Genomic DNA, 1,153,433 nt, shown 5'->3' on the forward strand with positions numbered 1-1,153,433 from the left:
GTCTTGTGTTAAAATGGCAAGCAAGGGAAGATCAGGGTCCTGAATGTGCACAGACCGAAGGTGCCCAGCAAAGCGATCACCCAGTCTGCGTTTGGTCTCTCCAATATAGAGGAGACCACATTGGGAGCAACGAATGCAATAGACCAAATTGAAAGAGGTGCAAGTGAAATGCTGCTTGACCTGGAATGAGTATTTTGGGCCTGGGATGTTAAGCATGGAAGAGGTAAAGGGGCAGGTGTTACACCTTCTGCGATTAGATGGGAAGGTGCCATGGGTGATGAGAGAGGTCAGCCTCCTTCAACAGCACCTTCCAAATCTGCGAACTCTGCCACCTGGAAAGGCAAGGGCAACAAATGAATGGGAACACCATCACATGCAAATGTAACACACCATCATGACTTGGAGTTATAGTGCTGTTCCTTCATCATTACTGGATCAAAATCCTGGAACTCCCTTCGCAACAGCACTTGACCGAATGCCGAGGGAAGCGATCCTCACTCAGAGTGATAAAGTCATAGAGGTTTACAGCACAGAAAAGGCCCTTTGACCCATCGCATCTGCAGTGGTCAAAGACAACCGAGTATTAGAATCCCATTTTCCAGTCTGAAATGAAAAGTGAATGAAATGAAAATCGCTTATTGTCACAAGTAAGCTTCAAATGAAGTTACTGTGAAAAGCCCCTAGTTGCCACATTCCAGAGCCTGTTCGGGGAGGCTGTTACGGGAATTGAACCGTGCTGCTGGCCTGCCTTCAAAGCCAGCGATTTAGCCCTGTGCAAAACAGCCCCGTCTTGGCTACTAGCCTTGTATGCCTTGGTACCGCAAGGGCATCGAAATGCTCCTTAAATCTCATGAGGGTCTCCATCCCCGCCACTCATCTCAGCGCCAGAGGGGGCGCCATGGAGCCGGCTGAGAAAGGGGGCGGGGCTCTCGTGGTGGTTCCAGTCACGTGCGGCTCCGCCCTGTATGGGGTGACGTCTCCCCTCTGCGCTTGTGCACGGGCGGAAGGACCCGGCTGTAGCCGAGCCCAGTGCGGGTGGGTGTAGCGGGCGCTCCATGTCGGGAATGATCTATCTCCACAGTAACCATGAGAGCTGCTTGCGGGGCCCCGACACACCGAGAGCGGCCACAGCCTGCTTCCACGGCCGCCCCGAGCCCGCCTTAGGGGACCTCTTCAACGGTTGCTGCTCCATGGGGGAGGCGGCCAAGCGGAGGGAGGCGGCCGCCGCTCCTGCTCTCCAGGCCGTTCCTGTGGCGGCCGCCGTGCGGAGCGGGGAGTCGGCTTCCAGCCCGCTGCCATCGGACAGCGGCGGCTCGGGTTCCGGATCCCCGAGCGAACCGAACACTAGCACTCCGGTCAGCACTACCTCGGCGCCCGAGGAGCGGGAGGGCGCCTCTCCCACTGCCCCTTCACCGGGGCCCCGGGCAAACGAGTCGGCCAGCAGCCCGGAGCCCGAGGCGGCCCATAGCCCCGCTGACACCCAGCTGCTGGAGTTCATGGACGTCAGCCTGAATTCGAGGAACTCCTTCGAAGTGAGCCGGCGGCAGAGCGCACCCGAGCAGCTGGCGGACGGGCTCGACACGCCGGCACCCGAACCGGGCAGCGAGCAGGGGGCCAAGCCCAAGAAACTGGGCATCGCCGACTACATCAGCAGGTAAATCCGCAGCTTCACACACACACACACACACACACACACAGGCGGAATGGGGCTCCTTACCTTACACCCTCCCTTCCTTCATCCCTCCATCACTGTAAACCACTGGGTGAACCTCACCCCTCCACCACCAGCCCTGTCAAAGTTAATAACTTGGAGCTTCAGTTAACAGCCGCACAACCTCGCGTCAGCTCAGCAGCAGTGAGCCATTAAACACCACGACAGATATATTTTACCGAAAACAAGAGACACCTCGATGTTTTGTTCTGGTTGTAATGATGCGCCAGCATTTGTTTTCGTTGTACTCCTGGAAAAGGGCGATCCTTGGACCCGACCTGTGCTTTCCTTCCGGAGGTGCCTGATGTTTGTTTCGGGTTGCTTTAAATGTTCAGTGATTTTTCTTGTCTGTTCCATAAATGAATCATCGGTTGCAGTTTTGTCTGTGGTTAATTGTGACCACGAAGGTCAAGGTGAAGTGCATAGGAATTTCAAACACGGGCGTTGTTTACAAGATTGCCGATTTGGTCTTCTCAAATTACGGAAGAGACACCTTTCAGCACTATTTCAGTCCCATATTTCCATGATGTAGAATTTGCATTTTCGCAATGCTGGGTATTGTCTTTTCTTTCCCGTGCTTTTTGGTTACTTCCCTTCCAAAAGTATGCTAAATACTGACAATAGTGTACATAAAGCATCATCACCCCCCCTTCCATCAGTGCGTTTTATATGCTCTGGCTAAAGAAATACGGTTAATAAATGATCTCCTGTAACAATTTGTTGAAAATATTCTTATATAGAGTAAAGAAAGAGGTAATTTTAGTTTTAAAAATAATTTTTAATGTCTACCATATGGATATTATTGAATCAAACTCCCAGGCATTTTATGAACATGAGAATTTAATGTGATGTAATTTGGAAGAAAAAAGTAGGAAAGACAATGTAAACTAAATAGTACAATTTTAAAGGAGGTGCAGGAACAGACAGTGGGAAGGGTTTTATCTGTGCCTGTGTGGCATCGTGGCCTCTGTGCTATAGGCACAAGTTTCAATTGATCTTGGACCTTTGGTACCAGTCGTGTTACAGCACCCGTTGTATCCCAAAGCTCAAAACTCTACAAACAAGGAGAGCTAATATTTGTACTAAGTGAAATCTACCCAGTTTCAGAACTGGTTAACTCACCATGATCAAGGGAACTCAGAAGTTCAATTAAGTTCAACCCTGTAAGATGCAGGACAGAAAGGTACTGATGTAGCCCTATTCCTTACATGATTTGTGTCCTCAATGAAGTACTTGTATTACTACAGGGCCTGTAATTTAGGGATTGTGTATTGGTTATTAAATGTGACAATTTTACTTTAAGACCTGTTTAATATAAGAACTAGGAGCAGGAGTAGGCCATCTGGCCCCTCGAGCCTGCTCCACCATTCAATGAGATCATGGCTGATCTTTTGTGGACTCAGCTCCACTTTCCGGCCCGAACACCAGAACCCTTAATCCCTTCATTCTTCAAAAAACTATCAATCTTTATCTTTAAAACATTGAATGAAGGAGCCTCTACTGCTTCACTGGGCAAGGAATTCCATAGATTCACAACCCTTTGGGTGAAGAAGTTCCTCCTAAACTCAGTCCTATATCTACTTCCCCTTATTTTGAGGCTATGCCCCCTAGTTCTGCTTTCAACGCCAGTGGAAACAACTTGCCCGCATCTATCCTATCTATTCCCTTCATAATCTTGTATGTTTCTATAAGATCCCCCCTCATCCTTCTAAATTCCAACGAGTACAGTCCCAGTCTACTCAACCTCTCCTCGTAATCCAACCCGTTCAGCTCTGGGATTAACCTAGTGAATCTCCTCTGCACACCCTCCAGTGCCAGTACGTCGTTTCTCAAGTAAGGAGACCAAAACTGAACACACTACTCCAGGTGTGGCCTCACTAACACCTTATACAATTGCAGCAGAACCTCCCTAGTCTTAAACTCCATCCCTCTAGCAATGAAGGACAAAATTCCATTTGCCTTCTTAATCACCTGTTGCACCTGAAAACCAACGTTTTGCGACTCATGCACTAGCACACCCAGGTGTCTCTGCACAGCAGCATGTTTTAATATTTTATCATTTAAATAATCCCTTTTGCTGTTGTTCCTACCAAAATGGATAACCTCACATTTGTCAACATTGTATTCCATCTGCCAGACCCTAGCCCATTCACTTAGCCTATCCAAATCCCTCTGCAGACTTCCAATATCCTCTGCACTTCTTGCTTTACCACTTATCTTAGTGTTGTCTGCAAACTTGGACACATTGCCCTTGGTCCCCAACTCCAAATCATCTATGCTGCTGAATTTTTCTTGCTTCATGGTTGTTACATGTTTGCATGGTTTTAACCTGATTATTGTTCCGTATATGAATTTTCTTAGTGTAAGCTACATTGCAATTTGGGCGTTTTGCTGTGAATATGCTTCTTGAATGAAATACCATAAAACACTATCATGTACACTTAATTATAATGTAAAGACCTGGGAGAAGGTGCAACCAAGACTTACTAAATGGTATCAGAGAACAGGGGTTTTGGTTAGCCGGAGAATTTGCGACTGTTCTGCTTAAAACGGTGAGGTTGAGGGACACAATTTTTTCTTATAAAGTGTTCAGAATGAAGAGGTTTTGATAGAATAAATAGGGTGAAACTGTTTCCACTGGCAGATGGGTTGATGACTCGAGGATGCAGATTTAAAATAATTAGCAAGATTTCCAGGAGAAGATAATAAATATTTTATTCAGTGAGTTGTGATCTGGATTACATTGCCTGAAAGGGTTGGGGGAATGCAGATTCAATAGGAACTTTAAAATGGGAATTTGGATTGTTACTTAAAAAAGATGAGGGGTTGTGGGAAAGATCGGGAGGAGGACTAAGGTGTAGCTCTTTGAGAGCTTGCACAGGCATGATGGACCAAATGACCACTTCCTATACTGTTGGATTTTATAAAAGGTTTTCATGTGTGTTTTAATAAACTGGTTTAAAACTGGCATCCTGATAACTTTGGCAAAGGTTTGAGGTTTTTTTAAATGCCTTTGTACAAAACAGACATTGGTTGTGTAGCTGTCCATAACCCAGCTTGCAATCTTTTATTGGTAGCGTAAGGAACTATTTATTAAGTTTAAGCGTCTTCCAAATGGGCATTTTCTCAATTAGGGTGATAAAAGGTGATGCAGTGCATGAGGACCACACTGTGTATCTTTTGAGTCGCAGGATTTGGGTGAAAAACCACAATTTCTAACACCAGCTGTGCTGTTGGGAAGATGCGAGGCAATTGTCAGATACATCTTTAAAGGAAATAGAGAAAATTGGACCTAGTCACTCAAATCCATACTGGTTTGCCTCTAATACATGGCTTGAAGGACACCAATAGGAGCTGATTCAAGATACATTGCCAACTAATTATCTGGTGACAAAAAACAAAGGGGAAAATGTTTAGTAAATTTCCAAAAGATTAGTGGGCTCATTCTTTGCAAAGAACACTGGTTAAAGGTGTATGCTACGGTGCTTTATGTATTGTGTGCAAGTGGGAAAAGCTACCTATTTTCAGTGGTGAGAAACTTTGAGAAGCACATCTCTTTAAATTAGATATAACTGGTCACTAAGATGACTTGCCATACTTGGTCTCCAAGTAAATTAGTTCTTAGTGATTTTTCTTTCTTTGTTGAAATCTCTGTCAGAGAAGCAGATGTTGGAAAAATGAATTTGTTTGCCAAAGCAAATTCTTATGGCTTTACAATGAGTACAATTCAGCTCTTGCTGCCTATTTTACTTTTATTCTCTTTTTCAATTGAAAACCAATTGAGCTTTTTTTATTGAAGCAATCCTACAGATGATTTTAGCTGCCATGCAGAAATAGTAATCTGTTTTATTTGTTTATAGTTTTATGACTACACATTCCAGTATCCACCCACTCATTAACTACAGTTGTCAAAACACTTCTTTTCCCATACTACAATGAAAAATAAATCTGTTCCATATCATTGCTTTTGTAAAGCAGCTGACTTAAAATTACAGGACATCGCTTTTAATCCACAAAATGTGATAATAGTTGTGCTGTTTCTTCACAAACATCATCTGCTCTCCGAAATAATGGGGAGGAAAAATTGTCTGACGATTAATAGTTTGTTCATCAAAGATACCAGATTCTCATTAGCAAATCGATAACGTATGGAAAAAATGACCAGAAATGAGTTCTTTGCACAGTGCAGTTTCAGTAATTTTGTTCGATCACCTGTTTTCCACTAAATGCTAGAAGACTGGAGCGTGACAGTCATATAATAGTAGAAGCAGAGGATAGAACGATCTATTTAGCCTTGCTGCTCCGTATTTGAACAGAGGCGCAAAGCATGATGTTACGGCTTGCAACCCTATATCGATTATCAAACATTTAGTAGGCTAAAGGTACAGCTCCAAATTATTTATAAATTGGTGTCTGCAAAGCAAAATATTGATCAAAGCTTTGAATTTAAAACACATGTATTCTCTTTGAAAGCAGATTCTATATTCTGGGTTACTTTTTATTTGAATGTTTTATATGACAGTTTTCAAAAGACAAGTTTAATCAATTCCCAACTTCGTAACTACCGATTTCTTAACAGTTTTGGATATCTTTTATTAAGCAAATGTCAATTATCAGTGGTTTCTATTGAATTACTCAATATTTTTGAGTTGTATAATGAGCCAGCTTTTTTTGCTGCATTGTCGACCTCTTTATCAGCTGTGATTTTCACCTGTGAAATATGTATTTCTGTTTTTACTGCTGTCTATCATTGCACTGTGTAAGTGCCTGGATTTGGGCTAAATTGCCCCAATCGTGCTAGCAGCTTAAAGGTAATCTGTTTGAAATCTGTTAATTATATATGGTATACATTTTTTCCTCCCAGTTTTGAATCTACTTTAAAAAAGACTAATTTTTACCCTTTACAGCTACAAAAGTCTTACTTGAATTGGGCCCTCAATCACAATCTAGAGGACATGGTCCACTGAACCAATTGTATCTAAATTAATATTTTTACTCTTGCAGGCGCTAAGATCGCTCATGCATAAAATATGAATTAAATGAAATGAAAATCGCTTATTGTCACAAGTAGGCCTCAAATGAAGTTGCAGTGAAAAGCCCCTAGTCGCCACATTCCGGCGCCTGTTCGGGGAGGCTGGTGCGGGATGTTTGTGCAGTAAATATGCTCAGACTATGTTGTGATACTGCAAGGGCAAAATCAGTAATTATTTTAATGTTATTGCATGGAGCCTAGCCGTGATAATAGGCATTCTATGGAAATGTCACACAATGTGAAATCCTAATATTTAAACTGCGATAAGCTTAAAATGGGCAGTAGCTGTATCCTACTTCTCCATTTTGTGTAAATGCAGGCCATTTTTACTATTTAAAATTATGCTCGCCTTGAGTTTTCTTGCTTTAACAAGTTTTAACTATAAACCTCTCAGTTAAACTGTGGTGGACTTGTGCAATATTTTTTTTATTCCAAGAAATCAGTGTTTTCGTTTTGCATCCATTACTTTTCACTTAAACAATGTAGACTCGATAGTAAGTAAGCAGCGTTATTAAAATTTTAGATGACATGGAACTTTGCAAAGTAGTAGATAGGGGTAAGGGTAGTTAGACTTCAGGATGACACAATGTGGTAACAAATAGTGGTTAACACTGTAGCTTCACAGCACCAGGGTCCCAGGTTCGACTCCCTCTTGAGTCACTGTCTGCAGAGTCAGCATGTTCTCCCCATGTCTGCGTGGGTTTCCGGTTTCCTACCACAAGTCCCAAAAGACGTACTTGTTAGGTGAATTGGACATTCTGAATTCTCCCTCGGTGTACCCGAACAGGCGCCGGAATGTGGCAACTAGGGAATTTTCACAGTAACTTCATTGCAGTGTTAATGTAAGCCTACTTGTGACAATAATAAAGATTATTATTATGTGCTGAACTATGCAGAAGAAGGCAGATTGAATTCAAGGCAGAGAAGTGTGAAGTGATGCACTTCTCTTGGGGTAGCACAAGTGGCTAGCATTGTGGCTTCAAAGTGCCAGGGTCCCAGGTTCGATTCCCCGCTGGATCACTGTCTGTCAGTGCGGAGTCTGCATGTTCTCCCCGTGTCTGCGTGGGTTTCCTCCAGGTGCTCCGGTTTCATCCTACAGCCCAAAGATGCGCAGGTTAGGTGGATTGGCCATGATAAATTGCCCTTCGTGGCCAAAAAGGTTAGGAGGGGTTATTGGGTTACGGGGATAGGGTGGAAGTGAGGGCTTGGGTGGGTCGGTGCAGTTTCGATGGGCCGGGTGACCTCCTTCTACACTGTATGTTCTATGTTCTTCTGTTTGGAACCCACCCCACGAAGTAGGTAAAGATATTCACACCTGGAGATTCTGCTAACAGCATTAAGCTCCTTATAGAACTGGTATTTTGCCTCTGTTGGAGCACTGTATTGGAGCATAGATAATTATGTGGTTAACTGATCCTGGTTTGAGTTGAAATGGGGATGGAGAGATCGCATTCTGAACCATTTGTGAGGGGTCCTGGCTTCGAGAATAGTGAGTTACATACAGCAAAGTCAACATCATTTACTGTTTCCTCTGAACGCCAGATGAACTTGTAATCTTTCTTTGTGATCCGCTCTCAGCAAACCTGCTTTCTTATAGGGAGTCGGTGTCAGCGTTTTGCTTATCAAGTTCCATGTGGATCACAATTGTTTTGCACAAGTTATCAACCGGCTGCAAGTTGTCTATCAGTCCCATGCACATAGTCGTTCCAGCTTGCCATTCAAAGAATTGGCATCTTTTTTCTCTTAGTTTGTTTGCCTGGTGTGATGGATTCTGTTCACTTGCTGAGCAGAGACTCTCGTGTTCCAAGTACCCATTGAAGCGGTTGGGTGGTGGTGGGTCAGCACCTTCCTAGTCGGGGACTGTCCAACGCGACCGTCCCTCCCTGTATCGGAGACAGCCCCATGTAACTTCTCCTTCTGTGAAATTGGGCTCGTCCCTCCCTACGTCGGGAAACAGCCCCTAGTAACTTCTTCTGTGAAATTGGGCTCATCGCTCGTACTGCTGTTTTTGGTATTTTAATGCTTTTCAGCGAAACTGGAAAAGCTTGCTGCAAGTCTGGAAACTATTTAGAGACCTGAGGCTGCTCAAGCATCAGAATCTCCCTGACCGCCCCAGTTGAGTCCAAAGTAATGCACAAAATACTATATTTGCCACCAGCTTGGATGAAGGAGTAGCCAGAAAGATGACATACTTTTAAAAAAAAAAAATTTTAAAAATTTTTATGAAAGGTTTTCATAAAATATCAATAACAAAATGAGAAAGAAAAAAGAACCCATAAAACACAATCTAAAAAAAGCAACCCCCCAAACACCTCCCCCGCTGTACATAAATAATAAATTAACATTAACACCCCGACTTAACACAACAGGTGTATACACCCCCTCAGACCCTCCAGTGTAAATAACATAAACAAAAATAAAGTAAACCCTGCCCCCCCCTCCCTGAGCTGCTGCTGCCATTGACCAATGTTTATCGTTCTGCCAGAAAGTCCAAGAACGGTTGCCAACTCCTAAAGAACCCTTGCACCGACCCTCTCAAGGCGAATTTTACTCTCGACAATTTAATGAACCCTGCCATATCGCTGATCCAGGATTCCACGCTTGGGGGCCTCTTTCGCCTCCTGGCTCCTCTGCCACCCCAAATATTGCGAGCCCCCAGCCCGGTCTGACCCTGGATCCTACCACCCTCGACACTGTCCTCGCTACGCCCTTCCAAAATTCCTCCAGCGCTGGGCATGCCCAGAACATATGGGTGTGATTTGCTGGGCTCCCTGAGCACCTAACACACCTGTCCTCACCCCCAAAGAACCGGCTCATCCTTGTCCCGGTCATGTGTGCCCTGTGCAGCACCTTAAACTGTATGAGGCTGAGCCTCGCGCACAAAGAGGAAGAATTCACCCTCCCTAGGGCATCTGCCCACATCCCCTCTTCGATCTCCTCTCCCAACTCCTCCTCCCACTTACCTTTCAACTCCACCACCGAGGCCTCCTCCTCCTCCTCCTGCATCACCTGGTAAGTTTCCGAGATCTTTCCCACCCACCCCCCGAGAGCACCCTGTCCTGTACTGTGTGTGGCAGTAGCCGCGGGGATTCCACCACCTGCCGTCTGGCAAACGCCCTTACCTGTAAGTACCTGAAGGTGTTCCCGGGGGGAGCCCGTACGTCTCCTCCAGCTCACCCAAGCTCGCGAACCTCCCGTCCACAAACAGGTCCCCCAACTTTCGTATCCCTGCCCTGTGCCACGCCGAAAACCCTCCACCTGTTCTTCCTGGGGTGAACTGGTGGTTCCCCCGTAATGGGGTCCACGCCGAGGCCCCAACTCTCTTTTCCCCCCCCCCCAATGCCGCCTCCACTGCCCCCAAATTCTGAGGGCCGCCGCCACCACCGGGCTCGTGGTATACCTCCTTGGAGGGAGCGGCAGCGGTGCTGTTGCCAGCGCTCCCAGACTCGTACCCACACAGGACGCCGTCTCCAGCCTCTTCCATGCAGCCCCCTCCCCCTCCATCACCCACTTGCGCACCATTGTTGCATTGGCGGCCCAGTAGTACCCACAGAGGTTGGGCAGCGCCAGCCCCCTCCTATCTCTACGCCGCTCCAAGAACACCCTTCTCACTCTCTGAGTCCCTCGCACCCGCACAAACCCCATTATACTCCTGTTATCCCGCCTGAAAAAAGCCTTCGGGATAAACACGGGGAGGCACTGGAACAGGGGCAAAAACCTTGGGAGCACCGTCATTTTGATTGACTGCACCCTACCCGCCAAGGACAGCGGCAATGCGTCCCACCTCTTGAACTCCTCCATTTGCTCTACCAGCCTTGTGAAGTTAAGCCAATGCAGGGCCCCCCAGCTCCTGGCCACCTGGACCCCCAAATATCTGAAGCTCCTCTCCGCCCTTTTTAGTGGGAGCTCGCCAGTCCCCCTCTCCTGGTCCCCTAGCTGAACTACGAACAGCTCGCTCTTCCCCATGTTGAGCTTGGACCCAGAAAAGTCCCCGAATTCCCTAAGGATCCTCATTACCTCAGGCATTCCTCCCACCAGGTCCGCCACATACAGCAGCAGGTCGTCCGCATAAAGCGACACCCTATGCTCCTCCCCACCCCGCACCAACGCCCTCCAATTCCTCAACTCTGTGTCATAGCCAGGGGTTCAATCGCCAGTGCGAAGAGCAGGGGGGACAGAGGACACCCCTGTCTCTTCCCTCGGTGCAACCGAAAGTACTCGGACCTCCTCCTATTTGTGGCCACACTAGCCATCGGGACCTCGTACAACAGCCTAACCCACCTGACAAACCCCTCCCCAAACCCGAACCTCTTCAGTACCTCCACTCTACCCTATCGAAGGCTTTCTCAGCGTCCATCGCCACCACTATCTCCGCCTCCCCCTCCCTCGCCGGCATCATGAACGTTCAAAAGCCTCCGCACATTCGCGTTCAACCGTCTCCCCTTCACAAACCCCGTCTGGTCTTCATGGATGATCTGTGGCACTCAATCCTCGTGGCTAAGACCTTTGCCAGCACCTTGGCATCTACATTTAGCAAGGAAGTCGGTCTGTAAGCTCTACATTGCAGGGGTTCCTTGTCCCGCTTCAGGATCAAGGAGATCAGTGCCCGGGACATCGTCGGGGGTAAAGCCCCCCCCTCCCCCTCTCCCCCTCCCTTGCCTCATTAAAGGTCCTAACTTAACAGCGGGCCCAACAGGTCCATATATGTTTTATAGAACTCGACCGGGAAACCGTCCGGCCCCGGTGCCTTCCCCACCTGCATGCTTCCTATCCCTTTGATCAGCTCCTCCAGCCCATTCGGGGCCCCCAGTCCTGCCAGCAGTCCCTCTTCCACCTTTGGAAACCTCAATTGGTCCAGGAAACGGCCCATCCCTCCCTCCTCCCGTGGGGGCTCGGATCGGTACAATTCCTCGTAGAAGTCCCTGAAGACCCCATTGATGCCAACCCCACTTCGCACCACACTCCCTCCTCTGTTCTTAACTCCCCCGATCTCCCTAGCTGCGTCCGAAGCTGATGCGCCAGCATCCGCGTTTGCCTTTTCCCCATACTCGTAAATCGCCCCCTGGGCCTTCCTCCACTGCACCTCGGCCTTCCTGGTGGACACCAGGTCGAATTCGGCCTGGAGGCTACGCCTTTTCCTCAATAATCCTTCCTCGGGCTCCTCTGCATACCTCCTGTCTACCCTCACCATCACCCCCCCCCCCCCCCCCCCCCCCCCCCAAGCTCCCTCCGCTCCTTGTGGGCCCTAATGGAGATCAGCTCTCCCTTCAGTGCCTCCCATACCATCCTCACTCGGACCTCCCCGTTGTCGTTGGTCTCCAAGTACCTCTCTATACTTCCTCGGACCCGCTCGCTCACCACCTCGTCCGCCAACAGCCCCACCTCCAAGCGCCACAGCGGGCGCTGGTCCCTCTCGTCCCCCATCTCCAAGTCCACCCAATGCGAGGCGTGGTCCGAAATGGCTATTGCCGAATACTCGCTATCCTCTACTCTTGCTATCAGCGCCCTACTCAAAATGAAAAAGTCGATTCGAGAATAAGCCTTATGGACATGTGAGAAGAATGAAAATTCCCTAGCCCCCGGCCTTGCAAATCTCCAAGGGTCCACCCCTCCCATTTGGTCCATAAATCCCCTCAACACTCTAGCCGCCGGCGGCTTCCTACCCGTCCTAGACCTGGAGCAATCCAGTGCCGGATCCAGCACCGTGTTAAAGTCTTCCCCCATTATCAGGCCCCCCACTTCCACGTCTGGGATCTGACCCAACATACGCCGCATAAAACCCGCATCGTCCCAGTTCGGGGCATACACATTGACCAGTGCCACCCTCTCTCCCTACAACTTACCACTTACCATTACGTACCTACCGCCATTATCTGCCACAATGCTCGACGCCTCGAATGACACCTTCTTTCCCACCAAGATCGCCACCCCTCGATTTTTGGCATCTGGCCCCGAATGAAACACCTGACCTACCAACCCTTTCCTCAGTCTTACCTGGTCTGCCACCTTAAGGTGTGTCTCCTGGAGCATAACCACATCCGCCTTGAGCCCCTTCAGGTGCGCGAATACGCGGGCCCGCTTAACCGGCCCATTCAGTCCCCTTACATTCCAGGTTATCAGCTGGACAAGGGGGCTACCCGCCCCCCTCCCCCGCCGACTAGCCATGACTCCTCCTCGGCCAGCCACGCACCCGCACCCCACACCTGGCCCGTTCCCCACCGCGGCATACCCCTGTCTCGACCCCCCCCCCCACTCGCTCCAGCTTCTCCTTGACCTTAGCAGCAGCAACTCTATCCCCCCCCCCCCCACCCCACCTAGGACCCGTCCTAGCTGGTTTACTCCCCCCATTGCACTTCCGCAAGTCAGCTGACCCTGGCCACTCCCGCCTCCCCTTCGACTCCTCCCATTGCGTGGCACACCCTCCTCTCCCCATCCACAGGCTCTCCCCCTCCCACCTCCGTTCTAAGCGCGGGAAACAATCCTCGCTTCCCCGCCCCGCCCCCTCCCTCCCCCCAGTCTTCGGCGTGGGAAAAAAGCCTGTGCTTTCCACCTACCAGGCTCCACCACCAACCAAAACAGTGCCCGAACCAAAAATAGGCATAACATATCCCCAATCGCCCATCCCGACCCTCAGTCTGTGTCCAGCTTCTCGGCCTGAACAAAGGCCCAAGCCTCCTCCGGAGACTCAAAATAATGGTGCACCGGTAACCCACAGTCGCGCTGGCTGCAACATGCTAAACTTCACCCCCTTCCTGTGCATCACTGCCTTTGCTCGATTGTACCCGGCCCTCCTCTTCGCACTCCAGTCCTGGTATATCCGAACCTCCGCGTTCTCCCACCTGCTGCTCCTCTCCTTCTTGGCCCACCTGAGCACACATTCCCGATCGACTAACCGATGGCACCGCACCAGCGCCGCCCGCGGAGGCTCGTTAGCCTTGGACCTCCTCACCAACACTCTATGGGCCCCTTCCAGCTCCAGGGGCCCCTGGAAGGACCCCGCTCCCATCAGCGAGTTCAACATGGTGACCACATAGGCCCCCACGTCCAGCCCCTCCGGGAGGCCCAGAATCCGCAAATTCTTCCGCCTTGACCGATTCTCCATCTCCTCGAACCGCTCCTGCCATTTCTTGTGGTGCGCCTCCACCTTTACCGCAAGGCCTAAGATCTCGTCCTCATTGTCAGAGATCTTTTGTTGAGCCTCTCGGATTGTCACCCCCTGGGCTGTCTGTCTTTTCAGCAGCTTATCAATAGAAGCCTTCATCGGCTCTAGCAGGTCCGTTTTAATCTCTCTGAGGCAGCGCTGGATACCCTCCTGTTGCTCCTCCGCCCACTGCCTCCACGCTGCCTGGTCTCCGCCCGCCGCCATTTTGTCCTTCTTCCCAAAAGTCCGTTTTTGCGGGAGCAGCCGAATGTGCGACTTAGCTCCGCATAGCTCTCCGAAGTCTCGAGAGGGAATCCTTTTGGCAATGTTCGTTTCACCAATCTGCCCCAAAAAGTCTGAAAACTCCTGAAAAAGGTCTTGAGAGTCTGTTCCAGACGGGAGCTGCCGAAAGCGAGTCCTACTCCTCCATGGCTGCCACCGGAAGCCTCGTCCCTGTTTCTTCAGTGGCCTTGGTAGATCTTTTCACAGTTGGCCCCTCTGCTGCTAGAATTCACCTTTAATAAAGGCCCTCAAGTCAGCTTGCAGCTTTAAGCTTGCCCTTCCCCCGCCTGCATGCTGGAAGAGGCTCTGTTTATCCTGCAGTTACAGCCAAATCTTTTACTGTTTCTGCCGGGTCTGGTAACCAAGAGACATACCATTCCTGGGGGACACTGTCGGGGGAATGTTGCAGTCTTCTTCCCACACCAGGAAATGTCAAACAAATGCCGTGGGGGCCCTGTAAAGAGCCCAAAAGTCCGTTCCAAGCGGGAGCTACCGAACATGCGACCTATCTCTGCATAGTTCGAAAGATGACGTACTTAGACATCAGTCTACCTTTGGGCTCCACTCCAGACTTTTTGTTGGGGTTTACTCCCTTGGCGTTCCACTTTCCTGAGGTACCCATAAGACATTGGAGCTATTTGCCCATAGTTTGCAGTTTGACTCGTGAGTGCTAAATATGTCAGTGTGCCTGTAGGCCTGCATGTTTAGGGGCCACAGCACCTCAGTTATTCAATATTAGCCAGGGGCTCCGATGCACCCAATTTCCATGTGTGTACCACAGCATGTGGCGGCACAGCTGATGACTTGCCAATGGCGAGGTTGTGTACTGGCAGAGAGACTGTTGCACTTGTGTCTCGCTTTTACACTGCTGCTAGCCAGTTGGCTGAAAATGAGAAGCAAGCTAGCACACAAGCAGAAAGCATGTCGACTCACTTCACCCACATGCGAGACACATCACATTGACTAACATGCCATAGTGAGAACACCTTCAGTGGCAAATGCATGGGCATTTGTGGCCCAGGATCTTGCCATGCTGCCATCTATTAGTATGTGATGCTGGAGGTTGCTGATAGCTTCACCCAGAAATTTGTCACTTTTAATGCTGAAATTAACACAAATTGCAAAAGCTGCAGCTGTTATGTCCCAGCTGAGTGAGTGAAACAGCAGCCTGACTTAAGAAGACCGAACTGCAAGTCAAGCAAGCCTGTATCCTCCGTGCACTCGTTTGCAATGGTGAGACCTGGACAGCATCTGAGAGGCAGGAGAAAAGACTGAACAGTTTCCACCTTTGCTTTCTTAGACATACCGTTGGCGTGTCTAGGCAGCTCAAGGTCACAAACTCAAAAGTCTTGGAGCATGCTAATTACATTTGTATACATTCATTGCTAAGTCAATGACGACTGCGCTAACTCAGCTATTTTCATCACATGCCATGTACCCAAAGACTGGTGAACTGGCCACTTGGTCATGACTTCCTGGGCACCATACCTCCCTTACAAGGAGACCTGCAGACAAGATATGAAGATAGCAGACATTGACACCGACAGTTGGGAGATGGCCGCTGACGACCATGATCTCTGGTAGCTGACAGTTTGGAAGGGCATTGGAAGAGGTAAGCAGAAGCTAAAAGCTCAGATGGCTGAGTAAAGGAAGCAGAGAAAACAGGCTAGTGAATCATGCACCTTCTTCTCAGCCCATTGTTTTCCTCTATAGCAAATGCGACTGCCATGCCAGAGTGGGCTCCTAGGCTGCACCAAACAATCCTTAATGCAGTTGACCACCATGGTGCAAACCATTTTACAGCAAGACTGCATAAAATAACTAGAGAGATAGAATGTAAAAGTGAAGAGTGCAGGTTAGATCTTTATAAGTCATTGGTTAGGTCTCAGCTGGAATATTGTGGACAATTCTAGTATGACACTTTATCTGAGGTCTTTATATCTTTACAAAGTACCTTGGAGATTTTTGCTCAGGATGAGGGACTGATGAGAAGTTTGAAAAAAAATAGGATTTCCTCGGAACAGAGGTTAAAAGCTGACCTAATAGTGGTTTTCATGATAGATTCTGATAGAAAATACAGTATTTCCTCTGGTAAATGGATTATCATTGCAAAGTTCCTGAGGGAAGATGAGAACGTTTTATCCAGACAGCGAATTCCATTTAGTTTGGAAAGGGAATTGGAGAGGTGGTACTTAAGGATGAGAAGGTTAACAGTTACAGACAAAAAGCGAAGACGCGGGACTAAGTATGACTGCTTTTTCAAAGAACACACAACAGGCTGAATGACTGCCTCCAATGCTCTGTTTGTATAATCCGATGATATAGATTTTGGACCTTTTTGACTTATGTATTGAATTGATTAGCATAGAGAAATAAAAGCAACCGGCCCACCTCATTATACTGTCTTGTTACAGTAAAATGTCACTGCCTATTGTGAGATGCTTTTACAGTCATAAGGTGAAATATTTTCTTGCATTCCAACCAATAACAGTATATCACTTTCATGTGTGGTTATGGTCAGATGGAGTGCAAATGTCACTATCATTTGAGAGCTTGGTGAAAGATCAGAAAGTATTGTGGTGGATGTATAGGAGTTTTTTTTTTCTAACCAGTGAGTTGTTTCTGAATTGATGCCAATTAATGTTCAAATTGAGTGCTTTTCCTGCTGTTGACTAATGTACAATTGGTAACTACAAAAGCGACTGCCCAGAGACACTAAAGTCTCTTGCACGATTGGAAATTTGTCATGAAATCATTTTGTTTTCCTCTGTGTGCTTTGTAAGCTAGCTTCTGTGGAGATTGTAACATTTTGGGCACAGGATATTCCCGTACTTGTTACATTTGTTCCTGCCTCGTAACAAGGGTGGAACCTTTGAAGTGTTTTGATAAGTCAACCAGGTCAGCTCAAAGGTCTGTCAGTTTTAATCAGTAAGAAGTCTTACAACAGGTTAAAGTCCAACAGGTTTGTTTCAAACACTAGCTTTCGGAGCACTGCTCCTTCCTCAGATGAATGAAGAGGTATGTTCCAGAAACATATATAGACAAATTCAAAGATGCATGACAATGCTTAGAATGCGAGCATTTGCAGTTAATTGTTTACATATCCAGAGATAGGGGTAACCCCAGGTTAAAGAGGTGTGAATTGCCTCAGTTTAAATTAGAGTCAGGAGCAGTAGAAGTTCCATGCAACTAATGCTGCTGTTAGCTGAGGAGCTAGGTTGGCAGGATCCAGGTAGTGAGGACTTGGGAGAAGTCCTGGAGAGCTGAAGAGGCGGCGGAGAGTCAGTGACTCTGTGCTGCGAGCCATTGGGGAAAAAGATAACCCATTGGAGCAGAGTCGGTGTTGAAGCGTAGGCTTGGGAGACCAGGTTGAAATCCCTGGGAGATGAGCAATTGTTGAGGCAGCCTGAGGCTGAAGATTTTTGAGGGAATTCTCAGACTTGATCCTCAAGTGAAAAGTTTGGAATCCCTCCTGAGGGAAACCGGTTTAACAAAATTGTATAACTTGCAGTGGATACTGACATCTGGGTAGGTTACTGAGAACTCAGTGGGATCTATCTTGATCGCATTTGTTATTAAATATGTATTGTGCATGTTCACACAGTTCGCCTTGTTAGTTCATACTTCATGTTAATCCTGAATGTTAGTATTAGAGTGTAAGATATTGTTAATTGTTTTACTTTCCTGACTTTGTGTCATAAAGTTTATTTGAAGCTTGTGGCTTTTTAGTAAGTACCTGGGATTTCAAACTTTTTGTCCACTGTAAACAAAAGGTTACTGTTCCAAAACCAGATTGAACCAAAAATTTGGGATAACATGTCCAAAATCTTTCCTTTATCGAGTCCCGATGTTCGATCACAGGATTAGTGCCTTGTCTTATTCCTCTAGTAACATCTTTAATGTGTAAATGCAAATTGCTATCTGATCTCATTTTTTTCTGGACTGCGGTACTATCTTCAGTGGAAAGATTTGTTCCTAAATAAACTTTTCAATGTTCGCAACATGTGCCCTTTAATGTGGCAACATTGCCCAAAGGTAATTATTTAATTGAAAAACAGCCACTAGCAAAAACTGGCAATTTCAGTGAAGCTCTGCTTCATGAGCACTTGGGGCTCAACTCCAAAATCAGCACTTTTATAAATAGTTTCTTGAACCCAAATTGAAAGATTTGTGATTTTTCCATGTAAAATAGGAAGTAGTGCTGTGTTCATGAGTTGTCTGGGGATAACTCGTCAACTGAATTTATGCTCTCCATTGCCAATCCAGTAGACTCCAAACATCTTATCACAGAATCACAATAATACAGCTCAGAAGAGTCCCTTCAGCCCAATCGAGTCTGCACCGACACATGAAAAACATCTGATCTGCCTTACTAATCCCATTTACCAGCATTTTGCCCATAGCCGTGAATGTTATGACATGCCAAGTGCTCATCCAGGTACATTTTAAAGGATGAGGCAACCCGCCTCTACCACCCTCCCAGGCAGTGCATTGCGACCTCTGGGTAAAAAGGTTTTTCCTCAAATTCCCCCTAAATTTCCTGCCCCTGACCTCAAACTTGTGTCCCCTCATAACTGACCCTTCAACTAAGGGGAACAGCTGCTCCCTATCCACCCTCTCCATGCCCCTCATAATCTTGTACACCTTGAACAGGTCACCCCTCAGTCTCCTCTGCTACAGCGAAAACAACCCAAGCCTATCCAACCTCTCTTCATAACGTAAATGTTCCATCCCAGGAAACATCCTGGCGAATCGCCTCTGCATTCCCTCTAGTGCAATCACATCTTTCCTATAATGGGTGACCAGAATTGCACACAGTACTCCAGCAGTGGCCTCACCAAAGTTCAGTGCAGTTCAACATGACCTCCCTGCTTTTGTAATCTGTGGCTTGATTGATAAAGGCAAGTTTCACATGCCTTTTTTTATCACCCATTAATCTGCCCTCTCTCCTTCAAAGATCTCTGGACAAACATGCAAAGGTTCTTTTGTTCCTTGGAAATCCCCAGTGTCATGCCATTCATTGATACTTCTGTGTCACGTTATTCCTTCCAAAGAGAGTCACTTTTCAGGGTTAAATTCCATCAGCCACTTTTCTGTTCATTTGACCAACCCGTCTATATCTTCCTGTAACCCAAGACACCCAACCTCACTGTTAACCAACCGGCCAATCTTTGTGTCATCTGCAAATTTACTGATCCTACCCACCCACATAGTCATATATGTCATTTATATAAATGACAAACAATAGGGGACCCAGCACAGATCCCTGTGGTAACTGGACACTTGCTTCCAGTCACTAAAGAAGCCGTCTGCCATCACCCTCTGTCTCCTGTAGCTAAGCAGATTTTGTATTCTATGTACATCTGCCTTCTCTTTATAAGTGTCCCATATGGGACCTTGTCAACGGCTTTGCTGAAATCCATGTAAACTGCATTAACTACACTACCCTCTTCCACGCACCTGGTCACATGCTCAAAAAATTCAATCAAATTTGTTAGGCGTGATCTCACTCTGACAAAGCCATGCTGACTGTTCATGATCAAACCTTGCCCCTCCAAGTGGAGATAGATTCTCACCGTCAGAACTTTCTCCTATAGTTTCCCTACCACTGATGTGAGACTCATTGGTCGGTAGTTCCCTGGTAAATTACTTTGATACTGATGAAATTATCTGATGAAATGACAACTTTGCACAATATGACATAATTTTAACGCTGTAAGTAGTAGGTAAATCATGCCATTTGTCATAATGTACTTTATAGTTTCAGTCAGAAATTAGATATATTTAATTCTGATTAATGGTGCAGCACGGTAGCATTGTGGATAGCACAATTGCTTCACAGCTCCAGGGTCCCAAGTTCGATTCCGGCTTGGGTCACTGTCTGTGCGGAGTCTGCACATCCTCCCCGTGTGTGCGTGGGTTTCCTCCGGGTGCTCCGGTTTCCTCCCACAGTCCAAAGATGTACAGGTTAGGCAGATTAGCCATGATAAATTGCCCTTAGTGTCCAAAATTGCCCTTCATGTTGGGTGGGGTTACTGGGTTATGGGGATCGGGTGGAGGTGTTGACCTTGGGTAGGGTGCTCTTTCCAAGAGCCGGTGCAGTCTCGATGGGCCGAATGGCCTCCTTCTGCACTGTAAATTCTATGTTAATCTATGTTCTTTTGATTATTGATTCAGTGCATTTTAAGCTCTGTAAATACTTGTCAATTGTATGTGATGGATGTAAAACCTTGGGATATTTTCTTCAGTTATTGCTCGGAGTGACTACATCCTGAAGCATTTATTATTAAGAGGATAAACTACCTCTTCCTCTATCCCCCAAGAGAAGCTGCCTTGAGGCAGAGGCTCAAAGTTAGATCATGCCTCCTGATCTCAAGGTCCACTTAGATTTCTTACCAGCTATCTGCTGCTAAAATCGTTACTTTTTTTTCTCTGTTCTTGCATTGCATGTGAAGAACCCAGAACAAGCTGGATCAATACTAGTCCATGCAAACTCTTTGACGTGTATTTAAATGTTACACTTGGCATCCTAGAGCAAGGATGCTGATCCTGGCTTTGCACAGCAACAGTCATAGTTTGGGGACTTAATTGGATACATTATTTTTAGACTTTTGTTTTGACAGGACAGAGTAAAAGGAAGTGATAATGGGAGCTTGTCAGAAAGATATGGCACTAATCATGGGAATTTTAATCTACATATAGATTAATAAAATAAGATGGGCAAAGATAGTGTAGATAAGGAGTTCATAATGTTTTTGAGATTGTTTCTTTGGTAGCATGTTCTGAAGCCAACCAAAGTAGAGGTAATAAGAGACCTGGTATTGTGCAATGAGATACGATTAATTGATAATTTAATAGTGAAGGCACCCCATGGAGAAGTGATCATTATATGATTGAAATTTACATTCCATTTGAGGGAGAGAAGGATGTGTCCAAGACCAATATTTTAAACTTGAATAAGGCCAGTTATAAGGGCATGTAAACGGAGCCAGCTAAAGTGATATTTCAGAATACACAGACGAGACACTATTATGAGACAGAAAAATTCCTTGAGACGGGCCCATCATTCGTGGTTAACTAAAAAAGTTTAAAAAAACAGTATTAAACTTGATGAGAAAGCATATATTTGCAGAAAGGCGAGTGGCAGGTCAGAAGTTAGAAAGAATATCAAAGAATTACAAAAAGATTGATGAGAGAAAAACTTGTGCAACAGCCAACTGTTTATATAAGGGCTGATGCTAAGGGTTTCTTTAGATATTTAAATAAGAAAAGAGTTAATAAAGTGAGCATTTGTCCTATAGAAAATGCACCTGGGGAATTGATAATGGAAAGTAGGGCTATGGTGGATGAATTAAACGGAAATTTTTTCATCAATTTTCATTATCGAAGACACAAGTAATATCCCAGAAATAGCTGAAAATCAGGAAATGGAAGGGAGTGAGGAACTCGGGAAAATTACAAACACCAGGGAAGGAAGTGGTCCCGTGCAATTTGTTGGGTCTGCAGGCTGACAAATCCCCAGGTCTGGATGGAATTTATCATAGATTATCATAGAATTTACAGTGCAGAAGGAGGCCATTCGGCCCATCGAGTCTGCACCGGCTCTTGGAAAGAGCGCCCTACCCAAGGTCAACACCGCCACCCTATCCCCATAACCCAGTAACCCCACCCAACACTAAGGGCAATTTTGGACACTAAGGGCAATTTATCATGGCCAATCCACCTAACCTGCACATCTTTGGACTGTGGGAGGAAACCGGAGCACCCGGAGGAAACCCACGCACACACGGGGAGGACGTGCAGACTCCGCACAGACAGTGACCCAAGCCGGAATCGAACCCGGGACCCTGGAGCTGTGAAGCAATTGTGCTATCCACAAGGCCACCGTGCTGCCCGTAAGATCCAATTTATTCTTGGATCCAATTTATTCTTGGATCTTGAAAGAAGTGGCTAATAAGATAGTTGATACAGTGGGTTTAATCTTTCGGAATTCCTTAGATTTGGGAAAGGTCTATTAGATTGGAAGACAACAAATGTAACTCTATTTAAAAAGGGAGACCAAAAGCAGGAAACTACAGGCCAATTAGCCTGCCATCTGTCATAGGGAAAATGTTAGAAGCCATTATTAACGGTACTATGGTAGGAATGCTTGGACAAATACAAGGCAATTGAACAGAATCAACATTGTTTTGTGAAAGGGAATCATGTTCATTAATTGGAGCTTTTTGAAGGAGTCACATGTGCTGTGGATAAAGGGCAACCAGTGCATGTACTGTACTTAGATTTCCAAACGGCATTTGATAAAATGGCACATCATAGGTTATTGTGGAAAATAAAAGCTCATGGTGTAGGGGGTGACATTGGCATGGGAAGAAGATTGGCTAGCTAACAGGAAGCAGTTGGTGTAAATGGGACTTTTTCTGGTTGGCAAGATGTGAAGAGTGATGTGCCAAAGGCGTGCTGGGGCCTCAACATTTTACAATTTATATAAATAACTTGCATGAAGGGACCGAAGGTATGGTTACTAAATTTACTGATGATACAAAGATAGGTAGGGAATTCAATTGTGAAGATGATGTAACGAGGCTACAAAGGAACATGGGTTGTGAATGGGCAAAGATCTGGCAAATGGAGTATAAAATATGCAAATGTGAAATTGTCCATTTTAGCAGAAGAATGACAAAGAAACTTATTACCTAAATGGTGAGAGACTGCAGAGGGTTCTGGGTGCCTTAGTGCATGATCACACTAGGACAGTATACAAGTACAGCAAATAATTAGGAAAACAATAGAATGTTATCATTTATTGTGAGTTGATTACAAAGTAGGGAGGTTATGCTTCAATTGTACAGGGCATTGCTGGGACCACATCTGGAGTATTGCGTACAATATTGGTCTCCTTATTTATGGAATGATGCAAGTGCGTGAGGAGCAGTTCACAAGATTTACTAGACCAATACAGGAATGGATGGGATTGTTTTATGAGGAAATGTTGGAAAGGTTAGGTTTGTATCTAGTGTTTAAAGGAGTAAGAAGTGACTTGATAAAAACCTTTAAGATTGAGGGGTATTGATAGGGTGGATGTAGAGAGGATGTTTCCTCTGTTGGAGATTCTAGAACTACGGGTCGCTGTTAAAAATAAGAGGTCGCTAATTTAAGATGGAGATGAGGAGAAATCGTTTCTGAGGGTCTTCCTCAAAAGGCAGTGGAAGCAGAATCTTTGAATATTTTTAAGGCAGAGCTAGATAGATTGTTGATTAACAAGGGGTTGGCAGGTATCGGGGCTAGGCAGGTGTGGGGGTGAGGTTACAATCAATTCAGCTATGATATTGAATGGTGAAGCAGGCTTGAGTGGCTGAGCAGCCTGCTCCTAATTTGTATGTTTGTATGAGTACAGATGCAAAAGATATATTGAATCATTCTTTTATCTTGCGTTTGTTTCTCTTTTCCTTCGCTTAAAAGTATGAAGTGATTGTTTGATAACTTAATCTTTCTATGTCTAACATTTTGATAGCATTCATGTGCAATACTAGTTGTTTGTGCATATTGATTCATATAGCTTTGAATATTAGGACTGAAAGTTCCTTATTTATAGAATGGAGCAGTGTGCATGATTGATTTAACTTTGCTCTCTAATGTATCTTTAATATCAGCTGCTATACTGACTTATTTACTGAACATCCCTATATTTGTACTTCTCAATTCTACTCTGTGCTTCAGCATAAACAATTAATTTTAATTATTTTGCAGAAAATTGCCCTAATTTCAAAAGATCATAGAATTCCTACAGTGCAGAAGGAGGCCATTTGGTCCATCGAGTCTGCCACAACCCTCTGAAAGAGCACCCTACCTAGGCTCACCCCCTCCCCTCTCTATCCCATAATCTAACCTGTACATCCCTGAGACACTAAGGGGCAATTTAGCCTGGCCAACCACATAACCTGGACATCATGTTATGGAAAATATATTGCCCCGCCTCCCTGGATATTAGATTTTACTTGTGTTCCTTTCCAGTGTGTATTTTTGTTTAAAAATAAATATTCGAGCTATATTTGATGTACCAGATTTTGGTTTAGCTTTTGTGCCCTGAAGTCGTGGGTAAACTAATGGACCAACACTAATTAATTGATCATGGAAAGTTACAGCGGTGAATCCAGTCTATCTTTGTAACCTCATGCATAATTGTATAAATAACTTGAATAATGAAACATTCCAATTTGCCTTTTTGGAATAAAATTCTTCTAAGCTTTTTTTTTGTTTTAAATCTATCATAAAATTTTGCATGTATACCAGGATGCATATTTTCTCTTTTATAGCATTGCATTCAATAGTGTTAATTATGATTTATCAAGATTGATTAGTTGGGATAAAAGAAGTGAGCGTGATTTATTTCTAGCTTATACCATTTTGATTTGCAGCACGAAGTACAACAGACGGAGAACAAAAAAGACATTGATTTAGACGTTAACAAAGCATTGCTTTTTAATGGATGGCTAGTTATTTTAATTTGCTATGTATTACAGTAACTTTTTGCTGCGTTCTTAATTTGTTTCCCTCGGACAGTTAATAATGAGGTTTGTCCTCATACTGGATATTAACAGATGGAGATTGATAATGTTATCCTGATCAAGTTATCCTGGGATTTTCATAGATCACTTTCTAGCAAAAGCATGTAAAATTACAGTTTGAATTTATTTTTAAAATTTAAAAAAATAAATTTAGAGCATCCAATTAAGGGGCAATTTAGCGTGTTCAATCCACCTACCTTGTACATCTTTGGGTTGTGGGGGCGAAACCCACGCAAACACGGGGAGAATGTGCAAACTCCACACGGACAGTAACCCAGAGCCGGGATCGAACCTGGGACCTCGGCGTCGTGAGACTGCAGTGCTACCACTGCACCACCATGCTGCCCTACAGTTTGAATTTATTTTAAAAAACAATAAATGTTGGAATTACGCCAGCTTCCATACACTTCTAAAGAGAAAAATTACCTCTGTCGGAATTCCAGCATTTCTTTTCAGTTTCTAGCCTTTTCTCTTTTGTAATTTATAATTGAACAAACTGTGTTTTCCATCTCCATTGATTTTCCTTGTAATATGCTATAACTCTAAATCAGTCCAGGTTTTATTTGAGACATTTCACATGAATTGCCCTATTAATGCAGCTCAAAGTCCAATTTTGGTGCTATTCTCAGCAGAATCAAGTTAGAGAATGTTTCCCGCCTCCCACTGAGATTATTTTTAACAGTGCTGTATACCTACTTCTGTCCTCTGCATCCGCACAGTTGGTCAAAATGCCTGACTAAACACAAATGTACATTATTTTTGCTGAGACAGTGTTCAATATCTTGTCTTCATCAATATGATGAAGTTGATTATTGTTCAAATAAATAAAAGCAAATTACTGCATATGTTGGAATCTGAAACAAACAGAAAATGTTGGACAATCTCAGCATGTCTGACAGCATCTGTGGATAGAGTAGGGGAGTTAACGTTTCGAGTCTGGATGACTTTGTCAAAGCTCATTCGTTATTGTTCAGTCATTTCTTTTCCCTAAAAGGAAGAGTGTAACTAACTGGTGGTGATTGTAATGAAGACTATGTTAATGCCAGTAGTTGAACGTGCATTGGTAGCAGGCAACAAATTTACCAAACATGTCCACTCTGTCATCAGTACTGGGTAGCCGAATGTCAAATTCCGCATTTAATCTCCTGTGTACAAATGACAGGCTTGTGGCTTCTTTAGAAAGTAGATTTATGGGATATAATAGAACTTTTGAAAGGATGCAGAATGTTGATGTGCAGCTGCAGCAGCTTATGTATACTGTACTTTGTATAAATCCGGCAGGCCTGACTTAAATGCTTAAAATTATGATAAATTACTGCTTCAATCAGTTATTATGAGAACTGAAAACATTAGTATTTCCTGGTCTTGTATGCACCAAAAGGCTCCCTAACGAAAAGACATGGGAATTTAATACAGCCATTGTGATTTGCTCTGGCCCAGGTTCTAGCATTGGTCATTTATATTTGAATATGAAGTCCAACAACTTGAGTGTTGGTGATTGAAGGTATTTGGTAACATGGTGAGGAGAAACTGATTTTGCCGGTTTAGCATGTAACTTCTGACAATATTTAGGTTGTTTATGAAAAGCGCTCGGATTTTGATGTTTTGAGAGTCTGGGTGGTTCCAGTCTTAATGCATTTAACATTAGCAGAACCTAACACGATGTGTCAAAACACAACGTTGGGTGAATCAAATTTGCCGTATGGAATGCAAACACAGTACTGCTAGCTAGCCTAGATGATAATTGGCCTATGATGTAAAGTTTTCCCCCACTTACTTTGCTGGCAACACCTGTCAACATAATCTCTTGTTTGCCACCAGCTCCTCGCCACTATGATCAGCTTACCCTATCCTATGTACTGCTCTAGATTGTCTCGGTCTAAAATTTTGCCTGTTGCTACACCCTAACTGAAGGTATTTTTCTGCATGCTGCAACCATTTGCTCCAGTTAAATCCTCTTTTGGGAAATGATGGGCACTTTTGGTCCTTGATTCTTCATGTCAATATTACAGCATGATGAGCAGGATAAAATAAAGCCTCCAGCTTTTCAGACAGTACCATATCATCAATCAAATAATCTCTTTTTATAAATTCGATATCCCACTTATTTCCCTTAATCTCGAGGGTTGGTTACAAGCTTCTGCAATACTTTATATGATTCATTACCCTCTCTTTTATGCTATTCTCAGCCACACTCTCTGATTTGGCCTGAGATTAATGAATTATCAAGCTGTTAATTTAATCAAATGCTGAGTGCCTTTGTCTTATAATTTAATTACACGCATTAACATGTGTCTGAATTCACTCTTATTTTTAACTTAACGCCTGCCGTGCCATATCTAACAACTCTGCTCAATTGGTGTACTGCTTTGATCTTCGCCTGCAATTTCCAATACCGTGATAGTTACTCACTCTGCTCCATTTTCCTCCCATAGTGCATTTTCAACACACCTCTTGACATCTTTCTGTACCTTTTCTGATCCTGGTTGACTTGGTCTGTATTTTCCCTCCCCTTACACTGTGCTCTCCAGAGGTTTTCTCTCTTGCAAGAAAAGGCTTTTATTTGAGGATTGATGTTGATGTGCTCTTCAAAGGTGGAGTTCACTGAAAACTGGTTGAATAGTGCAACTACTTTCCCTTTATTAAGGTTCCTCACCTTGCTTCATCTTCCACCCTATCTCTTATCCATACAGTAAGTGAGATGACAGTGACTGCCCTTGAAAGCATTTGACCGAGTATGGCATCAGGCCCAAGCAATCCCAGAGTCGATGGAAATCAAGGAGGAAATTCTCCGTTGGTTGGAATCATACCTGACGCAAATAAAGATGGTTGTGGTGATTGGAGATGAATCATTTCAGCTTCAGGACATCACTACAGGAGTTCATCAGGGTAGTGTGCTAGGCCCAATCATCTTCAGCTGCTTCATCACTGACCTTCTGCTGTCGTGAGGTGAGAAATTAGCATGTTAACTGGTGACTGTACAATGTTCACCATTTGCGAGTCGTCTGACCCTGAAGCAGTCCATGTCCAAATGCAGTAAGACCTGGAGAATATCCAAGCTTGGGCTGACAAGTGGCAAGTAACATTTGCGCCATACAAGTGCCAGGCAATGACCATCTCCAACAGAGAATCAAACCGTAACCCCATGATATTCGATGGCATTACCATCACTGAATCCTCCATACTCAACATCCTGGGGTTGCGACTGACCAGAAACTGAACTATACGAGCCATATAAATACTGTGGCTACCAGAGCAGATCAGGGATCCTGCAGCAAGTAACTACCACCTGACCCCAGAAAACCTGTGCACTACCTACAAGGGACAAGCCAGCAGTGTAATGGAATACCCTCCACCTGCCTGGATGAGTGCAGCTCCCAACAACACATGAGGCTCGACACCATCCAGGACAATGCAGTTCCCTTGATTGATGCACCTTCCACCAACATTCAATCCTTCCACCACTGACGAATAGTGGCAGTTGTGTGTACCATGTACAAGATGCACTGCAGGAACTCACTAAGGTTCCTTAGGCAGCGCCTTCCAAGCCTATGACCACTACCATCTAGAAAGACAAGAGCAGCAGACACCTGGGAAAATTACCACCTGGAAGTCTCCCGTCTCCCCCCCCCCCCCCCCCAAAAGCCGCTCATCGTCCTGATTTGAAAATTGTTATCATTCCTTCACGGTCATGGAGTCAAAATCCTGGAACTCCCTCCCCAACAGCACTGTGGATGTACCTACACCTCAGGGCTGCAGCGTTTCAAGAAGTCAGCTCACCAGCTTCTGAAGAGCAACTAGGGATGAGCAATAAATGCTGGCCTAACCAACAGCAGCCGTATCTCATAAATTGAAATTTGAAAAAGGTCCTAATAAAGATGTTTTTCAGTGAAACATTGAGATTCCCGGGAACCAATGTTAAAAATGTATAGCTGGGTTCCGTCGGACCTTTCTTATCAGAAAAAAAAATTATTAAAACGTTATACCCTCAAGTTGAATTTTTGTATTGTTAAATTCCGATTTTGATCAATGAAATAGCTTTTAAAATTAAGTTTCAAAATATAAAAGAAAGGGCAGCACGGTGGCACAGTGGTTAGCACTGCTGCCTCACAGCGACAAGGTCCCAAGTTCGATCCCGGCTCTGGTCACTGTCCGTGTGGAGTTTGTGCATTCGCCTTGTGTTCGCGTGGGTTTCGCCCCCACGACCCAAGAGATATGCAAGTAGGTAAATTGGCCAAGCTAAATTGCCCTTTAATTGGAAAAATGAATTGGGTACTCTAAATTTATATTTAAAAAATAAATAAAAGAAAAATGCAACTTTCCACTTCAGTACTGCTGCTTGCCATGGATCCTACTTCCCAAACCTACCACTCACTGATCTTCCTGGTCACTGCAGATGCTCACCAACCCCCCACCACCCACCCGAATCCTCTTGTTGCGTTGTATCCCATCACCTTGACCAACCCTCTCTCCAAAATTCTCACCCTTTAGCCATTTCCCTTTCTGGAACTGCATTTCCTTTGAAGATCCAGATCTGAAGTTGGAACTCTGATGTTGTGGAAATGCAAGTCCCAGAAGTGCAGAGCTGGAGCTGATATAATCCATGTTTCTATCTGAATGCTCTTGCCTCGTTGTCCTTATCCAGGAACCAGCAAAAGGGTGCATCGGAGTGGGTGTTCAAGCGAGCGGGTGGGTTGGGAAGAGGAGAGGTGGTGGCCGCAACTTGGAGGTTTGAAGGGGAGAGGCCATAACCAGAAGTAGGGAAAATTTTGAAACTTGGGAGGTCAGGGAGAAGCTACTCCACAGTAGTACCAGTCAGATCACGTGAGAAACAATGCTAAGGACCTGGGGCATTAGTGGGTTTTTAAAAAAATATATATTTTTTTTCTCCTTTTTCACATTTTCTCCCAAATTTATACCCAACAATAAACAATCTGTAACGAATGGAATGTCAATCCCCATATCAATAACAACAATCCCATCCTCACACCAAACCCTAGACATTGGCCTGCACGTTAACATAAACAAATGACAAAAAGGAATCGGGAATCACCCATAGTCACCATTAACACAAAACAGTCCCCCTCCCCCCAACCCACCCAGCCGCTCCTTCCAGTAATCCTCCAGCTTTGGACAGGACCAAAACATATGAATGTGGTTTGCGGGGGCCACCCCCCGCAACGTTCACACGCATCTTCTACCCCCTCAAAGAGCCGGCTCAGCCTCGCCCTTGAAAAGTACGTTCTATACACCACTTTCAGCTGTATCAGCCCCAACCTCCCACACGAGGTGGAGGTGTTCACCCTCTGGAGCACCTCACACCAGAACCCATCCTCCATACCCTCTCCCAACTCTTCCTCCCACTTCGCCTTGATCCCTTTTAGTGGCGCCTTCTCCTCTTCCAAAATAGCCCCGTAAACCACCGATCCTACCCCCTTCTCCAGTCCCCCTGTCGTCAGCACCTCCTCCAGCAATGTGGAAGCTGGCTCTACTGGGAAGCTCTGTATCTCCTTTTCTGGCAAAGTCTCGAACCTGCATGTATCTAAATATTTCCCCCTGCCCATACTTCGCTCCCAGCTCCTTCAATCCCGCAAAATGACCCCAAGAAATAAATCTTTAGTGTCCTAATTCCTTTCTCCTCCCATCTCCAAAGAGTTCCATCCCACGTCCCTGGCTCAAATCTATGGTTCACCGTATCGGCATTTCCCTTGACCCTGCCCCCAACCCGAAGTGCTTTCGAAACTGCCTCCATATTCTCAACGAAGCTATTTCTACTGGCATTAACACTCTGTTTTGGATTCTAGCTCGACTTACTTGGTTGTTCGTCTAGCATCTTTTCTATATTCAAATTAATTGTCCTTTTGCCCCTCCAATGTGTTTGATGTAAATTTTGGACGTGGAGAGGATGTTTCCACTTGTAGGCAAAACTAGAAGCAGAGCACACAATCTCGGACTGAAGGGACGATCCTTTAAAACGGAGATGAGGAGAGATTTCTTCAGCCAGAGGGTGGTGAATCTATGGAACTCTTTGCCGCAGAAAGCTGTGTAGGCTAAATCCCGGTGTCTTTAAGTCAGAGATAGATAGGTTCTTGATTAATAAGGGGATCCGGGATTATGGGGAGATGGCAGGAGAATGGGGATGAGAAAAATATCAGCCGTGATTGAATGGTGGAGCAGACTCGATGGGCCGAGTGGCCTAATTCTGCTCCTATTCTTAGTCCTTTGCAACCCAATGAAAGGTCACACCTGAAAATTCTAGCTGCTTTAAAAAAAAAAATAATAATAATAATTTTTTTAATTCTTTCATGGGGTGTGAGCATCACTGGCTAGTTCAGCATTTGTTGCTCATCCACAATTGACCTTGAGGAGGTAGTGATAGGACACCTTCCTGAACTGCTGCAGGTACTTCCACAGTGCTGCTGGGAAAGAAATTCCAAGATATTCATCCCAGAGCAACAAAGGGATAGTTCAAGTCTGGATGGGGAAGACATGGATGACAACCCACAGGTGATGGTGATCCAATGCATCTGCTGCCCTTGTCCTTCTTGGCGGTGGAGACTGCAGGTTTGGAAGGTGCTGACTAAGGAGCCTTCATCCTGCCACCCTCCTCAGATTATAAGCCATTCAGCATACCTTGACCGGTTTCTTCATCTGGAACAAGTTTTGCAATTTCATCCTTCCTTCCTTCATCCAAACTCTACAGGCTCCATATCTCGGTGAATTGATTTGCAACTCCATTCACCTCACTTGCAAACACCTCCAATGTTCTCACCCTAACCTATCTTAGTGACCTGGTCCAGCCATACATCTGCATTAATGTACTATTCTACTTGAAATAGTGCCCTCTTGTGGCCATTTATGTCTGTATATAAACCACAACTGGAATAAACCAGTTTCTAGGGTACTAGAACTCCATGTGTATGCAGCAGTGTTTTTGGCCTGCCAAAGTATCCCAGTCTCGCAATGCATATAGGATCATGAACATCTCTAGCCAAAAAATGTGTTGAGATGTTTACAGCAAACCAACAGAGGAGGTTTTTTTTGCCAAGAAATGGGCTGAAAAACCTGCTCGTAAAAAAAAAAAAAGGCTGTTTATGTACTTGGTGGACTGACCTTCGAAGATGGCCAATTCCACAGTTATTTTTGTGTGACTGGGAGAGTATAGGTGCAAGGAAGTGCCTTTCAGTGCTGTGGAGTGGCTAGAGATATTTTGCATGGCTAATAATATACTTGAATATCCTAATAACCAGACTATTAATCAAAATCTGGGTGGGGAGGGGGCGGAAGGAAGGAGGAAGAGGGAAAGGAAGCAGGTGCAGAAGTATATGCAACGCTCTAGTTTGCTCGCCCTGCTAAGTCAAAAGACCCAGCATTGTCAGACATTTTGTGTATGCTTGAGTAGCACTACAATGCTAAGCTATTGGAGATTGCTGAAAGCTACCAGTTGCCCAGTGCGACAGTGAGAACATTGGAGAGTTTATGATGGCCTTGAAAAAGATGTTGATTCATTATAATTTTGGAGACTTTCAAAAAAGAGCATTGCGGGACAGATTTGTATGGTTTTAAAAGTTAATGCATTTGCAGCAGGATACTGACATTGCCAAAGTTAACTTTCGAATAGCTTGCCAAACTTTGCCCATGCACATGGCAGAACATGACTCAGGAGATACCAATCACCAGCTGTCTGTTGAAGTAAATAAGCTGCAACTGAGTAAGCCAAAGGCCCCAACGAAGGCAATTAGTAGTAGCAGTGATCCTACCAATTCCTGTTACTGGTGCTTAGATGAACATTGAGCACAGAATTGTTCATTTCTGAAGGCAGAGTACTACAGCTGAAAGAAGAAAGGTAATTTTGGCAAGACATGTCGGATGAATAAATAGCAAACGCTGGCTGGATGAAACTGCATCAGGATGAAGCAGGTGCATCAGCTAGGGATGATTCCTGAATTGCTGTACCTTGAAAAGTTGAGTAAGAAGTTTTACAACACCAGGTTAAAGTCCAACAGGTTTGTTTCAATGTCACTAGCTTTCGGAGCGCTGCTCCTTCCTCAGGTGAATGAAGAGGTATGTTCCAGAAACATATATATAGACAGATTCAAAGATGCCAGACAATGCTTGGAATACGAGCATTAGCAGGTGATTAAATCTTTACAGATCCAGAGATGGGGTAACCCCAGGTTAAAGAGGTGTGAATTGTGTCAAGCCAGGACAGTTGGTAGGATTTCGCAGGCCACAACGAATGAACGGACATTGTGCGACAATCACCAGGCAGGAATGTTCCCTTCCAGTCGGGGAACACTTAAGCAGTCAGGGGCATTCAGCCTCTGATCTCCGGGTAAGCGTTCTCCAAGGCGGCCTTCAGGACGCGTGACAACGCAGAGTCGCCGAGCAGAAGCTTGTAGCCAAGTTCCGCACACATGAGTGCGGCCTCAACCGGGACCTGGGATTCATGTCGCATTACATTCGTCCCCCACCATCTGGCCTGCAAAATCCTACCAACTGTCCTGGCTTGACACAATTCACACCTCTTAAACCTAGGGTTACCCCATCTCTGGATCTGTAAAGATTTGATCACCTGCTAATGCTCGCATTCCAAGCATTGTCTGGCATCTTTGAATCTGTCTATCTATCTATGTTTCTGGAACATACCTCTTCATTCACCTGAGGAAGGAGCAGCGCTCCGAAAGCTAGTGACATCGAAACAAACCCGTTGGACTTTAACCTGGTGTTGTAAAACTTCTTACTGTGCTTACCCCAGCCCAACGCCGGCATCTCCACATCTTGAAAAGTTGAGTCAACATCAATTGGAAAAATTGTTACGAAGTTTTGAGAAGAAGAAATTCCTGTAATTGGAAGTTTCCGTTTCAGTCACATGAATGTGTAAAATTGCACATCATTATGGCAAAGATTGAAAAACCAGCCTTGTTAGGAAGAAACTAGTTAACAGCACTTAAGGTAAATTGGAGCAAACTTTCTTTCGTTAAAGGAAAATTTGCATTGCTCAGTGATGTGATTGACAAATACACTCCAGTGTTTGGTGAAACCGGCAAATAGATTCAAAAATGGCAGGCTAATATGTGGGTTCACAGGAGCACAAGACCGGTGTTGCCCAGTACCCAATGCTCCTAATGTCCAACGGTTAGGTGGGGTTACTGGAGTGTGACAGGGAAATGGGCCCTTTTGGAATGTCGGTGCAGACTCGATGGATCGAACGGCTGCCTCCTGCCCCGTAGGGATCCTATAATTCTCTGCACTGAACTTCATCTGCCACCTGTCTGCCCATTCCACCAACTTGTCCGTATCCCTTTTGAAGTTGTACACTATTCTCCGCATAGTTCATAATGTTTTAAAGTTTTGTATCGGTCCACAAACTTTGAAATTGTGCGGTCATGAATATATATCAGAAAAAGCAAGGGTCCCAACACTGAACCTCCAGGTGGTAGGGTTCCCAGGTATCTGCTACTCTTATCCTTGTAGATGGTAGTGGTCGTGGATTTGGAAGGTACTGTGATCTTTTGTGTTGGATGATGGTGAGGAGAGATTGAATTCATTTTCCTCACTATTCTTCAGTGCCAGTGAGTGAAAACTTGCTCAGAACTTGAAACATTCTTTGATTTTTGGAGATTGGAGTTCGAAGATTTCATAAACATTTGTATGGTTGTAGTTTCAAGATCAAAACCGGGGCGGCACGTGGTGCAATGGTTAGCACTGGGACTATAGCGCTGAGGACCAGGGTTCAAATCCCGGCTCTGGGCCACTGTCCATGTGGAGTTTGCATATTCTCCCCCTGTCTGCGTGGATAACATGGCTAAGTGTGAAGTTATCCACTTTGGTAGGAAGAACAGAAAGGTAGAGTATTTGTTAAATGCTGATAGATTGAAAATGTTGATGTACAACGGGACCGGGGGTCCTTGTACACTAATCACTGAAAGCAAGCAGCAGGTTTAGCAAGCAGCTAAGAAGGCAAATGGTGTATTGGCCTTCGTGTGGTAGGAAACTGGAGAACCCGGAGGAAACCCATGCAGACACACTGAGAACGTGCAAACTCCACATAATCAACCAAGGTGGGAATATAACCCGGGTGTTATGGGTCAGGGTTTAGAGAATCCCAAAGTATATCATTGAGTTCACCTGACCCACAACTTTTAATAGATTGTGGTATGGGGAGCACACGATTCACTCTATAGGTATGGTACAGCAGAAATGGACCAGTATTGTTTTAAAACAAAACAATGTTTATTCTATGAGCCCAAGATAACCTTTTTAAAACAAACCGTGAATATCTTAGCACCATTAATTCAAATACAGCCCCCAAAGAATACAACACCAAGTAATCTGTATGCTGTCCTTTTAACACCCAGAAGACTTAACAAACCTCTAAACAGAAGCACATCAGGGTTTACATTCAATACTGAAAACATTTATAATTCTGAATTCACCAAATGATTAAGAGTTAGTCCTTCGTGGCAGAGAGCTCAACAATACAGCTGCTTTGGCTGACTTCAGCTGCAACACACACTTCAGCTGCAACACACACCAAAACGAAACCAAAAAGACAGACACACCCAAGCTTTTCTCAAAGTGAAACTAAAAAGCAGAACCAGAGCTCAGCTCCACCAACACTCTGACATCACTGCAGTAACATGAGCAGCCAAACATTTCTTACGGCGACATTCTCATGACACCGGGTCCCTAGCGCTGAGGCAGCAGTGCTAACCACTGTGCCACCGTGCTACCCCAGTAGTATGGGGAGAGTACGGGAATGTGGTGTTGAAATAATGAATCTGCCATAATAATATTGAACTGCAGAGCAGGCTCAAGGGGCCAAACGACTTTCTCCTATTTTCTATGTTTCTACCTCCATCAGGGAAGATGCATTACTCTTCTCAACTGTAGACAAGTTGCTAATCACAGCAGATGACATTGGTAGAACATCTTGTAGGGGCCCTCTATTGCCAAAGGTTTACAACTATATGTCTAACTGGATTTAGAGATCAGGCCATTTTTTTTGTATCCGAATGAGTTGTCAATTGATTGCGTGACATGCCAGAGTCGTAATTCCTGAAAGGTGCATATTGCAGTTGTACCATCTTCATTATCTAAATCTGAGGATGAGCTTGAGAAACAGACTTACAAGAAGTTATTTTTCATGGCCAAGGTTAAATAAGAACAGAAGACATGGTGAAACATACAAATTAGGAGTACAAGTAGTCCATTCAATCCCTTGAGTTTACTCCGCCATTTAATAAGATTATGATTGATCTGTTTTTGAATTCCACTACCCCGATAACCTTTTGATTCTGTTGCCGAACAAGAATCCATCTACTTCCGTCTTAAAAGGTATTCAATGACCCTTCCTCCACTGTTTCTGAGGCAGAGTTCCAAAGTTGCACAACCCTCTTGAGAGAAAGAAATTCTCTTCATCCCTATCCTAAAAGGGTGAATCCTAATTTTAATTTAAAGCCGCCTAGTTTAGGACTCGTACGCTGTTCCCTCTTGTCAAGCTGTAGAAAAGAAGCCACATGCAATCATGGAAATGTACAGTTGGTGTGACAGTGACTGTTCATACATTTTGAAGGGTAACAGCTGTTCCTTAAGGTAGTCAAAGTTTCCGATGAATTGAACAACTAGCAAAACTAGATATTTTGCATAGGCTGTTTGCTGCTTATAGGTTCCCAGGGAAAATTCTGTCGACAAGTTACCTCGGTCTTGTTCAGAACAGTTTATGAAATTCATGGGAATAAATGGGGTAAAACACAAATTCCACCATATCGTCCTGCTTCAAATAGAGCAGCAGAGTGCAAAATTTAAGCTGATAAACGTGCTCTTGCAAACAAATGCTAGATACAAATTGAAAGAAATATCAGTTGTCTAGAATCACATTGATTTTTGAAAAAAAATTAATTTGTTGAAACGCTTCTCACAGCATTACTGTCATAACTCTGGCTGAATTGTTTCTTTAGAATACAATCTAGAATGAGATTTTTCATTGCTGAAGCTACATTTAGCACAGTCAGTAAAAGACACACAAGAAATAGAGCCATGATAGGGGATCGAGTGACAGAAATAAGTCCGAAGTTGAACCACAAGTTGAAGGTGAAAGATCACATGTGGTTGAAGTACCTACCAGGAGGAGTAGTGGCCATCGCACAAATTTGGCCAAAATGTTTGGTAGTGTTGAAGTTGCGTTTGTACATGTAGATAATGTTTTATCATCAAGATGTTCATGAGGAAGGGGAATAATCAAATGGATCCGATGAATGGATAGTTCCAATACTGGCACCAGTAGTCGCTCCAACACAAGTTGCGCCTGAAACTAGTTCAGACCTAAGTCACAGTCAGACAGATAAAGTGAAAAATTCAATTGAAGGTCAAGAGTAAAATGATCTTTGTTTGGGGGTGGGGAGAGGGGGAAGAAATTTCCCCTGGGAATCTGACCAACATTTATCAAGGTTCTTCCCAGGTTTTGAAAGTTTGGATCAAAAGAGGTTTCCTCTTAAAGATAGGAAACCAGTGGCTAAATTGGATTTGTAAATAAATGTTAAACAAGAAATGAATACAAGTTGTATGAAATTTGAACATTTGTGTAACTTGATCATTGAGGGAGGAGTGTAGTTGAACCCACTTGTACCTATTTGTGTTTGTATATAAACCAAAACTGAAATAAACCAGTTCAGTGGGAGGAAGGAGGATACTAGAACACCATGTCTAACCAAGATATCACATTACCTTGACACTTTTTTCTGCTCCTTCAGCGCTAGTTACCACAGTTTCCCTCTGCCCTCTAAAACTCATCCTCTTGATCTTACATCACCAACTTGTTTTGATATAGTTTTATAATGCTTTATTCCCATTTTCAAAAGCCACCTCAGAACTCTTTTTAACAAGCCCTTAGTTCACCCCTTATTTTTCAGCTTCCATTCTCATCAACACCCATCTCCAGTTATTAGCTCTACATTCTTAATGCTTTTTTTCTGTACTTGAGCACTCAAGAAATGTTTCCCATGGCTCCTGAGAATAATGGGGGGGACCAATTATTGACATAGAATTGAATATGCCAAGGGATTCAGTTAATGTGCATTTTCAGTTGCCTGTCCATTTTGGCCTTTTTGGGTGTCTTTAAATTATTAGCCCCTTGCATATTGGAAAGAGCATCTTGAGCTCTAATGAAGCTTTACATTGAAATTTGTTGATGTTTTGGATTTCATCACATTTTACTAATTTGAAACATGAATCATGCTCCTCAAATGTTGCTGAGTTGTGTGACTTTTCTATATTGCATCTGATTTTCAAAATAATGTACTCACACTCAACCTTGTAGCGCATCCTGGGTTCATTTTAATATCATTTCCCATCCACCTTTTGTTTATGAAGTGAACAGGACTGGATTTTACACTTCATTTAGATGCAAAGCCATATTTCCTTCTGCAGTCTATACTAAAATGTTGCAACTGTTTGACAACATTGTACACAGACAGCAGTGTAGTTGTAGCTTGTTCAGTTTTTTAAATAGACCATTTACCTCCATTAACACTGAGCACTGTTCCTCTTTTTGTCCTAATTCGCTCGCTGTCAAACTAAACACAGTATTTATATAGAACTGTGCTTGCTTACATCGCAGGTGGCTATCATTTTACCATTGAGCCCATGCCAACGCTTTGCTCGTGGAGTAGTGCAGAACCACTTCCACTACCCTACTTTTTCCCATTGTCCTGTATTTTCCTCCACTTAAATATTGATCTAATTTTCTCTGGGGCAAAGCATTTCCATCTTCAACAAGCCTCTATTGCCACTTACTCTCCTCCTGCCCATTTTAAATTGATTCAGCTTTGTCACTGACTCCCCAACCAGAGGAAGTAATTCAGCACTTTTCACTATATCAAAACGCTTCATAATCTTTAACAAAAACAGAAGATGCTGGACAATCTCAGCAGGTCTGACAACATCTGTGAAGAGAGAATGGAGCTAACGTTTCGAGTCTGGATGACTGTCAAAGGATGCGATTTATGTTGTGCTTGGTTTGCGGGGGGGGGGGGGGGGGGTCAGCATTTGCTGTTTTTGTTTCAGATTTCCACATTTGCAGTCATTTGCTTTTATCCTGGTGAATATTTATGACTAGTCCATTTTATTTTGGGGTTTACAATTAAAACTTTATTATTGTATTCTGTGCTCTTAATTACAAAACCTCAAATGCCTTAATGGTTTTGTCAACTTGTATTTGAACTTGCAGGGATCCTTATGTGTCTCTGTTCATTGACACCCTTCAGCATCGGTAGCATGGTGGTTAGCACAATTGCTTCACAGCTCCAGGGTCCCAGGTTCGATTCCCGGCTTGGGTCACTGTCTGCGGCGTCTGCACGTTCTCCCCGTGCGTGGGTTTCCTCTGGATGCTCTGGTTTCCTCCCACAGTCCAAAGATGTGCAGGTTAGGTGGATTGGCCATGCTAAATTGCCCTTGCGTTCAAAATTGCCCTTCGTGTTGAGTTGGATGGGGTTACTGGGTTATGGGGATAGGGTGGAGGTGTGGGCTTGGGTAGGGTGCTCTTTCCAAGAGCCAGTGCAGACTCGATGGGCCGAATGGCTTCCTTCTGCACTGTAAATTCTGTGTCAAAAATTCTATGCCATCTTCCCTGCCATTCCTTGTAATACACTTCGGAAGGAAAATCCTCGACTATATCCACACTAAATTACATTTTTCACCTGTTTGTTCATGGCTGCTAACCTGCCTGTCTTCCTGAAATCATTTGCAGCACTTTGCTAAGTGCTAGAGCAATACCACAGAATATTAACTGGTGAAATTATATTGGGGAATATTTTGAAATGCATTGGTTGATCAAGGACAATCAGCATGAATTTTGAGATTGTGCTCCCTATGCCTTAGTTGAAATAAATAAATAAAAATGCAAAAGTGGATCAAGCGCTGAATCGTGGTGTATACCATTTCCATTCTTTTGCCACTCCAGTCAGTGCACATTGGCCAAAACTTCCAGCCATACTGTAACCTTTTCCCTTGTACTATACGCTGCAGTGTTTTGAGCAATCCTCCAATGTATAAAGCACATTCTGAAAAATCCATGCACAGCACAGCTGCATTCACTTTATCTGTCTAATTGGTTGTCTCTCAAACCTTGATTTACCAAACCAGGCTTGCCTTCAGTAGATTTGTGTTGGTTATTCTTGATTAATCTACGCAAGTCTGAATGCTCACTAATTTTATACACCATTTGACCTCCTGTGATGTCGCCTATTTAAGATCCCCAGAACATATTTTGTTCAAATCATTATTTTTCCTTTTGCATTCACCTTTCAAATATAATAGTTTCCAGATTTTTTTTGCATCTTTAAAAAAATTTAAATTCTGCCTCATAGGTTGCAATACCCAGAGTCCGGATTAAAATACTGGACAGGTATTCACCTGGACTTGTGGCTGCAATACTCATGAATTTTTTCATGCTAAATTATGCAGTCTGCTCAATTTAGATTTGATGGCTTAAACATGTTAAATTCTGTAAATTTTCCGTGAGTTTGGCAGTATACACATGATATTCCAGTTTTCAGCCTGTTCCTATGGCATGACAATTCCCCAGATACTTTATTCACAAATGGAGAAAATATCCACAACAGCTGAAAATTGCAGTTCCAAGCCAAGAGTGGAACTTGCACTATAGGTTCCAGATGGAGAGGCAGGCTGATCTGGAGGGAAGATTGGCTATTTATCTCATTAATCTTTGTGGGACTTTTGTATGCAAATTGAGAGTTGCATGACAACACTGACTAGTTGTGAAATGCTTTGGGCGTTCCAAGGATATTAAAGGCATTATAAAAATAAAAGCACTTCCTCCTTTGTCTTTACTGTATGGATAATTTTAGTGGTTTTCATTTTTCCCTGGTCCAATTACACCTGGTCCAAGCTATCTATCAGCATCCAAAAAGTGCCTACAAAAATCTGACGAGATCATTGTGGATGATGCACTCTCCCTGTCCAAACAATAGAAGCAGCAACTCTGGAGATTAAACATTTCCGTGACTGCATTTGATACTTGGTTTGGAGTGAAGGCTAATTAGGATTGTCAGAAATTATCATTCCTTTTGTTCCAGTCATATTATTTCTCTGATGTTTGCTGGAATAAGATATTTTTCATATAATTCTGCCCAAAATAAAGTCATGCAGCATGTAGCAATTTGACAGCAATTTTATTTGTAAAATGTTAGTCATCCAGTTGAAGTACAAGTATGAATAATGTTTCTTGATCAGGAAATGTCTATTTCAGCACCATGCCATATTTGTGGTTTTGAAGTATGTTCATTGGAGTGAATTGGCTCGTATTTCAACTGGAACTGTAGAATGATTGGACTTTTGAAATAAATTGAATTTGTGCATGCAGCTTGAATTTAATTAATTTGTATAATCTCATCTCAATATCCTATGAACAACAGTAATGCATCTCTTTCAGAGAAACTGCGATACAATCTGCAACATACACATTTATTTTTCTCAGCCTGGTTTGCAGCTATTTGTAATTCTTTGATATACTCCAGTCACTTCCTGTGTCTGATATCAAGGCTCACGGAACAGCGGTCCAAATTTCCGATGCCTTTGTTTTAAGGAGCTTTATTACTTTATTTTTTCAGAATAATTTTTTTCACTGTGATGTCCGCTTACTCTGTTGTGCTATGTACCAGTTCTTAATAGACTTTTACAAATATTGTCCTAAACCGGGATATTTGCCTTGTTTGCATGATATCCCACTTCGTTTGTACATTCCTGTGAAATTTGTTTTCAATAATCGAATCCCTACAGTGCAGAAGGGTATTTGGCCCATCTAGTCTGTACTGACCTACTGAAAGAGCACTCTATCTAGGCCCACTCCCCTGCCCCATCCCTGCAACCCCACCTAACTTGCACATCTTTGTGACAATGGGAGGAAAGCAGAGCACCTGGAGGATTCCTGCGCAGACATGGGGGAAAACATGTAAACTCCACACAGTCACCAAGGCCGGAATTGAATCAGGTCCCTGGTGCTGTGAGACCACAGCGCTAGCCACTCGTGTTGTATTAGAGGGAGTGCAATAATATATCATTTGAAATGTGTGCTGTGTTCCATTAGAAGCTTGCGATTTTCTGAGATGCCTGAAGTGGGGCAGCATGGTAGCATTGTGGATAACACAATTGCTTCACAGCTCCAGGGTCCCAGGTTCGATTCCGGCTTGGGTCACTGTCTGTGCAGAGTCTGCACGTTCTCCCCGTGTGTGCGTGGGTTTCCTCCGGGTGCTCCGGTTTCCTCCCACAGTCCAAAAATGTGCAGGTTAGGTGGATTGGCCATGATAAATTGCCCTTAGTGTCCAAAATTGCCCTTCGTTTTGGGTGGGGTTACTGGGTTATGGGGGTCGGGTGGAGGTGTTGCCCTTGGGAAGGGTACTCTTTCCAAGAGCCGGTGCAGTCTCGATGGGCCGAATGGCCTCCTTCTGCACTGTAAATTCTTCTGCACTGTAAATTCTATGTTAACTTCGAGTGCTTGAGGCTTTTCTGAGTTTTCTATTGTTGTCAGTTTTAAAAGATCCCACACGTGTAAATAAAAATCCCAGCAGTTTATTGATTAAAAGAAATGATGATCTTATTGGCTTATAAATTGGTAAATACCTCACTATGGGCAATGCTGTTATGGAGAGTTGAGGTCATTTTGAGTAGAAAAATAGTTTGCACACTAAGGATCACAAGGAGTGTGTTTATTTACTGTTTCAAAGATTTTCCACTCTCCAGTCACACTCCTTATTCTCTTATGAAAACTACACTACTTGCTTTTTATTCCCAATAAATAGTTCAGGTGTTTGGAATCCTTTGGACATCTTTAAAGAATTACACAGCTGCAAGATTTTGAACTTCTCCATGCCACCTGAGGTCCATCTCCCTTTTCTGTTTTTTTTCTTCCTCCTACTCACCTCACCTCAGCCACCCTTTAACAACCCCTTTCTGTCACATAGAGGATAGGTGATACATTTGCTATCTTTTAATATACTTTTATGTTTATTCTTCACAATATACATAAAATCAGAGAACGGTAGTATTTTTGCATTGCTATGGAGGAAGCTATATTGGTGAACAAAAATGAATCCTTTCTCCCTACTGTGCGCAACCTTATTTAATTATTTAATTTGTAACGCTGAAATTAACTTGAATTATTGCCTGAATGAAATGGGGGTGGTAGTGTTTTTCCATTTTGAGACCTAATTCTACTGTTTTGGGCTTGAGACTTGTACTTATTAATGCAGTGCATCTATCTAATGTATGCCAAGATATTACGGCAGAGTGAGATAAACAACATAAGTATTGTGTTGTATAATTTAACTTTTGGCTTCTCAAATAATTCAACATGGATTGATGGATTTGATCTTGCTGGAGGATGGCAAATAATAGAGTTGCTGGAGAATATTACTTTTAAATGGTTGACAAAATTAAATGAAGAGCTAAGGTTCAAGTGAAGACTAAACATATTAAGTAGCTTTGATTGGTGCGGACCGACTAAAGAGTTAAAATTTATAGATTTTCGAAGGAAGAGAGGATTGAGAAGTATTATGGGCCAGGATTTAGAGAACATCAAATTATATCATGGAGTTCACCTGACCCACAACTTTGAATAGATTTTGGTTATGGGGAGCACAAGCCTACTTTACAGATGTGATGCAACGGAGATCAAAAGTATTTTTAAAACAAAACCATGTTTATTCTATAAATCCAGTTAACATTTTATAAATGCACAGTAAACATCTTACCAACTATCAACACTGATAACCCCCCAAAAAGATACAGTATTCTATAGGTAACCCTTAGTAACTTTCCTAACAATATCCATAAGTCGAAAAACCCTTTTTAACAACACAGTGGGTTTGAATTCTCTACAGAAACAGGTATTACTTTAAAATCATCAAGTGATCGGGAGACATTCTTTAGAGAGAGAGCGGCGTACACCTTCTTGTTTGAATGCAGCTCTCCAACTGAAAGCGAAACTAAAACACAGAGCCAAAAAGTGCTTTCAGCTCAAAACGGAAGTAAAAAACAGAATCACATTCCAGCTCCACCCACACAATGATATCACTGCAGCCATTTGATAAAACACACTTTTCTTAAAGGGATATTCACATGACAGAAGTCATAGAATCCCTACAGCCCAGAAAGAGGCCATTCTGCCCATCAAGTTTAAACCGACCCTCTGAAAGAGCACCCTCCCTCAACCCACTCCCCTGCCCTATCCCTGTAACCCCACCTAACCATTGGACACTAAGACAATTTAAAATGGTCAGTCTACCTAATCTGCACAGCTTTGGACTGTGGAAACCGGAGCACCCGGAGGAAACCCATGCAAACACGGGGAGAATGTGCAAGCTCAACAAAAGGTCACCCGAGGCTGGGATTGAACCCGTGTCCCTAGCGCTGTGAGACGGCAGTGCTAATCACCGTGCTGCCCTGAGCTGTGGGGTTGGACAGATTTAAGGCCTCGGGAACAAATAAATGTTCTTGATTTCAAACTGTGTAGGTCAGTATTTTGGGATCTGAAGAGGTACAAGAAAGAAACATTAAGAGGGACAATGAGCAAAAGTTTTAACTAAAGCACATCAACTTGAAAGGTAGTGACTATTGTAAACTTATTTGAACTTGTTCTCCCACAGGAAGCCTTGCAATTCATTGAGGCAATTTGAGCCAAGATCCTAAAAATTGATTTGGCGAATAAGGTACATTTTTGTTCATGCATTTAGGAACTCTGTGGGTATTCTGAAACATTCCTGAAATTTTTCCCAATATTGTGCATACCACAAATCTCTGCTTCGAAATTATGTTGGTCAAATCTAGAATGTCTGCATATTTATAGATAATTTCTGCTTATGTTGACTGGCTTCACCCAGTCCAGCTGAAGTGGATTAATACTTTTCAGAATAGGGGCCAAAGAAATTGCATATAATTGTATATGTATGGTATAATGCATAATTTTTATTAGTGATTGATTTACTAAATTATTTGTATCTGAGACACTAGTAAAATTTATCTTTTGTAAAGTTAACTTGATTTTAAAAAGCTGTCAAAAAACAAATTTGGAACATTCAAGCATCGTTATTGTGTCATTGGAACTTGATTGGTTCTAGAACAATACGGTTTTCCTCTGACTTTATCAGGGGTGCCCTTTATGTGATAACCCCACACTGTTCCTGCCCTATGTAGAAGCCAAGGATCCGTGTCATAGCTAATTCTTTTATAACCCTGGTTTTACAAAATTTCTTTAAACTAGCATTGTTGCTTTTTGACTTCCAGAGTCAGGCCTGCTGTTTCATTAGAAAAGGTAAGTACTGTTTTTAAGCTATTTTAAGCACTTGTTTATTTTACTTTTACAAGTATTGGCTACCTCCTCCTACCTGGTTCTTTGTGTGCACCCATACTTTGTGTGGGTTTGTATATTACTTCCTATTCCTCTTGGTTTTGGTGCCTCTTTAAACTAAATGTGAATTAAGCTGTCTATTGGAGGACTAAATCCACTCTAGCAAGTCATTGTTTGTTCATAGAATATCTACATTGCGGAAGGAGGCTATTTGGCCCATCCAGTCTACACCAACCCTCTGAATACCGACCTTTTGAAAGAGTACCCTACCTAGGCCCAATTCCCCGCCCTATCTGCGTGCAGTTCTGGTTGTCACATTACCAGAAGGCTGTGTGTGGATGCTTTAGAGAGGGTGCAGAGGATGTTCACCAGGATGTTGCCTGGTATGGAGGGTGCGAGCTATGAAGAAAGGTTGCGTAGATTAGGATTGTTTTTGTTAGAAAGACGGAGGTTGAGGAGGGGGACCTGATTGAGGTCTAACAAAATTGAGAGGTATGGACAGGGTGGATAGCAACAAGCTTTTTCCAAGAGTGGGGGTGTCAATTACAAGGGGTCACGATTTCAAGGTGAGAGGGGGAAAGTTTAAGGGAGATGTGTGTGGAAAGTTTTTTACGCAGAGGGTGGTGGGTGCCTGGAACGCTTTGCCAGCGGAGGTGGTAGAGGCGGGCACGATAGTATCATTTAAGATGCACCTAGACAGATATATGAATGGGTGGGGAACAGAGGGAAGTAGATCCTTGGAAAATAGAAGACCGGTTTAGATAAAGGATCTGGATCGGCGCAGGCTGGGAGGGCCGAAGGGCCTGTTCCTGTGCTGTAATTTTCTTTGTTCCTTGTACTATCCCCATAACTGTGCAACCCTATTAACCAACTGTGTTGCAGCTTGACCACTTAAAAGAAGAAAGGGCTGTTTATGCTTTGCTGTGTACCTTCATGAGAAGCCACATACAAGGTTCTGTTACAGTGATATTGCTGCAAACACTATTCCAATTTTATTTCCTCCTCCAATAAAGATGACCTGAGTATATGATAGTTTATGATCAGATGTTGAGTATACAGGTACCTAGTTTATGACCAACATATACTTCACTTTAAATCTAGCTCTTTATTTCCACATATAGTTCGACATATAATATGGCTGATTTAAAATGTAAGAAATTTGATGGCAGTCAGTTTTGAAGCTGTGGTCTTTTGCCAGCTTCCTGGGTTATAATGTTGGAGAGAATTTGGATGTATCGGTTGCGTCTTCATATAATTCCAGCTGTTCCAGTGTGCAGTGCAATTTTCCTTTTTCTTGTAGATTCTATTGTATGTGTGTGTGAGGTGTAGAAACTAAACATTTTCAGCACCATTAGTGATGGAGTGGCATTACGCTGCTAAGAGTTTCTTCAAGTTTTCATTTTGATTGTGATTTATTTACAAGGTGCTACAGAGTGGCAATTCAATATTCCTTTATAGTTTTACCCTTTCGAATTTCATGAATCCAAGTTATAAATTGCCTGGCAAATTTGGATTTTGTGCATGACATTGCAGCTAAAGTGCTCAGAGAGCATATGATTGTTTGTAAATGTAACTTTATGATGGAGTTGTATTTTGTCTTTTTTAAAGTCGTCATATCAAAGTAAATAAAATATAAAACAACTGTTTCTTGCATGAAGTACTTCAAATTATTCCTAATATCCTTACTTCAACTGCTCAGATGCTAAGCTCTGGAATACCCTCCTGCCTTTTCATCTCTCTCCTCCTTTAAGATGCTCCTTAAAATAAAATAAAAATCACTTATTGTCACAAGTAGGCTTCAAATGAAGTTACTGTGAAAAGCCCCTAGTCGCCACATTCCGGTGCCTGTTTGAGGAGGCTGGTACGGGAATTGAACCGTGCTGCTGGCCTGCCTTGGTCTGCTTTAAAAGCCAGCTATTTAGCCCAGTGTGCTAAACCAGCCCACTGGTGTGCTAAATATGTGCCTCTTCAACCAAGCTTTTTGTCACCTTGCCTGATTTGGCTTGGTGTCAAGTTTTGCATGATGCTCCTGTGAAGTGTTAAAGGTACTGTATAAACGCAAGTTATTGAAATTGGGTACTTGATTAAAGCTGTTTTCTTCATTCATGGTGAGGCACCAAAAGAGAGGCATTGAGACATAATAATGAGAGCTGTTCTTTTCAAATATCATCTTGTAGTGTGCTGTTGGTCTCTCCTAGACCTGTGAAAGGTCAGTAAATAAGCTTCGCTCACTTGCCATTATATTGCAGCATTGGCATTTCACTACACCAAATTGGCAGTCACTTTACCAAATAACAGTTTGTTACTTTGCTTAATAGTTCTAAACAGACAATGATTATGGGGGTATGGAAGGTGTAGTTAAAGACACAATAGAATCAGCCATGATCTTGTTGGGCGCAGAGCAGATTTGAAGGGTTGAATAACCTACTATTTCTCATTTTTGTATGCACAAGATTTTTCTTCTAAGATATGGGCTGTAACCTCCAAGCTTCTAGCAGTGTAACTGAGGGGGGTGGTATCCAAATATGCGCTTTCTCCCCTCTCCCGAAGGTACCCAGGTAAGGTTCGCATAGCAATTACACAGAAACTGCAAACTTCTGATGGGCAGTGGGAACCATCCGAAAATGTGAGGTAAATCGATAAACTTCAGATAATTCTGGCTGTCTCACCAATAGTTACCAAGAAAAAGTTAGAATTAAAACCACATCCAGATTCTGGGTAATGATTGTACAAACCCATGTCCCGAACCCCCAAGGACTGACTAGCCCACCATGCCAACTATCCGAGCGCCACGCGCACCCCCACTTCCGCTAGCACGATTGCCTATCGCTCCCTAAATTCTAACCACCTACCTTCTTCCTGGCTAGACCGTTGAATCTAACTGATTTATGGCGCAAGTTAAAGGGACCATGGCTTCCTTGCCTCCGAGTCAGCGTGCTCGAATGAAGCCCTCAGGGCTACGTTGCCCTGCACAGTTTTCACCTGGCCTCAGTCAGAAGGTTGGATGAGACAGGATTGAAACAATCCCAGGGTTATAACAGTAGGAGGAGAGTGGCAGTCTAATTCTGATAACACTGCAAATTTAGATCCTTTGTTCAAACATACCAGTTTTAAAGATGTCTGTATTGATTCTCTGGTATTTCAGTGCCTTGCTGCCAAAAGCCACTTTTATAATGGCAAGACAACATCTGTTGCATGTGTGCCAACTGCATAATTACTAAAAGGGAACAAACTCAACCCCGGCCATACATAGAACATACAGTACAGAAGGAGGCCATTCGGCCCATCGAGTCTGCACCAACCCACTTAAGCCCTCACTTCCACCCTATCCTGGTAACCCAATAACCCCTCCTAACCGTTTTGGTCACTAAGGGCAATTTATCATGGCCAATCCACCTAATTTGCACGTGTTTGGGAGGAAACCGGAGCACCCGGAGGAAACCCACGCAGACACGGGGAGAACCAGCAGACTCCGCACAGACAGTGGCCCAGCGGGGAATCGAACCTGACGCTGTGAAGCCACAGTGCTATCCACTTGTGCTACCGTGTTGCCCATTTTCATTGATCCCAGGATAAGCTGTTAAAAACATGGCAAACTCATTAGGTTTTTGCTGGCCCTTCCATGGATATCATTAAAAAGAGCAGCAATATTTTATGCTCACCTACTGTTGCAAGTTTCCAGCATCTGCAGTACTTTTCTTTCATACTGCAGATCTTTTTAGTTTAATATCTGTTGTCCCAAATAATTGGCTTGGCACAAATAATAGTGGGAGCACTTTCTGGGGACTGTTGACATTTTTATGTGTAGGCAGTGTTGCCCTGTTTATCTGGTTATAAATATGGCGGTCAATATGGTCGCCTTCCTTAATCCTAATTATGTTTACTTTAGAGTCGCCAGGTATCTCTCGATACCATCACAAGGTTCAAACCCGAATACTGATCAAAGAACCAATACACCAGTTAGTTAGTTCAAAGTCAATAGTATTTATTTACACACATAGTAAGATCTACTCATGCACAACAGTACTACAAACTAAACTATCTCTAATGCTAATGCCTATACTTAACTTCGGGTGCCCACTTAGTCAGAGGAACAATGGGCGTTGTTCGGATCTGAGGCTGTTGGATTTGAAGATATACAGGAGAACAGCTAAGGTCGTCCGTCTGGTAGCGAGCATTGACCTTGAACTTACTTGCTTCTGGTGATGCTGGTGGACGGGTCTCTCCGCTTTGAGAGCCAAGTCCAAGAGGGCGAATCTCTCGTGGGTTCCTCTTTATACTTGGAGGGTGCCTCACGGGAGACTGCTGAGTAAAGTAAGGGCCCATGGTATTCGAGGCAAGGTACTAACATGGATTGACGATTGGCTGTCAGGCAGAAGGCAGAGAGTTGGGATAAAAGGCTCTTTTTCGGAATGGCAACCGGTGACGAGTGGTGTCCCGCAGGGTTCAGTGTTGGGGCCACAGCTGTTCGCTTTATATATTAATGATCTAGATAACGGGACTGAGGGCATTCTGGCTAGGTTTGCCGATGATACGAAGATAGGTGGAGGGGCAGGTAGTATGGAGGAGGTGGGGAGGCGTCAGAAAGATTTAGACAGTTTAGGAGCGTGGTCCAAGAAATGGCTGATGAAATTCAATGTGGGCAAGTGCGAGGTCTTGCACTTTGGAAAAAAGAATAGAGGTGTGGACTATTTTCTAAACGGTGACAAAATTCATAATGCTGAAGTGCAAAGGGACTTGGGAGTCCTAGTCCAGGATTCTCTAAAGGTAAACTTGCAGAATGAGTCCGTAATTAAGAAAGCAAGTGCAATGTTGTCATTCATCTCAAGAGGCTTGGAATGTAAAAGCAGGGATGTACTTCTGAAGCTTTATAAAGCATTAGTTAGGCCCCATTTAGAATACTGTGAGCAATTTTGGGCCGCACACCTCAGGAAGGATATACTGGCACTGGAGCGGGTCCAGCGGAGATTCATACGGATGATCCCAGGAATGGTAGGCCTAACATACGATGAACGTCTGAGGATCCTGGGATTATATTCATTGGAGTTTAGGAGGTTGAGGGGAGATGTAATAGAAACTTACAAGATAATGAATGGCTTAGATGGGGTGGATGTAGGGAAGTTGTTTCTATTATCAGGGGAGACTAGGACCCGGGGGCACAGCCTTAGAATAAAAGGGAGTCACTTTAGAACAGAGATGAGGAGAAATTTCTTCAGCCAGAGAGTGGTGGGTCTGTGGAATTCATTGCCACAGAGGGCGGTGGAGGCCGGGACGTTGAGTGTCTTTAAGACAGAAGTTGATAAATTCTTGATTTCTCGAGGAATTAAGGGCTATGGAGAGAGAGCGGGTAAATGGAGTTGAAATCAGCCATGATTGAGTGGTGGAGTGGACTCGATGGGCCGAATGGCCTTACTTCCACTACTATGTCTTATGGTCTTATGGACTTTGCGCGCTTTTAGGCGGGCCTTAAACTTGTCCCAATTCATTGGGCTGCCTCTCGATCACTCTTATCGATCTTGACCAATAAAGGGGCGGGTACCCTGATGGCTGGGCATGTCTTAGGTGGCCATTGGCCTTGCTTTGTTTGTGCTTTTCGGTTGGGGAATTGGCACTAGGATGTCTGCAATAGTATCAGTTACCTGAGTGTCATTCCTTTGTTTCCCGGTGATGGGCCATCAAAATGCTAATCGATCCATAGTTTCAATTGTGTCTGGGAGCTGATTCCCAAATATACTTTCAGGCTCTGTGCCTGCTTGTTTTCCAGCATTGTCCACAATTCCATATTTTCTTTGCGAGCGTCCATTTTGTATTCTGGAAGTGGCCATCCCAGATGGCTACAGCAGTTGGTAATTTTAAAGTGATTAAATGCTGTTGTGTCTTTGCATGGTATTTCTGTATTAATTAGATATTCAGAGAACTTTATAAACTTGGCGATTTGCAATTTTAATTTGCTAATCACATGAACTAAGTTATATATTATATATCCATTATAATGCTTCAGTCAACTTGACAACCAATCAGCACCTTTTTCTCATGCATTATAAATTGTTGTTTCCTTTGAAATTTGGCATTCTTGCATCTGTCCTGAGTGCAAGATGAAGAGCTGTGACAATGTGCGTCTTTTTTCAGCAGCACTCTACTTACTATCTATTCAGCAAATAAGAACATAGCATTAGACCTAGGAGCAGGAGTAGTCAATTGCCCCTTGAGCCTACTCTGCCATTTGAAACGATCATGGCAGATCACATCCCGGCCTCCACTCCTTTCCTACCTGTTCTCTATAACCCTTCAACCCATTACTAATTCAAAATCGGTCTATCTCTTCAAATTTACTCAATGTCCCGCCATCCACCGCACCCCAGGGCAGTGAATGACACAGATTCACAACCTTTTGAGAGAAGTAATTTCTCCGCATCTGTTTTAAATCTGCTACCCCTTATCCTGAAACTATGATCTCTCGTTCTAGATTGGCCCACAAGAGGAAGCATCCTCAATTAGATCTCCTAATTCTTCTAAACCTATAGGCCTAAACTGCTCAATCTCTGATGAGGCAAACCCAAATGCTTGTATCCTTTACAAGCAGAACTAATATTTTATTTATTTTTTATATAGTAGCGATTTGGGTGTTAATGCGGGCGGGGGGTGGGGGGGGGCGGCATGATTTGGAAATTTGCAAACGACACAGAAATTGGTCATGTAGTTGAGCTGTAAGCTCAAACTATATAGGTGGGTTAGTGGAGTGGGCAGGAAAGTGGCAGATGGAGTTCAACTCTGACTTCCCCAAATGCATTACCTCACACTTATCAAACAGTAAAAGGAAATACACAATAAACGGGAATATACTGAGGGATAGATTAAGTGCAAAATCTTGTGTGCAAGTGCACAAGTCCCTAAAGGTAGCTGTACAAGTAGATAAAATTGTAAAGAAGTCATATGCTTACCCTCATTGTTAGAGATATAGAATACGAAAGTAGGGATGTAATGATGGAACTGTATAAGACACTGGTGAAGCCACAACTGGAGTATTGTGTGCAGTTCTGGTCACATAACAGGAAGGATGTAATTGCTCTGAAGAGAATGCAGAGAAGATTTACTGTAATGTTGCCAGAGCTGGAGAATTATAGCTACAAGGAGAGTTTGGGGTCGTTTTCCTTGGAACAGAGAAGGCTGAGGGGTGACATGATTGAGGTGTACAAAATTGTGAGGGGTAAAGATAGAGTAGACAGGAGGAACCGGTTTCCCTTGGCAGAGAGTTCAAAAACCATAGATTCAAGCTAAGTGGCAGAAGGATTAGAAGGGACATGAGGAGAAACTGTTTTATGTCGAGGGTGGTGGGTGTCGAGAATTCGCTACCTAAGTTGGTGATGAAGGCAGAGACCCTAAACACTTATTAAATAGTACCTCAGTCGGCACCCTAAGTGCTGTAAGCTGAGGAGCTATGAACCGTGTGCAGGAAGATGGAATTCGAAAGGGCATCTGGGTGTCTTTGGGCTGGCATAGAACATAGAACATTACAGCGCAGTACAGGCCCTTCGGCCCTCGATGTTGCGCCAACCTGTGAAACCACTCTAAAGCCGATCTACACTATTCCCTTATCGTCCATATGTCTATCCAATGACCATTTGAATGCCCTTAGTGTTGGCGAGTCCACTACTGTTACAGGCGGGGCATTCCACGCCCTTGCTACTCCGAGTAAAGAACCTACATCTGACATCTGTCCTATATCTATCTTCCCTCAATTTAAAGCTATGTCCCCTCGTACGAGACGTCACCATCCGAGGGAAAAGGCTCTCACTGTCCACCCTATCCAATCCTCTGATCATCTTGTATGCCTCAATTAAGTCACCTCTTAACCTTCTCCCTAACAAAAACAACCTCGAATCCCTCAGCCTTTCCTCATAAGATCTTCCCTCCATACCAGACAACATTCTGGTAAATCTCCTCTGTACCCTTTCCAATGCTTCCACATCCTTCCTATAATGCGGCGACCAGAATTGCACGCAATACTCCAAATGCGGCCGCACCAGAGTTTTATACAGCTGCAACATGACCTCATGGCTCCGAAACTCAATCCCTCTACCAATAAAAGCTAACACACCGTACGCCTTCTTAACAACCCTCTCAACCTGGGTGGCAAATTTCAGGGATCTATGTGCATGGAAACCGAGATCTCTCTGCTCATCCACACTGCCAAGAATCTTACCATTAGCCCAGTACTCTGTCTTCCTGTTATTCCTTCCAAAATGAATCGCCTCACACTTTTCTGCATTGAACTCCATTTGCCACCTCTCAGCCCAGCGCTGTAGCTTATCTATGTCTCTGTAACTGGTAACATCCTTCCGCACTGTCTACAACTCCACTGACTTTAGTGTCATCTGCAAATTTAATCAACCGTCCTTCTACGCCCTCCTCCAGGTCATTTATAAAAATGACAAACAGCAGTGGCCCCAAAACAGATCCTTGTGGTACACCACCACTAGTAACTGGACTCCATTCTGGACATTTCCCATCAACCACCACCCTTTGTCTTCTTCCAGCTAGCCAATTTGTGATCAAAACTGCTAAATCACCCTGAATCCCATGCGTCCGTATTTTCTGCAGTAGCTTACCGTGGGGAACCTTATCAAACGCTTTACTGAAATCCATATACACCACATCAACTGCTTTACCCTCATCCACCTGTTTGGTCACCTTCTCAAAGAACTCTAAGGTTTGTGAGGCATGACTTAGCCTTCACAAAACCGTGTTGACTATCTCTAATCAAATTATTCCTTTCCAGATGATTATACACCCGATCTCTTATAAAGCTTTCCAAGACTTTGCCCACAACAGAAGTAAGGCTCACTGGTCTGTAGTTACCGGGGTTGTCTCTACTCCCCTTCTTGAACAAGGGGACAACATTTGCTATCCTCCAGTCTTCTGGCACTATTCCTGTAGACAAAGATGACTTCAAGATCAAAGCCAAAGGCTCAGCAATCTCTTCCCTAGCTTCCCAGAGAATCCTAGGATAAATCCCATCCGGCCTTGGGGCTTATCTATTTTCACACTTTTCAGAATTGCTAACACCACCTCCTTATGAACCTCAAGCCCTTCTAGTCTAGTAGCCTGAGTCTCTGTATTCTCCTCGACAACATTGTCTTTTTCCTGTGTGAATACTGACGAAAAATATTCGTTTGGCACCTCTCCTATCTCCTCGGACTCCACGCACAACTTCCCACTACTGTCCTTGACTGGCCCTACACTTACCTTAGTCATTCTTTTATTCCTGACATATCTATAGAAAGCTTTAGGGTTATCCTTGATCCTATCTGCCAAAGACTTCTCATGTCCCCTCCTGGCTCTTCTTAGCTCTCTCTTTAAGTCCTTCCTAGCTAACTTGTAACTCTCGAGCCCCCTAACTGAACCTTCACGTCTCATCTCGCTCGACTACTTCCTCCCTGCCTGACAGGTACATACTTATCAAGGACACGCAGTAGCTGTTCCTTGAACAAGCTCCACATTTCCACTGTGCCCATCCCCTGCAGTTTTCCTCTCCATCCGATGCATCCTAAGTCTTGCCTCATCGCATCATAATTGCCTTTCCCCAGATAAAACTCTTGCCCTGCGGTATATACCTATCCCTTTCCATCACTAAAGTAAACATAATCGAATTGTGGTCACTATCACCAAAGTACCTCCAAATCTAACACCTGTCCTGGTTCATTACCCAGTACCAAATCCAATATGGCCTCGCCTCTCGTTGGCCTATCTATATACTGTGTCAGGAAACCCTCCTGCACACATTGGACAAAAACGGTCCCATCTAAAGTACTGGAACTATAGCGTTTCCAGTCAATATTTGGAAAGTTAAAGTCCCCCATAACAACTACCATGTTGCTTTCGCTCCTATCCAGAATCATGTTTGCAATCCTTTCCTCTACATCTCTGGAACTTTTCGGAGGCTGATAGAAAACCCCTAACGGGGTGACCTCTCCTTTCCTGTTTCTAACCTCAGCCCATACTACCTCAGTAGACGAGTCCTCATCAAATGTCCTTTCTGCCACCGTAATCCTTGACTAACTGCCACCCCTCCCCCTCTTTTTTTACCACCTTCCCTGAGCTTACTGAAATATCTAAACCCTGGCACCTGCAACAACCATTCCTGTCCCTGCTCTATCCATGTCTCCGAAATGGCCACAACATCGAAGTCCCAGGTACCAACTCATGCCGCAAGTTTGCCCACCTTATTCCGGATGCTCCTGGCATTGAAGAAGACACACTTTAAACCACCTCCCTGCCTGCCGGTACACTCCTGCAACTTTGAAACCTTACTCATGGTCTCACTACTCTCAACCTCCTGTATACTGGAGCTACAATTCAGGTTCCCAATCCCCTGCTGAACTAGTTTAAACCCTCCCGAAGAGCATTAGCAAATCCGCCCCCCCCAGGATATTGGTACCCCTCTGGTCCAGGTGTAGACCATCCCGTTTGTAGAGGTCCCACCGACCCCAGAATGTGTCCCAATTATCCAGAAATCTGAAACCCTCCCTCCTGCACCATCCCTGTAGCCACGTGTTCAACTCCTCTCTCTCCCTATTCCTCATCTCGCTGGCACGGGTAACAACCCAGAGATAATAAGTCTGTTTGTCCTAGATCTAAGTTTCCACCCTAGCTCCGTGAATTCCTGCCTTACATCCCTATCCCTTTTCCTACCTATGTCGTTGGTACCTATGTGGACCACGAAGTCACATGGAACCAGGTAAGGACAGCATATTTCCAGCCCTAAAGGACATGAGTGACCAAGATAGGTTTTTACAACAACCATTAGAACTTGCGTTTAATTCTAGATTTATTAATTGAATTTAAATTCCACCAGCTGTCTTGGTGGGGTTTGAGACCGTGTCCCATTAGCCTGGGCCTCTGGATTACTGGCATTACCACTACACTGCTGTCTCCCCTGGAAGCTGAATTAGCTTTTGAGACTTTGTGGTTTCCTCCCATTTCCATCCCAAAGTACAAAACCATGTTGAAATTGTTGACTAGTCCACCAACAAACTAATACAAGAAGCTGGTTTTGTGACTTGATTTCCCTCATGGCAAGTTCTGAGTCATGGCACTAGCTCTGTGGGTGAGATGGGATGAAAAAACTGCAATTCAAATGTTTTCTTCCTCGTGGATTTTCAAGTAACAGGTGTACCCAAATAGATTATTGGAGATCACAATTGAGTATCGAATGCCAGATATTCTGTCGGTAGATCAGGTTTGTCCAGATTTGTTATCATTACTCACCATTCTGACAACAGACAGCTTTGAATGGTTTATGGTATGGTGTCTGCTTTTAGATCAGCCAATGAAGTTGAAAGCAACCTGCTGTTCACATTAGAATTCTGAAGACCTTCAAATCAATTTGCCTAGGTAGACTTTTAGCTGTAGATGCTGAATTTAAATAAAAATATATGTGCAGTGTTGCCTGTCAAGTGCTAACTAAAGACTATTAGACAAATTGAAACCTGAATGACACATTTGGAAACTGTGCATAGTTTGCTGCATCCGTTGATTCCATTCTGCTGCAAAGCAAGATAATAATCAGTGGCAGAAAAACTATTAGAATATTGGACCTCCTACATTGTGTGTTGATTTTAAAAGATACTAAAATGAGGTAGCTTTTGTTTCTTATTACCTGCTCCATTGTATAACGTTTGCACCTTTATATTTGGTTATGCATGCAAAAAGGCTTTTGCCCTGAGGGGAGCTGCGATTCATTCTATTCACCAAAATAGTAACAATGCTTTTTTTATAAATACTTTATATTTCATGCATATTTTTAATTTTTCCATTCCCATTTTGTAAAATGTGAGTTACGCAGAATTGGATGTTGAAGGTATGCCATTTCCTTTGACATTGTGTTTGCTCCCTTCATATTCTCCCATTAGTTTGTTTGTGAACACACTAACTAGGAGCAGGAGTAGGCCACCCGGCCTTTTGAGCCTTCAATGCCATTCAATAATGGCCAATCGGAGTGTAACCTCACCTCCTCCTGGTAACCTTTCACCCACTTGATTGTCAAGAATCTATCTACCTCTTCCTTGAAAACATTCAAAGACTAATTCCAATGACTTTTGAGGAAGTGATCTTGTACGTTTCAATAAAATCGCCTCTTTCTCTTCTAAACTTCAGCTGGTACAAGTCTAGCCTGACCAGTCTTTCCTCCATAAGGTAACCTGACCATTCCAGTTATTAATTCAGCAACCCCCTCTGAACTGCTAATGCATTTACATCCTTCCTTAAATCTGGAGAGCTTTACTGTACATAGTATTCCAGATGTGATCTCACCAGTTTGCTGTACAACTGAAGCATAACTTCCCTATATTTATCTATAAACTAAAACATTCTATTTGCTTTCCTAATTATTTCCTACCTGCATCCTATTTTTTTGTGATTCATTGCACTAGGACACCCAGGTCACTGAACTTCAGAGCTCTGCAATTTATCATCATTTAGAAGGGTCAAGTGGACTACTACTAGTTTGTATGTTCGTAAACACTGTAATGGGAGAATATGAAGGCGGCAAACGCAATGTCAAAGGAAATGGCATATTTTTCAACATCCAATGGTGTGTAGCCCACGTTTTTACAACAGGGAAATGGAAAAATAAAAAATATGCATGAAATCAAGAGCATTTATGGACATTTTCCACATTTGCCCATATTATGCTTCATTTGGCAGATCGCTGGCCTACTAAACCTGTATGTCCTCCTGTAGCCTCCTAGTGTCCTCTTCACAATTCACGTTTCTAACTATTTTTGTATCATCAGCAAATTTTGCAACCATGCCTTTGATCCCTTCATCCAAGTCATTTATATATTGTAAAAACTTGAGGCCCCAGCACTGATTTCCATAGCACAGCACTAGTTACATCCTGTCAACCAGAAAGAGGCCCATTTATGGTTACCCTCTCTGCTCCTTGTTAAGCTAGCCAATCTTCTACCCATGCCGATATGCTGCCCCCTACACACGTTTTTACTTTCTGCAATAACCTTTGATTTTCTGCAATAACCTCAAATGCCTTCTGGAACTCTAAATGCAGTACATACACTAATTCAGATAAATTACATTTTGATATTTTCCAGTAGCCACCAACAAAAACCCCTAACGCACTTTCTATTTGGAGCACTGCTGCTTGCAATCTGTGGAGAGATTTCTGGGTATTCAAAGTAATTGTACAAGATGGTCCATAATGATGGGCAGCATTGAAGTAGCTAAAACCACTCTGAAATAAAATAATAATAATAGCAGACAATGCTGGAAATACCCGGGCCAGGCAGTGTCTGGAGAACGAAAAACAGTTAACATTTCAGGTTGCTGAACATTTTGTTAAAACTGGAAAAACTTAGATGTAACAGGTTCTAAGCAAATAAAGAGGCAATGAGAGGTTAGGGCTAAAGGGACAGTCTCTGGGAGTAGAATGCAGGCAAAATTAAACATCAAAGGATAATGATACATGGCAAAAGGAGATAGTAATCGAATTAAAGAAACTAGATTGATCTAGGCAAGGTGTAAACGGGAACAACTAAATCATCAACAGTTGTCGTCAAAATAGATATGGATATTAAGGTTATAACCTGAAACTTTTGAAGCCAGAAGGTGATGTTACTTGAGCTTCGTTGGAACAGTGTATTAAGCAGAGGACAGAGGTGGGATTGGGACAGCAAATTAAATTAACAAACCAGAAGCTTGGAGTCATGCTTGCGAACTAAACGGAGGTGCTCTGCAAAATGGTCACCCCCCCAGCTCCTGTACTTGTATGGCAAGGTACAGTGGAACGTAAGGGGGTGTTGGAGATAATTGAGAATTGCCCAGAGAACAATCCCTTGTAATGTTGAAAGGGAAGAAGATGCATTTTGTGGTGGCAAGGCATTGGAGGTGGAGAATGACGGGTTAAATGTGGACGTCAATGGGGCGGAAGGTGAGCACAAGGGAAATCAGATTGTAGTTCTAGACAGTTCTGGGACTTGCACTCCATTTGTAGGTGATGTCATCCAAGGCTGATGGGTCTCTGCAAGCCAACTCGTTGTATAATGGTAATTTATAAGAAATGCATATTGCTCTTTTATAAATTTATGTTTTCAATAGATATCTTCAATAACATCACTCATTCCCATAGGTGATTTCCAAGTCCCCGACTGCCAGAATTGATTAACATGGTTTATTAACTTGTGCAACAATGTAACCTAGCAAGCCCACTTGTTATTTGAACTAGGTAGCTGTGAATTGTATGTCAGGAAACAGGTAGGTTTAAGTGATCTCTATTTGTATTGTTAAATATTAGAAATACAATATATATTTAATTGGGTTTAATTTAGTGCTTTTGTGTAAGAAAGGATACAACTCTAGTTAGAAAGGGTACAACTCTATGATTATGTTAAGTAAAGGTGTTTGCATGGGAGCATTGGTTTTAGTTCAAATTGTTTCTATTGTGTTGAGAGAGTCTACAGCAGGAAAAGTAAACATGAGCTTGGGGGAAGAATGTGATGTTGCTTAGCAATCAGGGGCCACTTTGAGAGAGGACCTTTGAATTTGTGTTTTACTGGATCCAGGCAGTTGGTAGGAAGCTAGAAAGGGATAACTCTCAGCTCTGCTATAAGCAGGAAAGCCATATTATGGAGTAATGATCACAAAAGCAAGTTCCAGAGGAACTAAAGGACAGTTGGTTCTAGAAACTATGGGACAGCACGGTAGCACAGTGGTTAGCACTGTTGCTTCACAGCTCCAGGGTCCCAGGTTTGATTTCTGGCTTGGGTCACTGTTTGTGTGGAGTCTGCACGTTTTCCCCGTGTTTGCGTGGGTTTCCCACGCGGTCTGAGTGGAAAGTATTCAGAAGTATTCCTTTTGTGCTAGTCAATATTTTAGCTTGCCTTTCAGCTCGTACTCTAATCATAGAATCTTACAGTGCAGAAGGAGGCTATTCGGCCCTTCGAGTCTGCACCAGCTCTTGGAAAAAGAACCCTACTTAAGCCCACGCATCCACCCTATCCCAGTAACCCCACCCAACCTCTTTGGACACTAAGGGCAATTTATCATGGCCAATCCACCTACACTGCACATCTTTGGACAGTGGGAGGAAACCAGAGCACCCGGAGGGAACCCACTCAGACACTGTGAGAACGTGCAGATTCCGCACGGACATTGACCCAAACTGGGATTCTGTGACCCTGGAGCTGTGAAGCAACTGTGCTAACCACTGCTACAGTGCTGCCCAATGATTTGGTGCACTCCACAACAACAAATTTTGGTAGGGATCGCAACTGTAAGCTCTTTCCTCTGTTAACTTGTTTAATTGCTTGCTTTCCAAGATGAGCATAAGGTTTTTCTAAAAACAATTAGTGTGAGTGGCTAAAATAGTATCGTTGTAGCCACCCTTGTGACTATTCAACAATGTGTACTCAGATTTCATACATGACTAAAGCTGACTATATTCACGAAGTAATGATCACTTTGTTCATCAACTTAATTAAGCGATATCACAAACGTTTAAAAAATAAATTTCGAGTACCCAATTATTATTATTTTTTTACAATTAAGGGACAGTTTAGTGTGGCCAATCCACCTACCTTGCACATCTTTGGGTTGTGGGGGTGAAACCCACGCAGACACGGAAAATGTGCAAACTTCACAGGGACAGTGACCCAGGGACGAGATTCGAACCTGGGTGTTCAGCGCCATAGTTCCAGTGCTAACCACTGCCACTGAGCTGCCCTGTGATATCACTAACTAACTTGTGTATGATTTCTTGACCAAAAGATGCAATATTGCAAACTCTTTAGACACTTAACAAAGTCTGTGACCTTTTAATGGTTGTGAACACTGGCATTTTCTCTGGTCTTTGGAATACTGGTGATGTACAACCAGCAGTAAGCAATTTTAGAAACTTAACATTTCCCAACAATGAAATGTTAAAAATGCTGTAAATTTGGAATAAGGACCAGAATTGCTGGAGTAGTTGGGGAACCGAGGATTTCAGGGTGAGGACAGTGGGTACTAGTATATTATTGTGGGACAGGAGAGGGACAGGCTTTAAGTGTGTGCTGTTGACTAGAGCATTAATGGGAGATGGTGATTTTGTCCATGGTTGATTAAGTACTGAAACACATATTGTCCATTTACAGTTTAAGTGCTCTCAGCATGGCGACCAAATATATAGCTATTTCGACCTTGTGGCTTTAGCTATTTCAAAAATTGGGAGTACCAAAGTTTTTAGTGCACCAACAGTCGTCTTTTTTTTTTTTTGCTTCCTACTCTTGCCTATCATTACCATACTGCCACCACTGCCCCTCCAACGAACATGGTGTTCAGAATAAAATTAATCTCTCAGGTTGCCATTGTTATTACATAATTGATTACCTTAAGCAAATTAAGCTGAAAATTTGTTTCCTCTTCCATCCCAGCTTATAATAAACTTGTAATAAGCAGCACCATATGGCACTTATGCAATGCCATAATTTCTGTATTGAACTATGTCTGTGGCGGCAACTCTGAAATTCAAGCTAACAATTAGAATGTGAGAATTGGGTCTATCAATTAAGTTATTTCCATTCTTATTTTGTTTGCACTGGTTGCAGTAGCATGTTTTGGTCACTTAAATTTTTTTTTATTATTAAATATTTTATTGAAAATTTTTGGTCAACCAACACAGTACATTGTGCATCCTTTACACAATATTATAACAACACAAATAACAATGACCTATTTTATAAACAAAAAATGAATAAATAATAAATAACAAAAATGAAAACTAGCCCTAATTGGCAACTGCCTTGTCACAAGTAACACTCTCCAAAAATATAATTTAACAGTCCAATATATAATTATCTGTAGCAACGACCTATACATACTATACAGTATATATTAACAACCCTGAGAGTCCTTCTGGTTCCCCCCCCCCCCCCCCCCCGATCCTGGGCTGCTGCTGCTGCCTTCTTTTTCCCATTCCGTCTATCTTCCTGCGAGGTATTCGACGAACGGTTGCCACCGCCTGGTGAACCCTTGAGCCGACCCCCTTAGGACGAACTTAATCCGCTTTAGCTTTATAAACCCCGCCATGTCATTTATCCAGGTCTCCACCCCCGGGGGCTTGGCTTCTTTCCACATTAGCAATATCCTGCGCCGGGCTACTAGGGACGCAAAGGCCAAAACATCGGCCTCTCTCGCCTCCTGCACTCCCGGCTCTTGTGCAACCCCAAATATAGCCAACCCCCAGCTTGGTTCGACCCGGACTCCTACTACTTTTGAAAGCACCTTTGTCACCCCCATCCAAAACCCCTGTAGTGCCGGGCATGACCAAAACATATGGGTATGATTCGCTGGGCTTCTCGAGCACCTCGCACACCTATCCTCCACCCCAAAACATTTACTGAGCCGTGCTCCAGTCATATGTGCCCTGTGTAATACCTTAAACTGAATCAGGCTTAGCCTGGCACACGAGGACGACGAGTTTACCCTGCTTAGGGCATCTGCCCACAGCCCCTCCTCGATCTCCTCCCCCAGCTCTTCTTCCCATTTCCCTTTTAGTTCATCTACCATAGTCTCCCCTTCGTCCCTCATTTCCCTATATATATCTGACACCTTACCATCCCCCACCCATGTCTTTGAGATCACTCTGTCCTGCACCTCTTGTGTCGGGAGCTGCGGGAATTCCCTCACCTGTTGCCTCGCAAAAGCCCTCAGTTGCATATACCTGAATGCATTCCCTTGGGGCAACCCATATTTCTCGGTCAGCGCTCCCAGACTCGCGAACTTCCCATCCACAAACAGATCTTTCAGTTGCGTTATTCCTGCTCTTTGCCACATTCCATATCCCCCATCCATTCCCCCCGGGGCAAACCTATGGTTGTTTCTTATCGGGGACCCCCTCAAGGCTCCAGTCTTTCCCCTATGCCGTCTCCACTGTCCCCAAATCTTCAGTGTAGCCACCACCACCGGGCTTGTGGTGTAGTTCCTCGGTGAGAACGGCAATGGGGCTGTCACCATAGCCTGTAGGCTTGTTGATCTCCAAATTTCTTTCTCTGTCAGTCTGGCCTCAATAAAAGTTGAGACGGATTCGCACGTAAACAGAAGTTATTTATTTAGCTTGCAAGCTTAATCATCTTACAGAAATGTAAGAGACATCCAGCCTCTTTCATTCCAGAAAACGACTGAACTAACAGACAAAGGGATCTCTGCAAAATCAGTTCAAATGGTATCAAGTTTCACATACTCGACGGACATAGGTCAGCCTATGTCCCTCCTGTCCTGTTCGATCTATTCTGATTGGCTCACTTCCAATCCCTTTCTCTGGCCCCTATCAATGAAGCATCACCCTCATAGACACACCTCTTCCTGCTTTTTCCATGCGGTCTCAAATTCCTTTGTCCCTAACTGCAAAAATCAAAGTGGCTTATTTCTACATTACATTAACTAGTAACTCTAAAGTAACTATTTTATATCACATTCGTCATTCCCTCCTTTTATCATTCCATGATAACCAAACTATCCAATCTATAGCTACGGTTCCTCATCTAAAAAGATTCGTCGCTGCATTTCCAATTCCTGTCTTAGCCCCCCTTCATCTGCTTCACCCTCATGGATTTTAACAGTTAAATTTTTTTCTCGGTGATTGGGGCGGTGATCTGATCCAGTGCACCCAGCATTCTACCCATCACACATTTAAGGATGGCCAGGCCCACAAAGATGCAGCCGATAGCTACCACTAGATACATGGCCATATTTATCAACCAGTCCTTCCATCCTCCAAATCCCCAGTTACCCCAAGAGTCAGGATCCTGCATCCCGTCCAAGTGATCCCGTATGCGATCCATAAATTTAGTAATGTTAGCAGTCAAGTCCTGAATCCCCATAATACACTTGCCCTGTACTATGGCGCATACCCCACCCTCACGGGCCAGAAGATAGTCAAGAGCATACCGGTTGCGTAAGGACCTCCCAGTAGCCCAGTTTATCCAATTTTGAAATGCCCATTCGGGCCGCCCAGCAATGCAGAAAGCCCTATTCCCAACAGTGATATGAGAGACATTCGCCCAGCCACAAAGGAGCTGGAGGCCAGCGTTCAATGGAACGCAAGTGGTGCTATAACAAACGCATTGGCCAGACGCCTGGGTGATATGGCACCTCCTGTCCGTACAGGTGGGAAACAGACATGTTATATTTGTGTCCACCTCTACCAGCAAACAGCCATATCCTTCACTGCTGAAGCAATTCTCGTACGACCGGGAATCCCTATTGGGAGTGAAGTGGCTAGGTATGTACGCCCTCCACCGTCGCAGCCTATCGTACTGTGAATGGGAATTATCCCGAGGGAGGGGAAGGCAAATAGCCGGTGGTGCTGAATCCGGATCGTAAGGAAGAGTGACTTGCTCGGGCAATGGCTCGGAACGCTGACAATGAACCACCGTTTGGGGAGTGCCCCAAAGCGGTGAAACAGAAAATAACCTAGACACCGCTGCGGGGTTTGGGTAGCAGACAACCCGTCCCTGGCCATACAGACGGTGGTAAATCTGGTAGAAGAGATTCATACTACCCGGGTTTTCCTCAGTTTGGCCTTTAATTAACTTAAGTGCATCTCCCGGTAACCTACGTTCTAGCTGTACTTCCCTTCTCACACGCCCCGTCCTCTCTCTAGTCCCTTTCTCTTTCTCATGGTCTCTTCCTACACTCTTCTGACAGCCTGATGTTACCTTTATTGTACCACTTTTAACACATCCAAAATCAAATTTACATGTATTCCAAAAACAAGGCAATGTCCATATAATGTTCCCTTCCCATCGCCGGGGCCGGTGCAGCTGCTTCATGACTCCCGCATTCTCCTTAACTTTGATGACCTTCCATGAGTCGATACCATGTCCTCGTATATGGGGGCAGTGAAGAACATCACCTGTGCATAGGTGATGTATCCTTGTAGATTGGTTGGGGCTACACAGATACATAATATTCCCCTTTTCCATGTCCATCGCCAATAACACGCCAAGCGAAGTGAGGCCAAATATCAGACAGACGATGCGTAGCCACTCCATCATGCTCCACACCTGTAAAATAGCACTGGAGAAGGGAGGCAGGTTAGTATCCGACCTTTTACAGTAGTGGAGATGGGCTCAATTTACAGTGATGTAGGTGGACCCAAGCACTTCGCCCCTCCACTTTAACTGCTGTGGGGGTGGTAAGGAGAACTGGGAAGGGCCCGTCCCATCGCGGCTCCGACCCCTTCCTAGTCCAATTTTTGACCATTACATAACTACCGGGCTGGACTGAAAGTGAGCTAGGTACTGGGCAATGGCTCGTGAGCCGCGCGGACTTGGCCATGGAGTTCCTTGAGCACTTGCGTAAGGGCTAGAACATAGGTGGTCATTTCCTCAGTCATCTGATGAAACTGAACCCGTCTGGGAACCTGCAGGCTCCAGGGAGTTCTAAGAGGCCTGCCATAGAGAATCTCGGCGGGAGAGAGCCGGGCCGGTCCCGCAGGTGTAACCCGCAGCTGGAAGAGGGCAACGGGGAGCAACTTAAGCCATGTCAGTCCCGTGTCTGCTCTTAATTTAGCCAATTTAGTTTTGAGGGTCTGATTGTGTCTTTCAACCACCCCGGCTGCCTGTGGTCTGTAAGCACAGTGTAACTGCTGGCGTATGCCCAACTGGGAGCAAAACTCCTTGTTAATTTGTCCAATAAAATGAGGCCCATTATCAGAACTTAACTGAGCTGGTATACCGTACCGGGGAATGATTTCCCTCATCAAGACTTTAACCACAGTAGCAGCTTTACTATAGATAGTCGGATACGCCTCAACCCATCTGCTGAACACATCCACAATGACCAAAACATATTTATAACATTGACACCTTTCCAACTCAATGTAATCCATTTGGAGCGTCTCAAAGGGACCACTGGGCAACGGGGTTTGCCCCTTCCCACAAGGGATACCTTTTCCGGTGTTATATTGCTGACAAATCAAACACCGATTACTGATACTTTGGGCCAACCCCTGCATTTTAGGGTGCCACCAAGTGTCCAGCAACAAATCACTAGTCCCCCGAGCCCCACAATGAGTTGCAAAGTGTACACATTCGATGACCCATAAAGCCAGTACATCAGACATACAAGTCTGATGTGCAGGCGTGGTCCATAAAGAGGAAACAGAATCATATGTACAACCTAACCTTTTCCACATTTGTTTATCACTCTCAGGAGCGTCCTCCTGTAACCTTATGACGTCTTGGATGGTTGGCATTGGCTTGTCAGAAGCAGACACATTCATAGTAGATAGTTTAGTCTGACTTAACATTTTAGGCACCATCACTTGCTGAATTTGTGCGGCTGTGCGCGCTGCACAATCTGCTCGTTCATTACCAACGTCAACTGGGGTTGTACCATTCGTGTGGGCAGCACATTTAATAACGGAAATCTGCGCTGGCAGAAGGAGGGCCTGCAGTAGGTCATTAACTAAACCCCGGTGGGATATTTGACCACACATAATCATGTCAGGTTGTTCTGACGAAATGTCACTCAAATCGCCCCTTATTGTGGTAGTTTCCTGAATCAAGGCTAAACAGTCGTGGCCAGGTGCGTCTTCATGGACAGGGGGACCACTAAGAAAACAGGCTGGATTGATAGTGGTACAGTATTTAAATGTCAGACGTGGATTGTTCAAAAGGTATATCTCATACCTATTCTGACGAGCTGCGGTAAGATGCTGACCATTCGCCCCATATCCCTGGCATGGTACTGGTCATGGACCTGACGTGTAATATGAGGGCTTACCGAAGCTGACTGTGGCCATAAATGTGGTGATATTGTAACAAAATCGGCTGTACCTTCTTTTCCCGTGACTGTGGCTGTAACCTTGACTGGCCATTCGGTCTCAAGTAATGGCCAGTATTTGTCCTCCAACTCCCTGTTTCGTCCAGTTCTGTCATAGGCCAGGGTAACGTGATGCAGTGATAGTGGCTGTTCAATGTCTAACGTCCACCACTGGGGGGTGATAGAAATATAGCACTGTTGTCTCATCCTCCTCTTCGCTGATCCACCCACCCAAAGTCACTATATTGGAGCTCCTGCTGGTAAACTACCATTTCTGCCGCTTGTTGGGATCGCAGATCATCCTTTTTCATTACATACTCAGTCTTAACCTTTGTAACTGAGCCTCCTTCTTGGCCTACACCCTCCTTCCAGTAAAATCTGACTGCCCTTGCCATCTGGGAAGGGTCGTTCTCTGTCCAATTCATGTTATTACATTTCACAGCAGTAACCACAGAAGGTGGTAGGCAATGCATTAACATAGCACAGTATTGAGGGGAATTCTGACCATTTTGATACAGCAAATCGCCTGACTGCCCCCGGTAGATTTCATTAAAACGCCCCAGACATTCCTATGGCTCATCAATCTTCCTAGGTTTTAGGTCTAAGATAACAGAAAGATTTATGGGCCTTTGAAATGTGCTATTCAACGCATTCAAGATCTGTGTCCTTCTTTTCTCTATTTGCTCTCTTTTTTTTTTAAAACTTAAAAATGTTTGAAAATTCAAATTGAATTACTGCAACTTGCAAGCTTAGCTCTGATCTCAACTCAGAACTAAATTTACAATTTGCTTAACACAAACTTGTATAACATTTACAACTTAATTATTTCTTTATCTTAACAATTTTTTCTTTTAACAAGTTTTTTTTTCTGTTACATACACATAAGTATTAGCAAAATCAACTATCATAAGTATTAGCAAAATCAATTATCATCTTCAGATTGACACTTTTTAAAATGGTGTCCATGATCTTCTTTAAGTTTCTATTAATCTCCAGATAAAATGAGATAAACCTTATTTCAAGTAAGTAAAATTTAAGATTCTGGCAATTTCAATCAATTGCTTTCGAAAATAATAACTTTTATCAAAGAGGTGGAGAAACCCACTGGTTTCCTTTAATTAATTCAAAACGTAACTTTGCTGGTGTTCACTGACTCAAAGGAAAGGTATCCGATTACACTGCAGACTGTTATCTCAAGGCCTGAGTGAGAAGCACTGTCTGTTTTCAACTCCGCCTGCTGCTGTTAACCCTTTGAGAGACTTCTGCTTCAACCTCACAATCTCAACTAGACCTCGGAACTTTACAGTCCAAGGAGACAATTTTAGCTTAATCAACTATATATTTAAAACACTCACACATAGAGTTGAACCATCTTCAGATTTAAAAACAGTTATACTGGACTGAACCCCCATCTATTGAAGTCCCATCAGCCCCTGAACCCATATAATAGACTGAACCTTTATTATTTAAAGTCACATCAGCCTCTGAACCCCGATAATAGACTGAACCTTTATTATTTAAAGTCACATCAGCCTCTGAACCCCGATAATAGACTGAACCTTTATTATTTAAAGTCCCATCAGCCCAAAACCCTAACCCAAGCCGAAACAACAATATGAAATCCCATCAATTAAAGTGCTAATCCCCAGACTGACCTGTGATTTCGTCGAGGCGGTCTTTCTGTGCCAACCGCGAGTGACCAGACTAATCAGACGATAAGAAGAGGGGAACAATCAATGCTGGTCGTTTTCCATTTCTACATTGAGGGCCCTTTGTTCCCGTCCTCCTGTTCATAATCAGTCTAATTCTGATTTCGCAGTTGGAACAGGATCGCCCAGAGAAATCCCGGGTTTCGGCACCAAATGTTGATCTCCAAATTTCTTTCTCTGTCAGTCTGGCCTCAATAAAAGTTGAGACGGATTCGCACGTAAACAGAAGTTATTTATTTAGCTTGCAAGCTTAATCATCTTACAGAAATGTAAGAGACATCCAGCCTCTTTCATTCCAGAAAACGACTGAACTAACAGACAAAGGACTTTAAACAGATCTCTGCAAAATCAGTTCAAATGGTATCAAGTTTCACATACTCGACGGACATAGGTCAGCCTATGTCCCTCCTGACCTGTTCGATCTATTCTGATTGGCTCACTTCCAATCCCTTTCTCTGGCCCCTATCAATGAAGCATCACCCTCATAGACACACCTCTTCCTGCTTTTTCCATGCGGTCTCAAATTCCTTTGTCCCTAACTGCAAAAATCAAAGTGGCTTATTTCTACATTACATTAACTAGTAACTCTAAAGTAACTATTTTATATCACATTCGTCAGGCTAGTCCCCCTACAGGACGCCCTCTCTAATCTCTTCCACGCCGCTCCCCCCTCCTCTCCCATCCACTTACTCACCATTGAAATATTAGCGGCCCAATAATACTCACTTAGGCTCGGTAGTGCCAGCCCCCCCCCCCCAATCCCTGCTACACTGTAAGAATCCCTTCCTCACTCTCGGGGTCTTCCCGGCCCCCACAAAACCCATGATGCTCTTTTCAATCCTTTTAAAAAAAGCCTTCGTGATCACCACCGGGAGGCACTGAAACACAAAGAGGAATCTCGGGAGGACCACCATCTTAACCGCCTGCACCCTCCCTGCCATTGACAGGGATACCATATCCCATCTCTTGAAATCGTCCTCCATCTGTTCCACCAACCGCGTTAAATTTAACCTATGCAATGTGCCCCAATTCTTAGCTATCTGGATCCCCAGGTAACGAAAGTCCCTTGTTACCTTCCTCAACGGTAGGTCCTCTATTTCTCTACTTTGCTCCCCTGGATGCACCACAAACAACTCACTTTTCCCCATGTTCAATTTATACCCTGAAAAATCCCCAAACTCCCCAAGTATCCGCATTATTTCTGGCATCCCCCTCCGCCGGGTCCGCCACGTATAGTAGCAAATCGTCCGCATACAAAGATACCCGGTGCTCTTCTCCTCCCCTAAGTACTCCCCTCCACTTCTTGGAACCCCTCAACGCTATCGCCAGGGGCTCAATCGCCAGTGCAAACAATAATGGGGACAGAGGGCATCCCTGCCTTGTCCCTCTATGGAGCCGAACATATGCAGATCCCCGTCCATTCGTGACCATGCTCGCCACTGGGGCCCTATACAACAGCTGCACCCATCTAACATACCCCTCTCCAAAACCAAATCTCCTCAACACCTCCCACAAATAATCCCACTCCACTCTATCAAATGCTTTCTCGGCATCCATCGCCACTACTATCTCCGTTTCTCCCTCTGGTGGGGCCATCATCATTACCCCTAACAACCTCCGTATATTCGTGTTCAGCTGTCTCCCCTTCACAAACCCAGTTTGGTCCTCGTGGACCACCCCCGGGACACATTCCTCTATTCTCATTGCCATTACCTTGGCCAGGACCTTGGCATCTACATTTAGGAGGGAAATAGGTCTATAGGACCCGCATTGTAGCGGGTCCTTTTCCTTCTTTAAGAGAAGCGATATCGTTGCTTCAGACATAGTCGGGGGCAGTTGTCCCCTTTCCTTTGCCTCATTAAAGGTCCTCGTCAGTACCGGGGCGAGCAAGTCCACATATTTTCTATAGAATTCGACTGGGAATCCATCCGGTCCCGGGGCCTTTCCCGCCTGCATGCTCCTAATTCCTTTCACCACTTCTTCTACCTCGATCTATGCTCCCAGTCCCACCCTTTCCTGCTCTTCCACCTTGGGAAATTCCAGCCGATCCAAGAAGCCCATCATTCTCTCCCTCCCATCTGGGGGTTGAGCTTCATATAATTTTTTATAAAATGTCTTGAACACTCCATTCACTCTCTCCGCTCCCCGCTCCATCTCTCCTTCCTCATCCCTCACTCCCCCTATTTCCCTCGCTGCTCCCCTTTTCCTCAATTGGTGTGCCAGCAACCTGCTTGCCTTCTCCCCATATTCATACTGTACACCCTGTGCCTTCCTCCATTGTGCCTCTGCAGTGCCTGTAGTCAGCAAGTCAAATTCTACATGTAGCCTTTGCCTTTCCCTGTACAGTCCCTCCTCCGGTGCTTCCGCATATTGTCTGTCCACCCTCAAAAGCTCTTGCAGCAACCGCTCCCGTTCCTTACTCTCCTGCTTCCCTTTATGTGCCCTTATTGATATCAGCTCCCCTCTAACCACCGCCTTCAACGCCTCCCAGACCACTCCCACCTGGACCTCCCCATTATCATTGAGTTCCAAGTACTTTTCAATGCACCCCCTCACCCTTAGACACGCCCCCTCATCTGCCATTAGTCCCATGTCCATTCTCCAGGGTGGGTGCCCTCCTGTTTCCTCCCCTATCTCCAAGTCCACCCAGTGTGGAGCGTGATCCGAAATGGCTATAGCCGTATACTCCGTTCCCCTCACCTTCGGGATCAATGCCCTACCCAGCACAAAAAAGTCTATTCGCGAGTAGACTTTATGGACATAGGAGAAAAACGAGAACTCCTTACTCCTAGGTCTGCTAAATCTCCACGGGTCTACACCTCCCATCTGCTCCATAAAATCTTTAAGTACCTTGGCTGCTGCCGGCCTCCTTCCAGTCCTGGACTTCGACCTATCCAGCCCTGGTTCCAACACCGTATTAAAATCTCCCCCCATTATCAGCTTTCCCATCTCTAGGTCCGGAATGCGTCCTAGCATCCGCCTCATAAAATTGGCATCATCCCAGTTCAGGGCATATACGTTTACCAAAACCACCGTCTCCCCCTGTAGTTTGCCACTCACCATCACGTATCTGCCCCCGTTATCCGCCACTATAGTCTTTGCCTCGAACATTACCCGCTTCCCCACTAATATAGCCACCCCCCTGTTTTTCGCATCTAGCCCCGAATGGAACACCTGCCCCACCCATCCTTTGCGTAGCCTAACCTGGTCTATCAGTTTCAGGTGCGTTTCCTGTAACATAACCACATCTGCCTTAAGTTTATTAAGGTGTGCGAGTACCCGTGCCCTCTTTATCGGCCCGTTCAGCCCTCTCACGTTCCACGTGATCAGCCGAGTTGGGGGGCTTCCTAACCCCCCCCCCTTGTCGATTAGCCATCACCTTTTTCCAGCTCCTCACCCGGTTCCCACGCAGCTGTATCTCCCCCAGGCGGTGCCCCCCGCCCATCCTCTCCCATACCAGCTCCCCCCTCTCCCCAGCAGCAGCAACCCAGTAATTCCCCCCTCCCACCCCCCCCCCCCGCTAGATCCCCCGCTAGCATAATTACTCCCCCCATGTTGCTCCCAGAAGTCAGCAAACTCTGGCTGACCTCGGCTTCCCCCCCGTGACCTCGGCTCGCACCGTGCGACGCCCCCTCCTTCCTGCTTCTCTATTCCCGCCATGATTATCATAGCGCGGAACCAAGCCCGTGCTTCTCCCTTGGCCCCGCCCCTAATGGCCAACGCCCCATCTCCTCCACCTCCCCTCCTCCCCCCATCACCACCTGTGGGAGAGAGAAAAGTTACCACATCGCAGGATTAGTACATAAAACCCCTCTTTGCCCCCCACATTCGCCCCACCACTTTGTTCAAACGTTCTTTTTAATAACCCGCTCATTCCAGTTTTTCTTCCACAATAAAAGTCCACGCTTCATCCGCCGTCTCAAAGTAGTGGTGCCTCCCTCGATACGTGACCCACAGTCTTGCCGGTTGCAGCATTCCAAATTTTATCTTCTTTTTATGAAGCACCGCCTTGGCCCGATTAAAGCTCGCCCTCCTTCTCGCCACCTCCGCACTCCAGTCTTGATAAACGCGGATCACCGCGTTCTCCCATTTACTGCTCCGAGTTTTCTTCGCCCATCTAAGGACCATTTCTCTATCCTTAAAACGGAGGAATCTCACCACTATGGCTCTGGGAATTTCTCCTGCTCTCGGTCCTCGCGCCATCACTCGGTATGCTCCCTCCACCTCCAACGGACCCGCCAGGGCCTCCGCTCCCATTAACGAGTGCAGCATCGTGCTCACATATGCCCCGACGTCCGCTCCCTCCACACCTTCAGGAAGACCAAGAATCCTCAGGTTGTTCCTCCTTGCATTGTTTTCCAGTGCCTCCAACCTTTCCACACATCGTTTCTGATGTGCCTCCTGCGTCTCCGTCTTCACCACCAGGCCCTGTATATCGTCCTCATTCTCGGCTGCCTTTGCCTTCACGACCCGAAGCTCCCGCTCCTGGGTCTTTTGTTCCTCCTTTAGCCCTTCGATCGCCTGTAGTATCGGGGCCAACAGCTCTTTCTTCATTTCCTTTTTGATCTCTTCCACACAGCATTTCAAGAACTCTTGTTGTTCAGGGCCCCATGTTAAACTGCCACCTTCCGACGCCATCTTGGTTTTTGCTTGCCTTCCTTGCCGCTGTTCTAAAGGATCCACTGCAATCTGGCCACTCTCTCCTCCTTTTTCCATCCGTATCCAGGGGGGATTCCCTTCTGGTTTACCGCACAGTGTTTTTAGCCGCCAAAATTGCCGTTGGGGCTCCTATCAAGAGCCCAAAAGTCCGTTTCACAGGGAGCTGCCGAAACGTGCGACTCAGCTGGTCATCGCCGCACCCGGAAGTCCGGTCACTTAAATTTTATTGGTATTTGCAGATGAATAGTATCATTTATAAAAAAAAAAAAAAGAAATAAAGCCATACAAGCAATTTATATCTCTACTATCAAACTGGTCGAAGTGTCACATTCTAATATTCTGATTGGTTCATTCGGTGAAGCTCAGAGGATAGCTTGATTATGGCTGTATGATTGACAAAGTTCTGGGTCAACAAGGTTCAGATATTCAACATCTCTGATTAGTCTTTTTAGCCAAAGGAAGTGAGCATTGCAAGCTCCCCTCTGTAGTTCCTCCTTTGAGTACCTCTAAGTTGAACCCACTCTGCTCCCCAAGCTACAGCCTTGTACTGCCCACTTGCCTCTGCTTTGTCTTTCTGTTACCTAACCCTATGTTTCTTTGCTTGTTCATGTTCTAACTGGTCCAATGTCCTCACAGCACAGTGGGTGTACTTACAGCACATGGACCACAGCGGCTCAAGAAAGTGGCTCACCATGTCCTTCCTGAGGGCAAGTAGGGAAGGGTAATAAATATTGGCCTTGTCAGTGGCATTCACATTCCATCAATGACTAAAAACAGATCGAGAGACCATGAGACACGTGAAACCAACAGAGTGGAAGATATGGAAAGCTGAAACAAAGGCGGAGAGTGATGCAAAGAATTAGAAGCCGTTACAAAAGGCATCTTTTTCACTATGGGTAGGATGCAACAGTGATTATACTGTCATGCATAGTCATAGCTAAAGCATACATAAGTATATAATGTACAATATATCTACAGGTAGGAAATAGTATACTGTATGTAATTGACACTACTAGCAAGTGAGACACTGGCACTGAATGTGAAACATCAACACTGTTTGTTTCCAAGCAACAATGCAGTAAATCAAATGGGAACAAATGAATATAATAAACATTTCCTTGAGTGAACTCCGTACTATGCGATACAAATTATTTTTGCATTTTTCTTGGTGGAAATATTTCAAAAGAGCCAAAAAAAAAGTATTGTATGTTTATTGCATTTGTTTTCTAAATGGAAATATTAAAAGTGAGGCATATTCTTGACTATCCCCATTACATTTAGAATTGGTATCCAAATGTTATTTTTGGGAGACTTTTCAGTGATGGGGAAGGAAACACGTTTGCATTTCAGCTCCAAGTTTCAGCTTTACTAGCTGGTATATAAAGTTAGAAATCTCCAGTTTAAGATGTAGTTTGACTTGGCTGGAGCAATTCGTTTTTAGAAAACCCATTTGGTATTTTGACTAGTAGGAATTTCCCCTTTTCCAAAGCAATAATCATTATAACATTGAATTCAGATTGGGCAGTTTTTAATGTTGATTTTATTTCGTGTTATGGGCGAGATGTTTTCAGAACCCCAAAATGTATCATGGAGTTCAACCAACCTCTCCCTTTAATGGATTGTTGCTTTTGATGCACGCGGCTTGTTGTCCAGGTGTGATATTACAATTATGGACACGTGGTTATTTAAACACAAAACAATGTTTATTCTATGAACTCAACTTAATCTTTTAAATAAACATTGGATCCCTTAACACCCCTTACTTCAAAGATAACCCTGAAAATATTACAACACTAAATAATCCTTCAGTTATCCCTTTCAACATCCATGAGACTTAACACCTTTTAAACAGAAACACATCAGATTAAAGGCTTTACTATTACGAGTTTAAATCACCCAAATGATCCAGAGATAGTCTTTCATGGCAGAGATCACAGCAGATCCAGCTCACTGCAAAACACAGACACACCCACAAGCTCTTTTTCAAACTGAAACTTCAAAATGGCTGAACTGAGCTCAGCTCCACCCACTCTGACATCACTGTTTTCTTAAAGGTACATTGCTTAAATATCCATTTCTTAAAGGTACTCTCAAATGACACCCCCCCCCCCCCCCCCCCCATCCAAGAAAAAAAATAAACCATCAACCTCATGATGGATTCATTTTTCACTTTTGCACCATCCACTAAGAAATGCACACAGTAAAACTACTTTTACGTTTTACAGGCATAATAATATAGTCCATTTTTCTTTGCTCTTCTTCCTCCAACCGAAATCCTCCTCGCTTGACAGTCTCTTTGAACAAAGTCTCTGCACGATCCATCCATTCCTCTACTCCTCGGCATTTCTCTTTAGAATCAGATACTTTAGTTCAATCTGACCACAGAGCCCCTTGCAATTCCCCAATACAGGAGCATTGGTGATCACAGCTTTCAGGCAGTCAAATGCCTGTTGAAAGTCCGCTGTCCCTTGAAATGTTTGACGTTTCTTTAGCAAGCCCATCAGTGGAGTAATCACTCCACAAAACATTTGCACAAAGGTTCGATCAAATTCATTCATGTTCAGAGATCACATTGTCGCCCTTCGTCTTGAGGGTATCGGAAACTCCTCAAGGAAAGTGATTCGGGCTTCTCCAAATTCACTTTTGGCTAGGTTCATCACCAAACCCGCCTCCTGAAGTCGATCGAAGAACTCCATACGATGTTGTAAATGTTCTTTCCATGTCTGGAAGTTGGAAATAAAAGCAGATTGTCCCACTTCCTCAATGTAATCGTTCAAACGTGGGATAGGTTAAGATACCGTTCTCGTAACTGCATTCACCTTTCGATAGTCCACACACAACCGTTGGGTACCGTCTGGTTTAGGTACCATCACTATGGGTGAGCTCCATTGGCTGCAACCCACTTCAATTATGCCATTCTTCAGCATACTCTCAATCTCTGTTAACCTGTGCCAATTTTAAAGGATTAAGTCTATATGGATGTTGTTTGATAGGAACAGCATTTCCCACATCTACATCATGTATAGCCATTTTAGTACTTCCCAATTTATCTCTACAAACTTGCCCATGTGATATCAATAACTCTTTCAGGTCAGTTTGTTTTTCCTCTGGAAGGTAACTTAACAATTCATCCCAATTTTTAAGAACATCATTTTCCAATTTAATTTGAGGTATGTCAAATTCACAGTCACCTGGATTTGGTTTGTCACTGAGATAGAATCATTAAAACCTCCTTTTTCTCTCCTTCCCTTTCAAAGTACCTTTTAAGCATATTCACATGACACACGGTGAGCTTTCCCTCCATCTGGTGTTTTTACCACATAATTCACCTCACTTAATTTCCTTTCAATCTGATACGGTCCATAAAACCTAGCTTTTAAAGGCTCACCTACCACTGGTAACTACACTAAAACTTTATCCCCACTGGCAAAACTACGAACTTTGGATTTCTTGTCCGCTACCTGTTTCATTACATTTTGTGCAACTTTCAAATGTTGTCTCGCCAATTCACCTGCTCGATTTAATCATTCCCTAAAATTTGACACGTAATGCTATAGTGTAATTCTGATTTCTCACCCACCAATTTTTCCTTAATTAATTTAAGTGATCCTCTTACCTCATGACCAAAAATTAGTTCAAAAGGACTAAATTTGGTCGACTCATTAGGTGCATCCCTCATTGCAAACAATGCGAATGGGATTCCTTTATCCCAATCCTCTGGATAATCTTGACAATACGCCCTCAACATTGTCTTCAATGCCTGATGCCACCTTTAAAACGCTCCCTGCGATTCTGGATGGCACGCAGTTAATTTAAATTGTTTTATTCCTAAGATATCCATAACTTCTTTGAATAACTTTGAAGTAAAATTTGATCCTTGATTCAATTGAATTTCTGTGGGTAGTCCATATCTAGTAAATAATTTCAGTAACTCCTCCACAATCCTTTTAGCTGTAATATTACTACTGGAATGGCCTCTGGAAACCGAGTAGACACATCCATTATAGTCAAAAGATATTGATTCCCACTTTTTGTCTTCGAAAGCGAACCTACACAATCAATTAGGACCCTCGTAAAAGGTTCCTCAAATGCTGGAATGGGTATTAAGGGTGCTGGTTTCCCTATCACTTGACATGTGTGACATGATTAACAAAATTTAACTACATCTTTATGTAGTCCAGGCCAATAAAAATGTTTCTGGATTTTAGCTTGAGTTTTCCTTATTCCCAAATGACCTCCCACTGGTACCTCATGTGCAACTCGCAACACCACCTTTCTATACCCTACCGGCAATACTACTTGAAGAACTTCTGCCCACTTTTCATCCGTCTGCATATGTACAGGTCTCCATTTTCTCATCAAGACATCACTTTTACGGTAATAACACTCTGGTATACTCTCAGATTCCTCTTCCGTATATGCTTTCTGATATATCCGTTTTATTTCTACATCTTTCTGTTGTAACTCCGCCAATTTTCCTGAACTAAAAATATCTGCCTCATCCTCCACCTGTTCTCGTTCTTTTTCAACCATCTGATCAAACATTGTTTCTGATAATTGCACTTCAACTTCATCTTCACTCTTTGATTTCTCCTCTTGTCTTAACCTGTGACTTTCCGACCTTGTTACTACACAATCCATAAAAATCCTAGGATATTTGTCTTTCAACACTTCAGTTGTCTGATTTTCCACTGGCTTATCAACCACAGTAGGCATCGCTCCCACCTGCGATCCAGCTATATCATTACCCAAGATAAACTGTATTCCTGTCCAAGATAGTTTATCTGGATTACTCCTACTACCACTTCACCACTCTTCACTGGACTTTCCAACCTTACCTTGTATAATGGAACACTACTCCTCTCACCCTGAATTCCTCATCTCTTACCATTAAAGATTGATTAGCTCCCGTATCTCTTAAAATTGTGACTTCTTTACCTGCTCCTCCTGATACACATGAATAAACTTTACCTACACAATTAAATTCTTTAAATACATCTGGCACCTTCTTAACAATTACTTCTTGAACCGGCTGTACAATCGTTTGCACCTCCTTCGCTTCCCTTGGGTTTTCCTTTACCACGTTAACAAACCCCACTGTCTTATCCTGTTTTACCACATCAGCCTTCCCAGTGCTTTTCTTCAACCATCAACACTGACTTTACATGGCCTAGTTTATTACAGATGAAAACATTTGAAACTAACTTTTCATCTCTTTCCCACCCTCCTGGATTTCTTTTTTAATCTGAGGTGTACACTCCTTATTATCTCCCATCAGATCACCTTTACCTTTACCATTTGAGTATTTCTCATGTCCCCAGTTTCTATCCGTCACCGGCTGAAACTGATGTCAGAAACCAATCTTTGATTTATGAACTAATTCATAATCATCTGCCATTTCTGCTGCTAATCTCGCAGTTTTAACCCTCTGTTCTTCCACATGCGTTCTCACTACATCAGGAATTGAATTTTTATACTCTTCCAAAAGTATAATTTCTCAGAGCTTCATTCGCTTCGTCTATTTTCAAAGCCCTAATCCACCTATCAAAATTACTCTGTTTGAGCCTTTCAAACTCCATGTATGTTTGACCAAATTCTTTCCTTAAATTTCTAAACCTTTGTCTGTAAGCTTCAGGCACTAGCTCATATGCACTTAAGATGGATTTCTTCACCGCCTCATACGTTCCAGATACCTCCTCCGGTAGTGATGCAAACACTTCACTAGCCCTACCTACCAGCTTTGTTTGAATCAGTAATACCCACATGTCCTGTGGCCATTGCATTTGATTAGCTACCTTCTCAAATGAAATGAAAAGGCTTCTACCTCCTTCTCGTCAAACCTTGGCAATGCTTGGACATATTTAAATAGATCCCCACCACATCTTTGACTATGACGCCCTGTCTCATTATCCTCATCCATCTCCTCCAACTGTACGTGTCCCTTTGCATCTGCCAATTTTAACTGATTTTCATGTTTCAGAGCCATTTTCCAAAGTTCAAACTCTCTTTTTCCCTTTCCTCTCTATCTCTTTCTTTCTTCTCCTTTTCTTTTTCCTCTCTATCTCTATCTCTTTCTTTTTCTATCATTGCATATTCAAGCCGCTTTAATTCTTTTTCATGTTCAAATTGCTTAATCTGCAACTGGAGCTTTGCCATACCTAATGAGTCAGAATGTATCACAGGCAAACGTAAATGCGCAGATACCGCGTTAAGTACCTCATCTTTTTGTGTATTTTGCTAGGCAATGTTAACTGCAATGCTTTTGCCAAACCTAACGGTCTGTTTTTAGTCTCTGTCAGTAAGGTATCACGTGTTAAGGTGTCCACCCCCAAAAACCTCAGCCTCCGAAAGAGCCAACGTTCACAACACACTCCCCACTTAACCTAAAATACCACACCGGAAAAGCAACAATCCTTCACTGTCTTTAAGCTCACAAAAGCCAATCCAATAGATAGACTTTTATCCCCTCGAGCCCCCAATTGTTATGGGCGAGGTGTTTTCAGAACCCCAAAATGTATCATGGAGTTCAACCAACTTCTCCCTTTAATAGATTGTTGCTTTTCCGAGCACACGACCTGTTCTCCAGGTGTGATATTACAATTATGGACACGTGTTTTTTTTTTTAAAACACAAAACAATGTTTATTCTATGAACTCAACTTAACCTTTTAAATAAACATTGGATCCCTTACTTCAAAGATAACCCTGAAAATATTGCAACACTGAATAATCCTTCAGTTATCCCTTTCAACATCCGTGAGACTTAACACCTTTAAACAGAAACACATCAGGTTAAAGGCTTTACTATTATGAGTTTAATAACCCAAATGATCCAGAGATAGTCTTTCACAGCACATCCAGCTCACTGCAAAACACAGACACACACCCAAGCTCTTTTTCAAACTGCAACTTCAAAATGGCTGAACTGAGCTCAGCTCCACCCACTCTGACATCACTGTTTTCTTAAAGGTGCATTGCTTAAACATCCATTTCTTAAAGATACTTTCACATGACTCTCGTGTGACTTTTACAGCAGCCGGGAAAACTGTAAATGTCAGAAACCTAAAATATGAAGACCGAATGTTCGCAGTAAACAGCTGGTTTTATTATCTGAAAAGGGAAAAATTGCTTAAAATTCTGTTATGACCAAGTGTTGCACTAAAACCTTGGTTGATGATGCCTACCGATAGGCCTGTTATGATCATATGTATACGCATGCAAATGTCAGCCTTTGTTTTTCAGGGATTAAGTGTGTTGTGATAATTTATTACTTAATTAAATAATTTAAAGGCACTCACTGGAACCTTTAGATTTTCCTTCCACAAATTCTAGCAACAATCACCCAGCCAATCGACAAGTCTGCGTACTACAGTCTTTCTTAATGCCTTCTAAAACAATAGCAAGTACACAGTTCAACTTAAACAGGAGGAACAAAATTGCAGAATGACTTAACAAGCACCAGCAAAATGGTAATTTGGACCCAAGAGCCATCCGACTCAATGCATCAGAGAAATGAAGAAAGAAAAAACTCAGGTACATTAAAAGTGACTGTTGGTATTCGGTCAGGAAATGAAAATTTCACCACATCTGTCATTTCCACCATTTTGTCATCTGACATTGAGAGCAGAATGCATATTGATTAACCTGTATTGATAATATGAATGAAGCACCGATGAACTTTGACATGCTGGCAAACAAGATCATTACATTACCAAGATTGGTGAAAAGTCTGTCCTTCTAAAGATGACTGGCCACGGGAAGATGCAGTTACAAAGGTTCCAATTATTTGTCATTCATTTGGTGTTCAAAGGTATGGCCAATGACACTAAATTAGAGTAGATGGTGATATTTAAGCACTAAGCTCTCCCAAAAGATACTTTTTTTGAAATTGAGTGCCCAATTCATTTTTCGAATTAAGGGGCAATGTAGCATGGCCAATCCACCTACCCTGCACATCTTTGGGTTGTACGAGTGAAACCCATGCAAACGCGGGGAGAATGTGCAAACGGAAGCCGGGGTCGAACCTGGGACCTCGGCGCATGAGGCAGCAGTGCTATCCACTGCGCCACCGTGCTGCCCCCCCCCCCCCCCCGCCCAAAGAGAAATTTCAGAAAGACGTCTTTCATGAAAAAAGCTGGCTGAAGGTGACTGCAAGAAATGGAATTTGAGGCCAGGATGACTTGTGCCAAGAAAAGGTTTGCTCATTTGGGACTTGTTCAAATCTCACCTTGTTGATGTAGTTTGTGATGTGAGATCAGCCAACACCGGTATGTGGCAATTCCTGGCGATCTCACAAATATTGTTCAACCTTTGCGTATGTATATAAATGAACAGCTCTAGACCGTATCTGAAAGTGGAACAACTGGATGTTGAAGACGAGAAACATTAATGAAGGTGCAAATATGTGAGCAACATTGTTCCAATGGGCCATAGCTGCATGGAATAAATTTGTTTCCAATTTTGTCAAAGAAAAGGGCATTTCTCAAGTGTGGAATATCGAATACACTCATCAGCACTCGGGATGATTTCCTGTGGAATGATTATACCAAAGATGCCAGTGATACCAATGATTAAGATTAGGAAGATCAGTATACTGCTATATAGCCAGCCTACAGGAGCAATTGTTTGGTGATTCATTTGGTGTTCAGAGTGATTTCAAAAGACTTCCAAGTGAATTGTTTGTTATATATTTATATTGTGTTGGATGAAATGTACCACATGTAGTTTTTAATGGTATAAAATAAATAAATGTTAGAGAATGATCTCTAGTGTTGCTGGTATTTACTTTATTCCTTTGGAATAGTTTTTTTTGGGCTCAAGTCAATCTATCAAAAGTATCACCCATGTGAAAGTCAACCCCATGACCTTTGACCTTTAAAAGAAAGTGCCATCAGAAATTTGTCTGATACATGAGTATCTATGTTATTTCAAACAAGAGAACTTGAACCCATTGATCTGAACTGCTCCAAATCAAGATTCCAAAGGTGAAAAGATAATACTGGGCAAATATGCCACACAGACCTTAATACCGCTTATCTTTTTAAATGTCCTACAGAGCAAGTAAGCTGAAATTATATGCCCACCTTTCACTTGCTGACTCCTGAACCTAGTGTGAATGGTCATCTTTATATTGAACAAGTTGTATTTGTATAGCTCCATTAATGTAAGAAAATGTCCCATGGTGGAGCATTACACACAATTTCACACTAAACCAGCAGGAACTATTAGGATAATCAAAAGCTTGGTCAAAGAGTTAGGTTTTAAGAGTATCTTAAAAGAGGACGTGAGGTGGTGAGGTTTAGGGTGGGTATTCTATGGTAACTTCATTGCAGTGTTGATGTAAGCCTACTTGTGATAATAAAGATTATTATATATTATGTAGTGCTTTAGGTCCATGGCAGCCAAAAGCAATGACGTCAATAGTGGGATAATTAAAAACCAAGTTAAACATTGCTGCATTGAAATTTTATTGTATTTACAACTTCAGTTCTGAACAGAAGCCTGCTACCCAACTTGAGTCTCCAACTGTCCAGGCTCTTGGTGATTGTGAGTTTGCTCCCTGTGATATTCTGTAAGCCCCAGCCCCATGGCTGTCAAAAGAAATACAGTTTGCAAAATGGGACTAGTTTCCATCCGCTGAAATTGAATTTTGGCAATTAATAAATGTCTGTCTCTACAGCAGGGGACCAGTGCTGAGTCCTGCAGCCCCCCACTGGAAGCAACCTACCAGTAACAAAAACATCCATCAACAAATTACCCTTTGTTTCCTGCCACTGATCCAGTTTTGTATCTAGCTCGCTACATTCCCCTGGATCCCATGGGCTTTTATTTTTTTAACCAGCCTGCCATGTGGGACGTTGTCAAATGCCTTGTTAAAATTTATGTAGACCACATCAATTGCACTACCCTCATCAATCCTCCTTGTTACTTCCTCAAAATTTTCATTCAAATTAACTCAACATAACTGTTCCATAATAAATCCATGCTGACTGATCTTGATTAATTCGTGCCTTTCTAAGTGACACTTTACCGTGTCCCTTATTTGCCCACTACAGAGGACAGACTGACTGGCCTGTAATTATTTATTCTGCCCCTCACTCCTCCCTTTTTAAATAAAGTTACAATATTAGCAGACCTTCCATCTGCTCTGGCACCCAGTGAGGTTTGAAACATGGTCAGAACCTCCTCGGTTTCCTCCCTGGTTTCTTTTAACAGCCTGGCGCTCATGACTTGTTCACTTTAAAGGTTGCTAATCACCTTTAATAGTTCCAAGTCAGGATGGTGTGTGGGTTGGCTGGGAACCTGAAGGTGGTGGTGTTCCCATGCATCTGTTGCCTTCTAGGTGGTAGAGCTGGGGGTGTTTGGAAGGTGTTGTCGAAGGAAGCTTGGTGTGTTGGTGCCGTGCATCTTATCGGTGATGCGCACTTGCCACTGTGTTGGGGTGGAGGGAGTAATTGTTAAAGGTGGTGGATGAGATGGCAAACCATCAGACTGCTTTGTCCTAAATGACATTGAGCTCCTTGAGTGTGGTCAACTATGTCAAAGACTTCAAACTATTCAAGAAGCATAAGGAGGGCTGCATTACCATTACCACGGTAGCATAGAGCCGTCTTTTGATTTGAGAGGTTTTGGGGCTGGGTCAGGATGGATACCCGATTGAAGGAATTTAAAGAGTTTCAGGAAAGATTTAGGAATTTGGCGAGCAAAGGGAGTAGGAGATTAGTATGTATAGAAATTCCTTTCTGGAAGTGACTTTAAATGTTGGTGAAGTTCTGCAGAGTAATTTGTAGTTTGTCTTTAATGTATGATACAATTAAGGAAGTGAGATATTAAGAGATTTTAATTGATAGAATTGAAGAGTGGACCTGCTATTTGCAAATGGAAACTAATCAAAACTGTCAAACATCGATTCTCTGCAAATGTTATTGTACAATTTAATCGCTAACATATAGGGATCATGTTTCCATTTATTGCTTACAGTAGCAATTGCTATTGATTCAATCATTAATTTCTTCTAAGACCATTGATCGTGGATTCTACTTGTGGGACCTTGAACTCCATTGCATTTCTTGGGGATGAGAGAATAGAAATGACCTACCAGCATGTTACAAATCAAATTTGGCAAGTTGCATTTGTTGTGTCAATATGACCTGAAAAGAAAACCAAAACTTTATTCCTTTTGTTATTTTGGCGCACAGTGGCAAAAGTGTGCACCATATACAAGATGCACTGCAGCAACTCGCCAAGCGTCGTCCTCCTGAACCATATCTTCATTGTTGCTGGGTCAAAATCTTGAAACACTCTTTCTAACCGATCACATGGGCAGCACTGGTGCATCTCCTCGAGGGTAGTAGGGGATGAGCAACAAATGATGAGCACATCCCCAAAATGATTATTGGAAAACAAAACATTGCCTCTTCACAATTTTGAGATCATCATTGTAAAATTGGCACCATATATAAGATGCATTGCAGCAACTCACCAAGCCTCCTCCTCTTGAACCCAGCCAACTGTTGCCACCTAGAAGGACCAGAGCAGCAGACACGAGGGGCAGCACCACCTGTAAGTTTCCTTCCAAGCCACATATACTGACATGGAACCATATTGCTATGCCTTCATTGTTGCTGGGCCAAGATCCCGAAACTTTCTTCCTGACCGATCACATGGGCTTCAACGGTGCACCTTCTCAAGTGTAGTTGGGCATGGGCAACAAATGATGAGCACATCCCCAAAATGACTTTTTTTTAAATTTGACCTGGGGCATTTTGCCTCTTAACAGTTTTGAGATCATCATTGTAAAATTGGTAGAATTAGCAGTCAATTGTGTATATATTTTGGTGTTTAATTACATTGCTCATCTTGTACATATTAGTTTTTATTCTAATTTTCTCCAATATGATTCCATGTATAATGGCACCTTGTTCAAGTGACAGTTTGAAGTCTGGCGAGTGAAATTATTCAGTGAAGATAGAGAAATGCTTGTTGCATGTTGTGTTCAAGCCAAATTCAACTATGGCAAAGTGAACCCTTTCTGTCTCTTATGCAAATCCATCTTATGCTGTGCATTTTCATAATCCATTTGAGCAGTTCCTTTGAATCTTGACATGGACATCAAGTAAATAAAATTTAAAATGACTGGCATGTTCTGCGCTGTAGCAGAATGTTCTATAATGAGATTGTGAGCTATACCTCTTTGAGGTCTGTTGCAGAATGTTTGTATTGTACTGTATAATATTTGTAGGATGTATTGACAACTACTCCGTATGCTTATTTGGTTTTATTTTCATTCCAGTTCTGTAATAATTTGCAAGTACTCAGTTGAAAAGTAACATGTGTTTGAAAGCTATGGTAGATCTGATTGGCAGATTGGTTGCTTGATTGTTATTTATTCAATCAATTGCTGGTGCATGTGCATAAAACAAAACTTACAACTTTTAAGTTATGGACATTACCATTAAAAGTAAAGCATTTAGACTTCACTGTGTAAGCGCGTTTGTGTATCTTTATGGTAAAATGAATGCACAATGTCATTACATTTGGACACGATTACCGCACTATTTATGTTACTGAATCTCGTGATTTTATGCTTTACTACATGTAGTTAACCACATTTTGACTTGTGTATTACTGCAACTATATTGAAAGTATTGCGACTCTTCTCCAACTCTAGGTCTTCACCCTCACAGGGTTTATACTCGGTAATATAACATTGACCCTTTCCTGAAGGATTTCGCCATTGCTTTTGATTATTCATAGTGCTCAGATCCTGATTACAAACAGAATAGCAATCTCTTAAGCTGATGTTCAAATAAATTTGCCTTTGTACTTCGTTGATACTGGCTACCGACAATAACGCAAGATTCAAACGCTGCCCTTTAGAGGAGAACCTTATTTGAACAAAATCAATTCTATATTTGATTTTCGTTTTCGTTGTTATGCAACCTGCAACAGTTATCAAAGATTTTGTGCTATAGGAGTGTTTTGATATGTTTAGATTTTCTTAAAAGTATTGTCAAAGTCATAGTGATATTACATTTCTTTGTATTCATACCAGAGATGTCGACACAATATATATGTCTGTGGTATATCAGTGGTGCGGCTGAAGATACACACTAACATCCATTATTTAAAGAAGTTCTTAAAGGGTACAAAAGGACTGGTTTAGCTCAGTGGGCTAACTGCAGAACAAGGCCAGCAGCGCGGATTCAATTCCCGTACCGGCTGAGAATTCTGAATTATCCTCAGTGTACCCGAACAGGCACCGGAGTGTGGCGACTAGGGGCTTTTCACAGTACCTTCATTGCAGTGTTAATCTAAGCCTACTTGTGACAATAAAACTATTATTATGTGCCACAGCTGTGAAAATTTGATTTTGCCTTCTCTGTTTGTTAATAGAGAACAAATCTGAAATGTTTGCCAATATTTTTCTGAAGCGAGTGAAAGCACTGATCGGTATTTCTTTGCTTTTTGTTTCTTAGAAGTTTTTTTACCAAGAAGACAAAGGAACCCATTCCTTCTGCTTTTAGTGCTCCTGGTTGGAAGTTATTTGGAAAAATCCCACCAAGAGAAAATTCACAGAAGGATTCCAAAACAATACAGCAGGTATACATTTAAAAGAAAATTCAAAGTGTACCAATGTGCCTTGCAGAGTATACCTGTTTAGATCAAAGATGTTCTGTTTGCTACCTGGCCCGTGGTCGGTAGATTTTGGTGATTTAAAGTTAATCTATTGGTTACACTTCCTTTCATTGCAAAATCTGTGATCTTCTATGGCAATGACAAAAGTAAATAAATGATAAATATTTTGTGTGAATAACATCTGTTAATAATATTTTGTATTGATAGAAACATGAAGCATGAAAAGTTTGAAATAGTAGCTTTGATATTTTCTGAAAAACACAATCGCTGGGATAAGGATCAGAGTTATTGATGTAATTGGAGACAAACTGCAGAATGTGACATGTACCTAAAAGACCATTGCCAAGGAAACAATAGAAATTCAATTCCAATGCGCTGTAACACTTTTTCCACAGTAACCTTGCATTGCACTCAAATAGTGGTGTTCTTTCACATGACTGCAAGGGTTGGCTAATCTGAAGTCAGTGGTGCAAGATGGTAGTAGCTGATCTCCTTTCTCCGTAATGATTCATGTGTGGAATGTGTTAATTCCTATGTTCTAGAACGAAAGCTCACAGATGTAAGTTGAAAGGCGGTAGATTTAACACTGAGATACGAAGGAGCTGCATGTAGAGAGTGGTGAATTTGTAGAAGGAGGTGCCACATAGTGCGGTGGAGTTTGCATCATTAAATGGTTTCAAGAAGGAGATGGATATATTTCTGATGGAAAAACTGGTTAAAGGGATATGGGGAGCAGGCAGGGAGGTGGATTTGAGACGAGGAAGAGCTCAGCCATGATCTGATTGAATGGCAGATCAGGCTTGAAGAACTGAATTGTCCACTTCTCCTAGTTCCTATGTTCTGAGTTGGTTCCAGATCACTTATATCCTCACTGTTCACTGGATGGAAGGATTGTTAGTGTTATCTACTTGTTTCTGTTTTATTTGATGATCAATCGCAAAGATCACAGTTGGGCGCAAAGTCCACCCATTTGGAGAAGGCTTTCTTGTTTCTACTCGTACACTTTCCTTATCCACAAATTCAAAATTTACTCTGAATGCATTTTAAAACTTAATTTGAAAAAAGATCCTTCATATTTAATGGCAGTAACTTTGTGGGAGGTGGGAGGATGAGGTGGGTGGCTAGCACATGGACAAAACTCTTAAGCATTCACTAGACATAAGGCACCAAACAAAGGAGACTATTAGTCGTTAGTGATATTTCTAATCATGACTGAGGTTGATGGTAATTATACAACTGAATAAATCATAATCAATTGCTGCAACACAAGACCATGTAGTGCACATAATTTGGTGCAGCCTTTAGGAACCCCAAATCCATTGATTTCACTTGAGGTTGATTACTGATTATACTACTACAATTGTACAAAAGTAATTTATCTATAAATTGTAGCAGAGTTACAAGTACACAGCTTGTCAAAAGCAGCTATTCTAGTGTTTGATGCTCCCAAATCTTGACAGTCAGCAAGAAAGAATGAAAAAAGTGTAGCTACATGTATAATTGGGAAGTGATAGTTTGGCAGAAATTGGAATCAGATGGTAAAGGCCCCTCGGCACCCAGGGAATTATGTCTCCGATAAAGGATGAGTTGGTATATATACAACTTAAATATATGTTGGTAGCTATCTGCATTGTCGAGCTAAGCTTGAATGCAATACTACCTGCCTCTTCTCTGACACTGAATCAAATTGCATATTCCAGACACAATGCTGGGTGGCTAATACCCAATTTCTTTATTTGTTCATGGAATGTAGGCATTGCTGGCATTCAAGCATTTATTGCCCTTAAGGTGGTGATGAGCCATCACTTTGAACAGCTGCAGTTCATGTGATTTAGGTAGTACAGGAGTTTTGAATTTTGACCCAGTGACAATGAAGGAGCAATGAAATATTTCAAAGTCGGGTTGATGTAGATTTTAGAGGAGAACCTGCAGGTGGTGGTGTTCCCATGTGTCTGCTGCTCTTGTTCTTCTAAGTGGTAGAGCTACAATCATTGAATTCAGCTGCTTCGTAATGATCGTTCTTCATCATAAAAGTCAGGAGTGGTAATGTTCGTTAATGACATCAGTGTTCTGTTGCTCAGAAAATGAAACCGTCTATGCACACAAGCAGAAGGACCTGGACATTCAGACTTGGGCAGTTAAGTGTCAAACATTCTTACTATGTAACCACCATCCCTTGACACCCAATAGCATTATTTCTGAATCCCCTTCCAACATCTTTGGGGACAGCATTGACCAAAAACTTAACTGGACTAGCCACATACTGTGGCTACAGGAGCAGGTCAGAGGCTGGGTTGTGATTCAGCTTCCAACACAACCCCAAGAATTTGAAATGCGACCACAACTTTCCAGCCAGTGAGGAGTTTCCCCCCCTTGATTGTCATTGACTTGATTTTTCTAAGGCTTCTTGATATGACACCCGGTCAATTGTTGCCTTGATGTCGAGGGCAATATTTCTCTTTCCCTCCCTCCCACCTGGAACTGAGCTCCTTCGTTAATTTTTTGAACCAATCTCACATTGAATTGTGTAGTCGGCTGTCCTGGCAGAACTCAAACTGAGCATGAGAGCAGGTTATTTGGTAACCAAGTGTCCCTTAATAATGTGTCAACACATCTTTCATCACTTTGAGAGTAGGTTGATGGGGCAGTGGTTGGTTGGATTGGATTTGACCTGTTTTTTCATGGACAGGACATAACTGGGCAATTTTACACATTGCCTGGTAGATAGTGGTGTAACTATTGGAATAGCTTGGTTGAAAGCGGGGTTAGTTCTGGAGCTCAAGATGAGATTTTGCGGTATCCAGTGTGCTTAGCTATTTCTTTATCAGCTGGAGTGAATTGAATTGTCTGAACACTGGCGTCTGTGATGTTGTGGACTTCGGGAGGGGATGGAGATGTGTCATCCAATTGACAGTTCTAGCTGAAGACGGTGTAAATGCTTCAGTCTTTTTCACTCGGGTTGGCTCCACTGGGAGGTTCATGGAACTCTTTCAACTACCATTCACTGCTGGATGTGACAAAACATCAAAGTTTTGACCTGATTGTTGATTGTGGAATCATTTATCATAGAATCATAGAATTTACAGTGCAGAAGGAGGCCGTTCAGCCCATGGGTCTGCACCGGCCCTTCGAAAGAGCAACCTACTTAGGCCTACCCCTCCACCCTATCCCTGTAACCCAGTAACCCCACATAACCTTTTTGGACACTAAGGGGAAATTTAGCATGGCCAATCCACCTGACCTGCACATCTTTGGACTGTGGGAGGAAACCAAAGCACCCGGAGGAAACCCACGTAGGCATGGGTTGAAAGTGCAAACGCCCCACACCACGCAGACAGTTACCCGATGCCAGAATTGAACCCGAGACCCTGGAGCTGTGAGGCAGCAGTGCTAACCACTGAGCTACCGTGTCACCCCATTTGGCTTTGTCTTGTGCATGATGTGTCCGCTGTTAACATGCATGTAGTCCTGCATTGTAGCTCCACCTGGTTAATTATCTCTGGTGCTGCCCCTGCCATGTTCCTCTTCATGAGCAGAGTTGATCCCCTAGATGGCAATGTGAGGGATATACTAGACCATAAGGTTACAGATTCTGGCTGATTACAATACTGTAGATGGCTCTCAATGTCTCAGGTGCCCAGGTTGAGCTATTCAATATGTTCTGAATCTATTCCATTCAGCATGATGATCGTGCCAGTCATGGAGGGCATATTCGGTGTGAAGACAGGACTTTATCTCCACGAGGACTGTAATACAACTGAGTGACTTGCGAGGCTATTTCTGAGGGCAGTAGAGAGTTACCCACATTTCCATGGGTCTCAAATCTCGTATATAAGCCAGACCATCTAAGGTCACCAGACTTTGTTCCCTAAAAGCCATTAGTGAATCAAATAGTTTTTTTTTTAATCTATTCCATTCAGCATGATGATCGTGCCAGTCATGGAGGGCATATTCGGTGTGAAGACAGGACTTTATCTCCACGAGGACTGTAATACAACTGAGTGACTTGCGAGGCTATTTCTGAGGGCAGTAGAGAGTTACCCACATTTCCATGGGTCTCAAATCTCATATATAAGCCAGACCATCTAAGGTCACCAGACTTTGTTCCCTAAAAGCCATTAGTGAATCAAATAGTTTTTTTTTAAATCTATTCCATTCAGCATGATGATCGTGCCAGTCATGGAGGGCATATTCGGTGTGAAGACAGGACTTTATCTCCACGAGGACTGTAATACAACTGAGTGACTTGCGAGGATATTTCTGAGGGCAGTAGAGAGTTACCCACATTTCCATGGGTCTCAAATCTCATATATAAGCCAGACCATCTAAGGTCACCAGACTTTGTTCCCTAAAAGCCATTAGTGAATCAAATAGTTTTTTTTTACACCGATCTTGTAATTTCAAGGTCATTGTGAATGTGGTGGAGACAGATTCATCTATAATTTTCAAAAGAGAATCGGATAATTATCTGAAGGGAAGTTTGCAGGCTACAGTAGAACTCGGGAGAGGAATAGCGGAGTTGTTTTTGTAGAGAGCCAGCTCCGACGCAAAGGGCCGAATGTCTATCTTCTGTGCTGACTGCACCTACATCTCTTGCTTCCTATGTACTCGTACACCTCTGTCTTGTCTGTCTCACTCTTCTATAATAATAATCTATAATAATCTTTATTGTCACAGGTAGGCTTACATTAACACTGCAATGAAGTTACTGTGGTAAAGCCTCTAGTCGGCACATTCTGGCACCTGTTTGGGTACACGGGGGGAATTCAGAATATCCAATTCACCTCTCTTTCGGGACTTGTGGGAGGAAACTGGAGCACCCAGAGGAAACGCACGCAAACGCAGGGAGAACATGCAGACTCCGCACAGACAGTGACCCAAGCCGGGAATCAAACCTGGGACCCTGGAGCTGTGAAGCAACAGTGCTACCAACTGTGTGCCAGTGATGTGTTTCAGACCTGAAATACATTTACGGAAGTAAATTCCCATTGTCTAGCACTGTCTGCTTGGAATAAATTTTCTCCACAGACCAATGAATAAGCATAATTCAAACTTTTGTTGATCTAACTTTTCTGCAATACTCTGAATTATACATTCTTGTTCCTTCCAACTTATTGGACTTCTAGTAGATTGATCACCATTTAATTGAGTGTACAAAACTTTTCAAAAATCCTTTCTCCCTGAAATATCTGACAATTGTTTCAATCCAGAGTCCTCCCCCTATCTCCATGCCTAGTTCCTCCGTACAGTTTTTTCATTGTCTCATCCAGGGGCCAGTGTACCACCTCTAACAGTCTCCATACATGTCCACACAGTGCCCCCCCTGCACAGGAACTCGCCTCCAACCTCACCTACTCCTCGTACCAGTTCTGCTGAGTCCCCTCAATAGCAAAACTGTAGGTTTGGGAAGGCCAGGCCTCCTTTGTAGAAGTTTCTTTTGAATCCTTGGGTTCTTCTCCACCCAGACAAACGCCATGATTGATTTAGGAACTGTGTTGATGTAGATCTGTAGGGATCTGAACAGGAAGAGGAATCTGAGCAGTGGGTTCATTTTGAACATCTGAACTCTCCCTGCCGAGGAGAGTTCAAATGAGCTCCACCACTGCAGATTCTTTTGTGACTTCTTCCACCAGACTTGTCAGGTTCAATTTGTGGATCAGTCCAGTCGTTGGCTATTTAGATCCCCAGTTGGCGGAATTTAGTCTAGGCCCATTTGAATTCCCCAGCTCTATCCCTCCCCCTGCGGGTTCACATGGAAGATCTCGCTCTTGCTCCGGTTAAGCTGCGAAGGCTCTGACCTTTTAGGAGTTTCATTATCCCTTCCGTGCTGGCCCAGGCATTCGAGATATAGTGGAGCAGGTCATCTGCATACAGTGAGACTCTATGCTCTGTCTCCCCTTTGGATACTTACCTCTCCACACCTTTGACACTGAGGGTGATTGCCAGAGGCTCAATTGTGAGGCCAAACAGTAGTGAGGATAAAGCGCATCCCTGCCTTACACCTCTGTGCAGCCGGAAGTATCTTGAGCTGGTGGTGTTTGTCCGTACGCTCGCTATGGGTGCGCTGTACAGTAAATTCACCCAGGTTGTGAACCCTGACCAGAACTCAAACCGTTCTAGTACCTCTAGGAGGTACTTCCATTAGCCTCTGTCAAAGGACGTCCTCAGCTGGAGAGCCAGCAGGCGGGTGGCTTTGTCTTCATGCTCATAAAAGGTCCCCCATGACTGGGGGAGCTGGTGCACCTCTTTCCCAGTGGAGAGCAGGCCAAAGTCCATTTGTAATTTTTTCCTCTCCACCAGTCATTCCACGGTTGAAGCCGTGGGGTACCGCCAATCCACCTCCAGTATGGAGTTGAGCAGCTGTTGTCTATGGCCTGTGATATCTGATCGAAAAGCCTTCTCGGCAAGAAGGACCGTGTCCAGCCTCCATGGGGGAGCGTTGAGCCTGGTCCGTCTCCAACCTCCCATCCATGTAGTGTGGAGTGCGGTCGGAGATTACGATTGTAGACTCTTCTGAAATGAAATGAAAATCGCTTATTGTCACAAGTAGGCTTCAAATGAACTTACTGTGAAAAGCCCCTAGTCGCCACATTCCAGCGCCTGTTCGGGGAGGCTGTTACGGGAATCGAACTGTGCTGCTGGCCTGCCTTGGTCTGCTTTCAAAGCCAGCGATTTAGCCCTGTGCTAAACAGCCCTGCGTGGGGCAGTACGGTAGCCTTGTGGATAGCACAATTGCTTCACGGCTCCAGGGTCCCAGGTTCGATTCCGGCTTGGGTCACTGTCTGTGCGGAGTCTGCACATCCTCCCCGTGTGTGCGTGGGTTTACTCTGGGTGCTCCGGTTTCCTCCCACAGTCCAAAGATGTGCGGGTTAGGTGGATTGGCCATGATAAATTGCCCTTAGTGTCCAAAATTGCCCTTAGTGTTGGGTGGGGTTACTGGGTTATGGGGATAGGGCGGAGGTGTTGACCTTGGGTAGGGTGCTCTTTCCAAGAGCCGGTGCAGACTCGATGGGCCGAATGGCCTCCTTCTGCACTGTAAATTCTATAATTCTATGATCCTCCTACCCTGGAAGCACCAATTTCCCCACTACAAAGAAGTTGTTCCGAGAGTAGACTCTGGACCTGGGAGAAGGAGTCCTCCTTCTTTGGCTGCCCCCCTCTGCTCCATGAAGGCATTCCGCTCTCGCTATGTTTGTTAGTTCCACTGATTTGGGGGTGGATCTGTCCGTCTGTGGGTCCTGTATGCAGTTAAAGTGCCCCCCATGATGAGTTGGTGTGTGTTTTTTGTGCCACTCTTTTTTCATGAATTCAGTGTCATCCCACTTGGGAGCCTACACATTTACAAGGACCACTGGTGCCCCTTCCAGGACACCACTAACTATGACATGCCGCCCCCTTGGGTCTGTAACTGTCTTTGTTGCTGTGACGGCTCCAATGACATCATTTTGCTTTCCTTGTGCAATCTGTTCTGGTAACTTTTAACTTGGGAACCAAGGTGCATGTTGCTGAGCCAAAGCAGATTTGACAAAAGTAAAAGATGACTAGCTAAACCAGGAAGAAAGGTTAGGAAATGGCAAGTCATAGTTTATTAGCCAGAATGCAAGAATAAAGCGCAACTTTAGGCTATAGTTTATTTGTTCATGGGGTGAGTGTATTGCTGGCAAGACCAGCATTTATTGCCTGTCCCCAATGCCCTTGAGAAGATGGTGGTGAGCCGCCTACTTGAACCTTTACAGTCAATGTGGTGCAGGTACATCCACAGTGCCATTAAGAAGGGAATTCCAAGATTTTGACCCAGCAACAGTGAAGGAACGATGGTAAAATTCCAAGTCAGGATGTTATGTCGCTTGGAGAGGAACTTGCACCTTGTCATAGAGTTTTTATAGCATGGAAAGAGGCCCATTGGGTCCGCGCCGGACCTTTAGGCGATGGGGTCACTATCTTAAAAGGTGCTGTTGATTGAGCTGTGGTTGGTTGATGCAATGCATTTGTACATAATATACACTACTGCCACTGTGCATCAGTGATGGAGAGAATTAATGTTGAATGTGATGGTGGATGGGGTGTCAAGTCAAGTAGGGCTGCTTTGTTCTGGATGATGTCAAACTTTGATGTTGTTGGAGCTGCACTCACCCAGGCAAGTGAAGAATACTCCATCACACTAACGTGTGCCTTATAGATAGTGAACAGGCTTTAGCAGGTCAGGAGGCGAATTACTCGCCATAGAATTCTCAGCCTCTGACATGCTCTTGTAGCCACAGTATTTATATGGTTGATCCACTTCGGTTTCTGCTCCAGTGGTAACCCAAGGATGCTGATAGAGAGGGACTCTGTGATGGTAATGTCATTGAATATTATGAGAGAGGGTTAGATTCTCTCTTGTTGCAGATGGCGATTGTCTGGCGCTTGTGTGGCGTGAATGCTACTTTCCTACTCATCAGCCAAAGCCTGAATGTTATCCAGGTCTTGCTGCTTATGGACCTGGGATGCTTCACTATCTGAGGAGTCTAACCGTGCTGAACATTGTGCAATCATCAGTCTCCCACTTCTGATATTTAACTTGAGGTTCACTTCTATTTGTTTCCAATGTAGTACTGAAATAGCAAATTAATCAAAGAAAACTGAACAAAAAGAATTGTATAACAAATTTAGCCAAATCATTTAATCAGTTTACAGCCCAGTATTGATTTGAGCTGCATCTTCATACAGTGAAATACAATGGCCTGGTGTTCATCGATTCAGAGCATTTCACTTTTTTAAAAAAGCAATGATTTACCACCAAATTTATGCTGACAGCAGTGATCGTTTATTAGATTCATTTACTTGATTTAATATCTCTTCAGCCAAAATTCAACATGAATGTGCTGATTAGTACTCTAGGTCAAGACAAATTGTCTCCCAACCACCCAAACAAGGGTGCCATTTGTCCCAACATGCTGAATGGCAGTCTTGCAAATTTTCCCCACAGTTAACATTCTGAGTCATCTTAGTCCAGTTTGAAAATCTGTTCTCGATGAGTTAGTGTTTATATTTTGCTTACGTGCTTTAATGAAAAAGGATTGATTATTACATTTCAAGAATTATAACTTATGCAGAAAGTAGAAATATTTAGTTTGGTGTTGCCATTCTATAATAGAATCGTTGTATGTGTGGTGAAATAAACTAGTCGCTGTAGCTTTTCAAGGACGGCTGCTTGTCTGTGTGCTTCAGAATTGTCATTTTATTTGGGCTGGCTTGGGCACCACTCTGGTGGTTAAAGGTAGAATAAAAACAAAAATGTGAGTAAAACTGTATTCTAATTTACACTTCTGGCTTTTTCAATTATTTTAGGGAAAGTAGGTCATTTTAGATTGATTTCTAATGAATCATCCTGTTGTAAAAAATGCTTTTTAATTTTGCAGGACTTTAAAAACAGTTGCACATTTTTAAAGCTACATTTTTATAAGTTTAATTGACTATTTGTATTTTTGGTGTTGATGACTAAAGTTGGACTCTTTCTTTCATCAGGACAGCTATGGTTGCAGTCTTACGTCAGTGTCTGCACCTAACCTGTTCAGTACAGGGGTATGAAATTACTACATTTCCTTCCAGTCAATTTTCAAACCATGCATGACACTACTGTCTACCTGTGTTTGTCTTTCACCTGTACATCTCTTTATTTGAGCATGCTGTGCACAATTCATATTACTGTACTGACATTAGAACATTAAAACACCCATTTGAATGCAATAAGAGAATGCATTTTAACTCTTCTTTAATCTCTAAAGCCCAGTCATTTAAGCACTTTGCATTTGTAGCAGATTACTACAAAAAATATTCCAATGAGACTATTTTTAAAAAATGTTTGTAATTGACCTCAGTTAGTCAAATGTTGTGAAAGGAGTTCGATTTTTTTGCTGTGATCCGTGACTTGCAAAGCAAATTGAGATAGCCAAAACTCAGTTTCATTCACTGGGCTTATTTGATGCATTTGTATAGGAAATGTTACATTTAAATCTCTGCACTTAGACATTCCAATACTTTTGATTCAGAAACCACTCCAGTTTGGAAGGGTGAACCTATGAAGTAATTGGAGTACTCTAGTTTTGCCCTTCAGTTTAACATGAAAATATCTTCATGTACCATTAGAATTTACTAATATCCTAATGGCAATACAGTGTAGGACCCTCTCTGCCAATAAACCGAGTAAGGAGACTTTCATCCCATGAGTTTGTGCTGAATATGAACTCTGGCTCCAGAAACAAAAACCTACTGTCTAACCTACTGCTCAGTAACCATAAAAGTAATGTCACCATAGTCTCAAATGACCATAGGCTGCTTTCCCCTTTGAGTGGGGAGGGGCAAGGTTGAAGGAATTGAACCCACACTGTTGGCCTCGCTCTGCATCATGAACCAGCTGTCCAGCCTACTGCGCTAAATCGGCCCCAAAAACTGCTGTCAATTGTAGCCCTATTATCCCACTTGCTCCACTTACTACTTCAGCTTGAAATCACATTTAATTTAATTTATCAAAAGCTATTGTATGAGCTTGGATGATACAGCTTGACTACATTATTCCAAAGTAAAATCTATAAGCTTGTGTTTTCTTATTCTGTAAAATTATAATACTCCAAAGTTTAATTTCCAACAGAAACTTAATTCTCAAACAATAATCTCCAAAAGTGCAAATTAATACAAGTTAAATTCCTTACCCCCCGTATCATGTTATGGCAGACCATTCAACAAAGTGGTTAACCGTGCACAATGGTTCAGGGTGAACCATTTTGACATTTTTAAGGCAAGCAGATTTTTTTGTTGAACAGAAATTTGAAATGAGTTCTTGGTGTTTACAACAAATCTTGTTTACTAATTCCAATTATTATGCTAGAGATTAATGACCGTTGGTCTACCAGTCAACCTTTGTTTTGATTCTACGGTGTATTAATACATATACATAGAACAGTACAGCATATAACATATTTTAATTAGAGGTCATCAATGTTATTTTGTTTTGCTTGTTGCAGATTCAGAATGATGAAGAATATTATAAATGTATTATTACGGTATTTTAATTTATAAATCCATACTTAAAATAGAATACACCAGGCACAAAAGGTTCCAGGAACATCAGTGTATCTTTGCTGCCGTGATTATTATATAAACATTATTGTTTGGGCTATATTGCTGGAATTTCTCAGTTAAGGTTTTAGGAAAGCACTAAACTGTGCAACTCTTTTTAACTGAAATTCTGTTGGAACGATTTCTGGCATTGAATTGGTTTAACCATCCATTGCCAGGATCCGCTAGATCAATTCCCCTTCTCATAGAATCTAATGCAGAGGGAGGCTGTTCGGCCCATCGGGTCTGCACCAACCCTTGGAAAGAGCACCCCACTTAAGCTCACTACTCCACCCTATCCCTGTAGCCCCACCTAACTTTTGGACACTAAGGGGCAATTTAGCATGGCCAATCCACCTAACTTGCACATCTTGGACTGTGGGGGGAGAGAAACCAGAGCACCAGGAGGAAACCCAAACAGACACAGGAAGAAAGTGCAAATTCCACACAGACAGCCACCCAAGGCTGGAATTGAACCCGGGACCCTGGAGGTGTGAGGTTGCAGTGTTAACCACTGTGCCACCGTGCTGCCCCAAAATCCTCCCACATGCCATCTCCAGACCCCCCCCCCCCCCCCCCCCCCCCCCCAAACACCCCTCTCATCTGCACCCCTAGCTGCTTCGCCCCACAACCACATTTGTCTTTTAAATCTCTTCTCACTACTTCACCCTCCCTTTGAATACAAGGTGCTCCAGGACTTGCTCCTCACCGATTTAAGTTTCCTCTTTTCCTCTTCCTTGCCCAGTAGACCAGAGCTAAACTAAGATTCCTCTAATCCTAGTCTTGAAATTGCAGGTTGCTCACTTATCTCCCATCTCCGTGCATGCCTGCATCTTGTCCAGGCTCCACGACCATTAATTTTTTGACATTGGACTTTCCATCCTTGCAGATGTTATAAATGCATCCCCCTTTTTGGGTACTGTTACCTTCCCTTTCAAAAATATCATAATCACGTTGTCTTCAAAAACCGTCTATTTCTCGCTCTTTGCAAACCACTGCCACCATCTAAAACCTCCCCTTCCTCCCAAACCTTTAAATGTTTTCTCCCCTCCCATCTTTTGTGCTAATATCATGTTTGAGTATTTTCCATGAGGTCTTCATCTATACCTCCACATTTAAGCAGCCACAAAGGACAGCCTCTGATGTTGACAACGGTATACTACACTTTCTGTAGCCATTGTCATGTTCAGTCACTCTTTCCTCTTGCAACCCCTTTCCTCTGGCCAGCTCTGTGGGACTGCCTTTCCTTGGTTCCAATCTCAACTGTCCAGTTGTAGGCAGATCACCTCCTGCAGTGGCTTTTCTATTCATCCTTGACTGTTTTCTCTGGAACTAACGATCTATCTTTAGTTCTGTCTATTTGACCAAGCTTTTAGTCACCTCTCTGATATTTCTTCCTTTGGCTTGGTTTTGACTGGTTACCCTTCGGTGATGTGCCATGGAGCTTTGCGCTACATAAAGTTTGCAACGAAACAGTGTTGTTGCTTTTGTGTCACCTCCGCAGACTGATTTTAGAATCTTCAACATTTTGTAATGGATTGTTTCTAAACTTAAAGACAACTAAAGTCTAGTCTCAAAAAATTTTCTTAGATGTCAGATTATGCTGTGCTGGATGGTATTACTGATTTCCCTGATGTTCAGGATGATCCTGTTACGAAGTAAATTCCAAAATAGTTGCTCAGCATTGGTCTGAACAATTAAACTTTTAGTTCAGACATGCCATCTCACTGCTGCTGAAATCGTGCCAGTATGTAAAAACATGATCTTACTTTCAGTTATCTGTGCAGTCGTTCCTTGAGAGATTTTTTTGTACCAAGTAAAATGTTTCAAATGGATAATAGACCGCAGATGTTCATTGAAATACTGCAGTACCAGCTGTCCAATTGTCACATTAAATTGTTTCTCTCCCCTGAATGGTCTTTTGACCTATATTTAATAGGCTTCAGATCAGCGAACATTAAAAAGAAGTGTAATTATACAAGTTGTGGTGTTTTGAATAGAAATGAATAATAACCACCAGCTGTTAGATGAACTAACTAGCACTATGCACAGCGATGTGACTTGGTTATTGTGCTTTTGTTTAGAATGCTGTTATTGTGCTTTTGTTTAGAATGCTGTTAAAATGACATCAAAATCATGAGGGTGTTTTTCTGTTTTCGATTAGTTTCTAAATGCATTATTTTTATTATTTATCTACAATAACTAGCTGTTTTGAGGTATGCCTGAATACAGAGACTATGCTACCTCATTTTTCTTTCAGTCAGCTTGACTTTTTGTTTTCTTGAGTTTACATGTTTATAATATTTAACTGATTAATATTAATTAATATTTATAATCTGTGTATGCCTAATTTTTGTATGTCTTGTAAAACAAATGCAAAAGGCATTGCTCCCAGATGCTACATTCGGTGATTCAAGTTGTTAATTTTAAACTTTCCCTGATTAGACTTCTAAGTTATGTAAAATCAAACCAACTGATGCTCGTGAGCCTTTTGTGATTTATTCTAAATTGTTGCATCAGCTGCATTTCTTATTTCAGATTTCCAAGTGGTCAGGAAAACTAGATGCATATAAAGAGCGGCAAGTTCTGGAAAGTGCTTTATTATAATTTGTGTTCAGAGGGGAGGTTCTATTGAAAAATCCTGAATATTTAACCTTTTTAATAACACCAACAATTGTTAAAGTAAGATTTTCTATTTTAATAAAGGTTCTTTATGGACTTTTTTGACCTTCAATATAAAGGTCACAATCTAACCAGGTAAATTATCATAGATTATCATAGAATATGCAGTGCAGAAGGAGGCCATTCGGCCCATCAAGTCTGCACTGGCTCTTGGAAAGAGCACCCTACCCGAGGTCAACACCTCCACCCTATCCCCATAACCCAGTAACCCCACCCAACACTAAGGGCAATTTATCATGGCCAATCCGCCTAACCTGCACATCTTTGAACTGTGGGAGGAAACCGGAGCACCCAGACGGGGAGGATGTGCAGACTCCGCACAGACAGTTACCCAAGCCGGAATCGAACCTGGGACCCTGGAGCTGTGAAGCAATTGTGCTATCCACAATGCTACCGTGCTGCTGGTAGAGTTGAAACCTCAGGTTACTAGTGGTTACAGTCTCAGAATAAGGGGAGGTCTATTTTGTTAGGACTGAGATGAGGAATTTCTTCACTCAAGGGGTTGTGGATTTGTAGAATTTTCTACTCTAGAAGGCTGTGGATGCTCAGGCATTTAATATATTCCTGACCGAGCTTGGATGTTGAGGGATATGGAAAAAGTGCATAAAGGTGGAGTTGAGGTAGATCAGTTATTATTGTACTGAATAGCGAAGCAGGCTCAAGGGTCTTAATGTCCCGTCCCTCCTGTTTCTTATGTAACTTACTACAGTGCAGCATTACTACTACTACTAATAAGAACATAAGAACTAGGAGCAGGAGTAGGCCATCTGGCCCCTTGAGCCTGCTCCACCATTCAATGAGATCATGGCTGATCTTTTGTGGACTCAGCTCCACTTTCCGGCCGAACACCATAACCCTTGATCCTTTTATTCTTCAAAAAACTATCTATCTTTATCTTAAAAACATTTAATGAAGGAGCCTCTACTGCTTCACTGGGCAAGGAATTCCATAGAGTCACAACCCTTTGGGTGAAGAAGTTCCTCCTAAACTCAGTCCTAAATCTACTTCCCCTTATTTTGAGGCTATGCCCCCTAGTTCTGCTTTCACCCGCCAGTGGAAACAACCTGCCCGCATCTATCCTACCTATTCCCTTCATAATTTTATATGTTTCTATAAGATTCCCCCCTCACTCTTCTAAATTCCAACGAGTACAGTCCCAGTCTACTCAACCTCTCCTCGTAATCCAACCCCTTCAGCTCTGGGATTAACCTAGTGAATCTCCTCTGCACACCCTCCAGTGCCAGTACGTCTTTTCTCAAGTAAGGAGACCAAAACTGAACACAATCCTCCAGGTGTGACCTCACTAACACCTTATACAATTGCAGCATAACCTCCCTAGTCTTAAATTCCATCCCTCTAGCAATAAAGGACAAAATTCCATTTGCCGCCTTAATCACCTGTAAACCAACTTTTTGCGACTCGTGCACGAGCACACCCAGGTCTCTCTGCACAGCAGCATGTTTTAATATTTTATCATTTAAATAATACTCCCTTTTGCTGCTGTTCCTACCAAAATGGATAACCTCACATTTGTCAACATTGTATTCCATCTGCCAGACCCTAGCCCACTTAGCCTATCCAAATTCCTCTGCAGACTTCCGGTATCCTCTGCACTTCTTGCTTTACCACTCATCTTAGTGTCGTCTGCAAACTTGGACACATTGCACTTGGTCCCCAACTCCAAATCATCTATGTAAATTGTGAACAATTGTGGGCCCAACACTGATCCCCGAGGGACACCACTAGCTACTGAATGCCAACCAGAGAAACACCCATTAATCCCCACTCTTTGCTTTCTATTAATTAACCAATCCTCTATCCATGCTACTACTTTACCCTTAATGCCATGCATCTTTATCTTATGCAGCAACCTTTTGTGTGGCACCTTGTCAAAAGCTTTCTGGAAATCCAGATATACCACATCCATTGGCTCCCCGTTATCTACCGCACTGGTAATGTCCTCAAAAAATGCCGCTAAATTAATTAAGCACGACCTGTCCTTTATGGACCCATGCTGCGTCTGCCCAATGGGACAATTTGCATCCAGATGCCTCGCTATTTCCTCCTTGATGATAGATTCCAACATCTTCCCTACTACTGAAGTTAAGCTAACTGGCCTATAATTACCCGCTTTCTGCCGACCTCCTTTTTTAAACAGTGGCGTCACGTTTGCTAATTTCTAATCCGCCGGGATCACCCCAGAGTCCAGTGAATTTTGGTAAATTATCACTAGTTCATTTGCAATTTCCCTAGCCATGTCTATTAGCACTCTGGGATGCATTCCATCAGGGCCAGGAGACTTGTCTACCTTTAGCCCCATTAGCTTGCCCATCACTACCTCCTTTGTGATCACTACCTCTCAAGGTCCTCACCTGTCATAGCCTCATTTCCATCAGTCACTGACATGTTATTTGTGTCTTCCACTGTGAAGACCGACCCAAAAAACCTGTTCAGTTCCTCAGCCATTTCCTCATCCCCATTATTAAATCTCCCTTCTCATCCTCTAAAGGACCAATATTAACCTTAGCCACTCGTTTTTGTTTTATATATTTGTAGAAACTTTTACTATCTGTTTATATATTCTGAGCAAGTTTACTCTCATAATCTATCTTACTCTTCTTTATAGCTTTTTTAGTAGCTTTCTGTTGCCCCCTAAAGATTTCCCAGTTCTCTAGTCTCCCACTAATCTTTGCCACTTTGTGTGCTTTTTCCTTCAATTTGTCCCCTCCCTTATTTCCTTCGATATCCACGGTCGATTTTCCCTCCTTTTACCGTCCTTCCTTTTTGTTGGTATAAACCTTTGCTGAGCACAGAAAAATCGCTTGGAAGGTTCTCCATTGTTCCTCAACTGTTTCACCATAAAGTCTTTGCTCCCAGTCTACCTTAGCTAGTTCTTCTCTCATCCCATTGTAATCTCCTTTGTTTAAGCACAAAACACCAGTGTTTGATTTTACCTTCTCACCCTCCATCTGTATTTTAAATTCCACCATATTGTGATCACTCCTTCCGAGAGGATCCCTAACTGAGATCCTGAATCATTCCTGTCTCATTACACAGGACCAGATCTAAGACCGCTTGTTCCCTCGTAGGTTCCATTACATACTATTCTAGGAAACTATCGCGGATACAGTCTATAATCTCCTCCTCAAGGCTGCCTTGACCGACCTGGTTAAACCAATCGACATGTAGATTAAAATCCCCCATGATAACTGCTGTACCATTTCTACATGTATCAGTTATTTCTTTGTTTATTGCCTGCCCCACCATAATGCTACTATTTGGTGGCCTATAGACTACTCCTATCAGTGACTTTTTCGCCTTACTATTCCTGATTTGCACCCAAATGGATTCAACCTTATCCTCCATAGCACCGATGTCATCCCTTACTATTGCCCGGATGTCATCCTTAATTAACAGAGCTACACCACCTCCCTTACTATCCACTCTGTCCTTCCGAATAGTTTGATACCCTCTGATATTTAACTCCCAGTCGTGACCATCCTTTAACCATGTTTCAGTAATGGCCACTAAATCAGTCATTCACGATGATTTGCGCCATCAACTCATTTACCTTATTCCGAATACTACGGGCATTCAGGTGAAGTACACTTATGTTGGTTTTTTTTTTTTTAACCTCTGTTCTGAATCTTAACTCCTCGATCAGTAACCTCTCCTAAATTATATTTCCTCTTAACTTTTCTCCTAATTTTCCTTGTCGTTGAACCCATATCTTCATGTAACAACCTGCCGCGTCGCTTACCATTAATATTTTTACTTCCAGTTTTATTCCTTTTGGTATTCCTGGTCCTATTCACTGAGCTCCTCTCAGTCACTGTACCTTGTACTGTCGCCCTTTTTGATTTTTGACTATGGCTTCTCTGCCTTACACTTTCCCCCTTACTGCCTTTTGTTTCTGTCCCTGTTTTACTACCTTCCAACTTCCTGCATCGGTTCCCATCCCCCTGCCACATTAGCTTAAACTCTCCCCAACAGCTCTAGCAAACACCCCCCCCCCCCCCCCCAGGACATCGGTTTCAGTCCTGCCCAGGTGCAGACCGTCCGGTTTGTACTGGTCCCACCTCCCCAGAACCAGTTCCAATGCCCCAGGAATTTGAATCCCTCCCTCTTGCACCATCACTCGAGCCACGCATTCATCCTATCTATCCTGATGTTCCTACTCTGACTAGCTCGTGGCACTGGTAGCAATCCTGAGATTACTACCTTTGAGGTCCTACTTTTTAGTTTAACTCCTAACTCCCTGAATTCAGCTTGCAGGACCTCGTCCCGTTTTTTTTACCTATATCGTTGGTGCCTATGTGCACCACGACAGCTGGCTGTTCACCCCTCTTCCTCTTTCCCCCCCCCCCCCTCCTCCTCACCTCCCCAGAATGTCCTTCAGCCGCTCCGCGACATCCTTGACTCTTGCACCAGGGAGGCAACATAACATTCTGGAGTCTCGATTGCGTCCGCAGAACCGCCTGTCTATTCCCCTTACGATTGAGACCCCTGTCACTACAGCCCTGCCATTCTTCTTCCTGCCCAGCTGTGCAGCAGAGCTAGCCACGGTGCCATGAACCTGGCTGCTCCTGCTTTCCCCTGGTGAGCCATCTCCCTCAACAGTATCCAATGGGGTATATCTGTTTTGCAGGGAGATGACCGCAGGGGACACCTGCACTGCCTTCCTACTCTTGCTCTGTCTTTTGGTCACCCATTTTCTATCTCCCTCCGTACCTTTTCACCTGCGGTGTGACCAACTCGCTAAACGTGCTATCCACGACGTCCTCAGCATCGCGGACACTCCAAAGTGAGTCCATCCGCAGCTCCAGAGCCGTCAAGCGGTCTAACAGGAGCTGCAACACTTCTTGCATGTGAAGGAGACAGTGGACGTGTCCCTGAGCTCCCACATCGCACACGAGGAGCATGACACGGTTCTGAGATCTCCTTGATTGACTACCGTCAGAACAAATATCTTAAATATTAATCCTTTTTTAGTCATCCACGGCTATTCTTTGTGGTAAGTAGTTCTCTTTTCCCCTTAAGGGTCGAAACTGGTTCTGTATCACCTTAAATTCTTTTTTGAACACCATGCGCCTTTATCTTCTGTCTCAACACATTGAAGTCAGCTTTATCTAAATCTAAAATCTTCATTTTGCATTTCTTCCTTTCAAACAATACATTGAACTTGATCATCTTATGATCACTATTGATAAATTTTCATGTAATGGTAGGTTGTTAAACAAATCTGGTTCGTTATTCGTTGCTAAATTAAATATGGCCTGTCCCTTTGTTCATTCTAGTATGTACTGTTGAAAAAACTAACCGGAATACACAAGAAATTCATAACCTTTCTGACATGTACTAGTCTGTTTTACCCAATCTCTATAGACAGCTAAAATCACCCTTTAAATCCATTATGCCATTTCTCCATGCTTGTTTAATCTCTGTATTTATACAGTCTACCATTTCACTGCAACTATCAGGAGGTCTGAACATAATTCCCACTTAAATGCCTTTCTATTTCTTCAATCTGAGGTTTGCAGCTACTTTCTTCTTTAGGCAAGATGAAAATGACCATCTAAACAGTATAACCAAGCAATGCATCACATCGGCAATAATTAGGAGGAAGCATGCAATAGGATGTCAGTGATATCACAAAACATGACTGGTATAATTAGTGCAAAAGTCACCACCAATTAACATGGTGCAAAGAGATTTCCACAGACTCATTTGATGTAGACGAGTCAACTAATTCTGACAACTCCCAAGTATATTTAAAAGACTCACTGAGCTAGATTCCAACTGTGGAGGCTAGCTCATCCATGTTGTCTAAAAGAAGCACTAACCAAAAAGTAATACATTTAAAAAATGTATTTTTAAGTTGTACTCCAAAGGGAAGAGATAGCCTGAATGCAAGGGAAGAGAGACCCAGCCACAATCAAACAGAACCTCAAAGCATTATATATACAACCTGATCGCAGAAATTTCCGAACTGACTGTCCAGATCTCTATTATAAATGCATAAAAATCCAAAGTTATTTTTCATAGTTCAAAATGTGTCAAAAATCAGGCATTTTTTTGCATTGATTAGCTTTTTCCTGCACTAACTATGAGGAATTGCTGAATACAGAATTGAGTTGTTTCTCCTACTTTAGTAATAAATCTGGCCATGACTTGCACTACCGTCTTCTTGCTGTGAGAGAAGTCTGCTGGCAACCAATAGTCTCCAACTTCTCAGCTGATGGATATGGAATCAAACAATTTTATCCCATTCTTAAAGTTAGAAAGCAAGTACCCAGATGGGACAGAGCTTGCTCCAAAAATCAATCCAAATTGAATCCAATTCATGGTTTCCACAAGAGATACATAAAGGATCCAAGCTGACAACAAAAGACATTGCACCTCATCTTGGGCTTGATCTGATGCTTGATCTTGGCCAAAAGGGCGAGAATAAAGCCCAAAAGTCTGTTAGGGTCATTGGAATGGGGTCATGGTTATAGCTGTTTTGATGTGGCATAGAATTTGATTAATTCAAACAAATGCAGACTTGTAATTTCTACTTTGTTTTAACATCCTTTGTAAGCTTTTCCCTTAGTATTCCTCTCATCAAAAAAAGTGAATCTGCTACGACTCTTTTTAAAAAAAAATAAATAAATAAAAAAAAAATGTCTATCCAATGTAATTTTCTACCAATCTCCAGCATTCTGTTCTCTCTTATCCAGGAAAATACTTGTGCTTTGTCATTAAGTTTGTGATTGCATGTTTTTCCCCATTGAGTCAGCATATGTATGTTTCCACTTTTCCATTTTTCCTATTGATTTATTTTCCTAAAATTTATGTTGTGCAAGCGAATATTCGTAATGAAATAACCTGTTGAAGGAATGCCCCAAAACAAAACAAAGTCCAAGTTATTTCCTACATATTCCGTGTTCTGTGGACAGTTTTCTTATGAGTATAACTTCAAGCTTATGGGTTGAAAAATAAATTGCCAATCTGCAAAAGACTGCCTCATTCTCATGAATATCCAATTATAATCTACTCTGGATTGGAACATTTGTACTTAATTCAAATTATCTAATTTAGCCAACATAATGTAAGTGCTTAAAAAAGCACTTGAATAAGAATTAAGCAACCTTAAATTAACAGGTGTATATTTGCAATATAAAAATTGAGGAAGAGCAAAATATTTTATTAAACTTGTTGAATGGATCATATTATTTTCTGTTTTTGAATTATTGCCTTAAAAGACAAATGGAGTTATTTAGCATCATTAAACCTAGCATGCTCTTGTGACGGTCCAAAACACAATTGTTCTATAATCATGGGAATTGAGCTTGACTTGGGGTTGTGCTGCTGAATAAAGAACTCATATGTGCTACAATTACTGCAGGAAATGTTGAGTTGGGGGTTGTTTCTTGAATTAGATGTTCTGCATTTTCAAATAAATATGCTTTAATGAATGCATCTTGACTATTAATTTGAGGGACCCGTTTTTCTTAAGAAATAGTAACACTATATCCTGTTGTTGAAGGAATGATATCTTGAGACAACACTACAGAAATAATTATATCGTTTGACTGTGAATGTCAGAAATTACTGATTGAACGTTTGGGCCAATTTTCCCAAGCCTGTGGTTGTTTTTGGTTCTTTGGTTTAGAGAGGGCGGCAAATACTTTGAATTGTTAATGGTATGTCTGCAAATTGTTGATTTCTTCTTTCTGCTGAAATAGGAATATGAAGCCCGAACCGGCCGAATGACCAAAACCCCATTCCAGTCTGCACGGCGACGAAATCTTGAATTTGAGCCACTGTCTACCACAGCGTTGATCTTAGAGGATCGACCTGCGTAAGTAAAGATTGTTATGTAATCTACAAAAATGATTGGTACAATTAATTCACTGTTAGGCAAATATTCCTCGAATGTTGCTATGTACTGTGCAAAGGCTATGCATTTTGGTATCTAATTCTGTTTGTATTGCATGTACTTTTACAAGACTATTTTTCTGAGAGGATATCAATTCTTGCAAATCTCAAACTTAACATCACTAAAAATTTGGCTATGTTTTAGCATTTAAGCTATAAATAGAGCAGATTTCATTTACTATTTGATTCATGGAACACACACCATTTTAATATCTATCCGTTTTGTTTCTTTCGGCACAATGTGTTTATCTTGTACAACATTCCTAGCAGCTTTGCTTTAGCTAGGAACCTCATTACAAATCTGCACAATCTTAAAACTTTGAAGACTTTCCATCTTCCTCAGCTCCAGCTACTCAGTGGTAAACCTAACATTTGCTATCTTTTGACTGTGGATCCCTCAGTCCCTTGTTCAGGTTGCTTTTCCAAGCTAGTCTGCTGATTGCTTTCAATGCCACAAGATCCTGTGGGGACCACTGTAGATTTTTCCACTAATCGCAAACTAGACAATCTGCCACCTCCGGTTCTCTTGCAAAATTCAAACAACATTTTGCACAGTGAATTTTAGATTTTTTTGCTCTGCTTTAAGTACAGGTCTGTCCAACTATCATTTACTTTGGTTATCTTCTCTCGGTACACTGTAAAGTCAACACCAATTCCAAGCTGCAACTACTGCTCTGCACTCTTTTATATGGCTTCATCTGTGTCTGCTCAAAATTTAGGTTTCCAAAGCTCAGGTTCAGTTTTTCTTTCCTAAGTAACTGGGATGGTTACTTTCCTTTCTGTTTCACTTTTCTGTTCCCATTTCCATGTGTTTTTTCAGTTAGGTCATGCATTGTTTAAGCTTCTCCTATTTTATAATTCTATCTCTTTTATTCTGACCTTTTTAAGTGTGATAACCTCCCAGCTTGTTTATGTTGCATTGACTCCATTTTCTACTATTTTAAAACTATAAATTATTTTCTCAAACAAAAAGGTGTATTCTAAGACGCATGAACCATAAACTAGATATTTGCAGCAATATAATGTCAAATGGTCTGAATAATTATAACCGATTTGTTCTGTAATTCTACTGTACAAACATGCCTTGGTAATGTCCCAATTAATATGGAACTTTAGTCTTCTGTCTGCATTTATTTTAAAGGACTCCCTCAATGCAAACTACTGGATTTCACAAGTGTAGAATGGAAGCAGTTTGCTTTAATTTCTGTACTTTCTGATCAAATTAATTTAAAATGAGGGCTTTTTATAGCAGCTTGTTCAAAATGCTAGTGTTGCAAAGTCCCATTGGGGCTGGTTTAGCACATTAGGCTAAATAGCTGGCTTGTAAAGCAGAACAAGGCCAACAGCGCGGGTTCAATTCCCGTACCAGCCTCCCCGAACAGGTGCCGGAATGTGGCGACTAGGGGCTTTTCACAGTAACTTCATTTGAAGCCGACTTGTGACAATAAGCGATTTTCATTTCATTTTTTTTCATTTCAATAGCCTACCGGTGACTTTAACTCTATTATAAGTTGAACCCTTAAATTATTCAATTATTGCTAGTGGTCAGCTCCTATAATACTAAATTTCATCTTAGAAATGTGATGAATATGTAACAAGGCAGCTTTGATACTTAAGCTGTTTAAGCAAATTTGATATGTTCAGTGAAATTAGTGTTTTGAGCTCCATGGCCTCATTTTGTCAGTGTTGCTTTTCAAGCCTGAAGGAAGAAGCTGCATTTGAAAAAAAAAAAATAGTCTTGCACTGTTTCCATAGAATGAGACTTGACAAAACTGCAGACATTGAATGAAGTTTAAAACTTGGAGGGGTAAATTATCCTTTATGGTCTGTTTCTATATTGTGCTGTAGAAAACTTCAACAGTTCAACAATTTACAAAAGCAAGGGTATTATAAATTTGATCATTTTACTCCACACAGTGGGTCTAGTCTTCCATATTTAAACTGTTGCAGTTAAATAGGGTTGCTGTTAACCCTGAGTTATGCAACCTAAGGTGCAGACTATTAGACCACAAAGGGTGGGTTGGTTTATTACTATTGAAATTGGAAAACCCCAAACCGTATCATAAAATTTACAGTGCAGAAGGAGGTCATTCGGCCCATCGAGTCTGCACCGGCTCTTGGAAAGAGCATCCTACCCAAGGTCAACACCGCCACCCTATCTCCATGACCCAATAACCCCACCCAACACTACGGGCAATTTTGGACACGAAGGGCAATTTATCATGGCCAATCCACCTAACCTGCGCATCTTTGGACTGTGGGAGGAAACCGGAGCACACTGAGGAAACCCACGCACACACTGGGAGGACGTGCAGACTCCGCACAGACAGCGACCCAAGACGGAATCGAACCTGGGACCCTGGAGCTGTGAAGCAGTTGTGCTATCCACAATGCTACCGTGCTGCGTATAGACTAATTTAACTTGTACATGAAAAAGTGTGTCAATCTGATGTCGAAAATGAAGGGCTAATGTGATTACTGAGTTATACCTATGAAGCAGTTTCACTACATTTTTCCATAACCCTTGGCTTAAACACCTGGCCTATTTCTTTCTCTAGATGGAATAGCTAGCGATGAAGTTACTGTAGCCAATAAGCCCGAACTGTTTTCTACAGTTTGTACTGTCCCACTATCTTGCTTGTCTATGAGAATATATGATTTTATGCTTTTGCTCGGGGCCATGAGCAAACAAAACACACTTGTGCATGTGGCCAGCTGAAGCTCCACTATGTATAAATGTATGTTAATGTAACTGCTCTTTGAGAGGTTCTCCAACTTGAATCTTTCCCCTGCATACTTGTAATAACATTTCTGACTTTAATCATCTCTACACTGAGTGGAATTTGCCCCACACCACAACCTATGCATTCACTTTGTGGAAACAATAATTTGGCATGTTTTACTAATAATTCTGTCTTGAGGGCTTAATGAACAATGCCGTCAACCAGTAAGACTTGGTTTCTTGTGCGTTTTGACTACCATGATTTTTTTGGCCCAAAGAAGAAAATGCCCGTTTGTTGAATTGATCTGGAGATTTTCATCAACATTGGCTAGATAGAGAAAAAGTGTATTGTTGTTTGGCCATGTCGTGGAGCTTTCAAAAATGTAGGAGATGGGGATGATTGTTTTTCTTTTTTTTAATCACTACGTTCGTTTAGCAACCTGAAGTTTGCTGTCATTGTTGAACCAAGGGTGCTCACCACTGATTTTGGGAGCTGTCCACAAAGATTTCTATTGTATAGTTTTCCCCATTCCCAATGCAGTTTTATATTTGACACCAATTCAAGAGGTATCTTGGTGAGCAACAGCAGTGATAATCGCATTTCATATTCTCACAACAAATTACAAAGTTAAAATTTCTCTTATTTTTAATTTATATTTTCAGCTGGTGAATAAATAATTCAGTAAATTAAGACGAATGCTACAATAACATTTTGAAAAATTAAATTTTAATCAAATTTATTTCACCATCTTGGAAAAATTTGGCATTCCACAAAGATAAAATTAGATTTTCAAAATCAATGAGGATGTTTAGCAGTAATTATGAAGTTCGTATGCTATTAAAAATTCAGTGACATCTCATTCCATAAGATGTAACTTTTTCGAGGGCTTTTTATAGTGAGACTAACAGCACAAGAGTGGAAGTTCTTATTAAATCAATTAACTTCCATTGAATATATTTTGGGAATGCCTCAAAGGTGGACCTTCCAAAGAAGTATAGGATCGATGGCTGCAACTCCTGGGTTTCTGCATTCAGCAAAAATGTGGGCAGCAGAAATTGCTGTCAGTTTCAGTGGAAAAATGACGATGCAGACAGTTTCACCGTCATTACCACCATGAAAGGTATCCAGTGATTTTGTTGCTTCAACCGTTGAATTTCATTTTGAAATTTACAAAACCATTACCAAATATATCCTAATTTGGTCGTCTTGTTGTATGCAAACCCTAAACTGGTTGAAAATTAATTCTGACTACACCTGTGCAACAAGGTTTCCCATAGTAAGCCCTGTTGTATGTAATGATAGCCTTATGGCACAGTATTGGAGCCTTAGGTTTTCAACTTATATTGCATTTTGTGCCATAAGTGACAGGGAAATGGCACTGCTTGTTCACCTTTAAGTGCAACCCCTCAGGCTCTCTGGAGACACCTAGTCTTAGGAGAATTAGCATGAAGCTCAGAATGCAGATTTGGCTCTTCAAACTTTCTTAGCTTAGTCATATAAAAGATAATATAAAATTAATTGTTGTGACATTCTATAAGATATTTCTCGAGAGGTTTCCACTTTTGATGAGTCCAAATTTAGTGTCATAAATGTATGATTGTCACCAATAAACCCAATAAGGACTTCAGGGGTAATTGCTTTACTCGAGTGGTAAGAATTTGGAACTTTCATCAAAACTACTAAATGTAGTAGTAGTGCATCATATTGATGTATTCAAGAGGGAAATAAGTACATGTGGGAGAGGGAATTGAAAGTTACGTAGATGAGGTGAGATGAAGTAGGGTCAGAGGAGCTCATGGAGTACCAGGCTCTGGCACAGATTATCTAGGTCAAAAAACCTATCTCCATGTAATGGAAGGAAAATTCACAGAAAATTTGGAATCGATCATCATGGACTTACCCTTGTTACGATCCCCACTGATGCTACTGGACAAGCCTGAATCCAGGATGAAACACTGGCTTGATAGATCTAATTTTTAATTTTTGTTTTGAAGTGTGGAGGGTGGCTACATAGCTGAGTCAAGGAGACTGTTTATGAACTTCAAAAAAAAAATTTATTAAACAAGAAAAGAGAACACTATTGCACCATTCCACCACAATTATATCTTTACCGATATAAATAGATTCATAAGAATAGCACAAGTACAAAACTTATCTGGTATACTCATGTTCACAGTCAGTACATTGTCCATGTAAACTAGTAGGCGATCTGTGGTCAAAACCCCCTACTCACCAAGTGACAGATGCCATCCAAAGCAGGTGCTATGGATCACTCATCAACTCCCCAGGACGCTTGTCACACTGAGCCAAAGGGTCTCATTGGCCTTCATCTTTCACATCAGATTTTTCACTCAAAGAATTCACCGTAGGGTTTTCTCCCAAACTCCACTTTCACTTGGACACGTTCGACAAGGATCCACTTCCATGGTTTCAACCTCCTTCTCATGTTTCTCTCCCTTGGATCACCACATGCATTCAAGCGTTGCCTTCCATGTACTGCATTCAGATACTCAGCTATACTAACAGAACACTAATGCTTCACCAGTCTGTAGTAAGGAGTCACCAACCTTTGGCTGTCTGCTCAGTCCACTTTGTCTTGATTCTGTTCCCCGCAGATTTGTCTTTAATTCTAAGCCTTTTCCTCTTCTTACTTTAACTTCACTGAACAGGATCCTGTTCAGATTCTTGTTCCTTAACTTAACTGTCTTCCTGGGCCTTTTCTTTTGTCCTTCTCCTGGTTTCTGGGAGTTTCTTATGTCCTTTTGGGAAATTTGCTTTCTGTAGTTCTCTCTCCTGTGTCCAGCTTCTCCTGGCACTTAAAGTATTTATATTGTATTGGTAAGCTTTAGAAATGTGGTATAGTATTAAGTGGGTTTAATTTAATGTTTCCATGATTGGAAGGGTAAAACCTATTGTTAGATTAATGCTGGACAAAGGTGTTTGTGTCTGCCTGTCCGTCCGTGGACCCGGGTTCGATCCCACCCCTGGGTCACTGTCTTTGTGAACGTTGCAGATTCTCCCCATGTCCGTGTGGGAGGATAGGTGGACTGGTCATACTAAATTGCCCCTTAATGGAAATTTAATTTTAAAAAACTATATCTTTAGTTCATAAGCCCTTACCCATGATACCCTGGGTCACTGTCTGTGCGGAGTCTGCACGTTCTCCCCGTGTCTGCGTGGGTTTCCTCCGGAGTGCTCTGGTTGCCTCCCACAGTCCAAAGGTGTGCAGGTTAGGTGGATTGGCAATGCTAAATTGCCCTTGGTGTCCAAAAAGGTTTGGAGGTGTTATGGATTACGGGGATAGGGTGGAAGTGAGGGCTTAAGTGGGTCGGTGCAGACTTGATGGGCCAAATGGCCTCTTTCTGCACTATGTTCTATGTAACCTAATCTTCTAATGCCAATCTGATGATCAGAGTTGTTACCCGGGAGAAACATGATTCTAAACACTGCTAGGAAGAATCTGAGCCAAGTAGTTCATAGTCCCCCACGGTTGGTGCCTGATATGGGTATAGTGCTAAATAGAATGATCAGTTGAACAGTTCATGAATTAATTTGAGGTGAGAAGTATCCTTTCCAAACCCTATGACCCCACCACCTAGAGGAACAAAGGCCACATGTATATGGGTCCACCATTACCTCCCAAGTCCCCCTCCAATGCCAGGCACCATCCTGACTTGGGCATACATTGGCATTCCCTCATGGTTGTTGGCTCAAAATCCTGAAACTCCACCTAAGAGCAATGTGGGACCATATAATACTACATAGACTGAGCAGTTGAAGAAGGCCCACCTTTTTGAATGGGCAATAAATGCTGGTCTTATCAGGGGTGCCCAAACCCCAACAATGCATTTTAAAAAAAAAAAACTGCCAGTGGCTGTCTTCATAACCAAGAAGCTAAAAAATATCACTATCCAACCAAACCCAGCCTTGTTATCTAGGTGTTTCCCAACAGTATCTTCTGCAAATGAAATTGAGCTTATCTCAGAGGAGCAGCAAAACCGGTTAAACAGTTACCAAAAAGCTGAAGAAATTTGTGAGAGTGATGGAAATGATACAGTTAAAATATTTAAATCACCAACCAAACATTGATGTGTTTATCTGTAGAGCATGTGCAGCCTAACAGATGAGATATGCAAGGTAGGGAATGAACCTGATAAGTATATGGTACATTTTTAAATGTACCGCATTGAAATGTTGTGGAAATGAGTCCTATTCCAAAAGTGCTTGAGTTTGAGGCAGTAATTTAAAATCCAACTCAATAAATTGCTGTTTATTTTCACCTCTCATGTGATATGCTGTGTGTCATATTGCCAGGGTGGGGAACAATATCCATGTACTTATTTTTAAAATTCATTTACGGGATGTGGGTGTCGCTACTGCCTTACCCGTGGATATCGGTCCAAACTCCATCTGAAGTTTCTGTCGCTCCCTCAACAACCCCGCCTCCAAATACCTCCTATCCACCTGCAGAATCTCATCCACTAACCTCGCCATTTCTGCCTGCTCTGAGCGCCCGTTTTGAAATAAACTCCCCCCTTATCACTGCCTTCAGTGCCTCCCACAGTGTAGCGGCCGAGACCTTACCCGTGTCATTCAACTCCACATATCCCCGAATAGCAGCCCTTAACCGCTCACAAACCTCCTCCTCTGCTAACAGCCCCACATCCAACCTCCATTGCGGACTATCCCAAAATAGTATTCCTGACCATTGTATGTCACCCAGAGGCAGACCGGGTACAGCATCCCGAACTTCACCCCCTTCTTAAAGAGGGCAGCCTTCACTCTGTTAATGCCCGCTCTCCTCTTGATGAGCTCCGCACCCAGCTCCTGGTATACTCTTAAGTTGCTGCCCTCCGACTTCCGGTTGCGGCGTTGCGGAGCTAAGCCGCACGTTTCGGCAGCTCCTGCGACAACGGACTTTCAGGCTCTCTAGAGGAGCCCCAACGGAGCTTTTTTGATTTGATCCCGTGTGGGAAGGTGCAGTAAGGTCCCCCCTTACGGTAAATGGCCGAGATCAGCGGTGGAGCGGCAGGAAAAGAGGCTCTGGAGCAGCGGCAAAAACGAGGGGGAAAAGCAAGATGGCGGAGGGCGGAGATCGAGCAGCATGGGGGCTGGACCAGCAGGAGTTCCTTAAGCGCTGTGTGGAGGAGCTTAAAAAGGAGGTGCTGGCGCCAATGCTGTTGGCGATCGAGGGGCTGAAGGAGACCCAGAGGACCCAGGCGGTGGAGCTTCGTGAGGTGAAAGATAAAATGAATGATAACGAGGACGAGATCCTGGGCCTGGCGGTAAAAATGGAGGCGCACGAGGCGGTGCATAGGAGGTGGGCCGAGAGAATCGAGGTCCTGGAGAACAGGTCGAGGAGGAAGAACCTTGGATTCTGGGTCTTCCCGAAGGAGTGGAGGGAGCTGATGCTGGGGCGTATGTGAGTACGATGCTCCATTCGCTGATGGGAGCGGAGGCCCCTCCGACCCCCCCTGGAGTTGGAGGGGGCTCACCGGGTCCTGGCGAGGAGACCCAAGGCTGATGAGCCGCCAAGGGCGATAGTGGCAAGGTTCCATCGCTTCGCGGATAAAGAAAGCGTGCTGAGATGGGCCAAGAAGGTGCGGAGCAGTAGATGGGAGAATGCGGTGATCCGAATGTACCAGGATTGGAGCACGGAGGTGGCAAGGAGGAGAGCTGGCTTCAACCGGGCCAAGGAGGTGCTGCATTAAAAAAAAAAGAGTCCGGTTCGGCATGCTGCAGCCTGCGCTACTGTGGGTCACTTATCAGGATCGACACCATTATTTTGAAACGCCAGAAGAGGCTTGGACCTTTATTCAGACGGAAAAACTGGACTCGAACTGAGGGGATGTGGTTGTGGGGGGGGAGATGTTGGTTGCATATGGGGGTTGTAAATAGGGGTAAAGAATACTTCATGGTTGGGATGATGGATGGGGATGTGAGTAGAGCTCTGGTTAAAATTCCTTTTTTCTTTTCTGTAGACGAGATTATGATGATGGAGAATGTGGGCGTCGGTACTGGAGGGAGGTGAGACTCTGGGATGAGGGAACTGGGATAATGGCTGCAACAGGAGCTGCGACACGGGGCGGGGCTGGTTCAGGAAAGCGCGGGCTTTTTCCCACGCATAAAAAGGGGGGGGGTGGAGGAAGGTAAGGAGGGGGAGAGACTCCCACATGGGGGAGATCAACGGGAAGGCGGGGGAAGCCGGGGTCAGCAGAAGTCAGCTGACTCACGGAAGCAATACGGGAGGAGCAAAAGAGCTAGATGTGGATCTAGCGTGGGGGGGGGGGGGAAGGAAGGAGAGAGGATATCAGGGTTGCCAAGAACATAGTAGCGGACAAGGATTAGGATCTTGGACCAATTAAGGTTCCCAAGGGTGGAGGAACAGGAGGTGGCTGGTTTGGGGGCACCAATTGGGGTGAAGGAGCTGGTTAAAGGACTGGGGAGCATGCAGGCAGGGAAGGCCCCGGGGCCGGATGGGTTCCCGGTGGAGTTTTATAGGAAGTATGTAGACCTGTTAGCCCCGTTGCTGGTAAGGACCTTCAATGAAGCAAGGGAAGGGGGGACCTTGCCCCCGACAATGTCGGAGGCGACGATATCTTTGATCTTGAAGCGGGATAAGGACCCGGTTGTATCGAGGGACGAGGCAGGGGTGCCCCCTGTCCCCTGCTGTTTGTATTAGCAATTGAACCTTTGGCCATGTCGTTAAGGGAGTCGGGGAAATGGAAGGGGGTGGTTCGAGGGGAAGAGGAACATCGAGTGTCGCTGTACGCAGACGACCTGTTGCTGTACGTGGTGGATCCAGTGGAGGGGATGGTTGAGGTAATGCAGATCCTACGGGAGTTTGGAGACTTTTCGGGCTATAAGCTCAATGTGGGAAAGAACGAGCTTTTTGTGATCCACCCGGGGGAGCAGCGAAGAGGGATAGACGACCTACCGTTGAGGAGGGCGGAAAGGAGCTTTCGATACTTGGGGATTCAGGTAGCTAGGAGCTGGGGGGGCACTGCACAAACTTAATTTGATGCAGCTGGTGGAACAGATGGAGAAGGATTTTAAAAGGTGGGACATGCTGCCACTCGCTGGGGGGTAGGGTACAGTCGGTTAAAATGGTGGTCCTCCCGAGGTTTCTTTTTTTATTCCAATGCCTCCCAATTGTGATTACTAAGGCCTTCTTTAAGGGGGTAAGCAGGAGCATTATGGGATTTGTGTGGGCGAGCAAGACCCCGAGGGTAAGGAGGGGGTTCCTGGAGCATAGCAGAGATAGAGGAGGGTTGGCGTTGCTGAATTTGGGTGGTTACTATTGGGCAGCCAACGTGGCAATGATCCGTAAGTGGGTGATGTAGGGAGAGGGGGCAGCGTGGAAGAGGCTGGAGATGACGCCCTGCAAAGGAACGAGCCTGAGGTGCTGGTGACTGCACCGCTGCAGCTCTCGCCGACAAGGTACACCACAAGCCCGGTGGTGGCGGCAACGCTAAAGATCTGGGGGCAGTGGAGACGGCACAGGAGTGCGACGGGAGCCTCGGTGTGGTCCCCGATTAGAGACAACCATCGGTTTGTCCCAGGAAGGATGGACGGGAGGGTTTCAGAGCTGGCATCGGGCAGGGATTAGAAGAATGGGGGACCTGTTCATTGACGGGACGTTTGCGAGCTTAGGGGCGCTGGAGGAGAAGTTTGGGCTACCCCCGGGAAACGCTTTCAGGTACATGCAAGTGAGGGCGTTTGTGAGGTGGCAGGTGAGGGAATTTCCGCTACTCCCGGCACAGGGGTTCAAGATAGGGTGATTTTGGGCGTATGGGTCGGAGAGGGCAAGGTGTCGGCGATATACCAGGAGATGAAAGAAGAGGGGGGAGGCTTTGGTAGAGGAGCTGAAGGGTAAATGGGAAGAGGAGTTGGGGGAGGAGATTGAGGAGGGGCTATGGGCTGAGGCCCTAAGTAGGGTTAATTCCTCTTCCTCGTGTGCCAGGCTTAGCCTGATACAATTTAAGGTGGTTCATAGAGCGCATATGACGGGGGCGAGGCTGAGCAGGTTCTTTGGGGTGGAGGACAGATGTGGGAGGTGCTCAGGAAGTCCGGCGAACCATGTCCATATGTTTTGGTCATGCCCGGCACTGGAGGGGTTCTGGAGGGGAGTTGCGGGAACAGTATCTAAGGTGGTGAAAGTCCGGGTCAAGCCAAGCTGGGGGCTAGCACTATTTGGAGTAGTGGACGAGCCGGGAGTGCAAGAGGCGAAAGAGGCTGGCATACTGGCCTTTGCGTCCCTAGTAGCCCGGCGAAGGATCTTGCTAATGTGGAAGGAGGCGAAGCCCCCCAGCGTGGAGGCCTGAATAAACGATATGGCAGGGTTTATCAAGTTGGAGAGGATAAAGTTTGCCTTGAGAGGGTCTGTGCAGGGATTCTACAGGCGGTGGCAACCGTTCCTAGACCATCTCGCTGAGCGTTAGATGATGGTCGGACAGCAGCAGCCGCAACCCGGGGGGGTGGGGGGACATCTTTCGTGCGTGGTGGGGGGGGGGGGGGGGTAGAAAGAGGAGGGAGGGGGAAGGGGGGTTTCTCTGGGGGGAGGGGGGGGGCATTTGAGCAAGAAAATACATGAATGATCCGGAAACTGACATGTACGGGAAGAATCCTATGTACAAAGTTCTGTATCTTATTGACTTGCCATGTTCATGTCTTGCCACACAAGCTTTCTTTCTTTTCTTTGTTACGGGGTGGGGGTGGGGGGGGGGGGGGTTGTTTATATGGTGGAAAATATTGTTGAAAAATTCTTAACATTTTTACAAAAGTTGCTGCCCTCCCAGGTACACCGCCTCATCTGCCTTGCCCGCCTGAGGATTCTTTCCTTATCCAGATACCGTTGCAACCGCACACCATCGCCCTCGGCGGGTGGTTGCCCGGTGGCTTCCTCATCAGCGCCCTGTGCGCCCGGTCCACTTCCAGGGGCCGTTCGAAGACCCCCTCTCCCAGCAACCTCTCCAACATCTTGGCCACAAACAAGCCAGTGTCTGCTCCCTCAATGCCCTCTGGCAACACCACAATCGTCAGGTTCTGTCTCGGGGAGCGGTTCTCCAGATCTTCCACCTTCTCCTGAAGCTGCTTCTGCATATCACGCATCACCCCCATCTCGGCCACCAACAAAATAAGCTGCTCCTGATGCTCCTCCACCTTCTGGATCGCCTGGCTTTGAGACTCCAGCCTTAGCTCCACATGGTCGACCCCCGCCTTGAGAAATCCACAGTCTTCGCCAGGTCCTCCAGAGACTCCTTTCTCTGCTGGGTGAACTTCTCCTTCAAGAATCCACCAGCAGCTCCATAGACGACTGAGATGATAGGGCTGATCCCTTACCTCCGCCATCTTCCTCTGTGTCGTAGGCAAAGTTTTTCGCTCTGACGGCTCCTTTCGCCTAAAACCACTTCTGGTCCATGAACCCATCCACCACCGGTGGAACAAATTCTTCCACCACCACTCCTGCACTTTTTCTCATTAAAACATCTGCCCATGAATCGGGGAAAAGCCCCAAATGCACCCCCACAAGTGGGAGCTACCAAATATGCGACCACTCATACCATGGCCGCCACCGGAAGTCTGCACAATACGTCTTTATGAATGTGTGAGACTATTTCATGGAATCTGGTAATTTCATCCACATCCGAAAGACTGAGATATTAAATCTAAATAAATATACTTCCCAATTGTGTGCACAACCTGGCAAAGGAAAGCACCAGCACCTTAATCTGAAGGTTGGAAGTTGGATGCTGATTGGTCTGACAATTAAATTAATTCTTACTTAATCACATCTCATTACACCAGTGTTTAACTTTTTCTGGGTTAATGTTTGGGCAAAAGAAACTATTATTTTCAGAAGTCCGTTTTGGTGAGTGTATGAGCAATACAGATTGTGCTGTTGGAAAATACCAATTTTTGTTTTGAAACTTATTAAGCTAAGTTTTTACCATTTAAATCCTATGTTTTTTTTAATGTTCAGACAAAAACATTTTTCTGCTGCATGTTTTGAGATTCCAGCCTAGATTTTCTAGTTAACGTAATATTTTATTTAATCTTTTATTAATGTCACAAGTAGGCTTACGTCAACATGTAAGCAATGAAGTTACTGTGAAAATCTAGTCGCCACATCCGACGCTTGTTCGGGTACACGGAAAATTTAGAATGTCCAATTCACCTAACAAGCACGTCTTTTGAGACTTTGTGGGAGGAAACCTAAGCACCCAGAGGGGAAACACGCAGACACTGGGAGAATGTGCAGACTTTGCACAGATAGTGACCCAAGCCGGGAATCGAACCCGGGTCCCTGGTGCTGAGAAGCAACAGTGCTAATCACTGTGCTACCGTGCCTGAGTTGGTATTGATTAATGTTGATCCCAACCAAAATCTAGAAATAATTTTAGGGAGATAATCTTGTTTCTTCACTGATTAGTGATAAAAGCAGCAAACATATTATTTAGCCAATTCAAGCATGTATTTCCAAGTACAAATTTATTCTACCAGAATTACTAATATTCCATCTTAGAAATAAAATTCAAGGGAATGTACTCGTGTCTCAAGTCCATAAACGGCTCCATGTCCCAGGTGAGAAAATATGGTGTTTGAATACAACACATTGTGGCAGCATTTAACTGACTATCTGGAATACAGTTCGCACCCCTTTCCCAGCTGCCATACATAATGGTAACAAAAGCATGCTTGTAGCAAAGTGCAAACATTATCTTAACTATTTTGCCTCCCGTAAAAAGTTCCATGGATTTGGGGAAAGCACTGTCCCAGTAAATGCTTGTATAGCTTATACAGCACATAGAGGAGCAAAGTTTGGATACTTGAGGCCAGCTGTTTAAGTCATGGGTAGGTTTTGAATACCAGAGAATTAAAACTCTGAATGTATGTAGGTGATATTGAAGGAGTCCCTGTTCTGTATGTAAATGGAGGAAATTAATGTGTTTACATGTGGAGAGCTTTTCATCCAAGCTTTTCACATTAAGATCTTCAGTGGTGTTGATCAGAAACTCTCTTTTTGCAGCCACCTACCTGCAAAGTCTGCGGAGGAGGCTCAACGGCACCGACAAGAATATGATGAGATGGTGGCAGAAGCAAAGAAACGAGGTGCTCCAGTTAATTACATGATTACTTTACAGAGCAATGAGATTTGTGAAATAACCTGAGTTTCATTACCTATGACTAAACGCAAAATACCATGTGAGAGTATTGTTATAATTGTCATTTTGGGAAGTTGGTTAGCTCAGTTGGTTGGCTGGTTTGTGATGGAGTGATGCCTACAGCACGTGTTCAATTCCTGTACTGGCTGAGGTTACCATGAAGGGCCCTGCCTTCTCAACCTTGTTCCTCACCTGAGGTGTGGTGACCATCAGTCAGCTCTCGCTCTCTCTCTCTCTCTCTCTCTCTCTCTCTCTCGCTCTCTCTCTCCCCAAGTATGGAGCAGCATATGGTCCTCTGAGGCTATGGCTACTTTCAATTGTCATTTACAAAATTAGCCTATTTGCACTATTATTTTGTCACCGTAGAATTCTAATCAGCAAATATTTGCATCCAATAAAAATGATGGACCTTGTTAATTTTGTCCTTGAGCTGAGTGACTGAATGCATCGAATTATCACAAAATTATATCAATGGATAATTCGCAGGGTGATATCCTGAAGCTTAGCCACAAGCTCAAGTCCCAGATCTGATCCTTGGCCTGTGAAATTAGCTCATTGTTTCTCATTCAGAGCACCAGGGACGCTATTCTACCCCCTCCCCACCCCAACGTCGGGTGGGAGAATCGCCGGGGCGCCGCGCGAATCGTGCCACGCCGCCCCGACCCCCGCACGCGCTTTTCCCATTCCCCAGAAACCAGCGGCGCGCGATTCGCACCGGGCCGCTCGGAGAACCGGCGAGCGGCGATTCTCCAGCCGGATGGGCTGAGCGGCCGCCACGACAAGGTTTCCGCCGCTGCCGGCGTGAACTCTGCGGGAACGCTGGGGGAGGGGGGGGGGGGTGGTCCGATGGGGTCTGGCCCGCGATCGGGGCCCACCAATCGGCGGGCCGGCCTCTTTTCCATGTTGGTGAGGGCCGGCGTGCGTAAGACGTTCTCCACGCATGCGCAGGATTGGGCTGTCCCAACTGCGCATGCGCAGCGCCCATTTGGCGCCGCGTAAGGACGCTGGAGCGGCGTGAAACGCTCCAGCGCCGTGCTGGCCCCCTATGGGGGCCAGAATAGGTCGTGTCCGGGCCCTGTTTGCGCCGTCATGAAACGCGACGATGGCGCGAACACTTGGCCTCAATATCGGAGAATCGCCCCCCATGTTTCCGTTTTCCTGGGTTTGGACATGAAAACTGAGTGGAGCTTTCCTCTTTTTGGGGGTAACTGACTAATTAACCGGGTTGATACGGAACGTGATCAAAATAAATTGTGTAAGAACCAACCAAAAAGTGCAATAATCTTGTGACTTTAAATAAATAACTGTGGAACACCAATAGACCGTAACTTGGAAGGGTAAAATGCAAGCTCAGTTCTTGATCTAAGTCACATTATGCCTCATGGAGACAACTGTCTCCCCATGGTTAGGAGAATGAAATCGGAGGAGGTGGTGTCTTTCCAGGGAGCAGCCTCATGTCTCCTCTTGGATGGTCAAAGATGGAATTGTCAAAGCTCTGAAAACAAATTGTTTGATCGCTCAAGGTTTTGAATCTATCTAAATTTGTGCTTTAATAAATTTCACTTGTGAACAGTAATTGGGAGGTGTTGGGAATTTTGATTTCATTCAGAAATAAAAGAAGCACAGCGAAGGAAAAGAATTATGAAGGAACGATTCAGACAGGAAGAAAGTATCTCTCATGCTATGATAATTTGGAACACGGATATTCTTCCTAACTGGGAGACCATGTAAGTAGGTCACTGTTGAAAACCAACTGCCGTTTGATAGTGATAATTATGCATGTCTATAATACCATTTTTGTTTCTTGTACTTAGTCGAAATACACGGAAGGTGCGCGAATTGTGGTGGCAAGGTATTCCGCCTAGTGTTCGAGGAAAAGTATGGAGCTTGGCTGTTGGTAATGAACTGAATATTACTCATGGTATGTGCATTGCCTGAATCTTTACATGAATTATTTTGTTTGGGGAAAAAAAGGACAATGTTCTGCTTGAAAAACATTATGGCAAATGCACTGTTCTAACAGCCCTTCAGTACCACGTTATGCTTATGTGAGCTTATCCAAGTCACTGCAATGATTATTTGGGTGGTACAGTGGTTAGCACTGCTGCCTCACCGCGCCAGGGACCCAGGTTCAATTCCGACCATGGGTGACTGGAGTTTGCACGTTCTCCCCATGTGGGTTTCCTCCAGGTGCTCCGGTTTCGTCTCATGGTTCAAAGGTGTGCAGGCTACATTGGATTGACTATGTTAAATTGCCCCTTAGTGTCCAAAGGTTAGGTGGGGTTATGGGGCTAGGAGGATAGGGAGGGGTTGTGGTCCTAGATAGGGTGATCTTTCTGAGGGTTGGTGCAGACTCGATGGGCCGAATGGCCTCCTTCTGCACTATAGTAATTCTATGAGCGTAGTTTGTGAGTTTGGCAGGCCAATGGACTGATAGCAACAACAATAGTCTAACTGACTCTGACCTTGCTTTATTCCAGCAGGGCTCTCTGAAGTTAGACCAGGAAAAGGAATTGTCTGATTGTCTTCCCCAATGATTTCCGGGATCTGGAATAGATTGTAATGTTCCTGCCACCACCCCAATCGAGATCCTCTATGATGGCACAGATAAGATTAAATCTGCAACCTGCTATTTGGCTCGGTCCCAGGGGAGAAGTTATTTAATAATTGAGCTTGTTATAGTTAGTGATTATTGAATGAAGTGTCAGTGTTTTGTAAATTATTGTGTGCCAATGTTGGGTATTTTACTGTGTCCGCAGATAACTATGTGCAAGATTTATTAAGATGGGAGTAAATGTAGTTTAAATCATGTCATGGTGTTTACAGGATATAGTCCACAAATCTTTGCAACATACTAAATCTAATTTTAGCTTGTTTATAAATAGCACTGGGTGGTGTTTAGGAAATGTAGCTCCTTTAAACCGAAGTGGATTTAGAAGTGATCTAATATTTCCTTCACAATATTCAGACCTTTTAACTGAAAAGGCAAGCAGAAAAAGCAAAAAATTGATGTTTTGTACCCTCATTTCTTCAAGTGACTAATTCCTAATTTCAACGCTACTACTGGGGAGATAGTTAATGGAGAGCCATGGTTTCCCGAAGGAAATTCTTCTGGGCCGGAGTCAGACACGCCCAATAGTGGTGTTTTTAGAATCGTTTTGTCAGTTGTCCAGGATCAGGTTAACTAGTCGGAAGGAGATAAATTAATTAATTTTTTTTAAATACCGTAATTGTTTATAGTGTCTTTCCATTTCATAGAGCTTTATGAAATCTTCCTGTCTAGAGCTAAGGAGCGATGGAAAAACTTCAGTGAGGTTGGATCAGAGAATGAAACTGAAGGTAAGTAGACTTTTGATGCAGCTCTTGTGAAGCAAATCATTAAACTACCAAAGCAGAAAAGCAAAACAGTCCTCGTTGCCTCCTTGCATCATTACAGATCTGTCATTCTGACTTTATTCCTCCATCGAGAAAGTGATGCTGCTACTTTATCACTCCCAGTTTGCTCTTTGAGTGCACATCATTTTATTTTCCTGCTTTGCTAAGCCTTTGAAATCTGGAGCTGCCATTGCCTTATTTGAGCTTCAGTGACCAAGCCAACCTAGTCGACTTGTTATATATTTTAAATGGTTGCATACAGATGTTGGAACTTACCACAGCTAGCCATTCGCTTTCACCATGCAATTCTTCAATACAGAATAAGTATGAGCTTTCCACATGGTTAAAATTGTGTGTAAAGTGTAGTTTGGTTTTTAATTAACATTTCATTCGTGTTCCATATTTTATTTTTCTAAATATTCAGTGAAAAAAAAATGAAGGCTTAAGGTGAAAATCTTGCACAATTTGGAAAGTGAACGAACTGTGAGCACTTATGATAACTGCAATTTATAGAGCAACACAGTGGCTAGCACTGCTGCCTCATGGCGCTGAGGACCCGGGTTTGATCCCAGCCCAGGGTCACTGCTCATATGGAGTTTGCATTCTCCCAATGTCTGCGTCGGTCTCACCCGCACAACCTAAAGAGATGTGCAGGGTAGGTGAATTGGCCAATTGGAAAAAGAATTGAGTATTGTAAATTTATTTTTTAAAAACTGAAATTCACGCACTTTTTCTTCAAGTGGTCTGTCATTAGGAAGTATGGACCCGGATGTTTCCGTGCAGCATGGGCAGGAGTGCATATATAAATATTTCTGACGTGCAACTGAACACATGGGGAATCCTCACCAAGTGTGCTGAAGCCAACAATGACTGCCCTGTCCTTGCATATATCTTGCCATAGCCTATCAGAAGAGAAGCTGTGTTAGAACATAACCATGCCCGGCAACTCTGATCTGATTATTAATGATGCTGCTCAATTGCCCCCTGAAGTTTAAGAACTTCAGATTAGCAGCGTAGGCATTCAAAGCTTCAACTCACAGCTAAAGTCATGTGGCGGAGAATATGGGAAACAAGTGGAATGAAGAATCTGATCATGTAGCCCACAGATTAACTACTTGGCTTCACCATGCATCATAAAATAGGGGTCACTGAACCAGATCAAAATTTTATATGGCTGGTGCAGTCAAGTGCTGTATAAAAGGAAGATGAAGTGACATGCAACTGGAAAAGTTATCCAAAACATGGAGCATATTTGGCACCATTGTTTGCTAAGATACCTGTAAGAATAGTTTCGACTCGCTCCTTGGCGCTCGAGGCCATAGAGTGGATAACCAACTTGGATGTCAACGTTTAATCTTGCCTTTCAGTCTGCAATACCAAGTCAACTACAGCATTGGGCCTTTATATTTAAAAATTAAATAGATTGAAGTGCATTGTAAGTACTAAATTAAATCAGATAAAACCAAAAGATCGATCATCACATCAAGCATTGTAGTCCAAGCTGTTCAAACTGTTGGTACTGCCCCTTTCCCTTTTTATAATTAAGTAGTGATCAAGAATGATATGTAACATCCATAAAGGTAAAGTTATTGGTGCTTCCTCATTAAACAGCTTGTTTTTATGTACCATTATGTAACACTGTGTTCTTACTATTTCTTGATGTTTTAACCTATTAAATGTAATCGTAGATCATTAAAGGATTTATTGGGTTTTGAAAGCAAAGGATACTTTTGTAAAAGCAAAATACTGCAGATGCTGGAAATTTAAAATAAAACAGAAAATTCTGGATAAGCCGACCAGATCTGGCAGCATCTGTGGAGAGAAACCGAGTTCTTGTTTCGGATTCAAATGACTCCTCTACAGACACTTTTGTATGATTTGGAATTATGGGTGGTGAACCATTATTGCCCTGTCCTTGATTGTGCACAATATCATGTTGGCTTATCTGGTTGTACTAATTTTAAATGTGAGCATTTTCTCTGCAGTATCATGATCTTGCATCTTCCTCTGGTGCCTGGCAGTAAATGATCACTGTCATCTGTATTTCTGTTTGCACTGTTGGGTAAATGTAGGCTAATTTTGGAAAATGAAAGTTCTAGTGACTATTACTAGTAATATTTCATGTGCGGGTGCCAGGTTTCCATGTGGCAAATGCTGGAACTATGACAAAGCAAATAAATCCCTCCAAGTCAAATATAAAGCTGTTACTTAAGTAAATATTTCCTTGCAGCATTATTGTCATAAAGAGTACGAAAAAATAATTTTCTGTAGGCCTGGAAAATTGTGCACATTTAGTATTTGATTATGTAATTAAGATAGGCAGTCAACACATTTTTGACCAACTTCATAATATTGTCAGTTAAAACAAACTGCAATGTCAGCTTGTCAGTAATGATTTGTTACTGCTGATTTCTAGAATCTGGAGCATCGCAGGCTGATCGAGAGGCCAGTCTTGAACTGATAAAGCTGGACATCTCCCGTACATTCCCTTCTCTCTTCATTTTTCAAAAGGTTTGCAATTTTGCTGAGTGTATTAATGACGGAATGACTCTTAAGCCAGAATAATTACAAGCCAGTTTGAAATAAAGCCATTTACTGGAAATAGTTTTCTCACTTACCAAAGCAGAATGTTCCAGATGTGCGCGGATTTGTCAAGCAGTGGAAAAGCATATAAAGCTTTGTAACTTACATTGTATGTTCTTAATAGTTTATGGTTAGGGATTTGCAATGAAAATCAACTTACTTTGACATTAATTTTGAAGAAAACTTAATGTTTTATTGAAATTCATGTTGAGTAAATTGATTGAACAAAATATATGGAAATTAAACTGATTCATAAAGAATGCATTTGAAGAGAACTAAGCACATCCGTTTAATATTGAACTCAATTTGTTGGACTTTATTTTAAAAATATCTATTTAAAAAAAATTAAATCAGGGAAGGACTTGCACTACAAAACCCTATCTTTGTAATTTTCTGGAATATAATATGTAAAGTGAATGAAATACGGAGAAATGATTTATGAATAGAATGAAGAAATTAAATTTCCAGATAATTCTGGCATAGCGATGGTTTGCTTAAATGGGTACTGTTTCATGTGAATGTTTTTGTAAAACCTCTTCATGGTGGAAGAGCTAAAATACTTTAGTCACAAAATGAAGAAAGAAAGACTTGTATTTCTGTAGCGCATGTTGTAATCTCGGGGCGTCTCAAAGTGATTTACAATCATGAACTACTTTTGAAATGTACTCACTGTTGTAATGTGGAATGTACAGCAACCAGTTTGCGCATAGCAATCTCCTGCAAAGAACAATGTGAGAATGCCTGAATAATCTGATTTTGTGATATTGATTGAGGGATAAATATTGGCCAGACCAAATACATCTGATCTTTATAAAGTAGTGCCATGGGAACTTTTACTTCCGTCTTTGCAAGCTGATTGGGTCTCAGTTTGTTTGTCTAGTCTGAAAGATTGTACCACTTGTGCGCACCGCTCCCTCAGTACTGCACTGGAATGTCGGCCTAGATTTTTGTACACCGAGATTCGAGTGCCACGGCTGAGATACAATTAATTTGGTTTACATTATATATTTTGGTTGAATGGTTAAAGTAGCTCAAAGATAATTCCTCTTTAAAACAAGTTTAATCATTGATATCCCCCTTTATAAAACCATCAAAATGTCATTATGATGCTGTAAATTGGCTAGCAGCTTTTTTTCCTGTTAAGGTGTGAATAATAATCCTGTGAAAAAAGACTTTTAATCCCGAGAGAAATGAAAGAGAGGAATACATCCCGTATTGCCAAAATGAGTCCAGGTTATTTCAATCCAACGTTAATGATAATACTTTTGTGTGATTTTGTTTTCTGAATTTGGATCATGAGCTTCCAGTATCAACATAAAATGGCAAATGCCAATGTAGCAGTTAAACCACGTTCAAAAGGAGAATTCATGATGGCGAATTAGCACCGGAGGAATGCCCACTTATGAAATCAAAAGAGCAATCACAGTATCAATTGTGGATATTGTGACATAGAAACAGACCATTTGGCCCTTCAAGACATTGGCAGCATTTTTCTCAACCGCTGATCCAAACCTACTTTCCTACTCACTTCCCAAGTATAGGATCATAGGAACAGAAGGCCTTTCAGTCCCTCAAACCCGTCCCACAATTCAATGAGATCATGACTGATCTGTGACCTAACTCCATATACCTGCCTCCATTTACCAAGCAATTTAGTAATTATATTCAGTTGACCGTTGATAAAGTTAAGCTTTACAAACATTTAGCTTTCCTGAATCTAGCAGATTGGCTGAATTTTTCAACGTTTATAGCATATTACTGGTCAAATTCCTGCAGCTTCAGATGTACATAGTTGAGATTAATTTGAATTATTTTCAGGTCAAGCAGAGGGATGGGGGAAAGGAGGATGGGGCATGGTTGATATAGTCCCAAGTTAGGATGGCGTGCAGCTTCTCCTCGGTGGTAGAGATCGCAGGTTTTGAAGATGCTTTTGAAGGAGGTTTGGTGAGTTGGTGAAATGCATCTTGAAGATGGCACATGCTGTTACCACTGTATACTTAACTGGTGGTGGAGGAAATGAATGTATACTGATGGTGAGTGGAGTGCTGATCATGTGGGCTGCTTTATGCTGAATAGTGTTGAGGAGGAGGAATGGAAGAGAAATGTACAGGAGGGTATGCAGTTCAATATACTGACTCTGACTGAAATGCTTGCAATTCATTTGGACATCAATGACTACCATCAAGTGAGGGGTGAGAAATTAAAATCAGTAATCATAGTTTGCTTCAGGCTTCAGCCAGCCATTGCAGAGGGCAGCGTCAGCCAGATTCAGGGAGGGTGGATGGGAAACTGTTAGTGAAAAAGGAATTGTGTTCAGTGTATTTTTCTGCAATTAATATTAATAAGATCTGAAAGTTTTGTATTATATTTGAAGGGTGGACCATATCACGATCTCTTGCATAGTGTCCTTGGGGCATATACCTGCTACAGGCCTGATGTGGGATATGTAAGTATTTGTGCTTTTGCAAAAATCTTACTTTAAAATTTAGTTTACAAGTCAATCTTTGATTTACATAACCATTCAGAGAAGGAGTAGGCAAATGAGCCCCTTGTGCCCACTCTGCCATTCAATACAATCGTGGCTGATGGCACCTCCATCTTCCTACCCGCCCGCTCTCATAACCCTTCATCCTGCTACTAATTAAAAACCCACCTATCCTCAAATTTGTTATAGTGTTCTGGTGTCCACTGCACTCTGGAGTAGAGACTTCCACAAATTCACGACCCTTTGAGTGAAGTACTTCCTCCTCATTTCAGTTTTAAATCTGCCACCCCTTAGCCTCAAACTATGGCCTCTTGGTCTAGAAGGTCACAGGAAAACATCTGCCCTGCCAATCCCTTTTGCATCTTGTACACTTCAATTAAGTTTACAGCATGGAAACAGGCCCTTTGGTCCAACTTATCCATGCCGCCCACCTTTTAACCACTAAGCTAGTCCCAATTACCCACATTTGGCCCATATCCCTCTATACCCAGCCTTCCCAGACAACTGTCTAAATGCTTTTTAAAAGACAAAATTGTACCCGCCTCTACTACTGTGTTATGGCAGCTCGTTCCAGACACTCACCATCCTCTCGTGGAATAAATTTACCCCTCGGGACAATTTGTATCTCTCCCCTCTCTCCTTAAACCTATGCCCTCTATTTTTAGACTCCCCTACCTTTGGGAAAAGATGTTGACTATCTACCTTATCTATGCCTCTCATTTTTTATAGGGACTGTTTTAGCAAATGGGCTAAAAAGCTGGCTTGCAATACAGAACAATGCCAGCAGCGCGGGTCCAATTCCCGTACCGGCCTCCCCGAACAGGCGCCGGAATGTGACGATTAGGGGCTTTTCACAGTAACTTCATTGAAGCCTACTTGTGACAATAAGTGATTATTTTATTATTATTATAGACCTCGATAAGATCACCCCTAAGTCTCCAACGCTCCAGGGAAAAAAGTCCCAGTCTATCCAGCCTATCCTTATAACTCAAACCATCAAGTCTCGATAGCATCCTAGTAAATTGTTTCTGCACTCTTTCTAGTTTAATATTCTTTTCTATAATAGGGTGACCAGAACTGTACACAGTATTCCAAGTGTGGCCTTACTAATGTCTTGTACAACTTCAAGACTTCCCAACTCCTGTATTCAATGTTCTGACCAATGAAACCAAGCTTGCCGAATGCCTTCTTCACCACCCTGTCCACCTGTGACTCCACTTTCAAGGCGCTATGAACCTGTATCCCTAGATCTCTTTGATCTATAACTCTTCCTAACTCCCTACCATTAACTGAGTAGATCCTGCCCCGAGTCGATCTACCAAAATGCATCACCTCGCATTTATCTAAATTAAACTCCATCTGCCATTCACCGGCCCACTGGCCCAATTGATTAAGATCCCGTTGCAATCACTGTCCACTATGCCACCAATCTTGGTGTCATCTGCAAACTTGCTAACCATGTCTCCTAAATTCTCATCCAAATCATTAATATAAATAACAAATAACAGTGGACCCAGCACTGATCCCTGAGGCACACCACACTATACAGTTGCAACAGCATTTCCCTACTCTATTCCATTAGCAATGAATGCAAAGTTCCATTTGTCTTAGTACCTGCTGCATTTGCATAAATTGTGTTTCATGTACGAGAACACCCAGATCCCTCTGCACCAAAGCATTTTGAAGTTTCTCTCCAATTAGATAGATTGTCTTTTTATTCCTCCAACCAGAATGGATAACCTCTCGCATAGCCACAAATTCCATCTGCCAAATTTTGGCCCACTTGCCTAACATATCGATATCCATCTGTAAATTTATTATTTCCTTTCAACTTGCAGGTCGGCACGGTCGTACCGTGGTTAGAATGTTGTTTCACAGCTCCAGGGTCCCAGGTTCAATTCCTGGCTTGGGTCACTGCATGTGTGGAGTCTCCACGTTCTCCCTGTGTCTGTGTGGGTTTCCTCTGGGTGCTCCGGTATCCCCCCACAGGTCCCGAAAGACTTGCTGTTAGGTGAATTGGACATTCTGAATTCTCACTCAGTGTATCAGAACAGGTGCCAAAATTTGCTGACTAGGTGCTTTTCACAGTAACTTTAACACAGCAGTGTTAATGTAAGCCTACTTGTGACAAGATTATTAATTATTATTATTACTTGTTTTAGTATCATCAGCATAGAACATTACAGCGCAGTACAGGCCCTTCGGCCCTCGATGTTGCGCCGACCTGTGAAACCACTCTAAAGCCCATTTACACTATTCCCTTATCGTCCCTATGTCTATCCAATGACCATTTGAATTTGGCAAATTCTATCCCTACTTGTCTGTGCCAGGCTCGCTCTCCTACTTGTCTGTGCCAGGCTCGCTCTCCTACTTGTCTGTGCCAGGCTCGCTCTCCTACTTGTCTGTGTCAGGCTCGCTCTCCTACTTGTCTGTGTCAGGCTCGCTCTCCTACTTGTCTGTGTCAGGCTCTCTCGCCTACTTGTCTGTGTCAGGCTCTCTCGCCTACTTGTCTGTGGCAGGCTCTCTCGCCTACCTGTCTGTGACAGGCTCTCTTGCCTACCTGTCTGTGTCAGGGTCTCGCAGTTTAGTGAACCAGTTATATTGCTATATATATATGTTTTATATTTTGAGGATATAAGCACAATGATAATACTTATAAAACAGCTTTTGCACTATCTAAATACCAACTAATAAAATGCAAATGTTTTGATATTTTCGGTCTGTTCTGAAGCTCCATGACTTTTAAAAATCATTTGTCGTATTATAGTGGTTCCCATTCTCTTCCTGCCCCTAATGGTATACTATGGCAAACTTTTGTCCATTTCCATAGCTAGTAATTCCCAGAACAGGTCACTCTGTCACTTTGGGCTTCTAGCTTGAGGGACCCACTATATATGAAGCATAGCTGCCCAGGAGAGTCTCTCACTCCACAAGCCATTGCTGTGTTTGGGAGGATTTGATGATTGACGCTCTTGATCTGTTTGACCGTGTCGTGAACGCACTGTACTTGGCCATCACGTCCTGGGGATAGTCCTCGAATTACGTAGCATCTGGCTCCGAGGTAGGGACACTACCCACTGCACCACAAGACCATGGTTTTCATAGAATCATAGAATTTACAGTGCCGAAAGAGGCCATTTGGCCCATTGAGTCTGCACCAGCTCTTGGAAAGAGCACCCTAACCAAGCCCACCCCCCCCCCCCCCCCCCTATCCCTATAACACAGTAACCCCACCCAACACTGAGGGCAATTTTGGACACTAAGGGCAATTTAGCATGGCCAATCCACCTAACCTGCACATCTTTGGACTGTGGGAGGAAACCAGAGCACCCGGAGGAAACCCACACACACACTGGGAGAACGTGCAGACTCCGCATAGACAGTGACTCAAGCTGGGAATCGAACCTGGGATCCTGGAGCTGTGAAGCAATTGTGCTAACCACTATGCTACCGTGCTGCCCTAAAGGTTTTATAAAGGTTCCTTAATATATTTATCAAGGTTAGAATTTTGCGAGTAGACCAGTGAGGCTGCTTGTTATAAGTTTATTATTTACTCGTCCTTCTGTTCAGAAGCTCCTTTAAGTAACCTTGGTCAACTTCTTTATAAAACAACTATTTTATGAATGTTGCGTTCTGGAGTTAACTCGCGTCTCCCCATACAGTAGCATGCTTAGGGAATCTTAACAAACTTCTCCCTCGACAAATAAACTTGTCAAGTGTTCCTTTAAGCTTGTTTTTGAAATTTAGCTGACCCGGTTTTTAGCTTTTTTATTTGCCCTGAGAGCATTGAGGCACAATGTGGGACTGGAATCACATGTAGACCAGACCAGATGAGGAGTGCAGGTTCTGTTCCCTGAAGGATATACAACCTGGCATTTTTCATGGTCATTTTTCTGTTGTGCATCCACAAATTGTCATATTTATTAATTGAATCTGCTAATTTACTGTTGTGGGGATTTAAATTCTCCACCCCTGGGTTGCTAGTCCAGTACCACAACCATTGGACTGCCATACCTTGAAGATCATTATTGCAAAATTAAGCTAATGATAAAAATAAACTGATTAATTTTGCTGAATGGATGAAAAGGAGAACTTTTCCAAGTAATAACTCTTGCAACAAAACAGCAACAAACATGCTACGATATCCTGAGGAGCAGGTGCAATAGTAAGGTCATAATTTTACTACTTTTCAGGCTAGCAGTAGATTAATTCTCAAATAGAACAAGATCTGTAATTTTTCAGCATTTGTTAGACCCGACTCTTGGACAGGCACATGGACAGCAGTTATTTGAAGGGGTGGGTGTAGGTTAGGATAAATGGCCGGCACAACATCGTGGGCCGAAGGGCCTGTACTGTGCTGTACTGTTTCTATGTTCTATGTACTAACTGACCCTAACCATAACTCTGCAATGGCCATTGCTGTTGCTAGATATTTCTCAAAAGGCGTGGAGATATTCTTTGTGACTATGAATGGTGATTCATTCCTTCTTGTCTGTGGTTTCAACCGTGTTCCCCAAGGTAGGAGAAAGCAGACCCGTGAATCCCTGTTGGTGGAACAGATTTTTAAGATCATTTGTAGCAGAAACATAAAGGGAAATGTAGGTGGTAAAATCTCCATCGAAGAACAAAAAGTGATTGCACGGTATTCTGCACATTACCCACAATGTGGAAGCCAGATGCTATCTTGTCACAATCTGGCAGTAGAACATACAGTGCAGAAGGAGGCCATTCGGCCCATCGAGTCTGCATCGACCCACTTAAGCCCTCACTTCCACCCTATCCCTGTAACCCAATAACCCCATCTAACCTTTTTGGTCACTAAGGGCAATTTATCATGGCCAATCCACCTAACCTGCACGTCTTTGGACTGTGGGAGGAAACCGGAACACCCGGAGGAAACCCACGCAGACACGGGGAGAACGTGCAGACTCCGCACAAACAGTGACCCAGCAGGGAATCGAACCTGGGACCCTGGTGCTGTGAAGCCACAGTACTATCTACTTGTGCTACCGTGCTGTCCATATCATAAGATCATAAGTTAATTAATTTTAATATGGCAATTAATCATAAGCATGCTATTTTATGCAGGTCCAAGGAATGTCTTTTGTTGCTGCAGTGCTCATCCTTAATTTGGAAGAAGCAGATGCTTTCATAGCTTTTGCAAACCTATTGAACAAACCCTGTCAACTGGCATTTTTCCGTGTGGACCATAGCATGGTAAGGATACTGCAGTGCACATGCTTGAAACCGGTGACAAGATTACATGCTATTTGTACTGCATGTGGAAGGACTGATGCAACCTCAGATCAACTGTGGAGTTACTGGCAACTGGTCTATGGCACCAGAATTTAGTTTTGTTTCCAAGGTTTTGCAGGAAAGAAACGTTGGCTTAAGCTGTAGAATCTTCATAGTTGCAACATGCAAATTGGATCAGTTTAAAATGGCATTTTAAGATCAATGTATATCCCATTTCTTAAAGCTACACCATTCCTTACCTATTTCCATATTTAAGAATTTCTTAAAATAATTAAGTGCGCAAGACCAGCAGACGAATCAATTGATAATTCAGAAGAATTTGTTACTTATGTTATTTGTGACACAATTATCTGTTAGGAAAACCTGCTCTGCTGCGGAACGACAAGATGGTGTGTGCATTTATTGTCATTTTTCTGCTTTCTGTTCCACCCCTGTGGGAGGAACGATGCCAATCTCTGACTTATAACTCGTCCTGATGTGATTGGGGATGCACAGCATGAGAAAACCCATCTACAAGAACACATGGAAAAGCATGCATTGGACATGTCGCCCAAATATTAATGTATTCATCATTTAAAAACATATTGCATGTTTTCTATGATGTGGAGGAAAGGTAAATTGAATTGCAACAGGACATGGTAATGAAAAATTACATGAGGAAAAATCATTGTAAATTGAAGGAATTTGGGTTTCCTAAAACTCTTAACTATACAATATATTGTAGTATTGTTTTTTTTTAAAGCCCCACTTTATTCTTTGTTTACCCTTAAGTTTGCTGTTCTCCCATCGCAAAAATGGGTGTGCTGTAATGACCTATGCACCCCTGTGCTAGAGGGAATCAAAATCGGGTTTTCTTCCTCTTTCATGATCTCTCCTGGGAAGTATGAGAGAACTTCAGGTGAGATCATATTGGATTTGGCTGTAATCCCTCACAGAAACCAAATAGTGTGACACTGCACTCATTGTTTGGGTTCCAAAGAAAATTGACCAAGGCACCTGTGAAAGAATACTTCAAAGGTGAACGCCTTCGTGGGATAGGAAGAGAAAACAAATCAAAGGGACACTGCAACAAACATTTGTAACTGAATCACATGAAAATGCATACTTTCCCAATGTGAACTCTATTCATTTAATAAATGAATGTGCCACTGGGAGTACAATATGTCATTATTGTGACTGCTCAGGTCAATTCAGTTTTACAATGAAACTGGAATCCAGCATTCTTGTGTCATTGTATGTTTTTGCATGCTGTATTCTGGCTATAATCACCCCAATCTTAATTTAATTGGAACCAAAAGCCAATACGATAATGGTTCAAAGCTTGATTGATGTGAACTAATGTTGAGTCAAATCATTAACAAAACCTTTTTAATCATAAAAATTAGAACATTTGGTGTCAGATTTTTGAAAAAAATTGTTTGCTTCAGCTCAAATCCTAAAACAAATATTTTTCTCCTCAGATGCTGAAATATTTTGCATCATTTGAAGTGTTTTTTGAAGAAAATCTTCCAAAACTCTTTGCACATTTTACGAATAATAGTTTGACTCCAGATATTTACCTTATAGACTGGTAAGTGCACTAATCATTTCTTTGTATTTTGAATTTCCGGTAATAATTTTGCAGTTAGGGTGCATGTGTAGTATTTTTGTTGACATTGATATCCAGAGTAAGGGTTTAACCTTTTGAAATAGTTCAGTGAAACTAATTGCCAAATTCAATTATATTTCTTGCTTGTGCATATATACAATTTATAATGCATAAAACAGACTTCTTCATACTGTACTTGTTAGAATTGTGAATATAGCAACCATTGTATTCACTTTGATTGTACTCTTTTAAATTGTAGGATATTTACACTCTATAGTAAGTCACTGCCTCTGGACCTAGCTTGTCGAGTGTGGGATGTCTTTTGCCGGGATGGAGAAGAGTTCCTTTTTCGGACAGCATTGGGCATCCTCAAGTTGTACGAGGACATTTTAGTGCAAATGGACTTTATTCATATAGCTCAATTCCTTACCAAACTGCCTGAAGACATCACATCAGAAAAACTTTTTGCTTGCATCACTACTGTTCAGATGCACAGTAGTAACAAAAAATGGATACAGGTGAGGAAACTAATAGATAAGTTCAACACTACCACTTATGCAGAATACATAACGTGGAAAATATTTGACATCTGAAGGCCTTTGTTTAGCAGCAATATAGTCTTTGATATGTATCAACAGTCACTTACAACATTAACTGTAAGAGCAAAGCTCTTGAATAATTAATTTACATACACTCAAGCATAAAACATGTTACTAGTTTGAAATATAAACCAGTGTGTTGTCTAAATTGTGGATCAAACTCTGAAGTTTTGATGCTGTAGTGAGATCTACATAATGTGTTGCTTCACTTCTTATGAACATTAATGAGAAAGGCAGTCTCTTGTGCTATAATTTTCATGATCCCTCTTAAGGGGCGTAATTCTCCACTCCCACGCCGGTTGGGAGAATTGCCTGGGCCGCCGAAATTTCCGGGGACGCCGGTCCGACGCCCTCCCGCGATTCTCCCAAGCGGCGGGAACGACCCGGTCGAGTTTTGCAGGCTGGAGAATCACCGGAAATGCTGATTCTCCGGCACCCCCGCTATTCTGAGGCCCGGATGGCCCGAGCGGCCAGGCCAAAACGGCGGGTTCCCCCCGGCGCCGTCCACACCTGGTCGCTGCAGTCGTGGGGGGGGCGGCCTGTGGGGGAGCGAGGGGGGATCCGGCACCGGGCTTCACCTGGAATGTGGGGTGGTCCGCGATCGGTGCCCACCGATTGTCGGGCCGTCCTCTCTGAAGGAGGACCTTCCTTCCGCGGCCCCACCAGATCCGTCCCCCATCTTCTTGCGGGGCGGACTTAGAGAGGATGGCAACCATGCATGCGCGGATGACGTCCGTTATGCGGCGCCGTTTTTACACGGGCGACAAGGCCTGGCACGGGTAGATGACGCGCCCCCGATACTGGCCCATTGTCAGGGCCTGAATCGGTCGGGACCGGGGCCGTTCTGCGCCGTCGTGAACCTCGACGGCGTTCACGACGGTGCGGCCACTTCGGCGTGGGAGTGGAGAATCCCGCCCAAGGTTTTTGTATCTATGTTCTTCAGTTTAACCTATGATATTTTGTAATTCTTTGATAAACTCTGCAATCACTTCTATTAATTGGAGAGGGTGAAATGTAATTCATAACGAGATAAATGAATTGATAATGCAAATAGAAATAAATGGGTATATGATATATCCATTACAGACATGTGGTTGCAAGCTGACCAAGGCTGCAAATTGAATATTCAAGGGTATTTGACATTTTGAAAGAGTAGGAAGAAAGTAAAAGAGGTGGATTAGCTCTGTTTATAAAAAAAAAAGGATGAGATCAATACAGTAGTGGAAATTGACCTTGGCTCGGAAGATCCAAGATGTGGAATCAGTTTGGGTGAAGATAAGAAACAGCAAGGGAAAGAAGTCACTGGTGTGTGTAGTTTCTAGGCCCCCTAACCGTGGTTTCACTACAGGAGAGATTATAAATTAAAAAATAATTGGGGCTTGTAAGCAAGATATTGTAATAATTGGGGGTGATTTTAAACTTCATATAAATAGAGCAACTCAAGTTGGAAAAGACAGCTTTGAGGATGAATTCATAGAATTCATGACAGTTTCTTGGAACAATATGTTGTGGAACCAACCTGGGAATGGGCAACGATATTGCGCATGGCAGATTCTAGCAAGGGATAGACATTTTTCATTAGGTTCACTATATTGTTTCTGGGTCCGCTAAGTTCAGGATTGGTGAAAGGTTTTATCTTCTGTCATGATATCCACATCAGCATATCATTGTGCAATCACAGACACACTAATGGACAGGTAGTTGGACCAACCAACACACACATCGCAGCCAATCACCAGTGACAGCACACGCACTATAAAACAGGGAACACCACAGTTCCCGCTCATTCTACCAGGAGATAACTCCGAGCACAGAGCTCACAGCGTGCCACTCAGACATAGACCATGTGCTGAGTGCCTCATCAAGATAGTGATAGGGCTGGGTCCACAGGTTAGCTGGTGAAGCACAAACCTCAGCCAGCAGTTAGTAGTTGTCATTGTTTAAGACAATAAAACAGAGTTGTACCATCTGCAGCCATGTTGGATCATTTGTGCATCGGAACACCCAACACGACATCTTCCATTTTGAGTTCTTAGGTACATAATTACAGAAATGTTAATGCTGCACTGCAGCTTCATTCTCCATTTTATTTGAAAGTCAGACTCCATTTTGGATCATTTGTAAATGAAACCTCATTCTTTCCTTTTATAATCTGCAGGTGTTTGCTTCACTGATGAAGGAAAACAAGGAAGCTGAGAAAAATCACTGTCCTGCCCTGAAAAGTTAATATTTTTTGAGGACATTTGATCTTTGTGTGACAGTCAGTGAGCAAGAGTTTGTTAGAATTAATGGTGTAGCAATACTTTATGGAAACTTTTTCAGTGCATCTCCTTAAGGTTGATGGCTGTTGGAGTAAAAGGATTGTGAATATTGTTGGACTGCGAATGACCCAAAGATCTGTGTATGTTATCCCCATTGTTGGGAAGAGTGTTACGGTGCGGTTGATCCTTCGTGGCTTACGTCCAACAAAATGAAGAAATGTTTACACTAGTGTCAGTATTAATGGAAAAATCGAGTCCTGTGCAAAGTAGTTCATTTATTAGTGGATTGAACACTTGATGTGTAAAATTTCCAAGCACTTACAGACCAACCACCTTGTTTCTGGTGCACAAAGTATCCCTGAAGCCAGCTGATTCCCAGAAACTACCTAATGTGGACCAAATGGATTTTGGATTATTTTCCTCCATTATGTGTAGCGTTTTAGTTTTAGTCCTGTTTGGGAAATAGCTGGTTTTTACTTTTTAACGTGGTCATTTTGCTTTCTAAGATTCTGAAGTAAAAGGACAAAGCTGAGAGAGTATCAGAATCAGTGTTGTTCTACTTTACGCAACCACCAGTTCTGTTAGCAACCTGGAGGTGTTTGGTTTTGAAATATTCCACAGCATCGTCTTTAGTATTTCCAGGCATTCCTATTTCTTGCATACCTGAGAAGGATCTTTTATATTCAATTACTGAACTGTGGCATTTTTTATTCAACTACTGAACTGTACTACAAGTATTTTTATTGACCTTCATTTCAGTAATTTGCTGCTTTTCTGGTGCTTTCAAAAATGGAAATAGGGGTGTTGTATCATTTCCAGGCCTCCAGGGGGAGCTGCCAAACAGAATGGTAGAATGTCAAAGTTAAACTTCCAAATATTGTTAAACAGTTAAGTCAATGTCTCTCAGCTAATGAAGCCTTTGTGATTGTCCTCAGACAGGTGCTGTGGGTTTGACTTCCGTAATTGTGTATGTTTTTATGATGTGCAATACAGAAAACTCCAAAATAGCATAGTGCTTTGCACAAGTCTTGGAATGTAACCATGGTAACATTCAATAACTTTTATTTTAAATCAGGTGATGAAAACTGATGACAGCTACAAACTAGCAATGTGTACTAATTACATTGCTCAGAACTGCTGTCTGCTCACAATGGAAAGATAAAGTGAGATTGTTTGTCAGTAATCACAAAAGGGCAGAGGGCTAAATTATCAGGCTTTTTTCGAACCTGACTTGTAATTTCTGCAGTGAATTTGGTGAAACGTTTGTGTAAATTTGAGATTTGTCTTGTGTGCAAATTACAAAGTATACTTTCATACACTTTTGTTTCTTTTTTATTTGAAAGGATTTGTACTTTATTTTCTTGTATTCTTAGCTAACCAGTTCCTGTATTCCCTGTATTGAAATTATCTTATTGGAATATAAAAATGAATTGTGTAGGAATTTTTACCTTCTAGTTTGTTTTGAAGTCTCTATTAAAGGAATTGGCATGTTACATAGTGTACTACAAATTGAGTGCGAAATACTTTGAATTATAAGATTTTTTTATTTATATATCCTTTCATTAAGTTGAATGAAATACTTTACCTTGCTTTCTATTGTACAGATTTCATACTGACTACAGATGTAATGTATATGAAAATTAATTGTAAATAGAAGGGAAACAGTCCACAGCTAATACCACTAGATACCAGTTTCACATGTAAATAAAGTATGAAGTCAAGTGCCTTCAATTGTGTGCTTTTTCAGTTTTACAATACTTTCAATCGGGTTATCTTATTTGACCTCCAAAATAGGCATTTTGCATCATGTAGTAAGTGTGCAATTGCACGACAATATTATAGGGACCCCAGTGCAACAAACGGATCATGCAAAACCATGAAATTAAAGGGAACATTCATTGTCATTTCCTCTTGGAGATATTGCACTGGCATTTCTTCTTGCCTAAGTCCTTCTCCCTTAACTTCTGTTTTGTGTGGGGCTGGTCTATGTTTTCCGCAAAATTCGGTTAATGCTATTAAACATCAGTAAGAGTAAGGAAAATTATATTTCTTTAGTGTATTCTTCCACCTTTGCAGAGTTTCAAGTGTACTCAATGTCTTATTAAAAACCTGTGGCATTGCACATTTCTTTCATAGGTTTGAGCAAACTGTATTGAACAAATTGTTTTGAATTAGGTATTGAATTTAGTTAACTTTTTGGAAACCTACTATTTGGATTTCTCTGGGCATATCCGAGGAGGTTGGCCTGGTAGCAGAACCATCCAGCTGTTCAGCAAGCCACTACCAATTCCTCTTGATCCAGGGAAGCCCTAAACAAAAAAATGTAAACGCTAATAACTCAGCAGAATTCAGGAGCACGTAGATATGGTTCTGCATCCTGCCACTCTGGCAAGCCTGCAGGGATGGGGCATCAATTTGCTCCCACAAAACTAATCTAACAGCCCATAAGGCCTAAAAACAGCATGCTTGTTTAGCAAACATGACTGCTCCAGTGCCCTTCCTCGCATACTAGTCATTGCTCCAGGGGTACCTTCAAGTCATGTAAATAACCTTAGTCAGGAAATTCAGGTCCACCTGAATAGCTGGACTGCAGGAAAATCTTAACCTTTAATAGAGATGAGTATAGCATATATGCAGTACTGGAGACAGCACCCTTCAAACTGTTATACTTTGCTGTAGATGTAAAATATCTTTAAACAGCATTTTATGCTGGGGCTTTGACCCCAATTCTCACATTTGCAGGCAGTGATTCCAATTATCATCTTCTGGTGCCTGACATTACACACTATCACCAGAGGTGTATATTTCCTCTGGAGGAAGGTAATCTAGGGGTTAATATGCCCAGGGTAACCAATGAATCCCTTATGCCACTGATATATTCTTAAGGTTTTCCTGCAGTCCACCTGTTCAGGAGGACCTGAATTTCCTGACTTAGGTTATTTACATGACTTGAAGGTAAGGTACCCCTGGAGCAAGGACTAGTATGCGAGGAAGGGCACTGGAGAGGTCATGTTTGCTAAACAAACATGCTGTTTTAGGCCTTATGGGCTGTTAGAGCTAGGGTCAAATTATTTGAGTATATATATCCCTGGGTGCCACATTCACTGCTGCACTGCAATCATCTGCTGAGTGACAATGAGTCAGAACTTCTGAGGAGTGACATACACATTCAGGTTGTCAATCCACTCCTCCCTTGACTAGAATGCAGCTGCACCTTTCTTACTCTACCTTCTGGCTCAGACTGGGTGAGAAATGTGCAGTTCAGCGGGTTCCCAAGGTCTTCAGTGAAGTGCAGCTGGGTCGGGGAAAAGAAAGCCATGCCCCTTTTTTATGGCACTAGCTGCTGTAAAGCAGATAACTTCTTAAAGGCTCCAGCTACTTTGAGAACCAGGTAAGTATATAAGGTAAGTGGGTAGGTTTGGTGGGGGATGTCAAATGGTCAGCGTGGCGGTGGGGGAGGGGGGGGGGGGGGAGTGTTGGATGATCAGTGGGGGGCAATTTGGGGTGAGTAATGTAGTTACCCAGGAGTTCTAGCTTTTCCGAAGTAACTATTCTAGTAAGACAGTTGGAACCACACAAAGTATCCAATCTGGGTGCAGAGTAATTGCCCATCAGAAGTTTGAACTTCCTAGGCAGCCCTTGTATAGGACTTGGGGTGGCCTCCCCCGCCCCCTCCACCGACAGTGAACCTCCTGGGGCACCTAGGTACGGCCCCTGAAGTTCAGCAGTCGTGGCCCAATGTATTAGTTTAGCAGTCTACCAGCCACATGGAAAGAAATACACTGATTATTTTAAATTTATAGGAACCAAATGTCATCTCTTCATCTGATGGACAAGTAACACCAACATCATGTATTTCAGGCCATAAACTACAAATCAGATTATTGCAAATTAAAGCGAAACAGCTAGTGCAAACACATTATAATAATTATCTCCATTTCAGAACCACTTAACATCTCGACTACTAATTTCATAACTTGGAACCTTGGAATGTGCATCTATGATGATAAATCTTCTACTGGATGTCAATTCAGATACTCTCCTATTAACCTTATGAAGTGATCATTCTTTCATTGATCTGAAGTTCAAACTGGCACAATATAGGGAATAGTTCAGGATAGTTAGATATCAATCAAAATAGGGTTGAATGATACAATCTGCTTGACAGGTGTTCCTGATGGGTTTGCACATGTGGAACAAAGTTACTCTGTGCTAAACAGCAATCCTGAGCAGTTCTTGGCAGCTTGACCACTACAATCGTTGCTGCACACAGCCCCTGGCACCCGCCCCGCCGTTCCTGTCGTAACCTTGTGACAGCACACTTTTGGTGTCTTGTGTTTGTGCGTGCGCACGCGTGGTTGTTTCCGAGGCTCTAGTTTACTTATCCCAGTTAGTAATCAATATTATTTGTTTGAAACCCTGACTCTTAACACTCGTGGAGTCCACCTCAATCAGGGGTGTCAGATGTCCGGCATGTAGAATCTCATTTGCGCTGTGTTTAGGATTGCAGCATTTCCTGAAATGGAATATGAAATCTGAGTACTGCCTTTAAATTTTGCTTAACAGCAGCACCTTTGCCTTCCTGAGGCTTGGCTGGGTGACCTGTACGACTTCCTGCGCTTAGAGAAGATAATGTATGTGTTAAGGGGCTCTTCAGGGGGGTTTGAGGAAAGGTGGGGGATGTTTGTGACCGTGTTTGAGGGGCTGTTTGTCGCGGGTGAGGGGGGGGGTGAAAAAGAGGAAAATCTGTACAGACTGTATAGTTGATTGTAGGGAAGCATGTTTCCCAGGGTGTTTGTTCGCTGTAACCTGTTTTGATACATGTTTGTAATAAAATACATTTTTGAAAAAACTAACTGGACTCTTTGTTGAAGTAACCGGGTTGATGAGGGTAATGTTGATGTGGTGAACATGGACTTCCGAAAGATGTTTGCTAAAATGTCACATAACAGACTTGTGAGCAAGGTTAGAGCTGGATAAAAGGAACAAGACCAATATGGATACAAAATTGGCTGAGTGACCAGAAACAAAGCAGATGTTTTACAGACTGGAGGTAGGTTTATAGTGGAGTTCTCCAAGGGTCAGTTAGGATCCCTGCAATTCCCGATGTATGCTAATAACCTAGACCTTGATATAAAGGTTACCATTTCAAAATGTGCAGACGATACAAAACTCAGAAATATTGCGAGCTGTGAGGAGTGTTGAATTTCAGAAGGACGTAGGCTCGTGGAATGGGCAGAAGAACAGAGAAGACTGAAGTGATTCATTTTGCTAGGAAGAACATGGAGAGGGAATATAAAATAAAACATAGTTCTAAAGTAGGTGCAGGGGAAAAACTTGGATCCCTCTGTGCATAGGTCAAAGGTGGCAGGACTGGTTGAAAGATTGGTTAATCCTGCCGCATCCTGGGCTTTACTAAAGGCATGGAGTACAAAAGCAAGGAAGTTGTTGAGAACACTGGTTCAGTCTCAACTGCTGTGTCCAGTTGTGGATGCCGCACTTTCGGAAGGAAGTGAAGGCATTAGAGAGCAGAAAAGATTCACTAAAATGGTTCCCCAGGCTTGAACTTCAGTTACGTGGAGAAAGTGGGACTGTTCTTCATGAAAAGAAGGTTGAGATTTTATAGAGACATTTAAATTGAGGGATCCCATTGGGGAAGGATTGAGAACAAGAAGGCACAGTTTGAAGGTAATTGACAAAAGAAGCAATGGGAAGACGCAGCGAGTGGTTCGAATCTGCCTGTGCGTGGGGTAGTGATAGATTCAATTGAGGCATTCGAGAGAATTAAATTATTTGAAAAAAAGCTACAGGGAGTGGCACGAGGTAAATAACTCTTTTTGGAGAGCTGGCACAGACACTGGACTAAATGGTACCCTCCTGACCTCAGAGGTTGGCCCGCCAGGGGCTTGGGAAGGAGATTAGAGAAGGGGTGGTGGGGAAGATGGGATAGAGGGAATGGGCTAATGGTAGATAGTGTTTCCTGCAGAGCCAGGAACTGCAGCTTGCAAAATTCTGTAGATTCTGGAATAATTTTGGCAGATTGGGAAGTGCAAATGTAACCCTGCTATTTTTAAAAAAAGGAGGGAGAAAACGGAATTACAGATTGGTTACCCTACCTCGAGTAGATAAAATGCTAGAGTACATGACAGATGCAGCATAATATGGATAAATGTGAAATTATCCACCTTGGAAGGAGAAACAATGTCAGAATATTATTTGAATGGTGGTAGATTAGGAAATGTTGACTTAAAGTACCTGGGTGTACTAGTGCACCACTGAAAACCAACATGGAAGCAGTCAGGGAGGCAAATTATATGTTGGCCTTCATTGCAAGATAACTTCAGTACAGGAACAAGGGTGTCTTATTGCAGCTGTAAATGACCTTGGTGAGGCCACAGCTGGAGTATTGTGTGCAGTTTTGGTTACTTGCCGGGGGAGTGCAGCAAAGGTGCACTGGACTGATTCCTGGGTTTGAACGATTGTTCTATGAGGAGAGATTGGGTGGGCTAGGCCTGTATTCACTGAAATTTAGAAGAATGAGAGGGGATCTAATTGAAACATAAAATTCTGCCTGGACTGGACAGACTAGATGCAAGAATGTTGTTTCCTCTGGCTGGAGGCCTAGAACCAGGGGTTGCAGTCTCAGGAGAAAGGATGTAGGCCATTCAGGACAGATGAGGAGAAACTTATTCACTCTACCACAGAAGGCAGGGGAGGCCAAGTCACTGAATATATTTTAAAATGAAAATGAAAATCGCTTATTGTCACAAGTAGGCTTCAAATTAAGTTACTGTGAAAAGCCCCTAGTCGTCACATTCCGGCGCCTGTTCGGGAGGCTGGTACGGGAATTGAACCGTGCTGCTGGCCTGCCTTAGGTATGCTTTAAAAGCCAGCGATTTAGCCCTGTGAAAGGATATTGTTTTCTAGACTAAAGCGTCAATGGGTATGGGGAGAGAAAGGTAGTATGGTATTGAGATAGAGAATCAGCCATGACATTGAATGGCAGAGGCTCGAAGTGCCTCATGGCCTCCTATTTTTCTATGTTTCTTTAAACTCCATCCCTTTCCCTCACAGCTGTTTAAGGCTGAACCAGGCTTGTTTGCACTCTTGGTATCATGTATAATCCTGAGATGAGATCCAACTACATATCCAAACCATCACTAAAACCACCTGTAACCACCTCTGACATTGCCTGACTCCGCTCCTGCCTCAGCTCATTTAACACTGATGCGCTCATCCATGCCTTTGTCACCTCTACATATGACTACTCCAATGAAATCCTGGTCAGCCACCCAAATTCTACCCTCCATTAGCAATCATCTAAAACTCTGCCCGAATCTTATCTCGCATCAAGTCCTGAACATCCATCTGGGCTCTCTGACCTACATTGGCTCTCTGTTAAGCAACCCCTTGATTTTGAACCCCTTGTTTTCCAACCCCACCATGGCCTCACCCCTCCGTATCTCTTTCAGCCCAATAACCATAGTGTGCTCCTCCAATTTCAGCCTGTTAATCAGGTTTTAATTTAAAAATACAGTAGCTATTTTTCTTCAGCCGAACTCGTCCCACTAATTCACTTGACAAACAATTACTGTTAGCTTCAGGACTTTGATCATAAACTCTAGCTTTAATCAGAAACTAAATTGTTTTTTGTACTTTCCCTTTTAATCTACCCAAGTTACACTCTGTGCTTGGGTAAATTACTAGAGCATTTACATGAATTATTAAATTACTTTCCTATTTTGTGGACGTGAATTCAAGGCTCGATTTATAAGCAACTAATATATTGAAAGAACACAGCATTCAAGGACACGAAGCAAACCATGGTAAGTGATGATTTGTACATTGGAAAATTACATGAAGATAATATTTCTGAGTTAGCGCCATTGTTTAAAAAGCACCAATATTTATGCTTGCCATATATGTGATGCTGCTATTAAGAAATGCTATGTAATTGTCCATACAATGACCATGATGTGGCAAGAATGGAGACCTAGCTCAAAGAGTGGGCAGTAAAAAAGAAAAGTGGATACAAGGTGTTCAGAAAAGATGGAAGAAAGAAAAAAAGGTGGTGCGGAAGTACTGATTAAGGAGGCAGTTACAGTGCTGGAGACAGTGCCTCGAGGAGTCCAGGACAGAATGTATTTAGTTAGAGCTAAGAAACCATAAAGAAACATTACAATACTGAGTGTATTCTATAGATCACCAAGTAGTGGAAAAGATAGAGGAACAAATTTGAAAGGAAAATTCAGAGGGGTGAAAATGGAGGACTTTTATCCAAATGTGGATTGGGAAAGTAATAAGAGTGTAGGGCAGGACAAGATCATGAAGTTGGTTGAGGAGAATTTTCCAAATCAGTACATTTCAGGGCCAACCCAGGAGGCATTGCTGATTCTGGTTCTGGGGAATGAGGTGGGTGAAGATTTTTAAAAATTCATTCATGGCATGTAGGTGTCGCTGGCTAGGCCAGTATGTATTGCGCATCCCGAATTTCCTTGGATCAAGTGTAAGTAAGGGAAAGTGATCATAATATCATCCATCAGGTTTAGGTTAGCTATGGAAAAGGTCAAAGAGTGAACCAGAGTAAAAATATTTGTGATGAACGGTTACTGCCTTATCATCGTGTAAGGTGATGTCCCCTTTAAGACCAGGCTTGGAACCCTGGGGACTCCGCCTCTGGCTCCGCCCATCTGGGAGCCATACATAAAGGCCTGCCTCATGGTCTGTATAGCAGTCAGCTCTCGTCCAAATCTGTAGCATAGTTATTAGCCTAATAAAGCCTTCTTTACAGTTTAATCTCTAAGCATCATTATTGAGGGTACCTCAATTTATTAGGCTAAACTAGATTCCGGATGGACGCAGGCCTAAAACCAGAGAAGCTCAATCTGGAAGCATGAATGCCGGAGGCAAAGGAAATTTTTAAATACTGGCTGCGGTGCTTCGAGGCCTACCTGGACTCCGCAGAGACTCCCATCCTGGGGCCACGCAAGCTGCGTCTACTCCACGCCCGGGTGAGTCACAGAATCTCCGCCACGCTCGAAAAGGCGACGACTTATGAGGAAGCGATTGAGTTGCTCTGCAAGCGGTTTGTCAAACCCGTCAATGAGGTGCACGCCCGGCATCTGCTCTCTACCTGCCGGCAGCGCTCGGGGGAATCGCTCGACGAGTTTGTTGAGAAACTCACCGCGCTGGCCAGGGACTGTGACCATCAGGATGTGACAGGGGAAGTCCATATGAACCTGCACATCAGAGATTCTTTCGTGTCCGGCATCCGCTCGACCTACATCCGGCAGCGACTGCTCGAAAATGGGGCAAAAGACCTCCAGGAGACGCTAACGCTCGCCTCCTCGCTGGAGGTGGCCCGACATAACTTGGGTACGTACCCCGCGGACTCTGCCAGCCCCCCCGGACTTCCTCAGACTCGCCCGTAGTACAGGCCTGCGCCACGCGGTGGCCCGCTCACCATGGGGGCACACCTTGCTACTTCTGTGGGCAGGGCCAGAACCCACACCCACGCTGCCCAGCCCGCTCAGCGATCTGCAGCGACTGCGGGAAGAAAGGGCACTTTGCGAGGGTCTGCCTGGCCAGACCCAGGGGCCAGAAAAACAAAGAACAGCCGGCCCGGAAATCAGGCCCGCAGGCCTCGCAATGCTGCTGCGCACCGACCCGACACGTCCTCTTCTGACGCGTCATCAGCCTCGTGCGAATCATGGGAGCGGCCATCTGGTCGGCGACCATCTTCTCGACCCGACACGTGCGACCAACGGCAGCGGCCATTTTACGACTCCGACTACCTGTGACTGGGTGCGATCACCCTCGATCAAACTCGGCCAAAACACCTGCAGGACTCCATGATGCAGGTCCAGGTCAACGGGCACGACACTGCATGCCTCTTCGACTTCGGGAGCACGGAGAGCTTTATCCACCCTGAAACGGTAAGGCGCTGCTCCCTACGCACCCATCCCACATCCCAAACCATAGCCCTCGCATATGGGTCCCACTCGGTACAACTCACTGGGTACTGTATTGCGGATCTCTCGATCCAGGGTGCCAAATACACCCGTTTCAAATTTTATATCCTCCCTCACCTCTGTGCCCCCCTGCTGCTCGGACTGGATTTCCAGTGCAGCCACCGAAGCCTGACACTGAAGTTCGGCGGACCCTTGCCCCCCCTCACGGTGTGCTGCCTTGCGACACTGAAAGTCGCACCCCCCTCGCTATTCCCTATCTCACTCACGACTGTAAGCCCGTCGCCACCAGGAGCCGGTGCTACAGTGCCCAAGATATGGCTTTTATCAAGTCAGAGGTCCAGCGTTTACTGGGAGAGGGGGTCATCGAGGCTAGCAACAGCCCTTGGAGAGCGCAAGTGGTGGTAGTCCGGTCCGGGGAGAAGAAACGGATGGTCGTGGATTATAGCCAGACCATAAACCGATTCACGCAACTTGATGCGTACCCCCTTCCTCGCATCGCGGAAATGGTAAATCGGATCGCCCAATACCGAGTCTTTTCCACGGTCGACCTCAAATCTGCCTACCACCAGCTCCCCATCCGACCAAAAGACCGCCTCTATACTGCCTTCGAAGCAGCTGGCCGGCTCTTCCACTTCCTCAGGGTCCCCTTTGGTGTCACAAATGGGGTCTCCATCTTTCAAAGGGCGATGGACCAAATGGTGGACCAGTACGGTTTGCGGGCTACATACCCGTACTTGGACAATGTCACCATCTGCGGCCATGATCAGCAGGACCATGACGCTAACCTCAAAAAGTTCCTCCAGACCGCCCGAGCCCTTAACCTGACCTATAACGAGGGCAAATGCGTTTTCCACACCACCCGGCTGGCCATCCTCGGCTATGTCGTGGAAGACGGGGTCCTAGGTCCCGACCCCGACCGCATGCGCCCCCTTAAGGAACTCCCTCTCCCCCGCAGCCTCATGGCCCTCAAACGGTGCTTGGGGCTTTTCTCCTATTACGCCCAGTGGGTCCCCAAGTATGCGGACAAAGCCCGCCCACTCCTAAAGACCACCACTTTTCCCCTCTCGGCTGAGGCTCAATCGGCCTTCAGCCGCATCAAGGCCGACATCATCAAGGCTGCCATGCACGCGGTGGACGAAACTATCCCTTTCCAGGTAGAGAGCGATGCATCAGACATCGCCCTGGCTGCTACCCTCAATCAAGGAGGCAGACCAGTAGCGTTCTTCTCCCGAACCCTCACCGCCTCCGAGATTCGACACTCTGCAGTCGAAAAGGAGGCACAAGCCATTGTGGAGGCTGTGCGGTGCTGGAGACACTACCTCGCCGGTAGGAGGTTTACCCTCGGCACCGACCAACGGTCGGTCGCCTATATGTTCGATAGCACGCAACGGGGCAAAATAAAAAACGATAAAATTTTGAGGTGGAGGATCGAACTCTCCACCTACTCGTACGATATCAAGTATCGTCCAGGGGAGCTCAACGAGCCCCCAGATGCCCTGTCCCGCGGCACATGCGCCAACGCGCAGGAGGACCGCCTGCAAGCCATCCACAATGACCTCTGCCACCCGGGGGTTACCCGGCTCGTCCATTTCATCAAGTCCCGCAACCTACCTTACTCAACCAAGGAGGTCAAGGCCATGGTCAGGGCCTGCTAGGTCTGTGCGGAGTGCAAACCACACTTCTATCGGCCAGACAAGGTTCGGCTTGTGAAGGCCTCTGGCCCCTTTGAGCGACTGAGCGTGGACTTCAAGGGGCCCCTCCCGTCCACCAACCGTTATGCCTATTTTCCTCACCGTGATCGATGAGTTCTCCCGTTTCCCATTCGCCATTCCCTGCACCGACATGACCTCAGCCACGGTGATTAAGGCACTGCACAGCATCTTCACCCTGTTCGGTTTCCCTGCTTATATCCACAGCGACCGGGGTACATCGTTCGTGAGCGATGAACTGTATCAGTATCTGCTCAGCAAAGGCATCGCCTCGAGCAGAACGACCAGCTATAACCCACGGGGAAACGGGCAGGTGGAGAGGGAGAACGCGACCGTGTGGAAGGCTGTCCTTCTGGCCCTGCGGTCGAGAAATCTCCCAACCACCCGCCGGCAGGAGGTCCTACCCGATGCCCTACACTCCATTAGGTCACTCCTCTGCACGGCCACAAATGAGACCCCTCATGAGCGATTGTTTCTCTTCCCCAGGAAGTCTACCTCCGGGGTCTCGCTTCCACCTTGGCTGACGGCTTCGGGACCTGTTCTTCTCCGGAGGCACGCGAGGAGCCATAAAACGGACCCCCTAGTTGAAAAGGTCCGACTGCTCCACGCCAACCCCAGTTACGCCTACGTGGAGTACTCCGACGGCAGGCAAGATACGTTTTCCCTCCGGGATCTGGCGCCCGCTGGATCCTCCACCACAGACGCCCCTTCCCGCGCCGCTACCCTGCAGGACCCGTCGCCCCCTACAACACCCTCTTCCGGCCCTACCACCCGTTGGTGAGCTCCTACCGTGCACCCCCCCCCCCTTGCGCCCCCCCCCCCTTTACACACCCCGCCGGCACCGGCTCCGCTACCCCCGGCCCTGCCTAGTTCCTCTGCCCCGACCCGGGCCGAAGCTCCGACCGCTATGCTCCCGGATGTGCCCTCAACCGGGACGTCCGTGCCCGCCGCACCACCGCCCGAACTGAGGAGGACGATCCGGCCGCCGAGACGGATGGACCTATGATGGCACTTCACCCCCGCCGGACTCCTTTTTAAACAGGGGGTGAATGTGATGAACAGTTACTGCCTTATCATCATGTAAGGTGATGTCCCCTTTAAGACCAGGCTTGGAACCCTGGGGACTCCGCCTCTGGCTCCGCCCATCTGGGAGCCATACATAAAGGCCTGCCTCATGGTCTGTATAGCAGTCAGCTCTCGTCCAAATCTGTAGCATAGTTATTAGCCTAATAAAACCTTCTTTACAGTTTAATCTCTAAGCATCATTTTTGAGGGTACCTCAATATTTAATAGGAAAAACAGATGGAGCGTATTTCTTAAATAGTGACAGATTGAGAAGTGTTAATGTCATGAGGGACCTAGGTATCCTTGTTCAAAAGTCACAAAGTAAACTGCATGTACAACAAGCAACTGACTTTTATTGCAAGAGGATTTGAGTTCAGGAATAAAGAGATTTTGCTGTAGGTATATAGAGCCTTGGTGAGACCGCACCTGGAGTATTGTGTACAGTTTTGGTCTCTTTACCTAAGGAAGAATATACTTGCCGTAGAACAGGAATTCCCCAACTGGGGTCCGCGAAGGGTCATCAGGGGGTCTGCGGAACTGGCGGCTGCCACGTGACTGGCACATGCCAGTTGGAAAAGAGCAACCAACCAATTTCAAAATTAAATACAGCAGTCAAATAAGCCAATCAGAGCAAGGCCTCTTGGAGCATAGATCCAGTGCTTCAAGAGGCTTTGCTCTGATTGGCCCATTTGATTTATTCCATCTCGCTGTTGCTGGGCAGAAATGCCTGCAGCCAACAGCAAAAATTCATTCTGGGAAGGATGCTGGCAGCAAAAAGGAATGGCCAGAAGTGGGGAGAGGCTGTGGAGAAGTGCATTTGAGAGAACAGGGGCCAGGTTTGGGCCTTGGAGGCGCACTTGTAATATAACAGGGAGAGGGTTCAGGCCTTGGAGAGGTACTTGTAAGAGAAATGAGGGGGGGGGAGGGGGAGAGGGGGGGGGGGGGGTCAAGTCTCGGAGAAACACTTGAGTGAGAAAGGGTGTGTGTGTGTGTGTGAGAGAGAGAGAGGGAGGGGAGGGGTTGAGAGGTGGATCCATAATTTCTCCCATTGAAATGACAAATGGTAAGACTTTTTAAAATCCGATAACTTGTTATATTATTACCAGATTACGCACTCCTCAAGTGGGTACTACTTCCAGGAATTAATGTTAAGAGGCCACAGGAGGATAGCATAGCCAGGTGTTAATAGGAGGGGACCGTGTAACTGGCGAACGCATTTGTGACTGCCTCTTCCTAATATATGGATAGATCATAGCTGGAAAAGACTAGTTTACATTTGATTTCTGTGTTCGCACTTATTGTGTGACAAAATGGGACATCGACCTTATGGGGTTGCCCATTGCATTTGGATTCTGCATCTCAGAAATCCTTCCGTAGAGGGAGTGCAATGAATGATGTTGCCAGACTCATTTCTGGGATCGTGGGGTTGTGCTATAAGGAGAGCTTGAGGAGATTCTCTTGTATTTAGATGAATGAAATGTGATCTCATTTAAGCTTACAAAATTCTTAAAGGACTTGCCAGGACAGATGTTTCTCCTGGCTAGGATTGAGATGAGGTTGTTCACTCAGGGTGGTCATTCTTTTGAATTTTCTCCCCCAGTGGCTTTCGAGGCTCAAGAGTATATTCAGTCATTGAGTATTTTGATAGATTTCTGGATATTAAAGACATCAAGGGATAAGGGGCTAGTGCCATTTTCCTGCACTGAGGTAGGAGAATAGCCATAATCTGGTTGAATGGTGGGGCAAGTTTGAGGAGCTAAATCATAGAATTTACAGTGCAGAAGGAGGCCATTCGGCACATTGAGTCTGCATTAGCCCTTGGAAAGAGAACCCCGCCTAAGCCTCTGCCCGATCACAGTAACCCCACCTAACCTTTTGGACACTAAGGTGCAATTTAGCATGGCCAGTCCACCTAACCTGCACATCTTGGGACTGTGGGCGGAAACCAGAGCACCCGGAGGAAACCCACGCAGACGTGGGGAGAAAGTGCAAACTCCACACGGTCACCCGAGGCTAGAATTGAACCCAGGTTCCTGGAGCTGTGAGGCAGCAGTGCTAACTACTGTGCTGCCCTCTAGCCTACTCCTCCTATATCCCTAATTCTGGTACCACACTTTTGGAAGGATGTGATGGCATTAAGAGAGTGTGCAGAAAAGATTCATGAGAATGTTTCCAGGAATGAGAAACTTCAGCTGAATAGATTGGAGAAGGTGGGACTGTTCTACTTGAGGTAGAGAAGATTTTTTTTTAAAATAATTTTTCCAATTAAGGGGCAATTTAGCATGGCCAATCCACCTATCCTGCGCATGTTTGGGTTGTGGGGACGGAACCCACGCAGACACTAGAGAATGTGCAAACTCCACACGGACAGTGACCTGGGGCTGGATCAAACCCAGGTCCTCCACATGACTGCACCACCATGGTGCCCCTTGGAGATGAGAAGATTAAGAGGAGATTCAATAGAGATATTCAAAATTGAGCAGTCAGGTCAGAGTAGATAGGGAGGAACTGTGCCCACTGATGCGAAGACCAAGAACCAGAGGGCACCAATTCAAGCTAAAAGGCAAAAGAAGCAACGGTGACATGAGGACCATCATATTTTCCATTGTGCTCAATTATTTTCTATAATGCTCTGGCAGAGAAGGTGGTGGGGCAGTTTCAATTCTGGCCTTCAAAAGAGAATTGGATAATTAAGGCAAAAAAATGTGTAGGCCTATGGGGAAAAGGCATTAGGTTGCTTTTGCAGAGAGTTGGCACAGACATACCAAGCTGAATGGTTACAGCACAGAAGGAGGCCATTCTTTGACCTTCTGAGGAAGAATCTTTGAACTGCATGCTAAACTAAAGAAATTCAAATGTACACCAAACTCTGGGCCCAAGTGTCTTGCAAAATTGGATCTTGAGCCTCATTTCAACAAAGCTGAGCATCCAGCATGTCAAACCTCCAGCCGTAGCTCGACTGACATTCAGAATCAAATTTGTGTCAGCTGCCTTGCTGATACTGAAATCCTGAAAGGCGACGGTTGAGAAGAATGCAAGGGAGCCCAGAGGCAGTGCCTCCGAGTAGTGCTGTGAAATATGAGAAGCACTTATACTCCTGGCTCCATGTAAGCAGAACTTTTGGACCAAAAACCTTCCCCCACTAATCTACAGTAGAACTAAGGAAAAAGTTGGCTTTCATGAAGGTCATTCACCGTTTTTCTCTCATTTCTCAGGATTTTGATGCAGGACTTTGCCTGTTTAAATTAATCCAACTCTGACTTGCTACCAGTTTTAGGTAGAAATAGTAAGAATCAATATGGCCCTCACACCTGCACTTCTGCAGATTGCATGAACCACCTCAAATATTAGCATGGTTTGCCAGTTTCATGTCCAAAATATACAGTGACTTGTACCTTTGTCCAAATGATATGTTTATTTGTCTGCAGAAGGATCTGTGAGCAGGACAAGAAATAGATTGGCTCTTCAATCAGTGGTGCATTCTCACAAGTTCACAAAGAATAAGAAGAATACTCACTTGTCACAAGTAGGCTTCAATGAAGTTACTGTGAAAAGCCCCTAGTCACATTCCAGCGCCTGTTCAGGGAGGACGGTATGGGAATTGAACCCTTGCTGCTGGCCTTGTTCTGCATTACAAGCCAGTGATTTAGCCCACTGTGCTAAACCAGCACGTTTTTCAAGAAAAACGTATAACTTCTTAAGGAATAAGAGATTGGAGAGTTTGGGGTTGTTTTCCTTGGAACAGAGAAGGCTGAGGGGTGACATGATTGAGGTGTACAAAATTGTGAGGGGTAAAGATTAGAATAGACAGGGGGAACCGTTTCCCTTGGCAGAGTGTTCAAAAAAACATAGCTGCAAGCTAAGTGGCAGAAGCATTAGAGGGGACAGGAGGAGAAACTTTTTAACGCAGAGGGGGGGGGGGGGGGGTGTCTGGAATTTAGACATAGACATACAGTGCAGAAGGAGGCCATTCGGCCCATCGAGTCTGCACCGACCCACTTAAGCCCTCACTTCCACCCTATCCCCCTATCCCAATAACCCCTCCTAACCACTAAGGGCAATTTATCACGGCCAATCCACCTAACCGGCACGTCTTTGGACTGTGGGAGGAAACCGGAGCGCCCGGAGGAAACCCACGCACACACGGGGAGAACGTGCAGACTCCGCACAGACAGTGACCCAGCGGGGAATCGAACCTGGGACCCTGGCGCTGTGAAGCCACAGTGCTATCCACTTGTGCTACCGTGCTGCCCATTTGGTACCTGATGTGCTGTAAACTGCAGGGCTATGGCCTGTGTGCAGGAAGATGGGATTAGAAAGGGCACCTGGGTGGTTTTGGGTTGGTATGGACAAGATCGGCATAATGCCCACCTTCTGTGCGGTATTGTTTCTCGGGTAAGGGTCCACTTTTGTAAAATTAAATTCACCGAGCCAGAGAAGTTCACACCATTGCACTCTTTTCAGTCTTATCAGAGGGGACTGCAGCAGCACCCTGTGAGGAAGCAGGATATTTAACAGCAATTTAGTCCACGCTTAAATGCAAACGTTTGGACGCTTGACATTTGTTGTTAGCCTCATCTTCTTGCTCCGTGCAAAAATCCCTTCGAGTAGACGCGATTGTCAGCTCCGAACTGCAAAATGCAAGAACCCCTTGTTCTGAAATATCACATCGCCAAAGGGTAAATTCTGCTGTGTGATTCCCACCGCAGAGATCCGATCCTGAGGGGAGGAGAAAGATGCGATACTAAAGAAGAAAACATTTTTAAAAAAATTGTTTTGCTCTTATTCTAAATATTGTAGCTTCACCTAACATGAGCTCTGGTTCTGCTAAATTACCCTGGCAGCAGGAGCTAGTTTCACTCAACACCTTTTGAGGCAGTTTTAAAGCTCGGGGTTAGTTGGCCGGTTGTTTCTTGGCGGCTCGAGCCTGTTTTGTCTCCGCCTGCTGGCAGCTCCTTCTTGCGGTCGCTTTGAAGCCGTTCAGACAGGGCCGCGGCGAGTGCCCCACCTACGGGCGAGCGCTGGCGCCGGTCCTCCAACCTTAGATTCTGGTCCTCCCGGGGCGGCGGCTGACCGCCGGTCCTCCAACCAGAGACTCTGGTCCTCCCAGCGCGTTCGGCTGACGTTCGGCCGAGCGCCGCTCTTGGGAAGCGCTTGTGATTGTTGGCGTCTCCGTGGAGCTGGCGGCACGTGTGACGGCGATTCCCAACCGGTTTGGGTGAAAGAATCTTCCGGAAGCCGAGAGGCCCGGGTCGCCGCTGGGTGAAAAGTTCGGCCGTCCGTGCGTCGCCGAGCGAGGAGAGTCAGTGGATCATGGGGCCGGTAAGAGAGCGGCGACTGCTCTTTGACAGCCGGGCCCGGGAAGCGGCAACTTGTCCTAGCAGGTTAAATAAAGTCTTCCGGCTGAAAGGCGCGCTGTCCCAGCCAACAATGCTGAGGGCTCACTGCATTTTGGGAGGACTAACAAGGGGGAAGTACTGAGGGTCAGAGGGACATTGAGGTGCAGCAGGACAGGTAGATAAAGTGGTTAAAAAGGCATATGGATGATACATGCCTTTATTGGCCGAGGTATAGAGTATAAAAGCAAGGAGGTTATGTTGGAGCTGTATAAAGCTCTTAAACCAAAGAGAAAATGCGGGGAAATCTCCGCAGGTGTGGCAGCATCTGTAGGAAGAGAAAAGAGCTAATGTTTCGAGTCCACATGACCCTTTGTCATAACCATAGGAACGATGCGATTGCACCAGAGAGGGTGCAGAGGAGGTTCACCAGGGTGGGAGCGCTTTTGCTATGAAGAAAGGCTGATTAGGCCACTTAAAGCAAAGAAGGCTGAGAGGGACCTGGTTGCGGTGTATTAAGAGGGACATGGATAGGGCAGAGAGGAAGCGACTTTTCCCTTTAGTGGAGGGGTCAATAACCAGAGGGCATGAATTTAAGCTAATAGGAGGTTTACATAGAACATACAGCGCAGAAGGAGGCCATTCGGTCCATCGAGTCTGCACCGACCCATTTAAGCCCTCACTGCCACCCTGTCCCCGTATCCCAATTGCCCCCCCCCCCTAACCTTTTTGGTCACTAAGGGCAATTTATCAAGGCCAATCCAGCTAACCTGCATGTCTTTGGACTGTGGGAGAAAACCGGATCACCCGGAGGAAACCCACGCAGGCACGTGGGGAGAACGTGCGGACTCCGCACAGACAGTGACCCAGTGTGGAATCGAACCTGGGACCCTGGCGCTGTGAAGCCACAGTGCTGCCGTGCTGCCTAGAGGGGATGTGAGGAAAATCTTTTTCACCCAGAGGATGGTTGGAAGCTGGAACTCACTGCCTGAAAGGTTGGTGGAGACGGGAACCTTCACAACATTTAGAAATGTTAAGCTGAATGACGCCGAGGACCCGGGTTCGAACCCAGCCCCGGGTCACTGTCCGTGTGGAGTTTGCACATTCTCCCCTCGTCATGCGTGGGTCTCACTCCCACAACACAAAAAGATATGCAGGGTAGGTGGATTGACCATGCTAAAATGCCCCTTAATTGGAAAAAAAGAATTGGGGACTCTGAATTTTTAAAAAAATAAATATTTAAATCAGCACTTGAAATGCCATAGCATACAAGATTATGGTCCAAGTGCTGGAAAATGGAATTCGTGTATATTGGTGCTTAATGGCTGGCGTGGACACAATGGACCGAAGGGCTGCTTTCCATACTGTAAAAACATTTTTTATAACTATATTTCCAGAGAAGAGGAGCCTCTTAATTGGCAGATATCTAATGAGGATGCTTGCACCAGGAAGGTTAAAATTGATTTAAGATGACGCCTTTTAAAAGTTTAAAATATTTTTGTTAAGCTAACCACCTTTTAGTAGGTGTTATCAAACTTTAAATATCAGTTAAAATGATTTATGTGATCGTAATTTCAATGTTCAAATTTTTAGTGTTGTAAAATTAATCATGGCTACTAAATTTGGTTTTCCAATGCCTTTCTTTCTGCAGCAGTCACTTTAAGCAATTTTTGGGGTGTAGTGATGGTGAGCCATGGTCACAGCTGGGTGCTGACATCTGCACTGCACAGTGTTGCTGGGTCTCACCAGCTGAATCTGGGAGGGAATTCTACTTTCAGTGCAACCAAATTTCTCTCAGTGGGGATCTCAGTGGATTCGTAGACTCATATTGAATGGTTACAGTATAGAAGGAGGCTAATGTGGCCCATCATGTCTGTGCTGACTATTTGTTTTTTAAAATATTTTTATATAGGCATTTATATATACATGAAGCACAACCACCCAAGAGTAAGAACAAACAGAAGACCTCATAGCAAATAAATAACTACCCAAACACCCCAACCTCCCTGCCCTTCTCGCTCACCCACATCCCCGGTTTTGGTGGCTCCGAATCCCTCCACTCCAACAAAATCTGTCTCCGGGCTATCAGAGAGGCCTCTCTCGCCCCTGGACTCCTGGGCTTCCGACACACGAAATATCGCCATTTCTGGACTCGGGGCCACCTTCACCTTCAGCATCTTGGACATTGTGTCTGCGAACCCCAGCCAGAACCCCTTTCAGCTTCGGATATGCCCAAAACATGTGAACATGGTTTGCGGGCTTCTCCGCGCCCCACCCAGACCTATTCTCTACCCTCACAAAGAACCTGCTCATTGTTGCCACCATCATATGCACTACCTTAAACTGAATAAGGCTAAGCCTAAAACACGACAAAGATGCATTCATCCTCCTCAGAGCCTCCTCCCACAACCCAGCCTCCATTCCCCCACAACCCCAGCTCCTCCCACTTCCTTTTGACTCCTTTCGGGGATCCCTCCCAGTCCATTAGCTCCTTGTAAATGTCGTACACCTTATCCTCACCCACTCCTGCATTTGATACACCGTATCCTGTAGCCCCAGGGGCGGCAAATCGGGAAAGGACGGCACTTGCTTCCTCAAATAATCCTGCACTTGTGAATATTGAAACCCATTCCCGCTGGGCAGCTCATATTCGTCCTCCAATTCCTCTAAACTCGAAAAGCTGCCCCCCCACAAACAGGTCTCCAAACCGCCCGACCCTGCCTGCTACCACCCCCGAAACCCCGTGTCCAACCCCCACCCCTCCGGTGAAAATCTACGATTCCCGCAAATCGGTGCCGACACTGAGGCACCTTCCAACCTGAAATGCTGCCACACTGCCCCCACACCCTCAGGGCCTCCACCACCATGGCTTGTGGAGTACTTGGCCTGCGAGAAGGGCAGAGGCGCCATCAACAGTGCCCCTAAACTCGTGCCTCTGCAAGAGGCCGCCTCCATCCACTCCCACGCCGACTGCTCCCTCACCACCCACTTCCTAACCATGGCTATATTATAATTCATCATATTTGGCATGGCCAGACCCGTCCCCGTTCCGACAGCACGTTCTTTACCTGCGGGGACTTCCCTGCCCACACAAACCCCAAGATCAAAGCATTGACTTTCCTGAAAAAAGATTTTGGATGAAGATCGGGAGTGGGCGGCACGTGGTTAGCACGGTTGCTTCACAGCTCCAGGGTCCCCGGTTTGATTCCCGGTTTGTGTCACTGTGCGGAGTCTGCACGTTCTCCCCGTGTCTGCGTAGGTTTCCGCCGGGTGCTCCGGTTTCCTCCCACAATCCAAAAATGTGTAGGTTAGATGGATTGGCCATGCTAAATTGCCCTTTGTTATGGGCCAGGGTTTGGAGAACCCCAAAGTGTATCATGGAGTTCACCTGACCCACAACTTTTAAAAGATTGTGTATGGGGAGCATACGGCCCACTCTTCAGGTGTTGTACAGCAGAAATGGAAAAGTATTTTTTTAAAACAAAACAATGTTTATTCTATGAACTCAAGTTAACCTTTTTAAAACATACAGCGAACGTCTTAGCAACCATCAATTCAAATACAACCCCCAAAGACAACAACACTAAGTAATCCTTTAAGCTTTCCTTTTAACACCCATAAGACTTAAAAACACCTTTGTACAGAAAGACATCAGGCTTACATTCACTACTGAGAACATTTATAATTCTGAATTCACCAAATGATCAAGAGATAGTCTTTTCATGGCAGAGAGATCAACAGTACACCTGCTCTGTCTGACTTCAGCTCCAACACTGAAAACGAAACTAAAGCACACCCTGCAGCAAACAGCCGAAAACAAAAGTAAAAAGCTGACGGACAGCCCAGCTCCACCCACTCTCTGACATCACTGCAGTAGTAAACACCCTTTTCTTAAATGTACTCTCACTACAGATACTTATATACACACCCATTTATAAACACCCATTTCTTAAAGGTACTCTCACATGACTCCTTAATGTCCAAAAGGGTTAGGCTGGGTTACGGGGACATGGTGAAGATGTGGGCTTCAGTGGGATGATCTTTCCGAGGGCCGGTGCAGACTCGATGGTCCGATTGGCCTCCTTCTGCACTGTAAATTCTATGATTCTGAAAACAATTAAGAGCCTCGGGAGTACTGGCATTTTCACTGTCTGCACCTGCCCGGCGAGTGAAAGCGGGAGCCCAATCCACCTCTTCAAATTCCCCCTCGTCTGTTCCACCAACCGTGCCAGATTCAATTTATGAAGTCGTTCCCATCCCCGTGCCACCTGGATGCCCAGATATCTAAAGTTCACCCTCACTATCTTAAACGGCAGCTCGCTCAACTTCCTGTCCTGCCCCCTGGCCTCGATCGGGAAGACATCACTTATCCCCATGTTTAACTTACATCTGGAGAACTGGCCAAACTCCTCTATGATATTCATAATTCCTCCAATGTCTCCCAGTGGGTCAGAAATATAAGGCAATGGATTGTCTGCGTGTAGCAAGACTCTGTGCTCCACCATCCCCTGCACTAACCCTCTCCAACTCCTTGACGCTCTAAGAGCCATAGCCAGTGGCTCTATTGCCAAGGCAAAAAGCAATGGCGAGAGTAAGCACCCCTGCCTTGTCTCAGAGTGTAACGCGAAGTACCTGAATCTCACCCGATTTATCCGTACACCTGCTACCGGCGCCCTTTACAACAAACTGACCCAGTCCACAAACCCCTGCCTGTACCCAAACTGTCCCACCACAAATACTCCAAGTCCATGCAATCGAACGCCTTTGCCGCTTCCATAGCCCCTGCCACCTCTACATCTTGTCCCATCCGGGGGCATCATTATCACATTTAATAATCGCCTAACATTCGCCGACAGATCCCTCCCCTTTACAAACCCTGTTTGGTCTATCGCCCCCTACACACAGTTCACGAGGCCAAGATCTTTGCCAATAATTTGGCGTCCACATTTAGCAACGTATCGGGCAATAGGCTCCGGGTCCTTATCCTTCATCAATATTAAGGATATGGAAGTCTGCTGTAATGTAGGGACAAGTTCCCCGTTATCCCTTGCCTCCTTATATGCCCTTGCGAGCAGGGGCCCCAGGTCCCTGGAAAACTTCTTATAAAATTCTACAGGGAACCCTGGGGCCTTCCCTGCCTGCATCGCCCCCATACCCTCCATCACCACCACCAGTCCAGTGGGGGCCCCAGCCCCTCCACCAGGTGGTCCTCCACCTTGGAGAACTCCAGCTCATGCAGGTATCCCCCCACGCCCATCAAGGTCGGGGGCTCCGATTCGCAGAGCCTCTTATAAAAATCAAAAACCCCATTCACCCCCACCCTTCCCCATCTCTCCTTCACCCTTCCGATCTCCCTCGCTGCCTCCTGCTTCCTAAGCTGATGAGCCGGCATCCTACTTGCCTTCCCCCCCCCATACTCTTTTTGTTTTTTTAATTTAGAGTACCCAATTCATTTTTTCCAATTAAGGGGCAATTTAGCGTGGCCAATCCACCTAGCTTGCACATTTTTGGGTTGTGGGGGCGAAACCCACGCAAACACGGGGTGAATGTGCAAACTCCACACGGACAGTGACCCAGAGCCGGCATCGACCCTGGACCTCGGCGCCGTGAGGCCGCAGTGCTAACCCACTGAGCCACCGTGCTGCCCTCTTTCCCCCCCCCCCCCCCCCCAAGTCGTTCACTGCCTCCCCTCCCCTCCCCGTAGGCAACAACCCAAACTTCATCTGGAGTTTCTGCCGCTCCTTCAACAACCCTACCTCCAGGGCCTCCGAGTACCTCCTATCCACCCGCAGAATCCCGTCCACCAGTCTAGCCATCTCTGCCCGTTCCGCCTTGTCCCTATGTGCCCAAATCGATATACGCTATCCCCTGATCACTGCCTTAAGCGCCTCCCACTATCCCCTGATCACTGCCTTAAGCGCCTCCCATAGCGTGGTGGCTGAGACCTCACCCCTGACGTTCAGTTCCACATGCCCCCGGATGGCGGCCCTCACCCGCTCACACACCACCTCATCCGCTAGCAAACCCACGTCCAGCCTCCACTACGGAGGCCAGTCCACTTGCAAGTCCACCCAGTGTGGCGCGTGGTCAGAGGCCACAATCGCTGAATATCCCGAGTGAGCCACTCCCGCCAGCAGCGTCTTGTCCACCACAAAATAATCGATCCGCAAGTACACCCTGTGCACGTGGGAGAAGTACGAGAATTCCTTCACGGCCCCCCCCCCCCAGACTGATAATTCCCACACCCACCCTCGCTCACACACCTCCATAGTGCAAACAACAAAGAAATTAGAAATAGGTGCACTCACCCTCAACATTCCCCAAACATCCCGCCACAGAGCCCCACAAAAATATCTCAGAGAGAGGTTCTCCCTTAACCCACAACCCAAAAGCGAAAAAGCAGAGAGAACCAACATCTTCTCACACTTCCTGCAGAGTTCACTGTTCTCCCCCTTCTGCCAGTTCATTGTCTCTTACAAACTCCATTGCCTCCTCTGGTGTCCCAAAATAATGCTCTCGGGCATTGTAAGTCACCTAGAGGTGTGCCAGGCAAAGCATCCCAAAGTTGAACCCGGCTCTCTTCGCCTTCCGCTCCCTGGTCCTGGTACACCCGGAGCTCATTACCTTCTCAGGTACATCTCCTCGTCTGCCTGGTCCACCGCAAAATCTTCTCCATGTCGAGGAATCGGTGGAACCGCATCACCATCGCCCTTGACAGCTCGTTCGCCTGCGCTTTCCTCGTCAGCGCCCTGTGCACCTGGTCGATTTCCAGGGGCTGGTTGAAGGCACCCTCCCCCATTAGCTGATCCAGCATCTTGGCTACATATGATCCAGCAATCTGCTCCCTCGATGCCGTCTGGCATCCCAACAATTCTCACGTTTTGTCTCCGGGGGCGGTTCGCCAGATCCTCCACTTTCTCCTTTAGCCACTTCTGGGTCTCCCGCATCACCCTGATCTCAGCCGCCAATGAGGTAAGCTGCTCCTCGTGCTTCCCCAACGCCTCCTCCACTAACTGGATCGCCCAGCCCGGGGTCTTCAGCCTCTGCCCCACCCGATCGATCCCTGCTTTTAGCGGCTCTACCACCTTAGCCAGGCCCTGTTGGATTTCCCTCCTCTGCTGGCTGAACTTATCATTTAAGAAGTCCACCGGCTGCTCCGCAGACCATTGGACTGGTAGGGCCGACCCTTTACCCTCGCCATCTTCACCTGTGGCGCACAACAAATTTCTTGCTCCAACAGCTCCTTCTCGACCCACTTCTGGTCCATGGGTCCATCCACCAACACCACCAGTAGAGCTTAACTTTCCTTCACCACCTCTGCACCTTTTTCCACTAAAACATCCGCCCGGCAAACAGGGAAAGGACCAAAACAAATGCCTCGAACGGGAGCTGCCAAGTGTGCAACCACTCACTTCATGGCTGCCACCGGAATTCTTGTGCTGATTATTTGAAAGAGCATTGTTTTTCTCGGAGGATTGTAACTTCAACCCCACACTCCGGCCTACCCCTTATAATCTTCCACCTCCTTGTTGATCAAGAGTCTTTCTAGTTCTGTCTTTAAAATATTCAAAAACTCTGCGTTCACTGCCTTTTGAGGAAGAAAGTTGCAGAGACTCAATCCTCAGAGAAAAAAATTCTCCTTATCTCTTGTTTGTGAATGTGCAACCTCGTATTTTTAAACCGTGACTTCTGGTTCTAGATTCTCCAACAGGAGGAAACATCCTCTCCACATCCATCCTGTCAATATCTCTCGATGTTAAAGTTTTGACCAAGATTTGTCCGTAACAAATCATGCTAGCTTTCTTTAAAGCTTTATTATTTCTAGAAGATTCCACCACCAAAGTTAAACTTGCTAGCGTGCTCGACTCATTTTTTACATCTTTTTAAACACATGGGTATAACATTTGAAATTATCCAAATCCTCTGGCAGCACCCCTGAGCCGAAGGAACATTGGAAAATAATGGCCAGTGCTTCCACACCTTCCACTCTCTCATCTCTAGATATTGTTAGATCTATCTCATCCACTCGTGCGTTATCAAGTTTGGGCCGTAGCCTACGAGCTCCAGGGCATTGTATCTTGTAGGTACCCCAAAGAGGTGCGGGGAAGCCCCCCAGAAGTTCCCAGGTAAGGATTGCACGGCAATTTCCCGGGAAATTAAAACTTCCTTGGGTTAATTGCTCTGCTCTGGGAACCACATGATAATGTGATTTTAGTTGCAAACTTTGGATGGTTCAACTGTAATCCAGAAAAAAACAGGTCTCCACTATTGTCGCAATGTAATTTTTCCAAGTGACTATCTGCACCTGCAACTCACCAATCTTACTTATCGCACTCTGCTCATTCACATATATGCAAAATACCCCAAATTCAGACTATTACTTTCCCCCTTATGCTGAACCTGCCTAATACCTTGATTGTTTTCTATCTACTACTACCTGTCTCTCACAGTATTCTGTGCATCTTGGTATGCCTCTCGAGCAATATTACATTTCTAATATATATATTGATCAAATATTTCAACATATGGTAGAAAGGGTGATTAAAGCTGTATTAGTGCTAATGTATAGCTTGCATTTATTTATAGTGGCCATTATTTTTATTTTATTTTATTTTTTTAGAAATTTAGAGCACCCAATTCATTTTTTCCAATAAAGGGGCAATTTTGCATGGCCAATCCACCTACCCTGACCATCTTTGGGTTGTGGGGGCGAAACCCACACACACACTGGGAGAATGTGCAAACTCCACACGGACAGTGACCCAGAGCCGGGATCGAACCTGGGACCTTGACGCCGTGAGAGAGCAGGGCTAACCCACTGCGCCACCATGGTGCCCTCATAGTGGCCATTGTAACCTGTCAATATTTTGCAAGTGTTTTCCACCCCTTCCTTGACTGAAGTTTTTGAATCTTTGCTTAGCAGAGTTCCAAGTTGCTGTTCTACCACGTTCCAAGTAAGATTACTCGCATGATTCACATGTGGACCATTGGTAATGTTGGCAACTATGACCTCAGCAAGCACCACAACTAAACTTAATCTGATTCTCACACAACACCCTATAGGATTCACTGAATAGTGATTAGATACATGAAATTTGTTCCCTTTTCCCTCTGTACATCAGGCACTTGAGAGAAGTTGTAATATCCCTATTATATCAGTTGTGATAAAGTAATTGCAAAATAATAACCTTCCTGTTCTCTAAGATTGAGTGAAGAAACTTGCTGAAACATCCGTCTGTATGTCTCATTTTTAATCTTGAAAGTTAACATCTGTCTTCTGTTGCAGAGGAAAAACACAAAGCGAGTTCCCAATTTTCGTAAGCTGCTGAAAACTAGCAGTGTAAAGCTTGCAAATAAATTGAAGAATAAGCAATATAAGCAGCAAAGTGTGGCAAAGAAATACAAGAAAGAACAGAAACAGATTCGACAAGCTGCTCGAGATGTTTCAGCCAAAACGGGAACACCATTAGATCAAGTGAAAAGGAAAAGACGAGGCAAGTTCCATTGTCCCATGTTGACTTATGATCTCAATGTAGCACAATGTATAGGCAGGACCATGGATTATAGTGGCTGAATAAGTCACATTTCAATGTTATTAATGGTATAACAGGATTTTACTGCAGACCTGGAGATTATATTCCATAATTCCATTCATGTAAAAAAAGCATGTATGGAATGACCCTTATCTTTGATCATGTCAATCAAATAGGTATGTTTGTTTAAATTTGTTAATTTCACTCACTTGCGGCTTCAGTTCAAATTAATCCATGCTTTAGTTATTTGGTTAGTAGTCACAACAATATTGTACTTTGGTGTAATGACAGTCCTGTTCTCATTTTTTCTTTATCACAAAGTAAAAGTGCAGAACACCTATTTAGTATAAATTGAATTATGCAAATTCATTTGTATGAGAAGGAGTCAATGGATGTTTTTTTTTTTTAAATACTGCAATTTGGCATTGTTTCTAGTTTTCTAGGTTTCATAGGTTTCTAGTTCTACGAAAGTTTAAAATAATTTAACAATGAGTTTGGTGAAGAGACTTTAAATTATAATTTTGCATCCTAAGACATAACAGAATATAATGTTAGCGTTTTTTATTGGCCTTTTTTAGTGGCAGCTTATTATCATTGGGCATCTGATCCAGCATGTGCCCACTATATGGGATCTGTGGCATGTAGGATCAGAGTAAGCAACCGCATGACTCTTCAGTAGGATTGAAGAATCCTCACTGAGACAGAATCTAAATCCGGAAGTAAAAATTTAAATATTTAATTTCTTGTAAATAACGTCCTGAAGGCAAATGGAGGGAGGGAAAATGCAATTAAGAGAGAGACAAAGAAATAAAAAGAAATTATCTAATTTTTTAGAATATCCAAAGGTAATTAAATTCTGAAGGAACATGACTACAGATGTTAAAAATCATAAATTTTCATTGCAGAGAGGTGGTCTGGCAGTTATCAAGACCAACCATGCTTTAAAAAATTGTTTAATATTTGAATTACGAGCCCTAACCTTTTTTTTAAGAATGCTTAGTGGGTAGTTGAAATCTAAGCGATCAGCAAGGTGAAACAAAGTTTGTGTAAGAGCAAGATAAATTGGACAGCAACATCTGGATTTCTGAATTTAACTGCATATGTGCAGACTTTGGAACTTGCTGTGTGATTTAACCCATAATGGCGAGTGCTGTTAACCTCACTATTATTTCTACAGAATGCATGGCATTGTCTTGTATGCATAGTTTCTGCAAAAACTATCTTGTATCACTGCAAATTATGAACCTGTGTTGTCCACTTACATAAATAGATGAAGAAGAGGACGAAATGGAAGAGGATGTTCTTCCTTTGGATATGCTTGAGGATGATGACTTAGAGTATATGCAAAGCATGGGTCAGAGGGCATTGTTTCTCAGCAGGAATCTTCATTCAAGGTAAGATTTTACAGTTTAATTTTTCACCATTTATTGTACTGATTCACTATATTTCAGAGGCAATTGTATGAGCTACTATTGTATCATGAAATGGTCATTAAAGTAAACTGAACATATACACCAGAAGGTTTTTGAGTGCTAATAAGCTGCTAGTCCTGCTTGAAATGGAGAAGCACTGTTGTATTTTTACTCTATTTTTCAAGTCTTTATCAGGAAATTGGAATATTTTATGCATTCCATAAATTGTTCTTTTTATATATCTGACATTGTGTACTTGAGCAACACTGGAAAGTATCATGTGCTCAGTTGACTTTCCTCTTTTCCTCACATAGCCTAGGAAGCACTTTCAAAATTTCTATACCTTTGCAAACAGAATTAGCCCAACATCAGTAGTAGGAAAATGCTAGAATCTATAATAAATAATGGTCTGATTGGGTAAAGTTAACATGGATTTATAAAAGAGAAAGTATGTTTAACAAACCTGTTTTTGAGGATGGAACGAGCAGAATCGATAAGGGGGAACAGGTGGATGTGTTTTATTTAGAGTTTCAAGTTTGCAGATAAAACAACTAGGTGGAAGTTGTGAGGAGCATGCAAAAAAGATGCTTCAAGGGATTTTGGAGAGGCTAGACAAGCGGCTAAAATTTGACAGATGGAAAATGTGGAGAAATGTGAGGTTATCTACTTTGGTAGGAAAAAACAAAGTATTTCTTAGATGGTAAGAGGCTGGGAAGTGTTTGAAATTTAAAGGGACTTGAGTCACTGAAAGCTAACATGTAGGTATAGTAAGCAATTCAGAAGGCAAATGACCTTTATTGCAAAGGGCTTTGAATGTATGAATAAATATGCCTTACTGCAATTATATAGAGCTTAGGTGAGACTGCACCAGTATTGTGTGCAGTTTTGGTCTCCTTACCTAAGGAAATCGATCATTAAGGAGGTTAGAAAACTCAAGGTATTCGGGAAGAGTCAACATAGTTTTGTGAAAGAGAAAACACGTTGAACCAATTTATTGGGAGTTTTTTGGTGGAGTAACGTACTGTAAATAAAGGGGGGCCTGTAGACATAATCTACTTGGATTTCCAGAAGGCATTTGATAAGGTGCCACATAAAAGATAATTGCAGAAAATAAAAGTTCATGATGTCAGATAGAAGATTGGCTGGCTGGCAGAAAGCAGAGAATGTGCATAAATAGGTATTTTTCTGATTGGCAGGATGTGACCAGTGGAGTCATGCAGCAGTCTGTGCTGAAGCCTTAGACTTTTACAATTTATATCAATGATGTTGATGAGGGGGAGTGATGGCATGGTAGCTAAATTTGTAGATGACACCAATGTAAGTTGGAAAGTATGTTATGCAAATGACTAGGTGTTTGCAGATGCATATAGATGGGTTAAATGAGTGGGCAACAACCTGGCAGATGGAGTATAATGTGTAAAAATATGAAGTTGTTCACTTTAGTAGGAAGAATAAAATAGAGTATTTCCTAAACGGAGAACAGCTGCAGAATTCCAAGGGACAGAGGAATCTAGGTGTTCCAGTGCATGAGTCACAAAAAGTTAGTATGCAGGTACAGCATGTAGTTAAGAAGGCTAATGAAATTCTATCTTTTATGAGAGGAATTAAACATAAAAGTATGATATGCTTCAGTTATACAGGGTGTTGGGGAGACCACACCTTGAATATTGTGCGTAGTTTTGGCCTCCTTTTAAAGAGGATGTAAATACATTGGAAGCATTTAAGAGGAAATTTACTAGATTGATTCTTGGAATGAGCGGGTTGTTGTAGGAGAAAAGGTTGGATTGACTGGGCTTGTTTCCACTGTAGATTAGAAGATTGCGGGTGTAACTTTATTGAAGTATATAAGATCCTCAAAGGTGTTGTAAGAACTCTTACACCAGGTTGGTCCAACAGGTTTGTTTTAAATCACTAGCTTTCGGAGTGTAACTCCTTCCTCATACCTCCTTCCTCGGGGGCTGGTTTACCACAGGGCTAAATAGCTGGCTTTTAAAGCAGACCCAGGCAGGCCAGCACCGCGGGTTCAATTCCCGTACCAGCCTCCCCGAACAGGCGCCTGAATGTGGCGACTAGGGGCTTTTCACAGTAACTTCATTTGAAGCTTATTTGTGACAATAAGCGATTTTCATTTCATTTTTTCATTTCATACCTTTTTGAACCTCATTGACCTTTGGTTTGGGCAGAGACATTTTCTCAGGTACCTGCCTATTATTCATTGATGCATCTTACTTTTCTAGCCATTTTATTCACTTTAGACAATAGCTAGCCTCGGCTTGGGCTATTGAAATGTAAATTTGTATGTGATATCCAAAAACAAAATTATTTGCCCCGAGTGCTTTTGTGTTTTCTCCACAAAATGCTGACCTCTCTACGCTAAATATTGGGCCTCAGTTAATAATAGCTTATTGTCACAAGTAGGCTTCAATGAAGTTACTGTGAAAAGCCTGATTGATGTAATTATTTGTGATATTGCAGTGAACCTATCCATGCCAAAAAACAGAAAAATGAAACGGAAGGATAAAGGATGCTCAAACAGTACTATATGCCTTTATTATTCCTTAGTTCCGACCAAATATATCTTGCCTTTGGCTACATCTTTCTTGTGTTCTAATAGTTTCTTTGATCAGTATTGCCTTGACCCCTCCATTATTTTCCTTCCCTATCTTGTAGCCAGGAATATTAAGTTCTAAATCCTCCCCTTCTTTGAGCCTGGTCTCTTATTGGCACTATGTCATGGTCCTGTGGACCAATGTTTGTCTGCAGCTCACTAATCTAATTCACCACACTACATGTATTCACGTACCTGCACTGCAAACCCATCTTGGATTGCTTCACATTTGCCCTTTTCTGAACCCTCCTATTTCTGAATAATTCTTTAGTGCTTTCTGTCCCCCCCAGTCCTCTACACTTTGTTTCTCTTCGCTGATGCTTCATCCAGTTGCCCATCTCCCAACCAAATTAGTTTCAACCTTCCCCCACAGTAGTAGTTAATGAGGTTAATTTTACATTGGATAATTTAATAAGTTTAGTTTTTCTAAATATAAAGCACTGTGAAATTAATCTTGAGCACTGTCTGCGGAATTACTTTAACTTGACATATTTAGAATATTTAACTTTTTATTGCAAGCTCAGATATTTTGTGTTTTCTCCACAAAATGCTGATCTCTCTACGCTAGATATTGGGCCTCAGTTAACCTGATTGATGTAACCTGATTATTTGTGATATTGCAGTGAACCAATCCATGCCAAAAAACGGAAGAATGAAAATGTGGTGGAACAGTATGAGAAGGTGCCAAGGTATTTACAGACTGAACCTGAAAAGGAGCTTATCCACCTATTGCCTATCAAAGACAAACGGGGTATAATTCCTCAATCGATAGAGAGGCCAAGTAAGAAAATGCTGTTTTTATTAGTACTTCTTCAATGCAAACTTGGTAGTGTTACATTTTGTTTTTAATAAATGCACAGGTTAAATGTAATGATCACTGGTGACTATAACTCACGTCTAACTGTTGATCCCCAATACCCAAATGATAAATAATACTTCACAAAGGAATTAAGATTGATATTGTATGATGCAGTTTAGTTGATACATAATGTTCTTCAAATTAATGGAGAAAAGTCCATTAGTTGTGATGATATTGTAAGGGAGTATCTCGTAAAACCTACTTTAGCTTAGGACTACCAGCTGGATTAACAATGGAAAAAAATGCTTTCTTAGTGATTCGTGTTTTGATTATAAATTGAATTTATGTTGGTAATGTAAAAAATACTAAGTTTGAAATAACATTTATATAGATTGTAGCATCATCAATGCTTTAAAAAGGCCCAGTGCACTTAAATTGGACATGAACCAAGGAGCAGAAATTAAGAAGGGTGGCTAAAAGCTTGCTCATAAATGGAAAATTAAGGCTGCTCTTAAGGGGGTAAGAGAAGGGACAGACAAAAGGATTTTGCGAGGAAATTTCAGAGCATCAAGCCTGGGGGAAGTAAGTGGTGGGATGCAGTTGAGATCACAGCAACGGGAACTGAAAGATTGTGGTGAGGTGGTTGTAGCACTGGAGGAGGTTGCAAAAAATGGGGAGAGGTGTGCCATGGTGGGATTTAAATATGAGGATAGCATTTTGAGGTATTGGGGAACAGGAGCAATTGTAGGGCCGGGAGCATTAGGACAATAGGTGAGCAAGGCTTAGTATGGATTGTGATATGGGTAGCAGAGAACGAGATGACGTTCAAGAAGTATAGAAGATGGGAGGCAAACTTGTAATCAAGTCTAGTCGAGCAGTATCAAAATTGTTTAAATATTTCAGCAGCATACAGGCTACAATAGTTAAAGTAAGCCTTTTGATGGAAAGGATACAAGATCAGATGCAAGGCATGGTTGCTATAATTTGTTTCAGTTTGACTGGTTGAGGGGGGAGAAGGATGGAGTTTGTAGTCCGGACTTAAAATATTCATTTTCACATTGTTTTACTAAAGGAAGCTACAGATCATGCAAGACTGAATTTCAGATGAGCATAGAGTGCAGTGGAGGGGGCATTACAGGTGTCAGCCGCATCCGTATGGTAACCTACTTTGTAGTTGATATCACCCAAGGACACTGTGTGGAAATTGGGGCCAATACTGGATTTTGGGGGGCTGCAGGGGTGGGATGAGCTGCAATTGGTGAACACCATCTAATTGCAAATTAATAAGCAACAGCGAGACAAACAATGCTGGCTGATGACCTGGTCAAGTGGGGAGGCATTGGAGGAAGATGTTACATTCAATCTGTTGAAGGCTGCTCAAACGTTCAAAGAGGGATATTACACTATGGCCACAGTCATGGAGAATTCATGACTTTGGTTAGAGCAATTTTAGTGCTGCGGGACCGGCAGAAACCTGATTGGAGAGATTAAAGCATGTAGTTGAGAGATGGGAGATGACAAAACTTTTAAGGCTCTTAAAAAAGGAGGTTCACATTTGAGCAACAGTCAATAAGACTGAGGACTTGAGAATGTGAGCATTTTAGGAGGGGATAATAGTTTTTGAAATGCCTGACTAGTATGAGAGAAATCAGGTTGTCAGGCGATTTGTGAGAATGGAGTCAAAACGTAACATTTTATGCAACACTCACTATTTTGGTAATCATGTTTTGTTGGGTCAACAAATATTTGTCCTGTAGTCAAAAAGTGTTGATTTTCCCAAGAATTTGTACCGCCTGATCATACTACTTGCATTGCAATCATGTCAATATGTAACTTTCTTTTATTATACTCCACTTTACCACTGGGTATTGTAGCACTAGTGGTATTGTCGCTGGACTAGTAATTCTGGGACCCAGGATAATGATCTGGGGACCCAGGTTCGAATCCACCACGGCAAGTGGTGGAATTTAACCTAATAAAATATCTGGAATTAAAAGTTTAATGATGACCATGGAACCATTGCCGATTGTTGTAAAAACCCATCTGGTTCACCAATAACCTTTAGGGAAGGAAATTTGGCATACATTGACTCCAGACCCACAGCAATGTGGTCGACTCTTAACTGCCCTCTGAAATAACCCAGCAAGCCAATCAGTTGTATTCAACTGCTACAAAAACACAAAAAAAGGAATGAAACCTGACGGACCACCTGACAGCGACCCAGGCACCGGCAACGGCAAACCTAGCCCTGTCAACCCTGCAAAGTCCTCATAACTAACATCTGGGGACTTGTGCCAAAGTTGGGAGAGCTATCTCACATAGTCATACTCACAGAATCAGTCGTACTAACAGAATCATGCCTTACAGACAATGTCCCAGACGACACTAACACCATTCCTGGGTGTGTTCCGTCTCACGGCAGGACAGACCCAGCAGAAGTGGCGGCACAGTGGTATACAGTCAGAAGGCAGTTGCCCTGGGAGTCCTCAACATCGACTCTGGACCCCATGAAGTCTCATGGCTTCAGGTTAAACATGGGCAAGGAAACCCCCTGCTGATTTCCACATACAGGCCACCATCAGGTGATGAATCAGTACTCCCTCCGTGTTGAACACCACTTGGACGAAGCACTGAGGGTGGCAAAGGTGAAGAATATGCTCTGGTAGGACACTTCAGTGTCAATCACCAAGAGCAGCTCGGTAGTACCACCACAGACCGAGCTGGCCGGGTCCCAAAGGGCATAGCTGCTAGGCTGGGACTGCAGCAGGTGGTGAGGGAACCAACAAGAGGGAAAATCATACTTGACCTCTTCCTCACTAACATGCCTGCTGCAGCTGCATCAGTCCATGACAGTATCAGTAGAAGTGACCACTGCACAGTCTTTGCGGAGACAAAGCCCTGTCTTCTCATTGAGGATACCTTCCCTCGTGTTGTGTGGCGCTACCACTGTGCTAAATGATAGACTTCGAACAGATCTAGCAACTCAAGACTCTGTACCCATGAGGCACTGTGGGCCATCAGCAGCAGCAGAATTGTATTCATCCACAATCTGCAACCCCATGGTCTGGCGTATCTCCTGCTTTGCCATTACCACCAAGCCAGGGGACCAATCCCGGTTCAATTAAAATGAAGGAGAGCATGCCAGGAGCAACATCAGACATACCGAAAAATGAGGTATCAACCTGGTGAAGCTACAGCATCGGACTACTTGTCTGCCAAATAGCATAGGCAGCAAGTAATAGACAGAGCTATGAGATTCCACAATAAATGCATCAGATCTAAGCTCTGCAATCCTGCCACATCCGTCCATGAATGGTGGTGGACAATTAAACAACTCATTGAAGGAGGGGACTCCACAAATATCTCCATCCTTAATGATGGAGGAGCCTACCACATATATGCAAAAGAGAAGGCTGAGGGATTTGCAACAATCTTCAGCCAGACGTGCCGCGTGGGTGATCCAGCTCGGTCCCCTCAGAGGTCCCCAGCATCTCCAGATGTCAGTCTTCAGCCAATACGATTCACTCCGCATGATATCAAGAAATGGCTGAAGGCACTGGATACTGCAAATGCTATGGGCCTGACAATATCCCAGCAATAGTACTGGGCTGACAAGTGGCAAGTTACATTCGCGCCACACAAATGTCAGGCAATGACCATCACCTGCAAGCGAGGATCAAATAAGGCCTTGTGACGTTCAATGGCATTACCATGGCTGAATTCCCCACAATCAACATCCTGGGGGTTACCATTGATCAGAAACTGAATTAGACTAACTATATTAATATTTTGGCGCTCAGGGCAGGTTAAAGGCTTAGAATCCTATGGCAAGTAATTCCCCTGAACCCCCAAAGCCTGTCTACCATCCACAAGGCACTAGTGCAGCTACAACAGCACTCTAGAAGCTCAACACCATTCAGATTCAGGACAAAGTAGCCTGCTTGATTGCTCCCCCTGCCTCAAACATGCAAACCTGCCACCACGAAGAACAGTGGCAGCTATGTGTACCATCTACAAGATACACTGCAGTAACTCACCATGGTTCCTTAGACAGCACCTTCCAATCCCACGACCACTACCATCTGGAAGGACAAGAGCAGCAGATACTTGGGGACCCCACCACCTGGAGGTTTCCCTCCAAGTCACTCGCCACCCTGACTTGGAAATATATCGCCGTTCCTGCACTTCCTGGAACTCCCTCCCTATTAGCATGGTGGGTGTACCTACACCAGGGACTGCAGGAGTTCAAGAAGGCAACTCCATCACCTGAAGGGCAACTAGGGATGGGCAATAAATGCTGGCCTAACCAGCGACGCGCACATCCTATAAATGAATAAACATAAACCTGTACCTGCATTGTACTGTTGAAAATACTCTTAACATATTTTCTCTAGTTTTAGTGAAAGAAGGAGAAGATGAAGAAATGACTGAAGAAAATCAGCAGCATGAGGAAGGTAAAATGATTTTACAAATCTCTTGTGTATGGAAAAGAAGTCCCATGTCGCATTTGAACTGCGCAAATGCAAAGTGTACATAACACTGACAATTAATTAGCTTGTATCATATGCCTAAAACAGCAACATATCACCAGAAAAGCTTGCCAAGACATAAGCAGCGATTCATTTTTATATTGCATGGATTGGCCGAGAGTTTCCGCTTTGGGAGCAGCACCAAAAAATGCTTAATTTTAAGAACCCTTTCATAGGCCTGCAAACTGGTGCAATTCGTGGAAACTCACAATGTTATTAATTCAGTCCAGGGAGATGACCATATTTTTGGGCAAGGCCGGTTGCCAGCACAATGTCTTTTAAACCTGGTGTTGTAAGACGTCTTGCTGTGCTCACCCCAGTCCAATGCTGGCATATGGAATCTTTGACATTCAACTGAACCAGGATCTTATATGAAGAATGTTTTTAAATACTATATCCGCCTTACCATTATGACTGTACAAGAGAACTGTTGGCATTAGCACAAGAAATATAGCTATCGCGCTTAATTTCACCAATTGTTGTACCAGCTGCTTTGAAATTGTAATTTGTAGGTCCATCAAGTTTCAAACACCATTGTAATTAAAGTTCTAAAATGCTCTTCTTGCATCCTCCCGACTTCAATTGTTCTGACAGTCAGTTGTCAGCTTAGGTAGGGAAGACAAATTTTATTCAATTGGGATTCGGTAACATTTTTAAAAAATGGTAATTTGTGCTGAGCTTCAGGAAGTAAGCAGCGCATAAACTTCTTTGTGACATTCCAGTCGTGTCCTGATTCAGTCTTGTTCATAAAGCTCTATCCGAATCTGCTGTTCCAGGAATGATCCATTTCTGACTTGTCCGAATGCTTTTGTCAACCTTTCATAAATTAAAATGTGTGTGTATATTTAGTTGAAAATTATTTAAAACAAATTTATCTATTATGGATATCTGATTGTGTTTTTGTTTGGTGATTTTTTTTCCTTTTTGATAAAACATAGTCCTAATTGATTTTTGCTTGCCAATAACATACAGAGATTGAAACTGGTTTTCTTTCAACTCCAGAATATGGGTGTGAATCCTGCTCAAACTTAACTGTTGAAAAATAATTTCTTGCTGCAAATATTAAGCAATTTAGAAGGGAGTGGCAACAAAAATTCTGGATTAAACTTAAATTCATTTATCCTAATCAATTTCATGACACGACAAAAGATTGCTGATTACCAGCTGGGAGAAAAAATTACAATAGAATTTTTACAATGTTTAGGGAAGGAAACAGTTGCTCGAAAGGCGCCTCTTCAAATTCTGACCACTGAGGAGCTGCTACTGCTGAGAAGAAAGACATTACAAGAGAAAAAGATCCGCATAGCCACTTTGGCATCGTCCATCTTGACTGAACCAGACAACAATGTAAGAACCTCTGTTTTATGGAGAATAATCTCAATTGTAAGCAGATAAATCAAGTGAGAACTGCTTTTGAAGGTCTGACTGCTATCTCAGGAATGTGGGAGTGTTTTGGACAGAGAGCATAACTAGAAGCCTATGAATATAAATATTTGTTAAGTTTTCTTTAGACATGGTGCTTTTGAAGGCTTTGTAAATTAGATTGAGCTGCTGTGTAATTGTCCTCTGCAAAAAGCTGCTATAATCTGGTATTGCCCTTGGGATATTCACAATGTTGAATAGTCTTTGAATGATATCCATGGAGAATACTTAGTGACAAATCTCTGAATGCAAAATTAGTCTTGTGCACAGGAGAACTGACTTGCTTAGGTAATGAGTTAAATTTCATAATGTTCCTTTTCATGTGACATCTAGCATGAAAATATATAATTATTTGAAATCTAATTCGAAATTCAATAAACTGGGTATACTCTAAGTATCAAATGTACATTAATACACTTCAAGTCTTGGCCTCCCATAGCGTTTGTTCTGTCATTTTGAAGATCTTATAAGTAGGGGCTAAAATTAGGCATAAAGAACAAGTACAGCCTCAAAAAAATAATGGCATCGGTTTCATATTTAACTTGTATAGAACCTTTTATTTATCGCCGCTCTTTCAGTTCTCACCTGCAAATGGAAACATCGGGTAGTATTTAATGCCCTCAGCCGTGGCAAGATTGATGGCTGGGGAAGCGGGACTTGATCCTGAGTGGAGGCCTACTGCTCTCTGGTTAAGATCATAGAATTTACAGTGCAGAAGGAGGCCATTCGGCCCATCGAGTCTGCACCGGCTCTTGGAAAGAGCACTCTACCCAAGGTCAACACCTCCACCCTATCCCCATAACCCAGTAACCCCACCCAACACTAAGGGCAATTTTGGACACTGAGGGCAATTTATCATGGCCAATCCACCTAACCTGCACATCTTTGGACTGTGGGAGGAAACCGGAGCACCCGGAGGAAACCCACGCACACACTGGGAGGATGTGCAGACTCCACACAGACAGTGACCCAAGCCGGAATCGAACCTGGGACCCTGGAGCTGTGAAGCGATTGTGCTATCCACAATGCTACCGTGCTGTCCCTAAAGTGCCTACATGGCACATGATGTGGCAAGCCTTCCCTAAAAGTAGCAAGGCGGGGCTCTTGCTGGCTTTCTGAACAGCGGATGAGACCTCCTTTGCCTCTATTAAATACCACCCATCTCTCCTATCTGCTCCTATCAAATCTTTCCATAATCTTTTCATTGCTGTTATTCCAGAGGAACATGTAGGCCAGACCAGGTAAGGGTTACAGATTTTCATCTCTAAGGGGCATTAGTGAACCAGATTGGTTTTTATGACAATCGACAATGGTCATCATTAGACTTTTAATTTCAGATTTTTACTTAGTGCACATTTCACCATCTCATGATAAGATTTGAACCTGGTTTCCCCAGAGGATTACCCTGGGTCTCTGGATTAATAATTCAGTGACAATGCCACTATGCTACAGCCTCCCCAAACTTGTATTGCTCATTACATATGCAATCTTCAAGTATATGAATGTCTTTCTGTATTTTGGTGCAGTCCTCTTCAATGAAATACCCCCCCCCCCTTCCATTTGATGTCTTTCACAAATTTTGAAATTGTGCGACTATTTCCAAAGTTCCAAGTGGCTTACGTAAATATTGTTCAGCAGTGGTCCGAACACTGATTCTTGTGGAGCACCACTTATCACTATGCCAGTTTGAGTATTTACCTTTTAACCCCTAATCTCTATATTCTGTTTTGTAGCCAGCTTGTCATTCTGCTGTTTGCCTCCTAAATCCACATGTTCCGACCTTAGTCGTGTGTCTGTAATGTGCAACTGTGGTACTTTATCAAAAGATTTTGGGATACAAGTTGAACATCCCTTTTCCGAAATACCAACAACTGTAAAATTCCAAAATCCTCACTTTTTTTTTTCAAGCACCAAGAATGGGAAATCCCACAAAGCTCTGGGAAGGTTCCCAGACGATGCGCATGTCCCAACACTTCGCACATGCGCAATGTCACATATTCCGAAATCATAAAATTCCAAAATCCAATACACACTCGGCCCCAAACATTTTGGATAAGAGATGCTCAATCTGTATTGCCTTTAACAACCCTTTTTGTTGCTTGTTCAAATAGTTCAATAATATTGGTTAAACAAGGCCTTCCTTTTTAGAATCCGGTTGACTGTGCTTTATTGTAGTCTGTGTTTCTAGATATTTTTCCATTAGTGCCATGAGTAAGGATTCCATTATCTTTCTAAGCTAATTATAGTTCTCCTGACTTGTTTTTTCTCTCTTCCTATAAGAATCACATTAGCTAACCACTTCAAGATATTAACAGGGAAAGACAGGGTAGATAAAGATAAACTATTTCCACTAGTTGCCAATTCTAAAACTATGGGGCATAGTCTAAAAATTAGGGCTGTACCATTCAGGAGAGATGTTAGAAAGAACTTCTTCATTCAAAGGGGGTAGAGGTTTGGAACGCTCTCCCACAAACAGCAGTTGAAGCTAGATCAGTTGTTAATTTTAAATCTGAGGTAGATAGATTTTTGTTCAGCAAAGATATTAAGGGATATGGGCCAATGGCAGATTTATGGAGTTAAGTCATAGATCAGCCCTGATCTCATTGAATGGCGGGGCAGGCCCGAGGGGCTGAATGGCCTACTCCTGTTCCTAAGTTTTCCTACTATCTTTTCTCATTATTTTCTTGTATATTTGTAAAAGTGCCTCTGCTGTTTCTCCCCTAACTTTAATACGTGCTCATCATCTATAAGTTTGATTAGTCTATCAATTAGCACTCCACATTTTCTATATTAAATATCTTTATCGTTTTTATTCTCATAATGTAATCTTTACCCTGTTGGTCTCAATGTAAATACTGAGGTAAAGTAACATTTAATAATTATACTATTTTGTTTTCATTATTTGAGGTTATTGTGTGTATCTTTTAATGGTCCTCACCCTATCCTAATTTTTCTTTTGTTTATTTAAATGATAATTTACCTTAAAACACTGTTTAATTTGGGGGACAAGACACTTGGAAAATTGATTTAAAGCGGTTACTCTCATCACAGATTAAAAAGCTGAAGGAGCTGCGTTCAATGCTAATGGAAAGGGATCCAAATGTTGCAGTAACAGTGAGAAAGCTAGTGATGGCATCTTTGTTGGAGGTCTTCAAAGACATCACACCATGCTACAGGATACGGCCTCTAACTGAAGCTGAGAAAACTGCAAAGGTACTGAATAAATTTGGAGTAAAAGTTCAGATCAGTGCAACGGAAAATGCTTGATGTTTTTGTAACAGCTGTGCTGTTAAATCACTATATACTAGTAATTAATGAACTGGTATATAATTAGAATTCTCACATTTAATTTCAGTCAGTTGTGTGTGAAAATGTATGTTGCACGTAAATCTTGCATGCTAAAGCGTGTGTTTTATTTGAACCCCATTGGTACAAAAATCATGTTTGTAACAAAAAAAAGGAACTAATCAATGTTAACTAAACAAAGCCAGGACCCATAATATATCTTAAACTGGTAGGAAATCTACCAGTGGGCAAGCAGGTAGAAAAGCTTCCAATGAAGAATTAATAATCATTCATCCATATAGAACTAGAACGTGGGAGAGCAAACCAGTAAATTATTGGAGATTATTTTGGGAATCTTTTCAGCTGCCATTTTGTTCTATTGATCTGAAAATATAATGCTGAAAAATAAGGGTTGTAACAACATGCATAAAAATTTACAAATATTAAAACATACCCTCAGAAAACCTGTTGACGCCTTGTCAAAATCTGTGCCAACACACTTACTGCCATAGAAGCCTTCCATCTTTCATTTGCCAGTGTTTTGGGCGTTTGTCTTGGTCAACAGGAGCATACCCGTTCCAATATTTTTCAAGCATCTGCACAAGTTAAATGTTGCACTCTGAAGTGTTGCCATTGTTTATAAGGTGTGTGCTTATTCTGTTCAACCCTCAAAATTCAGTAAACCACTTTTTCTTATTTTAAATGTAACCCTCACAGTTCCCATTAGCACCGATGTGCATAGATACTTTTTTAAAATTCCAGGGTAATGTACTTTATTCCAAATATTTTTATATAAAGTTATTCCAGTATATAAAGTGGAAAAGTAGCCTCAGGTGGAAAAGCCCTACTCATAATGTCTCTGACAAGCTCTTTAATGATTGTCAATCCAACTATCTATCAACCTATTCTAAAACTTTGCATGTAGTGCACTCTTCCTTTAAATTTTATTTACTCTGTCATGCTTTCTCTGTCACATTTTGGCTTGGAGCAAAAGAGCAAAAGAACAAAAAACACGCAAATCAAAAGTAAGGAAATCAGTTAGAAAACTGCCACTCCAAAACTACAGAATTTCTAAAAAGTCTATCCTGAATAATCAGTCTGAAAAACCTACCAACAAAGGAAAGACAAAATGTTCATATAATATCTTTCACAATCTTGGGGCATCGCAAGATCCTCACCACCAGTGAAGTAATTCTAAAATTTGTCATAATCTAATGATCTTTATTATTGTCACAAGGAGGCTTACATTAACACTGCAATGAAGTTACTGTGAATAGCCCCTAGTCGCCACATACCGGCGCCTGTTCGGGTACACAGAGGGAGAATTCAGAATGTCCAATTCACCTAGCAGGTCTTTCGGGACTTGTGGGAGGAAACCGGAGCACTTGGAGGAAACCCATGCAGACACGGGAGACTCCGCACAGACAGTGACCCAAGCTGGAAATTGAACCTGGGACCCTGCCGCTGTGAAGCAACAGTGCTAACCACTGTGCTACCATGCCGCCCATTCCAACACACACTGGCCAGTCCCCCACATTCTAGCTTTTGTAAATTTGAGGTCATCCGAAACTCTGTGCTAGTGTTTTAACTTGCAGCAAGTCCCACTCTATCACCCCCTTGCTCGCTGACCCACGTATGCTCCCAATCCAGCTATATCTTGACTTTAAAAGTCCTATCCCTCTTTTCCGATCCCCTCCTTGCCCCTATCTCTGTGATCTCCTCCAGCCCCACAATCTTCCAAGATGTTTGTGCAGCTCTAATTCTAGCCTCTTGTGCATTCCCAATTGTAATTGCTCTACCATTGGTTGATGCGCCTTCCTTTGTCCAGGCCACAGCTCTGGTTTTTCCTCCTTGCACCTTTTTGCCCATCTATTTTCCATTTTCTCCTCTAAGCCAGTCCTTCAAATATACCTTTTTGACTAATGTTTTGGACATCTGACCTAATATCTCCTCAGTGTCATATTTTTGTACTCCTGTATAGATCCTTGGGACATTTTATTTGATAAAGGCATTGTATAAATGTAAATATATAACTGCAATGTTGAGGTGGCACAGTGGTTAGCACTGCTACATCACAGCGCCAGGAACCAAGTTCGATTCTGGCCTTGGGTGACTGCGTGTGTGGACTTTGCACATTTTACCCGTGTCTGCGTGGGTTTCTAACGAGTGCTCCGGTTTCCTCCCGCAGTCCAAAGATGTGCAGGTTAGGTGGATTGGCCATACTAAATTATCCCTTAGGGTTATGGGGTAACAGGGATAGGGCAGGGGGAGTGGGTCTAGGCAGGGTGCTCTTTCAGATGGTCGGTGTAGACTCGATGGGCTGAATGGCATCCTTCTGCACTAGGGATTCTGAGATGAGTAAGTTGTTGTTGTGAACTAATTTAAAATGAGGAAGTTTATTGGGGCTTTTTTTTCCCCCAGAAAATGTGGACATTCTTGATAAGATCGGCATTAATTGCCCATTCGTATTTGCTCTTGAACCACTGAGGTCCAGGTGGTGATGGTACTCCCACATTGTTGTAGATTTAGGTTTATTGTCACGTGTACTGAGGTACAGTGAAAAGTATTGTTCTGGGTACAGTCCAGACAGATCGTTCATACATGAAAAACATAAAGCATAACGATAAATACACAATGTAAATACATAAACATAGACATTGGGTGAAGCATACCGAGTGTAGTGCTACACAGTAGAGAAGATGAGTTCAGTCCATAAGAGAGTCATTCAGGAGTCTGGTAACAGTGGAGAAGAATCTGTTAGTGCGTGTTCTCAGACTTTTGTACCTTCTACCTGATGGACGAGGTTGGAAGAGAGAATAACATGGGTAGAAGGGGTCTTTGATTATACTGCCTGCTAGGGGCTGGTTTAGCACAGGGCTAAATAGCTGACTTTTAAAGCAGACCAAGGCAGGTCAGCAGCACGGTTCAATTCCCGTACCAGCCTCCCCGAACAGGCGCGGGAATGTGGCGACATGGGGCTTTTCACAGTAACTTCATTTGAAGCCTACTTGTGACAATAAGCAATTTTCATTTCATTTCATTTCCCAAAGCAACAGGACGCAATTGTATTTCAATGTCAGGATGGCACACGAAAGAAAGAAAGACAGAAAGTGAGGAAGTTGCTGTGATTTCCGAATGAGCAGTAAATGTTGGCCAGGACATTGGAATTGGCTTTCCTGTTCACAATTGTGTAATGGGATCTGTTAGGTCCACCTGATAGGATACATTTCATTCAAAATGGAGCACCTCCAAGTGGAGGCTTGAGTGCAATTGTTGGCGTTCCCTGTGCCCATTGCCCTAGATCTAGGTGAAAGAGATCAATTTTTGGAAAATACTGTCAAAGAATAGTAGATACAGAAAAACTCCATCTGAGTGTAATCTTAAAATTTTGAGTTTGGCCATTTTGGAGTGAAACCAGGAAACCGTGTTTCACACAAACAATAGTAGAAATCTGAAACTCATTTGCCGGCTGTGAATGCTATGTCAGCTGAAAGTTTCAAGACTTCAGATAAATAGATTTGTTTGTTAGATAAGAATAGAAGTATGGATCCATCAGGGTCTAATGGCTGAATTAAATAGGATCAAGAGCTTGAATAGATTATTTTTACTTGCATTCCACGATAGAGAATGAAGATTTTATATATTTTTGTTGGGCTTCATTTTTTTTTTTTTCCCATTGTAGCAGTTAGAAGGCTCATATCATGGTTTCAAACCAGTTGGAGTTGACTCAAAGAAACCTTCAACCGTCATGAACTTCCTGACAGCTTTTTCTATTTAGGAATTCCTCTGACCACCTTATAATGGAATTGACTGTAAACTTGTCATAAAAGCAAAATACTGCGGATGTTGCAAATGTGAAATTAAAAATTGAAAGTGCTGGAAAAACTCAGCAGGTCTTTCCCCTTCCCACAGCACCTTCTCATGCAATTGCAGATGGTGTCTCACCTGCCCCTTTACCTCCTCACTGTCCAAGGCCCCATACACAGCTTTAAGGTGAAGCAGCATTTCACTTGCACCTCCTTTAATTTGGTCTACTGTATTCGTAGCTCCCAATGCCATCTTCTCTACATTGGGGAGACTAAACGCAGACTGGGTGAAAACTTGCAGAACATCATTGCTCAGTCTGCAAGCATGACCCCCAACCATCCTGTCGCTTACCATTTCAACTCATCATCTTGCTCTCATGCCCACATGTTCATCCTTGGCTTGCTGCAATGCTCCAGTGAAGCCCAACAGAAACTGGAGGAACAGCACCTCATCTTGTTAGGTACATTACAGAATTCTGGACTCAGCACTTCATTCAACAACTTTAGATTGTGAACTTTCTCCTCCATCTTGACTTTTTTTTTTAATCCAAAAAGTTTTTGTCTCAAAGCCATCGAACACGGTTCCAATCTAAGGGGACAACATTTAAACGTTCTAAAACTGCTGCCACTTTCATATTTTGGTGTTAGTTGCAGCAAGAGGTGTGGTTGACATGGAACAATGAACTAATATCTGGGCTTCAAGCCCATGGCCCTTTCCTGATGTTATGGTCACCTGCCATAAGAAAACAGAGACATGGGAGAAACAGTAAACCAATATGGACTATTGAGCCTGCTCCAGCATTCAGTGCAATCATGGCTGTTCTTGGGCTTTAGATCCACTTTCTTGTCTGCTCCCCATATCTCTTGATTCCCGAAGAGAACAACTGTCTACCCCAGCGTAAGTATAGTCAGCAAAGGAGCTCCACCACCCTCTGGTAGAGAATTCAAAAGTCATTCAGCTGTTTGAGTGGGTAATGTTCCCTCATCCCCGTCCAAGATTATCAATACCTTATCCTGAGACTATGCCACAGATGCAAAGCTTAGCCCTAATTGGCTCAGAACCACCATTCACCTTCCTAAGCCAAAAGCTTTTTTTTTTGAAAGATACAGCCAATGCGAATTGCTGATACTGATGACACCAGCAACCATTAACACACAGCTTGATATATCTGTGGTCAGATACTAGCTGAACATTCATTGGTAAAGATCTGTTTTGATATATTTCTATAGGAAATCAATGAAGGTGCTTGGAAATATAATGTCTGTCATTTACTTTATACAGGGTTACACTTGTGACTGCCTGATGGGGCATTTTCCTAAAATGACTTGAAAGGATTGGTATCATAATCATTCACTTTTCTACATTCAATGCCATAGGAGGTCTATTATATATGATGTTGGATGTAACACTCCAAAGTGTCAAATTCTAAGGGGGGGGTAAAGTAGTTTCCTGTTTTTTTCTGATTGCTAATCTACACAGCCTCCTCTAATTGGTCCGAGGAGATTCTGTTTGCAGGAGTTCCTTCTACAATGCCAGTACGGATCATCTTACTATTCTCCATTTAGTTGCAACTTTGACCTAATGCAACAGTTGAACTTGAGCCATTCGATTATCACCCACACTGGAGTGGCTGGGAAAAAGATTTGCAAGCTATAAAAGTGTTATGTCTTTTATTTTCAGGTTAGAAAAGAAACCCTACATCTGAGAGAATTTGAAGAAGGATTAGTATGTCAGTACAAGTTTTATCTGGAAAATCTTGAACAGACTGTTAAAGGTACTTAATGCTTACAACACTATGTTGTGTGTCTAAAAAAAAGTGACATTATTATAATTAGGGGAAAAAGAGCCATGTCTTAGTTGATGCACTCTCAGCTCTGAATCACAAGGTTCCTGGTTCAAGGGCTTGAAACAAAAATCAAGGCAACACTCTAGGCCAGTACTGAGGGAGCATTCCACTGTCCAAGGTGCCATCTTTTCGATGAGACTTTTGAAGGAAGGCCCCATCTGCCTGCTTGTTAAAGAAGCCCATGGCACTATTTTGAAGAAGAGGAGGCAAATTAACAAAAAAAAGATCATCAGGTCATGATCACATTGCTGTTTGTGGGAGTTTGCCGAACGCAAACTAGCTGCTTCATTTCCTAAATGACAGCTGTGACTACACTTGAAAAAGTACTTAATTGGCTGTAAAGTGCTTTGAGGTGTCCAGTGGTTGTGAAACACGCATAAATGCACGTCTTCTCTTTCAGAAATAGCTGCCCAGGGAAGATACAAAAATATTGTTGTACTTTTAGACTGAGCAGGCCAGAATCTTGCCACTTGGTACAGAGAGGATTTGTGCATCATGTTAAACAAAGCAGAAGCTGAATGAGTTTGGTTCACCTAGAGTTGGCCTACTTTCGTAATAATTGGACCATATGCTATTTTGCTGTGATGTGATTGGTCCATTACATTAGTGGTTCTCAAGCTTTTTTTGGTTGAAGGACCCCTTTTCGAATAATATTAATCATGGTACACCCAATCAAAACTATACTCAACAGGAATGTGCTACATGTGGGCAGCACGGTGGCGTAGTGGTTAGCACTGGGACTACGGCGCTGAGGCCCCGGGTTCGAATCCCGGCCCTGGGTCACTGTCCGAGTGGAGTTTACACATTCTCCCCGTGTCTGCGTGGATTTCGCCCCCACAACCCAAAGATGTACAGGTTAGGTGGATTGGCCACGCTAAATTGGCCCTTACTTGGAAAAAAAATAATTGGGTACTCTAAATTTATTTTTAAAAAAGGAATGTGCGACATGTAAAGAGTGTTTTACTAATTCTTTTGAGGAAACTGGTGTTTACTTAGAGTGGCAATTTGAGAAAAGTTTCAGTGATGAGACTTACAAAAATTAAGGACAAGTGTGACTCCACTAACGTTCCGGTGCATACCAACTGAATTACTTTACTGTAATTAAATATTTCCTGTTAATGGCATATATACCCAATCAATTCCAAAATCAGATCCAATACAAACAGCTGTTGATCAATCCATATTAATTGTAATCGCACCATATTTGGAATTTTAACAGGTTCAAAACAAGTTGCAATTTTAATTTAAAATCAGTAACCTCCTGTAAGCTGATAACTTTTCTTCCCTCCACTTCTCAATCAATTCAATGCTACAGTCTTAGGAATATTTTACAGATGTGTGAAAACTCAGGCCAGTTTCTCAGTGCTATTTAATAATTCAAGAAATTTGCATTAACGCGACGCGGTGGAAGATATAAGTAAGGTTAACCTATTACAGCAATAGCGGATCTCCCATCTTCCCTCCCCTATCACCAAAATTAAATGCAAAACTCACAACTGAAAACCACAGCAGCCAAGATATCCAATACCATAAATAAGTCAGTTACTCTATACAAAGCCGCCAACATACATTTTTTCCTACCTTCTCCTTTTTCCCTTGTATTTTTTCTCTCTCGCTGTCCAATGGGGGATATTTATTTTATGGACCACCTGGAAAAACATGCTGAGCCTCCAGCAGTTTGTGTATCTCAGTTTGAGAATAATTGCATACCATGATGTGGGGAATTGAACTCTGTAATAAAAGAGCTTAAACTGCATTTCCTAGTCCAGAATTCTGGGCACTGATTTTAAAGCGGTTAGAGGTTGAATGTTTATTGCATAACATATACAGTCAATGAGTGGCTGTAGAAAAGCAGTTCTGAATTCTATATTTTTAGTCTTTATTCCAAAAGAGAGAGGGAAAAGGAACAATAGTGATAACTTGTATTTCTGCCGTCCCTTTCGTAGAAAAATCCTTTGGCTCTTCATATCGGAGAGAAAATAAGCACTGAGCAGCAGTTGGAGTGTTAGGAGAGATGGTCCAAAGTGGTTTAATGAATACTTTTAAGGCTTTTTAGATGAATAAAATATTTCACTTGAATGCCTTTCAAGGCCCAAAGCACTTCACAGCTAATTGGTTACTTTGGAAGTGTAGATATTGTCTTGTAAGCAAACATGGTGGCAAGGTACGCCAAACAGCAAATGGATCAATGCCCAGTGGTTCTGTTTTAAGGGTGTTTAATAATAATAATCTTTATTGTCACAAGTAGGCTTACATTAACACTTTAATGAAGTTACTGTGAAAAGCCCCTAGTCGCCACATTCCGGCGCCTGGTCGCGTACACAGATGGAGAATGCAGAATGTCCAAATTACCTAATAACACGTCTTTCGGGACGAATGGGAGGAAACCGGAGCACCCGGAGGAAACCCACGCAGACACGGGGAGAACATGCAGACCATGCACAGACAGTGACTCAGCCGGGCATCGAACCTGGGACCCTGGTGCTGTGAAGCCATAGTGCTAACCACTATGCTACCTACTTGTTGACTAGGAAGCCCGGACTACACCGCCTCTTCAGATTGTAACCTAGTATCTTTATATCCACCTTAACAATCGAACAGGGTCACAGTTCAATGTCTCATCCAAAAGATAGAAACTTCGATACATGCAATTCTCCCTCAGCACAGCACTGAAGTGGGGAGAGAGTGAATAGAACAAATATTATAGTGAGCGTTCCTAAGAGTAGGGCTTAAGTATTTGCCAATGGAGGGAGTGTTGTGTTCTAGAGTCATTGGATAAGGGATGGGTCATAAGAGCATAAATAGCTTAAGAAATAGGAAGTGGAGTAAGACACATGACTGTTGGATCTTCTACTCCACTTCTCTGTCATATCCATTGATTAGATTAGTGCCCAAACATTTCCTCCATCTTGAATATGAGTTGAGTCTCCACATCCCTCTGAGATAGAGGATTTCAAAGTTTCATACCATCTGAATGAAGGAATCTTAGAATTTACAGTGCAGAAGGTGGCCACTCGGCCCATCGAGTCTGCACCGGCTTTTGGAAAGAGCACCGCTCTTAAACCACACCTCCACCCTATCCCAGTAACCCCATCTAACCTAAGGGCAATTTAGCATAGTGTCATGTGAGAGTGCCTTTAAGAAATGGATGTTTAAGCAATGTACCTTTAAGAAATGCAGTGATGTCAGAGTGTGGGTGGAGCTGGGCTTTAGATCAGCCATTTTGCAGTTTTTTAGTTTCAGTTTGAAAAGAGCTTGGTTGTGTGTCTGTGTTTGCAGTGAGCTGGATCTGCTGTGATCTCTGCCATGAAAGACTATCTCTGGATCATTTGGGTGATTTAAACTCATAATAGTAAAACCTTTAACCTAATGTGTTTCTGTTTAAAGGTGTTAAGTCTCTTGGATGTTGAAAGGAATAACTGAAGGATTATTTAGTGTTGTAATATTTTCAGGGTTATCTTTGAAGTAACGGGTGTTAAGAGATCCAATGTTTATTTAAAAGGGTTAAGTTGAATTCATAGAATAAACATTGTTTTGTGTTTAATGAACCATTTGTCCATAATTGCTGTATCATACCTGGAGAACAAGCCGTGTGCTCGGAAAAGCAACAAATACATTAAAGGGGGAGGTTGGTTGAACTCCATGATACGTTTTGGGGTTCTGAAAACGCCTCGCCCATATCAATAGTCAATCCACCTAATCTGTACATCTTTAGACTGAGAGGAAACCGGAGCACCAGGAGAAAACCCACGCAGACACTGGGAGAACATGCAGACTCCGCACAGTGACCCAATCCGAGAACCGAACCTGGGACCCTGGAGTTGTGAAGCAACACTTCTCAGTCCTAAATGGTTGACTGGTCGTCCAGTGACTATGCCCCCTAGATTTAGATTCTCCAGCCAGAGGCAATATCTTTTGGCACCTACTCTTAATCCCTCTAAGAATTTTAAACTTTCAATGAGATCACCTATTATTCTTCTAAACTCTGGAGAGTGTAAATCCATTTGACTCGGTCTCTCTTTATCGGACAACCCTCTCATTCCAGGAATCAATCTAAAATGAACATTTGTTGGATCCTCCTTAAGATAAGTACATTCTTCCTTGGGTGAGGAGACCAAAACGGTACTCCAAATGTAGCCTCACCAAAGCCCTGTACGATGCTGAAAGACTTACACATATTCCAACTCCTTGCAATAAATATGAACATTCCATTTGCCTTTCTAATTGTTCAACCTATCTGCATGTTAATTTTCGTCTTTCGTGTGCAAAGACACCCAAATAAATCCCCCAGCATGCCAACATGTACTAGCCTCTCATTTAATTTTTAAAAGTTGTATTTTTTATTCTTCCTATTAAAATGAATAATACTCTATTTATCACCTTGTTGCACAGTTAATCTGCAGGCATCACCTTTTGGCTTCTTTGCATCCTTCTGGCGGTTTATTTTCCACTGAGCTTTAAATCATCAGTCATTTGGATACATTATTGGAGCGGCATGGTGGCAGAGTGGTTATCACTGTTGTCACAGCACCAGGGACCCGGGTTCAATTCCAACTTTGGGTCACTGTCTGTGTGAAGTTTGTAAGTTCTCCCTATGTCTACGTGTTTCCTTCGGGTGCACCAGTTTCCAAGATGTGCAGGTTAGGTGGATGGCTAAATCTCCCTTAGTGTCCAAAAGGTTAGGTGGGGTTACTGGGTTATGGGGATAGGGTGGGGCTCTTTCAGAGGGTCGGACTTTAGTTTCTGTCTGTTATTCCCAGTCTAAACTATTTTATTACCACCAATCCCTCAAGCCCTTATCTTTTCTAATATATCCTTATCGATTGTCTTTTGAACATTCAAATATACTACAAATTTGTCAAATGGGATTTATTTTTCATTAAATTGTGTGGACTCTGCCTAATAGGATTATATAAGTGCCCTGTTATCACATTCCTAATAGATTCCAACATTTTCTCTACGACTGATGTCAGGTTGATTGATAATATGGCTCCTGGTAAGTGATTAGAGGAATAGGTTGGGCAGGGCACGATTTGTAGATCACATTTTTAATCTATTGCAAGACGTTGTCATTAATTTTGTGAAATAAGTCTTGCCCTTTCGATGTGCCATGAGTTTGACGATTTCCTAGTGGCTGATAACATTTCCTCCAAAAGTAACACTGAGCAGCCACAAGTAAAGGAAGTTTGTGAAATGGAAAGTTCAAAATGACACTTCTTTGGAGACAAAGAATAGTTAATTGTAGATTCCAATCTATATTTTGATTAGAACCAAATGAACAGGTGTTGATTCAAAGCTTCAGCTGCAGGATCATTTTGTGAATAAGTTCTGCATTACTGTATAATTCAGATCTTTAGCAGTCAGCTCAGTTTAGTAAAGGAAAGGCCTCTCTTTGAGCTGCAAGAGTTGATGAATGAGTTACTGTTCGTAAAAGATGCTGTTTTTAAATTGTATCTGGGAATCTGGACGGTGATATATGGTGATATTGGTTGCTGCTATAGAAATTAGAATAGAGTGAGGACTGGAGAATAGCCAATGTTGTTCCTTTGTTTAATAAGAGTAGCAAGGATAATCCAGGGAACTACAGGCTGGTGAGCCTTACGTCAGTGGTAGGGAAATTACTGGAGAGAATTCTTTGAGACAGGATCTACTCCCATTTGGAAGCAAATGGACGTATTAGTGAGAGGCAGCATGGTTTTGTGAAGGGGAGGTCGTGTCTCACTAACTTTTTTCGAAGAGGTCACAAAGATGTTTGATGCAGGTAGGGCAGTGGATGTTGTCTATATGGACTTCAGTAAGGCCTTTGACAAGGTCCCTCATGGTAGACTAGTACAAAAGGTGAGGTCACACGGGATCAGGGGTGAGCTGGCAAGGTGGATACAGAACTGGCTAGGTCATAGAAGGCAGAGAGTAGCAATGGAAGGACGCTTTTCTAATTGGAGGGCTGTGACTAGTGGTGTTCCGCAGGGATCAGTGCTGGGACCTTGGCTGTTTGTAGTATATATAAATGATTTGGAGGAAAATGTAACTGGTCTGATTAGTAAGTTTGCAGACGACACAAAGTTGGTGGAATTATGGATAGCGATGAGGACTGTCAGAGGATACAGCAGGATTTAGATCATTTGGAGACTTGGGCGGAGAGATGACAGATGGAGTTTAATCCGGACAAATGTGAGGTAATGCATTTTGGAAGGTCTAATGCAGGTAGGGAATATACAGTGAATGGTAGAACCCTCAAGAGTATTGAAAGTCAGAGAGATCTAGGTGTACAGGTCCACAGGTCACTGAAAGGGGCAACACAGGTGGAGAAGGTAGTCAAGAAGGCATACGGCATGCTTGCCTTCATTGGCCGGGGCATTGAGTATAAGAATTGGCAAGTCATGTTGCAGCTGTATAGAACCGTAGTTAAGCCACACTTGGAGTATAGTGTTCAATTCTGGTTGCCACACTACCAGAAGGATGTGGAGGCTTTAGAGAGGGTGCAGAAGAGATTTACCAGAACGTTGCCTGGTATGGAGGGCATTAGCTATGAGGAGCGGTTGAATAAACTTGGTTTGTTCTCACTGGAACGACGGAGGTTGAGGGGCGACCTGATAGGGGTCTACAAAATTATGAGGGGCGTAAACAGAGTGGATAGTCAGAGGCTTTTCCCCAGGCTAGAGGGGTCAATACTAGGGGGCATAGGTTTAAGGTGCGAGGGGCAAGGTTTAGAGTAGATGTACGGAGCAAGTTTTTTTACACAGAGTAGTGGGTGCCTGGAACTCGCTGCCGGAGGAGGTGGTGGAAGCAAGGACAATAGTGACATTTAAGGGGCATCTTGACAAATACATGAATAGGATGGGAATAGAGTGATACGGAGCCAGGAAGTGTAGAAGATTGTAGTTTAGTCGGGCAGCATGGTCGGCACGGGCTTGGAGGGCCGAAGGGCCTGTTCCTGTGCTGTACCTTTCTTTGTTCTTTGTGAGCAGTAGCATTACTAAAGGAAACCAAGGTGCTCCGTCTGCGGGGTTGGGGCTGATACAGCTGAAGGTGGTGTATAGAGCGCACCTTACAAGGGCAAGGATGAGCCGGCTCTATGAGGGGGTAGAAGATGTGTGTGAACGTTGTTGGGGGGGAGGGGGGGGATGGCACCCCGCAAAACACATTCATATATTTTGGTCCTGTCCAAAGCTGGAGGATTACTGGAAGGAGGTGTTTAGGGTAATCGCTAAAGTGGTGCATGTGAAACTGGACCCGGGCCCTCGGGAGGCCATATTCGGGGTTTTGGACCAGCCAGGGTTGGAAATGGGCGCGGAGGCAGATGTAGCCTTCGCCTCGTTGATCGCCCGAAGGTGGATCTTGTTAGGGTGGAGACCAACCTCTCCACCCTGTGTTCTGGCGTGGCGGGGGGACCTGCTGGAATTCTTGATGCTTGAAAAGGTGAAATTTGAACTGAGGGAAAGGATGGAGGGGTTCTACAATTCATGGACGTTATTTATTGTGCACTTTCGAGAATTGGATCACATCGAACATTGGGGGGATGGTGGCTGGGAGGGTTGGGGGGGGGAGGGACTGTATGTGTTAATGGTGACTCTGGGTGATTCCTGATTCCTTTTTGTCATTTGTTTATGTTAACATGCGTGCTAATGTCTGGGGTTTGGTGGGAGGATGGGATCGTTATTATTGATATGGGGATTGACATTACATTCGTTACTGATTATTGTTTATTGTTGGGTGTAAATTTGGGAGAAAAAGGAGGAGAATAAAAAATATTTTTTTTAAAAGGGAAACCAGCTGAATTTAGCCTTTATAACATTTAGCCTTTATTAACATTTAGCCATTTTCAAATTTAAGTGGCCATTTTCCTTTTTCTTCACCCAGATTGGAAGCAGATGAAGAAAAAGAAGAGTGATGTTGTTTCGTTAAAAGCATACAAAGGCCTTGCAGAAGTGGCTGTAAAATGTCTCTGTGAATTGCTAGTGGCCTTGCCACATTTTAACTTTCATAACAACATTGCTGTGATGATTGTGCCACTTATGAATGATGCATCAAGAAAGGTAAAATTTGCTCTGTATGTATATTCATATATTTGGTTAAGTCCAGTGATGCCATCATGTATGATTCATAATGCATGCTGCATAATGATTAAAATAAATTTTAAAAATAGACTATAATATTAAGGAGGTGAATTTCCAGTGTGATTCCTTGCCGATTTGTTGTAACTTCAGAAGAAGTATGGAAAAATTGGAATCCAGTAATTCCAGCTAATCTAAGGGCAATTTAGCGTGGCCAATCCACCTAACCTGCACATCTTTGGATTGTGGGAGGAAACCGGAGCACCTGGAGAAAACCCACGCAGACACATGGAGAACGTGCAGAATCCACACAGTGACCCAAGCCAGGAATCGAACCGGGGCCCCGGGCGCTGTGAAGCAACAGTGCTAACCACTGTGCTGCCGTAATTGATTATGCATGGCACATTGGGTATGATGTTTCCCAGGATCAGGTGGTTTGCCCCATTCATTGTCAATGGCTACAGATGAATAATGACGATTAGAAATACAATTGTTTCTTCTAAGCTAAGGGAATTTAATTTTTTTTAAAAGTCTCTCATTCTAACTAGGATGTCTTAGCTATCCACTTTCTAACCACTGGCTGTCATGTAAATCTACTATCAAATAAGCTCAAGTGATACTGTTGAGCTTCTCTTCAGCTGTAGTTCCAGAGATGGGCTGACGTGAGAAGCAAAACAAAAAATTAAGCAAGGGAATGCAGGAGAAATGAAATAAAGGAAGCAAGACAAAGTTATGCAGGGTCTCATATTAATCTTCATCCTTTTCTTTACTGCTCAACACCTGCTCTCTCTCACCAGCGGTCATTCTTTCAGCTATAACTCCTGCCATTTGGAACACTTCCAAATCCAATTTTCCTGGCTGCTGTGCTGCTCTTCCATCCTTCAAAAACCTCTTCAATACTTTTCTGTCTTTGCCTTTGGTCCACCGCAGCATCCAACTCTTATATATTCTGTTTTCCTGCCCCACTTGCAAAACAGATACTCTGTCGCATAATGAGTGCTACACAAATGTAATGTTGCTGTAAGCAAGACATTGCTTATCAACTGACCCAGTGATTGCATGTGTTTGCCTATAGGATATTAGGTTTTAGAACATAAAAGCAAGGTAGTAACACGCAACCTACACAAATCATTGATTAAATTGCTGTTCGAATGCCGCACCTAGTTTTAGGCACCAATTGGCACCAATAGGGGCTGGTTTAGCACACTGGGCTAAATCGCTGGCTTTTAAAGCAGACCCAGGCAGGCCAGCAGCAGGGTTCAATTCCCGTAGCAGCCTCCCCGAACAGGTGCCGGAATGTGGCGACTAGGGGCTTTTCACAGTAACTTTATTGAAGCCTACTTGTGACAATAAGCGTTTTTCATTTTCATTTTTCAATTGAGAAGATGACAAGGTCGTGGAGGCAATCTTTCTTTTGACAAAGATACTTGGATTGAGAGGCTTTAATTTTGAGTCGAGATATTTCCATTAAGGGGAGATATGGGTATTCAAATTTATTAAACATTTTGAAAGATAAGAAATTACCTTGCATTTATAGAGTGCTTTGCCGTCTCAAATCCTTCATATTTAATCAAATATTTTGAAGTGCAGTCACTTGTTTAAAAAAATATTTTTATTGCGCTGTTTCAAATACTATACATCATAACAATGACCGTCTCCCTAACAAATAATGATGTCCCGCTCTTGAAAGTACAAAATGAACGGCTGCCATCTTTAGTAGAACCCTTCTATTGCGCCCCTCACAGTGTATTTAACTTTCTCGGGACACAAGAATTCCATAAGATCCTCAAGCCATACAGAGGCGCTGGGTGGAGAAGCTGACCTCCCTCCTATTTGATTCTGTGTGAGATGATAGGTACTCTGCAGAGAGCTAAGGACTTTAAGGAGAAAAAAAAGCAATGAAGTACTTGCATTTCTGTAGCGTCTTTCAATATCACCCATCAGCACCCGCCTTCGAGCAATCAGTGAGGTAAAGGCCAGAACATCAGTCCCTGGCCCAGTCTGCAGGTCCAGCAGGCCCAATACCCCAAATACGGGGCATGGCTTCAGTTCAATTTGAAGGATCGGCGAGATGGCGCCAAAGAAGGAGACCCAGAAACCTACGAGCTTAGGACACGACCAGAACATATGTACATGGTTAGCTGGGTTCCTCCCACTCATCCTCCATTCCTGCTCATCCTGGACTTAGTCAAATGACCCCTGTGCACTTGGGGCAGCACGGTAGCACATTGGTTAGCACTTTTGCTTCACAGCTGCAGGAATCGGGTTCGATTGCCGGCTTGGGTCATTAACTGTGCAGACACTGCACATTCTCCCTGTGTCTGCGTATGTTTCCTCCGGGTGCTCCGGTTTCCTCCCACAAGCCCCAAAAGAATTGCTTGTTCGGTGAATTGGACATTCTGAATTCTCCCTCGGTGTACCCGAACAGGTGCGTAGTGTGGCAAGTAGGGGATTTTCACAGTAACTTCATTGCGATGTTAATGTAAGCCTACATGTGACACTAATAAAGATTATCTTCAACTGTATCAGGCCTAACCTCGCACACGATGACGATGCCTTCACCCTATGCAGAATCTCCCCACATCCCCTCCTCCAACTTGGACCTCAACTCCTCCTCCCCCTGGCCTTCACCTGTTCCAAGGATACTGCCTCCTCCGCTATAAGCCTCCCATGAACCCCCAAGATACTCCCATCCTTCATCCCCACAAGTGACGAAACCCTCTCCAACAATGAGGGAAAGGGCACCACTGGGAGCGTCTAAAGATCTTCGTGAAGTTGTGCACCTGTAAATCTCGAAATACATCAGCCTATGACACTCCAAATTTATCAACCAACTCAAAGCTCTCAAATCAGCCCTCCAAAAACAAATCCTTCATCACAGCAACCCCTTTTTGTTTGTTTTGTTTATTGTCACGTGTACCGAGGTACAGTGAAAAGTATTTTTTTGCGAGCAGATCATTAAGTACATGAAAAGAAAAAAAATGCAAAATGGGGCCACACAAAGTACACCATGTAACTACATAACGCCGATATCGGGTGAAGCAAACGGGTGTAGGGTTAATCAGGTCAGTCCATAAGAGGGACGTTTGGGAGTCTGGTAACAGCGGGGAAGAAGCTGTTTTTGAGTCTGTTTTTGCGTGTTCTCAGACTTTTGTATCTCCTGCCAGATGGAAGAAGACTTCTCCTTCCATCCACTAAACCTAGCACCCAGCCTCGCCGGCTTGAACATCTGGTTTGCACAAACCGGCATCGGCTTCGATACCACCCTTAAAGTGCTGCCGAAATTGTCTCCATATCTTGAATGTGAGGCCACCGCCGGATTCCCTGAGTACTTAACCCAGAGAGAATGGTAAAGAAGCAGTGACCAGCACCCTTAACCCTGACACGAGCTCGACTCGAACCACACCCATAAAGCCTCTGGATCAGCATTTGCCACCCAATAATATATTTTGCAACAACAAGCCCACCGACTGCCTTGCTCTCTGCGCACTGTCTTTCTAATCCTAGCTCCTTTCCCCACCCAGAGCAATGTCCAAATCAGTCTCCACACTCGTCAGAAAGGATTTTGGCAAAAAAAAACAACAGACATTGGGGAAAAAACAGAAAACACAGAAGGACATTATTTTCACTGACTAAATTTTGCCCACCAGGGAGGCTGTCCCACCTCTAAATCCGCCTTCACCCTATGCACTAGGCTGATAAAATGTAATTTCGGAGCTTGGCCATATCCTGGGCCACCTGCACTCCTAAATATCTAAAATGGGAACACAAGACGGAACGGCAACACCCTCAAATTTACCCCCACCCTGGCTGGGTTACAGGAAAACACTTCTCCCAATTCAATTTCTATCCTGAAAAAGCCCCAAAATGCTTCAGCAGTGCAATGATATCACCCAATGTGGGGATCAGATCCGTTACATACAAGAGAAGATCATCTGCGTACAAGGACACCCTATGCTCAACAACAACCCCCCGTCATCCCTCTTCACCTATCTGAAGCTGTCAGGGATTTGGCCAACGGCTCTATTGCCAAGCCAAACCAGAGGGGAGGCATAGGGCATTCCTGCCTCATTCCCCTGTGTTACTGGAAATATCTCAAACTCACATTGTTTGTCCGAAAACTAGCTTTCAGCGCCTTGTATAACTGAACCAAGCCACAAACTTAGATCCTGAACCGTTCCAGTACTGAAAACAAATATCCCCATTCGACTCTATCAAAGGCCTTTTCAGCATCCAATGACACAATGACCTGCTTCCTCCCCTCCGTCGGGGACAACACATTCAAAGTCACCTCATATTGGATGACAAGTGGCTCCCCTTCACAAACCCGTCTGGTCTTCCCCAATAACTTGTGGGAGACATCCCTCCAGCCTCAGTGCTAATACCTTAGCCAGAATTTTAGCATTGACATTCAGTAGCTGGAACCTGTCCAGCCTCTGCACTTTACCCATCTGCATTCTCCCAATTGCCGTTCTGACCTCCTCCACCCACAGCGACCCCTCCATCTCATTCCGATCCTCCACTTTGGGACACTCCAAACCTTCCAAAGACCTCAGCATATCTGACTCCTCCTCTGGCGGCTCCGATCTAAACATAACACTGCAAACGCCCCTTTAACTTTATCCGACGCCGACACTAGCCTTCCACCTGAGTCACAAATCCATACGATCTCCCGCAAAGCCACCTGTTGCCTCAGCTGACCAGCCATAAACCTGCTAGCCTTCTCCCCATATTTGTACACTACCCCCCTCGAGCGCTGCAATTGCCGCACCGCCTTCTGTGTACTCACTGTTAATCTAAGGAATGTTTCAGCCAGTTTAGATATCAAGCAACTCAAGCAATCAGATAAATGAACAGATCATCTGCTCTAATGATGTTAGTTTAGGGATACTTACTTTCAGTACACCAGGAAAGCGTTCTGCTCATGTTTTATGCCCACCTAATCGGGCAGGTGAGGCATTTGTTTGACATCTCATGTTAGCCGATATTTTATTGGAGTATCAGCCTGGATTAGATGCTCAAGTGTGTGGCGTGGGATTGAACCCACAACCTCCTAACTCTGAGGCTAGATTGCTACCAATGACCTAAGGCTGCCATCTTGGTAAATGAGGATAAATTATTTCCACTAGTCAATTATTTGGTAACTACAGGCATACTTTTAAGTCCATCAATAAAACAACAAAACAAAAGGCTTGAGGGTTTTACTGCATATTGTTGGAAAAGAATATGCTGTACTACAGATAGTGTTAAAAGAAAAATCTGTTCATTTGCAAAAGGAAAGTGGATAAATATTTGTAAAATAAAATTTTTAAAGGGTATGGTAAAAGACACTGAATTGGACCACTGCGTGGTGGAATGTATATCCTGTTTTGTGTTATAAAATTCCATGGTGGGTTGTTTTCTGTTCCTTTGTTATTTTGTTGTAATGTTTGACAGTGATGTCTCTTCAGATTTCAGAAATGTGTTGTGGAGCTGTGGAAAAACTTTTTAAGCAGGACAAAATCGGTGTGCCCTCACTTGCTATGGTCAAAATAATTTCTGGACTTGTTAAAAGCAGAAACTATGAAGTAAAATCTGAGGTAAGTAAAATTGTATTACAATCGGGCAGAGTCAGCATGATTTTGTGATGGGAAATCATGTTTGATTAATTAGGTATCTGAGCAAATAATAAGCAAGATGGATGAAGGGGAACCTGTAGATTAAATGTGATGTACTTGAATTTCTAGAAGGCATTTGATAAGGTGCACATGAAAGGTTACTTCACAAAATAAGAGTTCACAGTGCAGGGGGTAACATATTTGCATAGATAATGGAATGGTTAGCTATCAGAAAACCGAGTACGGTTAAATGGGTCATTTTTGGATTGGCAAGCCATAAGTAATGGAGTGCACAAGGATCAGTGCTGCGGCCTCAACTATTCGCAATCTGTATCAATTACTTGGATGAAGGGACTGAATGTATGTAGCCATATTTGCTGATGACGCAAAGTAAGTTGCCAGAGAGCATAGAGTCCACAAAGGGATATAGATAGGTTAAGTGAGTGGGCAAACACTTGGATGGAGTATAATTTAGGAACTTGTCCTCTTTGGCAGAAAGGATAGAAAAGTAGCATATTTAAATTGGGAGAGACTGCAAAGCTCTGGTACAGAGGGATACTTGGTCCTGGAACGTGAATCATAAAATATTGATATGCGGGTACAGCAGGTGATTAGGAAGGTAAATAGAATGTTGGCATTTATTACAGGGAGAATCGAATATAAAAATAGAGACGGTGGTGCAGTGGTTAGCATTGCTGCCTCACAGCGCCGAGGGCCCGGTTTTGATTCCGGCCTGTCCCTAATTTTTGTGTTATTTACATTTGAAATATTGTGGTCGAGATTGAAAGGACATCAACAGAAACATAGGGTTGATTTTTTTTGTTGCCTTTAGGATGGGGAGGGGTTTGCAGAATTAGCAGGAAACCACACCGGGATAGCTCAAAATTGAAACTCGGTTAGCAAGTGAGATTGACTCAGGGACATTTGCACCACCTGCATGGTTCTCTTAGACTGCCTGGCAGTTACCCATTCTCTCTCTGACGGAATGCTCTGAGCATGAGTTTGATTACCTCCTTGAACATTCTATCTACATAGTTTTCCACCTTGTGGGTGCACCACAGTATTCTGAAACTGAGAGCTTCATCTTCTGCAGCTGGTGACATTTCCTGCAGATGTGTTTGTCGAGGGCACATGGTGCGTCTGTGACTTTCCACATTCCACTCAGCTGAGCTGTCCTGCTATTCCTTAACTTTTATTCTACATTTAATAGTTTGCACTTCCAGTTACTCACCATTCTTCCCTGTACCAAATACTGGAGGCTGAAAAAGGTGAATCTAGGTGCTGTTGACTCCCTCCTGGTCCTCCTATCAACTGCTCTTCTAGACATTGCTGTCTTCTTCCAGAGATCCTCCTTTCACTGGCATTTCTAGGTGCTGCTGACTGCCTCCAGGTCGCTTTTCACCCAGTCTACCTATATGTAGTTCAGGTCTGAAAATCAGTTTCCTACTTGTTATGTAAAACAAAAATGTTTTGGCTTTTAATGCAAATTTAGAATATTTGCTTCCAGATATAAATTAAACCATTTTAAACCTTCAAGTCGTAATTTAACAATAAAAGCAATCTTTTATTTTGACTTCTGTGCATCAACATTTGGTCCAGAGGAGGTTCACAAGAATGATCCTTGGAATGAAGAGCTTGTATGAGGAACAGTTGAGGATTCTGGGTCTGTACTGGTTGGAGTTTAGAAAGATGAGGGAGGATCTCATTGAAACTTACAGGATACTGCGAGGCCTGGATAGAGTGGACGTGGAGAGGATGTTTCCACTTGTAGGAAAAACTAGAACCAGAGGACACAATCTCAGACTAAAGGAATGATCCTTTAAAACAGAGATGAGGAGGAATTTGTTCAGCCAGAGGGTGGTGAATCTGTGGAACTCTTTGCCGCAGAAGGCTGTGGGGCCAAATCACTGAGTGTCTTTAAGACCGAGATAGATAGGTTCTTGATTAATAAGGGGATCAGGGATTATGGGGAGAAGGCAGGAGAATGGGGATGAGAAAAATATCAGCCATGATTGAATGGCCGAGCAGACTCGATGGGGCAAGTGGTGTAATTCTGCTCCTATGTCTTATGGTTTAGCTAATCTTACAGAATGAGATGTGTATAAAAGGGAAGTGTGTATATACCATTAAGGTGATTAATTCTTACGGTATAAAGATTGTTTACTGCAATCCTAATAATGTCTCTACATCACCACTTGTGCCAGAATTAGATAGCCTGAGGATTTATATTTTATGTAAAATTCTTCCTCACATCATTTCTGTTCTGTTCTAGTAACACATAGTTCATTCCCCACTGTTTAGTTTCCCAAACATAACAAAATTTGTCAATTCAAAATACATTAAGTTATTGCAAGGAATTTATTGGGGGCTTGCGGTGTGAGGAGTGGTGTGCTTATGGATCTGTAGAAGAATGCTCAAATTACTTCTCACTTCTCCATATTTTTCTTCCCTTCCCAAAAAGTTGTGGGGTTCTCAATTTAGGCTAATGGGCACACTGAGCAAAAAGGTTACCTGTGGCAGCGACGTGAGCTTAAGGTTACGCCCTGGGATGGAATAACGGGGACTGCTAATTTCCAGAATGATTCTGTGACTAAAATATTATACATTGTTCCTCGTATCACTTTATGAAAAGCTTGATTTTTATGTTGGGATAATCTGAATACATTATCCAAAAGGTATTCTGGAATTGTAGTAGGGAAATTAAATTTGAAAGAATGAACATAGCATCCAAATTCCAAAGTGTCTTGTTTATCATGATGAGGGATTTATGATTCTATGCATTTTTATTTAGTGCTTGGTTCAAAATATATCTGCATGCCTAAGTGCTTAGTGTAGTTTTGCTGCATCACCTCCGGTCAAAATGAAAATTACTTTGTTACCACGGTTGCTCTCATTCTCACTTTGTGTCCAGGAGCAGGTTGCATGTCAATCTCCTCAGCCTTAATAGCCAAGGGCGGTGTACAAAAACAAGTTTATAGAAATAACGTACTAAAGATGTCTATATATGCATCGTGCAATTCAGTTTATTTGGTGCAGCACAGAATCACACAATTGTTGGAATGAAATTGGTTGATTCGCTGGGGCGTAACAGCATGATTCTAAACTGCAGAAATTTCAAACGGTCTAACAACCTTGTGCTCCTTTACTTTTTATAAACAAACCTACCTATCTGTTTTCTCAGCACGTCCTTCCATCCTTCGTTCTACAGAAATCCTTTTAATTACAAGGTTCACTTTCAGTGGTCTTCCCTGGTAACTTACTCACACCCTGAGATGGAATATATCCACCTGAATTTCCAATCGAGTGCATCCTGCCAAAATGTAATTGTATTTCTCTAACCAGGTGCTGAAGACATTCCTTGCCTTGCGGATTAAGGAAGTGGAAGTAAAAAAAGATTCTGAAGCCATCGCCCCTAAAAAAAGGTTCATGACATGCAAAGAGAAGAGGAAAAATCTTTCCAGAATGCAGCGAAAGGTAATGTTTCCACAATACAATGCTTTGACAGAGAGTAATCCAGACTCAAAACGTGAGCTCCCTTCTCTCCACAGATGCTGTCAGACTTGCTGAGATTGCCCAGAATTTTCCGTGTTTGATCCAATTCTTGTTGCAGCACTAGGCAAATGTGTGGAAGTGTCCATTTATTCATGTTAAAATTATTATTCCTAATGATTTAACAAGTAAATCAATTTGTTTTTAAAATGTTTAATTTTCAGTGGAAAAAAGCAGAAGAGAAACTAGAGCAAGAACTTCTTGAAACAGAAGCTTCAGAAAGTAAAGACAAAAAACTAAAACTGGTAAGTGGTTTCTGTGTTTAAGTACTCATCTATAGCCCTGATGTGCACCTAAAAAGCAACAAGTTAAGTAGATCAAAAAAGTACTGAAATTTTAAAAAGTGGCTGTCACAGCTGGAGTTCTGCAAGCTACTCATCTGTTCAAATTGCTTGTGAATGGAGATAATCAAGTCGATTTTATAAGGTTGTAAAAGAGTGAAATATATGAAAAGTATATGATACCACAGTAAAGTACTGGAGTGTTTCTGGTGAAACAAAATTCCTGAACTGATGCAGACAAAAACTGAGCTGCACGTGGCAGGCACGCAGAAAATATAAATAATCATCAGACATCTCTAGAACTGCGGTTGGGGAAGTTCTGTATATGGTTTGGGGAGTAGGATTGCGGGAAGTCATGTGGGGGACTGGAGGGGGTGGTAATTGGGGGCATGGCAAGAGCCCCGCGGAGGTGGGGGGAGTTCCATGGACGGGGCCAGGATGTTTCAGTGCAATAGATACTCAAACTAGAAATGGTTTTAGTCTGTCAAGCTTTTCCTGGGTAACAATTGCTGTATGACAAATGCTTTATCGGAATAAAGCTTGAGCGTTCTGCATGGGGGAGGGGGCATCTTTGGGGTGCACCTCTAGGTTCACAAGTTCAGAAGTTACGGAATTGTTTATAGTTAGTGATCATGAAATTCTTTTTACAAAGTATGTTGAGCTTCCTTAATGGATTTTAATTTTAATTAGTCCAAAGTAAGATTTTAACAATTTCCTCTCTTACTGACAGCACACTGAAATCCTAAACATTGTGTTTCTGACGTACTTCAGAATCCTAAAGAAAGCACAAAAATCATTACTTCTTCCGGGTGTTCTGGAAGGCCTTGCCAAGTAAGAGAACACATTTATTTTTATATTGCAGGGACACTGTTCAAACTGAGAATTCCAGCATTGGTGTTGAAGTTTGTTATTTTGTCTCTTGCAATTGCCTAACATGCAAAACCACCTCTGATCGGCTGTATTTTCAGTGTTCTTTCCAAATGTGGAAACTAACCATATCAATGTTCCCTCAGATTTGCTCACCTCATTAATGTGGAATTCTTTGATGACCTCCTGGTAGTTCTGTATTCTTTGATTGACTCTGGGGTGAGTGCAAGTTATTCCAATATATGTTAGATTTTATCTTGTATATCAGTGGGTCAGACAGTTTGCTTTTGTATTGATTGCTTCGTGCCTTTAGTCTGAACTTCACTTTCTTGTTACAGACTCTTCATTACAGGGAATGCTTTCATTGTATTCAAGCTGCCTTCCATGTACTTTCTGGTCAAGGTAGGCCCCTTATGAGTAGATTTTGAGCTGTATTAAACTGTAAACTAAATATTTCACAATGGATCTGATCATCATTCCGCTTCTCTTTTTCTTAAACTATTTGGGATGAAACTTATTCACAATTCTGCATCTACAAATTCAATTCTTTCAACTTTTTATTCTGTCCTTCAGGTGATGTGCTGAACATTGATCCAATGAAATTTTACACTCACCTTTATAAGATGTTGTTTGCGCTACATGCTGGTAAGTTAAAGTTTCAGTAATTTAAAAACAATAATAATAATTAACAAAAAGCAAAGATGTGACAGGTGAAGTGCTACATTTGACATCCAACCAGAATTTTGAGTTTCATTCCCCAAGAATGGAATTTGAAGTAAAGTGACTCATACCTCTTGAATTTAACTCATTGCACATCATTGGAAGTAATTTTTCCAAATTCCCATAGATTGTGCCAGAAGCAAATGAAAGGTTTGTACATACATTTTGGAAGCTAATTAATGTACGAAGGCTATTTGGTCTTAATCCTGTTGCCACGTTTATATGGTTTAGCTTTTCAGGGGGAAAATGTCCCAAAATTGAGAATGTATGGAGATGAGAACATCATTGTCAGTGAATATTTGGAAGATAGGAAATAGGACATGGATAACATTTTATTCTCTGATTAGTGGGATAACACAGGTGGTGTTCCACAGGGAATCTGTATTAGGCCCTGAGCTTTTCTCTGTATATATTAATGAATAGGATGAAGAAAAAATATTAATTATGTATCTTAGTTTGCAGGTAGAGCTTAAGTTAGCAGGATTTTGCAAAGGATATGCAAGTAGATGACTAAGTGAGGAAGCAAAACTAAAGCAATAGAGTTCCATGTATAGAGGTGTGAGTTCAGCCACTTTGGATCTAAGAAAGAGAAACTGGATTATTTTCTTAGTGGTCAGGGCCTAGGACCTATGGAGGGACAGAAGCATGTTGATGTCCATATATACAACTCACTAAAAGTATAGTACAAAAAGTAATCAAAAGTACCTCAAGAGGATTAGAATTCAAAAGAAAAGCTCTGGCTGTGACCAGATCCCACCTGGGGGTCAGTTTTGGGCACTAAACCTCAGGCAAGCCACTGTGTTTGGAAAGTATACAGCATAGATTCACCAGAATGGTGCCGGGACCTTATAATAAACTTGGTTTGCATACCATTGGGTTTAGACAGTGGTGGGATGACGATTGAGACTTTTAAATTAATTATTGATCAGCAAGACCATTTAGTGTTGTTGGTGAAAATTCTAATTCGGTCATTTAGCAATGAAATTGGGAATCACTCTTTTACAGAGAGGGTAGAGGTAATCTCCCACAAAAGACTGGATACTGGGTCAAATCAAATTTTGAAAGAGTTTTGTTCAGTAAGGATATCAAAAGATACGTGGCAAAAGTAGGAAAATAGATTGTTGTACAGATCAGTCAACATCTGGTTGAATGGTGAAACAGCCCTTAAGAATTATTATTTCTATGCCATTATGAAGAACGAAAATATCAGTAAATATTTTGTTGGAATCTTCTAGTTCCTCCCATTACAATGGTTTGAAAGATCATTAGTTTGAGTTGGCTCACTTACAAAAAATTTTCTTTGATTCCAGTTTTTATACCAACCTGCTTCATTGTCTTTCTAAATTAAGTTGCCAGTTTGTTAATTTGAGTGATTTGTGCTATGAGTCATGTCTAATATCAACTAGACTGAGAATGCTGATGCTTATTTCTTGGTGGACCCTGCAACAAAATCAAGATCACTTTAATCCAATCTAGCACAAATGAAGAGACAGTTTGGTGATTCCCAGCTTCTCTTCCCTGACTTTTCACTATCATCTTTGGGAACGGTGATTAGTAATTACTAATGCAGTGCGTGCAAAGATCTTGAACAGCAAATTGAATAATGTTGGTCCTCCTGTCCTGTTTGAATATCGCAATCTTAAAGTGGTTCTCAAAAAAAACTGCTTTGAAAGTTGTTTGAACATTATTGATCTGTTTTTCAGGAGATACAAATGAAGATGTTTTGATTATGCTGCAATGTATAGATGTGATGCTGACAAAGCGCCGAAAACAAGTTTCTTTGCAGCGTGCTATTGCTTATGTTAAACGTCTGACTATTCTAGCACTTAATGTTCTACCCAATTCTACTATCGGTATCTTGGCAACAAACAGAGTGTTAATGAATGTAAGTACTTTCTTACTGGGAGAAAATGTGCTATTATAACTGAGCTGAGTTTACGACTTGTGAGCACTTAACATCTCGTCCATACCTTTGCCACACTCGGACGATTCCATTGTTCCTGACTTGCTCCTTATCCTGCACCCTCTGTAAGCTTTGGCTTATCCAAAACTCTTGTTTCACAATATCCTATTGGACATGAAATCTTATTCACCCGCCATGTCTGACTTTACTGACCTCCATTGGCCTCTGGTTCCCCATGGTTATTTTTATTTAAAATGTTCAGCCTTGTGTTGACATCATTTTATGGATTCGATCCTTTCTGTCTCCATAATCTTAGGGGCTGGTTTAGCACAGGGCTCACTGGCTTTGAAAGCAGACCAAGGCAGGCCAGCAGCACGGTTCAATTCCCGTACCTGCCTCCCCGAGCAGGCGCCGGAATGTGGCGACTAGGGGCTTTTCACAGTAATTTCATTTGAAGCCTACTTGTGACAATAAGCGATTTTCATTTTCATTTCTCTTGTTTGCCCTTGAACCACTAAATACTCTCTCCCTCTGACTCTGGTGGTTCATTCATCTCCCCACCCTCCATTCACCCCTACCCCCACGTTTCAGAATTCCTTAGTAAATCCCGTTCGCCTCTCCAAATCCCTTTTTAAAACCTACTACTTCAATTATGGTTTCAATCATCCCTCAGTATTTCCCTCTAACTTGGCATTTATTTTTCCTTTCCCTGCTGTGAAATGCCTTCGGATGAATTTTCTTAGCTTTGAAAGTACTATAAATAAGTGTATATATTGTTATTGCCATTATGATATCGATTCTTGAAAATGCAATTCTCAATTTAACAACATACGTACATTATTTTGAATTTTTTTGATGTCTGGCATTGTTCAGTGAAGGTTTTTGTAGTTCCTCACAAGTTCTAAAATTAGCCACGCTGGTAGGACTATGATGAGTCCTCTTGAAATGTCACCTTTTTCTATGGCAGGATTTGCCTATAAAACTTGCATCTCTATTCTCAAAAAAATGTAATTGCACAAAGTCGGAGTTAGAAGAATCCCATTGTGTGATAGTGAAAACAAGTAATTGTTAATCAGAAACCAAATTACGTACTAGTGGTTACCGTTGATTGAACTTTATATATATATATGCAAGTGTAACTATTTATAACCTGAGAAACTGCTTCCTTACAGGAGGATTGAAATTGAATTGAGCCACATACAACATGCAATTTATTTTTATTCCTTCCAGTCATTTCCTAAAACAGATATTTTGCTCGACAATGAATCCCACGGTAGTGGACTTTATCTCCCAGAGCTTGATGAACCTGAATACTGCAATGCACAGAATACTGTATTGTGGGAGTTACATTACCTCCAGGTAAACTCATTTTGCATCATATCTCTTATCAGATATTTAGCTCTGTTGCTACCACACAGGTAACAGTAAAAATGGAAATATTTTGAAAAATGATGCTGAGTGTAAAGGCAAGTAGAAATCTACGGAAGTCATCTGGGAAAAATCAGATGAAAACTTTTCTTCGATGTAATTTAGCAAAGGAAATTCCATACAGTATTTAATTAACACCCTTAATCGTATGAAATATTTTTTATTATTTGTGTTGTTTAATCTCACTACAGATAGATTTCCTTTATTAAAATTTGTGTGACCATATTTGATGTGTTAATTGATAAAATTGTCGATTTAAACATGCCTGTAAAGTTTTGGGTTAATACTGGAATAAATATACTGTTCCAGGCAAATTATCTATAATCAGTTTCTTAGTCTCAGAATACCATTGCATTCCATGCAACCAGATTCCAGGGTCACCACAAGATTTTAATAGACCTCCACCTTTTTTCCATTGCAGAGACATTTTCATCCTGTAGTACGGAGGTTTGCAGCACATATTAGCGTTGGTGCTCCATCTGAAGGCTCTGGAGCCTTGAGGGCAGAACTAAGCAGAAAGTAAGGGATTTTACATCAACAAAATACATTGGCAATGTTACAAATTCTGGGATGCCCAACGTCCGCTTTGAAAATTGTGGTTTGTAATTAATAGTTAAATTTCTCAAATTAAGTACTTTTCCTAATGATCAAATCCTTGAAGATGATAAGTTGTACATTGATTGCCAGTTTTGCTTATGTAACTACATTTTAAAATGAATCCATTGGCCATAAAGCGCTGTGGGTTACCCTGACGATGTGATAAGTGTTATATAATTTACATGTATATTTGTTCTTTACTCTTGTTATTGGGAATCTTTGTACTGAATTTTTAAGTCTGACTAGAAACTGAATTATTTTATTTGTTTGATCCAGGCATGCTACAGAGCTTTTTGACGAGTTCAGCATGAAAGAGATGACTTTCAATCCTCCAATCACATCTTCTGGATCAAGTAAAAAGGTAGACAAACTATAAATGCGTTTATTCTACTATATTAAGTTTGTAGCTCTACGTTTATATTAGTTGATATATCAATAAATAGTATTTTGGTAGGTTAAGCATATATTAAGTTTATAGGGTTGATCGGTTTTGATTTGCAATAGGGTTAAAGATTGTGCACGCTGCTTCTCCTGCCTGCAGAACTTTTGTCTTTTACTTGTTGCCAAACATTTGTTGTTATCAGTATCTTGATACAATTTCTGCTAAATTTGCCTACGGTTGCAAAAATTGTTAAAATTATTTTCTTGTTGCCACTTTGTAAAGTAAAGTGCTTTTAGAATTGGTGTGGAGTATTTATTAAAGTCTGCTTAATGAGAGTAAGGTCTTATAAGAATTGATTGTCACTCTTAAGCTTAATGCTGTAATTTCAGAAGTCTGCAATGCAGAGTGCATTTCTTGATTCAGATCTACAATGCCAGATAAATCGGCTCCTTGAGACTCCCTCCATCACTGCTGATCTCAAATTTGCTGAAGATTTCAAAGTAGAATCATACACATGATTGAACAGTGGGAGGTTGGTGATTATACAGGATAGTTCTCAAAACAAAAATTCTAAACAGAACAATTGTTAACTGAGTATTGGATCGCCTGTATTAATTCATTACTTTTGTGGTTTATTTTACTCATGGTATCCATGGTGAATGTGTGTATGTATGTAAACACTAGTGGATTACCCATGGCCTTGCTCACAATGATAGGAAGTAGTAAGAATAATGGGTTGGAATATTGTTTTCTAGATGCCGCAGCACAATCCTGTATAAAAAAATATCAGGCTGTTACCAACTAATGTTCTTGGGCAAGCTTAACAACTGTGACAAAACATTGAGTTTTTAAATATAAACAGGTATTTATATAAAACATCAACTGAAAATTTACTATAGGAAGAAAACTTCCAACCTTTTAAACATTGTAATGCTTCAAATTGTTGACTAGTTATTTTTGAATAATAAATATTTGACCAAACCTTTTTTGATTTGTGCTTCTTGGCTTTGATGAGTTTTGACATCCTGAGGATATGTAAGGCAGAATACAAATGCTAGTTTATTCTTTTAAAAGTTACACATAGGAATATTAAATGTTGCTCTTGGGATACAAGTTAGGTAGCTATAACACAGTCCAAATGCAATTGAAAAGTGTACTGATAACAATCATATCACATTCTTTATATATTTATTTTCCATTAATAAGAAACAGTTAGCTGCTGAATATTTTCCTTTGTTTCTAATTATGTAATCAACATTCCAGAATGGAAAAACTTAATTTTATTCTCATTGCCGGTCTGGATTTTTGTGGAGCCAGGTCAACTCCAGAGGCCTATAAAAATGGGGAAGAGGACCCAATTCCAGGATTCCCATCCTATTCCCAGTTCCTAGAGCTGGCAATTTTCACAGGCACGGTATAAGGGTGAGTGTAGCAAGATTGCACTCCCTGCCTAGCCAGTTCCATTGCAGGGGGTAGGCTTCTAATATCTTGCCCACCCAGCACCCAATTTTCATGGAGTTGAGCCAGCTTCTCAAGGACTTTGTGGTTTATAGCCCCTCAGAGCAGCTGTAAACCACAGTTTGAAACCTTCAGAAAGATAGATGAAAAGCTTTTGCCCCTTCATATCATCTATGCCCCTTCCATATGCCTTTCAATACCCCAATATGCCTGGTCCACATGAACTCACGTATAGAATTAATGAGTCATATAATGCCAATGTTAAGTACTGATAGTTAACCAAAAAATATTTGAAAGAGATTGTAAATGGTAGTTTTATCCAGCTGGTGGTGCTGTGCACTATATAGACTGATTTGTGTTTTTACCAGCGACTGTCCAATATGAGAACATTGTATTAACCCTGTCTTTCCATTTAATTTTTACTTTTCCTTCTGTTGTACATCTTAATTGGTAAAGACAATACATACAATGTTGTTTAATACCCAGTAATATTTGGCATCATCTCCCTTTGGCTAGCTATTTATCTGATTCATAAGCAGTGCAAGAGACCTAGCTGACTTCCCCTCTTTTTAGGGGTGCACTCAGCAGAGGAGGTATTGAGATCAAAGTAGTAAGTACAATAAATAGGTGGGTAAGTGTCCCATCGTTCAGGATCCAACATTATTTTGTAGCAGCCCACAGTTTTTCAGGTTTGTAAACAGTCAGAAAACACTGGGCCAGGTCTTCTGAGGAGTGGCTATCGTCAGCTTTTTTTGACACTAAGATGTGGCTCTGCATTTATGAGCTGGACTTCCGAACCTGGTCTCTTCAGAAATATGGAGCGTACCTGTTCTTGGAGTCCTCCATCATAGTGCAGGATTGTCGGGGGAAGCCAAAACACCCCTTTTTACTGTGTTTTTGTAAGTCTTCAGTCACTAATGCACTGAAAAGCTTTGAAACGTTGCGATAGCTTTTCAGTATGTTAGTAAATGTGTGAGGTTAAGTGGATAGGATGCGTGTTATGGCGGGGTGAGGTTGGCTCAAAGGGGGCTGGGCAGGAAGTCAATTGTTTAGTTAGCCAGAAGTTAGACATGGTTACAGAACCTTTCCAGGTAACTGAATCAGAACCTTCCGAAATCCGACTTGTGAAGTGGGAGATATTCCGTACCCGTCAGAAGTTGAAACTTCATGGGCAATTCCCATGGAGTCCTTTCATTGAGAGGGTCCCCAAAGCATCCTCTGGCATACGTCCAGCACAAGCCTGGAAGATCTGAGCCATTGCGGTTTATCTAGAGATTGAAAAGGCTGTATGTAATTTTGAGGAAAGTTAGGTAGAGAAATGTACCAAACTGTTTGTGAAACCATCTTTGATTTTGTGCTGAAGCGTTTCAGTCTGATCTCTACTGATCAAGTAAACTCAGACAACTTGTTCTTAAACATGATCCAATTTGATATTTATTCTGGTGAATTCAACATTAATACACATATTCAAAGTAAGTTTATAGATATAAATACATCCAACATTAATTCACAACACAATTCATATACAATCTGAAAACATGATTTGTATTAAAAAAATGACATTTGGCACAATGTTTCAACTCTTAAAAACAGAATTCTCAGAATACCAACACCTTCAGTAATCATGACATGTTCTTTGCATATCGATAGAACTAAATAAAGTAAAGTTAATAGGTGAATTGTGGATTTCATGGACACAATTGCTGACGATAGTAATTTACTTTAGTATTTACCCAATAGTTCAATCTGATAAATAAAACATTCACTGCAAAGAAAAGGCATTATACAGTTCAACTGTAGTATTTACAAAACTTAAGACCATATACTTACCAGCTTTTTTAAGTAAATGCCCAGTGAATGTACTCTGACATCACCTGGAATGAGCCTGAAATCAATTTGGGGCACAAACATTTGTGCCACATACATGGGCTCTATTACATGTGTATGTTCATAAGTACAAGTGGCTTAAAAGTGTGCCATTTAAACTTGTTTCAACTGGCTTTCACTGACCTTCTGAAAATATACGTTTAAAACAACAGACTTAAGGAAAAAGGTTAATTAATAAACAGCGTAAAAAAACATAGTTAATATGGGGGGAAACTAATCCATGATGTAAGAAGCACAAAGCTTCTATTGAGACCGAGCAGCGATCAGTAAGGAAAACAAAACAAATCCTATAGACAGAGAACATGTGTTGGTCACATGAAACCAAGTAAAATTCCACCGTTCAATACCAGTAAGGAGCATTCATTCAGCAACGCTGTTCATTGAGTTAATCAGGAATCTTATATGATTGTGATAATTGTCACTTGTATCTCAGTGTGATTTTAACAAAAATTCAAAGAGAAATAAATAAATAATTACTGAGATTTGAGGAAATGTAAAATCAAACCAACTGTGAACTAGCTGCAACAAATATTTTTTTTTCAAAAAAATAAATCAACCTCCATGGAACATATAAGAGAGGACGGTAGATGAGCGAGTTATATTGAAAGTACAATGAACTGCATTGAGTGGTGGCTATATGGCATATCTGGCAACTATGCTGATGTGTTGGCAACACCGTTCAACTAAAACTAGGCCATTTTCATCTACACCAGTAATTATTAATTAGACAAGTTCATTTCTAACTGGGTCTTCTAGCAGAGTTTGAGATAATTTAGAGCAGAAATATTAATAATATTCAGCAAAATGGGAATATTAGTTCTTCCCTTAAGCTTTCTTAGGCTTTTAATAATATTTGTCACAAGTAGGCCCACATTAACACTGCAATGAAGTTACTGTGAAAAGTCACCACATGCCGGTGCCTGCTCGGGTACACAGAGGGAGAATTCAGAATGTCCAAATTACCTAACAGCACGTCTTTCGGGACTTGTGGGAGGAAACCCACGCAGACACACGGAGAACGTGCAGACTCCTGGGACCCTGGCGCTGTGAAGCAACAGTGCTAACCACTGTGCTACCGTGTTGTAGTTTATAATGTATGGACGAAAATGCAGAAAAAAAATTAAAACCCTTTAAGAGGCAAGTTCAGACTAAATGTTGAAACAGCTAAAGACTGTTTCTAGATTTTATTCTTAAACATCTCACCAATTTACTTAACGCATTACCAGTTTAATAAGTTACTGTCATATTCTCTTGTTGGAGCTGCAGAGTTGATTTGTTATTGCCCAGTCAGGCACATGAAAAAATAAGCTGCCGGTACTGTAAGAAGAGGAACTTCTTTCTATCAGCATCTGTTGCTATTGGTAGGTTAGGTTAGGTGTTTTTACACCTAACCATAGTGGGTCGTGTGGTCAACTTATTAATATGTCACTGCTGTAGCTCTATTTGAACATAGTCTTCTGTGTTTCAGTCACAACTGATTTAGTGAAGCATTTAGACACCACAGTTGCTTAACCACCCCATTACAAGTAATGTAGGGACACAGAAGTTGCCAAAACATTGCATTTTTTGCACATTGATTTTTTTTTCGTCCTCGGCACATAATGCATTAAAGTACATGGTCAGCAATTAAGGGGAGAAAAACCTTCGGGAAATTCTTTTTCCTGTTTGATTTCATTTTTCACAAGAAAAATTCAAATACACACATATATATATATCTACACACAGTTGTCAGATATGTGTGTGAAAGTAGGCAATTGTAAATAAAAATAATTAAAAGTTGTGTTCTATATAGTATCAAAATAAGCTTACCACTTGGAACTTAAACATGAGAATATATAACTGCGAAGTGTTAAATCTCTGCTTAAATAAATAATTCAATCTAATAATTATTTTAATACAAACATAGCACAGTGTTTTATATACCTAGAAATTTACATGATTTTCTACTGCAGTAAAATTACATCATTAGCTTCTGTACGAACACTGCTTTTCATCAGATATTATGTATGGATCCAGCACATTTTATCATACCTATCTCAAATGTAACTTATCTTGTAAACATCAACAAAAAGAAGTAAGTTTGTGGGACACTTTAGCTTAATGTTACTACCAAAGCTGGCTTCTAGCATGATCCTGGTACCAAAAGCATATAGGTACCTTTAAAACCTTCAAATAAGTAATTAGGAAAGTGCACATGTATTACAACTCACAACTTGACAAGTTCTTAGGGTGTACCTGCATATCTCCATACCTAGTCAAACTGAAGACAACATCCCGCTCATGTCTGAAAGGTCCGACAGTATTGGTGGTTGTTTGCTCACATGCCCTCTCGTTAAAATAAAGTACATCGCAATGAGCCCAGCTTGTCTGGAATGCTGACCCATTTTTCTGTGTGTCACCTGCGTCAGTTGATCTGTTCTGTTCCAACGACTGGATTTTGTTTCTTAGAAAAGTTATTTGTGCAGTTTCCAGTTTTTCAGAAGAGCAGTACACTGGGAGGACTGATGTTACAGTCTTTATGGTTTTCTCCAGCATTGGCTACAAGTTCCTGTGTTTCATTTTGGCACAGTACTACAGAAGAATTATTGAGGTCCATTTTACAACAACCTGTGAGAAAAGGGATATTTTTAAAATTTTAGACCACAAATAAGGTTTAAGAACCATAAAGAATTGTCAATGCAAACTGTCATATGTAAAAAAAAAAAATACAATTAATAACGTACAATGTGGTTTTCATTTTTATCCCAAATTTGTACTTCATGATACATTTGTAGCACACAAGATATTTCAGATCATTTTTTAAAAAATAAGGTCCTAATTTACAATATCTAGTATGGGAGAAATGGTCTGATTACAGATTTGCGGGTCCTGAGGTGGGTATATGGATGCTAACCATCTTCTAAATAGCTGAATAATAAATAGATAAATAACATTTTTAGCTTAGGACTCCAGCAGTACTTTTCTGAGTTGTGGTCCTCAAAAACTATGGTAGGAATCTGTAAGAGGAGATCAAAATGGTGGCCTTGGAAGCAGCAGAGGGATAAATGCTTTTAATTAGAATATGTGCTACAATGTAAAGATTGGAAACATTTTGTTTGGTCTTGCACAGATAGGGAAAAGTATGTTACACTGAAAATATCACTCGTGTAAGCTATAATTTCCATTCGGCAGGAATGTGCAAAAGAATAAATTCAGTGATAGTCAAAAGCTATTATTGGAAATAAGTTGTAAAATAAACTAACATGACCTTGACATAGTTACCCACGCCATCCTCCCCCAATGTCTTTCCCCTGCCATGCAGCTGGATGGCACTGCTCTCACTCCATTCCACACTTCTCTATCTAGTCATAGTCAATTGGAATGGTTTCTTTTCCTGTTCCTGCATTGTTATCTCTGGTGATGCCAAAGGATCGATCTTTAGGCCCTTCCTATTTGTTTCCTATATGCTGCCTGCACATAGATAAGAAATAATCCAAATGCTCAGTGTTTTCACATGTAGTTTTCACGCCTAGTTTCACCTCACCAACACCTGGCTCGATTCTTCTGATGTTTGTCGTGTTATGCTTCTTCGTGTAGCATAAGCTGCTTCCTTGATGTATGCTTTGACAAAGGAAGGTCCAGACTTTGTAATAAGTTCAATATGTTTATTGAACTATTAACACAGTTCTTAAATGAGTTTGACTCTCCTGCTAATCTAACTGTAGTAACTCAGTCTAACTAAATCAGTCTGCTCTAAGCCACGTGCTGGGTGTGATGCTTCTGATCAACCCTGATGTACTCTCTAGATGTCTATCTGTGGAAAGTGCCTCGTGCCTTTTATAGTGAGATACCACCCCTGAGTGTCCTGCCTGCACATTGGTCATGTCCTGTTCTCTGTGTTCATTAGCTGCCTGTCTGTATATCATGACAATGTTGTTAAAGTATCAGACTGCGTATCCAACATCCATTACTGGATGAGACATTTTCTCCCATAAAATACGAAGAGGACTAAAGCCATTGTTTCCGGTCCTGCTCCAAGCTGTGTTCCCTAGCTACCTGACTCCATCCTTTCCCCTGCAAATATTGGAGAATAAACCTGTCTCTTAACCTGGTACAGATCTATGCTAAAAAGCTCAACTTGGAGTTGTATATTACATAGGCTATACAGCACAGAAACAGGCCAATCAATGCATCTAGTCCATGCTGGTCTTTAAGCTTCACACAAGCCTCCTTGCATCTTTTTTTTCTTCTAAATCTACCATTGTAACCCTCTATTTCCTTCTCCCTTATATGCCTGTATAGTTTCCCCTTAAAAGCATCTACACGATTTGCTTCAACCATATTCTCACCACTCTTTGGGTAAAGGCCATTCTACTGAATAAATATAACAATCACTGATATCCCCCATTTCCACATCAATAATATTGCACAGTTTGCGCTGCTGAAACGCTCATTCAACTGGTGGCTAGTCTCCGACATTCTACCCTCTGTGAACTTGACTTAATTCAAAACTTTGTCTCGTTACTTGCAATAAGTCATTCCCCCATCACCCCTGGGTTCGCTGACCTACTCCAATCCCAGTCAAGCAACATTGTGATTTTAAAATTTTTATCCTCGTTTCCAAATACCTCCCATGACCTCACCCCACCCTATCTCAATAACCTCCTCCAGCCTGCACAATCCTCTGAGCTATCTGCGCTTCTTTAATTCTGGCCTCTTGAGCATCGACAGGTTTAAACGCCATTGGTGATCATTGCCTTTGGCTGTCAAAGCTCCATACTCTGTAATTCCCTGTCTGTGCCTCTCTATTGGTGTCATCGAGGCGCGTGCCGCACGCCGTTAGCACGTCATTTTGAGGTTCTCCCCGATGCTCCATCCCCAATGGACTGAGTCCCTGACTGCGGAGGTCGCGTGTGGTCTGAGTTTATCAACCCAGCGTGGCGGTTGTGGACTGTGTCCTGCCCTGCCAGAGTTGGTGGGTGCCGTGCTGCTGGCAGAGGGGGCTGGGGGGACTGGTGGGGGGGTTGTCCGGACACTATTTGGCCGGTACCATGTTGTACGGTGCGACCACTGCAGGTTGTCACCGTGTGCACATGCGACCATGAACCCGGCCATTCAGGTCCAAATGTTTGGAGGGGGCGGAGCATCTGAAAACCGGCACCGACCCCGATTTGGTCGCAAACGGTGGTTCTCTGCCCGATCACCAAATAAGATTTTGGCATTGAACAACGGAGAAACCCGCCCAATAGTTTTCTTCAAGAGCATTTTGAAAAATAGATGCCATGCCACCGAAGGAAAGGTGAGATAACAGAAATCTCAATCAAAGAGGTGGGTTTTTGGAAGGCTCTTAAGTAAGAAGATGGAAGTGGAGAGCTAGAGGGGTGTAGAGAGCAGGATCCAGGTGTGTTGAATACATGGTGCACAGAGGCAGCTTAGGAGTCAAAGAGATAAAATTTACAGTGCAGAAGGAGGCAATTCGGCCCATCGAGTCTGCACCAGCTCTTGGAAAGAGCACCCGAGCCCATGCCTCCACCCTATCCCCGTAACCCAGTAACCCCACCCAACCTTTTTTGGAAACTAAGGGGCAATTTATCATGGCCAATCCACCTAACCTGCACATCTTTGTAATGTGGGAGGAAACTGGAGCGCCTGGAGGAAACCCACGCAGACACAGGGAGAATGTGCAGACTCCGCACAGACAGCGACCCAAGCCGGAATCGAACCTGGGACCCTGGAGCTGTGAAGCAGTTGTGCTAACCACTGTGCTACCGTGCTGCCCCGTGGTGTAGAGGTGAGAGCTGGGTAGCATCAGCGTACAGATGTCAGATATACACCATGTCAGATGGCATTGGCTAGGGTCAGCGAGTAGAGGAGGGAGACTGGATGCATTCGAGCAGCATACCAGAAGTGAAGTACAGGGAGGAAAAGATGGGCGTGATTCTCCACTCTGCCGGCAGAGTGCCGGCGCCAAAGCAGGAGTGTTTCACTCCGCGGTCGCCGCCCGTTCCAGGACCACATTATGCACCGTACAAGGGGGCCAGCAGGGGCGCGGTGAGAAGCGTGGGGGCGTGGCCTCAGAGCAGCGTCGCACACAAGGCGACGCAAGCGCACAGGTTGCCGATGGAGCAACATGGCGACACGCATAGCAGCGCCCCGGTTCACCGACCACGACCTGGAGACGCTCCTGGATGCCCTCGAGGAGAGGAGATGGCATCTGTACCCTGGACCCGGCCAAAGGGTCCCGCCCAACGTGGCCCGGCGTCTGTGGAGGGAGGTGTGCGCAGCCGTCAGTGCCAGCGCATTGACACCCAGGACTGGCGAGCAGTGTCGCAAAAAGCTCAACAACCTACTGAGGGCAGCAAGGGCGAGTACCCAGCAATGTGCCCATGGCACCAACCCCCCTACCCCGCACATGTAACACCCACCTCCTCCCCAGGGGGACAGTACAAACACAGCCGTGACCCGCATGGCTGCAGCCACCCATGCAAGCCGTGTTGGCCATGTGCCCTGTGCACCCATGCCAACATAGATCCAACCGCATGCATCAAACCGCCTAACGCTGTCATTTCCCCCCCCCCCCCCAAACAGAAGAGCGCCCATAACCAGCGCGAGCGTGCCCGAACCGGAGGGGGTGAACCTGACTTGCGGCCCCTCACGAGCAGAGGGCACTGGACATAGCTGGTGCTCCCGAGGACCGGGAGATTGCCCATGACGAGATTGGGGAAGCACCACCAAATGAGAACCGCCCCCTGCCTGGCCCCTTTCCCCTCAGCACACTACCCCCAGCCGTTTCCCCTCAACAATCCCCCCTCACCCCGTACCGCAACCCACACACCCCTCCACCTGCCTAACCATGATGATGTATGATGTGTTGCAGGCCACGCGCAGTCCGACCCGGAGCACCTGGCAGACACCGCCTGCATCCAGCACCTGGACGGCCAGCCGACGCAGATCAACTGGGTGCATCAGGCTTACACCGCCCCCGGCCAGCGCCTGGCGCCGAGCCCACAGGGACTCTGGCAGCGATGGGGAAGGCAGCTCTAACAACAGCCCTCTGGCCCAGTCCAGTGGCGACACGACGACCCAGGACACCAGCACACAGGACAGACAGACACAACACGACGACACAGGCACACGGGGGACAGACAGGCACAACACGACGACACAGGACACTAGCACACAGGGGACAGACAAACATGAAAGAACACAACACGACACCACCACGGAGGTGACGGACATACGGGACATGGCACCCCAGGGTACCCTGACCGCAGGTTCGATGAAGACACCGAGGTTGCATCACAGCTGTTCCCTGCACCCTCCACCACTGCAGATACTGTCACCTCAGTTGGCCATTTATTTTAGTAATGAGGCTTCTGGGACACTAACCGGTGCGCACCACACAGCCGATCTGGTACAGCACGTGGAGGTAGGAGCAGCCGAGTGGCCGGACGGTCGGAGGGCAGTCCAGCCCCGGCAAACACCTGCCGCCCAGACGGGTCCCGGGTACCGGGGTTCCCCCGCCCACCCATAGACCCGATGCAGTCAGGGACCCGGGGCGTGAGAAGGTGACGGCCGGTTTCCAGCACCTGCAGACGCAAGTGCAGGGGTGCATCCGCGTCCAGGAGCAGGAAATGGTGCAGGTCATGAGTGGCACACAGGCCAACACCCCACGGGTGGCGTCCGCGGTGGAGACAATGGTTGCGACGGTGTCGGGCACGAGACTGAGTTTGCAAGGCCTGGGGCTGTCTGTGCACGCGGCCTCCACGGCCCAGGACAGGGCTGCCGTCTGAGAGGTAGCCATGAGCCAGGGCCAGCTGAACATTGCAGAGGCGCACAACAACCTGACCTGGTCTCAGTAGGCCATGGCCCGGTCTCAGTAGGCCATGGCCCAGTCCCAGCAGGCCATCGCTGAGAGCATCAGCACCATTGCCCAGGTGATGGATGGCGTTGTACAGAGCCAGACAGGGACGGCGAACTCCCTGAGCTCCATGGCTGCGAACGTCCAGACCCTGGTCGATACCAGCGCGGGTCTCCAGGACTGGCAGCGCCAGGTGATGGTAGTGCCCCGGGTGCTGGATCCGCTCGCAGCCCCATCCCATGGAGAGCCCCAGGGACCACCGGGCACTCAGAGGGTGGAGGACGTGCTGGGGCCCGTTCCGGCTCCCCCTGCAGGGGGGTTGCCGGAATGGCGCGCCACCTTGGACTCCCCCATTCCCCCCCCCCCCCCCCCTCTCCTACCATCCCTGTTGCATCTAGTGGGCAGCGGGCAGAACAGGGTGGCACCGCGCAATCCCAATTGCCCGAGGTGCAGCCTGGCCCATCCAGGCCGGGCTGCCCCAGGAAACGGCCGCCAAAGTCACTGGGCAGGAATCACAAGAGACCACCTCCAGTTCTGCTGTACCGTCTCGGGGAACACCGAGACTTAGTCATAGGGCCTGTAAGGCCAGAAAGGGGGACACTGATGAGTAAGTTGGCACGGGTGCAGGGCACAGAATAGTTAGATGGGCTAGGGCACATGTACAGGACGTCTGTTATTAAACATTCCACACCTATGTGAGCTGCCTCTGTACTCTGTTCCGATGCGGGCGGGGACTGTGTGCCAGTGCGTGTGAGGGACGCTTACCTCAGTCCATTACGCGATGACCAGCAAATGTATCCCAGCACCATGGAGAAGATTCAGGCTCCTCCCCAGCTCAGGACCTCTGGCAATCTCAGTGCCAACTGGCGGCTATTCAAGCAAAAGTTTCTGCTGTACATCGAAGCCTCAGACCTCGAGGTTGCGTCTGATGCAAGAAAGATTGCGCTTCTCCTCTCAACAGCGGGTGATCAAGCCATCGAACTCTTCAACTCGTTTAACTTCACCGAAGGCCAGGACAAGACAGAGTTTCAGACCATCCTGGACAAGTTCGATAGTCACTATGAAGTGGACATCAATGAAATCTTTGAGCGCTACATATTCAAACAATGTCTTCAAGGTAAAGATAAATCTTTCAGTGCCTTCTTAACTAGCCTCTGCCTGCTAGCGTTGTCCTACAACTTTGGTGATATTGCTGACTCCATGATCAGAGACAAAATCGTGTTTGAAGTTCACTCTGATCCTCTGAGAGAGCAGCTCTTAAAAATCCACGAGGAGACAGCCAAAGACCCCCTCTTGCAGCGTGTTATGCAACACCTCGCCAATGGCTGGCAAAAAGGGCAGTGCCTTAATTTTTCAATGTAAAGGACGACCTGACGGTGGTTGATGGCATCCTGCTCAAACTGGACCGGATTGTAATTCCACACAGTCTCCAGAGCTTGGTGCGCCGTCAAACCCATGTGTGCCACCTGGGTGTGGAAAAGTGCAGGCGCAGAGCCAGGCAGGCTGTCTACTGGCCCGGGATCAGCCAGGACATCGCAAACATGGTCCTTAACTGTGCGACCTGTCAACACTTCCAGCCAGCGCAGAGTAAGGAGACACTTCAGCAGCATGAAATCGAAACCTCTTTGTGGTCCAAGTTTGGCATCGACCTCTTTCATGCAAATTGTCGTGATTACGTGTTGATCATTGATTACTTTTCCAATTACCCTGAAGTCGTGAAGCTCTCAGACCTCACATCTCGGACCGTCATCAAGGCCTCCAAGGAGACGTTCTCCAGGCATGGTATCTGTCATGTGTGACAATGGCCCATGCTTCAGCAACCATGAATGGTCTCTGTTTGCCCAGTCGTATCAGTGAAAACACGTCACTTCCAGCCCACACTATCCACAGTCAAACGGAAAAGTTGAGAAAGGGGTGCACATTGTGAAGCAGCTCATCTGCAAGGCCACGGGTTCTGCGTCTGACATTCACCTTGCGCTGCTTGCGTACAGGGCGACCCCACTGTCCACTGGCATGTCGCCGGCTCAACTCCTGATGAACAGGGACCTGCGAACGATACTTCCAGCCATTCACGTGCCCAACCTGCAGAAGGTGCAGCAACTCTGAGACTGGCAAAAACAGGGCTATGATGCTCATGCCACCGATTTGCCCATGTTATCCACGTCAGACACTGTTCGGGTCAAGATCCCTGATGGAGGCTGGGTCAGCTCCAGCTGTCGTTGTTTGACAGGCTGTCCCCCGCTCGTCTGGCTGATGGTTCTGTTGTGCGGCGAAACAGACGGACACTGCGCAACGTTGCCTGCCCGCAACCACATTCTTCTCCGTTTCCTTCTGTTGTTTTGTCACCTCCTGATACCTCAACTCATGAGGTCACCAGTCAGTCTTCAATCCCGCCCAGACGCAAGCCACAGAGACTGGACTTATGAACATTTGTTCTGTTTGCTATGTTTTGTGTTCTCGCATTAGACGGCTGTTTTCACATGTACATATGTTCACATCCACTGCATGTATATATGTTAATATTGGCCTATTCTTGTAAATACATTCACATATGTCATCCAAACATTTAAAAAAAGGGGAGATGTCATGATATGTAGACACACATAATGATATACAGACAAGCAGCTAATGGACACAGAGAACAGGACATGACCAATAAGCAGGCAGGGGTGGGATCTGACTATAAAAGACAAGAGGCACTCACACTCCGCCTCTTTCCACTGATGAACATCTAGAGAGTCAGTCAAGGGTGTTGTTACAATCTCACACCCCCACCACGTGGCTAAGAGCTAGTCTGGTTCAGTCAAACAGAGTAACCACACTTAAGTTAGCAGAGAGTCGAACTCACAGAGAACTGTGCTAACTGTGCTATTAGTTCAATAAACCTGATTGAACTAACTTCAAGGTCTGGAGTATCTTTTTGATCTATGCTGTATCCAGTTGCAGCCAGTGTTATACCAGTGTACGTACAGAACCCCCCCTCCCCCAACACCCCCGGATGTATGGGCCCCCCCACCCCCGGATGTGTGCGCCCCCTCCCCCAACACCCCCGGATGTGTGCCCCCCCCACCCCCAGCCCCGGATGTGTGCGCCCCCTCCCCCAACACCCCCCCATGTGTAGGCCCACTTCCACCCCTGGATGTGTGCGCCCACCCCCATCCCCGGATGTGTGCCCCCCCACCCCCACAAGTTTGGGCCACCTCCCCACCCCCGGATGTTTGGGCCGCCCCCCCACCCCACCCCACCCCCAGATGTGTGGCCCCCTCCCCCAACACCCCCAGATGTGTGGGCCACCCACCACCCCCGGATGTGTGGGCCACCCCCCACCCCCGGATATGTGGGCCACTCCCCACCCCCGGATGTGTGCCCCCCCCCCGGATGTGTGGGCCCCCGGCCGCCTCCCCCACACATCCCGCAGACACGGCTGTGCCGCTCCACTTCCTGTGCTCCCCCCCCCCCCCCCCCCCCAGGGCTCGCTTCACGTCTTCGTGCTGGCTGACGCTGCTTTATACCCTCTTAGGACGGCACCGGCGTGACATCCGGTCACACCAGCGGGACTTTGGCCCATCCGACCCAGAGAATCTCTGCTCCAGCGGAGAGTCGCCGCTGCGACCGTTTCCACCGATTCTCCGAGTGGCCTAGCGCCATGCGCGGGCGCCCGTTTTGCAAAGCATCGGAGAATGGCGTCCAGGCGCCGCAGCGATTCTCCGACCCGGCGGGAGGTCGGATAATTCCACCCGATGTTCTGGCTCTGATCACGTCATTCTCACCTCAGTAAACATTGAGAAGAGTCATTGGTGAAGGAATGCTGTGATCGACCATGCCAAAGGATGCAGTGAGGCTGAGGAGGAACACTATATTACAGGCACAGAGAGTGGGGAGGGTTTGAGGCCGTATCTGTGCTGTGAGAGAGGTGAAAACCTAATTGACATGATTCAAAAGGGAAATGCAGGAGAGATGGACATACATCTGAGGTAACAGCATTCAAAGACTTGAGAGAAAAGGGAACTATTGCAAATGTAACAGATAAACAATAAACTGAAACTGAATGAATGGAACAATGTCCCGAACTAAATGTTGCATTTAGCAGGAAAGGCGGTGAGTAGCCTGCCTGCTCCACTGACCGGTTTTTCCGCTATATTTTTCGAAACTTGAAAAAAATACAGGAGGCGGGTCCCAAGCCAAACCCCGCCCCATCAGCAACTTCTGCCTTCAAGAGAAATAAAACAAAAAGAACGGGTGCCCCCCCCCCCCCCCCCCCAATGGACCTCCCCTAAGGAACCCACCCCCAGTACTGCCCTCCTAGTGCCATGGGGCAGTGCCCAGACAATGCCCGTGTACTGCCCAGGCATAACCCTCCACCCTAGGGGCTGTACTAATCTCTGCGCCCCCAGCAAGTCGTGTTCACCAGGTTCACATTTAACAAGGCTACAAATCATATTAAAATGTATTTAAATCGGAGTTCCTGTCATCATGGTGGGAACCCTGTTTCGTTATTGGTGGGGACAATCCAGCAAGGAAATCCTGCCGGTGTGAAAACCGTTTCGGGATTCCTGCTGGATTTCCGCCCCCATTCCCATCTCCAAAAATGGGGATGAAAATCCTTGCCCTAGAATCAAATTGAGCCACGAGTTCTTAATGAATACAAATCCACTTTTTCTGTAAGATGGTAACAGTCCCAAATTCTATGCGTACAGGACGGAAAGCTTCAACAGCCTGTGTCTATCTGCAGCAATACTAAATACACTTTGGAGCCCACGCACTGAGTTCTAATTTAGACTTCAGAAATTAATTCAGAATGAGTTCCTGTAAACTCAAACATTGGTCACATAACAAAGTGACAAAGAGGTTAAGTGAGTGGGCAAAACATTTTGCAGATGGGAGTATAATGTGGGAAATGTGAACTTGTCCACTTTGACAGGAAGAGTAGAAAAGCAGCAAATCATCTAAATGGAGAGATTGCATAAGTGTGAGGCACAGAGGGATCTAGCAGCCCTGGTACACCAATCACAAAAGGTTAGTAGGCAAATACAGCAAATAATAGGAAGGCATGTGCAATGTTGCTGTTTATTGCAAGGGGAATGGAATATAAAAGCAGGGATGTTTTGCCACAGCTGTACAGGGAATTGGTGAGATCAGATCGAGAGCACTGTGCACAGTTTTGGTCTCCATATTTAAGATAGGATGTAATTGCATTAGAAGAATTCAGAGAAGGTTCACTGAACTGATTACTGGGGTGAGGGTGCGTTATCTTATGCGAAAAAGATGCACAGGTTGGGCCTGTACCCATTGGAGTTTAGAGAAGGATGAGAGGTGATCCTATTAAAACATAACGGGCACAACTTAACAGATATATTTCGAAATGTAATTGGTGGGGTTTTTCTCAACAGCCGCGTTGGCACAATCACGGCCCGTATTTAAAGCACTTACTGCTGAAAATGAGCCCCCACGAGCTTCTTGCCATTACTGGTTGCCCTGCCGCCTGATTGCCCAGGCCCGCACCTCAGCAACTCACCGTTAACAAAGAGGAGCTAGGGATTTTAAATGCTCCCTCACCACTCACTCCCAGTCAATACCCAAAGCATGGCAGCACACAGCCCTGCTCCTCGCTTTGGGGATGCCAATCTGGACAGGCTACTCGACTGGGGAGATGGTTAATTCCTGGGAGGGAATTCAACTTCAATGTTGCTAATGAGATGGAAATTAATGCAAATTGGGGTCAATGATCCTTAACTCGCCATTGGGAGCGAGCCGGTAAGATGGCAAACTGATTCACACCCTTGATTTTGGCCATTCCCACTATTTAACCAGTGGGCCCGGATTTGCACCGGGTGCAACATGGTGGTTAAATCCTGCCCATCGATCCTGAAGGGGTTTGACAGTGTGAATTCTGAAAAAAATCCTTTCCCCTGTTAGAGACACCAGAACTAGGCCACACAGGCTAAAAATAAGGGGTCTTCCATTTAAGCCCAAGACAAGGAGAATTCTTTTGTCTCAGATGGTCCTGAATGTGTGGACCTCTCTTTCCCAGAGAGCTGTAGAGGCAGGATCATTGAATAGTTTTGAGGCAGAAGTGGATAGATTCTTGACTAACAAGCAATTCAAAGGGTATCTGGGATAGGTAGGGTAGCGGCATTGAGGCCACAATCATAGTAACCATGACCTTATTGAATGGTGGAGCAGGCTCAAGGGTCGAAAGGCCTACTTCTGCTCCTAATTCATGTGTCCATAAACAAGGTAATAACAAGGTTATTATCCATCGAGCTTGAGCTATATTTGACCTTGGACTATGTTGCTGACATTGGGTTAGAAATATGGGTAATTAGCCCATTGCAAGCACCATTATCTTCAAAGATCGATTAGAAGCGCATTAGCTATGAAATGTGCATTCTAAAGAGGGCCTGTTTTCAGCCTAAAGTGTTTGGTAAACTTTGACAGAGGGAGGACCAGAGCCAAAACAGCTGTGTTTTGTTTTATTCATACCACTCTCATGTTAGAGATTTATAAATGGACAAAATAGTGTCAAAACAATTTTTCACACGGATTCTGTAATTTCTTTACATATTTTCTATTACCAGTATACAAGTTCTCCTAATCAACCTGAATTGAGCTTTTTAAAGAAACAAATCAATTGTTACATAAATGCCAAAAAGGACTTCGCTCAGGGAAGCAAGAAAGAATTTTTCATTTAACATCCCACAATAAAGGAAAATTATTTGAAATACACTATCTAAATAAGCTGAACCAAGTAAACAGCTCAAATTTTATTTAGATTAAAAATACTGTTCTATAAGACATAGGAGTGGAAGTAAGGCCATTCGGCCCATCGAGTCCACTCCACCATTCATCATGGCTGATTTCAACTCCATTTACCCGCTCTCTCTCCATAGCCCTTAATTCCTCGAGAAATCAAGAATTTATCAACTTCTGTCTTAAAGACACTCAACGTCCCGGCCTCCACCGCTCTCTGTGGCAATGAATTCCACAGACCCACCACTCTCTGGCTGAAGAAATTTCTCCTCATCTCTGTTCTAAAGTGACTCCCTTTTATTCTAAGGCTGTGCCCCCGGGTCCTAGTCTCCCCTGTTAATGGAAACAACTTCCCTACATCCACCCTATCTAAGCCATTCATTATCTTGTAAGTTTCTATTAGATCTCCCCTCAACCTCCTAAACTCCAATGAATATAATCCCAGGATCCTCAGACGTTCATCGTATGTTAGGCCTACCATTCATGGGATCATCCGTGTGAATCTCCGCTGGACCCGCTCCAGTGCCAGTATGTCCTTCCTGAGGTGTGGGGCCCAAAATTGCTCACAGTATTCTAAATGGGGCCTAACTAATGCTTTATAAAGCTTCAGAAGTACATCCCTGCTTTTATATTCCAAGCCTCTTGAGATGAATGACAACATTGCATTTGCTTTCTTAATTACGGACTCAACCTGCAAGTTTACCTTTAAAGAATCCTGGACTAGGACTCCCAAGTCCCTTTGCACTTCAGCATTATGAATTTTGTCACCGTTTAGAAAATAGTCCACGCCTCTATTCTTTTTTCCAAAGTGCAAGACCTCGCACTTGCCCACGTTGAATTTCATCAGCCATTTCTTGGACCACTCTCCTAAACTATCTAAATCTTTCTGCAGCCTCCCCACCTCCTCCATACTACCTGCCCCTCCACCTATCTTTGTATCATCGGCAAACGTAGCCAGAATGCCCTCAGTCCCGTCATCTAGATCGTTAATATATAAAGAGAACAGCTGTGGCCCCAACACTGAACCCTGCGGGACACCACTCGTCACCGGTTGCCATTCCGAAAAAGAACCTTTTATCCCAACTCTCTGCCTTCTGCCTGACAGCCAGTCATCAATCCATGTTAGTACCTTGCCTCGAATACCATGGGCCCTTATTTTACTCAGCAGTCTCCCGTGAGGCATCTTATCAAAGGCCTTTTGGAAGTCAACATAGATAACATCCATTGGCTCTCCTTGGTCTAACCTATTTGTTATCTCTTCAAAGAAAGTTCTAAAACTAAAGGATACTGAATTAATGTCTAATATGATAGATTAAATTAAAATCGAATGGCATTTAGCATTAGCACGGTTAATAAAAATATGAGTCAAGAACAGATGGAGTAAGGGCGAACAGGAATCACGACAGCCATTCATTGAAAGGAAGATGTCTCCCATTTTTACACAATATGGAAGCCCATATTTGGCTTTTCCTCATCTGATCTCCTTGACCTTGTATGTTAAAAAATGCTAAATGTAAGGCATTAAATTCTTTATTATGTGCAAAAGAGTTTTTCCCTGGAACCATTAATAATAAACATGATGTGGAGATGCCGGCGTTGGACTGGGGTGAGCACAGTAAGAAGTCTTACAACACCAGGTTAAAGTCCAACAGGTTTGTTTCGATGTCACTAGCTTTCGGAGCGCTGCTCCTTCCTCAGGTGAATGAAGAGGTATGTTCCAGAAACACATATATAGACAAATTCAAAGATGCCAAACAATGCTTGGAATGCGACCATTAGCAGGTGATTAAATCTTTACAGATCCAGAGATGGGGTGACCCCAGGTTAAAGAGGTGTGAATTGCATCAAGCCAGGACAGTCGGTAGGATTTCGCAGGCCAGATGGTGGGGGATGAATGTAATACGACATGAATCCCAGGTCCCGGTTGAGGCCGCACTCATGTGTGCGGAACTTGGCTATAAGTTTCTGCTCGGCGATTCTGCGTTGTCGTGCGTCCTGAAGGCCGCCTTGGAGAACGCTTACCCGGAGATCAGAGGCTGAATGCCCTTGACTGCTGAAGTGTTCCCCGACTGGAAGGGAACATTCCTGCCTGGTGATTGTTGCGCGATGTCCGTTCATTCGTTGTCGCAGCGTCTGCATGGTCTCGCCAATGTACCACGCTTCGGGACATCCTTTCCTGCAGCGTATGAGGTAGACAACGTTGGCCGAGTCGCACGAGTATGTACCACGTACCTGGTGGGTGGTGTTCTCACGTGTAATAGTGGTATCCATGTCGATGATCTGGCACGTCTTGCAGAGATTGCCATGGCAGGGCTGTGTGGTGTCGTGGTCACTGTTCTGAAGACTGGGTAGTTTGCTGCAAACAATGGTTCGTTTGAGGTTGCGCGGTTGTTTGAGGACAAGTAGTGGGGGTGTGGGGATGACCTCAATTTGTCTATATATGTGTTTCTGGAACATACCTCTTCATTCACCTGAGGAAGGAGCAGCGCTCCGAAAGCTAGTGACATCGAAACAAACCTGTTGGACTTTAACCTGGTGTTGTAAGACTTCTTACTATTAATAATAAAGAGAGCTTTCTGGATTATGCAGGTTAGTCAAATACAAACAGCAGCAAATTCTACATTTGCTCTGTGCTTCTGACTGATCTGCCATCAACAAGTAACTTCATGTCAAACGTGCTTTGCTGAATGTACACCTCTCTTCCTGTATTGTCCAAACCAGATTTTGTTAAATTGACAGAAATCTTTGGATCCTCGCTGTCTTCAGGGGATGTCCCGGAGGACTGGAGAATAGCCAATGTTGTTCCTCTGTTTAAGAAGGGTGGCAGGGATAATCCCGGGAACTACAGGCCGGTGAGCCTTACTTCAGTGGTAGGGAAATTACTGGAGAGAATTCTTCGAGACAGGATCTACTCCCATTTGGAAGCAAATGGACGTATTAGTGAGAGGCAGCACGGTTTTGTGAAGGGGAGGTTGTGTCTCACTAACTTGATAGAGTTTTTCGAGGAGGTCACTAAGATGATTGATGCAGGTAGGGCAGTAGATGTTGTCTATATGGACTTCAGTAAGGCCTTTGACAAGGTCCCTCATGGTAGACTAGTACAAAAGGTGAAGTCACACGGGATCAGGGGTGAACTGGCAAGGTGGATACAGAACTGGCTAGGCCATAGAATGCAGAGGGTAGCAATGGAGGGATGCTTTTCTAATTGGAGGGCTGTGACCAGTGGTGTTCCACAGGGATCAGTGCTGGGACCTTTGCTCTTTGTAGTATATATAAATGATTTGGAGGAAAATGTAACTGGTCTGATTAGTAAGTTTGCAGACGACACAAAGGTTGGTGGAATTGCGGATAGCGATGAGGACTGTCTGAGGATACAGCAGGATTTAGATTGTCTGGAGACTTGGGCGGAGAGATGGCAGATGGAGTTTAACCTGGACAAATGTGAGGTAATGCATTTTGGAAGGGCTAATGCAGGTAGGGAATATACAGTGAATGGTAGAACCCTCAAGAGTATTGAAAGTCAAAGAGATCTAGGAGTACAGGTCCACAGATCACTGAAAGGGGCCACACAGGTGGAGAAGGTAGTCAAGAAGGCATACGGCATGCTTGCCTTCATTGGCCGGGGCATTGAGTATAAGAATTGGCAAGTCATGTTGCAGCTGTATAGAACCTTAGTTAGGCCACACTTGGAGTATAGTGTTCAATTCTGGTCGCCACACTACCAGAAGGATGTGGAGGCTTTAGAGAGGGTGCAGAAGAGATTTACCAGAATTTTGCCTGGTATGGAGGGCATAAGCTATGAGGAGCGATTGAATAAACTCGGTTTGTTCTCACTGGAACGAAGGAGGTTGAGGGGCGACCTGATAGAGGTATACAAAATTATGAGGGGCATAGACAGAGTGGATAGTCAGAGGCTTTTCCCCAGGGTAGAGGGGTCAATTACTAGGGGGCATAGGTTTAAGGTGAGAGGGGCAAAGTTTAGAGTAGATGTACGAGGCAAGTTTTTTACGCAGAGGGTAGTGGGTGCCTGGAACTCACTACCGGAGGAGGTAGTGGAGGCAGGGACGATAGGGACATTTAAGGGGCATCTTGACAAATATATGAATAGGATGGGAATAGAAGGATACGGACCCAGGAAGTGTAGAAGATTGTAGTTTAGTCGGGCAGTATGGTCGGCACGGGCTTGGAGGGCCGAAGGGCCTGTTCCTGTGCTGTACATTTCTTTGTTCTTTGTTGTTCTTTGATGCATCCAATTTTGGATTTCAAATAAACACAAAATGTCAAAAGTCTGCACAGTATCTTCTCAAAAGAGTGCAGTGGTGTAAAATAAACGACATGATCACAACTCACAAAAGGACTGAATTTCAGAAATTATACAGTGAGTGGGTGGGATCTATTTCAATTTAGTGTTTCAGTTCAAAAGTTTAATTTTCCCCTGCTGTTTTTGATTTATTCTTTAATGCAATCGCATGAAATTCTCCTCATGCTATTTTTTGTTTTGCAGTCTCTTATTTTAAATGTGTGTTACAAGTTGAGTTTACAAGTTTACTTTAGATATTCTATCAGATACAGCATTCTCAGCCATTTATGTTTCGGGTATTTTGCCTAATATCTGACAGTAGACTAATATAAGGGAGGGGTGCAGTAATAATACCTGCTTATGATCTGAACTAATAACTTGAGTCTTCAGAATTAACAAAGGTGAGCCATGAAAAGCATTTGGTGAGTTGAGACCCAATTCAAATTGCTAAGCTCCTTTATTTCATAGAGCATGGAAGTACATGGGATAATTGAATTAATTTAGTAGAGGTTGTATATGTTCAAACAAAATAAACGGCCTAAATTTACCTTACTTAAAATTACTCATAACTATTCACTTAAATGCTAAATCTCTATGCTTGCCAAAGTTTGCCTTTGATAATATCCATTTTAGAAAATGGACTCACAGCATTTGCTGGACTGCCTGTCAGGCTTTGTTTTCAAATCACTCTGCCTGCATGGCCTTAAAGGATTCTAAACTTTCTAATGCAGTGGATTTGAGGTGTTTATTGATTTAAAGACAACTCACCACTTGCAAACTATTAACCATCAATGGGAAGGAACATCAACATTTAGTTCATTAGCATTTTGACCAACTATTTTCTCTGTGCATATTTATGAAAAAAAGACTTTTAAAACCCAATATGTAAAGGTGTTTTTTTTTCATATCCTTTCTGTGGGTGAAATGGTGAAACAAAATCACAAAATGTGACAATCGATTAATTACTGTTAACGTAGAGGACACTCTAAAAGTGTGCTAAACGGTGCAGAGAACGTTTCACTGACCAAATGCCCTGCAAAATGTTGACATATTGAGCGTTAACAGCACTGTATTATGCAATCATCTCTTCAAAATAAGTTTACGTACCTATACATCCCAAGCAACCATACATGGCAACCTAGAAAACTGACAGACTAACAAACAGCTAAAAAGGAATGTTGATATAACTTTCCCCAAAAATGCTGACAGCTCAAAAAAAATCAATTGTGGCGCAGAAAGACTGATTGATAGATTTTTCATAATTAATCTGCAGGTCCTTAATTTCAGTATGGAATCTGCAGTACTGGCAACATTAGGAAACAAGGGAAGATGAAACTGCTGATGATGGGAGATTCATTTCTCTGGGAGAGGGTTGGTCGACAGCATTATGTGTATAAATTTCAGAGTAATTTTTAATTACACCTAAATTCATTATTATTCCAACCACAAACATTTTTATTCCTATTTGGCAATTGTGCAAGTGAAATGACACGAAGGCTCAAATAAAGATGGTTGATGTATGTGGTAGTATGTATTAGGGGTCATGTGGGACTGGAAGCCCTAATGTCACTGGCTGACAGATCCCGGGTCCTGGTTGGCCGTTGACCTCTAGCTCCGCCCTGAAGGCGGAGTATAAGAAGCCGGAGTCCTCCCCCGCAGGCCAGTCTACTATCGAGCTGCGGGGGAACAGACACGCTTAATAAACCCTCATCGACTTCACTATTCGTCTCTCGGAGTCTTTGTGCGCTACAATTTATTAAGCGTGCCTAGAAAGGACTATGGAGCTCAGGATCATCCCGGAATGCCTGAGGATCAGCCCCCACGCAGTGAACGCGGCAGCAGCTTTCAAGCATTGGCAGACTTGTTTCGAGGCCTACCTCAGAACGGCCACCGGCCGGGTCACAGAAGACCAAAAACTACAGGTCCTGCACTCGAGGTTAAGCACGGAGATTTTCTCTTTCATCGAAGACGCAGAGGATTTCCAGACGGCGTTCGCAGCACTGAAAAGTCTCTATGTCCGCCCGGTAAACCAGATCTACGCTCGCTATCAACTCGCAACGAGACGGCAAAGTCCCGGAGAATCGATAGATGAATTCTACGCCGCGCTACTAATTTTGGGACGAGCCTGCAGCTGCCCTTCGGTGAACGCAAATGAACACACGGACATGTTAATGCGCGATGCTTTTGTGGCAGGTATGAACTCCTCCCAAATCCGCCAAAGGCTTCTAGAAAAAGAGTCGCTAGGACTCTCAGAGGCACGGGCCCTAGCAGCCTCCCTAGACGTGGCTGCGCGTAATACCCGCGCCTACGGCCCCGACCGCGCGGCAGCCCATTGGGCTCCGTACGTACCCGTCGCGACAAACCCACCCCCCCCCCCCCCGGACACCCCACAGGCTTGCGCGGTCCAAACGCCAAGTCGCACTGGGGGCGCCCGCTGCTATTTCTGCGGCCAGGCGAAACACCCCCGGCAGCGCTGCCCGGCCCGCGCAGCAATCTGCAAGAGCTGTGGGAAAAAGGGCCATTTCGCGGTTGTGTGCCGGTCCCGCGAGGTCGCCGCTGTCCCGGGAGAACAGGGAGCCCTGCACGCCGCTTACGCTCCCCAACCCCCCCCCCCCAGCGCCCCATGTACGACCCGCAGGCGCAGCCACTTTGGGTCCCGACCACCGCTCTCCCCGGAGAAGAGGGAGTTCTGCGCGGCTCTAACGCCCCCCAACCCCCCCCCCCCCCCCCCCCCGCGCCCCACGTATGACCCGCCGGCGCTACCAATTTGGGTCCCGACCACCGCTGTCCCCAGAGATGAGGGAGCCCCGCGCATTCCTAACGCTCCCCAACCCCCCCAGCGCCCCATGTGCGACCCGCAGACGCCGCCATTTTGGGTCCCTGCCACCACGAGAGGAGGAAGGGCGCCGCCATCTTGGACCACCCCAGACCTGTACGACGCATGGGGGCGGCCATTTTGTCCACCCCCGCCGCCATCTTGTGACCCCCCAGCCATGTGCGATGTATGGGGCAGCCATTTTGTTCATCCCCGATGCCATCTTGGACGGCAACAACGGACCCCAGTGTCGACGGCTCCACGGGGTTCGAGGAAGACGCTCCACTACTACAACCACGTCTCGCTTCAATAACGCTCGACCAAGCTCGGCCCCGGACACTCCAGACGACGACGACAACGGTGCTAATAAACGGGCACGAGACACCATGCCTAGTCGACTCCGGGAGCACGGAGAGCTTTATCCACCCCGACACGGTAAGACGCTGTTCCTTGACCACCTATCCCAGCGCACAAAAGATTTCCCTAGCTGCAGGATCCCACTCCGTACAGATCAAAGGTTTCTGCATAGTTACCCTAACGGTGCAGGGGAGGGAGTTCAAAAACTACAAGCTACACGTCCTTCCCCAACTCTGCGCCCCCACATTACTGGGATTAGATTTCCAGTGCAATCTACAGAGCCTTACCTTAAAATTCGGCGGCCCAATACCCCCACTCACTATCTGCGGCCTCGCAACCCTCAAGGTGCAACCCCCGTCCTTGTTTGCGAACCTCACCCCGGATTGCAAACCCGTCGCCACTAGGAGCAGACGGTACAGCGCCCAGGACCGGACCTTCATTCGGTCCGAAGTCCAGCGGCTACTGAAGGAAGGCATAATCCAGGCCAGCAATAGTCCCTGGAGAGCACAAGTGGTAGTAGTGAAGACAGGGGAGAAACAAAGGATGGTCATAGACTATAGCCAGACCATCAACAGGTACACACAACTAGACGCGTACCCTCTCCCCCGCATATCCGACATGGTCAATCGGATTGCCCAATGTAAAGTCTTCTCCACCGTGGACCTCATGTCCGCCTACCATCAGCTCCCCATCCGCCCAAGTGACCGCAAGTACACAGCCTTCGAGGCAGACGGGCGATTATACCATTTCCTAAGGGTCCCATTTGGCGTCACAAACGGGGTCTCGGTCTTCCAACGGGAGATGGACCGAATGGTTGATCAACACGGGTTGCGGGCCACGTTCCCGTATCCCGACAATGTAACCATCTGCGGCCACGACCAGCAGGACCACGACGCCAACCTCCAAAAATTCCTCCAGACCGCTAAAGACTTGAACCTCACGTACAACGAGGACAAGTGCGTTTTTAGCACCAACCGGCTAGCCATCCTGGGCTACGTTGTGCGCAATGGGATAATAGGCCCCGATCCCGAACGTATGCGCGCCCTCATGGAATTTCCCCTCCCGCACTGCTCAAAAGCCCTGAAACGCTGCCTTGGGTTCTTTTCATACTACGCCCAGTGGGTCCCCCAGTACGCAGACAAGGCCCGCCCTCTAATACAGACCACGACCTTCCCTCTGTCGACAGAGGCTTGCCAGGCCTTCAGCCGCATCAAAGCGGATATCGCAAAGGCCACGATGCGCGCCATCGACGAGTCCCTCCCCTTCCAGGTCGAGAGCGATGCATCCAACGTAGCTCTGACGGCCACCCTTAACCAAGCTGGCAGACCCGTGGCCTTTTTCTCCCGGACCCTCCACGCTTCAGAAATCCGCCACTCCTCAGTGGAAAAGGAAGCCCAAGCCATAGTGGAAGCTGTGCGACATTGGAGGCATTACCTGGCCGGCAGGAGATTCACTCTCCTCACCGACCAATGGTCGGTAGCCTTCATGTTCGATAATGCACTGCGGAGCAAAATCAAAAACGACAAGATCTTAAGGTGGAGGATCGAGCTCTCCACCTTCAACTACGAGATCTTGTATCGTCCCGGAAAGCTGAACGAGCCGTCCGATGCCCTATCCCGCGGCACATGTGCCAACGCACAAATTAACCGCCTCCAAACCCTCCACGAGGACCTCTGCCACCCGGGGGTCACTCGGTTTTTCCACTTTATCAAGTCCCGCAACCTCCCATACTCTTTAGAGGAGGTCCGTACAGTCACAAGGAACTGCCACATCTGCGCAGAATGCAAACCGCATTTTTTCAGGCCGGATGGTGCGCACCTGATTAAGGCTTCCCGCCCCTTTGAACGCCTTAGTCTGGATTTCAAAGGGCCCCTCCCCTCCAGCGACCGCAACACATACTTCCTTAATGTGGTGGACGAGTACTCTCGCTTCCCATTCGCCATCCCCTGCTCTGACATGACCGCGGCCACAGTCATTAAAGCCCTGAACACCATCTTCACACTGTTCGGTTGCCCCGCATACGTCCACAGCGACAGGGGGTCCTCTTTCATGAGTGACGAGCTGCGCCAGTTCCTGCTCAGCAAGGGCATAGCCTCAAGCAGGACGACCAGCTACAACCCCCGGGGGAACGGGCAAGTAGAGAGGGAGAACGGCACGGTCTGGAAGACCGTCCTACTGGCCCTACGGTCCAGGGACCTCCCAGTTTCACGGTGGCAGGAGGTCCTCCCGGACGCTCTCCACTCCATCCGGTCGCTATTGTGTACGAGCACTAATCAAACGCCTCATGAGCGTCTCCTTGTCTTCCCTAGGAAGTCCTCCTCTGGAACGTCGCTGCCGACCTGGCTGGCGGTCCCAGGACCCATCTTGCTCCGAAAGCATGTGCGGGCACACAAGGCGGACCCGTTGGTCGAAAGGGTTCACCTCCTCCACGCGAACCCGCAGTACGCTTACGTGGAGTACCCCGACGGCCGACAAGACACGGTCTCCCTGCGAGATCTGGCACCCGCCGGCAACACACACAGCCCCCCGCCACCATTCACCCAACCCCCCCCCTTCCTGCCACCGCCGCACCCCGCGACCACCCCCTTCCCAGGAGGATCGGTCCCCCTCCCCTCAGGCCCGACCAAGAATAAAGCCCAAGCTAAAACCGTAAGGCTCCCGGAGACAACAACACCGGAACAAACACCACCACCACCGGGGCCGAGGCGATCGACACGGACGACCAGACCGCCCGACCGACTCGTGGCGTCGATCTAAATCAATATATGGACTTTTCACAAGAACATTTTGCTTTTTCTCCCGATACCTTCTGTAAATAGTTGAAACAGGACAAAATTGTACATACTGTATTGCCATATGAATGTTTTCCTCCGAGGACCAGCCCTGTAAACCCTTACCACCATGCGAAGCATCACCCCGCCGGGTTCATTTTTGACAAGGGGTGAATGTGGTAGTATGTATTAGGGGTCATGTGGGACTGGAAGCCCTAATGTCATTGGCTGACAGATCCCGGGTCCTGGTTGGCCGTTGACCTCTAGCTCTGCCCTGAAGGCGGAGTATAAGAAGCCGGAGTCCTCCCCCGCAGGCCAGTCTACTATCGAGCTGCGGGGGAACAGACACGCTTAATAAAGCCTCATCGACTTCACTCTATTCGTCTCTCGGAGTCTTTGTGCGCTACAATGTATTCATACCCAGGATATCATCCTTATCACCGAAACCCACTTGAAGTAAGACTTCGAATAAGGCAATAAAATCTCTGAAAATTGTATTTTTTTTAATTACATTTTAGCAGCTCACGTATTTTACACAAGCTATTTTGAGACAAATGTTAAAGCACAATGCCCATTCTCAGAAACCATTATTTCATTTACAAACATCCGCCTTAACATTAAGTAAAAGCAAAATACTGCAGATACTGGAAATCTGAAATAAAAAATGAAAATGCTGGAAAAACTCAGCAGGTCTGGCAATGCCTGTGGAGAGAGGAACAGTTAACGTTTCATATGGGCTCGGAACATTAACTCTGCTTTCTCTCTCCACAGACGCTGCCAGGCCTGCTACGCTTTTCCAGCATTTTCTGCTTTTGCTGTGATGCGTGGGACCATCACTGAGAGAAACTGAAAGTTCTAAATGACTGATTTAGAATAAAATCTGAAACAATAAACAGGAAATGCTCAAAATATTCAGCATGTCGGGCAACACCTGTAGAGAGAAACAGGCCAGATTTTCAAAGCAAGGTCGAGAGCCCCACATCCAGTCGGAATCTATCTAGCCCCCCGCCCCGAGATGTCCTGCTCTTGCAAATTACCTAATTGGCCGTTGGGGCGGGGGGGGGGGGGGGGGCGGGGGGGGGGAGAGGTGGATGTGGGAGTTTGCTGCCCGTGGACGCACTACCTTACTGGTTAGACCAGTTAGCTCTTTAAAAGACCAGGAGCTGGAAAACACAGGAGAGTGATTATTGAAATGAATTTAAGGTGAAGCTCCACTCCCGGTGCCAGTTGGCCCATCATTCTTCTGTTTTGAGCCAATAAATGTAACATTTCTAATGCCCCTTCAATGAAACCTACAGCTGGGCACTCGCAGACACTGGGCAGACTTTTCAGACTTAAAGATCAAATTGTGTTCACCATCTGCGTGTATTGCCCCATAACAAGCCCCTTAAGGAGCTTAATGGCCGGATGAAGTGAGGGGAGGGTGAAAATGAACAAAAGGGAAAGTCTGCGATAGGGCAGAAGGTAGGAAACATTAAATGACGAAAGAGTTGCTGGCACTGAACCAAAGGAAGTAGCAATGGTACAAGAAAAGAAACAGAGGATGCCCAGGGAAGGTGCAATTGGCAGAATCATCCAAATGCCATTCAAAAGCAATGATGGTCATCTTTGCCGCCATTTTGTTTGCTTAACTTTGCACATCAGGCTTGCTCTTGTTTTTTTCCTGTTTTGCCTTTGGAGTGCAGCAGTTCATTATTCTCCCATTCACCACCTCTGGACCCATCTTTTGCTTCTTCACTTGCCGCTTTACGACTCACTATGGCGCCCTCCCACCACCCCCCAACACTTTTCATATATGTTCTTTTTCCACACTTCCCCCATGTCACCTGCTTAAAACCTGTAACATTTCTAACTCTTCTCAGTTCTGACGAAAGGTTGCCAACCTAAATTGTCAACCCTGTTTTTCTCTCCACAAACGCAGCTTGGCTTGCTGAGTATTTACTGCACTTTCTGAAACTTGGTAACAATTTGATTTAGGTTTACAAATGTAATTAAAATATTCAAAATGTTAATTATGAACCAGTTAACAGGTTAAGTAAACACCACTCTTAGATTGCTTGTGGAGACGATAGCGTAATGGTATTGTCACTGGACTAGTGATCCAGAGAGCCAGGGTAATACCCTAAGGACCCAGGTTCAAATTCCACCATGGCAAGTGGTGGAAAATTAATCCAATAAATATCTGGAATTAAAAGTCTATTGGTGGCCATGAAACCATTCTCGATTGTCGTAAATAAACTAGCTGGTTCACTAATGTCTGTTAGGGAAGGAAATCTGCTATCTAGACAGCAATATGATTGACTCTTAAATGAGCTCTGAAATGGCCCAGCCACATCAGCATTCCTGGGTATGTCCAGACCCAGCAGAGGAGTGGTATACAGTCAGGAGGGAGTTGCCCTGGGAGTCCTCAACATTGGATTCCATGACTTCAGGTCAGACATGGCAAGGAAACCTTCTACTGATTACCAGGTACCATCCACCGTCATCCATGTTGAACACCACTTGGAGGAAGCACGGACGGTGGCAAGGGCACAGAATGTCCCCTGGGTGGGGGACTTCATTGTCCATCACCAAGAGTGGCTTGGCTCGGTCGATTGGTACTTACCACCACAGACCGAGCTGGCTGAGATCTAAAGGTCAAAACTGCTAGACTGGACTGCAACAGGTGGTGGTGAGTGGACCAACAAGGCGGAAAAACATACTTGACCTCATCCTCACCAATCTGCCCGCTGCAGATGTCCATGCCACTATCAGCAGAAGTGACCACCGCCCAGTCCTTGTGGAGACAAAGTCCCATCTTCACATTAAGGAAACCGTCCATTGTGTTACGTGGCACTACCATTGTCCTAAATGGGACAGATTCAGAACAGATCTAGCAACTCAAGACTGGGCATCCATGAGGCACTGTGGGCCATCTACAGCAGCAGCTCAGCCACAATTTGTAACCTCATGACCCAGCTTAACCACCCGGCATTACTATCAAACTGGTTCAATGAAGAGTGCAGGAGGGCATGTCAGGAGAAGCATGGAGCATACCGAAAAACAAGGTGTCAAGTTGGTGAAGCGACAACACAGGACTACTTACATACCAAACAACATAAGCAGCAAGTGATAACCGAGTTAAGTGATCCCATAACCAACAGATCAGATCCAAGCTCTGCAGTCATGAATGGTGGTGGACAATTAAGCACCTCACTGGAGCAGGAGGCTCCACACATATCCTCATCCTCAATGATGGAGGAGCCCAGCACATCTATACAAAAGACGGCTGAAGCATTCGCAATAACTTTCAGCCACAAGTGCCGAGTGGATGTTCCATCTTAGACTCCTCCGGAGGTCCCCAGCATTACAGATTTCAGTCTTCAGCCAAATCAATTCACCCCACGTGATATCAAGAAATGGCTGAAGGCACTGGATACCACAAAGGCTATGGGCCCTGACAATATTCTGGCAATAGTACTGAAGACTTGTCCATTCGAACTAACTGCACCCCTAGTCAAGTTGTCCAGTACAACTACAACATTGGCATCTACCCAGCAATGTGTCCTGTACACAAAAAGCAGGACAAATCCAACCCGGCCAATTACTGCCACATCAGTCTACTCTTAATCATCAGCAAAGTGATGGAAGGAGTCATTAACAGTGCTATCAAGCGGCACTTACTCAGCAATACCTTGCTCACTCACGCTCAGTTTGGGTTCCACCAGGGTCACTCAGCTCATGACCTCATGACAGCCTTAGTTCAAACATGGACAAAAGAGTTGAACTCCAGATGTGAACTGAGAGTGACTGCCCTTGACATCACGGCAGTATTTGATCAGGAATGGCGTCCAGCATAACTGGAATCAATGGGAATCAGAGGAAAACGCTCCGCTGGTTGGAGTCATACCCGGCACAAAGGAAGATGGCTCTGGGTGTTGAAGGTCAGTCATCTCAGTCCCGGTACAACACTGCAGGGTAGTGTCCTAGGCCCAACCATCTTCAGCTGCTTCATCAATAACCTTCCTTCCAACATAAGGTCAGATGTGGGGATGTTCGCTGCTGAATGCACAATGTTCAGCAACTTTTGTGACTCTTCAGACACTGAAACAGTCCACATGAAAATGCAGTAAGACCTGGACAATATCCAGTTTGGGGCTGACAAATGGCAAGTACCATTTGTACCACATAACTGCCAGGCAATGACCATCTCTAATAAAGAGAGAGTCAAGCCATTGCCCCTTGACATTCAATGGCATTACCATGACTGAATCACCATCCTGGGGGTTACCATTGATCAGATGCTGAACTGGACCAGCCATATTAAAAACTGTCGCTATAACAGCAGGTCAGAGGCTAGGAATCCTGTGGTGAGTAACTCACCTCCTGACTCCCCAAAGCCTGTCCATCACCTACAAGGCACAAGTCAGGAATGTCATGTAATACTCTCCATTTACCTGGATGAATGCATCTCCAACAACACTCAAGAAACTCGACACCATCCGGGACAAGGAAGCCCGCTTGATTTGCACCCCTTCCACAAATATTCACCCCTTCCATCACCGACGCACAGTCGCAGCAGTATGTATCATCTACAAGATACACTGCAGGAACTTACCAATACTCCTGAGGCAGCATCTTCTAAACCAATGACCACTACCATCTAGAAGGACAAAGGCAGTAGAAACATGGGAACACCATTACTTGGTGGTTTTCTCCTCAAAGTCACTCACCAGCCTAACTTGGAAATATATTGGCTGTTCCTTCACTGTTGGCTGGGTCAAAATCCTGGAACTCCCTCCGTAATAGCATAGTGGGTGTAATAATCTTTATTATTGTCACATGTAGGCTTACGTTAACACTGCTATGAAGTTACTATGAAAATCCCCGAGTAGCCACACTCCTTAGTCTGTTCCGCTATACTGAGGAAGAATTCAGAATGTCCAATTCACCTAACAAGCTCGTCTTTCGGCACTTCTGGGAGGAAACCGGAGCACCAGGAGGAGACCCACGCAGACACAGGGAGAACGTGCAGACTCCGCACAGACAGTGACACAAGCAGTAATCAAACCTGGGACCCTGGCGCTGTGAAGCAACAATGCCAACCACTGTGCTACATACCGTACTAACTACACCACATGGACTGCAGCGGTTCAAGAAGGCAGCTCACCACTTTCTTCTCAGGGGAAATTAGGGATGGGCAACAAATGCTGGCCTAGTCAGCGAAGCCCACATGCCATAAAAATAACTTAAAAACAAAGTATAAGCTGAGACTGGCATATCCGTTCACACTGAGCTCCTTCAGTGCTCAAAATTTCTTTGGTAGTAAAGACCAAGAATAACTAGGAATCCAAAAAGCTGCATATTATTAGAAACATTTATGTCTTTGTTTTATACAGTGATTCAAAATAACAAGGATTCATGTGGAAGTTGGTTCTTCTCAATAGGTTGCAAAATGGAGGGTGGGAGCAGGTTATCAGTGGGAACCACTCTTTGTTCTCAGTAGAAATTAAATTGCACCTTGTCACTTCATCTGGAATCAGGAAAATGAGGTGAAACAAAAGACATGGGGCACAATTCAATGACCACACTGTGTCGGAAAAGCAGCTCGCAATGTGGTTGATGGGAGACCCTGTTCCTGGGATCTACCAGCTCGTAACACCTCGTGACATCCAACTCGATCTCGCGAAACATTGCGATGTAAACCCCGTCCATTGTGGACGGGATCACTTTTTAGAAAATAAGAACATAATAACTAGGAGCAGGAGTAGGCTATCTGGCCCCTCGAGCCGGATCCGCCATTCAATGAGATCATGGCTGATCTCTTGTGGACTCAGCTCCACTTTCCGGCCCGAACACCATAACCCTTAATCCCTTTATTCTTCAAAAAACTATCTGTCTTTATCTTAAAAACATGTAATGAAGGAGCCTCAACTGCTTCACTGGGCAAGGAATTCCATAGATTCACAACCCTTTGGGTGAAGAAGTTCCTCCTAAGCTCAGTCCTAAATCTACTTCCCCTTATTTTGAGGCTATGCCCCATAGTTCTGCTTTCACCCTCCAGTGGAAAAACCAGCCCACATCTATCCTATCTATTCCCTTCATAATTTTATATGTTTCTATAAGATCCCCCCCGCATCCTTCTAAATTCCAACGAGTACAGTCCCAGTCTACTCAACCTCTCCTCGTAATCCAACCCCCTCAACTCTGGGATTAACCTAGTGAATCTCCTCTGCACACCCTCCAGCGCCAGTATGTCGTTTCTCAGGTAAGGAGATGAAAACTGAACACAATACTCCAGGTGTTGCCTCACTAACACCTTATACAATTACAGCATAACCTCCCTAGTCTTAAACTCCATCCCTCTAGCAATGAAGGACAAAACTCCATTCGCCTTCTTAATCGCCTGTTGCACCTGTAAAACAACTTTTTGCGACTCACGCACTAGCACACCCAGGTCTCTCTGCACAGCAGCATGTTTTAATATTTTATCAATTAAATAATACTCCCTTTTGCTGTTTTCCAACAAAAATGGCTAACCTCACATTTGTCAACATTGAATTCCATCTGCCAGACCCTAGCCCATTCACTTAACCTTTCCAAATCCCTCTGCAGACTTCCGGTATCCTCTGCACCTTTTGCTTTACCACTCATCTTAGTGTCGTCTGCAAACTTGGACACATTGCACTTGGTCCCCAACTCCAAATCATCTATATAAATTGTGAACAATTGTGGGCCCAACACTGATCCCCAAGGGACACCACTAGCTACTGATTGCCAACCAGAGAAACACCCATTAATCCCCACTCTTTGCTTTCTATTAATTAACCAATCCTCTATCCATGCTACTACTTTACCCTTAATGCCATGCATCTTTATCTTATGCAGCAACCTTTTGTGTGGCACCTTGTCAAAAGCTTTCTGGAAATCCAGATATACCACATCCATTGGCTCCCCGTTATCTACCGCACTGTTAATGTCCTCAAAAAATTCCGCTAAATTAATAAAGCACGACCTGCCCTTTATGGACCCATGCTGCGTCTGCCCAATGGGACAATTTGCAACCAGATGCCTCGCTATTTCTTCCTTGATGATAGATTCCAACATCTTCCCTACTACTGAAGTTAAGCTAACTGGCCTATAATTACCCGCTTTCTGCCGACCTCCTTTTTTAAACAGTGGTGTCACGTTTGCTAATTTCCTCTCCACCGGGACCATCCCTGAGTCTCGTGAATTTTGGTAAATTATCACTAGTGCATTTGCAATTTCCCTAGCCATCTCTTTTAGTACTCCGGGATGCATTCCATCAGGGCCAGGAGACTTGTCTATCTTTAGCCCCATTAGCTTGCCCATCACTACCTCCTTAGTAATAACAATCATCGCAAGGCCCACACCTGCCATAGCCTCATTTTCATCAGTCACTGGCATGTTATTTGTGTATTCCACTGTGAAGACCGACCCAAAAAACCTGTTCAGTTCCTCAGCCATTTGCTCATCTCCCATTATTAAATCTCTCTTCTCATCCTCTAATGGACCAATATTTACCTTATCCACTCTTTTTTGTTTTATATATTTGTCGAAACATTTACTATCTATTTTTATATTCTGAGCAAGTTTACTCTCATAATCTATCTTACTCTTCTTTATAGCTTTTTTAGTAGCTTTCTGTTGCCCCCTAAAGATTTCCCAGTCCTCTAGTCTCCCACTAATCTTTGCCACTTTGTATGCTTTTTCCTTCAATTTGATACTCTCCCTTATTTCCTTAGATGTCCACGGTCGATTTTCCCTCTTTCTACCGTCCTTCCTTTTTGTTGGTATAAACCTTTGCTGAGCACTGTGAAAAATCGCTTGGAAGGTTCTCCACTGTTCCTTCACTGTTTCACCATAAAGTCTTTGCTCCCAGTCTACCTTAGCTAGCTCTTCTCTCATCCCATTGTAATCTCCTTTGTTTAAGCACAAAACGCCAGTGTTTGATTTTACCTTCTCACCCTCCATCTGTATTTTAAATTCCACCATATTGTGATCGCTCCTTCCGAGAGGATCCCTAACTATGAGATCATTAATCATTCCGGTCTCATTACACAGGACCAGATCTAGGACCACTTGTTCCCTCGTAGGTTCCATTACATACTGTTCTAGGAAATGATCGCGGATACATTCTACAAACTCCTTCTCAAGGCTGCATTGACCCACCTGGTTAAACCAATTGACATGTAGATTAAAATCCCCCATAACTGCTGTACCATTTCTACATGCATCCGTTATTTCTTTGAATCACAGAACCACTACAGTGCAGAAGGAGACCATTTGGCTCACCGAGTCTGCACCAACTCTCTGAAAGAGCACCCCATCTTGGCCATCCCCCACCCGATCTCCGTAACCCTGTAACCCAACCTAACCTGCACCTCTTAGACACTAACGGGCAATTTAATATGGCCAATCCACCTAACCTGCACATTTTTGGACTATGGGAAGAAACCGGTGCACCCGGAAGAAACCCAGGCAGACACGTGGAGAAAGTGCAAACTCCACACAGTGACCCAAGGTCCCTGGCGCTGTGAGGCAGCAGTCCTAACCACTATGTCACCGTGCCTCAAAGCAAGTCAATGATTCCATGCCAATCATATTCCTCACGGTGGTGCTAAATTATTTTTTTTTACTCCATAGTAGTAATACAACTAAATGGCTTAAAATCCACGAACTGAAAATTACTTATTTCAGGTAAAAAAACAATTGCAAGAACATCTTTCTTCTCAATGAACCTGAGCAAAATAACTGCACTTAATAATGGGGTAAGCCCTTTATTTTATCCAGTCGATAGTGACTATTTTAATTTGCCAATGGCTGTTTAGCACAGGGCTAAATCGGTGGCTTTGAAAGCAGACCAAGGCAGGCCAGCAGCATGGTTCAATTCCCGTATCAGCCTCCCCGAACAGGCGCCGGAATGTGACGACCAGGGGCTTTTCACAGTAACTTCATTTGAAGCCTACTTGTGACAATAAGCAATTTTCATTTCATTTCATTTCAACAAGATAGTAGATTCAATTGTTCATTATTTTTTCACCAGGACACAAGTATGCCGCTGCCTCGGAAAGGCAGCCAGCATAATTAAGGACCCCTCGCACCCCATACATACTCTCTTCCACCTTCTTCCGTCAGGAAAAAGATACAAAAGTTTCCGGTCACGTACCAACCGACTCAAGAACAGCTTCCTGTCATAATATATCATGGTGCAGACACACACTGATGGACACACAGTGGGACCAATCAACATACACAACACCGCAGACAAATCACCAGTGAGAGCACATGCACTATAAAGACAGGGGGCATCAGAGTTCCCGGTCATTCGAGTAGCAGCTAGCTAGGAGGACAGAGCTCACAGCCTGAAACACAGACATTCACCATGTGCTGAGTGCATCAACTGGTTAGGACAAGGCAAAGGTCTACAGTTAAAGTTAGTATCGTATTTACCCACAGTTCAAGCATGTTTAAATATTTAACCTTTTAATAAAATAGTGTTGCACTACTTCAAGTGTTGGTGACCTGTATGTGATCCAGAACATCCAACACATCACTTCCCTGCTGCCATCAGAATTTTGAAATGACCTACCTGGTATTAAGTTAATCTTTTCTCTACACCCTAGCTATGACTATAACATTCTGCAGTCTCTCATTCCTTCCCTATGCGCGGTCTGCGTTGTCTGTATAGCATGCAAGAAACAATACTTTTCACTGTATATTAATACATGTGACAATAAATCAAATCAAATAATTTCCAAGTACTGGTACCATCAGCATATTGTCAAGTGAATAATACTATATCATATTGTGATCGTGCATTTATGTTGCAAAGTAGTTTGCAATACAACTGCAGCTCCTGTTACTGAACAACAGGTTCATTTCTAATGTGCAGCCATTTCTTCAGCTGGCAAATCACATGCAGATAATTTGACCCCAGTATTTTTGATTAAGTGTCTCGATCTTCCCCAATGACTTATAGTCAAAAAGCCAATGGCAGACTGTTGAACGATCAGAGACAGTTCTATCGCCAGATGTCCACACCAAGCTCAGCCTTCCTCCAGGGACACCATTCAATTTGGGAGACGGTTGCTGACTTCAGGGTTACTATCAGTAATGAAACAGCAATGGAGACGGAACAGCACCATATTAACTTTACAGCGTAACACATAGCACAGCAAGGATGGTCAGCCATCAAATACCACTAGTGAAAGTTAGGGATCTTAAGACCATAAGACCATAAGACATAGGAGCGGAAGTAAGGCCATTCGGCCCATCGACTCCACTCCACCATTCAATCATGGCTGATTTCAACTCCATTTACCCGCACTCTCTCCATAGCCCTTAATTCCTCGAGAAATCAAGAATTTATCAACTTCTGTCTTAAAGACACTCAACGTCCCGGCCTCCACCGCCCTCTGTGGCAATGAATTCCACAGACCCACCACTCTCTGGCTGAAGAAATTTCTCCTCATCTCTGTTCTAAAATGACTCCCTTTTATTCTAAGGCTGTGCCCCCGGGTCCTAGTCTCCCCTGCTAATGGAAACAACTTCCCTACATCCACCCTATCTAAGCCATTCATTATCTTGTAAGTTTCTATTAGATATCCCCTCAACCTCCTAACCTCCAATGAATATAATCCCAGGATCCTCAAGCATTCATCGTATGTTAGGCTTACCATTCCTGGGATCATCCGTGTGAATCTCCGCTGGACCCGCTCCAGTGCCAGTATGTCCTTCCTGAGGTGCGGGGCCCAAAATTGCCATTCGGCCCATCGAGTCCACTCCACCATTCAATCATGGCTGATTTCAACTCCCGCTCTCTCTCCATAGCCCTTAATTCCTCGAGAAATCAAGAATTTATCAACTTCTGTCTTAAAGACACTCAACGTCCCGGCCTCCACCGCCCTCTGTGGCAATTAATTCCACAGACCCACCACTCTCTGGCTCAAGAAATTTCTCCTCATCTCTGTTCTAAAATGACTCCCTTTTATTCTAAGGCTGTGCCCCCGGGTCCTAGTCTCCCCTGCTAATGGAAACAACTTCCCTACGTCCACCCTATCTAAGCCATTCATTATCTTGTAAGTTTCTATTAGATCTCCACTCAACCTCCTAAACTCCAATGAATATAATCCCAGGATCCTCAGACGTTCATCGTATGTTAGCCCTACTATTCCTGGGATCATCCGTGTGAATCTCCGCTGGACCCGCTCCAGTGCCAGTATGTCCTTCCTGAGGTGTGGGGCCCAAAATTGCTCACAGTATTCTAAATGGGGCCTAACTAATGCTTCAGAAGTACATCCCTGCTTTTATATTCCAAGCCTCTTGAGATAAATGACAACATTGCATTTGCTTTCTTAATTACGGACTCAACCTGCAAGTTTCCTTTAGAGAATCCTGGACTAGGACTCCCAAGTCCCTTTGCACTTCAGCATTATGAATTTTGTCACCGTTCAGAAAATAATCCATGCCTTGATTCTTTTTTCCAAAGTGCAAGACCTCGCACTTGCCCACGTTGAATATCATCAGCCATTTCTTGGACCATTCTCCTAAACTGTCTAAATCTTTCTGCAGCTTCCCCACCTCCTCCATACTACCTGGCCCTCCACCTATCTTTGTATCATCGGCAAACATAGCCAGAATGCCCCCAGTCCCGTCATCTAGATCGTTAATATATAAAGAGAATAGCTGTGGCCCCAACTCTGAACCCTACGGGACACCACTCGTCACCGGTTGCCATGCCAAAAAAAACCTTTTATCCCAACTCTCTGCCTTCTGCCTGACAGCCAATCGTCAATCCATGTTAGTACCTTGCCTCGAATACCATGGGCCCTTATTTTACTCAGCAGTCTCCCGTGAGGCACCTTATCAAAGGCCTTTTGGAAGTCAAGATAGATAACATCCATTGGCTCTCCTTGGTCTAACCTATTTGTTATCTCTTCAAAGAACTCTAACAGGTTTGTCAGGCACGACCTCCCTTACTAAATCCATGCTGACTTGTCCTAATCCGACCCTGCACTTCCAAGAATTTAGAAATCTCATCCTTAACAATGGATTCTAGAATCTTGCCAACAACCGAGGTTAGGCTAATTGGCCTATAATTTTCCATCTTTTTCCTTGTTCTCTTCTTGAACAGGGGGGTTACAACAGCGATTTTCAAATCCTCTGGGACTTTCCCTGACTCCAGTGACTTTTGAAAGATCATAACTAACGCCTCCACTATTTCTTCAGCTATCTCCTTTAGAACTCTTGGATGTAGCTCATCTGGGCCCGGAGATTTATCAATTTTTAGACCTCTTAGTTTCTCTAGCACTTTCTCCTTTGTGATGGCTACCATATTCAACTCTGCCCCCTGACCCTCCTGAATTGTTGGGATATTACTCATGTCTTCTACTGTGAAGACTGACGCAAAGTACTTATTTAGTTCCTCAGCTATTTCCTCGTCTCCCATCACTAGATTACCAGCGTCATTTTGGAGCGGCCCAATTTCTACTTTTGCCTCCCGTTTGTTTTTAATGTATTTAAAGAAACTTTTACTATCATTCCTAATGTTACTGGCTAGCCTACCTTCATATTTGATCCTCTCTTTCCTTATTTCTCTCTTTGTTATCCTCGGTTTGTGTTTGTAGCCTTCCCAATCTTCTGACTTCCCACTACTCTTTGCCATATTATAAGCTTTCTCTTTTGCTTTGATGCATTCCCTAACTTCCTTTGTCAGCCATGGCTGCCTAATCCCCCCTCTGATAACCTTTCTTTTCTTTGGGATGAACCTCTGCGCTGTGTCCTCAATTACTCCCAGAAACTTCTGCCATTGCTGTTCTACTGTCTTTCCCACTAGGCTCTGCTCCCAGTCCATTTTCGTCAGTCCCTCCCTCATGCCCCTGTAGTTACCTTTATTTAACTGTAACACCTTTACATCTGATTCTACCTTCTTTCTTTCAAATTGGAGATTGAATTCTACCATATTATGATCACTGCCTCCTAAGTGTTCCCTTACTTTAAGATCTTTAATCAAGTCTGGCTCATTACATAACACTAAGTCCAGAATGGCCTGTTCCCTCGTGGGCTCCATCACAAGATGTTCCAAAAAGTCTTCCTGTAAACATTCAATGAATTCCCTTTCCTTGGGTCCACTGGCAGCATTATTTACCCAGTTCACCTGTATATTGAAGTCCCCCATGATCACTGTGACCTTGCCTTTCTGACATGCACTTCTATTTTGTGGTGCATTTTGTGCCCCTGGTCCTGAACACTGTTAGGAGGCCTGTACATAACTCCCATTATGTTTTTTTTGCCTTTGTGGTTCCTCAACTCTACCCACACAGACTCCACATCATCTGACCCTATGTCGTTTAGTGCTATTGATTTAATTTCATTCCTAATTAACAAGGCAACACCGCCCCCTCTGCCCACCTCTGTCTTTTCGATAGGTTGTGAATCCCTGGATGTTTAAATACCAGTCCTGAACCCCCTGCAACCACGTCTCTGTGATGCCTACCACATCATACCTGCCAGTCACAATCTGGGCCACAAGCTCATCTACCTTGTTCCGTACACTGCGCGCATTTAAATATAGCACCTTTAATTCTCTATTGACCGTCCCTTTTTGTTTTCTTAGTGTGGTGGACCTTGGTTTACTGAGCCTTTCCATACACTGTGTCATATTTTGTGGGGTGGGGACTATCGTAACCTCTCCTGAGTTCTGTCTTTTCGTGCTTTTTTGTATTCCTAAGCAGCTACGCTTCCCACTGATTACTTCACCTCTTGGTTCCCTGACTTTCCCTAGCCCTCCCAATCTCTAGTTTAAAGGCCTATTGACCACCCTATTTACTCTTTTCGCTAGAACACTGGTCCAAGCTCGGTTCAGGTAGAGACCATCCCAACGGTATAGGTCCCCCCGTCCCAAAACTGATGCCAGTGTCCCATGAAAAGGAACCCCTCATTCCCACACCACTCTTTCAGCCACATGTTAACTTCCCTTATTCTTGCCTCCCTATGCTAATTTGCACGTGGCTCGGGCAGTAATCCGGAGATTATGACCCTTGAGGACCTGTTTTGTAATTTGAATCCTAGCTTTTTATAATCTCTAAACAGGTCCTCTTTCCTAGACTTGCCTATGTTGTTGGTACCGACATGGACCACAATAACTGGATCCTCCCCCTCTCTCTCCAGTATCCTTTCAAGCCGGTCAGAGATGTCCCGCACCCTAGCACCGGGCAGGCAACATACCATGCGGGACTCTTTATCCTGCTCACAAAGGATACTATCTATCCCCCTGATAATAGAATCCCCAACAACTACAACTTGCCTATTTACTCCCTCCCCTTCAATGGCCTGCTGAACCATGGTGCCTTGGTCAGCTGACTCACCCTTCCTGCAGCCCTGTTCGCCATCCACACAGGGAGCAAGTGCCTCATACCTGCTGGACAGGGTCAAAGGCTGAGGCTCCTGAGTTCCTGACTGCTGGTTCCCTTTACCTGCCTAACTTGCAATCACACCCTGCTGTCCCTGGCCACTGGCAGGATTTAAACTACTTACTCTGACAGGTGTGACTGCCTCCTGAAACACAGTGTCCAGGTAAGTCTCCCCCTCCCGGATGTGCCTCAGTGTTTGAAGCTCAGACTCCAGCTCATCAACTCTGAGCCGGAGCTCTTCGAGCAGCCAACACTTACTGCAGATGTGGTCGCTGCATCTCGCAATGGGATCTGCCAGCTCCCACATCAAGCAGCTCAAGCACATCAACTGACCAGCCATCGCTAATTAATTAATTAGTTTAATTTAAGTTTACAAGTTTAGCTGTGTTTTTTTTTTAAATTCGGGGCAGATTTGCTATCAACCAATCAGATCACAGCTTCCCTCTGACGTCACTTTTGAAAACAAAACAAAACTGGAAAACAGGAAGTTACCGTTAGGTTTTTATACTCAGAGAGACTGCTCCTCCTCCTCCGAACGGCTTCCGAAACTAGGCCCGAAGAAAGAGAGAGAACAAAACAGTAGGGAAAAAGCACCTTCTCCCACTCTGCACCGAATTACCTCACTGCACCAAATTACCAAGTTTCAAATTCTCACTCTGTCTGTGTCTCTTGACCAGCGCAACGCTTACTGAGTGCGCTTTTTGTCTGTCTTTTATACAGACTTTAGGATGACTCACACTAAATGATAAGCACTATGTAACTCGTTTTCTGAACCTAATTAAAGAGCACACACACCTTAACTCCCACAGCCTTTTCTTTAGCAAAACTGCTTGATCCATCTCATTTCAATTACATGTTGGAATCTTTGTTATTTCAGAATTTATTAAACATGATCACTCACAGGAGTCCTGTGAAAATCTGTCGTAAACAACAGCTTAGCAATGCTTTACATTGCAAGTGTTTGGAGGATAATATTACAGGCTTATACTACACTGCAAGGGTTCACTCCCCAAAACAGCCTCACTGAACAGAAGCACGGGTCATAGGATTGGCCTGTAGTGTTCAGACCTGCCCCTGTCTAGTTAGGTTCCACAAAGAGTGATGCACTACAAATTAGTCCTTACAACTGTGGTTTTCCTTTTGGATCAGCAGAGGCGAGAGCTCTTGATCCACAGCAAGAATCGGTCTCATTCAGTTCTGATGATCAGTTGTTAATTTTGGCCAAGTCCTGTGCACTGGCAGGAGTGGGGAATACTTTGTATCCAGCACAAATATGTCTCCTACGGTTGCTCTGTTGGCTGACCATAGAGAAAACATCTCTGACTCACTAATTTGGCAACTAAGTGTGTACGATGAACTGACATGGTCAAAATGAACAAGAAGTGAAGTGCTAAGCCATACCTGGGCAGTCACATACTGCAATCATGTAAAAGGGTTTACTCCGTGATCTCAGCAGTCCATCCAGCCTTTTCATCCTTACTCTGGGTGCTTTCTGGCGGGCTTGCCTGAAGTGGGATGGAAAAGCTCCGACTCTGCTTACTGGATTTTGTGAACCTCTTCAGTTCATTAGCAAATGAAAGGCCTTTCTTCTTCTCCTGCGCAGCCTGCCAACACATTCCGGAATTTATTGATCAAGCCGAGCAATTGGGAACAGCACGGGGAAGAAATTAGTTACATAAACATACACTGTGACATCTGGAGAAGGTCAGCGGTTGTGTTATTTAAATAAAAGTTAAATAGAATTCTTTTCAGCTCTTTTTGGCATGAAAACAAAGAAACAATAGTTATCCAGGCTGCATTTGCAGATGGTACTGTTTCTAAATTATCTTAAAAGTTATAGAATGGGATTTAACATATTGCAGTTTATTGGGAAAATATTACACATAATGCTGAACACATGTAATGTCCTCTCTATTTCTGCGATATACACAGAGCACGTTAATCCTTCTGTATATTCTGAAATAAAATCCTTTATCTAGGCTGTTTTGGTTTTCTTTCCTATGCTTTTGTTCCTTTGCCATTATTAATATGAGCTAAGCTGGCACTTCCTCCCTTGTCCAGAACCTTAATTAAGTGAACGCTGTTATTTAAAAACTCAGCAACAAATCAAACATATTTTCAATTTTGGATTTTCTTAGGATTTGGGTGATGCTGGCAATTATTGCCCATCCCTAGTTGCCTGAGAAGGTATTTATGGGCCTTCTTCTTGAACTTGCTACAGTCTTGCTATTGGTCATGCCCCACACAACAATGTTGTGTTGAGCTTCCAGAATATTCACCCAGCAATGGAGAAGGGACAGCAACATACTGATCAAGCTGAGCAATTTGATAACGATACAGGGAAGAAATTAGCAATTTAAATACAAACTGGAGAAGGTTATGCAAATGTTTGAGATCATGCACCAATAGGTTCAAAAACAGCTTCTTCCCGCTGTTACCAGACTCCTGCATGGCCCTCTTACGGACTGAACTGATCTTTCGATGCATCTTCTCTACAGTTGTAGCTCTATATTCTATATGCATCACCTGATGTCTCTGTTCATGGGCGGAATTCTCCCCCAACGGCGCGATGTCCGCCGACTGGCGCCACAAACGGCACCAATCAGACGGGCATCCAGCCGGCCCAAAGGTGCGGAATGCTCCGCATCTTTGGGTGCCGAGCCCCAACATTGAGGGGCTAGGCCAGCGCCGGAGGGATTTCCGCCCCGCTAGCTGGCGGAAATGGCGTTTGTTGCCCCGCCAGCTGGTGCGGAAATGAGGCGCATGCGCGGGAGCGTCAGCGGCCGCCGACAGTTTCCCGCGCATGCGCAGTGCGGAGAGTCTCTTCTGCCTCCGCCATGGTGGAGACCGTGGCGGAGGCGGAAGGGAAAGAGTGTCCCCACGGCACAGGCCCGCCCGCGGATCGGTGGGCCCCGATCGCGGGCCAGGTCACCATGGGGGCACCCCCCAGGGTCAGATCACCCCGCGCCCCCCCCCTCCCCAGGACCCCGGAGCCCGCCCACGCCGCCTGGTCCCGCCGGTAAATACCAGCTTTGATTTACGCCGGCGGGACAGGCAATTTCTGGGTGGGACTTCGGCCCATCCAGGCCGGAGAATTGAGCGGGGGGTCCCGCCAACCGGCGCGGCCCGATTCCTGCCCCCGCCCAATCTCCGGTACCGGAGACTTCGGCAGGGGCGGGGGCGGGATTCACGGCGGCCAACGGCCATTCTCCGACCCGGCGGGGGGTCGGATAATGACGCCCCTTGTATTTACATTGTGTACTTATCATATGTTCTATGTTTTCATATATGGATCGATCTGCCTGGACTATACGCAGAATATATACCTCGGTACACATGACAATAAATCTAAATCTAAAATCTGAATGTAAACTCGAATGCGTAAACCCCGGCATTGACCGATCGTGAGATTTTCTGGTCCAACTGATGTCTACATGGTTTTGCATGCCCCGCCACCCTCCACTGGGGAATGTGCCATGGGAGGTTTGCCATTTGCGGGACTGGAAAATCCCGCCGGCAGGAATGATGGGAAAAGTTTGGCCAAGGCCTTGGAATACTTTGGAATGCATGTGTGCGTACGTACAAAGTGTCATCTATTGCTGAGTAGTAGCACTCCCCTTTGAGTCAGAAGGCTACAGGTTCAAACCACACTCCAGACACTTGAGCTCACATTCCAGGTCAGCACTTCAATAAAATAGTGAACTGCACTGTTCAATCATCTGCCTTCTGTAAACGATCCGACAGCACTATTCAAAAAAAGAACTGAGGAGTTCTCCTGCCATGCTGGGCAACATTTATCGCTCAACCAACACCGAAATATTTATTTATGTGGGATTGCTGGTTGTTGTGCTTCCCAATTGCAGTAGTGACTACATTTTTATAATATTTTATTGGTTGCAAAGTAATAATTGTTGGCTAATTACCTGCACTTGCTCTTTCAGCTTGAGGATGAATTTCCCTGCGCCTTTCCACCTGCTCTGAGCTACAAACACACTTTCATGCTCAGAAAGGATCCGAAGAGCAGGCTTCGCCATTGAGGATTTCTTGTTCAGTGGCTCTTTGGTGACCTCCTCCACAAGGACATAGTCGCTGGGATTTGGGTTGCTCAGGATGGTGTAGGAATATTTGGCCTTACTTAATGCCTGCAGAGCAATCCAAAGCAAATTATTTGTAATTGTAACGGTGAATAAATATTCCTTGTTGTCGACATGCTGATCCTAAACAGATTCAACCACAGTCTCCAATCCTGACTGTCTCTAGTGTAAGCATAGTATACATCGTCCCTTCGCAAACTCACCCATGCTCAATATTGCTTTATATCTGGCCAGGTAATGCTAACGTCACTTCAAATATTATTTCTAATATTGGATTCTATGGTAAAATCTACCAGTCAAAAATACTTCAAAACAGCTGGGCTAAATTTTAAAATATAAAAATAGGCTACTTTAGTTGGTTGGAGAGGTTACCTCCATGGGGTGGCAATCACAGTCAGATTGCCACTCTGTTCCTTAGTATGGTTGCACAACACTTGCCTGGACTTCCATTCTGGGCCCAGGAAGAAAGGTGCAGCGTTCGGGGTTCCCGAGTCCTGTCCATGCAGGCCATTGATGTTGAGAAAAAGGTGCGATAAACTGGGTAAGTTTAATGGGGTTCAGGGTCAGGCGATCAGGGTTGTCGGGGTGACAGGGGTTGGGGAGATTAGTCAGCATAGTGGGGGGGGGGGCAGTCGGAGGGGCAGTTGGGAGGGTGTGGTAGTCTGTGTAGAGATATTACAGTACCTGATAATGCTGGAACACCATTGGTAGATATTGTATGTTTCCTATTGTTCAAGCTGTATGGTAGCTCCGCCCTGCAAGGCGGGGTATAAGAGCCCGTGCCGCCCCAGCAGCCTTCTTTCTGTACCTGAGCTGCTGGGGAAACATCTAGCTTATTAAAGCCTTCAACTCGCTTTAGTGGTCATTGACTGAGCATCAATTTAATAAGCTAGATTTAAAAGGATGGAGCTCTGAATCAAGCTGGAGTGTCTGCAACTCCGCCCCCACACGGCGAACTCGGCGGCAACATTCAAGCACTGGCTGCCGTGTTTTAAAGGATATCTCGGAACGGCCAAAAACACACCCACGGGAGAACAGAAATTGCAAGTCCTGCACTCGAGGGTGAGCCCGGAAATTTACACCCTCATCGAGGACGCGGGCGACTTTGATGCAGCAATGGAGCTGCTTAAAGGACATTATATTCGCCCGGTAAACCAGGTCTACACCTGACATCTGTTAGCAACGATGCGACAAATCCCTGGGGAATGGCTGGAAGAATTCTACCGTGCGTTCCTGGTGTTGGGGAGAAACTGCAACTGCCCGAAAGTTTCGGCCAGCGACCACACAGAACTCTTGATCCGGGACGCTTTCGTGGCAGGTATGCTGTCCTCCCAAATCCGCCTACGATTGCTGGAAAAAGTCACCCTAGGCCTCAAGGAGGCACGGGCTCCCTGGATGGGGCCTCCAGAAATGCCGCGCTGACGTTCCCGACAGCGCGGCAGCCCCCTGGGCAGCGTGGAACCCCTCCGCAGCCGGCCCAGAGACATCCCCCATCCCCCCACAAGCTTGTGCTGCAAGGCGGCCTGGCAACCCCGGGGGGCCCCGCTGCTACTTTTGCGGGCAGGCCAAGCACCCCCGGCAGCGCTGCCCGGCCCGCGCATCCACCTGCAAGGGATGCGGTAAAAAGGGCCACTTCGTGGTGGTATGCCAGGCCCGTGCGGACCGCCACCACAAACCTCTCCACGGTCCCCGTGTGGCCAGCGGGCGCCACCATCTTCCTCCTCCAGGGCCACGTGCGGCCCCCGGGCGCCGCCATCTTGTCCCACGGACGCCACGTTCGATGGATGGGCGCCGCCATTTTGTGCACCCCCAGCCATGTGCGACCAATGAGAGCCGCCATCTTGGATGGACTCCCAGGACCCCAGCTCAGCTGACCGCACACTGCCCGAAGAAAACACTCAACTGCTGCGATTAGCCTCGGTGAGCCTGGACCAGTCCCGGCCTCGGACATTCTCAACTGCTACAACAACAGTACTAATCAACGGGCATGAGACGACCTGCTTAATCGGAGAGCTTCATACACCCTGACACGGTAAGGTGCTGTTCTCTCCTCGTCCACCCCGTTAACCAAAAAATCTCCCTGGCCTCCGGTACCCACTCAGTAGAGATAAAGGGATTTTGTGTAGCAAACCTCACAGTCCAGGGAAGGGAGTTTAAAAATTACCGGCACTACGTCCTTCCCCACCTCTGCGCGGCCGCACTCCTGGGTTTAGACTTCCAGTGTAATCTCCAAAGTTTCACTTTCAAATTCGGCGGCCCTATACCCCCCCCTCACTGTCTGCGGCCTCGCGACCCTCAAGGTCGATCCGCCTTCCCTGTTTGCGAACCTAACCCCGGATTGCAAACCCGTCGCCACCAGGAGCAGACGGTACAGTGCCCAGGATCGGATCTTTATTATGTCAGTGGTCCAAAGGCTACTGAGGGAAGGACTCATTGAAGCTAGCAACAGTCCCTGGAGAGCTCAAGTAGTGGTGGTAAAGACCGGGGAGAAGCATAGGATGGTCACCGACTACAGTCAGACCATCAACAAGTTTACGCAGCTGGACGCGTACCCTCTCCCCCGCATATCCGACCTGGTAAACAGGATCGCGCATTACAAGGTCTTCTCCACGGTGGATCTTAAGTCTGCCTACCACCAGCTCCCCATCCGTACTAGTGACCGCAAACACACTGCCTTCGAGGCAGATGGGCGGCTCTATCACTTCTTAACGGTTCCCTTCGGTGTCACCAACTTGGTCTTGGTCTTCCAGTGCGAGGTGGACTGAATGGTTGACCGGTACGATTTCCGGGCAACGTTCCCGTATCTCGATAATGTCACCATCTGCAACCATGACCAGCAGGACCACGACACCAACCTCTGAAAATTCCTCCAGACCGCAAAGATCCTTAACCTTACATATAACAAGGATGAATGCCTAGCCATCCTCGACTACATAGTGCGAAATGGAGTTATAGGCCCCCGACCCTTATGGAGTTCCCCTCCCTCACTGCTCCAAGGCCCTGAAGCGCTGCCTAGGGTTTTTCTCTAACTATGCCCAGTGGGTCCCCATCTATGAGGACAAGGCTCGTCCCCTGACCCAATCCACAGTTTTTCCCCTGTCGATAGCGGCCCGCCAGGCCTTCAGCCGCATCGAAGCAGACATTGCAAAGGCCACGATGCATGCCATCGTCGAGTCCCTCCCCTTCCAGGTCGAGAGCGACGCGTCTGACGTAGCTCTGGCGGCCACCCTCAACCAAGCGGGCAGACCCGTGGCCTTCTTTTCACATACCCTCCATGTTTCTGAAATCTGCCACTCCTCAGTCGAAAAGGAGGCCCAGGCAATAGTAGAAGCTGGGCGACATTGGAGGCATTACCTGGCCGGCAGGAGATTCACTCTCCTCACTGACCAACGGTCGGTTGCTTTCATGTTTGATAATGCACAGCAGGGCAAGATTAAAAAACGATAAGATCTTGCGGTGGAGGATCGAGCTCTTTACCTACAACTACGAGATCTTGTATCGTCCTGGGAAGCTAAACGAGCCTCCTGATGCCCTATCCCGCGGCACATGTGCCAACGCACAAGTGGACCGCCTCCGAGCCCTCCTTTTTCCATTTCGTCAAGACCCGCAGCCTGCCCTACTCCATCGAGGAGGTCAGGACAGTCACCAGGGACTGCCAAATCTGCGCGGAGTGCAAACCGCACTTCTACCAGCCAGAGAGAGCGCACCTGATAAAGGTGTCCCGTCCCATTGAACGCCTCAGCAAGGACTTCAAAGGCCCCCTCCCTTCCACCGACCGCAACACGTACTTCCTGAATGTGATTGACGAGTACTCCCGGTTCCCATTCGTCATCCCCTGCCCAGACATGACCACAACCACCGTCATCAAGGCCCTCCATAGCATCTTTACGCTGTTTGGGTTCCCCGCTTACATACATAGTGATAGGGGGTCCTCCTCTATGAGCGGCGAACTGCGTCAATTCCTGCTCAGCAAGGGCATCGCCTCGAGCAGGACGACCAGTTACAACCCCCGGGGTAACGGACAGGTAGAGAGGGAGAACGGAACGGTCTGGAAGACCGTCCTACTGGCCCTATGGTCCAGGAACCTCCCATTCTCCCGCTGGCAGGAAGTCCTCCCGGATGCCCTCCACTCCATCCGGTCACTGCTTTGTACCACGACCAACCAAACACCTCATGAACGTCTCCTTGTCTTCCCCAGGAAATCCTCATCTGGGACCTCGCTCCCAACCTGGCTGGCAGCTCCCGGACCCATCCTGCTCCGAAAACATGTGCAGGCGCACAAGTCGGACCCGTTGGTCGAGAGGGTTCATCTTCTCCACGCTAACCCCCAGTACGCCTCTGTAGCGTACCCCGACGGCCGACAAGATACGGTCTCCCTACGAGACCTGGCGGCCGCCGGATCTCCACGCACACCCTAGCTACCAGTCCCATCCTCCCTCCCACCCCCACCGGTGCACCTTACAGGAGGATCGGTCCTTCCGCCGGCCCCATCTAGGCCCCGCCACCCACCGACGCACCCCGCAGACGCTCCCTTCCCAGGTCAACCGTTTTCCCCACCAGCGCCGTCTAGGGTTGTTGATGCTGCCACAGAGATCGAGGGCACGCTCCCGGAGTCACAGACGCCCGAGCCCTCACCGACGTCACCACCAAAGCTTCGGCGATTACAGGGGACGACCAGGGCCCCCGATCGACTGATTGCTTCATTTTAAAGTGTATATAGTTAATTGTGAATCTGTAAATAGTTACAAAACGCTGTACGGAGGTATTACGGTACCTCCATAACTATAATTTCTACCACGTTACCATGTTGTAATATCAAGCCACCACCCCTGCCGGACTCTTTTTAAACTGGGGGTGAATGTGGTAGTCTGTGTAGAGGTATTACGGTACCTGGTAATGCTGGAACACCATTGGTAGATATTGTATGTTTCCTATTGGTCAAGTGGATGGTAGCTCCGCCCTGCAAGGCGGGGTATAAGAACCCGTGCCGCCCCAGCAGCCTTCTTTCTGTACCTGAGCTGCTGGGGGAAACATCTCGCTTATTAAAACCTTCAGTTGGACTACAACCTCGCTTTAGTGGCCATTGATCGTGCATCAGAGGGGAGTCGGTGGAAGGGGGAGGAAGTTGGGAGGTCAGAAGGGTAGTCAGAGGGTTGAGTGGTTCGTCAGGGGTTGGGGAGGCAGTTGAGGGGTATTAGCAGGGCAGCAGTGCCAGGACTGGGACTACAAGCAGTCCCTAGATTAGAGGTCCCAGAATCCAGGACCAGGTGGTCCTGGGGGTGGGGAGGTGAGGCCCAGAGAGGTGGGGTAAGAGGGGTGGTGAACTTGATGGAGGATCAGATTGAGAGGGAATGTACCTGTGTGAGGCAGACCCTGTGGTATGGGGGTGGGGTGCCCAATGTGGAAAGAAGGACATCGAAGGAGACACACCATACCACGACCCTTCCTGTCCAGCAGGTTGAATTCCTGAACACCACCCTCCTGCCTCAAAATTGAGGCCGAGTGGGAAATGACTCTTAAGTGATTATTAATTGCCCACTTTAAGGCCTCAATTGGCGGCAAGGGTAGGCAGGCCCACCAGAAAATTACAGACAGATTGGGGCAGGTTGTGAGGGAAAGTCATCCAGTGCATTTTATGGGTTACACCCCCAACACCTGGGAGCATAACACTGTGCCCTACATCTAGTCTGGAAAATATTAGCTAACTGAGGGTTAGTCACAAAGATGCATATTTAGATGGCAATAACATAAACAACAGTAACTTATATTTATGTAGCATCTTTGATCTAATAAATGATGCCAAGATGCTTCATAGGAGCATTATATAAAAAAAATAACACTGAGCCACGTAAGGGAATGTTTAGTCATATGACCAAAAGCAAAGAGTTAGGTTTTAAGGATTGCCTTTAGGGCAAAATGGGGGGGGGGGGGGGGGGGGGAGAGATAGAGGGAGAGAATTCCAGAGCTAAGATCGAGTGATGGTCTAGCCATCAATGAGGTCAAAATAGGCTGTCCAATATGATACAAATGTATGGTTGGAAGCTCATCCTGGGGTCAAATATGGCAGCGAGGCTGTGAACAGACCAGCATAGCCAGAGACTGCATGCATATACCTAGAACTCGGCCCATCATTATTCTTTTGTAGAATTTGACCAACCTGCAGTATAATGTCTTGCGCTGTGCTGAACTTTGAAGCCCTGATGACTGTACGCGGCTGTTCTGGGGAAACATCATGCACCTGAACCAAGAAACTATCACCTTCTGTGGGAGTACTGTTGTAACTCAGATCATCATGTTCTTCATTCATGGTATTCCTTTGATTCAACTCCTGCAACAGATGTTCAACATCAGCTGACTCTCTCATACACGTTCTTACTCCACAAAGTCTCGAATTATTCACCGGTCCCCTCTCAGTTTCGAAATGCGAAAGAAGAGATGTCACCAATCCATATTCTCAACCAGTTCCCATAGCAACTCTCACTCAAAATGTTAAGAACTGGTTTTCCTGTATGTCCAAGTTCTAATTTTTTCTTTAAACAGCTTTGGCTTTCAGGCCTAATTCATTCTGAGTTACGTATCTGTGTGCGAGCACATATCTGGGCGCTATTAGGTCGTTGAGTTATTGGCTGGAATTTTCAATCCGGGGTTGGGAACTCGATACCTGGATCATTTCCGGATCCCAAACGTTGTAATGCCCCGAACTTGGCCGAAGGTGAGCTTGGTGCCCAATTAGTGACAGTGGGTGCTGTCCTGAGGCAGGAACTGGCTCTGGCGTGTGATGCTCAAAGGCAGATGGCAGTCATGACTGGGCTTGCGGATTGGAGAGCAGAGGGCCAGCAGCCTCATGGTGCATACAAGTAGCCAAACGGGCACTGACCTGCGCTGCTGAAGCAATACCAGCTTTGTGCCCTGTTCTGAGCATCTCAGTTTTCTTTGACACTTAATCCAGCAGAAATATCAGATTATGGCTCCCCGCAGCGCTCCAGACGGTTCGCTCTTTCCTCTCACCACTTCTGGCTTTCTCAAGGCCATTGACAAGCTCTTCGACGAGATTAACTGGCAGTTAACTGGAGGTTTTTGTCTCCAACCCGCGCCCTTCCTTTAAAAACTGCAGTGTGTGCCAAAGGTGACAGAACACTGGCACATTACCTGAGGGGGTGCTCGCGCTGCCTGGGGTGGGGTTGCTCACGCCACCTGAGGGGGGGTGGGGGGGAGTTCTCATGTTTCCTTGGGTGTGGGGGGGGGGGCTTCACCACACTACCGGGGGGAAGGCGCTATTTTCAATTACGACACTCACTTGGCCTCACTCTGATGATAATTTAAAAATCTGCCCATTGTCTGTTTTGTTGCTTTACTCCTCCCAGACACTAACTACAGCCGAGAGGTCAGTTCCCTGCATGACCTTTGTGAACACCACTCTGAATTAGAGATCCATGAGGCTGGGTCACAATTCAAAAAGTATATTTTATTTTTGTTTTTAAAAAGCTACGTACACGTGATGTTAAGTGTGGGGTTGCAAACTCTTCCGTCCCAATCCTTCCATAAGATCTATGCATTCTGAAATGATAACCCCAATTAAACTCTCCAGATATGACCGTATGTTTGAGGTTCCTTTTCTGGAGATGTAGGGGCTGAAAAGCTATCCCTGTTACTCAGCAGATGGAGCAGAAAAGTGGCTCAGAGTCGGAGTACCAGATTTGGACTTGTCCCCAGTTTCCTGATGAGGCTCCACTGGTGTCACATGTGACTTATGGTCCAATGGCACAGACCCCAAGACAGCATTTCTTGTCTGGGTGGCAAGAATGTCTCTTCATAATGTTGTAAAAATCTGGTTCATAATTTGTAAGCTTTACAACATAGACTTTAATTCCTAAAACTAAAAGTCAAGATAACTGAAAAAGCCTGGTTAATAAACTGAGGAACAACCCTAATGTAAAAGTAAATCAAATAAACCTATGCTTAGGTTTACAAACTGACCTTGTACCTGCACCACATGACATCTCCCACACTCTAGACCCCCCACCCCTCAATTAATCACCTCCTCAGGATATTCCCAATTCCATCCCTAACCCCTTTCATGGATCTCTCCCACCCCCCAAATCCGCACGCCCGACTCTAAGTCGGTGCTTTATTCATGAAGGCCCTCTCTTCTCAACCTTGCCCTTCGTCTGAGGTGTGGTGATCCTCAGGTTAAATCATCAGTCAGCTCGCCCCCTCAAAGGGGGAAGCAGCCTATGGTCTTCTGGGACCAAGACAACTTTAGCCCCTTACACCACATGGCCAGCAGTGGTTCAAGAATTCAGCTCGCCAACACCTTCTCAAGGACAATTAGGGGTGGGTAACAAATGCTGTCCTAGCTATTCCCAAATCCCATGAATGAATTAAAAAAACACAGGTTAGAGATGACAGTGGAAAAAGAACAATTGGTAACCCATTTCTGGACCACTTTTAATAGTTCCTATTGTTATCTCCATATAAGAAGTTAAAAGCAGGGTTGGGAATGGGGTGGATGGAGTTGTCGGGAGTATTGGGAGGTTGGGGGTCAGTCAGCGGGAGGTGGGCATCGGTTCATGAGGGCGGCCGGGTCGATGGGGTAGTTCAAGTCCGTTTGGGTTCAGGCCTTGAGGGGTCAAGTTGGTGTGGTGGATGGGAATGGGACGATCGAGAGGGTGGTGGTCAGGTGGCGAGTGGGGGGGGGGGGGGGGTCAGGTCGGGAGTGGTCGGGTTGGGTCAGGAGTGGTCGGTGGGGTGCATGGTTTGGGTTAGTTCAGGTCGGGGAGGTGGACGTGGTCGGGTTGGGTCAGGTCCAGTTAGGAGGGGTTGGGCCAGGCCATGGGGGAGTTATGTGGGAAAGAGGAGGGTTGGGTTGGGTTGGGTCAGTTTAGGGCAGGTTGGTTGGGGAGATCAGAAGGGTAGGAGTAGGGGGGGTCGGGTTGGGAGCGTGCTGCTTTGCTGGGTTGGGTCAGGTCAGAGGGGTCAAGCAGGGGCCAAGGGTTGGTCTGTGTTGGTTTGGGGGTTGGGTCAGGTCAGAGGATGTGGAGGATTGGGTTGGGGGGGTTCACGTTTGGCAGGTTGGTTGGTCAGGTCAGTGGGGCACTTAGCGTCGGGCCTGCAGGTTTGGTGGGTGGGGGAGTCCCGTGAAGGGGCTTTGGGTGGGATTGGGAATATCCTGGCGAGGTGATTAATTGTGGGACCGGGGGGGGGGGGGGTGCACAGAGTGCGGGGTTAGCCTGTGTGGGGCTTGGTCTGGTTGTTTAGAATAGTTATACTGAAGTTAGAACTGGTTTAATTTCGTCTAACTCTTTCAGAGTAATTTTTAACGGAATATTGACAGAACCACCGTGGTGAGGATGTAAAAATTTGAACTGAGTTCATAGCATAAGTAACTATAATTATAGTGTTAATTTAATAGTGCTTTTTTGTTTAATTCTTCTACAACAACATTTGTTTTTGTTTAAAAATATGATATTTAATGAAGTTCTGTCTGTTGATTGCCAGGTGTTTGGATTTCTCTTTAACTGGTCCTTAACAGTTGTAACAGTTGCTGCAGGAACTCCAACAGGTTACATCCTTGGCACCAGCCTATCATTTTGTGCCTCCAGAAATTGCAGCAACTAGGTGTACAGCTGGGGAAAACATGAACTGAAAAATCATTGTGCGGAGTAAGTGGGCTCACTCAGAAGGACATGTAATGTATTTTGGTTTTCAGAAAAGGCTATTTATAATCTATTCTCCAATTTTTCCAAATGGGAGAAAAGCAATTGGGTGGCACAGTGGTTAGTACTGTTGCTTCACAGCACCAGGGTCCTGGGTTCAATTCCCAGCTTGGGTCGCTATCTATGCGGAGTCTGCACGTTCTCCCTGTATCTGCATGGGTTTCTTCCAGGCGTTCCGGTTTCCTCCTACAAGTCCCGAAAGACGTGCTGTTCGATGAATTGGACATTCTGAATTCTCCCTCTGTGTACCCAAACAGGCGCCAGAATGTGGCGACTAGGGGCATTTCACAGTAACTTCCTCGCAGTGTTAATGTAAGCCTACTTGTGACAATAAAGATAATTATTACTTAATGCATTCACTGATGTCTGATGTTTAACTGATTATGTGAGTGACAGGATATTCGAAATTATCCTCATAGTTGGGACAGAAACTTCGAGTGGATATTTGTGAATTCAAAAAGGGTGGGCGTGTGGGGGAAGTGGTGGTTCCTCCATGGTCTGTTTGAGGTATTACAAAATAGACACACACACAAAAAAAGAAAATCAGGATAATCAATAGCACATTTCATAAAATGATGAATGGGTAAGCAGACTTGACATACCTCCTCTTTGGTTTTGAAGACAATTTTTCCAACAAATCCATCCTCTGGGAACCAACACTGTGGAATTTTCAAGATCTCCTCCTCCGGACTAATGACTCTCTGCAATGGGGGCTTTTTACATTCATTCTTGTCTTTACAATGGGGAGTTTTCTCTTCCAGAAGGAAATAGTCAGCAGTATCTGCCCTTGAGCCACCCAAAATGCCTACAATCTGCAAGGATCAATTAGAGTAATTCAATCTCCAATTTCTTCTTCAGAAGAATGGCTATCACTAACAATATAAGCGACTTTAATCCAGTTTTAATTTTCAAGTGGATACTGCTATAATCTAATGTTCAGTTTAGCTAGTTTCCTGTTTAAATGTTCCTTAGTTTGCAGATCATTCATTATGCTCAAATCTTGTTAAGTTGTCTTTGGTGCTCCAGGTATAATTGTTAAACTGTTCTCAATTGGCTACTGTCCTAGCTTATACAATATACAATAACTTAAGCGAAACAAACATGGCTCAAAGGTTTCCTCCATGTTACTATAACTATTCCATAAGACCGTAAGACATAGGAGCAGAATTAGGCCATTCGGCCCATTGAGTCTTATCCATCATTCAATCATGGTTGATTCAGCCCTTCCTTCTCCCCATCAACCCCTGATTCCCTTATTAATCAAGAATCTATCTATCGCTATCTTAAAGACACTCAGTTCCAGTTTCAAAAAGCATTTGGGAAAGTTGCACTGGCTGTATTCTGTTCAACTAACCATGGGTGACATCTAGCGGCCCTGTTTGCCACGGGCGCAAATACCGTTGTGGCCACTAAATATCTTGCGAGAGGGCCAAAATGGGATTTGCGCTGGCGAGATCTTGGTTTGAGATCTTCCCCATCCCGTCAGTGATGGCCAGCGAGGCATCAATCTGATTTCCATAAATTTGAATAAATTTCAATATAATTAAAGGGCTTGGCGCCGTAACATCTGCCCACAACGTATCCTACCCCCCCCCCCCCCCCCCACCCCGGCAGCATGATGTCATGACAGCGCAAAGAGCTACTGGTTTCCAAATGTTGTGGTGGAAGGGGTGCCTCGATGTGGGTGGAGTCCTGATCCCCATGGGGAGAGCGGGGGCCTTATATGTAATTATGGGGTCGGGACGCCCTTGTGATCTCAGAATCCCGGCTTTGCTGATGTGTTTAGACTCTCCCCACCCCCTTTCCCCCCACCCCCCAAGCTGATTATGTCTTCCTCGCCAGTACTTTGAAATGACACCGAGCGTGTTAAATCAGGTGAGTAAAGGCATCTGTGAAGCCAACGAGTTTCCTGCAGCTTTTCCCACCTGCTCCAGCACTCTGTAGTGATTTTGGGAAAATTCCACCCCATGTTTCTGGTCTGTTAACTTGTTGGATAACTTCCATTGATTTCTTTCCCCATGGGATAATATCTAACACAGATTCACATCTGCCAGTGTTATATAGTTTTAAGAAAAACAACTAAGACAATGTGTTTTCTTAGATACGGTTCTTTGAGATTTGTCCAGTATGCTCCCAGAATGTTCTGGGTCCAGGTAGATGCAATGTTTGTGCATCTTGGGAATTCAACATGAAATCGCGTGTGACTTTATCACTTTTGGCGTTTTTATAAATCAGATCCATGCTGTGAATCTTTTGTTTAAATTGGCATCTGCAAACTCAAGTCAGTTTATCTGAACATCTTTCACGTTTCAAGATGTAACCAAAGTCTGACTGGGATGGAAAGGTACGTTACAACACTGCCCTGCCTCCAGTGTTCGAGCACAGAACAGGCTTTTATGAAACTTGTTCCTCTCTGTCAACTTTAAAGGATCTTTGTAATTGATGGAAAATGCACCCAATATAGCTCAGAGAGGGATGGTTTGAGAAGCACAGCGGAGGCCATTCCCTTGACAGCGGAGCAAAAGCACACCTGGGTGAGAGGAGAGAAATCTTCATTCTACATTTGACCACACTACTGCTGGCTTTTAAAGCAGACCAAGGCAGGCCAGCAGCACGGTTCAATTCCCATACCAGCCTCCCCGAACAGGCGCCGGAATGTGGCGACTAGGGGCTTTTCACAGTAACTTCATTTGAAGCCTACTTGTGACAATAAGCGATTTTCATTTCAGCTTCATTTTCATTTCATTCCTTCTGATTCAGGAATATTTGGTTAATAAATGTACTGGAAAGCCCAGGTTTTTAATCTATGGAAATGATTTCCCACCTTGCTGGGAAACAAAGAGAGAGTATGAAAAGTGACTGGCAGCCAATATAAATGTGAATCGAAATGTCTTCTGTGGGAATACAAATAGTAAAAGCAGGAGTGGGGTATGAAGGATGGGGGAATGGCAGAGGTTCGAAATGAGAAATACATCCATCTGTCTTCACCGAGAAAGAAGATGCTACCAAAGTAATAGTGAAATAGGAAGGAGTTAAGATACTCGATGAGCTAAAAATTGATAAAGAGGAGGTATTAGAAAGGCCTGCTCTATTTGTTGATAAATCACCAGGATTGATGAGTTGCATTCTAGGATACTGAGGTAAGTAAGGGCGAAAATTGCAGAAGCTGATCTTCCAATCCTGCTTAGGTAAGAGCGCCAGAGGACTGGAGAATTGCAAAGAGGTGTTAAAAATCATGAATAGATAGGAAGAAACTGTCCCCATTTTCTAAGAATAAAAAAAAAGCAATGGTGCCTTGTGGAAAAACTATTTTATGCAGCGCGTGTTTACGATCTGGATTGCACTGCCCAAGAGTGTGGTGGAGACAGATTCAATCATAGCTTTCGGAAGAGAATTTGACATTTATCTGAAGAGAACAAAATTGCAGGGCAAGAATGAGGGAGTGGATCTAGATGAACTGCTCTTACAGAGAGCAGCATGGACACAATGGGCCAAATGGCTTCCATGTATGGTGTTAGCCATTCTTTGATAAAATAACACAAGAATATAAGCTTGAGAGGTGACCACTGTATTTTCCTGCAGTAAGAACACAACGCTACAACATCCATGAATTGTTACCTGGTTTGGTCAATTTGAATTATACCCCTTGATAATATTTCAAATTAACGTTTTTATAGAAAAGCACCAAACCTGGATTACTGTTTATTGTTTTAAATTCCTAAATAAATGAACAAGAACACAAATGGCTGCCCAGCAAACTGTCCATGCTGATTTTCTGTTATTAGGCTTAGCTTTCTATTGATCCCCTTAACCTTTTGGATGAGTTGGCGATATAGTGACTCACTTTGTTCACCAACTGACCGGCTGTGGTCTTCTCACTGACGGCAAAAACAGTGAATGGTTCAGGGCCTGGCACTCCATGAATCGTAACTTGGCAACTGACTCCAGGTCTGTGGTCCTCGTTGTTAAACAACTGTTCAGAGTAAAAATATTGTTAGTTCTGCCTGGATGTATTTCATAATTAAATTGTTCAACTGGGTTCCATTAAGGTTCTATCGTTCATGAAGTGATCATTTCTAAGGAATTGGTTCTTTCAAATTACCACTGATGAAGGTATTAGGTTTCCAGAGTCTTTTTCCTCCAGTCTTCGGCTGTAAATGAAGAGGCTGGATATCTCCAGAGATTCATTGTGAGAATTCTTTAGTTGTAGATGCCTGTACCCTGGGAAAAATTAAATAGTGACAAAGTTAATACTTCAGGTATTAGATTTATTCATTAAATTATTTTCATCAGAATCGATGACTGGTCCTTTACGAGATGAAAACAACAGTCAAATAACTTTCTCGTGGAGTCTTTCAATGCTTTGTTGAATCTCTTTAATCTTTGGCCGAAAAGCTGGACACATAACCACAGGCCTTGGTTGAAGCCATACTGAAGCTGACTATTAGAAGAATGGATCTGCATGAGTGTATCCTATCAGTGTATCCCAGTAGCAGCTCTTTAAAGTCTCAATACACTAAATAATGCTAATTATTTTTATTTCACACAGTTCGAGGGGAATTCTGAAGAAATCTAGCCATCAAGGCATCGAGTGACCATTCCTGTCACTGTAATTTGTAGCTCAACAATGGCACATGCACCAATCATAAGGGAGATTAACACACTATTCTATTGCCACTTTGGCCAGTCTGAAACGATCATAGCCTGATTCATATTGTACATCACCTGCTGCCCTCAGAAGTTTCATTCAATCTGGATGAGACACTCAACAAACAAACCACTTTTCCCTAATTCAGCAAGACAAGCTAAGTCAATATTGGGCCCAACTTTAACTGTATTAAATGTTGAATGAGTTTTGTGTGAATTAAAATTGTGCCAAATGTCTCCAAAGAGGAGGGAATTGGAAAAATAAGCAAATAATTAATGACACTTAACTAATCTTTATTACCCTTCCTGCACCCACTCAGGGGAAATAATATCCATCACATGATTAGATGACTTGAACAACACACAGTGCTCCAAATGGGATCTGATTATATGAGGGAAAACGTTTTCACAAAGCAAGTGGTTAAGGTCTGGAATTCACTTCCTGAGAGTGGGCTGGAGGCAGGTTCAACTGAGGCAATCAATAGGGAACTAGACTTTTGTTTGAAAACGAAGAATGTGCAGCATTATGGGGAGAAGGTAGGAGAATGGCTCATTCAGAGAGCTGGTGCAGACAGAATGGGCTGAATGGCTTCCTTCTGTGCAGTTAAAAACTCTGATCAGCGATGATGCATCTTCACATGAATGAAAATCATGGGCAGGAAAGACAAACTGGTCCAAGCAAGCCCGCCCACACATATTCCTTAGGTTTGTAATCTCACCCTTTTTTGAGGTGGCTCAATACACTGTCCAGTTAACTTCCAACAGATTAGTTTATCAATACATGTTTTTATCTTTCATAAATGATTGTCCAATTTCTCCCTGCCAGTGACATTAACAGAAAAGACGTAAGCTCGAGTTAACTGTATATGAACGACTGATCCTACATGAGGCATTACATATATAACTACAGCTGACACTGCCAGCATCTTGCAGTTGTATTTTGATTCACAGACACAGAATGACCACGGTCAATACCACCATTTCAATACAGCAGAACCCAGGATTCTAATTTAAATTTGAAATGTGAAGGCAACTTGAAAATCATAGCCGAGTCTGCCTTTTCTACTTGTTCTGCAACCAAAATATTCCATTTAACCACACCCCTCAGCTGGTGAGCACAGCATGCACTATAACCGGCCACCGTTCCCATGAACATGTCTTGCACTTATTGGTATCAGAATATATTTAAACCCGATTGGTCTGGTCCCGGTTGAATCTGGAGTGGAATGGATAGAGGGCCGTAGTGGTTTTAAGGCCAGGCTTTGAAGACCATGTGGTAGAAGTGAAATATTTTGTCCCATTGAAACCAATTCTACTGTCTGTTTTAAACCATAGCTCTTACATCAATACAGTAACCAGTGGTGTTGCTCTGTGACTTTCTCCATTATACTTCCATCCAATCCAATTACAGACTGTGTCATCTTAATATTCCAGTTAAAGCTGAGGTAGTTTTTGCTAATAATTTCATAGATTTATGCACTAGAACTTCCACATCCCTTTCCATGATCAGCATCTATTTAGCACACAGTAAGAAAAGTTGCCATAGTCCCAGAGGACCATAGGCTGCTTTTCCCTTTGAGGGTGAGAGATGATTGGTGGTGATTTAAACCGAGGGTCAGCACACCTTAGGCGAGGGGCAAGATTGACAAGGCAGGGCCTTCAAGAACAACCTCAGCTGGTACGGGGATTGAAATGAAATGAAATGAAAATCGCTTATTGTCACAAGTAGGCTTCAAATGAAGTTACTGTGAAAAGCCGCTAGTCGCCACATTCCGGCGCCTGTTCGGGGAGGCTGTTACGGGAATTGAACCGTGCTGCTGGCCTGCCTTGGTCTGCTTTAAAAGCCAGCGATTTAGCCCTGTGCTAAACAGCCCCTGCTAACCGACACTGCTGGCTTCACTCTGCATCACGAACCAGCTGTCCAGCCGACTGAGCTAAACCGGCCCCCGTTTAGCATATGTGGGCAGCACGGTAGCACAGTGATTAGCACAGATGCTTCACAGCTCCAGGGTCCTAGGTTCGATTCCCAGCTTGGGGAGTTTGCACTTTCTCCCCGTGTCTGCGTGGGTTTCCTCCGGGTGCTCCGGTTTCCTCCCACAGTTCAAAGATGTGCAGGTTAGGCGGATTGACCATGCTAAATTGCCCTTAGTGTCAAAACATTTAGGTGGGGTTACTGGGTTATGGGGATAGGGTGGAGGTGTGGAGCTTGGGTAGGGTGCTCTCTCCAAGGGCCGGTGCAGACTCGATGTGCCGAATGGCCTCCTTCTGCACTGTAAATTCTATGATTCTACGATTCCCCTTTTATATATCTTAACTTAGTCATATTGGTCTCATTTACATTGAGTAACCTGTCACTAATTGGCTCAATTATGTAAAAACTTAAAATCCTTCTAAATCTGGTTACATTATTTTTCATTATTTGCTCTGACCTTATTTAGGTATCATTTGCAAATGTGGACATTAATCCCTCATCCAAGTCATTATTGCATGTCAATAATAGAAAAGTTCCCAATACTGATCCTTGGAGTGCCCTCATAGACTTAAAATTCTCATTTGTGATTAGCTACTGTTTCCTGGTGCCAAACCAATTTTCTATCCAGCAGCCTCTTGTTATGTAATTCTTTCATTTATCCATTAATTGCTGATACAGAATGTTGCCAACAGCTTTCTGAATATCCAAGTGTGTAATATCAGCTGAGTTCCTCCGTGCAACATGCCAAGAATTTCTTTGAATTTGCAGGTTAATTAATGACATTTCTCTCCTAATACCCACCAACGCTCCTATCACAATTTCTGCTTTTCCAAGGGTCCACTTGCCAAAACTTTCAAGAACATTTCAAAGATTTTTCCTGCAACAAAGGATTGTCTTTTGGCAACAAAAACAATTCAGGTTAAGTTAGTTACTTTCCAATATTCAGTAATTCCTCCTGAATTTTACTGAATTTACCAAAGAGTAATCAATGAGCTTTAATAATTACAGGCACCACATCCTGTATGACTCAACAGTGAAACGTTACCCAGATGAAATATTTTGTCTATATTAAGATAATAAAGTAACATTTTTGTTTTCATACTATCGAGCTCCATTTTTTATTCCTGGAAATGTGTTGTAATGTCCTTCATTTTCCTGGGAAAAGATGTATATGTTGTGGCTAGCTATTAATTGTGCTATTTCTTTGTCTCTAGATCCCAACTTCCCACTTTTAACTGGAAATACATTTTTCACTTTTTGTTTAATTGCGTGTAACTTGAAAAACATTGAAGGAGAAATTGGTCTTGGGCAATAGCACAAAATGGATGAGAACAAGTTGACAGCCCAACCTTCTGCCTATCAAAGTTGTTTGTCCATTTGAAATCACGATGCTTATCGCTAAAAATTACTCTGTACATCTCCACATTGGTCACCACTATTCTTCACACAGCCTGATTTGATTGAAGCTTTGAACGTAACCTCGTTTGCTTCAATAATTCCAACTTTCTACAGTGGATCTCCCAAACACTAGCCAACTTTTAATTTTTGTTTTGCATTCCTTTGAAGTCTACTCTTCTTAACGACTATTTAAATCATTTCAATATTGTTCTTTTATAAAACACAGGGCAGGATTTTCTGTCCCCCCCCCCCCCACAGGTGGTGTGTTGTGCAGAGGTGGACCTGCTATTTGCTGGCAGCGGGATCTTCCGGTCTTGCTGCTGTCAACAAGGTTTCCCGTTGTTCACCCCTTCTGCTGCCAGGGAACCCAGGGTTTTTTTTGGGGGGGGGAGGGGAGGGGGGAGTTTGGCGACAGCAAGAAAACAAGATGGAGTCAAAACTGAGTCAGATTTTTTTGGGGACTCTTTTTCATTTCATAGTGGCATAGGAACAGGGGCTGGTCATTCAACACTTTGACCCTGCTCCACCATTGAATAACGCAATGACTGATTTGAATGTGGTCTCAATTCCACTTTGCCATCTGCATTCTCTCCCCCCCCACACAAATAACCTTCAACTCCCTTGTCTATCAAACATCTGTCCAACCCTGCCTTCACTAAGTTCAATGAACCAGCCTCCACTGCTTTCTGGAGGAGAGAATTATGAGAGAATTGTGAAGTTTTAAAATATCATGATCATAAACATTTATTTTACTCATCATTTAACACTCAACATGCCCTTGGCCCATTCATACATCTCAAAGAAGAGGATGGAGGAACGAGGTGAGTGGCAAGGGCCCTTACCTGCTTTAAGTGCTTTTAATTGGATCACTCTTTGTGCTGTTACAGTGGAGCTGTTATTCTCCACCACCACAAAGCGTAAAAAAACGAGGTCTTCAAAGTAAACGTGGAAGAAGAACTGCTCGTTCCACATCGGGTTCAGGGTGTTGCGATGAATTGGCTTGGTGCGAAAGTGGCAGCTATCCTGTGGTATACCAAGCACGTCAATCTCAATGCATGGACTCCCTGATGTATTGCTGGGACAAACATACTGTCCAGAAATTATCTAGGGGAAAACAAAATAATAAGAGGAAAAGAGCTTGAGCTTCAGAATGGAATAGGAATGAGGTGCTTTCTAATTAACTTCAGATTACTGTTAACACACAAAGGGTTGAAACATGGAACTCAAATTAAGTATCTGTCTAATGTGAGTCCTTTATGGAACACATCCACATATTTTATCATGGATCTATCAAAGTCCCCACATGCTTTCCATGGAACAAATAGTGGATTGGCAAAAGAGTACTAGTACCTTAATAATTAAAATCTATAGAACTTGCAGTTGTTTTGTAAGATTCCCTTAGTTGATAGTAGGTCTAATCTGACACATTAGACGAGACAAATCAGAGCCATTCTTTACAATGCAATGGAAGCGAGTACTTTTGCTGGCCCAAGCACTCAGGAAAGATCTGGCTCAAGGAGACCTGACATTATTTTAATCGGCTTTGTTCCAGCTGCCATGAGCAGTTATGCAGTTCACCACGGGCCACTAATATATCACAGGAAAACTCTGGTCATTTCTACCCAAATATTTTATCTTGTTGTTGCTCACTAACCAACATTACAATCTCCTCAAATAGAAAACGGAAATCAATATTGGGGAGCTAGAGAGCAGCTTGATTCGTTAATTCAAAACATTACACCGACATGTTCAATCGGTTGACTTTGGGAATGAGTTGACCTACATTTGTGCGACTGGGAAGGAAGACCCCAATTTGGGTGGTTATAACCGAAAACATGCATGGCGTGATTCTTAAAATTTAGCCCACATTCTCTCTGCTCACCCATACTTTTCAAAATCATTCCATTCATGTTATTCTGCCTTTTCATAATCGTTCCCCAAAGTGCATCACTTTACACTTCTCTGCACTGAACTTTATCTGCCATTTCACCAGCGGTGGTCTCAGTGGTCGGGATCCCGGCGTGGCGGCTGCGGACTGTGTCCAGCGCCACCACACTCGGCTGAGATCCGTGCCGCTGGCCAGGGCGGGCTTCCGCGAGGGCTGGGGAGACTGGTGGTGGGTGGCCAGGGTGTGGCCAGTGGGGTCGTGGATGGCAGGTCGGGTCACTGCAAGGCCGGCACCATGTTGTACGGCTAGACCACCGCAGGTCACCGCCGTGCGCATGCACGGCCAGGGACCCGGCCATTCTCCGGCTGTTTTCGGTGTGGGAGCCGGGGGTTTCACACAGCACCACTGCTAGCCCCTCACCGGTCCCGGAATCAGTGAGGGTTTTTGCGCCGATTTTGGCATCGTAAAAGGCCCGCAGATTCTCCGTTCAAGTTGGCACTTAGCTGCTGAAACGGAGAATCCAGCCCAATGTCTCCAAAATTCAAAGTTATTCAATACACACTTTAACAGCAAGAGGGAAAGACAGCAAAATGACAGACTGTGTTGTGCTGGTTACACCCCAAACACAGTAAATCAGCTCAACCCCTGCCTCAGCACCTCACCGCGGAGCACATCTCTCTTCACTTACTGTTAGAGAATGTAGGGATGGGCTCATACACTCTATTCGTTCCAGAGGAGAAAACTGATTGTGCATTCGACAGTTTTTATCCCACAAGACTGGTGACTTTAAGACATAGCCACATCCACCATTGGCTTCAAACATGGCTGCGTTCAGATGCATTGGGAGATCTAAGGAGAGGTAAGAGAGCACATTGTAATCTGAATGATTTATTTGTATATTGTGGCTGACCCTGCAGTAGTTCCATCACTTTGAGGCCATCACTTCATTAAAATCTATTCCTTTCATTTCAGTAATTGGTGATTTGCTGTGTAAGATCAGTTTTTATTTAATGTCCAATGATCAAATGAAACCCATCAAGGTAGCACACTGATAATAGGAGGAAATGGGGTCATTCATATTTCCATTACCGTCAATCAGTTAGCAAACTGATTACTGAGAAATTATGAAGAACTCTCAGAAGCTAGTCATAAATTTCAGCCTATGATTATTTAATAATACAGCTCGTGTCATTATAATCAGGCTTTACATTTATTAAACAGTCGATTAATGTAGCCAATTCTTTCACCACTGAGATAGTTATTGTCCTTGAAATTCTCCATTAAAACATTGTCCTTAAAAACATCGTCCTCACCTCGTGTTTCAGTTTCAAATGTTGCCGGTTTGTGGAATGATATATATTTGTTGTAAAGATTAGGGAAAGTGTAGCTTAATGAGCCAGTCAGTCTGATTGTGTCAGCACTTTCACTGCTAATTACTTCAAAGTGGATTGTTCTGTTTATTGCAGAGACAGGTGGAATACCGCGGATCCGGCTACCTGAAAACCAGCCATGTCCATAAACAGGGCACATTTTTCCGGCACTCTGAATGGTTTGCCAAGCCTTGACCCCACCTGACCCAGAGAGAAGAGAGATCATGTTGGGCGCCAAACAGTTTGCAATGCAACCGGTACTCTCTTGTAGACGAAACCAGGATCTTGCCTTAGCGTGCTGGAAAACCAATTATCACCACAGGCCGCATTTCCATACCCAATATCCAATGGCCTCCCCAGCAAGTGGTCACGCTGGCGCCGATTAGTACTCCTTTTGAAAAATGTGAACCTGGCGGAAGGGCTTCTGAGGAGAGCTGAGGAAGTGAGTAGCCATTTTGATCACAGGCAAAGAGACTGGGGTCGCTGGGTTTGCCACCCCAGTGCTTGGCGGGGAATGGGGGACCCTCAGTTGGGGGTGGTGGACCCTCCGCCGGGATGAGTCGCCATGGGGCCGTAAAGGGCTGAGGCGCTGGGGGAGGCAACTGGGGGCAACCGTTTGCGGCACTGCCGTGCCAACCCTGGAGTGTTTACTCAGTGTGTCCCTGCCCGTCTGCCCCACCGACTGCTGAGGCCTCTGGCTGTGTGACTGAAGGCTATTGCTGATAGGGAATTAGCAATCATGGTTGAGTGAGCACTTCACAGATGCCATGTAGCTGGTGCCTGGACACTGTGCTTGAACACTGCTGGTGGCAACCACACGCGCAACATGCAAACACCCAGGGGATGGGACACAGCTCCAGGACGGCCGAAGGATGGGTGAGTGCCATGGAGAGGGGGGGATGCCTGGAGAGATGGGCAAAGGGTCCAGGGGTCAGCCCGCATTGCGGAAGAAAGTATCAGAGGCATCATAAAGGTTGTGCAAAAAGGAGTTTAATGTGCTGTACAGTACCGCAAACCCAGGGGTGCTGCCCCACCCCCACCCCACCATGCCCTCAGTGATCCTCAACGTGCCAGCCCTTCCTAGCCATGTCACTACGTCTAGGTATTTGCCCAGGATTCACATCTGAGGTGGAAGCAGCCAGCTGCTTACCTCGTCCCGTGGCCCTCGGTGCCCCTGGCAGGTGTCCTCTTTGGGCTCTGGCAGAGCCTCGGCCATACCCATCTGCGTGCAGGACGTGTCCCGCAGAACCTCATCAAGGTCAGCCTGATACTGGGCTACATCACCCAGCGAGGCGGTCATTCTGCCGAGGCCCTCAGCCATGGCCATCATCGACTGCGCAACGCTTTGGACACCTTCACTCACGGTGCCGACACTGTGCACCAGGCTTCCCACTGTGGTTGCCACAGCAGATCCAGCGGCTATGGATCTGCTGGAGTGACGCTGACATCTCCCTCTGAACGTCCCGGCTGCTCCCTATCGTCTCCATCAGCCCCGGGTAACCCACTTCCAGAGGCTCAGCATCAGGCTGGGAACCAGCTGGGTCCTGCGATCCAGCAGCCCTCCAACTGCTGTCTTGCCTGGGGTTCCTGCTTCCACCAGGTGTGCATCATCAACGGTGTGGTGCTCACCAGATTGTGCCCCAGACGCCTGACCACTAGTATTTCCCACCGAGGTGTGTGAATCTGCATTGGGAAGGGTGGGTTGACAGCTGTGCTGTAACTATAACAGTTGCGTTCTCTTCGGAGTCAGGAGAGGGGGCCACCTGGGATGGGCCGGCTCTGTTGGCTGGAGGACTTGCGGGAGAATGGACATGTGGTCAGTGGTAGGGATGGGTCAGTCAGTAAGGCAATCACCATTCACGCTTGACAGGTCCCCCGGGTGGAGCCCGGTGGTTCGTCACCTCTGCAGCATCCGCCTGCCTCCGTGTTGGTGACCATCCTATCCTCGGCCACCCCAGTCACCTCCAGGCACGCTCTCGAAGGAGGTGAGGATTCTGATGTCTGGCACCCCATCGCCAGTCTGGGCCCTCTCCCGCCAATTGTCGGAGAGCTTTCCTGAGACGGCATCATTAGCCACATGGGTGGCTCTCTGTAGTGGGAGAGGGGGTGTGAAGGCGGGGTTGGGGTAGGGAGGGAGGGCTGGTGGTCACCTGGTGGCTCACCCTCTGGGACCCTTGGCCTGGGAACAGGACATCCCTTCTGACCTCCACCGCGTCCCAGATCAGCTTCCCCAAAACTTGTGATGGTCTCCGCGGCACCATTGTTGTGAGCTGGCTGGGGTTGGCTGAGCAAGTGCTGCTTAAGTGCTGCTTGAACTTGTTAGTGGGTGGCTGGCGAATCAGTTGGCATTTGCAGCGAGAAGCCCATGAGGCATTGTTACATGGACCAATTAACGTTGAATTGCTTTGCCGGCCTCACTGGGCCGAGCGGCAGGAAGCTGGCGGCAATTCCTGCTCACTACCACATTTAGAAATTTTTCCAGAGAATAACGCCCAATTGTGATCACTGAATTGATGCATTCTGATCTTTTTGTCCCAAAATTGGCAAGTTCCAAAATCCGGCATTGGACTCGGTCCTGAAGTTGCCGGATCTGAGGTATTCTACCTGTATTTCCAGTAATTGCAAACCTGCAACGAACGTTATATAACAATCCTAACTAAGTCTCAAAACAAGGATCTCCGTGACAGTTTTTGGACATTCTGGTGACAATACTGCCTCTTGTTGTTGGCAGGTGTGTTTGTGTTCTACTAATGATTGAAGAGAGGCTTTTTAAGAATGGAATGAACATTCCACAACGTCCGCCAATCAGTTGGTAGCGGGGAGGAACTAGAGAATCGCCAAACACATGACCAAAACTACATTAGACAGAGGTCGGAATTTTTCCAATGACAACCTCTCAGTCGTTGTGAAAATGATGGCAGAGGCTGAAATTCGGATGTTCCCGCCCCTGGAAATTGCACCTAAAGTTTCGCTGGGGAGGGAATGTGCTCAGATCATGATTTACATATGTGCCTTTCACGGAAGCAGCTGAATATATAACCAGCAGCTTTTTTGAGTCATGTCTAATTTTCCTTAGCCAAGAGTAGGAAACACAATGGGCGGGATTCTCCGACCCCCCGCAGGGTCGGAGAATCGCCGGGGGTCAGCGTGGATGCCGCCCCCACTGGCCTCCGAATTCTCCCACCCCCCAAAAACCGGCGTGGCGTGAGTCTCGCCGCCCGCCTCGGAGAATGGCGGGGTCTGGCGCGACTCAATGGGCCCCGGGGCTCCCCGAATTCTCCGGCCCGCGATGGGCCAAAGCCCCGCCCGCCTGTAGCCGGTCCCGCTGGCATAAATTGGAGTTGGTCCCTTACCGGCAGGACCTGGCGGCACAGGCGGCCTCCGGGGTTATTGGGGGGTCGTGGGGGTATCTGGCCCCGGGATGTGTCCCCACGGTGGCCTGGCCCACGGTCGGGGCCCACCGATCCGCGGGCGGGCCTGTGCCGTGGGAGCACTCTATTCTTCGGCACCGGAGGCCGTGGTCGTCCGCCATTCCCGGTGGGGAAGTGACTCCATGTGCACATGCGCAGGGATGACGTCAGCAGTTGCTGATGCTCCCGCGCATGCACGGACCCGGGCCGGCCGGCGGAGTCCCTTCGGCCCCGGCAGGCGTGGCGCCAAAGGCCTTCTACGCCGGCAGGATTCCGCACCATTGGGGCGGCCCGACGCCGGAGTGGTTCCCGCCACTCCACTGTGCCGTTTCTGCCCAATATCTGCAGATTAGTTGGAGCAGGTCTAAACTTTGGAGAGGTGGAGCACTCACTTGAAGAGATAGGGGGCGGAATTCTCCCCCCCCCCCCCCAATGTCCCGCCACACCGTCCCAACGCCCGCACGTGATTCTCCCCCCCCAAACCGGCGCAGCGCGAATCACGGCTGGCAGCTGGGAGAATCGCCGCTTGCCGTTGGTAATGGGCGAGCGGCTATTCTCCAAGCGGCCTGCCCAACAGGACAGGTTACTGCCGGCGCCATCCACACCTGGTCGCTGCCGGCGGGAACAGCGCGGGAACGCTGGGGGGGGGGGCAGCCTGTGGGGGGGCGAGGGGGGTTCCTGCACCGGGGGGGGGGCTCAAAAGGGGTCTGGCCCGCGATCGGTGCCCACCGATCGGCGGGCCCGCCTCTCAGAAGGAGGACCTCCTTTCCGCTGCCCCGCAAGATCGATCCGCCATCTTCTTGCGAGGCGGCCGCGGGGATTTACATGTCGCCGGTCGCGCCATCTATGCGGTGCCGCTTTTACGCGCGCCAAGGCCCGGCGCATGTAAATGACGCGGCGCCGCTCCTAGCCCCCCGGGGGTGGGAGAATAGGGGGCTGGGAACGGCCTCTGACGCCGGGACTTAGCATCGGGACTTAGTCTCCCGGCGGGAGAATTGCGCCCAGGGTATGCCCTTGTATATAACCTTGGGACACCTTTGGGAGATGTAAGTTTCCCTTTGGGAGAAATGAGCTGCCCTTTGGATTTGTTAAAAGTGGACAAGAAAATGTGCATAAAACAATCATAAACATATTGGAACTGTCAAGAGAGTTGTCAAAAGCAACTATCAAGTGGAACTGCCAAAACTGTCAAAAGCATCAAAAGCAACAATCGAGGTATATAAAACACTTGTCCCTTAAATCTTTGAAAAAAACTGTGGAGTGTTAAAATATAATTTCTTGCACTTTCACTCTGTTGACGTAAGCCTGAGCATTATCATGACTGATTTGTACTATATGAATGATTTCACAACATTCTATTATCACAGTGGGTTGCCTTCCATTATCACAGTTTAATTAACAGCTCAAAGTGGTTGTATAATCTTTGAAGTGGATCCATGAATCGCAATGTTTGTTTTTATAAGGGATTGTGTAATTGAGAGAATGTAAATCCAGTGAATGGGATTTCATGAATGAGGCCATTTTTCTTTTAAATAACTATTTTATTTTATTTCATCGTGGTTCCTAAGTGTGTCCATGGTGGATCCTGGGTGAGTTGGCATGGTATGAGCAATGGCAAATGAAGGTGGGTGTGAAATCATAGATTGTAACTAAATTGGCATGGAGGGTATGAGGGGCCATGGGGACTTGGAAGAGGACATGAGGTGGCATGGATCAGGCATGGGGCGTGTATGGGGGTGAGGGCTGGTGGAAGGGAGGCCTTCCACCCAATCCGCCTCTGCACCTGGCAGCCTCCGCACTCATTCCAGGTCCTGGCAGCCTCCACACCTATTCCAGGATGCCCAGTCCAACTCCTAGAGATCCCTGGAACAAAAATCCCAACTTCCGGGAACTTTCTCCTGGGTCGGGTTTGTGGAGTCGTGAAATAATCTGACTCTGCACCCCAAGACGGGAAAACAAAAATTCAGGCCAGGGTTCCACAGTGCAGCAGGATTACTCCCCCCACAAAATGCCGTACATGGGTGCTCATTATATAACATATATTATGTGGGTAAATTAACTCCAGCTTTTGACAACAGCGTGGCCTCCAAGTGTGACTCTCAGGAGAATTGATCAATCATCTCCATTCTGGTCAAGATTTGTGGTGTAACTGTGGTGAATGTATAATTACTGATAATTCATCAGTGCACTGTATTATGTTATGTTATGTTATTAACCCTGTGGGCTCCACCTATGGGCCATTGTGTGGCTTCACCCACAGGGGGATATGTTGGGGCATGTACGGGCTCCGCCCATGGCTCCACCCCTTTAGAGGAAGTATAAGAGCAGCTGACCTGCGGGGCCGCCTTCAGTATCGTACCGGTCACAGGCAGGCACAGTTCTAAGTTGATTAAAACCACGGTTTACTTCTCCCCATGTCTTCGAGTGAATTGATGGTCGCATCAATTTAATCAGCTTAAAATACAACTATGGAATCAGCCCTCAAACCTGATAGACTGGAACTCGATCTACAGGCCACGGAGGCAAAATACATTTTTTAACATTGGCTTCGATGCTTCAAGGCCTATCTCGCCGCATCGTCTACGCCATCCGTCACTGACGAACAGAAGCTGAGCCTCCTCCACGTACGGGTGAACCATCGCATTTCTGTCCAGCTCGACGAAGCCGCTTCCTATACAGAGACCCTCGCACTACTCAAACGCCTCTACGTGCGGCCTGTGAACGAGGTCTACGCGCGACAGGTCTTCACCACTCGCTGCCAGCGCCCCGGGGAGTCACTAGATGATTACCTACGCGACCTCAAAGCTCTCGCGTGCAACTGTAACTACCAGGCCGTTATGGCCACTCAGCACAGGGAGCTCGCTGTCCGAGATGTTTACGTGGCGGGGGTCCGATCGAACTATGTGAGACAACGCCTGCTCAAAAAAGGGGCCCAGGACCTGGACGACACGGTAAAACTGGCTACCTCTCTGGAAGTCGCTTTTCAGAGCCTTACTGCGTTCCCGGCCGACCACTCGACCCCCTCATGGGCCCTCGAACAGAGACTACCCCAGGCCTGTGCCGCACGGCTTCCACAATGGCTTGGGCTTCTTTTTCGACCGAGGATTGTCGAATTTCAGAGGTGGTGAAGGTGCGTGAAAAAAACGCTACCCCTCTGCCGGCTTGGTTGAGGGTGGCGGCGAGAGCGACCTCTGAGGCGTTGCTCTCCAACTGGAAGGGGACGGACCGTCCGCCGCGAGCATCGTGGCTTTGGTTCCAAGCCATCGTGAAAGCTGTGCGGCACTGGAGGCACTACCTCACTGGGAGGAGGTTTACCCTCGTCACCGACCAACGATCGGTTGCCTTCATGTTTGACAATACGCAGCGGGGCAAGATCAAGAATCATAAGATCTTGAGGTGGAGGATCGAACTCTCCACCTATAATTATGATATAGTATATCCTCCTGGGAAGCGCAACGAGCCCCCAGATGCCCTGTCCCGCGGCACATGCGCCAGCGCGCAAGCTGACTGACTATGGGCTATCCACGATGACCTCTGCCACACGGGGGTCACCCGGCCTACCCACTTCATTAAGGCCCGCAATCTGTGTGGATTCACCCACAGGGGGATATGTTGGGGCATGTACGGGCTCTGCCCATGGTTCCACCCCTTTAGAGGAAGTATAAGAGCAGCTGACCTGCGGGGCCGCCTTCAGTATTGTACCGGTCACAGGCAGGCACAGTTCTAAGCTGATTAAAACCACGGTTTACTTCTCCCCGTGTCTTCGAGTGAATTGATGGTCGCATCAGCAACTATACATAGCCTTTTAAGAATCAACACAGACACCTACAACTAAGGGCAGGCATGGGGAAGAATTGGCCTGAGCCCCAGTTGTTAGGGCAGGTAGCAGAGATAGCAGGCAGCCTAGTTAGGGATCCCCTCCTGCTCGGATCCCCTCCTGTGTCCGATGGAGGGACATTATGGTGGCAAGGGCTGCCCCACAGGAAGAGCCCCTCACTACGACACGTTCCCTTCACACCAACTCTGCCTCTACAAGGCCTGCCTTCAACTGATCTCATCCCACGAACTTGTGATCCAGAGCTCCAGTGATGACCTTCCTCTCAGGCCTACTGCATTACTATCAGTGTCTATCGCTCCCAGCGATGCTGCCAGTGCAGGAGAGCTGCTGTCCTTTGATTGACCAGCAGGTCTCAGAGGCGTAAAATCCACCCTGCTGGAGCCATGATCCCCAATGGCAGCCAGCAGGCTTGACTGATTGGGACTGAATCCTGTTGGGGCTTCCGGAAATGGCTGCTGCAGTGGACCCATCTACCGGCAGGAGAGACCATTGAATTCTGCATAGTATGTGTATGGAGATTGTACCAAGTGGCTAGTATCATTCCCGAGTTTTGTATGCTTTCTCTCCTCTGGAAATAAGGATTTTATGAACGAAGCCAAATAAAACCTTGCCAAACAAAACAAAATCTCATCCAATGTTACCTCAGCCAGCTTTGGGAGGATTAAAGGAGTACACTTGCTGAAGACAGATTCAGTTCAAATTACAGAGGAGTTTCATTGTTATACTCCCAGGTTCCACTGCAGTCCTGGCAGATACAAGGCAGTGCACATTGCATTAAAAAAGCAGGCAGCCAAACCACTTAAGAGAGTGAGTGACAGCATTGAAACAAAGCCAGAATTGCGGCAGCCCTGAATTTGTAGAGCACGCAACCAATCTCGCCCTGCCCAATGCTTGTGGCTACTTTCACCAGGAAGTCACATCTATCAGCTCCTGGCTTTCTCGACTGCATTGGTTCTAATGTTGAAACTGAAGCCCAGAAGGAAAAACAGTAAAAGCTGTGAAATAAGAATACTGGTCCAGAGCTGCCAATCAGCTTCCAGTGTTGTATTTGACTTTAACGCTCGCTGATGTACTTGAAGGACCCTCCAGTGAGCACGTCCAAGCAAATTTTGTTTTTGAGCAAGGCTTCGAAAAATCGAGTCACTCACCATCTGTTTGGTAATTGAGAGCTACCAACTGTATCCCGTGGAGCCAGAACATGAGAGGCGATGGGTTGGAGGAGTCGATCCGCGTAGCAGCAGGGTACGTTCGGAGCAGCTGGCACACTGTATGTTGGATCAATTCCTGGGAATAACGCCTGCATAGCCGCTTGGCAGTGTTCTCATTCACTGACGAAATGTGATAACACTTGGGTGTCCTGATGATAGCGCTGAGGGAGGTGGTTGGGTTAAACGGAGGGGAAGATGGTTCTTCACAGCTCTTTCTTATACCTTCAAAAGAGGTTGCTATGTAAAGATAAAATCATTAGGTTACCCACAGGAATCACACTTTTCTAAAAACTGCAAGCAGAAATCCTAAATGTCTAAATCTTAACAGTGGAGATTTAAAAAAACATGCTTTCATCCACAATTCAAGTTGATTTTGAGTCGATAATTGTTACTTTGACTGAACAATGCACTGTTACTTCAATAAACATCATCAAGCTGCCAAGCCTATTGCTGAAGTTCAGCTGTAAAGGTCCACAGCCATCTGGAAATAAATGCAACATCTCCACTATCCAGGACATTTACTGACCATCTGCAAAGTGGCTCTGCAGTTTCGATTTGTTTTAGCCATTTTGGCTCGACTAGATAATTGAGGGAGTGTTCAATTGTTCGGTGTACAATTATGTGTGTCTGTTAGCTTCTCTGTTCTGTGTGCCGCCTGTCAAGCCTGGGTGTGGGTACTGAGAAGGAGAAATTAAATGGAAAACAAGAAGCTGCAAGCATGAGAGAGCAGATGTTTTAAAAATACAACTCCTGTTCAGACGTAGGAACTGATGTGCATATCCCTGCACATCTCGGAGACACAAAACATAATAATGCACCGGACTCCTATTATATCACCTTCCTCTAGAAGCAAAAGGAAAATGTTCAAAGGGTTTAATTTACAGTGAAACAAAATATTTCCCTTTTTATCTCCTCCTTCCAGTTTCAGACTCTGTGCAAAGCCCCTAAATCTGCATTTCTGTTTGTGATAGAGGCCTAACAAAGTAGTACAGAAGACCATAGAAGAAGCATGCCGGCTGCTGAACAGTTTCAATTACTGAAGCTCATAAACTTAGCAATACAAAGGTAGGTTGCTGCTTGTTCAGAATGCTGATGATTATTATGAACGGACATTTTACTGGATTTTTTGCCGATTCGGGGAGACACCAGGAACCCTCAGGAATCGTGGCCAGGATCTGATTCCGGGATTCCCAAACCCATGTCTGAAGTTTACAATTTTCACCAAGGTCTTTTAAATGTCCGGGCTGGTTTGGGATCCTGCCAGCACCCTACATTACCCGGCGTGGCCGGTGCCATTGCGAGGATAGACATATCCTGGTCCTCACAATTAACAGGAAATCGGGCCAGCTATTTCAAGAGTTACAGTCCGTAGTACCTCAGAGATATCATGAACCACTGGCCTGGATCTTTGCCCGTGAGAGTCTGGAGAATACCCAGCCTGTCCAACCTTTCCTTGTAAAAAAAAATCCTCCCATCAGTCGCATTAACCTTCTCTCCACTGCTTCTAATGCATTTATATATTTTCTTAAAGAAGGAGACCAAAACTGTACACACTACATTAGGGGCGAGCGGCGATTCTCCGGCTCGGATGGGCCGAGCGGCCGCTAGGACACGACAGGTTCCTGCCGGGGCCTCCACCCCTGGTCGCTGCCAGCGGGAACTCTGCGGGAACGCTGGGGGGGGTGGCCAGTGGGGGAGGGAGGGGGGCTCCTTCACCGGGGTGGCCTCCGATGGGGTCTGGCCCGCGATCGGGGCGCACCGATCGGCGGGCCTGCTTCTCCCTCCCGGGCCTACCTCCTTCCGCACGCGGCCCCAGTACACCAGCGCCATGTTGGTGAGGGGCCGGCGTGCGTAAGACGTTCCCCGCGCATGCGCAGGATGGCGCGGCCCAACTGCGCATGCGCGGATTGGCACGGCACCCATTTGGCATGCGTAAGGACGCGTGAACAGCTCCAGCACCGTGCTGGCCCCTATGAGGGCCAGAATAGGTCGTGCCCGGGCCCTGTTCGCGCCGTCGTGAAACGTGACGGCGTTCACGACGGCGCGAACACTTGGCCTCCATATCGGAGAATCGCCCCCTAGATGTGGTCTCACCAACACCCTGTACAACATTGCAAAATATCGCTACTTTTATACTCCATTCCCTTTGCAATAAACAACAACATCCCATTTGTCTTCCTAATCATTTGCTGCATACTTACTTTTCCTGATTCATGTATCTGGACACTCAGATCCCTCTGTACCTCAGAGTTTTGCCCATAAACTTAACCTATCTAGGTCCATTTGTCAACCCCCTTATGTCCTCTTCACAACTTACTTTCCTACCTTACTGTTATCAGTAAATTTAGCAACCAGATATTTGGCCCCTCCATCCAAGTCATTGATATAAATTGTAAATAATTGAGGCACCTGTACTGATCTTTGTGGTGCTCCATTCATTACATGTTGCCAACCGAAAAAGAACAATTTATTCGATTTTCTGCTTCCTGTTAGCTAGCCAATCCTCTATTCATGCTAATAGGTTACCCCTACACCATGAACTCTTATTTTGTATAGTAAATTTTGATGTGGCACCTTGTCAAATGCCTTTTGGAAATCTAAGTACAGCACATCCACAGGTTCCCCTTTATCCATATTGTTTCAAAGAACTCCAATAAATCAGTCAAACATGCTTCCCCTTTCACAAAACCATGTTGATTCTGCCTGATTGCATAGAGATTTTCTGAGTGTCTCGCTATAACCTTCTTAATAATAGATTCCCAACAGTTCCCGATGACAGATGTTAAGCCAACTGGCTTTCTGTCCCTTGCTTTCTGTCTCCTTCCTTTCTTGAACAGAGGAGTCATATTCACCATTTTCCAATCCGATGGGAAAACGTGATGCTCTTATGATGTCTACTCCTTACATTTAGGGGTTCACACTCCTGTAATCTTACTTTAGTGGAGGCAGCTGATGATTTCAAAGGCCAGCTGTCTCCATGATCCACATATGCATGAAATGCAAACCACCCCATTCCCACCCCTACGAAAATAGGAAGTGCCGTATTCAGGAGTGAGACTTACGATCTTCATGAACTTCCAAAATGTTGGCCACAACGGAAAATCTCTCTGTCATGGCGGAAATTCAGGCCGTAGTCTGCATGGGTAATGTCTTCAGCATTCAAAAGGTCCTGTGTGTCAAGGAATGCTCCCCACCCATCCCCTTTGGTCCCTCATGCTTCCCATGCCAAGGAATTCTCACACCCCTTAGTCCCCTCATGCCCTCAAGCCAAGGAATGCCAACTCACCCACCCCCTATGGCCCTCATGCCCACATACCAAAGGTTCCCCCACCCATCCCTTATGGCACCTTATGCTGCCCATGCCCAGCTATGGCACTTACATGCCTGTTCACCCACTATACATCGTATAGAGCCAATGAATGCCTTGGTGCCAGTAGATTATGTAAATAAAGCTTTCAATGAATGGTAATTAGTTCCACTTCCTTAAGAAAATTAATTTTACAACAGGACAATAGAAATGTCAATGATCCAGAAACTGCAAACACTTGAAGCCTCTTTTTTTTTGACAATAAACATTGTGCAATTGACAGCATAAATCAGAGAACTGGAGCTGTTAATCAAGCAATGTTTCCCCTCGGGCTTAGGTATTTTAGTACAAGTATGGATGTCTGGCTCTCAGCCAAGTATCGTTCTGTATTTTTGGCTGAGAGCCAGGGAATCCATTAACTTGTTAAATACCTGAGACTCTGGGAAAAAAAAACCTGATGACAGCTCTGGCTCTCGGATCAATGCAGCCAATTGAAACATACTTATTTACACAAGATAGGTTTCAAATGCTTTTGGTTTCTGCTATTGATACTTTAAAGAGTCAGGATAATTGCCAGTAGTAAATATGAGTTTTAAAAAATAAAATGGAAAGTTACTGATGAATGACTATTTTTAAAAAGTTTTTCTTTAACCACATTGTTTTGTCACTTATGGTTCATTGATTCTATACAGTGTATAGTTGTGGAATGGACATGTTAGTGCCATAGCTTGGCATGGGCACGAGGGGGCATGGAGGAAGGCGGGGGCATACTTTGGCTTGGGGAGCATGAAGGCAGTGGATAGAGAGGGGGGCATGTTTGGGCATGGGGAATATGTGGTAGGTTAGGGGGTGTGAGGGTTGAGGGATAGGGGACCTTACTTTTATTCATATAACTGGAGCGTTTGAGAGTCTGTTGGGGATTGGAGGGGTTAGGATGGCACTGGACCCTATGGTGGTGAATTTTGGGGTGTCAGAGGTGCCTGGTGTGCAGGAGAGGAAAGGGATCAATATTGTGGCCTTCGCCTCTCTGATTGCTCAGCGACAGCTTTTGTTAAATTGGAAGTCGGCTACAACACCAGGGGTCGCGGCGTGGTTGGGGGACTTACACGAGTTTCTCAGGTTGGAGAAAATCAAGTTTGCCTTCGGGGGTTTGGAGGAGAGGTTTTGCATATGCTGGGGGTTGTTTCTGTCCATGTTTGAGGATTTGTTTGTCGTGGGGGGGATGGGGGGTTGGGGATAAAAAGGGGGAAACACATTTTTTTTTTTGAATGTGTTTGGTGTTAAACATATTTTAAAAAAATAACTAGAGCAAAGTCCCACAGCACCAAGGCGGACCTTAAAAGGCCTTTAAATACAACCCCGCTTCGGCTGTCTCGAAACACTTTCCCCAGGTCTGCTAGCCTGACTGCAGCCCATTGTTATGGGCCAGGGTTTAGAGAACCCCAAAGTGTACCATGGAGTTCACCTGACCCACAACTTTTAATAGATTGTGGTATGGGGAGCACACGGCCCACTCTACAGGTGTGGTACAGCAGAAATCGAAAAATATTTTTTAAAAGCAAAACAATGTTTATTCTATGAACTCAAGTTCACCTTTTTAAAACATACAGTGAACATCTTAGCAACCATCAATTCAAATACAACCCCCAAGGAATACAACACTAAGTAATCCTTAATAACTTCCCAAACAACATCCAGAAGACAAAAGAAACACCTTTTAACAGAAGCACATTAGGTTTACATTCACTACTGAGAACATTTATAATTCTGAATTCACCAAATGATCAAGAGGTAGTCTTTTCATGGCAGAGAGATCAACAGTACACCTGCTCTGTCTGTCTTCAGCTCCAACACTGAAAACGAAACTAAAACACACCTTGCAGCAAACAGCCTAAAACAAAAGTAAAAAGCTGACAGACAGGCCAGCTCCACCCACACTCTGACATCACTGCAGTAATATGAGCAGCCAAACATTTCTTAAAGCGGCATTCTCATGACACCATCCACTCACCCCCACTGCGGCATTGAAAACCCCATCTCTGCAGGCACCCTCTCCCAAGGCAGGCGGGCCTTGAGAATGCAAATCCATCCCATTATTTACCAGCTACCTGCCCTGCTGTTTCAAAACAAGCTGCTCAACAGCAGCAAGATTTTTAAAGGTTCACCCTGAATTGCTTGCGTGCCTGATCAAAATGTGAGCAATAGATTTAAGAATGTGAATTCACCAATAATGGTTTCTTTTACATATACTTTCAAGCAAATTGGAAGATGCTAAACCAATGTTTTGTGACTAGATCCATGTTTGTTGTGGGAAACAGTGAACTGTGCCGGTTACCTCGTCCAGATGCCTTAATTGATGTCATTGACTCCCCAGGGCTCATTCTGTTCGACTTCCTGTTGGATTTCACTTTGCCTCTGCTTGATCCCGTTGCATTTAAAGTCGAAAGGCCTGTTCCCATTAAAAAGAGGAAAGGGTCAACACTAAAGAGTTCACATTTTTCCAAAAGATAATTTTTTGATTTATATTTTAAGCCCTTGCACCATTGCCCAGCTGCCTATGTGAAAATGTTGCTTTTTGGCAGTGTTTCTTTATGGAATACTGCTGCATCATTGACTGGTACAGGAAAACCACTGCAAGAAACGTTCATTTTCACCATTTCTCCACCGCCAAAACTAAGTGACTTTGCCATAATGGCAAGATTCACATTCTGCACCAGCATTGCATTTGAATGACAAAAACAGTGCAACAAAATCTCCAGTGACATTACAGACAGGGTTAGGACATTAAGGGGCAATTTAGCATGGCTAATCCACCTAACTACACATCTTTGGACTGTGTGAGGAAACCGGAGCACCCGGAGGAAACCCATGCAGACACGGGGAGAATGTGCAAACTCTACCCAAGGTTGGAATTGAACCCAGCTCCCTGGCGCTGTGAGGCAGCATCGCTAACCACTGTGCCACCGTGCCACCCTCTTTAATTGAAAAAAGCTAGTTTCAGTAATGGTGACTGTGAAACTACCATTAGTTGATGTGAAAACCCATCTGGTTCGCTAATTTCCTCTCGGGAAGGAAATTTGCCATCCTTACCTGATCTGGTCCGTGTGTGACTCCAGACCCACACAATGTGGTTGTCTTTTAATTGCCTTCTGACGGCCTGGCAAGTCACTTAGTTCAAGGGCAATTAATTAGGGAGGGGCAACAAATGCTGGCCCTGCCGGCAATGCCTGCATCCCATGGAAAAATAAAGAAAGATTCGACAGCAACCTTGGGGAGAGCGCATGGTCAGTCCCCTACATAGAGCTTGGAAACTATAGTTATCAAACATTTCAGTGTATTTCTTTTAAACTCACAACTTTCTCATGCAGATTATTATGTAAATCCCATCTGATCTTGCAGAAAAAAATCATTAGCAATCATCTTTATATTGGGCCATTTGGGGAATATGCTCAGGACTAATACACCTGCCCAACTTCCCACACATCCCTGCTGTTTCATGTATTGTACAATAGACCTTCCCTTATCGCAATCTAAGTGACTCACAGTTTTATATTTGCCACCTGTTCAGTTCGAGAACTGGTAAGTCCTGATGATACCAGTGAATAAAGCCACCAGCGACGAAGGTTACTGTGTAGACCAAACGTTTAACATGCTGCCTATAAGGAGTCCCGAAGTAAGAGGCACCGAGGTGTACTAACCTGCAAATTTAATAGCCTGGCAATAAATAATGAGATCTGAGAGTTCGGATGCTATCTGTCTGCTCTCCTTTTTGTTTTGAGGCAGGTAGAACTCTTCACCCAGCTCCATGTCGTAAACCTGGGAATAGAGCAAGCAACAAATACGACATGAGACACAGCACACCACTGCGATCCAAGTATGCTAGCATCGCCTCATTTGAATATTTAGGAGGATTCATTCTGGCTGTGTGTCACTGGGAGCAATGGCCACTGGTGGTACTGCAACTGCACCATCGATCATCAATGGAGCCTCAGTAGGGTGGGTTTGCCGAAGTCAGACAGAGGGCTGGATTCTCCGATTTGACGTCTAAGTGCTGACACCAGCGTGGGAACAGTGGTGTTTTACGCCAGAAAAACGGCGTAAAAACTGCACCGATCCTCCGTCTGGTGGGGAGCTAGCAGGCACGCAGCGTAGGTTTTACCTGTGGATATGGCCAGAGAATTGCCGGGTCCATGGCCGCGCATGCGCACGGCAGAGGCTTGCAGCGACCGTGATGCGCAACATGGCTCCGGCCACGCGCGGACCCGACCTGCCACATACTGTCCCCCAGTAACCCCTTCACCACCCCCTGACCACCCCCTACCAGGGGCCCCAGCCCCTGCCAAAGCCCCCCCTGCCCACGGAACGGCTCCCCCCCCCCCCCCCCCGCCCCGACTGCGATGGGGCTGGACTCAGTCCACAGCTGCCACGTCGGGTTCACGGAACAAAATAGCATGAATGACCCACAGCGTTGGGAACTTGGCCAATCGGGGGCGGAGCATCGGGGGAGGGCCTCAGGTGACACCCCCAATTTCAGCACAAACCGAGATTCTCCGACCGCTTGCCAAACGCAATTTCACCGTTGGCGACCAGAGAAACCCGCCCAGAGGCTCTGGCGAACGGTGGGGGTGGGGCGGGGGGGACAGGGGGGGGGAGGAAGACGATTTAAATGCAGGTTATGGTTTTACTACAGATCCCTCTTAAAGGCCTCAATTGGTCTTCAATTGGCTGTCCTCGAGCCTTTCCACCCTGACTTTAATCGGAGGGAGGTAGTGGACTTGAACTTGTCACAGAGGCAAGTGTGCTACCCCATACACAGATGACACTTAATGATCTGTATGATATCCACCTGTCAGCTATTTACCAATTTAAAACAAACGTGTTAATTTGAAAATGGCAGGTAATGCAGAGCCATTAAGCACTTTTTACTATGAGTAATTTCTACCTTTTGTTTCATTTGCTTCAGGCCCCATTAAACCTCACCAGAGCCTAGCAACTCCTGCACAATGTTATTACATTCTTACGTTGTTGGGCAGTTGTTTTCCTCAGCAGGAGAGATAAGTGCATCATTAAATATGGCTTCTAATTATAGAAATATAAATGCGTAATTTCTCACAATAAATCTTTTCTGCTTTGTCTTTTCCTTGCTGTGTAACATTGTGTCAGTCGATATTTTCTTAATTCGCCGAGGAGTTTCTTCTGTGTACTCAAAATGGTATTTATCACTTGATGGCTTGTTTTCAGGCCTGTCATCAAGGATATTGTCTAGAGAGGAAAGAATAGACATGAGTGGGACAATTTTACAACACTTACTAAGCAGCAGTACTCCTCAGCACAAAATATGCAACAATATTTGCAAGCACATGGCAACGGATGTGAAGATACTCTTTGAAAGTTGAGTTTATCTTGGACAGCTGTTCTCAGTCCACCAGTGGACGAGCAAATATATTGACAACAGCTGTGCAATATATATTTTATGGAAGTAAAATAGTTATTTATCATTATTATACTTAACAATATTGTAATGCAACCCGATAGAATATATGAAAACATGTTTTTTGTTCTTTCACTGGGTGGACTTTGCTGGCTAGACCAGCATCTGTTGACCACCCTTAATTGCCCCTGAGGAGGTGGTGGTGGTGAGCTGCCTTCATGAACCGCTGCAGTCCATGTGGTGTAGGTACATTCACAGTGCTGTTAGGGAGGGAGTTCCAGGAGTTTGACCCAGTGACAGCGAAGGAACGACAATATTGTTCCATGTGGTGTGTGGCTTGGAGGGGAAAATCCAGGTTGAGTTGTTCCCATGCATTTGCTGCCCTTGTCCTTCTAGGTGGTAGGGGTCATGGGTTTGGAAGATGTTGTCGAAGGAGTCTTCGTAAGTTCCTGAATCTTGTACAAGGTACACACTGCTGCTACTGTGTGTCAGTGATGGAGGGAGTGCATGTTTAAGGTGGTGGATGGAGTGCCAGTCTAGTGGACTGCTTTGTCCTGGATGGTGATCACAGAATCTTTACAGTGCCATCTAGCTTAGTGAGTCTTCACTGGTTTTCTGAAAGGGCATTCTACCTAGTCCCACTCCCCTGCCTTATCCTATAACCTTGTAGGTTTTCTTCAGTTATCAATCCAATTCCCTTTTGAATATCTCGATCAAACTTATGTCCACCACCCTCTCAGGAAGTTTGTTCCAGACTTCAACCACCCTCTGGGTGAAAACACTTTTCTTCACATCACTTTTACTCCTTTTGTCAATTAATGTCAATCCACGCCTGTCATTCTTGGTGCTCTCGAGTGGGAATAGTTCTCACTATTGCCCCTGCCCATACCCCCAGGATCCTGAATACCCCTATCAATTCTCCTCTCAGTCTTCTTTTCTCCAAGGTAAACAGTCCCAACCTCTCCAATCTATCCTCACATCTACAGTTGTTTATCCCTGGAATCATTCGTTGTGAATCTCCTGTCCTCTCTCCAATGCCTTCACATCCTTCCTCGAATATGGTGTCCAGGACTGGATGCAAGCCTCCAGATGAAGCCTAACTAGTGTTTGTACAAGTTCAACATGACCTCCTTACTTTAGTACTCCATGCACCCCCCCCCCCCCCCCCCCCCCGCCCCCAGGATATTGCTAGTGGGGATTCAGCGACGGATGTATTTAAATTAAAAATAAAGGGATGACAATCTTGCATCTGATGAGTCAGGGTCGTGGTGGGGGTGGCAGTCAGGAGACGCTGCTAAGCAGGCTACTGTTGTACATTCCCACTCCCCTGCAGTTGACCCCATTTCCAGGCATCTCAAGGTCACAGGGTACCTACATATTGTAGCGGTTCAAGAAGGCAGCTCACCACCATCTTCTCTGGGGAAATTGTACAGGGTCAGGAGAGATAAACGCGCTATCACATCGATCGTATTTTGGCAAAGGTACAATTGGCTCAACTCAGCACACAAAATATTCCTTCAAAGCATTGTTTTGTTCAACCCGAGACTTCATTCCCAGACAAAATCCATCATAAGTTTCCTATTTAGATACAGTGTAAAGTAATACATAAGCTGTTAAGAATTGCAGTAAAACTGTTGGGACACAACAGCTGTCTTTATGCTCTGTGTTGGTAATCTCGCAATGTGCTGCATTAAATGTTGAAGTGTTGGACAATGTTAATGTTATTATTCCAATTGTTTATATCATGTCTGCCACATAATGACAATAAAAAGTATTTTCTGTTTCAAAACAAATGATTCCATACCGAGCCGAAAGGATTGCTAATGTTTCACAGTGAGAATTATCATCACCAACTTTGCTCAGGATAGTCATGATATGCAAACATGCAGCTAATGAAAACATAGAATGGGGACTTCCGTTTGCGGCTATGCGGAGCTAAGTCGCACATTCGGCGGCTCCCGCAAAAACTGACTTTTGGGCTCTTTTCAGGGCCCCCAACGGCACTTTTTTGATGTTTCCCGGTGTGGGAAGGAGTTTATAACAACTCCCCATCAGTATATGGCTTTAACTAGGAGCGGGGCGACAAAAAAGGTGGTGGTGGACCCGAAGAAGGTGCGAGGGAAGAACAAAATGGCGGCGGGCGGAGGAGCAGCAGGAGGGTATCCAGCGCTGCTTCAGAGAGATTAAAGCGGACCTGCTAGAGCCGATGAAGGCTTCTATTGATAAGCTGCTGGAGACACAGACGGCTCAGGGGGTGGCGATCCGCGAGGCTCGACAGAAGATCTCTGACAATGAGGACGAGATCTTAGGCTTGGCGGTAAAGGTGGAGGTGCACGAGGCGCTCCACAAGAAATGGCAGGAGCGGTTCGAGGAGATGGAGAATCGGTCGAGGCGGAAGAATCTGCGGATTCTGGGCCTCCCGGGGGGGCTGGAGGGGCCGGACATGGGGGCCTATGTGGTCACCATGTTGAACTCGCTGATGGGAGCGGGGTCCGTCCAGGGGCCCCTGGAGCTGGAAGTGGCCCATAGAGTGCTGGCGAGGAGGCCCAAGGCTAACGAGCCTCCGCGGGTGGTGCTGGTGAGGTTCCATCGGTTCGTCGATCGGGAGTGTGTGCTCAGGTGGGCCAAGAAGGAGAGGAGCAGCAGGTGGGAGAACGCGGAGGTTCGGATATATCAGGACTGGAGTGCGGAGGCGACGAAGAGAAGGGCATGGTACAATCGAGCGAAGGCGGTGCTGCACAGGAAGGGGGTGAAGTTTGGTATGTTGCAGCCGGCGCGACTGGGTTACCTACAAGGACCGGCACCATTATTTTGAGTCTCCGGAGGAGGCGTGGGCCTTTGTTCAGGCCGAGAAGTTGGACACAGATTGAGGGTCGGAATGGGCGATTGGGGACTGCGGTTAATATGTTATGTTTATTCTTTTTTCGAGGGGAGGGGCTTTGTATTGCTCTGGGTTTCTTCTTTTTCTCTGTGTTTTTCTCTTTCGGGTCGGTGAGGGTGGTTGGGGCGGTTGGGCACTTGGAGGGGGGTAGGTAAACGGAACAGGGGTGGTGGACGGCGGGAGATGGGGCCCCGCGGGGGAGGGGGAGGCCTGAGTCGGGGGGAGGGTACCGGGCCTGTAAAAGGAGCTGCGTCAGAGGTGGCGGGGCCTGGTAGGTGGAAAGCGCAGGCTTTTTCCCGCGCTGAAGACTGGAAGGGGCGGGGCTAGGGCGGGGAAGCGAGGGTTGTTTACGGCGCTTAGAATGGAAGGGGGAGGGGGAGAGCCTATGGATGGGGAACAGGAGAGGAGGGTGTGTCACACAATGGGAGGAGTCGAAGGAGAGGCGGGAGTGGCCGGGGTCAGCAGGAGTCAGCTGACTTGCAGAAGTGCAATGGGGGGAGTAAATCAGCTAGGATGGGTCCTAGCCGGTGGTGGGGGGGGGTTTGGGTTGGGTGGGGGGGAATCGAGTTGCTGCCGCTATGGTCAAGGAGGAGCTGGAGCGAGTGGGGAGGTTCGAGACGGGGGTATGCCGCTGTGGGGAGAGGGCCGGGTGTGGGGTTCGGGTGCGTGGCTGGCCGAGGAGGGGGGTCATGGCTAGTCAGCGGGGGAGGGGGGTGGGTAGCCCCCTGATCCAGCTGATAACCTGGAATGTAAGGCGACTGAATGGGCCAGTTAAGCGGGCCCGCGTGTTCGTGCACCTGAAGGGGCTCAAGGCGGATGTGGTTATGCTCCAGGAGACACACCTGAAGGTGGCAGACCAGGTAAGATTGAGGAAAGGGTGGGTAGGTCAGGTGTTTCACTCGGGGCTGGATGCCAAAAATTGAGGGGTGGCGATCTTGGTGGAAAGTAAGTGTCATTCGAGGCGTTGAGCATTATGGCAGATAATGGCGGTAGGTACGTAATGGTAAGTGGTAAGTTGCAGGGAGAGAGGGTGGTACTGGTCAATGTGTATGCTCTGAACTGAGACGATGCGAGTTTTATGCGGCGTATGTTGGGTCGGATCCCAGACTTGGAAGTGGGGGGCCTGATAATGGATGGAGACTTTAACACGGTGCTGGATCAGGCACTGGATCTCTCCAGGTCTAGGACGGGTAGGAAGCCGGCGGCGGCTAGAGTGCTGAGGGGGTTTATGGACCAGATGGGAGAGGTGGACCCTTGGAGATTTGCAAGGCCTGGGGCTAGGGAATTTTCATTCTTCTCACATGTCCGTAAGGCTTATTCCCGAATCGACTTTTTCATTTTGAGTAGGGCGCTGATAGCGAGAGTAGAGGATACCGAGTATTCGGCAATAGCCATTTCGGACCACACCCGGCATTGGGTGGACTTGGAGATGGGGGAGGAGAGGGACCAGCGCCCGCTGTGGCGCTTGGAGGTGGGGCTGTTAGCAGACGAGGAGGTGAGCGAGCGGGTCCGAGGAAGTATAGAGAGGTACTTGAAGACCAACGACAACGGGGAGGTCCGAGTGGGGATGTTATGGGAGGCGCTGAAGGCGGTGGTGAGGGGAGAGCTGATCTCCATTAGGGCCCATAAGGATCGGAGGGAGCAGGGGGAGAGGGAGAGGCTGGTGGGGGGGATGGTGAGGGTAGACAGGACATATGCGGAGTAGCCCGAGGAAGGATTGTTGAGGAAGAGGCACAGCCTCCAGGCCGAATTCGACCTGGTGACCACCAGGAAGGCGGAGGTGCAGTGGAGGAAGGCCCAGGGGGCGATTTACGAGTATGGGGAAAAGGCAAGCCGGATGCTGGCGCATCAGCTTCGGAAGCGGGATGCAGCTAGGGAGATCGGGAGAGTTAAGGACAGGGGAGGGAGTGTGGTGCGGAGTGGGGTTGGCATCAATGGGGTCTTCAGGGACTTTTACAAGGAATTGTACCGATCCGAGCCCCCACGGGAGGAGGGAGGGATGGGCCGCTTCCTGGACCAATTGAGGTTTCCAAAGGTGGAAGAGGGACTGGTGGCGGGACTGGGGGCCCCGATTGGGCTGGAGGAGCTGATCAAAGGGATAGGAAGCATGCAGGCGGGGAAGGCACCGGGGCCGGACGGTTTCCCGGTCGAAGTCTATAAAAAATATATGAACCTGTTGGGCCCGCTGTTAGTTAGGACCTTCAATGAGGCAAGGGAGGGAGGGGCTTTGCCCCCGACGATGTCCTGGGCTCCTTGATCCTGAAGCGGGAAAAGGATCCCCTGCAATATGGGTTTTACAGACCAATTTCCTTGCTAAATGCCAAGGTGCTGGCGAAGGTCTTAGCCACGAGGATTGAGGATTGTGTGCCACAGATCATCCATGAAGACCAGACGGGGTTTGTGAAGGGGAGGCAGTTGAACGCGAATGTGCGGAGGCTTTTGAACATTATCATGATGCCGGCGAGGGAGGTGGAGGTGGTGTCGATGGACGCTGAGAAAGCCTTTGATAGGGTAGAGTGGGGGTACCTGTGGGAGGTGCTGAAGAGGTTCGGGTTTGGGGAGGGATTTGTCAGGTGGGTTAGGTTGTTGTATGAGGTCCCGATGGCGAGTGTGGCCACAAACAGGAGGAGGTCCGAGTACTTTCGGTGGCACCGAGGGACGAGACAGGGGTGTCCCCTGTCCCCCCTGCTCTTCGCACTGGCAATTGAACCGCTGGCTATGGCACTGAGGGAGTCAAGGAACTGGAGTGGGTAGGTGCGGGGTGGGGAGGAGCATAGGGTGTCGCTTTATGCGGACGACCTGCTGTTGTATGTGGCGGACCCTGTGGGGGGAATGCCAGAGGTAATGAGGATTCTTAGGGAATTCGGGGACTTTTCGGGGTACAAGCTCAACATGGGGAAGAGCGAGCTGTTCGTAGTTCATCCAGGGGACCAGGAGAGGGGGATTGGCGAGCTCCCACTAAAAAGGGCGGAGAGGAGGTTCAGGTATTTGGGGGTCCAGGTGGCCAGGAGCTGGGGGGGCCCTGCATAGGCTTAATTTTACAAGGCTGGTGGAGAAAATGGAGGAGGAGTTCAAGAGGTGGGACGCGTTGCCGCTGTCCTTGGCGGGTAGGGTGCAGTCAATCAAAATGACGGTGCTCCCAAGGCTTTTGTTCCTGTTCCAGTGCCTCCCCGTGTTTATCCCGAAGGCTTTTTTTAGGCGGGTTAACAGGAGTATAATGGGATTTGTGTGGGTGCGAGGGACTCCGATGGTGAGAAGGGTGTTCCTGGAGTGGAGTAGAGATAAGGGGGGGACTGTCGCTGCCCAACCTCTGTGGGTACTACTGGGCCGCCAATGCGACAATGGTGCGCAAGTGGGTGATGGAGGGGGAGGGGGCTGCATGGAAGGGGCTGGAGACGGCGTCTTGTGTGGGTACGAGTCTGGTGCCGCTGGCAACGGCGCCGCTGCTGCTCCCTCCAAGGAGGTATACCACGAGCCCGGTGGTGGTGGCGGCGCTCAAAATTTGGGGGCAGCGGAGGTGGCACAGGGGGGAAGTTGGGGCCTCGGCGTGGACCCCAATATGGGGGAACCACCGGTTCGCCCCAGGAAGAACAGGTGGAGGGTTTTCGGGATGGCACAAGGCTGGGATACGAACGTTGGGAGACCTGTTTGTGGACGGGAGGTTCGCGAGCCTGGGTGAGCTGGAGGAGAAGTACGGGCTCCCCCCGGGGAACACCTTCAGGTACTTACAGGTAAGGGCGTTTGCCAGGCGGCAGGTGTTGGAATTCCCACGGCTACTGCCACACACAGTACAGGACAGGGTGCACTCGGGGGGGGGGGGGGTGGGTGGGAGTGGGGAAGATTTTGGAAACTTACCAGGTGATGCAGGAGGAGGAGGAGGCCTCGGTGGAGGAGGTGAAACGTAAGTGGGAGGAGGAGTTGGGAGAGGAGATTGAGGAAGAGACGTGGGCAGCTGCCCGAGGGAGGGTGAACTCTTCCTCATCGTGCGCGTGGCTCAGCCTCATACAGTTTAAGGTGCTGAACAGGGCACACATGACCGGGACAAGGATGAGCCGGTTTTTTGGGGGCGAGGACAGGTGTGTTAGGTGCTCAGGGAGCCCAGCAAACCACACCCATATGTTCTGGGCATGCCCAGCGCTGGAGGAATTTTGGAAGGGCGTAGCGAGGACGGTGTCAAGGGTGGTAGGATCCAGGGTCAAACCGGGCTGGGGGCTTGCAATATTTGGGGTGGTAGAGGAGCCGGGAGTGCAGGAGGCGAAAGAGGCCGGTATTCTGGCCTTTGCGTCCCTGGTAGCCCGGCGAAGGATTCTTCTTCAGTGGAAGGATGAGAGACCCCCAAGCGTGGAATCCTGGATCAGCGATATGGCGGGGGTCATTAAATTGGAGAGGGTGAAATTCGTCTTGAGAGGGTCAGTACAAGGGTTCTTTAGGCGGTGGCAACCGTTCTTGGACTTTCTGGCAGAACGATAGACATTGGTCAATGGCAGCAGCAGCTCGGGGAGGGTGGGGGGGCGGGGGTAACTTTATTATTGTTTTTGTTATTTACACTGAAGGGTCTGAGGGGGTGTATATACCTGTTGTGTTAAGTCGGGGTGTTAATGTTAATTTATTATCTATGTACAGGGGGGGGGGGGTTATGGAGGGTTGCTTTGCTAGATTGTGTTTTGTACTTAACCCTGTTGGGTTCTTTTTTTCTCATTTTGTTATTGATATTTTATGAAAACCTTTAAAAAAAAATATATATTTTTTTAAATGAACACATAGACTAGGACACGACCAATGAGCAGTCAGGACACTCAGGGGTGGTATCTCACTATAAGAGGGATGAGGCACTCACTCCCCACCTCTTTTCACAGACCAACATCTACAGAGTGAGACAGGGTGTACCCTCAGCATCACACCCCAGCACGTGGCTTAGAGCAAGGCTGGTTCAATTAGACTGAGTTACTACATTTAGATTAGCTGAGAGTCGAACACATTGAGAACTGTGCTATAGTTCAATAAAACACATTGAACTCACTTCAAAGTCTGGAGCATCTTTTACTCAAAACTGCATCAAGTGGCAGCTTGTGTTATTCCAAACTACACAACACAACATGGTACCAGGTGTCTGTTCAATCTAGTTCGTTCAACTCAGTAAGATCCGTGACGACCAGCGAATGTATACTGGCACAATGAAAAAGATTCAGGCTCCTCACAAGCTCAGGACCTCCGGCAATCTCAGTGCCAACTGGCGGACATTCAAGCAGAAATTCCAGCTTTATGTCGAAGCATCAGACCTCAATGGTGCGTCTGCTGCACAGAAGATAGCTCTTTTCTTCACCACAGCGAGTGATCACGCCTTGGAAATATTCAACTCCTTTCCCTTCGCCGAAGAACAGGACAAGACAAAGTTTCAGACCATCCTGGACAAGTTTGACAGCCACTGTGAGGTGGACACCAACAAAATCTTTGAGCGCTTCATATTCAAGCAGCGATTGCAAGGTAAAGATGAATCCTTCACCTCCTATTTAACTAACCTTAGACTGCTAGCGCAATCCTGCAACTTCGGTGATATCACTGACTCCATGATCAGAGACCAAATCGTTTTTGGAGTTCACTCTGATCCTCTGAGAGAGCAGTTACTGAAGATCAAGCATATGACCCTGCCAGTCGCGATTGAAACATGCACAGTGTATGAGCACGCTAAAAATCGCTATTCCCAGTACAAAATGGCAGAAAATGATAGACTAGCCTCCCACAAGGCGGAGAGTCTGCAGGCCATCTCCCGGATGCAGCGCCTCAACATTGACGAAAGTGGCCATTTTGCACGCTCTTCCCAGGGCTCGACACATGCGCGATACGAATGGGATAACGAAGCGGCTGAAACCCGCACTGCGCAGGTGCAAACGTCTGAGAACCGCACTGCGCGTGTGCAACGACGCATGGAGCGTCAGGACGCCGACGTCATGACGTGTTCGAACTGTGGCACTGCTCATATAAAGAAACACTGCCCTGCAAGAGGCAGATGCGGTTTAAACTGCGGGAAGCCAGGCCGCTATGCAGCCCTGTGCAAATCTGCACCACCAGTCAGTAGCCAGCACTCCCAATTCCGACGACGGCGCATCCGGAGTGTGCAACAACGCCTACAGTGTGCAACATCTGCTACGACCTGATGCCAAGCCAGTGGTCCACGCACCACGACGAATCCCTGCTCCACTGAGAGAGCGCTTGAAGGCACAGCTCAAGGATCTTCAGCAAAAAGGCATCATATCCAAGGTCACCGAACCGACTGACTGGGTCAGCTCGATGGTGTGCGTAAATAATCCTTCGGGGACTTGCGCATCTGCATTGATCCCAAGGATCTCAATAAGAATATCATGCGGGAACACTACCCCAGCCCTAAGCGGGAGGAACTCATGAATGAGATGGCACACGCACGCTTCTTCACCAAATTGGATGCATCACAGGGATTTTGGCAAATCCAGCTGGAAGAGTCCAGCAGAAGGCTCTGCATCTTCAACACGCCTTTTGGCAAATACTGCTACAATCGCATGCCATTTGGCATCACCTCGGCATCGGAGATATTCCATCGCATCATGGGGCAGATGATGGAAGGCATTGAGGGGGTTCGTGTGTACGTGGACAACATCATCATATGGTCCACGACCCCGGAAGAACATGTGTCCAGTCTCCAGAAGGTATTCCGCCGTGTACATGCCAACGGCCTAAAGTTAAACAGGTCCAAATGTTGCTTTGGCATGTCGACGCTCAAGTTCCTAGGCGACCAGATCTCACAGCATAGTGTGCGCCCGGACACAGACAAGGTCAAGGCCATCGAGGCGATGAAGGTCCCTGAGGACAAAAAGGCAATGCTGTGCTTCTTGACTTTGGTCAATTTTATGGGCAGGTTTATTCCAAACATGGCCACACACACCACGACCCTACGCAACCTGGTGAAAAAGTCAACTGCCTTTGAGTAGAAGGCGGCAAACCAGACAGAGTGGCTGGAGCTGAAAGCCAAGCTCACCACTGCACCAGTCCTGGCATTCTTCGACCCGGAGACAAAGATATCCACAGATGCGAGTCAGGATGGCATTGGTGCGGTGTTGCTTCAACGAGATGACACATCATCCTGGGCACCAGTAGCCTCTGCATCAAGGGCGATGACGCCCACTGGAACCAGATATGCACAGATTGAGAAGGAGTGCTTGTGTCTTCTCACCAGCATCCTCAAATTTCATGATTATGTCTCCGGCCTGCCGCCTTTCACTGTCGAAACGGATCGTAGGCCTCTGGTCCACATCATCCACAAGGACCTGAACGACATGACGCCTCGGTTGCAGAGAATCCTGCTTAAACCTAGGAGGTATGACTTCAACTTGGTGTACACACCTGGCAAGGAGCTCATCATCGCTGATACATTGTCCCGCTCCATCACCTTGCCCAGTGAGCCGCTGGAGATCATCCAGCACATCAAATCACAGGTGCAGCTGCGTGCTAGCACTCTCCCGGTGACAGATGAGAAGGTAGTTCCCATCCGTGATGAGACAGCCAAAGACCGCCTCTTGCAGCGCGTCATCCACAACCTCACCAATGGCTGGCAGAAAGGACAGTGCTCACAATTTTACAATGTGAAGGATGACCTGACGGTGATTGATGGCATCCTCCTCAAGCTGGACAGGATTGTCATTCTGCTCAGTCTCCAGAGCTTGGTGCTGCGCCAGATTCATGAGGGACACCTGGGTGTCGAGAGCCCGGCAAGCTGCCTACTGGCCCGGCATCAGCCAGGACATCATGAACATGGTCCTGAACTGTGCTACCTGTCAGCGTTCCAGCCAGTGCAGAGCAAGGAGACGATCCAACAGCATGACATAGTGACCTCTCCATGGTCCAAGGTTGGTATCGACTTCTTTCATGCAAATGGTCGCGACTACGTATTGATATTGACTATTTCTCGAATTACCCTGAGGTGCTGAAGCTCCCGGACCTCACCTCTCGGACTGTCATCAAAGCCTGTAAGGAGATGTTCTCAAGGCATGGCATCCCAATCACCGCCATGAGCGACAATTGTCCGTGCTTTAGCAGTCGAGAATGGTCCACGTTTGCCAGGTCATACAACTTCCAGCATGTCACCTCCAGTCCGCACTATCCGCAGTCCAGTAGAAAAGTCGAGAAAGGGGTGCACATTGTGAAACAGCTCATCTGCAAGGCCGTGGACTCTGCTTCCGACATACACCTTGCACTGCTCGCGTACAGGGTGGCTCCATTGTCCACTGGCATGTCGCCAGCTCAACTCCTGATGAACAGGGGCCTGCGGACGACGCATCCAGCCATACACCTGCCCAACCTGGATCACCTCCCGGTGCTGCAGAAGATGCAGTAGCTCAGAGACCGATGGGAGCCTGACTAGTGGCCTCGTGGTGCGAGGTATCAGGAGGTGGCAATTCAACATATAGAAATAGAGGAGAAAGTGGTTGCGAGCAGGCAACTTTGTGCAGTGCCCGTTGATTCCTTTGCACGATGGAGCCATCAGCCATACGTACAACATAAGAGCGGGGCGCGGCCTATCAAACAACGACAGCCGGGGCAGACCACCCACCATCTGGTATCTTGATCTTGACAGTGTCTGCTGGGGATAGCACGGCCAGATCGGTGGCATGGGCATCATATCCCTGCTTTTGACGGCCACTAGTCAGGCTTCCATCCTGCCTGTCAAGGCGCCGTCGTCCCCTCCGCCACCTCTCCGGCCTCAGAGACTGGACTTGTGAACGTTTGTTTTGTTTGCTCTGTTCTGTTGTCCTCCGTCAGTCACGTTAGACAGACACATTCACATATGCCAACAAAACATTTAACAAAGGGGAGATGTCATGATATGCAAACATGCAGCTAATGAACACATAGAATAGGACACGACCAATGAGCAGTCAAGACATTCAGGGGTGGTATCTCACTATAAAAGAGATGAGGCACTCACACCCCGCCTCTTTCCACAGACCAACATCTACAGAGAGAGACAGGGTGTATCCTCAGCACGTGGCTTAGAGCAAGGCTGGTTCAGTTTGACTGAGTTACTACATTTAGTTATGGATAAGAACAGGGGGCAATCTAGCATAAAACCAATTAATTGGAAGAGGGCCAATTTCAATGGGATGAGAATCGATATGTCCTAGGTAAATTGGAGGCAAACTATCATAGAACATTGGGCTGCCTTTAGAGAGGATATGGTTTGGGTACAGTTAAGGAACATTCACACAAGGAAACAAGTTAGGTCAAGCAAAGCCAGAGTTTCCTGCGGGATAGAGAGTAAGATGAAACTTAAAAGGGATATGTACGGCGGATATCAAGTTGATAATACAAATGGGAAGTCGGCTGAGTGTAGAAAAAGTAGAGGGAAAGTGAAAAAAGGAAATGCGAGGCAAAAAGGAGTAGAGAAGTAATTGGCAGCTTTTTTCAATAGTAGCACTTCCTTACTGCCCATGTGTAGTTCTCAAAGACCTAAATTCAACAATGATTGCACTGAACTCACAAAGCAGACCAGAGAGGCAAAGAACTATCATCAATTAAGATAGATCCAGTCCAGTGAGATGGGGGTGCCAATTAGCACCCTTCAAATGTTTTTAAATGTATTATTTCATGGGATGTGGACATCGTTGGGCAGGTCAGCATTTATTGCTCATTCCTAATTGCTGATAAGAAGCCTAGTGATGAGCTGCGTTCTTGAACCGCCGGAGTTCATGTGAGCGGGTACATGCACAGTGCACATGAGTCAATACACACACAATGCTGTTGGGAAGGGAGTTCCAGGAATTTGACCCAGTGACAGTTAAGGAACAGCGATATAGTTCCAACTCGGAATGGTGTGAGGCTTGAAGGAGAACTTCGGGGTGGAGGTGTTCCCATGTATCAGCTAGCAATGTCCTTCTAAGTGGCAGATGTCTCATGTTTGTAGGTTTGAAGGAGCCTTGCGCTACATCTCGTAGATGGTGCACACTTTTGCCACTGTGCGTTGGTGGTGGAGGGAGTGATCGTTTAAGGTGGTGTATGGACTGTCAATCAAGCCGGATGATTTGTTCTGGATCATGTTGAACTTCTTGAGTGTTGTTGGAGCCACACTCATTCACGCAAGGGGAGACTATTCCATCACGCTCCTGACTTGTGCCTTGTAGATGGTTGCGAGGCTGTGGGGCGGCAGGAAGTGAGTTACCCACATAGGATTCATAGCTTCTGATCTGCTTTTGTAGCCACAGTATTTATATGGTTACTCCAGTTCAGTTCCTGGCAAATACTAACCCCCAGGATGTTGATAGTGGTGCAATGCCATTGAATGTCATGGGGAGATGGTTAGATTCTCTCTTGTTGGACATGGTCATTGTCTGGCAGTTTTGTGGCGCAAATGCTACTTGCCACTTATCAGTCCAAGCCTCAATGTAGTCCAGTTATTGCTGCGTATGGATTTGGACTAGCATTTGAGGAGTTGCGAATGGTGCTGAACATTGTGGTCATCAGTGAACATCCCGACTTCTGGGCTGGGATTTTCCCCTACCCGGCGGGGGGGGGGGTCCCGGCGGGAGTGAGTGGCGGGAACCACTCCGCCGTCGGGCCGCCCCAAAGGTGCGGATTTCTCAGCGCCTTTAGGGGCCAAGCCCTCACCTTGAGGGGCTAGGCCCGTGTCGGAGTGGTTGGCGCGCCGCCGGCCGACGGGAAAGGCCTTTGGCACCATGCCAGGCGGGGCCGAAGGGACTCCGCCGGCCGGCGGAAGTCCGCGCATGCACGGGAGCATCAGCGGTTGTTGACATCACCCCGCGCATGCGCAGGGGGGGGTCACGCCGCCGCCCCCCCCCCCCGGCGATTCTCCGACCCGGCGGTGAGTCGGAGAATCCCGCCCCTGATCTATGATGGAGGGAAGGCCATTGGTGAAGCAGTTGAAGATGGTTGGGCCTGAGAAACTCACAAAATGATGTCTTGGAATTGAGACGATTGACCTCAAACAAACATGTTCATTTGTGCACGGTGTGACTCCAATCAGTGGAGAGGTTTCTGCTGATTCCCATTGACTCCAGTTTTGCTAGGGTTCCTTGATGTCAAACCCGTTGCCTTGATTTCAAGAGCAATCATCCTCATCTCACGAGTTTGGCTCTTTTGTCCATGCCTGGATCATGGCTGTAATGAGGTCAGGAGATGAATGGCCCAAGTAGAAACCAAACTCAACATTAGTGAGCTGGTTATTGCTGAGTAAGCGCCGCTTGATGACACTCAATAAGGCTGGCTGTGGGGGGAGACAAATGGAGGGGGTGTTGTGTGCAGGCTGGCAGGGTCCAGAGAGAGAGCAGTCCTGTTCCTTCTGGCTCTATATTATGGACCACTGGATACCCCACTTCAGAGCCTGAAAAAATGGTTGGGGGTTTCTGCAGCGTAACTAATATTAATGTGTTTCCTGGAAATGAGTGCAGAACTCTCATATCAATATTGAAAAGAGACTTGCACTAATTTCAGGCAGACGCCACAGCCCCCTGATAAATTTTGCAGTGGCCAAAACACATGGGCACATCTGGCAGAGGACACTATTCTGCCAAATTCAAGACCACTGCACTCTCAGTCCCCCTGTGAAACAGTGATGTTGAATTTTGGCTCCTTCATATTTATTTAATCCCATCATTGCTAGTTTTTATTCCTGCTTGTTGCATGACTGATTCCTAACCGATTAAACATGATCTGTTGCTGTTTTAGCAACATGCAATTTGAGTGCATCAGGCACACAGCTCTGCCACATGCTTTGCAGCTGAAACTTGGCACCTATGATGCGGACAGGATACAATCCCTGAAGGGCAAAACGACAAAGTCAAAACCTTGGCTTCCCCATGTAACTTAAGTGATGCACTGGTTTGCAACGAAGGAAATGACATACCAGCTAATACACAACATGTTACTTTGCCAAGGGGGAGCAGTACTCCTTTTAAGCATTCACAGTCTTAATTGTCGGGAAGTAAATACAGACTGACACGATCATGTTGCTTTGTCAGGACATTTTGCGGATTGGAATGTGCTTGTTCAGTACCCAAAGCAGTTCAGGGGCAGCCAGCAGTCTGCGTCCGTAACAAAGTATGGCATCTGGAACGCAATGTTTGGATGTGCTTAATCTACTGTTTTAACAGGGGTTTTTGCAAATATTGTGGGTAAGAGCAACCTATTCATCGGAGGGAAAAAAACATTTGGAAAACAGTTATAATGGAAAACTTCCTTCGCTGGCATTGCTGGTGACAGAATGATTAACGTTGTGGATGTACTGCCAACAATGTGCAAACTGAAATATTTATGTACAGTGGCTACTTTATTCTGAGTCTGATTCAGTAAAATCCATTTCAGTATCATTTCTGGTCCAAACATATGGTGAGCAAAGAGGAGCTCAACATCTGTCACTGACTTCAGGTGAAAAACAGACAATAGTCAGCTGAACACAAAATAAAGTAAAGAAAGTTAGAACTTATAATGATCAGACAGGTTTTTTTTTTGAAAGCTGAAAACATCAGTAAAGTAATAATGGAAAGGAAGATATTAATAATCTGCTTGCGTGACATTCACACTCACACTGGGCAGATTTGCTATAATTATGCCACTATCATTAACTATTTGGACAGGACATTATGAAATTCTAATCACATAGGTCGATCACTGATGTACCTTCAATCCACAGAGAGGCAGCGAGAGCGAGTGAACATAAAGCTTTATTAGTCATGAACTTGCCTAGCCAGAGTCAGGAGTAGAGATGAATGCCGCCCACAAGAGGCCGGCCTATATATGCCCCGGTGTGGGCGGAGCCAGAGGCAGTGCCATACCGGGGTTACAGTACAGTACCTGGAAGCAGTTCATATCACCACTTCCAGGTCATAGGTCACAGGTTATGGTATCATGCATGCATTATGGTGAATATATTCACCACATTCACCCCCTGTTAAAAAATCAAGTCCGGCGGGGGTGACGTGGGGTCATTACATATTCAGTCTATCTGGAGGCCGGATCGTTCTCTTCGACCTCCTCTGCTCTGGTGGTGCGGCAGGCACGGTTGTCGCAGATGGTGACTCCAGGGGCGTTGTGTCTGGAGCTTGAGCCTCAGTCCGGGGTGACTGAGACGGTTGGGGTGCGGGGGTAGGGTGGGGGGTGATGGGTGGCGGCATGTCGGCACGGGACAATACAGGAGACCCTGGGGGGCGTACGAGGTGCTGTGAGTGGCGGCGGGCAGTGGGGAGGGGGGGTGTAGGCGGGGGGGGGGGGCTCGTTGGTGGGGGAACCAGCTGGCGCCAGGTCCTGTAAGGATACCGTATCTTGCTGTCCGTCCTGGTGCACGATGTAAGCGTACTGGGGGTTAGCGTGGAGCAGCTGGACCCTCTCGACCAGGGGGTCGGGCTTATGGCTCCTCATGTGCCTCTGGAGAAGGACTGGTCCCAGAGTTTTCAGCCAAGATGGAAGCGAGACCCCGGAGATGGACTTCCTGGGGAAGACAAACAAACGATCGTGAGGGGTCTCGTTCGTGGCCGTGCAGAGGAGCAATCTGATGGAGTGGAGGGCGTCAGGGAGGACCTCCTGCCAGCGGGGAATTGGAAGACTTCTACAGCTAAGGGCCAGAAGAATGGCCTTCAATATCGTTGCATTCTCCCTCTCCACCTGCCCGTTTCCCTGCAGGTTATAGCTCGTAGTCCTGCTTGAGGCGATGCCTTTGTTGAGCAGGTACTGACGCAGTTCATGGCTCATGAACGATGTGCCCCGGTCACTGTGGACGTAGGCAGGGAAACCGAACAGTGTGAAGATGCTGTGCAGTGCCTTTATGGCGGTGGCTGAGGTCATGTCGGGGCAGGGGACGGCAAAGGGGAAGCGGGAGTACTCATCGATGATGGTGAGAAAGTATATATTCCGGTTGGCGGAGGGGAGGGGCCCTTTGAAGTCAATTACCAGGTGCTCAAAGGGTCATGAGGCCTTTACCAGGTGGGCCTTGTCTGGTCGGTAGAAGTGCGGTTAGCATTCCGCGCAGACTTGGCAGTCCCTGGTCATGGCCTTGATCTCCTCGGAGGAGAAGGGCAGATTGCGGGCCTTAATGAAGTGGGTAGGCCGGGTGACCCCCGGGTGACAGAGGTCATTGTGGATAGCCCGAAGCCGGTCATCTTGCACGCTGGCGCATGTGCCGCGGGACAGGGCATCTGGGGACTGGTTGAGCTTCCCAGGACGATACTTGATATCGTAGTTGTAGGTGGAGAGTTCGATCCTCCACCTCAAGAATTTATCATTTTTCATTTTGCCCTGTTGTGCGTTGTCAAACATGAAGGCCACCGACCGCAGGTCGGTGACAAGGGTGAACCTCCACTACCTCCTAGGTAGTGCCTCCAGTGCCGCACAGCTTCCACTATGGCTTGTGCTTCCTTCCCGACCGAGGGGTGTCGAATTTCAGAAGCATGGAGGGTCGTAGAGAAAAATGCTACTGGCCTGCCCGCCTGGTGGAGGGTGGCGGCCAGGGCGACATCTGACGCATGGCTCTCTACCTGAAAAGGGATGGACTCATCCACCGCATGCATTGCGGCCTTGGTGATGTCGGCCTTGATGCGGCTGAAGGCTGAGCGGGCGTCATCCGTCAGGGGGAAACTGGTCGTTTGAATCAGTGGGTGGGCCACTGGGCGTAGTATGAGAACAGCCCCAGGCATCGTTTTAGGGCCTGGAGGCTGTGGGGAGGGGGGTGTTCTGTGAGGGGGCACATGCGGTCGGAGTCGGGCCCTAGGACTCCGTTCTCCATGACGTAGCCGAGGATGGCCAGTCGGGTAGTACAGATGACACACTTTTCTTTGTTGTATGTAAGGTTGAGGGATTGGGCGGCTTGGAGGAACCTCTGAAGATTGGCGTCATGGTCCAGCTGGTCATGGCCGCAGATGGTCACGTTGTCCAGGTATGGGTATGTCACCCGTAAACCGTACTGGTCCACCATTCGGTCCATCATTCTCTGAAAGACTGAGACCCCATTACTGACGCCGAAGGGGACTCTGAGGAAGTGGAAGAGTCGGCCGGCTGGTTCAAAGGCAGTGTAGTGGCGCTCTTCCAGGCGGATCGGGAGCTGGTGGTAGGCCGACCTCAGATCGACCGTGGAGAACACACGGTACTGCGCGATCTGGTTGACCATCTCCGCTATGCGGGGGTGGGGATACGCATCCAGTTGCGTGAACCGGTTAATTGTCTGGCTGTAGTCCACAATTATTCAGTTCTTTTCCCCGGTCCGGACGACCACCACTTGCGCTCTCCAGGGGCTGTTACTGGCCTCTATGATCCCCTCACTCAGCAGTCGCTGGACTTCTGACTTGATAAATACCATGTCTAGCGAGCTGGACTGCCTGCTCCTGGTGGCAATGGGCTTACAGTCCGGAGTGAGGTTCGCAAAGAGTGAAGGGGGGGGAGACCTTGAGGGTAGTGAGGCTGCATACTGTGAGGGGGGGGCAAGGGTCCACCGAACTGTAAGGTCAGGCTTTGGTGATTACACTGAAAATCCAATCCGAGCAGTAGGGGGACACAGAGGTGGGGTAGGACGTGGAGCTTGAAAAGGGTATACTCTGCGCCCTGTATCGCGAGGTTGGCGATACAGTACTCCCGGATCTGGACCGAATGAGACCCGGAGGCAAGGGAGATTGTTTGTGAGGCGGGGTAGGTGTGGAGGGAGCAGCGCCTTACCGTGTCGGGGTGGACAAAGCTCTCTGTGCTCCCAGAGTCGAAGAGGCAGGGGGTCTCGTGCCCATTGACCCGGACAACCATCATGGAGTTCCTCAGTGGTTTTGGCTGCAACTGGTCGAGGGTCACCACGCCCAGCTGTGGGTAGCCTGCGTGGTCGGTGGAGTTGCAAGATGGTGGCCCCCATGTGTCGCACGTCTCGGACGGGGTCGAAGATGGCGACCAAGATGGCCGCCCCCATCGGTCGCACGTGTCGGTCGGTGTTGGGGTCAGTGGCCAAGATGGCAGCCCCCACGATTCGCACGATGCCGGTGACGCGTCAGGGGAGGGTGTTCTGGGCAGGCACGGAGCTACATTGCGGGGTCTGTGGGGCTGTGAGTCCATGGGTCGGGCCTGGTGCGCTTTCAATTTCTGGGCCTTGGATCGGCACAGACAGACTCTCGCGTAGTGCCCCTTTTTCCCTTCTTGAGGGTTGCAACCGCTTCCTCATACGTGCTCGCTTTTTCAATCAATACCGAGATTCGATGGCTCACCTGAACGTGGAGGAGTCGCAGTTTGAGGGTCTCCGAGGGAGCCATTGCTGAGGAGTCGATGTAGCCCTCAAAGCATCGAAGCCAATATTCAAATATTTCCTTGGCTTCGGACAGTTCGAACCTGTTTGGCTTTAGAGTGGCTTCCATGGTGCTGTCTCTGACTAATAAATTGATGTACCTTCAATCCACAGAGAGGCAGCGAGAGCGAGTGAACATAAGCTTTATTAGTCATGAACTGGCCTCGCCAGAGTCAGTAGCACAGATGAATACCGCCCACAAGAGGCCGGCCTATATATGCCCCAGTGTGGGCGAAGCCAGAGGCGGAGCCATACAGGGGTTACTGTACAGTACCTGGAAGCAGTTCATATCAACACTTCTAGGTCATAGGTTACAGGTTATGGTATCATGCATGCATTATGGTGAATACATTCACCACAATCACTAAATAAATAAACCAACAACATTTGGCATTACAAAAATATTAGGTGATGCATAATGGTTTCCCAGATTAAATCTCACCTCGCAATGTAGGCGACCTGAGAAGGTAACTGTCTGATAATCACTCTTACACAGTCATTCTTATTTTCTACATCAATGAAATATCAGGCAATCAAAAGCTTCAAGATGATCAGCACTTTTGCAACTCGCCACAATTTAAAGTACGGGTAAAGCCATTCAGACTGCCATTGTTTATATCAGTGTACACACAGCCTCCCTTTACTTTCAAGGTGAGATGCGACGCAGGGATTGTTGTGGGAGGATTTCCCAAATGTCACAAATAAAAACAGAAATTGCTGGAAATACTCAGCCGGTCAGGGAGCATCTGCGGACAGAACAAACATTGTTACCAGGCAGAATTTTCCTGGCCTCTTGTAGGGACCTGCATCAGTCGCCCACGGAATGGAGAGCCAATTACTATGTCTAAGGCCCTGAATTTGAAGTGTTTGGATGGTGAGGAGGAAGGCGGTAAAAGGGCTGGTGTTACTTTTCCTGTGTTTGATTGGGAAGCACACGTGAGAAGGGAAGGGGGCTGGGGTGACTGAGGAGCGGGCCAGGGGGTTGTGGAGGGAGTGATTCCTTCGGATTTCTGAAAGGGGAGAGGGAGCTGTGTTTAGTGGTGGCATCATGCTGGAGGTGGAGGAAGTGGTGGAGAATGATCCCTCCAAGGCCCCAAATGCTTTGTTCAGATGAAAATTTGCACACACTTCTTTCAATTTAGTATGTGGTATTCGCTGCTCACAATGCGGGCCTGCTCTACAATGGGGAGACCAAATGTATTTTGGGTGATGACTTTGCTGAACACTCCATAATTGTGATACTGAGTTCCCGGTGACCTGTCATTTTAATGTTCCACCTTACTCTCACATGCTGATTAATCTGTCCTCGGTGTCCTGCAGTGTTCCAATGAAGTTCAACGCAAATTCAAGAAACAGCACTTCAGCTTTTGATTGGGCACATTACAGCCTTCCAAACTCAACATTCAGTTCAATAATTTCTGACTGTAACCTCTGCCCCCTTTTAGGTTCACTTCAGTCGTTAGGTTTTAGTTTTGCTTTCTTGTTTTTCTCCTAGGTTTCCTGCCACTCGTATTTCGTCTAGATTGCCCGTTTGTGCCCCATTACCATTCCCTTTGGCTTGCACCACCAACACTGTTGTCGATTGATCTCTCCCATCTTCAGCCCTACCACCGACCTTCCTTTTCCTCTTATACCAACTCTTCCCCTCCTCTTTCACCGGCTCAAAACCTGTACCGGTTCTAACTCTTCCCTACTCCCCCAATGTAAGCTCACAGATCTGAAACACCAACCCCATTTCTCGCTCCACAGTTGCAGCCTCTCCTGCTGAGTACTTGCAGCATTTTCTGTTTTTATTTCAGATTGCCAGCGCCTGCAGTACTTTGCTTTTGAATCAGGTCCGGCGAAGCCAAAGAGAGGCTGGACTGGAGGGTCGACTCATCATCGCCTTGAAAATGGTAAAGTAACTCCAAAATGGGAAAGACTGCATTAAATTTGAATTTGATCATAAAGAAATGTTAATGATAATATTGATGACAAATGCACCCCAGCCCTCCCATTCACCCCCCCGAGCAGCACTTGGAATATCTTTGACATTAATTAGTGGCAAAACGGGGGCTTTTACCTTCTTGGTCATTCGCAGCAGGACAGAAGGAAGCAGTAAGGGCATCAGCTACAGAAGAACATAAGACAGAAAGGGAGTAAGAGCAAAGAATAAGAAATTAGTTGGCACAGTGAGTTTAAGAAAGATTAAATATTAGTCAAACTGCAGAAAAATGAGGAACTGCTGAAGAAAAACAACAACATCTTGTATTTATATAGCGCTTTTAACCTGGTCAACAGTCCCAACAACTCGCCACTGGAATGTCAATAATCAAAATTTGACAGCTAGTGAGCACCATATTAGGGCGGATGACCAAAAGTTTTATCAAAAGTTAGGTATTAAGGAACGTCTTAAAAGTTGGAAAAGAGGCAGAGAGGTTTAGGGAAGGAATTTCAGAGCTTAGGGCCTTAGCAGCTCAAAGCAAGTACGCCAAGGGTGGAGCGATTAATATGGCAGATGATCAAGAGGCCACAATTGGGGGAGGGCAGATTTGTCAGAGGGTTTTGGAGCTAGAGGAGATTATGGAAATTGTAGGCGGTGGGCAGGAGGAGGAAATGAAATGAAATGAAAATCGCTTATTGTCACAAGTCGGCTTCAAATGAAATTACTGTGAGGGGGTGGGAGAAGGTTATGGAGGGATTTGAAAACAGGGACGGGATTTTTAAAATTAAGATGCTGCTCCCGTGTGAAGTTTTGCACATTCTCCCCGTGTCTGCGAGGGTCTCACCCCCACAACCCAAAAGATGTGCAGGGTAGGTGGATTAGCCATGCTAAATTGATCCTTAATTGGAAAAAAAATAATTGGATACTCTAAATTTATAAAAAGAAAAAAAAAATCAAATTAAGATGCTGCTTAATTGGGGCCCATTAGAGGTCGTGGGGGAACACAGCTGATGGGCGAATGGGATTCAGTTGAAGTTAGGATAACGACATCAGGAGTTTTGGATGACCTCAGGTTTCAGGAGGGCACCGGAGGGGAGACCAGCCTGGAGTGGAGTAGTAGAACTTAAGAGAGAAAAGAGTTTCAGCAGTAGGCGAACTGAGGCAGCTGCGAAGTCGAAGAGTTTTATGCAGGCGGAAGTAAGTAGTTTTAGTGATAGTGCTTGGATGCTTACCTTGGGGTCAAATATGACACCAAGATTGCAAATACTTTGGTTCAATCTCAGACAGCTGTGAACAAGAGTCAGTGGCTAGGGAATGGAGTTTGTGGGTGACGCAGAATGCTGGCGGAACACTATAATAGTGATAGGATGCTTTGAATGTACAACATAGGCAGCACAGTAGCACGGTGGTTAGCACCAGAGACCCGGGTTCGATTCCCGGCTTGGGTGCGGAATCTGCACGTTCTGCCTGTGTCTGCGTGGGTTTCCTTCGGGTGTTCCTGTTTCCTCCCACCAAGTCCCGAAAAGAGGTGCGTGTTAGGTGAAGTGGACATTTTGAATTCTCCCTCAGTGTACCTGAACAGCTGCCGGAATGTGGCGACTGGGAGCTTTTCACAGTAACTTCACTGCAGTGTTAATGTAAGCCTACTTTTGACACTAATAAAGATGATTATTATTACACAGGCAAAATTTGATTAAATTAAAATATCCGATAACTCCAAAAAAGCTACAGTCCCATAGCTCTGCTTTCTGATAGCTAGTACACTGAGCAGTGGGAAGAAAACACAGAAGTAAAATGTTTTTTAAAAAAGGATGTCAGCAATCCGATATTCTACTTGCAATTTTATCAGAACTGCTCTTTTAATTAGCTGACAACTGCAATCATCAGCAGTGTGATTGGAAGAGCAGAATGTGTAGTGATTACAGTCAAATTCACTGATGGTTTCAGCTTGTAGAGGAGGTGGACTCACTATCTGTATATAAATGGCGGGACTGTCATTGCTGACACTGTGCACTGTGAATAGACTCGCAAAATGCAGGAAAAAGAATTTGGTTAAAATGTTGGCTTGAGGAGTGAGTGGTAATGGCAGCTACTTGCAGCCTTTAAGGGTGTCGGAAGCAGAGATGATCAATGAACTATCATAAACTATCTCAATGGCTTCAAGAGGAAATTTAAAGTGCTGGAGGGAAATGACCTTGCCAGGCTCCAGGACTAGAGTGGGAGAATGGCGCTGATTGGATTGCTCTACAGTGAGCCAGCATGGATTTGATGGGCCAAAAAGCCCCCTACTGTGCCATTATAACTCTAGGGTACTGGCGGCCATGTCTCCAGTTGCCTATGCCCTACACTGTGGAATTCCCTCTCAACGCTCTCTGAGATTCTACCTCGCTCTTCCCTTTCAAAACTATTCAAACTTACTTGTTTCACGAAGCTTTTCCTCACCTCTCCTAATACGACCACTGTGACAATATTTGTCCAATTTCCACCCGTGAAGCATGTACCAATTTCTTAAACCAAAGATGCTATATAAATGCTAGCTTTTGTTGTAGATTAAATTTTACAAAGAGAGTGGAAAAGTAAATAATACTCCCTAGTATGGATACATTCTCATTTCTCTTTTCACTGGATCAAGAATGGGGTAACAGGGGGGTGCGGAAAGTCAATCATTGTTAATCTCCCTCAGAAACCAGAGGATTCGAGATTTTACATACCCTGACTTCATGTGGGGATGATTCATCGATCTATGGTCCTAACTGACAACTAATAGTGCAGTTGAGGTTGGGAAAGAATATGTGGACAACAATAAGCATCCATTTTCTAGCACTACAGGCCATCAGGCAGTGTGCACTGTGACGAAGAATCAAGCTCTACTCACACAGCTCACAGTCACAATCATTCTGCATTGTGAACTTTCTAAAGCACCAATAATTCTCCCACTTTGCTTGATTCTGTTGGTAGTTTTATCATGAACTATCTCAAGCAATGGGAGATTATTATAACATATCAATATAATTCCAAAGAATGTTACTCTGAACAAGTAATAAGCCCTCAGGTATGTGGGGCTCCATCCACCTCCCTCTGCATCCTTGAAGGCAGGATGGGCACAGCCCACCATCTTCCTACCCACCCTCGACCTGTTCCTCATATTCTATGGGGCAGAAGAGGCAGCCCACCTTAGCTTTATTGCCGTCCTTAAGTAGCCAATTAATGACCACTTAAGGACCTCATGCCCCATCTGCCGCAGTAGCACGTGTGGCTGGGAAAGCCAAAAAGCCCTGCAGGTTTAACTGCACGAGCTAAAGGCAGGCAGGAAGGTGTGGGGGTGGTATCTCCTTTGGGGTACCCTGAGCTCATTGATGGTACCTCCTGTCTTTGTCTCCCCCGCGTCCCTAAAACCTGACACCGAACCCCTCTCTCCCCCTCCTCACCGGGGTCACAAAATCATCCTCAACCCGAATGCTCAGATTTACCGGAAGTCCAGTATCCATCTTCAGTTCCTGTAGTCTCAGAATTGGCCACTGCTCTGTTTTGGCGCTGTTAGGACTTCAGAGCTGCCGGCCAATATGATTGGTCAGCAGCTCTCGTGGGCAGGACCTCCTGTCCCTGAGGGGCAGAAGTCCCACTCTTACCTCGTTAAGGATGTCCCTTGTGTATTACAGCTGCTGGGCATCCAAATTTAAAGTTGGCATGTTGCTGACTGATTTTCCAACGGGGGAGTGGGCGGAGGACTATGTCACCCTGCCACCCACCCTCCCCCAGTGTGTAAAATTCACCCATAGTTTAAAATTGTGAATAAAAGGATTCAACACAACATGTTTTGTACCATCAGAGAGAGATTCATAGTCGTAGTCATAGTCATCATCTTCATCATCTTCTTCGTCATTGTTGGAGGTAGTTGAGCCAGTTGTGCCACCATTACTGGCCTGCGCCTGCAGGTTTGCTAGCTGGTGCGCCTGCAGGATATAACACATCTGTCAGCAGAGCAATATCTGCACACCAGCTTTTATAACAAGAAGTCAAGCATAAAATGCCAGGAAGTGGAAACCTAGAACCTTCTCTCCCAAAAGGTTGCGTGAGGCCAGAATCAACAAAAATTTCAAAATTAAGATTGCTAGATTTTTGTTAGGTAAGGTTATTAAGACCCAAAATGGGTAGACTTTAAGATATAGATCAGCCATGACGTAACTGAATAACGCAACAGATTCAGGGACTGATGGGGCTACTTACTATGTTGCAAAAAAAACGTTTCAAATGATGTCTCTTTCAGAATTTTGATGAACTGAGAGAAACACCAGAAATCATGTAAAATCAGCAATCCCACAGTCTCAGTAAGGTAGCCGAGCCCAAAAGGAGATGTGTGTCGGAGATTCATCTACAATATTGAGAATGATTGAACTTGCTTTAGGGTGCTTACTTATTAGTCATTCTGCATTTATTTCAAGTTCGTTGGCAACAAGGGAAAGCAGCACAATATTAAGAATATAAGGATTAGGAGCAGAGCATTGAGCCCCTTCAGCCTGCCTTACCATTCAATACGATCTTATGGCTTACCTTCTGCCTCAGCTCGACTTCCCCACCCGATCCCCCTATCCCCTGATTTCCTCAGACACCAAAAATCTATCCATCTCAGCCTTCAAAATACTCAGTGATGGAACATTCATAACCCTCTGAGGTAGAGAATTCCAAAGACAGACAGCCCTCTGAGTGAAGAAATGTCTCCTTATCTATGTCCTAAATGGTCAGCACGATTACTAAACTGTAACCTGATAGTTCCAGACTTTCCAGCTAGTCAAACCCCGAATGAGAACACCTGTTATGCTTCTATACTCCAGAGAGTAAAGCCCAATTTACTCAGCTTCTCATCAAAGGACAATCCTCTGATCCTAGGGATCAATATAGTGAAGCTTTACTTTATTGCCTCCAATGCAAGTATATCTTTAGGTATAGAGCCAAAGCTGTATGCAGTGTGTGGTCACAATAAAGCCACATACAATTGTAACAAGACTTCCTTCCTTTTGTACTCTGACTTCTTTGCAATAAAAGTCATCATGCCATTTGGCATCCTGTATCTGCATACTCATTTTCTGTGTTTGTTGTATGAGTATATCCAAGTCTCTCAAACTCAACATTTCGAAATTCTACTCTTTTGAAAACATCTCCTGCATCTCTATGCTTACCACAGCATAACCTCACCCTGTCACTCATTACATTCCTTCTGTTACCTTTTTGTCCACTCACTTGACATGCCTATATCCGTTTGTAGCCCCTTTGTGTCCTCCTCACAGCTTACTTTCCCACTGTGGTATTATAGGTATTACGGTACCTGATAGGCTAAAGCGCCATTGGTGGAAACTGTATGCTTTCTATTGGCTAGAGTGTATAATAGCTCCGCCCTGATAGGCGGGGTATAAGAACCCGTGCCGCCCCAGCAGCCCTCATTCTGTACCTGAGCTGCTGGGGGAAACATCTAGCTTATTAAAGCCTTCAGTTGGACTACAACCTCACTTTAGTGGTCATTGATCGTGCATCAATTTAATAAGCTAGAATTTTAAGAAGAAAGGATGGAGCTCCGAATCAAGCTGGAGTGTCTGCAACTTAGCCCCCACGCGGCGAACTCAGCGGCAATCTTTAAGCACTGGCTGGCATGCTTTAAAGGGTATCTCGAGACGGCCGAAAACGCACCCAATGGAGAGCAGAAACTGCACGTCCTGCACTCAAGGGTGAGCCCGGAGGTTTACATCCGCATCGAGGAAGCGGAAAACTTCGATGCAGCAATTGAGCTGCTAAAAGGACACTATATTCGCCTGGTAAACCATGTCTACGCCCGGCACCTGCTTGCAACAAGGCGACAAACCCCTGGGGAACCGCTGGCGGAATTCTACCGCGTACTCCTGGTGCTGGGAAGAAGCTGCGGCTGCCCGCAGATTTCGGTGAGCAAACACAGGGAACTCTTAGTCCGGGACGCTTTCGTGGCAGGTATGCTTTCGTCACAAATCCGCCAGTGCCTGTTAGAGAAGGACACCCTGGGTCTCAGGGAGACACGGGCCCTTGTAGGCTCCCTGGATGTGGCCACCAGGAACGCCCGCGCCTACGTTCCCGACCGCGTGGCAGCCCCCTGGGCAGCCTAGAACCCCGCCGCAGCCGACCCCGAGACTTTCCCTGTTTCCCCACAGGCCTGCGCTGCAAGGCGGCCTGGCAACCCCGAGGGGCCCCGCTGCTACTTTTGTGGGCAGGCCAAGCACCCCCGCTAGCGCTGCCCGGCTCGCGCATCCACCTGCAAGGGATGATGCAAAAAGGGTCATTTCGTGGAGGTATGTCAGGCCTGAGCGGTGGCCGCGGTCTCCAGCGGTGAATGCGGACCGCCACCACAAACTTCTCCACGGGCCCTGTGCGGCCAGCGGTCGCCGCCACCTCCATATCCCAGGGCCACGTGCGGACCCTGGGCGCCGCCATCTTGTTTCGCGGACGCCACGTTGGAGGGATGGGCGCCGCCATTTTGTGCACACCCGGCCATGTGCAACCAATGGGAGACGTCATCTTGGATGAACCCCCAGGACCCCAGCTCGGTCGACCACACGTTGCCCGAACAGAACTCTCAACTACTACGATTGGCCTCGGTGACTCTGGATCAATCTCGGCCTCAAACACTCTCAACCGCTACGACAACTGGCACGAGACGTCCTGCTTAATCGACCCTGGGAGCACGGAGAGCTTCATACACCCCGACACGGTAAGGCGCTGTTCCCTCCTCATCCACCCTCTTAATCAAAAAATCTCACTGGCCTCCGGTTCCTACTCAGTGGAGATAAAGGGGTTTTGTGTAGCAAACCTCACAGTCCAGGGAAGGGAGTTCAAAAATTTCCGTCTCTACGTCCTTCCCCACCTCTGCGCGGCTATACTTCTGGGGTTAGACTTCCAGTGTAACCTTCAAAGTCTGACCTTCCAATTCGGCGGCCCTATACCCCACCTTACTGTCTGAGGCCTTGAGACCCTTAAGGTCGACCCGCCTTCCCTGTTTGCGAACCTCTGCCCGGATTGCAAACCCGTCGCCACCAGGAGCAGACACTACAGTCCCCAGAACCGGATCTTTATTAGGTCAGAGGTCCAAAGGCTACTGAGGGACGGGGTCATTGAAGCCAGTAACAGCCCCTGGAGAGCTCAAGTAGTGGTGGTAAAGACCGGGGAGGAGCATAGGATGGTCATCGTCTACAGTCAGACCATCAACAGGTTTACGCAGCTGGACGCGTACCCTCTCCGCCGTATATCCGACCTGGTAAACAGGATCACGCATTATACAGTCTTCTCCACGGTGGATCTCAAGTCCGCCTACCATCAGCTCCCCATCCACACTAGTGACCGCAAATACACTGCCTTCGAGGCAGATGGGCGGCTCTATCACTTCTTAAGGGTTCCCTTAGGTGTCACCAACGGGGTCTCGGTCTTCCAGCGCGAGATGGACCGAATGGTTGACCGGTACGGTTTACGGGCAACATTCCCGTATCTCAATAATGTCACCATCTGCGGCCACGACCAGCAGGACCACGACACCAACCTCCGAAAATTTCTCCAGACCGCTAAAATCCTTAACCTAACATACAATAAGGATAAATGCGTGTTTAGCACCGACTGTCTAGCCATTCTCGGCTACGTAGTGCGAAATGGAGTTATAGGCCCTGACCCTGAACGCATGTGCCCCCTTATGGAGTTCCCCCTTCCTCACTGCTCCAAGGCCCTGAAACGCCGCCTAGGGTTTTTTAGCTACTACGCCCAGTGGGTCCCCAACTATGCGGACAAGGCCCGTCCCCTGATCCAATCCGCAACTTTTCCCCTGTCGATAGAGGCCCGTCAGGCCTTTTGCCGCATCAAAGCAGACATTTCAAAGGCCACTATGCACGCCATCGACGAGTCCCTCCCCTTCCAGGTCGAGAGCGATGCGTCCGACGTAGCTCTGACGGCCACCCTCAACCAAGCGGGCAGACCCGTGGCCCTCTTTTCCCGTACCCTCCATGCTTCCGAAATCTGCCACTCCTCAGTCGAAACGGAGGCCCAGGCCATAGTAGAAGCTGGGCGGCACTGGAGGCATTACCTGGCCGGCAGGAGATTCACTCTCCTCACTGACCAACGGTTGGTTGCTTTCATGTTCGATAATGCACAGCGGGGCAAGATAAAAAACGACAAGATCTTGCGGTGGAGGATCAAACTCTCCACCTACAACTACGAGATCTTGTATCATCCCGGGAAGCTAAACAAGCCTCCTGACGCCCTGTCCCGCGGCACATGTGCGACCGCACAAGTGGACTGCCTCCGAGCCCTCCACGAGGACCTCTGCCACCCGGGGGTCACTCCTTTTTCCATTTCGACAAGACCCGCAACCTGCCCTACTCCATCGAGGAGGTCAGGACAGCCACTACGGACTGCGAAATCTGCGCGGAGTGCAAACCGCACTTCTACCGGCCAGAGAGAGCGCACCTGATAAAGACGTCCCGTCCCTTTGAAAGCCTCAGCATGGACTTCAAAGGCCCCCTCCCCTCCACCGATCTCAACACGTACTTCCTGAACATGATTGACGAGTACTCCCGGTTCCCATTCGCCATCCCCTGCCCCGACATGACCGTCACCACCGTCATCAAGGCCCTCCATAGCATCTTTGCACTGTTCGGGTTCCCCGCTTACATAGACAGTGATAGGGCGTCCTCCTTTATGAGCGACGAACTGCGTCAATTCCTGCTCAGCAAGGACGACCAGTTACAATCCCCGGGGTAACGGACAGGTAGAGAGGGAGAACGGAACGGTCTGGAAGACTGTCCTACTGGCCCTACTGTCTGGGAACCTCCCAGTCTCCTGCTGGCAAGAAGTCCTCCCGGATGCCCTCCACTCCATCCGGTCACTACTTTGTACGACCACCAATCAGCCACCTCACGAACGTCTCATTGTCTTCCCTAGGAAGTCCTCCTCTGGGACCTCACTCCCGACCTGGCTGGCAGCACCCAGACCCATCCTGCTCCGAAAACACATGCGGGCGCACAAGTCAGACCCGTTGGTCGAGAGGGTCCATCTGATCCATGCTAACCCCCAGTACGCCTACGTGGCGTACCCCGATGGCCGACAAGATACGGTCTCCCTAGGGGACCTGGTGCCCGCCGGAACTCCACGCACATTCCAGCCACCAGACCCCCCCCCAGCCCCCCACCGCAGCACCTTACATGAGGATCGGTCCTTCCGCCGGCCCCGTCTAGGCCCCCCCACCCACCGACGCACCCCGCAGGCGCTCCCTTCCCAGGTCAGCCGTTTTCCCCACCAGCGCCGTCTAGGGGTGTCGAAGCTGCCACAGAGATCGAAGCCACGCTCCCGGAGTCACAGACGCCGGAACCTCCACCAGAGTCACCACCGAGGCTCCCACGATCACAGAGGGCGACCAGGGCCCCCAATAGTGCCAACCTGGCACCCTGGCAGTGTCCATGCCAGCTGGTAATGTCACCTGGACATATTGCCAGTGGCAGACTGGCACCCAGGTGGTGCTGCTATGGTGCCCAGGTGGCATCAGCATGCCAATGTGCCACCCTGCCCAAGGGCACGCAGCTGGGATCCCCTGGGGACCGTTTGTGCGGGCCAGTACTGAACAGCACTCACCCAAGGTCTCCGAGGCAGAGGGGATGAATGCCAAAGCCTCAGGTACCTCGGGAATCTGCACATTGGAGTGAGGCTAGCCACCTTGTTCTAACATGCAGATTTGCCAAAAAGTGATTTCATCCACAGCGGGCGGGATTTACATGCGCAGCGGACGGGATTTGCCAGGTAGATCCCGGGAGCAAGGTAGATCCCAGGAGCAGGGTCTCCTGGTTTTTATTGGCCACTTTGCACCACAGCGAGTTGTTTTTCTGGTGCAGCATGGCCATTAGATCGTGCCCTTTATCAACACTACTCACTACCACCTTCTCAAGGTCAATTAAGGATGGGCAATAAATGCTGGTCTAACTAGCATCCCATGAACAAATAAACTAAAAGAACAGTTTGATCCTCAAAAGGCTCTAATAATTTTGCCAAGCATATCTTTTCATAAAACCATGTTGACTCTGAATGATCATACAGTGATTTTCTAAGTACATTGTAACGACTTCCTTAATAACAGATTTCAGCGTTTTGGAGGATTTTTGGGAAGGTCACTGCACTCACAATCCTGAGGCCCCAGGCTAATGATCTGGGATGTGGGTTCAAATCCTACTACAGCTACAGTTCGCCTACCGCTGCAACAGGTCCACAGCAGACACCATCTCCATGGCCCTGCACTCTACCCTGGGACACCTAGATAACAAAGACACCTATGTCAGACTCCTATTTATCGACTACAGCTCAGCCTTCAACACCGTCGTCCCACGAAACTCATCTCCAAAGAAAGAAAGTCCACCAATGACTCTAATTTCTCAGAAGACTAAGGAAATTTGGCATGACAGCTACGACCCTCACCAACCTCTACAGATGCACCATAGAAAGCATTCTTTCTGGTTGTATCACAGCTTGGTATGGATCCTGCTCTGCCCAAGACCGCAGGAAACTACAAAAGGTCGTGAATGTAGCCCAGAGCATCACGCAAATTCGCCTCCCATCCATTGACTCTATCTATAATTCCTGCTGCCTCAGAAAGGCAGCCAGCATAATTAAGGACCCCAAACACCCCGGACATACTCTCTTCCACCTGCTTCCGTCAGGAAATAGATACCAAAGTTTGAGGTCACGTACCAACCGACTCAAGAACAGCTTCTTCCCTACTGCCATCAGACTTTTGAATGGACCTACCTCGTATTGAGTTGATCTTTTCTCTACACCTTGCTATAACTGTAACATTATATTCTGCAGTCTCTCCTTCCTTCCCTATGTACAGTATGCATTGTTTGTACAGCATGCAAGAAACAATACTTTTCACTGTATACTAATACATGTGACAATAATAAATCAAATCAAATTAAATCAAAAGCTGCCAGTGGAATTTACATTCAACTAATAAATGGAAAAAAACCATTTTAAGAGTGGAAGCTGGTAATGGTGCCTTTAAATTATCATTGATTGTTGTAAAAACTCATCGGGGTCACTTATGTCCTTTTGGGAAGGAAATCTGCCATCCTTACCCGGTCTGGCCTACATAAGGAGTGGGAGCAGGAGTGGGCAATTCAGCCCCTCGAGTCCGCTCCGCAATTCAACACGATCATGGCTGACCTCATCTCGGATTAAATTCTTTTTCCCTGCCCATTCTCCATAATCCTTCAGCCCATTACTAATTAAAAATCTGTCCATCTGCTCCTTAAATTTACTCAATGTCCCAGCATCCACCAAACTCTGGGGTTGTGAATTCTTACATGTGGCCCCAAATCAATGTGGTTGACTCTCAATGGCAATTAGAGATGGGCAAGTGTTGGCCTTACCAGAAATGCCCATATCGCATGAAAGAATATAAAATAAGAGAGGATTAGGCTGTGTGTTTATGCTCAATAAGGTGTGAGCACTGGATTTGGAAACACCTTTTTTATTTTGGTCCTTGAGAAGCTGCATCAAGCAACTTCCAAATCAGAAATAAACTATCTACAGAGTAAATATATCTTTCCTGTGACCCCCTAATAGCCTAAGCACCCCTAAAGGCACCAGTGTGAGATTTTTCATCTCCTTTAAAGGCCTACTGACGGAGCTATCCTGCTCTATTAGGAGATTTGGATTGTGGACCCAAACCCATTAGGTGGTATTGAGTTGCTCAAATGTTCCAACAGCACCACTGACCACCCTGGGAATTTTCTACAATCCCAGCTGCTTGAAATGGAATTTTCAGTCGGGAAACAGTGAGACCGATTTTCCTGTTCCTTTGCCAGACAGCACTGGATTACCTGGACCTGGAGCATGGGTGAAAATCAATGGAGGAAGCTTTGGTTTACTGGTCTTTGGACTATTTCAATGAGTGGGCAGAAAATAATATTGACTAACATACACTGATGTGCACTCTGATTTTCCTCGACGTGTTGTGCCTAAGTAATTCAACACATCCAAGTTCAGAAACAGGAAAATCTGTCCTGTTATCTTCAGACACGCTGAGCCAGGAATTCATCCATAATGGCATTGCACATTAACGTTTAGCGCCAAACCGAATTTCAGCTCCATCAACCTGCGTTGCACTACTGCTCAAGGCAAGTCTCTCCTCCTCCAATTCCTCATCTGATCACCCTGTAGGGCATTTTTTAGCACTTTATGTGGTTTCATCTGGACTTGTGTAATATTATCTGATATCAATAGCTATAAAATACACCGACTGGGCAGCACGGTAGCACAGTGGTTAGCAGTGTCGCTTCACAGCACCTGCGTCCCAGGTTTGATTCCTGGCTTGGGTCACTGTCTGTGCGGAGTCTGCACGTTCTCCCCGTGTCTGCGTGGGTTTCCTCCGGGTGCTCCGGTTTCCTCCCACAGGTCCTGAAAGACGTGCTGTTAAGTGAATTGGACATTCTGAATTCTCCCTCGGTGTACCTGAACAGGTGCCAGAATGTGGCGACTAGGGGCTTTTCACAGTAACTTCACTGCAATGTTAATGTAAGCCTACTTGTGACAATAAAGATTATTAATTGTTAAAAAAAAGACATGATAATATTTCGAGCCTAGCAGGTAATAGAATTTATCATGATGATCCATCTGAAACTTTTACACAAAGCTTACCTTTTGTTTAAGTATATCCACTGGAGTCTGATGGGCCTTCAGTTTCTTGTTCTTCAGGAGGATCTTTCCTTTGAGTTGACATACTGATGGGAGCATTGGGTTATCCGCAAAGTCACTCTCAAACAAAAATTTTGTCACCAGCTTGTCCCCAAATACGTTCTAAAGAAACAGATAGCTCTGTGAATGGAGGTTTAGGCCTGGCCAACAGTCCCTTTACAGGGGGGATTGAGAGATGTATTACTTACTTTAACTATTTCTGCCATCTTCCTCTGCTGCGGCAGTGAGCAGTGATTTTCTATCGATAGAATTACTGGCATCTCAGAGTTTACAAAGGCACTGCGATTGATTGATTCAACAACATCCTGCGAGGGACAATATCAAATTTGACTACCGATAATCATTGATCTATAGTCATTTTTAACAGGCAAGCCAAAAGAAACACAAATCAAACTGCACCTTAAATGGGATCTTTGTGGTGAGAGTGTGCCCATGATATATGATCGGCGCGCCATCATCTCCATCCCAACAGTCTAACTCTACACTCCGACAGCCCTGCAGCAGCACCTGAATATGGGAAATAGATACAAATTTACTGGAGCGGTAATGGAGCTTTCATGAAGCATGTGCAAATTGAGAGAGAAAAAGTGAGCGAGTGAGAGGGGATGAGAGAAATAGAGAAAAAAAAGCAAAGAACATAGAGAGCCAAAGAGCAAAGGGGTAAATTTTATGGGGTTGGGGCATATACTCACAAATGTACTGACTTTAAAAAAGGGCTCACCTACAATGAATGATATGAAGCTACGCGCAGCCTGAACAAGCTCAGCATGGACTTCCACCTCCCGGTGCATAGAAGGCCTACCCTTGAGAATGGTTGGCCAATCAGATTGGCCAGCATCTCCTCCAGTTCCAATAGTGACAGAACTCAGTAGTGGACGCTGCCGGGACTGCAAGCAGTCCCAAAAAGGAAGGCAGCATAGACTCTGGACTCAGGCAAGTCTGGGTATTTTGGGTGGGGAGGGATCGAGCACCTAAGGGGGGGGGGGTGAAAGGTGGGATTTGGGGGGTCAGGATTGGAGGCCAGGCAAGGAATGCGCCATCTTGAGGAGTGTCTCCCTTCCTTTTTTCACCAAAGTTGGTGAAAAAAACAACCTATCCACTCTGATCCACCCTTCCAGCACCAACTGTTTTCTGGTGGTGGAGGTGGGATGAAGCCTTTAATTTCCTCTTAATTGTGCAGTTAAGGGTCTAATAAGCTGAAGGGTGGGCAGGCTAGTGTATGTCTTACCCACCCACTGTATTATGGGGAATGGGTTGGGGCAGGCAGGAAGGTGGTGGGCTAGTGATCCATCTTGCCCCCAGATCAAAAACATGCCCAGCAAGGGGGAATGTAATATTCAACCTAAAAGAGAGACACAGACCGAGGGAGACAGACAGAGGGAGGCAGACAGAGGGAGGCAGACAGAGGGAGGCAGACAGAGGGAGGCAGACAGAGGGAGGCAGACAGAGGGTCACAAGCACAGACACATGCAAAAGGACAAACGCAGAGACAGCCAAAAAAGAGATAAGCAGATGAAAAAAAAATGAAGTGGGAACAGATATTGATACACACGAGGAAGAGGGAGGGGTAGTAAAATCTGATACCTGGCTGTAAAGTTCCACTGAAGATTCTCCTTTAAGCTGATGTCCAGTGAGATAAGTGTTATGGGAGGATTCGATGTAATAATACGAAAGTGGATAGTGTAAATCCTCAATATTGACTTGGGATTCATCATTCTTTGAAGCAACATTCTCCTTGTCCATTAGAAACCTGAATGTAGTATTTTGTAAAATATACATCTGTATATATATATATATATATATTTCTTTTAAAACCCAGTATATAAAAATTACAGAGTTCCTTCAAGAGAAACACAATAAAGTTGTTTTCAGATTTTACTAACGTTAGAAAATGTATGTAAGCATTACCAGTCCCCTGTTTCCCTTTCTACATTACTTTCCACTTAACCCCCTTCTACTTCATGCATCATTCTCTGTTCTGGAGGAAAAATCTATGAACAATGGGAAAATCCTGCACATGAATTATGAATTGGCATTGGCCCATGCCTGCCAGGGTGTGGGGCAGTAGTGACCTCCTCAAATCTGAAAGGGAAGGTATTTGGTGGGGGTGGCTGTGCTAATTTTGGAGTAGTCCTTAACCAGGGATCGATGTTTAATTCATTTGCAGACAGCAAGTGAAAAGACAAGCCTTCAAGATGAAAAAAATGACCAGATTGAAAGCATGATTGGCAATCAATAATAAGATACTGAACAGTGCACATGGCTGGAACCAGCCAAAGGACACAGCCAACTGTGTATGGGTTTGATGGCCTTTTCGCTTACAGCAGTCTAACAAACCATGCATTACCTTGCAAAGCCCTCAAATGACATCAATCCCTGTTGGCGCATGTTGACTGATGGCTCAAATTTCTAGGAGGGAATGAATATATTATTTTTCCAATATGAGCACTGTTTATTTGATCCAAAGAGTTACATCAAGTTACACTGCAGTTTTCTACATAAATCATAAAGTGCATCATTTCATTGAATTGATTGTCATGTCTACTATTACTACTGAGTACTGTAAAAGATTAGTGCTCGCTTTTTGCCTCTGGCTCCACTGATGTGCAATATGGAGCATAACTGATCTTTTACTAATAGTTCTTGGTATTCTGATTTAGGAATCAACAAACTAGTGAATTAAAAAAATGGGTAGAAGAAGATTAAGTTGCCTGGATCTCAAGGGTCTGATTGGCAGGGCTGAAAGGCTTCAGATTGGCTGCAGGTTATTACTTGGATAACCCAAGGTTCACACAACATCCTCTTTCTTGTAGGGTCTGCCTGATAGGGTGAAAGGATCTGTTCTGCCATGAGTCCCACGTGCAATTAGTTGGCAATTTTGAGTCAACTGCCACGTGGCATAGATCTACAGAACAAAGCTGTCTTCAGGTGAAGTACGATTTGTGCCTATCTGCCAATGTCAATGTGATCGGCATAATGACTGATTGAATGGAAAATAGGCAGCATCCATTGGCACAACAGTAGATGCTCCTCTGTAGTCGCCTTGACTACATGGTGAGGGTAATTCTGGAAAATGTTGCATTACCTTTTAAGCATCTTATGCTGCCAATTAATGCAATATGAAAAAGGGGACAGAGTGTCAGGCTCTGACTGAATCCTAGCATGTAGCTCTCCAGCTGCTCAGCAGAGCTTTTAATCCAGATTTGGAGCCTCTCTGGGAGAAAACATCGCTGTGGCGGGGCGGGGCCTGATAATGCGGATGAGGCTCTCCACAGAGATCGGGGCGCCTTTTAGAAATTGCACCTCGATCAGCACAGAATAAAAGCCCCCCCCCCCCCCCCCCCCCCCCCCCGCCCCACCGCTGACACGGGGGATCCACCCCCCCCCCTCTCATAAGCACTGGGGGCTTACGCCACCACCATCAGAACCGGGGACTCTGCCCCGTCCACCACAAGCATCAGCGTCGGGTGCTTCCCAATGGGGCTCCCCAGAGAGTCCGCCCCTGGCTTTGGCCCCTGGTACAAGTTGGCACTGGCAGATTGGCAGGGGGCTACACATATTACCATTGAGCCTCTGGGGGAGCCACTCGACCGATTCATGTTTTTCGGAACCTGTTGTAATCCTCGCCGGGTGAGGTGTGAATATTCAGCGAGGCAGAATCATGTGGTGGTGTGCGCTTGGTAAGTATATTAGAAGTATATTAAAATGAGGTTCCCGTCTTTTCTGGGCATGAATGTCACCGCAGAGGGGCGTGGAAAATCGGAAAACACGATCCCGCTGGTGGGAATCGTATTTTTCCGACTCTCATGGGACTTTCTACCCACATTGCAGTTCTCACTGATGGTTAACGAGGGATGAAAAGTTTCCCCAGGGTTTCTATTTTAACATTCCTGTAAGCATTTGACGACTTAATATGGGGAAAGTACATAAATAGGTAGATATCGTCCATCAGGAGCCAAACACAGAAGATAGGAAGATAACAATAGCCAATGTAGTAATCAGTACATTTTCATTCATTGCATTTTGGAGACACACCTTAAACCTGTGTTACATCAGTGGGCGGCGGCAAAGAGGCACAGTGGTTCACTGCTGCCTCATAGCGCCAGGGACCCAGGTTCAATTCCAGCCTTGGATGATTGTGTGGAGTTTGCACATTCTCCTCGTGTCTGCGTGGGTTTCCTCCGGGTTCTCCAGTTTCCTCCCACAGTCACAAAGATGTGTTGGATGGGTGGACTGACCATGCTAAATTTCCCCACAGTGTCAACAGATGTGTAGGTTAGTTGAGGTTACATGGGGGTAGGGCAGGACAGTGGGCCTAAGTAGGGTGCTTTTACAGTGGATTGGTGCAGACTCGATGGGCTGAATGGCCTCCTTCTGCACTGTTGGGTTCTATGGATATCTCAATTTCACTGTATGGATATCTATGGGGCGAATATCCAGTTTAGATATGCATTCCTGTTTTACACACACTGCTAAGGTATAAATAGGAGCAAGAGTAAGCCATTCAGCCCTAGAACTTGCTCTGCCTTTCAGTAAGGTAATGGCTGATCTTTTACCTCAACTCCACCTTCCCGCACTATCCTCGTAACTCTTAATTTCCATGGCACCCAAAAATCTATCAACCTGTCTTGAATATTCTCAATGACTGAACATCCAGAGCCGGGTATTAATTCCTAAAGTTCACAACCCTTTGCGCAAAGATATTGCTCCTCATTGCAGTCCTAAATGCCCAACACTGTATTATGAGACTGGGATCCTACAGATCCTACAGGGAAAACATCCTTCCAGCAACCTGGCAAGACCCTTCAAAATGTAATACATTTCAGTGTGATCATCTTTCATTCTTCTAAACTCCAGGAAATATAGGCCTATCTCTACTCAAGCTCTCCTCAAAGGATTATCCCGAATCCATCCTTAGAATTAATTATTGCTTTCCCTCTAAGGCAGATATATCCTCCTTTGGTGCGAAGAGCAAAACTGTACACAGTGCTCCAGACACAGATTCAGCAAAAACCACTGGAGTAAGATTGTTTTACTCTTATACAGTACTCCAGTTATACCATTTGATTTCTCAATTGTTTGCTTCAGATCCAATAAATCTCTCAAACCTGGATAACGCTGAGGATTTCGTCATATGTGTGGTTCTCTCCTTGACAGTTCACCAGGAAGTCATTCAGTTGCTGAATTCCCATTCCGCTCTCTCCCAGGGAAGCAATTTCCACTCGATTGGTCACAATGCTAGTAGCAGCAATGTAATCAGAGATCTGTCTCTGATTGTCTGATATTTGCTGTCGACTCTTTATAAACAGACCAAGGTCAGATACATTTCTTGTCAAGAGGTCTAGACAGAAACAATTAAAATTGATTATTCTTTGTTATTAATTATATCTCATTGCTGGCCACCAAAAAAATATGGTTTAAACTGCTTTTTCGATAAGGACCTGAACACTAATTACAATCAATTCTTGTTAAAGTTTTTGCGAATTTTCTTCCTTAAGGTACAACTGAATTTACCATAATAACTTAATTAATATTCTTTTTATAATTACTCTTCCAAGTAACTGAGAAGGATGTAGAGCTCAGTACAAAATGACATGAATTTAAAATTAGAAGTACAAAATAATAATTGGCAGTAATGTCATTACAGGAACTTTTAGTTACTCATACCAATTTGCTCTTTCTATTCTGTTAACAGACGGTTTATCTTTTAAAAATAGACAGATCAAAATCTCTTTTAAACACCAGGGGGACAAACTTGATACCACTGGGATAAGTGTTTGACAATAACTTTACTATTGGCCTGTTTCCACATTAAAATCATCAACATTTTCTCTTCTTCTTTCTCTTCCTGCACCTAGTGGTCACTAAGGCAGATTTCCATCTGCTTACATAGATTAACATAGAATTTACAGTTTTAGAATTAGAATTTTACATAGCTAGCAATTCCCGGAACAGGGTGTTAGTCTGTCGCCAGGGGTTTATAGGTTGAGGGGGGGGATCACTCCACACCAAGCGTGGCCAACCGGGAGTCTCTCCCGCTCTTACTGACAGCTTTTGGTGTGTTTGGAAGGATTTTGCAGTTTGACTGCATGTTTGACCGCGTTATGAACGCACCTTCCTTGGCCATCACGTCCTTGGGTGGGACTGGAACCCGGAGCTTCCGGCTCAGAGGTAGGGACGCTACCCATGGCGCCACAGGAAATCTGTTTTATCACCATTTAATTGTTTCTAATTATTGAGACTTCTGTCCACCTATGCTACCCTCTATGTGTATTTGTCTATAGCTGCTCCTTCTTTCTCTGTATATGTTTCTCTGCTATTGTGTACATGTTAGCCCTGCTCCTCCTTTCTGTGTGTCTGTCCCTCCTGCTCCTCCTCATTCCATGTATGTATCATTGCCGTGAAATAATAGAGGGGTATGCGAGAAGAACACTTTTCTGAAGACAATTGCTAGGATATTAAATATCCCATCACGAACAATGCTAGAAACAGAAAATCCACTACAGCTTTCAACAAGGTTAAATATTTGGAAAAGGAAAGAGCCAAAGAGTGTCATGAAGAAAGGATTGGATATAGCGCTCCCTCTCCTAAATCCAGTGATGCTGACGCCAACTGCTGGCCCCAGCCCCATCGCCACCCCCTCAGGCATACCCAGCCAGCATGTGTAGAATTTTACTGCCTCTCCCGCCAGCGGAATCTTTTGGTCCCGCCAAAGTCAATGGAGAATTGAAAGGCTCACCGCATTTTCCGAGCCCGCCTCCTCCACGACAGGGCTGTAAAATCCCTCCCCAGGGCGCAGATCCTTGCGGATTGCAGCACTGCAGGCTGCATTTAACCACAGTGCCAAGAAGGGAGGTTAACGTATTCACTAGAAAGGAAAATAATAGTCGGGCCATTCTCCCAGAAGCTCGGGTCTGTTGAATAGTGAAACAGGGATTTCTTGAGATTCACAGCCGCAACATTACAGCCGCCTCCTAATGTAATTCCCCTTTAGTAATTAAGCCTCATTTAAGAGTAAGAGCTGGAAGAGTCCCACATCATTTTTGTACATCTGACACAGATGATGCACCAATGTGGAATTTAACTCACCGTTTACTGTCTTACTAAACAAACAAATAATCGGAACACTTCTGCCACAAAAAGCTGTGTCTCTTTAACATTACAAACTCCAATGTAGAGTGTAAATGCACCAAGTAAATGAACAAAGTAACATTGCTGGAGATCACTGACCTAGGTCAGGCTGCAGCCCACTGATCTTGTCATCGATCGTTAGGTTTGTGTACAGTGGGGTGGATTCCGAGCCAGAACGGTTATATGATACAGAGTAAATGTCAAAGAGATCCTTCAAATCCTTTCGACTTCGTACACTAATTCCACAAACAAAAAACAGTGAATGTCCTGTTCTACATGCACACACACACACACGAAGCATGAATTAACAATCCACTCGGATAAGAACATTTTTCAAACAATTGGTTTTTAAGCCCAGTTTCAATATCTGCTTTCCAGGATTAATGACCTTAGTGGAAATATTTTAGTCTTGCAGGGCAATTATATTTACCTGAACGATTTGAAAAGTTCAACAAATTCAATGAAGCTCATGTTGCTATCAGAGACCATGAAGTCTTGGAATCCTTTCAGCCCTCCTTTCACACGTCCATGCCAGCTATTACTCCCTCTCGTGCTGCAAGCGGTCCAAATAAACAGCATTAGATAACAAACATAAAACAACTGGGACAACAGGATGTGGATAGTGATTGTCTCAAGTGTAAAATTCCTAATATCTTGGACTCCAGGCAGCATGTCATCCTCAATGTCCGTTATTAGTGTAAGATATGTCATCAGTTAACTGTTGTAATGTCATTTCGAGTAGGAACTGAAAGAATTCACCACTGCGAGGTCATCTGCAACTGATAACATTTAAATGCTTCAACAAGGTGAATGGAATTAGGTGAAGTTAATCATTGTTAAAACTTTGGAGCCAAATTCGGCAAGGTCATTTGTGAAACCACAAGATTTTAATAACCTGTCTCTCACCCCTGTTTATTATTGTCCTATTATGATACATTTTCCATTGCATATAGTGGAAGGGTTTACACCAATAGGATTTTCTACTGTATGCGATGGTTGGTATAACGGGATGGCATGAAGCCACTTAGGCTGGGATTTTCCAGTCCCACGGCCAATGGAGCCGGAAATTCCGCCTGAAAGTCAATGGGCATTTTTACACCTCCACCGGAAAATGCCAGCCTTAAAATCTATTTCAAGACGGAGCAGCCAGTGAACCCTGTCAACCAGGATCCGGAGGGAGACAGAAAATGGCGTTGCACAGAAAATCCGTAACTGGCATTTAATCATTCCTCAAGATGGCGTTATTGTCTGACATTCCTTTATCGTAGGACGCGGGGCGCATTTTCTGTATGTTTCCTCCGATGCTTTACTGAAAGCTACCTTCTGCACTCTTGAGAGGACCTACAGAGAGAGACAGTAGCCATGGCTTGTGGCTGCCAGTCTTCCATGTGAAAGACACTATGAGGCCTGCTCTTCTTTCAAGACGATGCTGTGTTATGAGTCACGGAACGGAGCAAAAAATAAAAGGAGAAGTCTGAGATAGGAAAGAAACAAAGAGAGACTAAAGAACAGTGATAACTATCATGAGGCCCCCAGGGATTCCCTAAAGAAATCGATCTCCCCTGGGACTCATGGAATAGGAGATTTCCCACTAGTGGGTGGAGGCTTGCCTAGATGGTGCATGTTACCGTGCTATGTGAAAGCCAGCCTAGACAGGGACCGGAATTCTGGTACTCCCAACTGGGACCTGTTGTGTTGTATGCCGCCGTGTTGGCCGTTTCCTCGGCTTAAATAAACTTTTATTTTGTCACCAGTCTCAGGCCTTCTGGATCTTCATAATGACAAAAGAGATGATTTGTACTTTACCAACACCTGTCACACCTTCAATTTTTCCCAATTCTGAAGAAAGATCAAACTGGAACACTGGGGCGATATTGAGCCCACCTTTGCCATTAGCGAAAATGGCAATGTGGCCCAAAATCCCACCAGAGTTGGAAAACAACATTCTTGCCGGCGAGATCTCGTTTCCCAATTTCCCACCCCCCGCCGGCCATGTAACAAGTGGAAACCTCATGTTAATAAATTTTGAACCATTTATATGTTATCAAAGGTCTTTCCAGGCATATGGGGCGGAATTCTACCCCCCCCCCCCGCCGGGTGGGAGAATCACCGGGGCGCGCGCAAGTCCCGCCACGCCGCCCCGGCACCCGCACGCGATTCTCCCCCCCCAACCGGCGCGGCTAGAATCACAGCTGGCCGCTGGGAGAATCACCACTCGCAACGGGTGAGCGGCGATTCTCTGGCCCGGATGGGCCAAGCGGCCTGCCCAACACGATGGGTTCCCGCCGGCGCCGTCCACACCTGGTCGCTGCTGGCGGGAACAGCGCGGGATTGCTGGGGGGGGGGCGGCCTGTATGGGGGGGTTCCTGCACCAGTGGGGGGCCTCAAAAGGGGTCTGGCCCGCGATCGTGCTCACTGATCGGCAGGCCGGCCTCTCTGAAGTAGGACCTCTTTTCCTCCACCGCCCCGCAAGATCCATCTGACATCTTCTTGCGGGGCGGCATCGGGGAGGACGGCAACCGCATATGCACGGATTGGCGCCGGCCAACCCATGCATGCGCGGGTGACGTCATTTATGCGGTGCCGGCCGCGTCATTTACACGGCGCCACTTTAACGCGTGCCAAGGCCCGGCGCGGGTAAATGACGCGACACCGCTCCTAGCCCCCCGGGGATGGGAGAATAGGGGGCTGGGAGCGGGCTCCGACGCTGGAGTGGAACACTCCGGTTTTCACTCCGCCGTCGGGACTTAGTCTCCCGATGGGAGAATTGCGCCCATGATATCCCCTTACTAAATATTCAGCTATATAACGGGAATCAGTCGAGGGGAACCCACTGGGTGAGCCAAGGTATGTATAGCCCCCAATCTACCAACCCTGCACATCTTTGGGTTATGGGGGTGAGACCAACGCAGACACAGGGAGAATGTACAAACTCCACACGGACAGTGACCCAGGGCTGGGATCTAAACCAGGTTATTGGTGCCGTGAGGCAGCAGTGCTAACCACTGCGCCACCATGCCACCCTTCTTAATAGAACTGAACTACACTAGATAAATTCATCACCCTCTTCCTACCTGCCAAGTAGCTGCTATTTCTCAGATATATGAAAGTATTGTGAACTTTACAAAATTAAATACAGATGATTTGGGGTTTTGTTTATGCCTGATGCACAACTTATGGGGTCCTTTATTTGTTGGCAGACACTGTAATCATTTAACTGTATAAATTATAGCACAGAAGGCATCTATTAGCTCATCATATCTTAATAAGGTCCTCCCACTGCAATCCTGCATTATATTTGGCTTCAAACGTTTATCTAGTTTCCCATTAAAAAAAGTTCCATGCCAGTGGACAATTGCCCGTGGTAAAGTAAGCTATTCTTAAATAATTCTCAGCATAAAGCAACTTCTCCCAACTTCATACTGCTCTTTGTAACTTACACCACTGATCCTTCAACACTGACACTCAAAGGAGACATTCCTATTCGCCCTTATAATTTTCAAAATCTCGGTTTAGATCTTCTCTTAGCCTTGGCTGCCCCCATGTACGCACTCTTAATATCTCAAATCTCTCCTCATTATGCTAGCCTCTGAATAGCCAGTGGATAAACATTAGCAAGTAAACAAATGACTTTGCAACACAATTGTTTTAAACTGCTCTGGCTTTCTCCACAGTTTTAAAGTTGCTTCTGCACATGAACCATTTAATCTTATTCAGATATGCGTTGCATTAATAGAAAGATGTGTGAGACTATCTGGGATCATTTATTTTTCTCTTACCTAGGTTTGGTCTTGCTGACAGTTGATAGGATTGGAGAGGAGGCAGGCCTCACTGGAGTTGATGTCGGAGGGCCTAATGTGGTGGGACATGGGGTGGTGAGCGAACGAGCTCTTGTAGGGAGTGCACAGGAGCCAGGAGAACCCATTGTGATGCTCAAGTCTAAAAAAGGCATTGAAGGAACAAACGTGTCAAATAGATTAAATAGGTAACACTTAATCCATCGTTCTATAGCTTGTATTATTTGCTTTCTTCAAATTCCAGTGTTAAACATCACAAAATATAACACATTTTGGGAAATCTGATCGGCTTTGTTCATTTTCTGAAGCTACATGACTTAATGCCAATGTTAAAAATATAAAAGAGAAGAACTTTGGTTTAAGAATATCAATTTAACATTGTAATCAAATATTGCAATTTATCATTGAAATGTAACATTGCATTTCTACACGGAGCCCTCTTACTGTACTCATTGCTGACCAACAACAGCACTGGAATCATTGTCACAGAGTCATAGAGATTTTCCAGCACAGAAAGAGGCTCTTCATGCTATCATATCTGTACTGAATATCAGGCACCTATCGATTCTAATCTCATTGACCAGCACTTCACCTGTAGCCTTGTTTGCTATGATTTCCACAAATTACAGTGAAAATACTTTTCACTGTACCTCGGTACACGTGACAATAAACAAATCCAATCCAATCCAATCCAAATTGTTCACTACTGCCAATCCCATAATCACCAGCTATTTGTCCAATTCCTTTTGAAAGAACTTTATCAGAATAGTTTTAATACCCAGTGATGGAAACTAACCCCACATTCATCTTTCCCTCCACATAATACTATATTCAGGAGGCAAGGTAAAGAGTTGAGCACAATGTGAAGAATTTAAACTATAACGGTGGGAAGTAGGCTAGCAGAGTTGGTACTAGAGCATTTCCCAGGATCTAATGGAAATGGAGATAGAGGAATTCGATCTGTTTGTTGGTAGCAGAATAAAACATGATAAAAATAAGCCCTGAGTAATAGGATGCAGAAAATGGAAGAAAAGATCCATAAAATAAGTATTTGCACTGCGTGGTCATTGATTTCTAATTAGACAGAATGCATGTAAAATGAGTCTATCACTCCAAACTCCCAAACCAGCTTACCTGTTTTGTGGTGATGTATTTCCATTCCGTGGAGAACTTTCATTAGCCCTCCCACTCCAGCCTCCACTCACAGCAAACAGATGACAAATCATTCACCACAGTTCGGCGAGACAGGTTTTTGCCAGGATTTCAGGCAGCTCAATGCAATAAATAGGCAAGTGCATCAAGTAAGACAGTGAAGACTGGACAGCTGTGAGGGTCAGTAGTAGCCACTCCAGCTTTGAATGGTTTACACAATCTCCCCTGTTTGATGTGTTCAAGTGCAATGTTGACCCCTTCTCTTTTTAATGCTTTAACATACAACATTGATTCTTCCCCTGTTTGATATGTTAATACACAATATTAACCTGTGCCTTGTCGAAAAGTGTAAGAGCAGCATTTTTTAAATTTAAAAAAAACAGGTTTAAGAGAACAGTATTTTATCCAGGGACTGTCGGTCGTGGCTCAGTTAAGTTTGGACTCATATTTGCTTCTGAATCACAATGTTTTGGATCAAGTCCTGCATGAGGGCCTGAACACAAAAAAATCAAGGTTGATCCTCCAGTGCAGTAGAGGGAGTGCTTCACTGACAGGGGTGCCATCTTCCAAATGAGTTGTTAAACTGAGGCCCATCTCCCTGCTCGGTGGATGTAAAAGATCCCACTGCTCTTCTGAGGAGAAAAGGAGTTTTCCCCAGTTCTGGCCAATATTGACTCCTCAATCAACAACCTTAAAGCAGATGATCTGGCCATCACTACATTGCAGTTTGTGGAAGTTTGCTGTGTGCAATTTTGGCAGCTGCGTTTCCAACATTACAACAGTGACTACATTTCAAAAAGGTGCTTCATGGGCTGTAAAGTATGTCTGACAGTTGTGAAAATCACTATATAAATGCAAGTCGTCCATATTAGCTTACAGACTCTGAGATGGCAGCTTACACAGAGAGTCGAACTGATGTGCAGAATGCAGGCGCATCAACACCTAGAACAGCTAACCAGAAACATCGCAACGCCTTTGCTGAATTAACTGCTAATATTTACATCTTTCAATCACAGGCACAGCCCTTCTTTTTTTAACAGTTTCTTAAATATTAAGATCAGCTTTCTCCCTGAGTTTCTTCAATTGTGCAAGGCATGAGCTGGTTCATATGCCCCATGGAGTAGTGTATTGCAAGTTCTGAGCATTTTTCTATAGTGTCCTCTATGCTGCCCTCTCTTGTTGGGGAGGTGGGAGTAAGGTTACGTCAATAATGGCTGCCTGCTGTGAATCCACATGGCGAATTTTTATCAGTGTAATGCACAACAGAAAGATGGCAATTAGGATAGGACAGAATTTGATTTTAACATTTCATTTGAGAAATTAAGAACTGAAGAAGATTGGGCGGGATTCTCTCATCCCGCGGCAGAGTGTCCACACCATCGTAAACACCGTCGCGTTTTACGACGGTGTGAACGGGCCACTGCGAGGACTAATTCTGGCCCCTACAGGGGGCCAGCACGGTGCTGGAGCGGTTCGCGCTGCTCCAGCTGCCGATCCCAGCGCGAACTGGGCCCGTGGGATCCGTGCATGCGCAGTGGCGCCGACGGCAACTCGAACATGCGCAGTGCGCCGGCCTCGACGCAACATGGCGCAGGACTACAGGGGCCGGAGAATCGGCGCCATTGGCCCCGGCGTGTTTGGCGAGGCGCCGGTCACAGGCCGCTCTACGCGGCCGGCCGATTCTCGGGCCGGGATGGGCCGAGCGGCCGCCGTGGAAACGCCGAGTCCCGCCAGCGCCTTTCTAACCTGCTCTCAGCCGGCGGGACCTCAGCGTGGAAGGGTTCTGCGTTGAAGGAGGCCACTGTGCATGCGCACGTTGATGCCGGTGCCACTGCGCATGTGCGCATTGACGCCGGTGCCACTGCACATGCGCGGATCTCACGGCGCCGGGATCGGCAGTTGGTGCGGCATGAACCGCTCCAGAGCCGTGTTGGCCCCCTGTAGGGGTCAGAATTAGTCCTGGCAACGGCCCGTTCACGGTATCATAAAACGCGATGGCCTTTATGACAGCGTGGACATGCCGTGGGATGAGAGAATCCCGCCCATTGTGTCACACTTCTGAACACTCCTTTAAAATGTTTTTTTTCCAATTATGGGGCAATGTAGCGTGGCTGATCCACTTACCCTGCGCATTTTTGGGTCGTGCAGGTGAGACCCAGTAGACACGCCGCGAACGTGAAAACTCCACACGGAGAGTGACCCGGGGCCGGGATCGAACCCGGGTCCTTGGCGCCGTGAGGCAGCAATGGTAGTCACTGTGCTATCGTGCTGCCCTACTTCTTAACACTCCTAAAGTTGACTTTGGTAGGTTTGAGTGATTTGAAAGTTTGGTCTGTGCGCACATTGTGTTCAGGCACAGAGTGAGTCAGCACAGTACGTGATTGAACAAATGGCACTGGAGGCATATTTGGGGACAATCAGGAAATTCAACCCTAACTAAGTGGATTGGCCTAATTACTAACAATGGTTACACATTTGGCTGAAAGTGAATAAAATAGGACACAAGAATAAAATAAATGTTTCCTCACCATGAGGAGGGACGGGGGGCAGATGCCTTTAGCTGGTATCTAATCCAATGTTGCCCACAAGACCTCAGCACTATGCACTATTCTGAGATTCTGGACACGTATTATGGTACGACTAAGAATGAGAACATCCTGAGTGTTACCTTCCATGGAAGGAAGCAGTTGACAAGTGAGACTGTTGCAGATTACATTCTTGAATTAAAGAAACTGTCTCGTCACTGTGGTTATGGCACAATCTTAGAATTCAGCCTTGGAGAGTTTGTAGGTGGCCTAAAGAACCATAAAATGCAGGCCAAGCTTTTGAGCAAAGGCAATAAACTCATGCGGAAAGAGGCCTGAAATGAGGTCACAGCCATGGAAATGGCAGAAAGAGATAGTTGCAAGTGAGTTCCTTTCCTGAGCTTGATTTCCATGAGACCCAGGCCACAGCAGCCAAGCTCATCGTCTCCAAGTCAGAATTTTAGATGCTACAGTTGTTGTGTCAGCTAACAACCATTTAAATGCTTCCATTTCTCGTCAATGTGCTATGCCTGTGGGAAAGGAAGTCATATCCAGACCGTGTGCAGAAGTAGAGGAAACTGTAGTATTCAAGATAATGGTAAAGCTTCAAGTCGCAACGATGCACCAGATCAAGGTCATGGGTAGATCTAAAACTATTTCAGGAGTTTGGAAATCCTGAAATGTACATAGGATAGACGAGGAAACAGGGGCGAAATTCTCCGACACCCCGCCGGGTCGGAGAATCGCCGGGGGCTGGCGTGAATCCCGCCCCCGCAGGTTGCCGAAGTCTCCGGCACCAGAGATTCGGCGGGGGCGGGAATCGCGCCGTGCCGGTTGGCGGGCCCCCCCGCTCGATTCTCCGGCTCGGATGGGCCGAAGTCCCACCGCTAATCCCACCGCTAAAATGCCTGTCCCACCGGCGTAAATTAAATCACCTACCTTACCGGTGGGACAAGGCGGCGCGGGCGGGCTCCGGGGTCCTGGGGGGGGCGCGGGGCGATCTAGCCCCGGGGGGTGCCCCCACGGTGGCCTGGCCCGCGATCGGGGCCTACCGATCCGCGGGCGGGCCTGTGCCGTGGGGGCACTCTTTCCCTTCCGCCTCCGCCACGGTCTCCACCATGGCGGATGCGGAAGAGACTCCCTTCACTGCGCATGCGCGGGAATGCTGTCAGCGGCCGCTGACGCTCCCGCGCATGCACCGCCCGGAGATGTCATTTCCGCGCCGGCTGGCAGGGCACCAAAGGCCGTTTCCGCCAGCTGGCGGGGCGGAAATTCGTCCGGCGCCAACCTAGCCCCTCAATGTTGGGGCTCGGCCCCCAAAGATGCGGAGTATTTCGCACCTTTGGGGCAGCGCGATGCCCGTCTGATTTGCGCCGTTTTGGGCGCTAGTCGGCGGACATCACGCCGTCTCCGGAGAATTTCGCCCCAGAAGTTGATGTTATTGAGCAGGAAGATCAAGAGCTATACTCATGTCAGCAGGCAAGAAAAATAGCACATGAAAGGTGAGAGTGAAACGGCTCAAGATATACTCCCAGCACTAACAGTAGAAATTACCTGGAGATACAGCTACAGCCATGTTTGTTATCTCCGGAGAGGATAAGAAGTCCCTAAGTCACATTCCCTTACACAAAACTGATGTGAAACTAACTCGTCATTCCAATAACAGTATTCCAGGAGTAGGTTAAGTTAGTGTTATAGTCGGAAACCATGGTGCATTCTATTACTTGTCATTGGTAGTAGTAGTAGAGAACTAAGTCTCGCTGACGGGAAGGAATCACCTGAAGAAACATAGAAACTAGGAAGAGGAGTAAGCCATTCGACCCCTTGCTCCACCATTCAATATGATCATGGCTGACCTCGATCTCAATGCCATATTCCTGCTTGCTCCCCATATTCCTTGATGCCATTAAAATCTAAAAAAAATCTATCTCTTTTTTGAACACATTCAGTGACTTCAGCAGCGGAGAATTTAAGTGGAGAAAGTTTTTCTCATCTCAGCCCTAAATGATCTACCCCGTATCCTGAGACTGTGCCCCTGGTTCTAGATTTCCCAACCAGGGAAAACACCAATCTAAATCTAGTCTGTCCAGCCCTGAATCAGATCTCCTCTCATCCTTCTAAACTCAAGTGAATACAGGCCCAGTTAAACCAATCTCTCCTCATAGAACAGTCCCACCAACCGCGGGATCAGCCTCTGCTGCACTCCCACTCTGGCAGAGAGACCGAAACTGCACACAATACTCCAGGTGTGGTCTCAGAAGATACAGTTAAACTGGGCTGCGTTATTTACAGTAGCGATCAGTAAGACTATGTCTGACTTTGAGGAAGTACTAAGAGAGCACAAAGTGGTCTTTAAACAAAGAGGGACAAATGATAAAATTAACCATCACAACATTGAAGTCAAGATAAAGCACAATATACAGCCAACATTTTGCAAGGCTTTGTCAGTGCCTTACGCAGTTCGATGCAGTAGTTAAAGAGCTGAATAGATCAGAAGAACAATGGCAGTTAAGAAGGTGAAGAGCAGTGAATGGGCCACACCCACTGTGGTAGTTCAAAAAGCAGAAATGTCCATTCGGATCTGTGAAGATTATAAAAAATGGTAAATAAGATGATTGAGAATGATTCTTACTCACCTCCTACCAGCGAAAATGTGTTTTCTAATTTAGCCACTGGAAAGGTGTTCAGTAATATAAACCTGTCAGATGAATATTTGCAAATAGAACTAACTGACAAGAGCAAGGACCTGTTTATCATTTATAATCATAATGGCTGTACCAATACAAAAGATAATCATTTGGGGTGTCTACTGTTCGTACAGTGTTCCAGACCTTTATGGATCAGATATTGAGTGGGTTCAATAAAGTGTTTATTCCTAGATGATGGTCTAATCGGCAGTAAAATAGAGAAGAAGCACATTGTAATGTTGAACAAAGTCCTAGACTGACTTCAAAAGAATGACATCAAAGCAAAATAACACAAGTTTTGCTTCATGATGTCAAATGTGACCTACTGGGGTCACCAGATAGATTGTGAAGGTATCCACCTAACGCAGCAGAAGATTGAGGGGATTTTGAAAGCAAAGAGACCAGAGAACAAAGACGAACTTAGAACATTCAAGGTTGATAGTTTCGTATTGTTCAAAGTTCATCCCAACTTAGCTAATAAATTTGCTTCACTGCATCAACTGCGTAAAGATGGAATCAATTGAGAGTGGGCTGTAGAGCATCAGAACGCATTTGAAAAAGGGAAGAAAATAGCAGCTAGTGATCCTATTTCGGCCTGCAATGAACTAAAAAAAAATGGTTTTAGTATGCGATGGCTCACCACAGGGAATGGTGTGGTGTTATCTCACACGGTGACACAGTGGTTAGCGCTGCTGTCTCACAGGGACCCAGGTTCAATTCTGACCTCAGGTGACTGTGTGGAGTTTGCACCTTCTCCCTGTGTTTGTGTAGGTTTCCTCTAGCTCCTCCAGTTTCCTCCCACAGTCCAAAGATGTGCAGGTTAGGTGTATTAGCTGTGCTAAATTGCCTCTTAACGCCCAACGGTTAGATGGGGTTATGGGGGTAGGCCTAGATATGTGTGCTCTTTCAATGGGTCGGTACAGACTCCTTCTGTACTGTAGGGATTCTATGATTATGGTCGTAGTGGCGATCATATATGGTGTTACTAATTTCCACAAATACTTGTAAGGTAGGAAATTTACCTTGTTAAGTGACCATCAAGTTATTGTAAAGAGACTAGGTGCATTTACATATCCAGTGAAGATTAGAGACAGATTCCATCAGTGTCATGTAGATCATTTGCTTGAAAGAGGAAATCTGACAAAGGGTGAGCATGAGAAACTTCCTATAGTCCAAATTCCTCCTATAATTCAAAGTGAAAGTCAAAACGAAACTGAAAGTTTACTAGTATCACAGGATCACCAGTAGAGCAAAGTGAGTTAGGGTCTTCAATTAAGACATATCAATCAATGTTACAGGCCCAACCATGAAGTGGAGAGGTAGTCAAAGTTTGACACAGTCAAAGGTGTTCAGGGAACATAGTCAAGTTCATGGAAATGGAAGGAGACACCGAGACAGAAGAGAAAGGTGTCAGATAGGTTAGTTGAAAGCATGTAAAGAGCGGAGAATCGGCGCCGGTGCGGTCGGCGCGGCGATGGTCGGGGGCCGCGCCCCGGCAATTCTCCGCCCGAGATGGGCCGAGTGGCCGCAGAAAAAGCCGAGTCCCGCCGGCGCCGTCCACGTGTGGTCTTACCCGGCGGGACCTCGGCGTGCATCCTTCTGGGGGTAGCCTGGTGGGGGGTCCGGCCCGGGGGGGGGCCTCCGCTGTGGCCAGATCTGTGATCGGGGCCTACCGGTCGGCGGGCGGGGGCCTCCTTTGCTCCGCGCCGGCCCCTGTAACGCTACGCCATGTTGCGTCGGGGCCGGCGCGGAGAAGGAAGCCACTCTGCACATGTGCGCATTGGCGCCGGTCGCAGCGTGCATGCGCAGACCCGCGGCACCCATTTGACGCCGGTATCGGCAGCTGGAGCGGCGTGGGTCATTCCAGTGCCGTGCTGGCCTCCTGTAGGGCTCGGAATTGCTGCTCCTGGGGTCCTGTTGACGCCGTCGTGAAACTCGTGGAACTAGCCTCAGGATCAGAGAATCCCGCCCATTGTTTTGATCATGTGAACTACTCTGGCAGTATCAGTCATGTGTGTTTTGGTTGTGTTTACAGTATCAATAACTATGCAATACAACCTGTTCAATTTCAGATATTGTTGATGTTGGTTTAATCGTGATGCAGTTTGGGAAATTAAGTGTGTCTACAATTTTACATTTTAATGTATAAGTTTTTTTAAGTGGGGAGGGAGTGTAGTATATTGCAAGATATGAATATTTTGTTATACTGTCCTATCTGCTGCCCTCTCTGTTGAGGTGTAAAAAAATGTAGGTTAACACGGGCTGCACGCTGTGAGTTTTCCTCAGTGCAATATGCAACAGATATTAATGGTAGACATTTTTACCTAATTCTTCTTGTTCATCAATGTCTGCGGGATCAGAACCACTTCTGCTTCGAGATTCTTTATAGCTTCTGGCCTTACGTGCGGAGATCTCCTCGTCAGTGATGTCCCCGCTCTCTCCCTGCGTAATGCAAAACGCAAGTTTTACAGTTAGAGTAAATCTGTCCCCCAGCAGAAACACTGACTTTGAGCGCGGCTGCCTCATACCCTGATTAATGATTTCTTTATCTTTTTGGCTGTGCTCATTCCCAGTGTGTTGTTACGCTGTAGGCTGGATTTTTCAATGTTTCTGCTCAGAGTTGCTGTAGTTGTGTTCCTGCTGATCCATCGCCTGCCTCCAAAAAGCTCAATAACCTGAGCCAGTGTTGGTCCTTCAAACTTGCCTTCCTCCTAAATGGAACAAATACGTTGAATTTTACAGCACAGAGAAATAATTTGTTACAAATTTAATTAAATCTGGAATTGAAAGCTACTCAGTAATGGTGACCATGAAACTATCATCAATGACCATAAAAACCCATATGTCCTTTAGGGAAGGAAATCTGCTGCCCTTACCTCGTCTGGCCGACTCCAGACAACAGTACTTTTAACTGCCCTCTGAAATGGCTGAGAAGGGCAATTAAGAATGGGCAATAAATGCTGGCCTCGCTAGTAAAGTCCAAGGGCAACAGTACACATGGACGTGCCTTCCACAAGGCATCCACAACTCCACCTCCATTTTCCACCGATAGCTGGCAAATGGTTTAGCAAAGTTTTCCCGCCCCGATTGTCTGGTCCAGTATGGAGACGACTTGTTACGACAGACAGACACAAAGGGAGAGCACATTTTGCTTCTTGCCGAACTCGTAGCACTCCTAAAAGAAATTGGTTGTAAAGTCAACCCCAAGAAGGCCCAGATTCTGAAAGAAAAAGTGATTTACTTGGGAACAGTGATCACTCATGGTAAACGCGAGATCGAGCACAAGAGAATTGACTCGATCGTCAAATTGCCCCTTCCCCACAATGTCTTACCCTCCGGTCATTTTTAGGACTGGTTGGCTACTGCCAAAACCATATTGACGGTTTCGCCACTAAAGCAGCGCCCCTTTCCGAACTTCTCAAGAAGCAGGCACCTTGGGAATGGCTTCTACAGCGTACAGATGCCGTGGATGCTTTAAAAAGAGCACTCAGCACAGCACTACAGGTCCGAGATCCACATTCCCGTACGCTATTGAGGTAGCAAGCACCGACCGAACCCTTTCGACCGTGCTCCTCCAGGAACGCCACGACCAGTTATGCCCTGTAGCATACGCCTCACGCATGTTAGACCCCGTAGAGCAAGGATTTTCTGCCTGTGAAAGGCACCTGCTCGCAGTTTTTTGGGCGGTACAATACTTCGCCTACATTACAGGACTCAACCCCATCACCATCCTCACAGAACACACACCGACACAGCTATTGTTAGATGGCAGACTTAAAGATGGCACAGTCAGCCAAATTTGCACAGCCCGTTGGACCCTTCTTTTACAGGGACGGGACATCATGGTAAAGAGAACCAAAACCCACACATTCCTTGCCGATAATCTGCATTATGCAGTTACCCCTCATGAATGTGAGATCATCACCACTAAACAGAACACAGGCCCATTTATTCCCAGAACACCCCCCAGGAAAACAGGTAGTAGACCCCAGCCCACAGACACGTGCGCACCTCTGAAGATATATCATAGATCATAGAATTTACAGTACAGAAGGATGCCATTCGGCCCATCGAGTCTGCACCGGCCCTTGGAAAGAGCACCCTACCCAGGTCCACATCTCCACCCTATCCCCATAACCCAGTAACCTCACCCAACACTAAGGGCAATTTTGGACACTAAGGGCAATTTAGCTTGGCCAATCCACCTAACCTGCACATCTTTGGACTGTGGGAGGAAACCGGAGCGCCCAGAGGAAACCCACGCACACACGGGGAGGACGTGCAGACTCCGCACAGACAGTGACCTAAGCCGGGAATCGAACCTGGGACCCTGGAGCTGTGAAGCAATTGTGCTAACCACTATGCTACCGTGCTGCCCCTAGATGTGGATGGCTCATCCACAGTGTTAAATGGAGAGAGAATTACCGGTTGCCGTATGTATGTAGAGGACGCGCAGGGACGCGCCCTAGATGAAATTTCCTTAAAGTTGCCAGGACACTTAGGCTCGCAGGCCGCAGAGCCGGCAGCGATTGCATATATTGTAGACCCCCAGACTCGTTCCCAACCCCAGCAGACATCTATTCAGACAGCTTGTATGTCTGCAATAGTTTGACAGAGTTCCTACCACTCTGGGAAACAGGAGGATTTGTTTCCGTGGACGGTAAACCCCTACCCTCAGCCCCATTACTCCGTCATATCTTAGAGACAGCGAAGGATAGGAAATACAGAATAATTAAGGTTCGCAGTCATCACCGTTCTTCCCCCCCGGTAACGTTAAAGCAGACGCTCTAGCAAAGGCAGGCTCCAGGCATGGTTATTTTTGGAACCCCCCCCCGAAAGCACCCCAGTACACGCAGTTCAGGTCTCACAGACCAACATTCAGGATTTAGCGAAGGCCCAGAAAGAGGACAAGAAACCCAGGGAAGTTTTAAAGGGAACCTTCCCAGCCCCGTACGACAATCACCACACACGACGGTGTGATTTTAAAGGATGGCCTTTATGTAGTTCCCAGCCAGGACAGGAACCAGATCATTTGTCAGTTCCATGACAATCATGGACACCAAGGAATTGAACCCACCCTAGCCCATCTCAGACTGCTTTGCTGGTGGCCTGATTTAAAAATCGATGTCACACACTACGTAGAGAATTGCTTAATCTGTGCCCAGAACAATCCGGACAGATATGCTAAAAAGGCTCAACTTAGCCATACCCATCCCATTAATGGACCCTGGACAAATCTCCAGATAGATTATTTAGGACCCCTACCCCCGTGCAGAAATAGTTACAAGTATGTGTTGGTGGTCATAGACACCTTCACAAAACGGGTGGAAGCATTTCCATCACGAACTAATACGGCCAAGACAACGGCTAAAATATTAACATACCACATCTTTACAAGATCGGGCCTCCCATGCAGTGTAGAGTCCGACCAAGGCTCCCATTTTACCGGACGTGTAATGAAAAACGTCCTCCCGATTTTCGGCATTAGACAAAAGTTCCATATCGCATACCACCCCAAGTCAAGTGGTATTGTAGAACGAATGAATAGGACATTGAAAGCCACCCTCAGGAAAATGGTACAGGAGAATAATAGCACCTGGGATTCAGTACTCCCATTTGCTTTGATGTTTTTAAGAAACACAGTATCTACATCCACAGGTTACACCCCCACACCCTCATGACCGGACGCTCCATGAAAGGCATTGAGTATTTACTAGGACTGGATTTGGCCAGCCCCGCAGTTACAGCCCTCACACATGAAAACGCGGTTACACAACTGATACAGAACATAAAAGCAGCCCAACTCGCTGCAGCAGTGAGACTTGGAACCAGGAAGAAACAGAGCAAGGCCTGTTTTGACAAAACAGTACACGCCACTGAGTTTGCAGTAGGGCAACAAGTTATGCTTTCCCTTTACAACCCCAGTTCATTCCTCGCCCCAAAATTTTCCGGACCGAACTCCATTTCGGACAAAGTCAGCCCCACAGTTTACAAAATAACCTATCCCAATGGTAAGTCTGCGTGGTTTCATATAAACCAGCTCAAGGCTTACGGCTCGCAGAATAACCACACACACCACATCCTGCTCGCAGCAGCAGACGAGCATGCCCCGCCCTCAGATGACGTATTCCTACCCTTCCCCAACCACTCCAACCCGTCCTCAGACATGACTTCAACTCCGCCCCCAGAGGCACAACTCCGCCTCTCCCTTCCCTCAACCAGCAGCGACAGCGACAGTTATAGTGATCACGATGACGACAGCCACAGCACACCACGTTACGGCTACACCCCTGCACAAGGCCCCACTGCCAGCGATTCTGAGCATGATTCTACCGACCCATTTGAGATACCTTATATCAAAGCCCCTGACCCAGACCCACCGCCCAACGATTACGGATTGAAGCATAGTAGCTCCAACCTTGACACACGATTCTGGCACCGAGACAATTCGTTCAGGTTGATCCGGAATGATAAGATGGGCCCCAATTCGCCCCAAGCAGATTTAGCGCGGTTACTACAGACAAGAGTTTGGCAGCCGGGAGAAGATAATGACTTAGAGTCTGACTCGCACTAAACAAATCCCTTTGCGACCCTGTTCGCTATTGAGCAGTGAGGTGTCCAGATGATGGGGAAAAAAAAGGAACCGATGGAGAGATACGGTGTCCTTTCTGATGGAACCTGCACCATGTTTGTTGAATGTTTGTTCGTTAGTGTTATCGTTAAGTGTTGTTCGTAAACTCGAAAGTTTTCACGGCCCCACGTCACCACTCCTTTAATGCCCCCCGGCTGTTAATGGAACAAGTTTGTCCCCAGACAATAGTTCAGATGAACTAGTTTGTACCCAGAACCTTGTTAAAGGTACAAGTTTGTCCCAGACAATAGTTCAGAGGAACTAGTCTGTCAACAAAACCCAACTCACAGTTGCTCTCCTAATTCGAGAGTCAGCCCCCCACGATGACCACATTCTTACCCGTTCTTGCCGGTTGCTCAGGCAGTGGAGAAACGGCATTGGTCTCCGCCCTGCCTGAGGTCCCCCCTCTGGTCAGCTACGCTCGGGTAGAGCACATACGGCATTGATCACCGTCCTACCCGGGGATTCCACCCATTTCTTACCCGCCGTGGCCGATACGCACCCCATTTTGGCTCGTTACGTTCGAAATTCTTTTGTTTGGTTTTGGCAACCCTTAGGTTGCTTCCCTATGCTCTTTACATCCTCAAACACTGGGATGGTAAATCACACAAGCTGTGCGACGGCTCGCAGTACGGCAGTATTTTTCTTAAATGTCTTGCCCAAACATTTGTTTTTTTAAAAAATGAGGGAGTCACAGATGGTGACCAATTATAAAGGGAAATTGGCAGTAAAGGACAGACAGACAGACATACGAGATCTTAAGCAAGATAATAACAGAAATTATGCTTGTGTTCACAGAACTCCAGAAACCTCAGGAACCCCAGAGGAAGACAAAGGAGAAGACCGACAAAGATGAAGACAGCCTTCGTGTTCACATGGATCTTAGCGAGATCCCTTCAGTTGCGCGCGGACGTTACCCCCTGACCCCTACCACACAAACCGTAAATGACTCTCACCCCTGCAATACACGGAGCCCCGAGATAACTAGCCCAGCGACAGCTAGCAGTACCACGACCTGGTGTGATAAGTTTATCACCTGGTACTCACTCTCATATATAGTCGAAGCACTCTTAGTGCTTGCGATACTTTGCAGTGTCGTCGTGCAAACGTTTAGAGTCAGGAAATGGCGAAACAGAGCATATCACTCTCGCACCCCGGTATACAGATTTAGGTCCCCCATTTTCGGATTTCACCAGATCCCCGAACCCATTGGGACGGATTAAAGAGCATCCATTTTGTTTAATGTATTCTATGGAATAAAGAGATGTAAACCTCTGCTTCTGACTGCCAGGCCAGAGAAATTGGTGTGCTGCTATTTTGTACAGTTCAAGATGTACAGATTATTTTTGGATCGTTTGTATTTTTGGATTGTTTGAATGAGGATAGCTCATTGAGAATAGTTAGCGGTTCCAATTTTTTTATTTTTCTGTAATGCATGTATTAATGTCATAGTGCCCCGTAGAGTTTTATGATAATGTATGTATTTAAAATGGTTTAGGTAAAACTGTGTTGCATAGGATAGGACAGTGTAGAGCCTAAGCATGGGTGCCCCGGGGATCAGAGGGTGAAGACGCCATGGTAATGTGATCCTTCACGCTTCGCGTGGAGGATCACAAGGAGGGTGTGTAGCCATCTGGGATGGCCACGTCCCGATTACAAAATGGACACCCGCAAAGAATGCAGGGAAAATTGGACAATGCTAAGAAACAAGCAGGTGCAAGCTCTGTCTGTTGATTAGAACCTTAAACGCTCAGACAGGACAGAAACTACCAAATTATCTACTTACTAATGAGCCATCTCCGGGGACAAAAGGGAAAGATTTAGGTACACAATGTTAGGACAGACTCCCCGGTGCCAAAAGAAGCTAAGACAAAGCAGACTGACAGTCACCAGGACACGCCCAGCGATCAGGGAACAACCCCTCTATTGGAGCAAAATTGATACAACTGATTGAGAAAGACCCAATTAGTTGAGGCCAAGTTCAAGGCCTGCCCAAAAGAGCACAAAGCCCTTTTTAGTAAAAGAGGTATCACCCAAGGGAGAATCTTCCTCCTTTGGCTTTGGCTCTCACCGAAGAGAGAGACCTGCCTAGCAGCTGCATCAGAACAAGTAAGTCCCAAGTCAACGCATGCTACGTGATAGATGCTCCTAGTTGCTACCCTGTAAACAGCTCAACCCAGCAGCCTCAGAACCGAGCAACGGCCATTGTTCCTCTGACTGAGTGGGCGCCCAAAGCTAAGTATAGGCTTTAGTAATAGTGATAGTTTAGTTTGTAGAGTTTATGCATGAGTAGATTTGACTGTGTGTAAATAAATGAGCATTGCTTTTGAACTTACTAACTGGTGTATTGAGTCATTGATCAGTATTCGATTCTGAACCTTGTGGCAGTGTCGAAAGATACCTGGCGACTCTTGAGCAAACGTGAATAAATAGAGCCAAATTAGGAACCAACCAAAGGTTAGCAACATTGTACATTTGATGCTGGAACATCACAATGAGTAAATGTGCATACATACAAACTTACGAGTTAGGAGCAGGAGAAGACCATTCAGCCCCTCGAACCGGTCTAGCCGTTGAATAAGATCATGGCTGAGCTGATTGTAGCCTCAATTCCAGATTCTGCCTACCCGCACTCCCCTCCCCCACAACATAACCTTTGACTCCCTTGTTAGTCAAGAATCTATCTACTTCTGCCTTAAAAATATGCGATGGCCCTGCCTCCACTGCACTCTGGGGAAGAGAGTTCCAAAGTCTCATAACCCTCTGAGGGAAGGAAATTCTTCTCATCTCAGTCTTAAATGGAGACCTCTTATTTTTAAGGTGTGTGCCCCTAGTTCTAGTCCCTCCCACAACAGGAAACATCTTCTCAGCATCTCCCCTGTCAAAGCTGGCTGATAAAGACAGATATTTTGAACTGCTAATGTTAAAGTCCAGAATATTTATGTATAAATGCAAAGTGAGTTTGACAATATTAATGAACAAATGTTTTGTGCATGATATTCCTTTATCCATTATTTAAAGTGAACAGGCTAACACCAGCATCATATGAATATTCCAAGTGTTTTCCCACATTTATCACCAACAGGAATTTCGAAGTCTACTTTATTTGACATTGATATAAAGATGAAACGCACGTGATTGTTGTCCATGTACCTGATATAAGCTGACATACTGTTTCCTCAACCACTGCAGTCTCTGATCAGGAAACTTCCTCATTTTTCTCACAGCCGACATTAACTCCTGTAAGCCATCATGCACCATCTTAGCAGTGTACTTGGGAGCCACAAAGTGCAGCAGTCGATTATCAGTTGTATGGACCCCATACAGCAGCGTCACACAGTTGTCCTCCAAAGTCATTTGGCATAGTTTGTTTTGAATGCATACAGTATTCAGATCAATCCCTGTATGTCCCATATAGACAGCTTTCACTGCAGACATGTCCAGGAAACCTTCCACTAGTCCATTTAGTGCTATGTGCCCATACAGCTGAAATTTGCTGTTACAAACGTCCAAGCTATTACCCAACACCATGCTTTTTACCTTAGCATTGGCTGGGCTGGCTGTAGGTGGTTTTGACCAGGTTAAAGTACAGTTGTCAGGTTGCAGTTTGAGAAAACAGCGTGCTGAAAGGTGAGCCTCCTGGTCATAATGTATGAGAGTGGCCCCTTGCAGGAGAAACTGGTGGATGTCAGCTCTGATGGACAGCACATACCAAGGAATAAGCTCCGTCTCATGACAGAATGCCTTTTGCTGATCCTCCGCCCCGCTCAGATCCCACTCACTGGTCTGCTCTAAGGAATCGCTTTCTGAGTCCGACAGGTCTCCAACAATGAACCTGCACAATTAAGGAGAAGAGAATTGAGAGTTTAATGGCAGTTTCCTTTGCTGGCTTTGATCAAGACTCTCACGGGCTCCTGCGACTGGGAACGGAGCCAGTGAGCTGTGGATTTTCAGTACAAGCACCACTCCATGCCCTGCTTACCGGATCCAAACATACCGTGCTGGAACTTGTTTCATTTACAGTTTTTGGCGGACACAAAGGCCACACAGGGTTATTATTTATTAAACAGCAATTTGAGTTTCATAATTAGTGTATATATGGATGCAATGTAAAAATGCATAGAGAAGTGGTGTTAAGTTGTTATTTGAAACCAGCCTGGCTTACTTCCTTACTCATTGCCTCATAAATACTAGCGATGGCAGGAATTCATATTGATCCTCACATTTCTCTCAAAATAATGAACAGCAACTTACTACCTTCGTGCTGAAAGTCACCTTCAGGGACTGAGCAGAACCAATTGCTTAAAGCTGTTGAATCCACCTGACAAAACACTGAAACTGGAAGCTCTTAATCTAATCAGAATGATGCAAAATAATAGTTAATTCAATTTTGGACCAGGTTGGTCTTTTCTGCTTACTCCTGTCATTTTCTGCATACTCCTGTCATAGGTTTAATAATAATAAGCAGGGGCGGGGTTCTCCGACCCCCCGCTGGGGGGGCTGCCTTATTCTCCGGCGCTGAGGTTTTGGCGGGGGCGGGAATCGCGCCGTGCCGGTCGGCGGCCGCTGGCAGCCCCACCCCCCGGCGATTCTCCGGCACGCGATGGGCCGAGTGGCCGCCCGTTTTCGGCGGGTCCCGCCAGCGTCAATCACAACAGGTCCTTACCGGCGGGACCTGGCTCCACGGGCAGCCTGCAGAGTACTTGGAGGGGCGCAAGAGGATCTGGCCCCGGGGGGGGGGGGTGCCCCCACGGTGGCCTGGCCCGCGATCGGGGCCCACCGATCCACGGGCGGACCTGTTTCCGCACCTTCAGGGGCAGCCCGACGCCGGAGTGGTTCATGCCACTCCTCTGCGCCGAGTGGCCCGCCCCACCGGTTCGCGGAGAATCCTGCCCCAGAATCTTTATTATTGTCACAGGGAGGCTGACATTAACAACAATGAAGTTACTGTGAAAATCCCCTAGTTGCCACAATTCAGAATGTCCAATTCACCTAACAAGAATGTCTTTCGGGGCTTGTGGGAGGAAACCGGAGCGCCCAGAGGAAACCCACGCAGACACGGGGAGAATGTGACGACTCCACACAGACAGTGACCCAAGCCGGGAATCGAACCTGGAACCCTGGCGCTGTGAAGCAACAGTGCTAACCACTGTGCTGCTGTGCTGTCACTTCTGACAGGTTCTGTCAGAAGTGAACCTGTAGGGTCATATATTTTATGAGGGCCTGGATATGCTAGGCCCAAGCCCAACAGTGGAAGCTCCTGCTCAGCCTCCACCCACCTCCAAGCAAGGACAATTGTGCAGGTGAGGTGGGCTGGAGGTGGAGACTTCCAACACCGGGGTTCCTGCATTCCAAGCTTTGGATATGCCAGCAATGGAATCAGAAGGCAAAATGTTCAGCAGAATGAGGCTTAGTACACTCTCGAATAGTGATTGTGGGTCTCCTTTTAGGGCTCCAGGTCTGGTATACTTTTGAACACTACATTTTAGTCAGCAATTGTCCTACTGCACAGCAATTCCCTTTCTAGAATAGAAATTACTGCCACCGCCAGAAATCAAGGCCTTTCCTGGTTCCTTGTCCACCAAGCAAGCTCCAGTCCGTATTCTGCTTGACGGGTCAATCAAAATGTTCTCTGCTGGGGTTCAGCAATTTCCTATTACAGTTCGGCACAACACACATAGATCAACAGTTACAACAAATGTGTCATCCAACATGCTAAAAGGGACAAGTTAAAAGATTATTATGGCCAGTACTTTAGGTAGATTTTTAATCACTTAATTTCGCTAGTTTCAATTAAAAACTGCCATATTTCCAATGTAGAAATTTTGCCTGTCTGTGACATGTACTCTGCAATAATTCTCAATCCAACATAAGATCTTCTAAAACCAAAGTAGATAGAAACAACAATATTGAGTGTCGTTGAAATGTCATTGTGAGTGCGTTCAAGCCTTGGTTTTAACTCGGGGCAATTTGCAACAGGATTCGGATGCAAGCCGAGAGTTCATGTTCTGGTGCTGAAAGATTGAAACTCCTGGGCTTCATTTCAATGTTGTAGGCGAGGCTTCTGCCTGAACCTCATGGTAATGGCTAATTTGGCAGCTGGCGCGAGTAAGATTTCGGGAGGGCGGAGGCTGCCACTGGGGTTTCTGGGAATGGTGGCTCCGCAGGAACCATTCCCACGATGTCTTGGCGACAGCCTCCTGCTGCCTGAAAGTTGGGCATTAAATTGGTGGCGGACAGGAGTGCAACGTGAGTTAAATACTCCACTTCCATTTTAAACTTCCATATACATTGGGTGTTAAAATCAAGGCTTCAGAATGAGTACATCCAGCCCATTGGGTATAGAAACATCACAAATTCAAATGCTATGGCAAGTGGTTAAAAATGTTTGAAAACACAGCTTCACACAAATGTGTTAGTTTGGTTTTTCTGCTTGGGACAATGCAGAAAGGCAACTTACAACACTCGATTTGATTCTGAAGATTTCTTCACTCTTGTTGTTGTGCTTCAGAAATAAAAGTATGGGAGAAGATAAGGTTCAGAAAGAGAAGACCACGAGGATGTTGATGAAAGAGGAGTCAGTTAGTCAGCCAATGAAGGTAAATAGGTGCTGGGTGAAGGGCTGTAATATGCCAAATAGCACTGAATAGACCAAAAACTTTCAGAATTAAAACAAAAACCTCCCAAGCTTTTGGACAAGTATGTTTTACACTGACCTCATTATTGGATGCCTGGATTCAATTTGTGTCCAGCTGCATATGATTCCCAATCATCTGGCCAGAGCTGCGCGCGACATGAAATAATGCTTGTTTAGAATAGTTTAATACTAATAATCTTGTAGTCCAACACCTTCATGTTTCAGAGCTTTCCTTGGTGATCATATTGTTGGACCAAACAGATTTCTGTTTTATTGCGTAAATCCCTAGTGACTGTCTGACATTTTAAAATCTTCTCCTTTCCTTTGTCAAGAAGCATGTACTTGCATTTACGCAGTCCTTTTCATGACCTTGGGACATCCCAAAGTGTTTTACAGCCAATTAAGTAATTTTGAAGTGCAGTTACTGTTACAATGTAGGAAACACAGCAGCCAAACTGCACGCGGCAAGTTCCCAAAAGAGCAGTGAGGTAATGATCAGATCATCTGTTTTTAATGTTGGTTGAGGGATATATGTTGCCCATGCCTCTGAGGTGAATTTGCCTATTCCTCTTCAAGATACTAAGGTAGGCGGGGATTCAGTTTAATGTTTCACGCACAACTGCTGAACTGACTACCAGTCCAGGTTATGCGCTCAAGTCTCAGGTGTGGGATTTGAAACAACTGTCTACCAAGCCACAGTCGGAGCTCTGCATTTACAGGCAGAAGAGAAATGCTGTTATTTCTCACCAGAATCAGAACACAAACAACTCACAGGGGGAACAATATTAGCTTCAGAGTTAAGAGATTAAAAATGTCCCCATTATAAACAAATTTAACACGGCCAATAAGTATGCTGGATACAGCTATCAGAAGGAAAAGCTGTGTCAAATCAGTGGGAGGCATTCCGGGGGCATTCCAAGGAAACATTCTACAAGCAGTGTAGACATGTCCCCACAAAGGAAAAAGGTGGCGCAGCCAAATCTAGGACCCCTGGTTATTCAGAAGCATACAGGCCAAGATGAAGCCAAATAAGAATGTTTATGGCAGTCACAAAAGATTTGATATTGTTGGGGGCCGGGTCAGCTCAGTTGGCTAGACAGCTGGTTCATGATATAGAGCGAGGCCAGGAGCGAGGGTACCGCCTTCTCAACCTTGCCCTTCACCTGAGGTGTGCTGACCCTCAGGTTAAATCACCACCAGTCAGCTCGCCCCCTCAAAGGGGCAGCATATGGTCATCTGGGACTATGGCAACTTTATACTTACAGTACTGTAAAAAGCCTAGGGGCGTATAGAAAGTACAGGGCTGAAGTAAAAGTGGAAATTAGGAAAAGTAATGAAGGATACAAGAAATATTGGCAGGTAAAGTCAAAAAGAACTCTAAGATGTTTTATCAATACATCAAAAGCAAAAGAATAACTAAGGGAAAGGTAGAGTCTATCAGAGATGTACATGGTAACTTGTGGGTTGATTGAGAAGATGTGGGCAAGGTTCTTAATAAGTGCCATGTCTTCACTAAGCAGAGGGAAGATTCAGACATTGTAGTTAAAGAAGGGCAATATGAAATATTAGATAGAATAAGAACAGTGAGAGAGGCAGAACATGAGGGGTGGCATCCTTGAAGTTGGATAAATAGTCAGGGTCAGGTGGGTTGTATCCCAGGATGCTAAAGGAAGCCGGGAAGGAAATAGTAGATGCTCTGAGGATCATTTTGTAATCCTCTCAAAATACAAGTGGGGTCCCAGAAGATTGGAGGTCTGTGAATGTTGTACCATTAATTAAAAAGGGTCTGAGGGATAGGTCTGAAAACTATAGGCCGGTCAGTCTGGCTTTGATGGTGGGAAAACTATTGGAAACAATTCTGAGAGGCAGGATAAACTGTCACTTTAAAGCCACAGATTGGTCAGGGATAGTCAGCATGTTTTGTTAGGGGATGATCGCGTCTTACTAACTTAATAAAGGGACTAATTCAACTGATTGGGAACAAAGTCCCATAGCGAGCGTGTTTAGCCGTGTGCTTTCCGGCGCTTGCAGCGCTGAGAAACACATGGCTGTACAACTTGGGACATATAAGGGGCTTCAGTGGGGAACGCGAGACCGAGGCCACACATAGCCCTGTTTTGTACACTGAGGCGCTCCGCTCGCCGGAACTCCCCAGTGGGTTGCGAGAGATCCAGATGCCATTTTTAAATGGTGTCCCAATCTCCGAGGCCCCTGAACCGACCCTGACCCTCCCCAGCCCGAATGTTCTATGAGAGGGTCCCTGCCAACCCCCACACCACTCCCCAAATCTCTTAACATCCATACAGGACACCCCCAGCCTGATCGCACGTGTGCAAAAATGCCAGCTCAGCGTCTTTGCAGTGCCAACTTGGTAATGGTTGCAGTGCCAGCTGGCTTTGCCACCTGGGCACCTTCACAGTACCAGGCTGTCACTCAGGTTACACTGCCAAGGTGCCAGGATGGCACCTCTAGGGTGCCCAGGTAGCACCAGCAGTGCCAGGGAACGACCCTGCCCAAAGGGCATGCAGCTTGGAGACCTCCAGGAGTGCCGTTTGTTGGAACCAGTGTTGAATGGCGCGAACCGAGGTCTCCAAAGCGAAGTGGTTGAATCCCAAAGCCTCAGGTAATTTGGGAATCTGTGCATTAGAATGAGACTGATCTGTCTCGCTCTAATACGCAGATTTGCCAAATAGTCTTGCGAGATTGCGTTGGCTCTCACGAAGCATTGCGAGCCGGGTAGGTCCTGGGATCTCTCAGCTTTTATTGGCCACGCTGCGCCGTGCCGAGCTGTTTTTCGGCCGCAGTGTGACCATTGGATCGCACCCAAAATTGTTTTGAGGAAGTAACAAGTAGGATTGATGAGGGTCGTGCAATGGATGTGGTCTACATGGATTTCAGTAAGGCACTTGACAAGATGCCACATGGCAGACTGGTCAGAAAAGTGAGATCTCATGGGATACAGCGGAAGGTAGTAGGTTGGATCTAAAATTGGCTCAGTGACAGATAACGAAGTGTAATGGGCGATGGAAATTGTTTCGAATGGAAACCGTTCCCAATGGTGTTCCACAGGTCTCAGTCTTGGGCCCTTGCTGTTTGTTGTATGTATTAATTATTTAGACTTAAATGTTAGAAGCATGACAGGGAAATTTGCAAATGACACAAAAATGGGTCATGTCGTTGATAGTAAAGAGGATAACCGTCGACTCCAGAATTATTTTTTAAAAATAAATTTAGAGTACCCAATTCTTGTTTTCCAATTAAGGGGAAATTTAGCGTGGCCAATCCACCTACCCTGCACATCTTTGGGTTGTGGGGATGAGGCCCACACAAACACGGGGAGAATGTGCAAACTCCACACCGACAGTGACTTCAGAATGATATCAAAGGTTTAGTTGAGTGGGCGGAGAAGTGACAAATGGAATTCAATCCAGAGAAATGTGACGTAATGCATTTGGGGAGGGCAAAAAAAGCAAGCAAGTACTCGATAAACAAGAGCATATTCAGAGGGGTTAAGGAAGTGAGAGACTTCGGAGTGTAGATCCACTGGTCCTTGAAGGTGACAGGTGGACAAGGTGGTCAAAAAAGCATATGGAATGCTTTCCTTTATTGGGCAAGGTATCAAAACAAAAGCAGGATTTAATATGGAACTGTATAAGATGCTAGCTAGGCTACAGCTGCAAATTTGTGTCCAGTTCTGGTCACATTACAGGAAGGACATAATTGCTGGAGAGAGTGCAGAGGAGATTTACAAAAATATTGTCAGGGCTTGAAAATCGCAGCTATGAGGAAAGATTGGATAGACTACGTTTTTTTCCTAAGAACAGAGGAGGCGAAGAGGTGTCCTAATTGAGGTGTGCAAAATTATGAGGGACCTAGATAGGGTGGACAGGAAAGACCTGTTTCCCCCTACCTGAGAGGTTAATTACCAGGGAGGCGCAGATTTAAAGTGAGTGGTAGACGGATTAGAGGGGACAGGAGGAAAAATGTTTTCACTCAGAGGGTTGTGGGTGTTTGGAATTCACTGCCTAAGTTCGTGGTTGAGGCTGAAACACTCAACTCATTTAAAATGTCCGTGGATCTGCATCTAAAGTGCTGGAACCTGCAAGGCTACGGGCCAGGTGCTGGAACGTGGGATCAAAATGAGCGGCTGGTTTCATAGATTAACATAGAATTTACAGTGCAGAAGGTGGCCATTCGGCCCATCGAGACTGCACCAGCTCTTGGAAAGAGCACCCCACCCAAGGTCAACACCTCCACCCGATCCCCATAACCCAGTAACCCCACCCAACACTAAGGGCAATTTTGGACACTATGGGTAATTTAGCATGGCCAATCCACCTAACCTGCACATCTTTGGACTGTGGGAGGAAACTGGAGCACCCGGAGGAAACCCACACAGACACGGGGAGAATGTGCAGACTCCGCACAGACAGTGACCCAAGCTGGAACCGAACCTGGGACCCTGGAGCTGTGAAGCAATTGTGCTAACCACAATGCTACCGTGCTGCTCTTTTTCCCGCCTTTGGCCGGCACAGATACGATAGGTTGAATGGCCTCTTCCTGCACCATAACCTATCTGTGGTTCTATGGATTCTGTTGGAATGTTTGAAAACTTGAACTATTTCAGGTTCATTTATCTAAAAGCTAAATTTTATTCGCCCCTCCCGAAAAATGACACAAATGTCCAAGTTTTAGAAAAAGATGCAGGAACTCCTAAATTTGCTTTGGTTTAATACATGCAATGACCCAGTTATTCTAATGCCAGTGGTAACCCTCTTATTTTAAAACCAGTGGTAACCATGTTATTCTGAACCTTGATAATCCTGTTATTTTAAGCAGGTTTCTGCTGCCTTCATAACAGTAATGGTAATTGTTAAAGTCCAACTGTGTATGAATGCATATTTTAAAAAATGAGTTTTAACATTGATGATTTGGGGCCAGAATATTGTTGGCTCAAACTAGGGTGTTTGCCTATTCCCCACATAGTTCTCCCAGTGCCAGGTTGAAGAACATTTGCTTCTGAAGGTTGTGGGTTCAAGACTTGTGCTCAAAATCTAGGCTAGCAATTCAGTGCAGTGGTGTGAAAGCGCTGAGAGAGGCACCATTCAGTTAGAACAGGTCTCATTCATTTGCCCCGATGAACATAAAGATCCCAAAGAGTGAATGACTTCAGAACCTCTGCAAGTTTATCCCTGAAACAAACTGTGATACAGTGGCCGTAATTGGGATGGGATGCGGCCACAGTAGATCCTGGGAGAGGCCTCTCCTGGGATTCCCGATGATCGTTACGTCTTGCAAGATCTAACGAGATCTCGCGAGACGTCGCAATCGAGATCCCGCCGGACCCGGCCTCTCATAGTTAAAAGCTCACGTAGCTAAGCTGCCGTCAATCGAACGGCTACCCGGCATCTACCGGCCTCGCTGAGGAGACCCCAGCCGAGCACCATTTAGCACTGGTGCCCACAAATGGGGACCGGGCAGAATGCCACTTTTGGGGGGTCTCCAAGGTGATCGGAGGCCCCTGGGCGGTGGCTTATGGCCAGATTGGCACCCTGGCACTGATGGTGCTAGCCGGGCACTTGGGCACTGCCAACCTGGCACCCTTCCACTTGGCACTGTCACCTGGGCACCCTGGCAGGGGGCACTGCCAGAGTGACAGTCAGGGTACAAGGTTGGCAGTGCCATCGTGCCCAGGTGGAATGTGGTGGTGTGTGGGGGGGCTCGAGGACCCAACAACAAATGGGTTGGGACGTTGGTGGGGGGGGGGTCCAGGGGCCGGGGGGGGGGGGGGGGGGGGGGGTTGAGAGATCGGGGCGCCATCAATCTTTTCCTGCATTGGGTACCCCGCTCGTTAGAGCTCCTCAGCTTTGTAAAGGCCACTGAAATGGAATAAGAGCAATGATGACACAAAATTATTTAGGATGGCAGAAAATGAAGGATGTGCACAACTCCTTTGGTGGCAATTTCATTTTCTGGAAGCAGTACAAAGATAGAGAACCCCCTTATCAAAATAAAAATCTCACTTCAATGGAATAAAGCTGCTCCCAGAAATCAATTTGTTGTGACTCTACACTGGATATTAACACTAAAACTAATATGTCCCTACATCCAAATCCAAAGACCAAGTTCCCCAACCCTAACACAGGATGTCTTTTTCCTGGCTGTACAAGATTCCTGCTTCAGTTGTTCCGGCATCCCAGACTAACATCTGTATTCCACCAACATTCGTATGGGTAACACCAGCTAAACCAGGGATGAGCTGTTGGAATGGGAGACGGGATTCTCCTGTACCCGGCGGGGCTGGGGGTCCAGGCGGGACGGAGTGGCGTCAACCACTCCGGCATCGGGCCGCCCCAAAGGTGTGGAATCCTCTGCACCTTCAGGGGCGAGGCCCGCCCCGGAGTGGTTGGCGCCCCACCGGCCAGCGGGATAGGGGCCTTGCACCACGCCAACCGGCGCCGAAGGGCCTCCGCCAGCCGGCGCGAGTCGCCGCATGCGCTGGAGCGCCAGCGTGTGCTGGCATCATCACCGCGTATGCGCACAGGGATTCACTTCCGCATCGGCCATCGAGGAGGACCACAACGGCCGATGCGGAAGGAATAGAGTGCCCCCACGGCACAGGCCCGCCCACGGATCGGTGGGCCCTGACCGCGGGCCAGGCCACCGTGGGGGCACCTCCCGGGGCAAGATCCCCCCGCGATCCCCCAGGAACCCTGGAGCCTGCCCGCGCTGCCAGGTCCCGCCGGTAAGGAACCTACTCTGATTTACACCGGCGGGACCGGCTACAGGCGGGAGAATTTGGGCGCCAGACCCCGCCATTCTCCGAGGCGGGCGGCGTGACTCACGCCACGCTGGTTTTTTTGGGGACGGGAGAATTGGGAGGACAGCGAGGGTGGGATTCACGCCGATCCCCGGCGATTCTCCCACCTGGCGGGGGGGTCAGAGAATCCCGCCCCTGATAATGAAAACTAAAGATGGGCCTTGAAAGTTTCAAGTGATGGAGCTGTGACTATTTCCTTTTTCGGCTTGTTCCATTGTGGGACATTGTGGGGGGAAAAAAGGGTTGATACCCCATCTTGGAAACAAATGATCTTTGTCGTTGGTGTGGATGGCTACCTGGTGCTTTGCCATTACCGAAGGGGACCAGGTACTTGTTCCTGTCAATTTCCACCTCATTTGCTACTGATTCCCATTCAAAATATTTGACCAAGGGTATGGCACTGATGTATTACCACCAGGAGCAATAGGTGGTACAGTGGTTAGCACTGCTGCCTCACAGCACTAGGGACCTGGGGTTGATTCCAGCCTTGGCTGACTGTCTGTGTGGAGTTTGTACTTCTCCCCATGTCTACATGGTTTTCTCCGGGTGCTCCGGCTTCCTCCCACAGTCCAAAGATGTGCTGGTTAGGTGGAGGGGCCATGCTAAAATTGTCCCTTAGTGTTCAAAGGTATGCTGGTCAGGTGTATTGGCCATGCTAGATTGACTCTTAGCATTCAAGGTTACGGGGGGAGATCAGGGGAGTGGACCTGGGTAAGGTTCTCTTACAGAGGGCCGGTGCAGATCTGATGGGCTGAATGGCCTCCTTCTACATGGATTCTATGGAAATCTAAAGGGTGTGGCAATAAAGGTTGCCAGGAATGATGGCAAACTGGAACAGAAAGGCAGAATAGTGAGATGGCTCGGGCTCACAGTCTTTGCAGAACTTTGTGAGTCAATGAAAATCTACTGAGCAAATGAGATACCTGTATTAAACGTAACATGGTGTGCTACGTCAAACCTTTATCTGTTGTTGAGTAAGGAAATTGTTTGTTCGAGTTATTCCGTTGAACTGTCTTCACAGGAGTATTCCATACATTGTAGATGTCATGAGGGAACTGTTTCAATACTTACTGATATTTGCCTCTGTCTTTGAACGAATTCTTCCGTGAAGTGCAACTATCACTGGTACCTTCTTCTCCTTCGTCGCACTCTAGACTTCTGTTACAGCTTCGAATAGTCTGGAAAATGTTGTTTACTGTGGATTCTTTCTCTGTGTTGTTTAGTCCGTCTTTTCCGAGCCTTTGTAAGAAATGATCCTGGCCATTGTAGTCTGCAACAAACTGGGAACATCCTTTAGTGAGTGTCTATTGATGAAAGCCTCGATTTCAAGTCTGGAAGTGACATCTCAGAACGACTGAATACCAGATTAAAAACCAAGTTCAGTTAGCAATCTCCCCATTAGCGCAAGTTAAAGCCTGCGTGTTTAGAGCAGCGAATGCGCTACTGTCTGTAAACAGTTAATCACTTTACATTCCTGTTTGGAAAATTCACGATCTGAGTTCAGTGAAATCCTATTATCTACACATTGCTTAAGAACATCATGGGTTACCATAGAACATTCATAGAACATAGAACATACAGTGCAGAAGGAGGCCATTCGGCCCATCGAGTCTGCATCGACCCACTTAAGCCCTCACTTCCACCCTATCCCCGTAACCCAATAAACCCGCCTAACCTTTTTTGGTCACTAAGGGCAATTAGGTGGCCAATTCACCTAACCTGCACGTCTTTGGACTGTGGGAGGAAACCGGAGCACCCGGAGGAAACCCACGCAGACACGGGGAGAACGTGCAGACTCCGCACAGACACTGATCCAGCGGAGAATCGAACGGGGGACCCTGGTGCTGTGAAGCCACAGTGCTAACCACTTGTGCTACCGAGCTGCCCAAATCTTATACAGAATTAACCGTTCAGCCATACTGTTTATTACTACATGTAAGGAGCAATGGAAAACAAAAATTAAAACTACCATTCCAGTAATATCTTCCTTACCATTCCTCCTGAAACCTTGAGCTGGATTTTAAGAAGGTGGCGGAGAATTAGAGAATGGGCACTCATGCTTAATGTGTCAGTTGCCCAATCCATAGCTGCCTCTGTGCAATCTTTCTGGAGGTGGCTTCTGAGGGAGGAATGGCCCCCCGCCCAATAGCGGTGCACGGGTAATTATACCAGTGAAAGAGGTGTTCGAGAAGTACTTGAATAAAGAATTGTGATTTTACCGGGGGGGGGGGGGGGGGGGGGGGCCTCTGGGACCCACTGCCCCAGGTCTAAGCAGATGAGGCAGCTCCTCAGTGGGAAACCCTCGACTGAAGTGGCAGACATTTCAAAATCTGTCCAATAGGAGGAATCGTTAAGCAGAAGCTCAAGCACACTCAGTAAACTGTCGTTCTTGAAGCAAAGTTGTACGATTGAGATTGGAGAGGGAGAGTGTAATGACTTGCACAGGACTCACCCAGCTGGGAATGATAGTTCCCCGTGTTCATTGAACTGAGTTAATTCTGCATTAGTATAAAAGGCGGGCTGTTGTGGATTAGCCAAATAAGGAGTGAGGACCCCCGTGAAATGTAACTGGGCCCTGTCTGTGTATGTAAGGCTGTTGCTGAAATGAAGGACTTTTAAGAAACTCGTTGCACTCGTTGGACTCCCCTCGCTTTACGACAGAGTCTTAGTGAATGTCTCACAAAGGAGCAGGGGAGGTTTGGCAGCTCAGGTTTTTGTGGCTGTCACTCTCTCTGATAATGGGGGCCATCCACTCAAGAGGTGGGGAGCAGTGCCCCCCCGGCCACAAAGGCAGTCAAATGGAGCCCATGGATTGAGAGATGTTGGTGGAGGGGCAGAAGGGGCAGGTGAAGGTGATACCCATGGAGTTGAGTGTGCTGCCAAAAGACCAGCTTCCTGAGCATGCTGAAACAACAGCAGATGTTGGACGAGTTATACACACTCCTGGAGGCCGACCTAGTGCCCCAAAGCTCAGGGCGGATCCATATGCAAATAGATATCAGGCTGCCAGTGATCTTGAACTTTCTAGCTTCAGGCTCTTTTCAGGGGTCAGCAGCTGACCTCTGTGGATTCTCCCGATCCCACAACTGCAAATTCTAGGTGATGGTGACATTTTTCTTTTTGAGGGTATCTGGCTTTGTTGACTTCCACGTGGATGCGGCCAATCAGGAACCAACGGCCGCGGGCTTTGCTGGAATAGCAGGATTCCTTTAGGCGCAGGCTGTGATCAACTCCACCCATGCTGCCATCAAAGCTCCCATCATCTCAGGCCGCAGAATTCTTCCACCAGGTGGGTTTCCACTCAGTAAAAACTTAGTTCAGGTTTGCAACTGTTAGGACTCATTCATCCTGAGGCAATCACATGTGCCACAGCTGCTCATTCTATTGGTCAGCCTCTCAGATGGCCCCTGGTGGGTAATGGATACCTAGCGAAGTCATGACTGCTGACCCCTATGCGAAACCCCATAACTGAGGCAGCAGGAGCAATATAGCCATCGTAACATCATTTGAGGCCATCAGTGAGCAGATCATTGGGCTTCTGAGGATGCCAGTGCCTTGACCAATCAGGCATGGGGGAGCCCTGCAGTACATCCCTCAAAGGTTGCCTGTATTATTGTGGTGTGCTGCATTCTGCACAACATGGCCATCCAGAGAGGAGTGGAACTGGGGAAGAATGCACTGCTTAGTCAGAGACTGAGAATCTTGAAGAGGATCGACTGGAGGCATGCCAAGGCAACTCTGAGATCAGAATCCTGTGGAGACATATTTACCATGATTGCAGCGAACTCAGGAATACCCTGATCCAGGGACCAGTCGCCTGGGTACGGCAATGGGAAACCCTATATCAGACTGCCAATTTTATGCATAGCAACCCCTTTTTAAATTGAATACAAGGACAGATCCACTCTTCATGGGGTTTAGAAACCATGATGTGGCGAGACATCCAAGGGGGTACATGGCATTCTCAGAGTTCACACATAGACGGGACCTTGTAATGGTATCACTGTCTCCCATAACAAACAACATGACAAATATGAGAGGCCTAGATAAAGTGGACGTGGAGAAGATGTTTCCACTAGTAGGAGAGACTGGCACAGCCTCAGACTGTAGCCACCTAAATTGGCCAACTCCCGATTTAAAATGGTGAACGGCAAAGGCTGATGGGAAAGTCAGCCAACGAGACAGAAACCGGCAGGTGCAGGTTTGCTGTGTATTAAAACTCTGCAAAAGGCTAGACAACATCGATACCAGCAACCATCACCATAACAATGTAGCAGCCATCTGCATACTGATGAGCAATCCCCGGGAACAATAAGTAACATTTGGGACACACAAAGCAAAACCAGACTCCCCGGCGCCAGCAGGAGCCAACACAAAGGAGGTGAACGAGCACCTCAAGACCGCCCATCGATCAGGGAACCGCTCCAGTATTGGAGAAATCGAACCAAGCGATTGGGACAAAATCCAATCACTTGGGACCAGGTACAGGGTCCGCCCCGAAAGGCAGGAAGCCCCTGGGGACTATAAGAGTTAAGCCCCAAGTTCAAATCGCTCTCTTCACCTCTGCGTCCTGCCCGGGTCGCCCAGCAACACAAACCAACATTGACCGTGACCGGTGCAGTGGCCACCGAACAAAGTAAGTCTTAATTCAACGCTCGCTACGAGATAGGCGCTCCGAGCTACCAATCCGTACCAACTTCGAATCCCGCAGGCTCAGAACCCGAACGATAGGCCATTTGTTCCCCTGAACTGGTGGGCCAGTCCGAAGTTAAGTATAGGCCTGTTAGTTGTAGAAGTAGCTTAGACGTAGAATTTGTGCATGAGTAGCGATTACTGTGTATAATAAATGTGCTTTGATTTGAATCTTACTAATCGGTGTATTAGGTTATTGATCATTACTCAGACTTGAACCTCGTGGCGGTATCATAAAGATACCTGGCGACTCGAGAGCAAAGGTAATAAAACAGAGCAATTGAACCAAGGAGAAAGTTAGCAACAAGACTGAACGGATGACCCTTTTTAAAAACTGAGGTGAGGAGGAATTTCTTCAGCCAGAAGTTGTGAATCTGTGGAACTCATTGTCACAGAAGGCTGTGGAGGCCAAGTCACTGAGTGTTTTTAAGACAGAGATAGATGAGGATCTTGATCATGGGGAGAAGGCAGGAGAATGGGGATGAGAAACATATCAGCGGAGCAGCCTCAATGGGCTGAATGGCCTAATTCTGCTCCTATATCTTGTGGTCTTATGACTTTGAACACAGCTATTTTACTCAAGTCAAGGCACTTGCATTTAAAAAAAGCTTCATAATGTGTCCGCACTTGAACCCCTTTGTGGTGTATCTTCCTGCCCTCCTACGAGAGCGCCTACATGGTACCTCCCCTATGGCTGGAGCAGATGTGGAGGCAGATGTGTGAGAGAGTATCCTGGTGGCTGCGATTTCCATGACATCCTTCCTCCGAGTGTGCAGCAGCTGTATTTGTGCCTAGACAGCCTCTGACATAGGGGCATTCGGCTTTTCATGTGTCTGAATAAGAAGAGGGGGAAGGAGGAGGGTGGCTTCAGAGGGAACTCCATTCGGCGGTGGCACTACCAACTCCACCATGCCTCAATCCTCGCATGGTGGTCTGCACGTATGCATTTACTAGGCATGAGAGAACATCTGATTGGACATGCGTGTGCATCCATCACCATCAATGAAACGGAGCTGTCAATGACACAGAATGCATCATACAATCTGCTCATGCCAGTCTGCTCTTCCTGCATCCATTCAATGGACACATCATATGACTCTCCCTGAGGGTGGCCGCTCTTTCAATGGAGGAGCCCGTGCCGTTCTTATTCCTGAGACATTACGGTGCTCACGTCATGAATTTTCAATATTTTCACCATGAGGAACCAGACATCTTCAGGAAACTCTGCTAGACAGAAACCATCTCCCATTGCTGTTCCACTAACAGCCGCTGTGTGCATAGACTCCTCCTCCTTCCATGGGGATCAGAGGTTATGGGGAGGAGGCAGGAAAATGGGGATGAGAAAAATATCAGCCGTGATTGAATGACGGAGCAGACTCAATGGGCCTAGTGGCCTAATTCTGCTCCTATGTCTTATGGTCATTAGCATCCAGATTGTCAGGTTGGTCCTCTACCTCCGAATGACTTTTCTTGCAGGCATTCGGCTACACTGAACCACCCCCCCCCCCCCCCCCCCCCCCCACTTTTCTCATCTTGACCCACTATCAGAAGTGATGCTCCCATCATTCCATTTGTCCAGAGCTGAATGACAATCGTCAAATCAACATGGCTTTGTTCGCTTCCCTCAGATGAGGGTGGTCAATGGACAGTAATCTCGTGCCTTGAAGCTGTCCTGCTCAGCAATGTTCTATCTCTATGAGGCACTCATGGCCGACAGCTTGGCTTTGGTCTATCCTTTGGAAAAGATTATTGAAGCACTTCCCGGACTGCTAGTCGCTGACCTCACTGGTGACCTCCAGCCAAGCCTTCTGTGTTTGACTGGTATACCTCTTTCTGCTGCTGCCTGGAAACAGTATGGTCCCCAAGGCTTGGACCACCTCCATCCTCACCAGCAGGAAGCATGGGACTGTCCTGCCATGATGGATTATGATGTCACTACTCTGATAGGCTGTTCCTTCAGGGCTGATTCTCTCTGGATGATTGAATTCTGAAACCAGATCAAAATCCTTTAAATGCGGCCCACTAATTCTGACTTCTGCCTCCTATCATCCGTCATTGGATGAGTATTAGCGAAGCAAAATTCGGCACGCATTGACCTGAAAGTAGTGCCACCGAGATCGGAAAAATCTAGCCCCTCATCTCTGCTAATACCCAAATGTCCAGGTTAATTAACTTAATTAGGTGGCTGCGCTACCAAAAAGTTCCAAGTATTCAAGGAAGTGGTGATGCACAAATACTCTTCACTCATTAAACAAAGTGAGAAATGCCGATTTTTGTCAATAACATTTTTCAGTCAAAAGTTAAACAACAGAACAAAATCAACGTTCCTTTTCATATTTTATTCATCAATACCTCAGAAATTCTCCATTTCCGATTGGTATTTATCGCCACTGTTGGTTACCTTGGGTTACCTTCCGTTACAAATGGAAATTGTCTTCAGAACCAGTCAGGACAAAGGAAGGAAGCTGATCAGCAGACACCACTTTTGTTTCCGTTATCGATGCACAGAAAGCTTACCTCAATGGTGTCTTCCTGAGAATCACAGTGTGAGTGCAATTTCATTATAGTGGCTGCACCGTCCAGGGCATCACATAACTCCTTCAGGAACACTCCACAGAAGGGGACCACTTTACAGCCAGGGATATTCAGAGCACGGCTGACCACTTTCCGGTATTCAGAAGACGATTCGTGCTGTGCCATAGCATCTTTCAGGCTTCTCATGGTTTCAATGTCAGATTGGTCCATGAATTGCCACATCTTCAGAACCTTCCTAGACCTGAAATAGAAAGACTAACAAATTGTATCAAGTGATACGAAAAAACATTCTATTGATGGAATGCCCCAGAATTCTGGTGAGCACAAAGATCTGCATATTTGCTCCTCTGGGAAGCTATTACCACAGGCATGAATTAATACTGGAAGTAGAAAGTAATAATTCGCAGCATTGTCACAATTATCTCACTTTATCATTCATATGTTTTAGGAGTATAACTTTCAGATTGAGGATTGAAATTTATAAATGTGCCTGGTTTGAGAAGCTGGGAAACAAACCTAAATTAATTAAAAATCAAAGGGTGGCCTACATTTGTTTAGTGGATCACAGAGGGAAGTATTGGAAGCTAAATAACTTCTCTGAGCTTCTTGGTGGAGATGGTATTGTCTACAGATGTCTCACTAAGGGGTTATATTATTCATATGGTTTCCCAGAACAAAGGGGAGGTTTGGGAATTGGAGATATTAGTTTAAATCTCTTTCTGGGTCAGCTTGGAATGCCACATTGTCGTGGGGATAATGTGTAAGGAGGTAATTTTTTTTGGAGATGTGGAACCTTGTGTCTTAATTCTTTCGGTTAATAACCAGAAGTTCAAATTTATTTTTAAAATGTTCTGTCTCTACTGAGATTATAACAGTATGCCTGAGTTCAACTCCATATTCAATAAACAACCTTGTACACAATCAACTTTGGTACAACTTAAGAGAGCTAGAAAACTGTAGAAGTTCTCTGAAAGTTTCAGTGACATTTTCCCCGATGAACAATACAAACAAGAAGGTCACAACATTACATATAAGACTATACTCAATCAGGGGTGGGATGGGTATGAATTGGTCTAGGACAGGGATGAGTCTGTATTTAAACTTTATAGCAGAGATTGGTATTTGTATTAAAAAGTCGTCTTCGTTGCCACTAAAATTATTGTGACATTGCCATCAATATGACTGATCACCTTGTCAGGATGAAATTGGTCTTTAGATGCTGCAAACTGTGCACTACAGCCAATCACCACCCTTCTATCCACCCTGCTAAACATTCTTTGGTCATGATTGGTTTTCACCTGCCTTACTTTATTGCCCAAGGCCAATTTAACTGTCAAAGTGATAACAATTTGTTAGAGCATGTTTTCAGGTCCACTTTTGCAGCTTTGCGACCAATGGACCAATAGGCTCAAGGTTCAAACAAAATTGTACCTCAGGCTTCAGGCCTCAACAACATAGTTAGCCAGCAGGTATTCAGCTCTTCATTTACATATTCAAGGTTTAACCTTTCATACGCTTTAAACAAAAACGGCCACATGCAGAATGGGCACAGCTGGCCATCCAGCTTCTAACTGAAGAACAGATGCTACATCCTGGCCCCATTATCCTTAATCTTCCTCAGTCTTGGTGGTGTCCTACACCATTATGAAGGTTCCTCTAAAGAGAGCTCAACCAAATCAAAGCTGATCAAAAATGATTTCTAAAACAAGGGGAAGTTACTGAACTCAGAAAGTAAGGACTACACAGTGAAAACACAGAGGAAGTTCCTTCCTGCACACTGTGTAATATTTGGGTTGGTGGTAAAATTGTTTGGCTGCCACAGAAAACTGTTCCCTTTAATGCAAAAGTATGGAGCAATCTGTTACTTCTCCTAAATTATTCTTTCAACTCCTGTCAAACAACTGGAGCTGATTTGACCTAACTTATCTAAAGCGATGTTTGAACAAGTGCCAAAGCCGACTCATGATCAAAGTGGCTTGCATATAATATGGAAAAAATGCATCCTGATCTTAACTTTGAACCTAATTCAGCAGAGGAATGAATCAACAATACCTGAGGCCTGCCAGGAATTCCATCACTGCATTGTAATTGCCCATGTTCCAGCAACACTTGGCCACATGAACCAAATAAGAGAATACTTCCCTCTTCTCCTCCATGGAGCCGGCAGTCAGGATCAACCATGTCACCCAGGAGCTCACCTGAAACAATGAGTTTGCTTTTAGTGAGGTGCTAAACACCTAAACTGTTCCTTCCATTATCACATTTACTAATTAGGCCACATATACATATCAACATATATACTTGATCTGTGCATTATTCTGGTGCGGTCACACAATTCAGCCGGCAGTGTCTAACATCCCCGTTATCCAGAAATGGATCCCTTCAGAAAGTTTGTGCTCAACATTGTGAGGAATGGTGGTACTGGGGAATAGAACACTTTGCATTGAGGACACTTATTGTCAACATGTTCATGTGGAGCAACAATAAATCTGACTGCGCTTTGCCCTCAACAAGAACAGCTCTCACTCCACTGATTCCCTTAACAGCCATTTCCAAAATGATGTTTGCAAATTAATGTTGTACCAGCATAGGCTGACTGGAAATCATGTTAATGTCGCGCAGCCTTCTTCACATTGGCCAATTATATGCAGCAAACAGAGACGTTTTCACTCAGCAACTGAGGTCAAATTAAAACTCAAGTCCCACCAATCTAAACCAGTATACAACCCATTATCCTCCTATTTAAATTGTGATTGGGAAATATATTGTGTGAAGAGTAATAGGAACACAGTTAGAATAAAATAACCACATATTTGTGGCAATATTATCTGGTTGTCTGTGGGAGTAATTTCCTTCCTTAAAGAACATTAGTGAATCAGTTGGGTTTTTATGATTGTCCAATGTGATCACACTTACTGATACCAGCTTTTCATTTCCAGATTTTATTTTATTAAACAAAATTCAAATCAAACATGGAAGGTTATGGGTTACTTTCAGATTGGAGGATCATAAAACCAGCAGTCATAATTCAGGACAATATTCTCCCCTCCACCTAGGGGCTGCAATGTGGGGCTGGGGTCCAACTAACTGGAGTTTCTCAGAGGAACCCCCTAGCCAGAATATTGCTGGGAATTCGCAACACGGCAGCACTTTAATGTCTGCAAACAGTGCATACATCCATTCCAAATTTGGTGCCAGTGGGCGTCACACCAATACTCATCCAGGGCATGACTATGCTCACAAAAAGCACACTGCCTGATCATGCTATGGAGCATTATTGTAGATAACCAGCTCTCACCATTTGGGGCACACATATCACCTGCCATGGTTTGCCCATCATATGCCAATTTCTTTGTAATTATAAGACCATAAGACATAGAAGCAGAATCAGGCCACTTGGCCCACCGAGTCTGCTCCGCCATTCAATCATGGCTGATATTTTTCTCATCCCCATTCTCCTGCCTTCTCCCCATAACCATTGATCCCCTTATTAATCATAAACCTATCTATCTCTGTCTTAAAGACACCCAGTGACTTGGCCTCCACAGCCTTCTGCGGCAAGAGTTCCACAGATTCACCACCGTCTGGCTGAAGAAATTCCTCCTCATCTCTGTTTTAAAGGATCGTCCCTTTAGTCTGAGATTGTGTCCTCTGGTTCTAGTTTTTCGTACAAGTGGAAACATCCTCTCCACATCCACTCTATCCAGGCCTCACAGTATCCTGTAAGATTCAATAAGATCTCCCCTCATCTTTCTAAACCCCACCGAGTACAGACCCAGAGTCCTCAATTCCTCATACGACAAGTTCTTCATTCCAGGGCTCATTTTTTTGAACCTCCTCTGGACCCTTTCCAAGGGTGGGATTTCCTGGCTGTTCAAGCCGGTGGGATATTCCGGTCCCACGCCGGCGCACAGGCCTCCCGGCGAAGAGGGGTGCGGTCAACGGGAAATCTTGTTCATAACGGCGAGGCCAGCAAATCCGGCTGACGGACCTCCTGCACCACCGAAAAACATGTTGGTCAGTAAAATCCGCCCAATATGTGATAAAGTTCTGTCCTAAGTTGAATAGGTACACATTATGTTTTCTGAAATGGAATTATTAGATTGCGAGTTTCCTGAGGCGGATATGGCAACATGGTGAGTTTCTAGGTGTGAACAAGTACACAGGGAGTTTCTGGGGGGTGAACAAGTACACAGGAGTTTCGGGGGGAGAACGAGTACACAGGAGTTTCAGAGGAGAACGAGTACACAGTGAGTTTCGGGGGGAGAACGAGTACACAGGAGTTTCGGGGGGAGAACGAGTACACAGTGAGTTTCTGGGGGTGAACGAGTACACAGGAGTTTCGGGGGGAGAACGAGTACACAGGAGTTTCGGGGGGAGAACGAGTACACAGTGAGTTTCTGGGGGTGAATGAGTACACAGGAGTTTCGGGGCGTGAACAGGAGTTTTGGGGCGTGAACGAGTACACAGGGAATTTAAGGGGTGAGCAAGTACATAGTAAGATTCTGGAGGTTAATGAGTTCACAGTGGGTGTCTGGGGGTGAATGGGTACACAGTGGGTTTCTGGGGGTGAATGGGTACACAGTGGGTGTCTGGGGGTGAACGAGTACACAGTGGGTGTCTGGGGGTGAATGGGTACACAGTGAGTTTCTGGGGGTGAATGGGTACACAGTGAGTTTCTGGGGGTGAATGGGTACACAGTGAGTTTCTGGGGGTGAATGGGTACACAGTGAGTTTCTGGGGGTGAATGGGTACACAGTGAGTTTCTGGGGGTGAATGGGTACACAGTGAGTTTCTGGGGGTGAATGGGTACACAGTGAGTTTCTGGGGGTGAATGGGTACACTGAGTTTCTGGGGGTGAATGGGTACACAGTGAGTTTCTGGGGGTGAATGGGTACACAGTGAGTTTCTGGGGGTGAATGGGTACACAGTGAGTTTCTGCGGATGAATGGGTACACAGTGAGTTTCTGGGGGTGAATGGGTACACAGTGAGTTTCTGGGGGTGAATGGGTACACAGTGAGTTTCTGGGGGTGAATGGGTACATAGTAAGTTTCTGGGGGTGAATGGGTACACAGTGAGTTTCTGGGGGTGAATGGGTACACAGTGAGTTTCTGGGGGGGAATGGGTACACAGTGAGTTTCTGGGGATGAATGGGTACACAGTGAGTTTCTGGGGGTGAATGGGTACACAGTGAGTTTCTGGGGGTGAATGGGTACACAGTGAGTTTCTGGGGGTGAATGGGTACACAGGGAGTTTCTGGGGGTGAATGGGTACACAGTGAGATTCTAGGGGTGAATGAGTACACAGTGAGTTTCTGGGGGTGATCGAGTACACAGTGAGTTTCTGGGGGTGAACGTGTACACAGTGAGTTTCTGGGGGTGAATGGGTACACACTGAGTTTCTGGGGGTGAATGGGTACACAGTGAGTTTCTGGGGGTGAATGGGTACACAGTGAGTTTCTGGGGGTGAATGGTTACACAGTGAGTTTCTGGGGGTGAATGGGTACACAGTGAGTTTCTGGGGGTGAATGAATACACAACAGGTTTCTGGGGGTGAATGGGTACACAACAGGTTTCTGGGGGTGAATGGGTACACAGTGAGTTTCTGGGGGTGAATGAATACACAACAGGTTTCTGGGGGTGAATGGGTACACAACAGGTTTCTGGGGGTGAATGAGTACACAGTGAGTTTCTGGGGGTGAATGAATACACAACAGGTTTCTGGGGGTGAATGGGTACACAGTGAGTTTCTGGGGGTGAATGGGTACACAGTGAGTTTCTGGGGTTGAATGGGTACACAGTGAGTTTCTGGGGGTGAATGGGTACACAGTGAGTTTCTGGGGGTGAATGAATACACAACAGGTTTCTGGGGGTGAATGGGTACACAACAGGTTTCTGGGGGTGAATGGGTACACAGTGAGTTTCTGGGGGTGAATGAGTACACAGTGAGTTTCTGGGGGTGAATGGGTACACAGTAAGTTTCGGGGGGTGAATAGGTACAGAGTGAGTTTCTGAGGGTGAATGAGTACACAGTGAGTTTCTGGGGGTGAGTGGGTACACAGTGAGTTTCTGGGGGTGAATGAGTACACAGTGAGTTTCTGGGGGTGAATGGGTACACAGTGAGTTTCTGGGGGTGAATGGGTACACAGTGGGTTTCTGGGGGTGAATGGGTGCATAGTAAATTTCTGGGGGTGAATGGGTACACAGTGAGTTTCTGGGGGTGAATGAATACACAACAGGTTTCTGGGGGTGAATGAGTACACAGTGAGTTTCTGGGGGTGAATGGGTACACAGTGAGTTTCTGGGGGTGAATGGGTACACAGTGAGTTTCTGGGGGTGAATGGGTGCATAGTAAATTTCTGGGGGTGAATGGGTACACAGTGAGTTTCTGGGGGTGAATGGGTACACAGTGGGTTTCTGGGGGTGAATGGGTGCATAGTAAATTTCTGGGGGTGAATGGGTACACAGTGAGTTTCTGGGGGTGAATGAATACACAACAGGTTTCTGGGGGTGAATGGGTACACAGTGAGTTTCTGGGGGTGAATGGGTACACAGTGAGTTTCTGGGGGTGAATGGGTACACAGTGAGTTTCTGGGGGTGAATGGGTACACAGTGAGTTTCTGGGGGTGAATGGGTACACAGTGAGTTTCTGGGGGTGAATGAGTACACAGTGAGTTTCTGGGGGTGAATGGGTACACAGTGGGTTTCTGGGGGTGAATGGGTGCATAGTAAATTTCTGGGGGTGAATGGGTACACAGTGAGTTTCTGGGGGGGAATGAGTACACAGTGAGTTTCTGGGGGGGAATGAGTACACAATGAGTTTCTGGGGGTGAATGGGTACACAGTGAGTTTCTGGGGGGGAATGGGTACACAGTGAGTTTCTGGGGGGGAATGAGTACACAATGAGTTTCTGGGGTTGAATGGGTACACAGGGAGTTTCTGGGGGTGAATGAGTACACAGTGAGTTTCTGAGGGTGATCGAGTACACAGTGAGTTTCTGAGGGTGATCGAGTACACAGGGAGTTTCTGGGGGGGAATGAATACACAACAGGTTTCTGGGGGTGAACGAGTACACAGGGAGTTTCTGGTGGTGAATGGGTACACAGTGAGATTCTAGGGGTGATTGAGTACACAGGGAGTTTCTGGGGGTGATCGAGTACACAGGGAGTTTCTGGGGGTGATCGAGTACACAGGAAGTTTCGGGGGGGTGAATGAGTACACAGTGAGTTTCTGGGGGTGAATGAGTACACAGGGAGTTTCTGGGGGTGAATGGGTACACAGTGAGTTTCTGGGGGTGAATGAGTACACAGGGAGTTTCTGGGGGTGAATGGGTACACAATGAGTTTCTGGGGGTGATCGAGTACACAGGGAGTTTCTGGGGGTGATCGAGTACACAGGAAGTTTCGTGAGGGTGAATGAGTACACAGGGAGTTTCTGGGGGTGATCGAGTACACAGTGAGATTCTAGCGGTGATTGAGTACACAGTGAGTTTCTGGGGGTGATCGAGTACACAGGAAGATTTCATTGCATGTTGAATATTGGGATATTACCAAACAATTAGTAGAAAAGTTATAGATTAGCATTTAGGAGGAGGCATGGAAATGGTGACACAGAAGGAATTAAATGCCTCACAACTCAAAGTTAAAGGAAGATTATCCACATTAGTGTAAACATTATTGAATAGGCTGTGGTGGTAACAACAGGAGAAACATTAGATTTTGAGGCGCTGTTGTGCGTAAATATGGAAATACTAAAGTGTCATACGGACTCGAAACGTTAACTCTGTTTCTCCCTCCACGGATGGTGCCAGACCGGCTGAGGTTTCTCAGTATTTTCTGTTTTTATTTCAGACTTCCAGCATCCGCAGTATTTTATTTTTATCACAACAGGCGGGTATTTAATTGTTACAAATCTTGCAGAGGCTCCATACTCTTGCAGTCCCCAAACACATGGCAGCCCACCACATTCATGCAGCTCCCACACTAATCAGGGACACCACAGGGCTTTGAAAAGGATATGTGACCAGTATACCTTTTCAGGGATAGCTCTACTGTGTGACTTATCACTGTAAGGACTAAAGTGTTGTTTATTTTGCTCTTGTTCCTGGTTCCTCGCAGCTGTTGGATGGTTCCTTTCCCAGTCTGGGTCTTGCTGGCTGCCATCCAGGATAATGTTGTGAATTTGATTCATCAGACAAAGAGCCATTTCTAATCATCACTGCGGGTGACCTTCTGATGACATGTCAATGATGTGACCACTCCATGAGGCCAAAAAGCAAAACTCAGTCCCCATGCAAAGGGGCCTCAAGGCCACTCCCCTTACGACCACTCTACCCTACCTCTGCAGTGCAGCCCATTTTCGGGCGACTGGCCAAACGTTGCAACTTAAATATGGGAAGCACTGTCCTAGAATCAAGGCCACAAGAGAAAAGCAGTTAAGAAGGTCGCAGATGTTCTTTCAAAATCTGACTATATGAGCACAGTCACCGTATTTCATCTTAATTGAATGTAAGAGGCTGGCAGTCACTCAAGTTTTATCAGACAGAACTCACTCCATAGGATCAGATATGCAACTCCACCATTTCGTATCGTCAAAGGATTTATCCACCACTATCAACTTACAGGATTGGGTAACGGAGCAAACTATTCGAGAAACATGCTGGATTAATACATATCAAAAATGCTGAAACTGGTCAGTTTTTAAGAGATCAGCTAATTAATGTTATGAACATTCTTTTATTTATTGATTAGGTTTTGATTTAGGGCAGTTGGAAACTGGGAAGTCAATTGTAGAAGGAATTTAACCACATGTTATCTTCAGAAGGCCTAAAAGTAGTTCACTTGGAGAGAGGAGACTGTTGGTCTCGGCAGCATTTCAAACTGGCTGATTAAAAGTGAAAGGGTACAGACTAAACTCAATGTGTCTCTTTTCACATCAGGAAACTCACCCTGTACATAGAACATACAGTGCAGAAGGAGGCCATTCGGCCCATCGAGTCTGCACCGATCTACTTAAGCCCTCAATTCCACCCTATCCCCGTAACCCAATAACCCCTCCCTATACTTGCTAACCCCCAGGAAACTCACTCTATACTTGTACATCCCCAGAAATTTGCTGTGTACACATTCACCCCAGCAATTCACTGTGTACTCGTTCATGCCAAGAAACGTATGTATACTTGTTCACACCCAGAAATTCACTGTGTACTCAGTCACCTCAGGAAACTCACTGTGTACTCATTCACATCCAGAAAGTCACCGTGTACCCATTCACCTGAGGAAACGCACCGTGTACTGATTCACATCCAGAAACTCACTGTATACACATTCACCTCGTGTTTCTGCGCATGCGCACGAAGGAGTGGGCATGCATGCGCAGTGTACCGTATTTTTGTATATGGTTGCAGCCGCCATTTTGAAGGCCGCTCGCCGCCGGCATTGTTAAAAGCTGGCTGTTGCGTGCAAATTTGCGCAATCGGAGACGCAGCAGATGATTTTTTTAAAAATTGAATAATGTTCCTGCCTGAACGGAGGCAGAGAGCCGCCCTCCCACCACAAAGTCGACGTCACGTGCTTTGGACGCGATTGCGATTCCTCCATTTTGTCAGCAGCAAACAAGGTAAGAGAAAATGTGGGTCGCGAAGGTCGGCCAATGTTGGTCCAAAAGGTCAGCCAGCGGGGGTCGCGAAAGTCGGCCAGCGTGGGTCACGAAGGTCGGCTGGCGTGGGTCGCGAAGGTCGGCAGGCGGGAGTCATGAAAGACGACTGGCATGGGTCCCGAAGGTCGGCCAGTGGGGGTCGCAAAGGTCAGTGGCTGTGGGTCCCGAAGGTCGGCCGGAGGGGGTCCCGAAGGTCGGCTGGTGTGGGTCCCGAAAGTCGGCCGGTGGGAGTCGCAAAAGTCGGCCGGCATAGGTCCCGAAGGTCGGCCGGCAGGGGTCGCGAAGGTCGGCTGGCCTAGGTCCGGAAGGTCGTCCGCCGTGGGTCCCGAAGGTTGGCCGGTTGGTAAAAATAGGGCCCTGAAAAAAACTGCTCTACACCTCCCGCTGACTTGGGAAAGCGGGCAGCATTATCAAAGACCCCTCCCACCCGGCTTACTCACTCTTGCAACATCTTACATCGGGTAGGAGATACTAAAGTCTGAGAACACACATGATCAGATTCAAAAACAGCTTCTTCCCCGCTGTTGTCAGACTCCTAAACGACCCTCTTATGGACAGATCTGATCTCTTCACACATCTTCTCTACCAAGTAGTACTACACTCCTGTATGCTTCACCCGATAGCCTGTGTCTATGTATTTATATTGTTTATTTTATGTTTGCCCTATTATGTATATTCTTTTCATGTACGCAATGATCTGTCTGAGCTGCATGCAGTACATTACTTTTCACTGTACCTCGGTTCACGTGGCAACAAACAATTCCAATCCATTCCCTCGGGAAACTCACCGTGTACTCATTCCCTCGGGAAACGCACCATGTACTCATTCCCCTCGGGAAACGCACCATGTACTCATTCCCCTCGGGAAACTCACCATGTACTCATTCACCTCGGGAAACTCACTGTGTACTCATTCCCTCGGCAAACTCACCATGTACTCATTCCCTCGGGGAACTTACTATGTAATCATTCCCTCGGGAAGCTCACCATGTACTCATTCCCTCGGCAAACTCACCATGTACTCATTCCCCTCGGGAAACGCACCATGTACTCATTCCCCTCGGGAAACTCACCATGTACTCATTCACCTCGGGAAACTCACTGTGTACTCATTCCCTCGGCAAACTCACCATGTACTCATTCCCTCGGGGAACTTACTATGTAATCATTCCCTCGGGAAGCTCACCATGTACTCATTCCCTCGGCAAACTCACCGTGTACTCATTCCCTCGGGGAACTCACCATGTACTCATTCCCTCGGGAAACTCACCATGTACTCATTCAACTCGGGGAACTCACTGTACTCATTCCCTCGGGGAACTCACCATGTACTCATTCCCTCGGGAAACTCACCATGTACTCATTCCCCTAGGGAAACTCACCATGTACTCATTCAACTCGGGGAACTCACTGTACTCATTCCCTCGGGAAACTCACCATGTACTCATTCCTCTAGGGAAACTCACTGTATACTCATTCCCTCGGGAAACTCACCATGTACTCATTCCCCTAGGGAAACTCACTGTGTACTCATTCAACTCAGGGAACTCACTGTACTCATTCCTTCGGGAAACTCACTGTGTACTCATTCAACTCGGGGAACTCACCATGTACTCATTCCCTCAAGAAACTCACTGTGTACTCATTTACCTCGGGAAACTCACCGTGTACTCATTCCCTCGGGAAATTCACTGTGTACTCGTTCCCTCGGGAAACTCACCATGTACTCGTTCCCTCGGGAAACTCACCATGTACTCGTTCCCTCGGGAAACTCACCATGTACTCATTCCCTCGGCAAACTCACTATGTACTCATTCAACTCGGGGAACTCACCATGTACTCATTCCCTCAGGAAACTCACTGTGTACTCATTCCCTCGGGAAACTCACCATGTACTCATTCCCTCGGCAAACTCACTATGTACTCATTCAACTCGGGGAACTCACCATGTACTCATTCCCTCAGGAAACTCACTGTGTACTCATTCCCTCGGGAAACTCACCATATACCCATTCCCCTAGGGAAACTCACTGTGTACTCATTCAACTCGGGGAACTCACCATGTACTCATTCCCTCAGGAAACTCACTGTGTACTCATTTACCTTGGGAAACTCCCCATGTACTCCTTCCCTCGGGCGGCTCATTATGTAGTCATTCCCTCGGGAAACTCACTGTGTACTCATTCCCTTCGGCCCGAGGGAGATTGTATATATTGAGTAGACTCCACCATGTCAGTAAAATTGCATGGTTGTCAAAAGGAATAGTCCCAGCCATATAGTTACTTTGGCTGAAAGAGTGGGTCAGAGTCTAGGAATCCTGCAGCAAATAACTCAAGTCCTGACTTCCCAAAGCCTGCTGACAATCTCCAAGGCACAAGTCAGCAGTGTAATGGAATACTCTCCACTTGCCTGGATGAGTGCAGCTCCAACAACACAAGAGGCTCGACACCATCCAGCAGCAGCAGTGTGTACCATCTAAAAGATGCACTGTGGGAACTCAACAAGACTCTTCAGACAACACCTTCCAAACCCCCAACCACTACCACCTAGAAGTATAAGGGCAGCAGATACCTGGGAACACCACCACCTGGAGGTTCCCATCCAAGCCACTCACTATCCTGACTTGGAAATACATCGCTGTTCCTTCACTATCGCTGGGTCAAAATCCTGCAACTCCCCCCTTAACAGCACTGTGGGAGTACCTCCACCACATGGACTGCAACGGCTCAAGAAGGCAGCTCCCCACTACCTTCTCAAGGGCAATTAGGGATGGGCAATAAATGCTGGCCTAGCCAGCAATGCCCCCATCCCATGAACAATTTTTTTTAAACTCAGCTAACCATGCTGCTCTGCTTTACTCTTACATTTTTACATAATCACCGGTGAAGGTTGGCACCTTATTTTCACAAACAGCTCCCCACAAAGCTTTTTTCAGAGTTCCGGCAACATTCTCTGCGTTACTGGCAGCAGTCCATCCTTTTTGTACATCGAGTCAGAACACTTACTTGGAGTGGCCACTGGGGCCACAAATTACATTCCTACAGGCAGCTATCACAGCGTAGTCTGTAGAGCAGTAACTTAGCATAGCAGCTGAACAGACCCACAGAGGAGCAGCAGTATCAGGGCACATGGCAATAAATCCACCTCACAGTTCATACCAAAATAGTTGTAACCTTAATTGCAGGAAATAAATAGGTTTACCGTTATGCATTCGGTGAAGAAAGTACATGGGGGCATAGAGAGAAACCAAATGAATCAAAATCAAGGTACAGTGCCGGAGCACGTAAAATCCAAAATTACAATACAGCCTGTAAACTCCTTGACACAGTGAACTCCACTATAGTTCACAGCCCTTTGTTCAGACAACCAAACTGATGCTGGGTATGTAGGTGAGCTCGTCCAACTGGTAAAAGTAGTTGTGCAGACTTTAAAGCGACATCTGGCAATGATGAGGCCATTTTCAATTATTAATGAAACAAATTGCTGCTCCTTGCAGTTTTGGCATTTACGGCTTCTGTTGTTGAGGATTAAAGTACCAAAAATGCTGAAATTATTTCATCTCTGATACATAAGTCAGCTGTTTCGATAATCAGCTTGGCAGCTCACCCTGGAATAGATTTTAGTCATGGTACACAGCCTTTGATTACTTCAAGCACATTTTCCATCCTGCCATCACACGCATAGCCTACAGAATTCACCCTTTTGGGCCATATGGGTCTCTTAGTCCATGTTTGACGTATTCATATCTTTTGTAAGGGCCACGAAGAATCCAGCACGAGTTTTAAGGATACAAAGTAATAACATTTATTTACTATAACATTTTTACATAACAGTAGCAGTAACTTCCCTTGCTACATACTCCTCCCTGCTGGTTCCTGAACTGGCCAGCTTTATTTATACTAGGAGTTTACTAGTGGTTTCTCCGCCCCCCCTCATTGGGGAAGCTCATACTCCCACAGGATTGTGGGATAGTCATTAGTCCCCAGCCAATGGTAAGTAGGCAGGTTATAACATCCCTCCCCCCCAAAATCCAAGGAATCCACCGAAGACCCTAGCGAAGGAGGGCGTCGGACTCGTTTGGCCACAGGCCGGACACCATTTGCACGCGGCGCTGGATCAGGCGGTGTGTAACGAGACGGAGACCGGCACTTCCGTGATGAACGGCGCAACGGTTGTACATCCACGGCCCGTGGACCCGAGGATTCCCCCTCTGATGCATCCTGTGTCTCCATCTTGGAGTCAGAGTCTGCTGCCTCCGTCATGTCAGCGTCTCTATCTCCATTCGGTCCCGTGACGACCTGCGCAGGCTTCGAGTGAGGCACCAGTGGAAGATTGTGAGGACTACCTTACCTTGTCTCTGGTCTCTGCGGCTGTAGAAATGAGCTCCGGGGGCGGGGAATCTTTGGAGGGGATAGTCTTCTGGACCGAACGTGGTTTACATGTTTTCGCTGGAGACGACCCTGGGCTTGCACTTGGTAAGATATAGGGCCCGTTTGGCGAAAGATTACACCAGGAACCCATTGGGCACCACCAGCAAAATTCCGAACGAACACTGGGTCACCGGGCGCAAACTGCCGAATCGGCCGATGCCGAGAAAATCCCTGTCCCTGCCGTTCTTGTGTGCGGCGTACTTTTGCGCCAATGTCCGGGAAGACCATACTAAGGCGGGTGCGAAGTCTACGGCCCATTAGGAGTTCTGCGGGAGCTACCCCAGTCACTGCATGGGGGGTGGTCCTGTACGTAAACAAAAAGCGAGCCAGTCTCGTGTCCATTGATCCGGAAGACTGCTTCTTTAGGCCTCTTTTGAATGTCTGCACTGCGCGCTCTGCCAACCCATTTGAAGCCGGGTGGTAAGGGGAGTGCGGATATGGCGGATGCCGTTCATCTTCGTGAACCTCGCAAACTCCTCACTTGTGAATGGAGTGCCGTTATCCGTGACCAGCACCTCGGGGAGGCCATGCGTACTAAACGATAAACGCATCTTTTCAATTGTTGCGCAGGACGTTGTCCCCTGCATCTTATGCACCTCTAGCCATTTGGACTGGGCGTCAATTAGTAGAAGGAACATGGATCCTTGAAAAGGGCCTGCGAAATCTGCATGCAAGCGTGCCCAAGGCCGCCCTGGCCATTCCCAGGGGCGCGGCCGACGGACGCTTCTGATGCTCCTGGCAAATGGAGCAGTTTTGGGCCACCTTCTCAATGTCGGTGTCGAGGCCTGGCCACCAGACATAACTCCGGGCCAACATTTTCATTTTGGTCACGCCTGGATGCCCATTGTGCAAGTCTGTTAGTATCAGCTCCTGGCCTTTTTCCGGGACAATCACACGCGTCCCCCACACGAGGACGCCGTCTTCCACGCTGAATTCTGACAGCTTGGAGGAAAATGCCCGCAACTCGCCTGGGAGCTGTCTATGCTGCCCACCATACAGGACTATGTGCCGAACCTTTGACAGGACTGGCTCCGCCTGGGTCCACTCACGGATCTGTGATGCCATGACAGGCAAGGTGTCCATAAAATTTAGGGTTGCAACCACCTCACCGGTCGTGGGGGTCGACATGGGGCCGGTCGATAAAGGCAATCGGCTCAGTGCGTCGGCATTTGCTATCTGTGTACCTGGTTTGTGCTCCAGAGAATACTCATATGCAGCAAGCAACAAAGCCCAGCGCTGGATCCGTGCAGAAGCAATGGGCGGTATTGGCTTATCCTATCTGAAAAGTCCCAGCAGGGGCTTATGATCAGTCACGATAGTGAAATGGCGGCCGTACACGTACTGGTGGAAGCGTTTCACCGCAAAACCACTGCCAGGCCCTGCTTCTCGATCTCCGCGTACTTTTTCTCCGCTGCAGTCAATGTGCGGGAGGCGAAAGCTATCGGTCGCTCGGCCCCGTTCTCCATCTTGTGCCGAGCAAAGGCTTTCCAGGATCATAGTGGGTTAGTAACCCAGACAACGACAATTGTTGCTTTACCCGCCGGAAAGCGGTGTCTTGCGGCTGACCCCAAACGCAGGTGTGATTTTTCTTTAGCAGAAGGTGCAAAGGGGCCAGTGTAGTTGCCAGATTGGGGAGGAACTTCCCGTAATAATTTACGAGACCGAGAAAAGAACGAAGATGCGAAGTGTCAGTCGGGGCGGGGGCATGTTGAATTGCACGCACCTTCTCTGCGACGGGGTGCAAACCTTCGCGGTCCACCCGATAACCTAGGTAGCCTACTTCCTTTGCCTGAAATACGCACTTTGTGCGACGTAAACGGACTCCAGCCTCCGAAAGGAGTCTAAGGACAGCCTCCAGATTTTCCAAATGTTCCTGCTCCGACGTCCCTGTAATCAAAATGTCATCTAGGTAGACAGCCACACGTGGTAAACCTCTCAAAATGCCCTCCATAACACGTTGAAAAATTGCGCAGGCAGAGGATACTCCAAAGGGCAACCGTGTATATTCATACAGGCCCCGGTGTGTATTAATTGTTACATATGGTCGGGAGGCAGGGTCCAGCTCCAACTGCAGGTAGGCTTGACTCATATCTAATTTTGTGAACGAGAGTCCACCTGCAAGTTTCGCGTAGAGATCCTCTATGCGAGGCATTGGATATCGGTCGAGTCGGGAAACCGTATTCACTAAGTTTATAGTCACCACACAAGCGAACTGTGGCATCTGGCTTCATTACAGGTACAATTGGTGCTGCCCAGTCAGCAAAACGGACGGACCTGATAATACCCAAACTCTCCAAATGAGTGAGCTCCCCTTCTACCTTCTCGAGCAAGGCGTAAGGCACTGGGCGCGCCCGGAAATAGCGCGGCGTGGCTCCTGGTTCAACTTGGATACGGGCTATGGCCCCTTTTATTTTCCCCAAACCAGGCTGGAATACATCTGGGTATCGTCCTAGCACCTCAGTCAACCCTTCAGAAACTGGAGGATGTGCTGCCATTGCAACCGCAAATGGCGCAACCAGTCCTGACCCAACAGGCTGGGCCCATGGGCACGCACCACGATAAGTGGGAAACGCCCCTCCTGGCATCCATAGACAACAGGGGTCATTGTAGTTCCTGCAATGTCCAGTGGTTCCCCCGTGTAGGTGGCCAACCTGGCCTGTGAGTCGGTTAATGTAAGGGTCTGAATACCCTGCTTGATGCGGTCGAATGTCCTCTTGGCGATCACGGAGTCCGCTGCGCCAGTATCCAACTTCATCTCAAGCGGGTGGCCATTGACCCGTACTGTCACCTTAATAGGGGCCACACGGGGAGCTGCCACACAATGCAGCTGCAGGCAGTCGTCCTCCGTCTCCACGTCCTCGGGAGTAGTCGCCGCAGGTTCATCCACATGGAAGGTACGGCCTCTGGGCTGGTCCCAGTTTCGGTCGGAACAACGGCGCCTCTGGCGCCCCCAGGACCGCCGTCCGCGACGGGGTCGGCGCCTACAAGTCTGACACGGACATGGCTCCTCATCCATTGGCTCTGGAGAAGGCTCTCTTCGGGGAGGAATGTCCGACGGCCACTGGCGTCGGTCCGGACGTTGCCTCGCCCAAGGTACCGCAGGAGTGCGGGGGGATGTTTTCGGACGGAAGGGGTTGCACCCCAAGGCATGCACTTCCATTCCCTGTAGCTCCTGTACTCCTCGCTCTGCTCTCTCTCGGGACAATACTATTTGAATGGCCTGTTGAAAAGTCAATGTTGGCTCCGCTAACAACTTTCTCTGGGTGGCCGCATTGTTAATACCGCAAACCAAACGGTCGCGTAACATTTCTGACAAGGTCTCACCATAGTCACAGTACTCCGCAACCCTGCATAGCCTGGATAGAAAATCGGCAAGGGATTCTCCAGGGGTCCTCTCAGCGGTATTAAACCGGTAACGCTGGACTATCGTGGACGGGGTTGGGTTAAAATGTTGCCCCACTACATTCACAAGTTCATCAAACGTTTTGGTGTCCGGCGCAGCTGGGTACGTAAGGCTCCTAATCACCCCAAACGTATGCGGGCCGCAGGCGGTGAGCAATATGACCACCTGGCGCTCGTTTTCAGTGATATTGTTTGCCCGGAAATAGTAACGCATCCGTTGTGTGTACTGGTTCCAGCTTTCCAGCGCAGCATCAAAAACATCCAAACGTCCGTACAGAGGCATGGTATAATAGAAAACAACTTCCAACCTGTATCCAACAAAAATCCAGGGAGGTGGCTTCAGCAGTGTAGACAGCTATTCACTTTTACCTTCGTCGCCAGTTTTGTAAGGGCCACGAAGAATCCAGCACGAGTTTTAAGGATACAAAGTAATAACATTTATTTACTATAACATACATACATAACAGTAGCAGTAACTTCCCTTGCTACATACTCCTCCCTGCTGGTTCCTGAACTGGTCAGCTTTATTTATACTAGGAGTTTACTAATGGTTTCTCCGCCCCCCTCATTGGGGAAGCTCATACTCCCACAGGATTGTGGGATAGTCATTAGTCCCCAGCCAATGGTAAGTAGGCAGGTTATAACAGCCACTGTGAAGGGAGCCTGGACGTCCCCAACTGCTGCCTTCACTGTTGCCATAATTTCCAGCTTGATGGCATCTCTGTGTTTATGCAGCTCATGAGTCATGAGGTCCATCGACTCGCTCATCGGAGGATAGACCGGCGTGCGTCCCGGCGGCCCAGACTGATCGGTTGTGGCCGGCTCCGACTCGCTCCTCGAGTTTGCCGTCGTCCCGCTCCTCCTCTCCAAGCTTTGGCTGACTCTGGAGTTATTGCTGGTCATTTCTCAGTGGTTGTGGCTGTCTCGTGAGCCTTTTATCCCGCCTTGATAGACAAGGAGTACCTCAGTTAATCATAGTGTCTCACCTACTGCATATCACTTAGCACTGACCAGGGAATAGAAGCTGGGAAATTCTGGGTCTGCGTTGTCTCAGTATCACCACACTGTAGCTGGCTATTTACCCATTGGGAGGTCACTCAGTCTGGTGTACTGTTTCTGAGAGAAGCAGGAGTGTAATCTGTAGCTACAAGCCTTCAGACTCTAAGCTGGTTTCTGTATGCCGCTGTTTATTTAAACACAATCTTTTGGTTTCCCCAGTTTAAAAAAAAAGAATTACGTGATGAAATTTAACTTTAACTTTCTTTTGATTTCAACTGACAGCCTGCTTTCAAGCAATGAAGTCAGACAAGTTATGTATTGTGACTTTTTGTTTTATGGTTTTTTTAAAATCTGTGTTTGGGATCTTTCGGTAACATTTCTGAGGAACCAAGATGTAAACAGGATCTAAAGTGCTTTGACTGCAAAAACAAATCTGTTTCGGTCATTTTTTTTAAAAGGGACTCTGTACAGAATTATAACATTTGTGTTTGGTATGCAGCCCGGATTCTCACTTTGACCAGAGCCTCTCTATCGCACTGAATAAAGTGAAATTGATCAAAAAAATCGTGGGCGGGATTCTCCACTCCCGCGCCCAAGTGGCCGCGCCGTCGTGAACGCCGTCGAGGTTCACGACGGCGCGGAACGGCCCCGGTCGCGACCGATTCAGGCCCTGACAATGGGCCAGGATCGGGGCTGCATCATCTACAAGCGGGCCACCCCACATTCCAGGTGAAGCCCGGTGCAGGATCCCCCCCTCGCCCCCCCACAGGCCGCCCCCCCCCAGTGTTCACGCACCGCTCACGACTGCAGCGACCAGGTGTGGACGGGGCCGGGGGGAACCCGCCGTTTTGGCCTGGCCGCTCGGCCCATCCGGGCCTCAGAATAGCGGGGGTGCTGGAGAATCGCCATTTTGGGTGCCTCCGGCGATTCTCCGGCCTGCGAAACTCGACCGGGCTGTTCCCGCCGCTTGTGAGAATCGCGGGAGGGCGTTGGACCGGCGTCCCCGGAAATTTTGGCGGCCCAGGCGATTCTCCCAACCGGCGTGGGAGTGGAGAAACGCGCCCCGTAAGTCCCACACTTCTCATTTTCATGGAGGTGGGAAAGGGTGGGAGGAGCGCTTCACAGATGCACATTTTACAGAGACAGCTGGCCACTTAAATCACCATCCGCCTCTACTCTAGTTGGAGCTTGGCCGCCTGGGGAGTGCAGCACCCAAAGGTGCAGCGCATAGTAGCTCTAAACTTGGTACATTTCTTTTGATAGCCCCTTCGGAAAGGTAGCATTTCCCTCTGTAATTCGCTCAAAAATGTTTCTCGCAGCCTCAGAAGTGGCACAAATAAATTTTATTCCCAGCCTCATGTTATGAATACCAAGCTTACCTGGGGGTTACGAATGGAGGTTGGGAGCCCCAAGGTCCGACAGGTCTAGGTGTTTCCCCACGTTCGCAGACCGGGAGCGGGCTGCACATGTGCAGCTCAGCATTTTGAGTTATTTGAGCCATGGATTGGCCCAGTGCAGCTGAGCAGATAGGAAAAACCTGGCAAAAGCCCGGATCATGTGATTGGGAGCGGATAGGCATTGCAAAACAAGAATCCCAGGAAGTAGGCAATGAGAGGCCTCAAAAGAAGTGGCAGACATGAAACAAGGACACAAAGCGTTCCCAGTTAGGTTAATGAGAGGAACAGAGAAAGTGGCTCCAAGTTGAAAAAGGGGCTGCAGTTAGTGGGTGTTAAATTAAGAGGGTTTGGGAGAAGCTTTGAAAATCCAAGTAGGCAGCATAAGATTGGTAACTCCATGCTGTGGGCAGCAGTGCTCTGCTCGGCATGGCCAGAGAGTTGAAGTCGAGTTTCGGAATTGATGCTTCAGTGCAGGTTCGGGGATCCAGAGGAACAGAATCTTGAGAGGTGAGATTGAAACCCAAGGCTCCTGATTTGCAGAGAGAATTCCAAGGTAAAATCTTCTAAGATGAAGATGAAATTCCTTCTGAGACTATTAATTTTTACTTATGGGTGATTTGTCGAGAAATCCGTGGACTCTCTTGAGGTCGCATATTCCATTTATACTTCTGTTTTGAGGTGTGTGCAGTGAGCTGTGTCTGACTACTGTTTTCTCACTAATTCATATGTACCTCGTATTAATCCTGAATGTGAGAGAATAAGATAGATATTTTAAATTATTATATATTTCTCACTTTTCTTTTTATTTGTTGAAAACCTGTGGAATCTTGTGGCTTTATTCACTGAACAAATGTTATGAATCTCAAAATTTATCAACTTTAACAAAAGGTCTTGAACTTTAGGTGCAGAACTTCCAGAAGTCTCAGAAGTGGCACAAAGCTAATTCCACCAGTCTGCCCTTAACCAAGGCAGTAGGAGTATGAGCTCCTGGTGGCATAGGACAATTATTTTTGCCCCAACTAACTATTGCACCCAAGTGTCAGGGAGATGTTTGTGTTGCAGAAAGGCTATCGCACTTTGTGTGGATCAACATGGAAGACAGACATGGTACCCTCACACATAGAGGTCACAGAAGACAGTCACCATGAGCAGCTGAAGGCCAGAGGGGGAGCGGAAGGACAGGAGGGAGCGGCAGCTGCCCATGCACCAGGAGGAGGACGAGGAAAGGGCGACAAGCAGGTACTCCCCCTCCCCCCCCCCCACCCCCCGAGCTGTGTACAGGCCAAGGACATCCCACCTCAATATGAGGGAGAGCCAGCGTTGAAAGTGACTGAGGCTAGGCTGGGAGGAGGTGACTGACACATGTCGCATGGCCCAGCAGCAACTCCAGCCACAATCCATCCACTCCCCCCCTCCTTGTCCGTGTGGAGTTTGCACACTCTCCCCGTGTCTGTGTGGGTTTCACCCCACAACCCAAAGATGTGCAGGATGGGTGGATTGGCCACCCTAAATTACCCCTTAATTGGAAAAAATAATTGGGTACTCTTTAACATTTCTTTCAAAAAACCTCTTCTCTCCTGCCAGTGGCTGGAAGGTAGCCATCGCTCTCAACTTCTAACCCCCAGGATCTTTCCAGGGATCATTGTGAAACCTGTCTGGTTTATCCCAGTCAGCAACACACCGTTGCATTCAGGCTGTAACCAATGCCCTGTTTGCTCGTGTGGGGGAATCACTTAATTTCCCAGAAAACCATGGTGTTTGCCTAATTATCTGGTTTATCTCAGGTACATGGTATTATTGGTTGCATCTATGTTGCCATAAACAACATGCGGACACATTTATCAACTGGAAGTCCTTCCAATCTGTCATGTTCCTGCCACCTGGAGCATCATTGCGACTTTTTTCCTTCCTTTGAGGGGCACTGTCTCGGACTCTGATACCTCCCTCTGCACTCTAGTACAGTGACATTACCCTGTGCCACCATCTACACTTGCGCATCCATCTCTCAGATGTGCCCGTATCTAGTTGGCAGAGTGCGGGTGGACAGATGCCTCCTCTCTTATATAATAATCTTTATTGTCACAAGTAGGCTTACATTAATACTGCAATGAAGTTATTGTGAAAAGCCCCTAGTTACCACATTCCGGCACCTGTTCGGGTACACAGAGGGAGAATTTAGAATGTCCAAATGAGCTAACAGCACGTCTTTTGGGACTTGTGGGAGGAAACCGGAGCATCCGGAGGAAACCCACGCAGACACGGGGAGAATGTGTAGACTCCACACAGACAGTGACCCAAGCCGGGAAACGAACCTGGGACCCTGGAGCTGTGAAGCAACAGTGTGACCCACTGTGCTACTGTGCTGCTTCATGATGCCCAAGGGATGATCTGACCTGGGCTGGGGTAAGGGAGCAAAGCTGGTACCTGTGTGAAAGGAGTTATTTAGTTATAGCCCTTCCCATTGTGAAGGAATGCTTTGATGCCTTAACCATGCTCGCATTGTCCGTAAGACACAACCCCCAACCTTACATTCACTCTCATGCTAATATTGCCTTGTGCTCAGTGAAGGGAAGTCATGAACCATTACCACTATGTGCCGAGGTGATTTTGACACCACCTTTATCACCCACTACCGGTGGTTCACCATCACCAACAGATAGCTGTTCAGGCGCACTGGAAATCTCCATGGACCTGTGTTCAACAGACCGTATGGCTCTCAGTCAGGCTGACCCACCCACAGTATGTGCCATCTCCGGAATAGTCTTCGCCCTTTTCGTCTGCAATGACAACATAAATTTATGCTTGCCTGATACATAATGTTTGGAGGGATACCGTTCTGTGCATCACAATGTTCGCCTACATGAGCTGTGTTCACATACAAGCCTCTACGCTGAAACAGGGATTTGTGCCGTTCTCGTACCACAGCCACAGCCTGCAGATATGATCCTTCCCCGTGTCTGGGATTCTGTCTGGATGAGCCAAGCTGCTCACCTTGCTGAAATGCAGCAGGTCATTGAATCTTTCCCTACACTGAATCCAGGAACTCTGGTGGTCTCCGGCTGTGCTCACCGCAGCTGCTATTTGAATTCAGGCCTTTGTGATTGTGGCAGGCGGTTTGCGATGACCAGCAGGGTAGATGACGGGTTTCCTCCTCTGGACCTCTTCCACTAACTCCTGAAATTCCTGATCAGGGAAGCATGGGACAATTAGACCCATCCCTTCCCCCACATCTCCTGTGTGTGACCTTTTTCCAACTAAGGGGCAATTTAGCGTGGCCAATCCATCTACCCTGCACATCATTGGGTTGTGGGGGTGAGACCCACGCAGACACGGGGAGAATGTGCAAACTCCAAACGGTCAGTGACCCGGGGCCGGAATCGAACATGGGTCCTCGGCATCGTGAGGCAACAGTGCTAACCACCGTGCCGCCATAATCCAACTGATTTCCTTCCTTCGTCACACTGTTATGCCGCGCGTCAGTGTGCAGCTGTGAGGAAGCTGGTTAAGGGTCAAGTGTGGGCACATCCTGATAGATGGGTAACATGAGAGCAAGTGGCTAGGATAATGAGCATTGCAACGTTCATCATTCATCCACCCAGTGAATCCTGGCAGCTACCTACAGTACTGCATAATATTTGTGCCAGGTAGTGGTGGGAAGATGATGGCATCTCCATGGCTGTGTCTTGAGAATCCACACCAACCTCTCAGTGGTTCAGTAGAGTAGACATTGATGGGTCAGCAATAATGACAATTATCCCACAGAGAAAGTCCATGGTGGGCCATCCATTCCAGGATCTGTTAACAGTTGGACAACATTTAGAGCTTGGACACTTACTTGACAAGGCAATGACATCTGCTCTGAGGCACAGGGGGCGGGATTCTCCGGGAATCGGTGGGGCGGGCAGAAACGGCGCAGTGGAGTGGCGTGAACCACTCCGGCGTCGGGCAGCCCGAAAGTCAGGGGCTAGGCCGGCACCGGAGTGGTTTCCGCCCCGCCGGCCGGCGTGGAAGGCCTTTGGCACCGCGGAAGCATCAGAGGCTGCTGACGTCATCCCCGCGCATGTGCAAGGGGGGGGTTCGCGGCCATCGCGGAGGCTTACACGGCCGGCACGTAGGAATAGAGTGCCCCCACGGCACAGGCCCGCCCGCGGATCGGTGGGCACGGATCGGTGGGCCCTGATCGCGGGCCAGGCCACAGTGGGGGCACACCCTGGGGCCAGATCGCCCTGCGCCCCCCCTCCCCCGCCCCCCCCCCCCCCCCCCCCGAGGACCCCGGAGCCCGCCCGCGCCGCCATGTCCTGCCAGTAAGGGACCAGCTCCAATTTACGCCGACAGGAACTGCATAGAACGGGCGGGACTTCGGCCCATCGCTGGCCAGAGAATCGCCGGGGGAGCCTGCAGACCGGCGCGGCGCGTTTCCCGCCCCCGCCAAATCTCCGGTGCCGGAGAATTCGGCAGCCGGCGGGGGTGGGATTCACACAGTCCCCCGGCGATTCTCCGACCTGGTGGGGGGTCAGAGAATCCCGCCCAGGGAGTTCGCCATTGATGTCCTACCTCTCAAACGGGGCTTGATGAAGTCCAAGTTGCCCAAACTGCTCCTGGCCCTTCTGCAAGGTCTGACAACTTTCAGGGTTACTGCCCTGATTCCTGTTCTAGCTGGACAACCCCAGACCAAAATTAGAAGTTTGGCAACCATTTTTTATGGTCGGGTTTGCAAAACCGGAAGTTCTCCCGTCTCTGTACTCCTGACCAGCGAGGGAAAATCTAGGGCGGGATTCTCCGAAATGAAGGCAGAGTGTTCGCGCCGTCATGAACGCCGTCGAGGTTTATGACGGCGTGAAACGGCCCCTATCCCGACCGATGCAGGGCCCGATAATGGGCTAGGAGCAACGCCGCATCATTTACGCGCGCCAAGCATTGGCACCGCGTAAAGGCGGCGCCGCATACATGCGCGGCCGGCGCCGCATAACTGGTGTCACCCGCGCATGCGCGGGTTGCCGTTCTCTCCGAGTCCGCCCCGCAAGAAGATGTCTGACGGATCTTGCGGGGCTGCGGAAGAAAGGAGGTCCTCCTTCAGAGAGGCCGGCCCGACGATCGGTGGGCACCGATCGCGGGCCAGACCCCATTTGAGGCCCCCCCCCCCCCCCCGGTGCAGGATCCCCCCCCACCCCCCAGCGTTCCCGCGCTGTTCCTGCCGGCAGCGACCAGGTGTGGACGGCGCCGGGGGGGGAACTTGCCGTTTTGGGCAGGCCGCTCGGCCCATCCGGGCCGGAGAATCGCGGGGGTACCGGTGAATCGCCATTTTGGCTGGCTCGGGCGATTCACTGTACCGCGCTGCGCAAAACGCGATTGTGCCGATCTGGCCGCTTCCGTGAATCGCGGGAGGGCGTCGTGGGAAAATTTGGCGATTCTCCCAACCGGCGTGGGATCGGAGAATCGCGCCCCTAGTCTGTTTAGATTCTCTTCTGGAACTGATAAGGTGACTTGCAGAACAATAAGATAAATGACCTGGTAAACTTGTTTCTGTTACGGTTGATTGAAGGGTAAGTAACATTCGCATACAAGTAACCATCTCCAATAAGAGGGAATCAAACCATTGCCCCTTGACATTCAATGGCATACAATCACCGAAATCCCCATAATCAATCTCCTGGGGGTTACCACTGACCACAAACTGAACTGGACAAGCCATATAAATACTGTGGCTACAAGAGCAGATCCAAGGCGAGGAATCCTGCTGTGAGTAACTCCCCTTGTGACCCCCCAAAGCTTGTCCACCACCTACACACAAGTCAGGAGAGTAATGTAATACCTGCCACTTGCTTGGATGAGTGCAGCTCCAACAACACTCAAGAAGCTTGACACCATCCAGGACAAAGCAGCCCGCTTGATTGGCACCCCTTCTACAAATATTCAGTCCCTCCACCACCGACACACAGTTGCAGCCGTGTATATCATCTACAAGAAGCAATACAGGGACACAGCAAGACTCCTTACGCAACACCTTCCAAACCGACGACCACTACCATTTAGAAGGACAAGGGCAGCAGATACATGGAAACACAACATAGAACATACAGTGCAGAAGGAAGTTACCCGGCCCATCGAGTCTGCACCGACCCACTTAAGCCCTCACTTCCACCCTATCCCCCCTATTCCAATAACCTCTCCCAACCTTTTTGGACAATAAGGGAAATTTATCATGGCTGATCCACCTAACCTGCACGTCTTTGGACTGTGGGAGGGAACCGGAGCACCTGGAGGAAACCCACGCAGACACGGGGAGAACATGCAGACTCTGCACAGACAGTGACCCAGCGGGGAATCGAACCTGAGACCTTGGTGCTGTGAAGCCACAGTGCTAACTACTGTGCTATCGTGCTGCCCAACCACTTGGAACTTCCCCTCCAAGTCACTCACCATACTGACTTGGAAATATATCACCATTCCTTCACTGTCGCTGGGTCAAGATCCTGGAATTCCCTCCCTAAAAGAACAATGGAGGTACCGACACCACATGGACTGTAGCGGTTCAAGAAGGCAACTCACCACCACCTTCTCAAGGACAATTAGGACTGGGGAACAAATGCTGGCCTGCCAGTGAGGCCCACGTCCCGTAAAGATGAATTTAAATAAAAGAGTTAACCTGGACTCCTGAGCTCTTCTTTGAATAATGCCCCAAGGACCTTCTACATCCACCCAAACACAATTGCTTCACAGCTACAGGGTCCCAGGTTCGATTCCGGCTTGGGTCACTGTCTGTGCGAAGTCTGCACATCCTCCTCGTGTCTACGTGGTTTTCCTCCGGGTGCTCCGGTTTCCTCCCACAGTCCAAAGATGTGCAGGTTAGGTGGATTGGCCATGATAAATTGCCCTTAGTGTCCAAAATTGCCCTTGGTGTTGGATGGGGTTACCGGGTTATGGGATAGGGTGGAGGTGTTGACCTTGGGTGGGGTGCTCTTTCTAAGAGCCGGTGCAGACTGGATGGGCCGGATGGCCTCCTTCTGCACTGTAAATTCTATGAAACCGTTAACCAAGTGAAAGATTGCAGCTAAAAGGGGGTACTTATGGCATGTGCGGCATTCCCTCAGTACTGCACTAAAATGTCAGCCTGAGATCAGATGCTCAAGTGGGCTTAAATCCAGAGTCTTTCTAGCTCAGAAGCAGGCATGCACCAACTGAGTCAAGCTGACAGTTGAGGGTAGTTCATATTGAGACCAGGAAGGAAATGCTTGCCCTAGGATATGTGAACTGGACTAACAACTGAATGATTTCCAGGTGCAGCATTGCCCTACGCTAACCCCAGCTGCTAATCTACTGGGGCTTTGGTAAGACTGCCCATCTACTGGAGCTCTGGTAAGACTGCCCATCTACTGGAGCTCTGGTAAGACTGCCCATCTACTGGAGCCCTGGGAAGATTGCCCATCTACTGGAGCATTGGGAAGACTGTTAATCTACTTAAGATCTGGGAAGACTGACCATCTACTGGAGCTCTGGGAAGATTGCCCATCTACTGGAGCTCTGGGAAGACTGCCCAACTACTGGAGCTCTGGGAAGACTGCTAATTTACTGGAGCTCTGGGAAGACTGCTCATCTACTGGAGCTCTGGGAAGACTGCCCAACTACTGGAGCTCTGGGAAGACTGCTAATTTACTGGAGCTCTGGGAAAACTGCCCATCTACTGGAGCTCTGGGAAGACTGCCCAACTACTGGAGCTCTGGGAAGACTGCTAATTTACTGGAGCTCTGGGAAGACTGCTCATCTACTGGAGCTCTGGGAAGACTGTTAATCTACTTAAGATCTGGGAGGACTACTAATCTACTGGAGCTCTGGGAAGACTGCTAATTTACTGGAGCTCTGGGAAAACTGCCCATCTACTGGAGCTCTGGGAGGACTGCCCAACTACTGGAGCTCTGGGAAGACTGTTAATCTACTGGAGCTTTGGGAGGACTGTTAATCTACTGGAGCTATGGGAGGACTGCTAATCTACTGGGGCTCTGGGAAGACTGCATGTCTACTGGAGCTCTGGGAAGACTGTTAATCTACTGGAGTTTTGGGAGGACTGTTAATCTACTGGAGCTTTGGGAGGACTGCTAATCTACTGGAGCTTTGGGAAGACTGCTCATCTACTGGAGCTCTGGGAAGACTGTTAATCTACTGGAGCTCTGGAAAGACTGCTCATCTACTGGAGCTTTGGGAAGACTCCCAAAACACTGGAGCTCTGGGAGGATTGCCCAACTACTGGAGCTTTGGGAAGACTGCTAATCCACTGGAGCTCTGGGAAGACTGCTAATCTACTGGAGCTATGGGAGGACTGCATGTCTACTGGAGCTCTGGGAAGACTGTTAATCTATTGGAGCTTTGGGAAGACTGCTAATCTACTGGAGCTATGGGAGGACTGCATGTCTACTGGAGCTCTGGGAAGACTGCTAATCTACTGGAGCTCTGGGAAGATTGCTCACCTATTGGAGCTTTGGGAATACACCCAAAACACTGGAGCTCTGGGAGGACTGCATGTCTACTGGAGCTCTGGGAAGACTGCTAATCTACTGGAGCTCTGGGAAGACTGCTAATCTACTGGAGCTCTGGGGAGACTGCTAATTTACTGGAGCTCTGGGAAGACTGCTAATTTACTGGAGCTCTGGGAAGACTGCTAATTTACTGGAGCTCTGGGAAGACTGCTAATTTACTGGAGCTCTGGGAAGACTGCTAATCTACTGGAGCTCTGGGGAGACTGCTAATTTACTGGAGCTCTGGGGAGACTGCTAATTTACTGGAGCTCTGGGAAGACTGCTAATTTACTGGAGCTCTGGGAAGACTGCTAATTTACTGGAGCTCTGGGGAGACTGCTAATTTACTGGAGCTCTGGGAAGACTGCTAATTTACTGGAGCTCTGGGAAGACTGCTAATTTACTGGAGCTCTGGGAAGATTGCTCATCTACTGGAGCTTTGGGAAGACTGCCCGTCTACTGGAGCTTTGGGAAGACTCCCAAAACACTGGAGCTCTGGGAGGATTGCCCAACTACTGGAGCTTTCGAAGACTGCTAATCTACTGGAGCTCTGGGATGACTGTTAATCTACTGGAGCTATGGGAGGACTGCATGTCTACTGGAGCTTTGGGAAGACGGCTAATCTGCTGGAGCTCTGGCAGGACTACTAATCTACTGGAGCTATGGGAGGACTGCATGTCTACTGGAGCTTTGGAATGACTGCCTGTCTACTGGAGCTCTGGGAAGATTGCTAATTTACTGGAGCTCTGGGAAGATTGCTTATCTATTGGAGCTTTGGGAAGACTCCCAAAACACTGGAGCTCTGGGAAGATTGCCCAACTACTGGAGCTTTGGGAAGACTGCTAATCCACTGGAGCTCTGGGAAGACTGTTAATCTACTGGAGCTCTGGGAGGAATTGTAATCTACTGGAGCTCTGGGAAGACTGCATGTCTACTGGAGCTCTGGGAAGACTGTTAATCTACTGCAGCTATGGGAGGACTGCTAATCTACTGGAGCCCTGGGAAGTCTGCTCATCTAATGGAGCTATGGAAGGACTGCTCATCTATTAGAGCTATGGGAGGACTGCTAATCTACTGAAGCTCTGGAAGATTGCTCATCTACTGGGGCTTTGGGAAGACTGACCATCTACTGGAGCTTTGGGAAGACTGCCCGTCTACTGGAGCTCTGGGAAAACTGCCCATCTACTGGAGCTCTGGGAAGAATGCCCATCTACTGGAGCTTTGGGAAGACTGCTAATTTACTGGAGCCCTGGGAAGTCTGCCCGTCTACTGGAGCTCTGGGAAGACTGCCCGTCTACTGGTGCACTGGGACGACTGCTAATTTATTGCAGCTCTGGGAAGACTGCTCATCTACTGGAGCTGTGGGAAGACTGCTCATCTACTGGTGCACTGGGACGACTGCTAATTTATTGCAGCTCTGGGAAGACTGCTCATCTACTGGAGCCCTGGGAAGACTGCCATCTACTGGTGCACTGGGACGACTGCTAATTTATTGCAGCTCTGGGAAGACTGCTCATCTACTGGAGCTGTGGGAAGACTGCTCATCTACTGGAGCTGTGGGAAGACTGCTCATCTACTGGAGCTGTGGGAAGACTGCTCATCTACTGGAGCTCTGGGAAAACTGCCCATCTGCTGGAGCTCTGGGAAGACTGCTCATCTACTGGAGCTGTGGGAAGACTGTTAATCTACTGGAGCTCTGGGAAGACTGCTCATCTACTGGAGCTCTGGGAAAACTGCCCATCTGCTGGAGCTCTGGGAAGTCTGCTCATCTACTGGAGCTGTGGGAAGACTGTTAATCTACTGGAGCTCTGGGAAGACTGCTCATCTACTGGAGCTGTGGGAAGACTGTTAATCTACTGGACCTCTGGGAAGATTGCCCATCTACTGGAGCTCTGGGAAGACTGTTAATCTACTGGAGCTGTGGGAAGACTGTTAATCTATTGGAGCTCTGGGAAGATTGCCCATCTACTGGAGCTCTGGGAAGACTGTTAATCTACTGGAGCTGTGGGAAGACTGTTAATCTACTGGAGCTCTGGGAAGACTGCTCATCTACTGGAGCTGTGGGAAGACTGCTCATCTACTGGAGCTGTGGGAAGACTGCTCATCTACTGGAGCTGTGGGAAGACTGCTCATCTACTGGAGCTCTGGGAAAACTGCCCATCTGCTGGAGCTCTGGGAAGACTGCTCATCTACTGGAGCTGTGGGAAGACTGTTAATCTACTGGAGCTCTGGGAAGACTGCTCATCTACTGGAGCTCTGGGAAAACTGCCCATCTGCTGGAGCTCTGGGAAGACTGCTCATCTACTGGAGCTGTGGGAAGACTGTTAATCTACTGGAGCTCTGGGAAGACTGCTCATCTACTGGAGCTGTGGGAAGACTGCTAATCCACTGGAGCTCTGGGAAGATTGCCCATCTACTGGAGCTCTGGGAAGACTGTTAATCTACTGGAGCTGTGGGAAGACTGTTAATCTACTGGAGCTCTGGGAAGATTGCCCATCTACTGGAGCTCTGGGAAGACTGTTAATCTACTGGAGCTGTGGGAAGACTGTTAATCTACTGGAGCTCTGGGAAGACTGCTCATCTGCTGGAGCTCTAGGAAAACTGCCCATCTACTGGAGCTCTGGGAAGACTGCCATCTACTGGTGCACTGGGACGACTGCTAATTTATTGCAGCTCTGGGAAGACTGCTCATCTACTGGAGCTGTGGGAAGACTGCTCATCTACTGGAGCTGTGGGAAGACTGTTAATCTACTGGAGCTCTGGGAAGACTGTTAATCTACTGGAGCTCTGGAAGATTGCTTATCTACTGGGGCTTTGTGAAGACTGCCAATCGATTGGATCTCTGGGAAGACTGCTAGTCTACTGGAGCTCTGGGAAGACTGCTCATTCCCACTTTCAGGATAGTGTATTGGGAACATTGGGTGGGAAGCTCTCACCTTCGGCCTATGAGACTGATAGGGCATTTTCGAGTTGGAAACCTGACTCACTGATTTTCCACCCAGCAATGAACCTTTCCCATGGTGAACAAATTATTCTCCCACCTCAAGGCTCCCTGACTAATTCGGGAGGATGGGTGGTATGATGTATCCATCTGTCAAGGGATGGGTCTCAAATTAAAGTGGGGTACCAGGGCTCACCAGCACCTCTAAGGCCACAAATAGAGAGAAGGCCTGAGATGGCTACCCTCTCGCCTCTCACTCTAACCTGGAGATCTTGCTGTGGGATCTGAGGGGCTGCTTGAAGCGAGCTCCCCCAACCAAGCTGGCAAAGAAGTCAACAGCAACAATGTGGAAGGCGTCAACTTCAATGTGGGAGAGAAGGAATTCATAGTTTAAAAGGCTCCTAATTGCCTTTTTAATCACCTCAATTGCTTTCCCATCAGAGTCTGTGTGGATTGCCTCCAGGTGCTCCGGCTTACTCCCACAGTCCAAAGTTGTTCACGTTAGGTGGATTGCCATGTTAAATTTCTCCTTCGTGTCCTTAGTGTCCAAGAATGTACAATTGGGTGACAGGGTTAGGGCAGTTGGGTGCACCTGTGTAGGGTGCTCTTTCACAGGGTCACGCAGGCTCAATGGGCCGAATGGCCTCCTTCTGCATTGTAGGAATTATAATTCTTTGGTTCTAATGAAACAAAACTGGGTGGAGATGTAAGCTGTGAGGACAACCTGAGAAGCTGCAAAGAGATATAGACAGGTTAAGTGAGTGAGCAACAGGATGGCAGATAGAATGTAATGTGGGGGAGCGTAAAGTTCTCCACCTTCGTTGTGTTGTTTGTTGGTTAATTCTTCAATAGCCTTTTGCAGGTGACTTTTTCTTGAAAACCTGTGAAATTGGAAGTTTACCTCAGGCATATGTTCCCAAAATGGCTAACTCTTCTGCACAGAAGGTATTCTGCCATGTTTCCAGGACACTGTTCATGCCTAAGGGTCTTTTTGGTACCACCAGGTTTTATGGAATCTGTACCTTCCCCAAAAATTATACCTTCTTTTCTGATACTTCCCTTATATTCCTGAGCTTAAGGAACTGTATGGTCACTGGAGGTTTCCTGAGCCAAGTTTTTTCTTCACCTCTCTCTATTACCCTGTTGCGTTTACAGACCTCTGTCTGTCTCACCAGCTGAATTGCCTTTTCTAGGTTGAGGTCTACACCGACTACACTGTGGTCTCGTATTAGTTCTGTTTTTACGTCTCGTACTCACATCCTTCAATCAGCCTGTGAAGTTTATTCATAAAAACATTTACTGGTTCACCTGGTTTCTAGACTCTTTTGTTAAATTTAGCCCTTTCCAGGAGGGGCAGGATTCTCCCAACGGGCGGCTAAGTGCCGATGCCGGAGTAAAAACGGGAGTGTTTTACTCCGGCGTCGGCACCCATTCTGAGACCTCATTCTGCGGCCCACAGGGGGCTAGGACGGCGGTGGAGCGTCCCCCGCCGCCCCAGCTGCTGATCCCGGCCTGAACCCGGCGCTGCGGGGTCCGCGCATGCGTAGTTGGGACGGCCTTCTTCCCCGCGGCGGCCCCGACGCCAAATGGTGCAGGGCAACAGGAGCCGGCGCGGAGGAAAGGAGGCCGGGGGGCAGAGAGGCCTGCCCACCGATCGGTGGTCCCTGATCGCGGGCCAGGTCACTACGGAGGCCTCCCCCCCCCCCAGGGTCGCACCCCCCCTCCCCCCCACAGGCCGCACCCGGACCATTCAACGCCGAGGTCCCGCCAGCTCAGAGGATGTTAGAAATGCGCCGGCGGGATTCGGCTTTTTGTTGACAGCCGCTCGGCCCGCAGAATCAGCGCGCCGGCCCATGCCGGCCCGGGCCGGAGAGTCGGCGCATACCCCGACCGGCGCCGCGCTGACCATGCGGTGAATTGCGTCTTGGCGTCGGGGAGGCATGGCACGATTTGCACGGCGCCATGCCAATTCTCCGACCCGGTGGGGGGTCGAAGAATTCCGCCCGATTGAAATAGTAATCAAACGCTTCTTCAACTTCATTAGTGGCCTTATTGATGCCCTGTCTTGCAATATCATCTGTTACTGTTCCTATGGAATAAAGTAACGTGTTGACCTGTTCCGCTTCAGATACACTGTCCAAATCTGAAGCACGTCGAACCCGCAAAATCCTTTTCTCCAAAGCGCCCAGTTTTGAGTTTTATTTGGTCCTTCTGAGTGTACAAACCTCTCAAGTAGCATAAATTTAAGATCTGTGGCTTTTCTAAATCTTTAGGTGGTTTACCCGAAGTTTTAAATTACCCTCCCAGCATTTGAAGCTTTCCTGCACTGATCAGCTTCTTGCCGAGACCCACTGCAGTCACTATCTCTCCCTCGGGGACCTCTCAGCTAGACTTGGAATTTAATTTCTTGAACGCTGAAAAGCTGTTTAAAAATTGCTTTGCTTTAACTTATTTCAATACCTCTTCATTCTCTTCCCCTGGAGCATTGATTATTTGTAGCTGATTTTTATTGTGCTGCCTCACGGTTGCTACATGCAAAGGTGCCGTCCTCAGACATAGACGCCAGGTTTTTTTCACAAGTCGCCCTTGCTAAGGATCAGGTTTTCCTTGTGCTGTCTGCCACTGCCCTGTTAAAATCAAGTCTTACCCTTTTTAATGGTTTCTCACAAGTTCTTGGTTGGTTCTTTGACTCAATGTCTATGGTTGCTGGATAGGGATTTACTTCACAGACCACTATCTGCTACGGGGCAGCTCTGAAGGTTTTGAAAGTTGATTTTCTGACTCTTTCTGCCTCCAGTTTGTGTACAGAGCAGCTTTGGAATTTTCCAACTGTGCCTTGCTTCTTTGCAATTGAATTTTTGGTGTTTTGCGGTCCATCACCGCTGCCATATGTTGGGTAGTCTAGCTTTGGAATCATTACTGAGATGTTATATTTGAACAACAACGGGGGTTATTTTATACAACTGAGCTACAGGCAGCTATCCATGACGAGGCGTTCCACTTCTGAAGCCATGAACATTCTCCCTTCCTGCTCCTGGTCATGTGTTCTCTTAAATCATCATTATGTGAGGTGCTATTTACACAGTCCCACACATTAAACCTCACAAACCCGAATATTACAGGTCATAAGAATAGAAAAGCAGAATATTTTTTTAAAGGCGTCCGACTTGAAAATTGTGATGTTCAGAGAGGCTTGAACCTATTCATGCAAGGAATACAGAAATTTAGCATGCATCGTAAGCAGTTAGGAAGGCAAATGGCATGCCTTTCATGAGGAATCTAGAACCAGGGAGCACAGTTTCAGGATAAGGGTTCAATCATTTAGGACTGAGTTGAGAAGAATTTCTTCAAAAGTTGTGAATCTTTGGAGCTCTCAAACCCAGAGAGTTGTGGATGTTCCTTCATCGAACATATTTATGACTGGGAGACAGGCAGATTTCTGGTACTTGATAATCATGGGCGACTTTACTCTTCATATAGATGGGACAAATCAAATTAGCTTTGAGGGCAACATCATACAGTTTGTTTTAGAACAATACGTTGTGGAACCAACCGTGTGACTTAAAAGAAGTGGCTGCAGAGATGGTGGATGCATTGTTTGTAATCGTCCAAAATTCCCTAGATTTCATAAATGTCCCAGTTGAATGCAAAACCTCAAATGTAAGGTCCCGCTCAAGAAAGAATGGAGACAGAAAGCAGGAAACTATAGACTGGTTTGCCTAACATCTGTCATCGGGAAAATCTATTACTAAGGAAGTAGTATCAGGACTTAGTAAATCATAATATAATCGAGCAGAGTCAATACAGTTTCATGAAAAATAATCACACCAGAAGACTTGTGAGTATTGTTAGAGGGGAATTCGGATCATTTGCAAATTGTGTTAAAGGCCACAATCAATAGACACCTAATCTCAGCCACAGAGGCTGAAACACATAAAAAAAGTACAACAGGCGCAAATACAGGTGAATAAATATGAATATTAATTCAATCAGTGGCTCAGCTTAGGGACAAGTGTTGCTATTGCATTCAAATTAAACAAATGCAATGTTTAGCAGCATTGGCTCGTACACAGAAACCGCGAAAGCTACATAAAATATGAGAGCTGTGGAACTTCTCGAAATTCTTTAATATCCTTTTTGTTCTGCTTGCGCTCCTGTAAAGATGAGGGAGTACAGAAACCATCAAAGGATCCATTTGAACCACCAAAGAATCCAGCTGTGCTGGAATGCAGAATCCTGAACCGTACACCAATAATTGGTGTCGCAGTCCATTAGATGAACTCAGGACATTTTGTTTATGGGATTTGGATTGGAGTCCAGCTGAGACAGATAGAAACAAAAAGCTCTATTCTCAATTCACCACACAAGAAAGGCCATTTATCCTACCTTAGTTAATTTCTGTAGCACAGTGGTTAGCACAGCTGCTTCACAGGGCCAGGGGCCGGGTTCGATTCCCGGCTTGGGTCACTGTCTGTGTATGTTCTCCCTGTGTCTGGGGTTTCCTCTGGGTGCTCCGGTTTCCTCCCACAAGTCCCGTGCTGTTAGGTGAATTGGACATTGCGAATTCTCCCTCTGTGTACCCGAACAGGTGCCGGAGTGTGGCGACCAGGGGGTTTTCACAATAACTTCATTGCAGTTTTAATGTAAGCCTACTTGTGGACACTAATAAAGATTATTATTAAAACCCCTAAAGTCCACCCGTTGCAACATCCAACTGTTTCTCAAAGTAGATTTTGTCTGCACTAATCCATTAGAAATCCATTCCAAACCTTCCACTCTTTCAGGAAAGAATTGCCTTCTAGTGTCAGCCTTAAATTAATGTTTTTTAACCTGTGTCCTCTTGTCCTACACTGGTAATTTGGCCTGAATGTTACAGTAACCGATTGGTTATGAGATTGGACTGAGTTTGAATCCCACCATGATGATTACAATAACAGCCACAACTTGCATTTGTATAGCGCCTTCAGCATAGTAAGATGTTGCAATGCACTCCACAGAAGCATTATCAATCAAATTTCGACACCAAGCCACATAAGGCGGTTTCCGGGGCGGTGAACAAAAGCTTGGTCAACGGGTTGCAAGGTTCCAAAGAGCATGTTAAAGGAGGAGGAGGGGGGGGGGGGGGGGGGCGGGGAGGGTAAGTCAATGGAGAGGTTTAGCTAGGAAAATGCACACAGCTTCAAAAGAAGGCACAAGTAAAGAACAGTCCTGAATATTGGCTTACCATCGCAGTTACACTGGACTTGCAGCAAGAACTTGACTCATTGTTACTTCAAATATGAGCCCGTTCTTACAAGGACCTCCAGTTGCATCATATTGTGCACTTACAAAAGGTACGGCACATGCTCAGTGGAGAATAGTGTGAACATGGCAGCACCTCAAACAATGCTGTGAGAGATTTTTTTTTCCTCTGACATGTCGATAGATGATGGATTACAAGAGCAGCACTATAAAAATATAGGAGCAATGCCTCTAGAAATGACTGAAGACGGCATTGCCATGACCATCAACTGCAAGAAAATAATTAGGCGAATAGGTGTTGTGTCTTTGAACAGCTTGCTGGAGGCTTCACATATGTTAAAAGGAGCAGCAATGAGGTAAAAGCTAAAGGATGAACTAATTATTATTGTCCAATTGTAGCAAACCTGAAAAGGTGTGATAATTGCAAAGACAGCAAGTCCTATGCCTCATTTTATTCCAAAATTTAACCTACGTTTCAGTCAAAATCAGATGAATTGTGTATATCAGACCTTTTCCAGTTTGAACTAAACTAACCGCAGGAGTGCTGCCGACTTTGATACATGCCAATATTTAAGATAGAAAACATAAGACTAGATCCGTTATTATTGCTGTCATTGCTTTCCTTACTTCCCCAGTATTTTTCCAGAGAAGGCAATAAAAATCTTTTTACTTGTATCTGTGCATTACAATAATATGACCTCAGAGTTATAATAATGAAACATACACGCTCACACAGACATACACACGCACACAAATACACGCGTACATGTACACAAACACATGCCCACTCACATGGGCACGCACACAAACACGCACACATATGCACACATATTTTAATCGGGCCTGAGCGGGAAAGTTCATTTTCAACTTTCCTTTGTGGGGAATCATGAAGAACATTTAGGTCTCCTTTCCCCCAAGTTCCCACCCTTCCCTTTCTGTGAGATATTGCCCGGAATGCCCAAATCCAGACACTTAGCTGATGGCTGAGGGCCACCAGAATTTCTTCGGCTGGCAGCCTCTTCCTGCCCATTTCCTGCCTACTCTGGGTGGGAAGTCAGCCGGTGACATGTTAACAAAAGCCTGTGGGATCCCCGTGGGAAAACCGCTGGCAGTTATAATCTCAACACCAGCAAAAATAATATTTGGTTTAGGCTCATCACAGCAATGTTAAAAATGCTCTTCTCTCCAATGTCTGGGTGAAATTGAGGTGTTAAAGATGTAATGTGCAGCTGCTGAGATACGTCTGCCTCCTAGAAATTTGTTAATGGAAGACTTCCAAATCGTGCATTTGGCTTGGCATGAGTTTTGGGTTGGAGAGCCAGAGCAGAGTTCTAACTGAACAGGCTTTGCTCAACCTTGAAACAGTTAACCTTTTCCGCCTTTTCCTCCGAGTGCTATTTAATTGTCGAAATTTATAAAATGCTGATAAGACTTGAAAACAGGCCATGAAGAAAAGAGTGGAGAATACAATATATACATTGACTTCCAGCCTGCAATTATCTAGGATAACCGTGGAGACTAAACAGATGTTAACTGTGTATTTCTTCAGAGAACGGAGTGTACTCCTTGACAGCTTCTTGGTGTTGCCGATTTATTTCATGTTTTTTTTTAAAAAGGCTCTTGACTCAACTTTTGACAGCAGGAGAATGATAAAGGTGACCATTTGAATAATCTATTGTCTTTTGTGTTCTAAGAGGCCAGTATGAGGTAACCTTGTTTACGAAATCCAACTCGGGAACAAAACACACCCAGGTCTCTATCACTTAAATCACTATCTGTCCTGCAGGAGAGATGGGGAGATACTAAAAGCTTGACTTTATTTACTGGGAGCGTGGAAAGAAATGAGAACAGACTTTGTGCTCCTTTACTAGCAGAATTGTAAGTGTTAGGAGGGAGGGGAACAAGTCCATGAGAGAATCACCCAGCATTGACCCCCAAGCTTGATGGGTTAACAGAACCTTTTCTTGCTCGAGGCTTTATGTTCTGAATTAAAGTGAAGAGTTATGAAACAAGTCAATGGGCTAGAGTCTTCCGCCCCACCCGCTGCAAGACCGTCACTGGCGGGAAGCAGACAACGGGAAAGGCGGGTTTCACCGGTCGCTGGGCGGGCGCGGCCGGAGAATCCTGCTCAATGTTTACGCAATGAAGGAAGTTGTGAGAAAAAAAATTATAATTCAGTCAGGTGATGCTTCGTTATCCATAAATTTCCCATTTGCTTTTGCCCATGAGAATAATTAAGTCTTATAAAAAATTGTTTAAAAAACGAAATGAAAATCCTGACCGCTCCTGCCCTTCAGATAACGTTAACGTTAATTACAGTTGGATGTTACAGACTGATGAAATCACATTGAGTTTGGGTCATGCCGACCCCCCAACTGAGTGCGGTCGTTTAAGGGTTTGTAACAAGAGCGACCTCATGTCACACAACAGGAAATTTTAATCCTTCCAGAAAAACACAGGACTTTACTTTGCAAACTTTGTCAAAGGGCCAAACATTCTCCCACTTTGAGTTACGGGCATCAAAGATTGACCTGATCACATTGCTACATTTAGCACTTCAAAGCCAGATTTCAATCACTTCAAAATAAAAGTGTTTTTTTTTAAATTTCCCAATTGGGCAGCAATAAATGAAAGCAAAGAATGACAAGTTCGGGTCTCAGGATGGTTTTCCACTCCATCTGAATTTACACTTCATTGACTTTGATAAAAGAGTAAACTCAATGAAGTCTCAAACAGGTATGGGACCAGAACCACTCTCCTCCATTCTTGCTCGGAGAGCAAGGTTGAGTTAAAATCATTGCTTGGTTTTGTATTAGAAAAAAGTACAGAATAAAAGTGTACTAATAAATTAAAGTGAAAAAATAAAATCACGACTAAAGTCAAGGAGAGATGACACAATAGTTTGAGCAGAATTCAACATTAAAAATCAATAAAATTGTATTTAGGTGGTTATATTACAGCAATAAAGCTATGCCTGATATTTGAGTAGTTTCTTTCCTTTAATATTAGTCTTTTGCTGTCATAGGAACCATGCCGAAAACATACAAACTGATAGGAAACACAGGATTTTTCCCAGGTTTGATAGTGGTTTTAAGTTGAAACCAATTATTTGGCCAAAAATATGTATTTTGACCAGAAAATGTAATTAGCAACCTCCCAATGTTTATATTTTCCAATCGCTGCAATTGTACTACAGACGGCAACTAGAGTTACTTTTGTGGTATAAGATAAAATAAGATCAAGGAGAAGATACACAGCTCACCTGGAACTTGCAACCATGGAACATAACAACTGCCAAGAGACTGGTAATTAGAAATTCATTACCAAATGTTAGCGTAGCAAAGCAAACAGCAGTAAATTTACAATTTTCCCTTGTGCGAAGCCTCCTCTGTTGTAATTTCAGCCAGAACACTTGTACAGTGCAAGGTACCATTATGAGACTGACAAACCTTAACTATAAAATATAAACCAAGATTACGGCAAAGTCTAATGATAACAGAGGACAGTAAAGCACAATCTGCAATGTTTCAGGGCAACTCTGTTTAAATGAAATATAGACAAGAGCTCATCAATAGACATTAAGACAACCCAGTTGATCGCCATCACAACAGTCAGTAGGCAACAAGTTTAGCCTCACTCTTTCCTACCAGCTACTGCTCAAAAAGGTAATTGATAAGTGAATGTACTGGCGACTAGCACAGAAAGAAAGTCTCTCAAAAGAAGAGGGATTTGAAAGTCGATCAAAGAAATGCAAGTGAATGCAGCTAAAATACAGAACAAATAACTTGACCTATAGTAACTATCAGGAATGTGAAAGATAAATTGAATGGTTAAGGAAAAGCACTGGAAAATTAAAAGAAGAAACAAAATGGCCCCAGAATCACGGAATTGTGGCACAGAAGGAGTCCATTTGGCCCATCATGTCTGCACTGGCTCTCTAAATGAGCATTATGATTTGGTACCATTTCCCAGCCCTACCTTTTCTTCACCCTGGCTTTTCTTTACTTTTTCCTACATGCCCTTCCTTCTAATTAAACCTTCCTTCTGCGTCCTTTATCCTCCATTTTCTCTGCTTATAAAAATAAATCACCACCTATTTTTAATTCGAGACTTTACTTGGAAAGCATTTGCGTTCAAAGTTGTGGACATTTACTACTATTCATCACTGTGACTTAGGGAAGTAGTAAATGAAGTATGAAAGTACTTAGCATTTTGCTTAGTAGAGTACAGCAGGAAGATGCCAAATGCATGCCTAAACAAAACAGTATTATCGTGCCATTCTCTTAATCCCCTGGGCACATCGTATCCAAGCAGACATTACCAGGAATAATTAAATGAAAATGAAAATCGCTTATTGTCACAAGTAGGCTTCAAATGAAGTTACTGTGAAAAGCCCCTAGTCGCCACATTCCAGTGCCTGTTCGGGGAGGCTGGTACGGGAATTGAACCGTGCTGCTGGTCTGCTTTAAAAGCCAGCTCTTTAGCCCTGTGCTCAACCAGGGCTAAAACCAGCCCGAGTGCAGCAGCATGAGTACAGGGTAAAGACAAAGTCTTCAGAAGCAGTTCAAAATACACATCAGCAAACCAACAGAACATTCTACGCCCCTCCTGATGTTCTTTTCCAGTGAAGGCCAATTTCACATCTTGAGTGTTTTCAACTTGTCTTACGTTTTCACTTTACTCGTCAGTAACTCGTCGTGAGTCCATGTTGGCAGACATTTGGTGTAGATGGGATAAGCCTTTCCCTTACTCCCAAAAATCTACCAACACTCACACATCAATAACAGACACTTTGGCAAGGTGCAGCGGTTAACGCTCACGGAACCCAACACAAGGGAAGAAGCCAGTGACATTGAGATTGGGTGAAAAAGAAACAATTGCCGAGAGAAGTATTGAAAAAAGTAAACCCAGCATTTATTACGCTTCTAAGTTTTTACATTATTTATATGTATATAGCATGCAAACAATGTTAGTTTCTTTTTCATTCATAATGATGTTTAACTGTTTTTGAGAGAAAATAATTAACTCAAAATGTGCTATGACTTGGAATTTCCGGAAAGCTCCACCACCTTGGCTTTACTGAACGAGCATTCGAGACCCAATCACCAGCATCAATGGAGATTTCATCACAACCACAAAAATGTTTTTGAGGTGGAATGGAAGCACATGCAAGGAAATCCCAGGTCCTTCAAGTGCTGAAACTTTCAACAGCAGTAAGTCAAATTTGGTCAATCGGCCTCAGCCAGCTAAATACAGCTGGACCTCTGTTGATGTAAAAGTTCAGCATCAACTTACCTCATTAAATCTTGCCGCCAGATCTTCAATCGCATTGTGATCCCCATTTTTGTTGCCGAGTACAGGTGCCGATGAGGAGGTCTTGAGTGGGGGCGACCTGCTGGCACAACTTGGATTTGCCAAATCCCTGGTCAGAAAACAGAGGTAGTCAAGTGGTAAGACCTTGCGATAGAGTTCCTGTTCCTGCTCGGTGAGAATACTGGCAATCTCTTCAGGGAATTGGATCAGGTGTCGCAGGTCTGCCAGCTCCTTGCTGATGCCAGCCACATTGGATGGCAGGGTGCTTGTGCCAGCCATGGTGATGCAGAGTTGCCGCTCTAGAAAATAAATAAAGTTTGCTGTGAACTCCATCATCTGGATATAAGGTACAGAACAATAAACACCTGAAGCATCCTATCAACCTCAATTGTAAAGTATTAAATATCACTCAAGCGAAAAATCACTCAAGCGAAAAATCACTCAATGCGGCTTGAAATCTAACAGTGTATTGTGAAGCAGAAAAGAGTGTGAAAACACATTCAAACACACACAATGCAGTAATTATACAGTTTAACTACCTTTCCCCTCCAAGGTCTAACAAACATCCGAGACACTTCATAACAATTCAAGTATGGCAATATATGTAAAGTACCTCAACATCAAGGTGAATCATTTCAAATTAAATATCAATGCAGAAATACAGCAGCATAGTGATTACGTTGCTGAGCTAGCAATCCAGAGGCATGGACTAGTCATCTGAAAATTGAGTTCAAATCGCACCATGGCAACTGGACAAATTTGAATTCAGTTAATTAAGTAAGCTCTGGAATAAAATGTTAGTATCAGTAATAGGAACAGTGAAGCTACACATAGTTAGAAAGAAAATACACCAGCCTATTAATATTCTTTAGGAAATTAAATCTGCCATCCTCACCCAGTTCCGTCTATGTGTGACTCCAGACCCTGATGTGGGTGACTCTTAACCTCCCTCTAAAATAGCCAACAAACCAGGCTGTATTCACAAAGGTTGCTCACCTCTACCTTCAAGGACAATTAGGGATGGGTATTGATTGCTGGCCATGCGAACAACTCCCACACATCATGCAAATGCATTTTTTAAAAATTGCAATCAAATTGGTGCAATTTAATCTTTCTGTGCTTCCAATAGCCACCCGGGATGAACAAATAAAATAGCTCCACATTATTGCAAAGCTAGCTACCAAAATAACCTGTTCGGCGATGTCCGATTCTTTTCCGTAGGTTTTGCAATTATTTTTGAGATAATGAGATGGCAGCGTGGGGGCTCTCATCCTCTTCGCCTGACGCAATGTGAGGGCGTGAACCAGATTAGCATATTTAAATAAACATTTAAATATGCTTGGTCAGTGTAAAGCTGGATTCTCTCGGTATTCTCCAACCCCAATCCCCCCCACCCCCGGCACAGCTGAAGCCGGTGGGAGTCACTGCCGGAAACCAGATGCAATGACCACGCTGGCATGGCGCAGAGGCCATTGGAGCCCCCAAGTGGTCAGGGACATAGCACTGCCAAGGTGCCAGGTTGGCACTGCTAGCGTGCAGGGGGTACTGCCAGGGGGGCAGAGCCACAGGGAGCCACTGCCTGAAGGGGGTGGCATGAAAGGGAAGTGCATGAAGTACGGGGTCTTTGGCAACCCCATAGCATGGTGTCACTCACCTGGTTGGCAGAGTGGGGGGAGCTGCACTAGTGCTGGCAATTTAGGGGGTTGGGCCTGATGCCAGCTAGAGGTGGGGTGGCGGGTCTTTGCTGGCAAGAAGGGGGTGAAGCTTGAAAGGGGACCCTATGGAGGGTCCCGATGCCAGCGATGCTTGGAATGAGGGCATTGAGGGGATGGATGCTGGCGAGGATGGTGGTGGTGGGGTGGCAGGGGTGGGCACTGAGGCTCAGATGCCTGCAATGCTGGGCTTGCCAGTGCCTTCGGGTCCCACACATCATTTTTTCAGCGGGTTTCACCCCTGGCGCCAAAACAATTACTTAAGTGTGGGACAATTGCGATGGGAATCACAGCAGAACAGACCCCAATTTAGAAAGCCAAAAGTGTTGCTGGTATTTTGCACTATATGCTTGCATTTTATTGGCTGTTGTGGGCATTGTTTTGGTCCCAAAATAGTATCCACGATGCATGTGCACCTTCGTGGCGCAGTCGGGGGAAACCTTCCCTCAGCTGTTCGGGGAAGCTCCGGCTAGATTCTATGGTAATCTAGCAGTTAACAAGCTGTCGTTGGGACTCCTGTCCCTTTAAGGGATGAGATTGTGCCTTCAAGAGCTATCAGCTAAGTGGACGATTGGAGAGCTGGCAACTATTAGGTCCCAGCAGCACCACCAGGAGTGGTGGTCACCAAGGGACTGCACTCAGCTACAGAATTCATCAATGAATGTCCGTCTCCTAGCAAGGTAGGTGGGGTCGAGGGGTCATGAGTACAAGATCTGCATGCCCTGCCACAGGAGCTGGGGTTAGTGACCAGGGATGTACAGGTTAGGTTCTGGGATAGGGCAGGGGAGTGGGCCAAGGTCGGGTGCTCTTTCAGAGGGTCAGTGGAGACTCGATCTGTCGAATGGCCTCCTTCTGCACTGTAGGAATTCTATTCCATTAGCTGCTTGCATTGGAACAAATGGGCTTGGGTTAACCGCACATTGTGATTCGCCTGACCGTTTTTGAGCCCGATCCAATTTTTCCCCCTCTCGGTTTGAATCCCCAAACTTTTCTGATGCCCCAAATCTCCTGCACTTTTGCATTCAATTTCTACTCCCATTTCTCATTGTGCCTCCCAAAATTCGTTACCACACACCTGCCCCACATTAACTTTTATCTGCAACCTGAATATGTCCAATTCTATTAAATTAACTATATTGTTAATTGACAAGTTACCGACATCGATATCGCTGGCAAGAATCAACATTGCTCTTTGTATGGCCTAGTCCAGATAATCGGCATGTCTTGAGAAAAATAACGAATCAACTGTGATTACTGCCCTGGGTATACAACATGCTCAACCCTTTATTTCTGGTTCGATTATGATTTTCTATACGAGTCCGCCTGATTGTCAGGCTTGGCTTCTATTTTCAGGGAGCATTTTGGAGCAGGATGCAGGATCCGATCCATGACATTGAGGCAGGACTTTATCCCAGGAATGTCCCATTCCTGACCCCAAGGTGAAGTGAGGAGAGAGCGAGGCCTCTTCACAAGGGAGGTCTGATTTCAAAGCCCAGGGTGTGGTCTGTTCTGTGGTCCCATGGATAGTGTGGCTGATCCAGGAGTCTTTACGTGGGGGTCGTGGGCTGATGCTGGGAAGCTTGAGGGAGCACGGAGGTTGGTGTAGGAGCGGAAGCCCTCCTACTCTTCTTGGCCCACCTTACCTTCTCCCCAAAGGTGTGCTCATCTTTGTTCAAGTTTCCAGAGGCTAGGGAAACCTGCTCAGACACTCTAAAACCAATAAAGCAGGTTATGTCAGAGGCTGCCTCAAGGGTGCTTGCCCATCTTAAACGTTTGAAAGCCGATGTAGCATTGCTGCAGGAGACTCACTTGAGGGTGAAGGACCAGGTGAGACTTAAAAAGGGCTGGGTTAGTCAGGTGTTTCATTCTGGATTTGACGGAAAGGCTCGAGGGGTAGAGGTAATGGTCAGCAAAAGAGTACACTTCCAGGTAGAGAAGGTGGTGGCAGATTAGCGGGGTAGATATGTAATTGTGACAGGGGCGCTGGAGGGGAGGTTAGTGGCGCATCAAGGGAAATTGTGCAGGTGAGGGATAGGGCAGGGAAGTTCGTGGTGGCTCCGGATCTGATTAACAAGGTTTTTGAGGCATTTTATGAGAGGTTGTACAGGTCAGAGCCACCTGGGGGAGACTGTGAGATGCAGGAATTTCTAGATGGGTTGGAGTACCCAAGGTTGGGGGAGGGGAACAGGGCTACATTAGAAGGAGCGATAGTGGAGCAGGAGATAAAGGATGCGATTGGGAGAATGCAGTCGGAGAAGGTGGCAGGGCCGGATGGGTTTCCGGTGGAATATTATAAAGAATTCAAGGCTAAGCTAGCACCCGTGATGGTGGGGATGGGATAGCGATAGGGAAGGGGGTGTTGCCACAAACTTTGGGGCCGGCATCGATTTCCCTGTTGCTATTGCTATAAAAAGATAAGGATCTGACGGAGTGTGGGTTGTATAGGCCCATATCACTTCTGAATGTGGACGCAAAGTATTGGCGAAGATACTGGCGGGTAAGTTGGAGGAGTGCCTCCCAAAGGTGATAGGTGAAGATCAGACGGGGTTCGTGAGAGGGAGGCAGCTCTTTTCAAAGGTTAGAAGGGTTTTGAACGTCGTTATGACACCGGCAGAGGGGCAGGAATCAGAGGTGGTTGTGGCATTGGACGCTGAGAAGGCGTTTGACCGGGTAGAATGGGGGCACTTGATGGCAGTTCTGGAGTGGTTTGGGATTGGACCAAGATTTGTGAACTGAGTAAAGCTACTATATAAGGAGCTGAGGGCGAGTGTCCACACAAACAACATCAGCTCGAGATACTTTTCTCTCCACCGTGGGACTAGGCAGAGATGTCCTATGTCCCCCCTGCGGTTTGTACTCGCGATTGAGCCGTTGGCCATCGCATTAAGAAGTTCGGGGGTATGGAAAGGGATAATGCTGGGGGGGGGGGGGGGGGGGGGGGGGGGGAGATAGAGCATAGGGTGTCCTTATATGCCGATGACTTGCTGTTATAGGTGTCGTAGCCGAGTGTGTCGATAGGGGGAATATTGGAGCTGTTTCGAGTGTTGGGGTCTTTCTCGGGGTACAAGCTGAATCTAGACAAGAGTCAGTATTTTGTGGTGTCTCGGCCGGGTGTGGGGGCAGGGTTGGGGGGGCTGCCATTCCATAGGGCAGGGGCTCACTTTAGGTACCTGGGGGTGCAGGTTGCCCGGGAGTGGGGGAGGCTTTGTAGGTACAACATCACTAGTTTGATGGGGAGAGTGAAAGCCGATCTGGCAAGGTGGGACGGCCTTCCTCTGTCACTGGCAGGTCGGGTACAGGCGGTTAAGATGAATGTTATTGCTGAGATTTCTGTTTATTTTTCAATGCCTGCCGATTTTCCTGCCAAAGGCTTTTTTCAGAGAGATTGAGGGAAGGATTATGTCGTTCATATGGAGGGAAGGTGGCCAGAGTTAGAAAGGTGCTGCTACAGAGGGGAAGGCAGGCAGGGGGTTTGGGTATTCCGAACCTGATGTATTACTACTGGGCGGCGAACGTGGAGAAGGTGCGGAGCTGGGTAAGAGGGGTTGATTCCCAGTGGGTCAGAATGGAGGAGAGTTTGTGCAGGGGGTCAGGATTGAAAGCACGAGCAACAGCGCCGCTCCCGATAGCCCCGGGGAAATGCTCAGGGAGTCCGGTAATAATAGCTTCATTGAGAATTTGGAGGCAGTTTCGCCAACACTTCGGGTTGGGGGCAGGGTCAAGGGAAATGCCGATTCGGGAAACCACAGATTTGAGCTAGGGAGGTGAGATGGAAATTTCCGGAAATGGGAGGAGAAGGAGATTAAGACACTAAAAGATTTGTTTCTTAGGGGTCGGTTTGCAGGACTGAAGGAGCTGGAAGCAAAGTATGGGCTGGAGCAGGGAGAAATGTTTAGATACACGCAAATTCAAGATTTTGCCAGAAAGGAGATACAGGGTTTCCAGTAGAGCCGGCCTCCACATTGCTGGAGGAGGTGCTGACGACAGGGGGACTGGAGAAGGGGATAGTGTCAGCAGTTTACGGGGCTATTTTGGAAGAGGAGAAGGCACCACTGGAAGGGATCAAAGCAAAGTGGGAGGAAGAGTTGGGAGAGGATATGGAGGAGGGTTTCTGGTGTGAGGTGCTCCGGAGAGTGAATGCCTCCACCTCATGTGCGAGGTTGGGGCTGATACAGCTGAAGGTGGTATACAGAGCACACCTCATGAGGGCGAGGATGAGCCGATTCTTTGAAGGAGTAGAAGATGTGTGTGAACGTTGCGGAGGGGGGGGGGGGGGGGCGCTAATCACGTTCATATGTTTTGGTCCTGTCCAAAGCTAGAGGATTACTGGAAGGAGGTTTTTAGGGTAATTTCTAAAGTGGTGCACGTGAAACTGGACCCGGGCCCCCAGGAGGCCATATTCGGGGTGTCAGACCAGCCATGGTTGGAAACGGGTGCGGAGGCAGATGTTGTCGCCTTCGCCTCGTTGATCGCCCGAAGGCGGTTCCTGTTGGGGTGGAGATCAACCTCTCCACCCTGTGCCCTGGCGTGGCGGGGGGACCTGTTGGAATTCCTGACTCTTGAGAAGGTTAAGTTTGAACTGAGGGGAAGGATGGAGGGGTTCTACAATTCATGGGCATTATTCATTATGCACTTTCAAGAACTGGACAACATCGAACATTAGTTGGAGGGGGGGGGGGGGGGAGGGTTGGGGGGGAGGGGTGGCGGTGTGTGTTAATGGTGGCCATGGGTGATTCCTGATTCCCTTTTGTCGTTTGTTTATGTGACCATGCGGGCTAATGTTTGGGGTTTGTTGGGAGGATGGGATCATTGTTATTGATGTGGGGATTGACATATTTGTTACTAATTATTGTTTATTGTTGGTGTGTGTAAATTTGGGAGAAAATGTGAAAAAGGAGGAGAATAAAAAATATATTTTTTGTAAAAGTCAGAGGCTGCCAGGGGCTGTTCACCCACTCCTAGCCCCGGCACTGGAAAAAACAGAAATGGGTGGATTGAGCTCAGGGCTTAGATGTTTAACCTTTTAACTTCTGACCCAAACCCAGCCCAACTATTGTTGGATGCTAAAATTCTCCCTATAAAGGATGCGATTAGGTAGAAAAGTTTACTTTAGATTCTTTGATGTGGAGATGCCGGCGTTGGACTGGGGTGAGCACAGTAAGAAGTCTTACAACACCAGGTTAAAGTCCAACAGATTTGTTTCAAACACTAGCTTTCGGAGCACTGCTCCTTCATTCACCTGAGGAAGGAGCAGTGCTCCGAAAGCTAGTGTTTGAAACAAATCTGTTGGACTTTAACCTGGTGTTGTAAGACTTCTTACTTAGATTCTTTTGTCATCTCAAATGTAAAGAATTCTAAAGATCAGGCCCAAAGCGTTCTTGCCTAATAGTAAAATGCACAATTATACAACCAATTGAAACCTCCGATCTAGAGGGTGGTCTTCACGGTTCTGTTCAGTCCGCCGTGCTAATTACTGTTCTGCAGAAGTGTGACAACAGTCCCTGAGTCAGCTGGCCTGTCACCCATACCAACTAACGGTTCAATAGCAGAGTGCTTGTTTGTGACAGCACTCAGTTATTCTGCCACAAAGCAAACCTGTTATCTATTGTGTGGCGTGCACTGTGGAAATAAATACGCAAATGCAAAGCTGCATCCACGAGTAAGGGTAAAAATATTTGGGACAAAAAGGATAAGCTAGGCATAAAAATGAAAATAATTAGCTTGTAAAGCATTGTTCAGAGATGAAAGCCTATTTTATGAAAAAAACAATTTGTTTCGGAATTAACGTGCTTTAAATGAGATCAAGGTATAAACGTGTGTGAAATACTGAGTGGAATGCCAGAGAATCAGTACTTCAATTCCCCCCATTCGGCTTCCAATTTATATCAATTGGATTCAACTTAATTCAATGCAAAGTGGTTAAGTTCACGATGATTAAAAAAAAGGAACGGGGTGGGGTGCATGATACACCATCAATAATAGACGACGAGTGATAAACGTAACTGAGGCTTTAATACACTAAACAGCAAGCCAGAGACTTGCCACTTTTATACAGAAGCCTGAGGGGAGGAGCCACAGGCGGAGCCAGCCTGGACAAGCCCATGCATATACAATACAGCAGTGAATATAAGACAATAACGCGGTTTACCACATTCACCCCCTGTTTAAAAAAAGTCCAGCGGGGGTGAAGTGGCCTTGACCTTCCGCTGTGATTGCCTCCGTCCCGGCTGTGGTGTGGGCGCCGGCATCGAGACCTGCGCGTCCGGGAGCGTGTTGACTTCTTCTTCTTCACACAGATGTTGAGTCGGCGAAGGGGGGGCGGTGTATGGGCGGAGGTGGTGGTGCCTGTGCTCGGTGGGCCTGCGGGAGTCAGTTCGTGAGGGAGGTGGGCAGAGGTGGCGGAAGACGGTGTATGATGGGGTATGGTGGTGATGGTCGCCGGTGAGCCTGCAAAAGCTTAATCCCGAAGGCAGACCACGTACTGCCGCCCGTCTTGGTGTGTTACGTAGGCATATTGGGGGTTTGCATGGAGCAGCCGGACCTTCTTGACGAGGAGGTCGGTTTTATGGCTCCTTGCATGCTTGCGGAGGAGGACGGGCCCCGGGACTGTCAGCCAGGATGGAAGCGAAACCCCGGAGGTGGACTTCCTGGGGAAGGCAAACATACACTCATGAGGAGTCTCGTTAGTGGCCTTACATAGAAACGACCGGATGGAGTGGAGCGCACCGGGGAGGACCTCCTGCCAGTGGGAGACTGATAGATTTTTCGACCGTAGAGCCAGGAGGACGGCCTTCCAGACAATCGCGTTCTCCCTCTCCGCCTGTCCGTTTCCCGGGCGTTATAGCTGGTCGTCCTGCTGGAGGCGATGCCTTTGCTGAGCAGGAACTGACGCAACTCGTCGCTCATAAAGGAGGAACCCCGATCACTGTGGATGTAGGCGGGGAACCCGAACAGGGTGTTAAGGCTGTGCAGGGCCTTGATAATGGAGGCAGAGGTCATGTCGGAGCAGGGGATGGCGAAGGGGAATCTGGGGTACTCGTCAACGATGTTGAGGAAGTACACGTTCCAGTCAGTGGAGGGGAGAGGCCCTTTGAAGTCCATGCTGAGGCGCTCAAAAGGGCGGGAGGCCTTTACCAGATGTGCTCTGTCTGGCCGATAGAAAAGTGCGGTTTGCACTCCGCGCAGACCTGGCAGTCCCTGGTCATGGACCTGACCTCCTCGATGGAGTAGGGCAGGTTGCGAGCCTTGATAAAGTGGAAAAAGCGGATCACCCCTGGGTGACAGAAGTCGTTGTGGAGGGTACAGAGTAGGTCTACTTGTGCGCTGGCACATGTACCGAGGGATAGGGCATCTGGGGGCTCATTTAGCTTCCAAGGTCGATACAAGGTATCATAGCTGTAGGTGGAGAGCTGATCCTCCACCTCAGAATCCTGTTATTCTTAATCTTGCTCCGCTGTGCATTATCGAACATGAAGGCAACCGACCGTTGGTCCGTGAGGACAGTGAATCGCCTGCCGGCCAGGTAATGCCTCCAATGTCTCACAGCTTCTACTATGGCTTGGGCCTGCTTTTCAATGGAGGAGTGTCGAATTTCGGAGGCATGGATGGTACGGGAGAAGAAGGCCACGGGCCTGCCTGCCTGGTTGAGTGTAGCGGCCAGAGCAAAGTCCGACGCATCGCTCTCCACGCTGCTTTGGCGATGTCTGCTTTGATGCGATCGAAGGCCAGTCAGGCCTTAGTCATCAGGGGAAACTTGGTGGACTTGATCAGTGGGCGGGCCTTGTCCGCGTAGTTGGGGACCCACTGGGCATAGTAAGGGAAGAACCCCAGGCATCTCTTCAAGGCCTTAGGGCAGTGGGGGAGGGGGAGTTCCAGGAGGGGGTGCATGCGGTTGGGGTCGGGCCCTAGGACTCCGTGTTCTACGACGTAGCTGAGGATGGCCAGGCTGGTTGTGCGAAAGACGCATTTCTCTCTATTATAAGTGAGGTTCAGGAGTTTCGCTGTGTGGAGGAAGTGCCGGAGGTTCTCGTCATGGTACTGCTGGTCACGGCCGCAGATGGTGACGTTGTCTCGGTACAGGAACGTGGCCCCCAACCCGTATTTGTCAACCATTCGGTCCATTTCCCTTTGGAAGACCGAGACCCCGTTGGTGATGCCGAAGGGAACCCTGAGGAAGTGATTGAGGCGGCCGCCTGCCTCGAAGGCCGTGTATTTGCGGTCCTCCGGGTCGATAGGGAGCTGGTGGTTCGCAGACTTCAAGTCGACTGTAGAGAAGACTCGATACTGCACAATCTGATTGACCATCTCAGATATGCGGGGGGAGGGGGTACGCATCAAACTGCGTGTACCGGTTGATGGTCTGGCTATAATCGATGACCATCCTGTGCTTCTCCCCAGTCTTGACGACCACCACTTGGGCTCTCCAGGGGCAGTTACTCACCTCAATGACCCCCTCTCGCTGGAGTCGCTGGACCTCTGACCTGATGAAGGCCCTGTCCTGGGCACTGTAGCGTTTGCTTCTGGTAGCGACGGGCTTACATCCCGGGGTGAAGTTTGCGAAGAGGGAGGGTGGGGCGACCTTAAGGGTCATGAGGCTACAGACGGTGAGGGGGGGCAGGGGTTCGTTGAACTTTAGGGTAAGGCTCTGGAGATGGCACTGGAAGTCGAGCCCCAGTAATAGGGCAGCGCAGAGATGGGGAGCCTAAAGTTGGTGTACTCTATGCATTGCACAGTGAGGGTCGTGACACAGTACCCCCGGATTTCCACTGCATGGGATCCGGAAGCCAGGGAGATTTTCTGGGTCACGGGTAGGATGGGGAGGGAGCAGTACCTTACCGTATTCGCGAGGTGGTGCGGCTGGGACTGGTCGAGTGTCAGACGGCAGTCGGTAGGCCGGTCGGAGGTAGCGGCGGCCAGCGTACGGTCGGGTGAACTGGACTCCCGGGAGGCTGCGGAGTGGTCCCAAGATGGCGGCCCCCATGAGTCGCCCGTGGCCGGTGAGATGCAAGATGGCGTCCAAGATGGCGGCCCCCGTGGGTCGCACGTGGTGGTTGGTGCGGCAGCTGGGGGTGGCCCTGACAGGCAGCAGGCAGCGCTGCTGGGCCTAGAAGATTTAGGGTGGGGTCGGGCCTGGCAGGCTTTTGCGAAGTGTCCCTTCTTCCCACAGCCGTTACAGGTCGCGTTCCGTGCCGGGCAGCGTTGTCGGGGGTGATTACTCTGGCCACAGAAGTAGCACTTCGGGCCTCCGGCATGCGTCGCACCTGGGTCCGTTGATGGCTACGCCCATGAGGCCCACGAGTGTGCCGCGCGGTCGGAGGTGCAGGCCCCCATGTTCTGGGAGGCCACCTCCAGTCTCTGGAGTGTACTGTACTGTCTCTGGGAGGCCGAGTGTCCCCCTTCTAATAATCGTTGGCGGATATAGTTCGAGTGTATGCCCGCGACATAGGCTTCCCTGATCAGCAGCTCCGCGTGCTGGGTAGCCGATATCACCCGGCAGTCACAGTTCCGGCAGAGGATGCGCATGGCACACAGGAATTCCGCAAGTGATTCCCCAGGGTGTTGGCGTCTCGTGGCGAGGAGGTGCCTAGCATATACCTGGTTAACGGATTTCATGTATTGTCCCTTCAGCAGCGTTACTGCTTCCGCGTACGAGGGGGCGTCCCTGATGAGGTTAAAGACTCTTGGGCTCACCCGTGCGTGGAGGGCCTGCTTCTTCTGGAGGTCTGTGAAGTCTTCGTTGAAAGATGCGAGGTACGCCTCGAAGCAGCTTAGCCAGTGTTCATAAGTCTCTGTAGCGACAGCTGCTTGTGGGTCCAGTTGCAAGCGATTAGGCTTGAGTGAGGAGTTCATCTTGAGTGAAGAGTCCATCTTTAGAAGTTTAGTGTATTAAATTGATACACCATCAATAATATTCGACTGATAAACTTAACTGAGGCTTTAATACACTAAACAGCAAGCCTCCTGCCTCTGTCCCGAACTTGGTCCGGAGATGGAGACTTGCCACTTTTATACAGAAGCCTGAGGGGAGGAGCCACAGGTGGAGCCTGCCTGGACAGGCCCAGGCATGTACAATACAGCACAGTGAATATAGGACAATAACGTGGTTTACTACAGTGCATCTTTGGGTGCTGGAGTTTGTTGGGGGGGGGGGGGGGGAAGAGGCATAGGCACAAATAGAGTTTGAATCAGGAAGCATCCAGGAATCTTTTATCTATAATATCGGCAGATGGTGGGGGCTAATGGTACATGAAGTGACTACAAACAAATGCACATTGGATTAAAAAAGTGCAATCTACATACATAAATGGCTAAAAATGAGGTTGGAATCGAGGAGCGCGAATGGACTCAGAACTTAACAAACTAGCTTTTTTTCTGTTTCCACCTATTAAATGAAACGAGTGCAAACTGCAAGATGACAAGTATCAACTCGCATCAAGCTACAGTCACATCAGCTCCTAAAACCTGTCACAGGAATGAGAGAAGAGGAGTCTACCAGTGATTGGTTAGTATACAATGCAGCGGTTAAGTGGCCTGGTCACCTCCAGAAAATGTCACATGCTTGTCATGATAAGCTCCTGGAGGAGGTGACTGAAAGCCTTAATGGAGGAAACTCGATCAAAGGGAGAAGGTTTTCACCTTTGATTTGGTCAATGAAATCCACAGCCTAAATGGGGTGGCCCAGCTCTGAGAATCGTTGACCCCAGTGGCGACGAGGACACATCGAGTCATTGTAATTAGAGCACTAAATTATGTTGCCAAATCAGTGGACCATTGGCCAGAAAATACTTGGCTGAAGCTGTATATTGCTCTAGTTAGACCAGAGGTCAGAGGCCCCATTTCCCATGCAGGTACAGGAAAAACTTTCAGGTTGAACAGTACTGAGGCCGGAGCGTTCCAGCCCACGCAAGGTGGAGGCGGCTCACCATTGGCCACCAGCGGGATCTTCCAGTCTACGAAGTCCACCGGAAGATCCCACCAGTGGGAAGGGTCTGAAAATCCCTGCCCTGAAGGTCAGTTGTAAAAAATCTGAAGATTTTTAGTCTTGAAATAAGAAATATAAATTCAAAGGGACTTTTTGAAATTTATAAGATACTCCTTATGGGGAATTAACGGTCAAGAGGCTAGAATGGGAAAGTGCAGTTAATGGAGAAGATCAGTCATTATCTTGTTGAATAGCAGAACAGGTTTGAGGGGGTTATATGGTGGACTTCTGCCACTATTCCTTATGTTCTGGTGATAAGTTATTCAGAATACTGGATTATAAAATCAAGGCTGAAGTTCAAAAGAATCCCTTCACAGGGGAATAAATTGACGATACTTCCAGGCAGAACAGTGGAAGCAAAAACCTTAAAAGGGTCGTTGGATGATGCGATGGGTAAGCTCCGTATTTTCTTTTTGAACAGATGATTTAAAATGAGCTACACAGTCTTATCATGTCTTGTGAGCCCTAAGCTGTTTTCAACAGTATTATTGCTTCTCTAAATGGCTCACAATGGCAGAGCGACCTGGTGTGAAAAACAAACCGAGCCACATCACCTCACTGTGAGCAACGGCAGCACCTCCAGCCATGTAATACAGCCTCAACGCTGGACCAGCCTACCTCAGCTGCTGAGCCATTAGCTCAGTGGTGATTAATGAATCATTGCAGTTTCAACAACGGCACAAACTTGCCGTTTTAAGGCATTGATGAGGGACAATTTATTGTTGTTCAACTTAAAAATTTGGGGCTAGAGCCTCCGATTCTGAGGCTATGTCCTCACGCTGGTGTGGGAACGGTGGCGTTTTACGACTGAACATTCGGCGCAAAACGGCCATCGATCCTCTGTTTGGCTGGGAGCTAGCAGGCACGCAGCGTAGAGCACCCGAATCTAGCTGCCGATACGGCCCAGAGAATTGCCGTGTACATGCCCGTGCATGCGCACGGCGGCGGCCTGCAGCGGCTGCGCAACATGGCGCTGGCCGCGCGCGGACCCGGCCTGCAAAATAGTGCCAGCCCTTTTGGCCGGCTCCGAGCCCTGGACCACCCCCCTGACAGTGCCCCCAGCCCCTGACAAAGTTCCCCCTGTCCGCGGATCGGCCCTTTCCCGACCGTGGTGGCGCTGGACTGAGTCCGCAGCCGCCACGCCGAGTTCCTGACGGATGATAGCACACCAGAGCGGCGCCATCGGGAACTCGGCCGGTCGGGGGCAGAACATCAGGGGGTGGGCCTCAGGCAACGTCCCGAGGCTGTCGATACGGTGCGCGGCGTACAAGTACGCTGCTTTGGAGGGGGGGGGGGGGTGCATTGTGAAAGCGGTACCGCCCCCAATTTCGTCAGAAACAGGTGATCAGTAAGCGCGATTTCTGCGTCGCCGACCGGAGAATCCCGCCCATGAACTTCAATTTATTCACCAAACTGTAAATGTTGCAAGACATATTGCAGAATACAATGGCATTCAGTGTGTATGCTTTGAAAGTAAATTCCCACCAATCCCAGTATACTTGCTCAGCATAACTAGAGAACATCACAGCACAAAACTAATATATTTATCTACGCAATAAAAAATATTGAGTTGTGTATTACTGTGACAGGGCAATAGCCCATGGCCAATCAAATGTTAAACTCCCCTCTCTAGATAAAATATAAACAGATTAATAATTACAAATGTGGAAGAAGAGAATATTAACCTACTGATGACTAGGTTGAGTATATGAAAGGAATCCTTATTCATTTTGTCCACACAAATAGTGAACCACTGACTCTTATAAAACTCTTTGCCGGAGTCTGAAGAACATCATAGAAAGAGGGGAACGATTGGAATTTAGCTTTTAAGAACTTAAACATTCCCGTTAGGGATACATTTGACAGGAAACTCCTTTAGTGCAGGAGAAGATAGTGGCAACTTTATTTTGCATGTTGGTTATCGTGCAAGTTGTTTTCACTGTAAGTAAAAACAACTTAAGCACACAACAAGATCTAATCTATTTTTGAGAATACTGTCAAGATTAGCAGGCAACCTCTTGCAACAGAATGAAATAGCCTTTATCCATTTTGTTAAAAGAAACAGAGAGACGTTGGAAGAGTGAATAGGTGTGACGAGTGCAATTGATAATACTGAACTATCCAGATCTCCGATTGAAATCTGTCTCGGCTGATAGTAATTGTATTTCTGTATTGTAGAAACACAGAGGGAATGCTACTAAACACAAAATGTGCAGGACTCCAATGATAATTTTTAAAAACTTGAAGAATTAAAATGTTTATAAAAATAAATAAAAGATTAAACTTAAACACACAAATCTTACAAAGTAACCCCCAAAATGCTTTATTATTAAAGGTGCACAATTTATCTATCTTTTTGGTGACAGTTCTTATGGATTCGGGAAACATTACCCAAAGTGAGAAATTGCTTTCACTTTAACAGAAGTACAATCTGTGACTTCCCAGAACAAATCCATGCTGATGTTGTTTCCCATTGGGAGATGTTCAAAACACTTTCTCAGGACAAATAATCTCCTGGGCCAAATTTGAGTTGCTTTCTTCAATTAAAAGATCACACAACTTTGTCGCACATTTCAAAACACAGGAGCTGCCCTGACAGCAATGAACAACAGCTAAAAACCCGCTTTCATAAATAGCTTTTCACCCCCTTCATCTTAGGGTTCTCCACTTTCTTTAAATATCCCTTTGAAAAGTCAGAAAACTCTTTCATATTCCTATTTTACCTCTATTTCGGGTCAAAGGGGCTGATTTAGCACACTGGGCTAAATCGCTGGTTTTTAAAAAAAACAGACCAAGGCAGGCCAGCAGCACGGTTCAATTCCCGTACCAGCCTCCCCGAACAGGCCCCGGAATGTGGCGACTAGGGGATTTTCACAGTAACTTCATTTGAAGCCTACTTGTGACAAGCAATTTCCATTCCAATGAAGTTTAAAATGCCTGCCCCCGAGACTCCTTTGAAATGTAACAGCTAGAAACCAATTTCAAAACTTATCCCCAAATGCAAATTTCAGACCTACTCTGTTTCCTTCTATGTTAAGACCCACCATAAGGCCTCAATGCAAAATGCAAGAATATAACACCTTTAGCCTTTGATGCCTTAGAATCTACAGACAACCTGCCTCCGACAACATCACCCTGAGCACCACGGACACAGCTTACCCTTACCTACAGAGAATATATACATAAACACAGAAATACATGTACACATATCATCACAATAGGGAATTACAATATGAATTTCAGACCAGACTAAAATATTGCTGCTGAAACAGCTAAGTGGGCACATCTGCCCGTATTGCATAGGGGATGATGTTTCTGGAGCTATTGATGCAAAGATGTAATTATCTTTATATGCATGTCAGATTCAATCTGCGGAACAGGAAAAGGGATAAACATTGCATTTATAATCTAATTGGTTGCAGAAGAATCTCTCCAACCCATTTTCCGCCCAGATCAGTTTGAGTCCCAGAGCTGTCTGACACTTTTAAAACAACTTCCACAGGTAGGATTTTCTGCCCCTCCCAGCGTATTTTCTGACGGCGGACGGCCATTGACTGGCGACGGGATCTTCCGGTCCTGTTGTGCATTCCCCGCACTCCATGCTGCGGGGAGGGGAGGGGGGCGTCCACCATCAATGGGACTGGAAGATCCCACCAGCAGGCAGGACTGGAAGATTTTGGCCGCAGTTTGTTTTCTTTCCTTTCTCAATGTCCATTTTGAATGCCCATGACCATATTTACAATGGAGCGTGCCTGTGTAAACTTGACATATACGCAATTGCAACTCCCACTGTGGTGGTGCTCACAGACAAATGGGCCAGAAACTGCTGCAAAAGCAAAGGTGAGTTTCAAGCACATGTGGTTATCAACATGCAAATCATCCAGTAACTTCTGGCAAGGAAGTGATATCCTGAGAATTGCGAATCGCTGCCAGTGGCTGGCCGCGTTGCACCCCTTCACAGTTAAAATTAGGCTTGCACTTACCAGTGTGAATGCATTTAAATAATAAGAGATACGTTCTTGTTAGACCATTCAAACTCTTTGGACCAGAAAGGAAACAATTGGAGCTGTGGCTCTCATTCTGGTGGATAGCAAATTGCTTAGAATCTTTAAACTTATTAACTTTTCTTATTTTTGCTCTCCATTTCCTTTTCTCTCTGAGTGGATGAGAAAGAAAAGCACTGGACCCATGATTTTCCAAATTGGGCTTGCAGCGTGTGAGATAGCTCACCACAAGAGAGAAAACTCTAAAGATTTACACTTAAACCTGCGTCCATACCTACGTAATTTGTACCAATGAAAAATAAGGGGCACGATTCTCCGTTTCAGCAGCTAAGTGCTGACGCGAGCGGAGCATGTGTGGTCTATTCCGACCAAAAAATCTGCATGAAACCCTCACCGATTCTGGGAATGGTGAGGGGCTAGCTCCGGCGCCGGGTGAAACTCCCGCCTCTAGCACTGAAAACTGCCGGAGAATGGCTGGGTCCCCGGCCACGCATGCGCAAGGCTGATGACCTGCAGCAGTCGCATCGTACAACATGGTGCCGGCCGTGCGCAGACCCAACCCGCCAACCACGAACCCACAGCCCACCCCTGGCCACCCCGCACCAGAAGCCCCCCGTTCGGCGGCACGGACCCCGGCCAAGTGTGGCTCTGCTGGACACAGTCCGCAGCTGACACGCCGGGTTCTCACATGGCTGAGACCACACGTTTCCCGCGCCGTCGTAAAGTTGGCCCATCGGGAGCGGAGCATCGCGGGAGGGCCGGCCAATGATCTGCCAACGGCGTTGCAAGGGCACGTGGCGCGCGACGCGATGATGGCACTTTGGAGGGGACGGAGCATGGCTGACCGGTGACAAACCGGCGGCGGCGCCGATTTCGGCGCTGGAATCGATACACCGCCCGACCACTCCCAACCAAAGAACGGAATTCTCCATCCCGCCGCACCCGTTTTCCGGTGCGGGCCGTCCCCGCCGGCAGTGGGATCATCTCTCCCGACAGCCAGTCATTGTGAAAACCCCCACGGCGTTGAGAAATCCAAGGGCGTGAATGCGCGGCCCGTGAAGCGGAGGATCCCGCCGATGGAAAATCCAGCCAAAGAATAAAGGAGGGTTAATGCAGCCTTGGAACCTTTACTCGGTGTCCAATAAGCTCATGGCTGATCTGTGAGTCCACTCCAATTTACCTGATTTATATTGATGCGCTCACTTTTAAAAAACACAAGTCAATTAATCAGGGTTTTGAATATTTCAATTAACCTAGCCTCACAGGCCTTCTGGGGAGTGCATTCCAGGTTTCCCCAGTCTCTGTGGGGGGAAAAGTGCTTCCTAATTTCACTGCTAAATGGCACAGCCATTATTTTAAGATTATGCCCCCTTGATCTAGATTCCCCAACCAGAGGAAATAGCTCTTCTGTATTTATCCGACTGAATTCCTCATTTTTAAATACCTCAATTAGATCACACTCAAGGGACCACAGGCAAAACTGTGTGACCTTTCCTCACATTTTAACTCTTTCTGCACAGCACTACAACCAAGTCAGAAGGTCTAATAAATTTATTTGATCATTTTGTATTCCCTTTTATAAACAATGCACGTAAAATGGAAGCATAAAATGCATCTGTAGAATTAATCAATCACTTAGATAGGTGTATGTTTATATTTCTGGTAGAAAACAGTCGCTGGCAGCTCCATGTTACAGTATGAAGGTTTCTCTGCTGAGGGCTTTATAAATCATTCGGGAATGTCAAAGTTTGTTGATCTAGAGTAGCACGTTACAGTCCCTGAGTTCACAAACCGCAGGGCTAAATCACCAATGTCATACAAACCTTGAATGAATGAAATGCGTTACAAGGAATACAAGGAATTAACAAGTGTCTTGTAGTCAGGCTGTGAATATGCACCACTGAAAAATCAAATGGAGTCTGGTTAACATTTCCTCCTCCTCTGTTATTCTCCTTCAACAAATTGAATAAAGCTTGTCAATGGTGAATTTGTATAATGCGGTTTTTCAGGCTTGAACAAAAGTCAAATTCCTGGGGAGTGCAATTTTCACACAGCGTCAATCTGGTGGGAGGTGGACGGAGAATGGTGGTCAGAGTGTGAAGGGCAGTGAGGGTGGGAGGTGGGGTGGATTACATGGAGCGAGGAACGGTGGGTGGTGGGTCGAGAGAAGTGGACAATGGGCTTCTCCCCAATGGGAAGTACCCCCTCCCAATTTCACAATTAGATTTAATTTAAATGCAACTTTTGAGTTGTCAGCACGGATTGTGGATGCTGATTGGGAAGGTGAGAATTTCAGCAAGGCGGTGCTACATCCAGCAATCTTCACATTCTCAAGGAGAAGGCAGACTTGTCAAGGATATTCTGGAGCATCAGATGGTCAAAGCTTTACTGGAGTCCGAAGTGTTGGGTGCAATTTTCCAGTCAACGCTTCTTGCTGGCAGGATCTTAGGGTCCCGCCATGAGCTCCCTGCTGGTGGGATGGGCGAGACATGCAAATTGCCTTTGGCATTGGCGGGCCAATGGCCAGCTGCCTCTGCTGTGGGCAAACCCACCACGGGAGGGGAACTGGAGAATTCCGTCCTTTCTGAAGCAGCCATGGAAGAGCTAATAAACTAAGCTTACCAGCAACAAGAAGGCCACATCTCTGAACAGACTAGAATTGTCAGGAGGACCCCATGAAGAAAAAGATGTGTTGCTAGACACCCCTTAGGAGTTTAGAATATTCTTCAGCTAATACAAGCATTTTCAGATGGAGTAAATAACTACAAAGCATGATATAATGCAAGCAAAAAGCATCAGAAAAACCCTGCAGTGTTTCATCCAAGAGCAGTGGAGAATTTACATATCACTGGAAATGACCCCCCACCCCCCATCCCCAGACTGTCCAAGGTGAGTAGGTCAACAGGGAAACTGGCCAGAAATGAAATTAACTTTGGGTGCCTTGACACCAATTTGCATGTATTTGTTGGGCTCTAGTCTTAATTCTCCTGGCTCTGCTGGAATGTGCTTTTGGAAACATTAATTTAAAAAAATAACATAAAAGCAAAATACCTCGGAAGCAGGAAATCTCTCCTACTTCTTTCAACAACAAACAAAACAACAATAATCACCTTTAACATGATGATTCTACACAGGAGCAATTTTCTAAATTCATCCAGCTGTTGGAATTCTCTTTTCCTGCTGGGAGCACATTCTGTCCACAGGTTTCTTGGTGGTGTGGGGTGGCTTCAATGGAAAATTCCATTAACAATTTTCGAGAAGATAGAATCCCGCCTCCACCAAACGGCGCGCCGACAAGCACTCTTGAGGGACCAGGGATTCCTGCCCATTAGGTCAGATGACCAAAGTTTGGTCAGTGGTAGGTTTTAAAGAGCATCTGAAAGGATGCAGATGAGGTAAGGAGGGAATTCCTGAGCTTTGGGTCTTGGCAGCCTGAGGCACGGTGACCAAAGATGGAGCAATTAAAAATGGTGGTGCATAAGCAACCATATTTCAAGGAATACAGGGTTGTGGGGCAGGAGGAGATTAAAGAGATAGGGGAGAGTGAGTCAATGGAAGCGCTTAAAAACGAGGATGAAAATTTTTAAATTAAGTCATAGGTTGGCCAAGGACCAATGTACGGTAGTGATAGGGAACGGGATTGGCTGACAGTTAAGCCACTGGCAGCAGAATCTTGGATGACCTCACGTTTACAGAGGTAGAATATGGGGCACCAGCCAGATGTGTATTGGAATAGTCTAGTCTTGAGTTAATGAAGGCATGAACTAGGTTTCAGCAGCAGATGAGCTGTGATGGTGCATGGTTTCAGTGGTGGAAATAGGCAGTCTTAGTGATGGTGCTAATATGAGATTAGTAGCTCATCCTGCAATCAGATGTCATCAGGCTAGCTTAACCTCAGTCGGCAGGTAGCGTGGTGGAGTCAGTGGTTTTGGAATAAAGCTTGGGGCTGGGACTGTAAACAATGGCTTGAAAGAATAACTCCACAAATGCTGGCAGGCCTGCTGAGCATTTTCTGCATTTCTATTTTTGTTTAAAAATTTGACTAATTTGTCAAAGGGATCATTTAACTGGCGTACAAGCCCCTAATTTATGTATTCAAGGTGTTTGCTAATTGACACATTCAATTCTATAATCCACCCCCCATTATATACCCTAGAAAAATGCATGGGAATGGAAAAGCTTCCCTTAACTAGAAAGATGGACATTTCAGAAAACAGTAGCTGTTCCATCAAGAAAGATGATTAATTTATACACCAGGGGCGAAATTCTCCCCCAACGGCGGGATGCCCGCCGACTGGCGCCAAAGCCGGCGCAAATCAGACGGGCATCGCGCCGGCAAAAAGGTGCGGAAGTCTCCGCATCTTTGGCGGCCTAGCCCCAACATTGAGGGGCTAGGCCGACGCCGGAGGGATTTCCGCCCCGCCAGCTGGCGGAAATGGCGTTTGTTGCCCCGCCAGCTGGCGCGGAAATGCGGCGCATGCGCGGGAGCGTCAGCGGCCGCTGTCAGTTTCCCCGCGCATGCGCGGGAGCGTCAGCGGCCGCCGAAAGTTTCCCGCGCATGCGCAGTGGGGAGAGTCTCTTCCGCCTCCGCCATGGTGGAGGCCGTAGCGGAGGCGGAAGGGAAAGAGTGCCCCCACGGCACAGGCCCGCCCGCGGATCGGTGGGCCCCGATCGCGGGCCAGGCCACCGTGGGGGCACCCCCCGGGGTCAGATCGCCCCGCGCCCCCCCCCAGGACCCCGGAGCCCGCCCACGCCGCCTGGTCCCGCCGGTAAATACCAGGTTTGATTTACGTCGGCGGGACAGGCAATTCCTGGGCGGGACTTCGGCCCATCCGGGCCGGAGAATCCAGCGGGGGGTCCCGCCAACCGGCGCGGCTGGATTCCCGCCCCCGCCCAATCTCCGGGAGCGGAGACTTCGGCGGGGGCGGGGGCGGGATTCACGGCGGCCAACGGCCATTCTCCGACCCGGCGGGGGGTCGGAGAATGACGCCCCTGATCTGTATTATGTGAAAAACACTATTGTGAAACAAGAGGAGACAGTTTGAAGTATAACAAATGTTGCCTGATTTTACTGCAGTGTAATTAAGTTGTCACTGTCACCAGACAAATCCATATTCCAACTTCTCTGCAATCGAGAACCCGAACAGCAACGGAAGCCATTTTTGGATAATGAAATGTTGCTGATAAAATGAAAAACAAAGCCATGGCAGAAAACCGACAAAACAAAATGCACATCCTTCAGCACCAGGAAACTTAATATCCGGAGCAAAGTACAGCCACACGGACCAGAAAGTGTGAAAAATAAATACTACTTTTATTTATATATAAGGTGGACTTTAGGAGCATGCTTGAAGAGGACCAGCTCTAGGAGTCTCGATGTGCTCAGTTTAACCGGGTGAGCAGCAAGTTGTTCATTACCCGCAGCATTGAATTCTGGCAAGGGTCTTAATTCCCATTAATGTTCAATGTAAGTGAGGCCCACACCGTCTGATAGCATGTTCCTTAGTTAACCTGTGTCTTTCCATTCAGTCCACCAGCATGACCCCAAGCTTCTGGTCGTCTGCCATTTTAATTTTCCACCTTACTCTCACGCTGACCTCTCTGTCCTCGGCCTCCTGCAGCGTTCCAGTGAAGCTCAGCACAAGCTCGTGAAACAGCATTTCATCTTTCGATTAGGCACTTTACAGCCTTCTGGACTCAACACTGAGTCCAACAACTTTGGACCACAACCTTTGTCTCGATTCTGATTCCTTTGTCTTTGCAGGTTTTGTTTTTACTGTCCCGTCTTTCTTTGCTTTTTGGAGCATCTGTTCATCATTCTTCCAGTCACACCTCCTCTAGGCTTATCTTTAGCTTCTTTACCTTTGCTTTTGGCCGTGCTCCACCAATCCCATTGTCATTTAATCTCTTCTTTCGTTCTTCTTCCACTTTCCCCCATTTCACTTGCTTAAAAACTGAAAACATTTCGAACTGATCTCTATTCTGACAAAACATTATTGACCTGAAACATTAACTCTGTCTCTCTCCACAGGTGCTGACTGATCTACTGAGTATTTACAGCATTTTCTGTTTTTATTTGTGTATGTGTGTCCCTAACCCCCACATGGACCCCCTGCCTAAAGGAACGCCCTTCACATACACCCGCCACCCCCCACCATACACAGACTACCCCCTCTCCCCCGTCTAGAAAAGGGACCCCGGTCTGGAAGCGAGAGAGCAGTCCAGAAAGGGGCAGTGGTAATCATTATAACTATAATACTTACTTTGCAGCTCCACATGTCCATTCCTCAAAGGAGAGCAGCGGTGCCCATGTCTGTTTCCCACAGATCCATTGTCTGCAATCCATTCATAGCTTTTGAGTAGTCTGTGATTGACAGCTCGTACAAACCATCTGCAACTTTGGTCCATTGGAATCCCTTTACGGTTCGGTGGCCTTAGTGGTGAACCCCCAATTGATGTAAACATTGACCACACCAAAGAGAGGTAAATGTAGTGAAACCGCACACTTGAGTGATTAGAATGCACTTATTTCTTAGAATGCACTCGCATTACAGTTCCCCCTTGGTCCACCACGAGGTCCACCATGCCAGAGCCATGCTGGTAAAAGCCACAAGTGATCACACCCACGTGATTCCCGGCCACAGGGACCAGAGCACCATGGCAGGCCAGAGCATAGGGTGCCAGGCCCACTAAATGGATGCAAGTGGCTCATTTCGACCCATTTACATTTATTTACATCCTCCCACTGGCGCATAGTGGGCCTCATTCACGCCGCCATTGGGGGGGTCGGAGCATCATGTTCGGGCACTGATCACGATTTTCCCCCAATTTCCGATTCTCCGTCCAATCGGGGAACGCATTCTGGGCGTCCTGGGATGGAAAATCCCACCCAATGTGTTTGGTGGTGGCATTAGGCAGGAGGTGGCAGGCATGGCGGAGGATGATGCAGTGGAGACGGAGGCTGGTGGGTGGAATGCGGGGGCAAGAGCAACCCTGTCGCGTTTCTGGGTGTGAGGGGAAGCACTGAGAGCAGAGGTGCACCAGATGGCAGAGGCTCAGTTGAGGGCCATTGTCCACCATGATGTGGGGGTGGGGGGGTGAGAATCCTCAGATGAGAAAAAAGGAAGATATATCAGAAGTGCTGCTGAAGAAGATTGCATCATTAGAGACTGAGGCAGAGACACTGAGAGGATGGAACGGAGCTCTTACAGGAAGCAGGGTAGGATGAAGTGCAGTCAAGGCAGCTGTGGGAGTCCATGGGCTTATAAAAATTATCAACTGATAGCTTGATTCATCAGGACCCACTTACAGAAATTGGTCTGCTTACAAAAAAGGCCCTTTTATTCATACAGGAATCACAACAAGAATGCACTTAACAGCATTGTTCTGGTTAACCTTGAACCAGCTCTTTAAACAGTTGGATCCCCAGCACTCCAACTGGTTGGCAGCAAACAATCTACATTTCTCCGAATTATTAGGATTCTTTTCCGCAGCCAATCACAAATAAATGCAGTCAGATTCTTGAATGTGGGATAAAAGTGCACAAATAGGGGGCGAGATCCTCTGATCCTGAGTCTAAGTGTTGACGCCGCGTAAACACCGTTGCGTTTCACGGCAGCATCAACAGGCTCCCAGGAGCAGCTATTCCGAGCCCAACAGGAGGCCAGCACGGCACTGGAGTGACCCACGCCGCTCCAGCTGCCGATACCAGCGTCAAATGGGCGCCGCGGGTCTGCGCATGCGACTGCAACCGGCTCGGATGTGCGCATGCGCGGTGGCTTCCTTGTGCGCGCCGGCCCCGACGCACCATGGCGTAGGGCTACAGGGGCCGGCGCGGAGCAGAAGAGGCCCCCAGCCCGAGAGGCCGGCCCGCCGATCGCTAGGCCCCGATCGCGGGCCAGGCCACAGCGGAGGCCCCCCCCCCCCCGGGGTCGGACAGCCCCCCCGCCCCCCCCCCCCCACCAGGCCGCCCCCGAAAGTCCTGACACGTGGATGGCGTCAGCTGGCCTCTGATTTTTTTTTGCTGCCACTCGGCCCACCCCAGGCGGAGAATCGCTGGGGGGCCGCACAAAACGGCCCCGACCAGCGTCGCGCCGACTGCGCCAGCGCCAATGGCTCCGATTCACCGCTCACCGGAGCATCAGTGGACCGGCGTCGGGGCGTCATCACGCGATTCGTGCCCGGCACGACAATTCTCCAGCTTGGGCTGAGTGAATCCCGCCCCCCCGTGACCTTTGCAAGTGAATGTTTAGCATTTTGCCCCACTGCTTTGCTACAGCCTGACAACACGTTCGCAGCTATTGGTTTGCGTGGATAGCGGTTTTGATTCAAATTATTGAAGAATTGGGTACTCTAAATTTATTTAAAAGGACAAATATGGAAGAATGCAAACTCGCTGTAAAATGGCGGCCTATCCAGTTCTCAAATGGATCACTGCCAGCCTTTCTTCATGGAAAGCTGAGAGCAGTTGCCCTGCATCTGTATTTGGTCTGTTAATCACCTCCTTGAACATGCTTCAAAATGAAAGTAAAAACCTGCGGATGCTGGAAATCTGGCGCTCGATTCCCCCAAAAGTGAACGCGTTTAGCCGTGTGTTTCCTGGCACTCTGCGACTCACATTGAATAAGTGGCCTGAACGGAGAATGCGCGGCCGAGGCCACACATAGCCCCGATTCTTTACAGTGGGAGCTCGGTGCTTTTGAATGCCCCATTGTAGCGAGAGATCAGGATGCCATTTAAAAATGGCGCCCTAATCTCCAAGGCCCCCAAAAGAATCACTGATCCCCCCCCCCCCCACACAGCCTTAATGCAATATGGGAGGGTCCGTGGCTCCCCCGCACCCTCCCAATACCCAGGCCAGACAATGGCACTTTGGCATGCCAGGCTAGCACCCAGATGGCGCTGCTAAGGTACCCAGGTGGCACCAGCAGTTCCAGGGCACCACCCCGGCCAAAGGACATGCAGCTGGGGGTCTCCAATCTCCTTGAATCTGTACATTAGAGTAAGGCTTACTGGCTCACACTAATATGCAGATTTACTAAAAAGTGATCCCACCCTTTGTGGGCGGGATTCACATCACAACATCTCACCAGATTGCATTGAATGTCACGAGGCGTTGCGACCGGGTAGAAGCGGAGCCTCCGGCTTTCAAAGGCCATGCTGCGCCACGTCGAATTGTTTTTCCGGAGCAGGGTGGCCGGAGGATTGCGCCCAGAAACAAAAACTGAAAATGCTGGAAAAACCCAGCAGGTCTGGCAGCATCTGTGGAGGGTGAAACACAGTGAATGTTTCAAGCCCCTATGACTCTTCTTCAGAGCTTCAAAATGATGCCGACTCAGTTCCCCCCCCCCCTCTCCATTTTTCCTACTCTTATTTAGACAACAGAGATATAACTGCCTCGGATTTGTATATAAAGCCAAAATGAAGATTGCATTTCGCCATTGGATTCTACAGTTAAGTGTTGCCTCTCTGTCTCGAGCAAAATGCTTGCTGCACTCGTCATGTGCAAGGTCTTTGTCCATGGTGTTTAATTGTCGTTCAATAAAATTGTTCTTAAGGGTTGGGCTGATTAAAGAGAAAGAAACCAAAACCGAAAAGATAAATAATTCAGTTGTCATTAAAATGTGACTTCAGAAAGAACATTCATTGTGGTCCTTAATAAACAGGAGACAGTCTCGCCATACTCTCCAAAAGGAGGTTAACTTAATATGTTGTGCAATTATTGATTACATTTAATCATTTTGTTTATCCACCGCAGGCTTTAAATTAGCCGAAAGAAATAAGCAAGGCATCCAGTATAAATTACAATGAAGACTGATTAAAGCTTCTATAGCAGCCGTTATTGTTCTCCATACTACTATTCATACTCCCTACAGTGCAGAAGGGGGCCATTTAGCCCATTGAGTCTACATCTCCTTCCGAAAGATCACCCTACCTAGACCCATTCCCAGCCTGATCCCCAGAACCCCACCTAACCTTTGGACACTAAGGGGCAATTTAACATGGCCACTACACCTAACCTGCACATCTTTGGATTGTGGGAGGAAACGGAATCACCCAGAGGAAACCCACACAGACACGGGAAGACCATACAGACTCCACACAGTCACTCAAGGTTGGAATTGAATCCAGGTCCTTGGCGCTGTAAGGCAGCAGTGCTAACTACCATGCTGCCCAAGAGATACTTTTATGTAGGATTCACACAAATGAAGTGATGAGAATTGTTATTAAATGGAGGATAAATGGAACAACATGGATAAGTGTACAACTGTATGTTGCATTATGTTCAGACAGAGGACACATTTGAAAAGCAAATATTGCGACATATGCCAAAGCAGGTTACTAAAAAATATGGGAATGCAGGACAGTTTAGAATCAGACTTTGAGTTTTAACTTATCTAATTCGTCATGTACTTGGCTTCACAACAAAGAGTGTTTTAGCCAAAACTTCTTGCATATGTTACTGTGGTGCTCAAAGAAATGCTGCAAGCCGCAACGTACATCAAACAAAATAAATTATACCTTTTTTTTCCTCAAGTCTGGGTCAATAAGATCAAATTAAATATGGATTCAGTTAATGCTGGAATTAATATTTTAGAAAGATAGTCGACCAAGATTTTAATAAATCTGCAGACTGATGACAGCTGCTTTATACTGGGAGTGAGGTATCGTGACTTGTTCTTTGTTTTTAAATGTTAAATAACATTTTATATTATGAATTTAACTTCATTTCAGGAATTTCTTTTTAAAAATAAAGTTAGAGTACCCAATTCATTTTTTCCAATTAAGGGGCAATTTAGCGTGGCCAATCCACCTAGCCTGCACATCTTTGGATTGTGGGGGCGAAACCCACGCAAAGACGGGGACAATGTGCAAACACCACACGGACAGTGACCCAGAGCCGGGATCGAACCTTGGACCTCTGTGCTAACCACTGCGCCACCGTCTGCCCATTTTTCTTTATAGCAATTTCACACTTGTGTCCAGAATCGGTATTAAAATCCACTGTAGTAAAGAATTAAACATTGGTTATCTGCAGGTCAATAAAGAGAAAGTTTGGAGGAAACAAAAATACATTTGGCCTAACAAATCAGTTTGGATAAATAACTTCCACCTACTATTGGCAAAACTAAGAGGAGTGTTGATCGTTCTGCTGCCAGTGTTGATTTTTGTGCTGCAGTGTTACAGACCATCCCTGCTATTTTACATGTTGCTTGAGAGAAACACATTGGAAAACACGGCTTTGTAAAGAGCTGTCAGTGTGGGTACATAATAGGCATTCAGAATAGAGTAGATTGTCTAATGAAGGGTTGAAAATATGTTGTGAGAGATCAGTAATCACAATATTGCAGCCTTCTGCCATTTATATATCTTAAACCCTCTACTTATCATTTTATCATTTGTTACTCAGCACAACAGTCACCATGAAACATAAAACCCAATGTGATCTAATTATTGCAAGTTTGACACCCCGTTACTGTACAAAGCTGAGCACCAGTATGAATTCCAGACATTTAAGTCATACAAAATGAAGGCAGTACAGTGGGTGAGCCCTGCTGCCTCACGGCGCCGAGGTGCCAGGTTTGATCTCGGCTCTGGGTCTCTGTCCGTGTGGAGTTTGCACATTCTCCCCGTGTTTGCGTGGGTTTCGCCCCCACAACCCAAAGATGTGCAGGGTAGGTGGATTGAACACGCTAAATTACCCTTTAATTGGAAAAAATGAATTGGGTACTCTATATTTTTTTAAAAATAAATCATACAAAATAGGTCATTATTTTGGTTCCATGTGAAAAGATCCAAATTTGGCAAACGGAGATTACTTCAGGTTCAGATTTACTTGAGAGCGGGAACCAGGCAAGGCAAATAGGTGCAACAAAATCCTTCTGCAACTGTGAGGTATTATTTATGTTCCACAGAATTCCTACAGTGCAGACAGAGACCATTCAGCCCATTGAGTCGGAACCGGCCCTCCAAAAGAGCACCCCATCCAGGCCCACTCCCCTGCCCTATCCCCATAACACCACCTATCCTTATAATAATAACTGCTTATCGTCACAAGTAGGCTTCAAAGAAGTTACTGAAAAAACCACATTCCGACACCTGTTCGGGGTGCCCGGTACGGTGAACACAGGGCAAGTCACCAGTTAGCTCAGGGTATAAGAAATGGTATGGCCCATTTGCATCTGGGCTACGAGTGACTGAATAGATACCATCTTTCCCTTACTATCAGGCTACAGGGACTGCATATAGTTCTTTATTCACGACCACTACCGATTGTCTGAGGGGCGGTGATACTTAAGCTCTCCACTTAGAATGATAATGACCATACACGGTCTCACATCGCCAGATAAAGACTGAATGATAATGATCTCCCGGTTGGATGGGAAGCGATTAACATACCCACCAAAATCATTGAGCTACTGGGTGCTGCCTGAGTAATGCTCCCGTTATGAGAGGATCCCCTCTTCATTGCAGTACAAATGATAAGAATCATATCCATTGTGAAACCTACCCCTGTTGCTATGCTTACCACTTTAGATCAGGAGCTCATCTCTTCCTAGCAAGTAGAGAGTGATCTGGGCACAAAACTGATGTTGTGGCTGAGAGGATGTTTCAAAGGAATATGTACCAGACATTAATGTTCCCAAATCGGAATCTTGCGCTGAAATGCTACATTCAGAAAGAAGAAATCTTAAATTAAAATTAAAATTCACCCATTCTCACCCCAAGGACGCATGGCTGAAATGGTTTCGGGTTTAGACTTTGGAATGTCTGACAGCAGGCCACGAAGAGTTAAATTGATAAAAAAAGCTTGTGATTACTAATCAGGTGAAAGCGTCGACTGCTTGATTTCCTCAAATTGTGGCAAGCTCCCACACTCTTTCTGCTCTCCTCCCTCTGTCTCAGTCATTCTCAAGGATCCTGCTTTCTCTTGTAGGAGTGGAACCACTAATCCAGCTACATAATGAGGTAGTGAAGTTAAATGACATTTGGTGCTTCGGCCTAAGTGCTTTGTCAGTCACTGACAGTGCCCATCACAATGTCAGTCACCTCCCTTATACCGACATCAGGCGGTGCTGCACATCAGAAGAAAATAAAGCAACAGTCTTTTCAAAACCACCGTCCAACATTTCTTATTGAAAATACAGTATTTGGAAAATGGACCCACACTGGTTGGCATTAACTGTCTCAATCAGAAACTGTCTCATACTCACCTCCAAAATATAAAAGAAGGATGTGCAAAGCGTGTTTGATGAAGTAGGGTGATAGGAGGTTTGTGGAGTATAAATACCAATATGGACAATTTGCCTGTTTCTGTACAATTCAATGCAGCATACACACAATACATTAAAAAAAGCAGTATAACTAGTATATGATAGTCTTAATGGCTAGTAATAGTATATCCGTCTGAGATCCCACACTACTTTTATTCATTAATATTACCTTTGGAGTTGGTCACCCCTACAATGTTAACTTTATATTCAGGAGATGCTTCCTACTATAGCTGCACCTTTCCCTTTCTACAGTTTATTCGCCCAGCATTGTGAACAGTTTTAGTTTCTCTACATTGTCAAACTCAATCTTGTTATATTAATTATTAGAAGGTTATCACTGAAGCTTATATGCGGAGGTTATGGGAGAAACTTTGGGCGCTATTCTCCTCCCCCTACGCCGGGTGGGAGAATCGCTGGGGCGCCGCGTGAATCGCGCCACACCGCCCCGACCCCCGCACGCGATTCTCCCACCCCCCGGAAACCAGCGGCGTGCGATTCGCACCGGGCCGCTCGGAGAACCGGCGAGCGGCGATTCTCCGGTCCGGATAGGCCGAGCGGCCGCTACGACACGACAGGTTCCCGTTGATGCCGTCCACCCCTGGTCGCTGCCGGCGGGAACTCTGCAGGAACGCTGGGGAGGCGGCCTGTGAGGGAGGGAGGGGGGGCTCCTTCACCGGGGTGGCCTCTGATGGGGTCTGGCCCACGATCAGGGCCCATCGATCGGCGGGCCAGCCTCTCCCCCCCCCCCCCCGACTCTACCTCCTTCTGCACGCGGCCCCAGAACACCGGCGCCATGTTGGTGAGGGGCCGGCGTGCGTAAGACGTTCCCCGCGCATGTGCAGGATGGCGCGGCCCAACTGCGCATGTGCAGGATTGGCGCGGCGCCAACGCTGGAGCGGCGTGAATAGGTCGTGCCCTGGCCCTGTTCGCACCGTCGTGAAACGCGACGGCGTTCACGAAGGCGCAAACACTTGGCCTCCATATCGGAGAATCGCCCCCTTTACCTTTTCTAAACTTAAAAAGGTTTTCTCCAATAGTCAGAAGAGCTGAACTCCCAAAAATCATTTCTCAGGAGGAATGATCAAATTGATATGAAGAGCTTGATGAATTGCATTTCATTGTAATGGCAATACTGCAGTCATAATATTTCTTAACAGAGTAAGATGGTGTCACGGTATCAGTGCACCAGATAAAGGAGGTTGAAGAAAGTAAGGGAGAGCTGCATTAGCGGAGCAAAGTCACAGTTAGTCATGGGTTCAAAGCTCACTCTGACAAGTTATGAATTTCCAACTGAAAGGATTACATTTCTGCTCGGACTAAACAGGCCAATGTGATGGAAAAACATCAATTCAAGAGAGTTTTAGAAAAGAAGCCACATTTGTCACAAGCCTCATTGTATTTTACAAAGAGGGATTTCTCCCTTTCAACAGAGCAAGGAACCAAATCACAGTTTGTTAGTGAAACGTTTCCTTTTACAGAGCAGTGCTGCAGTTTTGTCAATCGAGCATCAGATTAAAAATACCCGAAAGGAGACTTTCAATGAAAATCGTAATCAACTCACTTATGAAGGAATCGTCCATCTTGTTCACATGGCAAAATCACTGCAAGTCGCCGTAAAACCACCCAGTGGCAGGTACTTCCAAGTCACAGAATGACAACACACTACACTTGTCTACATTAGCTGTCATGCTGCAGCTGCTTCGATCAGTGCATCACACTGTGACAAAAACACATATCTAACGTGCTTCATGCAAGCTATGAAGGAGACAGGCATTCAGATGCCCTAAAGTAGATCAGGTTACCACCATGTACAGATAAGAGTACAGATTGGGTGACTCCAAAAGAGGATATCACACATCTCCACGCTGACTCATGTCCTACTTAAGCCAGTGCTCGGTATTGCAAGCTCTATAATACATCACATTATAGTTTAGGCGATGCGTCACAGTTTGCAACTGATGTGCAGACTGGTTAATTCATAATAAGCCGAGCCCATTTCTTTTCGCCATGCTGTTCTCTTCCCAACACCGATTCCTGCCCCTAAGACTCACCCCCACAAAGTTGAGCATTAGGTTCCCCTCTGCTCTCTAATTTTTCAAAACTGAAAAACTCCCGAGGATGTTGATATGACTTGGCCTCTCCTGTTGTGCCATTATTGTTTTAAACAGTTCCTGGGATGAGGCTGAAAAGGACTGACTCTGGCTGTAATTTTCCATCTCTTTTTATAGAAAGGCCTGTCCAGATTGTTTATATTTTGGATTTCGTATATTCTGACTGAATATTTCTCTCGGGACCAAAGACAAAAGTTTACACCAAAATAATGATTACAACAAGATGCCAATATTTCACTTATTCAAAGAAACCCTACAAAGGCATTTCGGGCTTTTTGTTTAATAACACAAATAGAAAATTTATAATTAAGAACACACTTAAAAAAAAAATTTTAGACATTTTTTTTTCCAATTAAGGGGCAATTTAGCGTGGCCAATTCACCTACCCTGCACATCATTTTGGGTTGTGGGGGTGAGACCCATGCAGACACGGGGAGAATGTGCAAACTCCACATGGACACTGACCCAGAGCTGGGATCAAACCCAGACCTCAGCGCCGTGAGGCAGCAGTGCTAACTACTGCGCCACCGTGCTGCCCTATAATCTGGGACACACTTGTGCTGCTCACATCTTTCCTGCACTAAACTCCCTTATTTAATTTCCCAAATATGCAACTCCACATTAGGGGCTGGATTCAGGCCCCATGCTCCGGTCCTTCTCCAGCAGCGAAAACACGGTCCGGGTCAGGGCAGCAGCGGGGACCAACTTGATGGCGTGTCCGTTGTCTCGGGTTGCCTCCCTCAGGATCAGGGTTGGCTCAGACCACCATTGCTGCAGTCAGTCTTTTAAATACACCCCTTTGGTGCTCCTCACTGTCCCCTGGCTGAGTGCTGCCTGTATCTTGTGAATGTTCAGAGAGCCTCTGGTCATCTGAGAGCCCACCCAGGCTGCCCTTCTGGACACCCTCATACCCCAGCTGTATCATCAAGGGGATGGGTGTGACCAAGCTCAATCAGGTGCCCACCTGTTGGCACTCCTCAGAAGTGCTGCCACTCTGCAGAGAAAGCAGGGGATCAGCAGATCTCACCCCAACCAGAGGACAACTGCGCTGTTACCTTTGGAGCCCCCTAGTTCTGCCTCTCTCAGAGCAGAGGCCTCACTTGTGAGCCCCCACCCCTCCGAATCACCAGCTGTCACCTCCTGATGAGGCTGGCAGTGCTGACTGCCTCTGCCACCAACCCCCAGGCGATATTCAGGAGAGGAGGCTTGAGTTCACAGCCAACGTTGGTGAAGGGGATGTTCCTCCGCTCCTCAATGACATAGAGTTATCTGTCCACGTCGGACCCCCAACCTCAGAGGGGGAGGGGAGGGCAGGTCTTCTGTGAGCCACCTGGGTGGCTCCAGTGAGTGTGTTGTGAGCACTTAAAAACAGCTCCAGCGGCCAAGCTGTTTAGCGCTAACACCGGCCCTAGTGGTGATGCGCGATCAATTACACTCAAGACGAAGTGATTTCATAACTGAAGGCTTTAATCTACTAGAACTTGTTCCCCAGCAGCTTCGGTACAGAAAGTGAAGGCTGCTGGGACGGCACCATCTCTTATACTCCGCCTGTCAGGGCGGAGCTACGTAACAACAGCCAATGGTAGACTCCTGGGTCTAACCAATGGTCATCAGCCTCTTAGGTACCGCAATACCTGGTACTACCACATTCACCCCCTGTTAAAAACGAGTCCGGCGGGGTGGTGGCCAGTGGTAACAGTCGCCTTTAACATGGTATGATCAGGTACGGGGGTACCGTGCAATTGAGATATTTACAAAGTGGTCATTCACAGTTGAAGTCACAGCGAAGCAATCAGTCGATCGGGTGGCCTGGTCGTCCTTCTGGAGCGTCTGGACTTCGGTGGTGATTCTGGTGGGGGTCCCGGTGGTTGCGACTCCGGGAGCGTGGTTTCGGCCTCCCTGGCAGCTTCATCACCCCTAGGCGGTGCTGTTGGGGCAAACGGTTGACACGGGGGAGGCGCTTGTAGGGGGTGTCGGTGGGTGGGCGGGCCTAGGCAGGAGCGGCTGGAGTACTGACCCCTCCCACTGCTGTGGGGGAGGTGGGGGTGGGGGTAATGGTTCGGAGCGCGTGGGGTTCCGGCGGGCGCCAGGTCCCGAAGAGAGACTGTATCTTGCCGGCCATCAGGGAATGCCACGTAGGCGTACTGGGGGTTAGCGTGCAGCAGATGGACACTCTCGACCAACGGGTCCGACTTGTGCGCCCGCATGTGCTTCCGAAGCAGGATGGATCCGGGTGTCGCTAGCCAGGTCGGGAGCGAGATCCCGGAGGAGGACTTCCTGGGGAAAACAAGGAGACGTTCATGAGGTGTCTGATTTGTGGCTGTACAGAGCAGCGACCGGATGACGTGGAGGGCCATCGGGAGGACTTCTTGCCAGCGGGAGACTGGGAGATTCCTGGACTGTAGGGCCAGTAGAACAGTCTTCCAGACCGTTCCGTTCTCCCTCTCCACCTGTCCGTTTCCCCAGGGGTTGTAACTGGTCGTCCTGCTCGAGGCAATGCTCTTGCTGAGCAGGAATTGACGTAGTTCGCCGCTCATAAAGGAGGACCCCCTATCACTGCGTTTGTACGCGGATAAACCGAACAGTGTAAAGATACTCTGGAGGGCCTTGATGACGGTGGTTGTGGTCATGTCTGGGCAGGGGGTGGCGAATGGGAACCGGGAGTACTCGTGTTCCGTTCGTTGGAGGGGAGGGGGCCTTTGAAATCCATGCTGAGGCGCTCAAAGGGGCGGGAAGCCTTAATCAGGTGCGCCCTCTCTGGCCGGTAGAAGTGCGGTTTGCACTCCGCGCAGATTTGGCAGTCCCTGGTGACTGTCCTGACCTCCTCGATGGAGTAGGGCAGGTTGCGGGTCTTGATGAAGTGGAAGAAACAAGTGACCCCCGGGTGGCAGAGGTCGTCGTGGAGGGCTCGGAGGCGGTCCACTTGTGCAGTGGCACAAGTGCCGCGGGACAGGGCATCAGGAGGCTCGTTTAGCTTCCCCGGACGGTACATGATCTCGTAGTTGAAGGTGGAGAGTTCTATCCTCCACCGCAAGATCTTGTCGTTTTTAATCTTGCCCCACTGTGCATTATCGAACATGAAGGCAACCGACCGTTGGTCCGTGAGGAGAGTGAAACTCCTGCCGGCCAGGTAATGCCTCAATGTCTCACAGCTTCTACTATGGCTTGTGCCTCTTTTTCGACCGAGGAATGGCAAATTTCGGAAGCCTGGAGGGTACGGGAGAAGAAAGCCACAGGCCTGCCCGCTTGGTTGAGGGTGGCCACCAGAGCCAAGTCGGACGCATCGCTCTCGACCTGGAAGGGGAGGGACTCGTCGATGGCGTGCATCGTGGCCTTTGCAATGTCTGCTTTGATGCGGCTGAAGGCCTGGTGGGCCTCCGTCGACAGGGGGAAGGCTGTGGACTGGATTAGGGGTCAGGCTTTGTCTGCATAGTTGGGGACCCACTGTGCGTAATAGCTGAAGAACCTGAGGCAGCACTTCAGGGCCTTGGGGCAGTGAGGGAGGAGGAACTCCATAAGGGGGCGCATGCGCTCAGGGTCAGGACCTATAACTCCATTTCGCACTACGTAGCCTAGAATGGCTAGACGGTCGGTGCTAAACACCCATTTATCCTTATTGTATGTCAGGTTAAGGATTTTCACGGTCTGGAGGAATTTGCGGAGGTTGGTGGCGTGGTCCTGCTGGTCAAGGCCGCAGATGGTGACGTTATCCAGATACGGGAACGTTGCGCGTAAGCCGTACCGGTCAACCATTCGGTCCATCTCTCGCTGGAAGACCGAGACCCCATTAGTGACACCAAAGGGAACTCTTAAAAATTGATAGAGCCGCCCATCTGCTTCGAAGGCAGTGTTCTTGCGGTCACTATTACGGAGGGGTAGCTGGTGGTAGGCGGACATGAGATCCACCATGGAGAAGACCATCTATTGTGCGATCCTGTTTACCAGGTCGGCTATACGGGGGAGAGAGTACGGGTCCAGCTGCGCAAACCTGTTGATGGTCTGGCTGTAGTCAATGACCATCCTATGCTTCCCCCCGGTCTTTACCACCACTACTTGAGCTCTCCAGGGATTGTTGCTTGCTTCGATGACCCCTTCCCTCAGCAGCCTTTGGACCTCCGACCGAATGAAGGTCCGGTCCTGGGCACTGTACCGTCTGCTCCTGGTGGCGACGGGTTTGCAATCCGGGGTGAGGTTCGCAAACAGGGAAGGCGGGTCGACCTTAAGGGTCGCGAGGCCGCAGACAGTAAGGGGAGGTATAGGGCCGCCGAATTTAAAGGTCAGGCTTTGCAAATGGCATTGGAAGTCCAGCCCCAGGAGGGTGGCCGCGCAGAGGTGCGGCAGGCCATACAGGCGGAAATTGTCAAATTTCCTGCCTTGGACAGTGAGGTTCGCTCGGCAGAACCCCTTTATCTCCACCGAGTGTGACCCGGAGGCCAGGGAGCTCCTTTGGTTTACAGGGTGGGTTACAAGTGAACAGCGCCTTACCGTGTCAGGGTGAACAAATCTTTCCGTGCTCCCAGAGTCAATCAGGCAAGACGTCTCGTGGCCATTGATGAAGACCGTCGTTGTAGCTGTTGTGAGTGCCCGGGGTCGACTTTGCTCCAGTGTCACCGAGGCCAGATGAAGCAGTTGCGAGATCTGATCGGGCAGCGTGTAGTCGGCCGTGCTGGGGGCCTGGGGCCCCATCCAAGATGGCGTCACCCATGGGTCGCACATGGTGTCCGGGGATGAACAAGATGGTGGCAGCGATGGACAAAATGGCGGCGCCCACCCGTCCAGCATGGTGCCCGGGGGGCAAGATGGCCGTGCCCTTGGGTCGCACGTGGCCCTAGGATAGGGGGGTAGCGGTGAGCGCTGGCTGGTCAGGGCCTGAAGAGGGGGTTGCCACGGCGCTCCGGAGTGGCTGGAGACCACGGCCGCGGCGCAGGCCTGGCAGACCCCCACAAAGTGGTCCTTCTTGCCACACCCTTTGCAGGTGGCGGTGCGGGCCGGGCAGCACGGGCGGGGATGATTCGCCTGCCCGCAGAAGAAACAGTGGGGCCCGGCGGCGTTAGCAGGTCGTCTAATAGCACAAGCCTGCGGGGTCAGGGGGAAGGTCTGTGGGGCTGCTGCTGCGGGGTGCCATGCAGCCCAGGGGGCCGCCACGTGGTCGGGCGCATAGGTCTGCGCGTTTTTGTAGGCAACGTCCATGGACCCTGCCAGGGCCCATGCCTCTCTAAATCCCAGGGTGTCCCTTTCTAGGAGTCTTTGGCGGATATTTGAGGAGCTCATACCTGCTACGAAAGCATCCCTGATTAAAAGTTCCGTGTGCTCGCTCCCCGAAACTTGTGGGCAGCCACAGTTTCGGCCCAGCACCAGTAGCGCCCGGTAGAAGTCTTCTAACGATTCCCCGGGGCTTTGTCGTCTAGCAACAAGCAGGTGACGTGCGTAGACCTGATTTACACGGCGGATATAATGTCCTTCTAACAGTTCGATCGCGGTATCATAGTTCTCCGCCTCCTCGATTAGGGTGTAGATCCCAGGGCTGACCCTTGAGCGCAGGAGATGCATTTTTTGTCCTACTGAGGGGGTGCCTCCGGCCGTCTCAAGGTAGCCTTTAAAGCACGCCAGCCAGTGTTTAAATATTGCAGCCGAGTTCTCCGTGTGGGGGCTGAGTTGAAGGCACTCCAGTTTGATTCGGAGATTCATCCTTCCAGCTTAAGTCTAGTAGATTAAATTGATGCGCGATCAATTACATTCAAGACGAAGTGATTTCATAACTGAAGGCTTTAATCTACTGGAACTTGTTCCCCAGCAGCTTCAGTACAGAAAGTGAAGGCTGCTGGGACGGCACCATCTCTTATACTCCGCCTGTCAGGGCGGAGCTACGCAACAACAGCCAATGGTAGACTCCTGGGCCTAACCAATGGTCATCAGCCTCTTAGGTACTGCAATACCTGGTACTACCACAAGTGGTTAGAACGTCCGCTGGGCCAGGAATTGCTTGGAATTCGCGCCAGCAGAGTGCTGGCCCATTTGCATGTCCTGACTCTCTTACCATATAGCGCCCCCAAAGGGAACAGTAACTGCATGCAATTCAGTCTGGGCGTCAGTCTCCCAAAAGAGAATCCTGCTCCACCTCTGCAAACTCCTTCAAGCACATTCCTCTTCACACCTGCTGCTCTTCCAATCCTGGGTTACCATTATATTTTCCTTTCCTGTGGCTGCAGATGTTGTAGCTGCTACAACTCTGCACTGCAGAATTCTCCTCCTTAAACCCTTCTAAGCTCACAATCTATGACCACAACTTCAGGCCATTCCACGTAATCTACAAATTTCAATGCCAAACCTTCACCTTTGGGGCAAAACAGCAGAGAAGAACTGGGTGGACGTTTGGTGAATTCTGAGCCACTTCCAGCATCACTTCCAACCCCACTCCCAACATTGCTCCAAACACCGATCCCAATACCACTCCCAACATCGATCCCAATACAGCTCCCAACACCGGTCCCAATCCTGTTCCCAATGTCAATGCCACTCCCAGCACCAATCTCAGTGCCAGCAGCACGCCCACACTAAAGCAATGAAGCTGACTCTGCGGATTCTATTTCATGCTGGTTAACAATTTTAAAAGCTCACAAATTAATTACTCCTGCTTCAATTATGGAACCTATTTCAGGGGCAATTTATCCTGGCCAATTCACCTACCCTGCACGTCATTTTGGGTTGTGGGGGTGAGACCCATGCAGACACGGGGAGAATGTGCAAACTCCACACGGACACTGACCCAGAACTGGGATCAAACCCAGACCTCAGCGCCGTGAGGCAGAATGAAACCTGATTTTAGAATAATGAAATACACTTTTTGCATGATCTTACTTTGTGTTTTACAGAAACCTTTTGCAAGAGACTAAGATTAAAGTCTGCAGAGTTGGAACCCCCATTTTTAAAAAAAAGTCCTACTGGGCAGCAGTCCTGAAGTATGACTGTCATTTATCGCTTCCATAGCATTGGGTAAATCTCCTCAAGCAATCATGGTAATATGACACGCCAAATGCTTTCCTGCCTATTTTGGCAGTCAATCTTAGCACCAGACACTGGGAGGTTAGGTACAGCAAGCCCAGATAGCAAGGAAAAGACAGTTCCCTCCAAACTCATTTAAGGAGGCCCCTTAGAGCTTGAAGGGAGAAAGAAGGACTTGTATTTGTAGGATACCATTCACAACGTCACAAAGCATTCCACAGCCAATCAAGTATTTTTGAAATGTAATAACAGTTTTAATGTCGGAAAATGTGGTAGCCAACATAAGTACAGCAAGATCCCAGAAACTGCCATGATGGAACGGTTAGATCATCTCTTTTAGAGATGCTGGCTGAAGGGTAAGCATTGATCAGGACAATGGTCAAATAGTGCTATGGAATCTTTACATCCACCTGAGAGGCTACCCCACCTGAAAGATAGCACCATGACAGCGTGGGCCCCCCTCAGTACTGCAGTGGTGTGTCGGCTGACGTTTCTGCAGTTGGACATCAAACCCACCATCTTCTGGCTCAGAGGTGAGATTGCTACCACCTTTACCTCATCACTTTTCTTGGGTCAACAGTCAGAGGTAACAGAACAATGGGGTGACTCTCAAATGGCGTCCTGCCCACTTGTCAACTGAACAAGGAGAAACCAGCAAAGCCAAAGTAGGTGGGAACGTTGGACACCCGTCTGACACCCTTGTTGAATTTTCTGTCAGGCTTCTACACGGACGGATGGTAAGCCCACCGAAAACATGCAGGAGGCTGTTTAAATCAGTGCCCATCGACAGGTGTGGGAGCCCAATAGCAATTCTCAAGCACAAATCATCAGGGCTGTGTACACTAGGCTACGTTGCACCAGGCGTTGAGCAGCCCCACCAGCGGACCTTAAACAGGTCAGCGAATGGCCACTCCAATAGTGGGTTGGGATTTTTGGGGATGGGTGCAGAATTTCGGTTGGGCTCAAGAGGAGCAGAAGGGCTTCCCTTGGGCCCACAGAAATAAAAGCAGAATTTAGGAAACAGCGAGCCTTGGACAAATGATTCCCTGGTGCTTGCAGCTCAGCTGTTAAATTGAAATGTGGCCTAAACCCTGGAGATGTCCTGCTGATAGTGGCTGTGGACAGGCGCCAAACGCATACCCATTTTGGACCAAAGTTAATAGTCACCCCCGACATATCAAACTGCCCCCTCCACATTGACAAACAAACCTCGCTTAATGTGAATTGTATGTATTGTTCAAACAGATACAGACACTTGGAGCACTTGGACCCCGCTGGGTCGGAGAATCCCCGGGGGGGGGGGGGGGGGGGGGGGGAGAGGCGGGGGGCGCGCGAATCCCGCCCCGCCGCCCCGACACCGGCTGCCGTATTCTCCGGTGCCGGTTTTCAGGTGGGTCGCTGTTTACGCCATGCCGGTTGGGGGCCGTTGGCAGCGGCCCCCCGGCAATTCTCCGGGCCCCGCTGGGCCAAGCGGCCGTCGGTTTCTGGCCAGACCCGCCGACGTGGATTAGACATGGTCTCACACGGCGGGACCTGGCAGGTAAGTCGGCTGGGGGGGGGTCCTCGGGGGGGCGCGGGGGATCTGTCCCTGGGGTGGGGCCCCCACGGTGGCCTGGCCCGTGATCGGGGCCCACCGATCTGCGAGGGGCCTATGCCGTGGGGGCACTTCTTCCTTCCGTGCTGGTCTCTCTAGGGCTCCGCCATGGCTGGCGCGGAGAAGACCCCCCCCGCGCATGCGCCAGAACACGCCGGCGGTTCTGCGCATGCGCGGGACCACGCCGGCCCTTTGGCGCATGCGCGGACTTGCTCAGACCCTTCGGCGCCTGCTGGTGCAGCGCCAACCCCTCCGGCGTCCACCTAGCCCCCGGAAGTGCGGAGAATTCCGCTACTTCCGGTCGGCCTGACGCCGGAGGTGTTCGCGCCGTTTTTGACGCCGGCATTGGACCATTGCACCAATTGCGGAGAATCCCGCTTAAAGACTCTGCTCGAGGGAAAACAACAGGTTCAGGGAGGAATTAGCAAAGCTACCATCAGTCTGAGCAGCTTTGACATGCTCAGTTTATTAAATTATATCACAAGATGTTGGGCTGAATTTTATTTCAGATTACTATGACCGCCTAATTCAGGTAATTTACCTCAACACCACTGGACACCGCTTCGACTATTTTATTAAGTGCTGCCCAATTCTGTGCCATTCTGTTCCACAAAATGAATGTTAACTGTGTTACTGCTATTTTCAGGCACACCTTCATATTAGTGAGCTAGCACCCTGTAGTGGAAATGGAGGAAGCAGCAATACATTGACACTCAACCACAAGGGTTAAATCCTCCTTGGCACCAGAAAAGCAAGTACAGAATCTGCAGAGGGAAAAATAAAATGCATATAGTTATGCTGTTTGCGTTGTTTAAATTTCACGTGTTTTTTTTCCCCTCATAGTTTCTGTGTTTCACTTACTGTTCCAAAAGGTCCACATTCGAGAAATTAGCCTCTGATTTTCTAAAATATCCATTCAGCAGCTTCAAGCAATTGCGGTGCCAAAGATTTCTTGCAATGCCTCTTTCATACATTACAAGGCACCTCATCCTGCACTTGAACTTGAACAAATCATATCCTGCCTCGCACTATTCCCCTGATCTGCATCGCCACCCTCTCCTCCAACACGTCCAGTTTGAAGCTGTTGCTTTTACGTCACTGCCCCAGCCTACCTTTGCAACCTCTTCTTTACACCCCTCCCACACCTTTCAGTCCTCTGACTCTAGCCTCTTGTACATTCCCTTCATTCCACCATTGGCAATTTAGACTTCATTTATTGCCTTGGCCCAAATTCCTGCAATTCGCTCTCTGACTTCATACGCCTTCCATCATTTCTTCCAACCGTCGCAAAATTCAAAACAAGCTGTTGATCTGCTTTGCTCCCTCTTGGAGCATTGTTGCTGCTTCTTTCATCTCTGACATCTCAATTCCTCCCCGCCCCCTCTCATCAATGTATTGTGGCAGCTTTTGCACCAAGGACCCCACACAATCTCATGTTGTTGTTGAAAGACCTTCTGCATATTTCCTGCTTCAGTGTTTTTATTTCAGTTAATAAGCTGGCAGTAAATTGGAGTGTGTTCGTAACCAGCAGGAAATAAATTCCCCATCTGTTGGCTGGAAGAGGATTGGAATACTGCATATTCATAATTACTGTTGTGCACAGGTTTGCTGCGAAGGATTTGCTACGGGTGTTTGACAATGTGGTGGACATCAGAACAAATTGACAGACAGCAGAGTGGGTCAGAGAGTGGGAGGCTACAGTGGGTCAGACGCGCGAGAGAGAGGAAACTGTGTCAGAGAGAGGGAGAGTCAGGCAGAGTGGGTCAGAGAGAGAGGGAAAAACTACAGTGGGTCACAGAAAGAGAGGGAGAGAGAGGAAATTGTGAGTCAGAGAGAGAGAGAGACAGCCAGGCAGAGTGGGTCAGAGAGAACGAGAGAGCAGAGTGGGTCAGAGAGAGAGAGAGAGCAGAGTGGGTCAGCGAGAGAGAGAGAGATAATATAATAATCTTTATTAGTGTCACAATTAACACTGCAATGAAGTCACCACTCTCCAGAGCCTGTTCGGATACACTGAGGGAGAACTCAGAATGTCCAAATCACCAAACAAGCATGTCTAGCATTTCTTTCAGGACTTGCGGGAGGAAACCGGAGAAAACCCACACTGACACGGGGAGAAGGTGCAGACTCCGCACAGACAGTGACCCAAGCCAGGAATCGAACCTGGGTCCCTGGAGCTGTGAAGCAACAGGCAGAATGGGTCAGAGAGAAAGAGAGAGGCAGAGTCTTTGCCTTAACCCCAGGGTAGGAGATATGCCGGAAGGTCCCAGGCAGCAGGGAATCAGCCCATTGGGAGTTTAAACTTTCTGGGAAACTCTCACTTATGTGTCTCTGCATCAGAACGTCTGCAGGGTCCTGAAAGGCATCTCCTAACCGATGTCCCACCTCCAACAATACAAAGTGTGGAAGATATGGGCCATATATCAAATATTTGTCTTTTCAGAGGTGGTCATGCACCGTTCTCAGTTATTACTGGTGCGATCTTCTCAAAAGGGGACCAAGTCCCCGAGCAAGTGGGTTTAGGCTCGTGTTTCCCGGTACTGACAGTGCTGAGAAATACATGGCTAATCAACGTGAATCGTGTTGAATAAGGGGCCTGAACGGGGAACGCGCGGCTGAGGCCGCACAAAGCCCCGTGTTTTACAATGGGGAGCTGCACGTTGCAGCGAGAGGCCCCCAACAGAATAACCCACCTCCCCTCCAGCCCAAACACCCTGCACTTCCTACCCCTCCCCTGCACCTAACAACACCCACACCAGGCAACCCCAGCCTGATCACGCGGGTGCAAAGAATGCCAGATTGGCAGTGCCACCCTGGCAGTGCCCCTGCCAGATGGCAATGCCAGGGCAGCACACTGCCCAAAGGGCACGCAGCTGGGGGCCTCCGATCCACTTGGAGGCCGCCATGAGTGCCGTTCCGTCCTGGGAACCATTTTTTTTTTAATTCAAAAAAATATACTTTATTCATAAAATTTATCATAAGCATTACAGAACATTTCGAATTGTCTTGACTGTACATTTCCGGCAGAGTTACACATTGCCTTGACTTTCTTCCATTCAATTTTGATAATATTATACACATATCACTCTTTACGTTTCAATTCCTTCTTAAATATTTACATTGTCATGTTTATTTTATACATTTGAATGTTGGTGGCCCAGACCGAGGGGGGTTTACACTGTTACCCGCCCCTCGCTGTACATTTGCTGGAAAGACACAGTGGTCTTTCCCCATTGCGCCTTGGCGGAAGCTGCCCCAAGCTTGAATGCGTCCCTCATCACGTAGTCCTGGACCTTGGAATGTGCCAGTCTGCAACACTTGGTCGAGGACAATTCTTTGCACTGGAAGATCAGCAAGTTTTGGGCAGACCAAAGAGCGTCTTTCACCGAGTTGATGACCTTCCAGCAGCAGTTGATATTTGTCTTGGTGTGTGTCCCTGGAAACAGTCCGTAGAGCACAGAGTCCTGTGTCACAGATCTGTTCGGGATAAACCTTGACAAATACCACTGCATCTCATCCAGACCTTCTTTGCAAAGGCACATTCCACAAGGAGGTGTGTGACCGTCTCATTTCCCCCACAGCCACTCCGAGGGCAGTGTGCATTGGCGCAGAGCCTTCGGGTGTGCATGAAGAATCTGACAGGGAGGGCCCTTCTCACCTCCGTCCTGGGAACCGGTGCCAAACGGCGCTCACCCGAGGTGACCCCAGGCGAAGGGGCTGAATCCCAAAGCCTCAGGTACTTTGGGAATTTGCACATTAGAGTAAGGCTTACTGCCTCGCTCTAATATGCAGATTTGTCAAAAGGTGATCCCACCATTGTGGGCGGGATTCACCTTGCAACGTCGCACGAGATTGTGTTGAATCTCCCGAGGCATTGTGAACCAGATAGATCCCAGGCGCGATGTCTCCCAGCTTTCAACAGCTGCGAGCTGCTTTTCCGGCGCTGCGCGGCTGGAGGATCGCATCCTACCTATGAGTTATCATGACCTGGTTAGATAGCTTGCAATTAATTATACAAGTTTCTGTATATTTTCAAAGACTTCAGGCGGGCGATTCTCCAAACCCCGCGCCGGACCGGAGAATCGGCGCAACCGCGCCTCGACGTTGGCGCGCGATTCTCCGTGGTGCAGAGAATCACCGCCATTTGCGCCGGCGCGTCAACCACTGGAATCGGCGGGGCCACCGATTCTCGAGCGGCCGCGCTGTTACGACAGAGTCCCGCCGGCGCGGTTCACCCCTGGTCTCTGCCGGCGGGAACGCTGCGCGAAGGGTCGGGGGACGGCATGGGGGGGGGGCGGGGGGGGAGGATGGATCCGTTCCCGGGGGGGCCTCCGATGGGGTCTGGCCCATGTTCGGCGCCCACCGATGGGCGGGCCGGCCTCTCCCCCCTGGGCCTACTTTCTTGCGCGGCCGGCCCCTCAACACCGACGACATGTTGAGTCGGGTCCGGCGCGCTGAAGAAGTCCCCCGCACATGCGCAGGTTGGCGCGGTGCCCATTTGGCGCCGGGAAGGGAGGCTGAAGCGGCGTGAACCGCTCCAGCGCCGTTCTGGCCCCCTGTGGGAGACAGAAGCGGTTGCCCCCGTGTCCGTTCCGCGCCGTTATGTAACGCGACGGCGTTCACACTTCTTCCTCATTTTGGAGAATCGCCCTCCCGATGTGAAACTTCCTCAGTTATCTATTTGAAAGCCCTCATCTGCTATTGTATATATTCTTTCAAAGAATTCCAGTAGATTTATCAAACAGGAGAGATTGTGTTGCTTCTAAATCAATGCTTCTTGCAACCTCTGTTTTTAGATGACCTGGAAAGAACCTGTATAACGTCTTTTAGGATTTCTGCCATCATTAATACAAAGTTTAATGGCCCACGACCCACTGAAATAAAACAGAACGGAAGATGAGGTAGCACCTGTGTGGGGGGGGGGGGGAACAGTCTCTCGAGATGCTGCCTGATGTGCTACGTTTTTCCAGCATTTTCTGTCCTTATTTCAGTTTTCCGACACGTTAAGGTCATCAGGATTGTATCCTCTAACTTCTAGTTTTCCACACTTGCTTATTTACTTCAAGATTTGAGAATTTGGTGCAAGTGCCTTTTAAATACTTTGGTATGGATCCTGCTCTGCCCAAGACTGCAGGAAACTACAAAAGGTCATGAATGTAGCCTAATCCATCACGCAAACCAGCCTCCCATCCATAGGGGGCGATTCTCCGATATGGAGGCCAAGTGTTCACGACGGCGCGAACAGGGCCCGGGCACGACCTATTCTGGCCCCCACAGGGGACCAGCAGCGTGCTGGAGCGGTTCATGCCGCTCCAGCGTCCTTACGTGGCGCCAAATGGGCGCCGTGCCAACCTGCGCATGCACAGTTGGGCCGCGCCATCCTGCGCATGCACAGTTGGGCCGCGCCATCCTGCGCATGTGCGGGGAACGTCTTACACACACCGGCCCCTCACCAACATGGGGCCGGTGTTCTGGGGCCGCGCGCGGAAGGAGGTAGGCCCGGGGGGGGAGAAGCCGGCCTGACGATCGCGGGCCATACCACACCGAAGACCACCCCAGTGAAAGAGCCCCCCTCCCTTCCCCCACAGGCCGTCCCCCCAGCGTTCCCACAGAGTTCCCGCCGGCGGCGAACAGGGGTGGACGGCACCGGCGGGAACCTGTCGTATCGTAGCGGCCGCTCGGCCCATCCGGCCGGAGAATCGCCGCTCGCCGGTTCTCAGAGCGGTCCGGTGCGAATCGCGCGTCACTGGTTTCCGGGGGGGTGGGAGAATCGCGTGCGGGGGTCGGGGCGGTGTGGCGCGATTCACGCGGCGCCCCGGTGATTCTCCGACCCGGCGTGGGGGGGGAGAATAGCGCCCATGGACTCTGTCTACAATTCCCGCTGCCTCAGCTAGCATAATTGAGGACCCCACGCACCCCGGACATACTCTCTTCCAACAGCTTCCGTCAGGAAAAAGATACAAAAGTTTGAGCTCACGTACCAACCGACTCAAGAACAGGGGCGTCATTCTCCGACCCCCCGCCGGGTCGGAGAATGGCCGTTGGCCGCCGTGAATCCCGCCCCCGGCCCTGCCGAAGTCTCCGCTCCCGGAGATTGGGTGGGGGCGGGAATCCGGCCGCTCCGCTTGGCGGGACCCCCCGCTGGATTCTCCGGCCCGGATGGGCCGAAGTCCCGCCCAGGAATTGCCTGTCCCGCCGACGTAAATCAAACCTGGTATTTACCGGCAGGACCAGGCGGCGTGGGCGGGTTCCGGGGTCCTGGGGGGGGGGGGGGCGCGGGGCGATCTGACCTCGGGGGTGCCCCCACGGTGGCCTGGCCCGCGATCGGGGCCCACCGATCCACAGGCGGGCCTGTGCCGTGGGGGCACTCTTTCCCTTCCTCCTCCGCTACGGCCTCCACCATGGCGGAGGCGGAAGAGACTCTCCCCACTGCGCATGCGCTGGGAAACTGACAGCGGCCGCTGACGCTCCCGCGCATGCGCTGGGTAACTGACAGCGGCCGCTGACGCTCCCGCGCATGCGCCGCATTTCCGCGCCAGCTGGCGGGGAAACAAACGCCATTTCCGCCAGCTGGCGGGGCGGAAATCCCTCCGGCGTCGGCCTAGCCCGTTAATGTTGGGGCTAGGCCGCCAAAGATGCGGAGCCTTCCGCACCTTTGGGCCGGCGCGATGCCCGCCTGATTGGCGCCGGCTTTGGCGCCAGTCGGCGGACATCCCGCCGTTGGGGGAGAATTTCGCCCCAGCTTCTTCCCTGCTGCCATAAGACTTTTGAATGGACCTACCTTGTATTAAGTTGATCTTTTCTCTACACCTTGCTATTTCTGTAACATTACATTCTACAGTCTCTCCTTCCTATGGGTTGTCTGTATAGCATGCAAGAAACAATACTTTTCACTGTATACTGATACATGTGACAATACTAAATCAAATCAAATCAAATACACTGTAGTTTAATTTCTTTGTCACACAGATTGTTGCCATACTGGATATTTTGACGTTTGAATCTTGCTCGAGGGCGGAATATTTCCAAATGAATCCTAAGTGCTGCTGCCAGTGGGAAAATCATTGCTTTTTCCACTGTCCCAGGCAAGGCTGAATGCGGAGATGCTGACGCTGGACTGGGGTGGGCACAGTAAAAAGTCTCACAACACCAAGTTAAAGTCCAACAGGTTTATTAAATCACAAGCTTTCGGAGCACTGCTCCTTCATCAGATGAAGTGGAGGCAGATTCACAATCACAGCACATATAGGAGATTGTGTCTCTCTCCAATACCACTACTCCAGTGCCTCCGGATCAATTTAAAATTGTCAATCATAGTAACTGATAAGCCACCAGGACTGGATCAATTGCATCCAAGTGTACTGAGGAATATAAGGGTAGAAGTTGGAGAGGCACAAGCTATGTAGACACATGGGTGGTGCCAGAAAACTGGAGAACTAAACATTTTACAGCCTTGTTCAAAAAAGGATGTAAGGATGAACTCAGTAACTCCAGGCCAGTCAGCCATGATTGAATGGTGGAGTGGACTCGATGGGACGAATGGCCTTACTTCCGCTCCTATGTCTTATGATCTTAACCCCGGTACTGGGAAAACGTTTGGAAATGGTAGCCTGTGACAAAATTAAAACTCACTTGCACAAATGTGGTTTAATTAAGGAAAGACAGCATGCTTCTTTCCGAGGCAAATTATGTTCACTTAACTTGATTGAGTTTTTTGCAGGGGCAGCATGGTAGTGCAGCGGTTAGCACTGCTGCCTCACGGCAACAAGGACCTCGGGTTCGATCCAGGCCCCGGGTCATATTCGATGTGGAGTTTGCACATTCTCCCCTTATCTGCATGGGTCTCGCTCCCACAACCCAAAAAGATGTGCAGGGTAGATGGATTTGCCCCTTAATTTTAAAAAAATTATGTTTTTTGCTAAGGTAATAGAGAGAGAGTTGTTGATGGTGGTGCGGTTGATGTAATGTTGAAGATAAAGTGCTACACAATAGACTGGCCAACAGAGTTATAGCTCATGAAACAAAAAGGATGGTGGCAGCACAGATATGGGGCGGGATTCTCCGCAATTGGCGCAATGTCCGGCGCCCGGCGCCCAAAACGGCGTGAATCAGTCCGGCATCGCGCCGCTCCAAAGGTGCGGAATTCTCCGCATCTTGAGGAGCCGAGCCCTCACCTTGAGGGGCTAGGCCCGCGCCGGACTGATTTCCGCCCCGCCAGCTGGCGGGAAAGACTTTTGGTGCCCCGCCAGCTGGCGCAGAAATTACTTTGCTGGGCGGCGCATGCACGGGAGCGTCAGCGGCCGCTCGCGGCATCCCCACGCATGCGCAGTGGAGGGGGGTCTCTTCCGCCTCCGCCATAGTGGAGACCATGGTGAAGGCGGAAGGAAAAGTGCTCCCACGGCACAGGCCCGCCTGCGGATCGGTGGGCCCCGATCGCGGGCCAGGCCACCGTGGGGGCAACCTCCGGGGCCAGATCACCCCGCGCCCCCCCCAGGACCCCGGAGCCCGCCCGCGCCGCCTTGTCCCGCTGGTAAGAGAGGTGGTTTGATTCTCGCCGGCGGGACAGGCATTCCAGCAGTGGGACTTTGGCCCATCGCGGGCCAAAGAATCGCCGGGGGGGGGGGGGGGCCCGCCAACCGGCGCGGCGCGATTCCCACCCCCGCCAAATATCCGGTGCCGGAGAATTCGGCAACCGGCGGGGGCGGGATTCACGCCTGCCCCCGGCGATTCTACGACCCGGCAGGGGCTCGGAGAATCCCGCCCATGAAGTTGGCTGCGTGACAGGAAACAAAGTGTGACTGGATGCATAGTGGAGATCCGTAGGGATCAGTCTTAGCACCACTGTTTTTCTAATCTATATTAATGATCTGGACTTGGATGTGCAAGGCACAATTTTAAAATTTGAGAAAGTGGTTAATAAGCCATTAAGGATCCTGAGCTTTATAAATGGAGGGACGGGTAACAAGGGTGAGAAAGTTGTGCTGAATCTTTCTAGAACCCTGGTTTGGCATCAGATGGCGTATTTTGTCAGAGTTTTTGCGGACCACAATTTATGAAGGATGCAAAGGCATCAGAGAGGGTGAAGTAAAGATTTGTGAAATTTTGGTTCCAGTGATGAGGGTAGATTGAAGAAGCTGGGAGAAAAGATGGTTGGCTGGAAATCTGAAGGAGTTGTTCAAAATCATGAGACACCTACACAGAGTAAATAAGGAAAATCGAATCCCATTGGCTGATGGGTCGAGAACTAGAAGACACCAATTTAAGGTGAATGATGAAATTGGATAATAACCTGAATAGAAAAGAATTGCAGAGCTAGAGAGAAACGGCAGAGGTGTGTGATTATCTAATGTGCTCTGGCGGAGAGCCAGTACGAAGGTGGTGGGCCACATGCCCTTTCTTCTATGCTTAACCATTCTCTAATTATTTGAATCCTTATTACTGATTTAATTGAAATATGCGCTATAGTGCAATCTTTAAATGACTTCCTGCAACCTTTAACACTGGAGATATTTCTCACATTCATTAATCTACCCTGTTCATGTAGCGACTGTAGCATGAACCTAACGGCACTGGACATACCATGCTTCATTCTACATCCACTGCCTGCTGTCATCATTTCAACCTATTAAATGGAACGACAAACCCATGAATGATGTCCTCTGAACTCTGGCTAGCAACATTTTCTCAAGTTGTTGTCAGAAAATTCATGCTATAATAATGGCAAATTTTAAGTCATTTCATTAAAAAATACTCTATGTTAATTAAAAATATATACTATTTATATTTACAAAGTTGTTATGAGGGGGGAGGGATCATTAGCTGGCATTTGCTGTGGGTAAAAATGGCAGCACTGGGGGAAAATCCCGTGAGACGGCAGCTCATTGGAGTTTCCTTATCCTACACTGGTGATGCAATGAGGTTCCCGCCTGTACTGGATGGGAACCTCCTTTAAATACATTTAAATAAATTTAAGGGCGTGATTCAGCCATGGTGTTGTGTCCAGCGTGGAGCTCATTTAAATACACTGTGCATCCAGCCCCTGGGGGTCAACAGCCATGCCTGCAAGACTCAACCAGTCAAAGGTTAGCACTAATTTCAACAAGCATGGACCAGGTGTGATGGCACCTCGGGAGGTCTTTCAGGCCATTAGAGACCCCGGGTGGTTGGGGACAGGGCAGGGTGGGGACAGGGCAGATTAGTATCTTGGCACTCCCCTGCCACCTGGGCACCTTGACACTGCCGACCTGGCACTACCTGGGCACCAGGGTCACTGCCAGAGATCCAGGCTAGCAGTGCCAAGGTGCCCAGGTGCCAGGCTGGCACTGCAAGGGCTTGGGCCTGAGCCCAGGGGGACATTGCCCACCGGTGGAGGGGGGGGTGTGGTTAAGGGGGGCTTGAGGGGCTTAGAAAAGATTGCCCCCGGTGCGACTCGGCGTTTGGACTGCGCAAGCCTGTGGGGTGTCCGGGGGGGGGGGTAGGGGGTTTGCCGCGGCGGGTACGTACGGGGCCCAATGGCCTGCCGCGCGGTCGGGGCCGTAGGCGCGGGTATTACGCGCGGCTACGTCCAGCGAGGCTGCCAGGGCCCGTGCCTCTGAGAGTCCTAGTGACTCTTTTTCTAGAAGTCTTTGGCGGATTTGGGAGGATTGTATACCTGCAACAAAAGCATCGCGCATTAACATGTCCGTGTGTTCGTTCGCGTTCACAGACGGGCAGCTGCAGGCTCGTCCCAAAATCAGCAGCGCGGCGTAGAACTCGTCCATCGATTCTCCGGGAGCTTGCCGTCTCGTCGCGAGCTGGTAGCGAGCGTAGATTTGGTTAACTGGGCGAACGTAGAGACTTCTCAGTGCTGCGAACGCCGTCTGGAAATCGCGGGTGTCTTCAATGAGGGTGAAAATCTCCGTGCTCACCCTCGAGTGCAGGACCTGCAGTTTTTGTTCATCTGAGACTCTGCCTGTGGTCGATGTGATGTAGGCCTCAAAGCAAGTCTGCCAGTGTTTGAAGGCTGCTGCTGCATTCACTGCGTGGGGGCTGATCCTCAGGCATTCTGGAATGATCCTGAGCTCCATAGTCCTTTTTAGGCACGCTTAATAAATTGTGGCGCACAAAGACTCCGTGAGACAAACAGAGTGAAGTCGATGAGGCTTTATTAAGCGTGTCTGTTCCCCAGCAGCCCGATAGTAAACTGGCATGCGGGGGAAGGCACCGGCTTCTTATACTTCGCCTTCAGGGCGGAGTATGAGGTCAACGGCCAACCAGGACCCGGGATCTGTCAGCCAATGACATTAGGGCTTCCAGTCCCACATGACCCCCAATACATACTACCACAGGGTTAAAGGGCGGGGTCCTGAAAGTGTGTGGGGGTGGGGGAACTAAAACGGGGCTCCCCGAGGTCCAAAAGACCGGAAAGTGCGAGTGTTTGTGGGGGGGGGGGGGGGGGGTGAATCTCGGTGCTGCAGCCACCGAGAAACACCCCGTCAATTCCGCCCAAAAGTGGACTTAGATTTATTTCTGCAGAATCACACCCTAAATGTATTTAAAGGGCTTCCCCACCATATTCTCCTTTGCATTAGGGCATTTCCCCCTCACCAACGGATTTACAATGGCATCTGCAAAAATCTAAAGCTGTCAAGGGGAACCCACCAAGGGCGCAAAGAGCGGTGCAGTCCCCGGGGGAGAGGGACATACTGGGCTGTGACCTGGCACTGCCCCTAGCAGTGACAACCTGGCAGTGCCATGGTGGTAATGCCAAGGTGGCAGTGCCAGGAGCCTGTGTCAGGTGTGGGACTTCTGGGAGCCCCAATGTGTGGGCAGGTGGGGAATACCCCAATGCTTGGGGGGAGGGGGCGGGGAGTGCCCAGATGCATGTTGGGGTGTGGATGTACCCCGATGGCTGTGTGGGAGGGTGGGTGGTGTGGTGTTGCGGACCTGATGCCTCTATGGTGGGGGATGTCGCCTTGATGCTTGTGGGCAGTCCTCTGTGTCCATGGGGGTTAGTGGGGGGGGGGGGGGCTATTTTTAACACAGATCGGGGCACCTTTCAATGATGATGGCCCGATCTTTATCAGGTCTCTGCCCTGCCAGTGTAATGGTGGAAACCACTCCCCCAGAATGTCAGTGCGCAGAGTGCCAGAAAATCCAGAGAGAAAATTCCACTGTGCAGCTGGGAAGCGACACCTTGGTTTCCTTGCTGGAACCAGCACTCTTGAGAAATTATGGGGAGACTCTGCCCATGGTGTGTGAGATAAATCTCATATTTACCACCAGAGAATCTATTACCTTCTCAGAAGATTTTGTAAATTAAACTTGGCTTGGTTGGGTTTGCTTTTGAAGCAAATTAGCTTTAATTTTAAAATCAATCTGCGCCAGAATATTTTGCTTGTGAAGCAGATTTTGAACATAATAAATGGCCATAAAATAATTGCCGAGCAGCAGCTAGTTTTATGGCCAGTTGTGGGCAGCTCCATATAAAGTCTGATAGGTGATCTGAAGCAAGATTGCACAAGGAATCCATCACTCTCAATGCGCAGTTGAATAGATGCAAACATTAATCAACAAACTCCGTCAGCAACAAAACCACCATGATGCCCGCTTTTGAAAATGTACAGAAAGAGCGCTGCTCGACAGCTAATCACATTCCAGTTCACAGGAATTAAAAGACAAAGGCTGGTGAGACTGGTCAGGCATCATAGAGGTCCACAGCACAGAAAAGGCCCTTCGGCCCATTGCCGCACATCTGGAAAACTGAGTGCAGTTTCGGCCTCCACCTTTACGAAAGGAAATACTTACATTGGTGGCAGTACAGCGAAGGTTCACGAAATTGGTCCCCGGGATGAGGGGTTTGTCCTGTGTCGAGAGACTGAGAACATTTTGTCTATTTTCTCTGGCGTTTAGAAGAATGATTGGCGATCTCATCGAAACGTAAAAGGTATCCTTTATTACTAGAGGAATTGAACATAAAATAAGGATATTGTACTTCAGTGATACAGGCCTTGGGAAGCCACGTCTCGAATACTGTGTGTAGATTTGGTCTCCTTATTTAAGGAAGGATATAAATGTGATGGAGGTGGTTCAGAGGAGGTTTACTAAATTGATGCCTGGAATGAGTGGTTTGTCTTATGAGGAAAGGTCAGACACACTGGGGTGACTTGATTGAAGCATATAAGATCCTGAATGATCTTGACAAGGTGGATGCAGAAATAGTGGGTGGAATTTTCCATTTTCTTGTCGAAGTGCTGGCTCCGGTGAGAAAGTGGTGTGCAGCATGTTGGCTATACAACTGGCTTTTCTCACCATATTTTCCAACACTTAGACAAATGAAGTGCTGGAGGCGTGCTGGAACCTGCCACCCCACAGACACAGGGAACCCCACACCCGACACCCCCCATGGAGCTCCCCAGAGGAAGACCCTCTGACAGGGCCTCTTGGCACTGCAGTGCCAGGGGACATTGCCAAGGTACTACCCAGACATGTCCCTCTCTTCCCCCGGGGGCTGAATTACCTGTGCGCCCCGGCATGCTCTCTTCACCTGGTTCATGTTGCTTCAGACCTGATGTAAGCTCACCAATGTGAGGAGGGGAATCCCAACACGGGAGGATGATACAGCGGGGAAGCCCACTAATGGCATTTAAGTGTACTTTAATGAGATTCACGAACTTCCTTGGCAGGAATCCCATTACATCAATGGGGAGGGGGGGGGGGGGGGCGACGACCATGTTGCAAGATATCGCCAGCGCGATTCTTGCATTTGGCCTCTCTTTGGATTTTGCGCACATGTCACCATTTGAGTCCATGGCAAACCTGGGGCGGGATTCTCCGACGCCCGCGTGAATCCTGCCCCTGCCCAATTCTCCGGCGCCGGGGATTTGGCGGGGGCGGGAATCGCGCCACACCTGTCGGGGGCCGTTTGCAGCGGCCCCCTTGGCGATTCTCCGGCCCGTGATGGGCCGAGTGGCCGCCCGTTTTCGGCCGGTCCTGCCAGTGTATATTACGACAGGTATTTACCGGCAGGACCTGGCTCCGCGGGCGGCCTCCGGGGTCCTCGGGAGGCGCGGGGGGATCTGGCCCCAGGGGGTGCCCCCATGGTGACCTAGCCCGCGATCGGAGCCCACCGATCCGCGGGCGGGCCTGTGCCGTGGGGGCACATTATTCCTCCGTGCCGGCTGGTGTAACAGTCAGCGATGGCCAGCGCGGAGATGAACCCCCCCTGCGCATGCGCTGGGATGACGCCAGCACACGCTGGCGCTCCCGCACATGGGCCAACTCGCGCCGGCCGGCGGAGGCCCTTCTGCGCCGGTTGGCGTGACGCCAAGCCCCTTCCGCGCTGGCCGGAGGATTCCGCACCTTCCGGGCGGCCTGACACCGGAGTGGTTCACGTCACTCCTTCACGCCGGAGTTGCCCGCCCCGCCGATTCGCGGAGAATCCCGGCCAACATTCCTTCTTGTGGGTGAGTCCAGAACTAGGGCGCATGCTTTAAAATTAGGTGTGGCCCTTATAGGACAGGGATGAGGAGCGTGATTCAGCCACCGTGTTGCACCCAATGCAGAGCCAGGTGCAATGGGTGAATCCCTCAAGAGCTCCAAATTGGGCTCCACGCCAGGCCGATCGCAAGTCACCGGACTCTCTCTACCCGGCGTGATCTGGATCTCACCTTCGCTGGGTGTGATCCAGGTCAGCATATTTAAATGAATCATTAGACTCATTTAAATACCCGGAAGCCATATGCACCCGGCATCCGGAAGCCAACGTCCGAACCTGCGAGACCTCGACCGGGTGCTGTTTGGCACTGGTTTCCACAAGTGTGGATCTGGCATAATGGCACCTTGTGAGATCTTGCCGGCCATTAGAGACCCCTGGGTGGTTGGGGACAGGCTAGGGTGGTACTCTGGCACTCCCAGGCACCGTGGCTCTGCCAGCCTTGGACCTTGGCATGGCCACCTGAGCCCCCTGGATGCCGGAGTGGCACTGCCATGGTGCCTGTGGCATTGCCAGGGTGCCCAGGTGGCAATGACAGGGTGTCAGGGGCACTGCCAGGATGTAAGGCTGGCAGTGCCAAGGTGCCCAGGTGCCAGGTTGACATTGCCAGGGGTCAGGGCCGGGTCTGGGGTGTGGGGGGCCTTGCTCATTAGAGGGGGGGTGACGGGGGGGGTGTGAGAGGTTTCCAGGAGCAACTAGAAGGTTGGGGTGTGGAGGGAACGAATCCAGAGGAGGCTGAAAGCGGACAGGGAGAGATCGGGGCTCCCGGTCAAAGTGGAACCCCAATCTGCGAGGAGCAGGTCTCGCAGAAGTGTTGCACCAACAAGGTCCAAAAAACCGGCAGTGCGAGTGAATAGTGGGTTGGATGTCGCTGCTGCCGCCATCGAGAAACACCCTGCCAAACGCACCCGAAACCTGACTTCGTTTTAAGTCTGCTGAATTGCGCCGAGGAAAATGTTCTTCTCTCAGAGGGTTGTGCGACTTTGGAACTTTCTGCCTCAGAAGGCGACGGAGGCGGCGCAGTGACTGAATATTTTTACAGCGGAAGTAGAAAGCTTCTTGCGAGGCAAGGGAATGAAAGGTATACGGGGTAGATGGGGATGTGGAATTAGAAGCACAAACAATCTTATTGAATGGCGGAGCAGGTTCGAAAGGCCCAATGGCCGACATCTACTCCTACTTTGGATGTCCATACGTCAGGGCCCTTTCTCAGGGATATTTAAAATGCATATATTCAAAGGCAAGATCCCTTTAGGGATCCAACGGTTCAGTTTAGTAGCTGCTGACTTTAATATGTAAATATTACAGTGTTCATGTGTTGTAGCTTCCAGAGATGTCACAAAATATCCTGGTGATAGTATCCTTCAATACAGCAGCTCCTCCAGGGTTGCCAAGTGCTCAATGCTGTGTTACCAACTCATAATTTCAAAGGGAATTTTATTTTCCCCAACTTTATAAGAATTTTGAAACAGATTGCACAACATTAGGGGTCAAGATTTACCACTGTGTAGATGACAGCAAGATAAAGCTTAGCCGGGGAAACAAAAATGATCAATTTCCTGACAAGCTGTGTTGGCACGGTGGAAGAGATGGCCGACCAGCACACATTTGTGATTGCTTACTGCTCCAGGTTATTCTGCTGCTTAAAGTACTGCACATGCAGCCAAATAAGGTAAAGATCGGGGCTGGTTACACGAGGCCTCAAACCCGCTGTTCATAGACATTTTAAAATATGTTGGGTGCAATTCTCCCATCGGGAGTCTAAGTGCCGACGCCGGAGTGAAAACCGGAGTGTTTCACTCCGGCGTTGAAGCCCGCTCCCAGCCACCTATTCTCCCGCCCCCGGGGGGCTAGGAGCGGCGGCGCATCATTCACGTGCGCCGGGCTACGCGGTGCCACGTAAATGACGCGGCCGGCGCCGCGTAACTGGCGCCAACCCGCGCATGAGTGGTTGCCGTCCTCCCCGAGGCCACCCCGCAAGAAGATGTCAGATGGATCTTGCGGGGCAGCGGGGGAAAGGAGGTCCTCCTTCAGAGAGGCCGGCCCGCCAATCGGTGGGCACCGATCGCGGGCCAGACCCCATTTGAGGCCCCCCCCGGTGCAGGAACCCCCCTCCCTCCCACAGGCCACCCCCCCAGCGTTCCCGCGCTGTTCCCGCCGGCAGCGACCAGGGGTGGACGGCGGCGGTGGGAACCCGTCGTATTGGGCAGGCCGCTCGGCCCATCCGGGCCAGAGAATCGCCGCTTGCCCATTGCAAACGGTGAGCGGCGATTCTCCCAACGGCCAGCCGTGATTCTCGCCGCGCCGGTTTGGGGGGGGTGGGAGAATCGCATACGGGCATCGGGGCGGGACACGTGCACTGCCCTGGTGATTCTCCCACCTGGCGTGGGGGGGAGAATTCCACCCGAGAACTTTAATAGGAGAATTGGACTTCAAACCCAATCCAAAAGAGGTCAATAAGATATTTCAATCTTTTGAAGGTGACATAATATTTATACGGCAATGCCTTCGGTGGATGAAAGGGCACAGGTTGGGAGTCAATGATTTAATGTGTGTTCCCACTTGTGCCAGGGAGTGACACTGGGATTTTAACGTCAAATTTCCAAACTGAAGAGGAAAGGAATTGCAGGCATTGGGTGGGGGGGGGGGCGTAAAGAGGTTGTAGATTTGACTAAGTGTAATAAAAGGATCTACATATACAGTTATTAGCAGCATTCATGGCATAGTTTTATTCAGGAGGTAAAGTCAGTCGAGGAGCAGACTTTTAAGGGGTAATCCTACGTTCCTGGCAGGGAGCCACACTGGTAGAGAATATGAGCTGCCGGGCCAAGCTACAACCCTATTCTCTAACCCAATGTTTTTAACACTTTTTTCCCCGGACCCACCTTTACCAACCGGTCGACCTTCGTGACCCACGCAGGCCGACCTTCGCGACCCATGCCTGCTGATCTTCATGACACACCATTTTCGCTTACCTTTAATGCAAGAGGTGAGCCTGCTTTGTCCTCATGATCTCACTTGCTTTGTCATTCAATGTTATATTTCTGCTAAGGATTTCAGCTGATGATTTAAGCTCTCGCTGAATCCTTGGAAAAAAAAATCAAGCGGTCCGCGAACTCGCCATGCTTAGTCTTCAAATACCTTTGAAGTTTTGAGGATTTTAAACTCTCATTTGCCAGTACTTCCCTGTACATAACACACATAGGTTTTGCATCCTGATATTCCTGTGGCACAATTAACAAAGCCATACCTCAAGAAACTACTTTTATACTGCTTTGTTCCCAATTTCAGTTTTTTCTTTGTTGGCTGTTCACCAGGGGCCCTGAAGCTCTGTACAGAGCTAACACCAGCACTGCTCTATCCTGCCGTGGACTCTCCTGTGCAGCTCAGTTGTTAGTTCCTGGTCAGGAGGTACACTGCCTGTTTGTGTCTCTGGACCTCTCTTACTTATAACAAAATGATCCATTTTCAGTTCTTCACAGATCCTTGCCTTTTCTTTCTCACAGCTAGAAAATGGAGGAATAGCCAGCATGCCAGAACAGTGGTTAGCACTGCTGCCTCACAGCACCGAGGACCCGAGTTTGATCCCAGCCCTGAGTCACTGTCCATGTGGAATTTGCAAATTCTTCCCCTGCCTGCGTAGGTCTCAACCCCACAACCCAAAGATGTGCAGGGTAGGTGGATTGGCCATGTTAAAATTGACCTTTAATTGGAAATAATATGAAAAATTTAAAAATAAAATGGAGGAATCTCCCCTCTGGGATTTCGCACCAAAATCACAGACTTACATGTTCGAAAGACTGCATATTGTCCATTTAAAAGCCGGTCCTGGCCAAAATTCTCAATTAAAAAACCAGTCACATCTCCCATGATTGGAAACGGCACAACCGATTGCTCCGCGACCCTCCCAACACCTGCCCACTACCACCCGCGGGTAAGACCTGCACTTCGAGAAACCCTGCTCTAACCCAGGCATTGTCAAACCCGGGGGCGTGACCCGCGGGTGGGTCGCGGGCTGATGTCGGGAAGGTTGCGGAGCCGACGTCGCGGCGCTACCGATCGTGCAAATCTGCCTTCAAAACGGCCGCAAACATGCAAAATAAATGCAGCCGCACTGCGCCTGCGTGCCAGATCATCGGGCGCGCACGCGCAAAGCTATGCGCACCGATAATCGGGCGCGCATGTGCAGTGTGGCAGCTTTTTTTTTTTTTAAACAGTCGCAGCTTTTTGTTTGACAAGTTCGGGGAGGTTTTATTCATTTAATTTTCATTTTTTTCATTCTTTTTTTTTTACAAGTTCGGGGGGGGTTTATTTGATAAAATTTTACAGGAAAAAAAAATGCAGAACTTTGAACAGATGAAGACTCCATACTTTCCGACACCGGAAGGCTTCACCTTCATCCAACAGGTTCCATTGGAGGAGCGTGTACGAGGGCCAAAGGGACCCAAAACCATTTCCTCCATTTTTGTCAGCAGCAAACAAGGTAAGAGAAAATGGTGGATCGCGCAGGTCGGCTGGCGTGGGTCGCAAAGGTCGGCCGGCGCGGGTTGTGAAGGTCGGCCGGGTTGGGTCCCGAAGGTTGGCCGGTTGGTAAAAATGGGTCGCCGGAAAAAAAGTTTGAAGAACATTGCTCTAACCCATGCACTTCATGAGTGTACTTCACCACCTGGGCACGAGGGACCAAGGAATTACCCAAACATTTCCCTCCCAAGGCACCATGATCACCAACTGTGAATGGAGACAACAGATTGTGGGTGAATTTCCCCATTCATGACTCTGTCCAAATACTTGCTCTACAGATGCTCCGGAGAGTTTAAAATGTGACCTTTATACAGCGATTGAAATTCTTCTTAAACTCCTTTTTGTAAAGAGTGATGGATTCCTCCCAGCATTTCAGAACTGAAAACATTTGAAAACTGAGCTTCCACACAACCTCCTGTCATCAGCGCTCCTGCATCAAAACTTGGTCAGCAAACTGTGTTTACAGTTCAAATTACTCATGCTCCCCTCCTTCATGTGAATTTAAGCACATCGGAATTATTTTCTATGTTAAAGGGATTATGTAAATGTAAACTGTTATTGAACAGTTACAACATTTTCAGCAGGGGTAACTAACTTAGAATATAACAGAAAATACTCGATTAGACGTTTTGAAATATTTGCACTAAAGGCATACTAAATTATATCATTCCCACCCTATTCAATGCACTAAAAAAAAATCCAGAGCTTGACGTTCCTGTGAAACCCTCTCTCAGAAACAGGTGCTGAAAGAAACTGCCACCCATCCCTTGACCTTCCTTCAATACTATTCCTCCTGGTGTTGGTATTTTGTGTGGAATCCAATGACCTTTTCAGCACATTAGGTGAGCTCACCTCTGCCTGGTGTCGGGAGTGTCAACGTGGCATTTTGCCATAGCCTAAATGGACATGTTTAATCTGAGAAATTCTTTGTTGGAAATTTTCCACCTTTCTGGTGGCAGCCAGCCGCCGTGTGCTCGATGACGAGATAGGATCCAACCTTTGAAGAGGCTCGACTCCCACCACCGTCATGAACTGGCCCACAGGTACACCTTCATGCAGCCACACTGGTGGCAATTGGCAGAAATTCTAGTGGTAACATCATTTTGCACACCTTGCTTCTTTCCGTGTCAGGAGACAAGGCAACACCCGTTCGCTTTGGACCCAAAATTTGGCAAAAGGAAACAAAATAAAATGCCTTTAAAGCCGGGGTAACCAGGAGCTGAAATACATTCCCAACCCATTCAGACAACAGTAGCTGTGTCACAGAATTTCAGCTTACTGAACCATTCCCAGGCCAGGTGGCATATGGGTAGGCCTTTAATTGGAAAAAATAAAATAAATAAAAATATATCCCTTACCATCTCATGCCACAATACCAACCCACACCCACATGACACTGCACTAAATGCAAATACCATTGTGTCAGGTGATCAATGTCAATGAAAGTTTGCAGAAATGTGACACCAGCAATGGAAGACAAAATGAAAATGTAGAATGAAGAAAGGGTTGATTTAAAGGCGTTCACCTCAGGTGGCTGAAAGAAGATTGTGTTGCCTCGTCAAATTAAAGGGGAAAGACAAGCTCCATCCTTGCACAGGGATACTGCTTGTGGATTTATTCAACAAGTCCATCAAAAACAATGTTATCAAATCCAGCTTGGAGTGTCTTTCTCTGTTGCACAGTGTGGCCAAGATAGTAGGGGCTCTGTGTCATGATATGCAGACACACACATAATGATATACAGACAAGCAGCTAATGGACACGGAGAACAGGACATGACCAATAAGCAGGCAGGACACTCCGGGGTGGGATCTGACTATAAAAGACACAAGACACTCACATGCCGCCTCTTTCCACTGATGAACATCTAGAGAGTCAGTCAAGGGTGTTGTTACAATCTCACACCTCCACCACGTGGCTAAGAGCTAGTCTGGTTCAGTCAGATAGAGTAACCACACTTAAGTTAGCAGAGAGTCGAACTCACAGAGAACTGTGCTATTAGTTCAATAAACCTGATTGATCTAAGCTGCATCCAGTTGCAGCCAGTGTTAGACCAGTGTACCTAACACGACATGATACCAGGAGACTACTAATTTAAGGGGGCTTACCTCAATCCGTACCGTGATGACCAGCAAATGTATCCCAGCACCATGGAGAAGATTCAGGCTTCTCACCAGCTCAGGACCTCCGGCAATCTCAGTGCCAACTGGCGGATATTCAAGCAAAAGTTTCTGCTGTACATCGAAGCCTCAGACCTCGAGGGTGCGTCTGATGCAAGAAAGATCGCGCTTCTCCTCTCAACAGCGGGTGATCAAGCCATCGAACTCTTCAACTCGTTTAACTTCACCGAAGGCCAGGACAAGACAAAGTTTCAGACCATCCTGGACAAGTTCGATGGTCACTGTGAAGTGGACACCAATGAAATCTTCGAGCGCTACATATTCAAACAACGTCTTCAAGGTAAAGATGAATCTTTCAATGCCTTCTGAACTAGCATCCGCCTGCTAGCGCTGTCCTGCAACTTTGGTGATATTGCTGACTCCATGATCAGAGACTAAATCGTGTTTGGAGTTCACTCTGATCCTCTGAGAGAGCAGCTACTGAAAATCAAGCATATGACCCTGCCAGTCGGGATTGAAACATGTACAGCGCATGAGCATGCAGAAAATCGGTATGCCCAATACAAATCGGCTGAAAATGAGAAACTTGCCTCCCTCGAGGCAGAGAGTGTGCAGGGCATCTCCTGGATGCAGCTCCTCAGCATTGAAAACAACAGCCATCTCGCGCGCTTTTCCCAGAGCCCCACGCATGCGCGATGCGAACAGGATAACGAAGCGGCCGACACCCACACTGCGCAGTGCAGACATCTGCTGACCGCAATGTGCATGTGCGATGACGTACACCGCGTCACGATGCCGACATCATGACATGCCCGAACTGTGGCAACGCCCACTTAAAGGGACACTGCCCTGCAAGAGGCAGGCGATGTTTAAACTGCGGGAAGCCTGGATACTATGCAGCCTTGTGCAGGTCTGCATCACCAGTCAGAGGCCAGCGCACCCAATTCCGACGACGGCGCGTCCAGAATGTGCAACACCGATTACAGGATTCTGATCTTGGCAGTACAACGGATCCAGAGGACGAGTGCCTGGAGTCCGCCTACCGAGTGGGCATCATTGCCACACGTGAACATGCCACACCTAACTTATCTCGCATTCAGTCCATCCTCGCTGTGGATTTGGAGGACGAATGGAGAGCAGTGAAGCAAGTCAACCGCTGCTCCATCCAGTTCAAGCTGGACATAGGTGCTTCTGCCAACCTCCTCTCACAGGGAGCCTTCAAACGCATCAAGATGCCCCCTAAGGTCCTTCCTGCAGCCTGCCAGCTCCTGGACTATAATGGTAACGCCATCACGGCACTGGGGTCCTGCCATCTACTCGTCTCCAACTGGAGTACCCATGCACGGCTAAGGTTTGAAATTGTCAAGCCGGACAGGGCATCCCTACTGGGCGCGCATGCCTGCAAAAAGCTAAACCTGGTGCAGCGGGTTTATTCAACGACGTACTCCAACGTGGATCATCAAGCTGGCATTGACGACATCCTCGCTCAGTATCCAGTTGTGTTTGACGGGATGGGCACTTTGCCATATCGGTACAAGATCCTACTGCGACCTGATGCCAAACCAGTGGTCCATGCACCACGCCGGGTCCTGGCTCCGCTGAAGGAGCGCCTGACGGAACAGCTCAAGGAGCTGCAGCAGGAGCGCATCATTTCCAGGGTAACCGAACCGACTGAGTCAGCTCGATGGTGGTTAAAAAACCCTCTGGAGACCTGCGCATCTGCATTGATCCCAAGGATCTCAACCAGAATATAATGCGTGAACACTACCCCATCCCGAAGCGGGAGGAACTCACCAGTGAGATGGCACATGCATGGTTTTTCACGAAGTTAGATGCGTCACATAGATTCTGGCAAATCCAGTGGGATGAGTCCAGCAGAAGGCTCTGCACCTTGAACACACCGTTTAACAGGTACTGCTATAACGTATGCCATTCGGCATCGTCTCAGCATCGGAGATATTTCATCGCATTATGGAGCAAATGATGGAGGGCATCGAAGTGGTTCGTGTGTATGTGGACAACGTCATCATATGGTCCAGGACCCCTGAGGAGCATGTTTCCCGTCTCCAGCAGGTATTCCGCCGTGTCCACTGCAAATGGCCTGAAGCTGAACAGGACCAAATGTTGCTTTGGCATGACGACACTCTCAAGTTCCTAGGAGACCAAATCTCTCAGCAGGGCGTGTGCCCCGACACAGACAAGGTCAAGGCCATCGCAGCCATTAAGGTCCCGGAAGACAAGAAGGCGGTATTGCACTTCCTGGGCATGGTCAACTTTCTGGGCAAGTTCATCCCAAACATGGGCTCACACACCACGACCCTCCGAAACCTAGTGAAGAAGTCCACTGCCTTCGAGTGGAAGGCAGCACATCAGGCAGAGTGGTTGGAGCTGAAAGCCAAGCTCACCACTGCACCCGTATTGGCATTTTTCAACCCAGACAGGGAAACAGAAATCTCGGCAGATGTGAGCCAGGATGGCATCGGTGCGGTTCTGCTGCAACGCGATGACACTTCATCCTGGGCACCGGTTGCCTACGCATCAAGGGCAATGATGCCCACCGAACAAAGGTATGCACAAATCGAGAAGGAATGCCTGGGCCTTCTCACTGGCAGTCCCAAGGTTAACGACTATGTCTACGGCATGCCGACATTCACAGTCGAGACGGATCACAGGCCCCTGGTCCACATTATCCACAAGGACCTTAATGACATGACGCCTCAGTTGCAGCGCATCCTCCTCAAACTCAGAATGTACGACTTTGACCTGGTTTACACACCTGGCAAGGAGCTCATCATTGCCAATACACTGTCCCGCTCCATCACCATGCCTAGTGAACCACTGAACGTCATCCGGCAAATTGAGTCACAGGTTGAGTCACAGGTGCAGCTGTGTGCTAGCACCCTCCCGGCATCCGATGAGAAGGTGATTCGTATCTGTGAGGAGACAGCCAAAGACCCCCCCTTGCAGCATGTTATGCAACATCTAGCCGATGACGGGCAAAAAGGGCAGTGCCCTCAATTTTTCAATGTAAAGGACGACCTGACGGTGGTTGATGGTATCCTCCTCAAACTGGACCGGATTGTCATTCCACACAGTCCCTAGAGCTTGGTGCTCCATCAAATCCATGTGTGCCACCTGGGTGTGGAAAAGTGCAGACACAGAGCCAGGCAAGCTGTCTACTGGCCCGGGATGAGCCGGACATCGCAAACATGGTCCTTAACTGTGTGACCTGTCAATGCTTCCAGCCAGCGCAGAGTAAGGAAACACTTCAGCAGCATGAAATCAAAACCTCTCCGTGGTCCAAGGTTGGCATCGACCTCTTTCATGCAAATGGTCGTGATTACGTGTTAATCATTGATTACTTTTCCAATTACCCTGAAGTCGTGAAGCTCTCAGACCTCACATCTCGGACCGTCATCAAGGCCTCTAAGGAGACGTTCTCCAGGCATGGTATCTGTCATGTGTGACAATGGCCCGTGCTTCAGCAGCCATGAATGGTCTCTGTTTGCCCAGTCGTATCAGTTCAAACACGTCACTTCCAGCCCACACTATCCACAGTCAAACGGAAAAGTTGAGAAAGGGGTGCACATAGTGAAACAGCTCATCTGCAAGGCCACGGATTCTGCTTCTGACATCTACCTCACGCTGCTTGCGTACAGAGCAACCCCACTATCCACTGGCATGTCGCCGGCTCAACTCCTGATGAACAGGGACCTGCGAACGACACTACCAGCCATACACGTGCCCAACCTGGATCACCTCCCGGTGCTGCAGAATGTGCAGCAACTCCGAGACCAGCAAAAACAGGGCTATGATGCTCATGCCACCGATTGATGGTTCTGTTGTGCGACGAAACAGACGGGCACTGCGCAAAATTACCTGCCCGCAACCACATTCTTCTCCGTTTCCTTCTGTTGTTTTGCCACCTCCTGATACCTCGACTCACGAGGCCACCAGTCAGGCTTCAATCCCGCCCATCAAGACGCTGTCGGCCCCACCACCACCTCTCTGGCGGTCGACCAGGATCAGACACAAGCCACAGAGACTGGACTTATGAACATTTGTTCTGTTTGCTATGTTCTGTGTTCTCGCATTAGACAGCTGTTTTCACATGTACATATGTTCACATCCACTGCATGTATAAATGTTAATATTGGCCTATTCTTGTAAATACGTTCACATATGTCATCCAAACATGAAAAAAAAGGGGAGATGTCATGACATGCAGCCACACACATAATGATATACAGACAAGGACACAGAGAAGAGGACATGACCAATAAGTAGGCAGGACACTCAGGGGTGGTATCTCACTATAAAAGACACGAGGCACTCACACTCCGCCTCTTTCCACTGATGAACATCTAGAGAGTCAGTCAAGGGTGTTGTTACAATCTCACACCTCCACCACGTGGCTAAGAGTTAGTCTGGTTCAGTCAGACAGAGTAACCACACTTAAGTTAGCAGAGAGTCGAACACACAGAGAACTGTGCTAACTGTGCTATTAGTTCAATAAACCTGGAGTATCTTTCTGATCTAAGCTGCATCCAGTTGCAGCCAGTGTCAGACCAGTGTACCTAACACGACACACTGCTGGAGGAAATATTAGCACCTTCTAATGAACTAACTGCTTTAGCTGGCACTTGGCGCATTAAAAAAACATCAAACCTCAAAGGTCACATGAATAGCTTCTGCTGGGAAACAGGGAAAGGTTCAGTCTAATCCATCTAGATTTATAATAAGTGACAAGCCCCCCCATTTTTACATCTCATTGTGTTTCCCCTTGCAAATACCGATATCAGCCTTACTGATTCACCCTCAGGCAGCATGCAGCCCGAAGTACTTCACTGTTCCATTGGTCCATTTAATGTTTCACAACACACAGAGTACAGCCAATCATTAACCCCTGCACAGCTAAAATACTTTTGAAGCCTTTAACATTTTGATCACAACATTTTCAGAAGATTAAAGTATCAGCATTTGCAAACATTGATGCAAACATTGATGATCTTTCAAAAAACTAGCAAATGGAACAGGACGGAGTCCATCTGTCATTTCATTAATAGAATTAAAGGCTTCTTAGCTCCGTATAGCACTGCATCTTTTGCAGAATTCCGCAATAACGCCCAGAAACAGTCAGCAACTGTGATCAACCGACCAGTCAAACGGTTTCTGCAGCAACCCACTGAGAACAAGCAGGAAAATCTAACTAGCAAATCAGAAATAAAACCATGAAGGGGGTCACTTCATTCTTCAGAAAGAAAACATTCAACATGGACAAATAAATCATTCCAGCAGCAAGGAACATGTCAGAATTATGCTGTTCAATTTCAGTTTATGAGCAATAAGAGCTCATTTAAATGCCTGCTGCATTAATTCAGAATGCAGAACAGCATTTAATAAAGTCAGATATTGAAATGTTTGCTTGAGCTGAGTTAGATCCAACGAGACAGACTTCTTTACTACCCTCAGTGCTCACATTGTGTATCGGGGAAACAGCACAGTTTGTTCAGATACACTTACCTTTCAGCATCACTCTTCCAGGCGGTGCCCCTAAAGGACTCGGAAGCGCACTCCTTGCCCCGGTGGCTGTGATTGCTTCTAGCAGAGCGCCAGCCACGTGGTCAGAAACAGCAGTCCTGTGTAAGGTGGCACGGAGCTCAGGCACAGCATCATGGACACATAGTTTTATGCAAGTCCCACCTCCACAGCCTCTGTAGACGACTGTCGAAGCCAAGATCTTTCTCGATGGATGCAGGAGGTAGTCGAGTGACTCTGCTGTTCCCGCTCCTCTCAGTGCATTATGAACCTGCAAACAATTGGAGCGACAGGTCATTGCAGAATGTTAATGGAAAAATTGATCGTTGAATAAAACTGAAGATGCTGTGAAGCAGATACCCGCGCCATAAAGATTTAAAAATACTAAAATGGTACGAAGAATCTGGAATTAATTTACCTGACTGAGGTCCAATTTATAGATCCTCAAGAGAAGTGTGACATATATTTTTCTGTCACTTGTTCCTTAACAATTACATGTCAGCTTTCCACTATTTAACACTCTATTTTCTGTGATTCCATCAGTTCTTCTCTAACTCTAACTTAGACTCTTGGAACCTTAAGGGGGAAGAGTGCACAGACACTCCAAACTGGAGGATAGGGGATTCTCCACAGTAGAAATGCTTTGTAGTAGATCTCCACTAATCAGTTCCCACAAAGTGTTGAAGGGTTACTCTCCCTCTCCAGTGCAGAGTGACCCAGACTCTTGGTATTTTTCAATGACATTCCTAACTAATTGGGTCAAGATTGAACAATCCAAACCCTTGTCTTTTTATTCCTCTGTGCAGCTTTATGTGGTAACATTCTTGTGTCACATCCAAAGAATAAAAGCAAAAAAATCCAAGTAATTTGTTTACACAAAATATATATATTTTTTTAAGTGCCAAGTAATACATTTGGTCCAAACAAAGTGTTTTGTAACCATTTGAGTTAGTACTGTGGCTAACTTAAGGAGAAGGGTTACGACGAGAGGGCACAGCTCTTGCTCCAGCAAGTGTGCACGTGACCTGAATGTACAAGTTAGCCAGCAATGTGAAACTGAGTGGAAAGTTCTCAAAATATCTTTGTTTTATTGTTAACGTTCTCCATACATTTAATTAGTATTTCTTTTTTTGGAAACCTGAAAGCACATCTTGTGAAAAATAAAATGGTCACAGGAGGTTCCCTCCATTACAATGCTGAAACAAAGTGATGAGCAAATTGTTATGTTGGGAAATTGACTACACAAGAGTCCTTCCCAAATATTTTATAACAGGGCTTCCCGAACTGGGGGTTGTGGGGTGGGCAATACGAGACTCTGGGCTTGCGGGTTCCAAGGCAGCATTGGCTGCTATCGGGCTATGACCCAATCCTAACAGCTATCACCCTTTCAACCCCTACTTTTGTTTTGAACTGTGTGTATGGTGCAAATATCCGATGTTTGAGGCCTGGGGCGTCATTCTCCGACCCCCCGCCGGGTTGGAGAATGGCCGTTGGTCGCCGTGAATCCCGCCCCCGCCGAAGTCTCCGGTACCGGAGATTGGGCCGGGGCGGGGCGGGAATCGGGCCGCGCCGGTTGGCGGGACCCCCCGCTCAATTCTCCGGCCCGGATGGGCCGAAGTCCCGCCCAGAAATTGCCTGTCCCGCCGGCGTAAATCAAAGCTGGTATTTACCGGCAGGACCAGGCGGCGTGGGCGGGCTCCGGGGTCCTGGAGGGGGTGCGGGGCGATCTGACCCCGGGGGGTGCCCCCACGGTGGCCTGGCCCGCGATCGGGGCCCACCGATCCGCGGGCGGGCCTGTGCCGTGGGGGCACTCTTTCCCTCCGCCTCCGCCACAGCCTCCACCATGGCGGAGGCGGAAGAGACTCTCCCCACTGCGCATGCGCGGGAAACTGTCGGCGGCCGCTGATGCTCCCGTGCATGCGCCACATTTCCGCGCCAGCTGGTGGGGCAACAAACGCCATTTCCGCCAGCTGGCGGGGCAACAAACGCCATTTCCGCCAGCTGGCGGGGCGGAAATCCCTCCGGCGCCGTCCTAGCCCCTCAATGTTGGGGCTCGGCACCCAAAGATGCGGAGCATTCCGCACCTTTGGGCCGACGCGATGCCCGTCTGATTGGCGCCGTTTTTGGCGCCAGTCGGCGGACATCGCGCCGTTGGGGGAGAATTTCGCCCCAGATTCCTATTCCTAAAAGCCAGTGAAAAAGGTAAGTTATTAAAAACCCCTGAAGATTAAACACTTTGTGCCCTTCCACAGGTCTCTTCTCCTCCACCATCACCAGTACCCCCACTCCCTGCCCCCACACACACTCAGAGGTCTCAGAGAGGGGTGGTGGCAATTTTTAGGCCTCAACATGGGATCACACTGGAACCAATTTGGGAAGCACTGTTGTACAACAATGCACCTTAAATTCCACAAAAATTTCATCCCTGCCTGTGGCCTTGCGTTCTTCTTTCTTCTGTGTTACTCATCTTTGGAATATTTCAATAGCAGGTGGGTTAGCATACTGTGTTGGATGGCAGAACCGGGTAGAATTCTGTCCTATTACTTCTGGGAATTGTTAAATCCAGCCTGGATTGCTGGAATAAAAGCCTCCCCAGTCCCAGATGTGCACACCCCAAGTGGAATGGTTTACCTCCTAAACTACCCACCGTATATCGGCCCTTGGAGGAAACTAGTGTAGCAAGTGTCGGTGGGGAGTTAAGGTCATTTTTACAGGCAAGACAGCGCAAAAACAGATTCACTCTGCATCCGACCAGCGGCACACTCAAAACTGACGTCCCAAAAATGGGAAAGCTGATGCATTTTCCAACAGCCACAATCCACAACTTGATCAGTGGAAAAATGCACCTCTAAATAAAACAAACAAATTGCTTCAAGTGAACCGCGCAGCCTGCCTTTAACCAACTCCAAAAAAGCAGTAAATGCTATGTGTATTAAAAACTTCAAACAATCTCGCATAGGGAGGCGCTCAGCACCACCTGCCTGCTGTATTGTTGACAGCTGTTAACTAATAATTACTTTCTCTACATTCTCATTTAGAACACTCAGGGAAGGAAATGCTATTAACTCCCGCAAAACCTGCCATCGTCTTAATCTCACACTGAGCTAGCAGCATTCCAAAATGAGACCAACAATGACTCAACCGAACCTTAAAACCAAAGCCAATTTTGAAAATCCCAGCAACATTTCCTTAATGTACAGAGCAATTAAATTGTACTAAATTAGCAAGCTGCCTTAATTGAATTGAGGTCAATAAAATCAGAACACTGAGATTGTACCACCAACACACTGGCAAATACACATATATATATACATTTAGTGCAAATTTACACTTAACCAGAGATAGGAACCTACAAATTGCAATGGATGTACGACACCGCCCTTCCCTCCTGATTCAAATGCTGACAAGAATAGTGGGATGTACCATTCTTTTCGTTTGCTTGCTACAAGGGTCCCACCTGCCTGATTGTCTCAAATTATTGTTCAGTGGTTAGAAAGACCAAAGTCGAGACATCGGGCGAAATTCTCCCCCAACGGCGGGATGCCCGCCGACTGGCGCCAAAGCCGGCGCCAATCAGACGGGCATCGCGCCGGCCCAAAGGTGCGGAAGTCTCCGCATCTTTGGCGGCCTAGCCCCAACATTGAGGGCTAGGCCGGCGCCGGAGGGATTTCCGCCCCGCCAGCTGGCGGAAATGGCGTTTGTTGCCCCGCCAGGTGGCGCGGAAATGCGGCGCATGCGCGGGAGCGTCAGCGGCCGCTGTCAGTTTCCCAGCGCATGCGCGGGAGCGTCAGCGGCCGCTGTCAGTTTCCCGCGCATGCGCAGTGGGGAGAGTCTCTTCCGCCTCCGCCATGGTGGAGGCCGTAGCGGAGGCGGAAGGGAAAGAGTGCCCCCACGGCACAGGCCCGCCCGCGGATCGGTGGGCCCCGATCGCGGGCCAGGCCACCGTGGGGGCACCCCCCGGGGTCAGATCGCCCCGCGCCCCCCCCCCAGGACCCCGGAGCCCGCCCACGCCGCCTGGTCCCGCCGGTAAATACCAGGTTTGATTTACGTCGGCAGGACAGGCAATTCCTGGGCGGGACTTCGGCCCATCCGGGCTGGGAATCCAGCGGGGGGTCCCGCCAACCGGCGCGGCCGGATTCCCGCCCCCGCCCAATCTCCGGGAGCGGAGACTTCGGCGGGGGCGGGGGCGGGATTCACGGCGGCCAACGGCCATTCTCCGACCCGGCGGGGGGTCGGAGAATGACGCCCATCATTCCTACTTTACCATTAACTGAATTATGTTGACAATCTAAATTAGAGCTGCGAAGAAAGCAAAATACTGCAGAAGCTCGGAATCTTAAAAAAAAGGGAGAAAATGCTGGAAATATTGACCAAGTCTGGCAGCAGTTCATGTTTCAGCTCAATGGACTGTCGTCAGAACTAGGAAAAGTTACGGATGGAACAAGTTTTAAGCAGAAGTCAAAGTAGGCCAGAGAGAGGAAAGGAAAAAAAAAGGTCTGTGATAGGGTGAAAGGTAGGAGAGGTTAAATGACAAACATGAGTTGGCACAAAGTTGGCATAAAAGCTGTAAAGGGCCTTGGGGATGTGGGAATATGGGATTATGAAAGGCCATGGTGGCTGGGTAGAAGAGCATTGGTTGGCATAGAGGGTATGCATGGCCATGGGTAGAATGGAATGGGTTGGTATGGGGGTATGAGAGATCATGAGCAGGATTCTCCCATACTGCGCCGGCTGGGAGAACTGCTTTGCCTTACGGGTCCTACCACTACGCCTTGGTGTTTCCCCAGACGGTACAGCAGGAGTGGAGGCGGACTGCTGAGACTCCTGCCCTGCGACGTGGCTCCCCGTCGGCGTGCGTTTCCTGGGGCGGCCTGGCTTCGGTGAGCCAGACTGCTCGGCGGGTTTGCTGGGTGGCATGGTGCCACCCTGTCCTGCCCGCTGCCCACCAGATGCAATAGGGACGGTACGGGGGGGAGTCCGGGTGTTCCGGGACCTGCCTTGCTGGAGTAACCGGGACGGGCCCCAGAACCTCCTCCTCACTCGGGGAGTCCGGTGGCCCCTGGGCCTCACTATGGGACGGTGATGTGAGCGGAGACAATCGCCGTTGTACCACTGACACCTGGCGCTGCCAGTAATGGAGGCCGGCTGCGGCATCGACCTGGGTCTGAACGTTCAGAGCGACGGAGCTCAGGGAGTGAGACATCCCTGTCAGGGACTGTGCAACCTCCCGTTGTGATTGTATGACGCCATCCAGCACGTGGGCAAGGCAGCTGATGCTCTCAGCGATGGCCTGCTGAGACTGGGCCAGACCCCGGAGCACGGCGGCAATGTCCAGTTGGCACTAGCACATGGCTGCCTGTGAGAGGGCAGCCCTCTCCTGGGCCAAGGATGACGCCTGCACATGAAGCCCCACGCCTTGCAGAACCTGACCCATGGCCGAAGCCATTGCCCCCATTGCCTCCACTGAGGACGCCACCCGTGCGGAATTCATCCGTCTCCGTGCACCCGATCAAGGTGTGAAAATGTTTATCCTGATCTGCACTTGGTCCCCCTTATGTAGAACGGAATCACATCATGAGAAGCAAATATAGTGTACAAAATTGGAAAATATATTTCTATTTCACCCCAAGGAAATGTTTGTGGTCCTGAAGTCTTGGAAGGGCATCCTCCACATTTTATACGTTACAACACTTCAAAAAAGGTACTTCATTGGCTGGAAAATGACTTGAGACATTGTGATCACGAAAATCAATATACGAATGCAAATCTTTCATTTATCTTGCATTGGGATGGTGCCAGCAGAAGAGAAGCGTGTGTTGGGTTGCAATGAAGGAGTCGACTAGGATATTGCAAAAGAAGGGCGGAATTCTCCCCTACCCGGCGGGGCGGGCGGTCCCGGCGGCAAGGAGTGGCATGAACCACTCCGGCGTCGGGCCGCCCGGAAGATGCGGAATCCTCCGCACCTTCAGGGGCTAGGGCGCGAGTTGGCGCATGTGCGGTAGCACCAGTGTCTGCTGGCATCACCCCAGCGCATGCGCAGGGGGGGTTCGTCTCTGCACCGGCCATGGCGGAGGTCCACAGCAGCCAGTGCGGAGGGAAAGAGTGCGGGACGGGGGTGAGGGCCCAGGTCGGCGGCGCCGGCGGGACAGGCGTGGGGCGCGGGGTGAGGGCCCAGGTCGGCGGCGCCGGCGGGACAGGCGTGGGGCGCGGGACGGGGGTGAGGGCCCAGGTCGGCAGGTCAGGCGTGGGGCACGGGACGGGGGTGAGGGCCCAGGTCGGCGGCGCCGGCAGGACAGGCGTGGGGCGGCAAGCGCTAGGACCGCGCGGAGCTCCCTCACCGGGGACAGCGGTGGTCGGGGCCCAAGTCGGCGGAGCCGGCGGGTCAGGCGTGGGGCGCGGGAGGGGGGTGAGGGTGGCGTTCGGGACGCGAAAGACCCATTCCTCTCCGTGGAGAGTGTTGGCCGGCACCCAAATCGGGATCGCCGGCGGCGGGTCGTACATGGACTGCGGGGAGGGGGGTTGGGGAGCGTAGGCGGCGTGCAGGGCTCCCAGTTTTCCCGGGGCCGCGGTGGTCGGGACCCAGAGCGGCTGTGCCTGCCGGTCGTACATGGCGTGCTGGGGGGGGTTGGGAGGCATAGACTGCCTGTAGGGCTCCCTGTGGCCCCGGGACGGCGGCGACCTCGCGGGATCGGCACACCACCGCATAGTGGCCCTTTTTCCCGCAGCTTTTGCAGATGGCTGCGCGGGCCGGACAGCGTTGTCGGGGGTGGTTCGCCTGGCCCCCGGTGCGACTCGGCGTTTGGGTCGCGCAAGCCTGTGGGGTGTCCGGGGGGGAGGGGTTTGCCGCGACGGGTACGTACGGGGCCCAATGGCCTGCCGCGCGGTCGGGGCCGTAGGCGCGGGTAGCGCGGCGTAGAACTCGTCCATCGATTCTTCGGGAGCTTGCCGTCTCGTCGCGAGCTGGTAGCGAGCGTAGATTTGGTTAACTGGGCGGACATAAAGACTTTTCAGTGCTGCGAACGCCGTCTGGAAATCGTCAGTGTCTTCAATGAGGGTGAAAATCTCCGTGCTCACCCTCGAGTGCAGGACCTGCAGTTTTTGTTCGTCTGAGACCCGGCCAGTGGTCGGTCTGAGGTAGGCCTCGAAGCAAGTCTGCCAGTGTTTGAAGGCTGCTGCCGCATTCACTGCGTGGGGGCTGATCCTCAGGCATTCTGGAATGATCCTGAGCTCCATAGTCCTTTTTAGGCACGCTTAATAAATTGTGGCGCACAAAGACTCCATGAGACGAAAAGAGTGAAGTCGATGAGGCTTTATTAAGCGTGTCTGTTCCCCAGCAGCCCGATAGTAAACTGGCCTGCGGGGGAAGGCACCGGCTTCTTATACTTCGCCTTCAGGGCGGAGTATGAGGTCAACGGCCAACCAGGACCCGGGATCTGTCAGCCAATGACATTAGGGCTTCCAGTCCCACATGACCCCCAATACATACTACCACACTAAACAAGCTTCACTTTCAGTTTTCCAAGCTTTACAAAATCCCGTTGAGCCATTTAAAGAATATTTAAACCAGGAACAAAACACAGAGTTTTGCTAGTTGCATAGCAATGAAGGGGTCTGTACATTTGGAAAATTAAGGTAAAAAGGCTGCCACCGGTACAATTTATCCGAAATAAAAGGCAACCTTTTGATTAATATGCTGAAGTAAAGCACTTCCAGGTGGGAATTCTTTTCTCCCGGCCAGAAATTTAATCAACAGTTATGCATTAACATAAAGGGAAGTTGTATAATCAATTGAGATTCATTGCTGAAAAATCTTTTCTAAATATAACAAGAGCCCTTTCACATCTCAAATAATTGTGCTGCATCAGTTCTAGAGGAATATCATTTTGAGGTTAAAACGACATTGGCCGAAATCTTCCGCCCTCGTTCACGGCTGGGATTTCCCGTGCTGCAAACAGTTTTGGCTGGAATGTCAAATTTTCTGTTCTCGCTCGCAACACAGAACTGTTCTCAAATCATTCCCCCCCCCCCCCCCCTTGTCCAGTCTCTTCCCATCTACAAACATAACGCTTCTGATGTCCGAAACAATGTTGACCAATTTCCAGTTTCCTCGCCCAACAGAAGTCCAGTCCCCCAGCACCCTGCACCAGGAAGGTGGGAGGACCCTTGCCTGTGCTGTCACCATTAGAGTGTTGATGTATGGTTCTTCCATCTAAAACCAAAAGGTACCCAAATACTGGGCGTGATTCTCCCAAATAAATTCTAAGTTAATTTGTGGCGGGTTTCTCAAAGGGTTTCTCGTCAGCTCTGCCGGCGAGTTCCCCACCCCTATTCAATGACACTAGTCACTTTTCTGGGCCTGTGGAGTTTCTCACCGGTTTAGCCCACACTTAGGGTGGCACTGTTGGGGGGTGGTCCAGGGGCGCACGAGCCGGCCAAAGGGGGGGGGCACTATTTTGCAGGCCGTCGGCATGCGTATTCCCGACTACGGACCCGGCAATTTTCCGGGTCATATCGGCAGCTATAGCTGGGTGCTCCACGCTGCCGGCATGCTAGCCCCCAGCTAATATGGAGGATCGATGGCCATTTTGCGCTGAATGTTCGGGCGTAAAACGCCACTGTTTCCACGCTGGCGTGTGGACATAGCCTCACAGTCGGAGAATGCAGCTCCTAGAACTTTTTTTTTTAGCTCTAGGAAGGTGAACTCGGAGATCTGGCTGCCATTTTGAAAGGGTGCCCCGATCTCTAGCTGAGCTTGTGGGTCCCCCACAGTCCCCACCCATGGGCAATGTGTAGCCATGTAAAATGGCTGACTCCCGATTAGAATGGCCAAACCCCGATTTAAAATGGCGAATGGAAGAGGCTGATGGGAAAATCAGCCAACAGGACTCAAACAGACAGCTGCAGGCAAAACTGTGTATTCGCCTCTGGGGAAGCCAGACCAAACCGATACCTGCAGCCATCAACATGACAACACCCAAGGCATCTGCATATTAATCAGCAATCCCCGGGAACAATTGATACAAAATAGACACACAAAGCCGACCCAGACCATTCGGCGTCAGCAGGAGCTGACACAAAAAGAGGTAAACGACCACCCCTCGATCATGGAATCGCTCCAGTATTGGAGAATATCGAACCAAGTGATTGGGACCAAGTCCAATCACTTGGAACCAGGTACAAGGTCCGCTCCGAGAGGCGGGAAGCCCCTGGGGACTATAAGAATAGGGGCCAAGTTCAAATCGACCCTTCTTTCCCTTCTTCCCCTCTCCGCACCCTTCGAGACCCTTCTGCAAGAGAACGTAAGTTTTACTCCAACGATTGCTACGAGATAGGCACTCCTGACTATCGACCTGTACCAGCCTTTGAATCCCGCAGGCTCAGAACCCATTCGAAAGGCCATTCGTTTCCCTGACCTGGTGGGCCATTTCCAAAGTTAAGTATTGGCCTGTTAGATGTAGGAAGTAGCTTAGAAGTAGAATTAATGTATAAGTATTAATTGCTGTATATATAATAAATGAGCGTTGATTTAACTCTTACTAAGCGGTGTGTTGGATTATTAATCATTACTCGGACTTGAACCACGTGGCGGTATCAGAAAGATACCTGGCGACTCAAGAGCAAAGGTGACAGAATTAGAGCAATTAAACTAAGGCTAAAACGAGCAACAAATGTCACCCCCCAAACACATGGACACTTCCCCAGACTTCCCAAGTGAGGACACCCCGTTGTGGGGGTCCCTCCTCTTCAGGGCCCCCAAAAGCCCCCTAACAGCACCCCCTCCCTTCTAGGAACCCCACAGGTCAACCCCCAAAACCCCCGGAGGCCCCACTCCACCATCATTCACGCCCATAAGCGGGCAATTTATGTCCACCTAAGGGCCTCAATTCATTGCCACTAATATTAATCCAGCTGTGGGTGGGGCCTCTGTTGTGTGTGTTTTAATGGCTCCCAGAGGGTGGGGTGAGGTGTGGTTGGGGGTCCCTCATTCAAAGGTATCAGAGATGGAGTAGCCATCTCCCTGCCCATTCCCCTGACTCCCTCCTCCCAGCTCATGTATCCCGGCCCATGAATGCCATCCCACTCAAGTGTCAAGATAAAATGAAGCTGGGTGTTTAACAGATAGCAAATTAGCATTTCCGCCTAGCCACAAGGCCGGTATGATTCACATTGCCATGGAGAATTCACCCCAATGAAACACATGTTGATTTATCCAGTTGCGATTGTAATACGAGTTTGGACAATTGACATGAATTGAATGTGAGAAACATTTGCAGCTTATTCTCTGTGGGGTGTAAGAAGAAGAACATTAATTCCCAGGTATTGGCAGTACATGTGCTGAAACAACTTATTGTCACAGGAGTAACGTTTGCAATTGTTTTATTTTAAAATTATTTTGCCCCATTAACTTTCTTCCCATATATCCTTAGGATGCTTATTAATGTTAACATACAGTTCCCTATGCTATCTACTACTCCACGTAAGTGATCAGTTTTCACCAACGTCGAGTATTGATGTGCCTTTTACATTCTGGAACTTCAACTTTAAGCCACATTTTCCATCTAATTCCACCGGATAGTCACTGAGGGCAGTAATTTGGATGAGTTATTTCCTTTCCTAGTTCAGAGAAGCTCGCTGTTGTTCAGTGGTAGCTCTCTTGTCCCTGAGTTGGCAGATTGGGTGTTCATGCCCCCCTCCAAGGACTCAAGCATGTAAAATCCAGGATGACACTTCAGGCTGGCACTGTCAATGGTGGGATATCTTTTGGATCAGATGCTAAAGAAAGTGCATCCGCTCTCTCTGGTGGGCATAAAAGGTCCCACAGCACTATTTTGAAGATGCTCAGGAGAGTTCCACCCAGTGCTCTAGTCAATATTTATCCCTCATCCAACATTGCTAAACATATTACGTGATCATTATTATATGCCATGCGCATATTCTTTTGAAGGTAAAGACCCAGGGAGGACATGAAGAAACTTTTTTCAAATTTATTATGGATCTGGAATGCGCTGCTTGAAAATCTGGCAGAAGCAGGTTCAATAGTAACTTTCAAAAGGGACTTGAGGAAATGTATTTGCAGGGCCATGGGAAATTAATGGGGTAGTGGGACTATGATCATTGTTTCAAAAAGTCAACATAGGCACAACGGGCTATATGGCTTCTTCTGTTCTGCGTCCTCCTATCATTACTGAGGGAGCCATGTTGGGAAATTAAACTAGAGACCTTCCTAATCCAGAGACCCAGGGCAAGATCTGGAAACCCAGGTTCAAATCCCGTCATGGCAGATGGTGAAATTTGAATTCAATAAAAATCTGGAATTAAAAGTCTAATGATGACCATGAGTCACTGATTGTCGTAAAAACCCATTTGGTTTAGGCAAGGAAATCTGCCATCCTTACTTGGTCTGCCCTCCACATCCACAGCAATGTGGCTGGCTCGCAAATATCCTCTGAAGTAGAGAGCAGTTAGGGACAGGCATTAAATGCTGGCCCAGCTAGCGACGCTCACATCCCATAAAAAATAATTTTTTAACAACTCTACACTGAGCAGTGAATTGCCAACTGAAATACTGGGGAGTCTTAGTTCCATCATCTCAAAGACTTGAAAATAATGGGGGATCCTGGTTTAACAAGACTGAAGAACCTAAAGCAATTAATATCAGTACAGAGGAAGTATTGGAGAACTTAATGGGACTGAAAGGTGACAAATCTCTGGACCTGACAGCCAATCCAAATGTTCTGAAAGAGGTGTCCGCAGGGATAGTGAATGCTCTGATTATGATTTTTCAAAATTCCCAATATTCTGGAATGATTCCACGGGTTGAAAAGTGCCAAATGCAACTTTACTGTCCAAGAAAGGAGAGAGAGAGAAAATAGGGAACTGCATGCCAGTTAACCTGACATCAGTCCTCAGGAAAGTGCTGGAATCCATTATTCAGGAAGGGGTAACAGGGTCATTAGAAAATATTGCACGAATGTCAATATGGTTTTACTAATGGGAAATCATGTTTGTCAAATATATTAGGATTTTCTGAGTAGGTAACTAGCATTGTAGATAAGAGGGAACCAATGGATGTTGTATGTTTGGCTTTTTAATAGGCATTCAATAATGTGTCAAACAAAAGGTTGTTGCATGAGGTAAGGGTTCATCAGGCTGGGAGCAACAAAGTAGCATGAATAGAGGCTTGGTTCAAAGACTGAGAGAGTAGGAATGGACAGGTTATTTTTGGGTTAGTGGATCGAGTACCACATGGATCAGTGCTGGGGCCTCAGTTATTTACAATCTATATTAATGACTTAGATGAAAGGACCGAGTGTAATATTTCCCGATGATACAAAGCTAAGTGGGAAAGTAAACTGTGAGGAGCACATGAAGAGTCCACAAGGGGATACTGATAGGTTACATTAAGTGAGCAAGAAGATGGGAGATGCGGTATAATGTAGAAAAAATGTGAGGGTTATTCACTCTGGTCGGAAGAATGAAAAATTTGAATATGTTTTAAATAGTGAGAAGCTATTAAATTTTGGTGTTCAGAGGGCTTTATGTGTTCTTGTACAAGAAACAGTGTTAACATGCAGGTACAGCAAGCAATAAGGCAAATGGCATGTTGGTTCTTACTACAATGGGTTTGGAGTATAAGAATGCGAACTTCTTGCTGCATTTGTAGAGGGCTTTTGAGATATTACATCTGGAACTACGTACAGCTTTGGTCTCCAAGCCTACAGAAGTTTCTTCAGATTAATTCCTGGGATGAGAAGATGAGGAACGATTAGTGCAGAATTGGTCTCTACACTTTGGGATTCTGAAGAATAGAAGGGGTTCTCATTAAAACATAGATTTGAGAATATTTGACAGGGTAGTTCTGAGAGGCTGTTTTCCCCTGGTTGCAGAGTCTAGAACTCAAGATCATAGTCTCAGAATAAAGGGGATCACTGTTTTGGACTGAGAAAGGAGAGATTTCTACACTTGGAGGATTGGAAATTTTGAATGGGAATTGGGAATGGCTGTGGATGCTAGTTGTTGAGTATCGGTAGATTTTTGGACTCGAATAAATGAAGTGACATGGGAACTAGGCAGGAAAGTGGAGTTGAGGTGGAAGATTAGCCAATGATCTTATTGAAAGGTGGAGCAGGCCTGTGGGGGCCACATGGCCTAATCCTGTTTCTATTTCTTATATTCTTACACTAATCCCATCTGGCCAGTGATCCACTTACCCGCATTTATCTTCATTAGAACTCATGAGCACAAATCAATTCATGGAAAGGGCGCTTACAATTCCAATTTAGGGCTTCCATAAAAGGCATAATTATTTTTTTAAACCTTTTTTCTTTAAACAATCCATCCAAGCCAAAAGTTTTTACCTAATTCTTCAATCAACATTATACATCTACTCGAGCCAGACAAGTTTTAAGTTAATCAGTGTTGAAATGTTAATTATAGTTTTTTGAAACTTTGTGCTTTTAAAAGAATTAAACACGGCATTTAGTGGCAGTGATTACAAACAAAGAAAATGTAGTGGGTCTGTACTGTGCGCTAAGCCAGGCAGTGCATGGAACTTTATCTTATTGTTTACAGGCATTCTAAAATATGAACTGATATTGATCATCTTTAGAAGATAAACAAGAATAAACAGTGGTTTACAGAGAATGAATGATGGAGTGTAATTGAGAAGCAGCAAGTGCACAACCTCTGCCTCTGATGGTTGAATGGGTTGCTTGGTCCGTTACATCATGCGTTGCCCATTTTTTAGTAAATTGCACTACAGAAGGAATTTAACAGTTTATGAAATGCACCAATGGAAATTGGAACAACATTACTAAAGTGGAAGGAAGACAATGGGGCTTCTGCTCTCACCGTAGTGACAAAAATTGAATCCCTCAAAGCGTATGTAGTATTCGGAAAACAGAACGAGAGACTTGCACTTATATAGCACCCTTCTTGGACTTAGGATGCTCCAATGTGCTTTACAGTCAGTGAAGTACTTTTGAAATGTAATCACAATTGTAATGTACAGCAGTCAATTAGTGCATAGTAATTCCCACAAATATGATAATAACTAAATCATCAGTTTGAGAGTGTTGTTTGAGTGGTAGTTCTTGGACCTTTCTTTGAATACCACCATGAAGTCTTTTAAGTCCATCTGAGAGGGCAGACAGGGGTCGGAATCATTTGGCCGTTGGAATTCACTGTCCCCGGCGGCAGAGCACTCCCGCCCGTGGGTTTCCCATTGGAGTGAGGTGGCTTCAATGGGGAAATCCCATTGATAAACGGCGGGAAGAGAGAATTCCACTGCCAGCGAATGGCATTGCCACCGGGAAACATGGGGAATGGAAAATCCAGCCCAGGGTCTTCTTTTAGAGTCTCCTCTGAAAGACTGTGGGCGGGATTCTCCGGTTCTCCAGCTGCGTGTTTCACGGCAGCACGCTGTTCGCTGGTGGCGGGATTCTGTCTTCCCGCCGCTTGGCAGTGAGATGTCCCATTATAACAGTCCCACACCACCGGGGGTGCTCTGCCGGTGGGAAAGGTGCATCACAACAGCCGGAGAATTCCGGCCAATACCTCTGAAATTGCAGCACCCCTTGAGTACTATACAAAAGCACCAGACCAAATGTTGTGCTCAGACCTCTGGAGTGGGGTAGAACCCGTAACCTACTGACTCAGAGGTCAGCCACAGCTGACAACCTGAATTAAGTTCAAACAAAATAACAGTGACATGTAAAGAATAAGATCTAAAGAACTAAGTTCAACCACTTTCATGTTTCAACAACATTTTTTTAAAAATCTCTCAACTTATTGTCTGGGGCTCTCTTTGTGTTGTCATAAGGATTGTCTTTATTTCCAAAATCTCAGTGCACATCTCCTTTTGCACAATTATGTCTTGGCACACAACTAAGCAGTTAATTTCCTTAGTAGTCCAGCAGACGACCTTCTAACCATTTGTTTTTGTTGGCCTTTTGAATCCCGCATGTTAAGATGTCACCTCTAATTGGGAGTTCTACATTTTAATCTCCAATTGAAATCTCTGTGCTGTTCCAATAGCTGTTTCCTGAAGAATTTCATCACCTAAAATCTGTTGACTTTTTCTTCAAGTATTTAACAGATAATCTCGGCAATTTTCCATAATCTGGCACTTCCGTACCTAACATGGAAACATTTAGGGCGGGATTCTCCGGCCGTGTTTGCCCGGCGACCGGAGTATCCCGCCCGAGTCAATGGATCTTTCCTTGGCAGCGTCTCGCCGGTGGCGTTCTTGCAGTGGGCGGGGCAGGAGAATCCAGCCCTGTCAGTTTAGAAGTAGTGTTAAATGATGGAATTAGGATTAATGCACTTTAATTGAAAAATAGTCACATTTTATTGACCTTTGCAATTCTTATGCACTCTCAAAACCTTCCTTCTAATGTCCAACATTTAAGACTGATAGCAGGGAGAGTGGAATTTGCATTCGGTTAACATTGAATCCTGAGTATGGGATTGAATCCATTCCGTGGTACTGACTCGTCAATTTGTCAGCTATAAGGAGTCCTATCAATCGTGGTGTGGATTTAGCATTGATAATGACAGAGTAGACGTTTTGCATTGGTTGCAGCTGGAACTGCATGGTACAGGCTCACCATCAAACTAAGTGAAAACATGACTAACTCTGATGTATCTTTGTGAATCACCCCAATTAGACCGGTGCAGAGTAAACTCGTGGCATATATAATTCGACAGTCTTCACCGACTGATTGATCATATTAGAATTAAGTCAGCTGTGTCTATAGATAATAGGATATAATGGGTGGGATTCTCCGGTCCCCCAGCCGCTTATTTCTCGGCCGTGCTCCGTTCGTGCTTAGTTCTGGGGAGGCCGTTAAATTGGACTCACATTCCGCTAATGAGTTGAGGAGATTGGTCGTAATTGGTGTCAATCACTGTCTCGCCACGTTTAGGCGGGATTCTGAACCCGCCGCCGTGAGCGGGCCGGTTAGGTCGCACACAGCTTCCGCCTGGCATGGATGCTGATTTTGGCCTCTCCCACTGTTTAACCGGCTCGCCCGTATCTGCGCTGGGCACAATGCGGCCGTTAAATCATGCCCGATATCTTTACTGTGATGACATCATAAAATGTCACTGTCCCCAATGCACAGTGATTTTTAGCCTAACATAAAAGAATGATTACACAGAGTAATTACTAATTGCACAATGCAATAAGTTGACACCATTATTGCTAATAATTTGTCACCGAGGTATATTAAGTCATTCCATGTTCAAGTTTAGATACTGGGGCATAAAATAGGTAATATTAACATAATTATTAAGTGTTCTTAATCTAGAAAGATCCTGATTTCCACTTCACTTTGTTATAGCATGACTGGAGTCATCCCACTCGCTGCGTGATGTCTCTCTTCCGTTCTATGTTACGGAAATTGCAGACATATCAGGCAGCAGTGATCAGGGGCAGAATTCTCCGCAACCGGCGCGATGTCCGCCGACCGGCGCCAAAAACGGCACGAATCAGTCCGGCATCGCGCCGCCCCAAAGGTGCGGAATCCTCCGCATCTTGAGCGGCCGAGCCCTAACCTTGAGGGGCTAGGCCCCCGCCGGACTGATTTCCGCCCCGCCAGCTGGCGGGAAAGGCCTTTGGCGCCACGCCAGCTGCCGCGGAAATGGCTTTGGCGGGCGGCGCATGCGAGGGAGCGTCAGCGGCCGCTCACGGCATCCCCGCGCATGCGCAGTGGAGGGGGTCTCTTCCGCCTCCGCCATGGTGGAGGCCGTGGCAAAGGCGGAAGGAAAAGAGTGCCCCCACGCACAGGCCCGCCCGTGGATCGGTGGGCCCCGATCGCGGGCCAGGCCACCGTGGAGGCACCCCCCGGGGCCAGATCGCCCCGCGCCCCCCCCCCAGGACCCCGGAGCCCGCCCGCGCCGCCTTGTCCCGCCGGAAAGAGAGGTGGTTTAATCCACGCCGGCGGGACAGGCATTCCAGCAGCGGGACTTCGGACCATCCGGGCCGGAGAATCGCCGGGGGGGGGGGCCCCGCTAACCGGCGTGGCGCGATTCCCGCCCCCGCCGAATATCCGGTGCTGGAGAATTCAGCAACCGGCAGGGGCAGGATTCACGCCAGCCCCCGGCGATTCTCCGACCCGGCGGGGGGTCGGAGACTCCCAGATGTGTGAGAAAGGGCGAGATTGTGATTAGTGGCTGAAATCATGTGGAAAAATTTAAATAGTTGATTGAAAACAACAAATGGAAGCGACAATCAAAGGAGAAAAGTAATGGCCACTGACAGGTGGTGAGAGGAGATTACAGCAGCTCAAATAATTTTTCTTGTTTGGCAACACGAGATAGAACAAATCCCCTCAGACCGCTTCAGAACATTTTAGTCCCACAGAAAATGCAAATCAATTGCCTCAGTTGGCAACAAATTTCTCAGCGTGAGAAATGGCAAAAATATTCAGAACGAGAATAGGCAGAGTGACATTTTCAGGTCTGGAGGAAAACATTTTTAGCAATGCCCAAAACTGTTGCCATGGCATCTTTGAGTGATTCACAGCAAGATCATTTGGATTTATTTTAAAGCATATGCCTACCTATTTGTCTTAATGAAAGTAGAGAGCAGGACGGGGAAAATGAGCCATTGACAGAGGAATATAGAAACAGCAATAAAAGAAAATTCAGTTCGTGGAGTTAGTAGCTGTATTTGTATGTACTGTATTCATACATGCTTATGAACTGTAGTTAACCTTAAAATCACTGCCATTGTCTAATGGCTCAGTACTTGTAGAGTTAGCTCTGTAGTTATTACTAACACAAAAAGGTACGTTTATCAAATGATGTCCAATATTTCAGGCTGAACACAGATTGAGTCAGTGATCTTGAACGTAGCACAGGTTATATAATCTGATTTCACCAGATTATAACAGCATTTATAATGAGATGTCATAGAATCATAGAATAGCAACAACACAGAAGGAGGCATCAAGATACATACGAAGGGAAATACCTGACTTAGTAAACCAGTGGTGGTAGCTTCTCACTTACATCAGTATGGCTGAGGTTTTTCTCACTCAAACGGTTTGACTATCATCAATCGCAGGAAATTCCCACAGGAGTTAGGCTCGAGATATATATGTCTCACAGTACAAGACAGTATTTTATCAGCATCATTCAGTGTAAAATACCTTCACCAAACCCAGGGTTGTCAAACAGTGGTAGGATTAATATAAATTACCAATTTGTAAAACAAATATTTTGTTTCATTGACATTTTCTGCAAAATGGTTTGTATACTATCTTGGATGAAGTGCAAGGTAAATGTCCCTTAAAACGTAGGTTGTTAATAATATTCCCTAAATATTTAGTCTGATTCTCCAGAACCTCACTCTCCAAATTTACAATAATATATTTTCTATAAGAGGAAGAAGATGCCATTATGTTGCTCTTTGGAATAAGACTGTGCTGATTATGCCCAACTAGGCAAATTTAAATAAGATCAACTTCTACCAAAGTTGTTTTCATGGCCTTTCCAAACTCCCTTTATGCATTATGAGCACCTGTTTAAACCAAAAACCTTACACAAAGAATCCCAAAAAATAATGGGTGGGATCTTCCATTGCCCGACGCCGATAGCGCAATCATCGATCGGGCGGAGAATCAACTCTGAAATCGGGCCCGGTGTCAGTTTGACGCCAGTTAGCCATGCTCCGCCCCCTCTGAAATGGTGTCATCATGTCGCAACGGCATTGGCGCATCACGCCAAGACCTCCCACGATGCTCCGTCCCCAATGGGCCGAGTTCCCGATGGCGTGGGACACGTCTGGTCTCAGCCGTACGGGAACCTGGTGTGGCCACCACATTTGGCCGGGATCAGTGCCGCTGGCCAGGAGGGAGGGGGCTTCCGAGAGAGCTGGGGAGACGGACGAGGGGTGGCCAAGGGGTGGGCTGTGGGGCCGTGGATGGCAGGTTGGGTCCGCGCACGGCCGACGCCATGTTGCACGGCGCAACCGCTGCAAGCCATCAGCCGTCGCATGTGCGGCCAGGGACCCAGCCATTCTCCGGCCGTTTTTGGCACGGGAGCCGCGAGTTTCATCTGGCGCCGGTGCTAGCCCCTCACCGGTTCCGGAATTGGTGAGGGTTTCACACAGATTGTTTGATCATAAAAGACCACACATGCTCCGCTGGAGTCAGCACTTAGCCGCTGATACGGAGAATCCAGCCCAATGGTCTTTGTGATGGCCCTCGTGAGGTAACTGGCTAGAGATGATGTTGAAAAATTATCTATCGTATTCTGCTGAAAACATACTCCAGAAAGGCCATTATCTGCAAGAGAAAGGCCATTATGTCGAAACAATTGCTCAGACAATGTTTAACTGATTTCTCGAGGTCAAGAGAGTTGGATGATCAGCCATGATCATAATGAATGGCGGAGCAGGTTCAAAGGGTTGAATGGCCTCCTCCTGCTCTTTTCTATGTTTCTAACAGGAGCATGACCCTGACAGATGCAGGTTTTCCCAAAAGACTTAAGGAGCCTTAAGTGGGTCACACATTCAGGCAACGCCGCCACTCAAAATTCTCTGGTTCTAGCTCGGATTGAGATTGGGGAGTGACATATGTAGACAGAAGTTTGAATTTTCAACAGAGGGGATTGTTTACTTTATGTCTGGAGTTCAAAGGATGCCTTTCAGAAGGAAATGGTTATTTCTGTCTTTGACCGTAAAGGCCTTGAGATGCGGGTGGGGGGGTTGTTAATGAAGGGACAATTTTAGCATGGCCAATGCATCTAACCTGCAGCAGACATGGAACTGCCCAACTGTGAACTCAATACAACAAGGACGTTCAAATTCTCTAAAAATCGGGGAGCGGGTGGGGTTGGCTAAAAAACCAGGCCTGTCCCATACAAACATAAGGACTAGGAACAAGAGTAGGCTATCTGGCCCCTCGAGCCTGCTCCGCCATTCAATGAGATCATGGCTGATCTTTTGTGGACTCAGCTCCTTGTACCGCCCGCTCACCTTTTATTGCTTTACTGTTCAAAAATCTATCTACCTTTTGCCTGAAAAACATTTAACGAGGTAGCCTCAACTGCAGGGAATTCCACAAATTCACGACTCCTTCGATGAAGAAGTTCCTCCTCAATTTAGTCCTAAATCTGCTCCCCCTTATTTTGAGGCTATGACCCCTAGTTCTAGTTCCACCGGTGAAAACAATCTCCCTGCTTCTATCCTATCCATTCCCTTCATAATGTTATTATATTTCTATAAGATTTCTACACAATTTTATATGTTTCTATAAGATCCCCCCTCATTCTTCTAAATTCCAATGAGTATAGTCCCAGTCAACATAGTCTCTCCTCATAAACTAATCCTCTCAACTCCGGAATCAACCTAGTGAATCTCCTCTGCACCCCCTCCAGTGTCAGTGCATCCTTTCTCAAGTAAGGAGACCAAAACTGTACACATGTTTGTGATGGCGCAAGCATTATGATAAGGCACTTTATAATCCCCCACCTCTCCCCCAGAGCCACGTAATTCTTTGAGAGAAGGAGAAAAAAACCAGGAAAATAATACAGGGTCAATAAATGTCAGGAATTATCAGAGCTGCTCTTAAATTGGAAGTGCATTAGAGTCTGGAGTTGCTCTTTGAATGTTTCTGGGATTTCATTTTTTGATCCGTATTTATACCTGCAGTAGGATGTGTTCTAGCAGTCTGGTTCATTGTTCATTAGAATAGGCTTCAACCAGATGCCTCTGCAAGCTATTAAAAAAATAATTGCATAGAAAATTTCTTCCTGATTCAACTTGCACCATAGCCACAGAAGGCAATGGTAAATGTTTGGACTTCTGAGTATTCTTCAAACTATAAATCACAGCCAAGGGTTTCAATCTGTGTACACCCAGCAATTAACTTCACGAATAATCAGTAGCTACTGGTAGCTAAACTATTTGCCAGAATGGCTGTATTTGCATAGCAAGTGGAAATATGGGAAAAGCACTGTCAAATCTATCTCGTCAAAGGTTTTTATATGGAATAGCCCAGTTATACATGAACATCTCTTAGCCACGGCTGGTTGACTGGCACAGCAAAGTACAGAAAGTAAAGACTATACAATCCACATCCGTAAGGTGGAACGTACTGACTGGGAAGAAAGGAAATGACAAACCGCAGCCTTACATTGCCCTTAAGTAGCTAACTGTAACAGGCAAGTCCCCAGAGTTTCCCTTCTCAGGACCGCACGCACACACATGTGGAGTCTCTCCCAGCAATTCCCACACATCCCGAGCTCCTGCTGCACCATCTACTACCAGTCCCGACACAGCCTGATCGAATGCAATCTCTCAGCACTACCACACAGCCTTTTTTGCTGTAGTCCACATGCTCATAGCTCCCATGTGGCCTCTCAATGTTCCGTAAACAACAAATTAATTCTGGACCAACCAGGATTTCAACTGACCAGATTTGGGAAAAGGCACTAGTTACATCTCAAGTCACAGGGAAGAATTTCTCAGGCATCAACCCACCTATTGTAACTTGAATATGCCTTACTGAGTTAATTTAAACCATTCATATCACTGGGGCGCTAATATTCCTGTTGACAAAACATTCGCCCAAGCTTTGCCAATGTCCATGACTTCAGCTTATTTCCTATAATCAATGTTATTTATAGAGTGGAGACGAGGAGCATTTATCGCTTATACAGACAAAATCTGCCTTCTCAGGAGCAAGTTGAGGCTTACTCCTATTTTGCATTAGATATCCACACATACATGACAGGGCTTCGCGAATATGATCGGGAACCCATAGCCTTGATATATTTTTCCCCTCCCTAATCCAGGGTGCTGGAAGGGCAGCATGGTGGCGCAGTGGGTCGCTGCTGCCTCACAACGCCGAGGTCCCAGGTTCGATCCCGGCTCTGGGTCACTGTCCGTTTGGAGTTTACACATTCTCCCCGTGTTTGCGTGGGTCGTCACCCCCACAATGCAAAAGATGTGCAGGGTAGGTGGATTGGCCATGCTAAATTGCCCCTTAATTGGAAAAAATGAATTGGGAGCTCTAAATTTATATTTTAAAAAAATTCGAAAAATTATTTATTTACTTGTCATGGGTAAAGCTCCAAGTATTGATTTTTTTTAAAAAAATGTTCTTAAGAATTTTTCAACAATATTTTCCACCTTACAAACAACCCCCCCCCCCCCCGCCCCCCCCCCCCCGTAACAAAGAAAAGAAAGAGAACTCGCGTTGCAAGACATGAACATGGCAAGTCAATAAAATACAGAACTTTGTACATTGGTTTCCTCCCGTACATTCCGGATCATTCATGTGTTTTCTTGCTCAAATGCCCCCCAAAGGAACCTTCCCCCCCCCTCCCTCCCCTACCCCCCCTCCCCCCACGAATGATGTCCCCCTCCCCCCACCCCCCCTGGGTTGCTGCTGCTGTCCGACCTTCATCTAACGCTCCGCGAGATGGTCTAGGAACGGTTGCCACCGCCTGTAGAACCCCTGCGCAGACCCTCTCAAGGCAAACTTTATCCTTTCCAACTTGATAAACCCAGCCATATCATTTATCCAGGCCTCCACGCTGGGGGGCTTCACCTCCTTCCACATTAGCAAGATCCTTTGCCGGGCTATTAGTGTTGCAAAGGCCAGAATGCCGGCCTCTTTCGCCTCCTGCACTCCCGGCTCGTCCACTACTCCAAATAGTGCTAGCCCCCAGCTTGGCTTGACCCGGACTTTCACCACCTTAGATACTGTTCCCGCAACTCCCCTCCAGAACCCCTCCAGTGCCGGGCATGACCAAAACATATGGACATGGTTCGCCGGACTTCCTGAGCACCTCCCACATCTGTCCTCCACCCCAAAGAACCTAATCAGCCTCGCCCCCGTCATATGCGTTCTATGAACCACCTTAAATTGTATCAGGCTAAGCCTGGCACACGAGGAAGAGGAATTAACCCGACTTAGGGCATCAGCCCATAAGCTCCAAGTATTGATGACATACTGCCTGAACACATCAAGCATGGGAAACCAACACTCCTCCAGCATCTGCATGAACTGCTCTGTCTCTGCTGGAGAGAGAGGGGGCAGTGCCCTCGGATATGCGTGATGCAAAGATTGTGATTACAACAATTATCGAGGCATCTCCCCGCTGAGCATTGTGGGGAAATTATTTGCCCATGTTGTCCTTGTCAGACTGCAGATCCTGGCTGAATGCATCTACCCCAAGTCCAAGTGCAGTTTCAGAACTGGGGGATCTACAATATCGACATGATTTTTGACAAGTCCTCTTCAAAGAGTTGCTCTATGCTGACGACGCCAATTAACATTCCGTACCGAGAAACACCTTCAGCAGCAAATGGACAGAATCTATTGTGCCTGGAAAGACTTTTGTCTTCCTTTTTTGCTGATGGTCAAACCAATGTCATGGTCCAGAATGTTGCCATCAGCATTGGCAATGTAACACTGGAGGTTGCTGATACCTTCACATATCTAGACTTCAGAATCACCAGCAATCTGGCACTTGATGCTGAAACTCTCATCACAGAAGCTGCAGCTGTTATGTCCGAGTTGAGTAAGGGAGTGTGAAACAACAGCAACCTGACTGAGAACACTAAGTGCAAGTCTACCGTGCCTTTGTTCTCAATGCACTCCTCTAAAGTGCAGAGAGAGACTTAGACAACATATGCAATGGCAGGAGAAAAAGCTGAACATCTAAATGATGTTTCCCCTGACAGATTTCCATGAAACAGAGTATTATGTCAGACACCAGGAGATAAAGGGAGGCATCATGCGACAACAGCGATGATTAATTTGCCATTGGCAGGTTTTAGCATCTTCCTTTTGCAGATTTCCATCTGGATTTTAAATCAGAATTGTTGAACAAGTTAATACCCAGAAGCCTAATTTTAAATGGTCATATTTTATTTCTCCTCTGCTAGTGTAATAATCTTTCCCCCCTTCTGCTCTTTTGGCAGGACCACTGAAAACTAATGGTTATGCTGTGATTCACACCATATGTCATACTTGGCGTAACTTACAGTATTTGAGCAAAATTAACTTTGTTTAAAAACTCTCAATGATTCCCCTACCACGTAGAACATTGTTTAGGAGTGCTGTCACATTCATACTGTTTTGTTTGAGTTAACAGTACATCTGTTTCAATGTTCTGGTAACAGATCACACTGCAATAGAAGCAAACAAGAATTTGAAACTGCATACTCAGCTAAACGGAGGTAGTATATAATAACAGTCTGAAGATTCAGGTAGTACTGAGGTGTATACAATAACAGATTCAGATACTCCTGAGTTTAGCTCATTTGATTTATCGTTCCCAGATCAAGGGCAAACATGTCCAAGAGGAAAATTGTGGGTCACTGAAATATAAAAGAGTAGATGAAACTGGTTTTTGGCAGCATTTCAAAATGGGAAACAGTCAATCAATAGCCCCTTTTCCACCGTGATGGTTTTTCTTTCGTTGGCTTCAAGGAAGGCTGCAAAATAAGCTACCAATTCACTCACTGCCCCTTCTGCACTGCTGCCAAAGAGTAACTTTGGGGACCCGATTGGGATCGTCATAAACAGCTTGAAAGCCTTTGGAACAGTTTCAGAACTATCTCAACCTATCAGCAGACTTTGCAATGCAGATCTAGACAGGCACTAAGAAGCAATAGTAATAAGTAATGCAAAGATTGACTTTTATCCAGGCTTGGTGTCATAGCTCCCAAGTTCTGTCAGCATCTGTGTCAACCCCATTGTAGAATGAAACTAGGGCACCATGTCATCCCATAGAGGGAAGATTCATTATAGAACTTAATTAAACTGTTCTTCTTATAAGCAAGAGTATTAGTGTTAGGGGCAACAGTGCAATCAGTAGTTCTCGTTTTCAAGTTGGCCCATTTTTAATATTTTCACATTTGGAATAAATATAATCATAGAGTTACCTGCATGTAAATATTGGAGTGAGACAACACAGGGAAACAATCTAAGGCTACAGGAGACTATGATTTTCCTGGATAATTAACAAAACGTGAGTTTATATACATTTGTTCTTTACGTTACATAGCCTAAGAAGAATGAAATCATTCATAAATGTATAAAATGCGGATTAGATGTTCTAAGAAAATATAACTTCACCAACAGACATGCAGCTGTTTATACCGCATCCGTAACTAATTCCCCAAAAATTAAAACTTCAGAAATCATTCATATCTCAATGAAAATGAATTCTCCTCAAAGTCCTGCTGGCTTGAGCCAGACACGCCATCATTTCTTCACATCAACCGTATCGATTTAATTTTTGATGCAACGCTAAATCCTCAAGAGCTTTTTTGAGGAAAAGGGATGCTTTTCTACTTGTGGTCATAACATTTTTTTTTAAAATTACTGTGCATTTTGCTTGTGGGCAGCATGGTGGCACAGTGGTTGGCACTGCTGTCTCAGAGCGCCAAGGATCCGGGTTCAATTCTGACCTCAGGTGACTGTGTAGAGTTTGCACGTTCTCCCAATGTCTGTGTGTGTTTCCTCCGGGTACTCCGGCTTCCTCTCACAGCCATAGTGCAGGTTAGGTGGAGTGGCCATGCTAAATTGCTCCTTAGTATCCAAAGGTTAGGTGGGGTCATAGGGCAGGGGAGTGGGCTGCTCTTTCAGACGGTCAGTGCAGACTCAATGGGCCCAATGGCCACCTTCTGCACTGTAGGGGTTTTATGATTCTATGATGTTAATATTGATATGAAGGTCTCGAGTGAAGTTATTGCATGACTTTGTGCAGCTAAAATGCTGTCTGGAATATCATATACTGCCCACCAGGCAAAGTGGAGTTTCGGATTTTCACCGGAATTCCCAGTCTCCGCTTGTCTGTCCCTACAGTGCCTATTTGGAACAAAGGATTTTGTCATAAAACATTTAACAAAGGAATGATTTCATTTTCTCTAAAGCCTTTTGTGTAATGCAACAATGTTAAATTGTTACATTGAATTCATAAGGTAGGTCGAATCTGGGACCTATTTAAAATGTTTCTGGAAGAACATGGAAATCTTCCAAATCGAGATCTTAATATTCGTGCTGCAACTTTCTCAAAGGGGTGACTCAGAGACGACAAGCGTCAGGGTCCTTGAAACACACTCACTGAGGCCGCTCTTCATGATCATAACTCTTATAAAGGTTTACACACAGCACATCTACTGACTCCTTGCCCGACAACTGAAGTATTTCAATTCAAATATATTCCAAGTGTCAACGGGTCATTTCAATGTCAGAATGGTGCTGCTTTCACTAAAATGGGCATGAAAGGAGATTAGGAAAAGTTCCCTGGCTCAACAAAGCCTTCACTTAACATGACAATGCAGCAAACATGTGCAAGCTTTTAGTCTTTTAATTAGAACATTGATGCTGCAATCATGGGGGATCTGTAATCGTGGTTTGCAAATTAAAATTGAGTTCCAGTTGTAAGAACAGCAGCCATTGTTTTAATAAGGATTATATTTATGGTAAAGGCATGTTATGCTCTGGTGGTCATCGGATTAAGCAAGGCAGGCCGTCTCTCCTGACTTCCAGATGGGTCCTATGCACATGTCAGTCCACCCAACTTTTCAATGTGCCTAATGTGAAAAGAGATGGCTTGAGACAATCATTATCAATTTAGCTATATTTTATTGGTAAAAATTCATTTAATAATATTAGATGAGAGACTGTGGACATGATTTAATGGGACACAGAGTACTGTTTTGGGTGTGCTTGGCGGGGTGTTTCTCGGCTCCTGCAGCACCGAGAATGACATCACTATTTAACGGCGGTTTGCTGTGTTTTTAGCACAGCTAATCCATCTAACCTGCACACCTTTGGACTGAAACCAGAGCACCCAGAGGAAACTCACGCAGACACGGGGAGAACGTGCAGACGCCGAACAGACAGTGATCCAAACCGGGAATCGAACCTGGGACCCTGGAGCTGTGAAGCAACTGTGCTAACCACTGTGCCACCATGTTTGGGGGGGGGGGGGGGAGGAGGGAGGGAGAAATGAAAGGAAGTGAGGAGAAAAAGGGATGTAAGAGGAGGAAGGAGGGAAAGCAAGAGAAGAGAGAAAGGGAGGGAGGAGAGAAAGCGGGGGGGGGGGAGAAAAAGGGATGGAAGAGAGAAAGGGGAAGGAGAAAAAGGGAGAGAAGAGACAAAAGGAGGGAGGAGAGAAAGGGAGGGAGAGAAAGGGAGGGAGGAGAGGAAAGTGGGAGGGAAGAGAGAAAGGGAGAGTAAAGGGGAAAGAATGAGGGAGTGGGGTATAAGAAGAGAGCTAGAGAGAGGGACGGGGGAGATGAAGAGATAGGAAGACAAAGCGAGGGAGGGAGAGTAAAAGCGATAGAACGAGGGAAGGGGAGAATAAGGTAAAAGCAGCAAATGTCTTCAGTTTTTTCCAGATATTCAATCTTCCAAATTTTGAAATTATGCGTATTCAGCACATTGCTCCATGTAGTAGCCAGTGCCTGACCCCCATATAGAACAATATTTAATGGAGGTGATGGAGGTCTACCGTTCCACTGGAAATCTGGCGAGAGGCCCACAAGCCTCAATTCCCTTCAGGCACTAAACTAGGCAGCAGCGGGTCATCCCTGGGATCAAGGACCTCAAGGTAGAATTCCTTCCCACTGAGAGCTGCCAGTTAATCAGAGGCTAGCAGCTCTACATTGCATAGTAGTGCTACATGAGGTGCAGTGGCAGATGTAGGTATCATCAAGGGAGCGAGGCCACAGGTCAGTGATTCAGGATGGGGCTCGCAGGGTGGGATTCATGCATAAGGAACCAGCAGCAAAGGAGGAAAAATGGCTCTTAGCAGGCTCCCCACTTCTGATAGCAGGTCCCTTCATCAGACACTGAGTGCCTTTGAATGAGGGACTCCATTTGGAAGCCTGCGAGCGACTCTAATAGGTTTGATTTTCAGGAAGGCAGCGGAATACCCTACCCACCGCTGTCTTGTCCAGTTAAATGGCACCCATCATTAAACACATCTCAGAGAGGGGTATTAAATGATGCCATATGGGAAATCTATAAACATTTGCTCTGTAGGTCTTGAGATGAACATTATTGTGAATAAATGCTCTGAAGGTATTATTTCAGATCCTTATGGATTGACCTAATTTTACTTTCTATGTAGTTATTCCAACAGCACACGTCTCTGCAAGACCTTATTTGTAAAGAAATGGGTCTATAAGTTTTAACCTGAACATAATGGTCTGACAGTGGTCATACCTATGACCTGTTGGGAGTAAACAGAAGAATGTGGCATCTCACATTCTTCTCTGATGTGTTATACCATATAAAAATTAAGTACGGGTCATGTGTCATGTATTCCTATTCATGCACATGTAAGGCATTCAATTACTTGGCCAACTTGTGGAAAGTGACTATATCAACACATCAAAAGTATTGGGAGGAAAACTGTTATCCTTGCAAGCCTGGAGCGGATTAAGTCATCAGGTCTCATTCTGTGGTGTGTTAGTAAGAGAAGACTAATTGATTCAAATTCATAAATGCTTTTCCTCTCACATTTTCTGAACTTACCCGATTGCTTGCAATGTTTCCCGTTCATCACTGTGATAGGTAATGATAAGATGGTCACAACAGAGAAACAAAAAGAATGGAGATCTGAGGGGAGGGAAAGGAGAGAAGTGAACAAAGGACAAAGAGAGAAGCAAGGAGAAAGAAAAGGTGAAGCAAATGGATGGCAGTAAATTACGAGAGGAAGGTAAGGAAAGAAGAACAGGAGTGGAGGCAGGAAATAAGGAAAGAGGGAGGGAAGATGAAAGGTAGCAAGAAGTGACGGAGGAACTGCAGAAGGGAAGGAGAATAAGGAAAAGGAATGGAGGGGAAAAAAAGGAAAGGACAAAGGGTCTGAATTAAAATACTGTTTTTCATGTACTTAGAGGGTTCAAAAGCTATTTTCAGGCAGTAAAGAGCATTTAAAATGTGGCCACTGCTGATGTCAATAAATACATCTGCCTGTTTGTACGAGCCTGGGTGCCCCAGACAACGATGAGATAAATGACCAATTTTTAAAGGCGTTAATTGAAGAATAAATCAAAGGAAGGAGATTGGAAAAGAAAGAAATTGCCTTTATATTTCTCTTTGACAAGTGTGGCAAATAACTGCGCAAACCAATCAGTGAACCTTTTGCAAATCACTCCATATTGCATAACGTTGATTAGACAGGCTTAATCCCAGAACCTCCAACTAAAACTAATGTATATTGAGAAATATCTGGCAAATATAAAGAAGCAGATTGTCCAAAATAAATGGTGCAACACTTAATGATGTTAACCAGGTGTTTGAATAAAAAGGATACAGTTTGCTCATATGAGAGCACTTTTGCTTCCTTCATTCTTTTTGTAGTTACCTATTGTTCATTTCTTCATGTAGTAATCCAGGAGATGGGCAGAAGAAGGCTAAACAGGTTTATTTTAACTCAAAAGATAAAGCCACTAGTGCGGTGCACAACACAAATATCCCAACCTGGGATTATCGGAACTATCGGTCCGAGTCTGGGAGCAATGTTTAAAGAGCTCATTAATGAGTCCAAGCTGTTTCAGCCTCCTCCGTTACCATGGGAATTCGTACACTAGGGGCTCCATGGGGAGATCGATTCGTGATCCTCATGAGCGTTCCATAGAATCCCTACAGTGCAGGAAGCCATTCAGAGTGTGCACCGACCCTCTGAAAGAGCAACCCAATCCCCACCCTAACCCCGTAACTCCACCTAACCTGCACATCTTTAGACACTAAGGGGCAATTTTAGCATGGACAATCCACCGAAACAGCGCATCTTTGGACTATGGGAGGAAACAGGAGCACCCGGAGGAAACCCACGCAGACACGGGGAGAACATGCAAACTCCACGCCGCCAGTCACCCGAGGCCAGAATTGAACCCCAGTCCCTAGAGCTGAGGTAGCAGTGCTAACCAATATGGCACCGTATCACCCACTTCACACTTCAGTTTATAAAAGCACAGCTGTAGAGGTGACAGGCTTTTCTTGCCCGATGTTCCTGTTAAACCTTCCCACGTAGCTGCCTCACTCAAAAGCCTGAGCTCTCAAACTTTTCAGAAAGTACACTAAACAATTAATGGGATTAGTGTAGATTTAGAGACGTTTCTTTGGGTGCAGGGTTGATGGGCTATAGGGGTGCTTCTGTACTGTATGATTCTATGATTCTAATTAGTACATTTCATCAGAGGGTGGCAACTACCCATGGATTTGCCAAAAATGCATTCAGTGTTGAAAAGTCAGCAGAGGACAATAATTTGTATATGAAAGTAGACTCCTGTCTGTTTGCCTGTTTGCTGGTCCACTGTCGCAGGTGGGAGGGATAACAGCAACAATGGGGTGGTAATAGTTACGCTGTGGCTTTGGGCCTGCTACTGTCCATTCCCATCTGAAAACCGGGCCAGAAATGTTAAACATCTTACAGGATGTGGGCATCACTGGCTAGGCCAGCAGTCATTGCTCATTCCTGGTTGCCCTACAGAAGGTGGTGGTGAACTGCCTTCTTGAACTGCTGCAGTCCCTGAGATGTAGGTACACCATCAGTACTGTTAGGGAGGGAATTCCAGGATTTTACTCAGTGACAGTGAAGGAATGGCGATGTATTTCCAAGTCAGGATGGTGAGTGACTTGGAGGGGAACCTCCAGCTGGCGGTGTTCCCATGTATCTGCTGCTCTTGTCCTTCAAGATGGTAATGGTCGTGGATTTGGAAGGTATTGCCTAAGGAACCTTGGTGAGCTCTGCAGTGCATCTGTAGATAGTACATGTGACTGCCACTGTTGTCGATGGAAAAATTGAATGTTTGTGAAAGAGGTATCAATCAAGTGGGCTGCTTTGTCCTGGATGGTGCTGAGTGTTGCTGGAACTACATTCATCCAGGCAAGAGGAGAGTATTCCATTACACTCCTGACTTGTACCTTGTTGATGGTGGGCAGGCTTTGGGGAGTCAGAAGGTAAGTTACTCGCCACAGGATTCCAAGCCTTTGACCTGTTTTGAAAGCCACAGTATTTATATGGCCAGTCCAGTTCAGTTTCTGATCAATGGTAATCGCCAGGATGTTGATAGTGAGAGATTCAGCGATGGTAATGCCATTTAACTAATATAATTTATATCTTTAGTGTTTCCATGGACTTTAACCTATTAATATAGAGTTAAAACTGCTGCAACAATAAGAAACAAAATGGAACTGGACAGCACATTGCTGAACTTCCTAATTTGGAAATGTTTGTTGAAAAAAAGTAAGCAAGTCTCTGGAGTACTGCGGACGAAGTGGTGGAATCACATTTGGAATAACGACTTTCTTTTGGTCACGTCAGGCCAATTGATTAAAGCAGCAAGAAGCAATTACAAGCAAGAGAAACATACAGCTACAAAGCCTTTTAATGAATCAAATATTTTCCATTACCTCCCAAACCAATTAAACAGATCCACAGACCAAATGACTGGAAATAGAAAAAGAACACAGTCAGACTTTGCTTTCGGGAAGTGAGTGGGGAATTTCCTAGTTACAGACTATGTAAACCTGTTTTTCAGACAATTTCATAAGTAATTAATCAGTCTGTAGAATAATTTGACCTATATCTCCATGAAAGGTTAGTTATGTTATTTGGAAATTATTTTCATTTTCACATCATCACTTGTGATTAAACATTTGGGGCAGGAATCAGGAAGCATGAGTTGGGACACTTTGCGATGTCGCTTTCCTGGCTTCTGAAAGTCAGCCCATTCATGCGGAATTTTCATCTTCCAAAGTCGAAGCATGCCCACCACCTCCCGAAGCAGGTACAAGGCAGGAGGATGTCGAGGACAGCAGGTTATAAAGCCTGCCTGCTCACTAGACCCAGTTCTCTACATTGTTAAGACCCCTAGCCCTCACCCACCCCATATCTCCCGTTAACCCTCAGTAACCCCTCATATCCCCCAAAAACCTTTTCCATGTCACCCATGCACTCTCCATGCTTCCCATGCCCCTTCTATGCCCCTTAGATATCCTTAAAGCGCCCCCCCCGATGTCTTCTCTACGCCCATGCATCCTCTAAACGCCCATGCATCCACAGTAACTTCACTGCAGTGTTAATGTAAGCCATTTGTGACAATAAAGATTATTATTATTATTATTAAGACATCTCTTCAATAGAGACACCAATGGGTTGGCCTGAAGGCCAATGGTTTGACCAACAACATTACATTTTTCATGTTAGTTCAGGGGCTACTCACAATATGGGAATGCTGCATGGCTGAGAATATGAACACATAACCAGTTTGTCCCTGAACACATACCCTGAAATCTTTACTCTCAACAGTAAGTTACACTTAGGAAAAATATTAAGATAAATTAAATTAGATTAAGATTTGGTTGTACTAATTTCTCCTTCTTCGGCACAGTGTCTATTTTATTTCGATAATGGGCGGGATTCTCCATCCCAGGACCCCCGGCTTGCGTTCCCCAATGAGACAGAGAATTGGGCGTTGGGCAAAATCGAGATTGTCAACGGGCGCCAACCCAATCGCGATACTCCGACCCACTACTGGTGGCGGCGGGACCTCGCTATCGTGCTGCACACTCCAGATGGCGGCCCGAATCCCTCGTATTCCACACCATCCCCAGGGGGATTGCAAACCAGTTGAAATTCAGCTCCGGTGGGAGTACATAGGGCAGGATTCTCCGTTGCCCGACGCCAAAATCGTAATCGGCAATTTAGAGTCTCCGCCCCCTTGAAACCGGCGTCAACACGTCGCTCACCGTTGGAATGGCGTTGGCGCATTATCGGAAGGCCCTCCCCCAATGCTCCGCCCCTAATGGGCCGAGTTCCCGACCCGTGCGGTTGACATGTGGTTTGAGCAGTCGGGAACCCGGCGTGGCTGCCGCGACTGTGTCCAGCGCCGCCACTGTCGGCCGGGAGCCGTGCCACTGGCCAGGGGGGCTTCCGCGAGGGCTGAGGGGACTGGTGGGGGTGGCCAGGGGTTGTCCTGTGGGACCGTATTTGGCAGGTCGGGTCCGCGCACAGCCGGCGCCATGTTGTACGGTGCGACCGCTGCAGGTCATCGCCATGTGCATGCGCGGCCACGGACCCGGCCATTCTCCAGCCATTTTTGCCGCAGGAGCTTTACACAGTACCACTGCTAGCCCCTCACCGGTCCTGGAATCGGTGAGAGTTCGGCTCCGATTTTGGCGTCGTAAAACACCACAGTTCCCATGACGGCATCGGCACTTAGCCGCAGAATCGGAGAATCCAGCCCATAGTCTCCCAAACAAAGAATCCTGCACAAAAGCTCTGTGAAGTGTTCTGGGATATTCAAGGGTCGATCTAAATGCATATTGGTTTTTGTGTTTTCTGAAGGAGGATGTTAGATCATAGAACTATGTGACTAGATTTACATTAAGATAAAGTTCTCAAATGCTGATCCAAGCACGGGCACTACTGAGTCCTATTTCCTGGCCTCACTTCCCTGCACTGGATCCTCCACACAGCTGTTTCAATATTCGTATCTGAATTCTGTTATTTTGCCACCATCAATCACAATACCAGAAAATGAGATTTTCCCCAACTTCATTCATTTTCTTACTCGAATGCTTCTCTCCAGGTTTCTCCAGTCATTTCAGCCACAGTTATATCCAAAGAGCTTCCAAGTATTATGCAGTTCCCTCCTTCCTAGTCACTCACTTACTCACTCAGACACATAGGCCGGGATTGTCCGAGCCCTCGCCGGGTCGGAGAATTGGAGGGGGGGTGCGAGAATTGCACCACGCCGCTCCGACGCAAGGCCGACGATTCTCTGGCGACCGGAGAATTGGTGGCAATCGAGCCTGCGTGGTCGCTACCGCCCCGTGGCGATTCTCCACGCTTGACGGGCCAAGTGCCCGCCGCGTTCCGCCGAGTCCTGCCGGCATGGGTTACGTATGTTCCCACCCGGAGGGACCTCGGATTTCTGGCTGCGGGGGCTGTCCTGCTGGGGGGCAGGGGAATCAGAGTCCGGGGGGGGGGGGGCCTCCACGGTGGCCAGGCCTGCGATAGGGGCCTACTGATCAGCGGGCAGCTAATTCCAGGGGTGGGCCTATGTTCCTCCGCGCCGGGTCCCTGTAGGGCTCCGCCATATTGCAACGGGGGCCGGCGCAGAGACGGTAACCCACGCGCTTGCACAGAACCACGCCGGCCGTGGTGCACATGCGAGGGCCCGCACCGGCCGTGGCACACCGGCGTTCGAGCGCACAGCACTCTGGCACCGTACTAGCCCCCGAACAAGCCTGTGCCTGGAGGCCCGTTAAACCCGGTATCGCTCGCGCCGGTTTTGCCGCCGTCGTCAACACATGGCCGGGATTTCAGAAAATCCCGGCCAAAGTCCTGAAAGCAGGAAAAATCCAAGCGACGGTATTTTAATATAAAGCCCCACTTTACCCTCTAAGGTATTCCAATGAACTGAGAACAGTCTATGTAAATACTCAGTTCTGAACGAATCCTTGCCTACTGTTGTCACTGGAAAACTGGATACATGAATATTTGAACTCGCTGTACTGTGGGTGTTTCTGTGCAATTGGATTTCCACAAGCCATTAGTTTTCACACTGTGTAGATGATACAAAACCCATCTCACTGTACAGTTTTGGATTCAATACGCACTACGTATTGGTCCAGATCCTCCAGTCTCCAGATAGTCAGAGACCGGAGATAAGAGTCCCAATGTACAGACTCTGTGGGCATTGTCCAGGAAGGTGAACATCTGATGGGCAAGGGTCCAACTCTGAGTTAGGTTCAAAGATTTCAGATCAGTGCCGGGAAGCCTCGGCTAGTGAGTGGGCCACGAGTGGCCCTCCTTCACCTCAGCGGGGCGTAAGATTTGTTTACTTACCATGACCCCTTGAATAAGATTAAATACATTTAATACACAGCGAATATTTCACACCTTAAGAAAATGTTTAATCATTTACACATTAAGAGAACTGTCACCAACTTCAATTGGTAGAAACAAAATAAATATTCACACTTTGAACACAGAGGGAGCGCACGGCTCTCACAGTCAATGTTGTGTGTAATCAGCGCGCACCTCACTTCACTTGCCCTTGCTTTACGTGGGTATCACCTCAGTCATACCGGTACAAAAAACTACGTGGACAGAAATCAGCAGAATGTGGCAACCTTGCATGTGGACCACAGTCAACAAAATGTCTCATGGACCACACTCAGAACCCTGAAGGGCCGCATGTGGCCCTCAGGCTGCAGATTGCCCATCACTGCTTCAGATGGTTCCAACTTACTGACCTGGATAGTTATCCAGGAAACGTTTAACAGAATAAAACAGTCTAGCTCCTGGGTAACTACATAACTGACACCCCAATTACTCACACTGACCACCGCCCCCCGCATCCTTCCAACGGACACCCCTATCGACACCCCAACTATCCATCCTGATCCTGACCCTGTTTCCCTCTGAGCTTCGACGTCCCCAACTTGAACTGACCCCAGCACCTGACTCTCTCTTAACCCCTGACACCTCCCAAGCGACTCCATCACACACCTCCCCGACCATCTGACTCCCTCCCCCATGACCCGACCTAATTATCCCCCACCAACCGACTCTTGCCCTGACTCCCTTCCAACTCTACCTAACAAGCCCCCAGCTTGGTAAACCTTCCTGACCCGACCACCCCCAACCCACTTATCCATTTACATAACTGCCAATATACTGACCTAGCGCCCTACCACCTGACCCACCTGCCACACTATTCACCTGTCGCCCTATCCACGTATCACCCTACCTACCTGCCACCCTTTGAATCACAGAGTTTGAGAGGTGGGTGGACCAGAGTCTGGGAGGGAAATTGGAGATGGGGGGGGGGGAATTGGATGTGGGGGGGGAATTAGATGTCAGGGGAATTGGAGTTCGGAGAGTCAGACTTCGGGAAGTTAAGGGGGTCAGACTTCAGTGGGATGGGGGAGGCCTCGGTCATTGGTGGAGTGGGGATCAGGCCTCTGGGGGTTGGGAAGGGACGGTCCTCTGGGGTGGGGGTTGCTGGTGTATGTCGGTGTCGGACCTGCAGGAGGAGGGGTGGGGGTGTCAGGTCAGTGATGAGGTGGGGGGGGGGGGGAGGAGGGGGAAGAGTCCAATAGGCGTGTCAGTCAGGATGTTTACAATAGTTACCCAGATGTTGGAAGAGGTTTTAATTATTTTAACTTTTTCTGGTAAATATCTGTAAAAAACAATCGGAACCATCTGACGTCTGCAATTTAAACCACATTTATGGATGGTTCCCAATGGAGGGCAATTGCCCAGAGGAAGTTTGCACTTCTGGGCAATTGGCATATAAGCCCTTACTTGTGAAGTTCCGAGAGGGATTCCACAGACCATTTTTGAGGTATCTGTGGTAAACCACGGTATTGCACTGTATGGCATTGTATTGTATTGTGCATGCCTGGGCTTGTCCAGGCTGGCTCCACCTGTGGCCCCTCCCCTCGGGCTTATGTATAAAGGTGGCAAGTCTCCGCCTCCGACCCAGTTCGGGTCCAGAGGCAGGAGGCTTGCTGTTTAGTGTATTAAAGCCTCAGTTACGTTCATCACTCGTCGAGTGTTATTGATGGTGTATCAGGTATCCTCCCTATCCAACACTGGGAGCTCGGAAGTTACATCCTATCAACATGCTCTAACTTGCTTTTCACACATTACTCGAGGTACAATGGGGGGTTGAGGGGGACGGTCTTGAGACTCACAGTCATTGAGAAAAGGAGAATTCTTGGATTTGAAACACTCTACATGGCTGACATAAATGTGGGGATGGATGATTAGACTCGCCTGGGACAGATATACTTGGAAACATAAACATTGCAGCTATCTTTTTTAACTTGTCACAGTGAGACCTGCACATTCTTTGTCCTTAAAATTGAAGGTTGTAAAGAAGTTGCCAGAGTAGATACAGTAACTAATCTCGTCAGTGTACACCCAGCTCTTTGAAAACATTTTGCATCTGTTCTGAGTTTGTGAGGTAAGGTCTCACTTACTGTCCACCATGGTCGCCCTCAGGAAATGCTGAGATTTCTCTTTGAGGTGCTGCTGCCTTTAAAGTGCTGGTGTTGTCCCCTCTCATATGGAATTTTGTTTTTGTTAGAAATACTTAATACAGGGCTAGAATCGCATCATTTAATTCAGATTAGTTTGAACTTGATCAAAAGTATTATTACCTGAAGCAACCACCAGTGCAGCAACACAGTACTGACCTTCTTGGTATTGTTCCAATTTTAGTGCATGTGGTGCTCATCTCTGTCTCCAGAATGAAACCACAGATAGCAGGGAATGCAGAAAGGATGATGAATGGCAAACAGCTGTTCAAGTGCACATGAGAAATGGACATTTTCTGCGTGTCAGGAGGAAGACAATACTATTGCCGATCAGTCATAGACTTTCCCGGGACGGTGGGTCTGGAGTCAGGAGGGGCCGGGAAAGTGCAGCACATTATGGCAGGGATTAGCTGCATATAGGTGGACAGCCAATTATTATATTTAAGACCCTTCACTCACTCCGCTGCCAATTAGGGGCAATATTATCAGCTTGCCAGCATTTTGTCCGTGGGGGAGCGGCCTCACTCTCCAAAGCGGATGCAGGCCACAAACCATGGAGACTACCTCCCTGCGGCAGTCTGGGGCAGGGGTGGCAGCAGAGCCAGAGGCTCCATCCTCTAAAGAGGGGACCATAGGCAGGAAAGAGAGTGTCCGTGTCACCAGTGAGCCAGTTGGAGGGGTTTCCCCTTAGTCTGAGGGGCCTGCTGCTGTAGGATGTTGATTACAGTTTAGTAAGTCTGAAGAAGTCTTTATAGTCATACGTATGTTAATTGTAAGTCTTTATTAACTCTTAAAAACTATTTACAAATATACAGTAAAGAGTATAAGCTAGGAGCTCTCTCCATGCTTGCTGGTTCACAGGTCTCTGTTTAACCCTAAGCTAACCCTGGGTGTGGGTCATGTGCTCTCTTACAACACTGTGTGAGTGGTACTGTACTCAGTCCCACATTAACCCAAGAGGTATCCTCCAAGGCGTTATCCAAATTATTTGAAATGATTACAGTTTACCTCGCACCTTACGTTGTTATTATTAGCATACATTTACATTGTCATTACTATATTCTCACCTACCCCGTTTCCCCCCTTCAAGTCCTTGAATTCAACGGTTTAGGTGGTCTGGAGGCCATATAATCATATCTTATTCGCACTACTGGCAATGGAATGGTAGACTCTGTCGCTGATGTTTCTTTCTTTAGGTTTGGAGGTTGCTCTGGCATCTAAGTATGTTTTAATCCTTTTTCTTCCAACCTTTCGTATTGAACTTCACTTGGTCAGTAAGTCCTCTTTCAAGTGTTCTACTTCGTGTGAGGGCAACCCGTTTCCCCTTCAACCCTTATTTTTCCTTTAAAAACTCACATCAAAGTGGGTTCACTATGATGATCAGTTTTGCGTTAGTAGAGAATAATTCCTCTGCGTTATCCTTCCAGCTCAGATTGTGTAATTGCACTTCTACCAATTGTTTCTGTAATGTGTCACATTCTTTTGTGAGCAGTTTCATTTGCTCTTGCCGTTTTAGGTTCTGAATTTTCAGCTCTTCATATATATTTTTGGAAATGACATTTTTTCCTATTTTTCTTCCAAATGTCCAACCATTTTCTTCAGCTCTGTAGTCTCTTTCTTGTACCTCTTGGCTTCCTCCCGGGATATAGAACAATCCTTTTGTTTTAAAATTTAGAGTACCCAATTAATGTTTTCCAATTAAGGGGCAATTTAGCGTGGCCAATCCACCTAGCCTGCACATCTTTGGGTTATGGGGGTGAAACCCACGCAAACATGGGGAGAATGTGCAAACTCCACACGGACAGTGACTCAGAGCCGGGATCGAACCTGGGACCTCGGCGCTCTGAGGCAGCAGGGCTAACCCACTGCGCCACCATGTTGCCCTGATATAGAACAGTCCCGAGTCTTCTTTGCCAACTGTTGCAATTGCATAGGATGTTGGTGAGACCACATCTGGAGAATTGTGACCAGTTTTGGTCTCCTTGTTTGAGGAAGGATGTGGCGGCATTGGAGGCAGTTCAGAGGAAGGTCATCAGATTGATTCCGGGGATGGAAGGGCTGACGTCAGAGGAGACATTAACCAGTTTGAACTTACACTCGCTGGAGTTTAGAAGAATGAGAGGGGATCTGATTGAGGTATAAAATACTAAGAGGATTGATAAAATAAATGTAGACCAAATGTTCTCCCTTGTGGGGCAATCTAGAATGAGAGGTCACGGGTATGAGTTGAGAGGTGGTAGATTTAAAACTGAGATAAGGAGGAACTACTTCTCGCAGAATTTGTGGAACTCGCTGCCCCATAGTGGGTGAAGACTGAATCATTAAATGGTTTCAAGGAGAAGATAGACATATTTCTGATTTTAAAATGGGTTAAAGGGATATAGGGAATAGGCAGGGAAGTGGATTTGAAACCAGGAAGAGATCAGCAATGATCTGATTGAGTGTAGCAAACACAGGCTCAGGATTGCCATTTGGTCCAGACGGCGGACTGCCAAAGCCCACGGGTAAATTCAGCCAAATGGGTCCAATTCAGGCCATGGACAGTTATTTGTTGAAGGAAACATCTGGCTTTTGTAGGTCTCAGCTGGTAACATTCCCGTCCATCCCATATCTCAAGTTTTTAATTTTTTCATAACCAAAAGAATGTACACGAAATTAAATAGGGGCTTTACGTGCGACTTGTCATCTTAACTGCCTGATGATGTCACCGCTAAACTCTGGGGATCAGTAAATAGACAAAAATATTTGAGACATCAACACTAGAAAAGATTAAAAAAAGGCATGAAAATAAATTTCTAGACATCAGTGCACATTGAGATCAAATAGCCGACTGCTACTTGGCCTAACTGGGTTAGGCTGAGAAAAGTGTTGCATTAATAAATCATCGAGTTATTACAGCACAAGTCTCATTTGACCCATTGTGTACCCGCCAGCACTCGGTAGTGAGAGAGAAGCTTCTGTTTGAAAGGGATTGAGGCGTGAGTATGTCTGAGAGGGAGGCGTTTATGTGTGTGTGTGTGAGGGAGAAAGAGAGAGAGACCAAGACGCTTGTGTGAGTGTGAGAGGTAGAGAGTGAGAGAGAGACGAGTGTGCATGTGTGAGGGGTAGATGTGTGTGAGGGTAAAGGAGATATGTGTGTGTATGAGAGACAGGGAGATGTGTATATGTGTGAGAGAGAGGGAGACATATGTGTGAGAGAGGGAGGTGTGTGTGTGAGAGAGCAGGAGATGTGCGTGCATGAGAGCAGGAGATGTGTGTCTGAAAGAGAGGGAGACGTATGTGAGAGAGAGAGATGTGTGTGTGAGAGAGAGGGAGGCATGTGTGTGAGAGAGGGAGGCATGTGTGTGAGAGAGGGAGATGTGTGTGCCATTTGGTCCAGAGAAAGGGAGAGAGGGAGACGTGTGTGAGAGAGAGGGAAACGTGTGTGAATGAATGAGGTGTATTTTTGTGTGTGTGCGATGTGTGTGCATGTGAGATCAAGGGAAATGTGTATGCGTGAGAAAGGGAGGTGCGTATGTTTGAGAGAGAGGGAGATGTGTATGTGTGTGAGAGAGAGGGAGATGTGTATGTGTGTGAGAGAGAAGGAGATGTGTATGTGTGTGAGAGAGGGAGATATGTATGTGTGTGAGAGAGAGGGAGATGTGTATGTGTGTGTGAGAGAGGGAGATGTGTATGTGTGTGAGAGAGGGGGAGGTGTGTGAGAGAGAGTGAGAAAGCTGGAGATGTGTGTGAGCGAGAGAGGGAGATGTGTGTGAGAGAGAGTGAGATGCGTGTGTGAGTGAGGGAGGGAGATGTATGTGTGTGTGTGTGTGTGAGCGAGAGAGAGAGGGAGGTGTGCGTGTGTGTGTATGGGCATGTTTGTGAGTGAGACAGAGGGAGTTCGTGTGAGTGAGAGAGAGGGTGACATGTGTGTGTAAGAGAAACCTGTGTGGTAAACCACTGAACATACATTACATGTATTATGGTACACTGCCGTTGTACTCCAGTTATTACAGTAAATCCCGGCCTGCTGGCTCCACCCAGCAGGCTCTGTATAAAAGTGTACGCTCTCCTGCACTGCCCCCATTCTCGGGTCCAGCTGCAGGAGGCTTTACATCTAGCACAATAAAGCCACAATAGTTCACCATTCGTCACGTGGTCATTGATGGTACATCAATTTATTCTGCTAAAATTTTGAAGATGAACGTCTTATTCAAGCCGGACCGCCTGGAGTTGAACCCACACGCAGCCGACGCCACAGCGACTTTCAGGCACTGGCTAGCCTACTTTGAAGGATATCTTGGAGCATCCACCGAAGTCTTCTCAGTCCCACAGAACCTCCAACTACTCTACGCACGGGTGAGCCCACATCTTCCTTCCTCATTCGGGACGCTCCCACCTACACGGAAGCAATAGAACTACTGAAAGGACAGTATATCAGGACTGTAAATCAGGTGTTCGCCAGGCACCTCTTTGCCACAAGACGGCAACTCCCAGGGGAGTCTCAGGACGATTTCCTGCGTGCCTTGTGGCTACTTGGCAGAGACTGTAGTTGCCATGTGGTGTCGGCCGTCCAACACATGGAGCTGCTGATCAGGGATACCTATGTCGTGGGCATTAAGTCCAACTACATCCGCCAGCGCTTATTAGAAGAGGGTACACTCGGCCTCACAGAGACAGTACAGCTCGCGAACTCCTTAGAAGTGGCCTCCCGCAACCTGGAGTCCTACAAGTCCGGCCACGCGGCACCCTCGAGGGCGTCGTGGGCCCCGCCATCATCCGACCCGGCTGCACCGCATGCCTGTGCCGGGCAGCAGCCAGCTAACTCCGGAGGCCCCAAATGCTACTTTTGTGTCCAGCACGGAGCGCAACCTGCAACAGGTGTGGCAAGGAGGGCCACTTCGTCACCGTTTGCCGGGCCCGATCGATCGCTGCCGTTTCTAGGCCCAGCATCGCTACCGCAACATCCCCCATGTGCGATCCAGGGGCGCCGCCATCTTCGCTGCTGCCTGCCGTGTGCGGCCCGTGGGTGCCGCCTTCTTGGATGTCACCCGCCATGTGCGCCCCGTGGGCACCGTCATCTTCGGCGCCATCTTGGAACGCACCCCTGGACCCCTACTCGCCTGGCCGTACGCTGGTCGCCGATACCTCCACCACCGCCGACCGGCCCTCCCACCACCTTCCGAAGCTCGCCTCCATCACCCTCGACCAGTCTCAGCTCGCAACCTCGCGACCGCTACAACGGCCGTACGGATTTTCATACACCCAGCTATGATAAGGCGCTGCTCCCTCCCGGTTCTCCCCGTGACCCAGAAAATTTCCCTGGCCTCCGGATCCCATTCCATACAGATCCGGGGGTACTGCGTCGCAACCCTCTCGGTACAGGGCGTAGAGTACAGTAACTTCAGACTCTACGTCCTCCCTCATCTCTGCGCTGCCTTGTTACTGGGTCTCGATTTCCAGTGCCACCTCCAGAGCCTCACCCTAAAGTTCGGCAGACCCCTGCCCCCCCTCACCATCTGTGGCCTCACGACCCTTAAGGTCGATCCACCTTCGCTCTTCGTGAATCTCAACCCGGACTGTAAGCCCATTGCCACGAGGAGCAGACAGCACAGTGCCCAGGACAGGACATTTATCAGGTCGGAGGTCGTGCAACTTCTGAGGGAGGGGGTCATTGAGGCCAGTAACAGCCCCTGGAGAGTCCAAGTGGTGGTCGTTAAAACTAGGGAGAAGCACTGGATGGTCATCGACTACAGTCAGACGATCAACCGGTACACGCAGCTCGATGCGTACCCCCTCCCCCGCATATCTGACATGGTCAACCAGATTGTGCAGTGTCGAGTCTTCTCCACCGTTGACTTGAAATCCGCTTACCACCAGCTCCCTATCTGCCCGGAGGACCGCAATACACTGCATTCGAAGCAGATGGCCGCCTCCATCATTTCCTTAGGGTTCCCTTCGGCGTCAACAATGGGGTCTCGGTCTTCCAGCGAGCGATGAACCGAATGGTTGACGAGTAAGGGCTGCGGGCCATGTTCCCGTATCTGGATAACGTCACCATCTGCGGCCACGACCAGCAGGATGACGATGCGAATCTCCAGAAATTCCTCCACACCGCTAAACCCCTTAACCTTACCTATAATAAGGAGAAATGCGTTTTCTGCAGAACCCGCTGAGCCATTCTTGGCTACGTTGTGGAAAATGGAGTCCTAGGGCCCGACCTCGACCGCATGCGCCCCCTCCTGGAACTCCCCCTCCCTCACTGTCCCAAGGCCCTGAAACGATGTCTGGGATTCTTCTCGTACTATGTCCAGTGGGTCCCTAATTATGCAGACAAGGCCCGCCCACTCATTAAGTCCACCACCTTCCCCCTGACGCCTGAGACCCGCCGTGCCTTCAACCACATCAAGGCAGACATTGCCAATGCCACGATGCACGCAGTCGACGAGTCCCTCCCATTCCAGGTGGAGAGCGACGCATCGGACGTGGCTCTGGCCGCGACCCTCAACCAGGCGGGCAGACCCGTGGCTTTCTTCTCCCGTGCCCTCCATGCCTCCGAAATCCGGCACTCCTCTGTCGAAAAGGAAGCCCAAGCCATTGTGGAAGCTGTGCGAAATTGGAGGCATTACCTGGCTGGCAGGCACTCTTCTCACTGACCAACGGTCGGTTGCCTTCATATTTAGTAATACACAGTGGGGCAAGATTAAGAACGGCAAGAACTTGAGGTGGAGGATCAAACTCTCCACCTATAACTACGAGATCTTGTATCGCCCTGGGAAGCTCAATGAGCCCCCAGATGCCCTATCCCGTGGTAATTGTGCCAGTGCACAAGTAGACCGACTTCGGGCCCTCCACAATGTCACCCAGGGGTCATCCGGTTCTTCCACTTTATCAAGGCCCGCAACCTGCCTTACTCCATCGAGGATGTCAGGACCGTGACCAGGGACTGCCAGGTCTGCGCGGAGTGCAAACCGCACTTCTACCGGCCGGACAGAACGCATCTGGTGAAGGCCTCCCGCCCCTTTGAGCGCCTCGGCATAGATTTCAAAGGGCCCCTCCCCTCCACACCACTGACCGCAACGTGTACTTCCTCAACATCATTGATGAGTACTCCCGTTTCCCTTTCGCCAAACCCATGCCCTGACATGACTTCTGCCACTGTCATCAAGGCCCTACACAGTCTCTTCACTTTGTTCGGTTTCCCCACCTACATCCACAGTGATCGGGGATCCTCGTTCATGAGCTGCTTCAGTTCCTGCTCAGCAAATGCATTGCCTCGAGCAGGACGACCAGCTACAAACCCCGGGGAAACGGACAGGTGGAGAGGGAGAACGCGACGGTCTGGAAGGCCGTCCTCCTGGCCCTACGGTCTAGAAGTCTCCCAGTCTCCTGCTGGCAGGAGGTCCTCCCTGATGCGCTCCACTCCATCCGGTCGCTCCTGTGCACTGCTACCAAGGAGACCCCTCATGAACGGGTGTTTGCTTTCCCCAGGATGTTCACCTCCGGGGTCTCGCTCCCGACCTGGCTGACAGTTCCTGGGCTCGTCCTCCTCCAGAAGCATGTGAGGAGCCATAAATCAGACCCCCTCGTCGAAAAAGTCCATGCGAACCCACATTATGCCTACATGGCACACCATGACGGGCGGCAGGACAATGTCTCCCTCCGGCACCTGGCACCCGCTGGTTCCCCATCCACCATCACCACCACCCCCGACCTGGTACCATCGCCTTCCCCTCCGGTGGTGACCACCGCCACCCCCGCCCCTGCGCTGTCCCTCCCCCACCAGCGACTATCACCGCCACCCCCGCCCTAGCGGCGCCCGTCCCCACCGGCTTAACTACTGGGTGAAGAAGGAGAGGACAACACGCTCCCAGAGTCGCAGGTACTCACATCGGTGCCGGGGCTGAGGAGAACACGGCGGGAGGTCAAAGCCCCGGACAGGCTCGACCTGGAACTTCACTTCACCCCTGCTGGACTCTTTTTTAAACAGGGGTTGAATGTGGTAAACCACTGAACATACATTACATGTATTATGGTACACTGCCGTTGTACTCCAGTTATTACAGTAAATCCCGGCCTGCTGGCTCCGTCCAGCAGGCTCTGTATAAAAGTGTACTCTCTCCTGCATGGCCCCCATTCTTGGGTCCAGCTTACATCGAGCACAATAAAGCCACAATAGTTCATCATTCGTGGCGTGGTCATTGATGGTACATCACTGTGTATGTGAGAGAGAGGGAGGTGTGTGTGAGAGAGAGGGAGATGTATTTGTGTGAGAGAGAGAGGTGTGTGTCAGAGAGAGAAAGAGAGAGAGAGAAAGAGAAAGAGAAAGAGAAAGAGAGAGAGAGAGAGAGAGAGAGAGAGAGACTGACTTGTGTGTTTGTGAGAGAGAGACATGTGTGTGGGGGAGAAATGTGTCTCCCTCTCTCTCACACACAGGTCTCTCCCTGTGTCACACATACACACACACACATCCCCCTCTCTCTCACACACACACACAGAGGCATTGTGCTGTCATTCCAGGTGAAGGAAGGTTGTTTTTCGGCTTTAAAAGATTTTTTCTTTGATTTGGGACATTTCCCCTTTAAATGGGCGTGGTCCGGGGCATCTGACATCATGACGCACGTGACATAGCGCGTAGGAAGCGATTGCGCCGTTCCTTCACTTTGGGCCTTGTTCTCGTTTGCGCATGCGCGGCTTCTTGCGCATGCGCAAATGGACCTTCCCGTTCTGTGCGCTTCTCGCGCAACTGCGCAAGTGCAGTCCCTTTAGAAAGATGGCCGCCGATCAAAACTGTTCTCTGCTCCGGGATCTCAGCCTCGTGGTGAGTACTGGCGCATCTCTTACCTTTTCTTGCTGGTTGGAATGTGTTTTCCTCACAGTATTTGCCGAATTTGTCCAGGACTGCCTGGAAGTCGCTCCTGTTTTGCCCCTTGGAGAACTTAAATTTTTAAAAGATTTCTTCTGCTCTGGCACCGGCGATGGTGAGGTGAAGCTCTGTCTTTTCAGCATCGGCCACATCTTCTAGTTCGGCTGCTACCAGGAAGATTTCAAACATTTGCCGGAATACCCGCCAGTTTTCGCGGAGATCGCCGTGGCACTGGAACTGCTGCGGAACCCGGATCTCAAACATCTTGCCTGGGTATCGTTGCTGGTTGTCACTGTACGCTGAGGTATGGCTATCTGGATTGAAACAGTTCAGTCCTGGTACCATGATTTGTTATGTTGTAGGTGTAACATAAGCGGCTTCCTTGTGGTGCACTTGACAAAGGAAGGTTCAGACGTGGAGATAACTTCAACACGTTTATTAAACTATTTACACTTCCATTACTCGGGTTCGACACTACTGCTAATCCTACTGTAGCTACCCAGACTGACTAACCAGTTGCTGCAATCCAGGTGGTGGGAGTGATATTGAATCAACCCTGTGTCTCTACTCACTGACTGTCTCCACTGGAAAGAGGCAGATCATGTGTGTGGTGTCCTTTATATATGGGTTGGTGTAATGCCCCCCTGTGGTCGTGTCACCTCCGTGTGTATCGTGAATGTCCATTGGTCATGTCCTATCTAACTGATCTATTGGTTGAGTGTGTGTGATGTTTCTGGTGCTCCCTCTAGTGTCTAGCTAGCCCACATGTATTTACATTGATGCACATCACCACAACACACACATCCCCCTCTCTCTCTCACACACACATCTCTTACACAAACACACACACACACACACATTTCCCTCTCCTCTCTCTCACACACAAATACACATCTCCCTCTCTCTCCTACACATACACAAAAACACACTCACACACATCTCCCACTCACACATGCACACATCTTCCTGCAGAATCTTTGAATTTTTTCAAACGTGCCTGTCTTGTTCGGACCCTCTGGGAGCCGTGGACCCAGTTTGGAAACCCCTGCTGTAGAGCAATCCAATTGGTCCCATTAGCCTATGTTATTCCCTTAACTCTGTAAAGTTTCCTTCAAGGGCCTATCTAACATTCTTTGGAAATCATTGATCGTCTCCACTGCCACCACCTCACAGACCGTGTATTCCAGGCCATTACCATTCACTGAAAAATGTTATTCCACACATCTCCCCTGTAGCTCTTGCACAAAACATGACACCTGTGTCTACTCATCCATGTACCATCCGATAATGGAATCAGTTTTTCTTTATCCAGCTTTTTCAAACCTGTACACCTCTATCAGATCTCCCTTTGCTCCAGGGAGAATAACCCCCAATTTCTCCAACCTAACTTTGTCTCTGAATTCTCTCATCCCTGGAATCATTCTGGTAAATCTCTGCAGCCTCTCAAGTGTGGTGACCAGAGCTGGTGTTGGTCTAATCAAAACTTGATAAAGTTTCAGCATAAGACCGAAACATTTTGTACAACCTTTAGCCAAAAGTGCCGATTGGATGATCTATCTCGACCTCCTCTGGAGACCCCCCAGGATCACAGATGCCAGCCCTCAGCCAATTCGATTCACTCCATATCGAGAAAGGGCTGAAGGCACTGGATATTGCAAAGGGTATGGGTCCTGACAATTTTCTGGCAATAGAACTGAAGAACTTGATGCACCCTAAAGCCAAGATGTTCCAGTACAGCTATAACACTGGCATCGATTCGGCAATGTGGAAAACGGCCCAGGTGTGTCCTGGCCATAAAAATCAGGACAAATCCAATCACCAATTACCACCCCATCAGTCTACTCAGGATCATCAGTAAAATGATGGAAGGGGCCAGCAATAGTGCAATCAAGTGGCACTTGCTTAGCAATAACCTGTGACACTCAGCTTGGGTTCCGCCAGCGCCAATCAGCTCTTGGCCTAATCACGACAGCCTTGGTTCAAACATGGACAAAAGAGCTAAACTCCAGAGGTGAGGTGAGAGTGACTGCCCTTGACGTCAAGGCAGCATTTGACCGAGTATAGCATCAAGGAGCCCCAGCAAAACTGGAGTCACTGAGAATCAGGGGAAAACTCTCCATTGGTTGAAGTCATACCTCGCACAAAGGAAGGTGGTTGTGATTGTTGGAGGTTAATCATCTCCGTTCTAGGTCATCATTGCAGAGGTTCTAGGTCGAATCATCTTCAGCTGATTCATCAATGTTCTTCCTTCCATTATAAGGTTAGAAGTGGAGATAGAGAGGATCTAACCATCACCCCTTGACATTCACTGGCATTACTATCATTGAATCCCCCAGTATCAACATCCTGGGGGAATACCATTGACCAGAAACTGAACTGGAGCAGACATATAAATACTGTGGCTACAAGAGTACATCAGCGGCTAGGAATCTTGGGCTGGATTCTCCGCACCCTGACGCTGAAATCGTGTTCAGCGACAGGGCGGAGAATCCGTTTTCCCGCACAAAATCGGGACCGGCGCGAGTTCCGCAATTCTCCACCCCCAAAAGCCGAGGATCCACTTCCTCGGGCCATTGCCTGAGGCTCGTCCCGCTAGTCTCCGTCCCTGACCGGCAGAATTCCCGACGGCGTGGTTCTAATCTTGTCCTGTCGTTCGGGAAACTCGCGAGGCGGCTGTGGACTCAGTCCGGGGCCGCCACAGTCAGGGGAGGGCCGATCGGAGGTCAAGGGGGGCCTCATTTGGGACTGGGGGCTATGTGTGCGGGCGGTCTGGGTCGGGCGAGCGGCTGATGCGGGGCACTATTTCGGCAGTCCAGGTCATTGGGCACAGCGGTCCGCCATTGGGCACAGCGCGGCTGCTGGAGGCCGCCGCCGTGCACATGCGCCGCCTCTGACCCAGAAGTGCGGGAGGCCGTATCAGCAGCTCGAGCTGCGAGCTCCATGACAGCTGCCTGCTAGCCCCCTGCAAGACGGTGAATCTGTGGCCTTTTGACGCCAGTTTTCCTGGCGTAAAAGACCGCAGTTTTCACAACAGCATGGAGACATGAAATGAAAATCGCTTATTGTCACAAGTAGGCTTCAAATGAAGTTACTGTGAAAAGCCACTAGTCGCCACATTCCGGCGCCTGTTCGGGGAGGCTGGTACGGGAATTGAACCCGCACTGCTTGGTCTGCTTTAAATGCCAGCTATTTAGCCCTGTGCTACATAGTCCCCAAAATGGAGAATCCAGCCCCCCGAGTCCCCAAAGCCTGTCCAACATCTACTAAGCACAAGTGCAAAGTGTGATGGAATACATCCAACTGCCTGGGTGAGTGCAGCTCCAACAACACTCAAGAAGCTCAACACAATCCAGGACAAAGCAGCCCACTTGATTGGATACCCGCCCACAAACATTCACCCCCTCCACCACCAACGTACAGTAGCAGCCTTGTGCACCATCTACAAGATGCACTGCATGAACTCACCTAGGTTCACGCGGCAGCACCTTTCAAACCCACGATCACTATCCTCTTGAAGGATAAGGGCAACAGATTCATGTCATCACCACCACCTGGAAGCTCATCTCCAAGCCACTCACCATCCTGATTTGTAAATATATCATCATTCGTTCACCGTCTCTGGGTCAAAATCCTGGAACTCCCTCCCTAACAGCACTGTGGGTGTACCAACACCTCAGGGACTGCAGCGGTTCAAGAACTTCGAAGATGAAAACTGGATTTTCTCATGAGGGAAACGGAGTTTCACTGAGATTTGTTGACTCAGATTTTACTGACATTGAGTTGGGTCGCTGACAAATTTATGGAATCTGCCTTGGGCACATATGCCATTTATTGTGTAGTGTAATGTGTTCAATGATAGTTTACCTATCAGTTCACATGTACCTCATTTTAATCATGAAGGTTAGAGTAGAAGCTAAACCTTCTTATTTGTTTTACCTTTCTGACCTTGTGTAGAAAAGTTTATTTTGTTGGTTCAAAAACCGTGGAATTCTCTTGGATCTCAAAGGTCACCTACTTTAACAAAGGTTATCTGTCCCTAACCAGATTGTACCGGACATTTGGGAGATCATAACACACCTTATCCTCAATGCCCCGCAGAATCCTTTACTCCCATACATCACCCTCACCTCACCCCACCATGGTCCCCAGGCCCCCCATATCCCCCCCATGAACTGATATGCCCTCCAAATTCCTGTGCCCCTGCATCACAATGTATCTTAACCCTTCGCCTCCCCCAGCCCACTCCCCCAGCCCACACCTCCCCACTCCCATGCCCATTCACTCAATATCCACTATGTACAGAACTATTCGTCAATAATAATATTGGGGAGTCTTTGAGATGCTTACAAAACTGTCAAAATAAACAAAACGGCATGTAGAAATAACTTCCAGATGCCTATTATCCTATTAAATGATAATAAAGCTGTCAAGGTAAACACACTTACAGTCCCATTGATAGCTGAATCAAGAGCCCCTCCTGAACTGAATCCATTTGTAGGGTTTGGTGCTGAGCCAAATATTCATCAAGGGATTGCATTGCACAATCTCCAGAGTTGAATACACGCAAGCCTCTTGAGTTATTGAAAGAGTTTAACCTCAGTTCATGCTTTGAAACAGTGGATTAGATGACTGAGCTGTGCATAAAAGAGCTCACTCATTTCAACCTTACAGCAGTGGAACCGATGTCTGAGTGTCATTCATAAAGAGATTAAATCACAGAGGGCAACTGACACAGACAAATCTAAATGTCACCATTGTACAATGCTGAAAAGCACTATACCCACTGGATAATGTGCTCGAATGCATTTGAACACTTTTCCACTTTCACAATGCTCGTCAATTTAATGGTCATTTACCTTTTAGGAACAAAGCCCTATTCGTATTACTGTATTAAAAACATATTTTATTTACCAAGCTGCATTACATGAAGATAAGGGAAGATGTGAATTTACCTGTCAAAAAGTTCCTAATTCCATTCTAGCATTCCCCAATGCTCACCATACTCTGAGCTAGCGTGAACCACCTTGCCTTCAGAAGCTGGCCCCACTCCATCGAAATTGGGAGGGGGGAGTAGGGGTCTAAAATGCGAATACCCGCAATGGACTCAGCAAGGTCGCGACTGCTGCTTGCAGGCTTGTGACCTCTCCCGTTTCCCACACTATTCAAAATTGACGGTGAAAGGAATGTGGGCAGGATTTCCACTTGCGGGACCCACCTGCCTCTTTTCTGGCTCGGTTGACAAGGATAAGAAGCTTCTGCCCACAGTCGTTTGGACGATACTTTAAACTGAACCTCTTTCTGTCTGCTCTGATGTATTGTTATGATCCTTGGCTAGATTGTTGGCAAGATCCGCTGAGGGACCAACAATGTTTTGTGTAAGGTAGACAAAGTTTGATATTCAGGTCACTTGCTAATAGGATAAAGTTACAAGATTTCACTGGTTTTGAACAAACCAAAATAAACTTTTCTATACAAAGTCAGAAAGACAAAACAATTTATAATATCTATCTTACACTCTAACATTCAGGGCTAATAGCGATGCAATGAATTAACAAGCCAATTGTGGTCGAACACATCACACTACACAATAAACTACAGATGCAACCAGAACAGAATCCATGGTGTTCTCAACAACCTACCCGGACGTTAGTCAAACTGAGAATCAACCAATCGCATGTCTCTCATAAGGGTTTCTAACCTTCATCTTTGAAGATCTTACTTTGAAATTCCTTCCAAACTTGGATGTCTTCAATGGTGGCCTGCCTCATAAGAATTTCAGTCATCTCCCAGGCTGCGCATTCGCGGAAAATCCGAAGACGGTGTGTGTTCCGGACGAGCAAGTAAGTGTGGCTTTCAATAACAGAACGAAAAAGACCTCATGGCATTACTTCAAAGAAAAATTGGGAAGCTCTCGTCTGTGTCCAAGACAATATTTATCCACAAATCAACATCACCAAAATCAATTATCTGGATATCGTCACATTGCTGTTTATGGGATATTTGTGTGGACAGATAAGCGGCAGGCTTCCTACATTATACCTGTGAGTACACTTTAAAAATACTTTCATTGCTTGTTAAGCATTTTGGGGGCATCCTGAGGTTGTGAAAGATACTATAAATGCGAGTCTATTAGTTCTTTAAGTGACCCGAAATTAGGAATTCCTGAGGGCCAGCGGATTCATTCCGATGCCTTCAGTGCTGCTCCTCTCGAGGTGCATTAACTCAGCACAGGCCAGGGGTGAAACTTAGAATCCTTCTCAATTATAAGGATTAGAACTGAAACTCATGCAGTCATTAGGCACTGCACGTTAAGAAAATTATTAAATTGTATTCAAATTATGGTACTATCAACATGCCCCCACCCCATCTGACTGATAAAATTGCGATACTAGTTCCACGACACACACTATCCAAATAGCAGAGTGTTTTCAGTTCAGTTTAACAAACTTTACTTCTTGACCCGAAAATCTATTTTTCTCTCCACATATGCTGCCAGACATGCCGAGTATTTCCAGAATTTTCTGGCTTTTATTTACTCCTCGAGTGCTGGTCTTGTGTTGTAGAAATGTGACTATGTCAAATAACTGTGATGAAAATAGAGATGAAAAGTAACAGCACTTGGTTATCTTTTTGCGTGTCTCACCCCAGGCTACTTTCCACAGCATATTTAAAATATAAATCAGAAAGTTAAGTAAAACATTGAACCATTAATGCCAGAGTGAAAAGGTTTATTTATTTGTGAAAAAGCCCACTGCAAATCCCATGGACCTTTGGGTCATTATTTCTGACATGTGAAAATAGCTTACACAATGCACGATCAACGAGGCAATATGTGACATTACTTTGTGGGACCAACTCTGCACAACCACCTACTCTCTCAATCATCTCATTAGCTTCTGTGTTTACAATTCCACAAAGATGACAAAAGAAACACTGCTAATAACACCAAGGGCACGGGTTTGAGCCCCGTACTGACCATGGTAATGATGGTTTACTCTGTACTGTAGTATGGAGTCGTGATAGTATTGTCAGTTAAATTCACTAATCTTTGCTGTGTTTCTGTAGTGTAGTGTTTATCGCATTCGCCTTACGCGCTAAAGGTTGTCACTTCGAAATCGGCTAGAAGCATTTCCACTAGGACGGTACCCCCCAATGTCTTGTATCACAGTATCCAACACTCAGTGAGTATACTGACCGCCATGGGCATGTTGGAACCCAGTCTCAACTAAGGATTTGGATCACCCAGTGCCTGGGGTCGCAGCCTCTGCTTCCATATCTTAATCATCAGTTGACAAGTAAGAGTCTCTTCCACAAGGCAATCAAGAACTTCCTGACAACATAGAGATTGGGTATTTACCTTTACTTTATTCCACTGGCCTCCCAGCAAACATACTGACTGGAACCTTGAATAGTTTCAAGGTTTTGATATATTACAAGTGTGTACAATAGTGAAGACTCCAGAGCAGAAATAAGCATGAAAGGTTGTGATCAAGACTAAAATAGGGCCAACAAGAACAAAGTTGTGCCACAGTGTGAGGTGTCCACAAAGCAATTAGTCATCTGTCTCACTGAAGTTACCTTGTCATAACAGAAACATTGTTCCAGTACATTATTCTGTAACTTTTCTAATCTCATTAACGAGCTGTCCAACCAAAACACATTTACCCAACAAGGCTGAGATCTGATCCCACATCTCAATAACCTGACTTCAAAGAGTGCGCATCCATTAAACTCCTGATAGCCAGTTGGTAAAGGGTGAAAGCAGAGCCAATCTTTATTCAGTTTAGATTTATTCACAGAGTGAAACATTTCAAGTATACATCTTCTAACTCAATCCTCACCCCAGTGTAGGTAAGTGTATCTTTACTTGTGCTCAAGTAACAATCCAATCAATGTCCTCCACCTGCATATAGTTAACCATAATTGATATAAATTAACAGCAAGAACAGCTCATAGTGGCACAAGAAATCATTTACAAACTGTTGCAGCTGATTTTGCAAGACTGAACCAGAATTTTGTAAAATTAAGAGAAATGTCTCGCTCTTGCCTGATTGCCTCACTAACAGCCTGACAGAAATCGGTCAGCTTCTATATTTTTTACATTTGTTTTAAGAAGTGAGTAACTCTGTAAAGATGGGCATGTACTACCCATTTCTAATTTTCCTGAGGAGATAATGGTAGGCCTTTTATTGTACTGCTTCTGCCCTAGTACTGACAGTGTTCCCACATTGGTTTGAAGTAAGGAAATCTCGTATATTAATCCATGAAGCATAGGAATACATGTCTAAGTCAGAATGTTGCATGACCTGAATTTGACCTTGCAGATAAAGGTATTTCAACAACTTTCTGCGTTTCTTCCTGGAGTAATTGTTTACAGAGCCATTTGAAGCAGTTAAAGTAAGTTGAGAAGTTGTAGTTAGTAGCTACTACAACCACAATGGGTCAATGGTTTACTGGGGCTGTTTAGCACAGGGCTAAATTGCTGGCTTTGAAAGCAGACCAAGGCAGGCCAGCAGCACGGTTCAATTCCCGTACCAGCCTCCCCGAACAGGCGCCGGAATGTGGCGACTAGGGGCTTTTCACAGTAACTTCATTTGAAGCCTACTTGTGACAATAAGTGATTTTCATTTCATTGTTAAGGGAGTAGATATTTAGACCGGTGGAAGGAGCATCAATGATTTAAGGTTTCACAAGTGCTGTTGCAGCTGCTTTTACTGAGCCGTGTAGATGAATCACCTTTGAAAGGTGAAGTGAGGTGTTTATCTCGGAGTATGTAGCCTCTCCCCTGCTCTTATCCATATTGTTCATTCGGCTGGCCCAGTTAAGATTCTGGTCAATGGTCACCCCCAGGATGTTGGTGGTACCATTGAAAGCAAGAGGGAGGTGGTTGGAACTTTTCTTGTTGACTAAGGTCATTATCTGGTTAGGTGAAGGTTACCTGCCTCTTGTCAGCTGATGTTTGAAGCCTTGGTGCTGCTAGGCTGGCACTGACCCTTACTATTGGATGAGATCTGATTGGAATTAAACATTGCAGAATCATCAATGAACATGTTCACTTCTGACCTAGCGATAGAGGGAAAAACATGGAGGAAGCAGTTGAAGAGGATTGGCCTGAGGTCTCCACCCTGAGAAATCCCTGCATTGATGTCCTGGTCACCATAGCAGCTCGGTAGCATAGTGGTTAGCACTATGGCTTCACAGCTCCAGGGTCCCAGGTTCGATTCCCGGCTTGGGTCACTGTCTGTGTGGAGTCTGCAGGTTCTCCCAGTGTCTGCGTGGGTTTCCTCCGGGTGCGCCGGTTTCCTCCCACAAGTCCCGAAAGACGTGTTGTTAGGCGAATTGGACATTTTGAATTCTCCCTCAGTGCACACGAACAGGCGCCGGAATGGGGCGACTAGGGGATTTTCACAGTAACTTCATTGTAGTGTTAATATAAACCTACCTGTGACAATAATGATTATTATTATTGTCAGCAGTGGCTCACTCTTGCCTCAGTCAAAAAATTGCAAGTTCAAGTCACACAGAACTTGAGGACAAAATCTTAGGTGGAGTATAATATTGAGGGACTGCTGCAGTGTTGGAGGCGCTGTCTATTGGATGAGACCTTAAATTAAGGCCCTCGTCTTCTCAAATGGATGTAAAATAATAATCTTTATTAGTGTCACAAGTAGGCTTACATTAACACTGCAATGAAGTTACTGTGAAAATCACCTAGTCGCCACACACCACCGCCTGCTCGGGTACACATGGTACTAATTTGAAGAAGATCAGGAGAGTTATCCCCAGTGTTGTGATCAATATTTATTCCTCAATCCACCTCACTAAAACAGATTATCTGGTCATTATTATATTGCTGTTATTGGGAGTTTGCGATGTATAAATTGGCTGTTACATTTCCTACATTATAACAGTGACTACTTTTTAAAAAGTATTTCATTGACGGTGAAGCACTTGATACTTCCTCTGGTCAGGAGAGGAACTGTCTAATTGCAAGGTAGTTTAACAATACAAAGACTGACCTTCAACAGTCTCAATCTTCTTCCTTTATGTCTGAATCTAGACATCGGAAGGGATGTCTTTTGACCTTTTGATCTCAATTTTGCTAGAGTTCCATTGTCCCATATGTAGACAAATACAGTACTGCCGTGAGATTGTGAACAATTCCTTTCATTTCTCCTCTAGTATTTAGTTCATATCCATGAGCTAAGGACGATGGTGGCAAGTTTTTTAGATGGTGCATAAATGGGAATGGCAGGAGGCCATTCAGCGCCTCAAACCTGTTCAACGAGTCAAATCGAATACAGTTGATCAGAACCTCGACTCCATTTACCCAACTTTCGTCCATAAGCCCTGATACACATACCTAACTGTTAAATTCCCCACAAAGACTATGGGGGGGTGGGGGGGATGGGGGGATTGTACCCATGCAGTTCATGGAGCACGAGTTCCCGTATTGAGTGGGCGGAGGCCCACCCGATAGTGGCTCACTACCGGTAGTTTAAATACTATAACCCAGACCCGGACCAGCAGTTCCCGATGGTCTCATGCTGGGACAAGAGCCTTGTTGTCGTGGCTGCGGCTTTATTGTTGTTCAGAGTTAAACCTTTGCTTTGCCTGGCCTGGCCTCCGCTGGAGTTATTACACTAACAAAACCTCAGTCTTGAAAATTCCCATTTTCTTTATTCAAGAGATGTGGGTGTCACTGGCTAGGCCAACATTTACTGCCCATTCCTAATTGTCTTGGAAGGTGGTGAGCTGCCTTCTTGAACTGCTGCAGTCCTATGGTGCAGGTGCACCCACCGTGCTGTTAGGAAAGGAGTTTCAGCCCTTTGACCCAATGACAGTGAAGGAATGGTGATATATTTCTCAGTCAGGATTGAGAGTGGCTTGGAGGAGAACTTGCAGGTGGTGGTGTTCCCATGTGTATGCTGCCCTTGTTCTTCTAGTTGGTAGCAGTCGTGGGTTTGTAAGGTGCCGCTTAAGGAGCCTTGATAAATTTGCGTTGCGTATCTTATAGATGATACTGTAAGGGCTCTTCCTGATGATTCCCTTATTTTCCCTTTCTTTATTTTGGCTGATACATTTTTAACCTATGGATGCTTTATGGACATGAATCTTTAAGGCAAGCAGCAGAGAATGAGGAATTCATGAAGTTGCAACATAGTATATGGTGCTGCTAGCTTTGGATGGCAGAGACCAGACTTTGTGGCACCTGAGAGATAGGGTCGGACTCAGTTCGATTGGTTGGCTGGTAGCCAATGAATTGGCTGAAAGGCTGTATTCTGCCCGGTAACAGGTGGTGATTGGATCCTGCCTGAGTAGAATGATTTCCAGAGACCTAAGGAAAGCATAATTGAGACCCGGACTCGTAGGGACAAGGACTCTGCCTGTCTCGCTGTCTCTCTCTATCGCTAGCTCTCTAGGGTGGGATTCTCCAACCCCCGCAGGGTTGGAGACTCGTCGGGGGGCGGCGTGAATCCTTCCCCCGCTGGCCGCCAAATTCTCCATCGCCGGAGATTCGGCGGGGGCGGGAATCACACCGCACAGGTCGGCGGGCCCCCCTCCGGCGATTCTCCGGCCCGCAATGGGCCGAAGTCCTGCTGCTGTAATGCCGGTCGCACCAGCGTGAATTAAACCACCTCCCTTACCGGCGGGACCAGGCGGCGCGAGCGGGCTCCGGGGTCCTGGAGGAGGGCGCGGGGCGATCTGGCCCCGGGGGGGTGCCCCCACGGTGGCCTGGCCCGCAATCGGGGCCCACCGATCCGCGTGCGGGCCTGTGCCATGGGGGCACTCTTTTACTACACGTCGGCCGTGTAGGTCTCTGCGATGGCCGACGCGTAGGTGACGCCCCCTGCACATGCGCGGGGATGACGTCAGCAGCCGCTGACGCTCTCATGCATGCGCGGACTTCCGCCGACTGGCGGACTCCCTTCGGCCCTGTCTGGCATGGTGCCAAAGGCCTTCCACGCCAGCCGGCAGGACGGCAACCACTCCGGCGCGGGCCTAGCCTCGAAAGATGAGGGCTTGGCCCCTAAAGGTGCGGAGAAATACGCACCTTTGGGGCGGCCCGACGCCGGAGTGGTTCATGCCACTCCATCGCACCGGGAACCCCCGCCCCGCCGGGTAGGGGAGAATTCCACCTGTTTTCTTCTACTTATTATTTTCAGCCCTCTCCTCCCCTCTGCTGCAGCCACTGTGTGTCAGTGGTGAAAGGAGTGACTATTTGTACCTAGGGTGCCAATTCGTTGGAGCTGCAACTGGGGAGTATTCCATCACACTCCTGACTTCTGCCTTGTAGTTGATGAAAAGGCTTTGGGGAGTCAGGAGGTGCGTTACTTGCTGCAGGATCTCTAACCTCTGACCTACTCTGTTAGCTACAATATTTAGATGGCTAGTCGAGTTCAGTTTTTGGTCAATGGTAACACCCAGGATGTTGTTCGTGAGAGATTCAGCAATGGAACTGCCATTGAATGTCATAGAGTTATTGAGGTCTGCAGCACAGAAAAGGCTCTTCGGCCCATCGCGTCTGTGCCAGTCAGAAACAACCACCTAATTATTCAAATCCCATTTTTCAGCACTTGTTCTCATAACCTTGTATGCCTTAGCATCACAAGTACACATCTAAATACTACTTAAATGTTATGAGGGTCTCTGCCTCCAGCACCTCTTCAGGCAGTGAGATGCAGACTCCCTCCACCCTCTGGGTAAAAAAGGTTTTCCTCACATCCCCTCTAAATAGCCTGTCCCTTACCTTCTCTATGCCCCCTCCCTCCACCAAGAGAAAAAGTTTCTTCATGTCTACTCTATGTATGCCCCTCATAATTTTATCTTCGCAATCATGTTCCCCCCCTTTATCTCCTCTTCTCCAAGGAAAACAAGCCCAGTCTATCCACTCTCTCTTCACAGCTAAACATCTCCAGCCCAGGCAACATCCTGATAAATCCCCTCTGCACGCTTTCTAGTGTTATCACATCCCTCCTATAATATGGATTCCAGAGCTGTGCACAGTGTCAACTTTTGTCAAAGGCTGAAAGTTAGAACCTCTCCTTGTTGGGAGATGGTCATTGCCTGGCACTTGTGTGGCACAAATATTACTTGCCATTTGTCGGCTCAAGAAATTGTCCAGGTCTTGCAGTATTTAGACATGGACTGTTTCCATTGACCCAGAATCCAAATGTTAGCAGTTAATGGTACAGTAATATTACCATGCATTACACCAGCTTGATTTGGAATGCCATCCTCAAAGTAGACCCTTGCTCACCATAACAAATTTCTTCACAAAATATCAACGCAATTACAACCGTGACAAAAGCTCAAATACAAAATTGAGTAGATGTCTTGAGGTTGTGAATGGCACAATATTAATGCGAGTTTTGTCTTTAGGCTTCCCCATCTTCAATCTCCCTTTACTTTCAAGTCTTTGAACATGTTGTCACCTCCCAAATCCTTACCCATCTTTCCCAGAATTCCTTGTTTGGCTCCCCCCAATCAAGTTTCAGTCTCTGCCACAGTATTGAATCAGCTCTCTCCATGTCACAAATGACACCCTCTGACTGTGACAAGAGCAACAGCTTCATTCTTGCCAATATTTAATAGAGAAAATTTCTATCATTCAGTGCTGGGTATCAGACAAGCAGTCCCGTCAATTTAAAGGCAGTGGGGAGTTGAAAGAGGTGCACGTGAGTTAGGACATGGTGGCGTCACTGTATATGTGAAAATGAATGCTATATTTTCAAATGATATTCCTGAGGTGTACTATGTAGATGGAAAATAGGAGACACACCATGACACCTTGGGTGACACCAGAGGTAACAGAGCAGGAGGAGGGAGATGAACCATAGCAAGTGATACTCTGGCTGCAATTAGATAGAGAAGAATGGAACCTAATGAGTTTAATCTCGGCTGAATGACGGTTTAGTGGCATGGGAGAAGGACAGTGCGCAAAACCATGTCAAAGATTGCAGGCACGTCAAGAAGGATAACGAAGGAAAGTTTACTTTTGACAGTGGATGTCATTTGATAAGACAGGTATTGTGGGCAGGGGCAGGAGTTCTGGGAAAGATGAGATGGATTTGAGAGGTGATAACATGTTCAATGACTTAGAAGAAATAAGGATTAGTGCTGGGAAAGTAATTTCCAAAGTCAGAGAGGTCAAGGGTTGTTTTTTTGAGAAACACACTAAAAGGAGTGTGGAATCAGCAAACACAGTAAGGGAATGAGGAGTCATCACCCTGAGGCACACTAAATGACTGGGGAACAATCACACTGAAACACACCAAATGATTGGGGAACCATCACACTGAGACACACTAAGGAAATTAGAAACCAATAGACTAAACCATACTAAAGGACTAGGGAACCATCACACAAACACACTAATGGATTGGTGAGCTATCATAAGGAACTGGGGAACTATCACACTAAAATTCACTAATGCATTGGGGAACATCACACTGACATTTGAAGTGTGGAATTGCAAAGTGGCTGATAATAAAAAAAACTTGAATTATTTTATTTTCCATTTAATTTTCTCAAGTTTTATGTTAGTCAGCACAGCTACAGGCAGACCAGCTACAGTCAATGGAATCACACAATCACATTTTCTAATTGTGAATAGAATAAATACTATACAAGAAATACTGCAGTGTAAACAATAAAAGTTTTAAAGGGCGTTGCGTCCTAAAAAAAAGCACTGTTCATTAGTGTTTTGTGTGATGGTTCCCCAGTCCTTTGGTGTGTCTCAGCGTGATGGTTCCCCAGTCCTTTGGTGGGTCTCAGAGTGATAGTTCCCCAGTCCTTTGGTGTGTCTCAGCGTGATGGTTCCCCAGTCCTTTTGTGTGTGTCAGCGTGATGGTTCCCCAGTCCTTTGGTGTGTCTCAGCGTGATAGTTCCCCAGTCCTTTTGTGTGTGTCAGCGTGATGGTTCCCCAGTCCTTTGGTGTGTCTCAGTGTGATAGTTCCCCAGTCCTTTGGCGTATCTCAGTGTGATAGTTCCCCAGTCATTTGATGTGTCTCAGTGTGATGGTTCCCCAGTCATTTGGTGTGTAAATACCTGTAACCCACATCCACAGTACCTCCTCAGTTATAACAGGCCCAACTGTGAAAATCTTCACAGACAAATGTCATAGAATTAATACAGAGTAGTCCTCTATTAGGGAAGGCTCATATCCTATCTACCTACTGCTCAACTCCTCCCTGCAATGTTGAGTGACAAACTTACTTATTAGATTGCAGGGATTGCACAACTGAATTCTCTACCATTATAGATGCTGTTTGGTTTCTCTTCATAATAAACCCAAGAAAATTCTACCTAAATATTATTTGCAACCATACTGCTGTAGTGAAACCACAGTTCTTTAAAGATTGATTAGTTTTAAGGAATTAGAAAAAAAGTTTAACTACTTCATTTTCATCAAGATCAAATAAAAATACAAATTTACTCGTTTAATAAGCTGATTTTGCTGCAGGCTCTTGTGTGGAAAGAAGCATTATTTTCACCTTAAAGGGATATTATCTCCAGAAAAAATATTTGGGAAGGAGCCTGGAAAAGTCATACATGATTTCCGTCATGATCAGATCACATGCAAACGTGTTTTATTTCAGTGTGACATATTCCACTGCACCGTCAAGCTAAACAAATGTAAAAGGTTTGCAAATGCGTTCTTTCTTCAAAACAGCACCTCTTAAGAATGCGCTGGGATGCAAACTGCCACAAAAACGACCGTTTGAACTTATTTCCAACACAAATGTGAACCCTTTTAGTACAGTGTACAGCCAAACTAAAAAGGAACATACTCAGAAGATTAGAGGTGAGTTTACAATTTGCCTTTGCAACAATCCAGAGCCAAAAGGCAGCTGTAAGTTTTAACAAAAAGAAGTGATCACTCTCCGGCTACATACGCCAAATGTGATTAAGCAAAGTGCCCCATGGAGAATCATCAGTATAAACCACAGAACCTTTGGGTAATCGTTCTACTCAAAAGGGACTGCTAGAAAGTAATCACGTACTTGCATCCAACATGACCGCTATGTGAAAAGTTAGTTTGGTGAACTCAGCCTGACTTAGTACAAATACTAATTACAACAAAAACTGATGTTTATCCCAAATGATTTATGCGCCAGCAAAATAAAACCCTATAAACTAATAGGACCAGCTTTCTGTCAAGTATAACAAGAGACAGTTGTGGGGGGTGTGAAGGCATTATATTACCATTGTTAATTCTCATTGAACTGTTTAATAGAACCAACTTTAAACACCTCAGTCACTACTCCAAAGCATGCCCAGTGTAGCATTAGAGTTTAATTACCTCTTCAAAATAGCTTTCAATTTGATTTTCAACAGCAGAAGATGCCCGTAAAGCCATATTTACCTTAGCTGTTTCATCCTTGGTGTTTGAATCAGAAAGTGACTGAATACTCTGTTTTGAAAGCCAGTACCTTCCTGGTTTAAACTTTGCTCTGGTTTGGGGGAGAGGCAGTGGGAACAGCCAATCTCTCCAGTCACAAACATCTGCAAACAATCAACCACAGCACAGCTGTCCAAAAACACCCCTCCTCCAACCCACAAATAATTCAACTTGCTGCTTTTCTGATTTTGCATGAAATAGCACATCCATTAAACCTGCAGCAAATAAATTAGGACATTACAGTCAAGATCTACAGTAAAGTCCAAAGGGAAGCTCATAACCCCAAAATAAATGAGTAAAAGGTTTCTAGTGCATGCTTACACAAAGGAAAAGGACCCGATACTTTACATAGCGAAAGCATTCAGGACTATAACTGAGCATTAGTAATGAACATTTACGCTCTCAACCCGTTAAATGGGAATGGTGGAGGTTGGGGCGTGCGGGGGTGAAAGGGTGGGGGAGAAATTGACGGGTAAAAGCTCATCCTTTTGATTGGGATGGTGTGCAGTGCAGAAAAGCTCAAGATCACCGTAAGAAATGTTGCAGCTTTTCCATCTGAGCTCAGAGTGAGCTCAAAACGTCAATTCGCTCCTGACCTCCTCCTATTTGGAATACTGACAGATGAAATGAAACACACAAATTGAAAAGTATGTTCAGGATTGGGGGGCAGGGGGCCAGAGAGAATGACAAAATACTGGAACAGTGTGTTTGAATCATTTCTCAATGACTTTTCACAGGAGCAAGATCACAGGAGTAATATAATTAATTACACGCAGCGGCTAATTAGTTGACTAAAATTTGCAGATTGGTTTTAGATTGCCCACCAAGGAAATTCTAGAAATCACAAAGTCCAACAGAATAATCTTGACATAAAGGCCGGAATTCTCCAGTTGTTGCGATTCTCTTTTCCTGCCAGCGGTGCACCCCTGGCAGTGGGTTTTGAGGTGGCGTGGGATGGTTATAATGGGAAATCCCATTGACAAGTGGCGGGAGGATAGAATCCAACCACCAGCGAACGGCGCGCCGCCGGGAAACATGCGGCTAAGTAATCCAGCCCAAGGTGTTTTGTGGGGGAAAAGTTCCCTTTTGTCCAGATTAAAGTTACTGTTCAAAAGTCCTCAAATAACGAGTGAGCTTTACTTTACTCAAATATGTCGGTCCCTTCTGACAGCCCATAGTTTACTCTGGCCACCTAATATCCGCTAATGGTAATTGGCGTTACATGTTGTTTTATAGTGCTCTTCGGTTAGATATAAACATAAATTGTGCATATGAGGAAAGTCATCAGGACAACACTTCACAGCCAGTGAATTGCTTTGAATTGCAGTCAATATTGTTTTCTAGGCAAACAAAAGAGCAAATATGCACATAGCCAGGTCTCGGAAACAGCACATGAGATCAATGACCACAGATTGACTTTGGGCGAAATGTTGACCTGGACACCAGGAAAGCCTGCTGTTTAATTCAATCTGAACAGACTAGGCCTGACAGGATCTCACCTGTCAAAGTTGTAAACACAAATGAAGAAAAACAACTGTGACATCGAAGATTCAAACCTGAACATTGAAATTAAGAAACTTGAAGGTACAGTAGCACCTCCTTTGCCCAAACGCTCGATTTGAATGTGGAATGAATATTATACCGATCCAACCTCAAGATATCAGCCTATGAGGTCAAGAGAGGGTCACACATGCCAAGCAAGTCTTCACTTCCTAAATCCATATCTAGGCGAGGGCAACTCACACCACCCTACACAATGAAACAGTTTTGTCACTCACTAACAGATTCCCAGCATCTGAAGGTGATAGCAGGTGAATGCCGGAGTGGACAAAGCTTACCCATCCTACATCGAACTCCCTTTGCCTTCATTAGGCTTCTCCACTAATGGCGATAGTTTCAAACTAGATGATCAGACCTAATTATTTAGCAAACACTTTTTGCTGGCCCCGACACTGGCGCACATTGTTGTGGGTAGGACAGGAGAATTTGGAGAGCTGTTGACTTTGAACAGCGGTCTGAATTTTCCCATCCCACCAGTGACGGGACTGGAAAATCCCATCCTTAGTGCGAGCAGCCATGAAAATGGTAAAATATCTTAAATGCAAGGTCGTCTCACAGACGGTGTAAGTGGGTGACATCCATATCAAACAGAATAACAAAATGCAGATCTCTTGAAGGGTCACTCGTGAGTCGCACCATTCATCTTAAGCTTATTTATTTGAGTTTCTCAAGTAAGAGCAGACAATTTGGCAAAAAGTGAAATATGTGTGAAAATATTCCAATTTAATTTCCTTTACATGCATCTTAAACTACCTGTATGAGCTAAAGACAACCATCTCTTTCTGATGACAACTGCCGACAGCTGACAGTCTCTGACTTCACAATTGTTACGTGATTAAAAACATATTTATTTCTGTGTTAACCAAAGAAGATAGGTTGTTCCCCAAATCCTGTAAAGCATAGCATTTTGGAGTCAGTCTAGCAAATTGGACTGAGACAAGTAAAAACAATTGCCCTGAAAGCAACAGCAGGTAAAAAAAAATAGGAACCATTTATGGGAATAGGCTGGAGGGACATATAAAAATAGCTTAGGAAGGAACAGTCAGAGAGAATTTAGAAGGAAAGTATCTGGCCTGAGAAGCCTCCTCGAGTTACCTGCTCACGTTAACAGACATCGTGTGGTTTATTGGGACTTTTAGAACAATTTTACCAAAGTTCCACATGCAGTTAAAAGTTGCCGGGATCCGGGGATTGCACATGGCACTATGGTTAGCACTGGGACTACGTCGCTGAGGACCCGGGTTCGAATCCCGGACCTGGGTTACTGTCTGCGTGGGTTTCACCCCAGAACCCAAAGATCTGCAGGTTAGGTGGATTGGCCATGCTAAATTGCCCCTTAATTTATTTTTTAAAATTGCCGTGATCCAAGATGGATCATGGGCTGCAATAGAGGTGTAATCATGAGAGGGAAAATACAGACTAGGCAGGTAATCAATTAAATGGACAGATATCCGTCTTTGTCCCATTATTCATGAAAAGTGACATTATCGACCTGGATAGTAATTTGCTCATAGTAAAGCTTGGAAGCATAGAGAGACAGAGCATTGAACAAAATATTTTACAATCATTGAACAAAATATTTTACAATCATATGAATTAGAGCGGGAGGATGGCATTTGGCCCCGGAGCCTGCTCCACCATTCAGTAAGATCGTGGCTGATCTGACCTTGACCTCAACTCCACATTCCCATCTGCTCCGCAATAACCTTTGACTCTCTCGTTAGTCAAGAATCTATCCACCTATGCTTTAAAAACATGAATCGATCTTGGCTCTGCTGATCTTTTGGGAAGAGAGTGCCAAGACTCGCCATCCTCATGGAAGACAATTTTCCTCATATCCATGTAAAAAATTTTAAATTGTTCCCTCTAGTTCTAGGGGTGGATTTTCCATTGTCCGGCACCAGCAGTGGTTTCCCGAATTGGGCAGAGAATGGTGTGTGAGCTGAAAAATGGGATCAGGACCGGATGCCAATCCCAATCCGATGCTCCACCAGTCTCTCACCAGCGGTGGCAGTGTGCTGCACGCCCTACACCGGCAGGAGGATACAAATTGGTGATGTGCATCCATTTCCATCGGATTACTAGGCTGAAATTCATAATCTCAAGCCCCCTGGTTATGCACCGACCTCCATAGTGGGAAATCCTCCAAGCGGGATTTGATGCATGTTATTCCAAGCATGGTCCTGCAGTGGGTCAAGGGGGTCAGTGCATAACTGACTGCTGTTTGTCATTTTTATAAATGATCTGGAGGAGGGCGTAGAAGGATGGGTGAGTAAATTTGCAGACACTAAAGTCGGTGGAGTTGTGGACAGTGCGGAAGGATGTTACAAGTTACAGAGGGAGATAGATAAGCTGCAGCGCTGGGCTGAGAGGTGGCAAATGGAGCTTAATGCAGAAAAGTGTGAGGTGATTCATTTTGGAAGGAATAACAGGAAGACAGAGTACTGGGCTAATGGTAAGATTCTTGGCAGTGTGGATGAGCAGAGAGATCTCGGTGTCCATGTACATAGATCCCTGAAAGTTGCAACCCAGGTTGAGAGTGTTGTTAAGAAGGTGTACGGTGTTTTAGCTTTTATTGGTAGAGGGATTGAGTTTCGGAGCCATGAGGTCATGTTGCAGCTGTACAAAACGCTGGTGCGGCCGCATTTGGAATATTGCGTGTAATTCTGGTCGCCGTATTATAGGAAGGATGTGGAAGCATTGGAAAGGGTGCAGAGGAGATTTACCAGAATGTTGCCTAGTATGGAGGGAAGATCTTATGAGGAAAGGCTGAGGGACTTGAGGCTGTTTTCGTTAGAGAGAAGAAGGTTAAGAGGTGACTTAATTGAGGCATACAAGGTGATCAGAGGATCAGATAGGGTGGACAGCGAGAGTCTTTTTCCGCGGATGGTGATGTCTAGCACGAGGGGGCATAGCTTTAAATTGAGGGGAGATAGATATAGGACAGATGTCAGAGGTAGGTTCTTTACTCAGAGAGTAGTAAGGGCGTGGAATGCTCTGCCTGCAACAGTAGTGGACTCGCCAACACTAAGGGCATTCAAATGGTCATTGGATAGTCATATGGACGATAAGGGAATAGTGTAGATGGGCTTTAGAGTGGTTTCACAGGTCGGCGCAACATCGAGGGCCGAAGGGCCTGTACTGCGCTGTAATGTTCTATGTTCTATAACTGTGGTGCCCCCCCCCCCCCCGAAAGTCCATCAAAAGGCCCAACCCCTTTCCCTGACAATGGAAATCACATAGCAAATCACATGCATTAGCCAGTGATTGACAGTTTTATTACTCCAGAAACTCTGCTTTGATGCTAACCACAATGTTTATAAACACTATTGCTATGTTCCTTACCACACCAAAAACAGCGAAGTGCTTCGACTTCTTTTTTTTGGCAGAAAACGTGCTTTTGATTTGTGAATTTGAATGGAAGGTTTGCATTTCCAAGGATGTCAAGGGATTTGAAGCCCTTTGAAGTGTACCTGGCTTTAGAGGAAGCCTCTGACACTTGTTACAGCTGCTGTTTTAAATTCCTTTGGCTGACTTGGCAGATGTTAGGGAAGGGTAAGTGAAAATCAGTGATTTTTCACTCTACTCTGGACTGCTCTTCAATTTTCAGGCAGGAATGTCTGATGGCGGTCTTTGTTTGCGTTTCTGATGGGGGGGTCCGTTAGAGTTTCTGGAGTCATTGGGGGTTGGGTCACCCTCATGCGTGTATTCTGTGGGGAGGGGTGACCCGTTAGTACCATGTTTGGGGGGGGGGGGAGAGAAGGATACCTCTACTTATCAGCAGTGGGGATGGAAGGATGTGTTGTGGGGGGTGGGGGGCCGCTGTCGGAACTCGGTATCGGGCTACCCGTTCAAAATGGCAGCCCAATACCAGAATGCGGATGGAATCCAGCAAGCTCTCCTCCTTGCATGGATTAACAAGGTAAAGGAGAGGAAATCGCACCTGAGGACCTCTCCTAGTGCCTGCGGAGACCAGTAACAAGTCTCTGCTGGTGAGAGTACTTAGTCTTCAGAATGAAGCATCCAGTCCCTAGTCTCTCCCACAAGGCGGAACATCCTCTCAGCATCCACTCTGTCAATTCCCCTCAGGATCTTAAATGTTTGAATTTGGTCATCTCGCATTCTTCTAAACTCAAATGAATACAGGCCCGGCCTGCCCAAACTTTTCTTATAAGATAACCCCTGCCACCTTACTTTTTCAGAGTGATTTTGATCAGTTAAGCAATTCAATAGACAAATGGCAAATGTAAAACGTATTTGTGAATAAATGTAAAGGCTTGCTGAATGGTTTAAAGATGCATCACAAATACGGAATGAACGTAGGAACATAGAAATTAGGTGCAGAAGTAAGCAATTCAGCCCTACGAGCCTGCTCCACTAGCTAAAACAGTATTGTGAAAATGTTTGTCATAAATACAGAATTAATAAAATCGAATTATTATAGCATTTTAGAAATGGCTGTTGAAAATACAGACCCATCAACATCTAGATGGTGTAATAATTTATTAAAATTAATAGTAGAATGCTGAGATGTATATCTAATCCTATAGAATAAAAATCTTCATAAATTATTCTAAGGCTTGCATTGAGCTCTAATTATCACGCCAAAAAAAAAAATGATCTACATCTGCATTGGAAAAGGTTTGCCAGAGAATGTGCCAAAAGAATTTATTCAGGTCTCAAAGGGATGGGCTTTGTGGGAAGATGAGCTAAAATCAAGTTTTAGAGTTAGGCGTGAAGGTGTTTGAAGTGCAAGGGACATAATTGGATATTAAAAAGGGATTGTTGAGATTAAATCTCCAAATTATTTCAAAACCAATGAGCAAACTAGAACCCCAAAATGTAAAGTAGATATCATGAAAATATACTTGAAATGACGTTCTCGTACAGTGCTGGAGACAAAGCCTTGTCCAGGTTTAAAATGCGGTTAGATTCTGTTATGAGACAATTATGGATTTCAAGGGGGAAAATGGACTTTTCTATGCTCAACATTTTTCATCATGAATCCAACCATTGACATTTATTTAGAAAATGTTATAATGGCAAATGGCACTGACTTTTAAATGGATGTGATTTCTATTTGCCAATTGGGCAATATTTTCTTTCAAAGTTGTTCATCAGCTATGTTCCTCTCAAGACCAGATTCCAAATTTAGGCGAGCAGCAGCTGATATTCTTATCGGAGTGCCTATAGCAAGAGGTATGAGGCCAGTGGAAATTGGGCTGCAGTTAGAAAAAAAAGGAAATATAACAAGCGGGAATGATTGATAGGCCACCAGCACTCATTTTAAGAGAGTACGCAGGGAGCATTAAAGAGGATAATAAATTACACATGCTTCTTTGTGATGAAATCACGAAGGGGCAGCACAGTACATAGTGGGTAGCACAGTTGCTTCACAGCTCCAGGGTCCCAGGTTCGATTCCCGGCTTGGGTCACTGTCTGTGCGGAGTCTGCATGTTCTCCCCGTGTGTGCGTGGGTTTCGTCCGGGTGCTCCGGTTTCCTCCCACAGTCCAAAGATGTGCAGGTTAGGTGGATTGGCCATGATAAATTGCCCTTAGTGTCCAAAATTGCCCTTAGTGTTGGGTGGGGTTATTGGGTTATGGGGATTAGGTGCGGTTACTGGGTTATGGGGATAGGGTGAAGTTGTGGGCTTGGGTAGGGTGCTCTTTCCAAGGGCCGGTACAGACTCGATGGGCCGAATGGCTATCTTCAGTACTGTAAATTCTATGGTTCTATGAAATAATGCCTCCTTTTATTGTGTACTAATTGTATTTAATGGCATGCAGGTGGTGTCATGAACTGGCAATTCACTTTCACCTCTATAAATAGGAGCAGACTAAAATTGTGGCTGTTGGGGTTTGGAGGTACATGCTTGTAATGCATATTCCTTGTAAATAAATGTTTATAAAAGTGTGGAAAGATTGGCTCCAGTTCTATCCTTCACTACCTAGCTTTCTGGGGTATAACAATCCCATCAATATATGGACTTTGATTCTCCGTTCCTTCACACCAGCAGGATTTTCCTTTTCCGCTGCAGTGAATAGAGATTTGGCTAGCAAGGCGGACTCACAACAAAAAATCCCGCCCCATGGTATAGTACACTTGTTCTTATCTGATACAATTACATCTGGGGTGTAAAAGAACTGACTTTTAAAGGTTTTGATGTTACTTTAATAGTTAAATAGCCCTAGTTTACCATATTAAATATTTGCAGTGATTTTATTCAGCCAACTACAGTTAATTAATTTGCTGTGATATGGATGCACCCAAACTCTTTACTTCATGAAAGTGATGCGAATGAGCAGATGGAAATAGTTCAGAATGACAGTAAATGTCATGAAAACTGCAGACTGAAGGTAAAGTTTAGAACCAAACTCTTTATGAGGCTTAGGTTTTGACATTGATTGGGTGAGGATTTACTCAATGACTTATCACATTGATGCAGAGTCACACAGAAGAGGGAGAACATATAAAGGCAGATCCAACACATGACAATAAGGAAATATACACACAAGGAGCAAAATATATCTTAAAAACATTTAAAAATGCAACAAAAATCTTATTAATTCACTTGAAAACTATTTCCAAATCAGGCCAAGAATTGTATTTGCTTGAAAGAACCACATGAATTCTGCAAATCTATTCATTGTTGTAACTCTGCTGGTTGTAGTTTCCCTTAACTGGATGGCACCACAGCACCCAGTGGGTGGCACTTGAGAAGTCAATATTTCCAGGACACTGTCTACCCGCGAGTGAGATAAATAAGGTTGTGCGAGATGTTAAAATGATTTGGTGCTCAAATGTTGCATGTACTAAAGTATTGCATGTTTGGCATCCCACGGAATGTCAAGCACGTTGACTGTAGCTCAATTAAAACAGTTAGTTACTCTGTCACCTGGGACCAACCACTGCAGAATCACACACACAAAAAAGAACTTGTTAATACACAGTCGGTCCAATCTCTGTTGGTATCCGGTGACTTGCCAATGACCCTTTGTTAGCTTTGCGGCACAGTTAGAACGAAAGCCCTGAAATGCTGACCTGACAGAAATAGCTAGGGGATTCAATATTACAGGCAAATACTGGGGAAACCTCCACTGGATTGGGTTGGTTTTTAGTGTGAACATATATGAAGAACTGGCATCTTATTTATTCTTCACAGATTGGGAAGTTGTTACTTTTGCTTCTGTTAATAACACATCTACCATCCAATATTGATATATAGAAGTTCATTTGTTGTGTCATTCATGTGCTGCAAGGAAGTGCAAGAAAATAGTGTCAAATCTGTAATTTTGACCTTTTCGTTGCAAGTTAGGTAGCCTCAAAATAATCAAAAAATGATTGACCAATAGCCAAAATTAACTGCACTAATGCTGCAATCCCAACTTTTGAAACCAACGGGAATGGTTTAATAAAAGCAGCGACAGTACTGGAGAAGAGATGATGTTTTTTAAAACCTACAGTTTTATTAAATCAAAAAAAAAAGTGACTGTCACTGGAAAAGGACAATGTGAATATTTATGCATGCAAATGTAAGTCTTTCTGTGACCTGTGTGGCTCCAGATTGGAACTGCTGTCACATTTGTATATTTATAGAGACTGATAGATACATACACACAGTTACAGGACAGTAATCTGTTCGGAGGGCTTCAAATGGCTTTAGTGAAGATAAACAGCAGTGGTTGATTTGAACCTCAAGATCAGGTTACTGCCTTTAAATCGTTCCCAGGCTTTCAGAATATGTAAGGCTTTCACTTTCCAATGTAGTTTGATTCAGCTTGAGGTCTGTTGCAGTGGTTATTGTTAATAACTCCATCTCCCACCCCCACGCTGTGGATGCACAGTATCTGGCCCAGAGATTCAGTCTGCCAGTTCTTCCCTGTGGAATTTCATTGTTTGCTCCCAGAACAAACTTGATCATTTCAAATTTTCCCACAACATCATTGAATTACCAAATTGATTCACCACAGCTGCCACTACCTAAACCCATCCAGCTGTGGGGAAACAGATAGAGTCATAAGTGGAATATCGCCATTCAAATCAATGTTGTCTCTGCCTGAGAACTTCCTACTAACAGTTATGACCAAAACCACAGGACTCTCATTGCAAAATACCAACAAGTCAGCTTCCTTTAAGAGCATCGGATGCACTTTTATCACGTTGAAAACACTGCGTGGACTAAAGATTCACTTTGAATATATATCAGTTTGAAAGGCAATTACAAATTCTAATTACTGGAAAGGGAAATTTTACAGAAAAGCCCATCAGTGCGCTGTAATTCCTAATACATGCCCCTTGCATTGATTTTATTCCTTTAACTGTAGGGAGCCCAGTGAAAATTCTGATCAAATAAAAATGATCGTTTTGGCCAACTGCAGCTTATTTAGCTGAAGATGTCCTTCTGTCCTGTGCTCAGACTGCCGCAGAACTGAAGGTCCCGGAGTCTCTCAGCTTCACACACAGCGTGGTCTTACATTCTGAGGTGCAACATGTTCGAAGAATATTGATCTGATCCAGAAGCTAAACAGCCATCCACAGCAGAGGCTGAGTGCACTGAATAAACTTGGGAAACAATACAAGAAAAGTACTTATAACCAGAAAGCAATGTTCCACTAGGAATGACACAAACTCAATACAAATATGGTTCAATTAAAATGTTTGTGAAATCCAGGCTTGATTGCTTAACGGATTTGACATTGCTTGCACCCCCCGCCCCCCAAATAGCAGCTCGAATCCAGGCAGAAAGTTAGACTTCACAATCTACTGGATTTCCTTCTGCAAATCCTTCCCTATGTTCGCCAAAACCAGCAAGGTTCACTGCAGATATTTTAATAACTTTGTTTTTAACATACTATATTACAAAGACTTAACTATTCTTACAAACTGCAAGCATACAACATTATGAAACCTTTAAAAAGAGGGTTGTGCTGTGAGCAATAGAGAAATGAAACATGTTCTGTAGAGACTTTGTTCAGTCTGCACTGGTACATATTTATGATGAGATAATGTACAAGGAATAGGCCAGCTCACTGTAGTAGAAAAAAACAACAGTTCGTGACACCTGTCACTTACCTGCCCCGTCCACACTGGAGTGACTGGATATTTCTGTTGGACAAGCAATCTTCTGGAGATTATTCGGGAGGCTCACAGATATTACTACGCTGCAATACGACACAAAGGCAGTGATCTTACTCTCCCTGCAGAGGCAGTTCTAGCAGCCTAGAGGGAAGTGAATTTCCTGCCAAGTTTTAATTCCATGCTGAATTTCACAGAGTGCTGCCTCACCTCTTAAGTCACTGTGAAAAAATAATCATTTCTCCTAACTGGTTCCCGTTAGGGGTTATAATGGAAACTTGAGGAAGAGGAGACCATCAGGAAACCACCAATCGGACAGGGGTCCACAGCACCATTTCTTCAGATTGCACTCATTAAATGCACCTTTGGAAATGTAAGTTAGCGTTGCCAAAACAATCATTAACTGCATGTAATTGTGTCGTAAAAGCCTGTCATCGTCTTGGAATCAAATAAAACGTAATCATTGTAAACGACGAGAGGGAAGCCACGTACCTGCCTACTGGAGGCAGGGGAGAAAGAAAGTTACTAGGCAAGCTGGGCAAAGAGACCAGGAGATTTACAAAGACTAAAGCTCATTCTGCAAACAACTTTCTCAAAGGTAAATGAACCCGGCTGCCGCAAACCAAGACCATGCATAAGTCGCAAAAAACAAGAATTAGATGAGAAAGTGAGAATTGGTGCAATCAGGCCTGGAGCAGTTCTTTCTTTCCCAGAAAATTAAATAACTAATTGTGGCTTTCGTCACTTATTTATGGATTGCCATTCCACAAGGGATTATGTACTGTACTGAGCACCTGATTATCCATGGCTCAAATTAGGATTGGTTCACTTAACAGAGAACATTGGAATAATAATAATAATAATAATAATAATAACAGAGCAGTAGATTCCATGGTTAATTCATATTCTCCACCCTGCTACCATCTACATGAAATACAATGGGCTGGATTCTCTGTTTCTGAGACGAAATGGAGTATCCGTGGACTTTCACGACAGAGAATCGGTGCCACACCTGTACCGTTTCCGCTACTATAAATGGACTAGCACCGGCACCAGATGGAACACAATCAATTCTAATGAAAAACAGCATGGGACACGGGGCTGTGATTGACATAGGGCTCATCGCAGAGTGGGTTGTCATCATACTCCATCCCATGACCCAGACCCGCTGTTACTGCTAACCCAGGGCCACCATAGTGCTGCATGTGTGTCACGGAGGGGGAGCAGGCAGGGGGGGTGGCCGGGATGGGAAGTGAGAGGGTGTGGGGTTGGGATGTGGTGTCCGTGCCCCTGGCCAGACCCCTGGCCAGACCCCCTTCCTAGTCAGTGAACCTGGAGGCGATCAGAGCATCCTGTGCACGTTGGCCCTGGCGCACACGTTGTGCACCTCCCGTGCCTGCCTGGCCCCATGTCCTGCCCATTCTTTCCCTCCCACGCATCTTCCTCGTCGGACGAGGCCTGCCCTTCCTCCTCCACCTCCTCCAACACGTCGCCCTTCTGCTGTGCAATGTTGTGAGGGATTCAGCAGGCCGCCACCATGAGGGCGACTCTCTCAGCGTCATACTAGAGGGCCCCTCCAAAACGGTCCAGGCACCTGAACCACATCTTCAGGAGGCCGAAGCACTGCTCGATCACAATCCTGGTCGCTGTATGGCCGTTGTTGTAGCGGGTCTCCCCGTCGGTCTGTGGCCTCCGGATAGGTGTCATCAGCCACGGCCGCAGCAGGTAACCAGGAACCAACCCCTCAGCCGGAGCAGGGCGGGGGAGGGGGGGGCAACATGTCAGAAATCGGCAAGTGTGCCAGGATGAAGCCACCCATATGGCCAGTGTCACTGTGCAGAACCAGGGGCCAGTGTGGGTGATCAGTGGGTGCGCAGCAAGATGGTCACAGACCAGCTGAACGTTCATTGAGCGGTATCCTGTTCGGTTGGCGTATAGCGGCCTGTTATTCTCAGGTAGCAGTAGGGCAACATGCATCCTGTCGATCGCCCCCTGGACCTGGGACATCCCGGCAATGGCAGTGTAATTCCTGCTGCGTAAACGTTCAGGGCAACTGTCACCTTGACGGACACCAGGAGCGGGTATCCTCCCTCATAGCTCCAGGTGTGCCACGGTCCGGCAGATATGTCACACTGTCTCCCTACTCAGCCGGAGTCTTCAACGGTATGCCCCGTCCAGCAGGTCCTTGATGTCAGGCGGTGCCGGTACACACGAGGCCTCATGCAGCGCCTCATTAGCACCTCCTCCCCCTATAATAATAATCTTTATTGTCAGACATAGGCTTACATTGCAATGAAGTTACTGTGAAAAGTCCCTAGTCACCATTTTTCCGACGCCTGTTTGGGTACACAAAGGGAGAATTAAGAATGCCCAAATTACCTAACAGCACGTCTTTCGAGACTTGTGGGAGGAAACAGGAGCACCCGGAGGAAACCCACACAGACACTGGGAGAACATGCAGACTGCACAGACTGTGACCCAGCCGGGATTCGAACCTGGGACCCTGGAGCTGTGAAGCCACAGTGCTAACCACTGTGCTACCGTGCTCCCCTCGGCCTGTTGTGCGGCCAGCTCTCCAGCCTGGGTGGCTACCACTTGCTCCACTGTTGGTCAAACTCCATGGCACACTTGCCCCAGTTACTCAATGTAATTCGTATTTAGCAGGGAGAAAAGCTGAGGGATATAGTTATTTTGCATGGTTAATGTGAAATATAATATGCATAAATACAGAAAATTCTCCCTCTTTGTGCCTGCCTTACACTCAAAAAGAAATTAATTTCAGAATATTCTACATGTTTCAATTCCACACAACAGCCTCCTGAATGAAATTACCATTTAACGTGATATGTTCTGAGCCACTGTTCAGTAGGATTGACATTGTCCCTTACAATCAGGAGACAATGGATCTATATGTTATATCTATGATCTTTATATTTACCTTTAATTATCTATCTTCAATCCTTCATACAGGAAACACTACATTCTAAGTGTGATGTGTGGGATTTTTGCATTGTGACTAAATTAGCGAAGATGTTGATGGTTTGTTGTGATTGTTTTCTTTGAATAGAAACAAAGTTGGATGATTCATTTTATCATTTGGCTTTTCTGTTACAGAAGGGAATGCTGAGGCGGTTTTAATTTAAAAGCAGCAGATTTTATACACGTTTCCTCACCTGATCCCCTAGTTGTTGAGTTCTATTATCTTGGGATGTCAATTTGGCCTTCATTGCTTGAGAGAAACTCCACCGGAATAATATCACATTTAGAACATCAATCTTCACTACAATTTCATACACTTCAGCATCTGAGATATATTGCAAACTTTAGTGGAGACCAACTAGAAACTTACGGCTGAATTTTTCCACCCTTTTCGGAGGCAGGTTTGGGAGCTTGCGAAGTGGAAACATCTTGGAAAGGGGCATAGGTCAGGAGCTCTATGTGATTTTGGCTTATCCGAGGAGACTTGCGAATGCAGTGGGGACTTCCCATGGGTCTTGCGGAAAAGTATTAGAGCTGATTAAAATTGCCATGAAGACATTTTTAAACCATGGAGTCCCTACTTTCCCCACAGCAGCACATTGTGTCTGTCACTCACCAGTTTGGAGCAGACGAGCGCACAGCGGGAACGCACCACTGAGCAAAACTATCCTGATAAGAGGAATAGAAAGGGTCTTTGGTTGTCCATTATGAAAAGGTGTGTGCTGACAGAAGCCGTGCCTTCAGCCTGAATTCACTGGACGGGATTCTCCAGTCTCCCAGCCTGGTGTTTCTCGGCGGTGTGCCGTTCGGTGACGGCGGGATTCGATCTTCCTGCTGCTTGTCAATGGGATTTCCCATTGAAGCCACCCCACGTTGCGGGGAAACCATGGGCGGGGGGGGGGGGGGGGGTGCTGCCAGTGGGAAAAGTGGATCTCAACGGCAGAAGAATTGTGGCCATTGATTTTCTGTTGGGGCCAACAACACTGTGCAACTTACATCCAATACCTTGGATACCAGAAGATAATCTCACGTTATTGCCTGGGGAGCTTCCCTGTGACATGGAATCTATATATCCCATAGTTGGTCGGACTTTCTGAGGAGAAGACATGTGCACCTGGGCTGAGCGAAGGGGGTGGACATAGGGCTGTTAAAGGACAATTAGGAATGGACAGTAAATGGGGACTTGATCAACGACACTGACATCCAAAGAACAAATTAAATAAGCACTGTTTCACAATGGAACTTGAATATTTAATATTGCCTTCACAGTAGTTCATCCTAATGGATCAGTAAGCAGTCACTGTGAGTGTGACAATATTCGCAGCAGTCACCCACATGCAAAACTATTTTTGACCCCAAATCACTGATACAGATTTAGACATGAGGAGTGACTGCGCAGCAGGGCAGATTGTACCTGGGAGGTCTGTTAGTGTTCTCAAGACATTAGCTGGAACACACAAAAAGATTGGAGGATAAAATGGGAATATCAACTGACAAAAATGTACTTTTTCATTCAACACTTGTGATTCCCGGAAATTAGTGAAGTAGTGAACATGACATTCTCACAGAACCTTTGGTTCTTGAAGATGCAAATATGTGTGAGAACAGGAGGGACATGAATGTAGCATCACAAAGATAGCAGCTCCCCAGAGCTCCTGCCAGTATGGTTTCTTCAAAACCAGTTCTATAACTTTTTTGATAGCTGTTATACCCCGCATGGGTCTCACGGGGTAGGGATGATCCGCTACCTCATGGAGCTTGCTGAATATGAGCTCCCCGATAAGCGGGTGGGAGAACCTTAACACAGTTCATGTGCCTTTTATAAATAGGGTTGGCCAGTCAGGCACTGACTAGAGAAGACCCAGTGGGGAACTAATAATCATAATAATCGCTTATTGTCACACGTAGGCTTCAATGAAGTTACGGTGAAAAGCCCCTAGTCGCCACATTCCAGCACCTGTTCAGGGAGGACGGTACGGGAATTGAACCCGCGCTGCTGTCATTGTTCTGCATTACAAGCCAGCTGTTTAGCCCCCTGTGCTAAACCAGCCCGACAAGGGCTGTACATAACTTTCTTTATTTAACACGTTAACTATTTTGTTTTTCTCTTATTGTGGACTCCTTTCGTTGCCCCTGACAAAAATAGCATGCAGTCTCCAAATGACACCCATCTTTATAGCGTTTAGCTCCTGTTAACCAGTTACCGCTCATTCAATTGATATGCATGTTTGACCATGTGGCCTAATTATTGCACATATTCTCTCCACTTCACTTCTTAGAGGATCAATTTTGTCAATATCGGAAATCAACATAAAGACCTCACTTACGGTAATTGTCTCATTGTGTGAGTGAGAATGTGAGATGATGAGAAATTACTTTTATTCTGGAGTGACCCTGGAGTCATTTTGAGAAATAGCAAAGAACAAGGTCAGAAGCAACATCTGTGAGAATGCCATGTTCGCTGCTGTTGCATGATGGGTCTTTTGGACAGAATCCAAACGTGGCCAGTCATCTAAGCACAGCAGCATGACAGTGTGTTCTAATGAAGTGTAGGGTTCCAAATTTCCCAGGATTGAAGCAACTGGTGGGGGGAGGGGGGAGGGTGGGGGGTTGGTGCAGAGGCAGTCTTTGGCATATTGCCAGGTCAGAAAACACAACACATGTCTGATCTCTCAGCCAGCACAGATTCTAGGAGACGTGTAAAGATTGTCACTATTTGACTATCAGAAAAGCCTTTTTGCTCAGGATAATTTGATTGCTCCACACACAGTCAGGTGAAACCTGGTTTAATGCCCAACATAGGTGACAACAACAATTTGTCTTTTAACTTTGGAAAACTTCCCAAAGCACTTCACAGGCATATAATCAGAAAATAACAGACAGAGAACATTAGATCGGAACAGTCAACTAAAAGCTTGATCAAAGGCATAGGATGGAATTGTCCCATCTGGGACTAGGTCCCGTGGTGGTAGTGGGAATGGGGAGTGTTTCCTGCTGCTGAGGGTGGCGGGAAACAGCATCATATTTTCCAGCCCCAACCACATTTAATTGTCCATCCGGGGATTTTAGCGCCATGCTCAATGACAGGGTGAGCATGATGGTGCGCGTCCCGCCATCATATCTAGGTTCAATATTGAAAAGGCGCCCAACATCACTGACCCACCATTGGAAAAAAAAAATGGATCTCCAGGAACACTCTTGAGGCTGGAAAATGGACATCTTCGCTGACAATGAATCTGGAAGATTGACCTGTCGATGCTCCCACCCCACCCACTGCTGTGGTTTTCCTGGATCAAGGATGGTTGGCGGCCTCCATCTCGAACTCCAGAGGCAGCCCCTGCCATTATCCAGGTGCGCCCAGACTTCTGCACACCAAGTTGTTCCAGATGTGTTCCGTCCCAGCATGTTTTCCCACTGGCACCGTGGAGAATCGGGCATGGGTGAAAATTCTATTTGGATATTCATCTGCATTCCAATAGCAGGATGCAAATCAGTTTCACGCCACCCACCAGCAGGTTTTCCCGATCCGCCATGGCAGACACCAGTGGAAGTTCCTGCCGGAAATACATGCTTCCGTAAAAACGATTTTTGGACTTCCGCTAAATTTTCCCCCCTCCCGCCCAACATTGAACCAGCCAGCGGGGGGGGGGGGGGGGGGGGGGGGGGGGGGGGGGAAATACCACCCGTAGGTTTCAAGGAGCATCTTCAAGCAGGAGGGATCAGAATGGTTAAGGGAGGAAATTTCAGAGGTTAGGGCCTAAACAACTGAAGGCACGGCTGCCAATTATAAGGTAATGGAAGTTGGAAGATGCACAAAAAGTCAGAATTGGGGGCAAGCAGAGTTTTTGGAGGATTGTGAGGCTTGAGGAGGTTACAGAGATTGAGAGGGACAAGTTGAGAAATTGATAGAGACTATTACTGCAAAAGTAACAAAACTGTGGATGAAGATTTTAGTGGCAGATACGCTACAAGCATGCTCCAGCTGCCAGAGGCCCACAGTTCACTTGTGATTGGGACTCGGACCTCATTTTGAGAATGCAGACGAGCTGACACTCCTTTCAAACCTCCGACCAAAACTGGAAAGTAAATTTAGACCTTCTGCCTTGCTGGAAATGGCCTTCAGTTAAATGCCACTGGAGGAGAGTAACAAGAGGGTTTCAATCACATGCCAGTAGCAGCCATCTGACATGCTCTGGAGCAAAGAGGAACACTACTTCCACAAGAAGGCAAGTTGAAAAAGGACTCTTACTGATTTGGTGGTGGCAGCTTTAACGCCGACAATCCTGTTTAAATCAAAGAGAAGCAGCCCTGCTCTGCTTGGCGCTGATCAATGTTCTGATGTGGTCCTTAAACAGGCTTTCATCAATATACTCTTAATCATTATTTCTGGGCAGAATTGGCCGTTTTGCCTTGGGTTTTTTTGTTACTTGCTTGTTTTTTCCATTGTCATTAAGTATTTACTGAAACATTTTAAACGTCAGCAGAAAATGAAGTAAACACACTAAGAGACCTATCAGACAGACTGCAGCATTCAAGAGTGGATGGATGCCAAGAATACTCTCCCTCCACGGAGATGGAGGATGCAGAGGATTTCACAGAGGAGCTTTGCAAACACAAATATTTATCCATGTAACTTCCCAAAAACATACCCGACAAGAAATCACCACAAGCTGGGTTTTCCGATTCCCCTTTGCTTACTCCAATGCTAACGTGTGGAGTTTTTTGTGGAGTCAATATAATCCTGGAGGGAATTTCCTCCGTGGTTCTCCCAGGCCATCTGGAGAAGAAAGGGAGGTGCTTAGGATATCCAAAATCACTTTGTGTACTAATCTGTTGTAATGTAGGAAATATGGCTGCCAGTTTACACACTGCAAGGTCCCACAAACCACAATGAGATAATAACTAGATCAGTAGTGGGCAAACTGATGGGGCATGTGGCCCATCAAAGTTCTGAGTGTGGCCCATGAGACATTTTTGTTGACTGTTGCTCACGCGCAGGGTTGTCAGAATCTGCCGGTTTTCTTCCACGCACCTTTATTCCTACCAGATTAACTGAAGTGAAACTCATGTAAATCAAGGGCAAGTGAGGTGAGGTGCGTGCTGATTGATCACAACGTTGCTTTTAAGAGTGGTGCATTCCCTCTGCTTCGAATCACAGTGTAAATATTTATTTTGCTTTGATCTCTTGGAAATTGATGGGGGTGGGGGTGGGGGCAAACTCACTCGCTCTTTTCTGAATCATGCCACGGAATGTTTCACATCCACCCAAGAGAGCAGTCCGGGCCTCAATTTCATGTCTCGTATGAAAGACAACACCTTTGACAGTGCAGCGCTCCCTCAGCACTGCATTACCGTCTCAGACCAGATGGTGCACGCAAGACTCTCAAGTGATACATAAACTGATGACCTGATTCCGAGACAAGAGTGCAATCCACTGAGCCACGGCAGACATGGTGTATAGACATTATTTACGAGGGTTTGTGCCAAATGTTCACCATTGAGGTGGAGCAGGGAAAGGCACGAGGAATTTCACCCCGAGAGAATCTAACAGCACAAGACGGCCATCAAACTATTACCTCTTAATTCCATTCAACTGCCCCTCCCCCAGACCATTTAATTAAAATGTATCCACTTGGCTGTTAAAATGATTGTGGATTGTATTTGCAACATTGTTTCTTGTTGAGTAACTTGCAATCTAATAAGGCCACCCAATAAAAATTTGTTCATCTGACAATTCATTATTTTACTCACAAAATTACATTTATGGCCCCAGTGGATTCAGTGACCAGTGGAAATATTTTATTTCCTCGATTCACCTGGTCAGAGCCCCTAACAGAGCCACTAACACTTTGGAAAACCTCAATCAGACCTCCTCTTATCTCGTTTCTCTGTTCCAGTGACAGTGTCAGAAAAGCCTGTTTTAATGTTACGACACCCTGGACTAGTGCGCGGTCAATTCCAGCCCCACAGGCCCCAACACAAGTGAATTAACCAATTATTCATAGAAAGTTTTCAAGATCTTTGCCCCTTGATTACTCCAATGACTTTCAGGCACCTGATTGTAAGAGAAATACAACAATTGTTTATTTATAACAACTATAGAGAAAAACATGCAATAATCACAATAGAGTAATGGTCAGCTAATCTACTAATCCCCCCTTTTATCCTACTATCCTCTACCTAAACACACAAAAGACATACACATGCAGAGGGAGGGGAAAATAAAAAATGATTAATGTGAGATGGAAGATGAGTGCCCTTGCTTCGGTTGGTGAAGTTGTTTTTTCATTTGACCGTATCCTTTCCAGGATGCGGAGTGATTGAGAATCACCGATTGGATGGCTAATGAAGATCTTCTGGCTGGAACATTCAGTCCGAATCCCCAGACCATGAGTTTCCCTCTGGGGGAGTCACTTTCACTTCTATTAACCTGGGCCTTCACTCAGATGATCCACCTCAGGCCTGTGTAATTCTTATTTGTTTCCAACTCTGCCAGAATGTCTTATAGCTTTACTGTGGAAAGCAGCGATCCCCTTACAAGATTTTAAAGAGGGTTCTTTAAACAATTGTCCCTGCCTGCAGCTGCTGCTGGATTGAACCACCTTGCAGTTCAATCTGACTGTAGAGAGAGAAAGGTCTTCACTTTGAACCTTCAGACAGAGTCCATCAGGTAAGAGAGAGATCAGGACTTGCCCCTCCACCTTCTTGATCAAAATGAAACACTCACATGCAGAACAGAGAGGAAAAGCTGTCTGCTCCATTTACATGGAGTGAGCTCCAGTCGAGGAGCTCTATTCTTTTTAGGGAGAAAGAAAACTCCGAAGAACTTCATTCAGTTCACAATTCAAAGTGAAACTAAAACCCCAGATGCAGCCTTCTTTTCTTTGGCAGGACATTCCAGAACGGTCAACACCAATCAGCATAGACTATTAACTAAAGGCCCAGCAAAGGAAACAGCTCAGTGGCTGACAGCCAAGTCCATCAATATGAGTCATCACTGATGTCAGCACATCCGGCTGGATCCCTTTTTTTTCGATTGAAGGTAAAGTCCATCTTAAAGGCATAGGCAATTTTTTGTCCAGGTACAAAAATTATAAAATCACAAACAAAAGAAAATAAAGTCAATATCCAGGGAAAACAAGGTTTAAACAGAAGGATCCTTACATTAACTGGTAAAACCTCTACGTTTGCCTCATTCTCGCAGGTTCTCACACATACACTAATCTGGGTGAGATCCTGATCAGCATATTTATGGCTCATTTAAATATGTCTGCGCTGTATTCAGCTGGGGCCTGGGAAGGAACTGCTTGTCGTGGGAGGCTTCGCTAGGGCGCCATTTAGCAGTGGACCAGGTGAAATGCCCCAGCGGGGGAGGTCTCCCAGGCCATAGAGACCCCCGGGTGGTCAGCCTCTGGGCATGGAGGTAGCCTGGCACTCCCACTGGCACCAGGGTGCCTGGCTGGCAGTGCCAAGATGTCTCGGTGTCAGGTTGCCTGTGTCAGAAGTAAGACCAAGGGTCCGTAAGAGGTAGAGTGAGGGGGGGGGGGGCTCAAGGACCCCAGTTTGGGGGGCGCGGGGGTTCGGACGCTGCAGTGCGGTAGCTGAGGGGGGATGGGCAAAAGATTGGGGCAGCCTTTAAAAATGGCATCCTGATCCAGGAGTCTTTTTCCCGCACTGGCGAACTGAAGAGTGCAGGAAATTATGTAATGCGGCCACGGCAGGACATTCCCACTGTTGCACAGCGTGGTCTTTCCCGATGCTGCAGGCGCCGAGAACGCCCCGCTCAATGCGCCCAAGACGGGACTGTTTTTGCCCCGTTGAATCACGCCATTGCATTTGGCAATCCTAGGATCCTTTTCGTCTTTAGTTTTATTCATTTGTCCTCACACTTTTAAAGGTTAAAGAAGTGCGAATGATAAGAGATAATTGCTGGATTACTCAAACTAAATATTTATAAAATAACTAAATTTCCATAAAGAATGAATTCAAAGGAGTTTTGGCCTCTAACTGGGGATTTGACAGTGAACAAAAGTAACACCAACACTCAGCATTCTGGAGGCCTCCAAGTCACTGACATCATCCCAGCCAAGTAGTTTAATATGATGTAACTTTTGCAATGGCATGGAACACAGCATTTAAAATAGTGATGCCGAAGAGATTAGTGCCAATCTGCATACTGTAAACTGCTGTCTGTGCAATTGTTATGCTCAAGAACTTTTGACTTGCAAAACAGATATCGTGGGCATGGTCAAGGCCACTGTTCTACAGTGACTGAATAAATCCAATTCTATCTTAATCACGTTGGTGTTGGAGATTTTACAGCATTTTTGTGACTACATCCCATGATTTTGTCCTTTTTGAATTAGGTCCACTGTTTTATGGGCGACTGATTCAATCAAATATCTTTTTTTTGGCGACATGTCACCTTGGCCTGGATTTTGCAGTCAGTGGCGAGGGGAAATTGCACTCTGTTCGCTCCACTGATCGCTGCCCACAGAATCTTTAAGCAACAACCTAAGTAATGAAAAAGTCATTTTAGCATCATGCCCTTTACAGAGGATCTGGGACCTGGGAATCTATTCAATCTATCACATGGACGAATCCTTACTAACACACCCAAAAGTACAAATTTGAACATTTAATGTAAAGTCATGTAGAGAGAGGAAATAAAGAGAGGGAATAACAGATGGGATTGAACGGGTAAGATAAAGAGACAGAAAGAAAAAGTTTTAAAATTTAAAATTGTAATTTTTTATAAAATCTCCAACATTAATTAAATTTTGAAGTAAAGAGAATCCACATTTGGGAAGGTTAATTTTCACTGCCATGGAGGTTGTTTGGCAATAATTAAGACTTACCACTGTATTAAAAATTCAATTGCATGTGACAGGATAAAGAGGCATTTTCTGCTGCGTTTAGTGGCTATCTATCTCCTATGTACCACAGCAACACACCCTTCATGTAATTCAATGCTGAGTCTCCCAGTGTATGGAGATGTTGGCCCTGGGCTGGGGTGGGCACAATAAGAAGTCTCACAACACCAGGTTAAAGTCTAACGGGTTTATTTGAAATCCCACAAGCTTTCGGAGAGCAGCTCCTTCATCAGGTGAAGTGGAGGCAGGTTCACAAACACAGCATATATAGGAGAGACTTAATTGCAAGATAACATGCCAGTGACTGATGGAAATAAAGATATGATAGGTGAGGACCTTGAGATGATTGTAATCACTAAGGAGGCAGTATTGGGCAAGCTAATGGGGCTAAAGGTAGACAAGTCTCCTGGTCCTGATGGGATGCATCCCAGAGTGTTAAAAGAGATGGATCGGGAAATTGTAAGCGCTCTAGTGATAATTTATCAAAATTCACTAGACTCTGGGGTGGTCCCAGAGGATTGGAAAGTAGCAAACGTGACACCACTGTTTAAAAAAGGAGGTCGGCAGAAAGCGGGTAATTATAGGCCGGTAAGCTTAACTTCGGTTGTAGGGAAAATGCTGGAATCTATCATTAAGGAGGAAATAGCGGGGCACCTGGAGAGAAATTGTCCCATTGGGCAGACGCAGCATGGGTTCATAAAGGGTAGGTCGTGTCTGACTAATTTGGTAGAATTTTGAGGACGTTACCAGTGCAGTAGATAACAGGGAGCCAATGGATGTGGTATATCTGGATTTCCAGAAAGCTTTTGACAAGGTGCCACACAAAAGGTTGCTGCATAAACTAAAGATGCATGGCATTGAGGGTAAAGTGGTAGCATGGGTAGAGGATTGGTTAACTAACAGAAAGCAGAGAGTGGGGATAAATGGGTGTTTCTCTGGTTGGCTCCCTGTAACTAGTGGTGTCCATCAAGGATCAGTGCTGGGCCCGCAGTTGTTCACAATTTACATAGATGATTTGGAGTTGGGGACCAAGTGCAATGTGGCAAAGTTTGCAGACGACACTAAGATGAGTGGTAAAGCAAAAAGTGCAGAGGATACCGGAAGTCTGCAGAAGGATTTGGATAGGTTAGGTGAATGGGCTAGGGTCTGGCAGATGGAATTCAATGTTGCCAAGTGTGAGGCTATCCATTTTGGGAGGAATAACAGCAGAATGGATTATTATTTAAACGGTAATAATAACGGTTATTATGTTAAAACATGCTGCTGTGCAGAGGGACCTGGGTGTGCTGGTGCATGAGTCGCAGAAAGTTGGTGTGCAGGTGCAACTGGTGATTAAGAAGGCTAATTGAGTTTTGTCTTTCATTGCTAGAGGGATGGAGTTCAAGACTAGGGAGGTTATGCTGCAATTGTATAAGGTGTTGGTGAGGCCACATCTGGAGTATTGTGTTCAGTTTTGGTCTCCTTACCTGAGAAAGGACATATTGGCACTGGAGGGAGTGCAGAGGAGATTCACTAGGTTGATCCCAGAGTTGAGGGGATTAGATTATGACGAGAGGTTGAGTAGACTGGGACTGTACTCATTGGAGTTTAGAAGGATGCGGGGGGATCTTATTGAAACATATAAAATTATGAAGGGAATAGATAGGATAGATGCGGGCAGGTTGTTTCCACTGGTCAGGGAAAGCAGAACTAGGGGGCATAGCCTCAAAATAAGGGGAAGTAGATTTAGGACCGAGTTTAGGAGGAACTTCTTCACCCAAAGGGTAGTGAATCTCTGGAATTCCTTGCCCAGTGAAGCAGTTGAGGCTCCTTCTTTAAACGTCTTTAAGAAAAAGATAGATACCTTTCTGAAGAATAAAGGGATTCGGGGATATGGTGTACGGGCCGGAGAGTGGAGCTGAGTCCACAAAAATCAGCCATGATCTCATTGAATGACGGAGCGGGCTCGAGGGGCCAGATGGCCTACTCCTGTTCCTAGTTCTTATGTTCTTATAATTACGATTGGAATGTGAAGAATGGTTAGAATGCAGGTACAAACAGTGTGAGTGGAGTGAGGGATAATCACAGGTAATCTAGGTGTGAAGCCAGGACATGTAGTATGATTCTGCAAATACAGGCATAAGGTGGGGGGAGGTTACATGTAATATAACATGAACCCGAGATCCCAGTTGAGGTCGTCCTCATGCGTGTGGAACTTGGCTACCAGTCTCTGCTCGGCGATTCTGCGTTGTTATGTGTCTTGAAGGTGGCCTTGGAGAACGTTTACTCGAAGATCGGAAGCTGAATGTCCTTGACTACTGAAGTGTTCCCGAACTGGAAGGGGACACTCCTGCCTGGCAATTGTTGCATGGTGTCCGTTCATCCTTTGTTGTAGTATCTGCATAGTCTCACCGATGTACCACGCCTTGGTCCATCATTTACTGCAGCGTATGAAGTAGACAAAGGTGACGAACACAGGACATGACCGACAGAGTACCCTTTCGTCCAATAGTCCCCCGAAGTGGAGAAAAACAAGATCATCTTCAGACCTTCAACATGTCATCGATGATGATGAACATCTTGCCACGGCCATCCCCACACATCCACTACTTGCATTCAAACAACCACCTAACCTCAAATAGACCATTGTTCACAGCAAACTACCTAGCCTTCGGGAGAACAATGACCACGACACCACACAACCCCTGCCATGGCAATCTCTGCAAGACATGCTGGATCATCATCATGGATGCTAACATCATACGCGAGTGAACACCACCCATCAGGTACACGGTGCATACTTATGTGACTTGGATCCCCCCGCCCACCGCCCTGCAAATCAGCAACCCCCCCTCCCCCCCCATATCGCAAAGCAGCCCCCCACCTCTGGATTTTCTGGGTGCCCCTTGCCCCAAATATGGGGGTGACCCAACCTGCACTGCCCCCCCCCCCCTCTGAGAAATGCCCTAAATAGGGAGTCCGCCAACAGGTACTCCCTAAATAGGGAGACAGCCCCACAGGGACCCCCCTAAATAGGGAGACCCCCACAGGGACCGCCTAAATGGGGAGACCAACAACGGAGACCCCCTAATTCAAGGGACCCACCTGAGACACCCTAAATAAGGGGACCCCCACAGGGGCCCCTAAATAGGGAGACTCCCCACAAGGACCCCAAAATTAAAGGAACCCCCACAGAGACCCGCTAAATAGGGACCCCCTAACTAAAGGACCCCCTCTTTTGAGAACAGTTGTGATCTATGTTTAAACCCCTCAGATACTTTAGCTGCAAAACATTAATTAATTTCTTGCAGTGGGCTGTGATTGACAACTTCCACAAAACAGCTGTTAGCCTTGTTTTAGTCATCTTCTTCACTCTAAGTCCTGTAACCACAATATTTGCAACATCAACCACATCAAAGAGAGTTAAGTACATTCCAATCACATCCCTTCACGCTTGAGTGATTTTGAAGTGCAAGCTGGAAATTGACAGCACTTGACTCTCTTTGATGTGGTTGATGAATGGAGTGCAGCAAAAGGATCTGTAGGGTTTAAGCACAGGTCACAGCTGTTCACTTTCTAGGAATGGACACTTGGTGCTTCCAGCTGAGTGTTACAACTGCAATTTTTTTCAGTGCCTCTATCTGGACTACTTCCAGACAGGGGTCTCTTTTCTGGCCGGGTCTGTGAGAGGGTTCCTTTAGTTAGGGGATCCCTGGGGGGGGGGGGGGTCCCTTTAGTTAGGAGATCTTTGAAGGGGCCTTTTAGAAGGGAGTGTCCCCTTTAGTTAGGGGGTGCCCGAGGTAGTCCCTGTGGGGTATCACTTTAGTTGTAGATCTTTGGGGGGGGTACCATTAGTTAGGGAGTCCCTGGGGGGTGTCCCTATTCAGGGGATTACTGTGAGGGTCTCCCATTTTAGGGGTTCTCTGTGGGGGAGGGGGTTCCTTTAGTTAGGGGGTCCCTAGGGGCCTCCCATTTTCGGGGCTCTCACATGATGGTGGGGGGTTCTGTAGGGGAGGGGTGGGCAGATAGTGCATTGTGCAGTGGGTGTGCGGTGGGTGGTCCTTGGCTGGACTTTGGGGTCAGTTCCATTAAGGAGTTATCTCTTTGGCCCAATGCCAATGACGAGGTCCACCACGTCAGGCTAACATTTGGTGATACCTGTAGTAAATCCCACCCATGTGATACCCAGTCCAGAGGACTAGAGAAACTCACAGGCCTGGAGATGCTGGTGCCGGGGTCGCTAAGTGGATGCAAATTGGTCATTAAGACCCATTTGTATCCTGTCGCTGGTACGTGGGCATGTACACCGATCCCACCGCCAACGGGGAGCATGGCGATCGGATCAGCACTGGCACTAATCCCGATTTTTCCCGGGCGCTCAAGTCTCTGCCGCATCGGGGATTCCACTACCGGCAGCAGGTGGCGGAGAATCCAGCCCAACGATGCTGTGCATTGATGGCCTGACCATTATGCTTAACACAAATTCTGACCCAATGAGATTTTCACTTTTTCTGAAGATCATATTCTGAAATTTCTTTCAGAAGAATCATAAGAAATAGACGCAAGAGTAAGCCCATTGGTCCATCAAGCTTACTCCACCATACAATTAAATAATGGCTGATGTAATTGGATGCCTGGTCAACTCTCAACAGTGGCTACTTGACTGGTCCAGAACCATCGCCTTTAAAACATTTTATGGCGATGGGGAAAGATTGATTTGTGCGAGGAGTGATATCATAAGAAATAGGGCTTGGTTATTTTTATAAAAAAGCTTTATTAAAAAAAACAATATTTAAACTTTTAAACTTCAACCCTAGCGATAACAGATTACAGGTAATTTCTTAACCTTAACACACAAGTTCCCATTAAACACACTTGAAATGAACATACAGCTCTCATTCCACTTACATAAACAGGCAAAGATGAGATGATACTTGCATTTATGAAGCATTTTCTGCTGTTAGCCAAGTTCCTTTAGAACCCTTTTCGAATGCCTATCTCTGGAACAATATTTTTCATGTCCTTTCTTGGTCACTTTTCAAATCCTTCTCCTGTTCAAAACAGGATTCTTTCTCTCACTTGCTGAGCTCCCCCCAACCCCTCAAACAAAGGTTCTCTCCTAAAGTGTCCAGACTTGAACCCATCAGCATTACCTTGGCTGTTTGAGTTCCCACTCCCGTTTATACAAAAGAACAGGGTGGCACGGTGATGCAATTGTTAGCACTGCTGCCTATGGTGCTGAGGACCCGGGTTCGATCCCAGTCCCGGGTCACTGTCCATGTGGAGTTTGTACACTCTCCCAGTGTTTTGTGGGTTTCACCCCCACAACCCAAAGATGTGCAGGTTAAGTGGATTGGCAACACTAAATTGCCCCTTAATTGAGAAAAAATAATTGGGTACCCTAAATTTATAAAGGAAAAAGCAGAACAGAGCCATGCTATTGACATGCAACTAACCTCCCATTGACAGACAAGCAGGCTATCAGACTCTGTAATGGGCTAATTACTGGTAAGAAAGGAGTGTCCCGAAAGACAATGGATCCCAGGTGTATCACCGTTGCTGAACAGTGGCAATCTGTGTATTCCCACTAACATGTTTAAGTCTGAATGAGACAATGTAACTCATGCCAGGTGTGAGCGTATCTCTGACTTTTTTCCCCGTCAGTTGAACCCCTAAATTGCCGGATACATCTTTGATCCCATTTCTGGAGATATTGTCCTAATATCTCCATCACGTAACATAATTGTGGCCTTAACTCCACTTTTCTGCCTGTCCCCAGAAACCTTGATTCCCTTGTAGATCATAAATCTATCTAACCCAGCCATGAATATATTCAATGACCCGGACGCCACAGCCTTCTGGGGAAGGGAATTTCAAAAATCAGTGACGCCCTGAGAGAACAAATTCCTACTCATGTCCATCTTAAATGGGAGACCCCTTATCTTTAAATTATATGGGGAGTATCCTCTTGACATTACCCTGTCAAACCACCTCAGAATATTTTATGTTTCATTAAAATAACTTTGCGTTCTTCTAAAGTCCAACTAGTATAGACCCAACCTCTTCAACCTTTCCTCATGAGACAACCACTTCATCCCAGAAATGATGCAGTGAACTATCTCAGAACTACTTCCAATGCAATTATATCCTTCCTTATATAAGGAGGCCAGAACTATACACAGTACTCAAGCTGCAGTCTCATGAATGCAGTTGGAGAAAGTCTTCCTTACTTTTATACTTCATACCTGTACTCCTTGCAGGGAAGATCTTTCCTCCTCATGAGGAGTCAAGAGCAGCAACTATGGGCAATTCCCAAACCTCAACATGCCTCCAATGGGAATCTAGTGGGATCTGCCGGAAAATAGGATTAACCAAGGAAGGGATCTCTGGCTGTCCCTAATGTGATCAGGGGTACTGGACAATATTCTGAAAGAGTTAATGAGTTTCCTGATTATGATATCATTCGGTTCCAAGAAATGCCCAAGTGGCATTAAATTGTCAAGAAGATGAACAGCTAAGAGCAAAGGGTTAATAGAAAGCAAACTGCATTTCCGCCTGCGTTTTCTGTTTGGCAGGTCAGAGCACGTAGGGTATTTGCGGGAGAGAGAATAAGTAAGGTTCTCTCCAAGTGGAGGTGCTTTCAGGGCAGTTTTTGAACAGATTCTTGTGGTGATGCAGGTCTCGGAGGCTGTGTTACTCTGTATGTCAGACTGTCGGCAGGAAGGGCAAGCGATTTAGGTTGGTCGAGGCTCATTGCTGCTGTTTCAGTGTTGCTGGAGCCAATTAAAATGTTAAAGGGTTCAGAGAAGGGAGTCTCTGGGGATTCTGTGCCATCAGGACTGCCATGACCAGATTGAGAGAGGGTTCTTTGGCGATGATAACTGTGTTTGAGGATTCCCGATAGAATACACTTACTGGTGAATGCAATTCAAGGGTTGAAATGACAGAGTCAGAAGTGAGGACCCTGCACAGTGAAGGCTGAGTTGGAAAGAATGTTGGTTACACTAGGAAAAAAGACATGCTTGGTCATGGACATCTTTGTTATGAGTCCCTCTTGGTCCGAATGAGGACTGAGAGAACACGGAATGGGATTAACTGCTGCAGGGGGGAGGGCCAAGAGTATGAGGAGAGTGAGGTGGCATATTTCCCCTTCCCCTGCAGATACAGGACATCCCTCCTCTTCTGGAACTCCTCCATTAGATTCACCAGGACCGTATCTGAGAAACTGTGCACCCTGCCCTCGATTCCTGAGAAATCCTGTCCTTGATTCCTGAGAAATCCTGCAAGGTGCTGCTGTGTGTAAACCAGACCACCCCACAAATACTGTTCCAGGAAATTGCATCTAATCAGCATTTGAGTGTTAAACTTCGAGGTGTAGCACCTCTAGGGAAGTTCAAATTATGGCATTGGCAATTAGGGCCAAAATTGTGTGCGGAAACTAAACTTTCAAATCTTATTCGCCCAACATTGCCCCTTTTCATCCATTCACCAAAATAACACTTTACAGAATTTAGGGGACAGTGTTTATTTCAAAACCTAGAAAGTCTATAATCTCAAAATGAATATCTGAAACAGCAAAGTAGCAACATACAAAGCCTTCTTCAATTTTTGCATTAGCCCTTATTATTAATGGGCTGTTTGAAATCGCTAAAGGCGACACACTATAATTCGGCAGAGTTTTGTGAATTTTGTGAGTTGAGTGAGAACTAAAAGTGTTGCGGACCCAGTGTGATGGAGGTATACAACAGGACAGATTGTGAAATGCACAGTTAGGAGCCGACAAGAACATGAGTAGGCCAAGTCTGGTCAGCTATTCAAATGGATCATCGTTGACCTCTATCCCCATCCCCTGTATCTACCTTGGTTAGGTGTGCCATCACAAATCCATCTGTTTTGGATTTCAAGTCTTTTTATTGTCTCCACACCTACAGCTTTTCTGAGGACAGGGTTCCAGATGTCCACTACTCTTTGTAGATCTGTACCTGGGTCCCATAACCTAATATTGATGCTACTGAGCACTGATCTCAGTAGGCCAGACTTCACAGCCAACGGAGCAGCAGCAGCGCTCACCATAGCCATCACATACATCCCAGCCCCAATCCACTGGGATCTTCATGTCAGAGTTTTGGCCTGAAAATCCTACCCCCTGGGGGCGATTTAACTAAAATGTTTCTATGTGTGGTAGCAAGTGGGAACTGCAGCCAGATTCCCGATGTTTGGACCGGCTAGGCTGTCACTGCTATAAACCATTTATTGGTCCACGTAATGAGGCCCCGCAGGCTTCATGTCGCAAATGATGGTCCTGCCAGCAGATTCGCCGGGACCGCGCTCACCAGTCCCCTGCTAACAAGGGGATAGCAGCATTTAAACCGATCCTGCACACCCAACCCCACTCAGCTCACAGCCATGCCACTGAGGAGACCAGCCCCACGATTCGGGGATGCTATCCTGGGCAGTTGTTCGATGCAGTCGAGGTCAGAGGGAATGTGCTATTGCCCTCAGTGCCACCTGGGAAGAAGTCGCAGCGGCCATCAACTCCAAGCGCTTCACCAGGAGGACCAGCGCCCAGTGCCGTAAGAAGATCACCGATCTCCACCAGGTCGCACGGGTGGGTTAGCACCGGACCCCCGACCCACTTCTCCCCAAAGATGTGTCTGGCACCACCCCGGCCCAGCACCGATCCATGCCCTAGCATAAGCTGCTTCCTTGATGTCTGCTTTGACAAGGAGGCTCCAGACTATGAAATGAGTTCAACGTGTTTATTGAACTATTAACACAGTTCTTAAATGAGTTTGACTCTCCTGCTAATCCAGCTGTAGTTACTCAGTCTATCTTTACCAGCCTGCTCTAAGCCACGTGCTGGGTGTGATGCTGTTGATCAACCCAGGTGTACCCTCTAGATGTCTGTCTTGTGAAAGAGGCAGAGCATGTGTGCCTGTCTTTTTATATGGATTGTGAAGTGCTCCCTTGTGGTAATGCCACCTCTGGGTGTCCTGATTACCCATTGGTTGTGTCCTGTTGTAATGACCCATTGGCTGTATGTCTGCATGTCATGACATCTCTGGTGCTCCCTCTAGTGGTTACTAAGTTGTAGTGTATTTACATTAACCCCTTGTGTATATACAGTGATGCATATCACCACAGGCCACAAGCGATCCATGGTCCTAAGTCACAGTGGGCTATCAGCGGCGTGCGCAGCAGCATGGCTGCCTTGCTGATTGTGGAAATGGTGTTCCATGTCCATCCACCCCGTACCCACAGTCCACCCCCTGGCCACACTCCACTACTACCCCACCCCCCCCACCCCCCCAGGCGAGCGGCACAACTGTCAGCAAACTATGGCGGTGTTGGACACTTTCTGTACCCCCTCTCCCTCCCTCAGCAGCCATCATCCATGATGCAGGTTTCACAGTTTTTAAAAGCACACATGAACTGCACTATCGGGAACTCGGCCCATCAGAGGAGGAGAATCGCGGAGGCCCCGGAGAATACCAGATTGCGCCCGCTAATGATATGCAAACGGTGTTTACTGTATGTGCGTTCCAGAATGCATTGGTGTCGATGTCGAGGTGACAGAGAATCACGATTTGCCGGCAAATTGGCTCGCTGCAATTTCGGCATCGGAACCGATTCTCTGTCCAATTGAGTTTTGTGATTTCGGTGTCGGCCAATGAAGAATCCCACCCATTGTCTTTTTCAAATACATATTCACCTTGCCTTTATTTCCCGTACCGGCCTCCCCGAACAGGTGCCGAAATGTGGCGACCAAGGGCTTTTCACAGTAACTTCACTGAACTTGTGACAATAAACGATTATTATATATGTATTGGTTAGTCTCTCCCTTTGCCCATATCACTGCAGCCTTTTTGTCTCTCTTTAGCTAATAGGAGGCGCGTTTGCAAAGTGAGATTACCGGTTTGATTTCAGACTACAACCTTCTGTTCAGGCACTGAATAGTACAGAGCCTGCACACATCTCAGTGTATTAAAGCTACAATTTAGTTCTATAACTCGCTTTGTCTATTATTGATGGTCCATCAACTGGAAATTGCAGCTAGGATACATTGCCGCCTGATTGGATGCTGGGCTTGTCCTGAATTCTGCTGCGTGATTTGCTGGGCCCCCTGTTATACAAAAGGAATTATGCTTTTCCTGTTATTATGTCTGTGCCTTCAGAAACCTGCTCCCGGACCTGAGTTCGTAGCTGTTAGTGCCAACCCAAACTCATTCGCGTTATCAAAAGCAAGGCCTCCTTTAATTTTAATCTTAATTTTCTCCCTCAACCAGTCACAGTCCACTTCCAAGACAGGCGTCAGGGTAGAAGAGAGGCTTTTAGCTACAAGACCAATGATTACGATCTAGAGTTTAAAAAGAAATCAGGATTAAGGGAGCTCTAAACCCGAGAGATTTTGACATGACCCACAACTTTAAATGAGTAAGGATCATTCTCTTTTTTTCTAAAAAAAAAAAGTAGTTTTGCATTTATGCAAAGCAGAGGGGAAATCCCTTCACTGCCAGTGAATGAAGAGGAGCCCAGGCAGCAGCCTATTGATACAATACCCACGTGGGTGGAATTAAGCTAATCCCAAAAGCTTGCCAACACATTCGGGGCATGGCACTGGCATTGAAGAAACATTATAAGCTTAATGGAGGAATTAGATTGAGATCAGGTTGGCATGCAGAATAAGCTTTATTCCAGTTTATATCTTATTATGGTTTAAAATAGAATGCAGACACAGACACAGTAGCGGCGACAGCCATGTTGGCAGGCTGCTCGTTGTGGCTGCTAGGCTGTCATGTTTGGATGGAGGAGTGCCATGCTTTGGTGAGAGGTATGGTAGCTTAAAGATTACGCTACTGAACTAGTAATTCTGTGCTAGTTACTAGCTGCCTGGACAAAGGAACCAGAGATGCGAATTTGAATCCCACCGCAGCAGCTGGGGAATTTAAGTTGAATCAATTGAATAAACGTTATTAGATTACTCAAGTAATTTAAATAAGTAGAACGGTAGTGTAAATAATGGTGACAGCGAGCCACCAGATCACTGTAAAAAAATAAATCTATCTGGTTCACTAAAGCCCTTTAGAGAAGGAAATCTGCAGTCCTTTTCCAGACCCATACTCCAGAACCATGACAATGTGGTTAATTGTCAATTGATCTTTGAGATCATCTGGCAACTAAGTTATAATAATCTATAGTGGCAATGTTATAACTGTCTCAGTTGAGACTTATATTAAGGGCGAAGAATGTAGAGTTTTTGTTAAAGGTTAAGGTGAACTAGAGAGCTAAATGTAGATGCCAAGGTGCTGACGAAGGTCTTAGCCACGAGGGTTGAGGATTGGGTGCTGCAGATCATCCATGAAGACCAGACTGGGTTTGTGAAGGGGAGACAGTTGAACACGAATGTGCGGAGGCTTTTGAACATTATCATGATGCCGGCGAGGGAGGGGGAGGTGGAGATAGTGGTGGCGATGGACGCTGAGAAAGCCTTCGATAGGGTAGAGTGGGGGTACCTGTGGGAGGTGCTGAAGAGGTTTGGGTTTGGGGAGGGGTTTGTCAGGTGGGTTAGGCTGTTGTATGAGGTCCCGATGGCGAGTGTGGCCACAAATAGGAGGAGGTCCGAGTACTTTTGGTTGCACCGAGGGATGAGACAGGGGTGTCCCCTGTCCCCCCTGCTCTTCGCACTGGCGATTGAACCCCTGGCTATGGCACTGAGAGAGTCGAGGAACTGGAGGGGGTTGGTGCCGGGTGGGGAGGAGTATAGGGTGTCGCTTTATGCGGATGACCTGCTGCTGTATGTGGCGGACCCGGTGGGAGGAATGCCAGAGGTAATGAGGATCCTTAGGGAATTCGGGGACTTTTCGGGGTACAAGCTCAATATGGGGAAGAGCGAGCTGTTCGTAGTTCAGCTAGGGGACCAGGAGAGGGGGATTGGCGAGCTCCCACTAAAAAGGGCGGAGAGGAGCTTCAGATATTTGGGGGTCCAGGTGGCCGGGAGTTGGGGGCCCTGCATAGGCTTAATTTTACAAGGCTGGTGGAGAAAATGGAGGAGGAGTTCAAGAGGTGGGACACGTTGCCGCTGTCCTTGGCGGGTAGGGTGCAGTCAATCAAAATGACGGTGCTCCCAAGGATTTTGTTCCTGTTCCAGTGCCTCCCCGTGTTTATCCCGAAGGCTTTTTTCAGGTGGGTTAACAGGAGTATAATGGGGTTTGTGTGGGCGCGAGGGACTCCGAGGGTGAGAAGGGTGTTCCTGGAGTGGAGTAGAGATTGGAGGGGACTGGCGCTGCCCAACCTATGTGGGTACTACTGGGCCGCCAATGCGACGATGGTGCGCAAGTGGGTGATGGAGGGGGAGGGGGTTGCATGGAAGAGGGTGGAGACGGCGTCCTGTGTGGGTACGAGTCTGGGGACGCGGCAATGGCGCCGCTGCCGCTCCCTCCAAGGAGGTATACCACGAGCCCGGTGGTGGTGGCGGACCTCAATTTGGGGGCAGTGGAGTCGGCATAGGGGGGAAGTTGGGGCCTCGGCGTGGACCCCATTACGGGGGAACCACCGGTTCGCCCCAGGAAGAACAGGAGGAGGGTTTTCGGGGTGGCACAGGGCAGGGATACGAAAGTTGGGGGACCTGTTTGTGGACGGGAAGTTCGCGAGCTTGGGTGGGCTGGAGGAGAAGTACGGGCTCCCCCTGGGAAACACCTTCAGGTACTTACAGGTAAGGGCGTTTGCCAGACGGCAGGTGGTGGAATTCCCACGGCTACTGCCACACACAGTACAGGACAGGGTGCTCTCGGGGGGGTCGGTGGGAGTGGGGAAGATCTCGGAAACTTACCAGGTGATGCGGGAGGAGGAGAAGGCCTCGGTGGTGGAGTTGAAAGGTAAGTGGAAGGAGGAGTTGCGAGAGGAGATCGAAGAGGGGACGTGGGCAGATGCCCTAGGGAGAGTGAATTCTTTCTCTTTGTGCGTGAGGCTCAGCCTCATACAGTTTAAGATGCTGCACAGGGCACACATGATGGGGACAAGGATGAGCCGGTTCTTTGGGGGTGAGGACAGGTGTGTTAGGTGCTCAGGGAGCCCAGCAAATCACACCCATATGTTCTTGGCATGACCAGCGCTGGAGGAATTTTGGAAGGGCGTAGCGAGGACGGTGTCGAGGGTGGTAGGATCCAGGGTCAGTCCGGGCTGGGGGCTCGCAATATTTGGGGTGGCAGAGGAGCCGGGAGTGCAGGAGGCGAAAGGGGCCGGAATTCTGGCCTTTGCATCCCTGGTAGCCCAGCGAAGGATTCTCCTTCAGTGGAAAGATGCGAGGCCCCCAAGCGTGGAATCCTGGATCAGCGATATGGCAGGGTTATTTAATTGGAGAGGGTGAAATTCGCCTTGAGAGGGTCGGTACAAGGGTTCTTTAGGTGGTGGCAACCGTTCTTAGACTTTCTGGCAGAACGATAGACATTGGTCAATGGCAGCAGCAGCTCGAGGGGTGGGGGGGGGGGGGTGGGTTTACTTTATTTTTGTTTATGTTATTTACACTGGAGGGTCTGAGGGGGTGTATATCCATGTTGTGCACCACTTGAAAGAGATATTGAGGATAGCAAGGGCACAGAATGTAAACTGGAGGACTTCAATGTCCACCACCACGAGTGGCTCAGTATTACCGTTACTGACTGAGCTGGACAAGCCCTGAAGGATGTAGCTGCTAAGGTGGGCCTGTGCTGGGTGGTGAGAGTACCAGCACAAGGGAAAAAAACGTATTTGACCTCCCACAAAGGCAGCTGTCCATTATAGTATTGATAAGAGATACCACAATATATATCTTGTGGAGCTGAAAACCGATCTTCACACTGAGAACACTCTCCATCATGCTGTGTCTCACTACCACTCAGCTAAATGGGATAAATTAACAGCTCAAAATTAATAAGGCACTGTGGGACATTAGTAGCAAAATTTCATTCAAACAAAATCTGTAACCACATGGCCTCGCCTATTCCCCAATTTACCGTTAGCCTGAGGGCCTACCTTGGTTTAATGATGAATGTAGCATAGTCTATCAGGAGCAGCATCAAGTGCTGAGGTGCCATCCTGTCTGAGGTTCCACAGGACCACAGGCATGTTAAACTGCAGAAACAGTATGTTACTGACAGAGCGAAACAATACCACAACCAACTATCAGATCAGAACTCTGGAAACCTGCCACATCTAGTCACGGATATTGGTGGATAATTAAATAACAAACCAGAGGAGGAGGAGGTGGTTCCATAAACATCCGCATCCTCAATGATAGTGGGGTCCAAAACCAGAGTTCAAAAAGTGAGGCAGAAGTACTCACAACCATCTTTCGCCAGAAGTGGATGATACCACACAAGTGGCAGGTAATAACCATCTCCAACAAAGAGAGAGTCTAATCCCTCCCCTTCATATCGTGACATTCAACAGCATTACCATTAACTAATCTCCTATCAACAATATCTTGGGGGTCACGATTGACCAGAAACTGAACAAGATCAGCCATAAATACTGAGACTACAAGAGCAGGTCAAAGGTTAGGTATTCTGCTGAAAATTACTCACTTCTTCACTCCCCAAAGCCTGTCCACCATCTGCTAGGCAATAATCAGAAATGTGATGGCATACTCCCCAATTTCCTGGATTAGTGCGGCTCTAATGACACTCAAGAAGAGCAACATTCTTCAGGATAAAACAGTCTGTTTGCTTTGCAGCTCATCCAGCATCTTAAACATTCACTCCCTGCACTCGCAGTGCCCAGTGACTGCAGTCTGTACCGTCTGCAGAAACTCACCAACACTTCTTTAACAGCTCTTCCCAAACCCACAAACCCTCCCACCTAGAGGGACAAGGACAGCAGCTGCAAGAGAACGTCACCATCTCAGGTCACATTATCCGGACTCAAAAAATATATTGCTCTTGCTTCATAGTCACTGGGTCAAAATCCCCAAAATGCAGTGGGAGCATTTTCAGCACATGGACTCAATAAAGCAACTCACCACCACCTTCTCCAGGGCAATTAGGGATGGGAAGCAAATGCAGGCCACAGCCCACGAATGTATTTTTAAAAAGGTGCAATGTTTGGTGAAGCATGAGAAGGGTGGGATGGCAAACAAATAAACTGAAGGATAGAAGGGTCCTTCAAAAGAAAGGGGAGAGAAGCGGCACTGAATGGCTATGGTTCACTCCAACCTCCAATGAAGCCCTTATAGTATGGTTGCCTCACATTTTATCAACTGTAATGTTTACACTGACAGCAATAAATAGATAAAGCACACCTCTTTCTGTCAGTGTTGATCCATGCAGCGCAATTGAAGGCCACCTTGCCTATACTGGCTCCTTGAAATACTTATCCATTGGCCTCATTTCCCTACTTTTTCCCCATAGCCATGCAATCTCTCCCCCTAAAGTATTTATTCGATTCCATTTTGAAAGTTCTTTTCATCAAGCACCCTTGCAGGCAGTAGCTTCCAAATAATCACTATGCAAAGAAAATCAAATTCCCACTGCCCCTCTGTTTTAGTTCACAATTTCATTGAATCAATGGCCTCTCTTTTTGCCAACAGAAACTTTTTTTAATGTTTTGCACCAAATATGCAAACGATCTATCAATTTGGGCCTGAATTTTTACAGGGACAGAGAGGGTCTTTAACTTAGCCAAAATGAGCCCCAATTCCAGAAGGCCCCCGCCCAGAACCTGACACCCACCATTTTTATCGAGGGGGAAGAGGGGAATGGGAGCGGGAGCAGGTTATATTTTCCATATCCCATGTTTCACAGTGGCAGCTGCACATGTAAAAGTGCAGCCAGATACGAATTTCATCACCCAGGAGTCTGAAATACGATGTGTGGGCTTTACACTTCTGAGGAGAACATTTAAACCTATCGGAGTTTAGTGGAGATGCAGGGTTTGCTTTTGGACAGATAAGGAACCCTTTTGGATAGGCCCAGGGATGCCTCTGAGAGGAATAAAGTGCCATTGGGATTGTTAATAGTAGACATGAATGTGCATGAAAACCACTCATTAGAACTGTCAAGCTTTCAAGGTGTTTAAATCTACAGCCCTTTACATTAAAAAGTCTGCAGTTTTTTTAAAGAATCAGTTCTTGCTAGTACATTCTGTCCATTGACATAAGCCTGAGGGTTGTCATTATAGGATTTGTGCTCCATGTCTGATTTCTAGATTGTCACAGTGGGGTGCTTGTCAGTTCATCCATGTGTTCATAAAGTCTTTTCTGTGGGTTTATGAATACAATTGCTTGTTTGGAAGAGATTTAGTACGTGAATGAAATGTTTGCTTTTATAAGGGATTAAGTAGTTGAAAGAATTTAAACAACGTGTACGGGATTTTAATCAAGAAGAGTATTTTTCTTAAAAGTGTGAAGTTATCAGTAGAAACTTAAAACTTCAGTTTATTTAATCTCAGCATGACTCCTGAGGTCTGGCCATGGTGGATACTAGATGAGTTGGCATTGAGGGTGTAAAGGAAAATGGTGGGATGACATGCGTTGCCACTAAGTTTTCATGGGGCTATAAAGGGCCATGAGGATAAGTAGGGGGGGGGGCATATGATGGCATGGAAGGTATGAGGAACGACTGAAGGCTAGGTAGGGGGTATGAGGTGGCATGGGTGGGAAGTCGGGATTTTTGCAGACCGTGCTCTCGACTCGAGTGAAAATGCAGCCCTTGGTCACAGTTGTGACTGTGCTTGTGCCTTTTCAAATGTTATCCAATTGTTGGAGAGATCTGGCACTGTCATGATGAGCCAAATGGCCTCTTTCTGTGCTATAAGCATCCTGTCATTCATTGGAATAATGAATCACTGGCAATCCAGAGTTATACTGCTGGCTATAGCTCTGCACAAGTCTGAATGACAGAGAGGCTCCTTGCATGTGCTTTAGGCATGTTCAGCTTTTGGGGCAGCTTCTATGTTACATCGGAGCAGGCAGAAGTGGTTCATCGATTAAAAAGGTCTGTGCCTAAATTCCAATGGTGCCCAGCATTGTGTGTGGCACCTATTCGTATTGCAGGCAGCATCGGCAGCACCAATGGTGCTGCTGAGAAGTATTGGTTTTCTATTCTGTTTTTGTGTCTCGAGTTGTTTCTCTCTGCCTTGATTTAGGATTATGTAACTTGTTTATTCTTAGATATGGTGATAACCCCAGGCAGTGTTCATAGGCCGCATTAAACAGTGCAATTCAGTAATGTTTGACTTATCAACTTTGATCTACACAGTGAAACAATTATCAGTGAAATCAGGCATTACAATGTTGTGTGGAATGAATATTTTCAAGTACAAGTAACATTTAAAGTATGCATGTTAACACAAGCACAACAGAATAAAGGACAGCCATGCATACTACACAATAAGAAAGGCATGCTATCTCCTCGGTAATTCATCAGCCTGAACTGATGTCACTGCACGAACTTCAAATATTCCCATCTGGCAAATGGTAAGTAAGCGGCTTAGGACAGCTGATTAGTCAGATTGAGGGTCAGGCTGGCTCTGAATGTGGAAATGTTTCCCTTTATCTCACACACTCTGATATTCTGGGACCTCCACGGTATCCCACCTTGTTTATCACATGCCAAGGAATCAAGACGAGAGCCATACATTTCAAAACACAGTTGTATTATTTTAGCGTGAGACATATTAGAAGTCATGTTAGCCTTACAAAAGGAGGGACAGAATGATGATTTTCAGCCCTCGTTAGTCATCTGAGAATGTTGACCTAGGCACAAAATACGGCGAGAAAGGGGAAACGGGAATTCCCAACAGCGAGATTGTGTTTTTCATTTTTCCAGACCCTCGCCGGTGATGTAACGAGAACCCGCCACAAATTATCAGGAACCTAATTTGAATACATTAGCATTTTATTGGCGAGCCCTCCCGTCTGGACATCCATCCCCCCACCTCACTGAATATTCATCGGGTGTCAGCGTGATGTCACACCGGCGCGATTTACAGCAGCTCTATAAAAACGAGACCCTGATGACCCTCTTCCGACGGGGATATCAGAGGTGAGCGCTCAGTTCACCATCACTCTCCAGGGTGCTGATTGCAAAGGGGCACCCCAGAGGACACGGGGAACCCAAATAAGTGCAACTCAGGGCTGGGGGTGGTCAGAGGGGAGGGGAGGTTCAATCTCAGCATCTCAGGGAGTGGAGTCGCTCGCAGGCCATAGTTGCCCTTCATGGCAGTGAACCTCTAGGTTTAAAGGGGATTGGCGTTGGTTTGCAGGAAATGCTTCCCATATCCTTGCTGGGCTTGTGGGGATATCACCCCTGAGGGATTACCCTTCTAAGTGGCAGCTGGGACGTGGGTGGGTGCAGGTGAACCCACAGGGTCAACACTAGGAGCGACTGTGAGGTCCCTGAATGGGGTCTGGTGAGATGCCAGGCTACATGGCCAGTGGGGGGACTCTGACAAGGGGTGATTCCCAGCCTCAAGAAGACGTTCACACAGTGGGGAGGATGGGTGCAGTCAGAATGAACCCCCACACTCAGGATTAACTTTGAGAAGTCAAAGAATATGAGCTGTCTGGAAGTTCAGGGCCATTGGTAATGGTGGCCAGGCTGTCAGGGACCAGTGTCTGGGTGGCTGGCTGTTCAAGTTGAAAAGCTCCTTTAATCTGCAGCCCATGAGAGCTGGGGAAATGAGGGTGCCCTCTAAGGATGAAGCTGACTGCAAACTGCAGTCTTCACATGAATCAGATGTGCCTTGCCTGCCACAAGGGTAAGCCAGTTGCCTAATCAGCTCCCTGACCCTTCCTTAATGAATCAATTATGTCAACATTGCAATGCATGAGTGTACCACTCAGTGGCACCCAATTGTCAACTCTTTACAGTTTTGTTTGCACTTTAGCCCCACACTCCTAATATACGGGCACCTGGTTATAGGAGAGGGGCGGAGAAGGAGGTGGACCTCCTCGTGAATCTGCTCCTGGGCCTGGCCAAACTTGCCATCAACAGGTCCAGGCAGCAGGCGATTGAGGGGGATCATCTGACCCAACTGTCTGTCCCTCCACTGTGGCTACATTCGTGGCCAGGTGTCCCTGGAGAGACAGCATGCAGTGTCCATTGGGACCCTCAAGACCTTCAGTGCCCGTTGGTGCTGAAGGGGCTTATTGACCCCTCTAATCACATTTTGGTTTCATGTTTTAAGTCTCATTTGTGATTTGGCTTTTGTTTCAGGCAGTTTCCCTTTAAGGGACTGTCCCATTAATTTGTCCCTCAGCTTATTTGATTTAGTTTACTTGGTTACTTATGTTGATCAAAACAATTGTAAGCCTAGCCCATAAGCATTGAACTCCAAGGCTCATTCTCACGTCTCCATAACAGAGCAGTAACACAGGTGTGGTCCCCAATGCAAGGCTTTATGATGAAGACACACATTGGTAAACTCATTCAGGAGATGACGGGTGGCAACATCTTGTTTCCCCGGGAGGTTAATTCCATTGAATGCACTCAACTGCGCTCGCTCATCACCCATGCAGGAGTTACATGGCCTGCTGAGACTCTCAAGGGCCAAAGCACATTCAGGTGGAGTTGAGAGGGTATTGTGTGACTGGAAGAAGTGAGGCTCAAAGGAAAGATGCCCACATAGGGGGATGTGCGCATGGGTGGATGTGCCAGATCCTGAGTGGGATGAGGGTCAGGGCATTGTCAGGACTCCTCATCACTCACTTTGAATCATGGAACCAGTCCAGCTAACAATTCTTTTGATTGCTATTTAGCAGCAGTAATGACATCAGTGCACATAACCAGAACCAGCGCCCTGTGGAGGAGGGGGAAGCAGGACCCATTGATCTACCGGGAGCAGGGCCACAGATGGTGGAGCCTCGGAGGGGACACTACTGACCACAGGTATACCGCCGTAGAACTACTGCCTCCAGGGGCGAAATTCACCCCTCACGGCGCGATGTCCGCCGACTGGCGCCAAAAACGGCGCCAATCAGACGGGCATCGCGCCGGCCCAAAGGTGCGGAATGCTCCGCATCTTTGGGGGCCGAGCCCCAACATTGAGGGGCTAGGCCGGCGGCGGAGGGATTTCCGCCCCGTCAGCTGGCGGAAATGGCGTTTGTTGCCCCGTCAGCTGGCGCGGAAATGCGGCGCATGCGCGGGAGCGTCAGCGGCCGCCGACAGTTTCCCGCGCATGCGCAGTGGAGAGAGTCACTTCCGCCTCCGCCATGGTGGAGACCGTGGCGGAGGTGGAAGGGAAAGAGTGCCCCCACGGCACAGGCCCGCCCGCGGATCGGTGGGCCCCGATCGCGGGCCAGGCCACCGTGGGGGCACCCCCCGGGGTCAGATCGCCCCGCGCCCCCCCCAGGACCCCGGAGCCCACCCACGCCGCCTGGTCCCGCCGGTAAATACCAGCTTGTATTTACGCCGGCGGGACAGTCAATTTCTGGGCGGGACTTCGCCCATCCGGGCCGGAGAATTGAGCGGGGGTCCCGCCAACCGGCGCAGCCCGGCCAATCTCCGGTACCGGAGACTTCGGCGGGGGCGGGATTCACAGCGGCCAACGGCCATTCTCCGACCTGGCGGGGGTCGGAGAATGACGCCCCAGATGTCAACGGTCCAGTGCCGGAGAATACTGTGTCTGTCCCGGGGACAGTGGACTACCCGTGTCAGGTGATGCAAGAGTTGGCACCACATGGACTGGACGTCACCCATAAGTGGCCCTGTAAGTCACTGCCACTCTGAATGTCCATGCCAGCGGCTCGATTCAGGGCTGCACAGGTGAGCTGTGGGGCATGTTTTTTAAAATTCATTCATAGGATGTGGGCGTCGCTGGTGGAACTAGCATTTGTTGCCCATCCCTGAGGGCACTTAAGAGTCAAACATATTGCTGTGGGTCTGGAGTCACATGTAGGCCAGACCAGGTAAGGACGACAGATTTCCTTCCCTAAAATTAGTGAACCAGGTGGGTTTTTCGACAATGGTTTCATGGTCACCTTTTAGACTTTTGTAATTTCAGATTTTTTATTGAATTCAAATTTCACCATCTGCCACGCCGGGATTTGAACCTGGGGCCCCCAGATCATGACTCTTTGTCTCTGGATTACTAGTCCAGCAATAATACCACTAAGCCATTGCCTCCCAGTCAGTCACGCACAAGTGCATAAGGGAGGTTATTGAGGCGCTATTTGCGAAGGCCCACATGTACATCAACTTGGACCAGGACAAGTCGTGCTAGGACTCGAGGGCCATGGGCTTTCTCTACACAGCAGGCATGCCTCAGGTGCCCCCATGTGGCTCTGAGCTCCTGCATGGGGCACCATTTGTGAACTGCAAGGGATCCCACTCCTTCAATGTTCATCTCGCCTTTGATCACACAATGTAAATCATGCAGGTGTGTGCCTGTTTCCCAGGGAGCGTCCATGGTAGTTACATCTTGGGACAGTCGCAGGCCCCAGCCATTTTTGAGGGAGAGCAGCGGCTAGAGGGGTGGCTCCTCGGGAACAAAGGGTGTCCCCTCAGCAGGTGACTGATGGCGCCACTGCAGAGGTCACAAACACCCTCTGAGACTCGCTACAATGGGGTTTATGCAGCAACGCATGCGCTGGTCGAGCAGACAATTGGACTGCTAAGGATGCAGTTCCAGTATCTGCACTTGTCAGGCGGAGTCTCCAATACACCCCCCAGAGGGTGTCCCACATCATAGTGGTCTATTGTGTTCTTGGCAACCCAGCACTACAGCTGAACCAGGAGGAGATGGAGGAGCACCACATCTCCTCGAATGAAGAGGATGGCAAGGAGGGGCAACCTGCAGAGGAGGAGGAGGAAGGACCTTGGGTGATGGTCGGGGTCTGTATGGGGCGCAGGGCTAGGGATGCTCTCATATAATCTCGGTTTTGTGATGACCAGGACTAGGGTTTGAAGAGCTCTCCCACCATGGGGTCTGACATCCACCCACTACTGTGGTGCCTATGGGAGGCCATCATGATGGTGACAATATTCATGGGCAGGCAGCTAAGGCAATTGGCCGAATGCTGCAGCGAATGATGATGACTTGCAGTGAGGACAGAATAATGCTCTTCTCATCCGCTGCAAAATGTGTGACTCCTGCCTGACGGAGAACTGAATATGACCTGCCAATAAACAGGCTTATCTTGGGGTCCCGAGAGGCTGAATGGCACACCTCAGCTGTTACTGCCTCCTCCACCGTCAGGGGCCCAGTGTTTTTCTCCACCTGCTGACAGTGGACAGGCTAAATACACGTTTTCTGCCCATTACTGGAGAATGCTGACAGATATGAGAGAACTGAGCGTTGTGGCAGGAACATTCCACGGATGGGGGGGTTGGGGTGGGTGAGGCTGGGCGGCCCACGTTGGGAGCGGTGACACTTATTGCATCGTCAGTGTGGGAGGTGGGAGACGCATAGTGCTACCATTCTCACACTTCATAGGGAAGAAGGGCCAAGTTTGTGTGGGGGTTTGCAGAGCATGGTGCCATGACGCAACATTGTGGAGGTTCCATATGGGTCTACAAAGTGCTATTAAAATGGTGACCCACTAGGTGCCTATCATTTTACTCTTCCTCACCCTTCCGCTACTTCTCGGTGTATCCCCAGGATCCACAGCTGATGCTGAGCTGGCCTGCTGTCTTCCACACCCTATTGCCTGAGATGACCTTGGTGGGCATCCCCTGGGTGACCTGGGCCTTGATGGTCTCGGCCTACATTTGTGCTGCACGGGTGTTGCAGTGCTGCCTTCCTCGGTGTGCAGGGCTAGAGGTGTGTCATTTACAGGGAAGGGCTGTCAGATGGGTTGGACACCTCCAGGGTTCCCTGGGTGGTAGGCTCTGGGCTGTGCTCCTGCCAATCCATCTTCCCTTTGTGTGCCCGGGGCCCCTGGGCTCCTCCATGAGATTGAGAGGCAGTTGGCGCTGACACTCATGGATTCTCACTCGTGCCTGCACCATGCAGTTGAAGCTGTGCACCGTAGAGCTCATGAACTGAACCATGGAGCAGACATCCCCCGTATTGGAGTGCACTTCCTGCACCAAGGATTCTACTACGGATACAGTGTTGGCCTCGTTGCGTTGGATTGACGGTACCATCTCCTTGTACAGAAGGTGATGGGACTCCTCCAGTCAGCCTTGCAGTCGGAGGAAGGATGCTGATATCCCTTTTCAATGCTCATGACTCTGCCTTTGTACATCCAGCAGCTCTGGGATGGCCGTACCCAGGGGTATGTCATTGGCATGGGACTCAGCAGAGTCCTGGGATCCGGCATCATTTCGGGAGCTGGGTCCCTGGGGCATTTCTTTCTTCACCTGCTGTGGATCTTCAGCTGTGAGGTGCTCATCAGGGAGTGATCCAGAAGCCTGCCGACTAGTTATTCCCACCGAGCTTTGAGTATCTGAGCTGGTGGAGGGTGCTGTGATGTCTCCTCAATGCTCGTCTCCGAGATGACTTGGGCCTCTGGTCTCCCGAGAGCATGAGGGTGGTCTGGACTGGTCTACTGATTGACCTGCATGGGAAGCGAGATGGCATTAGTGGGTCACAGGGGCAGACTGATGAAATAACGTTAACTACATGGCACCATGGCTGCATGTCATGAGGTTTCTCACTTTCATCTCTGGCCATCACCTCACCTCTGCACAGGTGCGGTCCTGCTCATCACCTGCCAGCTGAAGAGCTCTCTCCTCAAAGAGCGTTAGGGTTCTCAGCTCAGGCATGACTCCGGCAGACTCCACTCACACCGGTTGTGTCACTGGAATGAGACAGATAGGGAGAGTGTAGGTCGGAGTCCTACCAGGTCAGATGGTGATGGTGCCTGGCATGTACAAGAGATGAGTGGGAGCGGAAATACGAGGAGCAGATTATTTACTGGGGAGAACATGGGGAGTGGGTGGGGTGGGAAGTATGGGAAGGACAGCATGACAAGTGTTGGGACCTTGTGTGGTGGCTGGGAGAGAGATCACCGTGGAGGTGTGAAGGGTGTTAAGGGGTGCAGCAGTAAACATGAGGAGGCAGACTTACCCTGGCTGCATGAAGGTCATTCATCTATTTTTGGCACTATAGCCCCGTCCACTTATGGAGCGAGCTGGCACGCACTATCATGGCCATAGCCTCCCAGACGGGGTTGGTGACCTTGCCTGCTGGACGTCTGGCCAATCACAGGTACAGGATGTCACGCCTCTGCTCCGCAGTATCCAGGGGTTTGGCGAGGGCTCCCTCTATGAAACGTGATGCTGTCTTCCTGCCAGCCATTCCCCGGACTGCATTTGGAACAAGTATAGGGGAGTGCTGGGGAGGCGTTTAAAAGGAGTGCCCCACTGATTACAGAGATTAAGCTTTCTCAGAGTGAGGGAACCAGAGGCAAGCTACCACAAGGCCGCCATGAATCACATTAAAAAAAAATTGTTAGAGGCTGAATATAAGGCAAGTTTTCCCACCTTTCGTGCCGACAGGATTTCCCCCTAGTTTTCTCGCCGGGACTGACTCTTTGAAAAATAATGGGAAAATTACGTCCAATGTATTGATATCCTGTAGGACAACCCCTGCCCCCCCATAATATTTTCACCCAACAAAACCCCGTTGGTCCATTTTATCTGCCGGCAAATCATACTGTTGTGGGCCTAGGTCTTCCTGTAAATATATCCTCATCAATCTGAGGCCGTTTCGAACTGGGGCGAAATCTGGCAATGAGTAATTGCCACAATGGGAGACAAATCTTGGCAGTTTTCCGCTGCGCCCTCAGTGTTAAAATTCCGGAAAGCCTAAACTTTAATGCCGTTTCGAAGCATGATTGTCCTCACAGCAGCAAACAAGAGAATTCAAATATGAATCCATTTCAGCTTGTGGCCTCCCTCTGCAGGTTGCAATGACACCAAATAAGAACGGCTTGCTCAATATTCTTTTAACAACAGGTCTGAAATAAAAGCCAAAATGTTTGAACAGCTGTTACCACATCAATAAAACAATTTAGTATTTTGTGAAATTAGCACAGGATGAGAAGCCTCTCGCCATTTAGAATGCTTCTCAGAACATTACCTATGGAGTCACAGGAATGTTCCTTGTCTGAGATGCTGGCTTGCAGAGTTGGTGCATAGGCGTATATGATGATGATTGCATTTCTGTCAGATGATGGCCACAGAGATGAGGTGCTGGGAGGTTCCCATGGTGGCTCAATTTAATGTGTCAGCCGAGTGCTCACTGCTAAGCCAACACCATGTTCATGGAAGTCTTGTGCTCGCTTTCCATGCCAGTAGAAAGTATAATTACCCTCACAAATGGAGCCTGTGTTGGCTAATCTGAGGCGAAATTCTCCGGAAACGGCGCGATGTCCGCCGACTGGCGCCCAAAACGGCGCAAAATGTACCTCAAGCAGACATTTACGGTACAGACAATGCCGATTGAACAACAAGGTTTAAATAATATGTGGCAGACTGTTTTATTTCCGTGCAACATGCAGTGAACTAAAACCTATTATTTCTTGTCAATTGGACAATGGAATTGCATGAGTGGATCGTAATTGCTGTAAGACCGAGCTCTGGTGCTGAAAAAAGTGTGTAGAAACAGCACAAATGTTATTCTCCTCTCCACACTCTGACACCATCTGAGAGATAGTGGTATAGAGATAACTGCAGACTGGTTTAAATTAACCTGAAAATGGGGCGGCACAGTGGCGAGCACTGCTGCCTAACAGTGCCGAGGACCCGGGATCGATCCCGGCCCCGGGTCACAGTCCGTGTGGGGTTTGCACATTCATAGAACATACAGTGCTGAAAGAGGCCATTCTGCCCATCGAGTCTGCACCGACGCACTTAAGCCCTCACTTCCACCCTACCCCTGTAACTCCCTCCTAACCGTTTTGGACATTAAGGGCAATTTATCATGGCCAATCCACCTAATCTGCACGTCTTTGGACTGTGGGAGGAAACCGGAGCACCCAGAGGAAACCCACGCAGACACGGGGAGAACGTGCAGACTCCTCACAGACAGTGACCCAGCAGGGAATCGAACCTGGGACCCTGGCACTGTGAAGCCACAGTGCTATCTACTTGTGCTGCTCTGCGTTTCCCCGTGTTCTCCCCGTGTTTGCGTGGGTCTCACAACCCAAAGATGTGCAGGTTAGGTGGATTGGCCATGCTACAACCCTCCTTAATTGGGAAAAAAATAATAATAAATTGCACTGAAATGTTGCTTGGGAGGGTTGGTATCATCAATTACATCATTTAAATCTCAAAATGTCACTGCCCTCTTACATTCCAGAGGTGATAGAGGAATTTGAAAAAATGATGAGAATTCCCAAAATTGCTCAACCTTAACCAATGTAGGTCAGTGGGCACAGGGGCATCGTGACCAGGACGTGGCTGAAGTTAGTCATGGGCAGCAAAGGTTTGGATGATCTCACATTGGTTGACTGCGGAGAGACTATCCAGCCGTGGAGCTGAGACAGGAGTCAGGTTGGGCAAGGTTCACTCAGGGGGAAATAGAGATGGTGTAAAAAAGTAGTTGGAAGATTCAACCCATCAAGGTTGGAAAACAGACCTGTTTAATCTCAGACTTTTGCCAGGGAGAGGGATGGAGCCGGTGTCACAGTGTTTAACACTGCTGCCTCACAGCTCCAGGAACCCCGATTTGATTCCGATCTCGGGTGACTGACTGTGTGGAGTTTGCACTCTCTCCCCGTGTCTGCGTGGGTTTCTTCCGGGTGCTCCGGTTTCCTCCCACAGTCCAAAGATGTGCAGATTAGGTTGATTGGCCATGCATTCCCGTTAAGGTGGGATTGCAGGAATAGTGAGGGGGATTGGGTGTAGGTAGGGTGACCTTTCAAAAGGGTTGGTACAGACACAGGCCAAATGGCCTCCTGCTGCATTGTAGGGATTCTATGAAATTCTATGAAAGGAGTTTAGAGTGGGAACCAAAAACAATGGCTTCAGTTCTCCCAATGTTGAATTGCGACAAATTTCTGTCCATCCATGTTGAATAAGCAATATTGCAGGAGTCGAGAAGGATGGTGTGAGGTAGGGCTGGCTGTGAAAACTAAGACCCTGCTTTCAAATAATGCTGCTAATGGACAGCATGCAGCTGAGAAATAAGAGGGGGATTGGCCAAGGATAGATCCTTGGGGGAGACCAGAGGAGATGCTGTACAAGCAGGAAGAGAAGATATTGTTGACGATTCTCTGGATATGATTAGATACATAAGAATGGAATCATGCAATAGGCGTCCCACCCAGTTACACAAGTCATTGGAAAGGATGGCGTGGTCAACTATGTATGACAGCTCGAGAAGGAGTAGGAGGGCAGGTTTAACTGCCAGTTACATGGGAATGTTATCTGTGGCTTTGATAAGTGCCGTTTTTAGTGTGGCCATGAGGGAAATCTGATTGGAGGGATTCAAAAGTGGAGTTCTACGAAAGATGAGCATGGGTTTGAGAGGCAACAACACATTCATGAACCTTGGGAGATGAAATAAAGGTTGAAGATGGGTTGGTGGTTTGCGAGGAGGGAGACGTCAAGGGCTGTTTTCTGAGGAGAGGGACTGTGATGGCAGATTTGAAGGAGAGAGGGAGAATGTCTGAAGAATTAACAATGTTGACTAACATGGAGGCCAGGAGGGGAAGTTGGTCAGCATTTTAGTGGGAATAGGGTCAAGGGAGCAGAAGGTGGGTCTCAGAGACACGATGAGCTCATACCGAGAGTGTGTGTGTGTGTGTGTGTGGGGTGGGGGGGGGGGGGAAGAACAGGGGAAAATTAGAGAGAGGTGCACGTTCAGGAATAGGCAAGGGGATCTTTAGAGGACTTTAGGCCTAGTGGGCTAGTGAAAGGGAAGAACATGGCACGAGCAGTTGATCGGATGGTCTTGATCTTAGTGGCAAAGATGTCCATGAGTTCTCATGCTTATTGTTGGAGCTGAAGGGGCGGGGACAGGGGCTTAAGACGGTTTGCAGTAGAGAAAGGAAGCCAGAGGCTACCTTTGCATTCCAGAATGAACCTGGAACAGTGAGCAGGTTTAGCCAATGAGAGCAGGATCGATCCTGTTTTATGTGATCCAACCAAATATGGCTGAATCTGTTATCCACCATGTATTTTTAAGATGGGCTTTAAATATCTAATGGAAGCCACAGAGTGAATCTGATTGCCATGTGATCCTGAAAAGCTTTGGTTCGGGTTGGTGGGTTGGGTGGGGGGCATGGGTGGGTAAGGGAGAATGGCTTTACTTACTGAGGTGATGATGAATGTTTCTGAAGAAAGTTAAATCTTTCCAACTTGTTGCTTCTCATGTTACCATCAAGCATTTCCATGCCATGGGTTATACTCAAATAAAGCTACTGCTGCATTCCTTAAAATTCCTTAAGCATAACGCTAAAATCAATACTGCCCCATCTTTATGTTCCACATCAGCAACATTTTGTTGGTTTCACTGTGAGATCGCAGCCAGTTGGGGCAGCGATGCTGGGAAGTATTATGCTGGGAACTAAGTAGCAACCAAGTTCATTTGTTCTTCAACACAGTCTGGATTTTGCCAACCCTGAAATCAAAGGACAATGTTCATGGCAGTGCGCCACCCACTCCTTCTAGTGTCTTCCTCTGCATCTTTGTTAAATATGGCTGCAAAGGGGGCTGGGTGAAGTGGAGATGAATCGATGAATGTGGACATGGCGGAGGTTAATGAACACAGAACTGGTCAGCAGGAACTTTGTGGGAGTTAGGTAAGGAAGCTCCGAGTAACTGCAGAGATACACTGGGCACCCTCGGCCCCTCACGGTGTGAAACGGGCATTCAGTGCCACAATTCAACAAGTGAGAAACCCAAATCAAAACAAACCTCCAACAAATGCTTATTCACACAAATCTCTGGCTCCATCTAGAGGCTTAAGGTCCCTTTATCTTTCTACAAATATTTTATCCCGTTCTGCTTCCATAGCAACAAACAGACAGTTTCTTCAAACAACAAGAATTGCTGGAAACTCATTGACTTGAAAACTAAACCTAGTAACTTAGAAAACAACTTGAGAATAATCTAGCCTGCGCGACATTCATCCAAACAAGAATACATTTTAGTTAAGTGGTGAATTAAATCCAAGAATCTCAAAAAGCCTCTATAGTGAAGAGTCAAATTTATAGCTAAGATTAGAAAATTTGTCAACAAGCTTTGGATTCGTATGAATGATTCACCTTAACTTTGTCAAACAAATTCAGGCTGGTTAACATGGGAAGAAAACATTTCTGGATGGTTATTGTCCTTCTTGACCCCGTGGTTTTTTAACCTTTCCGAGGAGACCACGTGGCTGCAGGGGTTTAGAAACTGATGCTCCAGCCATTACAAATACTTGAAGATCAGCTAGCCTTTTCACATCACCATTTTCACATGTTCAGCTGTATCTAAGCCAAATCTAAATTTTAGGTGTTTTAACATGATTCCACCAAATCATTATCCACCTGCTCAGACATGAACCCTCCATGTTCTGCATATTCAGTGTCCATTGGGTGCTGGCACAGATATTTGGACTATGGAAGGCTATGATAGGAGTGTGAAACAGTGTAGGGGTTGGTCGCAAAGCTTTGGCATTGAATAAACTATCGACTCTCACCCACTATGTCACTGGCACATATCCAGCAACACCTGTTTTTCTAACTGTTCTTAATATTGCAATGTCACTTTGCATCATGTCACAAATACCAAGCATTAGCGATCTCATGGAGCTACTGTATCACGGCAGTGAATAGTTCTACAGAAAGACTGATTATTTCCAGCTCAGTAACTTTACCCAACGCTGCCTCAGCTAATCTTCTGCTGAGACCTGCATCTCGGTGCTTTTTTTCTTCTATACTTGGTCATTCCAGTGTATTCATGTCTGGCTCCCCTCGTTCCACTGTGTGTCGATTTTGGATCTTTCAAAGCTCAAAAGTCATTGAAGGTCCCATTCACCCGTCACTCCCACGTTCACTACATTGGCTGCCGATTAAAGAACGCCTCCCTTTAAACTCTCATCCGTGTTTCCAAAAGCCTCCATTGCCTTGCACCTCCCCATTTCTGTAACCTCCGCCAGTCCTACAACGCTCGAGGATCTCCGTGTTCAAGTGTGCCCTTTTGAACACCCCCAATTTCAATCGCTCCACAATCGGCAGCTGTATCAGCTGCCAAGGCTGTAAACTTTGGGATCCCTCTACGAACCTCTCTGCCTCGCAATCCCGTTTCTCCTTTAAGGTGCTCCTTAAAATCGATCTCTTTACTAAGCTTTTTGTCATCAATCAGATTTTGTTGAATGACACTCCTGTGAAGCCCCTTTGAGCACTTGAGTATGTTAATGGGCCTTTATAAATATAAATTGTTGCAGTTGTTGCAAGTTAAAAATAACAATGAGTGTGGATTGAGGTGGTTTATCGCTTGTTTCGAAATCAGGGATTGAATAATTATTAAAAATTTCTCCTCCTATGAGTTTTATCCTAACGCACATGCCTGGCTTTGACTCTCCATTTTGAAGCAGCATTAGGAGTTACTTTACCAAGATACAAGAAGCATTTTGATTTTAATAAAAGCAAAATCCTGCAGGTGCTGTGAAATGAAAAAACAGAAAATGCTGGGGAAAAATCTCAGCAGTTCTGGCAGCGTCTGAAGAAGTCATACCGACTTGAAACGTTAACTCTGGTTTCTCTCTCCACAGATGCTGCTAGACCATTTCGATTTTAATTTGTTTTTTGTTATCTATTGGGCTGCAAGTAAGGATGCTTGAATCTGCTTAACATTCATGCTAGCTCTCCCCCAAAGAGAGTCAAGGAATTGAAAATCAATAATTTTTTGCATTCAAACTCAGAGCTCACGAACTGAGAGTCAGTTTGCAAGAATTGATGAACTGCAGGTAGAAGGCCAAGAGCAGATCCTACCTGTTACAGTTACTAGCTGCACATCATAAAAATTAGTTGTTTCACTTGACAGTTAAATTACATACAAGCATTTAAAAGAATAAAAAGGATTCACTACAACTTTGTTTGGACACACGCTTCCATACAAGTGATCATGCTCTCATTTACCTGTAACATTTTTCTGCCTACAATGGCTTGCTTTGAGCTACTGTTGCTGTTGTTACAAGTGTGGCAACAACATTGAAATGAGTGGCCACTTTCGAACATCCATATTATTAGTGGTATTGGTTAAGAGATGAGCTTCAGGCAGGACCCTGTGAGAATTCCCAGTTTGTCTTTAAAAGTAGTACCATGGAATCTTTCAAATTCAACAGTTTGCCTTTAATCATTCCTGACATTACCAGAAACTGAACTGGACCAGCCACGGAAGTAGAAAAGCAAAATACTGCAGATCTAGCCAAGTGGGGCATATTCCATTACACTCCTGACTGTAGGGAACACATCAGGAGCGTGACGAATATGCCTCACTTGGCTGGATGAATGCAACTCCAGCAATATTGAAGAGGTTCAACATAACCCAGGACAAAAGAGCTCCCTCCCTCCGCCATTGGCACAACATGGCGGTAGTGTGTACCATCCACAGGTTTTAGCAACTTATTAAACCTCCCTTAATAGCACCTTCCAAACTCACAAGCCATATTGCTGAGAAGTACAGGGGCAACAAAAGCTATTGGATCAACGCCAGAAACAAGTCAAAGAGCTTTTCTTTACTGAGAGAGTTGACTTGTTCAATCTCACAGCTCTCCTCTCGCTCAACCCAGTGTTCCAGCTATTATCTATTTATATGGTGTTCAAAGACAAGCACCACCAACTGCAAGCCACATACCATCCTGACTTGGAGCTAAGCGTTTGATTTTTGCAGAGTTATGGACACTCTGGGACCTTTAGAAATGGTGGGTGGGATGCGGATGTGGAGGATTTCCCCCCCACCCCCATTTTCAACAGATTCCATTTTTGCCAGGGAAGGAGTGGGGGGAAATGGGATGGGACATGTGGGAAACCCAAACTCAGCAGTGCTATTTGAACTGAGCGCTGAGTTCGAACAGACCCCATTTCCGCTACAGCAAGGGTTCAATCCAGAGTGAGGGAGTTACAGATCTTTAGAGCATTCCTAAATGCTCTTGACGGGTGAAAAACATCTGCAGAATTGTCAAACTGTCAAGTTATTTAAATAGCCAACCATTTAAAGATTGGGAAAAAAACTGCCTGACTGCATCCATGAGAGTTGGAAAAAATCTGCTCAAACTGTTTCAATGACTGTTTATATAAAGTACCATCACTATCAGCATTATTTATGGCTGGCTGCTTTCCATAACACAATAGATTCACTGTTTGACAACTCAAAGTGATTATTAAAGGATTCACTGCCTTTGATGTGGTGTTATGAATATAAATGATTGTTTTTATAAAGGATTAAGTATTTGTGGGGATATAAATCTATTAAATGTTCTTTTATGAATGAGACTGTCTTTTTATTGAGTGAACTCTAGTTAAGACGTTTATTGTGATTCATCTCGGCATCGCTCCTTCGGAGTGCCTATGATGGATACTGGGTTGCTGGACATGGAGGGTGCAAGGGCAAAGGGTAGTAGGTGGGGTCATGGGTTTGCATAAATATGGAGTAAATTGGCACAGGGGTTATAAGTGGTCATGGGGTGGGCGAGGGGTCATGGGTTTACATGTGTTGGCTCTACATTGGCAAAGGGGTAAAAGGGAAGGTGAAGGTAGGTGGAAGGCATTGAATCCCTACAGTGTAGGAGGAGGCCATTTGGCCCAGTGAGTCTGCATCAACTCTCTGAAAGAGCACCTTATATAGGCTCATGCCCCCACCCCATCACCCCACCTAACCTGCACATCTTTGGGCACTAAGGGGCAATTTAGCATGGCCAATCCACCTAATGTGCACATCTTTGAATTGTGGGAGGAAACCGGAGCACCCAGAAGAAACCCACGCCGACAAGGGGTGAATGTGTAAACTCCATCCATCCAAACAGTCACCCAAGGCCAGAATTGAACCCGTGTCCCTGGCGCTATGAGGCAACAATTCTAACCACTGTGCCACCATGCCACCCATAATGAGTTAACATGGAGGAAATGGGGGTCATTACAGATGGGTGGGTGACATGGGATGGCATGGAGTGAATGAGAGACCATTGGGTGTGGGCATGGGGGGTGTGGGTTGGCATGACCTGACATGTATGTACATGGGGATTGGCTGAGGGATGATGCATAAGGAAACAACTGGGATAAAGCGCCAGAGAAGTGAGCAGGGTGTTTTAAACAGCCTGCCTCAGCACTCAGTAGCTCCTATGGTCGTCTCCAATTTACAATCACAGGCATTGGGTCCAACGCTTTTCCACTCCCACCACCTTCCACAGCCACAAATCGTACCATTCGGGCCACTTCTTCTCAAACAATGATGCCACACTGGGAAATTTCCCAACTCCTGCTACATGACTCAAGCTCAATGTTGTGGTTCTTTCACATTCGCTGGGTCACAAACCTGGAACTGCCTTCCTAACTGCACTGTAGGTGTACGTACACGACATGGACTGCAGCGATTCAAGAAGGCGATTCACCATCACCTTCTCAGGGGAAAATAGAGATGGACAACAAACGCTGGCCTAGCCAAGTGACACTCAACTCTAGTGAACAAATACTTTAAATATTTCCTATCTGTCACAATCATAGAATTTAGAATTTACAATGCAGAAGGAGGCCATTGGGCCCGGCGAGTCTGCACCAGCCCTTGGAAAGAGCACCCCACCCAAGACCACACCTCCACCCTATCCCCGTAACCCAGTAACCCCACCCAACCTTTTTGGACACAAAGGGCAATTTTAGCAAGGTCAATCCACCTAACCTGCACATCTTTGGACTGTGGGAGGAAACCGGAGCACCCGGAGGAAACCCACGCAGACACGGGGAGAACGTACAGACTCCGCACAGACAGTGACCCTAGCCGGAAATCGAACCTGGAACCCTGAAGCTGTGAAGCAACTGTGCTAACCACTGTGCTACCGTGCTGCCCATATTGTTGAGTTTGCACTTTTATTCTTTGAAAGGGAGGTAAATAGGAAATAGGCTACATTCTATACGTTACTGAGGCTCAACTACTTCAACCTGATTGATTAATTAAATTATGCTGAAAAAGACAGCTGAATGGAACCATGAAAACTCCTTTGAAACAAGTGAAAACAATCTGGGCTCTTGTTGAAAGTCCAACTAACAGTTTTGATTTGTTCGCGATTTGGTTTGAATCAGTTTTGCTTGGGTTGATTGTGTGAAGTGTCCCCTTAACCATCACAGCTTACAGGCATGTCAAACCTCAGGGCCTCCAAAGGAACCTTAACATGGGAGATAGTGCTGGAATCTCTTAGAATGCACTTCACATCCATCTCTCTGGGAACGCGCATCCTCAACCGTTCCTTTCTGTTTACTAGCCCTTGAACGAACTTCCATCTCAATCACCTGCATGAACCTCATTACTACAAAGTCAGATATTCACCATCACGGACTGTCAAGAGCCCCAAATAAGTCTCATATTGCTTTAATCAGTGAAAACAGAGTGCATCAGGCAGACTTGAAGCAAGCTAAACATGCCTTCATTATCTGTTCCCAGCACGTCTGTGCATAGCATTTCACCTACAGAGTGAAGGAACAAGGTCAGTGCTTTCAATTTACTGGCAAAGGTGTGCAATGCATCAATATCCCAGATGCACATTACCTCTCTAGCTTGTGAAGATAATTTTTGAATTTTAAATGATGAATGAAATATTGCTTTATTAAAAACAGTGAAATTCATATCAATCCTCTGGAGATTACACTGCCTTCAACTCCAAATGATGTATAGTTTAATGTTAGTAACACCAGGTACTTTTAAATGCATGTCAATAAACAGAAATCTGAATTGCAATGTGTGCCCATTAATCATGACATCTGTATACAGTTGGCTATGGCGAAGTTTCACAGAGTTTCAGTATGTTTATTCTCCACAGTTAGAACTGAAATCGACCCTCGAATGGGTGTCACATTAGACAAAAGATAGCAATATGGCCGTAATAAACTGCTCATTCTCACATCTCTGCTCCTACAATACAAGTTACCCCCCTCAGCCCATGGCGAGGTCCACCACATCAGGGCCACACTGGTAAATACCAGTAGTGATCCCCGCCTGCCTGATTCCCGGCCCAGAGGACTAGAGAATCACATGGGCCCGTACATTCTGGTTCCCGACCCGCTAAGTGGATGCAAATGGGTCCTAATGATCCATTTACATCTGTTTGCATCCTCCCACTGGCGCAAACCCCAGCCCCGCCAGCAGCAGGGGGCTGGAGCATGTCAACTGGATTGGTGCCCAGCGCCGATTCTGTTTTTACCCCAGACACCCAATTCTCTGTCACACCGGGAACCCTGCTACCGGCGGCGGAGAATCCAGCCCATTGTATTGCTGGACATAATTAATTAACGTAACTCAGGGTAGTTGCGCATCTGTTATTAATTCCTTTTTTTATAATACATTTAGGATCTGATCATTTAATTTTATTCACCTTAACATCAAGTAGTTATCACCTAACTTTGGAATTTGCTGTTGTGCTGTATTGAAAGATTAATTGAGGATACTTTGGTTTTCAGGATTACGAAGACAGCCATTTCCAGCCTTGGACTAAAATGTGGGTTTTAACTCAGCAGACCCGCTAATGAAAAGGATGAGCCTATCATTTACAAAGACCATGGGCGGGATTCTCTGACCCCCCGGCCGGGTCGGAGAATCGCCTGGGGGCGCCGTGAATTCCGCCCCCGCCGGCTGCCGAATTCTCCGGCGCCGGAGAATTCGGCAGCCGCCGGGAATCGCACCGCGCCGGTCGGCGGCTGCTGGCAGTGGACCCCCCGGTGATTCTCCGGCCCGCGATGGGCCGAGTGGCTGCCCGTTTTCGGCCAGTCCCGCCGGCGTATATTATACCAGGTATTTGCCGGCGGGACCTGGCTGCGCGAGCGGCTTCCGGTGCCCTCGGGGGGGATCTGGCCCCGTGGGGTGCCCCCATGGTGGCCTGGCGCCCGCTACCGGTGGCCTGGCCCGTGATTGGAGCCCACCGATCCGCTGGCAGGCCTGTGCTGTGGGGGCACTCCATTGTTCCGCGTCGGCCACTGTGGCCGACGTGGAAATGATACCCCCCTGCGCATGCTCTGGGATGACGCCAGCACATGCTGGCGCTCCCGTGCATGCGCCAACTCGCGCCGGCCGGCAGAGGCCCTTCGGCGCTGGTTGGCGTGGCGCCAAGCCCCTTCCCCGCCGACCGGCACGGCGCAAACTACTCGGGGGCGGCCTAGCCCCTGAAGGTGCAGAGGATTCCGCACCTTTGGGGCGGCCCGATGCCGGAGTGGTTCACGCCACTCCTCGGCGCCAGGACCCCCCGCCCCGCCGGGTAGGGGAGAATCCCGCCCCGAAATTCCCCAGCTGTTGGGATCTCTGTTCCCGCCAGCAGCACAACCCCACCTGCGGGTTTCTCAGCGGCATGAGGGGGCTTCAGTGGTGTAATAACCCCCAGGAGGCCCATGGGAAAACCATAATTGATCTACCCATGGGGCTTGTGGAATAGCCCAAGCTGACCCCTCCGTCATCTCCACTGTCTGTGAATCGCCCTTCTCCACCAGTGGCGGATAAAGTTGTGGTGACTGAACTTTAGACATTCTGCCAGTGACAGATAATTGCATGGATGCAGAAAGATCCCAAGTTGGCAAAGCTCCATTCCATGTTGTTGTTTGGTGGATAGCAGGGGAACCACCCCCCACCTTCCCCCCCAGCAGCCCTACAGCCCTATGTCCAAAAGCAACGGGAATTGAGTGTGGAAGATGTCATCCTGCTGTGGGGAGCTCGCCTGGCCATTCCACCTCCAGGCCAAGAATTGTTCCTGAAGGATTTACACAGTGGTTACTTTGGGGGGGGGGGGGGCTTCGGAAATTAAGAAGCTGGCTCGAAACTACATCTGGTGGCTTAGGATCGATGGGGACATCGAGCGAGTCGTGCGCAGTTGCCCGGCATGTCAGGAGCACCAAAAAACCCCAGCTGCAGCCTCCCTCCACCAATGGGAATGGCCAGGGCGTCCCTGGGTAAGGCTGCATGCTGATTTCGCCGGGCCTTTTATGGGGTCCATGTTTCTTATCCTTATGGGCACCCAATCCAAATGGCTCGACGTATATAAGATGGCGTCTACCACATCGAGGGCCACCATTGAGAAATTAGCGTGCTCACTCAGCAGTCAGGGACCCTGAAGTCCTGGTCGGTGACACTGTTCACAAGTGGATAATTTTTCACGTTCGCACAGATGAACAGAATCAGACACAACTGAACCGCACCATACCTCCCATCACCTAATGGCCTGGCCGAACAGGCAATCCAGATATCTAAGAGAGACATGCGGAAGCAGACTGTGAGCTCCCTGCACACATGACTGGCAAGATTCATTTTTGCTATAAGGCCACTCCGCATGTTACAACAGGGGTGGCACCAGCAGAGTTGCTGATTGGTCGACGCCTCAGAACCCCAGAAGCCTGACTTTTCCAAATCTGGGCAGGGAAGTAGAGCTGCATCAGGACTCGCAGTGAAGTTATCATGACCCAGGATGTCAGGGCGGAATTTTCAACCGGGGGCCACGGTTTATGCCCGCAGTTTTGGAGATGGTGCACTCTAGCTCCCAAGGGACACAGACGCGAAAACAAGGCCCGTATCATCATACAGGGTTAAGGTCCAAAGGAAGACCCTTCTTAAATATGAAGGCCACCTGAAGAAGTGAGAGCCCACTCAAGAGGATGCCCAACCAGGTACATCGATACTTCCTCCTAACCTGGAACTATTCCTTTACCAGCGCGTGCTTCCTATCATGTTCCAACGTCCGGACCATCAGGACGAAGGAGACTCTGGCTCAGAAACGGACACTGAGGCATCCACACAGCCCATGATGCAGTATCTGTGTCCAGCAATCGTCTAGGTAAAGGTGGTGTCCCAACTGTTACACACCACCCGACACAGACCGACTGCAGGCAGAAGCACAGACTCATGCAATGCGCCGCATAAGGTAGCTTCAGATGGTTGCAGAGGGGGAACATTCAGGCTTGGGGGGGGTGTAGTAACCCCCTTTCATAATGCCGGGTCCTTCAATCAGTGCCTGGGACAATGAGGACATCCTCACCCATCCACTTGCCCTCAGCCCGAAAGCCTGCCAAGTTACCTCAATTTAGCATTGCCAATCCACCTGACCTGCACCCATTGGGTCCTTGATGCTCAGAGAAAGGACCTGGGGCAGGATTCTCCCCTACCCAGTGGGGCGGGGGGTCACGCCGCCGAGGAGTGGCACCTACGGGGCCAGATCCCCCTGCGCCCCCCTGAGGACCTCGGAGGCCGCCCGCGCCACCAGGTACACCTGGTAAGGACTTACTCTAATTTATGCCGGCGGGACCGGCAAAAAAAACAGGCGGCCACTCGGCCCATCACGGCCGGAGAATTGCCAGGAGGGCCGCTGCTCGCCGACCGGCGCGGCGCGATTCCCGCACCCACCAAATCCATGGCACCGGAGAATTCGGCAGCCAGTGGAGGCGGGATTCACGCCGCCCCCCGGTTATTCTCTGACCCGGCGGGCGGTCCGAGAATCCCGCTCCTGTTCTCTTTCTCTCTTTTTTTCTCCAGAAAAGCTGTATAACTGTAGAGCGACCAGAATTAATCTACAGTGAAAATCATTACCGATTGAAAGCAGGAACTTCGAACTGAAAGCCTATATTGAAGGAAGGTGTACTGGAAGCCTATATTGAAGGAAGGTGTACTGGAAGCCTATATTGAAGGAAGGTGTACTGGAAGCCTATATTGCAGGAAGGTGTACTGGAAGCCTATATTGAAGGAAGGTGTACTGGGAGCCTATATTGAAGCAAGGTGTACTGAAAGCCTATATTGAAGGAAGGTGTACTGGAAGCCTATATTGAAGGAAGGTGTACTGGGAGCCTATATTGAAGCAAGGTGTACTGGAAGCCTATATTGAAGGCAGGTGTACTGGAAGCCTATATTGAAGGAAGGTGTACTGGAAGCCTATATTGAAGGAAAGTGTACTGGAAGGCTATATTGAAGGAAGGTGTACTGAAAGCCTATATTGAAGGAAGGTGTACTGGAAGCCTATATTGAAGGAAAGTGTACTGGAAGCCTATATTGAAGGAAGGTATACTGAAAGCCTATATTGAAGGAAGGTGTACTGGAAGCCTATATTGAAGGAAGGTATACTGAAAGCCTATATTGAAGGAAGGTGTACTGGAAGCCTATATTGAAGGAAAGTGTACTGAAAGCCTATATTGAAGGAAGGTGTACTGGAAGCCTATATTGAAGGAAGGTGTACTGAAAGCCTATATTGAAGGAAAGTGTACTGGAAGCCTATATTGAAGGAAGGTGTACTGAAAGCCTATATTGAAGGAAGGTGTACTGGAAGCCTATATTGAAGGAAAGTGTACTGGAAGCCTATATTGAAGGAAGGTATACTGAAAGCCTATATTGAAGGAAGGTGTACTGGAAGCCTATATTGAAGGAAGGTATACTGAAAGCCTATATTGAAGGAAGGTGTACTGGAAGCCTATATTGAAGGAAAGTGTACTGAAAGCCTATATTGAAGGAAGGTGTACTGGAAGCCTATATTGAAGGAAGGTGTACTGAAAGCCTATATTGAAGGAAAGTGTACTGGAAGCCTATATTGAAGGAAGGTGTACTGAAAGCCTATATTGAAGGAAGGTGTACTGAAAGCCTATATTGAAGGAAGGTGTACTGGAAGCCTATATTGAAGGAAGGTGTACTGGAAGCCTATATTGAAGGAAAGTGTACTGGAAGCCTATGTTGAAGGAAGGTGTACTGGAAGCCTCTATTGAAGGAAGGTGTACTGGAAGCCTATATTGAAGGAAGGTATACTGGAAGCCGATATTGAAGGAAGGTATACTGGAAGCCTATATTGAAGAAAGGTGTACTGGAAGCCTCTATTGAAGGAAGGTATACTGGAAGGCTATATTGAAGGAAGGTGTACTGAAAGCCTCTATTGAAGGAAGGTATACTGGAAGGCTATATTGAAGGAAGGTGTACTGGAAGCCTCTATTGAAGGAAAGTGTACTGGAAGCCTCTATTGAAGGAAGGTATACTGGAAGGCTATATTGAAGGAAGGTGTACTGGAAGGCTATATTGAAGGAAGGTGTACTGGAAGCCTCTATTGAAGGAAAGTGTACTGGAAGCCTCTATTGAAGGAAAGTGTACTGGAAGCCTATATTAAAGGAAAGTGTACTGGAAGCCTATATTGAAGGAAAGTGTACTGGAAGCCTATATTGAAGGAAGGTGTACTGGAAGCCTCTATTGAAGGAAGGTATACTGGAAGCCTATATTGAAGGAAGGTATACTGGAAGGCTATATTGAAGGAAGGTGTACTGAAAGCCTATATTGAAGGAAGGTGTACTGGAAGCCTATATTGAAGGAAGGTATACTGGAAGGCTATATTGAAGGAAGGTGTACTGAAAGCCTCTATTGAAGGAAGGTGTACTGGAAGCCTATATTGAAGGAAGGTATACGGGAAGCCTATATTGAAGGAAGGTATACTGGAAGGCTATATTGAAGGAAGGTGTACTGAAAGCCTATATTGAAGGAAGGTGTACTGGAAGCCTATATTGAAGGAAGGTGTACTGGAAGCCTATATTGAAGGAAAGTGTACTGGAAGCCTATATTGAAGGAATGTGTACTGAAAGCATATATTGAAGGAAGGTGTACTGGAAGCCTATATTGAAGGAAAGTGTACTGGAAGCCTATATTGAAGGAAGGTGTACTGAAAGCCTATATTGAAAGAAGGTGTACTGGAAGCCTATATTGAAGGAAGGTGTACTGGAAGCCTATATTGAAGGAAGGTATACTGGAAGGCTATATTGAAGGAAGGTGTACTGAAAGCCTCTATTGAAGGAAGGTGTACTGGAAGCCTATATTGAAAGAAGGTGTACTGGAAGCCTATACTGAAGGAAGGTGTACTGAAAGCCTATATTGAAAGAAGGTGTACTGGAAGCCTATATTGAAGGAAGGTGTACTGGAAGCCTATATTGAAGGAAGGTGTACTGGAAGCCTATATTGAAGGAAGGTGTACTGGAAGCCTATATTGAAGGAAGGTGTACTGGAAGCCTATATTGAAGGAAGGTGTACTGAAAGCCTATATTGAAAGAAGGTGTACTGGAAGCCTATATTGAAGGAAGGTGTACTGGAAGCCTATATTGAAGGAAAGTGTACTGGAAGCCTATATTGAAGGAAGGTGTACTGAAAGCCTATATTGAAGGAAGGTGTACTGGAAGCCTATATTGAAGGAAGGTGTACTGGAAGCCTATATTGAAGGAAGGTGTACTGAAAGCATATATTGAAGGAAGGTGTACTGGAAGCCTATATTGAAGGAAGGTGTACTGGAAGCCTATATTGAAGGAAGGTGTACTGGAAGCCTTTATTGAAAGAAGGTGGACTGGAAGCCTACATTGAAGGGAGGTGTACTGGAAGACTATATTGAAGGAAGGTATACTGGAAGACTATATTGAAGGAATGTGTACTGGAAGCCTATATTGAAGGAAGGTGTACTGAAAGCCTATATTGAAGGAAGGTGTACTGAAAGCCTATATTGAAGGAAGGTGTACTGGAAGCCTATATTGAAGGAAGGTATACTGAAAGCCTATATTGAAGGAAGGTGTACTGGAAGCCTATATTGAAGGAAGGTGTACTGGAAGCCTATATTGAAGGAAGGTGTACTGGAAGCCTATATTGAAGGAAGGTGTACTGGAAGCCTATATTGAAGGAAGGTGTACTGAAAGCCTATATTGAAGGAAGGTGTACAGAAAGCCTATATTGAAGGAAGGTGTACTGAAAGCCTATATTGAAGGAAAGTGTACTGGAAGCCTATATTGAAGGAAGGTGTACTGGAAGACTATATTGAAGGAATGTGTACTGAAAGCCTATATTGAAGGAAGGTGTACTGGAAGCAAATATTGAAGGAAGGTGTACTGAAAGCCTATATTGAAGGAAGGTGTACTGAAAGCCTATATTGAAGGAAGGTGTACTGGAAGCCTATATTGATAGATGGTGTACTGAAAGCCTATATTGAAGGAAGGTGTACTGGAAGCCTATATTGAAGGAAGGTGTACTGGAAGCCTATATTGCAGGAAGGTGTACTGGAAGCCTATATTGAAGGAAGGTGTACTGGAAGCCTATATTGAAGGAAGGTGTACTGGAAGCCTATATTGAAGGAAGGTGTACTGAAAGCCTATATTGAAGGAAGGTGTACTGGAAGCCTATATTGAAGGAAGGTATACTGGAAGCCTATATTGAAGGAAGGTGTACTGGAAGCCTATATTGAAGGAAGGTGTACTGAAAGCCTACATTGAAAGAAGGTGTACTGGAAGCCTATATTGAAGGAAGGTGTACTGGAAGCCTATATTGAAGGAACGTGTACTGGAAGCCTATATTGAAGGAAGGTGTACTGGAAGCCTATATTGAAGGAAGGTGTACTGGAATCCTATATTGAAAGAAGGTGTACTGGAAGCCTATATTGCAGGAAGGTGTACTGGAAGCCTATATTGAAGGAAGGTGTACTGGAAGCCTATATTGAAGGAAGGTGTACTGAAAGCCTATATTGAAGGAAGGTGTACTGGAAGCCTATATTGAAAGAAGGTGTACTGGAAGCCTATATTGAAGGGAGGTGTACTGGAAGCCTATATTGAAGGAAGGTGTACTGGAAGCCTATATTGAAGGAATGTGTACTGGAAGCCTATATTGAAGGAAGGTGTACTGGAAGCCTATATTGAAGGAATGTGTACTGGAAGCCTATATTGAAGGAAGGTGTACTGAAAGCCTATATTGAAAGAAGGTGTACTGGAAGCCTATATTGAAGGAAGGTGTACTGGAAGCCTATATTGAAGGAAAGTGTACTGGAAGCCTATATTGAAGGAAGGTGTACTGGAAGCCTATTTTGAAGGAAGGTGTACTGAAAGCCTATATTGAAAGAAGGTGTACTGGAAGACTATATTGAAGGAATGTGTACTGAAAGCCTACATTGAAGGAAGGTGTACTGGAAGCCTATATTGCAGGAAGGTGTGCTGGAAGCCTATATTGCAGGAAGGTGTACTGGAAGACTATATTGAAGGAATGTGGACTGAAAGCCTATATTGAAAGAAGGTGGACTGGAAGACTATATTGAAGGAAGGTGTACTGGAAGACTATATTGAAGGAATGTGTACTGGAAGCCTATATTGAAGGAAGGTGTACTGGAAGCCTATATTGAAGTAAGGTGTACTGGAAGCCTATATTGAAGGAACGTGTACTGAAAGCATATATTGAAGCAAGGTGGACTGGAAGCCTATATTGAAGGAAGGTGTACTGGAAGCCTATATTGAAGGAAGATGTACTGGAAGCTTATATTGAAGGAAGGTGTACTGGAAGCCTATACTGAAGGAAGGTGGACTGGAAGCCTATATTGAAGGAAGGTGTACTGAAAGCCTATATTGAAGGAAGGTGTACTGGAAGCCTATATTGAAGGGAGGTGTACTGGAAGACTATATTGAAGGAAGGTGTACTGAAAGCCTATATTGAAGGAAGGTGTACTGGAAGCCTATATTGAAGGAACGTGTACTGAAAGCCTATATTGAAGGAAAGTGTACTGAAAGCCTATATTGAAGGAAGGTGTACTGGAAGCCTATATTGAAGGAAGGTGTACTGGAAGCCTATATAGAAGGAAGGTGTACTGGAAGCATATATTGAAGGAAGGTGTACTGGAAGCCTATATTGAAGGAAGGTGTACTGGAAGCCTATATTGAAGGAACGTGTACTGAAAGCCTATATTGAAGGAAGGTGTACTGGAAGCCTATATTGAAGGAAGGTGTACTGGAAGCCTATATTGAAGGAAGGTGTACTGGAAGCCTATATTGAAGGAAGGTGTACTGGAAGCCTATATTGAAGGAAGGTGTACTGGAAGCCTATATTGAAGGAAGGTGTACTGGAAGCCTATATTGAAGGAAGGTGTACTGAAAGCCTATATTGAAAGAAGGTGTACTGGAAGCCTATATTGAAGGAAGGTGTACTGGAAGCCTATATTGCAGGAAGGTGTACTGGAAGCCGATATTGAAGGAAGGTGTACTGGAAGCCTATATTGAAGGAAGGTATACTGGAAGCCTATATTGAAGGAAGGTGTACTGGAAGCCTATATTGAAGGAAGGTGTACTGGAAGCCTATACTGAAGGAAGGTGGACTGGAAGCCTATATTGAAGGAAGGTGTACTGAAAGCCTATATTGAAGGAAGGTGTACTGGAAGCCTATATTGAAGGAAGGTGTACTGAAAGCCTATATTGAAGGAAGGTGTACTGAAAGCCTATATTGAAGGAAGGTGTACTGGAAGCCTATATTGAAGGAAGTTGTACTGGAAGCCTATATTGAAGGAAGGTGTACTGGAAGCCTATATTGTAGGAACGTGTACTGAAAGCCTATATTGAAGGAACGTGTACTGAAAGCCTATATTGAAGGAAGGTGTACTGGAAGACTATATTGAAGGAAGGTGTACTGAAAGCCTATATTGAAGGAAGGTGTACTGGAAGCCTATATTGAAGGAACGTGTACTGAAAGCCTATATTGAAGGAACGTGTACTGAAAGCCTATATTGAAGGAAGGTGTACTGGAAGCCTATATTGAAGGAAGGTGTACTGGAAGCCGATATTGAAGGAAGGTGTACTGGAAGCATATATTGAAGGAAGGTGTACTGGAAGCCTATATTGAAGGAAGGTGTACTGGAAGCCTATATTGAAGGAACGTGTACTGAAAGCCTATATTGAAGGAAGGTGTACTGCAAGCCTATATTGAAGGAAGTTGTACTGGAAGCCTATATTGAAGGAAGGTGTACTGGAAGCCTATATTGAAGGAAGGTGTACTGGAAGCCTATAGTGAAGGAAGGTGTACTGGAAGCCTATATTGAAGGAAGGTGTACTGGAAGCCTATATTGAAGGAAGGTGTACTGAAAGCCTATATTGAAAGAAGGTGTACTGGAAGCCTATATTGAAGGAAGGTGTACAGGAAGCCTATATTGCAGGAAGGTGTACTGGAAGCCTATATTGAAGGAAGGTGTACTGGAAGCCTATATTGAAGGAAGGTCTACTGGAAGCCTATGTGAAGGAAGGTGTACTGGAAGCCTATATTGAAGGAAGGTGTACTGAAAGCCTATATTGAAGGAAGGTGTACTGGAAGCCTATATTGAAGGAACGTGTACTGAAAGCCTATATTGAAGGAAGGTGTACTGGAAGCCTATATTGAAGGAAGCTGTACTGGAAGCATATATTGAAGGAAGGTGAACTGGAAGCCTATATTGAAGGAAGGTGTACTGGAAGCCTATATTGAAGGAAGGTGTACTGGAAGCCTATACTGAAGGAACGTGTACTGAAAGCATATAGTGAAGCAAGGTGGACTGGAAGCCTATATTGAAGGAAGGTGTACTGGAAGCCTATATTGAAGGAAGATGGACTGGAAGCTTATATTGAAGGAAGGTGTACTGGAAGCCTATACTGAAGGAAGGTGGACTGGAAGCCTATATTGAAGGAAGGTGTACTGGAAGCCTATATTGAAGGAAGGTGTACTGGAAGCCTATATTGAAGGAAGGTGTACTGAAAGCCTATATTGAAGGAAGGTGTACTGAAAGCCTATGTTGAAGGAAGGTGTACTGGAAGCCTATATTGAAGGAAGGTGTACTGAAAGCCTATATTGAAGGAAGGTGTACTGAAAGCCTATATTGAAGGAAGGTGTACTGGAAGCCTATATTGAAGGAAGTTGTACTGGAAGCCTATATTGAAGGAAGGTGTACTGGAAGCCTATATTGTAGGAACGTGTACTGAAAGCCTATATTGAAGGAACGTGTACTGAAAGCCTATATTGAAGGAAGGTGTACTGGAAGACTATATTGAAGGAAGGTGTACTGAAAGCCTATATTGAAGGAAGGTGTACTGGAAGCCTATATTGAAGGAACGTGTACTGAAAGCCTATATTGAAGGAAGGTGTACTGAAAGCCTATATTGAAGGAAGGTGTACTGGAAGCCTATATTGAAGGAAGGTGTACTGGAAGCCTATATTGAAGGAAGGTGTACTGGAAGCATATATTGAAGGAAGGTGTACTGGAACCCTATATTGAAGGAAGGTGTACTGGAAGCCTATATTGAAGGAACGTGTACTGAAAGCCTATATTGAAGGAAGGTGTACTGGAAGCCTATATTGAAGGAAGGTGTACTGGAAGCCTATATTGAAGGAAGGTGTACTGAAAGCCTATATTGAAAGAAGGTGTACTGGAAGCCTATATTGAAGGAAGGTGTACTGGAAGCCTATATTGCAGGAAGGTGTACTGGAAGCCTATATTGAAGGAAGGTGTACTGGAAGCCTATATTGAAGGAAGGTATACTGGAAGCCTATGTGAAGGAAGGTGTACTGGAAGCCTATATTGAAGGAAGGTGTACTGAAAGCCTATATTGAAGGAAGGTGTACTGGAAGCCTATATTGAAGGAACGTGTACTGAAAGCCTATATTGAAGGAAGGTGTACTGGAAGCCTATATTGAAGGAAGCTGTACTGGAAGCATATATTGAAGGAAGGTGAACTGGAAGCCTATATTGAAGGAAGGTGTACTGGAAGCCTATATTGAAGGAAGATGTACTGGAAGCTTATATTGAAGGAAGGTGTACTGGAAGCCTATACTGAAGGAAGGTGGACTGGAAGCCTATATTGAAGGAAGGTGTACTGAAAGCCTATATTGAAGAAAGGTGTACTGAAAGCATATAATGAAGCAAGGTGGACTGGACGCCTATATTGAAGGAAGGTGTACTGGAAGCCTATATTGAAGGAAGGTGTACTGAAAGCCTATATTGAAGGAAGATGTACTGGAAGCCTATATTGAAGGAAGGTGTACTGGAAGCCTATATTGAAGAAAGGTGTACTGAAAGCCTATATTGAAGGAAGGTGTACTGAAAGCCTATATTGAAGGAAGGTGTACTGAAAGCATATATTGAAGGAAGGTGTTCTGGAAGCCTATATTGAAGGGAGGTGGACTGGAAGCCTATATTGAAGGAAGGTGTACTGAAAGCATATATTGAAGGAAAGTGTACTGGAAGCCTATATTGAAGGAAGGTGTACTGAAAGCATATATTGAAGGAAGGTGTACTGGAAGCCTATATTGAAGGAAGGTATACTGGAAGGCTATATTGAAGGAAGGTGTACTGGAAGCCTATATTGAAGGAAGGTGTACTGAAAGCATATATTGAAGGAAGGTGTACTGGAAGCCTATATTGAAGGAAGGTGTACTGAAAGCCTATATTGAAGGAAGGTATACTGGAAGGCTATATTGAAGGAAGGTGTACTGGAAGCCTATATTGAAGGAAAGTGTACTGAAAGCCTATATTGAAGGAAGGTGTACTGAAAGCCTATATTGAAGGAAGGTGTACTGGAAGCCTATATTGAAGGAAGGTGTACTGGAAGCCTATATTGAAGGAAGGTGTACTGGAAGCCTATATTGAAGGAAGGTGTACTGGAAGCCTATATTGAAGGAAGGTGTACTGGAAGCCTATATTGAAGGAAGGTGTACTGAAAGCCTATATTGAAGGAAGGTGTACTGGAAGCCTATATTGAAGGAAGGTGTACTGGAAGCCTATATTGAAGGAAGATGGACTGGAAGCTTATAGTGAAGGAAGGTGTACTGGAAGCCTATATTGAAGGAACGTGTACTGAAAGCCTATATTGAAGGAACGTGTACTGAAAGCCTATATTGAAGGAAGGTGTACTGGAAGCCTATATTGAAGGAAGGTGTACTGGAAGCCTATATTGAAGGAAGGTGTACTGGAAGCATATATTGAAGGAAGGTGTACTGGAAGCCTATATTGAAGGAAGGTGTACTGGAAGCCTATATTGAAGGAAGGTGTACTGAAAGCCTATATTGAAGGAAGGTGTACTGGAAGCCTGTATTGAAGGAACGTGTACTGGAAGCCTGTATTGAAGGAAGGTGTACTGGAAGCCTATATTGAAGGAAGGTGTACTGGAAGCCTATATTGAAGGAAGGTGTACTGGAAGCCTATATTGAAGGAAGGTGTACTGGAAGCCTATATTGAAGGAAGGTGTACTGAAAGCCTATATTGAAAGAAGGTGTACTGGAAGCCTATATTGAAGGAAGCTGTACTGGAAGCCTATATTGAAGGAAGGTGTACTGGAAGCCTATATTGAAGGAAGCTGTACTGGAAGCCTATATTGAAGGAAGGTGTACTGGAAGCCTATATTGAAGGAAGGTATACTGGAAGCCTATATTGAAGGAAGGTGTACTGGAAGCCTATATTGAAGGAAGGTGTACTGAAAGCCTATATTGAAGGAAGGTGTACTGGAAGCCTATATTGAAGGAACGTGTACTGAAAGCCTATATTGAAGGAAGGTGTACTGGAAGCCTATATTGAAGGAAGCTGTACTGGAAGCATATATTGAAGGAAGGTGAACTGGAAGCCTATATTGAAGGAAGGTGTACTGGAAGCCTATATTGAAGGAAGATGTACTGGAAGCTTATATTGAAGGAACGTGTACTGAAAGCCTATATTGAAGGAACGTGTACTGAAAGCCTATATTGAAGGAAGGTGTACTGGAAGCCTATATTGAAGGAAGGTGTACTGGAAGCCTATATTGAAGGAAGGTGTACTGGAAGCATATATTGAAGGAAGGTGTACTGGAAGCCTATATTGAAGGAAGGTGTACTGGAAGCCTATATTGAAGGAAGGTGTACTGAAAGCCTATATTGAAGGAAGGTGTACTGGAAGCCTGTATTGAAGGAACGTGTACTGGAAGCCTGTATTGAAGGAAGGTGTACTGGAAGCCTATATTGAAGGAAGGTGTACTGGAAGCCTATATTGAAGGAAGGTGTACTGGAAGCCTATATTGAAGGAAGGTGTACTGGAAGCCTATATTGAAGGAAGGTGTACTGAAAGCCTATATTGAAAGAAGGTGTACTGGAAGCCTATATTGAAGGAAGCTGTACTGGAAGCCTATATTGAAGGAAGGTGTACTGGAAGCCTATATTGAAGGAAGCTGTACTGGAAGCCTATATTGAAGGAAGGTGTACTGGAAGCCTATATTGAAGGAAGGTATACTGGAAGCCTATATTGAAGGAAGGTGTACTGGAAGCCTATATTGAAGGAAGGTGTACTGAAAGCCTATATTGAAGGAAGGTGTACTGGAAGCCTATATTGAAGGAACGTGTACTGAAAGCCTATATTGAAGGAAGGTGTACTGGAAGCCTATATTGAAGGAAGCTGTACTGGAAGCATATATTGAAGGAAGGTGAACTGGAAGCCTATATTGAAGGAAGGTGTACTGGAAGCCTATATTGAAGGAAGATGTACTGGAAGCTTATATTGAAGGAAGGTGTACTGGAAGCCTATAATGAAGGAAGGTGGACTGGAAGCCTATATTGAAGGAAGGTGTACTGAAAGCCTATATTGAAGAAAGGTGTACTGAAAGCATATATTGAAGCAAGGTGGACTGGACGCCTATATTGAAGGAAGGTGTACTGGAAGCCGATATTGAAGGAAGGTGTACTGAAAGCCTATATTGAAGGAAGGTGTACTGAAAGCATATATTGAAGGAAAGTGTACTGGAAGCCTATATTGAAGGAAGGTGTACTGAAAGCATATATTGAAGGAAGGTGTACTGGAAGCCTATATTGAAGGATGGTATACTGGAAGGCTATATTGAAGGAAGGTGTACTGGAAGCCTATATTGAAGGAAGGTGTACTGAAAGCCTATATTGAAGGAAGGTGTACTGGAAGCTTATATTGAAGGAAGGTGTACTGAAAGCCTATATTGAAGGAAGGTATACTGGAAGCCTATGTGAAGGAAGGTGTACTGGAAGGCTATATTGAAGGAAGGTGTACTGGAAGCCTATATTGAAGGAAGGTGTACTGAAAGCCTATATTGAAGGAAGGTATACTGGAAGGCTATATTGAAGGAAGGTGTACTGGAAGCCTATATTGAAGGAAAGTGTACTGAAAGCCTGTATTGAAGGAAGGTGTACTGAAAGCCTATATTGAAGGAAGGTGTACTGGAAGCCTATATTGAAGGAAGGTGTACTGGAAGCCTATATTGAAGGAAGGTATACTGGAAGCCTATGTGAAGGAAGGTGTACTGGAAGCCTATATTGAAGGAAGGTGTACTGAAAGCCTATATTGAAGGAAGGTGTACTGGAAGCCTATATTGAAGGAACGTGTACTGAAAGCCTATATTGAAGGAAGGTGTACTGGAAGCCTATATTGAAGGAAGCTGTACTGGAAGCATATATTGAAGGAAGGTGAACTGGAAGCCTATATTGAAGGAAGGTGTACTGGAAGCCTGTATTGAAGGAAGATGTACTGGAAGCTTATATTGAAGGAAGGTGTACTGGAAGCCTATACTGAAGGAAGGTGGACTGGAAGCCTATATTGACGGAAGGTGTACTGAAAGCCTATATTGAAGAAAGGTGTACTGAAAGCATATATTGAAGCAAGGTGGACTGGACGCCTATATTGAAGGAAGGTGTACTGGAAGCCTATATTGAAGGAAGGTGTACTGGAAGCCTATATTGAAGGAAGGTGTACTGAAAGCATATATTGAAGGAAGGTGTACTGGAAGCCTATATTGAAGGAAAGTGTACTGGAAGCCTATATTGAAGGAAGGTGTACTGAAAGCATATATTGAAGGAAGGTGTACTGGAAGCCTATATTGAAGGAAGGTATACTGGAAGGCTATATTGAAGGAAGGTGTACTGGAAGCCTATATTGAAGGAAGGTGTACTGAAAGCATATATTGAAGGAAGGTGTACTGGAAGCCTATATTGAAGGAAGGTGTACTGAAAGCCTATATTGAAGGAAGGTATACTGGAAGGCTATATTGAAGGAAGGTGTACTGGAAGCCTATATTGAAGGAAAGTGTACTGAAAGACTATATTGAAGGAAGGTGTACTGAAAGCCTATATTGAAGGAAGGTGTACTGGAAGCCTATATTGAAGGAAGGTGTACTGGAAGCCTATATTGAAGGAAGGTGTACTGGAAGCCTATATTGAAGGAAGGTGTACTGGAAGCCTATATTGAAGGAAGGTGTACTGGAAGCCTATATTGAAGGAAGGTGTACTGAAAGCCTATATTGAAGGAAGGTGTACTGGAAGCCTATATTGAAGGAACGTGTACTGAAAGCCTATATTGAAGGAAGGTGTACTGGAAGCCTATATTGAAGGAAGGTGTACTGGAAGCCTATATTGAAGGAAGATGTACTGGAAGCTTATATTGAAGGAAGGTGTACTGGAAGCCTATATTGAAGGAACGTGTACTGAAAGCCTATATTGAAGGAAGGTGTACTGGAAGCCTATATTGAAGGAAGATGTACTGGAAGCTTATATTGAAGGAAGGTGTACTGGAAGCCTATATTGAAGGAAGGTGTACTGGAAGCCTATATTGAAGGAAGGTGTACTGGAAGCCTATATTGAAGGAAGGTGTACTGGAAGCATATATTGAAGGAAGGTGTACTGGAAGCCTATATTGAAGGAAGGTGTACTGAAAGCCTATATTGAAGGAAGGTGTACTGAAAGCCTATATTGAAGGAAGGTGTACTGGAAGCCTATATTGAAGGAACGTGTACTGAAAGCCTATATTGAAGGAAGGTGTACTGGAAGCCTGTATTGAAGGAAGGTGTACTGGAAGCCTATATTGAAGGAAGGTGTACTGGAAGCCTATATTGAAGGAAGGTGTACTGGAAGCCTATATTGAAGGAAGGTGTACTGGAAGCCTATATTGAAGGAAGGTGTACTGGAAGCCTATATTGAAGGAAGGTGTACTGAAAGCCTATATTGAAAGAAGGTGTACTGGAAGCCTATATTGAAGGAAGGTGTACTGGAAGCCTATATTGCAGGAAGGTGTACTGGAAGCCTATATTGAAGGAAGGTGTACTGGAAGCCTATATTGAAGGAAGGTATACTGGAAGCCTATATTGAAGGAAGGTGTACTGGAAGCCTATATTGAAGGAAGGTGTACTGAAAGCCTATATTGAAGGAAGGTGTACTGGAAGCCTATATTGAAGGAACGTGTACTGAAAGCCTATATTGAAGGAAGGTGAACTGGAAGCCTATATTGAAGGAAGGTGTACTGGAAGCCTATATTGAAGGAAGATGTACTGGAAGCTTATATTGAAGGAAGGTGTACTGGAAGCCTATATTGAAGGAAGGTGTACTGGAAGCCTATATTGAAGGAAGGTGTACTGGAAGCCTATATTGAAGGAAGGTGTACTGGAAGCCTATATTGAAGGAAGGTGTACTGGAAGCCTATATTGAAGGAAGGTGTACTGAAAGCCTATATTGAAAGAAGGTGTACTGGAAGCCTATATTGAAGGAAGGTGTACTGGAAGCCTATATTGCAGGAAGGTGTACTGGAAGCCTATATTGAAGGAAGGTGTGCTGGAAGCCTATATTGAAGGAAGGTATACTGGAAGCCTATATTGAAGGAAGGTGTACTGGAAGCCTATATTGAAGGAAGGTGTACTGAAAGCCTATATTGAAGGAAGGTGTACTGGAAGCCTATATTGAAGGAACGTGTACTGAAAGCCTATATTGAAGGAAGGTGAACTGGAAGCCTATATTGAAGGAAGGTGTACTGGAAGCCTATATTGAAGGAAGATGTACTGGAAGCTTATATTGAAGGAAGGTGTACTGGAAGCCTATACTGAAGGAAGGTGGACTGGAAGCCTATATTGAAGGAAGGTGTACTGAAAGCCTATATTGAAGAAAGGTGTACTGAAAGCATATATTGAAGCAAGGTGGACTGGACGCCTATATTGAAGGAAGGTGTACTGAAAGCCTATATTGAAGGAAGGTGTACTGAAAGCCTATATTGAAGGAAGGTGTACTGAAAGCCTATATTGAAGGAAGGTGTACTGAAAGCATATATTGAAGGAAAGTGTACTGGAAGCCTATATTGAAGGAAGGTGTACTGAAAGCATATATTGAAGGAAGGTGTACTGGAAGCCTATATTGAAGGAAGGTATACTGGAAGGCTATATTGAAGGAAGGTGTACTGGAAGCCTATATTGAAGGAAGGTGTACTGAAAGCATATATTGAGGGAAGGTGTACTGGAAGCCTATATTGAAGGAAGGTGTACTGAAAGCCTATATTGAAGGAAGGTGTACTGGAAGCCTTTATTGAAGGAAGGTGTACTGAAAGCATATATTGAAGGAAGGTATACTGGAAGGCTATATTGAAGGAAGGTGTACTGGAAGCCTATATTGAAGGAAGGTGTACTGGAAGCCTATAATGAAGGAAGATATACAGGAAGGCTATATTGAAGGAAGGTGTACTGGAAGCCTATATGGAAGGAAGGTGTACTGGAAGCCTATATTGAAGGAAGGTGTACTGGAAGCCTTTATTGAAGGAAGGTGTACTGGAAGCCTATATTGAAGGAAGCTATACTGGAAGGCTATATTGAAGGAAGGTGTACTGAAAGCCTATATTGAAGGAAGGTGTACTGAAAGCCTATATTGAAGGAAGGTGTACTGGAAGCCTTTATTGAAGGAAGGTGTACTGGAAGCCTATATTGAAGGAAGGTGTACTGGAAGCCTATATTGAAGGAAGGTATACTGGAAGCCTATATTGAAGGAAGGTGTACTGGAAGCCTATATTGAAGGAAGGTGTACTGAAAGCCTATATTGAAGGAAGGTGTACTGGAAGCCTATATTGAAGGAACGTGTACTGAAAGCCTATATTGAAGGAAGGTGTACTGGAAGCCTATATTGAAGGAAGCTGTACTGGAAGCATATATTGAAGGAAGGTATACTGGAAGCCTATGTGAAGGAAGGTGTACTGGAAGGCTATATTGAAGGAAGGTGTACTGGAAGCCTATATTGAAGGAAGGTGTACTGAAAGCCTATATTGAAGGAAGGTATACTGGAAGGCTATATTGAAGGAAGGTGTACTGGAAGCCTATATTGAAGGAAAGTGTACTGAAAGCCTGTATTGAAGGAAGGTGTACTGAAAGCCTATATTGAAGGAAGGTGTACTGGAAGCCTATATTGAAGGAAGGTGTACTGGAAGCCTATATTGAAGGAAGGTATACTGGAAGCCTATGTGAAGGAAGGTGTACTGGAAGCCTATATTGAAGGAAGGTGTACTGAAAGCCTATATTGAAGGAAGGTGTACTGGAAGCCTATATTGAAGGAACGTGTACTGAAAGCCTATATTGAAGGAAGGTGTACTGGAAGCCTATATTGAAGGAAGCTGTACTGGAAGCATATATTGAAGGAAGGTGAACTGGAAGCCTATATTGAAGGAAGGTGTACTGGAAGCCTGTATTGAAGGAAGATGTACTGGAAGCTTATATTGAAGGAAGGTGTACTGGAAGCCTATACTGAAGGAAGGTGGACTGGAAGCCTATATTGAAGGAAGGTGTACTGAAAGCCTATATTGAAGAAAGGTGTACTAAAAGCATATATTGAAGCAAGGTGGACTGGACGCCTATATTGAAGGAAGGTGTACTGGAAGCCTATATTGAAGGAAGGTGTACTGGAAGCCTATATTGAAGGAAGGTGTACTGAAAGCCTATATTGAAGGAAGGTGTACTGGAAGCCTATATTGAAGGAACGTGTACTGAAAGCCTATATTGAAGGAAGGTGTACTGGAAGCCTATATTGAAGGAAGCTGTACTGGAAGCATATATTGAAGGAAGGTGAACTGGAAGCCTATATTGAAGGAAGGTGTACTGGAAGCCTATATTGAAGGAAGATGTACTGGAAGCTTATATTGAAGGAAGGTGTACTGGAAGCCTATAATGAAGGAAGGTGGACTGGAAGCCTATATTGAAGGAAGGTGTACTGAAAGCCTATATTGAAGAAAGGTGTACTGAAAGCATATATTGAAGCAAGGTGGACTGGACGCCTATATTGAAGGAAGGTGTACTGGAAGCCGATATTGAAGGAAGGTGTACTGAAAGCCTATATTGAAGGAAGGTGTACTGAAAGCCTATATTGAAGGAAGGTGTACTGAAAGCATATATTGAAGGAAAGTGTACTGGAAGCCTATATTGAAGGAAGGTGTACTGAAAGCATATATTGAAGGAAGGTGTACTGGAAGCCTATATTGAAGGAAGGTATACTGGAAGGCTATATTGAAGGAAGGTGTACTGGAAGCCTATATTGAAGGAAGGTGTACTGAAAGCCTGTATTGAAGGAAGGTGTACTGGAAGCTTATATTGAAGGAAGGTGTACTGAAAGCCTATATTGAAGGAAGGTATACTGGAAGCCTATGTGAAGGAAGGTGTACTGGAAGGCTATATTGAAGGAAGGTGTACTGGAAGCCTATATTGAAGGAAGGTGGACTGAAAGCCTATATTGAAGGAAGGTATACTGGAAGGCTATATTGAAGGAAGGTGTACTGGAAGCCTATATTGAAGGAAAGTGTACTGAAAGCCTGTATTGAAGGAAGGTGTACTGAAAGCCTATATTGAAGGAAGGTGTACTGGAAGCCTATATTGAAGGAAGGTGTACTGGAAGCCTATATTGAAGGAAGGTATACTGGAAGCCTATGTGAAGGAAGGTGTACTGGAAGCCTATATTGAAGGAAGGTGTACTGAAAGCCTATATTGAAGGAAGGTGTACTGGAAGCCTATATTGAAGGAACGTGTACTGAAAGCCTATATTGAAGGAAGGTGTACTGGAAGCCTATATTGAAGGAAGCTGTACTGGAAGCATATATTGAAGGAAGGTGAACTGGAAGCCTATATTAAAGGAAGGTGTACTGGAAGCCTGTATTGAAGGAAGATGTACTGGAAGCTTATATTGAAGGAAGGTGTACTGGAAGCCTATACTGAAGGAAGGTGGACTGGAAGCCTATATTGAAGGAAGGTGTACTGAAAGCCTATATTGAAGAAAGGTGTACTGAAAGCATATATTGAAGCAAGGTGGACTGGACGCCTATATTGAAGGAAGGTGTACTGGAAGCCTATATTGAAGGAAGGTGTACTGGAAGCCTATATTGAAGGAAGGTGTACTGAAAGCATATATTGAAGGAAGGTGTACTGGAAGCCTATATTGAAGGAAAGTGTACTGGAAGCCTATATTGAAGGAAGGTGTACTGAAAGCATATATTGAAGGAAGGTGTACTGGAAGCCTATATTGAAGGAAGGTATACTGGAAGGCTATATTGAAGGAAGGTGTACTGGAAGCCTATATTGAAGGAAGGTGTACTGAAAGCATATATTGAAGGAAGGTGTACTGGAAGCCTATATTGAAGGAAGGTGTACTGAAAGCCTATATTGAAGGAAGGTATACTGGAAGGCTATATTGAAGGAAGGTGTACTGGAAGCCTATATTGAAGGAAAGTGTACTGAAAGACTATATTGAAGGAAGGTGTACTGAAAGCCTATATTGAAGGAAGGTGTACTGGAAGCCTATATTGAAGGAAGGTGTACTGGAAGCCTATATTGAAGGAAGGTGTACTGGAAGCCTATATTGAAGGAAGGTGTACTGGAAGCCTATATTGAAGGAAGGTGTACTGGAAGCCTATCTTGAAGGAAGGTGTACTGAAAGCCTATATTGAAGGAAGGTGTACTGGAAGCCTATATTGAAGGAACGTGTACTGAAAGCCTATATTGAAGGAAGGTGTACTGGAAGCCTATATTGAAGGAAGGTGTACTGGAAGCCTATATTGAAGGAAGATGTACTGGAAGCTTATATTGAAGGAAGGTGTACTGGAAGCCTATATTGAAGGAACGTGTACTGAAAGCCTATATTGAAGGAAGGTGTACTGGAAGCCTATATTGAAGGAAGATGTACTGGAAGCTTATATTGAAGGAAGGTGTACTGGAAGCCTATATTGAAGGAAGGTGTACTGGAAGCCTATATTGAAGGAAGGTGTACTGGAAGCCTATATTGAAGGAAGGTGTACTGGAAGCATATATTGAAGGAAGGTGTACTGGAAGCCTATATTGAAGGAAGGTGTACTGAAAGCCTATATTGAAGGAAGGTGTACTGAAAGCCTATATTGAAGGAAGGTGTACTGGAAGCCTATATTGAAGGAACGTGTACTGAAAGCCTATATTGAAGGAAGGTGTACTGGAAGCCTGTATTGAAGGAAGGTGTACTGGAAGCCTATATTGAAGGAAGGTGTACTGGAAGCCTATATTGAAGGAAGGTGTACTGGAAGCCTATATTGAAGGAAGGTGTACTGGAAGCCTATATTGAAGGAAGGTGTACTGGAAGCCTATATTGAAGGAAGGTGTACTGAAAGCCTATATTGAAAGAAGGTGTACTGGAAGCCTATATTGAAGGAAGGTGTACTGGAAGCCTATATTGCAGGAAGGTGTACTGGAAGCCTATATTGAAGGAAGGTGTACTGGAAGCCTATATTGAAGGAAGGTATACTGGAAGCCTATATTGAAGGAAGGTGTACTGGAAGCCTATATTGAAGGAAGGTGTACTGAAAGCCTATATTGAAGGAAGGTGTACTGGAAGCCTATATTGAAGGAACGTGTACTGAAAGCCTATATTGAAGGAAGGTGAACTGGAAGCCTATATTGAAGGAAGGTGTACTGGAAGCCTATATTGAAGGAAGATGTACTGGAAGCTTATATTGAAGGAAGGTGTACTGGAAGCCTATACTGAAGGAAGGTGGACTGGAAGCCTATATTGAAGGAAGGTGTACTGAAAGCCTATATTGAAGAAAGGTGTACTGAAAGCATATATTGAAGCAAGGTGGACTGGACGCCTATATTGAAGGAAGGTGTACTGAAAGCCTATATTGAAGGAAGGTGTACTGAAAGCCTATATTGAAGGAAGGTGTACTGAAAGCCTATATTGAAGGAAGGTGTACTGAAAGCATATATTGAAGGAAAGTGTACTGGAAGCCTATATTGAAGGAAGGTGTACTGAAAGCATATATTGAAGGAAGGTGTACTGGAAGCCTATATTGAAGGAAGGTATACTGGAAGGCTATATTGAAGGAAGGTGTACTGGAAGCCTATATTGAAGGAAGGTGTACTGAAAGCATATATTGAGGGAAGGTGTACTGGAAGCCTATATTGAAGGAAGGTGTACTGAAAGCCTATATTGAAGGAAGGTATACTGGAAGGCTATATTGAAGGAAGGTGTACTGGAAGCCTATATTGAAGGAAAGTGTACTGAAAGCCTATATTGAAGGAAGGTGTACTGGAAGCCTTTATTGAAGGAAGGTGTACTGAAAGCATATATTGAAGGAAGGTATACTGGAAGGCTATATTGAAGGAAGGTGTACTGGAAGCCTATATTGAAGGAAGGTGTACTGGAAGCCTATATTGAAGGAAGGTATACTGGAAGGCTATATTGAAGGAAGGTGTACTGGAAGCCTATATTGAAGGAAGGTGTACTGGAAGCCTATATTGAAGGAAGGTGTACTGGAAGCCTTTATTGAAGGAAGGTGTACTGGAAGCCTATATTGAAGGAAGGTATACTGGAAGGCTATATTGAAGGAAGGTGTACTGGAAGCCTATATTGAAGGAAGGTGTACTGAAAGCCTATATTGAAGGAAGGTGTACTGGAAGCCTTTATTGAAGGAAGGTGTACTGGAAGCCTATATTGAAGGAAGGTGTACTGGAAGCCTATATTGAAGGAAGGTATACTGGAAGCCTATATTGAAGGAAGGTGTACTGGAAGCCTATATTGAAGGAAGGTGTACTGAAAGCCTATATTGAAGGAAGGTGTACTGGAAGCCTATATTGAAGGAACGTGTACTGAAAGCCTATATTGAAGGAAGGTGTACTGGAAGCCTATATTGAAGGAAGCTGTACTGGAAGCATATATTGAAGGAAGGTATACTGGAAGCCTATGTGAAGGAAGGTGTACTGGAAGGCTATATTGAAGGAAGGTGTACTGGAAGCCTATATTGAAGGAAGGTGTACTGAAAGCCTATATTGAAGGAAGGTATACTGGAAGGCTATATTGAAGGAAGGTGTACTGGAAGCCTATATTGAAGGAAAGTGTACTGAAAGCCTGTATTGAAGGAAGGTGCACTGAAAGCCTATATTGAAGGAAGGTGTACTGGAAGCCTATATTGAAGGAAGGTGTACTGGAAGCCTATATTGAAGGAAGGTATACTGGAAGCCTATGTGAAGGAAGGTGTACTGGAAGCCTATATTGAAGGAAGGTGTACTGAAAGCCTATATTGAAGGAAGGTGTACTGGAAGCCTATATTGAAGGAACGTGTACTGAAAGCTTATATTGAAGGAAGGTGTACTGGAAGCCTATATTGAAGGAAGCTGTACTGGAAGCATATATTGAAGGAAGGTGAACTGGAAGCCTATATTGAAGGAAGGTGTACTGGAAGCCTGTATTGAAGGAAGATGTACTGGAAGCTTATATTGAAGGAAGGTGTACTGGAAGCCTATACTGAAGGAAGGTGGACTGGAAGCCTATATTGAAGGAAGGTGTACTGAAAGCCTATATTGAAGAAAGGTGTACTGAAAGCATATATTGAAGCAAGGTGTACTGGAAGCCTATATTGAAGGAAGGTGTACTGGAAGCCTATATTGAAGGAAGGTATACTGGAAGCCTATGTGAAGGAAGGTGTACTGGAAGCCTATATTGAAGGAAGGTGTACTGAAAGCCTATATTGAAGGAAGGTGTACTGGAAGCCTATATTGAAGGAACGTGTACTGAAAGCCTATATTGAAGGAAGGTGTACTGGAAGCCTATATTGAAGGAAGCTGTACTGGAAGCATATATTGAAGGAAGGTGAACTGGAAGCCTATATTGAAGGAAGGTGTACTGGAAGCCTGTATTGAAGGAAGATGTACTGGAAGCTTATATTGAAGGAAGGTGTACTGGAAGCCTATACTGAAGGAAGGTGGACTGGAAGCCTATATTGAAGGAAGGTGTACTGAAAGCCTATATTGAAGAAAGGTGTACTGAAAGCATATATTGAAGCAAGGTGGACTGGACGCCTATATTGAAGGAAGGTGTACTGGAAGCCTATATTGAAGGAAGGTGTACTGGAAGCCTATATTGAAGGAAGGTGTACTGAAAGCATATATTGAAGGAAGGTGTACTGGAAGCCTATATTGAAGGAAAGTGTACTGGAAGCCTATATTGAAGGAAGGTGTACTGAAAGCATATATTGAAGGAAGGTGTACTGGAAGCCTATATTGAAGGAAGGTATACTGGAAGGCTATATTGAAGGAAGGTGTACTGGAAGCCTATATTGAAGGAAGGTGTACTGAAAGCATATATTGAAGGAAGGTGTACTGGAAGCCTATATTGAAGGAAGGTGTACTGAAAGCCTATATTGAAGGAAGGTATACTGGAAGGCTATATTGAAGGAAGGTGTACTGGAAGCCTATATTGAAGGAAAGTGTAGTGAAAGACTATATTGAAGGAAGGTGTACTGAAAGCCTATATGGAAGGAAGGTGTACTGGAAGCCTATATTGAAGGAAGGTGTACTGGAAGCCTATATTGAAGGAAGGTGTACTGGAAGCCTATATTGAAGGAAGGTGTACTGGAAGCCTATATTGAAGGAAGGTGTACTGGAAGCCTATATTGAAGGAAGGTGTACTGAAAGCCTATATTGAAGGAAGGTGTACTGGAAGCCTATATTGAAGGAACGTGTACTGAAAGCCTATATTGAAGGAAGGTGTACTGGAAGCCTATATTGAAGGAAGGTGTACTGGAAGCCTATATTGAAGGAAGATGTACTGGAAGCTTATATTGAAGGAAGGTGTACTGGAAGCCTATATTGAAGGAACGTGTACTGAAAGCCTATATTGAAGGAACGTGTACTGAAAGCCTATATTGAAGGAAGGTGTACTGGAAGCCTATATTGAAGGAAGGTGTACTGGAAGCCTATATTGAAGGAAGGTGTACTGGAAGCATATATTGAAGGAAGGTGTACTGGAAGCCTATATTGAAGGAAGGTGTACTGAAAGCCTATATTGAAGGAAGGTGTAGTGAAAGCCTATATTGAAGGAAGGTGTACTGGAAGCCTATATTGAAGGAACGTGTACTGAAAGCCTATATTGAAGGAAGGTGTACTGGAAGCCTGTATTGAAGGAAGGTGTACTGGAAGCCTATATTGAAGGAAGGTGTACTGGAAGCCTATATTGAAGGAAGGTGTACTGGAAGCCTATATTGAAGGAAGGTGTACTGGAAGCCTATATTGAAGGAAGGTGTACTGGAAGCCTATATTGAAGGAAGGTGTACTGAAAGCCTATATTGAAAGAAGGTGTACTGGAAGCCTATATTGAAGGAAGGTGTACTGGAAGCCTATATTGCAGGAAGGTGTACTGGAAGCCTATATTGAAGGAAGGTGTACTGGAAGCCTATATTGAAGGAAGGTATACTGGAAGCCTATATTGAAGGAAGGTGTACTGGAAGCCTATATTGAAGGAAGGTGTACTGAAAGCCTATATTGAAGGAAGGTGTACTGGAAGCCTATATTGAAGGAACGTGTACTGAAAGCCTATATTGAAGGAAGGTGAACTGGAAGCCTATATTGAAGGAAGGTGTACTGGAAGCCTATATTGAAGGAAGATGTACTGGAAGCTTATATTGAAGGAAGGTGTACTGGAAGCCTATACTGAAGGAAGGTGGACTGGAAGCCTATATTGAAGGAAGGTGTACTGAAAGCCTATATTGAAGAAAGGTGTACTGAAAGCATATATTGAAGCAAGGTGGACTGGACGCCTATATTGAAGGAAGGTGTACTGAAAGCCTATATTGAAGGAAGGTGTACTGAAAGCCTATATTGAAGGAAGGTGTACTGAAAGCCTATATTGAAGGAAGGTGTACTGAAAGCATATATTGAAGGAAAGTGTACTGGAAGCCTATATTGAAGGAAGGTGTACTGAAAGCATATATTGAAGGAAGGTGTACTGGAAGCCTATATTGAAGGAAGGTATACTGGAAGGCTATATTGAAGGAAGGTGTACTGGAAGCCTATATTGAAGGAAGGTGTACTGAAAGCATATATTGAGGGAAGGTGTACTGGAAGCCTATATTGAAGGAAGGTGTACTGAAAGCCTATATTGAAGGAAGGTATACTGGAAGGCTATATTGAAGGAAGGTGTACTGGAAGCCTATATTGAAGGAAAGTGTACTGAAAGCCTATATTGAAGGAAGGTGTACTGGAAGCCTTTATTGAAGGAAGGTGTACTGAAAGCATATATTGAAGGAAGGTATACTGGAAGGCTATATTGAAGGAAGGTGTACTGGAAGCCTATATTGAAGGAAGGTGTACTGGAAGCCTATATTGAAGGAAGGTATACTGGAAGGCTATATTGAAGGAAGGTGTACTGGAAGCCTATATTGAAGGAAGGTGTACTGGAAGCCTATATTGAAGGAAGGTGTACTGGAAGCCTTTATTGAAGGAAGGTGTACTGGAAGCCTATATTGAAGGAAGGTATACTGGAAGGCTATATTGAAGGAAGGTGTACTGGAAGCCTATATTGAAGGAAGGTGTACTGAAAGCCTATATTGAAGGAAGGTGTACTGGAAGCCTTTATTGAAGGAAGGTGTACTGGAAGCCTATATTGAAGGAAGGTGTACTGGAAGCCTATATTGAAGGAAGGTATACTGGAAGCCTATATTGAAGGAAGGTGTACTGGAAGCCTATATTGAAGGAAGGTGTACTGAAAGCCTATATTGAAGGAAGGTGTACTGGAAGCCTATATTGAAGGAACGTGTACTGAAAGCCTATATTGAAGGAAGGTGTACTGGAAGCCTATATTGAAGGAAGCTGTACTGGAAGCATATATTGAAGGAAGGTGTACTGGAAGCCTATATTGAAGGATGGTGTACTGGAAGCCTATATTGAAGGAAGATGTACTGGAAGCTTATATTGAAGGAAGGTGTACTGGAAGCCTATACTGAAGGAAGGTGGACTGGAAGCCTATATTGAAGGAAGGTGTACTGAAAGCCTATATTGAAGGAAGGTGTACTGAAAGCCTATATTGAAGGAAGGTGGACTGAAAGCATATATTGAAGGAAGGTGTTCTGGAAGCCTATATTGAAGGGAGGTGGACTGGAAGCCTATATTGAAGGAAGGTGTACTGAAAGCATATATTGAAGGAAAGTGTACTGGATGCCTATATTGAAGGAAGGTGTACTGAAAGCATATATTGAAGGAAGGTGTACTGGAAGCCTATATTGAAGGAAGGTATACTGGAAGGCTATATTGAAGGAAGGTGTACTGGAAGCCTATATTGAAGGAAGGTGTACTGAAAGCATATATTGAAGGAAGGTGTACTGGAAGCCCATATTGAAGGAAGGTGTACTGAAAGCCTATATTGAAGGAAGGTATACTGGAAGGCTATATTGAAGGAAGGTGTACTGGAAGCCTATATTGAAGGAAAGTGTACTGAACGCCTATATTGAAGGAAGGTGTACTGAAAGCCTTTATTGAAGGAAGGTGTACTGGAAGCCTATATTGAAGGAAGGTGTACTGGAAGCCTATATTGAAGGAAGGTGTACTGGAAGCCTATATTGAAGGAAGGTATACTGGAAGCCTATATTGAAGGAAGGTGTACTGGAAGCCTATATTGAAGGAAGGTGTACTGAAAGCCTATATTGAAGGAAGGTGTACTGGAAGCCTATATTGAAGGAACGTGTACTGAAAGCCTATATTGAAGGAAGGTGTACTGGAAGCCTATATTGAAGGAAGCTCTACTGGAAGCATATATTGAAGGAAGGTGTACTGGAAGCCTATATTGAAGGAAGGTGTACTGGAAGCCTATATTGAAGGAAGATGTACTGGAAGCTTATATTGAAGGAAGGTGTACTGGAAGCCTATACTGAAGGAAGGTGGACTGGAAGCCTATATTGAAGGAAGGTGTACTGAAAGCCTATATTGAAGAAAGGTGTACTGAAAGCATATATTGAAGCAAGGTGGACTGGAAGCCTATATTGAAGGAAGGTGTACTGGAAGCCTATATTGAAGGAAGGTGTACTGAAAGCCTATATTGAAGGAAGATGTACTGGAAGCCTATATTGAAGGCAGGTGTACTGGAAGCATATATTGAAGGAAGGTGTACTGAAAGCCTATATTGAAGGAAGGTGTACTGAAAGCCTATATTGAAGGAAGGTGTACTGGAAGCCTATATTGAAGGAAGGTGTACTGAAAGCCTATATTGAAGGAAGGTGTACTGGAAGCCTATATTGAAGGAACGTGTACTGAAAGCCTATATTGAAGGAAGGTGTACTGGAAGCCTGTATTGAAGGAAGGTGTACTGGAAGCCTATATTGAAGGAAGGTGTACTGGAAGCCTATATTGAAGGAAGGTGTACTGGAAGCCTATATTGAAGGAAGGTGTACTGGAAGCCTATATTGAAGGAAGGTGTACTGGAAGCCTATATTGAAGGAAGGTGTACTGAAAGCCTATATTGAAGGAAGGTGTACTGAAAGCCTATATTGAAAGAAGGTGTACTGGAAGCCTATATTGAAGGAAGGTGTACTGGAAGCCTATGTTGCAGGAAGGTGTACTGGAAGCCTATATTGAAGGAAGGTGTACTGGAAGCCTATATTGAAGGAAGGTATACTGGAAGCCTATATTGAAGGAAGGTGTACTGGAAGCCTATATTGAAGGAAGGTGTACTGAAAGCCTATATTGAAGGAAGGTGTACTGGAAGCCTATATTGAAGGAAGCTGTACTGGAAGCCTATATTGAAGGATGTTGAACTGGAAGCCTATATTGAAGGAAGGTGTACTGGAAGCCTATATTGAAGGAAGATGTACTGGAAGCTTATATTGAAGGAAGGTGTACTGGAAGCCTATACTGAAGGAAGGTGGACTGGAAGCCTATATTGAAGGAAGGTGTACTGAAAGCCTATATTGAAGAAAGGTGTACTGAAAGCATATATTGAAGCAAGGTGGACTGGACGCCTATATTGAAGGAAGGTGTACTGGAAGCCTATATTGAAGGAAGGTGTACTGAAAGCCTATATTGAAGGAAGGTGTACTGAAAGCATATATTGAAGGAAAGTGTACTGGAAGCCTATATTGAAGGAAGGTGTACTGAAAGCATATATTGAAGGAAGGTGTACTGGAAGCCTATATTGAAGGAAGGTATACTGGAAGGCTATATTGAAGGAAGGTGTACTGGAAGCCTATATTGAAGGAAAGTGTACTGAAAGCCTGTATTGAAGGAAGGTGTACTGAAAGCCTATATTGAAGGAAGGTGTACTGGAAGCCTTTATTGAAGGAAGGTGTACTGGAAGCCTATATTGAAGGAAGGTGTACTGGAAGCCTATATTGAAGGAAGGTATACTGGAAGCCTATATTGAAGGAAGGTGTACTGGAAGCCTATATTGAAGGAAGGTGTACTGAAAGCCTATATTGAAGGAAGGTGTACTGGAAGCCTATATTGAAGGAACGTGTACTGAAAGCCTATATTGAAGGAAGGTGTACTGGAAGCCTATATTGAAGGAAGCTGTACTGGAAGCATATATTGAAGGAAGGTGTACTGGAAGCCTATATTGAAGGATGGTGTACTGGAAGCCTATATTGAAGGAAGATGTACTGGAAGCTTATATTGAAGGAAGGTGTACTGGAAGCCTATACTGAAGGAAGGTGGACTGGAAGCCTATATTGAAGGAAGGTGTACTGAAAGCCTATATTGAAGGAAGGTGTACTGAAAGCCTATATTGAAGGAAGGTGTACTGAAAGCATATATTGAAGGAAGGTGTTCTGGAAGCCTATATTGAAGGGAGGTGGACTGGAAGCCTATATTGAAGGAAGGTGTACTGAAAGCATATATTGAAGGAAAGTGTACTGGATGCCTATATTGAAGGAAGGTGTACTGAAAGCATATATTGAAGGAAGGTGTACTGGAAGCCTATATTGAAGGAAGGTATACTGGAAGGCTATATTGAAGGAAGGTGTACTGGAAGCCTATATTGAAGGAAGGTGTACTGAAAGCATATATTGAAGGAAGGTATACTGGAAGGCTATATTGAAGGAAGGTGTACTGAAAGCCTATATTGAAGGAAGGTGTACTGGAAGCCTATATTGAAGGAAAGTGTACTGAACGCCTATATTGAAGGAAGGTGTACTGAAAGCCTATATTGAAGAAAGGTGTACTGAAAGCATATATTGAAGCAAGGTGGACTGGACGCCTATATTGAAGGAAGGTGTACTGGAAGCCTATATTGAAGGAAGGTGTACTGAAAGCCTATATTGAAGGAAGGTGTACTGAAAGCATATATTGAAGGAAAGTGTACTGGAAGCCTATATTGAAGGAAGGTGTACTGAAAGCATATATTGAAGGAAGGTGTACTGGAAGCCTATATTGAAGGAAGGTATACTGGAAGGCTATATTGAAGGAAGGTGTACTGGAAGCCTATATTGAAGGAAAGTGTACTGAAAGCCTGTATTGAAGGAAGGTGTACTGAAAGCCTATATTGAAGGAAGGTGTACTGGAAGCCTTTATTGAAGGAAGGTGTACTGGAAGCCTATATTGAAGGAAGGTGTACTGGAAGCCTATATTGAAGGAAGGTATACTGGAAGCCTATATTGAAGGAAGGTGTACTGGAAGCCTATATTGAAGGAAGGTGTACTGAAAGCCTATATTGAAGGAAGGTGTACTGGAAGCCTATATTGAAGGAACGTGTACTGAAAGCCTATATTGAAGGAAGGTGTACTGGAAGCCTATATTGAAGGAAGCTGTACTGGAAGCATATATTGAAGGAAGGTGTACTGGAAGCCTATATTGAAGGATGGTGTACTGGAAGCCTATATTGAAGGAAGATGTACTGGAAGCTTATATTGAAGGAAGGTGTACTGGAAGCCTATACTGAAGGAAGGTGGACTGGAAGCCTATATTGAAGGAAGGTGTACTGAAAGCCTATATTGAAGGAAGGTGTACTGAAAGCCTATATTGAAGGAAGGTGTACTGAAAGCATATATTGAAGGAAGGTGTTCTGGAAGCCTATATTGAAGGGAGGTGGACTGGAAGCCTATATTGAAGGAAGGTGTACTGAAAGCATATATTGAAGGAAAGTGTACTGGATGCCTATATTGAAGGAAGGTGTACTGAAAGCATATATTGAAGGAAGGTGTACTGGAAGCCTATATTGAAGGAAGGTATACTGGAAGGCTATATTGAAGGAAGGTGTACTGGAAGCCTATATTGAAGGAAGGTGTACTGAAAGCATATATTGAAGGAAGGTATACTGGAAGGCTATATTGAAGGAAGGTGTACTGAAAGCCTATATTGAAGGAAGGTGTACTGGAAGCCTATATTGAAGGAAAGTGTACTGAACGCCTATATTGAAGGAAGGTGTACTGAAAGCCTTTATTGAAGGAAGGTGTACTGGAAGCCTATATTGAAGGAAGGTGTACTGGAAGCCTATATTGAAGGAAGGTGTACTGGAAGCCTATATTGAAGGAAGGTATACTGGAAGCCTATATTGAAGGAAGGTGTACTGGAAGCCTATATTGAAGGAAGGTGTACTGAAAGCCTATATTGAAGGAAGATGTACTGGAAGCCTATATTGAAGGAAGGTGTACTGGAAGCCTATATTGAAGGAAAGTGTACTGAACGCCTATATTGAAGGAAGGTGTACTGAAAGCCTTTATTGAAGGAAGGTGTACTGGAAGCCTATATTGAAGGAAGGTGTACTGGAAGCCTATATTGAAGGAAGGTATACTGGAAGCCTATATTGAAGGAAGGTGTACTGGAAGCCTATATTGAAGGAAGGTGTACTGAAAGCCTATATTGAAGGAAGGTGTACTGGAAGCCTATATTGAAGGAACGTGTACTGAAAGCCTATATTGAAGGAAGGTGTACTGGAAGCCTATATTGAAGGAAGCTGTACTGGAAGCATATATTGAAGGAAGGTGTACTGGAAGCCTATATTGAAGGAAGGTGTACTGGAAGCCTATATTGAAGGAAGGTGTACTGGAAGCCTATATTGAAGGAAGGTGTACTGGAAGCCTATATTGAAGGAAGGTATACTGGAAGCCTATATTGAAGGAAGGTGTACTGGAAGCCTATATTGAAGGAAGGTGTACTGAAAGCCTATATTGAAGGAAGGTGTACTGGAAGCCTATATTGAAGGAACGTGTACTGAAAGCCTATATTGAAGGAAGGTGTACTGGAAGCCTATATTGAAGGAAGCTGTACTGGAAGCATATATTGAAGGAAGGTGTACTGGAAGCCTATATTGAAGGAAGGTGTACTGGAAGCCTATATTGAAGGAAGATGTACTGGAAGCTTATATTGAAGGAAGGTGTACTGGAAGCCTATACTGAAGGAAGGTGGACTGGAAGCCTATATTGAAGGAAGGTGTACTGAAAGCCTATATTGAAGAAAGGTGTACTGAAAGCATATATTGAAGCAAGGTGGACTGGAAGCCTATATTGAAGGAAGGTGTACTGGAAGCCTATATTGAAGGAAGGTGTACTGAAAGCCTATATTGAAGGAAGATGTACTGGAAGCCTATATTGAAGGAAGGTGTACTGGAAGCATATATTGAAGGAAGGTGTACTGAAAGCCTATATTGAAGGAAGGTGTACTGGAAGCCTCTATTGAAGGAAGATGTACTGGAAGCCTATATTGAAGGAAGGTGTACTGGAAGCATATATTGAAGGAAGGTGTACTGGAAGCCTATATTGAAGGAAGGTGTACTGAAAGCATATATTGAAGGAAGGTGTTCTGGAAGCCTATATTGAAGGGAGGTGGACTGGAAGCCTATATTGAAGGAAGGTGTACTGAAAGCCTATATTGAAGGAAGATGTACTGGAAGCCTATATTGAAGGAAGGTGTACTGGAAGCATATATTGAAGGAAGGTGTACTGGAAGCCTATATTGAAGGAAGGTGTACTGAAAGCCTATATTGAAGGAAGGTGTACTGAAAGCATATATTGAAGGAAGGTGTACTGGAAGCCTATATTGAAGGGAGGTGTACTGAAAGCATATATTGAAGGAAGGTGCACTGGAAGCCTATATTGAAGGGAGGTGTACTGAAAGCATATATTGAAGGAAGGTGCACTGGAAGCCTATATTGAAGGGAGGTGTACTGAAAGCATATATTGAAGGAAGGTGCACTGGAAGCCTATATTGAAGGAAGGTATACTGGAAGGCTATATTGAAGGAAGGTGTACTGGAAGCCTATATTGAAGGAAGGTGTACTGAAAGCATATATTGAAGGAAGGTGTACTGGAAGCCTATATTGAAGGAAGGTGCACTGAAAGCCTATATTGAAGGAAGGTATACTGGAAGGCTATATTGAAGGAAGGTGTACTGGAAGCCTATATTGAAGGAAAGTGTACTGAAAGCCTATATTGAAGGAAGGTGTACTGAAAGCCGATATTGAAGGAAGGTGTACTGGAAGCCTATATTGAAGGAAGGTATACTGGAAGGCTATATTGAAGGAAGGTGTACTGGAAGCCTATATTGAAGGAAGGTGTACTGGAAGCCTATATTGAAGGAAGATGTACTGGAAGCCTATATTGAAGGAAGGTGTACTGAAAGCATATATTGAAGGAAGGTGTACTGAAAGCCTATATTGAAGGAAGCTGTACTGGAAGCATATATTGAAGGAAGGTGTACTGGAAGCCTATATTGAAGGAAGGTGTACTGGAAGCCTATATTGAAGGAAGATGTACTGGAAGCTTATATTGAAGGAAGGTGTACTGGAAGCCTATACTGAAGGAAGGTGGACTGGAAGCCTATATTGAAGGAAGGTGTACTGGAAGCCTATATTGAAGGAAGGTGTACTGAAAGCCTATATTGAAGGAAGATGTACTGGAAGCCTATATTGAAGGAAGGTGTACTGGAAGCCTATATTGAAGGAAGGTGTACTGAAAGCCTATATTGAAGGAAGGTGTACTGAAAGCCTATATTGAAGGAAGGTGTACTGAAAGCCTATATTGAAGGAAGGTGTACTGAAAGCCTATATTGAAGGAAGGTGTACTGAAAGCCTATATTGAAGGAAGGTGTACTGGAAGCCTATATTGAAGGAAGGTGTACTGAAAGCCTATATTGAAGGAAGGTGTACTGAAAGCCTATATTGAAGGAAGGTGTACTGGAAGCCTATATTGAAGGAAGCTGTACTGGAAGCCTAGATTGAAAGAAGGTGTACTGGAAGACTACATTGAAGGAACGTGTACTGAAAGCCTATATTGAAGGAACGTGTACTGAAAGCCTATATTGAAGGAAGGTGTACTGGAAGCCTATATTGAAGGAAGGTGTACTGAAAGCATATATTGAAGGAAGGTGTACTCGAAGCCTATATTGAAGGAAGATGTACTGGAAGCCTATATTGAAGGAAGGTGTACTGAAAGCATATATTGAAGGAAGGTGTACTGAAAGCCTATATTGAAGGAAGGTGTACTGAAAGCCTATATTGAAGGAAGGTGTACTGGAAGCCTATATTGAAGGAAGGTGTACTGAAAGCCTATATTGAAGGAAGGTGTACTGAAAGCCGATATTGAAGGAAGGTGTACTGGAAGCCTATATTGAAGGAAGCTGTACTGGAAGCCTTGATTGAAAGAAGGTGTACTGGAAGACTACATTGAAGGAACGTGTACTGAAAGCCTATATTGAAGGAACGTGTACTGAAAGCCTATATTGAAGGAAGGTGTACTGGAAGCCTATATTGAAGGAAGGTGTACTGAAAGCATATATTGAAGGAAGGTGTACTGGAAGCCTATATTGAAGGAAGATGTACTGGAAGCCTGTATTGAAGGAAGGTGTACTGAAAGCATATATTGAAGGAACGTGTACTGAAAGCCTATATTGAAGGAAGGTGTACTGAAAGCATATATTGAAGGAAGGTGTACTGGAAGCCTATATTGAACGAAAGTGTACTGAAAGCCTATATTGAAGGAAGGTGTACTGAAAGCCTATATTGAAGGAAGGTGTACTGAAAGCCTATATTGAAGGAAGGTATACTGGAAGGCTATATTGAAGGAAGGTGTACTGGAAGCCTATATTGAAGGAAGGTGTACTGGAAGCCTATATTGAAAGAAGGTGTACTGGAAGCCTATATTGAAGGAAGGTGTACTGAAAGCCTATATTGAAGGAAGGTGTACTGGAAGCCTATATTGAAGGAAGGTATACTGGAAGGCTATATTGAAGGAAGGTGTACTGGAAGCCTATATTGAAGGAAGGTGTACTGGAAGCCTATATTGAAAGAAGGTGTACTGGAAGCCTATATTGAAGGAAGGTGTACTGAAAGCCTATATTGAAGGAAGGTGTACTGGAAGCCTATATTGAAGGAAGGTGTACTGAAAGCCTATATTGAAGGAAGATGTACTGGAAGCCTATATTGAAGGAAGATGTACTGGAAGCCTATATTGAAGGAAGGTGTACTGGAAGCCTATATTGAAGGAAGGTGTACTGAAAGCCTATATTGAAGGAAGGTGTACTGGAAGCCTATATTGAAGGAAGCTGTACTGGAAGCCTATATTGAAGGAAGGTGTACTGGAAGCCTATATTGAAGGGAGATGTACTGGAAGCCTATATTGCAGGAAGGTGTACTGAAAGCATATATTGAAGGAAGGTGTACTGAAAGCCTATATTGAAGGAAGCCGTACTGGAAGCCTATATTGAAGGAAGGTGTACTGGAAGCCTATATTGAAGGAAGATGTACTGGAAGCTTATATTGAAGGAAGGTGTACTGGAAGCCTATACTGAAGGAAGGTGGACTGGAAGCCTATATTGAAGGAAGGTGTACTGAAAGCCTATATTGAAGAAAGGTGTACTGAAAGCCTATATTGAAGCAAGGTGGACTGGAAGCCTATATTGAAGGAAGGTGTACTGGAAGCCTATATTGAAGGAAGGTGTACTGGAAGCCTATATTGAAGGAAGGTGTACTGAAAGCCTATATTGAAGGAAGGTGTACTTGAAGCCTATATTGAAGGAAGATGTACTGGACGCCTATATTGAAGGAAGGTGTACTGGAAGCCTATATTGAAGGAAGGTGTACTGAAAGCCTATATTGAAGGAAGTTGTACTGAAAGCCTATATTGAAGGAACGTGTACTGAAAGCCTATATTGAAGGAACGTGGACTGGAAGCCTATATTGAAGGAAGGTGTACTGAAAGCATATATTGAAGGAAGGTGTACTGGAAGCCTATATTGAACGAAGGTGTACTGAAAGCCTATATTGAAGGAAGGTATACTGGAAGACTATATTGAAGGAAGGTGTACTGGAAGCCTATATTGAAGGAAAGTGTACTGAAAGCCTATATTGAAGGAAGGTGTACTGAAAGCCTATATTGAAGGAAGATGTACTGGAAGCCTATATTGAAGGAAGGTATACTGGAAGGCTATATTGAAGGAAGGTGTACTGGAAGCCTATATTGAAGGAAGGTATACTGGAAGGCTATATTGAAGGAAGGTGTACTGGAAGCCTATATTGAAGGAAGGTGTACTGGAAGCCTATATTGAAAGAAGGTGTACTGGAAGCCTATATTGAAGGAAGGTGTACTGAAAGCCTATATTGAAGGAAGGTGTACTGGACGCCTATATTGAAGGAAGGTGTACTGAAAGCCTATATTGAAGGAAGGTGTACTGGAAGCCTATATTGAAGGAAGGTATACTGGAAGCATATATTGAAGGAAGGTGTACTGAAAGCCTAGATTGAAAGAAGGTGTACTGGAAGACTACATTGAAGGAACGTGTACTGAAAGCCTATATTGAAGGAACGTGTACTGAAAGCCTATATTGAAGGAAGGTGTACTGGAAGCCTATATTGAAGGAAGGTGTACTGAAAGCATATATTGAAGGAAGGTGTACTGGAAGCCTATATTGAAGGAAGATGTACTGGAAGCCTATATTGAAGGAAGGTGTACTGAAAGCATATATTGAAGGAAGGTGTACTGGAAGCCTATATTGAAGGAAGGTGTACTGGAAGCCTATATTGAAGGAAGGTGTACTGAAAGCATATATTGAAGGAAGGTGTACTGGAAGCCTATATTGAAGGAAGATGTACTGGAAGCCTATATTGAAGGAACGTGTACTGAAAGCATATATTGAAGGAAGGTGTACTGGAAGCCTATATTGAAGGAAGGTATACTGGAAGGCTATATTGAAGGAAGGTGTACTGGAAGCCTATATTGAAGGAAGGTGTACTGAAAGCATATATTGAAGGAAGGTGTACTGGAAGCCTATATTGAACGAAGGTGTACTGAAAGCCTATATTGAAGGAAGGTATACTGGAAGGCTATATTGAAGGAAGATGTACTGGAAGCCTATATTGAAGGAAAGTGTACTGAAAGCCTATATTGAAGGAAGGTGTACTGAAAGCCTATATTGAAGGAAGGTGTACTGGAAGCCTATATTGAAGGAAGGTATACTGGAAGGCTATATTGAAGGAAGGTGTACTGGAAGCCTATATTGAAGGAAGGTATACTGGAAGGCTATATTGAAGGAAGGTGTACTGGAAGCCTATATTGAAGGAAGGTGTACTGGAAGCCTCTATTGAAAGAAGGTGTACTGGAAGCCTATATTGAAGGAAGGTGTACTGAAAGCCTATATTGAAGGAAGGTGTACTGAAAGCCTATATTGCAGGAAGGTGTACTGGAAGCCTATATTGAAGGAAGGTGTACTGAAAGCCTATATTGAAGGAAGGTGTACTGGAAGCCTATATTGAAGGAAGGTGTACTGAAAGCCTATATTGAAGGAAGGTGTACTGGAAGCCTATATTGAAGGAAGGTGTACTGGAAGCCTATATTGAAGAAAGGTGTACTGAAAGCATATATTGAAGCAAGGTGGACTCGAAGCCTATATTGAAGGAAGGTGTACTGGAAGCCTATATTGAAGGAAGGTGTACTGGAAGCCTATATTGAAGGAAGGTGTACTGGAAGCCTATATTGAAGGAAGGTGTACTGAAAGCCTATATTGAAGGAAGGTGTACTGAAAGCCTATATTGAAGGAAGATGTACTGGAAGCCTATATTGAAGGAAGGTGTACTGGAAGCCTATATTGAAGGAAGGTGTACTGGAAGCCTATATTGAAGGAAGGTGTACTGAAAGCCTATATTGAAGGAAGGTGTACTGGAAGCCTATATTGAAGGAAGATGTACTGGAAGCCTATATTGAAGGAAGGTGTACTGGAAGCCTATATTGAAGGAAGGTGTACTGAAAGCCTATATTGAAGGAAGGTGTACTGAAAGCCTATATTGAAGGAACGTGCACTGAAAGCCTATATTGAAGGAACGTGGACTGGAAGCCTATATTGAAGGAAGGTGTACTGAAAGCATATATTGAAGGAAAGTGTACTGGAAGCCTATATTGAAGGAAGGTGTACTGAAAGCATATATTGAAGGAAGGTGTACTGGAAGCCTATATTGAAGGAAGGTGTACTGAAAGCCTATATTGAAGGAAGGTGTACTGGAAGCCTATATTGAAGGAAGGTGTACTGAAAGCCTATATTGAAGGAAGGTGTACTGGAAGCCTATATTGAAGGAAGATGTACTGGAAGCCTATATTGAAGGAAGGTGTACTGGAAGCCTATATTGAAGGAAGGTGTACTGAAAGCCTATATTGAAGGAAGGTGTACTGGAAGCCTATATTGAAGGAAGGTGTACTGGAAGCCTATATTGAAGGAAGATGTACTGGAAGCCTATATTGAAGGAAGGTGTACTGAAAGCCTATATTGAAGGAAGGTGTACTGGAAGCCTATATTGAAGGAAGATGTACTGGAAGCCTATATTGAAGGAAGGTGTACTGGAAGCCTATATTGAAGGAAGGTGTACTGAAAGCCTATATTGAAGGAAGGTGTACTGAAAGCATATATTGAAGGAAAGTGTACTGGAAGCCTATATTGAAGGAAGGTGTACTGAAAGCATATATTGAAGGAAGGTGTACTGAAAGCCTATATTGAAGGAAGGTATACTGGAAGGCTATATTGAAGGAAGGTGTACTGGAAGCCTATATTGAAGGAAGGTGTACTGAAAGCATATATTGAAGGAAGGTGTACTGGAAGCGTATATTGAAGGAAGGTGTACTCAAAGCCTATATTGAAGGAAGGTATACTGGAAGGCTATATTGAAGGAAGGTGTACTGGAAGCCTATATTGAAGGAAGGTATACTGGAAGGCTATATTGAAGGAAGGTGTACTGGAAGCCTATATTGAAGGAAGGTGTACTGAAAGCATATATTGAAGGAAGGTGTACTGGAAGTGTATATTGAAGGAAGGTGTACTCAAAGCCTATATTGAAGGAAGGTATACTGGAAGGCTATATTGAAGGAAGGTGTACTGGAAGCCTATATTGAAGGAAAGTGTACTGAAAGCCTATATTGAAGGAAAGTGTACTGGAAGCCTATATTGAAGGAAGGTATACTGGAAGGCTATATTGAAGGAAGGTGTACTGGAAGCCTATATTGAAGGAAGGTGTACTGGAAGCCTATATTGAAGGAAGGTATACTGGAAGGCTATATTGAAGGAAGGTGTACTGGAAGCCTATATTGAAGGAAGGTATACTGGAAGGCTATATCGAAGGAAGGTGTACTGGAAGCCTATATTGAAGGAAGGTGTACTGGAAGCCTATATTGAAAGAAGGTGTACTGGAAGTCTATATTGAAGGAAGGTGTACTGGAAGCCTATATTGAAGGAAGGTGTACTGAAAGCATATATTGAAGGAAGATGTACTGGAAGCCTATATTGAAGGAAGGTGTACTGAAAGCATATATTGAAGGAAGGTGTACTGAAAGCCTATATTGAAGGAAGGTGTACTGGAAGCCTATATTGAAAGAAGGTGTACTGGAAGCCTATATGAAGGAAGGTATACTGGAAGCCTATATTGAAGGAAGGTGTACTGAAAGCCTATATTGAAAGAAGGTGTACTGGAAGCCTATACTGAAGGAAGGTGGACTGGAAGCCTATATTGAAGGAAGGTGTACTGAAAGCATATATTGAAGGCAGGTGTACTGGAAGCCTATATTGAAGGAAGGTGTACTGAAAGCCTATATTGAAGGAAGGTGTACTGAAAGCCTATATTGAAAGAAGGTGTACTGGAAGCCTATACTGAAGGAAGGTGGACTGGAAGCCTATATTGAAGGAAGGTGTACTGAAAGCATATATTGAAGGCAGGTGTACTGGAAGCCTAGATTGAAGGAAGGTGTACTGGCAGCCTATACTGAAGGAAGGTGTATTGGAAGACAACCATCTGAATCAAAGACTCTTTTCCTTTTTACTTTTATGATTATTTTTCACCCCTCTTTTCCCCTCTGTGTTCGTCTGTCTTGTTTGTAGATGGTGGGACTTGTTTAAGGGGTAGGGGTTAAGAATTAGACAATAGTTAACATTTTGTATCTGCTTTATGGGCGGCACAATAGCACAGTGGTTAGCTCTGTTGCTTCATAGCACTAGGATCCCGGGTTCAATTCCCTCTTAGGTCACTGTGTGTGCAGAGTCTGCACGTTCTCCCCGTGTCTGCGTGGATTTCATCCGGGTGCTCTTGTTTCCTCCGACAAGTCCCGAAAGACGTACTGGTTAGGTGAATTGGACATTCTGAATTCTCCCTCTGTGTACCCGAACAGGCGCCGGAGTGTGGCAACTAGGGGATTTTCACAGTAACTTCATTGCAGTGTTAATGTAAGCCTACTTGTGACACTAATAAAGATTATTCATATTTAATTATCGTTCTTGTTATTAATAAAATTTATTGTGTGTTTAAATTTACAAATCTGGTGACTGTAGTTATTGGGCAGACAAGCACCAAAGACTTTGGATGTTTTTCTAATAATTATTTATTCATTTCAATCGTGTTGCGACTCTGGGACAAGTGGGGCTGGAATTGACTGTACACTAGCCCAGGGGGGTCATAACAATTACATAATAAAGGAGCCGGCAATACATCAATCATGGGTGCAGGACCTGTGATTCTTTGACTGCCAGTCCTTGCAGAGACCAACCCTTCAATCAGATTATTGACTGGAAACCATTATTGACAGAGAACCATTCCTATATGTTATTGGTCGACACAATAACATACGTAGAAGACACATAGGAACAATAACACAAGACTCACTGCTAACTGACAATGATAAGTTTGGTAAACATTTTTTCTCCTTAGTATTTCAATAAATTGATAGTACAATGGGCTGAATTAATCCCTGCCCTTACACATCCCGATGCTGTTTACACTGTTGAGCTTGACTAGGGCAAGAGCTGCACATTGCTCGCTTCTACTCGTCTTCATTCCTTTAAATAACCTATAAAGTTTCATTGTCCATATTTCATGGCAGTTATTTTTTTATTCATGGGATGTGGACATCACTGGGTGGGTCAGCATTTATTCCCCATCCCTGAGGGCATTTTAGAGTCAACCACATTGCTCTGGATCTGGAGTCACATGTAGGCCAGACCAGGTAAGGATGACAGATATCCTTCCCCAAAGGATATTAGTGTACCAAATGGATATTTACAACGATCAACAATGGTTTCATGGTCATCTTCAGACTTTTAATTCCAGTGTTTTTTTTTTAAATATTGAATTCAAATTTCACCATCTACCATGGCAGGATTCAAACCAGGGTCCCCAGAGCATGACTCTGGGTCTCGGGAATACTATTCCAGTGACAATAGCACTACACCGCTGCCTCGTTGTACCAAATGGCATTTGTCAAGAGATTAGCGACTGCAATTTTTATTCTCGGTTTATTTTTCACTGCCGGTGTGTTTGCATGTTGCCCTGAAATAACTACAAATTGGACACTATGTGCGTCATTCTCCGACCTCCCGCCGGGTTGGAGAATCGCCGGGGGCTGCCGTGAATCCCGCCCCCGCCGGTTGCCGAAGTCTCCGGCACCAGATATTCGGCGGGGGCGGGAATTGGGCCGTGCCAGTTGGCGGGCCCCCCCGCTCGATTCTCCGGCCCGGATGGTCCGAAGTCCCGCCGATAAATTGCCTGTCCCCCACGGTGGCCTGGCCCGCGATCGGGGCCCACCGATCCGCGGGCGGGCCTGTGCCGTGGGGGCACTCTTTCCCTTCCGCCTCCGCCACGGTCTCCACCATGGCGGAGGCGGAAGAGACTCCCTCCACTGCGCATGCATGGGAAACTGTCAGCAGCCGCTGATGCTCCCGCGCATGCGCCGCCCGGAGATGTCATTTCCGCGCCAGCTGGCGGGGCAACAAAGGCCGTTTCCGCCAGCTGGCGGGGCGGAAATTCCTCCGGCGTCGGCCTAGCCCCTCAATGTTGGGGCTCGGCCCCCAAAGATGCGGAGCATTCTGCACCTTTGGGGCGGCGCGATGCCCGTCTGATTGGTGCCGTTTTGGGCGCCAGTCGGCAGACATCGCGCCGTTTCGGGAGAATTTCGCCCCTTAACACCGGCGCAATGTCCGCCGACCGGCGCCAAAAACGGCACGAATCAGTCCAGCATCGCGCCGCCCCAAAGGTGCAGAAGTCTCCGCATCTTGAGCGGCCGAGCCCTCACCTCACCTGAGGGGCTAGGCCCGCGCCGGGCTGATTTCCACCCCGCCAGCCTGCGGGAAAGCCCTTTGGTGCCCCGCCAGCTGGCGCAAAACTGACTTTGCCAGGCGGCACATGCGCGGGAGCGTCAGCGGCCGCTCAAGGCATCCCCGCGCATGCGCAGTGGAGGGGGTCTCTTCCGCCTCCACCATGGTGGAGACCATGGCAAAGGCAGAAGGAAAAGAGTGCCCCCATGGCACAGGCCCGCCCGCAGATCGGTGGGCCCAGATCGCGGGCCAGGCCACCGTGGGGGCACCTCCCGGGGCCACATCACCCCGCGTCCCCCCCCCAGGACCCCAGAGCCTGCCCACACCGCCGTGTCCCACCATCCCAAAGGTGGTTCAATCACCGGCTGGCGTGGGTTGACAGCGGCGGGACTTCGGCCCATCGCGGGCCGGAGAATTGCCTGGGGAGGGGCCCGCCAACCGGCGCGATTCCCACCCCCGCCGAATATCCGGTGCCGGAGAATTCGGCAACTGGCGGGGGCGAGATTCACGCCAGCCCCCGGCAATTCTCCGACCCGGCGGGGGGTCGGAGAATCCCGCCAAAGATCTTGCCACTTGCATCACAGAATAGTGTAAACTCTTTGGACTGCAGCAGTTGTGTTACTTAAACCGGCCCATTCAGTCCCCAGACATTCCATGTTGCCAGCTTTACCGGAGGCTTACGCCTCCAATCGTAGTGTTGCTTCAAATGAATGGGTTTAGTACATAATCACAAGCCTTGCAGGCAACCATGGGTCGAACCGTTCGACAGCTTTCTACAGCTGAAGGTCTAGTTGTGTTGCCATGCCAGTTTGTACTATTGGATACACACAGTATTGAGGTAATAACAGACATAACGACTGACTTTGGCTTTTCGCTGGCATGTAGCATTCATCAATACATATCACTGTGAATTTATGAATACAATGGCAACATGAAAATTGCATTCTGGTAACACTGAGTTTCACTAATAGCCACATTGATCGCTACACTCAACGCTGGTGATTTACTGCACCAATATTTTCAACGCTGTTTCTGGACGGTCACACATGCCATTTCTCAGCATTTTGTCCTGTGCATGCTCCAGCTCACTTTGTCAGATTCCCATCCTTTTTATTTATTTATTTAATAAATTTAGAGTACCCAATTCATCTTTTCTAATTAAGGGGCAATTTAGTGTGGCCAATCCACCTAGCCTGCACATCTTTGGGTTGTGGGGGTGAAACCCACGCAAACACGGGGAGAATGTGCAAACTCCACACGAACAGTGACCCAGAGCCTGGTTCGAACCTGGGACCTCGGCGTCGTGAGGCAGCAGTGCTAACCCACTGCGCCACCGTGCTGCCCTTATCTCTTTTATTGAAACAGAAAATCATGTGTTCAACACAAATGTATGTGAATTCTCTGAGATTCAGAATGCAGCTCACAGTGAAACCATTGTTAGCCTTCTGAATCAAGTTACTATGCATTAACTGGTTTATGTCCTTGGGAAAAATTATGCTACCATTAATTCTTTGAAACTGAAGTATAATTCTTACACTATAAGCAAAAGGAGGCCTTAATCGGGTTCCACATCCATTGATATAATGGTGTTCTTTGTGTGGATTATATATTTTTTTCCATTATATTCCTGGTTAATCATCTGTTCCAAATTACTCCAGAAACTAAGGAATGAAGGAGAGAGATGAATGGCTGTTGTGCCTCACCATACAAGACAGGGCCTTGGATAGTGACTGCATTCGTGAATTTCATCCATTACTAAGAGTCCAAACATATTATGGAGGAAAAGGGGCATCACAGCAAGATGCTAATGATTATTTGTTTACGATCCATGAAATTTGAATGATGTGTCAAGCCAATCAATAATAAAGACGTGCCAGTGGCAATCAATCCACTCTGATCTACAAAAGGTCCTGAGTGATACAGAGGATGAAAGATTTGCAAGTGTATTAGGCAAGTCCAAGTAAGCGCTTCACCTCTATGGAGTTCATTTTATTAAATTTGAACACCCTCCTAACATGTTACACTTCAGTATGTCTTAGTGCTATGGTTACACTTCAGTATGTCTTACTGCTATGGTTACACCCAGTGACTTGATTGTACCACACAGTGAGCCATTACTGATCAAAGTAACAATGGAAATGGTGCCACGGGCCTCATTCTCCCCAAGGTGGGGAAGTGCATAAAATGTGCTAAAGTGCAAGTATATAGATGGTAGGATAGGATCGGTAAAAGCTAAAACAAGAGTAAATTACCGCGGATGCTGGAATCTGAAACAAAAACAGAAAATGCTGGACAATCTCAGCAAGTCTGACAGCATCTGTGGAGAAAGGAGCTAACGCTTCGAGCCTGGATGGTTCTTTGTCAACGTGGACAAGAGTTGGGTTTAGCGAAAATAGCTTCCCTAATTGGATTGCAGAGCAATGCTCACTAACCAAACTATCAATTTGGAAATGACCATTTCCACCCCCCCCCCAATTTTTTTTCGGAAAATAGCTGCCCCACCCCAGTGACACAGTGGGTGGGATCCTCCGTTGCCTTATGCCGAAATCGCGAAACATGATTGGGTGGAAAATAGGATCCGACGCTAAAATCACAGAGGGCGCTGATTTGACACCAAATCGCAATTCTCCGTTACCTCAACAGCAGCGTCACTGCGGTCCGGAACGCACGTACAGTGAACACCCACAACGCGGTATTCTCCGGGGCCTCCAGATGCTCCACCGCTGATGGGCCGAGTTCCCGAGGGCGCAGTTCAATTGTGCTTTTAAAAATCGTGAAACAGACGTCGTGGCTGCTGAGGGAGAGAGGGGGTACAGAAAGTGTCCAACATCGACATAGTTTGTTGACAGTTGTGCCGCTGCCCATGGGTCCTCTGCCAGGGCCGGGGGGAGTAGCGAGGGGTGGCCAGAAGGTGGGATGTGGGATCGGGCTAGACGGGCAAGGAACACCATTGCCGCAGTTGGAAAGGCAGCCACGCAGCTGTGCACACTGCTGACAGCCCACTATGAACTTAGGGCCACGGGTCATATAGCTGTTCCACCCCCCCACCAAGCCAGCCCCCTAGGTGCCCTCTGGTCCCAGCCGACCCAAGGGCGTGCTCCAGCACAACATGTGCCATTTTGTTGTCTAGGAAGAGTGTGTGTGGGAATTGTAATGTGTATATGCGGTTGCAGCTCGTCAGTCTCTGGATTGTCAATCGTGGACCCCACGAATCCCGCACCGTTTTTCATTGAAATCGATTGTTTTCCACGTGTCGCCGGTGCTAGCCCCTCACGGTTGCTAAATCAATGCAGATTCAGTGGCAGTTTTGCTGTCGTGAAAGTCCATGAAATCTCCGGCGGCGTCAACACTGGGGGCTGGATTCTCCGAGTTTGCGGCTATGTCGGCACCGGCCCCGCGCCGATGCTCTTGCCGGGGGGGGGGCGGGGTCTAGCAGCCTCACCACATAAGCCCCAGACTTCACCTACAGATCCGGATGCAGAATGGCCGGGTCCGTGGCCACGCACGTGCACAGCGGTGGCCAGCGACGGCCGCGCCGTACATCATTGCGCCAGCCGTGCGGACCAGGCCTGCTAAATAGTGCCCGCCTGTAACCCCCCTCTCCACCCCCGGGCCAGCCGGATTTTCCACTCCCGCCAGTCAATTTACTTTTGAATGGCTGGTTGCTGATGGGGTCATAAACTTCAGCTCATCATTTCCTCCAAGAGAGGAGGTAGAGAATAAAGTCAGTGGGTAGGATTTTCCAGCCCTTCCTGCTGGCAGGATCCTCCAATCATAGAATTTACAGTGCAGAAGGAGGCCATCCAGCCCATTGAGTCTGCACCGGCCCTTGGAAAGAGAGCACCCTACCTAACCCCACACCTCTACCCTATCCCCGCAACCCAGTAACCCCACCTAATCTTTTTGAACACTAAGGGCAATTTAGCATGGCCAATCCACCTAACCTGCAAAGCTTTGGACTGTGGGAGGAAACCCATGCAGACATGGGGAGTACGTGCAGACTCCGCACAGACAGTGACCCAAGCCGGGACTCAAACCTGGGACCATGGTGCTGTGAACCAATTGTGCTAACCACTGTGCTACCCCAATGGTGACCCCCACAGCGGGTCCCCCGGCGGCACAGCTGGCGGGCAATAGAAATGGCCATCGACTTTGGCGGGACCAGGAGATCCCACCGGTGACCAATGGCGAGCTGCCTCCACCACTGCAAAACACACTGTCGGGGAGGGAGGGGGGAATCCTGGTCTGCGTTCCTTCCTCAGGCTTATTCTCGAACTCCTGTGCATATATAAATGTTTTTAAGCTTCTCTATATTCGGCCCATCGAGTCTGCACCGAACCACTTGAGCCCTCACTTCCACCATCCCCGTAACCCAATAACCGTTTTGGACACTAAGGGCAATTTAGCATGGCGTATCCATCTAACCTGCACATCTTTGAACTGTGGGAAGAAACCGGAGCACCCGGAGGAAACCCACACAGACACGGGGAGAACTTGCAGACTCTGCACAGACAGTGACCCCGCGGGGAATCGAACCTGGGACCCTGGTGCTGTGAAGCAACAGTGCTGGCCACTTGGCCTACCGTGCTGCCCAAATGTCCAAATTCTTCTTTGAAATTAAAAGTGGAGTGCTTTTAGTTAATGTCAACCATTTCAGTTATTGGTGCACTTTTCATTATAATAACAAGACTGGACATGGCCCTGCAATAACTTCAGTTTGGCTAAATTGGGTACGCTGAATTTTCTTCTTCGTATTTAATCTGCCCCGATTACTAAAGGCATCTTCTCTTGCCGGACCTTGTTACATGGGCACCAGTAGCCCTCTGGAGCACATCTTATTACATCCTTCAATACATTAAGGTATTACTGGGTCGTGACAGAGCCAGAGCTTCGAGCATTCTGGGGTCTAGTTCTGCTTCAATTTGGTGAGCTCAGCATAGACCGGGGTACCAGGAATTGAGTGTGAGCCTCTAAGCCGTATGGCAGGTTAGGTAGGGTTGCGGCGATTGGTCAGGGGAGTGGGCCTAGCTGGGGTGCTATTTCAGAGGGTCGGCGCAGACTTGATAGGCCGAATGACCTCCTTCTGCACTGCAGGGATTCTATGGCCTAGTGCTGTCCCAGCTGCTGGCAAGAATGTCATTAATGAGTTTATCATTGATTGCAATATGCAATCATCTTTTCTTATCTTTCTGCTGATTGTTTACAATGAACGCTGGAGAAATCGAGGAGGGGGTCCAACTGTGTGGAGGGTCTATCAATGGAGCTCTTTCACAGGTTCACTACCTCAACTGGTGTTACGACTGTTTGACATAATCTTTTCTTAAATCATGCATTAAAAAAAAAGTTAGAATTAATGAAAATTCTTTATAATCCTTTGACTTTGATGAGGGGTTATTTAATTACATGGTGACAGTAACTCTTGGATATTTATATAATTTATGCAATTGAATAAACACAAAGCAAAATCAGATCTTGTCAAAGGGACAGCACCATCTAATGCACAATTTGTCTTTCGTGCCACTTACAAAAGGCACTGCAATTTGAAAGTGTTTGGCTGGATGAATATAGAGTTTGTAATGCCTTACTCGGCACAGTACATCTGTATCATGTTCACACATTTGGCACCACACAAAGAATTATGGACCATGCAGAGGAATATTACTATGAATGGGCCATTTATATGGACAGAATGTTAATTAAAGCCAGATCCTAACTGATTTTGAACTAGCAGCTGGAAGGGCGCATGTATTTCTTTCTGATTTATGTTTGAATTATTCAGCACCGTTTTCCGAGCATAGGTTTCTCGAAGGGGGCTGGTTGCAGAATCCAACTGACCAGCTTTCCGGAGCCTAACTGTGAGAGAGACCTGACGGTGGTTGTAGTTTGTCCAACAGCACACACACACACACAACATTCTGGAATATTTTAAATCCTCAGGGGAAAAAAAATCATATTTTGTACCATTTCTGACACACCCAGGGAAAAGTTATAAATTAATCTGCCAACAACTAATAGAAACTATCCAGATGCAGCAGCTGTGTGTGTGTGTGGGGGGGGGGGGGGGGGGGAAGGGGAAAGAACAGATCGCCAAACCAGTGGTGTCCGCGAGAAATCAATTCTGAAGAATAGCCCTCGAGCGGAGCTTAAAGCAACATGACCACGAGAAGGTCAGTTCTCACCACGATAATTTGTCTATAAACATGCAAAATGCACCAGAGGGGAAAACAAGGCAGCCCATCCCCCCTCTCCAGAAACATGCCAATTAACTTCTTGTAAATCGCAATGCAAAAGAGGAGGCCCAAGATTTGATTGCCACATGTATTCACTTTGCTATATTCTGGAAACATGTTATTTTGAATGTATTCTGCTCAGTAAAGGATTTATTTAAAATACCATTCCTTTATCCGAATTTAATGTTCCTTTTACTTTATGATGATTAGGTGCATCCTTTGCAAACAATAATGGTCCTTCAGACAAAGCTCAGGCACCACTTTCCCTCAAGCCTCTCCTGCTCGGAGTATGCATCACAAACAATTATTTCAACTCAGATATCAGCTTTTCTGTGAAACAGCTGCTGCTTGCTAGTTAAATGTCACTATCTAGGGAGGGGTGAGAGGGGGGTGGGGGGGTGGGGGGGGAGCTTTGACTTAAATTGGCATAAAGCCTCAGGATTCAATTAAAAGGATCTAAAAGCACTTTTAAATCCAAGAAAAGGCTTCCTACCTGTTAATCAATCATGTTTACTGACACCTTCTGCCAGCGCAGGTCTTAGGGTTGAAGACTGTTGCGGTCTGAGCAACAAGGGCTGAGTGAGGTTTTGTATAAACATGAACACTGCAGGTGCACACCCTGGGATGGCTGACGTATGATCAGGAACAACACACACTGCGTTAGACAGTGACACAGGGTGCACGTATAGAGCGATGCAAAATTCAAACTGCCGTCCAATGCTGATTATTTCATGGGGGTGGGTTGGGGGGGATCACATATTCAGAATAGGACAAAAAAGAAATCAATAATTTAAAAGGCGGCGTTATTTAGTTCCATGACATTTATTAATATTGCAAGGTGTTGAAGAAAGATTGTCCTTCTAGTAGGAGGCCTGATTGGATAGTGTGTGTTCAGGGCCAGTGATAACTGGGAGGGGTGGAAAAAATGCAAAATAATTAATCTAGCGTGACACTTCTGGAATGATCACAATAGGACTGTAGTAAAGAGTAAAGTAATGGTCGGACTTATAGGTTAGACAACATTCACAGAAAAAACACCCCGAACCAATACTAAAGGGCAGCACGGTAGCACAAGTGGATAGCACTGTGGCTTCACAGCGCCAGGGTCCCAGGTTCGATTCCCTGCTGGGCCACAGTCGGTGCGGAGTCTGCACGTTCTCCCCGTTTCTGCATGGGTTTCCTCCAGGTGCTCCGGTTTCCTCCCACAGTCCAAAGACGTGGAGGTTAGGTAGATTCGCCATGCTAAATTGCCCTGAGTGTCCAAAAGAAAAGGTTAGGAGGGGTTATTGGGTTACGGGGAAGTGAGGGCTTAAGTGGGTCGATGCAGACTCGATGGGCCGAGTGGCCTCCTGCACTGTATGTTCTATGTACAAGCAATAAGACAACGGCCAAAGTTCGCTAGTCATTGCGATTCAATTTTCCCGCTGACAGCCCCCCCCCCACCAGCAGGATTTGCGATGGCGGGGGGTGGTTACAATGGAAAATCCCATTGACAATCGGCAGGAAGATAGAATCCCACAGCCAGCAAACGGCGTGCGGCTGAGAAACACGCAGCTGGCACTCCGGAGAATCCTGCCCAGTGTATGTTGCCGGGGAAACACATCAACAGTGAAGAGGAAGTAACATCTATCACATAAGTCTCGTCTAAAGCTGCAGTACTATGACACTAAAAATCCCGGCCGGGATTCTCCCTTCTCGGGACTAAGTCCCCATACCGACGCCAACCACTCCGGTGTCAACAGCCCCCGAACAATTCTCTGCACTTTCGGGGCCTAGGTGGACGGCGGAGGGGTTGGCGCCACTCCAGCCAGCGCCGAAGAGACGGTGCGAGTTCAGGCATGCGCCGAAGGGCCGGCATCATTTCGCGCATGCGCGGAACCACCGGCATGGTTCTGCACATGCGCAGACTGGCCGGCGTATTTTGGCGCATGCAAGGGGGTTTCTCTTCTCCGCGCCGGCCATGGCAGAGCCCTACAATAGCCAGCGCAGAAGGAAGAAGTGCCCCCACGGAACAGGCCCGCCAGCAGATCGGATCCTCCCGCACCCCCCACCCGAGGACCGCCCCTGCCGACTTACCTGCCAGGTCCCACCGTGTGGGACAATGCGTAACCCACACCGGCGGGACTGGCCAAAAACGGACAGCCGCTCGGCCCATCGGGGCCCGGAGAATTGCTAGGGGTCTGCTGCCAACGGTCCCCGACTGGCATGGCGTGAATCCCACCCCCGCCCGAAAAACGGAGCTGGAGAATACGGCTTCCGGCGTCGGGGCGGGATTCGCGCCGCCCCCCGGGGATTCTCCGACCCGGCGGGGGTTCGGAGAATCCCGCCCCCCATTTTAGTGGGAAAACAGGGAGAGTAAGAGGAGAGGGAGAAAAAAGAGACATTCAGAAGGACAAAGAGCACGAGAGAGTGAAATGAAAGGGTTCGCATTGCTGCCTCACGGCGCCGAGGTCCCAGGTTCGATCCCAGCTCTGGGTCACTGTCCGTGTGGAGTTTGCACATTCTCCCCGTGTTTACGTGGGTTTCGCCCCCACAACCCAAAGATGTGCAGGGTTGTTGGATTGGTCACTCTAAATTGCCCCTTAATTGGAAAAAACGAATTGGGTACTCTAAATTTAGGGGGAAAAAAAGAGAGTGAAATGAAAAAAGCAAGACAGACAAAGAGAGAGAGGGAGCGAGAGAAAGAGAGAGACACTGGTAGAAATTATTGAAGACAGGTTAACATTTTTCTTGCTGCCCGATTTATTTTTCTAGCAACAGGGCTCGCCATTAATCCTCTCTCAAAACTGAATGATTTACTAGGATAGGAAATGGGGTTATTTGGTTTACATGCACAATTTGAGCTTTCCTAACTGCTGGTTGACATCTTGATGGACACAGTATGCACTGAAGCTGAAGAATTGTAATCTTTTCAGCTGCCTTTCATTTATTTGGATAGTTTCAGAGGGTGAGGGGAACAGCAGTATTCAATAGACCGCCAGTGAACACCAGGAAAGCAGGTCACAAAGATCTATTGGAAGTCTATAGAGTTAGGAGTGTTCTACATTTGCCTAAAAGTTCTTTTCACGTGGCTATCTTGTCTTCAGGATTTTCCATTGACTGCTATACCCGTCGTTCATAAGGTCTCATTAAAAAGAATCTAAAGCAGCGGTAGGCAGCCTCGGCTGCTGAGTGGGTTGCACGAGTGGTCCTCCTTCATCTCAGTGGGCTGCAAGATTGAAATCGGGCTTGATCACGAACTACGACCCTTGAATAAGATGGAATACATTTAAAACATGCTGAATATTTCATAAGTTATAGAAAATGCTGAACCATCATATACTAAAAAAACTGTAATTAACTTCAAGTTATATTTACGCTTTGATTGGATGCAGAGGAAGCTCACGGTTCTCATGGTCAATGTTGCAAGCAATCAGCACACACCTCACCTCACTTGCTCTGGCGTTACAGGAGTTTCACTTCAGTTATAAAAGTCGGAAAATAGCTACGCAGATGGATATCAGCGGAATGTGGCAAACCAGCGAGTGGGCAGCAGTCAACAAAATGTCTCATGGGCCGCACTCAGAACCCTGATGGGTGGCATGTGGCCCCCAGGTTGCCCACTATTAGTCTAAGGAAATGTATGACTAGTAAAAATATAATTTGGAATCATAAAGTGTTATTTTCGCCTTCACCAGCTGGACAGGAATTTGTCCGTTAATCCTACTGATTACAATTGGGTTTCTATTTTGTTCTACAATAGAGGACAGATCTGCTCCATTAGGTTATCGCCCAGTCAGGTGAAAATTATACCCATTGGGCCGGGTTCTCTGTTTCAGAGACTAAGTGCTGACGCCGGGACTGAATCGTGTGAATTCTACGGCCCCGAAAGTGGCGGCGGTTCTGGAACGATTCAAGGGGCGGGATTCTCCCACACCCCCGCCGGGTCGGAGAATCCCCGGAGGGCGGCGTGAAACCCGCCCCGCTGCTCCGATGCCGGCTGCCATATTCTCCGGTGCCGGTTTTCGGACGGGGGTGGGGATCGCGGTGCGCTGTTCGGGTGCCATTGGCAGCGGCCCCCACGGCAATTCTCCGGGCCCCGATGGGCCGTGCGGCTGTCGGTTTCTGGCCAGTCCCGCCGGCGTGGATTGGACATGGTCCCACACAGCGGGACCTGGCTGATAGGCCAGTTGGTGCGGTCCTCGGGTGGGGGGGGGGGGCTAATTTTTCATGTAGATATATTGGAAGTGGGGGGAGGGGTGTGTCTGCTAGACTGCTGGTAAACCTAGAAGTAACTACATCAAGTCTGCACCCTCAAATTGAGACGGCCGGTTCTGCGCATGCGTTAACTCGCGGCGGCCCTTCAGCATCGGTTGGCACGGTACCAACCCCTCCGCCGTCGTCCTAGCCCCCGGAGGTGCGGAGGATTCCGCAACTTCCGGTCGGGCTGACCCCGGAGTGGTTCGCACCGCTTTTTACGCCGGAGCCGGGCCGTTGCGGGGATTCGGGAGAATCCCGCTGAAGACATCCTAAAGGGCATGCAAGGCGCTACGTGGAACTAGTGCAATTCCAATGAATGCTGGCATGTGATTCCCAGGGTCAGGATTGGCCCTCGAGAGCCTGACAAGTAGGAGCTGCATATAAGCACTCCACTCCCCACAGACCCTCAGCCCAGCCAAGATTATGGCACCGGTTGCGCTGGAGCACACCTATCCCATTGATATGTTGGCTGGGGATAGAGGGTATGGGAGGCATCCATACGACGTGTGGTGCTAAGCTCGCAGTGGGCAGTCAGCGGCAAGTGCAGCCACATGGTTGTCTTGCAGGCTATGGCAATGGTGGCCCATGCTCTTCAATCCCGATCTCATGGCCCACCTCCTAGCTAACCCCTGTTACTCCACTGCCCTGGCAGACACCCGCGCCCGGCCAACGGCATAACTGCCAGCACACTATAGTGAGGTTGGACACTTTTTGTACTCCCTCTCCCTCCTTCAGCAGCCATGGCACCTGTTTCCTGATTTTAATTACCACAAGTGAACCTCGCCATTGATAATTCCTTTTCTTTTTTGTTTTATAAATTTAGAGTACCCAATTCATTTTCTCCAATTAAGGAGAAATTTAGCGTGTTCAATCCACCTAGCCTGCACATCTTTGTGCTGTGGGGGCGAAACCCACGCAAACACGGGGAGAATGTGCAAACTCCACATGGACAGTGACCCAGAGCCGGGATCGAACCTGGGACCTCGGCGCCGTGAGACTGCAGTGCTAACCACTGAGCCACCATGCTGCCTGCCATTGATAATTCCTGGCGGAGGCGGAGCATTGCGTGGGATCCGTAAATTGTGGGGTTGGACCCCTTAATCATATGCCAAAGGCATTTAATATACAGTTTGCATGTCCACTCCGGCATGCGGCGTGGAATGCATTCACACCGCTGTCGAGGTACCGGAGCATGGCATTCCGTCGGGCACCTGCGCCAGCCTCATTTTCGGCTGACGAGCAATTCTCCGCCCAATCCTCTTTCCCGATTCCAATGTCACCGGATGGAGAATTCAGCCCATTATTTTTGGGCTGCCATCTTAACTACCAAAGCCAGAAAGACCGATTGAATGGCAATACTGCCAAATTCTGCAGTAGAAATAGCAATGAGGTCAGCAATGTCAGTCTTCCCTATAAACTGTGTGTGCATGGACATGCAGGCTTCGAGGAAAAGGAGCACACAGGTGGGCCAGGGAGAAATGGAACTGTGAACGGGAGGGGAACAAGGTCTGAATATACCAGGACATTGGAGCGGAGCTGGCAAAAATATGTGCTGGGTTCGACAGGGCCAAGGCGGCTCTCTATTGACAGCAGGTCAGGTTTGAGGTGCAGTACCTGGCAAAACTGTGGGTGGCTTTCTAAGGCTGGGCGTACTATTTCAAAACCTCAGAAGAGGCCAACGACTTTATTAAAGAGCACAAACTGGAGGAACTGAACTTTGATAGGAGATGGAGAAGTTGGCACGGCGGAGTTCGGAGGACCGTGTAGTGTGGGGGTTGGAGGGTGGGGGTCTATTCTTTCTTCTCGGGCGGGGATTTCATTCGGATGACTATTTGTTAAGGGGTTATAAGTTTGTAAGTTGATTATGAGAGGGAACTTTAATCGTGAGCTGGAGCCAAGGGTGGACAGGTCATGCCCCAGGTCAATGGGAAGGCTGTGGATGGCAAAGGAGCTGGGAGGGTTTATGAAAAGGATGGGTATGGTGGATTCGTGGAGGTTTAAGAACCTGGGAGAGAGGGAGTACTCCTCCTTCTCGCACGTGTACAAAGTATACTCCAGAATCGTTTTTTTTGTGGTGAGCCGTGAGGTGTTGGTGAGGGTGGTGGGGGCAGAATATCTCGAACCTTGCACTGCACTGGTTGGATGTTCGACTTAGTTTGGGACAGGAGCAGAGGCTGGGATGGATGTTAGACTCGGGGCTGTTAGCGGACAGAAAGTTCTGCGATACGGTTCGGTTGGTGATTATGGACTACGTGGAGTTGAACCAAAATGAGGAGATATTGGCGGCCATATTCTGGGAGGCATTGAAGGTGGTGGTTCAGGGGAGATTATCTTGTTCAAGGCACGCAGAGATAGGAAAAGGTGAGAGGAGTACGAACGATTATTGGGCGAGATAGTCGAGGTGAACAGGGTGTATTCGAGGCCCCCCACCGTGGAGGGATTGGTGAAGAGAAAGAAGTCACGGGCAGTTTGGAAGGCTGACGACAGGAAGGGCTGTTGGGAGCTATAGAGGGCGAGGGGGGTGCAGTATGAATATGGAGAAAAGGCAAGAAGTAGGCTCATCCATCAGCTATGGAGGCAGGTAAGGGAAATCTTGAGGGTACGGATAGGGAAGGGGGAGGTAGTGTCGGAGCCAGTGAAGATAAATGAGCCATTCAGGAAATATTATGAGGAATTGTACAGGGCGGATCCGGGAGGTGAGGATGGAGAAACGGGGTTCTTAGACGGGTTAGAATTTCCATGGCTGGATGAGGAGAGGAGGCAGGCGCTAGAGGAGCCTTTAGGGCTGAGGGAGGTGATGGAAAGCATAAAAGGGTTGAACGGTCACAGTCTGTGTGGAGTTTGCATATTATCCCCGTGTCTGCGTGGGTTTCACCCCCACAACCCAAAGATGTGCAGGTTAGGTGGATTGGCCACGCTAAATTGCCACTTAATTGGAAAAAAGATAATTGGGTACTATAACTTTATTAAAAAAATGAGGGATAAAGTCGGGGAAGTTCTCGGGGCTGGACGGTTACCCGGCGGGATTTTATAAGGAGTTTGCGGCAGAACTGGCACCACACCTACTGGGGGCATTTAGCGAGGCGGTGGGGAAGAGGGAGCTGCCAGAGATAATGACACAGGTGACGATTACGCGAAAGAAGGGAAAGACCTGTTAGAATGTGAGTCATACAGGCCCATATCACTGTTGAATACAGATGTGACAGTGTTGGCTAAGTTAATGCGAGGAGGATGGAAGGGTGCGTTCCGGGGGCGGTTGCAGAGGATCAAATGGGCTTCGTGAAGGGCAAGTAACTCTCGAGTAATATAAGGCGACTATTGAATGTGATCATGACCCTGTTGCGAGGACGGACACCGGAGGAAGTTGGATCAATGGATGTGGAGAAAGCCTTTGATCAGGTGGAGTGGCGATACCGCTTCAAGGTTTTGGGAATGTTTGGGTTTGGCAAAAGTTTGTGGCATGCTGTACATGTCCTCGGTGGCGAGTGTATGGACCAATGAGATGAGCTCATGGCATTTTGGGTTGCAGAGGGAAACGAGGCAGGGCTGTCGCCGCAGCTGTTTGCGCTAGAGCCCTAGCAATAGAGCCCTTGGCGATGGCCCTTAGGAGCTCAGCAGAGTGGCAGGAGATTAGTAGGGGGAGTAGGGAGCACTGGGTGTCACAGTAGCCGGGCGACCTGCTGTTATAGTATCGTTCCTGCTGGAGTGTATGGGGAGCATTATGAGCCAACTAGAGAGGTCTGGGGCTTTTTCGGGTTGCAAGTTGAATGTGAGGAAAAGTGAGGCGTACCCCATGAATGAGTCGGGTCGGGGAGCTAATTTAGGGGGGTTGCCATTAAGGGTAGCCAGGGATAGGTTTAGGTATCTGGGGATCCAAGTCACGGGGGAGTGGGCAACATTGCATAAGTGGAACTTAACAAAGTTGGTGGTGGAGATAAAGGAGGACTTTAAGAGTTTGGTTACACTGCACCATATGCAGGCGGGAAGGGTTCAAATGATTAAAATGAATGTCCTGCCAATGTTCTTATTTATATTCCAGAGGCTCCTGATTTTCAATCCAAAGGCCTTTTTCAGAAGTTGGACATAGTCATTTCAGAGTATTTATGGGCGGGGAAGGTGCCACGGGTGAACAAGGTCCTGCTGCAGAGGCCGAAAGGGGGGTTGGCGTTCCCAAATGTGTTGCATGACTACTGGGCAGCGAATATGGAGAAATGAGGCGGAGGTGGGAAGGAGAGGGGTAGAATGGCTTAGGATGGGGGAAGAGTCCTGTTGGGGGTCCAGCCTGAGGGCCATGGTGATGGCAGCACGACCGGTGGCACCAAGGAGATATACAGAGAGCCCGGTGGTACAGTCCACAATAAACTAGCTAAGGAGACATTTTAGGATGGAGGGAATGTCGTTGTTAACACCGTTGTGTGAGAACCACGGGTTTAAGCCGGGGGAGACGGATGGTAAGTACAGCAAGGATTTGATTCTGGAAGAGAGTCTTGCAAGCTTAGAGGAGCTGCGGTAGATGCTAGAGCTCCCGGAGGGAAGTGAATTTAGGCATTTACAAGTAAGGGACTTTGCATGGAAGGTGTGGAAAGGGTTTCCCAGGCTGCCGACATATGCCCTAATGGAACGTTTGCTGCTCCGGACGTGGAAGGGGAGGGGAGGATTGGGGACATATCTAGGTGGATGTGAGAGCAGGTGGGTACGTAGGTTGTGAGGATCAAGAAGAAATGGGAGGAGTTGGGGTGGAGGTAGGTTGGGAGTGTGGAGTGAGGCACTGCATAGGGTGAATTTGACCTCCTCGTGTGCGAGGATGTGTTTAATATAGTTTAAGGTGGTACACAGGGTACACATGATTCAGACGGGGATGAGTGGGTTCTTCCAGGGAGTGGCGGATATGGTCTGGGGGTGTGAGAAGCGAGAGAGATACTGGTTGGGAGTTTTCAGGATGCTAGCAAAGATTGTGGGGGTTGACGTCGACCAGACCCAATGGTGGCGATTTTTGGGATATTGGAAAAGCCGGAGCTGATAGCGTGGAGGAAGGCTGATGTCATGGGCTTCACCTCTCTGGTGGCCCGGTGAAGAATTTTGCTGGAATAGCGGTCGACAACGCCGCCGGGGGGTGGCGGCCTGGTTCGGGAACCTGTACGACTTCCTCCGGTAGAAGTATATTAAGTTTGAATTGGTGGGTTCAGCAGAGGGCTTTGAGACACGGTGGGGATATTTTGTGGCCATGCTCGAGGAGTTGTATGTCTGGGGGGAGAGGCGCAGGGGCAGGGGGGGCGGGGTGAAATGAGGGAAAACGTGTTTAAATGTAAAACTTTGAGTTGGGAAGTGTGTTCCATGGATTATTTATGTTTTTGTATTTTTTGAATAAGTCTGGAATAAAATAGTTTTTAAAAAAAAAAATTTCCTCTTCGATGTGAGTCCACACATTCCACCAGCCTGACTCTGTCCTCTTAAGGTCTACAGCTGTCTTATGCCGCATACTTGGTCATGAATGCATGTCAAAACAGCACTGACCTATGGATCTCCTCTCTATATCTGCAATGGGTAAAATGCACAAACATTTTCCAGAATTGGACGATTTTAAATAATTTGTTTCATGTTGATGAAATGACAAACCCTCCTTTACTTGGTATCCTTAAGCAAAATGATTGTGTGGACAGTCCTAATCCAATCCCCAGTGACGGCCCCCATTCCTGATCCCAGTGACGGCCCCATTCCGGCACCCGGTGGCATCCCCCACTCCAGCTCCCAGTGACGGTCCCGTTCCGGCTCCCAAAGGCATCCCCCACTCCAGCTCCCAGTGACGGTCCCGTTCCGGCACCCAAAGGCATCCCCCACTCCAGCTCCCAGTGATGGCCCCGTTCCAGCTCCCAGTGGCATCCCCCACTCCGGCTCCCAGTGACGGCCCCGTTCCAGCTCCCAGTGGCATCCCCCACTCCGGCTCCCAGTGACGGTCCCGTTCCAGCTCCCAGTGGCATCCCCCACTCCAGCTCCCAGTGACGGCCCCGTTCCGGCTCCCAGTGGCATCCCCCACTCCAGCTCCCAGTGATGGCCCCGTTCCAGCACCCAGTGGCATCCCCCACTCCAGCTCCCAGTGACGGCCCCGTTCCGGCTCCCAGTGGCATCCCCCACTCCAGCTCCCAGTGACGGCCCCGTTCCGGCTCCCAGAGCAATCCCCCACTCCAGCTCCCAGTGACGGCCCCGTTCCGGCTCCCAGTGGCATCCCCCACTCCAGCTCCCAGTGATGGCCCCGTTCCAGCACCCAGTGGCATCCCCCACTCCAGCTCCCAGTGACGGCCCCGTTCCGGCTCCCAGTGGCATCCCCCACTCCAGCTCCCAGTGACGGCCCCGTTCCGGCTCCCAGAGCAATCCCCCACTCCAGCTCCCAGTGACGGCCCCGTTCCGGCTCCCAGAGCAATCCCCACTCCAGCTCCCAGTGATGGCCCCGTTCCGGCTCCCAGTGGCATCCCCCACTCCAGCTCCCAGTGACGGCCCCGTTCCGGCTCCCAGAGCAATCCCCCACTCCAGCTCCCAGTGACGGCCCCGTTCCGGCACCCAGTGGCATCCCCCACTCCAGCTCCCAGTGACGGCCCCGTTCCGGCTCCCAGAGCAATCCCCCACTCCAGCTCCCAGTGACGGCCCCGTTCCGGCTCCCAGAGCAATCCCCCACTCCAGCTCCCAGTGACGGCCCCATTCCGGCACCCAGTGGCATCCCCCACTCCAGCTCCCAGTGACAGCCCCGTTCCGGCTCCCAGTGGCATCCCCCACTCCAGCTCCCAGTGACGGCCCCATTCCGGCACCCAGTGGCATCCCCCACTCCGGCTCCCAATGACGGCCCCCACTCTGGCACAAAGTGACAGTGGGGAAAGCAGGCAGCATAATCAAAGACCCCTCCCACCCGGCTTACTCACTCTTCCAACTTCTGTCGTCGGGCAGGAGATACAGAAGTCTGAGAACACGCACGATCAGACTCAAAAACAGCTTCTTCCACTGTTACCAAACTCCTATACGACCCTCTTATGGACTGAGCTCATTGACACTCATACACCCCTGTATGCTTCACCCGATGCCGGTGTATTGTAGTTACATTGTGTACCTTGTGTTGCCCTATTATGTATTTTTGTTTATTTCCTTTTCTTTTCATGTACATAATGATCTGTTGAGCTGCTCGCAGAAAAATACGTTTCTCTGTACCTCGGTACACGTGACAGTAAACAAAATCCAAATCCACTCTGGCTCCTAGTGATGGCTTCAAACCAGCTCCTATTGGACTTGTCCTGATGGAGTTCACTTCAGATATGCTCTCTTTAAATTAAATGCTGCTTGAATAAATATGGGACGGGATTCTCCGATCCCGCGTCGGGTCGGAGAACCGCTGGAGGGGCGCGAGAATCACGCCGCGCTGCTCTGACGGCGGGCCGCCGATTCTCCGGTGATCAGAGAATCTGCGTCAATCGCGCCTGCGGGGTCGCCGCCGCGCCAGTCGGGGGCCTTTGAAAGCGATTCTCCGCACCTCAACGGGCCGAGTGCCCACCGAGTTCGGCCGAGTCCCGCCGGCGTGGGTCATGCATGGTCCTACCCAGCAGGACCTTGGAGTTCTGGCTGCGGGGGCCATCCTGATTGGCGGGGGGGGGGGGGGGGGGCAGGGGGATCTGACTCCGGGGAGAGCCTCCACGGTGGCCAGGATCGCGATCGGGGCCTACCGATCGGCGGGCGGGCTAATTCCGGTGAGGGCTTATGTTCCGCTGCGCCGGACACCTGTCAGGCTCTGCCATATTGCCCAGGGGCTGGCGCGGAGATGGCAACCCATGCGCATGCACGGACCCGCGCCGGCCGTGGCACGCATGCGCAGACCCGCGCCGGTTGTGGCGCGCCGGCTTTCGAACCCCGGAGCAGCGGACCCCACTCCGGCGCCGTACTAGCCCCCAGGAAGGGGTGTATGTCTGGGGCTGGAGGCCCTTTGACGCGGGAATCGCTCGCGCCGCTTTTGTCGCCGGCGTCAGTACTTGGCCGCGGGATTGGAGAATCACGGCCATGGTGCCCCAATTCGCTACAATGTCATTTACCTTTCAGTGGCTACCTCCACACAATGAAATCATTATTTCAACGGACAGTGTGCATCATCTTATCCTAGGATTATGAAGCATTTGGGGGTTTCATTTCACATAACATTTTGACATTTCCTGTCTCGGTTATTTGAGATAAATTATATGTCATATTAATTTAGTAGCCTCTTTGTTTTCAGAAAGTGTTCACCATACCTTGTACAGCATTGGCAAAATTACCAGCCAAATTTTCCATGAGATATATTTTTTACATCCAGTGAATTTACTGTAGTACTCACTTTAAATTGCACTGTTGGGGGTGTGGGGGAGGTTGTAGGCTCAGTGGGCTAAATGGCAAGTGTGTGGATCAGAATATTGCCAAAAGCAGTGATTTAATTCCCATTCCAGCTGAGATGGATTTGGGATCTGTCTGTTCCATGTTTGCTGCGGGTGGTGCTACTCATATTTAAAATAATCAATAACCAATTAATCAAAACAAAATGAACTGAGGGATAAATTAAAGGAGTAGCCCCTGAAAGGGATATTGTGTTAAATAGAAGACAAATCACGAAAGAAAGTTGAAATGTTAAATCAAAATATGGTTCAGGGGGTCAATAAAGCACCCCAGTTCCCGTGGTGCCCATTGGGCACAGAAGGCTTTGATGGTGCCAGTAGATACTGCATGCTCTCTCTCTAGGGACATCTGGCTGGGACTATAATCACGGTAGAGGGGCAGGCAGTCAGATCGGACGACCCCCTCGGTCACCCGCTGCCTTGACCTGTTAATGGAAAGTTTAGCCAGGTCCAGGAGCGAGTTCATGAAGAGGTCCTCCTCCTTCCCCACCCCTATCCACACAGTAGATCAGGAGGGAGTGGTGCTACTCAAGCCACATAACCAATTATCTCTCTGATAGAGAGATACACCCAAGACACCTAATGGACCATGGCTAATTACCTTCCAACCTATTGCACTGAAGTGCCAGCCTGAGTAATGTGTTCAAGACTCTGGATTGTGCTTGAAGCCACAACAGTCTGCCTGAGGACTCAGAGGTCAGTGTTCTGACAACTTGACCGATTAATTCAATACCAAATATTGGAATGTTTTCCTGAGCTATTAATTTGATGAGATAGATGGAAGGGCTAGAATCTTTAAGAATACCATCCCATTAGGTAGATGGACAGAATAAAATCTGCAGAAGAAATGGCCTCTCTTTAGTTCCATGTTTTATCTTTTCAAACTGGAAATGGACTTCCAAGCTCCTGTCCCTAATTTAAGGAGTGCTTTGGTGTCCTCTCCACAAGCTGAGTTACAGGGTGGGTAGAATTCACCTACAGGAAATTTGCATCTGAGAGTCAGGCATTCTATAGGAATTAGGCAAGAACTCATGCTTGATGCTTCAGTGCTTAATTCCAGACGAGGCTTTTATAATTCAAATTATAATAATAATGAAACTAAGCTAAATAGTCCTTGGCATCCATGTACTGCCAAATGGAACATCTCACCAAATGATAAATTCAAGATGGAAAGATCTGTAAACAATATATCCACTTTGGTAAACTAACAGTTAGCTTCTTCCATGTGAGTGAACTAAGACATGGGCAGGATCTGTGCAGTAAATGAAGAACATGCACATTTCACTCAATGCGAGTGAAATTCTATGCATCATCACTGCTCCACACTTTCTCCCTTTAATTTTGGATTCTGAGCAGGCGTTTGATGATGTGCCATGCCTAACATCAATTAAACCAATTCAGAAACTATGGTTAATCTATGGTGTGATTGCCTTCCAAGGAACTAGTTCAGGGTTTCAATTCTTAGGAGTCCAGCTTCAGACATCTTGTCATCCCTACTGTGCCAACTTTTCTCCCATTTCAAAGTAGTTTGTGAGAGCATGGGTAGGGGAGCCCAGCTCCTTTATTCCCTTTTGATGTTATAACTTGATTATTTTAGTCAGCCTACTTTAACTTCCGCAGGTGGGCTCAGACCAGGTACCAACATTTGCTGTTAATCCTGATTACTGGATAGTGTTTTACAGCTGGTGCCTTTGTTAAAGATCTGCGGAATGCTAATGTTGCTTATTTCACTTCTGGACTGTGCACCATAGGAGCGTACCTGGATCTGGATCTCTTCTCACTCAAGTATCGATTTTGGGTAGTGAAGTCACCAGTAAACTTGAATAGAATCATTCACTAATCAGATTGCTAATTTGCTATTTGATATGAACCCACTTTTGCAACATACAGGAGAATATAATTTTTTGGAGAACATGTTCCCTCTGTGATCACTTTCACATTCCCTATGTCTTAGCCAATTGCTCCTTTACCTGGCTCAATTTTAATAATTCCCCCTAGGGCGCGATTCTCTCAAAAGGGAACAAAATCCCATAGTGAGCACGTTTAGCCGCTTGTTTCTCGGCGCTCGTAGTGCCGAGAACCACATGGCAGCTCAATGCGACTCGTATAGTAGAAGGGCCCTGGATGGGGAACGTCTGGCCGAGGCCGCACATAGCCCCTTTTCTACCATTTTTAAATGGCGTCCCAATCTCCGAGACCCCCGAAACATTCCCGACCTTCCCCCTCCTGCCCAAATGCACTCACAGAAACAGAGAATGCCGGAAAATCCCGGCAATTCTGTCAGCATCTGCAGAGAGAAAAAATAGAGTTAACACCTCAGGTTCGTTTGACTCCAGGCTCGAAATGTCAACTGTTTTCTTTCCCTACAGGTGCTGCCACACCGGCTGTGTTTTTCCCAGCATTCTCTATTTTTGTTACAGATTCCAGCATCTGAGCTATTTTGCTTTTATTGCAGAACCACTGACTGATCGATCACAACATTTTGCTGTTAGACTGCTATGCCTCTGCAATCCAGCGAAATTACGCTAAATAGCCCAATTAGAAATAATCGTCTTGTGAGGAAGGAGAATGTTCAGGTTACGGTCAATATGGTTCTGTTTCGGTGGTCCCTTGAAGTTATGGGTGGCCATTGTTTTATTGTGACCCATCCAGTTACAGGCTTATTATTAATTGTGGTTCTTGATTTGATTTGCGTTTTTTCCCCGTCAGACTCTTCATCCCACTTGTTTCCTTTCTTCCCGGAGTTTCTGATTCTCTTTTCCCCTTCAACTCACTTCATCCCCTTAGTTTCCCAGAACTTATCTGATTCCTGCAGTACTCTGCACTATTCCTGATTCATCAAGACGTCTCCCAATTTTGGATATCCCGTTGTACGTATCTGTATTTTTCACTACGAAATATTAATGTGCTGCCAGCTTTCTTCTTTGGTTTGGAAGTTATTTGTTAAAAAATAGACTTATTTTTCAACTCTACTTATTAAAATATTTCTAAGGTTTTATAACAATTATTGACAGCATTTATGTGAAAAGGCACAATACTTAATCTTAAGAAAGATCAAGTCATTATCCGTATTAAAACCGCTTACCAGGGAAGATATAACGTTAGTCAAGCAGTGTACAGATTTTCTACTTAACTGATCAAAGTTTCTCAGGTTGCAACTTATGTCAAGATCAACATGAACAACTTGCCGGTTATTAAGAAGGTACGAGTGCCTCTGTATAATCCCGATTATCATTTGATCTCACCAGACCGTCTTTTTTTCAACCATGAGGGCAGGTAATCTAAGCCGGGATCTCGGTGAAAGTCACTGTCCCAGCCGATTATTGGGAGGTGTGTAAGCAACTAGCATTCAGCATCCTCTTCATTTTCTCCCCTCTTATGGGGGGGGGCTGCCTCTGGGTTTCACCTTGCAGCTTGCCAAAGCCCAGAGTTCACCGAAATGGGGACATCAAACATGTGGTTCTGTACATTGGTGCTCAAGCCAGCTGTGCCCATTAATCCACCCTAAATTGTTGATAACTTTGCGGATTATGATAGCTCTTGCACCTTGGTAGTTCGGGTATCTGTGACTGTGCCAGACAGGAACAATAGCGAATGCAAGAGCCAGTGAAGAATTCAGGCCTAATTTAGTGACACACTCTAGTCCAGCAGGGATCAACTGTTCTTGCCTAACTCTGCCAGAGAACAGTATGTATAATGCTTTGCAGATAAGCAACAATCTGTTCAATCATCTGAACATATTGGTTGAAGACAAACACATTTCCACGGAACATGACACAAATGTTCTGTAACCTCTGCTGGACTGTTAAGGGTCGGAAAACAAATCACCACTTTGCTCAATCAAAGCTGTACACACAACAATTCAATCATGGAAACTGTCAGTTTAGTAATAAAGTAACATAATGCCTATAGCACCAGGCTAGATCTGTGACCTCTTTTTACAATGCTGTGGACTCAGGAATAGTGTGATAATATCAGTAGTTTCCCATTTCCTCAGAACTGTTTTCAATACTTGGAATGCCATCATACTGTAACTATCGCTTTTTGTTTTATTGCCAATTCTTGCGACTGTACATAAACTTAGATTTAGATTTATTGTCACGTGAATCGAGGTACAGTGAAAAGTAATGTTCTGCGCACAATCCAGGCAGATCCTTCCATGCATGAAAAAAATAGAGGACGTACGATGAACACACAATGTAAATATATAGACATGACCATCGGATAAAATATATGGAGTATAGTACTAACAACAGTAGAGAAGAACTTACCAAGAAAGGAAAGTGGGTGATGGAATTTATGCTGGATGGCAGCACAAAACGGCACTAACTAATCCGGAGCCTGCCTTATACTCAATGAAGCCCATGGAAATGAAAATTGTACAGTGGTTGCTGATTCACTGTTTTGTTGCATAGTCAAGCAAGACATATTTCATCCTCATTGTTTACCTGATCTCAGTAAATTCTGTATATTAAAATAATAATTGCACTCAATAAATCACTGCAACAATCATATAACTTGGAATAATAAGCAAAAATCACACAAACCACATACTACAATCATAATCCAATACAACAGCTTGCCAGCTGCATGTACCACAATATTAATTCTCAGAAATAGGAAATAGGAAGCAAAATACTGCAGATGTGGAATCTGTGACACTAGGAAAACCTGGAAATAATGTTGCAATACAAAAATAATTAAACTAGTTCATACTGCAAATGTAGGCTCACTGGTGGAACTCATCCTGACGACATGTCCACACCTGACACATTAACTTGTTTATTCGCTCTTCAGAAGCCGACTACCTGCTGACTATTTAGAACCAAAGAATTGCAGAAGGAGGCCATTCAGCCTTGATCCTCTGAAAGAGCCTGCCCTATCTCAGTAAACTCATAACCCCACCCAACCTGCACCATTGGACACTAAGGGGCAATTTTAGCATGATCAATCCACCTAACCTGCACATCTTTGGGCTGTGGCAGGAAATTGGAGCACCCGGAGGAAATCCACGCAGACAGATCGAGAACATTCAAACTCCACACAGAATGTTACCCAAGGCCGGAATTGAACCGGGTCGCTGGCACTGTGAGGCAACAGTTCTAACCACTGTGCCACCGTGGCAATTTCTTGTAGCCTCTGCTTTTGGTTCATTCTCAACCATGTGTGTGATTATAAGTTAGCTCTCTTTACTTCTTCACTTTAAAATATTTTTAAAGTTTATTATGGGACATCCATTTTTATACACAGACTGCAAAGACCATGACGTGATATCAAATTTAAAGAATTGACAAACCCAACACTCCTAGCTTATATTGGACTTGTGTTAGTCGAACCCTTGTCTGGTATCCTGCCTGCAATCTGGAGGTTGCTGGAAGCTGAGCTTTTTCATTGCTCTAATGTAATATGCAGTGATGGAGGAGCTGAGAGCAGCACACGTGCTCTGCACTTTTATCTCAAAATTGCACTTTCAGTAGGTTTAGAGCATCTTCAATTAGTATTTAAAACAGGACAGCAGTCAATCTGAAATGTATTATGACCATATAAGAGTTGCAATTAAAAAAATTACTGGCATCATCAGTACCTCTTTTCATTGAAAAATCAAAATTGCAATTTTCCCATCATTATTTATGCTTTTATGCGAATGAAGTGGGAATCCTCAACACATCATCAGGGAACACGAAGTTAGCAACATAAGGAAGCTTTTGTTAATTCCTTTTTACCTAACTATATCCTCTCACAAAATATCGCTTTCATGTCCTGGGGGGGGGGGGGGGGGGGGGGGGGGGGGGGAAGGACTGTTAACTACAGTCAAGTTCCACAGGAATCAGACATCTCCCACCCTACCCCACCCACATGAATTAAGTGGCCATCCTTGAAATGGAAGCATGGGCAGTGATTGCCATTGTGGTGTTATGGCTGCCAAGTACAATTCCATTCTCACCCATCGGGGGTATTTTGCACTCCTGTTTTTGGGAGGGGCGGGAGCGGAAACAGCAGGGGGGCGGCGGAGAATAGCGCGGGAGTCCAAAACTGCTTTTACACCGGTACAATTCCCCATTGTGTTTGGCCCCGTCCCATTTGCATCATTTAAGTGTCACCATCAGATACTCCCCATGTTAAATTGTCCATTCGTAGGAGGTCAGGTAATGTGAACACAGGAGCGGCTGTATTTTCACGAGCTCTGGCTGTGCTCATATTTTAGAACAAAGAAAAGTACAGCACAAGAACAGGCCCTTTGGTCCTCCAAGCCCGAGCCGATCATGCTGCCCGTCTGAACTAAAATCTTCTGCACTTCCGGGGTACATATCCCTCTATTCCCATCCTATTCATATATTTGTCAAGATGCCCCTTAAACGTCACTATCGTCCCTGCTTCCACCACCTCCTTCGGTAGCGAGTTCCAGGCACCCACTACCCTCTTTGTAAAAAAACTTGCCTCGTGCATCTCCTCTAAACCTTGCCCCTCGCACCTTAAACCTATGCCCCCTAGTAATTGACCCCTCTGCCCTGGGAAAAAGCCTCTGACTATCCACTCTGTCTATGCCCCTCATAATTTTGTAGACCTCTATCAGGTCGCCCCTCAACCTTTGTCGTTCCAGGGAGAACAAACCTAGTTTATTCAACCTCTCCTCACAGCTAATGCCCTCCATACCAGGCAACATCCTGGTAAATCTTTTCTGCACTCTCTCTAAAGCCTCCACATCCTTCTGGTAGTGTGGCGACCAGAATCAAACACTATCCTCCAAGTGTGGCTTAACTAAGGTTCTATACAGCTGCAACATGACTTGCCAATTTTTATACTCAATGCCTCGGCCAATGGAGACAAGCATGCCATTTTCCTTCTTGACTACATTCTCCACCTGTGTTGCCCCTTTCAGTGACCTGTGGACCTGTACACCTAGATCTCTCTGACTTTCAATACTCTTGAGGGTTCTACCATTCACTGTATATTCCCTACCTGCATTAGACCTTCCAAAATGCATTACCTCACATTTGTCAGGATTAAACTCCATCTGCCATCTCTCCGCCCAAGTCTCCAAACGATCTAAATCTTGCTGTATCCTCTGACAGTCCTCATCGGTATCCGCAATTCCACCAACCTTTGTGTTGTCTGCAAACTTACTAATCAGACCAGTTACATTTTCCTCCAAGTCATTTATATATACTACAAACAGCAAAGGTCCCAGCACTGATCCCTGTGGAACACCACTAGTCATAGCCCTCCAATCAGAAAAGCATCCTTCCATTGTTACTCTCTGCCTTTAATCCAACTTTTCATCCTGGTGCACATTTCATATTTATTTGCCTTTTCTTGGCGTGCATGGCTTGTGCTACGTCCCAAGATGTGTTTGGTCGGTGTTATTTCAAGAAAGAGCCAAGATAAAATGCTGAAATCCTCGTTTATTCGTGATGGCGAGAGTGGGCAGGGGTGGGCCCTGCCTGCAGTGCCACAGTTGCTATTGAGCGGCCCTCGCCTTAGCGGTGTGGTGTGCATTGGATGATGGCTGCTAAGGGAGATGTCCTCCTGACTGAAAATCGTGGCTCTGTGGTGCAGGTTGTCAGGGCTCACTTCCAAGAATTTTGGGGTATTTTTGTGGAGGCAATGGAGGTGCAGGAGGAGGTTCTTGCACTTGAGAGAGCATTTTTCCTGATAGGGGACAATCTCTGTTCTGTTGTGATCCTGCTACATGGTCGGTCGTCCAACCTGACGGGTTCGGGAGCAGGGGAAGGGTACTGAGAGAGGCATACCACTGAGCTCTTATTATATGGAAGGTTAGTTTTGGTAACTCTGGTCTCTTCTCTTTTTTACTGCTTCCATGGGAGACCCTGGGCCCCAAGAAGAACTTAAACCTGCTGCTGCCAGTCCTCTCTTTATAATTTCCTGATTATAAGATTGATATTGGTTCTGTTCTGGGCCTAAATAGGGGTGCGATTGTGTGTTGGGGAATGTGCTGGGCCTGAATAGGGGTTCAATTGCGTGGTGGGGTATGTATGCAATTTCCCCTTAGAGCTGGAGCTCCTGTGGATTTTATTTTGGTTTTTCAGTAGTGCTGGGTCTCCTGTCCCATTCTGTTCCCCTTTATGCTGAGCCATGTTTTTATTCATTTTTCATTATGCATTTTTTGCATCTGTTTCCAATGTGTAAAATCCTAATAAATGTACTTTTTAAATAAACGTCCATTGACACTGATGTGAATCACGTCAGGTCCCCCACGATGTGCACCTGGTGAACACAGCTTCCGAAGGAGTGGGCCATGGCCCAGCAGTACCATGGCACTGCACCCAGGCACTGCCCAGGCACTGCCACCTGGTTCCGTTGGGGTGTTTCACTTTTCATTCATTGACATCGGGGCTCCCGTTAAAACAGCGCATGGACAATTTAAAATCCTAAATTGGCAGGGCAGACTCAATCAAAGCACCCCCCCCCCGCCCCGCCCACCTGCAAGGTGTCAAAAATCATGGCGGGGAAAACCGACATCGCAGCCGTCTGCGCTTCTTGCCCAAGGTGTCACTTTGCCGAAAAATGTCAAAATTCTGCCCATTATTCCCATACTCTTCACCTGATAGTGGTCAAGTCCAGAGGCTTGGCTGAATTATCATCTCTGCAGCCTAGGGGTGGAGGGGCAAGGTAAATTGTAACTACCTTCTGTCCAAGAACTGCAAAGTGATCGTGGCAAGCAACAAACCTGAACTTTCAAATTACTTTCATTTAGCATCACAGTGCATGGGTTTTTCATTGCATTGAACCACTGAGGTTAATGAGATAGCTCAGCTTAATCTGACTAAACAGAGATAGCTCATTTTTGTTTACAAAATACTGTTCATCACTCAATTGTATGTCATACCCAGCCGGAAGATTTCATAATTTCTCCTATCAGGGTTGTCAGATACAATTCATTCAGACTTTGACTGGTGAAACAATCAAAATGCACTTTCAAAAGGTGATCACTGACCCCCTTTGTCACAAGTACATTGCAATGCTGAATTCTATGATGGTGCCTAGCAGATTAAAACTTCACACAAACTACTAGATGAGCGGCATGGTAGCACAGTGGTTATCACTGTTGCTTCACAGCGCCAGGGACTTGGGTTCAATTTCCGGCTTGGGTCACTGTCTGTGCGGAGTCTGCACATTCCCCCCGTGTCTGCGTGGGTTTCCTCCGGGTGCTCTGGTTCCTTCCCACAAGTCCCGAAAGACGTGCTTGTTATGTGAATTGGACCTTCTGAATTCCCCCTCAGTGTACCGAATAGGTGCCGGAATGTGGCGACTAGGGGATTTTCACAGTAACTTCATTGGGAGTGTTAATGTAACCTTCATGTGACAATAATAAAGATTATTATTAAGGGGAGGTGGTGGTGGAATGATATTATCACTGGGCTAGTAATCCAGAGACCCGGGGTAATGCTCTGGGGTCCTGGGGTCGAATCTCACCATGGCGGAGCACATCTTAAATAATACCTGATTGGTGAACTAAGTTGGACAAAGGCCTAAGAAATCTGGGCGAGTATCTTTTGCTCTCCATTTCTCTAAACCCAACTGAATGTCACTGGAGAGCAGCATCTCTGGACTCCATGGCACGTATCTGAAGTGGAACCACAAAATCACGGCCTAGACCAATTGAGATTCCCGAGGGTGGAGGAGCAAGAGGTGGCTAGTTTGGGGGCACCAATTGGGTTGGAGGAGCTGAGCAAGGGTTTGGGGAGTATGCAGGTAGGGAAGGCCGCGGGACCGGACGGGTTCCCGGTGGAGTTCTACAGGAAGTACGTAGACCTGTTGGCCCTGCTACTAGTGAGGACCTTTAATGAGGCAAGGGAGGGAGGGACCCTGCCCCCGACAATGTCGGAGGCGACGATTTCTTTGATCCTAAAGTGGGACAAGGACCCACTGCAATGTGGATAGTACAGGCCGATCTCGCTCCTCAACGTGCATGCTAAGTTGCTGGCAAAAATGCTGGCTACGAGGATCAAGGACTGTGTCCCGGGGGTGATTCACGAGGACCAGACGGGATTTGTAAAGGGCAGGCAGCTAAACACCAATGTGCGGCGGCTCTTAAACGTGATAATGATGCCATCGGTGGAGGGAGAGGCGGAGATAGTGGCAGCTATGGACGCGGAGAAGGCCTTTGACCGAGTAGAGTGGGAGTACCTCTGGGAAGTGCTGCGTAGGTTTGGGTTCGGGGGAGGGTTTATTAGTTGGGTTAAGGTCCTTTACAGAGCCCCGGTGGCGAGTGTGGTGACGAATCGGCGGAGGTCGGAGTATTTTCGGCTGTACCGTGGGACAAGGCAGGGGTGCCCCCTGTCCCCCCTGTTGTTTGCATTGGCGATTGAACCCTTGGCCATATCATTGAAGGAGTCTAGGGAATGGAGGGGGGTGGTCCGAGTGGGAGAAGAGCATCGAGTGTCGCTTTATGCGGATGACCTGTTGCTGTATGTGGCGGATCCAGTGGAGGGGATGGTGGAGGTCATGCAGACTCTAAGGGAGTTTGGGGATTTTTCGGGCTACAAGCTCAATGTAGGGAAGAGTGAGCTTTTTGTAGTACAGGCAGGGGACCAAGAAAGGGGGATAGGCGATCTACCGCTAAGGAGGGCGGAGGGGAGCTTTCGGTACCTGGGGATCCAGATAGTCAGGAGTTGGGGGGCCCTACATAAACAAAATCTGACGAGGTTGGTGGAGCAGATGGAGGAGGACTTCAAAAGATGGGACATGTTACCGCTCTCGCTAGCGGGTAGAGTGCAGTCGGTCAAAATGGTGGTCCTTCCGAGGTTTCTTTTTGTGTTTCAGTGCCTGCCCATCGTGATCACCAAGGCCTTTTTAAAGAGAGTAGGCAGGAGTATTATGGGGTTTGTGTGGGCGAATAGGACCCCAAGGGTAAGGAGAGGGTTTCTGGAACGCAGTAGGGACTGAGGAGGGTTGGCGCTGCCGAACCTAGGGAGCTACTACTGGGCAGCAAATGTGGCGATGATCCGCAAGTGGGTTATGGAGGGAGAGGGGGCGGCATGGAAGAGGATGGAGATGGCGTCCTGTAAAGGAACGAGCCTGGGGGCGTTGGTGATGGCACCGCTGCTGCTCTCGCTGTCAAAGTATACCACGAGTCCGGGGGTGGCGGCAACGCTAAAGATTTGGGGCCAGTGGAGACAGCACAGGCTGCAAGGGGAGCCTCGGTGTGGTCCCCGATCAGGGGTAACCACCGGTTTGTCCCGGGGAGGATGGACGGGGGGTTTTAGAGCTGGCATCGGGCGGGGCTTAGAAGAATGGGGGACCTGTTCATTGATGGGACGTTTGCGAGCCTAGGGGCACTAGAGGAGAAGTTTGAGATACCCCCGGGAAATGCTTTTAGATACATGCAGGTGAGGGCGTTTGTGAGGCGGCAGGTGAGGGAATTCCCGTTGCTCCCAGCACAGGAAATTCAAGACAGGGTGATCTCGGGTGTATGGGTCGGGGAGGGCAAGGTGTCGGCAATATACCAGGAGATGAAAGAAGAGGGGGAAGCATTGGTAGAGGAGCTGAAGGGGAAATGGGAGGAGGAGTTGGGGGAGGAGATTGAGGAGGGGTTATGGGCTGATGCCCTAGGTAGAGTTAATTCCTCCTCCTTGTGTGCCAGGTTCAGCCTGATACAATTTAAGGTGGTTCACAGAGCGCACTTGACGGGGGCGAGGTTGAGTAGGTTCTTTGGGGTAGAGGACAGATGTGGAAGGTGCTCACGGTGTCCGGCGAACCATGTCCATATGTTTTGGCCATGCCCGGCACTGGAGGGGTTCTGGAGAGGAGTGGCGGGAACAATATCTCAGGTGGTGAAAGTCCGGGTTAAGCCAAGCTGGGGGCGAGCAATATTTGGAGTAGTGGACTAGCCGGGAGTGCAGGAGGCGAAAGAGGCCAGCATTCTGGCCTTTGCGTCCCTAGTAGCCCGGCGAAGGATCTTGCTAATGTGGAAGGACGCAAAGCCCCCCAGCGTGGAGGCCTGGATAAACGACATGGCTGGGTTCAAAAGCTGGAGAGGATTAAGTTTGCCTTGAGAGGGTCTGCGCAGGGGTTCTACAGGCGGTGGCAACCGTTCCTAGACTATCTCACGGAGCGTTAGAGGAAGGTCGATCAGCAGCAGCAGCAACCCGGCGAGGGGGGAAGAGGGGTTTGCCTCGGGGGTGTTTGAGCAAGAGAACACATGAAAGGTTTGGGAAACTGGCATGTACGGCAGGGAGCCAGTGTACAAAGCTCTGTAACATATCGATTTACCATGTATATATCTTGCTATGTGCGTTTTCTTTCTATTTTGTTACGAGGGGGGGGGTTTATTGTTTGTAAGAGTGAAAAATTGTGTTAAAAACTTTAATAAATATATATTTTTAAAAAAAATTTAAATCACGGAGTAATTTTAAATGCGATCATTATAGACATACCAAATGGCTTCAAAGTATCTCCCACCAATATAATGTAACTTTTTTGTTGCCAGTTTCAATCACAGAGGAGAACCACTACAGTGCAGAAGGAGGCCATTTGGCCCATTCTGCACCAACCCTCTGAAAGAGCACCCTGCCTAGGCCCACTCCCCCTCAACCCAATAACCCCACCTATCCTTTTGGAGACTACGAGACCATTTAGCATGGCCAATCCACTTAACCTGCACATCTTTGGACAGTGATCCAAGGTCAGAATTTAAGCCAGGTCCCTTCTGCTGTGAGGCAACAGTGATAAGGCCCAAGGCAATATAATAATTTTTTCACCAAAAAGGTCCACAACACCATATACATGGATAAATGGTGATGAGTGGGCTGGCTCAATTCCATTTGACTAATAAGCACGGGTCTGTCTAAATGTCTCAGTTAAAGAATGAATTACTCAAGCTGCAGTCATTACAACACCCACACATTTATTGAACGGCTTGATTCCTGCAACCCTGTTCTTCATAGTGGCCCTGAATGAATGAGAAGTCATGTTGTTTGAACAAGAAAAGCTGAAAGAAAAAAAAATACGACCCACTACTTGAATCAGAAAATTATTGAATTGCTGTTGCCTTGTACAATTCCCATCTTTAGAGAGAGCAGAATGAACAAGGGCAACTGAATGCTTGGACTGCACAGTCATTGAGGCCTGCGAGACAAATTACTTGGAAAAGCAATTTTTGGCAGGAAATAAATACAATGGAAAGTGAAGCTCACACAGGATGGAAGAAAATTGTCCAAAGCTGTGCAGGTTAGGTGAATACCAAATTTCCCTTAGTGCCCAAACGTTAGGAGTGGGTACGGGGATAGGGCGGGGATTGGGCCTAGGTAGAGTGCTCTTTTGGAAGGTCGGTGCAGACCTGATGGGCCAATTGGCCTCCTTCTGCATTGCAAGGATTCCATGATTCTATGAAAATACAAAAAATCTCTCAGAAATACTCGGCGACCAAGGGATTTGTGAAACTGAGCAACTAAAAGAAATTAGTATCAGTAAAGAGGTAGTTAGATTGAAGGTTGATAAATCCCCTGGACCAGATGAGCTTCATCCCAGATTGTTGAAGGAGCTGGCTGAAGAGGTGTGAATGCATTGGAGGTTATTTTCCAAAATTCTATAGATTCTGGAAGGGTTCCTGCAGATTGGAAAGTAGCAAATGTAACCCCACTACTTAAGAAAAGAGGAAAAGGGATAATGGAGAACTACTGACCTGTTAGTTTGATGTCAATAGCAGGGAAATGTTGAAATCCCTTTCTTTTTAAAAAAATATATATTTATCAAAGTTTTTTAACACAATTTTTCTCCCTGACAAACAATAACCCCCCCGTAACAAAATAACAAGAAATCGCACAGAGCACGATATATACATGGCAAAATGATATGTTTACATCGCTTTGTACACTGGCTCTCTTCCCTACTTGCCAGTTTCCCCAACCCTTCATGTTATCTCTTGCTCATCCACCCTCCCAGTCAGTCCCCCATTTTGCCCCCCCCCCCCACTCCTCCCCCCCCCTCCCAGGACATCGCCCCCCCCCCCCCCCCCCCCGGCTAGGTTGCTGCTGCTGCTGACCGACCTTCCTCTAACGCTCCGCGAGATAGTCTAGGAACGGTTGCCACCGCCTGTAGAACCCCTGCGCAGACCCTCTCAGGGCAAACTTAATCCTCTCCAGCTTTTGAACCCAGCCATATCGTTAATCCAGGCCTCCACGCTGGGGGGCTTCGCCTCCTTCCACATTAGCAAGATCCTACGCCGGGCTACTAGGGACGCAAAGGCCAGAATGCCGGCCTCTTTCGCCTCCTGCACTCCCGGTTTGTCCACTACTCCAAATATTGCTAGCCCCCAGCTTGGCTTGACCCGGACTTTCACCACCTGAGATATTGCTCCTGCCACTCCTCTCCAGAACCCCTCCAGTGCCGGGCATGACCAAAACATATGGACATGGTTCGCCGGGCTTCCTGAGCACCTTCCCATCTACCTCTACCCCAAAGAACCAACTCAACCTCACCCCCGTCAAGTGAGCTCTGTGAACCACCTTAAATTGTATCAGGCTGAGCCTGGCACACGAGGAGGAGGAATTAACCCTACCTAGGGCATCAGCCCACAGACCTTCCTCGATCTCCTCCCCCAGCTCCTCCTCCCATTTACCCTTTAGCTCTTCTACCAGCGCTTCCCCCTCTTCTTTCATCTCCTGATGTATTGCCGACACCTTGCCCTCCCCGACCCATACACCCGAGATCACCCTGTCTTGAATTTCCTGTGCCGGGAGCAACGGGAATTCCCTCACCTGTCGCCTCACAAACGCCCTCACCTGCATATATCTAAAGGCATTTCCCGGGGGTAACTCGAACTTCTCCTCCAGTGCCCCTAGGCTCGCAAACGTCCCGTCAATGAACAGGTCCCCCATTCTTCTGATTCCCCCCCCGATGCCAGCTCTGGAACCCCCCGTCCTTCTTCCCCGGGACAAACCGGTGGTTACCCCTGATCGGGGACCACACCGATGCTCCCATTGCACCCCGGTGCCGTCTTCACTGGCCCCAGATCCTTAGCGTTGCCGCCACCACCGGACTCGTGGTATACTTTGTCGGCGAGAGCGGTGCCGTCACCAACGCCCCCAGGCTCGTTCCGTTACAGGACGCCACCTCCATCCTCTTCCATGCCACCCCCTCTCCCTCCATAACCCACTTGCGGATCATCGCCTCATTTGCTGCCCAGTAGTAGCTCCCTAGGTTTGGCAGCGACAACCCTCCTCGGTCCCTACTGCGTTCCAGGAACCCTCTCCTTACCCTCGGGGTCCTATTCGCCCACACAAACCCCATAATACTCCTACCTACTCTCTTAAAAAAGGCCTTGGTGATCACGATGGGAAGGCACTGAAACACAAACAGAAACCTCGGAAGGACCACCATTTTGGCCAGCGAGAGCGGTAACATGTCCCATCTTTTGAAGTCCTCCTCCACCAACCTCGTCAGATTCAGTTTATGTAGGGCCCCCCAACTCCTGGCTATCTGGATCCCCAGATGCCGAAAGCTCCCCTCCGCCCTCCTCAGCGGTAGGTCCCCTATCCCTCTTTCTTGGTCCCCTGCCTACATTGAGCTTATAGCCCGAAAACTCCCCAAACTCCCTTAGAGTCTGCATGACCCCCCACCATCCCCTCCATTGGATCCGCCACGTACAGCAAGAGGTCATCCGCATATAGCGACACCCGATGCTCTTCTCCCCCTCGGACCACCCCCCTCCATTTATTAGACTCCCTCAATGACATGGCCAAGGGTTCGATTGCCAATGCAAACAACAGGGGGGACAGGGGGCACCCCTGCCTCGTTCCTCGGTACAGCCGAAAGTACTCCGACCTCCGCCGGTTCGTCACTACACTCGCCACCGGGGCTCTGTAAAGGAGCTTAACCCAACTGATAAACCCTCCCCCGAACCCAAACCCTACGCAGCACCTCCCAGAGGTACTCCCACTCTACTCGGTCAAAGGCCTTCTCTGCGCCCATAGCTGCCACTATCTCCGCCTCTCCCTCCTCCGATGGTATCATTATCACGTTTAAGAGCCGCCGCACATTAGTGTTTAATTGCCTGCCCTTTACGAATCCCGTCTGGTCCTCGTGGATCACCCCCGGGACACAGTCCTCGATCCTCGTGGCCAGTACTTTTGCCAGCAACTTAGCATCCACATTGAGGAGCGAGATCGGCCTGTACGATCCACATTGCAGTGGGTCCTTGTCCCGCTTTAGGATCAAAGAAATTGTCGCTTCCAACATTGTCGGGGGCAGTGTCCCCTCCTCTCTTGCCTCATTAAAGGTCCTCACAAGTAGCGGGGCCAACAGGTCTACGTACTTCCTGTAGAACTCCACCGGGAACCCGTCTGGTCCCGGGGCCTTCCCCGCCTGCATACTCCCCAAACCCTTGCTCAGCTCCTCCAACCCAATTGGTGCCCCCAAACCAGCCACCTCTTGCTCCTCCACCCTCGGGAATCTCAGTTGGTCTAGGAATCGCCTCATCCCCTCTTCCCCCGCTGGGGGCTGGGATCTGTACAGCTCTTCATAGAAGGCCTTAAATACCTCGTTTATTTTCGTCGCACTCCGAACCATGGCTCCCCTTCCATCTTTGACTCCCCCTATTTCCCTCGCTGCCATCCTCTTACGGAGCTGGTGTGCCAGCATCCGACTAGCCTTTTCCCCATACTCGTAGGTTGCCCCCTGCGCCTTCCTCCACTGTGCCTCCGCCTTCCCTGTGGTCAACAGGTCAAACTCCGTCTGGAGCCGTCGCCTTTCCCCAAGTAATCTTTCCTCCGGGGCCTCTGCATATCTCCTGTCCACTCTCAAAATCTCCCCCACTAACCTCTCCCTTTCCATGCCCTCTGTCTTCTCCCTATGAGCCCTGATGGAGATTAGCTCTCCCCTGATCGCCGCCTTCAACGCCTCCCATACCACACCCACCCGCACCATCCCGTTGGCGTTGGCCTCCAAGTACCTTTCGATACACCCCCTCACATTCCCACACACCACCTCATCTGCCAGCAGTCCCACATCCAGCCGCCACAGAGGGCGTTGGTCCCTCTCCTCTCCCAGCTCCAGTTCCAGCCAGTGCGGGGCGTGGTCTGAAACGGCTATGGCCGAATACTCCATCCCCTCCACCCTCGGGATGAGCGCCCTGCCCAGAACAAAAAAATCTATCCGGGAGTAGGCTTTGTGCACATGGGAGAAAAAAGAGAATTCCCTGGCCTGCGGCCTTGCAAACCGCCATGGGTCCCCTCCCCCCATCTGATCCATAAACCCCCTAAGCACCTTGGCCGCCGCCGGCCTCTTTCCAGTCCCATTCACCTCCCCGTGTGGGAGTCTCCCAATCAATATACGTTCCTTCGTACCTCTTCCCGCCTTTCTTCCCGCGCGCGGGGAAAACCCCGCACTTTCCAAAGCCCGCCCCACCCCCTCTGGCGCAGCTCCTGTCGCGGCCTTGTCTCTCTCCCCCAGCCCATGTAACATTTCCTGCGCATGATTGACCCCCTATATACAACAACCATCACACATCAAACCTCAAACATCCCCCCCACCCTCACAAACCCTCAGTTAAGAGTCCAACTTTTCGGTTTGTATGAAGGTCCACGCCTCTTCAGGTGTTTCGAAGTAATAGTGTTGGTCCTTGTATGTGACCCACAGTCGCGCTGGCTGCAGCATTCCGAATTTCACTCCTTTCCGGTGCAACACCACTTTGGCCCGGTTGAAACCCGCTCTCCGCTTTGCAACCTCCATGCTCCAGTCCGGGTATATTCGGATCTCTGCATTGTCCCACTTGCTGCTCCGCTCCTTCTTGGCCCATCTCAGGACCCTCTCTCTGTCCGTGAACCGGTGAAATCTCACCATCATCGCCCTTGGCGGCTCATTTGCCTTGGGCTTCCTCGCCAGCATGGGTGCCCCGTCCAGCTCCAGCGACCTCGAAGGGGCCTCCGCTCCCATCATCGCCCCGAGCATCGTGCTCGCGTATGCCCCGGCATCGGCCCCCTCCACTCCTTCAGGAAGACCCAGGATCCGCAGATTCTTTCTCCTCGACCTGTTCTCCACGTCTTCGAGTCTTCCCACCCACCTCTTGTGTAGCGCCTCGTGCTGCTCCACTCTCACCGCCAGGCCCAAGAGCTCGTCCTCATTCTCACTGACTCTTTTCTGTACCTCCTGGATCTTTACCTCGTGGGCCTTCTGGGTCATCCCTAGTCCTTCAATTGCCGACAGCATAGGCGCCAGCATCTCCTTGCGCAGCTCCTCGAAGCAGCGCTTGATGAACTCCTGCAGCTCCGGCCCGCACTCCGCTTTGTCCCCGGCTGCCGCCATTTTGTTTTTTTCCCCCTCGCTTCTCCCGCTGCTCCAATGCCGCTTTTTTGGCCGTTGCATTTCTGGTCCGGTCCATAAAAGTTGGAGGGGGACCTCTCTCTTCCCTTCCCCACAGGTTGTCTTCGAAGAAATTCCGTTGGGGCTCCTCTAGCGAGCCCGAAAGTCCATAATAGCGGTAGCTGCCAAATTGTGCAGCTTAGCTCCGCATAGCTGCAACCAGAAGTCGAAATCTCTTTCAAGGATGTGATAACTATGCGTTTGGAAAAGAATGGCAAAATTGTACGAGTCAACATGGATTTATCAAAGGGAAATCATGTTTGACAAACATGTTGGAGTCTTTTGAGGATTTAATTTGTAGCATTGATAAAAGAGAACCAGGAATGTGGTGTATTTGGATTTTCAGAAGGCTTTTGATAAGATCCCACATAGGAGGTTAGTAGGTTAGTACGTAAAGTTAGAATGCATGGGAGTGGGGAAATATACTAGCTTTGATTGTTCATGAAACACGAAGGGCGGGATTCTCCGTTAGACGACACCAAAATCAGGAAAGACCACTGGGGGAGAATCGGTTCCGGCAGCAACATCCTGGCAGGCGCCGATTTGACGGCAAATTGCAATGCTCCAGCACCTCAACAGTGGCATCAATGCGTTTCACTCTGCATGTACTGTAGACACCATTTGCATTTCATTTGCGAGCCCGACCCGGTATTCTCCAGGGCCTCTGCGATTCTCCGCCTCCGATGGGCCGAGTTCCCGACGGCATGGTTCACTTGTGTTTGTGTAGGGCGTCACGTAGGTATATGTGTAGGACGGCACGGTAGCACAGTAGATAGCACTGTTTCTTCACAGCGCCAGGGACTCTGGTACGATCCCCGGCTTGGGTCACCGTCTGTGCAGAGTCTACACATTCTCCCCGTGTCTGTGTGGGTTTCCTCCGTCGCTCTGGTTTTCTCCCACAAGTCCCGAACGATGTGCTGTTAGGTGAATTGGGCCTTCTAAATTCTCCCTCAGTGTACCCGAACAGGCACCGGAGTGTGGCGACTAGGGGCTTTTTACAGTAACTTCATTGCAGTGTTAATGTAAGCCTACTTGTGACACTAATAAAGATTATTATTTTCTTTTTTTAAATCATGAAACCGGCATGATGGCTGCTGAGGGAGAGAGAGGATGTACGGAAGGTGTCCAACATCTCCATAGTTTTCTGACAGTTGTGCAGCTGGCCCGGGGGCTTCTGCCAGGGCCCGGGCGAGTAGTGGGCATGGCCAGGAGGTGGCCGTGGGGTCGGGGTGGACGGACACGGAACACCATTGCCGCAGCCGGCAAGGCAGCCATGCAGCTGCGCACGCCGCTGACAGCCCACTTTGAACCTAGTGCCACGGGTCACATAGGTGTCCACCCAGGGCACCCCCCTGGGTGCCCTCTATCCCTAGCCGACCCATCAGCTGTATGGGCGCGCTCCAGCACAACCAGTGCCATCTTGTTGTCTGGGATAAGTGTGTTTAGGGAGTGTAATGTGTATGTGCGGCTGCAGCTTGTCAGCCTCCCGAGTGTCGATCACGGACTCGGCGAATCCCGCACCGTTTTCCATTGGAATCGAATGTGTTCCACATGGCACTGGTGCTAGCCCCTCAACGGTAGCGGAATCTGTCCAGGTGCGCCGCCGGTTTTTCGGTCGTAAAAGTCCACGGATTCTGCATTGGCGTCAACACTTTGTCTCAGAAACGGAGAATCCAGCCCTTTGTCTCAGAATGGAGAATTCTGCACTAAATGTTAGCAAACTGGTGCAGCAACAATTAGGAAGGGGAATGGTATGTTGCCCATCACCTTGAGGGGAATTGAATGCAGGAGTAAAGGTGTCATGCTGCAATTATATAGTAATGTGTACAGTTTTGGTCCTGTACTTGCCATAGAGGGACTGCAACAGAAGTTGGGATCCTGGGATGTCAGGATTGTCTTATGAGGGGAAATTGGGGAGCCTGAGTCTGTATTCCCTTGAGTTCCAAAGATTGAGGGGTGACCTAACACACAATCTCTTCAAAATCATGAAACTGGATTAAAGAGAGGTTCCGCAGTGAGGAGTTGGTTGCTTTCGGAGTTCTTCCCTTCATTTTACTGTGAAAAATAATTTTGAAAATAACATTCTTCCTTTATCTTTAGTTTTTTTGTTCATTCATGGGATGTGGGCATATCTGACTGGGGTAGCAGTTATTGTTCTTCCCAAATTGCCTGTCAACTGAGTGCCTTGCCAGCACATTTCAGAGGGCAGTTAATTGCTGTGGGTCTAGAATCACATACAGGACAAACTTCCTTCCCTAAAGGGCATCAGTGATCCAGATGTCTTTTTACAACAATGGTTTCATGGTCATCATTAGATTTATTGAACTCAAATTTTACCATCTACCGGGGTGAATGGTCTCCAGAGTATTATCCTCGGCCTCCTGATTACAAGTCCAGCGACATTGGAACAATGCCACTGCTTCCACCTTGTAACTGCTTCCAAATCTCCCAAGCAGGTGCGGAGTAGTCAATAAAAATTTGCTTTTTGTCTCCTCCGCAAACCATAGAATGCCTCCAGTGCAGAAGGAGGCCATTCGGCCCATCGAGTCTGCACTGACCCTCCGAAAGAGCACCTACCTAGGCCTAATCCCCAGCCCGATCCCCTGTAAGTGCACCTGACCTAACATTAAGGGGTAATTTAGCATGGCTGATCCATAAGGCCACTAGACATAGGGGATGAATTAGGCCACTCGGCCCATCGAGTCTGCTCCACCATTCAATCATGGCTGATATTTTTCTCATCCCCATTCTCCTAACTTTTCCCCACCTAACCTGCACATCTTTCGAGTGTGGGAGGAAATTGGAGGACCCAGAGGAGAAGATGTTGGTCACATATTTGAAAGCATGATTGTAGCACAGCATATTCACGCCAAAGCTGCTTTTTATTTGGAGAAGAAGCCACATAATTCCTGAGAGAGTACCAGGACCCGGAGGTGGTCAACCCAACACGGCCATTCTCATCTCCAAAGAGGAGGGGGTGATGGAGCTCTCTACAAATCAATGGAATCAAACCATTGGGCAAAGGGAGTTTGGAGGAAGGCCCGAGTTGGCGAGATTCCAAGAGCATATATCTCCCTCCTGCAAACCATGTTGAAGGGAGTGAGCAGGGGCTGGTTTAGCACAGTGGGCTAAATCGCTGGCTTGTAATACAGAACAATGCCAGCAGCGCGCGTTCAATTCCCCTACCAGCCTCCCCAAACAGACGCCGGAATGTGGCGACTAGGGGCTTTTCACAGTAACTTCACTAAAGCCTACTCGAGACAATAAGCGATTATTATTATTAAACCGGAGAATGTGGTGGGCAGGTAGCATTGATGGTTTTTGATGTGAAGGTTCGCAGAATTCAGGGAGAAACCAATATCTCAAAGCTGAAGGGCTTAAGGTTCAAACACTGGTTACCAGCACAGGTACACACACCTTGTTTGGGATGGAAGAGTTGGTGTGTGAGCACTTCACAGTCTCGAGACCAGCAGTCGGAGACCGAGATAGTGTAGGTCTCCGTCACTTGGGTGAGTGTTGCAAGTGATCGAGGTGCTGAGTCCCGAGGCTGATGGCGAACCTCTGGAGTTTGCAGTATGGTGACCAATATTGGACATACAGTGTGAAGTATGTGGTGATGTGACAGAGATTCCAGAGAGGTTGTGCATGTTGACCTAGGCAGTGACGATGTCTACGCAGGTCATGAGCACTGTGATGACCTATTCTCAAGACTTCTTCCATTGACAGACTGGCAAGGGTCAAACCCAGCAGCTCACTGATGCAATAATGCAAGAGAGTGATGAGGAGCTGGAGTCATATCCAGGTCCAGGTTCCTCTCAGGAAAACAGGGAGGCTCAAATGAACCTCATGGCAGCAGCTAAGCAGCTGCCGATGCCATTTTGGCTGTGCCTCTTGGGGTGATTCTGATGGGGACAGTCTCTCCTCCACCCCTCTGCCATTAACACAAACGCTGACTGGCACCTCAGTGACCGCTTGGTCTCCTGCCTAAGTGCAGGAGTCTCCCATCAAGTCAGGGCCTTCCCGGCCTCAGGCAACCAGAGATAGCCACCAAAGCCAATCCAGACTAAGGAGCATAAGGGTCAGCAGTCTGTCTCCAGAGCAGCTGGCAATGAGGAGGGGAGATTCATGCCATAGCACATGTCCACCAATTAAAAAAAAACACCAGTGTCATCATTTAAGGGACAACGTAAATTATATCTGTGGGATTTTCAGTTATGTGAAAAGCCACATGGTGGATCTTTTTTATAATTTAAAGAGTAAGGTGCCTCCGAAATAGTGGCTAGCCTGTTCAGTTTGTTTATTACCTTGAAACCTTGTAATGGGATTCTTCCAGCCAGTCAGAATTCAAATATATCTTTAAAAGTTTGTTGCCTCTGTGGGAATCAAGACAAATAATTTCCTCTTGCTCAAGCAAACTACTGAACTCCCAGGAAACGCAACCAGAGCTCTGTGATAAAGTTCAAGAAAAGAACGGATCTGCCTAAATACCTGCCCTTCCCATGAAGACAGGCACCAAATGCTCCACGCTAAACCAGAAGTCACATTGTGTCTGATCTGCCAAGATTGCAAAGCTAATAGATTCATTGATAGGTCATGGTGCCTGAGATGTACATGCCCCACAGTCCCAGAGGATCATAGGTTTCTCTCCCCTTTTGAGAGACAGTGGCCTGGTGGTGATTTAACCCTGAAGGTCACCACACCTCAGGCAAGGGGCAAGGTTGAGAATGCCTTCATGAATAACCTCAATATTTTTTTTCAACAAAAAGAAAAAAAAAAGAATAACCTCAACTGGTACAGGAATTGAACTCATGCTGTTGGCATTGCTCCGCATCATGAACCAGCCTGTTCACACAGGTCTTAGAACCCTCGTAGAGGGTGCTGCTCCATTTGTATATTCGGCTGACAGTAAGTTACCATATAAAGCCCATCTGGGAAAACGCAAGTGTAATGAATGGCACCAATCATTCACTGCTCACAGCAAAATCCAAACCAGAAGCCTTTTGAAAAGATGGAGGAATTTTTTAGAAACTCGGGTGAGATTGATGAACAATAAAGCCTTTGGAGGTAAATCTCCGAAATAGAAAAGGTGTTGAGAATAAAAATGACAAGGGTAAACTTTGAATCTGACAAATGCCACTTAACAGCTCAAGGCTTTGAGCCGAGAGTTAAAAGCATAATAATAATAGAGAGAAGCACGTCATTCAAGCTTATTCAAGCTATGATGATAACACAACAACTGAAGAAAGAAGATAACAACAGCACAGGTCTTGAAGGAGATCAGTCCACAGGAAGGCAGGATAGCCAATCTGCTAGGCAGGCAAAGTTGTATAACTGTGCCCTTGTGACAGTGGGTTAGCCTGAATATTCAAAGCTGAAAATTTACCAATGATCTGTGAAGTACCAATTTTTGGGTTACCTTGCTGAACTGCCGGTAATTTTATGAATTGGAAATAATTTAATGATTCTGGAATTAACAGAAGAGAGCGAACACTGAGATGTTGTAATACATTTATGTTGCAATGCTGTCTAAAACGACCTGGGGCTCGATTCTCCGGTTGCCGACGCTAGAATTGGACACGGCGATCAGCCAGAGAATCAGAGTTCCCAACCAAATCATGGGCGGAGATGCTTTCACGATACTCCACCCCTTCCAAATCGGTGTACTCGGACAGTACGCCACGCCACGTATTGACGGCCTCAGGACATTGCCTGAGGCCTGCCCCACGATTCTTCGCCCCCGACCAGCCGAGTTCCCGACGGCGTGGATCCCATCCTGTCGAGAACTCAGCGTGGCGGCTGCGGATTTAGTCCAGTGCCACCACAGTCTAGGAAGGGCCGATCCGCGGGCGGGGGGAACTTTATTAGAGGCTGGGGCACTGTGGGAGGTGGTGCGGGGCACGCAAGATGGCTAAAGGGGATATTACTTTGTGGACCGGGTCCACGAGTGGTTCCACCGTCTAGCACAGGCGCCCACCATGCGCAAGCACGGCCATGGACCCGGCAATTCCCCGGGCCGTATCGGCAGCTAGAGCTGGTGCTCTATGCTGCCGGCATTCTAGCCCCCAGCAAAACGGGGAATCGGTGCCCATTTTCTCTGGCGTAAAACTACGCTGGCGTGGGGACATAGCCCCAGAATCGGAGAATCCAGCCCCTGGTCTCGGTTATTTAAAAAATAAGCTGAACCTTATACTGGTCTTAGCTATGCATCATGGATGTTGTTAAATCACGTGCCATGTGGCTTCGTGGAGTCCGATTTTCACTTAATTCTGATGATGATAACAAGATTCTAAATAAAAACCATGACAATTAGGAAAAGACCTACTAGTTGACCCATCCACACAACTTTGATGCCTGCTGCATTACAATAGATACACTCTCCAACCCATCAAAAGGTATGAAATCAGCTGGGAGAGGCGACAATCAGCATTCAAAACCTTAGGCTACTTAGGCGGAAAAAACCTGAGAAATTCCTCTCTCGCCCCCTCAGGTGGTCATACTGGACCAAATCACCAGTCTGCCCAGGATTAATGTTATGCGGCTGTGGTGAACATATTGTACTAACCATTCATCAATGTATTACACTGTATCATGCTGTTGCCCATGTGGGCTCCACCTCCGGACCATTGTGCGATATTACAAAGAATGTATCATGATGGTGCCCTTGTGGATTCTGCCCCTGGCTCCACCCCCTTGAGGGAAGGTATAAAGAGCAGCTGCCCTGTAGGCGGCCCTCACTTGCAGAGCAGTCGCAGGCAGGCACTGTTCTAGTCGATTAAAGCCACTGTTCACTTCAACTCGCTGTCTCGCGTGAATTGATGGTCGCATCAGTGGCATCAGCCTTTTGTTCAAGGTGATCCCTGTAGCAGTCAAAAAGCAATTCAGTTCTCGTATGAAGAAGTTCAGTGAATCAGGCGTTCAACAAGATTAACTGATGTTGTCTTGATTTGCGGTGTGATAGAATTGGCTTTCATACAAATAATATCATTTGAACTGGGTAGTAAAAGATGGTATGCTCATTTAACTATTAGAAAATTTTCTGTTTGAATGGTGAATGCAGTTTTTCGCCACAGCTGCATATTTTTAAAAAGTGGAAAAATATCGGTCTAATACCTTTCATGTATACAGATTATATGTTGGAAGTTAAAATAATATATTCCTTGTGTGTTGGAAAGAATTAAATGTTCAAGGAATCTTAAAAAAAGGGCATTACAGAATGTTGAGTATTACGAATGTGGGTGAATCAGGTGAACCACTATAAAGTAGTGCTAGTATATTTCTCAATCGAAGGGCAGTTTAAGGACACAGTAGATCTCAAGCATTCTTTGGTAGAGACTCAGCTAAAGGCAGCTTATCCAGAAGCTTAAAGTCAATAGATTGCAGTTATTGAAATATAATTCTTCAGCTTCAAATACCATTGAAGCTCAGGTTATAAATTTCTGTTAAATTTGCAAACAGTCTTCCAAACAATAAAAGGCTGAGCCAAGGTACTCATCTCGGTTTGCTCTCTTTTCATTTACAAGTTATTGTTGAGTCAGGAGTTTTTTTGGGCCTGAATTTTATGTCTCTGTATCATGCTAATTGTGGCTCAAATGTTTGCAGGATTATTTAGATAGCATTTCAGTCACATTTCAGATTGGCTCACAGAACTGCCATACCTTAGAGCAAAAGAATAACCTCAAATCGCCAGCGTTTTAAAGAGATGAATTTTCTCCCCATTGAAGGGTCACTCTGGAATACAAAGACCCCCCCCCAGGTGTTCATGGACTTCTTTGTCTGTAACATTGAGGTCATCTAATTGGTCGCCACTTCCCTTTTTTCCATTAGCCCACCAGGCTAAACTGCCCCTAAAAGCACCTTGCTACCTCCCTAGCCCTGAACTCACATCATTCTCTGGTTTCTCTCCCATCACTTTCCCCCACTGAGCTCATCTTAACCATGAGACCCACCTCCTGCTCCCTTGACGCTATTTCCATTGAACTGCTGGCCCCTCAACTTCACTTCCTGATTCCCATGCTATCTGACATGATTACCTCTTTTCTTCCATCAGGTACTGTCCCTCTCTCTCTCTCTTTGAAATCTGCTATATTGTTAACACTCTCTTCAATAAGCCAACCCTTGACTTACTCCTATTCCTGTGTTCCTGTGGGTTATGGGAATAATGGGTGTAAAATACATTGAAATGCCTGATCAGCCATGGTCGTATTAACTGGTGGAGCAGGCTTGATGAGCTGAGTGGTCTACTCCTGTTCTTATGTTCTGTTATATATCTGGGACTACATTATCACTGGTTCTGCATCATGCGATGTGTAATAACGTCAGCAGAGTGTTTGTGCAGGTTTTGGGCAGATCACCATCTTGATTGTATGAGCAACACCCTGAATAAACATCTCATTGTGCTTTACAAGAATACAGAGTATCTTCATATCTTTTCTCTTTGCAGCAAACAAAGAAATATAATAGGGATGAAAACTGATGACGAGGATAGAGGCAAATAAAAGGTTCAAAAAAATATTTTCCTCAACTAATTGTGGGACTGCATCGCGAGCAAGGGACAATTCCCGGGACTGGACTCGCACACACAAACACACATCGGACCGCTGCTGATGTGAAGGTTAAACAAATTTTTTTTAACCACAACTGTAAGAAGATTGATAGTTGGGGAAGACTTGCTTGTGTTGAAGTGAGTAGGGTCTGGACTGAATCGACAGCATATGTGGCGAAGCTACATTGGCTGCGGGGATTGGGAATTTCAAAGTTTGCTGACTCTGCACGGGCCACAAGGGGAAAGATTTCCGAGTTACACGTTTAAGAGATTGCTTGTGTCAGACTTTCCAATACAATCGGAAAGGAGGAGATGTAGACCCTAGGAGCTGGGATCCAAAAGTGGGGGGAAAACAGGCTCCATTGACGTGTTTGATGTGGATCATGAGACTTGGAATTCATGTGAGGAAAGATTTCAATTGTTTTTAATGGCTAATCAGACACCAGAGCACCGAAAGGTTGCAACATTTCTGAGCTCAGTTGGTCCTAAAACGTTAATGCTGCTCCAGAGCCTTATTCACCCAGTAAGACCAGGAGACAAGCCCTTCAGTGAACTAATGGAAATCTTGTAAACTGTTATTGATTGTAGAAAGGTTTTGGTTCTACCACCATAGTCAGGGAGATGGTGAAAATATTTTACATTTTATAGCATCATTCAGAAGATTAACTAGATATTGCGAATTTGGTACCAACACTTGATGATACTCTTCAAGACAGGCTGGTTTGCGGACTCTGCAGTGAAACTATTCAGAGGAAGCTGCTTACAGTAAGTGATTTAACTCTAAAAGCTGCCGTGGAAGTTGCCACACCAGTTAGCAACAAGAGAAGCTGCATAGATAGGGGCTGGAGCGAAGATCCACAAAAAGAGACAGAAACTGCATCAAAAGGCTGTGTCATCTTTGCCTTTATGGACCTGGAGCTATACATCTTAAAAGAGCCTCCCAGGCTGATTCAAATACTACAAATCCATCTGTAAAGAAATTTGACCTCCTGATCTGAAAATACAAATGCCTAGCTTTGTGACCTGCTGAACATTCATCTCATCTCAAGGAACAAATCTGCAAAGGTGCAACATTGTCACCATTGTACATGGATTGGACACTCAGCAGGGAAATGCTGGAGTAAATTGAATACATGCAAGAACTGTGGTAAGAAGGGTCATATTGTCAAGGTTTGTTGGGTTCACAAAACCTCTCCTAGACCAAGAAGGTGCAAGAAGAACACTACAAGAAAAACAATCTAGTTGTGTCTACAAATTAGTGAACAAAGCTCATGATCACTCCAAAGACAGTGAAACTGAGCTACTTAGAGCTAAAGCTAGGTGTTTTGGCAATGCAGGGAGATCATCAATGTTTTAGGGCGCACCCAAATCTTGAAGGTCTTGAAGCTAAAATGGAAGTGGATATGGGTGCATCAGTATCATTAATACCGGAGACAATTTATCATCAAAAGCTGAACCATCTGCTTTAAAACCATCAAATGTTATCCTAAGGATGTACACTGAAGAGGTTGTACCATTATAAGGATGCATTATGGTGAAAGTAGAAACAAATGAGCAGATGGCGAAGTTGCCTCTTCACGTTGTCCATGGGAACTTTCCTGCTCTATTTGGCATAGCATCGTTGGCTAAGATTAGACTTAACTGCAAAAGAGCAATTTGCATTAACTACTGAAGAAGTATGAGAAGGTATTCAAAGATTCACTAGGCTCTATGACTAGAGTTGAGCTACATGTAAAAGTCAAGCTAAACAGCTCACCCAAATGTCTCAAACCTCGAACCGTATCATATGAAGAAGAACTAGAAAGATTCGTAAGTACAAGAATAATTGAACCTGTTGCTACAAGTGATTGGGTGACACCAATAGTTCCTATATTAAAATAGGATGGCTCAGTGAGAATTTGTGGAGAATTTAAAACTACTATTAACCCAGTTTTGTGGGTAGATCATTATCCACTACCGCTGATTCAAGGCTTGTTTGCTGGACTTTCTAGAGGACAGAAATTCATAAAATTAATCTATCACAGGCATAGCTGTAGATGAATGTGGCTGCTGAATCACAACCGCTACTAACCATCGTAACGCACAAAGGTTTGTTTCCTTCCAGAAGACTTCCTTTTGGAATGACATCTGCACCTGCTCCTTTTCAAAGATCCATGGATCAAATTTTAAGTGGGTTCAATGGAGTGCAATGTTGTTTAAATGACATACTCATCACCGGTTCGGGTGAACAGGAACACTTGGAGAATTTGGAAGCTACCCTGAAGCGTTTACAGAGCCACAACCCCAGAGTTAAGAAGAAAAAGTGTGACTTTTTCACATCATCCATTAATGACTGTGGTGATATCATCAACAAAGACGGTTTGCACAAGGAGCCAAAGGAAATGTCAGAAATCTTAGAAGCACCACATCCTCAAAATGGACACAATTAAGTTCATTTTTAGGATTGATCAATTATTATGGTAAATTCATGCTGAAGTTAGTAACACGATTGAAACATTTACATACGTTGCAATGTGTCAAACAGCATGGCACTGGTCAGAAGAATGTGAGAGTGTATACAATGAAGTGAAAGAAACTTTATTGAAGTCAGAGCTGTTGATTCATTATAATCCAAAAATGAAGTTGCAATTAGCTGGCGATGCCTCATCCTATGGTGTTGGTGCAATCGTCTTGCACATTATACTTTCAGGGTAGGAACAGCCGCTAGCATTTGCTTAATGTACTCTTACTAGCACAGAAATTAATTATGGTCAAGGCCATGATACCTTTACGGGCATCATTTTACCCTTTTAACAGATCATCAACCCTTGACTACAATCATTGGGCTGTATAAAAGTATAACTTCTTTGACAGCTAGTAGATTGCAAAGATGATCATTGGTATTGTTGGCAAACACTCACAATATCCAGTATCGCAAGTTCGAGCAGCATACAAATGCTGATGCTTTCTCATGATTCCCATTACACGTCGAGCTTAACCCAGAAGAAAATGTTGACAATATTTTGTATATCTCACTTGTGCATACCTGTGACTTCATCTCCAGTTCAAATATATACTAGAATCTATCCAGTGATGGAGAAGGTGATGTACTTGGTCCAAAAATGAACGGTCAGACATGCATGGGAAAATCTAACCCTCAAGCACTACATCACACAAAGACTTGATTGGACAGTAGAGAACGGAGTTCTATTGTGGGGAATCTGTGTGATTATTCCTGTGTGCTTGCAAAGTAGATTCCTTGACCAACTGCATGAGGGACATCCTGGTGTGGCGAGGATGAAGGCATTGCCACACAGTTATTTTTGGTGGCTGGGATTCTCTCAAATTGAAGAGAAGTTTGGGCAATGACAACTCTCTGCAAAACGGAGGAACACTCCACTATTACAACCATTACATCCGTGAGAATGGCCGACATAGTCATGGCAGAGAGTACACATAGATTATGCTGATTCGCTGGAGGGACATATTTTCTTAGTGAATGTGACCGCACACTCAAAATGGCCAGAAGTCGGGATAATGAACTGAATAAGGACTGGGTAGACCATTGAAAAACTAGAAATATTCGCAAGATTTGGAACACCAGAGCAGATTGTCAGTGATAATGGTGCAGTTTACTTCAAAGGTGTTTTAGAGCTATTTGAAAAGGAACGATATACATAATATCAAGGCAGCTCTATATAATCCAGTAACAAATTAATTGGCTGAACGTTTGGTGCAATCATTAAAGCATTCTGCCAAAGCATCGAAGGACCAGGGGGCATTATCAAGAGTAAACACATTTCTAATGTCTTATCAGAACACTGTACATGCAAAGTTCACCAGCAATGCTGTTGTTTAAGAGGAAACTACTAACACAGTTTGATTTGTTAACTCCACCTGATACTTCAGAGATTGTCAAATGGCAACAACAAGCACAAATTTCTACAAAGCGAGTATTCACCCAGGGAGAGAGTGCTAGCTAGGAGTTTGACCACCAACAAGAAATGAATACCAGCTATGATCCCATCAAAAGTAGGTCCAATATCATACAGTGTACAGACGGATGATGAAAGAGTTTGGCGATATCATGCTGATCACTTACTTGCTGCATGAAGTGAGTTTGCAGAAACCACTCCAGAGGTTCTACCTTTAGAAGGTTTGAGAGCTATACTTTGGAACAGAGACCTGAGACAGTGACAAGTTCAGGTTCTGTTTCTGATTGGATTTGATTTATTGTCACATGTACCGAGGTACAGTGAAAAGTAGTGTTCTGCGTAGAGTCCAAACAAATGGTTCCATACATGAAAAACTTGCCAATTCTGATGATCTTCAAATGCCTATAGTGACAGATTCTGAAATAACTGCTCAAGTAGTATTATCAACAGAAATGAATGAGAACTTCTGAGGTCTCAAGTAGCCAAATTTAAGAAAACTGAATTCTACCAAAAAGGAATAGACGTCAACCACAAAGACTGCCTTACTAAATTGTAGATGTGTATAGAAATACATATTGGGGAATCTGTTGTATAAATGTTCATTGTTGTCATTGCACTAATGATGTAAAGAGGGAGGAATATTATGTATCTGGGAATACATTCTTGCTGGTTTTGCATCACATGATGTGCTGTGACGTCAGTGAAGTGTTTGCATGGGTTTTGAGCAGATCACCATTTTGATTGTATGAGCAACACCTTTAAATAAACATCTCAGCGAGTTTTAGAAGAACCCAGAGTATGGGCATCTCCATACCCTTTGCAGCAACAAAGAAATATAACATGTTCCTGCAGTGATATCATGGTTGTGCTGTAATTCACCGACTGACCACAAGGCGTCTCACTAGTATATAATGTAAAGTCAGCTGACCAGACACTGGCTGGAGGAAGTGAAAGAGGGAGCTTGCATGTGCACGATTTTGCTGTTGTTGATCTGTTGTCTTGTATATAGTTTACCTCCGGTTAATGTTAATAAATCATTTATACCTTTAACTACAAGTGTTCTTGTAATAAATTAGGCTATCTAACAAGAACATTACAGTTCCTCTCTTCCACCTCCCAAATCCATGCTCCTCTTTTCCGACACTCCCATGTTTGAATTCTTCCAATCAGGGTTTGGCCTTGCCACAGCTCTGAAATGTCTCTTATAAAAGGTCACTAATGACATCCTAGGAGATTGTGAAAAAGGTAAACAACCTGTCATCATCGTCCTTGATACTCCTTGACCTGTCTGAAAACTTTGATGACTATGCAATCTTCCTCCGATGCCTCCCCATCTCTGGATGGTGCATACCGGGTTCCATATTAGCTAACCTTAGCCAGAAAATCAACTGCATTGGGTCCACCTGCCACTGTCGCACAAGTAGCTTGGGTATTCCCCATGGACCTTTGTTCGGCCCCTCCATATTTTGCTTCCCGGGCGCTGTGAGGCAGCTTGTCTGACATCCAGTACTGGATGGGCAGAAATGGAATTCAGTCTGACAAGAAGCTCCTACCGGCAGCTAATGGCAAGCTGCCTCTACCACTGGAAAGCCCGCCATGCTGGGGGAGTGGGAAAATTCTGGCCATAGACTTTGGTTTATGCTACAAACTTCTTTCCCTAGCTGCAGACTCCATATCTCTCCAGCAACAGACTGAGGCTGAACCAGCCGGTTTGCAACACTACTAACACTGCAGATTGGTATCTTACACTGCCCGCGCAAACGGCTGGTGACATCGCCAGCGATGTCACGTGATCGGTCTCTTAAAGTGCCCCTGTTCCACTCCAAGACTGCTTGTGAGAAAACACAAGAAATACCATGCACAAAATTTTCCTCCCCCTTTAAATCTAAGGTCCCTGACACAATAAACAATGTAACACTAACAATCAATCAACAACAACAGTCAATATGTCAGACACTTCGGAGACCATCGTTCTCTATGTGATTGTTTTTGAACCTCAGGTAAACCTTTTAGTGCTTACTCCAATCTCTCGCGTATTTGGCTTGGTTTGAACGTCATCCGTGGTTGTCTTAACTGTTCTCAGCTGGACTCAATGTCTGGTTCTCAAATGAGCTGCTGCTTTCCCCAGTTGGTTCGATTAGTATCAAGTTCTCGGGAAGGTCCAGGCCGTCTTTGGCACAGCTTGATTTGAGCTCTCTGTCGGTTCTGTCTCTGACAGATTGGTTCTTGTCATCAAAAGTTGATCCACATGACCCCTCCATATTATACCGGCTGGGGTAGGAGACCAGTCCTGGAAGTGTTAAAACAATGGCAGGTATCCACTTTTTACTTGTGGTATAGTTTCTTGTCAGAACTTCTTGACCCCGGTGAAAAACAAGATGTTCGCCTTGTTCTCCCACCATATGACCTGATACTGCTGTTTGTTCCTCGACAATTAATTTTGTCTTTGCTGGATTTAGCAAATTGAATGCTGTGTGTAGTTGACATCTGGCCATTAGCAATGCCAGAGAAACTTGCGTTGTTGAGTGCGGAGAATTCCTGTATGTGAGCAGGAATTGACTCAAGCATTTAGACAATGAACCTTGCTCTCCAGTTACCTTCAACGAATGTTTCACCTTTTGTACAAAACATTCTGCCAGCCCATTAGTGGTAGGTTGATAAGGAGAGGGGCGGATGTGTTGAATTCCTTTCTCCTTCCAGTTGTGCACGAACTCTTGCAAAATTAACTGCGGTCCATTATCACTCACGAGTTGTTCAGGATAACCAAATCTCCTGACAATTCCACCCAATCGCTATTGTTTTCACCAGTGACATGTCTTCTTGATGGCAACTTCAGGCCATCTCGAGTGAACATCGACTAGAATGAGAAACATACGCCCTCAAACGGTCTGGCATAATCAACATGTACCCGTTGCCAGGCCTCTTCTGGTCATTCCCATTGGTATAATGGAGCTGATGGCGGCAGATTCCACAATTTTGTGTAAGACAAATTCATTCCCACCTTTTCCTCAATTTCAGCATCTAGCTCCGCCCACCCAAAATAGCTTCTGGCTATCTCCTTCATCCTTATACCACAGTGGCCTTTGTGTAATTGATTTAGTACACACTTTCTTAGTAGTGGTGGAGTGATGACTCTCATTTCCCAGAGGAGACAATCTGCCTGTAAGGATAATTCAAGTCTTCAAATGGAATATGGCTTTAACTCAGGGTTTGCACCTGAAGTCTTTCCTCGAAGCACCATGTTCACGAACTCTGGATTTGGATTTTGTTTATTGTCACGTGTACCGAGGTACAGTGAAAAGTATTTTTCTGTGAGCAGCTCAACAGATCATTAAGTACATGAAAGGAAATAAAATAAAATACATAATAAGGCAACATAAGGTACACAATGTAACTACATAAACACCAGCATTGGGTGAAGCATACAGGGGTGTAGTGTTAATGAGGTCAGCCCATGAGAGGGTCGTTTAGGAGTCTGGTAACAGCGGTGAAGAAGCTGTTTTTTAATCTGTTTGTGCGTGTTCTCAGACCTTTGTATCTCCTGCCCGACGGAAGAAGTTGGAAGAGTGAGTAAGCCGGGTGGGAGGGGTCTTTGATTCTGACAATACTGAATCAGTTCTTTTTTAAAAAATATATTTTATTCTCCTTTTTCACATTTTCTCCCAAATTTATACCCACCAACAATAAACAATAATCAGTAACAACCACCAACAATAAACAATAATCAGTAACAAATATGTCAATCCCCATATCAACAACAACGATCCCATCCTCCCACCAAACCCCAAACATTAGCCCGCATGTTCACACAAACAAATGACAAAAAGGAATTAGGGATCACTCATAGTCGCCATTAACACACACAGCCCCCCTCCCACCCACACGCCCCAACTAATGTTCGATGTTATCCAGTTCTTGAAAGTGCATAATGAGTATGCTCATGAATTGTACAACCCCTCCATCCTTCCCCTCAGTTCAAACTTAACCTTCTCAAGAGTCAGGAATTCCAACAGGTCTCCCCACCACGCCAGGGCACAGGATGGTGAGGTTGCTCTCCAACCTATCAGGATCTGCCTTTGGGCGATCAACGAGGCGAAGGCTACAACATCTGCCTCCGCACCCGTTTCCATCCCTGGCTGGTCCGACACCCCAAATATGGCCTCCCGGGGACCCGGGTCCAGTTTCACGTGCACCACTTTAGAAATTACCCTAAAAAGCTCCTTCCAGTAATCCTCTAGCTTTGGACAGGACCTATGAACGTGATTAGCGGGGACCCCCCCTCAACGTTCACACACATCTTCTACACCTTCAAAGAATTGGCTCATCCTTGCCCTCATGAGGTGTGCTCTATATAACACCTTCAGCTGTATCAGCCCCAACCTCGCACACGAGGTGGAGGCATTCACTCTCCGGACACCTCACACCAGAACCCCTCCTCCATATCCTCTCTCAACTCTTCCTCCCACTTTGCTTTGATCCCTTCCAGTAGTGCCTTCTCCTCTTCCAAAATACCCCCTTCTTCTGTCCCCCGTCGTCAGCACCTCCTCCAGCAATATGGAGGCCGGCTCCACCGGGAAGCTCTGTATCTCCTTTCTGGCAAAATCTCGAACCTGCATGTATCTAAACATTTCCCCCTCCTCCTGCCCATACTTCATTTCGAGCTCCTTCAATCCTGCAAACCGACCCCCAAGAAACAAATCTTTTAGTGTCTCAATCCCCTTCTCCTCCAGTTTCCGAAAATTGCCATCCCACCTCCCTGGCTCAAATCTGTGGTTTCCCCGAATCGGCATTTCCCTTGACCCTGCCCCCAACCTGAAGTGTTGGCGAAACTGCTTCCAAATTCTCAATGAAGCTATTATTACTGGACTCCGAGTATTTCGCCGGGGCTATCGGGAGCGGCGCTGTTGCTAGTGCTTTCAGTCCCGACCCCCTGCACAAACTCTCCTCCATTCTGACCCACTGGGAATCAACCCCTCTGACCCAGCTCCGCACCTTCTCCACATTCACCGCCCAGTAGTAATACATCAGGTTCGGAATACCCAAACCCCCTGCCTGCTTTCCCCTTTGCAGCAACACCTTTCTAACTCTGGCCTCCTTCCCCCTCCCCCCCCCATCTCCCACCGCCCCCCCCCCCCCCCCCCCCCCCCCACACCCGAGACACCACAAAATACTCACTCCTGTCTAGAGTTAGTTTGTACCCCGAGAATGACCCAAACACTCAAAGCAGCTCCAATATTCCCCCTATCGACACACTCGGTTCCGACACGTATAACAGCAAGTCATCGGCATATAAGGACACCCTATGCTCTATCCCCCCCGCACTATTCCTTTCCATACCCCTGAACTTCTTAATGCGATGGCCAACGGCTCAATCGCGAGTGCAAACAGCAGGGGGGACATAGGACATCTCTGTCTAGTCCCACGGTGGAAGAAAAGTATCTCGAGCTGATGTTGTTTGTGCGGACACTGGCCCTCGACTCCTTATATAGTAGCTTTACCCAGTTCACAAATCTTGGTCCAATCCCAAACCGCTCCAGAACTGCCATCAAGTACCCCATTCTACCCAGTCAAACGCCTTCTCAACGTCCAATGCCACAACCACCTCTGTTTCCTTCCCCTCTGCCGGTGTCATAACGACATTCAATACCCTTCTAATGTTTGAAAAGAGCTGCCTCCCTCTCACGAACCCCATCTGATCTTCACCTATCACCTTCGGGAGGCAGTCCTCCAGCTTACCCGCCAGTACCTTCGCCAATATTTTTGGTTCAACATTCAGAAGTGATATGGGCCTATACGACCCACACTCCGTCAGATCCTTATCTTTTTATAGCAATAGCAACAGGGAAATCGATGCCGGCCCCAAAGTTTGTGGCAACACCCCCTTCCCTATTGCCTCTTCAAACATCCCCACCATGAGGGGTGCCAGCTTATCCTTGAATTTTTTATAATATTCCACCTGAAACCCATCCGGCCCTGCCACCTTCCCCGACTGCATCCTCCCAATTGCATCCTTTATCTCCTGCCCCACTATCGCCCCTTATCTCCATGTTCGTAAACTGCACCCCTTGGTTGTCTCAGTTGGTGCACCGCCTTCCTGGGAGATAGTCGGTCAAAGCTCGCCTGTAGTTCCTTCCTCTGTTCCAGCTTCGCTGGGTCCCCATCTTCTACATAACTCCTATCTACCTCCAACATCTCATCTATTACCCTCTGCCACTCCAACCTCTCCTCTTTGTCAACCCTGGCCTTAAATGAAATCACCTCGCCCCTCACCACCATCTTTTGAGCCTCCCAGACAACTGCCTTCAAAACCTCACCCGTACAGTTGAAACCTACATATTCCTCAATTATCTTTTCAATTTTGTCAGAATCCTTGGTCCCCCAAAAGTCCCACATCTAATTTCCACCCCGGCCCCTGTGCTACCCCCTTCTCCAGTACCATATCCACCCAATGTGGAGCATGATCTGACACTGCAATTGCCGAGTATTCCGACCCCTTAACCCCAGCCAGCAAAGCCTTCCCCACCACGAAAAAGTCGATCCGCGAGTATACCTTATGGACGGCTGAAAAAACGAGTACTCCCGTTCCCTCGGGTGCAGAAACCTCCAAGAGTCCACCCCTCCCATTTCCATCATTAGCCCAGCCAACGTCTTTGACCCCCCTGATGGGACCAGCGAGGGCGGCCGTGACCTGTCCAACCTTGGCTCCTCCACCAAGTTCCAGTCCCCCCCACTATCAGTTTGTGTGTGTCCAAGTCGGGGATGGCCACAAACACCTTTTTTGCGAATCCCACATCGTCCCAATTGGGACCGTGTACACTTAACAGCGCCACTAACCTCCCCTCCAGCGCCCCCGTCTCAATCACATATCTACCCCCCTGATCTGCACCACCTTCTCCATCTGGAAGCATACTCTTTTGCTGACCATTACCGCTACCCCTCAAGCCTTTCTGTCAAATCCAGAGTGAAACACCTGACTAACCGAGCCCTTTTTAAGTCTCACCTGGTCCTTCACCCTCAAGTGAGTCTCCTGCAGCAATGCTACATCGGCTTTCAAACTTTTAAGATGCGCAAGCACACTTGACCGGACCTCCTAACCCCCTCACGTTCCACGTGACTATCCTAACTGGGAGTCTCTCACCACCCCCCTCACCCTTCTTATCCACCATCATCATATCACCGGGCCCTGCCCCATGCGCCTGACCTCCCCTATCCATTATTAACATCGAACCCCTTCCCCCCTCCCAAACCCCCCCCCCTACATTTCCTCTCGAAAAAACATCTCCCAACATCATAGATTATCATATCAATCCCTCCCCCACACTCCTCACTCACCTCGTAGGCCCATCGAAACCTGCTGACCAGGCTCCAATGTCCGCAGCCTTCCTCTCACCTCACCTCTGTTCACTAGTTGACTTTAGTTAGCTCGCGCGGGTAGCTCCCCCCGCCAAGGTATACCGTCCCCTCCCACCCAGTCCCAGAGAAAGAAAAAACAAAAACAACAATCCAACCCATACAATTCACTAAAATAAGATCTAACCGTCGCAACACAGAATGCCAATCAACCCAATCAATAACTTGAACAATGTGAGGAGAAGTAAATTCCAATACACGTCAGTAAAAAGAAAATTATAGCATTTATACATTTTCCAGCTCCGCAATCACAGTCCACAGTCTCTCTTCCAGCTCCGTTCCTCACGTCTGTCCCAAGCCTTCCGCCCTCACGAACGCCTCAGCCGCCTTTGCTATCTCGGAATAAAAGTCTTTGGCATTGTACGTCACCCTCAGCTTCGCCGGGAATATCATACGGAATCACACACCCTTTTTGTACAGTGCCGCCTTCACTCGCCCGAACGCCGCTCGTCTTTTTGCCAACTCCACCGTCAAGTCCTGGTAGATCCAAACTCCAGCACCATCCCACTGCATCTCACACTTCTGCTTCGCCCAGCTTAACACCTTCTCCTTCATGCAGTACTTATGGAAGCAGATAATTACTGCCCTTGGTGGCTCATTCACTTTGGGCTTCAGCCTTAATGACCGATGAGCTCGGTCCAGCTCGTACCGGGAGGGGTTCTCACTCTCCCCCATCAACTCCGCCAACTTCTGTTGGCCTTGGGCCCTCTGTCCCTTCGGGCAAGCCCACAATTCTCAGATTGTGCCGCCTCGAGCGGTTCTCCAAGTCCTCGAGCTTTGCTCGAAGTCCTCTCTTGATCTCCACCACCCTCCACAGCTCGTACCCCATCGAGGTGAGCTGGTCACTGTGCTGCAACACGGCCTCCCCCACTTCCTTCATCTTCTCGCCCTGCTCTCTCACCTCGGCTGATGTCTATGCCACAGCTACCCTCACCGGGGCGATTGCCTCCTCCACCAATGACTGCAATGCGACCGCCATCTCCTTCCTCAAAGCCTCCATGTGCCTCGCAAACTGCTTTTCCAGCTCCACCACCATCACCTCAGTCATCTTCTCCACCCTAAGTAGTGCGGCCCCACCATGCGGTCCGGCATCCGCCATCTTGTCAGCACTTTTGCTGGTCCTCATTCAACGGCGAGCCCGCGTTTCCTCCCTTCCTCAACGCTGCATTCCTTTAACGACTTATTACTTTTTTCACCCTTCTCTCCTTCAATCTTTTATTTTATTTTATAGAAAAGCAAAAAATTCTTCCTTCAAAAAAAAGAAGAAAAAAACTTTCACCAAATTTCTTTAAAACTTCTTTCTCTTCTTTTTTGTATTCCTCCAGAATTTCCCTGGGACCGGACTTCAGTCTTCTTACCACATTCTAGGCGGGAGCCACCCGATGTGGGACATTTCACCTACATCGCGCTTCGGGCCTGCCGCCTCGACCTCTGTTTGGCTCCGCCCCAACGGAGGCGCTGCTCCGACCTCCGCACGCACTGCGCCCGACGCCTCAGCACCAGCCGCCTGACACCCGCGCGGGGTTCCTCGGTGGTTTTCAAACCGGCCCCGCTTGATGCCTGGGACGGCCCCAAAGACCGACAATAATCGGGGGGGGGAAAGAGTGAAGAATCAGGGAAACCCCCGAAAGCGCTGCAAATCGTGGCCACCGGCGGGAGCTCCTCTCGATGCGCATCTCTGTCTCACTGTTATGCTGCCTGTCTCCTGCTGAATCAGTTCTCGTATGCTTCTTAACTTGTCCTGCAATTGCAGCAGTGGTGGTATTTACTTGCTGGAAGTAGAAAAGGTTTCCACACAAACTACTTATCAACGAACTACTGGGTAAGGGTAGTCGGGAAAGCCCATCAGCATTCCCATGAAGGCTTGATTAAAGATACTTGATCAGATGTGTGTACTGAGAAGAGCAATGCCCAACTCTGCATCCCGCTCGCTGCCATTGAGGTCCAAGAATCATTGTTAGTGGATCATAAAGTTAATTTCGTCCCATACAGGAATTAGTAAAAACATTTAATGCCAAAATTCATTCCGAGGGCTTCTTTCTCTATCTGCGTGTAATCGATTTTGGCCTTATTCAAGAAGCTATTGGCTTCTCTTCACCTTTGGGCATTATGTGGGAAACCACCACCCCGACCCCATTAGTTGATGCGTCATGTACCAGTTGCAGGGGTAAATTTGGATCAAAATTGTCAGAATTTCTGGCTTGAGTAGCACCTCTTTGGCTTGTACGAATGCTCTCACGCATTGATCCACCGTGCCCACTTTTTGTTTTGACACAGTAAGGGTTTTAGAATAGAAGTCAGTTTAAGGACAAACCTTCTTAGTAAGTCGAAGAAAGATTGAAGTTGGTTGACATTCTGAGATAAGGTGCTTGGGTAATGATATTGACTTTCAAAACGACTTATGCAATCTTTTGGCATCGATGACATGACCCAGATATTCAATTGTAGATTGGAAAAATTCACATTTGTCTTTTCGGACTCTTAATCCATAATCATCTAATCTCTGGAGTGTGGCATCTAGGTTGCGGAGATGTTTTTCTTCATTCTTTCCAGTCATCAAGATGTCATTTAAATAACACTGGGTTCCATCTAATCTGCTTAAAATGTGGTCCATAGCTCATTGGATCAACACTGGTGCGGAAATGATGCCAAATGGTAGGCTTTCATATCAAAATGTGTGGCACAATCATCAAGAACTGTTGTGAATCTGGTTCATTTGAAGATGTGCTTGACTGAGGTCAATTTTACTGAAGCCAACCCATCGAATAAATCATCAATCAAGGGCAGAGAGTACTGCTCTGCACACGGTGCAGGATTAATAGTGACTTTAAAATCATCACAAATGCGTACAGATCGGTCTTTTTTCATAACGGGTGGCAACGACACGGCCCAATCACTCACGATAACTTAAGCAAGGAGTCAGGAGGGCTAGAAGGGGTCACGAAAAGTTATTGGCAAATAGGGTTAAGGAAAATCCCAAGGCTTTTTACACGTACATAAAAAGCAAGAGGGTAGCCAGGGAAAGGGTTGGCCCACTGAAGGATAGGCAAGGGAATCTATGTGTGGAGCCAGAGCAAATGGGCGAGGTACTAAATGAATACTTTGCATCAGTATTCACCAAAGAGAAGGAATTGGTAGATGTTGAGTCTGGAGAAGGGGGTGTAGATAGCCTGGGTCACATCGAGATCCAAAAAGACGAGGTGTTGGGCGTCTTGAAAAATATTAAGGTGGATAAGTCCCCAGGGCCTGATGGGATCTACCCCAGAATACTGAAGCAGGCTGGAGAGGAAATTGCTGAGGCCTTGACAGAAATCTTTGGATCCTCACTGTCTTCAGGTGATGTCCCGGAGGACTGGAGAATAGCCAATGTTGTTCCTCTGTTTAAGAAGCGTAGCAAGGATAATCCAGGGAACTACAGGCCGGTGAGCCTTACTTCAGTGGTAGGGAAATTACTGGAGAGAATTCTTCGAGACAGGATCTACTCCCATTTGGAAGCAAATGGACGTATTAGTGAGAGGCAGCATGGTTGTGTGAAGGGGAGGTCGTGTCTCACTAACTTCAGGTGATGTCCCGGATGACTGGAGAATAGCCAATGTTGTTCCTTTGTTTAAGAAGGGTAGCAAGGATAATCCAGGGAACTACAGGCCAGTGAGCCTTACGTCAGTGGTAGGGAAATTACTGGAGAGAATTCTTCGTGACAGGATCTACTCCCATTTGGAAGCAATTGGACGTATTAGTGAGAGGCAGCATGGTTTTGTGAAGGGGAGGTCGTGTCTCACTAACTTGATAGAGTTTTTCGAGGAGGTCACAAAGATGATTGATGCAGGTAGGGCAGTGGATGTTGGCTATAGGGCTTCAGTAAGGCCTTTGACAAGGTCCCTCATGGTAGACTAGTACAAAAGGTGAAGTCACACGGGATCAGGGGTGAGCTGGCAAGGTGGATTCAGAACTGGCTAGGTCATAGAAGGCAGAGAGTAGCAATGGAAGGATGCTTTTCTAATTGGAGGGCTGTGACTAGTGGTGTTCCGCAGGGATCAGTGCTGGGACCTTTGCTGTTTGTAGTATATATAAATGATTTGGAGGAAAATGTAACTAGTCTGATTAGTAAGTTTGCAGACGATACAAAGGTTAGTGGAATTGCGGTTAGCGATGAGGATACAGCAGGATTTAGATTGTTTGGAGACTTGGGCGGAGAGGTGGCAGATGGAGTTTAATCCAGACAAATGTGAGGTAATGCATTTTGGAAGGTCTAATGCAGGTAGGGAATATACAGTGAATGGTAGAACCCTCAAGAATATTGAAAGTCAGAGAGATCTAGGTGTACAGGTCCACAGGTCACTGAAAGGGGCAACACAGTTGGAGAAGGTAGTCAAGAAGGCATACGGCATGCTTGCCTTCATTGGCCGTGGCATTGAGTATAAGAATTGGCAAGTCATGTTGCAGCTGTATAGAACCTTAGTTAAGCCACACTTGGAGTATAGTGTTCAATTCTGGTCGCCACACTACCAGAAGGATGTGGAGGCTTTAGAGAGGGTGCAGAAGAGATTTACCAGAATGTTGCCTGGTATGGAGGGCATTAGCTATGAGGGGCGGTTGAATAAACTCGGTTTGTTCTCACTGGAACGACGGAGGTTGAGGGGCGACCTGATAGAGGTCTACAAAATTATGAGGGGCATAGACAGAGTGGATAGTAAGAGGCTTTCCCCAGGGTAGAGGGGTCAATTACTAGGGGGCATAGGTTTAAGGTGAGAGGGGCAAGGTTTAGAGTAGATGTACGAGGCAAGTTTTTTTTACACAGAGGGTAGTGGGTGCCTGGAACTCGCTACCGGAGGAGGTGGTGGAAGCAGGGACGATAGTGACATATAAGGGGCATCTTGACAAATACATGAATAGGATGGGAATAGAGGGATACGGACCCAGGAAGTGTAGAAGATTGTAGTTTAGTCGGGCAGCATGGTCGGCACGGGCTTGGAGGGCCAAAGGGCCTGTTCCTGTGCTGTACATTTCTTTGTTCTTGTTCTTTGACAACAGGTTCAAGTATTTATGTTTTGATCAGCTATTATAATTCTGCCTGTACTTTGGGTCTGGATGTGAACGGCACTGACCTAGCCTTTTAAGCATCTCGCTTGACTTTCTTCCTTGATCTTCAGATTTACTGAGATTTCCTTCATGCTTCCCAGCTCACTGTTGAAGATAATGGCATGTTTCTTCAGGACTTTGGAAGCCTGATTTGGAATCTGTCATGAGATCTACCTCAACGCAACTTAATCTGATCTTTTCCAGCTAAGTTCTTCCCATTAGTGTTGGACAATTCACTTTGACTATGTGCAAGGACAAATCTGTGTCTGTCCATCTAATTGCACTGTTAAATAAATATGGCCTCTCAACAAAACCACTTCTCCAGTGCAGGGTTTTAAGACTGTCTTTGAGAGTTTCTTAGAGCAATATGCCAGAGTTTTTCATGATGAACAGTTTCAGTTACCAGCGAGATGGCTGCCCCAGTGTCCACCTCCATCTTCACCGGCTGACCGTCCTGTAATGGAGTGACCCAGGAATGATTTGTTTCACCAGCAATAGCCAACACCTTCAATGACAGTCCATCTTGAGACTGTGAATAGAGTTCCTTCTCACACAGAATCATAGAATAATAGAATTTCCAGTGCAGAAGGAGGCCATTCGGCCCATTGAGTCTGCACCGGCCCTTGGAAAGAGCACCCCACCCAGTCCCATGCCTCCACCCCATCCCCGTAATCCCACCTAACCTTTTTGGACACTAAGGGCAATTTATCATGGCCAATCCACCTAACCTGCATATCTTTGGACTGTGGGAGGAAACCGGAGCACCCGGAGGAAACCCACATCGACATGGGGAGAACGCGCAGACTCCGCACAGACACTGACCGAAGCTGGGAATCGAACCGGAGACCCTGGAGCTGTGAAGCAACTGTGCTAACCACTGTGCTGCCCACATCTTTTGGTACGACATGGACACTTTTTCCTTTATTCCATTTCCCATTTGATTTATTCGGCTCTTGCTTTTTGCAACTTTTGCCTGAAGTTAGTTTCTTTTTCCAACAAGCACGTTCAATGCGGACCTTTCTACCAACATTTCTGCACATGGTGCCTTTGCACCAACAATTTTCTGCTGAGTGCCCAGGTTTTGCACACCTATGGCAAGTGTGAGTCTGTGTTTGTGTTTGACTTTCAGCCGACATCTTGTGACTTCTTGCGCTTGAATTTAACTGTTGAACTTCTTTGGCTGCTAATTCCATGGATACAGCAGCTTCCGAAGCTTTAAGTCAGGTTGCTTTCAGTCAACAAGCGTTTTTGAATAGCTTCGCTCCTTAAACCACAGACTAATCTACCTCTGATGGTATCGTTTAACATATCCCGAATCCGCAGTGTTCGGTCACTCTTTTCAGGGTAGCTACAAACTGTGGAATCAATTCACCTTCTTCTTGGCTACGCATATGAAACCTAAACCTTTCTGCTATGACTAAGGGATTCGGTGAATAGTGGCCCTGCAATATTTCCACTATTTCATATTTGGTTTTCGTCTATTGCTTTTATGGCTGTTGATTCAGTTCAGGTTAAATGCTCCCCCTCCCCCATTATTATCAGGGAAGTTGGGACATTTATATCTGTGCTATCTTGTCTGTTTGTACAAAATAGCTGAATCTCTACGTATATGAGCTCCATCGCTCTGTATTCTCATCAAAGGACCCACGGCACCAAAAGCTCCCACTATTTTTCACAATGGAAGAATCTGCGTGTGCACGATTTGCCATGAATTTTTAGCACCACCCAGCTTTATTTTTCCCCAAAACAAGGCAAACCTGAGCTCAGCCGGTTTTCCTTTGTGCTTTACAACACCCCAACTGTAAATGTGTTGTTGCCGGGTCCTTGCTGCTCCTGGTGCTGTTACAGATCGTTTCGGGCGAAGAACATGGTGCACCTCTTTCCAAAGTTGTTTTCTTCCGATTCTTCGATGAACTTTTGGTTCCTCTGGTGGCTGTAACTGTTGTTTGGCTCTCCTGTTGCCAGCTTTCGTCTAGCGACTATTTTAATTATTTATTTTTCTTTTCAGGCGCTTACATGGCGGTTTTTAAATCATGTCTTCAGGCCTCACAGGTTCAAACAAACAAAAGAGCTTTATTCAGGAGATATTAACATTACAGGCTGCTATGTTACTCTGCCCATTCACTCACACAAACGGCCGATGACATCATGTGATGGGTCTCTTGAAGTGCCCCTGTTCCACTGCAAAGCTGTGAGTGAGGAAACACAAGAAATGGAGGCTGCATGGAGACGGAATGTGGTTATTAACGGAGGTGGATGGATATCGAAGGCTATAGATGAATACGTGGGGTTTCATGGGAATGGGTCGCTCTCGCTCTCCATTCGGTAGCAAGGCCTTGAAAGCGGTGATTAGTCAGATCATATCGCACAAAGCACATATGGATAGGGAGGATAGAAAGGAGTGCCAAAAGTTGGCGGATGACATTTGGGAAGTGGGACCGCAGATATTCAATTGACCCAACCCCTGAGCTCCTGGCAAGCGGGAAAAAGCTGCAGATGCAGTTTGACCTGTTGTCTACAGACAAGGTGGTATGCCAGTTGCGGTGCTTGAGGAGGGTTAATTATGAATATGGGAGACGGCCATTTCTTGGTTTGTCAGTTGAGGCGGCCTTCCGGGAGATTATCCAGGTCAGAAACTTGAGTGGCAGGCTGGTGTCGTCTCCGGATAAAGTTAATGGAGCATTTGAAACTTTTTATAAGAACCTTTTCGGTTGGTTGGAGCCGGCGGGGGGGGGGGGGGGTCAGATATGTTGGAGTTTTTGGAGGACTCCAATCACATCATGTGAGGTGGGGAAGGAAGATCACGAGGAGCTGGAGACAGCGTTGGGGCCTGGCAGCAATAGGACTGAGGCAAACAGGTAAGGCCCCTGGGCCAGATGGGTTCCAGGAGGAGTTTTACAAGATATTTGCTGCACAGCTGGCTCGGTTACTGGTAGGGATGTTCTTCGTGCGACGCTGATATAGGCATCAAATTCCCTCCTATTGGGAGTGCTGGTCGTACCATCCTATTTCCAAAGGTATTTAGGGAAGATCCAATAGGATTTGTTGAAGATATGCAGTGAATGCTAAATGTGTTTCTTGCCGCATCTGACGGACCCGACCCAGAGGTAATCGTCTCGTTAGGTGCCAAAAAGGCGTTTGACAGGGTATAATGAGGGTATCTTTTGTGGTTTTGGAGAGGTTCAGGTTGTGGCCCAGGTTTGTGTCATGGATACGCCTGTTGTATAAGACCCCATCAGCCAGTGTTCGCACCAACACCACGAGCTTGGAGTACTTTCACTTAAATAGGGGAACGAGATGGGGGGGGGGGCTTTGTCCCCCCTCTTGTTTGCACTGCTGATAAAGCCTTTGGCCATCGCTTTGAGGGTTTGGGGTAAGTGGAAGGGTATAATTAGGGGAGGAGTGGAGCATGGGTGCCCCTGAATGCTGATGATCTTTTACTTTATGTGACGGTCCCAGTCCCCACAATAGGTGGATATAATGGAACTACTGAGGTGCTTTAGCTCCTTTTCTGGATATAAATTAAATCTGGAAAGGAGTTTTGCGGTGAGCCCCCCAGGGAGGGGAGCCAACCTGGGAGAGCTTCCATTTCACTTTGCCCGATCCAGTTTTAGATATCCGGGGGAGCGGGGAGGTCCGATTGGCTTGAGATTGGGCCTAACTTTGGGCCTAACTTCGTAAACTGAATTATACTAGCCTGGTGAGAGTCAAGACCAATCTGCAAATGTGGGATAACCTTCCCCTGTCCTTGGCGGTCAGGGTCCAGTCGATCAAGATAAACATTCTACCACAATTTATTTTTTCCAGTATCTGATGGTTTTTCTTCATAAATTTTCTTTTGGGCGGGTTGAGAAGTTGATACCATCCTTTATGTGGGTGGGCAAAATCCTGAGGATTCATAGGGCAGACCTTCAAAGGGACAGTTGGGGGGCCTGGCCCTGCAGAACCTGATATTTTATTACTGGGCAGCTACAGAGAAGGTGTTAAGTTGGTGTGGTGATCCAGGGGCTATGTGGGTGCAGATGGAATCGAGGTCATTTAGTAGGTCTGGTCTGCAGGCATTAGTGACAGAATTGCTCCCGTTCTTACCGACAAAGTATTCGTCAAATCCGGTGGTTGTTTACACTTTGAAGATATGGAGACAATTTCAACAACATTTTAAACTGGGATCAGTGTCGAAACTGGCTCCCATCTTTGCTAATCATCTGTTCGAGCCTGTGAGATTAGATGCCATTTTCAGGGGGGTTGGGGGCGTGGGGGAGTGAAGGGGCTGGAGAGAGTGAGCGATTTGTTCCTATGGGGCGGTTTCCCAGTCGAGAGGAAATGACGGAAAAGTTTGGACTCTCAAGTTCAAATTCATTCAGATATCTCCAAATTTGCAACTTTGAGACAGATTTTCCCGCCGTTCCGCTGGACACCACCAATGTCTCGAATGGAGAGGGTCCTTTCGCTCACGGGGTCAGAGGAAGGGGGAACTGCCGGTATTTATGGATGGATTATGTCGGAAAATTCAGTGTCAGTAGTAGGGATTAAGGCTAGGTGGGAGGAGGAGGCCCATCTGGGATGATGAGGTGTGGAGTGAGGCCCTTTGCAGAGTCAACTCCATATCCTCGTACACGAGGCTTGGTTTCATACAACTTAAGATCGTTTTTAGGGTGCACCTGTCCAAGTCTAGAATGAGTCGCTTCTTTTTAGGGCTGGAGGACAGGTGCGAGCGTTGTTCAGGAGGCTTGGCATATGTTCTGGTCCTGTCCCAAGCTTGTGGCGTTTTGGGTCTCCTTCTTCAGTACCATGTCGGCGATTCTGAAGACTGAGCTGGGACCCTGTCCTTTAGTGGCCATATTTGGGGTGTCAGACCCGCTGGAGCTGCTGCCGGGCACGTGGACTGATATCCTGGCCTTCGCCTCCCTAGTCATCCGGAGGCAAGTACTGCTGGGATCTCCATGTGCCTCAGTGTGGCTGGGATATTTGATGGAGCTCTGATACCTCAGGAAAGTCAAATACACTGTGAAGCCAGCAATTGAGGGGTTCTATCAGAGATGGCAGCCCTTTATTGTTTATTTCAAGGATCTGATCACCGTTGATTGTTAAGGGAGGGGGGGTGATGGGGGGTTAGGTGTTGTGAGGGGTTGTTCTATTTTTCTGTTTTTTACAGTTTACATTTGTTTATTTTTTCTACTCTATTTTATAAATTGAAAAATGTTAATAAAAATATTTAAAAAAAAGAAATGTCACTTCACTCTTCAGTGTTACAAGACATTGAGCAGATGACACGATGGTGCCAGGGTCCACCCTCTCTGTTCTTGAGTGTAACGTGCAGTGCAGCAAAGACTAAAATCTCACCAAGAATCAAAGGCCCAGGATATTGCCAAATGATGCTTGGTTCAATAGTTTAAATTAAATGCAAAAGAGGTATTCACTAGCAAATTGAAAAAAAGTGAAAGAGGAGTTAGGTTCCTAGTGCTGATTACTTACCGACATGACAATGTGTTGTCTTTTTTCAATTTCGCAAATCTTGAAAAGGTCTGAACTTCTCTTCTTATGCTGCATGCGTACTTCAATCACTTTAGTCCAATTCAAGTAACCTACTACTCCGGGAAGAGTTTTGGGGTTGCTTTTAAATGTTTCCATCCTTAAGAGTCTCGGAGCTGCAAATGCACAGCGACCCAGCACAGAAATGAAATTGTGATCTGAAAATTTGTAACGTTTTGCAGTGAAGTATTCCTCCAAATCAAGTGACTGCAGACTGCCTGGAGACACCATTCTGGGACCGTTTGCAACTGTGTCTGGACACAAAATGCTTTTTTTTTTCAACTGGCAGCTGGAAAATATTATGAACCTAACCAGAAATCCTTTTCAGTGAGAGGGGCTCCATTTATGATTCAAAGCTTAGCCAACAGGCTTTCTTCCAGATCCAAATGGAAGCACAAAAGGGCGTTCAGTTTTTTCCTGGAGAAATAGCCTTCATTGCTGATCATCATTACGGTTATGCCATTGTACAACTATAGACAAAATTTCCAGAGACATTATTGATCCATTCAACAACTTTCTTTCATTGCCTCTGATGCCACCAGCCTGTTACTTTGTGTGTGTGTTTGAGGGAGGGAGGGGCTGAGAGGGAGAAAAACAATGTATGTTGTAAAGTTTATAACGTGAGGTGATCCACAATCAATAAAATGGCTGCATTTGTCAGGAGGTAGAGGTGAGGCACCATTTCTCGCTTCTCGAGACTGGGCGTTAGACCAGCAGCTCGGGCTAGCTCATTAGTCCTTTAAACTGTCCCTTTTCAAGGGCAGCACGGTGGCACAGTGGTTAGTGCTGCTGCCTCACGAGGTCCCAGGTTTGATCCTGGCTCTGGGTCACTGTCAGTGTGGAGTTTGCACATTCTCCCCGTGTTTGCATGGGTCTCACTCCCACACCCCAAAAGATGTGCAGGGTAGGTGAATTGGCCATGCTAAATTGCTCCTTAATTGGAAAAAATGAATTGGGTACTCTAAATTTATTTTTTAAATAAACAAACTGTCCCTTTTCTCATTTAGCATGTTGATCTGTGCTACGATTGCTGGCGTGTGGGCCAAATATGCACGTTTCTGACAGTGCAATTGGAAGTGGGTTAAAGGGAAAAGGCGGGCTTTGACAGATAGGAAACCTAACATCAGAAATGCCTCCAGCAAGGTCTCAGAGCAATGCATGACTGTCCTCATCCATTTCACCAGCTTGCCCATCCCATTGCATCTTCTTCCGACAATTTATTGCGCTCCAAATAGAGTGACATCATGTGAGCAGATTGACCTGCAGCTGTGCGATATTACTTTCCACAAAGTCTTGGCCCCGAAAAGAATAATAAATATTATTTTTAATTTAGGAGCCAGAGTTCTGTGGAAAGTTATGTAGCACCATTACAGAAAACAAGGCAGCCACTGTGATCTCTCAGACTTGCAAAGCAGAATGGAGCAGAGGTCTCAAGCAGGGAGAATGTTTCAGACTTAGAGAATCTTTGTACAATCGACTAAGTAAACATGTAACTGTTTTATCACTTCCTTTCCCATCCCCCCCATTTTTTAACATTACATTTTCTTCTCTTGATTTCGATTGTACCCTACATCATTCAATGAGAGTCTGCACATTCTCCCAGTTTCTGCATGGGTCTCAGCCCCACAACCCAAAAAGATGTCCAGGGTAGGTGAAATGGCCACGCTAAATTGCCCGTTAATTGGAAAAAAAAATTGGGTACTCTACATTTATTTATATATATATATATATATATATATATATATAAAAAAGGTAATAGGCATTTTTAAAAATTAGTCAATATACAGAGAAAAGGAAGGAGATCTTTGGCTGTATAGTACTTTGTAGGGTCACCTAAGTGACAGAATTTGCATATGAAGTTTGTGGGTTCAAATCCGCTGTGGGAAAGAACGCTGCACTGTCAGGAGTGCCAACTTTCAAATGAGGCATCAGGCCTGTGTGTTCTCAGGTGAACATGACAGCTCGACAGCCCAGCTCTCCGCTGCTTTGGATCCCCTCTGGAATTTTGTCACTCAATTGTCTCACCTCTCCATTTCTCCCTCATCTTCGAATGCATCTATTTAACTACATTTTAGTTCCACTATAACTCATCTCGCATGGGTAGCATCAACGTCTACTTATTTTCCATCTGCAGAGTTTGGGAGGTTTTTCTCCATGAAACATGTTCTATGAAAGCAGGCTGCCATTTTTTGTTCTTTAGTGTGCATGCATTCACACACTGATGTTTCGCTTTATTGCTTGCATTACCATCAGAGAGCTGCCAAAGTTACTGCGGTTTTAAGTAATTCCCTCAGTTTCAGAGCAAAATATAATTTCAGCCCATTGAGTCTGCACCAGCTCTTCAGAAGAGCAATCCAGTCGTTCCCACACCCTCTCGTTTTCCCCGTTTCCCTGCAATGGTTTCTTCTTTGAAATATTTATCCAGTTTCCTTTTCAAGGTTACTAATGAAACATTGTCCAGCATACCAACGAGGCAGCACATTCCAAAACCTAACTACTCGTTGAAGAGAAATTGTTCTTCAGCTTGCCTCTGGTTCTTTCGCTAATCACCTGAAACCTGTGACCTCTCGTTATTGATCCATCAGCCATTGGAAACAGTTTATATTTATTTATTCTATCTAAACTCTTCATCATTTTAAACACATGTATCAAATTTCCCCTTAGCCTCCTCTGTGTCTTAAAGACCCCGTTCTCTAGTCTATCTACAGGACTGTAATATCTCTTTGGAACAACTCTGGCAAATCTCTTCTCTACCGTCTCCAAAGACTTCACTTCGTTCCTAAAGTGTGATGCCCAGATTTGGACACAATGAACTGAATCTGAACAGGGCAAGCTGCTTAGGCTACAGAGTTTGTGTTCTCCACATGGTTTGATAGTCAAGTGCTAGTCACCCCACCAATAATCAATGCTGCAATATTGGTTTGAAAGTACCAAATATCTCCACAAGATGCACGGCGACAAATCTCCCAGGTTCCTTTGAAAACACCTTGCAAACACACAACCGTGACCACATAGAAGAACAAGAGCAGCAATCACATGGGAACACATTCCCTCCATGTCACACAACATCCTCCTTGGAATTGTATCACCTTTGTCTTGGGTCAAATCTAGAACTCCCTCCCTAACAGCACTGCAGGTGTCCCCCCACTACATGGACAGCAATGGTTCAAGAAGGCAGCTCATCAACTCCTTCTCAAGGGCTTACCTACAAGGGCTACACTGCTTACCTCTTCCTACCCCACTAGGTGGCCACCCTGAACTCTCATTGTCGGTGGTGTGACTCCCTTTTACAAATTAAGACCCAGGAAACATTCAGCCACCTGTGTCTTCTGCAGTGAATTCAGCTGCCTTTCAAACTCAGAAACCCTCAACTTGAGTTCATTCAGTTCCTGCCCTCAGCTTGAGTTCATTCAGTTCCTGCACAAGTAGGTCTTCAGGACTACTGGAGCGTCCTGAATCCCACACGTCACAGGAATGGCAGTCTTCAGGTCACATCTAACTTACTAATTAGGAATGAGGCGCAAAATAAACTCCTTAGATAAAAGGTGATTTATATCATTGTTGTTAATTAGGTCTAATTGTTTTAATGTATTAAATTACAATAACTAGTTTTCAATTCTACAATTCCAAAGTGAATAACTCAAAGAATAATTATTCGCTCAAGTTATAAACAAATCTTAAGCTTGTCGATGGGTGACTGACATTTTGAAGAAACAAGTACAGATAGGTTGCATAAAGTTGACCGAGAAGCATAAATGAGGCTTTATAGCCTATTCCCTCTAATCAATAAGGACCAAAGAAAGAGGGCAGCACGGTAGCACAAGTGGATAACACTGTGGCTTCACAGCGCCAGGGTCCCAGGTTCGATTCCCCGCTGCGTCACTGTCTGTGCGGAGTCTGCACGTTTTCCCCGCGTCTGCGTGGGTTTCCTCCGTGTGCTCCGGTTTCCTCCCACAGTCCAAAGACGTGCAGGTTAGGTGGATTGGCCATGATAAATTGCCCTGAGTGACCAAAAAGGTTAGGAGGGGTTATTAGAATATAGAACATAGAACGTACAGTGCAGAAGGAGGCCATTCGGCCCATAGAGTCTGCACCGATCCACTTAAGCCCTCACTTCCACCCTATTCCTGTAACCTAATAACCCCTCCTAACCTTTTTGGTCACTCAGGGCAATTTATCATGGCCAATCCACCTATTATTAGGTTACAGGAATAGGGTGGAAGTGAGGGCTTAAGTGGGTCGGTGCAGACTCGATGGGCCGAATGACCTCCGTCTGCACTGTATGTTCTATGTTCTAAATGTCTTGTTGAGAACTTTCCATTTTATGGGTTGGAAAAGTAACTTACAGATTTTCATTCTTCCCCTTAAAACAAACAGAAAACCAGACAATTGAGCACAACGTAACACATTCCCTATTGCTGTCCCCAGTGATGCAACTATGTGGATTATTTAGAGCTTTTAATGCAAAGTTCAACATCCTAATGAACTTCAATATTGAGAGTTTCATGGACTGCACGTTCACAGTAGTTAACTGACATTTTGGGGAAACATGTAGCAGATAATTTGCATGAAACTAACCTCAGATAAGTTGTGGGGCTTCATAATAATAATGTGGAGATGGAGTGTTGGACTGGGGTGGGCACAGTAAGTAGTCTTGCAACACCAGGTTAACGTCCAACAGGTTTGATTCAAATCACTAGCTTTCAGAGCGCTGCTCCTTCCTCAGGTGAATCCTGTGCTCCGAAAGCTAGTGATTCAAAACAAACCTGTTGGACTTTAACCTGGTGTTGTAAGACTACTTACTGTTCATAATAATAGCTATAGTGATTGTGGACTCCAGTATTAGATACTATACAGTACACTCGACACTACTTGGAGTCTCCTGATCCAGGAGCTGACAGTCAGATTTGTTATGGGCCAGGGTTTAGAGAACCCCAAAGTGTATCATGGAGTTCACCTGACCCACAACTTTTAATAGATTATGGTATGGGGAGCACACGGCCCACTCGTGTTGGTGTGGGAGAGCAGAAATGGAAAAGTACTTTTTAAAACAAAACAATGTTTATTCTATGAACTCAAGTTAACCTTTTTAAAACATACAGTGAACATCTTAGCAACCAACAATTCAAATACAAACCCCCCCCCAAAGAATACAACACTAAGTAATCCTTAATAACTTCCCAAACAACATCCAGAAGACAAAAGAAACACCTTTTAACAGAAGCACATTAGGTTTACATTCACTACTGAGAACATTTATAATTCTGAATTCACCAAATGATCAAGAGATAGTCTTTTCATGGCAGAGAGATCAACAGTACACCTGCTCTGTCTGGCTTCAGCTCCAACACTGAAAACGAAACTAAGACACACCCTGCAGCAAACAGCCTAAAACAAAAGTAAAAATCTGACAGACAGCCCAGCTCCACCCACTCTCTGACATCACTGCAGTAGTAAACACCCATTTCTTAAAGGTACTCTCACGACATTTATATACACATCCATTTATAAACACTCATTTCTTAAAGGTACTCTCACATGACAGATAGCACACGTCAAAGAAGGTTGGGATAAGGCTTCGGATGCATTGCAGGTGTGTGTTCAGAAAATATGTTATAGACTTCTTGGGCTTCTTCCCCCGCTACATGAGGAGAGGTGTAAGATTGCTCCTGTGGGTCTGTCTTATCACCGCTCAGTGCGGTGAGGTACAGTTCAAACCACTGCCGCAATTTCTTCCAGTTTCCAGTGAGATTGCCCTCTGAAATGAATTCTGTTGGTGGTTTTGTTTCGTTTACTTCTGACACCATATCTTGTTTTAGTGAGGCACGCTGACCAACAGAATTGTTGTTAGACTAACTTTATTGCCAACACATTTTCCTGACGTGAACACACATTTTCAATGCATCTGAAATCTTATCCCGACCATCTCGAACATGCAGCACAGAGCATTTGAATGCAAGGATCTTTCAAATGCACCGCATTAATCAGTTCACGTAAAATTCCTGCATTTTTTCGTGGGATTCTACATCTGGAAGGGACACCTGGATGGATAACAATCTCCAGAGTGCAAAATTGTTTGACGGAGAACATATCATGATCTGATTATATATGAAGTACCAGCTCAGGGACCTCAAGAAGATTAACATCACATTCTAAATTAGAGGACAAAGCTTTTTGGTTTAATGTAATTTAGCTGCATAATGAATTATTACAATATATGGGAAAACTAATATAACATATTGAATTTTTTTAATATCCTGCCAATTGAGGGTAATCGGACGACAGGCTGTTAGCTGAAGTTTGAAAGCCAGTTCATTAACTCTGCACATATTCTAGATGTTTCCTGGAAAGAAGACATTTTCAATTGTCTTTTATTATTTACTGAAGTTAATCCCATGCTATACCAAAGAGGCCTCACAGAAAGGTATTTATTGACAGGAGGTGGTATCCAGGATTGTGGGAATGGATCAAAATAAAATTCTTCCTGCTCTTTAAATTTCCACAACACTTTTGTCAGATCCTTTAAGTGGGCTTAACATTAAGAAACAATAGATATCCTATGGCTTATTTCAAATGATCGTCATTGCACACAAGCACCCACTGTACAGTGAAAAGACCATGCAGGGACTGAAAGGTAGCGGACTGATCTTTGCTCCACACTCCCCCACACACATACACACAATTACCAGTGATATTTAATCATTTATATCGCTTTGTTTGTGATTTTAATTGAAAACAATTCAAAATGCAGGTCACATGAAAGAATGACAAAAGCCTATTTGCGCAACACACAATAAGCAGTCTATCTGTTAATAAATGGCAGCGCTTACTTACATAGACTCTAAATTCTTACATTTTAATACTAACATACTACAACAATAACAAAAGATGAATGTTCTTTTGGTTTTGGAAACCTGGGGTACAGCAATGACAAACAGTTTCATCTAAAAGGCTCAAATAATTAATCTAAGATGAACAAAGAGCATTGTGCTAGCATTCAAACATGACTTTGCTTCAGGAGGAAAACAATGTTTCTGTAGCAGGGCTAAATCGCTGGCTTTGAAAGCAGACCAAGGCAGGCCAGCAGCACGGTTCAATTCCAGTACCAGCCTCCCCGAACAGGCGCCGGAATATGGCTTTTCACAGTAACTTAATTGAAGGCCACTTGTGACAATAAGCGATTTTCATTTTATTTCATTTTCAAGGGCAGGTCTTAGTTAATTGCTGGATAGTCACAGCATTCAATTAGTTTTATCTCTAAAGGTCTTGGTGAGCAAAGCAGGTCATAAACACTGGTATAAGGAGCAAGACTGGCAAAATGGATGGGAAAGAGTTCGACATCATTTAGAAAGGAAGAAAATCTATTTATACATTGCCTTTCTGGACTTTAGGGTATTGAGAGTACCCACCAGTCAATGAGGTATTTTTGAATTGTCGTCACTCTTATAAGGTGGAATTTTTTCAATTTTTCTTCTTATAAGGCGGGAAAAGGGTGGGGAGCCCGCGTACAACAGCCTTGCTGGGTTTTTCCGCCGTATTTTTAAATACTTAGAAAAAATAATTGAAGGGGCAGGTCCCACAAAATCATGCTGGCGGGTGGGCTCAGCAAAGACTCAAAGCAAAGAACAGCAGCACAGAGGTAGAAGTATGGAATCCACACTATCACTTTGAACCATTTTGGAGTACTGAAGGCTTGAAACAGGTGCGAAGCTGAGGCAACTGGAGAAAGGAGTTTACAAGGTAGAGAACCGCTTCTCGTTTACACTAAAAATATCAAAAAGATCAGGTCAGGGCATTATTTTATGCAGTTGGATCTATTGCTGGTGATGTGATAGCAAGGCAAAGGGTTGATTGAGCTTCAATTTCTTAAGAAGACGTTTTCAATTCATATTTCAACATCTGTTGGAACGTAACAATTAAAGATAATCTAGAGAGAGGATGAGGTTGCTGATGAGCATTACAGCAATACATTCAGGAAAGAATTTCCAAAATTAATTATTGGCCAAAGGGAGTTAAAGACCAAGTTCCATTTCCCCCTCCAACCTATGTTAAAGCAATTTGCCCCTTGACACTGAAGAATGTCCCTCACCAACTCTTGGACAAAGTCAAGGGTGAAATTGAGAAGGTGCTGCAGCGAGGAATTACCTCACTGGTCACCATCCCTGCGTTCCGATTGGCTGCGGTCCCAAAGCCAAATGGCTCCATTAGAATCTGCGTGATTTAACTCAGCTAAACCTATCAGATGTTAAGATCAGTGGAATGTGGGATCTACCCAGTGGCCTCAGTTGACCAGAATCTTCCTAAACTCGCCAAGACTGCATCATCCACCAAATTAGATGTAAACAGTGGATTTTGGCAGTTGACTTTGGGCAAAGATTCCAGACTGCTTGACCGCATTCATAATGTTGGTCAGTCGTTATTTTTTCAATAGACCACCATTCGGAATTGCGAGCACACCGGAAATTGTCCAGAGAACAATGTCGCAAACCCTAGAGGCATGGAAGGAGTAATATCCCATATGGACGACCAACCTGTACTTGTTTCCACAAGATAAGTGCATGACCGCAGGCTTAGGGCAGCCTTGAGAGTCTTCCAGGATGCAGGCTTAAAACTGAATGAAAAATGTGAGTTTGCCAAGCCGGTGATCAGATTTCTAGGTCACATTGTACAAGCCTCTGGAATAGCAGTCGACCCACAAAAAAACAATAATAGTCAGAGAGCTCCCACAACCTAGGAACATTACTGAGCTTCAGAGATTCCTCGGGATGAACAACCAAGTGGACAAGTTCCTACTAAATTTGGCAGAGGCCAATGAGCCTTTGAGCTGTTGAGCCAGAGTCAACAATGGTGCTGGAACATATTAAAATCAGCCACAAGATCTTAACATCTTGGTGCTGTGTAGAATGCAGTACAAATGACAACCGTAAGGAAATTGTGTGCAAGTGTTTAAAAAGTGGCACCAAACAATAAACTTACCCAAGTAAAAAATGACGTAGGATATTTTTGAAATGAAAAGAAACATTTCAATTTCTACTTTTGTAAGAACATGGCAGCTTTTATGCTAGCTGTATCACATAATTGCATTTTGACCACATAATGAGGTCCGCTCAGATAACTACACTCAAACATTGCATGGAGACCACAAGAAGCAACAAGTAAAGGGGAAAAGAGATAAAGCTTCATTGAGTTCCTGCTGCACTCATCCTAAAAGCAGTTATCTCAAAGCTGTCAATTCTGTCCTCACTCAATCATGTAGGCCTTTGAAATATTCACACAATGTGTATTTACACCCCACTAACCAGAATACAATGTATTATTCTTATCATTATTAAAAATAGATTCCAAAAAATGGAACAGAGGCAAGAAACATAAACAGGCTGCTGCAAAGTAGAAACAAACTTGATTTGTTCAGTGACATGAGGAATGCAGAGAGAAGGACAGTGTGTTTACATCCCACTAACCTTTATACAATGTATTGTTCTTGTTTTAAAAAGAAAATAGATTCCAAAAATGGACCAAAGAGGCAAGAAACTTAAACACACTAAAGCTCAAAGTAGAAACAAAGTGACATTAGGAATGCAGAGAGAAGAGGAGCTTCAATCTGCTTATAAGGCCGAAGTATTGGTATAATTCTACAGCTGCCTCTGTGCATACATTACAATGCTGTATGCATCCCATTGAATCAATGTAAACGGTGTTGAGCTTTGTGGAAGACATTTGCCCCTGCAGGCAAGAATAGTTCTCCATTAAAGTAATAGGCTAAAATGAACAAAATCTAATTTTGTTTTACCCAATAATTTTACTTGATGGGTGCTGTTTACCAGCCGCGTCCTGCCGGAATCGGGGCAAGGCACGGCCAGTAGATCCCAGGAGAGGCCTCTTCCAGGATTCCCAACGGCTGTTATGCCTTGCACGATCTAACCGCAAGATGTAAGAATCTGTGGGCGGGACCCAGTCTCGCATGGTTAAGTGAGTTTAAAAACAGGGCGGCACGTGGCGCAATGGTTAGCACTGGGACTACGGCGTTGAGGACCCGGGTTCGAATCCCAGCTCTGGGTCACTGTCCGTGTGGAGTTTGCACATTCTCCTCGTGCCTGCGTGGGTTTCACCCCCACAACCCAAAGATGTGCAGGTTAGGTGGATTGGCCACGCTAAATTGCCCCTTGGTTGGAAAAAAAATAATAACTGGGTACTCTAAATTTATTTTTAAGAAGTGAGTTTAAAAACCTACTTAGCCGTGCTGATGCTGGATCAACAGGCCACCCAGCATCTAGCAGCCGAGCCGAGGAGAACCCTGCTGAGTGCCGGTTAGCATTGGTCCCCACAAACGGGGACGGGCTTACCGGAACTTGGGGGGGGGGGGGGGGGGGGTCTCCCGGGTGGTTGGCGTCTGGCCAGGGTGGTACCCTGGCACTGCTGGTGCCTCCTAGGCACCATGGCACTTCCAGCCTGGCACCTTAGCAGTGCCACATGGGTGCCAGCCTGGAACTTCCAGGGTGCCCAGGTGCCACTTCCAGGCTGGCAGAGGCCAAGCTGGTATTTTGCCTGTGCCAGGGTCAGGCCCAGGGTTACCTTGCCGGTACGGGGCGAGATGCAAGGGGGTTCGAGGACGCACCAACAGGTGAGTTGACGCACTGGCGGGAGGCGTGGGGGGGGGTGGGTCGAGAGATCTGGCGCTATTTGAAAATGGTGTCCAGATCTCTTCCTGCACTGAGCAGCTCTGCTTGTTGGAGCTCCTCAGTGCAGGAAATGATGCTAAGTGCAGCCTCGTCAGGGGGGAAGTGGGGTCGGCGTTCCCCGCCAGGGGCAGAAATAGCAACAGTGTGCCATTAGATAGCAGGGTCATTTCTGGAGGAACGTACTCTTGATTTCTTTAGGTTACATCGCGCCAGCTCAGGCAGGCAAAAAGAACACTTTCCATCTCAATACCCATTGACAATATTGAATGATCCTTGATGCAATGCAACATGGTTATAATTTTATCTATAGCTATCTCAAGAGTGTCTCTTCACTTGGAGTTTCCACTGCTGGCTAGCATATTATACATTACGTTTCCTGATTATGGTCTTTCGTGTGACATCGACCAGGTTTGACCAACAGGTAACTCTCTCACTTTTGGGTTAGCAGGCTTGGAATTCAGGACATAGGTGTGTGCGATCCAGATTAAACACCTTGTCACTTTAACTAGATCGACTTTGTGCTAAGAATGGAACAGAAGCCAGACTGGTAAACATTGGATAGGATGTGAACTACTGCTGTGCAATTCTGTTCAAACGACCCATGCTCATGGTTGGATCAGTTCTTCAATGTTTTATGTTTGTTTGTGCCATAAAAATAACCAAAATATGCAGCATTTTAAATTTGTTCGAAAACCCCTCACCGTCCTGCAAAGTCCTTGTGGATACTTGAAGTCAAAGGGGAATGTGGCTAAACTACACAAATACTATTTGCTGCATTTGTCTTCTATTTCTACAAATCTGAGTCAGTTCTTCCAAAACAAAAGCAATCCTCCAAGACAAGTAGACCTGTGTGCAAATATGGATGTGTACATTGATGTAATCACCTCTCATACGCTGCTCAGCATAGTTATTGAGCTAATATAAAAGAAAATTACTGCGGATGCTGGAATCTGAAACAAAAACAAAAAATACTGGGCCACTTCAGCAGGTCAGACAGCACTTGTGGAGAGAGAAGGGAGTCAGGCTCAAAACGTTAGCTCCCTTCTCTCTCTCCACAGATGCTGTCAGACCTACTGAGATTGTCCAGCATGTTCTGTCTTAGCTACAGTGCTAGTTCAGGTGGGATACAATCTGAAAAAACACCAATAGCAAAGCTAAAAAAAAACAGCAGCACGCATCCTCTGTGGAGAGCAAATTTCAGACAATTCCAGGAATTCATTCGATGTGGGCGTCGCTGGCTGGGCCAGCATTTATTTGTCGCCAAATTGTCCTTGAACTGAGAGGCTTGCTCAGCCACTTCAGAGGGCAATTAAGAGTCAACCACGTAGCTGTGTCCAGACCAGCTGAGGACAGTATTCTAGTGTGAATACCACTATGCCACTGCCCCCCCTTATCAAGTATTAGGCATTTGAGAATACATTAGGGCAAAACGTTAAACTATTAACCAAGTTTTGATGCACTGGGAGAAAGGAGTTAAACCCAATTTCAGAAGGAACATGCCGGTCTGTGATCTGATATAGAATGATTCCCTTCATCACCCCTCCCCCAACTATTAATTCATTCAGTTATTTTGATACCTTACTCACACTACCATCAAATAATCCTTATGTACTACACACAGCGCATTTTACTTGAATGAAGGAATAAATGGCTGGGAAAGTCACAAGACAAGTTTTCATGATACGTGGAACTGATTCAACATTCCTTCAGACCCAAGCCTAGAATAAACAATCGCTGTAGGTTTAATATTCCTGGATAGTTACTGCTGAGGTGTCCACGTGCATTTTACATTAACTCCCAATTTATCTCAGTATTTACACAAGTGTTTATGATAACATCTGGATATTTTATAAGCACTGTATTTAGTATGTTTTTATTAAGCTGTGTTCAAGCCTGGATGAAGATTTCTTATTTGACCTGTCTGGTACATATATTGTGTTCTACGACAGATTCAGGCATGAAACTTCTGAAGAGTAAGCTGACATTTATTTCTCCATTCCTGCATTAGAATTGATCTGTATGGACAAGGAGAAGCATCTTAAAGTCAATAAGGCTCATCAACATTACTACCAAGCATTGACTCTTCAAACCTTTCACGGTAACTCCTCAATGTTGGTTCTCTAATCAGCAACTGGATTCCTTGCACCTCTTCTCAAACACAACAAAACATGGCAAATGTGAGCACCACTGTATGCAGCTTACCTCACACCTGCTGGAGTTAGTCCAGGGATGGTCCCAGTCATCGCTCACCAACATAGCTTGACATATCACCAACTTCTCATCGGGAACCTTAGGAAATTTGACATCAAGGTGAATGGTTTTTCTTTGACTGATGGCCTTCCTGGCCTTTGCACCTATATGCCCCAATGGTAATGTTCTCGTCCGTGCCCTGGATCCAGTATAGACTGATTTTTTCACCTCTCGGTTATTCTTATTGTAGCGTCTAAACAACAAAGTGGAGCGCTCCTTTTTGTTTCGTTCAGACTCATCTCCGGTCTCTTCACAGCTGTTGCCAGATTCTTCAGGGTAGCTAATAGAAGGCTTCAGGAAAAAGCGGTTCATTGAATGACCTCCCAAAGACCTATCGATTGAGGTTGTCACCTTTAGTTTTTTCTGGAGTCTGACAAATCTAACCTTTGTGGCATGCAAGCCTGGACAATCATCATTAATGTTATGCATTCTTTCAGCAATGTAGTCCTTTTGAAATTGTAGCAATGCTTTTGATGTACAATTAAAGGGTGGGGATCGATAGTTATGTTCTACGTTGCAAATTGAAGTCTCCTGTGAGCAATGACCAGGACAAAATTCGTGATGCATTTTATTCTCACTGCTGGCATGGTGTGTTATCTTCAAACTACTATGTGGATAATTGTCTTCCATTCCAATTTGGTTGCATAATAATGGCAGCTCCATTGAAGACCTTTCCTCTGTTAAACGTTTCTCCTTTCCCTTGACCCCTCCTGTCAAAAATGGGAAACCCTTGGACTTGCAATGCACTTCTTCATCTGTTTGCAAATGCCATGATTTATTCAGTTCCTCTGATGATTGGTCTGAAAACAGACTGGAGTCACAATTTCCTTGGCTGGACTTGCAGTTGTTTACATTGTAGCATCCCACTTTTGAGCTTGAAGCGCCCATTTCACGATCCTCAATTTCTCTTGCACTCTCAACATTGTATTTCGCAGTCTGTCGCGCTGCAGACATCACTGGCCGTGTGCCCTGAAACTCTAAAGGAGCCTCTGGCGGACCCTGAATGATTGACACTGGATCCATATCCAGAATTCCCTCGTCGACAACATGCCTTATTTTAACATCACAGCCTGAATTACTCAGCCTATTTTCATCTTCAGCTGACTGGGTTGATATCATCTTTCTTGGCCCTGTGGTAGTAAACACAGAAGCAGCTATTTCTTCAGAGGCCAACTTGAAACAGCAACACTCAATATTCTTCTGATTCTTCTCCTTGACTGTCATAGCATGGCCTGAACAGAGACGGATGTCTGGAAATTTCCTTGGGGAAGCTCTGTAAAAGGGAAGAAAGCTGAACTCTTAAGTGAGCTTTTCCGTTTACAAATGTCTTACTTCAGGACAGAAAAAACCGTTACCGCTGATAAAGCCCAACAGAGAATAATGATGTCTAATGTAAGAGCAGCTGGAGCCTCAAACATTGGCTGATAGAAGGAATGTTCTGCTCAGCACATTAGGGATCCTTTACTGTGAGTAAGCAGTTGTTTATTCAGCTCTATCACTCCATCTAAGACGGATGTTACAAATAATTTGGAGAAAAAGTATTTTGTTGCTTTATTACACAAGGGAATGGTTCATTCCAGGTCAGCCTCCAAATTCAGATTACATTTCTCTGTAAAACAAGAAGAAAAAGGATTAAGGTGAAGAGTTACAGACATTATCCAGGAAATTTACATCTTCCAAAACAGAATGGCACAAGGAACATTGCACAATATGAGGGAGAGTTTCCACATCAGGCGGAATCAGCAATCCAGGCACAAATTGCAGCAGTTTTCGGAATTTAACTTTTGCTAACGTTTACGCAAATCATTGCCACATTGTCAAATACAGAAGGGGTGATTTTCCGGCTATGTTTTGCCCATTGCAAATCCCTCTGTCGGGAGAATTTTGCGAGAGACCAGGGGGGGGGATTCTCCGCAAACGGCGCAATGTCCGCTACCCGGCGCCAAAAACGGCGCGGATCAGTCCGGCGTCGGGCCGCCCCAAATTCTCCGCACCTTTAGGGGCCAAGCCCTCACCGCTCCGCCGGCTGGCGGGAAAGGCCTTTGGCGCCACGCCAGCCGGCGCCGAAAGGACTTCGCTGGGCGACGCATGCGCGGGTGCGACAGCGGACGCTCACGGCATCCTCGCGCATGCGCAGGGGAGGGGGTATCTTCCGCCTCCGCCATAGTGTAGACCATGCAAAGGCGGAAGAAAAAGAATGCCCCCACGGCACAGGCCCGCCCGCGGATCGGTGGGCCCCAATCGCGGGCCAGGCCACCGTGGGGGCACCCCCCGGGGTCAGATCGCCCAGCGCCCCCGGGGTGGGCCTGCCGACTGGCGCGATTCCCGGCGCGGTGCGATTCCCACCCCCGCCGAATCTCTGGTGGCGGAGAATTCGGGACACGGCGGGGGCGGGATCCACGCCAGCCCCCGGCGATTCTCTGACCCGGTGGGTGCCCCCACCGGGTCAGAGAATCGCGCCCCTGAAATGGGATTTGCGCGAGGCACCAAACAGCTATGTTCCCAGGCCAGCCAGGCAGATGGAATCAGGCTGACGTCCAGGAAGGCGTGAACCTGATTACCATACATTAAAATGGATTTACAAATTAAAAATTGGTTCAGCGGTGAATCTTCCGGGAACGTATGATGTTCCCGCCTGTCGGCGTGACTTGGCACTGGCGGGAATCTTGACTGGTTTCCACAAACGCAGACCAGACATGATGACTATGCCAGGAGGTACAGAGGTCATTGTAGTTCCTTGATGGTCAGGGACATAGCAGGGGCACTGCCCCCTGGCACCATCAGCCCGACTGCCAGGTTGGCACTGCCAGGGTGCCAGGTGGCACTACAGGGTTGGCACTGAAAGGGTGCCAGGGACAGTGCTAGGTTCGCATTGCCAAGCGCCGGGCCTGAGGGGGATCCTAAAGGGGTGGGGTCTTTGACAACCCAATAGTGGAGTGTCTCTCTTTGGGGGTGGGGGCCTGATGCCAGCAATTGAAGGGAGGGTGGGGACTGATACCAGCAAGGATGGGGGAGCACTTGTGATGAATGTAGGAATGTCAGATATGGGCAGAACAGTGGTGCCTCATGGCGCCAAGGTCCCAGGTTCAATCCTGACTCTGGGTCATGTGCAGTCTACACATTCTCCCCGTGTTTCTGTGGATTTTGTCCCCACAACCCAAAGATGTGCAGGGTAGGTGGATTGACCACGTCAAATTGACCGTTAATTGGAAAAAATGAATTGGGTACTCTAAATTTATTTTTAAAAAAGGAATGTCAGATAAATTGGGGGAAATCCTCCACCACCTGCTGCCGGTGGAAAGGTTCTCAATGCAGCGGAGAATCTGGCGTCGGGGAAAAAATGGGATTGGCGTTTCATTTGCTCTGATTACCCGGGATTGCGGTTCGTGCTCGTGCGTCAGATCGGAGGATGCAAACAGATCATTAAAAACCATTTGCATCCACTTAGCAAGCTGGACACCATTTCTCAGGGCTTGCTTGCTTCTCCAGTCTCACAAGATCTTGTGTTCAATTTTTTCAATTACGGGGCAATTTTAGCTTGGCCAATCCACCTACCCCTACCCTGCACGAGATCTCGTGAGAGGGTGCAATCTAGATCTCACCCTCAATGGGTGGGATCTAGATTTGCATATTTAAGTGAGCAGTTAGCTTCACTTAAATATATCTATGCCGAAATCTCCCAAGGCCCGGGATTGAATGTGCGGGCCTGGGAGACCTCACCATGGCGCCGTTTTTATCAAACATAGGCCAGGCATAATGACACTTAAGGGGGGTCTCCCAGGCGATCAGAGGCCCCAGTGTGATATGGCTCTGGGCAGGGTGGTATCCTGCCAGCTGGGCACCTTGGCACTGGCAGCCCAGCACCTTGGCACTGCCTTCTGGGCACCCTGGCAGTGCCAGGTGGGGTGATGGGGGCTCGAGAACCCCTTAATCAGTAAATCGGGGCAAGGGGGAATGGAGGGGAAAATTGGGGGGGGGGGGGTGAGAATTGAGCCTATAATCTTCCATGAACCATCACGATTGGGCAGTAGCTTAGAACAGATTTTTTCTAAATATTTCACATTGCTTGAAAAGCTACCCCACGATGTATTGTATATACCTGTGTAAAAGTCAAATTTCTGAGGCCAGTTTTACTGGCAAAAAAATCAAGGGTCGACATTTACACAAGTAATATTTTTAAGGGTTTTTTGTGCTTGATTTGGGGTCCCCATAGTATCCTGCACATGGATTGGCTATCTAGATGAGTCCTACTGATAGGTCAGGTGCACCCTGGCCTGTTGCTATGACGTGGCTGGGTGTACCCTGGCAAGGTCTGGTCTGTCACTGCTGGACAGGTTTTGCTGTTTAATTTCAAGCCCAGGTGCGACAGAGGTGAGGTGGAAAGATGGTTCAGCTGCTGTTGGCCTTGGGGAGCCTAGAAAATTGGATTGTTTGTGATGACAATGGTTCAAGCTGTTCTTGGCAGAGAAGTAGATCACTCAAAGGACTTTCCTGAACAGCATATCGTACCTGTTATATTTTTTCACTGAGCGTTTGAAGGAGTCCTGGGCAGAGAGGAGAGGGGTAGGGAGCAGACCATTCAATGACTTTAATCGTTGAAAAACTACGGTCAAATTTTGCATGAGATGTGTGACAAATTACAAAATTCTAATCAAAATCATGGGTCGACTTTTATATGGGTACACGGTATTTAAGAGGGGTAATCTGTAATGTTTTAGTAATACAGTTAAAAATCGGTTTATCACCAAAAGAAAAACATATTTTATCGGTCTAGTTCACCTTCTCTGATTGACCTGATTATAAATAATGGATAATGGCTTTAATTAAAAAGAAACATTTAATAATTACCATGGGTGCAGTCAGTTTAAGTAAATTAAATATTTTTTAATATTGAAAGCTTTTAAGAGGTCCTTGCAACTAAAATAACCATTTTAATTTTAAGAGCTTCCTAAAAGGCCCTCAAATGGGCACAATTAGCAAAGACTCACCTTGGTGATTAATTTAATCTGGGACATGGCCAATTTTGTGTGCAGGATGAGCATCCAGTAGGATTTTTTAAGGCAGTGTAAAACAGGACTGATATACAGTTTGCCCTGCATGTCATTGTGCTGGAAATTCCTTGATCTTTTGTGCTGCTCTGGCCACTTTTAGGTGAATGGTACTGCAATCTAGTGAAAATTCCAGACCTATGCACTTTATGAAATTGCCCACTGGTTGTTGAACTAACATTTATATTTACTGAATTGAAGGGCTGTACTTGATGTAATGCAAAACTTTCTTGTTTCAGAGATTTTCTCAAGTCTTTTTCATGTGTAGTTAATCCTCTTCTATGGCCCTCTTCTGCGATCAAAATGCATGAAAGCAGCCATTAAGATTTGAATTTCTACCAGCACAGTCAACTTTGGTGTCCCCAAGGCTCCTTTCCCTGGACTGGCTCATTACCGGTAGCCTTTTGGATAGCACATTGCTTCACAGCTCCAGGGTCCCAGGTTCGATTCCAGCTTGGGTCACTGTCTGTGCGGAGTCTGCACATCCTCCCCGTGTGTGCGTGGGTTTCCTCCGGTTTCCTCCCACAGTCCAAAGATGTGCAGGTTAGGTGGATTGGCCATGATAAATTGCCCTTAGTGTCCAAAATTGCCCTTAGTGTTGGGTGGGGTTACTGGGTTATGGGGATAGGGTGGCGGTGTTGACCTTGGGTAGGGTGCTCTTTCCAAGAGCCGGTGCAGACTCGATGGGCTGAATGGCCTCCTTCTGCTCTGTAAATTCTATGATAATCTATGATTACCGGTAGAGGCTACTCAATCTACAGAATTAATGGCCCATTTGTGGACTGACCATTGGAATCTTCTCAGGAACGGACAGGCCTCCCACTGAGTTCCAAGCCCAGCATGTGCCTGGGGTGATCTGGGGGTCTGGGATGCCTCCAACATTCACCCTCCCCTACAAGAGCAGCATCAGCAGGCCATCTGTGCTGTAGATGGGTTTCCTCTCCACAAGGAGAGCTGTGGCTGTCAGACATTTTACTAAATTCTTTTTTTTTTTTAAATATGTTTATTAAGAAGTGACAAAACTTTCAACCATACAAAACAACCCCCCCCTCGCCCCCCCGTAACACAAAAAGAAAGAAAGCTTGCATAGCAAGACATGAACATGGCAAGTCAATATGATACAGAGCTTTGTACACTGGATTCCTCCCGTACATATCAGTTTCCCGGATCATTCATGTATTTTCTTGCTCAAATGCCCCCCAGTAAGGCCCTCCTCCCGCCCCCCCCCCCCCCAAGAAAGATGTTCCCTCCTCCCGCCCGCCCCCCAAAGAAAGATGTCCCCCCCCTCTCCTCCCCCCCTGGGTTGCTGCTGTCCGACCTTCCACTAACGCTCCGCGAGATAGTCTAGGAACGGTTGCCACCGCCTGTAGAACCCCTGTGCAGACCCCTTCAAGGCAAACTTTATCCTCTCCAACTTGATAAACCCTGCCATATCATTTATCCAGGCCTCCACGCTGGGGGGCTTCGCCTCTTTCCACATAAACAAGATCCTTCGCTGGGCAACTAGGGACGCAAAGCCAGAATGCCGGCCTCTTTCGCCTCCTGCACTCCCGGCTCGACCACTACTCCAAATATTGCTAGCCCCCAGGTTGGCTTGACCCGGACTTTCACCACCTGAGATATTGCTCCCACCACTCCTCTCCAGAACCCCTCCAGTGCCGGGCATGACCAAAACATATGGACATGGTTCGCCGGGCTCCCTGAGCACCTTCCACATCTGTCCTCTACCCCAAAGAACCTACTCAACCTCGCCCCCGTCAAGTGCGCTCTGTGGACCACCTTAAATTGTATCAGGCTGAGCCTGGCACGCAAGGAGGAGGAATTAACCCTACCCAGGGCATCAGCCCACAGACCTTCCTCGATCTCCTCCCCCAGCTCCTCCTCCCATTTACCCTTCAACTCTTCTACCAGCGCTTCCCCCTCTTCTTTCAACTCCTGGTGTATTTCCGACACCTTCCCCTCCCCGACCCATACACCCGAGATCACCCTATCTTGAACTTCTTGTGCCGGGAGCAACGGGAATTCCCTCACCTGTCGCCTCACAAAAGCCCTCACCTGCATATATCTAAAGGCATTTCCCGGAGGTTGCAGCCCCCATTAGTGACGGTGCTGCCGTCTCTCCAAAGCTGCATTGGTACTTGCCAACCATCCTTAATTGGATGGTCAACCCGGGGTGGCATCTTAATTCGCCACCACCAGGAAAGTCTCCCAGGCAGGCACCTTTACAGGCAGGCACCTTTACAGGCAGGCATCTTTACAGGCAGGCACCTTTACAGGCAGGCACCTTTACAGGCAGGCACCTTTACAGGCAGGCATCTTTACAGGCAGGCACCTTTACAGGCAGGCACCTTTATAGCCAGCGCAGGATCAAGATCAATTTTGATCATTTTTCAGAGCTCTCAAGATTTACTGATTGGTTACTGTTTTCTATATATTACAACAGAGACTAGACTTCCAAAAAATACATGGTGGGCTATGAAGTACGTCAGGATATCCTGAGGTCATGAAAGGTGACATATAAATGAAAGTTATTTTGTCTTTCTTTAAAAGTAAAATCAGAACCATCTTTCTGCAAAGTTATTCCTTAATTTCAGAAGCAAAAACATCAGCCAGATTTTCATCCTCAGAGCTATGTTCCAATGTCAAGACACCACCTCCTCCCCAGCTATTCACACCCCTCCCCCAGCATACTTCCCCCCCCCCCCAATACGGTTCCATCACCGGGTGCTACGGACAGACTGGAGTCATGGATGTTGCATCCCGAGCAGCCACAGGACTGACAACTGTCGAGGTCAGCAGGTTGGAAGTCCCGCCTCTATTCTGCCATATTGCCCCAGATCTGCCTAGCCCTCATCCCTCACAACCCCCACCCACCCCATGAATTCTCCATACTCCACATTCCCTGCCCCCTCATATTTCCCATGCCCACTCACCCAGAATCCACAATGGACAGAACTCAAACCATATAATGACACTGAGGTCTTTGAGATGCTCATAAAACTGTGATAAATAAACCAGTCTTTCAAAATCTTCTCAATAAAAAAAACATTAATCCTCTTGGAAGTTCATGGAACCTTCAAACACACAGCTATTCAACTCCACTTGAAAAATAAGGTAATCCTCTTAAGTGCTCCTGAAACTGTCAAAATAAACAGACATTCAAAAACCTCATCAAAAAACCTCAATCATATTACCCGCTGTACCTGAATTCACCTGAGGAAGGAGCTGCGCTCCAAAAGCTAGTGATTCCAAACAAACCTGTTGGACTTTAACCTGTTGTAAGACTTCATACTGTGCCCACCCCAGTATATTACCTGCTCATAAACCTATCAGTCAAAAAACAGTTCCCCATCCCTTTAATAACTGTTCAACCACCCCAGCTGAGTTCAATTCATTCGTGGGAATGGAGCACAGCCTACTATCCATAATCGGATTCCAAAGCGTAGCAATGTCAACAAAGTCTCTAGAATAAATTAAAGTCCTTTGAAGCAGTGGAACAGATGCTCCTTTGCTCAACTACTTCAAAGGCTGAACAGATGATTGGATTGAACTATCAGCCTAAGAAAAGACTAAGTCAGTGAAAGATCAACATGTTAAATCTTAATCTCAATACTCTTGAATGCAGAAGAGAATTTTATCCATTGGATAAAGTAAATGTATCATAACATTTTCAGAATGCTGGCCAAACTAATGGTCACTTAACTTTTTTTTTAAATGAAGCTGTATCATTAATCAGTGTTAAAAACATATTTAACCTATAAATGGTTAGCTCTAAACCAAAACAGAAGAATGCAGAACAACATATGAAATCTTTCTTACCAGAGGGTTTACCTGTTCCCAAAACACTCAATTGAGTCTCACCTTTGCACACTGATCATAATCTGTAGCTGCGTGGAGTGAGTCAGAGAATTGTTTCAAATGATCTATACGACAGTGCAAAGCTTACAAAGCAAGCAGGTCGTTTTACATGCTTGTGGTGAGGAACGCAATGTTTAATAAGCATTACCATTTTAACATTTTCTTTGTGCAATCCAAAGAAGATTAACTTTTTTTTAAATCCACATGGGCATAAACAGGTAATTAATTGATTGATCGGAAACTTTTTCACCAAACATGGCCTTAGGTTACATTGTAAACAAAACCTGTGTGTGCAGTAAAAACCTCTGTAACTAAACTCCCAAAAGATGCAAGTGTGCCAAAAGGTTCACGAATCACCTGAGAGGCAAAGGCTTTCACAACATAAAAGCAAGTGTGGTAAACTAGCCTTGGAGCTGATAATAGCTCAAGCAATTTTGCAACCAGCGATTTAATCAGTTGGTTTAGTAACTATTTCAAACCTCGCCCATGTTGGCAATGTAACAGAGTCATGGGCCTGGATTTTAAAAGCCACACAGCTTCCGGGTGTAGGCAGGCCTGGAATTTCGCACTGCCGGCTCTCCTGCGTGTTCAGCACCACAATCCTGTGAAATCCTAGTAGGCCATCTAGTGGAGTCCCCCCCCCCACCCCCCCTGGGTTGCTGCTGCTGCTGTCTTTCCTGTTTTCCCTTATCGCTCTGCGAGATAGTCAAGGAACGGTTGCCACCGCCTGGTGAACCCTTGAGCCGAACCTCTTAGTGCGTATTTTATTCGCTCCAATTTTATAAACCCTGCCATGTCGTTTATCCAGGCCTCCACGCCCGGGGGTTTAGCTTCTTTCCACATTAGTAGAATCCTTCGCCGGGCTACTAGGGACGCAAAGGCCAACACGTCAGTCTCTCTCGCCTCCTGCACTCCCGGCTCTTCTGCAACCCCAAATATAGCTAACCCCCAGCTCGGTTCGACCCGGACCCCCACCACCTTTGAGATCACTCTTGCCACACCCACCCAGAACCCATGCAATACCGGACATGACCAAAACATGTGGGTGTGGTTTGCCGGGCTTCCTGTGCACCTCCCGCACCTATCCTCCACTCCAAAAAATCTACTCAGCCTTGCTCCCGTCATATGCGCCCTGTGTAGAACCTTGAATTGGATCAGACTAAGCCTGGCACACGAGGACGAGGAATTTACCCTACTTAGGGCATCTGCCCACAGCCCCTCTTCAATCTCTTCCCCCAGCTCCTCCTCCCATTTACCCTTCAGCTCCTCTACCATCATCTCCCCCTCGTCTCTCATTTCCCTGTATATATCGGACACTTTACCTTCACCGACCCATGCCCCCGAAATCACTCTGTCCTGGATCCCTTGCGCCGGGAGCTGCGGAAATTCCCTCACCTGTTGCCTCACAAATGCCCTCACTTGCATATATCGGAAGGCATTCCCAGGTGGCAACCCGTATTTTTCTACCAATGCTCCCAAACTCGCGAACGTCCCGTCCAAGAACAAGTCCTTCAACTTCCCAATTCCTGTACGAAGTCTTACAACACCAGGTTAAAGTCCAACAGGTTTGTTTCGATGTCACTAGCTTTCGGAGCGCTGCTCCTTCCTCAGACCTCTTCATTCACCTGAGGAAGGAGCAGCGCTCCGAAAGCTAGTGACATCGAAACAAACCTGTTGGACTTTAACCTGGTGTTGTAAGACTTCGTACTGTGCTCACCCCAGTCCAACGCCGGCATCTCCACATCATGGTTCCCAATTCCTGCTCGCTGCCAAGATTGGAATCCGCCATCTATCCTCCCCGGGACGAACCTGTGATTGTTCCTTATCGGGGACCACACCGAGGCACCCGTCACTCCCCTATGTCGTCTCCACTACCCCCAAATCTTCAAAGTCGCCCCCACTACTGGGTTTGTGGTGTATATTTTCGGGGGGAACGGTAACGGTGCCGTCGCCAGTGCTTTTAAACTTGTTCCCTTACAGGACGCCATCTCCAGCCTTTTCCACGCCACCCCTTCTTCTTCCCTCATAGATTTACATATCATGGACACGTTGGCGGCCCAATAATAGTCACTCAGACTCGGCAGTGCCAGTCCCCCTCTGTCCCTACTGCGCTGCAGGAACCCCCTCTTTACCCTCGGGGTCTTTCCAGCCCACACAAAGCTCATAATACTCCTGTCCACTTTCTTGAAAAAGGCCTTTCTAATCAGTGTGGGGAGGCACTGAAACACAAAAAGAAACCTCGGGAGGACCACCATTTTAACCGCCTGTACTCTGCCCGCCAATGACAGGGGCACCATGTCCCACCTCTTAAAGTCCTCCTCCATCTGCTCTACCAGTCGCGTCAAGTTAAGTTTATGCAAGGTTCCCCAGTTCCTGGCCACCTGGATCCCTAGATATCGAAAATCCCTTGCTACTCTCCTCAGCGGCAGATCATCTATCCCCCTGCCCTGTTCCCCGGGGTGCATCACAAAAAGCTCACTCTTTCCCATATTCAATTTATATCCCGAGAACTCTCCAAACTCCCTGAGTGTCTGCATTATCTCTGGCATCCCCTCCACTGGGTCCGCCACATATAGCAGCAAATCATCCGCATATAATGACACCCGATGTTCCTCTCCTCCTCTGAGCACCCCCATCCACTTCTTAGAGCCCCTCAGCACTATGGCCAATGGCTCGATTGCCAACGTGAACAGTAACGGGGACAGGGGGCACCCTATGTGCCCTATGTGCCCCTATGTAATCGGAAATAGTTGGATCGTTGCCTGTTTGTAACCACGCTTGCCACCGGGGCCCCGTACAGGAGCTGAACCCATCTGATGAACCCCTCTCCAAATCCAAATCTCTTCAGTACCTCCCACAGGTAGTCCCACTCCACTCTAGCAAATGCCTTCTCTGCATCCATCGCCACCACTATCTCCGCCTCCCCCTCCGGTGGGGGCATCATCATCACCCCCAGCAACCTTCGTATATTGGCATTCAATTGCCTCCCTTTAACAAACCCTGTCTGGTCGTCATGTACCACCCCTGGGACACAGTCCTCTAACCTTGTCGCCATCACTTTGGCTAGTAACTTGGCATCTACATTTAGGAGGGCGATGGGCCTGTATGACCCGCACTGCAGCGGGTCTTTGTCTCGTTTCAGGATCAACGATATCGTCGCCTCCGACATTGTCAGGGGTAATGTCCCCCTTTCCTTAGCCTCATTGAAGGTTCTCGTCAGGAGTGGGGCCAGTGGGTCCACATATTTCCTGTAAAATTCCACCGGGAACCCATCTGGTCCCGGGGCCTTTCCTGCCTGCATGTTCCCAATTCCTTTAATCACCTCCTCCACCTCAATCTGCGCTCCCAAACCTGCCACCTCCTGCTCCTCAACCCTTGAGAACTCCAGCTGGTCCTGGAAGTGAATCATTCCCTCTTTCCCCTCCGGGGATTGGGACTTATACAGCCTCTCATAAAATGACTTAAACACCCCGTTCACCCTCCCCGCTCTCTGCTCCAACCTTCCCTCCCCGTTCCTAACTCCTCCGATCTCTCTCGCCGCCCCCCTCTTCCTAACTTGTTGGGCCAGCAATCGGCTCGCCTTTTCCCCATATTCATTTTGTATTCCCTGTGCCTTCCTCCACTGCGTCTCCGCCTTTCCCGTGGTCAGCAGGTCAAACTCCGTCTGTAGTCTCCGTCTTTCCCTGTATAGCCCTTCATCCGGGGCCTCCGCATATTGCCTATCCACCCTCAGAATCTCCCCAATCAGTCTCCCCCTTTCTTTACCCTCTTGTTTCCCCCTGTGGGCTCTTATGGAAATCAGCTCCCCCTAACCACCGCCTTCAGCGCCTCCCAGACCACTCCCACCTGGACCGCTCCATCATCATTGACCTCTAGGTATCTTTCGATACATCCCCTCACCCTTCCACATACCCCCTCGTCCGCCAACAGTCCCATGTCTAATCTCCAAAGTGGGCGCTGCTCCTTCTCCTCTCCTAGATCCAGATCCACCCAATGTGGGGCGTGATCTGAAACGGCTTTAGCCGAATATTCCGTTCCTACCACTTTCGGGATCAACACCCTTCCTAGGACAAAAAAGTCTATCCGGGAGTATACGTTATGGACTTGGGAGAAGAAGGAAAACTCTTTACTCCTCGGTCTAGCAAATCTCCAGGGATCTACTCCTCCCATCTGCTCCATAAACCCCTTAAGCACCTTGGCCGCTGCCGGCCTCCTCCCGGTCCTAGATCTGGACAGGTCCAGCCCTGGGTCCAACACCGTGTTGAAGTGTCCCCCCCCTCCCCCATTACCAAATTTCCCATCTCTAGGTCTGGGATGCGCCCCAACATACGCTTCATAAAACCCGTGTCATCCCAGTTCGGGGCGTATACGTTCACCAGCACCACCACCTCACCTTGCAATCTGCCACTCACCATCACGTACCTGCCCCCACTGTCCACCACTATGGTCTTAGCCTCAAACGATACCCGTTTCACCACCAGTATTGCCACCCCTCTATTTTTCGTATCTAAGCCTGAGTGGAATACCTGTCCCACCCATCCTTTCCTTAACCTGACCTGATCCGCCAATTTCAGGTGCGTCTCCTGAAGCATAACAACATCCGCCTTCAGTCTCTTTAGGTGCGCAAATACCCTTGCCCTCTTAATCGGCCCATTCAGCCCTCTCACGTTCCACGTGATCAACCGGGTTGGGGGGCCCTTTACCCCCCCCATCGTCGACTAGCCATCCCCTTTTTTAAACCAGCTCCTCACCCGGGTCCCACGCACCCGTGTGTCCCCCAGACGAGGCCCTCCCGTCCCGACCATCCCATCCCGTATCAGCTCCCCCTTACCCTCAGCAACAGCAACCCAGTTAGTCCCCCCCCTCGGCTAGATTCCCTTCTAGCTTGATTGCTCCCCCCATATTGCTTCCGGGAGTCAGCAAACTCTGGCTGACTTCGGCTTCCCCCGTTTACCCTTGGCCTCCCTGCGTGTGAGGCCCCCTTCCTTCCTGCGCCCACTTTTCCCGCCGCAATTTCCATAGCGCGGGGAAAAAAACCCGCGCTTCCCTCTCGGCCCCGCCCCTAGTGGCGCAGCTCCCTCTCCCCTTCCCTGTCCCCTTCCCCACCGGCGCCCACATTTCTTTGTCCCCCCCCCCCCCCCCCTGGGGGGGGGGGGGGGGGGGGGGGGGGGGGAACAATTTTCCTGTCTAACATTTTTACAGATAAACCCTCCCCCTCTTCCCCCTTTGCATTTCTTTGCCACCACCTCGCTACTTCTTTCCAAACATCAATTCCTCAAATCTAGTCCAACTTCTCTTCTTGAATAAATGTCCACACCTCCTCTGCCGTCTCCAAGTAGTGGTGTTTGCCCTGGTGTGTAACCCACAGTCTTGCCGGCTGCAGCATTCCAAATTTTACTTTCGTCCTGTGGAGCACCACCTTGGCCCGATTGAAACTCGCCCTCCTTCTCGCCACCTCCGCACTCCAATCTTGATACACGCAGATCACCGCGTTCTCCCACCTGCTACTCCGTGTCTTCTTAGCCCATCTCAGGACCATCTCCCTGTCCTTGTAGCGGTGGAACCTCACCACTATTGCTCGCGGTATTTCCCCTGCCTTTGGTCTTCTCACGAGGACCCGGTATGCTCCCTCCACTTCCAGGGGGCCCGTCGGGGCCTCAGCTCCCATTAAAGTATGGAGCATCGTACTCACATACGCCCCAACATCAGCTCCCTCTGTCCCTTCGGGAAGACCCCAAATCCTTAGATTCTTCCTCCTCGAGCTATTTTCCAGGGCTTCCAGCCTTTCTATGCACCTCTTATGTAGTGCCTCGTGCATCTCCGTCTTCACCACCAAGCCCTGTATCTCGTCTTCATTCTCGGCTGCCTTTGCCTCCACTCCACGGAGCTCCATCGCCTGGGTCTTTTGCGTCTCCTTCAATCCCTCAATCGCCAGCAACATCGGCGCCAGCACCTCCTTCTTGAGCTCCTCCACACATCGTCGGAGGAACTCCTGCTATTCCGGGCCCCATACCATCTGGGCTCCCTCAGCAGCCATCTTGCTTCTCCCTTCTCTTTGCCGTTGCTCCAGAGGATCCTCCGCAATCTAGCCACTACAATCGCTTCTTTCCATCCACACCCGGGGGGACTCCTTCCTTTGTCGCCTCATACTGGGTTTGGCCGTAAAAAATTTCCGTTGGGGCTCCCGATAAGAGCCCAAAAGTCCGTTGAAACGGGAGGTGCCGAAACGTGCGCCTTAGCTGGTCATCGCCGCAACCGGAAGTGGCTCAGGCATTCTCATGTATCTTGCTGACTTTCCTAACTGCTTATCCATTAGACTTATTTACTTCGCTGTATAAATATCAGGCCCTTTTGCTCGTTCGTTGGACTTCACCTCGGGCCCAAGTCGGGTCAGATGCCAGGAGCTGAATCTCAAAGCTGCTGTCAACCCAGGGGTCCCCGACGAGCAGGTGGGTCTGGGGTTCTTGTTTTATATTCCTGTTGTATATCCTTACTTGTATTATTCTTCTATTTTATTCTTATTTGCATTATTTTTGCTAACAAAGTAGAGTCTTCTGTCATTGTTCTCTTTATTACATTGTGTCCGAATCATAAAGAACCCTTTGGGTAATCCAATTCATATTTGGCATCACGAACAGCATTCGGTAGCAATGTTTAAGAAAACGGGGCAGACACCTAATGAGCCTAAACCCAAGACCTACTGTGTTCCAAGATAGAATGTGGCAGACTCGGGTTTCGGCTGAATAGCTAATTTGTTGACACAGGTCACTGTCCTTATAGGTAGAATAACAAAAGCTAACGTTAACGGCCGTGAAGGCAGCTCAGGAAAGAGCGGATTGGCAGTAGCGGGATGACAGACCTACAGATCTGTGACCGTGACTCACATGCTCTCTGTACAACATGATCTGCAGCCAGCAGGCCCGAGGATGAGAAATACTATTTGGGAGTAGAAATTAGCTGGAAAACCCATGAAGGATATTAAAAGAGTCTGGGAATTGAAAATACTGCACAAACAGATCCTGACAAGAGAAATACCAGTTTGAACATAGAACATAGGAGGGCTGTTTTAGGAAGGTCAAGTCGGCCCTATACAAGAAGGGCATAAAGTTTGGTCTCCTGTACTTGGCTCGCCTATGGAGACTGGGAGTTGTACTTTGACTCGGCGGAGGAGGCAGCGGACTTTATGAAGGAGAATAGACTGGCAGGAGAAGGAGGACCTTGAACTTTGACTGAGGAGATCTGAACTATGATCTGTAAATACTTTGGGCTTGCATTGTTGAGATTTATTTCGGGGGTTTTGCTTGTTTTCTTGATATTTGTTCGGTCCTGTTTGGGGTTAGGCTGATATTTAGTTCTTCGTTAAGGGAGGAGGGGTGGGTCCTTGGGTTTGGACCTTGGGAGGGATGGTTTGTTTGTTTTTATTTCTTGCCTTTGTTTCGATTGTTTCGCATGTTTGCACTAAGAGCGGGGGAGAGGGGGACAAATAGTGGGTTGGATGCTAGGTGCCATGGGCGGGGACTGCCAGGCTAGCTGGGCGGTCTAGTTCACGGAAGTAAAGTGGGGGATGACCTGAAGACCAATGTGGGGGGGGGTGTGAAAGTGGACTGCTGGCAGGGAGGGGACTTTCAAGGTGGAGGAGGAGGAGGGTTGATGATGGTGGTTGCCCGTGGGCGGGCCAGGGGAGGTGCGGGATATGGGCCGAAGACTAGCCTAGGGGTGGCTATGGTTGATCGGTAGGGGAGGGGGGGGGCGGGGTGCCCCCTCGACCAGGCTGGTCAGGTGGAACGTTCGGGGACTGAATGGGCCAGTTAAAAGGGCTCTTGTGTTCACGCACTTGAGGCAACTGAAGGCGGATGTGGCTATTTTACGGGAGACACATAGAATTCATGGAATTTACAGTGCAGAAGGAGGCCATTCAGCCCATCGAAAGAGCACCATACCAAAGATCAACACCTCCACCCTATCCCCATAACTCAGTAACCCCACCCAACACTAAGGGCAATTTTGGACACTAAGGGCAATTTATCATGGCCAATCCACCTAACCTGCACATCTTTGGAGGTGGGGGACCAGGTTCAGTTAAGAAAGGGATGGGTTGGGCAGGTGTTCCATTCGGGATTAGACTTTAAAGCGAGGGGGTATGGCAATCCTGAGGTGGGGAATATCGAGGCGGACCCGGGGGGTTAGATATATTATGGTTAGTGGGAAATTGGAGGGAATGGCCGTGATATTGGTAAATATATATGCCCCAAACTGGGATGACGTTGAGTTTGTTAGACGGGTGCTGGGGAAGATCCCAGACCTGGACTCACATTGATTGATTATGGGGGAGATTTCAACACGGTCCTGGATCTAAGACTGGATCGGTCGAGTGCCAGGTCTGGGAAGGTATCAGCTATGGCAAAGGAACTGTGGGGGTTTATGGAGCGCATGAGGGGGGTTGGTCCGTGGAGTTCTGCAGGCACGGGGAGAATGTGCAAACTCTACATGGACACTATTTACTAATTTCTAGAAAATCAGGAGATAGCTGCCTCTTTAAGGCCTCACAGCTGCAGGAACCTGGCTTCAATTCCGGCCTTGGGTGACTGTGTGGAGTTTCCACTTTCACACAGTGTCCGTGTGGGTTTTCTCCGGGTGCTCCGGTTTCCTCCCACAGTCAAAAAAAATGTGCAGGTTAGGTGGATTGGCCATGCTAAATTGCTCCTTAGTCATGGCGTGGGCTTAAGTAGGGTACTCTTTCCAAGGGATGTTGCAGACTCTTTGGGCCGAATGGCCTCCTTCTGCACTGTAAATTCTGATTCTGCATCGCTGCATGGGCAGCCATGGTCATTGTGCAGCAGGCAAGGGCTCTGGGGACAGGCCGGAGAGGCGGAGGAAGCGGAGGGTGCTGAGGAACTCTCAGTGCCTTCACTCACCTCCGTGTCTTGCACAACCTTCATTTAGCCTTCTGCTGGGGCCGATGAGGCTGGCTACTGGTGAACACCAATCATCCATTCCAGAAACCTCTTGTGCCAACAGTGGGATCATCCTGTTATGGGTACGCAACTCCTCATGCATTCCCCGGATGTCAGTGTCCATACCCTGAGTGGACTAATACAGGCTACCGATGAGAGTCTTCCACCCTTTCCTGGTCGAGATGCTACTGGTGCATCCACTCCAGTTGCTGCTGCATGTGTGCCTCCATGAGATCTGTCCATCTTCCATGGTCAGAGCTCATGTGGTTCGACCCCTGGGACAATGTAGAGCTCATGACAGCAATGGAATCCTCCATTGATTGTCCTGGTGCACCCACTGGCGCAGGGAACTGTGCCACATGTCCACATATCTGCTGCTGATTATCTAAAAGATGACTCCCGAGGTGCCATGTTCCTGCTCACTGGTGCATCATTCTGACTTTCTTCCCTCCTCCAAGGGAGACTATGCACAGATGTCTCTGACTCGACAACTCCTCCCGCACACTACTGGAGTGACTTTCACCCTGGGTCACCGACTCTGCATGTGTGCTACATTCCTCCAAAGTGCTGGTATCCGAGTTGGTAGTGTGTGGGGCTAATAAGATGTGATGCTGTCCTCTTGAACATCACTTCCTTCCCTTGATGCCCGAGGGATAATGTGGCCCGGGGTTGCGGGGATGGAGGGGGAGGCAGGACTGTTCATGGTATTGAGGGAGAGGAGCTGGTGGGACCGGAGTTATTTAGTTATAACCCTTCTCATTGTGAGAATGCACGCTCTGATGGACATTATTGCCTTAACCATGTTCGTATTGTCCGTAAGACACAACCCCCAAACTTACATTCACTCTCATGCTAACATTGGCTTGTGCTCAGTGAAGTGGTGTCATGAACCATTACCACCATGTGCCAAGGTGATTTTAACACCACCTTTATCACCCACTACTGGCAGTTCACCATCACCAACAGATAGCTGTCAGTGTTCAGGCACCCTGAAAATCTCCATCGGCCTTTGTTAAACAGAACGTATGGTTCTGAGTCAGGCTGGCCCACACACAGTACGGGCCATCTCCGGGATGTTCTTTGCCCTTTTCGTCCGAACAACACATACATTTATGCTTGCCTGATACATAATGCTTGGAGGGATACTATTCTTTACTGTGTCTGTGCATCACAATGAGCTGTGTTCACATACAAGCCTCTACGCTGAAACAGGGATTTGTGCCGTTCTCGTACCACAGCCACAGCCTGCAGATATGATCGTTCCCCGTGTCTGGGGTTCTGTCTGGATGAGCCAAGCTGCTCACCTTGCTGAAATGCAGCAGGTCATTGAACCTTTTCCTACACTGAATCCAGGAACTCTGGTGGTCTCCGGCTGTGCTCACCGCAGCTGCTATTTGAATTCAGGCCTTTGTGATTGTGGCAGGCGGTTTGCAATGACCAGCAGGGTAGATGACGGGTTTCCTCCTCTGGACCTCTTCCACTAACTCCTGAAATTCCTGATCAGGAAAGCATGGGACAATTAGGTCCATCCCTTCCCCCACGTCACCTGTGTGTGACATTTTACCATTAAGGCACAAAGTCTCTCATTCACTTATGTGTGTTGACATGCAAAAAACATTTTCACCATATCATCAATGATTACTGCTAAGGTTTGGTGGAAAGAATGGCTCTGTGCAAATATGTGGCACCTGTGAATCCAAAGTAGAATGTTGTGCTCCACAAGCACCGACAATCCAAATGATTTTCTTCCTCTACGTCACACTGCTGCGGCAGTGTGCAGCTATGAGGAGCCTGGTCAAGGGTCGACAGTGTGGGTACATCCTGATAGATGGGTGGCAAGAGGGCAAGTGGATGGAATAATGAGCATTGCAATGTTCATCATTCATCCACCTACTGAATCCTGGCAACTACCTATATGACTGCATAATATTTGTGCCAGGTAGCGGGGGCAAGACGATGGCATCCCCATGGCGGTGTCTTGAGAATCCGCACCAAGCTTTCAGTGGTTCAGTAGAGTACACATTGATTGAGCAGTGATGCACGATCAATTACACTCAAGTCGAAGTGATTTCATAATTGAAGGCTTTAATCGACTAGAACTTGTTCCCCAGCAGCTTCGGTACAGAAAGTGAAGGCTGCTGGGACGGCACCGGTTCTTATACTCCGCCTGTCAGGGCGGAGCTACATATCAATAGCCAATGGTAAACTCCTAGGTTTAACCAATGATCAACAGCCTCTTAGGTACCGCAATACCTGATAATACCACATTCACCCCCTGTTAAAAAGGAGTCCAGCGGGGGTGGTGGCCAGTGGTAACAGTCGCCTTTAACATGGTATGATCAGATACGGAGGGACCGTGATACCTCCTTACAGGGCTGTCGAGAATATTTACAAAGTGTTCGTTCACGGTTAAAGTCACAGCGAAGCAATCAGTCGAAGCAAACCTGTCCATTTCCCCGTGGGTTGTAACTGGTCGTCCTGCTTGAGGCAATGCCCCTGCTGAGCAGGAATTGACGCAGTTCGTCGCTCATAAAGGAGGACCCCCTATCACTGTGTATGTAAGCAGGGAAACCGAACAGTGTAAAGATACCCTGGAGGGCCTTGATGACGGTGGTTGTGGCCATGTCTGGGCAGGGGATGGCGAATGGGAACCGGGAGTACTCGTCAATCACGTTCAGGAAATACATGTTGCGGTCGGTGGAGGGGAGGGGGCCTTTGAAATCCATGTTGAGGCGTTCAAAGGGACGGGAAGCCTTTATCAGGTGCGCCCTCTCTGGCCGGTAGAAGTACGGTTTGCACTCCGTGCAGATTTGACAGTCCCTGACTGTCCTGACCTCCTCGATGGAGTAGGGCAGGTTGCGGGTCTTGATGAAGTGGAAGAAACGAGTAACCCCCGGGTGGCAGAGGTCCTCGTGGAGGGCTCGGAGGCGGTCCACTTGTGCAGTGGCACAAGTGCCGCGGGACAGGGCATCAGGAGGCTAGTTTAGCTTCCCCGGATGGTACAAGATCTCGTAGTTGAAGGTGGAGAGTTCTATCCTCCACCGCAAGATCTTGTCATTTTAAATCTTGCCCCGCTGTGCAATATCGAACATGAAAGCAACCGACCGTTGGTCCGTGAGGAGAGTGAATCTCCTGCCGGCCAGGTGATGCCTCCAATGTCGCACAGCTTCTACTATGGCTTGTACCTCTTTTTCGACCGAGGAATGGCGAATTTCGGAAGCATGGAGGGTACAGGAGAACAAGGCCACGGGCCTGCCCGCTTGGTTGAGGGTGGCCGCCAGAGCTACGTCGGACGCATCGCTCTCGACCTGGAAGGGGAGGGACTCGTCGATGGCGCGCATCGTGGCCTTTGCAATGTCTGCTGAAGCTGAAGGCCTGGCGGGTCTCCGTCGACAGGGGGAAGGTTGTGGACTGGATTAGGGGTCGGGCTTTGACTGCTTAGTTCGGGACCCACTGGGCGTAGTAACTGAAAAACCCTAGGCAGCGCTTCAGGGCCTTGGGGCAGTGAGGGAGGGGGAACTCCATAAGGGGGCGCATGCGCTCAGGGTCGGGGCCTATAACTCCATTTCGCACTACGTAGCCTAGAATGGCTAGACGGTCGGTGCTAAATACGCATTTATCCTGATTGTACATTAAGTTAAGGATTTTCGCTGTCTGGAGAAATGTGCGGAGGTTGGTGTCGTGGTCTTGCTGGTCATGGCCGCAGATGGTGACGTTATCCAGATACGGGAATGTTGCGCGTAAGCCGTACCAGTCAACCATTCGGTCCATCTCTCGCTGGAAGACCGAGACCCCATTAGTGACACCAAAGGGAACTCTTAAAAATTGATAGAGCCGCCCATCTGCTTCGAAGGCAGTGTACTTGCGGTCACTATTACGGAGGGGTAGCTGGTGGTAGGCGGACTTGAGGTCCACCGTGGAGAATTCCTTGTATTGCGTGATCCTGTTTACCAGGTCGGCTATACGGGGGAAGAGGGTACGCGTCCAGCTGCGTAAACCTGTTGATGGTCTGACTGTAGTCAATGACCATCCGATGTTTCTCCCCGGTCTTTACCTCCAGTACTTGAGCTCTCCAGGGGCTGTTGCTCGCTTCGATGACCTCTTCCCTCAGCAGCCTTTGGACCTCTGACCTGATGAAGGTCCGGTCCTGGGCACTGTACTGCCTGCTCCTGTTGGCGACAGGTTTGCAATCCGGGGTGAGGTTCGCAAACAGGGAAGGCGGGTCGACCTTAAGGGTCGCGAGGCCGCAGACAGTAAGGGGGGGTATAGGGCCGCCGAATTTAAAGGTCAGGCTTTGCAAGTTACATTGGAAATCCAACCCCAGGAGGGTAGCCGTGCAGAGGTGCGGTAGGACATAAAGGCAGAAATTGTTGAATCTCCTGCCTTGGACAGTGAAGTTCGCTGGGCAGAACCCCTTTATCTCCACCGAGTGTGACCTGGAGGCCAGGGAGATCCTTTGGTTTACAGGGTGGGTAACAAGTGAACAGAGCCTTACCATGTCAGGGTGAACAAAGCTTTCCGTGCTCCCACAGTCTTAATCAGGCAAAACGCCTCGTGGCCGTTGATGAAGACCGTCGTTGTTGCTGTTGCGAGTGTCCGAGGTCGACTTTGGTCCAGTGTCACTGAGGCCAGTTGAAGCAGTTGCGAGTTCTGATCGGGCAGCGTGTAGTCGGCCGTGCTGGGGGCCTGGGGCCCCATCCAAGATGGCGTCACCCATGGGTCGCACATGGTGGCCGTGGATGGACAAGATGGCGGCAGGGATGGACAAAATGGCGGAGCCCACCCGTCCAGCGTGGTGTCCGGGGGGCAAGATGGCCACGCCCGTGGGTGGCACGTGGCCCTAGGATAGGGGCGTGGCGGTGAGCGCTGGCCCGTCGGGGCCTGAAGGGGGGGGTTGCCGCGGCGGTCCAGAGTCGCTGGCAGGCCCCCACAAAGTGGCCCTTCTTGCCGCTCCCTTTGCAGGTGGCAGTGCGGGCCGGGCAGCGCGGGCCGGGATGATTCACCTGCTCGCAGAAGAAACAGCGGGGCCCGGCGGCGTTAGCGGGCCGCCTCGCCACGCAGGCCTGCAGGGTCAGGGAGAAGGTCTGTGGGGCTGCCGCTGCGGGGTGCCACGCAGCCCAGGGGGCCGCCGCGCGGTCGGGCGCATAGGACTGCGTGTTTTGGGAGGCTACGTCCATGGACCCTGCCAGGGCCCGTGCCTCTCTAAGTCCCAGGGTGTCCTTTTCTTGGGAGTCTTTGGCGGATCACAGAGGAGCTCATACCTGCTACGAAGGCATCCCTGATTAAAAGTTCCGTGTGCTCGCTCCCCGAAACTTGCGGGCAGCCACAGTTTCGGCCCAGCACCAGTAGCGCCCGGTAGAAATCCTCCAATGATTCCCCGGGGCTTTGCTGTCTAGTTGCAAGCAGGTGACGTGCGTAGACCTGATTTACAGGGCGGATATAATGTCCTTTTAACAGTTCGATCGTGGCATCATAGTCCTCCGCCTCCTCGATAAAGGTGTAGATCCCAGGGCTGACCCTTGAGCGCAGGAGATGCATTTTCTGTCCTTCTGAGGGGGTGCCTCCGGCCGTCTCGAGGTAGCCTTTAAAACACACCAGCCAGTGTTTAAATATCGCCGCCGAGTTCTCCACGTGGGGGCTGAGCTGTAGGCACTCCGATTTGATTCGGAGATCCATCCTTCCAGCTTAAGTCTAGTTGATTAAATTGATGCACGATCAATTACACTCAAGACAAAGTGATTTCATAATTGAAGGCTTTAATAGACTAGAACTTGTTCCCCAGCAGCTTCGGTACAGAAAGTGAAGGCTGCTGGGACGGCACCGGTTCTTATACTCCGCCTGTCAAGGAGCTAACGTTTCGAGTCCAGGTGACCCTTTGTCAAAGCCCATCTGGACTCGAAACATTTGCTCTTTTCTCTCCTTACAGATGCTGCCAGACCTGCTGAGATTTTCCAGCATTTTCTCTCTTGAAGCAGCTTCCATGGTTGACTTTTGAAATGTTAAGCTTTTTTGAAATATATCATTCAACTTACTTTGAATGTTCGTTTATGGTTAATCTGTGACTAAGAACCAATAGTGTGTTGCTTTGTGCCTCTTGGCTCCATGATCTATTTAGTAATCTGGTCCATGATATGCTGTACAAAATCACTGCAGGAAATCTGGGTGGTCTAAATGGAGCAAAGAGTCTTAATCCCACGTTGATCTGACATGCTTTACTAGAATTAACTGCGAGTTCCTTTGACTTATGCTTCGCTGTGCTCGGTCACTTCAATAATCGTGGAGGCAGCATTAGAACTGCTGAGCATGTCCACTTTTGTTAAAAGGTGTACCACCCTCTTTCCCCGCCCCCCCTAACTTCAGGAGTTGTTGCCTCAACAGAATTCTCCTCAAAGCCGTTGCAAAGTATTTACAAAGACATATATGGGAACCATGCTCTTTAATGTGTTGTAGCCTTGTGTTCATAGTGCCATGTTGTACTTTTATCACATCAACGTATTTGGAACTAGCGCGCTACGTGTCTCATTTACCACTGGACATACTGCTCAAATGTAACCAAAACGCAATTTGCCGTGTATTCATGTTTGTTCCCAGATGGAATAGGCTCATTTTAAGGGTCCAATCACGTGACATATTGATGGCGTCATCAGCCACTACTTGCATAGACAAACTATCTATAGTTGAGTAAACACCTTTTCAATGAAGCTCTTATTTGTTTGTACCTTCATGGTCTGCAAGCCTATCCTTTTAAAACTGGCAATGTGGAGGTTGGAACCGCACTGGCAGACTCCCGGACAATCAAAAGATATACAGAAAACGGGGAAAAGGCAAGTCGGATACTGGCGCATCAGTTTCGGAAGCAGGACGCAGCTAGGAAGATCGGGGGAAGTTAAGGATAGGGGAGGGAGTGTGATACGGAGTGGGGTTGACATCAATGGAGTCTTCAGGGATTTTTATGAAGAATTGTATCGGTTCGAGCCCCCACGGGAGGAGGGACGGATGGGCCGCTTTCTGGACCAAGTGAGGTTTCCGAAGGTGGAGGAGGGACTGGTAGCGGGATTGGGGGCCCCGATTGAGCTGGAGGAGCTGGCCAAAGGGATAGCTGTGGGCAGCACGGTAGCATTGTGGATAGCACAAATGCTTCACAGCTCCAGGGTCCCAGGTTCGATTCCGGCTTGGGTCACTGTCTGTGCGGAGTCTGCACATTCTCCCAGTGTGTGCATGGGTTTCCTCCGGGTGCTCCGGTTTCCCCCCACAGTCCAAAGATGTGCAGGTTAGGTTGATTGGCCATGATAAATTGCCCTTAGTGTCCAAAATTGCCCTTAGTGTTGGGTGAGGTTACTGGGTTATGGGGATAGGGTGGAGGTGTTGACCTTGGGTGGGGTGCTCTTTCCAGGAGCTGGTGCAGACTCGATGGGCCGAATGGCCTCCTTCTGCACTGTAAATTCTATGATAGGGAACATGCAGGCAGGGAAGGCACCGGGGCTGGACGGTTTCCCGGTCGATTCTACAAGAAATATGTGGACCTGTTGGGCCCGTTGCTAGTTAGGACCTTCAATGAGGCAAGGGAGGGGGGGGGGCATTGCCCCCGACGATGTCCCGGGCACTGATCTCCTTGATCCTGAAGCGGGACAAGGATCCCCTGCAGTGTGGGACTTACAGGCCGATTTTGTTGTTAAATGTAGATGCCAAGGTGCTGGGGAAGGTCTTAGCCACGAGAATTGAGGATTGTGTGCCGCAGGTGATCCACGAAGACCAGACCGGATTCGTGAATGGGAGGCAGTTGAACGCGAATGTGCGGAGGCTCCTGAACGTTATTATGATGCCGGTGAGGGAGGGGGAGGTGGAGATAGTGGTGGCGATGGACGCTGACAAGGCCTTTGATAGGGTAGAGTGGGGGTACTTGTGGGAGGTGCTGAAGAGGTTCGGGTTTGGGGAGGGGTTTGTCAGGTGGGTTAGGCTGTTGTATGAGGTCCCGTGTATGTGGCCGCGAACAAGAGGAGGTCTGAGTACTTTCGATTGCATCGAGGGACGAGGCAGGGGTGTCCCCTGTCCCCCCTGCTCTTTGCACTGGCGATTGAACCCCTGGCTATAGCACTGAGGGAGTCGAGGAACTGGAGGGGGTTGGTGCGGGGTGGGGAGGAGCATAGGGTGTCGCTCTATGCGGATGACTTGCTGCTATATGTGGCGGACCCGGTGGGGAGAATGCCGGAGGTAGTGAGGATCCTCGGGGAGTTCGGGGATTTCTCAGGGTACAAGCTCAACATGGGGAAGAGCGAGTTCTTCGTGGTTCACCCAGGGGACCACGATAGAGAGGGGGATTGGCAAGCTCCCACTAAAAAGGGCGGCGAGGAGCTTCAGGTACTTGGGGGTCCAGGTGGCCAGGAGCTGGGGGGCCCTGCATAGACTTAATTTCACGAAACGGAGGAGGAGTTCAAGAGATGGGACGTGTTGCCGCTGTCCCTGGCGGGTAGGGTGCAGTCAGTTAAGATGACGGTGCTCCCAAGATTTTTGTTCTTGTTCCAGTGCCTCCCCATTTTTATCCCGAAGGCCTTCTTTGGGCGGGTCAACAGGAGCATAACGGGGTTTGTGTGGGAGCGAGGGACTCAGAGGGCGAGATGGGTGTTCCTGGAGCGGAGCAGGGATGGGGGGGGGGGGGGGGGGTTAATGTTTGTAGAATCATCTCACCAATGTAGCCACCTAGTCATAAAGTCTAGTGTATGGTGCAGAGTAGCACATCTCTTGTCCACTTGCAATTGATTAGTTTGGACAGTAAAGGGCGGAAACCGAGAGCGCAATTCACACAAAAAATGTCTATGTCGGGTTTCGGGCGCGATTGGCAGAGTGTTTCTCGGGGACTGCAGCGCCAAGAAATATCTTGCTATTCAAAGGCACTTTGCCATTTTTTTTGGCCTTGGTGAGATTCTCTCTGCCAAGGTTGCACTCACAGTGATTTCCTGCTGGTGAGCTGAAACTGGATCACACCCCTAATTGAAACAGATTCTGTTTCAAATACAATGATTCATTGCCTAAACTGGGCCAGGTTTATATCAAGCTAGGAATTGTTTAGACATTCAAGAGACACAAATGCTTCTTCAACCAAAAACGTCAATGAGTGAGACTTTTTCAGAAATCGGCAGAGACTGATGCGGGCGCGAAAAGCAGTGTTGAGCCCATGGCAATGGCCATTTGTGTTGCTTGTCAGCTGGGCTGCCGGGAAACCCACGGCATGAACGATTCACCTTCAGGGGAATCCAAAAATCCCGCTGGCGGAAGGTCCGGAAAATCTCAGCCACAATGTTTCTCCAAAAATGTCAATAGACGATGGACTACACGGGACTATAATAGTGATAAAGTTTGAAGGATTTAAAGTGATAGGATTTTCAATGCCACAATGGGCATGGAAAGGGACACGATGTAACCATTCGACCATGTACTTCAAGTGGATTGGGAGTGGTATACAGCGAGGGTGAGTGTTCTGAAGGAAGTTGACTAATGTAGAATAAAAACAGAGAGAGTAAGTAGATGAATGAGTGGACAAGGTCACTGATATGAGAAAAGAACTGAGTGATAGCCAGGATCAATGTCTGGGAGACTCTGGAATTAATCAGAAAAAAACCCAACCACAACACACAGAGTAATTTGAAAGAAGTTCTAATCATGAATATTACTTTGACATTCTAAAGCTTTGGTCATTACCATTTAAATGATTGATGATCCATTTCACTTACTTCTATCTTTTGTAATCTATCTCATCATTATTAATGATGTGGAGATGCTGGCGTTGGACTGGGGTGGACACAGTAAGAAGCTGGCATTGGACTGGGGTGGACACAGCAAGAGCTGGCGTTGGACTGGGGTGGGTACAGTAAGAAGCTGGCATTGGACTGGGGTGGGTACAGTAAGAAGCTGGCGTTGGACTGGGGTGGGTACAGTGAGAGCTGGCGTTGGACTGGGGTGGGTACAGTAAGAAGCTGGCGTTGGACTGGGGTGGACACAGTAAGAGCTGGCGTTGGACTGGGGTGGGCACAGTAAGAAGCTGGCATTGGACTGGGGTGGGCACAGTAAGAGCTGGCGTTGGACTGGGGTGGGCACAGTAAGACGTCTTACAACACCAGATTAAAGTCCAACAGGTGTGTTTCAAATCACTAGCTTTCGGAGTGTAGCTCCTTCCTCAGATGCCTTCCTCACTTTTAATAATTGCTTTGTCCAGATTTTTAGGTAATTTGACTTTACCAAAATGGGCTTTATTATTAAATAAGCTGCTTAAATAAAGAGCTGTGCAAATACTTCCCCTGGAAAGGTGCATCTATGAGTAAACCTTCTCCAAATAGGTGAAGTTGAGATAATGAGTGCGATTTTGCTAAAAAGGAACACGCGTGTTTAACCGCGTGTTTCCCAGCGCTCACAATGCCGAGAAACACATGGCTATAAAACGGCACTCGTGTTAGATAAGGCGTCTTAGCGGTAAACATACGACCGCGGCCGTGCTTAGCCTCGTTTTGTGCACCGAAGAGCTCTGCACGCCGGAACTCCTCAGTATAGCGAGCGATCGGGACGCCCTTTTTAAACAGCGTCCCAATCGTCAAGGCCACAGACGTGACCCCCGAACCCCCCAAGCACTACGGGAGGGTCCCCGGTGGCACCAGCAGTGCTAGGGTGCCAAAGGGTAAGTTGGGAATCTGCACATCGCTAAAAGGTGATCCCAGCCACAATGGGTGGGATTTACATCGCAATGTGTTGCAAGCCAGGTTGATCCTGGAAGCGGGGTCTCCCAGCTTCTATCGGCCATGCTGTGCCACAACGAGCTTCTTTTTAGGCACAAGGTGGCCATTCGATCACACCCTATAAATCAGCTCTTTTCTAAGCAGTTTACAAGGCTGCCATGTCTCATGCTTTTTCATCACCTTTCCTTTGTCTCAATGGCCTTCAGAGTCTGTCCTTTCTCTAGACAGGTGAATGAATGGGAACTAAAGGAAACTAGTAGAAAACATAAACATTGAAACCAAAAGCTTCTTTCGGTTTTACAGAGTAATAGAATAGCTAAAGCAAATGTTGGCCCTTTAGAGGACGATACAGGTGAGGTAGTAATGGGGAACACAAAGGTGGCAGAGACAATGAACCTAATATTTCGCCTCTGTCTTCACGGTAGAGGATAATAAAATTTTCCATGCAGAGGAACCTGGTGCAATAGCCATCACTAGAGAGATGCGATTAAAGGCAGATAAGTCTCTGGGACCTGATGGCCAGCACCTAGTGTATTAAGGCAGGTAGCAGTGGAGATAGTGGATGCATTGATTATGATGTTTCAGAATTCCCTGGATTCTGGAAGAGTCCCGGTGAATTGGAAACATACTAATGTGATGCCCCTATTCAAAAAAGGAGAGAGGCAAAAAGTAGGAAACTATAGATCGGTTAGCTTGACTTCTGGGTGGGGAAGTTGCTGGAATCAACTAAGGAGGAGATGACTGAACATTTGGAAAGACAAAGCTCAATCCATCATTGTCTGCATGGCTTTATGAGGAGTAAGTCAGCTTGTCGATTGAGTTCTTTGAGTTCTTTAACCAACAAGGTAGATAATAGAGAACCTGTGGATGTGATACGTCTAGACTTCTAGAAGATGTTTAACAAGGTGTTGTATAAAAGACTGATCCAGATGGTGAGATGGCAGGGGATTGGGTGTAGAGTACTAGATTGATTGAGGATTGGCTGACTGACAGAAATCAGAGGGTTGGAATAAATGGGTCTTTCTCTGGCTGGCGAATGTAACTAGTGGGTGCCGCAGGTGTCAGTCCTCAGACCTCAACTGTTTACATCTTTCTAAATGATCTGCAAGCAGGGACAAAGTGTAACATAGCAAAATTTGCAGATGATACTAAAGTAGGTGGGAAAGCTGGCAATGAATAGATAAAGATTTTACAGATGGATATAGATAGGCTAAGCGATTGGGCAGATGGAGTTTAATGTGGGTTCGTGTGAGGTCAATCAGTTTGGCCGAAAAATAGAAAGGCAAATTATCTAAATGGAAAGCAGATTCAAAATGTACCTGGACAGAGAGGTCAGGGTGTCTTTGTTCATGAATCGCAGAAAGTCGGTATGCAGGTACAGCATGTAATTCAAAAGGAAAATGGAATGCTCGTGTTTATTGCAAACGGCTGAAGTATCAAAGTAGAGAAACGTTGTTGTATAGGGTGTTGGCAAGAACACACCTGGAGTATTATGTCCAGTTTTGGTCTCCTTATTTGAGGAAGGATGTGCTGGCATTGGAGGCAGTTCAGAGGAGATTCACCAGATTGATTCCAGGGATGAAGGGGTTGCTGTACGAGGAGAGATTAAAAACAGCTTGGCCTTATACTCGATGGAGTTTATAAAGATGAGGGGGGATCTGATCGAGGTATATAAAATATTAAAAGGGGTTGATAAAGTAAACATAGACCAAATATTCCCCCTTGTGGTGCAATATGGAATGAGAGGTCACATATATAGGTTGACAGACAGTAGATTTAGAACTGAGGTGAGGAGAAACTACTCGCAGAAGGTGGTGAATTTGTGGAACTCGCTGCCCCATAGTGAGGTGGTGTCTGAGTCATTAAATGGTTTCAAGATGGATGTATTTTTGATTTTAAAAAAAAAACAGGTTAAAAGAATATGGGGAACAGGTCGGGAGGTGGATTTGAGACCAGGAAGAGATCAGCCATGATCTGATTGAATCGTGGAGCAGGCTCGAGGGGCTGAATTGCCTACTTCTACTCCTAACTCCTATGTTTCAATGTTGTTCCTATTGTCTTAGCTACTAGCTGGCCCAGTGACACTGCAGACGCACTGTGAGAAAATGATGAAGGTGTATGTTTCTGCAAGACGAGATACGCCAGTACTTTTATATGCGCTTCCTCCATTTTCACAACTGCAAGGTGTTCAAACTAGAACACGAGGCAAAATCTTACAGCATTCATCGAGTTTGAGCAACCATTCGATGAGAGCTGGCAAAAAAGAGTCAGACACCGGTGCATGTTGAATACCTGAAAATTATTGTTTTTCCAATCTGACTCAATTGTCAAATTCTAAGGTCACCCAGTTATTCTCTGTCTTAAACACAAGCGGTCCAGCCACCATTCTCACAGTAACTTCTTGCAGAATCTGACTGATTACATTACAAATTCTTTTAGCCGCAGCAACTCCAGGACAATATCTGCAACTGTTGGGAAAACTTACAAACGAGAATGTGACATGTGACAGTTGTGTACAACATAGGCAGGACATGTATTCATTAAAATGCTTGGAAGATCCATCTTGAAAGCAAAATGCTTCCTTTTTAAAAAAAAAGTAGTGTGATTAATACAGAGTAGTGTCGCTGGGTCAAAATGTTAGCTGCATTGTGGGTGTACCGTCACCACACATGGATCACGGCAATTCAAGATGGCAGCCCACTACCACCTTCTCAAGGGTAATTAGGGATGGGCGATAAATGTGGGCCGAGCCAGCCATGATCACATCCCGTGAATGAATGAAAAGAAATTGCTAATCAAGCACAGCAAAGCCGACAGGGAGACTCAGCTAGAAACACTTTGGACAGGATTTTCCAGTTGCCCCCACAGCCGGACCAATCGGAGGCGGAACGGAAAACTTTGCGAACTGGCAAAAGTCCACTGACTTTCAGTGGGACTTTCAGGCCGTGGAAAATTCCAACCTTGATAACTTTTACTTGAATCCTAAAATCATACGGGTGTAGTGTTATTACAAAGTGGTTTTCGTTTGAATCTTCCAACCTCTTAGCTCACCTGTTGACATAGTGGCCGCCACTGACGATTGCTTCTCTCCCAACACCGAGCAATTAGGATCAATTATTAATTCCCCAGCAGATCAATTAATTAGCTCAAGCCAACAGCTTTGATTTCTGTTTATATAGCACCTTTGCCTGTTAGCATATCAGGTAGTTGCTCAGTTGAGAGGAATCTCTCAATCTGCCGATTGTACAACGGACCTTTTTTTTGCACTCTCGATTATTAGTTCTAAATTGTCCTCATGTTGATGGAGTCAGGCTGTTTCTCCACATTTAGTATCCATTGGAGTCCAAGTCAGATAAACAACTAACTTTCTCTTATATGGCAAGCTTGCTAAAATTTAAAATGTACAACAATCGCAATAGTTCAGATACAGTCTTACCATAACAGGACAAAGCTCTTCAAAGTGCATTAGTCATATGACAATTGCTGTATGACTGATTCTTGGGCCCAATATTTCTTCATTTACTGGAGGGTGTAAAATCCTACGCTCCATTAGAGATGGCCGTGGCTCAGAGCAGTACAATATAATCATTTTGGTTTTCACGTAGCAGTGATGCTAAACCAGTATGAAGAATTGGGCGGCTGATGCGGATCTTCTAGTCCTGTCAATGTCTCTGGCATTTTGTGTGGCTCGCCTGCCCAGCCGCTGGGGAGCCCGTCACGAGGGGGCAGTGGTCAGAAGATCCCGCCGGCAGGAAAGGTCGGAAAATTACACCCATTGTGCCCAATTTGAGGTACCACATGTTAGGAAGGAGGTGAAGGTTTGGAGAAGGTACACTAAATGGTCCCAGGGATGAGGGATAGCAGGTTTAGGAGGAAATTTGATCGAGGTGTTTAAAATCATGAAGGATTTACATAAAGTAAATAAAGAAAAACTGGTTTCTTGTGGCTGATGGCACGATAACCAAATCGCACAGATGTAAGGCGAGTGGTAAAACACCAGGGGCGCGATTCTCCATTTCGGAGACTAAGTGCTGTCACCGGGACATAATCGGTGGACTTCTACAAAATTGATGCCGCTGCCAGAGCAATTCAACAACTGTGAATAGGCTGGCATTGGCACCAGATAGAACACGACTGATTCCAATGAAAAACGGTGCGGGATTAGCACTCGAGAGGCTGACAAGCTGCAGCTGCATATTAGCACTCCACTCCTCACACACACTCAACACAGCCAACAAGACGGCACTGATTATGCTATAGTGCATCCATCCCATTGGCGGGCCAGCTGGGGCCAGAGGATACCGAGGGGGGTGGTCTGGGAGAAAACCCATACGACCTGTGGCACTAAGTTCATAGTGTCAGTCAGCGTTGTGCGCAACTGCATGGTGACCTTGCCGGCTGGGACGATGGTGTTCCGAGCCCATCCACCTTGCCCACATGGCAGATCTCCCAGGCATACGGCCCAACTGTCAGCACACTATGGCAATGCTGGACACTTTCCGTAACCCCTCTTTCTATCTCCGCAACCATGGCGCCCGTTTCCCGATTTTTTAAACCACAAGTGAACTTCGCCGTCGGTAATTACTCCTGGCGCAGGCGGAACATCGCGGAGGTCCCGGAAAATATTGGGTTAGACCCGCGAATGATATTTGAATGGGCGTTTACTGTACATGTGGAGTAGAACTCATTGACACCGCTGTCAAGGCACCAGAGCGTGGTATTCTGGTGGGCGCCTGGTGGCAGCCACAAATTTAGCCTCACAACCAATTCTCCGCCCAATCGCTTTTCCCGATTTTGGCGTTGCCTTATGGAGAATCCCACTCCAGAGGTGACAGGAGTAATGACCTTTTATTGCAACAAGTGATTGAAATTTAAACTGCACTGCCAGATGTGATGGGAAGAGACTAAATGGTAGTGTTCAAAAAGGAATTGGATAAATATTTAGGGATATGTTGAAAGGGAATAGGATTAATTGGATTACTCTTTGGAAGAGCTGGCATAGGTTTAATGGGCCAAATGGTCTTATTCTATGCTGTACTATTCTATAATTCCATGCCCACGTTCATGCTCATATGGTGCCCTCTGTGGTAAACCACTGTTGCACCTGTATTAGGTGATGTACGGTAGGACCTGTACTTCAGGTTCGCCGGTAGTCCCTGCCTGTATAAATATGCATGTCCTCCAGCCAGCAGCCATTTCGCCAGCTGCTGTGGGAGGCCACACATCTGATAGCAATAAAGCCTCAGTTGGATTCAACTATCGTCTTTGTCCAATTGATCGTGCCTCAATTTATTGCTATCAGATGTGTGGCCTCCCAGAAATTCGGCACTCATCCGTCGAAAAGGAGGCCCAAGCTATCGTTGAAGCTGTGCGGCATTGGAGGCATTACCAGGCCGGCAGGAGATTCACTCTCCTCACTGACCAACGGTCGGTGGCCTTTATGTTCAACACACAGTGGGGCAAGATCAAGATCGATAAAATCTTGCAGTGGAGAATCGAACTCTCCACCTATAATTACGAGATTATGTATCGCCCCGGCAAACTCAACGAACCTCCAGACGCCCCATCACGAGGTACATGTGCCAGCGCACAGGTAGACTGACTCCAGGCCCTGCACAACAGCCTTTGTCACCAAGGAGTCACACGGTTGTACCACTTCATTAAGGCACAAAATCTGCCCTACTCCATCGAGGAAGTACAGACAATCACCAGGGACTGCCAGGTCTGTGAGGAGTGCAAGCCGCAATTCCACGGCCGGACCGCGAGCGCCTGGTGAAGGCCTCCCGCCCCTTTGAATGCCTCAGCGTGGACTTCGAAGGCCCCCTCCCCTCCACCGACCGTCACACATATTTTCTCAGTGTGATCGACGAATACTCCAGATTCCCCTTTGCCATCCCATGCCCCGACATGATGTCTGCCACCGTCATTAAAGCCCTCAACACAATCTTCACTCTGTTCGGTTACCCCACCTACATCCACAGTGACAGGGTATCCTCATTTATGAGTGATGAGCTGCGTCAGTTCCAGCAGGGGTATCGCCTCCAGCAGAACGACAAGCTATAACCCCTGGGGAAACGGGCAGGTAGAAAGGGAGAATGGGACGGTATGGAAGGCCGTCCAGCTGGCCCTACGGTCCAGAAACTTCCCGGCCTCCCGCTGGCAGGAGGTCCTCCCTGATGCACTACATTCCATTCGCTCATTACTCTGCACTGCCACGAACAATACACCCCATGAACGTCTTTTTGCCTTCCCCAGGAATTCCACATCCGGGGTGTTGCTCCCGACTTGGCTCGCAGCTCCGGGAAACATGCTTCTCCGTAAGCATGACCGACTCCACAGGCGGACCCGTTGGTGGAGAGGATGCACTTGCTCCACACAAACCCCCAGTACGCCCACGTGGCATTCCCCGACGGCCGCCAGGATACCGTCTCCCTCAGGGACCTGGCACCAGCAGCTTCCACCCCCACCCCCACTCCGCCCTCGGCGCCACCCTCCCCTCTCCCGTCGCTCCCAACAGCACCCCCCCCTGCCCCCCAGGGCCATCCGTCCCCCCTCTGCCCTCGCCCGACGATGAAGAGAATTTCGGCCCGCTCCCGGAGTCACCATCGACGAGATCAGCACCAACTTCGCCGACACCACTGCATCGCTCCCAGAGGAACATCAAGGCCCCGGACCGGCTAAACCTCTGACCCGTCCACCGGACATCAAAGAACATTTGTTTGCTCAAATCTTGTAAATATTAACTCATTGTTGTATATAGTTATCCACCACCCCTGCCGGACTCAATTTTTAACAGGGGGTGAATGTGGTAAACCACTGTGGCACCGGCATTAGGTGATGTACGGTAGGACCTGAACTACAGGTTCACCGGTAGTCCCTGTCTGTATAAATATGCATGTTCTCCAGCCAGCAGCCATTTCGCCAGCTGCTGTGGGAGGCCACACATCTGGTAGCAATAAAGCCTCTGTTGGATTCAACTATCATCTGTCCAATTAATCGTGCCTCACCCTCAGAATTAGCAGCAGCAAGTTTAAGCATTTTCTATCTTTTTAATTTTTATTTTCAAAAATAGGGCTGCTGTCACATGATCATAGAAACTTACGACCTTTACGACAGAAGCCATTCTGTCCATCGTGTCTGTATTAGCCCTTTGAATGAGCAGTCATGCTTCAGCTTACATCCTCATCTTCTGTCATGAACTCCTCATCCTTAACTACTTGTCCCGACAGTCCTCCTTTAAGCTTGTTTATTGGAATCAACATCCTTCTCTTGGATCCCAACAACTGTCTTCAGTGAAACGAAATTTTTCGCTACATCTTTTGCCAATGATTTTGGAATCCAAGGCCTCTGGTTATTATTCTTTCCAGCGAGTTGATTAATGGCCATTTTCTCTCTTTACTGGAAAGCCTCTGTTACATCAATCTAAACATGCACTGTTCTGAGGCAAAAAAAACCCTCGCATTTCCAAACTCTCTTCATTACTCAAGTCCCTCATTCTTGGTAGCATCCTTTCTAATTCAGGCTTTCAGAACGGTGGTGCCTAGAGATGCCCCAAATACTTTCAGCAATCATTTTATCTTTCTTTGGAACAGAAACAAAGAAACAGAATGCACCATTAGAGAGAGAGATCGTATTTGAAAAGGAAACTGTGTGAATCTCTTATCATTGACCCAAAGGCAATTTTACTGCAACATTTTAAAATGATTTTTGTGCTGCCTAAATGATACTCAAATGTTCCGGATACATTGCCCCAACAAAACATCAGAACACACTAACCTTATTTCAGTAAATAAATAAGAAAAAAAAAACTGAGAACTCGTGCATTCTCAATATACAAAATACGTATTGGAGAGTATTCAAGCCAGTTTTTAACCAGTGTTGGTGCGTGTGTGGAATGGAATCCTCATCCACCCTATTCCCAGGTCACAGACCAGTCCAAATCCTGGGGATGGGGTCATTTATATAGCCCGGTGTCCTTGCTGCACCTGTAAGGATGCATCAGTGACACCTGCCCAAAATCCAGCACAGAAACACATCGCTACTTCGACAGTGGCAGGGAAGCTTAGTGAGACCCTGAAGCCGTTCGTCTAACTCAGACTTTCTGCTCCCATTGGAGCAGATTGGCCACTTTGCAAAGGCAACTGATGGTCTCAGGGTTCCATTGTTTTCCCCTAGCAAAGGTTAGCAGCCTCTTTACAGCTCAACTCCATGGATGTGTCCAAGGAAGATCTAAAAGGTCAGCCTTTCCCAATCCTTTGGCAGGTTCCATGTGTTATAACCTGCCTACTTACCATTGGCTGGGGACTAATGACAATCCCACAATCCTGTGGGAGTATGAGCTTCCCCAATGAGGGGGGCGGAGGAAACATTAGTAAACTCCAAGTATAAATAAAGCTGGCCAGTTTGGAAACAGCAGGAAGGACCATGCCTCTGTACGGATGTTTGGATGTTTTTGATGCTGCGCTGGAAAGCTGGAACCAGTACACACAACGGATGCGTTACTATTTCCGGGCAAACAATATCACCGAAAACGAGTGGCAGGTGGTCATATTGCTCACCGCCTGCGGCCCGCATACGTTTGGGGTGATTAGGAGCCTTCCGTACCCAGCTGCGCCGGACACCAAAACGTTTGATGAACTTGTGAATATAGTGGGGCAACATTTTAACCCAACCCCGTCCACGATAGTCCAGCGTTACCGGTTTAATACCGCTGAGAGGACCCCTGGAGAATCCCTTGCCGATTTTCTATCCAGGCTACGCAGGATTGCGGAGTACTGTGACTATGGTGAGACCTTGTCAGAAATGTTACGCGACCGTTTGGTTTGCTGTATTAACAATGCGGCCACCCAGAGAAAGTTGTTAGCTGAGCCAACATTGACTTTTCAACAGGCCATTCAAATAGTCTTGTCCCGAGAGAGCGCAGAACGAGGAGTGCAGGAGCTACAGGGAATGGAAGTGCATGCCTTGGGGCGCAACCCCTTCCGTCCGAAAACGTCCCCCCGCACTCCTGCGGTACCTTGGGCGAGGCAACGTCCGGACCGACGCCAGTGGCCGTCGGACATTCCTCCCCGAAGGGAGCCTTCTCCAGAACCAATGGATGAGGAGCCATGTCCGTGTCAGACTTGTAGGCGCCGACCCCGTCGCGGACGGCAGTCCTGGGGGCGCCAGAGGCGCCGTCGTTCCGACCGAAACTGGGACCAGCCCAGGGGCCGTAACTGGGACCAGCCCAGGGGCCGTACCTTCCATGTGGATGAACCTGCGGTGACTATTCCGGAGGATGTGGAGACGGAGGACGACTGCCTGCAGCTGCATTGTGTGGCAGCTCCCAGTGTGGCCCCCATTAAGGTGACAGTACGAGTCAATGGCCACCCGCTTGAGATGGAGTTGGACACTGGCGCAGCGGTCTCCGTGATCGCCCAGAGGACATTCGACCGCATCAAGCAGGGTATACAGACCCTTACATTAACCGACTCACAGGCCAGGTTGGCCACCTACACGGGGGAACCACTGGACATTGCAGAAACTACAATGATCCCTGTTGTTTATGGACGCCAGGAGGGGCGTTTCCCACTTATCGTGGTGCGCGGCCATGGGCCCAGCCTGTTGGGTCGGGACTGGTTGCGCCATTTGCGGTTGCAATGGCAGCACATCCTCCAAACAGTTTCTGAAGGGTTGACTGAGGTGCTAGGACGATACCCAGATGTATTCCAGCCTGGTTTGGGGAAAATAAAAGGGGCCGTAGCCCGTATCCAAGTCCAATCAGGAGCCACGCCGCGCTATTTCCGGGCGCGCCCGGTGCCTTACGCCCTGCTCGAGAAGGTAGAAGGGGAGCTCACTCGTTTGGAGAGTTTGGGTATTATCAGGCCCGTCCGTTTTGCTGACTGGGCAGCACCAATTGTACCTGTAATGAAGCCAGATGCCACAGTTCACTTCTGTGGTGACTATAAACTTACAGTGAATACGGCTTCCCGACTCGACCGATATCCAATGCCTCGCATAGAGGATCTCTACGCAAAGTTTGCAGGTGGACTCTTGTTCACAAAATTAGATAGGAGTCACGCCTACCTGCAGTTGGAGCTGGACCCTGCCTCCCGACCATATGTAACAATTAATACACACCGGGGCCTGTATGAATATACCGGTTGCCCTTTGGAGTATCCTCTGCCTGCGCAATTTTTCAACGTGTTATGGAAGGCATTTTGAGAGGTTTACCACGTGTGGCTGTCTACTTAGATGACGTTTTGATTACAGGGACGTCGGAGCAGGAACATTTGGAAAATCTGGAGGCTGTCCTTAGACGCTTTTCGGAGGCTGGAGTCCGTTTACATCGCACAAAGTGCGTATTTCAGGCAAAGGAAGTAGTCCACCTTGGTTATCGGGTGGACCGCGAAGGTTTGCACCCCATCGCAAAGAAGGTGCGTGCAATTCAACAGGCCCCCGCCCCGACTGACACTTCGCATCTTCGTTCTTTTCTAGGCCTCGTAAACTATTACGGGAAGTTCCTCCTCAATCTGGCAACTACGCTGGCCCCTTTGCACCTTTTGCTAAAGAAAAATCACACCTGGGTTTGGGGTCAGCCGCAAGAAACCGCTTTCCGGCAGGTAAAGCAACAATTGTCGTCGTCTGGGTTACTAACCCACTATGATCCTGGAAAGTCTTTGCTCGTCACATGTGATGCATCTCCGTATGGTATTGGGGCCGTCCTGTCCCACAAGATGGAGAACGGGGCCGAGCGACCGATAGCTTTCGCCTCCCGCACATTGGCTGCAGCGGAGAAAAAGTACACGCAGATCGAGAAGGAGGGCCTGGCAGTGGTTTTTGCGGTGAAACACTTCCACCAGTAAGTGTATGGCCGCCATTTCACTCTCGTGACTGATCATAAGCCTCTGCTGGGACTTTTCAGAGAGGATAAGCCAATACCGCCCATTGCTTCCGCACGGATCCAGCGCTGGGCTTTGTTGCTTGCTGCATACGAGTATTCTCTGGAGCACAAACCAGGTACGCAGATAGCAAATGCCGACGCACTGAGCCGATTGCCTTTATCGACCGGCCCCATGTCGGCCCCCAAGACTGGTGAGGTGGTTGCAACCCTAAATTTTATGGACACCTTGCCTGTCACGGCATCACAGATCCGTGAGTGGACCCAGACGGAGCCAGTCCTGTCAAAGGTTCAGCACATAGTCCTGTATGGTGGGCAGCATAGACAGCTCCCAGGCGAGTTTCGGGCATTTTCCTCCAAGCTGTCAGAATTCAGCGTGGAAGACGGCATCCTCTTGTGGGGGACGCGTGTGATTGTCCCGGAAAAAGACCAGGAGCTGATACTAACAGATTTACACAGTGGGCATCCAGGTGTGACCAAAATGAAAATGTCGGCCCGGAGTTATGTCTGGTGGCCAGGCCTCGACACCGACATTGAGAAGGTGGCCCGAAACGGCTCCATTTGCCAGGAGCATCAGAGGCTTCCGCCGGCCGCGCCCCTACATCACTGGGAATGGCCAGGGCGGCCTTGGGCATGCTTGCATGCAAATTTCGCAGGCCCTTTTCAAGGATCCATGTTCCTTCTAGTAATTGACTCCCAGTCTAAATGGCTAGTGGTGCTTAAGATGCAGGGGACAACGTCCTGCGCAACAATTGAAAAGATGCGTCTGTTGTTCAGTACGCATGGCCTCCCCGAGGTGCTGGTCACGGATAACGGCACTCCATTCACGAGTGAGGAGTTTGCGAGGTTCACGAAGATGAACGGCATACGCCATATCCCCACTGCCCCTTACCACCCGGCTTCAAATGGGTTGGCAGAGCGCGCAGTGCAGACATTCAAAAGAGGCCTAAAGAAGCAGTCTTCCGGATCAATGGACACGAGACTGGCTCGCTTTTTGTTTACGTATAGGACCACCCCCCATGCGGTGACTGGGGTAGCTCCCGCAGAACTCCTAATGGGCCGGAGACTTCGCACCCGCCTTAGTATGGTTTTCCCGGACATTGGCGCAAAAGTACGCCGCATACAAGAACGGCAGGGACAGGGATTTTCTCGGCATCGGCTGATTCGGCAGTTTGCGCCCAGTGATCCAGTGTTCGTACGGAATTTTGCTGGTGGTGCCCAGTGGGTTCCTGGTGTAATCTTTCGCCAAACGGGCCCTATATCTTACCAGGTGCAAGCCCAGGGTCATCTCCAGCGCAAACATGTAGACCACGTTCGGTCCAGAAGACTATCCCCTCAAAAGATTCCCCGCCCCCAGAGCTAATTTCTCGCAGAGCTCACAGTCGCAGAGACCAGAGACCAGGGAAGGTAGTCCTCACAATCTTCCACTGGTGCCTCACTCGAAGGCTGCGCAGGTCGTTACAGAACCGAATGGAGATAGAGACGCTGACATGACGGAGGCAGCAGACTCTGACTCCGAGATGGAGACACAGGATGCATCAGAGGGGGAATCCTCGGGTCCACGGGCCGTGGATGTACAACCGTTGCGTCGTTCATCACGGAAGCGCTGGTCTCAGTCTCGTTACACGCCGCCCGATCCAGCGCCGCGCGCAAATGGCGTACGGCCTGCGGCAAAACGAGTCCGACGCCCTCCTTCGCCAGGGTCTTCGGTGGATTCCTTGGACTTTGGGGGGGGGGGGGGGGGAAAGGGATGTTATAACCTGCCTACTTACCATTGGCTGGGGACTAATGACAATCCCACAATCCTGTGGGAGTATGAGCTTCCCCAATGAGGGGCGCGGAGAAACCATTCGTAAACTCCAAGTATAAATAAAGCTGGCCAGTTTGGAAACAGCAGGAAGGAGTGTGCAGCAAGGGAAGTTGCTGCTGCTGTTAGAAATATATGTTATTGTAAATAAATGTTATTACTTTGTATCCTTAAAACTCGTGCTGGATTCTTCGTGGCCCTCACAAAACCATGTAAATGCAAATTGTTTTTGTTGGCTGAAAATCACCTCTGACCGTTTCAAATCAGTTTGGACTCTCAATCTGTGCTCAGCTAGCTGGTTTTAAACACGGTGCTGTTAGGTTTGATACAGTCAGCCTCACTGCTATCAAGTTCTGTACATTACAGTGTGAGAGCTTACCAGGATTTCTGCTCGTGATCACTACCCAGTGTTGGGTCAGAACCAGGTCAGGCCAGGCACCGATATAGATCTCCACTAAACAACGGCATGGTTCCATTAAACAAATTAACTATCATGATCAATACAATTTATGACAGACATTAAAATAAAATATCCATTCATCCCTAGATATTCACAACTTCATCAGTGTCTCAAGAGAACATCAGAATGAATGTGATGTAGACCAACTCATTGCTTTCCTTCCCTCACTTATCCTGTCGTCTTCTTGCAGTAATTTCTATTTTGTACTTTGGAGCTGAATCTTGTGACTGTGAAAATGGATTGGAGTACAGTTTAGGACTGGAAAGCTTTGAAAATTATCAGAAATTCAACTCTCTAGTTGAGTGCCACAAGAGGTGTGGATGTTGGCCATTTCATTTCAAAGACCTCAGGTATGATAAGTCAAAGGTAAAAGGCACAACTTCTTAAGCCAAATTCATTAATGTAGATTTAATGCAGACATCCATGAAAATGGTGTCAATAATGCCTGATCTATGCATAATTTGATATCATTTGATAAACCTGCCTCCTATCATACAACGATAATTGTACAAAATAGAATTGCCTTATTTTGCTAGCAAGATGCCTGGCTTATAGGAGGAATTATGTGCTGATCCAATACAACCATGTTCTTCAAACACTGAGCTTAATGCCGAGGAGCATAAAAAAAGAAACAAAGGGCGGGATTCCCTCAGCCCGGGGCTGGGCCCGAGAATCCCCGCGACCAGCACGGATCGCGCCACGCAGCCGGAACGCCATTGGCACTGTATTGGTTGGAGCGGCACCGGTTGCGGGCTGCTCTACGCGGCCGGCCTGCCGATTCTCGGCCCGGGATGGGCCGAGCGGCCGACGTGAAAACGGCAAGTCACACCGGCACCGTCCACATCTGCTCTCAGCCGGCGGGAACTCGGTGTGGAAGGGTCAGGCGGCGGCCTGTGGGAGGGGAGAGGGGGGGGGGATGTTCCGATGTGGCCTGGCCCGCAATCGGGGCCCACCGATTAGCGGGCCGGCCTCTCTGGCTGGGGGCCTCCTTTCCTACGCGGCGGCCCCTGTAGTCCTGCGCCATGTTGCATTGGGGCTGGCGCCGATGCAACATTGAAGGAAGCCACTGCGTATGCGCGCGTTGGCGCCGGCGCCACTGCATACGTCCGGATCCCGCGGCACCCGGTTCGTGCCAGGATCAGCAGCTGGAGCGGCGTGAGCCGCTCTAGTGCCGTGCTGGCCCCCTGTAGGGGCCAGAATAGTCGTGGGGTCGGCCCGTTCACGCAGTCGTAAAACACAACGCTGTTTATGACGGCATGGGCACACTGCCACGGGATTAGAGAATCCCACCCAAAATCTGTTTTCTCTGAACCCACACCTTGATTAAAACAAGGCTTATAAGAACAAAGCATCGGGAAGCCATAGCTTCAGAAACTGGATTCTCTTTTTAAAAATTTGCAAGGCCATTGCATTATTTGGACACATATTTGACCCAGTTTCCCAGGAGCAAGGTTTGGCTTCAATGAGCGGTGGAAGTAAAGAATCCCGCCAACAGCGAATGACACGCCATCGAGAAACATGCAGCTGTGGGACCGGAGAATCCAGCCCCTTATGGAGGCCAAAAGTAGATTAGGCGAGCGCTTTTCCACAACACACTGTTCGATCCATAAATGTGATCCTGAGCGCTTCCTGCGGCCTTTCAATTCTCCACCTTAGCATAATATGCACCCATGCACATCATGAGGTAAAAGCAGGCAGTGACAGACACTCAGGTGAGCCAATCAATATATAGAACAGAACACAACCAATCACCAAACAGAACACCAGAGGGGGGCTTCCAACTATAAATCACACGAGGCATCAGCACTCTGCCTCTTTCCACTGGTGACAACTGTAGTGACAGTCAGGGTGTACAAATCATTCAACACCTTCTACACGTGGATCAGAGCCTGGTCTAGATTGTTAATGTTAGTTTACTTAGAGGAGTAGAGAGTCAACTCACAGGCAGCTGTGTGCTTCGTTACTGAAGTTCAATAAATCTTATTGAATCAACCCCTACGTTTGGTGTATGCTTTATCATTTATCTGCATCGTGTTGCAGTCCGTGTTACCCCAGGGTGAATAACACAACATGATACCAGGAGTGGCTACTGCTTCTAAGTAATTTTTCTTCAAAAATTCACTGTCGACCAGCAACTGCCTTCCAGCGGCATGGAACAGATCCAGGCACCTCCACAGCTCCGGAAATCTTGGCGCCAACTGGCGGGTCTTCCAGCAGAAATTCAGTCTATACATTTTCCAGGGGTCCCACGCATGCGCACCACGGTCGGGAGAACGAAGCGGCCGAAGACCGCGCGCATGTGCGACAACGCACGGAGCGTCACGACTTTGACGTGATGACATGCCCCAACTGCGGCACCGCCCATTTAAAGCAGCAATGCCTTGCATGAGGCAGGCAATGTCTCAACTTCAAGAAGCCTGGTCATTATGTGGCCTTGTGCAGGTCTGCACCTCCGAGAGGGGGCCAGCGATCCCAGCTCCAACACAGACGCGTTCGAAGTGTGCAGCAAGGGCTGCTGGATTTGGAACCTGATCCTGCCACGGATCCAGAGGAAGACTGTTCCGGCCATTCATTTACCTGACCTGGATCACCTTCCAGTGCTGCAAAAGATGCAGCAGATCAGAACCCGGCAAAAGCTGACATATGATGCTTATGCTACTGATCTACCTGTGCTCTCTCGAGGGATGCTGTTCGCATCAAGTTGCCTGATGGAGGCTGGTCAGTTCCAGCAGTTGTTGTTTGACAGGCTGCTCCCAGGTCGTTTCTGGTTCGCATGGCTGATGGATCCATTATCAGGCGTAACAGAAGGGCACTACACGTACTTGCCTGCCCACCACCGGATCTCACATTCCCAGATGTCGTTATGCCTTATCTGGACACCTCGCTCCACGAGGCCACCAATCTGGCTGCATGCCAACCTGTCAAGACACCATCATCCCCGCCTCCACCTCTCAGGTGGTCCACAAGAATCCGACGACAGCCCCAACAACTGGACTTATAAATAGTTCCTTTGTATATATAGTTATGTTTCTGCACGCTAGACACCTTACATGTACATATGCATTCACTTACCAATTGCTGTAAATAGTTACTTCTGTAAATATGTCATATATGCTATAAGCAACCAACATTTTTTTTTAATAAAGGGGAGGATGTCATAATATGCACCCACTAGTGACAACTGTAGTGAAATGGAAATCGCTTATTGTCAAGTAGGCTTCAAATGAAGTTACTGTGAAAAGCCCCTAGTCGCCACACTCCGGCCCCTGTTTGGGGAGGCTGGTACGGGAATTGAACCGTGCTGCTGGCCTGCCTTGGTCTGCTTTAAAAGCCAGCGATTTAGCCCAGTGACAGTCAGGGTGTACAAACCATTCAACACCTTCTACACGTGGACCAGAGCCTGGTCTAGATAGTTAATGTTAATTTACTTAGAGTAGTAGAGAGTCAACCCACAGGCAGCTGTGTGCTTCATTACTGAAGTTCAATAAATCTTATTGAACCAACGCCTACGTTTGGTGTATGCTTTATCGTTTATCTGCATCGTGTTGCAGTCCGTGTTACCCCAGGGTGAATAACACGACACGCCTTGTTCGCACTACCCGCAGGGTCCCAGTGAAGCTCAACATAAGCTCGAGGAGCAGCACCTTCCAATTGGGCACTCAACAGGCTCAACATGCAGCTCAACAATTTCACATCGTAGCCTTTTGCTCCATTTTGTTTCCTTTTGCTTCGCTAGTTTTGGTTTATCGTTCAGGTTTTTCTCTTTTTCAGGTAGCAATTGTTCATCATTCTGCCAGTCACACCTCACTGGACACATTTATTTATTCCTTTACTTGTCCCATTGTTATTTAAATCTCTCCTACCATACGCAGCTTTTGTTCTTCCCCCCCCCCCCTCCTCCGCTCCTTCTTAAAGCCTACTATATCACTAATTTTTTCCAGAGCTGATAAAAGGTCACAACCTTGATATGGTAACTCTGTTTCTGTATGATGGTGCCACCTCTGTTGTGCATTTTCCATTTTTAGCGCTCATCAGAGAAGATGGGAAGTAGAGTGGAGGCTGATGGGAGTAAAGCGGGTGTGTTAAAATATAGCTGCGGGTGAAGTCGAAGGAGGCCAAAGACATATTATTAAACTCAAAGTCAATGTGCAGCCAGAGTCAATGTGCAGACAATGGGGAGCAAAAACCAACAAAACAAATTAAAAATGGAACTAGCTAAAAAAATAAAATAGCAGTCAGAAGAAGCCATAGTCAAACATAAAGTTTGATATATATTTTATCTTTATATTTTAATAAGAACATGGAAAGTCCACACCTAGTAGAAATAAGAACAAGTTTTATTTACAAACAATGTATATATGCACTTCCTGGTAGTCCCCTACCGGGTTCCTTTCTGGCTGGGGCCTTACAGGTCGACCTTATGTACAATTGAGACACCCCGCCCCTAATGGGGGAGCTTGCACTCCGCAAGGAGCACAAGGAAGACAAGCATTCCCACCCCGTAGGTCCCGTGAGGGATATTACATAGGTTATAGTTTACAGTTTGTAGTACAGTATATTGTAATATATTTAACTTTCAGTACAGTCTCAATCACTGGAAGCAGTGCAGAGAAAACCAAAAAGGCTGATCTCAATTGTGGAAGTCTGATTAATGACATGACCTTGGGAGAACTCAAGGCTTTTCAAACATGAAAGCAGACATGTAAGAGGAATAGAGAAATAATACGGAAAGGATCCATCTGGAAAATGACTTCAAAGTAAAGTACAAAAAGGATAAGGAGGTGTCAGTAAACTTATAAAAGGTAACTTTTGGACTGTTATTAGGAAGTCACACACAGAGGGCGAGATTCTCCACTCCCGCGCCGGTTGGGAGAATCGCCTGAGCCGCCAAAATTCCCTGGACGCCAGTCCGACGCCCTCCCGCGATTCTCCCAATCGGCGGGAACGGCCCGGTCGTGTTCCGCGGGCCGCAGGCCGGAGAATCGCCTGAGACACCCAAAATGGCGATTCTCCGGTACCCCCGCTATTCTCAGGCCTGGATGGGCCGAGCGGCCAGGTCAAAACGGCGGGTTCCCCCCGGCGCCGTCCACACCTGGTCGCTGCCGTCATGAACGGTGCGTGAACGCTGGGGGGGCGGCCTCCGGGGGGGGCGAGGGGGAATCTGCACCGGGGGGTACCTCAAATGTGGGGTGGCCCGCGATCGGTGCCCACCGATCGTCGGGCCGTCCTCTTTGAAGGAGGACCTCCTTTCTTCCGTGGCCCCGCAAGATCCGTCCGCCATCTTCTTGCGGGGCGGACGTCGAGAGGACTGCAACCACGCATGCGCGCGTTGGCGCCGGCCAACCCGCGCATGCGCGGATGACGCCCGTTATGCGGCGCCGGCCGCATCATCTATGCGGCGCCACCTTTACGCGGGCGACAAGGCCTGGCGCGTGTAGATGACGCGGCCCCGATACTGGCCCATTGTCAGGGCCTGAATCGGTCGGGATCGGGGCCATTTCGCGCCGTCGTGAACCTCGACGGCGTTCACGACGGCGCGGCCACTTTGGCGTGGGAGTGGAGAATCCCGCCCAGAGTGTTTGGAGCATTGAAACATCATAATGGGAGGTCGAATGGGAGGTGGAAGTGTACTGTCACTGGGCTAGTAATCCAGAGACCCAGGATAATGTTCTGGGGACGAGGGTTCGAATCCCACGACGGCAGATATTTGATAAAAATCTGAGGTTAAAACTCTGACCATGAAACGATTGTCGTAAAAAAATTCATCTGATTCACTAATTCCCTTCAGGGAAGGAAATCTGCATTCCTTACCTAGTCTGGCCTACATGTGACTCCAGATCCACAGCAATGTGGCTGACTCTTTTATAATAATAATATTGATAATCTATATTATTGTCACAAGTCTGCTTACATTAACACTGCAATGAAGTTAATTGAAAATCCCCTAGTCGCCACACTCCAGCACCTGATCGGGAGGGAGAATTCAGAATGTCCAATTCACCTAACAGCACATCTTCCTTGGGACATCTTTCGGGAAATGGTAATTAGGGATGGGGAATAAATGCTGGCCCAGCCAGCGATGCCCACTTCCCATGAATGAATTTAAAACAGAAAATCTCAGATAGAAGAGCGGAGGTGAAAACCTACAACTGTTGCTGAAATAATTGGACAATGAAATGGGAGAAGGGGACATGTCCTTCCTTATCCATAGTCACAATATTTTAGCTGATCTTATTTGAGAGCTCTATAGGCACCAATTTAGTATTGATAGGGGCAAACATTCCAAGGTGGAAGTTAAGTTACCTGCTTAGCCATCCATAAATTTGATCTTTCACGTTTTGTTGATTTTATTTATTGATCTTTTGGCGATTTGGGTTCCAAAGAAACACATTAGATTACAATCATTTTTGTACCCGATTCGTTATTCTTGATAGTAATTTTTGTGGCCTTATTGCTATAACATGAAATATTACAAGCATAGAATATTTGATCTATTGTTTTAAAGTTTTTGGAGGGGTTCTGTTGGAGTGGGAACACTGGTGCACTGTGTTCTGTAAATAATACTTCCCATAGCAACAACTCACAACACATTCCAAGTCCCAACAATGGGCCGCAGTTCACACAGCAGTAATCACAAGTCCGATGACTCGTCCAGCTGTGTTCTGTAATAACTTGTCACTGGCAAATTCATCAATTGCACCGCTGCTGGAGTTTATTAACTGGTTGATTGTTTCTGTGACAACACTCCATTCATCAGGGCCCACTCTAACATTATGCAAGAATCTGAATTGCGGCCAATAACCTTTATTTGCCAGATTTTACAGCCCATCATTCGACTGGGATATAAACACCAACAAAAACCATATCGCTGACCACATGACTCAGCGTTTCTTAAGTTACTACATAGTGAAATGACCTACTCTCTATTTAGTGAACGACTGCCAGTGAGGATCTTGGATTGTCAATGCAACTGACTCACGGAAAAAGAATAAAGAAAGAGTTAGCATGTTAAAATTGTTTGTACAGTGCAATATTTTAGACTAAGTGTAGATACAACAACAGTGAATACAAAAACATCGGGCACGATTCAACAGAAAAAAATCCATGTCGAGTTTTGGGCACATTTAGTGGGGTGTTTCTCACCGGCTGCAATGCCGGGAAACATGCCGCTATTCTATTTTTTAAAAAAAAAATTTTTATTAAAGGTTTTCACAAAATATCAATAACAAAATGAGAAAGAAAAAAGAACCCAACAGGGTTAAGTACAAAACACAATCTAAGAAAGCAACCCCCCCAAACCCCTCCCCCCCCGTACCTAAATAATAAATTAACATTAACACCCCGACTTAAGACAACAGGTGTATACACCCCCTCAGACCCTTCCAGTGTAAATAACATAAACAAAAATAAAGTGAACCCCCCCCCCCACTCCCCGAGCTGCTGCTGCCATTGACCAATGTCTAAAGTTCTGCCAGAAAGTCTAACGGTTGCCACCGCCTAAAGAACCCTTGTACCGACCCTCTCGAGGCGAATTTCACCTTCTCCAATTTAATGAACCCTGCCATATCGCTGATCCAGGATTCCACGCTTGGGGGCCTCGTATCTTTCCACTGAAGGAGAATCCTTCGCCGGACTACCAGGGACGCAAAGGCCAGAATTCCGGCCTCTTCCGCCTTCTGTACTCCCGGCTCCTCTGCCACCCCAAATATTGCGAGCCTCCAGCCCGGTTTGACTCTGGATCCTACCACTGTCGACACCGTCCTCGCTTCGCCCTTCCAAAATTCCTCCAGCGCTGGGCATGCCCAGAACATATGGGTGTGATTTGCTGGGCTCCCTGAGTACCTAACACACCTGTCCTCACCCCCAAAGAACCTGCTCATCCTTGTCCCGGTCATGTGTGCCCTGTGCAGCACCTTAAACTGTATGAGGCTGAGCCTCGCGCATGAAGCGGAAGAGTTCACCCTCCCTAGAGCATCTGCCCACGTCCCCTCTTCGATCTTCTCTCCCAACTCCTCCTCCCACTTACCTTTCAACTCCACCACCGAGGCCTCCTCCTCCTGCATCACCTGGTAAGTTTCCGAGATCTTCCCAACTCCCAACCCCCCCCCCCCTCAACCCCCCCGAGAGCACCCTGTCCTGTACTGTGTGTGGCAGTAGCCGTGGGAATTCCACCACCTGCCGTCTGGCAAACGCCCTTACCTGTAAGTACCTGAAGGTGTTTCCCAGGGGGAGCCCATACTTCTCCTCCAGCTCACCCAAGCTCGCGAATTTCCCGTCCACAAACAGGTCCCCCAACCTTCGTATCCCTGCCCTGTGCCACCCCGAAAACCCTCAACCTGTTGTTCCTGGGGCGAACCGGTGGTTCCCCCGTAATGGGGTCCACGCCGAGGCCCTAACTTCCCCCCTATGCCGCCTCCACTGCCCCCAAATTTTGAGGGCCGCCACCACCACCGGGCTCGTGATATACCTCCTTGGAGGGAGCAGCAGCGGCGCCGTTGCCAGTGTCGCCAGACTCGTACCCACACAGGACGCCGTCTCCAGCCTCTTCCATGCAGCCTCCTCCCCCCCCCCCCATCATCCACTTGCGCACCATTGGCGCATTGGCGGCCCAGTAACATGCCGCTATTCAACAGCACTTTGCCTGGTTTTTTAGCTTTGAGAGTTTCTTTAGGAAAGACTCCTTGCAGACCGGGGCGCCATTTTGTTTGGCTGCCCAATCATTCCCCCCTCGTTTTCAGCCCCCGTCCCCCAACCTCGTGGAGGCCTCAGGGAACACCCCCTCACCACCCCTCCACCTGGCGAGGCCCCCCCGGTCCCGATTTCTAGTGTGCCAACCTAGCATCTGGACACCCTGGCACTTCCAGCCCAGCACCCTGGCAGTGCCCAGTTCCACCCTGCCCTATCCCTGGCCACCCGGGTCTCTAATAGCTTGTGAGACCCCCACCCCCCCAGGTGACTTTACAACTGGTCCACATTTGTGGAAACTAGTACTAAATGGCCAGGTCTTCTAGGCACAGCCATTAGGTCCCAGGTGCCAGAAGAATTCAGAAAACACATATTTAAATAAGCCTAATGGTTCATTTAAATATGTAGGTCTGGATCATGCCCAGTGAGGGTGAGCTCCAGATCGCGAAATCTCGTGAGACGTTTCAAGAGGCCTCTCTCGAGATTCAATGGCCTCGTCCTGACACCAAGTCGGACACAACGAGGTCATTAAATCGCACCCAAAATGATTAGTGATTCAGGACTTGAAAACAGCCTAATTATAGTGCTCACTTATAATTTTATTATTAGCACATAATCGATGACCAGCTTTGGACTCCTAAATCGGTTTTGAATCTTTTCCATTTAGCATGACAGCAGTGCCACATGACACCATGGAGGTTGACCTCATTGTGATGGTGGGACTTTGTTTCCACAAGGACAGTGCAGTAGTCATTCCTGGACAGACCCAGATGCTTGAGGATGGAGTCAGGTAAAGTTAAAATTGCTCCTAATGAATGTTCAACACTGTTTTATACGTGTGATCGAAAATCAAGGTTAATTCATATTAAAAAATCATTATTAATCTGTGGCTTCTGCAGAAGTGCTATCAATATAATGAGTGGGGTGTGATCTCAACAGAATGCTGGGACTTTGGTGAGTTGGGGGAGTTTGGTGAGGAGGGGAGGAAGGTACTACTTTGCTTTTTCCAACCATTGCACCCTCAAGGATTCAGAGAAGGATCTAGCTCTTTGCTGCAGAGGACTGTCAATTTTCCTCACTGCGCGCCATGGTAGCACAGTGGTTACCACTGTTGCTTCACAGCGCCAGGGATCCGGGTTCAATTCCCGGCTTGAGTCACTGTCTGTGCTGAGTCTGCACGTTCTCATGTTGTCTGTGTGGGTTTCCTCCGGGTGCTCCGGTTTCCTCCCACAAGTCACGAAAGACGTGCTGTTAGGTGGATTGGACAGTCTGAATTCTCCCTCAGTGTACCCCAATAGGCACCGGAATGTGGCAACTAGGGGATTTTCACAGTAACTTCATTGCAGTGTTAGTGTAAGCCTACTTGTGACAAAAATAAAGATTTATTATTATTTTATTTAGCTCTTTGGCGAGTGCCTGGTGACTATCTGGTCAGTGATTATGATCTTTTCTATTCCTAAGGCTTAAAATTGTACAGGAATTTGTGGTAAGATTAACAAAATACATAAAGAAAAATAAACAATTGAATAAAGTAACTAATTAAGACACACCAAGATGAGAGGACAGGTGATGTGCCATGCTGTAACATGCTAGAGTGTATGGATACCGGTATGATCCAGAGAAAACACATCTGTAGTAAACGTCTGTGGCTTGGGGAGCTTTGGCTCAGAATCATTGCGTTGGAGGCTGAGCTGCAGACACTGCAGCACCTTAGGATAGGATCTTCTGGTTTGGAAAGTGATGAGGAACAGGAGTGTATGACTGCACCTGTGACAGAGAAGGGGACCCAGAGGGCAGGAGTGCAGTATCATTAACATCTGCAAATGTCCAACAGATTTGACATTCTTTCAGCTTGTTTGGATGAGATTGGGAGCGACAGGGTGGATGAGCTGGCTGACTATGGAACCCATGATATAGAAAGCCATTCAAGTGGGGGCAGAAAAATGGAATGGACTGGTAGTCAGGGACAGTATAGTGAGGGAAATTTACACTGTCCTCTGCAGCAAAGAGCGAAAGTCCAGGCAAACTGTGTTGCTTTCCCATTGTTAGGATTTTGGATGGTTGCTCAGGGTTGGTGAGGAACTTAAAGTGGGAAGGGCAGAATCCAGTTGTCGTGGTCCATGTAGGTACTAACAACATAGCCAGGATGAGGGAGGATGTTCTGCATAGTCAGTACGAGGAACTAAGCACCAAATTAAGAAGCAGAACTTCAAAGGTAAAAAGAAAATCTGGATTACTACCCGAGCCACATGCAAATTGGCATAGGGCAAATAAGATTAGAGAGATGAATGCATGGATCAAAGACTGGTATGGGAGAAGGGGATTCAAATTTGTGGGACACTGGCATCCATATGGGGGAATATGGCAACTCTACTGTGGGATGATCTACACCAGAACCATGCTGGGGCTGATGTTCCCGTCAGCCTCATGACGAGGGAGGTGGAGAGGGTTTAAACTAAATAGTGGTGGCTAGGGATCGAATTTGGAAAGGTGTGGCAAACCAAAGAGTAGAGACAAGGCAAGAGGGAAAGGTACTAATATGGGAAATGATAAAAAGAGACAGAGTACAAATCTGAGAGTAAATCAGCAGACAGGGCTACAAAGATGCAGCATGTAGGAGCGTATGGATACCGGTATAATCCAGGGAAAACACATCTGTATTAAATGCCTCTGGCTTGAGGAACTTTGGCTCAGAATCATTGAATTGGAAAGGAGAAAACTAAGGACTCCAAATCTGAATGCAGATAGCATTCAAAACAAAACAGATGAATTGATAGCACAAATAGAATTAAATAAATAAGTACAATCTGATAGCTATTATAGAGACATGGCTGCAGCATGATATAGATTGGGACCCGAATATGGACGGGTGCGTGACTTTTAGGAAGGACAGGAAATGAGGAAAAGGTGGGGGGGGTGGCTCTGTAAATTGATGATGGTATTCACACATTAGAGAGAGATAACCTAAGTTCAGGAAATCAGGATATTCAGGTAGTTTGGGTTGAGGGGGACGAATGGTAAAGGCAAAAAGTCACTTATGGGAGTGTGTACCGGCCCCTGAATTGTAACTACATGGTAGGTGTGGTAGTCACCACTGATGTATATATTGTATATATAGGATGCTGATATAGGTACTTTATGGTAAGGCCACTGTACTACAGGTACAGGGGTAGATCCTTGCCTGCTGGTTCTGCCCAGTAGGCGGAGTATAAATATGTGTGCTCCCAGTACAGCAGCCATTTCATCAGCTGCTGTAGGAGGCCACACATCTCAGTGTAATAAAGCCTCGATTACATCCTACTCTCGTCTTTGCGTAATTGATCGTGCATCAAATTATTGCATTGAGTTTTCAGAAGAAGGACCTCCGCATCAAGCCGGATCACCTGCAATCCACAAGCAGACAATGCCAAAAAGGACTTTGAACATTAGAGAGAGATAACAGGCTAGCCAATGTGTGAATATCATCATTAATTTGCGTCGGGTCTGCGCCAGACGAAATTCCAGAAGCACAGAAGCTCCAGATCCTTTACACGCAGCTGAGCTCCAACGTCTTTCCAATTGTCGAGGACGCGCCGACCTACGCAGAGGCCATGGCGCTACTGAAGGAAAACTACGTTCAGCAGACTAACACACTCTACGCCAGGCACCTCCTCTCCACGCGGCGTCAACTTCCCGGTGAGTCGGTGGAAGATTTCTGGTGTGCCCTGCTCCCCCTAGTTAGAGACTGTGACTGTCAGGCCATTTCGGCCACGGAACACTCAAAGTTGCTGATGAGAGACGTGTTTGTTACGGGCATAGGGTCGGAATACATCCGGCAGCGCCTCTTAGAAGAGGCCACGCTCGACCTCGCAGCGTCCAAAAAACTAGCGCTTTTACTTACGGTCGCATCACGCAACATTCAGGCCTTTGCCCCGACCGTGCGGCCCACGCCCCTCTGTGCATCGTGGACTCCGCAGACGGCCGCCCCATCGTGGACCCCATCAGCGACCGCCCTCAGCCAATCCCACGCCTGTGCCGCGCGGCAGCCAACGAACCCCGGGGGCCCAAATGCTACTTCTGTGGGCAGTCAAAACACCCCTGACGGTGCTGCCCGGTGTGGAGCGCCCTCTGCAAGGCCTGTGGCAAGAAGGGACATTTTACTGCAGTGTGCCAGGCCCGCTCAATACCCGCTATTGTCCCGGCACACCCCACGTGCAGCCAGTGGGCACCGCCATCTTGCCCGACTCACAACACGTGCGACCCATGGGCGCCGCCATCTTGTTCCTCCCAGGACCAACGGGCGGCGCCATCTTGCTTCCCCTACGACACGTGCGACCCGTGGGCGCCGCCATCTTACCCGACTCAGGACCCATGCACGTCGGGCACCTCATCCGGCCGCACATACCTGCAACCACCAACGACCAGCCGCGTCTCGCCTCGATCACGATTGATCAGTCTCGACCACACAACCTTGCGACTGCTTCAACTAAAGTGAAGGTCAACGGGCACGAGATCTCCTGCCTGCTGGACGCCGGGAGCACTGAGAGCTTCATTCACCCAGATATGGTAAGGCGCTGCTCCCTCGCGGTACACTCCGCTAACCAGAGAATCTCCCTGGCCTCCGGGTCCCACTACGTGGCGATCCAGGGGTACTGCATCGCCACTCTCACTGTCTAGGGCGTGGAGTTCAGTGGCTTCCGCCTCTACGTCCTCCCCAACCTCTGCGCTGCCTTGCTACTCAGCCTGGAATTCCAGTGCAACCTCCAGAGCCTAACCCCGAAATTCGGCGGGCCCCTACCACCCCTTACTGTGTGCGGCCTCGCGACCCTGAAGGTCGACCCACCTTCCCTGTTTGCAAACCTAACTGCGAATTGCAAACCCATTGCCACCAAGAGCAGGCGGTACAATGCCCAGGACAGGATCTTCATCAGGTCTGAAGTCCAGCGGCTGCTTCGGGAAGGCATCATCGAGGCCAGCAACCGCCCCTGGGGAGCCCAAGTGGTAGTGGTCAACACTGGGGAGAAAATCAGGATGGTCATTGACTACAGTCAGACCATCAATCGGTACACGCAGCTCAACGCGTACCCCGTTCCACGCATATCTGATATGGTCAATCAGATTGCACAGTACCGGGTCTTCTTGACAGTAGACCTGAAATCGGCCTACCACCAGCTCCCCATCTGCAAGGCGGACCGCCCATACACTGCGTTCGAGGCAGACGGCCGCGTTTACCACTTTCTTAGGGTTCCCTTCGGCGTCACCAACGGGGTCTCGGTCTTCCACTGGGAGATGGACCGAATGGTTGACCGGTACGGACTGCAGGCCATTTTCCCGTACCTGGATAATGTCACCATCTGCAGCCACGACCAGCAGGACCATGACATCAACCTTGCCAAATTTCTCCACACCGCCACTTTCCTCAACCTCACGTATAACAAGGAGAAGTGCGTGTTCAGCACGAACCGCTTAGCCATCCTCGACTATGTGGTCCAGAACAGAGTTTTGGGCCCCAACCACAATCGCATGCACCCCCTCATGGAACTCCCCCTCCCCCACTGCCCCAAGGCCCTCAAACGTTGCCTGGGGTTCTTTTTGTATTATGCCCAGTGGGTCCCACACTTTGCGGACAAGGCCCGCCCACTCATTCAATCCACTGTTTTTCCTCTGACAGCTGAGGCTCACCAAACCTTTAACCGTATCAAGGCCGACATCGCCAAGGCCGACATCGCCAAGGCCATGATGCACGCAGTTGACGAGACGCTCCCCTTCCAAGTCGACAGCGATGCATCAGACGTCGCTCTGGCCGCCACCCTCAACCAGACAGGCAGGCCCGTGGCATTCTTTTCCCGCACCCTCCATGCCTCTGAAATTCGGCACTCCTTTGTCGAAAGAGGCCCAAGCCATCGTTGAAGCTGTGCGGCATTGGAGGCATTACCTGGTCGGCAGGAGATTCGCTCTCCTCACTGACCAATGGTCGGTTGCCTTCATGTTCAACAACACACAGCGGGGCAAGATCAAAAACGATAAAAAATCTTGAGGATCGAGCTCTCCACCTACAATTACGAGATTTTGCATTGCCCCGATAAGCTCAACGAGCCCCCTCGATGCCCTATCCCGAGGTACATGTGCCACTCCGGACCCTGCATGACAACCTTTTGTCACCCAGGGGTCACACATTTTACCATTTCATCAAGGCCCGCAACCTACCCTACTCCATCAGGGAAGTCAGGGCGATCACCAGACAGCCAGGTATGCGCGGAGTGTAAACCGCACTTCTCCCGGCCAGACCGTGCGCGCCTGGTGAAGGCCTCCCGCCCCTTTGAACGCCTCAGCGTGGACTTCAAAGGGCCCCCCCCTCCACCGACCGCAACACATACTCTCTCAGTGTGGTCGATCAATATTCCAGATTCCCCTTTGCCGTCCCATGTCCCGACATGACGTCTGCCACCGTCATCAAAGCCCTCAACACCATCTTCGCTCTGTTCGGCTTCCCCGCCTACATCCACAGCGACCGGGGATCCTCATTCATGAGCGATGAGCTGCACCAGTACCTGTTCAACAGGGGCATTGCCTCGAGCAGGGCAACCAGCTACAACTCCAGGGGTAACGGGCAGGTGGAGAGGGAGAATGGGACGGTCTGGAGGGCCGTCCAGCTGGCCCTACAGTCCAGAAATCTCCCGGCCTCCCGCTGGCAGGAGGTCCTCCCTGACGCATTCCTGTACACCGCGACTAATGAAACCCCCCATTAACGTCTCTTTGCCTTCCCTAGCAAGTCCACCTCCAGGGTTTCACTCCCAACATGGCTGGCAGCCCCAGGACCCGTTCTCCTCCGTAGACACATTCGACTCCACAAGGCGGTCCCGTTGGTTGAGAGGGTACAGCTACTTCACGCCAACCCGCAGTACGCCCACTTAGCGTACCCCGACGGCCACTAAGACACAGTCTCCCTCAGGGACCTGGCACTAGCTGGTTCCACACAGGCCCCCCCCCCCCCCCCCCGCCCTGACGCCACCCTCCCCTCCCCTCCCCCGGCACCCCACCGCAGCCCCTGCTCCGGGACAATCCATCCTCCCCTTGCTCACACCCGGGGATGAAGAGGATTTCGACACGCTCCCGGAGTCACCGAAGACCAAGCCGCCGCCAGAATCGCCACCAGCACTGCGGCGCTCTCAACGACACAACTTTCTGTATATAGTTCTCCCCCCCCGCCGGACTCATTTTTTTTTTTTTAAAAACAGGAGGGGAATGTGGTAGTCACCATGATGTATATATTGTATATGTAGGATGCTGATATTGGTGCTTTACGGCAAGGCCCCTGTACTACAGGTACGGGGGGTAGATCCCTGCCTGCTGGTTCCGCCCAGTAGGCGGAGTATAAATATGTGTGCTCCCAGTACAGTAGCCATTTCGTCAGCTGCTGTAGGAGGCCACACATCTCAGTGTAATAAAGCCTCGATTACACCCTACTCTCGTCTTTGTGTAATTGTGTAATTGATCGTGCATCAGTAGGTATTCACACATCAGAGAGCGATAACCTAAGTTCAGGAAATCAGGATATTCAGGTAGTTTGGGTTGAGGGGAGGAAAGGAAAGGCAAAAAGTCACTTATGGGAGTGTGTACCAGCCCCTGAATTGTAACTACATGGTAGGACAGAGTATAAAAGAGACAACAGGAGATTGTCGGCAATGAGCATGGAAGATTTCAATCTACATATAGACTGGAAAAATCAGATGGGCAAAGGTAGTGTAGCTGATGGGTTTATAGAATGTTATCACGGTAGTTTCGTAAATCAGCAGGTACTGGAGCCAACCAGAGAGTAGGCTATACTGGACCTGGTATTTTGCAATGAAAGAGGATTAACTGCTAACCTCATGGTGAAGGCACCCCTAGGGAGCCACAATCATAACCCGATTGAATTTTACATTCAGTTTGAGGGAGAGATGAGTGGGTCCAAGACCAGTATTTTAAACTTAAATAAGAGCAATCATGAGGGCATGAAAGCAGAGCGAGCTAAAGTTAACAAGTAAATTAGGTTAAGGGATATGTAAACAGAGATGCAGTGGCAGGCATTGAAAAGGCTATTTCGGAATACACAGGATAGATACATTCCAACGAGAAAGAAACATTTCAAGGGCGGATCCATGGTTAACTAAAAAAGTTAAGGATGGTATAAAACTTAAAGAAAAAGCATGTAATTGCCCAAAGGTGGGTCGTGGGTCAGAAGATTGGACAGAATATAAAGATTAGCAAAGAATGACTAAAAGATTAATAAGCAAGGAAAATTAGAGTACAAGAGAGAGCTAACAAAATATAAAGATGGATAGTAAGAGTTTCTATGGATATTTAAATAAGAAAAGAGTTGGCAAAGTGAATGCTGTTCCTATAGAAAGTGATCCTGGGGAATTAAGAATGGAAAATAAGGAAATGGCTGATGAATTGAACAGGTATTTTGCATTAGTCTTCACTTTAGAGGATACAAGTAACATCACAGAAGTAGCTTTATAAATGGAAGAGAGGGAAGAACTCAGGAAAATTACAATCACCAGGGAAGAAAGTGGTACTGAGCAAATGCTGACAAATTCCAAGTCCAGATGGATGTCATCTGAAGGTCTTGAAAAAGTGATTAGCGAGATAGTTGATGCATTGGTTTTAATTTTCCAAAATTCCCTAGATTTGGGAAAGGTTCTATTAGATTAGAAAATAGCAAATCGAACTCTACTTAGATATCCTGAAGGCATTTGATAAGGTGTCACATCAAAAGGTTATTGCAGAAAATAAAAGTGAGATATTGGCATAGGTAGAAGATTGGTTAGCTCGGAACCAGAGAGTTGGCACAAATGGGTCTTTTTCTGGTTGGCGGGTTGTGACAAATGGTGTGCCACATGGATCAGCGCTGGAGCCTTAATTTTTTTTACAATTTATACAAATGACTTGGATGAAGGGACTGAAGGTCTAAGGGACACAATAAACTGCGAAGCGGGTGCAAGATCCTGTAAGAGTCGGGAAACAAGATTCTCGCTGGCACGATCTTGTTTCCCGATTTTCCCTGCCCCTCACTAGTGATGCAATGAGGTTCCTGGCCAGCATTTAAAAGGTTTTTAATAAATTTCAATATTATTAATGGGCCTCCCCGATGCATGATCCCACCTCACTAAATATTCAAACCTCGCCAACGAGGTTTACAACAGCTTCGGAAGAATGTCGACGGGAACCCGCGTGGGGTGTTGAGGTAAGTATAACCCCAGGGGGAAGAGGGGTATCCCTGCCCCAACACTCGTTGGCACTTCCCCCTGGCACAGATTGCAGCCAGGGGTGGGCCCTCTGGGGAGACCAATTGGGGCAGGGGTTCATGTTATGTGTGGAGGGAGAAGGAGACAATGCCTTTGAAGGGGGAGGGCGAGCTTGCCAGTGGTGGGAGGGGGATTTGCCTGTGAGGGAGAAGAGTGCTCCGGTATTGCTACCTTAGTGATGGAGCGGGCAGGGGAAAGAGAGCCCCTGATAATTGTGCGGTTGGGAGTGGAGAGGCTGCGATATATGTGTGGTAGGGTGGAGGGGGTGATCCCCCAATATCTTTGTGATGGGGAGCCACCCTGATGCTTGTGTGGAGGGATGCTCCGTGTTCATGGGGAGGGGGGTGGTGGTAGGGAGAGTTTAACTTGCTGGCTCTATCAGACCCCATCCCGCCAGACTGACGGGGTAAACCACGCCCCAAGAGTGGCTGAAGGTCTGGTCTGAAAACTCGGCTGTTCATCCAGAGAGATAAACATGTCGGTTTTCAGTCAGAGCATGACACTCTGGCAAAGCAGGAGAAGACTCTGCCCCATACTCGCTACATTTGCTGATGATTAAAAGATCGGTAGGAAACTAAGTTGTGAAGAGGACATAAGGGGCATAGATAGGTTTAAGTGAGTTGGCAAAGATCTAGCAAATGTGGTAGAAAATGTGAAATTTCCCATTTTGACAGGAATATTAAAAGCATGTTATCTAAATTTTGAGAGAAAGTAGAGCTCTGAGTTTCAGAGGGATCTGGGTGTCTGAGCGCATGAATCACAAAATGCTAGTATGCAGGAACAACAAGTAATTAGGAAAGTTAATAGAATGTTATCATTTATTGCAAGGGGAATTTAATACCAAAGGAGGGAGACATGCTTCAGTTGAACAGTGAGACCACATCTGGAATACAGTGTACAGTATTGGCCTCCTTATTTAAGGAAGTACGTGTGGTAGTCACCACTAGTTGTATTACATGTATTTCGGCACTGCCCATATAGTAGAGGTACATGGGTAAATCCCTGCCTGCTGGCTCCGCCCAATAGGCGGCATATAAGTGTGTGTGTTCGCCGGTGCTGCAGCCATTCTGGTTCCAGCAACAGGAGGCACAACATCTTTGCTCAATAAAGCTTTGATTATTCCACTACTCTCGTCTTTGTGGTAATTGATAGTGCATCAATTTATTGAGCAAAGATTTTTTTTAAACGATGAATCTCCACATCAAGCCTGATCGCCTGCAGCCGAGTCCTCCAGCAGCCAATGCTACGTCCGCCTTTGACCACTGGCTAGCCTGCTTCGAAAGCTACCTCCGAACATCCGCTGAGGAACCCTCGGATTCGCAGAAGCTCCAAGTCCTCTATTCACGGGTGAGCCCTGACATTTTTCCTCTCATCCGGGATGCGCCCACTTACTCCAAAGTGATGGAGCTCCTGAAGGGACACTACGTACGACCAGACAATCAAGTATTCACTAGGCACCTCCTGGCCATGGGACAGCAACTCCCCGGGGAGTCTCTGGATGATTTCTGGCGTGCCCTGCACATCCTAGGTAGGAACTGTGACTGCCAGGCAGTTTCGGCTGTCCAGCATACTGAACTTTTAATTCGAGACGCTTGCGTTACGGGCATGAAGTCTGCGTACGTCCGCCAGCGGCTACTGGAAAGGAGTACGCTTGATCTTGCGGGAACTAGGCAGCTCGCTAATTCGTTAGAAGTGGCCTCCCGTAACGTCCAGTCCTATGCCCCCGACCGCGTGGCACCCTCGTGGCATCGTGGGCCCCACCAGCTGCTGACTCCAGCTCACCGCAAGCCTGTGCCACGTGGCAGCCAGCCAACTCTGGGGAGCCCAAGTGTTATTTTGGGGGGCAAAACAAACACCCCAGGCTGCACTGCCCGGCGCGGAACACGACCTGCAACGACTGTGGGAAGAAGGGACACTTTGTTTCTGTTTGCCAGGCCCGGTCGGCCGCCACTGTTTCCAGGCCCAGCGTTCCTGCACCCCCCACGTGCGATTCACGGGCGCCGCCATGTTCCCCTTTGCAAGCCACGTGCGGCCCATGGGCGCCGCCATCTCCTGCACCACAAGCCATGTGCACCCAGTGGGCGCCGCCATCTTCGGCGCCATTTTGGACGGCGTGTCAGGACCCCTGCTCGTCTGGCAGTTCATCGCCTGCCGCTACCTCCACCACTGCTGACCAACCTGGGACCTCCCAGCATCTGCCGCACCTCGCCTCGATCACCCTGGATCAGTCCCGGCCCCGCAACCTCGCGACGGTGAAGATCGATGGGCACGAGTCGACCTGCCTTTTTGACTCCTGGAGCACAGAGAGCTTCATCCACCCCACTACGGTAAGGCGCTGCTCCCACCCGGTACACCCAGTCACCCAGAAATTCTCCCTGGCCTCCGGATCCCATTCCGTGGAAATCTGGGGGGACTGCATCGCGACCCTCACCGTCCAGGGCGTAGAGTTCAGCAACTTCCGGCTCTATGTCCTCCCCCACCTCTGTGCTGCTCTGTTACTCGGCCTCGACTTTCAGTGCTATCTCCAAAGCCTAACCTTAAAATTTGGCGGACCACTAACCCCCCCTCACCGTATGCGGCCTTAAGAACCTAGAGGTCGATCCACCTTCCCCGTTTGCGAACCTCAACCAGCATTGCAAACTCATCGCCACTAGGAGCAGACGGTACAGTGCCCAGGACAGGACCTTCATTAGGTCGGAGGTCCAAATGCTTCTGTGGGAAGGGGTCATTGAGGCCAGCAACAGCCCGTGGAGAGCTCAAGCGGTAGTAGTAAAGACAGGGGAGAAGCACAGGATGGTCATTGACTACAGTCAGACCATCAATCGGTACACGCAGCTCAACGCGTACCCCCTCCCACGCATATCTGACATGGTCAATCCGATTGCGCAGCATCGAGTCTTTTCCACAGTGGACCTGAAGTCTGCCTACCACCTGCTCCCCATCCGCCCGGAGGACTGCGTTCGAAGCAGATGGTCGCCTCTATCACTTCCTTAGGGTTCCCTTTGGCGTCACTAATGGGGTCTTGGTCTTCCAGCGAGAGATGGACCGAATGGTTGACCGGTACGGAGTGCGGGCCACATTCCCGTACCTAGATAACGTCACCATCTGCGGCCACGATCAGCAGGACCACGACGCAAATCTCCAAAAATTCCTCCAGACCGCCAAACTCCTTAATCTCACATACAATAAGGAGAAATGCGTGCTCCGCACCAACCGCTTAGCCATCCTTGGCTATGTCGTGGAAAATGGAGCCCTAGGGCCCGATCCTGACCGCATGCGCCCCTTCATGGAACTCCCACTCCCCTACGGCCCTAAGACCCTGAAACAATGCCTAGGGTTTTTCTTCTACTATGCCCAGTGGGTCCCTAATTCTGCGGACAAGGCCCACCCATTCATTCAGTCCACAGTTTTTCCCCTGACGGCTGAGGTCCGCCAGGCCTTCAACCGCATCAAGGCAGACATCGCCATGGCCACGATGCATGTGATCGATGAGTCCTCCCCTTCCAGGTGGAGATCGACGCATCAGATGTAGCTCTGGCCACCACCCTCAACCAGGCGGGCAGGCCCGTGGCCTTCATTTCCCGCACCCTCCATGCCTCCAAAGTTCGGCACTCCTCTGTCGAAAAGGATGCCCAAGATATTGTGGAAGCTGTGCGACATTGGAGGCTACCTGGCCGGCAGGAGATCCACTCTCCTCACTGACCAATGGTCGGTTGCCTTTATGTTTAATAATACACAGCAGGGCAAGATCAAAAATGACAAGATCTTGAGGTGGAGGATCGAGCTCTCCACCTATAACTATGAGATCTCGTATCGCCCGGGGAAGCTCAATGAGCCCCCGGATGCCCTATCCCGCGGTACATGTGCCAGCGCACAAGTGGACCGACTCCGGGCTCTCCACTATGACCTCTGCCATCCGGGGGTCACCCAGTTCTTCCATTTCATCAAGGCCCGCAACCTGCCCTACTCCATTGAGGAGGTCAGGACCGTCATCAGAGACTGCCAGGTCTGCGCAGAGTGCAAGACGCATTTCTACCAGCCAGATCGAGCGCACCTAGTGAAGGCCTCCCACCCCTTTGAGCACCTCAGCATGGACTTCAAAGGGCCCCTCCCCTTCACTGACCACAACACGTACTTTCTGAACGTGATTGATGAGTACTCCCGGTTCCCTTTCGCCATCCCCTGCCCCGATATGACTTCTGCCACGGTCATTGAAGCCCTCCACAGCATCTTCACTCTGTTCGGTTTCCCGACCTACATCCACAGCGATCGGGGATCCTCCTTTATGAGCGACGAGCTGCGTCAGTTCCTGCTCAGCAAGGGCATCGCCTCGAGCAGGACGACCAGCTACAACCCCTGGAGAAACGGGCAGGTGGAGAGGGAGAAGGGGACAGTCTGGAAGGCCGTCCTGTTGGCCCTGCAGTCTAAAAATCTCCCGGTGCCCCGCTGGCAGGAGGTCCTCCCCGACACGCTCCACACCATCCAATCGCTCCTCTGCACCGCAACTAACGAGACCCCTCACGAATGGGTGTTTGCCTTCCCCAGGAAGTCCACCTCTGGGGTCTCGCTCCCAACATTACTGACAGTTCCTGGGCCCCTCCTCCTTCAGAAGCATGTGCGGACCCATAAGTCAGACCCCTTGGTCGAAAAGGTCCACCTCCTACATGTGAACCCACAGTACGCCTACGAGGCACACCCCGACGGGCACCAGGACACAGTCTCCCTCTGGGACCAGGCACCCGCTGGATCCCCACCCACGACCTGACACTGCACCCCCCCCCCCTGATTACCTCATTCACTCCTGTGCCACTCACCCTCCCTCCAGCAAACCTCACCGTCGCCCCCGCCCCAGTAGGATCCGTCCTCCCACTGGTTCCACTCAGGGGTGACGAAGACGTGGACAACACGCTCCCAGAGTCACAGGTGACCAAGTCGGCGCCCACATCACCATCAGGACTGAGGCGATCGCAGAGGAGGGTCAAGGCCTCTTGACAGACACTTGTAATGTTTTCCACCACCCCCGCCGGGCTCTTTTTTTAAAACAGGGGGTGAATGTGGTAGTCACCACCAGTAGTATATTACATGTATTACGGCACTGCCCGTATAGTAGAGGTACATGGGTAAATCCCTGCCTGTTGGCTCCGCCCAGTAGGCAGCATATAAATGTGTGCGCTCACCGGTGCTGCAGCCATTCAGGTTCCAGCTACAGGAGGCACAACATCTTTGCTCAATAAAGCCTCGATTATTCCACTACTCTAGTCTTTGTGGTAATTGATAGTGCATCAATACGTAACTGCGTTAGAGGAAGTGACAGAAGGTTTGCTCGACTAATACCAGGAATGGTATTGTGAGAACAGGTCGGACTCGCTAGGCTTGAACTTGATGTGGAGAGGATGTTTCCTCTTGTGGGAGAATCTAAAAGGAGGAGTCATGATTTGAAAAAATAAGGGGTCGCTCATCAAGACAGATGTGCAGAATTTTTTTCTCTAAAGAGGATTGGGAGTCTCTGGAACTCTTTTCCTCAAAAGACAGTGGAAGCAGAGTTTTTGAATATTTTTGAGGGGGAGGTATAGCTTCTTGATAAGCAAGGGGGTGAAAGCATATCACATGTGGGCGGGAATGTGGAGTTGAGGTTACAATCTGGTCAAGCATGATCTTGTTGAATGGCAGAGCAGGCTCGAGGGGCCGAGTGGCCTTCTCCTGCTCCTAATTCGTATATTCAACACCACAAACCATTTTGGGCAAAACATATTGGGCCCGATCTAATGGCCGCACCGCGCCTGACTCAGGGTTTTCGCACGATGTTTACCCGGCTCGCCACACCTCACGAGATCTAACGGGATCACGCAAGACGCCGCGATCTGGATCCCGCCCATTTTAGGTGATGTGGACATCACTGGCTAGGCCAGCATTTAATGCCCATCCCTAGCTGTCCTTGAGAAGGTGGTGATGAGCGGCTTTTTTGATCTGCTGCAGTCCCTGAGGTGCAAGTACACCGACCATGCTGTTAGGGAGGGAACACCAGGAGTTTGACCCAGCGAGAGCAAAGGAATGGCGATATATTTCCAAGTCAGGGTGGTAACTGGCTTGGAGGGAACCTCCAGGTGATGGTATTCCTGTGTCTGCTGCCCTTGTCCTTCTAGATCAGGGTTTTTCAAACTGCGAGTCGCGACCCATGGGTGGATCGCGGGCAGGTGTCGGGAAGGTCACGGAAATGGGTTACGGTATTCCCAATCCCGGGAGAAGCACCCAATGCCCGCGACCGGTTTTTAAATTGGGAATGCCGGCAGTGACCAGCTTTTAAATGGAACGATGCAGTCTTCCAGCCAGAAGTGGCAGCAGAGAGCAGATCATGGGCCCGCTGCATACACTGATGTCACACGCACGCTTTTGGTGCGAAATCGCAGAGGAGAGACTCCTCCATTTTTTTAAAATATAGATTTGGAGTACCCATGTCTTTTTTTCCCAATTAAGGGGCAATTTAGCATGGCCAATTCACCTACCTTGCATGTCTTTTTTGATTGTGGGGGTGAGACCACGCAGACACTGGGAGAATGTGCAAACTCCACATGGACAGTGATGGGGGACCAGGATCGAACCTCAGTCCTCGGCACATGAGGCAGCAGTGCTAACCATTCTGCCACCATGCTGACCTCGATTCCTCCATTTCCAAGCTGCAAGCAAGCAAGGCAACAGGACTGTTAAGAACTGAAGGTGGATTGTTTCAAACAAAGAAAAAACTGAAATCGGGAACAAAGCAGTATACATATGATTTGCTGGAGGTATGGCTCAGGTTAATTGAGCCAATGCAAATCAGGATGTAAAGTCCATGTGCATTATATACGGAAGTACTGGCAAACAAGAGTTTAAAACCCTCAAAACTTCAAAGGCATTTGAAGACTAAAAATGATGAGTTCAAGGACAACACTCCTGATTTTTTTTGAAAGGATGCAGCGAGAACTTAAATCATCAGCTGAAGTCCTTGGCAGGAATTGAATGCCAAAGCAAGTGAGATTATTGAGATCGTGAGGACCAAGCAGGCTGACCTATCACATTAAAGACAAGTGAAAATGGTGTGTCGCGAAGGTAGGCAGGCATGGGTCCATAAGATCGGCCGGTTGGTAAAAGTGGGTTCTGGGGAAACAAAGTTTGAAAAACACTATTCTAGATAGTATTGGTCGTGGGTTTGGAAGGATTAAATAGGAGGTATGATCTTGGAGTAGTACCTCTGATGGATATAGGGGACCCCCCACATAGGTGACTTTTAGGGTGTGGGGTTTGAAACTTGGCTCGGAATAGATAATAGCATTTCTGAAATTCTACACATACAGATAGGTATCATACTGTTGGCCTAAGAAATAAAGATAAACACTGCATTGTACCGCTCAAATATGTACCACACCCAAAGCTCAATGTTCACTCCTAACTCGTCAAGCTTGTAAAGTAGCTTGTATATTAGGTAATTGCTAAACCTAAATCAGAACTAAATGGCCTTATTTGACATTGGATAAGCTCATCAAATGATTTAAGTCTTCCTTTTATGGCAGGTGAGATTATTCTATATTTGTAAAGAATGGTTCCATCTACTTTAAGGAATGCAAGAAAGAGCTATCATGGACTGGATTCTCCGATTCTGCCGATGCCGGAGTGGCAACAGTGAGGGACTAGCAACCGCGCCAGGTAAAACTCCCAGCTCCTGCCCCACAAACGGCTGGAGAATGGCCGGGTGTGTGGTTGTGCATGCGGACGACGACGACCTGCAGTGGTTGCACTGTACAACACTGTGCTGGCCACGCGCAGACCCGAACTGCCAAATATTGCCCCGCAGGACAACTCCTACCCACCCCCTGGCCACTCCCCACCTGTCCCCCCCCAGCTTTCGCGGAAGGCCCCCCCGGCCAGCGGCACGGTCCCAGCCCACTGTGGCGGCGCTGGACACGGTCTGCAGCCGCCATGTCGGGTTCGAGACCGTTCAGACCACACGTCAACCGCGCGGTCAGGAACTCGGCTCATTGGGGGAAGGGCATCAGGGGAGGGTCTTCCGATGACGTCGGTTTCGAAGGGGCAGAGACTCGAAAACTGGCGTCAAACAAGCACCGTCCCCGATTTGTTATACTGGTTATACTCAGGTGATCCCCTTGCTAAGCGGAAAATATGATCGGTGTGAAACACAAAGTAGAAAAACAAGTAAGATAGGTAAATTAACCCTCCACATTTTAACACTGGGCTTGCTCCAACAAAAGCAAAATCAACATAGGGTGCGATCCAACAGCCATGCTGCGCCTGAAAAACAGCTCGCTGAGAAGCAGCGTGACCGTTGAAAGCTCCCGGGATCTACCTGGCTCGCAATTCCTTGCGGGATTCAACACAATCTTGTGAGATGTTGTGATGTGAATCCTGCTCACACAGGATCAACTTTTAGCAAACTGCATATCAGAGCAAGGCAGTAAACCTCACTTTAATGTGCAGATTCCCAAGGTATCCAAGGCTTTTGGGATTCAACCTCTTTGCCTCAGCCCTTGGGCGATCCCCATAAAGGAGGACCAGATAGAACAGCACTCCCGGTGGTCTCCCAGTGGTTTGAAGGTATCCAGATGCATTCCCTTTGGGCAGGGTGGTGCCATGGCACTGCTGGTGCAACCTGGGTACCCTGGTAGTGCCACCCTGGCACACTGGCAGTGCCTGTCTGACACTGCCATCTGGGGGCTAGTCTGGCGGTGCCTAGGTGGTGCTAACAGATGGCAGGAGTAGTGCCAGGTTGGCATTGCCAAGGTGCCAAGCTGGAATTTTTTTGCGTGTGCGCGGGCCAGGGGGCCCTCCCATGGTGCTTTCTGGTTGGGGGATATATTAGGCATTGTTTTGGGTGCCTCGGAGATCGGGACACCATTTAAAAATGATGTCCCGTTCTCGCCCTACAATGTGGCGTTCCGGCAACCGGAGCTCCCCACTGTACAAAACAGGGTTATCAGCAGCCTCAGCCGTGCGTTCCACATTCAGGCCCATATCCTTCTCGGCACTGCAAGTTTCGGGAAACAGGTGGCTAAACGCATTCGCTTGGGTACTTTGTTCTCTTTTGGGAGAATCGCGCCCACAGTAACCAAATGAATGGGTTCCAAACTAATGCAGGAGAACAGAATTCACTATTTAAAACAAACCAATATAATCATTCACAGGCACATTATGTTCTGATCACTAGCTTTGAATGATTCATTAACTGAGGTGGCGTCTCCTCTGCCACAACCCCAGAGTACTATTTGTAAAACAGGAGGCGAGTTCGCAGTGTTCTTGCCAATATTTATCCCTCCATGAACAAGTGAAAGCAGATGACCTGGCCACCTATTGCAGGTTGTTTGCATGACCTTATTGTATGCAAAATAGCCTATATTTCCCTATATTACAAGAAGGGCTACATTTCAAACAACATCATTGACTATGAAGCATTAGGGACATCCTGAAGTTCTGAAAGTTCGATATATAAATGCAAGGGGCGGGATTCTCCGCCGGCGGGAGTCTCCGTTTTGCCGGCGCCCGGGGGTTTCCCGACAGCATGGGGCTGCCCCACAATGGGAAACCCCATTGACCAGCCAGCGTAACGGAGCATCCCGCTGGCGTGGTGAGGTAGAAATGTGGCTCGGCGGGGCGGAGCATCCCGCCCGTCATCTTTCTTTCTCTGAAAGGAAGATCAGAGTTAGGGGAATGCCTAAATAAACCAATAAATAGACACGGTTGCCCCAGCATCAAATTTTTAAAAGGCTCCATCTTTGGAGGGATACAACTGATAAAGAACTAAAAGATGAAGACAAGGCAAAGGAAACTTATGAACTTAAATAATATCAACATTTGTTTGAAGGTTTCCATTGTGAGCTTGGTAATATTGATTATGATGACTTTATGGATATATCATGTAAAATTTGTTCTGAAAAGAGCAGTGATTACCTTAAAAGATTTCCTTAGAAAAACCTGTAGGCCTCGATGTTTCAGGCAGCATACCTTTCCCAACTTCTGAAGAAACAAAAAGGTGAAAGGTAGATATATATTTTTATATAGTAGAGGATATGAACCATGGGCCATGATCTTAATATTATCACCGCAATCCAGCCTCTAGCCTCTCTGGTACCCACTGATCTCAGAAGGTCTCAAACCAATACCATGCACACCTTCTGCACGACAGCCACTCAAGAATATACAAGGCCAGGGAAGAGAACCAGACAGCCAGAGCACCCCAACCAACCATGTCCAACTTGGACTTTTGAATGGGCAGCCTGGGCACCCCCAGGACCAGATTCGCAAGGACGTTCTCCAACTTATCTGCACCACTGCCCCTCCCCTTCCCACTGGCCCTGCTCGCTCTCCTCATCAAGTGGCGAAAGGTCATGTTAATGTAAGCCTACTTGTGACAATAAAGGTTATTATTATTATTATTATTATTATTATAAGGTCTGGAGCGTGGGACTGAGAAGTAGAGCCAGAAATTGTAGGCCTCAAACACCCCCAGCACTGGGTGATCTGCAACCACACCAACCTGAGCACGTTGCCAAATCACAAAACAACATTAAGGTCTGTCAAGAACAACAGAGCGAACCAAACACACAAAATAAATTCAATGATCAAAGGTTCTAAACAATGCCAGTTATGCCCACCAATAAGGACATTAACATAATGAGGAAAATCCACAATGAAGCCATGATCAAAGTCACTTGAGATCAAAAAGAGTAGCTGCAAGCAATACAAATATGGCAATGAAAACACTGCAACCATGTTTTGGGCAATATGCCCCCCATCATTAAAAGCTGTCATATGTGCCAACACTATCCTCCCCTCCTCCTCACTTCATTTTATTAAATCAATGAGAGGTTTCTTCGCTCTTTTTGTGCCAGTTGTAAAGAAGGGCCCCATCTGAAATTATTTTCCTTTCATACTTTGACTTTCTTGTCCAGCTTCACCAGCGCTTCCGGTGTTCTTTTACTTCAGATTTATAGGGCGGGATTCTCTGTGCCGAAATCGCGCTCGTCCGACGGCGCTCCCGAGATTTTCCGGGAATCACCGGCAATCGTGCACACGCGGCGCCAGTGGCGATTCACCGAGTGCAGCTGGCCGAGTTCCCGCCGGCATGGTTTACTCATGGTTCCACCTGGTGGAACCTCGGCGTGGCGGCTGCGGACTCAGTCCGCGGCCGCCCTGCTGGTGGGGCGGGGGGATCATTCACCCAGGGTGGGGCCTCCAGGATGGTCAGGGGCCACCGATCCGCAGGCGGGCGCGATCTTGGGGGGGGGGGGGGGGGCCCTATCTTCTTGGTGCCAGTCCGTGGTGTGGGTCGGCCATGTCGTGCGGGCCCCGGAGGACGTCCGCCAAAGGCATCAGCTCAGTGCCCTTGAGCTGCATGTCCGAAACTGGAAATGGCTACTCACCGCCTCAGGTCCCCTCAGCAGCCATTGTGTCGGCTTCATATTTTTAAAAAGGAGTACTTAACGACGCCAACGTGAGTTCTCACTGGGGAGCCGGTTAACTCCCAGGAGACCGTTGTATTTGACTTCAATCTCGCTAATGAGGTTGAAATTGTGGTTTATGAATTTCTCGTCATCTTTGGGCGGGATAGGGAACTCGCCAATAGGGAGCGGGCCTGTTAAATACCAAACTGAAATTGCGTTCGGCACGGGGGGTGGAGAATGGTCGTCAAACCAGAAATTCGGACCGGCGCCGTTCCCGCGATTCTTCGGTCCCCGGAGAATCGCTCGAGAATTGCACCCGTGCGAACTACGCGGTGCGGGTAGGGGGCCATTGACAAAGAGGCCCCCACCACTGATTCTCCGCGTGCAACTGACTGAGTTCCCAACGGCATGGTTCTAACCACCTATCGGCCGTCAGGAAGGTCGGATGGGGGGGGGGGGATTGTTCACCGGTGGAGGCCCAATGGATGGCCAGGGGAGCGATCGGGCGCAGACGATCTCGGGGAGGGCCTACATTTTTGGTGCTGCTCCACGGTCTGAGTCTTCCATGTCGCATGGGGTGGCCGCTGCAGGCCGCCGCCATGCGCATGTGTGGACACCCGACCGGGGGTGCGGGGTCCCGTATCCACAGCCAGAGCGGTGAGAACCACTCCGGGGCCCTGCCAGCCCCCTGCAGATGGGAGAATCACTCAGGACTTTCTGAAGGAATGTCCAGAGTGAAACACCAGCGTTTTTACACTGGCGTGGGGACATAGCCCCATTATTGGAGAATCCAGACCCCAATATCTTTGTTGTTTAAAAGTGATTGAATATGTAAAGAAATGGTCAGAAATGTCCTTTTTCAGGATTGAGAGCGTAGAAGGAGAGAGAACATGGGAGTTGACAAGGTTGAGTGGGTGAATGCTAATTAAGGTAAGAGGGGTTATATGACGTGTGAGATTTAGGGCACACTTGAGGGCACAATACTCAGAGGAGAGAGGACAGTATGGAGACTGAAATCACCAGAGATGGGGAGATTTCCAGTGTAGAAACTGAAGGAAGGATAACTCTGAGATATTTCATGTAAACTTGGGAACAGGAGACAAGGATTTCAATGGAGAGGTGGAAAGGGGGATGTTCAAGAAGAGAAAGGTCATGGACATAGCTGTGACTTTGGTTATGAAGGCCACACCGACACTACATTGGGGCATGGTAGGTGGCGAGGCATGGTAGGTGGTGGGGCATGGTAGGTGGTGGAAGTGCAGTCATCCATAATAAAGTCATGGATGGTTAAGGGCCTTAATCATCAAGTCCATCTTGGCCTTCTCCTGAGCTCTCTAGGATCACAGAGCCAGCCCTCAAGAAATTCAATATACTCCCCATGACTACAAGATATAGCTGAAGCTTTGGACCCTGACAACATCCTGGTTTTGTGCTGCACATGTGTGCTCCAGAACTAATCACTTTCCTAGCCAAGCTGTTCCAGTACCAGTAAAACACAGGCACCTGCCTAACTATGTGGAAAATTGCCAAGATATGCCCTGACCACAAAAGTCCAATCCAGCTAATTACTGCCCCATCAGTCTACTCTCTATCATCAGCAACGTGAAGGTGTCAACAACATAAGTTGCCACCAAACGGCTCTTGCCCAGCAGAAGGCCCTTCCACTAAGGTGCAGTTTGTGTTCCACAAGGGTCATTTGGCTCCAAACCTCATTACAGCTTGGGTCCGAACACAGACAAAAGAGCTGAATTTCAGAGGTAAGGTGAGAGTGACTACACTTGACATCAAGGCAGCTTTTGACTGAGTATGGCATCAAGGAGCCCTAGCAAAATTGAAGACATTGGCAATCAGGGGCTGCCACTAGCCAGAGTCATACAACGGAAGATGGTGGTCGTTGTTGGAGGTCAATCATTTCAGTCCCAGGACATTGCCGCAGGAATTCCTCAGCACAACGTTCTAGACCCAACCATTTTCAGCTTCATCAACGATGACCTTCCCTTCGCCATAACGTCAGAAGTGGGGATGTTTAGCACCATTCATGACTCCGGAGATTCTGAAGCAGGAGTGTGATGGAATACTCTCAACCTGCCCTGACAAGAGCAGCTCCAACAACACCCAAGAAGCTTGACACATATCCAGGACAAAGCAGTCCAATATTCTCATGCACTGGTGCAGGAATTGGAAGCTCCTAAAAAATTAAAAATTTCACCAGGTTTGCGAATTTGTGCCCACCGGGGGAAGCCTGCAGAGGAGTCTGGAACATTTTGACTAATTGTGTGTCCACTAACTTATAGAATTTTTTGAGGATTGATGGAAGTACTGCAATGGATGTTGTCTGCATGAATTTCAGTAATGCATTTGACCAAGTCACACACGGCAGATGGGTCAGAAAAGTGAGATCTCTTGGGATACAGGGGAAGGTGACAGGTTGGATTCTAAATTGGCTCAGTGACAGGAAAAAAAGGGTAATGGTCGAAGGATGTTTTTGTGAATGGAAAAAGGTTTCCAGTGGTGTTCAACAGTGCCCTGTCCTGGGCCCTTGCTGTTTATTATATATATTAATGATTTAGACTTAAATGTGGGAGGCATGATTGGGAAATTTGCAGATGACACACAAATTGGCCATGTAGTCGATATCGAAGAGGATAGTTGTCAACTTCAGAATGGTATCAATGGTTAGATGTGTGGGCAGAGAAGTGGCAAATGAATTCACTCAGGAAAAGTGTGACATAATGCATTTGGCGAGGGCAAGCAAACAATGGGAGTACTCGATAAACAAGATCATATTGAAAGGGGTTGAGAAAATGGGAGATCCAGAAGTGCATGTCGACAGATCCTTGAAGGTAACAGGACAGGTGGACACAGTGGTCAGGAAAGCATGTGGAATGCTTTCCTTTATTGGACAAGGTATTGAATACAAAAGGAGGATGTAATGATGGAACTGGATAAAGCGCTGGTTAGACCATAGCTGAAATTTTGTGTACAGTTTTGGCCACGACATTACAAGGAGGACATAATTGCTCTGGAGGAAGTGCAGAGGAGAATTACAAGAATGTTGCCTTGGCTTGAAAATTGCAGCTGTAGAGAAGAGATTGGATAGACTACAATTGCTTTCTTTAGAACCGGGGAGGCCGAAGAGGTGACCTAATTGAGGTGTACAAAATTATGAGGGGCCTAGATAGGGTGAACAGGAAAGACTAGTTTCCCCTTGATCAATTACCAAGGGGCATTGATTTAAGTTGACTGGTAGAAGGTTTAGAAGGGTCATGAGGAAACACTTTTAGAGGGTGTTAGACATCTGGAATTCACTGTCAAAATTGGTGGTTGAAGCTGTAACACACAACTTATTTAAAAAGGTTCTTGGATCTGCATCTAAAATACTTAGACCTGTAAGGCCATGCTGCAAAATGGAGTTATAATGAGACGCTAGTTTCTTTTTCCAATTTTTTTAGCCAGCGCATATATAGCGAGCTGGATGGCCTTTTTCTGCACCGTAAATTTTCTTTGCTTCTCTGGTATGTGTAAAATGTTTTGAGACCTTCAAATGCCACTATCATATGCTGGATTGTAAAGTAGAAATGCTTTAACTGCAATAATCCATCACAGTCTCTGTCTGCAGTGGTAAATTTAACCATTACATTGCCCACCATTGTGTAATTATTGACATGCGTTGCAGTACTTTTTCCAATTGCAAAAATGTGCTGGGAAACTCTCCTATCATGTTTTGGACTGAATTTTAAATGTCCAGCCATCTTTAGCTTTGAAAACAAATGGCACCTGCTACATTCCATTGACAGGCAATCCGTTTTAAAATGGAAATGCGGTGCCAACTTCCATTTAATCTTCAAGGATCCCAATGTTGACATCTCCCAGAATTTATTTCGACAGCTCGGACAATAATGACTGTAAGGCTGCATTTCAAAAGATCCAGAATCACTTACGGGGATATGTTCACATTTCTGATTGATGGTTTTAAGAGGTATTAAAAGATTTTCTTTCTCTGACAGATTGACCACTTAAGGTAATTTACATTTTGTTGTGAATGAGTTTTATGATTTTTTACAGTATGAAGTGTCTTTGAGTATGAAGCTCTTTTAGAGTGATAGACACATTTTTATAAATCCATTTCAAAGATATCCTGAGATCTGTCCATAGTGGATATTGGATGTATGGTTATTGAGGATACAAATGAGGCATGGAGGGAGTGAGGGGCATATAAAGGGGCGATTGGACTGAGGGGCATCGGGATTGGATGGGAGGATAAGGGGAGTGAGGGAAGAACGAGCTGAAGGGTGAGGGTTAGGGGACATAAGGACTATGTTGGAAAGCTGGATCAATATCCCAGCAAGCCAAGGTGGGCTTTCTAACGTACCCGCAAGCCTCCCACACTGCTTCAGAACTCAGAAAACCTGAACCCTACCTACGCATATCTCCAGGAGGAGATGGAAATATGGCAGGTGTGGGCAGAGGTGACAAACCCGGGTTTCTGGGCTCAGGAAATGGCCTGTCTTCCATTTCAAAGCCAACACAAAAAATCCAGCCCATCAGCAGATACTGCTGAGTGTTTTCAGGATTTTCTGTTCTTTTTTCAGATTTCTTGCATCCACAGTATTTTGCTTTTACCTTCCTGATTTATATGACCCGAGTGCCACATAATATTATAGGTTTCTGTAGTTTGCCATTTTTAGTAAATTCACTAACTTCTTTTTTGCCTAGAAGAGTAAGTTTTGTGATTACAAAAACAGACACAACGCGGACTTGGCGATACTTCATTCCAGACAAAGCAGCCCCATACTTCAGACGCTCACGATTCCATTCCAAAATGCAGAATTCGAAAGAGTGTAGCAGGTATTTTCAGACAATAGTATGGTCCAAACTGCTGTACTGAAACAGCAGGCACGCAGGTTAACTTCCAGCTCAGGGCTTTTCCTGCTAATCCCTTAACAGAAAAGCTGCAATAGTCATCAAAATAGGTGCAGTAGAGAAAGTCTGCGCTTACATGCCACATCATCAGTTTTCACTTCACTTTAGCTATTCACACCTCCTGCAGCACAAGCACTGCAGTGATTCAAGGAGGCAGTTCACCACTAACTTCTCTTTTTAAAAAAAATAATTTTTATTAAGGTTTTCATAAAATATCAATAACAAAATGAAAAAGGAACCCAACAGGGTGAAGTACAAAACACGGTCTAGAAAAGCAACCCTCTCTACCCCCCTCCCCCCTGTACATAAATAATAAATTAACATTAACACCCCGACTTAACACAACTGGTATATACACCCCCCTGGACCCTCCAGTGTAAATAACAGAAACAGAAATAAAGTAACCCCCCCCCACCGAGCTGCTGCTGCCATTGACCAATGTCTACCGTTCTGCCAGGAAGTCTAAGAACGGTTGCCACCGCCTAAAGAACCCTTGTACTGACCCTCTCAAGGCGAATTTCACCCTCTCCAATTTAATGAACCCTGCCATATCGCTGATCCAGGATTCTACTCTTGGGGGCCTCGCATCCTTCCACTGAAGAAGAATCCTTCGCCGGGCTACCAGGGACGCAAAGGCCAGAATACCGGCCTCTTTCGCCTCCTGCACTCCCGGCTCCTCTGCCACCCCAAATATTGCGAGCCCCCAACCGGGTTTGACCCTGGATCCTACCACCCTCGACACAGTCCTCGCTACGCCCTTCCAAAATTCCTCCAGCGCTGGGCATGCCCAGAACATATGGGTGTGATTTGCTGGGCTCCCTGAGCACCTGACACACCTGTCCTCACCCCCAAAAAAACGGCCCATCCTTGTCCCGGTCATGTGTGCCCTGTGCAGCACCTTAAACTGTATGAGGCTGAGCCTTGCGCACGATGAGGAAGAGTTCACCCTCCCTAGGGCATCTGCCCACGTCCCCTCTTCAATCTCCTCTCCCAACTCCTCCTCCCACTTACCTTTCAACTCCACCACTGAGACCTCCTCCTCCTCCTGCATCACCTGGTAAGTTTCCGAGATCTTCCCAACTCCAAAATAACTGACAACCACCCTGTCCTGTACGGTGTGTGGCAGTAGCCGCTGGAATTCCACCACCTCCCATCTGGCAAACGCCCTTACCTGTAAGTACCTGAAGGTGTTCCCCAGGGGGAGCCTGTACTTCTCCTCCAGCTCACCCAGGCTCGCGAACTTCCCATCCACAAACATGTCCCCCAACTTTCATATCCCTGCCCTGTGTCACCCAGAGAACCCTCCACCTGTTCCCCCTCGGGCGAACCGATGGTTCCCCCGTATTGGGGTCCATGCCGAGGCCCCAACTTCCCCCCTATGCCGCCTCCACTGCCCCCAGATTTTGAGGGCAGCCGCCACCACCGGGCTCGTGGTATACCTTCTTGGAGGGAGCGGTGCCGTTGCCAGCGCCCCCAGACTCGTACCCACACAGGACGCAGTCTCCAGCCTCTTCCATGCAGCCCCCTCCCCCTCCATCACCCACTTGCGCACCATCGTCGCATTGGCGGCCCAGTAGTACCCACATAGGTTGGGCAGCGCCAGTCCCCCCTTATCTCTACTCCGCTCCAGGAACACCCTTCTCACCCTCGTAGTCCCCCATGCCCACACAAACCCCATTATACTCCTGTTAACCCGCCTAAAAAAAGCCTTTGGGATAAACACGGGGAGGCACTGGAACAGGAACGAAAACCTTGGGAGCACCGTCATTTTGATTGACTGCACCCTACCTGCCAAGGACAACGGCAACGCGTCTCACCTCTTGAACTCCTCCTCCATTTGCTCCACCACCCTTGTAAAATTAAGCCTCCAGCAGAGCCCCCCAGCTCCTGGCCAGCTGGACCCCCAAACACCTGAAGCTCCTCTCCGCCCTTTTTAATGGGAGCTCGCCAATCCCCCTCTCCTGGTCCCCTGGGTGAACCACGAACAGCTCGCTCTTCCCCATGTTGAGCTTGTACCCCGAAAAGTCCCCGAATTCCCTAAGAATCCTCATTACCTCCGGCATTCCCCCCATCGGGTCCGTCACTTATATCAGCAGGGCGTCTGCATAGAGCGACACCCTATGCTCCTCCCACCCCGCACCAACCCCCTCCAGTTCCTTGACTCCCTCAGTGCCATAGCCAGGGATTCAATTGCCAGTGTGAAGAGCAGGAGGGACAGGAGACACCCCTGCCTCGTCCCTCGGTGCAACCGAAAGTACTCAGACCTCCTCCTGTTTGAGGCCACACTCGCCATCGGGACCTCATACAACAGCCTAACCCACCTGACAGACCCCTCCCCAAACCCAAACCTCCTCAGCACCTCCCACAGGTACCCCACTCTACCCTATCAAAGGCTTTCTCAGCATCCATCGCCACCACTATCTCCACCTCCCCCTCCCTCGCCGGCATCATGATAATGTTCAAAAGCCTCCGCACATTCGCGTTCAATTGGCTCCCCTTCACAAACCCAGTCTGGTCTTCATGGATGATCTGCGGCACACAATCCTCAATCCTCCTGGCTAAGACCTTCGCCAGCACCTTGGCATCTACATTTAGCAACAAAATCGGTCTGTAAGACCCACACTACAGGGGATCCTTGTCCCGCTTCAGGATCAAGGAGATCAGTGCCCGGGACATCGTCGGGGGATGAGCCCCCCCCTCCCTTGCTTCATTGAAGGTCCTAACTAGCAACGGGCCCAACAGGTCCATATATTTTTTATAAAATTCGATCGGGAAACCGTCCGGCCCCGGTGCCTTCCCCGCCTGCATGCTTCCTATCCCTTTGGTCAGCTCCTCCAGCCCAATCGGAGCCCCTAATGCCGCTACCAGTCCCTCTTCCACCTTTGGAAACCTCAATTGGTCCAGGAAGCGGCCCATCCCTCTCTCCTCCCGTGGGGGCTCGGATCGGTACAATTCCTCGTAAAAGTCCCTGAAGACCCCTTGATGCCAACCCCACTCCGTACCACACTCCCTCCCCTGTCCTTAACTCCCCCGATCTCCCTAGCTGCATCCCGCTTCCGAAGCTGATGCGCCAGCATCCGGCTTGCCTGTTCCCCATACTCGTAAATCGCCCCCTGGGCCTTCCTCCACTGCACCTCCGCCTTCCTGGTGGTCACCAGGTTGAATTCGGCCTGGAGGCTGCACCACTTCCTCAACAATCCTTCCTCGGGCACCTCCGCATACCTTCCGTCTACCCTCACCATCTCCCCCACCAGCCTCACCCTCTCCTCCCGCTCCTTGTGGGCCCTAATGGAGATCAGTTCTCCCCTCATCACCGCCTACAGCACCTTCCAAACCAGGAGCAAAGCAAAGGCCCCCTCCTCCCAAAAAAAAAAAAAAAATGTTTTAGCATATCAACCGCAGTCCCCAAATGCCCATCCCGACCCTCAATCTGTGTCCAACTTCTCGGCCTGAACAAAGGCCCACGCCTCCTCCGAAGACTCAAAAATAATGGTGCCGGTCCTTGTACGTGACCCACAGTCGCGCCGGCTGCAACATGCCAAACTTCACCCCCTTCCTGTGCAGCACCGCCTTACCTCGATTGTACCCAGCCCTCCTCTGCACCACCTCCGCCTCCAGTCCTGGTATATTCGAACCTCCGCGTTCTCCCACTTGCTGCTCCTCTCCTTCTTGGCCCACCCGAGCACACACTCCCGATCAGTGAACCGATGAAACCGCTCAGCACCGCCCACGGAGGCTCGTTAGCCTTGGGCCTCCACGCCAGCACTCTCTGGGCCCCTTCAAGCTCCAGGGGCCCCTGGAAGGACTCTGCTCCCATCAGCGAATTCAACATGTGACCACATAGGCCCCCACGTCCAGCCCCAGCAGCCCCTCCGGGAGGCCCAGAATCCGCAGATTCTTCCGCCTCGACTGATTCTCCATCTCCTCGAACCGCTCCTGCCATTTCTTGTGGAGCGCCTTGTGCGCCTCCACCTTTACCGCCAGGCCTAAGATCTCGTCCTCGGAGATCTTTCGTCGAGCGTCGCGGATCGCCACCCCCTGGGCCGTCTGTGTCTCCAGCAGCTTATCAATAGGAGCCTTCATCGGCTCTAGCAGGTCCGTTTTAATCTCTCTGAAGCAGCGCTGGATACCCTCCTGCTGCTCCTCCACCCACTGCATCCACGCTGCCTGGTCTCCGCCCGCCACCATTTTGTTCTTCCTCGCACCTTCTTCGGGTCCACCACCACCTTTTTAGTCGCCCCGCTCCTAATAGAAGCCATATACTGATGGGGAGCTGTTATAATCTCCTTCCCACACCGGGAAATGTCGAAAAAGTGCCCTTGGGGGCCCTGAAAAGAGCCCAAAAGTCCGTTTTTGCTGGAGCCGCCGAATGTGTGACTTAGCTCCGCATAGCCGCAGCTGGAAGTTACCACTACCTTCTCATGGACACTAAGGGATGAGCAATAAGTGTTTAATCCGCCAATAAGGTTTAGCACAGTGGGCTAAAGAGCTGCCTTGTAATGCCAGCAGAGAAGGTTCAATTCCTGTACCACCTTCCCCGAACAGGCGCTGGAATGTGGCGACTGGGGGCTTTTCACAGTAACTTCATTTGAAGCCTACTTGTGACGATAAGCGATTTTCATTTCATTTTCATGAATTTTAAAAAAGGGTTCAGAAATTCCATAACCCTCTAACCACCACCCCACTCCGCACCCCCCGACCCCCACCCACTCCGCACCCCCCGACCCCCACCCACTCCGCACCCCCCGACCCCCACCCACTCTGCAACCCCTGACCCCCACCCACTCCGCACCCCCTGACTCCCACCCACTCCGCACCCCGACCCCCACCCCACTCCGCACCCCCCGACCCCCACCCACTCCGCACCCCCCGACCCCCACCCACTCCGCACCCCCCGACCCCCACCCACTCCGCACCCCCCGACCCCCACCCACTCCGCACCCCCCGACCCCCACCCACTCCGCACCCCCTGACCCCTACCCACTCCGCACCCCCTGACTCCCACCCCACTCCGCACCCCCTGACCCCCACCCACTCCGCACCCCCTGACCCCCACCCACTCCGCACCCCCTGACCCCCACCCACTCCGCACCCCCCGACCCCCACCCACTCCGCACCCCCTGACCCCTACCCACTCCGCACCCCCTGACTCCCACCCCACTCCGCACCCCCTGACCCCCACCCACTCCGCACCCCCTGACCCCCACCCACTCCGCACCCCCTGACCCCCACCCACTCCGCACCCCCTGACCCCCACCCACTCCGCACCCCCTGACCCCCACCCACTCCGCACCCCCTGACCCCCACCCACTCCGCACCCCCGACCTCCACCCACTCCGCACCCCCTGACCCCCACCCCACTCCGCACCCCCTGACCTCCACCCCACTCCGCACCCCCTGACCCCCACCCCACTCCGCACCCCCTGACCCCCACCCCACTCCGCCCCTGCAACCCCACCAGAGTTTGTGTCGTTACCATGAGGGTACTTGATTTACACAAGGCAGGAGGATGCACTTTGGTCACAGGTTTGGCACCTGTCCTGTCCAGTGTGCCTTAGAATCTCAGGTGTCCCCCACTGCCCGAATCATCCCCAGGCAAGGTCGTGAATATTCATTGTGAAAAATATTTATTTTAAAATGCCCTCTTCAGGGTGTCCAGGACTTGACCTCATCTGGCCTGGAGAGCTCACATGTGTTTTGTGAAGACTGGTAAGCCTCACCTCACTGTGTCTCAACCAGATTTCCTTTCATTATCTGGCGTGGGAATTCCTGGTTGAGGCGATCCCCAAGCCCAGCTCCATCCCAACCTGTCTTGAGAGATGGAGACTCGCAAGTTGCTTCAAAAACTCACAGAAATGGTGGAAACCTGACTCTCTCTCCCCCGCCCCCCCTTCCCCGCCTCCTTTTCTTTTTGCAGCGATTCCTCTGGTGATCTGCCATAGATTCTGCAGAGACATAGAAGGCTGAAGGAATTTCAAAGCCAAAAATCAGTGGCTTGCGCTAACTAGGCACAGGGAATAATTGCAGCACCGGACTTCGTATACCTGAGGCCCACTCAATTATGATGGCACCAGCCTGGCCTTCTCGGGTAGCTTGCAGGCAAAGTCAATGCAAAATTCAGGCCACTGCACCTTTGGCAGCTGCTTTCAGGTGTGTCTTGTGAAGGGATGGATTGGGGTGGAAACACACTAAATGAAGCCAAGCAGCTGGTAGCAATGGTCCTCAGGAAACTGTTCCAGCTTTTCCCAGCCCCATACTCAGGAAAGTATTTTAAGGCAATACTTGGCCCAGCCAGTTAAGCTACAGGGCCAACTGCATTGCAGGCAACCCAATTTCAGAAAGGGGTACAGAAATCAGGCTCCCTGTTTGAACACATGAACCTTTACCAGGCATAGGCCCTGGGTGCCCATACCTTAGGCTTTATCAATGTGCTGAGCAGTCTACCTTCAAGCAAAATACACGCACAGACACAGACCACCATATTGGAGGTTTAGGCACTCATTTTACAACTGCAAAACACGTGTGACACCAATGGAATTTTAGACCATTGTTTCTTCCTGGTCCACAAGCCAAGACCAAGATTGAACAGAACCAGCAAGTTCAGACTAAGACTGAATAACAAGTATGACTAAGCTTAACATTAAGGTCAAATTGACACACAAATAGCAAATCAAACAAGTCCAGGCCAAGACTTAATGTAAAAGGTAATACCTCATAACCCAGTTACACTGTTCTAAAATTGGCTTCAATTTTTCTTTTCATTAATCGATTTGCAGCCAAGTCTCCCCACAGTTCTGAAAGGTCACAACTTACCATACAGATTGTACAAATCCACAAATTAATGGGACGTGGGCATAATTCATCAAGAGGTTTACTGCAATAAGAAGCATTTCCACTTCTTTTAATTTTCTAAAGTGTAATTTACACCCACCTCAAGTAATGTTCAGGCTGCCCCTCACCAAGGAAGCCACAGATTAATAATGTCTTCTCTTAGAACCAAATCTGGATCTGAACCGCAAAATCAGCACCACATTAAGTGGAAATATGACAACAGTCTCGATATGCCTTGGTGCATTTAATTCAAATTATTGCCATTGCTGTTAAATTATGATAACTGTGCTCTACTAAACTGATATATTTGTTATAGGGTCCTCGATGGCATTGACAGAAGATTTGATGAGATCAGCTGTTGCTCTAAGAGCAACCAACTCTTTCATAAATTCACCCCCAACTGTGCTCATCATCCTCTGTAGTGACATATCTGTTCATGTCTCTGCCAAGTGACCTCCATTTTGTAGCTGTAGGTGAGGGGAGAGTGACTGCCCTTGACATCATGACAACATTTGACCGAGTGTGGCATCAATGAGTCAGAGCAAAACTGGAGTCAATTCAGGGGGTAACTCTCCACTGGTTGGAGTCATACCTGGCACAAAGGAAGATGGGTGTGGTGTTTGGAGGTCAATTATCTCAGCTCCAGGATATCACTGCAGAGTTCCTCAGGCTAGTGTCCTAGGCCCAACCATCTTCAGCTGCTTCATCAATGACCTTTATCCATCATAAGGTCAGAAGTTGAAATGTTCACTGATGACTGCACAAAATCTCAGCACTGTTCGTAACCCCTCAGATACTGAAGCAATCCATGTCTAAATGCAACAAGACCTGAACAATATCCAGGTTTGGGCTGACAAGTGGAAAGTTACATTCATGGCATACAAGTGCCAGGCAAGGACCGTCTCCAACAAGAGAGAATCTATCCATGCCTGTTGACATTCAAAGGCATGACCATCCCACAATCAACATCCTGGTTACCAATGACCAGAAACAGAACTGTAACAGTTGTATAAATACTGTTGCTACAAGAGCTCGTAATCTTTCGGCTCGAAACTCACCTCCTGAGCCGCCCAGAGCCTGTCCAGTGTGATGGAATACTCTCCATTGAGGACAAAGCAGTCCATTTGATTAGCACCCGATTCACAAACATTCATTCCCTCCAACAATCCACAGTGGCAGCAGTGTGTGCCATCAACAAGATGCACTGCAGTAACTCACTAAGGCTCCTTAGGCAGCACCTTCAAACCCACTATCACTACCATCTAGAAAGACAAAGGCAGCCAATACATGGGAACACCACCACCTAGAAGTTCCCCTCCACTCACCATCCCGATTTGGAAATATATCGCTGTTCCTGTACTGTCACTGGGTCAAAATCCTGGAACTCCCTCCAGTTGTGGATGCACGTACACCACATGGACTGCAGCAGTTCAAGAAGCATTGCGCTGGTCAAGGAGACACAGCCTGAGTGAGTGAGACACAGACAGAGTGAGAGTTTGGTAATTTGGTGCAGTGAGGTAATTCGGTGAAGAGTGGGAGAAGGTGCTTTTTCCCAACTGTTTTGTTCTCTTTCTTTCTTCGGGCCTAGTTTTGGGAGCCGTTCAGAGGAGGAGCAGTCTCTCTGAGTATAAAAACCTAATGGTAACTTCCTGTTTTCCAGTTTTTTCCCCCCAAAAGTGACGTCAGAGGGAAGCTGTGATCTGATTGGTTGATAGCAAATCTGCCCCAAATTTAAAAAAAAACACAGCTAAACTCGTAAACTTAAATTAAACTAATTAATTAATTAGTGATGGCTGGTCAGGTGATGTGCTTGAGCTGCTTGATGTGGGAGCTGGCAGATCCCATTGCAAGCTGCAGCGACCACATCTGCAGTAAGTGTTGGCTGCTCGAAGAGCTCTGGCTCAGAGTTGATGAGCTGGAGTCTGAGCTTCAAACACTGAGGCACATCCGGGAGGGGGAGACTTACCTGGACACTGTGTTTCAGGAGGCAGTCACACCTGTCAGAGTAAGTAGTTTAAATCCTGCCAGTGGCCAGGGACAGCAGGGTGTGATTGCAAGTCAGGCAGGTAAAGGGAACCAGCAGTCAGGAACTCAGGAGCCTCAGCCCTCGACCCTGTCCAACAGGTATGAGGCACTTGCTCCCTGTGTGGATGGCGAACAGGGCTGCAGAAAGGGTGAGTCAGCTGACCAAGGCACCATGGTTCAGCAGGTCTTTCAAGGGGAGGGAGTAAATAGGCAAGTTGTAGTTGTAGGGGATTCTATTATCAGGGGGATAGATAGTATCCTGTGAGCAGGATAAAGAGTCCCGCATGGTATGTTGCCTGCCTGGTGCTAGGGTGCGGGACATCTCTGACCGGCTTGAAAGGATACTGGAGAGGGAGGGGAGGATCCAGTTGTTGTAGTCCATGTCGGTACCAACAACATAGGCAAGTCTAGAAAAGAGGACCTGTTTCGAGATTATAAAGAGCTAGGATTCAAATTAAAAAACAGGTCCTCAAGGGTCATAATCTCCGGATTACTGCCCGAGCCACGTGAAAATTGGCACAGGGAGGCAAGAATAAAGGAAGTTAACACGTGGCTGAAAGAGTGGTGTGGGAAAGAGGGGTTCCTTTTCATGGGACACTGACATCAGTTTTGAGACAAGGGGGGATCTATACCGTTGGGATGGTCTCCACCTGAACCGAGCTGGGACCAGTGTTCTGGCTAAAAGAGTAAATAGGGTGGTCAATAGGACTTTAAACTAGAGATTTGGGGGGGGGGGGGGGGGGGGGGGGAGAGTCAGGGAACCAAGAGGTGAATAATCAGTGGGAAGCGTAGCTGCTTAGGAATACAAAAAAGCACGAAAAGACAGAACTCAGGAGAGGTTACGATAGTCCCCATCCCACAAAATATGACACAGTGTATGGAAAGGCTCAGTAAACCAAGGTCCACCACACTAAGAAAACAAAAAGGGACGGTCAATAGAGAATTAAAGGTGCTATATTTAAATGCGCGCAGTGTACGGAACAAGGTAGATGAGCTTGTGGCCCAGATTGTGACTGGCAGGTATGATGTGGTAGGCATCACAGAGACGTGGTTGCAGGGGGTTCAGGACTGGCATTTAAACATCCAGGGATTCACAAACTATCGGAAAGACAGAGGTGGGCAGAGGGGGCGGGGTTGCCTTGTTAATTAGGAATGAAATTAAATCAATAGCACTAAACGACATAGGGTCAGATGATGTGGAGTCTGTGTGGGTAGAGTTGAGGAACCACAAAGGCAAAAAAACCATAATGGGAGTTATGTACAGGCCTCCTAACAGTGGTCAGGACCAGGGGCACAAAATGCACCATGAAATAGAAAGTGCATGTCAGAAAGGCAAGGTCACAGTGATCATGGGGGACTTCAATATGCAGGTGGACTGGGTAAATAATGCTGCCAGTGGACCCAAGGAAAGGGAATTCATTGAATGTTTACAGGGGGGCTTTTTGGAACAGCTTGTGATGGAGCCCACGAGGGAACAGGCCATTCTGGACTTAGTGTTATGTAATGAGCCAGATTTGATTAAAGATCTTAAAGTAAGGGAACACTTAGGAGGCAGTGATCATAATATGGTAGAATTCAATCTGCAATTTGAAAGAAAGAAGGTAGAATCAGATGTAAAGGTGTTACAGTTAAATAAAGGTAACTACAGGGGCATGAGGGAGGAACTGACGAAAATCGACTGGGAGCAGAGCCTAGTGGGAAAGACAGTAGAACAGCAATAGCAGGAGTTTCTGGGAGTAATTGAGGACACAGTACAGAGGTTCATCCCAAAGAAAAGAAAGGTTATCAGAGGGGGGATTAGGCAGCCATGGCTGACAAAGGAAGTTAGGGAATGCATCAAAGCAAAAGAGAAAGCCTATAATGTGGCAAAGAGTAGTGGGAAGTCAGAAGATTGGGAAGGCTACAAAAACAAACAGAGGATAACAAAGAGAGAAATAAGGAAAGAGAGGATCAATTATGAAGGTAGACTAGCCAGTAACATTAGGAATGATAGTAAAAGTTTCTTTAAATCCATTAAAAACAAACCGGAGGCAAAAGTAGACATTGGGCCGCTCCAAAATGACGCTGGTAATTTTGTGATGGGAGACAAAGACAAGGAAATAGCTGAGGAACTAAATAAGTACTTTGCATCAGTCTTCACAGTAGAAGACATGAGTAATATCCCAACAATTCAGGAGAGTCAGGGGGCAGAATTGAATATGGTAGCCATCACATAGGAGAAAGTGCTAGAGAAACTAAGAGGTCTAAAAATTGATAAATCTCCGGGCCCAGGTGGGCTACATCCTAGAGTTCTAAAGGAGATAACTGAAGAAATAGTGGAGGCGTTAGTTATGATCTTTCAAAAGTCACTGGAGTCAGGGAAAGTCCCAGAGGATTGGAAAATCGCTGTTGTAACTCCCCTGTTCAAGAAGGGAACAAGGAAAAAGATGGAAAATTATAGGCCAATTAGCCTAACCTCGGTTGTTGGCAAGATTCTAGAATCCATTGTTAAGGATGAGATTTCTAAATTCTTGGAAGTGCAGGGTCGGATTAGGACAAGTCAGCATGGATTTAGTAAGGGAAGGTCGTGCCTGACAAACCTGTTAGAGTTCTTTGAAGAGATAACAAATAAGTTAGACCAAGGAGAGCCAACGGATGTTATCTATCTTGACTTCCAAAAGGCCTTTGATAAGGTGCCTCACGGGAGACTGCTGAGTAAAATAAGGGCCCATGGTATTCGAGGCAAGGTACTAACATGGATTGACGATTGGCTGTCAGGCAGAAGGCAGAGCGTTGGGATAAAAGGTTCTTTTTCGGAATGGCAACCGTGACGAGTGGTGTCCCGCAGGGTTCAGTGTTGGGGCCACAGCTGTTCTCTTTATAGATTAATGATCTAGATGAAGGGACTGGGGGCATTCTGGCTAAGCTTGCTGATGATACAAAGATAGGTGGAGGGGCAGGTAGTATGGAGGAGGTGGGGAGGCTGCCGAAAGATTTAGACAGTTTAGGAGAGTGGTCCAAGAAATGGCTGATGAAATTCAACGTGGGCAAGTGCGAGGTCTTGCACTTTGGAAAAAAGAATAGAGGCATGGACTATTTTCTAAACAGTGACAAAATTCATAATGCTCAAGTGCAAAGGGACTTGGGAGTCCTAGTCCAGGATTCTCTAAAGGTAAACTTGCAGGTTGAGTCCGTAATTAAGAAAGCAAATGCAATGTTGTCATTTATCTCAAGAGGCTTGGAATATAAAAGCAGGGATGTACTTCTGAAGCTTTATGAAGCATTAGTTAGGCCCCATTTAGAATACTGTGAGCAGTTTTGGGCCCCACACCTCAGGAAGGACATACTGGCACTGGAGCGGGTCCAGCGGAGAGTCACACGGATGATCCCAGGAATGGTAGGCCTAACATACGATGAACGTCTGAGGATCCTGGGATTATATTCATTGGAGTTTCGAAAGTTGAGGGGAGATCTAATAGAAACTTACAAGATAATGAATGGCTTAGATATGGTGGACATAGGGAAGTTGTTTCCATTAGCAGGGGAGACTAGGACCCGGGGGCACAGCCTTCGAATAAAAGGGAGTCACTTTAGAACAGAGATGAGGAGAAATTTCTTCAGCCAGAGTGGTGGGTCTGTGGAATTCATTGCCACAGAGGGCGGTGGAGGCCGGGACGTTGAGTGTCTTTAAGACAGAAGTTGATAAATTCTTGATTTCGCGGGGAATTAAGGGCTATGGAGAGAGAGCGGGTAAATTGAGTTGAAATCAGCCATGATTGAATGGTGGAGTGGACTCGATGGGCCAAATGGCCTTACTTCCGCTCCTATGTCTTATGGTCTTAAGACAACTCATCACCACCTTCTCAATGTCAATTAGGGATGGGCAATAAATAAGTGGGAGGAAGAATTGCGCAAGGAGTTAGAGGCGGGGTTGTGGGAGGATACCCCAAATGGAGTCAACTCGTCCTCGTCATGTGCCAGGTTCAGCCTGATACAATTCAAGGTGGTCCACAGGGCGCATATGACTGTGGCCGTATGAACAGGTTCTTTAAAGGGGTGAAGGGTAGGTGTGGGCAGTGTGCGGGAGGGCCCGTAAGTCATGTCCACATATTTTAGGCATGTCCGAGGCTTAGCGGTTTTGGCAGAGATTTGCCGATGTTATGTAAACAGTATTGAAGGCACGGATGGGGGGTTCAGAGTCCAGAGGTGCCAATTTTTGGTGTGTCGGAAGGCCCGGGAGTCCGGAGGGGCTGATGTTTTGGCCTTTGCCTCTCTGGTAGCACGGAGACGGAGCTTATTGGCATGGAGTGGCTCAGAACCCCCAAAATCAGGGGTATGGGTCAGTGACATGGCCGGGTTTCTCAGGCTTGAGAAAATTATGTTCGTCCTGCGAGGATCGGTACTAGGGTTCACCCAGGGGTGGCAGAGGTTTATCGACTTTGTTGGGGAAAATTTAGCTGCCAGTAGATATGGGGGGAGGGGGTGCTAAAGGGAAAGAGGGAGGCATTGGGGGGGGGGGGGCTGCTTGAGGTGGGAAATAGTTAGTGGGAAAGGGGGATTGGGGAAATGTGTATGTCAGCCACGTTGGCTGGATTTGGTTGGGTCGGAGTTATTTGTTCTGTTCTTTTTTCCTCTTAAAAATTGTTAAAATTATATATGCCTTAATAAAATATTTTACAAAAAAAAAAAGGGATGGGCAATAAATGCTGGCCTAGCCAGCGATGCCTACAACCCCTGAATGTATAAACAAAAAAGACTCCATGCAGCCAGAATCGCAAAATGACACTCTGCTTAGTAGCAGCCTACACTTCTTTCTTGCCCTGCCTTCGTCATACCCATGGGCAAGTTTGTGCTACTTCAGTGTAAGTGGTTGTGTTACTGGACTAATAATAAAAATAGTATCTGGAATGGGGGCTGTGAAACAACTAGATCATTGTGAAAACCCAATTGCTTCACTAATATCCTTCAGAAAAGGAAATCTGTTGTCCTTAACCTTTGGCACATATGTGACTCCATACTCATCCTTAATTTGATTCTTAATTGCCCCTTGGACTGATCTAGCAAGCCAATCAGCTGTAGCCATATCATGGCTCACCATTGATGTGTTGGGTGTTCTGGATCACATACAGGTCACCAACACTTGAAATTGTGCAACACTATTTTATTGAATCATTAACCGTTTAAACATACTTAGACTGTGGGTTAATACGATGCTAGCTTTAACTAGAGACCTCTGCCTTGTCCTAACCAATCGATGCACTCAGCATCAGGTGAATGTCTGTGTTTCAGGCTGTGAGCTCTGTCCTCCTAGCTAGCTGCAACTCGAATGAGTGGGAACTCTGATGCTCCCTGTCTTTATAGTGCGTGTGCTCTCACTCGTGAATGGCTGCGGTGTTGTGTATGCTGATTGGTCCCACTGTGCGTCCATCAGTGTGTGTCTGCACAATGATATACTGGTGTGTATTATGACAACCATCACCTTCTCAAGGGCAATTAGGGGGATGTATCATTAATGCTGGTCTTCCCAGTGATACCCACATTCATGAATGAATATTTAAAGAAAACCTGAAAACATGTCTTCCAAAATCACAGACTCTATTTGGGTTGATGTGCTTCAAGCATTGAAGATATATTGCTTACCGTGGGAGGCTCAATTTCTGAAAAACGGTATGGAATGATCATTACACAAACCTCGAACATTTGTGTTTCTTGTGGTCTTGACCTGCTGAACTCCTGCCTCTGTCTGCGCCTTTTATTATCGGCAGCCATTTGCTATTCAGTAAGAGAATAAATGTTTTATGCTGTGGGTTTTAGTTTTGTAGCTTTCGCCATAACCTGAGTGTAAAGTGCTCTACCTAGAGGAACATTGTGGTGCTATTTGAGTCCAATGTAATATTTATGATGATTTGAAATATTTTGGTCAACAATTTTTTTCAGGTGTATTATTTGGTGTTTCCAAGTACTTACAAATGAGGGAGAGCGTTCAACTCATTTTAATTTATTCATCTAGAACAGCCAGACTCTCCACCGTTACGGCATCCAATTGCTTTTTAAATTATTTCAGCGTTTTCTACTCTAGTACTCGGCTGTGAAGGATATTGGAGGCAGTTCACTAGATTGACACCTGGAATGAGAGGATTGTCTTGTGAGGTTAGGTTGGACCAGCTGAGCTGGTTTACACTGGAGTTTAGAAGAACGAGCTGTGACTTTACTGAATTATATAAGGGGCGGAATCCTCCGCATCTTGAGGGGCCGAGCCCTAACCTTGAGGGGCTAGGCCCGCGCCGGACTGATTTCCGCCCCACCAGCTGGCGGGAACGGCCTTTGGTGCCCCGCCAGCTGGCGCGAAACTGACTTTGCCGTGCGGCGCATGCGCGGGAGCGTCAGCGGCCACTCACGGCATCCCCGCGCATGCGCAGTGGAGGGGGTCTCGTCCGCCTCTGCCATAGTGGTGACCATGGCGAAGGCGGAAGGAAAAGAGTGCCCCCATGGCACAGGCCCGCCCGCGGATCGGTGGACCCCAATCGCGGGCCAGGCCACCGTGGGGGCAGCCCACGGGGCCAGATTGCCCCGCGCCCCCCCCCCCCCCCCAGGACCCCGGAGCCCGTCTGCTCCCGCCGGTAAGAGAGGTGGTTTGATTCTCGCCGGCGGGACAGGCATTCCAGCAGCGGGACTTCGGCCCATCGTGGGCCGGAGAATCACGGGGGGGGGGGGGGGGGGGGGGGTGGGCGCCAACCAGCGCGGCGCGATTCCCACCCCCGCCGAATAGCCGGTGCCGGAGAATTCGGCAACCGGCGGGGGCGGGATTCACACCAGCCCCCGGCGATTCTCCGACCCGGCGGGGGGTCGGAGAATCCCGCCCAAGATCCTGAACGGCATTGGCAAGGTGGGCATTGAAAGGATATTTCCTCTTGTGGGTGAGTCCAGAATTAGGGGTCACCCTTATAGGTCAGAGATGAGGAGAATTGCTTTCTCTTCGGGGTTGTGCAGCTTTGCAACTCTCTGCCTCTCTAGGCAGTGGAAGCAGAATCTTTGAATATTTTTAAGACGGAGGTAGATCGATTATTGCTCGGCCAGGGAATCAAAGGTTATCGGGGTAGATGGGGAATGTGGAACTCAACACAAACAGATCAGCCATGATCTTATTAAATGGCGGAGCAGGCACAAGGGGTTTAAAGACCCACTCCTGCTCCTATTTCATATATATGGTTGCCGCAGATGGGGAATGGAGGACATCTCGGTTAAACCAAAAAGCTTTCTCATTTGGTTCATTGTCCTCAACGTAGCTACCACCACTGGGCTGGATGTGTATTTTGCCAGAGGGGGATAGGAGCTCTGAGGTGGCGAGGGCTCGGAGGGTCGTTCCCTTGCAGGTGGACTCCTCCAGCCTCACCCATGCCATGTTCGGTTCTCTTATCCATCCCCTCACCCTCCCGGCTGTGGCTGCCCAATGGTAGTATTGCAGGTTTGGGAGGGCCAGGCCGCCCATGTTTCTTCTCCTTTGCAGTGTAGATTTCAGGATCCTTGGGTTTTATCTCCCCCCACAAACTCCAATGATTGTTTTGTCTATCCCTTGGAAAAGAAATTCAACTGAGTCAGTGAGGTACTGGAGCAGTTTGGGCTCGGGACGGGGTTCTCCTTATGGGTACATAGAAGGTCCCCCATATCTGGCGGAGTTGGTATACTGCTTTCCTGGTGGATAGCAGGTTAAAGTCCATTTGTAGCTTTTTCCTCTCCACCAGAAGCTCAGAGCCTTAGAGTACTATTTTGTATCTATGTCTAAATGTTGATCATACTCTGCATGAAGAACAACTTATAGATATATCACTCTGCATGAAGAACAACTTATAGATATATCAATGTGTGGCTATGCACTCCATGGCTCTGTTCCTCTATACTACTATTTACTGTTTTTCCCTTGCCTGGTTTATCCTCTGGATTACTTCACACTTCTCCAGACCAAATTCCATTCACTCAACTTGACCTATCCACCTATCTATTGTTTCTTCCTGCAGTCTGGAGCTTTTTTTCTCACTGTCAATCACAAGCGCAATTTTTGTATCGTTCGAAGACGTCTTAATAATATTCTTTGCATTGAAAACTAAACCATTGATATATACCACAAAAAGCAAGAGGCACAAGATTGAGGCCTGTAGACGCCTCTGGAAACAGTCTTCCAGCCACAAAAGCACTCGACCATTAATCTTTGTTTCCTGCACTGTTCCAATTTTGGATCTAACTCGCCACTTTCCCTTGGATCCCATGGTCTCTGACCAGTCTGCCATGTGGGACCTTGTCAAAAATCTTTGCTAAAATCAAGGATGTGCGATTTTCATCAACCTTCCTTGTTACTTAAAAATCAAATTAGTTGGACACGACTTTCCCTTAACAAATCCACATTGACTGTTCTTGATTAATCTGTGTCTTACTAAATGACAATACCATCAATGACGTTGGGCTGACTGACTTGTAATTATTTGATCTATTTCCTTCTCTCTTTTTAAACAACATCAGCAATCCTCCATTTCTTTACCTCATGCCTCGGGCAAACGAATAATGAAAGTGAATGTCAGAGCATCCGCTATTTTTTTCCTTGCTCCCCATAAAGCCTTGGATGCATTTCATCCAGCTCTCCTAGGAATAATGCAGGATTTTCCACTGGTGGAGTTCCCCCACTCTGTCGCCTGAAGCATCAGCAGGGAATACATCCCACCAGTACCAGCTGCCCTGCAGCCATTTAATGTTTGACCAGGTGTTAATTGGGTGTTAATTCTGCCCTCACCTGGGGAGGAAGTTTCAGTTTAAAAATCTGCCAGCTAATCAGATAGCTGGAAGTTTTTTTAGTTTCAGCAGTGCCAGATTCAAGCAGTGGCCACTGCTGGGATTACAGCTAGTCCCCCAAAGAAGAGGTGCTAATGGAGTCCAGACTGAAGGCAACTCCAGGGTATTGTCAGATCCTGGTTAGCTGGCTTCAGCTAGCTAGGGGTGTTAGGGGTTTGAGAACCGGATTTGGTAGTCCAGGTGGGGATGGTTAAAGGAAGTATGACCTCAGAGGGTGTGCATCTGATAGGCATAGCAGGACTCCAGTGGCGATATGCTCCCTGCCCTAATTCGACACTAGCCTATGCAACCAAAGCTGCTGGCCTACACACTTGGTGTGGACCTCCCCCTGCTTTGGGTAGAATATTGGCTGGGAGGGAGGAGACACTTGATGCACCATTAATTGGCCACTTTAGGGCCTCAATTGGCCCAAGGACAAGTGGCCCACCCGACACCTCCACTACGGTCCACAAAAGGAGATAGGTCAATGGGTGGGGAGGTAGATGGCGGCCATGCCACACGCTACATTTTATGAGCCCCCTGCTTTGCAACCTGCCAGTGGAGATGTAATTTTTCACTCATTGTGTTATTTCTGAGCTGTCTCCTCAAATTCCACTGTCTCTTCTTATTTGGCATCGGGTTTTTAGTAATTGATATAAATTAGAAATAGCAGTGATTCCCAATCCAAAACTCTGGAGAGCCCATTTGGAGCATTCCGCCCCACCACCCACTCCTGCAGCCCAGCCCAACCTTGACATTACCGCTTCAACTAGCATCTATTTCACTCTACCCTGGAGGCATTAATCCATTCCATCATAGAATTCACACAGCTTTGAGCTTAATTAGCAATATTTTGGGTGGACCCTTTTTGAGAGGAAGAGCAATTGTGCAAACTCGAAGTAAACAATTACGGAGAATTTTTCTAAATTCATTTCTCATCCCTAATTCCCCTCGGTAAGGTGCTGGTGAACGGTCTTCTTGAACCACGGTTGACTTGGGTTATCTCCGCTTCAGAAAAAATCAGGTTGTTCAGTCATCAGATTTTCTGTCTTCCTTTTAGATCACCTTAAAATTGACCAATTTGGCCAAACCTCTAGAGTAATTTCTCCTTTTATTCAGTGTCAGTTTTAGTCTCATTATGCTTGGTGCTACATAAATGCAAGTTGTTGTTGTAAACATGTTGCCTCACGCTTACCAGATTAGTATTCACAACTGATCTTCAGGTCTATTCTTGACAAATGATTGTCAATTTATGTAGAATTGAGGAAAGGATTAAAAATTACTGGGATTACCTTTTTGAAAGTGGGTAACACATGTTAGAAGAGCCTATTTTCAATCTACTGGTACCTACCCGGTATCCATTAATGTCTTCATAACAATACTTAAATCTCCTTGCAAGTCTCACTTAATAATGACATTAGCAACATCTTACTCAGGTGAGATTTTTGTTTTGAACCATTTTAGATGAAAGAATCATAGAATTTAGTGCAGAAGGAGGCCATTCGGCCCATCGAGTCTAAACCAACCCCTGAAAGAGCACCCTATTGAAGCCCACACCTCCACCCCATCCCCGCAACCCCACCCAACCTTTGGACACTACAATCCACCTAACCTGCACGTCTTTTATTGTGGGTTGAAACTGGAGTACCCAGAGGAAACCCATACAGACACGGGGAGAAAGTGCAAACTCCACCCGAGGTCGGAATTGAATCCGGGTCCCTGGAGCTGTGAGGCAGCAGTGCTAACCACTGTGCCACCATGCCACGCCAGAGCCTGGAGTTTCATTTATGTTGAAGTGCTGAAATGTGCCTTGCTACTTTGAGGGGTGACATCGATTAACATCTTTCCTTGTGAATACCTGGAGGAAATAAATGTACCTTGGCACTCTCAATGACAACTTTTGTAGAAACTACATTGCAATCCTTATCTGGGCCTCTCAATGTCAGCTCTTTATTCGTGAAATGGGGTAATTTTTATCATCTACAAGGTATCCATTGACATGACTGTCTTCCCTGAAGAAGCCTGGGAATATTGAATATCTAAGAAGGAATGAATTGTGACAATTCTTTGCTCTGGTAAGCAGGATGCTTTGCATGTTGCTAAATACAATCTGTATATTCAGGGAGTGAAGAAAAAGCCCGCATTTACACCCTGACCTTCATGCAACCAGGTGCTACCTTGTTGTGATACCAAAGGTGATGAATTCCCCAGCTCTATTGGGAGGTACACAAACCATCTGACAAATTATAGCCTGCACTTTATCCTGCCTGATTTTAGTGTCGACTTGAATTGAAGCCTGTACTATAAATGCTGACTGCAGCCATCACCTTCAGGGCCACAGCGAGGGCAGCTGGGCATGGCTGCAGTACAGGGTAACAGGACTGATTGATTGAAAATGGAGGAGGCTTGTTGCATCGGGAGCCTGCTTAAAAGTGTTTTTTCTCCACCAAATATTTTTTTCGGCCGAAGTTAGTGCCCGAGGTTAGGGGAGGGGGACAGGGCTATATTAGAAGGGGCGATAGTGGAGCAGGAGATAAAAGATGCGATTGGGAGGATGCAGTCGGGGAAGGTGGCAGGGCCGGATGGGTTTTCGGTGATAAATTATGAAAGATTCAAGGATAAGCTGGCACCGCTGATGGTGGGGATGTTTGAGGAGGCGATAGGGAAGGGGGTGTTACCACAAATTTCCCTGTTTCTCAAAAAGATAAGGGGCGGGATTCTTCGACCATCGTGCCCGGCGCGGGGGTCAGAGAATAGCCGTTCACTCCTTAAATCCGGCATGATGGCGCTTCCATGATTCTCCGCGGACACGCCAGTCCCGCGCACCGCGGTCGACGCGGCGCCGGTCGGGGGCCATTGGAACAGGCCCCCGCGGCGATTCAGTGGTCGACCGGCCGAACTCCCGCTGCCGTGATTTACATGTGATACCACCTGGCGGGAGCTGGGACCTGCGGTGGCAGTCCTGGTGGGGGGGCATCTGGCTCCGGGGGGGGGGGGCTTCAGCGGTGGCCAGGCCCACGATCGGTGGGCCGCCGCGCGCAAGGCGGACACGCTTGCAGCCGCCATGCGCGGCCTGGTTAGCAGGGCCCCGCCGGCAGCCAGAGCTGTGGGACGCACGCCGGGGATCTGCTAGCCCCCTGGAAAATGGAGTATCACCTCGGACCTTCAAGGAAAAATGTCCAGAGTGATTCTCGCTCGTTTTCCGGTGGGCGTGGGGACTTAGGCCCCAGAAGGGAGAATCCCACCCAGAGATCCACAGAGTGTAGTATAGGCCCATATCAGTTTTAAACGTGGGCGCAAAGGTATTGGCGAAGATACTGGCAGGTAGGCTGGAGGAGTGTCACCCGAAGGTGATCAGACTGGGTTTGAGAGAGGGAGGCAGCCCTTTTCGAACGCGAGGAGGGTATTAAACGTGGTGATGGCACTCGCGGAGGGGAAGGAAACAGAGGTGGTTGTGGCATTGGATGCCGAGAAAGCATTTGACCGGATAGAATGGGGGTAGTTGATGGCAGTTCTGGAGCGGTTTGGGATTGGTCCACGATTTATGGACTGGGTAAGGCTGCTGTATAAGGAGCCAAGGGCTTGTGTCCACACAAATAGCATCAGCTCGCGATACATTTCTCTCCACTGTGGGACGAGGCAGGGATGTCCTATGTCCCCCCTGCTTTTTGCACTTGCAATTGAGCCGTTGGCCATCGCGTTAAGAAGTTTGGGGGTATGGAAAGGGATAGTGCGGGGGGGGGGGGAAAGAGAGCATAGGGTATCCTTGTATGCCGATGACCTGTTGTTATACATGTCGGAATCGAGTGTGTCAATAGGGGGAATATTGGAGCTGCCTCTGGTATTTGGGTCTTTCTCGGAGTACAAATTAAATCTAGACAAGAGTATTTTGTGGTGTCTCGGACGGGGGAGGTGGCAGGGCTGGGGGGTGCTGCCATTCTGTAGGGCAGGGACCCACTTTAGATACCTGGGTTGCTCGGGGTTGGGGAGGGCTCTGAGGGTACAACATTTCTAGTTTGGTGGGGTGGGTGAAAGCTGATCTGTGCAAGGTGGGATGGTCTCCCTGTCTCTGGTGGGTCAGGTACAGGCGAGTAAAATGAACGTGTTGACGCGATTTCTGTTCATTTTCCAATGCCTGCCGATTTTCCTGTCAAAGGCATATTTTAGAGAGATTGAAAGAATGATTACCTTGTTCATATGGGGAGGGAAGGTGGCCAGAGTTAGAAAGGTGCTGCTACAGAGGGGAAGGCAGGCAGGGGGTTTGGGACTTCCGAACCTGATGTACTATTACTGAGCGGCGAATGTGGGTAAGGTGAGGAGCTGGGTCAGAGAGATTGATTCCCAGTGGGTCATAATGGAGGAGAGTTTGTGTAGGGGGTTGGAGCCCGGTGATAATAACTTCATTTGAGAATTTGGAGGCGATTTCGCCAACACTTCGGGTTGGGAGCAGGATCAAGGGAAATGTCGAAGAAGGCACTGCAGGAAGGGATCAAGGCAAAGTGGGAGGAAGAGTTGGGAGAGGGTATTGAGGAGGGGTTCTGGTGTGAGGTGCTTTGGAGCGTGAACGCCTCAATCTCATGCGTGAGGTTGGAGCTGTTACAGCTGAAGGTGGTATATAGAGCGCACCTTACAAGGCCGAGGATGAGCTGGCTCTTTGAGGGGGTAGAAGATGTGTGTGAACGTTGCGGGGGGGAGGGGGGGGGAAGAAGAGGCCCCGCAAACCACATTCATATGTTTTGGTCCTGTCCATAGCTGGAGGATTACTGCAAGGAGGTTTTTAGGGTAATCTCTAAAGTGGTGCATGTGAAACTGGACCCGGGCCCTTGTGAGGCCATATTCGGGGTGTCGGACCAGCTAGGTTGGAAACTGGAGCAGAGAAAGATGTTGTAGCCTTCGCCTCGTTGATCGCCCAAAGGCAGATTCTGTTGGGATGGAGATTATTCTCTCCACTCTGTGCCTGGCGTGGCGGGGGGACCTGCTGGAATTCTTGACTCTTGAGAAGGTCAAGTTTGAACGGAGGAGAAGGATGGAGGGGTTCTACAATTCATGGGCATTAATCATTGTGTACTTTTAAGAATTGGATTACATTGAACATTAGTGAGTGGGGGGGGGGGGGGGAACTATGTGTTAATGGTGACTATGGGTGATTCCGGATTCCTTTTTGTCATTTGTTTATGTTAACATGCAGGCTGCTGTTTGGGGGTCTGGTGGGAGAATGGGATTGTTGTTGTTGATATGGGGATTGACATTGTATTCGTTACTGCTTATTGTTTATTGTTGGTGGGTGTAAATTTGGGGGAAAGTGTGAAAAAGGAGAACAAAAATATATATATTTTTAAAGTAAGCCTTGAGGGGGTCAGAGGAGGGATTCCACTCGAGATGGGAGGTCGTTTATCTCTGTTTTTAAAGATCTGTTTGTCACCAGCAGCTAATAGGGTGGAGGGGAGGTAAAATTAGTTTGTAAAGATATAAAATGTCAAGCAGTCTGTAATATGGTTGTGTGTGTATTTTTTAATGACTGTGGAAACTTTTGTACTGTTTGGAACTAAAAATATATATTTTTTTAAAAAGGGCTGTCAGATTGATGAACCTTGACCCAGAAGCAGTAAGATCTATTGGTCAATGATGGAGGCTCCCGTGACCATCTCCATCAGCAGGAGGTATCCGTTCACCTGTAATGTGGCCCGGATTGGAGCCACCTTTGAGGTCGTTATGCAGTTTAGCTGCATCAGATGGTCTTCCTCTGGTGGGGCCGCGTGCAAGGACCTGGCTCATGGTGACCTCATCACCTGCCGTGGGTGGCATTCTCTCTGCCAGTTCTGGTGGCCCTGACCACCACGAGTTCTCCATCCACACAGCTGGCAATCTGGTTGGCATTCACCCTGGTCCTCTGGGGAGGTACCCAACCTCGAAAACTCTCAGTCTTCAGCCTGGGTTACATGCCAAGCCTTACTCTAACCATCGCGCAAGAATCAGACTTTCAGACCAGAACCCACAGTCTAATAATAATTATCTTTGTTATTATCACAATTAGGCTTACATTAACACTGCATTGAAGTTACTGTGAAAATTAACTAGTCGCCACACTGCCTGTTCGGTAAACTGAAACTCATAGGACAGCTTTTTCCCCCAAGAATTTGTCTGGAAGTGATACGAGCCTGAACAAATTTTGCCGATAAATAATGCTCCTTTATCAGGGTTGTCATTAATGTGTTAGGATCTTGCTTAGTTAAGGATGCACATCCTGGCAGCACGGTGGCGAAGTGGTTAGCACTGCTGCCTCACGGCCCCGGGTCACTGTCCTGTGGAGTCTACACATTCTCCCCGTGCCTGCATGGGTCTCACCCCACAACATGAAAGATGTGCAGGGTAGGTGGAATGGCCATGCTAAATTGCCCCTTAATTGGAAAAAAAAAAGAATTGGGTACTTTAAATTTATTTTAAAAAGTTAAGAAAGCACATTCTTAATTGTCCCCTACAGCCTTCAAAACATGTGCATTTTTTATGACTGTAACATCAAGAATCAGTTTTTGCAATTTTATACATTGGCGGGATCTTCCCGATTGGGAACAGAGTCCTGGAATGCGTGCGATTCTCGGTGCACCGAGAAACACCATCGAACTGCCATTCGGGTAGATTGGGGAACGTGCGGCCCAGGCTGCACTTAGTCCTGTTTTCTGTTCGGAGGAGCTCGGCTTGCCGGAACTCCTCAGTGCAGGATGAGATCTGGAAGCCATTTTTAAATGGCATCCCGATCGCTCAACCCCCCCATAGCGACCCCCGAACCCATCCAAACCCCAACTCATTTATAAGGGGGTCCCGGGCATCACCAAAACTTCACAGGGTAACCCCGGGCCAATCTGCAGTGCAGGGAAAATGCCAGCTTGGCACTGCCAGCCTGGCAGTGTCCATGCCAGCTGCAAATGCCACCTGGACAGTACCAGGCTGGCAGTGCCAGGGTGCCACGCTGCCCAGTGGGCGAGCACCTGGGAGTCTCTGATCCAATGGAAGACCCCCACAAGTGCTATTCCGTCTGGTCCCCATTTGTAGGAACCAGCACTGAACAGCGTTAACCCAAGATGTCCAAGGTGAGGGAGTTAGATCTCACGCCTTGGGTAGATCGTGGAAATGGATATTGGAGTGAGACTACCTGTTTCACTCTAATATGCAGATTTTCTAAAAAGTGATCCCGCGCACAATGGGCAGGATTCTCATTGCGACATTTCACGAGATCGCATCAGATCTCACAAGGTGTGGCAAGCCATGTAGATCCCAGAAGAGGGAACTCCCAGCATCTACCAGCTGTGCCACACTGCCTTTCGGGCGTAAAGTGGTCGGTTGATCTCGCCCAAAGTTATTTCTTAACTGTCCAGTTCCCAGTTCTAGCCAGTATCTTGCCAAGAGTGTGACTAACTCTTCTATATTAAGAGATGAATGCCAATACCTCCAGAAAGATTTGAAAGTGTGCAGTGAGTTCTGCTTTATCCTTGGAAGTGAAATATTCATCTTTCAGCTATTTATTGTCAAGCTGCTATCCAGGCATGGGACTCACAGAATAAACCTGTTGCCCAAAATGTTTTCACAATTTCCACACAAAGTTTCCTAAGGGTGCACATCACCAAAAATCTGTCCTGGTCCACCCACGTCGACGCTACGACCAAGAAAGCAGAACTGCGCTTATACTTCCTCAGGAAACTAAGGAAATTCAGCATGTCCACATTGACTCTTGCCAACTTTTACAGGTGCACCATGGAAAGCATCCTATCGGGCTGCATCACAGCCTGGTACGGCAACTGCTCGGCCCAGGACCGCAAGAAACTACAGAAAGTCGTGAACACAGCCCAGTCCATCACACAAACCTGCCTCCCATCCATTGACTCTATCTACACCTCCTGCTTCCTTGGGAAAGCGGGCATCATAGTAAAAGACCCCTCCCACCCTGCTTACTCACTCTTCCAACTTCTTCCATCAGGTAGGAGATACTACCTGATGTACAAACAGATTCAAAAATAGCTTCTTCACCGCTGTTACCAGACTCCTAACCGACCCTCTTATGGACTGACCTGATTAATACTACACTGCTGTATGCTTCACCCAATGCCGGTGTCTAGGTATTTACATTATGTACCTTGTGTTGCCCTATTACTAATTTATTTTCATGTACTAAATGATCTGTTGAGCTGCTCACAGAAACATACTTTTCACTTACCTCGATACACGTGACAATAAACAAATCCAATCCAATCAAATCCAATTCAAACGATCCATTTACAAAATCAAACGGTCCAGACGGCATTGGTGCCACACTATTTATTAAAGTGCCTTATCTCTGCTTAATTGTGCGGGGCACTCGCACAAGCAGCAATAACTTATCTGCCATGTGGGCATAGTATGTTTGAAAGGTGCAGGTCAGCGACAAATTACTCAACTCATAGCCTCATGAGTTTAACCATGATCAGTGAAAGGGGTCAAATAAGCAGCTCTGAAACAATATCAATCCCTAAAATGCCCAACACTAAGGGTACCCAGCTGATCATAACAATGCTCCAATATGCCATTTCTTTCCCCACCTACCGGGAGGGTTCATTAATTTGAACAGAAAACCACTTCAAAACAGCTGATAAAATAAAACATTTAAACAGGTACCATTACGGCCAGGATTGAGATACATTTACAATGAAGACAATAGGTTATTTTCTCACAGCGAATCAAAAGAAAATGCTACTCCTGTTTAAGAAAATTTAAAATGTGTTTATAGCAACACTGTAAATATTAACCCCTGCACACTAGGCACACACTTTGACTTTAGTTTAGCACATCAATCACAAAGGAAAAGCCATATTTCAGGTTTTTTTAATCCATTGTGTGTTACACGGGGATATTATCTGGGCAGAACCATTTAAAATCCCTTCTGGGTAAATGCAGCAGGACAAAGTTATGAAAAGACTTTATCTGAGGGCAAGGCACTGCAAAATGTTCATCTCAATCCCTGAAAGCCACAGTTTAACACAGAGTATTGTCAGTGACATGTCAGTAATGAATAGCGGCGAGGAATGGTTTGAAATCTGCTGCAACTGCACAGAGGCTAAATAATGCTGAACTTCTGTGTGTGGGCTTAAACAATAGCACATGACACATTTGGGAGAGTTAGCGACAGCGGTGCCTCTAACTTTACATTCCAGACTCCGATTAGGCTGCATTATTTATTGTAAGCCCTTTTATCAGGACGGTCTGTTCCATGAGCTAACTGGCTGGGTATCTATTGGGGACAAAACTCTTTCACATTGACAAGTGAACTCGGAGGGAAGCAGACTGACAACCAGGGTGAGAAAATGTTAAAACTGCCAGGAGAATTTCAAAAAAATGTATACCTTTAATTATAAAGTACAGAAGGAAGAACCCAGCTTGATGTGCCGATGCCAGGTCTTTGATAGAACTGTCCAAATAGTTTCAGTTCCCTGCCCCACAAATGTTCCTTTTCAATTATATATCCAGTTCCCCTCTGAAAGGTGCCATTGGAGCTGCTTCCGCCTGCCTTTCAGGCAGTGCACTCCAGACCATCACTCTCTACTTTAAAAACTATCCCGTCGCTATTCCTATTCTGTTACCAATTATCTCAAACCTGTAAATCTTGAGTCTATATCTTCTGACCTTATATTAAGACCAGAGATTGCTTACCTTCCTGCAACAAAGCATTATCTCACTGCTCGTCAATTGCAATCTCTCACACACATACTGCCTTCCTTTGCAGAAATATACACACGGCAAGGTGTCACATTTACAAATAGAACAGAAATTGAAAGCTGGGATACTCGGTGAGGTTGTGTGCTATCACCTCCTGCCTCAGGGGAATCCAGTCCAACAACTAACTACTCACTACAATCGCATTCCAGTCAATTTGCTGTAAAAGATAAACCAATTAGGTGCAGAACAAGCATTACGCTTGAAGGGCACCGCCTTCATTAAAATTATTTAAATATTTTTTGTTTTGAGAGAGAACACCAGATAGATGCAGAACAAGTATAACGCTTAAAGGGGCACTGCCTTCATTAAAATCATTTTAATATTCTTTGCCTGCAAGAGATCACCAGATGAGATCATAGAATCACGGTAGTACTGAAGGAGGCCATTCAGCCCATCGGGTCTGCACCAACCCTCCGAAACAGTACCCTACCAACCCCCTCCCCTGTAACCCTCTCTGAACACTAAGGAGCAATTCAGCACGGCCACCTAACCTGCACATGTTCAGACTGTGGAAGGAAACCGGAGCACCCGGAGGAAGCCCACGCAGACATGGGGAGAACGTACAAACTCCACAGATAGTCACCCAAGGATGGAATTGAACCCAGGTTCCTGGTGCTGTGAAGCAGCAGTGCTAATCACTGTGCCACTCGTGATCAGCGGTGTTTCTTTTTCACAATGGCATCTCATGCAAATGGTGTTTTTGCATCATTGTGCTGAGTGTTTGTAAGAACTGAAAAGACTGTTCAGACAATGCCCCTTTAAGAATTGACATGAATCGAGAATGAGTGGGTTCTTTCAGGGGGTAGCAGATGAGTGTGAGAGGTGTGGGCGGGGCCAGCGAATCACGCGCACATGTTTTGGGTTTGCGAAAAATTGGGAAGATTCTGGGCGGGAGCGTTCGCGGTCTTAGCCAGGATAGTGGAGGAGGAGGTCGACCCGGACCCTTTGATGGCGATATTTGGGGTTTCAGAGAAGCCGGAGCTCATAGAGAGGAGGAAGGCCGATGTTGTGGCCATCACCTCTCTGATTTTGCTGGAGTGGCGGTCGGCATCGCCACCGGGGGTAGCAGCATGGTTAGGTGACTTGTACGACTTCCTGTGGTTAGAGAAGATAAAGTAAGGGGCTCAGCAGGGGAGTTTGAGAAAAGGTGGGGGATGTTTGTGACCGTGTTTGAGGATCTATTCGTCGCAGGGGGGTGTGGGTGATGGGGAGAGTGGGGAGGGGTGAAAAAGGGGGGAAATCTGTTCAGACTGTTGATTGTTGGACGTATGTTTCTCGGGGTGTTTACTTGCTGTAACCTGTTTTGATACAAGTTTGTAATAAAATATGTTTTAAAAAAAAGAAAGAATTGACATGAATCCCCCCAGATATATATGTGCAAAGTATCAATAAAATTAAGTGTGCAATAACTGGCTCATAACAGGTAAGCACCATCAAAGCTGCCGATATGAAAATATTGCTTGTCTGGACATTACAAATATCTCCTGCAAATGCCATAAAAGTCGAGGAGGAATGTGAATGCATCCGGTGAATACTCTGTGCAACTCATTCTGTAAAAGTTTCAACTTTTCCCTATGTACTGTTTCTTTCAACATCCATTTGTCCCTTTCTGTGGTGCGGTAGTCTACCTTCCCCTCCACACCCCACACATGCAAAAAATAATCAGTTTTGTATTGCTCCTGTAGTCAACCAGATATAATGGGGTGGGGGGGTGGGGTCAATAATTACATTGGACATTTTTCACACGCCCTTGAAAATACTGCAAAGTCATTCTAAGTAATATTGTGGGTTAGATAGGAATAGCAAGCGGAAGATCTGCACTTGTGGTTAAAATTATTATTGACAGTTACAAAATACTATAAAACATTCAGTTGTGCTGCTGCTAATGTAAGTAATGTGCTAAGAGATACAGAAGAATGCTGTCTGAATACTAATTTAAAATTATTGGTATGAAAAGCATATTGCCTGTGTTGACGTTTCTGGGTCGTTGCCTGTTGAACTATTGCTGTTGAAAAAAATTGTACAACTGATATTAAGTAGTATGATGTTGAACATCGTAATTTTGCAGTTCTTTGACCACTTCACATTGATGAATCAGAAGCCTAAGTAATTGTGTTCCTTTGATTAAAAAAAAGTAAGATCCAGAAATCCTTATCATGTATATCAGTCTAGTTTGATATATTTTGTATCTTAGCACCCTGCTTGCCCACCACAACAAACAATATATAGTGAACAATACAAAAATCCATCTCGAGCCGCCTTATTTATCCACAGTCCATTCAGCCTCATTGTGCATGAGCCTCTCTCTTACCTTCAATTTCACACAAAGTGCTGCTGTGTCCCTCTCTCCAGGGCTGACTGCTCTGCTCTTCACAAACGGTACCGTGCAGACTGAACTGCAGCCATTGTACTAGAGTGAGTGAAAGTTCAGTGGCAGATTCAGCATGTGAAATACCAGGCCAACCTCAGATAAGCTGCGAAGCAGAGTTCCCTGGGCTGTGTCAGAACTTTGGAATGTCTGAGCTAACTGCACTTGCGAGGGGCTTTGAATAGTGATCTGCACTGGGCTGCCGATACTTTATTCACATCGTATTCACTTCCAGTACTCTGCCAGCAGCAGCAGCACACAAGGTGCCTTTTTACGCCCTGCTCCCCCTGTCCAGTGAAAAATGTAGGATATCTCAAGAAAACAATGCCTCAATTCAAGAGTTTCCTCAGAAGTGTAACACTGCAACCTCTACTCCGCTTAGGGTTGCCAACCATTCTCTCCTGACAGAAAGGCTTTTGGTTTAGGGAGAAATTAGAGGAGAGGAGGGGGGGGGCGGGCGGGGGGGGGAAGTCTTGTGAATTAGGAAACAATTCGCTCAATTCCACACTTTTTGTTAACGAGCACTTACAAAGAAAAACAGAATTTAAATGAGCCTAGCTGTTGCAGTTAGGTTTACAGAGCTTCACAGCATCAAGTACATTTTTACTGCTTTTAGTTGAAGAATGAGGTCTATCTGCCCCACACAAGAGGTTTATTGTGGGTAACTTCGGAAATGGTACCCTGTAAATCTGTTCTCAGCAGAAAGATATCAGAAATTCTGCACCTGTATTTGAAGTGGGGAGAACCTCCTCTCTATGTGCAGACTGTTTAGCAGGCCCGCTGTATCAATACCAACATTGTTTTCGGTCAGGAATGTTGCACACACTATGTTTTCATTATGAATCCATCAAAGATAATCGCTTCAGAAAAATTTGTTGTGTCTGGTCTCAGCTTTAAAATCAATTAGAACAAATTACTTCAGTGAGTAGCTGTTTCAGATGCGTCCATTTTGTGCAGGAATAAAACTGGCGAATGGATTGCTGGACAATTGACCTTAAAAGCTGAACCGAGGACGGCACGGTAACACAGTGGTTAGCACTGCTGCCTCACAGCTCCAGGGTCCCAGGTTCAAATCCGGTCTCGGGTAACTGTCTGTGTGGATTTTGCACTTTCTCCCCGTGTGTGCGTGCGTTTCCTCCGGGTGCTCTGGTTTTCTCCCACAGTCCAAAGATGTGCAGGTTAGGTAGATTGGCCATGCTAAATTGCCCTTAGTTTCCAAAAAAGGTGAGGTGGGGTTACGGGGATAGGGTGGAGGCATAGGGTGCTCTTTCCAAGGGCCGTGCAGACCCGATGGGCTGAATTGCCTCCTTCTGTACTGTAAATTCTAGGAATTCTCTGATTCTGGAAAATAAAGTAGCAAACATTATTCACACTGGATAAATCAGGAGACAAAAAGAAAATCTGATAATTGGCGTCGAGATTGGGCAACGCAGGAGATTATGGGGAGCATATCACAATATCAGGACTGGGGTAATCTGTAATTCTTGGCATTCAATCTTGAGGCAGCGTCAAGACTGATAAGTGAGGATAGGAGTGGGCAATAGACAAGATTGAACAGTGCCATTATTAAAGTTGGAGTGTTGAACATAGAAAGATTCAAAAAGTTGCCATGAGCACGCACTAACCCACAAATCTGAAGGAAGCATGATCATATCATCTGTGAGGTAATCCATCAGATAGAAATGAATCTAATTTATATGATGGCATCAGAATTGGCTCATCCGCAATGAAATATAACTCACTGAGTGGTATCAGCACCAAGAAGTCAGAAATAGGAAGTTCCCAATTAAACATAGATTAGCAATTTAAATCAGCAAGAGTAAATGAGAACTGACTTGATGCTACAACTCTATCCAATGACAAATGGAAATGGCTGATTCAACTGCATTTCCCGAACTGTATTTCCCATTCTATTTCCGCTCAGTTAGTTACATTGCCTTTAGTTTCTTGATAAGGTTAAATCGCCATAATCCCAGATGACCACAGGCTACTTTCCCCTTTGAGGGGGAGAGCTGACTGGTTGTGGTTTAGCATAAGGATCACAACACCTCAGGCGAGGGGCAAGGCTGAGAAGGCAGTGCCGTGATGAGTAACCTCAACCAGTACAGGAATTGAACCCACGCTGCTGGCCTCGTTCTGCTTCATGAACCAGCTGTCTAGCCAACTGAGCTAAACCTTTTGGATGGGATGCCGCAATCAAACTGCTTTGCCCTGGATGGTGTCGAGCTCCATGAGTGTTGTTGGAGCTCATCCAGGCAGTTCTAGGCATTCACGTTCATATGGTGCCGTACATTTCCACATGCTTTCCAACAATTTACATTTATATAGTGCCTTTAACGTGGGAAAACATCCCAAGACACTTCTGAGTGGCATGATCAGACAAAGACTGACACAAAGCTAAAGGAGGTGAAATTAGAACGCACAACTAAACGATGGGTAGGTGTTTCAAGGAGATCTGAAGATAGAGAGAGAGTGGAAGAGGCATACAAAAGGAATTCCAGAACTGAGGGATTAAATGGTTGAAAGCATGGGTTTCAGTGACCGGGCAAAGAAACTGGGCGATGCACAATAGACTAGAGTTGAAAAATACCACAGAATGAAATGAAATGAAATGAAAATCGCTTATTGTCACAAGTAGGCTTCAATGAAGTTACTGTGAAAAGCCCCTAGTCGCCACATTCCGGCACCTGTTCGGGGAGGCTGTTACGGGAATTGAACCATGCTGCTGGCCTGCCTTGGTTTGGAAGGTTGTAAGGCTCGAAGAGTCATTGCTCACAGAGACTGAGAGGGTGAGTCTGTGGATGGGATTCATTACAAGGATGTGCCTCTCAGTGTTGGTAAACCAGAGCCAATACAGATCAATGAGCACAGAGGTAATTGCTGCTAGTTAGATTGTTAGGATTACATTTTAGAACAGTCTGTACTCAGGAGAGATGTACCTACTCTGTAGCCTATCTTGTAAATAGTGTTAACAAAGTTGTTTGAAGTAACTTACCTGAATAAGTTACTCATGATAAGAGGGAAACCTTCCTAATGTAGATTCGGACGCAAGACAATGCAGTCTATACTACGAGCCTACTCATAATAGTGCAGCCTGTATCTAAAGTCCCCCCCCCCCCCCCCCCGATAACCTGCTGAAATAGTCATTTTTATTTAACCAGGCCTGATAAATAACAGTTTGTTCTGCACTCTACGTGACCCAATTTCACACTGAAACAATGCTAATCTCTGCAGTACCATTGCAGTCTGAAAATAGTTGATCAGTTTTTTTTTCTCTTTATTCGTTCTTGGGATGCGGGCTTTGCATGCAAGGCCGCGTATGTTGCCTGTCCCTAATTGCCCTCCCATTTTAAGAGTCAACCACATTACTGTGGATCTGGAGTCACATGTAGACCAGACCAGGTCAGGAATCATAGTATTATAGAATCATAGAATTTACAGTGCAGAAGGAGGCCATTCGGCCCATCGAGTCTGCAACGGCTCTTGGAAAAAGCAACACGCTTAAGCCCACGCCTCCATCCTATCCTCGTAACCCAGCAACCCAAGCTAATCTTTTTGGACACTAAGGGCAATTTATCATGGGCAATCCACCTAACCTGCACAGCTTTGGACTGTGGGAGAAAACCGGAACACCCAGAGGAAACCCACGCACACACGGGGAGAACATGCAGACTCCGCACAGACAGTGACCCAAGCCGGGAATCGAACCTGGGACGCTGGAGCTGTGAAACAACTGTGCTAACCACTGTGCTATTGTGCTGCCAGATCTCCTTCCCTAAAGGATATTAATGAAGCAGATGGGTTTATACGATAATCGGCAAAGTTTTCAAGGTCATCATTAGACTTTTAATGCCAGATTTTTTATTGAATTCAAATATCACCACCTGCCATGGTGAGATTCGAACCCAGGTCCCCAGAGTATTACCCTGGATTACTAGTCTGGGTTACTAGTCCAGTGACAATACCACTATGCCACCACCTCAGCTGAGCCTGTGTATTATTGAATAATAAAACAAGAGATAACCTGGTCCACTAACCACACTGTTATGGGCAGGAGGGGGTTATATTAAACAGCCCTGATTATTCTCTTACTACCCATCCATAAACAGAAAAGGTGTTTTGAGTTTGATTTCCCCCTTTAAAAAAGGTGATGTATTGTCCCCAATCTTTACATTAGGACTGTTTTAATCCTCTATTAATAATATTGAGGTGGCAGTGGCGTAGTGGTATTGCCATTGGATCAATAGTCTAGAGGCCCAGAGTAATGCTCTCGGGACCTGCGTTCAAATACCACCAGAGCAGATGGTGAAATTTGAATTCAATAAAAATCTGGAATTAAAAGTCTAATGATGACCATGAAACGATTGTCATAAAAACCCATCTGGTTCACTAATGTCCTTTAGGGAAGGAAATCTGCCATCCTTACCGGGTCAGGCCGATATGCGATTCCAGGCCCACGGCAGTGTGGTTGACTCTAAAATTCCCTAAGCGATGGGTAATAAATGCCGACCCAGTGACGCCCACATCCCATGAATGAATAAAGAAAACAATATTTGCACAGCAAGCTCGAGGCAAGATAAAATATAAGGGGTTGGTTTATTTTTACACACACACACCCATACACACAGGAGGTTCAAGGTCTGACCACAGTAAAATACAAGTTAGGGTTTTAGGTGTGTCCAGAATGCAGAATCAAATGTCTAATGGAATGTTTCTTCAGAGGGGAGGTTGACTGTTGTGGGGTGATCCCAAAATTAGATTTCCATGATGGGAGAAGGCAAGTAGGGTTTAAGTAGGCTTGAAGGCACAAGTTCCAATGTTTCAGATGTTTGCAGTTTTAATAAGGGCCAGAGTTCTTTCTGCTGCCACCTGCTTGATGGTAGACAGCACAGACTGCTATCCTGGTGTGACAACAACCGTAACCTGCTTCTGCGATGTTGGTTGAGAGATAAATATTGACCAGGACACAAGGGATAACGCACTCGCTCTTCTTCAAACAGTGCCATGGGGTCTTTTGCATCAACCCAAGAGGGAAGATTTCATACTTAATCTGAAAGTTGGCACTTCTGACAGTGCAGCACTCCCTCAGTATTGCTCTGAAACGTCAGCTTAGGTTTTATGTACAAAACCTGCATTGGGACTTGAACCCACAAACATTTGCCTCAGAATTGAGATTCATATCAGTGAGGCACAGTGACACCAAAACTGTAAAATAAAATTAAGCACAATCACTTCAAGAAGTCTATTATCAGTGTGACCGGGCGAGATTTTCTAGCCCTTCTAACCGCCAGAGAGATCTTCTGGCCCTCCCAAATGTGACCCCCCGCCCAGTGGCGGGTTCCATAGCGGTGGGACAGGAGAGCCGTGCAAAATGTCGTAGACTTTGTCGATATTGGAAGATCCCACTGGCAGCTTATGGCAAGCCACCTCCGCCACGTGCAGCCTGCCTGTGCACACTCTACTGATCCTAAGTAGTCTGTAAGTTGGAGAGAGATTCTGAGAATTGTGTAAACGACGTTTTATGAACAAATGAATGTAGGGTCCAACCCCAAGTTTAGAGACATAAAAGTTGTGATTTAATTCAACCCGGCATGGGCTAATCGGCCAGATGGTTAAAATGGCGGGTGCAGATTTAGACTGTGATCCTGACACATTCCTTCCCCAATGTTATTTTAATCAAGGACTCTTCAGGCACAGGAGGGCTGCACCATTCTAGGCAGCTAGAGGGCCTAGCTATCATGGAAGTTGCTAAAATTTTGACTGGAGAGGCACCAATCCTGTCAGAAAAAACTGGTGGGCCAACAGAATGAGCAGAAGAGGCCAAAATACATAATTTTGATAATTTTCGATGAGGTGTTCTTCAAGGTCTGAAGGAACAGGACCATTATCAAATCTTTAGGTTGGAATTTGTCCCTTACACCGTAGCATTGGACTCTTGTACAATCCTGCTCTTACTGCATCTGGCAGGATGATAAACCTGGCAAAAACAAATAAGGCCCAAGATTAAAGAGGACCCAGGCCTCACATTCAACTAACCACATGAGTTTGCCTTCAACCTTGCATCCCGAGTACAATCAGGGCTTGAGAGCGGTGAGAGTGAATGAGAGTAACTGGGGAGTTGAGTGAGAGACTGACAGCATCCGAATGGAGGGAGAGGGACCAATATATACAGAAGGCAGTGTGAAAAGCAGAGAACATCTAGGAGCGGAAAAAGAAATCCAGAACCACCTGGAATTGTTTCAAGGATCTAAAAAAACAGTTGAATTGGATGAGATAAATCAACTTGCATTGTGTGAAGACTAATTAAGGAATTAGCCCAAATATCTCCAGCAGCTTTTCCAGTGAAAGGCTGGTAGCTTCATAAAGGTTCCTATAATCTTATCACCATATCTTTGATAAAGATACTCTGGTGGAACAATAGGTTGGTGCTTTCATATATTGTGAAAATATATCAGGCTGAGCTCAGTGGTGGCAGTCCTGCCTGTGAAGGGTGGATGTTAAAGTCCTACTCCAGAAACCTCAGAATACAATCTAGGTTGACACTTAAGTGCGGTACCGAGGAAGTTCCACGCTGCTACAGCTGCCGCCTTTTGGATGCAACAATAAATGGAAGCCCTCTCTGCTGCGGTGAAAGTTAAAGATCCAATGGCACTATTCAGAGCAGGACAGTTAGCGTGGTGAATAATTATTCATGACCAACATCACTAAAACATTTGATTAGTTGGCTATTTATATCATTGCTGTTTGTAGGGTCTTGCTGTGCAAATTGGTTGCTCTTTGTGCTTACATTGTAACAGTTGCTACATATTAAAAATAATTGTTCGACTATTAAGCAGTTGGGGATAGGAAAGCCAAACCCACGACGATAGCATCTTGAAGGACAATGGCAGCAGACACATGGGAACACCATCACTGAGACAGTTTCCTCCACGTCACTCACCATGCCGACTTGGAAATATATCGCTGTTCTTTCACTGTCGTTGTGTCAAAATCCTGAAATTCCCTCCCTTACAGCATTATGAGTGTACCTACACCTCATGACTGCAGTGGTTCCAGAAGGCAGCTGACCATCACCTTCTCAAGGGCAATTAGGGATGGGCAATAAATGCTGGAGTAGCCAGCGATGCCCACATCCCTTGAAGGAATAAAACTCAATTATGCAAATACTAGTTTTATATTTGCTCTCTTTTTTCACTGGAGGTAAAGAGGGGGGAAAGATTCATCAGGGGACAGACTATACAGTCCTTTTATTAGCCTGGGAATGTGGTGCTTTCTCGTCTTCTCCAAAGCGAAATTTCATTTTAGGTAATTCAAGGAATGGGAGAATGGTAATTACGAGCCAGTGGGGAGGTAGAATCAACAATTAAAGTCATTAAAGTAAGAAAGAAGACTGTTGCAGCAGCGATCATGGAGTAATTTGTTGAACAAGACCTTGAACTCTGTACAAAAATGTGTGAGGAACTCACAAAGCAAAGCCCAGTCAACACATTCACGGACAAAAGACTGCAGACCTTGGTTAGGCTATGTGTCTGTACAGTGCAGTTACTTTTAACCTAATCCCCATACATCCTGGCACTACATTTCTGTAAATAATTGCCTTGGGCAATGCAGATAAGGATATATTGCCCATCTTTAGTTGGCCTGAGAAGCCTCCTTTATTTGCCTGCGGTCCTTGTACTGAAGATGTTCCTTCCCACTGGATTTCTGGTGGGAATCCTAGAATTTGATGCATTGACAATCAAACAACAATATAAATCCAAGTCAGAATGATGTGTGACTTGAAGGTGATGGTGATGCTACAACATTGCCGGTGATGTATGGTGCAGTAAGATTGGTCATGGAAGGGGTGCTTTTGAAATGAACTTAGTGATTTGTTGCATCCTTTAGAAAGTTCACAGTGCAGTCACACTGCATCTGGTACCAGTCAAATAGTAAGAATTCTGATCAATCATACTGCTCTGTGCAGGTTGGTGTCGAGCTTCTTTTGTTGTTGTGGTCACATCTAATTGGTGATAGGTGATGATTTAATAATTGTTCCTCTTCAGTCTTGCTTTGAGATTTGCCCTGCAGCTTTTCCGTTCTAGCTCTGCATCTTTTGTTTGTTTTTCTCCTATCTTCCCTCATGCCCTCTCCGAGATCACCTTGCAGAATTTGAGCTCCACCATTAAGGAGGCAGGGGACCTCTAAACAACAGATAATAGTAGGGTATATAAAGCTGGCCAGTTAGGCACTGCCGAGGTAGATCCAGTTGAGATCTACCATGTGATGTATATAATAGTGATTGTAAATAAACTACGTTTCTTTGAACTACTCGGTGTGGACTTCTTCGTGGCCTTATAAAAATAACTCTCTTGTAAAGCAGTTTGGGACATCTTAATATGTTAAAGGTCTGATATAAATGAAAGCTACTGTTGTGGTTGGTGGACTGGCTTTGAGGGATCAATATCATGCCAGTGTAATGAACTGCACAAGCTGAAGAATACAGAGGAGAGGAAAGACACGGTTGAGAAACAGCCAAAATGCTTGAAAAGAGAGCTTTTTGAAAATGAGGACACATTGCCCAAACTGCAGCAGCAAGTGACAGTATAGAACGAGTAGATTGCTGTGAATGAAGGAAAGCTATTGGACATAACCAAAAGGAACGAACCCTAAAAAAAAGAAGCTACTCCACAGGCCAATGTATGTATCAAAGTTAAAATGGAAGAACTCGGCCAGATATACAGCCAGGCAAATGAGCAGGCAGAAAAGGTATTCAAAAAGCCACTCCTCTGAACGACTCTTTGAAGAATCAATACATGTCCCTGTAAAAAAAAAGAGGAGTTTAAAAAGGATGTTGAATACTACTTTTATGAAGCTGCATCGGAGCTATGAGTAGAGACAAAGCAATGCACAAAAGTGCAGTGTGAGTTGGCAAGACGTCAACAAGAAAATAAACATGAAAGAACATCTGATTATCATTCAAGATCAAATACATCATCCGTTAGCAGCATAATGAAATGAAGACTGCCTTGAACAACAGTACATAGTTGAGGAGACTGTTGAATTACAAGAAAACTCAAGGTGAAGCAATTGAGCTTTGCAAAGTAAAAGGAAAACCTGTTGAAGGACCTTCACACGCGACAGTGATCCCTCAGGTCAAAGATTGTTCCTCTGGAAAATTATGAAGAGAAGCAAAATCAATTTGATGTCACTCTGAATGAACTGAAGAACCAGTTGGCAGAGAAGATACAGCAATATTCAATATCCCAGGAAGAAGTCAAAAGCTTCAAGAAACTGTAGAATCAGCTGAATGGACAAGTGGAGGCATTGAAAGGAAAAACTCCTGTATAACTTTTCAAGCTGCGAGCGGATAGAATCATAGAATCATTGAATTTACAGTGCAGAAACAGGTCATTTGGCCCATCGAGTCTGCACTGGCCCTTGGAAAGAGCACCCTATCCAAGCCCACACCTCCACCCTATCCCTGTAACCCTACCCAACCTTTTTGGACATTAAGGGCAATTTAGCATGGCTAAGCAACCTAACCTGCACATCTTTGGACTGTGGGAGGGAAGCACCCAGAGGAAACCCACGCACGCACGGGGTGAACATGCAGACTCCGCACAGACAGTGACCCAAGCCGGGAATTGAACCTGGGACCCTGGTGCTGTGAAGCAACTGTGCTAACCACTGTGCTATCGTGCTGCCCTCATGAAGCCTTGTAGAATGGTTAAGAACTGAAGCAAGTTAAGCCTCACCAGGGATGTGGCCAACAGTGAAACCAAAAGGAAGGATAAGGACAACACACTGCTGTAGATCGAGAAAGAAAAAACAAAAATGAGAAAATGTACATCTGTGGTGAAGATCAAGGAGAAATGTGAAGTGGAGTTGGGAGGGGAGATCAATTGGGGAGTATGGAGTGAGGCACTGCATAGGGTAAACGGTACCTCCTCATGTGCAATGATGAGCCTGATACAGTTTAAGGTGGTGCACAGGGTGCATATGACTCGGGTGAGAATGGGTGGGTTCTTTCAGGGGGTAGCAGATGAGTGTGAGAGGCGTGGGCGGGGGCCAGCAAATCACGTGCACAGGTTTTGGGGTTGCAAAATTTGGGAAGATTCTGTGCAGGAGTGTTCGCAGTCTTAACCAGGATAGTGGAGGAGGAGGTGGACCCGGGACCCTTGGTGGCGATATTTGAGGTTTCAGAGAAGCCAGAGCTCATAGAGAGGAGGAAGGCCGATGTCTTGGCCTTCGCCTCTCAGATTGCACGGCGGCGAATTTTGCTGGAGTGGCGGTCAGCATCGCCACTAGGGTTGCGGCTTGGTTGGATGATCTGTACGACTTCCTGCGATTAGAGTATGAGTTAAGGGGCTCTTCAGGGGGATTTGAGGAAAGGTGGGGGATATTTGTGACCATGTTTGAGGGGCTGTTCGGGGGGGGGGGGGGGGGGAGTGAAAAAGTGGGAAAATCTGTCCAGACTGGATAGTTGATTGTATTGGGAAGCATGTTTCCCAGGGTGTTTGTTCGCTGTAACCTGTTTTGATACATGTTTGTAATAAAATACATTTTTTTAAAAAGAAAATGTACATCTGATGTTGAAGCTCAAGGAACTAGATCAAAATCACTGGATGCCTCAAATGTATTGAGAACCATTGAAATGGCTGAAGTCAAAGTCAAGAACCTAGACTGGGAGCCAACTGCTACCAATTGATGAAAGATTATGAGAGTAGTTTTCTGAGGGTGTGATGCTGGTGGGAAGCTTCCCCCATGGGCACTTTGTAATGGGAAATCACAGTGATACTGCTCACAATTTCCTGCTTGTTAATTTTGGTGAATGAAAGGCACACACTGACTTTGAAAGCAGACCAAGGCAGGCCAGCAGCACGGTTCAATTCCCGTACCAGCCTCCCCGAGCAGGTGCCGGAATGTGGCGACTAGGGGCTTTTCACAGTAACTTCATTTACATAGAACATACATTTGAAGCCTACTTGTGACAATAAGCAATTTTCATTTCATTTCATTTCATTTCCCTTTATGTAAGTTTCCCACAGCTCAGAAAATCTGTTACAAGAATTGCTAGAAAACAAAGGACAAAGTCCATCTCGTTTGCCTTCTACTATCCTGATAGATGCAAGATACAATGGCAGTGAAGTTGTAGAATAATAATGGTAATCAATCTCCAATGATTAGTGGACAACAGACTCAGAAATTACACCAGGGACTCAGAAAATCACTGGGGTTCTGGTTAAACAGAAGCAGCCAGCAGTGAAACCATATGCTGCCAAAAACCAAACATTCTGAAAAGTCTGCATTTATTTATGCATCCTTCACGTTAGTATTGACTTTCCTAATTTCTCTCACGGTTAATATACTGTTTTGTTTAGAAAAACATCAATAAAATGCTTATTAATTTATTTCTGTTCTCCAGAAGCAGTGACCATAGGTTTTCAAAAGAGAAAAATGAAATACTTTTCCGCATTTTAAACAGACACTGGCTATTTTGCCATGACTAAAAATTCTGAAGAAAAGAACATTTTCTGGCACGGTTTTATGGTATAATGCAAAATAGAATATTTGTCGCTTGGAAACGGAGATGAAAAGCTTTTATCTGCATAAATGAATTACTCAAGAATGTGTGTGGGTGTACAGAATAATTAATTTTGCTGAAAATGCCAAAGTGAAATCGCAATTTTCAGCACCCCAAGCATCCCATCTCTTCAAAGCCAGTGTTACACGTCTGACTACCCCGTACACCATTTAGCAGACAACGATATATCAACCAGATTCTTCAATAAATCCCTTAAAATCAACCTTTTGGTTGTTTTGGATGGAAATAGCAACAGAATGCCAAATTTTAAAGCTCTTTGTCTGCTGGACACTCACTCACAATGACTTGAGACAGCTCTCCATAATGAAAGAGCTTTTCTTTACATTTTTTCTTTTCAGATGACTGTTGCAGACATAACTTTTTTATTGTAAGTGTCTAATTGAAGCTGGCTGAACACTGGAGCGGCTGTTTCACCGGGGGTTATATCAGAATCAGAATTTTCGAGGGAAAGAAATGATGGAACGAGCCAATTTGTACTTGACAATGGAATCTAATCCAAAATAATGAGAACGCAATGCCAAAGCCTATGCAGGGAAGTGATTGGAATTCTTGAATATTGTCACCTTATTTAAGTGAAGTGGATTCATTTCAATTACCTCGATGAGTAGTAATAATCACACCATTATCTGCTTGGATCAAGATTTGATATTCAGCAGTTTTGCTGAATGAATTGAAGAATTTAGAGGAAAGTTAGGAATAGGAAGAAGCTTCATTTGTTTAGAGTTTGATTTAAGGGGGGTGAATGGGAAGCCCATTGGTCTTGGAGATTGGACATGTGAATAAAACTACACTTAGATTATTTACCTCAAGTTAATTACTGAAGGTAGATTGAGAGAAATGGAAGTGTAAGACGGTTTCTTCATCAATTTGATTACTTTCCGATTGACACGTCCTTCATTTTTCACAAATAGAAACTACAAAGAAATTCTTTGCAAACTGCACACAGGGTAAAACAGGTGTGCCTGCCAGAAAACAGGAACAAAAATAAATGTATTTTTAAACCCCCTCCAGAAAATGCTGGATAAACTCAGCAGGTCTGGCAGCATCAATGATTCAAGTCCAAATTACCCTTCTACAGAACATGTATATATATCTGCATCAACCTGGCTACTCTAGAAATTATTCTTTTTTATTTTATAAATGGACACAGCTTTAACCTGACCAGCCATGACTCTTCCAGAGGAATTTCTAATCTTCAGAAACCTCCTTCTCTTTAAAGAGGTGATAATGGGCGCGATTCTCCAGAAACATTTCCAAGTGCTGTTGCGAGCAGGAATTACCGTGGGTTTCCCAGCGCTTGGCCCAGCAAGGCCGGCAACACCATACAACATTAATTGGTCCACTAACCAAGGCCCTACGGGCTTCCCACCCCGAATACCAGCTCACCAGCTGATTCACCGGGACCGTGCTCGCCAACCCCCCCGCTCACAATGGCGCGCAGCACTTAAGCTGCACTTGCTCAGCCAACCCCAGCCAGCTCGCAACAATGGCACCCAGGAGACCGACACCAAGATTCAGGGATGCTGACCTGGGGAGGCTCCTGGATGCGGTGGAGGCCAGTAGGGATGTCCTGTCCCCCCGAGGTTCCCAGAAGGTGAGCCACAAGGCAGCCAGTGCTGCCTGGGATGAGGTGGCGGCAGCAGTCCGCTTGGGCAGTGTGACCAGGAAGAGTGGCCTCGAGTGTCGGACGAAGGTCGGGCAGCACAAGTGAGTAGACACTAACGTCCCACCCTCCAACCCCCCCTAGAGGACCTCCAACCCCCCAACCCTCCCTCCCCGTCCCCCTTCAGCATGCCCTCTACCCACCCCTTCAAACCTCCCTCCACCCCAACCCTCCCTTCACACCCACCCTCACCACTGTGAACCACGCGTGTGTGCACTCTATGTCCCCTCAGGAAATGCTCTCCCATAATCAGTGGGAGAGGGCCCAGACTGGCGATGGGGTGCCGGACTAGAGAATCCTCACCTCCTTCGAGGATCGTGCCCTGGAGGTGACTGGTGTGGCCGAGGAGAGGGTGGCCACCCACGCAGAGGCTGGCGGACGCCGCAGAGGTGAGGAACCACCGGGCTCCACACGGAGGACCTGTCAAACGTGAGTTTTTATTGTCTTATTGACTGACCCATCCCTCCTACTGACCACATGTCCATTCTCCCGCAAGTCCAGTAGCCAATGGCGCCAGCCATTCCTGGGGGGCAGGTCTCTCCTGACTCCAAGGCGAACACCTCGGAGGAGAGCTCCGAGAATGTAACTGTTAGAGTCACAGCACAGCTGTCATCTCCATCCTCCACCAGCACAGATACACACACCTCGGTGGGAAATGTTAGAGGTCAGGCTTCTGGGGAACAAACCGGTGAGCACCACACTGCTGCTGATGTCCATCTGGTGGAGGCAGGAACCCCCAGGTGAGACAGCAGTCGGAGGTCTGCTGGATTCCAGGGTTCAGCTGGGTCCCAGCCAGATGCTGATCCTCTGGAACAGAGTTATCCGGAGCTGTTGGGAACGATGGGGACCAACCTGGACGTTCAGAGGGAGATGTCAGCGTCACTCCAGCAGATCCATAGTCGATTGGAGGAGTCCCAGAGACTACGGGCGCAGGAGATGGCCCCGGCAATGAGTGTCACCAAGGCCAACACTGCTAGGGTGACGACCACAGTGGCGAGCTTGGTGCTCAACGTCAACACCATGAGTGAAGGTGTCCAAGGCGTCGCGCAGTCAGAGACGGCCATGGCTGAGGGTCTGAGCAGAATGTCTGCCTTACTGGGGGATGTCACCCAGGACCAGGCCGACCTTGATAGGATTCTGCAGGACACGTTCCACTGGGGACCTTGTCCCAGTCGCAGGTGGACACGGCTAAGGCACTGCAGAACATGGCCCAGTCAGTGGGGGGGGGGGGGTCTCAGACACTGAGGAGCATCGCCAAGGGTGTCGGGCTATGGGGAACCACCAAGGCAGGCAGAGCCAGATGATGCAGGGGCAGCCGGGGCACAAACCAGCTGCCCCTCCATCCCAAGGTGAACACAGGGCGGAGGGGGCACTGAGTGCCAACCCGGACCCATCCCATGGGGCAGCGACGGTGGCCACCAGCTACCCCTTGGTTCCACCCCTCTGATGAGGCTGTATCTCGGGGTCAGCACACGGAACTGGACAGGACAACAATGCACGTGCTGCCGACAAGTGAGCCGGAGCCCTCCGACCCTAGAGCCCCCAGAGGACATCCACCAGGGGCATCGAAGGTCACAGGACGAGGTAAGCAGCTGTCTGCCTCCACCACTAATGTGCATCCTGAGGAATCACCAAGACGTAGTGGTAGTGCTAGGATGGCCAAAAACATTGAGGACCACTGAGGGCACCTGCGGAGTGGGTGGGCAGTTGAGGGGGGCACCATTGGGAGTGAGGTTTGTAAAACACATTAAACACTGATGTGTTGGGTAGGCTGGGTCGATGTGGACTGCACTTGATACAGTGTAGCGAGAGACAGACCTCCAACACTTGATAAGATGCAATACGATTTTATTTAATATCTAAACTATTATACATGTTCAACTGTGGGTTGACACTACGCTGACTTGACTGGAGACCTGATACTAGCCTAACCAGACTTACTAGCTATCACATGGTGTTTGCACTGGCCAGCTCACTAACTCTGACTGTCCCAGAAGCTGGGTCCTGAGAGAGCGGAAAACTGGTGCCCTCTGGCTTTATAGTGGTCATGTCCTGTCTGGTGATTGGCTGCTGTGTTCTGTGTGCTTACTGGTCATCCTGTGTGTCAATCACTGCCTGTCTGCACTCCATTATATACAGAGATGTATATTATGACAAACACCTTTTTGCACAACCATTATGATGCCTTTGACACTTCCTTCTGCAATGCGGGCTTACCCCCGGACCTGTGCCCATCTCTCCAGGCAACCCACCCCGCCACCTGTGGGGCTTGTCGTGTCCAATCCCGCGGCCAAGTTCTGACGCCGGCGTGAAAAGCGGCGTCAACCACTCCGGTGTCAACAGTCCCCGATAATGAGGATTGCTCCCCTCCCTCGGGGGCTAGGTCGGCGCCGGAATGGTCCCCGCAGCTCCAGCCGGTGTGGAACAGCTGGCGCGGGTTCGCACATGCGCGCTACAGGCGGCATAATTCCGCGTAAGCGCTACAGCCGGTGTGATTCTGCGCATGCGTGTGGGTTCCCTTCTCCGCGCCGGCCCCAGGCAATATGGCGGAGTACGACAGGGGCCCAGCGCGGAGGAACATAGGCCCCCACAGAACCATCCCGCCCGCTTTTCAGTCTGCCCCGATCGTGGGCCAGGCCGCCGGTACGGACCTTGTTTGATTTACACCGGCGGGACTGGCCGAAAACGGGCGGCCACTCGGTCCGTCGCAGAGCGGAGAATCACCTGCCAACAGCATCCAACCGGCGCGACGCGATTCCCGGCGAAAAACCGGTGCCGGAGAATCCGTCAGCTGCCGGCGGGGCGGCGGGGCGGGGTTCACGCCACCCCTCTGGCGATTCTCTGGCCCAGTGGGGGGGTCTGAGAATCCCGCCCCTCACTTTCAGCCTCTCCCGCTATTCACCGGTCTCGTTATGCTTGAGCGAGAGTGTAATGAGGATGGAGGGTCGCACCTATATCTCTTACATTTATTGTGGTCTTACCTTGCATCCCTTTCTTTCCCTTTTCTTTCTTTATTGTAAAAGTGCAAAAAGTGGTAGACGTTACAAAAAAAACTTTCCTGTGTTTTGTGTGTGTAAAATAAACCAGCCCTCCTCTTTTACCTCAGCTCAGGTTTGCTGTGGGATTATTTAAAAAATATATTTTTATTAAGGCATATATAATTTTAGCAATTTTCAATTCCTCATTCCCCCTTTCCCACTAACTCTTTCCCACCTCATCCAGCCCCAGGCCCCCCCCCCCTCCGGCTTAATGTTCCCCAAAGAAGTCGATAAACCGTTGCCACCTCCAGGCGAACCCTAGCATCGATCCCCTCGGGGTGAACTTAATCTTCTCAAGCCTGAGAAACCCGGCCATGTCACTGACCCATACCCCCCATTTTGGGGGTTCTGAGTCCCTCCACGCCAATAAGATCCGTCTCTGAGCTACATGGGAGGCAAAGGCCAAAACATCAGCCTCTCTCGTCCCCTGGTCTCCCGGGTCTTCCGACACACCAAAAATTGCAACCTCTGGACTCGGAACCAGCCGTACAATCACTACCTTTGACATGACATCGGCCAATCCCTGACAAAATCCCCTAAGCCCCTTCCGCCATTGTCTCGACACCCTCAGGGCAGCCACTACTACCAGCCTTGTGGAGTACCTAGCCGGCGAGAACGGCAGAGGTGCAGTTAATCCCAAGCCACCTGGATGCCCAAATACCAAAAGCTCCGTCCTACCACCTTGAACGGCATTTCCCCCAATCTCCTCTCCTGTCCCTTGCTTGAATCGGAAAGATCTCGCTTTTACCCATATTCAATTTATACCCGGAAAACCGGCCAAATTCCTCTTGGATCCCCATAATCTCTCCAATCCCCCCAGGGGTCAGAAATATACAAAAGCAGGTCGCCCGCGTATAGCGAGACCCTGGGCTCCACCCCCCCTTTCTATCCCCTGCCAGTCCTATGATGCTCTCAACACCATCGCCAGTGGCTCTATAGCCAAGGCAAACAGCAGTGGGGAGAGTGGACATCCCTGCCTCATCCCCCGGTGCACCCTAAAATGATCGGAGCTCACCCAATTCGACTGCACACCCATCACCGGTGCCTGGTACAGCAGCCGGACCCAGTCCACAAAACCCTTCCCACACCCAAACCGCCCCAGGAACTCCCATAAGTATTCCCACTCCACCCGATCAAAGGCCTTCTCTGCATCCATGGCGGCAAGCACCCCAACGTCTCTTCCCTCGGAGGGCATCATTATCACATTCAGCAGCCTTCTAATGTTCGCCATCAAATGTCTCCCCTTCACAAACCCCGTCTGGTCCTACCCTCTCACCCTTGGCACACAATCCTCTATTCTCGAGGCCAACATCTTGGGGGTCTTGCCTGTCTGCGTCACCTCCACTTCAACCAGCCCAATTGGGGCCTCCAGGCCCTTAACCAGCTCTTCTTCCACCCTTGGAAACTCCAATCCCTCTAAAAGCCGCCTCATCCCCTTTGTCCCGGCTTGGTTTCTGAATTGTTTAACCTGCAATAAAAATCCCTGAACACCCCGTTCACTCCCACCGGGTCCAAGACCATATTCCCCCCTTTGTCCTCTACTTTCCCAATTTCCCTTGCCAACTCCCGCTTCCTCAGCTGGTGTGCTAGCATCCTGCCCGCCTGCTCCCCATATTCGTAGGCCGTCCCTCTCACCCTTCTCAGCTGCCCCACCGCCTTCCCCGTAGAAAGCAACCCAAATTCCATCTGCACTTCTGCTGCTCCTTCAACAGCCCTGCCTCTGGGGCTTCCGAATACCTCCAGTCCACCTGGAGAATCTCCTCCACTAACCTATCCATCTCCGCCCGCTCCGCCTTCTCCCTGTGTGCCCACATCGAAATAAACTCCCCTCTCACCACTGCCTCCAACGCCTCCCATACCGTAGCTGCTGAAACCTCCCCAGTATTGTTTATCTCCACATACCTCCGAATGGCCTCCCTCACCCGCTCACACACCTCTTCCTCCGCTAACAGCCCTACATCTAACCTCCATTGCGGATGTTGCCCCCCCCACCCACCCTTACTCATCTGCAAGTCCACCCAGTGCGGGGCGTGATCAGACCCCACAATCGGCGAGTACTCAACGTCCACCACCTTCGCCAGCAATGTCCTATCCATAATAAAGACGTCAATTCGGGAGTATACTTTGTACACATTGGAGAAGAATGAGTACTCTTTCGCTCTCGGCTGCCTAAACCTCCATGGATCCACCCCCCATGTGTTCCATAAACCCCCTTAGCTCCTTCGCTGCCACCGACACCCTGACGGACCTCAAGCTCGACCGATCAAGCCTTGGATCTATAACCGTGTTAAAGTCCTCCCCCCATAATCAGCCATGCGAGTCTAGATCAGGGATTTTCCCCAGTACCCATCTCATGAACTCTACATAATCCCAGTTCGCCGCATTAATGTTCACTAGTACCACCGACATCCCCTCCAGCTTCCCGCTTTGCTGTGGGATTATTAATGGAGGATTGGATCCTGAAGGGTTGGGAAAACATGCCACCAATTCTAAAGGGAAATCAGGGGCGAGATTCTCCGACCCCCCGCTGGGTCGGAGAATCGCCGGGGGCTGGCTTGAATCCCGCCCCCGCAGGTTGCCGAATTCTCCGGCACCGGATATTCGGCGGGGGTGGGAATCGCGCCGCGCCAGTTGGTGGGCCCCCCCCCCCGCGATTCTCCGGCCCAGATGGGCCGAAGTCCCGCTACTAGAATGCCTGTCCCGCCGGCGTAGATTAAACCACCTACCTTACCGACGGGACAAGGCGACGCGTGCGGGCGGGGCGATCTGGCCCCGGGGGGGTACCCCCACGGTGGCCTGGCCTGCGATCGGGGCCCACCGATCCGCGGGCGGGCCTGTGCCATGGGGGCACTCTTTTCCTTCCGACTTCGCCACGGTCTCCACCATGGCGGAGGCGGAAGAGACTCCCTCCACAGCGCATGCGCGGGGATGCCATGAGCGGCCGCTAACGCTCCTGCGCATGCGCCGCCCGGAGATGTCATTTCCGCGCCAGCTGGCGGGGCACCAAAGGCCTTTTCCGCCAGCTGGCGGGGCAGAAATTAGTCCGGCGCGGGCCTAGCCCCTTAAGGTTGGGGCTCGGCCCCCCAAGATGCGGAGGATTCCGCACCTTTGGGGCGGCGCGATGCCCGACTGATTTGCGCCATTTTGGGCGCCGGTCGGCGGACATCACGCCGATACCGGAGAATTTCGCCCCAGAAATCCAAATACCTGTCCTTTCATGGATGGATAGTGAGAGGAGAGATCAGGACTGTTTAAATCATTCCTCCTCCTGTGCATAACACAGGTTTAATTTGCAGTTAGAATCATAGAATCATAGAAGTTTACAGCATGGAAACAGGCCCTTCGGCCCAACCAGTCCATGCCGCCCAGTTTTTTACCATTAAGCTAGTCCCAGTTGCCCGCACTTGGCCCATAACCCTCTATACCCATCTTACCCATGTAACCATCTAAATGCTTTTTGAAAGACACAATTGTACCCGCTTCTACTACTACCTCTGGCAGCCCATTCCAGACACTCACTACCCTTCTGAATCTCTCCCCTCTCACCTTAAACCTATGCCCTCTAGTTTTAGACTCCCCTACCTTTGGCGAAAAGATGTTGACTATCTACCTTATCTATGCCCCTCATTATTTTATAGACCTCTATAAGATCACCCCTAAGCCTCCTACGCTCCAGGGAAAAAAGTCCCAGTCTATCCAGCCTCTCCTTATAACTCAAACCATCAAGTCCCGGCAACATCCTAGTAAATCTTTTCTGCACTCTTTCTAGTTTAATAATATCCTTTCTATAATAGGGTGACCAGAACTGCACACAGTATTCCAAGTGTGGCCGTACCAATGTCTTGTACAACTTCAACAAGACGTCCCAACTCCTATATTCAATGTTCTGACCAATGAAACCAAGCATGCCGAATGCCTTCTTCACCACCCTGTCCACCTGCGACTCCACCTTCAAGGAGCTATGAACCTGTACTCCTAGATCTCTTTGTTCTATAACTCTCCCCAACGCCATACCATTAACTGAGTAGGTCCTGGCCTGATTCGATCTGCCAAAATGCATCACCTCACATTTATCTAAATTAAACTCCATCTGCCATTCGTCGGCCCACTGGCCTAATTGATCAAGATCCCGTTGCAATCCTAGATAACCTTCTTCACTATCCACTATGCCACCAATCTTGGTGTCATCTGCAAACTTACTAACCATGCCTCCTAAATTCTCATCCAAATCATTAATATAAATCACAAATAACAGTGGACCCAGCACCGATCCCTGAGGCACACCACTGGTCACAGGCCTCCAGTTTGAAAAACAACCCTCTACAACCACCCTCTGCCTTCTGTCGTCCAGCCAATTTTGAATCCAATTGGCAACCTCACCCTGGATCCCGTGAGCTTTAACCTTCTGCAACAACCTACCATGCGGTACCTTGTCAAAGGCTTTGCTAAAGTCCATGTAGACAACGTCTACTGCACTACCCTCATCTACCTTCTTGGTCACTCCCTCAAAAAACTCAATCAAATTTGTGAGACATGATTTTCCACGCACAAAGCCATGCTGACTGCCCCGAATCAGTCCTTGCCTCTCTAAATGCTTGTAGATCCTGTCTCTCAGAATACCTTCTAGCAACTTACCTACTACAGACGTTAGGCTCACCGGTCTGTAGTTCCCAGGCTTTTCCCTGCTGCCCTTCTTAAACAAGGGCACAACATTCGCCACTCTCCAATCTTCAGGCACCTCACCTGTGGCTGCCGATGATTCAAATATCTCGGTTAGGGGACCCGCAATTTCCTCCCTAGCCTCCCACAACATCCTGGGATACATTTCATCAGGTCCCGGGGATTTATCTACCTTGATGCGCTTTAAGACTTCCAGCACCTCCTCCTCTGTAATATGCACACTTCTCAAGACATCACTATTTATTTCCCTTAGTTTCCTAACATCCATGCCTTTCTCCACCGTGAATACCGATGAGAAATATTCATTCAGGATCTCACCCAACTCTTGTGGCTCTGCACATAGATGCCCTTGTTGATCCTTAAGAGGCCCTACTCTGTCCCTAGTTACTCTTTTCCCCTTTATGTATCTGTAGAATCTCTTTGGATTCTCCCTTGCATTATTTGCCAAAGCAATTTCATGTCCCCTTTTTGCCCTCCTGATTTCCCTCTTAACTCTATTTCGACAATCTCTATACTCTTCAAGGGATCTACTTGATCCCAGTTGCTTATGTACGTCATATGCCTCCTTGTACAAGTCTACCTAGTTACACTTGACCAACAATTGGATCGTAGTTGAAAAACAGTAGGATGGATTTTCTGGGACCCCTGACAAAATCTACTGAAAATCTACGGCAGGAAGTGGGTAACTTCTTGATATGTGTCGGGTACACCAGGGCATTGTTCTTCTCGGCCCGCGTGCTTTTAAAATATGTCTCCTGGTGTTGCAGACGGTTGAGGCAAAGCGACTGCATCAGAATTCATGGATTCACCAGGCAGGTAACTTCAGACTTCCATGTGTGGAAGATGAGTCGTGCAAAATATCAACTTAAATTTAATGGGAAAAAAGTCACACAACTGGTCAGTTCAACCTGACCCAAATAAAATGCAGGCCCTGCAGAATGAGGAACCGCACATCAATCAGTGCTTGAAGGATAAGGCAAAATAATCTGATGTTAAAAAACAGGAACAGAGAACACAGCCTTGGATATCATATATCGCATTAAAAGAATTTGAACGCAGGAGCGTTGACAGCAAAACCCCTTCCCTTCTTTGCTTGCCTCAAATTTCAAATTCTCCTAATTGTCTTCAAGCCTCTCTATGGCCTGGCCCTTGCTTATCTCTGTAATCTCCTCCAGTCGATGAAGTCTTTGAGAGTTCTGTGCTCTTCCAATTCTGATCTCCTGAGCACCCCTGGTTTTAATCACTTCACCACTGGCAGGCTTGCTTTCGACTGCAAGGCCCTAAACTCTAATGTTCTCATACTCACACAATCCCTAAATTACACTCCTAGCCAAGTGTCAGGAGTGACTAATCTTTTCATACGAGGGGGCACATTTCAATTTTTTTCTCATTCAAGGGGCAAAGAGCAAATTTCTGATAGGTAAGGTTTGCATAACATGAACATAAATTGTCAAAGCAATAAATAGATCATTTTAAAAGAGGAATGAATAAGGACGACCATTACAAAGTGGCAAGTAGTATGAAATGAAATGAATGAAAATTGCTTATTGTCGCAAGTAGGCTTCAAATGAAGTTACTGTGAAAAGCCCCTCGTCGCCACATTCCGGCGCCTGTTCGGGGAGGCTGTACGGGAAGTAGAGTTCACGAATAAAACATTTTTTACCTTAAGAAGCAGGGCTATAGAGAGATAGGCAAGGTCCCAAGTCCTGATCACCAGGGAAGGGAGTGGGGATCAGGACTGAGCAAAGGATTTGGGTTTAATTTTCACTGACCATGTATTTTCCTCTGGTGGCGAAGATTCCAAACTGACCTCAGCAGAATTCATATGAAAGTGGGGTTCAGGGATACTTCCGGTTGCGGCATGTAGGGACATGCGTCACACATGAGATGGTACTTTATATTTGTCCCTTTTTACCCAGTTTCTGGGGATATTTTTGCATGAAATCCCATCTGATCGATGACATAAGGTGCCTGCATTAGGGAACTGCCAAGAAGGACCAGGGCAAAGAAAATTGCAGATAGAAATTCGTCAACAGATTCGGAGGCTTCTTGAGACTCCTTGGTGGAGAAAATGGTGGAGGCTGTTCCTGCGACTTCAGCCACTCCAGTAATGGCTGAGATGCTTGCTGGCATCTTGGTGGTGGAATTTGAGAAGAAATGTTAGAGTTAACAAATTAATAGCCTCTTTTATTTGGGCAGGCAAGACGCTAAGGATCCGAAGGGCATTTCTCCAGAGGGTGGCATGGTGGTTACCGACAGCTCCACAAAAGTGGCAAACCTATCTGTCGTAATCATCGCTGTGTGCTGACGAGTTTAGACTCTGCGTATATGTCATGGGAGGGGAAGGGTCTGGAAAGGTTTGTGGACCTGTTTGTGAAGGGAAGGTTTGGCACTTTTGAGGAGCTGTCAGTGAAATTTCAACTCCCTGGGAATAATTTGTTTAGGTATTTACAGAGTTGTGATTTTTTTTGCGGAAGACTTTTCCTTCATTTCCCTTGACACCACCAGCCTCCCTGTTGAAGAGGATTTTATCTTTGGCCGGGTCTGGTGAGGGGAGTATTTTGGGTATTTATGGTCGGATCCTATCCTCAGAGCCAGCTCTGGTGAAGGTGGCTGAGGTGAAGAGAAAGTGGGAGGGTGAATTGGGTCCTATTCTAAATGAGAAGGTGTGAAGCCAGGCTCTTTGCAGGATAAATTCCACAAACTTCCTGTGCTCGGCTCAGTTTGATCCCGATCATCTGCTCAAGGCGAGGATGAGTGTTTTTTTTAGAGGTGGACGATAGCTGTGAGTGATGTTCTCGTGGGCCGGCTAATCACACTCGTATGTTCTGGTCATGTCCCAAGCTTTTGGGTCTCCTTCTTTAACACCATGTCAGAGATTCTTAACGTCAAACTGGAGCCTTGTCCGCTGGTGGCCAATTTTGGGGTATTGGATTCACCAGTGCTACAGGTGGTGACGAAGGCAGATGCCCTCGCCTTTGCCTCGTTAATAGCCCGGAGACGGGTTCTGCTTGGGTGGAGGTCTCCTACTCTGCCCAGTGCCGCAGCTTGATTGGGTCACCTCATGATCACCATTTGGAGAAGGTCAGATAACCATTAGGGGGTCGATAGAGGGACTCTACTAAGATGGCAGCCATTCCTTTCCCTTTTCAAAGTGTTAGACACCGTCAGTTGTTAAAGGTGTTTTTAGTTTATTGTTAGGGTGTTAGGTTTGGATGTGTTGTCAACTGTTGATTGTGTTCTTTTTATATTGCAACCTGAAGAATGCTTTTTACATTATATTGTTATACTATTTTGGCTAAATGAAAAAGTTTTCAATAAAAAATATTTTTTTTAAAAGAAAGTGGGGGTCCAAAGCAGGTTGCCTTCCACCCTGGGTTTTCCACCTCTCCTGGTCTGTATTATGGATAGGATTTTGGGGAGGAGGAGAAGGCTTTGTGTGTCTGGCTCACTGCCAGTGTCAGGGTTCTTAGTCACACACACACGCACAATACCACCCTTTCTCGTACATACTTACACACTCATACACACGCATTCCCACACACACACTCTCACATACACACACTCATTCACACACAGACTCATTACTGCATACACACACACTCACACAAACACTCCCAAATACATAAACACACACACAAAGGGCATGATCTACTGAAAACGCTGCACGATTGGGGTCTCCAGGTCCATGCCCTCTGGGCAGGGCGGTACCCTGGCAGCTAGGCACCCTGTCATTGCCAGCCAGGCAACCAGGCACTGCCACATGGGTGCCAGCCACCTGGCATTGCCAAGGTACCCAGGTGGCACTGCCAGCTGGCAGGGACACTGTTATGGTGCCAGGCTGGCATTTTGTGCATGGTGGCGATTGGGCAGGGGGGAATGAGGGGGGTGAGGACCCCCTTAGAGTGAGTTGGGGCTTGAGATGGGGTGAGGAGGTCACGTCGGGTGCTCAGGAAATCTGGATGCGAGCGGGGTTCCTCAGTGCAGGAAACGGGACTAAGTGCCGTTCCCCACTGAGGCCCCATATTTAACCCGAGTCCCGTTTAATAGCGTTGTGATTCTTGGCACTACGAGCGCCAGGAAACACGCAGTTAAACGCGCTCACTGTGGTATTCTGTTCCCATTTGGCTAAATCGCGCCCACACTCAATTACACACACACACACAATGAATTTCTCACAGTACACGCTCTCCCACAGATACTCACACACAAAACAAACACGCACACATTTGTCGTGTTGGGTGTTCTGATGTACAAACGATCCAACACGGCTGGAGATGGTGTAACTCAATTTTATTAACTACTCAACTGTAACAGCACACTGCTAACTTGGGTACGTGCATTACCAGCTAATCTGTGGACCCTGTCCTATTACTATCTGGGTGAGGCATTCAGCACATGATGAATGTCTGAGTGGCAGGCTCTGAGCTCGGTGCTCTGAGCTGGCTGCTGCTGGAATCAGCGGGAACTGTAATGTCCCCTGTTTTTATAGTGCGTGTGCTCTCACTGGTGATTGGCTGCGATGTTGTGTGTGTGCTGGTTGGTCCTACTGCATGTCCATCAGTGTGTGTGTGATTGCACCATGATATGCTGATCTAAATATCATGACAACATTCACACACACACAAAACAAACATGCACACATTCACACATGCACACAACAAACACGCACCCTTTCACACACACAAAACAAACACACACACATTCACACACGCACACACAAAACAAACACGCACACATTTACACTTTTACACATGCACACATTGGAACATAAGAACTAGGTGCAGGAGTAGGCCATCTGGCCCCTCGAGCCTGCTCCGCCATTTAATGAGATCATGGCTGATCTTTGTGGACTCAGCTCCACTCTCCGGCCCGTACACCATATCCCCGAATCCCTTTGTTCTTTAGAAAGGTATCTATCTTTTTCTTAAAAACGTTTAAAGAAGGAGCCTCAACTGCTTCACTGGGCAAGGAATTCCAGAGATTCACAACCCTTTGGGTGAAGAAGTTCCTCCTACACTCCGTCCTAAAATCTACTTCCCCTTATTTTGAGGCTATGCCCCCTAGTTCTGCTTTCCCCGACCAGTGGAAACAACCTGCCCCCATCTATCCTATCTATTCCCTTCATAATTTTATATGTTTCAATAAGATCCCCCCCGCATCCTTCTAAACTCCAATGAGTACAGTCCCAGTCTACTCAACCTCTCGTCATGATCTAATCCCCTCAACTCTGGGATCAACCTACCGAATCTCCTCTGCACTCCCTCCAGTGCCAATATGTCCTTTCTCAGGTAAGGAGACAAAACTGAACACAAGACTCCAGATGCGGCCTCACCAACACCCTATACAATTGCAGCATAACCTCCCTAGTCTTGAACTCCATCCCTCTAGCAAGGAAAAACAAAACTCGATTAGCCTCACACTTGGCAACATTGAATTCCATCTGCCAGACCCTAGCCCATTCACCTAACCTATCAAAATCCTTCTGCAGACTTCCGGTATCCTCTGCACTTTTTGCTTTACCACTCATCTTCGTGTCCTCTGCAAACTTTGACACATTGCACTTGGTCCCCAACTCACATGCACACATTCACACGCACACAACAAACACGCACCCATTCACACACACACAAAACAAACACACACATATTCACACGCACACACAAAACAAACACACACACATTTACAAATGCACACACAAAACAAACACGCACACATTTACACACGCACACAACAAACACGCACACATTCATACAAACACAAAACAAACACACACACATTCACACACACACAACAAACACACACACACATTCACACACGCAGACGTTCACACACATACAAAACAAACACACACACATTCACACATGCACATATTCACACAAAGGCACAAAACAAACACGCACATATTCACACACACGCAAAACAAACACACACACATTCACACACGCACACACAAAACAAACACGCACACATTTACACATGCACACACAAAACAAACACGCACACATTCACACACGCACACAACAAACACGCACACATTCACACACTCACAGAAAACAAACACACACACATTCACACACTCACAACAAACACACACGCACACGTTCACACACACACACAAAACAAACACACACACATTCACACACAACAAACACACACACATTCACACACACACAACAAACACACACGCACATATTCACACACACAAAACAAACACGCACACATTCACACACACACAAAACAAACACAGACACATTCACACACACACAAAACAAACATGCACACATTCACACACACACAAAACAAACACACACACATTCACACACGCACACATTCACACAAAACAAACACGCACACATTTACACATGCACACAAAAAACAAACACGCACACATTCACACACGCACACAACAAACGTGCACACATTTACACATGCACACACAAAACAAACACACACACATTCACACACACAACAAACACACACATTCACACACACGCACACATTCACACACACACAACAAACATGCACACATTCACACACGCACACACAAAACAAACACGCACACATTCGCACACGCACACACAAAATAAACACGCACACACTCACACACACACAACAAACATGCACCCATTTACACACACACAACAAACACGCACACATTCACACACACACACAACAAACACACACATTCACACATGCACATATTCACACACACACACAAAACAAACACGCACACATTTACACACACACAACAAACACACACACATTCACACATGCACATATTCACACACACACACAAAACAAACACGCACACATTCACACACACAAAACAAACACATACACATTCACACACACAAAACAAACACACACACATTCACATACGCACACATTCACACAAAACAAACACGCACACATTCACACACACACACAACAAACACACACATTCACACACGCACACGTTCACACACACAAAACAAACACACGCACATTCACACATGCACATATTCACACACACACAAAACAAACACGCACACATTCACACACACACACAACAAACACACACATTCACACATGCACATATTCACACACACACACAAAACAAACACGCACACATTTACACACACACAACAAACACACACACACAACAAACATGCACCCATTTACACACACACAACAAACACGCACACATTCACACACACACAAAACAAACACACGCACATTCACACATGCACATATTCACACACACACACAAAACAAACACGCACACATTTACACACACACAACAAACACACACACATTCACACATGCACATATTCACACACACACACAAAACAAACACGCACACATTCACACACACAAAACAAACACATACACATTCACACACACAAAACAAACACACACACATTCACATACGCACACATTCACACAAAACAAACACGCACACATTCACACACACACACAACAAACACACACATTCACACACGCACACGTTCACACACACAAAACAAACACGCACATTCACACATGCACATATTCACACACAAAACAAACACGCACACATTTACACACACACAACAAACACACACACATTCACACACGCACACATTCACACACACAAAACAAACACATACACATTCACACACACAAAACAAACACACACACATTCACACACGCACACATTCACACAAAACAAACACGCACACATTTACACATGCACACACAAAACAAACGTGCACACATTCACACACGCACACAACAAACACGCACACATTTACACATGCACACACAAAACAAACACACACACATTCACACACAACAAACACACACATTCACACACACGCACACATTCACACACACACAACAAACATGCACACATTCACACACGCACACACAAAACAAACACGAACACATTCGCACACGCACACACAAAACAAACACGCACACATTCACACACACACAACAAACACTCACCCATTTTCACACACACACAACAAACACGCACACATTCACACACACACACAACAAACACACACATTCACACATGCACATATTCACACACACACAAAACAAACACGCACACATTTACACATGCACACACAAGACAAACACGCACACATTCACACATGCACACAACAAACACACACACATTCACATACACTCAAAACAAACACACGCACACACACAACAAACACACACATTCACACACGCACATATTCACACACACACAAAACAAACACGCACACATTTACACATGCACACACAAGACAAACACGCACACATTCACACATGCACACAACAAACACGCACACATTCACATACTCTCAAAACAAACACACGCACATACACAACAAACACACACGCACACGTTCACACACACAAAACAAACACACACATTCACACATGCGCATATTCACACACACACACACAAAACAAACACACACACATTCACACACACACACAACAAACACGCACACATTTACACACGCACACGTTCACACACGCACACGTTCACACACACACAAAACAAACACACACATTCATGCATGCAGGGCTGGTTGGTGACCAAACATGATAATCTGCAAGGGGTGAGGGGATAAAATGTTATCATGGCGCATACATCCATGCACAACCAGGTGTCATGGGCGACATGGTTGCCCCAGCTGGCACCGCGCGCTGCAGCCGCACCTGCTCCTCACCCCCGCCCCGTCGGTGTCCCCGCTCCTGGCGCCCGTTCCTGCCGCCAGGGCCACAGTTTCATGGCACTGCCCTCACTGGGGGCTGCCATCAGTGTGGCTCTGGATGTTCCTCCCCGGTGGGTGTCGCCTGTTGAGTGGGGTGGCTGGGGAGGGGGGGGCGGTACCCACCCATATGGCCGTTAACCCTTCGTTCACCTAGTGCCCAGAGTGGGTGGCCAACAAGATGGCCGCGGTAATGGGGCTCAGTGCATGGGAACCGGCCTGTCATGTCGGGGGCTCCCCAACTGCTCGGCCTGGTCCCCGCCCCCTGAGAAAGCATGGTCGGTGTCCGTTAGGGAGCCCGCAGTAACCCCCATGCTCCTACCACCTCTCGCAGCCACTTCAGCCAACACGCCGGTATCACGATATTTTATAGATGGTTTGAACCACGCCGTTGGGAACTCGGCCCATCCGGCCCGCTTTATTGCTGAAGCCCTGGAGAATCGGTCATCGGGCAGATAATGAGATGCATACTGTACTTCCGGGCTGCGCAGCGGGCACAGTGACATCATCGGGTTGGGGAGTCCGGAGAATCCAAAATCGTCGCAAAACCGGCGTCAGACCCGATTTCGGGATCAGAGCCGATTCTCCGGCCGATCGCGTTACCTGATTTTGGCGCGATGTCTCAGAGAATCCAGCCTCCTGCCTGTGACTTTGGTATTACAAGTACGTTGTGCATTACAAGCACTGTCAACCTCTGCAGCTGGGCGAACGTTGCACGATGGGATGAGACGCGCTGCCAGCTCTACCGGCCTTGCACAGGGGACAGAGTAACAACTATAATGCGTACTGTTGGAGTAATGTTTCAGCAAACCATTTTTATTAATCTCTTATAATAAAGTTGTTTTTAAAATGTCTCAAGTACAGTATTTCATGATTGATGTCCACAAGATAAAATAAATGACAGCCAGGGAGGTCCGCAGACCATTATTCAGATCTGTAGACAATGATGGATAGCAACTGCTTCGGTCTGACTGGGTCAGTGGGGAGCCAGTTGCCACCTGTAGGAACAGCACTGCTGTTGGATGGCCACGTCAGACTGCTCACAGCTGTGGCCCATCCCTGGCTGCCACTGCAATCCAAGCTAACATGTCACTCAGACGTGCATCAAATAGGCAAACTAATGTATTGGTCAGCATATCGAGTGCTGTCCTCTCCTTTCCCTCTGAATGGTGAGGCAAGGTTGCCAATCATAACCGCACTGATACAATTTTTGCAAATCCCAAGGATCGCTGATCACAGACACTTCTGGGTATCAGAAGGTGAGCATATCTGAATTGCAGTGGTTTGATATAGGATACACTGGAAGTTGTGACCATTGCAAACTTTCCATTGTACATTGCAGTAATCTTGGCACACATTTCAGAAACTACAGCCTAGATTTTCCACTGGCGTTACACACAGAAATGTCTTCAAGGGCTGCCCTGTCAGTTTCTTGGTTTCTACTGCTACCTCTGGCATCTTTTAAAAGAAATTACGCCAGGCATGTAAATCTTCCCAGATATGCGTGGATGCATCACAATGAGATGATAGGATTTGGGCACATGGCCTATTTGTTACTTTAGCAATATGGGTGCAAGGGACTCCAATGCTGGGAAGACAAATTTAAAAACTAAAAAGCCAGAAAGAGAATCTAAATTGCTTTATTAACTTTATTGCAATCTGCCCTTTTTTTCTGTCCATTAAAATTAATGGAACGATAAACGGTGCAGGCCAATGCTTTGCTAACCTATATTTCCTTTGACTTCACATTTGGAGTGCCCAAACAAGGAATCAACCCTCAATTATTTTTTAAACCAAAGCTTAAGTCTTTATTCTCTGTTGGACATGGGTTGGCGTAAGACAGGTCTACCTACAATGCACAAAACTACAATAAATTGCATTGCGGACAATAGGCGTTAATGCTATCACTATCTCATTAGATTATTAGACTGCCAGGCTCTACTGCCAAGTAGAGTACTTGTCTAGAGTTATTAACAGTTTTTTAAAAATCAAAACAAAATAACATGGTATAGTTGGTACCTGGGATGGGAGGCTTGTCCTTTCATGAAAGGCTGAGCAAACTGGTCTATTTTCTCTGGAGTTTGGAAGTGTTATAACCCTCATGAGAATCATGAGAAAACTAATTATTGATCTTCCACAATACGAGCTTCCCTAATAGGGGGCTGGAAACCCACCACCTGGGCACCTGGGGCTCGTCAAACCAGAGGATAAAAGCAGACCCAGGTCAGGGCCTAGTCAGACCTATCCTCCTAGAAGGGTTGTGGTAGTCAACACTGATGCATATATTGTATATATAGGATGTTGATGTAGGTGTTTTACGGTAAGGCCCCTGTACTACAGGTACGGGGGTAGATCCCTGCCTGCTGGTTCCGCCCAGCAGGCGGTGTATAAATATGTGTGCTCCCAGTACAGCAGCCATTTCGTCAGCTGCTTTAGGAGGGCACACGTCTCAGTGTAATAAAGCCTCGATTACATCCTACTCTCATCTTTGTGTAATTGATCGTGCATCAATTTATTACACTGAGTTTTTCTGAAGATGGACCTCCGTATCAAGCCGGATCGCCTGCAGCTGCATCCGCAAGCAGACAACGCCAAAAAGGACTTTGAACATTGGCTAGCCTGTTTTGAAACTTACATCGGGTCTGCGCCAGACGAAATTCCAGAAGCACAGAAGCTCCAGATCCTTTACACGCGGCTGAGCTCCAACGTCTTTCCACTTGTCCAGGACGCGCCAACCTACGCAGAGGCCATGGCGCTACTGAGGGAAAACTACGCTCAGCGGACTAACACACTCTACGCCAGGCACCTCCTCCCCACCCGGCGTCAACTTCCCGGTGAGACGGTGGAAGATTTCTGGCGCGCCCTGCTCCCCCTAGTTAGAGACTGTGACTGTCAGGCCGTTTCGGCCATGGAACACTCAAATTTGCTAATGAGAGACGCATTTGTTACAGGCATAGGGCCTGACTACATCCGCCAGCGCCTCTTAGAGGGGCCACGCTCGACCTTGCGGCGACCAGAAAACTAGCTCTTTCCCTTACGGTCGCATCACGCAACATTCAGGCCTTTGCCCCCGACCGTGCGGCCCACCCACCTTGTGTATCGTGGACTCCGCAGATGGCCACCCCATCGTGGACTCCATCAGCGACCGCCCTCAGCCAATCCCACGCCTGTAGCCGCGCGGCAGCCAACCAACCCCGGGGGGCCCAAATGCTACTTTTGTGGGCAGTCAAAACACCCCCGACAGCGCTGCCTGGCGCAGAGCGCCCTCTGCAAGGCCTGTGGCAAGAAGGGACATTTCGCTGCAGAGTGCCAGGCCCGCTCAATCGCCGCTATTGTCCCGGCACCCCCCACGTGCAGCCAGTGGGTGCCGCCATCTTGCCCTCCTAGTACCATGTGCGGCCAGTGGACGCCGCCATCTTGCCCAACTCGCAACACGTGCGGCCCATGGGCGCCGCCATCTTGTTCCTCCCAGGACCAACAGGAGCCGCCATCTTGCATCCCCCACGACATGTGCGGCCCGTGGGCGCCACCATCTTACCCGACTCAGGACCCATGTCCATCGGGCACCTCATCCGGCCGCTCATCACCTGCAACCGCCAACGACCAGCCGCGTCTCGCCTCGGTCACGATTGACCAGTCTCGACCACACAACCTCGCAACTGCTTCAAGTAAAGTGAAGGTTAACGTGCACGAGATCTCCTGCCTGCTGGACTCCGGGAGCACTGAGCGTTTCATTCACCACAATACGGTAAGGCACTGCTCCCTCGCGGTACACCCCGCTAACCAGAGAATCTCCCTGTGTCATGTGAGAGTACCTTTAAGACATGGATGTTTAAGCAATGTACCTTTAAGAAAACAGTGATGCCAGAGAGCTGGTGGAGCTGGGCTTTAGATCAGCCATTTTGAAGTTTCAGATTGAAAAAAGCAGCTTGTGTGTGTCTGTGTGTTTCCAGAGAGCTGCAGTTTGGAGAAAAAGAGCTTGGCAGTGTCTGTGTTTGCAGTGAGCTGGATCTCTGCCATGAAAGACTATCTCTGGATCATTTGGGTGATTTAAACTCATAATAGTAAAGCCTTTAACCTGATGTGATTCTGTTTAAAGGTGTTAAGTCTCTTGGAAGTTTGAAGGAACATTTTGAGGAATTATTTACTGTTGCAATATTTTCAGAGTTATCGTTGAAGTAAGGGGTATTAAGAGATCCAATGTTTATTTAAGATGTTAAGTTGAGTTCATGGAATAAACAGTGTTTTGTGTTTAAAAACCCACGTGTCCATAATTGTAATCCCACACCTAGGGAACAAGCTGTGTGCTAGGAAAAGCAACAAATACATTAAAGGGGGAGGTTGGTTGAACTCCATGATACATTTTGGGGTTCTGAAAACGCCTCACCCATAACACCTGGTCTCCGGGTCCAACTCCGTGGCGCTCCGAGGGTACTGCATCGCCACTCTCACTGTCCAGGGCGTGGAGTTCAGCGGCTTCCACCTCTACGTCCTCCCCAACCTCTGCGCTCCCTTGATACTCGGCCTGGACTTCCAGTGCAACCTCCAGAGCCTAACCCTGAAATTCGACGGGCCCCTACCACCATTACTGTGTGCAACCTCATGGCCCTTAAGGTCAACCCACCTTCCCTTTTTGCAAACCTAACCCCGGATTGCAAACCCGTCGCCACCAGAAGCAGACGGTACAGCGCCCAGGACAGGACCTTCATCAGGTCTGAAGTCCAGCGGCTGCTTCGGGAAGGTATCATCGAGGCCAGCAACAGCCCCTGGAGAGCTCAAGTGGTAGTGGTCAAAACTGGGGAGAATAACAGGATTGTCGTTGACTACAGTCAGACCATCAATCGTTACATGCAACTCGACGCGTACGCCCTCCCACTCATATCTGATATGGTCAATCAGATTGCACAGTACCGGGTCTTATCGACAGTAGACCTGAAATCTGCCTACCACCAGCTCCCCATCCGCAAGGTGGACCGCCCATACACTGCTTTCGAGGCAGACGGCCGCCGCCTTTTCTACTTTCTTAGGGTTCCCTTCGGCGGAAATGGACCGAATGGTTGACCGGTACGGGCTGCGGGCCACTTTCCCGTACCTGGATAACGTCACCATCTGCGGCCACGACCAGCAAGACCATGACGCCAACCTTGCCAAATTTCTCCACACCGTCACTCTCCTTAACCTCAGGTATGACAAGGAGAAGTGCTTGTTCAGCACGAACCGCTTAGCCATCCTCGGCTATGTGATCCAGAACGGAGTTCTGGGGCCCGACCCCGACCGCATGCGCCCCCTCATGGAACGCCCCCTCCCCCACTGCCCCTCGGCCCTCAGTCGTTGCCTGGGGTTCTTTTCATATTACGCCCAGTGGGTCTTGAGGTGGAGGATCGAGCTCTCCACCTACAATTACGAGATTTTGTATCGCCCCGGTCAGCTCAACGAGCCCCCCGATGCCCTATCCCTAGGTACATGTGCCAGCGCACAAGTGGACCGACTCCGGACCTTGCACGACAACCTCTGTCACCCAGGGTTCACACGTTTTTACCAAGGCCCGCAACCTACCCTACTCCATCAGGGAAGTCAGGGCGATCACCAGAGGCTGCCAGGTCGGCACGGAGTGTAAACCGCACTTCTACCGGCCAGACCGTGCATGCCTGGTGAAGGCCTCCCACTCCTTTGAACGCCTCAGCGTGGACTTCAAAGGACCCCCCCCTCCATCGACCGCAACACATAATTTCTCTGTGGTCGATGAATATTCCCGATTCCCCTTTGCCGTCCCATTCCCCGACATGACGTCTACCACCGTCATCAAAGCCCTCAACACCATCTTCGCTCTGTTCGGCTTCCCCGCCTACGTCCACAGCGACAGGGGATCCTCATTCATGAGCGATGAGCTGTGCCAGTACCTGCTCAACAGGGGCATTGCCTTGAGCAGGACGACCAGTTACAACCCCAGGGGAACGGGCAGGTGGAGAGGGAGAATGGGACGATCTGGAGGGCCGTCCAGCTGGCCCTACGTCCAGATATCTCCCGGCCTCCTGCTGGCATGAGGTCCTCCCCGACTCACTTCACTCCATTCAGTCGCTCCTGTGCACCGCGACTAACGAAACCCCCCATGAACGTCTCTTTGCCTTCCCCAGGAAGTCCACCTCCGGGGTTTCGCTCCCAACATGGCTGGCAGCTCCAGGACCGTTCTGCTCCGTAGACACGTTCCACAAGGCGGACCCATTGGTTGAGAGGGTACAGCTCCATCACGCCAACCCGCAGTACGCCCACGTAGCGTACCCCAACGGCCGCCAAGACACAGTCTCCCTCAGGGACCTGGCACCAGCTGGTTCCACACACACCACCCCACCCCGCCCCGCCACCACCCTCCCCTCCCCCGGCGCACCCCACCGCAGCCCCTGCTCCGGGACAATCCGTCCTCCCCTTGCTCACACCGGGGATGAAGAGGATTTCGACATTCTCCCGGAGTCACCGAAGACCAAGCCGCTGCCGCCAGAGTTGCCACCAGCACTGCGGCGCTCTCAACGACGGATCAAGGCACCAGACCGCCTAAATTTGTAATATTATCTGAACTTTTAAAACACAACTTTCTGTATATAGTTTTTCACCACCCCTGCCGGACTCATTTTTTTTAACAGGGGGTGAATGCGGTAGTCACCACTGATGTATATATTGTATATATAGGATGTTGATATAGGTGCTTTACGGTAAGGCCCCTGTACTACAGGTACGGGGGTAGATCCCTGCCTGCTGGTTCTGCCCAGTAGGCGGAGTATAAATATGTGTGCTCCCAGTACAGCAGCCATTTCGTCAGCTGCTGTAGGAGGCCACACATCTCAGTGTAATAAAGCCTCGATTACATCCTACTCTCGTCTTTGTGTAATTGATCGTGCATCAAGGGAGAGAAGTGACTATGTCAAATTTAACTTGTATATATGTAAATATGATTATGACAATTTCCTTCGGAGTTGTTATAGGAAGAATGAAAGGCGATCTCACTGAAATATGTAAGATTCTGAAGGGGCTTAACAGGATGGATGCTGGTTGTTTTCGCTGGTTGGAGAATCTAAAACACAGGGCCACAGTCTCAGTGTGCAGGGCCGATCGTTGGGACCGAGATGAGGAGAAATAATTCTACTCAAAGAATTGTGGATCTTTGAGATTCTTTGCCCCGGGGGTCATAGATGCTCCGTTGTTGAACACATTTAAGGCTGGAATAGATAGAATTTGATCTCTCAGGGAATCAAGCGATATGGGAAAGGAGAGCTGAAGCCCCAAATTATTCATTTAAAAAACTATTTTTATCCAAGGCTTTTTACATCAGAAAACAAAACATCAACATGAACAGAAACCACAAATCCCCAACCTCCCCTGACACCAGCACCCAAAATCTGTCATGATCATACTGAATGGCAGAGCATGCTGGGCACATTGCTTGTGTGTGCTAATTCATACCAAAACTGTGCAAATCACTATCTGGCTCAATGGTTTATAACAGAAAGACAGAATTCCGAATTCTTCCTCAAGTTCCAGTCCACACAATTCCACGGTTGTTTTAAATTAATTAATTGCTTGTAGAGCTCCTCTACTGAAGGGTCGGTTAACTCAGTTGGCTGGATGGCTGGTTCACGATGAGGAGTGACGCCAACAGGCATGGATTTTATTCCTGTGCTGGCTGGAGTTATCCATGAAGGCCTCACCTTCTCAAACCTGCCCCTTGCCTGAGGTGTAACAACAGTCAGGTTGTGGTGAACCACTGTAATAGGAGATGTAAGGTAGGACCTGCACTACAGGTTCGCCGGTAGCTCCTGCCAGCTGGTTCCGCCCACGGAGAACTGTATAAATATGTATGACCTCCAGTGCCCTGCCATTTCGCCAGCTGCAGCAGGAAGCCACACATCTGACTGTAATAAAGCCACAGTTGTACCAACTTTAGTCTTTGTGCAATTGATTGTGCATCACAGGTTAAATCACCACCAGTCAGCTCTCTCTCTCAAAGGGGAAAGCAGCCTATGGTCCTCAGGGACTGTGACAACTTTCATTTCATACCTAGACTGAGTAATTTGAAGATGTGAGACAATTATTGTAATAGTGATCGCCTAAGGGCAGCACCTCTGCTCATCTCTCTGTGCCTTGTGCTCGTGCTCTTTTTATTAATAATAGTAACAATAATCTTCATTAGTATCACAAGTAGGCTTATATTAACACTGCAGTGAAGTTACTGTGAAAAGCCCCTAGACGCCACACTCCGGCACCTGTTCGGGTACACTGAGGGAGAATTCAGAATGTCCAATTCACCCAAAAGCACATCTTTCGGGACTTGTGGCAGGAAACTGGAGCACCCGGAGGAAACCCACGCGGACACTGGGAGAACGTGCAGACTCCACACTGACAGTGATCCAAGTCGGGAAACGAACCTGGGACCCTGGCAGTTGTGAAGCAACAGTGCTAACCACAATTAACATAATGGTCTCTCATTGCCTTCCTCGTGTACTTAAGGGAAAATCAAGACCCCCTTCTTGAAGCATCCCCTCTAGCCTGCCATTATCCTTTGTGGTTCTAGTTCTTCCGCCATGAGCTCTGAAAATTGGCTTATTCCGACAAACTCATCGTAGCTCTGAGCATAGGAACCTTATCTCGGCCTGAGGTGACTTGCAAAAGGGAAAGGCGAACCATCCCGAGGTACCAAATCACCCTGCTACCTCCCTTGCATTCTAGCCTTTTCACAGCAATGGACAGAGTAGCAGATCATTAGCCTATTGACAGCATTGGATAGAGGAGCAGTGCAGTCTAGCCATTGACAGAAATGGACAGAGTGGCAGGGAACTAGCCCATTAACAGAAATGGACAGAGTAGCAGTGCAGTCTAATCCATTGACAGCAATGAACAGAGGAGCAGTGCACTACTCCATTGACAGCAATGGACACAGTCATATTATGGAAGCCTGGTCCGCCCTCAACAGTGGCTAAGATACTGGACCAGAACCAAAATGTTTTTAAATTTTAAGGTGGTGCGGAACGATTGATTCATCCCAGGAGTGATAACATGCAAAATAGGCCTTGGTTATTTTACAAACAAACTTTATTAAAACAAAAGAACAACATTTTTTTAACTGAAGAGGGAAATTTGGGCATCTTTAGATATTAGAACCAGTTTAAAACCTACAGTTCTATTATTTACTGGGGAAGTGAATATCTTCACTACTGACTATGAGAACTGCTAATTGTAAAGGATATTACAAGGTCTTCGGGCAGAGAAACTGCAGGTGTTGAATCCAAGGTCTGTTCTACAATGCATAACAGGGTACCATTGTGATGGCCTCTGTATGTATGCTGATAACAATAGGGGGAGCTGATTGATGGCTGCACCCCAGATATCGGACCACTGATATCACTAATGCAAGATGTGCCTTTGTAATGATTGGATAGTTTTAATTAAGCATGTGGACTTTTAATGTGATTAGTTAATTATTTCCATATATTATGCATGATCAAACCGTAATTGATAGTCATGATTGGACATAAATAGTAACAAATGATTGCATTGTGCTAATTTCTTGTAATCGAATCTTGAAGTATAACTGTCTGTACTATCATTAAATCTGGGTGTCTTTGGTGTCCCACTTGGAATGCCAGGTGCCCTTGTTATAGCTTGGATAAACTGGATCCTGTAGTCCAAGAGTTTTCATCTGGTTTCTCATGTGTGAGATCCAATAGTGGTATTTTTCTCCGCAACAGTTTGGTAGCAGAGAATGGTTGCCCTGGCTGTGTGTAGGGACAGGATGCCAGTTTAGTGAGTATTATCTTTGATTATACTCCTGACTGGGTGCTGTCATGTAACTTAGCCAATTGACAGCAGATCCAAACTCAGAGTAAACCAGACCAGATTAAGGGAGTATGATTAAGGAACTGATTCCTTCCAGAGAGCTAACACTGTGAATGTTATAACAAAAGAGAGAGATGCTTATCGCTCTTGAGCGACCCCAAGGGAGCAACATACTGCTCCTTTCAAGAACGGTGGGGGAAGTGAGACACCATGCCTAGAGAAATGAGAGGGACATCAAGGGAGTGATGTACTGCTCCTCTCTAGAGCAGTGGGGGGAGTGAGACGCTCTGCCTGGAGAAACGAGAGACAAGGCGGGCGCCCCAAATTCACACAAGGTTTCATTTCGATAACCTTTACATCTTTCTATCACTGCTAGATACTGCTGGTCTCTTGGCCGGGAGTAGTGAGATGAGGAAGATATGTCAGAGGCAGGGAAAGCAAAGTCCGGAAAAGCAGAACTAGAGCTCATTGAAGAATGGGGAGGGGAAGGCACAATGTCCCTTTTCCTTGCCCCAAAGCACCCTAATTGATACATTGATCATTGCTTTAAAACAGGGTGAATTTAACAGACATTCTACTGTGAAAAAAGGGGCTACAAAGCTCAAATAAGCATTTTCAGGAATATTTGGGTATGACAGTTCCTCCAGCTGGCTGATTCCTCCCAGACAGCTAACACTGTGAATGTTATAACAAAATTGATAAAATAAAGAATTAATTAAGTTGTAAACAAAATACAGGCTTGTGTTAAACAATTCTTAAATTCAGTTCTGCGTCAAGGTCAGATAGCTTGCAGTTTGCCAGTATTCCAATTTGAACCTTCAAACATTTGAAAGAAAACTGTTGAAATTTCTTTCAAGCTTGATTAAGTGATGAAATTGAAATGGGTTTAAAGATGAAATAAGGATAAAAAATGTTTGTGAAAAGTTAACTATTTCAGCAGGCAACTCATTTCTTTCTAAATTGCCCAGAAATGTGTGTGACTTTGAATATATATGTGTCTAAATTACTAGATGTAAGTTTTAATTGTGGATTTATGGGAACGGAACGACACCAGTTAGAAGTGGAAATTTTAAGCATACACTAGAGGAATTTGGAACAAATGTGAGAATTTTATTGTACTATCACATCACCCCCCTTAGAGAACAAAGGGTTTGTAGGTCGCAATGTGTTTCAGAGATATGGGCCGGGATTCTTCGAAATCCCAGCCATGTGTTGACACCGGGGTAAACACCGGAGTGGTGTACGCCAGCGTCAAAGGGCCTCCTGGCCCTGTGATTCAGCGGTCCTAGGGGGACAGCATGCCGCCGGAGTGCTGCGCATTGTTCCGGCGCCGATAAGCAGCCCTGTACTGCCAGCACGGGTCCGCACATGCACGCAACGGCCATCTATGCGCTGCCACATGCGTGTGGTGGCCATCTCCGCTCTGGCGCATGCGTGTGGTGGCCGTCTCCGCGCCGCGAAATGTGGCGGAGCCCTACAGCGAGCCCATGCGGAAGGAGGTAGGCCTCCTCCAGATCGCGGGCCTGGACGCTGTGGAGGGCCCCTCCAGAGTCTGATCCCCCCACTCCTCCCCACCAGGACGGCCACCGCGGCCGCGGGTCTCAGCTCCCACCGGGTGGTACCAGGTTGGAACCACACCGGCGGGACTCGGCGGATCTCAGCGGGAATTCGGCCAGTCGACCGCGGAGAATCGCCACGGGTGCCTCTTCCAGCGGCGAGAGCGAATAGCACCGATTCTTCGGTCGCCGGAGAATCGCGTCCCGGCGTCGGAGTGACGTGGTGGGAATTTCCCGCGTCACCGGTGATTCTCCGACCCGGCGCGAGCTCGGAGAATCCCGGCCAAGAGATATAAATTTAACAAAGAATAGGTGGTGCCTATGAAATCAGTTGTTGGAAATTTGCTTAAATGAAACAAAAAGAACAATGAAATAAATAATTTTTATTTATAACGAAGAAGACTGGGATATCTTGTTTATTATTTTAACCAAGAGGATGTGAGCTTGATGTGCTCTGCCTCTTTAATAATCTGTAGCTGTGAGAGAAGGCTGATGTTTAACTGTTTGAAATTTACGAGCGGTGAGAATCTGTGTGCTTCATTTGTTTTAAAAGGATGTTCGTATATTTGTGTTAGCAGATTTAATGTTTCCTGTCTGATATGGTGATTTTGAAATCATAGCTTAAGTGATTTAATTCAAAAAGCTCACAAAGCGAGATGTAGTTAACCAATTTTTAAAATTAAGTTCTCAACCTGGAGTTATGCCTTCTGGCAAAATGATTCCAGGATATATTTTGATAAACATTGGGAATTTCAAACTGGATAAAAATTCACCTATGTAAGAATGGGATCATTTTAATTCAATAGGGTTGATTGGAATTTTGAATGTTTGAAATGGTCAATCCTGTGTTGGATTGATCTTGCGCTAAAACTTCTTGTCAGGTTCAAAAAGGTTTTTTTCTGACACAACTGGCACAACGAAAAACAAAAGAAATTCAAGATTGAAATCCAAGGGTGTAAAGTGTGTATTATTAAATAAATGGGGTCCCTGATTGCGTCTCTGGTTCGGTCGAAACAAAGAGGGATGGTGACGGAATGACGTTCAGTAGAAAACTTTTACTCCACCCCTTCGCAAACTTGCAAAGAATTAACCCTTGCCTACCTGTTGCCGACGGTGCTGAGGACCCGGGTTCGATCCCGGCTCTGGGTTACTGTCCGTGTGGAGTTTGCACATTCTCCCTGTGTCTGCGTGGGTTTCGCCCCCACAACCCAAAGATGTGCAGGTTAGGAGGATTGGCCATGCTAAATTGCCCCTTAACTGGAAAAAAATAATTGGGTCCTCTAAAGTTATTTAAAAAAAGAATCAACCCTTGCCTGTTAACAGCTAAAGATGTATTTATATTTTCCAGGAAATGGGAAAGACAAAATTTTAAGTTTAAATTGTCAGATATGTTCAGATTAATTAACCCATTTTCCCCCAAGCAGAATGGATCTTTTATGTTTACTTTACAGGAAACTGTAAGTGGAACAAGACTTGCAGTCGCTTCAAAAATTTTAGAATTTATTTGTAGACTTTCAATAGTGCAGCAATGGTCTGCCCAATTTAAATTCTAGTGAAAGGGGGGCAGTTATCTACTGAGAAGTTACAACAGACAGAATAGTTGTAGGAGTGCGAGGTCACATTCACCAGTCTTGCACAAATCCGAGCAATACCGTGGACCGGCACCAAAACGATAGGCCCCCACCCGAGATCGCGCGGATCGGTGGCCCCGAGATCGATAGCCTGGCCACCTGTGAGGCCCCCCATGGTGAAGGATCCCCCCGCTCCCACCAGGGCAACCACGGACTTAGTCCGCAGCCGCCATGCCGAGTTCCCGACGTGTGGGACCATGAGAGAACCACGGGAACTCAGCCAGTTACACTTGGAGAATTGCCGCGGGGGTCTCTGTCAATGGCCCCCTATCTGCGCCACGTAGAAGGCACGCACACGATTTGCCGCGATTCTCCGGAGACCGGAGAATCGCAGGAGCGGCGTCACGCCGGATTTTGGCGTAGACACCCATTCTCCACCCCCGCTCCGATTGCAATTTCGGCGCCGAGGCTCAGAGAATTCCGCCCATGAAATCCATATAGAACACCTCTTAGTACAGACCCTGGACATGAGAAGATTGAAAATGATCTCAGACTCTGCAAGAGTTCAAGTGGAGTGTCTATTGCTTCAATGGGTGGACTACAGTAGTTAAGGACGAGAGACACATAGGATATATGAACATTGAGGAAAGGAATATGTACATGATGTGCAGATGGGAGTTGAGGATGTGAATAGGATAGGAAAAGAGCCATTGATGGAAGCTATTCTTAAAAATACATTTAAAGTACCCAATTAATTTTTCCAATTAAGGGGCAATTTAGCGTGGCCAATCTACCTAACCTGCACATCTTTGGGTTGTGGGGGTGAAACCTACGAGGAGAATGGGCAAACTCCACACGGACAGTGTCCTGGGGCCAAGATCGAACCTGGGTCCTCAGCGCCATAGGCAGCTATGCTAACCTGCGCGCCACCGTGCCACGTAGTGGAGGCTATTGTGACCCTGTTTGTTGACAGGTTACGATAGAGTGAATGAAGAGCCAAGAACAGGAAGGGCAATAGTTGAACAAGGTAGGATGAAATTAAAAGTGGAATCTATTTGATGGGTAATAAGAACAATGATGGAAACAAAAAAACTGACATTTAATGGGATACCAAGAAGACAATTAAAAAAGCATACACAGTTTAGGTGGTTTCCATGGATGTAAGGACAAAACATATTTTTAGGAAGAGATGGAATAGACGTTAATGGAAATCTGAAAGCCAATAATACTGTTGTTTGAATTTGGGACAATTCTCAGATATGAAAAAACAATGTAATTTTGCAAGTTACCTTAGGCAAAATATGTTACAGCCTGGAATTCTTGTCTATGTTTTCATTTAAGCGAACAAAGTTTGATTCTCTGGCCACCACCCAAGGCATCTGGACCATACATAGAGAGATAAGCAGCAACTTTGAGATATTTTGATAAGATCACAAGAAGTTCAAGAATATGTGACATGACATTTGGGGCACTTCCATGTGTGCAGCTGAGTTACATGTGAAGTAACTAATCACTTCACATGTGTGCAGCTGAGTTACGTGTGAAGTAACTAATAGGCAGGACATCAGTTCAAAATAGACACTTTCAAGGGTTTGAAATTCCTTTCCATTATGCATTGAAGAGCAGATTCCATGCATGCATGCTACTTGACAAACAGCATGGCATGAAATGGTTAATGGGGCCAATAGAGTGAAACAACACCTTTCAATTATCAAGGCACTGACACATACTTCATAGAGAAATTGGCTTTAAAACAAGTGAGATAGAGTTAAGCACACCATTATCTGTGAAGAAAGAGTACCATTCACATGAAATGGTAAATGATTTGGATAGGAACAATTAAGGGCCTGGTAGCAAATAAACCTGGTGAAAAGTATCCACAAGATGGATACAGGTGATTAGAGAGCTGGAGAATATTTTAGGTCCATGCATGATGTAATTTTGAGTGATATTGAGTGAGGTGATCTGCAAGTGGGGAGAGAGAAAGGGGTCAACTCAAAGTATGTCAACTCAATGAGATATGGGGTGAAAGAGAAGATCTCACCCTGTGAAAACTTTATTATATGTAACTCACAAGTATAAATGACGTTAAATCCACATAGGCAGCAAATAATTAAATTAATAACATACCAATCGGTCAAATTTTGTTTGTTTTAAATGATTTGTGAGTTACAATGACATGGGCAAAGTAGGTCTAGTCCCCACGCTTACAGGAGGAAACACAATAAGACTCACAGCAGTGGAGTTAAGTGGGGCATCAAATAGCCTGGCAATCTCATCCTCAAGGTAGAGATGTTAAATTCTTTATTTTAGTTTAGTTAACACATATCTAAGTATGTCAACTCAATATGATCTTACACTGAATTATGGGACACAAATTCATTCCATGATTTGTTCATTCCAAAATTGACAAGGGAGGAAAAAAACCACATGACCTTAAGGCAGTGATGCGAGATGCCACGATGGGTTCAAGATATCAATCATGGAGACATCAAAATATTCATTTATCTCAAGTAACAGAAACAAACTTTAATGAAGGGGATGGCCCCACAAGTAATTGACACCTCAGAAGGCCAATCAAATGGATCCCTGAGCTTGTTTGATTTAGCAGACCAAGGGAAATGATATCAATAAATGACCAACACTCTCGAGAAATAAATTGGAAATCAATCATCCCCACCTAGGCTAATAAAACAATTGGTCTGTAGGTTGTGGCTCTCAATAATATACAGCAGCTTTCATGGGCCAAGTTGCATACTGAAGGCTTGTTTTTAATGCCTGCCGTTCAAAAAGAAATAACAATTGTCCCATTTGGGTAAAACTAAGGGTAAAACAGGAGGGACTGAAGAGGGAAATTTGGACATCTTTAGACATTAGAACCAGTTTAAAACATAGAGTTCCATTATTTCCTGGGAAGTAAAATCTTCAGTTCTGACTGTGGCAACTGCTAATTTTAACGGATATCACAAGGATATATTCTGTCTCTGAGAGTCCAGCTCAGGCAGATAAACTACAGGTGTTAGCATCCAAGGTCTAGTCTACAATGGGTAACAGGGTACCATTGTGATGGCTCCAATATGTATGTTAATTGCAGTGGGGGGAGAGGGGAGTTGATTGACAGCTGCATCCCAGATATCGGACCACCGATATCACTAATTCCAATCACAACATATGTGCCTTTGTAATGATTGATAGTTTAATTAAGCATGCAGACTTTTAATGTGATTGTTAATTATTTTCATATACTATGCAGGATGTAACTATAATCAATAGTCATGATTGGACATAGATAACTAGTAACAATTGATTGGTATATGCACATTTCTTGTAATCTAATCGCAAAGAATATCTGACTGTACTATCATTAAATCTGGGCTTCTCGGCTGTCCCACTTGGAATGCCAGAAGCCCTCGCTATAGCCTGAATAAACGGGATCCTTTATTCCAAGAGACTTCATCTGGTTTCTCACAAATGGGTGAGTGAAGTACATTAAGGTCAAAAAGCTGTACTTTTCTGTGCAACAAAACGTTTAAACCTCAACCCTAACAATAACAGATTAGTTAACTTTAACACGAGTTCCCATTGAACAGCACTTCAAATGAACATACAGCTCTCGCTCCACTTGCACAGAGAGAGAGAGTTGATACTTGCATTTAAGAAGCAATTTTCCGTGTTAGTGAAGTTCCTTCAGCACTCTTTTCGAAACCCTGTTTCTGGGATACGTTTCCATTACCTGTTTTGGTGGCTTTTCAAATCCATCTCCTCACCTGTCCAAAAAGGGGATTCTTTCACTCTCTCCCTCACTCTCTGAACTCAGCCTAGCCCATCAAACAAAGGTTCTCTCCTGGGGTGTCCAGATTTTAACCCATCATCGTTATGTTGGCTTTTTGATTTCCCACTCCCAGTTATATAAAAGAACAGATCCATGCTATTGAGATGCAACTAACCCCACCAATTATGGGGAAAAAAGACCATCAGAATGTGAAATGGATGGTCAAACAAGAGTGTCCCGAAGGACAATGGGTCTTGCGAGAATTGCCCTAGCTGAACACAGGCATCTTGAAAATTCCCACGAATGAGTTTAAGTCTGAAACAGACAATGTAACTCAGGCCAGGTGTCGGCGTATCCCTCTCACGCTGTGCTAACAGTTTTCCCCTCAGTCTGTTTAACTTATACATTGCGTACTACATCTCCGATCCCATTTCTGGACCCAAGTTCCTAATATCTTCCTTTTGTTACAGCAGCAGAGAACTAGCTCAATGACAGCAATGGACAGAATAGCAGTGCTGTGTAAGCCATTGATAGCAATGGATAGAGTTGCAGTGCAGTCCAGACCATTGACAGCAATGGACAGAGTTGCAGTGCAGTCTAGTCCACTGACAGCAATGGACAGAGTACTCGTGCACTGGCCCATTAACAGCAATGGACAGACTTACAGTGCATTAGAAGCATAGAATCAACAGTGCAGAATGAGGCTATTTGACCCATCAAGTCTGCACCAGCCCTTGGAAAGAGAACCCGACTCAAGCACACACCTCCACCCTATCCCAGTAAACCAGTAACTCCACCTAACCTTTGAGGACACTAAGGGCAATTTAGCATGACTAATCCAACTAACCTGCACATCTTTGGACTGCGGAGGAAACCAGAGCACACGGAGGAAACCCACGTTGTACGGGGAGAATATGCAGACTCTGCACAGAGACCCAAGCCGGGAATCGAACCTTAGACCCTGGAGCTGTGAAGCAACAGTGCTAACCATTGTGCAACCGTGCTGTCCATTGACAGCAATGGACAGACTAGCAGTGCAGTCTAACCCATTGACAGCAACGGACAGAGTAGCAGAGAACTAGCTCAATGACAGCAATGGAGAGAGTAGCAGAGAACTAGCTCAATGACAGCAATGGACAGAGTCGCAGAGAACTAGCTCAATGACAGCAATGGACAGAGTAGCAGAGAATTAGCTCAATGACAGTAATGGACAGAGTTGCAGTGCAGTTTAGACCATTGACAGCAACGGACAGAGTAGCAGAGAACTAGCGCAATGACAGCAATGGACAGAGTAGCAGAGAACTAGCTCAATGACAGTAATGGACAGAGTTGCAGTGCAGTTTAGACGGTTGACAGCAACGGACAGAGTAGCAGAGAACTAGCTCAATGACAGTAATGGACAGAATAGCAGAGAACTAGCTGAATGACAGTAATAGACAGAGTTGCAGTGCAGTTTAGACCATTGACAGCAATGGACAGAGTAGCAGAGAACTAGCTCAATGACAGCAATGGACAGAGTAGCAGAGAACTAACTCAATGACAGCAATCGACAGAGCAGCAGAGAACTAGCTGAATGACAGTAATGGACAGAGTTGCAGTGCAGTTTAGACCATTGACAGCAATGGACAGAGTAGCAGAGAACTAGCTCAATGACAGCAATGGACAGAGTAGCAGAGAACTAGCTCAATGACAGCAATGGGCAGAGCAGCAGAGAACTAGCTGAATGACAGTAATGGACAGAGTAGCAGAGAACTAGCTCAATGACAGCAATGGATAGAGTAGCAGAGAACTAGCTCAATGACTGCAATGGACAGAATAGGAGAGAACTAGCTCAATGACAGTAATGGACAAAGTAGCAGAGAACTAGCTCAATGACAGCAATGGACAGAGCAGCAGAGAACTAGCTGAATGACAGTAATGGTCAGAGTTGCAGTGCAGTTTAGACCATTGACAGCAATGGACAGAGTAGCAGAGAACTAGCTCAATGACAGCAATGGACAGAGTAGCAGAGAACTAGCTGAATGACAGTAATGGACAGAGTAGCAGGGAACAAGCTCAATGATAGCAATTGACAGAATAGCAGAGAACTAGCTCAATGACAGTAATGGACAAAGTAGCAGAGAACTAGCTCAATGACAGTAATGGACAGAGGAGCAGAGAACTAGCTCAATGACAGCAATGGACAGAGCAGCAGAGAACTAGCTCAATGACAGTAATGGACAGAGTTGCAGTGCAGTTTAGACCATTGACAGCAACGGACAGAGTAGCAGAGAACTAGCTCAATGACAGCAATGGACAGAGTAGCAGAGAACTAGCTCAATGACAGCAATGGACAGAGTAGCTGAGAACTAGCTCAATGACAGCAATGGACAGAGTAGCAGAGAACTAGCTCAAAGACAGCAATGGGCAGAGCAGCAGAGAACTAGCTCAATGACAGCAATGGAAAGAGTAGTAGAGAACTAGCTCAATGACAGTATTGGACAGAGTTGCAGTGCAGTTTAGACCATTGACAGCAACGGACAGAGTGGCAGAGAACTAGCTCAATGACAGCAATGGACAGAGTAGCAGAGAACTAGCTCAATGACAGCAATGGACAGAGTAGCTGAGAACTAGCTCAATGACAGCAATGGACAGAGTAGCAGAGAATTAGCTCAAAGACAGCAATGGGCAGAGCAGCAGAGAACTAGCTCAATGACAGCAATGGAAAGAGTAGTAGAGAACTAGCTCAATGACAGTATTGGACAGAGTTGCAGTGCAGTTTAGACCATTGACAGCAACGGACAGAGTAGCAGAGAACTAGCTCAATGACAGCAATGGACAGATTAGCAGAGAACTAGCTCAATGACAGCAATGGACAGTAGCAGAGAACTAGCTCAATGACAGCAATGGACAGAGTTGCAAAGAACGAGCTCAGTGACAGTAATGGATAGAGCAGCAGAGAACTAGCTCAATGACAGCAATGGGCAGAGCAGCAGAGAACTAGCTCAATGACAGCAATGGAAAGAGTAGTAGAGAACTAGCTCAATGACAGTAATGGACAGAGTTGCAGTGCCGTTTAGACCATTGACAGCAACTGACAGAGTAGCAGAGAACTAGCTCAATGACAGCAATGGACAGTAGCAGAGAACTAGCTCAATGACAGCAATGGACAGAGTTGCAAAGAACGAGCTCAGTGACAGTAATGGACAGAGTAGCAGAGAACTAGCTCAATGACAGCAATGGACAGAGTAGCAGAGAACTAGCTCAATGACAGCAATGGACAGAGTAACAGGGAACTAGCTCAATGACAGCAATGGACAGTAGCAGAGAACTAGCTCAACGACAGCAATGGACAGTAGCGGAGAACTAGCTCAATGACAGCAATGGACAGAGTCGCAAAGAACTAACTCAATGACAGTAATGGACAGAGTAGCAGGGAACTAGCTCAATGACAGTAATGGACAGAGAAGTAGCTCAATGACAGTAATGGAGAGTAGCAGAGAACTAGCTCAATGACAGCAATGGACAGAGTAGCAGAGAATTAGCTCAATGACAGTAATGGACAGAGTTGCAGTGCAGTTTAGACCATTGACAGCAATGGTCAGAGTAGCTGAGAACTAGCTCAATGACAGCAATGGACAGAGTCGCAAAGAACTAGCTCAGTGGCAGTAATGGACAGAATAGCAGAGAACTAGCTAATTGACAGTAATGGACAAAGTAGCAGAGAACTAGCTCAATGACAGCAATGGACAGAGCAGCAGAGAACTAGCTGAATGACAGTAATGGTCAGAGTTGCAGTGCAGTTTAGACCATTGACAGCAATGGACAGAGTAGCAGAGAACTAGCTCAATGACAGCAATGGACAGAGTAGCAGAGAACTAGCTGAATGACAGTAATGGACAGAGTAGCAGGGAACAAGCTCAATGATAGCAATTGACAGAATAGCTGAGAACTAGCTCAATGACAGTAATGGACAAAGTAGCAGAGAACTAGCTCAATGACAGTAATGGACAGAGGAGCAGAGAACTAGCTCAATGACAGCAATGGACAGAGCAGCAGAGAACTAGCTCAATGACAGTAATGGACAGAGTTGCAGTGCAGTTTAGACCATTGACAGCAACGGACAGAGTAGCAGAGAACTAGCTCAATGACAGCAATGGACAGAGTAGCAGAGAACTAGCTCAATGACAGCAATGGACAGAGTAGCTGAGAACTAGCTCAATGACAGCAATGGACAGAGTAGCAGAGAACTAGCTCAATGACAGCAATGGACAGAGTAGCAGAGAATTAGCTCAAAGACAGCAATGGGCAGAGCAGCAGAGAACTAGCTCAATGACAGCAATGGACAGAGTTGCAAAGAACGAGCTCAGTGACAGTAATGGACAGAGTAGCAGAGAACTAGCTCAATAACAGCAATGGACAGAGTAGCAGAGAACTAGCTCAATGACAGCAATGGACAGAGTAGCAGAGAACTACCTCAATGACTGCAATGGACAGAGTAGCAGAGAACTAGCTCAATGACTGCAATGGACAGTGTAGCAGAGAACTAGCTCAGTGACAGTAATGGACAGAGAAGCAGAGAACTAGCTCAATGACAGCAATGGACAGAGTAGCAGAGAACTAGCTCAGTGACAGTAATGGACAGAATAGCAGAGAACTAGCTCAATGACAGTAATGTACAGAGTAACAGAGAACTAGCTCAATGACAGCAATGGACAGAGTAACAGGGAACTAGCTCAATGACAGCAATGGACAGTAGCAGAGAACTAGCTCAATGACAGCAATGGACAGTAGCGGAGAACTAGCTCAATGACAGCAATGGACAGAGTCGCAAAGAACTAACTCAATGACAGTAATGGACAGAGTAGCAGGGAACTAGCTCAATGACAGTAATGGACAGAGTAGCAGAGAACTAGCTCAATGATGGCAATGGACAGAGTCGCAAAAAACTAGCTCAGTGACAGTAATGGACAGAGTAGCAGAGAACTAGCTCAATGACAGCAATGGACAGTAGCAGAGAACTAGCTCAATGACAGTAATGGACAGAGAAGTAGCTCAATGACAGTAATGGAGAGTAGCAGAGAACTAGCTCAATGACAGCAATGGACAGAGTAGCAGAGAATTAGCTCAATGACAGTAATGGACAGAGTTGCAGTGCAGTTTAGACCATTGACAGCAATGGTCAGAGTAGCTGAGAACTAGCTCAATGACAGCAATGGACAGAGTCGCAAAGAACTAGCTCAGTGGCAGTAATGGACAGAATAGCAGAGAACTAGCTAATTGACAGTAATGGACAAAGTAGCAGAGAACTAGCTCAATGACAGCAATGGACAGAGCAGCAGAGAACTAGCTGAATGACAGTAATGGTCAGAGTTGCAGTGCAGTTTAGACCATTGACAGCAATGGACAGAGTAGCAGAGAACTAGCTCAATGACAGCAATGGACAGAGTAGCAGAGAACGAGCTGAATGACAGTAATGGACAGAGTAGCAGGGAACAAGCTCAATGATAGCAATTGACAGAATAGCAGAGAACTAGCTAATTGACAGTAATGGACAAAGTAGCAGAGAACTAGCTCAATGACAGCAATGGACAGAGCAGCAGAGAACTAGCTGATGACAGTAATGGTCAGAGTTGCAGTGCAGTTTAGACCATTGACAGCAATGGACAGAGTAGCAGAGAACTAGCTCAATGACAGCAATGGACTGAGTAGCAGAGAACGAGCTGAATGACAGTAATGGACAGAGTAGCAGGGAACAAGCTCAATGATAGCAATTGACAGAATAGCAGAGAACTAGCTCAATGACAGTAATGGACAAAGTAGCAGAGAACTAGCTCAATGACAGTAATGGACAGAGGAGCAGAGAACTAGCTCAATGACAGCAATGGACAGAGCAGCAGAGAACTAGCTCAATGACAGTAATGGACAGAGTTGCAGTGCAGTTTAGACCATTGACAGCAACGGACAGAGTAGCAGAGAACTAGCTCAATGACAGCAATGGACAGAGTAGCAGAGAACTAGCTCAATGACAGCAATGGACAGAGTAGCTGAGAACTAGCTCAAATGACAGCAATGGACAGAGTAGCAGAGATCTAGCTCAATGACAGCAATGGACAGAGTAGCAGAGAATTAGCTCAAAGACAGCAATGGGCAGAGCAGCAGAGAACTAGCTCAATGACAGCAATGGAAAGAGTAGTAGAGAACTAGCTCAATGACAGTATTGGACAGAGTTGCAGTGCAGTTTAGACCATTGACAGCAACGGACAGAGTAGCAGATAACTAGCTCAATGACAGCAATGGACAGATTAGCAGAGAACTAGCTCAATGACAGCAATGGACAGAGTTGCAAAGAACGAGCTCAGTGACAGTAATGGATAGAGTAGCAGAGAACTAGCTCAATGACAGCAATGGACAGAGTAGCAGAGAACTAGCTCAATGACAGCAATGGGCAGAGCAGCAGAGAACTAGCTCAATGACAGCAATGGAAAGAGTAGTAGAGAACTAGCTCAATGACAGTAATGGACAGAGTTGCAGTGCCGTTTAGACCATTGACAGCAACTGACAGAGTAGCAGAGAACTAGCTCAATGACAGTAATGGACAGAGTAGCAGAGAACTAGCTCAATGACAGCAATGGACAAAGTAGCAGAGAACTAGCTCAATGACTGCAATGGACAGAATACCAGAGAACTAGCTCAATGACAGTAATGGACAAAGTAGCAGAGAACTAGCTCAATGACAGCAATGGACAGAGTATCAGAGAACTAGCTCAATGACAGCAATGTACAGTAGCAGAGAACTAGCTCAATGACAGTAATGGACAGAGTAGCAGAGAACTAGCTCAATGACAGCAATCGACAGAGTAGCAGAGAACTAGCTGAATGACAGTAATGGACAGAGTTGCAGTGCAGTTTAGACCATTGACAGCAATGGACCGAGTAGCAGAGAACTAGCTCAATGACAGCAATGGACAGAGTAGCAGAGAACTAGCTGAATGACAGTAATGGACAGAGTAGCAGGGGACAAGCTCAATCATAGCAATTGACAGAGTAGCAGAGAACTAGCTCAATGACTGCAATGGACAGAATAGCAGAGAACTAGCTCAATGACAGTAATGGACAAAGTAGCAGAGAACTAGCTCAATGACAGTAATGGACAGAGGAGCAGAGAACTAGCTCAATGACAGCAATGGACAGAGCAGCAGAGAACTAGCTCAATGACAGTAATGGACAGAGTTGCAGTGCAGTTTAGACCATTGACAGCAACGGACAGAGTAGCAGAGAACTAACTCAATGACAGCAATGGACAGAGTAGCAGAGAACTAGCTCAATGACAGCAATGGACAGATTAGCTGAGAACTAGCTCAATGACAGCAATGGACAGAGCAGCAAAGAACTAGCTCAAAGACAGCAATGGACAGAGTAGCAGAGAACTAGCTCAATGACAGCAATGGACAGAGTAGCAGAGAACTAGCTCAATGACAGCAATGGACAGAGTAGCAGAGAACTAGCTCAATGACAGCAATGGGCAGAGCAGCAGAGAACTAGCTCAATGACAGCAATGGAAAGAGTAGTAGAGAACTAGCTCAATGACAGTATTGGACAGAGTTGCAGTGCAGTTTAGACCATTGACAGCAACGGACAGAGTAGCAGAGAACTAGCTCAATGACAGCAATGGATAGATTAGCAGAAACCTAGCTCAATGACAGCAATGGACAGTAGCAGAGAACTAGCTCAATGACAGCAATGGACAGAGTTGCAAAGAACGAGCTCAGTGACAGTAATGGACAGAGTAGCAGAGAACTAGCTCAATGACAGCAATGGACAGAGTAGCAGAGAACTAGCTCAATGACAGCAATGGGCAGAGCAGCAGAGAACTAGCTCAATGACAGCAATGGAAAGAGTAGTAGAGAACTAGCTAAATGACAGTAATGGACAGAGTTGCAGTGCAGTTTAGACCATTGACAGCAACGGACAGAGTAGCAGAGAACTAGCTGAATGACAGCAATGGACAGTAGCAGAGAACTAGCTCAATGACAGCAATGGACAGAGTTGCAAAGAACAAGCTCAGTGACAGTAATGGACAGAGTAGCAGAGAACTAGCTCAATGACAGCAATGGACAGAGTTCCAGAGAACTAGCTCAATGACAGCAATGGATTGAGTAGCAGAGAACTAGCTCAATGACTGCAATGGACAGAGTAGCAGAGAACTAGCTCAATGACAGCAATGGTCAGTGTAGCAGAGAACTAGCTCAGTGACAGTAATGGACAGAGAAGCAGAGAACTAGCTCAATGACAGCAATGGACAGAGTAGCAGAGAACTAGCACAGTGACAGTAATGGACAGAATAGCAGAGAACTAGCTCAATGACAGTAATGGACAGAGTAACAGAGAACTAGCTCAATGACAGCAATGGACAGAGTAACAGGGAACTAGCTCAATGACAGCAATGGACAGTAGCAGAGAACTAGCTCAATGACAGCAATGGACAGTAGCAGAGAACTAGCTCAATGACAGCAATGGACAGAGTCGCAAAGAACTAACTCAACGGCAGTAATGGACAGAGTAGCAGAGAACTAGCTCAATGACAGTAATGGACAGAGTAGCAGAGAACTAGCTCAATGACGGCAAAGGACAGAGTCGCAAAAAACTAGCTCAGTGACAGTAATGGACAGAGTAGCAGAGAACTAGCTCAATGACAGCAATGGACAGTAGCAGAGAACTAGCTCAATGACAGTAATGGACAGAGAAGTAGCTCAATGACAGTAATGGAGAGTAGCAGAGAACTAGCTCAATTACAGCAATGGACAGAGTAGCAGAGAAGTAGCTCAATGACAGTAATGGACAGAGTTGCAGTGCAGTTTAGACCATTGACAGCAATGGACAGAGTAGCAGAGAACTAGCTCAATGACAGTAATGGACAGAGTCGCAAAGAACTAGCTCAGTGGCAGTAATGGACAGAATAGCAGAGAACTAGCTCATTGACAGCAATGGACAGAGTAATAGAGAACTAGCTCAACGACAGCAATGGACAGTAGCGGAGAAGTAGCTCAATGACAGCAATGGAGAGTAGCAGAGAACTAGCTCAATGACAGTAATGGACAGAGTAGCAGAGAACTAGCTCAATGACAGCAATGGACAGAGTAGCAGAGAACTAGCTCAATGACAGTAATGGACAGAGTTGCAGTGCAGTTTAGACCATTGAGAGCAATGGACAGAGTCGCAAAGAACTAGCTCAATGACAGCAATGGACAGTAGCAGAGAACTAGCTCAATGACCGCAATGGACAGAGTCGCAAAGAACTAGCTCAATGACAGTAATGGACAGAGTAGCAGAGAACTAGCTCAATGACAGTAATGGACAGAGTAGCAGAGAACTAGCTCAATGAATGCAATGGACAGTAGCAGAGAACTAGCTCAATTAGAGTAATGAACAGAGTAGCAGAGAACTAGCTCAATGACAGTAATGGAGAGTAGCAGAGAACTAGCTCAATGAAAGCAATGGACAGAGTAGCAGAGAAGTAGCTCAATGACAGTAATGGACAGAGTTGCAGTGCGCATTAGACCTTTGACAGCAATGGACAGAGTAGCAGAGAACTAGCTCAATGACAGCAATAGACAGAGTCGCAAGGAACTAGCTCAGTGACAGCAATGGACAGAAAAGCAGAGAACTAGCTCATTGACAGCAATGGACAGAGTAACAGAGAACTAGCTCAATGACAGCAATGGACAGAGTAGCAGAGAACTAGCTCAATGACAGCAATGGACAGAGTAGCAGAGAAGTAGCTGAATGACATCAACGAACAGAGTAGCAGAGATCTAGCTCAATGACAGTAATGGACAGATTAGCAGAGAACTAGCTCAATGACAGCAATGGACAGAGCAGCAGAGAAAAAGCTCAATGACAGTAATATACAGAGTTGCAGTGCAGTTTAGACCATTGACAGCAATGGACAGAGTCGCAAAGAATTAGCTCAATGACAGCAATGGACAGTAGCAGAGAACTAGCTCAATGACAACAATGGACAGAGTCGCAAAGAACTAGCTCAATGACAGTAATGGACTGAGTAGCAGAGAACTAGCTCAATGACAGTAATGGACGGAGTAGCAGAGAACTAGCTCAATGACGGCAATGGACAGAGACGCAAAGAACTAGCTCAGTGACAGTAATGGACAGAGTAGCAGAGAACTAGCTCAATGACAGCAATGGACAGAGTCGCAGAGAACTAGCTCAATGACAGCCATGGGCAGAGCAGCAGAGAACTAGCTCAATGACAGCAATGGAAAGAGTAGTAGAGAACTAGCTCAATGACGTAATGGACAGAGTTGCAGTGCAGTTTAGACCATTGACAGCAACGGACAGAGTAGCAGAGAACTAGCTGAATGACAGCAATGGACAGTAGCAGAGAACTAGCTCAATGACAGCAATGGACAGAGTTGCAAAGAACAAGCTCAGTGACAGTAATGGACAGAGTAGCAGAGAACTAGCTCAATGACAGCAATGGACAGAGTAGCAGAGAACTAGCTCAGTGACAGCAATGGATAGAGTAGCAGAGAACTAGCTCAATGACTGCAATGGACAGAGTAGCAGAGAACTAGCTCAATGACAGCAATGGTCAGTGTAGCAGAGAACTAGCTCAGTGACATTAATGGACAGAGAAGCAGAGAACTAGCTCAATGACAGCAATGGACAGAGTAGCAGAGAACTAGCTCAGTGACAGTAATGGACAGAATAGCAGAGAACTAGCTCAATGACAGTAATGGACAGAGTAACAGAGAACTAGCTCAATGACAGCAATGGACAGAGTAACAGGGAACTAGCTCAATGACAGCAATGGACAGTAGCAGAGAACTAGCTCAATGACAGCAATGGACAGTAGCAGAGAACTAGCTCAATGACAGCAATGGACAGAGTCGCAAAGAACTAACTCAATGGCAGTAATGGACAGAGTAGCAGAGAACTAGCTCAATGACAGTAATGGACAGAGTAGCAGAGAACTAGCTCAATGACGGCAAAGGACAGAGTCGCAAAAAACTAGCTCAGTGACAGTAATGGACAGAGTAGCAGAGAACTAGCTCAATGACAGCAATGGACAGTAGCAGAGAACTAGCTCAATGACAGTAATGGACAGTGAAGTAGCTCAATGACAGTAATGGAGAGTAGCAGAGAACTAGCTCAATTACAGCAATGGACCGAGTAGCAGAGAAGTAGCTCAATGACAGTAATGGACAGAGTTGCAGTGCAGTTTAGACCATTGACAGCAATGGACAGAGTAGCAGAGAACTAGCTCAATGACAGTAATGGACAGAGTCGCAAAGAACTAGCTCAGTGGCAGTAATGGACAGAATAGCAGAGAACTAGCTCATTGACAGCAATGGACAGAGTAATAGAGAACTAGCTCAACGACAGCAATGGACAGTAGCGGAGAAGTAGCTCAATGACAGCAATGGAGAGTAGCAGAGAACTAGCTCAATGACAGTAATGGACAGAGTAGCAGAGAACTAGCTCAATGACAGCAATGGACAGAGTAGCAGAGAACTAGCTCAATGACAGTAATGGACAGAGTTGCAGTGCAGTTTAGACCATTGAGAGCAATGGACAGAGTCGCAAAGAACTAGCTCAATGACAGCAATGGACAGTAGCAGAGAACTAGCTCAATGACCGCAATGGACAGAGTCGCAAAGAACTAGCTCAATGACAGTAATGGACAGAGTAGCAGAGAACTAGCTCAATGAATGCAATGGACAGTAGCAGAGAACTAGCTCAATTAGAGTAATGAACAGAGTAGCAGAGAACTAGCTCAATGACAGTAATGGAGAGTAGCAGAGAACTAGCTCAATGAAAGCAATGGACAGAGTAGCAGAGAAGTAGCTCAATGACAGTAATGGACAGAGTTGCAGTGCGCATTAGACCTTTGACAGCAATGGACAGAGTAGCAGAGAACTAGCTCAATGACAGCAATAGACAGAGTCGCAAGGAACTAGCTCAGTGACAGCAATGGACAGAAAAGCAGAGAACTAGCTCATTGACAGCAATGGACAGAGTAACAGAGAACTAGCTCAATGACAGCAATGGACAGAGTAGCAGAGAACTAGCTCAATGACAGCAATGGACAGAGTAGCAGAGAAGTAGCTGAATGACATCAACGAACAGAGTAGCAGAGATCTAGCTCAATGACAGTAATGGACAGATTAGCAGAGAACTAGCTCAATGACAGCAATGGACAGAGCAGCAGAGAAAAAGCTCAATGACAGTAATATACAGAGTTGCAGTGCAGTTTAGACCATTGACAGCAATGGACAGAGTCGCAAAGAATTAGCTCAATGACAGCAATGGACAGTAGCAGAGAACTAGCTCAATGACAACAATGGACAGAGTCGCAAAGAACTAGCTCAATGACAGTAATGGACTGAGTAGCAGAGAACTAGCTCAATGACAGTAATGGACGGAGTAGCAGAGAACTAGCTCAATGACGGCAATGGACAGAGACGCAAAGAACTAGCTCAGTGACAGTAATGGACAGAGTAGCAGAGAACTAGCTCAATGACAGCAATGGACAGAGTCGCAGAGAACTAGCTCAATGACAGCAATGGGCAGAGCAGCAGAGAACTAGCTCAATGACAGCAATGGAAAGAGTAGTAGAGAACTAGCTCAATGACGTAATGGACAGAGTTGCAGTGCAGTTTAGACCATTGACAGCAACGGACAGAGTAGCAGAGAACTAGCTGAATGACAGCAATGGACAGTAGCAGAGAACTAGCTCAATGACAGCAATGGACAGAGTTGCAAAGAACAAGCTCAGTGACAGTAATGGACAGAGTAGCAGAGAACTAGCTCAATGACAGCAATGGACAGAGTAGCAGAGAACTAGCTCAGTGACAGCAATGGATAGAGTAGCAGAGAACTAGCTCAATGACTGCAATGGACAGAGTAGCAGAGAACTAGCTCAATGACAGCAATGGTCAGTGTAGCAGAGAACTAGCTCAGTGACAGTAATGGACAGAGAAGCAGAGAACTAGCTCAATGACAGCAATGGACAGAGTAGCCGAGAACTAGCTCAGTGACAGTAATGGACAGAATAGCAGAGAACTAGCTCAATGACAGTAATGGACAGAGTAACAGAGAACTAGCTCAATGACAGCAATGGACAGAGTAACAGGGAACTAGCTCAATGACAGCAATGGACAGTAGCAGAGAACAAGCTCAATGACAGCAATGGACAGTAGCAGAGAACTAGCTCAATGACAGCAATGGACAGTAGCAGAGAACTAGCTCAGTGACAGTAATGGACAGAGTAGCAGAGAACTAGCTCAATGACAGCAATGGACAGTAGCAGAGAACTAGCTCAATGACAGTAATGGACAGAGAAGTAGCTCAATGACAGTAATGGAGAGTAGCAGAGAACTAGCTCAATTACAGCAATGGACCGAGTAGCAGAGAAGTAGCTCAATGACAGTAATGGACAGAGTTGCAGTGCAGTTTAGACCATTGACAGCAATGGACAGAGTAGCAGAGAACTAGCTCAATGACAGTAATGGACAGAGTCGCAAAGAACTAGCTCAGTGGCAATAATGGACAGAATAGCAGAGAACTAGCTCATTGACAGCAATGGACAGAGTAATAGAGAACTAGCTCAACGACAGCAATGGACATTAGCGGAGAAGTAGCTCAATGACAGCAATGGAGAGTAGCAGAGAACTAGCTCAATGACAGTAATGGACAGAGTAGCAGAGAACTAGCTCAATGACAGCAATGGACAGAGTAGCAGAGAACTAGCTCAATGACAGTAATGGACAGAGTTGCAGTGCAGTTTAGACCATTGAGAGCAATGGACAGAGTCGCAAAGAACTAGCTCAATGACAGCAATGGACAGTAGCAGAGAACTAGCTCAATGACCGCAATGGACAGAGTCGCAAAGAACTAGCTCAATGACAGTAATGGACAGAGTAGCAGAGAACTAGCTCAATGACAGTAATGGACAGAGTAGCAGAGAACTAGCTCAATGAATGCAATGGACAGAGTAGCAGAGAACTAGCTCAATGAAAGCAATGGACAGAGTAGCAGAGAAGTAGCTCAATGACAGTAATGGACAGAGTTGCAGTGCGCATTAGACCTTTGACAGCAATGGACAGAGTAGCAGAGAACTAGCTCAATGACAGCAATGGACAGAGTCGCAAGGAACTAGCTCAGTGACAGCAATGGACAGAAAAGCAGAGAACTAGCTCATTGACAGCAATGGACAGAGTAACAGAGAACTAGCTCAATGACAGCAATGGACAGAGTAGCAGAGAACTAGCTCAATGACAGCAATGGACAGAGTAGCAGAGAAGTAGCTCAATGACATCAACGAACAGAGTAGCAGAGATCTAGCTCAATGACAGTAAAGGACAGATTAGCAGAGAACTAGCTCAATGACAGCAATGGACAGAGCAGCAGAGAAAAAGCTCAATGACAGTAATATACAGAGTTGCAGTGCAGTTTAGACCATTGACAGCAATGGACAGAGTCGCAAAGAATTAGCTCAATGACAGCAATGGACAGTAGCAGAGAACTAGCTCAATGACAACAATGGACAGAGTCGCAAAGAACTAGCTCAATGACAGTAATGGACTGAGTAGCAGAGAACTAGCTCAATGACAGTAATGGACGGAGTAGCAGAGAACTAGCTCAATGACGGCAATGGACAGAGACGCAAAGAACTAGCTCAGTGACAGTAATGGACAGAGTAGCAGAGAACTAGCTCAATGACAGCAATGGACAGTAGCAGAGAACTAGCTCAATGAGAGTAATGGACAGAGTAGCAGAGAACTAGCTCAATGACAGTAATGGAGAGTAGCAGAGAACTAGCTCAATGACAGCAATGGACAGAGTAGCAGAGAAGTAGCTCAATGACAGTAATGGACAGAGTTGCAGTGCAGTTTAGACCATTGACAGCAAGGGACAGAGTAGCAGTGAACTAGCTCAATGACAGCAATGGACAGAGTCGCAAAGAACTAGCTCAGTGACAGTAATGGACAGAATAGCAGAGAACTAGCTCATTGACAGCAATGGACAGAGTAACAGAGAACTAGCTCAACGACAGCAATGGACAGTAGCAGAGAACTAGCTCAATGACAGTAATGGACAGAGTAGCAGAGAACTAGCTCAATGACAGCAATGGAGAGTAGCAGAGAACTAGCTCAATGACAGCAATGGACAGAGTAGCAGAGAACTAGCTCAATGACAGCAATGGACAGAGTAGCAGAGAACTAGCTCAATGACAGCAATGGACAGAGAAGTAGCTCAATGACATCAATGAACAGAGTAGCAAAGATCTAGCTCAATGACAGTAATGGACAGAGTAGCAGATCAATGACAGCAATGGACTGAGCAGGAGAGAAAAAGCTCAATGACAGTAATGGACAGAGTTGCAGTGCAGTTTAGACCATTGGCAGCAATGGACAGAGTCGCAAAGAACTGGCTCAATGACAGCAATGGACAGAGCAGCAGAGAACTAGCTGAATGACAGTAACGGACAGAGTAGCAGAGAACTAGCTCAATGACAGCAATGGACAGAGTTGCAGAGAACTAGCTCAATGACAGCAATGGACAAAGTAGCAGAGAAGTAGATCAATGACATCAATGAACAGAGTAGCAGAGATTAGCTCAATGACAGCAATGGACAGAGCAGCAGAGAACTAGCTCAATGATAGCGATGGACAGTAGCAGAGAACCAGCTCAATGACAGTAATGGACAAGAGTAGCAGAGAACTAGCTCAATGACAGTAATGGACAGAGTAGCAGAGAACTAGCTCAATGACAGCAATGTACAGTAGCAGAGAACTAGCTCAATGACAGTAATGGACAGAGTAGCAGAGAACTAGCTCAATGACAGCAATGGACAGAGTAACAGAGAAATAGCTCAATGACAGTAATGGACAGAGTTGCAGTGCAGTTTAGACCATTGACATCAACGGACAGAGTAGCAGAGAAGTAGCTCAATGACAGTAATGGGCAGAGTAGCAGAGAACGAGCTCAATGACAGCAATGGACAGAGTAGCAGAGAATTAGCTCAATGACAGTAATGGTCAGTAGCAGAGAACTAGCTAAATGACAGTAATGGACAAAGTAGCAGAGAACTAGCTCAATGACTGCAATGGACAGAGCAGCAGAGAAGTAGCTCAATGACAGCAATGGACAGAGTAGCAGAGAATTAGCTCAATGACAGTAATGGTCAGTAGCAGAGAACTAGCTAAATGACAGTAATGGACAGAGTAGCAGAGAACTAGCTCAATGACAGTAATGGACAGTAGCAGAGAACTAGCTCAATGACAGTAATGGACAGAGTAAAAGAGAACTAGCTCAATGACAGCAATGGACAGAGCAGCACAGAACTAGCTCAATTACAGCGATGGACAGTAGCAGAGAACTAGCTCAATGACAGTAATGGACAAGAGTAGCAGAGAACTAGCTCAATGACAGTAATGGACAGAGTAGCAGAGAACTAGCTCAATGACAGCAATGTACAGTAGCAGAGAACTAGCTCAATGACAGTAATGGACAGAGTAGCAGAGAACTTGCTCAATGACAGCAATGGACAGAGTAACAGACAACTAGCTCAATGACAGCAATGGACAGAGCAGCAGAGAACTAGCTCAATGACAGCGATGGACAGTAGCAGAGAACTAGCTCAATGACAGTAATGGACAAGAGTAGCAGAGAACTAGCTCAATGACAGTAATGGACAGAGTAGCAGAGAACTAGCTCAATGACAGGAATGTACAGTAGCAGAGAACTAGCTCAATGACAGTAATGGACAGAGTAGCAGAGAACTAGCTCAATGACAGCAATGGACAGAGTAACAGAGAAATAGCTCAATGACAGTAATGGACAGAGTAAGAGAGAACTAGCTCAATGACAGCAATGGGCAGAGTAGCAGAGAACTAGCTCAATGACAGCAATGGACAGTAGCAGAGAACTAGCTAAATTACAGTAATGCACAGAGTAGCAGAGAACTAGTTCAATGACTGTAATGGACAGAGTAGCAGAAAACTAGGTCAATGACAGCAATGGACAGAGTAGCAGAGAACTAGCTCAGTGACAGTAATGGACAGAGTAGCAGAGAACTAGCTCAATGACAGCAATAGACAGAGTAGCAGAGAACTAGCTCAATGACAGCAATGGACAGAGTAACAGAGAAATAGCTCAATGACAGTAATGGACAGAGTTGCAGTGCAGTTTAGACCATTGACATCAACGGACAGAGTAGCAGAGAAGTAGCTCAATGACAGTAATGGGCAGAGTAGCAGAGAACGAGCTCAATGACAGCAATGGACAGAGTAGCAGAGAATTAGCTCAATGACAGTAATGGTCAGTAGCAGAGAACTAGCTAAATGACAGTAATGGACAAAGTAGCAGAGAACTAGCTCAATGACTGCAATGGACAGAGCAGCAGAGAAGTAGCTCAATGACAGCAATGGACAGAGAAGCAGAGAACTAGCTCAATGACAGCAATGGACAGAGTAGCAGAGAATTAGCTCAATGACAGTAATGGTCAGTAGCAGAGAACTAGCTAAATGACAGTAATGGACAGAGTAGCAGAGAACTAGCTCAATGACAGTAATGGACAGTAGCAGAGAACTAGCTCAATGACAGTAATGGACAGAGTAAAAGAGAACTAGCTCAATGACAGCAATGGTCAGAGCAGCACAGAACTAGCTCAATTACAGCGATGGACAGTAGCAGAGAACTAGCTCAATGACAGTAATGGACAAGAGTAGCAGAGAACTAGCTCAATGACAGTAATGGACAGAGTAGCAGAGAACTAGCTCAATGACAGCAATGTACAGTAGCAGAGAACTAGCTCAATGACAGTAATGGACAGAGTAGCAGAGAACTTGCTCAATGACAGCAATGGACAGAGTAACAGACAACTAGCTCAATGACAGCAATGGACAGAGCAGCAGAGAACTAGCTCAATGACAGCGATGGACAGTAGCAGAGAACTAGCTCAATGACAGTAATGGACAAGAGTAGCAGAGAACTAGCTCAATGACAGTAATGGACAGAGTAGCAGAGAACTAGCTCAATGACAGGAATGTACAGTAGCAGAGAACTAGCTCAATGACAGTAATGGACAGAGTAGCAGAGAACTAGCTCAATGACAGCAATGGACAGAGTAACAGAGAAATAGCTCAATGACAGTAATGGACAGAGTAAGAGAGAACTAGCTCAATGACAGCAATGGGCAGAGTAGCAGAGAACTAGCTCAATGACAGCAATGGACAGTAGCAGAGAACTAGCTAAATTACAGTAATGCACAGAGTAGCAGAGAACTAGTTCAATGACTGTAATGGACAGAGTAGCAGAAAACTAGCTCAATGACAGCAATGGACAGAGTAGCAGAGAACTAGCTCAGTGACAGTAATGGACAGAGTAGCAGAGAACTAGCTCAATGACAGCAATAGACAGAGCAGCAGAGAAAAAGCTCAATGACAGTAATGGACAGAGTTGCAGTGCAGTTTAGACCATTGACAGCAATGGACAGAGTCGCAAAGAACTAGCTCAATGACAGCAATGGACAGACCAGCAGAGAACTAGCTCAATGACAGCAATGGACAGAGTAGCAGAGAAATAGCTCAATGACAGTAATGGACAGAGTTGCAGTGCAGTTTAGACTATTGACAGCAACGGACAGAGTAGCAGAGAACTAGCTCAATGACAGTAATGGACAGACTAACAGAGAACTAGCTCAATGACAGCAATGAACAGAGCAGCAGAGAACTAGCTCAATGACAGCAATGGACAGAGCAGCAGAGAACTAGCTCAATGACAGCAATGGACAGTAGCAGAGAACTAGCTCAATTACAGCAATGGACATAGTAGCAGAGAAGTAGCTCAATGACAGTAATGGACAGAGTTGCAGTGCAGTTTAGACCATTGACAGCCATGGACAGACTAGCAGAGAACTAGCTGAATGACAGTAATGGACAGAGTCGCAAAGAACTAGCTCAGTGGCAGTAATGGACAGAATAGCAGAGAACTCGCTCATTGACAGCAATGGACAGAGTAATAGAGAACTAGCTCAACGACAGCAATGGACAGTAGCGGAGAAGTAGCTCAATGACAGCAATGGAGAGTAGCAGAGAACTAGCTCAATGACAGTAATGGACAGAGTAGCAGAGAACTAGCTCAATGACAGCAATGGACAGAGCAGCAGAGAAAAAGCTCAATGACAGTAATGGACAGAGTTGCAGTGCAGTTTAGACCATTTGAGAGCAATGGACATAGTCGCAAAGAACTAGCTCAATGACAGCAATGGACAGTAGCAGAGAACTAGCTCAATGACCGCAATGGATAGAGTCGCAAAGAACTAGCTCAATGACAGTAATGGACAGAGTAGCAGAGAACCAGCTCAATGAATGCAATGGACAGTAGCAGAGAACTAGCTCAATGAGAGTAATGGATAGAGTAGCAGAGAACGAGCTCAATGACAGTAATGGAGAGTAGCAGAGAACTAGCTCAATGAAAGCAATGGACAGAGTAGCAGAGAAGTAGCTCAATGACAGTAATGGACAGAGTTGCAGTGCGCATTAGACCTTTGACAGCAATGGACAGAGTCGCAAGGAACTAGCTCAGTGACAGTAATGGACAGAAAAGCAGAGCACTAGCTCATTGACAGCAATGGACAGAGTAACAGAGAACTAGCTCAATGACAGCAATGGACAGAGTAGCAGAGAACTAGCTCAATGACAGCAATGGACAGAGTAGCAGAGAAGTAGCTCAATGACATCAACGAACAGAGTAGCAGAGATTTAGCTCAATGACAGTAATGGACAGAGTAGCAGAGAACTAGCTCAATGACAGCAATGGACAGAGCAGCAGTGAAAAAGCTCAATGACAGTAATATACAGAGTTGCAGTGCAGTTTAGACCATTGACAGCAATGGACAGAGTCGCAAAGAAGTAGCTCAATGACAGCAATGGACAGTAGCAGAGAACTAGCTCAATGACAACAATGGACAGAGTCGCAAAGAACTAGCTCAATGACAGTAATGGTCTGAGTAGCAGAGAACTAGCTCAATGACAGTAATGGACAGAGTAGCAGAGAACTAGCTCAATGACGGCAATGGACAGAGACGCAAAGAACTAGCTCAGTGACAGTAATGGACAGAGTAGCAGAGAACTAGCTCAATGACAGCAATGGACAGTAGATGAGAACTAGCTCAATGAGAGTAATGGACAGAGTAGCAGAGAACTAGCTCAATGACAGTAATGGAGAGTAGCAGAGAACTAGCTCAATGACAGCAATGGACAGAGTAACAGAGAAGTAGCTCAATGACAGTAATGGACAGAGTTGCAGTGCAGTTTAGACCATTTGCAGCAAGGGACAGAGTAGCAGAGAACTAGCTCAATGACAGCAATGGACAGAGTCGCAAGGAACTAGCTCAGTGACAGTAATGGACAGAATAGCAGAGAACTAGCTCATTGACAGCAATGGACAGAGTAACAGAGAACTAGCTCAACGACAGCAATGGACAGTAGCAGAGAACTAGCTCAATGACAGTAATGGACAGAGTAGCAGAGAACTAGCTCAATGACAGCAATGGAGAGTAGCAAAGAACTAGCTCAATGACAGCAATGGACAGAGTAGCACAGAACTAGCTCAATGACAGCAATGGACAGAGTAGCAGAGAACTAGCTCAATGACAGCAATGGACAGAGTAGCAGAGAAGTAGCTCAATGACATCAATGAACAGAGTAGCAAAGATTTAGCTCAATGACAGTAATGGACAGAGTAGCAGAGAACTAGCTCAATGACAGCAATGGACTGAGCAGCAGAGAAAAAGCTCAATGACAGTAATGAACAGAGTTGCAGTGCAGTTTAGACCATTGACAGCAATGGACAGAGTCGCAAAGAACTGGCTCAATGACAGCAATGGACAGAGCAGCAGAGAACTAGCTGAATGACAGTAACGGACAGAGTAGCAGAGAACTAGCTCAATGACAGCAATGGACAGAGTAGCAGAGAACTAGCTCAATGACAGCAATGGACAAAGTAGCAGAGAACTAGCTCAATGACATCAATGAACAGATTAGCAGAGATTAGCTCAATGACAGCAATGGACAGAGCAGCAGAGAACTAGCTCAATGATAGCGATGGACAGTAGCAGAGAACTAGCTCAATGACAGTAATGGACAAGAGTAGCAGAGAACTAGCTCAATGACAGCAATGGACAGAGTGGCAGAGAACTAGCTCAATGACAGCAATGTACAGTAGCAGAGAACTAGCTCAATGACAGTAATGGACAGAGTAGCAGAGAACTAGCTCAATGACAGCAATGGACAGAGTAACAGAGAAATAGCTCAATGACAGTAATGGACAGAGTTGCAGTGCAGTTTAGACCATTGACATCAACGGACAGAGTAGCAGAGAATTAGCTCAATGACAGTAATGGGCAGAGTAACAGAGAACAAGCTCAATGACAGCAATGGACAGAGTAGCAGAGAATTAGCTCAATGACAGTAATGGTCAGTAGCAGAGAACTAGCTAAATGACAGTAATGGACAAATTAGCAGAGAACTAGCTCAATGACTGCAATGGACAGAGCAGCCGAGAACTAGCTCAATGACAGCAATGGACAGAGAAGCAGAGAACTAGCTCAATGACAGCAATGGACAGAGTAGCAGAGAATTAGCTCAATGACAGTAATGGTCAGTAGCAGAGAACTAGCTAAATGACAGTAATGGACAGAGTAGCAGAGAACTAGCTCAATGACAGTAATGGACAGTAGCAGAGAACTAGCTCAATGACAGTAATGGACAGAGTAACAGAGAACTAGCTCAATGACAGCAATGGACAGAGCAGCAGAGAACTAGCTCAATGACAGCGATGGACAGTAGCAGAGAACTAGCTCAATGACAGTAATGGACAAGAGTAGCAGAGAACTAGCTCAATGACAGTAATGGACAGAGTAGCAGAGAACTAGCTCAATGACAGCAATGGACAGAGTAGCAGAGAACTAGCTCAATGACAGCAATGGACAAAGTAGCAGAGAAGTAGCTCAATGACATCAATGAACAGAGTAGCAGAGAATTAGCTGAATGACAGTAATGGACAGAGTCGCAAAGAACTAGTTCAGTGGCAGTAATGGACAGAATAGCAGAGAACTAGCTCATTGACAGCAATGGACAGAGTAATAGAGAACTAGCTCAACGACAGCAATGGACAGTAGCGGAGAAGTAGCTCAATGACAGTAATGGACAGAGTAGCAGAGAACTAGCTCAATGACAGCAATGGACAGAGCAGCAGAGCAAAAGCTCAATGACAGTAATGGACAGAGTTGCAGTGCAGTTTAGACCATTTGAGAGCAATGGACATAGTCGCAAAGAACTAGCTCAATGACAGCAATGGACAGTAGCAGAGAACTAGCTCAATGACCGCAATGGATAGAGTCGCAAAGAACTAGCTCAATGACAGTAATGGACAGAGTAGCAGAGAACTAGCTCAATGAATGCAATGGACAGTAGCAGAGAACTAGCTCAATGAGAGTAATGGACAGAGTAGCAGAGAACTAGCTCAATGACAGAAATGGAGAGTAGCAGAGAACTAGCTCAATGAAACCAATGGACAGAGTAGCAGAGAAGTAGCTCAATGACAGTAATGGACAGAGTTGCAGTGCGCATTAGACCTTTGACAGCAATGGACAGAGTAGCAGAGAACTAGCTCAATGACAGCAATGGACAGAGTCGCAAGGAACTAGCTCAGTGACAGTAATGGACAGAAAAGCAGAGCACTAGCTCATTGACAGCAATGGACAGAGTAACAGAGAACTAGCTCAATGACAGCAATGGACAGAGTAGCAGAGAACTAGCTCAATGACAGCAATGGACAGAGTAGCAGAGAAGTAGCTCAATGACATCAACGAACAGAGTAGCAGAGATTTAGCTCAATGACAGTAATGGACAGAGTAGCAGAGAACTAGCTCAATGACAGCAATGGACAGAGCAGCAGTGAAAAAGCTCAATGACAGTAATATACAGAGTTGCAGTGCAGTTTAGACCATTGACAGCAATGGACAGAGTCGCAAAGAAGTAGCTCAATGACAGCAATGGACAGTAGCAGAGAACTAGCTCAATGACAACAATGGACAGAGTCGCAAAGAACTAGCTCAATGACAGTAATGGACTGAGTAGCAGAGAACTCCTCAATGACAGTAATGGACAGAGTAGCAGAGAACTAGCTCAATGACGGCAATGGACAGAGACGCAAAGAACTAGCTCAGTGACAGTAATGGACAGAGTAGCAGAGAACTAGCTCAATGACAGCAATGGACAGTAGCAGAGAACTAGCTCAATGAGAGTAATGGACAGAGTAGCAGAGAACTAGCACAATGACAGTAATGGAGAGTAGCAGAGAACTAGCTCAATGACAGCAATGGACAGAGTAACAGAGAAGTAGCTCAATGACAGTAATGGGCAGAGTTGCAGTGCAGTTTAGACCATTTGCAGCAAGGGACAGAGTAGCAGAGAACTAGCTCAATGACAGCAATGGACAGAGTCGCAAAGAACTAGCTCAGTGACAGTAATGGACAGAATAGCAGAGAACTAGCTCATTGACAGCAATGGACAGAGTAACAGAGAACTAGCTCAACGACAGCAATGGACAGTAGCAGAGAACTAGCTCAATGACAGTAATGGACAGAGTAGCAGAGAACTAGCTCAATGACAGCAATGGAGAGTAGCAAAGAACTAGCTCAATGACAGCAATGGACAGAGTAGCACAGAACTAGCTCAATGACAGCAATGGACAGAGTAGCAGAGAACTAGCTCAATGACAGCAATGGACAGAGTAGCAGAGAAGTAGCTCAATGACATCAATGAACAGAGTAGCAAAGATCTAGCTCAATGACAGTAATGGACAGAGTAGCAGAGAACTAGCTCAATGACAGCAATGGACTGAGCAGCAGAGAAAAAGTTCAATGACAGTAATGAACAGAGTTGCAGTGCAGTTTAGACCATTGACAGCAATGGACAGAGTCGCAAAGAACTGGCTCAATGACAGCAATGGACAGAGCAGCAGAGGACTAGCTGAATGACAGTAACGGACAGAGTAGCAGAGAACTAGCTCAATGACAGCAATGGACAGAGTAGCAGAGAACTAGCTCAATGACAGCAATGGACAAAGTAGCAGAGAAGTAGCTCAATGACATCAATGAACAGAGTAGCAGAGATTAGCTCAATGACAGCAATGGACAGAGCAGCAGAGAACTAGCTCAATGATAGCGATGGACAGTAGCAGAGAACTAGCTCAATGACAGTAATGGACAAGAGTAGCAGAGAACTAGCTCAATGACAGTAATGGACAGAGTGGCAGAGAACTAGCTCAATGACAGCAATGTACAGTAGCAGAGAACTAGCTCAATGACAGTAATGGACAGAGTAGCAGAGAACTAGCTCAATGACAGCAATGGACAGAGTAACAGAGAAATAGCTCAATGACAGTAATGGACAGAGTTGCAGTGCAGTTTAGACCAATGACATCAACGGACAGAGTAGCAGAGAATTAGCTCAATGACAGTAATGGGCAGAGTAACAGAGAACGAGCTCAATGACAGCAATGGACAGAGTAGCAGAGAATTAGCTCAATGACAGTAATGGTCATTAGCAGAGAACTAGCTAAATGACAGTAATGGACAAATTAGCAGAGAACTAGCTCAATGACTGCAATGGACAGAGCAGCAGAGAACTAGCTCAATGACAGCAATGGACAGAGAAGCAGAGAACTAGCTCAATGACAGCAATGGACAGAGTAGCAGAGAATTAGCTCAATGACAGTAATGGTCAGTAGCAGAGAACTAGCTAAATGACAGTAATGGACAGAGTAGCAGAGAACTCGCTCAATGACAGTAATGGACAGTAGCAGAGAACTAGCTCAATGACAGTAATGGACAGAGTAGCAGAGATTAGCTCAATGACAGCAATGGACAGAGCAGCAGAGAACTAGCTCAATGATAGCGATGGACAGTAGCAGAGAACTGGCTCAATGACAGTAATGGACAAGAGTAGCAGAGAACTAGCTCAATGACAGTAATGGACAGAGTGGCAGAGAACTAGCTCAATGACAGCAATGTACAGTAGCAGAGAACTAGCTCAATGACAGTAATGGACAGAGTAGCAGAGAACTAGCTCAATGACAGTAATGGACAGAGTAACAGAGAACGATCTCAATGACAGCAATGGACAGAGTAGCAGAGAATTAGCTCAATGACAGTAATGGTCAGTAGCAGAGAACTAGCTAAATGACAGTAATGGACAAATTAGCAGAGAACTAGCTCAATGACTGCAATGGACAGAGCAGCAGAGAACTAGCTCAATGACAGCAATGGACAGAGTAGCAGAGAATTAGCTCAATGACAGTAATGGTCAGTAGCAGAGAACTAGCTAAATGACAGTAATGGACAGAGTAGCAGAGAACTAGCTCAATGACAGTAATGGACAGTAGCAGAGAACTAGCTCAATGACAGTAATGGACAGAGTAACAGAGAACTAGCTCAATGACAGCAATGGACAGAGCAGCAGAGAACTAGCTCAATGACAGCGATGGACAGTAGCAGAGAACTAGCTCAATGTCAGTAATGGACAAGAGTAGCAGAGAACTAGCTCAATGACAGTAATGGACAGAGTAGCAGAGAACTAGCTCAATGACAGCAATGTACAGTAGCAGAGAACTAGCTCAATGACAGTAATGGACAGAGTAGCAGAGAACTTGCTCAATGACAGCAATGGACAGAGTAACAGAGAACTAGCTCAATGACAGCAATGGACAGAGCAGCAGAGAACTAGCTCAATGACAGCGATGGACAGTAGCAGAGAACTAGCTCAATGACAGTAATGGACAAGAGTAGCAGAGAACTAGCTCAATGACAGTAATGGACAGAGTAGCAGAGAACTAGCTCAATGACAGCAATGTACAGTAGCAGAGAACTAGCTCAACGACAGTAATGGACAGAGTAGCAGAGAACTAGCTCAATGACAGCAATGGACAGAGTAACAGAGAAATAGCTCAATGACAGTAATGGACAGAGTAAGAGAGAACTAGCTCAATGACAGCAATGGGCAGAGTAGCAGAGAACTAGCTCAATGACAGCAATGGACAGTAGCAGAGAACTAGCTCAATGACAGTAATGGACAGAGTTGCAGTGCAGTTTAGACCATTGACAGCAATGGACAGAGTCGCAAAGAACTAGCTCAATGACAGCAATGGACAGAGCAGCAGAGAACTAGCTCAATGACAGCAATGGACAGAGTAGCAGAGAACTAGCTCAATGACTGCAATGGACAGAGCAGCAGAGAACTAGCTCAATGACAGCAATGGACAGAGTAGCAGAGAATTAGCTCAATGACAGTAATGGTCAGTAGCAGAGAACTAGCTCAATGACAGCAATGGACAGAGTAGCAGAGAACTAGCTCAATGACAGTAATGGACAGTAGCAGAGAACTAGCTCAATGACAGTAATGGACAGAGTAACAAAGAACTAGCTCAATGACAGCAATGGACAGAGCAGCAGAGAACTAGCTCAATGACAGCGATGGACAGTAGCAGAGAACTAGCTCAATGACAGTAATGGACAAGAGTAGCAGAGAACTAGCTCAATGACAGTAATGGACAGAGTAGCAGAGAACTAGCTCAATGACAGCAATGTACAGTAGCAGAGAACTAGCTCAATGACAGTAATGGACAGAGTAGCAGAGAACTTGCTCAATGACAGCAATGGACAGAGTAACAGAGAACTAGCTCAATGACAGCAATGGACAGAGCAGCAGAGAACTAGCTCAATGACAGCGATGGACAGTAGCAGAGAACTAGCTCAATGACAGTAATGGACAAGAGTAGCAGAGGACTAGCTCAATGACAGTAATGGACAGAGTAGCAGAGAACTAGCTCAATGACAGCAATGTACAGTAGCAGAGAACTAGCTCAACGACAGTAATGGACAGAGTAGCAGAGAACTAGCTCAATGACAGCAATGGACAGAGTAACAGAGAAATAGCTCAATGACAGTAATGGACAGAGTAAGAGAGAACTAGCTCAATGACAGCAATGGGCAGAGTAGCAGAGAACTAGCTCAATGACAGCAATGGACAGTAGCAGAGAACTAGCTCAATGACAGCAATAGACAGAGCAGCAGAGAAAAGCTCAATGACAGTAATGGACAGAGTTGCAGTGCAGTTTAGACGATTGACAGCAATGGACAGAGTCGCAAAGAACTAGCTCAATGACAGCAATGGACAGAGCAGCAGAGAACTAGCTCAATGACAGCAATGGACAGAGCAGCAGAGAACTAGCTCAATGACAGCAATGGACAGAGTAGCAGAGAACTAGCTCAATGACAGCAATGGACAAAGTAGCAGAGAAGTAGCTCAATGACATCAATGAACAGAGTAGCAGAGAATTAGCTCAATGACAGTAATGGACAGAGTAGCAGAGAACTAGCTCAATGACAGCAATGGACAGAGTAGCAGAGAACTAGCTCATTGACAGCAATGGTCAGAGTAGCAGAGAACTGGCTCAATTACAGTAATGGACAGAGTAACAGAGAACTAGCTCAATGACTGCAATGGACAGAGCAGCAGAGAACTAGCTCAATGACAGCAATGGACAGAGTAGCAGACAACTAGCTCAATGACAGCAATGGACAGAGCAGCAGAGAACTAGCTCAATGACAGCGATGGACAGTAGCAGAGAACTAGCTCAATGACAGTAATGGACAAGAGTAGCAGAGAACTAGCTCAATGACAGTAATGGACAGAGTAGCAGAGAACTAGCTCAATGACAGCAATGTACAGTAGCAGAGAATTAGCTCAATGACAGTAATGGACAGAGTAGCAGAGAACTTGCTCAATGACAGCAATGGACAGAGTAACAGAGAACTAGCTCAATGACAGCAATGGACAGAGCAGCAGAGAACTAGCTCAATGACAGCGATGGACAGTAGCAGAGAACTAGCTCAATGACAGTAATGGACAAGAGTAGCAGAGAACTAGCTCAATGACAGTAATGGACAGAGTAGCAGAGAACTAGCTCAATGACAGCAATGTACAGTAGCAGAGAACTAGCTCAACGACAGTACTGGACAGAGTAGCAGAGAACTAGCTCAATGACAGCAATGGACAGAGTAACAGAGAAATAGCTCAATGACAGTAATGGACAGAGTAAGAGAGAACTAGCTCAATGACAGCAATGGGCAGAGTAGCAGAGAACTAGCTCAATGACAGCAATGGACAGTAGCAGAGAACTAGCTCAATGACAGCAATAGACAGAGCAGCAGATAAAAAGCTCAATGACAGTAATGGACAGAGTTGCAGTGCAGTTTAGACCATTGACAGCAATGGACAGAGTCGCAAAGAACTAGCTCAATGACAGCAATGGACAGAGCAGCAGAGAACTAGCTCAATGACAGCAATGGACAGAGTAGCAGAGAACTAGCTCAATGACAGCAATGGACAGAGTAGCAGAGAACTAGCTCAATGACAGCAATGGACAAAGTAGCAGAGAAGTAGCTCAATGACATCAATGAACAGAGTAGCAGAGAATTAGCTCAATGACAGTAATGGACAGAGTAGCAGAGAACTAGCTCAATGACAGCAATGGACAGAGTAGCAGAGAACTAGCTCATTGACAGCAATGGTCAGAGTAGCAGAGAACTGGCTCAATTACAGTAATGGACAGAGTAGCAGAGAACTAGCTCAATGACTGCAATGGACAGAGCAGCAGAGAACTAGCTCAATGACAGCAATGGACAGAGTAGCAGACAACTAGCTCAATGACAGCAATGGACAGAGTAGCAGAGAATTAGCTCAATGACAGTAATGGTCAGTAGCAGGGAACTAGCTAAATGACATTAATGGACAAGAGTAGCAGAGAACTAGCTCAATGACAGTAATGGTCAGAGTAGCTGAGAACTAGCTCAATGACAGCAATGTACAGTAGCAGAGAACTAGCTGAATGACAGCAATGGACAGTAGCAGAGAACTAGCTCAATGACAGCAATGGACAGAGTAACAGAGAAATAGCTCAGTGACAGTAATGGACAGAGTTGCAGTGCAGTTTAGACCATTGACAGCAACGGACAGAGTAGCAGAGAAGTAGCTCAATGACAGTAATGGACAGAGTAGCAGAGAATTAGCTCAATGACAGTAATGGTCAGTAGCAGAGAACTAGCTCAATGACTGCAATGGACAGAGCAGCAGAGAACTAGCTCAATGACAGAAATGGACAGAGTAGCAGAGAACTAGCTTAATGACAGCAATGGACAGAGTAGCAGAGAATTAGCTCAATGACAGTAATGGTCAGTAGCAGAGAACTAGCTCAATGACAGCAATGGACAGAGTAACAGAGAACTAGCTCAATGACAGCAATGGACAGAGCAGCAGAGAACTAGCTCAATGACAGCGATGGACAGTAGCAGAGAACTAGCTCATTGACAGTAATGGACAAGAGTAGCAGAGAACTAGCTCAATGACAGTAATGGACAGAGTAGCAGAGAACTAGCTCAATGACAGCAATGTACAGTAGCAGAGAACTAGCTCAACGACAGTAATGGACAGAGTAGCAGAGAACTAGCTCAATGACAGCAATGGACAGAGTAACAGAGAAATAGCTCAATGACAGTAATGGACAGAGTAAGAGAGAACTAGCTCAATGACAGCAATGGGCAGAGTAGCAGAGAACTAGCTCAATGACAGCAATGGACAGTAGCAGAGAACTAGCTCAATGACAGCAATAGACAGAGCAGCAGAGAAAAAGCTCAATGACAGTAATGGACAGAGTTGCTGTGCAGTTTAGACCATTGACAGCAATGGACAGAGTCGCAAAGAACTAGCTCAATGACAGCAATGGACAGAGCAGCAGAGAACTAGCTCAATGACAGCAATGGACAGAGTAGCAGAGAACTAGCTCAATGACAGCAATGGACAGAGTAGCAGAGAACTAGCTCAATGACAGCAATGGACAAAGTAGCAGAGAAGTAGCTCAATGACATCAATGAACTGAGTAGCAGAGAATTAGCTCAATGACAGTAATGGACAGAGTAGCAGAGAACTAGCTCAATGACAGCAATGGACAGAGTAGCAGAGAACTAGCTCATTGACAGCAATGTTCAGAGTAGCAGAGAACTGGCTCAATTACAGTAATGGACAGAGTAGCAGAGAACTAGCTCATTGACAGCAATGTTCAGAGTAGCAGAGAACTGGCTCAATTACAGTAATGGACAGAGTAGCAGAGAACTAGCTCAATGACTGCAATGGACAGAGCAGCAGAGAACTAGCTCAATGACAGCAATGGACAGAGTAGCAGAGAACTAGCTCAATGACAGCAATGGACAAAGTAGCAGAGAAGTAGCTCAATGACATCAATGAACTGAGTAGCAGAGAATTAGCTCAATGACAGTAATGGACAGAGTAGCAGAGAACTAGCTCAATGACAGCAATGGACAGAGTAGCAGAGAACTAGCTCATTGACAGCAATGTTCAGAGTAGCAGAGAACTGGCTCAATTACAGTAATGGACAGAGTAGCAGAGAACTAGCTCAATGACTGCAATGGACAGAGCAGCAGAGAACTAGCTCAATGACAGCAATGGACAGAGTAGCAGAGAACTAGCTCAATGACAGCAATGGACAGAGTAGCAGAGAATTAGCTCAATGACAGTAATGGTCAGTAGCAGAGAACTAGCTAAATGACAGTAATGGACAAGAGTAGCAGAGAACTAGCTCAATGACAGTAATGGTCAGAGTAGCTGAGAACTAGCTCAATGACAGCAATGTACAGTAGCAGAGAACTAGCTGAATGACAGTAATGGACAGAGTAGCAGAGAACTAGCTCAATGACAGCAATGGACAGAGTAACAGAGAAATAGCTCAGTGACAGTAATGGACAGAGTTGCAGTGCAGTTTAGACCATTGACAGCAACGGACAGAGAAGTAGCTCAATGACAGCAATGGACAGAGTAACAGAGAGCTAGCTCAATGACAGCAATGGACAGAGCAGCAGAGAACTAGCTCAATGACAGCGATGGACAGTAGCAGAGAACTAGCTCAATGACAGTAATGGACAAGAGTAGCAGAGGACTAGCTCAATGACAGTAATGGACAGAGTAGCAGAGAACTAGCTCAATGACAGCAATGTACAGTAGCAGAGAACTAGCTCAACGACAGTAATGGACAGAGTAGCAGAGAACTAGCTCAATGACAGCAATGGGCAGAGTAGCAGAGAACTAGCTCAATGACAGCAATGGACAGTAGCAGAGAACTAGCTCAATGACAGCAATAGACAGAGCAGCAGAGAAAAAGCTCAATGACAGTAATGGACAGAGTTGCAGTGCAGTTTAGACGATTGACAGCAATGGACAGAGTCGCAAAGAACTAGCTCAATGACAGCAATGGACAGAGCAGCAGAGAACTAGCTCAATGACAGCAATGGACAGAGTAGCAGAGAACTAGCTCAATGACAGCAATGGACAGAGTAACAGAGAAATAGCTCAGTGACAGTAATGGACAGAGTTGCAGTGCAGTTTAGACCATTGACAGCAACGGACAGAGAAGTAGCTCAATGACAGCAATGGACAGAGTAACAGAGAACTAGCTCAATGACAGCAATGGACAGAGCAGCAGAGAACTAGCTCAATGACAGCGATGGACAGTAGCAGAGAACTAGCTCAATGACAGTAATGGACAAGAGTAGCAGAGGACTAGCTCAATGACAGGAATGGACAGAGTAGCAGAGAACTAGCTCAATGACAGCAATGTACAGTAGCAGAGAACTAGCTCAACGACAGTAATGGACAGAGTAGCAGAGAACTAGCTCAATGACAGCAATGGGCAGAGTAGCAGAGAACTAGCTCAATGACAGCAATGGACAGTAGCAGAGAACTAGCTCAATGACAGCAATAGACAGAGCAGCAGAGAAAAAGCTCAATGACAGTAATGGACAGAGTTGCAGTGCAGTTTAGACGATTGACAGCAATGGACAGAGTCGCAAAGAACTAGCTCAATGACAGCAATGGACAGAGCAGCAGAGAACTAGCTCAATGACAGCAATGGACAGAGTAGCAGAGAACTAGCTCAATGACAGCAATGGACAGAGTAGCAGAGAACTAGCTCAATGACAGCAATGGACAAAGTAGCAGAGAAGTAGCTCAATGACATCAATGAACAGAGTAGCAGAGAATTAGCTCAATGACAGTAATGGACAGAGTAGCAGAGAACTAGCTCAATGACAGCAATGGACAGAGTAGCAGAGAACTAGCTCATTGACAGCAATGGTCAGAGTAGCAGAGAACTGGCTCAATTACAGTAATGGACAGAGTAACAGAGAACTAGCTCAATGACTGCAATGGACAGAGCAGCAGAGAACTAGCTCAATGACAGCAATGGACAGAGTAGCAGACAACTAGCTCAATGACAGCAATGGACAGAGCAGCAGAGAACTAGCTCAATGACAGCGATGGACAGTAGCAGAGAACTAGCTCAATGACAGTAATGGACAAGAGTAGCAGAGAACTAGCTCAATGACAGTAATGGACAGAGTAGCAGAGAACTAGCTCAATGACAGCAATGTACAGTAGCAGAGAATTAGCTCAATGACAGTAATGGACAGAGTAGCAGAGAACTTGCTCAATGACAGCAATGGACAGAGGAACAGAGAACTAGCTCAATGACAGCAATGGACAGAGCAGCAGAGAACTAGCTCAATGACAGCGATGGACAGTAGCAGAGAACTAGCTCAATGACAGTAATGGACAAGAGTAGCAGAGAACTAGCTCAATGACAGTAATGGACAGAGTAGCAGAGAACTAGCTCAATGACAGCAATGTACAGTAGCAGAGAACTAGCTCAACGACAGTACTGGACAGAGTAGCAGAGAACTAGCTCAATGACAGCAATGGACAGAGTAACAGAGAAATAGCTCAATGACAGTAATGGACAGAGTAAGAGAGAACTAGCTCAATGACAGCAATGGGCAGAGTAGCAGAGAACTAGCTCAATGACAGCAATGGACAGTAGCAGAGAACTAGCTCAATGACAGCAATAGACAGAGCAGCAGATAAAAAGCTCAATGACAGTAATGGACAGAGTTGCAGTGCAGTTTAGACCATTGACAGCAATGGACAGAGTCGCAAAGAACTAGCTCAATGACAGCAATGGACAGAGCAGCAGAGAACTAGCTCAATGACAGCAATGGACAGAGTAGCAGAGAACTAGTTCAAGGACAGCAATGGACAGAGTAGCAGAGAACTAGCTCAATGACAGCAATGGACAAAGTAGCAGAGAAGTAGCTCAATGACATCAATGAACAGAGTAGCAGAGAATTAGCTCAATGACAGTAATGGACAGAGTAGCAGAGAACTAGCTCAATGACAGCAATGGACAGAGTAGCAGAGAACTAGCTCATTGACAGCAATGGTCAGAGTAGCAGAGAACTGGCTCAATTACAGTAATGGACAGAGTAGCAGAGAACTAGCTCAATGACTGCAATGGACAGAGCAGCAGAGAACTAGCTCAATGACAGCAATGGACAGAGTAGCAGACAACTAGCTCAATGACAGCAATGGACAGAGTAGCAGAGAATTAGCTCAATGACAGTAATGGTCAGTAGCAGGGAACTAGCTAAATGACATTAATGGACAAGAGTAGCAGAGAACTAGCTCAATGACAGTAATGGTCAGAGTAGCTGAGAACTAGCTCAATGACAGCAATGTACAGTAGCAGAGAACTAGCTGAATGACAGCAATGGACAGTAGCAGAGAACTAGCTCAATGACAGCAATGGACAGAGTAACAGAGAAATAGCTCAGTGACAGTAATGGACAGAGTTGCAGTGCAGTTTAGACCATTGACAGCAACGGACAGAGTAGCAGAGAAGTAGCTCAATGACAGTAATGGACAGAGTAACAGAGAACTAGCTCAATGACAGTAATGGTCAGTAGCAAAGAACTAGCTAAATGACAGTAATGTACAGAGTAGCAGAGAACTAGCTCAATGACTGCAATGGACAGAGCAGCAGAGAACTAGCTCAATGACAGAAATGGACAGAGTAGCAGAGAACTAGCTTAATGACAGCAATGGACAGAGTAGCAGAGAATTAGCTCAATGACAGTAATGGTCAGTAGCAGAGAACTAGCTCAATGACAGCAATGGACAGAGTAACAGAGAACTAGCTCAATGACAGCAATGGACAGAGCAGCAGAGAACTAGCTCAATGACAGCGATGGACAGTAGCAGAGAACTAGCTCAATGACAGTAATGGACAAGAGTAGCAGAGAACTAGCTCAATGACAGTAATGGACAGAGTAGCAGAGAACTAGCTCAATGACAGCAATGTACAGTAGCAGAGAACTAGCTCAACGACAGTAATGGACAGAGTAGCAGAGAACTAGCTCAATGACAGCAATGGACAGAGTAACAGAGAAATAGCTCAATGACAGTAATGGACAGAGTAAGAGAGAACTAGCTCAATGACAGCAATGGGCAGAGTAGCAGAGAACTAGCTCAATGACAGCAATGGACAGTAGCAGAGAACTAGCTCAATGACAGCAATAGACAGAGCAGCAGAGAAAAAGCTCAATGACAGTAATGGACAGAGTTGCTGTGCAGTTTAGACCATTGACAGCAATGGACAGAGTCGCAAAGAACTAGCTCAATGACAGCAATGGACAGAGCAGCAGAGAACTAGCTCAATGACAGCAATGGACAGAGTAGCAGAGAACTAGCTCAATGACAGCAATGGACAGAGTAGCAGAGAACTAGCTCAATGACAGCAATGGACAAAGTAGCAGCGAACTAGCTCAATGACATCAATGAACTGAGTAGCAGAGAATTAGCTCAATGACAGTAATGGACAGATTAGCAGAGAACTAGCTCAATGACAGCAATGGACAGAGTAGCAGAGAACTAGCTCATTGACAGCTCTGTTCAGAGTAGCAGAGAACTGGCTCAATTACAGTAATGGACAGAGTAGCAGAGAACTAGCTCAATGACTGCAATGGACAGAGCAGCAGAGAACTAGCTCAATGACAGCAATGGACAGAGTAGCAGAGAACTAGCTCAATGACAGCAATGGACAGAGTAGCAGAGAATTAGCTCAATGACAGTAATGGTCAGTAGCAGAGAACTAGCTAAATGACAGTAATGGACAAGAGTAGCAGAGAACTAGCTCAATGACAGTAATGGTCAGAGTAGCTGAGAACTAGCTCAATGACAGCAATGTACAGTAGCAGAGAACTAGCTGAATGACAGTAATGGACAGAGTAGCAGAGAACTAGCTCAATGACTGCAATGGACAGAGTAGCAGAGAAGTAGCTCAATGACAGTAATGGACAGAGTAACAGAGAACTAGCTCAATGACAGTAATGGTCAGTAGCAAAGAACTAGCTAAATGACAGTAATGGACAGAGTAGCAGAGAACTAGCTCAATGACAGCAATGGACAGAGCAGCAGAGTACTAGCTCAATGACAGCAATGGACAGAGCAGCAGAGTACTAGCTCAATGACAGCAATGGACAGAGCAGCAGAGAACTAGCTCAATGACAGTGATGGACAGTTGCAGAGAACTAGCTCAATGACAGTAATGGACAAGAGTAGTAGATAACTAGCTCAATGACAGTAATGGACAGAGTAGCAGAGAACTAGCTCAATGACAGCAATGTACGGTAGCAGAGAACTAGCTCAATGACAGTATTGGACAGAGTAGCAGAGAACTAGCTCAATGACAGCAATGGACAGAGTAACAGGGAAATAGCTCAATGACAGTAATGGACAGAGTAACAGAGAACTAGCTCAATGACAGCAATGGACAGAGTAACAGAGAACTAGCTCAATGACAGCAATGGTCAAGAGTAGCAGAGAACTAGCTCAATGACAGCAATGGACAGAGTAACAGAGAACTAGCTGAATGACAGCAATGGACAGAGTAGCAGAGAACTAGCTCAATGACAGCAATGGACAGAGTAACAGAGAAATAGCTCAATGACAGTAATGGACAGAGTTGCAGTGCAGTTTAGACTATTGACAGCAACGGACAGAGTAGCAGAGAACTAGCTCAATGACAGTAATGGACAGACTAACAGAGAACTAGCTCAATGACAGCAATGAACAGAGCAGCAGAGAACTAGCTCAATGACAGCAATGGACAGAGCAGCAGAGAACTAGCTCAATGACAGTAATGGACAGAGTAGCAGAGAACTAGCTCAATGACAGCAATGGACAGTAGCAGAGAACTAGCTCAATGACAGTAATGGACAGTAGCAGAGAACTAGCTCAATGACAGTAATGGACAAGAGTAGCAGAGAACTAGCTCAATGACAGTAATGGACAGAGTAGCAGAGAACTAGCTCAATGACAGCAATGTACAGTAGCAGAGAACTAGCTCAATGACAGTAATGGACAGAGTAGCAGAGAACTAGCTCAATGACAGCAATGGACAGAGTAACAGAGAAATAGCTCAATGACAGTAATGGACAGAGTTGCAGTGCAGTTTAGACCATTGACAGCAACGGACAGAGTAGCAGAGAAGTAGCTCAATGACAGTAATGGACAGAGTAACAGAGAACTAGCTCAATGACAGTAATGGTCAGTAGCAAAGAACTAGCTAAATGACAGTAATGGACAGAGTAGCAGAGAACTAGCTCAATGACTGCAATGGACAGAGCAGCAGAGTACTAGCTCAATGACAGCAATGGACAGAGCAGCAGAGTACTAGCTCAATGACAGCAATGGATAGAGCAGCAGAGAACTAGCTCAATGACAGTGATGGACAGTTGCAGAGAACTAGCTCAATGACAGTAATGGACAAGAGTAGTAGATAACTAGCTCAATGACAGTAATGGACAGAGTAGCAGAGAACTAGCTCAATGACAGCAATGTACGGTAGCAGAGAACTAGCTCAATGACAGTATTGGACAGAGTAGCAGAGAACTAGCTCAATGACAGCAATGGACAGAGTAACAGAGAAATAGCTCAATGACAGTAATGGACAGAGTAACAGAGAACTAGCTCAATGACAGCAATGGGCAGAGTAGCAGAGAACTAGCTCAATGACAGCAATGGACAGTAGCAGAGAACTAGCTCAATTACAGTAATGGACAGAGTAGCAGAGAACTAGTTCAATGACAGTAATGGACAGAGTAGCAGAAAACTAGCTCAATGACAGCAATGGACAGAGTAGCAGAGAAATAGCTCAATGACAGAAATGGACAGAGTTGCAGTGCAGTTTAGACCATTGACAGCAACGGACAGAGTAGCAGAGAAGTAGCTCAATGACAGTAATGGACAGAGTAACAGAGAACTAGCTCCATGACAGCAATGGACAGAGTAGCAGAGAACTAGCTCAGTGACAGTAATGCACAGAGTAGCAGAGAACTAGATCTTATACAGTAATGGACAGAGTAGCAGGGAACTAGCTCAGTGATAGTAATGGACAGAATAGCAGAGAACTAGCTCAATGACAGCAATGGACAGAGTCGCAAAGAACTAGCTCAATGTCAGCAATGAACAGAGTTGCAGAGAACTAGCTCAATGACAGTAATGGACAGAACAGCAGAGAACGAGTTCAATGACAGTAATGGACAGTAGCAGAGAACAAGCTCAATGACAGCAATGGACAGAGTTGCAGAGAACTAGCTCAGTGACAGTAATGGACAGAATAGCAGAGAACTAGCTCATTGACAGCAATGGACAGAGTAACAGAGAACTAGCTCAACGACAGCAATGGACAGTAGCAGAGAACTAGCTCAATGACAGTAATGCACAGAGTAGCAGAGAACTAGCTCAATGACAGCAATGGAGAGTAGCAAAGAACTAGCTCAATGACAGCAATGGACAGAGTAGCACAGAACTAGCTCAATGACAGCAATGGACAGAGTAGCAGAGAACTAGCTCGATGACAGCAATGGACAGAGTAGCAGAGAAGTAGCTCAATGACATCAATGAACAGAGTAGCAAAGATCTAGCTCAATGACAGTAATGGACAGAGTAGCAGAGAACTAGCTCAATGACAGCAATGGACTGAGCAGCAGAGAAAAAGCTCAATGACAGTAATGAACAGAGTTGCAGTGCAGTTTAGACCATTGACAGCAATGGACAGAGTCGCAAAGAACTGGCTCAATGACAGCAATGGACAGAGCAGCAGAGAACTAGCTGAATGACAGTAACGGACAGAGTAGCAGAGAACTAGCTCAATGACAGCAATGGACAGAGTAGCAGAGAACTAGCTCAATGACAGCAATAGACAAAGTAGCAGAGAAGTAGCTCAATGACATCAATGAACAGAGTAGCAGAGATTAGCTCAATGACAGCAATGGACAGAGCAGCAGAGAACTAGCTCAATGATAGCAATGGACAGAGTAACAGAGAAATAGCTCAATGACAGTAATGGACAGAGTTGCAGTGCAGTTTAGACCATTGACATCAACGGACAGATTAGCAGAGAATTAGCTCAATGACAGTAATGGGCAGAGTAACAGAGAACGAGCTCAATGACAGCAATGGACAGAGTAGCAGAGAATTAGCTCAATGACAGTAATGGTCAGTAGCAGAGAACTAGCTCAATGACTGCAATGGACAGAGCAGCAGAGAACTAGCTCAATGACAGCAATGGACAGAGAAGCAGAGAACTAGCTCAATGACAGCAATGGACAGAGTAGCAGAGAATTAGCTCAATGACAGTAATGGCCAGTAGCAGAGAACTAGCTAAATGACAGTAATGGACAGAGTAGCAGAGAACTAGCTCAATGACAGTAATGGACAGTAGCAGAGAACTAGCTCAATGACAGTAATGGACAGAGTAACAGAGAACTAGCTCAATGACAGCAATGGACAGAGCAGCAGAGAACTAGCTCAATGACAGTGATGGACAAGAGTAGCAGAGAACTAGCTCAATGACAGTAATGGACAGAGTAGCAGAGAACTAGCTCAATGACAGCAATGTACAGTAGCAGAGAACTAGCTCAATGACAGTAATGGACAGAGTAGCAGAGAACTTGCTCAACGACAGCAATGGACAGAGTAACAGAGAACTAGCTCAATGACAGCAATGGACAGTGCAGCAGAGAACTAGCTCCATGACAGCGATGGACAGTAGCTGAAAACTAGCTCAATGACAGTAATGGACAAGAGTAGCAGAGAACTAGCTCAATGACAGTAATGGACAGAGTAGCAGAGAACTAGCTCAATGACAGCAATGTACAGTAGCAGAGAACTAGCTCAACGACAGTAATGGACAGAGTAGCAGAGAACTAGCTCAATGTCAGCAATGGACAGAGTAACAGAGAAATAGCTCAATGACAGTAATGGACAGAGTAAGAGAGAACTAGCTCAATGACAGCAATGGGCAGAGTAGCAGAGAACTAGCTCAATGACAGCAATGGACAGTAGCAGAGAACTAGCTCAATGACAGCAATAGACAGAGCAGCAGAGAAAAAGCTCAATGACAGTAATGGACAGAGTTGCAGTGCAGTTTACACCATTGACAGCAATGGACAGAGTCGCAAAGAACTAGCTCAATGACAGCAATGGACAGAGCAGCAGAGAACTAGCTCAATGACAGCAATGGACAGAGTAGCAGAGAACTAGCTCAATGACAGCAATGGACAGAGTAGCAGAGAACTAGCTCAATGACAGCAATGGACAAGGTAGCAGAGAAGTAGCTCAATGACATCAATGAACAGAGTAGCAGAGAATTAGCTCAATGACAGTAATGGACAGAGTAGCAGAGAACTAGCTCAATGACAGCAATGGACAGAGTAGCAGAGAACTAGCTCATTGACAGCAATGGTCAGAGTAGCAGAGAACTGGCTCAATTACAGTAATGGACAGAGTAGCAGAGAACTAGCTCAATGACTGCAATGGACAGAGCAGCAGAGAACTAGCTCAATGACAGCAATGGACAGAGTAGCAGAGAACTAGCTCAATGACAGCAATGGACAGAGTAGCAGAGAATTAGCTCAATGACATTAATGGTCAGTAGCAGAGAACAAGCTAAATGACAGTAATGGACAAGAGTAGCAGAGAACTAGCTCAATGACAGTAATGGTCAGAGTAGCTGAGAACTAGCTCAATGACAGCAATGTACAGTAGCAGAGAACTAGCTGAATGACAGTAATGGACAGAGTAGCAGAGAACTAGCTCAATGACAGCAATGGACAGAGTAACAGAGAAATAGCTCAATGACAGTAATGGACAGAGTAAGAGAGAACTAGCTCAATGACAGCAATGGGCAGAGTAGCAGAGAACTAGCTCAATGACAGCAATGGACAGTAGCAGAGAACTAGCTCAATGACAGCAATAGACAGAGCAGCAGAGAAAAAGCTCAATGACAGTAATGGACAGAGTTGCAGTGCAGTTTAGACCATTGACAGCAATGGACAGAGTCGCAAAGAACTAGCTCAATGACAGTAATGGTCAGTAGCAGAGAACTAGCTAAATGACAGTAATGGACAGAGTAGCAGAGAACTAGCTCAATGACAGTAATGGACAGTAGCAGAGAACTCGCTCAATGACAGTAATGGACAGAGTAACAGAGAACTAGCTCAATGACAGCAATGGACAGAGCAGCAGAGAACTAGCTCAATGACAGCGATGGACAGTAGCAGAGAACTAGCTCAATGACAGTAATGGACAAGAGTAGCAGAGAACTATCTCAATGACAGTAATGGACAGAGTAGCAGAGAACTAGCTCAATGACAGCCATGTACAGTAGCAGAGAACTAGCTCAATGACAGTAATGGACAGAGTAGCAGAGAACTAGCTCAATGACAGCAATGGACAGAGTAACAGAGAAATAGCTCAATGACAGTAATGGCCAGAGTAACAGAGAACTAGCTCAATGACAGCAATGGGCAGAGTAGCAGAGAACTAGCTCAATGACCGCAATGGACAGTGGCAGAGAACTAGCTCAATTACAGTAATGGACAGAGTAGCATAGAACTTGTTCAATGACAGTAATGGACAGAGTAGCAGAAAACTAGCTCAATGACAGCAATGGACAGAGTAGCAGAGAAATAGCTCAATGACAGTAATGGACAGCGTTGCAGTGCAGTTTTGACCATTGACAGCAACGGACAGAGTAGCAGAGAAGTAGCTCAATGACAGTAATGGACAGAGTAACAGAGAACTAGCTCAATCACAGCAATGGACAGAGTAGCAGAGAACTAGCTCAGTGACAGTAATGCACAGAGTAGCAGGGAACTAGCTCAATTACAGTAATGGACAGAGTAGCAGAGAATTAGCTCAATGATAGTAATGGACAGAATAGCAGAGAACTAGCTCAATGACAGCAATGGACAGAGTCGCAAAGAACTAGCTCAATGTCAGCAATGAACAGAGTTGCAGAGAACTAGCTCAGTGACAGTAATGGACAGAGCAGCAGAGAACGAGTTCAATGACAGTAATGGACTGTAGCAGAGAACAAGCTCAATGACAGCAATGGACTGAGTCGCAGAGAACTAGCTCAATGACAGTAATGGACGGAGCAGCAGAGAACTAGTTCAATGACAGTCATTGACAGAGTCGCAGAAAACTAGCTCAATGATAGTAATGGATAGAATAGCAGAGAACTAGCTCAATGACAGCAATGGACAGAGTCGTAAAGAACAAGCTGTGTCAGCAATGAACAGAGTTGCAGAGAACTAGCTCAGTGACAGTAATGGACAGAGCAGCAGAGAACTAGTTCAATGACAGTAATGGACTGTAGCAGAGAACATGCTCAATGACAGCAATGGACTGAGTCGCAGAGAACTAGTTCAATGACAGTAATGGACAGAGCAGCAGAGAACTAGTTCAATGACAGTCATTGACAGAGTCGCAGAAAACTAGCTCAATGACAGCAATGGACAGAGTCGCAAAGAACTAGCTCAATGTCAGCAATGAACAGAGTTGCAGAGAACTAGCTCAATGACAGTAATGGACAGTAGCAGAGAACTAGCTCAATGACAGTAATGGACAAGAGTAGCAGAGAACTAGCTCAATGACAGTAATGGACAGAGTAGCAGAGAACTAGCTCAATGACAGCAATGTACAGTAGCAGAGAACTAGCTCAATGACAGTAATGGACAGAGTAGCAGAGAACTAGCTCAATGACAGCAATGGACAGAGTAACAGAGAAATAGCTCAATGACAGTAATGGACAGAGTTGCAGTGCAGTTTAGACCATTGACAGCAACGGACAGAGTAGCAGAGAAGTAGCTCAATGACAGTAATGGACAGAGTAACAGAGAACTAGCTCAATGACAGTAATGGTCAGTAGCAAAGAACTAGCTAAATGACAGTAATGGACAGAGTAGCAGAGAACTAGCTCAATGACTGCAATGGACAGAGCAGCAGAGTACTAGCTCAATGACAGCAATGGACAGAGCAGCAGAGTACTAGCTCAATGACAGCAATGGATAGAGCAGCAGAGAACTAGCTCAATGACAGTGATGGACAGTTGCAGAGAACTAGCTCAATGACAGTAATGGACAAGAGTAGTAGATAACTAGCTCAATGACAGTAATGGAGAGAGTAGCAGAGAACTAGCTCAATGACAGCAATGTACGGTAGCAGAGAACTAGCTCAATGACAGTATTGGACAGAGTAGCAGAGAACTAGCTCAATGACAGCAATGGACAGAGTAACAGAGAAATAGCTCAATGACAGTAATGGACAGAGTAGCAGAGAACTAGTTCAATGACAGTAATGGACAGAGTAGCAGAAAACTAGCTCAATGACAGCAATGGACAGAGTAGCAGAGAAATAGCTCAATGACAGAAATGGACAGAGTTGCAGTGCAGTTTAGACCATTGACAGCAACGGACAGAGTAGCAGAGAAGTAGCTCAATGACAGTAATGGACAGAGTAACAGAGAACTAGCTCCATGACAGCAATGGACAGAGTAGCAGAGAACTAGCTCAGTGACAGTAATGCACAGAGTAGCAGAGAACTAGATCTTATACAGTAATGGACAGAGTAGCAGGGAACTAGCTCAGTGATAGTAATGGACAGAATAGCAGAGAACTAGCTCAATGACAGCAATGGACAGAGTCGCAAAGAACTAGCTCAATGTCAGCAATGAACAGAGTTGCAGAGAACTAGCTCAATGACAGTAATGGACAGAACAGCAGAGAACGAGTTCAATGACAGTAATGGACAGTAGCAGAGAACAAGCTCAATGACAGCAATGGACAGAGTAGCAGAGAACTAGCTCAGTGACAGTAATGGACAGAGTTGCAGTGCAGTTTAGACCATTGACAGCAACGGTCAGAGTAGCAGAGAACTAGCTCAATGACAGCAATGGACAGAGTAGCAGAGAACTAGCTCAGTGACAGCAACGGACAGAGTAGCAGAGATCTAGCTCAATGACAGCAATGGACAGTAGCAGAGAACTAGCTCAATGACAGTAATGGACAGAATAGCAGAGAACTAGCTCAATGACAGTAATGGACAGTAGCAGAGAACTAGCTCAGTGACAGCAATGGTCAGAGTAGCAGAGAACTAGCTCAATGACAGCAATGGACAGAGTAGCAGAGAACTAGCTCAATGACAGTAATGGACAGTAGCAGAGAACTAGCTCAATGACAGCAATGGACAGAGCAGCAGAGAAAAAGCTCAATGACAGTAATGTACAGTATCAGAGAACTAGCTCGATGACAGTAATGGACAGAATAGCAGAGAACTAGCTCAATGACAGTAATGGACAGAATAGCAGAGAACTAACTCAATGACAGCAATGGACAGAGTAACAGAGAACTAGCTCAATGACAGCAATGGTCAAGAGTAGCAGAGAACTAGCTCAATGACAGCAATGGACAGAGTAACAGAGAACTAGCTGAATGACAGCAATGGACAGAGTAGCAGAGAACTAGCTCAATGACAGCAATGGACAGAGTAACAGAGAAATAGCTCAATGACAGTAATGGACAGAGTTGCAGTGCAGTTTAGACTATTGACAGCAACGGACAGAGTAGCAGAGAACTAGCTCAATGACAGTAATGGACAGACTAACAGAGAACTAGCTCAATGACAGCAATGAACAGAGCAGCAGAGAACTAGCTCAATGACAGCAATGGACAGAGCAGCAGAGAACTAGCTCAATGACAGTAATGGACAGTAGCAGAGAACTAGCTCAATGACAGCAATGGACAGTAGCCAGGAACTAGCTCAATGACAGCAACGGACAGAGTAGCGGAGAACTAGCTCAATGACAGTAATGGACAGAGTAGCAGAGAACTAGCTCAATGACAGCAATGGACAGTAGCAGAGAACTAGCTCAATGACAGTAATGGACAGAATAGCAGAGAACTAGCTCAATGACAGTAATGGGCAGAGTAACAGAGAACTAGCTCAATGACAGCAATGGACAGAGTAGCAGAGAACTAGCTCAATGACAGTAATGGACAGAATAGCAGAGAACTAGCTCAATGACAGTAGTGGACAGAGTAACAGAGAACTTGCTCAATGACAGCAATGGACAGTAACAGAGAACTAGCTCAATGACAGTAATGTACAGAATAGCAGAGAACTAGCTCAGCAACAGGAACGGACAGAATAGCAGAACGGCCCATCAAGTCTTCACCGACCCTTGGCAAGAGGACCCGACTCAAGCACACACCTCTACCCTATCCCTATAACCCAGTAACCGCACCTAACCTTTGAGGACACTAAGGGCAATTTAGCATGACCAATCCAACTAACCTGCACATCTTTGGACTGTGGAGGAAACCAGAGCACCCAGAGAAAACCCATGCAGACACGGGGAGAATGTGCAGACTCGGCACAGACAGTGACCCAAGCGGGAATCGAACCTTAGACCCTGGAGCTGTGAAGCAACAGTGCTAACCACTGTGCAACCGTGCTGTCCATTGACAGCAATGGACAGAGTAACAGTGCAGTCTAACCCATTGACAGCAACGGATAGAGGAGCAATGCACTAGCCAATTGACAGCAGTGGACAGAGTAGCCATTGCTACAACACCCTGGGCTAATATGTGGTCAATTCCAGCCCCACAGCCCCAGAGTCACAACACAAGTGAATTAAACAATAATTCGTATAAAGCTTCAGAGATCTTTGGCCCTTGAACGCTGCAATGACTTACAGGCTCCAGATTTGTAAGTGATACGGAATAACTGTTTATTTATAACAACAATAAAGATAAGGCATACAATTATTATGCTATAATAACAGTCAGATAAGCTACTAGTCCTCCCCCCCATTTACCGTCCCATCCTCTAGCTAAACACACACAAGACATACACACGCAGAGGGAGGATGAATATTAGATGGATGATAAGTGCCCTTGCTTCGGATGTTGAAGTTGCTTTTTCAGCTGACTGTCCTTCCAGGACACGAGTGATTGAGAAACACCAGTTGGATGTCTAACAAAGATCGTCAGGCTGGAACATTCAGTCTGAACATTCGGACTGTGGCATTTCCTCTGGGAAGGCACTTTCACTTTTATTGACCTGGGCCTCCACTCAGAAGGTCTGCCTCAGGCCTGTGCAATTCTTATTTGCTTCCAACTCCACCAGAGCTTCCCTCGCTTTCCTGAAGAAAACTGAGTTTCCCTCATGAGATTTGAAATAGTGTTCTTTAAACAACTGGCCCTGCCTGCAGCTGCTGCTGGACAGAACATCCTTGCAGAGAGCATCAGGTAAGAGAGAGATCAGGGCTTTTAACCTCCAGCTTCTTAATCAAAACTAAACACTCATAGGCTGGATAGGGAGGAAAAACTTGCTGCTCCATTTATCTGGAGTGAACACCAGCCAAGGTGTTTGAGAGAGTTCTACGCTTTTTAGGGAGATAGAAAACTCCAAAGAGCTTCCTTCAGCTCTGAGTTCAAACCGAAACTAAAAACACCTGATGCAGCCTTCCTGCCTTTGGCAGAACATTCCAGAACACTCAACACCAATCAGCATAGACTATTAGCTAAAGGTCTGGCAAAGTAAACAACTTATTCGCTGACAGCCAAGTCCATCAAGATGAGGCATCACCAATGTCAGAACTTCCAGCTGGTTTCCTTTTTAAATTAAAGGTGAAATCCATCTTAAAGGTATAGGCAATTTTTTTGTCCAGGTACAAAATCAATTAAAGCCAAAATAATAGAAAACAAAGGGAATACAGAGGGAAAACATATTTAAACAGAAGGATCCTTACACAGTGCCCATTGACAGCAATGAACCGAGCAGCAGTGCAATTTAGCCCATTGACAGTAATGGACCGGGCAGCAGTGCAGTCTGGCCCATTGGCACAAACAATATATTTTGTGTACTCCAAAAGGAAAACACAGTCTCATTAAGTTTGGTGAAGGATCTACTCGTAATGGTCACCCACAGACTAACCGCCACAGAACAAAGGAAGGTTTAATACAGGCACCCTAGAGCCAAAGCCACTGTAGCCATTTTAGTCTGAGCAGTTCAATTCACAAAAGTTCAAGACAGAAGATTGCGTAGAATACCCTGAATGCCCAGACATCAAGCTTTATTTTCCAGAAGATTTAACTCAGGGTGGAAACAACCACCATAATACTGTGGTGCTGTGCAAAGAGCTGCTTAAAATTCCATGAATATCTATTGTTGATTCATACAATTGGCCTCATTTAAAAGAAATCTATAAATCACAGCTACAACAACTCATTAATATTTTCATACTTAGAAAAGTCAAAGGAAAATGTTGTACATTATTAAGAGCGGAAGTGGCTGTTTAGAATGAGTTATTCTTGCTCTCCTGAATTACAATCTATCAATACTTGATTTAATATTATTGCTTGTCCTTACATAGCTTGCTAAACATGTTGTATTTGTTAAGAGCAAAAGCAGGATGATCCATTTTTTTTTTCCTTGGGTCTTCCCAACTGTTAACGGTTAACCTGGTTCCGTCCTTGCATTATTTGAACAATGGCACCAGTGACGTCCTGACAAAATCACACCCACACACGGTGAATCTCTGTGGAAATAAGAAAAATCCAAATGTTATCTATTTCTGTCAGTTTTCTGGACTATTCAAGAGGATTGGTGTTTCACTTCTGTTTTCATCTGCTTTACTTGACTGCATTAATCTTTAAATGCTATCATGAAGACTGAAACTTGCACATAGCAAAGTCCATTTTGTCTTATCCACATCATTGCATTTGTTTGTCTCCAGTTGCTAAGCTCATGACCCATTGGCTGCAAAATTGTGCTCCTCAGCGCTGCTGGTCCCGATGCTGCAGGAACTCGATGCGAGTCCCAAGAAGAGCATCCAGTCTGCTTTGTTCAAAAAGGGAGGGAGACAGAAGGCAGGAAACTACAGGCCAGTTAGCGTAACATCTGGCATAGACAAACTGTCAGAAGATATTATTAAAGATGTTATGACAGGGCATTTAGAAAATTCAAGGCAGCAGGCAGAGTCAACATAGTTTTGCGAAAGGGAAATAATGTCTAACCAATTTATTGGAGTTTGTTGAAGAAGGAACATGTGCTGTGGATAAAGGGAAACCAGTGGATGTACTGTACTTAGGTTTACAGAAGGCATTTGAAAAGGTGTCACATCAGAGGCTATTGTGGAAAATAAAAGCTCATGGTGTCGGGGAAACATATAGCCATGATAGAAGATTGGCTAGCTAACAGGAAGTGGAGAGTAGGCATAGAATCCACAGAATCCCTGCAGTGCAGAAGGAGGCCATTTGACACATCAAGTCTGCATCGACCCTCTGAAAGGGAACTCAACCTCGGCCCACTCCCCTTCCCTATCCCCATAACCCCACACATTAATCATGGCCAATCCACCTAACCTGCACATCTTCGGACTGAGGGAAGAAATCGGAGCACCCGGAGAAACCGGTGCAGACACGGGGAGAAATACAAACTCTGCACAGACAAAGTGACCTGAGGTATAAATGGGTTTTTTTGGATAGCAAGATGTAAAAAATAGTGTGCTGGGATTAGTGCTGGGGCCTCAACATTTTAAAGTTTATATAAATGGCGTGCATGAAGAGACTCAAGGTATGATTGCAGAATTTGCTGATGATACTAAGATAGGTAAGAAAGATCTGGCAAATGGAGTACAATGTGGGCAAATATGAAATAATTAATTTTGGCAAGGAGAATGAAAAAGCTGATTTTGGGTGCGGCCATGAGCTGAGTGGTCGCAAGAAGGGTGGTTCCCGCCTAGAAACTTATTTTTGGACCTTTTTGACCTGAGGAACGGGCACGAAAGCTGTTAAAAAAAAAAAAACCGACCTCCCCATCAACAACTCACCTAATTTGGGATGCCAGTAAATCAACAGACAGGTCTCAAGGGGAGGAAAAGCAAAGAGAGAAAGACCCCAACATCGGAGCCAGGTGACCCGCGTAGCAACATGAATCTGAACAAAGCGGAACCAACATTATCCCAGTCGTCGATGGAGACGCTGATGGAGTTCATCCCGATAGAATACCAAAAGCATTGGGAGGCACTATAGGATGACCCAATGTCAGCAACTGAGACCGCGCTGGCTCCCATACGTGGAACGATGGACAGGGTGGAGCGCGAACCGGAAGCCCAAGGAACGACGATCCGGGAAGTGGAGAAAGTGGTCACTGAGCAAGACAAATGAATTGACTTACTCAAAGCCAAAATAACGAGATTGGCAGCGAATCAAAGGACATTGAAGACCAAGATCGACAACAGGTACCGGCGCCATAACCTCCGGAGCGTCATCTATCAGAGGGTACAGAAGTTCGGAGCCCAACAGAGTTCACTTAAAAGATGCTCAGGAAATTGGTCGGGGAGGAGGGCTTCACCAAATCCCCGGAGGCAGACCGAGCCCACAGGTCGCTCTGCTAAAAGCCGAGACCGGGGAACACAAGAAAGACCCCCGCCATCACTAGCAGCTTCTGCAAGACACAAGACAGGACACATGATTACATCGTGGGCCCAAGGGTGATGTGGATGTGCAGAAGATTGTGGGGTGATTGTGGTGATGGGAGCGCTGGTTTGGGGGTGGGGGGAGACACACATGCCATGGGGAACCGCAACTCAGCAGGGTCTCACTTCCTCGCCCAATGCCGTCTTCTGCCTGGCGACTGCCCTTTCCTCGGGCCCACCGACCACGTCCAGTGCCCCCTGTTCTGCTGGGGTGAGAGGCCGCAGGTCCGGCGGTCCCACTCCAGTCTTCTCTCGCTCTCGGCAGTTGTGCGCAGCCTTTTCCTGGGGGGGGGGGGGGGGGGGGACCAGAAAACGCACAATGTTATACAGCCCTGGCGTTTGGTTTCAGTGGCCAGGGCACCTGGCCATAATGGTCAGTAAGGGTGTTGGCATGTGTTGCGGAATAGGGGTTTGGCCACCCTCCTGGTGGGGGGGTGGTTGGGGGTAGGGTTACGGGTGTGTGGGAATGGGGTTTGGTGCCAGTACTGACTACTCACCCTGGCTGCCCTGAGGAGGTTGCGCAATTTTTCCCAGCACTGCTGGGGGTGATGACCTCTGCCATCTGCGCCCAGGCCTGGCAAACGGTGGCGGCTGGCAGCCTTCTTACCACCACAGGGTACAGGAGCGCCCACATCTCCTCCACAGCATCCAGCAGTGACTCCAGTTCCATGTTGGTGAATCTCGGTGCCGCGCATCTTGCTGCCATCTAGTTGGCTGGGATGAGTGTGTGTGGGGAGCACAATGTGTATATGCGGCTGCAGCTTGTCAGCCTCCTGAGAGTCAATCCCGAACACAGTGAATCCAGCATTGTTTCTCATTCGAATCAATTGTGTTCCATGTGGCGCCAGTGGCAGCCCCTCAACAGTCACTGAATTGGTCCAGTTGAGGTGCCATTTTTGCTGTTGTAGACGTCCACTAATCAATCCTGCCCCAGCGTCAACACTTGGCCCGATTCTCTGGCCAGAGTGCGCTTGGGTGAGAGCACAACGCGGCGGGAAAATATCGGGAGAGCCCTCTCGCGGGCCTCCCGGCAGCCTCCCCGCTTCGTGGGATTCGCCAAAGTCCCGCGAGGCATCGGATTCGGAACTCTGCCAAAAGGGGCAAAACCAAACAACGCTCCCGGAAGTAAGTCTGAAACCTACTTAAGACCTACTCACCATTGATCTACTGGCCTCCCTCGATTCTCTGGCCTCCCCAGGGAGGATGCAACCGGGCGCCGATCAATGCTGGTCCACGAGAATGTGATCAGGCAGAACTGCACCCAGGGGGACTCCTGGGCCATCGGAGACCACTGGGTGATCAGGGTCAGTGCAGGTGGATCATGGCCCTCCCCTTGAACTTGTACCCTGGCACTGCCCAAATAGCATCATGGCACTGCCAAGATGCCTGGGTGCACTGCCAACCTGGCTGGAGCACTGCCTAGTGCCAGGGTGGCAAAGGGTGCCCAGGTGGCACTGCCAAGGGTCAGGGCCTGAGGGGGCCGTGCCATGAAAGGAAGGTGGGTGGGAGGGGAGTTTCAAGTGTGGGGATGTGTGAGGCAGGTATGTAGGGGCCTCCAGGAGTTGAGGGGGTGGCAGGTGGGGTGGGGATCCTGGAAGGGAGGGTGTGCTGTAAGGGAGGTTGGTGGGCCTGAAGAGGGGGGAACCCCAGGGACCACATAGTGTCCTCACTTGGGGGTGTGGGGTGGTGCCCATGTATGTGGGGGGTGACATTGCCCTTGGGAGGGTGGGTGTGGGGGACCCACACGCTCACTTAGAGATCGGGGCACCCTTTTAAAATGGCGGCCTGATCTCTGAGTTCAGCTCCCCAGTGTTGAAGAAAATTCTAAGCGTTGGATTATCCTGGCCTGCCTGCCGCAAGAAAGCCACGGGCGAGCCCCCGACAATGGAGAACTGCATTGACCTTGGGCGGGATTCTCCCGTTGCTGGGCGAACACAGCCAGAGAATCCGCCCTAAGTGTGGGCCAAACCGGTGAGAAACTCCCCAGGGCCTAAAAAAGTGACTAAGTTTCATTGAATAGTGGTGAGGAACTCCCTGAAAAATCCGGCCCAAATGAAGATAGAAAAGTTTCAGGAGAATCGTGCCCTAAGGGCGCGATTCTCCGGCCTCATTACGCTCTCGCTCAAGCCTAACGAGGCCGGTGAATAGCAGGAGAGGCCAAAAATGAGAACCGTGCCAGGCGGCAAACAGTTTGCGATGCAATCGGCAGGCTCCTGTGGGCGAAATCAGGATCTTCTCATAGCGTCACGAGAACCCAATTATCACCAATCAAGCCCTATTCCTATCCAATTAAGGGGGACAACCCCGTGATCAACAGGCTCCTCTCATTCAGCGGCCTCCTCAGCTGGCGCCGATTAGTACTCCTTTTGAAAAACGTGAACCTGGCGGAAGGGCTTCCGTGGGGAGCCGAGAGGTGAGTAGCCCCCTTTGGTCGCAGGGGTGCTGGGATGCCACCCTAGTGCTCAGCAGGGGTTGGGGGACCTTATGCTCGGGGTGGGAGAACCACCGCAGGGGTAGGTCACTGTAGGAGGGTGGGGGGGGGCAACGGTGGGGCCTTCACTCACGGCACCACAATGCCAACCCCTGGATCATTTATATCTGATCCTGGGGCAACTCTTGTCCCTGCCCGTCTGCCCCAACGACCACACATAACCCCTGCCGATTGCCGAGGTCTCTGGCCATGCGGCTGAAAGCTATTGCTAATGGGGAATTAGCAATTGTGGTTAAGTGAGCACTTCACACAACCCAAGTGGATTCCCATGGGTGGGCGGGTCATGTTTTCCTTTAAAAAGCTCTCAATTAATGGTTTCCTACACCAAAACCGGAAACCGCGGCAGGTGCCAAACAGTTTCCGTAGGCAAATTCGGAATCTCGCCTTAGCGTGGCGAGGAACCAATTAGCACCACTTAAGCTCTATTTTCATACAATTATCATACAATTAGAGCCTCCTGTCATCCAACGGCATCCTGTCATGCACCGGCCTTCCCAGCAAGTGCTCACGCTGGCGCCAATTGGTACTCCTTTTTAAAAACGTGAATATGACGGAAGGGCTTCTGTGGCGAGCCAAGGAGAGGAGTCGCAATCTTTACCCACAGGCAGAGACCGGGGGTGTTGGCCTTGTCACCCCAGTGCTCGGCGGGGTCTGGGGGACCCTCTGTAGGGGGGGGGCCGCCATGGGAGGGTGGGGGGAGGTGCTGGGGGGGGGGGGGAGGGCAACTGGGGGAGCAATCTCTCAAGGCACCACCATGCCAACCCTTGGATCCCAACCCTATTCCGTGGGCAACCCCTGTCCCTGCCCGTCTGCCCCACCGAGCACCCATAACATCGGCTGCTGAGGCCTCTGGCTGCGCGGCTGAAGGCAATCGTTAAAAGGGAATTGGCAATCGTGGTTAAGTGAGCACTTGCACATTGCACATGCCAAGTGGGTTCCCGTGGGTAAGCGTGCCATGTAGCATGTGGGAGCCATTGCCTAGCATTCCAATCAAACCTTGATGCCTGGACACTGTGTTGAGTCAGCTCCACGCACGCAGCAGCCAACATCCGAACACCCAGGGGATGGGACACAGCTCCTGGGACTTGACCACGGCCGAAGGGTGGGTTGGTGCCTCGGGGAGGGGGGAGGTTGCCTGGAGAGATAGGCAAAGGTCCGGGGTCAACCCACATTGCGGAAGAAAGTGACAGAGGCATCATAATGGTTGCACAAAAAGTTATTTAATGTGCTGTACAAACCCCCATTCCTGATAGTGCTGCCCCCCAAACCCCTCCTCCCCACCCTGGGCACCAATGTCACCCCCTTCCCCCTACCCCATTGCCCTCAGTGATGCTCAATGGGCTTGGCCCTCCTAGATGTACCACTACGTCTTGGTGTTTCCCCAGGATACACACCTGAGGCGGGGCAGCCAGCTGCTTACCTCATCCTGTGGCCTTAGTGGGCGCCCTATGGGGGCTCTGGGGCCGGTGGGCCCCGGCTCACTTGCCGGCAGCACATGCACAGCCGTGCCGCTCTGTCCCACATGCTGAGCCCCGAGATATGGCCTCATCAAAGGAGTGGAAATCAGGAGTGCAGGTGGCCACCATCTCCGCCCCATGGGACGGATCCAGTTTGGCACTCAGCACCCCTCCTCCCGATCAGTGCCCATCGAAACCTGGTGTTCACATTGGGACAGAGGGGAAGCTGGTTCGGGCCCCGGCTGCCCCTTCATAATTTTGCTCTGCCAGCGATGGCCCGCACCATCATGTCAATGCCATCGGTGATGCTCCTCAGTGATTGGGCTATGCTCTGCAGTGCCTCAGCCATGCCCACCTGTGACTGGGATAGACTCTGCCGTACCTCGGTCATTCCCATCTGAGAGCGGGACACGTCCCACAGAACCCCATCATGGTTGGCCTGGCCTGGGTGACATCCCGCAGTGCAGCGACATACTGCCGAGATCCTCAGCCATGGCCAGCACCGACTGCGCGATGCCTTGGACACCTTCACTCATGGTGCCAACGTTGTTCATCAGGCTCTTCACTGCAGTCGCCACCCTAGCAGTCGGCATCGGCGCCACTCATTGCCAGCGCCATCTCCTGCGCCCGAACCCCCAGGGCTGCTCCAACGTGACAGTCACCCGGAACCTTTACGCCACAGGGTCCTTCCAGGTGCCAAGTGGGGACCTGTCAGAGATCTCAAAGACCTTGGTGCACAGGTGCATCTGCGCCATCTCGGAGGCGCTAGATGCCCAGGTGGCTCAATACATCCATCTCAGTGTGGACCGAGCCCACCAGGATGCCTGGGCAACAGGGTTCGCCACCATCACCGACATGTCCTAGGTCCAGGGGGTGATCGACGGGATGCATGTCCACCTATGAGCACCTGCAGATGACAGGCCGCTCTACACCAGCCGAAAGGGATTCCACTTGATGAATTTGCAGCTGATATGTGACCATGAGCTGCATATCATGCATGTCTGCGCCTGATACCCAGCTCCTGGGTGACAGGGTTTATCCACTGCGGCTGATGACGCCTATCCGGAAGCCACCAGGCCGATGCGGAGACCTGCTACAACGACGCCCATATAGCGACCAGGACCATGATCGAGTGGTGCTTCGGCCTCCTGAAGATGCGGTTCAGGTGCCTGGACCGCTCTGGAAGGGCCCACCAGTATGATGCTGACAGGGTCACCTGACAGCGGCGTGTTCCTTCCTCCACAACATCTCGCAGCAGAGAGGCAATGTGCTGGAGGAGGAGGATGACTACCAGGCCTTGTCTGACTAAGAGGATGCGGAAGAGGGGAGGGTGGGCAGGACATGGGGCCCAGGCAGGCAGGAGAGGTTGCATGACATGTGTACCTGGACCAACGCCCATGGGACGCTTTGATCGCCTCCAGGTTCACCGACCGGGGAGGGCGGGAGACACTGACCAGGGGCACGGACACTACATCCCAGCCCCCTTCCTGGGCACCCCCTGCCTACACCTCCTCCATGATACATACCTGCGGTACTGTGGGGTGCAGGCCTTGGGTTGGCAGTAACACCAGATCCGGTCCATGGGATGGAGGATGATGACAACCTGCTCTGTGATGAGCTCTGGTGCTCCACATCGTTTGACGTCTAACTACTGCCTGCGGTAGCACTTTCTCCATGCACCTGCATGCGAGCTAGCCATTCCATCACACGGTGTCATCAGATCCCTGGGGTGACATTGGTGGGGAAGGCTGGGGGAAGGGTTGGGAGCCCAGGCCACACAAAATGTCCACCCATTTCCCCTCCTTTCTGGCCTTACGGGCCCTAATGCTACATCTTGGTGGATCCCCAGATGATACAGTAGGAGTGGAGGCGACCTGCTGCGATTCCTGCCCTGCAAACTGGGTCCCCTTTGCTGGCCGTCTGGATGGACCCAGCTGCTTCTCGGGTGTCCCAGGTGGTGTGGTGCCACCCTGTTCTGGCCGCTGACCATCAGATGTGCCAGGGACAGGAGGGGGGCGGGGGTCCGAGGTGCTGCAGTGTTCCGGCACCTCCCTTGCGGGAGTTACCGGCACGGGTCCCATCACCTCCTCCTTGCTCGGGGTGCCTTGATGGCCTCCAGGCTACTCCATGGGATGGGGTTGGGGCGGAGCTATCCCCTTCATTGCCACCTGGCGGCACCACCTCCTGCTCCTGCACGCGGTCCAACCACACCTGCAGGTGCTGGATGCTCGCTGACAACCCTTCATGTAGTCCCTGGCTCTGCGACTGCATCTCCACGATCGATGGGACTGTCTGTTCCAGGCGCCCAAAACCCGTCTGGATGGCAGCTTGTCCCTGGGGTCGGCCTGCCCTCTGACCGTCCACCTCTTGGAAGTTCCTACCTCCACCTGCTATACCGGGTCAGCTGTGTGGTGCACACCAACTAGTGTCCCAGGAGCCTCTTCATAACGCACGGAAGCACAGTGGTTAGCACTGTTGCTTCACAGCGTCAGGGACCCAGGTTCGATTCCCGGCTTGGGTCACTGTCTGTGCGGAGTCTGCACGTTCTCCCCGCGTCTTTGTGAGTTTCCTCCAGGTGCTCCGGATTCCTCCCACAAGTCCCAAAAGACGTGCTTGTTAGGTGAATTGGACATTCTGAATTCTCCCTTAGTGTAACCGAACGGCGTGGACATGTGGAGACTAGGGTTATTTTTACAGTAACTTCATTACAGTGTTAATGTAAGCCTACTTGTGACAATAATAAAGATGATAAATTATGATTACTAAAGCGCCCAACCGAGGTGAGTGTCTCTGGCTGGTGGACGGTGTTGAGACAGCTGTGACGGGAAGTCAGTGACATCCTCTGACTTGAGCTCCGGGTTTTCTACATCTCGGAACAAGGGCTGCCGTCCGTGCTGCTCTCGTCGTTGGTTCTTGGCAAACGGGAGGGGCTCCAGCTGTAGCATTGGCTGGGGGCGGGGGGACATCAGATGGACCTGCCCCATCACCAGCAGGATCTGCAAAACACAAGACAAGACACATGATTAGACTGCAAGCCAGCGGGGAGTGGGGGTGATGGTAGTGTGGGGGTGAGGGTGGTGTGAGGGTTGTGAGGGTGGGCATGACGTAGTGCTGAGGGTAGGGGTGAAGGTGAGGGTAGAGGTGAGGGTGGTGTTGGGGTGGGGAGGGAACCTCATCTCATCAAAGTCTTTCTCCCCCGTGGCCGACCTCCACCCTGGCGACCTCGCTTTCCTTTGGGCCACCGACCACGTCCAGGGCCCTCTGCTCTGCCACGGTCAGGTGCCGCAGGTCCGGTGGTCCCCCTCCAGTGTTCTCTCGCTCCCGGCGGTAATAGGCAGCCTTCTCCTTGGGGGAGATGGAGGACAGATGGAAAACGACAGTTAGACAGTCTGTCACATGCAGCCCAGGGGGTGGGTAGCTGCTGGCCTCAGTGGCCAGCGGCCATGGCGGCTGGTCTGGGTGCCAGCATGTAGTGCAGGATGGGAGTCCAGCAGCCCTCCGGGTTGGGGGAGGGGGCGGGTTACAGATGTATGGGATGTGGATTAGTGCCAGGGGCACAGTGTTGTCTACTCACCCTGGCCACCCTGAGGTTGTGTAGCTTTTTCTGACGCTGCTGGTTGGTCCAGATGGTGTTGCCCATGTTGCTCACCTAAAGTAAAAAAACTCACCACTATTCTTAGAATTACCCCTATACCAAAAAGAGTTAGGGTTAGGGTTAATAAGACATTCTAAATGGTGAACAGGGATTCTCAGTCCCTGACTCCTACGCAGACTTAGGTGAGTGCTATTCGAGTCAATCTATATTTTCAAATAATCCCCCGGTATAACCCATATCTTCATAGAAGATTTCATCTACTTACCACTTAGTAGCATGGGTCCTGCATTGCTAAGTAAGTAAAGTAGACTTTGTAATAACCACTGTTTCAGGTTGAAACTTTAAGTTATTTTATTATTATTTATTTTTTCTTTTCAAAGATAAAATCACTGTCTTTACAGAAAAGTAGAAAGATCTTGCTTCTGGATTCTCCTGGTTGATTGAAAAGACCTTTAGGTCTACCTTGACAATCTCTCTTCTTTATCTTTTGGTTTTCTCCTGATGGATTCGCTGTTCTGCTCGGTGATGTGTTGGGTGTTCTAGATCACATACAGGTCACCAACACTTGAAATAATGCAACACTGTTTTATTGAATCATTAGCTGTTTAAACTTACTTTGACTGTGGGTTAATATGATACTAGCTTTAACTAAAGACCTTTGCCTTGTCCTAACCAGTCGATGCACTCAGCACATGGTGAATGTCTGTGTTGCAGGCTGTGAGCTCTGTCCTCCTAGCTAGCTGCAACTCGAATGAGCGGGAACTCTGATGCCCCCTGTCTTGATAGTGCGTGTGCTCTCACTGTGTGTGTTGATTGGTCCCACTGTGTGTCCATCAGTGTGTGTCTGCACCATGATATACTGGTGTGTATTATGACACTTGGATTTCATATTCTATCCTCCCCATGAGGGCAGCTATGAGAGTCGACTTTGCTAGCAGTTACCAATTTAGGGTTTATATTTCCCTTCTAGCAGTTATTAAGTTTATATGACATTATCGTAAAGTAACTTTTGATTGTTCAATGTACCTTTAATCTTAATTACTTCTAACATGACTATGTATTCACGTTGAGCATGACTTTAGCTCATCGAACTCTGATTACATTTTTTCCTTTGTAATGTTCAAAAGTGCTTTGATCCTAGAGGGGTGTTACATCTGGTTCCTGTCCCCTCTAAAGTTGCTTTATTACCAAATAGTGCCCTTAGCTTGTCAGAACTCTGACTCCAATTTGAAGTTAACTTGTGCTCTCATGGACACGTTGTCCCCGGCTTCCCATATTCAACTGGTGTCAGCAAGATTTCACACCTAAACATTTGTCACCTAATTCAACTGAAGATCCTGGCAATTCTTTAATAACTGCTTGCTAAAATAATTAACTTCAAAGAAGGCGCAAAATATTGTTTCTCTCCATGTAACTAAAAGTTCAATCTGCTTTAACTTGAAAGACAGGCATCAGTTTTACAGCTTGAGCTGGTTCAAGCTGTTATTTTTTTAAATTTAGAGTGCCCAATTCATTTTTTCCAATTAAGGGGCAATTTTAGCATGTTCAATCCACCTACCTTGCATATCTTTGGGTTGTGGGGGCGAATCCCACGCAAACACGGGGAGAATGTGCAAACTCCACATGTACAGTGATCCAGAGCCGGGACCGAACCTGTGACCTTGGCGCCGTGAGACTGCAGTGCTACCACTGCGCCACCGTGCTGCCCTGCAAGCTGTTTTCCTAATGCCTGTTTGATAAAGGCTATCTGAATTTCAAAACCTTCTTTTGCAGCTGTTGTTAACCCTTTGTGGGACTTTTCCCTACATTCTTTCATGTAACTTAGGTCAGGTATTGCCAGACTTTCATGTTTCAAATGACATATTTTCCCATTTTTACTCTACACACCACCTCTGCTTCCTTTCGGAATAAAAACGGATTCTCCGGCCAATCATCTAATGCAATTTCAGCACCAGTAATCAGAGAATCCAGCCTTTATTCTCAGAAATGGAGAATCCAGCCCAATACATAAATTCAGCTGCACATGAAGATTATGTAAAATCTCTTTCTAATATTTCAAAGCTGTCAATGAAGTAATTTTTGAAGTGCAGTCACAAAAAATTAGTCACATTTTACACTTCCAATTTAGCGAAGGCCAGTTAACATCCCTGATTGAAGAGTTTTCAGAGTGAATGGCAGTCTTGATAATATACTGACCAACACCGCCATCTAGAGAGATGTTGAAGCATGTTTTTCTGATATTTTCCATTTGTTAAATGAAATTAGGTTCTAACCCAAAATGAAAAAAAACGTCAAAACGAGGGGAAAAGAATACTGGTCCAAGCTGGCATTCTCTACTTTAAAACGGAACACCAGTAAATATTGGAAGAACGGATTACTGGTCCAAACTGCTTTTTCCTTCCGGGAAGTACATCAGAGCAGGAGCTTCATCAGCCTGCAGGCAATAAGGTAGACTCCGGGGGGATCCTCCATGAGGGCCAGAACCGCGATCGGGGGCCACCGATCGGTGGGCATGCGCGATCCAGGCGGGCCGACCTTTGTCCACACTGGCCCGCTGTGTGGCTCTGCCATGTTGCACGGGCCCGTGGAATTGGAGTTAGTGCCTGTCACCACTCCTTTTGGGCCAAGGACTGTGCTCCATAAGATTCCCTCCTTATATAGAGCTGAGTATGAAGTCCCATTTAGCAAGGGGAAACTACTCTGTATTAAAAACCCTGAGCTGGGTGCAGGTTGAGGAGGATGGCGCTTCGGGGAGAGAAGTTATAGTTTTGTTATTTTGTGTATACCGCAGTAAATCTGTTTTTCATTTCTACCCTACCTTGCGATCCTGTTGTCTTTCCCGTTCTGGTTATACCATGCCATAATCCATAGAATCCCTACAGTGCAGGAGGAGGACATTCGGCCCATCGAATCTGCACTGACCCTCTGAAAGAATACCCTACTTAAGCCCACTCCCCGTCCTACCCCACAACTCCACTTAAGACATGGGGAATAGGGGTGGGCATTGAAAAGATGGTAGAATGCACTCCCTGGAGTTGGGAAGGCCATTAATTTTAATACCAGTAGGAGGGGCCTTCACACTGGGGCACATACAAAGTACCGGCCTGGCAAACCAAGAGGAGGTTGTCACCTTCAGGCATGGTAGGGATGGCGGAGATGGGGAGCTGGTTGGAGATCCTCTTTGACAATTCCACTCGCCTCCCTTTTATAGGGCGAATTAGGTCCATTGCATCTTTAAGTCAGGCTGCACCAACTGGTGCACCATGAAGCATCTCCGAGGTGCTGGGGATGTAGTTAATTCCCAACGCGATTCTCCAGAACCGGATAATCGTTGGCAGCCGCACATGCGCGATTGACACGGCGCCAGTCGGGGGCTGTTGAAAGAGGCCCCCACGGCGATTCTCCGTGGCCAACTGGCCAAGTTCCCGCTGGCATGGTTCTAACATGGTTCCACCCGGCGGGAGCTCGGACCCGCGGCCGCAGTGGCCGTCCTGGTGGGGGGCGGGGGTTCAGATTCCACAAGGGCCAGGCCCGCGATTGGGGCCCACCGATCGGCGGGCGTGCACGATCCGGGGGGGGCCTACATTCGTCCGCACTAGCCCGCAGTGTGGCTCTGCCATGTTGCGCGTGCCCTGCACCGTGTGCATGCGCGGACCCGCAACCGGCAGTGCAGATCCGCCTATCGGCGCCGGGTGGAGCACTCCGGCGCACTTCTGGCCTCCTGTGGGCCACGGAATCACTGGGCCAGGAGGCCCATTGACGCCGGCATGAAACACTCCGGTGTTTACACCAGCGCCAACACTTAGCCACCGTATTGCAGAATCCCACCCCTGGTTCCTGGCCGCTGCGTTTTAGCATCACAGACTAGGGGCACGGTTTAATGGAAACATTTCTAAGTGTGGAAGTGCGAGGGAACTGCCATGAGGTTCCCAAAGCTTGACCCGGCAAGGCCGTCACCGGTATCAAACATTAATTGGACCACTCAACTAGTCCCCGCGAACTTCACGTGCAAATGATCAACCCTACTGGCTGATTCGCCAGAGCCCCACCTTCCAGTTCCATGCCAACAAGGGAATCAATCTTACAGAACAAACCCCTCACAGCTCGTAGCCATGCCACCGAGGAGACCAGCCCCACTGTGTAAACGTATTGCTACTGCAATTCATCACTGTAATGTACTGTACTATGTTGATGCCTCTGTGGGCTCGGGGGTGGTATATAAACCTGCAGTCTGTAGGCGGCACTCAGTACAGAGCAGTCGCAGGCAGGCACGTGTGAATTGATGGTCGCGTCAATTTAATAAGCTAGATCTATGCCTGCCTGCGACTGCTCTGTACTGAGTGCATTAGCAATACGTTCACCACACCCACGATTCGGGGATGTCAATTTGACCAGATTCTTGGACGTGGTCGAGTGCAGTCGGGATGCCCTGTTTCCCCAAGTGACTCAGATGGTCAGGCAAGGGCAATCAGTGTCGCCTGACAAACACATGGATAGGATAGGTATAGAGGGATTCGGCACAAAAAAGTGCTGAGGGTTTTGGCAAAGGTTGTTTCATGACCGGTACGGGCTTGGAGGGCTGAAGGGCCTGTTCCTGTGCTGTATTGTTCTTTGTTCTTTGAGAGGAGATGCCAGTGGTCATTAGCTCGGAGAGTGTCACCAGGAAAACCGGCACCCAGTGCCATAAAAAGATCAACAACCTCCACCGACCCCAAGCCCCCGCCAACTCATCCCTCCCACTGACCACATGCCCTTAATCCCAAAGGATCTCCATCCAACGGTGCAACCCCAAAAGGGGTGGTCCTCACTCACCTCCCTTGAGAACTCCCATGAGGAGACCACTGTTTTCGCAGCACATGCCCACACATCCCCATCCTCCACTAGTGCAGAGACATACACCTTGGTGGCCGACAGTAGTTGCCAGGAATCTGGGACATCCCACAGCTGCTGATGCTCATCAGGTGGAGGCAGGAACGCCCAGGCAGGACAGCAGACAGAGGTCTGATGGATCCCAGGACCCAGCTGGGTTCCAGTCAGTTACTGAGCCTCTGGACTAGGTTTACCCAGAGCGACACGAGTGCCATCATTACCCCCGGACATGGGAGCACCCCAGCAATGGTGGAGAATCCTGTTGCCCAGGAATCTTGATCGGCCTGGTCCAGATCAAAGTTTATATAGTTTTTTTGCCAGGGCAAACAGGGCATCCGTGACCTGACGGATGCACTTGTAGGCTGTATCTTGTGAAATGCCACACAAATCCCTACTTGAGCCCTGGAAAGATCCTGAGGCATAAAAAAATCAGGGCTGCGGTGATCTTGATGGCCATAGGGAGTGGGTGTCCTCCTCCTCCAGTGGTGACAAGTCTGCGAGGACAGGTACCGCATCATCCCTTGTTGAGACAAAGCCTCTTTTGGCACACACTGTCTGTCAGCTGTTTGAAAGACCAGTGATGCCGGCCTCCCCCTCTGAGTCCCTCCCTGGCCTAATGGGTGGCTGGGTCCTCAGGGTGTGGGGCAGGGCCCTACACATGGACTGCCTCTGTCGACGCTGCTGCGGCCGCCTTCTCCAGTGTCTGGTCGGCTGGCCTGCCAGCAGCACCGCAAGGGCTGCTTCTGCGGCGTCCGAGATATCATCCATCTTGTGTAATATCTGTAACGAATGAGTGATGGTGAGAGACTGACAACCACCAGTGTCTTCCACCCCGGGACCCTCCAGTCCCCCATTGTTCCCCCCCACCACATCACCTATCATCTAGCATACTCTGCCCACCTACTCCCGGTTGCAGTGGGGGCCCCTGGACACGGACCCCAAACCTTGTACCCAGACACCCGCACGTAACATTGCCTGGACCAGGTGCCAGTACCCTCCCCGCTGCACACACCCCCACCTCTGTCCCCGTTGCTGGGGCCCAGCCCCTCGGTGTTCGGATATTGGCTGCTGCATCCATAGTGTTGCTTCTTACAACGCTCAGGCACAGTGGTCTGATTGTGATGCTGGGTAAGAACTCCCACATACTACATGACACACCTATCCACAAGGATTCACTTGGGAATATTTTGTTTATTAAACAGTCAACATTATACAAAAGGATAAAAAAGGGATAAAACCAAATCATTTTCATCACAGTAACCATTAATCGGCATTCGCCATCGGTATAAATACAAAACTCCAACAGTGCAATTGTACAAAGAAACCCGAATGCACAGTAGACAGTTAACAGTTGGCAGTTTATTAAAGTCCTCAATAGTCTGAAAGAACATTCCTGCAGTAAGCTGCTCGTGTTCTCCCCCTTCGCAGTTCCCAGCAGAACTTCAAAGGTATCATTCCAGTGCCTCCATCAAGGTGCTTAGTCAAGGCCGTGTGGCAGCAAACAAGTACGCGGCCTCCAGGGAGTGGCAGCTACCAGCCGGTGCCAGCAGCAAGTACAGCCTGTGGCCACCTACAGATGCACATGAGGCTCAACCAAGCAAACAAAGTAAAGAAAATAAGGGACAAAGCAAAAAGGGGCCACCCCAATAGGAACACTGCCCAAACTGAAACAAAGAACAATGAAGACTTAAAAAGCTCAAATCCAAATGTGGGCAAAAGGATTTATAAAGTGTGGTTGCTCCACTGATGGACTTGCTGAAGAAGTGTAGAAACTTTCCGTGGACAGCAGAGTGTCAACAGGCATTTGACGGCCTGAAGGCTATGTTAACCACTGCTCCTGTGTTGCCCACCCCAAATTACACAAAGTCATTCAAGGTGTCTATCTATGCGAGTGATGTGGGCATAGGTGCCGTGCTCCTGCAAGAAGACGACAAAAGAATAGAGCAGCCTATTGGGTATTTTTCCAAAAAATTAAATGATCACCAGAGGAGAATTTTGAGCTTGGTGCTGGCTTTGCAACATTTAAACATTTATGTTACCAGCAATTCGTCTGAAACAATTATATATACTGATCATAATCCGTTTAAGTCTTTGGAGAAATTAAAGAATAATAATAGCAGACCTGTGTTGATGGAGTCTATTATTACAGCCATTTAATTTAAAACTTATACATGTGGCAGGATGCTTTGTCACGAATGTGATAAAGAGGATCGATGATTGAAGGCAAAGAGCTGAAATGACTATATTACTGGAAATGTTTGCCTGTTTTGATTTTATAAAATGCATGTATGTTTATTGTCAAGTGTTAGTAATGTGCAAGTGAAAGGGTTTGAAAAATGAAACTATCTTTGAAGTTGGTTTATTTTTTTTCTTGCAGGAGGTGTCATGTGAGAAAGGTCCGGTCTTACCACATGCCTGTAGCATGGCATCAGTGATGAAATTTGTGGGTGGAGCTGGGCTGTGGCTGTCAGGTGAGAGAGGTTTTTAGGTTTTTGGGTTTCCATTTTGGTTTGCTGCTTTGTACTGCAGAAGAGAAACAGTGTTTCCCTGTTTTCATTTTAAAGCTGCTCCTGGGAACTGAAAGCACATTGGGTATGGCAAACTACCTTGGTAACTTGAAAGATAGAGTTGCTTTCCAGAAGGAGTTTTGAATCTGCTGGTTGGAACAGGATCAGAATCTCCAGGAAAGGCCAGTCCCATTCAAGTGAGATTACAGTGTGCTGGGCCACGCCCTTGAAAGGGGTTTTCGTTTATTGGATTTTGTATTGAATTGGAACGGTTACTAAGGGGGAACTGTACAGGTTGAAAGAAGTAATCTACATTTTAAAAGCGGTTTCCATACTGCTTGGTAACTTAAAAGAGATAATTGCTTTCTGGAAGGAATTGAAACCTGCTGTTTGAAAAGGAGAACAGAGTATCAATAACAGATCTTATACCAGTGAAAGTGCTGTGTGCTGGGCCATGCCTTTGAAAAAGGGTTTCTGGTTTTACTTGGATTTTGTTATTGAATTGGAACAGTTAAGGGAGAATTCATTAAGGGTTATACATAGATTACTGTAGCTGTGTGAGTCTTTATGTTTGGAGTTGAGAAGAATTCTTGCTGTTGTCATGTGAGAGTACCTTTAAGAAATGGGTGTTTATAAATGGGTATGTATATAAATATACATTTATGGGCAGCACGGTAGCATTGTGGATAGCACAATTGCTTCACAGCTCCAGGGTCCCAGGTTCGAATCCGGCTTGGGTCACTGTCTGTGCGGAGTCTGCACATCCTCCCTGTGTGTGCGTGGGTTTCCTCCGGGTGCTCCGGTTTCCTCCCACAGTCCAAAGATGTGCAGGTTACGTGGATTGGCCATGATAAATTGTCCTTAGTGTCCAAAATTGCCCTTAGTGTTGGGTGGGGTTACTGGGTTATGGGGATAGGCTGGAGGTGTTGACCTTGGGTAGGGTGCTCTTTCCAAGAGCCGGTGCAGACTCGGTGGGCCAAATGGCCTCCTTCTGCACTGTAAATTCTATGATAATCTATGAAATATCTGTAGTGAGAGTACCTTTAAGAAATGGGTGTTTATTACTGCAGTGATGTCAGAGTGGGTAGAGCTGGGCTGTCTGTCAGCTTTTTACTTTCGTTTTAGGCTGTTTGCTGCAGTGTGTGTTGTAGTTTCGTTTTCAGTGTTGGAGCTGAAGCCAGACAGAGCAGGCGTACTGTTGTTCTCTCTGCCATCAAAAGACTATCTCTTGATCATTTGGTGAATTCAGAATTATAAATGTTCTCAGTAGGGAATGTAAACCTAATTTGCTTCTGTTAAAAGGTGTTTCTTCTGGATGTTGTTTGGGAAGTTATTAAGGATTACTTAGTGTTGTATTCTTTGGGGGTTGTATTTGAAATGAAATGAAATGAAAATCGCTTATTGTCACAAGTAGGCTTCAAATGAAGTTACTGTGTAAAGCGCCTAATTAATGGTTGCTAAGATGTTCCCTGTATGTTTTTAAAAGGTTAACTTGAGTTCATAGAATAAACATTGTTTTGCTTTAAAAATTACTTTTCCATTTCTGCTGCACCACACCTGTAGAGTGGGCCGTGTGCTCCCCATACCACAATCTAATAAAGGTTGTCAGGTGAACTCCATGATACACTTTGGGGTTCTCTAAACCCTGGCCCATAACACTATGTGTGTTTATACAAATGTGAACTTAATTTAGAATAAAGCTTGTTTATTTCAATAAATGCACCTAAGAAGTCCGTTGAATAACACCTGAAAGGCAGGCTCTTCTGCTTATCCTTGCCAAAATCAATTAAAAGTTATAGGTCAGGTGGACTCCAAAATACATTTTGGAGTTGTTAAAACCTTGGCCTAGAACAAAATTGGGGGCTTATGTGATAAAAGTCTATCTTTCGTGATTGGATTGGCTTTGTGAACTCAAAGACAGTGAGGGGTGAGCATATTTGTGTTTGCTTTTCAAGTGTTGTACTCAAGTTTAAATAGGGAGCGTATTGTGGACAATGGCTCTTTCAGAGGCTCAGAAGTTTTTTGGGGTGCAGAAGGTCACGCGAACTGCCTTACAAATGGAGACTAAAAAAAGGCTTTTAGGTTTGGCAAAAACATTGCAGTTAACATTTCCTAACAAAATACGCAAAGAGGTAATTGCGGCGGTAGCTGAGCATTTAAGATTGCCCGAGACAGTCAGAATCATTGGAAATGGTAAGAATTGCATTACAGATCAAGCAGCTTGAACATGAAAAAAAATTAAAGCAGCTTGAATACGAAATGAGAGTAAAAGAATAGCCCTAGCAGAACAAAAAGCAACAGAAAGGGAGGTACAGATCAGGGAAAAAGAAAGAGAGAAGAAAGGGAAAAAGAAAGAATAGCCCTAGCAGAACAAAAAGAAAAGGAAAGGGAAAAAGAAAGAATAGCCCGAGCAGAACAAAATCATAGATTATCATAGAATTTACAGTGCAGAAGGCCATTCGGCCCATCGAGTCCGCACCGGCTCTTGGAAAGAGCACCCTACCCAAGGTCAACACCTCCACCCTATCCCCATAACCCAGCAACCCCACCCAACACTAAGGGTAATTTTGGACACGAAGGGCAATTTATCATGGCCAATCCACCTAACCTGCACATCTTTGGACTGTGGGAGGAAACCGGAGCACCCGGAGGAAACCCACGCACACACGGGGAGGATGTGCAGACTCTGCACAGACCGTGACCCAAGCCAGAATCGAATCTGGGACCCTGGAGTTGTGAAGCAATTCTGCTATCCACAATGCTAACGTGCTGCTCATTTATAGTGGGAGAAAGGGAGGTACAGACCAGGGAAAAAGAGAGGAAAAAGAAAAAGAGAGAGACTTTGAACTTCAGAATGTTGCTCTCTTTGGTTGGCTCGGAATATGGCGGTCAATATGGTTGCCTTCCTTAATCCTAATTATGTTTGCTCTAGAGTCGCCAGGTATCTTTCGATACTGCCACAAGATTGAAACCCGAATACACCAGTTAGTTAGTTCAAAGTCAATACTATTTACACACACAGTAATATCTACTCATGCACGAAATATTAAAGACTAAAATTTCACTACTGCTAAAGCCTATACTTAGCTTCGGGCGCCCACTCAGTCAGAGGAACAATGGCCGTTGTTTGGATCTGAGGCTGCTGGGGTCGAAGTGGTGTAGGGGAACAGCTAAGGTCGTCCGTCTGGCAGCGAGCATTGACCTTGGACTTACTTGCTTCTGGTGCAGCTTGTGGACGGGTCTCTCTACTGTGAGAGCAAAGTCCAAGAGAGTGATTCTCTCTCTGGGCCTTCTTCTTATACCCGAAGGGGCTAAGCATGCTTTTGGGCAGGTCTTGAACTTGACCCCAATCAATTGGGTCATTTCTTGATCACTGGTATTGACCTTGATCAATAAAGGTGTGGGTGCCCTGATGGCTGGGCGTGCCCTAGGTGGCCGTTGGCCTTGCTTTGTTTACGCTTTCGGTTTGGGGAACTGGCGCCGCGGGGTCTGGGGCCAGATCAGTTACTTAAGTATCTTCCTTTGTTCCCGGAGATGGGCCATCCATATGCTAATGGGCCTACAGTTTCAGTCTTGTCTGGGAGTTGCGGCTCCAATATGCAGACAGGCTCTGTGCCTGCTTGCTGTCTCAACATTGTCCATTTTTCCCTGCAATCTTTGCAAATGTCCATTTTGTATTCTGGAAGTGGCCATCCCAGATGGCTACAAGCCCTCCTTGTGATCCTCAACGCGAAGCGTGAAAGATCAAATAACCGTGTCATCTTCGTTCTCCTCCCAAGTTGGGCACCCGTAAGCACTTCATAGGCTCTACACTACTCTGTCCTATGAATTGCAACTTTTACCTAAATTATTTACGTACATACATCATTATAAAATTCTCCGGGGCGCTATGACATTCAGGTATGCAATACAAAATAAAAAACTGGAACCTCTAACTATCCTTAACTAAACTATCCTACTCAAACAATCAAAAGAATCTACCACATTTTATACTGTACAATGGAGCAACACAGGTCTCTCTGGCTTGGCAGTCAAGCACAGAGTTTTACATTTCTTTTTATTGGAACAAAAGAACACACATAAAACGGATGCACTTTAATTCACTTAAAGCATTTGGGGGGTTCGTTGAAATCCGAAAATATGGGATCTGGGGGTGTATATCGGAGTGAGAATGCGGGAGGCTTTCCTCCGCCATTTCCTCAGTCTTAAGAGTCTGAACGACACAGCAGAGTATCGCAAGTACTAATAGTTATTCCACAATGTAGGATAGGGAATACCAGGTGATGAACCGGTCACACCAGGTCGGTGAATCGATAACTATCTCGGGGTTTAGTGTATGGCAGGGGTGGGAAACATTCACGGCCTGCGTGGTAGGGGTTAGGGGGGTAGCGTCCGTGCGCAACTGGAGGGATCCCGCTAAAATCCAACTGTAAAGCATGATAGTTTTCTTCAACTTTCCTTCTTTCTGTCTTCTTTTCTTCTTCTGGGGTTCCAAAGTTCTATGGACACAAGCATAATATCTGTTATTATCTTGCGTAAGATCTCGTATGTCTGTCTGTCCTCTTATTGCCAATTACCCATTATAATTGGTCACCATCTGTGACTCCCTCATTTTTTTTTTAAACCAAATATTTTGGACAAGACATCCGAGAAAAACTGACACAGTGCGAGCCGTCTCGCAGCCTGTGCGATCTACCATCCCAATGTTCGAGGATGTAAATAGCATTTGGAAGCAACCTAAGGGTTGCCATAAAGAAACAAAAGAGTTTTGAACTTAAAGAGCCAAAATGGGGTGCGTATGGGCCGCGGCGGGTAAGAAATGGGTGGAATCCCCGAGCAGGACGGTGATCAGTGCCGTGCATGCTCTACCCGAGCGTAGCTGACCAGAGGGGGGTCCTCAGGCAGGGCAGGGACCAGTGCCATTTCTCCTTAGCCTGATCGACCGGCAAGAATGGAACGAATATGTGGTCGTCGTGGGGGCTGCCTCTCGTGATTACCTTCAAATCAGGAGAGTAGATATGATTGGTTGTCCGTGGACAAATCTGTTCCATTAACTGCCAGTGGGCGTTAAAAGAGTGGTGGCGTGGGGCCATGAAAAACTATAAATGAACAAAGAACATTTAACATTCATAAAACAAACAAACATACATTACAAATCTGGTGCAGGTTCCATCAGAAAGGATACCGTATCTCTCCATCGGTTACTTTTTGCCATAATCTGGACACCTCATTGCTCAATAGCGAACAGAGTTGCAAAGGGATTTGTTTGGTGGGAGTCAGACTCTATGTCATCATCTTCTCCCGGCTGCCATACTCTTGACTGGAGTAGGTTTGCTAAAGCTGCGTGGGGCGAATTGTCTCAGTGCCAGAATCTTGTGTCAAGGTTGGAGCTGCTAGGTTTTAATCCATCATCGTCAGGTGTTGGGTCTGGGTCAGGGGCTTTAATGTACGTTATCTCAAAGGGGTTGCTGGAATCATGTTCGGAATCGCTGGGAGTGGGACCTGGTGCAGGGGTGTAATCGTAGCGTGGTGAGCTGGGGCTGTCGCTATCGCTATCGCTGTCGCTGCTGGTTGAAGGGAGAGGCGGAGTCGTGCCTCTGGGGGTGGAGTCACAATAGTGTCTGAAGATGGGCTGGACTGGTTGGGGGAGGGTAGGAATATGTCATTCGTGGGCGGGGCGTGCTCATCTGCTGCTGCAAGCAAGATGTGGTGTGCATGGTTGTTCTGCGAGCCATAAGCCTTAAGCTGGTTTATGTGAAACCATGCAGACTTGCCATTGGGATATGTGATCTTGTATACAGAGGGGCTGACTTTGTCAGAGATGGAGTACGGTCTGGAAAATTTGGGGTAAAAGAATGAACTGGGGTTGTATAGGGATAGCATCACTTGCTGCCCTACTGCAAACTCGGTGGCGTGTACCGTTTTATCAAAGCAAGCCTTGCTTTGCTTCTTCCGTGTCCCAAGTCTGACAGCTGCTGCGAGCTGGGCTGCCTTTACATTATCAATAATCTGCTGTACTGCTTTTTCATGCGTGAGGGCAGTGACTGTGGGGCTGGCCAAATCCAGTACCTAATAAATACTCTTGTCCCTTTCATGGGACATCCGGTCATGAGGGTGTGGGGGGTGTATCCTGTGTACGTGGATACGGTGTTTCGCATGAACATTAAAGCAAATGGGAGAACTGTGTCCCAGGTGCTATTGTGCTGTTGCACCATTTTCCTGAGGGTGGCTTTTACAATGCCGCTTGATTGGGGGTGGTATGCAATATGAAACTTTTGCTTTATTCCGAAAATTGTGAGGACGTTTTTCATCACTCGTCCTGTAAAATGGGAGCTTGATCGGACTCTATACTGCGTGGGAGTCCCCACCTTGTAAAAATGTGCTGTGTTAGGATGTTAGCTGTCGTTTTGGCAGTGTTTGTTCTGGATGGAAAAACTTCCACCCATTTTGTGAAGGTGTGGATGACCACCAACACATACTTAAAACCATTTCTGCAGGGGGGGTAGGGGTCCTATATAATCAATTTGCAAATTTGTCCAGGGGCCGTTAACGGGGCAGGTGTGACTAAGCTGAGCCTTTCTTGCATATCTGTCCAGATTGTTCTGGGCATAGATTAAGCAATTCTCAATGTAATGAGTAACATTGGCTTTTAAATCAGGCCACCAGCAGAGCGGTCTGAGGTGGGCTAGGGTGGGTTCAATGCCCTGGTGTCCATGATTGTCATGGAACTGACAAATAATTTGGTTCCTGTCCTGGCTGGGGACTACATAGATGCCGTCTTTTAAAATCACACCGTCATGTGTGGTTAACGTGTTTTAAAACTTATCATAAGGGGCTGGGAAGTTGCCTTTCAAAACTTTGATGAGCTTCTCATCTTTTTGAGCCTTTGCCAAATCTTGAATGTTGGTCTGTGAGACCTGAACCGCGTGTACTGGAGCGCTTTCGGGGGGGTTCCAAAAGTGACCATGTCTGGAACCTGCCTTCGCTAGGGCGTTTGCGTTAACGTTACCAGGGGGGCAAAGAACAATGATGACTGCGAACATTAATAATGCCATATTTCTGATCTTTAGCTGTCTCTAGGATATGCCGGAGTAATGGGGCGGAGGGTAGGGGCTTTCCGTCTGCGGAAACAAATCCTCTAGTTTCCCATAGGGGTAGGAATTCGGTTAAACTGTTGCAGACACATAAACTGTCCGAATATATGTCGGCTGGGGTCGGAAACGAGTCGGGGTGATCTACAATGTACGCTATGGCTGCCAGTTCTGCTGCCTGCGAGCCTAAGTGTCCTGGCAATTTTAACAAAACCTCTTCTAGGGCGCGTCCCTGCGTGTAATGGAACCTAAAAGGGAACAAGCGGTCCTTGATCTGGTCCTGTGTAATGAGGCAGGATTGATTAATGATCTCATAGTTCGGGATCCTCTTGGAAGGAGCGACCACAATATAGTGGAATTTAAAATACAGTTGGAGGATGACAAGGTAAAATCAAACACTAGTGTTTTGTGCTTAAACAAAGGCGATTACAATGGGATGAGAGAAGAACTAGCTAAGGTAGATTGGGAGCAAAGACTTCATGGTGAAGCAGTTGAGGGACAGTGGAGAACCTTCCGAGCGATCTTTCACAGTGTTCAGGAAAGGTTCATACCGACAAAAAAGAAAGACGGTAGAAAGGGGAAAAATCGACCGTGGATATCTAAGGAGGTGAGAGAGAGTATCAAATTGAAGGAAAAAACATACAAAGTGGCAAAAATTAGTGGGAAACTAGAGGACTGGGAAGTCTTTAGGGGACAACAGAAAGCTACTAAAAACGCTACAAAGAAGAGTAAGGTAGACTATGAAAGTAAACTTGCTCAGAACATAAAAGCAGATAGTAAAAGCTTCTACAAATATATAAGACAAAAAAGAGTGGCTAAGGTAAATATTGGTCCTTTGGAAGATGAGAAGGGAGATTTAATAATAGGAGACGGGGAAATGGCTGAGGAGCTGAACAGGTTTTTTGGGTCAGTCTTCACAGTGGAAGACACAAATAACATGGCAGTGACTGATGGAAATAAAAATATGATAGGTGAGGACCTTGAGATGATTGTAATCACTAAGGAGACAGTATTGGGCAAGCTAATGGAGCTAAAGGTAGACAAGTCTCCTGGCCCTGATGGGATGCATCCCAGAGTGTTAAAAGAGATGGCTAGGGAAATTGTAAACGCACTAGTGATAATTTATCAAAATTCACTAGACTCTGGGGTGGTCCCAGAGGATTGGAAAGTAGCAAACGTGACACCACTGTTTAAAAAAGGTCGGCAGAAAGCGGGTAATTATAGGCCGGTAAGCTTAACTTCGGTTGTAGGGAAAATGCTGGAATCTATCATTAAGGAGGAAATAGCGGGGCACCTGGAGGGAAATTGTCCCATTTGGGCAGACGCAGCATGGGTTCATAAAGGGTAGGTCATGTCTGACTAATTTGGTAGAATTTTTTGAGGACGTTACCAGTGCAGTAGATAACGGGGAGCCCATGGATGTGGTATATCTGGATTTCCAGAAAGCTTTTGACAAGGTGCCACACAAAAGGTTGCTGCATAAACTAAAGATGCATGGCATTGAGGGTAAAGTGGTAGCATGGGTAGAGGATTGGTTAACTAACAGAATGCAGAGAGTGGGGATAAATGGATGTTTCTCTGGTTGGCAACCTGTAACTAGTGGGGTCCCTCAAGGATCAGTGTTGGGCCCGCAGTTGTTCACAATTTACATAGATGATTTGGAGTTGGGGACCAAATGCAATGTGGCAAAGTTTGCAGACGACACTAAGATGAGTGGTAAAGCAAAAAATGCAGAGGATACCGAAAGTCTGCAGAAGGATTTGGATAGGTTAGGTGAATGGGCTAGGGTCTGGCAGATGGAATTCAATGTTGCCAAGTGTGAGGCTATCCATTTTGGGAGGAATAACAGCAGAATGGATTATTATTTAAACGGTAAGATGTTAAAACATGCTGCTGTGCAGAGGGACCTGGGTGTGCTGGTGCACGAGTCGCAAAAAGTTGGTGTGCAGGTGCAACAGGTGATTAAGAAGGCTAATCGAGTTTTGTCTTTCATTGCTAGAGGGATGGAGTTCAAGACTAGGGAGGTTGTGCTGCAATTGTATAAGGTGTTGGTGAGGCCACATCTGGAGTATTGTGTTCAGTTTTGGTCTCCTTACCTGAGAAAGGACATATTGGCACTGGAGGGAGTGCAGAGGAGATTCACTAGGTTGATCCCAGAGTTGAGGGGATTAGATTATGACGAGAGGTTGAGTAGACTGGGACTGTACTCATTGGAGTTTAGAAGGATGCGGGGGGGATCTTATTGAAACACATAAAATTATGAAGGGAATAGATAGGATAGATGCGGGCAGGTTGTTTCCACTGGTCGGGGAAAGCAGAACTCGGGGGCATAGCCTCAAAATAAGGGGAAGTAGATTTAGGACCAAGTTTAGGAGGAACTTCTTCACCCAAAGGGTTGTGAATCTCTGGAATTCCTTGCCCAGTGAAGAAGTTGAGGCTCCTTCTTTAAACGTTTTAAGAAAAAGATAGATACCTTTCTAAAGAATAAAGGGATTAGGGGATATGGTGTACGGGCCGGAGAGTGGAGCTGAGTCCACAAAGATCAGCCATGATCTCATTGAATGGCGGAGCAGGCTCGAGGGGCCAGATGGCCTACTCCTGTTCCTAGTTCTTATGTTCTTATGTGTCCTCTACATAAATACCGCAACCGGTAATTCTTTTCCCATTTAAAACTGTGGAGGAGCCATCCACATAGATTCTAAGGGGTGCGCATGTGTCTGTGGGTTGGGGTCTCTGGGGTGTAGTACCTGCTTTCCTGGGAGCTGACTTAGGTATAAAGGATCCTGTATTATGTTTAGTGGAGATGATCTCACACTCATGTGGGGTACCTGCATCTTGTAAATTATCGGCTAGGAAAGTGTGGGTCTTGGTTCTCTTAACTGTTATGTCCCTCCTTGTAAAAGAAGGGTCCAATGGGCTGCGTGGATTTGGCTGACTGTGCCATCCTTAAGTCGACCATCTAGTAGTAGCTGTGTTGGGGTGTGTTCAGTGAGAATGGTGATGGGGTTGAGTCCTGTAATGTAGGCGAAGTATTGTACTTCCCAAAAAACTGCGAGCAGGTGCCTTTCGCAGGCAGAAAATCCTTGCTCAACAGGATCTAACATGCGTGAGGCGTATGCCACGGGGCCCAAGCAATCATGGCGTTCTTGGAGGAGCACGGCCGAAAGCCTTCGGTCGGAGCTTGCAACTTTAATTGCGTACGGGGAAAGTGGATCTGGGACCTGTTACGCGGGGGCTGTGCTGAGGGCTCTTTTTAAAGCATCCATGTGCTGTGGAAGCCATTCCCAAGGTGCCTGCTTCTTGAGAGGTTCGGATAGGGGCGCTGCTTTTGTGGCAAAACCATCTATGTGGTTTCGGCAGTAGCCAACCAGTCCTAGAAATGACCGGAGGGCTGTTACGTTATGGGGAAGGAGCAATTTGACGATCGAGTCAATTCTCTTTTGCTCGATCTCGCGTTTACCATGTGTGATTACTGTACCCAAGTAAATCACTTTTTCCTGCAAAATCTGGGCCTTCTCGGGGTTCACTTTACATCCAATCTGTTGTAGGAGTCCTAAAAGTTCAGCGAGAAGCGAAATGTGCTCTCCCTATGTGTCCGTCTGTAGTAGCAGATCATCTACATATTGGACCAGACAATCGGGTCGGGGAAAATTTGCTAATCCATTTGCCAGCTGTCGATGGAAAATGGAGGGGGAGTTGTGGAAGCCTTGTGGAAGGCATGTCCACGTATATTGTTGTCCCTGGAATGTGAATTTATATTGGCACGCTTTATCCAATGGAATGGACCAAAAGCCGTTGCTAATGTCCAAAACCGAAATTTTTTAAAACTGTAGTCACTGTTTGAGCATGGTCTCGGGACTCGTGGCTACGGTGGGGGCTGCTACTGTGGTTACTTTGTTCAGTTCCCTGTAATCAATGGTCAGTCGCCATGATCCATCGGGTTTCCTGATGGTCCAAATTGGTGCGTTATTCGTGGAGGCTATTGTTCGGAGTACGCCTTGATCAAGCAGACTCTCTATTACCTTTGAGATTTATCCCTCTGCTTCTTGGGGAAAACCGTACTGCTTTTGGGGTCTGGGGTCAGGACCTGTAATATTCACTAAGCCAGCAATCTTGCCACAGTTGTGCTTGTGCTGTGCAAATGCTGCTTTGTGTTGCTGCAGGACTTCCCTAACTTGTTTGTCCTGACTAATGGCTCGAGGGTCGAACCAGAAGTCTCCTACTGCGCTGATTCTGTTTTCATACTCTCCAACTGTGAGCGTGGTGGGGGCTCGTGCTGCCTTTGCCATTCTCCATACACATTTATTTACCGGATCAAATGATAGATTGTCGGAGCTCATGAAGTCAATTCCTAAGATGTGTTCAGCTGTCTGGGGTAGATCGACCAGAACTACGGGTAGTTTGGTTTTAATGTTCCCTATCTCGATTGCTACAGGGGCTGTGATGTGTCCCTGCTGTTAATGGCCTGTAAAACCGCTGAGTGTAATGGTGCTGGTGGTGGGCCACGTGTCTCGCTGAAACATCGTGGAGGAATTGAGCGTGGTGCGGGACCCTCCTTTGTCCCAAAGGAATTCTACGGGGTGTCCCCGGACTGTGCCTGCCACTAACGGTCTACCGGACTTGTCCCAAAGGGTGTCGCAAAACCCAAGTTGGGGAGCCCGAACACCGTCAGTCGGTGCCATTCATATCTGCGTTCTCAGAACGGGCACTAATGCTGTGGATTGGCTTTGCCCTATTCTTATTTAGGGTGCCTGTCTGTTGGTTTCTCTGCTGCTTCTGTGGCGCATTGCACTCTCGTGCGTAGTGTCCTAATTGTCCACAATTGTAACACTCCTGGGATTTGGGTTGCTGTGGGCTGTTCCTGCCTTCATTTAGCCATACGGGGTTCTGGTGCTTCCAAACTGGATGCATGTCTGCTTGTTCTTCCTCTGTTAAAACAAATGCGGTTTTGCCTTGGATGAACTGTTCCCAAGTGTGGGACAATCTTTTAAAACCCATTTCTCATTGTGGGCCTTGTCTGAGGGGTAGTAATTTGCGCAAGCTCTCTGTCCTGCCTCTGTCGCATGAGAGACTATGATGCGAGTCCATTTGGCCATATTACCTGGAGACAAATGGGCCCGGGCTAACTCTCCAAATACCACTGTGAAATGAATCCACAAGCGTCCAGCAAACAGTGTGGGGTGCTCTGTCTTTTTCTGCCTACACTTGTTTAGGCCTTCTACGGGGTCTCCTTTGTTATAGCCGATTGAATCAAAGATTGCTGTGTGCATTTCTTGGAGTGTGCCTCCTCCTACATTCTGTGGGTCGGGAAGGGCTGCCACGACTGAAGGGTTGAGGCTTAAAATTGTGAGCTTCACTTGCTTCCTTTTCATCCAGGCCGTATATGGTCGCCTGCTGTTTTACTCTTGCAAAGTAATGGTGGGTGTCCGATGTGGGTAGGAACGGTGTAATCCTATTGCACGCGTCCCGTAATTGAGTGACTGTTAATGGGGTGGTGTATAGGAAATCTGGGTCTCCTTCTGTTGTGGCCCTGCGCTGTGTGGTTACAGGGTTCATGGTGGGGGGGGGGGGGGGGGGGGGGTGTTCTGCCTGTGCAGTCGGGGGTTGGGTTGCTTTTCGTTTTTGTGGTTTGTCCTGTGTACATGTTCCATGTACATATCTATGGGCAGTCTCATTTAACTCCTGCCAATCGGGGCCATTTTCCTGGTCTAACTGGGGTCCAAACGTGCTCGGAAAGCAGAGATTGCAATTCCTGTCTCTCTCCTCAATCTCTCTACGGAGCATCCTAACGGCCTCCTCTGTGCCTCGCAATTGTGCCAAGCAGGACACGATTGCCATCGGCTTGCGAGCTTTTCCTAAGCTCTTCTTTTGGATCTCTGTCAGGTTCTCTCACCAAGTATACCCTATACTTCCGGGACCTGTTTTATCATTGGCGCAGAATTCACTCCAAAGGGGCCATCCTTTCCCTTTGAGATATTTTCTGATCTCTTCTTCCCATACGGGTCACTGTCCTACTCTACTGGATGCTGCGACCTCAAATTCCTGGGGGTTCATAAGGCGTTCCATTGCCTTCATTGCCATTTTCTCGATCTCTGGATTCTCTACTGAATTTGGAACAGGGGATGATAAAGTGGTGATGTTAACATGTGTACGGCTTACGCTAATTTCCGGCCTACAAAACTCTCGACAGTTTTACGCAACAAAATCGCTCAAGTTTACCTTATATGCCTGTTAGTACGCATGCATTAACACACTTCCGAATCTTGGAGGTTTGATCAGTATCGTTCTTACACTTGTGGATTTTTTGTTTCCAATTGGATTCTAATTCAAACTTGGGTTCTCTGAGTGACTAGACCACTTCTAGGTCGAGTCCCACCAGAGTCACCAGTAAATGCTGCTCTCTTTGGTTGGCTCTGAATATGGTCGCCTTCCTTGATCCTAATTGTGTTTGCTCTAGAGTCGCCAGGTATCTTTCGATACCGCCACAAGATTCACCCCCTTATGGCTGGCCGTGTCCTAGGTGGCCATTGGCCTTGCTTTGTTTACGCTTTTGGTTTGGGGAACTGGCGCCGCGAGGTCTGGGGCTAGATCAGTTACTTAAGTATCTTCCTTTGTTCCCGGAGATGGGCCATCCATATGCTAATGGGCCTACAGTTTCAGTCTTGTCTGGGACCTGCGGCTCCAATATGCAGACAGGCTCTGTGCCTGCTTGCTTTCTCAACATTTTCAAAGATTGTAGGGAAAAATGGACAATGTCCATTTTGTATTCTGGAAGTGGCCATCCCAGATGGCTACAAGAAAGAAAATGGCCATGAAACATAAAAGTCAGTTAAAAGTGGCAGAGGTAGAGAAACGTACAGGCTGAGGATAGTGATGAGGAAAGTAAGAGCGGCATAGTCAAAGGCTTGGTGGGGATCTATTTAAATATGTCCAAGCATTGCCAAGGTTTGATGAGAAGGATGTAGAAGGCTTTTTCATTTCATTTGAGAAGGTAGCTAAACAAATGAAATGGCCATAGGACATGTGGATATTACTGATTCAAACAAAGTTGGAGGAAGAACTAGTGAAGTATTTGCATCACTATCAGGAGGTAGTATCTGGGACGTACAAGGAGGTGAAACAATCCATCTTGGGTGCATATGAACTAGTGCCTGAAGCCTACAGACAAAGGATTAGAAATTTAAGAAAAGAACCTGGTCAAACATACATAGAGTTTGAAAGGATCAAATGGAGTAATTTTGATAGGTAGATAAGGGCTTTGAAAATAGACCAAACGTATGAAGCTCTTGGAGAAATGATAATTTTGGAGGAGTTAAAAAATTCAATTTCTGATGTAATGAGAACTCATGTGGAAGAGCAGATGGTTAAAACTGCAAGATTAGCAGCAGAAATGTCAGTTCATAATTAGTTCAGAACTAATTATGAATTAGTTCATAAATCAAAGTTGGGTTTCCGACATCAGTTTCAGCTTGAGGGATAGAAACTAGGGAAAGGAGAAATACTCAGGTGGTAAAGGTAAAGGGATCTGATGGGAGGTAATAAGGAGTGTATCTCAGATTAAAAAAGAAATCCAGGAGGGTGCAATAGAAATGAGAAGTTTCAGATGTTTTTACTGTAATAAACTAGGCCATGTCAAGTCACAGTGTTGGGGGTTGAAGAAAAGCACTGGGAAGGCTGATGTGGTAAAACAGGATAAGACGGTGTGTTTTTTTTAAAAAAAGTGGTAAAAAAAAAAAGCCCAAATGAAGCGAAGGAGGTGCAAAAGGATGTACAGCCTGATCAAGAGGTGATTGATAAGAAGGTGTCAGATCTCTTTAAAGAATTTACTTGTGTGGGTAAAGTTTACTCATGTGTACCAGGAGTAATAGATAAAGAAATCAGAATTTGAGATACGGGAGCTAGTCAATCTTTGATGGTAAGAGATGAGGAGTGATGTAGTTTGGGAGGAATATTGCCAGACAAGGTGGTAATATGTGGAATTCAGGGTGAGAAGAGTAGTGTTCCATTATATAAGGTGAGGTTAGAAAGTCCAGTGAAGAGTGGTGAAGTGATAGGAGGAGTAATAGAGAAACTGTCTTGTCCAGGAATACAGTTTATTTTGGGTATTGATGTAGCTGGATCGCAGGTGGGAGTGATGTCTACAGCGGTTGATAATCCAGTGGAAAGGAGGTGTTGGGTACCAGTAGGAGGTCATTTGGGAGTAAGGGAAACTCAAGCTAAAATACAAAAACATTTTTATTGGCCTGGACTTAATAAAGATTTAGTTAAATTTTGTTGACCACGTCATACGTGTCAAGTGATAGGGAAACCTCAAGCAGTGATAAAACCAGTGCCCTTAATACCCATTCCAGCATTTGAGGAACCTTTTACAAGGGTCTTAATTGATTGTGTAGGATTGCTTCCTAAAATTAAAAGTAGGAATCAATATCTTTTGACTATAATGGATGTGTCTACTAGGTTTCCAGAGGCCATTCCAGTATGCAATATTACAGCTACAAAGATTGTGGAGGAGTTAGTTAAATATTTTACTGGATATGGACTACCCACAGAAATTGGATCATGGATCAAATTTTACCTCGAGGTTATTCAAGGAGGTTATGGATAGCTTAGGAATAAAAGAATTTAAATCAACTGCGTACCATCTAGAATCGCAGGGAGCGTTAGAACGGTGACATCAGACGTGAAAGACAATGTTGAGGCCTTATTGTCAAGATTATCCAGAGGATTGGGATAAAGGAATTCTATTTGTACTGTTTGCAATTAGGGGTGCACCTAATGAGTCAACCAAATTTAATCCTTTTGAACTAATTTTTAGTCATGAGGTAAGAGGACCACTTAAATTGATTAAGGAGAAATTGGTGATTGAGCAGTCTGAAATTACATTATTGGATTACGTGTCAAATTTTAGGATTCGATTAAATAGAGCAGGTGAATTGGCGAGCCAACATTTAAAAGTTGCACAGCAGGTGCTGAAACAGGTAGCTGACCAGGTAGCAAAAGTTTGTAGTTTTGCCAGTGTAGATAAAGTTTTGGTATTGATACCAGTGGTAGGTGAACCTTCAGATTGAAAGGAAATGGAGTGAGGTGAATTATTTGGTAAGAACGCCAGATAGAAGGAAAACTCACTGAGTGTGTCATGTGAATGTGCTTAAAAGGTATTTTGAAAGGGAAGAAGAGCAAAAGGAAGAGGTTTTCGTAATGCTCACTCAAAGTGAAGAACCGAATCCAGATGACTCTGAATTCGACATTCCTCAAACTGAATTGGATAACGAGGATGTTCTTAAAAATTTGGATAGATTATTGAGTTACCTTCCAGAGGAAAAAAAAACTGACCTGAAAGTGTTCTTAATATTACATGGGCAAGTTTGTGGAGATAAGTTGGGAGGTTAACCATTAAAATGGTTATACATGATGTAGATGTAGGAAATGTTGTTCCAATTAAACAGCATCCATATATACAACCCTTTAAAACTGGTACAGGTACAAAAAGAAATTGAAAGTATGCTTAAAAATGGCATAATTGAAGTGGGTTGCAGCCAATGGAGCTCACACATAGTGATGGTACCGTAACCAGACGATACCCAACGTATGTGGACTCTAGAATGGTTAGTGCAGTTACAAGAACGGACTCTTATCCTATCCCACGCTTGGAGGATTGCATTGAGAAGGTGGGACAATCAGTTTTTATCTCCAAACTGGATTTATTTAAACATTACTGGCAGGTACCTTTATCCAAAAGGGCAAAGGAGATTTCAGCTTTTGTGACTCCAAATTGTATATACCAATTCAAAGTTATTACACTTGGCACGAAAAACACCACAGCCACATTTCAGCGGTTAACTAACAAAATCATTTCAAGATTACCCAATTGTGCGGTATACGTTGACGATCTGGTGATTTTTAGTCAGACATGGAAAGAACATTTTAAGCATCTGATGAGGTATTCGATTAACTTCAGGAGGCGGGTTTGCTGGTAATCCTAGCCAAAAGTGAGTTTGGAAAAGCCCAAGTCACATTCCTCTGCCATACAATTGGACATGGACAACAAATGATCCCATGGGATGTGAAAACAAAAGTTATTGGGGAGTTTCCAATAACCTGTGAATGGTTTTAACCATAAATTTGTGCCAAACTTTAGCAGTGTGATTGCTCCACTGACGGACTTGCTGAAGAGGACGGCAGAGTGTCAACAGGCATTTGACGGCTTGAAGGCTGTGTTAACCACTGCTCGTGTTGGGGAATTACAAGAGGCTTTGTGATCGGATTGAACGAAAGTACCTGACCTTAAAGAAAGATGCAGATGCCGTAGAGAAATGGATGGATCGTGCAGAGACCTTCTGATCCAAAAAGACTGACTGTCAAATCAAGAGGGATTCCAGTTGCAGGAAGACAAAGAACTGAAATGGACTAAATTATTATCAATGTTTGCCTTTTTTTTTTAATGTATGTTTATTGTCAGTTGTTATTAATGGGCAAGTGAAATGGTGAAAAATGAAGCCATCTTTGAAGTTGATGGTTTATTTTTTTCTTAGGGGTAGTGTCATGAGAGTGTCCCTTTAAGAAAGGTTTTTGTCTTATCATCTGGCTTCTGTGATGACATTGTATGGGTGGAACTAGGCTGTGGCTCTGAGTTTTACTTCTCGCTTTGAGTTTGGACTGGTATGAACTGCACAGGTTGAAAGAAGTGTTTTTCTCTATCTTTATTTTAAAAGCTGTTTCCAGACTGCTTGATAACTTGAGAGATAATTGCTTTCTGGAAGGAATTGAAACCTGCTGTTTGGAAAGGGGAACAGAGTATCAATAACAAGTCTTATACCAGTGAGTATGCTATGTGCTGGGCCACACCTTTGAAAAGGGGTTTCTGGTTTTACTTGGATTTTGTTATTGAATTGAAACAGTTAAGGGAGAATTCATTAAGGGTTATACATAGATTACTATTGATGTTTGGAGTCTTTACGTTTGTAGTTGATAAAAATTCTTGCTGCGTGTTTATACAAACGTTAACTCAATTCTTAGAATAAAGCTTTTTTTTTTAAAATTACAAGCGCCTAAGAAGTCCATTGAATAACACCTTAAAGGGAGGCTCTTCTGCTCAACCTAGCCAAATTCAATAAAAGGTTATAGGTCAGGTGGACTCCATAATACATTTTGGAGTTGATAAACCCTGGTCCATAACAAAAGGGATCTACCTGGATATCCTCACCAGTAAATCACTGAAGGATAAAATGCAAATGTAGCAAGTAATTAGGAAGACTAATAGTTTGTTAGGCTTTATTGCAAGAAGGTCTGTCTAAGTAGCAAAGTCTTACTTCATTTTTTGCTCCCCTTACCTTAGGAAGGATATTAATGCCAAAGAGGAAATGCAAAGGTTCACCAGATTTGTTCCCGGGATCTTTGGAATTCCCTCCCTCATTGCACTGTGGAAGCTTAGTCATCAGGTATGTTTAAAGTAGAGATAAACAGATATTTAAGTGCCAATGACATGAAGGGATATGGAGATGTGGGGAAAAGACATTGAAATGGATGATCGCCCATGATTGAATAGAATGGTGGAGGTAGCTCAATGGTTTACTCCTGTTCTAAGTGTCCATGGCTCCTGAGTCCAATGTTCTGAAAAGGAATGAGATAGAAAGCAGAAACTCTACAGAATCCAGGCCAGTTTCTCCAAAGGATAGTCCAAACTTCGTTAAGCAGCCATAATTCTTCAGGCCACAAATTAGCTGCTGCTGGAGAGTCACAAAGCTGAAACAGAGGAAGTGACTCAGACGCCGGAGCAGAATACAAGTGGTACAAGAGCCACAAAATGTTATATTGCAGAACATCAGAAATAACATTCCAGCCATGTGATAGCATAACAAAAGCAGTCCAGTCAACCATAATAATGTCACTTCCGGTGGCGACCATGGAGTGAGTGGTCGCATACTTGGCGGCTCTTGCTCATGGTGGTCTTTTTGTGGCCTTTACACCAGTTTGGAGCAGGAATTTTGGAGGAAAAAGGTAGAGAAGTGAGAGCAGAAGAGAGTGATCCCTGGTTTATGGAGCTGCGGTCCAGAAGTACTCGGAAAAGAACGAGCCAGGTGGCGGTGGGGAGTGAGTAACGGTCAACGCACCCGGAGATGGCAGACGGGCAGGGTTTGGCCCTGCTGGCTCAGTTGGTGAACTTCTTAAATGAGAAGTTCACCCAACAGCAGAAGGAAAGTATGGAGGACCTGGCCCGGGTGGTGGACTCGATCAAGGCGGTTGTGGACCGTGTGGAGAAGAGACTGGCAGCCCAGGGTCAGGCGATCCAGAGGTTGGAGGAGTTGGCGCAGGAGCACGAGGAACAGTCCACCTCGTTGGCATTAGAGTTGGGACTGATGCAGGATGAGCAGAAGGGACTGCTGAGAAAGTGAAGGACCTGGAGAACTGATCTCGTAGGCAGGACATTCGGATTGTGGGCTTGCAGGAGTGAATCGAAGGTACGTATGTGGGTGCTTATGTTGGAAAGATGCTGGAGAAACTGCTTGGGGAAGCACTGTTTGATCGGCTGTTGGAGGTGGATTGGGCCCACATGGCACTAATGTGCAAGCCCCAGGAGTCGCCGAGGGCGATGGTGGTACGATTACACCGTTTCCTGAATCAGGAACATATCATGAAGTGGGTCAGGCAGACAAGGCAATGTACCTGGGAAGGTGTTGAGATTCGGGTGTACCAGTAACTGGGGGCAGAGCTCACAAAGAGGCGGGTGAGCTTTAAGAAGGTCAAGTCGGCCCTGTACAAGAAGGGCGTTACGTTTGGTCTACTGTACCCGGTTCGTCTATGGGTGACCTACTGGGGCCGGGAGCTGTACTTTGGCTCGGCGGAGGAGGTAGCAGACTCCATGAAGGAGAATGGACTGGCAGGAGAAGGAGGATCATGAACTCTGATTGAGGAGAACTAAAGTGCATGTATTGTACTGTGAGAAACTTTGGGCTTTTGCTGTTTGGGTTTAGTTTGTTTCTTTGTCCGTTTTTCGGTTCTGTTTGGGGTTAGGCTGGGTTAGTTGTTTGTTAAGGGACGAGGGGTGGGTCTCTGTGTTCAGACATTGGATGTTTGTTTTTACTTCTTGCCTTTGTTTTGACTGTTTGCGGGAGCGGGGGGTGGGGGGGGAGGAAATCAGTGGGGAGTAGGATGCCAGGCGCCATGGGTGGGGGCTGTCAGGCTAGCTGGGTGGACTAGTTCACGGAAGCAAGGTGGGGGGTGAGCTGGAGATCGATGTGGGGGAGGGCTGGGAATTTCACTGCTGACGGGGAGGGGGCTTTTAAAATGGAGGAGAGTCGATGACGGTGCCTGCCCCGAGGGCAGGTCAGGGTAGGTGTGCGACATGAGCTGAAGACTGGCCTAGGAGAGGTTATGATTGTTTGGTAGGGGGGGGGGGGGGGGGGGGGGGGGCGGAGTGCCCCCCGACCAGGCTGGTGACTTGGAATGTTGGGGGCTGAATGGGCCAGTCAAAAGGGCCCGTGTGTTTGTGCACTTGAGGCAACTGAAGGTGGACATGGCCATGTTCAGGAGACGTATTTTAAGGTGGGGGATCAGATTACGTTAAGGAAGGGATGAGTAGGACAGGTGTTCCACTCTGTGCTAGACTTTAAAACAAGGGGGTGGCAATCTTGGTTAATAAGTGGGTGGTATTGGAGGTGGTGAATACAGAAACGGATCCGGGGGTAGATATGTTATGGTTAGCAGGAAGTTGGAGGGAATGGTCGTGGTATTGGTAAATATATATATGCCCCGAACTGGGGTGATGTTGAGTTTGTTCGATGGGTACTGGGGAGGATCTCGGACCCGGATTCACATCGACTGATCATGGGGGGAGATTTTAAAACGGTCCTAGATCCAAGATTGGATCGGTCGAGTTCTAGGTCTTGGAAGATATCAGCTATGGCGAAGGAGCTCCGGGGCTTCATGGAGAGCATGTGGGGGTCGATCTGTGGATATTTGGGACGCCGAGTAAAGAGGTTTTGTTCTACTCTGATGTGCATAAGGTGAATTCCCGGATAGACTCTTTTGTTATGGATAAGACGCTGCTGGCTGAGGTGGTAGATGCTGAATATTCAGAAATAATGGTGTCAGACCACACCCTGCACTGGGTGGACTTGCAGGTCAGCAAAGGAAAGGCCCAGTGTCCACAGTGGAGGTTAGATGTGGGGCTGCTTGAGGAGGAGGAGACGTGTGAGCAGGTGATGGAGGTCATTTGGGGATATATTAGGATTAATGACACTGGGGAGGTTTCGAAGGGAGTGGTTTGGGAGGCATTGAAGGCTGTTATTAGGGGGGGGGGGGAATTCATCTCAATTCGGGCCCATAAGGAGACGGCTGAGCGGGCGGAGTTGGATAGATTGGTAGGCGAAATTCTACAGGTGGACAGGAGGCATGCGGAGTTTCCGAAGCGCCGAATAAGGGCAGGGAATCTAATGTATGGGCATTTAGTGTTTAGGGCTGGGGAGAGGTGGGTATGTTATTGTGGCGTTTGTGTGTGTGTTGGATTTCATAGTTATTTAAAATGCTAAAATTATTAATGCCTCAATAAAACATTTTCTTAAAAAAACCATACTAATGTCTTCAATATTCATGTTTCATTTTTATTGAGAAAAATACAAACGTTTTATTACAGGCATTTATGCCCAATAATTAAAAGTTTCTCATATTGCAATGTTTCATTCAAATATAGAATCTCCCAACAAAAGTTTAAGTGAAAATAAGTCACATTTTCCTCAAAAATATTTGAATATATTTAAAACGGCGGGAAATACCTTCAAACAACTTTAATTATATTGAGTTTAGATAGAGCACAGAAATAGTAATTTGGTCTAATAGGTACATGTTGGACTTTATGTTTCACATAAGCCAGCTCCCCCCCTCCCACTCGACTTCACCTAATCCTATCAATTGTCGAAGTTCGGACAGTAATAGGAAAAGCTTTGTATCCAGGAATTTGTAATATTGGGAAAATGCAGTGAATTTGTGATGCTAAAGAGCTTCCTGTAATTTGTATGATTACCCCGATGCTTCCTGTCAAATGGTCAGCACAGACTAATCATATCTACCCCACACACACACACACATACACACAGCCATGTTGTTCTCTGCTCAGTTTCCCAATCCTGGGCGAAATTCTCCCCCAACGGCGCGATGTCCGCCGACTGGCGCCAAAAACGGCGCCAATCAGACGGGCATCGCGCCGGCCCAAAGGTGCGGAATGCTCCGCATCTTTGGGGGCCGAGCCCCAACATGGAGGGGCTAGGCCGGCGTCGGAGGGATTTCCGCCCCACCAGCTGGCCGAAATGGCATTTATTGCCCCGCCAGCTGGCGCGGAAATGCGGCGCATGCGCGGGAGCGTCAGCGGCCGAGTTTCCCGCGCATGCGCAGTGGGAAGAGTCTCTTCCGCCTCCGCCATGGTGGAGGCGGAAGGGAAAGAGTGCCCCACTGCACAGGCCCGACCGCGGATCGGTGGGCCCCGATCGCGGGCCAGGCCACCGTGGGGGCACCCCCCCGGGGTCAGATCGCCCCGCGCCCCCCCAAGAACCCCGGAGCCCGCCCACGCCGCCTGGTCCCGCCGGTAAATACCAGCTTTGATTTACGCCGGCGGGACAGGCAATTTCTGGGCGGGACTTCGGCCCATCCGGGCCGGAGAATTGAGCGGGGGGTCCCGCCAACCGGCACGGCCCGATTCCCGCCCCCGCCCAATCTCCGGTATCAGAGACTTCGGAGGGGGTGGGGGCGGGATTCACAGCGGCCAACGGCCATTCTCCGACCGGGGGGCGGGGGGGTGGTCGGAGAATGACGCCCCATGTCTCTGGCATGGTGTCTTCCTGGTCTTTCACTAAACATCCTTCTCCGATGAGCTTCACTCACCCCCTCATTTTCCATTCACATCCATTCCTTCCTCAGCCTTTGCATCCATCTGAATGTGCTAAATTTAGATGTGTTGGCATGAATACATTTTTGTACCTTTCTAAGGTTGTCTGGCAATATGATTGCAGATATTACATTGCATTTTAACCACAGAAATAGGCCTAATTGGTCCTGGTGTTTAAGCTCACATGAGCCTCCTCCCACTTGAATCATCAAATCCTATCAGCATAACCTTCCATTCCTTTCTCCCTCGTTTGTTTATCAGCTTCCCTTTCAATGCTTCTACCTCAATGAGCTCTTGTGACATGTCCCACATTCTAACCAATCTCTGGATTATTTTCCGAATTCAGCGGTACATTTATTAGTGGGTATCTTCTGTTTGTGACCCCTGAGAGCAATGTGACTGACATCACTTTCCGTTTGGTCTTTGCTAACGCAAATTAAATCAGGAGCAGCACGGGCAGCATTAAATCAGGAGCAGCAAGGGCAGCACGGTAGCATTGTGGATAGCACAAATGCTTCACAGCTCCAGGGTCCCAGGTTCGATTCCGGCTTGGGTCACTGTCTGTGTGGAGTCTGCACATCCTCCCCGTGTGTGCGTGGGTTTCCTCCGGGTGCTCCGGTTTCCTCCCACAGTCCAAAGATGTGCAGGTTAGGTGGATTGGCCATGATAAATTGCCCATAGTGTCCAAAATTGCCCTTAGTGTAGGGTGGGGTTACTGGGTTATGGGGATAGGGTGGAGGTGTGGACCTTGGGTAGGGTGCTCTTTCCAAGAGCCGGTGCAGTCTCGATGGGCCGAATGGCCTCCTTCTGCACTGTAAATTCTATGATAATCTATGATCCATGCAGGCCGGTCACTTATTAGACCCAGCCTGAATTTCCTGTCCAAGTAATTGAATCAGTAATTTAATTCAAAATGTCTTCTTGAGAAAAACTGCAAGCTGGCAACAAGGGGAGAAAAAAATCAACATTTCTTTTTTTTAAAAAAAATATTTCATTAAAGTTTTCCACTCACAATTTTTCCCCCTTACACATCAAACAAAAAAAAGTTAAAAGTACAAGTAACATGATAACTACAATCTAATAATGAGTAACTAACACAGTAAACTAACCAAATAACATAAAATGAAACTTCCTCTCCCCCCCTCCTCCCCCTCACCTTCCCCCCCCCCTCCCCAACCCTCCACCCCTCCCCTGGGTTGCTGCTGCTGGTCATCTATCTTCCCTATAACGTTCCGCTAGGTAGTCGAGGAACGGTTGCCATCGTCTGGTGAACCCTTGAGCCGATCCTCAGCGCAAACTTAATCTGCTCCAGTTTTATGAACCCCGCCATATCGTTTATCCAGGCCTCCAGTCCGGGGGGTTTCGCTTCCTTCCACGAGTAAAATCCTACACCGGGCTACTAGGGACGCAAAGGCCACGACATCGGCCTCTTTCGCCTCCTGCACTCCCGGCTCATCCGCAACTCCAAATAAAGCTAACCCCCAGCCTGGTTTGACCCGGACCTTCACCACCTTCAAGATCACTCCCGTCACTCCCCTCCAATGCCGGGCACAACCAAAACATATGCGTGTGTTTTGCCGGGCTTCCGCCGCACCTCCCACACTTGTCCTCCACTCCGAAGAACCTGCTCAACCTTGCTCCCGTTGTGTGTGCTCTATGCAGCACCTTAAATTGGATCAGGCTAAGCCTGGCACACGAGGAAGAGGAATTTACCCTGCTTAGGGCATCAGCCCACAAACCCTCCTCAATCTCCTCCCCGAGCTCTTCTTCCCATTTTTCTTTCAGTTCGCCCACCAGCTCCTCCCCCTCTTCTCTCATCTCTCGGTATATCTCTGACACCTTGCCCTCCCCGACCCACACCCCCGAAAGCATTCTATCCTGGATCCCCTGTGTCGGGAGCAACGGAAATTCCCTCACCTGTTGTCTTGTGAACGCCCTCACCTGCATACACCTAAAGAAATTTCCCCGGGGCAGCTTATACTTTTCCTCCAGCACTCCCAAGCTCGCAAACGTCCCGTCTATAAATAAATCTCCCACTCTCCTAATTCCCAACTGGTGCCAGCTCTGGAATCCTCCATCCATCCTCCCTGGGGCAAACCTATGGTTGTTCCTAATTGGGGACCCCACCAAGGCTCCCAGCACACCTCTCTGTCGCCTCCATTGCCCCCAGATATTTAATGTTGCCGCCACCACTGGGTTTGTGGTAAATTTTTTTGGTGAGAACGGTAGTGGTGCCCTCACCAGCGCCTCTAGACTCGTCCCTTTACAGGACTTCCTCTCTAATCTTTTCCACGCCGCTCCCTCTCCCTCTATCATCCATTTACGGATCATCGCCACATTGGCGGCCCAGTAGTAGTCGCCAAAACTCGGCAGCGCCAGTCCCCCTCTGTCTCTACTACGTTGTAAGAACCCCCTCCTTACCCTCGGAACCTTCCCTGCCCACACGAAGCTCGCGATGCTCCTGTCTATTTTTTTTAAAAAGGCCTTAGTGATCAGTATAGGGAGACATTGGAACACAAATAGGAACCTCGGGAGGACCATCATCTTAATTGCCTGCACTCTGCCCGCCAGTGACAGTGGCTGCATGTCCCACCTCTTGAAGTCCTCTTCCATTTGTTCCACCAGTCGTGTCAGATTAAGTCTGTGCAAGGTTCCCCAGCTCCTGGCTATCTGAATCCCCAGGTATTGAAAGTTTCTTTCCAATCTCCTTAAAGGTAGGCCATCTATCCCTCTACTCTGGTCCCCAGGGTGTATCACAAAAAGTTCACTCTTTCCCATGTTAAACCTATATCCCGAGAAATCTCCGAACTCCCTCAATATCTGCATGACCTCTGTCATCCCCCCCCCACTGGGTCCGCTACATATAGCAGTAGGTCATCCGCGTAGAGTGACACTCGGTGTTCCTCTCCCCCTCTAATCACCCCTCTCCATTTTCTGGAGTCTCTCAGCGCCATGGCCAGTGGTTCAATTGCCAATGCGAACAGTAATGGAGATAGCGGGCATCCCTGTCTTGTTCCCCTGTATAGTCGGAGATACTCCGATCTTTGCCGACCCGTGACCACACTTGCCGTTGGGGCCCCATAGAGGAGTTTGACCCAGCTAACAAACCCGTCCCCGAACCTCCTCAGCACCTCCCATAGATACGCCCACTCCACCCTATCAAATGCCTTCTCTGCACCCATTGCCGCCACTATCTCTGCCTCCCCCTCTGCTGGGGGCATCATTATCACCCCTAATAGCCGTCGCACGTTGACATTTAGTTGTCTCCCCTTTACGAATTCTGTCTGGTCTTCGTGCACCACCCCCGGGACACAATCCTCTATCCTCATTGCCAGCACCTTTGCTAGCAATTTGGCGTCCACATTTAGCAGTGAAATAGGCCTATAGGACCCGACCTGCAGCGGATCTTTATCCCGCTTCAAAATTAGCGATATCATCGCCTCCGACATTGTCGGGGGTAGGGTCCCCCCTTCCCTGGCCTCGTTAAAAGTCCTCACCAACAGCGGGGCCAGCAAGTCCACATATTTTCTATAAAATTCCACCGGGAACCCATCTGGTCCCGGGGCCTTCCCTGCCTGCATGTTCCCCAGCCCTTTGGTAACCTCAGCCACCCCAATTGGTGCCCCCAGGCCTTCCACCTCCTGCTCCTCCACCCTCGGGAACCTTAATTGGTCCAAAAACTGCCGCATCTCCTCTTTTCCCTCCGGGGGTTGGGACCTATAAAGTCTTTCGTAAAAGGTCTTAAACACCTCGTTTATCTTCCCTGCTCTCCGCACCCTTTTCATCTCTAATTCCCCCCATCTCCCTCGCCGCGGTCCTCTTTTGCAGCTGATGGGCCAACAGGCAACTAGCCTTTTCCCCATATTCATATCTCATCCCCTGTGCCTTCCTCCACTGCGCCTCCGCCCTCCTAGTGGTCAGAAGCTCGAACTCCGTCTGGAGTCGTCGTCTCTCCCTGTATAGTCCTTCCTCCGGGGCCTCCGCGTATTCTTCATCCACCCTTAAAATCTCCCCCAGTAATCTTTCCCTTTCCTTGGTCTCTATTTTCCCTTTGTGGGCCCTGATGGAGATCAGCTCTCCTCTGACCACCGCCTTTAGTGCTTCCCATACTACTCCCACTCGGACCTCCCCGTCGTCATTGGCCTCCAGGTATCTCTTGATACATCCCCGCACCCTTCCACAGACTCCCTCATCCGCCAGCAATCCCACATCTAATCGCCAGAGTGCACGCTGCTCCCTCTCCTCTCCTAGTTCCAGGTCCGCCCAATGTGGGGCATGATCTGAGACAGCTATGGCTGAATACTCAGTTTCTTCCACCCTCGAGATCAGCGACCTTCCCAAAACAAAGAAATCTATCCGGGAGTACACCTTGTGAACATGGGAGAATAACTCCTTGGCCTTCGGTCTAACAAATCGCCATGGATCCACTCCCCCCCATTTGGTCCATAAACCCCTTAAGCACCTTGGCCGCTGCCGGCCTTCTTCCGGTCCTTGATCTAGATCTATCTAACCCTGGGTCCAACACGGTGTTGAAGTCTCCCCCCATTATCAAGTTTCCTACCTCCAGGTCCGGGATACGTCCCAGCATCCGTTTCATGAATCCCGCATCATCCCAATTCGGGGCATATACGTTAACCAACACTACCTCCGTTCCCTCCAGTCTGCCACTCACCATCACATATCTGCCTCCACTATCTGCTACAATGCTCCTGGCTTCGAATGATACCCGTTTCCCCACCAGTATGGCCACCCCTCTATTCTTTGCATCCAGCCCTGAATGGAACACCTGTCCCACCCATCCTTTCCTTAACCTAACTTGGTCCGCCACCTTCAGGTGAGTCTCCTGAAGCATAGCCACGTCTGCCCTCAGTCCTTTCAAGTGCGCAAACACTCGGGCCCTTTTAATCGGTCCATTTAGGCCTCTCACGTTCCACGTGATCAGCTGCACTGGGGGGCTACCTGCCCCCTTCCCGTGTCGACTAGCCTTCACCCTCTCTAGGCCAGTCCCACGTCCCGGTTCCGCGCTCCCACCCGTTCCCCAGGTGGCGCATTCCAGCCCCGACCACCCTTTCTTTAACCAGTTCCTCTTTGATTTCTGCAGCAGCAACCCAGTTATCCTCCCCACCCCCGCTAGATCCCAATCTAGCGTGATTGCTCCCCCCATATTACTTCCGAAAGTCAACTGACTTCAACTGACCCCGGCTTCTCCTGCTCACTCCTTGACCCCCCCCGTGTGGGGAACTACCATCTACCTTGCGCCTATCTTCCCGCCATCACCTTTCTGGCGCGGGAACAAGGACAGTAGGCCCCGTATTCTCTAAAGTTGTCCCGCCCCTGGTGGCGCAGCTCCCTCTACCGCCCCACTCCCTCATCCCCATCCTCACCCCCCGCCTATGTCTCTTCTTTCCCCCCACCGGCGTCCACATTTCTTGGTGTCCCCCCCCTTCCCAATTTACATCCCTATATACATCAACAGTGTCATTTCCCCTCTAAGATCAGTCCCTCAGTTCCGATCCAGTTTCTCGTTTTTAATAAAGGTCCATGTTTCTTCCGCCGTTTCGAAGTAGTGATGTCTCTCCTGGTACGTGACCCATAGTCGCGCCGGCTGCAGCATCCCGAACTTCACCTTCTTCTTGTGTAGCACCTCCTTGGCTCGATTAAAACTCGCCCTCCTTCTCGCCACCTCCGCACTCCAATCCTGGTACACCCGTACCACCGCATTCTCCCATCTACTACTTCGTACCTTTTTGGCCCATCTCAGAACCACTTCTCTATCATTGAAGCGATGAAATCGCACGATTGTCGCCCTAGGTGGTTCTCCCGCCTTTGGTCTCCTCGCAGGGACCCGATGAGCCCCTTCCACTTCCAAGGGGCCCGAAGGGGCCTCAGCTCCCATCAGCGAGCTTAGCATCGTGCTCACGTAAGCCCCGCAGTCCGCTCCTTCCACTCCCTCGGGGAGACCCAGGATCCGAAGGTTCTTTCTTCGTGCTCTATTTTCTAGGGCCTCAATCCTTTCAATGCACTTTTTGTGGAGCGCCTCGTGCGTCTGCGTTTTGACCGCCAGGCCCAGGATCTAGTCTTCATTATCCGTCACCTTCTGCTCCACCACGTGGAGCTCCGTCTCCTGGGTCCTTTGTGCCTCCTTAAGCCCCTCAATTGCCTGTAGCATCGGGGTCAGCACCTCCTTCTTAAATAGCTCCACACACCGTCTTAAAAATTCGTCTTGGTCGGGCCCCCATGTCGCCTGGGCTTTCTCCGCCGCCATCTTGCTCCTTTTTTCCTCCTGTCCCTATCCTCGAGGATTCTTCGCGATGTAGCCGCCGCCGCCGATATTTTTCTCTTTCGTTGGGGGGGGACGACGACTCCCTGTTAACTCACCCCACACCGGGTTTAGTCTTGAAAAAATTCCCCGTTGGGGCTCTTAAAAGAGCCCGAAGGTCCGTTTGAGCTGGAGCCGCCGAAACGTGCGACTTAGCTGGGCATCGCCGCAACCGGAAGTGGGGGGGGGAAATCCACATTTCATAGCAAAACAAGTTGCAAAAGCCATCAAGGAGTGAAACAACAACAAAAGATAATTGCTTCTGTCATAATTAACTTATAAAAGGGAGAAAAATTTGAGAGAAGAGAATGGGCTCACTTCTTAGAGCAACTTACCAAGTATTGCTTAGCTGCAGTGATAAAGAGTTCAAAAATAGGTCCAGGAGCAATATCCTTGCAAAACAATTAGTTTCTAAATAGAATAGAATAGAATCACTACAGTGCAGAAGGCGGCCATTCGGCCCATCGAGTCTGCACCGACCCTCTCAAAGAACATCTTACCTAGGCCCATGACCCACCCTATGCCTGAAAGTCAATAACCCTACCTAACCTTTTGAACACGAAGCGGCAATTTAGCATGGTCAATCCACCTAACCTGCACATCTTTGGAATGTCCGCAGACATGGAGAGAACATACATGTGGACAACTCCACATAGACAGTGACCCAAGGCAGGAGTTGAACCCAGGTCCCTGGCACTGTGAGGCAGCAATGCTTACCAAATACTTGTGCCTTTTAAAAAGCAAATATTTCTTTTGTGCATGTTGACTCAATATCAATCACAAAATCTTTTGCAGTACAGAAAGAAGCCATTCGGCCCATCATCCCTGCACTGGCTTGCTGAAAGAGCATTTTACCCAGTCCCACACCTTTGCCTTATCCCCAAAACCTTGGAGATTACTTTTCAGATAGAAATCTAATTCCCTTTTGAATACCGCTATCGAATATGCATCCTCCATCCCCTCAGCAAGTTTGTTCCAAACTCCAAACAACTCTGGGTGAAAAGGACTTTTGTTCACATTACTTTTGCTCCTTTTTGCCAATTATTTTGAATGTGTGCTCTCTCGTTCTTGATGGTCTCTCGAGAGGGAACAGTTTCTCACTATTTACTCTGCCTTTGCCTCTCAGGATCTTGACTACCTCTATCAAGTCTCCTCTCAGTCTTCTTTTATCCAAGGAAAACTGTCCTAACCTCTCCAAACTATTCTCATACAGTTGGTTATTTCTGGAATCCTTCCTGTGAATCACCTCTGCATTCTCTCCAATCCTTCATATCCTTCCTTGAGCATGATTCTCAGAACTATATGCAGTACTCCAGATGAGGCTGAACTGTCTGAAACAAAGTTCAATTGGACCTCCTTATTCTTGTACTCAATGTCCTTTTACAAACGGGAAGTCACCTTGTTTAGGCTCGGGCAGGAAAAGACAAAGTGGGAGAATGGAGGGTGCTTCCATCAACAACCTCCTTTCAACATTAGGCACCCTTCCTGCCCCCATAATGTCTTGGCCCTGCTGATTCTCAGTCGCAACCCCCTCTGCACACCTTCTCAGGCCTCCCCATCTCCCTCTGCCACCTCCTCAGGTCTCCTCAGCCACCCACCTGCTGAGACGTTGCACTTACCTGGTTCGGTTCTCCCAGGACTCGTTCTGTGGACCGTTTGCAGTCCCAGTGCTGTCAACTACAGCTTCCGGCACAGCTGGGATTAGGGACCTGCTGAACAATCAGATTGGCCAGCAGCTTGGAGGCGGAACTTCCTGCTGATTAAGGACAGAAGTCCCATCGCCAGTCAACAAATATTCGCTGGAACATTAAATGATTGCAGGCAGCCAATATCCACCCCGATACGTTCACCACTGACTCTCCAGTTGGCAAGAGAAATCCTGGAATCCTAATATTCCCGGCCATAGAAACAGGAGGAGGTGAAGTTTCCACTGCATCAGCTACTGGCACAAATGGAGAACACAGAAATAGAGAATCTAAGCAATTGCATTCTGTGATTTTCCCATAAAGTAAGTTGATGGATGCAGAATCTTTACCCATTACTAGGTTAAATTCAATTGTCTAATGACTTATGAGGAAATAGTAGGCAATATATTTGCTGTGCCTGTTGGAAGCTGTATGACTAAATAGAAGATTCTCAGTGCTTAACCAAAAATAAATCCCTGACTAACATTCAGCATTTGATGAAATTGAGTCTCTAAAGGCCGCTATGGATAGCACATATTGCTTGACTTGTTTCAAAAGTTTACAGCAAGGCATTTTTGCCCCCACCACCATAACTCCCCATATGCATTCATGGGTGCTTCAAAACCTGATATGCAACTGCATATTGTAATTTTAAAGGGACTTCAGTTGCAACTTTTAAATGAACCAACCAAGATCAATGCTGTGTTGCCAGAGAGTCAATAATAGAAAGGCAACTATATTGGTAGCCCCTCAGACAGAGGCAATGCCCCTCATTATTAACCACAAAATCTAATCAAGCGGAAATAAACTCATAATTTAAATCGCAGGACTGTCTGTGTCAATAGACAATATTCCAGAGTGTCCGCCAAGTCCCCATGTTCCTTCTCGAAGGACACCAGTGTGCAGATCAGACATGAGAGCTAGACAAGAGCACAAAACATGCATTTATATGGTGTATTTAACAGAAATATGAAGGCGTTTCATATGAGCATTATCAGACAGAACCTGACACCAAACCACGCAATGAGTTATTAGAGCACGTGACCAAAAGTTTGAGAAACAGACAGATTTTAAAGAATGGCTTAAAAAGTGCAGATATATGTAGAGAGGCAGAAAGGTTTTGGAAGGAAGTTCAGTCCTTAGGGCTCGATAACTGACAACAAGGCTGCCAAAGGTGGAGCGATGAAAACTGGGGATGCACAAGAGGCATAAATTGGAGGAGGGTAATGTTTGAAGCCACCTGAAATAAGCTTTGCAGAAATGTCATGGGAAAGGCAACCTGGCAAGCAGGAAACAGTAAAAACTGGTGGTTAAACAACAGCAGTGAAAAGATCAATGGTATATCGGGCATGAATGGAGAAACGGAACATAAAATAAAGATCAAAGAAACAAAATAAAAAGGGAAGGGGGAAGAAATCTTTTCTCAGAGGGTCATGAGTCGTTGGAACTCTTCTCCAGAGAGTGGTGGAGGTAGTGTCAATAAATATTTTTAAGGCAGAGGTAGTTATATTCTTGAATAATAAGCAAGTCAAAGATTATTGGGAGCAGTTGCGAATGTGGACTAGAGGCCACAACCAGATCAGCCATCATCTCATTGAACAATAAAGCAGGCTAGAGGGGCCAAATGGCTACTCTTACTCCTAATTCATATGTTCATATGTTTGTAAGCTGCAAAATTGATTTGGAGAAATTCTCTTGTGGAATTCAAGATTACCGATGGCTTTTTTCAAAAAACCTATTGCAGAAATTCATTCATAAAACCTGCAAAGACAGTCAAAAAGTATACTCATCAAAATCCACCGCAAACTAACCACTGATATTTAACCCAGAAACTGTATCAATGAAAGGTTAAATGGCTTGATATTTGATAGCACGAATACGAACTTTGGTAATTACAGAATCCTAGAATCTGGCTCCTTAAATTCATCACACATCTGCTAAACATGGGATCTATTTTCTTCTTTATCCTATAAATGAATACATTTATAGCAGACTGTGTCAGAAGAAACAGAGACACCAACGCCTGGAAAGGCTATCATCGCAACTACTTAGCAAAGTCATACCAATTTCCCCTCACTGCTATTTTAACAGAGGAATTAATGGATTAACAGTTCCATTGAAGATAGTGGAGCGTAATTTGGTATAACATGTTAAACATCTGTACGATAACATCACTTCCAGATATTACTAGCTCTCATTGGCAGGATTGATTCAAATTGTGGTGTCGGGGAGAAAATGGAACAAAGCAACTACATACTCAGCAGTGGTGTCTACAGTTTGGAATGTGCTGCAGAATACATGTCGTTCAGCACCTTTAACCATTAGTTTTTTTTAATCTGTAAATTTATGTTGGTGGATAACAGTTGGACGTGTGCAGAATGGCACTACTGTGGAAACAAAATTAACCTAGTTCCTTTAAAGCTGCAATCATATTTCCTCCTCTCACTTACGCAATACTAGCATTTTGTTTTAAAAACATCTACTTTTATGAAACATTTCAAAGGCCAAGTAATTCTGTCTGTTTTACAGAACATCACGTCTATTATTCAAGAACTCCATCAGAATACGAAGAAAGAAAGCACTTGCATTTACAGCGTTTTTCATGACCTCAGGACATCCCAAAAAAGCTTCAGAACCAGTTATAAACTTTTGAATCGTCATTGGCAGCAACCCATTTACAGTTAGTTCTCAGAAACAGCAATGTGATAAATTAACAGATAATCTGTTGTCATCGAGGGATAAACATTGACTGCAATAACTAGAAACCTTGCCTGCTCTCCTTTTGAGAAGTGCCGTGGGATCTTTTACAGCCACATCAAGAGGGATGACAGGGCCGCGCTTTATCATCTCATCCACAAGGAGGCACCTCCAACAAGCAGCATGCCTGAGGCTGTACTGCAATGTCAGTCTGCATTATGCACTCAAATCTCTGGAAGGATGCATCATCCCATGACCCTCTGACTCAGAGGTGGCATTGCTACCAGAGCCAGGACCAACATCCAGATAGGTCTAGGACAGTCAAGGACATGTATAACAAATTACAAAATATTACATTTTGATTCTTTAAAAATTATTTTTCAAGATCCACAATTTAAATAATTGCCCTTATTACTACATCGTCCTGAGAAAATCTTAGTTAAGGGTATGAATACTCAGGGTATTCAGAAAGCAGATGGGTAGCCATCCCTTTGCTTTTTAACTAGTTTTTTTAAGCATTCCCCAGCAACTACATTCAAATTTCAGTTGTGTTTCTAGGCTTCCCAATGGTTTCCTTGGTCTTACTGGTAGTGCTATACCATTTCCGAATAGCAACTCCAGTGGTGCTAATTGTCACGCAAAATGCTCCTCCCAAACTCCACCAGGTAGGGATATAATTGAGGAACAAATACTGCAATAGAAAGGCCAACAGCACTTCTGTGGTCTTCATAAGAGCCACGGGCCCAGCTTTCTCAATCTGCAAAGCTTTTGTGAGAAAGATCTGACTTAGCATTCCGAAAACACCGATCAGAATTAGAAACACTCGATCCATCCCACAGTTGGGCAGGCGCCACTCCTGAATGATTGAGACCGCAATAGCAGACATAATCATTCCAGTCATCGAGTAGTACCAAATGGAAATGAGATAACTGACAGACTTGCCCATTTTCCGGATCACAATTAGAGTCAGTGCTGCACATATTGCACCTGCGAAAGCAGCGAGGGTGCCCCTGACACGACCCATGTAGTCAAATTCAGATCCAGAATCGACAGAGCCAAAGATAAACCGCGGTCTGGCAATAAGGACTACCCCAGTTAAAGTAAACAGAGTGAAGATGGGATCCCACCAATTGCATTTTTCCTTCAGAAAAATCCATGCAAATATACTAACGAAGACCGGGTTACTAATCAGAATAACAGTGGCATCGGCCATAGGCATCTGTTGAATTGCATAGAAGATCAGCATCATGGCAGAAGCACCAAGGATCCCTCGCATGCAAACCAAACCTCTTTGGCCTTTTGGTCCCAGCATGTCAAGTCTGCAAAACAATGACAAATTTTTAAATAAATGTTTAAATCTAGTGCAGGTGTTTCCCTTATCTGCAACACTTTGTTTAACATTTGATTTCTTGATTTAGTTAGAAATTAATGGTAAATATTTGTATCACTTTACTTACGTGCACGGATTTCTTTTCTATTCTTTTTTAAATTATTCCTGCCAACTATCGGAACGAATAAAGAGTTAGGTTTGAATGTCTCTCAGAACTAATAGCCGACTTCCGGGTGCGGCTACGCAGAGCTAGGTCGCATATTCGGTAGATCCCGCTTGGAACGGACTTTTGGGCTCTTTACAGGGCCCCCCACGGCATTGATTTGACATTTTCCGGTGTGGGAAGAAGGCTGCAACATTCCCCCGACAGTGTCCCCCAGGAATGGTATGTCTCTTGGTTACCAGACCCGGCAGAAACAGTAAAAGATTTGGCTGCAACTGCAAGATAAACAGGGCCTCTTCCAGCATGCAGGCGGGGGAAGGGCAAGCTTAAAGCTGCAAGCTGACCTGAGGGCCTTTATTTCTAGCAGCAGAGGGAACTGTGAAAAGATCTCACCAAGGCCTCTGAAGAAGAGGGGATGAGGCTTCCGGTGGCAGCCATAGAGTAGTATGTCACGCATTCGGCAGCTCCCGTCTGGAACGGACTCTCAGACCTTATTCAGGAGTTTCCACAGACAGTTTGGGGCAGATTGGTGAAGCGAACACTGCCAAAAGGATTCCCTCTCGAGACTTCCGGTTGCGGCTATGCGGAGCTAAGTCGCATATTCGGCGGCTCCCGCAAAAACGGACTTTTGGGCTCTTTTCAGGGCCCCCCAAGGGCACTCGACGTTTCCCAGTGTGGGAAGGAATTAATAATAGCTCCCCATCAGTATATGGCTTCAACTAGGAGCGTGGCGACAAAAAAGGTGGTGGTGGACCAGAAGGGAGGGAAGAAGGACAAAATGGCGGCGGGTGGAGACCAGTCAGCGTGGAGGCAGTGGGCGGAGGAGCAACAGGAGGGTATCCAGCGCTGCCTCAGAGAGATTAAAACGGACCTGCTAGAGCCGATGAAGGCTTCTATTGATAAGCTGCTGGAGACACAGACGGCCCAGGGCGTGGCGATCCGAGAGGCTCGGCAAAAGATCTCTGACAATGAGGACGAGATCTTAGGCCTGGCGGTAAAGGAGGAAGCGCATGAGGCACTCCACAAGAAATGGCAGGAGCGGTTCGAGGAGATGGAGAATCGGTCGAGGCCGAAGAATCTGCGGATTCTGGGCCTCCCGGAGGGGCCAGACGTGGGGGCCTATGTGGTCACCATGTTGAACTCGCTGATGGGAGCGGGGTCCTTCCAGGGGCCCATAGATTGTTGGCGAGGAGGCCCAAGGCTAACGCGCCTCCGCGGGCGGTGCTGGTGCGGTTCCATCGGTTCGTCGGTCGGGAGTGTGTGCTCAGGTGTGCCAAGGAGAGGAGCAGCAGGTGGGAGAATGCGGAGGTTTGGATATATCAGGACTGGAGTGAGGAGGTGGCGAAGAGGAGGGCCTGGTACAATCGAGCGAAGGCGGTGCTACACAGGAAGGGGGTGAAGTTTGGCATGTTGCAGCCGGCGCGACTGTGGAATGCCCTACCTGCTACAGTAGTGAACTCGCCAACATTGAGGGCATTTAAAAGTTTATTGGATAAACATATGGATGATAATGGCATAGTGTAGGTTAGATGGCTTTTGTTTCGGTGCAACATCGTGGGCCGAAGGGCCTGTACTGCGCTGTATTGTTCTATGTTCTATGTTCTATCTTCTATGTGGGTTACCTAGAAGGACTGGCACCATTATTTTGAGTCTCCGGAGGAGGCGTCGGCCTTTGTTCAGGCCGAGAAGCTGGACACAGACTGAGGGTCGGGATAGGCGATTGGGGACTGCGGTGGATATGTTATGCCTATTTTTGGTTCAGAGGGGGGGGGGGGGGTCCTTTGCATTGCTTTGGGTTTCTTTCTCTGTTTTTCTCTTTCGGGTTGGGGAGGGTGGATGGGGCGGGTTGGGCACTGTTTTGGTTGGTGGCGGGGCCTGGTAGGTGGAGAGTGCAGGCTTTTTTTCCATGGCGAAGACTGCCGGGGGGGGGTGGGGAAGCGAGGATTGTTTCCCGCGCTTAGAACGGAGGGGGGAGGGGGAGAGCCTGTGGATGGGGAGCGGGAGAGGAGGGTGTGCCGTACAATGGGAGGAGTCGAAGGGGAGGCGGGAGTGGCCAGGGTCAGCAGGAGTCAGCTGACTTGGGAAGTGCAATGGGGGGAGTAAACCAGCTAGGATGGGTCCTAGCCGGGTGGGGGGGGGGGATGGAGTTGCTGCTAAGGTCAAGGAGGAGCTGGAACGAGTGGGGGGGGGGGGGGGGGGGGGGGGGGGGTCGAGACGCGGGTATGCCGCTGTGGAGAACAGGCCGGGTGTGGGGTGCGGGCGCGTGGCTGGCCGAGGAGGGGTCATGGCTAGTCGCCGGGGGAGGGGGGGGGGGGGGGGAAGAGAGATGATCCGGATGATAATCTGGAACGCAAGAGGACTGAATGGACCGGTTAAGCGGGCCCGTGTGTTCGCACCTGAAGGGGCTCAAGCGGATGTGGTTATGCTCCAGGAGACACACCTGAAGGTGGCAGACCAGGTAAGACTGAGGAAAGGATGGGTAGGTCAGGTGTTTCACTCGGGGCTAGATGCCAAAAATTGAGGGGTGGCGAACTTAGTGGGAAAGAAGGTGTCATTTGAGGCGTTGAGCATTGTGGCAGATAATGGCGGTAGGTACATAATGGTAAGTGGTAAGTTGCAGGGAGAGAGGGTGGTACTGGTCAATGTGAATGCTCCGAACTGGGACGATGCGGGTTTTATGCGGCGTATGTTGGCATCGAATCCCAGACTTGGAAGTGGGGGGCCTTATAATGGGGGGAGACTTTAACACAAGTGTTGGATCCGGCACTGGATCGCTCCAGATCTAGGACGGGTAGGAAGCCGGCGGCGGCTAGAGTGTTGAGGGGATTTATGGACCAAATGGGAGGGGTGGACCCTTGGAGATTTGCAAGGCCGGGGGCTAGAGAATGTTCATTCTTCTCAGATGTCCATAAGCTTATTCTCGAATCGACTTTTTCATTTTGAGTAGGGCGCTGATAGCGAGAGTAGAGGATACCGAGTATTTGGCAATAGCCATTTCGGACCAAGCCCCGCATTGGGTGGACTTGGAGATGGTGGAGGAGAGGGACCAGCGCCCGCTGTGGCGCTTGGAGGTGGGGCTGTTGGCGGACGAGGAGGTGAGTGAGCGGGTCCGAGGAAGTATAGAGAGGTACTTGGAGACCAACGACAACGGGGAGGTCCGAGTGGGGATGGTACGGGAGGCACTGAAGGCGGTGGTGAGGGGAGAGCTGATCTCCATTAGGGCCCACAAGGCGCGGAGGGAGAAGGAGAGGCTGGTGGGGGAGATGGTGAGGGTAGACAGGAGGTATGCGGAAGAGCCTGCGGAAGGATTGTTGAGGAAGAGGCGCAGCCTCCAGGCCGAATTCGACCTGGTGACCACCAGGAAGGCGGAGGTGCAGTGGAGGAAGGCCCAGGGGGCGATTTGCGAGTATGGGGAAAAGGCAAACCGGATGCTGGCGCATCAGCTTCGGAACGCAGCTAGGGAGATGTTATAACCTGCCTACTGACGATTGGCTGGGGACTAATGATTATCCCACAATCCTATGGGAGTATGAACTTCCCCAATGAGGGGGGCGGAGAAACTCCTACAATAAATAAGCTGGCCAGTCCAGGAACCAGGAGGAAGGAGAAGGTAGCAAGGGAAGTTACTGCTATGTATATGTTGTTATAGTAAATAAACTTTATTATTTTGTATGCTTAAAACTCGTGCTGGATTCTTCGGGGCCCTTACAAAACTGGCGACGAAGGTAAAAGTGAATAGCTGTCTACACTGCTGAAGCCACCTCCCTGGATTTTTGTTGGATACAGGTTGGAAGTTGTTTTCTATTACACCATGCCTCTGTACGGACGTTTGGATGTTTTTGATGCTGCGCTGGAAAGCTGGAACCAGTACACGCAACGGATGCGTTACTATTTCCGGGCAAACAATATCACTGAAAACGAGCGCCAGGTGGTCATATTGCTCACCGCCTGCGGACCGCATACGTTTGGGGTGATTAGGAGCCTTACGTACCCAGCTGCGCCGGACACCAAAACGTTTGACGAACTTGTGAATATAGTGGGGCAACACTTTAACCCAACCCCGTCCACGATAGTCCAGCGTTACCGGTTTAATACCGCTGAGAGGACCCCTGGAGAATCCCTTGCCGATTTTTTATCCAGGCTACGCGGGATTGCGGAATACTGTGACTATGGTGAGACCTTGTCAGAAATGTTACGCGACCGTTTGGTTTGCGGTATTAACAATGCAGCCACCCAGAGAAAGTTGTTAGCGGAGCCAACATTGACTTTTCAACAGGCAATACAAATAGTCTTGTCCCGAGAGAGCGCAGAGCGAGGAGTACAGGAGCTACAGGGAATGGAAGTACATGCCTTGGGGCGAAACCCTTTCCGCCCAAAAACGTCCCCCCGCACTCCTGCGGTACCTTGGGCGAGGCAACGACCAGACCGACGCCAGTGGCCATCGGACATTCCTCCCCGAAGGGAGCCTTCTCCAGAGCCAATGGATGAGGAGCCATGTCCGTGTCAGACTTGTAGGCGCCGACCCCGTCGCGGACGGCGGTCCTGGGGACGCCAGAGGCGCCGTCGTTCCGACCGAAACTGGGACCAGCCCAGGGGCCGTAACTGGGACCAGCCCAGAGGCCGTACCTTCCATGTGGATGAACCTGCGGCGACCACTCCTGAGGACGTGGAGACGGAGGACGACTGCCTGCAGCTGCATTGTGTGGCAGCTCCCCGTGTGACCCCCATTAAGGTGACAGTACGGGTCAATGGCCACCCGCTGGAGATGGAGTTGGATACTGGCGCAGCGGTCTCCGTGATCGCCCAGAGGACATTCGACCGCATCAAGCAGGGTATACAGACCCTTACACTAACTGACTCACAGGCCAGGTTGGCCACCTACACGGGGGAACCACTGGACATTGCAGGAACTACAATGACCCCTGTTGTCTATGGACGCCAGGAGGGGCGTTTCCCACTTATCGTAGTGCGTGGCCATGGGCCCAGCCTGTTGGGTCGGGACTGGTTGCGCCATTTGCGGTTGCAATGGCAGCACATCCTCCAAACAGTTTCTGGAGGGTTGACTGAGGTGCTAGGACGATACCCAGAGGTATTCCAGCCTGGTCTGGGGAAAATAAAAGGGGCCGTAGCCCGTATCCAAGTTGAACCAGGAGCCACACCGCGCTATTTCCGGGCGCGCCCAGTGCCTTACGCTTTGCTCGAGAAGGTAGAAGGGGAGCTCACTCGTTTGGAGAGTTTGGGTATTATCAGGCCTGTCCGTTTTGCTGACTGGGCAGCACCAATTGTGCCAGTAATGAAGCCAGATGCCACAGTTCGCTTGTGTGGCGACTATAAACTTACAGTGAATACAGTTTCCCGACTCGACCGATACCCAATGCCTCGCATAGAGGATCTCTACGCGAAACTTGCAGGCGGACTCTCATTCACAAAATTAGATATGAGTCACGCCTACCTGCAGTTGGAGCTGGACCCTGCCTCCCGACTATATGTAACAATTAACACACACCGGGGCCTGTATGAATATACACGGTTGCCCTTTGGAGTATCCTCTGCCTGCGCAATTTTTCAACGTGTTATGGAGGGCATTTTGAGAGGTTTACCACGTGTGGCTGTCTACCTAGATGACGTGTTGATTACAGGGACGTCGGAGCAAGAGCATTTGGAAAATCTGGAGGCTGTTCTTAAACGCCTTTCGGAGGCTGGAGTCCGTTTACGTCACAAAGTGCGTATTTCAGGCAAAAGAAGTAGTCTACCTAGGTTATCGGGTGGACCGCGAGGGTCTGCACCCCGTCGCAGAGAAGGTGCGTGCAATTCAACATGCCCCCACCCCGACTGACACTTCGCATCTTCGTTCTTTTCTCGGTCTCGTAAACTATTACGGGAAGTTCCTCCCCAATCTGGCAACTACGCTGGCCCCCTTACACCTGCTGCTAAAGAAAAATCACACCTGGGTTTGGGGTCAGCCGCAAGAAACCGCTTTCCGGCGGGTAAAGCAACAATTGTCGTCGTCTGGGTTACTAACCCACTATGATCCGGGAAAGCCTTTGCTCGTCACATGTGATGCATCCCCGTATGGTATTGGGGCTGTCCTGTCCCACAAGATGGAGAACGGGGCCGAGCGACCGATAGCTTTCGCCTCCCGCACATTGACTGCAGCGGAGAAGAAGTACGGGCAGATCGAGAAGGAGGGCCTGGCAGTGGTTTTCGCGGTGAAACGCTTCCACCAGTATGTGTACGGCCGCCATTTCACTATCGTGACTGATCATAAGCCCCTGCTGGGACTCTTCAGAGAGGATAAGCCGATACCGCCCATTGCTTCTGCACGGATCCAGCGCTGGGCTTTGTTGCTTGCTGCATATGAGTATTCTCTGGAGCACAAACCAGGTACGCAGATAGCAAATGCCGACGCACTGAGCCGATTGCCTTTATCGACCGGCCCCATGTCGACCCCCACGACCGGTGAGGTGGTCGCAACCCTAAATTTTATGGACACCTTGCCTGTCACGGCATCACAGATCCGTGAGTGGACCCAGACGGAGCCAGTCCTGTCAAAGGTTCGGCACATAGTCCTGTATGGTGGGCAGCATAGACAGCTCCCAGGCGAGTTACGGGCATTTTCCTCCAAGCTGTCAGAGTTCAGCGTGGAAGACGGCATCCTCTTGTGGGGGACGCGTGTGGTTGTCCCGGAAAAAGGCCAGGAGCTGATATTATCAGACTTGCACAATGGGCATCCGGGCGTGACCAAGATGAAAATGTTGGCCCGGAGTTATGTCTGGTGGCCAGGCCTCGACACCGACATTGAGAAGGTGGCCCAAAACTGCTCCATTTGCCAGGAGCATCAGAAGCTTCCGCCGGCCGCGCCCCTACATCACTGGGAATGGCCAGGGCGGCCTTGGGCACGCTTACATGCAGATTTCGCAGGCCCTTTTCAGGGATCCATGTTCCTTCTACTAATTGACGCCCAGTCCAAATGGCTGGAGGTGCATAAGATGCAGGGCCTGCGCAACAATTGAAAAAATGCGTTTATCATTTAGCACGCATGGCCTCCCCGAGGTGCTGGTCACGGATAATGGCACTCCATTCACGAGTGAGGAGTTTGCTAGGTTTACAAAGATGAACGGCATCCGCCATATCCGCACTGCCTCTTACCACCCGGCTTCAAATGGGTTGGCAGAGCGTGCAGTGCAAACATTCAAAAGAGGCCTAAAGAAGCAGTCTTCCGGATCAATGGACACGAGACTGGCTCGGTTTTTGTTTACGTACAGGACCACCCCCCACACAGCGACTGGGGTAGCTCCCGCAGAACTCCTAATGGGCCGGAGACTTCGCACCCGCCTTAGTATGGTCTTCCCGGACATTGGCGCAAAAGTACGCCGCACACAAGAACGGCAGGGACCGGGATTGTCTCGGCATCGTCCGATTCGGCAGTTTGTGCCCGGTGACCCAGTATTCGTGCGGAATTTTGCTGGTGGTGCCCAATGGGTTCCTGGGGTAATCTTTCGCCAAACGGGCCCTATATCGTACCAAGTGCAAGCCCAGGGTCGTCTCCAGCGAAAACATGTAGACCACGTCCGGTCCAGAAGATCATCCCCGCAAAAGATTCCCCGCCCCCGGAGCTCAGTTCAACAGCGGCAAAGACCAGAAACAAGGGAAGGTAGTCCTCCAAATCTTCCACTGGTGCCTCACTCAAAACCTGCGCAGGTCATGACGGGACCGAATGGGGACAGAGACGCTGACATGACGGAGGCAGCAGACTCTGACTCCGAGATGGAGACACAGGATGAATCAGAGGGGGAATCCTCAGGTCCACAGGCCGTGGATGTACAACCGCGCCGTTCATCATGGAAGCGCCGGTCTCCGTCGCGTTATACGCCGCCTGATCCAGCGCCGCGTGCAAATGGCGTCCGGCCTGCGGCCAAACGAGTTCGACGCCTCCCTTCGCCAGGGCCTACGGTGGATTCCTTGGACTTTGGGGGGGAGGGATGTTATAACCTGCCTACTGACGATTGGCTGGGGACTAATGATTATCCCACAATCCTATGGGAGTATGAACTTCCCCAATGAGGGGGGCGGAGAAACTCCTACTATAAATAAGCTGGCCAGTCCAGGAACCAGGAGGAAGGAGAAGGTAGCAAGGGAAGTTACTGCTACTGCTATGTATATGTTGTTATAGTAAATAAACTTTATTATTTTGTATCCTTAAAACTCGTGCTGGATTCTTCGGGGCCCTTACAAAAGGAGATCAGGGGAGTTAAGGACAGGGGAGTGTGGTGCGGAATGGGGTTGGCATCAATGGGGTCTTCAGGGACTTCTACGAGGAATTGTACCGATCCGAGCCCCCACGGGAGGAGGGAGGGATGGGCCGTTTCCTGGACCAATTGAGGTTCCCAAAGGTGGAAGAGGGACTGGTGGCAGGACTGGGGGCCCCAATTGGTCTGGAGGAGCTGATCAAAGGGATAGGAAGTATGCAGGCGGGGAAGGCACCGGGGCCGGACGGTTTCCCGGTCGAATTCTATAAAAAAATCTATGGACCTGTTGGGCCCGCTGTTAGTCAGGACCTTTAATGAGGCAAGGGAGGGGGGTCGTTACCCCCGACGATGTCCCGGGCACTGATCTTCTTGATCCTGAAGTGGGACAAGGATCCCCTGCAATGTGGGTCTTACAGACCGATTTCCTTGCTAAATGTTGATGCCAAGGTGCTGGCGAAGGTCTTAACCACGAGGATTGCCGCAGATCATCCATGAAGACCAGACGGGGTTTGTGAAGGGGTGACTGTTGAACGCGAATGTGCGGAGGCTTTTGAACGTTCTGATGCCGGCGAGGGAGGGGGAGGCGGAGATAGTGGTGGCGATGGACGCTGAGAAAACCTTCGGTAGGGTACAGTGGGGGTACCTGTGGGAGGTGCTGAAGAGGTTCGGGTCTGGGAGGGGTTTGTCAGGTGGGTTAGGCTGTTGTATGAGGTCCCGATGGCGAGTGTGACCACAAATAGGAGGAGGTCCGAGTACTTTCGGTTGCACCGAGGGACGAGACGGGTGTCCCTGTCCCCTCTGCTCTTTGCACTGGCGATTGAACCCCTGGCGATGGCACTGAGAGAGTTGAGGAACTGGAGGGGGTTGGTGCGGGGTGGGGAGGAGCATAGGGTGTCGCTTTATGCGGACGACCTGCTGCTGTATGTGGCGGACCCGGTGGGAGGAATGCCAGAGGTAATGAGGATGCTTCGGGAATTCGGGGACTTTTCGGGGTACAAGCTCAACATGGGGAAGAGCGAGCTGTTCGTAGTTCAGCTAGGGGACCAGGAGAGGGGGATTGGCGAGCTCCCACTAAAAAGGGCGGAGAGGAGCTTCAGATATTTGGGGGTCCAGGTGGCCAGGAGCTGGGGGGGGGCCTGCATAGGCTTAACTTTACAAGGCTGGTGGAGCAAGTGGAGGAGGAGTTCAAGAGGTGGGACGCGTTGCCGCTGTCCTTGGTGGGTAGGGTGCAGTCAATCAAAATGACGATGCCCCCAAGGTTTTTGTTCCTGTTCCAGTGCCTCCCCGTGTTTATCCCGAAGGCTTTTTTTAGGCGGGTTAACAGGAGTATAATGGGGTTTGTGTGGGCGCGAGGGACTCCGAGGGTGAGAAGGGTGTTCCTGGAGCGGAGTAGAGACGGGGGAGGGGGGCTGGCGCTGCCCAACCTGTGGGTACTACTGGGCCACCAATGCGACAATGGTGCGCAGGTGGGTAATGGAGGGGGAGGGGGCTGCATGGAAGAGGCTGGAGACGGCGTCCTGTGTGGGTAAGAGTCTGGGGGCGCTGCCAACGGCGCCGCTGCCACTCCCTCCGAGGAGGTATACCACGGGCCTGGTGGTGGTGGCGACCCTCAAAATTTGGGGGCAGTGGAGGCGGCATGGGGGGGGGGGGGGGGGGGGGAGAGAGAAAGAGGAGTTGGGGCCTCAGCATGGACCCCATTACGGGGGAACCACCGGTTTGCCTCAGGAAGAACGGGTGGAGGGTTTTCGGGGTGGCACAGGGTAGGGATACGAAATTTGGGGGACCAGTTTGTGGACGGGAAGTTCGCGAGCTTGGGTGATCTGGAGTAGAAGTACGGGCTCCCCCTGGGGAATCAGGTACTTACAGGTAAGGGCGTTTGCCAGACGGCAAGTGGTGGAATTCCCGCGGCTACTGCCACACACAGTACAGGACAGGGTGCTCTCGGGGGGGGGGGGGGGGGAGAAAGAGGGTGGGAGTGGGGAAGATCTCGGAAACTTACTAGGTGATGCAGGAGGAGGAGGCCTCGGTGGTGGAGTTGAAAGGTAAGTGGGAGTAGGAGTTGGGAGAGGAGATCGAAGAGGGGATGTGGGCAGATGCCCTCGGGAGGGTGAATTCTTCCTCTTCGTGCACTGGCCTCAGCCTCATACAGTTTAAGGTGCTGCACAGGGCACACATGACCGGGACAAGGGTGAGCTGGTTCTTTGGGGATGAGGACAGTTGTGTTAGGTGGGCTCAGGGAGCCCAGCAAATCACACCCATATGTTCTGGGCATGCCCAGTGCTGGAGGAATTCTAGAAAGGCGTAGCGAGGACGGTGTCGAGGGTGGTAGGATCCAGGGTCAAACTGGGCTGCGGGCTCGCAATATTTGGGGTGGCAGAGGAGCCGGGAGTTCAGGAGGCGAAAGAGGCCGGAATTCTGGCCTTTGCATCCCTGGTAGCCCGGCGAAGGATTCTCCTTCAGTGGAAAGATGCAAGGCCCCCCAAGCGTGGAATCCTGGATCAGCGATATGGCAGGGTTCATTAAAATTGGAGAGGGTGAAATTCGCCTTGAGAGGGTCGGTACAAGGGTTCTTTAGGCGGTGGCAACCGTTCTTAGACTTTCTGGCAGAACGATAGACATTGGTCAATGGCAGCAGCAGCTTGGGGTGGGGGGGTTTACTTTATTTTTGTTTATGTTATTTACACTGGAGGGTCTGAGGGGGTGTATACACCTGTTGTCTTAAGTCGGGGTGTTAATGTTAATTTATTATTTAGGTACTGGGGGGGCGGTGGGGGGTTGCTTTTTTAGATTGTGTTTTGTACTTAACCCTGTTGGGTTCTTTTTTCTTTCTCATTTTGTTATTGATATTTTATGAAAAACTTTAATAAAAATTATTTTTTTTAAAAAAACGAATAGCTTCATTCTATGCTGTAATGATTCCATAAAAATTGCTATCAGAGTCCGGCACGGTCTAAAAAAAAAAATGCCCTGCTACAAGGAATCTACCCCATGGGGTGCAGCGGAGTACTGCAGTATAACAGCAGCAGACAACAGGTTTGGGGCGGGGCAAGGGGTCTATGACTGATGGAGTACCCTATTGAACTGGATGTCCACCTCGAGCCTCAATCATGCCACCTACAGTTTGCACCAGGAAATGGGCATCTACTGTGATTCTAGACTTTGGCCCAGCAGCAGGTTAGGTCCAGTAGGAGGGCAAATGCAGAGACTGTGTACAAGGATTAGTTGTATTGGTAGTGGGATACTTAATTCTCGTGAAGCCAGGAGAGCTCCAGTTAGTCCCAGTCCAAAAAGAGTAGTTTCTAAGTTATCAGTTTTTGTTCCGTTATACTGTTGAGTAAAATCAAGTAGAGTTTGCACAGTGCATATTCCAACCAGGTGTCTCACAAAATGGTGATCAGTCTTAAAAACATCACAGGACCCAAATTTGCACATAGGGCTCTATCATGAGAAGCCTAACAGTAGGCCTCTTGCCAAGTGGTGTCAGCGTGGATGAGAAGCAGTACAAGGCAATAAGATTGCCATTGTAATTTATGAATCATTTCTGCAGCCAGTGAAAACTTCCCCTTGGAACTTCATGATTGTTTCATCATTCAATGGGCCAATTTTGTGGAATATATCGGATCAAAGCAAACAGTAAAGAAGCTACCAACAATAGACTCTAAAGGAGCAGTAATGTGGGTTTATTGCTAGACTTCGAAAGGCAACTATTGCACATTATCTCTGAAGTCCCCAAGGATTTGTTCTGGGCTGGGAACGCTAATTCCTCAATTATGGGCTGCACCTTTGCAACATCAGAGCCAGCTCCATATATGCAACACCTCTTTCTTCTCTTCCATTATCTTTGTATTGTCCAAAACTCAGTTTCACATAAGATGTAATTTCCTCAATTAAATAATAGGAAGGCAAAACCATTCCCTTTAGCCCTTTCCTCCCATTTATCTTTTATCTCAGCCCATCCTGTCTCAATCATGTCTTTGCTGCACTCAAATTTAACCCTTCCATTAAGAGAGGAAAAGAAAGAGCAAAAGAGAGAGAAGAAAGGAAAACTCCTTACACAACCTCAGGACATCCCAAATCGCTGTAGTGTCAATGCGTATTTTTCAAATACTGTTGCTGTTTTAAGAAGTGCAGCAGCCAAATCCCCCACAGCAAAGTCTCACAATCAATAATAGTCAGGTGCATTCTTTCAAACGGTTAAATTGATAAATATTGGCCAGGACAATAGGGAGAACTCCTCGAAATATAGCGTGATGTCTTTTATGTTCACTTGAGGAATGCGAATAGAGCCTCGATTTAACATCTCAACCAAAATATGCCACACGCAATGCAAATGTCAAATTTCTGGAGAAAATTGCCTGGAGGAATTGGCATTGAGCAGTGCACTTTTGTTGCAAGGTCAGAGAGCAGCTTTCTTGGGGATTGGGTTCAATGCTTTTAAAAATAATTAATTTGCCTTAAATTTCCAGAGATAAGCCAATCAGTAAATATGATTGCAAGAACATTACAGTTAAATTCCAGTAGTTCATTCACCATCTCCAGTGCAATGCTACCACAAAACACATAATTCCCTCCCTTCCCATTTCAGAATTCCAAAGAGGTTGGCCTCTCCATGACACTCTAGTCCACTGTTGCCACACTACCAATGCATTTCATCTTTCAATTCCGCACTTTGACAGCTTTACAGACACAACATAGAGTTGAACAATTTAGGTCATAACCTCTCCCACTTTTTCAGACAGCAAGTGCTAATAATGATCCTGCTGTTCATTAAATTATTCCCACCATTCTTCGTTCCGTGGCTTTTGTTATTTCCTCTGCTTCTTTCTCTCCCTCGCTCATCTACTTTAAACCTGTCGCAGATTTTCAATCATGGTGAAAAATTACAGAAAAACATTGGGCGCGATTTAATAGAAAAAGTTTGAAGTGTGATATCGGGTGTGACTTTCTTGGTGTCTCCTGATGGCTGACCTGGCGAGACCGTGACCCCTATTTAATGGCACTTAGTACCACTATGAGCTTCACAGCAGTTCATGGTGTCCCGCCAGACCAATTCCTGGCAGCTCCCTGCTAAAAAAGGGGAGCTGCTTTTTGGAGCCAGAAGTGCAGTTAAAGCATTGTAAAAGTTTGGGCTAAAGGATTTCTATTTAGTTTAAGGGGATTCCCAGAGGAGTAGTAAATTAGAGACATTGGGAAGGATTCTTCGTCCCGTCGCACCATGACGCGCCCCCAGGATTCTCCGTCTCACCAGCTGGCCAAGGGGTTTTCCCATTGTGGATACCCCACACCACCGAGAAATTCCCAGGTGTCGACGCAATGGAGAATCCAGACAGCGGTGAATCCAGCCCATTGTGTTATTTTTAGCAAGGTGGTATAGTGAACGAGAGGAGCCAACAGAGTTAGTCTCTGGGTAGAAGGCAAGCTGAGAAGTTTCTGAAGAAATTTAGTCAGAGATTCTGCATTGTTCTGACAGGATTCAGGCTTATCTTTTCAAACAGTTTCAAAAAACATCTTCACATCAAGTATTCCGGAGTCTGCTAACTGTACTCAAAATTGAATTTGGATCAGAGATGGTTTTGTTGTTGGAGTGGAAATAAAGATAGCAGTTTAGGGTTGTTGTGTCACTGTATTAATTAGCATTATTGAAGGGGTAATTGTAAGCTATTTTCTTGTCCGATGTTAAAGATATTTTCATACTGTGTGAGTAATAAAGTTTGTTTCAATATACCACATCCCTATTTTGCATGAAATCACTCCTGGAGCGAGGTATCCTTTCCCCACAGCCTTACAAAATGTCAATAAAATGTTGGTGTTTCTGGTCAATATTCTACCCACTGTTGGGATCTGATCTGGGATCGTAATGATAGTGTTTAAATAATTATTACTTAGTTTACAGCAACCATACGTTCCTTAAGACACAAAAGCCCAAATGATGTCAGTCAGCTGTGGCTAACAAAAGAATTGTATAAGATTAAAAGAAAAGGCCAATAAAGTTGCCAGAAATATTATAAACTGTTGGATAAGGAGGATTTTGAGAATATAACAAAGGACGACAAAGAAAGACAGGGATAATGGAATATGAATGTAAATTTGCAAAAAGACAAAAATTGACTGTAAAAGCTTCTATAGGTAAAAAAAAAAGAAACATTTGGTGAAGACAAATGCAGTTCCATTAGAAGCAGAATGTCAGGAGAATTTACAATGCGGAACGAGGAAATGGCAGGAAAGCTAAATGATTATTTTGTATGTCTTCACCGTGGAAGATATATGAAATCTCCCAGAACTAGAGATCCAAGGCAATAGGGCAGGAAATATGTATGAGTAAGAAGGTTGTATTGGGACTATAGGTCCCCTGGACCAGATACTTTACAGCCCAGAATGTTGAAAGAGTTGGCTATAGATTTTGTGGATGCATTGGTGATGATTAGCCAAAATTCTAGATTCTGGAGCTTTGACAAATGGTCATCTGGACTGGAAAGGCAAGCTCTTTTCTCTCCCTACAGATGCAGCCAGACTGCTGAGCTTTTCCAGCATTTTCTCTTTTGATTCTAGATTCTGGAATGGTTCCTGCAGATTGGAAGGTAGCAAATGTCGCCCCACTATTTAAGAAGAGAGGGCGAGAGAAAATATGGAATTACAGACCTTACATCAGTAGTCAGGAAAATGCTAGAATCTATTATCAAGGATATGGTAAATGGACACCAATAATAATGACTGATTTGGCATAGTCAACATAGATTTATGAATGGGAAATCGTGATTGACGAAGCTGTTGGAGTTTTCTGTGGATGTTACCAACAGAATTGATAAAAGGACACAGTACAATTGGATTTTCAGACGACATTTGATAAAACTCTCTCCCAGGGGAGGTTGATTAGCAAAATTAATGCAGAATTGATAAATGAGAGTCGGTGGATATAGTACAATTGGATTTTCAGATGACCTTTCATAAAATCCTCCCCCACAGGAGGTTGACGAGCAAAATAAATGCAGATGGGATAGGAGGGAATGAACTAGCATGTATTAAGGATTGGGTAACAGGCAAAAACAGAGGGTTGTGTTATGGGCCAGGGCTCAGCATTCCAAAGTGTATTATGAAGTTCACCTGGATTTGGCTGGGATGAGCACAAGAGCCTTCACTTCAGGTGCGATTCATCAGACTTCCTAGGCACTTTTAGCAAAACAAAGTTTATTATAAGAATGCAGAACAGAATATAAAACAGAGCAAGAATTTGTTATCAATTACAAACTTAAAGAAAACTCAACTGCTCCAGTAAACAATGACTCTTGATGAATCCACTTTAGTAGCTGTTCTAGTTCAATACAAAATCTAATAAACCAAAATCTCGTTCAAGGGTGTGGCCCAGAACACTAACCTCACTTAAATGGAACTAGTCCTTTCCCTGAGATTCTGATCCCGTTCCAACCAGCAGATTCAAAACTCCTTCCGGAAAACAACTCTATCTTTGAAGTTACCAAGGCAGTTTGCAACACCCAATGTGCTTTAAATTCCCTGGAACAGCTTTAAAATGAAAACAGGGTAATACTGCTTCTCTTCTGCAGTCCAAAGCAACAAACCGAAACTGAAACCCAAAACCCCTCTCACCTGATAGCCACAGCTCAGCTCCACTCACAAATGACATCACTGAAGCCGTGCTACAGGTCATGTGGTAAGACCAAACCTTTTTTAAAAGGACATTCACATGACACCTCCCCCCGAGAAAAGAATAAACCATCAACTTCAAAGATGGCTTCATTTTTCAAACCTTTTCACGTGCACAATACTAACACTTGAGAATTAAAATACAAACATTTTATAAGATCAAAACAGACAAACATTTACAGTAATATAGTCCATTTCAGTTTGTCTTCCACTATCGAACCTGCTTCTCTTTTATCACATTCGTGACAAAGCATCAGCGGTCATGTTTTCCCGTCCTGCCACATGTATAAGATTTAAATTAAATGGCTGTAATAATAGACTCCCATCGAAACAATCTGGCATTATTATTCTTGAATTTCTCCAAACACGTTAATGGATTATGATCAGTATATATATATATATATAAATAAATGGTTCAGATGAATTGTTGGTAACATAAATGTTAAAATGCTGCAAAGCCAGCACCAAACTCAAAGTCTCCTTTCCAATTGTTAAATACTTCCTCTGGTGATAATTTAATTTTTTGGGAAAATACCCAATGGGTCACTCTATTCCTTCGTCGTCTTCTTGCAGGAGCACGGCACCTACGCCCACATCACTTGCATCGATATCCACCTTGAATGGTTTTCGGTAATTTGGGGTGGCCAACACAGGAGCAGTGGTTAACACAGCCTTTAGACTGTCAAATGCCTGTTGACACTCCGCCGTCCCCTGAAATTTGGTACATTTCTTCAGCAAGTGCATCAGCGGAGCAACCACACTGCTAAAATCCGGCACAAATTTACAGTAAAAACCACTCAGGCCAAGAAATGTCATTATTTCCCTTTGTGTCGAGGGTATTGGGAACTCCAATACATTTTGTTTTCTCATCCCGTGAGACCATTTGTCCATGTCCATTGTACGGCCAACAAACGTGACTTGGGCTTTTCCAAACTCACTTTTGGCTATGTTCACCACCAAACCCACCTCCTGAAGTCGATCAAATAACTCCATCAGATGCTTCAAATGTTCATTCCACGTCTGTCTAAAAATCAACAGATCGCCTATGTACACCGCACAATTGGGTAATCCTGAAATGACTTAATTAGTTATCCGTTGAAATGTGGCTGGGGCGCTTTTCATGCCAAATGGCATAACTTTGAATTGGTATAAACCATTTGAAGTCACAAAAGCAGAAATCTCCTTCGCCCTTTTGGATAAAGGGTACCTGCCAGTAATCTTTAAATCCAGTTTGGAGATAAAAGCCGACTGTCCCACCTTCTCAATGCAGTCCTCCAGCCATGGGATAGGATAGGAGTCTATCTCTGTAACTGCATTAACTTTTCTATAGTCCATACACAATTGTTGTGTACCATCCAGTTTTGGTACCATCACAATGGGTGAGCTCCTCTCGCTGCAACCCACTTCAATTATACCATTTTCTTTTTTTTAATAAATATTTTTATTCTCCATTTTCAGTTTCTTTAGAATTTACACCCTGCCAACAAATAGTAAACGGTAACGAATACAATGTCAATCCCCTTATCAACAACAACAATCTCATCTTCCCACCACCCCCCAAACAACGACCCATATGACAATATAAGCATCAAATAAAAAAAACCTCCCAAGGTGGAAACAAAAAGGAATCAGGAATCGCCTACGGTCACTATTGATATATACAGTCCACCCCCCAACCCCCCGCCCCCCCACTAATATTCAATGCCATCCAATCCCCGAAGGAGTACCATGAATGACACCTATGAATTATAAACACCCCCCCCAGACTCCTCCCCCAACCTCAGTTCCTTCCCCCAACTTTTCACCCCGGCTAGGCTAACCAAAACCTGTTCTACCAGGCTCCGATAGTCACAGGCCCTCCCCCCACCTCACCCCCGTTCACTGCCCGGCTTAAACCGGCCAGCGTGGAGGCCCCCGCCCGGTCCCAGGAAAACTAAGAAATCTCCTTTAGCACACAACCCCCGCATACACATCCAAGCCCCATCATTGCAAATGAAAGTCCCATCTCTTCCCTTGTCCAAATATATACAGCGTCGACTCATTTAGTACATACACCAACACGCAGTGAAAAAATAAAGTTGCATGAGGCTACATCGGTACACGACCTTCCAAAATAAAATCCTTGGATTTGTAGGTCACCCTCAACTTAGCTGGATATACTATGCCGCACTGCACCTTGCTGATGTACAGTGCCTTCTTCACCAGTCTGAAGGCAGCCCGCCTCCTCGCCAGCTCCACCGTAAAGTCCTGGTATATGCATATACCAGCTCCAGCCCACTGCAACACCCGCTTCTGCTTTGCCCAGCACAGGGCTTTCTCCTTCACGCTATACCTACAGAAACACAGAGATATTACGCTTGGCGGCTCACTCGCCTTTGGTATAGGCCTCCATGACCAATGAGCCCGATCCAGTTCATATCGGGAGGGGTCGTCCCCCTCCCCCAAGAGCTTCGCCAACATAGTGGCAAAATGCACCGTATTTCGTAGTTGAACCCGGTACCTGATTCCCTATCTGCACCCTCCATCGGACACGCGCAGCACCGACCAGCGACTCCGAGCCGGTGTGTCCCGTGCGTTATGACAAAACTACAAACTTTTGCCTTCTTGTCCACTTCCTGTTTCACCACATGCTGTCTGTAACTTTAAATGTTGTCTGGCCAATTCACCTGCTCTATTTAATCATTCCCGAAAATATGACACGTAATCCAATAATGTTATTTCAGAATGCTCACTGACCAATTTCTCCATAATTAATTTAAGTGGTCCTCTTAACTCATGACCAAAAATCAGTTCAAAGGGACTGAATTTGGTTGACTCATTAGATGCATCCCCAATTGCAAACAGCATGAATGGGATTCCTGTATCTCAATCCTCTGGATAATCTTGACAATAAGCCCTCAACATTATCTTTAACATTTGATGCCACCGTCTAACACTCCCTGCGATTCTGGATGGTTGATTTAAATTGTTTTACTCCTAAGCTATCCATATCGTCCTTGAATAACCTTGAGGTAAAATTTGATCCTTGATCCAATTATATTTCTGTTGGTAGTCCATATCTAGTAAAGAATTTAATAACTCCTCCACAATCCTTTTAGCTGTAATATTGCATACTGGAATGGCCTCTGGAAACCTAGTAATCACATCCATAAGCTATTGATTCCCACTTTTTTTGTTTAGGAAGCGGTCCTACGCAATCAATTAAGACCCTTGTAAAAAGGATCCTCAAATGCTGGAATAGGTATTAAGAGCGCTGATTTTATCACCTCTCGAGGTTTCCCTATCACTTCACATGTGTGACATGGTCGACAAAATTTAACTACATCTTTATGTAGTCCAGGCCAATAAAAATGTTTTTGTATTTTAGTTTTTACTCCCAAATAATCTCCTACTGGTACTTCATGTGCTACTCGCAATGCCTCCTTTCTACAACCTACCAGCAATACCACTTGATGAACTTCTGCCCACTTTCCATCCGCCTGCATATGTAAAGGTCTCCATTTTTTCACTAAGACATCATTTTTAAGGTAATAACATTCTGGTATACACGCAGATTGTTCTTCAGTGTATGCTTTCTGATACATCCGATTTATTTCTATATCTTTCTGCTGTAACTCCGCCAATGTTCCTGAACTAAAAATATCCGCCCCATCCTCCACCTGTTCTTGTTCTTTTCCAACCATCTGATCAAAAATTCTCTCTGATAATTGAACTTCAACTTTATCTTCACTCTTTGCTTTCTTCTCGTGACTTAACCTATGACTTAGCGACCTTGTTACTACAGAATCTGGAAAAATCCCAGGATATTAATCCTTCAACAATTCAGTTGTTTGTTTTTTCACTGGCTTATAAACCACAGTAGGCATCACTCCCACCTGCCATCCAGCTATAAACTGTATTCCTGGACAAGATGGTTTCCCTATTACTCCTACTACCACTTCACCACTCTTCACTGGACTTTCCAACCTTACCTTGTATAATGGAACACTCCTCTTCTAACCCAGAATTCCACATGTTGCCACCTTTTCTGGCAATATTCCTCCCAAACTACATAACTCATCTCTTCCCATCAAAGATTGACTAGCTTCAGTACCACTTAAAATTCTGACTTCTTTACCTACACATGCGCAAACTTTACCCACACAAGTAAATTCTTTAAAGAGATCTAGCACTTTCTTATCAATCACCTCTCGATCAGGCAGTAGTCTTTTGCACCTCCTTCTCTTCAATTGGGCTTTACTTTACCACTTTAACAAACACCACTGGTTTATCCTGTTTTACCACATCCGCCTTCCCAGTGCTTTTCTTCAACCCCGAACACTGTGACTTGACATGGCCTAGTTTATTACAGCAAATGCATCTGAAATCTTTTATTTCTCTTCCACCTCCTGGATTTCTTTTTTAATCTGAGGTACACTCTCCTTATTATCTCCAATCAGGTCTCCTTTACCACTTGTATTTCTCATTCCCCAGTTCCGATCCCTCACAGGCTGAAACTGATGTCAGAGACCAAACTTTGATTTATGAAGTAAATCATGATCATCTGCCATTTCTGCTGCTAATCGCACAGTTTTAACCCTCTGCTCTTCCACGTGAGTTCTCACTGCATCAGGGATTGAAGTTTTAAACTCCTCCAAAATTATAATTTCTCCAAGAGCTTCATACGTTTGGTCTATTTTCAAAGCCCTTATCTACCTATCAAAATTACTCCATTTGATCCTTTCAAACTCTATGTATGTTTGACCAGGTTCTTTTCTTAAATTTCTAATCCTTTGTCTGTAGGCTTCAGGCACTAGTTCATATGCACCCAAGATGGACTTTTTCAGCTCCTCATAGGTCTCAGATACTTCCTCTGATAGTGATGCAAACACTTCGCTAACTCAATCTACAAACTTTGTTTGAATCAGTAATATCCACATGTCCTGTGGCCATTTCATTTGTTTAGCCACCTTCTCAAATGAAATGAAAAAGGCTTCTACATCCTTCTCATCAAATCTTGGCAATGCTTGGACATATTTAAATAGATCCCCACCAAACCTTTGACTATGACGCTCCTTCTCACTATCCTCAATTGTACGTTTCTCTTTACATCCGCAATTTTAACTGACTTTCACATTTCATGGCCATTTTCTGAAGTTCAAATCTCTCTCTTTTTCCATGATATGTTCTGCTTAGGCTATTCGTTCTTTTTCCCTTTCTTCTCTCTCCTTTTCTTTTTCCCTCATTTCGTATCCAAGCTGCTTTAATTCTTTTTCATGTTCAAGCTGCTCGATCTGTAATTGAATTCTTGCCGATTCAGACTGTGTCTCAGGCAATTTTAAATGCTCAGATACCGCTGCAATTACCTCTTTTTGTATATTATCAGGCAATGTTAATTGCATTGTTTTTGCCAAATCTAAAAGCCTTTTTTTAGTCTTTGTTGTAAAGTACTGCGGGTGAGCTTCTCCTCCCCCCAAAACATCTGAGCCTCTGAAAGAGCATATGTCAACACACTCCCTAAACTGAAATACAACACCTGAAAAGCAAACGCAAATATGCTCACCCCTCACTGTCTTTAAGTTCATTAAGCCAACCCAATCACTAAAGATAGAGGGCGGGATTCGCCCATTCGGCGGCAGTGTCTCCAATCTGTCGGAAACGCCGTTGCATTTCACGACGGCGTGAAGGGGCTGCTGGGAGTACCGATTTTGGCCCCTACAGAGGGCCAGCACGGTGCTGGAGCGGTTCACACCACTCCAGCTTCCCATCCCGGCGCGAACTGTGCGCCGCGGGACCAGAGCATGTGCTGTGGTGCCGGCACCAACCCGCGCAAGCGCGGTGACCTCCCTCAACGTGCCGGCCCCGACGAAACATGCGCGGGTGTTCAGGGGCCAGCGCGTAAGAAAATAGACCCGGGGAGCAAGAGGCTGGCCCGCCGATTGGTGGGCTCCGATCGCGGGCCAGGCCCCATCAGAGGCACCCCCTCCGGGGTCGGAGACCCCCTCCCACCCCCCTCAGGCCATCCCCGACCGCGCAGATTTCTCGCCGGCTGCGACAAGGTGTGGACGGCGCCAGCGGGACTCTGCCTTTTTAGAGCGGCCGCTCGGCCCATGCGGGCCGGAGAATCGGCGGCCCGGACACGTATTGTGGCCTGCGACCGGCACCAATGGTGCCAATTCACCACTCTGCGGAAAACTTGAGCCAGCGTCGGAGCCGCGTGGCCCGGTTGCGGGGATTCTCCAGCCCGGCCCAGGCTGGGAGAATCCCGCCCAGAATTTTATCCCATGAGCCCATAATTTGTTCCTCCAAAGTATATCATGGAGTTCACCTGGCCTACAACTGTTTATCGATTTTGGTTACGACGAGCACAAGGGCCTACCTTTCAGGTGATATTCAACAGTGGCCTTAAGCACTTTTAATCAAAAACAAGCTTTTTTCTATAAATTTAGTTAACATTTTTATAACTACACACAGTAAGCATTTTTATCAACTACAAACATAAATACCCCACACATCTACAGTAATCTATGTATCACCCTCAATAAATTCCCCCCCTTTAACTCTTCCAATTGAGTTACAAGATCCCATAAACCAGAAACCCCTTTTCAAAGGTGTGGCCCAACACACGGCACTCTTACTATCTTTAAGATTTGGTATGGATACACCCGTTTCCTTTCCAAAACAGCAGGTTTGAATTCCTTCCAGTAAACACATCACTTTTAAGTTATCAAGTAATCTGGAAACAGCTTTTGAACTGAAGATAGAGAGACACTTCTTTCCAACCTGTGCAATACAAAACCAGGTCAAACAGCAAAAGTAAAACTCAGAGCCACAGTCAGCTGCCAACTCAAAAACGAAAGTGAAAACCCTGCCCCACCCACACAATGACATCACTGAAGCCATGTGATAAGACAAAAACATTTCTTAAAGGGATGTTCCCATGACACCTTTACCACTAACAAACCCCACTGGCTTATCCTGTTTTATCACATCAGCCTTCCCAGTGCTTTTCTTAAACCTACAACAGTGACTTTACATGACCTGGTTTATTACAGTAAAACTTTATTTCACGTCCATCCTCCTGGATTTCTTTTTTAATCTGAAGTACACTATCCTATTTATCACCCATTAGATCTCCTTTACCACCTGAGTATTTCTCTTTTCCCCAGTTTCTATTCCTCACAGGCTGAAATTGATGTCGGAAACCAAACATTGATTTATGAACTAGTTCATAATCATCTGCCATTTATGCTGCTAATCTTACAGTTTTAACCGTCTACTTTTCCACGAGTTCTCACTACATCAGGAATTGAATTTTTAAATGCCTCCAAAATGATCATTTCTCCAAGAGCTTCATACGTTTGGTCTATTTTCAAAGCCCTTATCCACCTATCAAAATTACTCTGTTTGATCCTTTAAAACTATGTATGTTTGACCAGGTTCTTTCCTTAAATTTCTAATCCTTTGTCTGTAGGCTTCAGCCACTAGTTCATATGCACCCACGGTGGATTTTACCACCTCCTCATACTTCCCAGATACATCCCGAGTGATGCAAACACTTCACTAGCTCTATCTACACACTATGTTTGAATCAGTAATACCCACATGTCCTGTGGCCATTTCATTTGTTTAGCCAGTTTCTCAGATGAAATGAAAAAGGTTTCTACATCCTTCTCCGCAAACCTTGGCAATACTTGGGCATATTCAAAATAGATCCCCATCAAGCCTTCCACTATGAAGCTCTTGCCCTTGCTCACTATCCTCAGATGTACTTTTCCCTTTAACTCCAAGCTTTTTAACTGACTTTCATTTTTCATGGCCAGTTTCCGAAGTTCAAAGTATCTCTCTTGTCTTTTTCCCTTTCCTCTCTCCCCTTTTCTTTTTCCCTGACCTGTACCTCTCTTTCTCTCGTTTTTCAATCTGCTCGGGTTATTCTTTCTTTTTCCCTCATTTCGATTTCAAGCTGCTTTAATTCTTTTTCCATGTTCAAGCGGTTTCATCTGTAATTAAATTCTTGCCATTTCCAATGATTCTGACTGTGCCTCAGGCAATTTTATATGCTCAACTACTGACGCAATTACTTTCCCTTTCCAGATTTTGTCAGGCAATGTTAACTGTAAATTTTTGCCAAGTCTGAAAGCCTCATTTTAGTCACCGTTTGTAAGGTACTGTGCGTGACCGTCTCCACCCCCAAAAGCTTCGGAGCCACTGAAAGAGCCATTGTCCACAATACATTCCCTATTTAAACTTGAATACAACAATTGAAAAGCAAACACAAATATGCTCACTCCTCACTGTCTTTGAGTTCACGAAGCCAACACAATCACGAAAGATAGACTTTTATCACACGAGCCCCCAAGTTTGTTATGCGCCAGGGTTTAGCAACTCCAAAATGTATTATGGAGTCCACCTGATCTATAAAGTTTTATTGAAATTGGCTAGGATGAGGAGAAGAGCCTTCATCAGACTTCCTAGGAGCTTTTATCAAAACAAACCTTATCATGAGAAATTTATTATAACATATATAAAACACAGCAAGAATTTACAAACATAAAGAAAACAACAGCTAGAGTAATCTATGGAAAAGCTCTTGTGGATCCCCGTTAGTAACTGTTCCAATTCAATACAAAATCCAATCAACCAAAACCCCTTTCAAGGGTATGGCCCAGCACACTGTAATCTCACTTGAATGGGGCTGGCCCTTTCCCCAAGATTCTGATCCAGTTCCAACCAGCAGATTCAAAACTCCTTATGGAATGCAACTCTATGTTTAAATGTTACCATGGCAGTTTGCCACATCCAATGTGCTTTCAGTTCCCTGGAATAGCTTTAAAATGAAAACAGGGAAACACTGCTTCTCTTCTGCAATCCAAAGCAACAATCCAAAACTGAAACGCACGAATCCCTCTCACCTGACAGCCACAGCCCAGCTCCACCCACACTGAAGCCGTTCTACAGGTCATGTGGTAAGGCCAAATCTTTCTGAATGGGTCACTCACATGACAGTAGGAATAAACAGGTCATTCTCGTGTTTGTAGGTTGTGGCTAGTGATGCTCCGCAGGGATCAGTACATGGCCCCCAGCTGTTCACAATATATATCAATGATTTGGATATAGGGACCAAATATAATATTTCCAAGTTCACAGATGACTCAAAGCTGGGCGAGAGAGAGATGCAAAGTGGCTTTAAGATGATTTGGACAGACTTAATAAATGGGAAGAGCCTGGCACATGAGATATAATACAGAAAAACGTGAGGTAATTCATTTTGGTAGAAGGAACAGATGAGCAGAGTATTTCTTACGTATGGTAAAAAATTAGAAAGAGTAGATATACAAAAGGATCTACCTGGATGTCCTAACCAATAAGTCACTGAAGGCAAAGATGCAGCTGCAGCAAGTAATTAGGAAGGCTAATAATATATGCTAGCCTTTATTGCTAGAAGATCTGTGTGCAGGAGTAGCAAAGTGCTCCCCTTACCTCAGGAAGGATATTATTGTCAAAAGGGAATTGCAACAAAAGGTTCACCAGATTTGTTCCCGGGATCTTTGGAATTCTCTCCCTCATAGCACTGTGGAAGCTTAGTCATCAAGTATGTTTAAAGTAGAGAATGACAGATATTTAAGTGCCAATGACATAAAGGGATATGGAGATGTGGGGAAAAGACATTGAAGTGGATGATCGGCCATGATTGAATAGAATGGTGGAGGTAGCTTAATGGTTTACTCCTGTTCTAAGTGTCTATGGCTCCGGAGTCCAATGTTCTGAAAAGGAATGAGATAGAAAGCAGAAACTACAGAATCCAGGCCAGTTTCTTCAAAGGATAGTCCAACATCATTAAGCAGCCGTAAATCTGCAGGCCACATATTAGCTGCTGCTGGAGTCACAAAGCTGAAACAGAGGAAGTGACTCAGAAGTAGGAGCAGAATACAAATGGTACAACAGCCACAAAAATGTTATTTGCAGAACATCAGAAACAACATTCCAGCCATGTGATAACATAACAAAAGCAGTCAAATCAACCATAATGTCCTCAATATTCAGGATTCATTTTTGAGAAAAATACAAACATTTTATTACAGGCATTTATGCCCAATAATTAAAAGTTTCTCATATTGCAATGTTTCATTCAAATATAGAATCTTCCAACAAAAGTTTAAGTGAAAATATATCACAATTTCCTCAAAATGATTTGAATATATTTAAAACAGTGGGGAATACCTTCAAACAACTTTAAGTATATTGAATTTAAAGCACAGAAATAGGTGCATGTTGGAGTTTATGTTCCACATAAGCCTCTCCTCCCCCACCCCCCCATTCAACTTCATCTAATCCTATCAATTGTGCAAGTCAGGATAGTATTAGGAATAGCTTTGTATCTAGGAGTTTGTAATATTGTGACAATGCATTGAATCTGTGATGCTATTTGTATGATTATCCCGAAGTTTCCTGTCAAATGGTCAGCACAGACCAATCATATCTACCACACACACAGCAATGTTTTCTCTGCTCAGTTTCCCAATCCTGTCCTTCATAAAATTTAGAATTTACAGTGCAGGAGGCCATTCGGCCCATCGAGTCTGCACCGGCTCTTGGAAAGAGCACCCTACCCAAGGTCGACACCTCCACCCTATCCCCATAACCCAGTAACCCCACCCAACACTAAGAGCAATTTTGGACACTAAGGGCAATTTATTATGCCCAATCCACCTAACCTGCACATCTTTGGACTGTGGGAGGAAACCGGAGCACCCGGAGGAAACCCACGCACACACGGGGAGGATGTGCAGACTCCGCACAGACAGTGATCCAAGCTGGAATCGAACCTGGGACCCTGGAGCTGTGAAGCAATTGTGCTATCCACAATGCTACCGTGCTGCCCACTGGCACAGTGTCTTCCTGGTCTTTCACTAAATATCCTCCATCGATGAGCTTCATTCGCCCCCTCATTTTCCATTCACACCCATTCCTTCCTCAGCCTTTGCATCCATCTTGATGTGTTAAATTTTGATGAGTTGGCATGAATACATTTTTGTACCTTTCTAAGGTTGTCTGGCAATATGATTGCAGATATTACATTGCATTTTTTTTTAAAAAATATTTTTTATTAAAGGTTTTCATAAAATATCAATAACAAAAAAGAACCCAACAGGGTTAAGTACAAAACACAATCTAAAAAAGCACCCCCCCCAAACCCCTCCCCCCCCTGTACCTAAATAATAAATTAACATCCCGACTTAAGACAACAGGTGTATACACCCCCTCAGACCCTTCCAGTGTAAATAACAAACAAAAATAAAGTAAACCCCCCCACCCCACCCCCCGAGCTGCTGCTGCCATTGACCAATGTCTATCGTTCTGCCAGAAAGTCTAAGAACGGTTGCCACCGCCGAAAGAACCCTTGTACCGACCCTCTCAAGGCGGGTTTCACCCTCTCCAATTTAATGAACCCTGCCATATCGCTGATCCAGGATTCCACGCTTGGGGGCCTCGTATCTTTCCACTGAAGGAGAATCCTTCGCCGGGCTACCAGGGACGCAAAGGCCAGAATTCCGGCCTCTTTCGCCTCCTGCACTCCCGGCTCCTCTGCCACCCCAAATATTGCGAGCCTCCAGCCCGGTTTGACCCTGGATCCTACCACCCTCGACACAGTCCTCGCTACGCCCTTCCAAAATTCCTCCAGCGCTGGGCATGCCCAGAACATATGGGTGTGATTTGCTGGGCTCCCTGAGCACCTAACACACCTGTCCTCACCCCCAAAGAACCTGCTCATCCTTGTCCCGGTCATGTGTGCCCTGTGCAGCACCTTAAACTGTATGAGGCTGAGCCTCGCGCATGAAGAGGAAGAGTTCACCCTCCCTAGGGCATCTGCCCACGTCCCCTCTTCGATCTCCTCTCCCAACTCCTCCTCCCACTTACCTTTCAACTCCACCACCGAGGCCTCCTCCTCCTCCTGCATCACCTGGTAAGTTTCCGAGATCTTCCCCACTCTTCTTCCCCCCCCCCCCCCCCCGCCCCCGAGAGCACCCTGTCCTGTACTGTGTGTGGCAGTAGCCGTGGGAATTCCACCACCTGCCGTCTGGCAAACGCCCTTACCTGTAAGTACCTGAAGGTGTTCCCCGGGGGGAGCCCGTAATTCTCCTCCAGCTCACCCAAGCTCGCAAACTTCCCGTCCACAAACAGGTCCCCCAACCTTCGTATGCCTGCCCTGTGCCACCCCGAAAACCCTCCACCTGTTCTTCCTGGGGCGAACCGGTGGTTCCCCCGTAATGGGGTCCACGCCGAGGCCCTAACTTCCCCCCCTATGCCACCTCCACTGCCCCCAGATTTTGAGGGCCGCCACCACCACCGGGCTCGTAGTATACCTCCTTGGAGGGAGCGACAACGGCGCCGTTGCCAGCGCCCCCAGACTCGTACCCACACAGGACGCCGTCTCCAGCCTCTTCCATGAAGCCCCCTCCCCCTCCATCACCCACTTGCACACCATTGTCGCATTGGCGGCCCAGTAGTACCCACAGAGGTTGGGCAGCACCAGCCCCCCCCCTATCTCTACTCCGCTCCAGGAACACCCTTCTCACTCTCGGAGTCCCTCGCGCCCACACAAACCCCATTATACTCCTGTTAACCCGTCTGAAAAAAGCCTTCGGGATAAACACGGGGTGGCACTGGAACAGGAACAAAAACCTTGGGAGCACCGTCATTTTGATTGACTGCACCCTACCCACCAAGGACAGCGGCAATGCGTCCCACCTCTTGAACTCCTCCGCCATTTGCTCCACCAGCCTTGTAAAGTTAAGCCTATGCAGGGCCCCCCCAGCTCCTGGCCACCTGGACCCCCAAATATCTGAAACTCCTCTCCGCCCTATTTAGTGGAGCTCACCAATCCCCCTCTCCTGGTCCCCTAGCTGAACTACGAACAGCTCGCTCTTCCCCATATTGAGCTTGTACCCCGAAAAGTCCCCGAATTCCCTAAGCATCCTCATTACCTCTGGCATTCCTCCCACCGGGTCCGCCACATACAGCAGCAGGTCGTCCGCATAAAGCGACACCCTATGCTCCTCCCCACCCCGCACCAACCCCCTCCAGTTCCTCAACTCCCTCAGTGCCATAGCCAGGGGTTCAATCGCCAGTGCGAAGAGCAGGGGGGACAGGGGACACCCCTGTCTCGTCCCTCGGTGCAACCAAAAGTAATTACATTGCATTTTAAACACAGAAATAGGCCTAAATGGTCCTGGTGTTTAAGCTCCACCTCCTCCCACTTGAGTCATCTAATCCTATCAGCATAACCTTCCATTTCTTTCTCCCTTGTTTGTTTATCAGCTTCCCTTTCAATGCTTCTACCTCAATAAGTCCTTGTGACATGTCCCACATTCTAACCAATCTCTGGGTTCTTTTCTGAATTCAGCGGTACATTTATTAGTGGGTATCTTCTGCTTGTAACCCCGGAATGGGTTATCTTCTGTTTGTAACCCTGGAGAGTAATGTGACTGGCATAACTTTCTATTTGGTCTTTGCTAATGCTATAGACAGGAGCAAATCAAATCACAGTACAGAGGATCAATGGCCCTACACAGTAGCCATGTCAGATCATCCACTTGGGAAAATATTTAAATAAAATCAAAAGTTCAAGAATTTTATCGAAAGTTAAAAGTAAGTAATTAAATCAGTAATTTAATTCAAAAAGTCTTCTTGAGAAAAACAGAACAAGCTGGCAAGGGGAGTAAAGAAATCTACATTTTACAGCAAAACAAGTTGCAAAAGCCATGGAGCATCAAGGAGTGAAATAACAAGAAATGATAATTGTCTCTATAATAATTAACTTAGAAAAGGGAGAAACATTTGAGACAGAGAGAATACAATGGGAGAGAAGAAAATGGGCTCACTTCTTAGAGCAACTTACCAAGTATTACTTAGCTGCAGTGAGTAGTGACAAAGCGTTCAAAATTAGGTCCAGGAGCAATATCCTGGCAAAATAATTCGTTTCTAAATAGAATAGAATCACTACAGTGCAGAAGGACGCCATTTGGCCCATCGAGCCTGCACAGACTCTCAAAAAACATCCGACCTAGACTCATGACCTACCCTATCCCTGAAATCCAGTAACTCCACCTAACCTTTTGAATAAGTGTCAATTTAGCATGGCCAATCCACCTAATCTGCACATCTTTGGAATGTGAAGGAAACTGTAGCACCCGGAGGAAACCCACGCAGACATGGGGAAAACGTCCAAACTCCGCTTAGACAGTGACCGACAGGAATTGAACCCGGGTGGCTGGCACAGTGAGACAACAGTGCAAACCAAATACTTGGTCCCTTTTTTAAAAATGAGTATTTCTTTAGTGCATGTTGACGGACTATAAATCACAAAACCTTTTCAGTGCAGAAGGCGGCCATTCGGCACATGTCTGCACTGGTTTACTGAAAGAGCATTCTACAGTCACACTCCCTCGCCTTATACTCAAAACCGTGTTGATTCTTTATTTTCAGATAGAGATCCAATTCCCTTTTGAATACCGCAACCGAACATGCTTCCTCCATCCCCTCAGCAAGTTTGTTCCAAACTCTAAACAACTCGGTGAAAAAGACTTTTGCTCCTTTTTACCAATTATTTTGAATCTCTGCCCTCTCGTTCTTGATGCTCTCTCAAGACGGAACAGTTTCTCACTATTTACTCTGCCCTTACTCCTCAGGATCTTGAATACCTCTATCGAGTCTCCTCTCAGTCTTTTATCCAAGGAAAACTGTCCTAACCTCTCCAAACTATTTGCATAGATACAGTTCTTTATTTCTGGAATCCTTCCTGTGAATCACCTCTGTATTCTCTCCAATCCTTTACATCCTTCCTTGACCATGATTCTCAGAACTATATGCAGTACTCCAGATGAGGCCTAACTATGTCTTCAACAAAGTTCAATAGGACCTCCTTATTCTTGTACTCAATGTCCTATTACAAACGGAAAGTCACCTTGTTTCGGCTCGGGCAGGAAAAGACAAAGTGGGAGAATGGAGGGTGCTTCCATCAACAACCTCCTTTCAACATTAGGCACCCTTCCTGCCCCCATAATGTCTTGGCCCTGCTGATTGTCAGTCGCAACCCCTTCTGCACACCTTCTCAGGCCTCCCCATCTCCCTCTGCCACCTGAAGTCTCCTCACCCACCCCCCTGCCAGGACCTTGCACTTACCTAGTTCTGTTCTCCCAGGACTCGTTCTGTGGGCCGTTTGTAGTCCCAGTGATGTCAACTACAGCTTCTGGCACAGCTGGGTTAGAGACCTGCTGAACAATCAGATTGGCCAGCAGCTTGGAGGCGGAACTTCCTGCTGATTAAGGACAGAAGTCCCATCTCCAGTCAACAAATATTCGCTGGAACATTAAATGATTGCAGGCAGCCAATATCCACCCCGATACGTTCACCACTGACTCTCCAGTTGGCAAGAGAAATCCTGGAATCCTAATATTCCCGGCCATAGAAACAGGAGGAGGTGAAGTTTCCACTGCATCAGCTACTGGCACAAATGGAGAACACAGAAATAGAGAATCTAAGCAATTGCATTCTGTGATTTTCCCATAAAGTAAGCCGGTGGATGCAGAAGCTTTACCCATTAGGTTAAATATAATTGTCTAATGACTTACTGGGAATTAATGTGGGCAATTTATTTGCTGTGCCTGTTGGAAGCTGTATGACTAAATAGAGGATTCTCAGTGCTTAACCAAAAATAAATCCCTGACTAACATTCAGCATTTGATGAACTCGAGTCTCTAAAAGCCGCTATGGATAGCACATATTGCTTGACTTGTTTCAAAGGTTAAAAGCAAGGCATTTTTGCCCCCACCACCATAACTTCCCACGTGCATTCGTGGGTGCTTCAATGCCTGACATGCAACTGCATATTGTAATTTTTAAGCGTGGAGGGACTTCAGTTGCATATTTTAAATGAACCAACCAATAAGATCAATGCTGTATTGCCACAGAGTCAATAATAGAAAGGCAACTGTATTGGTGGCCCCTCAGACAGAGGCAATGCCCCTCATTATTAACAACAAAATTTAATCAAGAAGAAATAAACTCATAATTTATGTCATAGGACTATCTGTGTCAATAGCCAATACTCCAGAAAGGGTCCACCAAGTCCCCAAGCCTACATGTTCCTTCTCTAAGGACACCAGTGTGCAGCTCAGACATGAGAGCTAGACAAGAGCAACAAAACATACATGGTGTATTTAACAGAAGTCTGAAGGCGCTTCATAGGAGCATTATCAGACAAAACCTGACACCAAACCACGCAAGGAGTTATTACAGCAGGTGACCAAAAGTTTGAGAAACAGGCAGGTTTTAAAGAATGGCTTAAAAGGCGCAGATATATGTAGAGAGGCAGAAAGGTTTAGGAAGGGAAGTCAGAGCTAAGGGCTAGATAAAGGACAACAAGGCTACTAAATGGGCAGCATGGTGGCGCAGTGGGTTAGCCCTGCAGCCTCACGGCGCCGAGGTCCCAGGTTCAATCCTGGTTCTGGGTCACTGTCCGTGTGGAGTTTGCACATTCTCCGTGTTTGCGCGGGTTTCGCCCCCACAACCCAAAGATGTGCAGGCTAGTTGGATTGGCCACGCTAAATTGTCCCTTAATTGGAAAAAAACTAATTGGGTACCCTAAATTTTTTTATTTTTTTTTTTAAAAAGGCTACTAAAGGTGCAGCAATGAAAACTGGGGATGCACAAGAGGCGAAAATTGGAGGAGGATAATGTTCGAAGCCACCCGCAATGAGAAGCTATGCAGAAATGTAATGAAAAAGGCAACCTGGCAAGCAGGAAACAGGGCCCAGAGGAACAAGTAAAAACTGGTGGTTAAACAACAGCAGTGAAAAGATCAATGGCATATCGGGCACGAATGGAGAAACGGAACATAAAATAAAGATCAAAAAAACAAAATAAAAAGGGAAGGGGGAAGAAATCTTTTCTCAGAGGGTCATGAGTCTTTGGAACTCTCTTCTCCAGAGAGTGGTGGAGGTAGTGTCAATAAATATTTTTAAGGCAGAGGTAGATACATCCTTAAATAACAAGTCAAAGATTATTGGAAGTAGTTGCGAATGTGGATTAGAGGCCACAACCAGATCAGCCATGATCTCGTTAAATAATGGAACAGGCCCGAGGGGCCAAATAGCTACTCTTGCTCCTAATTCATATGTTCATATGCTTGTAAGCTGCAAAATTGACTTGGAGAAATTCTCTTGTGGAATTCAAGATTACAGATGGCTTTTTGAAAAAAAAAAACAATTGTGGAAACTCATTCATAAGACATGCAAAAACCAGTCAAAAAGTATACTCATCAAAATCCACCGCAAACTAACTACTGATTATTTAACCTAGAAACTGTTAATGAAAGGGTAAATGGCGGGCAGCATGGTGGCGCAGTGGTAGCACTGCAGTCTCACGGCGCCGAGGTCCCAGGTTCGATCCTGTCTCTGGGTCACTGTCCATGTGGAGTTTGCACATTCTCCCCGTGTTTGCATGGATTTCGCTCCCACAACCCAAAAGATGTGCAGGGTAGGTGGATTGAACATGCTAAATTGCCCCTTAATTGGAAAAAATAAATTGGGCACTCTAAATTTAAAAAAGGTTAAATAGCTGGATATTTGACAGCATGAATACGAACTTTGGTAATTACAGAATCCTAGAATCTGGCTCCTTAAGTTCCATCACACATTTGCTAAACATGGGAACTATTTTCTTCTTTAGCCTACAAATGAATACATTTATAGCAGACTATGTAGAAGAAACAGCGACACCAACGCCCAAAAAGGGTATCATTGCAACAACTTAGCCAAGTCATAACAATTTCCTCTCACTGCTATTTTAAATCGAGGAATTAAAGGTTAACACTTCCATTGAAGATAATGGAGCAGAATTTGGTATAACATATTAAACATCTGTACGATAACATCACTTCCAGACATTACTAGCTCTCATTGGCAGGATTGCTTCAAATTGTGGTGTCGGGGATGGGGATGCAACACATTATTGCAATTTACACAAAACAACTTTTATGTTTCATGTTCTATGAAATGATACTGCTTAACACTAGACAAAATAAATACTAGTACTAAGTTGCAGGATAAATATAAATATTAATTCAATATTAAAATGTTGACCCTCCACATGTGCATTTTGGTATTTTCTACAAAAGATTGCTGCAAGTTTGACCAAAAGTTGTGACATACCCATTTGCAAATTCAACAGTCCTTTCTAAGTGGGCCACAGTGGGGATTTCAAATGCACTGCATGCTGTACTGTTGTGATAACATTTGGTGTTCTTTATGGAGAAAGCTGGAACAAAGAATTACATACTCAGAAGTGCTGTCTCCTGTTTGGAATGTGTGCAGAATGCATGTCGTTTGCGCCATTAACCATTATTTTTTAATCTGTAAATTTATATGTTGGTGGATAAGTTAGACGTGTGCATAATGGGTCTACTGTGTGAACAAAATTAACCTTGTTCCTTTAAAGCTGCAATCATATTTCCTCCTCTCACTTACGCAATACTGAAATTTTATTTTTTAAAACATCTACTTTAATCAAACATTTTGAAGGCTAAGTAATTCTGTATATTTTACAGAACATCACGTCTATTATTCAAGAACTTCATCAGAATACTAAGAAAGAAAGCACTTGCATTTACAGTGTTTTTCATGACCTTAGGCTATCCCAAAAAGCTTCGAACCAGTTATAAATTTTTTAATAGTCAGTGGCAGCAACCCATTTACAGTTAGTTCTCAGAAACAGCAATGTGATAAATTAACAGATAATCTGTTGTCATCGAGGGATAAACATTGACTGCAATAACTAGAAACCTTGCCTGCTCTCCTTTTGAGAAGTGCCATGGGATCTTTTACAGCCACATCAAGAGGGATGACAGGGCCGCGCTTTATCATCTCATCCACAAGGAGGCACCTCCAACAAGCAGCATGCCTGAGGCTGTACTGCAATGTCAGTCTGCATTATGCACTCAAATCTCTGGAAGGATGCATCATCCCATGACCCTCTGACTCAAGGGTGACATTGCTACCACTGAGCCAGGACCAACATCCAGATAGGACTAGGGTAGTCAACGACATGTATAAAATATTACAAAATATTACAATTTGATTCTTTAAAAATTATTTTTCAAGATTCACAGTTTAAATAATTGCCCTTATTACTACATCGTCCTGAGAAAATCTTAGTTAAGGATATAAATACTCAGGGTATTCTGAAAGCAGATGGGTAGCCATCCTTTTTTAAGCATTCCCCAGCAAATACATTCAAATTTCAGTTGTGTTTCTAGGCTTCCCAATGGTTTCCTTGGTCTTTCTGGTAGTGCTATACCATTTCCGAATAGCAACTCCAGCGGTGCCAACTGTCACGCAAAATGCTCCTCCCAAACTCCACCAGGTAGGGGTATAATTGAGGAATAAATATTGCAATAGAAAGGCCATCATCACTTCTGTGGTCTTCATAAGAGCCACGGGCCCAGCTTTCTCAATCTGCAAAGCTTTTGTGAGAAAGATCTGTCCTAACACTCCAAAAACACCGATCAGAATTAGAAACACTCGATCCATCCCACAGTTGGGCAGGCGCCACTCCTGAATGATTGAGACCGCAATAGCAGACATAATCATTCCAGTCATCGAGTAGTACCAAATGGAAATGAGATAACTGACAGACTTGCCCATTTTCCGGATCACAATTAGAGTCAGTGCTGCACAAACTGCACCTGCAAAAGCAGCGAGGGTGCCCCTGACACGACCCATGTAGTCAAATTCAGATCCAGAATCGACAGAGCCAAAGATAAACCGAGGTCTGACAATAAGGACTACCCCAGTTAAAGTAAAAATAATTAAGATGGGATCCCACCAATTGCATTTTTCCTTCAGAAAAATCCATGCAAATATACTAACGAAGACCGGGTTACTAATCAGAATAACAGTGGCATCGGCCATAGGCATCTGTTGAATTGCATAGAAGATCAGCATCATGGCAGAAGCACCAAGGATCCCTCGCATGCAAACCAAACCTCTTTGGCCTTTTGGTCCCAGCATGTCAAGTCTGCAAAATAATGACAGATTTTTAAATAAATGTTTAAATTTGATGCAGGTGTTTCCCTTATCTGTAATACATTTTTTTAAACTTCTGATTTTTAAAAATTTAGTTAGGAATTAATGGTAAATATTTGTTTAGCTTTACTTACATGCACTGATCTTTTTCTATTCATTTTCAAATTATCCCTGCCAACTATCGGAATGAATAAACAGTTAGTTTTGAATGTCTCTCAGAACTAATAGTTTCATTCTATGCCCTGATCCAAGAAGAAATCTGCCCCATGTGGTGCTGCTGAGTACTGCACTATAACAGCTGCAGACAACAGGTTTGCGGCAGGACAGGGCGGGGAGGGTAAGACTGATGGAGTACCCTATGAAACTGGAAGGAGAGAATGTCCACTTCGAGGTTTATAATCAAGCCACCCGTGGTTTGCACCAGGAAATGGGCATCCACTGTGATTCTGGACCAGTAGGAGGGCAACTGCAGAGAGAGTAGTTGTGGACGGAGATTAGTTGTATTGGCAATGGCATACATTATTCTCGTGAAGCCTGATGTGTTGGGTGTTCTGGATCACAAACAGGTCACCAACACTTGAAGTGGTGCAACTCTATTTTATTATAATGCTAAATTTTATTAACATAATTGAACTGTGGGTAAATGCAATACCAGCTTTAACGGTTGACCATTGCCTATTCCTAACCAGGTGATGCACTCTGCACATGGTGAATGTCTGTGTTGCAGGCTGTGAGCTCTGTGCTCCGAGCTGGCTGCTACTAGAATGAGCGGGAACTCTCCTGTCCCCTGTCTTCATAGTGTGTGTGCTCTCACTGGTGATTGGCTGCGGTGTTGTGTATGCCGATTGGTCCCACTGCATGTCCATCAGTGTGTGTGTGTGTGTGTGTCTGCACCATGATATACTGGTGTATATTATGACATCCCCCCTTTTACATAAAGATGTACCTGCGTGACAATAAATATCGTGCAGTGAATGTACCTGACTATGTGTGTGCGTGTTATTTACATGACTATGTACATGAGGCTAATCTATTTACACGGGAAGGTGCCTGGTGCCGGGAAATAGGGTGTCACACCAACAACGCGATTATATACAAACTACTGGAACGATGAAACAGGATAACAGAACAGATCAAAGAGTCCAACATTGTAAAACGCGCAAGTCAAGTCTCTGAGGTGGGCGACAAATTCTGGTTGACTGCCTCAAGGGTGGGTCAGGAGCCGCCGGCTGAGGAACGGGCTGGGCCACAGCAGAGTGAGGAGGATGCAGAGTATTCGGAATCTCCACATAGTCAAGGTTGGGGACAACAGGAGGGCGTGGCACCGGTGGAGGATCACGTAGCGAGCGTGGAACGAGACGAAGGGCACGCTGATTGCGGCGGCGAATGGAACCATCTGGCAGACGAACCAGGAATGAGCGGGGAGACACCTGCCGAAGAACCACAGCAGTTCCAGACCAGCCACCCTCCGGAAGATGGATGCGGACGTTGTCATCCGGCGCCAGAGCAGGGAGATCAGTCGCCCGAGCGTCATGCGCCGCCTTGTGTTGTGCACAAGACTGTTGCATCCACTGAAGGACCGGAACGTAGTCGAGGTCTGGGACGTGAATGGACGCCACAGTGGTCCTGAGGGTGCGACCCATGAGCAGCTGGACTGGCAACAGGCCCGTGGAGAGTGGGGCCGAACGATAGGCCAGCAAGGCAAGGTAGAAGTCGGATCCTGCATCGGCAGCCTTGCAGAGGAGCCGTTTGACGATGTGGACACCCTTTTCCGCTTTGCCATTGGATTGGGGGTGCAGGGAACTGGATGTCACATGCACAAAGTTGTACCTGCTGGCAAAGTTGGAGCATTCCTGGCTTACAAAGCAGGGGCCATTGTCTGACATCACAATGAGTGGGATGCCGTGACGAGCAAAGGTCTACTTGCAGGCATGGATGACCGCCGATGATGTGATGTCGCGCAGGCCTACAACCTCTGGGTAGTTCAAAAAATAGTCTAGAATCAGAACATAGTCCCTGTCGAGCGCATGGAACAGGTCAACACCTACCTTAGACCAAGTGGACGTGACCAACTCATGGGGCTTTAGGGTCTCACGTGGTTGGGCCGGCAGGAACCGCTGACAGGTGGGGCAGTTGAGCACTGTGTTGGCACTGTCCTCATTGATGCCAGGCCAGTACACAGCCTCTCGGGCCCTCCGTCTGCACTTCTCCACGCCAAGATGGCCCTCGTGTAGCTGTTCCAAAACTAGCTGGCGCATGCTGTGCGGGATCACGATGCGGTCCAGCTTCAGGAGGACACCATCGACTACTGCCAGATCGTCTCTGATATTGTAGAACTGCGGGCATTGGCCCTTGAGCCACCCGTCCGTCATGTGGCGCATGACATGCTGTAGTAGGGGGTCAGCCGCAGTCTCGCGGCGAATGTGGATAAGGCGTTCATCTGTGGCCGGCAGATTGGAGGCGTTCATCTGTGGCTGGCAGATTGGAGGCCGTGAAGGCCACATGGGCGTCAACCTGGCAGACGAACCCCTCTGGGTCACACGGGGTGTTGACTGCCTTGGACAGAGCGTCAGCTATGATCAGGTCCTTGCCCGGGGTGTATAGGAGCTGGAAATCATAGCAGCGGAGTTTAAGCAGAATGCGCTGGAGGAGAGGGGCCATATCATTCAGGTCTTTGTATAATGTTGACCAGCGGGCGATGGTCGGTCTCGACAGTGAATTGGGGGAGGCCGTACAAGTAATCATGAAATTTGTCGACCCCAGTCAACAGGCCCAGGCACTCCTTCAGATCTGCGCATAGCGCTGTCCCGTGGGGGTCATGGCACGTGACGCATATGCAACAGGGGCCCATGATGAGGCCTCATCGCGTTGCAGGAGCACCGCCCCAATGCCGGATTGGCTGGCATCCGTTTAAATTTTTGTTTCCTTCGTGCGATCAAAAAATGCCAATACCGGGGCCGTGGTAAGCTTGGTCTTAAGCTCCTCCCATTCGCGCTCGTGGGCGGGAAGCCATTGGAAGTCTGTCGTCTTCCTGACCAGGTTCCAGAGATCAGTGGTATGGGAGGCGAGGTTGGGGATGAACTTCCCCAGGAAGTTGACCATGTCCAAAAATTGGAGGACAGCCTTCTTATCCGCTGGCTTCTGCATGGCCGTGATGGCCGCCACCTTGTCCGCATCTGGCCGCACACCCAACCGGGAGATGTGGTCCCCGAGGAACTTGAGTTCGACCTGGCCGAAGGAATATTTGGCTCTGTTGGCTCCGGGGTATTAAAGGTACACAGCTTTCTGCTGGACCTGTCGAGTTGAATTTGCCAGAATCTTTTCGAGGCGTCAAGTTTGGTGAAGATGTTGGCCCGAGCCATCTCGCACGTGATCTCCTTGCGCTTGGGGATAGGGTAATGCTCCCTCATTATTTTGCGATTCAGAGCCTTTGGGTCAATGCAGATCTGGAGCTCGCCGGAGGGCTTCTTTACGCACACCATGGAACTGACCCAGTCGGTTGGTTCCGTCACTCTGGAGAGCATTCCTTGGTCCTGGAGGTCCTGCAGCTGCTGCTTGAGGCGGTCCTTGATGGGTGCTGGGACTTTGCGAGGTGCATGAACCACAGGCGTGGCGTCTTGTTTGAGCAGGATTTTGTACGTGTATGGAAGCGTGCCCATGCCTTCAAAAATGTTGCGGTGCTGGTCGATGATGTCATTGAGTTGCGCCCTGAAGTCCGCATCCTGGAAGGCAGACGTGTCCTCTGGAGAGAGTGAGAGAGAGAGTGTACTCGTTGAACAAGGTTTTGGTGTTTGCACGCCTGTGCGCCTAGCAGAGCCTCCTTCGAGGAGGCCACGATCTTGAAGGGAAGGATGGCTTTTCGCGAATTGTGCGTCATTTCGAGTTGGCATGAACCGGTAGCAGGAATGACGTTGCCATTGTAGTCCACTAGTTGGCAGGTCGACAGAAGAATGGTTGGTTTAACCCCCAAGGGTCTGAAAGGCTGACCACGCTAGATTAGCGGAAGCACCAGTGTCCAGGCGGAATCGTATCTGGGATCTGTTGACCGTCAGGGTGGCACGCCACTTGTCGTCTGGATCAATGCTGTGCACTGACAGCGGCTGGTGGTTTTGATACGGGGACAGTCTGTTCTTTGTTATAACAGCGACTCGAAAAGGCTCCCTCGGGTCCTCGGTGTCACTGGTCTGCGGAAGTCGGAATCGGACTCGGTTTGGGAGTAGGTAACTGCATGTTGCAGGGTTCTTGAGAGGTTTATTTCATTTCCTGGTTCAATCTGAGGCATTGTGCTGTCATTCCAAGTGAAGGAAGGTTGTTTTACAGCTTTAAAAGTTTTTTTTCTTTGATTTTGGACGTTTCCCCTTTAAATGGGTGTGGTCCGGGGCCTCTGACGTCATAATGCGCGTGACGTAGCACGTAGGAGGCGTTTGCACATGCGCAGATTGCGGTTCCTTTACTGATGGCCATTTTAATGATTGTGCATGCGCGGCGTCGCACAAGTGCAGTTCCTTTAGAAAGATGGCCACCGACCAAAATCGTTCTCTGCTCCGGGAGTTCGGCCTCGCTTCTCTTACCTTTCCTTGCTGGTTGGAGTGTGTTTTCCTCACAGTATTTGCCGAATTTGTCCAGGACTGCCTGGAAGTCGCTCCTGCCTTGCCCCCTGGGGAACTTGAATTTTTAAAAAGATTTCTTCTGCTCTGGCACCAGCGATGGTGAGGAGAAGCTCTGTTTTTTCAGGATCGGCCAGGTCTTTTAGTTCGGCTGCCAGCAGGAAGATTTCAAACTTTTGCCGGAATGCCCGCCAGCTTTCGTGGAGATCACCGTGGCACTGGAGCTGCTGCGGAACCCAGATCTTGAACATCTTGCCGGGGTATCGTTGCTGGTTGTCACTGTACGCTGAGGTGCCGGCGAAGCGGCGGGTTGATGTTCTCCATACTTCAGGATGCCGGAATGCTAATTAGTTGTAAGTGGGTCTCAGAAGTGCTAATATGCAACCGATCCTTGTACCATGATGTGTTGGGTGTTCTGGATCACAAACAGGTCAGCAACACTAAGTGGTGCAACTCTATTTTATTATAATGGTAAACTATATTAACATACTTGGACTGTGGGTACATGCAATACCAGCTTTAACTGTTGACCCTTGCCTAGTCCTAATCAGGTGATGCACTCAGCACATGGTGAATGTCTGTGTTGCAAGCTGTGAGCTCTGTGCTTCGAACTGGCTGCTACTCGAATGAGCGGGAACTCTCCTGTCCCCTGTCTTTATAGTGCGTGTGCTCTCACTGGTGATTGGCTGCGGTGTTGTGTATGCTGATTGGTCCCACTGCATGTCCATCAGTGTGTGTGTGTGTGTGTGTGTGTGTGTGTCTGCACCATGGTATACTGGTGTATATGATGACAAAGCCAGGAGGAGAACTCCAGTTAGGCCCAGTAGGAGGGCAACTGCAGAAAGAGTGGTGTACGGAGATTAGTTGTATTGGCAGTGGCATACATTATTCTCGTGAAGCCAGGAGGAGAACTCCAGTTAGTCCCAGTTCAAAAAAAGTATTTTTCAAGTTATCGTTTTCTGTTCCGTTATACTGCTGAGTAAAGTCAAGTAGAGTTTGCACAGTGCATTTTCCAACCAGGTGTCTCACAAAATGGTGATCGTCTTAAAAACATCACAGGACCCAAATTTGCACATCGGGCTCTATCATGAGAAACCTAACAGTAGGCCCCTTTCAGAGTGGTGTCAGCTTGGATGAGAAGCAGTACAAGGCAATAAGATTAACGTTGCAATTTATGGAGCATTTCTGCAGCCAGTGAAAACATCCCCTTGGTGTTTCATAATTGTTTCATCATTCAATGGGCCAATTTTGTAAAATATATCAGAGCAAAGCAGACGGTAAAGAAACTATCAACAAGAGGCTCAGAAACTATCAACAAGAGGCTCTAAAAGAGCAGTAATGTGGGTTTATTGCTAGACTTCAAAAGACAACTATTGCACTATTACTCATGAAGTCCCCAAGGATTTGTTCTGGGCTGGGGACTCCAATTCCTCAATTATGGGCTGCACTTTTGCAACATCAGAGTCAGCTTCCACATGCATGATGATGGCACCCAGCTCCATGTGTGCAACACCTCTTTCATCTCTTCCATCACCTTTGTATTGTCCAAAATTCAGTTTCACATAAGTTGTAATTTCCTCAGTTATATACTAGTCCTTTCCTCCCATTTATCTTTTACCTCCACCCATACTGTTAAAGCTCTCAATCATGTCTTTTTTGCAATCAAATTCAACCATTCCAATGAGAGGAAAAGAGCAAAAGAGAGAGAAGAAAGAAAGGGAAACTCCTTTCACAACCTCTGCACATCCCAAATCGCTGTAGAGTCAGAGTATTTTTCAAATACTGTTGCTGTTTTAAGAAGTGCAGCAGCCAAATCCCCCACAGCAAAGTCTCACAATCAATAATAGTCAGGTGCATTCTTTCAAACGGTTAAATTGATAAATATTGGCCAGGACAATAGGAAGAACTCCTCGAAATATAGCGTGATGTCTTTTATGTTCACTTGAGGAATGCGAATAGAGCCTCGATTTAACATCTCAACCAAAATATGCCACAAGCAATGCAAATGTCAAATTTCAGGAGAATATTGCCTGCAGGAATTGGCATTGGGCAGTGCATTTTTGTTGCAAGGTCAGAGATTAGCTTTCTTGGGGATTGGGGTTTATGCTTTGAAAAAATAATTAATTTGCCATAAATTTCCATAGCTCAGCCAATCAGTTCAACAATTTGTGGCATAACCACTCCCAATTTTTCAGACAGCAAGTGCTATTCATGATTCTACTGTTCATTAAATTATTCCCGCCATTCTTCCTTCCGTGGATTTTGCTATTTCCTCTGCTTCTTTCTTTTCTTCACTCGTTTACTTTAAACCTATAGCAGATTTTTCAATCATGATGTAAAGTTACAGACCCAAAACATTGGGCGCGATTTAATAGAAAAAGTTTGAAGTGTGATATCGGGCGTGACTTCCTTGGCGTTTCCTGATGGCTGACCTGGCGAGACTGCAGCCCATATTTAACGGCACTGTGTCCCCCATGAACCTCACAGCGGTACAGGGTGTCCCACCAGCTCTTTCGCCAGACCCATGCCCGGCAGCATGGGGAGCTGCTTTTAAACAGTTGCGGGGGTCACCATTGTGATCTTTGTAAGGAATTGGAGAAGGAGAGAGATCAATAATCAGTTAGGGCTTCCACCCGAGGACGCCCATATATCCTGAGCCTCCCCCACCCTTACGTGTCCTGTCTTCTCTCATCCACCAAGTCACGTGTGCTGGAGAACACTGCTCTGCATGCTCACCCCCTGGCCACATCAGGAGCCGCTAAACCCCAGATCCCTGCCGGGAACATTGGGGAGACCGTGTTCCGATGCTCTCCCCTTATCCACACACACACACATCCTCTGGTCACAGGGATATCCCTGGTGCTGACGTTCAGCTCTAGAGTGTTTGATTGTTGGTTGCTGCATCTGTGGTGTCGATATCTCCAGGATTCAGATTGTTCAGCCCTCACAGCTTGATTGGAATGCTGGGCAATAACACTCATCTCAGACGTGGCATCTGTACTCACGAAAATGTACTTGGGAGCTGTGAAGTGCTCACATAACTAACAATGCCAATTCCTTATTAGCAATAGCCTTCAGCTGTGCAGCTAGAGGTTGCTCACAGTCAAAGAGAGTTAAAGTGACCATCGGCATTTAACCAAGAACAGAGCTCCGTCCTGGAAGCTTCTGTAGCAGCTGCAGTTGCCCCTGTTATGGGTATACACAATATTGGGGGATGGCTAGTCATTCTGCAGACAAAAGGAAAGCTAAACGGCACCCAAGTGATTATTCGCTGGAGAGCCGGTTAATTCAGCGGGGACGGGGGGGGGGGGGGGGGGGGGGGGGGGGGAAACGACGACGTTGGATTGAACTTACATCTCGTAAATGAGATGGAGATTGGTCTTAATTGGTGTCATCTGAGCGGGATCTGGAACCCACCGTGCAGGTCGGTTAGATCGCAAACCGATTCACACAGCGGGAATCTCGATTTTGACCTCTCCCACTCTTTAACCGGCGCACCCGGATCCATTAATTAAAATTCTCTCTAGATAAAGGCTGCTGAATATTTCAACATTTGATGTACAGCTACATGTATAGCTACACTGTAATGACTTTGATTGTCACGTGGATGGAGGAAAAGGATGCAGTGATCATAGAAACATTGAAAATAGGAGGAGGCCATTTAACCTTTTGAGCATGCTCCGCCATTCATTATGATCATAACTGATCATCCAACTCAATAGCCTATACCCCCATATCCTTTGATTCTCTTCGCCCCAAGTGCTATATCTAACTGCTTCTTGAAAATATACCATGTTTTGGCCTCAACTACTTTCTGTGGTAATGAATTTCATATTCTCACCACTCTCTGGGTGAAGGTCTACCCCATATCCTCAGACTGGTACCCCTGTTTCTAAACACCCCCACCATCGGGAACATCCTTCTTGCATCTACCCTTTCTAGTCCTGTTAGAACTGTATAAGTTTCTATGAGATCGTCCCTCATTCTTTTGAACTCCAGAGAATATAATCCTAACCGACTCAATCTCTGCTCATACATCCATCCTGTCACCCCAGGAATCAGACTGGCCATCCTTCGCTGCACTCCCTCGAGAGAAAGAACATCCTTCCTCAGATAAGGAGAACAAAACTGCACACAATATTCCAGGTGATGCCTCACCGAGACCCTGTATAATTGCAGCAAAGACATCCCTGCTTCTGTACTCAAATCCTCTTGCCATGAAGGTCAACATACCATTTGTCTTCTTTACTGCCTAAGGTACCTGCATGCTTACCTCCATCGACTAGTGTACGAGGACACCCAGGTCTCATTGCACATTTTTCTCTCCTAATTTATGGCCATTCAGATAATAGTCTGCCTTGCGTTTTTGCTACCAAAGTAGGTAACCTTGCATTTATCTAAATTATACTGCATCTGCCATTCATTTGCCCATTCACTCAATTTATAATTTTTTTTTCCAATTAAAGGACAATTTAGCATGGCCAATCCACCTACCCTGCACATGTTTGGGCTGTGGGGAGAGACCCACGCAGACACAGGGAGAATGTGCAAACTCCACACGGATAGTGACCTGGGGCTCGGATCAAGCCTGAGTCCTCGGCGCTGTGAGACGGCAGTGCTCACCACTGCAGTGCCACCGTGCCACCTGCCCACTTACTCAACTTATCCAAATCACACTGAAGGATCTCTGCATCCTCCTTATTGTTCACCCTCCCACTCAACTTTGTGTCATCTGCAAATTTGGAGATAATGGGCGGGATTCTCCGACCCCCCGGGGGGGTGGCGTGAATACTGCCCCGCCGCTGGCTGCCATATTCTCCGGTGCGGTTTTCGGGTGGGGGCAGGGATCACGCCGCGCATGTCAGGTGCCGTTGGCAGCGGCCACCCTCCGGCAATTCTCCGTCCCCAATGGGCCAAGCGGCCATCGGTTTCTGACCGCAATCGGGGCCCACTGATTGTGGGCGGGCCTGTGCCGTAGGGGCACTCCTTCCTTCCGCACCAGCCCCTGGAAGGCTCCAACATGGCTGGCGCGGAGAAGATAACCCCCTGTGAATGCACCAGAATACGCCAGCCGGTCTGTGCATGTGCTGAGCCACGCCGGCAGTTCTGCGCATGCGCTAACTCGCGCAGTCCCTTCTCCGCCGAATAGCACGGCACCAACCCCTCCCCTGCCGGCCTAGCCCCCGGAAGAGCGGAGGATTCCGCAACTTCCGGTCGGCCTGATGCCGGAGTGGTTCGCGCCGTTTTTTACGGTATTGGGCCATCGCGCGGATTCCCTCATCTAAATCATTAATATCTATTATGAATAGCTGGGATCCCAGCAATGATCCCAATAGTCTGTCTACCACTTGGAAAAAGACCTGTTAAGTCTTACTCTTTGGTTCCTGTGTGCCGATCAGTTGAAATGAAAATGAAATGAAAAGAAAATCGCTTATTGTCACAAGTAGGCTTCAAATGAAGTTACTGTGAAAAGCCCCTAGTCGCCACATTTCGGCGTCTGTTCGGGGAGGTTGGTACGGGAATTGGACCGTGCTGTTGGCCGGCCTTGGTCGGCTTTAAAAGCCAGCTATTTAGCCCTGTGCTAAACCAGCCCCTTTTCTATCCATTTCAATTCACTACCCCTAATCCATGCGCTTTATTTTACAAGCTAAATCCCTTTTGTGGGGCTTTAACGAAAGCCTTTGAAAGTCCAAATAAACCACATTTGCTGGCTCCCCCTCATCAACTCTACTAGTTACATCCTAGTTACACAAGAGCAGTGGGTCATTTGAGCTAGTCTGCAATCATCATCAGGACCTAATGAGAGGTTCAAAAGTCAAAGTTTGGCTTAAAGGTCAAATATTAAAAAGGCCTTCTGGGAAATTGAGAGATGCAGAGAACAAATGAAAATCTGGCACTGGATGATCAAAATCTAGGCTTGGAAACGCTAGAAACTGTCTGCAGGTTGAGATCTAGAAGGGATAAATAAGCTGTGTCATAAGATATTCAATTATTTTGTATTAAATTGAAGTAGCTTAATATATTTAAATTAAAATATTCCCTAATGCCCATCCTGAATCTGATGATGGCTTGCTGTTCTCTTTTCAAGTAACAAAATAAACAACTCTAAGAAGATATTTACTTGAATATATTTACTTATGTTCTGCTTTTCAATTTTGAATGTCCCAACCAACTAGCAGATTCTTCATGATAGTCTTAATTTAAATACTGAAATTACAGTTGTTTAGTCCATACCTTTGGCATTGCACTAACAGAATAATAAAATATGTTTAAAGATGGACAGACTCATCCTAGACCATTGGTGTCTAATCACTCAATAAATATCCATGCAAGTTGCTAGTCTCCCATTATAGGTCATGATTTGTCTTGTGGGAGAATCTAGAACTAGATTAAGGGGTTGCCCAATTGATAGGGAGATGAGGTGAATTCTTTTCTCAGAGGGTCATGAGTCTTTGGAACTCTTCCTGAAAAGGTGGAAGCAGAGCCTTTGAATATTGTTTCGGCAGAGGTGGATAGATTCTTGGTAAGCAAGGGGGTGATTGGTTATCGGGGGTTGGCAGATGTGGATTTGAGGTTACTGTCAGATCAGCCACGATTTTATTAAATGGTAGAGTAGGCTTGAGGGGCTGAATGGCCTATTCCTGGCTCCTGTTTTTATGTCCCTGTTTAAGTCATCAAGAGAGCTTTGGATTACATACAGGAATAGGAACAAAATTGGGCGCGATTCTCCGAAATGGAGACTAAGTGTTCGCACCGTCGTGAACTTTCATTAAAAAAGTTCATATCACTGGTAGGAACAGTTTGATCATTTATGGAATCTTGAGGGTTGTAAAAATAGTATGTTCCCTACAATAGTTGTTGCGGAAGTGACACATTTTTTATTATATTAGGAATTCTACGTATAGGTGTATGCTAATGATAACTTCAAACATAAAACCTGCAACATACAGCATGCCACAGGAGGTCTATTTTATACTTACTCGTTGTATATAACGGCAGGCCATGTAAACAGCCCTTGAAACAAACATCGAATCCCACTGATTTCCAGAGAATGAATGTCTTCAACCTTCTTCACCAAGAGTGAAGTGACTGAAAAGAACGCACAGGATAACAAGACATAGCATAATCCGAGCCACGCCCATTCACGCTTCTTCTCTTTTGCTGCAAGGGAAAAAGAAACCTAGTTTATCAAACTATTCAAGCTATAAATACAAAACAGCTACAATATAGGTGGGCCACAGAATTAAAAGCATAAGAACCAAACAAGTTTGTTGAATGGTTTAACTATAAATACAATACAGGTACAATTTAACGGGAAAGAAACAGAATCCTGTTTTGGGCACATTTAGCGGGGTCGTTCTTTGTACTAACCCCTCGCCGAAGCCACATTTACCTTCATTTCCTGCACTGACTGGCACTGCCAGGGTGCCCGAGTGGCACTGCCAGGCCATCAGGCTGGCAGTGCCAGGCCAGGGTGCCAGGCTGGCAGTGCCAAGGTGTCAAGCTGGTAGATCCAAGGTGCCCGGATGGTAGGAGTGCCAGGGTACCACCCTCCCCAGAGCCCGAATACCGGGGGCCCTCCGATGGCCTGGGAGACTGCCCTGGGTGTCGTTACGCCTGATCCACATTTGAGTGGACCAGTACTAATTGCCACCACTGAGAGGTCTCTCAGGTGTGTGCATTCTATCCCGGGCCTTGGGAGACTCCGGCACAGGTATCCAAGTGAGGCTAACTACTCACTTAAATATGCAAATCTAGATCCCACCCAGTGAGGGCAAGTTCAGGGCGCGATTTCTTGCGAGAACTCATTCGATCTCACAAGGTGTCCCAAACGTCACAATTCTTGCGATCGGTCTCATTGCATTCAGAGTCCGGTGCGACTAGGCCGTTCGATTGAGCCCCAACATCTACCATATAGATGGATCAGATAAATAAAAGCGGAAGAACCAAACTGCTCTGCTTATGTTCCACATGATCCTCCGCAAACTCTTCCTAATCCTACATGCCAAATCACTGTTTACTTTGTAAATAGTAACCTTGCAATGCATTTCTACGGAGAAGGGTTCCAGTCAAGCAAAACTCAAATCTATTACCCAACTCCAATTCCAGTTCTCTTACCCAGAGCTCACCGACCAGTCAGTAAAGTGTAAATCATTTGAGAGTAGAGGCAGGTACATTCACACTAAATCAACTCCAAGATAAATTTTTAAAATACTTATGGGATACAAAGAAATGAATCTCTTCATTCCATTTGGGATCAAATCCAGTGGTATGTGGAGTGTGTCCTGGTTTTTCCACTGGTTTCATTCTGGTCTCAGGGGTGCATTGAAATCACTTAGCACTAGCACTGGTTGCATTATGAACCCATACTTTGTCTCAAGTTGATTAAACAAATTTCTTACGATGTTTACCTCTATGTAAGAGTTTTATATATTTTTTTAAAGATGTAATGGTTAACATATCTCTTTGGAAAAGAAGCACCAGCTGAGGGGAAAACCGCAAGCACATAACTACTCCAACCTGTGGAGAGTTTCCCCTTATTCACATTGACTTCAGATTTTCCAAGGGATGAGTCTAACCAGTAGAGAGTTTTCCCCTTATTTGCATTGACTTCAGTTTTCCTAGTGCTCCTTAATGCCACATTTGGTTAAATGTGATGTCAAGGGCCGTCACTCTCTCCTCACCCCCTCTTAAGTTAAGAACTGATGTCCATGTTTGAACTAAAACCATAATGTGGAATCCAAACTTGCATTCAATGCTGCTTATTTCCAAGTAAGTACCGCCTGATTGCACAGTCGATGACCCCTTCCCATCACTGCTGACTATCAAGACGAGACTAATGGGGCAGGTAATTGGCCATGTTGGATTTGTCCTGCATTTTGCACACAGGACATATCCGGGCAACTTTCCACAGATGTCAGCTTTGTAACTGTACTGGAACAGCTTGGCACACAAGGGCCAACAAAGCAATGGATATCTTTACGTTATGTTTACGAGATAACTGTTGGCCAGGTAACAGAAAGATCCAATAAACTTCTAGCAGGAAAGGCAGCTGAGGTCTTTAGTTAACATGTCACCCCAAGTACAACAGTGCTCCCTCAGCACTGCACTAAAGGGCTCACTTTTCTGCAGTCTTTCTGGGTAGAGGGGAAAACTGCTGGGGAGATATTGGCACTGAACAATGGTTTCCCTTTGGTGTTTCGTGAAGAGCTCATCTGGTCTGTAGTCCCACAAATTCCTGCTTTTAAAAGCCCTCATGATGGACCCGAAGTAAATTCTACAATTCTTCATCACCCTGACGACTGTTCTAAAATCTTGCACCACCATTGTTATTTCCTCCTCTCTTGATTTCAACAAATATGAAATCAGATATTCAATCACAAAATTACGATTGCTAAACTCCCAATACATATTTGCATCATTTTCCATCTGAAGTTGCGCAAAACAGCAGATTCAAATTCACACAAGGAAATTATTTATCATTTCAACCTCTCTTGGGAATGTTCCCAAAATTATGTTGCAATTTCCTCCATTCTTTATTAAGCAGAATACAACATGATGACGTACAATGAACCATGATTCAACAATACTTAGGAAAATGTTACACTACCTCATCATTATTATTGTTCTTGCTGACTCCCTTTCCAAGTAATTATTTTAGTTTTCTTACAGCTGTTGGGTCTTCATTTACTAACAAGGTGCCAGCCACCCCGAAGAGGCGCCGGAATGTGGCGACTAGGGCTTTTCGCAGTAACTTCATTGAAGCCTACTTGTGACAATAAGCGATTTTCATATTCATTTCATTTCCATTTCATCTCCACCTACCTAGTCTATGATACCTTCATAAATATCTATTTATGGAAAACATCGAGTCATCCCTTGAGTCCATCATTTATGGATCTTCAATTCACGGGCTACAGTGGTGTCAATATTTTTACTAGCTGCTCACGGCTCTTATCCTCAGTATTTTTGGTATTTTTTAGTGGAATGTTTTTTTTCTTTTACAAGCAGTTCCTAAAACATTGTAACTTTTATATTGTTACAACCACAGCACAAGTTACTTGCTGAGCGAGTCGCCACATTCTGGCGCCAGTTCGGGGAGGCTGTTACGGGAATTGAACCCGGGCTGCTGCGTTCTGCATTACAAGCCAGCTATTTAACGCAGTGTGCTAAACCAGCCCCATGGCGATAGGGTGAACACGCAGTGATCATTGCCCACATCTATACATAGAGAGAAAGGGATGAAGACATCTAGGATGCATTTAGGGAGCAGTAAGCAGGACCTCAAATGGTAGTAATACTTTGATCACTCCAGCACCTTCTGTTCGTGAATATATAAATAGGAGGATAGAGCAAATGAATGCATGGTAGGAGAGATAGGACAGGAAGGAAGTCTTTAGATTCTTGGGACATTTGGACGGATTGTTGGGGAGATGGGGTCAATACATGATGGGACAGGTTGCACCTCAGAACTGGGACAATTATGTTTCTGGGGCAGTTTGCTCGTCCTGTTGGAAAAAGCTCAAATTGGCAGGAATGGGAACCAGGATGTAAAATTATGAAGTAAAAACTAGGTGTGGATCTGAAGGAGATGGATAGCACTAAAGTAAGAAATTGTATGGTATTGTGAAGGGTCAGAGTAAGAGGGAACGTAATAAGGGGTAAATTAGGTTGATAGCGCGTAGCAAGAGGAAGGTCTGATCTCAACCCAGCTGAACATCATGCTAATCGAATATGAAATAGGATTCATTCACATTCTTTTGATGGGGTTTACAGGCATGCTGTTTCTATCTCAATGGTGTTGGAATCTGGAATGTACAGTAAATTAGGTAGACATCTTGGCTGCAAGTTCAAGTCACTTTAACTTTAATTTTAAAAAGTTTGTTTTTTGAAGTTCAATTTATGTTTCTAGCAAGTGGGTTAGAAATCATCATTTGGCATAAAGCACATCTTCATGACACTATCCTAATATAGAGTAGAATAGTAATAGAGTAAAAATCAAAAGTGAAAATTTTGAATTGTGTTCAGGAGAATTTCCTAGGTCAGTACGTCTCTGATCCAAGGAGGGAGCATGCATGGCTAGATCTGGTTCTGGAGAAAGAGTTTGGCCAAGTGAATCAAGTGTCATTGGGGGAACATTGTGTCTTTTTTATAAATTTAGAGTACCCAATTCTTTTTTCCCCAATTAAGGGGCAATTTGGCGTGGCCAATCCACCTACCCTGCACATCTTTGGATTGTGGGGGTGAGACCCACGCAGACATAGGAGAATGTGCAAACTCCACACGGACAGTTTCCTGGGATCGAACCCGGGTTCTCGGCGCCGTGAGGCAGCAATGTTAACCACTGTGCCACCCTCCCGCCCCTAGGGGAACATTAAGTGAACAGTAAAAATTATATTAGCTATGCAAAAATAGAGTAAGAAATAAGCAAGAGGGCCAATTTCAGCGAGATCAGATCTGTCCCAGGTAAATTTGAATGACTGATTGGCAGGTAAAATTGTAATGGAGAACGAGGAGATAGTTTGGGTACAGTCATGGTATATACCCACAAGTTGAAAAAGGTAAAACAAGCAAAGCCAGAGCTCCCGCGATGAAAAAGGAATAGAGAGAGTGAAGCAGAAAAAAGATACATATGGCAGATTGAAAATGCAAGTGAGCACCAGGCGAAATATAGAACGTTTAGAGAGCAGGAGCAGAGGATGGCAGCTAACAAAGAATCTACAGGCATTTAAATAAAGAACATTAGTAAAAAGGAGAAATTAAGCTTATTAGGGACCCAAAGGATTGACACTTTGAGGCTGAGGTACTTTACATTGGTATTTACCAGGGAAGAAAATGCTGCCAGTCATTACGAAAAAGGAAATGGTTGAGGCACTGGATGGGCTGAAGATCAATAAAGGGAAGGAATTAGAAAGGTTGGATTATGTAATATTGGTAATTTATCAGAAACAAATGAGATAAGACCATAAAAATTAGGCCATTTGGCCTATCGAGTCTGCTCCGCCATTCGATCATGGCTGAAAGGTTCCTCATCCCCATAACCCCCGATCCCCTTATTGATCAGAGCACCAGATTTGTGCTTGAGGTGCTGTTACCTACAGGGCTACAGACAAGAGCTGTATGGTGAAATTAGACAGAATGGTTCTCTTAGAATATAAGAACTAGGGGCTGGATTCTACGTTCCTGAGGCTATGTGCCGATGCCAAGGGAAGATCCGTGGTGTTTCACAGCGGGCAAATTGGCACAAAACCCTCACCGATTCTGGTACCGGTGAGGGGCTAGCACCGGCGCCACTTGAAATACCCACGGAAAATGGGTGGAGAATCACCAGGTCCCGGACCGTGCATGTACAGGACTAACAAGCTTCAGCTGCGCACGCCAATACCCCCCACACATACACGCACCGGTCGTGCCGGAAAACATGGCGTCAGCCGCACTGGACCCCACCTAGTGGACTAGAAAACTACATGTTACACAATTGTCCAAAGAAAGGTGCATGGATGAACCCAGCAAGTACATGCCAGCCAGTTTAGTTTCAGTGGTGGACAAACTTACACAAACAATAAACCAGAGTATAAACAGAATCAGTTGGACAAATGTCTAAAATGTGCAGTGGCAGCAATGACACAAATTGACTTCAGTAATAGAAAATAGTAGTGGTGATGTTGTTTTTCAAACTAGAGAAAGTATATAGTGAGACTCTAGGTGGCATAGTAGTTAGCACTGTTGCCTCACAGCACCAGGGACCCAGGTTCGATTCCTTGGGTGACTGTCAGTGTGGAGTTTGTAAGTTCTCCCTGCGGTTGTGTGGCTTTCCTCCAGTTTCCTCCCACAGTCCAAAGATGCGCAGGTTAGGTAGATTGGCCATGCTAGGTTAGGTGGGGTTACTGGGATGGGTAGAGGCGTGGGCTTAAGTAGGGTGCTTTTTCGAAGGGCTGGTGCAGACTCGATGGGCTGAATGGCCTCCTTCTGCACTGATAATTCTATTCGATGATAAATTGCTCTTAATATCTAACGGTTAGCTGGGGTTATGGGGATATCCCAGTGATGACTTGAGTTGACAGCAATGTTGGCTCACAATCAGATGGCAGTAAGTCCAAGTCTATGTAAGCAGAACAGCTCCACTATGAAGAGTTGTAAACTGAACCATAAACAAACATCCCCACTTCTGACCTTACGATGGAAGGAAGGTCATTGATTAAGGCATCCGAAGATGGTTGAGTCTGGAACACTACTCTGAGGAACTCCTGCAGCAATGTCCTGCTTTTAATATTTTCTTGCTTTTAATATTTTCCTTGTTTCTTTTCTGTTTCTCTCCATTTTCAGACAGAGGTAACAATAACATCAGCAATGGGCAGCACGGTGGCGCAGTGGTTAGCATTGCTGTCTCACGGCGCTGAAGTCCCAGGTTCGATCCCGACTCTGGGTCACTGTCCGTATGGAGTTTGCAAATTCTCCCCGTGTTTGCATGGGTTTCGCCCCCACAACCCGAAAGGTGTGCAGGGTAGGTGGATTGACCACGCTAAATTGCCACTTAATTGGAAAAAATGAATTGGTACTCTAAAATTTATATTATGTTAATATAGTAAATTTCCCAAGGCACTTCACAGGAACATTATCAAACAAAATTCAACATCGAGCCAGAAGTGGAGACATTAGTGTAGATGACTAACACGATGGTCAAAGAAGTAGGCTTTTAAGAAGAAAACATTTTGGCAGGCGTTGAAATTCCAGAGCTTATAACCTAAGCAAATGAAAGTGCGTCACCGATGGAAGTGCTGGAATGCACAAACTGTAGATCACTAGATTTGTAAACAAGGATAAGAATTTTAAAATTGAAACATTGCTGAACCATAAGCCAACATAGGTTGGTGAGCACAGGAGTGATTGGTAAATGACTCTGCTCTCTAGTGCCTGTATCCTAACTCGCACAAAATGCAGCCAGCCTGTTCCTTTTTGATTAATTCTGAACGTACACATTCTTCCAGAAAATGTATGAAAGCAGACTAACAGATTCATGATAGTGGTTCCAAAATGTTTCAATATGTACCACAGCAATCTGAAGAAATACTAAAGATCACTAATCACCTCCTTCCTTAATACACAGACCACTCTCTCCAATATATTGCACATTAATCACCGCTGCATATCCCACGTTGATAAAATTTACAAAGGTCCAAAATTTATATAACTTCCTTCACCAAAGCTTGACAGATAAAGTATTTTATTGTGTAGTTGCTATTGCAGGGCCTAATTTAGCTCATCAAACTTGTTCCTTATCATTCTAAAATCTGCCTTAATCTAAGTGGATGTTTTAGTTTTATGCAAAAAATGTTGCTTTCTCATGCATGTCAATGCTTGCCCATATCTACTTGATCTTTTGCATTACTCATTCTTGGGTTTAGCAACATCTCCATCCTCGAAGGCCCATTAACACACTGCTTGAGAAAATAAAGCTGTAAAATTCCTCATTTCATGACTCAATAGATAATTCAAAACAAGGACAGTAATTTTATTATTCCGACTCGTGGGTGGCACGGTGGCACAGTAGTTAGCACTGCTGCCTCACAGCGCCGAGGACCCAGGTTCGATCCTGACTCTGGGTCACTGTCCGTGTGGAGTTTGCACATTCACCCAGTGTTTGCGTGGGTTTCGCCCCCACAACCCAAATGTGCATGGTAGGTTGATTGGCTACTCTAAATTGCCCTTTAATTGGAAAAAATGAATTGGGTATTCTAAATTTATTAAAACAGAAATAAAAAATTATTCCGTCTCATTTTTCCCAAATCGGACTGCAAATTTTATCCTCCCATTTCTTTCCCACAATTCGGAGGCATGGACTCCTACCTACTAATGTAACAAGTCAGCTTTTTAAAAATGTTCACCTCAAACCAAATTGTTTCATTCCAACTTGTAATAGACAGGATTTACCAACCACCCCGCCGTGTGATTTTCGGCGGGGGAGACGGCATGCCAGCGGGATCTACCAGTCCACCCGTTGCCAATGGGATTTCCCATTGAGAGCACCCCACGTCATCGTCGTGGGACCGGAATTTCCCACCGGCGTGGCCAGCTGGTAAATCCCACCCATTGCTTCGTTCATGTTCTTGGAGCCATGCTCGGTTGAATGCTGCCTTGACTGAGGGCAGATACTCTCTCCTCTGGTTTTCAGCCCTTAGGTCAATGCTGTGCGGTCGGAATCAAGAGTGGTTCTAGCAGAATGCGAACAGATTATTCATTATTATATGTCACTTGTTGGAATCATAATAAAATCTTCCACCTTTTGGGGAGAAGGCTGATATTGTGTTAGCTGGCTGGGTTAGATGAACCCTGCTTTTTGTCGACAGAATGTATTGAAGCAATCTTTCATGCTGTCATCATTGTAATGACTGTATCGTGTAATAGCGTGCAGTTGATGTGGTCTTCATGGATTTTAGCAATGCTTTTGACAAGGTCCCATGTGGCAGACAGATAAAGAATAAAATTCCACAGAATCCAGGAGGGTGTAGCTAGTTGGATACAAAATTGGCTCAGTGGCAGGAAACAAACCATAATTGTCAACGGGTGGTTTTGCAACAGAAAGGCTTTTTTCAGTAGAGGTCGCAGGGCTTAGTACTAGGTCCCTTTTTTTGGGATGACTTGGATGTAAACGTAGGGAGAAATGATCAAAACGTTTGCAGAATTTGGTCACTTGGTTGATAGCTGTAGACTTTAAGAAGACATCAATGGAATGTTCAAGTGGACAGAAAAGTTGTAAATGGAATTCAACCCATAAAAATTGCTACGTTTAGGGAGTCAAACATGGCAAGGGAACACACAAAAAATGGAAGGATATCGAGAGATATAGGGGAAGTCAGGGATCTTGGAATGAATGTCCAAAGATCCCTCAAGAAACCAGGACAGATTGATTAAAGTGGTTAAGATAGGCATATGGAACCCTTTAATTTATTAGCCAAGGCATGGAGTACAAGAGCAGGAACGTTGTGCTAAACATTAGTTTAGCCACAACTTGATCACTGTGTGCAGTTCTGGTCACCTCCTTACAGAAAGGATGTCATTGCATTGGCGAGGGTACAACAGAGATTCACTATGATGTTGCCAAGACTGGAAAATTGTAACTATCAGGGAAAATTGGAGAAGCTGGGGTTGTTCTCCATAGAGGAGACCAAGGGGAGATGTGAATGAGATCTACAAAATTGAGAGGCCTGGATAGAGTGGCTGAGAAGGGCCTATTCACTTTAGCAGGGAGGTCAGTGACTGGGGAGTTTAAAGTGATTGGTAGAAGGATAAGAGGGGCGATTACATTTTCTCAACCAGAGGTTTGTGGAGGTCTGGAGCTCACCACCTGAAAAGGTAGTAGAAACAGAAGCCCGAAACTCAAAGGGGCACAATTTTGTGGCTGCTTTACACTCGAGCAAGATTAGAATGCGGCTGGTAGATCCAGGGAGAGGCCTCTCACAGCTTTCTGGCAGCCTTCATGCCTCATGAGATCTACCCAAGTCCTGCAAGGCGTCGGAAAGTGAAGCACGCCCAAGCACTCCTAAGTAGGGTTTAAAGTGACTGAGGCGTGCTTATCCGGCCTTCCCATGGAGGCTGCAGCCGGACGCCATTCAGTACTAGTCCACAAAAACATGGACCATGCGGAATGGGGGGTGGGGTTTCCTGGTCCATTGGAGGTCACTGGGTGGTCAGAGATAGTGCAGATCGCTCCCTGGCCCTCCCTTCAGGAGCGCGGGCACCTCAACACTGCCCAGATGGCACCATGGCACGGCAAAGGTGCCAGGGTGGCACTGCCAATCTGCAGGAGCACTGCCGGGGTGTCAGTGCAAGGGTGCCCGGGTGTCACTCCCAATGGTCAGAGCCCGAGGGGAAAGGGCAGGAGGGGAAAATGAAGGGTCAGGGGGCATTGCAGTTAAGTAGGAAGAAATGGGAGGGGCCTGAAAAGGGTGGAGCTCGCAAGGAGCCCAGAGCAGGTGCCCTCACTTGGGGGTGTGGCTTATTGCCTATGTATGTGGGGGGTGGCAATGCCCATGGGTGGGGCTCACTTAAGAGACGGGACACCCTTTCAAAATAGCGGTCCGATCTCGGAGTTCAGCTCCCCAATGCTGAAAAAGATTCTAAGTGTGGGCTAAACTCCCCAGTGCCCTTAAAAGTGACTAAGAGTGTGATCTCCGGAAACATTTCTGCGAGAATTGCCGCGAGCTTCTTGGCGCTCGGCCTTGTGAGGCTGGTAACGCTATTCAACATGAATGGGCCCACTTAACAAAGACCCACGTGCTTCTCGCCGTAAATGAAAGGCTCGTCAGCCGATTTGCCGGCACCGCACTCGCCAGCCCCCTGCGAACAAGGTCAAGCAGCATTTGCTCAGTCAAACCCAGCCAACTCACAATAATGGGGCCCAGGAAACTGGCCCCAAGAGTCAGGATGCAGATCTGGGGAGGCTACTAGACGCAGTGGAGGCCAGGAGTGAGGTCCTGTTGCCCCAAGGGTCCTGGTGGGTAGCTTTGCTGCCTGGGACGAGGTGGTAGTGACTGGGAGCAACAGGCGTGTGACCAGGAGGACCGGCCTCCAGGGCAGGAAAAAGGTCAATGACCTACACCAGGCAGCACGAACGAGTAGACACAAGCCTCCCCACAAGTCTTTTCCGCCCCCACACAGAGCTCCCAATGTGACCCCCAAAGCTCCCTCCACCTTCCTTCACAGCCCTCCTCCCACCATTGTGAACCACACATGTGGTTAATGATGCGCTCTCTGCATCTCCTCAGGAAAAGCTCTCCCACAATCGTCGGGAGAGGGCCCAGATTGGCGAAGGCACACCGAACATAGGAATCCTCACCTCGTTTGAGGAGCATGTCCTGGAGGTGACTGGGGTGGATAAGGACAGAGCGCTCACCAACACGGAGGCTGGCTGATGCCGAAGTGTTGAGGAACCACCGGGCCCCAGCAAAAGGACCTGTCAAACAGGAGTATTGCCTGTCTGACTGACCCATCCCTCCAACTGACCACAAGACCATTCTCTCGCAGGTCCCATCCTGGGTGACATATCTATCCAGCCTCCCAGGAGAATACCTCTGTGGAGAGCTCAGAGGATGCCACCATAATAGTCGCGTCACATCGGTGATCCCCACCCTCCACCAGCCAGATACACGTACCTTGGTGGGAAATGTCAGTGGTCAGGCTTCTGAGGCACAATCTGGTGAGCACCACATAGCTGATGATGCACATCAGGTGGAGGCAGGAACCCCAGGCGAGACAGCAGGCGGAAGTCTGCTGGATCTCAGGACCCAGCTGAGTCCCAGCCTGATACTGAGCCTGTGGAAGAGGTCATCCCGGAGCTGGAGACGTTAGGGTACGGCTAGGACATTCAGAGGGAGATGCCAGCAACACTCCAGCAAATCCATGGCCGATTGGAGGAGACACAGAGGCTACGGGTACAGAAGAGGTTGCCGGAAAGGCGTGGCACCGAGGCGAACACTGCTAGGTTGGCGACCAGTGGAGAGCCTGGCCTTCGGGCCTCAAGAGACACCCGCCAGGGGCATCGAAGGCCACGGGAAGTATAAGGAGCTGCCTGCCCCCACCTCAGGTGTGCATCCTAGACACAGCGGTAAAGCTAGGAAGGCAAAGCACAATCGAGGATCACAAAGGGCACCGGTGAGGGGGCAGCACCATCGGGAGAGTGGGGAATTGCAAAACACAATAAACCACCCTTGTGCACAACCAGGAAGACAGGTCTTTCACTTTCTTCTGCAATGTAGGTTGATCTCTGAACCCTTGGCCCATCTCTCCAGGCATCTCCCCCTCCCCGTGGCACTCACCCACGCTCCGACTGTGGCCATGTCCCCAGAGCTGTGTCCCATCCGGTGTTCGAATATTGGCTATTGGGTGTGTGGTGTTCCCTCCCGCAGTGTTTAGGCACAGCGTCCAAGATCAAGTTGTGACTGGGATGCTTGCCACATGCAACATGGCCCGCCTACCCGTGGGAATCCACTTGGGTTGTATGAAGTGCTCACTTAATCATGATTGTCAATTCCCTATTAGCAATAGCCTTCACCTGCATGGCCAGAGGCCTTGGCATCCATGGGGGTTGTGTGGTCGGTGGGGCAGACGGGCAGCGACAAGGGTTGCCGTTGGAACAGGTACACATGATCCAGGGGTTGGCACGGTGGTGCTGCACGTGATTGCCCAATGATTGCTCCCCCAGCACCTCTCCCCCATTCTCCCATGGCGGCCCAGCCCTGAGGAAGGTCCCTCACCCCCGAGCACTGCGGTGGCACACCCAGTGCCACTGTGCTGTTTGCCGGTGAGCAAAGATGGCCATTCACCTCCTCAGCTCCCCACAGAAGGCCTTCCGCAAGGTTCACATTTATCAAAAGGAGTACTAATCGGCACCAGCGTGACCACTTGCTGGGGAGGCCGCTGAATGACGCCAAATGAACAGGCTGTTGGATATGGGGTGGTTCTCGTTAATTATATTGAAATCGGGCTCAAGTGGTGATAATTAGTTTCTCGCCACGCTACGGTGAGATCTCTATTTTTTGAAATATTTAATTGAGGTATTTGAAAATTTTTATAACAGTAACATAAACAATGATATCAATATGGTAAAATAAACATTTCCCCCCCCCCCCCCCCCCCATCCCAATCCTCACACACCTCAACCATACGACAACAATCCGGCCCCCCCCACTCCCCTGGAATACTGCATCTGCTGACATTTTAATTTTCCCCGAGAAAGTTGACGAACGGCTGTTAGGTGAACCCTAACATTGACCCTCTCTTAAGGCAAGCTTTATTTTCTCAAGACTGAGAAACCCAGCCATGTCACTAACCCAGGTCTCTACACTCGGGGGCTTCAAGTCACTCCACATTAATAAGATCCGTCTCCGGGCTACCAGGGAGGCAAAGGCCAAGACGTCGGCCTCTTTCGCCCCCGAACTCCCGGATCTTCCAACACTCCAAAGATCACTACCTCCGGACCCGGCACCACCCGTGTTGCCTGAGCAAAACCCTGCCAAAACCCTCTGGCTTTGGGCATGGCCAAAACATGTGGACATGATTTGCTGGGCTTCCCGCGCACACCTATCCTCTACCACGAAAAATTTACTCATCCTAGCCACTGTCACGTGTGCCTGGTGGACTACCTTAAATTGTATCAGGCTAAGCCTGACACATGATGAGGAGGTATTAACCCTGCTTAGGGCATCTGCCCAAAGACCCGCCTCTATCTCTCCTCCTAGCTTGTCCTTCAACTTGCCCTTAAGCTCCTCCACCGGGGTTTCCTCCGCCTCCGAAAACTCAAGGTAAATATCCGATACCTTCTCCTCTCCCACCCAGGTACTGGAAACTACTCCATCCTTTATCCCCTGTGGCGGCAGCAGCGGAAAGGTCGGCACCTGTTTTCTCAGGAAGTCACGCACTTGCAAATACCCAAAACCATTCCCTGCTGGCTATTTAAATTTATCCTCCAAGGCTTTCAAGCTGGGAAAGCTCTCATCTATAAATAGATCCCCCATCCTTCTAATTCCTGCCCTTAGCCAACTCCGGAACCCGCCATCTAGCCTACCAAACCTATGGTCATTATAAAATCGGGGTCCAAATCAATGCTCCCTCCACTCTCTTATATCTCCTCCATTGCCCCCCGATTCTCAGAGCTGCCACCACCATCGGACTTGTGGAGTATCGGGCCGGCGAGAACGTAAGAGGTGCCGTTATCAGTGCTCCCAAACTGGTCTCTTTACATGACGTCGCCTCCATCTGCTCCCATGCCGACCCCTCCCAACTACCCACTACCTAATCTGGCTATATTAGCCGCCCAGTAGTAATTATAGAGGTTCGGCAGCGCCAACCCACCCTCCCCTGCGCTCCAGGAACACTTTCTTCACTCACGGGATTTTGCCCGCCCACTCAAAGCCCGAATAACCTTATTCACCCGCTTGAAAAAGGCCTTAGGGACGAAGATGGGGAGGCACTGAAAGACAAACAGAAATCTGGGGAGGACCGTCATTTTCACGGTCTGTACCATACCCGCCAGTGATAGCTGGAGCATGTCCCATCTCTTAAAGTCCCCTTCCATTTGTTCTACCAACCGGGATAGGTTTAACTTGTGCAGTGCCTCCCATTCCCGGGCCACCTGGATTCTCAGATATCGAAAGCTCTTCCCTACCATTCTAAGCGGCAGCTCTCCCAGTCTCTTCTCCTGTCCTCTTGTCTGGATCATAAATGTCTCGCTTCCCCCCCCCCACCATGTTCAATTTATACCCCGAAAAATTGCCAAATTCCTGCAAGGTTCACATTACTTGCCCCATCCCCTCCAGCGGGTCCGAAATGTACAAGAGCAGGTAATCTGCATAGAGCGAGACCCGGTGCTCTACCCACCCCACCCCCCCACCCCAAACCAGCCCTTTCCGCTTCCTAGAGGTTCTTAACGCCATGGCCAATGGCTCTCTGGCCAGAGCAAACAGTAACTGAGAGAGGGGGCACCCTTGCCTCGTCCCTCGGTGTACTTTAAAATACCCCGACCTCAGCCGGTTCGTCCGCACACTTGCTACTGGTGCCTGATAGAGAAACCGCACCCAGTCAATAAAGCCCTCACAAAACCTAAACCTTCCCAGCGCCTCCCACAGCGCCACTCCACCTGATCAAAAACTTTCTCCGCATCCATCGCGACCACCACCTCCGCCTCCTCTCCTTCGGAGGGCATCATAATAACATTGAGAAGCCTTCAAACATTGGCCTCGAGTGCCTGCCCGTAACAAATCCCGTCTGGTCTTCCCCTATCATCCCCGGGAAACAGTCCTCTATCCTTGTGGCCAGTATCTTAGCCAGTAGTTTGGCATCCACATTCAGTCGTGAAATCAGCCTGTGTGACCCGCATTGCTCCGGATCCTTCTCCCATTTCAGGATCAATGAAGTCGAGGCCTGCGACAGTGCTGTGGGGAGGACTCCCTTCGCCCGCTTCGTTAAATGTCCTCACCAGCAGTGGACTCAATATCTCTGAAAACTTCTTACAGAATTCCACCAGGTAGCCGTCAGGCCCCAGGGCCTTGCCCGACTGTATGCCCTCCAGCCCCTTGATTATTTCCTCAATCTCAATTGGGGCTCCCAGCCCTTCCTTCCACCAGATCCTCATCAAACCTTGGGAATCTCAACTGATCCAAAAACTGCACCGCAGCGGAGAGCTCTGCCTCATATAATTTACTATAGAAGTCCTTAAACACCTCCTTTACCCCCACTGGGTCCAGGACAGTATTACCGTCTCTACACTTTACTTTACCTATCTCCCTAGCCGCCTCTCTTTTTCGGAGCTGGTGCGCCAACATTCTGCTTGCCTTTTCCCCGTACTCATAGATCCCCTCCCCCCCCTTGTATCAAGATTAATTCCCCTCTGACTACTGCCTTCAAAGCTTCCCAGACCGTCGCTGCAGAGACCTCCCCCGTATCATTTGTTTCCAGGTAATTCTGGATGGACTTGTTAACCCGCTCACAGATCACTTCGTCTGCTAGCAACCCCACATCCAATCTCCACAGCGGGCGTGTATCTCTCTCCACACTAACCTGTAGATCCATCCAGTGTGGGGCATGATCCGACACTTCGATTGCCGAGTACTCCGTGTCCACCACCTTCGGTATTAGTGTCCTGCTCAGAACAAATAGGTCGATGCGAGAGTATACCTTGTGGACATGTGAGAAAAGGAAAAACCCCTTCCTCAGCCGTGCAAACCTCCATGGGTCTGCTTCCCCATCTGTTCCACAAAACCCTTCAATTCTTTTGCCGCAGCCGGCTTCCTCCCTGTCCTGTGACCGGTCTAATTCCAGATCAATGACTGTTTTGAAGTCCCCTCCCATGATCAAGTTATGTGACTCTAAGTCTGGGATCTTACCTAAAACCCACCTCATAAATTGCACGTCGTCCCAATTCAGAGCATACATGTTCACAAGTACCACTCGCACTCCCTCCAGCTTCCCACTCACCAGTATGTACCTACCTCCCTTGTCTGACACGATTTTCCCTGCTTCGAATGCCACTCGTTTACTGATCAAGATCGCTACCCTCCTGGTCTTTCAGTCCAGTCCTGAGTGGAACACTTGGTTGACCCACCCCTTCCTCAATCTTGTCTGGTCTGTAACCTTTAGTTGTGTCTCTTGTAACATTGCCACGACCACCTTCAGCCCATTCAAATGCACGAACACGCGAGCCCTCTTGACCGGCCCATTCAGTCCTCTAACGTTCCATGTGATCAGCCTGGACTAGCCATCACCCTATTTAGGCCAGCCTCAAGCTCGCACCCTCCGCTTCCTCGCATCCCCACTCGGGCAGTCGCCGTTCCCGACCTTCCATTTGTCCCCTAGTAACAGTTCCCGGTCACCAAAGCAGCTCGTCTGGCATTTCAAAGTAGAAGTCTCGTTGCTCATGTGTGAACCACAGACGGGCTGGGTACAGCATCCTGAACTTCACCCCCTTCTTAAAGAGGGTTGTTTTTGCCCAATTGAACCCAGCATGCCTCTTGGCCAAATCCGCTCCTAGGTCCTGATAGATCTGCAACTCACAGTTCCCCCACTTGCTGCTCTGTTCTTTCTTGGCCCACGCAAAACGTGTTGCCTGTCCATGAAACGGAGAAAACGTACCACCATGGCCCTTGGCGGCTCGTTCGCTCAGGGCTTCCGCGCGAGGGCCATGCGCTCTGTCCAATTCCAGGGGCCGAAGGAACCCCCCAGCCCCCATCAACTTCTCCAACATGTCCGTCACATAAGCCTTCACATCGGATCCCTCACTGCCTTCGGGGAGGCCAACAATTCTGAGATTCTGCCTCCTGGACCCATTTTCCAGTTCCTCCTGCATCTTTTCTGGCGGTCATTCATCAGCCCCACCTTGGTCTCCAGCACGGTTTATGTACTCCTCGCACACCTTTTTCTCCACCTCCTGGATTACACATCCGTGGGTTTCCTGATTCTGAACCACTTGATCAATCGAAGCCTTAATCGGGTCCAGCGTGCCCTTCTTCAGCTTGACGAAGCAATCCTCGAAAAACTTCACCAAAACTTCCGTCGACCACTGTGTCGTCTCCACATGGCCCTGCTGTCTCGCCATGCTGTCCAGCGTTACCAGCTCTACTTGCGTCCCCTTATAGGACTTGGTCTTCTCACACGGCCACTTCTGGTCCAATTCGCCATACACGGGAGGGGGATTTCTCCTTACTGTCTCACTCTTAACCGATTTATCCCATAAAATCCGGAAAAAAAACAGGGGGGGTCCAAAAGTCCATTACAGGCAGGAGCTATCAATGTGCGACCTACTCCTCCATGGCCGCCACCGGAAGTCTCAGTGACATCCAGATTTTGCCTAGTAGAGCGAGCCGGCTGCACTGCAAACTGTTTGGCGCCTGGCATGGTTCTCGTTTTCTGCCTCTCCCGCTATTCACCAGCCTAATTTTGCGAGGGCACAACGAGGCCAGAGAATTGCACCCCAAGTGTCGGTTGATAGTGGTGGGGAACTTGCCAGCAGAACCAGCGGGAAGCTCCCTGAAAAACTCGACACAAATGAACTTAGGTTTTATTTTGTCACATTCCACCCAATATGTCTGGTTATGCACCTCAAGTGCCATAACCAAGGGCTGGTTAGCTCAGTGGGCTAGACAGCTGGTTTGTGATGCAGAACAAGGCCAACAGCGTGGGTTCAATTCCCGTACCAGGCGCCGGAATGTGGCGACTAGGGACTTTTCACAGTAACTTCATACTTGTGACAATAAAAGATTATTATTATTACAGGTCTATGGTCCAAATGCAAAATGCTGGAAAGTGGGATTGGGCGAGGTGGCTCATTTTTCAGCTGGCACAAATAGTCCAAGTAGCCTCTTTCGATGCCATAAACGTTCTTTTGATTCTAAATAACATGAGAATGAAGAGATAATCTGTTCTAGCGATGTTGGTTGAACGATAAGGGCACTGGGAATAACACCCCTGCTCTTCATCAAAATAGAACTGGGGGATATTTTACACACCCATAAAAGGATGGACAGCACCTCATGAAAGTACAGCACTCCCACAGTACTGTGCTGAAGCCAGCCTAAATGATGCATTCAAATTTCAAGAAAAGGGCTTGAGCAAATTACCTTCTGACTCAGGAAGTGAGTGCTACTACTAAGCCACAACAGACATCATAATCTCAGCACAACTTGGCCTTTAGTCTCTCATATAACCTCAACAACAGGAAGCAGAGATATAGGTTACTTCATCGTGACTTGCAGGAACAAGCCAAAATTTCTCTGCAGTCTAGAAGATATCGGAATAGTGTTCTAGGGTAACTGAGGGAAGTGACTGACACCGCAGGAAGTTTAAATAAAATGCTCATGAACAGATATGACAGAACACTTGACAGTGAAAAACACTGATGGTCGGTCATGCTCAATGTTAATAATGAATCCTGTCTGATTCTGACTGGATTCTTCTGGCGAGGGTTAATCACTAACCTTTTGAGTTTTCATTTAAATGTGGCTTTCCAAAGTAATGCGCCAATATTCTGCTGATGAAGAAAGTTTATTTTTCACTTAGTGCTGACTTAAGGACAAACTGAGTTGGGATTGATTTAAGGACAAACCGAGTTGGGATTGAAGAGCTTGATCCAAACATTAGTGTCGCCGACAGGAAATAAAGTTTGCGATATCAGAAGTGATGCGCATACATTTATTTATTTATTTTTATTAACATTTTATTGAGGTATTTATGATTTTATAACAATAACAGAAGAAACAGTATACATACAAATATAAACATAGTGCAAAGACCATCTTCCTCCCTCACAGGTCCCACCTTTCTTGCACACTAATCTAAACTAAGGACCCTAACCCCCCCTTCCCGCTGACAGTTAATTTTCCTTCAAAAAGTCGACCCTCTCAGGGCGAACTTGATTTTCTCTAGACAGAGAAAGCTAGCCATGTCAGTTAGCCAGGTGGAACTTTGAGTCCCTCCAAGCTAATAATATCTGTCTCCAGGCTACCAGGGAGGCAAAGGCCAGAACGTCTGCCTCTTTCTCCTCCTGGATTCCCGGATCTTCCGACACTCCGAAAATCGCCACCTCTGGACTCGATACCACCCTTGTTTTTAACACCTTGGACATGACATCCGCAAACCCCTGCCAGAATCCCAAGCTTCGGGCATGCCCAGAACATATGAACATGGTTCGCTGGTCCTCCCGCACATCTTGCGCACCTGTCTTCTATCCCAAAGAACCTGCTCATTCGGGCCACAAGTCATGTGTGCCCGGTGAACGACCATAAACTGTATCAGGTTGAGCCTGGCACATGTTGTGGAAGTATTGACTCTACTCAACGCATCCGCCCAGAGACCATCCTCTATCTCTCCTCCCAATTCCTCTTCCCATTTATGGTTCAGCTCTTCCCATTTGTGTTTCAGCTCCTCGGTCTGCGTTTCCTCTGACCCCATGAGTTCTTTATAAATGTCTGAAACCCTCCCTTCTCCCACCCATATTATGGAAACTATCCTGTCCTGAATCCCCCTTGGCGATAGGAGCAGGAAGGTTGAGACCTGCCTGCGTAGGAAATCTCACGCCTGCAGGTATCTAAACTCATTCCCACCCGTCAATTCAAATTTCTCCTCCAAACCCCTCAGGCTGGGAAAGCGCCCCTCTATAAACAGATCTCCCATCCTCTCGATGCCTGCCATCTCCGAAACCCTCCATCCAGCCTCCCCGGGGCAATCCGATGATTATTGCAGATTGGAGACCAGACCAATGCTCCCTCTGCTCCCACATGTTTCCTCCATTGCCCCCAGACTCTCCGGGCCACCACCACCACGGGGCTGATGGAGTACCGTGCCGGCGGGAACAGCAGAGGCGATGCCAATGCCCCCAAACTAGTGCCCTTACATGATGCCACCTCTACTCGCTCTCAGACCCTCCGGGCTGCCACCACCACAGGGCTGGTAGAGTACCATGCCGGCGGGAACGGCAGAGGCGCTGTTGCCAATGCCCCCAAACTCATGCCCTTAGATGACCCCCCCCCCCTCTAATCATGGCTATATTTGCCGCCCAATAATAATTACTAAAGTTCAGCAGCGCCAGCCCGCCCTCCCCCGGCTATGCTCCAGCATCCCCTATTTTACTCGCAGGGTCTTTCCCGCCCATACAAAGCCAGAGATCACCTTGTTAACCCGTTTAAAAAAGCCCAGTGAACAAAGATGGGAGGCACTGAAACACAAACAGGAATCTCGGGAGGACTGTCATTTTCACTGCCTGTACCCTCCCAGCCAGTGATAGCGGGAGCACCTTTGGAAGTCTTCCTTCATTTAGTCTCCTAGTCGGGTCAAATTTAACTTATGTAGCCATTCCCATTCCCGTGCCACCTGGATGCCTAGTGTGGAAGGGCAATTAATGAGTTGCCAACTTAGAAAAATGCTGGACTATAGTTCAACACTGGTTTTGAATGAAAATAAGTAGGTCAGGTAACATGAATGAAATACTGCTTAATATTCTGGTCACGGCCTTATTATGAAAACACATTGTCCTCCGAAAGATAACAAAATGTGTACTCTAGTTGCTTTTAGCCAAGGGCAAGAACATACGTACTACGTATTTCATCTTACGTACTTTCCAAGGTCTATTTAATATAAACATGCCTGTTTACTTTAAGCTGCTATTTCAGACTATAAAAATATCTGTCTTCAATCGAATCTCAGAGTGCAGTGCACTGGCTTTGCAGCTGAAACACTCTCTCCGCAAATATATTTGTGTAAATAAATTTCCTTAAATCGAACCTCAAGGAATTTGGCTTTATCATAATTTCCACAACAAATTGGCGTAGTCGTTGCAGTTTTCCTAATTTAACGGGACGTGAACCCCAAAACGATTCTCTAAACAGGACTCTCTCAGCTGAAAGGGAGAGAGCCATAGCGCGACCCCAGCTGAAAGGAGGGCCTGCTGCTCGGCAGCCTTAATTACTAGCCAGTGACTCATGCTAGGATGAGTGATCTTAATTAATAAATTAACGATAGCTGCATGGGAAGAAAACAGGTGCCTTAGAGGCTAAATTTAAAAGAAAAAGACTTTGAGGTTCATGAAAGGATAAACACCGGTGTGCGCTGTAGTACCCTGTAGTATTTGTAAATGATTTCTGCGGTCGTTGTTATTGTTATATATATGTTCTAAAGTATTTTGCAGAAGGAACGATGAGCAATAAACTCGACGCCCCCTCACAGGTCATCCCGAAGCCTCAGTAAAGACATCTGGAGCGAGAAAGAAGGTGAACTCCTTAAAGAGGACAGATAAGGGAGTCAAAATGAGTAAGAAAACAAAAAGAAACAATCTTAAAGCAACAGAATGGGGTAGGAAAACCTATATGTCCCGCATAGGAATCTAATGAAGCGGACCCCCTCTCGAAACAAAAAACAGGGAAGTAAAAGTAAATAGAAGATTAAGGTAAAAGCGTAACAGATGGGTTCCTGTAGAAAAAGGGAATTCAGATTTGTCTGTAGCCGTGAGATAAGGCAAGGGTTAACTGTGATATTTGTGAGCTGTGAGAATCGGTGTGTTTTGTTTTAACAAATTAATTTTAGTCAAAGCATGAAGTGCTAAGTGGGTTGTATTTTTTGTTGTCTGAGTCCAAGATTATAACTTAAGTGATTTGGGTTGAGATTTCTCTAATGCACTGAAATATTGGAAATTAAAATCAGTTTAAAAGAAAGTGCCTTTACGAATATAAGTAATTGACTATGAATAGTATTTAGATTACGTGAAAAGACATAAATGGCATCATTCCAAGTTCTCCACTCCTTAGGTTCTGCAGGAAACATTAACCATTTCAGCAGACAGTTGACCTTTTCTGAATTGGCAAAGAAAAATATACGTCTCTAAGAATAGCTAATGCCTATAAAATCAATCATTGGAAATTGACTTAAGTGTGCTATTTATAGCCCCCTCCCAGGGGATGTTTTGCTGCTTCTAAAATACTCTTATGGTGCACCTTGGCCAGCTTTGAGGGATGGGATTGCAGACCACCCGGCATAAATGGGGGCTGGGTTCCCAATAATGATAATCATTTGAATGAAGGAAATGAGTCCCTCAAACACTGGTTAGCAAATAGAGGGAAAGAGGCAATCATGCAAGGGGCTAAGGAGCATTTATCCCCCAGGAAGGATGCACCCAACCTAGCGACATCTTCCCCTATTAGACAGACAGACACTCTGCAAATTAGGAGCGGTAGTACATTGCATCGATAATGGAATGTTTATAGAACAGTCTCAAATACGAGCTCATCAGTTGCAAAATGTAATAACTTCTGAGCCTGCGCCCGATCACTCTGTGTCTGTGTTGTATGCTGGCAGCTGAACGTTAACCCTTACAGTACCACTGTTAAAAAAAAAAAAATTTAACTGCAGGAAGTCTTATAAAAGATTAATGAATCTTGGGCACAGCTTTTAAAACACCTGATAGAGTCCAGGCGAGAGAATATAGTGACCTATTGCACGGCTTGGTATGCTCGGGAGGATGAGCATGCATATAATTTACAAACACAAAGTCACTTAGGAAAGCAGGCCTCATTGTATATCACTCCTTTTTATTTTTCTGTGCTGTGGGATTAGGAATGTTAGTACGGTTGACCCATAGTCAGAGGGACCTTTTTAGGATGGGTTTAACTTCAGAACCCCATTCAACATTGCCTTAGTGGGATGTCTTACGGCCAAAGCAAATAGAAGAAATTATCAAAGAGGCCAAAGGAAAAAAGTAATACATGGGATTTATATTGAAATGGACGGACGAAATTGCCGGATAGAATTTTATGGCAAACAGGAGGGCAAAGTGACCTGGAAAGAGGAGCAATGGCCCGTTACATTTGAAAGACAACAACCTCCCTGAGAGAGCCATCATTTACTCCCTTCAATCCTGGCCCAGGTACTGGCACATCTGTGGGCCCAACATAAAAATCATGTCCCTAAAAGTACATTCTGCCCAAGCACATAGGGTGCAGTTACAGAAAAACATTGCCCTGCCCTGCTTAAAACTATACAGGTTGGCATCAGAAGCAGAAAAAGGGATAGAGGGAGTTTTCAATGCACTATTATAGAAAGGGGTGCTGAAGAGAACACAAAGCCCCTGTAACACCCCTATACTCCCCATTCCAAAGGTAGGAAGACCCAATGAGTGGTGGTTTGTGCAAGATCTTAGAGCCATCAATAAAATTGTTATCACTATTGCTCCATTGGTGCCGGACACAAATGTAATTTTGTCTTCTATACCACCAACAACGAATACTATCTCAACCTTTTTCTCCATACCATTGCACCCAGAAAGTCAATATCTATTTGCCTTTACATATCGGAATTAACAGTATTAAAAGAGACTTGGACAAGTGCCAGGTGTCTGAAGGCTCAACATTCCCTCAATAGGATGACGATTTATTGAAAACCCGAGGGAGGGCTAGTTTGTCAACAGAATACCCTTTTGTTATTATCACATCTGGCAGAAAGAGGGTATACGGTCTCAATTGACAAGCTGCAATTCTGTCAGGGGACAATTCAGTATTTGGGATTTCAGCTGCAACAAGGACAGCGGAGACTTGGGTCTGAAAGCATACAGGCTGTAGCAAGGATTCCAACTTTGTGCACAAAAAAGGAAACCTTTACCTTCCTCGGAATGGTCGGCTATTGCAGGCAGTGGATACCGGACTATAGAGAGATGGACGCAGTACTGCGCAAGGCTACCCTACAGGACACCCCTTCAGTTGTTACCTGGATCGCAGAGAGGGAGCAAGCATTTTGTAATTTGAAACAAGCCATGATTAGCGCCCATGCCTTGGGACTTCCTAATTTCAGCAAGCCCTTTACTCTTTATGTGAATGATTTGCAACAGGGGTCCTGGTACAAGAGCATTGAGGAGGGAAAAGACCCCTTGCCTATTACTCGATGGTCCTATTTGCGGTGGTAAAGGGTATGCCAAATTGCTTAAGAGCAGTAGCAGCCATAGTAGAAAAAAAAATCAGTTTTGCTGCTGCTTAATTCATCCGAAACGCGGCATTTTACTGTGGCTCGACACACTGGGTATGAAGTAATTCTCTCTAAAACCAACTTTACCTACAAGCGAGCGCCAGCTGTCAACCCTGCAACACTCTTGCCCGCGTCCTCGGAAGCAGAACATCTGTATGATCATGACTGTTTACAATTGGTTGAAGTCACCACAACCCCTCGACCTGATTTATTGAGTCATCCACTAGAAAATCCAGATATCATCTTTTTCACCGATGGGTCAGCAAACCGACCAAATTCCTGGCTGGCTATGCAATAGTGACTCCATTCAAGATAGTGGAAGCTTTTGCTCTGCCTTCGGGAATGTCTGCTCAAGTGGCAGAATAGTTTGACCAAGCATCTAGCTAAAAATAAAACAGTCAATATTTATATGATTCCTGATCCGCTTTTGGGGTAGTACATGATTTTGGCCAATTATGGAAAAACAGGGGATTCATAACTTCCTCCGGCCAACCTATTAAACATGCTAAATTGGTTTCAAATTTACTAGATGCTGTTCAGCTGCCCAGCAAGATAGTAGTTTTAAAGTGTGAAGCGCATACTACCGCAGACGATGAAGTCTCATGCGGCAATAGATTTGTTCATAAAATAGCAAAGGAATTGGCTCTCCAACAGCAGCCACAACTGCAAGCGGCTGCAGTTCAACTTCCATCCACCATAACAGAACCAAAGTTAAAACAGGCATAGGAGCAAGTCTCCCTGCAGGAGCATCGCTCTTGGCTAAAAGCAGGTTGCTATCAAGACAATCATCAAATCTGGATCCACGCAGATACCCACGCAGCTTGCCCATGGGCAGGCTCATGTGGGCAAAGGAGGAATGACACATGCCATATGTCAACAATGGTATGCTCGAGGTATTAAGTTAACAATTGAAAAAGTAACCCGCACATATATGATTTGTCAAAGGAATAATCGGTGATAGTGGACATGTTTTCACGGTGGGTAGAGGCTTTTCCATAAGAGATTATGCTAGAACAGTGGTAAATATTCTGTTAAAGGAAATAAAACCTAGGTTTGGGATACCAATGGGTATTAATAGTGACTGGGGAACTCATTTCACTAGCAAATTGACCAAAGCCCTAACAGAAGCCATGGGATTTGATTGGAAATTGCATATACCATATCAGCCACAATCCTGAGGAATGGTGGAAAGGGCGGATGGAATAATTAAAACTGCAGTTACAGAGGTGTGTCAACAAAATGGGCTGCTATGGCCAGATGCCATACCCATAGTAATGTATGCCCTGAGAAATCAGAAAAACCGTAATGCGGATTTAATCCCATATGAGATATTAATGGAACGTCCCATGACAACTGGAACTAAACCCCCAATGACTCCAGTGGCAGTAGCCTTAATATGGGCAGATGAGGCATCACTAAAATATGCCCAGGACATGTGTGAAACCGCTGAAAAAAAAACATGAAAAGGTGCAACAGGCTCAGATGCATCCAAAAGAGGGAAATACACACCCTTTAAACCTGGAGATCAAGTATATGTGAAAGTATATGTGAAAGATTATTTTTCTCCTCGGTAGAATGGACCCTACAAAGTGCTGCTAACAACCCGAACAGCCGTTAAAGTAAAGGAAAAGCCAGATGGGATCCACGCAACTCGTGTAAACTACATCATACGGAACTTGAGAGTTCTAGCGAAACGCTGACCTGAAGAGAATGACGGCGTTGATGTTTTTATATTATCATATTAATCCAACATCATGTAGAGGGTAAACTGCAGACTAACACCTTAATATATATGTCTCACTCATACGCAGAGAGGGTCAATAAATCCAGTTGTTGGGTTTGTACACAAATTCCCAGATGCTCGGGGGAGGGCACCCCCGTGCGACCTATCCCATTCACCAGTAACGAGATAGCAGAGTGGGCCCCAAGACGGAATAATACAGGGCATAGGGAAGGTACACAGGATATGTTACACTGGAGATCAGCTGGATACGATATGAAAAGGTTTAAAGGATGGTGGTGGCCTAGGTTTAATGTGACACGCCAGCCGCCCTGTTTGATCCTTCCCAATAATACTGGAGTCCCAAAGGGTAGTAATATGCTTTAGAAAACATAAAACATATGGGACCTACCGAGTAGGCACGAATCAGCATAATTAGACCTTGAATTGGCAACCCCCTATGTTCCACCTTACACCTAAAGGACTATTCATCTTTGATTGGTCAGGAGTTGAAAATTAAAATTAAATTAGAGGAGGCTCCTGGGAAGGGGATCGATTAATGATGACTGATAGTAAAGGAAACCTGACCGCATATAACAGCACGTATTTTATCGGTGGACGTAAGGCTGGTTACCAGAGAATTGGGAAGGCTCCTGCTATTTGAGATATGTAGTCCCTTATGTGCATCACGTCCAGCAACTGCAGGACCATCCCCATCACAGGATGACACAAAGTGTTATGACATGGGCACAAATGCTGGGATGATACCACTATTAGGAATAGCCACTAATGCATGCAAACTATGAGACATCCTTGAGCAGGTAGATAATGACACTGCAGAAGCTGTTAACCAGATAGAAATAGAGATGGTTGCTATAATAGCGGTTGCCCTGCAGAATAGAATGGCTCTTGATTTCTTGTTAGCTTAAAACGGAGGCACTTGTGCCCTGATTGGCAGTGACTGTTGCATGTACATCCCTGACAACTCAGAGAAAATTGATAATCTGGTGGATCACACTCAGAGAGGTGACAAGATTACATGAAAATGAGGGATGGGACTTTGGGTGGGTAGGATCGTTAGGACAGAGGATTGTGTTCTGGATTATAATCACCATTGTAATCTTGATTGTCGTATAGTTATTGTTTTAATGTTGCGCAAGATATTTTTATTGTATAAACATGGGAACAGCCCTTGCCACCAAGCTCATAACAGGCAGGGAACTGTCATACGTCCATTCCCCTTACATTATAACCCACCCAACACGATAATTTACTAAAAGGTGTTGATCAACAAAGGCGGGAATTGTGGAAGGGAAATTAATGAGTTGCCAACTTAGAAGCATGCTGGGAATGCTTGACTATAGTTCAACACTGCTTTTGAATGAAAATAAGTAGGTCAGGTAACATAAATGAAATACTGCTTAATATTCTGGTCTCGGCCTTATTATGAACACAATGTCCTCCGAAAGATAACAAAATGTATACTCTAGTTGTTTTTAGCCAAGGGCATTTCATCTTATGCACTTTCCAAGGTCTGTTTAATATAAACATGCCTGTTTACTTCAAGCTGTTATTTCAGACTATAAAAATATCTGTCTTCAATCGAATCTCAGAGCGCAGTGCACTAGCTTTGCAGCTGGAACGCTCTCCGCAAATATATTGGTGTAAATAAATTTCCTTAAATCGAACCTCGAGGAATTTGTCTTCATTATAATTCCCGCGACACCTCGGTACTGAAAGCTTCCCCCTCCCACTCTAAACGGCAGCTCCCCCAGTCGCCTCTCCTGCCCCCTTGCCTGGATCGCGAACATCTCATTTTTCCATGTTCAATTTATAACCCGAAAACCAGCCAAATTCCCCCAGAATCCTCATAATTTCTCCCCTCCCTTCTAGTGAGTCAGAAACATATAGGAGCAGGTCATCTGCGTATAGCGATACTCCGCGTTCCACCCCTCCCTGAACCAGCCCCTTGAGGCTCTCTGCGCAATTGCCAGCAGCTCGGTGGCCAGCGCAAACAGCAGTGGGGAGAGGGGGCATCCCTGCCTCGTCCCCCGGTGCAGCCTAAAATAGCCCAATGGCAACCTATTCGTCCGTACACTCGTCACGGGTGCCTGATACAGCAGTCTAACCCAGTCGATGAAGCCCCGTCCAAACCCAAAGCGCCCCAGCACCTGCCACAGATAGGTCCATTCCACCCAATCAAATGCCTTCAGGTCCATTCCACCCAATCAAATGCCTTGTGTCCATTGCGACCACTACCTCTACGTCCCTATCCTCTGGCGGCATCATGATCACTTGAGCAGCCTTCGAACGTTGGCCGCCAACTGCCTGCCCTTAACGAATCCCGTCTGGTCCTCCCAAATCATGTCCGGAACACAGTCTTCAATCCTAGAGGACAAGATTTTGACCAAACGTTTGGTGTCCACATTTAATGAGGAGATCGGTCTGTAGGACCCGCATAGCTCCGGGTCCTTACCCGCTTCAAGGTCAGTGAGATCATGGCCTGTGACATAGTCAGGGGAAGCACCACACGCTCCCTTGCCTCATTGAATGTTCTCATCAACAGCGACCCCAATATCCCAGAGAACTTTTTATAAAACTCCACTGGGTACCCGTCCATCCCAGGGCTTTTCCCGACTGCACGGCCTTCAGCCCTTCTGCTATTTCTTCCATCCGGATCGGGGCCCCCAGCCCTTCGTCCACCTTCGGGAACCTCAGCCCCCCCCTAAGAATTGGCTCATCCCCTCCGGCCCAGCTGAGGGTTCCAACTCATACAGCCTGCTATAAAACTCCTTGAACACCATATTAACCCCTGCTGAATCTCCGATCAGGTTCCCATCTCTGTCCCTTACTTTCCCAATCTCCCTGGCAGCCTCCCCCTGTCGGAGCTGCTGCGCAAGCATTCTGCTGGCCTTCTCTCCATATTCATATATCGCCCCACTCGCCTTCCCTGTAGTTAACAAGCCAAACTCCGCTAGTAGCCTCCGTCGGTCCCTTAAAAGCCCTGCCTCTGGGGTCTCCGCATATCTCCTGTCGAACTTATCAGTCAGTCCATCTCTGCTCTGCCTACCTTCTCCCTGTGGGCCCTTAGAGAGATCAGCTCCCCTCTGACCACCACCTTCAATGCCTCCCAGACCATTGCAGCCAAGACTTTACCCGTTATTATTAACTTCAATAGATTTCTGGATACATTTCCTCACTCGCCCGCACACCTCCTCATCCACTAACAGTCCGACATCCAATCTCCAATGCGGGCGCTGGCCACCCTCCTTGCTCACCTGCAGATCCACCTAGTGCGCGGCATGATCCGAGACCGTGATCGCTGAATACTCGGTGTCTACTACCCCCGTCAGTAAAACCCTGTTCAAGATGAAAAAGTCGATCCGGGAGTACGCTTTATGCACATGTGAGTAAAAGGAGAACTCCTTCACTCTCAGCTGCCCAAACCTCCATGGGTCCCCCCATCTGCTCCATAAACCCCGTTAGCTCCTTTACCATTGCTGGCACCCTGCCGGTCCTTGAGCACGACCGGTCCAGCCTTGGGTCAATGACTGTGTTAAAACAACCACCCCCCCCATGACCAACTTATGCGCATCCAGGTCTGGGATCTTCGTTATGAACTCCACATCATCCCAATTTGGCACGTACATATTCACGAGTACCACCGGCAGCCCTTCCAGCTTCCCACTAACCATGATGTAACGGCCTCCCACATCCACAACTATTCTTCCCGCTTCGAATGACACTCGCTTATTAATCAGGATTGCGAACCCTCTAGTCTTGGAGTCCAGCCCCGAGCGAAATACCTGTCTGACCCATCGCTTCCTTAATCTAATGTGATCGGTTACCCTAAGATGCATCTCCTGTAACATTGCCACGTCCACCTTCAATCTACTAAAATGCGCGAACACGCATGCCCTCTTACGTTCCATGTGATCTGCCTGGTTGGGGGGCTTCTCGTCCCCCGCCAATCAGCCATCACCTTTCTTGGACCAGTCTCCAGCTCGCACCACACGTATCCGCAGGCCCGCCCCCAGGCAGCCTCTGTCCCTGACCTCTCTTTTGTCCCCCAGCAAGAATTCCTCCCCCGTCCAAAGAGCAGTTCCGTCCCCCCCAATAACAGCACTATACAAACAGCCCCCTTCAACGAGCATAACATCTGCACACCCCCCACTGCGCTTCCGTGAGCCAGCCTGCCCAGCTAGCTTGGTAGTCCCCGCTCATGGCGCCAGACATTTTCCCACCTATTGTTTCCCGCCACCCCCCGCACGGACACATATGCAAAAGAAAATAATCCCAGCCCAGTTGACCGAAAGAAACACAAAGAAAAGCAAAAACCCCACATCGAAAATCCACGCCTCCATCCCCCATCAGTACAAATGCAAACTTTAACTTACACAAAGATGCGGCAGCCAGGATCAATACAGAAGGCAAAAACAAAAACTTTAACGTGAATGCTGCAGCAAAGTTCAAACACCCAAGTCCACTGCCAGCCCTTTCCTTCTGGCGAAGTCCATCACTTCCTCGGGCGACTCAAAGTAGAAATGTTGATCCTCATAAGTGACCCAAAGACGGGCCGGAAACAGCAATCCAAAACTTCAACTTCTTCTTGAAAAGGGTTGACTTTACTTGGTTAAACCCTGCTCTTCTCCTGGCTACATTCGCGCTCAGGTCTTGGTAGATACGCAGGATGCTGTTCTCCCACTTACAGCTCCGTTTCTGTCTGGCCCAACGTAAAATACGCTCCTTGTTCAGGTATCTGTGGAATCTCACCACCATCGCCCTCGGGGGGTCCCCTACACACGACTTCCTTGCTAGTGCTCTTGAGCCCTGTCCACCTCCAAGGGTCGGGTGAACGTCCCATTGCCCATTAGCTTCTCGAACATGCCCGCTACACATGCCCCTGCATCCGTTCCTTCGGACCCCTCCGGGAGACCAATGATCCTCAAGTTCTGCCAGCAGGACCTATTCTCTAGGTCCTCCGCCTTCTCCTGGAGCCTTTTCTGCTGGTCTCTCAGCATCCCCACCTCCATTGCTGTTTGGTGTTCCTCCTGCTCAGTCAGTGCCTTCTCCATTTTCTGAATCGCCCGATCTTGAGCATCCAGTCTATGTTCCAGCCGAGAATCAATTCCCTAATCGGTCCAAGCATTCCTGTTTCTTTTTGGTGAAGCCCTTTTGTATAAACTGCATCAACTGCTCCGTCGACCATCGAGCCAGGACTCCGGTCATCCGCCATACTTTCTCCCACTGCAGCTTCAACCCAGGCCTTCTCGGTTCGCCTATTTCTTCCTTTGCAAGCACTCCTGGTCTGCCTCTCCATGCACTGGTGTGGAATTCCTCCTCACAATTATGTCCACCATCAATTTTCTGAGTAAAAACTGGGGAAAAGGTCCAAAGGTCCGACCTGAGCGGGAGCCACCAAATGCGCGACCTACTCCTTCATGGCCGCCACCGGAAGTGATGTGCTTACATTTATAATTCATTATTGCTGAAGTCTTAAAACCACAAAGGGATTTGTATGTGTATTAGTTAAATTGGCAGAGTCAAAATCTCAAAGACAGCATCAGTGCAAAGGAACGAAGAACAGAAAACTCCAGAATCCCGGAGAGCAGAGGTTTGCAGCCCTGTCGTGGCAGGAGCAGGGCAGGAAAATGCAGCAAGCCGTTCAAAAGTCCATTGGCTTTGGAAAGACCAGAGAATCCTGCCCGCAGGAGGAGATAGAAAATTCCATCCTGGAATCCATGGGGAAACGGCCAACATAAAGAATAAATTGAGCCTGCATAACAGGTGGTGACACAATTGCCAAATCATCAATATAAGCATATCAAGCTCTTATTTTGTCAATAGAACCCCAAATGAATTTTAACTTAAAAAAATTATTTCATGGAAAGTAGGCTTAACCAGGTTTATTGCTCATCCCCAACTGTCTGAGGTTTTGGTGCTGAGCAGTCTTCTTGAACCGCTGCAATACCATGTGGTGCAGGTACATCCAAGGTGCTTTTAGGGAGTTCCAGGATTTTGATCCAGCGACAGTGAAAGAGTTTGGAAGAGAACTCCTAGGTGATGTCGCCATGCATTTGCTGCACTTGTCCTTCCATGTCATTGTGTATTTGGAAGGTGTTGTCAAAGCACCCTTCATGAGTTCTTGCAGCACATCTTGTAGATGGTAAACACTGTTACCACTGTGATGGTCATGGAGGGAGTGAATGTTGAAGACGGCAGATGTCGTGCCAATCATGCAACCTGTTTTGCCCTGGATGGTGTTGAGATTCTCGAGCGTTGTTAGAGCTTCACTCACCCAGGCAGGTTCTGTGGCTTGCTCAACCATTTCAGAGGGCACTTACGAGTTAATCACACACACCAGATAAGGACAGGTTTTCTTCTCTAAAAGGACACGAATGATGGGTTTCACACAAGACTAGATTTATTCACTGAATTTAAATTCCACCAACTGCCACAGTGGGATTTCAACCCATGTTCCCTGGATTACTAGTCTAGTGACATTACCATAAGGCCATTGCCTCTCCTTTACTAGCACCTAACAAGGAAGACTTCAGTCTATATCTGGCGGGTAACTACTGAAACTTGGGAGTTAAAGTACCCCAGACATACAAACTTAAGCCTGCAATCATGATTTGCAATCACCCTGTTCCCATCCATCCAAAATCTGCCAGGAATTATAACATCTCCGAGGCAACCCACCAACCTTACTTGTGTATTGAGGCGAAAAATGTTTGACTGTTTCAGCTTGTATTCAGGATTTTTCTTTTAAAATCTTCCCTCCCATTGTTTCCCTCGCTTAACATCCAGCCAGAGAATCTGACTCCACTACTGCCCTGGACAATTTATACCACATACTCAGCACCCTCTGGATAAAGCGCTGCATCCCAAACATGGATAACCCCATTTTGAGGCTTGAAAATTGCTGTGACACCACCAGAATGTGTGCATAGTGGGGTGTTAGAGCTGCAAGGGCAATGGGCTGTTTAAACTGCAAATTTTTAAATATAATCAGCATTTACATTTTCTCTGACTTTTTGGAATAGGAAACAGGCCCCAAAGATTGATCAGTTAGGCGATGCGCACCACTAAAAAAAGTGAGTTAAAGGGGCATAGTGGTTAACACTTGGTCAGAGCTCCCCACAAATTATGTTATGAACTCACTGGGGGGGGGGTCCATGACCCACAATTTGGGACGCCATGGTAGAAAGCAACATCAAATATACCATCTAGACAGATATCCTTGCGACTGAAATCAAACATAATAGGGGTTTCATTGTTTACTCTTCTTACTATTTTTGAATATTTTAATGCCAATAATGAAAATAAATCTCCCACACCTTTTCTCAAGCATAAACATTCTAGATTCCTTAGCCTCTGCTCAAAGCTAGATGATTATTCATCCTTTCCTGTGCTCCTTCCAAAGCGGCACGGTAGCACATTGGTTAGCACTTTTGCTTCATCGCACCAGGATCCCGGGTTCAATTCCCACTTGGGTCACTGTCTATGTGGAGTCTACACGTTCTCCCAGTGTCTGCGTGGGTCTCCTCCGGGTGCTCCGGTTTCCTCCCACAATCCCAAAAGTCGTGCTGGTTAGGTGAATTAGACATTCAGAATTCTCCGTGTACCCAAAGAGGCGCCTGAGTATGGCGACTAGGGGATTCTCACAGTAACTTCATTGCAGTGTTGATGTAAGCCTGCAGTGTTGATGTAAGCCTACTTGTGACTAATAAAGATTATTATTGTTGATCCAATGCTTGATTAAAAACAAAGATTACCTTTTTATAGCATTAGTGGTTTCACCAATCTACATACGACCTTCGACCACTCTCCCAAGTTACATTTGCATCTTCAATTACAACTGTGCATGGCATTTCCCGGTTGTTAATCCAATTTAATCAAGCTGTATTTTGTCAGATGTTCCCAATACATTCAATATCTCTTCCTACCCAGTTTGTTTATCAGTGAATGTAAACAACTTTGTTTTTGAAATCATTATCAGCAATGCCCCAATAATGGCCCAAGAGGCCTCACTTGTCAACACTGTCCACCTTCAAATACAACTTGTTTCCTCTAATATAGCCAATTTTGGATCCATTGCAGAAGCCTCCATTAATCCAAATCTGCCCAATGTGGGCAGATCTCCTGTGTTGTGGTCCTTTTCTTCCCTCCCTGGATGCCATCAACTATATTTTCGGCTCAACTCTATAGTTGCCAAGGCTCTCTTTATACCTCTTATTGATAATTAATCTTGGCAGCTCTGTTTAGAACACTTAAATAGGTTTTCAAACAAGAACCCATGAAGCAATCTAGGGGTGTAGCCATCTGGGATGGCCACTTTCGGAACACAAAATGGACACTCAGAGACTATAGGGAAATGTGGACAATACTAAGCAACAAGCAGGCACAGAGCCTGAATGTATATTTGGGAAGCAGTCAGCATCGAAACTCTAGGGTCGATTAACATATTGGTGGCCCATCTCCGAGGAACAAAGGACTAATACTCAGGTAGCCGATACTGTCGCAGAAGCAAGGCCAACGGCCACCTAGGCCCAGCCACCCGCCCCTTTATTGGTTTAGATCGATGACAATGATCAAGAAGCTGCCCAATTAATTGGGACCAAGTTTAAGGCCCGCCTAAAAGCGCGTGAAGCCCCTCCAAGTATAAGAAGGAACCCCCGACAAAGATTCAGCCTCTTGGATTCAGCTCTCAAGCAGAGAGACCCATCCACCAGCATCACCAGAAGCAAGTAAGTTCAAGGTCAACGGTCGCTACCAGACGGACGACCTTAGCTGTACTCTGGTTACCTCTTTGAACCCAACAACCTCAGATCCGAATAACGGCCATTGTTCCTCTGACTAAGTGGGCACCCGAAGTTAAGTATAGGTGTTGGTGATAGAGATAGTTTAGCTTGTAGTGTTATTGTGCATGAGTAAATCATACTGTGTGTAAATAAATACCATTGGCTTTGATCGGTATTCGGGTTGAACCTTGTGGCGGTATTTCTTCTGAACTAGTACTTTGCTATCCATCAGAAAATTCTGCCACTTCCACTTAGCTGTCTTTTTTCTGGTCACCAAGCAAATCCCACATTCCTTCCTTTACAGACCTCCTCCTTCCAATTCATTGCTCGCTTCCATTCCTACTTCAGCTTATCTGCAACTGAAACTCATCCATGTCTTTGTCAGCTCCAGGTCAACTATGATCACCAGCCTGGACTCCCATCCTTTACAATCGAAAGGAGTCCAGCTCACCCAAAACTCTGTTGCTTGTATCCTATTTAGCAAAAAGTGCTGCTTATACAGTTGCTTCACAGCTCCAGGGTCCCAGGTTTGATTCCCGCTTGGGTCACTGTACGGAGTCTGCACGTTCACCCTGTGTCTGCTTGGGTTTCCTCTGGGTGCTCCGGTTTCCTCCCACAATCCCAAAAGACGTGCTGATTAGGTGAATTGGGCATTCGGAAATCTCCCCATGTACCCGAACAGGCACCGGAATGTGGCGACTAGGGGCTTTTCACAGTAACTTCATTGCAGTGTTAATGTAAGCCTACCTGTGACAATAAAGATTATTAACAAATATTTGCATTAATACAATGCCTTTGACATAGAGGCCATCATCACTGCTTTTGTTAACTCATAGGTTCCCCCACTGCTTCAAATTTTAAATTCCATTCCTTCCTTACCTTTGATAAATTCCTTCAATTCACTCATCGTTCCCCATCTCTGTAAGCTTTTCCAGTCACAATATCACAATCCCTTCCCCAGCCCACACGTACACAAAACCCTTTGCCTTCTAGTGCATCTCCCCTTCGCCCCACTAGAGGCAGCTCTGCAGTCAGCCATCTCAACCTTGTGCTCTGGAATTCCATCTTGGGTGTCACCCATCACTCAGCTGGTAGCGTTCACACTTCTGAATCAGGTGCTTGTGGGTTCAAGTCCCCACCTGCGGTTTATAATGTAATTTAACCTTTCCAAAATCCTTCCTGTTCTCCACCTCATTTTAAGCGCTCCCTAAAACCTCTGTGGCCAAGTTTTTATTCAATACCATTTGCAGATTACATTCCGGTCATGGAAAATGTTGCTCAGATGTACGAAAACCTGTATTTCCACACGATAGCTGCCATTCCCATACCAGCCTCCTCGAACAGGTGCCAGAATGTGGCGACTCGGGGCTTTTCATGGTAACTTCATTGAAGCCTACTTGTGACAATAGGCGATTTATTTCATTTCGACTCCTGTCCTCTGGAAGATTTACGACTTTAGAGCCCCCCCCCCCCCCCGCCCCGTTAGAAAAGTACAAAGTTATGAACTGCGAGGCAATTGTGTGCTCCCAGTGGACAGACACCCTCAAAAAATGGAGTGACGAGAGCAGGGGAGGATGATTGATCACAAAATGTGATGTGGGCTCCCTTCAAACGCAGAAACCCTGCAGCAGCAATTTAATGTTGGTGACAAGCGTGTCCTTCTGAACACTGACCACCCCCACAGCAGGCTCTGTAACCCAATCCCCGTTAGCTCTGGGCACATCATGAAATTCAAGAGTGATTGCCAAATCTACTTTTGCCTTAGTCATTGCGAAATGTGAAAGTTAAACATGCTTGAAATAAACCGGCAGCGTTAAAACAGCGCGCTCGTCCCGGTGTATTAAGAAAAAAACATATACAAAAAGGGCCAATCTAGAGAGAATTAACAGGTGTGAGGGGGGAAAAAAGTGGGAATGTTTGAAGAGAGGAGGAGACAGTACCTGGCGGGCTTCCCTCGCCAGCGGAGTCGGTGACTCTCTGAGACTTGCAGCAGGTGAAGTTGAAGCATTTTCTTGATGCCGGTCGGCGCCCGGTGCCGTTACACTCGGGGCCAACCGCCTCGCCGCCGGGCTGCTCAGGTGCGTACGGTTCGGGCCCCAAATCCGCCACGACGAATTCATCCCTCTCGCCCGCCTCGTCCTCCTCGGGGCGGTGATAGACGCTCATTTCAAACGGCGCACACCGTCCTCATCCCAACGGCCCGAGGTGACCACCTGCCTTACCGATGGGACGGAAGCGCCGGAAAGTTTAAGCTGAGGGGGCGTGGCGGAGAGGAGGGGGCGTGGCGGAGAGGAGGGGGCGGGGCTGAGAGGAGGGGGCGGGGCTGAGGGGGCGATGCTGAACAACACAGGGGCTCCTGGTCGCACGACGCCGAGGCTCAGAGGAAGTCCGGCCCATACATGGAACCAGAGCCGAGGATGCTGCCCGGCAGCTCCTGCCAGCATCATGTCTTGGGCTCTGTGAGCCAAAACTAAAAGCCGCCCTTGTAGGAATTGGGAGTAATAAAAAAGGACATTCAGATCCACTTACGACGTCAAACCCCACATGACCGGCTGGCTGCCCACGACGGTTGACATTGCCTCACCGCATCCAGCGATGCTTTTGCCTGGTCACCTTCAGCTTTGGTCTCGCCGCTCAGTGGGGCTGCGTTATCTCGGCCGCTAGACGGCATGAATATTGCACCAGGCAAGAATCACACTGGCGCCAAAAGCCGGTAAAAGGAATTACAGAAAATGCTGGTCTCAGCAGGTCTGACAACATCTGGGAGCTTAGGTTCCGAGTCTGGGTGACTCTTTTAAGGTGTGATGCGAGGGGTTAATTCTAACTGCAATATGCTAATCGGATTTTGTCTATTATTACAGGAAGTGTGCAACATCACAGGGTCTTATTTTCTCTTCTGTACGGCCGCCTGGTAAAGAGTTTTTTGTTCCATGGACCCATAATCAAGATGGGCCTTTAAGTAGAAGCGTGCTTGCCAGAAGAGTTTATTCTGAGTTTTTGAATTTTGAAGAGGAGAAACCAGACTCTTCGGCACTGACTTAATCTTAGGAACCAGCTTTGGAGGAAGTCCGTTCAATTTGCTAACTGGCAACTGGTTGGTTGGCCAGGGACAGTGTTCTGCCTGACAAGTCAACGATTGGTGGCCTTTTTCAGAGAGAACCTGCTAGAAGCCTCTAGCCCTTGAAGAAAGAGGTGCTTTGTTTCTCCCTCTCTCTGCTGTCTGGTTCTGTGCTCTGCACCAAGCTCTCTGTGCTGATTCCCCATTGGGTGATCAGGCCACATGACCCAATGCATGCACCCTTGAAGGGACAAGCCTCCATTTTCCTCCCACTTTAAGTCCCTTATTTCATAGTACATTAATAACTTATACAGCCTTCAAAACATTAGCAATAATGAATGAGATTCCACTGTAGCAGTAGCTTCGATTGGACCTGCTTCACTGGGACTGTGTCCCGGTATCAGCATATCACATCCCACTATTTTCACAGTTTCACTGGGAGCAGCACTTTGGCCTGCCACTGGCTAATCAGTGGCTTCATTGTTTGAGCAAACAACAACACTACTTGCTGGCATAATTGGATCTGGCATTGGCTCTTAGGATGGCTCCCTTCTCCACAAATGATCTATGTGTTCATAAACTTTCTTACACTTTCACCTCATTTGACAGTGGCCCCATCCTGGCCACCACAACTCCCAGGACCCAACTTTATTCACTTCCAAAATTCTTTAGAAAAACTGGATCCTCGATCTCAAATACTGTTTCCACATTTACTAATTCATGGTTCCTTTTCTGGCAACTCTATCTTGTCTCCATCCTCCCAGCCAAATTTGGAATCTACCAGGCACAATCTGGTTCTCAAGCGATGACCCATCAACAGCTCAGTTGGAGCTATGCCAATCGTGGTATGTGGGGCAGTTCTGTAGGCTGACAGGAATCGTGCTAGCTTGGTTCCTAGTGATACAGGTGATTGCATCTTCATACCAGCCTTGAAAGTTTGAACTGCTCGCTCAGCCAACCTATTTGATGAAGGTCGAAATGGTGCAGTTCAAATCTGCTTTATTCCATTACATGTCATGAATTTCTGGAGTTCCACACTTGTGAAGGCCGTTCCGATGTCCAAGACAAGTCTATCTGGTACGCCATGGGTGGGAAAACTTTGGTATAGTTTCTCAACTGTGACATGGGAAGTTGTGGACTTCATTTCAATTGCATCCATCCATTTTGAATGGCTGTCACTAGCAAAAGAAACATCATGCCCATAAATAGGCCAACACAATCTATGTGAACTCTCACCCATGGCCGACCTGGCCATTCCCAGGGGATAAAGGGAGCCACAGCACGCAACTTCTGGTGTAACTGGCATTGGTCACATGGTTTCACAATCCTTTCTATATCAATATCAATGCCAGGCCACCAAACATAGCTTCTCACTGGCATCTTCATCTTTGACACACCCGAATGGGAGCTGTGCAATTCTTCAAGCAGAAATTCTCTTCCTGGTATGGGGATAAACACTCATTCCTCAAAGGATGACACCATCCTTGCGACTATTCCTTCACCTTTCCTGAGCTGATGAGGCTTAATTTCCTCTGAAGCATTCTCATTCTGCTACCTATGCAGTATCGTATGTTTAACCTTCAATAATAATGTGTCTCTATTAGTCCAGTACTTAATTTGCTGTGCTGTTACAGATAATGAGTCCGGAAAGTTTAAACCCATTACAATCTCTTGCAATACTAGAGGGGGTGGCATTCTTTCTGGTAACAAAAGGTGACTTGACTTAAGGTGTCTGCATTGACTATGTAAGCCCCTGATCAGTGTTCAAAGGTATCTTTGTAGGCCGAAAACAACACCTAGTGTTGTATCTTAGCAGAAGCAATTGGTGGAATCACTTTGTCTTCCTTGAAGAACCCTAAAAGTGGCTTTTGGTCTGTGATGATGGTCAACTGCTTCCCATATGTGTATTGATGAAACTGTAGATAATAGACAGGCCTTCTTTTTCTATTTGGGGGTATCCTCTTTCCACGTCAGTCAGGTTCTTGATACATACCCAATGGGTCTCTCGGACCCATCCTCCATTGAATGGGATTACACAGCCCCTACCACATATGGTGATGCATTTCTTGTAAGTGCTATTTTCTTAGAGGCATTGAAATACAGCAATAAGCATAAGGTGACATGGTAGCACAGTGGTTAGCACTGTTGCTTCACAGTGCCAGGGTCCCAGGTTTGATTTCTGGCTTGGGTCTGTGCGGAGTCTGCACGTTTTCCCTGTGTCTGCTTGGGTTTCCTCCAGACGCCCTGGTTTCCTCCCACAAGTCCAGAAAGACGTGCTTGTTAGGTGAATTGGACATTCTGAATTCTCCCTCAGTGTACCCGAGCAGGTGCGGGAGTGTGGCGACTAGGGAATTTTCACAGTAACTTCATTGCAGTGTTAATGTAAGCCTACTTGTGACAATAATAAAGAGTATTGTTAAAGGACTGAAGTGTTTACTTGGTTTAAAGCCTCTTCCTGTGGTGCTTTCGAACACCATCTCTGGTGCTTCCCCCTTTACTGCAGGCATCATGATTACGTTAAGGAGCCTCCGAAAATTGGTATTCAGCTGCCTTCCCTTCACAAAACCCTTCTGGTCCTCGTGAATCACCCCCGGGACACAGTCCTCAATTCTGGTAGCCAACACCTTCGCTAACAGCTTCGCGTCCACGTTGAGGAGTGAGATTGGCCTATACGACCCACACTGTAATGGGTCCTTGTCCCGCTTCAAGATCAGCGAGATCAGCGTCCTGGACATCGTCGGGGGTAGGGCCCCCCCTCCCTCGCCACATTGAAAGTCCTCACTAGTAGAGGGCCCAGCAGGTCCATGTACTTCTGGTAAAATTCCACCGGGAACCCATCTGGCCCGGCGCCTTCCCCGCTTGCATACTCCCCAGCCCCTTAGTCAGCTCCTCCAGCCCCACCGGCGCCCCAAGCCCAGCCACCTGCTCCTCCTCCACCCTCGGGAATCTCAGCCGATCCAAAAATCAACGCATCCCCCCCCCCTCCTCCGTCGGGGGCTCAGACCTATACAGCCCCACATAAAAGGCTCTAAATACCCCATTTATTCCCACCGCACTCCGTGTTCCCCCCTTTATCCCTACCTCCCCGAATCTCCCTCGCTGCCTCCCACTTCCTAAGCTAGTGTGCCAACATCCGGCTAGCCTTCTCCCCATACTCCTACACTGCCCCTTGCACTTTCCTCCACTGCACCTCTGCCTTCTTGGTGGTCAACAGGTCGAACTCGGCCTGGAGGCTTCGTCGCTCTTTGAGTCGTCCCTCCTCGGGGACCTCGGCATACCTCCTATCCACCCTTAAAATCTCCCCCACCAATCTCTCCCTCTCTCTCCCCTCCTTCCTCTCCTTGTGGGCCCTAGTGGAGATTAGCTCTCCCCTAATCACCGCCTTCAGTGCCTCCCAGACCACCCCCACCTGCATCTCCCCATTATCGTTAGCCTCCAGATAGCTTTCAATGCACCCCCGGATCCGCCCGCTCACCTCCTCATCCGCCAGCAAGCCCACATCCAGTCGCCACAGCGGGCGCTGGTCCCTCTCCTCCCCTAGCTCCAGCTCAACTCAATGTGGGGCATGGTCTGAGATGGCTATGGCCGAATACTCCATGTCCTCCACCCTCGGGATTAGTGCCCTGCTCATAACGGGAGCGTCTATCCGGGAGTAGGCTCATAGCGTCTATCCGGGAGTAGGCTTTATGGACGTGGGGAAAAAAAAGAAAATTCCCTGGCCCCGGCCTGACAAACCTCCATGGGTCCACTCCTCCCATCTGGTCCATAAACCCCCTCAGCACCTTGGCCGCTGCCGCCTCTTACCCGTCCTGGACCTGGAGCGGTCCAATGCTGGATCCAGTACCGTGTTAAAGTCCCCCCCCCCCGCCCCATTATCAAGCTCCCTGCCTCCAGGTCCGGAATCCGGCCCAACATGCGCCGCATAAATCCAGCATCGTCCCAATTCGGGGCATATACATTCACTGTACATTTGCACTGAGTGCTGGATTTGTTTGCACCGAGTGCTGAATTTGGTGCATTTTGAGTGCTATAGTAAGAGTTTGGTGACCGAGGGAGTATAAGGCTTCATTTTTATCTAAAGTTTAGTCTTTCTTTTATTTAGTTAATTAACTTAAAAGTTGCTGTTTGGTTTAGAAGAAGGTGAATTTTCAATCAGCTTTAAACAAGCTTCTACTTGTAGGCACTTGCAGCTGGAGCTTGTTAATTAGTTAATTGGATTAGGCCAGTTTTCAGAGGCTAGATTCACAGTATAAAAGTGATCCCCTACAATGCAGACTTTGTTTGCACTGAGTGCTGAATTTGGTGCATTTTGAGTGCTATAGTAAGAGTTTGGTGACCGAGGGAGTACAAGGCTTCATTTTTATCTAAAGTTTAGTCTTTCTTTTATTTAGTTAATTAACTTAAAAGTTGCTGTTTGGTTTAGAAGTAGGTGAATTTTCAATCAGGTTTAAACAAGCTTCTACTTGTAGGCACTTGCAGCTGGAGCTTGTTAATTAGTTAATTGGATTAGGCCAGTTTTCAGAGGCTAGATTCACAGTATAAAAGTGATCCCGTACAGTGCAGACTTTGTTTGCACTGAGTGCTGAATTTGGTGCTTTTTGAGTGCTATAGTAAGAGTTTGGTGACCGAGGGAGTGCTGAATTTGGTTCATTTTGAGTGCTATAGTAAGAGTTTGGTGACCGTGGGAGTGCTGAATTTGGTGCTTTTTGAGTGCTATAGTAAGAGTTTGGTGACCGAGGGAGTGCTGAATTTGGTTCATTTTGAGTGCTATAGTAAGAGTTTGGTGACCGTGGGAGTGCTGAATTTGGTGCATTTTGAGTGCTATAGTAAGAGTTTGGTGACCGAGGGAGTTAGGTGAGGAGGGAGTAAGGTGCTCCTTTCATTTTGTTTCCGACATTTCCGCAAAGAATGAGAAGAGAGCCAGGAGTTTACAGAAAGTGTAGCTGACTGGGAGCAGAGTCGGAGGGCGGAGATATAGTTAGTCCACAGGGCAGCTATATTCTGTCAGGTAAGAGGGGATGGAGGCTAGGCCAGTTGCATGCTCCTCCTGTAGGAGGTGGGTGGTGAGGGATACCACCGGTGTCCCCGCTGACTATACCTGCGGGAAGTGCACCCAACTTCAGCTCCTCAAAGACCGTGTTAGGGAACTGGAGCTGAAGATGGATGAACTTCGGATCATCCGGGAGGCAGAGGGGGTGATTGAGAAGAGTTACAGGGAGGTAACCACACCCAAGGTACAGGACAAGAATAGGTGGGTTACAGTCAGGGGGAAAAAAAAAACAGGCAGACAGTGCAGGGATCCCTCGTGGCCGTTCCCCTTCAAAACAAGTATACCGTTTTGGATGCTGTTGGGGGGGATGACCTACCGGGGGAAGGCCCTAGCGGCCAGGTCTCTGGCACTGAGTCTGGCTCTGGGGCTCAGAAGGGAAGGGGGGAGAATAGAAAAGCAATAGTTGGAGGAGATTCAATGGTTAGGGGAATAGACAGGAGATTCTGTCGTCGCGAGCGAGACTCCCGGAAGGTATGTTGCCTCCCGGGTGCCAGGGCCAGGGATGTCTCGGATCGTGTCTTCAGGATCCTTAAGGGGGAGGGGGAGCAGCCAGAAGTTGTGGTGCCCATTGGTACCAACGACATAGGTAGGAAAAGGGGTGTGGAGGTAATAAACAAGCTTAGGGAGTTAGGCTGGAAGTTAAAAGCCAGGACAGACAGAGTTGTCATCTCTGGTTTGTTGCCGGTGCCACGTGATAGCGAGGCTAGGAATAGGGAGAGAGTGCAGTTGAACACGTGGCTGCAGGAATGGTGTAGGAGGGAGGGCTTCAGGTATTTGGATAATTGGAGCGCATTCTGGGGAAGGTGGGACCTGCACAAGCAGGACGGGTTGCATCTGAACCAGAGGGGCAACAATATCCTGGGAGGGAGGTTTTCTAGTACTCTTCGGGAGGGTTTAAACTAATTTGGCAGGGGAATGGGAACCGGATTTGTAGTCCAGCAACTAAGGTAGCCGATATTCAGGACGCCAAAGCGTGTAATGAGGCAGTGGGGAAGGGAACACTGACAAAGGAGAATACTTGCAGGCACGGAGATGGGTTGAAGTGTGTATACTTCAACGCAAGAAGCATCAGGAATAAGGTGGGTGAACTTAAGGCATGGATCGGTACTTGGGACTACGATGTGGTGGCCATCACGGAAACTTGGATAGAAGAGGGGCAGAAATGGTTGTTGGAGGTCCCTGGTTATAGATGTTTCAATAAGATTAGGGAGGGTGGTGGCATTGTTAATTAGAGATAGTATAACAGCTGCAGAAAGGCAGTTCGAGGAGTATCACCCTAATGAGGTAGTATGGGTTGAAGTCAGAAATAGGAAAGGAGCAGTCACCTTGTTAGGAGTTTTCTATAGGCCCCCCAATAGTAGCAGAGATGTGAAGGAACAGATTGGGAAACAGATTTTGGAAAGGTGCAGAAGTCACAGGGTAGTAGTCATGGGTGACTTTAACTTCCCAAATATTGAGTGGAAACTCTTTAGATCAAATAGTTTGGATGGGGTGGTGTTTGTGCAGTGTGTCCAGGAAGCTTTTCTAACACAGTATGTAGATTGTCCGACCAGAGGAGGGGCAATATTGGATTTAGTACTTGGTAATGAACCAGGGCAAGTGATAGATTTGTTAGTGGGGGAGCATTTTGGAGATAGTGACCACAATTCTGTGACTTTCACTTTAGTAATGGAGAGGGATAGGTGCGTGCAACAGGGCAAGGTTTACAATTGGGGGAAGGGTAAATACGATGTTGTCAGACAAGAATTGAAGTGCATAAGTTGGGAACATAGGCTGTCAGGGAAGGACACAAGTGAAATGTGGAACTTGTTCAAGGAACAGGTACTACGTGTCCTTGATATGTATGTCCCTGTCAGGCAGGGAAGAGATGGTCGAGTGAGGGAACCATGGTTGACAAGAGAGGTTGAATGTCTTGTTAAGAGGAAAAAGGAGACTTATGTAAGGCTGAGGAAACAAGGTTCAGACAGGGCATTGGAGGGATACAAGATAGCCAGGACGGAACTGAAGAAAGGGTTTAGGAGAGCTAAGAGAGGGCATGAACAATCTTTGGCGGGTAGGATCAAGGAAAACCCCAAGGCCTTTTACACATATGTGAGAAATATGAGAATGACTAGAGCGAGGGTAGGTCCGATCAAGGACAGTAGCGGGAGATTGTGTATTGAGTCTGAAGAGATAGGAGAGGTCTTGAACGAGTACTTTTCTTCTGTATTTACAAATGAGAGGGGCGATATTGTTGGAGAGGAGTGTGAAACAGACTGGTAAGCTCGAGGAAATACTTGTTAGGAAGGACGATGTGTTGGGCATTTTTAAAAACTTGAGGATAGACAAGTCCCCCGGGCCTGACGGGATATATCCAAGGATTCTATGGGAAGCAGGAGATGAAATTGCAGAGCCGTTGGCAATGATCTTTTCGTCCTCACTGTCAACAGGGGTGGTACCAGGGGATTGGAGAGTGGCGAATGTCGTGCCCCTGTTCAAAAAAGGGACTAGGGCTAACCTTGGGAATTACAGGCCAGTTAGTCTTACTTCGGTGGTAGGCAAAGTAATGGAAAGGGTACTGAAGGATAGGATTTCTGAGCATCTGGAAAGACACTGCTTGATTAGGGATAGTCAGCACGGATTTGTGAGGGGTAGGTCTTGCCTTACAAGTCTTATTGAATTCTTTGAGGAGGTGACCAAGCATGTGGATGAAGGTAAAGCAGTGGATGTAGTGTACATGGATTTTAGTCAGGCATTTGATAAGGTTCCCCATGGTAGGCTTCTGCAGAAAGTAAGGAGGCATGGGATAGTGGGAAATCTGGCCAGTTGGATAACGAACTGGCTAACCGATAGAAGTCAGAGAGTGGTGGTGGATGGCAAATATTCAGCCTGGATCCCAGTTACCAGTGGCGTACCGCAGGGATCAGTTCTGGGTCCTCTGCTGTTTGTGACTTTCATTAATGACTTGGATGAGGAAGTTGAAGGGTGGGTCAGTAAATTTGCAGACGATACGAAGATTGGTGGAGTTGTGGATAGTAAGGAGGGCTGTTGTCGGCTGCAAAGAGACATAGATAGGATGCAGAGCTGGGCTGAGAAGTGGCAGATGGAGTTTAACCCTGAAAAGTGTGAGGTTGTCCATTTTGGAAGGACAAATATGAATGCAGAATACAGGGTTAACGGTAGAGTTCTTGGCAATGTGGAGGAGCAGAGAGATCTTGGGGTCTATGTTCATACATCTTTGAAAATTGCCACTCAAGTGGATGGAGCTGTGAAGAAGGCCTATGGTGTGCTCGCGTTCATTAACAGAGGGATTGAATTTAAGAGCCGTGAGGTGATGATGCAGCTGTACAAAACTTTGGTAAGGCCACATTTGGAGTACTGTGTACAGTTCTGGTCACCTCATTTTAGGAAGGATGTGGAAGCTTTGGAAAAGGTGCAAAGAAGATTTACCAGGATGTTGCCTGGAATGGAGAGTAGGTCTTACGAGGAAAGGTTGAGGGTGCTAGGCCTTTTCTCATTAGAACGGAGAAGGATGAGGGGCGACTTGATAGAGGTTTATAAGATGATCAGGGGAATAGATAGAGTAGACAGTCAGAGACTTTTTCCCCGGGTGGAACAAACCATTACAAGGGGACATAAATTTAAGGTGAAAGATATAGGAGGGATATCAGAGGTAGGTTCTTACCCAGAGAGTAGTGGGGGCATGGAATGCACTGCCTGTGGAAGTAGTTGAGTCGGAAACATTAGGGACCTTCAAGCAGCTATTGGATAGGTACATGGATTACGGTAAAATGATATAGTGTAGATTTATTTGTTCTTAAGGGCAGCACGGTAGCATTGTGGATAGCACAATTGCTTCACAGCTCCAGGGTCCCAGGTTCGATTCCGGCTTGGGTCACTGTCTGTGCGGAGTCTGCACGTCCTCCCCGTGTCTGCGTGGGTTTCCTCCGGGTGCTCCGGTTTCCTCCCACAATCCAAAGATGTGCAGGGTAGGTGGATTGGCCATGATAGATTGCCCTTAGTGTCCAAAATTGCCCTTGGTGTTGGGTGGAGGTGTTGAGTTTGGGTAGGGTGCTCTTTCCAAGAGCCGGTGCGGACTCAGGGGGCCGAATGGCCTCCTTCTGCACTGTAAATTCAATGATAATCTATGATTAATCTAGGACAAAGGTTCGGCACAACATCGTGGGCCGAAGGGCCTGTTCTGTGCTGTATTTTCTATGTTCTATGTTAATACCACCTGCACCCCCTGCAGCTAAACACTCACCATCACATACCTACCTCCATTGCCTGCCATGATGTTCAGCGCCTCAAACGCCACCTGCTTCCCCACCAAAATCGCCACCCCTCAATTCTTCGCGTCCAACCCCCAGTGGAAAACCTGCCCTACCCACCCTTTTCTCAGCCTAACCTGATCTGCCACCCTCCAATGCGTCTCCTGGAGCATAACCACATCTGCCTTCAGTCCCTTCAGGTGCGCGAACACACGGGCCCTTTTGACGGCCCGTTCAGGCCTCTCACATTCCAAGTTATCAGCCGGATCAGGGGGCATTCTCCCACTTGCTGTTCCGCTCCTTTTTTGCCCATCTTAGGACACACTCCCTGCCAACCAAACGGTGGAACCGCACCAATACCGCCTGTGGCGGCTCGTTAGACTTGGGCCTCCACGCCAGGACTTGGTGGGCCCCATCCAGCTCCAGGGGCCTCGGGAAGGCACCCGCGCCCATCAACGTGTTCAGCATCGTGACCACGTATGCTCCAGCATCCGACCCCTCCACTCCCTCCGGGAGACCCAGAATCCGCAGGTTCTTCCTCCTCGACCGATTCTCCATGTCCTCAAACTTATGCAGCGCCTCGTGCGCCTCTACCTTCACCACCAGGCCCATTATTTCATCCTCATTCTCTGAGGCCTTCTGCTGCACCTCCCGGATCGCCCCTTGGGCCTTCTGGATCTTGACCAGCTTGTCGATCGAAGCCTTCATCGGCTCCAGCAGCTCTGCTTTCAATTCCATGAAGCAGCGCTTGAGAAACTCCTGCTGCTATTGCGACCACTGCACCCACGCTGCCTGGTCTCCACCCGCTGCCATCTTGGTTCTCCTCCCTCGCACTTTTCGCTGCACCAAAATCACTTTTTTCACCGCTCCACTCCTGGTCCAATCCATACAGTGCCCGGGAAATCGTACTGTCACCTTCCCACACTGGGCACCGTCGAACAAATTCCACTGGGGCCCCTACAAAGAGCCCAAAGGTCCGTTTCTGGGGGGAGCTGCCAAACGTGCGACTTAGCTCAGCATAGCCGCAACCGGAAGTCCACTAATTGGTCACTTAATATGTCATTCAGTGCTGACCCAAAACTGCAGTGTTTCGCAATTTGTCTTAGCCTTGCTGCAAAGGCTGCAATGGTTTTTCCTGGGCTTCTCCCCGCGGAGTTAAATTTGTATCTTTGGACTTCCAGTGACGGGGATGTGCTGAGAAGTCGCACATCAGGTGACTTTTCTCTCAAACCTGGAAAATAGCTCTTTTTGCCCCCAAAACACCCGCTAACACCATAAAACATCCCCACAGCACGACCAAAACACCAAAGAAGGGAAAAATGCCCAACCGCAGCCAATCCAGAGGATGTGGGGAGACAAGGAATGGAAAAAGCCTGGACAAGCAAACGACTGAACTGGCTGACGCATGAGGTGGCAAAACGCTGGCTTCGTCAGAGCGCGAGGGACCAGCCCAACGCACGGGAAGCCCCCCCCCCCCCACACACACCAGGGGATGATTTCTCAAGAGAATTCAGAGACCATCGGCAGGATACAGAGTCAGACATCCAAGCTGCGGTTAAGGGTGCGGTTGCCGAAGCTATGGCGACCATGCAGGCGGTCCTGGACAAGGCGGAAGGCAACTGGAAGCCCAGGAAGAAACAATCAAGGAGCTGGAAGAGGCTGCAGTCGACCAGGGAAACCGGATCATTGCCCTGGAAAAGTAGGTGGCAAGGCTGGTCGCGACGCAAGGGAGCCTGAAGGGAAAGGTCGAGGACCAAGACAACCAATTGAGATAGCCTACCAGAAGGGATCGAAGGTAGAAACCCCACAGACTATGTGGCCCAAATGTTGGGCAACCTGGCGGGAAGGGATAGCTTCCCCAACCCACCAGAAATTAACTGAGTGCACCGGTCGCTTCACCCAAAGCCCCAAAACGGGGAATAGCCAAGGGCGATAATTGCCAAGATGCACTCGTACCAGGACCGGGAACGAATCCTACACTGGGCCAGACAATCCAAAAACTAAATAGAAAGGCCGCTGGATTCGGGTATATCAAGACATTGGAGCTGAACTGGCCAAATGCCGGGCCAAATCTAATGAGGCGAAGGCCGCGCTGTACAAAAACTGCGTAAAGTTCGGGATGCTGTACCCAACCAAGCTCTGGATGTTTATTTTTTACGTTCTGTGTAGACAACTGTGAACCATCACCACAGCGACCACTTTACGCGGTAGTGTACTGCCTCTTTCTGGGGATGAGAGTGGTAAGAGAGGAAGGTATGAATGAGCACAGCAAAGCATAGTGTGGGAAATGGCGGACAGGGAGCCCAGGGATTGGGCAACGGGAGGATGCACAGCCAGCCCTGGGAGGGGGCCACCACACTAGTGAGGTAGCTAGCACCGGGAAGCATGCAGGAGAGAGAGAGGCCACGGCACATCTTGCGCAAGGGGAAAGCATCAGGCAAGGGGTGATCAGACATCGGGTACAGGGGGACAACCAGGGGAAGAAATGGGGGGGGAGTGGGTGGGGGGGGGAGTAGCTATAGGGTATGGGGGGAAAGAAGACGTGGGGGAGAAGAAACCAGAAGGGAGAGATACGTATAGAAAGATTGAGGGCATTAGGCAGGCTACCACAGGCCACATGTGGGAAGGTCCCTGAACAAAGGGAAACCCCGGAGTGCAGGGGCTCACCCACATGGCGTACTCACAAAGTCCCCATCTGCACCAACCACGGGATGTGGCACCTTCTTGGGTCATTGAGGCTAATTGTACTTGGGAAAATTCTCAGGTTATTTGGAAGTGACGAATGACAGTGAAGGGACAGGGATATATTTCCAAGTCGGGGTTGTGTATGTCTCAGAGAGGAATTTGCAGGTGCTGGTATTCCCAAATATCTGCTGCCCTTGTCCTTCTAGATGGCAAGTTTGGAAGATGCTATTGAAGGAGCCTTGGTGAGTTGTTGCAATGCATCTGTAGATGGTACAAAATGTCATGGCAAGAGTTGGATTATCTCTTTTTAGAGATGGTCATTGTCTGGCACTTGTGTGACGCGAATGTTACTTGCCATTTGTCAGCCTAAGCCTAGATATTATCCAGGTCTTGCTGCATATGGGCACAGACTGCGAGGAGTCACAAATGGTGCTACACTTTGTGCAATCATCAACCAACATTCCCCATGTCTGACCCAATGATGGAAGGAAGGTCATAAATGAAGCAGTTGAAGATTGTTGCATCTAGGACACTACCCTGAGGAACTCCTGCAGTGATGTCCTGGGGCTGAGATGATTGACTTCCAACAACCGCAGCTTTCTTCCTTTGTGCCAGTGGAGAGTTTTTCCCTGATTCCCATTGGTTCCAGATTTTCTAGGGCTCCTTTATACAACCCTTGGTCAAATGCTGCCTTGATGTCAAGGGCAGTTACTCTCTCCTCACCTCTTCAGTTCACCTACTTTATCCATGTTTGGACTGAAGTTGTAATGAGGTCAGAAGCTGAGTGGCCCTAGCAGAATCCAAAACTGAGCATCAGTGAGTAGGTTATTTATGAGCAACGATCAGTAACCCTTCAGTCACTTTGCGGAGTAGACTGATAAGTGGCTGGGTTGGATTTGTCCTTTTTGTGGATAAGACACACTGGATAGTTTTCCATATTGCTACGGAATGGCAATATTGTAGCCGTGCAAGAACAGCTTGGCGAAGGCTGCAGCTCGTTCTGGATCAGGGGTTTTATTGGGAAGATGGTGCCGGAGTGGCATTATCGCTGGACTAGTAATCCAGAGACCCAGACTAATGATCTGGAGACCCGGGTTCAAATCCCACCACGGCAGGTGGTGGAATTTAAACTCCATAAAATATCTGGAATTAAAAGTTTAATGATGACCATGAAACCATCGGCGTCTGATTTACTAATGTTTTTTAGGGGAGATTTGGCCATCCTTACCTGGTCTGGCCTACATGTACTCCAGACCAGTAACTGTATGGTTGACTCAAAAATGCCCTCTGAAATGACCTAGAAAGCCACTTAGTTATATTCCACCACTACAAAAACACAGAAAAGTAATGAAACCAGATGGACCACTCGGCATTGACCCAGGCACCAGAAATGACAATGGCAAACCCAGCCCTATCGACCCTTCAAAATCCTCTTTACAAACATCTGGGGGCTTGTGCCAGTGCTGGGACTAGTCAAGCAAAAGCCTGACATGGTAATACTCGCAGAATCATACCTTACAGACAATGTCCCAGCCACCACAATTACCATTCCTGGGTATGTCCTGTCTTACCAGCAAGACAGACCCAGCAGAGGTGGGGGCACAATGGTATACAGTTGGGAGGGAGTTACCCTGGGAGTCGGGAATATCGACTCTGGACCCCATGATGTCTCATGGCTTCAGGTTAAGGAAATTTGCTGATTATCACGTACCGTCCACCATTAGCTGATGAATCAGTACTTCTCCAAGTTGAACACCACTTGGAAATGCTGAGGATGGCAAGAGCGCAGAATATACTCAGGGTGGGCACGACGGTGCAGTGGTTACCACTGCTGCCTCATGGCGCTGAAGACCCGGGTTTGATCCCGGCCTCAGGTCACTGTCCATGAGGAGTTTGCGCATTCTCTCTGTGTCTACATGAGTCTCACCCCCTCAACCCAAAGATGTGCAGGGTAGGTGGATTGGTCACGCTAAATTGCCCCTTAATTGGAAAAAAAATGAATTGGGTATTCTAAATTGAAAAAAACAGAATAAACTTTGGGTGGGGGACTTCAATATTCATCACCAAGAGTGGCTCAATAGTACCACCACCGATAAAGCTGGTCAGGTCCTAAAGGACATAGCTGCTGGACTGGGAATGCAGCAGGTGCTGAAGGAACCAACAATAGGGTAAAACATACTTGACCTCATCATTACCAACCTGCCAACTGCAGATGCATCTGCCATTGACAGTATCAGTTATGGAGACAAAGTCCCATCTTCACATTGAGGATATCCTCCATTGTGTTGTGTGGCACTACCATCGTGATAAATGGGATAGACTTCAAACATCTAGCAACCCAAGACTGGGCATCCATGAGGCAGTGTGGGCCAACAGCAGCATCAGAATTGTACTCAACCACAATCTGAACCTCATGGGCTAACATATTCTCCACTCTACCATTATCACCAAGCCAGGGGATCAACCCTGATTCAATGAAGAGTGCAGAAGAGCATGCCAGGAGCAACACCAGGCATATTTAAACATGAGGTGCCAACTTGGTGAAGCTACAACACAGAACTTCCTGCATGCCAAACTATATAAGCAGCAAGTGATAGAGCTAAGCGATCCCACAACCTATGGACCCAATCTAAGCTCTGCAGTCCTGCAACATCCAGTCATGAATGGTGATGGACAATTAAGCAACTTGCTGGAGGAGGAGGCTCCACAAATATCCCCCATCCTCAATGGTGGAGGAGCCCAGCACATCTGTGCAAAAAACAAGGCATTTGCAACAATATTCAGCCAGAAGTGCCGAGTTGGTGAAGAACATGCCGCACCCCTAGCCAAGCTTCCAGTTGAGTTACTGGCATCTACCCGGCAATGTGGAAAATTGCCCAGGTGTGTCCTGTACACACGAAATAGGACAAATCCAACTCAGCTCCTGACCGCCCCTATCGGTCTACTCTCCATCAGCAAAGTGATGGAAGGAGTCATCAATAGTGCTATCAAATGGCACTTACTCAGCAATAACCTACCCACAGATGCTCAGTTTGGATACCGCCAAGGTCACTCAGCTCCTGACCTCTACTGCCTTGACAGAAGCCCCAGATGTTAATAAGAACAACTTCCCAGGATCAACAGGGCGGGTTTGCCATTTTATTTCTGGTGCCTAGGTCGATGCTGGGTGATCCATCTGGTTTTATTCCTTTTTGTACACTTTGGAGTGGTTTATACAACTGATTGGCTTGCTAGGTCATTTCAGAGGGCAGTTAAGATTCAACCACAAGTACACAGTTTTTAATTTTATTGTAATGGTTTCTTTAAAAAAATTACTGCCTTGAAGCCAAAGCAGGAAGTATTTTCTGTAGGTGGGGAATTATTATTTTTTGCAATGGAAATCACTGACTTTTGTTACACAAAAATTTGTATGTGACAGTGTGACAGCTGCAATTGCATTTTCCCTCCGGAGGTGGGAACAAAGGTCAGGACTATTTTTTGGGTCCCAAATCCACCCCCAGGGAGAAACAATCATACATTGGGATTAATATAACAGTACGCCCTCAATTGACATGGTGACAGATTGTCTGTTCAATTAATGACAGCATGTGACTTCTCAAATCTGTAGGGCTATTCAGAAGCCTTCAATATAGAGGTATACTTTTTCTAACTTTTTGCCTCTCCTCGACTTTTAATCCTTTATTTATCCTAGTGCACATTTTGTAGTTGTCTTTTTTGGGGGGGAATATGTCATTCACAATGTCCCTGAATGATCCTGATTGGAGTTTTGCGACGAGGAGCCGAGTTAATTCGGAGAGGATCCACATTTGACTGTGGCGGAACTGTGATCTATCCTTGGGAGAATGATGGAGACGCAGGAGAGAATCCTGGTATTCGATAGAGCACAGTTTTTCAAACTTTTTCCCCAGGAACTACTTTTACCAACTGATCGACCTCCGAGACCCATGCCAGATAAACTTCACGACACACTGTTTTTGTTTTAAGTATTTTTGTTCCACAAATATTCAACATTTTTACAATTTAAAACAAACCCCCTAATCCATTAAGCCCCCTGCACCCCTCCCTCAGACAGTACCAACTCCCCAAAATGCTAAATAAACAAATCCCAACTTTTGTAGGACCCATTACTCATCTCTTTCACAGTCCCCCCCCCCCCCCCCCCCCCCCCCTCCGAGCAAATTCCATTTTTTCCAGGGCCAAAAACTCCAACAGGGCCCTCTGCAATGCCGAGGCACAGGGTGGAGAAGCGGTCCTCCACACCAACAAGACCCACCTGCGAGCAATCAGCTTGGCAAAGGCTAAAACATCTGCCCCCGCATCCGCCTGCAGCTTCAGCCGGTCCGACACCCCGAATATGGGAGAGGGAGTACTTCTTCTCACATGTGTACAAGATATATACTCCAGAGATGACTTTTTGTAGTGAGTCATGCAGTTTTGCTGGGGGTGGAGTACACTGGAATCGTGATCTGCGCTGCACTGGCTGGAAGTTAGCCTCTTTATATCCTCTTGGTCTCCTGTTACCGGCATCTCTTTGACTGTTGTAGAGGGTGAGGGAATGTTTTTGTTGATTTTTGCGGGCAGATTTTGGTCGAAAGTGCCTATTTTCTAGTTGGTCGGAGGAGAGCTCCCTTTTGTTCATCCGCTCAGCACATCCTCATCATCGTAATTCATGTGTCGTCTATCCTGACGGATTCAGAAGCTAGGGGCCGGACAATCTGCGTCTGTGAGCCTGGTCCCAGGTGAGCGTATCTCGTCTTCGAAGCTAGGCTGTGGATCGTTTGGGCAGCAGGGCGGCAGCATGATGGAAGTGAAGGTGCTTTATTCGTTGGAATACTCGAGAGATCCTGAGGAGTGTTCAATGATCCTGTCATGGCTTTGGCTTTTCGAACAACATGGGTGGTGTCATTATCCTGCAATTCATTAATAATCCTGAGTTACTACAATGCGATTATGTTGTCGATTATTTGTTGTTGTCTTCTGTAAGGGCATGCGAGGTATGAGCACAAGGGCAAAGGCCGTTTGTTACCTTGTTCTAGCAAAAGCCACATTATGTGAAATGTGGTCTATGCACAGTTGTACCCCTTTTTTTAATTTTGTGCTGTAATCCTTGTTATGGGAGGGAAGTGCTTTTTGGACATTCCTCATCTCATTTATAATGAAGACAGTGGAGCCACGGCAGGGTGATAGGTGGTTGGTTGATTGGTGTGGAGTTGGGTGGTAGGGTTAGTTAAATCCTCACTGACATTGACGATAGCCCCCCATTAGAGCTAACCTTATCACGTCTTTATTTTATGTTTTGTTACTTTGAATTTAATAATTTGTTTCATTCGATGGCCCGGGCAAATTATGTATCCTGGGGCGGACTGGGTTCCTTCTGACTTTTCCGTGAAGTTGGAGTCTTTTTCTTTGAGTTATGAGAATAAAAGAAATTGAATGGCGGTGCGAGGTGGGTTTGGTCAATCTGATTTGACTGACTTGTTCAGGAAAGAGACTGTTTATGGTGGTTTCCTGGTGTCCTCCTTGCTGTAGTTGGGTTTTCCATGGGGAAGCAATGCCTGTGTCTCCATTGAGACAACGCTGTCTTATCCCTTAATATCTTTCTTGTGATGGTTCCTGTTTCGGTCCATTGGTCTATGGGAGGTTCCTTTTATTGTACTGTGGGGCAGGGATTAGGCACTCCCTCCGTGCTCCTTATCCCGAAAACTATGGAACCGAATGGTCATTGCATGTGGTGACTCATTTGGTCAAGGCTTCTTCCTGAGCGTCCGATGGGCCCTGTCGAATACCTGGGGGAAGGAGAGACCACTATCGCCCTCCATCTTCCAAATCATCTGTTCTAGATATTCAGTGTGATTCGGACCCTCCACCCCATCCGGCAACCCCACAACTCGGAGGTTTTCCTCAGGAATTCACTCGCGAACGAGTATGAATGTCCGACGAAGATACGCCTTGTTACTGGTCATGGGTTTCACGGGTCCTTGCATGGCTGGACTATATAGCCACCTCTTCAATCACTCACTTCGCAGGAGTTTTCAAAAGGTGGCATCAGCCTTTGGACGCTAAGACACGGGTATTGCTTTCTCAGGCTCCTTTTCCTGGCCTCCTCTTGCCCTCGGATGTTCTCGAAGAATTGTGGCCCTTCAATCAGGAGGTTCCTCCAAGTAGGTCTTTTCTGAGCGAAGGTCTCCCAGACATTGACATCTATTTTCTATTTCTTGAGGTGTCTGCGTGGGTTTCCTCCGGATGCTCCGGTTTCCTCCCACAGTCCAAAGACTTGCAGATTAGGTGGATAGGACATGCTAAATTGCCCTTAGTGTCCAGAAAGGTTAGGAGGGGTTATTGGGTTACGGGGATTGGGTGGAAGTGAGGGCTTAAGTGGGTCGGTGCAGACTCGATGGGCTGAATTGCCTCCTTCTGCACTGTATGTTCTATGTTTTATGTGAGCCTTCAAGGTGTCTTTGAAAAGTTTCCTTTGTCCTCTTCTTATTCAGTTCCTTCCTTGAGCTGGGTGAAGAAGATTTGCTTTGGTAGTCGGGACTCGGACATCCTAAACATATGGGCAGCCCAGCGGAGTTGGTTTTGGATGATCATGGCCTCAATACTGGTTCTATTAATTCCTTCAAGGACAGCAACATTAGCACACTTGTCCTACCAGCTTATTCAGAGCTAAAATACATTTGAATTTTGCAATGTATTTTAAGCTGTGTTTTAAGAGTCTCCCTGATGTAATGTTCATCCTCACAAGCATTTGAAACGGTTTAACAAAATGTAATCCTTAGTTCAGTCATTTTCAAAGTCGGGGCCGCAACTCGCGGGTGGGTTTCGGGCAGGTGTCAGGAGGGTCAAGGAGCCATCCATTGTAACGTTCCCGATTGCGAAGATTTAACACGCAATGGCTGCAGCAGCTGGTTTTTTAAAATGCTGGCTGTGGCCGGCTTTAAAAATGGGGACACGCTGCGCATGCATGCCCGCTCATCAGTCCGCATGCCCGGAGCACTGCCTTCTCCTAACGTCAGCACCATGACTCAGGAGAAGATTTTTTTTAAAAGTCAATCGGCCTTCCTGCCTGAAGCAAGGCAGAGAGCAGGTCACGCACCTCGAACACTGATGTCATTGCTCTGGCCGCGATTGTGATTCTTCCATTTTGTCAGCAGCAAACAAGCAACAAGACTGAAATGTTTTTAATGGATTGTTTTGCAATAAGTAAGAGAGGGACAGGATCTCAGAACTAAACCTGCTGGAGTGAATGGCTCAGAAGAATCCACAGCAGGACAAAGCAGTGCTGGTGTGAGCTCCAGGATCTCTAATGAACAACCCATTCAGAAATGTAACATTGATGAATGACAAATAAGTGAGGACCAAGCAGGCTCACCTGTCACATTAAAGGTAAGCAAAAATGGTGGATCACGAAGGTCGGCTGGCATGAACGCGACAAATGGCTGGCATGGTACCGAAGGTTGGCCAATTGGAAAAATGGGTCCCCGGAAAGAAAATTTGAAAAACACTGCCTTAGTTGATGTGTGCAAGCCTCCTGTAAGCTAATGTGGACTATCTCTCTGACAGGTAATGCAGAATACAGTGCAGATTCAAAATCTCTAGTCAGTCTACATTTCCACCTGGCAGAGAAGCAAATCAATTACCCACATGTGCCAGGATGCTGCTCTTCAGCAGCTGCTGCTTTCGGACTTTGATATGTCAAAACCCTTCCTCCCCCCCCCCCCCCCCCCGCCCCCCCCCTCCCCCGCCTTCCCATCTTCCTTCCCTCCCTTTCCCTTTTCCCCCCTCCCCTTTATAGATAGATAGAATGGTTGTGTTCAAGCGAGGAAATATATTGCAAGAAATTGGTCAAAGTTGAGGTACTTTTATGTAATTTTCAGCTGATAAAGATAACCATTAAGCTAAATGTTAACTGGTTTCAAAATTTTGTATTTATAAAATTATTTTTGTTAATAAATGATTTAATTTAAACTTTACAAGGTTATACAAATGTCTTACTGAAACATCAGAGCACATTTAATTATGAGATAATTATAACTGAATAAGATAATTGAAGTGACTTCCGGTTGCGGCTATGCGGAGCTAAGCCGCACGATTCGGCAGCTACCGCGATTACGGACTTTCGGGCTCGCTAGAGGAGCCCCAACGGAATTTTTTTTACAGCCAACCCGTGGGGAAGAGGAGAGAGAGGTCCCCTACCGACTTTTATGGACCGGACCCGAAGTGCAACGGCCAGAAAAGCGGCATTGGAGCAGCGGGAGAAGCGAGGGAAAAAAAACAAAATGGCGGCGGCCGGGGACAAAGAGGAGATGCAGGAATTCATCAAGCGCTGCGTCGAGGAGCTGCGTAAGGAGATGCTGGCGCCTATGCTGGCGGTAATCGAAGGACTAGGGATAACCCAGAAGGCCCACGAGGTGAAGATCCAGGAGGTCCAGAAAAGAGTGAGGGAGAGTGAGGACGAGCTCTTGGGCCTGGCGGTGAGAGTGGAGCGGCACGAGGCGCTACACAAGAAGTGGGCGGGAAGACTCGAAGACCTGGAGAACAGGTCGAGGAGAAATAATCTGAGGATCCTGGGTCTCCCTGAAGGAGTGGAGGGGGCGGATGCCGCAGCATACGCGGGAACAATGATCGGGGCGATGATGGGTGCGGAGGCCCCTTCAAGGGCGCTGGAGCTGGACGGGGCGCACCGGGTGCTGGCGAGGAAGCCCAAGGCAACTGAGCCGCCAAGGGCGATGGTGGTGAGATTTCACCGGTTTACGGACAGAGAGAGGGTCCTGAAATGGGCCAAGAAGGAGCGGAGCAGCAAGTGGGACAATGCAGAGATCCGAATATACCCGGACTGGAGCACGGAGGTTGCCAAGTGGAGAGCGGGTTTCAACCGGGCCAAAGCGGTGCTGCATCGGAAAGGAGTGAAATTTGGAATGCTGCAGCCAGCGCGACTGTGGGTTACATACAAAGACCAACATTACTACTTCGAAACGCATGAAGAGGCGTGGACCTTTATACAAGCTGAAAAGTTGGACTCTAACTGAGGGTTTGTGAGGGTGGGGGGTGTTTAAGGGTTGAAGTATGATGGTTGTTGTATATAGGGGGTCAATCACGCGCAGGAAACGTTACATGGGCTGGGGGAGAGAGACTAGGCCGCGGCAGGAGCTGCGCCAGATGGGGCGGGGCAAGCTTTGGAAAGCACGGGGTTTTTCTCCCACGCGTGGGAAGAAAGGCTGGAAGGGAAACGAAGGATTGATTGGGAGATTCCCACACGGGGGGTCAAAGGGACGGCGGGGGAAGCCGGGGTCAGCAGATGTCAGCTGACTTACGGGAGTGATATGGGGGAGCAAAAAAGCTAGACAGGGGTGGGAAGGGGAGGGGGGAAGGGGGGGGGAAAAGGGTTGCTGCTGCACTGGCTGAAAGGGAATGGGACACAGAAGAGGTGGTCGGGACGGAGGTCCCCCCCGGCTGGAGGGCGAGGGAGACGCGGACACGGGACTGGCCCAGAAAAGGAGACGGCTAGTCGGCAAAGGGGGGGGGTGAGAGCCCCTCCAATCCGGCTGATAACGGTGAAGAGGGCTCGAGTGTTCACGCACTTGAAGGGACTGAAGGCAGACGTGGCTATGCTCCAAGAGACACACCTGAAGGTGGCGGACCAGGTCAGGTTAAGAAGGGGATGGGTAGGACAGGTATTTCACTCGGGACTGAACGCGAAACATAGGGGGGTGGCAATTTTGGTGGGAAAGCAAGTGTCATTTGAGGCCAAGACTATCGTAGTGGATAATGGAGGGAGATATGTGATGGTGAGTGGTAGGCTGCAAGGGACGTGGGTGGCGTTGGTAAATGTATACGCCCCGAACTGGGATGATGCTGGATTCATGAAGCGCATGTTGGGGCACATTCCGGACCTGGAGGTAGGAGGCCTGATAATGGGAGGGGACTTCAATACAGTGCTGGACCCAGCACTGGACCGCTCCAGATCAAGGACAGGAAAGAGGCCGGCGCCGGCCAAGGTGCTTAGGGGGTTTATGGATCAGATGGGGGGAGTGGACCCATGAAGGTTTGCAAGACCGCAGGCCAGGGAATTTTCTTTCTTCTCCCACGTGCTCAAAGCCTACTCCCGGATAGATTTCTTTGTTCTGGGCAGGGCGCTCATCCCGAGGGTGGAGGGGACGGAGTATTCGGCCATAGCCGTTTCGGACCACGCCCCGCACTGGGTGGAAATGGGGCTGGGAGAGGAGAGGGACCAACGCCCGCTGTGGCGGCTGGATGTGGGACTGCTGGCAGATGAGGTGGTGTGTGGGAAGGTGAGGGGGTGTATCGAAAGGTACTTGGAGGCCAATGACAACGGGGAGGTGCGAGTGGGGGTGGTATGGGAGGCGTTGAAGGCGGTGATCAGGGGAGAGCTAATCTCCATCAGGGCTCATAGGGAGAGGACAGAGGGCATGGAAAGGGAGAGGTTAGTGGGGGAGATTTTGAGAGTGGACAGGAGATACGCAGAGGCCCCGGAGGAAAGATTATTTGGGGAAAGACGACGGCTCCAGAGGGAGTTTGACCTGTTGACCACGGGGAAGGTGGAGGCACAGTGGAGGAAGGCGCAGGGGGCGACCTACGAGTACGGGGAAAAGGCTAGTCGGATGCTGGTACACCAGCTCCGTAAGAGGACAGCAGCGAGGGAAATGGGGGGAATCAAAGATGGAAGGGGAGCCACGGTTTGGAGTGTAACGAAAATAAACAAGGTATTCAAGGCCTTCTATGAAGAGCTGTACAGATCCCAGCCCCCAGGGGGGGAAGGGGGGATGAGACGATTCCTAGACCAACTGAGATTCCCGAGGGTGGAGGAGCAAGAGGTGGCTGGTTTGGGGGCACCAATCGGGTTGGAGGAGCTGAGCAAGGGTTTGGGGAGTATGCAGGCGGGGAAGGCCCCGGGGCCGGACGGGTTCCCGGGAGAGTTCTACAGAAAGTACGTAGATCTGTTGGCCCCGCTACTAGTGAGGACCTTTAACGAGGCAAGAGAGGAGGGGACCCTGCCCCCGACAATGTCGGAGGCGACAATTTCCTTGATCTTAAAGCGAGACAAGGACCCACTGCAATGTGGATCGTACAGGCCGATCTCGCTCCTCAACGTGGACGCTAAGTTATTGGCAAAAGTGATGGCCACGAGGATTGAGGATTGTGTCCCGGGGGTGATTCATGAGGACCAGACGGGATTCGTAAAGGGCAGACAATTAAACACCAATGTGCGGCGGCTCTTAAATGTGATAATGATGCCATCGGAGGAGGGAGAGGCGGAGATAGTGGCAGCTATGGACGTGGAAAAGGCCTTTGACCGAGTAGAGTGGGAGTACCTCTGGGAGGTGTTGCGTAGGTTTGGGTTCGGGGGAGGGTTTATCAGCTGGGTTAAGCTCCTTGACAGAGCCCCGGTGGCGAATGTAGTGACGAACCGGCGGAGGTCGGAGTACTTTCGGCTGTACCGAGGAACGAGGCAGGGGTGCCTCCTGTCCCCCCTGTTGTTTGCATTGGCGATCGAACCCTTGGCCATATCACTGAGGGAGTCTAATAAATGGAGGGGGGTGGTCCGAGGGGGAGAAGAGCATCGGGTGTCGCTATACGCGGATGACCTGTTGCTTTGCGTGGCGGACCCAATGGAGGGGATGGTGGAGGTCATGCAGACTCTTAGGGGTTTGGGGAGTTCCCGGGCTATAAGCTCAATGTAGGGGAGAGTGAGCTCTTTGTATTACAGGCAGGGGACCAAGAAAGAGGGATAGGGGACCTACCGCTGAGGAGGGCGGTGGGGAGTTTTCGGTATCTGGGTATCCAGATAGCTAGGACTTGGGGGGGCCCTACATAGATTGAATCTGACGAGGTTGGTGGACCAAATGGAGGAGGACTTCAAAAGATGGGACATGTTACCGCTCTCGCTGGCGGGTAGAGTGCAGTTGGTCAAAAGGGTGGTCCTTCCGAGGTTTTTGTTTGTGTTTCAGTGCCTTCCCATCGTGATCACAAAGGGCTTTTTCAAGAGAATAGGTAGGAGTATTATGGGGTTTGTGTGGGCTAATAAGACCCCGAGGGTAAGGAGAGGGTTCCTGGAACGTAGCAGAGACCGAGGAGTGTTGGCGCTGCCAAACCTAGGGAGCTACTACTGGGCAGAAAATGTGGCGATGATCCGCAAGTGGGTTATGGAGGGAGAGGGGGCGGCATGGAAGAGGATGGAGATGGCGTCCTGTAAAGGAGCGAGCTTGGGGGCGTTGGTGACGGCAGCGCTGCCGTTCTCGCTGTCAAAATATACCACGAGCCCGGTGGTGGCGGCAACGCTAAGGATCTGGGGCCAGTGGAGACGGCACAGGGGTGCAGTGGGAGCCTCGGTGTGGTCCCCGATCAGGGGTAACCACCGGTTTGTCCCGGGGAAGATGGACGGGGGGTTCCAGGGCTGGCATCGGGCGGGGATTAGAAGAATGGGGGACCTGTTGATTGACGGGACATTTGCGAGCCTAGCGGCACTGGAGGAGAAGTTTGAGCTACCCCCGGGAAATGCCTTTAGATATATGCAGGTTAGGGCTTTTGTGAGGCGACAGGTCAGGGAATTCCCGTTGCTCCCGGCACAAGAAATTCAAGACAGGGTGATCTCAGGTGTATGGGTCGGGGAGGGCAAGGTTTCGGCAATACACCAAGAGATGAAAGAAGAGGGGGAAGCGCTAGCAGAAGAGTTGAAGGGTAAATGGGAGGAGGAGCTGGGGGAGGAGATCGAGGAAGGTTTGTAGGCTGATGCCCTGGGTAGGGTTAATTCCTCCTCCTCGTGTGCCAGGCTCAGCCTGATACAATTTAAGGTGGTTCACAGAGCGCACTTGACGGGGGCGAGGTTGAGTAGGTTCTTTGGGGTAGAGAACAGATGCGGAAGATGTTCAGGGAGTCCGGCGAACCATGTCCATATGTTTTGGTCATGCCTGGCACTGGAGGGGTTCTGGAGAGGAGTGGCAGGAGCAATATCTCAGGTGGTGAAAGTCCAGGTCAAGCCAAGCTGGGGGCTAGCAATATTTGGAGTAGTGGACGAGCCGGGAGTGCAGGAGGCGAAAGAGGCCGGCATTCTGGCTTTGCGTCCCTAGTAGCCCGGCGAAGGATCTTGCTAATGTGGAAGGAGGCGAAGCCCCCTAGCGTGGAGGCCTGGATAAATGACATAGCTGGGTTCATAAAGCTGGAGAGGATTAAGTTTGCCTTAAGGAGGTCTGCGCAGGGGTTCTACAGGCAGTGGCAACCGTTCCTAGACTATCTCGCGGAACGTTAGAGGAGGTTCGGTCAGCAGCAGCAACCTGGGGGCGGGGGCGGGGGGGGGGGGGGGGTGGGGGGGAATGGGGGATTGCGTGGGGGAATGGAGGAGCAGGAGATAACATGAAGGGCGGGGGAAACTGGCACGTGCGGGAGAGAGCCAGTGTATAAAGCTATGTAAATATACCATTTTGCCATGTATATATCTTGCTCAGTGCGTTTTTGTGTTATTTTGTTACGGGGGGGGGGGGGGGTTATTGTTTGTAAGGGGAAAAAATTGTGTTGGTAAAAAACTTTAATAAATATATTTGGAAAAAAATGATAATTGAAGTAAATGAGGCAGAAACTCATTTAACACTGGGGCACACTAGTCAGCACTGCTGCCTCACAACACCAGGGATTTGTGGTCAATTCGGACCTTGGGTGACTGTGCGGTGTTTGCACATTCTCCACATGTCTGCATGGGTTTCCGAGAACCATAACATAGAATTCATAGAATTCCTACAGTAAAGAAGGAGGCCATTTGGCCCATCAGGTCTGAACTGACCCTCTGAACGAGTACCGTACCTCGGTCCACTCCCCCACTTTATCTCTGAAACATACCTTGTACATTCCTGGACACTAAGGGGCAACTTAGCTTGGCCAATCCACCTAACCTGCACATCTTTGAACTGTGGGAGGAAACGAGAGCACCCGGAAGGAACCCATGCATGGAAGATCACACAGACAGTCACCCAAGTGAACCTGGGTCCCTGGCGCTGTGAGACAGCAGTGCTAACCATTGCCACCATGCCGTCGCCATTTCCTCCGGATGCTTTGGTTTCCTCGCACAGTCCAAAGATGTGCAGGGTAGGTGGATTAGCCTTGCTAAATTGCCCCTTAGTGTCCAAAGGTTAGGTGGAGATAGGGCGGGGGCATGGGCCTGGATAGGGTGCTCTTGCAGGCTCATTGGGTCAATTGGCTTTCCTCTGCACTGCAGTGATTCTATAAACACAAATTAAAAATAATCAGATGTTACAAGGCTATTAACAGCAAAAATCCCCGGGGCGCTTTTAAAATCTTGTGACCATTATTTAAAAGAAAACGCACAAACATTTTTAAGCATGCCACATGTAAAGTTGTATAATAATATAGAGCAGATTTAAATAGTTAAACAGATTTAACATAAATAACCAAACTTATGTTCACTTATAAATAATCACCTTTGATCATAAAAAGAACAATTACTTCAAAAGAATCAACAACACAGAAATGCCTCTAAAAGAGAGCAAAAAAAACTTTTTAAAAGCTTCTACGTACCTTGAGAACACTTGTTGAAGTAGCTGCCTGTTTTTTTCAATGTAAATCTGTTCATTTTTAACATAGATTAACATAGAATTTACAGTGCAGAAGGAGGCCATTCGGCCCATCGAGACTGCACCGGCTCTTGGAAAGAGCACCCTACCCAAGGTCAACACCGCCACCCGATCCCCATAACCCAGTAACCCCACCCAACACTAAGGGCAATTTTGAACACTAAGGGCAATTTATCATGGCCAATCCACCAAACTTGCACATCTTTGGACTGTGGGAGGAAACTGGAGCACCCGGAGGAAACCCACGCACACACGGGGAGGATGTGCAAACTCCGCACAGACAGTGACCCAAGCCGGAATCGAACCTGGTTCCCTGGAGCTGTGAAGCAGTTGTGCTATCCACAATGCTACCATGTTGCCCTAAAATTTTCTTTTACTTTTTAAATGTTTCCAATTAAGGGGCAATTTAGCTTGTCCAATCCACCCACTCTGCACATCTTTGGGTTGTGGAGATGAGACCAACACAGACACTGAGAGAATGTGCAAACTCCACAGGGTCAGTCTGCACTGCCCCTTCGAAAGAGCACCCTACCTAGGCCCAATCCCCACTCTAGCCCTGTATCCCCACCCAACCTTAATAATAATAATCTTTATTGTCACAAGTAGGCTTACATTAACACTGCAATGAACTTACTGTGAAAAGCCCCTAGTTGCCACATTCCGGCACCTGTTCAGTTACAAGGAGGGGGAATTCAGAATGTCCAAATTGCCTAACAGCATGTCTTTCGGGACTTGTAGGAGGAAACACTCGCACCCGGAGGAAACCCACACAGACACAGAGAGAATGTGCAGGCTCCACACAATGTAGCCACGTAAAATGGCTGCGTTCCGATTAATCTGGCCAAAACCCAGTTTGAAATGGCTAACCCGAAAGACTGCTGGGAAAAGCAGCTAACAAGACACAAGCAGGCAGCTGCAGACAGTATTGCATATTCGGCTCTGGGGAAGTTAGCCCAGATCGATACTCAGGGCTATCAACAGCCCATCAACCCAGGTATTTGCAGTTACATTCAGGACTGTTTGCAGCCCATCTATCCAGGCATCTGCAGTTAAATCGGCTATCCCCGGGAACAATTGCAACATATTAGCAATTGAACACCGGACCAGACCTGTTGGCGCCTGCAGTGGCAGAAACAAAGACAGGTGAACGACCATCCCCTGATCGAGGAATCGCCTCACCATTGGACACATCGACCCCAGGGATTGGGAACAAATCCAATCACTTGGGACTCAGGGTCAAGGGCCGCCCCAGGAGGCGGGAAGCCCCTGGGCCCTATAAAGGTGAGGGGCCAAGTTCAGATCTCTCTCTCTCTCCTCTTCGCCTGCTCGAGACCTTCGCAAGAACAGCAACCGGCAACAGTAAGTTTGAATCCAGCAATCGCTATCCGGTAGAGACACCTAGCCACCGACCTGTAGCAGCCTTTTGAATCCCGCGGGCCAGATCTGATTGGACAAGCCATTCGTTTCCCTGACCTGGTGGGCTCTTCCTAAGTTAAGTATTGGCCAGTAGTGATAGGTTTATTGTATAGAAAGTAGTATTAGGGTATTAATATTGCTTGTTGTATATAATAAATGACCGTTGTTTTAATCCTTACTAAGCGGTGTGCTGTATTATTAATCATAACCTGAACTTGAACCTCGTGGCGGTATCATAAAGATACCTGGCGACTCATGAGCAAAGGTGGCGTAATCAGAGCAAATAGACTAAGGTTAAAAAGAGCAACATAATTGGCGACATCCTGACGGGACCCGACTTAGAAGTGGAAAACCACTCCGGGAGAACCCCAACATTTGAATTAGAATCCAATCGGAAACAAAACAAAAAAAAAAAACCACAAGTGTTCAAGCGGTTCTGGTTAATAATTCACAATTCGGAAGTGTGTATATGCATGCGTAACTAACAGGGTTATAAGGCAAAACTGATAGATTTTTTGTTGCGTCAAAACTATCGGCAGTTGGTATTTCGGAAATTAGCGCAAGTCGTACCCGCATCTACCACACCACCTTAGCCCCCTGTTCCAAATTCGAACGTAACGAGCAGATAAGAGAGAGCCATGCAGGCAATGCAAGCGATGCAGTGCCTCATGAACCCCGAAGATTTTGCTGTCGCACCAGTCAGCAGCGTAGGAGCGGGACAGTGTCCCGTTTGGGAAGTGGAAATCCGCAAAATTCTGCAGGGCAAAGGATGGCCCTTGTGGAAGGATTTCTGCAATAACGACGACTCAGGTCCTGGAAGTATAGGGCATACTTGGTGGGAGAACCTGAGTGAGATCCACAAAAAGAGTTTAGCAAAAGCGCGCAAGCCGATGGCAATTGTGTCCTGTCTGGCACAATTGGGAGGCACAGAGGAGGTCGCCAGGAAGCTCCGCAAGGAAATAGAAGGCATACATCGGATGAGTAAAATCGATGTATGCGAAATTGAGAAAGAGAACCTGGAGTTGAAAGGGAAATTAGCAGCAAAAGATGAAGTGGTGGCTGACGCCAAACGGGGTCACCAATCTTGTCTGGCGCACTTGAGTAGTTTCCAGTCACAATATGAGAAGGCTTATCAGGACCTGCAGTGTGCAGTCCTGGTAAAGAAAGAAACAGAAAACCAGTTAGAGACGCTCCAGAAACAACACAGTGATCTCAAGGCAGCCTTGAGAGCGCTCCACGCCACAACCACGGAACAAAGGCAGAGTACTTTGGACCATGCAAAGTGCCGAAAGCAGATTGCAGACTTGAAAGCACTGTTTTCTGTCCAAAAGGAATTTCAAGAAACCTTTGGGGAAAGTTTAGACCAGGAAGACGGCCCTGATTGGGAAGAATTGCAAGAGACAGTGCAGAAATATGTTCAGGGAGCATGTGCGCAGGGAAAACCCCAAAGGAGGAAAGCACCCCCACCCCCCACACAATAGATAATACAGGCTCCCATGAACCCTGTAACAACCCACCGCACCGCCACAGCAGACGAGGCGGAGGTCTTATATTCCACCCCCCTCACAGTGACCCAATTACGGGACGCGTGTGCCAAAAATCACACCGTTCCTCCCCGCTTCAGACCCACACCATTTCTTTGCCACCTTCAAACACCAGGCGACCATGTACGGCCTGGATGAGAAAGAGCAGGTAAAGCTCATGGTCCTCAGCTTAGACCCATCGGTCGCAGCAGCCCTTCCCGACCCACAGAATGTAGGAGGAGGCACCCTTGCAGAAATGCAGGCCGCCATCCTGGATGCGATCGGGTACAACCGGGGCGACCCCGTAGACGGTCTGAATAAATGCAGACAGAAAAAGTCTGAACACCCCACAGCGTTCGCAGGACGCTTGTGGATTCATTTTGAAGCCGTTTTTGGCAACGTAGATCGTGCCCATTTGTCCCTAGACAATATGGCCAAATGGACCCGCACCCTTATCTCCCATGCCACGGAAGCAGGACAGAATGCCTGTAGTAATTATGACCCCTCGGAGGAGGCTCATAATGAGAAGTGGATGGTCAAAAGATTGTCCCGCGTTTGGGAACAAGCGGCTCACGGCAAATAAGCAGCTCGAGCCCCCGAGGAAAACCAAGCCGCCGCAGACGTGCAGGCAGTAAGAACCACTCTCCACAACCCCGCCTGGGTAAACGAGGGAAAGAACAGCCCCCCAGCCAAACCACAAGAGTGCTACAATTGCGGACAGTTGGGACATTTTGCTAAAGAATGCAATGGCCCTAAAAAAACCACAGAGTGCCCAACCGACAGGCACTCTCAATAAGAAAAAGGCAGAGCCCATAGCAACCGAGAACTGAGGTGTCCACATGATGATTTAAAGGAGACACTTGGTGAAAAGTGTTGTCCTTCCTGATGGAACCTGCAGAATGTTTTATGTTGTCTGTCTGTTTGTTAAATGTTGTTCGTCCTACAGGAGAATTTTCTCACCACCCCACACCCATTCACCTGAACTTTTTAGCTCTTTTCCAATTGGACAAGCCAGACGCTTGTTCAACGGTACCAACTTGTCCACAGATACCTGGTCACCAGACCAGACGCCCATTCAGAGGAACTAGCTTTTCAGCTGATACGTGGTCACCAGACCAGGCGCCCGATCGTAGCTACTCTTCTGATTTGATGGTAGAATCAGAACAGTAACCCCACCATGATGACTACATTTTTGTCCGTTCTTTGGTCGCTCAGGCAGTGGAGAAACGGCGTGAGACCCGCCCTGCCTGGGAACCCCCCCATTGGTCAAAAACACTCGGGTAGGGAAGATATGGTATTGGTAGCCGTCCTACCCGGGGACTCCACCCAAATCTTACCCGTCGCGGCCCACACGCACCTCATTCAAACTTTTCTTTCAAAAACAGCTTTATTTTATTTAGGCAACCTTTGGGTTGCTGCCACATGCTATTTACATCCTAGAACATTTGGATGATAAACCTAGCACTGGTCCACCATTGGGAAGTGGGGGGAGAGTCACATACTGTGACCAATTATACGGGTTTAATTGGCCCCAAGAAGGACAGACACACTAACACACCAGATATTAAACCGAAGTATTTACACACACTACGCTTGTCTTACAAAACTCCAGAAGCTCCCAGTCCGGAGAAAACCAGCGAACACAGGAAAAAGAAAGAAAGAAGACAGCCATGAGGACTCCTTTCTTCGTGCTCAACATGTTCGTTCTGGACTTTTGGTTGCGCGGGAACGCGGACCCCATCACTCCAAACCCCTTTACTGTTAACACTTCACGGCCCAGTAGAACCGAGGGCCCAGTCACCAACCACGCTGCATTATCCTGGTGTGCCAAGTTCATAACTTGGTACTCCTTATCGTACATCATTGAGACACTGTTGGCATTGGCTATACTCGGTTGTGCAGTACAGACCATGCGCCTCCGCAAGTGGAAAAGGAGAGCGTACCGCGCTCGAACCCCGGTCTATCGGATCCGATCCCCGATATTCGGCTATGACCAGACCCCAGACCCGCGCGACATATGAATAATAAAACATGCACTGGCGGTTTTTCCTGTAAATAAAAAGAAAATGTATGGAAATGTATGATCCTGAGCTTGACTGCCAAGCCAGGAAAGAGTGTATTAAATGTTGTGATTGTTATTGTATGTTTAGAAAGATAAGATTGTATAATGCTTGAAGAATTGTTTAGGTAAAATTAGAGGTTCCCAGTTTATTTTTTATAGATACATGCCCCTGCCTGACATAGCGCCCTCAAGAATTGTTTAGGTAAATTTTTGTGCATAGCTAGGGTCAGAGTAGTGGCCATGTAGGAGGTGCCCCCCCCCCCCCCCCGGTCAGGGAACGAAGAGGACAAAATTTATGTGATCCTTCACGCTTCGCGTTAGGATCACAAGGCGGGAATGTAGCCACGTAAAATGGCTGCGTTCCGATTAATCTGGCCAAAATCCAGTTTGAAATGGCTAACCCGAAAGACTGCTGGGAAAAGCAGCTAACAAGACACAAGCAGGCAGCTGCAGAGAGTATTGCATATTCGGCTCTGGGGAAGTTAGCCCAGATCGATACTCAGGGCTATCAACAGCCCATCAACCCAGGTATTTGCAGTTACATTCAGGACTGTTTGCAGCCCATCTATCCAGGCATCTGCAGTTAAATCGGCTATCCCCGGGAACAATTGCAACATATTAGCAATTGAATACCGGGCCAGACCTGTCGGCGCCTGCAGTGGCCGAAACAAAGACAGGTGAACGACCACCCCCCGATCGAGGAATCGCCTCACCATTGGACACATCGACCCCAGGGATTGGGAACAAATCCAATCACTTGGGACTCAGGGTCAAGGGCCGCCCCGGGAGGCGGGAAGCCCCTGGGCCCTATAAAAGTGAGGGGCCAAGTTCAGATCTCTCTCTCCTCTTCGCCTGCTCGAGACCTTCGCAAGAACAGCAACCGGCAACAGTAAGTTTGAATCCAGCAATCGCTATCCGGTAGAGACACCTAGCCACCGACCTGTAGCAGCCTTTTGAATCCCGCGGGCTAGATCTGATTGGACAAGCCATTCGTTTCCCTGACCTGGTGGGCTCTTCCTAAGTTAAGTATTGGCCAGTAGTGATAGGTTTATTATATAGATAGTAGTATTAGTGTATTAATATTGCTTGTTGTATATAATAAATGACCGTTGTTTTAATCCTTACTAAGCGGTGTGCTGTATTATTAATCATAACCTGAACTTGAACCTCGTGGCGGTATCATAAAGATACCTGGCGACTCATGAGCAAAGGTGACGTAATCAGAGCAAATAGTTCTAAGGTTAAAAAAAGCAACAACAGACAGTGACTCAAGCCGGGAATTGAACCTGAGATGCTGGCTCTGTGAAACCACAGTGCTAACCACTGTGCTACTAGGGTCTACCAAATAATAACATTATGGTGGGGCAGGCTATAAACAAAGAAATAACAGATGAATGTAGAAATGGTACAGCAGTTATCATGGGGGATTTTAATCTACATGTTGATTGGTTTAACCAGGTCGGTCAAGGCAGCCTTGAGGAGGAGTTTATAGAATGTATCCACGATAGTTTCCTCGAACAGTATGTAATGGAACCTACGAGGGAACAAGCGGTCCTAGATCTGGTCCTGTGTAATGAGACAGGATTGATTCAGGATCTCATAGTTAGGGATCCTCTCGGAAGGAGCGATCGCAATATGGTGGAATTTAAAATACAGATGGAGGGTGAGAAGGTAAAATCAAGCACTAGTGTTTTGTGCTTAAACAAAGGAGATTACAATGGGATGAGAGAAGAACTAGCTAAGGTAGACTGGGAGCAAAGACTTTATGGTGAAACAGTTGAGGAACAGTGGAGAACCTTCCAAGCGATTTTTCACAGTGCTCAGCAAAGGTTTATACCAACAAAAAGGACGGTAAAAAGAGGGACAATCGACCGTGGATATCTAAGGAAATAAGGGAGAGTATCAAATTGAAGGAAAAAGCATACAAAGTAGCAAAGATCAGTGGGAGACTAGAGGACTGGGAAATCTTTAGGGGGCCACAGAAAGCTACCAAAAAAGCTATAAAGAAGAGTAAGATAGATTATGAGAGTAAACTTGCTCAGAATATAAAAGCAGATAGTAAAAGTTTCTACAAATACATAAAACAAAAAGAGTGGCTAAGGTAAATATTGGTCCTTTAGAGGATGAGAAGGGAGATTTAATAATGGGAGATGAGGAAATGGCTGAGGAACTGAACAGGTTTTTTGGGTCGGTCTTCACAGTGGAAGACACAAATAACATGCCAGTGACTGATGGAAATGAGGCTATGACAGGTGAGGACCTTGAGAGGTAGTGATGGGCAAGCTAATGGGGCTAAAGGTAGACAAGTCTCCTGGCCCTGATGGAATGCATCCCAGAGTGCTAAAAGAGATGGCTAGGGAAATTGCAAATGCACTAGTGATAATTTACCAAAATTCACTAGACTCTGGGGTGGTCCCGGCGGATTGGAAATTAGCAAACGTGACACCACTGTTTAAAAAAGGAGGTAGGCAGAAAGTGGGTAATTATAGGCCAGTGAGCTTAACTTCGGTAGTAGGGAAGATGCTGTAATCTATCATCAAGGAAGAAATAGCGAGGCATCTGGATGGAAATTGTCTCATTGGACAGACGCAGCATGGGTTCATAAAGGGAAGGTCGTGCCTAACTAATTTAGTGGAATTTTTTGAGGACATTAACAGTGCGGTAGATAACAGGGAGCCAATGGATGTGGTATATCTGGATTTCCAGAAAGCCTTTGACAAGGTGCCACACAAAAGGTTGTTGCATAAGATAAAGATGCATGGCATTAAGGGGAAAGTAGGAGCATGGATAGAGGATTGGTTAATTAATAGAAAGCAAAGAGTGGGGATTAATGGGTGTTTCTCTGGTTGGCAATCAGTAGCTAGTGGTGTCCCTCAGGGATCAGTGTTGGGCCCACAACTGTTCACAATTTACATAGATTTGGAGTTGGGGACCAAGGGCAACGTGTCCAAGTTTGCAGACGACACTAAGATAAGTGGTAAAGCAAAAAGTGCAGAGGATACTGGAAGTCTGCAGAGGGATTTGGACAGGCTAAGTGAATGGGCTAGGGTCTGGCAGATGGAATACAATGTTGACAAATGTGAGGTTATCCATTTTGGTAAGAATAACGGCAAAAGGGATTATTATTTAAATGATAAAATATTAAAACATGCTGCTGTGCAGAGAGACCTAGGTTAATCCCAGAGCTGAAGGGGTTGGATTATGAGGAGAGGTTGAGTAGACTGGGACTGTACTCGTTGGAATTTAGAAGGATGAGGGGGGATCTTATAGAAACATATAAGATTATGAAGGGAATCGATAGGATAGATGCGGGCAGGTTGTTTCCACTGGCGGGTGAAAGCAGAACTAGGGGGCATAGCTTCAAAATAAGGGGAAGTCGATTTAGGACGGAGTTTAGGAGGAACTTCTTCACCCAAAGGGTTGTGAATCTATGGAATTCCTTGCCCAGTGAAGCAGTAGAGGCTCCTTCATTAAATGTTTTTAAGATAAAGATAGATAGTTTTTTGAAGAATAAAGGGGTTAAGGGTTATGGTGTTCGGGCCGGAAAGTGGAGCTGAGTCCACAAAAGATCAGCCATGATCTCATTGAATGGCGGAGCAGGCTCGAGGGGTCAGATGGCCTACTCCTGCTCCTAGTTCTTATGTACTGTGCCTTTGGACACTAAGGGGCAATTTAGCAAAGCCAATCCCCTAACCTGCACATCTTTGGACTGTGGGAGGAAACTGGAGCACCCAGAGGAAACCCATGCAGACACGGGGAGAAAGTGAAAACTACACAGACAGTTCACACGGGGTTAGAATTGAACCCGAGTCCCTGGTGCTGTGAGGCAGCAGTGCCAACCACTATGCCACCGTGCACAATGTCCGTTTTCTTCACCTTTCAACCATCATTTTCCCCTCAATTGTTTGTGTGTGAGCGTGTGTGTAAAGAGTGGGGGCAGTTAGGAAGTGGGGGGGTTGGGAAATAAGTATTAGATAATCAGTTATATTTTCTGTCTGTTTAATTATATTACTGTGCATAATCAAAGGTTACTAGACCAGGGTGTCAAGACAGTGGCACTAAACAAATTGCTCCTTCAAAGGGCCATCATAGGTTGGATGGCTTCATTCTGAGCTGTTACCATTCTATCATTGTCAGAAAGAAAAATATAGAGGATGACTTAACGGACATTTATTTGTCATACAAAGACAGCTGGTAACCGAGGACAAATCTTCAGTTTCAATCGGATCAGCAGAATTCACTGGAGATAAGACGTCTTTAAACTTCAGTGACATGCATTCTGAGGTAGCCCCACTAAGCTTTGAGCCGACCATGAAAAATAACGGGATTATGCATGCCCACAGGATCCAACCATCGAGATACACATATGTAAATCACAGAGGATATCTAGACAGAAAGAATTTAACAATAACCAGCTCCTTTATTACAGTTGATCAAATTCAAATGGAAAGAAGATGTTGAGAGATTCATGGTTGCGCCACCTGGCATATGAAGACTCCAGTTAAGGTTTTGTGATTAAATAAAAGATTTCTGAAGTTTAGTGCATTCATATGCTTCTGTTAGGATGGATTCAGGACCACGAACACCCAATATGTGTGATGTGAAATTCCTAGCAGTGAGCCATGGCTGGTGCCCAATAAAAAAGATTAAAATTAGACTTACAGGTGTTTAGCACTTTTCACAATATCAAGATATCATCAAGTGCTTTCCAAGCCAATGAAGTGCCTTTGAAGTGTAGTCACTTGTAATGTTGGAAATAGTAACAGAGTGTCAGAGCCCAGGAATGATAGTGGCAGGGGGCACAGCACCAGAAAAAAAGGACAAATTTATGAAACACCTTTCATGACCACAGAATATCCAAAAGCACTTCTTGTGAAGGTATGGTATAGACAATGAAATGCTTTTCAAGAGTATTAGATTACAAGAGATTGTAACGTAGGAAGTGCAGCAGCAAGCTCCCACAAACAGCAGTGTGATGATACCAAAAGAGAAAATGATGGAAAATCTCAACAGGTCTGGCAGCATCTGTAGGGAGAGAAAAGAGCTAACATCTTCGAGTCCAGGTGACCCTTTGTCAAAGCAGTGTGATGATGACTAGATTATCCGTTTTTGTGATATTGATTGATGGGTAAAGTGGATATGATATGGAGGATAACTCACCTGCTCTTCTTCAAAATAGTGACTAGGGATCCTTTACATTCATTTGAGACAGCAGACAGGATCATGATTTCCCAACACATACAAAAGACAGCATCCCCAGCACAGTTCAAGGAGCGAGACCTGAACCCACAGCTGTCTGATTCAGAGGCAAGAGTGCTATCGAGTGAACCCTGGCTGGCACAAATGATATACGATGATGGTGATTGGCAGGAGTGGAGTATAGTAGCTTTGGCGAGGAGAGTGTCAGTTGTAAGGAACCCCTTTCCAATCCTTGTTTACCCTTTTAAATTCCTGCTTTGCTGGCTGCCTCAGAATCGCAGACCATGTTTTTAAACTACAAACTTTTGGTTTTGAACTGAAACCCCACTGCAAGCTGCTATTTCGGTTGGTGCAGGCAGATCCCTTGATTCGGTATGGTCTGTGATGTCATTTTGATGTATTTGGCTAGCAGCCAAATTCCTCTTATTAAATTGCGGAACAACTTCTATTCTTGATTGGGATTGATAAAGCTTCCCAGAAAATTCTGGAATGGAATGCAGGTTCCATTTTGACTTTCAGGTTCGTTCTGAGCAGGAGTTGAGCAGAAGCCTGTTAAATATCATCCCTCTCTGAGCCCTCTGCTGTTGTGAGCAGGTATGGACATTCTCTCTTGCAGTCCTGACTGAAAGACTGCAATCAGTAGCTAGGTCTATGAAAGTTCAAATCTCTGTTCAAAAGGCTGCATGCTGTCGGTAGTACATCTGTGAATGCCTAACCTCTGTTTGGAAGTCCGGACAAGGCCCAGTGCGCTCCCCTGTGATAGCTAGAGGTCTAGAAGAAGGGCCTTTCACTTTCTCTCCACTGCAGCTAGTCCGGATCTGCAGAAGAAGCAGACGAGCATTTCAGGGGCAGAGTGGAAGGAAAATCCTCTTTTAAATTCTCAGGTAGAGAATTAAGAGTCTCAGTGAGACGGAGGTCAGTCAAATGACTCCCCAGAGGAAATTTTACAGTCTGCAAGTTCTAATTGGAGACAAACCTTAAAAGATCCAAACCAACCGATGATTTCAAGATCGCTGACTACAAAGACTAACATCCCCATAGCAAAGGTCCATCTCAACCCTTTTAATCCCTGTTATTTTTGAACCTTTCTTTCCCACCCACCGTGTGTCTGTTTTATGTGTGTCTAGATGGAGGGTGGGACAGGATTAGGGGAACAATTAGATCAGCGCCCAATTCTTTTATTTTTGTCATTAGATGTTTATCTCTTCTCTTATTATAAATAAACAGTTTTTAAAATGTTTTACTTGCAAATTTGGTGCCTGTAAGTCATTGGAGCAGTCGAGGGTCAAAGATCTCAGAAAGATTATCCCAATTATTGGTTAGTTCACTTATGTTGGACTCTGGGGTCTGTGGGGCTGGAATTGACCGCGCACTAGTCCAGGGTGTTGTAACAGTGCATATAGTAGCAATGGTACAAAGGGCTTTCAGGTGTGAATAACAAGGGGTGCATTGCATGGTGCTACTGTCAAAAGCACAAGAACAGGGATTTTCTAGGGGTTGGGTCAACAGACAGAAGGAGGGGAGAAGACGTGTGGGCAGAGGAGAAAGTATGGCTGATTAGTGTAGGGAGGTGAAGGCAGGAGGAGGTGCAAGGAAAAAGCACCGCAAGCAGAGGGAGGAAAAGAACCAATGCATGAGTAGCACAGAAGAGAGTGAAGAAGAATTATTTGCCTCCATTCCAGAACTGTAAAAATTAGTTTCCTCAGCATTGATCTGAGGAAATCTCTGTTATTTAAACAAGATAACACTTAATATTTATCTGAAACATTCTTACACTGAAATAAAAGCAAACTACTGCAATGCTGGAAATTTGCAATAAAAACAGAAACTGCTGGATAAACTCAGCAGATTCTCTCCACAGATGCTGACAGACCTGCTGCGTTAATCCAGCATTTCCTGGTTTTCTACCATCACACTGAACTTGCTTTTGACTTGATTGGCTGATTTAAACAGCTTAATTAACATTTGCAGCAGTGTAAATAAGTTCCATAGCCAGATATCTGAAATTGAATTTCCATATGTGTAACTCTATTGTGAAAATGGGATCATACTCTGATATGCAGGAAACAGAAAGCCATTACTTTTTACAATTACTGTAATGTACCCTGGCATAATTCATTATTAATTGTTAAAAACAATTTTATAAATTTGAGTTTTAAACAGGAGAGAGTGCAACTAATAAGTAATAGAGATTGAAGAAAAAACGAATATGAAGGGAAAACCATAGAACAAAATAACTAAAATTACCAAATTTAAAAATCACCAACAGGATTTCACTTTTTGGAACTCACTTTAACATGAATCAAAACCAATGCAAATTAAACATTGATTAACAGGCAAATGATACCTCAAATATAAAGGTAAATTTCAATTTAAATAGTCGATAAAACAAAGATATGTGTTAGTCAACTTCCTGCCAACATATGGAACTATGTAGTGTTGCTAACTTTCTCCTTTGTTCAATTGCTCTGTTTTATTACCTTTGCTCTCGAGTCGCCAGGTATCTTTATGATACCGCCACGAGGTTCAAGTCCGAGTAATGATCAATAACCCAATACACCGATTAGTAAGATTCAAATCAAAGCACATTTATTATACACAGTAATCGCTAATCATGCACAAATTCTACATCTAAGCTACTTCTACAACTAACAGGCCTCTACTTAACTTCGGACTGGCCCACCAGGTCAGGGGAACAAATGGTCTATCGTTCGGGTTCTGAGTCTGCGGGATTCGAAGTTGGTACGGATTGGTAGCTAGGAGCGCCTATCTCATAGCGAGCGTTGAATTAAGACTTACTTCGTTCGGTGGCCACTGCACCGGTCACGGTCAATGTTGGTTTGTGTTGCTGGGTGACCCGGGCAGGACGAAGAGGTGAAGAGAGAGCGATTTGAACTTGGGGCTTAACTCTTATAGTCCCCAGGGGCTTCCCGCCTTTCGGGGCGGACCCTGTACCTGGTCCCAAGTGATTGGACTTTGTCCCAATCGCTTGGTTCGATTTCTCCAATACTGGAGCGGTTCCCTGATCGATGGGCGGTCTTGAGGTGCTCGTTCACCTCCTTTGTGTTAGCTCCTGCTGGCGCCGGGGAGTCTGGCTTTGCTTTGTGTGTCCCAAATGTGACTTATTGTTCCCGGGGATTGCTCATTAGTATGCAGATGGCTGCTACATTGTTATGCTGATGGTCGCTGGTATCGATGTTGTCTGGCCTTTTGCAGAGTTTTAATACACAGCAAACCTGCACCTGCCGGTTTCTGTCTTGTTGGCTGACTCTCCCATCAGCCTTTGCCGTTCGCCATTTTAAATCGGGAGCTGGCCAATTTAGGTGACTACACGTCCTCCTTGAGATCCTAACGCGAAGCTTGAAGGATCACATAACTACGTTGCTTTCCATTCCCTGACCTGGTGAGCACTTCTTTCATGGCCTCTCCACTGACCTATGCAAAAAATTTTTAACTGACAATTCTAAGGGGCGCTATGTGAAATAGGGACATGCATTACAAAACAATTTTTAAAATGGGAACCTCTAACTATCCTTAATACACTACTCTCACTCAAACATTTCATCACTCTAACTTCCTCAACCATACAAACAAAATCATAGCATTTTATACACATTTTTCCTGGCTTGGCAGTCAAGCTCAGGATCGTACAATTGCTCACGAACATTCTGTACATTTCTTTATTTACAACAAAAACGCAAATGAATGCTCTTTATTATAGATCACGGGGGTTGGGGGTCTGGTCATATCCGGAAATAGGGGATCTGATCCTATATACCCCGCGGGGTGCAAGCGCGGTAGGCTCTCCTTCTCCATTTTCTGAGACGCATAGTCTGCACGATGCAGCAGAGTATCGCCAATACCAATAAGGATTCTATTACGTAGGACAGGGAGTACCAGGTTATAAACCTGGCACACCAAGATGATGTGGTGTCGCTGGTGACTGGGCTCTGAGTACTGTGGGGAAGTGAAACATTAACGGCTGGGGAGCTTGAGGTCATGGGGTTCGCGTTCGTGCGCAACCAAATGTCCATTGTGATGATGAACCATGCGAAGGAAGTCCTCATGGCTGTTCGTCGTTCACTTCTCTTCTCTTCTCTTCTCCGGTCCTGGAGCTTCTGGAGTTCTGTGGAATCAAGCATAGTGTCTGTAACTAGCTTGGTTTAACATCTCGTGTGATAGCCTGTCTGTCCTTTAGTGCCAATTACTCCCTTTATAATTGGTCACTATGTGTGACTCCCTCATTTCTTTTTCTTCAAAAAACCGAATTTTCGGACCAGACACACTTTCAAATAATGAACCAGTGCGAGCCGCATCGCAGACTGTGCGGTTTGCCATCCAAATGTTTCAGGATGTAAATAGCATATGGTTGGCAACCTAAGGGTTACCTGAAACAAAACAAAACTTTTTGAACTGAAAATTTCCAAAATGAGGTGCGTATGGGCCACGACGGGTAAGAGTTGGATTGAGTCCCCAGGTAGGACGGCTACCAATGCCGTGTATCCCCTACCCGAGCGTAGTTGACCAGAGGGGGGGGGTTCCCAGGCAGGGCGGGTCCCAAGCCGTTTCTCCACTGCCTGAGCAACCGACAAGAACGGGCAAGAAATGTAGTCATCGTGGGGGGCTGCCGTAGTGGTTCTACCTTCAAACCAGTTATGAACGAGCGTGTGGTATCTGTCGACAGATGTGTTCCGCTGAACTGGCGTCTGGGACAGTAGCAAGTCTCTGTGGGTAAGTCCTCAGAGGTTTCGGCCGAAAAGGCGTGGGGCCGTGAAAAAAATGTTTGCAGTCTGACAAACAACATTTAACAAACACTACAAACAACATAAAACATGCTGCAGGTTCCATCAGAAAGGACACCGTTTCTCCCAAGCGGTTCCTTTTAAAACATCATCTGGACACCTCAGTTATCGGTTGCGAACAGGGTCGCAAAGGGGTTCTCGTTTTGGGAGTCAGACTCAAGGTCGTCATCTTTTCCAAGTGTATCAGGACTGAAAGGGCTGCTTGGTATGATTTGGGGTCGCTCTCGTCGTTTCGGACGAGTCTGTATGAGTTGTCTCTGTGCCAATAGGTGGTGTCTAGTTGTGTGGGGACGGAATTGGGGTCGTCATGGTAGGTCGGTGGTCGGTGGTGGGGTTTGTTTAGGAAAGTGATGATGAAGGGATCACTCGAATCGTAGTCGGATTCGCTGGGTGTGGGTCCTGTTGCATGGGGATAGTAGGGAGGCGTGCTGTGGCTATCGTCCGAGTCATAGTCGCTGTCTCTGCTGCTGCAGTCTGTGGCCGTTCCGGGGCGGAGTGTATATTTCTGGGGTGGAGTCGAGGTTGAGTCCATGGCTGGGCTGGACGTGTTGGGGGATGGCAGGGTTACGTTGGCTGTGGGCGGGGTGTGGTGTGCTGCGTGTAGCATGACGTGGTGTGAGTGGTTAGACTGTGTTCCATATGCCTTCAGCTGGTTGATATGGAACCACGCAGTCTTTCCGTTGGGATACTTTATCTTGTATACGGAAGGGCTTACTTTGTCCGCACTGGAGTACGGACCCCAGTACTTTGGTGACAGGAATGTGCTGGGGTTGTATACGGAGAGCATGACTTGCTGTCCTATACTGTACTCAGTTGCATGCACTGTCTTGTCGAAACAAGCCTTGCTCTGTTTCTTTCGTGTGCCCAATTTCACTGCGGCTGCTAGCTGAGCCGTTTTAACATTCTCCACTAATTGCTCGACTGCTTTCTCGTGTGTGAGGGCCGTCACCTCTGGGCTGGTCAAGTCTAAACCTAACAAAAATTCTGTGCCTTTCATGGGGCGTACGGTCATGAGGGTGTGTGTGGTGTAACCTGTAGAAGTTGAAACTGTATTACGCAAAAACATTAGCGCAAAAGGGAGGATGGAGTCCCAAGTGGTGTTGTTTTGCTGGACCATTTTTCTGAGGGTAGATTTTAGGGTCCGATTCATGCGCTCCCCGATACCACTCGACTGTGGGTGGTATGCTATGTGGAATTTTTGGGTGATGCCAAATATCGTGAGGATGTTCTGCATGACACGTCCCGTAAAATGGGAACCTTGGTCGGATTCAATGCTGCAGGGGAGTCCCCATCTTGTAAAGATGTGGTGGGTCAAAATCTTGGCTGTGGTTTTTGCAGTCTTTGTTCTGGCTGGGAATGCTTCCACCCATTTCGTAAACGTGTCTTTCACCACGAGTAGATATTTATAACCATTCCTGCAAGGGGGAAATGGTCCTATAAAATCAATCTGGAGGTTAATCCAGGGGCCATTAACGGGCCGGGTGTGACTAAGCTCAGCCTTTTTGGCATATCTGTCCGGATTATTCTGGGCGCAGATAAGACAATTCTCGATGTAGTGATTAACATCGTCCTTTAAATTCTGCCACCAACAAAGCTGCTTGAGGTGGGCTGTAGTGGGATTGATTCCCTGATGTCCATGACTGTCATGGAATAAACAAATCAGTTGATTCCTGTCCTATTCAGGAACCACATAAAGGGTGTCTTTTAACACCACACCGTCATGTGTGGTCAGAGCATTTTTAAACCTCTCATAGGGTGCTGGATAGTTTCCTTTTACAATCTCTCTGAGATTGCTGTTCTGCTTCTGGGCCTCCACTAGATCCTCGATCCTAGTCTGCGAGACCTGAACTGCATTCACTGATGCACTTTCGGGCGGTGTCCAAAAGTATCCATGCCTGGAACCTGCTTTAGCCAGTGCGTCGGCTTTTACATTTCCAGGGGGGGAGGAATGATGGTGACTACGAACTTTGACTATCCCAAAAGTCCTGTTCTGTGCTGTCTCTAAAATGTGACGGATCAATGGGGCTGAGGGGAGGGGTTTTCCGTCTGCGGAAACAAATCCTCTTGCCTTCCACAGGGGCAGGAATTCCGTGAGGCTGTTGCAGACATAGAGGCTATCTGAGTATATGTCTGCTGGGCTGGGGAAGGAATCTGGGTGTTCCACTATATACTCGATGGCCACAAGCTCTGCTGCCTGCACGCCTAAGTGGCCTGGAAGTTTTAATGATATTTCTTCTAGGGCACGTCCCTGCGCGTCCTCGACATAAATACCACAACCTGTTATGCGCTTCCCATCCAATACTGTGGAAGATCCATCCACATATATCCTTATGGGCTCGCACGTGTCTGAGTGCTGGGGGCTCTGGGTTGAACTACCTATCTTTCTGGGGGGTGTTTTAGCAATAAAGGGGCCTGTGCTGTGGTGTGGAGAGATAATTTCACATTCTTGGGGGGTTCTGGGGTACTGTAGGTTGTCGGCTAAAAAGGCGTGCACCTTTGTCCGTTTAACAATGATGTCCCGTCCCTGCAAGAGAAGGGTCCATCTAGCTGCTCTAATCTGGCTTACTGTACCGTCCTTGAGTCGTCCGTCCAGTAAAAGTTGGGTGGGGGTGTGTTCGGTGAGAATTGTGATGGGGTTCAGTCCGGTAATATACGAAAAATACTGAACTGCCCAAAATACTGCGAGCAGGTGCCTCTCACAGGCTGAAAATCCCTGCTCCACAGCATCTAAAATTCTGGAGGCGTAAGCTACGGGCCTTAACTGGTCGTGCCGTTCCTGGAGGAGCACGGCCGAAAGGGTGCGGTCTGCGGTCACTACCTCTATGGCGTAAGGGGAAAGGGGGTCTGGAACTTGTAGTGCGGGGGATGCTATGAGTGATTGCTTCAACGCATCCACAGCATCCGTATGCTGTGGAAGCCATTCCCAGGGGGCTCCTTTCTTTAGGAGGTCTGAGAGGGGTGTTGCCTTGCTGGCGAAACCGTTAATGTGGTTTCGGCAGTAGCCAACCAGTCCTAAAAACGACCGGAGGGCTGAAACATTCTGGGGAAGGGGCAATTTAGCAATCGAGTCAATCCTTTTATGCTCGATCTCGCGTTTACCATGTGTGATTTTTGTTCCCAAATATATCACCTTATCTTCCAAAATCTGGGGTTGACTTTACAACCAATTGAGCGTAAGAGTTCCAGGAGTTCGGACAGAAGCTCGATGTGCTCTTCCTTGGTGTCTGTCTACAATAGTAGGTTGTCTACGTACTGAACCAGACATTCGCGGCGAGAGAATTTGGCTAAACCATTTGCCAGCTGTCGGTGGAAAATGGAGGGGGAGTTGTGGAAGCCTTGTGGCAGGCATGTCCACGTGTACTGCTGATTTTTAAAGGTGAAGGCAAATTTGTACTGGCACGCCTTTGCCAATGGAATGGACCAGAATCCATTACTGACATCCAAAACCGTAAAGAATCGGGAATTGAGTCCCTGCTTGAGCATGGTCTCGGGACGTGTTGCTACTGTGGGGGCTGCTGCGGGGGTGATTTTGTTGAGTTCCCGGTAATCGATGGACATTCGCCATGATCCATCGGGCTTTCTCACTGGCCAAATCGGGGCATTATTAGTGGAGGCTACTGATCTAAGTACGCCCTGCTCTAATAAGCTTTCTATTACCTTGGAGATTTCTCCCTCTGCCTCTTGGGGAAATCCATACTGTTTTGGGGGTCTAGGGTCAGGTCCTGTTATTTGTACGGAGCCAGTCACCCGTCCACAGTCGTGCTTGTGGGTCGCAAATGCTGCCCTGGTCTTTTGCAGAACTGCCCTAACCTGCTTGTCCTTGCTAAGCGTGGTCGGGTTGAACCAAAATTCGCCTACTGCGCTAATTTTGTTTGCGTATTCTCCTATGTTGAGCGTTGCGGGGGCTCTTGCAGACTTTGCCATTTTCCAGACACACTGGTTGACTGGATCAAATGATAAGTTGTGGGAATTCATAAAATCGATTCCCAGAATGTGTTCTGCTGTGTGGGGCAGATCGACTAAGACTACGGGGTGCTTGGTGGTGATGTTACCGATTTGAATGGGTACAGGGGCTGTGATGTGTCCCTGCTGTGAGTGGTCTGTAAAGCCGCTGAGGGTGATGGTGGCTGTAGTGGGCCACGTGTCTTTTTGAAACAGGGTGGAGGAATTTATTGTGGTGCGGGACCCTCCTGTGTCCCATAGAAACTCGATGGACTGTCCCCGAATTTTCTCTGCAACTGCCGGTCGTCCGGACCTATCCCAAAGGGTGTCGCAGACCCAACTGGGGGAGCCCGAACATCGTCAGTCCTTTCCGGTCAGGTCCGTCTGATCTGAACGCATGCTAACACTATGAATGGGCTCTGTCTTCTTCTTACTCAGAGTGCCCGTCTGCTGGGCTCTCTGTGGCTTTCTTGGGGCATTGCACTCTCTTGCGAAGTGTCCCAACTGTCCAAAGTTGTAACACTCCTGTGACTTGGGTGGGGGGCTGTTCTTTCCTTCATTCACCCATGCGGGGTTCTGATATGTTGTAACTGCCTGTATATCTGCGCCGGCCTGCTTTTCCTCAGGGTTTTTGACTGCGGGTTTGCTTCGTATAGATTGCTCCCAAGCGCGGGACAATCTTTTCACTACCCACTTCTCGTTATGGGCCTCCTCTGAGGGATCATAACACGCGCAAGCTTTCTGTCCTGTTTCTGTGGCATGGGAGATGAGGGTGCAGGTCCATTTGGCCATGTTGTCTGGGGACAAATGGGCACGGTCTAAGTCTCCAAAGACTGCTGCAAAGTGGATCCACTGGCGTCCAGCAAACGCTGTGGGGTGCTCGGCTTTCATTTGCCTGCATTTGCTGAGGCCATCTACGGGGTCACCCCGGTTATACCCGATCGCATCCAGGATCGCGGTATGCATTTCTGCAGGGGTGCCTCCTCCTACATTCTGTGGGTCGGGAAGGGCTGCTGCTACTGAAGGATCTAAACTTAAAACGGTGAGCTTTACATGCTCTCGCTCATCCAGGCCGTACATGGTCACCTGATGCTTTACTGTGGCAAAGAAATGGTGGGGGTCTGAGGTGAGGAGGAACGGTGTGATCTTATCGCATGCATCCCGTAATTGGGTCACTGCTAAGGGGGTGGAGTATAGAAATTCCGCATCGTCCGATGTGGCTGTGCGGTGGGTGGTTACTGGGTTCATTGGAGCCTGAACTATCTGCTCTGTGGGGAGTTGGGGCGCTTTCCTCTTTTGTGGCATTCCCTACGCACATGTTCCCTGAACATATCTCTGCGCTGTCTCATTTAATTCTTCCCAATCAGGGCCATCTTCCTGATCTAATTTTGCTCCAAAGGTTTCCTGGAATCCTTTCTGAACTGAAAGCAGCGATTGCAGCTCTGCAATCTGCTTCCGGCACTTTGCGTGATCTAGCATGCTTTGTCTTAGCTCTGTGGTGGCAGCATGGAGTACTATTAACGCTGCCTTTGGGTCGCTGTACTGTCTCTGCAATGCTTCTACCTGCTTTTCTGTTTCTTCACGTACCAGGACTGCACGTTGCGTGTCCTGATAGGCCTTTTCATATTGAGACTGGAAGCTGCTTAAGTGCGCCAGACAAGACTGGTGAGCCCTTTTGGCATCGTCCACCTCCATCTTTTGCTACCAATTTCCTCCTCAATTCTAAGTTCTCTCTTTCTACCTCGCTTACATTGACCTTACTCTTTCGATGTATGCCCTCTACTTCTTTCCGGAGCATACTAACGACCTCTTCTGTGCCTCGCAATTGTGCCAAGCAGGACACGATTGCCATCGGCTTGTGAGCTTTCCCTAAGCTCTTTTTGTGGATCTCGCTCAGGTTCTCCCACCAAGTATGTCCTATACTCCCGGGGCCTGATTCCTCGTTGTCACAGAATTCATTCCAAAGGGGCCATCCTTTCCCTTTGAGATATTTCCTGATGTCTTTCTCCCAAATGGGACATTGTCCCACTCTACTGCTGCTGGTCGCTGCAACCGCAAATTCCTCTGGGTTCTTGAGGCGTTGCATTGCCTGCATTGCCATCTTTCCTATCCGAATGCTGCTCTTCAAATTTGGGACAGGGGTATTAAGGCGATGCTGTAAATACGGGTACGGCTTTTGCTACTTTCCGATATACAAACTCCCGACAGTTTTGTCGCAACAAAAAATCTATCAGTTTTACCTTATCGCCCTGTTAGTTACGAATGCATACACACACTTCCGAATTATGAGTATTGATCAGAACTGCTTGAACGCTTGTGGTTTTCTGTTCCCAATTGGATCTCTAATTCAAATTCTGGGTTCTCCCGGAGTGGATATGCCACTTCTAGATCGGGTCCCGACAGATGTCGCCAAATATTGTTGCTAACTTTCTCCTTGGTTCAATTGCTCTGTTTTATTACCTTTGCTCTCGAGTCGCCAGGTATCTTTATGATACCGCCACGAGATTCAAGTCCGAGTAATGATCAATAACCCAATACACCGATTAGTAAGATTCAAATCAAAGCACATTTATTATACACAGTAATCGCTAATCATGCACAAATTCTACGTCTAAGCTACTTCTACAACTAACAGGCCTATACTTAACTTCGGACTGGCCCACCAGGTCAGGGGAACAAATGGCCTTTCGTTCGGGTTCTGAGTCTGCGGGATTCGAAGTTGGTACGGATTGGTAGCTAGGAGCCCCTATCTCATAGCGAGCGTTGAATTAAGACTTACTTAATTCGGTGGTCACTGCACCGGTCACGGTCAATGTTGGTTTGTGTTGCTGGGTGACCCGGGCAGGACGAAGAGGTGAAGAGTGAGCAATTTGAACTTGGGGCTTAACTCTTATAGTGCCCAGGGGCTTCCCGCCTTTCGGGGTGGACCCTGTACCTGGTCCCAAATGATTGGACTTTGTCCCAATCACTTGGTTCGATTTCTCCAATACTGGAGCGGTTCCCTGATCGATGGGCGGTCTTGAGGTGCTCGTTCACCTCCTTTGTGTTGGCTCCTGCTGGCGCCGGGGAGTCTGGCTTTGCTTTGTGTGTCCCAAATGTTACTTATTTTTCCCGGGGATTGCTCATCTGTATGCAGATGGCTGCTACATTGTTATGGTGATGGTCGCTGGTATCGATGTTGTCTGGCCTTTTGCAGAGTTTTAATACACAGCAAACCTGCACCTGCCGGTTTCTGTCTTGTTGGCTGACTCTCCCATCAGCCTTTGCCGTTCGCCATTTTAAATCGGGAGTTGTCCAATTTAGGTGGCTACAGTAGCTACACAGTTCCACAATATGTTACTCTTTGCTCACACACAGTAGATCAAGATTTCAGTCCAACAGGTTTTCCCTCCTGGTTTCCTGGGTACGATTATCGTCAGCAAGGCACACTTCTACAATCTCTCTCTCTCTTGCTTCACAACAACCTGATGGTGTAGCTTTGAGTTCCTTTTCAACCGACCACCTAATAACACCCCGTTTCTCGGTTTGGCCATGTCTGGGAAACGTTAACATCTCAGAACTTTTTATTAATTGACAAATTAGGGGACCTGACATAGTACAAGGTGCTTGCTACCTGTGTGGATGACGAGAAGGAATACAAGGTGGATGAGTAGACTGACCATGGCACTATGACCAGGCCTTTGTTGTCCAGAATTTAGAAGAGTGAGAGATGATCTCATTTAAACACACAGGGTGGGATTCTCCCCCCCCCACCCCCCTGACCTCCCCCGCCAGTCAGAGAATCCCCGGAGGGCGGTGCGAATCCCGCCCCGATGCCGGCTGCCATATTCTCCGGCGCCGTTTTTCGAGCGGGGGTGGGATTCCTGCCATGCCGGTCGGGGGCCGTTGGCAGCACCCCCCCCCCCCCCCACCCCCACCTCGCCGATACTCCGGGCCCCAATGTGCTGAGCGGCCTTCCAATTTCCGGCCTGTCCCGCCAGCGTGAATCACTCAACTTGCGTACTGGTTGGACCTAGCAGGTAAGTCGGGGGGGGGGGGGGGGGGGGGGGGCTGCGGGGGGATCCGACTCGGAGGGGGGGGCCACCATGGTGGCCTGGCCCGTGATTGGGGCCCACCGATCTGTGGGCGGGCTTGTTCCGTGGGGGCACTTCTTCCTTCTGTGCCGGCCCTTGTAGGGCTCCGCCATGGCTGGCGCGGAGAAGAGAACCCCCCGCGCATGCGCCAAAATACGCCGGCCGGTCAGCGCATGCGCGAACTCGCTCCATTCCTTTGGCGCCAACTGGAGCGGCGCCAACCCCTCCGCTATCCACCTAGCCTTCGAAAGTGTGAAGAATTCCGCACTTTCGGGGGCTGTTGACGCGGGAGTGGTTGATGCCGGTTATCCCGCCGGCGTAGGGACTTAGTCCGTAAAAGGGAGAATCCCGGCCACCAAATTCTTACAGGGCTCCACACGGTAGATGCAGGAAAGTTGTTTCCCCTGGTTAGCGGGTCTAGAGTCAGGGGACACAGTCTCGAAATAAGGGGCAGGCCGTTTAAGGCTGAGGAGGAATTTCTTCACTCAGAGGGTGGTGAATCTTTGGAAAATTTTGCCCAAAGGATTGTTGAGCTCAGTTGTTGGGTATATTCAAGACCGAGATTGACAGATTTCTAAATATTAAAAATGTCAAGGGGTACAGAGATAGTGCAGGAAAATGGTGTTGAGGTAGAAGGTCAGCCATGATTTCATTGAATGGTGGAGCGGCCCAAACAGCTGATGGCCTACTCCTATTTCTTATGTTATTATGTACCTGCATGCTGACTTTCACATGTTCCTTGTAAAAACAATACCCAAGTCATTCTGATCATCGTGGGCGGCACGGTAGCATAGTGGTTAGCAGTGTTGCTTCACAGCGCCAGAGTCCCAGGTTTGATTCCTGGCTTGGGTCACTGTCTGTGCGGAGTCTGCACATTTTCCCTATGTCTGCATGGGTTTCCTCCGGTGTGCTCCGGTTTCCTTCCAAAAGTCCCTAAAGACATGCTGTTTTGTCATTTGGAAATTTTGAATTCTCCCTCCATGTACTCGAACAGGCGCCAGAATGTGGTGACCAGGGGCTTTTCACAGTAACTTAATTGCAGTGTTAATGTAAGCCTACTTGTGACAATAAAAATTATTTAAAAAAAATATTTACAAGTTGCACACCTTTTAAAAAATATTCCGCTTTTCTATTCATACAACCAGAAGTGGATAAGCTCACACTTTCTCACATTATTCTTTACCTGCCACCTTGTTGGTCACTCACGTAACCTCCCTATATCTCTTTGCAGCTTCTTTGTATCCTCCTCACAACTTACATTCGCACATAGCTTGTATTGCCAGCAAACGTAGATACATTACTCTCTGTAGATTAAAAAGAACAGTCATTCCTTTTTTAGAGTTACATAGCCAATGCGCAGTGCGGACAGGGCAAGGCCTTAATCCATCTCCTTGCTCACTCCAAAAGCCAATTCAAATTCAAATAGTCCCCACAAAAGAGACATACTAGATCCAAGCTGAACAGGCATTACGCCCAATCTCACGCTTGATCCTACATTTGAACTTTGTTGATTTGTCCAAATCATTAATATAGAATGCAGATAACTGGACTCCAGCAGAGCCTTGCACCAAAAGGTTTAGGATCCCTGCACTAGAGAGTAGAACTTTCTATCAGCAAAGGTCACATTAAAAAATTTATAAATCTACCTCCATAAAAATGCAGCCACAGGAATGTGGTAAAAGTATGTTAAACATTCATTCACCTTTAATTTACTGACCAGCAATAGTACCGTTAGATCTCGCTACCACTCTGTATGTAAATGAATGTAATTTCTAACTGTAGTCCTTCACAAATTATTTGCGTATGTAAAAATACTTCTTTAAATGATGATTTTGCAATTGAAAATCAAACAGTAAAGAAAACAATAATCAAATTGCCTTGTCATGCTGACCTGAACTTTTCAACTGAAAACAGTTGATGAAGTAAAACAGGAACTGTATTTGTTACAGAGTAGCAGATGGTCAGTGAGCAGATTTCATGGCCAACACATAATCTGTGATCTTGAACATTTACAAAGAACATAAACAGCACTGTGGTGCTTTAAAACAAAAAGTGATTATATGTATTGCACCCGGCTCAAAAAAGGATAATGGAGATGATTGTTTATTGCCAACTCCCACTAACCTGTAATTCAATAAACAAAATTCTCATCGGTCTTTGTACATGTAATCCATAGACAGACCAGCAGGGTAGGAATGAAATTGGAGCATGCGGTTTTGAATGGCAATTCTTATACTGCATAAAAAGAATCTCACAGATGTGTCCAAGGTATTTTCTTATGATCTGGCCTGTATCACTAATAGCCTTGAATGGATTACGAAATGAGCCAAGTGAAGTGACTCACTCACTATATAAAAGGCGGCGGGCGGATAAGTCAAGGAGGATGAGGAGGGATAGCTTACTTTTGTCACAGTCACACAGACTTTTGTTTGTGAATTTTAGAGCTGCTCAGTGTTGTGGCAAGGATGGAAACCTGATTAGAGGGATTCAAACAGAGAGAAAGATGGGATTTTGTGGAGGAAAGAGCTGGAGATGAGGCAGTGGTTTGAAAGCTTGGGGATGAGATGGTGGGATCAAGGATTGGCTTTTTGAGGAGAGGAATGATGACAACAGATTTAAGGGAGAAAAGAGGAAACCCTGAAAAGAGAGAATTGTAAAGAATATTGGCCAACATGGGGCAGGAGGAGAAATTTAGTAATCAGCAGTATAGCAGGAAAACAGGAGCTGCATCTCATGGACAAGATGAGCTTGGAGATGACATGAAGGGAGATGAGAGAGAAACTACAGAAAGGATGATCTTGTTATGGAGGGAGTACAGTGAAGGTTTCTCAGACTGATTCTTGGGAATGAGGGACTGATGTGCGAGGAGCGATTGAGTCAGTTAGGATTATCACTAGAGTTTAGAAGAATGAGGGGGGATCTCATAGAAACTGATACAATTCTAACAGGACTAGGCAGGGTAGATGCAAGGAGGATTTTCGCGATGGCAGGGGAGTCCAGAGCAGGGGCCACAGTCTGAGGATATGGGGTAAACCATTTAGGACTGAGTGAGGATAAATTTCTTCACCCAGAGAGCAGTGAGCCTGTGCAGTGCAACTCTACCACAGGAAGCAGTTGAGGCCAAATAATTGTCTGCAGATTCTCCATTGGCAGGATCCTCCGCTTCACCGGCAACATACCCATACCCATGGGTTTTCCAATGGTGTGGGATGACCACAGTGGGAAACCCAATGGCTGGCTGCCGGAACTGAGGATTCTGCTGCCGGCGGGGATGCATCACACTGTATGTTTTCAAGAAGGAGTTAGATATAGCTCTTGGAGCTAAAGGGATCAAAGGATATAGGAGGAAAGCAGAAACAGATTATTGGGTTGGATGATCAGCCATTATCATAATGAATTGCAGTGCAGGCTTGAAGGTGAAATGGCCTCCTCATGCTTCTATTTTCTATGTTTCTATGTAAGATGCGAGTTCAGGGTTAGAGCAGAGGATCTTTAGGGGAAATTTGGCTCAGTGGGCTAGTGGAAGGGTGAGACTCAGCTAATCAAATAGCCTCAATCTTAGTGACTGTGGTGGTATGTATTAGGGGTAGTACGGTACCCAGTGATGCCGAGAGGCTATTGGTTGACAGACTCTGGATCCGGATTGGATCTGCCGCCTGCTGGCTCCACCCAGTGAGGCGGAGTATAAGAACCTGGGTTCTCCCAGCAGCCGCATTCTGTAACCGAGCTGCTAGGGAACAAGTCTGCACAATAAAGCCATCAATTGACTTTATCTCTTCTCGCCTCGTGAGTGATTGATTGTGCTACAATTTATTACGCACACTTTAAAGGACTATGGAGCTCCGGATCGCCCTGCAGTGTCTGCGAATCAGCCCCCACGCAGCAAACTCAGCGGCCACCTTTAAACACTGGCTAGCGTGTTTTGAGGGATACCTCCGAACGGCCCCCGTCAGACCTACAGAAGACCAGAAAATCCAGGTCCTGCATTCCAGGGTGAGTCCGGAGATCTACACGCTCATCGAAGACGCGGAGGATTTCCCGATGGCGCTCACCATGCTGAGAGGGATCTACATTTGGCCCGTAAACCAGGTCTACGCACGCCACCAACTCGCGGTGAGACGGCAAATCCCCGGAGAATCGCTGGACAAGTTCAACAGCGCACTGCTAATATTGGGAAGAAGCTGCAACTGCCCACCGGTAACGGCTAACGAACATACGGAACTCCTAATCAGGGTTGCTTTCGTAGCAGGTATGACCTCATCCCAAATTCGCCAGTGACTGCTGGAGAGAGACTCACTGGGGCTCACAGAGGCATGGACCCTTGCGGCCTCGCAGAATGCCCGCGCTTACGCCCCCAATCGCGCGGCAGCCCCTTGGGCTCCGTGGACCCCCGCCGCGACTGACTCCCCGGCACCCCCCATCCCCTCGCAAGACTGCATGGCCAGAGCACCAGACCACCCGGGGGGGGCCCGCTGCTATTTTTGCGGGCAGTCGAAACACCCCCGGCAGCGCTGCCTGGCCCGCTCGGCCATCTGTTGCGGTAAAAAGGGGCACTATTCAGCGGTGTGCCAGTCCCGCGGGGTTGCCGCAATCTCCGGGGGAGAACTGGGACCGCAGACTCAACCCCCCCTCAACGATCCATGTGCGGCCAACGGGCGCCGCCATTTTGGGTCCCAGACTCCATGCGGGGGGATGGGCGCCGCCATCTTGTGACCCCCCGACCACGTGCAACCCATGGGCGTGGCCATTTTGTCCGCCCGACCGCGTGCGATCCATGGATGCCGCCATCTTGGCTGACAGCCAAGGACCCCAGCATGGACGGGGCCACGGGGCCTGAAGAAAACGCCCCGATGCAGCAACCGCGATTGGCTTCGGTGACCCTGGGCCAGTCGCGGCCCCGGACGCACCAAACGGCAACAACGACGGTGCTAGTTAACGGGTACGAAACGCCATGCCTGATCGACTCTGGGAGCATGGAAAGTTTTATCCATCTGGATACGGTAAGACGCTGTTTTCTTTCAATTCACCCGAGTACCCAAAAGATTTTTCTGGCAGCAGGATCCCATTCCGTAGAAATCAAAGGGTTCTGCATCGCGAACCTAACGGTGCAGGGGAGAGAGTTTAAGAATTACCGACTGTATGTCCTTCCCCACCTCTGCGCTCCCACTCTCCTAGGGTTAGATTTTCAATGTAACCTTCAGAGTTTAACGTTCCAATTCGGCGGCCCTATACCCCCACTTACTATCTGCAGCCTCGCGACCCTCAAGGTTTAACCGCCTTCCTTGTTTGCAAACCTCACCCCGGATTGCAAACCCGTCACCACTAGGAGCAGACGGTACAGCGCCCAGGACCGAACGTTTATCCGGTCAGAGGTCCAGTGGCTGCAGAAGGAAGGCATAATCCAGGCCAGCAATAGCCCCTGGAGAGCTCAGGTGGTCGTCGTAAAGACCGGAGAGAAGCAGAGGATGGTTGTAGACTATAGTCAAACCATCAATAGGTACACACAGTTAGATGTGCACCCTCTCCCCCGCATATCCGACATGGTCAATCGGATTGCACAGTACAAGGTCTTTTCCGCCGTGGACCTTAAGTCCGCATATCACCAGCTCCCCATCCGCCCGAGCGACCACAAGTACACTGCTTTTGAAGCAGACGGGCGGCTCTACCACTTTTTAAGGGTTCCATTCGGCGTCACTAACCGAGTCTCGGTCTTCCAACGGGAGATTGACCGAATAGTTGACCAGCACGGTTTGCGGACCACGTTCCCGTATCTCGACAACATCACCATCTGCGGCCACGACCAGCAGGACCACGACGCCAACCTCCGCAAATTCCTCCAGACGGCTAACGCCCTGAACCTCACCTACAACAGGGAAAAATGCGTGTTTAGCACCGACCGTCTAGCCATCCTTGGCTACGTAGTGCGTGATGGAGTGATAGGCCCCGACCCTGAACGCATGCGCCCCCTTATGGAGTTCCCCCTCCCTCACGGTTCCAAAGCCCTGAAACGCTGCCTGGGCTTTTTCTCTTATTACGCCCAGTGGGTCCCCAACTATGCGGACAAGGCCCGCCCGCTAATTCAGTCCACTACCTTCCCCCTGTCGACAGAGGCCCACCAGGCCTTCAGCTGCATCAAAGCGGATATCGCAAAGGCCACGATGCACGCAATCGACGAGTCCCTCCCCTTCCAAGTCGAGAGCGACGCATCCGACATAGCTCTGGCGGCCACCCTCAACCAAGCGGGCAGACCTGTGGCTTTTTTCTCCCGTACCCTCCACACTTCAGAGATCCGCCACCCCTCAGTGGAAAAGGAAGCGCAAGCCATAGTAGAAGCTGTGCGGCATTGGAGCCATTACCTGGCCGGCAGGAGATTCACTCTCCTCACTGACCAACGGTCGGTAGCCTTTATGTTCGATAATGCACAGCGGGGCAAGATCAAGAACGACAAGATCTTGCGGTGGAGGATCAAACTCTCCACAATTATGAGATCTTGTATCGTCCCGGAAAGCTTAACGAGCCGTCCGATGCCCTATCCCGCGGCACATGTGCCAACGCACAAGTGGACCGTCTCCAAGCCCTCCACGAGGACCTTTGCCACCCGGGGGTCACTCGGTTCTACCACTTTGTGAAGTCCCGCAACCTCCCCTACTCCATCGAGGAGGTCAGAACAGCCACCAGGAACTGCCAAATCTGCGCAGAGTGCAAGCCGCACTTTTTCAAGCCAGATAAAGCGCACCTGATAAAGGCTTCCCGTCCCTTTGAACGCCTCAGTTTGGACTTCAAAGGCCCCCTCCCCTCCACCGATCGCAGCACGTACTTCCTAAACGTGGCGGACGAATACACTCATTTCCCTTTCGCCATCCCCTGCCCCGACATGACCGCGGCCACAGTCATTAAAGCCCTCTGCACCATCTTTACACTGTTCGGTTTCCCCGCCTACGTCCATAGCGATAGGGGGTCCTCCTTCATGAGCGACGAACTGCGTCAATTCCTGCTCAGCAAGGGCATCGCCTCGAGCAGGACGACCAGTTACAACCCTCGGGGGAACTGTCAGGTAGAGAGGGAGAATGGAACGGTCTGGAAGACCGTCCTACTGGCCCTACGGTCCAGGAATCTCCCAGTCTCCCGCTGGCAGGAAGTCCTCCCGGATGCCCTCCACTCCATCCGGTCGCTGCTGTGTACCACAACTAATCAAACGCCCCACAAGCGCCTCCTTGTCTTCCCTAGGAAGTCCTCCTCTGGAACATCACTTCCGACCTGGCTGGCAGCCCCAGGACCCATCTTGCTCCGAAAGCATGTGCGGGCGCACAAATCGGACCCGTTGGTCGAGAGGGTTCATCTTCTCCATGCAAATCCTCAATACGCCTACGTGGCGTACCCCAACGGCCGACAGGACACGGTCTCCCTGAGGGACCTGGCGCCCGCTGGAGCTCCCCACCCCCCCCAACACCAATCACCCCCTCCCTCCCGCCGGCGCACCCCACAGCCGCCCCCTACCCGGGTGGATCGGTCCTCCTCCCGTGCCCGCCCAGGAGTAGTGAAACAGGAACAAACATCGCGACGCTCCCAGAGACGACAGTGTCCGAGCCAGTGCCTGCACCACCACCGGGGCTGAGATGATCGGAAAGGACAACCAGGGCATCCACTCGACTCATCGAATCTGCGTGAAAAAGCAAGATCTGTAAATAGTTAACAGTTGATATCGATGCATATCCACTGTGTTAAGGAAATTCCAGTACCGACCTTGTAAACCCCTACCACTATGTGACCCACCACCCCGCCGGGTTCTTTTTTAACAAGGGGTGAATGTGGTGGTATGTATTAGGGGTAGTACGGTATCCAGTGATGCCGAGAGGCTATTGGTTGACAGACTCTGGATCCGGATTGGATCTGCCGCCTGCTGGCTCCACCCAGTAAGGCAGGGTATAAGAACCCGGGTTCTCCCAGCAGCCGCATTCTGTAACCGAGCTGCTGTGGAACAAGTCTGCACAATAAAGCCATTGATTGACTTTATCTCTTATCGCCTCGTGAGTGATTGATTGTGCTACAGTGACAAAGAAATTTAATTAATTGACTGAAATGACCAATTTAAATTTGCGATTGTTAGACCCAGGATAAAAAACACTTTAACCATTTCTTTCAATAACTTAGAATGATTGATTTATTATGAAATAAAACTTCTTTAGTCAAAAGAAAATTTGCAAAAACCAGTTAACTTACAATTTGTAATCCAGAAGGGTAACTATATATCCCTATAAATCCCGACACGCGCACACACAAAGGGCAAAAGCTTTCTGCAGAGGTTGTCCTTTAAGGGAAAAACATCCTCTTGACACTGGGGAAACTGAATGAAAAAGGATAAAATTTGAAGAGTTTTAACATTGGTGTTCCTGCATGTGAAGCCGGATCATTGATCACAGTCGTTGTCAGGAAATACTTTCCAAAGGAGCTTCGGTATGGAGGAGAACAGCAGAATCAATGTCCTGGGAATCTCTCACTCCTCTCAGCGTCTCAGACTTCCAAATACAGCCAGGTTATACCAACATAAAGATTTATAACTGACCACCTACTCTACTCCAACCTCATCACTCCTTCATATGCAATATATAATCCATCACATTTCTCCCACTTTTTAGCACTGAAGCAGAGTCATATGGACTCAAAAAGGTAACTTTGTTCCTCTCTCCACAGATACTGCCTGACCTGCTGATTTTTTCCAGCATTTTCTGTTTTTGTTTCTACCTGGATACTGATAATCACACTGAATTGCAGACAAGGCAGGAAGAGAGTGAGTTGGGCAATTTTACCTTCCCAGTTTATTCCCAAACTGAACCCAAAACAGAAACTCCTCTCAGTCTGATTTCTAGTAAAATCACTCGGGCCTCTGCCTCTGGAAACAGTAGTTTATTTCTCCAGCAATTATTGCTCAAGTAAAGAAATAGAGCTGGATTCTCCGTCGGCCACCGCCGGAATCGGGAAACACAATTGGGCGGAGAATCGCACACCAACCAAAAACCAAGGCCAGTGCCAAGCTCCTGATGGAATGCAATGCTCCAGTGCTTTGACAGTGACGCGAATGCATTCTACACCACATGTATAGTAAATGCCTTTGGCATATCATTAACGGGCCCGTCCCAATATTCTCCTGGGATCCCACAATGCTCCACCTCCACCAGGAGAAATTATCGACAAGATAATTCACTTGTAGTTTTAAAAATTGGGAAACAGGCGCAGTTGCTGCTGAGGAAGAGAGTGGAGATAGGTCATGTTCCCAGGGGCGTGTCTGTGGGTTGCTTGTCCTGCCGCTGGCATGGCTGGCTGGCGGGCGGGCATCTTCCAGGGCCGGGTGATGTAGCAGGGGATGGGCCTTGGGATTGGGGTGTCCTCCCATTGCCGTGGCCTGCAAGGCAGCCATCCTGCTGGCCATCCCACTGACCTCCCACCTTGGCCTGTTGTGTAGAGCGACACCAGCCATATGGGTGCACCATCACCACCCCCCCCCCCCCCCCCTCCCCATCCACAACCGGGCGCCGGTGGCATGGGCAGATTGGACTCCGTCAGTAACTTTTTTAAAGTTGTCATGTTGTTTATTCTGCAGCAATCTGTCTTCCAACATCTCTGTCAAGAATGGGCAGAATTTACAACGTTCTGCCAGTTTCCGCAATTGGGTCAAAAATTCAGTGACAGGTTCCTCCGGAGTTCTCCCTGCCATTTTAAAGTGGTACCTTTGGAGGGTGGTAGAGGGATTTGTTTCATGGTAATTTTGCACTCGGTCTACGAGCTCGTCAAATGTTTTTGAGTCAGAATATTAGTAGGTCAGGTTTTTTATTACGCTGAATGTCAGGGCCCCACAGGCTGTCAGCAGAGTCACGTTTTGCTCATCATCTCCCACAATGTTATTAGACCAGAAGAAGTAACGCATGTGCTCTGTGTATTGGGCCCAGTCTTCTCCATTAATGTCATAGGGTTTGTGTTTACCAAAGAGAGGCATTTTGTTTCTGACCGGATTAGTCGCTCGCTTTCCACCCTGAAGGTTGCTTGGAAAAACCTGTTTTTACTCCTCGTAGTCAATGTAATAATTTTGTCAAGGGCAGTCTTCCAATAACAAACCCCTTTACTGTTCCTTGATGCTACACAAGTTAGCTTGGGAGAGGGGGCATTCTGCGTTGAACAACATACTGCACAATGCCTTTATAAGAGAATGAAGGACGTTAGCTTCCCTTTCGCAAAGTGGTCCTTTTTTTAAAAAAAACATTTTTCCCAATTAAAGGACAATTTTAGTGTGGCCACTCCACTTACCCTGCACATCTTTGGGTTGTGGGGGTGAGACCCATGCAGACATGGGCAGAATGTGCAAACTCCACACTGGCCCGGGGCCGGAATCGAACCCAGGTCCTCAGTTCTGTGAGGCAGGAGTGCTAACCATTCTGCCACCATGCCACCCGCAAAGTGGCCTTTTTACAGTCTATTTGAATGCTAAATTCCTCTGTATTAAAGGATCTTGTTTTGGATCCACACCACAGTATTTCGGGGAGAAGAGGTATGTCAGGAAGAATATTACTCATATAACCTAGGTACCTTTGTGAGGATGTGCAGGACACCACTGGAACATATTACACACGCACTCCTCTATGTTGTGAAGTCAATTATTCTGAACGGCCAAGCAAACAAAATGTTAGTAGGCTTCATAATGGTTTGTAACATCCTGTTTAACACTTATCTGCCTGTCTTCCTGCTTTGCAGTAATTTGCTTCTAACTTTCTGCTCCCTCATCACAAAAACCCAATTGTAACTATCTGTTTCTTCCATCACTTGTTTTGCACTTGACCATCATGAGACATTGCATACTTGTCTGACAAAACTGGATACATGAAAATTGTAAACATCCATCCCAGTCGTTAGAGTAATTTTAACTGATCCTTGATCAAAAATCACTTCCACTTTTCTCACTGTCTAGCTGTTTCCTTCTTTCTATTTAATACCCAGGTAACTTGAGGTGAGGAAGATTTTCTTTTTAACGCAACAAGTTGTCATGAAATGGGATGCAGCGCCTGAAAGGTTAGTAGAAGCAGACTTATTACAACCCCCACCATTTAAAGCAACTGCTTCTCCAGGTCAAAAAGCAATCACCATTAGCCAGTTGCACTAAAGTTAATTCAAAGTTGCGTTTAATTACCCCATTTATTTCAGACAGAAAGAACTGGGCTCATTGACTTTTCCATGTTAAACCTAAAGGGATCAATTTCTTCCTGTGCCTTCAGGAACCTGGCTCAAGTCATGAGGTTATTTTTGTGGCAACAGTTTCATGCATCAGCTGGCTGCTCTTTGAGAAGATCGTTTCCCGGCTGAGCTCTGCTTTCTGTGCCAGTATGTATACAACAGAGACAATGGTTATAGAACTGGTGAACCTGCTCGATTGAAGAGACACACTTTTACCAATGGAGGACCATTATATCTTCATCTTACTGAATTTATGCTCTCTGCATCCTTTGCAGGTTGTTTCATTATTTACCATGTATTTACATGTTGAGTAAACCAGCCTGCATGCTCTGCGTTACGGTCCGTTTTAAACATATCCACTCCACGGCTCAACAGATCAGTATAAAGAACCTATTGTGACACTGGGAAGCATTCAAAAATGTACTGCATGCCAGCTGAAAGAATTTTTACAATGTTATTAATGTTATGCAGGTCATTGCACCCACCATAAGAGTGGGGGCAATTGTAATTTTCAGCAGGGAATTAGAAAAATGCAGGACTCTGGGGAATGAGTGTGGTTCCCTCTTCTGAGCTACAGGGTTCTATAACTCCATGACCTTCCAAAACCGTACGGACCAGTGTTCTTATTTCCCCGTTTTATTGTTTTTTTACTTTCTGGGGAGTCAGCTGAAAGTGCTGTAATGCATTTACTGGTTGTAAATACTTTTAACACATCAGTGACACTGTGGAGGATGTTATGGAGCAGTCACAATGCATGCTTGGCATGGTCTGTGATGTCATTTTCACGGTCGGGTGCCATTTACATTGAAGCTTTCCGTCTGTTTGGAACATGGATAGACAGCCGTGGTGCAGCCACAGAGACTGGGCGTGCAGGTGCTTGTTAAAGGGAAGAGCTGGGCTGGTTAGGATGTTGGGATGATGGAAGGGATTAATTATGAGGTTGAGATGGAGGTATAAGGAGAGGATGCTGAAAACCTCGTGAACCAGCAATTATTATATCGGATTACCAATTTGCAGCGGTTGCTTGCTCAGGTTGTTTTTCACACTGTACCATGGGCAGATTGAGCCCTGACCAGCTGCCTCATCGATTGTCACCAGAATGACATTGGTGTCCTAACTAAATAGGTCCCCAATGTGAACATAGCAAAAGGATCCTGCTTCATCTGATTGGGAGGACTGGTCATCTAAATTGAGGCCTACTCCACAATTGTGGCAGGGAGGCAGCCTGTCAAAATTGTGGCAGAAGAAGACTATATTTCAGCTGGTTGTATGGCTAGAATTTTGTGTGGTGAGCAAGGTGGGGGGGGGGGGGGGGGTATTGTTGGCGGCAGTAAAAGAGTGGGTGCTGTGTTGATACAACTCCTGAATGCAATCCCATCACCAGGGAGGTTTCCCAGTGGCAAGCTGTAAGGCTGTTGGGGCTGCCTGCTCCGAGAGGTGGGTAGCAGATTTACATAAAGAAAGGCTCTGTTAAGGGTAATTTTACAGGACCATCACCATCCTGACTTGGCATTATGTCACCATTCCTTCACTATCGCTGCCTTAAAACCCTGAAAGTCCTTGAAATGAAATGAAAATCGCTTATTGTCACAAGTAGGCTTCAAATGAAGTTACTGTGAAAAGCCCCTAGTCGCCACATTCCGGCGCCTGTTCGGGGAGGCTGGTACGGGAATTGAACCGTGCTGCTGGCCTGCCTTGGTCTGCTTTAAAAGCCAGCTCTTTAGCCCTGAACAACACTGTGGGTGTATCTACACCTCAGGGACTCCAGGGGTTCAAGAAGGTAGCTCGCCACCATGAGCAATAAATGTTGACCTAGCCAGCAACACGCACATTCTATGAAAGAATATAACAGAAAAAACAGGGCTACATCGCACCAGGTGGGGGGACTGCCTGATTCATGGCAGTCGTGACCTCCCGGCAGCAGCCCAGGAAGCCATCAATCGGAACCAGAGGCTTCACAGCCCAAAGAGAAGGAGAAGGATAGAAATGGCATCCGCAGCCATCTCTAATATCGCCACCCATACCCTGAGGGGTTTCCCCCTGAATCTCATATTAATTACTTACCTGTTGGAAGCTCAGGTTTCCTACCACCTCTCTCAGTGGCACTGCTGAGGCTTCAGAGCTTCCCCTTCTCTAATTGGGTCAACAGCATCAAATGCCCGTCTGCCAGCCATCTTGGACAACCAGCTGCATGTGGTAGGATTGCCAAGTCGGTTCTAGTGCCGGCCAGTGCGGCCTCAGGAAAACCTTTCGCTTGATGTTGTTGTCCTGCAACCCGTGCTTTCACACTACCCTTCTTACTGAAAAAGGGTTGATAAAGAGATGGTATTGGGGCCAATGTAAGTAATGAATGAAAAAGATTTTAATGTTATAACATAACAAGTAGGCAGAAAATGTTATTTGTAATTAAAATAGTTAATATCAAAAATGGTGGGTAGGGTAAATAAGGACAAAGTCTCACTAGAGAGTGCTGGTTTTATGGATTTATGGCTCCTGTTTATTTAAATATTCGTTCATGGGATGTGGGCATTGCTGGCTAGGCCAGGATTTATTGCCCATCCCTAATTGCTCTTGAGAAGGTGTTGGTGAGCTGCCTTCTTGAACTGCTGCAGTCTACGTGGTGTAAGTACACCCACAGTGCTATTAGGAAGGGAGTTCCAGGAATTTGACTCAGCAACAGTGAAGGAACAACGAACAATAAAACATTTATTTGGCTCTTTTGCAGACCACAAAGGAGCCTACACCAAGTTGTTGAAAGGAAATAAAAGTTTATTACAGTAACTATTATTTACACAGCATGGAAGATCCCAGCTAGGTCTCTCCCTCCGGTACCTAAACTGGCCGACTTTATACAGAGGATATACATGGTTTAGGGTTCCCAGCCCCCTTGTATTCGGCGAGGCTCACGGGGACTTTAATCATTGCCATCTCATACGTCCTGTGCGGTTTATGACAGGCTCTTTGTTTTCAGAAAAGAAAGGTTAAGCAGGGTTCATTTAAACAAAGATCACTGTTTTACATCAATACGATTGTTCAGAAAACCACAACCGTGGAGTGTTGAACAGGAACAAGAACTTGCTAACAAGCTAGAAAGCATCAGGTAATTTCTGTGTGAGCCTTGATAACAGCATCAGCAGGTTTTGTTTTAACCACAGAGTGAGCATAGCTGAGTCCAAAACAGTCCGTCAGCCTCCTGGAACATTATGATTTGCCTTCACTTTGGCTGTACAAAATGTTGGTCTGGATTTTCCGGTTCCCCCGGAGGCGGCACGCCATTCGCTGGCGGTGGGATTCTCTGTTCCTGCCGCTGTCAATGGGATTCCCCATTGAAGCCACCCCCCCACAACCGGGAAACAGGAAGTACCAAGAAAAGCAGGGGTCCGCTGACGGAAGTACCAGAGAATCCCGCCGCCAGCGAATGGCCGAAGAATTTCAGCCATGATCTAAGATTTATTTCTACTATTATTTAGGCTTGGATCTTAATCTGTGACTCATTGGAGGAGGAGCTTATCAATACTGAGCAGGAAACCCAATGGTAAGCATATCAGTGACTTTTTAACTCAGTCACCTGGTTATAATTTTACCTCACAGTATACTGTTCGATCAGATGCAAATGCAGATTCCCCATGATGCAAACCCAACTCCAATTCCAAGAGGGACACTGCAAACATGCAATTTGAAGGAGTTTGGGATTGTGAAGTAAAGGGAAGCAAGTGCCACGAAGGAGTGCAGATGAGAAAAGCCTACAGAATCTATCAGTGAAGCCTCCCTGGATGGTCTGCTGGGGCCTGTGAGTTGGAGAGAGATACTGTTCCCTAGCAACGGGAGGAAGAAGCCATCGGCAGAGAGCAAGAAGGTGTGGGTGCAGGTTCCCGAGGTCAGCAGCAAGTGGCACATTCCTGGATTAGTGATGACCTAAGGAGTTCAGTGGCAAATTTACATACATCCTATTGTGCCCATCAACCCAACCCCTCACTCTGCCTTCTCAAGCCTACCCCAGCGCATCACTGCTCATACTCTCTTACCTAGCACACTCACCCTTCCTCCTCTTTCTATGCAATTTCTTGCATTTCCACCACAAAGACTCAACCTCATCCTTATACAATGTCATGTCCCCTCAGAGTCAACCCGTTGGAATGAAAATATGTCATTACACTCACTCTACATAGGAGAAGAGAGCACAGTACACAGGGGGAGGGAGAAAACCAACTGGGGCTATCAAAAACTCTCCCAGTGGATAAGAGTGCAGGGAGGATGTGCTGGAAATGGATGCAGTTTTGGCATCGCTGGCCTTTGGCAACAGGGAACTCCCAGCTACTCAGTGACAAAAGGACTTGTCTGAAGACAAGGAAGAGACAGAAACAACCTAGTTGAAGCAGCTATTTTAAGTTATTCAGCGAGAGTTTGAAGGGGTTCCAACCGGAGCCAAATCTGTTTTATAACTCTATGCTCGGCTAATTTTAAGATGAATCAAGAGCTGTATGCTTCTTTTCTTGTTGTTTAATGGGTAATTGTATAGTTGCATTAAGGGATAATTGTTAGTTGTTATTTTGGATGTGACATTAAAAGGAATATTGTATTCATAATAAAGTTTTGTTTTAGAAATACCAAAGCTCTATTTTTCCATGCAAATCTTTCCTTACGCACAGTCTTAAAATGAACTAAAATATTAGAGTTTCTGTCCAGTATCCAAGCAACTGTTGGGCTCCGGTCTGGGATCGTAATAGACACGGATGCTGCACCAAGGGGGATATTTGTGAAGGGAAGACTCACTGAGCAGCAACAGGCAATTTTGCAATTCACAGACTCACCAGAACTGCAAAGAGATTGGAGGAATCTATCTCAACATGGGAAATGTGCTTTCACAGACCACTGTACTGATAGCTTCTTCCGAAGATCGAGAATCCAGTGCCATGGACCATAAATGAATCCATGCATGTCTTGAAACATGGAGACTTTGGATGTCAACATGTCTTCCACCTAAAACAGATACCTTAGCCTTGGCCTTCTTGGTTTACACTGAACTGCACAGTGAAAGCAGTGAAGTGTGGTTGGTCCATGAGCAGGATTATGGCCAATGTCATAAAAGTGGGGTCATCTCTCAAGTAACCCACATGCTGTCTTGTCTCCTGATGACTGAGTGTGTCCCTGTGTTGCTGCCTTTGCAGGCAGCAAAATGCATGGACATCACCCAAGAGCTTCTCAGCTGACAAAGCAGAGAGCTGAGCAGCCTAACTTTACCTCTACTAAAGCCACACTGGTTACAACATATAGCAATAGCAGAAAATGAAGAGCAAATGCGTCTATTTGATTTATTCATTCATAGGTTGTGGGCATTGTTGACTAAGCCAGCATTTATTTCCCATCCCAAATTGATCTTTTCCCATCCCAAATTGACCTTTAAATGGTTGTTGTGAGCCACCTTCTTGAACTGCTGCAGTCCATGTGATATAGATACACCCACAGTGGTAAAAAGGGAGTTCTAGGATTTTAATACAGCAGCAGTGAAGGAACGGCAATATAGTTCCAAGTCAAAATGGCATGTGACTTGGAAAGAAACTTGCAGGTGGCAGTGTTCCCAAGCATCTGCTTCCTTTGTCCTTCTAGGTGGTAGAGGTTGTGGGTTTGGAAGGTGCTTTAGAAAGAGCCTCGGTGGGTTGCTGCAGGGCATCTTGTAGATGGTACACACGGCTGCCACTGTGCACTGATGGTGGAGGGCTGGAATGTTTAAGGTGATGGATGGGATCAAGCAGGCTGCTATGTCCTGGATGACATAAGATTTCTTGAGTGTTGTAGGAGCTAAGTGGAGAGTATTGCATCATACTCCGCACTTGTGCCTTGTAGATGATGGACAGGCTTTGGGGAGTTAGGAGGTGAGTTTCTCACTGTCGGAATCCCAGCCTCTGACCGCTCTTGAGCCACAGAATTTATATGGCTGGTCCAGTTCGATTTCTGGTCAATGATAACCCCCAGGATTTTGATAGTGGGTGATTCAGCGATGGTAATGTCATTGAATGTCAAGCGGAGGTGGTTAGATTCTCTCTTGTTTGAGATGGTCATTGCCTGATACATGTGTGTCATGAATGGTATTTGCCAATCATCATCCCAAGACTGAATGTTAACCAGGTCTTGTTGCATATGGACACAGACCACTTCAGCATCTGAGGAGTCATGAATGGTGCTGAACATTATACAATCATCAGTGAACATCCCCACTTCTAACCTTATGATGGAAGTACATTGATGTAGCAGCTGAAGATGGTTGGGGCTGGGACACTAACCCGAGAAACTCCTGCAATGATGTGCTGGGATGGAGGTGATTTACCTCCAACCGCCACAACAATCTTCCTTTGGGCTAGGTAAGAGTCTAACCAGTGGAGTTTCTCCCTGATTCCCATTGACTAGGCTTTTGCTAGGGCTCCTTGATGCCACATTCAGTAAAATGCTGCCTTGAGGCATAGGGCAGTCACTCTCACATCACTCTGGAGTTCAGCTTTTTTGTCCATGCGTGGACCAATGCTCTATGAGGTCAGGAACTGAGTGACCTGGCAGAATCCAAATTGAGCATCAGTGAGCAGGTTATTGTCAAGCAGTGATAGCACTGTTGATGACCCCTTCCATCTCTTCAATGATAGACAGCAGATTGAAGGGGCAATAATTGGCCGGATTGGATTTGTCTGGCTTTTTGAAGACAGGACAAACCTGGACAATTTCCCAAATTGCTGGGTAGATGCCAGTGTTGTACTGGAACAGCTTGCCTATGGGTGCGGCTGGTTCTGAAGTACAAGTCTTTAGTACTGCTAATGGAATGCTGTCAGGACCCATAGCCTTTGCAATATCATGTGGAGCAAATTCAATTGGCTGAAGATTGACAGCTATGATGCTGAGGACCTCAGAAGGAGGCCATGTTGGATCATCCACTCAGTAGTCATGGCTGGAGATGGTTGCAAATGCTTCAACCTTGTCTGTTGTATTATGTGCTGGGCACCTCTGTCATTGAGAATGGAGATATTTGTGGAAGCTCTTCCTCCAGTAATTGTTCAGTTGTCCACCATTATTTACTACTGGATGTGGAGGGACTGCAGAACTTGGTTCTGTTCTGGTGGTTGTTGGATCGCTCCCACTGATTGGCATGCAGTCCTGTATTGTAGCTTCATTTTTAGGTATGCCTGGTGCTGCTCTTGGCATGCCCTTCTGCACTCTCTATTGAACCAGGGTTGATCCCCCCTGCCTGATGATAATGGTAGAGTGGGGGATATGCCAGGCCATTAGGTTACAGATTGTGGTTGAATACAATTTTGGGTGCAATTCTCCGAAAACATTTCTCAGTGTTGGGTGAATGCACGCTGGATCGCACTGATCCCCTGGCGAGAATTGCACCAAGTTTACCGCCGGGTGGATCAGCGTGATCCAGATCACAATCCACCCACACTTAGAAATTTTTTGGAGCCAGGGAGATTCACGCCAGACAGAGCACCTGGGACGCGATTCTCCCATGCCGCGCTGTATGGGAGAATCGCCATTCGCGCCATCTTTTCCCGCAGCGGTGGTCCGATGCAGGCAGGCAATTCTCCAAGGAGTGGAGAATCGGCGCCATTTGCGCCGGCGCGTTTGGCACGGCGCCGGTCGCGGTCTGCTGTCCAGGGCCAGGCTGCCGATTCTCCGGCCTTGATGGGCCGAGCGGCCGCGTGGATACGGCAGAGTCCCGCCGGCGCCATTCACCCCTGCTCGCAGCCGGCGGGAACTCTGCGCGTAGGGTCGGGGGGCAGCCTGTGGGGCGGGTAAAAGCGATCCTTCCCCAGGGGGGGTCCTCCGATGGGGTCTGGCCCGCGATCGGGGCCCACCAATCGGCAGGCCAGCCTCTCCAGCCCCGATCCTATTTTATTACGCGGCCGGCCCATGAGCCCCCACGCCATGTTGCGTCGGGGCCGGCGCGCTGAGGAATTCCTCCACCCATTCGCGGGTTGGCGCAGCCCAATTGCGCATACGCGGGTTGGCACAGCGCCCATTTGGCGCCGGGAAGGGAGGCTGGAGCGGCGTGAACCGCTCCAGCGCCGTGCTGGCCCCCAGTGGGGGCCAGAATCGCTATTACCCATGCCTGTTTCGTTCACGACGGCGCGAACACTCTGTCTCCATTTTGGAGAATCGCGGCCCTGGTCTTTCAAGGAAGCCCTTTAGAACAAAGAATAAGCCTCTTTAAAAAAACAACTGTAGCCAGAAACAACCCCTGCTCAAAAGAGGAAGCACTTGAGAGTTAATGGACCATGAAGAGGTTTAAAAGCAAACAAAGCCAACCCCTCCTTTGAAATAGCCTAGACCTGTCAATCAAGAGGCTTGTAAAAAATAATGGACCATGAAATTGAATGTAAAAAAATGCAGTTCACAGCTTTTAGACTTCACAACAAGCCTAGAGGTTTGAAAAGGTTAACAGGAAATGAAAATGAATGTGAAAAAAGAACTTCAAAGGTTTCCAACACATCAAAGGGAAGACTTTTGCCTTCAGCTGACAGATCTTTGAACTTGACATGCTATGAGAGACATCAAAGGTTTGAGGTGCACAGAGGGAAGACTTTTACCTTCATCTGACAGATCTTTGAACTTTACATGCTGAGAGAGACATCAATGGTTTGAGGGCAAGACTTTTACTTTCATCTGATAAATCAATAAACTCTCTCTCAGCAAGTCAATTTCAAAGGTTTTCAAGGCTACAGAGGGAAGAGTTGCCATGCGACCTCCATCCTGGAAAAGACCCCCCCAACCTGGCCCCTCCAGCCCAGCCCTGACCCCAACTCCCCAGAATGGCCCCTCTCGGCACCCTGGAGGAAGGTGCAGAGAGGGTACTAACCCCCGTGCTCACCCTCGGTGTCCCTGGGTGCCTGATTCGCACTTTTAGACAGTATTGAATTACACCCGTGGGCCTTCCAGCTGGGATGGGTGGGTGGGAGATCCCAGGAGGCCGCAGCATTCCACTTCAATCTCGTTAATGAGATTGAAATGGATGCTAATGTGGTCTGATCAGGTTCTCGCAGTTTCTGGGCAAGAACCCGATCTCGCCAAGGGAGTGGAGCTGGAAACTCGGGGCAAATTTGACACCCGCTGAGAATCCCATTTTGGGACTCACCCGATTCAACCAGCCAGCGGGAATCCCAGCAAGGCTAACAGCCTTTCTGCTGTTGCTGTTATTGGCCCATATTGCCACCTGGATGCCAAGTTTTAAAGCTGGACGAGAATAGGTGCTTTTCTTTCAAGAGATATGGCCGCCACAGGCAAGGACAAGCTTTATTACTTATCCCTAATTGCCCTTGAGAAGATGGTAGTGAGCTATCTTTCTCAACCACTGCAGTTTGTCTGGTGACGTGCTGCCAGTACTGTTATGGAGGGAATTCTGGAATCTTTATGCAGTGGTGATGATGGAGTGGTAAAATATTTCCAAGTTTGGATGGAGTTGTTCTAACTCGGAGGGCACTCGGCCCATCGCGCGGGGAGAATTGGGGGGGGGGCCGCGTAAACCAGCCCCCGACTGGCACCGCGCCGACCATGCCGGCGCCAATGGCGCCGATTCTCCGGTCGCCGGAGAATTGTCTGAGCGGCGTCGCGTGATTCTTGCCCCCCCCCCCTCCCCTCCCCCGGCGATTCTCCGACCTGGCGCAAGGTCGGAGAATCCTGCCCATCATTCTTTCCCTATGTTGTTACCCACCCTGTGCATCAGGCCTTTTGCATATAAATGCCAATTCCCTTATCTCTTCACTTTAAAGTCACTGTTTTTATATCCCCCCCCCCCCACCCCCCACCCCCGTTTTCTACGAGTTACATGGGTAAACACTTAATTATTTTCACTGGTATGCTAATTCGCGCATCAAACCCCCTTCATACAGCTGCCCTTATCAATTCCCCTTTTTATTTTATATTATCCTAATCTCATTTTTAACCTTAATTTTCCACAATTTTTAGCACTGGCAAAAATGAGTTCAGCTCGGATGCATCACTCGGATCCCCCACTTCTTCCTCCTTCCCTCAATTGTCCAAGAGGAAATCAGAAGCTGTGGAATTTGGATTTGGTGTTTATTAAGATTTGGGATAGGGAGATAAACATGGAAAAGGGGAACAGGAAACTCATACCTCATATTGATGACGTTGACAAGGGTTTCAACAACAACTGGGAATTGTCATAGGTAAGTGAATGATGCTTCAGAGCTGAAAGAGGTTATGCTATTAAACTAGTCAAGAGGAGAAATGGTTGTTTGTGCAATGTGAGATTTATCTTCAGATGGTGATTACAATTCAAGCCCATTCCAGATTGTTTCTTGTGCCAAGCATGAGAATCCTTTTGCATTTGCAAAGCTTCACTGACTATGAACCGAAACATGAACCTACCCACAAGGTAATCTAGAACCGCATTTTCCAGGTAAACAATGAGCCTGTTATTTGACGCCAGAAAGTATGCGGGTGTTCCACTACATCTCATGTTATTTCAGAAGATGATGATTTAGTTATACCAAACACTTTTCATAACAGACTTAAAAAAATATATTCTTAGGATTTTGATGACATGAACAAGGCCATGTTTGTTACCCATTTTGTAACTTCTCTGAGAAAGACAATGGGCGGAATGTATTCCAGACGAGTGTCCGGGCCGTTGGCTGGAGAGCAGGCGAGAGTCCCTCAACCCCTCTTTCTGGAGAATCTGTTACATTAAATGTCAATTAGGCAATTAACTGGGTAGTGGCTGTGGTAGTCACCACTAGCAGTATTATATGTATTACGGTAAGACACATATACGAGAGGTACATGGGTAAATCCCTGCCTGCTGGCTCCGCCCAGAAGGCGGTGTATAAATGCGTGTGCTCGCCGGTGCTGCTGCCATTCTGGTGGCAGCTACACGAGGCACAACATCTTTGCTCAATAAAGCCACAATTATTCCACTACTCTCGTCTTTGTGGTAATTGATAGTGCATCAATTTATTGAGCAAAGACTTTTAAAATGATGGATCTTCGCATCAAGCCTGATCGCCTGCAACTGAGCCCTCAAGCAGCCAACGCTACGTCCGCTTTTGACCACTGGCTAGCCTGCTTCGAAAGCTACCTCCGAACATCCGCTGAGGAACCTTCAGACGCGCAGAAGCTCCAAGTCCTTTATTCACGGGTGAGCCCTGACATTTTTCCTCTCATCCGGGATGCGCCCACTTACTCCGAAGCAATGGAGCTCCTGAAGGGACATTACGTTCGGCCAGTCAATCAACTATATGCCAGGCACCTCCTGTCCAAGAGACAGCAACTCCCCAGTGAGTCTCTGGACGATTTCTGGCGTGCCCTGCACATCCTGGGGAGGAACTGTGACTGAAAGGCAGTTTCGGCAGTCCAGCACACAGGACCTTTAATTCAAGACGCCTTTGTTACGGGCATGAGGTCTGCGTACGTCCGCCAGTGCCTGTTGGAAGTGGGTACGCTTGATCTTGCGGGAACTAGGCAACTCGCGAACTCGTTAACAGTGGCCTCCTGTAACATCCAGTCGTACGAACCCGACCGCGCGGCACCCTGATGGGCATCATGGGCCCCACCAGCTGCCGACACCAGCTCACCGCAAGACTGCGCCGCGCGGCAGCCAGCCAACCCTGGGGGGCCCCAAATGCTATTTTTGCGGGCAGAACAAACACCCCCAACAGCGCTGCCCGGCGCGGAGCGTGACCTGCAACGAATATGGAAAGAAGGGACACTTTGGGGGCGATTCTCCGATATGGAGGCCAAGTGTTCGCGCAGGGGGCCAGCATGGCACTGGAGCGGTTTATGCCGCTCCAGCGTCCTTACGCAGCGCCAAATGGGCATCGCGCCAACCCGCGCATGCGCAGTTGGGGCAGCCCAGTCCTGCGCATGCGCAGTTGGGCCGCGCCATCCTGCGCATGTGCAGGGAAGGTCTTACACACGTCGGGCCCTCACCAACATGGCACCGGTGTTCTGGGGCCGCGCGCGGAAGGAGGTAGGCCCGGGGGGCGGGGGGGGGGAGAGGCCGGCCCGCCGATCGTTGGGCCCCGATTGCGGGCCAGACCCCATCGAGGCCACCCCGTTGAAGGAGCCCCCCTCCCTTCCCCACAGGCCGCCCTCCCCCAGCGTTCCCGCAGAGTTCCCGCCGGCAGCGACCAGGGGTGGACGGCGCCGAAGGGAACCTGTTGTGTCGTAGAGGCCGCTCGGCCCATTCGAGCCGGAGAATCGCCGCTCGCCGGTTCTCCAAGCGGCCCAGTGCGAATCGCGCGCTGCTGGTTTCCGTGGGGTTGGGAGAATCACATTCGGGGATCAAGGCAGCGTGGCGCGATTCGCGCAGCGCCCCGGCGGTTCCTCCACCCGGCGTGGGTGGGGAGAATGGCACCCTTTGTTTCTGTTTGCCAGGCCCGGTCAGTCGCCGCTGTTTCTAGGCCCAGCGTCCCTGCACCCCCCACGTGCCACCCAGCGGCACCGCCATTTTCCTTCTCGCAAGCCACGTGCGGCCCATGGGCGCCGCCATCTTTGATGCGGACTCTGGACACTTGCTCTCCTGGAAGCTCGACTGGCCGTTCATCGCCTGCTGCAACCTCCACCACCGCTGACCAGCCCAGGGCCATCCAGCATCTTCCGCAGCTCGCCTCGATCACCCTGGACCAGTCCCAACCCCGCAACCTCGCGACCGCAACGACAGCGGTGAAAACCGATGGGCACGAGACGTCCTGCCTTTTTGACTCCGGGAGCACAGAGAGCTTCATCCACCTCACGACGGTAAGGCGTTGCTCCCTCACGGTACACCTCGTCACGCAGAAGATCTCGCTGGCATCCGGATCCCATTCTGTGGAAATCCGGGGGTACTACATCGCAACCCTCACCGTCCAAAGCATAGAGTTTAGCAACTTCCAGCTCTACGTCCTCCCCCACCTCTGCGCTGCTCTGTTACTCGGCCTGGACTTCCAGTGCCACCTCCAAAGCTTAACCTTAAAATTCGGCGGACCCCTACCCCGCCTCACCGTATGCGGCCTTAAGCCCTTAAGGTCAATCCATCTTCCTTGTTTGCGAACCTCACCCTGGATTGCAAACCCGTCGCCACCAGGAGCAGACGGTACAGTGCCCAGGACAGGACCTTCATCAGGTCGGAGGTCCAGCGGCTGCTGCGGGAAGGCATCATTGAGGCCAATACAGCCCCTGGAGAGCCCAAGTGGTAGTAGTAAAGACTGGGGAGAAACACAGGATGGTCATTGACTACAGTCAGACCATCAACGGGTACACGCAGCTCGACGCGTACCCCCTCCCACGCATATCTGACATGGTCAATCAGATTGCGCAGTATCGTGTCTTTTCCACAGTGGACCTGAAGTCCGCCTACCACCAGCTCCCCATCTGCCCGGACCGCCAATACACTGCGTTCGAAGCAGATGGCCGTCTCTGTCACTTCCTTAGGATTCCCTTCAGCGTCACTAATGGGGTCTCGGTCTTCCAACGTATGATTGACCGAATGGTTGGCCGGTACGGACTGCGGGCCACCTTCCCGTACCTTGACAACGTCACGATCTGCGGCCACGATCAGCAGGACCACGACGCTAACCTCCTAAGATCCCGCCATACCGCCAAACTCCTTAATCTCACATACAATAAGGAGAAATGCGTGTTCCACACCAACCGTTTAGCCATCCTTGGCTATGTCGTGGAAAATGGAGTTCTCGGGCCCGACCCCGACCGCATGCGCCCCCTCATGGAACTCCCACTCCCCCACTGCCCCAAGGCCCTGAAACGATGCCTGGGCTTTTCTCCTTCTATGCCCAGTGGGTCCCTAACTATGCGGACAAGGCCCGTCCACTCATTCAGTCCATAGTTTTTCCCCTGACAGCTGAGGCCCGCCAGGCCTTCAACCGCATCGAGGCAGACATCGCCAAGGCCACGATGCACACGGTCGACGAGTCCCTCCCTTTCCAGGTCGAGAGCGATGCATCGGACCTGGCTCTGGCCGCCACCCTCAACCAGGCGGGCAGACACGTGGCCTTCTTTTCCCGCACCCTCCATGCCTCCGAAATTCGGCACTCCTCTGTCGAAAAGGAGGCCCAAGCCATTGTGGAAGCTGTGCGGCATTGGAGGCATTACCCGGCCAGCAGGAGATTCACTCTCCTCACCGACCAACGGTCGGTTGCCTTCATGTTCAATAATACACAGCGGGGCAAGATCAAAAACGACAAGATGTTGAGGTGGAGGATTGAGCTCTCCACCTATAATTACGAGATTTTGTATAGCCCCGGGAAGCTCAACAAGCCCCCTGACGCCCTATCCCGCGGTACATGTGCCAGCGCACAAGTGGACCGACTCCGGGCTCTCCACTATGACCTCTGCCACCCGGTTCTTCCTTTTCATCAAGGCCCGCAACCTGCCCTACTCCATTGAGGAGGTCATGACTGTCACCAGAGACTGCTAGGTCTGCGCGGAGTACAAACCGCACTTCAACCGACCACATCGAGCGCACCTGGTGAAGACCTCCCGTTCCTTTGAGCGCCTCAGCATGGACTTCAAAGGGCCCCTCCCCTTCACCGACCGCAACACGTACTTTCTGAACGTGGTCGATGAGTACTCCCGGTTCCCTTTCGCCATCCCATGCCTCGATATGACTTCTGCCACGGTCATTAAAGCCCTCCATAGCATCTTCACACTTCGGTTTCCCCACCAAGTCCACAGCGATCGGGGATCCTCCTTTATGAATGATGAGCTGCATCAGTTCCTGCTCAGCAAGGGTATTGCCTCGAGCAGGACGACCAGCTACAACCCCCGGGGAAACGGACAGGTCGAGAGGGAGAACGGGGCGGTCTGGAAGGCCGTCCTGTTGGCCATGCGGTCTAAAAATCCCCCTGTCTCCTGCTGGCAGATGGTCCTCCCCGACGCGCTCCACTCCATCTGATCGCTCTTCTGCACCACGACTAATGAAACCCCCATGAATGTCTCTTTGCCTTCCCCAGGAGGTCCACCTCCGGGGTCTTGCTCCCAACATGGCTGACAGTTCCTGGACCCGTCCTCCTTCGCAAGCATGTGCGGACCCATAAGTCTGACCCTTTGGTCAAAAGGGTCCACCTCCTACATGCAAACCCACAGTATGCCTACATGGCGCACCCCGACGGGCGCCAGGACACAGTCTCCCTCCGGGACCTGGCATCCGCTGGATGGCACGGCCCCCAACCCGACACCCCCTTCCCCCCCCCCGGTTGCCTCATTCACCCCTGCGCCACTCACCCTCCCCCCCCAGCGAACCTCACCGCAGCCCTCGGCCCAGGAGGATCCGTCCTCCCACTGGTTCCACTCAGGGGTGACGAAGACGAGGACAACACACTCCCGGAGTCACAGGTGACCAAGTCAGCGCCCAGATCACCACCAAGACTGAGGCGATCGCAGAGGAGGGTCAAGGCCCCCGACAGACTGAACTTGTAATTTTTGTCCACCACACCCACCGGACTCTTTTTAACAGAGAGTGAATGTGGTACTCACCACTAGCTGTATTATATGTATTACGGTAAGACACATATCCTAGAGGTACAAGGGTAAATCCCTGCCTGCTGGCTCCACCCAGTAGGCTGCGTATAAATGTGTGTGCTCGCCGGTGCTGCAGCCATTCTGGTTCCAGTCACAGGAGGCACAACATCTTTGCTCAATAAAGTCTTGATTATTCCACTACTCTCATCTGTGTGGTAATTGATAGTACATCAGTGGCAGTGCTTCCCTTGGATCAAGGACCACAAGGGTAGAGGTCCTCCTCCCCCCAACACCCCCCCCCCCCTTTCCCTCCCAACCACAACCCCAGGAGCTGCTGGCCACCTGGGACCTTGAATCGCCACTGAATCAGGGAAGTGATGGTGGTAGAGGAATTGCAGGGTAGCAGTCGCGAGGGAGGAGAAGGGGAGTCCCCTCCTTCCTGCTGCCAGGTCTTTCAATTAGGCACTAAGTAACTTTAAATGAGGGACCACCCCACTCCCCCTCCCCACCCTCAGAAACCTGCAAATAAGCCGACAGGGCTTGCTTTATGGGTTTCCCATCTCCAGCTGGGTGGATAGTTAAGGGCTTACATTTTCAACAGAGCAGGAAAGCTGTCCACAACTCTTCCTGCCAGGGATTTAATTGGTGCTGATGTCAGAAGGCAGGCAGGTCCTCACATGCCACACACCTGCCCTCACGATTAAATGTCTCCCACCCCGAAACCCGACCTGAGGGAAGGCATTAAATTCCGTACAAAAAGACCAACCTTGAGACAGAGCAAGGCAGCACGGTGGTGCAGCCTCACGGTGCCGAGGTCCCAGGTTCGATCCTGTATGGAGTTTGCACATTCTCCCTGTGTTTGCTTGGGTTTCACCCCCACAACCCAAAGATGTGCAGGGTAGATGGACTGGCCATGCTAAATTGCCCCTTAGTGTCCAAAAGTTTAGTTGGGGTTACTGAGTTACGGGGATATGGTATCTGATTACAGAGCTCTGTAGCCGAAAGTCCAAAGATATTCAAGGCCACAGTAACAGATTTGGGATTTACTGGCCAAATGAATTGGGCCATCTAAATTTATTTTAAAAAAGAAAAATAAACCTTGAAACAGAGCAGAGCGTTCACAGAAACAGTAAGATACTGAATCTGGAGACATTTCACCTTTCATAGCACCCAACAACGGGCATGGGAGTTGTGATGCAGGGTTAACCTGAACTGAATCCTTCTGATGAAATAAGGACACAAACTTTGTGTGGCCTGCTCATTTTAAATGATTGAAGTGGTCAGCCAGGGGATGCAAAAGTATGAGGTAGCACAGGTTCAAGCCAACCTGCAACACTTCAAAGGAGAGATGCATTCTGGCTGTGGTGGGTACTAGAGGCCATTTGAAAAGCTTGACCTGGGAAAGACATGGAAATGGTACATTATGACAGAAAGCAGGTTCCAAGGTTCTCACAGCATTGGTACAGCCTTTAGTGCAGGAGGAGAATAGGAAAGGGGTTGGGGGCGTCCCCTGACAAACTGTTGAGACGGCAGTGGGAGCAGATATCCCTGCAGGTCGATGTCTGCAATGTAGCCCCACAGACATGGATGTAGCACTGAAAGCTGTTCAATTACCCTACATGAACAGTCAAGGTCAGTGAAGGCCATCTTCTAATGTTACCTTCATTTCACACACTGCTTAATGCACCACAGACCCTTCTCTTGCCTACTAATTTTTTTGCATCATGCTAATGACATAACCATAGTGGGTCGGATCTCAAACAACGATGAATCAGAGTACAGGAGGGAGATAGAGAATCTAGTGGGGTAGTGTAATGACAACAATTTCTCCCTCAACGTCAGCAAAACTAAAGAGCTGGTGATTGATTTCAGGAAGCAAAATATCGTACACATCCCTGCCTGCATCAATGGTGCCGAGGTGGAGATAGTTGATAGCTTCAAATTCCTAGGTGTGCACATCACCAACAATCTGTCCTGGTCCACCCACATTGACGCTACAACCAAGAAAGCACAACAGCGTCTATACTTCCTCAGGAAACTAAGAAATTCGGCATGTCCACATTGACTCTTACCAATTTTTTACAGATGCATCATAGAAAGCATCCTATCTGATTGCATCACAGCCTGGTATGGCAACTGCTCAGCCCAAGAACTTAAGAAACTACTGAGAGTCGTGAATAGAACTCAATCCATCACGTGAACCGGCCTCCCATCCATTGACGCTGTCTACGTCTCCCGCTGCCTTGGCAAAGCGGGCAGCTGAATCAAAGACCGCTCCCACCTGACTTACTCACTCTTCTAACTTCTTCCATCAGGCAGGAGATACACAAGTCTGTGAACACGCACCAATAATTTCAAAAACAGCTTCTTCTCCACTGTTTCCAGATTCCTAAATGACCCTCTTATGGACTGATCTGATCTCTTCACACATCTTCTCTACTGAGTAGTACTACACTCCTTATGCTCATCAGATGCCTGTGTCTATGTATTTACATTGTATATTTATTATGTCCTATGTTTTTTCATGCATGGAATGATCTGTCTGGACTGTACGCAGAACAATACTTTTCACTGTACCACAGTACATGTGACAATAACTCAAATTCAATCCAATCATACCTCATTCACAGCTTCACCTCTCCCTCATAAAGATAGATGGGTGATGGTGAGAGGGGCTGGGAGGAAGCAGTCAGTACAGGGATCCCCTGTGGTCATTCCCCTTAGTAACAAGTATACCGCTTTGGATACTGTTGGGGGGGGGGACTTACCAGGGGTAAGCCATGGGGTACAGGTCTCTGGCACAGAGTCTGTCCCTGTTGCTCAGAAGGGAAGGGGGGAAGAGGAGTAGAGCATTAGTCATTGGAGACTCCATAGTTAGGGGGATAGGTAGGAGATTCTGTGGGAACGAGAGAGACTCGCGATTGGTGTGTTGCCTCCCAGGTGCCAGGGTGCGTGATGTCTCAGATCGTGTTTTCGGGATCCTAAAGGGGGAGGGGGAGTAGCCCCAAGTCATGGTCCACAGAGATACCAATGACATAGGTAGGAAAAGGGATAGGGATGTAAGGCAGGAATTCAGGGAGCTAGGGTGGAAACATAGATCTCGGCCAAACAGAGTCATTATCTCTGGGTTGTTACCCATGCACGTGATAGCGAGACGAGGAATAGGGAGAGAGAGGAGTTGAACACGTGGCGGCAGGGATGGTGCAGGAGGGAGGGTTTCAGATTTCTGGATAATTGGGGCTCATTCTGGGGTCGGTGGGACCTCTACAAACGGGATGTTCTACACCTGGACCAGAGGGGTACCAATACCCTGGGGGGGAAATTTGCTAATGCTCTTCGGGAGGGCTTAAACTAGTTCAGCAGGGGCTTGAGAACCTGAATTGTAGCTCCAGTATACAGGAGGTTGAGAGTAGTGAGATCATGAGTAAGGTTTCAAAGTTGCAGGTGTGTACCGGCAGGCAGGAAGGTGGTTTAAAGTGTGTCTCCTTCAATGCCAGGAGCATCCGGAATAAGGTGGGTGAACTTGCGGCATGGGTTGGTACCTGGGACTTCGATGTTTTGGCCATTTCGGAGACATGGATAGAGCAGGGACAGGAATGGTTGTTGCAGGTGCCGGGGTTTAGATATTTTAGTAAGCTCAGGGAAGGTGGTAAAAGAGGGGGAGGGGTGGCATTGTTAGTCAAGGACAGTATGACGGTGGCAGAAAGGACGTTTGATGAGGACTCGTCGACTGAGGTAGTATGGGCTGAGGTTAGAAACAGGAAAGAAGAGGTCACCCTGTTAGGGGTTTTCTATAGGCCTCCGAAAAGTTCCAGAGATGTAGAGGAAAGGATTACAAAGATGATTCTGGATCGGAGCGAAAGCAACAGGGTAGTTGTTATGGGGGACTTTAACTTTCCAAATATTGACTGGAAACACTATAGTTCGAGTCCTTTAGATGGGTCCGTTTTTGTCCAATGTGTGCAGGATGGTTTCCTGACACAGTATGTAGATAGGCCAACGAGAGGCGAGGCCATATTGGACTTGGTACTGGGGAATGAACCAGGACAGGTGTTAGAGTTGGAGGTAGGTGAGCACTTTGGTGATAGTGACCACAATTCGATTACGTTTGCTTTAGTGATGGAAAAGGATAGGTATATACCGCAGGGCAAGAGTTATATCTGGGGGAAAGGCAATTATGATGCGATGAGGAAAGACGTAGGATGCATCGGATGGAGAAGAAAACTGCAGGGGATGGGCACAATGGAAATGTGGAGCTTGTTCAAGGAACAGCTACTGCGTGTCCTTGATAAGTATGTACCTGCCAGGAAGGGAGGAAGTGGTCAAGCAAGGGAACCGTGGTTTACTAAAGCAGTCGAAGCACTTGTCAAGAGGAAGAAGGAGGCTTATGTAAAGATGAGACGTGAAGGTTCAATTAGGGGGCTCGAGAGTTACAAGTTAGCTAGGAAGGACCTAAAGAGAGAACTAAGAAGAGCCAGGACGGGACATGAGAAGTCTTTGGCAGGTAGGATTAAGGATAACCCTAAAGCTTTCTATAGATATGTCAGGAATAAAAGAATGACTAGGGTAAGAGTAGGGCCAGTCAAGGACAGTAGTGGGAAGTTGTGCGTGGAGTCCGAGGAGATAGGAGGGGTGCTAAATGAATATTTTTCATCAGTATTCACACAGGAAAAAGACAATGTTGTCGAGGAGAATACTGAGATTCAGGTTACTAGACTAGAAGGGCTTGAGGTTAATAAGGAGGTGTTAGCAATTCTGGAAAGTGTGAAAATAGATAAGTCCCCTGGGCCGGATGGGATTTATCCTAGGATTCTCTGGGAAGCTAGGGAGGAGATTGCTGAGTCTTTGGCTTTGATCTTTAAGTCATCTTTGACTACAGGAATAGTGCCAGAAGACTGGAGGATAGCAAAATGTTGTCCCCTTGTTCAAGAAGGGGAGTAGAGACAACCCCGGTAACTATAGACCAGTGAGCCTTACTTCTGTTGTGGGCAAAATCTTGGAAAGGTTTATAAGAGATAGGATGTATAATCATCTGGAAAGGAATAATTTGATTAGAGATAGTCAACATGGTTTTATGAAGGCTAGGTCGTGCCTCACAAACCTTATTGAGTTCTTTGAGAAGGTGACCAAACAGGTGGATGAGGGTAAAGCAGTTGATATGGTGTATATGAATTTCAGTAAAGCGTTTGATAAGGTTCCCCACGGTAGGCTACTGCAGAAAATACGGAGGCATGGGATTCAGGGTGATTTAGCAGTTTGGATCAGAAATTGGCTAGCTGGAAGAAGACAAAGGGTTGTGGTTGATGGGAAATGTTCAGACTGGAGTCCAGTTACTAGTGGTGTACCACAAGGATCTGTTTTAGGGCCACTGCTGTTTGTCATTTTTATAAATGACCTGGAGGAGGGCGTAGAAGGATGGGTGAATAAATTTGCAGATGACACTAAAATCGGTGAAGTTGTGGACAGTGCGGAAGGATGTTACAAGTTACTGAGGAACATAGATAAGCTGCAGCGCCTGGCTGAGAGGTGGCAAATGGAGTTTAATGCAGAAAAGTGTGAGGTGATTCATTTTGGAAGGAATAACAGGAAGACAGAGTACTGGGCTAATGGTAAGATTTTTGGCAGTGTGGATGAGCAGAGAGATCTCGGTGTCCATGTACATAGATCCCTGAAAGTTGCAACCCAGGTTGAGAGGGTTGTTAAGAAGGTGTACGGTGTTTTAGCTTTTATTGGTAGAGGGATTGAGTTTCAGAGCCATGAGGTCGTGTTGCAGCTGTACAAAACTCTGGTGCGGCCGCATTTGGAGTATTGCGTGCAATTCTGGTCGCCGCATTATAGGAAGGATGTGGAAGTATTGGAAAGGGTGCAGAGGAGATTTACCAGAATGTTGCCTGGTATGGAGGGAAGATCTTATTAGGAAAGGCTGAGGGACTTGAGGCTGTTTTCGTTAGAGAGAAGGTTAAGAGGTGACTTCATTGTGGCATACAAGATGATCAGAGGATTGGATAGGGTGGACAGTGAGAGCCTTTTTCCTCGGATGGTGATGTCTAGCACGAGGGGACATAGCTTTAAATAGAGGGGAAATAGATATAAGACAGATATCAGAGGTAGGTTCTTTGCTCAGAGAGTTGTAAGGGCGTGGAATGCCCTGCCTGCAACAGTAGTGGACTCGCCAACACTAAGGGCATTCAAATGGTCATTGGATAGACATATGGACGATAAGGGAATGGTGTAGATGGGCTTTACAGTGGTTTCACAGGTCGGCGCAACATCGAGGGCCGAAGGGCCTGTACTGCGCTGTTATGTTCTATGTTCATGAATTCAATGCTGCTGCAAGCCTTGCAGCCACACCCTACAGTTTGCCCACATTGCAAACTATTCAAATATGACAGTCACATCACATCTTCACCGTTTGCACTCTCCCCAATGACAGCAAGATCCCACAAACTGCAATGTGATGACCCGATAATCTAATTTTTTTGTGATGTTGATTGAGGGGTAAATATTGTCCCGGACACCACGGATAACTCCCTTATTTTTTTCTCAAAATAGTGCTGTGGCATATTTTACACCCACCTCAGACCGGACCTCAGTTTCAGCTCATCCAAAAGATGGCTCCTCTAACAGTGCAGCACTCACTTGGCACTGCACTGGACTGTCAGCCAATATTTTGTGCTTGGGTTTCTGGAGTGGGGCTGGAACACACAACATTGCAAAGCAAAGTGCTACCAACTGATTCGTTGATTTCTGTATGGAATATTGGATGGTTGAAAATGTTGATTTAGAATTGTCTTGTGGTGGGTATTATTTGTGCATTGTGGCCAGGAACACAGTACGATGGCCGAAACAGAGATGATAAGGTACGGGACTATTGTTGAATGCAGAATTGGGCTCGTGTTCACAGGCACTGATGTCAGGTGAGCTGGTCACAGACAGCCCAGGCAGACAGGGATGTGTTCGGCATCCCTTCCCTTCCTCCACCTCAGCTGTCTACCTCACACTACCCACATAATGGAGCTGGTTTAGCACAGTGGGCTAAACAGCTGGCTTGTAATGCAGGACAAGGCCAGCAGCGCGGGTTCAATTCCTGTACCAGCCTCCCTGTGGAGTCTTTCATTGCTCTCTGTGTGGAGTCGTGCAGTGTTCTCTCTTTGGAGTCGATCTGTGCTCTCTCAACAGAGTCGTTCTGTGCTCTCTGTGTGACGTTGTTTTCTTCTTGGCTGATTGACAGGTTGCTGTCATCCAATGTTTCAACAATCCGCCATTTCATCATGGTATTGGATTCATCTACCATGAGTAGATTTGTATTGAGCTTTTCAACCATGTTGTTGATGCTATGATCATCATATCTGAAGAACAGCCATGTCTGAGTAGTATTCTTCAATATATAAATCATCTCTTTTTGTTTCTCATTCGTTAATGTGCTCTTCATGTTCAATGAACAATTCATCTTTTTTGGTTTTGGATTTGTTATTATGGTCTTCATGTTCAATGAACAAATCATCTTCTTTGGTTTCGGATTTGTCACTGTGCTCTTCACTTTGGGTGGTGCAAACTGCTGTTCCAGGGTGCTGCGGAGGTTATTTTCAACTGCTTGCAGAAGTTCAGGCATTGTTCTGTCTTTCGAAGTAAAAACAATTGTGTTTTGTAGCTTTAAAACTCTTTTTTTCAATTTTCGGGCATTTCCGGTTTAAGTGGGCATGGTCCGGGTCCTCTGACGTCATGATGCTCGTGACGTCATGCATATGACTCAATTGCGCATGCCGAGTTTCCTTTACTGTGCGCTTTTTTCGCAACTGCGCATGCGCGGCTTCTCGCGCATGCACAAAACACTGTTCTGCCGGTTTGCGTCTTTTAGGGAAGTGCGCATGTGCAGACTGGTCAGACTGCACACGCGCAAGATGGCTGCCACTCAAAACTTCCGTCTTCTTCAGTTTCAACCCTGCCTCTGCCTCGTGGTGAGAATTCGCGCCATTTTTACAGATTTTGTTTTCTGGATACTGATTCTGTGTTTGCAAAGACTCAAAGTATTGATTTTGTTCATAAGCAAGGCATTTTTGTATAGCGATTTCTTGAGTTAGATACTTAATTTGTGAAAGATCTTCCCTCAAATTTTTATCAGATAGTCCAGAAATTAATTGATCCATTATCATAGTGTCTCTGAAATCAGCATAATTACAGCCTTGAGCTATTAACTTGAGGTCTGTAATACAATCAGTGATGGGCTCTCCATTTCTCTGGCATCTATGACAAAAGTTACATCTTTCCAGCATCTCACCAGACTGACTTTTACAGTGTTCTTCAAATTTTGCAATAATCACTTTAAATTTAGTTTGTCTTCACCTTCCAAGAAATTAAAGGAGTTATAGATCTCGATGGCTTCATGTCCTGCTATTCCGAGTAGTAGTGCTATTTTCCTTTTTTCAGAGACCGTGTTTAAATCATTAGCTGCCATATATACTTGGAACTTTTGTATAAACATTTTCCAATTATTACTTTTTTAAAAAAGTTTTAATAAACAACTTTATTGAGGTATTTTTGGCATATAAAACAGCAACATTATACCGTAGTGTACAAAAAGCAAATAAGACATAATGCAAGCATCGGCTCCCCTCTCGCAAGAACCTGCCTAAGCAACCCCCTACTCTACGCTACCCTAACCCCCCCTCCTCCCTCCCTCCCTCCCTCCCCCCCCCCCCCCTCCCCTGCTGACGATTAATTCTCCGCGAAGAAGTCAACGAATGGCTGCCACCTCCGGGCGAACCCTGACAGCGATCCCTTCAAGGCGAACTTAATTTTCTCCAGCCCGAGAAAGCTCGCCATGTCTGAAAGCCATACTTCAGACTTTGGTGGCTTTGAGTCCCTCCATGCCAACAGTATTCGTCGCCGGGCTACCAGGGAAGCAAAGGCCAAGACGTCGGCCACTTTCTCCTCCTGGACTCCCGGTCCTCCGAAACCCCCAAAATTGCCACCTCAGGACTCATTGCTACCCTAGTTTTCAATATCAAGGACATAACGTCTGTGAATCCCTGCCAGTACCCCCTTAGTTTAGGACACGCCCAGAACATGTGTACATGGTTCGCTGGTCCTCCGGCACATCTAGCACATTTGTCCTCCAGCCCAAAGAATTTGCTCATCCAGGCCACCGTCATGTGGGCCCGATGTATGACCTTGAACTGGATCAGACTGAGCCTGGCGCATGTTGAGGTTGTGTTTACTCCACTCAAAGCGTCTGCCCATATGCCGTCCTCTATCTCCTGCCCCACCGAGCTCCTCCTCCCACTTAAGCTTCAGTTCTTCATTCTGTGCCTCCTCTGCTCCCATTAGTTCTTTATAAATGTCGGAGACTCTCCCCTCTCCCACCTCTCCTCTGGAAACTACCCTGTCCTGAATCCCCCTGGGTGGGAGGCTTGGGAAAGATGGTACCAATCTGCGTACGGAATCCCACACCTGCAAGTACCTGAAATCATTCCCTCTCGCCAGCCCGAGCCTCTCCTCCAACTCACTCATGCGTGGGAAGCTCCCTTCCAGGAACAGATCGCCCATCCTCGCGAACCCCGCCCTCCGGCATAATTGGAACCCACCGTCCATATTCCCCGGGGGCAAATCGGTGGTTATCGCAGATTGGGGACTAAACCGTTGCTCTCACTTCCCCTATATGCCTCCTCCACTGGCCCCAGATCCGTAGAGCCGCCACCACTATAGGGCTGGTGGAGTATCGTGCCGGCGGGAGCGGCAGAGGTGCTGTAACCAAGGTTGCCAAACTGGTGCCCCTGCTCAAAGCAGCCTCCATCCGTTCCCAAACCGACCCCGTACCCACCTTCCATTTCCTTACCATGGCTATGTTAGCTGCCCAGTAGTAGTTGCTAAAGTTCGGCAATGCCAGCCCCCATCCCCTCGGTTCCTCTCGAGCATCGCCCTCCTCACCCATGGGGACATTCCCGTCCAAACAAATCCCAGGATAATTTTATCTAGCCTCTTAAAGAAGGACCGCGGAATGAAAATGGGGAGACACTGAAATATGAACAAGAATCTCTGAAGAATCGACATCTTCACCGTCTGCACTCTCCCCGCCAATGACAGCGGGAGCGCATCCCATCTCTGAAACTCGTCCCTCATTTGCTCCACCAACCGGGACAAGTTTAGCTGATGCAACTTACCCCAGTCTCGCGCTACTTGTATCCCTAAATATCTGAAGCTTTCCCCTACCAGCCTGAACGGCAGCCCCCTCAGCCTACTCTCCTGACCTCTCGCCTGCACTACCCACATCTCGCTCTTTGCCATGTTCCATTTATATCCTGAGAACCGACCAAATTCCCTCAGGGTTTCCATGATTCCGTCCATCTCCGCCATTGGGTCTGACACGTATAACAGCAGGTCATCCGCCTATAACGAGACTTTTTGTTCCACTCCCCCCACCCCTCCCCCCCAGACCAGCCCTTTCCAGTCCCTTGAAGCTCTCAGAGCAATTGCCAGCAGCTCTATGGCCAGCGCAAATAGCAGTGGGGAGAGGGGGCATCCCTGTCTAGTCCCGCGGTGCAGTCTGAAGTAGGAAGATGTCATCCCGTTCATCCTCACACTAGCCTTTGGGGCCTGATAGAGCAGCCTAACCCAGTCAATGAATCCCACCCCGAACCCAAAACATCCCAGCACCTCCCATAAATAGTCCCACTCAACCCGGTCGAAAGTCTTTTCGGCATCCATTGCTACCACTACCTCTGCCTCCCTGCTCTCTGGGGGGCATCATAATCACATTGAGCAGCCTCCTTAGATTGGCCACCAGTTGCCTGCCCTTTACGAACCCGGTTTGGTCCTCCGCAATCACGTCCGGTACACAGTCCTCAGTTCTAGACGCCAAGATCTTGGCCAGTAACTTAGCGTCTGCGTTAATCAAAGAGATCGGTCTATAGGACCCACATGCCTCCGGGTCTTTATCCCGCTTCAGTATAAGTGAGATAGTGGTCTGCGACATCGTCGGGGGTAAGACCCCTCTGTCTTTTGCCTCGTTGAACACCCTGACCAGCACCGGCCCCACTATCTCGGAGAACTTTTTATAAAACTCCATCGGGTTTCCGTCCGGCCCCGGGGCTTTACCCGGCTGCATGACCTTCAGGCCCCCCAGTACTTCTTTGGTCCTGATCGGGGCCCCCAGCCCGTCCACCAACCCCCTACCTACTCTTGGGAAGATCAGTCCGTCCAAAAAGCGCTTCATCCCTTCCGGTCCCGTGGGGGGTTCCAAGGTAGGGTCAGATGATGTGGCGTCTGTGTGGGTAGAGTTGAGGAACCACAAAGGCAAAAAAACCCATAATGGGAGTTTTGTAAGGGCCACGAAGAATCCAGCACGAGTTTTAAGGATACAAAATAATAACGTTTATTTACTATAACAATATACATATAACAGTAGCAGTAACTTCCCTTGCTACCTTCTCCTTCCTGCTGGTTCCTGAACTGGCCAGCTTATTTATACTAGGAGTTTCTCCGCCCCCCTCATTGGGGAAGTTCATACTCCCATAGGATTGTGGGATAGTCATTAGTCCCCAGCCAATCGGAAGTAGGCAGGTTATAACATCCCTCCCCCCCAAAATCCAAGGAATCCACCGAAGACCCTGGCGAAGGAAGGCGTCGAACTCGTTTGGCCGCAGGCCGGACGCCATTTGCACTCGGCGCTGGATCAGGCTGCGTGTAACGAGACGGAGACCGGCGCTTCCGTGATGAACGGCGCGGTTGTACATCTACGGCCTGTGGACCCGAGGATTCCCCCTCTGATTCATCCTGTGTCTCCATCTCGGAGTCAGAGTCTGCTGCCTCCGTCATGTCAGCGTCTCTATCTCCATTCGGTCCCGTAACGACCTGCGCAGGCTTCGAGTGAGGCACCAGTGGAAGATTTTGAGGACTACCTTCCCTTGTCTCTGGTCTTTGCGGCTGTTGAAATGAGCTCCGGGGGCGGGGAATCTTTTGAGGGGATGATCTTCTGGACCGGACGTGGTCTACATGTTTTCGCTGGAGACGACCCTGGGCTTGCACTTGGTAAGATATAGGGCCCGTTTGGCGAAAGATTACACCAGGAACCCATTGGGCACCACCAGCAAAATTCCGCACGAATACTGGGTCACCGGGCGCAAACTGCCGAATCGGACGATGCCGAGACAATCCCTGTCCCTGCCGTTCTTGTGTGCGGCGTACTTTTGCGCCAATGTCCGGGAAGACCATACTAAGGCGGGTGCGAAGTCTTCGGCCCATTAGGAGTTCTGCGGGAGCTACCCCAGTCACTGCACGGGGGGTGGTCCTGTACGTAAACAAAAAGCGAGCCAGTCTCGTGTCCATTGATCCGGAAGACTGCTTCTTTAGGCCTCTTTTGAATGTTTGCACTGCACGCTCTGCCAACCCATTTGAAGCCGGGTGGTAAGGGGCAGTGCGGATATGGCGGATGCCGTTCATCTTTGTAAACCTAGCAAACTCCTCACTCGTGAATGGAGTGCCATTATCCGTGACCAGCACCTCGGGGAGGCCATGCGTACTAAATGATAAACGCATCTTTTCAATTGTTGCACAGGACGTTGTCCCCTGCATCTTATGCACCTCCAGCCATTTGGACTGGGCGTCAATTAGTAGGAGGAACATGGATTCCTGAAAAGGGCCTGCGAAATCTGCATGTAAGCGTGCCCAAGGCCGCCCTGGCCATTCCCAGTGATGTAGGGGCGCGGCCGGCGGAAGCTTCTGATGCTCCTGACAAATGGAGCAGTTTTGGGCCACCTTCTCAATGTTGGTGTCGAGGCCTGGCCACCAGACATAACTCCGGGCCAACATTTTCATCTTGGTCACGCCCGGATGCCCATTGTGCAAGTCTGATAATATCAGCTCCTGGCCTTTTTCCGGGACAATCACACGCGTCCCCCACAAGAGGATGCCGTCTTCCACGCTGAACTCTGACAGCTTGGAGGAAAATGCCTGCAACTCGCCTGGGAGCTGTCTATGCTGCCCACCATACAGGACTATGTGCCGAACCTTTGACAAGACTGGCTCCGTCTGGGTCCACTCACGGATCTGTGATGCCGTGACAGGCAAGGTGTCCATAACATTTAGGGTTGCAACCACCTCACTGGTCGTGGGGGTCGACATGGGGCCGGTCGATAAAGGCAATCGGCTCAGTGCGTCGGCATTTGCTATCTGCGTACCTGGTTTGTGCTCCAGAGAATACTCGTATGCAGCAAGCAACAAAGCCCAGCGCTGG

The 1,153,433-nt window shown here is 46.9% G+C and overlaps 5 protein-coding genes and 1 long non-coding RNA gene across 11 annotated transcripts; 2 read left to right on the plus strand and 4 right to left on the minus strand.

Moving 5' to 3' along the window:
* Window positions 1-1,000: 1,000 nt before the first annotated feature.
* Window positions 1,001-142,383, plus strand: tbc1d12b (TBC1 domain family, member 12b). 2 transcript variants are annotated; one of them, XM_072479043.1, is made up of 14 exons: window positions 1,001-1,654; window positions 86,764-86,887; window positions 96,431-96,487; window positions 108,430-108,545; window positions 122,375-122,457; window positions 124,120-124,237; window positions 124,325-124,431; window positions 125,769-125,849; window positions 128,302-128,396; window positions 130,843-130,914; window positions 136,042-136,170; window positions 137,670-137,779; window positions 138,057-138,315; window positions 140,555-142,383. In XM_072479043.1, exons 1-14 carry the CDS (start codon window positions 1,056-1,058, stop codon window positions 140,621-140,623), a joined length of 2,019 nt encoding a protein of 672 aa, XP_072335144.1. In that variant the 5' UTR covers window positions 1,001-1,055; the 3' UTR covers window positions 140,624-142,383. The 2 variants fall into 2 exon arrangements, with proteins under 2 accessions (XP_072335144.1, XP_072335145.1); XM_072479044.1 differs by lacking the exon at window positions 96,431-96,487.
* A 14,415-nt stretch (window positions 142,384-156,798) lies between these two features.
* Window positions 156,799-158,494, minus strand: LOC140393065 (uncharacterized). The gene is made up of 2 exons (XR_011935480.1): window positions 158,239-158,494; window positions 156,799-158,121 (listed from the first exon to the last, which is right to left on the minus strand). It is a non-coding gene; the product is annotated as an uncharacterized lncRNA (long non-coding RNA).
* A 68-nt stretch (window positions 158,495-158,562) lies between these two features.
* noc3l (NOC3-like DNA replication regulator) lies at window positions 158,563-212,338 on the plus strand. The gene is made up of 21 exons (XM_072479045.1): window positions 158,563-158,724; window positions 168,025-168,232; window positions 169,542-169,665; window positions 172,915-173,072; window positions 177,485-177,544; window positions 178,824-178,966; window positions 182,093-182,254; window positions 187,814-187,907; window positions 195,840-196,015; window positions 201,484-201,612; window positions 204,973-205,104; window positions 205,344-205,424; window positions 206,191-206,291; window positions 206,474-206,546; window positions 206,666-206,729; window positions 206,901-206,972; window positions 208,751-208,932; window positions 210,181-210,309; window positions 210,800-210,897; window positions 211,252-211,336; window positions 211,747-212,338. Exons 1-21 carry the CDS (start codon window positions 158,716-158,718, stop codon window positions 211,873-211,875), a joined length of 2,409 nt encoding a protein of 802 aa, XP_072335146.1. The 5' UTR covers window positions 158,563-158,715; the 3' UTR covers window positions 211,876-212,338.
* Window positions 212,339-214,241: 1,903 nt separating this feature from the next.
* On the minus strand, window positions 214,242-833,508 carry plce1 (phospholipase C, epsilon 1). Of its 5 annotated transcripts, none has more exons than XM_072479048.1 (35): window positions 833,331-833,508; window positions 797,205-797,270; window positions 727,537-729,193; window positions 483,875-484,160; window positions 416,545-416,861; window positions 376,725-376,870; window positions 374,655-374,913; window positions 368,517-368,725; window positions 357,142-357,823; window positions 349,886-350,068; window positions 349,682-349,799; window positions 340,976-341,135; window positions 337,627-337,749; window positions 337,296-337,432; window positions 335,174-335,406; window positions 332,413-332,474; window positions 331,650-331,815; window positions 330,465-330,572; window positions 330,254-330,370; window positions 330,009-330,167; window positions 321,145-321,274; window positions 317,460-317,507; window positions 295,911-296,059; window positions 294,496-294,613; window positions 293,133-293,246; window positions 287,431-287,727; window positions 278,353-278,513; window positions 276,619-276,880; window positions 271,862-271,980; window positions 271,604-271,732; window positions 268,362-268,571; window positions 264,201-264,371; window positions 257,873-258,091; window positions 255,351-255,553; window positions 214,242-217,309 (listed from the first exon to the last, which is right to left on the minus strand). In XM_072479048.1, the coding sequence occupies exons 3-34, from the start codon at window positions 728,806-728,808 to the stop codon at window positions 255,386-255,388; spliced, it is 7,032 nt and encodes a 2,343-aa protein (XP_072335149.1). In that variant the 5' UTR covers window positions 728,809-729,193; window positions 797,205-797,270; window positions 833,331-833,508; the 3' UTR covers window positions 214,242-217,309; window positions 255,351-255,385. The 5 variants fall into 5 exon arrangements, with proteins under 5 accessions (XP_072335149.1, XP_072335147.1, XP_072335150.1 ...); XM_072479046.1 differs by lacking the exon at window positions 833,331-833,508 and adding an exon at window positions 830,954-831,120; XM_072479049.1 differs by lacking the exon at window positions 797,205-797,270 and having other exon boundaries at window positions 833,331-833,504.
* Window positions 833,509-971,995: 138,487 nt separating this feature from the next.
* Window positions 971,996-980,298, minus strand: LOC140393067 (solute carrier family 35 member G1-like). Its single transcript, XM_072479052.1, has one exon. The coding sequence runs from the start codon at window positions 978,579-978,581 to the stop codon at window positions 977,805-977,807; it is 777 nt and encodes a 258-aa protein (XP_072335153.1). The 5' UTR covers window positions 978,582-980,298; the 3' UTR covers window positions 971,996-977,804.
* A 32,874-nt stretch (window positions 980,299-1,013,172) lies between these two features.
* Window positions 1,013,173-1,063,089, minus strand: LOC140393068 (solute carrier family 35 member G1-like). Its single transcript, XM_072479053.1, has 3 exons — window positions 1,062,798-1,063,089; window positions 1,026,321-1,026,501; window positions 1,013,173-1,014,725 (listed from the first exon to the last, which is right to left on the minus strand). The coding sequence occupies exons 1-3, from the start codon at window positions 1,063,021-1,063,023 to the stop codon at window positions 1,013,942-1,013,944; spliced, it is 1,191 nt and encodes a 396-aa protein (XP_072335154.1). The 5' UTR covers window positions 1,063,024-1,063,089; the 3' UTR covers window positions 1,013,173-1,013,941.
* Window positions 1,063,090-1,153,433: the final 90,344 nt, after the last annotated feature.

The sequence above is a fragment of the Scyliorhinus torazame genome, chromosome 16 (genome assembly GCF_047496885.1).
Source record: "Scyliorhinus torazame isolate Kashiwa2021f chromosome 16, sScyTor2.1, whole genome shotgun sequence".
NCBI lineage: Eukaryota > Metazoa > Chordata > Chondrichthyes > Carcharhiniformes > Scyliorhinidae > Scyliorhinus > Scyliorhinus torazame.

Bases quoted from the DNA above. Each gene is read 5' to 3' on its own strand.
- LOC140393068 (XM_072479053.1), bottom strand. From the start codon at position 1,063,023: ATGAGCGTCTATCACCGCCCCGAGGAGGACGAGGCGGGCGAGAGGGAT. The intron at 1,026,502-1,062,797 runs GTACTGTCTCCT...TTTCCCTTGCAG, and splicing joins TGGCGAGGGAAGCCCGCCAG to CAAAAGAGAAGAAGCGTGAA. The intron at 1,014,726-1,026,320 runs GTAAGTATAAAA...ATTATTTTGCAG, and splicing joins CCTGCCGTTATATACAACGA to ACTTGACATGCTGGGACCAA.
- noc3l (XM_072479045.1), top strand. The intron at 201,613-204,972 runs GTAAGTAAAATT...TTCTCTAACCAG, and splicing joins ACTATGAAGTAAAATCTGAG to GTGCTGAAGACATTCCTTGC. The intron at 205,105-205,343 runs GTAATGTTTCCA...TTTAATTTTCAG, and splicing joins TTTCCAGAATGCAGCGAAAG to TGGAAAAAAGCAGAAGAGAA.
- tbc1d12b (XM_072479043.1), top strand. From the start codon at position 1,056: ATGTCGGGAATGATCTATCTCCACAGTAACCATGAGAGCTGCTTGCGG. The intron at 1,655-86,763 runs GTAAATCCGCAG...TTTGTTTCTTAG, and splicing joins ATCGCCGACTACATCAGCAG to AAGTTTTTTTACCAAGAAGA. The intron at 138,316-140,554 runs GTGAGGAAACTA...TATAATCTGCAG, and splicing joins GTAACAAAAAATGGATACAG to GTGTTTGCTTCACTGATGAA.
- plce1 (XM_072479048.1), bottom strand. From the start codon at position 728,808: ATGACAGTCAAGGAGAAGAATCAGAAGAATATTGAGTGTTGCTGTTTC. The intron at 332,475-335,173 runs GTTTGAGAGATT...ATTCCCTCCTAG, and splicing joins AAATCCTCAGCGTTATCCAG to AAATTTGAGCCATCAGTCAA. The intron at 317,508-321,144 runs GTACAAAACATG...GTTCTTCTGTAG, and splicing joins CTATGAATCTCTCTCTGATG to CTGATGCCCTTACTGCTTCC.
- LOC140393067 (XM_072479052.1), bottom strand. From the start codon at position 978,581: ATGCTGGGACCAAAAGGCCAAAGAGGTTTGGTTTGCATGCGAGGGATC.